This window comes from Leptinotarsa decemlineata, unplaced genomic scaffold (genome assembly GCF_025532065.1).
Source record: "Leptinotarsa decemlineata unplaced genomic scaffold, Ldec_3_MD MMD2_P_RNA_scaffold_2, whole genome shotgun sequence".
Taxonomy (NCBI): Eukaryota; Metazoa; Arthropoda; class Insecta; order Coleoptera; family Chrysomelidae; genus Leptinotarsa; species Leptinotarsa decemlineata.
Genome location: NW_027412529.1, coordinates 1,952,555 through 3,049,445, shown reverse-complemented (window position 1 = coordinate 3,049,445; position 1,096,891 = coordinate 1,952,555). Strand labels below are relative to the sequence as shown.

At 36.4% G+C, this 1,096,891-nt stretch overlaps 16 protein-coding genes and 3 long non-coding RNA genes across 40 annotated transcripts; 11 read left to right on the top strand and 8 right to left on the bottom strand.

Annotated features, from left to right (window-relative positions):
* The first annotated feature begins 19,887 nt into the window (after positions 1 to 19,887).
* LOC111503310 (uncharacterized) lies at positions 19,888 to 95,797 on the top strand. The gene is made up of 11 exons (XM_074186564.1): positions 19,888 to 19,942; positions 22,458 to 22,519; positions 27,983 to 28,141; positions 40,335 to 41,108; positions 66,702 to 66,786; positions 75,357 to 75,539; positions 84,258 to 84,461; positions 85,911 to 86,125; positions 86,944 to 87,283; positions 87,751 to 90,063; positions 95,101 to 95,797. The coding sequence occupies exons 1-11, from the start codon at positions 19,888 to 19,890 to the stop codon at positions 95,415 to 95,417; spliced, it is 4,707 nt and encodes a 1,568-aa protein (XP_074042665.1). The 3' UTR covers positions 95,418 to 95,797.
* Positions 56,994 to 63,786, top strand: LOC141485214 (uncharacterized). The gene is made up of 2 exons (XR_012467099.1): positions 56,994 to 57,324; positions 63,411 to 63,786. It is a non-coding gene; the product is annotated as an uncharacterized lncRNA (long non-coding RNA).
* A 5,222-nt stretch (positions 95,798 to 101,019) lies between the features above and the next one.
* LOC111503308 (VAMP-associated protein 33kDa) lies at positions 101,020 to 118,361 on the bottom strand. The gene is given in 5 exon segments (XM_023157587.2): positions 101,020 to 103,473; positions 109,870 to 110,153; positions 110,715 to 110,793; positions 110,795 to 110,868; positions 118,165 to 118,361. Coding segments are annotated over 5 exon segments (714 nt in total). The 5' UTR covers positions 118,223 to 118,361; the 3' UTR covers positions 101,020 to 103,254.
* Positions 118,362 to 136,229: 17,868 nt separating this feature from the next.
* LOC111503307 (potassium voltage-gated channel protein Shaker) lies at positions 136,230 to 380,498 on the top strand. The gene is given in 8 exon segments (XM_074181543.1): positions 136,230 to 136,378; positions 332,738 to 332,780; positions 332,782 to 332,862; positions 338,560 to 339,469; positions 348,930 to 349,059; positions 368,704 to 368,830; positions 374,377 to 374,608; positions 380,154 to 380,498. Coding segments are annotated over 7 exon segments (1,650 nt in total). The 5' UTR covers positions 136,230 to 136,244; the 3' UTR covers positions 374,602 to 374,608; positions 380,154 to 380,498.
* Positions 380,499 to 392,295: 11,797 nt separating this feature from the next.
* LOC141485209 (uncharacterized) lies at positions 392,296 to 392,545 on the bottom strand. Its single transcript, XR_012467095.1, has 2 exons — positions 392,441 to 392,545; positions 392,296 to 392,393 (listed from the first exon to the last, which is right to left on the bottom strand). It is a non-coding gene; the product is annotated as an uncharacterized lncRNA (long non-coding RNA).
* A 12,307-nt stretch (positions 392,546 to 404,852) lies between these two features.
* Obsc (Obscurin) lies at positions 404,853 to 572,665 on the top strand. Of its 11 annotated transcripts, XM_023161611.2 has the most exons (55): positions 404,890 to 404,992; positions 416,438 to 416,482; positions 417,570 to 417,673; positions 420,956 to 421,077; positions 424,467 to 424,610; positions 429,684 to 429,809; positions 434,345 to 434,515; positions 437,103 to 437,268; positions 467,800 to 467,892; positions 472,993 to 473,292; positions 474,857 to 475,007; positions 475,383 to 476,231; positions 477,249 to 478,301; positions 481,440 to 481,955; positions 485,816 to 486,067; positions 490,927 to 491,068; positions 491,235 to 491,419; positions 494,258 to 494,687; positions 506,574 to 506,707; positions 506,768 to 506,830; positions 509,081 to 509,290; positions 510,563 to 511,022; positions 511,492 to 511,667; positions 513,893 to 514,180; positions 518,254 to 518,439; positions 520,276 to 521,001; positions 523,236 to 523,523; positions 526,050 to 526,170; positions 526,226 to 526,350; positions 528,570 to 528,938; positions 532,631 to 532,648; positions 532,812 to 533,038; positions 534,115 to 534,282; positions 534,337 to 534,520; positions 534,602 to 535,007; positions 540,329 to 540,707; positions 540,760 to 540,918; positions 544,013 to 544,257; positions 544,341 to 544,645; positions 544,794 to 545,148; positions 545,962 to 546,288; positions 548,149 to 548,386; positions 549,210 to 549,492; positions 549,826 to 550,124; positions 553,287 to 553,759; positions 559,856 to 560,083; positions 562,935 to 563,079; positions 563,368 to 563,500; positions 563,709 to 563,880; positions 566,112 to 566,578; positions 566,646 to 566,823; positions 566,986 to 567,268; positions 569,131 to 569,311; positions 569,380 to 569,605; positions 571,476 to 572,665. In XM_023161611.2, exons 3-55 carry the CDS (start codon positions 417,650 to 417,652, stop codon positions 571,699 to 571,701), a joined length of 14,175 nt encoding a protein of 4,724 aa, XP_023017379.2. In that variant the 5' UTR covers positions 404,890 to 404,992; positions 416,438 to 416,482; positions 417,570 to 417,649; the 3' UTR covers positions 571,702 to 572,665. The 11 variants fall into 11 exon arrangements, with proteins under 11 accessions (XP_023017384.2, XP_023017378.2, XP_023017383.2 ...); XM_023161610.2 differs by lacking the exon at positions 417,570 to 417,673 and having other exon boundaries at positions 404,854 to 404,992; XM_023161616.2 differs by lacking the exons at positions 417,570 to 417,673; positions 545,962 to 546,288 and having other exon boundaries at positions 404,853 to 404,992.
* A 628-nt stretch (positions 572,666 to 573,293) lies between these two features.
* Positions 573,294 to 575,077, bottom strand: LOC111506514 (uncharacterized). 2 transcript variants are annotated; one of them, XM_023161607.2, is made up of 3 exons: positions 574,929 to 575,077; positions 574,463 to 574,867; positions 573,294 to 574,033 (listed from the first exon to the last, which is right to left on the bottom strand). In XM_023161607.2, exons 2-3 carry the CDS (start codon positions 574,851 to 574,853, stop codon positions 573,891 to 573,893), a joined length of 534 nt encoding a protein of 177 aa, XP_023017375.2. In that variant the 5' UTR covers positions 574,854 to 574,867; positions 574,929 to 575,077; the 3' UTR covers positions 573,294 to 573,890. The 2 variants fall into 2 exon arrangements, with proteins under 2 accessions (XP_023017375.2, XP_023017377.2); XM_023161609.2 differs by having other exon boundaries at positions 574,937 to 575,035.
* A 1,509-nt stretch (positions 575,078 to 576,586) lies between these two features.
* Positions 576,587 to 580,941, bottom strand: LOC111506513 (enoyl-CoA hydratase domain-containing protein 3, mitochondrial). The gene is made up of 5 exons (XM_023161605.2): positions 580,782 to 580,941; positions 580,625 to 580,731; positions 580,301 to 580,436; positions 578,362 to 578,552; positions 576,587 to 577,026 (listed from the first exon to the last, which is right to left on the bottom strand). The coding sequence occupies exons 1-5, from the start codon at positions 580,815 to 580,817 to the stop codon at positions 576,651 to 576,653; spliced, it is 846 nt and encodes a 281-aa protein (XP_023017373.1). The 5' UTR covers positions 580,818 to 580,941; the 3' UTR covers positions 576,587 to 576,650.
* Positions 580,942 to 582,079: 1,138 nt separating this feature from the next.
* On the top strand, positions 582,080 to 582,969 carry Prosbeta6 (Proteasome beta6 subunit). Its single transcript, XM_023161604.2, has 2 exons — positions 582,080 to 582,243; positions 582,299 to 582,969. The coding sequence occupies exons 1-2, from the start codon at positions 582,158 to 582,160 to the stop codon at positions 582,909 to 582,911; spliced, it is 699 nt and encodes a 232-aa protein (XP_023017372.1). The 5' UTR covers positions 582,080 to 582,157; the 3' UTR covers positions 582,912 to 582,969.
* Positions 582,970 to 585,507: 2,538 nt separating this feature from the next.
* Positions 585,508 to 587,755, bottom strand: mbf1 (multiprotein bridging factor 1). The gene is made up of 2 exons (XM_023161603.2): positions 587,524 to 587,755; positions 585,508 to 586,153 (listed from the first exon to the last, which is right to left on the bottom strand). The coding sequence occupies exons 1-2, from the start codon at positions 587,651 to 587,653 to the stop codon at positions 585,837 to 585,839; spliced, it is 447 nt and encodes a 148-aa protein (XP_023017371.1). The 5' UTR covers positions 587,654 to 587,755; the 3' UTR covers positions 585,508 to 585,836.
* Positions 587,756 to 589,300: 1,545 nt separating this feature from the next.
* On the top strand, positions 589,301 to 607,046 carry Pep (Protein on ecdysone puffs). 2 transcript variants are annotated; one of them, XM_023161600.2, is made up of 9 exons: positions 589,301 to 589,462; positions 589,595 to 589,932; positions 595,613 to 595,934; positions 599,746 to 599,959; positions 600,046 to 600,445; positions 603,413 to 603,560; positions 603,800 to 604,005; positions 604,873 to 605,055; positions 606,802 to 607,046. In XM_023161600.2, exons 2-9 carry the CDS (start codon positions 589,606 to 589,608, stop codon positions 606,901 to 606,903), a joined length of 1,902 nt encoding a protein of 633 aa, XP_023017368.2. In that variant the 5' UTR covers positions 589,301 to 589,462; positions 589,595 to 589,605; the 3' UTR covers positions 606,904 to 607,046. The 2 variants fall into 2 exon arrangements, with proteins under 2 accessions (XP_023017368.2, XP_023017370.2); XM_023161602.2 differs by lacking the exon at positions 589,595 to 589,932.
* A 2,935-nt stretch (positions 607,047 to 609,981) lies between these two features.
* Positions 609,982 to 916,237, bottom strand: LOC111506509 (serine/threonine-protein phosphatase 2B catalytic subunit 2). 7 transcript variants are annotated; one of them, XM_023161595.2, is made up of 14 exons: positions 916,072 to 916,237; positions 846,546 to 846,749; positions 725,767 to 725,891; positions 718,944 to 719,055; positions 706,695 to 706,840; positions 677,413 to 677,552; positions 670,302 to 670,379; positions 667,487 to 667,580; positions 657,044 to 657,251; positions 640,241 to 640,273; positions 624,369 to 624,447; positions 624,158 to 624,255; positions 620,731 to 620,935; positions 609,982 to 613,709 (listed from the first exon to the last, which is right to left on the bottom strand). In XM_023161595.2, the coding sequence occupies exons 1-13, from the start codon at positions 916,118 to 916,120 to the stop codon at positions 620,769 to 620,771; spliced, it is 1,533 nt and encodes a 510-aa protein (XP_023017363.1). In that variant the 5' UTR covers positions 916,121 to 916,237; the 3' UTR covers positions 609,982 to 613,709; positions 620,731 to 620,768. The 7 variants fall into 7 exon arrangements, with proteins under 7 accessions (XP_023017363.1, XP_023017362.1, XP_023017361.1 ...); XM_023161594.2 differs by lacking the exon at positions 609,982 to 613,709 and adding an exon at positions 616,942 to 617,414; XM_023161593.2 differs by lacking the exon at positions 609,982 to 613,709 and adding an exon at positions 618,401 to 620,620 and having other exon boundaries at positions 916,072 to 916,236.
* A 1,005-nt stretch (positions 916,238 to 917,242) lies between these two features.
* On the top strand, positions 917,243 to 932,155 carry LOC141487477 (uncharacterized). The gene is made up of 3 exons (XM_074186563.1): positions 917,243 to 917,352; positions 931,224 to 931,676; positions 931,740 to 932,155. Exons 1-3 carry the CDS (start codon positions 917,243 to 917,245, stop codon positions 931,996 to 931,998), a joined length of 822 nt encoding a protein of 273 aa, XP_074042664.1. The 3' UTR covers positions 931,999 to 932,155.
* A 19,106-nt stretch (positions 932,156 to 951,261) lies between these two features.
* On the top strand, positions 951,262 to 1,012,986 carry LOC111506508 (platelet-derived growth factor receptor alpha). 2 transcript variants are annotated; one of them, XM_023161589.2, is made up of 17 exons: positions 951,262 to 951,552; positions 979,278 to 979,401; positions 979,723 to 979,759; positions 980,514 to 980,600; positions 982,335 to 982,420; positions 985,177 to 985,312; positions 986,778 to 986,922; positions 987,281 to 987,456; positions 988,802 to 988,985; positions 992,389 to 992,440; positions 995,258 to 995,414; positions 998,483 to 998,705; positions 1,001,192 to 1,001,230; positions 1,001,297 to 1,001,481; positions 1,006,882 to 1,007,035; positions 1,007,721 to 1,007,932; positions 1,012,629 to 1,012,986. In XM_023161589.2, the coding sequence occupies exons 2-17, from the start codon at positions 979,360 to 979,362 to the stop codon at positions 1,012,910 to 1,012,912; spliced, it is 2,199 nt and encodes a 732-aa protein (XP_023017357.2). In that variant the 5' UTR covers positions 951,262 to 951,552; positions 979,278 to 979,359; the 3' UTR covers positions 1,012,913 to 1,012,986. The 2 variants fall into 2 exon arrangements, with proteins under 2 accessions (XP_023017357.2, XP_023017358.2); XM_023161590.2 differs by lacking the exon at positions 951,262 to 951,552 and adding an exon at positions 976,451 to 976,609.
* Positions 1,012,987 to 1,013,965: 979 nt separating this feature from the next.
* Positions 1,013,966 to 1,018,205, bottom strand: LOC111506524 (regulator of microtubule dynamics protein 1). Of its 2 annotated transcripts, XM_023161631.2 has the most exons (4): positions 1,017,761 to 1,018,205; positions 1,016,632 to 1,016,902; positions 1,014,320 to 1,014,391; positions 1,013,966 to 1,014,266 (listed from the first exon to the last, which is right to left on the bottom strand). In XM_023161631.2, exons 1-4 carry the CDS (start codon positions 1,018,167 to 1,018,169, stop codon positions 1,014,014 to 1,014,016), a joined length of 1,005 nt encoding a protein of 334 aa, XP_023017399.2. In that variant the 5' UTR covers positions 1,018,170 to 1,018,205; the 3' UTR covers positions 1,013,966 to 1,014,013. The 2 variants fall into 2 exon arrangements, with proteins under 2 accessions (XP_023017399.2, XP_023017400.2); XM_023161632.2 differs by lacking the exon at positions 1,014,320 to 1,014,391 and having other exon boundaries at positions 1,017,761 to 1,018,203.
* A 1,355-nt stretch (positions 1,018,206 to 1,019,560) lies between these two features.
* Positions 1,019,561 to 1,020,447, top strand: LOC111506523 (uncharacterized). Its single transcript, XR_012467063.1, has 3 exons — positions 1,019,561 to 1,019,880; positions 1,019,947 to 1,020,157; positions 1,020,212 to 1,020,447. It is a non-coding gene; the product is annotated as an uncharacterized lncRNA (long non-coding RNA).
* A 2,040-nt stretch (positions 1,020,448 to 1,022,487) lies between these two features.
* Pino (protein pinocchio) lies at positions 1,022,488 to 1,055,357 on the bottom strand. The gene is made up of 4 exons (XM_023161588.2): positions 1,055,333 to 1,055,357; positions 1,051,577 to 1,051,634; positions 1,027,546 to 1,027,786; positions 1,022,488 to 1,022,952 (listed from the first exon to the last, which is right to left on the bottom strand). The coding sequence occupies exons 2-4, from the start codon at positions 1,051,621 to 1,051,623 to the stop codon at positions 1,022,806 to 1,022,808; spliced, it is 435 nt and encodes a 144-aa protein (XP_023017356.1). The 5' UTR covers positions 1,051,624 to 1,051,634; positions 1,055,333 to 1,055,357; the 3' UTR covers positions 1,022,488 to 1,022,805.
* A 22,172-nt stretch (positions 1,055,358 to 1,077,529) lies between these two features.
* Positions 1,077,530 to 1,081,168, top strand: LOC111506505 (vesicle transport protein GOT1B). 2 transcript variants are annotated; one of them, XM_023161587.2, is made up of 5 exons: positions 1,077,530 to 1,077,828; positions 1,077,886 to 1,077,977; positions 1,078,161 to 1,078,339; positions 1,079,155 to 1,079,236; positions 1,081,024 to 1,081,168. In XM_023161587.2, exons 1-5 carry the CDS (start codon positions 1,077,804 to 1,077,806, stop codon positions 1,081,066 to 1,081,068), a joined length of 423 nt encoding a protein of 140 aa, XP_023017355.1. In that variant the 5' UTR covers positions 1,077,530 to 1,077,803; the 3' UTR covers positions 1,081,069 to 1,081,168. The 2 variants fall into 2 exon arrangements, with proteins under 2 accessions (XP_023017355.1, XP_023017354.1); XM_023161586.2 differs by having other exon boundaries at positions 1,077,531 to 1,077,828; positions 1,081,020 to 1,081,168.
* Positions 1,081,169 to 1,081,480: 312 nt separating this feature from the next.
* Positions 1,081,481 to 1,092,656, top strand: LOC111506522 (uncharacterized). Its single transcript, XM_023161628.2, has 9 exons — positions 1,081,481 to 1,081,939; positions 1,084,940 to 1,085,191; positions 1,085,244 to 1,085,463; positions 1,085,532 to 1,085,671; positions 1,087,622 to 1,087,694; positions 1,087,992 to 1,088,069; positions 1,090,156 to 1,090,441; positions 1,091,483 to 1,091,611; positions 1,092,349 to 1,092,656. Exons 1-9 carry the CDS (start codon positions 1,081,907 to 1,081,909, stop codon positions 1,092,416 to 1,092,418), a joined length of 1,281 nt encoding a protein of 426 aa, XP_023017396.2. The 5' UTR covers positions 1,081,481 to 1,081,906; the 3' UTR covers positions 1,092,419 to 1,092,656.
* Positions 1,092,657 to 1,096,891: the final 4,235 nt, after the last annotated feature.

The following is a 1,096,891-nucleotide window of genomic DNA, read 5'->3' as shown; positions in this document are numbered from 1 at the left end:
ATTCAATTCATTCGTGCAATTGGCAATGTGCACAAGTCTATATACAGTCCATCTAGCGTCCCTCTCCAGAAAAATGTCGAGAGAGGGTAGATCTAGAAGGATCTCCATGGCCGTTGACGGTGTGATAACGATGGCACCACTGATGGCCAGACAAGTCTGTCTCTGTAAGCCAGACAGCTTCGCCTGGGTCGTTTTCTGTAAAGCCTTCGACCACCAGGCAATTACTCCATAAGGGATCCATGGTCTGACAATCATAACATATATCCAATCGATTTTTTTGGGACCTAAACCCCGAGTTTTACCACAAATCCGTCGACATGTCCATAGGGACAGTCTGTGTATAACTTCTTCCAAGTGAGCGTCTTAAGTGAGTTTTTTTCAAGGACAATGCCAAGATATTTCACCTCCGTTCCAAATGGAATGACCTCACCATTGGGAAAAGTAGCGTCAAATCTTTCAATTTTCTCGTCCTGGTGAAGGGGATTATCACAGTTTTGCTGGGATTTACAGATATCTGCTCCCTCAGGCACCAACTGTGAACAACGTCTAACGTGCTTTAGAAGATATTACAAGCTACTCTTTCCTACGTGGACCTTGCCAAAATGACAAGGTCATCTGCATAAGCTTGCAGATCTACTTCTCTTCTGTCTAGGGCATCAAGCGCAGACTATCCATCAGCAGTAACCATAGAAGAGGAGATCTTTGAGTTATGACATGACTGACGTTGAAAAGTTTTTTTTGTCCGTGAAAACATATCAATGGAAAAGCTACAACAACGTCATTGAAATTTGTATTGCGAAATATAGCATACGCTAGATTTGGACAAGTGATACCATCAAAATCTTCACAGGACTTTTAGGACTCTTCAAGTAGTAGATGTTTCAATAAATATATTGTCCTTCGATAACACTTCATCAAAATTACGTATTGTCAGACCAACTAACAATCTTTAAGTCAGGGTTCCAGTTCAACCTGTTAAAGAGAGATATTTTTGGAACGCCCCGTACAAGATCCAGAGATGCGCACATTGACGTCGGCGACGCCTGTCTCAGCGCCGGTCAACGTCGACGCTGAGACAAAATTAGTCATCCGCCAGCCGTCTGTATGGAAATACCGACATTTTGACCAAGTTTTCTTCATCGGCCCGATTGAATGTGAGTCGAAATTTTTGTAATATTTGCTGTACCAATTCATTACATTGAAATTATTCTAACGAGATTAACACCTTTGGCGAAAAACAAAAGATTACTCGCGGAAAATTCCTTTTTTTTGCGAAAACATGTTTGTGTTTTGATTGACATGTGGATGTGACTGAATCTGTTGGTGATGATGAGTTGTTCAAAGAAATTAATAGAATTCGAGAGGTGCGACTAAAAATACTTCGCGAATACGAGGTCTTACACAAAGACAGTGTTGAATTTCGTATGGCTATTTATATCGGGAGCACATTTGAAATATTTATTTGAAACGACCAGCGTATTCGATACTCTTTCTCGCCTGCATAAATACCAGCGTGTATTTTTGGCAAAAGAGTTTATTTAATTATAGTAATCATGATAATAATAAGTGTCATCGAAGTAATGCCTAAAGATATAACGAACTCAACTTATTCAATTCAATTCAGATCATTTGTTACCATTTTTTTGCCATAAAAAATATGTAAGGTTCGTCAATACACAAATACACACATCGGAAAAGTCTAGGGATATTTTTATAACATACTAAATATCATAAAATTAAATGCATGAGGTCGTTTAATTTCGATTAAATTGGTACACTCGACCACCCTGTAGATTTCTATGGGTTGAACAAAGCCTGCAAAAACGGTAACTAATCTTTCATCAAGTTTTTCACAAACTGTAGGTTTTCGGCTAAAATGAATAATCTGAAAGTGTCGAGTTTGTACATTCTATGCAGTTCTTGCTCAGCAATTAAACTGGAAATATTGTGCTTTAACATGGAACGCCATCACTTACCATTGGCTGAGATGAATAGAGCTGTAGGGCTTCTTCAAGGTGGCATGCGACAAAATGCGGTAGCTCTTCGTTTGGGGGTCTCCCAAAGTGTTATCAGTCGATTGTGGCGGCGTTTCCGTGAAACTGGAAGTCCAGCCGAACACATCCACAGCACCTGAGTTGGTTAACGTGTTGCAACAGACGCACCAGGTAACCATTGGTCGTGATACTGTCAGAAATCGACTGCATGAAGCAGATCTCCACAACAGAAGGCCACTTAGATGTCCACCTTTGTCGAGAGGCAATCGCGGTAGAAGATTAGAGTGGTGTCAAGAAAATCAAAACTGGGATGCAAATGATTGGGCCACAGTTTTGCTTACAGACGAATCCAGATTTGGATTTCATCCAGATTCTCGTCGAGTAAGACTGTGGAGACGACCTGGAAATGATGAACGTTTGAGACACGTCCAGGAAGTCCACACATACAGAGGTGGTACAGTAATGCTATGGGGCGGAATCATGATCGGCGGCAGAACCGATCTCGTTTTTCCAAATCGCTCCCTCACAGCTCGACAGTACCTCGACACCATTCTTCTACCTATCGTCCATTCGTTTTCTGGTGCTGTTGGTGAAAACTTCCACCTAATGCACGATAATGCTCGTCCACATGTCGCGCGTCAAGTGACTGACTGGCTCACCAACGAAGGAGTTGATGTATTGCCATGGCCAGCACAATCACCGGACCTGAATCCCATCGAGCATGTGTGGGACATGCTTCAACGAAGAATTACTCCGCATATGGGGAACATTCACACAACGTTTCAATTCAGAGAGCTTTTAATCGCTGAATGGGCAAATGTACCTCAACAAGACATTGACAATCTCATTTTGTCGATGCACGATAGATGTAGGGCAGTAATAAACCAGCGTGGAGGCCATACTTTGTACTGATTCCAATTTTTTTTGTATTATGATTTTTTTTCGGGGTGCCAAAGAAGAGCCATATTTTTTTTAGTTTTGCTTATATGCGCATTCAGTATTTTTGACCATTTAATAAATTTTGTTGTAAGTTACATTCGTTTAATAATCACCCGTCAACTTGTTTTTCCCTAAAGCGATCTAAAAAAAAATTATTGCCATTTTTAAAAATATCCCTAGACTTTTCCGATGTGTGTAGATAGAAATAGTTCATCCATACTAATAACGCAATGAAGACAATACTTCACAATATACACACTATATACATTTTCACGCATATGTACAGAGTGGCCCAAATTGGACACTTTCAAAGAGAAACTCCTGTTTTTAAACTAGATAAATCAAAACTGATGGCTGTGTCTAAGAGTCATATTTTATGACAAACTCAATGGTGAAAACCGCATATCGTCAACAATTTTTTGTTTCAATGAAATCATTTCCAAAGCACTTTTTTACATAGAATAAAATGGTGTCAAAAACTTATTTTTCAAATGAGATATCAATAGTTATTGATGGAGAACTATTTTTTAATGAGACACCCTGTATACTTTTGCATATTTCAGTAGAGCTTGTAGCACACTTTAATGTTTTGTTAGAGTCAACTTTGAAATACAGAGCTTTCAGGTTTTTTCATGTAGACTTTGAAACGCGTACTTTGATCAAGCATGCTTTGGATGACGCGGCAGTAATACAGAAAAAATTGTTTAGTAGTAGCTATCAAATGTTGAGAAAGCTTTTCACAGCAGTAATTATAACGCATACTTTCAATATTACAACTGTTAACAATATATACTATATTACTACTAATAAATGAAATTTCAACAATAATAATAATGATAATGAAGAACCGTGTTAGGAATCACACGTGAAAAGGTAAGACATCGTTAGTCCTCAGCTCGCACAAGTTTCTCCACTTCTGAGAGTTGTTGTTCGTATGGGGGCGACAGCTGATTAACGGAAAAACAGATTTTAAATAGATTTTAAACAAACAATAAAGTATATTCTTTAAAGAAGGTGTTCGAAATTTCTACCAGCTTCTTCTACATACGGGCGACATCTCTTCTGAACGTTTTTTGCCGAATTAATTAGTTCAATGGGAGAGGTAGAAGCTAAACTTTGCATCACTGCCGCTTCCAATTCGTATTTAGAATTGGTCGGCCATTTGAAAATGAGATCTTTGAACCTTGACTAGAAATGAAAGTCCATAGGCGTTAGGTCCGGTGACCTGGCCGGCCAACGGTAGGTTCCTTGGTTGGCTACTCAATTATTATCAAAATTTGCAGCCCAAAAATTGGTGACAACTGCAGTAATTTGAGGCGAAGCCCGGTCTTGTTGAAAATATATTTTTCTGAGCTCTATTAGTGGCAATTTATCAACAAGGGGTTCAATATTTTGCCTTAAAATTTCTGAATACCTCTGAGATATGAGAGTGCCATTATAAATGAACGGGCTGATTATTTTACCCTGACCTGCTGACACACCTAATCCAAATCTTCCTTGACTGCTCTGCTCCACAGTGGAATGAGGATTTTGTTGTGCCCAAGTATAAGAATTGTGGCGGTTGAAAATGTTGGCATTGCTCACATAAGCCTCGTTTTACCTAATACAATTCAACGAAAAATCACGCAATCGGTTAGAACTTTCCACACCACAAAGCCAGACTGTCTCTATTGATATGTCGAAGGATTTGTGGTAAAACTTGGGGTTTAGGTCCCAAACAAATCCACTGGATTTATGTGACGATTGTTAGACCAATGATCACTTATGGTGCAATTGCTTGGTGGCCAAAAGCTTTACAGAGAACTGCTCAAGCGAGCTCTCTAGCTTACAGAGACAGGCTTGTCTGGCTATCAGTGGTGCCATCAGTACCACAACGTCAGCGGCCATAGAGATCCTTCTAGATCTACCTCCTCTCCACATTTTTCTGGAGAGAGAGGCTAGATGGACTGCATACAGACTTGTGCACATTGCCAATTGCACAAATGAATTAACAGACTGTTGGTTGACACTGGAAGTCACAGCATTTTGGAAATGACCTCTGACTTTATGCCTCCAACTGTCAACTACGAATTGCCGTATGAAGTACTATTCCCGAATAGAGAGGACTGGATCCTACGGGAGAAGAAAATAGTAAGAGCAGATCAGAAACACCTTCCGGTTCTGGCGCAGGTGTTTTTAGTCGCAGACCCAGGACTGAGATATCTACCTTCCTAGGAACTTATGCGACTGTATTTCAAACGGAAATTTACTCCATTCAATTGTGTGCGGAGAGATTGGATAAATCCAACCTCACACACAAGTCAATAAAAATATTCTCGGACAGTCAAGCGGCGTAGGTAGCTCTTGGCTCCTTGACTCTCCTCGATAGAAAGACTCAACAGATTGTCTCTGGTCTGGATTCACGGCCATACTGGCCTAGTAGGCAACGAAGCTGCTGACTCCCTTGCAAAGGAGGGTGCTGCAAGCAGCTTCATCGAACCAGAACCTGTCATTGGCATCGCTTTAGGCTTTGCCAAACAAACTTTGAACACCTGGATGGCAAGAAGATTTATGGACTTCAGGCAGAATCTTCCAGAATTGGTTCACTCCAAGGCGTTTATTCACCCTTCGAAGCTTGATATCAAACAGATGTTGGACTACAGTAGGGATGAACTACGACGTCTAACGTACCTTTTTACAGGTCACTGTCATTTGACTCATCATATACAGAGACTTGGACTGTCGGAAGACAGTGTATGTCGCCTCTGTTTGGAAAATGATGAAACAGCAGAGCATATACTTTGCGCCTGCCCCGCTGGGGACCGAATAGATTCTTAGAATTCGGCAGAGCCGTACTCTTACCAACTGACCTGAAAGACCACCCACCATACACCTAATCGGCTTCGTTGAGAAGCTGGGTTTATTTGGCCGAGTGTGAATAAAGTGAGCCACAATAAACCCTTGTGGGTTGCGCTGGAGGGTGGAATAGACTCACTCACATTAGACCTAATCTAACCTAACCTAGAATTTTCCAGGAACTACTGGCAAGCCATGCGGCTTTCAAAATCCCCTGATCTGAATTCTTCTAGTCCTGTATGGCTTGAATTTGTGCTTTTTCTAAATCCTCCTAACATTAGTTCCTTGTAGGCCTGTTGATATTTTCAAATTTCGCGTTGACAATAGCTCCTGAAACGACTATTTCTTCCAACTCCTTATCCCTATTTGATTCATATAATGTTGGCCTTTCCTTCTCAAATTGACCACCTTGAATTAGGTTGTGTCGCAATCTTGCGAAAATGTCTCTAAAAGGTTGTCGTCTCTCTGGATACTTCTTGTGATACGAATTGCTTGCTTCTTCAGCATTTTCCATGGTTTGTATGAAACAGACTATCATATTCCATTTTTAATACAGCCACCAGTAAAGATTTGCATTCTGTTTCATCGCCTCATCGTCCAAAGCCAACTTGATCCAAGTGTGCATTTCAAAGTCTACATCAATGACTATTGACATCTCATTTGGAAAAATACGTTTCTCACATCATTGAATTATGCATAAAAAAATGTTTCGGAAACGTTTTCATAGAAACAAGAAATTGTTGACAGTGAAAAAGGTACAGCAACTTTTCCAAAATGCTCGGAACTTGCTTGAGAACAAAGTTGCTACAACGAATATGTTTGCCGTTCCTTTCTTGGTATTTCATAGTACAGTTCAACGTCAATATACTTGGGATAGTTTTTATACTGTTTATACTTATTTTCATCTCTAGTGTTGTGAGTGTGATTGAAATGCTGGTAATTTATGGTATCTACTCGTGAACTTATATATTTCAGAACATCAACTACATACAAGCTTTGCAAAACTTTTGTTCTGATAGATCTTTTCTGTAAGTTGACAACCCAATTGGCTTCTCGAGAGCATTCCTATACAATTATTTTATAATTTATCAATGACAGATAGTGTTCGTGATAATAATTCAGGACATCTGTCTTGCTTAACACATGACGAAGTTGGTCAATGCAATAACAGGTCAAAGCTGCTTTTCTACAAATATTATCGATGTATACCAAGAACACTCTTCAAATGCAAACCTAAGAATTTCATTCAAAGCGATCTGTTCAATGGCATTATCACCCACTAGTGGTGTCTCAAGTTATAAAATTTGATAAAATCAATTTTTTTCTACGTTTAGAACTAATTTGTTCACTGTGAGCCATCAGGAGCTGTCATTCAATTTTTTATCAGCTTCAATGAACACACTTTCTATATTTTCATCAGAAATGAGGAGGGTTTTATAATCGGCAAATAGAATTGCCTCTTGGCACGAAAAATCATTAACATAAATCAAATATAATAAGGGCCCTAGGATAGACCCTTGAGGTACTCCAAATGAGCTGTCTAAAATATTTGATTTAGAATTATTCACATAAACATACAGATATGTGATACTCAAGTAACTAATGAACCTCGGGAAAGGTGTTTCGCTTATGCCATGCCTTTCTAATTCCTCCAAAACTATAGAATGATCCACCAAGTTGAAGGCTTTGCTCAAGTTCAGGAATGTTCCAAAACACGTTTTCCTTTTGATCAAGGTTTTCGTAAAAAGTGTTGGATCATAAGGCATATCATTAATAGTCTGTTACATTTTGACTTTCTCCAATAGGCTTGACTGATTTGTCAACAAGGTTCAGATATAATTTTGGAGGTTATTCACAGAATGTATAGTTTTACGGCTGTGGTCAAAGCTATTTTACGGTTACCTGCTATCTGCAGGTTTTTATGCAGGCCTCAAAACCTACAGACCATGGCCAAAAAACACGAAAAAATGTTTTGACATTGGAAGACATTGAGAAGAAAATACTCTGTGATGTCAACATCATTATTAGCCTCAATCAACACGGTGTTTCGACAGGAGTTCAACCATCACCAATTACTCAATGTAGTGCGCAAGGTATTGATTGTCAGTCTTAGACTGATGCCATCTACACTGATTTTTCTAAAGCGTTCGACAGACTTGACCATAGTATCCTGCTTAACAAACTTTCGACTTTTGGGTTATCCAATGACTGAAATACTCTCTTTAAATCGTATATGTAGCCACATTTGGTGTACCACAAGGGTCAAACCTGGGACCTCCACTGTTCAATATGCTCATCAATGATATCGGAGTTGAGATTGTTGTCAATGATGATGTCACTGAAAACTACGTCAAAAACAATCAAGTTCTGGAGCCTCCTGACACACTCCCTAATCTAGGTGTTACTTTTGATTCATCCCTCTCGTTCAATAAACATATTGGCACTACTACCTACAGCTGCTTATCGCATGTATGGATTCTTATAAATACAAAAGACAACATTGAAATTACTTTATTTAACTTATGTTCGATCTAGGCTGAAATATGCATATGTTGTGTGGAGTCCCTACTACCAGGTTTATATAAATCAACTAGAAGCTATACAGAGGCGCTTCCTAAAATATATGTCTTGTAAACTTCAAGCCACGTATCCTATTATTCATTTCTTTTTTTATTCAAGGTTATAAACAATATCATTACCTGCTGTCGATTGTTACATATGTTGAATTTTTGGGTTCCTAGCTGGTCATCTAGGAGTAGTGTTACCTTTTATCTCAACACTCCGCGAACAGATATAATGAAAAAATCCCCAATTAATACAATGTGCCATACCTCTAATTCTGTTGATCGTGTCATAGATATATTCAACTGCCAGATTAAACAAGTCAATAAGGCTGTATAATATTCACTGTTGATGGTTTTTCCCTTTTCAAATTAGTCGATGAATATTGCACATCCCATCAAGAAGCAGTGTAAAATTAAAACAGGAAATTGTTTTTAAAGCATTGTTTTGAAAATACATTTCAAGTTTTGTATTTTTATAACGTAAGATTGTAACGTAAGATTTTTTGAGTTGGGTATGAAAAGGATATCCCTATATTACTCCACTATAAATACTTTCAACCTATATGATATAGCTACAACAGGAATTTATCATTGAAAGTGGACAGTGCGATATGTATTTGACGATTGTTCTGGGTATTTTGATTCTGACCCATTTTATGAGGAACTGAGGAAATTTTCAGCGTGGGCTTTCTGGCAATTTACAGGCGTTGAGTGATTCGCTGTCGAAAATGTGGGCCCACCACAATAGCAAATGAGTCAGGTTATAATAAAACTACGTTCAACAGACTAATTTCCTGAATATTCGGTATCTGTAGGTTGAGAAAATAAAACAAGGTTGTTGCTTATTCACTCTCCTCTAAGTCTAAGGCTCCCACTCGTTAAGAGTGATTTCATAAAGTTCAAAATAATGTATTATTTTCCAAAAATTGAAGGTTTCCGAAAAACAAAACTTATCTCACAGCAACTTTCTGTTATATTTATGAATTTTCGATTGAATTTTCTTCCGTTATCGATAAGGAATGCCGAATGTTTAGAAATAAACCGAAACTACGATTTTGTGCAGTTTTCTAGGAATAAACCCCTCAGTTAGCTCCGAAAACGCCAAAATAGCCTTACAGTCAACTGACAAATTGTCTCCCCGATCTGTTACATAAAAAAATCTTTTTTTTTATAGTATACACTTCATTTCCTGTCATACTTGCTGCGAAACTCATTATTTCGCCAGAGGTTTCTGAAGTCAGAAAGTTATTGATGTCAATAATGAATTGAATCGGTCGCAAAACCGCCCCTTGAGGTACTCCACACTGTACTACCCATTCCTTGAGCACATAACACTCTATTTTCACGCATTGCCGGCGGTCTTTCAAGCATGATTCCCACGATCTCTCACATCTTGCAATGCCTCCAACAGCTGAGTAGGTACTTGTGAGGCACTGTTTGACACTTTTGGTGTAGTAATGAATATCAATGGGTTTTTTTCAACACCAGATCGTTATGATTAGTCGCGATCCTTTAGTTGCAGGCATGTTGGGCGTACATATTTTCGAACCATCAGTCCATCATTTCGAATCTGTGTCGTGAGTGTCACACCAAGTTTCGTCCAAATAGAAAATTGGCCGTTGTTCTTGTCTATATTTAGTTATTTGTTCTAAGTGTTTGCTACGCAATTCCACTACTCTTCTGCTTTTCATAACTGCTTGACGTTTGTTTGGTATTTTGAATCTGAATCCTAGTTTCTTTATCCAATTCTGAAGAGTTTTATCACAGCAGGTCACGTTACGGCCGGCCGTATTCAATTTCTTCCTTATGACACCGTACATAACTGAACAGAAGTAAATTCACTCTCGTCGGTCTCTTTGATGTTTCGGGTCGAGATTTTATTTTTTGCTGGCATGTGGCGGGGCAGGAGGGTGTCGGCTAAGAGCTGTTGTGCACCTCTGCACGAGGTTCGATCAAAAAATATGTGACCATGATCTGACTTTATAATTGCTACGAGGAGCTCCCAATAAATGTCTCTTATGATTGTGAACTGTTTAGGAATTGATAAAAATAAGACAAGGTGGTGAAATAAACGTATATTCTATATAGTAAGATTATACAATTTAGGGAAAAAACTTATGCTGATATATTTTGAAGGTTTTTTAGAATGATGAGTTTTTGATTTTTTTTGTTTTCAAATTTCTTTTGGCAAATTTCAAAGTATAATAAATTCTTACCCTTGTGAAAAGAGAAAATAAATAATTTAAAGGAAAATTATCACAATCAGTGGCACATAAATTGTTGAAATGATTAAGAAATTCTGTCATTGTAAAAATGAATCTGGAGGCATATATAAACTTCCAAACTGTTGGCTACTGTATTACTATATGCCTTGAAATGACTATACCTACCTAAATTTGTTTCATTCAGTATCGTACTAGCCGCCTTGGCAAAATTTGTACATACTTTTCATGCATGTTTTCTTAAACATTTTCTCAAAAGATATCCATAAACATAGCCCTAGCTGTTCTTCTGGAGTGGCTAGAGTTCTATAATCATTTATCTCTACTCTCAAAGGTTTATAGGGATTTTTCCGAACTTCCACAAGAATCTTCATTCTATTTATGTCTGCATCTGTAATACTAGATAGAATCTCAGTAGTATCTTCTTGACAGTTAGTTCCTTCTGCCTGTGTGAAAAACTGAAGGGTAAATGTGTTTTTGAAAGCTCTGGTAATTTGAATAGGAGTTGGGTTTCTGATTGGTACCTCAGAAAATCAATTTGTTTTGATTCTCTAAAAAAGATTTATTGAAATCTTTCACACCGTCAATTATATTTTAATTCAAAATATCAAACACTTTATCCATTTTTTCAATGAATGTAGCCGTTCCTATTGCTGCTGATGATATCTGATTGACTCTGACATAGGTAGGTATTCATCGCTGTAGCTACCGAATGACTGAAAACTTGACTGGGTAATTTAACCTTCATCCTTTGAAATTTCGTTGAAAATAAATGAGAATCAGTAAGTTTGTGTGCTAGTCTATATTGCTTTTCCTTATACAAGTTGTAAAGTTGATCAAGATGACTTTTGTTCATTGTATATTCATCAAATTCTGAAAAGTCATGGAAGAAATGGTTTCTGTTACAATTTAGCAGATGAAAAATATTTTTTTCTCATCAACAAAGAAATATGGCTTCTCTACAGTCACTTCGAGATCTTTTCTGGCAAATTTATAAAAATTTGAACCCAAATCTGAAATGATACCCCTAACTCTCAATCCGATTTTTGATAATCGCCTAACAGCTTCAATCACAATACTTTTCATATCCAGTATTGATGTGGATGAATTGGTGAAAAAGTATGCAATAGGCTGTTTCCAGTTTGAATGTATACCCTTTGCCATGACTACTAAGGCATTTGCAGAATTTCATTTTGTTTTGAATCGTTTTTCTGAAATATTTTTTTTATATTATTGGTTTGGTTGTTGTAAATCAAAACTTCAATATAAAATACAGATTTCTCAGTTTTGGGTTACCTAGTTTGCTAATTATGAAGTGTGTCAATCGAATGAAATTCTAATGTTTTTTGTTATTGATGACAGAATCTAAGAAAATACATATTTGCTATTTATAGTAGATTATCTGGAACATATAAATGTAAAGTAAGCTCTATATAAGGTTATTTGAATATACATTTGATAGGTACTTTGTTTTTGCAAAGATTTCAGTGGAAGTAATTGTTTTTCTACAAATATAAATCAAAACTTGATGTGGTTCAATAATTATTTTCCTTTATGGATTTCCAGTGGAACTGGAGGCATATACTATTCGTAAAGTTTAATTTCATCAAATCAAATTCATAAAAAAAGTCTGCATGTTCATTACTTCAATCTTACGTAATAAATAATAGAAAAACATACCTTTTCTCGTCAATTGGAAATCGAAAAAAACGAATGCCGTCATCACACTGCAAATTACAGCGACCCACAGCTCGACACTTGCTCATTTTGAAACAAGACACAAATTTTTCACAAATACAAAACCACCACTTACAACGACTCACTCTGTAATAATATTCCATGCCTCAATTTGGCTCGCTTGGTAAACGCCTCAGATTCAGTGGGTTGCGCTGTAGTTCGGCCGCGCATAAAATTCGAGGTGGGGAATTTCGACCCAAATATGGCGGAGAGTGAATTTACTGGTGTTTACTTCTATACTGTGCTTATGATTTCAATTGTAGGAATCCCATTGCTTTCGTAACAGTCGTAGGTATATTGTTTTTTTTAATGATTTTGTTAGATAAAAAATGAAATGTTTTGATTATCCTGAATCACATCGTGTCTTGCGTTCATGAGGTTTGTTTTTGACTATTTTACGTACAGTTGAGAAAGGAATTTCGGTCAAATCTGATGTTGCTTGTAACAGTTTCCCTTGAAACCATACTTGAGATGTAGATTCTTATATTCATTGAAGCACATTCTCTGTGCTTCAATATTTGAATGCAACCCAATCTTATTCACTGGTATCTCTGTTTTGCATTTTTCACCATCGCTATTGGAATCACTACATTGGAAAAAGTCTGCGTTATTATCATACTCATTATTACTACTAGTACTTGTCCAAGGATGTCACATTTTGAACAAATAACAAAAATGTTAAGTAATTATAACTGCAACAATATTGAATTTCAACACTCAAATCAGTTCCTGACCTGAAAATTGATGATACAACGGCGACAACCATCCCTGCGTTCCCCGATTTTCATTCGTCACCATAATATGACTTCAAATTTAAATTTATGACTCTTCAGCCAATCATAAAACTCGGTTAGTAAAAATTATCCAGTACGAACCGTCCACATGGAATAGTTCGCAGCCGGTTTATGTCTATTTATTGGTTTTTGGGCCTTTGAGAGTGCCGCCAATTTCAAGTGTGCATAATATCGTTTACTTCGAATATATGTGATTCCATAGAATACTACAAAATTGGGATTTCAACACAAAATTGATTACATATCGAGTTCTCACTGTAACTTCCTGTGTATGTGAATTAACATAGAAACGATATAAAATCATTATATAAACTATATTGTGTTAAATACAATTCTGTTCAACATCATTCCTTTCAATCTATTTTGTTTATTTACTAAAATCCCAATTACAGTTTCTCTTAACATGTTTAATCCCGACATCAAAACATCTGGAGCAATAGACTTCTGGAAAACTCTAACCCGTTTCAAAAAACAAATCCGTGATTTACGACCACCAACTGAAATAAATGAGGTGACTTTAGAATATCCATTTTGCTGGTCCGTTTTATTATATTCCCAGGAAGCATCCGTGGTGATAATTTAAGTCTGAACATATTCTTGGCATCCGTTCTTGAAAAGTGCGTTAAATGCAATTTATAAGCATCATGATTCGAATTCGTTTTCATTTTTGAAACGACTATTGTTTTATGTGTTTTTGCAAGAGATGCCAAGTTTCAAAAGATGGTTTATATGTTTTTGATCTACTCGTATCTAGTCGGTATGATCTATCATTTTAGCCGAGTAATATGATAAGTTATAACAGTTAGTAGTACTACGGACAATTTTTCAATTGGGAACGGAAATGTCCACTATCAAAAAAAACCTAAAGTAGTGTTAGCTGCTTGAACTTTTTGAACAATGAAATGAAAAACTCCGCACTTTCCAGACCTCATCCCGCAGAAGTTTTCAAGGAGATATCTGAAACGAAACGGGAACAAAAATCAATTTTTCACTAGTATTTTAGTAGTACTGTATTCTTTCTCCAGAAATTATCATATATGATTGAGATGCAATTTTTTTATTTTTTAACAACTACCTCTATATGGGTATCAAATGACAGTGCTTGACTAGTACTGTAGTGTAGTGAAAAAGATGCAAATCCAATATAATCTTTACAAATAACTTTGTCGACTCAGAATCGGGATACAAGTTTGTTTGTTTGAAGAACTAAAAAAGAAGAATTAAAAATAAACAGCAATTATATTAAGCAAAAAAACCTGAAATGAAATAATAATGAAATGAAATACAAGTAAAAATAAAACAATTGAACAAAAATTAAAAATAAAAAAATACAAAATGAAAATAAAGATGGAAATAAAAAATTTAAGAGATTTCAAGCCAAGTTAGTTCACGACGTTTCGATTGTTAGTATCCACAATCGTCTTCGGTGACTGGACTGATTCCTCCGAGAGATGACTTTTTATAGGTCGTTCGAGTACTTTCACTTATCCCCGCTTTCCATTTTCCGCTTCACTGGTTCCGTGGGAGATGAACGTTTTGGCGGGAGTTGGCCATTTTTCGCTTGATGATGGGTTTCCATATGTTGCGTATTTCTACGCTGGCTTGGCTGAATACATTGTTGGACAACATGTATGCGACTTCCTTGAATTTTCTCCTAAACCAATGTTCCTCTCTGTGTAATATCTCAGCTTGGGACCACTTGATGTTATGTTGATGAGTCCAAACATGCTCTGCTATTCCTGATTTGTTGGTTTCTCCTCGCTGTGTGTGTTTTTTGTGCTCGGCAATGCGAACATTCAATGGCCTCTTAGTGTCACCAATATAGAATTTTCCGCAATCATTTGCAGTGAATTTTCAATTGTTTTATTTTAACTTGTATTTTATTTAACTATTATTTCATTTCAGGTTTTTTTGCTTAACATAATTGTTATTTACAGCTATTTATCTTTAATTCTTCTTTTTTAATTTTTTTTTAGTTGTTTCAGGGATTTCAAATCATTTTATATATCAGACAATGGAAGTCCGAACCAGTGAAATTCAAATTAAAAAAAAAATATGTTGCACGATTTTATTGGAAAAAAGGTAATGATGATGTAAATAATGTACTAAAAGCTTAAAAATAATTCGGAATTTCTGAGAAGAGCGGTGTGATGATTGCTACCTACAACCTTTCGAATTAATTTTCAGCTTTTAGTACATTATCTACATCATAATTTTTTTTTAATAAAACCATTTAACATGAGGAAAATCCCTTATTTCATTATATTACGAGTACATCGTGTGTAATAGGTGAAATTTCAACTAACTGCTTCAGCTAACACAACAGATTATTAAAAGAAATACGTTTCTATTTGATACAGTAGACTTTTGGAAACTTTTCGTACATCATTCAAGGTGTCTGGAGTCATTTACTGGCATTTTAGAACAATTTTCTAATGCTGCTCTTCTAGATTTGTAGATCCAATAGTATGAATTTTCGATTCGGCATGACCCCATTAAAAAACCCAAAGGTTTGGAATCAGGTGATCTAGCTGACTGCTTCACGGGTCCTCGTCTGATAATCCAAAATTATGAAACAAATAATCATATCTACATAGGTCCAAAAATGTATTTTTCCAAAATGCACAAAATGCAGGGTGTTGAGTTTTTCAAAAAAAGTCTTATTTTGTGAATATCCCTCATCTGAATATGACGATAATTTTCAGTGCCATCTTCAGTTATAAGAAGTTCATTTAGTGTGAATTCGATAAAAATTATTGAGTCTAGTGGTGGTTTGGGAGCAATGGCGGTTTGTCGAAAGGACATTACTGACGTGTGTGAGACTGAGACGAACGGCAATGATAATTTTTTTCTTGTTAATACATTTAATATCCCTGCCTCTTTCATTTGATGTGCTGCACGTGACGATGCGACTATTACTAGCGAAGATACGGTTTAGTGTCCGTTTGTTATGCCGCCAAGTTTGTTTTTCTCCACTTAATACTGACGTCATCATCTTCTCCCTCATATACACACATATTGCAGTTCGTCTCACTCTTACAGACCTCATACCTGCCTCGAGTTGGTTGTTCCACAAGGTTCCGCTAGGAGGTCCGAAAATGACCAGAATGAACCTCCATAGAAGAAAGCTTGGGATTTTGAGTCCCTTTACTTTCAAAAAATAAATGAGTCAAAGTAAAGATAGAAGAGTGAGCATTTCACAAAGTTTGTCTCTTTAGAAATATTACTCCCACATATCTACAGTTCTGAACACGGGATAGTTTGTGATGTTGCTTTGTCTTGGCAAGAAAAAAGATTTCGTAAAGTTATGTCTAAGCAGGATATGAATTAATTAAACGGGTTTTTTGTTTGCCACTATGAAGACTGGCCATAAAATGGATGAAAACTGTCTGAATTTGTTGAGATCGGTATATGATACTAGACTTTTGGATGCTTTCTTGAGCCTGGAAATAGCAAAGTGTGGCATGAGAACTACGAACACTGACAAGAGCTTCATCCTAACAACCCTCTTCATGGATTATTCTGTTAAAATTAGCTGGAACTTCCATGAGAATATTTTCGATAATTTCCACCAAAAATCAATGATGACAAATGAATGTGAAAGTAGAATTGAAAATTTCTTTCTTTTTAACCACTTTTAATTGTGACTAACGTTACTGCAGTTTCGTCCTATACGGACATTTTCAAACTTATACAATAAACTAACAATGATTCATTACATTCGCCATTATATACCACCCCTGTAAGTACTAGAGGTACTTGACTTGATTGAGTACTTGAATTTACAGTACAGGTTGCACCTGCAATGTTTATGCTTGTGAATTTCCAAGGATTCTAAATAATTGAGTTTGCAACCCTTTCTTGCACAGTGCAGAGTTTCCGTATCGTTTAGATTCGGAAACTTATGGTTCATGCCAAGGAATGGTTTGAAAATGTCGAATCATTTTTTTCTAGTCTGAAGGATATCAGTTTTTTAGAGTTAGGAAATAGTGTACTTCATCTGCTGAAGACGACAATTTGATTGGTAGAACGCTCGTTGAGAAGAGTATTGCAGTTCTGGTGTTTGAGAAAAGTGCTCGTTTTGGATTTGACAAATACAGGGTGTCAATTTGAGACCTTTCCACCTTTAATATCTTCCTTTTAGTAAACAATATGATTAATCGTAAAAATAGTTCAATTTTTTTGTCAAGAAGGACACTTTCGAAGAATATTTGTAGCCCTAGTGGTTCAACCCCCAGGAGGGGTAGATGTTACCCTTAGAATTTGAAAAGGAAAGGGGGGCCAAGTGGCACATCATTTTGATTGGCGTTCAATTTTGCTTCCAAAGGTACCTCGACTTATTATTTTTTTATGAGCATTTTTCGAAAAATAGCATTCTAAACTAACAGCCATAATTATTAGTAGGCCTATACTGGATGATCAGAAATAGTAAGAATATTAGGTGGTACCGTTTCAACCCTTTATTAGGGGTTGGAACGGGGTTGGAACATCAAAAAGTTGTCTAACAGTAAAACGTAGATTGTAGTAAAGTTGTGTTAAGTGAATGCTGAATACAGTTATACCTGTTGAGCTGCTTAGTGGTTACTAAAAGTATAGAAGTGTAAAAATGTTTCACATTCTTCAAGACAGAATTGAAATGATTATAATTTATGGAGAAATTAGAAAGTGCGCACGAAGGGGGACATGTCTCTCTAACGAAAGTCACCTGTATGTGCTTGATTAGGTGAATAAGTTTTACGAAACTGATTTAGTGACAAATAAAAAAAGAAATAACCCCAAAGTACTGAATGAAGAAGCTCAAGTTGAAGTTTTGGGAACATTTGCTGTAGAGTCCACGAGCTCTTCACTATCAGTATCAGAACAGACGGGAACGTAGGAAAATCATTAAAAATGCATACATTTCATCCTTATGAAATGCAGATTCTGCAAGAGCTTCACGAGGATGAATCTGATAGAAGAATAAAGTTTTGTGAAATCATGTCTCATCGAGTCAATACCATCCCTATTTACATTAATATGTTTAATTCTTGTTTATTTTGTGGTAATTCATGATCACTTTAATGAAATAGATAAAAACACTTCTGTCTAATTATTTACCAGTCTACCACATACCACACACTTTTGTGGGTATTCAAAATAGAACTAGTATTGACAAAGCACACCAAAACTTGGGCTGATAAGCATAAAAACAAAAGGCAAGATGAACCCGTTGAACATTTTTCTATGAAAAGGAAATACGCAATTATTCCAAAGGATTTTTTTTCATTTCTCTGGTGCTTGTTTGAGATGGAAGCCAACATATTATTGATCTTTCAAATACTGTCTCAACGATCTGGCTTGATCCAGTGAATGCTTTACAGATATTTGAAATAGTTACTTCTCAAACAAGACGTAACTTGATCCTACTTACATTTTGTAGATTTCGATGTATTAGATTAACTTCACCATAGCTAAAAAAATTAGCGAAACTTGATAATTTGCCAAAAATATAGCGGTAGTAGGAAAACAATTCTAACAAAAAATGGACAAATAAATGAAATATGTTTATGAAATGTTGAAATACACATGTAGTAATTAAAAATGGTTCATGAATGAAACAATAGTCACAGAAAAAATTTTACTGATTTTTTTCAATTCCTAAATAACTGATTTTTGCCTTGACGTTTCTACCTACAGCTGGCAAATATGCCACTCATGATGTTTTGGTAACTAAAGTTGAACTAGATCATTAAAAAGTCATTTTCCACGTCGTTGACTTCGACTGAACTTTGTATATAACTAGATTCCAATATATGATAATTAGTTCTAAAAATAAAATAGGATACTGCCGCATTCTTAGACTTTCGTTTATTGAAATGAATATTTCGAGTGCTTCCGTGTTGTAAACATTATTTTCAGAAACCAGTCATCATGAACAGTGCTTTTAACAAAATACGCGGACTATTCAAAGAATAAGTCATTTCAGATACTGAATGTTAGTTGAGCCTATCACAACACGTTTTTTCACCCATAATTCACCGATGTAATCGGAATTTACTCCGGCTGTTTAAAATTACACAGGTCATTGTATTCGTCGTCCTTCAGTGACTATTAAACATTTTTTTCTATAAGAAAAATGGGCTCTTACTGTCACTGATGTATAAATAGATATTCCTTTGAATTATATACCATCAACAGACAGACAATAGGACCGAAACAGACAGATAATAGGACCGACTTGGCTTTTTTCATAGGAATAAAATATTACATTATTTCATGTTGGGAGTTTAAAGGTAGAGGGGTTAGTCTTAGTCTTAGTCTCAGTCTTAGTGATATTCTTCAGTTTACTTCGAGAGAGCGTTGAATAAAGAGCTATAAAACATGGAAGCTAGTTGTTCAGGAACCGTGAAGCGCCCGAAACTGTAAATATGGATGAAAAAACTGTTGTTATGAATGTTTATTATTCTTCAAGAATACAATATCTGCCCGAAGTAAAAAGTAAGGAAGAAGTAGGGCAATAATGCGCGATTATGACCGTTGTCAATAGATAGACAATTTTTAGAATTCTTAAGAAACTCAAGAAAAACAATAGCTTTTTGAGCTGAAAGTATCCACTGACGGAAGGTGTTTGGTTATAGACGAAGAAGTCGATAATTTTTACATAAAAAACGAAATACCTACATTAAATGAAGTTTTATCAGATATTCGTGAAGATAGTTCATTTCCTGATATAAGCAGGACTAGATTATGAAAGATATCACAAGAGCTGAACTCCACTTTAGGAAAACAAAATAGAAAGATCATGTCAATAAAAAAATCAGAGATGGTAGAATGGAGAAGAAACTATTCAAGAGAAATAAACAAAGCCAGAACACCAGGTAAAATAATTTTTTATTTGGATGAAACATGGCTCAATGAGGGTCATACCGTCTCGAAGATTTGGCAAGACTGTCTTTCAGTACAGCCACACTTTTCTACTTCCTGAAAATGGCTTCAAAGTCGAAGCCGAAACAACGAACAATGTAAAACTGAGCTCGGTTCAACCCGAAATTCAAATTTCTAACCGCGGAAAATTATTCTATTTGTATACTTATCTGGTGATGTTTTGAAGACTTTATCCATCTTCATCATCAAACCTACGATCAATTTGATATTAACAATGTCATCAATAATAATACCAAGTTGATTCACATCAAAAGACGAATTATAACTACAAATTATAGTGTTTTGATTCAAATAGGTTGGATAAAGAAAATGGATAGTCTTTAAAAACCTCACCAGATGATACATATTTGTTTTTATATGCGAAATTTCATAAATTCAAGTTACTGACAAATTGTATTTCTTCTTCAAAAAGATTCAAATGCTGTAATTTTTTGCCTTTTCCATATTTGCATTCATTTTTGATTTTAATACTCCGATTATTTTATAGATCTATTTCCATTCATGATCTATTTCCAAATTCATGAACGAATGACAAAGACTCCGCGCCATAAACACCAAAAGTTTCACCCGCTACTGGATGAAACAGATAGTTGTTTCCAAGATTTTTTTTTTTCAATTTCTCGCCAGACAATGCTACAGTTTCAGCAGACTTGGAACTATCGGCTAGATGGGAAGCCGCGACCGTGTCAACGCAAGGAAAGTCCCATACCACAGGTTTACCGTATTTCCATGGTATGAGATACATACCATCTGGTCGTTTACCATCATCTCGACTGGTACCTAAGGGTTCCAGAATTGCAGGAACATCCGCTGACAACATAGCTCGTTTCAGTATGTCGTTCACTTGGTGATGTCGAGATGTACGCCCTGCACTTCTCCTGCAACTCAAACCATGTGTACCTTTCTCATCAACTATACTACCGCAAACACAAGCATGAGAAACACAAATAGATGAACCCATCCTAAGTCCTACTGCTATTCTGAAAGATTCATCGTCTAATAGTGTTCCAAGAGATGCAACAGGTAAAGCATTCAGCCAAGCACCCGATTTCTTGATCATTGCTGCTTTCAGACGAGCCTCATCGTATACACTTGTAGATTTCAGAAGTTTATCAGTTATAATGTTCAGAAGAGGTCGGTCCCATACACTTTGTATTTTCCTGTTATCTGTAGGAGGAGCAATATTAGTTGCGGCATGCCAAAGTGATTCACCTTCAGGAAGGAAGGATGGAATCGATAAGATCGGAAACACTATTGACTGATGACAGAAAAGCTGGTAAAGCTAAGGAAGAAGCCGAACGTAGCCCTAAACCGCCAAGGTTTACAGGAAGAGTTGGTTGGAGACATGAATCATTATTGAAATGATTGTTTGTAACATATTCCGTCGTGTGGCGGAGTAAATTATCAAATTCGTCAAGCTCTAACTGACTCGACCAAGTGGGAGAACATCTGAGGGCGTACATGAGTTTTGGAATCGCCAAACAATTTTTCGAAAGGAAAAATGCAACGTGTTTTGGAAGTTCATTCAATCTGGTGGTCAGCAATTTGAGTGATTCCCGTTTTTCTCGAAGATGTTCTGAAAGTGAATCTTTAGAGAGAGGAGCACCCAGAAGACTCCATTTAGACTTTTCCAAAATTCTTAGGCCAGGAGCCAATTTCAAAATGGATTCGGAAATATTACTCGGAGTTGAAAGAGTAATCAACTCGCACATAAATTGTCCTTCTCAAAATAAAATATTTAAATGAATTTACGATATTTCAAGTATCTTCGCATCATACAGAATATATCATTGGATAATGTATATTACTCCCCGTCGAACGCCTATTTAACACAATATGATAAACACCGTCGGCCGCCTCTTTTGAAGTTCTTTGTCTCAAGTCACTATTTTAATAGTTCCGTAGCGGCGTCCTCAAGGAGCATAGCGGGTAGAAATATCTCAATGACTTTGTAGATGAATTGCAGTGCCGAATGAACTATAGTACCTATCTCAAGTTCGAATTTCTGTAAGAATCAAAATGTTTTGTTCTAGAATGTAATATAATGAAGAACTGTGTTTCATTGATTTGTAATTCTACACGGTTGCCGAAAAAACAGTTTATGCAACACATCTGAAAATAGGTTTTTGGACTCGCAGACTTCAGGACTCGCTCACGGCTCGTCCTAGAACTTTGTCTATTCGTCAAAACAGTATTTTCCGGAAATGGAATAACCTTTCCCTCATGAAACAAACACTCCATGAAAAAAAAAGTAAAATTCGTGACTATTATTACGTTTTGTGATTTTATATTCGAAATAAAGCTCTATTTCTGAAATGAATTCTGATGTTTACAATTTTTCAGATATCCTGGAGTAGAAACGGTTCACAAAATTCGTTCTTCATCTGATCTGCCCTACTGAAGATACTGAAAATGTCGAATTCCCAAGTAGCTGTGACTGAAAATAAGGAGTATGTGTGCCGAATAGGGAAGTGGAGTCCGAAGAAGTTGAAGAAACGACGTTATCAGAGGTGGGTAATAATTTCCTAACTGTCATCTTGATAGCTTATATCAGATTGTGCAGTGAATGTGTATTCAAAGAATCAATTTCACCGTTTTGACTATATGGGTCCAGAAACAAAGGAATCAATTGAATAAGCGTCTATTTGAAAGAAAATGCGGTTCAAAAGACTATGACTATGAAACTCTGGCCACCACATGAGGTTTCTTCTATTTGTATGGAAAGAATAGGGGGAGGGTTTTCTTGTAGAACCTCTTTGGGTAGTAAACGTATCTCAGCATCTTATCATTCAGAACATCGTGGTTTATTAAATAAGCCACTAAAACTCCCTACAGAACTAGAGTTCATATCACTTTAGATCAACCTTATAAGATGTGGGATAAAATTGTAATGTTCAAATAACTACATTATGGACCCACAAACTCATTAATAATAATATGATTAATGAAATGTATATTTTCATTTGATCCATACAGGTTTCGAAATGAAGTTACAAAACACCAAAAACACCCAGCAGATTGGAAATTCATTTACCTATATTAGTCTAGTTCACATGTACTTTTTTTTGTAACATTTTTCAGCCCTGTTCAAAAATTACGACCAAGGTGTCATTCGATTCGTATTTTTGCCTAGAAAGTTTAGGGCAAGGTCCGAAAACGCGCCGATAAAAATTACAAAAGTTATAAACAATTAAGTGAAAAAAAAAAATGTGGCTTTAGTTTTTTCTTAATATCTAGGAAAATTTTCAAAATTTTGGAAATTTGAAAAAAATATTTGAAAAGATCAATGAATTTGCGTAAAAAAAGTCACGACTCCCGAAACTGTATCTCGATTATTTATAATTTTTACAGAGCCCTGAAAATAGAGCCAAAAGCGGGTAGTCTGGCTTCCGCGCGCCTTTCGTCACATAAAAACAAAAAAAATTATTTAAACATATCAAATGTAAATATTAAGGAATGAAAAAATTCATGTGATGTTGGGATAAGTACATCAATGAACAATAATCCGCAGTCAAAAAATTTGTATCCCAATTTTAACGTTAATTATAAATTTGTTAATTAATAACTTTTTGTGAATTGAAAGTTAATATAAAAATCCCTATAATTATTAAACTAAAACCCTGGCATTTTTTTCTTTTGGTGAAGTTATCCTTAATATGCAAAAAAATTTATTACCGTTACCAAAATAAAAAATTGTTATTTTCTATTTTTTTATTGACAATTGAAAATTATAATTTTTTAAAAAATACATTACAAATTTTTTTTTCTAATTTTTTATTGTTTCAATGTTTCATGGCTTAAAACTGATTAATAATATTTTTTTTAAATTTTTACAGCTATTGTTAATAAATTTATTATAAACAAATACATTGTTTATAAGCAATTCGAAAAATTTTTTTTGCATTATGTTAATTGAAAAAAAATGTTTTTTTAAAAAAATTTCTTTGTTGCTAAAAAATGCATTTGTTAATTAGCAATCGTTTTTTGCAACTATATATTAAAATTAAGGAACCGTTTTTTTTAAATCATAAATTCTATTGTTCTTTAATGTTTTGAAAAAACTTTTTTGTATTCTTTTTTTAATTGTTTATTTAAAAAAATTGTTATGAACAATTTTTTTTCAATACTTTGTTTTATAATAAAAGTAACTATGTGTTTTTTTTAAATTTATTCTATTTTTTATAAAACTTTCAATATTGTCATACCTTGATACTTGTCTTTTTCATTCGCAGCGAATTATGCTGGCCTTGTACGGTCAATTCGATACTAATTCAACATCAGGCCAGTGTCGTGTTTCTCGATTTTTAAGTATGATTGCGAAATCAAAGACTGCGATCAACTTAGCAACTTTACCTCCAACAATAGCAACACATTTACACTCATTTAGGATGTATTACCAAGTTCAGTTTTGGATTGGTAATTATAATTTGAATCCGGAAGATTGGGGTTGGATCAAATCTGAAACAATGTTCCTGCCGATAAAAACAACGGAAAAACTGGCGCCTGACGACTTACTTAAGCTGGTTAATTGTGCCTGCATAAAAGAGTGTAATAATCGATGTGATCTTTATGCAAAAATTGTAAAGGTTCTAACAGTACAAGGCCATCACTTGATGATGACAATGATGATACCGATATCATGATCGGTCGATTAAATGCTATCGATAGTAATCCCGATGGAAATGAAGACGACCTTTTTGATTATCAAGATTTTCCAGTAGGAGTTCAAGAATACTGTGAACCGATACTTGAAGAAGTCGAAGAGGAGGAGGTTCAAGGAACATCACGACAAGAAAATACAGAGGAAACCACAGATGATGAGCCACCGCCACTAAAACGATCTAAAAGATTGCAAAAAAAAAAATAATAAAAATTATAAAAAAACTCTCAACTGTACTAAACATGATTTAATAAATTTTAAAAATAACTTTCAGTTTGTTTTTGGTTTAGTAAATTCCCTGAAAACTTGAAATTTTTCTTTTTTTAATGGATAACGATCAATAATTAAATGAATAATAGGACTACAACTTTAGTAAAAGGGCTAAATTGTTATTAAATTCGTAATGAACAAAAAAGACTTGAAGCATATTTGTCATAACTGCAATAGTTTAAAAGTTATTATAATTATAAAAGCGAAGGAGCGAATGAAAAAGACAAGTATCAAGGTATCACAATATTAAAAGTTTTATGAAAAATAGAATAAATTTAAAAAAAAACACATAGTAACTTTTATTATAGAATAAAGTATTGAAAAAAAATTTATAACAATTTTTTTTAAAATAAACAATTGAAAAAAGAATAAGAAAAAAGTTTTTTCAAAACCTTAAAGAACAATAGAATTTATGATTGAAAAAAAAACGTTTCCTTAATTTTAATATTTAGTTACAAAAAACGATTGTTAATCAACAAACGCATTTTTCAGCAACAAAGAAGTTTTTTTAAGAAACCATTTTTTTTCTAAAAATCATGATTTTTTTCAATTAATATAATGCAAAAAAAATTTTCGAATTGCTTACAAACAATGTATTTGTTTATAATAAATTTATTAACAATAGCTGTGAAAAATTAAAAAAAAAATTATTAATTAGTTTTTAGCCATGAGACATCGAAACAATAAAAAAAAAAAAAAATTGTCATGTATTTTTTATAAAATTATAATTTTCAATTGTTAATAAAAAAATAGAATATACAATTTTTTTTATTTTGACAATGGTAATCTATTTTTTTGCCTATTAAGGATAACTTCACCGAAGGAAAAAAATGCCAGGGTATTATTTTAATCATTATAGGGATTTTTATATTAACTTTCAATTCAGAAAAAGTTATTAATTAACAAATTTATAATTAACGTTAAGATTGGGATAAACGTTTTTTGACTGCGGATTATTGTTTATTGATGACTCCCAACATTACATGAATTTTTTCATTCCTTAATTTTTACATTTAATATGTTTAAATGATTTTTTTTGTTTTTATGTGACGAAAGGCGCGCGGAAGCCAGACTACCCGCTTTTGGCTCTATTTTCAGGGCTCTTTAAAAATTATAAATAATCGAGATACAGTTTCGGGAGTCGAGACTTTTTTTACGCAAATTCATTGATCTTTTCAAATCTTTTTTCAAAATTCCAAAATATTAAAAATTTTCCGAGATATTAAGAAAAAATTAAAGCCCCATTTTTTTCACTTAATTGTTTATAACTTTTGTAATTTTTATCGGCGCGTTTTCAGACCTTACCCTGAACTTTCTAGGCAAAATTACGAATCGAATGACACCTTGGTCGTAATATTTGAACAGGGCTGAAAAATGTCACCAAAAAGAGCTAAATCGAGTACATATGAACCAGACTAATTATACCTTTTTTGACACTCGCATGATAATTTGATGTGTACTGATTTTCCTCCAAAAAAATTACTTGCGTTCGATAAATTGAAGTAATTCTTGATAAAAAAGATAACGTTAAAAATTATGAAATCTAAATCAAAGAAAGGATACAAAAAATTGGTATTATATACGAAGAAGACAACCTCGGGGCCAGTTATTTCAATTTAGTACTACTTCAAATGAAATCAAGTCTGATCAATTGTTATTAATCAAAGCCAATTTTAAGCCTCACACTCTTTTTACGTTTCCCTACTTGTGTTCAACGATTTTTATTTTTATATTACAAGATCATATTCACAAAGTACCATTGTAGTACCTCAGGTTTGAGTATCGTTTTTGAATATTGTGAGAAATCATTATATGTCTCTCCATAATCTAAAAACAATACTGTTACAGAGCAAAAGTTCAATCTAGGTTAGGTTAGGGTAAGGTCCAAAGTGAGTGGGTCTATTCGACCCTCCACCGCAACCCACAAGGGTATTGTGGCTCACACCTATTCACACTCGACCAAATAAACTCACCTTCTTAACGAAGCCGATTAGTTTATATGGTGAGTGGTTTTTCAGGTTAGATGGTAAGAGTATGGCTCTGCCAAACTCTAAAAACCTGCTTCGGTCGCAAGCGGGGCAGACACGAAGTATATGCTCTGCTGTTCCATCGTTAATGAGGTAGTCGGATAGTGAAGGTGCAAGATTCCCACCTTGATACCCGCGACACCCTCCCATATGAGGGTTTTTGCATGACAGCTACACCTGACGATGTCTGAAACTCAACCGTGCAAGGCTTTTTCGTCTCTGGTTTTGGTGAATCATCACTTGAGCGCAAATGTTTGCCAACCTGCTCATGATGGGTTTGTTCCTCCACCTGTAACAGAATCTGTGTACGCCGCTCAAGAATTTGGTGCAAGGCGGTTTCATACGGTACCCCGCTCTTGAGGAGACGACTCAGTCGTTTTCTGGCTGCACCACCAAACCTTTTTTTTTAGTTTCAGTTATTGTATCAGAAGTTGAAGAGTTGAGAAACTCTCGCTCTTGATCTAAATTCACAGGGAGGTCAGTTGGAGTCATAAGCTCGACATCCATCTCCTCTGTAGACTAAGCGCCAGAAAGAATTTTTAAGTTTACTCTGTTCATAAAAGTCTCACAAGTAGCTGGGGAAAGAAGGTCAATCACGGCAGTGTCCCGCATTACCGTGACAAGGCGATGCTACGACGAGAGGGCGCCCGGTATCTCGAAGGTTCCGTAGAGACAGCCGATAGGCTCAGTGTCATTCATCCTCTCGGCACGGATACACACACCTTAGGATTAAGCAATCGTTGGGATGCCATTCAGTTAGGGAATAACAGAACCACAAGTGATTCTGTCATTTCCGTATCCGTGAAAGATGAACAAGGACAGCTAACCCGCCTAAATTCAACCTAACTTTGTGAACATAATATTCTTTTTTTTCAGACAATTTTCAAATATTTTACTGTGAGATATTTTGTTTCCGTTTTCCACAATTTTCATTGTAAAATTGAATGCTGCCATTCTCATTTGATTTTCAATAGCCTACTACTGTCACTATATTTACAAATATTTGGCATTTCCAGAGCCACAGAGACCTTGGCCACACGCAGATATCGGAGAAAGGAGCCACGTTCGACAGCAGCATAAAGAAGTCTATAGTCGAAGACCATAGAACGCAACAAATCGAATCCACCAAGTCTGTCAAACAATCGGAGAACGTCGAGGTGTCGGCCAATAGAAAGGTAATGACATCTAGTTTCGAATCTTCCCAAACCTACGAATCTGAAGAAACGGAGGAGTACGAAATAGAGGGATAGTCACATATTTTTTAATTAGGAAATCATATGGAGTTTTCGTTCCAGTGGTAACTAAAGTCTTTGGGTGGCCGTGAAATAACACAGTTATGGGATAATTTTGAATGATTAATGATAATGAAAAAACTACATAAAACTTTCTAGATTTTATTAGACACAGAACACAAAATAGGGTCGTTACGTCAAAAAGCTTTGATAGCAAATAGGCATGTTTTTTTTCATCATAAAACTCTGAAATGTACTTTCTTTCTGAACAATCGTCATTTCAAGAATCACAAGAGATATCTTTAATAGCATTACAGTAATATACATAAAATATAAATTTTCACATGTTGCTGTTTCTTCATCGCACCATTTTTTGTTTACATCAGATGGTTCCTTCTCTAATCTTTCTATCTCATCTTACCGAAGTTTTGAAATATAAAGACGAATACATTGAGCTGATTAGTCCAAAATCTGGATTTTCTTTTTGGATGAAAAGATTTTTCTGTACTTTTCATATCAGATCCTTCCATGTCATTGTTCCTGTATAAAAATGTTGAATTCGTCCCAGTGTATGATTGCAAATTTATCCTAAATTATGGAACTATCTCAATATCAACTTGATTTAGTTTCGATGAAAACTGTACGATCTGAATTCATTAATTCATTAAGTAGCTTAATAATCATCTTACACTGTCGTATCACTGTGTTTCATTGATAATTTGAGATTTTTTACATTTCTCTGCCTGTTTATTAGGCAGTTTACTGCCTAATAAGAAAGTTTCTCTTCCTTATTCTGAGGAATCGGGCAAATTTCGGATATGCATTTGGTTAGTACCTCGGTTAGTGGAGTACCATTTGGTTAGTGGAGTGACATTTTTGTTGTTCGCTCCGACTTAGAAAGAGGAATGAAATACTCTGAAAGAATTTCGATTTTCAATTATGGAATATCATTGTCTTTAGGTCAATGATGGCCACTATCTTGCACTGACGAGCGACTAAGGAGCCCGAAACCGGTCTGCAAGTGTGCCCGTTCCAAAATTGAAGGTCGACTCTTTCAGTTGTATTGCCAATTGCATATGCAGGAAATTTTCTGTTGAGATTCCTGCACTGACGCCTATCGGATATAATTCAACGCCTTTCGTGGTATTAGCCAGTGGAGTAGTTGTTTTCTGATAGGCGTTAGTCCATTCAACCTACTGTATAGGTATATTCGAGACGGGCTGGAACATTTAAAGTTCAAGTCAAGCGGAAACCCGATTTATCTTTCAAACACATTGTCAAAATGAAAATCTGAACTTCATCACACCAGCATGTGTTATCTATTTTTTGATCGACGTGTATGATAATGTACTCGTGATGCACTGTTTGGGACTGTTGTAATGAATACTAATGGAGTTTTTTCCCCAACCCCAAACCGTTATTTTCAACACCTCGACACGCGTTTCAATCAACAAGTGATCATCTTCAAGAGGATCATTAAGTTTAGTATAATCACATGTCGAGGTGTTGAAGATAAACGGTTTGGTGTATGGTTAAACCTTCAGTAATATTCATATATGATAATAATGACGATGTCGACGATGATGATAATGATGACACTTATAATGAAACTCTGGAAAGCAGTTCGATGTAATAGCCACCCATCGAACTCACTTATTATTCCAGTTGAATTTTGTCTTAGTTACCACTGCGAACGATTTACTTCCCCTTCTTTCATTGCTTCACACCCAAATTAGGACAATTGAATAACGATGTGATAGAACCGGGAAAAGACAAGTGAAACTCAATTTTTCGCATAGTAACCTGGAGTTATATAGAACTGAAGCTCTCCCGACTAATACCCATGGATTGTTTCTGTGTAACATGTCTCTACTTTTCATTTGTGATCACTTTCTTCAATAAATGTACTAAAATCTGTAAATCTTCTTGCTTTATTTCAGAACTGTGCTTCAAAATGTTAATAGGCAGCGCCCAGTTCTATATAGCTTTCTGGACATGCACTTACACTGTTCTCTTAACGTTTTGAAGCTTCAGTTACATCCTGTACCTTACACAACCTTTACTTCCTCACCTTACTTGATATAAAACCTTGGTGGATCAGTTGAAACCGCTATCACGGTTTGGACAGATAACTTGAAGTGGAGTCCAAATTTTTAGATATCACCAACTAGTTAGTTTTTCAGCAACTACATTTTTGATATTTGTGTCACGATCATACCAATTGAATGAGGAAATAACAGAAAATGTACTTTAAATATTTTTGGCAAAGCTCATCAATATCAGCAACTACTTTTTTCGAGTTTTTGGTCTTTGCCTTCGAATCGTAATAGAGCAGATGAAGTCAGTGTCCAAAACAGAGCAATCTTGGTCCAGTTCCCACCATAGGTTTGTTTCCACCCGCCTAGCACCACGGCAGATCGAAACAGCAATGGCTGGTGTTGAATCAGAATGTTTTGTTTTTTGACTAGTTTCATGTAGTTTCAGGAAAGCTGCAGAGAAGGACGAAATCATATTTCTAGTTCGGCGGACAATGTCGAAGGTTAGCTTTACAAAAGACTGTCATAATAGTCCTTACTCACCTTGAATAAATGATTTTTTTGTATTTTCTATCGTCCAATACATGGGGTACCCGTAAGAAGAGATACCTATGTTTTTATTTACTCAAGTTAATTTTCGAAGGCCATTAGAGTCCAACAATGCATTGAGAGTTCAGCCACTGCAATGGGGACCGCCGTTATATTATTTGTTTAAGATAAACTCGACTTTTGTTTTCACATAAATAATTTATTTTTTATTTTGTTGTCAGGAAAGTTATTCCTTCTCAATAAGAGAAAATGGTAATTTTGAAAGAGGAACGGAAACATGTAATCAGTGAGGTTTAAGGATGGTTATTGTTAGTTTATATTCTCCTTTTCCCATTATTAAAAAAAACACAAGGATATTTTGTGGCGAAAAATGTTATGTAGTTCAAAATTCTTTCGAAGTACTACTTTCAAAATCACATTTTCAATTAAAAACAAAACAATCAATTTCAAATGATTTAACTGTTGACAATTTTATATTTTCGTGCCTTCTATGAAATTTCCCTCCAATCGAACACATTTTTCTATGCGCCTTCTATTATTTCCTCAAACTCTTTTCAGTTCTCTAGGTGTGATTTCTCTACACGCTTGTATAATTCTTGCACGGAGATCTTCCTTATTTGTTGGCCTATCCTTATAAACTTTATTTTTCAAGTTTCCCCATAAATAAAAATCCAGTGGAGTTAAATCTGGGGATCGTGGTGGCCATACTACGAGAGGGCTATTGGATCCCATCCATTTCATAGGTAGATTCCTACTCAACCAAACCCTTGTTATGCCACTATTGTGAACTGGTGAACCATCTAACTGAAAAATCATGCTGTGTCTCACATCCAAAGGTAGTTCTTCCAACACATCGAAAAATGCATTTTCGAGAAAGTCAACGAATAGTCATCCGTTTAAATTTTGATCGAAAAAAATGGCCAGATAATATTATCGCTCAGGATACCACACCACACATTAACTTTCTGAGATATTTGGTCTCTACAATTCACCACCCAATTTGGATTTTGTTCAGCCCAAAACCTCATGTTCTGGGAAGATACAACACCATTCGTGGTTAAGGTAGCCTCATCACTGTATAAGATATACTTTAAAAAATTCCTGTTATTGAGATAATTTCCCTGCATCCATAAACAATACTCCATACGGCGGATTTCATCTCCTTCGTGCAAAGTATGTAAAAATTTTGGTTTGAACGCAGGTTTGAACGCAGAACACCTCCATATTTTACTGCTGATCATATTGAGTTGAAGCGATAAGTTTCTCAAACTAATTCTAGGATCAGATTGATGAGCCGCCAATATAGTATCATCAATATGATGTTTCACAATTTTTCTGTCCTTTGTACAGCTACCTCTAGCGGGTGTCTTCTATTAAATTCAGCGGCCGCTTCACGATAAGACCTCACCCCTTCACCAACAATTGAAACAATTTCAATTTTTGCTTGAAGTGACAGACGTGCCATGTTGAACTTTGTCCATCAAAATGAGCTGATATCAGTTAAAATGGGAACTTCAGAAATATTAAAATATGAACAGGAACTCACGAACAGAAAACAACTGGAACACAGGAACAATATCCAACACAAATACAGGAACAATAAACACAATGGGAACAAGAACACGGCAGGAACAACAGGAGCAACGGTGATTCAAAGAAAACAATACTAGAAACAACAAATGTAATGAAAACTGGTCTGGGGGTTAATCTTTCAATAATATTGTCAGGTTGACAGTAAATATCAATGAGCAACTGTTTTCCATGGTGATTTCAGGGCACCGAATGATTCAATGAAACTGATGTAATTCAATCCCTTCAAATGATTTCAGACAACAATTCAGCAAGTAGGTAAAATAATCTAACTTCTACCTGTTTACCGATTGCGTTGTTTTCTTTAAAAATTAACAGTTGCTTCGGTGTTGCAATGAGTATGAAGATTAATTTTGTTTCGGATGGTAAAATATTTCCCCAATATTTTGATAAAGGACCCCGCACATTTCTTATGAGAAATGGCTTGCCTTGAATTTTGCCGAAATTTTGATATGTTGTAGTTCTTGATGTGCTGATTGAAAGTGTCCACAGCCAAAGCTCAGAATTGTACAGTTTTCGAGATGTGAATCTTTGAATGTAGATTTTTTTCCATTTTTTGCAGTTTTTGCTCATCAATCGAGAGCTCTCACTTTTGGTTGGGATAGAATTTGGATGTTCAACAACCAGAGTTAGTTTTACGAATAATCTTCTTCAGTTATAATAGATGCCGCCGTCGATAATTTTTCATACACTGCTTCACACTATTTCGATAATCTGAGAATGTGGTGCTGTGACATTTTCCTCAGATAGGCTCAAAATGGATGATAGCATCTCACAGTATCTGTATCTTTCATACCTGAGAGTACTCTCCAGATAGAATGAAGGGGTTCAGGTATTAGAAGCGAACTATTTTGCGCCGTAATATGTTTTACCGTAAAAATGGGGTGTTCCATTGCGAGTGGCGGACAGTGTATATCACTTTGGCCAAGTCCTGAGAGTTTCGTCGTTCCGCCTCGAATATTACGGAAGATACGGGGGTGTTTCCATAACAAGTGAGACAAATCGGATTTTTCAGGACTGAATTTTTTTCAGGAAAAAAGTGTATTCGTAGAAAGTTGGTAGTCCTGATCACGAATCTGAAGGAATTTTGAGCCTATTTTGCCCCCTAATATGTTTTACCGTAAAAATGGGATGTTCCATCGCGAGTGGCGGGCAGTGTATATCACTTTGGCCAACTCCATTCAGGTGGTAGGTGCATTTTGAGCATTTTCATCAGTCCTGAGAGTTTCATCGTTCCACCTCGAATATTACGGAAGATACGGGGGTGTTTCCAAGAGAAGTGAGACACACTGTAGTATTTGACATTTTTTCTGTTTCTGTTGAAATTTGAAAAAATCTACTTTCTATTGAAATTTTTAGGAGAAATGAGGTGAAATATTACATTAAAAAATCAATAAAGAGTACCAGAATTGGTTGAAAATTTCAATTCTTGAATTTTCATTCAAGAACTGAGAACTTCATGAGTTCTACGCCATCATTTTGAAAATAATTTTGTTGAATGTTTGAAGAGATTTTTTTTCAATTCCATAAAATGGACTGAAAATATACAGGGTACTATTTGAAATTCATGACATGGGTGCCTTTCCAGTTGAATCAAAATAGGTTATCAATTGGTTTTTTATTAGAGATATACCTTGGTCACGAATTTTAAATTAATTACCTCAGAAACAACTGGATAATGTGATTGACGTTCTGAAAAGGTGGGTAATCAATTATCAATTGAAATATCATAGGAGGAATTTATAATTGAATTGTAGCAAAATATGACAGTAGTGGAGAGTTAACATGTATTTGATGATAATACCTCAAACTAGTTTAAAAGAATAGAATATTCAGTACTGTCTATAAGACGAATGGATAAGAATTTCAAGTATGTTTTTGTTCAGCTACAGAATAATTTTTCTTCATTCATTCACTTCATTCATTACACTTATATTTATAAATGACATAGCTCAATCTGTATAGGTATGAGGAAAAAGTTAATTTCTAATCAAAATTGTTGCCAAAGTCTTCCATTTTATTACTAGTCTAATCGCATTGAAATTAATTTCGTAAAAAATTTTTTTGATACTGTCCTTTGCAGAGAAAAACAGGACATCTTCTCAATCAATAATAAAAATTCTATCAATTCAATGGGAACATCACTCAAATGAATAAGTTTATTTTCTGAGTTCAAGCAGTTGGAATAATGTTTTATCATTTTTCTAGCAATCTTGAACCATGTTAGTTAGAAGTAACAGCAAAAAAAATTCTAATTTGAATCCTGCGACACCCCGGAGCTTTGGATATCTGTTTAAAATCTGTTTTTCCGTTAATCAGCTATATAAGGAAGATTTGAAGATTTCACATCCAGTATGTTATTTGCTATCGAAACATTAATTTGTTGAGTTAAAAAAAAACAAAGTCTGTTGATCCTAAGAAGAATAAAAAACAAACCATTCAGTAAATTTTTTTCCATATCTGTATAAAGAGCATCAACCTACAACTTTCCATCCAAAGCTTCGAAGATACACTGAGAAAGACACAAAATTAGTAACACATAGCAAATGTATCCCATACCTTTAAGATCTTCAGTTGAGTCAGTTGCTATGCTACCTTAGAAAAGGTTGATCAAGGAAAAATTCACTGACTGATTGGAAAATAGTGAAATTGGGTCAAAATCAGAGTTTCAAAATAGTCAAGCAAGATGATTTATTTCGACTTGAAAAGAAAAACGTTCGGTAATATTCGTTCGGTATATTTCTTGCTTACATGCATTGACATTGCTATGGAAAAACAAGTGAAGAATCCAGTATCAATTATTTGATACACTAGTTGAAGGTTAGTAATTTATTTTGGAAGTATATATTTACGCTAAAGCTAAAGAGTCGATAGACATCTGAGTAAATTCAAACTTTATATTTTATTAATGATGCATATGGAATTTTCCAATTTCTATATTGGAGGTTAGGTTTTGTTAGGTAGATGACAATAATATAATTATATCCCGAAAGACATTTTAAATCATGGGAAACCCAAAACTGCATGAAAAATATATGAAATAGATAATTGTGTTTGATTAATTCATATCAATAAATTTGGTTCCAATCAAGAGACTAGGTATAATCTTTTCACACACCGATTGATGAGCAGAATCAATGATTTCAACATCGTTGGTGTGGACAATATTAAATGAGGTATCTCCCAGCTCACGTGCTTCTCCAAAAAAACAATTATCGCTGACTGAATGTCGAACAATTCGTAGAGCAAATAACTGTAGACCAGTCACTTCACTATCAGCGATATCAAAAATCGTGGAGAAAGCCGTGAACCACCATATCCTTAAATATTTAAAAGGCTTCAATATCTTGATCGGTCATCGATATAGCTTTCAGAAGCGAAGATCAACAGGCGACCTTCTATCGTATGTCACCCATATTTGGAATAACGCAATATAGAGCCATGAAGAATCAGGAGCTGTTGCCATTAATATTTCTTAGGCCTTCGACCATGTGTGGCAAGAGGGTTTGCTGGCCGAACTTCGATGCTATGGCTTGTGAATGGCTGTCTAGCCTCCTGAAGGAACGTTCCTTGCAAGTGGCTGTCGATGGTACCTCTCGAATAGAAAGAAAGAAAGACATTTATTCATTCATGGACCAACTACATGGTATCGAACATGTCAACTTATACTTATAAATATGTAAACAAACAAACATGTAAATATACATTCAATATATATAAACATAGGACCGTAAAATTCAGATATATACAGGCTGATTCACGGTGGATGGCACATTAGACGTTTCTGGTGAACCAGACAACGGATTACTTTGAAAATTTAATAGAGGGCATATTCGGACATTCTCTAGCCAACTAAAATATTTTCGACAATGCGGTGTTGCCGCTACTATTAGAAAGCAGTAGCAACTTTGATTTTTCAAATGGAACACTCTGTATATAATATTATTTTTGGAATCTCCAACAATTGCCCGACAACTTTTATTGATATTTCTCTATACCTATCTGTTACCGTTTTCGAAATAAAAATTAATTTCAATTTTTTTCTTCGAAAATCATGACTTCTAAAAATGCCGATATCTTTTAGTTAAGAAGTACTATGATATCGAAATTTGGTTTGGAGTTAGGTGATACTTGGACACTTCCCACACGTCAGCCTAATCTCCGTTACTTCAATACAGGGTGGTAAAAAAATACAGTTTTTTCGTTTGCTTGAAAAAGTTGCTGAAATTTGATTATTTTAGATGGAACACCCTGTATATTATTGAAAATTCGGAAAGCTGCTGAAATTTGCTTTTTTTCTATGTATATCATACCTATACTTAACTAGTCAAGTTTCGGACTTATGAACATTTATTTGTGAAAATGTCCCTTCAGAATGGTATTTGGTAAGCAGGCCATGATTACTATTTGACAGTAGCGTTGTGACATTCTGCTAATAATATCGACATTTTCGTCACTTCAGAAGTTGCAAATACCTTCAAAACGATGGAACAAAACTATTCAAACGAAGTTCTTATGAATTTGTTTATTATTTTTGGACAGTGTGACAAAATTATCAGCAGAACATGTAGAAAGTTCAATGAAATGTATCCGAATCTACCGCCAATGAACCTCAAGAAATTTATACGAATTCAGAACAATTTCAATATGTTTGGATAAACTTTAAAAAAGCACCAAGAAACTTGAAATTGGAAATATTGATATGAATAATTATAAAAAAGTAAAACAGTCATGTGGAATATTTTAAAATATGTTCGAATCGCTGGCCGTTCACTTCCAAGCACTTTAAAATGCGGGTGTTGACTGCTTTCGTGGTGGCAGATCTGATTTCATTGGGATCCAAATCTTCAAATGTTTGGGCAATCCTTTCTAACAATTCATCTCTCGAACGCACGGGTATTTTGTAAACTTTTTCTTTAAACATTCCCTACAAATAAAAATTTAATGGATTAAGATCGGGTGATTTCGCTGGCCAATTCCATGGTCCCAAGCGCCTCATCCACCGATCGTCAAATAGTCTATCCAGTTCTGCGCTCACTTCTCTTGTGCAATGTGCAGGAGCTCCGTCTAATTGGTACCAACAGTTTCGATAATCTTCGAGTGGCAGATTATCCACGAAACTGTCTACAGTATTCTCCAAAATATTCAGGTAGCTTCTGGATGTTAATGACTCCTCGTATATCACGTACCTCAATTTGTTGTCCATCAACATGCAGAAGACATTGAAACTAAATTTTTCTTGAAATCCGGCTTCTTTTGTGACGTGAGGATTTTCACTGGACCAATAATGACGATTTTTTCTATTGAAAATCCCTTCTCTCGAAAATTTCGATTCATCAGTCCAAATAATTTTATTTAAAAAAAGTGGATCTTCTTGAATGCGTGTCAACAACATTTCACAAAATTCTACTCTCTGTTGAGGATCTTGAGGCTTCATTGCTTGAATTTTGGTGAATTTATAATCATGCATTTTATGTCTTCGCAAGATTCTTTGAACCGATGAATATTTTATACCCAAATCTTCTTCAACACTTCTTATCGATGACTCAGGAAATGCGTGAAAATATGCTAAGACATTAATCTGGTTGTCTTCGAAAGTTACGGGTCGAGGCAAGTTTCTTGGTGCTTTTAAAGTTGATCCAAATGCATTGAAATTGTTCTGAATTCGTATAAATTTCTTGAGGTTCATTGGCGGTAGATTCGGATACATTTCATTGAACTTTCTACATGTTCTGCTGATAATTTTGTCACACTGTCCAAAAATAATAAACAAATTCATAAGAACTTCGTTTGAATAGTTTTGTTCCATCGTTTTGAAGGTATTTGCAACTTCTGAAGTGACGAAAATGTCGATATTATTAGGAGAATGTCACAACGCTACTGTCAAATAGTAATCATGGCCTGCTTACCAAATACCGAATGGAAATACCATTCTGAAGGGACATTTTCACAAATAAATGTTCATAAGTCCGAAACTTGACTAGTTAGGTATAGGTATGATATACATAGAAAGGAAGCAAATTTCAGCAGCTTTTCGAATTTTCAATAATATACAGGGTGTTCCATTTAAGATAATCAAATTTCAGCAACTTTTTCAAGCAAACGAAAAAACTGTATTTTTTTACCACCCTGTATTGAAGTAACGGAGATTAGGCTGACGTGTGGGAAGTGTCCAAGTATCACCTAACTCCAAACCAAATTTCGATATCATAGTACTTCTTAACTAAAAGATATCGGCATTTTTAGAAGTCATGATTTTCGAAGAAAAAAATTGAAATTAATTTTTATTTCGAAAACGGTAACAGATAGGTATAGGAAAATATCAAGAAATGTTGTCGAGCAATTGTTGGAGATTCCAAAAATAATATTATATACAGAGTGTTCCATTTGAAAAATCAAAGTTGCTACTGCTTTCTAATAGAAGCGGCAACACCGCATTGTCGAAAATATTTTAGTTGGCTAGAGAATGTCCGAATATGCCCTCCATTGAATTTTCAAAGTGATCCGTTGTCTGGTTCACCAGAAACGTCTAATGTGCCATCCACCGTGAATCAGCCTGTATACATATATGTATAAATAAAAATGTAAAAACGTATAGATGTTCAAATGTAAAAATGTAAAATTAAAATATAAAAAAATAAGATTATTTACACACAGATATCCACAAAAACTCAATCAGCGAAATACTCTTGTATATCAACGACTTATTGGAAAAAAAAACAAGAATCCTATATATCGCTTTGCTAACGACAGCACACTTATCTCGTCATTTCATTTGGATTCCAGGACATCGGCTGCATTTCTTCACAGGCAGCAGGAGGTTGCATATATTATTAAGAATCTGGAGGTGATTTCGAATTGGAGTAAAAGTAACCAGGACAATTCAATGCCACAAAAAGCCAGGCATTGGTTTTTTCCAAAAAGATAAATGTCTCCGAACCGGATATAATAATAGGACAGACAATTTCGCTGTCTGCTTTGATAAGTTTGTTGGGAGTCAAAATGGATACCAGTATGTCTTGGCACAATCACGTCGCTGGAATTGCAGAGGCTGCTTCTCAAAAGCTTAAAACACTGTTCCGAACCAGACAACTGTACACACCTCAGCAACTTTTGATGCTTTATAAAGCTCAGATCAGACTTTTTGGGGTATTGGTCACGTGTAAAGAGCTCCGTTCCTAAGCACATCCTGAAGTTGCTTGATTCCAGGGAAGAACCATTTGTCTGTTTGCAGACACGAATATCGCTTGCAACCTTGATAGTCTGGCACATCCAAGAAAGGTTGGAGATTTATCTCCCTTCTATAGATACTTTGACGGGAGATGTTCAAGTAACTTGGCATATTTGATTCCACCAAGAGCGCCGTACAGAAATACGCAGTGGACTGTGACTGCTCATCGTTTTGAAGTTCAACCCAGACATCTTGAACTCCACTGTTTGAAAACTCTTCCATTTGGAGAACTGCGTTTATGTGGAATAAACTATCTGGGAAAGTTTTTCCAAATGAATTTAATATCCAACGATTCGAATCCAACTTGAATTACTACTTTCGCACAGGCACCACTCGTAGAGCATTCTGAGGTTTTTTCTGTAGTGCTTTTGTTGTGTCCTTGAAAAAAATTGAGCAGATTTCAATGTACTGTTTTTGATGTACTGTATTGTCTTTTTTATCCCTTCGATGTTTCATATTAGATCCTCAATTTATCTCATTTCAATGAGGAATTATTCTGATTGAAATAACATCATGGTGAAACGCGTTTTGGTGCCCTTCTTCATCATCAAATTAAAAATGTGGGAAATTCCTTTTTGATCTCTCCCAAAATATTCCCATTTCAATTCCCTGTTCCTAAACTCGAATATTCGTCTCAATCGCACCTATAACATATCCCAGGTGTGTAACTGAAGCTCAGAATACTTTAAACAACTTTTTCTAAACTCCTTCAATTCCTCTGTTCCAACAGGAATCTTCAGACCATACAGAAACGAGCCAAGATTCAAAAGACACATCGACCCTTTCTAATTTAGGATACACTCGCTTGGGACCAGTAAAATTATTTGAACCCATCCAGCCATTCGCTCCATCACTACCATTCGAGTTTCCCGAGTCGGTTGGATTGGTCAAGCAGGCTCAAAATACCCTCAAGGAGCAGAACGACTCCCAAGAGGTGAACAGCAAAACCATTGAGGAGAGATCAGATTTTGATCCGATGAAAAGTGTACCTGTTCTTAAGATCCAACCTCCACCACCTCCTCCAGAAGAAGAACCAGTACCTGCTCCAGAAAGTTCTTTCCGGGCTGTTCAAGAGTTTTCAGTTCGTTCGGAACCGCCTTGTGAGAAGAAGTTCGTGGCCCCTGTTCATCAGAAAATGGTTGAACCTCGCATTCTTCCCTTGGAAGACCGCATTACCAAACCATTTCCTACCGCTGTCACAGAGCCACCTCCTACCAGCTCCGTATGCAAGTCAGCGTCCCAAACCTTTTTTGCAAATTTAGGTTACGAACCAGTTCAAGCTTTGGCTCCATTGGATATGAATTCTCTGTACTCCTCGTTTCAAAATCAGCAAAATGGCGTGTCAGAAATCAAGGAAGAGAATATCAAGAACTCCCTCAAAGAAATTATTTCGGATTTGGACAGTTTTGCTGAAAGAAATGAGGAGCTGAAGAGTTCTCTGGAGGGAAATAAGGAGAATGTTTCTCATATGAGTCGAAATGGGATGTATCTAGGAAAGGAGCAGGTGAGTTGATTTGTTTCAGTTAGATTTATGTGTTTTTGTTTGAAAATAACAGTTTGGTGTTGGGATAGAACTCCAGTATTATTCATTACTACACCGAAGGTTCCAAACAGTGCATCGCAAGTCCGACAATCATCTTGACAGAGTGGTATGGATGGATTCTGTGGAATTCGAAGAGAAAATCTCGATGTTTTTGCTGTTTTTCCTTCTCTGTTTTGGAAGATATTCATGTCACCAGGAGCTGGAAACTCCACGACGAATATCTTACTCTGATGGTCGGAAAAAACTGGCTCATTAGCCAGGGTGAGGAACAGATGGTTCCAATAAATTCGTCACTGCTCGTTCCACACAACGGATTCAATATCCCCCGGAGCGTAGGGCAGCACCGGTGTCCCTACGGCACTGAAGTGCCGTAGGTGGTACACTTAGGCCCGCGTTATGTCGATCGATATAGGCTGACAGGGCATCTGTATCTGTAGAGTAGGGAGGGTGAGCGTAGGCCCACAGCACTTAGGCTACATGTGACCCATTGTACATCCTCCCAAGGAGTTGTCCTCCAAGGTTATCGTCCAACCTGTCTCTTCCAGGAAGGTGGACATGTCACTAGGAGACATCTCCTTTATATCGGCAGGTGAAGGCCAAGACTCGCCCAACACACACTCTCTTTGGCAACCTTGAAGTGTCTCACGGCGGCCTTCGTGAAGGTTTTGGAAGGTGCAGCGACATTACTGTCGTTGCGCGACTTCTTGGGGTTCCCTCCGTGGAGGTGTTCAAGTAAGGGCGCTTTCCTGCAAGGGCAGCCGGTTTTTTGCATTTATTCAAGACGTAGCTCTTAGTGACCACCGCAAAAAGTGCCCTTGCTCTTGGAGGTGGAGTGGGGCAGTAGGAGGGTACACTTATAGTTGCAGCCACTCCTGTCTCTATTGCTTTCTTTCTCCTTTTCGCCTCGGCGCCGCAAATGCGCTTACGCCTTGGCCTTTGTAATATATCACGGGGTGATCTGCCATGTCCAGCCTCATTCCGAGCGGTAGATTGGGGTGGCCATTTCTGTTCATCCCAAGCCATCGCCATAGATTGAGGTGGGCATTTCTGTCTAACCTTGGGATTGGTTTTTGTTGTTTCTGTGTCTGTTTTTGTGTTTGTTTCATTCATGTGTGTTTCCACCAATAGCAGGGGAAGAGTTGGTCACTCTGGCAGAACCCCGCATTACCAGAGGAAGACTGGTTACAAAGAGGTTTCGCCTGGTTCCCCAAGGGGATTCTTCGTAACCGCATATCACCCTGCAGCCATTCAGATGTCGGCACGATTCCTTAAACATTAGCTTGGGTAGGCTGGGCCACGATGGCATGTTTCACAAAGGCTTTTGGGTGAAGACGCACCCGATAGGTAGCCCAACCCACATGCTGGACATGCTGACGCCAAGTGCATTAGAATTGGAATGGCCGAACTACAATCCACCTCTACCTCTGTGGTGTGTTAAAGTGAGAGAACGATTTGACGTATGAGTGTGAGAGATGGAGACGGTATCGAGCTGATCCGTTGCAAAGATGAGGTGTGGACGGCCAGCACAAGCATTACAGGTACGGTGTCGGTTGTAAAATGGAGCAATGCGACGTATGAAGCGTTGCCGGGTTTTTGAAATTGAGCATGAAAAGTTAGGAATATGACGACAGGACAAAAAATGACGATACGACAAAAAATGACGACGACGACGATGACTAGGAGGGTCTAACGTTTTAACGCGCGATCCAACATATCATAAGGGCACTAAGCCGTATCTTCGTTAACTAAGGTAGCATCATCAGGAAGAGGAGGAGACGGCAACAAAAAGATCAGATGTGTATGAGTATAAACAGAAAAATGTATAAAGGGTGTCGTTTGGGAAAGAAAAAATATGCGGTAACAAGGATTCATCGTTTCAATATGCCATCCCTTCCTCTAATGGGTAACGTATACCAGAATACCATTAAAGTGCCGTAGGTGGTAATAAAGCACAATTAGGGCCGCGTTATGTCGATGGATATAGACCGAGACCGCATATACTGGACATGCTGATAGCAAGTGTATTAGGGTCTCGAGCGCCTCGCGAGAGGCCCTGCATCTCGTGTCAGAAACCGCTACATCCATCATGCTACTAAGACAAAGGTCTTGAAGACATAACCTAGCAGGCCATGACAAACCCATCAGTTTCCGACTTCAGCATACTCGAGGCGCTTGGATATGCCTGAATCTTCAATGTTATTGAAGAATACCTCATGCATTCGTTTATCCTTGTATTGCCGCAGAAGTGACCTCTGCGGCATTCATATGGGCCTTTTACTGGACGGGTTTCAACTCGATGACAGAGTTGTGATCCCCTCGTTCAGTATCGAAAACTAAACTGTGTTCACCAGCTGCTCGAGCAGCTGACTTGCAGAGAAATGCTTCATGATCGCGGTCCATACAGAGAAGAGGGAACAGACTCCTGAAGACTTTACAGGCTCCATCCAGTCCATTGCCTTCCTGTTGTCGGGGGAAGTAAAACCATGGAACGGACGGTTTGGTATGCAAACTTTACTTTACAGGCTCCATCCAGTCCATGGCCTCCCTCTTGTTGGGGGGAGTAAAACCGTGGAACGAATGATTTGGGATGCAAACTCTATGAAGGTGCATCATTTTTCGGGCCTCCACGTCGAGTTAATATAGCTCCTCTAGGATCAATTCCACTACTCCAAACGAGAAGAGTAACTCTGGAATGGCAAGCATATACATAGCAGCGACATTGTTCATCCCCGACAGTTGCTATGACCAGATGTGTCTGAGATCTACCTTCATCTCTCACATGTTATATATCTCTGTATCTCCGCTCAATATTACTAACAATAGATTGAAAAATAATTTCACGACCTAGGTTCCATCAAAATCTCAATCTATCCCTTTCAGATGAAGATATTTAAAAATATATTTTCAATGTAATAGATTTCACGTAAAAGTACTTACGTTGAAGAGTTATGAATACATGTTTTTGACAGTTTTCAGCTGCAAATGAAAATATTCTCGAAAAATTATTCCATACTTTAGTAATCATAATAATATCGTCTTGATGACAAGTCATCATTCAATAGCTCTTCCACTTAACCTATAGATAATAAGATAATATAACCTATAACCTATATATAATATAATATAATATAATATAATATAATATAATATAATATAATATAATATAATATAATATAATATAATATAATATAATATAATATAATATAATATAATATAATATAATATAATATAATATAATATAATATAATATAATATAATATAATATAATATAATATAATATAATATAATATAATATAATATAATATAACCTATAGATAATAAGAATCGTTTGAAATTGGTATTGAAATGATTGAAGTAAGTCATCTCGTTTCATGGGCTCGGGAATGTCATTATAAATTGCACAGATTTGGTAGCTGAAACTCCTTCTGAAGAACTCTGTGCGAAAGAATGGCGGAGTTAGTCGGCCTTTATACCTCACATTAATATTATGCACATCAGTTCTAAAAATAATTTTCTGGTGTAAGTAAGACGAAACTTTATTATTAATTATTTTGTGAAACAAAGTTGCAGCATGTAACATTCTCCTATCGTTCTTATTTAATCAGCCAGCATCCTTCGGTTTAAGTGATATTCTTTCTCTGCTTCTAATACCAAAAATCAACCGTAAGCAGGAATTCTGAACTTTTTGTATCTTTTTCTTGAATTGGTTAGTTAAACATGGACCGTACAAAACATCAGCATAATTGAATATAGATATAACTAACGATTTCGGTGTCCATATATAATTTTAAGCGAATAATATGCTCGCCTAATAAACTGATTAACCTGACTTTTGAATTTCAAGTCCTTATCCAAAATGATGCCCAGGCTTTTGGCTTCTGGGACAACCCTACTAGTACTTTCACAGATTTGCAAATATCATTTCTAGGGCTTTTTGGTCCGAAAACAATAACATTGGGTTCACTACAATTTATATTTAAGCAGTGATCAGAAGCATTTTTCACAAATAATTTTAAGTCACTATTGATTTGAGTACACGCATTATCTATCATTTCAGGTGAGAAGCTATAATAAAACTGGGTATCGTCTGCATACAAATGTATATTACAAAATTTTGAACATTTTGCGAGTTGAGATGTGTAGATAGCAAACAAAAGGGGTCCCAAAATAGAGCCCTGTGGCACTCCACATGTCAGCTTTAAATATTGTAAGCTGTTTTCTTCTATGGTAACGATTCGATTACTGATATATCATTTTTAGAGAGAGTTGAGGTGAAATTACTATTGAAAGGATTCATTTTGGATTATCTTGTAAATAAATAGTAACTGTGATATTGTTCTCTCCCCTGTATTTATTTAAAGCAATTTATGATTTTATGAAACGTCATTACTGGAAAGCTGGTCATCCTGCCTAGAAAATTGTTATTGAAAATATTGTAATATTTTTTTACAGTATGCAGCACCACATCATCTGAAGATCTTGATCTAACAATGTCCTCTCTCTTATAAAACAAAATGTAGGGTGTCTCCAGAGGCTCCAATAAATTCAATGCATCGCCAGAACACTTCGTGACGCGATTATCGTCAAATTTAAACCAGTCCGTTTCGTCTTTGACCAAGGCGTAATAATAATAATTGAAAATATTAAATTTGTTGAATAAAATATCAACATTTTTTGAGAATTCAAAACAGTATTTTTTGCTCAGTTCAAAGTGATTTTTCACGTTATTTTATGCACGTACTATATGAAGGAAATTTGGTGGTTGTTTCCATTCACAAACTGTTTCCTTCAGAATATAGATCATTTGTTTCACCAACAGATTTCATAATGAGGAACAATCATCTATTCCGTCTAGTAGCGAAAAAATAACTAAAAATAGGCAGATAAATTTAAAAAATATACGGAAATGGAGGTCTACCGTTACTAACTTGACATCACATGTTTTTCATGAGGCGTCAATTCAGTGCTACGTTAATTTAAATTCCAATTTTATTTTTAATGAATTTTCATGGCGATATATCACACATATCAGCCTTTTTTTGTGGGCTATTTTTACAAACAATGTGAACGTGGCAGCTAGTCGTCCAGTTTTATCAAATCAATTGGAATTTGGCACAAACAAAGTATGTGGGAGGGGAGATTTGCTTCGATGTAGAGCTTGTCGGATCATTTGTTGAAGTCGTGGTGATCAGAAAAACTGACAGGTACAACTCTTCGAGTTTAGTTGGAGTTGAAAATATATTTTGAAACCTATTTAGTTGGATAAGTTGGTGGTAGCAGGTACCAACGGTTTGTGTCATATTTCACAAAGATTACCAAGACATTTGTTGATACAATGTTTGTGGACAATTTTGGAAATATCAATATTTCGAATGAATGATACACAAACATTATTTTTTATTTCACCTCACCGACAAAACATTTGCCCCCCATACGTGTTATAAAGGAATATCTGACATACAGTTTGCAATCCTTATCGAAATAAAATACGTCTTAGATACGAAACTTTACAACTTTCATTTCTCTCGGAATTTCCCTCCATGAACATTTCTTCAAGAAAACGCGTTCTAGAAATAATACCTACCAATATGTGCAGTATTAACAAAAGCGGATGGTTCAATTGCAACACCACCTACTATTCCCTAACTAGAATCCACAGTGCCGGAAATTACTCTTCGACAACGTCTAGTCACGTGTCTAGTCATAGGAATAGAGCAAATGAACCACCAGTATTTTACAAATTTTCAACCTGTCTTACAAGAAAGGGGATTCTCCTTCACTTTGGAAGATTGCTCGCGGCAATCTTCTAAATAACTATAGACCAGTCGATTTGCTATCAGGCTATCAGTGAAATCAAAAACCATAGAGAAAGCTGTAAACCACCGTATCCTTGAATATTTGGAAGGCTCAAAGACGATCATCAATATAGCTTTCGGAAGCAAATATCAACAGGCGACCTCCTATCGTATGTCACCCATATTTGGAATAACGCAATCGAGATACATGGAGAGTCGAAGATCTATTGCGTTTGATATTCTTAAACCATTTGACCGTGTGTGGCATGACCGTCGATGGATATTTCTGGAATACTTTCACATATATAGCATACTATTGGGTATTGGTCCACCATCGCTATTCATAATTTTATTATGTTTATTTAATTCTATACTCCTATAGGCATCTAGATGCCTGTTGTTGTTAATTTGTCTAATTAATCTTAATGAAGTAATGTCTATTGAATGGTTTTGTTGCAAAATATGATGGTCGACTGCTGATTTTTCTGGTCTTCCATATTTTAGGTGTGCTAAGTGTTCCTTATATTTTATTTTAATATATCTTTTAGTCTGTCCATAATATTTTGCATCGCAGACCCTTACATTTAATTTTGTAAATTCCAGACTTTTCCAAATTCTCGACTTTGTCTTTTGGACTTCCTAAAAGACTCTGTAGCCTTTTAGGAACTAGGTATAAAGGTGGTTTTCAAAACAAGATGATTGACATAACTGGAATCTTGTTTATTTAGTATGTAACTTCTCAAATGCTCCTTGAGTCTCTGGTTAAAACTGCGGCCAGTCTGGCCAATATATATATATATATAAGGTATTGCAGTCGTCGCACTTTAGCTTGTAGACCCCAGATTTTCTGAATTTGACGCGTGATGACTTAGAATCATTTATATATGAATGCAAATTGTTATTTGTCTTGAATGATAAATTTATGTGTTTTTTCTGAAGAAAATTATATATTTTCTTTGTAGAATAACTGAAATATGTCAGACACACAAAACGATGGTCATTATTTCCTTTGATTCGAGGGTAGAATAAATTCGAATTCTTGCGGTATTGAACTTTGTATTCAATCTACAAATCTACAAATTGAATCCCTTCAAAATTAGCGATCGCTCGAAATTCTATGTGAGTAAGAATTAGAATATTTCTGTTAGTACCTATCTTCTGTTCGAGTTCCAAAATTTAATACAAATGAGAATTGAAATGTTCGAAAGTTCGTTCTACAAAAAAATGTAATGGAGTAATGTGTCGCACTGATTTCTTATTCTACACCGTTGCCGAAAAAATAGTGTACGCAACACGTCCGAAAACAGTTTTATTGGATCCGCAGAATTTTGTTCACTCTTGCAATAGTCTAATCAACAAGTTCAAGAACATGAAAAATAGAGATAAAGGTCCTAAAAATATGAGCGATGGCTCATTCGATTCGGAATCACCTCTAGAAAAATGTTTTTGAAGGATTTTGGTGCAAGTAAAAAATTGTAATTGTTATTAACAAAATAAGATTAAAAACGAGTTATTGACGAAAAACTAAATACCATTTTTTTGAATTTTATTTTGTTAATAACAATTGCAATTTCTCACCTGCACCAAAATCCTTCAAAAACATTTTTCTAGAGGTGATTCCAAATCGAATGAGCTATCGCTCATATTTTTAGGACCTTTACTTCTATTTTTCATGTTTTTGAACTTGTTGATTAGACTACAAAAACAGTCTGTTAAGACTTGTTACGTAAATTTCTGTTACAGCAGGCTTGGTGCTCTAAGAGCTGTGCCTGTGTGAAAAAGCGATCCACATTGGAATTGATTTGCTGGAGATTGAATCAATTCGGAAAAGCGTTCTCATGAAGTTTATTCCACATAAACATAGTTTTCCAAATGATGAAGTTATTCAACAGTGAAGTTCAAGATGTACGGAGCTGAACCTCAAAACGATGAGCAGCCATAGTCCATTGCGTATTTCTGATATGTACCGCTCTTGGAGGAATCAAATGCACCAAATCACTTGAACATTTCCCGTGAAAGTATCTATAGAAGATATACAAATCCCGAACCTTTCTTCGATATTCAAGACTATCAATTCACGTCTCCAATCAGGCGGATGGCGCTTTTTTCTGGAAGGAATCCAGCAGCTTACGGTCTGATCTGAGCTTTATAAAACATCAAAGTTGCTGAGGTATGTACAGTTTTCTGGTTCAGAACACTGTCCCAAGCTTTTGAGAAGCAGCCTTTGCCATTCCAGCGACATGATTGTGCCAAGACATATTGATGTCGGAATTGTCCGTGCTGTATTATTGTAACCAGTTTGGAGACATTTATCTTTTTGGAGAAAACACTTCTAGCAAAAAAAGTAAGGTTTTGATGTCTACAATTACCCTGATGGTTACTTTTGAAGCTCTCATGTTTAATTATTGGGTGTATAATTTTCTCTGTTATTGGAGTCGACATAAAACCTGTCATTTTTCCCAAGTTGGGAAACAAAGCGATAGATAAAGATCTTGATCATACTATTTTTGCAGCAGTTTGATTCTTAGCTAGTGGCGTGTGGGAAGTTGCAGGTTTCATTGTGCTTGTTGGATATCTACTTTTGACAAAGTTTTCAATACCAGTTCAGGTTTTGATTCAAAACCCAACCCTGCATTTATCGCAAATGATTTATCAGGTGTTGTTTTACCTTTGCTTATTTGTTATTCACGTTGAAACAAACTGACCTTTGTAGGAATTGATGAGCTCATTCATTTCATTTTTGTTATTAATACTGTTAATTACTTTCTGATCTTGAAAATGACATGTTGTACACATGAGGGTGTTGCTTCATTAGATGAATCTCCCAGTGATTTCAATCACCTTATAAAATATTGCCAATTATTTTGGCAATTCTTTCAATGAAAGTTAACTTCTGAAAAAAAAATACATTATCAAAATTTCATTACATCAAAATGTATTTTTTAATGATGAGTTTATGTATTTCTGTGTCAAACTACCGCATCAAATTGTTATTCGTCACTTCCACACTGAAGTCCACTAAAAGTTATATGGAGAAGATATTTTCTGTAAATTTTCACGGCTGGCCAGATCCTTCATTGAATTTGTTTTTCTTCTCGAGCCGCATAAACAGACGATTATTTTTAACGTATGAAACGTAAATAACTCGTTTCGCGAATACAATGTATGTACGAGCATAAATTCAATGTCTGTTTTATTTCTCTATGAACATTGGGTAATCTTGGAAGGTGGCCTGCAAATTGACTCCAACACAAACACTGATGCTCTCACAAATCAGAATTGCAACACTTTTCTCGATGCTAGTTTCAATAACCACGGAACAGTTCCTGTCATCAGAAAATTAATATACCAATTTCTAATCTCTATGGTGAATTCATTCATGCTTTTTCGAATGCAAAATAGCGGGAACATTTTTGCTAATTTTGGCAGAGGAATTCATAGAACAGAGAATAGTAGGCTCTCTAGAATGGGGATTTTGTCACGATTCACAGTTTTCACGGATTGGTGTAACTAGGATGAAAATCTGGAGGGCTACAACTGCCAGTAGTCTAGAAAGAATAGATTATCTCCCCATCCCCATTTTCAGCAAAAGTAAGCAAAGCTTTTACCCACCCTCCCATGCTTACGTAAATATTGTTATATGCATTTTTTTAATGTATTCTCTTTTTAATCGATTCATGGGCAGCAGTTAAAATTCTAGAAATGAGAAAACATATTTAGGATAGACGAATTTAATGCACATAATATTCAATTAAACAAACCTTATTAGCACGGTATTCAACAAAGAGTAAGGTACAATATCTTAAGTAATATTACGAACAAAACAAACGTCCTTAAATTTTTCGATATATACAATATTACTTCCAATTAACAGTCTTCAGTCCATGAATCCGAATCCATGATTCTGAGCTTTCAATGACATTGAATGTTTGCTTGTTTGTGTGTCTGCTCACTTTCTTCATCCGGCTTTGGAATGTCTATGTCGTTATCATCAAACCATTCAACATCGCGGTGCTCCAAGTTTTGAATAATGTACATCAGTTTCTTATAGCAGGGAAGCCCACGATGCAAAATGGGGATTTACTCGAGTGTCATTGAGGCATATTAGGTTGCAAAGCTTAAATGATAAGAAGAAAAATAATATATACCTTTTCATCGGTGGGGGAAGCGGCTATAGATTTCAAAATATGTTAAAAATACTAATGCATGGACATACTCGAGTACGTCATATATTGATAGCATCAATGTCCTACGTATCTTTAATAATGTTGGTATGTTAATGTGATCGTTTGCATGATGTGGGTGGTTGTACGTAAGGGTTAAATGTGAAAAGAAAAAAAAAATTAACCGAGCGCGTCAGATTTTCTAAGGGAGTGTGAAGTGTAACAAAAAAAACTCTTATTCAATAATCTGACGATTTCGATCTGATGCAAAGTCGCGGCAATTATTATAATGTGCAAAAAAAATTCGCCATTTTGGAAAACTCAAGCGCGTGTTATTGAGATATATATGATTTATCTTTAGACGTGCTGTCTCATAATCTGACGATTATCTGGAGGGATTCGCTTAATCTGACAAAAACAATTTTTTAATTTTTTTTTTAATTCATTGAACTTAATTAATGGAAAAGCTCAGGAAATAACATGCAAATCAATAAGTGTGAGTTTTTTAAGTAGAATACTTGTATTTATAAGGAAATAATAATTGCAGTTTCGTCCTATAAGGACATTTTCAAACTTATACAAGATATATGTTTGAAAATGTCCTCATAGGATGAAACTGCAGTAACGTTAGTTACAAATAAAAGTGGTAAAAACATAGAAAGTTTAATTTCTCTTTTCTTCATTATGATTTCCTACCACGTAGTAACGGCTACATGAATCAATTAATTGATCAATCAATCATCATCTTCATCACGAAGGAGTCTCTGTGATCAGCTGTGATGGCGTCATGGCACCAGAATTCAGAGTGGGGACGGAGTGAGAGAGTAAAAGATAGAGAAAAAGTGAATAGAGAATAGAGGAATAGAAACTCAGAGAGGGAAGTATAGGTATCACACAGCTGCACGCATTAAACTTTATCGACGAATTTTTGTTATTTCGGCTTGCGGAAATCGTCAGATTATATATTTTTCGTTATTTTTGAATTATTTTCTTCAAAATGAATAAAAAATTAGCTACGCTCGAAAATGTCGAAATGACGCTATTTTTTTACAACTTTGCTGCCCTCCCCTTTCTTTACGTCACTCTCAAATTGTCAGATTACTGAAATATACACTTTTGAGCAGGTAATTAACTCACCCTACCTTAATCTGACGCGCTAGAGAATTTTTTTTACTAATCTGATCCTTCATCCCTCACAGGCGGCCTTATATATGGAGCTCATATTTGATGGAGGTACTTAACCGGGTACAAGGTATCCCCCTGTATATCAATCTGCCACGCTTTAGTAAATCCCGAAACCCCCGCTTGGGCTCCCTTATTATTAGCACGACGAGCAGCGAAAATTTACCCAAAACAATTGGAAGTTGTACAAAAAGCAATACTCAAAATAATGTTATCTAAAAAAAACCTTTCCAACTGATCAATTATATAAGGATTTAGTAATCATGGATATTCGACAATTATATGTGAAATATATTTTGAATTTTGCATTAAATAACCAGAAATATTTTGAAAAAGTACATCATACTCACCAAACAAGGGCATTGATTTCAGATTATTTCAAAATTCCAAGAACACAGAAAGCTGTGCTCAGAAAGCTGAACTTTTACCTATCTAGTACCTAAAATATACAACACATTGCCAGAAAGTATAAGAATTATTTATAGCAAACATATATTCAAGAAGAACATTAAAGACTGGATTCTCAAAACGGATAGAACCTTTTTTCATGTGATAATTGATCCTTAGTGAAGAAAACAAATTTAGTTGACGCAATTAACACATATCTCAGATAGAACAGTGTTTCGAACTGATTATTAAAAATTCCATTTCTATTTATTTTATTTTATTTATACTTATACTTTCTTTTTCTGTTGTATCTCTTTTCAAAATTTGATTTGCTAGCAGTATTCATTAATTAAATTATCTCTGATCACAGAGACTTGTTCGTGATGAAAATGAAGATGATGATAAATTAATCAACTAATTGATGGATGTAGCCGTTAGTGGTAGGAAATCAATGAAGAAAAGAGAAATTAAACTTTCTATGTTTTTCACCACTTTTATTTGTAACTAACGTTACTGCAGTTTCGTTCTATAGGGAAATTTTCAAACTTATACAATATATAAGTTTGACAATGTCCTTATAGGACGAAACTGCAGTAACGTTTGTTACAATATAAGGACATTTTCAAACTTATATATTGTATAAGTATATATTGTATATATTATACAGGCTGATTCACGGTGGATGGCACATTAGACGTTTCTGGTGAACCAGACAACGGATCACTTTGAAAATTTAATGGAGGGCATATTCAGACATTCTCTAGCCAACTAAAATATTTTCGACAATGCGGTGTTGCCGCTTCTATTAGAAAGCAGTAGCAACTTTGATTTTTCAAATGGAACACTCTGTATATAATATTATTTTTGGAATCTCCAACAATTGCCCGACAACTTTTCTTGATATTTCCCTATACCTATCTGTTACCGTTTTCGAAATAAAAATTAATTTCAATTTTTTCTTCGAAAATCATGACTTCTAAAAATGCCGATATCTTTTAGTTAAGAAGTACTATGATATCAAAATTTGGTTTGGAGTTAGGTGATACTTGAACACTTCCCACACGTCAGCCTAATCTCCGTTACTTCAATACAGGGTGGTAAAAAAATACAGTTTTTTCGTTTGCTTGAAAAAGTTGCTGAAATTTGATTATTTTAAATGGAACACCCTGTATATTATTGAAAATTCGGAAAGCTGCTGAAATTTGCTTTCTTTCTATGTATATCATACCTATACCTAACTAGTCAAGTTTCGGACTTATGAACATTTATTTGTGAAAATGTCCCTTCAGAATGGTATTTCCATTCGGTATTTGGTAAGCAGGCTATGATTACTATTTGACAGTAGCGTTGTGACATTCTCCTAATAATATCGACATTTTCGTCACTTCAGAAGTTGCAAATACCTTCAAAACGATGGAACAAAACTATTCAAACGAAGTTCTTATGAATTTGTTTATTATTTTTGGACAGTGTGACAAAATTATCAGCAGAACATGTAGAAAGTTCAATGAAATGTATCCGAATCTACCGCCAATGAACCTCAAGAAATTTATATGAATTCAGAACAATTTCAATATGTTTGGATAAACTTTAAAAAAGCACCAAGAAACTTGAAATTGGAAATATTGATATGAATAATTATAAAAAAGTAAAACAATCATGTGGAATATTTCAAAATATGTTCGAATCGCTGGCCGTTCACTTCCAAGCACTTTAAAATGCGGGTGTTGACTGCTTTCGTGGTGGCAGATCTGATTTCATTGGGATCCAAATCTTCAAATGTTTGGGCAATCCTTTCTAACAATTCATCTCTCGAACGCACGGGTATTTTGTAAACTTTTTCTTTAAACATTTCCCACAAATAAAAATCTAATGGATTAAGATCGGGTGATCTCGCTGGCCAATTCCATGGCCAATTCCATGGCCAATTCCATGGCCAATTCCATCCACCGATCGTCAAATAGTCTATCCAGTTCTGCGCTCACTTCTCTTGTGCAATGTGCAGGAGCTCCGTCTAGTTGGTTCCAACAGTTTCGATAATCTTCGAGTGGCAGATTATCCACGAAACTGTCTACAGTATTCTCCAAAATATTCAGGTAGCTTCTGGATGTTAATGACTTCTCGTATATCACGTACCTCAATTTGTTGTCCATCAACATGCAGAAGACATTAAAACTAAATTTTTCTTGAAATCCGGCTTCTTTTGTGACGTGAGGATTTTCACTGGACCAATAATGACGATTTTTTCTATTGAAAATCCCTTCTCTCGAAAATTTTGATTCATCATTCCAAATAATTTTATTTAAAAAAAGTGGATCTTCTTGAATGCGTGTCAACAACATTTCACAAAATTCTACTCTCTGTTGAGGATCTTGAGGCTTCATTGCTTGAATTTTGGTGAATTTATAATCATGCATTTTATGTCTTCGCAAGATTCTTTGAACCGATGAATATTTTATACCCAAATCTTCTTCAGCACTTCTTATCGATGACTCGGGAAATGCGTGAAAATATGCTAAGACATTAATCTGGTTGTCTTCGAAAGTTACGGGTCGAGGCAAGTTTCTTGGTGATTTTAAAGTTGATCCAAATGCATTGAAATTGTTCTGAATTCGTATAAATTTCTTGAGGTTCGTTGGCGGTAGATTCGGATACATTTCATTGAACTTTCTACATGTTCTGCTGATAATTTTGTCACACTGTCCAAAAATAATAAACAAATTCATAAGAACTTCGTTTGAATAGTTTTGTTCCATCGTTTTGAAGGTATTTGCAACTTCTGAAGTGACGAAAATGTCGATATTATTAGGAGAATGTCACAACGCTACTGTCAAATAGTAATCATGGCCTGCTTTCCAAATACCGAATGGAAATACCATTCTGAAGGGACATTTTCACAAAGAAATGTTCATAAGTCCGAAACTTGACTAGTTAGGTATAGGTATGATTACATAGAAAGAAAGCAAATTTCAGCAGCTTTCCGAATTTTCAATAATATACAGGGTGTTCCATTTAAAATAATCAAATTTCAGCAACTTTTTCAAGTAAACGAAAAAACTGTATTTTTTTACCACCCTGTATTGAAGTAACGGAGATTAGGCTGACGTGTGGGAAGTGTCCAAGTATCACCTAACCCCAAACCAAATTTCGATATCATAGTACTTCTTAACTAAAAGATATCGGCATTTTTAGAAGTCATGATTTTCGAAGAAAAAAATTGAAATTAATTTTTATTTCGAAAACGGTAACAGATAGGTATAGGGAAATATCAAGAAAAGTTGTCGGGCAATTGTTGGAGATTCCAAAAATAATATTATATACAGAGTATTCCATTTGAAAAATCAAAGTTGCTACTGCTTTCTAATAGAAGCGGCAACACCGCATTGTCGAAAATATTTTAGTTGGCTAGAGAATGTCCGAATATGCCCTCCATTAAATTTTCAAAGTGATCCGTTGTCTGGTTCACCAGAAACGTCTAATGTGCCATCCACCGTGAATCAGCCTGTATATATTGTATGTATGTATATATTGTATATATTATATATTGCATAAGTTTATATATTGTATAAGTTTGAAAATGTCCCTATAGGACGAAACTGCAGTAACGTTAGTTACAAATAAAAGTGGTAAAAAACATAGACAGTTTAATTTCTCTTTTCTTCATTAATTAATCAATTGATTTAAAAAAAATAATTTTTTTAGCATTCATTTAAAATTTTTTTCTTATAAATACAAGTATTCTAGAAATAGCTTCTCCACTTCCTGCTTGGAAAAATTTGATGACTTCCTATTAGTGTGGCTCCCGCAGTCCCTTTTATTACAGAGTCAGATTATGAACTTATTAACAAATTGCATATGGCATTCACGATATCTACGTCAATGTTCGACGGCAGGTCAATTTCAATTCACTTATCAATGTTGTCGTGTCTACGAGTCTTCAACTGGAAGATATACAAAAGATATTTTAGCATTTCATCGCTTTAAACCTAAGTTCAAATATAAGTTCAATCCTAAATTTAAACTAAACTATAAACGAGACCTATACAACTGGCCCTAAGAACTCATCCATTTGGAGAACTGCGTTTATATGGAACAAACTTCCTGAGAACTTTTCTCCAAATCGATTTATTTTCCAGCTATTCAAATCTGAATCGCTACTTTCGCACAGGCACCGCTCTTAGAGCGCCTCGAAGATTTTCCTGTAGTGCTTGTATTTCGTTTTTGAAAAATATACTAAATTTGCGACTATAGAGGTATTTCAGTCCAACTAGAATTTTTTGACGTGCGATTTTAATCGAACCCAACACCACCAACCGACATCCCACAAAAAGATTCCAGTAACGTCAATCTCTGATAGATTCGAACAAAGTATTTGGACGAAGTCCAGATGCAAACCGAATCCCTGCCCGTAACCGATTTATTTTCGGATTGTGTTTTGTTAAACATATATTTCTTACAAAACGTTTTTGCCTCATTAAAATTAGTAGTATAATCGGACTTTGTGGAAAAACCTACCTTTTGAGGGGCGCGTCCGTGCGTTTTGGTGATTTTCAGTGTTTTTCGGAGACAAAATGTGCTGACAGGAAGACGAGAAAATGTACAGGGCGTTAAATTCGATACAAGCAAATTGAGTGATTCAAATACACACTGGTAGTATTCAAAATCCGGTAGTGGCTGAAAGTTCAATTCGATAGTCACCACAGCTTTTTGGTGAATCAAAAAGTTTTGTTTTTTCACCGAAAACTTCAATAAACAACATACCTACTCTGTCAAAAACTGTTGCTTGTCAGGTCACAGGTGTCTGCCAAAATAATTCATGCCATAATGCTATTTTTATCACTACCTTCATAACTTTTGCTATCAAGGTGAGCAAAAGGATTTCAAAGTTCAGATTCCTGGCTAGGATATATCTTTCTCAATTATATACTATCTACAACATTCTAAAATTCTGTTGGATTTGATTTGCTCAACTTCTTCATCTATGGCGTGTTGAGAAGATTTTTGATTTAATAATATTCAGACATTAAACGAAATTTTTTTGATGCCACGGCTTGGATTTCTTTTCTGAAAATTGTTCAAAAACATTGTCTACGGGCTTTGTTCAAAAATAAGGTGAATGTCGAAATTTCGTGTGATATGTAGATACATTCGATTAGCGATTTTTTTTCATGTTTCTCAAACATATGTACATAATATCAGCTGTTTAGCATGTTGACTTTGTTGGTGTTACGTGTTACGTTTATCGAAGAATCAGCATCAAATTTTGTGTGAAAAATGGAAATGAGTTATCAGAAACACTCAAAATGTTGACAGTGGCATATGGTGATTGTACTCTGAGTCAGAAACATGATAGATTATTTACTTTTCTGCAATAGAAATATTGTTGTTGACAATTTCGACACCTATTTTACAACAATAGCTAATAAACCATACATACAATTTTGGGCCAACGTCTTTCAGTAGCAGTACACTCATGTGATATTAGTGAAATCAATTTATCTTTGAAGAATACTAACTCAGTAGGAGTTGATTGTATCTCCACGAGAGTCTTGAAAAGTATCCATCGAACTCGGCGAATTCCCTGATGAACTGAAAATTGGTCTTCTTTCACCAATTTTGAGAAATGAGACCCCAACATAATGGAAAACTAAAGACCCATAGCAGTACCCACGGTATTATGTAATGTTTTTGAGAAGATGACTAATTTTTTGGAGAAGTTGAACATAATGAAGAAAGTTTTTGGATTTCTACTACTCCATCTTGATACAAAAAAAGGATGAGGGAATCTTCCAAAGAAAGGAAGGAAGTAATCAATAGTAGAAAGCCAAAAGCTTTCTTTCCCAAAAATTAATTACTCCTAAAAATATAACCCCTTCAATTCAAATAAGATTGCTCTTGGCTGGGATTAAATCAAATAGGTGAATGAATTTCATTACGATGTCATCGATGACATAAGCAGATCAAGCTTATTCCGAGACATTAAAAATCGTAATTCATGAATGAATTGAGTGTATTTTCTATAATGTTATCCATTTTGGAACTGAAGAGCCTTGGGGCAAGTGTCTTAAGGCGAAACATCGATGTATACCAGTGAGGATGACAGTGTTCCATGTAAGTGCAATTTGTTACCATTCATTTAAAGTAGAACTCATGTGTATGATATCTGATTTTTATTCCACAGCGAATGTTTGAAATACAAACTGAGTAGAGAAAAGTATCTTCTGTATAATTCAGTGTTCATATAGAAGTATTTGTTTCGAAAGAATTTTTTTTTTCGTATAATTCAATGCTTATATGAAAGTAGCTGTTTCAGGAGAACTTTCTTTCAGTTTGTGTCTTTGCATGATCTACACATCCATGTATAGAGTTACTTATTTTCAAATTGATTACTTCCTTCCTTTCTTTGGAAGATTCCCTCATCCTTTTTTGTATCAAGATGGAGTAGTAGAAAGCCAAAAACTTTCTATCCCAAAAATTAATTACTCCTAAAAATATAACCCCTTCAATTCAAATAATAAAGAAGTTGGGTAAGTCGACTGAAAGTGCTTTAAACGAGTTTTTTTGATGTGTTTATGATGCCCTTGAGAAGAAGTATGTGGGTGCTCTTTTTTTCGACGTATCCAAGGCATTCGATATTATCAATCATGAAATAATCCTGAGTAAGTTATACTCGCAAGGATTTAAAGGAAATGTACCTTACATGGCTGGAGTCATACTTGAATCTCAAAAAGATGTGCGTGAAATATGATAACTGTCAATCACAACCATACAGTTACGACTATGGAGTCCCTCAGGGATCCATCTTGGGACCTCTAATGTTTCTGCTTTTCATCAATGATATGCCAGAACATGTCAAAACAAACCGAATAATTCTATATGCAAACGACACAACACTTGCTACGGATGAAGATAGCCCGGAGGAGCTCCAAGTTAAACTCAATTTCATCAGACAGTACTAAATTCCTTGGTACCTATGTTGATAGCAACATGATTTGGAAGTCGGGTGTGAGTCAGGTCATAAAGAAAGTGAAATGTGTTATTATGTTTAAAAAATCTATTTTAAAATCTGTTTTTTTCGTTAACCAGCTAACCAAAGCTAACCAAAGAAATACCAACAACGACAGTATCAATAATTTCGACAATCATTTTAAGTTCTACACTACTACAGAATGAATAAAAATAATTAAAAGAGAAATCAAAAAGCATGAGTTTTGATTATATAACAGTTGACATGATAATAAAGTCAATTTAACTAATAAAATAACTTTCTACATAGAATAAGGGTTACAGCTCAATGAACTACTAGTATCTAGGTATGTCAAAAGACTAGTTTTCTGAAACTGACATATAAAATAGCGTTATAAAAAGTAAGTTTCTCCAAGTACAAATATATTCTCTTTCAATATTTCATCATTAGTCGCAGTGTAATTTCGTGAATTCCAGACTTTTTCGTATTCTCGACATTGTCTTTTGGATTTCCTAAGAGGCTCTGTAGTGTATGACTTGTTTGAAAAACCACCTTCATACCTAGTTCCTTGAAAATCTGCGAGTATTGGTGTTATGGAACTGAGGTATATTTATTTTGGTTTTCATCGTTTTTAAAAGTCGAGATTTCGTTCATTTGGTGTTGGGAAAACACTCCAGTAACAATTTTGAATTAATTAAATTCTCAAGGTTCACTTTGCGAATGAAAATAATCAACAATAATAATAATGTAAGGTTTATTCACAGTAAACAACATATAATTACATGAAAAAGTTCATTTAAAAAATACAGTAACTCTTTAAATTGGGGAAAGTGGTGAATAAACACGGAAAAAACACAGAAGTAGCTGCAAAAGCTACTTGTATATGTGTATATGAAGGCAGTAACAAAATAAGTTTATCTTTCTATCAAAACAACTACGATACTATTAATCACATTCAAATTCTAAGGTTTTTTTCTCAAATCAGTTATATTCAAGTTACAATCCGGTTAATTTTACATTTTCGGGGTAACGTCGTTTAATACTGAATAACACGATATATAGACACAGATACTTGTAATCAATTGTAATAGGTGTAATTCAGTTTTTTTTCTTTTTCTTTCTCTCAATAGTTTTTGCTTGAAAATTATATTGATTATGGGTCTATTACTGACAATCCACTTTTTTTATTTTGCATCAGTTCTTCTGGTATCGTAAGAATGTTCATGAGGGGTCAGTTGTATTTCATTAGCTTTGAGATAAAGAAAAATTTTATTAACAAATATTTGTCTCACATCTCTACATTGAGATTCATTATAGAGTGCGTCAGAAGAAAATGTCAGCTTTTTGCCATACATAATTTTCAGAACCCATCTCTGCAATTTCTGTACTTGGTTCAAGAAGCAATCATTGACCCCGCCCCAGCCCCAAATCCCATAGGATAGTAAGGACTCTATCAAGGAAGAATAAACAGTTTTCAACTAGTTAATGTTCAAGAAATCCTTCAAATATTTTAATTTAGACAAAAAACCTCTTATTTTTCCTGATATTTGTTTTGTTTGCATATTCCACTTCACATGTCGATCGACAATGATTCCTAAATACTTTATTTTGTCACCTTTATTTGAGATTCTAGTCCTACATTCAAAGGCCCAAGATCTGGTAAACCACAAGCATACGACGTGAAAGGTAGATAAGTTGTCTTCTCATAGTTGTACACCACAGCAGTATCACCAGCAAAGCTAATGATTTCACCACTAGTGTTTAGAAATAACATACTGTTTATGTAGATACTGAACAGAAGAGGTCCGAGTACAGTTCCCCGGGGGACTCCATATGATACTGTTTGTGTTTCACTGAGAATTCCATCAACTCCAACTTTTTGTTCTATACCCAATAAATAGTTTTCAAGAAGGTTATAAATATTTCCTCTTATTCCATATCGTTTAATTTTATTAAGGAGTATTTTGTGAGAGACAGTGTCAAATGCTTTAGACAGGTCTAGAAAAATACTGACGGTAGGAATTTTTTATCTAACAATTCATAAATCATCTTCGTCATTCTTAGAATAGCGTCCTCTGTAGATCTGCCCTCTCTAAAGCCATATTGACGATCTGATAAAATATTGAATTGTTTTAAGTAAGAGTATAATCTTTTCTTGATGATTTTTTCGATTATTTTCGATAAGTTAGAGATTAGTGTAATGGACCTGTAATTTGCGACAGATGATTTATTTCCACCTTTATGTAGGGGTTTTATTATTCCGCTCTTAAGAATTCTAGGAAAACGCCCCATATCAAAACATTTATTCACTAAGAATACTAGGGGCTTTGCGATTTCTGATGCTGTCTCTTTTAAGGTGTCTGCTCTTAGTTTATACGGTCCAGGAGTTTTTTTTTGTTTCAAAGTTTTCATTATTGAACCGATTTCTTTCTCATTTGTTGGATGTAAATACAGGGTTTGATCAAAAAACTCGATTCCGTCGGTATCATTGCTGGGAACATCTGAGATTTTTTCAGCAAGTTTTTGTCCTATTTTACTATAATAGTCATTGAATCTGTCCGCAATATCTTTTTTATTCGTTATTTCAGTGCCATCTGCATTTTCAATAGCCTCTATGTTTGTTTTAGTTTTATCTTTTTCACATAGATAATTTACAGTTTTCCATAAAGCTTTAGATGAGTTTTGATTTTTTTCAATTTGTTCGAAAAAAAACAGATTTTAAATATTCAAATCAGTAAAACAATGATAAAAATAAAATAAATACAACAATAAAAATTAATTGGCGCTCCGGGGCGACTACATTGATTCCAGTGGCGCATTTGCTTTTTCAGCTGCAGGAAAACCCGGAAAAACCTGCAGCACCACATCATCTGAAGATCTTGATATAACAATGTCCTCTCTCTCATAAAACAAAATGTAGGGTGTCTCCAGAGGCTCCCATAAATTCAATGCATCGCCAGAACACTTCGTGACACGACTATCGTCAAACTTAAACCAGTCCGTTTCTTCTTTGACCAAGGCGTAATAATGACCAAATTCAACGCCAGAACCACAGTGAACAATGACTGCATGAATATTATAACAGTGGTCTGCTAGGTTGAAATGTTCATCTATTTCGAACCTTCCAAAGAGTTTCTTGCTTCCGTTAGAGGTTGAGTCTTGTTTGAAGATCATCAGTGTTATTATTAGATTGACTGGTGCTTCAGCTATACTTGTTTCCTTATAACAGTCAGTTAGTTTGGCGCATGTTTGACATACAGTCGATCATCACCTGTTAAAAAATTCCATTTTCAGATGGAATAATAATCTTTTTTTGCTTGTTTAGTTAATTTTTCGATCTTGGTTTTGTAATTTTCATACCTTTCTTTCAATTCTTCATTTTGCGGATATTTTAGAGATAATTTGTAAAGTTTATTTTTTTCGTTCACAACATAGACACAACAAACTGTAAATTTATGAACTTGCTCATATATGTGCTTAGCCCCAAGGTAGTGAGTTTTGAATCCGATCAACTATGATTGGTTCAAAAGTGTGGGTTATGGGTCATTTTGGAAAAGGTCACATATTTGATGTTTTTTTCTCTTAGTTGAAGAAAAAGTATTTTGTTCAAACACACTCTCATCCCCAGAATGGAGAAAACTGTAACTTGAAGGCTTAAGCAAACCAAAATCAGTGCTTTCTGTATCTGATGAACCTACCTAATAATTTCATAAAACTTGAATGAAATATTCTGAGCTATGCATTTATATTGCTCCTTTCACATATTTAGGATGAAAACCTGGTATTATTGAAATAGAAATAAATGCATGTTTAGACTCTAATCAGACAAACCAAAAGCTAACAAAACTCTCAAGATGAGAATCATCAACAAAATCGTTGATTCTAAATCGGAAAAATCATCTTCCTATTCCGTCAGCAAGCAAACCTACTCCCTCAATAAAAGCGTCAGTTCAAAATTTCTTCCGACGTCCGTCCCCTCTACCCCTCAACTTACTGGCCCACCGAGGAGTTCGGTCTTAGAAAAACACGGAGTATCACCGACGTGGTAGAGTGTTCGAGGGGTTTCAAGCCCTCAGACAGGAAAGATCCGCAGAAGAGGGAGTTTTTGGATTCTTTGACGCAGCGTGTTTTCAAAGTTGGACTAGTAAGTACTCTTGTTGACATGTCATAATGATAATCTTATTCTCCGATTGGATTTTTTTCAAATCTTGCTTTGTATAAGCACCCGCCAAAAAAATATATTTTTGTGGAAGGTAAAACTGAACGACATTCATGTTTAGACAAGAACGACAGGTGTCGTATACAAAAAATTCGAAACTCTGGCGTTAATATTTGGTATCAGAAGAAGGTCCATAATTTCACACAAATTAGCAGATTTGAAGTGGTTGAATATGTTCAATCGTAGACGTTTAAGCCCGCCGCAAGTTGAGACGCAGGTCGTGAGGTGACGCGTGGTGAGTCACGGTGAGAAAAAATGCGGGTGGGTGGACCCCCGCAAGTTGAAACGCAGTTTGAGCCTACAGTTCTTAGGTGACGTGTCTCTTGCCTTTCGATTTTCAAATGGATTTGGTTTATGAACTTTCAATTGATGTCAGCTCCGAATCTGAGTCAGAAAATGATGAGGTTGAATCGATTATTTTTGCTAGCTTCATATCGCTTTCCTTTGCCACTTCCTCCCATATTGAACTTTTTTAATTTTGTTCGCAAATAGTCCTCATGACTAGTGTCGTACAAAACGCGACGATTTCTAACTGCCTCTATTAATTTTTCCTCCATTTCACTTGACACGCCGTGACTCACTGAAGAAATCTGCGGAAGGAGGACTGCGTAACGCAGGGTCACGGACCATGAAAACTGCGTCACGTCACCCTGCGTCGGAACTTGCGGGGTCCATCATTTGTATGGTTCGCAGAAATTTAACGTGACTCACCCTACGTCACCTCACGGACCTGCGTCTCAACTTGCGGCCGGCCTTAAGTTTTAAACTATTCATATATTTCTATATCTATATATTACCTTCTCTTCTTTTTATTTTTCTTTCTTTTTTTTTTCTTCTCTTCAAGCGCTAATAAAATATTTTATTTTTATACATTTTCGGCATTGGTGGAAAAGATACAAATTCGCGATCTGAACCAAAAGCTATCTGCACATCAAATACAACGTGTTTTTTCTCTCTCTTGTATTTTTTGTTGTTGTTATCTTGTTATTTTGATGGTCAATTAATTTATTATTATTATCAATTTCAACTCTAACATTTGTAAATCAATCAAAACGCAGAACATATCGAATGTAACACAGAATGTAAAACAAATATGATGAAATTCTATAGTATCACTGATCATTATGGATATTCATAGTAATGTACGAACAGATTTCCAATAGTACTTTAGTGGTTCGATAACCCATTTTGCCTTTCGTAATCGTATCATAATTATTTTCAATTGTTTGTGAAGAACTGTGAAGAACCTTCAGCTATTGTTGATGATTTCCAACCCCCTAGGCTTTTCAACTTGGTTATATGTTAACTTTGACAGGCTTGTATCTGAATGAAATGTGTATATATGTAAATAAATATAAAGATAATTTCTTCAATCAACAGAACATCAATATGACACTAGATCCAGAACTCTTCTTATGCCTGCTGTGCATAGAACTAACCTATACCAAAAAAGTCACTTATATTTGGGATGCAAAGTTTTTAATCACCTCGATGTCTCTATCGAAACATCTCCAAATATCAATATTTTTAAATCCAGACTTAAAACATTTGTTATTGAGAAGAAATGTTACAGTATTAGTGAATTTATGACATAATACTATATTTTATGAAGATGTTTTCTTGTTGACAATTCAAATGTTATATTCGTGCTGTTGTTTTTCAACTGACAGTTGTCATTCATACTATGACACTTTTAACCTTTTTCTAATTATGTTCTTGCTGTGTCTTTTTCAACTAAGTCGATGGGTTCTATGAATTTTTTATATTTCTATATAATTATATATTTTACTCATTTTATATTAATAACTTATGACTGTGTTCATATCTTTTAAATTCATTTCTATATTAATTATGAAGTTTCTGTCAGTTACTGCTGAAATGTATTCATACGTTTATGCTTTTTAACTGAAAAATAAAGATTTATTATTATTATTATTATCTGCTCGAGAGTCCACTAACACTATAGCAGAACTTCTGGGAAAACAATACCCACCTAATTCGTGTGGGTTTGGTAATTTTAAAAATGTCGTGATTTTTTCTGGCCTTTTCCAAGTTTATGGATACCAAGACGTTGTTTGTATGCCTTACCATTAGTGTATTAAAAAAAAATTGATAACCAGTCTGATGGTTATGATTAACGATTTGAAATGAAGAATTATAACATACGATTTTTTGAACACACTGTACAAACAATAGGAGAACAAAATGATATGTTTCGGACAGCAGAGAAACGAATTCACTGCCTTGGTTAGTTTCATAAACTGTTAGAGTAACTCTCCTAGTTGAAAGCATGACTATTATCCTAGTTTCTGTTTAATAATTTCGAAATTCCTACTTTCATTGGTTGAAAGTACTTGCAATTTTGAAACCTGATGACGAAGAATTTGCAGTGAAAAATTATGCGCAAGAGTACAGATATCAGGTGAAATTAATATCAGCATATGCTTTTAAAAATGATACATGATTGACAATCTACATAAAAATATATTGAAGTACTACATATTTCTCTCATGTGTCAACACATTTCTTTCATATTCTGCTTTCTCTTTCATCAGCTTTCTTATTCTTTTTTGGACTGTTCCTTTTCTCTTTTCTATCAACTCCCCTCTGTTCTCCTTCGTTTTCTCATTTGTGATTTTCCTAATGTTTTACTATATTACTATAATTAGTTTGGTATATAGAATGCTAGCGACCCGACTCGGCTCCGTACGGGTGCAATGCTGATACTAAATATGAATTCACTCACCGGAAATAATTTGAGGTCATGGAGAAACAATGATCATGGATTTTCATCAAGTTTTGGCGAATTCTTTCTTATATAGATCTATTATTTTCTTACAGGATGAAAATGCACCTCCAAAACCGATCAATTTGGAAAAAATATTCACACCAGCAGATGGAGATCAGATCAAACCGAATAAAGGCAGTAAGTTTTTATATTGAATCACCACTGAATAGTTTCGTCCTATTTTTTGTAGTTACTTGAGTGTATTCGGATAAATTACTTGCTCTTGGGGCATTCTGCACAAGTCCAACCGAAAGTCCATCTTTAACAACCCGAAGGCAGTTTTTAACCCTTACTTATGCTGCTTCCATTACAGCAAACCCTAAAAACCCAGTATACCATAATGTGATTGCCCATAGATTTTCGTCAACATATGCTAAGAAGAAAAGAGCTGACCTTCCTTTTTACTAGGGACAAAATAAGTATCTACATAATTTTAACCTCCATCAAACATAAACCTTTTCCGACCCGAATATCCTTAAACCCACTCCATGGACTACCCCAAAAATTCTCATTGATACAAACCTTAACCAGTTTAAAAAGAGAGACATTAACTACGAAGTCATCAAATGTAATTTATATGAAATGATTCATACGAAATACAAGAAGTTTGACACAATCTACACGGACGGCGTAAGAGCCGCTTTTACCAGTCTCCAAAATCAAGTTCATCATTCAAACTCCCGCTAGCAAAGCTGTGTTCACTGGGGAACTTTACACCATATGGAAAGCACTGCAGAACATAGAGAAGAACAACTCGATGAAATTTTTGATTATGTCAGCCTCTTCAAGTGCCCTGGAAGCAATCAACCAATTACACTCCAACCATACCATAATTCGTTATATAAAAGAACTTATCAATATACCCTATGGAAAAGGGCAGTCATGGAATTTATATGGGTCCCTTCTCACGTAGGTGTAAAAGGAAACGAAACAGCTGACAGATTAGCTAAAAAAGCCACTATCAGAAAACTATGTTGTCCATACAGATATGAAATCGTACTATAAGAAAATCCTCACTAAATTATGGCAAGATCAGTGAAATGGGTCTTGCAGTGAAGTTTTCAAAGTAAAAAGAAGGGTACTTCCATGGATACATCTCCCGAAAAGTAGGAAAACCCAGGTCATGATATCTCGCCTTTGAATAGACCACACATGCCTCACCAATGGGATACCTCATGGCCGGCGACACCAGCCCTATGTGTGAAGCATGCGACTCTCCCGTAACTGTAGACCATATCTTAACAAAGTGTGTGCTATATTCCAATGAAAGACTAACTCATGGCATCCCGCCTTCAATTAACAACGCATTAGGACCTAAGGGTAATATTGAAAATATTGTAAAGTTTTCAGAAAATGCCAACTTGTTCAACTTTAGAATACCACTGCAACTGATCCATTGTTAGTCGCTAATAACCCTGGAGGTTGATGCGACTTTAATTAAAGTAAATTAGATAAATTACTTCCAACTTCAACCCGTTTTTCAACATTGACTTTCCATGACTAAGTTGGCAACGTATTTGGGCAATTTTTCGTAGTTGAACGGAATATTCCAAAAAAAATTCAGAGAGCACCAAGTTTCATCAAACAATTTGCTTCCAACAACGGTTACAACGTGAATATTATCGAAATTCTACCAAAAACCTACCACCAGTTTACTCCAATTTCAAGAAATGATAATAAGCGTAACAGGACATAGGACATACTTTTGTACAAAGTACCAATATCATTGCTCGTTAAAACAAAGAATGACTTCGTCGTAGCTTAGAAAATAAATAATAATTCAAGCAAATTCATCAAAAGCAATAGAGATAAAATTTTAAACATTCATTTGATGATCGATACATAATTGTATAGTAATATAGAACATAGCATGTAATGAAATTGAAAAAAAAAGCTTGCTTCATTGAATGTAGACTCTGATATGGAAATTGGTTATTAATAGATGAAATTATTAGTTATTGAGTAGGTAGAAAAAACCATAATTTGAATATATCGATGTATAGAGATGTCCAAATTGAACACTTTTAAAAGAAAACTCCTGTTTTCAAACTGGATATAGATGAAAACTGATGACTGTGTCTGAGGGTCAAGTTTTATGACAAACTTTATGGTGGAAACCTCATATCGATATCTATCATCGTTTCTGATTAACAGTATGTTTTTCGAAAATGTGCATTTTCGAAAAGTTGCTGTAACTTTTTTCCTGTCAATATTTCTTTCTATGAAAACATTTCCGAACCACTTTTTTACGTAGAATTTAATGTTGTGAAAAACCTATTCTTCAAATGAGATATCAATAGTTATTGATGGAAACTAGGTTTTTAATGAAACACCCTGTATATTCCTGCATATTCCAGTAGAGCTCTAAATTACTTTTCCAGAAATGTAACACACTTGATATTTTGCTAGAGTTATCTTTAAAATACAGAGCTTTTAGGTTTTTTCATGTAGGATTTGAAATGTATACTTTGATATAGTAGGCTTTGGACGACGCGGCGATAAAGCAGAAAAAAATTGTTCAGTAGTAGCTACCAAATGTTGAGAACGCTTGTCACAGCATTAATTAAAACGCATAGTGTCAATAAAATTGACAAAAATTTGTACTATATTCACTACTGATAAATGAAACTTCAACAATAATAATAATATATTTAATATATTTTTTCAGAGAAGATGTTCGAAATTTCCACCAGTTTCTCCTACCTACAGGCGACATCTTTTCGGAACGTGTTTTACCTAACTAATTAGTTCAATAGGAGTGAGAGAAGCAAAACTTTGTATTACTGCCGCTACCAATTCGTATCTAGAAACGGTCGGCAATTTAAAAATAAGATCTTTCGAACTTCCTCAGAGGTACAAGTCCATAGGTGTTAGGACCGTTGACCTGGCCGGCCAACGGTTGGGTCCTTGATTGGTTATCCAATTATTACCAAAATTTGCATCCAAAAAGTTGGTGACAATTGCACTGCTGTGAGACAAAAAGATGTGAGAGTGCCATTATAAATGAACGGGATGATAATTGTACCCCTGAAAACACCTGCCCACACACTTAATCCAAATCTTCCTTGACTTCTCTGCTCCACAGTGAAATGAGGATTTTGTTGTGCCGAAGTATAAGAATTGTAGCGGTTGAAAATCCCGGTACTGCTCACATAATACAATTTAATGAAAAATTACGCAAAGGTCAGAACTTTCCAGGAACCACTGGCAAGCCATGCATCTTTCAAAATCTCCTGATCTGAGTTGATGAATTCTTCTGGTCCTGCATGGCTTGAATTTGTATTTTTTCAAAATCCGCTTAACGTTACTTCTTGGTAGGCCTGTTAATACTTTCAAATTACGCGTTAACGTTTTCGAATTATTTTACCAACTGAAAAGACTATTTTTTCCAACTCCTTATCACTACTTGATTCATATATTTTTGGCCTTTTCTTTTAAAATTGACCACCATGAATTAGATTTTCACTAATTCGGACTTCCATTGTCTACTATATAAAATGATTTGAAATCCCTGAAACAAGTAAAAAAGAATAATTAAAAAAGAATAGTTGAAAATAACAATTATATTAAGCAACAATAAACCTGAAATGAAATGATAGTGAAATAACCTACAAGTAAAAATATAATAATTGAATAAATAAAAATTAAAGGAATGAAAAAAGAAAATAATAAAAAAATAAAAAAGTGTAGAGATTCCAAGTCACGTTAGTTCACGACGTTTCGATTGTTGGTATCTACAATCGTCTTCGGGTGATGACTGGACTGATTCCTCCGAGAGATGACTATTTTATAGGTCGTTGAAATACTTTCACTTTCTCTACTTTCCATTTTCCGCTTCACTGATTCCGTGAGAGATGACCGTTTTGGCGGGAGTTAGACATTTTTCGTTTGATGATGGGTTTCCATATGTTTCGTATATCTACGCTGGCCTGGCTGAATACGTTGTTGGACAACATGTATGCGGCTTCCTTAAATTTTCTCTTGAACCAATGTTCCTCTCTGTGCAAGATCTCAGCTTGGGACCACTCGATGTTGTGTTGATGGGTCCAAACATGGTCTGCTATTCCTGATTTGCTGGTTTCTCCTCGCTGTGTGTGCTTCTTGTGCTCGACAATGCGAACATTCAATGGCCTCTTAGTTTCACCAATATAGGATTTTCCGCACTCACAGGGTATCCGGTAAATGCAATTCTTGGAATCGCAGTCCGCGTTTGGGGGCCTGGTTTTCGTGAGGCTGCTACGGATAGTGTTACCGGATCTGAAACAGGTTCTAATGTTGTACTTGGAACCAATTCTTCTTATCCTCTCCGATAATCCTCTGATGTAGGGAAGTGCAAGTACTGGTTGTGACGGCTTCTTTTCCTTGCGAGGCTCTTGCTGTCTTTTCAGCCAAAGTATTTTCTACCATCTAGTTCCTTCTCGAGACCTTCCTTTGTATTACAGAGCCCAAAAGCACGGTCTAATAGAGTCTTGATGATTCCTCTTTTTGTCGATTGATGGTGGTTGGATTCGTGGTTCAGATACTGTCCCGTATGAGTGGGTTTTCGTTATACAGATGTTTCCCACTCAGTGTCGGTCCTCTTCACCAAAACGTCTAAGAATGGCAATTCATTGTGGATTTCCTTCTCCATTGTGAAAGTGATGGAAGGTCTCACGCTGTTGATGTGTTTCAGAAAGGCGTCTAGTTCAGTATTCCCATGGTTCCATATTATGAAGGTGTCGTCAACATATCTCAACCAGACTCGAGGTTTCTTGTGGGCTTCTTCAATGTGAAACAGATTATCATATCTCATTTTTCATAATTCTCGTACTTCATTGCGAATGTGTTTGAAAATTGAACAAAAATTACTAGTTGAAGAACGTCTTTACTGCTTGACTCAAAATTTGACAGCTGCCATTAAAGATTTGGATTCTATTTTATCGCCACATCGTCCAAAGCCTAATTGATCAAAGTGTACGTGTCAAAGTCTACATGAAAAAACCTTAAAGCTCTGTATTTCAAAGATGACTCTAGCAAAACATCAAGTGTGCTACATTTTTGGAAAGGTAATATTGAGCTATATGGGATTATGCAGGAATATACAAAGTGTCTCATTAAAAACAATAGTTTTCCATCAATAACTAATGATATCTTATTTGAAAAAATAAATTTTTAAACCACTGGAAATGCACGATAGAGCGCAGGATGGGCTCAAATTAACAGAAACATGGTGTAAGGAACACTCACTGTCAATCAATCCCAAGAAGACTGACATGGTTCTTCTCACCAAGAAAAGACGTTTATCGGGCTTAAAATCTCCCGAAATCTTCAAAAGTGAACTGAACTTCTCTGAAGAGGTCAAATACCTTGGTACTATCCACGACAGGAAGCTAACATGGAACTCTCATCTATAGAGTAGAGCAAAAAGAGCATACGTGGCCATACGTGGTGACCGTGTTGCCACCTGGATCTACACTGCAATAATAAGACCTTTGTTAAAGTATGGAGCCATTGCATGGGGACCGAAAGTTCTACAAGCAACGGCCATCCAAAAATTATATCAAATACAGCAATTGTCTTGTTTTAACATCACAGGAGCCATGAGAACAACACCAACCGCGGCAACGGAATTAATCACTGATATGACCCCTCTGGATCTGTACGTTAAGGAGGTTGAGTTAATGGCCATGGTACGATTGCGAACGGCTGGGGAAAACCTCGAAGTAGGAATGGGTCGATTGAGGCTGAGCCTATAGCGTGAAGCGGTTACTGCGCAACCTCTGCTGCAGGCAGTCAGTGATGCAATCGAACCCAGGTTTGTGTTCAATAAATCCTACAAAATACAAATGAAACAGAACACAGAGTCGAATGCTACAAATGCAATACGGATTTATACAGACGGCTCAAAAACCAAAGAAGGCTCAGATGTGTAGTTTACCCCAGAAAATAGGGGAGCCCAAGCGGGGATTTCGGTATTTACTGAAGCGCGGCAGATTAATATACTTAACCTTGTACCCGGTTAAGTACCTCCACCAAATATGAGCCACATATATAAGGCCGCCTGTGAGGGATAAGGGATCAGATTAGTAAAAAAATTGATCATCAGAAATTCTCTAGTGCGTCAGATTAAGGTAGGGTGAGTTATGTACCTGCTAAAAAGTGTATATTCCAGTAATCTGACAATTTAAGGGTGACGTAAAGAAAAAGGAGGTCAGCAAAGTTGTAAAAAAATAACGTCATTTCGACATTCTCGAACGTAGCTATTTTTTTTATTTTGAAGGAAATAATTCAAGGATAACGAAAAATATATAATCTGGCGGTTTCCGCAAGCCGAAATAACAAAAATTCGTCGATAAAGTTTAATGCGTGCAGCTGTGAGATACCTATATTTCCCTTTCCGAGTTTCTATTACTCTATTCTCTATTCACTTTTTCTCTATCTATTACTCTCTCACTCCGTCCCCACTCTGAATTCTGTTGCAATGACGCCATCAGAGCTGATCACAGAGACTCGTTCGTGATGAGGATGATGATTAATTAATGAATTAATTGATGGAGGTAGCCGTTACTACGTGGTAGGAAATCATAATGAAGAAAAGAGAAATTAAACTTTCTATATTTTCTACCACTTTTATTTTTAACTAACGTGACTGCAGTTTCGTCCTATAAGGACATTTTCAACTTATACAATATATAATATCAAATATTATATAATATTTGAAAATGTCCTCATAGGATGAAACTGCAGTAATGTTAGTTACAAATAAAAGTCGTAAAAACCATAGAAAGTTTCATTTCTCTTTTCTTCAATATTTTTTTTTTATTTATTTCAAAGGACAAGCCAATTTTTACAAATATCTTTTTATAAATTGTACATGTGCTTACAAACTAAAGATACATCAGATGTTTTTAATCGATTTTTTGAAGGATAATAATGATGATTTAAACAATTCCAGGTTAAGATGGTAATGATTTGCTGATTTCAATATCCTACATATTGTTTCATTCTGACCATAATTGATTCTACAAAAAGGAATTTTAAAAATATCACTATTTCTGGTTCTTCTATCATTCACAGAGAGAGTAGTACAAAGCTCAACTATTTCTGGAGAATCAATATAGCCGTTTAATACTTTGTGGACAAACACAAGATCTGTTATAATCGATTGATTATAAAAAATTGAATATTTTTGAGCATTTTTTACAAATTATTTTCTAATAAATACAAGTATTCTTCTTAAAAAACATACACTGATTTATTTGCATGCGTTTTCCTGAGCTTTTCGATTAATTAAGTTCAATGAATTAAAAAAAATTTAAAAAATATTGTTTTTGTCAGATTAAGTGAATCCCTCTAGATAATCGTCAGATTATGAGACAGCACGTCTAAAACATAAAGATGAACCATATATATCTCAATCTGACGCACTTGAGTATTTCAAAATGGCGAATTTTTTTGCACATTATAATAATGGCCGCGAGTTTGCGTCAGATCGAAATCGTCATGCGAACGATCAGATTAACATACCAACATTATTGAAAATACGTAGGACATTGATGCTCTCAATATCTGACGCGCTCGAGTATGTCCATGCAACAGTATTTTTTTACATATTTAAAAATCTATAGCCGTTTCCGCCACCGATGAAAAGGTATATATTATATAACATTTTTTTCTTCTTATCATCTAAGCTTTGCAACCTACTATGTCTCAATGACGCTCGAGTAAATCCCCATTTTGCATCGTGGGCTCCCATGCTAAGATCACTAAGCCTAAGGACTAAATGGGAAATGGGAAAGAATACCAGCATGGTTCGAACAGAACTGGCTGGTATCTCAATTGCCACAAAAAATACGTAGGAAAGGAACTTCCTGTAAAAAAGTAACAATCTGCACAGATGGTAGACAAGCCCTATTAGCCTTGAACAAACAATGTGTTACCTCAAGGCTAGTACTAGCCACCAAGATTTAGCCAAAGCCCCCTTTAGATGGGTTAAAAAGCACGACAGACGTAAAGGTAATCGCATTGCCGACTTTTCAGCCAAGGAAGCGGCTGGACCATGAATTTAGTACCTGTGTAGTAGTACCTACGGCCTGATGACTTCGACAATTGCGAAACTAGTCACACCCATGCTCAATTCTTAAAGAGATGGGATGAAATCGAAGGATGCAGTTTGCCAGGATCACCCTGGGCGACCCTGAGAAGATGGCGCCGAAGAAATATCTGGCGATGACCAGGAAAACCTACGCTTAACAGTAGGATTTCTGACTGGCCACTTTCAACTGAGGAAACACCTCCATAATATGGGATTAGTGGACATACCTTTATGAAGGATGTGTGAACAGGAAGATGAGTCTGTTAGGCATGTCCTATGCGAGTGTCCGGAATAATCGTCAATAAGAGAGTGTGTGTTCGGCGAGTCTTGGCCTACACCTGCCTATATAGAGAAAATGTCTCCTAGTGATCTGTCCACCTTCCTGGAAAGGACAGGATGGACAATGATCTAGGAGGGGACTCCTTGGGAGGATGTTCAATGGATCACATGTGACCTAACTGCTGTGGGCCTACACTCACCCTCCCTACTCTACAGATAATGTCTATTGTCGCTTGTAGTTAAGCATCTTCACTTTTTATGAGTTACCCCAATTTATTTGCAACACATCACTTTTAATAACATTGTTGCAAAACTTGTGTGAATAAATCACTATACTTTGTAATAATTATTTCAGGAAAGATGTTCGCATCTTCTGCATTTTATGACAAAGGCTTCCACCCGACTGTCGAGGACCAAGTAGAGCTGGCTCACAGAATTTCTAGTTCTCTGAGTGACATCAGCAATAAGAGCAGTAAAGGACAGTCTATGTACGTGAAGAGGAAGAAGAGGTCTGTCAAATGGGTGCATGAAGGCGAAGGTTAGTCAGTACTTTTTTGCTAAAATCATCAAAAAGTTGTTATTTCTGTACGAGAATTTTATCAGAAGTTGGTTGCAAAAGTAACAAACAAATCTTATAGAAACCACAGTATCATCACGAAAATAAAAACGGACAAAATCTTAATGATAATAATAAAAGGTTGATGATAATATTTATTTTCCTATTGACATGAAATGTATAAGAATAATTAATCAGAAATAAAATAAAGCACATACAAAACAAAACAAAAATACCACAAAAACAAGTCGTGACAATAGAAGTACATGAAAATACATTTATTAAGAACAAATTAAGTTTTTTTAAAGTAGAATAATGCCTTTCTTGCTCCAACACTTTCGAGAAGTTGGTTATATATCCTTGATCCAATACAATTATCATAATTTAATGTAATATTTAGTTTCGCATCCTATATAACATGAAGGCCATTTTTTTGCCTTGTATTCAATGTATGATTATTGGAATATTCTTGCCACAGGTACAATTTTATAAGATGGTAAAATAGTTCTACATGAATTATCGTAAGTAATTCTTTGCAATAACTCCTTGAAAAACAATTTTCCAAAGCCAGGAAGGAAAAAGCTATCCTTAAAACTCAACACGTACTCAATAAATACTCAGAAGTTTCATGATAACTAAAATTTTTGAATAGAACCAGGATGTGTCACTCCAAGTTGATTTTCTGGAAAAGGCATCACCCACTATTACCACAGTAGAATCAACAATGCCGGAAATTACTAATGAAGAAGAGAGAAATGAGACTTTCTATGTTTTTTACCACTTTTATTTGTAACTAACGCTACTGCAGTTTCATCCTATACGGACATTTTCAAACTTATACAATAAACTAGCAATGATTCATTACATTCGCCACTATACAGGGTGTAACTGAATGAGTGTAAAACATTTAAGGAGGTGATTCCTCATCGAAAAAAAGATATGATCTTTCATATAAAGAAATTTCATTGGAGCATCCCTTGTTAAGATACAGCCCCTTAAAGGGGGTACATAAAATTTGTACAACAATTTTTTTCACAAGCACTGAAAAAGTTACAATATTGAAATTAACGTGATGTTTTGTACTACTAAAAAGACAGCCAGTAATTTATTTGGTTTACCCCATGGTTGTAAGGGGTGGAAAACGCAACCCATAAAATTTATTTCCAGTGTAACTTTTTGTTTTATTATTTGTTTACCATTTAAAAATTTATTTCCGATAGTCTTTTTCATTCTAAAAATGTCTCTTGGGTTTTTTGCCCAAAATAAACCAGTTCGCAGCAAAACATTATTTTACGAATAACTACAGAGATACATCGTCATAAATGCGAAAATAAGAAACTAATCTATCTAGTAGGTCGCTATTAGCGATAGTGACAATTGAACTGGTATGACGCTGTCAGTTTGTGAATTTTCGAAATTGAATTAATACTAATTGTGTGTTGTTGTTCTGTTCTCAATTCGTTACTTTAATAATTCACTTGTTATTAAAATTGCATACACAAATGAGGAAATGGCTGATATGCATTACGTTTACGGTCTGTCGCAGGGGAATGGGTTAGAAGCTTCTAGAAGATATGCTGTATCCTCAACGGCAGCATCCTTCACATAGAATATTTGCTCGACTTCATCAACGATTACGAGAATATGGTTCATTCGACAAAAGAACGCAGGATTGTGGTCGCCATCGAGAAGTACGAACACCACAACTTGAGGAAGCAGTACTTAATTTGGTTGAAGAACAACCTACTACCAGTAATAAAAAGATTGCTTTCCAGCTAACAACAACTCTTATACCCTTACCATCTGCAACGAGTACAGGACCTGTTAACGCGAGACTTTCCAAACAGTCTTGAATTTTGCAATTGGATGCTGGAAATGATTAGAAGGAATTGTGACTTTCTGAAGACGATAGAATTCACAGACGAATGTAGTTTTTCTCCGGACAAGATTATTCATTTTCATAATTACCACATATGGGCTGCTGAAAACCCTCACGCTATTGTCGAAACTAACCATCAAGAACAGTTTTCTTTTAACGTGTGGCTCGGAGTTATTGGGAATGATTTAATTGGGCCTCATTTTCTACCTCCTCGATTAAATGGTGAGGCATACGTTCAATTTTTAAGAGAAGTGCATCCAGTACTGCTAGAGGAAGTTCCTTTGGGCGTCAGAGGGGATATGTTTTTTATGCATGATGGAGCTCCCGCCCATTTTAGTCAAGTAGCACTTTAGCATTTAACTGAAACATATGCAAATCAGTAGATAGGTCGAGGAGGACCACAGAACTGGCCCGTTTGATCTCCCGATCTCAATCCTATCGATTTCTCTATTTGGGGCCATTTACAGCATTTGGTTTATCCAGGAATATTTGAGCGCATACGTGGCTCAATGCGCCGACGTCTAGACGCATGCGTAATGTCTGAAGGTGGACATATTGAACATTTACTATGATTTCTACATGTTGTGCGTTTTGTTATTAATAATTCAGTTTTGTTCATTACCCTTTAATCGTTTAATGCAGGTACTAACTACAAAATAACAATAAATCCAGTTCGCATTTATGACGATGTATCTCTGTAGTTGTTCCTAAAATAATTTTTTGCTGCCGAACTGGTTCATTTTGGGCAAAAAATCCAAGAGACATTTTTTGTTTAGATTGAAACAGGCTATCGGAAATACATGTTTAAATGGTAAACAAACAATAAGACAAAAAGTTACATTGGAAATAAATTTTAGGGGTTGCGTTTTCCACCCCTTACAACCATGGGGTAAACCAAATAAATTAATGGCTAAGTGTCTTTTTGGTAGTACAAAACGTCAGGTCAATTTCAATATTGTAACTTTTTTAGTGCTTGTAAAAAAATTGTTATACAAATTTCATGTACCCCCTTTAAGGGGCTGTATCTTAACAAGGAATGCTCCAATGAAGTTTCTTTATATGAAAGATCCTATTTTTTTTCGATAAGGAATCACCTCCTTGAATGTTTTACACTTATTCAGTTACTTATTTAGTTACCCTGTATACCACCCCTGTAGGTACTAATAGACATGGGAAAGGACCTTTCAGCTAGGTTTTCTGAAAACATTGAACTCAAATATATTCTGATTGTGTGTAATGGCCAGGTCTACAAAATTTATCTGTTCCTCAATCTCTGTTTCGAGTGTGAACTGAATGTTGCTATTGAGATTGTTCATGAATGTTATAAGTTGGTTCAGCTCGAGGATGAATCAGTTTGGACTATCAATTAGCTCATGGAAAAATCTGTCTATTTTTTTGAAAGTAGCAATGCATTCATGGTTCAGCCTGACATCACTGATAAGACCTTAGCGAGTCGAAGCAGCAATATTGGATCACGAATGCTTCATTCTTGATCTACGTTGCGTAAAGAGAGTATGATAATTCCATCAACTTTTTATGATTCATCTCAACACTTTCAGCACCACCTTGTATAAATATATACAAAATGGAGTCCAATGCCTTTTCCTAATCAAAGCCAACTCACGCAAGTGTGCATTTCAAGTGCAGTCCCAATAATTCAGGCAGGCGGAAGTAAAAAAAGAAATGGATTCTGGCTTCACGCCCATCCATTTGAGATTGTGCAACATAGAATTAATAGCACTATAATTATCTTCAGATAATGTCTAGGTGTTGTACTGACAGCTGTACGTTTCAAATTCAATTATAAAACCTCTTAAATTACCCAGGCTCTTTTTCTTGGTCCTGCTTGACAATCTTTAAAGGTTAGTTAGACTGTGTGTTTTGTTTATTGTTGTCAGTCCTTGTCTTTCAGATGTGACATTGAGATGGGATTATTTTTTGCGGCAGAAACATAAAAATAATTTAAATCACTTATTGATGGGATAATCTACGGAAAAATTGTGTTTGGTTCACTGAAAACAGGAAAAAGTAATGACAAAGGTCATCGACAATTGACCTTTTCGTATTGTAGGCTGCTGCGTCAGAAGTGTTCTATTTTCGATTGGTATCAAGTTCTCACTGTTAAAAATCTTGGTCAGCAACTCTGTTTTAGAATAAGATGTAGCTACAATTGAGAAAAATCATCAAGCACAGATCTTGTAGAAAACCCAGCGATTAACAAAGACAGCGAATTAATAGTTAGTCTTGTGATTAACGATTTGTTGGATATTTATCAGTCTGTTGGGAAATTGTTACGGAATTTCATATTACATTTTGCCTTTTAGATAGTTGCATTTTATTCACAAGCTATCATTCAGCTTGCAGTCTTTGTATGTACGAGGACTGTTGAAAAAATAATAACAATTTTCATTTTTCTCAGAAACTATTCATTCATCCATCAATTTATATTTTGTGCCCTTCAAGGTAGTCCCTCTCAGATATAATGAATAACTTGTTCCAGCGATTTTTGCAAACCTCGAAACAGTGCTATATGCACTTTTTGGTATATTCTTGAGCTCTCTCAGTGATTCAATTTTCATCTCCTCAATTGTCGCAAAACGTCATCCTTTCATGGTCTGTTCGATCTTGGCAACAAAAAAAAGTCGCAGGGGGGCAAATCTGATGAATACAGTGGTTAAGGCATGATCACGCGGTGGTAATCGAAGGAAATAGTGAGCAAAACCTTGAAATTTGATCCAAAATGGCGTGCTTTTTTGGTCTTGGCTCTCCTGGGCTCTTCCATTGGGACGATTGGACATTGGGTTCGATGTCATAACCATATACAGTGTGACCCATTTTTAATGGAAACACCCCCCTAAAATTTAAAGTTGTAAACTGATTTTAATAATTTTTTTTTGAAATGTCAAGTACTAAAAGGCTTACCTTGGAACAAAATTTGAAATGTTTATTAAAGTTTCAGGGCATACTACGATATTTTTTCTTAGTCGAAAATCGGGATTTTTCATTAGCGATTTTTTTATTGAAAAATTCACTACGCCACTGGATTCAGAGTGCCTCTAAACAGGTGTGACCAAAATTTCATGAAAAAATATTCATTATTAACAAAGTTATGACAACTCAAAAATTCGAAAACTCACACAGCTAACAGTCACAAAAAACACCCTATATCAACAGATATAGCCATGAGAATATTTTTTATGATTTCAACAAATAAGGTGCCGCTAGATGAAAAAAAAACAAATAGCGTAAATATTTTTAATGAAAATAACGGAATTACATTCAAGTTTTCACGCAAATTAACTAAAACTAAGACCTAACTAAGACCTAATATTCCAATTTAAATTTTAGTTGCCATGGAAATGATATTAGAAGAATATTAAACCTTTCAAGCCAAAATTTTTACAAACACTTCAAGAAGGCGACGAAGCCAGACGCCTGGAATATTGTTTATGGGCCCAAGGGGAATATTTAAACAATAGAAATTTCCTAAAAAATATTTTATATATCGACGAAGCCACTTTCACTACAAATGGAGTAGTGTCATCACAGAATTGTCGCTATTGGGCAGCGGATAATCCTAACTGGGTAATAAACTGTAAAAGCCAGTATTCCCAAAAAATCAACGTCTGGTGTGGGATATTGAAAGAACGAATTATTGGTCCTTTCTTTTTTGAGGAAAACATGAATGCGCAGAGGTTTCTAGAATTTTTAAACACAGAGTTTTGAGATGCTTTTCACGAGCTGCCAATCAATGAACGATCAAATTTAATTGTCCAGTTAGATGGGTGTTCAGTTCATTATGCCAGAGCTGTGAGGCAATGGCTTAACGAACATTTTCCAAACCGATGGATAGGCCGTGATAGTCCGTTTCTAGAGTGGCCACCCAGATCTCCAGACCTCACAGTTTTGGACTTTTGTCTCTGGGGACTTCTCACACAAAAGGTTTACAAAAACCGCTCAAGAGATAGAAATGAATTTTGTGCAAGACTTCGACAGGTATGTGCAGATATTAGCCCTCAAGAACTAAGGAACGTAATCAGAAACATTCGTAAGCGCTACGACACATGTATCGAAAGACGTGGTGGGTTAGTAGAGGCTACTAGAATATGAGTTGAAATTAATTGTTGCACTGAATCGAAACATTTCAATAATCAGTTATTAGTTACGTTTATTAAAATTTTTGCTTCATTGTAAGTTGAATTGTGTGAATGTAATTCCGTTATTTTCATTAAAAATATTTACGCTATTTGTTTTTTTATCCGGCGGCACTTTATTGTTGAAATCATAAAAAAAATGATATATTGTGACTGTTAGCTGTGTGAGTTTTCGAATTTTTGAGTTGTTATAACTTTGTTAATAATGAATATTTTTCATGAAATTTTGGTCACACCTATTTAGAGGCACTCTGAATCCAGTGGCGTAGTGATTTTTTCAATTAAAAAATCGCTAATAAAAAATCCCAATTTTCGACTAAGAAAAAATATCGTAGTATGCCCTGAAACTTTAATAAACATTTCAAATTTTGTCCCAAGGTAGACCTTTTAGTCCTTGACATTTTAAAAAAAATTATTAAAATCGATTTACAACTTCAAATTTCAGGGGAGTGTTTACATTAAAAGTGGGTCACACTGTATATAGTGCTTTCCTTTAATGTTTCCCCCTCTTTAATTTTTTGAACGGGTCAACTCAAAAAATCTAAATTTGGGATAATGAAATTATTGCATGAATACTTTATTTTGAAGTGAAATTGACAAATGAAACTTTCAAGATGGCGACTGGGAATAAGTAAACTGTTCAGGATTTACTAACATCTCACCAATTATTTGCACTTGCTGTTCTTTCGGAATGAACGGATGATCTGGGGGGCTTTTTGTTATATACACTACCGGTAGTTGTGAATCTGAATACAAGTTCCCTCAAATATTTTCTACAGATAGAACGATTCGGAAAACGATCATTGAAAACCTTTCGGTCTCGTGAAAGTTACGCGTCGCACCGTAAATAAAAATCGCTTCAATTTTTCCTTTCAATGGACGAGAATTGACCATTTCAGAGATTGTTGCCGTGGTACTTTTCTACTAGTTAAACCGAAAACTGAATGAGAATATTCTAACTGAACAATGATGTTCATTGTCATACTGACATTTTTTGTCGTTTTTATAAACAAAAAATAACTTAACAAACCCAATCCAGTTGTTGGAATTGCCATAAAGGAATATTTCTAGAAATATCGATGTTAATGTGTTTGTCTTCAGGGAATTTTTAAGTGTTCCACCATTTTGTAGTAGGTGAAGATATTGACTTCATATTCTAGGGTTGTGAAGTATTCGTCAGGAGCTTCAAAATGATATGTCACAAGACCCTCCTTTCCATTTCATTTTTTTCCCAGTTGCCATTTTGAAAGTTTCATCTGTCAATTTTACTTCAAAATAAAGTATTCATGCATTAATTCCATTATCCTTAATTTCAATTTTTTGAGTTGACCTGTTCAAAAAGTAAAAGAGGGGGACATTAAAGAAATGAACTGTAGGGGAGTTTTTCAATTCTAATTGAGCATTCATTAAATTACCCGAATTCCTGAATTTATTGATTTCTGAACATTCTAGAAGATTGACTTTCAAACTTTTCTCTGAAAGCACAATCATGAATATGATGTAATACATCATATTCATTATTGTGCTCATATTCTACGTCTATGTTCTTTAATCCTTTGGGAAAATGTTCTTTCTGTTTGGCCTATATACAGCTTTGGGCAAGAGCCACAAGTCACCTTATATACTCCTGATCTGTAAACTCGTTTAGTGAAAATCTCACAATGAAGTGTTTTTGAATACGTTAGTTATGGATTTTCATCAAGTATCGGCCAATTCCATCATATACTTCTAACTTTTATGCCTCTCACCAACAAACTATACATGATAAACAGCTGAAACTGTGAACATATGTTCGAGACGAGTATACCAACATAAAAAATGGAAAAACCGCTCATGAAATGTATGTAGCCTGCGAAATTTGAACATTCACATTATTTTTTGAAGTGACCTCGTATGTTAGCAGGTATTTTAGTTCAGATCAAATCTTCCAATTGAATTTTGAAGCACTTACCCTCAACCGATTGAGCTGAAATGTTGCATAAACGTTTAATTCGGATGATAATATATGATTAGCCATTCTATAAGCGACATAGTGGACCGGCCAAAATGGCCAACTAATTTTTTGAGCGCCTCTTCGACATGAGTATCAAATGGAACCGTTTTCTGGACAGAATACGTGAAATGACGTGGCGTGACCATATAGCGGACTGGTTTTTGTATGCACCACAATGATACGGGTATTAAATGAAAGGGTTCATTGGAAAGTAAAATGACGTTACACTGATAAGTTTGTTGGGGGTTAAAATGGACACCAATATGACGCTGGAATTGCAAAGGCTGCTTCTCAAAAGCTTGGAACACTGTTCCGAACCAGAAAACTGTACACACCTCAGCAACTTTTAATACTTTACAAAGCTCAGGTCAGCCCTTCTTTGGAGTATTGTTCTCATGTATGGAGCTCTGCCCCCAAACATATCCAGAAGTTGCTGGATTCCATTTAGAAAAGAGCCATCCGCCTGATTGGAGACGCGAACATCACGGGCAACCTTGATAGCCTGGAACATCGAAGAAAGGTTGGAGATTTGTCTTGCTTCTATAGATACTTTCACGCAAGGTGTCCAAGTGACTTGGCATATTTGATTCCACTAAGAGCGGTACATATCAGAAATACGCGACGGACTGTATTATGAGGGTTGCATTATGAGATAATCTGGAACTTTTTTTCAGGTAAAGGTGGAGTGAACGGAACTGAATTGGTTTCAAATGGCGGCGATAGGCCGAAAGACCCTCTCAAACTTGTTATGAACCCTCATGGACAAGTCCAGGACTTATACTCATTGAAGAAACAAGGATACAACGTTGAACCAGCACTTCTATCGCCGGACGTGTGTCTTGAAATTGTGAAGGGACTCAATTCGCCCAAAGGAAAAGGTAAACATGAAAAACTATTCTATTTTCTTGATTTCAATGAATTTCTTGGCAAGTGGAGACGCCTCGGAGTACCCCAAGGCTCGCTACTTGGTCCATTCCTCTTTTCAATGTACCTATCTGGTTTTGGGAATTCTGTTGATAACTTTTGCATACATCAATATGCAGATGATACCCAGTTGCATGTAAGTTCTATATCTGAATTCATATTGCAGAAAATTGATGATTTATTGATGATCTAATGATGATTTAAAAAAGTTGTTTGAAATCTCTTCCTCACAAAATCTTAAGTTGAACGCTTCCTAATATAATGTAATTTTTTTCGGTTCAAAAACGGGAACTTGCATTAAGAGGACCCGATAATAATCTAGGGGGTGGACTACTGCCCTATTGTCAGGGAATGCAAAAACTGAGATTCACAAATCAACAAGACTCTTATGCAAAAATATTTGAAATTGACAATTTACGATTCCTTGATATTTTCAAAAGTATCGTACTTGCTATCTTGTTCCACATTTCACAGACCTCTCGCCAACCGACTATCATCTTTTCAAGCACTCCGATAACTTTCTCACTGGTAGAATCTTCAAGAATCAGTAACAGACGAAAACGGCCTTCGTCGACTTCGTCGAATCCCGAGCACACGATTTTTATGCTGACGGAATTAATTGACTTGCGTTACGTTGGCTAAATTGCACTGTTGAGATACTGCTTATATCGATTGAATTGAATAAAATAAAAACAGACAAAACTTTTGGATTAACCTAATACTCATAATCTCCTGCTAGGAGCTTTTTATAGTTTTGTTCTAAGTGAATTTTAAGAATAACTTTGGCATGTCTATCAATATTGTGTTTTTTTGTGAATAATTGAAAATATCACATTTTACAAGAGGTTAAAAGTGAGGTGTACCAATTCGACTAAAGATTGAGGAAACGCATTCCTAGTGAAGTTATTAGTGTGAAAGTATGACAATCTCTCCTCAGCATAGACTGATTTGATTTCCAATCCTTGCACGATACTCTCAAAAATTGACCTTATTAAATGATGCGACCCCATGGTTGCCAACTGCGGTAAAATAATGACATTTGACAATTCGACATTTGCTAATGAATAAATAACATATCTTTCTAATTTTCAGTCGTCCTATATGAAGTTGAGGCTCCAGAATGAAGAATAAGCTATGAAGGAATAAAAGATGGTCTGTCCCAATTATGTCCCTAAAATGAAAATGCAGAAGGAACTCTGCATTTTCATTTTTAAAAGGTTACTTATTCATTAACAAATGTCAAATTGTCAAATGTCATTATTTTACCGCAGTTGCCAACCATGAGGTCGCATCACTTAATAAGGTCAATTATATCAATATGTAATTACTCCAGTAGTGTTCTGTGTTTAACAAAGGAATCTCCTTCTTCTTTTTCTTGTCACGAACTTTTGTTTCATTTACAGGAGCCGAATTATTCGCGAAAAGACGCAAACGTTCGGAGAAGTGGGTCGTTGGTGAAACCAACGGAACAAGAGAAACTCCAGCTGTCGCTGAGATACTCCCGACTCCCGTTCCGTTACTGTCGCCACTCCCGCCACTGAGTAACTTCCCGCCGCCAAGCTACTTACCAGAAACCGCAGAGCGGCTGCAGCATAAACAGAAGTTAGACGGAATCCAGGTTGGTGAAAAAATTTTCCTATCAGTGGCATGAAAAGTGAAATTTTCTGACAACTCATTCACACACCATTGCTAATCTATTCTGTATCGAATCCAATCAAGTACTTTGTACCTATGACACCCACATGAATATCTCAAATTTCCCCACTCAGTTCACTTACTTCGGTAATACAACCACTCAATTCGTTGTGCTGACCTTGAATAGATGGCAGCAGATTCAGTTTTGAAGTTTGATCTATTTCAACATTCTAGTTTTCACTATGTAGCAATCAACATACCTGTGTTTTGTCAATAGTTTTTTTCAATCGGAGCAGTGACCATAAAATGAATTACCGTAGCAATACTATTCTCTGAAAAACATATTTATGGAGGAGCTGATGTTCCTTGATGTTTTCGGGGCTGTAACCTTCCACACTCTTTAAAATGAATGAATATAAATCAATAGAGAATCAATCTGCTTGAGTGTACAAGTGGAAAAAATAAAAAGTTCACCCCAAAAAGTAACTGCGTAATATAACCTTCGAGGAGTCCAATTAGTCAATAACTTGTCATATTTAAAAATTATGACTATTCTGTGTATTTTATTCAATAAATCTCGAACGGAAAAGTACTTTTTTTTTAAAACGTCAACTGTCGACAACGTCAACACTCGAACGGATTCTCTGTTGATTTATTTCTCAGAATGTGAAAGATTAGAGACTCGAAAAGCACCAAGAAACGAGCTATTAACTTTTGGAGTAACTTAATGGCCTTGTTCTTCAAAAGTAAGCGGACCTCGGTGAAAATATGGCCCAACTTCGACCTTCTTTCATTTTCCAGGAAAAATTCAACCGTCCCCGGGTAAAGCTTGTAAAATCCCCCTGGGACGCTGCTTTGGAAACCGGTTCCGTCGACACTGCTTTCGTAGAAGAACCAGTGTGGCCCACCAAGGGAAACTACGTCGCCCCAGTCGTCGACTCTTACGAAGCAGCCCTAAAAAGCGATTCTCTTGATAAGTGGACCCTCCCACAGGGTAAGAGCGACAAGATGTTCGCTCATAACCCAGCTTACAACAGTAGCAGCATCAATAAAATCGTAGACAACTTGCAGAAAGGAGTGAGCAATGTTGACGTCTACAAGCCGAATATGCCCCAAGCCTGGGCTTCGGGAAAACCGTTCGGTAAGTATTTGTTACTGGGAAAGATTGGAACAACATGAAATCTAATACTTTCCTAGTTATTTTTCTGTAAGTTTTTGATGATATTTCATTTCTGCTAATATTTACTCTCAGTATCAATGATTTGCTGACTTATCAGTTCCAAACATACCTTCTGCCCTTAAGAACATTTTTAAATTACTTCCACGTTGACTTTTGCAAATATTCGGTCAGAATTACATGAATTTATTGAAAAAAATCAGGTCCATTCTGTGCATATTTACCAATTGTATATGAAACATTACAGTAACTCCACATATTTCTTGTTCTTTTTCGACCCCACTCCTGACACCAATTAGATGTATACGCACCCACACTGCAGGACTTCTCACTTTATTTCCGATAGTACAATTTCAACTTGCAAAACGCCACATCAATGCTAATTTCCGTTATTGCTGGATTCTATGTAACTAATATTTTGTCCACTGCAGGAAGCTACGCCCATGTCACGCTTAACATGCCGCAACCTTCGTCCGAGGATGATCGCAGGTCACCTTCCCCCTTTCCTCATATTCCAGACGTATCAGCCAACCCCGAACTCATTGAACCAAAAAATCCGCGAGAAATCAGATCCCCCTCTCCTTTTCCAACTATCCCAGACATCTCTGCCAATCCTGAACTACTGACAGAAGAGATTCCGAAAAAAACTGAGAGATCTCCATCCCCTTTCCCGCAAATACCAGATATTTCCATCGACTCAGTATTGTTAGACATGCAATCGGAAATACAACCCATGTCAGAAGACAGTTTGGATGAAACATCAGATTATATAGAGAACCACAAAGAATCAGCCGAAGATATCGACACAGAGACTTTAGGGCAAAATGCAAGTGACCCAACAAAAGATTTACCGTTTCACCGCATACCTGATATATTCAAGTATTTGGATAAACCCAATTCGGAGCCTTCAAGGTTATCTCCGATCGTATCTATCAAACAACGTGAACCAATTGTCAAACCAGAATTTAGGCTGGCTCTACAAGATCCCCACACTAAAGTGGTAGAAAACGTATTTTCACCAACTTCTTCATCTGGAATCAGGTCCTTGCAATCAGAAATATTCGAGAGCCAGGGCCATTTTAATGCCAGTAGGTCCTGTTCCCCTGCACCAGTATATATTCCAAGATATGAACCGGAGCTTCCGAAACCAAAAGAGCAGATAAGCCCGAGGGTAGAAAAACCCACAACTATTATAGTCGAAACTACAAGGCCAAGGAACCCTGAATACGAGGAACACATTAAAAAAATTGCCCTGTCCACAGAAAGAGATAAAGGAGAAACAATTATGCTTCAGAAGGGTTGCTTCAATGAATTCCACGAGAAGAAAGTATCCAGGAATGAGGAAAAGCTCATAAGATACCCAGGGGCAGTGGTGATTCAAAATCGGGATGAATCAAATATGCAAGAAGAGTTGAAAGAAGCTGAAACACAAACCCAAGATGAGGGACAGGAAGAATTGCATAGCTTGGAGGCAGAAACCTTAGCAATTACCCCTCCTCCTAATTTCAGGGAGGATGAAGGTGCAACTGTGGATGAAAACCAAAGTTCAATCAGTGTGAAGGAGACAGTTGCTGAAGAAGGAAATTCAATAGCATCCAGCTTTGAAATGTCGGGTGGAGTTGAAGCCAACAATATTTCAGAGGAACTCGGTCCTTCAAAGGATTCTGAGACCGAAAATAAAACGAGGGTAATGTCACCTTCAGAAACTAACTTCGGACCTGCCAAGGAGGAAGATAAAACTTCACCTGCTAAACCCACAGCAGATTATGAGACGGAGCAGAAGAGAAGATCACCACAGAAAACAACTATTGTCAATGAACGCAAGAAACCTTCGACTAGCGAATTTGATCCAGTAATCGAACCAAGATACTCCAAAAAAGCCCCTGAGACCATTATAGGTGCTCGTCCCCTCTTTGGTCAACTGGACATCAACTCCGAGTTCAAAAAAGCCATTACAGACAGGCAGAACTCTATCAGAGCGAAACGGTCCAGAGATGTCAGCCAAAACGTCAGTAAGACCAACGGAACTGAGCCCAGAGTGAAAGTGGAGAAAATGGAATCCGAAACAATGGAAGACATCAAGGAAAACTCCAAATTAGCTACTCAGTTCCTGAAAACAGAGGTCGCGGAAGTTCAAATGCTTCACCCGAGCGAAAACGAGGAGATTCACAAAATTAACTACCAGCAGGAAAGGGAATACCACGTCGACTACCAAAAAGTAGGGGATGAAATCATTATTTCGGAACCAAACTCGACAAACACGTACCAGGAGTTTCTCCTGGGTCAGGAGAGAAATCAGCAAGTCCAGGAAATGATGATGCAAGAATACACTGACACATTTTCGGAACAGGAGGAGTATCAAAAAATACCAGTTAAGTCCTTGATACAAACCTTCGAGCAGTCTGCGATGCCTTGCTTGAAGTACAAGCAGATAAGGGACCCTTTGCCAGATGTGGTAGAAAAGCTTAGCCCTTCGACAAAGTTTTCCCGAGTAACAAAACCGGTCGAAGAGCAGGTTGTGAACGAGACCAAAGAAATGTCCGCCAGTACGTATAGAGTGTCGAACATTGAAGTCAAGTCTCAGTACTTCCCCCTGGATCAGAGTCGAGTTGAATTTCAGCAATCGGAGAATAGCTCGTTTTGTAAATACGTTTCCCCAACTCCTGGACAATCCCCTTCTGATCCACCTCCTCAGTCTTTTCAGGAAGTAGAAAGTTGCAGCTTCAATAACCAACAAGTAGAAGGCAAGCTTTACTAGTGTTTCGGCTTTTGCTTGACTTGTTTTGTAGTGTATAGCATGCATGAGGTATGAGTTAACATATGCAGAAAATCTGAAATGAATACTTTTGAAAATAAAAAGTTTCTGACTGCAAAAACCCATTAAAAATTTGTTTTCGTGAATTTGTGAAAAGCTTGCGTAACTATGAAACGAGAGGTAGGTATAGTTCAAGTAAACGATATAGTGCAACCTACCTTCCAACAGTTCCCCTTTAATAATATAGTTAGGGAGATAACTAATTTTGTTATTCAATAATAAATCTCCATATAGTCTTTTTCAACAAAAATATTAGCTTCCATGTTCTTATGCAGTCCTCAAGTTTTTTTGCACATAATTTCAAAGAACCAAACTTGAGATGTAGATTCTTATATACATTGAAACATACTCTCTGTGTTTCCATATTCAAATACATCGAAATCTTATTCAATGGTATCTCTTCTTGCATTATTCACCATCGCTATTGGAATCACTACACTGGAAAAACTCTGCGTTGTTATCATACTTGTTTATTAGTACTTGTCCAACGAAGCCACATTTTAAACAGATAACAAAAATTTAAGAAATTATAACTACCAATATCGAATTTCAACACTCAAATTGCGATCAGTTCCTGAACTGAATATTATACGACGGCTCTCATTCTTTTGTTTGAAGGTGATCGACAATGTTTCATGATGAATTTCACTAGTTCGGACTTCCATTGTCTATTATATAAAATGATTTGAAATCCCTGAAACAAATAAAAAGAAGAATTGAAAATGAATGGCTGAAAATAACAATTATATTAACCAAAATAAACCTGAAATTAAATAATAGTGAAATAAAATACAAGTAAAAATAGAACAATTGAATAAATTAAAATAAAGAAGTGAAAAAAGAAAATAAAAATAAAAAGTGGAGCGATTCCAAGTCACGTTAGTTCACGACGTTTTGATTGTTAGTATCTACAATCGTCTTCGGGTGATGACTGGACTGATTCCTCCGAGAGATGACTATTTATAGGTCGTTCGAGTACTTTCACTTATCCCCGCTTTCCATTTTCCGCTTCACTGGTTCCGTGGGAGATGACCGTTTTGGCGGGAGTTGGCTATTTTTCGCTTGATGATGGGTTTCCATATGTTGCGTATTTCTACGCTGGCTTGGCTGAATACGTTGTTGGACAACACGTATGCGGCTTCCTTGAATTTTCTCCTAAACCAATGTTCCTCTCTGTGCAAGATCTCAGCTTGGGACCACTCGATGTTGTGTTGATGGGTCCAAACATGGTCTGCTATTCCTGATTTGCTGGTTTCCCCTCGCTGTGTGTGTTTCTTGTGCTCGGCAATGCGAACATTCAATGGCCTTTTAGTTTCACCAATATAGGATTCTCCACACTCACAGGGTATCCGGTAAATGCAATTCTTGGAATCGCAGTCCGCGTTTGGTGGCCTGGTTTTCGTGAGGCTGCTACGGATAGTGTTACCGGATCTGAAGCGGGTTCTGATGTTGTACTTGGAACCAATTCTTCTTATCCTCTCCGATAATCCTCTGATGTAGGGAAGTGCAAGCACTGGTTGTGACGGTTTCTCTTCCTTGCGAGGCTCCTGCTGTCTTCTAGCCAAAGTCTACCATCGCTTTGGAGTAGCCATTCCGTTGAAGATCATTTTTGATGATGTCTAGTTCCTTCTCGAGACCTTCCTTCGTATTACAGAGCCCAAAAGCACGGTCTAATAGAGTCTTGATGATTCCTCTTTTAGTCGATTGATGGTGGTTGGATTCGTGGTTCAGATACTGTCCCGTATGAGTGGGTTTTCGGTATATAGATGTTTCCCACTTAGTGTCGGTCCTCTACACCAGAACGTCTAAGAATGGCAATTCGTTGTGGATTTCCTTCTCCATTGTGAAATTGATGGAAGGTCTCACGCTGTTGATGTGTTTCAGGAAGGCGTCTAGTTCAGTATTCCCATGGTTCCATATTATGAAGGTGTCGTCAAACATATCTCAACCAGACTCGAGGTTTCTTGTGGGCTTCTTCAATGGCCAGAGTTTCAAACCACTCCATATATATGTTGGCTATGACTGGTGAAAGTGGCGATCCCATTGGCAGTCCCTCATCTTGTGTAAAGAATTCGTCCTTCAGTTGGAAATAACAGTTTCGTACACAGCATCCTAGTAATTCCATGATTACTTCTATAGGAAGATTCGTTCTCTCTTTCAGGTTCCCGTCTTCGGATAGCTTTCTCTGTATGATTTGGAGTGCTTCTTCGACCGGAACGTTGGTGTAAAGGCTTTCCACGTCGAAACTAATTAGTTGATCTTCCTGTGTGACCTCAATTGACCCTAGTAGTTCGACAAAATGCCTTGAATTCTTCACACTCCCGCCAAAACGGTCATCTCCCACGGAACCAGTGAAGCGGAAAATGGAAAGCGGGGATAAGTGAAAGTACTAAGTACTCGAACGACCTATAAATAGTCATCTCTCGGAGGAATCAGTCCAGTCATCACCCGAAGACGATTGTAGATACTAACAATCGAAACGTCGTGAACTAACGTGACTTGGAATCGCTCCACTTTTTTTTATTTTCTTTTTTCATTTCTTCATTTTAATTTATTCAATTGTTCTAGTTTTACTTGTATTTTATTTCACTATTATTTCATTTCAGGTTTATTTTGGTTAATATAATTGTTTTTTTCAGCCATTCATTTTCAATTCTTCTTTTTATTTCTTTCAGGGATTTCAAATCATTTTATATAATAGACAATGGAAGTCCGAACTAGTGAAATTCGGCTCTCATTCTATTCGTCACCGTAACATGACTTCAAAATTTAATTGTATGACTCTCCAGCCAATTATAAAACTCGATTAGTAAAACTCATCCAATACAAACCGCCAATACTTCAGTCCACGTGGACCAGCCGGCAGCGACTTTATCTCTTTGTACTGGTTTTTTTGGCCTTTGAGGGCGCCGATAGCTTTAAGTGTTCACAATAAAGATTACTTCGACTATACCTAATACTAAGGAAGTTCTATCACATGAACAGATTTCATCTGTCTTCTGCGAATTATCAAAATTGATTCCAAATCCAGTTTTTCTATTCCTATTCCTAGGAATGAAAAATAATGATAAAAAAACGTTCATATGCCTCAGAAATCCCAGTCATTTCTTTCAATTTTATTACTTTTCTTTATCCTCATCAACTATGCTTGATTTCATTTCTTCACATTTCACAAGTTTTTTATACCAACATTTTCTTCATTTTACAAAAATTTTTGCGTTTTTATATTTAATGGAAATTCACATTATCATATTCTACTACCCCACAATTTGACATAATGGGGAGGACCTGGAGCATGACCCCTCACAATGTATCCTACAGTGTTGATTAAATCATTACTCCTCGTGTTCTTAAATCCACTTTTTTGGGCATTAGGATTATTTTTATGTCGATGTTGTGTAAGTTCATTAACTTTATTATATATTTTGAATTCGATTCTTACGAAAAAGTGAGTTTGGGTCTTCCTCATGTCCAGCGTTTTAGAAACTAGGATTTACTTCAATCAAGCACTCATGTAGAGAACTTTCAGCTTGGGATATTGTTGCGTTTATGTGGAATGAACTACCTGAGAACCGCAGACACCGCTCTTGCAACGCCTTAAGGATTATTCTGTAGTGCTTGTCTTTTGTCCTCAAAAAAATTTGACCCGATAATCCTGAGGCATACATAATCACTGGTTTGAACATTGTTCTATAAAGTAAAACTCAAGACTAAGCTTGCTTTTGCGGTTAATGAGAGGATATAGCTGCGACATCCACGCATTCACTTTAGTCTTCACGGTTTGTATGTGTTGGGCCCAGGTGAGTCTGTGGTCTATAGTAAGACCCAGATACACTACCTGGGAGCTCTAGGCAATGTATTTTCCTACCATATCAACTCTTAATTACGGAGCAATTGCTTGAGTTTTTCCAGGGTTCACCTGGATTTTCTGGTCCAGGAACCAAGTTTTCAGATCTGCTATTGCAGTCTTCAGGTATGCCACGCCGGATTCTCTAGCCATAGACGAAGACATTAGGGGGTTGTCATTTGCATAGAGAAAGTCCATAACGTGGTCAGGTCTCGAAGATCGTTGACGTAAAAGTTACCTAGAGTGGGGAAGTGCTCCCTGCGGCACTCCAGCCTCAATCTATCTTACCGAAGGGTGGATACTGTCTGTGAACGTTCTGTTCTTCACGTAGGACCCAATCCATTTGAATAGGCACAGTGCGAGGTTGAATCGTATCATTTTGTAGAGAAGGCCTTCGTTCCATATCCGATCGAAGGCCTTCGAGATGTCTAACAAAAGGATTTGTACTTGTCTCTTTTGATTCATCTCTTGGATTGCGTTTTCACCCAATTTTAGGGCTTGCAGTTTAGTAGAATGTGCCATCTTGAAACCGAACTGTTCGTCCGGTAGCAGTTGTCTGTCTTTCATCTCATCGTCCAATCATTGCATGATTACTCTCTCCGTTGCCTTGGCAATGGAGCGTAGCAGACTTATTGGTCTGTAATGACGTATTGCGGGAGTCAACTGTCTTTAACGGACAAGCCTAAGTAGAGGTGATGACATCTCGCTTAATGAACACGCCATCTATGGGATCGATAGAGAACTCAGTCTTGAATATCAAAGATAAACGAGGTCCAAACACAACGCATTTATGATCCAATAACAGTCAGAGTTGTTTCGACTCGCCATAGGTCTCATCAGTGTTGCTAGATCATCCTAAAGTATCTATAGGAGGAAACTGTGCTTTACGTCAGGTTTATTTGTATATTCCAATGAACAGACAACACTTTTACGTTTAATGTTTTGTGAATACATTATAATGTAATGAAGCAAATCCACAATCCAAAACACTGGATATCTCTTAGTTCTTTACAGAGATAAATTAATTTATCACATAGCATAGCCTATCACTTCCACTCCTTTGAAGCTGCTATTGGGATAGAAAATCATTGGTAATAAAAAACTATCCACCTTCTACAGGTTCCAATACCCTACCGAGATGCAAACCCAAGGCCCCACTGAGTCCAAATTTCAAATCCAACGTGAACCCACCAGTTTTCGTCCCCAAGGAGAGCAACATCCCGCTGAGAAGCAGCTACCCACCAGCAAATATCCAACAGAGCTACGAGTATGAGCCTACGCTACAGATATCAGTCCAGCAGCCAGCACCAACTAGGAAACTGGATCTCAACGCCCTCCAAAACTACAACACAGCTCCCAGAGGGTGGGGGGAAACAAAAAAGTTCTACAAACCGATCACTTTCAACCAACCTAGAGGAGCTTACTCAGATTTTTAAGGGGTTTCATGGTGTTTTTCTACTTGGGTTATTGTTATTGTTGTTTGAATTTGTTTTTTGCTATCAGGCACAGATATGATATGTATTTGCACCGTTATCTAATTATTGAGTGTTATTGTATATTTAATCGTGGATCGAGTAAAACTTGGCAGTCCCATGGATATTGAGATGAAGTTGGGAAACTGTTGTGATAAAATTTATTGGAAATATTGAAGTTGTTTTAACAGGTTTATGAATTCGTGAACAGTTGCACATTCTCATGTTTTACGTTGCTTCAAACAGAATTGGAGCTTCTAATTATATGTATACTCAAGTGTTGTTATTCAATTGTTATGATGAAAAGACTTTGTGAAATTCAAAAAATAAACGTTGAGGAAGCACTTGGTTTTTTTGTTTCCAGTACAAATTTCTCAAGAATCCTACCAATAATTTGACAAAAGGTCTTGTACAGGCTTCATTATTTTGTTTACTTATTGACTGGGATCAAGCCCGGATGTTTTTTCAGATTCGCTTATGTTTTATTAAAAATATAGTTTTAAACAACTAAAAAAAAACGCTTCTAAAAAACATTGAACTGAAAAGTTAAAAATATTTTTTTAAATAAGCTTAAAACAATAACGAACGAAAAATACTAGTATTATTGTGAAAAAAGCGTGGGGGCTAGATATACAAAAAATATGGCATAAAGCGCTTTTTTCACAATAATAGGTACTAGTATTTCTCAATCGTTATTGTTTTAAGCTTATTTAAAAAAATATATTTTCAACTTTTTAGTTTGATGTTCTTTAACAGCGTGTTTTTTAGGTTTTCTACACTATATTTATTTTCAAATTTTCAGTTCGATGTTCTTCAAAAGCGTACTTATGATGCACTGTTTGGAACCTTTGGTGTAGTAATGAATATTACTGGAGTTTTTTCCCAACACCAAATCGTTATTTTCAACACCTCGACACGTGTTTCGATCACCAAGTGATCATCTTTAAAGAGGAATATTAAAACAAGAACTACTGCGAGCTAATCCTATTTATGCTATAAAGCAGTGGTCGCCAACCTCTTCAATATGTTGAGCTACTTCGTTAATTTTGGAATAAACAGCGAGTTACCCACACGGAAGCCACGTAACGCAACGTAAATGAAATAATCCACAGTTAATTTATCATTATATATATTTATTTTACTATTTAACTGGTAATACATAATACATAGGTACTAATAATAAACTAATAAAAAAATAACTAATATTACTATTACGTACTTGTTCATAGCTACATTCCTACCTATCAAACGAAGGTGTTTGAAAAATAAACACAAACTTTTATCCAGCCACAACGACATGTCACGTATGATTTAAAAATAGTTAATAATAACAACAAAAAAGTAACGCACTATCATGAACATCAACATTGAAAAATAAAAAAGCATGTTCAATGAGAAGGCTGACACTCAGACTCATCGATATTTTTTTTAATGTTTGCAGTATAATTTGATGCAGCCATTCGAATACAATTATCCAAATGTTCATCTGCAAGTCGATTGCGATATTTGTTCTTAATAAACTTCATATTGGAAAAAGAAGATTCACACAAATAGGTTGAAGTGAATAATGCTTTCACTTTCAAGGCAACACGGCATAGAACTGAATACTTGTCTTTACTTACAATAGGCCACATACATTCAGTACTTGAGGCTAACGATTTTAAGGCTAAATCATTTTGAAACTCAATGACTTCCATTTCTGTTGCAGCGATGTCTTCGCCAAAGTTCTGCATAACACAAGTTGCAAACTGTTGGATATCAATTTCCATAAAGAGTGAAACAACAAACTGCGCTACTAAAGCCATTTCATTGAAATCCTTAAAACGATTTTTGAAGTTATTCTTCAGGGTAGAAATTATTTCTACATGATATTTGTTGTCATGGGGTTCTAATGGATTTTGAGATATTTTTTCTGAAAGAATAGGAAAATGCTTGGCATCGCTGTTAATTAGGTTTTGTTCCCAAACTCCAGCTTTTTCATAAATAAATGCTTTTATATCAGAAATCATTTCCGCTAGTTCTTTGTCTCTCCCCTGAAGCTACAAATTAAGTTCGTTTAATTTCTCTGTAATGTCCACGAGAAAACCAAAATCTCTAAACCAGATTGAATTTTCTAGTTCCGGAGTCGGTTCATCGCGTTGTTTGAAAAATTGAACTATGCCAGATAGGACATCATTAAAACGTTTCAGCACCCGTCCTCTACTTAACCATCGTACTTCAGAGTGAAGGAGTAGGTCCCCGTATTGACAGTCAACTTCATCGGCCAAGGTTCTGAATAATCTTCTTTGTAACGCTTGAACGCTAATCTTGTTCACAATTTTTACCACCAGTTTCATAACGTTGTTTAGTTTCAGGAAATTTCCACATAGTGCTTGCTGATGGATAATGCAGTGGTAACAGAGAAATTGCGGAAAAGTTTCATCTTTACGACATAACGCCACCAGACCCTTATCACAACCCACCATAGCTGGAACGCCATCGGTTGTCAAGCCTACCATTTTCGATATTGGAATTTTCTCGGAAGAAATAATATTTTTTAAATGAGAAAACAACTCATGTCCAGTAGTGTGTCCTTTCAGTGGAATGAACTTCAAAAAATCTTCTTTAATCGTAAAAATTAAAAACCATCCTGACGAACACGGCCATCTGGGCAGTGTCAACGACATCTGTTGATTCATCCAGTTGAAGTGAAAACTAAACACAGTTATCTAAGTCACTTCTTAACTGTAAAAAAATATCATTGCTCATTACTTCTACACGTCTCTTCACTGTATTAGCAGAAAGTTGCATAGATTTTATAGCTGAAACTATCTCGTCTTTATTTCTAAAGTTGGCAAATAACGAATCAGCAGCTTCTAAAAACACCTGTTTCATCATTTCCCCGTCTTCATAAGGTTTCTTTTTTTGTGCAATTATCTGGGACACACAGTACGATGCTTCAGTTGCAGCCTTATTTTTGTCGACTGTTCTTAAAAATATTGATTGTTGTCCAATTAACTGCTTTTTTAACTGTTTCAGTTTCTTCTTTCTGGCGACAGAATGTAGTGGGAATGATTTTTCAAAATTAGAATGTACAGTTTTATGATGTCTCTCAATATTTCCTTTTTTAGCAACGGAGACCGAAGTATTACATAACAAACACACATTTTTATCTTTAACTTCTGTAAAAAAGTATTGTTCTTCCCATTCCGAATGAAAGTGGTATGTCTTCACCTTCTTACAACTGCTTGCCATAATATTATTTTTGTTGTTCTCTACTAACCCAACCGCTGGACGTTATTTACGCGTTCAGTTTTAAACTAAGCGCAATGTCGCCGCGCCGTGCGTATTTATCCCGTTCAAAGCAATCCAGTTCGTTCTCGAACACTAACGCGCTGGTCCGGCTGGTCGGTTCTAGCCGATTCTAGCTTGATGGCGTCAGCGGCAGATGGCTCACCGCAACGTTGCCGCTGTTTATGTTTAATATTATATGACAATTAGATTTTTTTGTGGAATTTTCGGAAGCTTCTCTGATATTTGCAGTTTATATTTTCTAAATTAAAATCGTTGTGAGAGCTACCAGAATTGCCTCCGCGAGCTACCGGTAGCTCGCTATCGATAGGTTGGCGACCACTGTTATAAAGGTATCCCATAAAGGTAAACCATCCAGGCGTACCACCCATACAGATGTATTATTGTAGATGACATAATAAGGAAGAAGAAGTTTAGGTTAAGAATGAACGAAATCTCGACTTTCAGAAAGGACAAAAACCAAGATAAATACATCTCAGTTCCATACCACCAACATACGAGGAACTTTGGAAAGATTTTCAAGGAACTAGGTATGAAGGTGGTTTTTAAAACAAGTTATACACTACAGAGCCTTTTGGGAAGTCCAAAAGACAAAGTCGAGAATTCGGAAAAGTCTGGAATTTACGAAATTGAATGTGAGGACTGCGATGCAAAATATTATGGACAGACAAAAAGATCTATTAGAGTAAGATATAAGGAACACATAGCACACTTTAAATATGGAAAACCTGAAAATTCAGCAGTCGCCCATCATATTTTGCAACAAAACCATTCCATAGACTTCAGTTCATTAAGATTAGTTAGACAAGTTAACAACAACAGGCAACTAGATGCCTGAGTGTAGAAATAAGTAAACAATAATATTATGAATAACGATGACGGACCTATACCAAGGAGCATGCTATATAGCTTGTTAAAATAAAATAATATTGTTGGGTTTACTGATAACTACATAAGGACACATTGCAAAAATAAATTTGGATAGGCAATTTTGTGAAATTAATTTTTATATAGCTGAAAATTGTTTTATATAAACATATATTGTGAAATAATAGATAAGGCAAAATTGTAAAATTAATTTAGGTTGGTATACCTGTTTGGGTGGTACGCCTGGATGGTTTACCTCTATGGGATACCTATATAGCATAAATAGGGTTAGCTTCGCATTAGTTTCTAGTTTTATTCTTCCTCTTTGAAGATGATAACTTGGTGATCGAAACACGTGTCAAGGTTAGAAATAACGATTTGGTGTTGGGAAAAAACTCCAATAATATTCTTTAAAAGCGTGTTTTTTAGTTTTTTTTAAACTATATTTAATTATTTTGATTTTCTTTTGAGCAACCTATCAAGGAGGTTTGGTACAGCGCCATCTGCCCGTGAATAGATCAAGTAATAATATCGAGAGTTGCGTACAGCACCATCTGCCCGCGAATAGATCAAGAAATATCAAGGATGTTACGTACAACGCCATCTGCCCGCGAATAGATCAAGCAATAATGCCGATAATTCTGTTAATACAGATCCCGACCTTGAATTTGTAAACAAACATACATACAAACAGGTGAAATTAATATAAAGCGTGTGTAATCTACATGATCAAACAGATTAAGCACCTAACTTTGTACACTTGGTGCAAGAATCGAAATCTGTCGCTCATATTTGTTTGAATCTTTAATTTACCGAAGAAAAAAAGCACGCCAGGTTTTGCTCACTGTTTTCTTTTATTTCTGTGGCGTAGTGCATCAGGAGTTCTTGCCACATGGTCGTACGGTCAATAAGGAATTTTATCTTGAAGTTATTCACCGCATGCGAGAATCAATACGAAGAAAACATCCGGCATTGAGGAAAACCAATTTCTGGCTTTTGTATCACAATAATGCACCTGCTCATTCGTAATTTTTTGGCTAGAAACAACACCGTGATCATACCTCAGCCACCGTATTCACCCGATTTGGCCCCCTGCGACTTTTCCTGTTCCCAAGATTGAAAAGACCCAGAAATGACGGCGCTTTGCGACGAAAGACGGCGTTTAGAGACGACTGAGGAGATAAAAAGTGCATAACACAAGTGCATTATATCTCAGTGAGACTACTTTGAAGGGGACAAAACAAAATATTTTTGGAAAATAATGAAAATTCATCTTATTTATTGAACAGATCTTGTATATTGCACGTGTGAAATCCTCAGTAATGAATAAATCTACTCACTTTTATTATACCTGTTCTCAATTGAAACAGATGTCATTATTCTTATTACATGACATAAAACAGCTGTGTTGTAGTATATTACTTTATTCAGAGATATTACACTCACCAGGCTAACAGCGTCAACAAATTACAAAGTGTTAAAAGTATCGTACATATAAACAATTTGCATCAAGCCAAATTCTCTCTTCTACACTCTAAAACACCTCAAAAAATGGATGATCAGATGAACTGTAAGTGATGAAGAAAAACACACAGACGATTCTGGAACGATCCAAGTTGGTTTAACAAAAATCAACAGAACATATGAACTGCAATCAAGCAACGTTATCCAGACCGAAGAACAAGTTCTGAGTAGATGTCTCGGTAAAACAATTGAGAGTTTATTGCTACGTGTTTTTCCTGATGCACTTTAAACCCAAAATGACTCGTTATGATTCCGAAACAACAATACCTAACCTAAAAGTGAATATCTAAATAACGGATAAGCCTTGGCAAGTGATTTTACCCTTACAAACGAAATTGATGATTAAAATAACGTTCCTTACCACATTTAATAAATTAAAATCAGCCGCCAGAAAACTTTCCGACGAACATTCAGTGTCCTTTTTTCATTACATAAAAACAAAAGAATTGCAAATAGATCAGACCTACAAAAAATGTGGGTTTTGCTTTGAAGAAACACATAAATGCACTACAAAATTCCCTCGGGACCACAGACCAAACATAGTCAACGTTGCAGAAGCAATCTACGACTAGAATGGATCTCGTAGTAAAATTAACACGTTAAAAAGTATGAAGAAAATGTCTGAAATGATTTGCTGAGACTTCTAGACCTGTTCTACATACGAGCGATCGTTTCCATAAAATGAGAAACATGTAGAAGTGGATTTTTAAATGAAAACCCTACTGATTCAGTTCAAAACAAAACTGATTCAGTTCAAAACAGAAGTATATAGGGCTGAGTGAAATTTAATTTACCGGGCTTTAGAAATAGCCAGTAGTAGGAGTCCGAGACAAAACTGCAAGTATGAATTTCAAGGAAAACAGGAACATTTAGGGCATGTTTCAGTTGAGTCACACACTATTAGAACTAGCAAATTCTCCAACAACTTAATATAGACTACAGAAACGAAAAAGGGATAATTTCAAGCTAAAAGTCAAAATTTAGAAGGTAAAAATTAAAATTTCAATATTGACATTTCAATAGCAAAATTCACTTATTTAACGACATCGAACTCAAAATTTCAACGTTTTAATTGCAGAATTTTGACTTACAAAGCTGATCTTTCAGGATTTGTGTCCTAAATATTGAGGCATAAAAATGAAAATGTGATCCTTCTGCGGTTTCGTTGAAGACTGTTCAAGTTCGTAGATTTCTGCTTCAAATGTCGTTCTAGTGTGTTTAGAGCCTAATATTGATCAAGTGTGATTACACATCCATTTACGATCATAAAAAAAGAAGAAATTGATATCAACCGCATACCGTTCGGACTGTCAAATGTCCCAGCTACTTGGCAAAGGGTGATGCATTTTGGAGGTTAGAAATCCACTTGCGATTATCAATTCGGCTCACTCTATGCTTTTCGACATCGAGTTTGAGCCGACAACTCAATAGTTATATTTATTAGTAGGCATCAAGTGGGATAGAGTCGGTTGAAGAAAAACTCGAAAGAGCGGTAACACCATCAGAGGGACAGGCAACCGGAAATTCTTCAGAAAAACGAAGTCACAGCACTCTCAAAGGAAAGTATATACAGGGTGTTTCGAATAACAATATTTCTAGACATGCATCGAGATTTTTATTTACAAACAACGAAAAAGAATACTTCCGTCACAGGACCACTACAAACATTAGATATATAAAGAAAATAGGAATATAGAAAGCGAAATAGTATTATGTGAAACACACTGTAGAAAAAGTCAACCTAACACATAGTGACGTTACACATATTCTATCGACTATGAGAATAAAAAAAGGAAATAAAATGCCGAGTTCGTGCTTCTCAATCAAGAAAAAAGCCACCTGGTAGGCTGCATTACACAAATGGACACCTGGGAAGTTTCGATTCGTGCGCTGCGAAAAATCCCAGTTTTTCCGCTCCCCCAGTTTTCTACCAGCAACCAGGCCTATCGTTTGCACAACAATCCACCCCAACCCCTTCCCCGGAAAGAAAAAAGTGTAAACAGTTTCAATATACAGTAGACAATGGATAACTTTATAATAAATATACATTATAATGGTGTTCAGGGCACGCTATTGCTGAAGCTCCGCGTACCGAGTCTTTTCTATGAAGACCATTGTTTCAGAGTGCAAACTTGCCCAATATTATTCCTATCAAGCCCAAGATGACCGCCATGGCTAAGTACACCATCGGAACGTTCTGATCCTGAACAGGGGGGGCGTATCTGTTGGTCGGGGCCGCCCGAGCTACGCCCACTTGCTGTTTCAGCTGGAGGATCTCTTCTTTGAGCAGCAGGTTCTCTTGCCTTAGCTGGCTCTCTTCTTCCCTCAGTTGTTGAACCTGAATAGAAAAATTGGTGATAGGTCACAAGATATTCATGATTCTATTGGAAACACTTTCCTAACACCAGAACAAAAATTACGGTCTCTCGACGCGCATTTCACTAACAAAGCGTCCTCAGGAGATGACTAGTCATTTAATTTGTTAGCGAAACGCGCGTCGAGACAGCAATTTTTATTCTGGTGTTGAGAAAGTGTTTTCAATAGATTTATTTCAAGCCAAAGGTTCCAGTTCCATATTACTTATTGTTAAAATCCAGAAAAATTATTGAAAATTGGGTAAACTTTTTGGTAGATAGCTTCCTCCGATTTTGAAAAAAAAAATTGTGTACTCATGTATTTTAACATGTAATTCTGAAAATTGCAAACTTATCAGCCTTCTTTTTGCACAATAAAAACTATACAATCAGAAATATTCATTCACAGTCTAAAGCTAAATAATCAACTTTTTTCCCATAAAAAGCTTCAGCAATTGACAGAGCTGCTTTTTTCCGAAATGTCACTATAGTATAACAATTTTCAATTGAAGGTAACTCATATACAAATTGAACTGAGAGCTAACGGCAACAATGTTAAATGTTAGAACTAAATTCTTACCGGGGTCATTTTTATTTTCTATGTATTGCCATTATTATTATTATTATTATTATTATTATTATTATTGTAAATAATTGAAAAGTAAGATGATTCCATAAAATTTGCCCCCCATAACAAGATAGCTTCTGCATATCGATAGGATGTACGAGCGAATAGGTGAACCAGTTTGTTATATACTTTGAAACATCGGTAAACTGATCAACACTTTGCAGGTCTATTATATTTGCGTCCTTAAAATGTCATAACTAGTCATTCGGTTTCTTTATTATTAAGCGTCCTTATCTGCATAGGCGTAGTGTGTTCTGTTTCTTGTGAAGGTGACTTTGTTTTGTATTTATTAAATATATTTTATTATATTTATTAAATAGACAGTTATATTTATTAACTTTAAAATATGAGACAGAGTTGGTCGATACTTGTTTTTCAAAATACATTATCACAGATTTTCATCACATTCGCACTTTATTGTGAGTATGGAAAATTGCGAGTTTCTAAAAGTATCTAGATCTGACTTTCCATTGATTGAAGAGGATACAAACCACCCTGCATTATTAATTGATATTGAACTAGAAAATAGTAAGAGTAATAGGGAGAATACCTTCTTTGGAACAGAAACTGTATATAATTTTCAAAGGTGTGATTTCTTACAGCTTTCGTATAAAATCAGAGATATTGACTGGACCGCATTGTTTGAAATAGAAAATGTTAATGACGCGGTAAATTTTTTCTATAGTAAAATATATGACGTTCTCAATGAATTAGTACCTCGAGTAAAAAATAAAAAAAGAAAGTTTCCTGTTTGGTTTACCTATGAAGTAAAAAAATGTTTGAAACGGAAAAATGAACTAAGAAAGTTGAAAAATCTATCGAACTATTATATGCAGCTATATGTTGAGGAGAGACGAACATTGAAAAAACTAATTGATACGTGCTATAAAGAATACATGAAAAATATAGAAAATGCCATTAATAACGATTCAAAACACTTCTGGTCATATACGAAAAGCAACAAAAAAACTAATAATTCTTCCCTCATACTCAAGCTACAGGGCTCCCGAGTGAAAGAAAGTGACTCTGCAGATTCTTTTGGCAAATATTTTCAATCTGTCTACAGTAATGACCAGGCGACTTACAGCATCAACTTTGCAGGTGATGTTGAAACCCGTCTCACAATCGATGAAGTAACCGACAGCGATTACTTTGAAGCTTTAAAGAAACTTAAGCCAAAAAAATCTGCAGGAAGTGATAAAATACCACCATATATTATTAAAGGATGTGGAGTATGGCTAAAGCAACCTCTTCTTTATATCTATAATTCATCAATAAAATCGAATACGTTTCCAGACTTATGGAAGGAAGCATTAGTGACACCTATCCACATCAAAAAATCTACTAACATTTACTCATCATGTCCTCAACCATCTAGATAACAATAAACAGGTTGATGTTATTTATACAGATTTTCAAAAAGCATTCGATAAAGTTAATCATGATGTGATACTGGAAAAGTTACATAAAAATGGCGCTGATACCCAAGTACTCAAATTGCTGGCATCGTATTTGAATAATCGACACTTCAGAGTCAAATATGAAGGTAATTGTACAGGGAAATTTCGCGCAAACTCTGGAGTTCCTCAAGGATCAAACTTGGGTCCATTACTTTTTCTTGTATTCATTAATGATCTAACTCAAAATATAAAGTACTCTGAGTGTCTCTTATTCGCAGATGATCTTAAATTTTATAGACAGATCGAAAACTTACAAGATTGTGTCAAACTACAAGAGGACATCAATAGTGTTTATCGATGGAGTGTGAAAAATGATCTTCCGTTCAATATATCCAAATGTTCTGTCCTGTCTTGTACCCGAAAACTGAATAAAACACTATACAATTACTTAATGAATGGTATTGAATTATCCAGGGTAGAGACTGTCAAAGATTTAGGTATATACTATAACTCCACACTCTCGTTCAAACCTCATTTGGATTACATAGCATCTCAGGCTCTAAGAATTATGGGATTTGTAATGAGACAAAGTGCACATTTCAATGATATTAAAGTGATTACTACACTTTATAATAGTTTGGTCAGACCTAAACTTGAATATGGGGCTGTAGTATGGCATCCTTCCTATATTGTTCATAAAAATAGATTGGAAAAAATTCAAAACAGATTTCTGAGATTTTTATATTACAAGAAATATAAAGTATACCCGGATTATAATACAATTAGAACAGTAGCACTACGAAATGAATTTAAAATACCCAGTCTAGAAAATAGAAGACAGGAAACTATAGTGTTAATGTGTTATAAAATATATAAAAAAATTATAACTGTCCCAATCTCAAATCTTTACTGAAAGAGAGAATTCCCAAAGAACAACAAGACTCATTCAATTCTTTGATGTACCATATGTATCAACAAATAACTGTTCACCTATCATTACAATGATCAAAATAACAAACAACTTCCTGTTAATGTCAGATATCAACTTTGTTCTCCCTCCCAAACAAGTTTATAGTGGTGTAAAAAAATACTTTTCAAGTTTAGAATAACTATGTTTCTTCCTTCCATTCGGCTTTATGTAGTAACTACTCGTAGATACAATGTAACTGTATTCACGTATAAATATTAGAAATATTAGATGATTTAGACTGTATTGACATTTTTATAAGAATAATTATTTTCATGTAATGAGGTTTTACCTGTTTGAAAATAAATAAATAAATAAATAAATAAATAAATAAATAAATAAATAATTAGTTGACCTAGTCATTAGGTAGATAGATAGTAATATTTCAAAAAGTATATATAAATCACAATGTATGTAGAATTCTGTTTGTTAGTGAACACACTTGAAAAAGCTACTGTGCAGCGAAACACGTGTTGCGGATTTGTTAATCTGTTCTAGTGATAATCTCACAATGAAGTGTTTTTCAAAATTCATCAACTTTAAAATAGTTTTTGAGGTAAGTAAACAACTGACAAATAGCTGAATAATGTGATTGAATTTTATTATTTTTATAGTATTAAGATGGATGCCGTAGCAGATCCAAGTAATGTACAAAGAAAGCGGAAGTTTATGTCGTTAGAAGAAAAACAGATTGTCTGTAGAGTGTACGAAAATTTAAAAAATACACTCCGTACAGTGGAAGCTGTATCCCAGTGTTCATTTTTAACGGGAATACCTGTGTCGACAATTGAACGCATTGTACGTGAAAAAAAGGTGACTGGGATTGTGCAAGTTCTAAAAGTACATTGTCGTGGTAGAAAAAAAATTGAATTGGACGAGTAGCAGAAAACTTTTGTACGCTATACCATTCATTCTTTCATTTTTGAGAATAAAACGCCAACCCTCGAATCCATTAGGACGAAGATAATGGATAATGATCTCATTCCAAAAATGAGCAAAGAGAAGTTAAGGAAAATAAAAAAGAAGATTTAAAATTTATATATGCCAAACGATCCCGTAAATCTGTCTTAATAGAAAGAGAATATATAGTCTCATGGCGACGGAGATGTCTTCGCTCTATTAGAGAAATGCGTTCTGCTCACGAAAAGATTTATTATCTGAACGGAACGTGGGTGAATGCTGGTCATACAGTATCTAAGATCTGGCAAGATACTACTGTAACTAGTTATCGTCAAGCATTTGTGGACGGTTTATCAACAGGGTTACGCCGACCAACAGGCAACGACTAATTGTCGCCCATATAGGTAACGAGAGTGGCTTTTTAGACGATAGTGCACTAATTTTTTCATAAAAAAAACGGGGAATTATCACGAAGACATGGACGCCCAACGCTTTGAAGGATGGTTTGAATCCCTTCTTTCACGAGTCGAGCCAAATTCGGTAATAGTAATGGATAACACTTCTTATTACAGCCGATTAGTAGAACAGCTGTCAACTATGACCACCAGAAAAGCAGACATGCAGAGTTGGTTAGGACAAAAAGGAATTCTATTTTCCGAGGACATGGTTAAGGCCGAGCTTATGAGTGTCATTAAACAGCATCGTGACAGATATAGCCAGCATGTGGTGGATACAATAGCTCGTGCTGAAGGCATCACCATTTTGAGACTTCCTCCTTACCATTGCGAGTTGAACCCTATAGAATTAATGTGGGATCAAATTAAGGGTTATGTAGCTCGTGAAAACGTGACATATAAAATTTCTGATGTCCAATGTTCATTAGAACTCGCAATGGAACGGATACGGAAAGAAGATTGGGCTAATGTTGTAGCCCATGTTATCAAGGAAGAAGAGAAAATGTGGAGATTGGACGGGATGGTAGACACTGTTTTCGACCAAATAATAATAGATTTAAGTGTGAGTGGAGATTCCTCTTCGTACGAGTCAATGGATTCTGAATCTTCATAAACATAACATTGGTAATTATTTCTTTGCTTTGTAGTTATCTTTCTATATAAAAGGAACATAATGATTATTTTGTAAACATTTTTCTGTTTCTGTGAAGTACTGTATTAGGCATAATAAGAAAATGTAATCAGTTTTACCATTGCCACCAAGTAGCGCCACCTACTACATTATTCTGAATAACTAGTTTCAAGGATATGTATACTTGAATTTAAATGGATTGAATATAGGTTCTCCGATTTATAAATCTAGAGCTAGAGATCTGTTCATACTTGCAGTATGAACAGATCCCTAGCAAAGCAATGAAAATGTTAGGCTTTGTATGCAGGACTACAAAAGACTTCACAACATTAATTCTATCAAGTTATTGTATTTTGCTTTGGTTAGATCGATTACAGAATATTGCAGCTGTGTTTGGTCACCAACTTATGAAATGCATAAGTACACTATAGAAAAAGTACAAAACAAATTTATAAAATATATTGCCTTTAAGTTGTCTTTACCTCTCAGTGATCACTCTTTTTCAGAAATTTGGTCTGTAACTGATTTACCGAAACTTAGTTTACGCAGAGATCATATAGATATTATATTCCTTCATAAATTGCTTAATTTTAGAATTAATTGCTCAACTCTTCTTGCCCAAGTAAATCTTCATGTTTCCTCTAGAAAAACACGAAATAATCTAATCTTTGCAATAGATTACCATAGGTGTAACTATGGAATGCATTCTCCTTTATCAAGAATAGTCACAAACGCGAATAATACAAAATTCGAGAATTAATGTGGGATCAAATTAAGGGTTATGTAGCTCGTGAAAACGTGACATATAAAATTTCTGATGTCCAATGTTCATTAGAACTCGCAATGGAACGGATACGGAAATCGGAAATAATCTAATCTTTGCAATAGATTACCATAGGTGTAACTATGGAATGCATTCTCCTTTATCAAGAATAGTCACAAACGCGAATAATACAAAATTCGATCTCTTTCATATTTCCGAGGATATTCTTAGAAATAAGTTAAGATATACTTATTCTTAAATTGCTAGTATCTGTCATTTACTTTTATTCTCGCTTTATTTCAATTCTCTACTATAACTGTTTAAATTGTTATTATTTATAATTAAATTAGAAAAGATTTGTGCTAACAATCTGATATTTGTATAACTTATATTAAATAGGAGTTACCCGTGAATAAATTAATAAATAAATAAATAAAACTGTTACGCCTATCGCTTCAGAAATGTGGTCAGACTTACTATGGAATTCAAGTATCTTTCATTTATGTTGTTGAAGTAATATACGTAACAGAGTTTTTATAACCCTGAGGATGATTAAATAAAATTCAATGAGAGTAGTAAATCCGGAAAATAAACCAAATGGTTAAACAAAACTGAAATGTAATATCATCATCTCACCTCTTGGGCAGCCTTCTGTAATTCCGAGTCTGCAGAGTTAGTCGGTAAGACTGGGGCTGCCGTTTTGGGGCTGAATTTTGCAGTGTCATCGGAACCAGAAATTTCAGTATGCTCCGGAGGCATCTCAAACACGCACTTCAGCTTCGAGTCCATCAGCTGCTCCGGCGTTATCTCCTTCCACAGCTGTTCAAGGTTGATTTCGCCTTCGGGTGCAAACACCGTCTGCACCATGAATTTGTGTTTGTTCTTCTCGGCCGGGTCGAACAGGAATGGTTGAAGACATACTGGAAGAAACACATCATGAAATATCTGAAGTGATCAGATGAACTCAACTGGCCGGATAGTTCTAGTTGCTGAGGCCATCAAAAAAAAGAAAGAGAAGAAGAGCCAATGAAGTGTCACCTTTACTTTCAGGCACTTCAACCAGTGTTGTTCCTGGTGTAACTTTCCATCAAGAACAACACAGAACTCAACTAAACCTTCAAAAAGGATTCTTTCCTCATCATTCGAGCTCAGCACAGATCTCAAAATTGCATTGTTATCAGTGATATGAAAAATCATAAAGCTTCAAGACAATATATTGTTGATATAAAGATGTGAGAATTAAAATAAATCATAAGATGAAAATTCGTTATTATAGACTATAGAGAATTTCATTTGAATAATCATGAATCAGTAGAAGATACTAACAATTCAGCATGAGAGGTGAATATTTATTTTACAGACTGAAATGAATACGTTTTATTTTACTTGTCATTAATTATTTTTACAGCAAAGTATTTTACAAACCCGGATATCATTCTACAAGTTTACATCAAAAAATAAATTTGTAGGTCAATACTCACTTGCTATCTCAGTATTACTATTGGCGTCTAGAACTCCCGAGTTGGGACGAACGCAATACTTTTTCGGAGCTGTAGTTTTTTATCTTGAACAATACCTTCTTATCGGAGGGGTTGGTCAGTTTCATGTAGGAAGTGACAGGAACGTTGAAAGGACCTGAGAACAAAAAAGGGAGTGTATAATAATTATACACATTTAAAAAAAAGGAATTTCCAAGAAACAAAGTATTCAGGGTCCCAAAATTTTCATGATACAGAGATAGATTATCTGGCATAAAATGAATCTGACAAAAATTCTTTTTTTACACACTAAAACTGTGAAAACATTTTTTTCATAGTTCAATATTGTCACATTTCAACCAAATTCTTGTTTCATGAAATCGTGACATTAAATGAAATTGAAAAATATTTCAAATAATATTTCAAAGCTACGAAATGGAATTTGAAATTGAACCAAATCAACTTTATTTTCCACCGAAGTCATTACAAATGTATAGAAGACACGCATCATATAAACTTACTGAACTAGTAACAACAGAACCTACAAGCTACAGCATTACAAATGAAATAAATATATGTATATTAAAAAAACTATCATCAGGTCATAAATGGAATAATTGTATATCAAAGTTTATTAAAAGCTACGAAAATACAAACAGAAAATCTCGTCGACAGGACAACGATCTCGTTCAATAAATAAACATCAATAATGAAATAGTAAGAAGTAGGCAATCAGTAAAATACTTGAGAGTTTATGTATCTATGAACAACTACTTCCTTTCTTAACGAAACAATGTAATTAACAAATGTGAAAATGGATTTTGTCCCAGTAGATCAACGGAAAGTGCGACTACAGCTTTCTTGGAAAATATCTATAGAGGAATTGACAAAGGAAAGTTTATGGCCGCACTCTTCTTCGATTTATCAAAGGCTTTTGATTCTATAAACTTCAATATACTGGCCAAAAAACTTAGTGCAATTGGAATTCGAGGTAAATTTCTATCTTGGATTATGTCTTACACGAAATTTCGAAGGATGTACGTAGAATGGGATAATGTAAACTCGAATACTTATGACTTGGAAGTTGGAGTTCCACAAGGCTCAGTCTTGGGACCATTAGTGTTATTACTATACATAAATGATTTACGACAACATATCGGAACTACTTCGATAGTTCTTTTTGCCGATGATACTTCAATTTCCGCAGAAGCTGACAGTCCTTTGGAACTTCAAGAAAAACTGAATGTAATAAGTCACAATTTCTCAAAGTGGTGTCAAAGAAATAGACTTATGGTCAATGCAGAAAAAACAGTACTGTTACAGTTTTCTCCAAGAAAATCTGAGGAACATCCCAAACACGTTTATTATTATAAATAACACAAATATATACCCTTCAGAATTCACAAAGTTTTCAGGAGTTCACATCGACCACTCATTGAATTGGCAATTTCAAGTCGACTACGTGAGTAAAAAGACTTAATAGCAGTTCCTATGCCTTAATGTAACTTAAAAAAAATACTGAGTGAAGAACAACCGTTAGATGTTTACTATGCTCTTGTGAATTCTGTTCTATCTTATAATGTTATCTTATAGGGAGACGCAACAAATATCAACAGGGTCTTTGTTGCTCAGAAACGAATAATTCGTATGCTTCACCATCTACGGCATACTGATTCATGTAGACATTTTTTCAAGCAAAGGAAGATATTAACAGTACCTTCTCTCTATATTTATAACTGTCTGCTCTTTGTGAAAAAACGCGAACTCGAATTAGAAACTAACACCCAAAGTCATAATTACGCAACAAGGAACGGGAATTCAATCAAACTACAACATCGTACAAAATTATTCGAAAAGACACCATCTCTGGCAGGTTCCAAATTTTTCAATTGTCTACCTTCCAACCTAAAAAGTGTAGCATCAATTTTAGTATTCGAACGGAGAATCGGAGAATATCTCGTAGATGGTTGTTTTCACAAAATTAATTAATATTTTGAATAACCACATTTTGAACAAGAACTTTCGTGTGTTAAATTTATGAATTTTGTAATACTGTTGTACTAATGTTTATATAAACTTCATGTTTTTTACCACTGACGACTCCTATATCATTGTGAAGTGATCATTTTAAGGAAGGGGATGAGAGAATCATCCCTTTTTTTTGTATCAGATGGAGTAGTAGAAAGCCAAAAACTTTCTTTCCCAAAAAAATTAATCACTCCTAAAAATATAACCCCTTCAATATTGTATTGTATTGTTAACATTGACCACAAAATCAACTTGAACAGCCATACAAAAATTTGTTGCATGCATTACTAGAGGAAAACACTTTTGGAGTCTGACATTTAAAAAAAGAGAAATCAAAACTAAAACTGCAACTAAAATATTTAAAATGATCTGTCGTCCACTTCTCTAATATACACATGTAATTTATTCAAGTTGTCGTAATTCTGTATTAAATAATCTCCAAACAGCTGAAACATCTACACTAAGGAGTATTACCAAAAAGGCGTGACCCTCAGAACATACTACACAATCCCTCAAACACACTGCTTTATAGAACTACAAAAGTGAAACCTATAAAGGAGAGACTGCCAGACCTATGAAACCGCTTTGCCAAAAATGAAAGCAACTTGGAGACCCTACAGGCATTATGTGTTATAAATTATAATTTATAATACCTTTTTTTCAGAAATATAATGCACCTCAAGTCTATTATATAAGCACTTGTAAAAATGACTGCTAATGATTAAAAACTGTACACTGACTGAAGGACTTTGGTCGATGGCCCTTCAGTATTCACCAATGAATATTATTATTATTTACAAACAGGAAATAAGTATGTATCGGAAAGAACTATCCATCTGTTTGTAAATAAAAAAAAAACAATCAAAAATAACAAAGCAGTATATTAATGATGATATAATGATGAATGTATATTTAGATAAAAAATCATCTGAAGAGTAAAATACATTTTCTTCCAAGTATTTATGAAGGGCATTTCTGAAGTAATTTGTGAGTTGTCCCTTAAAACAATAGAACACCTCATACTTTGACACAATCAATCAATTGATCAAATATGCTTTAATATCAGAGGAAACAGTTCTAATCGACAAAGTCATTGTATAGGTGAAACAAGTTGAAATGTTGAAAACAATAAAAATACAGACAAAATAATAATAAAATGTGTATAAGTAAAATGTACAAGTCAAGTGCTAGCTAGTAAAATATGTAAGTAGATACAGCCACACAAACATATTAAAATCAATCATAATAAGGAGACATGCTTATTTAAATGGCAACAAAAAGGATCACTAATAAAAAATTCCTCCATATTGTAGAATGGATGAGTGAATATCAGTTCTTTAACATGTTTTTTAAACAACCCTAATGATTCAATTTCCCTTTAGCTTAGTGGTAAGCAATTATAAATGGGAAATTCCATAACAAGATTGTTTTTTCGTAGAGGTAGAGGTAATCTGACTTTTTGTGATGATCACGTATTATGGAATGAGGAGACTGTAATATATTAGTTACGATTCTTGTGTATTAAGCAAGTGGTTTCTAAAATAAACATTGAAGTAACTGTGGGAATTATATTATTTTTGAAAAGGTCCCTGCAAGAATCACGCATTTTTACTTTACAGAGAGCCCTCATAGCTCTTTTTTTGTACAACTTGCACCATATGTTACACAGTAAGTTTTATTGCATTGTATTTTCCCTAAACAAGAGTGAAAATCACTTATCAAGTACTCATTTATTCACCTTTATCTTCTCATTACATTTTTCTGTATTCTTCTTTCCTATGTGAATAAACATCATTATTATTATTATGTAAGAGTTGTTTGTTGCACACCCCCCAGAAGGTTATGCCATAGACTAGGTGGGCTTCAATGAGAGCAAAATAAACTGTTTTAGCAGCTGTAAAACCCAATTCATGTGAATGACGTGGCATTCAGATGACAATTTTTTACAGTTTCGTGACATTATCGTTAAATTTTAATTTATCATCAATGTGAAATCCAAGAAATCTGGTGGAGGAAACATCTTCAATGTTTTTTGTGCCTAAGTTCAGGGCAAAAAGCTCACAGCGGCATGTTGATAGATTAGACTTAGTAGCATTAGTAAGCAAGTTATCGTCACACCAGGTTTTAACTTTTTCAAAGTCTTCTTATATCTTGTGACGTTATAAATGCTCATCATTATCATGCCAAAATATGGTGGTATCTTCGGCAAACAACATATACTTCCCAGATATATTAAGTTTTGTGAGAACATTTATATACACTAGGAACAGTGTGGGACCAAGCACTGAACCCTGTGGCACACCGCATTGAGTTGCCTCCGTTCAAGAGAGATGATTAGTTTTCACCATTTGTAAGCGATTTTCTAGGTATGATTGGAACCACTGCTGGCTGATTCCTCTAAAACCATAGTATTCGAGTTTGCACAGCAGAATTTCGTGACTTACACAGTCAAATCCCTTGGATAAGTCACAGAACACTGTTGCGGCAGTGATCTGTTCAACGCCGAAATTTTGTATCAGCATGGTTGTGTACAGACTTGTTTAAAAATATTATCAACACTTATATAATAAACATATACACTTATATAATAAACATATACACTTATATAATAAACATATACACTTATATATAATATTACACAAATAAACACACCCATTGCACCAGACAATCAAACATTTATATCCAAACAAGAATTTTATATAACCTAAATTCAAATATGCACATTTTGTCACGTAAACTTATCATTATACGAGTAGAACTCTTGCAAATTATAATAGGGTCTATCAGCCAAAAGTGTTTTTACTCTTATTCTGAATATTTTGTTGGTCAAATTTACCTGTCTTATATCTGAGGGCAAGTGATTAAATAACTTGACCCATTGTAATAAATAGAATTCTTAACCAAATTTGTTAAAGGAATTGGCAATTTTAACGCGGAGGAACGGGTGCTATAAGAATGGTACGAAGCCTCAAATAGGAAGATATTTTTGTAAATGAGGAAAAGGTCTAAGAGAACAGAATCCGATTCCATTAAATAAACAGAATCTCCCAAGAAACAACTACTAAATAAAATGAGACAGAGCGGAAAACAATATTTTTAGTTTTGATATGAATGTTCATCAATTATCCTCAGTTCATTCAAAAATTATCCAAAGTAACTCATCTAGAACACCAAATTTATGTAGTGTAGATTTTTATTCGGTATGATTGGGAAAACCCTAAATTACAATGTTCTAAAAATATACATGTATAAAAAATTGGTATGAATATTGAAATATATAAACTGAAAAACAACTTGAAAACTGAATGGTGAATAAAACAATCAAAACCAATACCAGCACTGAAAACTAACAAATATACAAGGCATAAATCTATAGACTAAATACATAATTGACTGGAGACTTCCTACGAGTATGTAAAAAAATCAAGTTCTGATACATTAGTTTCCCTTAACATTCTAAACATTGGACTATTAAATCCATAATTGGAATCAATTGGAATGCTCTATCATCCCTTGTTACTCTTTGCTTGACTCTCAGGCCAACCAAAGAAAGAAGTTCTCGGCAATTAATTTGGCCTGACAATAATTTGAATAGAAATATTAGGTCAGCTCGAATCCGCCTGTTTTTCAATGTGGTTAGATGTAGTGTAGCACTATGCAAAAATTAATTTTGAATCTTTTCCGGTGACGTTTTGTACACTAAATGAGAGGAACACCAAGCAATAAATGTGATCTAATTAATGAACAATACAGAATATTCATTGTGCTTGCCGATTAGTGTTTAGCGGTCCTACCTACATATCTAAGAAGTTCAAGTAATTTCAAGGTTATTTTATTAATATGGGATGAGAATGACAACCATTTATCAAATTTTACACCATGGAAATGGTGTTTCGATGGAAATCAAATGGAAAGTGGAATCAAATAGCGAAATTTGTTTTGTGGTGCTTTAATGGCAATGCTTTCAGTTTTTAAGTGGACTTGATTCATTGGAAAATGTTCACTAGCATTATCAATTCCATTTAACAATAAAAGCAAAAAAATATGATTGAGTTTGTTGACATGCAGTTTGCAATTGACTTGGTCGAATGTTTTTAAAAAAGATGTGCAGTGTAAATAATGAATGTTAGATAAAACGACTGATCCCTGATGAAAATACATATTAACAATAAATGATACAATTTGCTGTGAGACTTTCAAAAAATGGGTTTTACGAAAACTGCAACAACTGTTTTGCTATACAATAGCTTCAAGTTAAAACGATGACTCTTTTGGGAACCATTATTGTGAAAATCTTACAGTAAATGGTATCATTTAGCGTAAGTATCAAGTGCCATGATAGTCAGTAGTAAAGAAATTGAATAATTGAAGGACGCAACATATATAATTGGAATTCTCTACAAAGTTTATCAAATGAAAGATTGTTGTATTAGAAAATGAATATATTGAAATAGAATTTCGAAACATTTGTCTCCCCAAATGTACCAACAATGCAGGTTCTGGTAAGTCTGCCGGAAAACAACTACTTCCCCAGCTAATACCACACTGGACATTGAATTATATCCAACAGACATTTCAAAATGATTTTCTTTTATGTATGTACAGTCTCCAGATTGTTTTGCTTTCTGAAAGAGTATTGGTATAAAATTGCATCTATATGAATTGTTCTCTAGAACTCCACAATCCTTTAATAGGGGAAGAAATGATTGTGAAATTAATTCCCAGTGCTATTTGTGAAACTTGGAATAATAAAATTTCTGTTAATTTTCTTCATGTTAATCAATTAACAATGAATACCAGTAGATTCAATATTACCAATGAGACTGGTACAAAAATTGTTCCTCAAGCCCAGTGAAGCATGAGACCCTACCAGGTGGTATCAGCATGAAATTCTATTAATTTCTATGTTCAAACAGTCCTTCCAGAGATCACTGGAAAAGAAAATAACAGTATCCTGAAACTTGGAAAACCAAAGAGTAAGCTAATATCTCACTGATAATTACACCATCCAATCAACTCTACCAGCAATCAAAACAAGGAAAACTTGTTAACCTGTACCCAGTGGAATTTGATCTTTGACAGGTAGGAAGGTAAAATATATTCAAGGTAGTTCAACAAAGCTATACATTTTATTACTTGCAAAATTGCTAATATTATCACTATTCATTGGCTCTGTTACATACAAGCAGCATGAGTCATGAAATAAAATTTATTAGTTTTTGTGACCTACCATTTCATGGAGGTAAATCGCCTTGGACATGAGAGTAAAGAAAAATTAACATACCCTTCGTACCCTCGAAAAAATATTTCAATAAAAATACCCATTAGCCCGATTACTCTTCTAACACTCTTCTGCTTGAAATTGAAGATGTTCTATTTATTATTGGTAAGTACAAATACGTCGATACTACTAACTGACCCTCACCTTTGAATCTGAGTTCATTTTGGGGCTCTATTTGCAGTATTTGCTCCTGTTTGGACATTGTTCAACTTAACACTGGAAAACTAACTAAAACACGAATCGGTATAAATTTTTTATATGATTTTGTACTTGCAATCTAGTGACAAATCCCACTTATAGTGCACTTTTCTTTTCATAGGACAACCATAGCGCATGTGTCGTGTCAAAAGTCAAAATGATGGCGTCGACGTTGACAGACAGTGCGTTCGGTATTTACAAATCGGCACTAGCATCTGTAGACAGCAAGCGAATCGTATGTATACAGTATCAATTATTATTTTTGACATATATATATATATATATATATATATATATATATATATATATATATATATTACCTTTATTATACTACCATATTATCATAATTATATTACGCTACTGTTGATAATTTTCTTAAACATGAAAAGAATGCCTGATCACTTCAGTGTAAGTGAAACCAAGTTTGATTTACACCAAAAATGTGAAACTTTAACATCTGGCGTAAAATAGTCCTTGCTTTGAGTTGATCTACACGTCATGAAACTGTTTGTAAATGGTGCAACGACCTTCATTCATTAAAAGTGGCGTGACTTGTGAAAAAAAAAACGGTAAAACTGAAATCTCTGGCGTGGAATACGAGTCAATCCAAAACAGTTACAGAACTGTGCGACTCTTCTCGACGCGTGTTTCACCAACCAAGTTGGCGTCTTCTTACTGAATGGTGCTTGAAGCATGATTTTATTTTTGTCTCTTTAGCTCGACTAAATAATTTGAATACAGAATACAACTCAGGAATTTTCGGGGCTTGTTTCAATTTATCCATTTGGAAATTCTCACAGTCACAGAAATTGCATTAATATTTGTTATTGAAATTTAATCAATTTCGCTTTAGGTTTAACCTCTGCCATTTATCTGTGATCATCCAATCTTATACATAGTTTCATATCCTGATGGTTACGTAGTGTTCCAACTACCGAAAGAGAAACGGCAAAAAAAGTTTTAACACAGTTAACCAATACAACATTAAAAAAAACTCTTTCAATAAAGGCCTATTTTTTATTGAATCATGTTCGTGGGCGATTGAATCATTTTCACTCTCATGAATTGAATAATTTGGAAGTTTCCGTGTATCAATTTTTTGTCTTATCATCATTGAATTTTTGACTGTCACCAGTCGTTATTGTGTGTTTTTCTTCAGTCACTTGATATTTTAGAGTTAGAAATAGTAGGTATTCCATTTATTGAAAAATTGCCAAAAAATTCCTTCGATTTTTCGTTTAAAATGTGATTTTGCATTCAATGTTTGAACTGTCCCATCATTGTTGAAGTCTTCGGAACTGACACACACATTTGATTAATGATTTATTGATTTTAAGTAAGTACACCTACTTTTTCATTACTGGTGCTTTAGGATCTTATGAAGAGCTGAGCATGAACAAATTTTATGATAACATAGTTATGACAGTGGATCACTGAACAATATTATTAACATTATGAAGAGCTACACATTACAATAGATAAAAGTAATAAGGGAAATTTGAATATAAGTAGTGTTCCATATAACATTAGTTACACTTTTCACGACTCATGCAGCTCGTTTCGTGGTATTTCTGAATAGGAATTTGAAAAATGTATAGGCTATTTTAGCTACTGACCGAGAGATGGCTGTAAAATTTAATAAACAGATTATTTTCGTACATGACATTCATTTAAATTTCTGTATTCCAAAAAAATGTGTTTTAAATAATTCGTGAATTACAGATTTACGTTTTTAGTTGTTTCCGCAGATTCATAACTTTTCATTCAAAGAATAAATTGTGATGGGTATTTGTGTGGGACATTTGAAAAATCTGTTTTTCGTTAACCAGCTGACGCCTCTTCACGGACGACAACCCGCATAAGTCGGAATCTTGCGGCTGATCTATCTCATCTTCAGAAGAAAAATTTTCGGATTTATTTTTTTCAACTGGACGATTCATGTCACGTGCCGTTATACCTTTGTCTGATGCAACATCAATACTGTATTTCATTATTTGTAGCATTAACTCCAGCCTCATCAAGAAGTCACTTCAGCAACTTTGGAAACTCTGATTTGGGCAGCACCCCTTTATTTTTTGTTTCCACTCCGTCAAAATTTTTTGAACGGAGCTAAAAAGACAACATCTAAAGGTTGGAGTAAATGTGTTGCATTGGGTGGTAAAAAGATGAACTCAATATTATTCTGCTCGCCAAATCCATTCATCTAGTTTTATATCTCCAACAAATTCTGAGGGTACTTCATCTATATTGAACGCGTTCAAAGTAACCCCGAACACATATTGTTCTGATAAAAAATTAATGAAAAAATGTGTGTTGAAATACCTCAAATTTCTTCAATATAGCTTTGTTATGATAATGTATTGTCGTAGCAAATATATTTAGTGAACATGTAGTGTAAATACTTAAGACTGCAGCAACAAAAGTTTGCAGATCTCATCGTACGTCAGTTTTATAGGCAAGAAATGACATGACAGGATTGCCAACTTCACAAGAAGTATTTAAATACCAGGGTTGCTATACCATTCCTAAATGTGTGACGAATTGAGTGGTGAAAACTAGATTCCGCTAAACCTAATGGTTATTTCACTATGAATCAATAGAAAAAAAATATATTATATTTTGTTCAAAGTAGCCACGTGCTTCAAAGTAGATAACCCCGTTTTACGGTACTTGATTTACTTGAGTTCCTTTCTTACAAACCACTTTTGCTCTACATGGATCGTCACTAAGATTGATCTCATAATTCACAATGTTTGATGGAGGGACATTTTCGATGCTTCGTGATAGGTTGTCAAAATAGTCATTGATGAGGACTGCGCTCAGTTCGGCCCGGCAACGCTTTATATTTTGACAGACGTTCAGTCAAATAACGATGTCTCTTAAAAAAATTGTAAAACCAATCGAGACCAGGCACATTATCCTTGAAAGTTTTCAGTCTTCTCTCCTTACTTTCCAGGAATTGTTCGACTAAAACTTGGATATCTGCTCTGGTGAGAGGAAACCCCCTTTCTGCCGCCTTCTGTATTCCCCGTAACAGGCTCAGTTCTTCCTCAGTCAGAGCTGATTGTCTTCCGGGAGCTGCTGGGTGGATTCCCTTGATTTTATTGCACAGTATAGGTATATTATACACTTCTGCAGCCATTCTATATGTCATTGTTTCGTCTTTTACGGCAGACGTTGCCCTTTCCAAAGAAACCGAAGAATAGTTTCCATACTGCACGCTGCCAAAGCGTTTTTTGTATTTTCGTACCATGTTCGAATGTACCCCACTGTAAGAGAAACATTATGTTTAATAATTTCTGAAAAATTCACTTTCGAGATATGATCATTCATATGTTCTCGACAACATATGAATGATCAAATATATAAATTTTGAAGTTGGTACAAGATCACAAATCAAAATTACAACAGTTTATTTGCGGCGTATCAAGAAATGTATAAATGAGGCGTCGGAATTCACATATCAACCATTAAATAAACATTTGAACTTCACGAAAGTATCCATTCGACTGTTTCCTCTTGGTTTACAAAAAACTGGTGGGTAATACTTGAATATTTCACTCCAGAGGGGGAAAATTGTTCGAATTCACTGGACACGTTCGAACTCATCCGAAACTAAAGTACCATAAAAAAATCAAATTGAACAAATTTAAATAATTGTTGCTAGGTCACTTCTTTATATTGAAGTTTCCAACAACTCATTCGTCGCTGAAAATGGAGAAGCATCTCAATTATCTTGCAGTGCCTCTCTGTGGCCAAGATAAAAGTTCTAATTTGGCAACTTTCATGAAGTAAATCGATATCAACGTGCGCTAAGGAAGGAAAGTGTAGCGTTCAAGCTGGGTTGTCAGATTGTTCTCAAAAATTTACATCACGCTAGTCCAAAATGTAAAAAAACTTGAGAAAAATCAAATCATAGAATTTTGTCAAAGAGTTCAGATAGCGTGAGAACCAAGACTAAGGATTTTTTTAACAGAACTGACTTTTTCGCGCCACTCCTTAGCAAAGGATAGATATTTTTGGAACAAACTCAAGTGAATTTGAAGATTGAATCTGTCTTGCTGGTATGATGTTAGTAAATGGAGAAGTAGAAAGCCAAAATCTTTCTTTACCAAAAAAGGATTTCTGCTAAAAATAGTCCCTTTTCGATTTATCATTTTTTTTTTCATGATTATCTGAAGTATGCAGACTTCTGGTGTCACATAAAGGTTCTAAACACAATGATTCAATATCCTTTTAACGTTTCTTAGGTAATGTTGAACAGAAAAAGACTACAGATTTGAATGTGTTTCATGTCGTCTTTGAAACGAGTTTGAATTGCCTTTTGAATTTGAACAACATACTTTTGTGGCAGCTTTCGCCACTTTATTTCATAAATCCTGTGCCTACTTTATGTTTGCAGCATATCTGTACTTCAATGTCCATTTGTCGCGAAAGATCTAACTTAGAGTCGTCGTCTTTTTTTGAAACAACCGCAATTATCCCCAACATATCTATAATTAACAAAATTGTTAAGACTTTCGCGGCCAAAGTTTTCACTAACACAAGTTTTCGGGTTTGGAGGCTGTCGAACTTTGGAATTTCTTCCTGACTTTTCGCTGGTGCGAGTAGCAGCTTCTTCAGAGGTTTATACATCCTGAGTTATCTCTAGATCTACCTCCTCTCCACAATATTTTTCTGGAGAGAGAGAGGCTAAATGGACTGCATATAGACTTGTGCACATTGGCAATTGCACAAATCAATCTGCTGCCGATTACACTAGACTGCTGGTAGACACTGGAAGTCGCAGCATCCTGGGAATTACCTCTGACATTATGCCTCCAACTGTTAACTACGAACTTCTTTTTAAAGTACTGTTCCCAAGTAGAGAGAACTGGATCCTCTGGGAGAAGGAATTATTAAGAGCAGATAGTTGTTGGTCCACAGATGAATCGGAAACACCTTCAGGCTCTGGTGCAGGTGTTTTCAATTCCAGACCCAGAACAAAAATATCAACCTGCCTAGATTCCTATGCGACTGTATTTCAAGAGGAAATCTGTGCTATTGAATTGTGTGCGGAGAGATTGATAGAATTCAACCTCACACACAAGTCAACAAAAATTTTCTCGGACAGTCAAGCGGACAGTCTCTGGTTTGGATTCCTGGCCACACTGATATGGAAGGCAATGAGGTTGTTTCAAAATTCGACTGAGTAGAATTTGTCGAAAAGTAATTTTCGGCATTGTGTGAGAATAGTGGGTGGTGCTTTTCCCTTTAGGTTCTGTTACCGCAAGTAATGCTGGCCTATTGACTTCTGAATGAGCAACAGGCCACCCACGTATACGTAACAAACATTTCAACCACACAGGTCTAGGTAAGTGGCCAACGGCTTCAGAAGCTTATGCCATATTTATTGCCTGTGACAGGACAGGTGTGACAGTATGACAAGTGCTGCCGTTAAGGTACTATTGTACCGTATTCTATACTATTCCATGATTTTGATACGAAGGTTCTACCCGGATCAATATGTAGACTATTTGATACTATACAAAATAACAACAATATGTGTGGCAACAATGCAATTCCGTGTTTCAAGTTCCAGTTCACCAAATACCGTACTTGTGTCAAAATTGCGTGCTGTCATCACAACTCTGCATTGTCTAATCTTGTGTTCTATGTCGTGTCTGTGGTTCTGTCATCTGTCAGTCAGTCAGCAGTACAGTAGAGCAGCAGTTTTAACTTTGAACCTCACCTTTGAGAAATTGGTTTTGTTGTTTTGTCAAAATAAATAGGATTATGGTCAGGTAAAAATGAAATTTACTAAAAATGAACTTGAAATGTGTATTCCTTTGTTTATTCTTAGCATTGGGTCGTAACACTCCAAACTCAAAGGAAGAAAATGGAAATATTCCAATTCTAGAGTTTGAAAATCAAAGTTCAGACCCAGATCTGGAAAATAATTCTGGGGATTGAGGTGATGACGCATTCCATAAAATGAAGTATAAAAGAACTTATAAGTATAATTTTAAATGGGATGATGTGCGTTAAAATAAAAAATGTGTATTTTGTTGATTAATATATTACTACTTTTAAGGAGTTCTCAGAGTGGTTGACAAATAGGGAAAGTGAATTCTTATGTTTTGTAAAGGTTTGCTAAGAAATGAACATTGTTTCACATGGATACCTAACCACGAATTATTCAATAAAACGTTAGATATTATTCATGCAAAAACGTTTGCTATTGTTCATTTGAAAGATTTTATGATTGTTTTTTATTTGTATTTGTGATGTAGGTACAAATAAAATATTTTCAGTTCCAGAATATTTTTTTGCCTTTCGTATTCAATATCACACAGAACTTTGTAGAACCGTGTCAGAAATTTCAAATATTCAGAAGAGGAAAATTATCGAATATACTTGTTACGATTTAAAATCATAATATTTATAGGAATTCTCGAATCTAGCTACTTGAATACGTTTCTATATTTGTTCATTCTATTGTGACAGACATCTAATTAAAACAAAACACACTTGCAATCGTGAAAGAGCCACTTAAAGAAGAAAAAAGAAACATTTTCATCAAATGTTCTGATTGTGATATTTCTCTTGAAACACATTTCCTAGTTTCCAGCAAATTTTTTACTCCATATATTTTCCGAATTCAAAGGGATAACATTATATTACACGTTTGGCAATACTGGCATTTGGTCTGAAATGACTTATGCGCATGTGCCATGCCTAGGCTTGCACAGTACATTTTGGGTACTATTTTCTTGTAAATTTCGATACTTTTTGAATTGACGTTGCGGCAGCACTGAGTGTGACGCAGTTCTGTTCGAAACAACGGGTGGATAAGAAGAATACTGTCCTCTTTCAAACCCTCCATTCTCAATATACCCTTTCAAAACCATTTTGTTACAATTACAGTATTCAACTAAAGTTGGTCAGTTCAGTGACGATCCACAAATCTTCACAGGTTCATCCCGTGCAATTATTTAAGATCATCATCGATTGGCAGTTTTCCTCCTTACGTTTCTATTCCTCCCATAAACCTAATTTCTCTGGAGTATTCCTCAAACCGTACAACTCACCATGATACACATTAGCACATCCAGGCTTTCTTTGGAATCCCTTCGTCAACTGACAGTTGTGCGTAGATCTCTCGGCTTGGTTTCTTTGTTTTTCATTTATAAGGGATAACATTTCGTACTCGGCTAAGTCTGTGAAATCCCTAACGCTTATTAAGACAGAGCTTCAATCTGTTCTCTATAGTCTCAGCATGAGCGTGCTTGGGAAGTATTTTGATTAGTGATACGTACAGCGAGCGGATGGTCAGATTTTCGAAATGTAATCAATGAAAACCTATTAGGAAATCCTTGGCACGTGTTAATAGATACCGTGCTTCTTCTGGACAAAACAAAAACATTCGATAGATGACAACCATCTGGCAAAAATGAACAAACTCAAAGTGAAATTTACAGAAACAGATAAAATATGTCCTATTTCGAGTGCAATTGACAAAATGGACATAAATATGTTTTGTCCCAATCATGTCGCTGGATTTGCAAAAGCTGCTCCTCAAAAGATTGGAACTCTGTTCCGAACCAGAAAACTGTACACACCTCAGCAACTGTTGATGCTTTATAAAGCTCAGATTAGACCTTCTCTGGGGTATTGTTCTCATGTATGAAGCTCCGCCCCTAAGCATACCCTGAAGTTGCTGGATTCCATCCAGAAAAGAGCCATCCGCCTGATTGGAGACGCGAACATCACATTCAACCTTGATAGCCTGGAAAATCGAAGAAAGGTTGGGGATTTGTCTCTCTTCTAGAGGTACTTTCACGGGACTTGGCATATTTGATTCCACCAAATGCCGTACATATCAGAAATACTCGACGGACTGTGGCTGCTCATCGTTTTGAGGTTCAACTCATTACACCTTGAACTTCACTGTTTGAGAACTCTTTCGTTTGGAGAACTACATTGATGTGGAATAAACTTCCTGAGAACGTTTTTCTAAATGAATTTAATTTCCAGCGATTCAAATCCAAAGTGAATCTTCACTTTCGCACAGGCACCGCTCTCAGATCGCCTTCAGGATTTTTCAGTACCGCTTGTATTTTGTCCTTGAAAAAAAAACAGTGTCCTCCCCAGTAAAAGCTAGCGGTATTTATAAATTAAATTAATTGCTTAATTATTTGAAAAATTTGGTTCCTAGCAATCGAGGAAGGGGCCCCCACAATCGGCCCGCTCGGAGGGGTCAGAGGCAAGGTGGTGGGGCCCGTAACGAAGATTTGTCAACCCTGGCAATGATAACGGACGCTTTGAGTGGACGCATCAGCTAAGAGATAGCCTTATGCATTGCCACGAGATTAGTGAGAACGCACGAAAAGAGTACATGGCGAGATTGCATGCTCTGTGGTGTGAAACACATCCGGAGCATGCCGCCTTTTCCATCGAAAATCTTAGGGATTACGTATCCTATCTTCGGCGGCAGGACTATATAGCTCCTCCCCAGCCTGCTAAAGAAATGATAGAAGTGACAGTTCTACCACCCGTTGGCACGGCTGGGGAGGAGACTCGCATCATGCTACCAATGGAGTCAATCAGAACACGCAGGGCGCTCCACAGAATTAGGCCCCTGAAGCCACAAGAACTGGTTTGTTTGCATGCGGAGGCTCATAGTGTTCCAACAGAAGAGACTGACACCTGGCGAATCAACACCGCCGTGTATGGCGTCATCCAATCGCTTTCCGAAACGGAAGGACGACATCCCAGCCTTGCGGTTCGGAAGATTGAACGGCGTGTACACAAGATGGGGGCTAAGATCACGTCTGCAAGACAACACGCGTCTCGTATCCTATGTGTGATGGATTACAGGGCGGCCAATAGGCCTTTGACGCCCGCAGTGCGGCGAATATTCGCCAATCTACGACGTATCCATCACACTTTAAGTCAAGGCGTGCTGCTGACCACCAAACAGCACTGCCTTGATACGAATGCTAGTGGCTGCTAAGAAGTCACTAGTGAGGCAAGCGAGAAGTATCGCAGAAAGCCTCAGGATCCGCGAGAAACCTTCTCGCTTATTCTAAGAGCCTCCACCTGTTGTGGATAATCCACCGACCGCTGATCAGGTGGAATCCTTCTGGAAGGATATCTATGAACACCCGCAGCCACTCAACTTAGACACTCCAGCCCTAGCGCAGTTCTAAGCTTTCAAGAGAGAGCTTCGACAACCTGAGCTCAATGACCTGCGCAACCCGGTAACCCCGGATGACGTTCGAAGAGCTCTTGTAGATTCCAAGAACTTTCCTGCTTCAGGCTCAGATGGGCTGAACACTTATTGGTAGAAAAAACTACCAATTACCCATCGCCATCTGGCCAGAGTTTTCAACTCATTGCTGTACGGAGAGCAGCTGATTCCGGATTGGTTTGCCGAGGAGGGGACCGTTCTTATCCCTAAAAGCGGAGATTTGTCGATTCCTAAAAATTACAGATCGATAACATGCTTGAATTCGTGTTATAAGTTGTTTACAAGAATCTTATACACACGAATACTCACCGCAGTTGACCGAGTGTTCGAACGGATATATGAGCAGAGAGGGTCGAAGAGAGGAGTAGCTGGATGTAAAGAGAACCTGCTCATCGATAGATGTGTAACGCAGGACTCGATGCAATATAAGCGTAACCTCTCTATGGACTGGATCGATTACCGTAAGGCATTTGATACAATTTCGCATGAGCTCATCTTGCATTTGCTCAGATGCCTTGCGGTAACCGACAAAATAGTGAGATGCATTGAACAACTGATACCACTTTGGCGAACTCGCTTCAACATAACATCAGGTCAAGCAAGAGTTCGAACAGAGTGGGTCACTTTCAGAAGGGATATATTTTAGGGTAATTCCCTCAGTCCCCTTATGTTCTGCATCTCACTATTGCCATTATCCGTTGCGCTCAGGAATACTCGAGGGTATAACTGTGGCACCCTCGGAAACCGGAGGCACAAGGTCACCCATTTGTTTTATATGGATGATCTTAAACTTTATGCCTCTGGAGAGAAGGATCTCCATCAGTCCTTGAGAGTGGTGGAAGAGTACACGCATGCTATCGGTATGAAATTCGGGATAGACAAATGTGCAATGATCCATCTCGAAAGAGGACGATGCGGAGACTACGGAGAGGATGTGCAGCTCGTAGATAGAAGCATCCTACACCATCTGGATGCCGGAGAGACGTATACTTATCTCAGGGTGGAACAACGCCACTCACAAGAGGTAACAGCAGTGAAAAACTCTCTCCGCGGCAAGTATCAGCACAAACTTCGACAGAACTGGTCATCGGAACTGTCGGAAAAGAACAAAGTTGCGGCAACAAATATGCTTGCCGTTCCAATCTTACTCTACTCGTTTGGAGTAGTGAAGTGGAGCTCGGGAGGAGCTGTATCAACTCGACGTGAAGACCCGAAAAATGATGCATCTCTATAGGAGTTTGCATCCCAAATTGTCCGTAGCACGGTTGTACTTCCCCCGACAACAGGGAGGCCGTGGACTTTTGAGTTTCGACTGTCTGCATGACATAATGGTGTTGGATACAGCCTGTAAAGTCGTCAGGAGTTCGGATCCCCTTCTCTGCATGGTCCGTGACCATGAGAGAGCAGGAATTGGAGCATTTCTCTTCAAGGCAGCTGCCCGAGCAGCTGATGAACTTGGTATAGTTTTCGACACTGAACAAGGTGACCACAACTCTGTCACCGAGTTGAAACCTGTTCAGCAAAAAGCTCAGATAAAAGCCGCAGAGATCACCTTACTTCTGCGGAAACACAAGGATAAGCCAATGCATGGGGTCTTCTTCAAGAACATTGCAGACCTTGGCTTATCAAAGTGCTTGAATTTCGCTTTCCTCAGGTCGAGTGGGCGGAAGTCGGAAACTGAGGGGTTCATCATGACTTGCCAGGATGGTGTCTTCAACACCTTAGTTTACCGCAGTCGCGTGATGGGTATAGAGGTTCCTGACACAAGGTGCAGGGCCGGTTGCGAGGTGCCCGAGACCCTAATGCACTTACTATCAGCATGTCCAGCATATGAGGTCTCGACCTATATCCATCGACATAACGCGGCCCTAAGAGTGCTATATTACCATCTACGGCACTTTTACGGTATTGACGAGACACCGATCTGGCTCACATAAGTTAATAAGCCTGATGTAGTCCTTTTCGACCATCACAGCAAAACGATATTTGTCGTGGAGTTTTCAGCTCCTGGCGAGAAGTTTCACGGGATATAACTTTTGGAGCATCTGTGTTGTTGATTTCAAGAAATGAGTGGAAAGAATACCGACCCATCCCCTTCTTCCCGGAGAACACTTTTAGGTATTAGAAAGTACAGTGCCTGAAGAATAATTCACGATTTCTGAAATATTCATCCTGAATAGGATATGAGAAGTGGCTTTATAGCTACGGGAGACCCCGAATATCTGAAACTTCAGTTGCCGATTCGTGGGGTGGAACTGAAAAAGGGGTTGAATATGTATTGTTATCGATAGCCGTAATGGAAAAAGTCTTTGATGGTTGGTCTTTGATGGATTGATGACATATCTACAGTGTCACCATTAAAGTGCGCACCATATGGGAAACTTTTTTTTCGAAAAGTTTCAATGAAGTTTAACTTCGGCACTTGTTTGTGCTTTAAATTTTACTCAAAATGATGCAGCCAACTGCGACCCACTGACGTTCAGTTTTTGTCAAATTCAACTTTTTTTTGAAAAAAATTGAAAATGTGCATTTCTAGATCGAATTTAACAAAAAGTTACTTGAAAAAGTTGTGTCTACGGAAATTTTATGTCCATATGCCGAATTTTATGCAACTAGGATAAAGTTAACGTTTTGCTTATTTTTGACAGATATCCCCTTTATTTAAAAAAACAAGTTCGGTTAATTGTCATCAATTCATGTATACATAATAATCTCATCATGGAGTTTAACTTTTCTGATAAATTTTTACTTATACGGATATTTTTAGAGACAAATTAAAAATTTGCTATAAAAATTTTAAAATGACTGGTGCAAAGTTTCATTCAAACTTGTATTTGCTGTAATAACCCAAATTGAGGAACATTCTCCATTTTCATCTCGTGTCAATAGTTTTTTTTGATTTTTGTGGTTGTTGCTTGAATTTTATTCCATTGTGATTTTACTTTCTATTCTATTCTATTCTATTCTATTCTATCCTATCCTATCCTATTCTATCCTATCCCATCCCATCCCATCCCATCCCATCCCATCCCATCCCATCCCATCCCATCCCATCCCATCCCATCCCATCCCATCCCATCCCATCCCATCCCATCCCATCCCATCCCATCCCATCCCATCCCATCCCATCCCATCCCATCCCATCCCATCCCATCCCATCCCATCCCATCCCATCCCATCCCATCCCATCCCATCCCATCCCATCCCATCCCATCCCATCCCATCCTATCCCATCCCATCCCATCCCATCCCATCCCATCCCATCCCATCCCATCCCATCCCATCCCATCCCATCCCATCCCATCCCATCCCATCCCATCCCATCCCATCCCATCCCATCCCATCCCATCCCATCCCATCCCATCCCATCCCATCCCATCCCATCCCATCCCATCCCATCCCATCCCATCCCATCCCATCCCATCCCATCCCATCCCATCCCATCCCATCCCATCCCATCCCATCCCATCCCATCCCATCCCATCCCATCCCATCCCATCCCATCCCATCCCATCCCATCCCATCCCATCCCATCCCATCCCATCCCATCCCATCCCATCCCATCCCATCCCATCCCATCCCATCCCATCCCATCCCATCCTATCCTATCCTATACTATTCTATTCTATTCTATTCTACTCTATTCTATTCTATGATATTTTAGAAGACTGCCCAAAGATTATAAAATGATTTTCCGCCTACTGTTGATACATGGTTTTCGCCAGGAAGTGTTTCCGATTCCCGATAGATGACCATTTTTTACGAAATTGAAATTTTTCATACATACCTTCACAAAGTAAAGTCATTAAACACTTGGCCTATTTTTACCAGATCAAAGTTTCCTGCGTTTGTAATCATTATAAAATTTCTATTAATTTCCCAGTCGATTTAATGATTTTCGATAAGCAATAACTTCATTGATTGATAGTTAAAGCTTATATTAATGGCTCTATGAATTAACATGGCTATTTTATAGTCGTAAAGACTTAATGGGATGAAGTACATATATTTCTAGCTTACAGTAGTTCTAGTGTGTATATTTTTAAATTTTATATTCTTCTAGTTTCGAAATGTAGTGCTGATACGTTAATAGTATGTTAATAGCTACTAGATTATTCGTTTAAACATTTTTGGTCACGACTGGTTTCTGTTGGGGAAGCTTAAATAATCTGAGCAATGTCAACCATCACAAACTATCTTATATGGATATTGTAGTCCACATAAGATAGTTGCTCTACAGAGAAGTGCAAAATGAGGATATGTGGCTTATGAGCAATTTCGAAGGACAGTGAGACGCACATGGGGTCTCTCACCCCACTGTGATAATAGGACCTATGTTAACGTTGGGAGCCATTGCCTGGGGACCGAAAGTTCTATAAGCAACAACCATTGAAAAATTATATCAAATTCAGTAATTGGCTTGTTCGAATATCACAGGAGCCATGAGAGCAACACCAACCGCGGCAATGGAATTAATACTGGTCTGGACCTGTACGTTAAGGAGGTAATTTAATGGCCATGTTACGATTGCGCCCGGCTGGTGTAAACCTCGAAGTAGGAATGGATCAATCGAGGCTAAGTCTATAACGAGAAGGGCTTACTGCGCAACCTCTGCTGCAAGCAGCCAGTGATGCAATTGAACCCAGGTTTGTGTTTAACAAACCCTACAAAATACAAATGAAGCAGAATACAGAGTCAGATGCTACAAATGCAGTACGTCTATACACAGACGGCTCAAAAACCAAAAAAGGCTTAGAACAGTGGTCGCCAGCCTCTTCAATGTGTTGAGCTACTTTGTTAATTTTGGAATAAACAGCGAGCTACCCACACGGATGCCACGTAACGCAACGTAAATGAAATAATCCACAGTTAATTTATCATTATATGTATTTATTTTACTATTTAACTGGTAATACATAATACATAGGTACTAATAATAAACTAATAACAAAATAACTAATATTACTAGTACGTACTTGTTCATAGCTACATTCTTACCTATCAAACGAAGGTGTTTGAAAAATAAACACAAACTTTTATCCAGCCACAACAGCATGTCACGTATGATTTAAAAATAGTTAATATTAACAACAAAAAAGTAACGCACTATCATGAAAAAGAAGATTCACACAAATAGGTTGAACTGAATAATGCTTTCACTTTCAAGGCAACACGGCATAGAACTGAATACTTGTCTTTACTTACAATAGGCCAGATACATTCAGTACTTGAGACTAACGATTCAAAGGCTAAATCATTTTGAAACTCAATGACTTCCATTTCTGTTGCAGCGATGTATTCGCCAAAGTTCTGCATAACACAAGCTGCAAACTGTTGGATATCAATTTCCATAAAGGGTGAAACAACAAACTGCGCTACTAAAGCCATTTCATTGAAATCCTTAAAACGATTTTTGAAGTTATTCTTCAGGGTAGAACTTATTTCTACATGATATTTGTTGTCATAGGGTTCTAATGGATTTTGAGATATTTTTTCTGAAAGAATAGGAAAATGCTTGGCATCGCTGTTAATTAGGTTTTGTTCCCAAAACTTCAACTTTTTGATAAATGCTTTTATATCAGAAATCATTTCCGCTAGTTCTTTGTCTCTCCCCTGAAGCTGCAAATTAAGTTCTTTAATTTCTCTGTAATGTCCACGAGAAAACCAAAATCTCTAAGCCAGATTGAATTTTCTAGTTCCGGAGTCGGTTCATCGCGTTGTTTGAAAAATTGAATTATGCCAGATAGGACATCATTAAAACGTTTCAGCACCCGTCCTCTACTTAACCATCGGACTTCAGAGTGAAGGAGTAGGTCCCCGTATTGACAGTCAACTTCATCGGCCAAGGTTCTGAATAATCTTCTTTGTAACGCTTGAGCTCTAATCTTGTTCACAATTTTTACCACCAGTTTCATAACGTTGTTCAGTTTCAGGAAATTTCCACATAATGCTTGCTGATGGATAATGCAGTGGTAACAGAGAAATTGCGGAAAAGTTTCATCTTTACGACATAACGCCACCAGACCCGTATCACAACCCACCATAGCTGGAGCGCCATCGGTTATCAAGCCTACCATTTTCGATATTGGAATTTTCTCGGAAGAAATAATATTTTTTAAATGAGAAAACAACTCATGTCCAGTAGTGTGTCCTTTCAGTGGAATGAACTTCAAAAGATCTTCTTTAATCATAAAATCACTAAAAACCATTCTGACGAACACGGCCATCTGGGCAGTGTCAACGATATCTGTTGATTCATCCAGTTGAAGTGGAAAATAAACACAGTTATCTAAGTCAGTTCTTAACAGTAAAAAAATATCATTGCTCATTACTTCTACACGTCTCATCACTGTATTAGCAGAAAGTTGCATAGATTTTATAGCTGAAACTATTTCGTCTTCATTTCTGAAGTTGGCAAATAACGAATCAGCAGCTTCTAAAAACGCCTGTTTTATCATTTCCCTGTCTTCATAAGGTTTCTTTTTTTGTGCAATTATCTGGGGCACACGGTACGATGCTTCAGTTGCAGCCTTATTTTTGTCGACTGTTCTTAAAAATATTGATTGTTGTCCAATTAACTGTTTTTTTAACTGTTTCAGTTTCTCCTTTCTGGTGGCAGAATGTAGTGGGAATGATTTTTCAAAATTGGAATGTACAGTTTTATGATGTCTCTCAATATTTCCTTTTTTAGCAACGGAAACCGAAGTATTACATAACAAACACACATTTTTATCTTTAACTTCTGTGAAAAAGTATTGTTGTTCCCATTCTGAATGAAAGTGGTATGTCTTTACCTTCTTACAACTGCTTGCCATAATATTATTTTTGTTGTTCTCTACTAACCCAACCGCTGGACGTTGGTTAAGCATTCAGTTTAAAACTAAGCGCAATGTCGCCGCGCCATGCGTATTTATCCCGTTCAAAGCAATCCAGATCGTTCTCGAACACTAACGCGCTGGTCCGGCTGGTCGGTTCTAGCCGATTCTAGCTTGATGGCGTCAGCGGCAGATCGCTCACCGCAACGTTGCCGCTGTTTATGTTCAATATTATGACAATTATATTTTTTGTGGAATTTTCGGAAGCCTCTCTGATTTTTGCAGTTTGTATTTTTTAAATTAAAATCGTTGTGAGAACTACCAGAATTGCCTCCGCGAGCTATCGGTAGCTCGCGATCGACAGGTTGGCGACCACTGGCTTAGAATGTGAAGTTTACTCCAGATCATTGAGTCTAAGGTTTAAGTGGGAAATGGGAAAAATACCAGCGTGGTTTAAATAGAACTGGCTGGTATCTCAATACCCAGAAAAGAAATAACCAGAAAAGGCATTTCTGACAAAAACATAACAATGTGCACTGATAGTAGAAAAGCCCTATTAGCCTTGAAAAGACAACGTGTTACCTCAGGGCTAGTACTAGAGTGCCACCAAGATTTAGCCAAAGCCTCGGCAGATAATAACATTATCTAAGGAAACGGCTGAACTAAAAATTTTATTTAGGACCCAGTGATACCTACAGCCTGATGACTTCTACAATTGCGAAACTAGTCAAACGTCACACGCAGGCTCAATCTCTAAAGAAATGGAAATAATCAAAGGATGAAGTCTCGCTAGGATCACCCTGGGCGACTCTGGGAAGCTGGAGGCGAAGAAATATCTGGCGGTGACCAGGAAAAACCTACGCCTGACTGGCTACTGTCAACTAAGAAGACACCATGAAACTAGTGGACACACCTCTATGCAGGATGTGTGATCAGGAAGATGAAACTGTCAGGTGATTCCTAACACGGTTGCAGAATCATTCCAGATAAATTCTCTTGAGAAAAATATCTGGTTGAGGCGAGATATCTGCAAAAAACCAAACTCCCCTTTTTGATAAATTGTTTATAAATTTCGCAATTTTTTCGAGCCCCTCTTGAAATTTTTCAACATTAACGGCCTTTTCCACAGCAGGGCATGTTAAATCAGTCCAATATGTTAAAATATTCAAGAATACAATTAGAGTTTTCATAAACTGAACTGAGGTTCTCACTTTCTAGGCAAGTTCACATGTATGAATATAACTGAAAATAATAAAAGACCTTTATAATTATTCTTATTATTCCAAGCCCTCAAAAGTCACTCCGACCGTCAGCAGGATAACCCGCCACCCGCTCATCGTCTTCAGTCTCCTGCAATGCCATATAATCAAACGGATTCCCGCCTAAAAATAGACAGTCTGATTCGCAAATGAGCAGCCAAACAGGCTAGTGCAGATGTTGAGGGCACCGAGGGAGTCCTGCGATTTCCGCAGGATGAATGAACACCGCCGTCGAGAAAGATGCGTTGCTGCTGCAGTACAATATAACATCGGAGTCAGTAGCCCAGGTGGTCCGCATTGGCACGCGCACGCGCTCCATCTTGCGTACACCGTGTCTTTCTCCCGGACTTCAGTGCAGTGCACTGATCGCGTCGCGACGTGACTAGTCGGCGTCGCCACACCACCACATCCCGATTGCACCTGTTGGAACATCGCGAAGATTTTTGGAAAAATGACGCTCGGTCAATCGACGGCCAGAAAAAAATCCAGACTCGCGCTCAGTAGATCCGTGACCCCGACGCGTTCATGAGAGCGATTCCCACCAAAAACTCCTCACTCTTTGCTCAACGTGGTTTTCGCGCTTCAGATTCTTCCTTTTAACCGGTAGCCGGCCTGAAGATGGGCGACGTTTCGAGTTTTTTGCAGTCGATGGTTCGCCTGTGCTCTCTTGGTGCGGATCGGTTTTTTTTCGAGGGGGGTCGTTGGTGATGAGCTGCAGACATGACGATGTGGCAAAGTGGGATGGGGGGGCATGGGGGGAAGAACAATGCGTGGATGAAGCTCATGGGCATCGTCCACAAGGAACGGCGCCACCATGACTCAGGACCCGGGTCCGCTGACAGGACCCTCAGCCAGTAAGTCACAGTTTTTGTTTCAAGAATATTTAGCAAAAATTGTTGCTTATATTTTCAAAAACCAATTTTTCTGTGAATAGTAATAACGTTCCTCAAATGCAGGAGTAACCTTCAAATATAGAAGTGTGGTGTTCCTCAGGGCACGGTTAAAGGACCTATCCTTTTTTTGATTCATATCAATGATTTACTAAATACAAATCTTGATGGTAATCTTTATTGATATGCAGATCACACTGTATATGTAGTGGACTGGGATGAGACCATATCCGAGGCTGAAGTTGGCATGTCAATTTTGAAACATAACTTGAGTTATGATTTGATATCACAAAAACGAAATTGATGACATTTTCATAAAATGAGAAATATCAGCCAAAATTTGATGAAAATGAAAATTCATAATTCGACATGATTACAGAAATATTTTCAAAAATGCAATTGCTTCCTTAAATTGAATAGAACCAAGATTGTTGCTTGAAGTGGAAAAACATTCATTTGAATTAACAAAAAAAGTAAGAAAACGTCTTTATATGTTCAGACTTCTGAGAAATACCTCTCGAGTGAAAACTTCATTTGTGTTTTTTCATGCATTATATTCTAACATTATGAACTATGTAATCATAGCTTGGGATGGTGCATATGAAAATTCATTAAAATTTGTGAAGTCTGTTCATAAGTATGCAATAAAAATAATTTTCAAAAACCTTTCAGATTTTCATCAAAAGTTGTATTCAGGAAAATATTTTATTTCAACTCTCAAACGAAAATTCTACTAAATCAGTAACATTTATACAGTGTGTAACAATGAAAACTTAACAGAGCCGTTTTTGAATATAAAAAGTAATATTTAAAAAAAGCTCGGACACGTCGATTTTTAATTAAAGGGGGACACCTTTCAGACTAATCAGATTTTTTGTAGTACGCACCTCCTCGGAGGTGTGCGATCCTTATTTAGATAGGGAAAGTAGGTCGAGAGGCACCTTGTTCTAAAGGTCTTTCGAATACCTTTACCTCTCTGTTAAAAGAAAATTTTTGTAACGATTAGTTTTCGAGATAATTTGAAGATTTAAAAGTATTTTTATTGAGTTCAACTCTTTAAAAAATAAATCAAATTGTTTTTGAGGTACAATTTACGTTCAGAACTTTCATAAAAAAAATGTTTGCTTTTTATGACAACCTGCTGATACGTGCCCATTTGATTTCGTAAAAAAGTAAGAATTAATTTGTTTATTACGAGGAGATTTTTTCGGGAAATGGGGTTGGTTACCACCCTTACATTTTAGGTAAACTGAGTGGCACCTCCTTATGAAGGTTGCCTTTTGACGTGGATATTTTATGCTTCTGATATAAAAGTGAATCATACTAAAAACTTACCTACACAACGAATACAACCTGCTGATTTCCTTGAATGCTGATGACAGAAAAGTTCAAAAAACTGTTTTACGGTTAATCAATCCCAATAACAAAAAAAGTTACACCTAATAAGGGTAACTCACATGGGAAATTTAGAGTAAATGTTCAAAATGTGCGCCATTTTGCTCCATGCAACAATAAAGATTTTGTTCGAATTTTGCTCTTACATTATTCAACATCTCAGGAGGTATAGCTCGCCATTCATCGATGATTCTACGACCTAATTCATCCAAATTGGCTGGCTGTGTAGCATAAATTTTAGACTTCAAATATCCCCACAAAAAGTAGTCCAGTTGTGTTAAATCTGGTGATCGTGCTGGCCATTCAATTGGACCTCTTCTGCCAATCCATTGTCCTTCAAAATGAATATTCAAAAAATTTCGAACCTGCTGGGCATAATGGGGTGTTGCAACGTTTTGTTGGAAATGGATAAATTCATCTTGACATCTTGGATCCTGTTCGATTATTTCAACTATACGAGGATTGCCTCTTCAAGAAGTTGTAAATAAGAATAACCAGTTAAATTTTCATCAATGAAAAATGGACCTATAATATGATTGCCTAATATTCCGGCCCAGTTATTCAACTTTTGGGGATGCTTGGTATGTATTTCTGCGTATTGTCTTGGGTTTTCATCCGACCAATAACGGCAATTGTGACGGTTCACGCAACCATTTGAATAAAATGAGCTTTCGTCCGAAAAACAGATGTTATAAAGCAGCTCGGGATTTTGCATTAATCTCTCACTTATGCCCCCACAAAACTCCTGTCTTCGGTCAAAATCATCCTCATTGAGTTCATGAACAAGTTTAATTTTGTAAGGATGGAATTTGTGGTTTTTAAGGATTCTCCATGCGCTCATATGGCTTATTCCGGTCATTGCTGATAAACCTCTGGTACTTAACCTAGGATTGACTATGACTTGACCAATCACTTCAATCGCATTATCGTCATTCACTACCCTTCTCTGAACATTTCTTTCCTTATTAAAAACCGAACCTGTCTCCCTGAATTTTGTGACCAAATCCAGAACGTGATTTCTGTTTAGGTGTTTACTAGGGTTTTGCTCGTTAAATAAAATTAATGTTCTATCAGCATTTTGGTCGTTGCCAAAAAATAAAGCAATAACTGAAACCCTCTCAGCAGTAGTGTAAGGCATTTTTAAACAAATAACAATACACGACTCGTTTAAACAAAACAATCGAACGATGTAGTAATGAAAACTGGAAGGAGAAGAGTGGGTGTTGATTTTAAAAAAGGGATTTAATTTAACAAAAAACTGATAAAAAGAACTGCTCGAAAATTTTTTTATTTAGGCATACAAGTTACCGAGTGGTCTGTCTAATGTATTATCAACATGACAATTTTAACTTCAAGTTATCTTGAAAACTAATCGTTTACAAAAATTTTCTTTTAACCCAGTTGTAAAGACCTTCGAAACAAGGTGCCACTCGACCTACTTTCCCTATCTAAATAAGTCTCGTCGGAGACGCACCCCTCCGAGGGGGTGCGTACTACAAAAAATCTGATTAGTCTGAAAGGTGTCCCCCTTTAATTAGAAATCGACGTGTTCGAGCTTTTTTAAAAATCCCACTTTTTATATTCTAAAACGGCTCTGTTAAGTTTTCGTTGTTACACACTGTATAAAAACTATTCTGCAAGTTCTGACATAAATGAACATCAGTATCTCACAAGATCGAAGACCAATGAATGCTTTCAAATTGCTAAGTGTACTCCACATTCAATGCAACAATACTCAATATGTATTGCTTGTAAAATTTATGATATAATTCCACAAGAAATTAAAAAGTTGAGATCAACAACATTTAAACATTACACAATTGGCTGATAGAAATCGCTGGAAAAAACTGAAAATGTGCTCATATTAAAATATTCAGTTTGAGACATAATTCATTTCACTTTTATTTATAATAAAATACTATTGTTGATACATTTCTTTATTTCCATTTATGTTTTTATGAACAATATTCTATCAACAGTTGACTTATTCTAACCCAGTCTGATGGAACTTAATCTAATCCATTCTTAATCAAATCCAGTCGAACACACTTGACAGACTATGTTAATATATTATGCATGTACTAACAATTTGTTTAATATTTATAGACATTCATTTGATATTGTACATTTGTTAATAAATTTGAATTAGAATTTGAATTTTTCCTCAAAGGGAATTGTTCATCCTGTACCTTAGTATTCCAATTCGCTATCAAATGTAAATCAGAAAATGAAAGCTATGATTTGAAAAAATATAATGTGGGCCAAACAAGCAGCTATCTTCAAGGCTAGACTGTAGGAACATGAATGGGCAATTGAAAGCTATTGCTGCGAATTCCACGACTTCATCATCTGGATGTTCAATCTCATGTTTCTGAAGTATACAAGGTGTTTCTCAATGATATGCGAATACTGAAATGTGTGTATGTACATTAAAAAAATGAAAGATTGCTATGGTTCAAAAATGTTCTGTAACGAAAATACGAAGTGTTGAAGTTTCAAAAGAAAAATGAAAATTATTCAATATTCCCGAAACCATTCCGGATATTTCAATGATGTTTGGTGAAAATTTATATTCTTCAACAGTGGCGTACGGAAATTGACTTCGATATTTTTGAGAAAAAAATGATACGCCTATGGATTTTTTCAAACAAAGTTCATTTTTGCCCTTTTTGTTCAATTCGGGATAAAGAAAGCCTTCTTAAAATTTTTCCTGCAATACGTTCCTGAATAGAAAATAAAAACCCTGGTATTGCTCGGGAAATTATTGAAATATATTGTTTTAATAAATTCGATCATACTTCCTTCGTTTTTTGATACAAAAAGAACTCTCCAATTCCACAGTGACATGCCTTCGCTATCAACTTTGATATTTTCTATCGTTACGTTAATAACTTGTACTTGTTCTCGAACTTATTTTTTTGTGACATGCCGTTTCTTAGTAACATTTTTGAAACCTTGCAAAAAATCAGGCGTTACTTTCCAGAGACTTCCAAAGGTAACACACCTTTTTCAACTTACTTCAACTGTTTACTCGAATCGTTTGATTGGCCGGAGGGGCTAAAGAATAGCCACCAAGGTCTCCAGACCTCAATATCTTAGATTTATATTTGTGGTGACATCTCAAGACGCTAGTGTACATAAGTTCCATTGATTCTGAAGATTAATTGAGAGAAAGACTATTTGTAGGATCTGATAGAATGAAAAATAGGCCTGGGATTTGTATGATTTTAACTATAGAGGGATTCAAATAACCGCGACTGTATTAATTAATACAGTTGATTGTATGATTTCAACTATAAAGGGTTTTACAAAAACCTTGACACAATAGCTTCATCAAGCGTAGACTGTTTACGCTCGAGGAAGCTATCGTATACCGAAGCACATATCACGGTTAAAAAATCATACAATAAACTGTATGTATTGTGTGTACAATAAATTGTATTAATTACTACAATTCATTGTATGAGTTTAACTATAGGGGGATTTACAAAACTGCGACTGTATTAATTAATACAGATAATTGTATAATTTTAACTATGAAGGATTTTACAAAAACCGCAACACAATAGCTTCCTCAAGCGTAGACTGTTTACGCTCGACAAAGCAATCGTATACCGAAGCACGTATTGCGGTTAGAAAATAATACATACAATAAACTGTAATAATCAATACAATTTATTGTACACACAATACATACAATAAGCTGTATTAATTAATACAATTTATTGTATGAGTTTAACTTCAGGGGGATTAACAAAACCACGACTGTATTAATTAATATAGTTAATTGTATGATTTTAACTATAAGGGGTTTTACAAAACTACGACTGTATTAATTAATACAGTTGAATATATGATTTTAACTATAAAGGGTTTTACAAAAACCGCGACACAATAGCTTTCTCAAGCGTAGACTGTGTACGGTCAAGGAAGCTATTGTATAGCGAATCACGTGTCGCGGGTAAAAAATCATATCTGTAAAAATTAATACAATTTATTGTATGATTTTAACTATGGAGGGTTTTACAAAATCACGACTGTATCAATTGATACAATTGAATATATGATTTTAACTATAAAAGGTTTTAAAAAAACCGCGACACAATAGCTTTCTCATGCGTAGACTGTTTACGCTTAAGGAAGCTATTGTATAGCTAATCACGTGTCGCGGGTAAAGAATCATATAATAGTCTGTAAGAATTAATACAATTCATTGTATGATTTTAACTATAAAGGGTTTCACAAAACCACGACTGTATTGAATAATACAGTTAAATATATGATTTTAACTATGAAGGGTTTTACAAAAACCGCGACACAATAGCTTTCTCAAGCGTAGACTGTTTACGCTTAAGGAAGATATTGTATAGCAAAGCACCTGTTGCGGGTGAAAAATCATGCAATAATCTGTAATAATTATAACAATTCATTTTATGATTTTAACTAGAAAGGGTTTTACAAAACCGCGACTGTATTAATTGATACAGTTTATTGTATGATTTAAACTATAAGGGGTTTCACATAAACCGCGACACAATAGCTTCCTCAAGCGAAGACTTTTTACGCTCGAGGAAGCTACTGTATAGCGAAGCACGTGTCGCGGTTTTTGTAAAACTTCTTATAGTGAAAATCATACAATACACTGTATTAATTATTGCAGTTTATTGTATGATTTTAACTATAAAGGGTTTTACAAAACCACGACTGTATTAATTAATCAAAATAAAAATGGATGTTTGTTGGTTGGTTGGTTGGTAAGTGATAAACTTCTACATCGCTCAGCCGATCGTGATGAAACTTGACACGTATAAGTAATTTTTTCATAGAGAAGGTTCTTAGGCTATCAATTTTTCTGTAACTCGCCACTAGATGGCGCTGTAGAACAATTTTTTGAAAGCACTGTTCTATAACGCTGCGCACGCCTGAGTTCGTTGATTCTGATTCTGTCAAAATATTGGAACAGCAGCGATATAGAAACATAGTACTAGTACAGTATATAGTATGATTTGGTAAATTTTCGTTTTGAAGGCACCCGGTGATTTTGAAAAAATTTTTGAGTGTACTTACGTATTTTGATGCGTAGATTAGGAATTCGAAAGGAAAAAGCGGCGCTCTACCTTATTTACAAAGTTACGGCCCTTCAAAGTTCAGAAAAGGGCAACTTTTCAGCCTTCTTTTTCACAAAATAAACTATTTAAAAACACAAGCATTTATTCACAAGGTCACCTTATTCCTCTTTCTTTGATACTTTTCACTTCAATAATCAACATTTTTCCAATAAAAATGTTAAAAAATGTACGGAGCTGCTTTTTGGTTACATATCTCTGTATTTTACTTTTTTAAGGTTAATGGCATGGTTGGTACAACTGATGCAGTCCATATTGCTGAAGTAATTCAAATGTTTTTCTCCTTCATTCTTCAGATCGTAAATTGGTTTTTGGTAGTGTATTACGAATTTGAAATAGTAGGCGGCGGCAAATACCAATCGCTTTTTTCCGAGATGTCACTAGTAACTTCAGTTTTTACTAGTTACCAACTAGTAACTAGTAAAAATAGAAGAATGTCACCAGGAGAAGCATTTGTTTTTAAATTAGGTATAATTAGTTATAGCGAAGCACGTGTCGCAGTTTTTGTAAAACCCCTTATAGTGAAAATCATACCATGAACTGTATTGATTAGTTTTTGATTCTGATTGAGTTAATGAAGAATATGATAAAAAAATCATCTTCATGATGTTTCCATATGGTGAGAGATAATCTCACGCAAAAAGCCAGTCAAATTCCTTCAATCGCCGTCATCGAGGAACGTGCAGACGTCTTTCAACAACCTTCTTTGTCTTGTAAACATTCATCTGGTGAGTGACACCTACGAATGCAAATACCTTCGGTTCAAAAGTGACGTTTGAGAATTCCAATCTTTCTCGTTTCAGACAACGAACGATGCGGACTAACAGAAATCGAATTTATTTCCGAACATTGAATTTCAAATCGTTCTATTCAGTAGAACAGGTGGAAATACGATTTGAATTTGTCCTATTCAGTGAAACGCATGCATTTTCTTTCAATTTCCACTTTGCGATGAACTGAGACTCTGCGGTGATTATAGCGAAGTTGTTGTATACCTCTGCGGTACGTTCATAGTCAGGATTTCGTTAATGCATTTGGAAATTACTCCAGCGATGTATCTTTGCCATGACACATTCATATGCCGTATTCATTGAATTCAACCATTTTTATTTCAATTCGCACCAAGCAGTTTTTATCAGCAGATGAAAAACTTTTTTTCTGAATGATTCGATCGTAACTTGAAGACAGAGAGACAGAAAAAGAGAGAGAGAGAAAACAGAGAGAGAGAGAGTATGTGTTTATTATCCAAGATCCACGACCTCATTGACGAACCCTGGTAAAAGGGAAACATGTAAATAACTACATTCAGATAAATATAAAATTACATAAGTACATGAAAACAATGCATATATAAACTAGAAACTTTACTATAAACACATTTTTCCAATAGCTAACTTCTGTATTATATTGGTACAACAATTCACTATCAATTCGTCCAGTAGTTTTCATTCTTGTAACATAATTCATCATAGATTGCCTGTGTAGCGAAAAGAAAAACCAGGGGAGGAGGGAATCCAAATTTTCCCAACTCCACCAGCAAAATTTTCCAACTTTCGAAGAAATGAAAGCCGAGGGATTAGTTACTACTATAATATATCAATTTTCTTACTTAGCTATCCAAATATTGGCTGAATGCTTATGCCTGTTAGGGTTTGCACAAACAAAAATAAATTTTGGTGATTATAAAAATAATAATGGGAATTATTCTACTTTGGACCAAGGTCCTTGGTCTTACACCTCATCCACCATGTATAGGAATATTCAATACAAATGAAAGGAAACAACACTTGAATAATATTAACGAAAAGTTGTGAATTTTGTAAAATTGTCACTTCAAAATCTGTGGAGTATTCAGGACTGTTTCCTTACTTGGGAGAAATTAAACTTTTTTGAAGATTTCAAACAACTTTTCTTATTACTTCTCCTTTTATTTTCTCCCATTTTTATTTTTAAAATGAATTCTTATTCATTTTTTTACTATTATTTTTTTCTATCTTCATGGTCCAAAATTTCTCAACTTTTTCCAAAGTCAAAAAAGCAGGGGGGGAGGCTCCCCCCATCCCCCTCATCACCCCTCATGGCGACGGCCCTGGTGGTATCAAATAGACGGCAACAGTAACAGTACACAGATACAAGTACAGCTAGACAAGCCACATACTTTTCTAAACTATATAAGTTTGAGAATGTCCATATAGGACGAAACTTCAGTAACGTTAGTTACAAATAAAAGTGGTAAAAAACATTGAAATTTTCATTTCTCTTTTCATTATGATCTCCTACCACGTAGTAACGGCTACATCCATCAATTCATTGTACACAGATTTCTTTGCCGTGGAATAAAGGAGCCATTTTCTGTCTCACCATTAATAATAATAATAATACCGTCTTTATTATCTTCTAATACATTCAAATCAAATAATCATGTACAGTTCATTTATTATAAGAAGACAAAATGCGAAGTTCAATTTACATGATGACAAGTCATCATTCAATTGCTCTTCCACTTAACCTCAAAAATGTCGCCTAGTACGCAAAGGAATAAACAAAAAGAATTTTTAAATATCTTAAAATATTATGACTATTCATAGATTTGTAATAGGTAGGTAGCTATTGGGTCATTAATAGTTTGAAGATAATAAGAATCGTTTGAAATTGATAATGAAATGATTGAAGTCATCTCGTTTCATGGGCTCGGGAATGTCATTATAAATTGCACAGATCTAGTAGCTGAAACTCCTTCTGAAGAACTCTGTTCGGAAGGTTGGCGGAGTTAGTCGGACTTTATACCTTACATTAATATTATGCACATCAGTTCTAAAAGTGATTTTCTGGTGTAAGTAAGACGGCACTTTAGTATTAATTATTTTGTGAAACAAAGTTGCAGCATGTAACACTCTCCTGTCGTTCATATTTAACCAGCCGGTATCCTTCAGTTTATGTGATATTCTTTCTCTTCTTCTTATACCAAACACACAACACAACAAAAAAATATTTTTTGAATGTTTCCTACACTAAATAAGTCAATTTCTACTAATTTTGGGGTGATAAAAACGAAAATAACAATGAAAAATTTTTATTAGCTCTGGTTTTTGAGATACACAGTACTTAATCTTAAAGAGTAGTTATACTATACGTGAAATGTGAAAGTACATAAAACAATATTGTTATGTTTCTTTTAGAATATTTTAAGTACAAAATTAATGAAAAAAACATTATTCTTAGTGTTTTGACAAATAAAAGAAGTTTGTACCACCAAATTTCAATTAAGTCCATCCGATTCATTGTAAGATCGCTGTCGTATAGCTTGTCTTTTATAAAACACTTCTGGAGCATCCCTACACACAGACCAGCAGTAGTCTGCAAGCATTGCTTCATTCCAACGGCCCTGATATCTCTGTTCATTAAGGCAATGTCTTGATGGAATCTTTCTCCATGTTCGTCACTCACAGCTCCACAGTTTTGTGGGAAGAAATTGAGATGAGAGTGAAGAAAATGAATTTTTAAGGACATGTTGCATCCAAGTTGGTGGTAAGCTTGAAGAAGCTCTTTAACCAATGCTGTGAAGTTATCATCTCTTTTGTTACCTAAAAACCCATGTACAACCCCCTTAAAGGCTTCCCAGGCTCTTTTTTCATTTCCTGTTAAAATCATGTCAAAAGCAGGATCATTTACGATTTCACGGATTTGAGGCCCAATAAAGATGCCTTCCTTGACTTCAGCATCACTCAACCTGGGAAACTTTGCTCTCAAGTACTTAAAAGCTTGTCCTTCCTGGTCCATGGCCTTCACAAAGTTTTTCATTAGTCCCAACTTAATATGTAATGGGGGAAGGAGAACATCCTTAGGATCTACAAGAGGCTCGTAAACTACATTTTTCTCATTAGGGTTTAGGTCTCGTGTAGGCCAGTTCATTTTTTTATAGTGAGATTTTCTATCCCGACTGTCCCACAGACACAAAAAACAACAGTACTTGGTGAACCCTAATTGCATTCCTAGGAGTATAGCAATGACTTTCAGATCACCACAGATGTGCCACTTGTGTTGTTCATATTTGATTGATTGGAGAAGTGTTTTCATATTTATATACGTTTCCTTCATGTGAACTACATGACCTATAGGAATAGAGGGTAGCTGAATTTCACTAGTTCGGACTTCCATTGTCTATTATATAAAATGATTTGAAATCCCTGAAACAAGTAAAAAAGAATAATTAAAAGAGAATAGTTGAAAATAACAATTATATTAAGCAACAATAAACCTGAAATGAAATGATAGTAAAATAACCTACAAGTAAAAATATAATAATTGAATAAATAAAAATTAAAGGAATGCAAAAAGAAAATAATAAAAATAAAAAGTGTAGAGATTCCAAGTCACGTTAGTTCACGACGTTTCGATTGTTGGTATCTACAATCGTCTTCGGGTGATGACTGGACTGATTCCTCCGAGAGATGACTATTTTATAGGTCGTTGAAATACTTTCACTTTCTCTACTTTCCATTTTCCGCTTCACTGATTCCGTGAGAGATGACCGATTTGGCGGGAGTTGGTCATTTCTCGTTTGATGATGGGTTTCCATATGTTTCGTATATCTACGCTGGCCTGGCTGAATACGTTGTTGGACAACATGTATGCGGCTTCCTTAAATTTTCTCCTGAACCAATGTTCCTCTCTGTGCAAGATCTCAGCTTGGGACCACTCGATGTTGTGTTGATGGGTCCAAACATGGTCTGCTATTCCTGATTTGCTGGTTTCTCCTCGCTGTGTGTGTTTCTTGTGCTCGGCAATGCGAATATTCAATGGCCTCTCCTGTCGTTCATATTTAACCAGCCGGTATCCTCAGTTTATGTGATATTCTTTCTCTTCTTCTTGTACCAAAAATTAACCGTAGGCAGGAATTCTGAACTTCTTGTATATTTTTCTTGAATTGGTTGGTTAAACATGGACCATACAAAACATCAGCATAATTGAATATAGATAAAACTAATGATTCGCACAAATTCGCCTTCACCTTCATGGGTAGGAAATTTCGGTGTCCATATATAATTTTGAGCGAATAATTCGTTAATTTACGGGTAAAACTATTTTTTGTCAATAGAGCCGTCACCATGAGGGGGATGAGGGGGGCTGCTTTTTCGACTTGGAAGAAAGTTGGGAAATTTTGGGCCGTGAAGAAAATGGAAAAATAATATTAAAAAATTAATAAAAATATAAAACTAAAAATGAGAGAAAAGGAAGGGAGAGGTAATAATATTAAAAAATTAATAAAAATATAAAACTAAAAATGAGAGAAAAGGAAGGGAGAGGTAATAAAAAAAAGGAAATAACCAGGAGAAGGTTGGGATTTCCCGACATGCATAACATGCATAATTTCTCTCAAGTAAGAAGACAGTCCTGAACAGTCCACAAATTATGAAGTGACAATTTTACAAAATTCCCAACTTTTCGTTGTTTTTTCGACTTGGAAAAGTTGGGAAATTTCGGGCCGTGAAGATAGAAAAAATAACAGTAGAAAACAATAACCTCAATAATTTTTAAGTGTTATTTCCTTTCATTTGTATTGAATATTCCTATACATGGTGGAAGACCAAGGACCTTGGTCCAAAGTAAAATAATTCCCATTATTGCTTTTATTATAACCAAAATTTATTTTTGTTTGTGCATACCCTAACGGGCATAAGCAAGTAATAACATTGATGTATTATAGTAATCCATCGGCTTTCATTTCTTCGAAAGTTGGGAAATTTTGTCAGTGGAGTTGGGAAAATTTGGATTCCCTTTCCACCTGTTTTTTTTTTCGCTACGGCCCTGTTTGTCAAGTATCTAGTTTTTGTTTTACCACATGAATTTGGAAAACTTGTAGCAGTTTCGGAGAAGTCGCAATGTTTATTTTGGAAAAACTCTGGCCCTTTTCGTATCCAAATATTACGGACTTCTCCCGTTAAAATATCTAGAGATGGGCTTATCGATATTAGAGGTTATCGATATGATATCTTATCGATACCTATATTTTGAATTCGTATCGATATTCCTTATCGATATATCGATATTTTTTATCGATATATAATAGATAAAAAAACATACATTATGTAAAATATATTACTGAATAAATTAAATTCACACAACTCGAAAACAAAAAGTAACCTAAATGAATTAAATAAATTCTAACAATAGGGAAACGAAAAGTAACAACATAACCTAAATAAATTAAATTTGTGAAATAAAAATATTTACATAAAACAAAACAATTATTCTGGATAAACTAAATATATACCTAGAAACTTAATCCAAATTTGAAGCTAAAAATATAATTTTTTCAACTCTCTTGGGACTGAGGCGAGTTCTACGCGGTCTCGTAGGAGTTGTCCACTTTTAGAAAAAACTCTTTCCGATGGAACAGACGTATATAACAATCAGTCCCATTTGGTATTTAGTTATAAAAGATTGAATTACTGTACACCTGGCTTGTCTCCATGAATCATTTTCATCAATATTTTCAAAATATATCCAGCATGCACTGCGTTTTTGTCTGGGTTTCTTAAACTTTTCCTTTTTTACTTTTTCTAGGGATGTCATATTCCTTGGTATATTAAGATGATGAAAGATTGTTATTGTTAGGAAATAGAAACAAACCAACAAAGTCAAAACAAAAAGTAGATAGGATGAAGTGACAAAACTATTTTTTAATTTACGTTGACCTAACAGTAATGTCATATGACAAATGACAAATTGCAAATTGCAAGTCTCGAAGACAGACACTCTTCTTTCCTACCTTCACTTCTTCTTCTGAGCTGTACAATGAAACTATGTTGCCAACTAGCCAATCGTCTTACTTAATAGTTACGTGGACGAAGTAACGTTTTATAAGAACAAAAATGTTTCATTCTTTTCATTAAGTAGATCATGAATTTCCACAAAATAAACAAGTCATCAATTACACAAATTATTTCAATATTCTTATGGATATTATTGTTTGTATCGATATTCTTATCGATATTACTTTTTGTATCGATATTCGATGTTCAAAATGTTTATCGATACCTTATCGATATATCGTATCGATAAGCCCATCTCTAAAAATATCCTCACAGTAAGTACTAGGGTCATGAGATACAGATACACTATCCAAGTTTGCTTTTATTAACTCACAGTTGCTCAAAGTCGAGGGTTCAGCATTTGATGTGCGTTTGTCATTTTCGTCACACGTAATAACTTCCTTTTTCTAGTGATATTCAGAAGTATTATCTTGAGGTGATGATGATGAAGAATTCCCCAACGTATTTGTTTCTTCCACCGTAAAAAACGAAGTAAGCTTAGGAAGTTTTTCCGTGATTCCTTTTTGAGCTATAACTTTTTCTTTCTTTTGTGATACACTTAAATATGTTCGTTTCGACACTATGAAATAATATTTGAAAGTACAAATCAAAACATCTATTAATCTTACCCAAATTATATTAAATGAAATCAAATCACGTTACTTCTCCCCAACTGAAAGTACATCATTCGGTGATTCCCCCAACCATAGACAAAGTCAACATTTAATTATGGCGGCATGACTTTGGCATCGGAATGGTTTGCATGGATGATCGCTAGATGGTGTGCTTAGTAAATTAGAAAGGATGCGTTCAGAAATATTAGTTATTATATTTTGTAAACTTTCAAATTATCGAATAAAAAATCAAAAAAGTAAATTGAAAATAGACGTTAAGATTATAAACTCAAATGATGAGTTATAATGGTGATTGAATCACTCAAATTATTCATATAAATGCAAAAATCTGAAAATGATCGACGTTCGTGCAACGAGAAAAGTGTAACGGTCCTTAATATTTTGATATTAAGTGTGAGAGAAATTGTCGGTCCTTCGTAGCCCTCTGAGGATGGGGGCCCCGAGCACGGGCCCCGAAAACCCTTATGGTGAAGACGGTATTGTGTCCACCATCGTGGAAAGGACAGGATGGACAATGACCTAGAAGGACAACTCCTCGGGAGGATGTACAATGGGTCAGATGTGGCCTAAGTGGTGTGAATCTACACTCACCCTCCCTACTCTACAGATGCATATATTACTTTGGTATTTCGCGTTATATTCAGAGTTATTGGAGCGTTTGAAGGCCGAAATTGCAAAGAAACGACCGCACATGGTGAAGAAAAAATGTATTTCCATCGAGACAACGCACCATGTCACAAATCAATTAAAACAATGGCAAATTGCATGACTTGGATTTCGAATTGTTTCCACATCCACTGTATTCTCTAGGTCTGGCCTCCAACGACTTTTTTGCTGGATATATTGAATAAATAAATAAATATTATAGGTTTGTAAGATCCTAAGGTCCTATTTGCCCATTCTTTCAAATGATACTGTTCCAATGCTCACCAAAAAGTGAAATTTCGGTATAAAAATTCAAGTTAATCTCAGTGGATCCCCCTCTAGAAATCATGTCACCGCTCAAGATAACAATCATATTCCCGAGAACATTCTGATTGAATTTTTAATTCGCATCAAAGTCAAGCTCCTCCACTCTTTAGCCGCTTCATTGAAATGATCATTTCTGCGAGTTTCTCCGTGGAAATGTGAACGGAGGCTATCAAGAAATCCGACGTTTCTTTCGGAAATTACGGTAATGCGAGCTACTTTCCCGCTTTATTCGGCAAACGTTCATATCTCTTTTGTTATTTGGCGATATTTCTTCACGTTCCCGAGAAATTATTTTCTTTCGGTTATGAAAGGCAGCGGCGGCGACTGTGTAATCGAAAATGTTGATGTTCGGGGTTGGTTCTGGTGAATTCCGGAACTTATCATAATACTATTTCAACCGAAATAACAAGTTGAATAAACAGTTCCACAAAGAAAATTATTATTCGAAGTCCACTAGCATAGACTTTTGGTTTATTTGCCAGATCTTCAGCTCGTTCGAAAAACACTTTATTGTGATATTTTCACGTGTTTCGTTATACAATAGCTTTTTCAGGCGTGTTTATACACGTGTTTTTGCCTGCTCCTGATTGGCGAAGGTTCTACCGGCGAGAAAGTTATCGTTGTACTTGAAAAGAAGATAGTCGGTTAGCTAGAGGTCTGGGGAGTATGTTAGGTAGGGCAGTTCGAGGTTAGGTTAGGTTAGGTTAAGTCGAATTTACATTAGTTTAGTAAATGGGTTAGTTGCTTGTACCAGTTGATTGTAAGGTGACAATTATCCCAATGTCAACCTACCAGGCAAGTAGTTGTACCAATAGCGAAGACAGGCAAGTGCCCCTTCATGCCCCCGCCCGGTTTGAGTGCCCTGAAGTAGAAGCTTCCCCCCACAGTTAGTTTGCAAGGAGAACCTAATACTCCAATATATCCACCCCCGCTCTCCAAGCGGTCCTCAACTTACTGATGGGCACTTCAGCAAGATTGACATCTGACCTCTTTTGGTCGAAAGTCAGCCTTTAGGTGTTATTCTTTCGCGATCGGTTAAATGTTTTGTCGTGAATATTCCTAACTGAATTGTTGCATGGGGGCCCCCAAAAAATAACCGGCAGCTATTGTTATTAGCGTCGAGCATTCCTCAGTGATTCTGAGGAGAAGTGAATCGCGGTCGAGTTGTTCTGCGTTGAACCTACCTGAAAGAGAGTTTGCCTGGTTAGTGCTATGCTAACTGAGTCGCCTGACGGCGACTGATTTTATCGAACACGCTTTCTGCGTGTTCTCTCATATACATGTCCACATATTGCGAGCCCAGGTCTAGGTCTCTGTATATAAATCTGTTGGAAATATAGTACGGTGCATTTACGGCGGCCCTTACGCTCGCATTCATAAACGATTGTATTCTCTTTCTGCATGTCTGTGCGCACTGGCCCCAGGCAGTGCAGGCATACAGTATTATGGGCATGATTACGGTTTTGATCATCAGCAACTTTACTTTCAACCCCATGTTGCTTTTGTGTCCTATGATAGGTGTCAGGCGTTGTCTGGCGTGTCTAGCCATTCAGATTATCTGCCGTGCGTGGGACTGACATGTTAATTTTCTGTCTAAGATGACCCCCAGGTATGTCGCTTTGTTGGTCCACGAAATCTCTTGTCCGTTGAAGGTGACGTTGCCTTCCGGTTGTACAAACCTGCGAGTGAACAGTATCGCCTGACTCTTGTCAGGGTTTATACTGATCTTCCACAGGTTGGCCCACTCCTCTAATATGTCTGACTGTTGCTGTAAGTACCTCGTGACATGCGCTTGGCTCGTGTATCTCGCCAGCAGGGCCGTGTCGTCCGCGTAGAGCACCAACTTGTTAAAGTTGTTCTCTCGCTTAGGCTCCTTGCGGGACTCCTGCTTCCAGTAGTCGAATTGTCTCTTACTCTGCAACGGAATCGCCTATCAGCTAGAAAAGACTGAATTAATCTTACCATTGGTTTTGAATATCCAAAATCGCTCATCTTGGCCAGTAGTCCGTCAAGCCAAACTCTGTCGAACGCCTTGGAGACGTCTAAGAATATAGCTCCGGTGTTGTATCCTTTGCCGAGGTTGAAGCCTTCGGTCGCGAAGTCTACTACCCTCAGGACTTCTAGCTCTGTTGAGTGCTCTGATCTAAAACCGAGTTGCTCGTCAGGGAGGATTCCTAACTCTCTGGTTTGATCTTCTGTCTCTTAAAGATAACACGCTCCGCCACTTTGCTTATGGAAGGCAGTAAGCTTATTGGCCTATGAATATCTGGGAACAGGTGCTTCTTCTTGGGCTTCGGGATGTGGATAACTGTTGCCTCTTTGAACGGGTACGGAAAGTGCTGCAATCTGAATATAGCATTTATGATGTCAGTTATGGCTGCTATACCCTTGCGCGGTAGTACTTTCAGTGCCCGGTTTGTTATGTGGTCCAGGCCTGGTGATTTCCGAGTGGATAGTCGTCTTAGGATGTCTTTCACTTCCTTGGGAGATGTCGGGGTTAGGGCTGGCGCGTTGTCCGTTCGTTGTCTTAGCCTTCGTACCGTTCTTTCCACCTGTCTCTGTATTTCGTCTACCTCGTCCGTGAACGGGACGTCGTTCTCTCTACTTTCTGCATTCTCCATGCAGACTGGTCTTTAGTGTTTAGTTCTTCTAGACGTAGTCCATTGTCTGTCTCGGATAGTTTTCAGTTCTTCTTCCAGTATCCTGTTGGCTCTTTACATACACCTTTGGTCCGACGCGTGAGTCCTTTGGTATCGTCTTTTCAGGCGTCTTCTTATCCTGATCAGTTCCATCGTTCCTGGGGGGCTGGGACTTCCCGTGCGCTTCTTTCCATCGTTTGGATAATCGCCTGCTGCAAACGTGTGGCGTGTGGCGTTTTCCAGATCCGTTATTGTTTCGATGCGTGGTGTCTCACCCATCACATCGTGTATGGCGCGCTGAAATCTCATCCAGTTGATGACTCGCTTCGTTGGGTTGTCTGTTTCTTCACCTCTTCCTATTGTAAATAGAATGGGATTGTGGTCTGACGAACCTTCGTCTAGTACTTCCATCTCCGTAGTATCGATGTTTTGCACTAGTGCAATGTCAAGAATGTCAGGGGCTTGATCTTCTTGTGAGTAGTATGTTGGGGTGTTCGGTGCTACTACCACGATGTCCTCAAATTCTTCTAGAATTCTGCCTATTTCTCTGCCTCGCCTATTTCCATACCTATAGTTCCAGTCTCGCGACTGCGTTGAAGTCGCCGATGGCAACTGTTGGGTGGTGGTCTGGGAACATTTCTGCCATGTCGGTTCTTTCTAGTTTTATACCTTGCGGAGGCAGGTATAACGACGATATTCTTAGCTGCTTGTAGCGTCTCAGTTTGACTCTGACCGTTACTGCTTTTCCGAGTTGAACTTCTGGTTTTCTATCTTCGTTAGGTCTGTTTTTACTAGTAGCATCACCCCTCCCGCGGCGCCCCCAGGGATGTTTTTTATTTGATCCTTGTCGCTTTTCTTCTGCTTTTCCTTTTTGTCTTCGTTTACCTTTACTTCCTTTCCTTTTTTCTCGTCCTTATTTTTATTTTCCAAGGCTGATATCTTAGCTGTTAATTCCGCTATTTGGATAACCTTGGCCTTGCTGTCATTTTCGGCTTTATCAAGCCTAGCTCTTAGTCTTTTAACTACTTTCCTACATCTGTTGAATTCCGTGATGTATTTGTCGCTTAGGAGAGCGCAGTCCTTCTTCATGTCCTCGTTTTCTTCTTTTAGTTTTTTATTCTCCTCCTCTATCTTTTCAAGCATTCCCTCCATTTTTCAATGTGGTTGGTACCTAAAAATATAAGATCTGGAGAATAAAATTTATCGAACTCTCTTCAACATGTGCTTTGGCACATTTAGTTCTAGAAAGAACTATTGTCTCAGTGTTGTGTAGAACACTCCACTAGTCACTTTCGTTAAATTGCTCTGAATATTATTCTATCACTGCACTTCAAGGTACACTTCGAGCTTTTATACGTCGATGTTCACTGTACGGCGTCTCGACAGGCAAGTGAGTAGCCAGCCCATCTATTTATTTGCTCACTAGCCTCACTGCCGCTGACGCCATCAATTTAGAATCGGCTAGAACCGACCAGCCGGACCAGCGCGTTAGTGTTCGAGAACGATCTGGATTTCTTTGAACGGGATAAATACGCACGGCGCAGCGACATTGCGCTCAGTTTAAAACTGAACGCGTAACCAACGTCCAGCGGTTGGGTTAGTAGAGAACAACAAAATAAGGCTGAAGCATCGTACCGTGTGTCCCAGATAATTGCACAAAAAAAAACCTTATGAAGACGGGGAAATGATAAAACAGGCATTTTTAGAAGCTGCTGATTCGTTGTTTGCCAACTTTAGAAATGAAGATGAGATAGTTTCAGCTATAAAATCTATGCAACTTTCTGCTAATACAGTGATGAGACGTGTAGAAGTAATGAGCAATGATATTTTTTCACAGTTAAGAACTGACTTAGATAACTGTGTTTATTTTTCACTTCAACTGGATGAATCAGCAGATGTCGTTGACACTGCCCAGATGGCCGTGCTCGTCAGGATGGTTTTTAGTGATTTTACGATTAAAGAAGATCTTTTGAAGTTCATTCCACTGAAAGGACACACTACTGGACATTAGTTGTTTTCTCATTTAAAAAATATTATTTCTTCCGAGAAAATTCCAATATCGAAAATGGTAGGCTTGACAACCGATGGCGCTCCAGCTATGGTGGGTTGTGATAAGGGTCTGGTGGCGTTATGTCGTAAAGATGAAACTTTTCCGCAATTCCTCTGTTACCACTGCATTATCCATCAGCAAGCATTATGTGGAAATTTCCTGAAACTAAACAATGTTATGAAACTGGTGGTGAAAATTGTGAACAAGATTAGACCTCAAGCGTTACAAAGAAGATTATTCAGAACCTTGGCCGATGAAGTTGACTGTCAATACGGGGACCTACTCCTTCACTCTGAAGTCCGATGGTTAAGTAGAGGACGGGTGCTGAAACGTTTTAATGATGTCCTATCTGGCATAGTTCAATTTTTCAAACAACGCGATGAACCGACTCCGGAACTAGAAAATTCAATCTGGCTTAGAGCTTTTGGTTTTCTCGTGGACATTACAGAGAAATTAAACGAACTTAATTTGCAGCTTCAGGGGAGAGACAAAGAACTAGCGGAAATGATTTCTGATATAAAAGCATTCATCAAAAAGCTGGAGTTTTGGGAATAAAACCTAATTAACAGCGATGCGAAGCATTTTCCTATTCGTCAGAAAAAATATCTCAAAATCCATTAGAACCCTATGACAACAAATATCATGTAGAAATAATTTCTACCCTGAAGAATAACTTCAAAAATCGTTTTAAGGATTTCAATGAAATGGCTTTAGTAGCGCAGTATGTTGTTTCACCCTTTATGGAAATTGATATTCAACAGTTTGCAACTTGTGTTATGCAGAACTTTGGCGAAGACATCGCTGCAACAGAAATGGAAGTCATTGCGTTTCAAAATGATTTAGCCTTAAAATCGTTAGTCTCAAGTACTGAATGTATCTGGCCTATTGTAAGTAAAGACAAATATTCAGTTCTATGCCGTGTTGCCTTAAAAGTGAAAGCATTATTCAGTTCAACCTATTTGTGTGAATCTTCTTTTTCCAATATGAAGTTTATTAAGAACAAATATCGCAATCGACTTACAGATGAGCATTTGGATAATTGTATTCGAATGGCTGCATCAAATTATACTGCAAACATTAAAAAAATTATCGATGAATCTGAGTGTCAGCCTTCTCATTGAACGTGCTTTTTTTTTCAATGTTTATGTTCATGATAGTGCGTTACTTTTTTGTTGTTATTATCAACTATTTTTAAATCATACGTGACATGCCGTTGTGGCTGAATAAAAGTTTGTGTTTATTTTTCAAACACCTTCGTTTGATAGGTAGGAATGTAGCTATGAACAAGTACGTACTAGTAATATTAGTTATTTTGTTTTTAGTTTATTACTTGTACCTATGTATTATGTATTACCAGTTAAATAGTAAAATAAATACATATAATGATAAATCAACTGTGGATTATTTAATTTACGTTGCGTTACGTGGCTTCCGCTGTTTATTCCAAAATTAACAAAGTAGCTCAACACATTAAAGAGTTTGGCGACCACTGATCTAACGCAACTTATCTTCAATGGTGAGGTCATTCCATTTGGAATGGAGGTGAAATATCTTGGCATTGTCCTTGATAAGAAACTCACCTGGAACGCTCACTTGGAAAAAGTTTTACACAAAGCCAAACTGTCCTATGGACATGTCGAAGGATTTGTAGTAAAACCTGGGGTGTAGGTCCCAAACAAATCCTTTAGATTTATCTGATGATTGTCAGACCAATGATCACTTATGGGAGTTGAAAACAGAATCACTGAGGGGGACTACTTTGAAGAGGACAAAATGGAAATTGATGAATAAATTATTATTCTTTGAAAACATTGAAAATTCACCCCATTTCTCTGAACAGAGGGTGTACTTTCCTCCAGAAAGGAAAGTAGTTTCCACGGAAAAATAGCAGGAACGTTTCTTATAAAAAAGTGTGTTTAATAGTCCTATTAGTAAGTACTCTCGCTCTGATGAAGAATATATGAATAAACTGGTATGCATTATGCGAAGAATTGGCTTCAAAACTAAACCCTGTGGAATCTCCAAAAAATTTTCCCCAGAACTACTACTGGGTGAGGTGTCGAATGTCAGCAAGCCAACTGAGATAAATAACGGACATAGAGTTCAGATCCTCTGGAAAACCCACGATTAGGAAAGTTCTACGTGACATCCAGCAGAGTTTAAATAATGGTGGTGTCGCCAGATGCCACATGGCGTCGTTATATAAAGTGGCTTTTCGACAAGTTTCTCGTTTCTCGAGTGGGCGGAGCACCAGCGAATATAACATTCACAAAGCTATCTCTAAAGCTCTATTGTGTCCCATTTTCCATTTTAGTTCGCCATCTCGCTGGGGAGATGCACAATTAGGTGGGAATGTGCAGGTAACGACTTCAATGCGGATCACATACGTGGCGAGATATACATTTGTAGAAGGGTTGGGCAGAAGCGCCGCGAGCTGAAGTCTTTCAGGACATAATTTCTCCATTCGAGAAATTCTGAAAGTGAAGTCCTTCTGAATGAAACTGGGCGATATTGGATGAAAATCTAGTAGTACTTGTAATGCACTTTTTGGAACCTTTGGTGTAGTAATGAATATTACTGGAGTGTTTTTTCCCAACAGCAAACAGTTATTTTAACACCTCGACACGTGTTTCGATCACCAAGTGATCATCTTCAAGTGGAAGATCAAACTAATAATACTTACAAAGTTTTCCTTATTTATACCATAGATACATCTTCCAGGTACCTTCGTTTTAATTTTAGAATATTGCCTTATCTACTAGTCTCAGATTAATTTCACAATGTGCTCTTAATAGTCAGGTAAATCTAATAATTAAAATATTATTTTGATAAGCCATATGGTATACCATTAGGTAGGTACCTATTGGTCCACCGTCATAATATTATTATGTTTACTTATTTCTACACTCTCATAGGCATCTAGATGCCTGCTGTTGTTGAATTGTCTAACTGCTGCTGACTGCTGACTTTTTAGGTCTTCCGTATTTTAAGTATGCTAAGTGTTTCTTATATCTTATTTTATTAAATTTTTTTGTCTGTCCCTTACATTTAATTTCGTAAATTCCAGACTTTCCCGAATTCTTACTTTGTCTATTGGACTTCCTAAAAGGTTTTGTAGTGCATGAGATTTCCATCAATATTTTCCACGTATGACTTGGAAAATAAGGGACAACTTCCATTTCTTGACGTTTTGGTAATGAGGAGCCAATATAGAGGGCTAGAATACGATGTATTTGGAAAATAAACAAGCCCGTACAGGTATATTTCTGAGAGTTCACATCACTGTGGACAGCACAAACGTGCTGGGCAGAATTTTCTGCTAGGAATGATCTGCTATTGTGTCCTAGATCGGAACCATTCTGTACAAAGGGATCACGTTGAAGTTCACTAATATGTCTCCAGGACCTAACTTCTCATTTCTACTCTTTTTGGTGAAGTGTCCCAAGTCTTCAATGAATGGCTGTATTTCCTATAAACGACTGCAGTAGGGTTGTCAAGTATTTGACCAGCTTATAAGTTGGTGAACCTATCGCATTTACGATAGGTCTAAGTGCCACAATCTCTCTATGGATTCTTGGTAACAGGCGCGTATACAGCGAGGGGTAAAGGGGGTAATTACGCCCCCCATGATCAGTCATATCATATATATTCATTCATATATATATATATATATATATATATATATATATATATATATATATATATATATATACAAAGATATAAATATTAACGAGTGTGTATGATATAAATCAAAAGGAGGAAATTCGTGGACAGAACACTCAAAAAATAGGGGCAAACCGCGGACACGTGTTTCTGGCTATTGGCCTCATCAGCGCGGTGCATATATATATATATATATATATATATATATATGAATAAAATATCTGTAGATATCAAAAAATAGTATAAATTAGTGAGAAATCAATTACAATTTTATTTTACTGTTAGTCCCTGAAACCCTGTAATATCTAAGAATCCAGTAATTAGAGGGAAGTACCGACTCTTTTTGATATGCCGCTCTAGATCCCCTTAAGAATCAAAATACAGATCAGAGGTTTTTGGAAGCAATTTCGTCTACAACGGGTACATCAAGTCTGGCCACTCTAGGATCGGAGCTTGATTTGGGACTCTTTTTAGCACAGGGAAAAACTTATCAGATAGAGATAAGTACCAACTTTTGAAAAATGCCTTCAGACCCACCACCGAATTTTTATACCCTCATAGTATATTCACAAAATCTAACAAAATTGTTAATTGTTATTTATCTCATAAACATTTGGAGAAATTCAATTGGCTCACGTATTCTAAAAGTAAAAGTGGTATTTTTTGTATATATTTGTGATTTGGCGGTAAAGATAATGCAACAGTTTTAAGAAAACTTGTGACAGTTCCGATTCAGAAGTATTCAAAACTTTTAGGTAAAGATGGAGATTTAACTACTCATAACGAACATGTATATCATAAAACCGCAACAATATTTGCCAAAAATTCCATAGAGACCTACTGTGATCCTAGAAAAGATATTAGAAATATCTTAGATTCAAAAAGAAATATCCAAGTTTTAGAAAATCGTGCTCGTTTGCTACCAATAGTGAAATCAATAATTTTTTTAGGAAAACAAAATATTTCTTTAAGGGGACATAGTGACAGCGGACCATTATCACCAAGTGGATCTATAGTTAATGAGGGAAATTTCAGAGAACTGTTACGTTTCAGAATTAAATGTGGTGACACTCTTTTGAAACATCATTTAGAAAATGCTTCCTCAAAAGCCACGTATATCAGTAGCGTAACCCAAAATGAAATATTTGAATGTTGCGGGGAAGAAATTATTAGTAAACTATTGAATCAGATGGCAACTAATAAATATTACAGTATTATTTTTGATGAGACCACAGATTGTAGTCATACCTCACAAATGTCTTTAGTACTTCGATATGTAGACAGTAATGAAGATCCACAGGAATCTTTTGTAGGCTTCATCAATTGCCATTCAAATAACTACGGTAATGCGACTCATGAGCCCTGTTTAACTGGCAAAGTACTAGCTAAGACTGTTATGAATTTCCTGAAAAAGCTCAACTTGAATTTAGATAATTGTGTTGGTATTGGCACGGATACTTGTAATTTAATGTTAGGAGAGCACAAAGGAGCTGTTAAAGAACTTCAGAAATATTTGGTGAATGCAATCAGATGCCCATGCAAAAATCATTCTTTGAACTTATCAATTTCGAAATGTTCATCCGTTCAATTGATTAGGAATTCTGTTGGAATAATTTCTGAAATCATTGCGTTTTTTAATGCTTCCTCTAAGCGGTCTTTTGTATTGAAGCAAATAAATCAAGGGAAATTAAAATCTCTGTGTGATACTCGATGGATAGATAGGCATGATGCAGTAATACTTTTCAAAAGTTCCTTTAAAAACATTATAGAATGTTTGGAACATATAGCGGAATGGCGTGAATCTGAATCTTCTTCAAGAGCTGAATGTTTCTATATTGACCACAAATTTTCTAGTTTATTGCTTGAGCGAAGTTTTGAGCATTACTGTGAATGCAAGCAAAATTTTACAAACCAAGGCCATTTCTCGACAATATGCAGCTAATTTAATAAAATCCATTATTGAAACATTAAGAGATCGTCAAAATGCAACAAGACATTTCCACGTTATTTTTGAACGGGTGAGGAATATAGCTTCTGAATTAGGTGTATCAATAATACTGCCCAGAATAACAAAATCACAGGTTCATCGGTCCAATCCAGAGTGCAATGACCCAGAAGATTATTATCGAATATCAGTATTCATTCCACTCTTGGACAATATAATCGATGATCTTTGTACAAGATTCAATGATAATAAAATGTTTATTTTCGATTTTAATATTTTGGTACCAGGAGTGGGAAATTCAAAAAGTATTTGAAGAAATTCAATCAGCAATTGGCAATATCTCCAAATATTTATCAAAATTATAGAGTATATCAGAAGACTATATAGTTTCAGGTATTTCTGGGGAAATTGATCTATACAGACAGTTCTGGCAGAACGTTAGTGACGTTCCCACTTCCATAGATGACGCTTTTAAAAAGTGCGATTCTGACATTTTTCATTTAAGTTTTTCAGCCTTAAGACCCCTCAAAACTTGGCTCAGATCCACAATCAGTCAGGATCGTTCAACTGGTCTAGCACTATTAGGTACATGTACATGCCTGGGACTTACCCATAGAAGCTAATGCAGTAATAGATTGATATGTCAATAAGAAAAACCGAAAACTAGAATTTATTATTTAATTTATCTGCTGCATTATCTTCCGTACAATTAGTGAGATGTACTTTTCAATGAACCTACCTATATTGGTATCTAGTATGATAAGTACAACGAATATCATTGTTTATTTTTACTCACCTTGCCAAAGACAAAAAATGTCGTTTTTCTCTGAAATCTAAAGTTTATTTTTATTGAAATTTTCAGTTATTTATACTTTCTTATTTTATTTATGTTAAAATTGAAGATTTAACAAATCTGACGTTTTTATTTCACAGTTTCCTAATAATTCAAATCATTGTGAAAGGTGAGTTGGTGAAAAGGCCAGTATGCATTTTTTTCTTGTTGAAATGGTGGTATGGTGAAAATGTTTTTCTCCGCAATTACCCCCCCTGTAAACGAAAGCTGTATACGCGCCTGCTTGGTAAGCCATATAGACGAGGCGGAAAGGCTTTGGATTTTTGTATAACCTCCTTAGTGTTCTCTCCAAAACTTGAACGGATGTTGGGGCCCGACCTCAGGGGTTCTGAGAAAAAACTTTCTCAGTCGGGTCCCGATTGGAACCCTTCCAGTTACTATCCAAGTAACTAATATTTTTACTATCCAAGTAACTAATATTGTAGGAGGAAATAGATAGACCGAGTTCAAAAATAGTGAAACTTTGGAGTAACTAACTGTAGGTGAGAAAACTACTTGAAAGAAAGGATGATCTACTTATTGGGTCATCGTGAAAACAGGTATATGAACCTCAATTCATTGAGTCCTCGTGGAAGCAGGTCTGTAAGTTGATGATTCTACTAGAAGAGTACTACATATGATTCCCTACTGAGAACAAATTCTGCGAAATAGAGTTATTCATATCAATTCGAATATTCGTAAGATGCTGAGAACTTTTTCAAAGATTTATTTCCATGCTTCTCGGAGGGTTTAGTTTCAAACCTTTCCTCTCGAAATGGGAGATTCTGAATTCATGTATCTCTCTGACGAAACGAGTAGAACTCTGAACGTTTGTACAGTTTTATCTATATGAGATGCTGTGACAATCTGACACCAGACTCCTCCGTTTTTCAATATGCATGCTTAATTATTGTTGGTTCTATAAGCCATGTGTATACGTTTATTTTGTGAGAAATTCGAAATTTCCATACTGGGTTGACCCAAACGAGTTAACAAGACAGCGCTGTTTCAGATGATTTAACAGCAAGCTTTGCACGGACTAGTCATCAGTCATATTAGGAAACGCTAGTTGAAGTTTCAGATAATCACATACGTTTTTGCTATTTCTTGAACATTTACTACAAAATAAACAAGTGAGGATTTTTCCAGCAGATAGACTGTATGGAATCATTCAATTCAGAGCGGTCAGGAGTATTGATTCTGCTATTTTTTTTGCTCACCAAGAGTATTCAACAAGGACCCCAAGGATTCGGAGCAATCCTCTTGTTGTCCTAACGAATATCTACTGGACTTCAAAGACTCCAGGAAATCGGTTGGTGTGAAAGATAAAACATTCTTACGAAACTGCAACTGCATGAACAATTGTTTGAGTTTGGTGAATGAGTAGGAAACTTCATCGTTATGCTATTTATGTAACAAGTGTTTCCTAAATTATCCAATCCCATTTTCTTCCCAAAATTTTCAGAACAACTGTCCACTGATTCGTAAGGAAGAACATGTTTCACAGAATCTCCATAAGAACCCTTTCTCAAGCTGCGATCGATCCTTCCAAGTGATGAAGCGTTTCGTAGAGGGATCGATTCGGCTCTTACTTCATGGAGCTCTTCCACTGAAAGGTAACCAGAACCAAATTGACGTATTCCAAAAACACTTTATTGTGAGATTTTCACTAAATTGTTTTACAAAAACGCAACACGTGTTTCGCCATACAATGCAAGACCAGACCAGACCAGACCAGATATGGGTAGACCAGATCCATGGCAAGCCATGGATCTGGTCTACCCATATTCAAGATGCGATAACGTTAGTTATAAGACATTGACATATGTGGGGGAACCAAACAGGAATATTGCCCGTTTCTTGAAGAAAGAAGGCGTAAACGTAGCTTATAGAACGAATAATAACTTAAGTAAATTTATTAAAAACAATAAGGACAAAACTTTGGTGTCGGATAGATCAGGAGTATATAAGCTGACTTGTGGCTCTTGTCCAAAACTGTATATTGGCCAAACAGGAAGAACATTTTTCCAACGAATTAAAGAACATAGGAGTAGTTTTGTAAATAGAAAGACCAATTCCACATTTGCAAACCATCTTTTAGCAGAAGGACATGAGTTCAATCATGAGTACGAGGTGTTACATTTAGAAGAGAAGAGTTTGAAACTTAATCTTCTAGAATGTTTAGAAATCAATAGATTCAGGAATTCGGGTAATTTACTGAATGATCAATTAGAACTCAATAACTCTCCGTTACTGAATATATTTTTTCAAATGTGAAAATGGAACATAAGTGTAGGTAATTTAATTCGTTAGAAACTCAGGTAAAATATCAGCTACTCAAAATTCAGGTACTTCGTTTACAGGTACTTTGATTTCAGGTACTCCATAAACTATATATATATTTAGTATTGAATGTGTAGAATTAGTTGAAAGACACGCCAGATGAAGCCATTGTATGGCGATACACGTGTTGCGTTTTTGTAAAACAATTTAGTGAAAATCTCACAATAAAGTGTTTTTGGAATACGTTAGTTATGGATTTTCATCAAGTATCGGCCGATTCCATCATATTTTAGAACCAAATTGAATTATTATAATCATATGAATTGTATATGAATGTATCAACACAGTAAATATTAACGAGTATTTCCGATCAAGTACCCAAAATACCAATTCCCAAACTGCACGTGATAAAACGATCTGGACGCTCATGAAATTTTTCGTTTACGACCTATTTGCCGTACAAAAATAAGGTGGGTCTGGTAAAGTATTATAAACCGGCCTATACCAGCAGTAGCAAATCACAACAAAATCACAAACTTTTTGTTTTGCCTTTATATAGGCATTATAATGAGTATTCATTACTCTCTAATTACAAAACAGCGTCGAGAACAGCTTTCCAGAAGAGTTTGCACACATTTCTATAAAGATTTGCCTTTCCAGTAATTCTTGAGTTTCATTCAGTTACGTTGAGAGCGATTTTTCAAAGCCTCAGATACTCTTGTTCCCAACATCCATCCCCACATGCGACCCTGGAGAAAACGTGAACCCCATTCTGGTTTCGCTTAGATTAGCATATCTGCTCGATATAAAATTCGAGTGGTTTGCTGCGATCTTTTGCTTACGTTTGACAAACTACGTCAAGCAATATTTCCAGCACGAATGAAAATATTATTTCGCGACAGATATTCGCTAATATCATGCTTCTCGATACGAAGGTATGGCTTCTAGCCAAAATAAGATTTTCGTAAATAAAAAGGCCCTGACTGATGAAATATTTACCAGATTCTTCATAATCTATGAGTCAAAGGTGCATACATTATCTGTTTGTTTAATCTAAATTGTCGGTGGAAATAGAAGAGGAAGCTTTTTGAAATATTTCGTTTAGCGAACATAAAAACTTTTATGTTTGAATTTTTCATATATATATATATATATATATATATATATATATATATATATATATATATATATATATATATATATATATATATATATATATATACAGTGTGACCCATTTTTATTGGAAACACCTCCCTGAAATTTTGAAGTTGTTAATCGATTTAAATAATTTTTTTTTGAAATGTCAAGTACTAAAAGGTCTACCTTGGGACAAAATTTGAAATGTTTATTGAAGTTTCAGGGCATACTACGATATTTTTTCTTAGTCGAAAATCGGGATATTTTATTAGCGATTTTTCATTATTAACAAAGTTATGACAACTCAAATATTCGAAAAATCACACAGCTAACAGTTACAATATACAATTTTGTTTAATGATTTCAACAATTGAGTGCTGCCAGATGAAAAAAAAAATAAATAAATAGCGTAAATATTTTTAATGAAAATAACGGAATGACATTCACACAATTCAACTAACAATAAAGCAAAAATTTTTAATAAACGTAACTAATAACTAACTCATATTCTAGTAGCCTCTACTAGTCTACCACGTATTTCGATACTTGTGTCGTAGCGCTTACGAATGTTTCTGATTACGTTCCTTAGTTCTTGAGGGCTAATATCTGCACATAGCTGTCGAAGACTTGCACAAATTTCGTTTATATCTCTTGAGCGGTTTTTGTAAACCTTTTGTTTGAGAAGTTCCCAGAGAAAAAAGTCCAAAACTGTGAGGTCTGGACATCTGGGTGGCCACTCTATAAACGGACTACCACGGCCTATCCATCGGTTTGGAAAATGTTCGTTAAGCCATTGCCTCGCAGCTCTGGCATAATCAACTGAACACCCATCTAACTGGACAATTAAATTTGATCGTTCATTGATTGGCAGCTCGTGAATAGCACCCCAAAACTCTGTGTTTAAAAAATCTAGAAACCTCTGCGTATTAATGTTTTCCTCAAAAAAGAAAGGACCAATAATTCGTTCGTTCAATATCCCACACCAGACGTTGATTTTTTTTTTCAGACGTGAAAGTGGCTTCTTCGATATAGAAAATATTTTTTAGGAAATTTCTATTGTTTAAATATTTCCATTGGGCCCATAAACAATATTCCAGGCGTCTTGCTTCGTCGCCTTCTTGAAATGTGTGTAAAAATTTTGGCTTGAGAGGTTTAATATTCTTCGCCTTGAGACATCTCTATCATATACAGTGTCACCGATAAAGTCCGCATCAAATGGGAAACTTTTTTATTTATCGTTTTATGTGAGATTTGATTTTGGCAGTAGATTTTGCTTAAGAAATGATGTCAAATGGCGTCTACAAAATAGGTCACGTGATTTCCTTAACCTGTCAAAATTGACATTTAAAAAAAGAAACATCGAAAAATGACATTATTCTTTAAAATATCCAAAAATATCAAAGGATAAAAACATTTTCTTTTGTAATTTTATACCCACACACCAAGTTTCAAACCCATAATAAGTATTTTATATTTTCACTATTTTTCCGCATTCCTGCTTTTTCTACTTATCAAAATTTAAGCACACCTGTACTAAATCATTTGTTTTAACTAAACTCGTCACCGAATTTTTTTTGTAATATAATAATATTTTAAGAGCCTCTTTGATGTTAAAAACAAATTTTGAAAAATAAAAGTTGTCAAACTTGATGCAAAGTTCATCTAGTTTCAACGGGGCTTTCCAAACTATACAGTACTTGAGTTTTTTAATGAGCAAATGGCCTCATAATAATTTTCATTATTACCACATATGGCTGATGAAAACCCTCACGCTATCGTCGAAACTAACCATCAAGAACAGTTTTTTCTTAACGTGTGGCTCGGAGTTATTGGGTATGATTTAATTGAGCCTCATTTTCTACCTCCTCGAAACATTCAATTTCTAAGAGAAGTGCATCCAGTACTGCTGGAGGAAGTTCCTTTGGGCGTCAGAAGGGATATGTTTTTTATGCATGATGGGGCTCCCGCCCATTTTAGTCAAGTAGCACGTCAGCATTTAACTGAAACATATGCAAATCAGTGGATAGGTCGAGGAGGACCACGGAAATGGCCCGCTCGATCCCCGGATCTCAATCCTCTCGATTCCTCTATTTGGGGCCATTTACAGCATTTGATTTATCGTACTCCTGTTTGCGATGTAGAGGACTCAAGAAACCGCATCATCGATGCGTGCAGGGTAATCAGAGAGACTCCAGGAATATTTGAGGGAATACGTGGCTCAATGCTCCGATGTCTAGACGCATGCGTAATGTCTGAAGGTAGACATATTGTACATTCATTATGATTTCTACATGTTATGTGTTTTGTTATTGATAAATTAGTTTTGTTTATTACCCTTTAATCGTTTAATGCAGGTACTAATTACAAAATAACAATAACAATAAATCCAGTTCGCATTGATGACGATGTATCTCTGTAGTTGTTCGTAAAATAATTTTTTGCTGCGAACTGGTTTATTTCGGGCAAAAAACCCAGGAGACATTTTTTGTTCAGAATGAAACAGGCTATCGGAAATAAATTTTCAAATGGTAAACAAATAATAAGACAAAAAGTTACATTGGAAATCAATTTTAGGGTTTGCGTTTTCCTCCTCTTACAACCATCGGGCAAACCAAATAAATTACTAGCTAAGTGTCTTTTTGGTAGTACAAAATGTCAGGTTAATTTCAATATTGTAACTTTTTCAGTGCTTGTGTACCCCTTTTAAGGGGTTGTAACTTAACAAGGGATGCTCCAATGAAGTTTCTTCATATGAAAGATCCTATCTTTTTTTCGATGAGTAATCACCTCCCTGAATGTCTCACACTCATTCAGTTACACCCTGTATTATAGAATTTTTCATTCTCGCAAAGGTCATGGAGAAAATTGCCGACTACTTTTGAGGAAAGATGTTAATCAGGCGATCCTGATCCAGTATCTAAAATAATTACTACGCGAGCAATCCCCTCCACACGGCTGCCCATGACTAGAACTGGATTCAGATAACTTTTCAATACTCGATCCTGGACGAAACCTGCCGCGGACACTGCTAAAACTCGCGCCAGAATCGAGTGACCCGTAAATTTCTACTGGCCTGCAGATTGGCCACTTCCTGTATGTATCGATCAACACCAAGTCCATTTTTAAATGGTAAGCGTCTGGTTCTGTATTGTGGGGGTGGAAGGGGGGGGGGTGCGAACATCAATCTAAACAAGTGCTCGCGGTATTCAGATTTCCAGATTGTTTTTCTTCTTCCTGCTGTCTATTCACACCGCAGCAGGGTGATGATATTATCTTTAGTCTCTGGGGTGCGGTGGAGGAAACAATTATCGCAGGAAAATTCGTCTGTCGCCTGCTTTGATAATGCGGGTTATTCGCGTTGTTTAGTTTTGTTCTGGAGTCTGCTGTTTCATTCCGAATTTTCGTGGTAAATATTATTTCTATTGCAATCTTACTTTTGAGTTTCAACGTGAATGAGAAAGACAAATGAAACTTCTTCGCTTGTATGCCAATTCAGACTCAATTTATCAAATGAGAAATAATATAGATGGAAAAACTTCTACACTCAATTCGAATATCCTAAAAACTTCCCAACCCATGCTCCTCTCATAACTGTTCGAATGTCGAAAGAAAGGCCACCATGATGGTTGACAGCAAACTTGAAATTTATGATGAAACTGCGTGATAGAGCTTTTACCAGATTCAAAAGAAGCAAGACCTTCTCTCACTGGGAGAAATCTCACAAACCGGACGATTAGGTTGGAAAAGAAGGCCTACTTGGAGTACCATCTCAAAGGTAATAGAAATGAATTTTGGAAGGATTTAGCTTCCTTGGGCATACATGGAAAATCCAATAGAACCATCCCTGAAGAGCTTACTGATGCCAATGATCTCAATACTTCCTTTTGTAATAGCTGTTCACTCATCTCGAATCCAGGAAATGATATCATATCATTTCTTTCCAACAACTATTCGTTTGATGATCACAGTTTTGCTTTCCATGACATAACGGATAATGAGGTGTATAAAACACTTCTCTCAATAAAATCCAATGCGGTTGGTGCCAATAATATGAGCATCAAAATGTTATACAGGCTGATTCACGGTGGATGGCACATTAGACGTTTCTGGTGAACCAGACAACGGATCACTTTGAAAATTCAATGGAAGGCATATTCGGACATTCTCTAGCCAACTAAAATATTTTCGACAATGCGGTGTTGCCGCTTCTATTAGAAAGCAGTAGCAACTTTGATTTTTCAAATGGAACACTCTGTATGTAATATTATTTTTGGAATCTCCAACAATTGCCCGACAACTTTTCTTGATATTTCCCTATACCTATCTGTTACCGTTTTCGAAATAAAAATTAATTTCAATTTTTTTCTTCGAAAATCATGACTTCTAAAAATGCCGATATCTTTTAGTTAAGAAGTACTATGATATCGAAATTTGGTTTGAAGTTAGGTGATACTTGGACACTTCCCACACGTCAGCCTAATCTCCGTTACTTCAATACAGGGTGGTAAAAAAATACAGTTTTTTCGTTTGCTTGAAAAAGTTGCTGAAATTTGATTATTTTAAATGGAACACCCTGTATATTATTGGAAATTCGGAAAGCTGCTGAAATTTGCTTTCTTTCTATGTATATCATACCTATACCTAACTAGTCAAGTTTCGGACTTATGAACATTTATTTGTGAAAATGTCCCTTCAGAATGGTATTTCCATTCGGTATTTGGTAAGCAGGCCATGATTACTATTTGACAGTAGCATTGTGACATTCTCCTAATAATATCGACATTTTCGTCACTTCAGAAGTTGCAAATACCTTCAAAACGATGGAACAAAACTATTCAAACGAAGTTCTTATGAATTTGTTTATTATTTTTGGACAGTGTGACAAAATTATCAGCAGAACATGTAGAAAGTTCAATGAAATGTATCCGAATCTACCGCCAATGAACCTCAAGAAATTTATACGAATTCAGAACAATTTCAATGCATTTGGATCAACTTTAAAAGCACCAAGAAACTTGCCTCGACCCGTAACTTTCGAAGACAACCAGATTAATGTCTTAGCATATTTTCACGCATTTTCCGAGTCATCGATATAAGAAGTGCTGAAGAAGATTTGGGTATAAAATATTCATCGGTTCAAAGAATCTTGCGAAGACATAAAATGCATGATTATAAATTCACCAAAATTCAAGCAATGAAGCCTCAAGATCCTCAACAGAGAGTAGAATTTTGTGAAATGTTGTTGACACGCATTCAAGAAGATCCACTTTTTTTAAATAAAATTATTTGGACTGATGAATCGAAATTTTCGAGAGAAGGGATTTTCAATAGAGAAAATCGTCATTATTGGTCCAGTGAAAATCCTCACTTCACAAAAGAAGCCGGATTTCAAGAAAAATTTAGTTTTAATGTCTTCTGCATGTTGATGGACAACAAATTGAGGTACGTGATATACGAGGAGTCATTAACATCCAGAAGCTACCTGAATATTTTGGAGAATACTGTAGACAGTTTCGTGGATAATCTGCCACTCGAAGATTATCGAAACTGTTGGTACCAACTAGACGGAGCTCCTGCACATTGCACAAGAGAAGTGAGCGCAGAACTGGATAGACTATTTGACGATCGGTGGATGAGGCGCTTGGGACCATGGAATTGGCCAGCGAGATCACCCGATCTCAATCCATTAGATTTTTATTTGTGGGGAATGTTTAAAGAAAAAGTTTACAAAATACCATTTGAAGATTTGGATCCCAATGAAATCAGATCTGCCACCACGAAAGCAGTCAACACCCGCATTTTAAAGTGCTTGGAAGTGAACGGCCAGCGATTCGAACATATTTTGAAATATTCCACATGATTGTTTTACTTTTTTATAATTATTCATATCAATATTTCCAATTTCAAGTTTCTTGGTGCTTTTTTAAAGTTTATCCAAACATATTGAAATTGTTCTGAATTCGTATAAATTTCTTGAGGTTCATTGGCGGTAGATTCGGATACATTTCATTGAACTTTCTACATGTTCTGCTGATAATTTTGTCACACTGTCCAAAAATAATAAACAAATTCATAAGAACTTCGTTTGAATAGTTTTGTTCCATCGTTTTGAAGGTATTTGCAACTTCTGAAGTGACGAAAATGTCGATATTATTAGGAGAATGTCACAACGCTACTGTCAAATAGTAATCATGGCCTGCTTACCAAATACCGAATGGAAATACCATTCTGAAGGGACATTTTCACAAATAAATGTTCATGAGTCCGAAACTTGACTAGTTAGGTATAGGTATGATATACATAGAAAGAAAGCAAATTTCAGCAGCTTTCCGAATTTTCAATAATATACAGGGTGTTTGCTTTTTCAAGCAAACGAAAAAACTGTATTTTTTTACCACCCTGTATTGAAGTAACGGGGATTAGGCTGACGTGTGGGAAGTGTCCAAGTATCACCTAACTCCAAACCAAATTTCGATATCATAGTACTTCTTAACTAAAAGATATCGGCATTTTTAGAAGTCATGATTTTCGAAGAAAAAAATTGAAATTAATTTTTATTTCGAAAACGGTAACAGATAGGTATAGGGAAATATCAAGAAAAGTTGTCGGGCAATTGTTGGAGATTCCAAAAATAATATTATATACAGAGTGTTCTATTTGAAAAATCAAAGTTGCTACTGCTTTCTAATAGAAGCGGCAACACCGCATTGTCGAAAATATTTTAGTTGGCTAGAGAATGTCCGAATATGCCCTCCATTAAATTTTCAAAGTGATCCGTTGTCTGGTTCACCAGAAACGTCTAATGTGCCATCCACCGTGAATCAGCCTGTATATTCAATATATGCATCCAACAATCAGTATATCCCTCATTATGGAAACAATCTCAAATCATCCCGTTACCAAAAACCGCAAATCTTCAGAGTATCAATGACCTTCGCCCAATTAGCATCCTGTGTGCAATCTCAAAAACGCTGGAAAAAATCATGAACTTTCAAATGCGCGATTATCTTGATACATTTAATATACTGCCTCCTACTCAGTCAGGTTTTCGAGCTGAACATAGCTGTACAACTGCACTTTTGAAAGTTATGGACATGCTTCGATTAATAGTAATAATTTGTGTTTACTTGTATTGTTAGATTATTCGAAAGCTTTCGACACGATTAGCCATCAGCTTTTATTGGTTTTGTTAAAATATCTCAGATTTTCACCCCACTCAGTTGAACTCATGAAAAACTATCTTAGTGATCGCTCTCTGTGTGTTACATTGAACAAAATCAAATCAGATTTTCTTGCTACTCGGAATGGTGTCTCGCAGGAGTCCATCTTAGGGCCACTTTTGTTTGTAATTTATACCTCCCAATTCCCTCATTGCCTTCGTTACACAAACATACATAGTTACGCTGATGTTGCCGAAAAATTAATATAGATTCGAAAAGTCTGACTGAACTTTCGAAAAAATATTGTCTTTCTGTGAATGTCAACCAATCGTTTGTCATGCTTTTTGGGAAGTCAGCAACTAGGAAAATATAAGCATCACTATCGATAACGTGTCGTTACCAATAAAAGGCGACCTTGGTTTGCCGATAAATCCGTCGCTAAGACTCTCATCGCATGTCTCACTGATTTTGAAAAGAGGGTATTGTAACCTCAAAACAATCTACCGTAACTGTGAACTACTGAATCGCCAATCTATACAAATTCTTTGCGATGCACTTGTTGTATCCCATGCGAACTATGCTGATGAGATGTACGGTCCTTATCTGTTACAAACCGATAAGAGAAGACTGTGAGTATTACAGAACTCATGCGTCAGATTGATCACTGGTTCGCGAAGACGGGATCATGTGACACATCACTTACCAAAACTGGGTTGGTTGAATATGGAAAATCGTCGTATCTTACATACATGTACTTTATTTCACTAAATGATAAATCACATGAATACTGCTTATCTCTATAACAAACTCAGGTTTCGGATCGACGTTCATAATCTTAATTTGAGATTCAAGAGAAAAAGAACACAAAACTTCCCATTATCGTGAATCGTTTTCTTATTACATAACCTAGCTCTTCAATAAATTACATAACGAACTAAAGAATTCAAATTGGATTACATTCAAGAAGAAAATTAAACATTTTGCTCATGAATGAAATTTCTAGCATGCTGAATTTCAAGTGCTAGTATCTATTTTCGTTTTTTTTTCTTTTTCTTGCGTTGACTTCTTTTCTTTTTTTTCTTTTCAAGTGGATATTTTTAATCGTGTTTGTTTGGTGAAATGTTTGCTTGTGTGAACTTGTGTTTATGTTTACATAAGTTCACACGTTTTTTGGTTGGATGGAAGAGCAAAGTCTGCTCATGTTGCGATTTCTTCGTAGCATGGTCACAAATTGAATCCTGCTATTTCCTAAGAGGTTATATTTTTGTTTATATATATATTTTTTCTTTGTTTTTTGTTTCCTATCAATAAAAGCAATTATTTTTATTATTTTTTTCACCGTAGTGTTCGCTGGTCAGGCCCTATCCCCCGAAGCACCCATACATTCGGGAGGGCGCGCCAGTATTATCAACCAATCACCACTCCCCACCCCGTGGGGCAAGTGATCATTGGGTCCGAGACTCATGTGCCCTTAGCAAGCGCAGTGAGCCAAGAATGGCAGCCTTCTGCATCTGTGCGGCTAAGGTTTCTACCTTGGTGCGGTAAGCCGGTATGATTTCAAGATTCGAGAGTAGAGAGGACATCATTCCACCAAGGACTCCAATAATCAGAACAACCATCTTGACAGAGTGATCTGGATAGAGTCTGCGGAGTTCGAAGAGAAAATCTAGATATTTTATCCGTTTTTCCTCCTCTTTTCTGACGATATCCGTCTCGCCAGGAGCTGAAAACTCCACGACAAATATCGTTTTGCTCTGGTGGTCGGGAAGGACCACATCAGGCTTATTAGCTTGCATGAGCCTGAGGGTGGGGAACGAATAGTTCCAATGAATTCGGCACTTCTCGTTCCCCACAACAGATTCAATATCCTCGGAAGCGTAGGGCAACACTGGTGTCCCGTCAATACCGTAAGAGTGTCTTAAATGGTAATATAGCACTCTTAGGGCCGCGTTATGTCGATGGATATAGGCCGAGACCACATATGCTGGACATGCTGATAGCAAGTGCATTATGGTCTCGGGCGCCTCGCGGCAGGCCCTGCACCTTGTGTCAGGAACCTCTATACCCATCACGCGACTGCGATAGACTAAGGTGTTGAAGACACCATCCTGGCAAGCCATGATGAACTATGAGAAAAGCGAAGGTCAGGCGCTTTGATAAGCCAAGGTCTCCAATGTCATTGAAGAAAACCCCATGCATTGGCTTATCCTTGTGTTTCCGCAGAAGTAAGGTGATCTCTGCGGCTTTTATCTGAGCTTTTTGCTGAACAGATTCCAACTCGGTGACAGAGTTGTGGTCACCTCGTTCAGTGTCGAAAACTATACCGAGTTCATCAGCTGCTCGGGCAGCTGCCCTAAAAAGAAATGCTCCAATTCCTGCTCTCTCATGATCACGGACCATGCAGAGAAGGGGATCCGAACTCCTGACTACTTTACAGACTGTATCCAGCAACCGTGGAACGGTCGATTTGGGATGCAAACTTCTATAGAAATGCATCATTTTTCGGGTCTTTACGTCGAGTTGATACAGCTTCTCCCGAGTGCACTTCACTACTCCAAACGAGTAGAGTAAGATTGAAACGGCAAGCATATTTGTTGCAGCAACTTTGTTGGTCCCCGACAGTTCCGATGGCCAGATCTGTCGAAGTTTGTGTTGATACTTGCCGCAGAGAGAGTTTTTCACTGCTGTTACCTCTTGTGAGTGGCGTTGTTCCACCCCGAGCTTAGTATACGTCTCTCCGGCATCCAGATGGTGTAAGATGCTTCCATCTACGAGCTGCACATCCTCTCCGTAGTCCCCGCATCGTCCTCTTTTGAGATGGACCATTGCACATTTGTCTATTCCGAATTTCATACCGATAGCATGCGTGTACTCTTCCACCACCCTCAAGGATTGATGGAGATCCTTCTCTCCAGAGGCATAAAGTTTAAGATCATCCATATAAAACAAATGGGTGACCTTGTGCCTTCGGTTTCCTGGGGTGCCACAGTTATACCATCGAGTGTTTCTGAGCGCAACGGATAATGGCAATAGTGAGATGCAGAAGAGAAGGGGACTGAGGGAATCACCCTGAAATACACCCCTTCTGAAAGTGACCCACCCTGTTTGGACTCTTGCTTGACCAGATGTTATGGTAAAGCGAGTTCTCCAAAGTGGTATCAGTTGTTCAATGCATCTCACTATTTTGTTGGTTACCGCAAGGCATCTGAGCAAATGCAAGATGAGCTCATGCGAAATTGTATCAAATGCCTTACAGTAATCGATCCAGGCCATAGAGAGGTTACGCTTATATTGTATCGAGTCCTGCGTTACACATCTCTCGATGAGCAGGTTCTCTTTACATCCAGCGACTCCTCTCCTCGACCCTCTCTGCTCATATATCCGCTCGAACACTCGGTCAACTGCGGTGAGTATTCGTGTGAATAAGATGCTTGTAAACAACTTATAACACGAATTCAAGCATGTTATCGGTTTGTAATTCTTGGGAATCGACAAATCTCCGCTTTTGGGGATGAGAACGGTCTGCCCCTCGACAAACCAATGTCGAATCGGCTGCTCTCCGTCCAGCCAGATGGCCAGATGGCGGTGGGTACTTGGTAGTTTTTTCCACCAATAAGTGTTCAGCCCATCTGGGCCTGGAGCAGCAAAGTTCTTGAAATCAACAAGGGCCATTTGAATGTTAACCGGGGTTATCGGGTTGCGCAGTTCATTGAGCTCAGGCTGTCGAAGCTCTCTGTTGAAAGTTTCGAACTGCGCTAGGGCTGGAGTGTCTAAGTTGAGTGGCTGCGGGTGTTCATAGATATCCTTCCTATTTATTATTATTATAATTAGAGGTATCCCTAACGGTATGAGTTGTTGAAACTATTTTGATATACAGTGCTAATTTTTGCTTTAATCAATCGCCAACTCTTTATTAAACTTATAAAGGTTGATGAATTTCATTCTAAAACTGTCATTAAGGGAGTTATGCGATTTTCTCACTTTTTTCCGCGATTTAGATTGATTTCAGAAAAATTTTGGCATGAGTCGTGTGGCAACGAAGTTCGTTTTCAAATTGCTGAATTTTGACAAAAAACCCGTAATATGAGCATTGCTCAGGAACTATTGAATTACAATAAGTAATAAGATAAAAACAATACATATAGACTCAGCTGAAGTAAAAAGCCCCAATCTCAGAGATGGAACAGTAAAATATGTCCAGCTGACAACTTGCAGAATTGCATTTGACACACATGTTATGCAAATGTGAACGTTTCAGAATATTTGTACGTTGTGTTGACAGATATAAAGGATTAACCACTCTAGAGGTTGCTCTAGGTACATTGAAGTTCAGTTTTTCCAGAATATATGGGTCAATAATTAAATTGTTAATCAGTTCAAAAAGAAAACTTGTGGAGTGACAATCACGACGGCAACTCAAGCTATTCATAGCATGTTTAGCCACTTTGATAGTCTTTGACGCCTGCTCATCGGAGTAATATCGAGCAGAAGTTCAACACATTCGAGCTGAAATAAAGTTGCATACTTCGCAAGACTGAATTACTCCTGACATTCGGTATAATCAGTTCAAGTGCAAAATGATGCTCAAGAATATTCCTCATTTTCCTTGAGTTTCGAAGCGCCATCTTGTGGTGAACTCCACTGGAGCTTTAACAGGCTATTGATGGCTGTTTACCAAGATCACATTCAGCAAAAATTCGACATGTTCGAGCTAAAACATAGCTGCACGCTTGACATTCGGTTCAATCACTTCTAGGACACTTGGGAAAACAAAGAACATGCCGACCCTTGCTAATTGTTATCTAAACACCCGTATTATATACAGAGAAAACTCGAGAAGGAAACGAACCCCAATTTCGAGTTCTATTGTTCCAGTACAATAAATCTCGGCTTGTAAAATTCATAAAGTTCCTGCAGAGAGCCGTGCTCAGAATAAAATCGACCTTATTTGCGGAATCCGCAAGATGCATATTTGAGGCGGTAGTCGCGGCAATTGTAAATAAGGGTGATTAATATGGGGGTCGTTTTCATCGGAACGCTATTATGGATATCGGAGCTGCAGCGTCTAGACGGAAAGGTGAAGATCTCGTTTTTGTGATGATGCAGAATTATTGATTTTCTGTTGAATATTTGTTGAAAGAGTAGTTGTTGGCGATAAACGCTTCCTTTCAATCTATATTTGGAAGGCATATCTCCGATGATTTCCGAAGCTTTATAGAGGGTCATTCGACAGAGATTTCCGAATTTTGACAATTCATAACAGCCATCTTGTTAAAGCTACATCTGTCAAATTAGTTGTCATTCATTCGTTCGTTCGAGTATCCCACATAGCAATAGATATTCCAGGTATATTTCATGAATATTCGTTTAAGGATATTGTATTATGCTATGAATATGCCATGGATATATATATATCTTCTGGAGAATATTCCCTGGAAGTGCTCCTGGCGAACCTTTGATATATTTTAAGAATATTCCAGGAATAGAACCCGAGGAATATTCATAAAATATTCAGGATATTCTTAGTTTATTGTAGGAATATACAATAGAGAAACACCATAGAATATTCTTTAAATATATTTTATGAATATTCTAGGAATATTTGGAATATTCCAAGAATGTGACGAGTAACCGCTATTAGGCATGTATATATTGCATTTTGATACAAGATTCACACAAGTAATAGAACACATAATATTCATAAACAAATATATTTTAAAAACAATATACACTGAAATATTTGACGTTTCAACCAATATTAAGAATAAAAAATCTAATTCAAAATATTTATTCACTGAATAAAATATTCCTGAATACTGTCATATTACAAATATTAGAAATGTATTCAAATTAGGATGTTCCTACTCTCAAACAAATGTATACTAAAAAATATGCTAAAATAATAACTGTGTCAATTCATCAGCACTAATTAAAAAATAATAAATATATCATTTCATTGAAAAAGAAAAAGTGTATTACATCAAGAAATAGGTTAGGTTAGGTTTCTCACTTAGAAAAATAAACCCACAAATGAAGTATTTAAAATGAGTGGTATGATGGGTTCTTCAATGAATTTCACTTACTTAAAGTTTATTCAAATTTTGCTCACCAGAATAGTTTTTCTTATATTTGTCCAACAATGCATCAGCCAGTGTTTCAATAGTAATACCTGGAACATAATGTACATTAACGTGCATTATCACTATTTGAAAGTCGCACAATAAAACTGAAATAAAAATCAAATAGATATTTTTCGCATAGGTTACTCATGAACATTTACAACATTTTATGACTTGGAGAACAACATGCATTGTATTGTAAAAAAGTAATCATAACGTTTTCAGTTCCTTGGCGCACCTGCCTGTACCAGGTACCACTCTGTTTCCTTTTGGGCAAATTGATACTATCTTGAAAACGAGTGATAAAAATTATGAAAACAAATGATTCAAAAGAGTGTGTCATTCACTTACTTTTCTCTATGGAAGATACACAACTGAAATCACTCTAGTTCAAACATGTACTTAGTCAAACCAACAAATCCCACACCAACTCTCCTCGAACCTAAAATGAGGTATAGTAGGTTAATCACCATGACTTTACTATCGATACTATTGCATTTTACTTACTTTTCTTGAAGACTGAATAGATGCAACTCTCCTGTTTGAAGATCCAAAATCAAACTATTCGCTGTACTGCAAATTGGACAACCCCAAATTATAAATGGTACACTGAACGTGACAGAATTATACTTTGATAATAACACCAACACACCATGCACTACACACGCGAACCTGCCACGTCAACCGCCATGTTGAATCAAATGTCGAATTTAACGCAAACGCAAATGTACCATGCATTAAGGGACAGCCGCTTTCACAGAGCTTATTCGACTGTCGCGCGCTACACTTCAATTGACCAATGAGAAACGTTTACTCCAATTATTCACTTCCCCATTTCTCTGTTTCCAGGATTTTTCACTTTGTAATTAAATAATTTCAAATACAAAAAGACAAATAGGATGAGAATTAACCAATTTATTGATGCAATTGGTTCAGTTATTGGTCCATTCAAATTTTTTTGTCGTTTCCAACAGTTGCTGTTGGAGCAATTCATCCAGAATCTTTGCGTTGAGTTCAAAAACTGGTTAACACTATCAGGGTTATATACATTAGGTTATGCATTCGATTAAGATCTTCAAATATTTTTGTTTTTGATAATATTGAATTATTTGAATACGTTATTATAAGATAATTCAAAATTCCATTGTATAGAATATTCCAAAATATACCGTGGGGATATATTCTAAGAATATACCATATGGTATATTCGATCGACAATATTCTTAGAATATTCAAGGGAGAATAATCTATTTATAGACATTCTATGCACATTCTTTCGGGAATAATCCTGCCATATTCATTCAAGCATATTCTATGAATATTCTAAAGGCATGTATATATTCCAAGAATATTCTATGAATATTTGGAATATATACGTTCGTTTTATGATATACAGGGAATATTCCATGAATATCTAGTGCTGTGTGGGATTCGACTAAGAAAAAAGCTAGTCTTACAGGCAAATTTCTGGGCAATAAAGCTTGCACACGTTGCATGAGATAGGGATATAGCTGCTGGGCTCTTAAAATCTGCCATACTGTGACATGGGTAATATTCAGTTCTTCAGCTATTTTCCGAGTAGGGGAGACCGGGGCAAGATGAAGTTCGGGGCAGCACGGGAAGTAAGTTTGTGTGCGTGAATAGTAATCGTGTTCGGAGCGGCGACAGCGCTATTTGCACGAAATTCACTCTCCGCTACTGTGTCCAAGCAGAGCGAACAGGTTAGAACTCGTTTTTGCGTTGCAGAGAGAAAAAAGTGATATTGCAAGTGTTTTTACGCGTCAAACCAAAAGGTGCAAAAAAGAAACTGAATCGGAAGATATTTCATCTCAAGAAGATGATGACGACTGTGCTTGCATCTATTGTGGGTACTTATACTCAGATTCAACCGAAGGTTGGGTCATCTGCGGCGTGTGCCACGGTTGGGCGCATAATTCATGTGCCGGAGCAGATGAGGAAGATGAAGAGGCACACATTTATGAACGCTGTCTACCCGATTAAAAAGCGTACTCTTTTGCCCCACAGCGTTTCCCATCCAACCCCAGATATGGGGAAAAACGGAAAATTTGCCGAGTTTACTTTTTCATTATTTGCCAAAAAAAGTTCTGTGATTTTGCATGCTACAACGTTCAATTATAAGAGAGAAATGTATAATGGTTACCTATTTTGTTAAAGAATGTTATTAAAGAGTTTAATTTTCCTTGTATAACGAGTTTTGTCTTAGCTATCTCATCTTGCCCCAGTCTCCCCTACTGGTATGAGGATTTACTTCAATCTCATTTAAAACAGCTTCTTCAATTTGATCTGTTCATACCGTTGCAGGCCTCCCAATGACAACCGTCGATCTTTTAAAGCTGCCTGTTTCAGAAAGTCGTACATGGAGACGTACAAAAGTTCTTCTATTGGGCACTACACGCTGAGGAAATCTTTCATGGTAAATGCGTTTTGCAGCATTCGAGTTTCCGTGAGCCATTTCATAAAATAAATGCATATCTGCCATTTCACTGTTAGTAAATTGAACCATGTTTTACAAAAATGGTTTGAAAAATAACCACTTAACACGTTTTTTATAACAATTATAAATTGAAAGCTTATAAAGTTGACAACAACTGTCAAATTGTTTATTGAATGCTGCAATAGTTTTCCAAGGCAACCGTTGATTATTGTTTATGGTATTTTCAGAAGAGTGCGATATTCAATGATGCAGCGGCTAGACGGTTGTATTGAAGCTGAAGGAGGCCATTTCCAACACTTAATTTAGTGCAATTCGTTAGTCTAGATGTTAATGTCATTTAATATTTGTTGTTATTGTTACATAATTAGTGATGAAGAATTGTAAAAATAATAGTTTCCCCATATTTATCCTTGTGAGGTTCAGGGATATGCAATTAGGTCGACTGTTTTTTCTTTAAAACTAAGCAAGATACGAAAAAAAATCAAGAGACAAAAAAGTTGTATTTCTGATTGCTCAATCCAAAGAGATGATAAAAATTGCACAAAAGTCAGTGGCGTACATTCTTAAGTCAAAAATATTCGTTCAAATCCCGCTCGAGACGCCACTGGACTTAATAAATTGAATCACGTTCGGGCTAAATCAGCTACTCAATGTTATAAATACCATTGCCAAATTACAACAAAATTAAGTGAAGGATATTTGAGATATTTACGAATATTTTTATTAATTTTTATTTTAACACCCTGTATCTTGAGAACGAAGGATTTGCGGACCCATGTTTATATGAACATTTCGTCTTGAAATTACCCAAAGAATCGTCTGTTGAATTTATGGTACATACATAATAATTACCCTGTATTACTTCCCAACATATCGTATTAACGATAGTAGGATCACTGCCTGTGTTTGAGATATCAAAGTTGTTTGCCCCAATCAACTGTAGCAAATGCTACCGCTCCCATTGATGTTAGTGCTTACCCAAAGTCAGTTGGTGTGTGCACTGACATCACAGCAAATAATGAGCTTTGATGTGTTTGCTTGCCAATGCCTCTCTAGCTTTTCTTCATTCCGGATTGGTGGCGGTTCTGAACCATCATTGATTTAATGATACCTTCCGATCATCCCTTACGTCGACAATCTTTGATTCGACCTCCCTCAAGTCCCAAGAATATTTTCCATCATCATGATCTTTCCTCTGTAGACCTTCAATGACAGCAATAATGAACTTTTCCATAACCTTTGTGTGGACCCCTGTTGTGTTGCAGGTTTGTTTGTACTGTTATCTGGTAGTCAGAAAAGATGTTTGAAGACTTGTCTTTGAAGCTGAGCACTCCCATTTCTCAAGAATCTTTCCTCTGTAGATCAAGGGCTCTTGTATGACAACAATAATAAACTTCGTAAGGTACGTTGCAAAAGCTTCCATACTTTGCTGGAGATTTGTTTGTACCAATATCTGCGGATCAAAAAAGATGCTTCAAGAGTTCTTTCCCTTCCCTTCATTCAGTTGTTGTGAGTCTGGGACGGAAGATTTATCCACGTCTTTTGAACGTCGGCCTGGCTTAAAGATTGATGTTTCTAAGAGGTTACCTTGTGCGAAAGCTTCGTTGACGATATCTGATAAGCCCCAGATGACATTTATTCTTCAGCACGGGTGGACAAGGTCTTATTTCAGCTGCCTCTCTGGACAGGTAATAGATACTGCAAAGTTATTTGAAGGTTAGAAGATTTCTTCTTCTTTCTCCGCGCGTGGAACCGCTTCGCGAACAACGCATCCATTCAAAACCATTCCGTATACTGGATATAATTCCTCAGAGGATTTCTGCACATATCTTTATGAAACTTAACAACGTTGACTTGCTTCCAAAACTCAATTTTTCAGTCGTCGATCTTTCCACGCTTCCGTACAATGAATCTGAAAATAATAAGCCTAGCGAAATTGATATGTTGAAGGAACGAGTGATCGGAGATGGAATTTCTTGGCTATATTTTCCAGATGTGCCCAGTTGAGTGCTGCTCGAGCGTTGAATTAATGCATCATCAATCAAGTAATTTGATGCGAGTGTTCATCTTATCTTCACTTTGTTATTCCGCATTACGATTTGCTAGTCAAGAGATGACGTGATGGTTGCATATACAGAATTGTTTGAAGGTGATTGACAATGTTTCATGATGAATTTCACTAGTTCGGACTTCCATTGTCAACTATATAAAATTATTTGGAATCCCTGAAACAACTGAAAAAGAAGAATTAAAAATGAATAGCTGAAAATAACAATTATATTAAGCAAAATAAACCTGAAATGAAATAATACTGAAATAAAATACAAATAAAATTAGAACAATTGAATAAATTAAAATAAAGAAATGAAAAAAGAAAATATATGATGGAATCGGCCGATACTTGATGAAAATCCATAACTAACGTATTCCAAAAACACTTTATTGTGAGATTTTCACTAAATTGTTTTACAAAAACGCAACACGTGTTTCGCCATACAATGGCTTCATCTGGCGTGTCTTTTCAACGTGTCTTGAAAAAAGAAAATGAAAATAAAAAGTGGAGAGATTCCAAGTCACGTTAGTTCACGACGTTTCGATTGTTAGTATCTACAATCGTCTTCGGGTGATGACTGGACTGATTCCTTTCACTTTTCCCCGCTTTCCATTTTCCGCTTCACTGGTTCCGTGGGAGATGACCGTTTGGCGGGAGTTGGCCATTTTTCTCTTGATGATGGGTTTCCATATGCTGCGTATTTCTACGCTGGCTTGGCTGAATAAGTTGTTGGACAACATGTATGCGGCTTCCTTGAATTTTCTCTTAAACCAATGTTCCTCTCTGTGCACTCGATGTTGTGTTGATGGGTCCAAAGATAGTCTACTATTCCTGTTTTGTTGGTTTTCTTTCGCTGTGTGTGTTTCTTGTGCTCGGCAATGCTAACATTCAATGGCCTTTTAGTTTCACCAATATACTACATGGATCAATAAGTCCCGAGACTAACCCAGAGATGGCGCTCTTAGTAAACCAGTAACCACGTCTTTCTAGAGTACTAACCTTTGCTTGAAACGTGTCGAAATTTTAAGTCGATCGGACCAGAAACAGCTGAGTTATCGAGGTTAGAGTAAAGTCGTTTTGTAGTTTGTTTAAAAAATGGAAAAAACCGAGTTTCGTGTTCTGATAAAACATTGTTTTTTAATGGGTAAAAACACCGTGCAAGCGAAAGAATGGATTGAAAAATGTTACCCTGACTCTTGTCCATCAAAAGCAACGATTTGTCGGTGGTTTGCCGAGTTTAAACGTGGTCGTACCGACACAAATGACGCAGAACGCTCGGGTAGACCTGTGGAAGCTGTTACACCGGAAAATGTGAGTGAAGTGACAAAAATTGTAATGAAAGATCGTAAAGTGAAGCTCCCTGAGATTGCTGAGATGACACAGATATCATATGGAAGTGTATTTACTATCCTTCATGAAAAATTGAGCATGAAAAAGGTTTTTTCTAAGTGGGTGCCGCGATTGCTTTCGATGGAACAAAAACAGCAACGAGTCGATGATTCAGAAAGCTGTTTATCGCTATTTACTCGCAACAAAAAAGATTTCTTGCGTCGTTACGTGACCATGGACGAAACATGGATACATCACTACACTCCAGAGTCAAAGCGGCAGTCATCTGAGTGGCGCACAGCTGGCGAAAGCCGTCCGAAACGTCCGAAAACGCAGCAGTCAGCTGGCAAAGTGATGGCGTCAGTTTTTTGGGATGCGCATGGCGTGATTTTCATTGACTACCTCGAAAAAGGTAAATCGATCAACAGTGATTATTATATTGACTTACTGGTACGTTTGAAGGAGGAAATCGCATAAAAACGACCGCACATGCAGAGAAAAAAAATCCTTTTTCACCAAGACAATGCACCTTGCCACAGGTCGATGAAAACAATGGCAAAATTAAACGAATTGGGCTTTGATCTGCTTCCCCACCCCCCATACTCACCAGATTTAGCCCCCAGTGACTACTGGCTCTTTGCTGGCCAATGTTGGTTTGGCTTTGTCAACATATTTGGATATTCTGGAAGTGACGTGTACTATGGCGTCTTGCGTAGACCTAATAGTTTGTTAGACGCGTTTTCAGTAACAGTAATTCATCGATATAGGATTTTCCGCACTCACAGGGTATCCGGTTAATGCAATTCTTGGAATCGCAGTCCGCGTTTGGTGGCCTGGTTGTCGTGAGGCTGCTACGGATAGTGTTCCCAGATCTGAAGCAGGTTATGATGTTGTACTTGGAACCAATTTTTCTTATCCTCTCCGATAGTCCTCTGATGTAGGGAAGTGCAAGCACTGGTTGTGACGGCTTCTCTTCCTTGCGAGGCTCCTGCTGTCTTTTGGCCAAAGTTTTTTCTACCATCGCTTTGGAGTAGCCATTCCGTTGAAGACCATTTTTGATAATGTCTAGTTCCTTCTCGGGACATTCCTTCGTATTAAAGAGCCCGAAAGCACGGTCTAATAGAGTTTTGATGATTCCTCTTTTAGTCGATTGATGGTGGTTGAATTCATGGTTCAGATACCGTCCCGTGTGAGTGGGTTTTCGGTATACAGATGTTTCCCACTCAGTGTTGGTCTTCTTCACCAAAACGTCTAAAAATGGCAATTCGTTGTGGATTTCCTTCTCCATTGTGGAAGTGATGGAAGGTCTCATGATGTTAACTATTGCTATTAACCAGAGCACTTAGTGCCTTATCAAGTAGCTTCAGTATTGATTTTACTGATTATTTCTATCAAACCTATAAAAACGATGAAATAATTGAAAGCAGGGCGATCAAAAACTGAAATTACCAGCGATTATTTTTTTCAAACTCATAAAATGATCAGCATCAATGTTTAGAGTACACAATTCTCTATCGATACAGGGTGTTTTCTAACTAGGGTACAAAACTTCAGAGGCTGATTTGGTTGAAATTTGTTAGTTATTCGAAGTAATAAGGTGCTCATTTAGTCCTAACTATATTGAAATTATCAGGTCCTATGGCGTCTCAGTGGGCTCTACAGTCAACAATATTGGCTTGTTGTTATAGGTTTTAATTTTTTTTAGAATAATCAACTGAAAATACAAATTTTTCCTCGCTTATGTTTTGTTGATATCTAGCTTCGTTTCAGAAAAAAAATTGAAGCCACTTTGCATATCATAAACACCTGCTTTGGAGACCAGCTGACAGTGATAGTGTTGTCATATCAGTGAAAGTAAGAGATGTCAATTAGCAGTGATTCCATCATGAATAATTTTACTGAAGAATTTACCAGGATAGATGTCTTAACAGAGTAATTCCATGTACTATAACATTCAAAACGCTATATGCAAGATTATGTGGAGCTAGGAGTTTAAATAAAAATGCAGGTGGTGGAAGACCAGAAACTGTAACAAAGCTTGACCTAAAAGAAGCTATACTTGATGCGATAGAAGATCCTTCAAATAGTACCAAGAAGATTGCACTGCAGCTGGAAGTCAACCCAAAAACCGTACGGGCAGTTCTAAAAAGGAACCTCCTATACCAATATCACATACAGCGGGTCCAAGCTTTACTGCCTCAGGATTTTCACCCATGATTATTGTTTTGCAGGTGGCTGATTCATACGATGGCATACAATAAATATTTTTCACCAAATATTTCATTTACGGACGAAGCAAATTCTTCACGTGATGCTCTTATGAACTTTCACAATGGCAATTTTTGAGCCGACGAAAATCCCCAGGTTGTTAAAAAAATGTCATTTTCAGCAACAATTTTTGCTGAACGTTTGTTACCATTCAATTTCTTACCATTCATTTAAAGTAGAACTCATGTGAATGATATCTGATTTTTATTCCACAACGAATGTTTGAAATACAAACTGAGTAGGGAAAAGTATCTTCTGTATTATTCAGTGTTCATATAGAAGTATTTGTTTCGAAAGAATTATTTTCTTTCGTGTAATTCAATGTTTATATGAAAGTAGCTGTTTCAGGATCCATACATCCATGTATAGAGTTACTTCCTTCCTTTCTTTGGAAGACTCCCTAATCCTTTTTTTTCGTATTAAGATGGAGTAGTAGTAAGCCAAAAACTTTCTTTCCCAAAAATTAATCACTCCTAAAAAATATAACCCCTTCAATTCAAGATTTTAAGGTACTCTGAATTATAAACTGGGACATCATATTAGTGAATTCGACTATAAAATTATATTGGACATTCTCAACTTGAATACTCATGGCCCATAGATTAGAATCAGATCTTACTTGTCGGACTTATTAGTATTTGAACTTACTTTATATGTGAATCCAAAGAGAACAAGAAATTCGGAAATCTTCAAAGTACCCTTTTTTCGCACCAACTATGGCCGGAATGAATCTGTAGGTAGAATTTTGAGACTTGCAAATTAATACAATGTAGACTTAGAATTTTTTAATTCTTCTTTGGAAACATTTAAAAAACTATGGAAAGATTGTAATTCATTAACTTATTTTTACGATTTATTTTATTTTACATATTTTTTCCTTAAACCTAGCTTGGATTACTGTTGAATACATATGTGTGAATTTGTTAATTATTTTGTATAAAATAGGCATTGCCGTAAATAAATGAATAAAATGTTATAACTTTTTTTTTTATGTCAACCTACGAACCTTTGTGATGGTATGAATCAACGTTTGTCAAAGTTAATACTCGTTTTTTAGAGCTGAATTTTTTTTCTGTTCCTTTCGGTCACCCTCATGAACGGCTGCTAAAGCCCCTGTCACGTATTTGGACGGATTTTCCATTCCCCTTGTGGAACATGTTCGTTTCCTTAACTAGAATATCAATTTATTTCAAACTTTCAGCCCTGAAAAAGTGAACAAACCGTATTTGTCACGCTACAGTTCCGTGCGTGACTTGACTTATTTTCTCTTTTGCATCAACAAGTTAATGATTATCGGTGAGTCGAAGAAAGGAAAGAGTGACAACCGGAAAACTGTCTTTTTGACTGAGATTTCACTAGCAGATTGTGCGTGAGTTTCAATTGAATCAGTAGTGATTCCATATACATTTAACCACATTTGTCTTCGATGAGGAAGATCCAAGTGTATGTTACAGATATTTTTTCAAATACCTACATTCTTCCGTGAAGATGTTGATTTTTCTCACTGTTTTTCGGTGTAAAACCTTTCACGATCTGAAAAATGAACAATGTTTAATGTTTATCTGCTAAAAAAATCTGACAAAATCTGTTTTTCCATAAAATACATGTTGCCCCCTAGGAACGACAACCCTCAAAAGTCGGGTCTGACCCCTCTGGACCTGTACTTTAAGGAGGTTGAGTTAATGGCCATGTTACGATTGCGTACGGCTGGTGTAAACCTCGAAGTAGGAATAGGTCAATGGGCTAGTTTCATGCTATGGAAAATGATACTGGTTTGCTTATAGACTGATCGAGTTAGAAGTATATTATATTTATCAAGCCTAATCGGTCCCATAATTTTATATATTTGCAGAAAAAAGAATGATTCGAAAAGCAAGAATTTAAATTGGCCGCGTGTCTGTTGACCAATAAAATTGATCGTGTCTAGAGCGGAGTTGCCAAGTGTATTGGTTTTTAATATCCAATCACAGATCTGATGATCCAATTTGACAGACGCCACTTTTGTTGTTATTGTTGGCATTAGCTTACATTCCGAAAAATATTTTTTCCGGTTATTTTTGGATTGATATGTTCTGGAGTGATTCTACATTCCACTGTACATATTTTTGCTTCTCTTTTCAGTCACCATACTGCTCCTTCGATAAAAGACAAAGTCTGAAATGAATGTCATATAAATAAAAGGGACCTACTAAATATATCACCTACCGTTTCATTTTTCATTCTTCATTTCGGTACTAAAGTATTGCAAATTTTTCAAGTGAAATTCATCGATAATTTCAAAATCGACTCTTGTCGGAAGTCGGCTTTAACAAAACTAGGCTCAACATTCATTTTGAAATTATTTTAACAAAAATACGAAGTTTGTGGAAATCATTGACATTAGAAAGAGCACATTGTCGCATACACTACAGAGGATGCTGGCTGACTGGATGACAATATGGCTAATATACCAGTAACGTTGAATTTCTAATTTTTTGGTAAGTGGCATGAATGCATAATTGATTTATTTTATTAGAGATCTGACGAGAAACGTGAATTTCTAGACATGATCAACTTCATGAATCTCCTTTGTAATACCTCTAACGGATTGAGGTGTACACGCAGAGCTGATCCCCATGCTGTTATACCATATCTCAAATGGCTCTCTACTAGGGAACTATATAATTGATTAAGTTCTTTGTGAGGCAAGTAATTTTTCAAGGAACGGAAGTTGTGAAGCATTGTTTGCAGTTTTTTTATTGTATATTTTATATGAGACCTTGAGTTTCTATCTATGTAGACGACCAAGTATTATATTTCTCTCAGAGAATCTATTTTTATTGTCTTTCCTTGTTGGATAGATTGCAGCTAAAAGGAAGAAAATTAGTTTTTTCCAGATTCACTGTCAGGAGCCTTTGGTCAAACCATTTTTTGAGCAAGTGGAAGTCTGTTTCTACGTTCTTTTTCAAATCAAGCCAAGTGTCTGCCTCAAAGAATATCGCAGTATCGTCTGCGTATCCAATTATATTCCCAACGCTGTCCAAATTGAATAATTCATTAAGATATAAATTGAAAAGCAGAGGACCCAGTACCGTACCTTGTGGAACTCCACATTCTATTTGTTTTTGATTGCTAATTGTATCTGCAATTCGCACAACTTGCATTCTATTTCGAAGATAGCTTTCAAAAAGCGTTTGGCAGTTCCCTCTGATACCATTATTTTCTAAAGTTTGTAGGAGTAGTTGATGAAGGTTTTTCTTTCTCCAAGGATTTATGTATCAATTCTGTCAGTTCAAAAATCGCGTCTTCGGTTGAGGTTTTTTCTTTGAAGCCAAATTGTCTATCTGAAAAAAATTCGTATTTGATTATAAATGAGTTTATTCTTTTCTTTAGCAATTTTTCGAAAATTTTTGACAGATGGGTGATAAGCGAGATTGGTCTATAATTTGTGATTTCAGTTGTATCTCTTTTTTCATACATTTATTAATAATAAAAACTGAAGGATCTAGTATATAATGTGATATTGATTTTAGCAATTCTGCTTCAATTTCGTCTTTTCCTACCGCCTTTTTGTTTTTAAGGTCGCAGATTAAAGCGTTTACTTCATTTTTATCAGTTAGGCTTAAGACAAAAGAGTTTGGTAAAATGTTTGGATGAAAAACGAGGTTATTATTTTTGACTATTTTATTTGCCAATTTCTTTCCAATATCTACGAAATTATCGTTGAATTCATAGGCTATGTCCCTGTTTTTTGTTAGGAGTACTCCCTGATCATTTTTGATTGGTCCAATTGTGGTTGATTCAGGTTTAGTGCTGGTGATTTCTTTCACAATATTCCATAGTTGTTTGGTATCTTGTTTTTTGTATTCTATTTTGTTCTTATAATAATTTTGCTTGGTGGTTTTTATCAAATTGGTGACTTTGTTTCTCAAACTTTTGTAACGGTTTTTTAATAGAATGCTGTCAGGGTATTTGAGACTAGTTTTGAATAAACAATTTTTTTCGTTAATCATTTTCAGTAAAGAGTTTGTTAGCCATGGTGCAACTTTGCTAATTTTTTCTAAATCTCTTTTTCAGATTGGTACAACTATTTAAAATGCTCAAAATTGTAGTGCATAAGGATGAGTGAAAAGTTGCAATTTTTGAAACTTTGGAGGGCTTTAACTCTGGAATTAATGAAGAGATATGAGTTTTTTGTATTTTCAATCTGCAAGCATGTCAAAAAGCTTAAACAGACACAATTTTTTTTGAAAGTAGGAGGATGCCGCCTATCCTCGGTTTGCAAAACACGCGTCGAGAGAAAAATAATGTTCTGCTGTAGAGATGTGTTTTTGATAGATCCAACCACCAGAAACGATATCGGTATCTTTTGAATTCTACACACACTATCATAAAAGAGTCGTTGCAATCGAACTTTTGCCAAAACCCAACTCGTTTAGTCATGCAAACATAACAAAGCTTAATGAATGCCGGCTGGTGGTTATTAAACGAAAATTCATTACTCAAAAACTTCCAACTACCAGCAGCACATCCGCTTTCACATACGCAAACTTTTAACTACAATGGAGCCGAAGGATAACAACATTTTCCGGAGAGAAAATAAATACAGAATATATATCATGCCGAGAGCCGAAATATCACTCCGACAAAGAATCACTGCATTGAGCCTTCTTGAGAATGAAAGGACCTCAAGAGGAATTAGGGGAGAGAGTGGCGAATGGATGGCAGTAAATCTTTTGAGCTGGCCCTACAAAAATTGAAGAGGCACGAAATGTGCTTCTGATGGGAAGACTTGAGGGTGTTGTTTTACTTGTTGTGGGGGCGGTGTTTTTATTGCATGACGGAGTCAATTGTGTCTGATTTAACTTTCGTCTTTGAATCTATCAACATTCATTTATCCAGTTTCTAGACATCAGTCCCGGCTTAGCACGGGTAGCACTGTCGCCTCCTGAATTTTCTTCTTGAACCACTCTGTCTATTTATATTATATGCTGATAATATATCATTGATTATTTCTAACAAATCTAACAACAAAATGAATGCGAATCTATATTAGAGTCTTCGATGAAGTGGTTTTGGTAAAATAAATTATTCAATCCAGACAAAACAACCATTATTAAATTTCAGACAGCCCAACAACACAGTGAGGACAAAATTAAACTATCTAGTAAAATATCCTAGTAAATATCTAGTAAAATATCCATAAATATATTGAAAAACAAGATTGCAAGAATCGCCAATAATTTATCAACATGTGGAACGCCGTTTTACTTTTTATTGCCACAAATATTCATTCCTCAATTTATTCAACTATTTATTTGTTTGAATTTAATTGATTCATGCATTTGCTCGACACATAAAAACGATTGTTCGCAAAATTTGTTCTATTTTAAATGACACTTCATTTTGAATGTTGCATGAATTAATTTTTTGATGAAGTTGCGAACAGTTATAATATAGATTCATTGTTTGAAATTTTTGGAAGTAAATGTTTGTCATATATACTTTTTTGTTTAATTGTGATCAAATAAATACAACAATAAAAATTAATTGGCGCTCCGGGGCGACTTCATTGATTCCAGTGGCGCATTTGCTTTTTCAGCTGCAGGAATACCCGGAAAAACCTGCAGCACCACATCATCTGAAGATCTTGATCTAACAATGTCCTCTCTCTCATGAAACAAAATGTAGGGTGTCTCCAGAGGCTCCAATAAATTCATTGCATCGCCAGAACACTTCGTGACACGACTATCGTCAAACTTAAACCAGTCCGTTTCTTCTTTGACCAAGGCGTAATAATGACCACATTCAACGCCAGAACCACAGTGAACAATGACTGCATGAATATTATAACAGTGGTCTGCTAAGTTGAAATGTTCATCTATTTCGAACCTTCCAAAGAGTTTCTTGCTTCCGTTAGAGGTTGAGTCTTGTTTGAATATCATCAGTGTTATTATTATATTGACTGGTGCCTCAGCTATACTTGTTTCCTTATAACAGTCAGTTAGTTTGGCGCATGTTTGACAATACAGTTGATCATCACCTGTTAAAAATTCCATTTTCAGATGATTTAACAATAAGCTTTGCACGGACTGGTAATTAGTCGTATTAGGAAAAGCTAGATGAAGTTCCAGAAATTCACATAAGTTTTCAGTACTTCTTGAACATTTACCACAAAGTAAACAAGTGAGGATTTTTCCAGCAAAAGATTTACAAATACAAGACGAGATGGGTTGTACGGAATCATTCAGTCCAGAGCGGCTGGGAGTATTGAGTTTGGTATTGTTTTGCTCACGAAGAGTATTCAACAAGAACCCCAAGAATTCGGAACAATCCTCTTGTTGTCTTAACGAGTATCTAGTGGACTTCAAAGACTCCAGGAAATCGGTTGGAGGGAAAGATGATACCTTCTTACGAAACTGCAGCTGAATGAACAGTTGTTTGAGTAACTATCGAATAATTTACTACAATTTCTGTGAAACATGAATAACATTGTTTGTTTATAATTATAGTTACATGAATTAAAACGATTGTTGATAATTTTAATTCTGCGCTAGCGTCGAGCGGATTCTTCCAGAATCTGAATTTATAAATCTGGCAACATGATTGTAACACAATATTAATTAATGTATCACCTAAAAGCAACAATCAAAACAATTCATTTCCACAAAATACTAATAGAAAGTAAAACGGCGTGCCACGCCGTTTTACTTTCTATTAATATTCTTTGAAAAGAATTGAATTATTTTATTTGTTGAATTTCAGTGATACATGAATCAAATTGTTTGTTGATAATTTTTATTCGGCGCCACGGTTGAACGGCGTTTTGTCGTACTATAAATGAACTAGCATGTTGCCATATGTAAAACTTGGAGTTCTTAATAAATCCACTCGATACCAGCGCCGAATTAAAATTATCAACAATCGTTTTAAATGTATCTTTCAAACGCAACAAAATTTTAAAATCATCAAAAAATTCAATTCTTTGTCAGAAATTAGCGTCTGAAAAAGATTGATGAAATAAAATGATACTTGCTTGATACTGTTTTGCACAAACGTAAATTTTGAATTGAATGCATTAATCTAAAGCAACTGAACTTCAAACGTTCAAGCCAGTCTCTATATACCTACACAGTAGGTTTAATAGACTGACGCCTATCAGAAAACAACTACTCCCCTGGCTTATACCACGAAGGGCATTGGATTATATCCGACAGGCGTCAGTGCAGGAATCTTCACAGAAAATTTCCTGCATATGCAATTGGCAATACAACTGAAAGAGTCGACCTTCAATTATGGAACGGGCACACCTGCAGACCGGTTTCGGGCTTATTAGCCACTCATCAGTGCAAGATAGTGACCATCATCGACCTAAAGTCAATGATATTCCACAATTGAAAATCGGAATTCTTTCAGAGTATTTCATTCCTCTTCCGAAGTTGGAGCGAACATCACAAAATGTCACTCCATCTAGTGGACGAGGTACTAACCAACTGCATATCCGTAATTTGCCCGATTCCTCTGGATAAGGAAGAAAGTTTTTCTTCCTTGGAAGTGTACACTTCTTCCTGCGAAGTGTACACTTTGTCGAAATTAGGCTCAGACCATAATCCAGTCATCCTGATGCTGGGTGATGATCCCCCTCCCCAGGACTATCGCATGAGATCATCCATGGATTGGGAAACCATCAAGGCTCATCTAGTGGAGACACCTACAGACCGCGAGGCACTTCAAACTCGCAACGGTCTCGACGCGGCAGTGGCAGATTTCGAATAGTCTGTGAACAACGCTTTCCGCGCAGCCACAACCAGGACAGAGTGTCCTCTGCGAAGCTATAATGAGTTTCCTCTCAGGATAACGAATCTTATCCGGGAGAGGAATCGACTCAGACGAGTTCATCAGCGGACTCTCTACCCTGGGGACAAGGCTGCTGCTTGCAGGATGGCCAACCAAGTTAAACAGGCCATTATTGACTATAGAAACGAGAGGTGGAGTGAGTGTTTGAAATCTCTCGAACCTGGGGATGATGAGCTATGGCGAGTCACCCGCAGGCTTGAGAAGAGGAAAACCGCTCCCTCTCCTCTTCATGGACAGCGCGGCATCTGCTACTCCCCCGCCGAGAAGGCGTTGGCCTCTTTGCAGATACAATGGAGAATCAGTTCCAACTTAACGTTGATCCGGATGATGATATTGACCGTGATATCCGGCTGGAACAACGAGTTCAACGTATCCTCAGGGAGAATGATGACGATGTGATCCGTCCAGCTTCGGAGGAAGAACTGAGGGGGTACATTAGAGCCTCCAAACCCAAGAAGGCTCCGGGAATTGATTCAGTCAACAATAGGTTGCTGAAACAGCTCCCGGAGAACTTTATCAGATATCTATTGGACATTATAAATAGCTCAATCGCCCTCAGATACTTCCCCGAAGATGGAAGCATGCCGTAGTTGTCATGATTCCGAAACAGGGCCAGAACCCGCTGTTTCCCCAGAATCATCGTCCAATTAGTCTGCTTTGCTCAACGGCTAAGCTGGCTGAACGTGTTGTGCTACAAAGGCTAACTGCAGAAGTTGAAGACCGAAATGTTCTGCCTGATGAACAATTCGGTTTCAGGAGGGCACACTCCACCGAGCTGCAGACCTTGAGACTGGTCGAAAACTCCATCTCAGAGCTAAATAATAGGAAGACAGTCCATCTTGTCCTCTTGGACATTTCAAAAGTCTTCGGCCGAGTATGGCACGAAGGCTTATCACACAAAATGCTCGATTTCGACCTGCCTCGGGGCCTGATCCGGTGGATTCGGTCCTTTCTGAAGGGCAGATCATTTTAGGTCCAAGTTGGAGGAACCCTGTCTCCCGTCAAGAAAATCCAAGCTGGAGTGCCTCAAGGAGCTGTGCTGTCTCGTCCGCTACTGTACAGCCTTTACGTGAGCGACCTTCCGAGGTTCGATCACGTGAAGGTTTCCCTATACGCCGGTGACACGGCTCTCCTCGCTTCTTCCATGGGACGGGGGTTAGCGGTCGTCTACATGAACACGCATTGGACGCCCTCGAACGCTGGTACCTGGAATGGAACATTCGGGTGAACCCAGGAAAAACTCAGGCGATAGATTTGGGGGGCGCAACTTTTCTCCAGATACAAGAGTCACGATTTCAGGCAGGGAGATCGAATGGCAAACGCGAGTCAAATACCTAGGTCTTTGGGTAGACCGCCGACTCACCTGGGTAAATCACATTGACTACATCAAGAACAGAGTACAAATGAGGATAGCCAAACTCTATCCTCTGATCAACCGAAAGTCCAAGCTCAGTCTTAGGAATAAGATTTTACTATATAACACGATGTTCAAGCCTGTCATTATGTATGCTTCAGGCGCTTGGGGACAAACCGCTCCGACAAACCTCTCCATTCTGGAGATATTGCAAAACAAACTTCTCAAGATGCTGGTGAATGCTTCATGGTTCGTGAGGAATGAAGCCAGCCGCAGAGATTTGAAGCTGTTAACTATACAGCAGTCCATTTAGTCGAGGAATCAGAGAGTTTTCGAGTCAGCGGAAACTCACGATAACCCATTAGTTAGGGAAGTTGTAGAATATACTATAGACGACCCCACTCGATTCAGAAGGCCCCGTCGCTCGGTTGAGTGAAGGCCCCACGACGTCTGTTAAAATGAATAGTTTGTTCATCAAATACCCCAGTCAGGAAGGGGTACACAAGGCCAGAACGGCATAGATGTCATTGACCTCTATGCCGTCACCAAAACACTCTACGTCATGAACCACTCGTCCTCCTGATGACAGACGGTTGAAAGGGTAAGGGAAAAGTTTCCAACCTGATGAAGATGACTATCGGCAGCAGCGAGAGTCTGGCTCTGACCGTAGTAGAGCGCGCTTCGAGAAAACGTTATTGACAAAGTAAATGACAGTAGAAAAATTGCCAGTTGATTTCATAAAAATCTTTGAAATTGTAAAAGGAGTCTACGGCTGCGAGATTCTTTATACTAAGACTAGGGAAGTAAAAACAAATACCCCAAATTGCTTCCCTAAGTGGATTCGTTATAAACAACTACTGGATTTGCCTTTAACAGTATTAATAGAAATTCCGAAGCAGAACATTTCAGGGAGACTGGACACATATATTCCATTTCGACGAGGAGATTGCTACGACATAAAAACCGAACTTTATAGTTCTACGAGGAACCTGCAGTTATAACAAAAACTGAACTTATCAGTTCAAAACTGCCCTTTTCAGGACTTCACTAAAACGAATTCGATATCAACACACGTATTCATCGAGGGAACAACTAGCCGGCCTCCTTCGACGTATTCGACCTACCCAGGCCCGAATACATCTGGAGGTACGCCGACCCAGTACTACTACGGAGCAATTCACGTGAATTACTCCATTGCACTGTCGTCTGGGGGTTTTAAACCGTCCGTGTGCCTCCGGAGGCTGTTCTCGTCTTCAGGGAGAGGAACGATAGGTAGGTCGAGTCGCGAGGAGTGCGAATTAGGGATAGGGATCGTAGGGAACCCTCTGGTCCGGCCTAGCGCCATCGTGGTGGCCTTTTGGAAGGAAATTCGATGGACAGATCACCTGGTGGTCTAGCACCCGCCAGCTCTGGCCTTGGTGCGGCAGGCGACCTGGGATTCGATGGTGTCTCGAGACTCCACGCCCAGCCGGGTGTCATCTTTAACCGACATCCCCAGGTACCGTCCTGGCGACAATATCATGTATAGAATGAAACGAATCGTTACACTAGCTCAAGTACGAACCAATCAGGAGTGAGTATTCTCATGGACACCTCACCCCCACCACACTTACTAGTATAAATACGAGTGAATATAGAACTCCTCAGTCAGTAACACCACCGAAGATATCTGCCGCAACAATAAACGAAAGGTTCTGTAGTACAAGTTGGTTTCGACTGGGGATTGATAGCTTGAATTTAGTTCTTCAACATATAATAATTTGTCGACTAACAGCTTTTCACGTGGTCTTCTTATCACTGATAGCCAAGCAACTAGTCTCTACCCATTTCAAAAACTTTCCGTATCGTTTTTGAGAATAGATTGAACTTGGTCACCTTTCCAACAACCAATTGCTCTGTAGATGATTTGCATTTTCGAATTTTTCGTTTCCCAATTCCAAACACCATTCCTTATTGACTTCGGTGACAAATCCGTCGGCAACCAAAAAAAAATACGCCACCTAAAATAAAATCCCTAATCACCCCGACGTAACATTTCCGCCAAAAAACCTTTCAACCCGTTAGTTTCCGTATCGATCGTATTGTTTGCCTTTTATAATTTCTGGCGGGCCGATATTATGTGACACAATGGAGCACGTATACCGAGTAGAGACCTATAAAGCCGACTGTAAAATGTCACCGCATCCCGAGAATAGAAAAGAAGAGCCATAAATTATTTTTGGACAACGTTTTTTCTGCGACGTCATGGCTGTCACTATTTTGAATGGACGATAAAGAGTTTCGAGAGGGAGTTTCTTTAGGGGGTTCCGGATGATTCACGGAGATTCACTGTAACATTCATTTGTTTCTTCTCATCTATTGTGACAGAACTGAGTTGGTATATATGTAGACCAGGTAGATATTGAGTTGATGATGAAACATAGTGTTCCTCATGGTACTGTTCTGAGCCCGCCGTTATTTCCAATGTATGGATTTTCTAACAGGGACTTTTTAACTTTAACAGTTGATAACGACCATCTCGTTGAAGCTATATCTATCGAATAAGTTGTCATTCAATCAGTCTGTTTTGTCAAGTAACCACTGACGGATCAAAATGTGTGTTCTGTTCAAGCAACGTATCCCGCGCTTCCCCCATTTTATGGTCGCCATGATCGTCCTACTGGGAGACATTGTCGCTGTGTGTGAGAGTGTCCAAGAAAATCCAAGGCAGTCGATTTTGCGTCGTTCACAAGAACCCGACCTTTCGTAGGCCACAACTTGTCGGATTTTGCGTCGTTACTTGGACCTGCACCCGATAAAATTAAACTGACCCAGGAACTGGAGGCATTGGACGCTAGCTGATGGCTAATTAATTAACCTCAGGAGTCTGGCTGAGGGGAACAGTAACTTTTTCCGTGGTATCCTTTTGGCGCCTCCGCGGGGCCTCTATGGGGTGGTAGGGTGTTGATTGCCGCGGTGTTTTGGCTTCTCATAATTCTCTGCCTTGGAGTTCCTGAAATCTCAAACTGATCGGGGTGATATCTATTAGGTTGTATAAATTGTTTGAGGGATATCTGAAGGGGAAGTTATGTATGTTTCTTAGGATTCTTACTCTCGGTTCTTACAATTCGGTGGACTTGTCTTTGGGAGAGGGTGCTGTAGATCGTGGCTTTGTGATCCACGACCGGTCTTATGAAGGATTTGTATGTGTGTAAGAGAGTCTTACTGCTGCATCTACCGAGCTTGCCTCTCAGAGCTTTTAGGACGTCTGCTCTTTTCCGGACTTTGTCCAGACTTTCTCTGAGGTTGGTCTCCCAGTTGAGGGTACTTGTGAAGGTAACCCCCAAGTAGGACACCGAGTTTTGGAGGTGGAGGTTCTCTCCTAACAGTCTGAGGTTCAAGTCGTTAGTATCAAGTTTAGGAAGGGTAGTGGTGTTTGGGTGTCTAAATAGGATTGTTTGGGTTTTGACGGGATTTATTTCGATTCGCCACTTGTTGCACCATTGCTCGAAGGGCCAATCATTGTCTGGGTTTTTGTTTGTAGGGAGAGATACTTCTAAATTACACTATCTTATACTATAACCTTGTACTTATTCGTCTACCTGAATGATAAATCTACGTGAAAAGGTCAGGTATGAACAAATACATTTTTCGAAAGTATACCTGGAAATATACCTAACTATTTTTACCTGCTAATGAACAGATTCAATAATGGCGAATTATTCAATTAAGTTTGATCGTTCAACAGGTTAAGTTTCAAACCTTTCTTCTGGAAATGGAGGGGTTTGTATTCATGGTTGAACTCATGTCCCTCTGAGATTGAATGACTGGCATATGTGGAATTCATTTTTCCATTCTGAAAACTATAATTGTGTTCCTTCATTCGGGCTTTGAACGTTATTCCAGTTTGACCTATATAAAACATCGGACATGACCCACACGATAATTTATACACTCCTGATTTTTCTGAAACTGAACTTTAATCTTTGTTATTTTTAATGTGCATGCCTAAGTTGTTGTTGGTTTTGAAAGCAGTATTTACACCTTTGATGTGCAGAAAATCTGAAATATTTGTAGTGGGTTGGCCTAAGTAGGTTGAGGTTCTATAACTTTTATCCTCTTCTTTTCGAATTCGGTAAACTTCTTTCAAAGCTCGACTGTATAACTTTTTTGATAATAAAGAATGTATCAGACCGCTATCATAATCATTGTTGACGGCTATTTGCTTTATTATATTCAGTTCTTTATTGAAATTCGCTTCTGGCAAGGGTACCTTTGTCAGTCTGTGGATCATACTGCTGAAAGCTGCTACCTTATGCTGATATGGGTGAATGGACGAATTATGAATGATAATATCTTTATGTGCCGGTTTACGATGAATTGAAAAATCGTGTTTGTTGTTAACTTTTGTTATTGTCAAGTCCTGTCAAGTAATCGTTTCATTCGGAGAAATACTGGGAAACAGATTCTTCACATCGAATGAAATAAATTTGGCATTATCCGGGAGTGTGATATCTTGAATTTCATTGATCAAATGGTATGAATTCGTCAAACTGAATTTTGAATTGAAATTTGTGTGGTTTTGAATAATTGCAATGAGTTTTTCGGATATTTTAACTGAAGGAGGTGTGAAAAAAGAAACTACCGGTCTTATCGGGTAGTTATCTTTGTGTAATTTAATCAACTAATACAATTTAGGTAGTTGTGGGTTCATGTCTAACGATCGGAATTTTTTCATTTCATCCATGACACAATGAATATTTTTCAAAGTTTCCTTGACTTCTTTCTGATATGAACGGGTGGGGTCGTTTCTGAGACTATCGTACATGCCAGCATTTAGAATGTCTAAAGTATTCTCCACGTATTCTTCTTTGTTCATAGCTATGACCGTTTTGCCTTTATCAGCTCGCGTAAAAACAATGTTATCTTCTGCCGATTTCTCTTTTATAGATTTTACTAGTTTCAATTCCGGATTGAACCTACCTTTATGCATCTTTTGAGATTTAAAAATTTCTGCAGCAATATGTTTATTGGCGTAGCATGTCCCCATCAACGCGATATCTGTATCAATTCCCAAATCTTCTAAATTTGTAGAATTTATGTTGGGTTTGATATTGTAATTGAAACCTTTTTCTAATTTGTCAAAGAACTTATGTTCACTGTCTTTGGACTTTTTCTTTCTCTTCGGTGGCTTGCTCCGAATTAAAACATCTAATTTCTTTCTCTGTGTTGAAAACTTCTTATGTATAATACCATCAACTTTATCACGAATATCCGAGTCTAGGATTCGAAATTCAATGTAGTAGAGTTTACACAACAGTTGTGTATGTATGGCAACTTCTCTTTTGCTGTACTGTATCTTTATTTCCATTTTTATCCATTTGATTTTTTCATGTTTACTTCCTTCACATGCAGCGTAGCTTATGTTATTGGTGTTCAATCGGACGAATCTCGGGAACACTTCTTCTTTCAAACATTGGTTGAAAAACCAATGGAACACTTTAGAAGTAACTCAAAATACCACAAGGCCAAAAAGCCGATACTGGCTTTCTTCAATAATTGAATACAAATTGTTATCCATTAAAAAACTTTGTATTTCATCTTTCCTCGAATTTTTATTCGAGCTGTCAAACTATTCGCATCCAAATTTGGGATCAATATGTTCTCAAACCATTCCTCAAAAATATTAGCTTCCATGTTCTTATGATAAGTGTACATATTCTTGAGCCATCAGTCCACTCTTTCGTAACTGTGTTGTGAGTGTCATATCAAGTTTCGTCCAAATAGAAAATTTGCCGTTGTTCTTGTCTATATTTAGTTATTTGGTCTAAATATTTGTTACGTAATTCCATTATTCTTCTGCTTTCCATAACTGCTTGACGTTTATTCATTATTTTGAATCTAAATCCTAGTTTTTTTATCCAATTTTGAAGAGTTTTGTCACAGCAGCTCACGTTATGGCCGAAAGTATTCAATTTCTTCCTTATGATTTCAATTGTAGAAATCTCATTGCTTTTGTAACAGTCGTATATTGTTTTGTTAATGATTTCATTAGATAAATCTCTAAAGGTTTTAGTAATCCCGCATCAAATCGCGTCTTCCGTTGATAAGGTTTGTTTTTGACTATTTTACGTACAGTTGAGAAAAAAGTTTCGGTCAAATCTGATGTTGCTTGTAATAGTTTTTTTCCCTCGAAACCAAACTTGAGATGTAGATTCTTATATACATTGAGACACCAGCGCTATTGGAATCACTACACAGGAAAAACTCTGCGTTGTTATCACACTCGCTATTACTATTCGTACTTGTCCAAGGACGCCACATTTTAAACAAATAACAAAAATTTCAAGTAATTATAACTTCACCAATATCAAATTTCAACACTCAAATCGCGATCAGTTCCTGAACTGAACATTGACAACACGACTCTTCTACCATCCTCACATTCTATTGGTCACCGTGATATGAATTCAAATTTAATTTTATGACTCTTGAGCCAATCATAAAACTCAGTTAGTAAACATTATCCAATACGAACCGCCAATTATTCAGTACACGTGGACTAATTAGTAGCGGCATTATTTCTTTGTATTGGTTTTTTGGCCTTTGAGTTCGCTGATAGCTTTAAGATTACTATATCGGTTACTTCGACTATACCAGTACGGAGCTGGAAACGGGTCGCTAGTTGCCATATAACTGAGGACGGATGAAGATCGACGAAACCAATAATAACTGTGCTATAATGTTCACCGTATTCTCTGTACACTTGCCCAAAACCACCAATAAACTACATCTATCAAACTGACACATAATTCAGCTAAAACTTCTCTCGCCCCCCGACATACATCAGGACCGTCCCACACCGTCGCCAAAAATAAAAGTAAACGCCGTCAAGTTGTGTAACGAAACTAAGAAAATCAATTAAAGGAACAAAACAAGTTCACTTGAAAGCAACGCGCTTTGCCGAAACATCTAGGTCAGAAGTCGCACAGCGGGAAACTCTTCTTCGTTTTCTCTTGGAAGCGTATCAGAAACATTCGCACGGTTTTCATTAAATTTATATGATGCGGACAGGGAAGCAAATGGGGCGGATCTGCGAGACCGGTAATTTTGTTTCGGGGGCCAAGGTCGCGTCCTTGTTGCAATGTTTCGATCCTCCTTTTCTGCGGTTCTTTGTCAACCTTGAGAATTTTGCGGGCACTGCTTCATTGCTGATTCATTCTTTGGTTATAAGCTTTGGGCAGCTGGAAACATCATTTGTTATTGCGTTCAAAAGGACCTGTTGTTGCCCTTGAACGAGCGATCTCTGATTGAGTCAAATCAGTTCAAGTAACACTTTATGTGAGATTTCCACTGGACGGTTCAAGTCCAAGTATTGGTATAGATCAGGGGTCTCCAAACTACGGCCCACGGGCCAAATCCGGTTCGCCAGTGTTATCAATCCGGCCCGCGAGAGCCAATGATTTACTGTCATCAATCTGGCCCGCGACAGCCAATGATTACCTAATTGTTGTTACTATTGCTGTGATAAGTTGAAGAAGAAAACACAGAATGATAATTACTCGGTTTCATTTACTTGCAAAGTAAAACTTAACGACAGAAATGATGACAAAGAAAACTTAACTTAAGTATCTGAGTTTAAGCATATTATTAACTAACAAATAATTGAAATGAATCACAGTAAAACAAAAACACTAATGAGATTTATGTAATAGTGATTTTCCACGGACAATACTTTGTAGTTGTGGATCAATTTTACTTGTACCAATTATCAAAAGAGATTTAAGATGCTTATCGGTTAATTGAGATCTGTAAACATTCTTTGTGTACTTCATCTTGAAAAACGTTCTCTCACACAAGTAAGTAGTATCAAAAACAGAAAACAACCCACGAGCAAATTTATGCAAATTATCAAATTGTTCTAGTGAAAGACTCTTATAAAATTCCAACAAAGATGAATTTTGATATTTGTTCTTAAGCATATCACTGCACCGTAAATCAATATTTTCCATTTGGACTTCCGGAGCCAGGGTTTCAATGTCGGAATCAAAAGGATTTTGAAAAAGCTTAATTTCATTCGCAATGACATCAAAATCTGAAAAACGAGTATCAAAATTTATCTTCAAAGCACTCAAAGTTTCGATTGCAAAATAGACGGGAAATTCAGTCTCTGTAGTGTGGCTTAATATTTCACATGTTTCAAAATGTGTGAAATTTTTTTCACGTAATTTCAATTGATATAGTATTATTTTCTGCCTGAAAGATTTGATATTGATGTATAAATCAGGGAGAAGCTGATTTTCTCCTTGCAATCTCAAATTCAGTTATCTACTTTTAGAACAAAATTGCACACAAAATTGCACAAAATTGCAGACAGTGGTCAGATGTCAACCCAAATTTTATTATTGGCAACAAAAATCAATACTATCAGAAAACAAACGTTTGGTGTGGTATATTAAATGATAAATTACTAGGTCCGTTTTTTTTCGCGAGAATTTGAATGGTGACAGGTACTTGAACTTTTTGGAAACTGAAAATGGAGAGTTTTTGGATGATATGGTATCAGAAGGACGGTAAAAGTTATGGTTCCAATATGACGGATGTCCTGCCAATCCTACTAGAAATGTTTCTCAGTGGCTGAATAGAACATTTCGTGAAAAATGTTTAGGACAAAAACCCGATCCTCGATGGCCTCCTCGTTCTCCAGACCTTACACCTTTAGATTATTTCTTATGGGGATACTTAAAACAAAAAGTCTACAGAGATCGCCCCTTCAATAATGTTGATGAGCTTGAAACTTCAATACGAGTTCATTGCAGAAATATTCCCGCTAATGTGTTGCGATCTACATCAAACGAATTTTATGAGCGAACAATTAGATGCATCGAAAGAGGAGGTGGACATACAGAGACGCTTCGATAATTTTTACTGTTAGCACCTGTTGACTTGTTAAGTTACCTACTGTATTTTTCTGTACTATCGCTTATTGGTTCTTTTTTGTTCATGGCTATCCGCGATAAAATTTGACAGTTTATTCATATGAACATTATACTTAGTGAAGTATTTGCCTCGTTAAAAAAGGTATTTGTTTTATTCTAGAGTTCTGTTAAATATCGTTGCAACAAACACGAAGTTGACGGTTACCTAAAAAAATACAAATCCAAGTCAATTTTACAAATATACTTTGATTTGATAAAAGAATACTCCAAAGACCCCCTAAAATTTGAAGTTGTAAATCGATTTTAATAATTTTTTTTTAAATGTCAAGTACTAAAAGGTCTACCTTGGGACAAAATTCGAAATGTTTATTAAAATTTCAGGGCATACTACGATATTTTTTCTTAATCGAAAATCTGGATTTTTTATTAGCGATTTTTTTATTGAAAAAATCACTACGCCAATGGATTCAGAGTGCCTCTAAATAGGTGTGACCAAAAATTCATGAAAAAAATTCATTATTAACAAAGTTATGACAACTCAAAAATTCGAAGACTCACACAGCTAACAGTCACAATATATCATTTTTTTAATGATTTCAACAATAAAGTGCCGCCAGATGAGAAAAAAAAAACAAATAGCGTAAATATTTTTAATGAAAATAACGGAATTACATTCACACAATTCAACTAACAATGAAGCAAAAAATTTTAATGAACGTAACTAATAACTAATTATTGAAATGTTTCGATTCAGTGCAACAATTAATTCTAACCCATATTCTAGTAGCCTCTACTAATCCACCACGTATTTCGATACATATGTCGTAGCGCTTACGAATGTTTCTGATTACGTTCCTTAGTTCTTGAGGGCAAATATCTGCACATACCTGTCGAATTCTTGCACAAAGTTCATTTCTATCTCTTGAGCGGTTTTTGTAAACCTTTTGTGTGAGAAGTCCCCAGAGAAAAAAGTCCAAAACTGTGAGGTCTGGAGATCTGGGTGGCCATTCTATAAACGGACTACCACGGCCTATCCATCGGTTTGGAAAATGTTTGTTAAGCCATTGCCTCACAGCTCTGGCATAATGAACTGAACACCCATCTAATTGGACAATTAAATTTGATCGTTTATTGATTGGCAGCTCGTGAATAGCATCCTAAAACTCTGTGTTTAAAAATTCTAGAAAACTCTGCGCATTAATGTTTTCCTCAAAAAAGAAAGGATCAAGAATTCGTTCGTTAAATATCCCACACCAGACGTTGATTTTTTGGGAATACTGGCTTTTACAGTTTATTACCCAGTTAGGATTATCCGCTGCCTAATAGCGACAATTCTGTGATGACACTACTCCATTTGTAGTGAAAGTGGCTTCGTCGGTATAAAAAATATTTTTTAGGAAATTTCTATTGTTCAAATATTCCTCTTGGGCCCATAAACAATATTCCAGGCGTCTTGCTTCGTCGCCTTCTTGAAGTGTGTGTGAAAATTTTGGCTTGAAAGGTTTAATATTCTTCGCCTTGAGACATCTCCGAATAGTTTCTCGTGGAATATTCAAATCTTAAGTGGCATTCCTTATACTGGCATTAGGATTATTTCCGAAATAATCTAAAATGATTTGATCATTCCTGTCATTCCTGTTTCGTCTCTGTACAGGATTACTTTTCCACATCATTTTTGATACTCCACCAGTTTCATTGAATATTTTATTTATTTTATTTACCGTACCGCAGCTAATACGAGGACGATCTGGATGTCTCTCATTAAATACTCCACAAACCTCTCTAGCACTTCTAACGTCATCTCCCGAAAGGCGTACAATTTAATTTTCTCTCTTAACGCTCAATCTTGCAGCCATGACACAAAATAATTCGAAGAACTGTAAGGTGAATATTGTTGACAATAGTACACTTAAATCTTCCACAAGTGTCAAACTGTAATATCATTTCCATGGCAACTAAGATTTAAATTGAAATATTAGCTCTTAAAGTTAATTTGCGTGAAAACTTGAATGTAATTCCGTTATTTTCATTAAAAATATTTACGCTATTTGTTTTTTTTTTTTCATCTGGTGGCACTTTATTGTTGAAATCATAAAAAAAATATTCTCATGGCTATATCTGTTGAAATAGGTTGTTTTTTGTGACTGTTAGCTGTGTGAGTTTTCGAATTTTTGAGTTGTCATAACTTTGTTAATAATGAATATTTTTTCACGAAATTTAGGTCACACCTGTTTAGAGGCACTCTGGATTCAGTGGCGTAGTGATTTTTTCAATAAAAAAATCGCTAATAAAAATCCCGATTTTCGACTAAGAAAAAATATCGTAGTATGCCTCGAAACTTCAATAAACATTTCAAATTTTGTCCCAAGTAGACCTTTTAGTACTTGACATTTCAAAAAAAAAAATTGAAATCGGTTTACAACTTCAAATTTTAGGGGGGTGTTTCCATTAAAAATGGGTCACACTGTAGTAAATGAATTCATACCATAGAGTATGAAATAGTTGGAATTCAGAAGAAACTTTTAGTTTATGCTTGAGAAAGCTATTGTATAGCGAAACACGTGTGGTGGTTTTTGTAAAACTGTTTATAGTGAAAATCACACAATAAACTCTGTTAATTAGTTTTAATATGGATTTTCATCAAGTATCGGCCACTTGAATTCAAACCATTTTTTACTCTTAAAAACTCACCCTCTCCCTCTCCCAGAACTCAGATCGCCCGTAATTTATTTTTCCTTCCATTTTTTTCATATTCCCCTCCTTTTCTAATGGATTTTATCCTACTGTTAAATTTTTTTTTGTTTCAAAAATTATCGACTCTGGTCTACTTGACCAGAACAAATGAAAGTCACCCGGTACTCATTTTCTGAAGTTCTGAAAATCAATTCACATGCATTTTCCCAGCCATCTCGTGACCAGGAAGTTTCCCATTCTTTCCACTGAAATATATGATACGTTCCACGTAAGCAGCAGTTGACAAATGCTCCTTCCTAACTGTTTCCCAGACTAGATTCTTATGATGTTTGTAAGATAAACCTCACATCCATTCGTCAAGCCTTAAAAATCTACACGCGTCTACATGGGACCGTAATATTTCAGTCCTCTTTTACTTCAGTTGATTTATCGAGAGTGGAGAGGTTAGGATCGATGAGTGAAGAGGTAGTTAGGTTTGGGATTACGCGAGACATGGTGAGACTGCGAAGTTCACCCCTTTCAGTGATCAGGGCAGTCTCGGCCTTAAAATGAGTTCCACCGGTGTTTCAACATTTCACAAATTTTTTATCAGAGGAATACTATACGAAAAAATGATATTTTACAAATTATACCAAGTTTTAGTAATTGTTGTAACCACACGTTCAGAGGTACTACACGACAGCTGAACCAATTCATGACATTCATGAATAATCTCAATAGCAACATTCAGTTCACACTCGAAACAGAAATAGAAAAACAGATAAATCTCTTAGACCTGGCCATTACACACAATCAGAATAAATTTGAGTTCAATGTTTTCAGAAAACCTAGCTAAACAGACATCACCATTCCAAGCGATTCTTTCCATCCAGACAGTCATAAATTAGCAGCCTACAATTCAATGTTACACAGAGCATTCTCACTGCCTCTGTCTGCTAACAATCTATCTAGGGAAATTGATATAAAGGGGAATGTTCCTCCTGACGAAAATCAAGTAGTTTTCATAAAAGGGCTCTAAAACAACGCATTTTGAACGTATCATTTCAACCTTTTTCTTTAAAAAATCATTTGAATACTTAAAAAAGAAGGATGAAATAATGCATTCAACATTTGAAGGGATGATTCGTTTCTATTTCACCATTTGGCAACATCGGTTCAAGAATTGCATTCACCGGATACCCTGTGAGTGCGGAAAATCCTATATTGGTGAAACTAAGAGGTCATTGAAGGTTCGCATTGCCGAGCACAAGAAACACACACAGTGAGGGCAAACCAGCAAATCAGGAATAGCAGACCATGTTTGGACCCATCAACACAACATCGAGTGGTCCTAAGCTGAGATCTTGCACAGAGAGGAACATTGGTTTAGGAGAAAATTCGAAGAAGCGGCATACATGTTGTCCAACAACGTATTCAGCCAAGCCAGCGTAGAAATACGCAACATATATGGAAACCCATCATCAAGCGAAAAATGGCCAACTCCCGCCAAACGGTCATCTCCCATTGAACCAGTGAAGCGGAAAAAATGGAAAGCGGGGATAAGTGAAAGTACTCGAACGACCCATAAATAGTCATCTCTCGGAGGAATCAGTTCAGTCATCACCCGAAGACGATTGTAGATACTAACTATCGAAACTACGAGAACTAACTTGGCTCGGAATCTCTTATCTTTTCATTTTCAGTTGTATTTCTTCATTTTTATTTTTTGTTCAATTGTTCTATTTTACCTGTATTGTATTTCACTATTACTTCATTTCAGGTTTTTTTTGTTTAATATAATTGTTATTTTCAGCTTTTCATTTTTAATACTTCTTTTTCAGTTGTTTCAGGTATTTCAAATCATTTTATATATTAGATAATGGAAGTCCGAACTAGTGAAATTCACCATGAAACATTGTCAATTACTTTCAAACAAAAGGCACTGTGAGGTGGTTATCTCCTTTCCGAGTATTATATATGTGCACATAGTAATTTTTAGATCTTTCTTTTTTCTGATTCACTATCAAGAAGTTCAAATATAATTGTTTAGTATTTAAAACTTTTGCTAGTTGATAAATGCCATCACTGGAATATAATCGATATTTCGAGTATATTATCTTTAGTATCCACGAAACATGACCGGTTTTACCGAGCACCTTATAAATCGTTTCCAAAAGCTGAGATTCCCGAAATGATCATAGTGATGTTGACTAACTATTCCTAAAAAAAAAACACTTGATTCCTGTAGACATGCGGGTGATAAATTAAAATAATATTGTCTGCAAAATAGGTTTTTCTGGAATAACTTGGCAATGCCGCAATGAAAATTCGATGACAAGAATTCCTCAGAGAGCCAAAAAAATATGGAACAGAATGACTTATTCATATACTGGGTGTTTCAACTAAAGTTGGTGTGCCAAAAAAAATGAGCAATTCGAAAATTTGTTTTCCCTGATAGCAATGAACCGAGGGAATCTTGTTGACTCACTTTTTATATTCTCTGACCTTGATTTCATTGCAGAAATTAACTGAAATAACCGAATGATCCGTTATTTTTGGACAGTCATGTACTTCAGCTACTATATTATTTTCATTGATATTGGATATCACATAATCAATTAATGACTCACTAATATACACATTGAACAACGCGATGGTTGGGGCATTATTCTTCACTTTGTCTTCGTTATTATTTTTTTATTCCAATTCCAAGCTCTTCTAGACAAATATCTTCGTCTTATTATTATTTTGTTTTTCAATTCCAAGCTCTTCTAGACAAATATCTCACAACAATTTTTATGTTCTCTAATCACTTGTAAATAATCTCTTGCTAAGAAAAATAAAAAAAAGACATGTTCAATAATTAAATCAACAAGTATAATTTCATTCACATCATATTGTATTTTATCCATTCAATTATCTATTTCATTGAATATAGCTTATGTCATTTTGCAATTCATCCCCACTCCTCCCCCACTCCCTTTCAAAAGTATAAAAGTAGGAATTATCTGATGGAATATTCAGTTGATCACCCACCTTCAACATGGAACCTGATTCAACTACCGAGCCATACAGACTCCCGGAGCCTCAGGTAGCTTACTACATGTCTCTCCAAGAAGGTTTTGTTCACTCCACCACAGAACCTCACAGTCTTGGGTATGGATATGAGATTCCTGACTATAGAATGCAGGTGCAGCATGTAACCGGCAGCGACGAAGCGGACCTTTCTGATGGGGACTATCCGGATCCTAACGGTTGGTGGGATCCCGATTATGATGACCTACTGCCCTATGGAGACGATGACGATGAGTCCGAGGAAGTCGAGGATAGTCCTCCACCATCCCCAATTCTCATCGAGGATAGTCCTCCACCATCCTCAATTCTCATCGAGGATAGTCCTCCACCATCCCCTATCCTATTTGATGGGGTCCTTAATTCGGATGACGATATGTGATCCTTTATTCCACCCTTAATCATTCATTCATTCCTGACCTTTTTAAACCAAAAACACCTCTACATTCAAAAGTATTCTCGTTTGAGACCTTGTATCCGATCAATTCTTTATTATAACTGACACAATTCGAACCTCAATACGGACCTGGACGGGCCGCTTGACAAGTATAATTATTATTTTCACCTCTACCCGTCGATTGCACGCTGAATGAAGGGGTTACTATGCCAACACTGATAAGCTCGTCTTGATGCACTCTAAATGTTTGGCTCTGCATTGCAGCAATAGATTCGGCATTCAATTACGTTCGCCCTGATGGATCCTAATACACCCTTCCAATCACACCATCAGATCGGCGGCATATCTTTGTTTGTGGGGTGCTCCCCTCCGAAACTCGGTTGATCCGGTAATCGGTCTTTGTTCGGGGCGATGGCACAAGCAAAGGATTGTTGGGATACATTAGTCATCCTCAAGGATAACAAGTATCTACTTGTTGAGGGGAAGAAATTTCCACTTCATTATATTTCTTTCAGTAACGAAATCCCAGGCACGTATAATGGATCTATTGAAAACGCTTTTCCAACACCAAAACAAAAATCATGTTTCAGTCATCTCCTCATGATGCTAACTTGGTTAGCAGAACGCGCGTTTAGAGGTGGCGTGGAAAAGGTGTTTTTTGTACAACTGTCATTAAAAGTGACATTTTTAATGGTTGTCAAGAGTATTAAAAGATGATGTTTACAAAGTACCGTTTTAAAAACATTTTTAACACTGATGTCAAAAGTATTTTTAACACGTTTTTTTTCGACAAAATAGCAATAAACAAAACATAATTATTCAATTTTCAAGAAAGTTTAACTATGAACAATAGATAAAGATACAATTAAATACTGTTACAAATGTATTATGTCTCACTTCTCATGGAAACACCCCCGTATCTTCCGTAATATTCAAGGTAGAACGGTGAAACTTTCTGGACTGATGGAAATGCTCAAAATGCACCTACCACCTGAATGGGGTTGACCAAAGTGATATACACTGTCCGCCACTCACGATGGAACACCCAATTTTTACGCTAAAACATATTAGGGGGCAAAATAGGCTCAAAATTCTTTCAGATTCGTGATCAAGACTACAAACTTACTACGATTACACTTTTTTCCTGAAAAAATTTCTGTCCTGAAAAATCCGAATTTGTCTCACTTCTTATGGAAACACCCCGGTATCTTCCGTAATATTCGAGGTAGAACGATGAAACTCGCAGGACTGATGGGAATGCTCAAAATGCACCCAGCACCTGAATGGGGTTGGCCAAAGTGATATACACTGTCCGCCACTCGCGATGGAACACCCTATTTTCACGGTAAAACATATTAGGCGACAAAATAGGCTCAAAATTTCTTCAGATTCGTGATCAGGACTACCAACTTACTACGATTACGTTTTTTTCCTGAAAAAATTTCAGTCCTGAAAAATCCGAATTTGTTTCACTTCTCATGGAAACACCCCCGTATCTTCCGTAATATTCGAGGTAGAACGATGAAACTCTCTGTTTTCCATGGTGATTTCAGGGCACCGCATGATTCAATGAAACTGATGTAATTCAATCCCTTCAAATGATTTCAGACAAGAATTCAGCAAGTAGGTAAAATATTCTAAATTCTACCTGTTCACCAATTGCGATTTTTTCTTTGAAAATTAACAGTTGTTTCAGTTTTGCAATGAGTATGAAGATTAATTTTGTTTCGGATGGTAAAATGTTTCCTCAATATTTTGATAAAGGACCCCGCACATTTCTTATGAGAAATGGCTTGCCTTGAATTTAGCCGAAATTTTGATATGTTGTAGTTCTTGATGTGTTGATTGAAAGTGTCCACAGCCAAAGCTCAGAATTGTACAGTTTTCGAGATGTGAACCTTTGAATTTAGATTTTTTCCATTTTTTGCAGTTTTTGCTCATCAATCGAGAGCTCTCACATCTGGTTGGGATAAAATTTGGATGTTCAGCAATCAGAATTAGTTTTACGAATAATCTTTTTTAGTTATAATAGATGCCGACATCGACAATTTTTCATACACTGCTTCACACTATCTCGATAATCTGAGAATGTGGTGCTGTGACATTTTCCTCAGATAGGCTCAAATTGGATGATAGCATCTCACAGCTTCTCTATCTTTCATACCTAAGAGTACTCTCCAGATAGAATGAAGGGATACAGGTATTGGAAGCGAACTATTTTGCGCCGTAATATGTTTTACCTAAAAATAGGGTGTTCCATCGCGAGTGGCGGACAGTGTATATCACTTTGGCCGACTTCATTCAGGTTGTAGATGCATTTTGAGCATTTCCATCAGTCCTAAGAGTTTCATCGTTCCACCTCGAATATTAGGGAAGATACGGGGGTGTTTCCATAAGAAGTGAAACAAATTCGGATTTTTCAGTACTAAAATTTTTTCAGGAAAAAAGTGTAATCGTAGTAAGTTGGTAGTCCTGATCACAAATCTGAAGGACTTTTCAGCCTATTTTGCCCCCTAATATGTTTTACCGTAAAAATGTGGTGTTCCATCGCGAGTGGCGGACAGTGTATATCACTTTGGCCAACCCCATTTAGATGGTAGGTGCATTTTGAGCATTTCCATCAGTCCTGAGAGTTTTATCGTTCTATCTCGAATATTACGGAAGATACGGGGGTGTTTCCATAAGAAGTGAAACAAATTCGGATTTTTCAGTACTGAAATTTTTCCAGGAAAAAAGTGTAATCGTAGTAAGTTGGTAGTCCTGATCACAAATCTGAAGGACTTTTCAGCCTATTTTGCCCCCTAATATGTTTTACCGTAAAAATGTGGTGTTCCATCGCGAGTGGCGGACAGTGTATATCACTTTGGCCAACCCCATTTAGATGGTAGGTGCATTTTGAGCATTTCCATCAGTCCTGAGAGTTTTATCGTTCTATCTCGAATATTACGGAAGATACGGGGGTGTTTCCATTAGAAGTGAAACACACTGTATACATTAATAACATTATTATCATTATTTTATGAACATTGATGTGAAAAGTACAACTAGAACAACTGCTGATACTGAAACCTTGCGATGTTAGTTATGATACCATGACTGATGTTAGTTTCATCGCTGTAAACCTCTTGTTTTTTTTGATCTAGCGTTCAGTTTTTTCATCATTATATTGGTTTGAAAAGAGTTATCAATGCAATTATCCCTGACAAATGAAATAGTTCTTTTTCATTATTAATTAACACGCTTTCATTAGCTTCACCTGTATGTTTGCATGTATGTATGTTTGTTTGAAGGTGATTGACAATGTTTCATGATGAACTTCATTAGTTCGGACTTCTATTGTCTGATATTATATAAAATGATTTGAAATCCCTCAAATAACTAAAATAGAAGAACAAAAAAATTAAAGAAGAAGAACAAAAATGAATAGCTGAAAAAACAGTTTTATTAGGCAAAAAACCTGAAATGAAACAATAGTGAAATAAAATACAAGTGAAAATGGAACAAATTGAACAAAAAATAAATGAAATGAAACTAAAGAGTTAAGAGATTCCAAGCCAAGTTGATTAACGACGTTTCGATTGTTAGTATCCACAATCGTCTTCGGGTGATAACTGGACTGATTCCTCCGTGAGCTGACTATTTATAGGTCATTTGAGAACTTTCACTTACCTCTGCTTTCCTTTTTTCGCTTCACTGGTTCCGTATGAGATGACCGTTTGGCGGGAGTTGGCCATTTTTCGCTTGATGATGAGTTTCCATATGTTGCGTATTTCTACGCTGGCTTGGCTGAATACGTTGTTGTGCAACATGTACGAGGCTTCCTTGAATTTTCTCCTAAACCAATGTTCCTCTCTGTGCAAGATCTCAGCTTGGGACCACTTAATGTTGTGTTGATGGGTCCAAACATGGTCTGCTATTCCTGATCTGCTGGTTTCCCTTCGCTGTGTGTGTTTCTTCTGCTCGGCAATGGGAACATTTAATGTCCTCTTAGTTTCACCAATATAGGATTTTCCGCAGTCACAGCGTATCCGGTAAATGCAATTCTTGGAATCGCAGTCCGCGTTTGGTGGCCTGGTTATCGTGAGGCTGCTACGGATAGTGTTACCGAATCTGAAGCAGGTTCTGATATTGTACTTGAAACCAATTCTTCTTATCCTCTCCGATAATCCTCTGATGTAGGGAAGTGCAAGCACTGGTTGTGACGGCTTCTCTTCCTTGCGAGGCTCCTGCTGTCTTCTAGCCAAAGTCTTTTCTACCATCGCTTTGGAGTAGCCATTCCGTTGAAGATCATTTTTGATGATGTCTAGTTTCTTCTCGAGACCTTCCTTCGTATTACAAAGCCCAAAAGCACGGTCTAATAGAGTCTTGATGATTCCTCTTTCAGTCGATTGATGGTGGTTGGATTCGTGGTTCAGATACTGTCCTGTGCGGGTGGGTTTTCGGTAAACAGATGTTCGCCACTTAGTGTCGGTCCCCTTCACCAATATGTTTAAGAATGGCAATTCGTTGTGGGCTTCCTTCTCCATTGTAAAAGTGGTGGAAAGTCTTGCGCTGTTGATGTGTTTCAGGAAGGCGTCTAGTTCAGTATTCCCATTGTTCCATATTATGAAGGTGTCATCAACGTATCTCAACCAGACACGAGGTTTCTTGTGGGCTTCTTCAATGGCCCGAGTTTCAAACCACTCCGTATATATGTTGGCTATGACTGGTGAAAGTTTCGATCCCATTGGCAGTCCCTCATCTTGTTTGTTTGTTTGTTTGTAATTCTCAAGCTCGGGATCTGTATTTGACAGAATTATCGATATTATTGCTTGATCTATTCGCGGGCAGATGGCGCTATACGTAATCTCATTGATTCGAACTCATTTTACATGCATTTCTCCATTTGAAAGAAAGTTTTTTTTATTAATACGCGCGCATGGCACGCCCTTTTTGTAACCCTTCTTTGCGCGCCTGCTGCCTCGGGCTTGGTAGCTGATTTTCAGGCTTCCTCTCCGGAATCGGAAACTATCAGTGGTCATTTTCCTAAACAATATACGGCTGATTGATCCCGAAGTTTAGATAAAATAAATATAGTTTAAAAAGATTAAAAACACGCTTTTAAAGAACATCGAACTAAAAAGTTAAATATATTTTTTAAACAAGCTTAAAACAATTACGAACGAAGAATACTAATATTATTGTAAAAAAGCGTGCTTGCTTTGTGCCATATTTTTTGTATATCAAGCGTCTGTCGCTTTTTTCACAATAATACTAGTATTTTTCGTTCGTTATTGTTTTGAGCTTATTTAAAAAAAATGTTCTTAACTTTCCAGTTCGATGTTCTTCAAAAGCGTGTTTTTCAGTTTTTCAAACTATATTTAGTTAGAGTTTACTGATCCCTGGTATAATTTTCCAAAACTCAATTGACTTGAAAAATCCCAAGCGAAAAATCATGTATATTTTCCTTTAACCACTGAAATAATAATGAAAAGAAAACAGTGCGAAATCAGCTCTTCAACCCCGCCGAGTGATTAAATCATGTCCCTCCAGCCAACTGTAGCTGTCCCACCATCCCTTCACCCTTTACTCACAAAAGAATCGACTGGCCGTTCTATTTAAAAAGCGCCGCGGTTATTTTAATAACGACACGGAATTCATTTCAGGTCTGGTACGCATGATACAACACAATGACACTAAATAAATGAATAACAACAATCGATATTATTCCAGAAAACGTATGTGATGCGTTTTGGATGTAGCACATCACGTTTGGGCCCGATACTTCTTCACTACAAACTATAAAACAAAGTCGCTTCACGCTGTCTGTCCGTATGTATGCTCAGATCTTTAAAACTACGCAACGGATTTTGATGCGGGTTTTTTCCATAGATAGAGCGATTCAATAAGAAAGTTTATATGCACATAACATGCACAATATAGTAGATGAAGAATACGAGAAAAGAATCATGGGCTTAATACGTATCACCTATAAACAGTTCAACACCTCTGGGCATAAAAAATACCCATTATAAACTTTACCTCTGAATTCGTACTAACAAAATATGAGGAAGAGACCGAGAAAATCATCATTGCTGGAAATGGAATGAAACCAATCAATGTACCGATCTCCTATTGGGAATTGCAGGAAGCCCTGACATCCAACAACTCTAGTCCGGGACCAGACGATATTCCATTCATCTTCCTTTCAACGAACAACTCCTTAATCCTAATATTTCCAACAAAATCTGGACAGAGGAAGCGTGAGAAGTGGACAAAAGCAATTATAGTACCACTAATTAAACATGGTAAGCGGAGAACGGATCCACAATCATACAGACCCGTGTTTTAACGTGTTCTATGTGTAAATGGTTGGGAAAAGTTATAAATACTCGCCTCAATCGGTTTCTTGAGAAGAATAAGCTGTTTTCGCCAAAACAAAGTGGATTTACAAAGATTGGGTCAACGCTGGACAGCCTAGTCGAATTGGAATCGTCTATCAATGAAGAATTTGCCAACAAACAAACTACTGTAGCAGTTTTTTCGATATGAACAAAGCTTTTGACGGGAATTGGAGATATTATATACTGAAAAAGCTTAAAATCTGAGGCATCAGTGGCAGCTTCCTTGGAGACCTCCAAAACTTCTTACAGAAGCGGTACATCAAAGTTAGGGTCAATGGAATATTACCGCAAGAGAAACTCCAAGAAACTGGAACTCCCTAGGGTTCAGTTATGAGCACCACATTGTTTCTTATTGCAAAAATTGAACATCAATCATCCCGTGGAAGCTTGCCTTCATGCAGATGATCTGGTGGTGTACTCAAGAGGAGAAACCTGAATTCAATAAAGTCAATGAAATTTGGGGTTCCAATGTCCAAACCCTTACTCCTGTATCGAGCTTTGCTGAGGACCAACATCGACCACGGATCCATAGTATATGCGTCAGCAAGCAAAGCAGTCCTGAAATAATAGATTCTGTTCACAACACCCCAATAAGACTAGCTCTTGGAGCATACAGAACTAGACCTAGTGACAGCTTATACTGTGGATCGGGTGAACCATCATTGCACATGAGAAGAAAATATCTGAGTCTTCAGTTTCATCCAACAATTGTCACTCAAGGTACAATTATACGTTTTTCAACCGTTTTAGCAGGCTTTTTGATAAGGGAAAAAGTAAAGCATTGCCTTTTTATCGAGGAACCAATCAATACATTCCGGAATTGAATGTAGCCTCCCATGAAACTTTTCCCATCAATTACTTCGACCCTCCACGGTGGCTCCTGATTTCACCCCGTTGCAATACATATCTCTTCAAGTTCAACAAAGCCGAAACGATTCCCAGTTTGCTGCTGAGTTACTTTTACTCATTTTCAAGTGAATATGATGGCTTCACTCACATCTACACGGACGCTTCAAAGTCAAAGCAAGGAACTACGGCAGCCTTTCCAACTACAAACACATCCAAGGCATTCAAATTATCTCCGATAAGCACTGTTGACAGTGACGACCTCTTCGCAATGAATCAAGCGATAAAATTTGCTGAAGAGGAAGGGATCAGCAAAACACTCATCTCAACTGATTCACTGAGGTCACTGCAGGTTATCCAACGAATATACTCAAACACTTTGTTAATAAAGACCATCAGAAGCAATGTATTTTCAATACATGAGGCCTTCAATGTATTCTAATTCATGTGGGTTCCCCCGCACATTGGCATCATCGGCAATGAGAGGGTTGACAGAATCGCCTATGGGGCCATGTATGATGAAACACTGCAAGAGCAAGTTTGTTCCACACTGATCTCAAATGAAACTCACCATTATCAACTCTTGGTCTTTCAAATGGAAGAGCTCAAGAATGAAGTCAAGGGAAATCAAAGCCTTTACTACAACATGCAAGGGGACCTCTGAACAAAAGAGACACTATATAGTTATATAACACGTTTACGTAAAGGAAATACTTGATATACACATGTACATTTGCTGAAGGGGAAAGAAGACAAGATATGCCCTATGTGTTTGATACCAATGTCAGTCAAACACAACATAGTGGAGTGTCCCAGTTATGCGATACAATGACAAAAGTTCAGCATCAGTTTAGAATTGAAGACAGTTCCTAGAGAGCAATTCAACTGTGAAAATGTCATAGGATTCTTACTGGTCTGACATATCTGGACCTGTATGTTAAGAAGGTTGCGTTAATGGTTGCACGCCTGGTGTAAACGTCGAAGTAGTGTAGTAGCCAATAGTGGCTGAGCCTATGGAGAGAAACACTGCGCAATCTCTGCAGGCAGCCAGTGATGCAATTGAACCCAGTTTCGTGTTTAATAAACCCTACAAAATATAAATAAAACAGAACACAGAGTCAGATGGTACAAATGCAATACGCATATATACAGACGACTCAAAAATCAAAGAAGGCTCAAGATGTGGAGTGTACTTCAGATCACTAAGCCTAAGGATTGAGTGGGGGACAACGTTTTACCTGAGGGCTAGTACTAGAGTGCCACCAAGATTCAGCCAAAGCATCCTTAGATAATAACATTATCCTGAGGTGTGTTGAAGGGTTCGACAGGAGTGAAGGTAATCGCATTACCAGCTCCTTAGCCAGGAAAGCGGCTGGACTAAGAATTTTAGAACCCAGTGATACCTACGGCCTGATGACTTCGACAATTGCGGAACCAGTCAAACGTCACACCCATGCTCAATCCCTACAGAGATGGGATGGAATCAAAGGATGCAGTCTTGCTAGGATCACCCTGGGCGACCCTAAGAAGTTGGCGCCGAAGAAATATCTGGCGATGACCTGGAAAACCTACGCTTAACAAGTAGGATTTCTGACTGGCCGCTGTCAACTAAGGAAACACCTCCGTATTAAGTGGCTAGTGGACACACCTCTATGCAGGACGTTGGAACAGGAAGATGAAACTGTTAGGCATGTCCTATGCGAGTGCCCGGAGTTATTGTCAACAAGAGAGTGTCTGTTCGGCGAGTCTTGGCCTACACCTGCCGATATAAAGAAGATGTCTCCTAGTGACCTGTCCACCTTCCCGGAAAGGTCAGGATGGACGATGACCTAGGAGGACAACTCCTGTGCTGTGAGCCTACACTCACCCTCCCCACTCTACAGATACACATGGACATTTGCTGAAGGGGGAGGAAGAAAAGATATGCCCCACGTGTTTGGTACCAATGTCAGTCAAACACATCATAGTGGAATATCCCAGTTTTGTGACACAACGACAAAAGTTCAGCATCAGTTCAGAATTGAAGGCAGTTCTTGGAGAGCAATTCAACTTTGAAAATGTCATCGGATTATTAGCGGAAATAGACATTCTACATAGGATATGATATTTTTTAATGTCACACAGTTTCTAGCCTTAATGTTGTAAATAGTATTAACTTAATGAAATGTGAATGTTTGAGCTCTGTTACGCCAGCAACGCAAAGTACGGAAATAGCATTTTGAAAATGCCAAAATTTGGTACTTTTTAGGTGCTTTTTAAGTAACGAAGTCAAAAATTAGGTGCTCTGTAATTTACCTCGCAATTCAATACTCAAAGTTGCGTTGCTAGCAGTATGTGACTGCTACGGTGAGGATCGTAAAATTTTCTAATTAATAAACAAAAGCTTCCAATTTCGCTAAACAACAGATCTAAGAATCAGGTCTCTCGAAAACGAGGACGAATGCTCTATCAGGTATAAACTAAGCGTGGTAATGAAGTGCTAATTAGGTGCTTGCAAGCAATTAAGATGAAAATGACCGCGAATAAGTGAAAAAAAAAGTCGAGATACCTGATTTGAGAAAAAAAATTAACAATATGCAATAAAGTCTTGAGAAACCCGTAAACTGATACACAGACAATCAAAATAAAGTGGTAATCAAATACTCACTAGATAAAATCACAATGACTGATGGACTGAGTTATTACAGTACGTTCCTCGATAAGTAGGGGTATGAGAATAAAGTGCTAATTAGGTGCTCATTAGATACTTATAGTAAATCTAGATTCCATAATTCATATGGAGCTTATGGACCCGATAACCACCAAGGACCCGATAACCCCCATTGAAGAACTAACGAAGTCTCACCTTTTAACGTGTGATTCCTAGCACGGGTTGGACGATAGCAAGTGAAAATTGAGCATTCAACCTGGGGCTTGAACCATCGACTCACACATCGGCCGATTGACTGAGTGAACAAAGCATCCACGTCGAACCGCCCGGCTACCAACCGACCGGTTGGTCGGTTTACTATTATTTATCTTGTGAGCACTTAATTAGCACTCTATTTTGATTGTCTATGTATAAGTTCACGAGTATCTCAAGACTTTATTGCATATTGTTAATTTTTTTTCTCAAATCAGGTATCTCGAATTTTTTTCACTTATTCGCGGTCGTATTCATCTTCATTTCTTGCAAGCACCTAATTAGCACTTTATTACCACGCTTAGTTTATACCTGATAGAGCATTCGTCCTCGTTTTCGAGAGACCTGATTCTTAGATCTGTTGTTTAACGAAATTGGAAGCTTTTGTTTATTAATTAGAAAATTTTACGATCCTCACCTTTTATCACTTAATTAGCACCTAATAGTGTTCCCATTATTTTATTATTATTTTCATTGGGTTGCTAGCGTCACATACTGATAGCAACGCAACTTTGAGTATTGAATTGCGGTGTAAGTTACAAAGCACCTAATTTTTGACTTCGGTACATAAAAAGCACCTGAAAAGTACCTAATTTTGGCATTTTCTAAATGCGATTTCCGTACTTTGCGTTGCTGGCGCAACAGAGCTGAATGTTTGTTGCTAATAACCCACGGGGTTGATGCAACTTTTTTAATTGAATAGAATTGGCCGATACATGATGAAAATCCATATTGAAACTGCGGTTCGACGACATTTATATTTTTGGAGAAAACCGATGAGGGAGGGTTGGAGACAACATGGATCCCTGGGGAACACCAGCGTTGACCCACACAGCACTAGATATTCATGGAATATTCCCTGTATATCATAAAACGAACGTATGTATTCCAAATATTCATAGAATATTCTTGGAATATATACATGCCTTTAGAGTATTCATAGAATATGCTTGAATGAATATGGCAGGATTATTCCCGAAAGAATGTGCATAGAATGTCAATAAATGGATTATTCTCCCTTGAATATTCTAAGAATATTGTCGATCGAATATACCATATGGTATAATTCTTAGAATATATCCCCACGGTATATTTTGGAATATTCTATACAATGGAATTTTGAATTATCTTATAATAACGTATTCAAATAATTCAATATTATTAAAAACAAAAATATTTGAAGATCTTAATCGAATGCATAACCTAATGTATATAACCCTGATAGTGTTAACCAGTTTTTGAACTCAACGCGAAGATTCTGGATGAATTGCTCCAACAGCAACTGTTGGAAACGACAAAAAAATTTGAATGGGCCAATAAATGAACCAATTGCATCAATAAATTGGTTAATTCTCATCCTATTTGTCTTTTTGTATTTGAAATTATTTAATTACAAAGCGAAAAATCCTGGAAACAGAGAAATGGGGAAGTGAAGAATTGGAGTAAACGTTTCTCATTGGTCAATTGAAGTGTAGCGAGCGACAGTCGAATAAGCTCTGTGAAAGCGGCTGTCCCTTAATGCATGGTACATTTGCGTTAAATTCGACATTTGATTCAACATGGCGGTTGACGTGGCAGGTTCGCGTGTGTAATGCATGGTGTGTTGGTGTTATTATCAAAGTATAATTCTGTCACGTTCAGTGTACCATTTATAATTTGGGGTTGTCCAATTTGCAGTACAGCGAATAGTTCGATTTTGGATCTTCAAACAGGAGAGTTGCATATATTCAGTCTTCAAGAAAAGTAAGTAAAATGCAATAGTATCGATAGTAAAGTCATGGTGATTAAACTACTATACCTCATTTTAGGTTCGAGGAGAGTTGGTGTGTGGGATTTGTTGGTTTGACTAAGTACATGTTTGAACTAGAGTGATTTCAGTTGTGTATCTTCAATAGAGAAAAGTAAGTGAATGACACATTCTTTTGTATCATTTGTTTTCATAATTTTTACCACTCGTTTTCAAGATAGTATCAATTTGCCCAAAAGGAAACAGAGTGGTACCTGGTACATGCAGGTGCGCCAAGGAACTGAAAACGTAATGAGTACTTTTCAACAAAACAATGCAAGTTGCTCTCCAAGTCATAAAATGTTGTAAATGTTCATGAGTAACCTATGCGAAAAATATCTATTTGATTTTTATTCCAGTTTTATTGTGCCACTTTCAAATAGTGATAATGAACGTTAATGTAAATTTTGTTCCAGGTATTACTATTGAAACACTGGCTGATGCATTGTTGGACAAATATAAGGAAAACTATTCTGGTGAGCAAAGTTTGGATAACTTCAAGTAAGTGAAATTCATTGAAGAATCCATCATACCACTCATTTTAAATACTTCTATTGTGGGTTTATTTTTAAGTGAGAAACCTAACCTAACCTATTTCTTGATGTAATTCACTTTTTCTTTTTCAATGAAATGATATATTTATTATTTTTTAATTAGTGCTGATGAATTCACAGAGTTGTTATTTTAGTATATTTTTTAGTATACATTTGTTTGAGAGTAGGAACATCCTAATTTGAATACATTTCTAATATTTGTAATATGACGGTATTCAGGAATATTTTATTCAGTGAATAAATATTTTGAATTAGATTTTTTATTTTTAATATTGGTTGAAACGTCAAATATTTCAGTGTATATTGTTTTTAAAATATATTTGTTTATGAATATTATGTGTTTTATTACTTGTGTGAATCTTGCCTCAAAATGCAATATATACATGCCTAATAGCGGTTACTCGTCACATTCTTGGAATATTCCAAATATTCCTAGAATATTCATAAAATATATTTAAAGAATATTCTATGGTATTTCTCTATTGTATATTCCTACAATAAACTAAGAATATCCTGAATATTTTATAAATATTCCTCGGGTTCTATTCCTGGAATATTCTTAATAGAATATACCTTAGATATTCTAAGAATATTATAAGATATTCCAAGAATATTCCCAAGGAATATTCTTAAAATATATCAAAGGTTCGCCAGGAGCACTTCCAGGGAATATTCTCCAGAAGATATATATATCCATGGCATATTCATAGCATAATACAATATCCTTAAATGTATATTCATGAAATATACCTGGAATATCTATTGCTATGTGGGGATGGTGTTCCCCAGAGATACCCATCGACGGCCACTTGTAGGAAAAGTTCTTTTAGAAAGCTGGGAAGCCATAAATAAAAATGATCTGACGAGACATAGCATCAAAGTTTGGGCAGCAAACCCTCATGTCACAAACGGTCAAAGGCATTTTGAATATCAAGCGCAACAGCTCTTGACTCTCTAGGTTTATAACTTGCGTTATTCCAAATATGGGTGATATAGGATAAACGGTATTTGACATTCAACAAAGTACTACATTCTTTGTTGAAATAATTGTATTTGCCTAAAAAAAAATATTTGAAAGACCACCAGTCCTTCGTTGTCCCAGGGCTTCCACTCCAGTCCGGCTCTGTTGTCCTTAAAAAAGCTACTCTTGTGGATCGATTGAAACAACCCAAACCGAAACCTTAGATAAATCTCAATTCTCCAAAACAATTTACTAATGAGATTTTCCATACGAAGCGTATGCAACTCCCGAGAAGGAAAATGACGTGCTACAAGCACCGAACCTCCTCTTCTGAACACCTCCAAAGACAAAGCCGATTGTGCGGCATCCCAAAATGCGCCAAAGTATTACCGGGGCAGCTTGGCATCGGTCCAGAAACGGGCTAAATGAAGTATTTTTGTTGAAATTTACAATTCAGGAATCGGGTAGATTTAAAACGAGTGTGGCCATGTGGAGTTGGAAAGTCGGATACAGTCGATAAGTCTCGCAACCCCCGAGAGCCGCATTTCGTCATGATGGCTCAGTGTCATCGTTAGTATTGTCAGTTTAGAAAGTTCGGTGATAACTTTTTTTTGCGTGAGGTGTTCGCGATGAGCGTGTGTCAGTGTCCTTTTGGTTGCCTTTCGCGATGTTCCTCCCAGGTTATTGATTCTTGGCGTAATTTAAACATATTTAATGCGAGGAATTGATCGCAATGGGTTCACCGGAATTCGATTTTCATTTAGTTGTGAGCATTTAGATTCATTGTTGGATAGTATTCTCCGTATCGACGTATTTGTTCCGGGTCGAGGTAGCTGTGTGTATATTTCTGGGTATTTTTTAAGCTATGAAAAGCGGCGGCAATTGCCTTTTGTTTAAAAAAAACGGTCCTGAAATCTAGAATGATCCATTTGGCTTCTTACTCATCCATTGTTACACAAAAATAGGGAACTTCATTTATTATTCATCAAAAGTGTAGATCTTGCATACTCCGCATATAATTTTATTTCAGATAGAAGAATTATTCCACCCAAAACAATACTTTCATACTAACAATGATGAAGAATGGGAATCAGAACTTTCTATGTTTTTACCACTTTTATTTGTAACTAACTGAAATTACTGCAGTTTCATCCTATAAGTACATTTTCAAACGAATTAATGAACTGAAATACTCAACAATTCACACACTCATATACCTTCACAACCACAGCAGTCCTTAATGACTTTATTAATGAATTTCCAAGGATTTCAAATAATTGTTTTCAACCCATGCCTGCGAAGTGCAAAATTTCTGTTTTTATAGATTCGGGAACTTGTGGTTCCCGTGGCATATCATTTTGAGAAATTTTGGCCACATTGTCCAAAATAAACACTATTAAACTCCGAACATTCAAGCTTATGAACTTCAAATTTCTTCATCTTGTCACTTCCACATTGTTTTCTTTTGGAAAATCCCGCAATTGTCTATATTTCTCACCAAAATATGTTAACGTTATAAATTTCTTGATTTCTGATTGTTTGATCTGAAGGTATATTGATCTGTACGTAAATTTGAGGCTTTGTTTTCTGACCAACTTCTGGATTGTGTCTGCGTTGAAACTATTTTAATTTTCCTATCCAGATTGTTAGCAGCAATTTTCTTTTTAATGCCGAAGGTAGGTGGATAAGATGGAGAAATCTGTTATTTAAAAACTTAAGTGTTCGGAGTGTAATAGTGTTTATGTGGGATGATGTGGTCGAAATTTCTCGAAACGGTATACTGAACATGAAATAATAGGGGAGCCCAAGCGGGGATTTGGGGATTTACTGAAGCGCGGCAGATTAATATACAGGGGGATACCTTGTACCCGGTTAAGTACCTCCACCAAATATAAGCCCCATATATAAGGCCGCCTGTGAGGGATAAAGGATCAGATTAGTAAAGAAAAGTTGATCATCAGAAATTCTCGAGCGCGTCAGATTAAGGTAGGATGAGTTAATTACCTGCTAAAAAGTGTATATTCCAGTAATCTGACAATTTGAGAGTGACGTAAAGAAAGGGGAGGGCAGCAAAGTTGTAAGACACTTGACCCAAGGCTCTTCAGTACCAAATTGGATAAAATTATAGAAAATACACACACTTCTTTCATGAATTACGATTTTTAATGTGACGGAATAAGCTTGATCTGTTTATGTCATCGATGACATCGTAATGACATTCATTCATCTATTTGATTTAGGCCCAGCCAAGAGTAATCTTATTTGAATTGAAGGGTTTATATTTTTAGGAGTCATTAATCTTTGGGACAGAAAGTTTTTGGCTTTCTACTACTCCATCTTGATATAATAAAAAGGATGAAGGAATCTTCCAAAGAAAGGAAAAAAGTAATCAATTTGAAAATAAGTAACTCTATACATGGATGTGTAGATCATGCAAACATCGGTGTATACCAGTGAGGATGACAGTGTTCTATGTAAGTGCAATTTGTTACCATTCGTTTAAAGTAGAACTCATGTGAATGATAACCGATTTTTATTCCACAACGAATGTTTGAAATACAAACTGAGTAGAGAAAAGTATCTTCTGTATAATTCAGTGTTCATATAGAAGTATTTGTTTCGAAAGAATTTTTTTCTTTCGCATAATTCAATGTTTCTATGGAAGTAGCTGTTTCAGAAGGACTTTCTTTCAGTTTGTGTCTGGAAGGTACGTCTTTGGATGATCTACATGTTACTTTTTTTCAAATTGATTACTTCCTTCCTTTCTTTGGAAGATTCCTACATCCTTTTTTTATGTATCAAGATTTAGTAATAGAAAGCCAAAAACTTCCTTTCCCAAAAATGAATCTCTCCTAAAAATATAAACCCTTCAATTCATATATTTTTTCAAATTGTGAAAGGTAAAAGTACTTAAAAAGGTCGTTGAAAAACCCTCAAAAAAATGACTCACGTTCAATATGTTCCAGTTGTTTTGAAAGTTTTCAATTCTCTTTCGATTACCAAATGATTGGGTTCTAATGTAATCACCTAGAAGGAAATAGTTTTTTTTCCTCACCTCGTATCCATGAATACTCATTTAGAACCAACCGCATCCATTGCTCCTTCGTTTTTGGAAAGGTCAACTCCGTCTACTCGGTAAAAATGTGAAAAAATAGTAGAAGGTGCCAAATCAAATGAAAACATTCTCGAAGTCAACGATTTATTGGTGCTTCTTACAAGCTTAATTTGATTTTATATTTTTGATCAGACACACTAGTGACGTCTTAAAGTCGCGATTTCACATAATTCGCAACTTTGGGTTCATAAAATGACTGGACGGAGATTCTATAATTTGTTATAACATCCAGATACTGAGAGTGTCTTGTGTGTCTATTTATGTCTTACAAATTGTTATTTTTACTTTCATTTTTCATATAATATACGATCTCTGGATTCAAGTACTAAAATCATATACGTTTGTTTATATAAATCCAGTGTCGGAGTAGTTCTCGATTTTTTTCGATACATACCGGGTGGGCCACATTTTAATGTCACGATTGTTATTTGTGAAGATGTAGATTAATAAATTGATGAATGTAGCCGCTACTACGTGGTAGGATATCATCATAAAAAATGAAAATTGAAACTTTCTTCACAAAATAAGTGGGCATGGCTGTAAATCAAATTATCTAATAGAACAATTCGTTCAGGTTAGTTGGTTACATCGTTCACGGGCAGATGGGGCGATGTCAAACATGTTGTTTGTTGTCCGCTTCAGCCTAGTTCGAGAAATGATACTCTGAAAGGAATTTGGTTTTCAATTATCGAAAATCATCGACTTCATGTTGATGATAGACACTACAATACACTGACGAGTGGCCAAACAGCCCGAAACAGGTTTGCGAGTGTGTTCCAATAATTTAAAATCGATTCCCGCTGTTGTATTGCCAACAGCATATGTAGAAATAACTTCAGTGAAGAATCCTGCATTGACACCTGCCGGATATACTCCAACGCCCTTCGTGGTATTAGCCAGGGTAATATGTATAAAATTATATATAATTCACTGAAATGTTGTAACATAATAAAAAATAGTAAATAAAATTAGGCTAATGAGCCTCACATACAATTATTGAAACATAAATATCATAACATAGGTAACGAACACAAATAATCAACAAGAATAAAATATATTGAATATTTTAATATTCAAACAATGAATGGACAGCCTTACGTTCTAAAGAAAGAATATAAGGTTTTTGTTGAAGGAATATATGTTTGAGACTTCTTTGTTTTCCGTTGGCAAAAAGTTATAAAATTTACTAGATAAAAAAGTATGATTTCTCACTCTGGCTCTTCCATTGGGACGATTGGACTTTGGTTTCGATGTCACAACCATATACCCATGATTCATCACCAGTTATAACCCTTTCAAGCAAATCTGGATCTTTGTTGACTGACGTCATTCATCAATTTCTGAGCGATGCTCATGAGACGGTTTTTTGGCCAAAATTCAGCAATTTTATGAGTACTACCGAATGTCCATTGAAAGACCTTCCAAATGAGGTATCATTCGACTCAACTTTCAATTTCAGGTCAAGAGATTTATCTCCTCGTGAAAGGGGTGATACAGTTGAATTGAAAACATATCTCTTGATAATAAAAGTTTCTGCATTGAAAAATGTATCTGCTGTAAGTACAACTACAGCACTTTACCCTTTTTAAAGATAAAACACAAGCACAACAGAAAAATGCTGTTGTCTTATCGCCACTGATAATTCATACCTCAGTTGTTGGCGAAACCGTATGAATAAAACCTGTAGACCACGGCCAACAAACCTGGAAAACATGTTTGCATTATTATCGTTTTATAAAAGCGATACAGTACTTGAATATTCCGTCAATTCTCCGTAGAAAGTGAAAATGCTTTTCCTTCACTCTTTTTAAGGCAACTGTTTTTGAATAATTTATTTTCTTGAGTATTTCACATGAATCCTGACTTCACTGTAAACGCCACCACTGTTCGTGATTATAAATAGTATGACCCGTGTTTATAATTGGTCTTCCTATTTCAAAGACTTCATTAAGGTCCTCCGTTCTGCTGAGACTCTTGTTTCCTTTTTGTTTCGGTCAGACAACCACTTTATGGACCATTAGTAACTATCACTTCAATCCAAACATTTCGTGGGATAATTATGAATTCTAAGATTCATAAGTGGTTTGCAGTTCCTCGGTGTGATGAACCATTCAAAAAAACCCAAACAAGTTATTTGTTTGACTTCCACATAACAATAGGAAATGAGTGGTTGTATTTTCCGTTACGATATAAAATGTTACTGTGTTTGAATTCTTCTTCAATTCATGAAAAGACCGACCCGTTAGGTACTTGATGAAAATTAATTACATTATTCTAATAATAACTAAACAATTTTTTTTATTTTAGACGCCTCTCGCTAACACCGTAACTTCATCAGTAGCAATAGTCTAAAGTTTAGTTATGGTATTTATAGTGTAGTAGTGACAGAAAGTTGAGTTCATTTATACTGTGCGGTCATTTATTGTTGAACCTACGGCTGAAACGTTACAATATTCACCAGACATACATGTTTTCCAGCTGCAAGAAGTAACTCTTAATCAATATCCCCGTTATCATTCATCCCTTCTGGTGCAGGTGTATACTGTCGAAGAGGTGTATACTGTCGAAGATATCAACCTGCCTAGAGATCTATGCGAGATTGGTTGAAACCAACCTCACACACAAATCGATAAAATGTCATTTGATATCCAAATAGCTTCTGGAACCACTCAGCTCTTACCAAGCATGGTCCACATTGGTGATAAAATAGCAAACAAGACTCTTATCGATAGAACAATCAAACAGATTGTCTCTGATCTGAATTCCTGACCACATTGGCCTGAAAGGTATTGAGTAACGTCTAGGCTGGTGGTATAGAATGCCCCAGTTAGTGTGAACAACGTCCAAATTGGTGGCGAACTTGTGAAGAACGCTTTTTCCAATATAACGATTCAACATATTGTTTCTGGTGTGGATTTTTGGCCACACCGGCGTGAAACGCAACGAGCAACCTCCAAATTGGTAGTGAACAAAGTAAATATTAGTGAGGAACGTCGAAGTTGATGATGAACTGGTAAAACAGACTCTCCCCAATAGGAAAATTTAACAATTTGTATCGGATCTGCATTCCTAATCAAACTGGCCTGGAAGCTAATGAGCAACGTCTATATTGGCAGTGAGCAAGGCCTAAGTTGGTATTAACAATGTATATGCTGGTGAACAAAGTCGAAGTTGGTGGTGAACGGCAAAAAAGACCCTTCCCAAAAGACATATTAAACATACTGTTTCTGTGATGCACTGTTCGAAACCTTTGGTGTAGTAATGAAAATTTCTGGAGTTTTTTTCCCAACACCAAACCGATCATTTGGTGATCAAAACACGTGTCGGGGTGTTAAAAAACTCCAGTAATATTCATATTGTCTCTGATCTGGATTCTTGCCAGTCTGGCCTGGAAGGTTATAAGCAACCTCAAAATTAGTGGTGAACAACGTAAATGTTAGTAAGGAATATAGAAGTTGGTGGTGAACTGGCAATACAGACTATCCTCAATAGGAAAATTCAACAAATTGTCCTTGACCTGTATTCTCGACCATACTGACCTGTAAGGTGATGAGCAACGTCTAGGTTGATGGTGAGCAATGCCTAAGTTGGTGTCAATAACGTACACGCTGGTGAGCATCGTCAACAACACATTGTCTCTTTTGGATTCCTGACCACCCTTGCCTAGGAGGTAACGAGCAAACTCTAAATTGGTATTGAACAACGTAAATGTTAGTAAAAAACGTCAGAATTGGTTGTGAACTGGTAAAGTAGACTCTCCCCAGTGAGAAATTTCAACGGAGTGTATGTGATCTGCATTCCTGATCACACTGTCCTGGAAGATAATGAGTAACATCTATATTGGTAGTAAGCAAATCTCAAGTTGGTGTAAACAACGTACACGCTGGTGAGCAACGTCAAAGTTGGTGGTGAACTGACAAACAAGACCCTTCCCAAAAGAAATATTCAACATATTGTTTCTGGTTTGGATTCTTGGCCACACTGGCCTGGAACGCAACGAGCAACCTACAAATTGGTAGGGAACAACGTAAATGTTTAGTGAGGAACGTTGAATTTGGTTGTGAACTGGTAAAACAGACTCTCTCCAGTAAGAAAATTCAGCAAAGTGCATCTGATCTGCATTCCTGATCACAGTAACGTCTATATTGGTAGTAAGCAAAGCCCAAGTTGTTGTAAACAATGTTCACGTTGGTGAGCAACGTCGAAGTTGGTGGTGAACTGACAAACAAGACTCTTCCCAAAAGATATATCCAACATATTGTTTCTGGTTTGGATTATTGGCCACACTGGCCTGGAAGGCAACGAGCAACCTCGAAATTGGTAGTGAACAACGTGAATGTTAACAGATTGTTTCTTTTGGATTTCTGACCACCCTTGCCTAGAAGGTAACGGGCAACCTCCGAATTGCTATGGAACAACGTAAATGTTAGTAAAAAACGTCAGAATTGGTTGTGAACTGGTAAAGTAGACTCTCCCCAGTAAGAAATTTCAACGAAGTGTATCTATTCTGCATTCCTGATCACACTGGCCTGGAAGATAATGAGTAACATCTATATTGGTCTGAGGCAAATTCCAAGTTGGTGTAAACAACGTACACGCTGGTGAGCAACGTCAAAGTTGGTGGTGAACTGACAAACAAGACTCTTTCCAAAAGAAATATTCAACATATTGTTTCTGGTTTGAATTCTTGGCCACACTGGCCTGAAACGCAACGAGCAACCTCCAAATTGGTAGTGAACAACGTAAATGTTTAGTGAGGAACGTTGAAGTTGGTTGTGAACTGGTAAAACAGACTCTCTCCAGTAAAAAAATTCAGCAAAGGGCATCTGATCTGCATTCCTGATCACAGTAACGTCTATATTGGTAGTACGCAAAGCCCAAGTTGGTGTAAACAATGTTCATGTTGGTGAGCAACGTCCAAATTGGTGGCAAACTAGCAAAGGAAACTCTTCCCAACAGAAATTTTCAACATATCGTTTCTGGTTTGGATTCTTGGCCACACTGGCCTGGAAGGCAACAAGCAACCTCCAAATTGGTGGTGAACAAAGTAAATATTAATGAGGAACGTCGAAGTTGGTGATGAACTGGTAAAACAGACTCTCCCCAATAGGAAAATTTAACAATTTGTATCGGATCTGCATTCCTAATCAAACTGTCCTGGAAGCTAATAAGCAACGTCTATATTGGCAGTGAGCAAGACCCAAGTTGGTATTAACAATGTACATGCTGGTGAACAAAGTCGAAGTTGGTGGTGAACCGGCGAAGAAGACTCTTCCCAAAAGACATATCCAACTTATTGTTTCTGTGATGCACTGTTTGGAACCTTTGGTGTAGTAATAACAATTTCTGGAGTTTTTTTCCCAACACCAAACCGATCACTTGGTGATCAAAACACGTGTCGTGGTGTTGAAAAACTCCAGTAATATTCATATTGTCTCTGATCTGGATTATTGCCAGTCTGGCCTGGAAGGTTATGAGCAACCTCAAAATTAGTGGTGAACAACGTAAATGTTAGTAAGGAATATAGAAGTTGGTGGTGAACTGGCAATACAGACTATCCTCAATAGGAAAATTCAACAAATTGTCCTTGACCTGTATTCTCGACCATACTGACCTGTAAGGTGATGAGCAACGTCTAGGTTGATGGTGAGCAATGCCTAAGTTGGTGTTAATAACGTACACGCTGGTGAGCATCGTCATCAACACATTGTCTCTTTTGGATTCCTGACCACCCTTGCCTAGAAGGTAACGAGCAACCTCTTAATTGGTATTGAACAACGTAAATGTTAGTAAAAAACGTCAGAATTGGTTGTGAACTGGTAAAGTAGACTCTCCCCAGTAAGAAATTTCAACAGAGTGTATGTGATCTGCATTCCTGATCACACTGGCCTGGAAGATAATGAGTAACATCTATATTGGTAGTGAGCAAATCCCAAGTTGCTGTAAACAACGTACAAGCTGGTGAGCAACGTCAAAGTTGGTGGTGAACTGACAAACAAGACTCTTCCCAAAAGAAATATTCAACATATTGTTTCTGGTTTGGATTCTTGGCCACACTGGCCTGGAAGGCAACGAGCAACCTCCAAATTGGTAGTTAACAACGTAAATGTTTAGTGAGGAACGTTAAAGTTGGTTGTGAACTGGTAAAACAGCCCCTCTCCAGTAAGAAAATTCAGCAAAGTACATCTGATCTGCATTCCTGATCACAGTAACGTCTATATTGGTAGTAAGCAAATCCCAAGTTGGTGTAAACAACGTACACGCTGGTGAGCAACGTCAAAGTTGGTGGTGAACTGACAAACAAGACTCTTCTCGAAAGAAATATTCAACATATTGTTTCTGGTTTGGATTCTTGGCCACACTGGCCTGGAACGCAACGAGCAACCTCCAAATTGGTAGGGAATAACGTAAATGTTTAGTGAGGAACGTTGAAGTTGGTTGTGAACTGGTAAAACAGACTCTCCCCAGTAAGAAAATTCAGCAAAGTGCATCTGATCTGCATTCCTGATCACACTGGCCTGGATCACATCTATATTGGTAGTAAGCAAAGCCCAAGTTGGTATAAACAATATTCACGTTGGTGAGCAACGTCCAAATTGGTGGCGAACTGGCAAAGGAAACTCTCCCCAATAGAAATATTCAACATATTGTTTTTGGTTTGGATTCTTGGCCACATTGGTCTGGAAGGAAACGAGCAACCTGTGAATTGGTAGTGAACAACGTATGTCAGTGAGGAACATCAACGTTGGTGATAAACTGGCAAACAGACTCTACCCAGTATCTGGATTCCTGACCATACTGGCCTGGAAGATGATGGAGTTGTCGACCCCCTTGCAAGCTGGAGTCTTCAAGCGGTTTCATCGGACAAGATCCTGTCATTGATATCGGTTCAGCCTTCGCCAAACACTGAATATCTTTACTGCAAAAAAGACTTCTGGCAGATTTTGCCAGGCTTCATAAGGATGATACCAAACGATTGTTGATTTACAGCAAAGATGAGCTACGTTGTCCAACAGACCTACTCACAGCTTACTGAATCACGTAGAGAGAGATTTGTACTATGAATGACAATGAGTGTTGTCTCTGTTTGGGAGATGACACAGCTAGACCTTTTTGGTAAAACTTAAAGAAGTGTGAGTCACAATGCGTGGAGAATCTAATAAACTCACCAACTTTGCACCTGGCTAGCTACTCACCCCTTTACTTCCATTTCACTCTACCCTCCAATAATTACCGAGTTATTCACTTTGTTGTCTCAGCCTCGCTTGAAACGTATCAGATTTGTTATTAGCATCCGGTTATTTGTAAACAATCAACGCAGCCACGGTATGCGAACAAAGACCATACGAGGTGAACGTATCGATCACTGTTGACGGGGTGAAAGTTGAATTACGTTGTATTGAAAAGAGGTGTCGCTGGAATAATATCCGCCAGACATACATGCTTTCGAGTTGCAAGGAATAACCCCTTATCAATACCCAATGGGTCAATTACAAGAAAATCGCGTGACGCATCTCGCTCGTACTGGAAAAACGTTGAACGTGAGTCCATTATGGCACATATTTAAATATTTTGTTCGAGTCACAATGAAGGGTGGTTTTCCGAAAAGACTTGCACTAGGATTTCCGTAACAAAACAGTTTTGACTGTACAGGGTGAGTTTGAGCATCCCCTGTGGCACCGTTGAAAACATTTACCTTTCGTGAGTAGTTTGTGAGCAGAAAAATCAGAAGCACTTGAGAGGCTCTGATTCATCTAATGTTCAATATTATGGAAAGGGTTTGAAAATAGAGAATCAACTATTACCATATTTCTAAACCTTAGCAAAGGTTCTGATGGTATCTCTAAGGATATTCTGCTAAGTAAAGCCGGTTCTATAGAACTGAACGTGAAACTTTTAAACTCCTTTCATCCCACCTACTGTACGGTCTTCCACAAGAAATTATTCTTGGGCCGCTATTGTTTCTAACATATATTTACTACTTCCCTCAAACTACCCTTTTTTGAACGTTTCTTCACAGATTCACAGATGATAATTATGATCAGACCAACAATAATACGCTGAACGTCAAAAATGAAAGGATTTTCCATTATTCTCAGAAAGTTATTATTTAGTCATCAATTTCAATTTTATCTTTTCAAAAGAACTTCCCCAAACTTATGATGTACTGTTTGGAACCTTTGGTGTAGTAATGAATATTACTGGAGTTTTTTCCAACACCAAATCGTTATTTTTACACCTCGACACGTGTTTCGATCACCAAGTGATCATCTTCAAGAGGAAGACAAAACTAGAAACGTCTCAAAACTAAAGCTATTTGAGCTATTCAGGTACATCATACAGGTAGGTGATCAATAATACCACCCATACAAGTGTACCACCCTAAATTAAATTAAATAAAATTAAAAAATTAAATGCTTTCGTTTATTTGTTATCATAAAAAACTAACATACAGACTAGACGAAAATGATTACGTACAATGGAATGACTTTCAGAGAGCAATGTTTCGGATGATTGAATCAAAATATATCAAAAAAATGTGTTCAGTGAATAATAAACTCAAAACCCTCATATCTAAGAGTAAACCAAAAGAAACCACTCCGAAAGTCATAAATATTGTTGAAAATCATTCATCACAATCGTTTGATAAGGAAGAGATCAACCTTTTGAACAACGGTTTGAAATTTGGCATCCCGCCTTCCGAGAAAGTTCTTGAGGATATCGCTGCTAGTGCATTCAATAAAAAACGAGAAAAACCAAAAGAAACTTATGAAACGATTGAAAGACAAGAACGTTTTTTACTTGAAAGCCGACAAAGATAACAAATTAGTAATACTGGATAAATCGGACTACTACGAAAGGGTCAATACTCTCATTACCAACGGACCGTATGTCCAGGAACCCGTTACCAAAGATGATTGCAGAAGTGAAAGACGTCCTAAAGAAATGCGACAACATACTTACCCCTCAACTAAACGGAAGTTACAAGTTTCCAATCCAACGGTGTCGAAACTATATTGCCTCCCAAAAATCCATAAACCGGGAAAATCAATGCGCCCCATCGTGTCAGCTATTGGAGCTCCTACCTACCAAATAGCGAAGTAGCTCACTAGGGAATTTGAAACCCTGTCTATTGCGGAACCAAGTTTTAGTATAAAAAACTCTTTAGAGTTCATACAACATACAGAAAACATGGTTCTGCAAGAAGGTGAGATTTTGGTTTCTTTTGATGTTAGTTCCTTATTTCCTAGCGTCCCAATTCCACAGACCTTGCAATACCTCAGGAAATTGCTAACAATAACAACGAAATCGATGAATTCGTTTCTCTTACCAATTTGTGTATGAAACAAAATCGTTTCCATGTAGAAGGTTGCTTTTATGAACAACAGGAAGGAACGGCCATGGGAAATCCCTTGTCCCCCTACCTGGCAGACCTGTTCATGAGCAGATTCGAAATGGAAACTAAAGAAAAGTCAAAGTACTTTCTTAGGATTTGGCTAAGGTATGTGGATGATATTTTCACGGTATTTGATACCAAAAAATCGAATATCGAGGACTTTGTTTCCTTTTTAAATAATAGATGTCCATCAATAAAATTCACGTATGAATTAGAAAATAAGGGACAACTACCATTTCTTGACGTTTTGGTAATAAGGAGCAAAGATGGAGGGTTAGAATACGATATATTTAGAAAAGAAACAAGCACGTACAGGTATATTCCTGACAGTTCACATCACTGTGGACAGCACAAACGTGCTGGGTTGAATTTTTTGGTGCATCGTCTTTTGACTTTCCCTCTAACACATGATAGGTTCACGAAAGAAAAACGCACAATACAGTAAAAAGCAGCCACTAACGGTTTCCCGAGGGGTATTGTAGATGACATAATTAGGAAAAAGAAGTTTAGGTTACGAATGAATGAAATCTCAACTTTCAGAAAGGACAAAAACAAAGATAAATACATCTTAGTTCCATACCACCAATATACGAAGAACTTTCGAAAGATTTTCAAGGAACTAGGTATGGAGGTGGTTTTTAAAACAAGTCATACACTGCAGAGCCTTTTGGGAAGTCCAAAAGACAAAGTTGAGAATTCGGAAAAGTCTGGAATTTACGAACTGTAAGGACTGCGATGCAAAATATTATGGACAGACAAAAAGATCTATTGAAGTGAGATAAAAGGAACACATAGCACACTTGAAATATGGAAGACCTGAAAAATCAGCAGTCGCCTATCATATTTTGCAACAAAACCATTCCATACACTTCAGTTCTTTAAGATTAGTTAGACAAGTTAACAACAACAGGCAACTAGATGCCTATTACAGTGTAGAGATAAGTAAACAAGTGTTTTTGAACACTTGAATCTGTTTTGACCCACGATTTTTTTATCGTGAGTATGAATGCTCAATGCACACAAGAATTACAATAACTCTTGTGATAATATAGGATGAGAAAAGTAACTAGCTAGATGTACTGTAAACAAGACAAGATTCAATTCCAACTGTACTGTTACAAGGTTTGAAATGTAATGAAATAAATTTTACACAAAATGCAATGTTTCACATCGGTAGGTATTTTAGAGAAGGGGTTTCAGATTGGTCTTTGAAGGGATAAACGAAGGTTTGGGATACAAGGAATAATTAAGTAATTCAAAATGTACGGGTTGCTTGAGAAAAGATATTTGAGAATATTGAATTTTATGAGCATAAGTGGATTAGAAAGATCCGTAAATTTGAGACCAACTGGAAAACCCCGATTATGAATAATGAAAAATCAAATAACTTGACCAAGATAAGTTAACGATACATAAAATAAAAATAATGCCATGCCAAATTTTAGAACTGGAAAATCTAGGCTAATTACTGAAAAAATAAGATTCACTTGGAAAACATAATAATTTCGCAAGTGAGATTTTGAAACCGAACAGAATCCATTATTCAAAAAAATTTATGCAAATTCCTTGATCCTTTTTCATCCATAGCAAAACATCGCCTAAAACGCAAAATACTTGTCCCTCACCAATAAACCAAACATGCTAAACAGATGAAATTGTGAACATATCTTCAAGACGAGTTTACCAACCAAAAAAAAATTATATGGTTCGTTATTCGAATGTACGTATCCCAAGAAACTTGAAGATTCACCTTATTTTTTGATTATATTAATAAGTATAATTTTGTCAATTTCTATATATTCATTCATACATATCATTCATTCATATTAATCATTTATATAATTTTGACTCGATGACTCGTGTTGATCTTTTTATTTATCAAAACTTTTATTTCTTTGTAGTATGACAGTAAAACAGTGTTTGACTCTGAAAAACATATGTCACTAGCAGGGCCTTCTCACCTTAGCGACATCATTTTTATATTATTCAAATCCAGTTCAGTCAACGGATGTGTCATCTATTGATCATCATTTTTTCAACAATCTGGGGAGATGAGCTGAACGCGCCATGTTTCGACAGAAAAGGAAATCTGTGAACAAATAAATACATGTTAGACAATTTTCGGGAGTCAATTCCATGTCCTCAGTTGAAAAAATTTAAAAACACAATTCGCTTTTCTGATCATTACCACCACCTAGGTTCCATTTTCTAAAATATCATTTCGAGTGTTAGAGAGATTCCTGTTCATCTTTGAATGTTTTTTCTATTCTCTCACAGATGGACGCACCCACAGCAACACCTAATACGTTTCAAAATAAATGTACCAAAACTGAACTCTACTTTATTCTAACACAGATTGGTTTCTCCGTATGAGGTCTATTTCGAATATATTCAAATGATCCACGAAGAGTTTTGTTTGGTTTTGAATAAATCTGCGTTTATTCTTGGTATTTGGGAAACTGAACTTCGTCTGCATTCCTCTGAAAAAATGTATCTATAGTAAAACCAATAATGATTGAGAGTAAAGCGCGTTGTCATATCTAAATTTTACGTTACCAGTTTATAGCAGAATCAAAATATAGTAAGCAATAGAGTTGTAGGTTGTGGCAAATTATAGATAATACACAATACTAGTACGATTAAAAGGTATTATTTATGACAAAAATCAGTAATGAGATTGTAATGAGTAATACTTATACATTTCCTGATTACTGATCAGTTAAAATTCATTATTTTCTGTATAGTGTTAGATATTTATTACAACTAGTGGCAACGCTGTACGCAACGATATTTCTGTCTTTGTCACTTTACCGTAACTTCCATCTCATTGTTGCAGTCCTCACTAATGTACTTGCAGCCATGAGCGTATCATTGGTTTGTGAATTATATAGCGTGAATTGTACGTTTTACAGTAAAGTTAGTCAGCAATCGACGTGTTGTGATAACAATTGGTGAAAATAATAGTGCTGATAAGTGTTTAAGCGTTACATAATTATATTTCTACACCGTTCTTAAACTACTCAAAAAATGGGAGACATGGTCGGGCTTTCCACGTCGAAAAAGGTAAAACGGTCGGAGTCTCGGTCAGTAAGAGAAAAACTAATTGTACTGCGAGTATTTCACTGTCTTGAAAGAGATCATCAGCCACCAAAAGATGACTTTGTGCATATGTGCTGTAATTCTACATGTGTACCTCCGAATAACCAACCGGGCATTTCTACATTATTAAGTTCCACAATTACAAAAGATAAATTAGTTGATATGTGCTCTGATTATACCGGTGTACCAAAATCATCGATTTACAAAATACTAAGAGAAGCAGAAATTCATGGGGACGTACAAACGCCAAAAACTAGTAGCGGACGAAAAAAAATCACAGTTGATGAAGAAGCCAAAACCAGTATACGCAGAACTATTCACAGTTTCTTTTTCAGAAATGAGCTGCCCACACTAAGAACAGTTCTGGAGGCACTTAGCGATCATGAATTGGTCCCAAAAATGGGTAAAGAAACTTTTAGGAAACTTGTACACGAAATGAATTTACGTACGGAAAAGTTGACAGGAAAAGCATTCCCATTGAACGTCAAGAAATAATAGCATGGAGAAGAAACTATCTAAGAAAAAATGACGAATTTCGGAAGCTCAAAAAAAATTGTACTTCATGGACGATACATGGGTTAACCAAGGACATACGGTCAAAAAAGTATGGCAGGATGGTAATATAACAAGTGCACAACAAGCCTTTATTTAAGGTTTGTCAGTTGGGTTAAAACAGCCATCTGGAAAAGGTAGTCGTCGTATAGTTACGCATATAGGAAGCGACAGTGGATTTTTACCAAATGGTGAATTAATATTTGAATCTAAGAAAACAGGCGACTATCATGAAGAGATGAATGCGGAGGTGTTTGAAAAATTATTTGAAGGCACCATTCAACTTGTGGATCCTGGGTCTGTCATCGTCATGGACAATGCCCCATACCATAGTCGACATTTAGAACCATTACCGAAACAATCATGGAAAAAAGCAGCAATTCAAGAATGGTTAATTAATAAGAACATCCAATATAACAAAGAAAGTTTAAAGGCAGAACTACTTTAGCTAACAAAATTACACACAGACAAATATAAAAAATTCGCAGTGGATGAAATGGCGTTAAGTCGTAGAATTACTGTTTTAAGGTTTCCACCATACCACTGCGAATTAAACCCAATAGAATTAATCTGGGCGCAAGTAAAAGGAAATGTGGCACGAGAAAACAGAACATTTAAATTAGTGGACGTGCAACATCACCAACAAGAAGCTATTCGAACTATTTCTGCAGAAGACTGGAAGAAATGCATGCAGCATGTTTTAAAAGGGGAGCAAAAAATGTGGGACGTAGACAACCGTATTGAACACAATATTGAACCAATCATAATTCACTTTGATGATAGCGGTAGCAACAGAATATATATATTATATTCTATTATCAAAAATTTGTAATTTGTATTTTCTAGTACCCCTGATGAAAGCTTGAGAATAGTTATAAAGAGTTCACCTATCAATTGCTGCAACCCAATAGTGAAAAAAAGTTATATATATATATATATATATATATATATATATATATATATATATATATATATATATATATATAACAATATATATATTGTGTTTTTTATTAATATTGTTAATTTATTTGGTACCTACTATAATTACCACGATTATTACTCTGTTTTCATAAGGCCCACCTAATGACCACAACAATTAGGTAAATTACGATATTGCAAAGTTTTAATGAAATAAATAAAAAATGTGTATGAATATTTTAACTAATTGTACTAAGAATTTTTCTTTCATTCTCAACCCTCTCAAAAATTAATAAGCACGCCCCCGATTTGCTGTCAACTGGGCTTACTTCTACTCTCAATCATCATTGGTTTCAGTATAGTCACATTTTGCTCTAAAAATGCAACATTTCAAAATGAACTCGAGTTCTTGGTTATCATTCTTCATTTCTTTGATTTGTTGATACCCATGAATTCAAAATTTGAATTTATTCAGAAGTGTTCGTCATATAGTCAAGTTATTTGTGTTGCATTTTCATCTGTTTAAAAATATTCCCTTCATCATGCATTTCGAAGAGTTCCGGATACTTTAATGTTGCTTTCAGCGATGATGTATCCACCGAAACACAGTATATCTGATCAGAAATCGGTCCTTCATTGGGTCTAAAATGCTCATCGTGTCATCTGGGTATTAATTCAATGAATTTTCTCAACATGGCCCAGAATTGCCACTTGTGGCGCCTCATTTGTTACTGGTGGTTCGATTTGCCGATTTTTTATTTGTTACCGATCCAGTTGCGCGAAATTTTGCAAGTAAATCGAAAACATACTGTCGCGACACATTCTTCCCATGTTGTTGATTGAACAGTTCACTGGCTCTCGCAACACAACGTCTATTTCCATAGTACAGTTCAACCCTTTCTGCCGTTGTGTTTCTTCAGCAACACTTTACGGCACTCACTACTAGTAATAATGTCGTAGATATCGCTTTTAACTATAAAGTAAGAAATAGAAACAGCATTTTTAACCATTTCTCAATTGTAATAGTCCTCTCATCAGAGATGTACAAAATAAATGGAACAGTTTAAAATTGTATAGAAATTTCCAAAACGGTAGCCGACTATTGAATAACATCAATATCACGGACCTACAATAAAATCAAGCAGACGACCACATTTCTCAAATCATGAGTCAAATATGTTTTGAGAAATTCAAGGGATCGGCATTTGAACATGAGTAATATCTGTTCTCGGCCATAGCGGAGGTTTTTTCCAAAAAATGAGCCAGCTGAACATGAGTAACATCTGTCAGTGGCAATAAAATGGAAAAATTATTGAGCTGAGCATGAGTCACATCTGATCAGCGTCATTAAAATGAAAACAAAAAGTGAAAACTAACGACACCCAGTCTTACAATAACATTTTAGTTCTAACAGGTGAGTCAGACTCTTCTGAAAGCACACAGAATACATCAGATTCACAAGAATCAGTTCTATCTGCACAAAGTCAGAGTGTTCAGCAAGTTTGCCAGCCGTCAGATCATCCCAACCAGCAAGAACATCCGGAATTCTCCATTGAAGCCCTCCTTGGGTCAAGGCCACAAAACGAAACAGAGGAAGGGGCAGAAATAGCTCCTGAGTTGGCCGTACGGTGAGAATCGTTCCTTTTATGTGGTTTAGACAAAAAGGTTCGAAAAAAGTTACTAGAACAGTGGATTGTGCCCCGAAACTGTGAAGGTTTACGGGCTCCAAGTCTAAACCCAGAGGTCCAGGCGCTATTAGCTCCAATAGACCTGAAAAAAGACAAGTTCATAGAGAACCTTCAAGAAATAATAGGGAAAGGTATCACAGCCGAAGGAAAAGCTCTCACAAAAATCCTAGAACATAGCAATACTGAGCCTTCGATCACCCAAGCCTTAGTGGACTCCGGAAAATTACTGACAGACATGTTTCATAATATTTCACTACACAGAAAGTATCAACTCTACAAATATTTTAATGATGCTGTTGAAAAAATTGCATGTCAACAAAAAATTGACACCTATTTGTTGGGTTCCGACTTTACTGAAAAATGCAAATTAGCAAAAACAGATCTAAACGTATAGTGTACACAGCACACTTTTATAAATATATCTGCACTTTTATAATATTTATTATTATTATTTTTATTTTATTGATACATTCTATAGATCAGACTAATGTTTTAATAGCATATCCATGCACAAGGTTTCACCTTTTATGGGTTTTCTATTTTATTTGCTATAATTGTTACTCACTCTGTTGTACCTCTGAATATTATGAGCAAATAAATAATTAGTATTATTTGTATATTATTACATAAAGATGATCATTTTTTTCCATCTTCATTAATTCACCGTGAACGTTGCCTGTTAATGGCTACAGCGTCTTCAAACTCGAAACATATCCTTTGTAGATTGTATACTTTCTGAGACAGTGATATGATTCAAACCAGGGCCGTAGCGAAAAGAAATACCAGGGGAAGGAGGAAATCCAAATTTTTCCAACCCCACCAGCAAAATTTCCCAACTTTCGAAAAAATGAAAGCCAAGGGATTAGTTACTACTATAATATATTAATTTTCTTACTTATCTATCCAAAGATTGGCTAAATGCGTTAGGGTATGCACAAACAAAAATAAATTTTGGTAATTATAAAAATAATAATAGGAATTATTCTACTTTGGACCAAGGTCCTTGTTCTTCCACCATGTATAGGAATATTCAATACAAATGAAAGGAAACAACACTTAAATAATATTGTGCTTACTGTTTTCGAAAAAACAGCGAAAAGTTGGGAATTTTGTAAAATTATCACTTCAAAATTTGTGGACTGTTCAGGACTGGGAGAAATTGAACTTTTTTGAAGTTTTCAAAAAACTCAGAATTTCAAAGTATGACATCTCCAAGTTATGCATGTTGGGAAATCCCAACCTTCTCCTGGTTCTTTCCTTTTTTTATCACCTCTCCCTTTCTTTTCTCTCATTTTTTAAATTTTTTTTATTATTATCATTTTTTCTATCTTCACGGCCCAAAATTTCCCAACTTTTTCCCAAGTCGAAAAAGAAGGGGGGGAGGCTCCTCCCGCCCCTCTATCATGGCGACGGCCCTGATTCAAACAACTAACTCCATCTCTAGGTCAGGCCGGGTACTTATGGGACCACCCTGGTATTATTGACATCATTACCGATGCTACAAATAATGTCGGTAGCACTGAATCTCTCAAAACCGCGTTATACAAAATGAAAATCGAATACCATGAAACCCTTTCGTGTTTTCTAGCAACCCATCAATCTTAAACATTCCTGAAGCATTAAACCGGGAGAAGTGAATACCAAAAAAAGTGTGGTGGTGTGACTATCCGCATTCGTGAATATTTGGCCAAGGCTGCATGCTACTATGCACCAATAACGTCATCGTAAATCAGCCGAATGCCGCTGCTGATATACGGGGTGTCACATTTCCCCGGAGACTCCCTGAGGGTCCAACGATCAACATGAAGGGGTTGCACTGCCGTAAATCTAGGGTAATAGACCAGTCGATGGGGAATTCGTAACGGATGGACACTTTTCCTTGGAGCTTTTCTTGAATAATTTGTTTCAGGAATATTTACAATTCATATTTTGGGTAATAGCAACTTCGCCATCTTTCCACTATCCCTTTTTCAATCAATTTTGATGTACTCTGTCTTATTGGTAACATTCCAGTGGAACTGATTGAAAAAAGTATAATTTATTGTCATAAATATTCATTCCTCAATTTATTAACCTAACAATTTATTTGTTTGAATTTAATTGATTCATGCATTTGTTCGACACATTAAAAACGATTGTTTGCAAAATTTGTTCTATTTTAAATGACACTTGATTTAAAATGAATTACTTTGTTTGATGAAAAATTGCCAACAGTTATAATATAGATTCATTGTTTGAAATTTTTGGAAGTAAATGTCTGTCATATATACTTTTTTTAACTATCGAATAATTTACTACAATTTCTGTGAAACATGAATAAAATTGTTTGTTGATAATTATAGTTACATGAATTAAAACGATTGTTGATGATTTTAATTCTGCGCTAGCGTCGGGCGGATTCTTGCAGAAGCTGAATTTTTAAATCTGGCAACATGATAATCTAATGATAGTAACACCACAGAACACCCTAGTGTTCTGTGGTAACACAATATTCCGTCCGACTGTAGTGCCGAATAAAAGTTATCAACAATCAATTTAATTCATGTATCACTTAAAAGCAACAATCAAAACAATTCATTTTTACAAAATACCAGTAGAAAGTAAAACGGCGTGCCACGCCGTTTTACTTTTTATTAATATTCCTTTGATTACATATTTTGTATTACATATTTTGTTTGATGAATTTCAGTGATAAATGAATTAAATTGATAGTTGATAATTTTTATTAGGCGCTGACGTCGGGCGTATTTTTGTGGAACTACATAACTGCATATACAGTGTCACCACTAAAGTGCGCACCTTATGTGAAACTTTTCTTTCGAAAAGTTTCAATGAAGTTAAACTTAGGCACTTGTTTGTTTTTGATCTATCGTTTTAAAAATAACAAAAGAAGGGCCAACAGATTTCTTTTGAAGGTTAGTACTAACTGAAAAAGAGGTGAATGTGTTAGGCCCTAGAATTTTCAGCCCAGGTAGCATAGCACGTACATTGTTCTCTCACCTCTTCTTCAAAGGAAATACATGAATCTTCAAGAATTTAATTATAAAATAAACTATAACCTTTTCAACTTAACTCAATTTTGAAATGCCTCTAATCAATATCAATTGAAATTGCCGGATTTAGTGAAAAAATAACTCCCTACTACTGTCGGGTTTCTACGGCGAATTTCTCATCGACTGGTCTATAAATGATGTCACCTTTGAGGAAGTGGAGGAGGCCCATTCTGCAGATGTGTTTTATTCGAATTATTAATGGAGGGACGGGAGAACGTTGCTCGTCTTAGCATCAATGGCTGCCGCTGTTGCTGGTCTTTATGGCTTAGGAGATGAAGGCCGATTTGTCAGGTATGGCTGTTTAATCGATTTTTGTGTGATCGTTTGTCGTCAATCACGATTTCATTGTTGTGCCCAAAAATGTATTTCACAAGCGTCAAATAAGTGATAACCGATTTTATATACAGTGTGTAACATCGAAAACTTAACAGAGCCGTTTTTTAATATAAAAAAAAAGATTTTTAACAAAAGCTCGGACACGTCGATTTTTAATTGAAGGGGGACACCTTTCAGACTAATCAGATTTTTTGTAGTACGCACCCCCTCGGAGGGGTGCGTCCGACGACCCTTATTTAGATAGGGAAAGTCGAGGGTCGAGTGGCACCTTGTTTTAAAGGTCTTTCGAATAGGTACCTTCACATCTCTGTTAGAAGAAAAATTTTGTAACGATTAGTTTTCGAGATAATTTGAAGATTTAAAGGTATTTTTATTGAGTTCAAATCTTTTTAAAATAAATCAAATTGTTTTCAAGGTACAATTTACGTTCAGAACTTTCATAAAAAAATAAATTTTTGCTTTTTATGACAACCTGCTAATACGTGTCCATTTGATTTCGTAAAAAAGTAAGAATTATTTGTTTATTACGAGATTTTTTCGGGGGATGGGGTTGATTACCACCCTTACATTTTAGGTAAATTGAGTGGCACCTCCTTATGAAGGTTGCCTTTTGAGGTGGATATTTTATGCTTCTGATGAAAGCATCAGAAGCATAAAAGAAGGTAAGTTTTTAGTATGATTCACATACTAAAAACTTACCTACACAACGAATACAACCTGCTGATTTCCTTGAATGCTGATGACACAGAAAAGTTTAAAAAACTGTTTTAGCGTTAATGAATCCCAATAATTGTTTTTAAAGCACACACAAAAAAAGTAACACCAAATAAGGGTAACTTACATAGGAAATTTAGAGTAAATGTTCAAAATGTGTGCCTTTTTGTTCCATGAAACAATAAAGATTCTGTTCGAATTTTGCTCTTACATTATTCAACATCTCAGGAGTTATAGCTCGGTATTCATCAATAATTCTACCACGTAATTCATCCAAATTGGCTGGCTGTGTAACATAAACTTTATACTTTAAATATTCCCACAAAAAGTAGTCCAGTGGTGTTAAATCTGGTGATCGTGCTGGCCATTCAATTGGACCTCTTCTGCCAATCCATTGTCCTTCAAAATGATTATTCACAAAATGTCGAACCTGCTGGGCATAATGGGGTGGTGCACCGTCTTGTTGAAAATGGATAAATTCATCTTGACATCTTGGATGCTGTTCAATTATTTCAACTATACGAGGTTGTATTGCCTCTTCAAGAAGTTGTAAATAAGAATCACCGGTTAAATTTCCATCAATGAAAAATAGACCTATAATATGATTGCCTAATATTCCGGCCCAGACATTCAACTTTTGGGGATGTTGGGTATGTATTTCCGCATATTGTCTTGGGTTTTCATCCGACCAATAACGGCAATTGTGACGGTTCACGCAACCATTTAAATAAAATGAGCTTTCGTGCGAAAAACAGATGTTATAAAGCAGCTCGGGATTTTGCATTAATCTCTCACTCATGCCCTCATAAAACTCCTGTCTTCGGTCAAAATCATCCTCATTGAGTTCATGAACAAGTTTAATTTTGTAAGGATGGAATTGGTTTTCAAGGATTCTCCATGCGCTCATATGGCTTATTCCGGCCATTGCTGATTAACCTCTGGTACTTAACCTGGGATTGGCGATGACTTGACCAATCACTCCAATCTCATTATCGTCATTCACTACCCTTCTCTGAACATTTCTTTTCTTATTTAAAACCGAACCTGTCTCCCTGAATTTTGTGACCAAATCCAGACCAAATAAGCAATAACTGAAACCCTTTCAGCAGTAGTGTAAGGCATTTTTAAACAAATAACAATACACGACCCGTTTAAACAAAACAATCGAAATTTTTTTTATTTAGGCATACAAGTTACCTCAGATCAGAAAGTTATACAAGTACACTATGATAATTTTTCCTCTAATTTTACAATAACTATCAATGGCAATTCATAGTCATAGATATACATGTTATTTTACATTATACATGTTACTGTATACATGTTTACTATGGTAATTAGATTTCAGATACTTTCGCAGTTATGTGAATTAACATAACTGATTATGTTATATTGAATTTAATAAGAAAGTTTTGTGATTCGAAAAATAATTCATAGTTTTCATATGATTTTTCATCAGACAGAATATAATAAAACAAGTCAATACAATGGAAACATAACCTCTTATCCCTTGAATCATAAAATTAAGCTAATACAAGTACATTATGGGATTTTTCCTGTAAATTTACACTAAATATCAATGGCTATCCATAGTCATGGATATACATGTAATTTTACATTATAAATATTACTGAAATTTATTTACATGCTGAGCGGATCGAAAATCTGTGGTAAATAGATTTCAGATATTTTCGTAGTCATGTGAATTTACATAACCCATTATTTTATATAAAATTCAATAACAAAGTTTTGTCCTTCGGAAAATGATTTATAGTTTCCATATGATTTGTCATCAGACAGAATATAATAAACCAAGTAAATACAGTGGGAACATAACCTCTTATCCCTCGTATCCTAAAGTCATCCCTATTTAAGTACATTATGGGATTTTTTCCTGTAAATTCACACAACATATCAATGGCAATTCATAGTCATGGATATACATGTATTTTTACAGTATACATGTTACTGAAATTTATTTACATGCAGAGCAGATGAAAAGTCCGTTGTAAATGGATTGCAGATACTTTCGCAGTCATGTGAATGTACATAACTCATTATGTTATATTGAATTTAATAAGAAAGTGTTGTGCTTTGAATAATAATGTATAGTTTTCATGTGATTTTTCTTCAGACAGAACATAACCTCAGTGAGAACATAACCTCTCATCCCTCAGATCATGAAATTATCCTTATACAAGTACATCATGGGATTTTACTGTAAATTTACACAAAATATCAAGGGCAATTCATAGTCAATTCATAGTATTTATATGTAGAATGGATGAAAAAATAGATTGCAAATACTTTCGCAGTTATTTGAATTTACATAAATAATTATGTTATATATTATTCAATGAGAAATATTTGTGATTCAACATATAATTCAAAGTTTTGACATAATTTGCCATCAAACAGAATGTAATAAACCAAGTACATAAACTAGGTACATAACCTCATATCCCTCAGATTAGAAAGTTATTTCAATACAAAGAAATCACGGGAATTTTTTCTGTAAATTTGCACAAACTATCAATGGCAATTCGTAGTCATGGATTCATATGTAATTCAACCTTATAAATGTTACTGACATGTATTTACGTGTAGAGTTCATGATGAATAGATTTCAAATACTTTCGCAGATATGTGAATTTACATAACCCTTCATGTTATATTGAATTTATTAAGGAAGTATTGTGCTTCGAAAGATGATTTATTGAAAAAAATCTTGTATCTTTGTTAGGCCGGAAACTTCTCATATCACCCTCGTATATCAGTTTGGTATTTCAATGATGAGAGTCATCAGAAATGTGTCACATTGAATTTATTATTAATATTTTTCAGCAGCTTTCTCAACTTTCCTCGTATACATTAAACACGCATAACTCCAGAGAAATGTGTCGTTATTTTCCTGTAACGACTACATTCTAGTTTTATTCGTTTTTAAAATTATCTTGCATTACCTTGTGAAACACTGTCAGTCCGCCAAAATCGGCTCAGACAATTCGAAAATAAAAAAATTCGCTCATTGTTCGACCTTATTCCATTGCTAATGGCGCACGTCAAAAATAATTTATTACAATGTCTCGGCAATGGCTAGTCGCATCTAAATAGAGGAAATCAGATTTGGTGCTTTGCCATGAAAAATGAACTGTTGAGAAGTGCATGAAAAAATCTAGAGTGTTTGGACAGGTGCTAACAAAAGTGTCCTATGAATTTTCGTTTCTGAGTCAGAGTCAGGCTGAGAAACAAGTTGAAAAGCATGGAAGATAGATATAGAGCTCCTGAAAAATGTGAGCAAGGGCTCATCCGATCCGGAATAAGCACCAAAAAAATGTATTCGAGGTATTTCATAGTGGGTGAAAAATTACGATTGTTTTAAACAATCACTTACATCAAAACTATGAATATTGGAGAAATGGAACTAAAAGATTCTCAAAGAGGAAGAAACTTCCCATAAAAAAGTCTTGACTGTCGGAAAAGTATTTTTAATTTTAATTCAACGCTGAAAATCGTTGCCGCTGAAAATGGCGTTTTACCGAAAAGAATTATTATTTTACAACATTGAACGTTCATTCAAATATTTTTTTTGAGTCAATACTCGTATTTATTATTAAAATAGATAATACATAATATTAAAATGAATAGTTCAAAAATAACTTTACGCTCAACGGTGCGAACTCGTTTCCTCCTTTTCATAAAAGAGTATGTATGCATCTCCACTCACAAGCGATTTTGGTTGAAATTAGTGACACTTGTGAATCATTGTATTCGTGTCACGTGCCATTATAAAGATGCCTGCAAAATGATGTATAATGTCCGCTGTAGGTAGACCCACTCTGATTCGAAAGTGCATATAGATTATAGCGACAAGGAGTCACATTATCTGCTGCATAATTGTTCATATCTAATCTATCTAGTAGAAATTCGATGGCAACATTTAACTTGCCTCTAGATTTCCTCCTATTGGAGGAAATCTTTTGAAATGAATAACTGAAATATGGGAAAACTTATGGATCGATAGAGACTTTGTGCATTTTCTTTTTTCTATGCAACTTGAACACGTCGGTTTTTCATGTCCTTCCAAAGTTTCCTCTCTTGTGAAGAAATCCAAACACTGTGATAAATTCAATTAGTTAGTTTTTTCTGGTATGGGGACTGACAAATCCCAGAAAGGGATTGTGCACTTCATCGTGGATTTTAATTGACCAACGAAATTATCTACAATCTTATGTAGTCAAATAAATCAGCCATGACTTTTGTGCTTTTTCGCTGTCGCTCAATTTTTCGTTAATCTCCGTTAAGGTCGTTTAGGTTTCTCAATAACTCTATTAACGTCATCATGTAAACCTTCTAAAAGATAACAAAGGAACTCCTGGGCGTCTTGATGCGCATGACCCATGAATCGAGGGGCAAAACTCTGAATCTGACTTTTAAAGGAGACTGTGTTCACTGCTCTATCAGATGAATTTTCTGACCACAATTCCTTAATAACTTCTGCAAAAGCTTTGATTAAAGCACCCTCCGAACTGGAAATATTAATATTGATATCTTTCATGTACACATCTTTTTTCAAATATTCCAGTAGCCATCTCGTATTGGATAAACATTGGATTACACTGTTCGTGAAACAGGGAGAGAAAGATAATTCCAGAACTTGTTTATTTTCCTCTGTATCTTCTGAGACAATTGGAAAGTGATCAATCTGCTTACTCCATTTTGCGATGTTCATAGGAAATTTTCATTTGATATGTGGGTTCAGGAATAGTTCATCTAATTTCATTTATTACGAAGTTGTGCTTTTGTTAATAAATGAATTATCATTGGATCTCTGCTAATTTCTGATTAATAGTTGACTAACGGTTCAAATATGAACCTGAAGAAATTTCGCTTCGTTGATTTTTTTTATATACATACTCGAACATAAATGTTTTTAATTATGTTTGATATTACTTTTTTGAGTGAAAATTTTTATGAACATCAAGAAAAAGTATGAATTTTTTATGAACGAGTGCATATTTTGAATGATCAATTATAATTAAGAATAGTCACAAAGCAAATTTGAAAGATCATCGTATCCCGTACAAAAAGACCTGGATGTCCATCATGTATTTATGATTGTTCAAAAATTACACCCTTTCGTTACATAACGAATCACATAGCTGCTGTCGTGTTATATTACAAATTATTGAAAACAATGTTTTTTTTCTATTAATTCTATTAATAGAAATATTCTATTAATAAAAAAAATCAAAATCATAACATTAAAAAACAATTCCTCACCTCCACGAGGCGACATTTTATTAAATCCATTATTTGAACTATTATGCAACTATTCATTAGAGCAGATATTCAATAATAATTCATTAATTAACAGCATAACTTTGTGAAAAATGAGAATAATCATTGTCTTTCAACGGGAGATTATTCTTTGAAATGTTTTGAATAAACCATAAATTTTTGAAATGTTTAAATAAACATTTCAAGATGTGGAAAATTAGAAGTAGGAATACTCCCAATTCAGGCAGACAGTGACACCCCCAATTCAGGCAGACAGTGACGTCATCACACCAGTCAAGTTGTGTTTCAGTTCGCCAGACAAGATAGACAGACCAGTCAGTCAACCAGAGTACACCAAAATGTTACGTGGTGTCCTCAAACTGTCACCCAACTAGCTAGGCGGTGAGACACCCAATCAGAATGTACCAAATTGTCATCTAGTATCCTCAAACTGTTATCCAGCTCGCCAGCCAACCGAAGCGGGAGGTTCGAATTTTCTGTGGACATAAATAATTCAGGCAGACAGACCAACCAGACAACCAGGATCAGACATATCCCTCAACGGGACAGATCACCCAGTCACGTCGTGGCGCGTTGACGTCAGCCCATCTTCTTGCTAAAAACATTTTTGTTTCGCCACAGCTATGACGTCATAAAATATGTTGCATTTTTCTTGTTCCATAACCATGAATATCCGAATTGCGAATAAAAATGTTTCATTTTCAAAAACATGGACACGCGTTTCGAAAATGAAGAGACATGTGAGTGCCATGCTTTTCAGCAAACCAAATTCAATTAAAATCAATTTTTTTACAGCTTACTACAAGAATTGCGAACAAACAATGTTTTGGGCGAATAAAACGCGAATATCACATACAATTTCATGTTTTAGAACCAAACCCGGGCAATAATCTTGATCCCTCGTCTGCGAACGAATCTATTTTAAATTCCACCGTTAAGTCTCTCACGATACTGTTCCACTTAGTCTACTTCGAGCGGTTGAAATTTTTTAAGAGCTCATTTGAATTTCATATCTCATGCAAATCCGCCACGCCCTCTCCTTCTGTGTTGTCGCAACTCAAATTGGGTAACTTTCACCCGAAACCACATCAGTGTGTTTGTTTACCTCATTTCGAGCAACAGAATATGAGGAAAGCAACCCCAGGATTCTTACTACAGAGGGTTTGTGAAATGTCAACATTTTAGGATGACGTATAAAGACGAATGGTGGTATCAAACATCACTGTTAGTACCTTCGATCAAATTCAAATTTTTATTTGGTTCATAACAAAGCTACAGCTTCAGAACATGTCACAAAATGCCATAAAATTAATATATGCTCAAAAAGTAAAATGTAAAATCTTCAGAAGATACTGTGCAATAAAAATAATAATACAGTACATACATACAATCGTGCAGAGCATTTTTGCTCTATGGTCCAGGGAATGAATGGAAAAAGTCATTGATACCATATAGGGGATTTTCCGTAAGTAATGTCTTCAAATGTTTTGTTTGGCATATAGTAACTTTACAAAAATTATCAGATAGGAGGTTACGAAGTTGGAGTTTTGAAAGAAAACTCGACTTTGTGAATAAACTATATTGAATAATAAAAAAATAAAAACTGAGGAACAACAAAACAACAGAAAAATGTAATAATAAGAATCGGTGGATGATAAACAAACCGAAGGAAAACAAACTAAATTTCTGGTATGCAAGACATTAAAAAAAAGTAAACCGTGTACTGAAGGTACTACTAGTTTTTACGCCCTAACGTCCACATCTATTTTTGCGTGCCTTCGCCGACTATGCTATCGTATACGGAGAGTGATTGTAATACTCAGCTCGACCAGCCTATGACATTTTAATACTGGCTTGAAACTTTAAAAGAATCAAAACACACCAAAAACATTTGCGCCACTCTGTATACTACTTTTTGGCTAACTCCTTCCCAAAATTCATGCAAACGTTATTCAGACAAGTACATAAATCTCACCAACGACTATTTTCCAAATTTTTCCTCGGCTAATCCAAAAGTTTCGATCTCGTCGCGGCATCGCGACTTCTTTTTTTTCCAAAATCTTTTAACTCGCTCCCCTATGCTTAAAGACCTCCGTCCACGACTTTTCTTTTCCCACTGCGTCTCTCGCCGGCCACTTTTCCAAGATCCGTTTCCCTGTTCCAAAATCTTCGTCACCTCCCTCGACCAATTCCGGGAGGCTCTCTTTCTCTCGGGGTCAACTTCAATTAGTCGAGATCATGATTAATTAACCCATAACCCCGCCTTTTTTTTAATGGACGCTAAGCTCGGTTTCAAGTCTCAGAATTCCGACTTCCCACGAAATTTTTTACTCAGCAAAACTTCGAAAGCCTTTTGTTCAGATTACTGTCGCCACTCTGAAAGTCTTTATGACCTAGGCTAGTCTTTATGACCTAGACCTAGTTTGTCTTCCGTCCAGCGGTCCCGTATTTGAAATGATAATATATGACCCACAAGTGTTCTTACATAAACATTTTCTCCTTCTCGCTAGTTAGGCGATAAATTTTAAACTGTTATTTCCTTCATGACTGAAATCGTTTTTTTTTGTTTTTTTTTTCTTAAAGCGATAATTTTTTTTTCGAACGTCGCCGGTGAAATTTGTGGATTTCATGTAAATGATTCTATGTTTTAAAATACTGACATTACTAGGTATCACAACCTGTCGTATTTAATACAACGCACTTCGTGGTGTTAGCCAGGAAAGTAGTTGTTTTCTGATGAGTGTCAGTCCATTAACAAACAGTGTAGGGAGTTGAGACTACCCTAAACGAAACGTTCCTTCAGATTATTTGATTTATAGTCAGTCTTCAAGTGTGCCCACTGACTATATGTGAAAAATGGCTGAGATCACTTACATTGGGAACTGTCAGCAATGGTAATACAGATGTCCCTTTCCAGGCGATAGGAATATAACTTTTTTTTCATACAGGCATTGAAAATATCAGTCGAGAAAGTTATAACGAATGGACAACAAAAAATAATGATTTGACTGTTGATATTGTCATAAACAAAAGCTTTTGCTTCACGCCTATGTCACAGTTATCTGAAAATGATTCATTACGAAAACATTGGTCGATAACTTATGAAAACTTGCAATGTTTATAAAATACTACGCACACTCATATGCCTTAATAATATGAATATCATAATCAATTATATGTGTAAGTCTAGTTGACATCTTTCACTATCAATTTTACAACTTTCCAAGAACATATGTCTTCGTCAGGGATACCAATCTTGTTTGTCAACTCCTTTCTCTTTGTATCAGATACTCCTTTGTTTAAAATCGGTCTTATTCCAAACCCCCCTAGCGTAACAACCCTGAACCACCCTATACCGAACGTGGATCGATAATGCAAATGAGATCGTTGAAGTTAACGCGATTTGCATTGTGAACATTATAGAAAAATATTAAATGTTCCCAACCTTCACGGTTCAACAATCTTAATTTCCAGTTAATTGCGAGTCAGTTGTTTACAGCCGACGTTGACTTTAAAGCGGTAGCATGAAGGAAACCACTGAAATCAATTACTATTCCAGAGGGTGCAGAACTCCCGTTCTCTGGCTTATCGTGTACAGATTCCTAACTTTCCAGACCAGAATCCATGTTTTTCGGCAGCGTTCTGTACACACTTATCCGCAGAGCAGGAGGATCACTGCGGCGATGCCGGATCGTCGTAAATTTATCAAGTTCGCAGATAATATCTTTTTCAAAGTTGAAGTAGTTTTTTTTCAGCAATAACCCTGAGTTACGCTGGTAAATATAATTGCTGAATTGCATGAGAAGACTGTAAGATCATACATAATGACACAAAACAATCAGGTTAATGAAATAAATCTGAATTTCTGATTGGAGGACTAATAATTTTACATCAAAGCTGGACCAATTTTATAGTGTAGCAGTAGACTTAATCAAATGAAATTTTTCAGATGCCTCCTAGATCCATTATTCGGTATTTTTTTTAATAATCGACAAATGTTTATGCACTGAAGTCGAAAATGTCAAATAATGGTAACTTGGCATCAGTAGCCTGGTTTTGCGACCTGAAGGGTTCCGATACAACAACAGAATACGATACTACAGAATTAAGTTATCTGTCGAGCCGATAGCTGGCGCTATCGGAAGTCTAGCACTAGTGCTAAGAGTCTTGAATTCACATTTCCTCTATAAGACTTCAAAAGAACTTAAACACTTTTTGTTTTTTGTTCAATTTGTTTTGTTCGGTCATATACGTTTTCATTATGAAAATAAAATATATAGAAAAATAGTAGAAACTAAGATTTGCCATTTTCACTAACCATTTCATTGATATTAAAGTAACTAGAAGTTACACAGAGAAAATGTAGGAAAACAAAATCAAACATATTCATAAGTCACGTGACACCGAAGTACACTTTTGAAATACGTCTAGTACGGACAGAATACGCACGGGTTAAAATCGAACGTGGTTTGAAAGCTGGAATAAAGTGTGTGAGAAGAAATCTATCACAGCTATTTGGTCAGAACACATCTGGCTTTCAGGTGGAACAAAGAACTAGATAAGCATAAAAGCCTTCGTTTCCACTTATGGTCTTTGAACTTGCTGAAGGAATATCTAACCAAACCTAACCTATATTTGAAGGTGGTTGACAATGTTTCATAGTGAATTACCCTAGTTCAGACTTTCATTATCTGATATGATATAATATGGTTTGAAAACCCAGAAAGAACAAATAAAATAGGAAACAGTGTTTCGTTTCCAATCAATATAACAGTCCTTTCAGCTACACTCAATGGAAAAATATACAACATAATTCTAACATTCATAATTAAATATAAAATGTCAATATAAAACATAGAAACTCGATTTATTTCGAAATTTCTGTGGCAAAATAAACTCTAGTTTGATACCAGGGAGGGGGTTATTGAAAAAAATTGAAAATTAAAAAGAATAGCTGATAAAGACAATTATATTACGCAAAGAACCCTGAAATGGAATGAAATGAAGATTGAGAAAACATTGGACAATTAAAACTGAAATCGTCTTGGGGTGATGACTGGACTACTCCTCCAAGAGATTACTTTTAAAAGGTCATTCGAGTGCTTCCACCTATCCCCTCTTTCCTGTCTCCGCTTCACCGGTTTAGCGGGAGATGACCGTATGGCAGGAGTTGACCGTTTTTGGCTTGATTATAGATTTTCATATGTTACATATATCGACGCTAGCTTGGCTGAATGCGTCGTTGGACAACATACATGCAGCTTCTTTGAACTTCCTCCTAAATCAGTGTTCCTCCCTGTGGATGATGTCAGCTTCGGACTGAGTTTATCCTCGCTGTGTGCTTCTTTCGTGATCGACAATCCAGACTTTCAATGGCCTCTTAGTTTCACCAATATAGGATTATCCGCACTCACAGGGTATCCAGTAAATGCAATTCTTGGAATCGCAGTCCGCGTTTGGTGGCCTAGTTTTTGTGAGGCTGCTAAGGATGGTGTATCCGGATCTGAAGCAGGTTCTGATATTGTAATCTTCTCCTCCTTTCTTCTTATCCTTCTGGCAATCCTCTGATGTAGAGAAGTACAAATACTGGTTGTAACGATTTCTCTTCCTTGCGGGGCTGTTTCACCATCACTTTGTATCAATCATTCCGTTGAAGATCCATTTTGATGGTGCCTAGTTACTTTTAGAGACCTTCCTTCGTATTACAGAGCCTGAAAGCATTGTCTACTAGAGTCTTGATGATTTTCCTTCTGGTAGATTGACGGTGGTTGGATTCCTACTTCAGATACTGTTCCGTGTGAGTGGGATTTTGGTATATACATCTTTTCCACTTAGTGTCGATCCTTTTCACCAATACGTCCAAGAATGGGAACTAATTGAACTTCCTTCCTCATTGTTAAGTTGGTTGTCACGCTGGTGATGTGCTTCAGAAAGGTGTCCAGTTCTGTATTCCCATGGTTCCATATTATGAAGGTGTTGCCAATGTATCCCACTAAGAGTAACGTTGAGAAAAATACGTTGTGAAGAAATATTATGGTTTCATGACTATTGTCAAGCCGACAATCTCAATTTATTCTTCAAACATACTGGTTGAAGGTCAACTTCCGACTTTCGATCACGTGAAGGTTTCGCTTTACGCCGATGATACGGCTCTCCTCGCTTCTTCCATCGGTCGGGCGTTGGCGGTCGTCTACATGCAACGCGCATTGGACGACCGCGAACGCTGGTACCTTGACTGGAAGATTCGATTGAATCCAGAAAAAACTCAGACGATAGACTTGGGGAGACGTAAAATTTCTCCAGACATAAGGGTCACGATTTCAGACAGGGAGATCGAATGGCAAACGCGAGTTAAGTACCTAGGTCTTTGGGTAGACCGCCGACTCACCTGGGCAAATCACATTGATTATATTAAGAGCAAAGTGCAGATGAGGATAGCTAAACTCTATCCTCTGGTCAATAGAAATTCAAAACTTATTCTTAAAAATAAGATTTTACTATACAACACGATGTTCAAGCCTGTCATCATGTATGCTTCAGGTGTTTGGGGACAAACCGCCCCGTCAAACCTCTCCATTTTGGAAAGGTTGCAAAACAAACTTCTCAGGATGCTGGTGAATGCTCCATGGTTCGTGCGGAATGAGGCCATCCGCAGAGATTTGAAGCTGGTAACTATACGGCAGTCCATTCAGTCGAGGAATCAGAGAGTTTTCGAGTCAGCGGAACCTCATGATAACCCATTAGTTAGGGAAGCTGTAGATTACACTATAGACGACCCCACTCGATTCAGAAGGCCCCGTCGCTCGGTTGAATGGAGGCCCACGACGTCTGTTGAACTGAACAGTTTGTTCTTCAAATACCCCAGTCAGGAAGGGGTACAAAAGGCCAGATCGGCATTGAACCTTTATGTCGCCACCAAAACACCTTACGTTATGAACCATTCATCCTCCTGACGAATCTCAGTTGAGAGGGTAAAGGAAAAAAATTTCCAACCTGATGAAAATGAAGATGACTATGGGAGGTTGAAGGTCAAAGTAACCTAATTCTTACTGAAAACGTCAGCTGTGAAAGAAATATGGTATCCCATTGATTTTATTTCATATGAACTTGATTCTTTCATTAGTCCTCAAGGGTGATGGAAGAGTACACTCAGGCTCTCTGTACAGAGTTCAGAAAAGACAAACGAGCAACGGTTTGTAGTTTTCAAACTTCTTATAAAAACGTTTTTGATTGAAGTTTTTCATCAATTCTTTCCTATATTTTCTGAACGAAATCATCCAAACAAAAGCATCTCCTAGCAACAAGTAGCACACGTAGGGCCCTACTTTACACCCCCCCTCCTTTGAAAAAAAAATTAAACACGAAAATGAACTCTTCTTTCAAAGCGTGTTACATAATTTGATTTTTCCGGATTTTCATTTTGTATTAGGATTTCTGTTGTGTTTAAGATTTTGCATTTTCAGGTAAATTTTCATTTGATGATTCTATAAAAGCTGGCTTCAACTTATAAATCGAAATATTCTTTCTTTTTCTATTCACTGAAAGTGTAAAATGTATTTCAGTTCTTTCTAAAACCTTGTAGGGACCAGAATAAGGAGTTTGCAATGGTTTTTTAACACAATCTGCTCTTAGAAAAACATTAGAGCAATTCTGTACAAATGTACAAACATTTTTTTCTTTCCATGATGACTGGACTGCTCGTTGATTTTTATACTTCTCATGGTTTCTTCTCTAACGATGAACTATGTTTGAATTTTAGAATTTTGATTTAGTCCTGGATTTTGATCTAAATCTGGATCTTGACCTAGACCATTCTCCTTCAAAAACTGGGCTGCCTCTTCTGCTAACAGATTCATGAAGTTTTTGAATAAGCTGCTCGATTTTATTTTCTAAGCGATTATCTTTTTGACCAGTTTGAATACAAAAAACATCCGTATTTGCAATTCCTTTCATTTGGAGTCATTTGTCCTGAAGTAAGATCCTTCATTTGCCGATAGAGCTGACTAGGTTTTCTGTCCCCAAGTTGACACTCACTAAATAACTTTCTCATTTTTTCTTCGTCTGATATCTGATACATTCTGATGAGTTGACTTTTTAGTAGTTCATATGAATCTGAAGAATTTCTGTGTTGTTTTGAAAAAAGATTCGAATTTTCTTATACATTACTGCAATCTGAAACTGTCAGTATCTTTCCACATTTGATTTTATTGGAATGTATGCTATTTAGGTTGAAATTGTTTCTACGGTATTGAACCACAGTTCGGGTTCAGTCTTCCAGAAGGATGGTGAAGTGACAGATTTTGCACGATTGAATTCAGTTTTTGGCTCCATGGTGTAGTCTGGACTAGTTTGACTGATAGAACAACGATCTTTTTCTGTGGAAGTTGAAGGTGTAGTAACTGATGGATTAGGTTAATCTCAAAAAAAGATTTCGTTTGAGATGCAAACAGTAAAGTATGAATATACAATATATGTCTAATTTTTTGTAGGTCATTCTGTACAACCAACTCAAATTCGAAGTGCATTGATTAAAAACACGCACTCTCGTTTTGCTATCGTCGTATAAGAGAGAAAGTGGATATTGACACACTTCTGAACCGCTCTGTATGTTCAGTGCAATCCCCTCCACGCTACTCCGCAATACTTGGATTGTTGAACCGTTCAGAGCGGTCCAGAAAGTTACATTTAACAACTCCAGTCGGAAAGTCCGACTTCCCAATGCAAACCAGTCGATAAGCTACGAATTTGTCGGCCGCGAGCCGGCAACGTCGCTTTTTGTGAGCAGGAGGCATCCCGAGATGCCAAAACGCAGTGACAGTTCTTACGTAAAAAGCAATAATGTCGCTGTTTGTTCGGGACAAATCACATATTCGTCGGTTTTTCGCCTCGAGATGAACGGACCAGTGAGTGAAGTGAAGAAAATCGACACGATTTGCCAAATAACAAGTAAAATAAGCGATTGTGAACGCGGCGTTGCCAGATGACGAGTAGAAAATGCCCTTGATACAGTGTGTTCGAGGATTAATCTGCCAAATTTCCTTGGTGATCTAGTGAGGAAAAACGTGAATATTTCCGTAGAACACACTATTCATTAAAAAATCAAATTTGAAAAAGCGAGAAAGTTAGTATAGAACCGAAGAGTGTTTGTTTTCGGAACTTTCTTGTCTCAGTCACAGTTGATCCATTCATAGCATATGAATAGTAATAATCATGATATATTTCCCGTGAGAAACTTTTTTGGTGGCTCTCAGCGAAAATATGATAGAAAACAAGTTATCGAGATTGAATGTTTGGTGTATTACAAGGCTCTATGACGGACCCTTTTTATTCATTTTGACTGAGAGGCTGAAGAGTGAAAGGCTGAAGGCGTCCCATATTTTGTAAAAACAAAAACGCAACAAAGAATGAAAATCAACTCACGCAGTTGTTTTTTCTTCCTTTTCGAAGAAATGAAAGTAAATTGTTCACTTACCAAAAAATTACATGGTTACATAATGGCTCAATGATTATTGCCTATTTGTCTATTGTTCCTTATATATTTGTGAAGTACAATAGTAGATTTCAGTACTCAACTCTGTAGGTCTTTGTATTTCCATGTTTGTTGGCATCTCCAAATTAGGTGCGTGGTCCCAGAGATACTCGACCCAACGGAAAAAAACACGAAAACTTTGGAAAAAAAATATATCCATTCTTCAACTCAATCTCCTTCCAGCTCTATACACATCTCCCAGCGACGTTCAATATGTTGGATACCGTATTTTATGATAGGAAGTGTCTTACTCCTCGAAATAGCCATCAACTGCTGACATCACTTCTGCATCGTTGGAAAATCTTCGACAACTGAGCAATTTTTTCAATTTGGGAATAAAAAATAAACCGAGGGGCTTAAGCTGGCGAATAGGGTGCATGAGGTAGCAATTCAAACTTCAATTCGGTAATTTTGGTTTTGATGAAACAACACTTTTTTCTTAGCCAAATGCGCCCGTTTTTGCTTGATTTCTTCACTCAAACTTTGCAACAGGTTCGCACAATACTCGCCGTTGATAGTTTTGTCTTTGTTAAGATAGTTAATTAAAATTATCCTCCGTGCCTCCCAAAAACCCGATACAATGACCTTGCCTCGACTTCTTTGGAGCCGGTTCTCCCTTTTTGAGTCTACTGTTTTGATTGTTCTTTTGTTTCATGTGTAAATTGATGGTTAGGTCAGGTCCAAACTGAGAGAGCACAAAGTATAAGCTCTGCTGTTTCATCATTTTCCAAACAAAGGCGACACACACTGTCTTCCGATAGTCCGAGTATCTGCATATGATGATTCAAATGACAGTGACCTGTGAGGAGGCCTGTTGAACATCGTAGTTCATCCCTACTGTTGTCCAACAAGCTTCGAAGGGTGAATAAACACTTCGGAGTGAGCAAATCGTGAAAGATTTGGCCAAAAGCCCAGTGCGATGCCAATAACAGGTTCTGGTCCGATGAAGCTGCTTGCAAGACCCTCTTTTGCAAGGAAGTCAGCAGCCTCATCGCCTTCCAGGCCAGTATGGCCAAGAACCATGGCCACATGTTTCATCCATGATTTTGAAACACTCAATTGAAACATCTTCACGACACTGTTTCAGCTCGAATGTGAGCGGCCCCTATCTTGCACACAGCGTACTCATGTCCAAATTTTCAGATGATTTACGATATACCGTACTTTTTAAAATGCCTACTGAGTCTGCTAGCTTGCGCACTTCCAGTCGACGGTCATTCAGTACCCTTTTGTGGATTTTCTCCACCGTTGCTGGCGTCGTCACCATATTTGGTCGACCATCTTGGCAGCTTCTCTTAACAGCTTGTACGGCTTCGTTCAAACTCTGCTACCCATATTTTACTCTTGTAAACGAAGGAGCAGACTCACTCAGAGTAGAATCCAGTTCAGCTTTTATATTTGGTTGAGCTGAGACCTTCCAAATAAAAGTATTGTACCACATTACGATGACCAATCTTCTCTATTTTCACAAATTCACCGAAAACGTTCACCATTGATGGCTGCCAAACAAATACTGAACAACGCAGCGTCTTCAAACTTGAAACATATGCTTTATAGATTGTACACTTCACAATAGTTTACATATACTCATATGAGCTTAGGCACAAAACTCAGTCTATAGCATGCTAATGAATATAAGCTAGAATGATATATTGTCACAGAAAATGTCTATTGATCACAAGCATCCCTCAACTTGCCCTCATTCTATCCCTGTGGATTCTACTGAATGGATTTGAAATACCATCTAATCCCAACCTTCCCATAGTCCTGATTTTGAACATTCAATTACTCCACAGGTTAAATAATATGTTGTGTAGACATTCAAAACTCAAGAGACCTTGGGCTTTTTCTCTAAGACTAACCTTTGAACAACAACCTCTTTATTCTTCGCTGACATTGTCTATTGTTCTCCATCTCAATGGAGGTCTTGTTTCCCTCATGGTTCCTCTTATTGATTGCCACCATGGGGTAGGCACACATCTATCCGTTACCTAAATGCAGGACGCATATTTTGCTTCATGACATGCGTGTTTCTGATATCTCAGCCAGAGAATGTTCTTCTCTATTCTTGAGGATGACATTTGAGATCAATTCCTTGAAATGTATATGTAAAAAAAAGTTGACTTGGGAAACCGTATGTTGAAAAGTCTAGACAGGTGGTGGTAGTTCTCTGTAGTATCTTCATTCAATAACTGTTCAGAGCAGCGGTCTACTAGGAACTTATTGCAAGTAGCAAGCTTCAAACTCTCTTAGAGTTGGGATGTTCAGAGTGGGTAGTTGCTTGCAGTTTTTCTCATGATCACCTACAACTAGATTATCTTCCGACACCACGAAGACATAGAATGTTGTCGTTATATTCGTTGCTCACTTTACCAGGGACCGTTTTGACGAAACTAACATTTGTATCTCATCAAAACAGTGCTGCTTGGTGCTCAGCAATTTTCTTTTCCTCAAAGTATTTTAAACGCAACCTAGTAGCACTGAAGAATCTATGTTTCTTTTTGAAAGTGGTTTAGCCTTGAGAATGAGAGCCTGAATTTGTAACATTCATCATGAAAAACTTTCAAACACCATCTTCTTGGTTTGGAAAAGCAATGTTCACTACAGTGATAGTTTGTCAGATGTCCTTGATCTTCAATATTCACTCAACCCAACTGTTGAAGTGAACTGTAAATGGAACTGATATTCAATGTAGTATAGATTCGTTCATTTCAAGACAGCCTGAAGTGGAAAATTGTTATGAACGAAGGAGAAATCAACAAAAAATGTTCCTTCATGCAGGAACGCAATGAGGCTGCTGAGTCCCTTTCAAAGAAGGGTGCTGCAAGCAGCTTCATCTAACCAAAACCTGTCATTGACATTGCTTAAGGTTTTACCAAACAAACACTGAACACCTAAATGGTAAGAAAATTTAAAGGCTTTTGGCAAAATCTTCCTTCACCCCAAGGCATTCATTCACCCTTCGAAGCTTTGAATCAAACAGTTATTGTACTATAGTAGGGATGAGCTACGATGTCTAACAGGCCTCCTCACAGGTCACTGTCCTCTGAATTATCATATGCAGAGACTCGGACTGTCGGAAGACAGTGTGTGTCACTTTTGGAAAATTGTGAAACAGCAGAGCATATACTAACCTAACCTAACCTTCATGCAACACCCATCTTTGAAATGGTGCAATAGATAAACACGTCAGCATCTTTCTCCACTCTTCATTCAGATGCTTGATTATCAGTTGCCAATGTAAATTTCTGTCGGCAACATAAAGTTTTATTTTCCAATAATTTGAGCTAGAGTTGGCAGTGTCCAAGTTGAATTCAAAGCTAAGGAAATCCTGATATTTTTTCCAGGACTCAAATGAGAGGAACCTAATCATAATGGTTGCAGGTCACACATATCCACGAGTTGTATCTATAAATGTGTTGAGTGTTGAACTGAATACCAATATATCTTGGCCTAATCACTTTACGAAGGTGCAAAGGCAGCTTTTTGAAAATTCGAAACACTCAGTTACATTTGAATCTTCATAAATTTTTTTTGAACAGCCGAACTTTGAAATATACCGTGAACAACACCGTAGGCTGCTAGATTTCATTCTGAAAAGGAAATTGTTGTCTGAATGGATTTTTGAATAGCACAAGCAACTTTTGAAGTCTGGAATATCGAAAAAAGTTTGGGGATTACACCTCGAAATATAGTTTTTGAAATCTCTTCCATTTGAATACGAACGACTTTGCCGAATATAATAATAATAATATTTTATTGATTCATTGGAATGAGCTTGAAAGAAGCAATTGGGCAAGTCCGTAATATCAGATACATGTATAAAATGCAACTATAAGACAGACACATTCACAAAACGAGAATTATTGAACAAAGCAGCAAATATGAAGAATAATACAAAACATTTTTTACTAATGTGAATAAGAAAAAAACTCATCGATTGTATAGGAGCTAATTTCAAAAAGTAGTTGTTTTATAATGAAGGTAAGAGAAATGAATTTTTCACATTTCTCTTTTCTTCATTATGATTTCCTACCACGTAGTAACGGCTACATCCATCAATTTATTAGTTGTTTTATTTTATATTCAAATACTTGTTCCTTGGTTGTAATATTGAAAATCTCCGGAAATGCATTCTATAATCTGTTCAAATCTGTTTGAAATCTATTTTTTCGTTATTCAGCTATCGCCCCCATACAAACGACAACTCTCAGAAGTTGAGAAATATGTGCGAGCTAAGGAATAACGAGGTCTTACCTTTTAACGTGTGATTCCTAACACGTTAGGTTAGGTTAGCTCAGCCCGAAAATCTCAAACGCATTCAGAAGTAGGGATAAACGTGTTTTGTAGAATATAGAGAGCAGGTAGAGGCAAAATTTCCAATTTTTTATATAATATTTCACACGATAATGTTCGTGATGTGTTCGCAATGGTTCTAATAATTCTCTTTTGCGTTACAAAAACATTGTGTGCAGGTGGAGAATTTCCCCAAACAATAATCCCATAGTTAATTCTTGATTGTATCTGTCCGTGGTAATACAAAAGTAGACCAGAGTAGTCTAGAATTCTTTTCAGGTTTCTCAACACATAACACTGTTTATTGAGTATTTTTGTTAGATTATCGCAGTGCTGACGAAAGCCTTCTGAAAAAAAGCCCTAAAAATGTTATACTGTCAACCCTTCCTATTTCCAATAATAATGTCTACCGTGTTAATATTTCAGGCAGTATAAAAAGCTACTGCTTCCGTTTTGGAGGCATTCAAAAATAATGAATTTTCACTGAACCAATTTTGCAAGTCATCAAGATCAGAATTTATATTTTGTTGTAATTCAGGCAAATCTTTTGCTTCAGATAGGAGGGCATACAAACAAGTGAGTGACTTTTGAAAAACAGATGGCAACTATCTATGATATAGAGAATTAAAAGGATTGACCCCAAAACTGATCCTTGGGGGATACCTATGTCATTATTCAACTGATTGGAAAAGGAAGTTTCGTTATAATTCTCATTCGAATATTGTATCTTGATAGCCTAGGTGTGATTTGGAAGATATGATACGAACCATTCATGCTGACTATCTCTGATACCCAGTCAAAAGCAAAGCTGAGATCACAAAAAATCCCACTTGGGATTTTCGCCTGCCTCAAAGACTGTAGAAGATTCGAATTCCGTTACAATTTCAATTACATGTCCATAAAAAATTAGATATGCCATAACCATTTTAATATTTCTAGTTTTACCCAAAAAGTATACAAAGAGGAATAGAATAGTTTGCATCTACAATCGTCCATAAATCCAGTATTCAGCAATTCAGACCTCGTATACCAATTCAGCTCACAATAATTTGGTGAAATGACTATTGAAGTGTTGTTAAACATTCTAACATTGTTAACAATCCAATGTTCTCTGATAATTGATTAATATCAATTCATATCCATCGTCTTTTATCTCAACATCCAGTTATTTGATACTGTCTGGCAACTTTTTATTGTATCACAATAAAGCTAGACCAAAAGGTGTACGCCTACTATTATTTGGAACACGAGTTTCACGAATATTATTGCATGACAAATTCCACGAGGAGTTTGTCCTGAATATTTTCGTCAGATCAACAAAATACATTTATTATTAATTGTGGAATTGATGATGAGTGAAGGTGATATGGAGAATGTTCTTGAATGACGTATTTGTAATTTTATATACCGAGTGACCACAAAATCATTGTACACGGCGACATTCAATTGTTCATGAGCTCGAAAACGTGAATTGGTATTGTACAGGGTCAACTAAAAATGCACCAAATTTCAAGTCGAATTCTGTATGTTTTCTTAACCTTTCCATGGTATATAAAATTATCTTGTCAACGAGCACATGTGGCCATTTTCATTCAAATGGCGGCGTAGGAGCCATTTTATCCAAATTCAATATGGCGGCACTATGACGTCATCTATAGAAATATTGTCAAACAACTAGATTCGTGGAGGAACAAACGACAAAATTTGACCGGTTTTTTAATAGAAATTCAAAAATCACTTTTTTGCTAATCTAGGTGTTTTTTTTCTTGATTTTTTTAATGACATATTTTCCTTCATTTATGTCGAAAATCTTCATAGGAAGTGATATTTTTGGAAAGTTGACATCGAAGTGTACATCTTTTACTGGTGTGAAATGTCGTATAGACTATACTGCTCTATACCGTCCCAGTGGAAAGTTAGTAGAGTTACTAGAGTCTTCAAATCTGGAATTAAAATGACATATGCAATTACCGAATAATTTCTATCACCAATAATTTTGCTAAACTAATTGAACAATCTGTCAAAAATCGAATGATAGATTTCTTCAGTATCTGTCTGTAGAGTAGGGAGGATGAGTGTAGGCCCACAGCACTCAGGCCACATGTGACCCATTGTACATCCTCCCGAGGAGTTGTCCTCCTAGGTCATCGTCGATCCTGTCCTTTCCAGGATGGTGGACAGGTCACTGTCGACAAGTGTAGGCCAAGACTTGCCAAACACACACTCTCTTATTGATGGTAACCCCGGACACTCGCATAGGACATGCCTGACAGTTTCATCTTCCTGTTCCACACATCCTGCATAGAGGTGTGTCCACTAGCCCCATATTATTGAGGTGGCAGTGGCTAGTCAGAAATCCTACTGTTGAGCATAGATTTTTCCAGGTAATCGCCAGATATTTCTTCGGTGCCAGCTTCCCAAGGTCGCCCAAGGTGACCCTGACAAGATTGCATCTTTCGATTTCATCCCATCTCTTTAGGGATTGGGTGTGACGTTTTGCTTGCTCCGCAATTGTCGAAATCATCAGGCCGTAGGTGTCACTGGGTCCTAAAATTCTTAGTCCAGCCGCTTCCTTGGCTGAAGAGTCGGCAATGCGATTACCTTTACTCCTGTCGTGCCCTTTAACCCACCTCAGGATAATGTTATTATCTGCCGATGCTGTGGCTAAATCTTGGTGGCACTCTAGGACTAGCCCTGAGGAAGCCAGCCACCCGTGCTGACGAAACGTTAGTTTATTGTCTTGGGATTGTCATATTGTTTCCACGAAATATACCTATAGAACTCTTCCCTCAATGGGTATTTTAACACATTACAGGCATTCCAATGCTCAGGTGAAAATTACTCAAGTCAAGATAATTAAAATATAATGACTATGTTATGCAACAAATATTATATTATATGGAAAATAAATTGGATTCGATTTGAGTATGGGTGATTTAACAACTAATTACTCACTGTTTTACTGGAACAGAAAAATACACAGCATTATTTTGTAGTTAAAGTGTTCACTTCAATAGCAAAGTTTTGAAAATATCACTATACCATTTGAAAATAAATAGAAAAAAGTACGTAGATCAGTAAAAACGTTCAATTTTTCAATTTCCATTCAAAAATTTGTCAAATTTCGTCGTTTGTTTCTTCCTACATGGAATTGTTGGACAATATTCTTATTATGACGTCAAAGCGCCGTCATATTGAATTTGTAGTAAATGGTTCCTACGCCGCCATTTTGAATGGGAATGGCGACATATGTTACATCGTTGTAAAAAAATTATATTCGATAAAATGGCCGAAAAAAAAATTTACTGGATTACATTCAAAATTTTTGACCTGGATTCACTTCCGGGCAACCCTGTATATATTCTCAAATGTTTCATCATCAAAAATATCGGCTTCAATGAATAATATTTTTATTCCGAATTTTGAATGTTCAACCCATGAACAGCTGAATGACGCCGAGTAAAGTGATTTCGTTGTTACTCTGTATACACGATAGATGTTTCTTATATAAAATAAAACTAGACAGCCAACGTCAAGATTTGAAAAACTATTTTCTAAACATTCGGCGAAACAACTTGGCACAGTACTTCGATCAAAGTTCGTATCTCTCAATAGTCCGAAACGAATCAAAACATCAGAGACTTTCATACGAGGGAGCTACGGAAAGTTAACATCCTCAGTATTATTGACTGTGTGAAAACAACGAGTTTTAGTCATCTCCTGATGATACTGACTTGGTTAGCGAAACGCGCGTAGTGTTCAGTACTTGTGTTCTCGTGTGGAAAATGTCTCCTAAGTAAAAAATTAGTCAATAATTTGAGTGAAGACAATGACATCTCCCTATGAGATTAACAGAAGACACAATCCAATCCAACAATGAATTGTTTTTTACTCATTTTTACTGCCCTGAAAAAGCTTTCTACTAGAAGCGAAAGCTTGACAAAGCAGAGCAGAGTTTTGATTTTGTGACTGAGAGACCCCGTTATATAGGGGAGTGGAAAAGTAGGGATTCAAATAACAGGGTGATAATTGAAAATTCTTCTATTTACTACCTACTCTCATATATATGTACAATAAATCGCTTCGAAAACAATTCACGACTTTTCTTCTTCTTTCTTTTGTAAATTCCTTCTCCATATTGTCTGTTTCACTATTACTGTCGTCATTTGAATCGATAATGAATTTATTTCCACCGTTAATATGGAAATGTCCAATCTCCATATAGTCTTTTTCAACAAATTTTTTTCTGCCAGTTTTTTCAGTAATATTTGATACTTCTTCTTTAATTAGCTCTATTACCTTTTTATCAAATTTAAAAAAATTATTTTTTTGCCTGATGCTTTGTTTCAATTTTCTCTAAATCAACTCGATGGAATTGAAAATACAAAAATAGAGTGGAAGTCTCATTATGGTGTGTCCTAACTTTTCAGCTATACACTTTTTCAAATGTTTTTGTCTGCAAAACTTCAAGTAGTTGGTTTTTGATATAGTAATTTCCAAAATACAAATTGTTATCCACTACACTGGAAAAAGTCTGCGTTGGTATCACACTCGTTATTACTATTAGTACTTGTCCAAGGACGCCACATTTTGAACAGATAACAAAAATTTCAAGAATTTATAACTTCACCGATATCGTATTTCAACATTGAAATCGCGATCAGTTCCTGAACTGAACACGACGGCGATAACCATCTCCGCATTCCCCGATTTCTATTCGTCACCGTAACATGACTTCAAATTTAAAATTTTATGACTCTTCAGCCAATCATAAAACTATGTTAGTAAAAATCATCCAATACGAACCGCCAAGTCTATAGTTCACGTGGACTGTAGACTTGGCGGTTCGTCTTGAATAATAACCCTTTCTACTCAAGACCTATATCTTTTTTTCATCGAAGTTATTGGTCAGTTTTTATTTCAAATACATTTTCGGGCCCACCTATTCAGATATGGCGGAACTTCCTGTCCACGAAGCTGAAATGTAAACTCGTAGCTTGCATTTTTGCGTTCCCAGTATTATAATCTATCAACAGGATGTGTTTGTTTAGTCTACCCTGAACGAAACATAACCATTCATGATGCTGCCAAAGATTACCAATCATAAATTTAATTCAGCGCTTACTCTGTTGGAAAAATATCGATATAGAAAAACCGGGTAACCGACCCCGATCTTTATGAATAAAATGATATTTTTCATTAACTATCACAATGGCAGTTTTAACATAGCGAAAGTTGAACATTCACCTTATTTTTTGAGCAGTCCACGTGCTCCTGAAAAAAGTGTTAGTTGAAATTAAAAAGCCCCGATCTCATACTCGATAGTCTTAATATACAGGATGGTCACAAAATTATTATCAATTCCAAAATGCTGAAGAAGTGATAATGTCAAGTTGAAGATGATCACTTGGTGATCGAAACACGTGTCGAGGTATTGAAATAACGGTTTGGTGTTGGGATGGAACTTCAGTAATATGGATAATGTCAAACCGATCAACTGGTGATAGAGATACAGAGTTTCCTAAAAATCCAGAAGTGTTGTGAATACTCGTTATTATTCCACGCAAAAATAATAATCAATTCGCAAAAGAATAATATATTGCTTATTTTCATAAGTACTGCTCTACACAGTTTTTCCAAGGAAATTTGGCAGAAACATTCCCCATTCACCCACCTATTGATTTCCTTACCTATTAAACAGTGATTTCAACTGAACAGTCTTCAAGGTGACTTGACGACAATGAAAATATTCAAACTGACCTCGATTTTTTTGAATCGAGTGGAAAACTATTTCTTACACGTTCTGATTCTGTTGAGGATTTCCAGAAAACGTTACAAGGCCCCAAAACCTTTGTTCGGTGTTTTCCGAGGAAAATTCCTAGTACCTGATAAATGTATTCGACAATAAAGTTACTGAAACCTAATTTTAGGTACGTGGGTTTATGGGTTGGTTTTGATTTTCAAGCTTTCCTTTGACTTCGCGGTGTGTTTTCTTTGATTTAAGTGGTTTGTGTTTTGTTTGGAGTTGTTTTTCTTTGCTTTTCAGATTCATTGCCAACTAACATTTTGATAATGTTTTTCACAACTTTAAACGCTGTACAACTTTGTACAGCTGCATACTGTAAGACTTTTCTGGAATTAATGAATACTCAGTGTTACTATCTTCATTGCTTGACATGTAAAATAAATACACACGAGATCGATGAAAAAAATATGGAATGTTATTGCAAGGAATATTTCAAACGGATACCAAGTAGCTGTTGCTGAAAATAAATGTGTAAATAGATTCTAAGTATCGGAATGGAGCTTGCCAATTAACAAACATGATTTTTCGAAAGCTACTGCATCATTTATTTGAAAAAGGATATCTACCAGTGAAGACAGAGTTTGATATTTGTTGAGAGGGAATATGAAAAACAGCCAGCAAGTTTAGCATTTTGAAGGATCATTAACTTTGGAGTATATACAGGACTCATAACGCGGGTCATTAGCTTTTGATGCTTGTAAATCTGAAGCTAATAATTTGGTTCGTTTATTCGAATAAACCGTTAGACTTTGTCGTATACAATTTTCTGGAATTTAATAATTAAGTTCCAACTACCATTAAGAGAGTCATAGTTACGGTTAGGCCCCCCAGACGCACCCTGGCGTTGGATGCGATCGGGTGTGGAGGGGTGGATTTTCGGGAAATCCTCGCGGGTACCGCCCCTCACCCTACACCAACAGGATTTCGCAGGGCTTCCTCCCGCTCACCGAACCCGGAGTTGCCTCCTTACATCTACTTAGCCCAGATACTCCCGAAATTATTTTTTCGAAAATTTTCCATAATGGTTTTTTTTTCTGCTCAATTAAATTACAAAAAACATACTTTTTAATATTTTCCTTATCTATCTACTGAAAGAACTGATATATATATATATATATATATATATATATATATATATATATATATATATATATATATATACCGTTCTTTTAAAAGGACGGTGGCATAATAAACATCTACATGAATATTCATATCGTTTTATTCATATCTCTATTCTATAAAAGTTAACCTGAGAAACATTTCATAATAACTCTATTTTGTATGATATTCAAGAAAACAACTTTCAGGGTGTAGTGCTATATCACATTTATCGCATCTGAATTTTACCTTTTTATGACACTGTCCACATCTTGTCTGATTTTCTTGATAAACTATCAGATGATCTAAATGATCGTATCGAGAATGTTCATGTAAGTAGGCACTTGGTCTAATAGGACCTCGTTTGCTAGTTTTCTTATGAGTCTCTAAAATACCCTGAGCAAGAGATCGACGAAATGCCAGTTGATCCATCTTACCGCCTTGTAATTTATGCAGCTGCCAAGAATTTTGCACGGCCATATCCAAACATTGACTAATCAAAGGGAAATACCACTTTTTGCCTCTGATAGAGACACGATAGAGACTCACATTTTGGTCGGCTCTATCTACGCCTCCCATATTTTTATTGTACTTTTTGATGATATTTGGTTGTTTAACAACGATTTTTTTCTTTTCTTTCTGTGAATATCGTGAAACACTGGCTAGGGGAAAAACAGATTCAGAGTTGGATGCCATTGTCACTATACTGTTATCGTGCCATTTACAAACTAGAATATTTTCTTTTTCTTCCAGTACGTAATCAAATATACCCCGGACTTCTTTCTTCATTATAGTAGAACTCTTTATGGAACAATTTGGAATTCTATTTTCTCGAGCAGTGCCCGTTGCTCTTATTCTTCGATCTCTCAATACCATTAGAAGATCGAAAGATGTGAAAAAATTATCAAAAAAAAAGTGGAATGTTAAACATCCTTTCTCAGATACGAGAGCATCAGCAAAACTCAATATAACGCTGGCACCTAGACCTAGATTTTTATATCTTTCTGACAAGTTTGTTGTAGAACCTTGGTAAGGCTCAAACCACTTGATGTAACCTTTTGAAGTAGTTCCTGTCCATAACTTGTAGCCCCATCTTATGGGCTTACCTTTTATGAATTGTTTCGAACCAGGGCGTCCAAAATATGGCACCATTGTCTCGTCGATACTATGACATTCCTGAACGGGTGCAAAAGTGATGAATCTTTTATTAAGTGCTTCCACAAGAGGTCGTATTTTTGAAAATTTGTCGCTTACATTCAGGATTGTATTATCGTTACAATAAATATTTTGCATAATGAAATTGAATCTGTTTCTCGATATTGTAGAAGTCACTAGTTTGCTACCAGCATCATCATTACTTTCCCAATACAAGGATCTTCTGGAAGAGTAGTGATAGCCACTTAGTAATAGTACTCCAAAAAAACATTCTATTTCATTGAGACTTATGTCACCAGGTCTATTTTTTTGGATTGAATACAAATTGGTATAGTCAGTTATCATTTGCCATACTTCATCATCAAAAAATAAGCTGAAGAGTTCTACTGACGATAACTGATTACTTGGTCCTTGTATATTTTTCCAGGAAGTCATGTTATCTTTAATATCTCTCTCAACCCAGTTACATGATTTTGCTTTCTTTTTTTTGTACCTTATAAAATATGACAAGGGACAATTTTCTTCAAATTCGTCATTTCTCTTATAAGAGTTATCTTGACTTATGACGTTATTTTCCATGCCATTATTTTCGTCAGGAAAATCTAATTCATCCTTATTTCCTACATTTTCTTCCTCGCCTGAGTTCAGCCTTATTTCTACTTCTGCGTTGAGCTGCCCTGCAGGAAGATTATCGATACCGACATTTTCTTCGTCTCCTGAATCCTCGTCTGTATCTCCTTCATTAGCATTAATAGGTGGAAAAAGCACTATAGCATCTGGTAACTTTGTATCATCATCAATATTTTCTATCTCTTCCATGAGTTCAAGAGCCGTAAGAGGTCTCTTGAAATAACTGTAACGATAAAAAAAGTTTGTAGTACCTGTTCATGCCACTGGCCTTTATAAAGGACAGCACATATTTTCAACAAAATGTACGAAAAAAAATAAAAAATTTGTTTATTTTAGTTATCAAATATGAAGAACAATATTTTTACGTTTCGATAAACATAACTTTGTCAAAATAAATAAATTTCAATAAATTCTACCTTACCTCCAATTGTCCATATCTGTTACGCACAAATACAAGCAAACTCAATTATAAACTGAAGCTTACAGAAGTGAAATTTTTGTTATCTATTCACTGCAATAACTGACACATAGGTTAACTGTACATATAAGTAGGCGCCATCTATGAAAGAATGAATAAAATTCTTGAAATATAGGAATCTAGAAGCTGACCTATTAAAAGGACAGTGGCATTATCTGGGTTAGTGTGGCTAACCAAGAGACAGGACCATCGGCAGCGTTCGACCGAACGTTCGTACAAGTTAACTTAGCTCTTCTTTCGCCAGAGAGTGCTCGCGTCGCACACCTGCCCCCGCCAACCATGCCAAATCAGTTGGGAATATGGTCCCGGAAGTGGCCGGTCGGGGTCCTAAGCTCGGATACTAGTAACTCCGTCCATCCGGGGTCCGACACTTCAAACGTCTGCCTTGGTGCCCTCCAAGGCTAGACTCGGATACTAGAGCCCGGAAGGCCGCGAGCCCCGACACCTCGAACGCTTGGATCCGTACAGAAGCAGGCGAGGATCACGGAACAGCATAAGCCGTCCAGTGCCTCAGTATGGGGCTGCAATGCACGCATGAATGGATTATCGCAACCCTGTATCCCTTTACCCGCTAGTAGAGCTGCTGCCCCTAAGAGGCCAACGCCAGTTGGAGATGAGGCTCGCTAGCCTCCAGCCGCGAGCGGGCACTCACGTCCCCCTAGAACTCATGTTAGGAAAGTTCCCTTTTCAACGTTTGATGAGTAACCGTCGAGGAATCTTTCGAGCATCCTCTACCACACATCATATGTCGAAGATGTCGCGCCCATTACCCGTATAGGTGCGGGATAGGGGGGTTCATCAACAACTTTTGGGTGTACGCCGTGTGGTCTGCACCGCATACCCTTACGTTACCCCAAGGGGCACTCATGTTAGGAAAGCTACCTTTCCAGAGTTGGATGAGTAACCGCCGAGGGCTTTTGCGAGACACCTCTCCCACACATCTAGCTTGAAATCGGCCAACGCCTGTTACCCGCAGACGCTGGATTGGGTGGTTGACCGATAACTTTATTGGGTGAGTGCCATGTGGTCTGCACCGGGGGACTGTCAAACACCCATAAGAGAGAGACAGTGACCCCCGCCACTCACCCCGAAATGCCCCAAAATGTTGCTGCCTACCAAAATTCAAACGTGATGTCTCAAAAGTTATAGAATCAATTCTTTGACAAATATAATTTCCAAAAGAGGTTCGGAAAAACTTCCACTTTATTTTGTAGAAGTCTTCGATTGGTACCTTGATAACCATCGATCATTGCCAACATCATAAAGTAAGCGATCATGAGAATGTCTTTCCATGTCTTTGGAAGACCTTTCTTGAAGCAAGGCTTTCTATGCTCTCGAAAAAACCCGCTTGCATTGGTGTAGCAGCAAGAATAAAGTCATCTCTGTGACTTTGATGCGACTAAAAGCGGTGCCTGTGCGAGAGAAGCGTTTTCTCCACGTCACTGACTTTTAAAAAGCAAATAAAAAAGTTCTTGTTGCTAGATGTTTTTATTCAAGAGATGAACTATTTTCAAAAGATATCTCATAAGAACATTGTTTATCAATATTTCTAATATGTTTAGAATTATCAACGGTGAGTCTTTGTATCCCAAAGCTTTGCATGTGATTTTAGTTGATCTATATTGTCAATTGTTTCTTGACTATTCCTATGGGAATAGTCGAAAAACTATTCCCTCTAGGACACTGTTATTGTAGATACAGAATATTGTCTTCATGTAATTGTATGTGATTGCATATTTGAACATAGTTTCACTTCTGATCAACTTTTTCTCAAACAATTTTCGATATTGTCAAAAGTAAAGATATTTTACTCGTATATGATTGAAAAAAATAACACCTGATGGTTGCATTTCAGGTTTAAGATTATTTAGGACTTTTCATAAAGGATAACTGTTTTTGTGAAGTTCATAATAGAAAACTTTTCCATATAGTGCGAACTTAACCAAATACACTGTCTATGAACAAATATCAACATAGAGGGCTTGCCCCGCTGTGAGTCAGAAACAGGGGTCGAGTGATACATCATTTGGAAGGTATTTTGTCCCGCTAATACTTCTGTAATTTTTTTTCGGTATTGGTTAACCCTTTCACTGACACTTGTCTAAAAAAATGCCGTAAAATTATTTTAATAGATTCACCCATTTAATAAAGGATCAACAATCATATTTCAGTTGAAAAAAAAACATCCCATCAGTTCTTAGGGCATGTACCTCCAGAACGACAAATCCAGTTTACGCATTTAAACTAAAATACTGTTTTATTGTAAAGAAAGATTTTATTGTTCAGAACAGTTTGGAAATTGAGCAACTATCGACTATGAAATTTTTTGAAACAGTTTCTGTCTTTCAGCAAACATATATGCACTTGGCACTTATTACAGTAAACATGTGTTCTTTCCTTGCACCCTTCCAATTTACATTTTGAGTTATATTTGTTTTTATCATATTCCGCAATATGTTGATATCCATCATATCTAGAATCCTTCAGAGGTCTAGACTCATATCTGTTTCTTTGAGATCTATTTTCAAGGTCATCATCGGGAAGTTCCGTTGAAGGCCTGCCCCTTTTGGGGGTGTTTTAGTAAGTATGAGATGTTCAGCCACAGACTGACGGAAGGCTAGTAAATCTTTTGTTGTGGAAGACCCAAATTTGAAGCTTCATTTTTATATTCCAACCATGAGTTTGCTAATGCCAGATCTATGGCGTGGAAAATGAGCCTTATTTTCCATTTTCTTGATCGAACGTAAGAGCGGTAGATACTCAACAAAAAATCATGTTTATTCACACCTCCCATATTGCTGTTGTACCTCCTTACTGCTTCTGGCCTAGGCACTCCAACATGTTCCTTTTTCGTTTTATCCCATCTCCTACAGAGGTCTTGCTTTCCAATACCAACAAAATTTGAGGCCAGGATAACCGATTCATTGTCGTGCCACTTCATAATTACTATGCCATCCTTACTGATGCATTCAACAGAAGTTCCTCTTCCTTTCATTTTCATATCCCTATCATTTGGCAAATTTTGTGTACGAAAACGTTTCCATCTTATTGTTTCCACTGCAAATATTGACTTTGACCAAAGGTACTGAAACAAGTTATAAGAGCTGAAGAAGTTGTCAAAAAATAAGGCGTGATTAGGTTCGATAATTCGATCAGAAAGCTGCATAACTGTAGCAGCTGATGCGTCAAAGTGCATATAGAGTGGGTTAATTTCTGTGGCTGATCCTTGGTAAATGAAGAAATCATAAATCATATCACTCTCTCCAGCCAACACGTAAAGTTTCACTCCCCACTTCCTAGGTTTGTTTTTGATATATTGATTGATATTCAACCGGCCTTTGAAAGGGATAATTTGTTCATCGACGCAAACATTGCGCTCTAATGGCAGTTCCTGATATCTTTTTCGTAGGGCATTGTATATATATTGCACTTTCCACAGCCTATCTATATAAGTTGCTTCTGTACTAGTTACATCAACCAAATGCAGAGTACGTCTAAGTTTATAAAACCGTTTCAAAACCATATTATCTTTTATGATTGAAATTCCATATGCATTGCTCTAATACATTTCAACTCTGGGAAACTGCATATTTTCCATAATTATATGCATCCCAATAAATTTTCTCACCTCTTCAATATTTGTTGGAAGAAATCTTGCTATATTTTGCCGATTAGCATACAGATTCGTCATATCCACCATTTTCTCATTTACACTATTCGGGATGTACCGTATGAAAAAATCTACTGAGCTAGGCAAGTCAATTACAAGTTCAGTTGAGTTATTTCCATTATGCTATTTGACAAATCTGGTTTGATATTGTTCATGAGCCACCCACACAATATCTCCTTTTTTGGTGAGATTGTGCTGGTTATAAAAATGTTCAACATAATCAACTTCATTTACATTGGGTTCCGCCGTGACCGGCACAGATTCTGCCGTTGAGGGCACTGGTCCTGGTCTTGCCGTTGACAGGCTTTGCTCCACTGTAGACGGTGCTGGTCCCACCATTGATGGCCATCCAAGCCACCATCACTTGGTCCATCGGCTTCACTCCCACTCTCCGGATCATCAACAGGTCCTCCTTCATCCATAAAGTCAGCATGCTGACTTTCCGACCCATCCCATCCCAAATCATCGTCAGATAAAACGGCGATATCTGATAAATCGTCATTTTCCAAAAAGAGCAGTAATTCCTCTTCTGTGAGAGTCTTTTGGTTTCGAAATGACATTTTCTGAAACAAAGAAAGTCTTCTGAATATCATCTAGACGAATTTCTACCAAAAACTATTTTTGTCCAAAGTGCATTTGTCGTTGTGCAGGTACATGGTTTTTGCAATATATTTTCTAGGGCGTATAAGAAACTTTCAGTTACTAACAAAATTCTATTACAAAATGTAGTATTTATACTTATCGAGAAAAACAGAGTAGAGCAGATAATCACAATTCCACTAAATGAGAATAAATAATCACGTGATACTAGTTACACACACTCGCTACATCGCCATGACATGACAACACATGATTGAATTCATAACTTCTAACAACGATCCTAGAGCGCGCTACTTGTATAAGTTGAACGTTGTGGGTGAACCCTACACGGTACAAAAGCAGCAAAGTCGTTCTCTCTCTATATGATAATGGCTTTTGCTACCATTGAGGTGCATTAAGCCATAAAGCAACGTCGTTCGTCTTTAATATTTTGTGATTTGATGCTGTAGAAACTGATGTACCTGGGTAGGTACAATTCCAGTGAGAGGGTTAATTCGTTAATGAGAAATTAAATGTTGATTGTTTAAAAAAAAAAAAAACAGAAAATTCGCTGTCTCTCATTTCATTGAGGAAATCAACAAAATTATTATCAATGGCAACACAATCAATGGATAAAGTGTTCAAAATATTCCATACGATAATACAGTCCACTTTTGAAACCGTTCCTTACATTATTGAAGATGTCCGGAGTCAGAAATCGGCATTCCACAACAATTCTCTGTCGCAGATCTTCTAGATTTGTAGAATAATTTCAATTAGTAGTGAACATTTTGAAATGGAAGACACTGTTAGGTTTTTCTGCACTGGTAGTTTTTGTTGTTGCAGTTGTCGCAGAACAAAAAGCAGGTAGTTGGCCACTGTCACTTCTTCACGAATTATTATTCAGTCATTCTTGTTCACTGTGTTCCAACATGGTTTATTCTACTGAAGAAAGAATAGATATTGTTGCAACCTATTATCGAAATAATGAATGTGCTAAAGCTTCTGCAAGAATTTATAATACGAATCATCCAGACCACAACGTGGTAGAACATACACCCCAAAATCAAATACCATAACGAAGATGGGATTCAAAAATGGAATGATAATCCATTCTAGCTTCTGCAGATCCGAGCTCAAATGCAGTTACTCGTATGGCATAACATCCAGAGGAGAGCTTCGATTTCAAAGTATCTACATGAATGTTGAATTTTAAACTATTGTCAATGAACAAGCCAAGGAATTTAGAAGCTGGTACGTTATCTATTTGAATATTATTTAGATGTACGGCTGGAATTTGGCAACGATAGGACACTACTTTTGTTTTTGATAAATTCAAGCTCAAGAGATTTGAGTCAAACCAGTCCTTCACTATCGTGATGTCATTCTCAATAACTTCATACAACGTATGGTTGTTAGGAGCATGCCATAAAATTGTAGTATCATCAGCAAATAAAGTGAATTTTCCTTGGATGTTTATAGACGATAGGTCATTAATGTAAATTAAAAATAAAAGTGGGCCCAGTACCGAACCTTGTGGGACGCCGCTAGTAATTTTACCTTCATTTGAGTATGAAGTGGTTTTGACCATCTGGGTGCGATCTGCTAAGTATGACTCAAACCATTTAAGACTTATTCCAGTTATACCATATCTACTGAGTTTCCATAAAATAATTTTATGATTCACACAATCAAATGCTTTGGCTTTGGCAGAAGACCGCAGCCACTGTTTCTTTGTCAGCTAGAGCGTCTGGTGTATCAGTTACTAGTGTTTTTCGGATTTTGAAAGCCTACAAATTTCATCCTTTCAAATTGAGGCTAGTTCAGGAATTGAACGAAGATCGTCGACTTCAGTTTTGTGAGGTGTTTAGCGAGAAATTGACCAATAACCCAAACATATTTATTATACGATACATGTTTTTCAGACGAAAGTGCTTTCATGTTGAATGGTGGAGTGAATGGACATAATTGTCGTTACTGGAGCGATGCGAATCCTTATTTGTGAATCCTCCACAAAAATTGAATGTCTGGAGCGGCATTCTTGGTAATCATATTGCTGGACCATTCTTCATTGGAGGTCTTGGGTCTACACAGTCTTGTAAAAGACTGTGATTACACAAATTTCAGAAAATGATGAGAAGTTAGTAGAGAATCAAATAACATTCCAGCAGGATGGTGGACCCGCACATTTTGATGTTCGTGTGGGACAGTTTTTGGACGAATGTTTTCAAATACGTTGGATCGGTAGAAGGTGTCCAGTTCAGTAGTTTCCTTGGTTTGGCCAACCTATTTTTTGTACAGCAAAGTCTGACATGGTTGCAATGCTGCAATGAACAGTGACATGAGTTCCATCCCAAACAACCCATTGTTTACCTCTTATAGGAATCGCTTTGTTGAAATTAGCAACTTTCACGAGATAAATTCCCACGAATTTGTACCTTCATTGATGTGTCTGAAAGTGAAAGTACACCCTGTTAGTGTTAGAGTTAGGAATTAGACGCCTGAGAAGCCAACTTGGTTGTTGAGAAGCGTTGAGAAAAGTGTGTCAGTTCTGGTGTTTGAAATAAGTGCTTGTTTTGGTTCCATTCTACGCCAGACGAGCCTATGAGACACCATGTATTTGAAATTATAAACGTTTATTTTCCACTTCTATTTTCATTCAAAATTTCTTTTATTATAAACAAGCAAGGAACAAACACAAACTTCCACAAGGTGTTTGCACTGACGCAAAGTCTCTTCAGGCTATTTTCAAGCTATTGCATCCACGTTTTCTTTAAAATTAAACCGTGGAGTTTGTTAATACGTGGGACAGAGCCAAAAATAATGTCAAGGCCTACAAATCATCGAAAAAAGGTTAATGGAGAATATTATTTTTGATTTTACTGCTTGTTCGATCGTGTTGAGGGTATGATCAGGTGTTCAAGCAAAATTTTCAACGATTGAGTACCTGTAAGTTATTCTGAATATACAGAGAAAGTGAACTTTCAGATTCTCAATTATTTTGAGTAAATATCCCGACCTCATTATCCAGAAGATATATATAAAAGCATAATTTTCTGATTTTTGAACTTGCAAGAAAATTATTTCACTATGTTATTTTGCTGCGTCCTCTGTTGGAGATAACGATGTGTTGTCGGAGATAAATGATTTACTCCTGAAGATAAAAACAAGTGAATATAATGCAAATTTGCTTGCAAATAGTTAATCTTGTCCTAGCTTCTGAATCAGGATCAATGTTCAAATCCATCATATTTTTGTGATAACTTTCGATATTTGAAGTAATTGCTATGAATTTTTTGAATCGCTTATAATTAATATTCTCATCAAAAGTAGATACTTCTTCACTCAGTTCTTCTACTATGAAAATACTTTTTTCTGTGACATTCAGTGAAAGCATGAATGAAGATGGGATATTTTGTTGTGCTATCAGGATGCTTCATTAATTTGTTTTCTGTCGAAAGAACTTGTAGATCATATTTTTCTGAGTGGTTTGAAAATCATTATTCAACATCGAGTACTGAAGGCAATAATACTGATAAAGTAACAATATGCTTTGATACATCATTCAGACTTGACTACAGTTATTCTTGATCAGTGTTTCTGTGGAGAAAACTGTCAAATCTGTCTTCACCTCAGCTGTCTTTTGAAGATCTGTTTGTTTGGTTTGTTTTTAGAGATATGTTTCCTTCATCTATTTATATATCTACTGGCAACTGATTTCTCGAATTTGGATGTTTTGTCTTTTTTATTCATGACTATTTTTTCAACACCTGTTTTATAGTGTGTAAAAGCCAAATGGAATAAATTCATTATTTCGGTTACGGTACATATTTCAACAAAATCCCGAAACACGTCAAATTCAAATTATAATTTGACATACTTCAACGGAAAAATGCTACCCCTACCTTCAATCTCCGTCGAATGCCAGGTACAACCCCCAATTTTTTAGATGGGAAATAAAGGCTTGTGATATATCTGATATATCGTTTGAAAGGTATCTTCATTCTAATTCAAACTGTTATCGCTTTTAAGTTTATTGCAACAATCAGAATAAAATAAATTAAAATCATGTTGTTATCGAAATTCGATAAAATACACTCCAAAGCTATTGCAATATACTCAAAACTTATTCGATGTTGAGGTATTGATAATAAAAAAGTATGCAAAAACCATAGCAATGTTCTTTTTAGATGGTATCCTTTGAAAAACTGTAAATAATTTCCGTTACTTTAAAACATCTTGTCAAATTGTTTTGTGAGTTACAACATTAGTTTTCAGTATTTGAATTCAAGTTTGAAGTTCGTTAACATCAAGTCTGAAAATGGTAAGGTTAGGGGAAATGCATAAAATAATAGTTTTACAAATGATTGGTTACGGATATAAAACCCAAACACAACAGGAGGTAGCTCGCCTATTTCATGAGAAATTTCCTAATTCACCACCCATATCTCAAGAAACAATAAGCAAAATAAAGAAGAAGGTTCGCGAGCTTGGTCGTATGAGGCAGATGAAAAAAGCAGCTGCCAATGCAGTGAGTGATGAACTCAAATTAGATGTGAATCTTGAGTTTGAGGAAAACCCATATACATCGAGTAGACAGGCATCCACTACATTCAATGTTAGCCATACATCGATAGTAAACATACTAAATGAAAATAAAATGCATCCCTATAAAATGACACCTACTTAGGAGCTCATGGAAGACGATTTTGATTGAAGAACTTATTTTTGTGAGCAAATGATGAACATGTTGGATAACAATATCATCCAATTAGGAGACGTTATGTTTCCTGAGTGTACTTTGTTTCTCAACTGTCATGATAATCGGTAAAATTGCCGCTATTGGTCAACGGAAAATCCTCACTGGATGAGAGAAGAACACACGAAATACCCTCAAAAGGACAGGAATTGTAGGGAACCATATTATTGGTCCTATTTTCATTGAGGGCAACTTCAATGGCGATAAATATTTGGCACTACTTCAAAATGATGTCGTTCCAAGTTTAGCAAATTTATATCCTGATCCAGGAAACCCTCAAGTTCCAGTGAATACGATATGGTTTTAGCAGGATGTAGCACCACCACATTACCAAGTTAATGTCCGGCAATACCTCGATACAACATTTCCCAATCGGTGGATAGGGAGACGAGAATCGACTGAATGGCCAGCTCGATCACCTGATCTTTTATCATTAGATTTATTTTTAAGGGGATATGTAAAGAGCAATGGGTACAAAACTGAACCGTCAGATTTGAATGACTTACAAAAACGAATAACGCTTGCGATTAGGTCGGTCACGCCTGATATGTTGAATAATGTTGAAAGACAGTTTTATTTGAGATTAGGATGTTGCCAAGATGTTAACGGTGAACATTTTGAACATCTACTTCGTCAACATCCAAAGTTCTTTTTCGTAGTTTATATTTCATTTCGTTTTGCATTACGTTTTAGACTTTTAGTGTATTTTATCGCATTTCGGTAACCACATGATTTAAATTCATTTTGTCTCAATTGATGCCGTAAACTTGAAGGCAATAATATTTTTGAATAGAGAATAAAGAGACCTTTCAGACGATATATCACAAACCTATACTTCCCATTAAAACATTTTTACCTGTCATTCGAATGGGGTTGAAGGTAGGGGTGGGATTTCTATGTTGAAGAATGTCAAATCATAATTTACATTTGATGTGTTTCGTTTTTTTTTGTACAGTAACTGGAATAATAAATTTGCTCCATTTGGCTTTTACATACTGTATATGCGAAATAAACAAGATATTGATATTGCATACAGAACAGATCAAACGGCGTTGGGGAATTGAGTCAAAAAATAATAAAGACAAAACATTCAAATTCGGGATATCAGGAGTATATAAATTAAATTGTGTAACTTGTCCTAAGGTATAACAATATAGAGAATTTTCTCGAAAACGCACGTATTGATTACCAAAATTTTGTATGAAAAACATAGTTATTAACTCAAATTTGCCATTCCAACACCTGCAAAAAATTGCAATTGGGTTTTTCAACATGTTTGTATCTGCAGAAAGTGAAATCACCCAGAAAGGCGTACTTATTGACGAAAATATAAACGACCAAAATAATCTAACTCAACTCAGTATCAACACCAACAACAATCCCCAGCCTCCCGAAATCCGCCTCGATCTGGCAACGCCGCGTAACCGAGCTCGTGATCCGTAGTCTTTAAAGTTGGTAGCAGTGCGACGGCGATCCCTACCGAGGCGTCGCGACGCAATCCGAAACAGCCGGCTGGGCGCAGTCTGTGTGTGAACGCCGCCGAGTGAGAGTGCAGCCCCTAAAGTCCGGCATGGGGCTTGAGGGGGGGGAAGCGGCTCCCCTCTCGTGATCCGCCAACATTTCCCGCTTCGAACTGGTGGAGAAATGGGGGCTGACCCCTGTCCTCAAACCGAGGCAGGACCCAAAGCCCCCTGAAGGTGCCAGGTAGGACAACCACTCCCGTTTTTGATCCTCGCGGATGCTGTGTCCCTGCTCTCGGGCACGATCCCCGTCTCCCCCAAATCCCCACACGTAGAGTAGCCCGAAGAACTGGTCCGCATGACAGCACAGATGAAGATGCCGACAATCTTGTATTTCGCGTCGGTTGAGGGAAAATCCGCGATTATGTACGCTGGAAATAAGCCAAAGTTCATCTGCAATACAGTTTGATTCATGCAATGCAGCGCTATCAAGCTAGCGGCGATATGTCTCCCTTGAAACAGTTGAAACATAACCTAGCCACCTGCGATCCTTCCACTCTTCCATTCTGAGCGTTTCATGAATGACATCAGGCCCTTTTTTGCCTTTTTGTAGTATAGTTTATCTCAGAATCGGCTCTTTGCTGATCACAGGGCGTGGTGTTTGTGCCGGGATGATACACGAATTTCATGTGAGTACTAGATGCAGGATGAGTGTTTTGAATGTGTCAAATGTCAACTGGCAGAGAGGAGGTGCTCCTGCCGTAGTATTGTCGATATTGACGACGGGATGGGGCCTTTGTGAAGGTAAGAGTAATGCCGTTTTGATAATTGGTGCCGGAAGATCGATGATATCTCTGTGTCGGGATTCTACAGCATCTCTGAGCGAAACCGACATGAGTTTGCTTCAGTTGAACGTGAAATATCACAAAATTATCCAGGAATTCAGTGTCAGATTTTTGTTGGAGATATTCAGTGTTCTATCAATGAAATATTACATGAAACTCCATTAAATTTTCGAATATACATTACATATTTGTTCCGAACAATAGCACATACTTTCATTCGAAAAATTCAAGGAAGTTTCTATTATAACAACTCATGTCAAATAGAAAATGAACAAACTATTTGAAACTATTTAATTGAGAATGTTCAGAATAATTTCTTAAGGAATTGTGCTTTTCACTTTGTTATTCAACGAAACAAATATGAGTGCAGTCAACTCTCAACCAAGTTGAATATAAAATCATTACAAGGTAGGAGAATTTCCATGAACTTGAGTTTTCTCTTCAAATTAATAAATAGTGAGAAAAACTGATCAGAACTACTTCCACTAATAACTTTTCATATCAAACAAAAAGATACGAGAAATCCTTCATATAATTTTTTTCCATACCAATTATGCTTTGAACAGTCCGATTCCTCGTATTCTGAAGCTGGGAAATCAATAACATAATAACTTGGATCTGTTTAATGTGTCAGGACTTTAAAAATTCAAAAGGCTATTGCGTTTCCAAAGCTTTTCTGTACCTCAACATTTTCTTTGTTACATCAGATCTGTTACATCTTTTTCTTTGTAACTTCCAGAATTGTTTCATTTTTTAGTAATTTAGTCACTAGACGAAGGATTCATTTATATTTTGTATTTCTCACTTCGCTAAATATTTTGTAGAATTGCAAATTGTAATGTAGACATCAGACATGAGCATTTAAAAATACTTTGTAGCTCCTCACACTTTGTTAAATATGTTTTTGTAAATTGACTTTGCCGTTGAATAAATGAATAAATAAATATAAACAATACGCAATTACACTGTTGTACCAGTGCTAAACCAATAACACATTACTTTGATAGTGGTTTTTCTGTCAAAAATAAATCGATCACAAAACAATTTTTTTATTACTGTTGGAAACATTAAAAGTATGAAAAGGCATTTTTGATAAACAAATAGACGAAGCATAAATAAACATAATGTCAAAACAATACGCAGTTTACATTCAAAGAGGTATATTTTTAGAAGAAAATAATTTTTGGGAAAGACATTTTTTGGCTTTCTACTTCATCCTCATACAGGAAAATGTGGGGGTATTTCAAAGAAAGGAAGGAATCAAATGATTTAAAAATAAACTCTTTACAAAAATGTGTAGATCATGCAATGAAGTAACTACCAGTCACAAAATGGAAAAAAAAGCCCTATCGAAACAATAACTTTCATATAAACATTGAGTTATACAAGAAAACTCTTCTTTCTATTCACCTTCTAGTCCAAACATTCGTTGAGGACTGCTACACAATGTAGTAAATGAAAGAGATGAAATTTCACTTATATTGTAGTCCTTAATGGTTGACATCTGACGTTTCGAAACACGATAATTCCTTTATTCCCTCTTCAGCACTTCAAGATGAGGCACTCAATTCATTCATTGAATCACGACTTCATGTCACGAATGAGTTGAATCTACTCGTGTCATCGGTTCGATGTCAGTGCGTAATGACATTCATTCGCTTATTTGATTCAATCCCAGGCATAGGAATTTTGTTTGATTTGAAAGGAGTATATTTGAAGGAGGGATTAATTTTTGGGGAAAAAAGATTTCGGCTTTCAACTTCTTCATTTTCATGCAAAAAATGTGGGAATCTGAAGAAAGGAGTAGCAATCAATTTAGAAATAAACTCTTAACAAAGATCTGTAGATCGTGCAAAGAAGTAACTTTCAGACACAAACTGTGAGAAAAAACCCTCTCGAAACAACTACTTGCACATGGACATTGAAACAATACTTTCAAAACAACTACTTCTCAATGATCATTGAATTATAAATTTATATAAGGATAGAGTAGTAGAAGGTTAGAACTTTTGTCTCCAAAGATATGCAGTTACACTGTAGTTATCAGTATTGAATCTGTAAAAAGTATATCGATCACATAATAACATGATTATTCCATTGTGAATATTTTTTATGATAAACATATCAAGCAAAACATATTAACATACTGACAAAGCAAAGATCGATAATACTGTTCTACTAGTGTTGAAATTTCATTTTGATATTTACTCACTGAAACAGTCTCAGTTTTCATCTTATTCCAATTTCAACCTTGAACTGATCTTTTCAATAGATTTTCCCCGTTTGATCCATATCAAATATTGTTTCAACAAATTTTAAAAGACTGTATTCAGTGGTGAGCACAAAAACATTTCAAAATTCTTTCATATGAATGATGATTGAATATAAACATACTATTTCAAACAGCAATTATACTAATTGATACAGTTTATTGTATGATTTTCATTATAAAAGGTTTTACAAAAACCGCGACATGAGTTTCGCTATAAAATAACTTTCTCAAGCGTAAACTTTACGCTTTTGGGTATTTATATCTTCCACAATCTGACAAATATGAAAATTAAAATAGAGAACTTCATACAAGTGACATACGTCTAAAAGGTTGAGAAATAAATAATAGGCAAAGGAGTAGCAGCATATATCTTTGAATTTTTGGTCCATTTCTGAAGACGGTGGCAGATTTTTGGCCTCCGAAACGTTAATATAAGTACTGTATTATATCCTAGCAATTTTTTTGTTAAATACGACAAGATTCTAATAAATAAGTGCCGTTGTAAAACTATACTATTTTCGAAATCCAAATTGCGTTATAGGTAGGTAATAAATGAATACTGATTAATATGTTTCGTTAATAATTGTACTTCTATAGCCCTTTCGAGTACCTTCGATAAAGTTGGCAGGTACTTATTGGACGTACATCTTTGAATTTAAGTGGATTTGACTTTTTAGGCAATATTTTTACAACGGCTTTTCCAAAGTTCAGATAAAATATTATGAGTAATACACAGTGTAATTGAATGAGTGTAAAACATTCAAGGAGGTGATTCCTCATCGAAAAAAAGATAGGATCTTTCATATAAAGAAACTTCATTGGATCATCCCTTGTTAAGATATAGCCCCTTAAAGGGGTACATAAAATTTGTATAACAATTTTTTTCACAAGCACTAAAAAAGTTACAGTATTGAAAATAACCTGACGTTCTGTACTACCAAAAAGACACTTACACAGTAAATTATTTGGTTCACTCCATTGTTGTAAGGGTTGGTAAACGCAACCCCTAAAATTTATTTCCAATGTAACTTTTTGTCTTATTATTTGTTTACCATTTAAAAATTCATTTCCGATAGCCTGTTTCATCCTAAACAAAAAATATCCCTTGGGTTTTTCGCCTAAAATGAACCAGTTCGCAGCAAAAAATTATTTTACGAACAACTACAGAGATACATCGTCATAAATGCAAACTGGATTTATTGTTATTTTGTAGTTAGTACCCGCATTGAACGAATAATGGGTAATAAACAAAACGAATTTATTAATAACAAAACACACAACATGTAGAAATCATAGTAAATGTTCAATATGTCTACCTTCAGACATTACGCATGCGTCTAGACGTCGGCGCATTGAGCCACGTATTCGCTCAAATATTCATGGAGTCCCTCTGATCTTTGATCTGCACGCATCGATGATGCGGTTTCTTGAGTCCTCTAAATCGCGAACAAGAGTACGATAAACCAAATGCTGTAAATGGCCCCAAATAGAGAAATCGAGAGGATTGAGATCCGGGGATCGAGCGGGCCAGTTCTGTGGTTCTCCTCGACCTATCCACTGATTTGCATATGTTTCAGTTGAATGCTGACGTGCTACTTGACTAAAATGGGCGGGAGCCCCATCATGCATAAAAAGCATCCCTTCTGACGCCCAAAGGGACTTCCTCCAGTAGTACTGGATGCACCATTTAATCGAGGAGGTAGAAAATGAGGCCCAATTAAATCATCCCCAATAACTCCGAGCCACACGTTAAGAGAAAACTGTTCTTGATGGTTAGTTTCGACTATAGCGTGAGGGTTTTCATCAGCCCATATGTGGTAATTATGAAACTTATTATTCTTGTCCTGAGAAAAACTACGTCTGTGAATTCTATCGTCTTCAGAAAGTCACAATTTCTTCTAATCATTTCCAGCATCCAATGGCAAAATTTAAGACGGTTCGGAAAGTCTCGCGGTAACAGTGCCTGTACTCGTTTCAGATGGTGAGGGTATAAGAGTTGTTCTTTTAAAATTGGAAATACCGTCATATGATCAACATTTAGCTGGAAAGAAATCTTTCTAGTACTGGTAGTAGGTTGTTCTTCAATCAAATTAGTTACTGCTTCCTCAAGCTGCGGTGTTCACACTTTTCGATGGCGACCACAATCCTGCGTTCTTTTGTCGAATGAAACATTTTCTTGTAATCGTTGATGAAGTCGAGCAAATATTCTATGTGAAGGATGCTGCCATTGAGGATACATTTCAGCATATCTTCTAGAAGCTTCTAACCCATTCCTCTGCGACAGACCGTAAACGTAATGCATATCAGCCATTTCTTCATTTGTGTATGCCATTTTAATAACAAGTGAATTATCAAAGTAACAAATTAAGAACAGAACAACAACACACAATTAGTATTAATTCAACTTCGAAAATTCACAAACTGACAGCGTCATACCAATTTAATTGTCACTATCGCTAATAGCGACCTACTAGATAGATTAGTTTCGTATTTTCGCATTTATGACGATGTATCTCTGTAGTTGTTCGTAAAATAAGTTTTTGCTGCGAACTGGTTTATTTTGGGCGAAAAACCTAAGAGACATTTTTTGTTAAGAATGAAACAGGCTATCGGAAATTAACTTTTAAATGGTAAACAAATAATAAGACAGAAAGTCACATTGGAAATAAATGTTAGGGGTTGCGTTTTCCATCTCTTACAACCATGGGGTAAACCAAATAAATTTCTGGCTAAGTGTCTTTTTGGTAGTACAAAACGTCAGGTCAATTTCAATATTGTAACTTTTTTAGTGCTTCTGAGAAAAATTGCTATACAAATTTTATGTACCCCCTTTGAGGGGTTGTATCTTAACAAGGGATGCTCCAATGAAATTTCTTTATATGAAAGATCCTATCTTTTTTTCGATGAGGAATCACCTCCTTAAATGTTTTACACTTATTCAGTTACTCCCTGTATAGCTGTGTATCTCAAATTTCGAGATGGACTCACTGAAATGACTCCACTAAAGCTCCTGTTGTGATGAAATGTGTTTCACAAATCAGTTATTCATGATTATCTCGATTGTTCAGTTCGCGGGAATTCGTTCGAAATTTTGAAGAAAGCCAATTGCTAAATTGTTGACGTTTCGAAACTATTGCTTCATCTTCAGGATTCTGAAGTATAAGAATAAGGCATATATATTGAAATGGGGTTCTAGAATGTAGTTTTGTGAGTCATGTACTTAGCAATTGGATTTCTCCAACATTTTAACTAAATTTCCGTCAACTTGGTAATCGAAATCATATTCAACGGTCGCCATCCTTTTCAATTATTCATAATTATCATCATGAATAGTGATACATCATCATTCATTTTCATAACAAAAAAAATTTTTGTGTTTAAAAATTCTGTAAACAATTTCAAGTCTGGGACGATTGAATATATATATTTGTAGAACGAAACACTCCACAATTCAATTTGTTCGGCAAAATGTTTCAATTTAATTTCTCAGATCGTTCAATCCTTCGACCGATGGTAAAATCATCACTGAAACACTCATTCATCACTCTCTGTGAGTAATGACGATTATTATGAATAATCCTCGATCGATTTCCGAGAAAAGATGAAATATATCATGCAATGAAAATATACAGTCACTAAAGAAAACTGAAACGTATCATTGCTATTTTCGAAGCACTTATCGCCGTCAGCATATTTGTTCAACGAACGATCTGGCTGAATCAAAATATTTCATTAATGAAAAACAAAACATGAAGGAAACGCGTGGTTACTTATAAAAACTGACAATCACGAGAAAAATCACATCCTCATTCTATTTTTCATTATCGGTTATACGAAATTGAAGAAAAGTGTTTCAAATTTCTGGAATGTTTTGTGTGGAATGGAGAAATTCTGCCGGAAAATTCTTGCAAGAATGAGACGGGGACTTGTGATGAGAAAGTGAGTTTTTCTTCAATTATGTCTTCTAAAATGGTGTCTTATTTTCAATTGAAAGGCATATAGTTTCTGGAATAAAAAAATGGTTTTGGCTTTCTATTTCCTTCTTCTAAAGAAAGAAAGAAAGCAATTAAATTCAAAATGAACTCAACAGGATGTGTAGATCATGCAAAGAAGTGATTCCAGAAAAAAACCATCTAGAAACATATAAACACTGAATTATACGAGTGAAAGAATTACTTTCGAAACAACTGCTATTATAGGAAACACTTTTTTCTTTCCAGTTTGTATTCCAAACATTTGTTGTGGAATTGAATCAGATATCATTCACAGCATTGCTTCACAATATATTACACAATGCAGTTCTTCAATGTCCCCCCCTTTTTTCGAGATCAATTGCCATAACACTAAACTGATATTTTTGCTCTCGACGCGCGTTTCGCCAACAAAGTTAGCATCCTCAGGAGAAGAAAATTGATACCTAGTCTGGTTAATTCTTATTTATTAAAATTTGTTACCTGAGGTTGTATACCTGAAGACCAATATGCAATTTCTCGGTAATTAACTACCTGCAAGTTCTTAGTAATTATTCTCTTCCTAACAGAAGATTAAAAAGCGGACTAAACGGGATGAGTCTCTTATTACCATTCATGCCGTTCTTACATTCTTCTATTTCTAGACTCTCAGATGCATCGAGTAGCCTGGTGTCATGCACATGCTTAATCAGTATTTCATGTGTGCACAATGCTCCTTGAAGTGGGTTTTAATCGCTCGTCGGCTCTGGCCGATGTATTTGCTGTTGCCATCTTGACAACTGATTTCGTAAATCCCCGACCTTTCTGTGTTTTCTAGTCTATCTTTTAGATTACCAAGAAGCTATTGCAATTTTTAAGAAGTTTTATATGCAACTTTCATATTTACTTTATCGAAAATCTGTTGAAGCCCTCTCGTGTATTAGGGTTCATATGGGATTACTATAAACTTGTTATTACTCTCCTCTTTTTGAAAAGTCGAAGATTTACGAAGTGCTTCCCTAAACTTGCATTTTCTAATTATCTTGTCAACTATATCTGGGCTAAAACCGTTTGCTTCAGATACATACCGAATCACTCTCTTTTCATTGTCGTACTTATCTTCCTTCAAAGAAAAAGTTATTAACCTGTGTACCAGAAATTGCAGTGCCGCCATTTTGTGTTGTGAACAATGATTCGAGTCATTGGGAATGTATCTGAAAGTGCCCGTGTCTTTCCGGTAAATGTCAGATTCTATTTCGTTCTGTTCGTTCCTTATGACCAATACATCTAAAACCGACAACTTTCGTTCTTTTTCTACTTCATATGTGAATTTTATTCTCTTACACCTGTTGTTTAGTGCTGAAAGGGTATTCTCAATTCTGGTTATCCTTGTATCCACTACAGCAAATATGTCATCTACATACCTGATACAAATCCTAGGGAAGTAACTGAGTTCTTTCCCAGCTTCCGTCTCAAACCTACCCATGAATAGGTTCGCTATAAATGTAGACAATGGGTTACTCATAGCCGTTCTTTCACGATGTTCATAACATGAGCCATGATGTTGAAAACAATTTTGAACCATGGAAAGCTTGGTGAGTTAAATGTATTCTTCAACAGCTTCATTTGCTGAGTTGTTCGATTTCAGAAGATCCCTCAAACACTCTAGAGCTTGTGATATTGGGACGCTTGGAAATAAGGAACTAACATCGAACGATACCAATAATTCGCCTTCTCCTAATTTAATATCGTTTATTTTCTCTATGAATTCTTGTGAGTTTTTAACACTCGTATCGGTTGGGCCGATCGGGAGATTTTCCAATTCTTTTGTCAACCATTTAGCGATATTATACGAAGGCGAATTAATTGCTGAGACTATTGGTCGCATCGATTTTCCAGGTTTGTATATTTTTGGTAAACACTATATCTTTGGTACTGTGGGATTTGAAAGTTGTAGCCTCCTTTTTAAAATCGGTGTGATCAGTGTCTTGCATTTTTTCAATGTGGCTTTTACGTTAGCGTTCATCTTGGATAATGGATTTCGTGGTTATTTCTGATATGGACCATTATCAATTAGGCTGTCGATTCTCTCTAAATAATCTTCTTTATCCAGAATCACCACTTTGTTACCTTTGTCCGCTTTTGAATAAAAACAGCCAATTTTAACAGAAAAGAAGAAGCGGTGAACTTCAATCAAATATGGAACCCCATTTTGAAGAATTCGAGAATAACGAATAGGACAACAGGCAGCAAGATTGTTAATGTTCCAGGTTCAAGTGCAGGTACGAATACAGGTACAAATACAGGTACAAATACAACTAATTACCTGACAAGGCATAAATACGCTTTACGAAGCCTAAAAGTTAGTCATCGGACAGCAAGCCATGATGGTTAAACCTCTGAAGAAGCTAGCCATTCGCGCCAGCGAAACGTCAGGAAGAAATTTAAAAAATCCACGGCTTTCAAGCTCGAAAGCAGTGACACTGAAATACAAGGTGTCTTGCCAGTTTGTCACCCCTGTTAAGCTAGCAGAACCACTTTGGAATTCTACATTCATTTCCAGGCCATAATTTAAGGCTAATTTCAGGCTAATTTTGTATTATATTGCCAAATTGTTTGCTTTTTGTTTAACGTAGATATCATGAGTCCTTCTAGCTTAACGTTAAGCTAGCAAAACCCACCCTTATAAAAACATTTTGTCAAATCGGATTCCATCATAATTTCAGGCTCATTTTGGGCACATCTTTCTTTTATCGCCGATTATCCAGGTGTTCAATTTTTTTTAAATGTTGGGATTTGCTGGCTTAACCGTTAAACCATTAAGCGAGACTATGTATGTTTTCAAAACAAAAGGTAAATCAGATATTTTCCTCCGCAAGTAATTAGCGAATAAATATATCAAACAAATGATATAGTCAAAGTTCTGGAAAACTTAATAATAAAAAGTGGTATCGCTAACTTGATATCAAGTTAGCGACACAACATGTATTTAAAAAAAAAGGAGCGAAAAAATATTTTTCTCCGCAACTAATTACCGACTAAATATACTAAACCAATGGTCTAGTCAAAGTTCTGGAAAACTTGATAATAAGAAAGTTGTATCGCTAACTGACAACATGTATTTTTTTTTAAAAAGGGGCGAAAAAATATTTATCTCCGCAACTAATTAGCGAATAAATATACTGAACCAATTGTCTAGTCAAAGTTTTGGGAAACTTTATAATAAAAGGTGGTATCGTTTACTTGATATCAAGTTAGCGAGACAACATGTATTTTAAAATAAAAAGGGGCGAAAAAATATTTTTTTCCGCAACTAATTAGCGAACAAATATGCTAAACCAATGGTCTAGTCAAAGTTCTGGAAAACTTTATAATAAAAAAGTTGTATCGCTAAATGACAACATGTATTTTTTTAAAGAAAGGGGCGGAAAAATATTTATCTCCGCAACTAATTAGCGAATAGATATACTGAACCAATTGTCTAGTCAAAGTTCTGGAAAACTTTATAATAAAAGGTGATATCACTTACTTGATATAAAGTTAGCGAGACAACATGTATTTAAAAAAAAAGGGGCGAAAAAATATTTTTCTCCGCAACTAATTAGCGAATAAATATGCTAAACCAATGGTCTAGTCAAAGTTCTGGAAAACTTTATAATAAAAAAGTTGTATCGCTAACTTGATATCAAGTTAGCGAGACAACATGTATTTTTAAAAACAAAGGAGCGAAAAAATATTTTTCTCCGCAACTAATTAGCGAATAAATATACTAAACCGATGGTCAAGTCAAAGTTCTGGAAAACTTTATAATAAAAAGTGGTATCGCTTACTTGATATCAAGTTAACGAGAAAACATGTATTTTTTTAAAATAAGGGGCGAAAAAGTAATCAGCGAATAAATATCGGAAAATTGTTTTGCAAATTTTGAAAAGTGTCTCGTCAACTTGATATACATATAATTCTTAGCTTCCAAACTATGAGCTTCAGACCATAACGTATTTTTTGTTGAAATCTGTTCATCATGGAACATCTGATAAGGCAAATAAATTGTGACATGCTCTAGGGGTGCGATAGGGAAAGTTAGATCAAATTTGAATACAAATTTGAATGTGTCCCCCTGTATACTACTGTTGACATGTTTTTTTATTTTTTCTGAAAATCATTTTATTATTAGTTATTCAGCTTGACTCGTTTAAAAAAAACGCACTGTATAAGAAACACCACAGGGACTTCAAAGTCTGCAGAAGGCTTTAATGATGATGGTGAAACATCAGATCACGAGAGGCAAACAATTCATGGGAAACCCAAATTATTTCCAGAAAAATATGACAGACATTCAATAAATTATTTTCACCAGCCAGTACAGGAAACAAAATTGTAGAAAAAGACGTTGAAAGGATGCCATGTAAAGAAGGGGAGAAAACAGAATGATTCCATGGGTTGAGACTGGATTTTGGAGCCTTGGAAGAACTGGATAATCCAGAATGATCCAAGAATTCAAAAATAGAGTCCACAGAAACATCATCCCAGAAGGTCTGTAGAGGTGTGACCTTTTTCCGAATCGAATGATAACCCCATCACCTCATGATAGGTATTCGACAACAGTCCACGCTTTCATTATTGTCATTACTGAAATATTCATCTTCGAATTCCCGAGCCACTTGAAGAGTAACTAGCAGTTGAAATCGTGTCTTTCGCGTTTCTTCCGACAGCACAATCTCTTTCCTCTACCTAAAACTACCTCCATAAATAACCCCATTCGATAAAATTTCAACTCCAACAGTTATCGAGTTATAAACAAACAAGAGAACGTAAAACAATCGATAAAACATCTTCCTTTGATCGCTACAAACTAACATTTTTACAGAAACGGTTCTTTAAAAGCCTCGTCAGAATCCTTTTCTAGGGCGTTTGACAAACTGCCAAGCAATAAAGAAAAATGTCTGCCGACTATCGTTTATTTGTGGTAGGCCGGGCTATTAGGCAATTATTTTGATGTAGATGCGAGAACGAAATCATGGAATCGGACGGAAAGCTTGAAGAAATGATCACTGAACGACAGCATCTTTTATGGATTTTCTAGGTCGAATGCAAATGAAATATTGTTGATGTTTAACACTCTCACATTCGATTCAGATTTACTGGATATGCTGCTTCTAGGCTAGGAAGCATACACCATACAGTGCTTTTCTGCAATGCTCCACCTTTTATTTTTTGAACGGTTCAACTCAAAAATTGAAACTTGGGATGATGAAATTAATGCATGAATACTTTATTTCGAAGTGAAGTCAGTCAAGATGGCGACTGGGCGACATCTGGGAAAAAAATTAAATGGAAAGGGGGGTCTTGTGACACACTTTTTTGAATCTCCTGACAAATGCTTCACAACCATAAAATATAATGTCAATATCTTCAACTACTACAAAATGGTGAAACTTTTAATAATTGCCTGAATACATTGACATTCAACTACATAATATGAGGCAATAAGCTCGAGGTCAGTTCAGAAGATGCTCGGAATGTTTGCTTTGAACTTCTTGATATGAATAGCCTATCCGATATTTGACGCCGAACATTTATGAACACAGTAACGTCAATATCTCTACAAATAGTCATTATTCTCTGCCGTATATCCAATATTGAAGCAGGTTCAGTTTCGTACACCTTTAGCTTCAAATAGCCCAATAAAAAACTCCAAAGGTGTCAAATCTAGCGAGCGGGCTGGCCATTCTGTAGGTAGGTAGGTAGGTCTAAAGTGAGTGGGTCAATTCGACCCTCCACCGCAACCCATAAGGGTTTATTGTGGCTCACACCTATTCACACTCGGCCAAATAAACCCAGCTTCTTAACGAAGCCGATTAGTTTGTATGGTGAGTGGTCTTTCAGGTCAGATGGTGAGCGTACGGATCTGTCGAACTCTAAGAACCTGATTCAGTCCCCAGCGGGGCAGGCACAAAGTATATGCTCTGCAGTTTTATCATTTTCCAGACAGAGGCGACACACACTGTCTTCCGACAGTCCAAGTCTCTTCATGTGATGATTCAAATGACAGTGACCTTAACAAGGCCTGTTAGACATCGTAGTTCATCTCTACTGTAGTCCAACAAATGTTTGGAATCAAGCTTCGAAGGGTAAATGAACACCTTGGAGTGAGCCAATCCTGGAAGATCCAGCCAGAAGTCCATAACTCTTCTTGCCATCCAGGTGTTAAGTGTTTGTTTGGCGAAGCCCGAAGCGATGCCAATGACAGATTCTGGTCCAGTGAAGCCTTTGCAAGAAAGTCAGCAGCTTCATTGCCTTCCAGGCCAGTATGGCCAGGAATCCAGACCAGAGACAGAGTCTTTTTTGGCAGTTTGCTACCAATTTAGGCGTTGCTCTGTGGGAGCCAAGAGCTTCCAACGCCGCTTGACTGTCCGAGAATATTTTATTGACTTGTGAGTGAGGTTGGATTTATCCAATCTCTCCGCACACAATTCAATAGCGTAAATTTCCGCTTGAAATACAGACGCATAAGTTCCTAGGCAAGTAGATAACTCTGTCCTGGGTCTGCGACTGAAAACTCCTGCACCAGAACTGGAAGGTGTTTTTGATCCATCTGTCAACCAACAACTATCTGCTTTTAATATTTCCTTCTCCCGCAGGATCCAGTTCTCTCTACTCGGGAATAGTAGTATGAGGCAGTTCGTAGTTGACAGTTGGAGGCATGAAGTCAGAGGTCTCTGCATTGAATCAATTTGTGCAATAGGCAATGTGCACAAGTCTGTATGCAGTCCATCTAGCCTCTCTTTCCAGAAAAATGTGGAGAGGAGGTAGATCTAGAAGGATATCCATGGCCGCTGACGGTGTGGTACTGATGGCACCACTGATAACCAGACAAGCATGTCTCTGCTTGGGCCTTTTTCTGTAAAGCCTTCGGCCACCAAGCAATTGCACAATACGTGATCATTGGTCTGACAATCATCACATAAATCCAATGGATTTGTTTGGGACCCAAACCTTTCACCACAAATCCTTCGACATATCCATAGAGACAGTCTGGCTTTGTGTAAAACTTTTTCCAAGTGAGCGTTCCAGGTGAGTCTTTTATCAAGGACAATGCTAAGATATTTCACCTCCGTTCCAAATGGAATGACCACACCATTGAGGAAAAGTGGCGTTAGATCGACCAATTTCCTTATCTTGGTGAAGGGGATTAATACAGTCTTGCTGGGGTTGACAGAAATCTGCTCCCTCAGGCACCAACTGTGAACAACGTCCAACGCGCTTTGGAGGATATTACAAGCTACCCTTCCCGACGAGGTCATCTGCATAAGCTTGCAGATCAACTTTCCTTCTGTCGATGGCATCAAGCAGACTATCCATCAGGAGCGACCACAGAAAATAAGATAGTACCCGACCTTGGGGGCAGCCCCTGGTGACCCTGAAACTGATAGCCTCGCCTTGAAGAGTCGTAGTTGCAGTTCAGTTTACAAGCTTGGCATAGATCCAGTCAGTTATGGATTATTCTATACCCTTTCTAGCCAGAGATAATCCTATAGATTTTGGTAGTGCATTGTCAAATGCTACTTCAATATCAAGAAATACAGTAACCGCAATCTCCTTGTTGGCAAGGGTTTGATAAGCTTACTGGTGGTTATTCAGTGGGGATGCATATAATGCTACCCTCCTGATATCCTCTCAAGTCCTTTCAGCAGGAAAGATGTAAGGTTGATTGGTCGTATCGATTTGGGGTGTGGGTCTCTCCGGCCCACTTTAGGTATATATATACCACCCTTGCTGTCAAGCAACTGGGTGGTACATAGTTCCACGCCAGACTATACAATTTTGTGAGAATAGGTGAAATCATTTCCAGTCCGTTTCGAAGAAGAGCTGGAAATGTACCATCCTCTTCGGGAGATTTGAAGGGCTGAAAAGACTTGATAGCCCATTCAACTGCCGGTGCTGTGATAACCTTTTTTGCAACGTCCCAGATTTCCAGGAAAGTGGTTTTCTATCAAAAGCTCTAACGTTTCTTTACTAGAGGTCGTAAATGTTCCATCGGATCGTTTAAGCGACCCAATTTCAGCAGTCGGCTCTCTAGAGAGAATCTTGTGAATTCTTGCGCTGCGAGGTAAATCAGAGATACTCTCACAGCACTCCAAGACTCACGTTTTGCCTTTCTAATATCCTTGTTGTATGACATTAGAGTGGTTTTATAAAGCTCCCAGTTATCTGACTCTTTAGCTCGATTGAATAGTCTTTTCTTTTGTTTTCAAGGCTTTTGTTCCACCAAGAAGAGTTGCGTTATCTCTTTTGACCCTCAATGGACAGTTATCATGACAGGATGAGATCACTGCTTCGCGAAATTGCGTCGCTACTGTATCCATATCATCACAACTGTGAATAGTACTGAATCCGTCCTCAAAGTACGATTGGAGGGAGTTTTTATACCCCCTCCAGTCAGTAGATTTTGAGTCATGATATTTCACTACTGGTCTTAGATCTGTTTCAATATTGAAGAGAATATATCTATGGTCTGAACAAGAAGGTTCAGTAGATACAGACCAATGGTGTATCTTGTTGCTCAGTGAATGTGAGCTGATGGTTGAATCTAATACCTCTTGCCTATTACTAGTGACAAAAGTTGGATCCGAGCCCTCAATAATTACAGACAGCCCCTCCCCTAGTATATAATCAAAGAGTAACTCACCCCTACGGTTTATATTCGTGCTGGTCCACGCTGTATGATGTGAATTGGCGTCACATCCCATTACTATTTGTAGTTTGTTCCTTTTACTATAGTTGATAAGTCGTCTAACAGCAAGAGGAGGTACAATATCCGAATTTCCCGGAAAGTAGGTGGAGCAGGCGATGAAATTCGTCATACCTTTCTTGCCCGATAGGGTAGGACCTCGATGGCCAATCCAACGACCGGGAAAAGTAGTATCCAAATAGTTCCTTAGTTATCTGTAGTGATGTGGTGGTGCTTCATCTTGTTGGAATACAATATCCATATCGAATTCATTAGGATTCGCTTTGACGATTTCAGTGATGAGAGGGTCAACAGTAGTTTCCAGCGTATTTAAATCCAGTTCCCCTGTTAAATTTTGATCAATAAATAGAGGTCCTACAATAGGTTCCAATATTTCTTTTGGATATTGGGTATGTCTTTCTCAGAAAACGTGAGGGCTGGTGTCACTTCAATAACGTCAATTTTGTCTGTGAACATTGCCTTGAAAAAAGTCACATTTCTCACGAAAACAAATATTGTAGAGATAGGTAAGATGCCTTGCAATGGTTTCCGTTATGATTTCACAGAATTCTGTTCGATAAGGGTCATCTTTATTTAATTGGTGTACCATTTTAGTTTTGTATGGGTGATACCTATTCCTTTTCAAAAGTATCCCCACAGTAGAAAAAGACATCTCACAAACATTCGCGATGAAATAAGTAGACTGTTCAGGATTTACTACCACATCACCAATTATTTTCTAGAGATAGGGCCACAGTTTTGTTTACAGACGAATCCAGATTTGGATTTCATTCAGATTCTCGTCGAGTAAGACTGTGGAGACGACCTGGAAATAATGAACGTTTGAGACACGTCCAGGAAGTCCACACATACAGAGGTGGTACAGTAATGCTATGGGGCGGAATCATGATTAGCGGCAGAACCGATCTCGTTTTTCCAAATCGCTCCCTCACAGCTCGACAATACCTCGACACCATTCTTCTACCTATCGTCCGTCCGTTTGCTGGTGCTGTTGGTGAAAACTTCCACCTAATGCACGATAATGCTCGTCCACATGTCGCGCGTCTAGTGACTGACTGGCTCACCAACGAAGGAGTTGATGTATTGCCATGGCCAGCACAATCACCGGACCAGAATCCCATCGAGCATGTGTGGGACATTTCAACGAAGAATTACTCCGCATATGGGGAACATTCACACAACGTTTCAACTGAGAGAGCTTTTAATCGCTGAATGGGCAAATGTACCTCAACAAGACATTGACAATCTCATTTTGTCGATGCACGATAGATATAGGGCCGTAATAAACCAGCGTGGAGGCCATACTCTGTACTGATTCCAATTTTTTTTGTATTATGATTTTTTTTCGGGGTGCCAAAGAAGAGCCATATTTTTTTTTTTTAGTTTTGCTTATATGCGCACTCAGTATTTTTGACCATTTAATAAATTTTGTTGTAAGTTACATTCGTTTAATAATCACCCGTCAACTTCTTTTCCCTAAAAGCGATCTAAAAAAAAATTATTGCCATTTTCAAAAATATCCCTAGACTTTTCCGATGTGTATATATTGAGATATGGAGCTACAAAAACACATGATATTGTAACGGGCAAAACTTTTGAAACAACCTAATAACACGAACATGTTCTCAAGCTTCAACTTCAACACGAAATTGAATCATCAGAATATCATTGTTAGTGTTTCAATATTTGAATTCGTGAGTGCATAAAATATTTATGAACTTAAATCATTCACTAGGCAGTAATGAAAATATTTATAGAATGATCGGAGAAGCATTCAAAACTGAATGATACCATGTTGATATGCAAAGTATTCCGCATTTTAAACAACTCCCACTATTGATATAAACAAGTGGACAGAGAAAAAGTAAATATTTCCGCCCGTCCATCGCGATGGAATATAGGTTCAAAATAAAAAAGTATAAAAATAAAATGGCAGCGTGAAAAATTTACTATTATGACAAAAATCTTTTTCGAATTATTCATCTCATTTTTGAATTTCACATTAGTTTTAAATATTGTTCAATATGCAAATAAAGTTGTGATGCAAATATAGTTGTGGTGTAGTAATTAATATTACTGGGGTTTTTTCTCAACACCAAACCATTATTTCAACACCTCGACACGTGTTTCGATCACCCAGTGATCATCTTCAAGAGGAAGATCAACCAGTTTGATCCTTGGAGATGATCACTTGGTGATCGAAACACGCGTCAAGGTGTTAAAATAATAGTTTGGTGTTGGGAAAAAAACTTCAGTAATAGGGAAATATAGGATGAAGAGAATCATTAATTTCTTGAGTATAGATTATAGTGAAAATGAATATAGTTTAAAAAACTAAAAAAAAACACGATTTTAAAGAACATCGAACTGAAAAGTTGAATTTTTTTTATAAGTTTAAAACAATAACGAACGAAAAATACTAGTTTTATTGTAAAAAAAGCGACGGGCGCTTGATATACAAAAATATGGCATAAAGCGTCAATAATAATAGTATTTTTCGTTCGTTATTGTTTAGGGCTCATTTAAAAAAATATATTTATCTTTTCAGTTCGATGTTCTTTAAAAGCGTGTTTTTCAGTTTATCAAACTATATTTATTTTTCATTTTTTTGTTTCTTATGCTATAAAAGCTCGTTTTTCAGTCTTTTTGAACTATATTTATTTCATCTAAACTTTGGGATCAATCAGCCCTATATTGTTTATAAAAATGACCATTGATATTTTCCGATTCCGGAGAGGGAGCCTGAAAATCAGCTAACAAGCCCAACGCAGCAGGCGCGCAAAGGAGGGTTACAAATAAGGAAGCAGGCGCGCATGTTAATAAAAAAATACTACTTTTTTCAAATGAAGAAATACATGTAAAATGAGTTCGAATTATATCAAGGAGGTTACGTACAGCGCCATCTACCAGCGAATAGATCAAGCAATAAAGTCGATATATCAAAGAGATTACGTACAGCGCCATCTGCCCGCAAATAAGTAGATCATCGAAGCCGGTTTCATGGCACAGCCAATGAGAGCGTAGCAATTTGTCACATGACCGGTATTTGTTCATGTACGACAGAGAATCGAGCAGAGTTATCGCGGTTTGAAAGATAACAATACGATGAAACGAATAAAAGTACGCAAAACGATCGAAAACGCACAAAAAACGGTCGAAAACGCAAGGAAAACGGTTGAAACTGTTGCATTTACGACCGTTTTGCGTGCGTTTATTCGTTATCGTTTCATCTTATCATTATCTTTCAAACCGCGATAACGCTGCTCAATTCTCTATCGTACATAAACAAACACTGGGTATGTGATGAATTGTTTCACTCTCATTGGCTGTGCCATGAAACCGGCTACTCAAATAGATCAAGCAATAATGTCGGTGTATCAAGGAGGTTACGTACAGCGCCATCTGCCTGCGAATAGATCAGGCAATAATGTCAATAGTTCTGTCAAATACAGATCCCAAGCTTGAGAGTTACAGACAAACAAACAAACAAACATACATACATACATACAGGTGAAGCTAATAAAAGCCTGTTAAAAAATCCTTTTTTCAAATTTAGAAATACATGTAAAGTGAGTTCAAATTATATAAAGGAGGTTACATACAGCGTCATCTGCCCGTGAATAGATCAAGCAATAATACATACATGATAATAATCAAATACAGATCCCAATGTGAAATGAAAAGCAGAGTTACAAACAAACAAACATACATTCATACAGGTGAAGCTAATATGAAACGTGTAAAATATACGGACCATTCAATGGTTTTTACATCACTATTTATTACTTGTGATGCACCAAAAGACAAAGTCGAGACTTCGGAAGAGTCTGGAATTTACGAAATTCAATGTAAGGACTGCGTTGCAAAATATTATGGACAGCCAAAAAAATCTATCAAAATAAGATATAAGGAACACTAAGCACACTTGAAATATGGAAGACCTTAAAAATCAGCGGTCACCCATCATATTTGGCCCAATACCATTCCATAGACCTCAGTTCATTAAGATCAGTTAGATGAGTTAACAACAACAGGCATCTAGATGCCTATGAGAGTGTAGAAATAAGTAAACATAATAATATTATGAATAACGATGGTGGACTAATACCTAATAGTGTACTATATAGTTTGTTAAAATATTATTTTAATTATTTTGACTATTACATAAGGACACATTGTAAAATTAATTCAAGAATAGTAGATGAGGCAATATTGTGAAATTAATTTAAGACACTTAAGATTCAGGTACCTAGAAAAGGTATCTGTGGTATACATTAGGATAACATTGTAAGTATGTTTACTTTGATTTTCCTCTTGATCATTTGATCATTTGGTGATCAAAACACGTGTCTAGGTGTTAAAATAACGATTTAATGTTAAAAAAAATCTGGTAATATTCATTTACCTATTTGTTCATTCGATATCTACCCATTTTACCAGATTTCATCATTTATCTAAGTTTTTTCATTACCCACTGTTACATAAAAATATTGTAGAATGGTTTGATGTTTCAGTAACTGATAAAGCTACTGTGTATCGAAACGCGTTTTAAATGAAATTTATTGTGGGAATTCCATAATTATTATCATGGATGTATCAATCAGTCATCGGAATTCAAAATATACATTTATCAGTTGGGAAAAAAATTAGAAAACCAAAAATCTTTTTTCCCAGAAAACCAACAAAAACTCCTTTAAAATTTAGATCCTTGATAATAATTCGTTTTTGAATCACACTGTATATGTGAATGCACATAATTTGTTGACCTCTAAAGCAATCCACTTCTATGTTCGTCTCGTTTATATTTTCCTCCGGAATTTTATAACCACGTAGTAACCACGAGTATTCCTGGCAAAAATACTTATCTGACACATCCTCTGTATAAAAATACAACGATAAAGCGTCCTGCTGATTGAGTAACTCCAAAACATTAGCGAAAAACCACATAGCAATGTCCGTTTTCGATAAAGAGAATCTGAATGGAATCGTATTGAAATAAACATTTGGTTTTAATTTTAATTTAGAATTCGTTTATATGTACAGTGTGTAAAAGCCAAATGAAATTAATTCATTATTTCGGATACCGTACATATGTAAAAAAACCCGAAACACGTCAAATGTAAATTATAATTTGACCTTCTTCAACGTAAAAATGCCATCCCTATCTTCAACCCCCTTCGAATGACAGGTACAACCCCCAATTTTTTAAATGGGAAGTATAGGCTTGTGATATTTCGTTTGAAAGGTCTCTTCATTCTCTATTCGAAAATGTTATCGCTTTCAAGTTGATTGCAACAATTAAGGTAAAATAAATTAAAATCATGAGGTTACCGAAATTTGATAAAATACACTCGAATACTAAAATGAAATGCAAAACGTAATGAAATGTAGAAAACGAAAAAGAACTATGGATGTTAACGATGTAGATGACATTTGTCAAACCAAAATACTCCATTAATGTTTAACTTTTTTCGTCGATTCATATATATATATATATATATATATATATATATATATATATATATATATATATATATATATATGAACTCTGTTTTTCACGGATAGGAATATGCTGAACTGGTTTTTCCGGGTATTTGATCCGTGTATGTGATATTATCTCTAATTTCACCGACGTTTCGACAAAATCTCATTTGTCATTATCAAGGTGTGCTGTTACGTGTTCAGAAATTTGTTGACCTTGCTCAACTCACTTCTTACTATAATGGTAAAATGGTATTCGTTATGTGTTCAGAAATAGATTGGTCCATAAACCCTCTACTACCTACTATTTAAACGTTGTTGAGTTTTACCTGCGTTCTTCTTCTTCTTAGTTGACCTCATCTCCCCGTTAAGGTATTGAATATGAATTCTGAAGTTTTCACGGATAGGAATATGCTGAACTGGTTTTTCCGGGTATTTGATCCGTGTATGTGATATTATCTCTAATTTCACCGACGTTTCGACAAAATCTCATTTGTCATTATCAAGGTGTGCTGTTACGTGTTCAGAAATTTGTTGACCTTGCTCAACTCACTTCTTACTATAATGGTAAAATGGTATTCGTTATGTGTTCAGAAATAGATTGGTCCATAAACCCTCTACTACCTACTATTTAAACGTTGTTGAGTTTTACCTGCGTAGAGGGTTTATGGACCAATCTATTTCTGAACACATAACGAATACCATTTTACCATTATAGTAAGAAGTGAGTTGAGCAAGGTCAACAAATTTCTGAACACGTAACAGCACACCTTGATAATGACAAATGAGATTTTGTCGAAACGTCGGTGAAATTAGAGATAATATCACATACACGGATCAAATACCCGGAAAAACCAGTTCAGCATATTCCTATCCGTGAAAACTTCAGAATTCATATTCAATACCTTAACGGGGAGATGAGGTCAACTAAGAAGAAGAAGAACGCAGGTAAAACTCAACAACGTTTAAATAGTAGGTAGTAGAGGGTTTATGGACCAATCTATTTCTGAACACATAACGAATACCATTTTACCATTATAGTAAGAAGTGAGTTGAGCAAGGTCAACAAATTTCTGAACACGTAACAGCACACCTTGATAATGACAAATGAGATTTTGTCGAAACGTCGGTGAAATTAGAGATAATATCACATACACATATAGCTATCCTAAGCATGGGAATCTCAGTACCTGTTGGAGATACAGCTTAGGTTGAATTAGGAAAAAGTTGTGTTCTTCAAAGCTTATTTACATGCCATTTAGAAACTTGAAGAATTTTCATGGCCTGCTGAGATATTTGGGAAAAACGAGAATTTGACAATATCAATTTTATTTTTTTCTGACTTTATTTGAAAAGATATCAAAAACGAATAACACTTTTTCATTGGCACTTTCAAGGTACTACACGATGGTATTTTTAGTTTTTATATCCGACGTTTCGTTTTCAAAAAACCATCATCAACTTTATTTTTTTAAATAGCCCGAAAAAAAGTACTCCCTGTATCTGATTCCATTTTCTACTACGAATTCAACGATGTAACACATGCCATTGTTTTCTTTTCAGTTTGAGGGAAAATTGCATTTTGTCTATTTTTAAAATGCATTTTTAAGTAGGTGAATAATGATTTTTTTAAAGTAATGAAAACAACAAAGAAATTAACGCATTTTTTATTCAATTCAAAGGAGGTGTTCAAACAGGTTTCCGTTATTTTCTAAACATAAGTATGATCTTCTAATTGTAGAACTTAAAACATCACGTAACATCTCTGGTGTAATACTGTTAAATGCGACAGTTACACATTATCGTAACTGCTGTTCAGTTTCAAAAGAATGTTGGTGAACCCGGTTTTTAACAAAACCCCATATGAAGAAGTCCAGTTATAACTGTTAAAAACTTGACAAGTAAATCAACAACTTGACACTACCATAGCATGCATTTTGTTTGTCAAGACCTACTTAAAAATTGTATTCAACGTGATTAAGCATCCTTACCGCCCTAGTTAGTGTTTATAAATAATCTGTAAATACTGAATATTGAAATTTTAATGTAATTTCAACTCCAGTAATTTAATCAATACTTATTGCAGTTTTTGAGTTGTGTCTGCTTTTTCAAAACTGAAGGTACTGACGTTTGTTTGAGAAAATAGCCAAGTGATTGAAACTTTGCACCAGTCATGTTAAAATTTGTATAGCAAATTTTTAATTTCTCTCTGAAAATGTCCGTTTAAGTAAAAATTTATCAGAAATGTATACATGATGAGTTTGTTATGTATACATGAATTGATGACAATTAACCGAACTTGTTTTTTAAAATAAAGAGGAAATCTGTCAAAAATGAGTAAAACGTTAACTTTATCTTAGTTGCATATGGATATGAAATTGCCGTAGACACAACTTTTTCAAGTAACTTTTTGTTAAATTCGATCCAGAAATGCACTTTTTCAATTTTTTTCAAAAAAAAAGTTGAATTTGACAAACACTCAACGTCAGTGGGTCGCAGTTGGCCACATCATTTTAAGTTTAATTTAGAGCACAAACAAGTGCCGAAGTTAAACTTCATTGAAACTTTTCGAAAAAAAAAGGTTCCCATATGGTGCGCACTTTAATGGTGACACTGTATAATGGAAGGACAACGGATTTTTTCAGAAAATCAGGAAAAATTCCATTGTGAAAAAAGGCGTTGATTAGGCTTTTGATATTCATTTTGAAGTCTTCTGTTGATTCCATAGATGTTGTTTCGTGACTTCTTCTCTACTTGAAATTTTTCTCAAACTTTCGAGTTACATACAAACAAATTCTTCCCTCTGAGGCCACACGCCACTCTCAGTGAGATGCTTATTGCCATGGAACGTGCTGGAGTACGAAAAACTGTTTCCTGCAAATAATCAGTCTCGCATTTTTTATTCGAAACACATATCCGGGACTTTCTTGCATCACAACCAAAAACCAATACTTCGAAACGAAATTCCGCCCGTTTTTCGTGCCAAAATGCGAGACACCCCTCTCTTGGCCACCCCGTAAGGGAGACCGCGGCACCGGCATAGCCGCATGAACTTTGTTACCCAGCATTCGTAATGAGGTCAAGCATGACGTCACGGGTTGGCCTGTTTCAAATTCCAATCCGAGAAATGATAGTGGATTTCCCGGAGAATAACTGGCCCTATTTCGCCCCGAGTTTTCCGACGGAACGGTTTGTTTTATTCGGGGTAATCTTCGAAGTAATCTCGCGAATTAATATACGGGGTGGCAGGATGCAGAAGATGAATGGAAATGGATTCAATTCTGGAAAACGTCAGCTACGGGGTTGAGAAATATTGTGAGGGGTTGGTATGAGTGATGGAGGAGATGCTTCTCACCTGACTTGGAAGTTTTGAACTAAATGAAACATGAAACACTAGTTACAATTTTCTATACTCTGTTTCCTTACAGAAAAGAGTAATAAATATAATAATGAAAATAAGGCAGAAATCTTAGCCGCACAGATGCAGAAGGCTGTCATTCTTGGCTCCCTGCGCTTGCTCGGGGCACATTATTCTCGGACCCAATGATCACTTACCCCACGGTGTGTGGTGTAATTACCGGCAATTAATACAATATCGCATGAGCTCATCTTGCATTTGCTCAGATGCCTTGCGGTACCCCACAAAATAGTGGGGTACCGATTCCCACAGTCCCCTTCTCTTCTGCGTCTCACTCTTGCCATTATCCGTTGCGCCCAGAAATACTCGAGTGTATAAATGTGGCACCCCCGGAAACCGGAGGCACAAGGTCACCCATTTGTTTCAAATGGATGATCTTAAACTTCATGCCTTTGGAGAGAAGGATCTCCATTAGTCCTTCAGGGTAGTGGAAGAGTACACGCATGCTATCGGTATGAAATTCGGTATAGACAAATGTGCAATGGTTCATCATAAAAGAGGACGATGCGGGGACTACGGAGAGGATGTGTAGCTCGTAGATGGAAGCATCCTACACCATCTGTTTGCCGGAGAGACGTATACTTACCTCGGGGTGGAACAACGCCACTCACAAGAGGTAACAGCAGTGAAAAACCCTCTCCGCGGCAAGTATCAGTACAAACTTCGACAGATCTGGTCATCGGAACTGTCGGGGAAGAACAAAGTTGCTGCAACAAATAGGGGAGACTGGGGCAAGATGAGATAGCATTTCTCTCTTATAATTAAACGTTGTAGCATGCAAAATCACAGAATTTTTTTTGCCAAATAATGATAAAATAAACTCGGCAAATTTCCCGTTTTGTCTCATAACTGGGGTAAGATGGGAAACGCTGTGGGGCAAAACGAGTACGCTTTTTAATCGGGTAGACAGCGTTCACAAATGTGTGCCTCTTCTTCTTCCTCATCTACTCCGGCACATGAATTATGCGCCCAACCGTGGCACACGCCGCAGGTGACCCAACCTTCGGTTGAATCTGAGTGTAAATACCCACAATAGATGCAAGCACAGTCATCATCCTCTTCTTGGGATGAACTATCTTCCGATTCAGTTTCTTTTTTGCAACTTTTGGTTTGACGCTTTTTCTGCAGGTTTTCCTTGTCAGTTGTCTTTTGAATCTTCTTCGCAGTCTTTTTCCCAGGTTTCTTTATTTGTTTTTTACCTTTTTCAGTCACTTAATTATCAGTCTTGATTATAGTATCCCATTATGCCCCGATCATCTTGCCCTGATCCACACGTAGCTAAAAAAGATGACGCAGTTTTAACCTCAAACTTTACCGGCGAAAAAATCTGGTTTGAATTTAATGTTTTGGACTACTATAATAAGCTCGAGATTGAAATAATACATCAACACAGGTACTTACATGTCTGTACATCAGTTTTCGAATCAAATATCGCGTAAAAATAGTTGCAATATCACTTTTTTTCTCTCTGCAACGCAAAAACGAGTTCTAACCTGTTCGCTCTACTTGGACACACTAGTGAAGTTCGTGGAAATGGCGCTGTCGCCGCTTCGAACACGATTACTATTCACGCACACAAGCTTACTTCCCGTGCTGCCCCGAACTTTATCTTGCCCCGGTCTCCCCTATGCTTGCCGTTTCAATCTTACTCAACTCTTTTGGAGTAGTGAAGTGGGCTCAGGAGGAGCTGTATCACCTCGACGTAAAGACTCTATAGGAATTTGCGTTCCAAATCGTCCGTCCCACGGTTGTACTTCCCCCGACAATAGGGAGGCCGTGGACTTTTGAGTTTGGAGTGTCTATATGACAGAATGGTACTGGATATAGCATGTAAAGTCGTCAGGAGTTCGGATCCCCTTTTTTGCATGGTCCGTTCCCCACCCTCAGGCTCATACAACTAATGAGCCTGATGTAGTCCTTCTCGACTAGCAGAGCAAGACGATATTTGTCATGGAGTTTTCAGCTCCTGGCGAGACGAATATCGTCCGAAAAGAGGAGACTCTATCCAGATCACTCTATCAAGATGGTTGTTCTGATTATTGGAGTCCTTGGTGAAATGATGCCCTCTCTACTCTCGAATCTTAAAATCATACTGGCTTGCCGCACTAAGGCAGAAATCTTAGCCACACAGATGCAGAAAGAAAACTGTCATTCTTGGCTCACTGCACTTGCTCAGGGCACATGATTCTCGGACCAAATAATCACTTACCCTACGGTGTGGGGAGTGATCATTGGTTGATAATACTGGCGCGCCTTCCCGAAGGTATCGGGGCTTCGGGGGATAGGGCCTGACCAGCGCACACTACGGTGACAAAAAAATAATAATAATAATCAATCCACTTTTGAATTGTATCAAGATTCACCAAATAACAATATTCAACTTCTCCCCATCCAATTATTCCGTACGACAATTGAGACTGAACAAGTGCAGAATCTAGGGTTTTCAAGATATCCGAATTTAGAAAGTGAACCTCTCATCTTTCTTACTGTTTCTTTCAACGAAGGGAATAGTAAGTAATTCGTTTTATCGAAGTTAATTGTGAGATTGTTCTGTCGAAACCAACTTTTGATTGCTAGAAAATCTTCTTCTACACATAACTTTAGTTGTTCCCATGTAGATCCTGTGTATAGGATGGCAGTGTTGTCCGCCTCTTGTATCAAGAAGGAGCACTTCGTTCAAGTGAATTGTGAACAGAACGGGGCCTGGCACAGTTCCTTGAGGTATTCCAAAGCCCACACTTTTCGAATTACTCATTGTATCACCTATCCTGATCCTCTGTTCACGATCATTCATATAACTTTTCATACGCCTTTCCGCGAATACCATTGTTTTCCAGGTCATTATAAATGCAAAACAGCTTGTATAGGCTGGTTTAATATACTTTCCTATCTTTGTATGGCCAACGAGCTACAAACAAAAGATTTTTGGATTGTTCAGGTCGTTCCATCACCTGCAGTGTGTGCTTTTGAATCTTCAATCAAAAATATTTACTGAAACTAATAACTGTGTTTATTCATCTATTGACAAATGATATCATTGAAATATAATGATTTAATATATGGAGCAGAATGGTTTCGGTTTCCCACTTTTCCATTTTTATACAGAAAATATGGAAAACTTCCATTGAAAGTCGTAACCTTCCTTCCTCAAAAATTGATCCCTTCAAAAATTATATCTACCCTTCTCAACTTATTTTAATTTATTATTCACATTCATACCTTTTTTTCTCAAACTCAATCCAAACTGTTCATATCCTTCATTACTACAACACGATATGTTACATGATTTCTTCATACAAATCTGATAGGAAGGAACTACCCCAAAATGTACTCTTGATGCACTGTTTGGAACCTTTGGTGTAGTAATGAATATTACTGAAGTTTCATCGGAAAACCAAAGCATTATTTTCAACACTTCGACCCGTGTTTCGATCACCACGTGATCATCTTCAAGAAAAATACTGGACAGTTCAATCCTTCTCTTGAAGATGATCACTTGGTAATCGAAACACGTGTCGAGGTGGTGAAAATAACGGTTTGATGTTGGAATAAAACTCCAGTAATATTTCATACATCCCATTAACACAGTTTATTGTATTATTTTCACTATGAAGGGTTTTCCAAAAACCGCGACACGTGTTTCGCTACACAATAGCTTTCTCAAGCGTATAATAATAAGTTGCTTCCAACTTACAACTATGTCATAGTCTAACATAATGAATGATTTTTTGCTGGTATCTTCTTGGTAACACTGTTTTTGACAGATGACGCGTGAATCGTGTATTTGTCATTGTCAAACTTGTTCAGTTTGATCTATAATTTAATCATGAATCGACTTACGAATGAACAACGCTTGCAAATTATTGAAATTTATTTTGAAAATTCATTGTCGATGAAGAAAGTGCATCGTGCACTCCTTCCAATTTATGGGCAGTTTCGTCGGCCTACTGAGGGAACTATTCGGAAGCTTGTGACTAAATTTCGAACCCAGTTTACATTATTGGACATTAAACCACCAACACCCATACGTAAGGTGAGGACCGAAAGAAATATTGCGGCTGTATCCGCCAGTGTTCGTGATGACCGTGAAATGTCGATTCGCCACCGTTCGCAGCAATTGGTCCTCTGTGGAAAATTTTGCGAAAGGATTTGGGTGTAAAACCTTACAAGATACAGCTGGTGCAAGAACTGAAGCCACACGACCTCCTACAACGTCTAACATTTGGTGAATGGGCGCTGGCAAAGTTGAAAGATGATCCACATTTTTATCGAAAAATTGTGTTCAGTGACGAGGCTCATTTCTGGTTGAAAGGATACGTTAACAAGCAGAATTGCGGCATCTGGAGTGGAAACCAACCACAAGCATTGCAAGAGCTACCGATGCATCACGAAAAAGTTACTGTTTGGTGTGGACTATGGGTCGGTTGCATCATCGGGCCGTACTTCTTCAAAGACGACAATGGCCGGAACGGTACTGTGAATGGCGAACGTTACCGAGTGATGATTGACGACTTTTTGTTGCCCAAAATGGAAGAATTGGACATGCCTGACATGTGGTTTCAACAAGACGGTGCCACATGCCACACGGTATGCGAAACAATGGCCCAATTAAGAGCCGCTTTCGGTGAACAATTTATCTCACGTTTGGGGCCCGTCAATTGGAGCCTAGATCGTGTGATCATTTTTTGTGGGGTCATGTTGAAGCTCATATCTACAGGGAAAAACCAGCAACAACTGACGCTCTGGAAGTCAATATTCAGGAATTCATACATGAAACATCGGTCGATATGTTAGATAGAGTGTGCCGAAAGTGGACCTTGCGCATGGGTCATCTAAAGCGGAGCCGCGGATTTGCATGAAATCACCTTTAAAATTAAATTATATTGATCGTTCTGTCGATTCCAATAAAGATTTCATCAATTTTTTCAAATTATTTGTGTTGTTTTGAAAATCAAATCCTATACCTCTTAAAATATCACCCATTATTACCCACTCGTATGCCTACTTTCTAATCAATGAATCTACCTGAAGAGGTCAGGTATGAATTCATCAACTATATGAATGAATTAAATTTTCGCAAGTACCTTAATTATACTTAACTTCTCTTACCTGGAAATAAACAGATTCAATAATGGCGAATTACTCAGTTCAGTTTGATTGTTCATGAGATATTGAGAGTTTTTAAATCTGTTTATTTCCATACTGTTCAACAGGTTGAGTTTTAAACCTTTCTTCTGGAGATGTAGAGGTTTGAATTCATGAATAAACTCATGTCCCTCAGTGATTGAATAAGTGACATATGTGGAGTTAATTTTTTCATTCTGAAAACCATTTCTGTGTTCCTTTATGCGGGCTTTGAACGTTCTTCCAGTTTGACCTATATAAAACATCGGACGGACGTTCTGAAATAATTTTGTATAGCGAAATACGTGTCGCGGTTTTTGTAAAAACCTCTTTAGTGATAATCGTACAATAAACAGTATTAATGAGAGTTAATATGGATGTTTTCCAAAAACCGCGACACGTGTTTCGCTATACAATAGCTCTCTCAACTATAAAATAAGTAAATCAAGTGTAAATAAAGTGTAAATCAAGTATCGGCTAGTTCTATTCAAATATTTCTTTCCCTGGGATCACAGACCAATTTCAAAGCTATCCATTACACCCAAGTTGTTTAAATAAGATCGTATTTAATTACTCAGACTATGGTGTCACCAACACGTGACGGGCTGTGACTGGTCATGGTTTTGAGGTTCAACTCAGTACACCTCGAACTTTACTGTTTGAGAACTTCTCCACATGGAGAACTGCGTTTATGTTGAATGAACTTCCTAAGAATGTTTTTCTAAATGGCTTCAATCTCCAACGATTCAAATTCAATGTGAATCTTTACTTTCCCACAGGCACAGCACTGAAAGCGCCTTGAGGATTTTCCTGTAGTGCTTGTGTTTTGTCCTTAGAAAAACGTATTTATGTTTCGTCGATACAGTTTTCATGATTACTTTTATCGCTTCTTCAGCAAACATCCAACACCTCCTTTTATTTTCGTCCTCTCATCAACGTTCTGTAATCATAATTACTTTCTAATTCCTGAAAATCTCGTTTTCTTGCGGCACATCCAATCAACGAAACGAATTTGCCTGTATGTATTTAATTAGAGCAGGTTGATTGCCGAGCGGTTTGTCTAATGTGATTTACCACCTGATATCAAAGAACGCATCGGGTATAATTAGTCATTTTCAGATCCTCCGGGCGATTTTGAAAAGAAACGCCGTCAACTTCAAGGCTGCATTATTCACGCAATATCAGATCTAGAAGTGAGGTTAAATATTACTCAAGTCCTCTTCGATACGTGTCTGGAAAAGTCGTGGGTTCGTTGATTAATGTTGGTTGATTTAGAAAGTGTTTCAAGCAGAAACAAGTATCAGAATGATCTTATTGAAAATCGAACAACTACCAATTCAGCAAGAAGTTCAGTTGAAAGCAAGTCCTTATACATGGTGTTTCCTAACTACGGTACGAAACTTCAGAGGGTGGGAAAGAAGGTTTTTGGCTTTCTACTACTCCATCTTGACACAAAAAAAAGATGTGGGAATCTTCCAAAGAGAGGAAGGAAGTAATCAATTTGAAAATAAGTAACTCTAGACATGGATGTGTAGATCATGCAAAGAAGTAACTTTCAGACACAAACTGGAAGAATGTCCTCCTGAAACAGTTACTTTCATATGAACACGAAAGAAAAAATTCTTTCGAAACAAATACTTTTATATGAGCACTGAATTATACAGAAGATACTTTTCCCTACTCAGTTTGTATTCCAATCATTCGTTATGTAATAAAATCAGATTCCACTGAAAAAGCCATATTTGAAGTAGTTAATATAGTTAACAATTCTCTTCAAAATCAAGACAAAACTATCACTGTTTCTTTAGATTCAGCTAAGGCCTTTGACACGGTGGATCACAATATACTTCTTCAGCGTTTATATGATTCGGGTATAAGAGGAGTAGCATTAAACATCTTTGAGGATTATTTGTCTAATAGGATTCAGAGAGTTAAAATAAATGATTCAATTAGTGAACCTCTATTAATAACCAGGGGCGTACCTCAAGGAACGGTGCTTGGCCCTATCTCATTTCTAATATACATAAATGATATTTCTTCAGTGAGGGACTTCGAAGGTAATATAACTTCTTTTGCGGATGATACAGCATTAACTTTTGTCGGGACCACATGGAAAGAAGCTCATAGAAAGGCGGAGGTAGGCATAAATATAATTTTCCACTGGCTAAGTAATAATTTATTGAGTGTTAACGTCAAAAAAACTTAATTTATTACATTCTCCTCCACAAAGAAGGATCAGCCCACTATTACAGAGATTAAAATCCATAAACTTACTTGCCAAAATGATAGACTCTCTTGCACTTAACCCTTCAAAGAAAAAACTGATACAATAAAATCTTAGGGGTCCTAGTGGATCAGTGCCTTCGTTGGAATGATCATATTGGCTCTACGGTAAAAAGATTACGTAAGCTCACTTATAAATTTTATCAACTCAGAAATATAGTCAGTAGAAAAATGTTGCTTACTGTATATGATGCCCTGGCCGAGTCCATTTTACGGTATTGTCTAATAATATGGGGCGGAATATTCAAATCTTCCTTACGTAATTTAGAAATGATCCAAAACTCACTCATAAAAATTATGTTCAAAAAGAATAAATTCTATAATACTCAAGCATTATATGAAGAGAGTGGAATATATAGTGTAAGAAAACTGTATACTTTCCGTTGTATATTGGATCATGAAATGATCAAAATATTTATCTTATATGCTTAAGGGTACATTAAAAACATTTGAGAAACATACGAGGCCTGTTAAAAAAATCAAGTGAAAGTTCAAATTTCGCGGGCTAAGTATATTCGATTAGCAATTTTTTTATGTTGGTACTCGAACTTTTGTTCTCAGATTCAGCATGTTTAGTTCGTTGCTGAGAGGCAGGAAAGTTAGAAGTGTTTTGCGTTTTTGGCGATTTTCTGCTATCCAAAAAAATTTATCAAAAAAACTTGCATCAAATTTTGTGTAAAAATTTCATCAAGTGCTCAAAAACACTTGAAATGCTGCTCACTCATTATTACTTGTTCGAAATTTTTTTAGCAAAAACAACACCGTTATCATGCCTCAGCCACCGTATTCACCAGATTCGGTCCTAGGCGACTTTTTGCTGTTTCCAAAATTCAAGAGACCCATGAAAGGATGTCGTTTTGCGACGATTGAGTCGCAAAACGACATACAAAATTCATACAAAAAAGAGTATATCAGAACTGTTTGTTGGATTGAAACCCCGCTGAAACAATTGTATCATATCTGAGGGGGCCTAATTCGAAAGATTCAAAATTGAAATTGATAAGTAAATGAATATTTTTCCGGAAAAATGAAAATTCACTATATTTTTTTAATAGACCTCGTATATGCAAATTTTTGGTCCGTGTACAACTATCTAGGAAAATTCTAAGACACCGTTCCATCAAGCGGTCATCGCCCTGTACATTACAAATATTTATTCCTCACACGTTGGTATATTAAAAAGGTTAATCATTTTTTGTTTCCCAGTCATACGTATATATCGATAGACATGACAAGGTGTTGTGATTTTGCTTTGCATACTGTGTTTATACCTGAAGGAGTCGAAAGGTACGCATTTTACTTTTGCCCAGTATTTCAACTTGAATCGTGAAATGAAAAATGATGATTTTTGAGTTATTGTTGAGGGTAATGATGAACATTCCAAAGAATTCATAGGCCATTCATCATTTTTCAATCATGAGAATTTCGCAGGATTTTCATTGGAAAATCCAATTTTATTTTTCATAAAACTCCCAAACTATGCACATGAATAAATAAATTCATTCACACAACACTGTTTCTCTACACAATAGCTACCGTTCTATGTGGAGGAATAGAAAAAAATTCAATTGATTTATCAATAATAATGATAAATGTTTCAGTAGAAAAGTAATGAGAAAATACATCTAGACATACTTTGAAAGCTTAATAGAACAAACACAATCCCTTAAATCAAAGTCCAGATAGATGTTCATCATGCCACATTCAACCTTTATAAAAAAATTCAACTCTTCACATATAACCATTGCTATAAATCAATAACGATGAGATTGGAACCTTTGGTGTGGAAGTTGAATAACTTTTTTCGAGATCAATTGCCCTAACACCAAACTGATATTTTTGAACTCGACGCGCGTTTCGCCAACAAAGTTAGCATCCTCAGGAGAAGAAAATTTGTTACCTGAGGTTGTATACCTGAAGTCCAATATGGAATTTCTCGGTAATTAACTACCTGCATGTTCTTGGTAATTATTCTCTTCCTAAAAGAAGATTAAAAATCGGGCTAAACAGGATTGGTCTCTTATCGCCATTCATGCTGTTTTTACATTTTGCTATTTCTAGACTCTCACATGCATCGAGTAGCCTGGTGTCATGCACATGATTAATCAGTTTCAGATTGTTTTCACCAATTATGTGGTCCTTGTCTAGATCATGTTGGGCGACACTGGATTTTTCTATCCTTCCGTATTTCATGTGTGCACAATGCTCCTTGAAGCGGGTTTTAATCGCTCGTCGGCTCTGGCCGATGTATGTGCTGTTGCAATCTTGACAACTGATTTCGTAAATCCCCGACCTTTCTGTGTTTTCTAGTCTATCTTTTGGATTACTAAGAAGCTGTTGCAATTTATGAGAAGTTTTATATGCAACTTTCATATTTACTTTGTCGAATATCTGTTGAAGCCCTCTCGTGTATTGGGGTTCACATGGGATTACTATAAACTTGTTATTACTCTCCCCTTTTTGAAAAGTCGAAGATTTACGAAGTTCTTCCCTAAACTTGCATTTTCTAATTATCTTGTCAACTATATCTGTGTTAAAACCGTTTGCTTCGGCTACATACCGAATCACTCTCTTTTCATTGTCATACTTATCTTTCTTTAAAGGAAAAGTTATTAACCTGTGTACCAAAAATTGCAGTGCTGTCATTTTGTGTTGTGGACAATGATCCGAGTCATTGGGAATGTATCTGAAAGTGGCCGTGTCTTTCCTGTAAATGTCAAATTCTATTTCGTTCTGTTCGTTCCTTGTGACCAATACATCTTAAAACGGCAACTTTCGTTCTTTTTCTACTTCGTATGTGAATTTTATACTCTTACACATGTTGTTTAGTGCTGAAATGACATGTTGTCCAACAACGTATTCAGCCAAGCCAGCGTAGAAATACGCAACATATGGAAACCCATCAAGCGGAAAATGGCCAACTCCCGCCAAAACGGTCATCTCCCACGGAACCAGTGAAGCGGAAAATGGAAAGCGGAAATAAGTGAAAGTACTCGAACGACCTATAAATAGTCATCTCTCGGAGGAATCAGTCCAGTCATCACCCGAAGACGATTGTAGATACTAACAATCGAAACGTCGTGAACTAACGTGACTTGGAATCTCTCCACTTTTTAATTTTTATTTTCTTTTTCCATTTCTTCATTTTTATTCATTCAATTGTTCTATTTTTACTTGTATTTTATTTCACTATTATTAAATTTCACGTTTATTCTAGTTAATATAATTGTTATTTTCAGCTATTCATTTTCAATTCTTCTTTTTTAGTTATTTTAGGGATTTCAAATCATTTTATATAGTAGACAATGGAAGTCCGAACTAGTGAAATTCATCATAAAACATTGTCAATCACCTTCAAACAAACGCAGATATCATCAAATTTATCATTATGTTTGTGACATGGTTTTTTCACATATAAAAGATCAAATTTTCATTTATTCGTGTTTTGGCTCTCTATTCTGCTTTTCTTTGTTTTTCTTTTGCTTCTCTCCTTTTTTTCATTTTTTTTTCATTAGGTTCGATTGCAAATAATATGTATCAATATAAGTAATCTTTTACTGGTTGGATGGAAGAGAAATTTCTGCCTTGATTTATCATGTGCAGACGTTGAATTCTGCCATTTGTTTCGTTAGATTAGTATCTTTTTTTTAGCTGACGTTTTCCTTGTTATTGAATATTGGAAGATATGTTTTTTCATCTTTTTTTCCATTGTACCTTTCAACAAGTGAAATATTTGATAATGAATAAATAAATCTCCTGTACTGAGTAACCTTTCAATGAAAGCATTTATTATTATTATTATTATTAATGGAGAATTCAAAAATGACTTTCAGTTTGAAATATCTCAGTGGCATACCATTTTTTTAAACATTGAGATCATGACTCGTATGCGCGCCAATGATGAACATTAAATTCTCAATTGCATGTTAACAAATTAGCAATAACTACCTCTCAACACCCACCAAACTTCATTTGCAGACTTTGACCGGTTACAGAGTAATACATAGTCAGTTTTTAAGACAAACTTCAACAACCTGTATCTAGGAAAACGAAGCCTTTGCGGATAAAATCCATTATTTTCTCATACTTATTCACTAACAACCTGTATATTTAAACGTATATTCAGCCGCTGTCGACAAAATTCAGTTATTCAATCAATAATTCATAATTTCTCACTGAAAATATACTGTCAACCAATTCCAATTGTCACTGCTGAGCTTATTGAAATATGAATTATCATAGTTTGGTCTAAAATTAGAACACTGTTTTGTTTTGAGTTTATGTTATGGTTTAATACAATAATGTATTTCTTTCGTAAATATATTTCAAACTGGTATTTTTATCGCTTGAAACTACACTTCAGTCAACGAGCTTAATTTAACTTTGTTCATTTTCACTTATCGAGTATTGAATATACAAATTGGCTTTTTTATTGTTTGTTTGAAGGTGATTGACAATGTTTCATGATGAATTTCACTAGTTCGGACTTCCATACAAGTAAAAGTAAAAATACAAGTAAAAATATAACATTTGAATAAATAAAAATAAAGAAAAGAAAATAAAAATAAAAAGTGGAGAGATTCCAAGTCACGTCAGTTCACGACGTTTCGATTGTTAGTATCTACAATCGTCTTCGGATGATGACTGGACTGATTCCTCCGAGAGATGACTATTTATAGGTCGTTCCGCTTCACTGGTTCCGTGGAAGATGACCGTTTTGGCGGGAGTTGGCCATTTTTCGCTTGATGATGGGTTTCCATATGTTGCGTATTTCTACGCTGGCTTGAATTTTCTCCTAAACCAATGTTCCTCTCTGTGCAAGATCTCAGTTTGGGACCACTCGATGTTGTGTTGATGGGTCCAAACATGGTCTGCTATTCCTGATTTGCTGGTTTTCCCTCGCTGTGTGTGTTTCTTGTGCTCGGCAATGCGAACATTCAATGGCCTCTTAGTTTCACCAATATAGGATTTTCCGCACTCACAGGGTATCCGGTAAATGCAATTCTTGGAATTGCAGTCCGCGTTTGGTGGCCTGCTACGGATAGTGTTACCGGATCTGAAGCAGGTTCTGATGTTGTACTTGGAACCAATTCTTCTTATCCTCTCCGATAATCCTCTGATGTAGGGAAGTGCAAGCACTGGTTGTGACGGCTTCTCTTCTTTGCGAGGCTCCTGCTGTCTTCTAGCCAAAGTCTTTTCTACCATCGCTTTGGAGTAGCCATTCCGTTGAAGATCATTTTTGATGATGTCTAGTTCCTTCTCGAGACCGTCCTTCGTATTACAAAGCCCAAAAGCACGGTCTAATAGAGTTTTGATGATTCCTCTTTTAGTCGATTGATGGTGATTGGATTCGTGGTTCAGATACTGTCCCGTATGAGTGGGTTTTCAGTATACAGCAATTCGTTGTGGATTTCCTTCTCCATTGTGAAATTGATGGAAGGTCTCACGCTGTTGATGGCTTTTTTATGTCTATAGAATTGGCCGATACTTTATGAAAATCTGTTACGTACTGAAGAAACACTTTGTTGTGAAATTAACACTAAAACCTACAAAAACGCAACACGAGTTTCACTATACAATATCTTTTTCAGGTATTTCTATAGACACACCTGAAGAAGCTATCGTATAGCGAAACACTGTTTAGTGACAATATTACATTGAAGTGTTTTTTGAATACAAAGAGATATCTTTTGTATTCTAAATTGAATCTTGTACAGTGTAACAGTTTTAATGGAAACACCCCCCTAAAATTTGAAGTCGTAAACCGATTTTAAAAATTTTTTTTGAAATGTCAGGTACTAAAAGGTCTACCTTTGGACACAATTTGAAATGTTCATTAAAGTTTCAGGGCATACTACGATATTTTTTCTTAGTCGCAAATCGGGATTTTTTATTAGCGATTTTTTTATTGACGAAATCACTACGCCACTGGATTCAGAGTGACTCTGAACAGGTGTGACCAAAATTTCATGAAAAAATATTCATTATTAACAAAGTTATGACAACTCAAAAATTCGAAAGCTCACACAGCTAACAGTCACAAAAAACACCCTATATCAACAGATATAGCCATGAGAATTTTTTTTTATTTCAACAATAAAGTGCCGCCAGATGAAAAAAAACAAATAGCGTAAATATTTTTGAAGAAAATAACGGAATTACATTCAAGTTTTCAGTTACAGTTTACAGTTCTTCGAATTATTTTGTGTCATGGCTGCAAGATTGAGCGTGAGAGAGAAAATTGAAATTGTACGCCTTTCGGGAGATGACGTTAGAAGTGTTATTAGAGGTTTGTAGAGTATTTAATGAGAGACATCCAGATCGTCCTCGTATTCGCTGCGGTACGGTAAATAAAATAAATAAAATATTCAATGAAACTGGTGTAGTATCAAAAATGATGTTAAAAATGTAATTATGTACAAAGACGAAACAGGAATGATCAAATCATTTTAGATTATTTCGGAAAAAATCCTAATGCCAGTATAAGGAATACCACTTTAGATTTGAATATTCCACGTGAAACTATTCGGAGATGTCTCAAGGCGAAGAATATTAAACCTTTCAAGCCAAAATTTTTACACAAACTTCAAGAAGGCGACGAAGCATGACGCCTGGAATATTGTTTATGGGCCCAAGGGAAATATTTAAACAATGGAAATTTCCTAAAAAATATTTTATATACCGACGAAGCCACTTTCACTACAAATGGAGTAGTGTCATCACAGAATTGTCGCTATTGGACAGCGGATAATACTAACTGGGTTATAAACTGTAAAAGCCAGTATTCCCAAAAAATCAACGTCTGGTGTGGGATTTTGAACGAATGAATTATTGGTCCTTATTTTTGAGGAAAACATTAATGCGCAGAGGTTTCTAGAATGTTTAAACACAGAGTTTTGGGATGCTATTCACGAGCTGCCAATCAATGAACGATCAAATTTAATTGTCCAGTTAGATGGGTGTTCAGTTCATTATGCCAGAGCTGTGGGGCAATGGCTTGACGAACATTTTCCAAACCGATGGATAGGCCGTGGTAGTCCGTTTATAGAGTGGCCACCCAGATCTCCAGACCTCACAGTTTTGGCCTTTTTTCTCTGGGGACTTCTCACACCAAAGGTTTACAAAAACCGCTCAAGGGATAGAAATGAACTTTGTGCAAGAATTCGACAGGTATGTGCAGATATTAGCCCTCAAGAACTAAGGAACGTAATCAGAAACATTCCTAAGCGCTACGACACATGTATCGAAATACGTGGTGGATTAGTAGAGGCTACTAGAATATGAGTTAGAATTAATTGTTGCACTGAATCGAAACATTTCAATAATTAGTTATTAGTTACGTTTATTAAAATTTTTAGCTTCATTGTTAGTTGAATTGTGTGAATGTAATTCCGTTATTTTCATTAAAAATATTCACGCTATTTGTTTTTTTTTCATCTTGCGGCACTGCATTGCTGAAATCATAAAAAAAATATTCTCATGACTATATCTGTTGATATAGTCATGAGTCATACAAAGAGTATGTTTCAATGTATATAACAATCTACATCTCGAATTTGCTTTCGAGGAAAACAAACTATTACAAGCAACATCAGATTTGACCGAAATTATTTTTTCAACTGTACGTAAAATAGTCAAAAACAAACCTTTTGAACGCAAGACGCGATGTGATACAGGATTACCAAAATCTTTAGATGTTCATCTTATAAAATCACGACATGATTAGGCACGCTTCCACGTACCTAATCATGTCGTGTCTATTGTGATATTAGGTATTAACTCAAATAAGTAATTTTATGTTTAATATTTTTGAAAACCCATCAATAATATTCAAAAGAAGAATCTACACCTACTCAAATGAACACCTCACCTATTTTAACTATTTTTAAGGTGCAATTAATATTTTTTCTTTGGATAAGGGTTTTTATGTTGATTATCAGTAAGTAAAAACGTCGAAGAGTGCATAACGTTGTGATTTAAAGATACAAAAATAAAGACTGACTGATTATAATAACGTTTTCTTTATTTTTCCATCAAAACATAATCCTTGTAAGGAAGTTTCGGTTTCGGCCGAAACTGAGACCGTTGCAGGAATTCGTTTTCGGTTTCGGTCGCAAAAACCAGTTTCGGTCGGTAACTACAGTCCACTTCTAATAAGTTAATTATACTCAAGGAAAGAAGCAAGTACCGACAAATGTTATCTTAATTTTTTTACAGGTTGAGGATTTGATATTGGTGCATTCTTCATAATAACTTAACAGATAAAGGGAGAAAATGAGAGTCTGGTCCGGCTAAAAAAAAATTTTCATTTCTTCAATTGATAATACCATACAGCCAGGTTGCTTTTCTTATTTTTCATTTTGTTGTTCAATGTTTCAAAAAGTACATAAGTATTAATTCTGATAAGTGTTTGTTAAAGAATGAAACATTTTTTAAAAACATGTTTCTTTTTTATTCCATGAACCCTTCTTCTTGTACCATCAGAGGGCCTCGCGAAATGTACCTTGCTCACATTAAATTAAGGTCTTGCGCCGCCACTGATTGAATATATCGAATGAAATTTAAAGTAAAATCACGTCTTCTTCGTTGTCGTGCTATCAAAAAATTATTATCAATTATCGAATCCACTTTTTTTTTTAAGTTTAGTTCCTGAATTGCAGTGTGAGACGATGTCGTAGACAATCAATCAAAACTAACAGCCAGTCCCCTCGGCTAGATAGACACTTCCGAAAACGCGAATGATCGGCAACAAAAAATAATCCATCTTCAGATAGATGACGTGCCTAAATACTAACTTACGTTAACTTCAACAAACAAGGTTGAAACCGAAATAAACTGTAACGTTGCGTTCGAGAAGTTTAAGTGCTTCAAGTGATTGTTTTTATAGGCAAGTTTGCTATTATTGGTTTCATCGGATACGAGAGCACGGTTGAAATAGATATCACGACAGCACGGAGGTGGTTTATTTGCATTTGAAGGGAGATATTGCTTGTTGGTGAATTGTTGTCACCTGTGGAGATTTCTGTCTGCATCAGGTTTTTAGAGAGATGTAAAGGTCCTACAGAATTATAGAAAAACAAAGCCATTTTTTTCCAACAGAAGTGCCCAGTTACGGGAAATGCTATATTACAGAGCATATATGAATTAAATATATAATATAATAAAAAAATGCTAAGACAGAGTATACAGAGTGTAACTAAATAAGTGTAAAACATTCAAGGAGGTGATTCCTCATCGAAAAAAAGATAGGATCTTTCATATAAAAAAACTTCATTGGAGGATGCCTTGTTAAGATACAGTTCCTTAAAGGGTGTACATAAAATTTGTATAACAATTTTTTTCACAAGCACTGAAAAAGTTACAATATTGAAATTAACCTGACGTTTTGTTCTACCAATAAGACACTTAACCAGTAATTCATTTGGTTCAACCAATGGTTGTGAGGGGTGGAAAACGCAACCCCTAAAATTTATTTCCAATGTAACTTTTTGTCTCATTATTTGTTTACCATTTAAAAATTTATATCCGATAGCCTATTTCATTCTAAACATACAATGTCTCTTGGTTTTTTGTCCAAAATGAACCAGAACTACAGAGATACATCGTCATAAATGCGAAAATACGAAACTAATCTATCTAGTATTAGGTCGCTATTACAAATAGTAACAATTAAATTGGTATGAAGCTGTCAGTTTGTGAATTTTCGAAATTGAAATAATACTAATTGTGTGTTGTTGTTCTGTTCTTAATTTGTTACTTTAATAATTCATTTGTTATTAATATGGCATACAAATGTGAAGAAATGGCTGATATGCATTACGTTCACGGTCTGTCGCAGGGGAATGGGTCAGAAGCTTCTGGAAGATATGCTGAAATGTATCCTCAACGGCAGCATCCTTCACATATAATATTTGCTCGACTTCATCAACGATTACGACAACATGGTTCATTCGACAAAAGAACGCAGGAATGTGGTCGCCATCGAGAAGTACGAACACCACAGCTTGAGGAAGCAATACTTAATTTGATTGAAGAACAACCTACTACCGGTACTAGAAACATTGCTTTCCAGCTGAATGTTGATCATATGACGGTATTTCGAATTTTAAAGGAACAACTCTTATACCCTTACCATCTGCAACGAGTACAGGCACTGTTACCACCGAACCGACTTGAATTTTGTAATTGGATGCTGGAAATGATTCGAAGAAATTGTGACTTTCTGAAGACGATAAAATTCACAGACGAATGTAGTTTTTCTCGGGACAAGATTATTAATTTTCATAATTACGACATATGGGCTGATGAAAACCCTCACGCTATTGTCGAAACTAACCATCAAGAACAGTTTTCTCTTAACGTGTGGCTCGGAGTTATTGGGGATGATTTAATTGGGCCTCATTTTCTACCTCCTCGATTAAATGTTGAGGTATATGTTCAATTTTTGAGAGAAGTGCATCCAGTACTGCTGGAGGAAGTTCCTTTGAGCGTCAGAAGGGATATGTTTTCCATGCATGATGGGACTCCCGCCCATTTTAGTCAAGTAGCACGTCAGCATTTAACTGAAACATATGCAAAGCAGAGGAGGACCACAGAACTGGCCCGCTCGATCTCCGAATCTCAATCCTCTCGATTCCTCCATTTGGGGCCATTTACAGCATCTCTCGCTCTCCATTCACAGTAACGTTCATGCCATTGTCGGTTTTGAAAAAGTACGGCCCGATGATGTCACCGACCCATAATCCACACCAAACAGTGACTTTTTCGACACGCATTGGTTGCTTTTGCAATACTTGTGGTTGGTCTTCACTGCAGATGCGGCAATTTTGCTTTTTAATGTATCCTCTCAACCAGAAATGAGCCTTGTCGCTAAACACAATTTTTCGATGGAAATATGGATCTTCCTCCAACTTTGCCAGTGCCCATTCACCAAATGTTAGACGTTGTGGGAGGTCGTGGGGCTTCAATTTTTGCACCAGCTGTATCTTATAAGGTTTTACACCCAAATCCTTTCGCAAAATTTTCCACCTAGAGAAGTAAGGCCCAATTGCTGCGAACGGCGGCGAATCGACATTTCACGGTTATGACGAACACTGGCGGATACATCCGCGAAATTTTTTTCGGTCCTCACTCTACCTATGCGTGTTGGTGGTTTAATGTCCAAAAATGTAAACTGAGTTCGAAATTCAGTCACAAGCTTCCGAATAGCTCCCTCAGTAGGGCGACGAAACTTCCCATAAATTGGAAGAAGTGCACGATGCATTTTCTTCACCGAGCATGAATTTTGATAATAAACTTCAATAATTTGCAAGCGTTGTTCATTCGTAAGTCGATTCATGGTTAAATTATAGACTAAACTGAACAAGTTTGACAATGACACAAGACAAGATTCACGCGTGATCTGTCAAAACAGTGTTGCCAAAAAGATACCAGCAGAAAAATCAATCATTACAACCCGCTGAATTTTTTGCACCACGCAGTTTTTTCATATTTCGAAGCTCGTCAAAGTACCTAATAAATATTCACACTCCAGAACAAGCCAATACAGCCGAATTATAAAGCCTATTGACGTAATAACTACTTTTAAAGCGTCTCAATGGATGCTTATCGTTTCTATCATTCTCTTAAATTGTCATACATGGGAAATATTTTGCGTATACGTCTACAATAAGCAAGCATAAGGACCTTTGAGAAAAAGTTTGCTAAGTTTTCGCATTGGTTATGTTCCCGACTCACTATCGAAAGGTTGGGACTTCAAAAAGACGTGATTCTCTGTAGGTGGCTAGAAAAGCGAAGCTGATCATATTAGTAGAAAAGTGTGTGCTGATGGTCTATAAATAACAAATTTTTGTGAAAATACGTCTGAATCTTCTGCTACTCTACTTGGACCCTTTCTCCCTAATTTCCTTCTGATCAAAATGCTATAAAACCTCCGACTCTCTGAATCTATCACAAATTGAAAACATGCATTGTGGATGAACAAATTTTATGTCACTACAAATAGATGTCTCACCAAAAATACCTTGGGAAAATAATACCTGATGTTCACTTTTACCTCCACGACCGATTTCAGACTGAAAAAGTTACAAAAAAATTCCAGTGCAAGGTATATGGAAAAATTTTCTCGTCTAAATGAAGTTGTGAGGACGAAAAACTGAGAAAAAAACCTAACCTAACCTTAGTTGAATTCAAACTAACCCAACTCAACGTTGCTCTTACACTGCTTGAAAGCTGTCGCTAAGATGAACCAAACTCAAACCTAACGTAACCTAACCTAACTTAACCTAATCTACAGTAACTTAACCCAAACTCTCATCCATTTAATTTCACAGTTGACATTTTCTGCATGTAACCTTGAAACTCGCCAATGTTCATAATCCGCGATTGTCCTATTTCTGTTTGGGAAACTCAAAAATATAAATTTCATCAAAAGAGTCCGTGGGAAAAGTTGTGGGAACGAAACATGTTCTGAAAAGTACACCTAATTCAACCTGAGATGAATTCTACTCAAACCTAAACTTGTCTCACGTACATCTCAAATATCCTCACAACAGTTGCTCAGAGTGGGGTCCCAAACTGAATCTAACTTGAATTCCAACTGAACCTAACCTAATTTGAGCTAAACCTTAACATCCACCTCATTTTCTTCCACACACAACATGTATTCTCAAAATCCCTATGACTCCATTAATGCTTGTTAGCAGGGATTGTCATGAGAGACTTTTTGTCTCATTTTTGTGTGATTGAATCAAAAATATAAACATCAATGAAATCGGTCATATAGGGCCAAAGTGAATGATAACCCGAAAATATAGAAAAATTCTACCAAAAAGTAAATTAGAACATAGGCTTCCACGGCCAGAGTCATGATCGAAGATAATTGAATCCTGACTGGTAAGCCGAGGTCGAATGGGCCCAAACTACCCAACGTTTCGTATACTTCTGTGGCAGACATCATCGGTGGTATGTGCGTTCACTGCGAGGAGGAAGGTTCTGTATCTGTAAAGTAGGGAGAGTGAGTGTAGGCCCACAGCACTTAGGACACATGTGACCCATTGTACATCCTCCCGAGGAGTTGTCCTCCTAGGTCATTGTCCATCGTGTCTTCTCCAGGAAGGTGGGCAGGTCTCGAGGAGACATCTCTTTTATATCGGCAGGTGTAGGCCAAAACTCGCCGAACACACACTCTCTTATTAACGATAACTCCGGACACTCGCAAAGGACATGCCTGACAGTTTTATCTTTCTGTTCACACATCCTGCATAGAGGTGTGTCCACTAGCCCATATTATGGAGGTGTTTCCTTAGTTGACAGTGGCCAGTCAGAAATCCTACTACTAAGCGTATATTTTTCCTGGTCATCGCCAGATATTTCTTCAGCGCCAGCTTCCCAGGGTCGCCCAAGGTGATCCTGGTGATCCTTGCAAGATTGCATCCTTTAATCTCATCCCATCTCTTTAGGGATTGAGCATGGGTGTGACGTTTGGATAGTTCCGCAATTGTCGAAGTCATCAGTCCGAAGGTGCCACTGGGTCCTAAAGTTCTCAGTCCAGCCGCTTCTTTGGCTAAAGAGTCGGCAATGCGATTACCTTTACTCCTGTCGTGCCCTTTAACCCACCTCAAAGTAATGTTATTATCTACCGAGGCTTTGGCTAAATCTTGGTAGCACTAGCACGTTGGTAGCACGTTGAGGATAATGTTGTTATCTACCGAGGCTTTGAGGAGGAAGGTTATATATACATCGATGTCTCGGTCAGTCGTTGTTGACACTTTGAAAAATAACCTCCGCCCTCTTACACCCCAGTGATGATGTTTGCCGCAGTAGCAGATGAAACAAACGTTCGGTACTTCATATGATCACGGCCTATCAGTCCGTATTTTGGTCTCTTCAATCAAAAGATTGATAATTGATTTGTATTTCGAGGGGTGGAAAATTTGTACTTTGGGTCATAAGGATTACTATTTTTGTTGATTTCAAAAACTATAGGGATATACTTCTTATTCGCAGGTCGCTGCCCAAACTCAGCAGCCAAGACGAGGACGGGCACACCCCCCCACACCCAATTTACTGGGGTAGCCCACTTCGAGCCCATCCCGCATGACCACGATTTTTGTGAGAGGGTTGTGATAAATGTGAGTAACAATTTTCATTATTATTATAATTATAATCCTTTGGTATAAGTATATCTATTGATCAAAAAATGTAAACTTTCACAGCCGGATATAACTGTGTGGAAGCTATTTTCCGGTTTTTCTGGCCGTAGTTTTCAGGTTTTTATACCTGACCTTTCCTCTACTACTGCGGTAGACATTATAAAAGGCGATGTGGCGGCGTTCAAGTTATTACTCCCGATTTGTTGCACTGCGACAGTTACCGCCTTTGATAATATCTACCGTAGTAGTAGAAGAAACGTCAGACATAAAAACATGCAAACCACGGCCAAAAACCCGGATATTAGGTTTCAAATAGTGATAGATTCCTCCGAAAAAAAATACCAAATAACTAGGACCAGGGTTGTCTGGCTTGGTCAGAAAGCCAAGCTTGAAGAACGATATTGGATTTGTCAAGCGAAGATGAAAATTGAGAAACACAGTAAAATGGTGGCCGTGAAGCTGTGCTCAAAAACCAATTGTTTACTTACTTTAGTAAAAAAAGGGTGAATATAGATGAAAATCATCTTAAATGGTGGAAAAAAATTCAGTTCATTCACCGAACAGCTTGTAGATTTTTATCGGCACCACCAGCTAGTAGTCCTGGCACCACCACCACCACCACCACCAGCGAACAATTATAGCAGGGGTTCAATTTACGGATTTCAATAAAATGTATTGTCAACTTTTAGAATATTAACGGAAGCAATCAATATGTTTACTATCATGTTTTTTTTTCAAACATGTACTTAGCCACTAGCGGTGTCCCGCAAGGATCTAGTCTTAGCCCGTCATTGTTCTTATTATTCATGAATGATTTGTGCAACTCGTTAACCTGCACTATATTGATGTTTGCTGATTTTGATTATCATATGACTTTCAATTACCTCATTAATCCTTGAACAGACAACGTGTTACCTCCGGGCTAGTACTAGAGTGCCACCAAGATTTAGCCGAAGCCGGTAGATAAAAACATTATCCTGAGGTGGGTTAAAGGGCACGACTGGAGTGACGATAATCGCATTGCCGACTCTTCATCCAAGAAAGCGGCTGGGGAACTTAAGGATCCACCTATGGCCTGATGACTTCGACAATTGCATAACTAGCCAAACATCACACCCATGCTCAATCCCTAAAGAGATGGAAGGGAATGAAAAAGCTACTAACAGTAGGATTTCTGACTAGCTACTGTCAACTAAGGAAATACCTCCATATTATGGGGCTAATGGACACACCTTTATGCAGGATGTGTGAACCGGAAGATGCTGTCACACTTTTGCATGATACCGGAACATCGTCGCGTCGCCTAACTCCACACACGAACAATAAGAGTCTTTATATTCGAAGAAAACAGAATTCAGGCTAGTAGGCCGTGACAATTCGTGAGACAATTTTAAGGAAAAAAGTCTATATGAACTTGTGTCCAAAAATGCTTCGTTTCAGAGATACGTGGTGTTGAAATTAATTTTTTTATTCGCTTTTTGAAAATAAATTTTTGCGGAAAATAAGTAATTTGCACGAAATTCGGTACCCGGGGATTTTTTGACGTGGGAAATCATAATTTCATATTAATTTTCATGTAAGAGGGCGCTGTGTACGCTGTCATTATTCATTTCAAATTGCCCTAACTTTTTTTCACAGTGAACTTTTGGTACTTTTCATGAAAAAACACAATTCACACACCTATTCCCAGTAAAAAAAGGTACACCTCCTCAACAACGCTGGAGATGATCGTTTTCGAGATATTTACAATTTTCTATATCGATGCATATTACTTAATTTTATTTCAATAATTTTTGTCACTCTCCGCTTGCAAAGTAAGTTATTTGAATCGAGTAAGCTATGAAAGTTTATTTATAAAAATAGAAGTTCGCTGTCACATTTTCAAATATTATTTAACAAATTCACAGTTCAGAGTTCATAAAGTAATTTTTTGGTACCATACCCGACTTTACGAATGCTGAAATGGCTGATATGGTTTTTGCATACGGCTTAGCTAACGGAAATTCAAGCGAGGCCAAACGCATCTATTAGGAAAGGTATCTCCAACGCGTGACTTCTTGTGCAGCGACATTTGCGAATCTTTTCGGCGACTTTCTGAATCTGGAAGCTTTGAAACAAATTCTGCAGTAGGACGGCCACGGACTACCAGAACTGTAGAAATGGAGGAGGCGGTTCTCGAAGAAATTAGTGAACATCCAGAGACAAGTACAAGAAAAATTAGTCAATCTTTAAATGTGAGTCACATGACAGTTTACAGAACTTTAAAGGAACAGCAATTATATCCTTATCATATTCAGCGTATCCAAGCACTTATGCTACGTGATTTCCAACCACGTATCGAATTTGCTCAATGGCTTCAAAGAAAAGTCGAACAACATCCGCAAATTTTATCAAAAATCCTCTTCACAGATGAGGCTAATTTTTCAAGAAATAGTATCATGAACTTCCATAACAACCACATCTGGGCGGAAGATAAACCACATGCGATAACGCAAACTCATTTCCAAAACAGATTCTCTTTTAATGTAGGGGTAGGCATAATTGAGGATTTTTCAATTGGGCCTTATTTTCTCCCCTTACATTTGAATGGAGATGCTTACCAACATTTTTTGGAACACAAGCTTCTCCAACTCATGGAGGATATTCCCATTGGCTTCCGAAATCACTCTTGGCTTATGCACAATGGAGCTCCTGCTCATTTTAGTGTGATAGCAAGAAATTTTTTAGACGTAGCTCATCCCCAACGATGGATAGGAAGAGGAGGCGCTGAGCACTTGGCCCCGAGGTCACCGGACCTCAATCGCGTCGATTTTTACTTTTGGGGACACCTAAAATCACTAGTTTATGTTAGCTCCATTGAAAACGAGAAAATGTTGAGGGATCGCATCATAGCTTGCTGCGAAACGATAAGAAACACTCCGGGCATTTTTCAACGGGTGTGGAATTCTTTGACGAGGAGAGCAGAAGCTTGTATTACTGTTGCGGTCCGTCACTTTGAACAGTTGTTGTAATAGTTGTTTCGTTCAATTTTTATATATTCATTTTCGTAATAAATAATATGGTACTTCTACGAATTGTTTTATTTTACAAACTGCGAAATGTAGCACTTTCTATTTGAGGAGGTGTACCTTTTTTACTAGGAAAAGTTGTGGAAATTAGGTTTTTTCATGAAAAGTACCAAAAGTTTACTGATAAAGAAGTTAGGGCGATTTGAAATAAATAATGACAGTACGCTGCGCCCTCTAGATGTTACATGAAAATTATTAGGAAATCATGATTTCCCATGTCAAAAAAACCCTGGGTACAAAATTTCGTGCAAATAACTCATTTTTTGCAAGAGCTATTTTCAAAAAGCGAGCAAAAAAATTCAATTTCAACACCCCGTATCTCCGAAACGAACCATTTTCGGACACAAGTTCATATAGACTTTTTTTCAAATTGTCTGAGGAATACGTCACTTACGTCAGATTTTATCGTACTTATGTTACACCCTGTATTTCGTTGGTTATTAGGCTAATTAGTTTTATACAAATCACATCTTACAATTGTACTATGCCTCTCGTTTTTCGATACTTCCTGTTGCCTGACGAGTAAGTAAACATCAACAATTTTCCTGAATTCACAACCTCAAAATTGAAAAAACTTAATTTTCACAAAAAACTTTCTTTTCAATTAAATTACTTACTTTCAGGTGAGCACTGATGATGACGAAAGTCGAAAGCGCTTTGCAATTAGAATTTATAAGTATACACTTTTATATGAAATTCTTCGATTGATTCATTCTAATAAGTATATTCATTATATATTATATGAATGGCATTACGATGTCATCGATGACATAAGCAGATCAAGCTTATTCCGTGACATTAAAAATCGTAATTCATGAATGAAGTGTGTGTATTTTCTATAATGTTATCCAATTTGGTACTGAAAAGTCTTAGGGCAAGTGTCTTACGGCAAAACATCGATGTATACCAGTGAAGATGACAGTGTTCCATGTAAGTCGTACACAGGTTATTGAAGTTTGGCTTCAGACTGGGTCATTTTTCTCTGAATCTCGAAACGTTGTTACAGGTGTGCCCCAAGGTAGTGTTTTGGGGCCTACACTATTCATTTTATTCGTTAATGACCTTTCAAAAATTAATCATCCACAGTGCTCTATACAATTTGCTGATGACACATCTTTTACTGTCAGTGGTTCAGAATGTGAAACATTGTCAGTAAGAGCAAATGATGCTGTATCCAACATGCAAAATTATTGTTCTAAGAATGGCTTGATTCTAAATAATCTTAAAACCAACACCATTCTCTTTACAATTCAGGAAACTAATTGTAGTGTAGGTTAGGTCTGAGATTAAAAGTATTGAACAGGTAAACTATAAAAAATTTTTAGGAGTTTTTATTGATTCCCAACTCAATTGGAATCATCATGTTGATTTCATACTGAAGAAATTAGCGACACATTGTTTCGTTATAAGGAATCTGCGTAATTTTGTGTCTATTGAAATTCTTAAAAGTTACTATTATGCATATGTTTACTCTGCCCTCAATTACTGTATTATTTTTTTTGGCAACTGCAATAGAATCAGTGACTTATTAATTTTCCAGAAAAAGATTATTAGAACAATTTGTTTTGAAAAGCCACTCGATTCCTGTAAACCACTATTTGCAAAGTTGAATATATTAACTGTTACTTGCATGTATATTTTTAATTGCGTAATCTACGTTAAATCAAATTGCTCCAAGTTTCAGAACAGAGATGATACATGTCTTCTTTCGGGCTTCACCTTGAGAAAAAACTATAACATTTTAATTCCTAGTCATAAGTTAGCCAAGGTGACTAATGGACCTCATATCATGTCAATAAAACTGTTCAACAAGCTCCCAATATCCATTAAAAAAATAACTAGTGTAAAGCTCTTCAAACAGAAAGTTAGGAAACTATTATGTGAAAAGGTATTTTATTCGCTTGATGAATTTTTTCAGTCTGATTTGGAATTTTAAATTTTAATTTTTGAATCCCTTTTATGGTTTAATGTTATATAATATGTCATATAATTATGTTGTTTCATGATTGTGACCTCATTGTAAATGTACTGAGTTATGTGAATTTTTCCATGCCTTCCCTAGGTCTACGGAAATAAAGATTTTTTGATTTTGATTTTGATACCATTCACTTAAAGTAGAACTCATATGAATAATATCTGATATTTATTCCACAACGAATGTTTGAAATACAAACTGAGTAGAGAAAAGTATCTTCTGTATAATTCAGTGTTCATATAGAAGTATTTGTTTCGAAAGAATTTTTTCTTTCGTGTAATTCAATGTTTATATGAAAGTAGCTGTTTCAGGAGGGGGTTTCTCCAGTTTGTGTCTGGAAGTTGCTTCCTTGCATGATCTACACATCCATGTATAGAGATACTTATTTTCAAATTGATTACTTCCTTCCTTTCTTTGGGAGATTCCCTCATCCTTTTTTTGTATCAAGATGGAGTACTAGAAAGCCAAAAACTGGAAAGATGCTTACTGATAACGTAAAAAAGTCTCAGTCCGAAAAAATTGCTGACCTAATCTAAGGTCAAATTGAAGTAACTCCGAATCAAAACATCATTTGGGTTGATTCCTCTACCATTAATGTTTTTATTGTATGACTATAAATATATATCTTTCCAGGTCAGTGGTCTCCGGTTCGAAACCCAGCTGCGGACGCTCAACCAATTCCCCGACACCTTGCTGGGCGACCCGGCGCGCCGCATCCGCTACTTCGACCCTCTGCGCAATGAGTACTTCTTCGACAGAAACCGCCCCTCCTTCGACGCCATCCTGTACTACTACCAGAGCGGGGGGCGGCTGCGCAGGCCCGTCAACGTGCCGCTCGACGTCTTCTCCGAAGAGATCAAGTTCTACGAGCTGGGCGAGCTGGCCATCAACAAGTTCCGCGAGGACGAGGGCTTCATCAAGGAGGAGGAGAAGCCGCTTCCATCGCACGAGTTCCAGCGCAACGTCTGGCTGCTCTTTGAGTACCCGGAGTCATCTCAAGCTGCGCGCGTGGTCGCCATCATCTCGGTCTTCGTCATCCTCCTGTCCATCGTCATCTTCTGCTTGGAGACGCTGCCCGAGTTCAAGCACTACAAAGTGTTCAACACCACCACCAACGGCACCAAGATAGAAGAGGACGAGGTGCCCGACATCACGGACCCCTTCTTCCTCATCGAGACCATCTGCATCATCTGGTTTTCGTTCGAGTTATCCGTGCGCTTCCTGGCATGCCCCAACAAGTTACATTTTTTTCGTGACGTCATGAACTTTATCGATATCATCGCAATCATTCCGTATTTTATAACCCTGGCCACGGTTGTGGCCGAGGAAGAAGATACTCTAAATCTGCCGCGAGCTCCCGTCAGTCCGCAAGACAAGAGCACCAACCAGGCCATGTCGCTGGCCATTCTTCGCGTTATCCGGCTTGTGCGAGTCTTCCGAATCTTCAAACTGAGTCGGCACAGCAAAGGACTACAAATCCTCGGGCGTACTCTGAAAGCCAGTATGCGCGAGTTGGGCTTGCTCATTTTCTTTTTGTTCATAGGTTAGTATATTTCCCTTACATACATACATTCAAGTATAATACTCATACAGTGTGCTTCGCTTCGTGTAATACGTTGAAACTTCGCGATGGTCAGTATGAAAGATCTCTTTGATTCATCAAACTATTTTTGGAGACATCCTAAATGTTTCGTAGAAACAATAACAATTTCCCCTAAGGAATATTTTTTATCTAGTCGATGATGAACCTTATACATCAGAAATATTAGGGTTTCACCTCGGAATGAGAGATAATGAAGATAATAATGATAATCGTCTTTATTGAAGAAAAATCAGGTATATAAATCATATCATGATGATTCAACCCTCTTATTTGATCAATAGAAGGCGAGATTTAACCAATGGCTACTCTTTCATCTGACCCTCTAATGACCAGCCATTAATGAAAGCACAATAGAAACGAACAGTAGTGAAAAGAAACTAGAAAACGCTTCAACACATATAGAATGAAAAGAAAAGGAAATGTCCAAAATTGAAATGTCACTGACCACAAGAGCATGACCATAGGTGCAAAGTAATGACAAATATCTTCCCTCATATATTTCTTGAATGCCTCAATGCCTTGAGCTCATTTTCTTGACATGAGCTGGGTTAGAAATGAATAGACTTTCTAAACCACACCTCACGATTTGATATCCACAAACTGTATTTGTAAAATATATATCACAACATGTTTCGCTAACATAATAACTTTATCAAGTAATTTGAACACTTCAAGTTGTCTCTTACACTGATATTTATGAACTTCAGGTAACCATAACTGAGACTAACTCCAAAAAAATACCTAAACCTCTACCTAAAGGACAACTTCAATTATAATCACCTGAAGCATATTATCTCACATCTTTATCAATGATAATTTTTCTCATTTTTTTAAAAAACACGTTCAATTATAGTGATCTATTCAAATCCAGTTTCAAACCTTTATTTTCTATGTGCAAAATTTGGAACTCTTCGTTAAATATGATTCAATTCCAGAAGATGATTTGAAAATGTGGAACTTACATAACTCATATGATGGTCCTGGATTCGATTCCTAAATGTTCTGCCAGTTTGACCAATATTTATCTATGGACACGTTCCACACTTCAATTAATATACACCTGATTACTCTAATGTGGATGTTTTGTCTTTATTATTTTTAACTAACTTCCTTAACGTATTACTTGGTCAAAGAAGACACGGACTGGTTTAAGTTTGACGATAGTCGTGTCACGAAGTGTTCTGGCGATGCATTGAATTTATTGGAGCCTCTGGAGACACCCTACATTTTGTTTTATGAGAGAGAGGATATTGTTGAATCAAGATCTTCAGATGATGTGGTGCTGCAGGTTTTTCCGGGTTTTCCTGCAGCTGAAAAAGCAAATGCGCCACTGGAATCAATGAACTCGCCCCGGAGCGCCAATTAATTTTTATTGTTGTTTTTATTTTATTTTTATCGTTGTTTCAATATTACTTGTTCTATATTCAATTTCAATATCTCGTTTTCTCAAAAATGAAGCCACTTTTTCCGTTGTTAATCCAAAATACGTTGAAGCTCTATAATTTTGATTATCTACGTTATCAATAGGGAAAACGTCTCCAATCGCTTTTTCGTAGACTTTCTTAAAGTATTTTGTTCATTAATTCGGCTTTATACCCATTGTCAACCGCAATTTGCTTGATGATATTAAGTTCTTTATTGAAATTATCTATTGAAAGAAGAACATTGACTAATCTGCGAATTGTGCTATTATAAGCTGCTTCTTTATGTTGATAAGGATGGTTACAATCGTAATGTATTGTAATCTCCGTATAGGATGGTTTGTGATAAACTGGCAGAGCTTTCAGGAATCGAATCCAGGAACATCATTCGAGCTATGTAAATAAGAAAACAAATTCAACATATTCAGTTCATCTTCTAGAAGAAAATAATAGCTTGTGAAGATTATATCGTGAGGTGTAGTTAAGAAATTACTATGGATCTTCATCAAGTAACGGCCAAATCAATCAGAAAAAAAAGAATTGAATAGTTTAACAGCGTTATAAGTGAAACCCCTTCGAAACAAAGCTGTCCTGTGGGACACTGTGGTGAAATTATCTTTGTACCTGGTATGAACACGATGCGTTTCAGATCTTGAAAGCAACTTATTTTCATTTCCAACAAAGTTATAATACGTTTAGTTACGAATTGTAAATAAACATACACATTAAGTTTTCTAGTGTCTTCCATAGTGAGCCAATTCAGCTCAGAACGATTCTCAGAAACATTCTCAAAGCGTCGAAGACTGTATATAAAACGAAAACAAAAATTTCGTACCTTTTGAAGAAAAAAATTTAGGCATTATCAAGGCAAGACCCATATATAAAGTCAGAATACGTGAATTGCGAAAGAACGAAAAAATCACAAAGAGTTTTTCATGGAATTGTGTTCAATATTTTTTTGAAAATAAAACACAAGCACTCTTAAAGCGGTGCCTGTGCAAACGTAGTGACTTACATTGGATTTTAATCGCTGGGGATGAAATCCATTTAGAAAAACGTTCCTAGAAAGTTTATTTCACATAAAAGGAGTTCTCCAAATGGAAGAGTTCTTGAACAGTGAATTTGGGGTATACTGAAGTGAATTCCAAAACGATGAGCAGCCACAGTACGTCGCGTATTTCTGATATTTACCGTTCCTGGTGGAATCAAATGTGCCAAGTCACCTGAACACTTCCTGTGGAAGTATCTAAAAGAGAGACAAATCTCCAACCGTTCTTCGACGTTCCAGACTATCAAGATTGCAAGTGATGCTCGTGTTTTCAATCAGGCGGATGGCTCTTTTCTGTATGCAATCCAGTAGTTTCAGAGTATGTTTTGGGCAGAGCTCCATACATGAGACATGATTGTAGCAAGACATATTGGTGTCCACTTTAACCCCCAACAAACTTATCGAAGCAGAAAGCGGAATTGTCTGACCTGACATTATTAGATCTGGTTCGGAAACATTTATCTTTTTGACGAGAACCGATTCCTGTGTTTTTGTGGCAATTAACTGAACCTGGATCCTTCTAGATCCTCATTAACATATGTAACCTTCTGTTGCTGGTGACGATGTGCATCCGCGGCTGATGTCCTAGAAGTGACAAATGCGACAAGCGAGACAAGTGCGCTGTCGTCAGCAAAGCAATTTATTGGATTCTTGTTTTTTTTCCAATAAGTCATTGATATACAATAAAAATAGGGTTGGAGACAATATGGATCCCTGGGGATCCAAGATATTTCTGTCGACGGCCACTTCTAAGAAACGTGCATTCAGAGAGCTGAAGAGGAATACATAAAAATGATCCGACAAACCATAGCATCGAAATTTGGCCAGCAAACCCTCAAGCCACACACGGTCAAAGACCTTAGAAATATCAAGTGCAACAGTTCTTGATTCTCTAAGTGTCTCGATTGCGTTATTTCAAATATGGGTGACATACGATAGAAGGTTGCCTGTTGATATTTGTTTCCGAAAGCCATATCGATGATCGCTCAAGATGTTGAAGCCTTCCAAATCTGTCTGTAAGGACTAACGAGGTCTTACCTTTTGGGGACTGGTCAATAGTTATTTGGAAGAGTTTTCTATCCCTTTTCGGGAATAGGCTGAACGCGAGCAATCTTCCAACAAGAAGAAAAAACCTCTTTCTCGTAAGACAGGTTGAAAAGTCTGCAAAATACTTAATCTGTTACTATCTAATGTTATTAGATAATTGTTAACATGTTATTAGACAATATTGTTAACATGACTTCTGAAGCTGAGATCATTATCGAATGTTGAACCTCAATTTTCCGTAGTTTTAACTACTGTCAGCGAGGTACTATTCATGGCATTGCTCGTCGTGGCAGCTGGTATGGCCTCGTTTAAACTCTGCTACCCACTTTTTTACTTGAGCAGACTCGCCCATAGTAGAATGTAGCCCAGCTTTTATATTGGTTGGGCTGAGGCCTTCCAAATGAAAGTATTGTACCGTATAACAATGACCAATTTTCTCCATTTCCACAAATCTACCGAAAAAGGTCGCTATTGATGACTGCCAAACGAATACTCAACAACGCAGCTTCTTCAAACTTGAAAAGTATCCTTTATAGATTGTCTACTTTCTAATAGAGTTATGTTTTCCAAAGAACTACCGCCATCTCTAGGTCAGGCCGGGTACTTCTGGTATTACCCTCGTATATTTACCGGTTCATTGAAATATAAGTGTGTCTTAGGCTTCGGCATTGATTTTAACGTGAATCAAAAAAGAAAAAAACAGTTACTCAATTACTTTTATGTGATTTTCTTAACTTTTCAGCATCTGGAATTGATTATTTACTAGGATTCATGAAGATTCATCAAGTTATGAATTCTTTTATTGTTGAAGTATATTTTTTGGACGAAGATCTGAACCACTGATTGCTCATAGGTTCTTGAACTATGAAGATCCATTCTTTAGCATTCTGAAGTACTCTGAATGAAATTTGAATTTTAATAATAAGAATTCGCTTACATCTTCATCTGAGAAATCCATTATTTTCATAAAATTTTCGGATAAGAGACTTTTGGAAACATGAAATTCATAAAAGTCACAATATGAAATGCAATTTCATCTGTTCTTTGAAAGTGGATGATTTTATCAAAATCAATTCGGTAGTATTACACAATCTCATTACTAGATCTCGAAATGATCCGTCAAAGACTTCCATTTTCAGTCGACGATATTATAAATTTCACATCGTTATCTTTTCACATGAATATTTCAAAGTAGAAAATCAAAAACCAGCTTCTAAAAGTGACACTGATCACATGTGCTTTGCACGCAATAAGATTAGTGTTCGCCGACTTTTTTCCAGATTTGGTGTCGAACGTAAGTACCGTAATTGTGGCGCTATGAGTATAGAATTACTCGACATATTCAACAGTTGCTTGGTTCACAAATTACTTACATTACGCTTGGAATTCGATTATACGAGTATCTTATTGAGGGACATTTTATGGCGACAACATACGCTGCCACTGTCTTAAAAAATGAGGTGAATTTTCTAAAAAAAAATGTACATATTCATTAATTTCTATTTTGTTCTCTTCAAGGTAGTCTCCCTCAGATACGATACATTTTATACACAAAGTTTGATGCCTCTCACCAACAAGTTTAACATGCTGAACAGCTAAAACTGTGATCATATTGAATAGAACTGGTCGATACTTGATGAAAATCTATATAATAATACTAATAATAATAATAATATAAGGCTGTTGTTGGTTCCAAGAACTTTGCTGCTCCAGGCCCAGATGGGCTGAACACTTATTGGTGGAAAAAACTACCAAGTACCCACCGCCATCCGGCCAGAGTTTTCAACTCATGGTTGGACGGAGAGCAGCCGATTCCGGATTGGTTTGTCGAGGGGCGGACCGTTCTCATCCCCAAAAGTGGAGATTTGTCGATTCCTAAGAATTACAGACCGATAACATGCTTGAATTCGTGTTATAAGTTGTTTACAAGCATCTTATACACACGAATACTCACCGCAGTTGACCGAGTGTTCGAACGGATATATGAGCAGAGAGGGTCGAAGAGAGGAGTCGCTGGATGTAAAGAGAACCTGCTCATCGATTGATGTGTAACGCAGGACTCGATACAATATAAGCGTAACCTCTCTATGGCCTGGATCGATTACCGTAAGGCATTTGATACAATTTCGCATGAGCTCATCTTGCATTTGCTCAAATGCCTTGCGGTACCCGATAATATAGTGAGATGCATTGAACAACTGATACCACATTGGCGAACTTGCTTCACCATAACATCTGGTCAAGCAAGAGTCCAAACAGGGTGGGTCACTTTTAGAAGGGATGTATTACAGGGTGATTCCCTCAGTCCCCTTCTTTTCTGCATCTCACTATTGCCATTATCCATTGCGCTCAGAAACACTCGAGGGTATAACTGTGGCACCCCCGAAAACCGGAGGCACAAGGTCACCCATTTGTTTTATATCGATGATCTTAAACTTCATGCCTCTGGAGAGAAGAATCTCCATCAGTCCTTGAGGGTGGTGGAAGAGTACACGCATGCTATCGGGATGAAATTCGGGATAGACAAATGTGCAATGGTCCATCTCAAAAGAGGACGATGCGGGGACTACGGAGAGGATGTGCAGCTCGTAGATGGAAGCATCTTACACCATATGGATGCCGGAGAGACGTATACTTACCTCGGGGTGGAACAACGCCACTCACAAGAGGTAACTGCAGTGAAAAACTCTCTCCGCGGCAAGTATCAGCACAAATTTCGACAGATCTGGTCATCGGAACTGTCGGGAAAGAACAAAGTTGCTGCAACAAATATGCTTGCCGTTCCAATCTTACTCTACTTGTTTGGAATAGTGAAGTGGACTCGAGAGGAGCTGTATCAACTCGACGTGAAACCCCGAAAAATGATGCATCTCTATAGGAGTTTGCATTCCAAATCGTCCGTTCCACGGTTGTACTTCCCCCGACAACAGGGAGGCCGTGGACTTTTGAGTTTGGAGTGTCTACATGATAGAATGGTACTGGATACAGCCTGTAAAGTCGTTAGGAGTTCGGATCCCCTTCTCTGCATGGTCTGTGACCATGAGAGAGCAGGACTTGGGGCATATCTCCTTAGGGCAGCTGCCCGAGCAGCTGATGAACTCGGTATAGTTTTCGACTCTGAACGAGGTGACCACAACTCTGTCACCGAGTTGGAACCCGTTCAGCAAAAACCGCAGAGATCACCTTACTTCTGCAGAGACACAAGGATAAGCCACTGCATGGGATCTTCTTCAATAACATTGGAGACCTTGGCTTATCAAAGCGCCTGACGTTTGCTTTTCTCAGGTCGAGTGGACTGAAGTCGGAAACTGAGGGGTTCATCATGGCTTGCCAGCATGGTGTCTTCAACACCTTAGTCTACCGTAGTCGCGTGATGGGTATAGAGGTTCCTGACACAAGATGCAGGGCCTGCCGCGAGACGCCCGAGACTCTAATGCACTTGCTATCAGCATATCCATCGACATAACGCGGCCTTAAGAGTGCTAGATTACCATCTACGGCACTCTAACGGTATTGACGAGACACCGGTGTTGCCCTACGCTCCGGGGGATATTGAATCCGTTGTGGGAAACGAGAAGTGCCGAATTTATTGGAACTATTCGTTTCCCACCCTCAGGCTCATGCAAGCTAATAAGCTTGATGTAGTCCCTCTCGATCACCAGAGCAAAACGATATTTGTCGTGGAGTTTTCAGCTCCTGGCGAGACGAATATCGTCAGAAAAGAGGGGGGAAAATGGATAAATTATCGAGATTTTCTCTTCGAATTCCGCAGACTCTATCCAGATCACTCTGTCAAGATGGTTGTTCTGATCATTGGAGTCCTTGGTGGAATGATGTCTTCTCTACTCTCGAATCATAAAATCATACCGGCTTGCCGCACTAAGGCAGAAATCTTAGCCGCACAGATGCAGAAGGCTGTCATTCTTGGCTCACTACTCTTGCTCGGGGCATATGATTCTCGGACCAAATGATCACTTACCTCACGGTGTGGGAAGTGGTCATTGGTTGATAATGCTGGTGCGCCCCTCCTCGCTTCGGGGATAGGACCTGGCCAGCGCACACTACAGTGAAAAAAAACAATTAATACAGTTCATTGTATGATTTCCACTATAAATTATTCAAAATGGAACACTTTAGAAGTAACTTGAATACCATAACTGGTCGATATTTGTTGAAAATCCATATTAAAAAACTAATTAATACCTTTCATTGCATGATTTCCATTATGAAGTGGATTTTCACTATAAAATGGAAATCATACAATCAACTGTATTTATCCTTTTTTTTCTGAGATCATATGTTCAACACGAGTGAACCAACATAAAAAAAAAATTGAAAAATCGCTCATCGATTGTATTTAGCTTGCGAAATTTTATATTCACTTTATTTTTCGAACATTACATGCATAGCAAATAATTGCCAATTAAAACATGGTTCAGTTGAATCATGATTTGTTAAATATGTTATTCTATTCCATTTTATGAATTAATATGATTTTGGATTACCATTCCTTACCTATACCTTTGAAATTACTCATTGAGTGAGATTTGGATATTAGTATTAAGCATCATCATATTCATCTTTCAATTTCCAATAATATATCCAGCAGCTCTATAATTTACTCCAATTAGATAATGATTTCACAAGCTGACATTTTTGATAACTTAGCCAAGTATATATATATTCATCGTATGAATGATGAAACACCTGCAAAACAATAATCTTGGGTGAAATCCCGAGTCAGTAGAGCTTGAACCCGCTGTATGTTATATAGGTATAGAAGGTTTTTTAAACGGTCCGCACGGTTTTTGGGCTGACTTTGAGCTGCAGTGTAATCTTCCTTGTACTATTTGCAAAATCTTTTATCGCATCAAGCATAGGCTTCTTCTACTTCAAGCGTTGTACAGTTTCTGGTCTTCCACCACCAGCATTTTCATTAAAACTTCCAGTTTCACATAATCTTGTATTTAGCGTTTTAAATGTTTTAGCACATGGAATTACTCTGTTGAGTTATCTGTCCTGGTAAATTCTCCGTGCTTCTTTCAAATTTCCATTGCTAATCCATAAATGAAGGGCATGTCAGCCTTCAATTTGGCTTCAATTTTTTCTGTCGAACACCAAGTTACATATGAAGAAAACACAAACGAAGAAAAAGTTGTATTTCCAGTTGATTAACCTAAAAAATGAAAAAACTACAACGACAAGTCATTAGTGTACTTTTTTTCCTATATTGTTGGCTGTTGTGCCCACTGAGAGTCCACTGGACCTAATAATTTCAATCTAGTTTGGGCTAAATCAGCGCCTTATTACTTCAAACAAGTGGAACATGGCGATGTTGGCATAAAGTAATAGTTTTTCCAAGGGAGATAAAAATTTCAAAGCAACCTATGATCTTCTTCTAAAGAAATATTTTTTACTGTGATAGGCTTCTCCAAAATAACAATGTCAACGTGTCAAAATTGTGAGATTCTCAAAAATATAATGACTGTTATGGCATTAACAGCTGAAATGAAACTCATTTATCAAAAGTGTCATTTTAGGAAATCGATTGTATCAAACTAACAATTGTCCAAAAGCGAAGCACACTGTACAAACTAACGCATGCATGTTTTATCTTTCTCCACCACGTCGCCAAAGCCCAAAAGAGATCGTTACTGACCTCCACTCTCCGGCCCGCTTGGCCCTGTGCCCTCTCTCTGTTCCAGGTGTGGTGCTCTTCTCCAGCATAGTGTACTTCGCGGAGGCCGGCGCCGAGCAGTCCTTCTTCAAGTCCATCCCGGACGCGTTTTGGTGGGCCGTGGTGACGATGACAACCGTCGGCTACGGCGATATGAGGTACAGTGTCACTTTGAGTCGCTCTACTCACCCGTCCTCCTCCTTGCAGGTGTCGTGCTCTTCTCTAGTGCCGTCTACTTCGCCGAGGCGGGGTCCGAGAACTCCTTCTTCAAGTCTATCCCAGACGCGTTCTGGTGGGCAGTGGTCACCATGACGACTGTGGGCTACGGCGACATGACGTATGATGTACAAACCTAACTCAAATTTAGTTGCCTCCACCGTAGCTATACATCGCGACACTATGACCACCGGGTCAGGCCGGGAAGCACGTGGCAAACGGGTTTGGGAGCTGGAGTCTTGGGACCGCGACTGTCTCTCATGAAGAATTTGGCCTAGATCACGTGATTACAGCATCGGAGGATCGCGAGATTATTTACTGAAAATAACCATCGGAGGAATTATTAACTGTGAAATTTTCAGTTGAATAGACCAAATTTTCAATCAGAAAAAGCAGTGAATACAAAGCAGCAGGGCCACATATTTTTATTATTTGTTTCTTGGAAATTACGACTTCAAAACTCTACATTTCGGCTCTGAGCTCAAAATTACGACGTTTCGAAATTAAATTCCTGAAATTTCGGGTTCAAAGTCAGAATTTCGACTTCAGAATCGAAATTTTCAGTTTTTTGATAAAAATTTCGAGATTATATTCGAAATTTTGGGTTCAATGTCAAAATTTTTTGATTTTTTGAGTAGGAATTGCGAAATTGAAGTCAAAATTTTGAATTCGAAGTGGAAATTTTGAGTTTTTTACCGAAATTTCGATAGTGAAGTTGAAATTTTGAGTTGAAAGTCGAAATTTTGAATTTTTGAGTAGAAATTCCGAGATTATAGTAAAAATTTCGAGTTCAAAGTCAAAATTTCAAGTTTTTAAGTGAAAATTTCGAGACTTTAGTCAAAATTTTGAGTTTTTGAGTAAAAATTTTGAAATTAAAGTCAAAATTTTGGGTCAAAGTTGGAATTTTGAGTTTTTAAGTACAAATTTTGAGATTATAGTGAAAATTTTGAGGCTATAGTCAAAATTTCGAGTTTTTGAGTAGAAATTTTGAAATTAAAGTAAAAATTTTTGGTCAAAGTTGGAATTTTGACTTTTTGAGTAGAAATTTTGATATTATAGTGAAAATTTTGAGGCCGAAATTTTGAGTTTCTATGCCAAAATATCCATATTGAAGTCGAAATTTTTGAGTACAATGTTGAAATTTTCAGTTTCATGTCGAAATTTTGAGATTGACGTCGAAAGTTTCAGTTCAAAATCGAAATTTTGAGTTTTTAAGTCAACATTTCCAAATAGGCGTCAAAATTTCAAGTTCAAAATCGATATTTTGAGTTTTTAAGTCGAAATTCCAAAATTGAAATCGATATTTTGTCGATAAAGTCGAAATCTTTGAGTTCAAAGTAGAAAATTTCAGTTTCCTGCCGAAATTTCGAGATTGATGCTGAAATTTTGAGTTCAAAGTCGAAATTTTCAGTTTCATGCCTATATTTCGAGATTGATGTCGAAAATTTTAGGTCAAAGTCGAAATTTTGAGTTTTTGAGTCAAAAATTCAGAATTGAAGTCTAAATTTTCAGTTCAAAATCGATATTTTGAGTTTTTAAGTCGAAATTTCAAGATTGAAATCGAAATTTCGAGTTCAAAGTCGAAATTTTGAGTTTTTTAGTCGAAATTTCTTGATTGAAGTAGACATTTTGAGTACGAAGTCGAAATTCTGATTTTTTATATAGAAATTTCAAGACTAAAGTCGGAAATTTTGGGTTCAAAGTCGAAATTTTGGGTACAAAGTAGAAATTTTTAAGTTTTTATGTCGAAATTTCGAGTCCAAACTCATAATTTCCACATTGAAGTCTAAATTTTCAGTTTCAAAGTCCAAGTTTCCTAGAAACAAATGATATGTTGTGTGACCCTTGTGAGGGCTTAGTCTTGTATTGTCATCTGAATCATTGTTGATGAGGTTATGAGACACTTGTTTTGTCCCAAAACGTCAAAGCACACCATTGAGGATGATGATGTTTCATATACGTGACATTTTATATCGATTTACTTCCATATATCACATTGTGAAGTATCTGAAAGAAATTTTTGTGTTTGACCTACATATCTTCATTGTATTTGTAGTTATTGCCTCTCTTCCTTTCTTCACAAGTTGCATACATTTTTTAGTATCCAGTCCCATCTCAAAATATTTCCTTTTCAATGTATTCATAACATTATATATAAAACACATTTGACTTCCATTCTCTGTTACAAAAGGTCTACTAGAAATTTCAGCCCATTTCATTGATAGCAGATTATTTACCATCTTATATGGTAACATAATCTAATCTAACTTAACCTCATTCTTTCCACTGTGAAATCATCAATGATATTATTTGTTCTGTTGTCAACTTTTTCAGAAAAGTCATGTTATCATTATTGTTATTATCATCCGACTGAGAAACGCAAAACATGATTACTAATCGTTACTACGTTACTAATCGCTAAATATGATTCTTCGATGCTGTGATTCCGTGATCCTAAATGTATTCATGCGAAACAGATGTGATCCCTAGACACTTCTGTTTTGAGAAGGTTGCTTGATTGAATCGAAAGTCTGCTGGTTTTGGCACTGAAAGAAATAGATATCCTGTTCAATATTTCCCAAAGCACTTCCATGAAGTACGCGTAACTTTCAACACAGTATTTTTTATTCATATCATGACTTCAAAACAGAATATCATCAATTAGGTATTGTCTGAATATCATTTGGAAAAGCAGACAAGTTATTTTTGTGTTTTCACTCCCCTGAAATTAAAATATCGATATTATTCAAACGAAAAAGCATATTACAAAAACCTAACCTCACTTTTGGATTTTTTTCGATTTAAATTTGACATGACTACTATTTTCTGTGTTATACTTCTATAATGTGGTGTTATCTTCCATATTGATCCAAGCTAACATTGATACCAGGTTGTATAGAAAGAATAAAGATTCGTGAAGATATTTATCATTAATGTCACTATGTTTGTGAATCGGTTGTAATTGATTCATTTATCTTTAGTAAAAAGTGAAGTAAGGACGAGATTGAACAGAATAAGTGTCAAGTTTTTATTTTTTAGAGATCTTGCTTTTCAGCTCCAGACAAAGAAAATAAACCAAACAGAGTTTCGAAATAATCAAGTGACCAACTCAACCCAAGTCCTCTCAAATCAGCGGAAAAGTCGGTTGTGATGCATTTTGGTCTGATTGTTGAAACCGAACGGTATTTGGAAAAATTAGTACATGAAAAATATCACTAAGATACTAAGATAAGATCAAGAACTAATAAATAATCCAACAAGCATATTGCTTACGAATTCCTATCAGAGTATTCGTAACATAGGTTGATTCTTGTGTCGTTTTTTTACTCAGTCGTTTTCTGAAATTGTGTAATACCTAAAAAGTTGGCTATTGTGGCTGAAAACTTGAAAACTAATATCACAAAACAGCAAACAAAAATTTTGTCAAACTTAAATAGTTTACAGAAAAGCACTTTTGTCCTTTGATTTCACCAATTGCGATGATTGTTTGGAAAATTAATTGCATGAGTTGGACAAGCATGTATTGTCATAACTGTTTTGGATAAATCAAAGTGACAATGCCGACAGTATGTTGAGAATTTTTTTTTAACATGTTCGTGATGGAAATCAAAATAAAAGAACTCATATGACGTTTGGATATGATATCCAAAAAATAATGTAGTGAAGTACAATTTTTATTCAAATCTTGTTTTGATACATGATCATATTCAATGCAAGAAATCATTTGACGTTATTGATGAAATATTATGAATTATTTATTTTAGAATTGAATGCAATAAAGTGAATACGAACTTGCTATTCAAAGTTTCCTCTTTTTTATTAATGATTATAATTTTGATTCAAATCGTTCATAATTTTATCTTCTAGCAACAATTTTTAACTTGCTTACCAAGCCACAAACATCTATACTTACTATCTTTCTCAATATAAACATATTTTTCAACTCATTTGATCATTCCCCACTGATATACAGAAAAATGAAAAATTTCCAACTTTTTCTTCTAAAGAACTTCTTAAGAAAATGTTTCAATCACCCACAGGAGCTTCTCACAAATACAAATATTAGAAAAAACGTTCAACTGAAACATGTACAATCCTATATTTTTTCTCATCAACAAGTCCTGACTCAATCTGTCATATACATACAGAACGTACCGAAGAGCAAAACTGATGGCAAAAAAACTGTTCGCTAGAATCCAAAAACACGTGAAGTTTGTTATATGCGGGACAAGTTCTGACTTGAAAACCATAACAATATTTCGATTATCTCACAGCTTTTTTTTCTGTTGAAACTACCCATGTGCTTGTGGAACTCTATTGACCCCCGCACCAGTCGGCTGTGGTATCCCCAATGAGTTCCGAGTTGTCGAACAGAATCATGTGGTCTTTTTTAGTGAGTGCGTATTCTGCCACAGCTGACTCGTCTGTTTGGCCTAGTCTGCAGCTTTCTTTATGCTCTTTCAGCCTTGTTTCTATGGCTCTTTTGGTGGGGACGATGTATACCTTTCCACAAGTGAACGGTAAGCGATAAACTCCTACTGCTGATAGTGGGTGTCCTTTGTCTTTAGCCGACCTGAGACTTTGTTGTATCTTCTTGGTGGGTTTGAAAACGGTTCTGTTGTTGTGTTTCCTAGAGTTTTCCAATTCTGTCTGGGACTCAAGGGATATATGGTAGATTCGCGCGTGCAACCATCTGAGCCTTCTCCCCATTTTGAACCATAGAACTCTGCAGTTTCATGAATTTGTTGACACTGAATCCATTCGATTTCGAGTTTACTTGAAGATCTTTCAGTGCTTTCTCTGGTTCACATATTCTTCGAGTTTTTGGTACACTTTGTGGGTTAGTCTAGCCCCACATCGTTCGACTAGCACATCTGCGAATACTATTCGCAGGTCCTGTTCAGTCTCCATGGTGAACTTGGTGCTGGGGTGTTGAGAGTTCAAGTAGTCTAGGAAAAGGTTCAGAGCGTCCCTTCCATGTTTCCAAATGACGAAGATGTCATCCACGTAACGTAGCCACATGGTCGGTTTCAATTCAAAGGTATCGATTGCCATACAACTCTTCTGTCTCATGGATTTGTTGATCTGGGGTACACTGTATCCATTCGATCTCGAGTTCACTGGTAGCTGTTCCAGTGCTTTCTCTAGATGCACTGGTTCACATATTCTTCGAGCCCGTTCCGTTAGAGTGAAGATGACTCGTCTCTTTTGACTAAAATGGTGGTTCGATAGTGCGTGCAGGTACCTATCGTGTCCGTGGGTTTTTGGTACACTTTGTGGGTTAGTCTAGCACCACATCGTTCGACTAGTACATCTGGGAATACCATCCGCAGGTCCTGTTCAGTCTCCATGGTGAACTTGGTGCTGGGGTGTTGAGCGTTCAAGCGGTTTAGGAAAAGGTTCGGAGCGTCCCTTCCATGTTTCCAAATGACGAAGATATCATCCACGTAACGTAGCCACATGGTCGGTTCCAATTCAAAGGTATCGATTGCCATACAACTCTTCAGTTTCATGGATTTGTTGATCTGGGGTACACTGTATTCATTCGATCTCGAGTTTACTTGAAGATGTTCCAGTTCTTTCTCTAGATGCTCCGATCCACATAGTCTTTGAGCCCGTTCCTTTAGAGTAGAGATGACTCCTCTCTTTTATCTAGGATGGTGGTTCGATAGTGCGTGCAGGTACCTATCCCTGTGCGTGAGTTTTTGGTACACTTTGTAGGTTAGTCTTGCGCCACATCGTTCGATTAGTACATCTGGGAATACTATCAGCAGGTCCTGTTTAGTCTCCATTGTGAACTTGATGCTAGGGTGTTGAGCGTTCAAATGGTCTAGGAGAAGATTCAGAACGTCCCTTCCATATTTCCAGATGACGGAGATGTTATCCACGTAACGTATCTACAAGATCAGTTTTAATTCAAAGGTGTCGATTGCTTTCTCTTCAAAACGTTCCATGAAGTAATTGGCAATAACTGGGCTAAGTGGATTTTTCATCGCCATGCCATCTAGTTGCTCATAGAAGTTTTCCCTCCATTGAAAGTAACTCCCCGTGAGACATGCTCTGAAGAGTCCGACGATATCAGTCGGAAACAAGTAGGCTAGCCCCCTCAGAGAGTCTTTCAGTGGGACATTGGTAAACAAGGACCCAACATCGAAGCTGACCAGAATATCCGTCGTCCAGAGTTGAGTCCTCAATTTCACCTACGAGTCTGTCGAATTCTTGACGTAGGAGATTGTTTTTCCCACAGATGCTTTGCCACTGCCCTGGCGAAGCATCTGGCCTCGTTTCTCCAGCCTAATGTGAGCCAGATGCTTTGCCAGGGCAGGGCACGCCAGGGCCAGGTCACTGGCGAAGCATCTGGCTCAGTGGCATGTTGGTTTTTTGTGTACTTTTGGAAGACCGTAGAGCCTGCGTAGAACGGCTTCAGTTCTAAGAATGTTTCTCTGTACGGTTTTCGACAGCAAGGAAGATCTGATGATTTTGTTAACGTTCCTCAACTTTGATTGTGTTGAGTTCAGTTCGAGTTTGTGGTAGTTTTCATGCCTTTCGTGTATTATTTTTCATTTCAAGACACAATAAATACTTTTTAGCATTATCAAGATTTTAAAAAAATTAAGTTTTGAAACATTTTTTTTTTCAGCAAAAACTATCTCCAGTAAAATATTTCAACTTTTTCAATAGTAAGTGCACTACAACAATAAAATCATAAACTCCAAACGACCATTCCGAAATGTCATCCACCGAAATTTCGCTGAACCGTCTTCGACGCCTGACCTATCCAGAAAATTCTTTGCTCCGAGGACGCGTCAGGAGGTGTTTTTAGACGACACATGATCCATCAACCCCCAAAGACCTCTTTTGATGTCGTAACGCTAGATGTGTGATCGATGTTGCTTGTATGATTCGACATCAGGACCAAAGAATTTTCTAAAATGCAAATTGATATGTTTGATATGATTGTTTGCCGACACACACTAACAATGAAGACTGGATCGCTCTGGTGGTTTTCATCTCGAAAACAAGGCAGGATGATTGCTTTGATAGTACTGGATGATTATCTCGATAGGTCTAGTAGTTTACCTCGCTAGGTATAAATAACTATTTCAACAAGTTTGGTTTGGTTTACATAAGTGTCCAGGTAGATCTAGATATGTAATTGCAATGATCAGTGTAAATAATTATCCCAATGGATCTAAATAATCATCTTGATAGAACTAAACAACTATCTCGTTGGATCCGCATGACTATCGTAAGCAAGTATGGGTCTATATTAGTTTTTTGCTTCAATTGAATCAATATCTTGATGAATCTAATTCAGTGTAGATGATCATCTCGTTGTAACTGAATATTTATCCTAAGCAATAATGAGTCTGTAAAAGTATTTTGATTCGATTGGATAAATATCTGATAGGTCTAAATCGGTATAGATGATTATCTCGATCGGTCTCGATAATTATCTCGAGAGATCTAGGTGTCTGAATATTTATCCTAGGCAATGATGAGTATGTAAGAGCATATTGATTCGGTTGGATAAATATCTGATAGGTCTAAATCGGTCTAGATGATTATCTCGATCGGTCTCGATGATTATCTCGAGAGATATAGGTGTCTGAATATTTATCCGAAACAATGATGAGTGTGTAAGAGTATATTGATTCGATTAGATAAACATGTGATAGGTCTGAATCGGTCTAGATGATTATCTCGATCGGTTTCGATAATTATCTCGAGAGATCTAGGTGTCTGAATATTTATCCTAAGCAATGATGAGTGTAAGAGTATTTTGATTCGATTGGATAAATATCTGATAGGTCTAAATCGGTATAGATGATTATCTCGATCGGTCTCGATAATTATCTCGAGAGATCTAGGAGTCTGAATATTTATCTTAAGTAATGATGTGTGTGTAAGAGTATATTGATTCGGTTGGATAAATATCTGATAGGTCTAAATCGGTCTAGATGATTATCTCGATCGGTCTCGATAATTATCTCGAGAGATCTAGGTGTCTGAATATTTATCCTAAGCAATGATGAGTGTGTAAGAGTATATTGATTCGATTGGATAAATATCTGATAGGTCTAAATCGGTATAGATGATTATCTCGATCGGTCTCGATAATTAATTCGATAATTATTTCGAGAGATCTGGGTGTCTGAATATTTATTCTAAGCAATGATGAGTGTGTAAGAGTATATTGATTCGATTGAATAAATATCTGATAGGTCTAAATCGCTCTAGATGATTATCTCGATGGGTCTCGATGATTATCTCGAGAGATATAGGTGTCTGAATATTTATCCGAAACAATGATGAGTGTGTAAGAGTATATTGATTCGATTAGATAAACATCTGATAGGTCTGAATCGGTCTAGATGATTATCTCGATCGGTTTCGATAATTATCTCGAGAGATCTAGGTGTCTGAATATTTATCCTGAGTAAGATGAGTGTGTAAGAGTATATTGTTTCGGTTGGATAAATATCCGATAGGTCTAAATCGGTCCAGATGATTATCTCGATCGGTCTCGATAATTATCTCGAGAGATCTAGGTGTCTGAATATTTATCCTAAGCAATGATGAGTGTGTAAGAGTATATTGATTCGGTTGGATAAATATCTGATAGGTCTAAATCGGTCTAGATGATTATCTCGATTGGTCTCGATAATTATCTCGAGAGATATAGGTGTCTGAATATTCATCCTAAGCAATAATGAGACTATAGAAGTATTTTGATTTTATCGGATAAGTCAAAATCGGTATAGCTGATCAGCTCAATGGGTCTTGATAATTATCTCGATAAGTCTAAAGAATTATCCTAACCATTAATGAGTTTATGAGTATCGTGCATGGATTAGGTGAATGTCTTGATGAATCTGATTTGGTATAGATGATTATCTCAATAGATCTTGATGATTATCTTGATAGACAATTATTTCATTGGTCTTAATGATTATCCTGAGCGATTATGGGTCTATACAAGTATTTTTATTCAATTGGGTGGAAATCTTGATGGGTCTGAATTGGTATAGATATTTTTCTAAATGTGTCTTGATAATTATCTCGTCAGGTCTAGAGGATCATCTACTTGGGTTTGAATGATTATCCTGAGCAATCATGGGTCTAAATGAGTATGTTGATTCAATTAGGTGGAAATTGGTGTGAATAGCTATCTCAACAGATTATTCTAACCAATAATGAGCCTGTATGAGTATTTTGATTCGATGGGATAAATATTAGATGGGTCTAGATGGGTTCAAATTATTTGAATAATGACCCTAGATAAGTATCTTGAGAGGCATGAATAATTTCTTGGGGGTTGTGAATTATTATAATAATAATTCCAGAAGAGTATCTTGATGCGTTTGGGAAATTATCTTCATAGTTCCAGAACATTATCTCTCCACACTGTCCAAACTGAACGAGATGCTGCTCAGACCTGTGAATGTAATCACCATGGGAAAAGATGAAAATCATCAGAGGGGATCCATAATTCAACCCACCTAAAAAACACATAGTTCCTAATATTAGTTTACACTAAACCTAGTTCTGAATTTCTTGCAAAAACTCTCTCGTATTTCAGGCGTTATGGAATATTTTTATCAAGATCGCATTTATCCTAAGAAATTGGTCAATTTGTATCGAATGTTTCTTAATAAAAGGAAATAGCTGAAATTTTACGTCAGATAACATAATTCACACGCGGAAATGTATGTTCATGTTCGTAGGTTTGTCTAACGATTAGATGAAATTTCTAATTTTTGTTGACATTATATTGGCAAAAAAGAATAGGTATATAACACATTTGAAAAAAATAATAACTTATTTCTTTGGTTTACCTTCTTCTATTTCTGTTCAAAAAAGTGTTTTGTTTCTACTATTACTTCAATTCGTGACAAAATTGAAATAATGACATATATTTTCAATATATGTCGAACATGAGTTATCATTAATAAAAGCCGTTTTTATATTATGTGGCAACTTTGCTATATTCTAAACCGTAAAACACGATGGAGACGATTAGATAGGAAAAACAACTATCGTGTGAAACACGTGTGAAATTTACACAGACTTTCGCTCTTCTCGAGTTATTCAGGAAAAACTAAAAATGCTGTTTTTGTTTTTTATGAATAGAATTGTTTTCTCAGAAAACCAAATTTCATTGTATTCAAATTGTATTATAATAATGTTACAATGAATCTTTGAGCAAACGTTTCGTGTCAGCACGTCCAACTTCAACTTTTTTTTTCAAATACGGATCCGTCTCTCATTACAAATATTAATGGAGCGATAAATCCATAATTCAGTGAAAACATTAAACATTATAGCGTTTCATCAGTAATAACAAGTTTCAATTACGGTTCCAACGTTAGTTCTTTCGTGAATTAAATCATCTAAAGGAACAATTCGTTCGGGCCAGTCTCAACTCCCTACACTGTAGAATAATGGACTGACACCTATCAGAAAACAACTACTTGCCTGGCTAATACCACGAAGGGCATTGGATTATATCTGACAGGTGCAGGATTCTTCTCTGAAGGTATTCCTGCATATGCTGTTGCCGATACAACTGCCGCAATATATTTTCAATTATTGGAACACACTGTGTGTGTACCAGTGTATGTATCAATATTTGAAAACGAAAGTTGATGGTGGCCGTGTTGACACGTAACGTTCAATCAAATATTCATTGTTATATCACTATAGTACATTTCAAATACAATAAAACTCTCTGTAAATTTTCTCTGACATATGTACAGTTCTCCATGATTTTTACCTTTTTCTTATTTAATATTCTGAATAAATGTTGCGATTTAGACTATAGCAAAGTTACCACGTGATAAAAAACGGCCTGTATATGTTTTTAATCAATTCCTTCCACACACTCAAGACAATACACTTCTGTCAGTAGGAGTAGTTTCTGTGATTCTTTTATTTTCGCTACTGTTCAGAATTCGTGAAAGATGTCGTACAACTCTGTCAATGTTTTCTTTTGGTTTTGCACGATTCTAACTTCCTGCTCCTATGCCAACCCTCAATACCTGTCCAGGTATTTTATGCTTGTATTCCTGCATGAATACTTTTTACTGACTTTTATATACTGGGTGTGTTCACACAAACTGAGGTGTATACTTCATAAAAACTAATTAGATTCTTAGTATTGATGAGATTGGGACTATCAGAATCTTCAGGTCTCAAAACATTAAATTTTGAAGTACTTTCTCTGTATCGATTTGATTTTGTTAGAGAAATATGAAGGAGAGAAGAATTTTCACAATTTTGTTTTGTGGAAAAATCCAGGCACAAAATATTATTATTGTTTGATCATTCGTAAGTATCGTATTCTCTAGTATCACGCACAAAATGACAATTACCAATAATATCATCCATAAACACCTCAGTTTGTGCACATCCTGTATCTACTTACTGTTCAAACTCTCTCTCATCTGAAAATAATCTATAATGTCTCTGCAGATGTTTCATGTTGCTTTATCGCAAATGACTAAGTCTCTTGAATAAGAGTGTATTCAGAATTGTATGGTTTGCTATCAAATTTGCCAAAGACTTCTTATACAATTGAAAATAATTTTCTCTTCCTCTCCTGATTGAGATGAAGATTGACATTGAACATGGCTACTTTACACTGTCTATAACAGTGTTAAGCTCTTTCTACTCTAGCTTATAGCTTTTTGTTTCTGTCGTACTTGATTATGATAGCAGTTTCTCACCTCTGGTTTTATGAAAGAAAATGTTTCTGCAGCTAAGTCACTATGCTTTGTGGAGGAGCCTGTACATAAGAGGTAGCTCATCAAAAAACTGTGATAACGTTTTCGATATGATTCTTAAGTTACCACTTTTTGTTTTTTCCAACAGTCTCGAATTCGAATAATTACAATATAGTACGAGGTTGTTTCGAAAGTTTAAAACCGTTTCAATGTCATGTGTTTTTGAAGCTCCATATCTCAATGAATATTAATTCTACTCTGTAGTTATGTATACTGATCGATAGAGAATTTCGTACTCTATACAACTTAATGCCTCCAACGGTCAACTACGGAATGACTTATAAAGTATTGTTCCCGAGTAGAGAGGACTGGATCCTCCGGGAGAAGGAAATATCAAGAGCAGATAGTTGTTGGTTCAAAGATGGATCAAAAACACCTTCCGATTCTGGTGCAGGTGTTTTCAGTCGCAGACCCAGGACAGAGATGTCAACCTGTCTAGGAACCTATGCGAATGTATTTCAAGCGGAAATTTACGGTATTGAATTGTGAGCGGAGAGATTGAAAGAATCCAACCTCATACACAAGTAAAGCTCTTGGCTACTGCCGAACAACGTCTAAATTGGTAGCAAATTGCCAAAAACAGTTACCAAACAGTTGTTGGACTACAGTAGGGATGAACTACGATGTCTAACAGGCCTTCCTACAGGACACTGAATCATCATATGCAGAAACTCGAACTGTCGAAAGGCAGTGTGTGTCGCCTCTGTTTAGAAAATGATGAAGCGGCAGAGCACACACTTTGTGCCTGCCCCACTGGGGACCGAATCAGGTTTTTAGAGTCCGGCAGAGCCGTACTTACCATCTGACTTGAAATACCACTCACCATACAAACTAATCGGCTCCTTTAAAAACCTGGGTTTATTTGGTCGAGTGTGAATAGGTGTGAGCCACAATAAACCCTTATGGGTTGCGGTGGAGGGTCGAATAGACCCACTCACTTTGGACCTAACCCAACCTAACTCTATACAATGATGCTATTCATTTTTTCCCAAATTTTAATTTTTTGCCCCCCTTGAGCTTATTCTATATGATGTCGTTGAGCGAGTTTTGGCCAATTTTCCTGTAGGAATTTAAATTGAAGCAGAGCACTGCCGAAACAACCCGAAAAATCAATCAGGCATTTGGCAATGATAGTGTTAATGAACGAATTGTTCGAAATTCCGTTCCGAAGAGTTTAGTTTTGAAGATGAGCCCCGAAGTGGTCGACCTACAGTAATCCAATTACAAATGGTGCATGGGATGCCGGAAGAACAAGGCGTCAGCTCCCATGTGATTTTTGATGGTATTGGAAAGGCAGAAAAGCTCGAAATCTGGGTGCCCCACGATTTGAACGATCGACAAAAATGGAAACGTTCGGAGTTTTATTTTTCTTTGCTGCTGAACAACCGAAACGAACCTTTTACGAATCGGAGCGTCAAATGTGAAGGAAAGTGGATCCTCCACGACAACAGGAAACGTTCAAGACTGTGGACCGATGAGCCCCAAAGGCGAAAACCCACCAACAAAACAGACCATGTTACTGTATGGTGGTCAGCGGCTGGTATGATTCACTTCAACTTCCTGCAGAGCCAAACAGGCCAAACCATCAAAGCATAATCTTATTATGAGGAAATCGACGAAATGTACCAAAAATTGGCTCAGCAGCAAGCGGCACTGGTCAGCAGGGGAGGTCTAATCTTGCTCCACGACAACTTCCGTCCGCACGTTCCTCAAATCACTGTCCGAAAATCAAACGAAGGCATCGTCGAAGTTCTGCCTCACCTTTCATACTCTCCAGACCTACGTCAACCAACTAGGTACCATATTTTCGAGTACTTCTATAACTTTCTCACGGGTAGAACCTTCGCCAATCAGGATCAGGAAAAAACGGCCTTTGTCAACTTCATCGAATCCAGAGCACTCAATTTATATGCTGACAAAATCAAGTGACTGATTCAATTCATGCTCTTTCGATTACATAAAATCAGTATTCACTGAAATATTACAGTTCAAATTATGCTCACAAAAACGGAGAAAACTTTTGATACAACCTGATATTTAATATAAATTTATTTACATGGATTCGAATATATTTCTTTAGATTCTATTGAACCGTGTAATCTTGATGTTCCACTGATAATCCATTTTATTTTCTAGTGGATCTTCTGCTTCATTTCATAGGTAGTAACATCAATAAAGAGCTTTATGTATTTATTGCATAATGTTTCAACTGTTGAAGGTATATTCAAACTGAATGTGACATTGTCAAAGCTATTATCAGGTTATGTTGGCCGTGGTCTGCAGGTTTCAATGGCTGAAGTTTCGCCTACAATTGCGGTAGACATTATCATAAGCAATTAGGTAACGGTGTAGTATACAACTTGATTCAAGGGGCTACTCCTCTCTACTTCTTTATTTTCGCAGATACAAGTTTGACTGAATCAGAGAAATAGTAGTGTTTTTTTCCTCAAAAACATGGTGCAAACAGAAAAGTAATTTAACATCGCGTTTTCGAAGTATTTCTAAACATGTATTTTCTTGAACGAGTCACCCTGTATATTTCTACGTTAATTGATTACCAACGCTTTTCTGAGCTCGAAAAGTTATCTTGAATTTCATCCAGAAACCTCTTTTAAGTTTTTGTCAAGTTTGCCATGGGAATCAAAATTGAAACAAAATTATAAACACTTTAGTGATCAGCTAATATTATCACAAAAATATTTTATTATGAATCTTGTAGACTCCAGATAACGCTTACCTTCCGAAAGCTTAAGTTTTGAACATTTTTTGTTCAAATGTAAAACGTCATAATTGTGATTGAACTCGTACCGCTCTGTCAAAAGATGACTCGCAAATGTTGAATTGGTTCTTATATGAATAGAGATAAGGGGTTGGAAGAAATAGTCGTTTTAGCAGTTGTTGAAAATAATTCCAAAACGTCAACGCGAAATTTGAAATTATCAACAGGCTTATTAAGAAGTAACGTTGAGAGAATTTTGGAAAAACTCGAATTCAAGCTATAGAGGAACAGAAGAGTTCATCAACTTAGACCAAGAGATTTTGAACGCCACATGGCTTTTTGCCAGTAGTTCCTGGAAAGTTGTAACCATTTTTCAGAAGTATTTAGAAAGTGCAAGGAAAAATATGGAACCCCTTATTGATGAATTGACACTCATGAAGCTCAGAAAAATATATTCTCAACAAGACGGGGCTTCGTTTCACAACACTGCAATTAATCCAGTCATTTAAGCTTAAATTAGGTAAGAATCTCGGAATTCGAGATACCCAGCTGTAAGTCTGTAAATACTTGTATATTGACACTCTAAAAGCTGTCTCAAAACCTACATATAGTAGGGTGTAAGCAACTATTAAATTTCAAGGTCGAAGGTCACAAAAATCGGTTTTTTGCGCTTTTTTGGAAATATCTCATTTCCTATGGGTTTTTTGCTATTTAAATTTATTATCAATATTGTAGAATACAAAATTCTCTACAAATTTTGTTTGAAAAAATTTTTTATACGGTGAACCGTTTTCGAGATAGAGGGCGGAGAGCGCGCGGTCACAGCATCACTTCAGGTCAACCGGAGCTTACGAAATTGGATTAATATGATGAAATAAAGTTTAAACGCTCCGAAAAAGTAATGCCGCTTTCCAGTGTTGACAAATCTGTAAAAATAAATGATTGTAAAGTTGCAGTGGATCCATTATTACTCTTCCAAAGAATTACTGTCAACAAACAATTTGAAAGTAATCTTGGAGAATATCTTCAATATGAATTGAGTCCGTATCCAATAGCTCTATTTGATAATGATGGCATGAGAAAAACAACGAAATCGTCATTGTATGACAACATGAGCCCAATTGATTTTGTTCTCAATGAAAATAATGTGACGTTCATTATTGATGGCGGCTTTCTTCTTCATCATGTTGTATGGAGCAGAGAAGATACTTTTTCTATTATTTTTGATAAATACATGAATTATTTACAAAGGCATTACAGTTCCAAAATAATTGTTGTATTTGACGGATATTCAGACTACAGTAAGAACGTAAAAGCTATGGAGCAGCAGAGAAGACCTGCTGCACTTTCAAAAACGTATGAAGTTTGTTTCGATGAAACAATGGTTGTACCAGTTACTCAAGAAAAATTCTTATCAAATCGAAATGACAAAGATGAGTTCATTAATATGTTAATTGAAAAATTACAAGCTGCAAATATTACTACTAAACAAGCCAGAGATGATGCGGATGTTCTTATTGTTGAAACTGCAATTGAAGAATCAAAATCTAAAAAAACTGCAGTTATAATAGGACAGGATATTGATTTACTTGTCATTTTAATTGGGCGTACACTGTCTTACGAACAATAAATTTTCTTTAAAAAAGTTGGGAAAGGTAATGTAAAAACGGAGATATACTCGACTGAAAGTTTTGATAATTATCCTTATTCTAAAAAACACATTTTATTTCTGCACGCATTAAGTGGCTATGACACAACTTCTGCGCTTTTTAAAAAGGGAAAAAAATCATTTTTAAAAGTTTTTGAGAAACTGACAAATTTGGATGAACTAGCTGCAGAATTTGAGGAAGAAAATTGTGCGGTCCAGAGATTATTAGAGAGTGGAACTCAAACCTTATTGGCAGTCTATAATGCTCCAAAATCTGTGAAAAGTCTCGATCATCTTCGTTATATGCATTACGTCAAGTCTACAAAACTTAATTAACCTGTGCAGCTTTCAAATATTCTACCAACAAGTGCAGCTGCTCATCAACATTTCAACCGTGTATATTATCAAGTTCAAACTTGGTTAGTACATGATTTGGAACCCCAGGTATGGGGTTGGGCAATGCGAAACGATTTTCTGGAGCCTATCATGACAATTTTACCACCTGCTCCAGAAGATTTGCTAAATACAGCAGCCAGAAGACGACGATGAAGAGGAAGAAGATGATTAATATTATAAATTGTACCCTTTATTCCATTTCTTTACTTTCAATAATTATAAATATAAATATAATTCCTATATTTTCATTAACAATTCTGCAATTACATGGGCAGGTAAGTGTTGTTAAATGAATTAATACAGAATAAAAAGTGGATAAGTTAGGAAAAAAATGATAAAATATAATATAATAGTTGATCAAAATTGACAAATATTTATAATCATTGATTTATGAATAGTTCATCATCTATATATGGCGCGTTTTCGACTGGAGGCACTGGTTGACCTGAAGTGATGCTGTGACCGCGTGCTCTCCGCCCTCTATCTCGAAAACGGTTCACCGTATAAAAAATGTTTTTAAACAAAATTTGTAGAGAATTTTGTATTCTACAATATTGATAATAAAATTCAAATAGCAAAAAACCCATAGGAAATGAGATATTTTCAAAAAAAGCGCAAAAAACCGATTTTTGTGACCTTTGACCTTGAAATTTAATAGTTGCTCACACCCTACCATATGTAGGTTTCGAGAAAACTTTTAGGGTGTCAACATACAAGTATTTACATACTTACAGCTGGGTGTCTCGAATCCCGAGGTGAACTTACTATAATGACTGTACTAAATTGTCATCAATTTTTCGCCTGTAAATTTTGGTAATAATTGGATAGCCAACGAAGGACCCTACCTTCGGCCGGCCAGGTCACCAGACCTAACGTCTATGGACTTGTATCTCTGAAAAAGGTTGGAACATCTCATTATCTCACCAAATTGGAAGCGGCACTGATGCAGAGGTTTGCTGCACTCCAATTGAAGGAGAAGCTGCCAGACATTTCGAATATCTTTTCTGAAGGAATGTATTTCATTGTTTGTTATTTATCATTATTATCACTATTGTTGAAGTTTCATTGATTGGTAGTGAATATAGTATAAATTGTTATCAGTTTTATAGAAACTATGCGTTTCAATTACTGTGAAAAGCTTTCTCAACATTTGAACAATTTCTTTCTGTTTCATCGCCGCGTCGTCTAAAGCCTACTTGATCAAAGTAAGCGTTTCAAAGTCTATACATGAAGAAACCTAAAAGCTTTGTATTTCAAAGATGACTCTAGCTAAACATCAAGTGTGCTACATTTTTGGAAATATGCAGGAATATACAGGGTGTCTCATCAAAAAAATTGTTTTTCATCAATAACTATTGATGAAAATGAGTGTTTTGGAAATGTTTTCATAGAAACGAGGATTTTTCGACAGGAAAACAAACACCTGCCGCGGTTTTGTTAACTTATTAATGACCATTGCATTGCAGTGCTACCAATAAGATCTCACAGAACTATAAAATGATATCTAACAGAGAGTGAAGGTGAAAAGGTTCCTTTATGGTATTATTAATTGTTATCAAATTCATTACTTTCATTTAAACAAAGGAGATAAATATAAATCACGCTGAAACTTCCAATGTCTGTCCTGGAATTAATAGTATTTGACTTTTTAAATATATGACACATTTCTAAGAAAGTTTTATTTTGACTATTATTTTCTGAATCTAAAATTTTAACATTATCAAAAGAAGAGCTATTATCTGAGTTAATGGTGTGATTAGAAAGGGTTCATGATGGTTTATTGCATTTTATTCCACTCTTGTGTGAAGTGATTCTGTCTTTTAATTGTCTACTCGTTTGTCCAATGTAAATCTTCTCACAACTGGAACAAGAAACGGAATAAACCACATTAGATGAGTTAATGATATCTTCTTTGTCTTTTAAGTTGGAAAAAGTTTCTTCAATTTCAAATTTCATGACAAACTTGACGAAAAGTTTGAGGCGCCTAACTCCGTTTGATTTGATTTGATTTGATTTCAGGATAAAATTCATAATCACTATCTCAAGTTCACAAAAAATTTGGCAATCGATCAAGGTAGAAATATACAGGGTATCTTATTGAAAAAATGTGTTTTTTGAAGTAAATTGAAAACGCTGTTCTCAATTGTTGGATGAGTGAAAAAACTCTACTAACTCTCCCATCCAACCGAATTTGTATCTTCAGTAACGAAGTTAGCAATGGTACTGACAATACGGCGAACATAACCTGTAAATATTTTGATAAAGTGCTTTTCAGCTGCGAAAACTCGCATTCTTCGACTCTTTGGCTCGATTTCATATTTTGTGCGTTTCTGCTTGAGGAATAGGTAAACTCTCCAGGGATCTGATTGTGAGGGTTGACAAAAACAGCTCAGCTTGCTCATTGTACAATTTCCTTACAATTGCTTCCCATTGCAAGTTTTATGCCTATACGAACAAAAATGTACTCTTCTTATCATTATTTACTCTCCCAAAAGAATGCAGTTTGTTTCAAGAAAACCTCGTTCATCATTGGAATTGGTGGATTGGGTCTTCTATGGAACCCATGGGTAGATGTCTTGTGAAGAATGATGTAATCACTATGTCCCACTCAGGCTTGTTATCCAAGGACAGTTGAGTCAAATGATGCATTCGTGGTTGAGCTTAGTACCACTGATGGCAGACGGAAACGGCGCTGTTTGGTTTTGGTTGACGAATGCTTTGTTTTTGGGCAAGGGTTTCAGCTGAGACTCCTATATCGTCAGGTGTAGCCGACTTGCAAAAACCCCCATATGGGAAGGTTGTCGCGGATATCAAGGTGGGAATCTTGCACCTTGACTATACGACTGCTTCATTAACGATGAAACAGCAGAGCATATACTTTGTGCCTGCCCCGCTGGGAACCGAATCAGAATCAGGAGTTCGGCAGAGCCAAACTCTAAAAACCTGATCCAAAAGACCACTCACCATACAAACTAATCGGCTTCGTTAAGAAGCTGGGCTTATTTAGTCGAGTGTGAATAGGTGTAAGCCACAATAAACCCTTATGGGTTGGGCTGGAGGGTCGAATAGACCCACCCACTTTGGACCTAACCATCAGTATATTTACCCAGTTTTTGCAGAATTGATACCGAACCATTCAATTTTGACGAATAATTTTTCATTCTATCGAAGCGATCTTCTTCATCAAGAAAGCTAACAAGTATTTTCTGTTCACAGACCCGTTGGAGTCTGGGGGAAAATCGTGGGGTCGCTCTGTGCGATCGCTGGTGTGCTGACCATCGCCCTACCAGTACCTGTCATAGTGTCAAATTTCAATTATTTCTACCATCGTGAGACAGATCAGGTAAGAGTTTTGAATAATAGCATCAAACCCAGTTTGAAAAAATATATATACAGGGTGTGAATTGAGTATGTACGATTCTTTAGGTAATTTTAAGACGAAATGTTTATATAAACATGGGTCCGCAAATCCTTCGTTCTCAAGATACAGGGTGTTAAAATAAAAATAAAAAAAAGTTATACGTAGGTAAATATCTAAAATATCCTTTACCTAATTTTGTTGTGATTTGACAGTGGTATTTATAACATTGAGGAGCTAATTTAGCCCGAACGTGATTCAATTTATCAAGTCCAGTGGCGTCTCGAGCGGGATTTGAACGAATATTTTTGACTTAAAAATGTACGCCACTGACTTTCGTGCAGTTTTTATCATTTCTTTGGATTAAGCAATCAGAAATACAATTTTTTTGTCTGGCGATTTTTTTTCTTTAACTGTAACATGGAATTTTTAATGCAATATTATTCCGAGTGGTGAAGAAAATTGCCTCAAAATTTGGACACACATTCAATTAAATAACTTCTTAAAGTTGAATGGAACACCCTGTATTTAGTAGCATAATTTGATGCAGGAGTAGATTCCCTTTAAAACTATATTAGGGTTCCCTATACCTGTCTCTTCTGCTTTTTAAACAGAAGGCATTTATAATATTTTACTTATGAGTAATTTTTTTATCTTTAAAATGAAACCCCGCGTATTGTAATGAAAAGCCTGAAAAGCGTTTTTAAACACCTTTTTGTAAAAAAATACGTAGATTCGCTAGAAGCACAAGTTTAAATTTTTCAAAATAAGGTGTATCTAAAGTAAAATGCAGGCAAATGTAAAAATTAAAATTTATTGCCATTTCTGAAATATAAAAAACATTCTTCAAAATAAAAAAATGCATGTGTCTTAATTATTGAGGCAAAATATATTAAACTCGCTTGTTTCTCAGCAAATATATTAGACTTCATAGTGAAATAAATACCCATTCTGAACCTATTCTAGTATTTTTTCAATAATAGTAGGCTCTGGCCTAGATCAACGATTATGGACATACAGGATTGCTTACTTTTGCGATTTTGTTAGACGCGTCGCGTGGTCTCGTGACGTAACAGAGGTGACTCTGGATTGCTTCAGTACTGCACTTTTAAATTTCAGGTAGATCCCTTATTAAAATATTATTTTTATGTAGAATCACCCTGTATAATTTAAAATGATTTGGTAATATACTCCTCATGGACCCACATATAGCTGTGCTGAAAGTGTTTCCCTAACTCTCCTCATTTCTCGTAGAAATACCGAGGCGAATGTGCTGGGCCACCCTGTATAATTCAAAAACAAGGGTTTACTATCCATGATTATTGGAAGGTATCAGACCCAACTTCAGATGCCTTGTAGTGTCATAAATTAAACCAAAATACAGAACCAGAAGAAACACTTCGGCATCATGATCTGGTCGCATCTTTTCTGCAACTCACTATTGTCAATATCTGTTTAACTTGAAGGTACTCCCAGATCAAGCTACATCACTTCAAAGACCTCAATGAATGACCTCGAAGTTTACTCAGAGTTTCTGCATGGTATTGGTGAGGAATTTGAGGTAGACAAGTGATCGACGTCGGGGTGCTGAAGAGACTTACATTCAACTTGTAGAACAACGCTTCTGCACTCACTGAGTTATACAGGGTCCTGCAACAGTGGCGCGGTGTTCCATATCTCTATATAGGAAGCAGATAGGAATCTAATTTTCTATAATATTACCTTATTGCTCGAGCTCGACAAAATAAAATATTGGCGGTCACACAGGGTGTTCGATTTTTTCTGGGCGGATCCCAACTGTGTCTTTTCAAATGGCAACCTATATTTTTTATCGCTTTTTCGGTTTCTTCATAGAAAATAAAATAAACTTTATGTATATCTGCACTTCGAAAATATTGATGGTTTTCGAGATATCTAGCATGACAGGTTTTTTTTTTCCAATATTCGTCACTCAGAATATTTGAAATTATAAAGTGGTGCCAAGTCCAGTTGAAATTTTTTTTTGGTCGAATATTCTACATTGGTAACTCTCTCAAACGATATATCTGAAATCGACCTGTGATATACAGGGTATGAAAAACCGCTTGCCAATATTGTAAATGAAAATTTGCAAAATCTTCCTTATATTAAATGGAACACCCTGTATATTATTGATCCATAAGAAGCGCCAACGAAACCTCTACAAATTTCATTAAGTATTCCCTATGGCTAAGTTCAATAGTTTTTCTTAAATGAACATTTCTTTCGAAAAATGGTCATTTTTTCAAAGCGAAATCCATTTGACGACTGATAAGAATATACAAAAAATACCCTTTCCTTAAAATATCGCCCATTCCTAAAATTACCTGTTGCTAGATAAACAAGTTGCGAATTACACCATAAAATGGACGTTCTTGAATAGTTACAATAATTTCAAAAATCTCGGAATTTGTGCCATATTCTTTCGGTCTAAAACAACCTTTCAGCGAATGAAATATTTATTGGAAATCAAGTAGTCTGGCAAATGACAGAACAAAATATTTGGCTGCAAATGAATATTGAAATTTTTAGTCAATCGTGAAGTTGAACTGTCGGTATAATTTCATCAGAATGTTGTTATCAAAAAGTGATTTGATTGATATGATTTTCATATTAGGTGAATCAGACAGGAATTGTTTATTGGCAAGTAGAATTTATTTTCAAAGGTATCCAGATAGAAGGCATCCAGATGAAAGATCTTTCCGAAAGGTCTTGGGACGATTCGTTGAAACTGGATCTATTAATTATTCCAAACATGAGCGCATCAAGCCAGCTACTAATGAAGATAATGAATTGCAAGTTCTTCTTGCTGTTGAAGAAGATCCTAGTAGGAGTCAACGACAAATTGGGGAAATAGTGGATATAAATGAGAGATCAGTGCAACGAGTATTGAAGAAACATCGCTTGCATCCATACCACGTTCAGTTACATCAAGAACTACTGTATGCTGATTTCGAGAAAAGAGTGAGATTTTGCAATTGGGCCATGAACAAAATTCGTCGGAACGAATATTTTTTCAATAATATTGTATGGTCGGATGAATCGACATTCCATAAAAATGGATTTGTAAATCGACATAATTACCATTATTATGCGACAGAAAATCCTCACTTATTGAGACAGGTGGATTATCAACATAGGTGGTCGATAAATGTCTGGGGAGGTATCATTGGAGAATATGTAATTGGTCCATACTTTTTTGAGGGACATATGAATGGTGCAATGTATCTCAATTTCTTACGAAATGATTCACCAGGTTTGTTAGATGATATTCCTCTTGACCTCCGCAATAGAATGTGGTTACAACATGATGGTGCACCTGCTCACTATTCGGCAGAAGTGAGAGATCATCTAAATGAAGTATTTCCCAATAAATGGATAGGACGGAATGGGCCTGTACGGTGGCCCGCTAGATCACCAGATTTGACGAAACTAGATTTTTTCTTATGGGGATACATAAAAAATATGGTTTACGTTGAGCCACCAACTTCTCCCGAAAATATGCGACTTAGAATAACGAATGCTTTTCGCAGCATTACACCAGCTGTCTTGCGCAGGGTAGAACAGTCTTTCAAACATAGACTTCAGCTCTGCATTCAAGAAAATGGAAGACATGTTGAACATATTTTATAAAAGTTTCATTATCAACCTTAATTAAACTCTCCCTTTTGTAGTTTTGTAATTTGCCAGTTGACAAATTTGAATATCTAGAACTCAAGCTCTGAATGAATATAATAACATGAAAAAAATAGTTATTTATAATGTTTCTTTCTTTTAACTTGTTTGGTTTGATATTGCACGATTTATGAGTGAAATTCTGCATCCAATGAAAAAATAATTTTCCATTTAGCAAAAAGTGATAGGTACATACATTTATTTCGTTAAAAAAATATTTGTTTGGACACCTTCTAATGTACAAAATTGAAACAAGATATCTTTCGTATATTTTTATCAGTCGTCAAATGGATTTCGCTTTGAAAAAATGACCATTTTTCGAAAGAAATGCTCATTTAAGAAAAACTATTGAACTTAGCCATAGGGAATACTTAATGAAATTTTTAGAGGTTTCGTTGGCGCTTCTTATGGATCAATAATATACAGGGTGTTCCATTTAATATAAGGAAGATTTTGCAAATTTTCATTTACAATATTTGGCAAGCGGTTTTTCATACCCTGTATATCACAGGTCGATTTCAGATATATCGTTTGAGAGAGTTACCAATGTAGAATATTCGACCAAAAAAAAATTTCAACTGGACTTGGCACCACTTTATAATTTCAAATATTCTGAGTGACGAATATTGGAAAAAAAAACCTGTCATGCTAGATATCTCGAAAACCGTCAATATTTTCGAAGTGCAGATATACATAAAGTTTATTTTATTTTCTATGAAGAAACCGAAAAAGCGATAAAAAATATAGGTTGCCATTTAAAAAGACACAGTTGGGATCCGCCCAGAAAAAATCGAACACCCTGTGTGACCGCCAATATTTTTATTTTGTCGAGCTCGAGCAATAAGGTAATATTATAGAAAATTAGATTCCTATCTGCTTCCTATATAGAGATATGGAACACCGCGCCACTGTTGCAGGACCCTGTATACAAAACATATCTCCAAAGTTTAAAAGAGGCATCCGTAGTGGAAGAGCAGCTTCATAGTGGAACTCTTTCAATATTGAAGTTGAACCTCGCCGTTTGTTTCCATGTCACTTTTTCCTTTCTAAAATTCTGCTCTTTTGTAGACTATTATTCTTAGAAACAATTTTCGATAGTGGAAGGAAAAAACAAAACTTTTCGCATGCTTGTCGTTTCGAATCCATTCTGTCTTTTGGAGTGGACTCTGGGGCTCGTTTCACTACTATACTTTTGTGAACAACAAGACAGTAGAGTAAATACAAACATCAACATCTAGAAGATCAGATCCTACTCTGAACAGTAAATGATCATATTTTCCATAATCCCTGCATTCTTGACATAGAATGGTCAATGAACTCTTGGTTCTCTGTATTCGACCCTGAAAGAAGTTCCTAAAATGTTTTGAACGACTTGGATTATGATATTGATGTTAAGACCAGAGATTATGGTACTCCTGCCGCTACTTATGAGTGAGCCAATGCTCCTGGAATACCTGACCTTTGTTTCATGGGATCAATTCATCCACAGTTGTAGATCAAAATATCAATCATGACCAACTAGGATCGTACATTCAACTTGCTGGTCTAGCAGAATCATGTTAAAGTTTGTGGAACAAGATGCAGGCTATTATACACTTGCTGTCAGGTGTGATTTGTGCGTAATATTTATTCAACTGTTCATAATAGTGAGCAACTACAATGGAAATAAAAATTGAGCATTTCTTGCTTCCAGAATAAGGAAGAGCTGGCCAAGATGTGAATCGGTTGTCTATCTCTTCGCGAAAACCTCGATTTTGAGTGAATGATTTGGGTGTAAACTCCACTATCAAAACCCAAGATATAGGTTACTACTGCTAACTATAAAAATAACTTTCTAGGAGGAGATGCAGTCGCAGAACTTCAACCATGTGACCAGCTGCCCGTACCTGCCAGGCACTCTGGGCCAGCATATGAAGAAGAGCTCGCTGAGCGAATCCTCCAGCGATCTGGTCGAGTTGGAGGAAGGACTGATGGTGACCCGCGACCAGCTGGCCCAAAAGCAGAACTGCAACCCACGCCACAACAACAACATCAACGCCATGAGCATCGAGACTGATGTTTGACTACGAGGTGAGTATTCATAATGACATGTACTGGGGAAGGAATCATGGAAAGTTCATTTCTCACAGTATTCTCAACCAATAGAAATATTTCACTGGAAGAAAAAATATTATTAGTTAGTGTGAGTTTGGCTTGTGGGACCAAATCACGAAGACGTCAAGGTGTTTGAAGATGTGAAACAGTATGAGGAAAGTTTTTTGTTGAAGGTAGAGTTCGGAAATTTCTAGCGGGAGGGAGAAAAACAAACAGAAAATCAGATCAAACACTCTGTTATCCATTGGTGAATATTCAGAGAGTCAGGGAATATAATGTTCATTACTAAAGGTCAACTAGAATAACAGAATATTCCCGACTATGACTTGGAAGCCTGCAATGGTTTTTTTGCCATTCCTGAAAGACTTCTGACTTTTCCTTTCAAGTCTCTGTACCTTGCCGAATGTTTGTAATATTCTCCTGGATACTATGTGGGTTGTCCAAAGATTTATTGCCTTCTGTGATTCAGTGCCTCACATTCGAATCTTATAAGACGAGCTGTTTCAATCCCTTTATTTCATTATCCGCAGTTCAGGTGTCCTCGCAATTAACAGTGTCCAGTTAGTACACTGTAATTGTTCCTAGTCGATTCCTGCTTTGTTGAAACAGTTATTTCGTTCTCTCCTCTGAACAGAGGATCCTTCCATGAAAGTTTTTCGGTATGTGTTACCGGATACTCCTTCAGTTCATTATACACCCACAGGGTTTCATACCAGAGACTTTAGTACCTCCACAGCTGGTTCGTGACGTAGAAATAGACTTGCTGATGCGTGTCTAGCACACTCATCAGCTTCTTTTCGTTGCTATTAATACCTGAGTGTCCCGGTACCAGTATCAATATATTTCTTTTCGGCAATTTTCTCGATTCTTCATAACATTTACGGATCAGTATTGATGTCACTTTTGGGTCAACTCAAATGCAAATTTTCTTCCGCACAGTTAATTCTAGTCACCGTTCCTTGGTGATATTCCGACTATTTTGTGGACCAGATATTTTTGCCGAGCATGATCTCAAGATCTACATATTCAAAAATGTTTGTTTTGCCAGAACCCTTGTATTTGGGCGAACTTTCTAGTCCAAATGGATCCGCCCTTGCCTCTCCCATTACTACAGGATATAAGGAATATTCAAGATCATCGTCAAGACAGCCATGCTAGGTAATTCATTTAACGTATCGAGATATGTGATTTCTTCAACGATATCCAGCCCCACGATATAATATTAGGTTGATGTTCAAGGGCTAGCTAGTGCTCATAATAGACTGCAGTTGGATAAGGATGCTGGGTCAAATAACCTTCAGTTATTGTCACTTCAGTCTCCAGGAGCTATTAGATTGACAATTTAAGAGGGTACCCAAAGTACACTCAAGGTTTACATTCAGTAAATCTAGATTACGTACGTCCCTATATTGAATGAGTTGGAGGGGGTTCATACAAATTGGGGAAGCTCAAAGAAAGCAGACAGATTCACTAGGTGGGGCGTTGATGGAATAGGGTGATAATGAAACAGAAACAAGAAGGCCTCAGGTGGTTGGCCTTAGAAGGCCTTGGCGTTGGATGGACAAGCGATATCTGTCTTGATTTATAAGTGCAGATGTTGAAATCCGTCATTTGTTAGGTTAGGTTAGTATATATTGTACTGAGTAACCTTTCAATTTTCAATGAAAGTTTTTATTAATATTATTATACGTTATGAGGAGGGTCCAGATAACTTAATATCAAGAATTATTTGACGTTCAGAGGAATCTACTACTCATAATCATACAGGGTCTGGCATATTTTACAATTATTTTTGATGAATTGAGAAAATAATGAAGCCTTTTTCTAATTTTTGAATTGAATAGATATACATTTGTTAACCATTTCGATTATTTAGTACCTCTTTGATGATCACCAAATTGAAGTGCACTGTAACAGCTATTTGTGTGGTGTTTCCGTAACTAGCGTTAATCTGTGCACCCTACTCAGCATGCTATGAAGGGTTATTTGCTTCATCTTCGGCCACCAGACCATAGATGTATATGCTATTATGGTGTTGATCACCAGCTCTAGTACCACTTTCACATACTTGACCTTCCCCAAAGAATGGAAGATAGCAAAACTGAATCGTACAGGCCCATGTGCATTTGATCAAGACGAGACTGTCAAGAGATTTCGAGAATGTAGATCAACAACAGATGCACTGGCAAAGGTACAAAACATCGCAGACGAAGCAAACGAAAGGATTGGTAGGAAAAGAGGCGCCATGATAACTGTGGACGTACAGAACAATTTTAAATCTGCATCATGGGAAGGGAATCAAAACAAGAGATGTATAGGATACAAATGAGATATTAACATCGCCTGTGAGGTTCCACAAGGCTTCGTAAAGGGTCCCACGCTGTGAAACATGAACTTTGATGGGGTACTGAATCTGACGGCCCCTAGGAAAGGAAACCGGATGACTACGCAGATAACCTAGCAGTAGTGGTAGAAAAAATGAGGAAAGTCTGGTAAGAACCGCTGTGAAGGATATCGCCCAGTGAATGAGAGCGAAGCAACTCAAGCTTGCCTCTCAGAAGTCACAGATAGTACTTCTGGTCCACATAGACCGAAATATGAAAATGTCTCATTTTTTCATTTTTCATTTTCATTTTTGAAAAATAGAAAAGGTTGGAAAAGCCATAAGCAACATAAGCAGGATAATGACCAACGTTGGGGCCCCCGAGAAGATAACAGAAGAACACTCTGGTCTGTCTCACAGTCGATCATGTTTTATGACACAACAATCCGGAAGACAGCCATGGAAAAATATATATAGAAATATATTACTTAGTTTCCAAAAAAAAACAGCCATAAAAATAGCATTTGCATATGGAACAGCATCAGCCAAAGCTCTGCTGGTGATTGCAAGATCTGTTTAAATCTGTTTAAAATCTGTTTTTTCCGTTAACCAGCTGTCGCACCCCTACGAAAGACAACCCTCAGAAGTAGAAACTTGTGCGAGCTAAGGATTAACGAGGTCTTACCTTTTAACGTGTGATTCCTAACACCTAACATTCCTAACACCTAACTCCACCCCATTAGATCTCCTGGTGGAAGAGACAACAATGGTACTAAACAACATACCAAAAGGGTTGGCAAGGTCACAAATCATTGAAAAATGGTAACAATTTTGGGAAAGGCCGAATGGTCAGAAAGACGGAAAAGAGACATAGAAACATGGATTGAAAGAGGTGAATTACTTCCTCACACAAGTTCTAACGAGGAATGGATGTGTTCATGTATATTTATTCGGATTCAAATTGAATGACATCGATGAGTGCAAGTACTGCGGAATGATAGACATGGTAGAACACACAATATTTGAATCATACTTTGGGAAGAACAGAGACGAAACGCAGAAATGACGACAGGAAAATTATCACCAAAAAACATGATAGGGAAGATGCTAAAAAATAAAGAAAACTGGGAAGCCGTTAACAAACTCTCCAAGACCATCCTAACAAAAAAAGAAAAGAATTTAAACAATAATGATGAAATACTGAAGGAAAAGGAAGAGCCCTGAACTATCTCTATAGTCTGCTTCTCCAAAGTAATGCCCAAGGGCGGTTCCAGAGTAGCCGGTCGTCTCATCAGTGGTTTTTCAATCGGTAAGAATTCGACACTACCTGGTCACGGGGCGACCAGGTGTCTTCCAAAGATTTCTCCACTCGCCGAAAAAAAAAAGATATTTTTCCTTCCTCAACATATGTATCTCCTCACCTTTGTCTGCGCACCCTTGGGTAATGCAATTACACTTTGATCTCAGCCAAGAGCCGAGAAGCGATGCTTCTTGGTCCTTGGCTACTATGGCCAATTTTGCCATTGTTCCTCGATCCATCTTGTTATAATATGCAGGGCTTGCCGCATGCGTCCCCTCACTATATTACTGTATTTGTTCAGGACTAGGATGATTAACTCGTATGCATAGCTCAGTACTTTATATCCATTATGATCTAGAAAGTATTGTAGTTCGTCGATTACAAAATGTCTCAACAGTGGAAACAAGAAACCCTCTCCTAGAGGACAATCCTTTTCACCCGCGCCACAACTGTTCCTCCCATGCTGGTTGTGTATACCAAGTTTTCTACAAACATACAGTTTATTCACCTGCAGTTTGTGTATGATTTCTGCTTGACTCGACATAGAGCCGTTTCTGTTGACATACCTGAAGACGGAGACAGATTTTAGTAACTCATCGGGGTGAACAAGGGCGTCGCCAGCTTATGACTGAGAGGGGGGGCAATATTATCGAGGATAAAAATATGAACGCCTGGTACAGTCGAAAACATGAAGCGTTACATTTTGGAAGTCTTTGCCTCGATGACGATTGTAATAAGAACGGTTCTGATATCAATGTATGAAATTTCATAAACCCTTGACAGCACAATAACTAAATCAAACTTTCAAACACAGCAATAATTATTTATTTCAACAAAATAATAATTAATTAAAACATAACCTACGGTGATTTTTTGCAAAACTTTCAACCACTTTATCATTAAAATTTTTCAAGTTCTGGCTCATCATGGCCAGACCATCAAGGCGATCTTCTGCCATTGTGCTTCTCAGCCATGTTTTCAGTCTTCTGAGGCTGCTGAAGGATCGCTCTACTGTGCAGGTCGTGCATGGTAAAGCGATCAAAATTTTCAATGCTTTTTTCGTTTCGGAAAATAAGGAATTTGTTTCTCTTAGGACCATCAACAACTGTAAGATTTGTTACATTGAGGCTATCGTGCCACAATTACTGCCAAAGTTCGATTTCATTCTTCATGTAACATTCTAGAAACTGCTACCAAATTCCAGAGAGTTCATTGAACAAGTGCCATCTAGCGTCGAGTAGCAATACTAGGTTTCGCAAGGATTGTAGTCGATTCATTCAACTGTAGGCTGTAGGTGTTTCGTATGAATACTTACACTTACAGATGGCATTGTCCACAAAACCAATTAAAATTGTATGTTTATAACAATAACTTGTACTTTAGGTATGCCGCTTACAAATTATACAAAATTAACGTGAATGCTGTTGAACGGCTGTCGTAGAAAGAAATGCAATGTACACAACACACACACACACACACCATACCTACCTCTTACCTACATATTTTTACACTGTTCAATGGCACATATGATATAGTCGTGATGATAATGGCGACGATTTCAAAAGCGGATGTCAAAATGTGAATTTGTGAATTTATCTACGTTTTGTCAACGATGCGGAATTTATCAATAGGTAAGGAAGTCAATTGCTCGCACTATGGTCGCTTTGCGGCTAGCTACATTTGATCTCTAGGGGGGCAACTGCCCCCGTTGGCGACGCCATTGGGGATAAACTGAAATATTCGTCCTTTCTACACTTGCACAAAGCTCTATTGTACTATACTTGTGGCAGGTGAAAAAACCCCAAATATTTCTTTCACAAAATTAACTTTCGTTTAATATTTTCGGTATATTCCATATGTAAGTGAATGTTATGATTATTATTATTACTTTTTTTCAGTGACGGATGCGCTGCGCAAGCAGCCACCAAGCACCCCCGGCCGCTGCGTAAGCAGCGCCCAGCGCTCCAGCGATTCCAGGCCTTGCTTGCTGTCGTTTTCTTCTGCATCAGAAGCATCGGCAGCAACAACCGTCGATCCACAACCGCCAACGACATCGACAACAACAACAACAACAAATCGCGAGTGCGTCCGCGCAGTGCTCCGTACATTTTTCGAACTGTTACATCAAATTCCTAGGACCTTTATTCGGTACTTTTGTACAACTATAACGATTGTTTTTGGGTGAGATATCCTGCCAAAAATATTACATAATTACATAATAAATACCTATAGATAATAAATAATTTTTAATGATAACGATTGAATAAAACAACACCATCGGCCGTTTTTCTACTGGACGGCAAAAACGCCTCTCATTCTGCGCATTCTGTAGACTGTTAGCGCAGGTGGCTACTGCCAAAGCAGTTTCCGAACGGAACTCATGAAAATATGCTGGGTGTACCCCAAGATGATGAATGTTTCAGTAAAACCAACTCGATGGAAATGGCGCATGAAGGGCAAGGATTTTTCCTCACAATGAATTGAGAAATGAGTTGTATTCTTTGAAACGATAGAGATCTGACGTCACAAGTACTAGACTAACCTCAAAAGTAGTCGGTTTGATTCAGTTATCAGGGGACATACAGTTAATATGATGGTAATATACGGTCAAGGTTTTCAAAGTCACTAATTTCATTCGACTCGATTTTTGGAATTTCTTCCTGACGTTTCGCTGGAGCAAGTAACTAGCTTCTTGAGAGATGTATACATCTTGAGTTCATATCCGATGACAAGGTATTACAACTGCGTTAAGCGTATTTATGTTATTTCAGGTAGTTTGGTGTACTAATACATGTACCTGGATTTTCAGGTTAAAGCAGAGAGCTCCCTGTCTGACAACAGAGATCTTCGCTGTAGTGCCACAGGTAGCTGTGCTCTCTCCCACGTTATACTCGCTCTACAACAGCGACCTCCCGAAGTCCGAGCGTGTGAAGGTGTCTCCCTACGCCGATGATAAGGCTCTGCTCTTATCTTCCATGGGCCGGAGCTCGGAATCGTCTACCGAGTGAACCCGAAAAATACTCAGGCGATAACCATCAGAAGAACGATATCTTCTCCGGCTGGGAAAGTGGGGGTCTTTGGAAGGGAGATCAACTGGCAAGCGGAGGTAAAGTACCTCGGCCTTCTAATAGACCGTAGGGTCACCTGGAACCCGCACATTGAATCAGTCAAAACAAGGGTCGAAGGTAGGAACAGAACTCTGAACCCTCTGAACAATAGAAGACCCAAAATGAGTTTGAAGAACATAATTACCATCTATAATATTATGTTCAAGCCTGTCATCATGTATGCTTCAGGCGTCTGGGGACAAGCGGATCCAAGCAATACTCCATCCTGGAGAAACTACAGAGATTTGCAGCTGCTATCCATTCAGCAGTTCATTCAGTCTAGGAATCGGCGAGTTTTCGATTGAGCGGAAACTCACGATAATCCGTTAGTTGGGGAAGCTATAGATTATGCTGTAGACGACCCCTCCCGATATAGAAGGCCCCGACACTCTGTCGAATGAGGCTCTCATGTCCCCCGTTAACGGACGAATAGCTTTTTCATCCATCCCACCCCAGCCAGGTAGGGGTACACCTTGAAGGGCCGTACAGAATTCTGAGGACTTTCATGTTGTCACCAGCATTCAGTCATGACCCATTTGTACTTACGACAGGGAAGCAGGCTCCAATCTGTTCGAAATCAAGATGGCTGTCGGTAAATGTACCTGAATTAGGTGAATGTCAATAACATTCGTTGACCCTTTTCTATCAGGCATCATAATGTTTGTTATCCTTGAACTTCTTAGAATGGATCTTTATTTTGGTTGAGGTTCACAGCTTTTTCTTTTCGGTTGAAATTATCCGTGTGGTTGTGGATCTCTATTGCCTCCCATACCAGTTTGCTATAGAAGCCCTGGTTGGTGTTTTCAAACGGAATCATGTAGTTTCCTTCACTGAGTTCGTGTTTCGCCACAGCCGACTGGTCCGTTTGGCCTGGTCTGCCGTTTCTTTCGTGCTCTTTCAGCCTTATTCCCATAGATCTTCTGGTGGTTCAGATTTATACCTTCCCACAAGAGCATTGTATGCGATATACCACTGCTGCTGATAGTGGGTATCCTTTGTCTCCAGCCGACCTGAGGCTTTATTGTCTGTGACCCTAGAGATATAAGGTAGATAAGCTCGTGCAACCATCCGAGCCTCCTACCAGTTTTGAACCGTGGAACTCTTCAGTTTCATGGCCTTGTTGATCGTGGGTGCACCATATCTATTCGGTCGCAATGTCACTCGAGATGTTCCAGTTCTTCCTCTAGATATTAGAGCCCGTTCAGTTAGAGTAGGGATGACTTCTTCCTTTTGACAATTCACCTGATCTAGGTACAGGTATTAGCACGCCAAACTTCCTGAATCAACATGAATATGCTTGACGCAGTTGTAATACCGAGTCGTTAAAGATTAACTCAAGATGTATGAACTTCTGAAGTAGCTAGCCACTCGTGCCAGTGAAACGTCAGGAAGAATACCGACGGTCTTCAACCCCCAATAAAAATAGTGACACTTTTAGTATACAGCCTGACAGTTTCAGTATCATCACTCAATGAGTAAAAATCATAGAAAACAATCCTTTCTATTCACGTCATTATCTATAAAGTATAACATTCCCAAGCTTATCAAAACATTTCCATCACCTTCATTATCCTACCTAGCAACGTCGCTCAGCAATGGCCAACTTTTTTTACTTCAATGGAATCGATTGTGTTTTCTCCACAAATTTTCTTTCAGCTCTGTCAATTGGAAAAAGTTCACTCACTCACTTAGAAACTTTGACGTTTTTTAATTTCGGAAGATCCAGTATCGCTGAATTACATCAAATAGTACAGTGTCATCCCCAAAGTACGCGTCATATGGGAAACTCATTCATTAAGAGTTTTTCGACAAGAAGTCATTCCTGATGGAAGTTTCTTCATCTCCTGAAACTAAACATGCACCAACAGAATACAGTTCAACACACTTAATATACGAGGAGCCTTCAGATATTTGATTTTGTGACAAAAGTAAAGTACTCTTACTTGTAAATGTTACTCAAAAAAGTTGTTCAGCTTTAAAAAATACATCTAGATTTGAAGTTATGGCCATCTATGTGAGTTTTATTTTTTTACCAATATTTTAAATGGGGACTACGAAAAAAATATTGCTAAGACGATAAATAGACAGTATCCCTTATACGACTATTCATTTCATAACCCGGTAATATTACAAATTACACAACTATGGTGATAACCATAGTTGAAAAGTAAATTAATTTTCAAAGTTTTTGGTGCAAAGTTATTTTTACTTTTTGTTAGTACCGAAAATTACTCAAAATTATACAGTATTGTAACAAGAACTCCATATTCAATAATATCAAATCACAAAACATCAAAATGAAATAGGCATTTCGGAACAAACTCATTGATTTTCTGGAGATTTAACACTTATTTTGGACAAGAAAATTTCCAGAAAATCAATGAGGTTGTTCAGAAATACCTATTTCATTTTGATGTTTTGTGATTTGATAATATTGAGTGTCAATTTCTTGTTTCTTGTTACAATACTGTAAAATTTTGAGTAATTTTCGGTGATAACAAAAAATAAAAATAACTTTCCACCACAAACTTTGAAAATTCATTTACTTTTCAAAAAAACAAACGGAACAAACTCATTGATTTTCTGGAGATTTAACCTAAAACACTTATTTTGGACAAGAAAATTTCCAGAAAATCAATGAGGTTGTTCAGAAATACCTATTTAATTTTGATGTTTTGTGATTTGATAATATTGAGTATCAATTTCTTGTTTCTTGTTACAATACTGTATAATTTTGAGTAATTTTCGGTAACTAACGGAAAAATTAATTTACTTTTAAAAAAAATTGACCGTGCTCAACACGACAGTTGTGTAATTTGTAATATGACAGTCTTTTAAAATGAACCGTTGTATACAGGATTTTGTCAATCTATCGTTTTAGCAAAAATGGGTTTTTTGTAGTCCCCATTTAAAAAAAAATGGGTAAAACTCCACTTAGATGGCCATGACTTCGCATTTAAATGTATTTTTCAATGCCTAACAACTTTTCTGAATAACATTTCCCGAGATTTTTCAAAATAAGAGTACTTTACTCTTGTCGCAAAATAAAATATTTGAAGGCTCCTCGTATATTACGTGTGTTTTACTGTATTTTGTTGATGCATTTTCAGTCTAAGGGGATGTACAAACTTTTATCAAGAATAATTTTTTGTCAAAAAACCCTTAAAAAATGAGATTCCCATATGGTACATTCTTTGGGGATGACACTGTGTAGGCTTCAAATCAATACTTGTCGCATGTCACAAATATTTTTGAAAATAAAACCATCAAAAATATCTGAATACTACGATCATAGTACTTATTACGTCATTGATTTTTTGATGTCTCAACGAGTAATACGATGTTCGTTGTATACTGATTAATAACTGTCTAATATTATCAAAAGCATTAAATTAAAATGTATCAATCATAATTTAGATCCTGAACCTTAGTTGAATTCACTTTTATCGAAATTAATCTGAATAGGTGGATGATTTCCACACAGAATATAGTAGTTTCAGCAATGGATGTACTCAAAAAGACTCTGATAGTCCAAAAACCGACTTTAAACATAAATTTTCCACTGTTCATTATCATAATTGTTATGAATATCACTGACGGTTTTTCCATCACCAAACCGTTATTTCAACACCATGACACGTGTTTCGATCACTAAGTGATCATCTTCAAGAGGAAATTCAATCCTCCCCTTGAAGATGATCACTTGGTGATCGAAACACGTGTCGAGGTGTTAAAAATAACGGTTTATAATGAAATCAATAATGGTAACTGTTTATAAAATACATCCATCGTATGTACACATGTAGGTAGTAGAAGTATACTACGAGCTGAATAATTATTTCGCAAAAGTGGGAGCCAAAATATTATCAAAATGATCTGTGTTTTAGAAAAGTCAGTGAAACAGGGTCGTATCAGATACAACATTTTCATTGGGAACCATTATCACTGGAACGAAAGCTTTTGATAATATCGATTATATAATATAATTATGTATATACATGTATGCCATAAAATGAAGTAATAGCTTAATTATGCTTAAAAGCAGACAGATCAGTCAAAACCGGTCTTCTTCGAGCAGCTGCAAATTAGGTTCATTGAAGAATGTTGTATATTTTGTTCCACAACGTGTTCTATTTTCATCAATCCAAAGGAGTGGTGAAATGAAACCATTTGCAGTTCTGCAAACTTCAGCTTCCCAAGGTCGCCCAAGGTGATCCTGGCAATATTGCATCCTTTGATTCCATCTCATCTCTCTAAGGATTGAGCATGGGTCTAACAATTGGCTAGTTCCGCGATTGTCGAAGTCATCAGGCCGTAGGTGCCACTGGGTCTTAAAATTCTTAGTCCAGCCGCTTCCTTGGCTGAAGAGTCGGCAATGCGATTACCTTTACTCCTGTCGTGCCCTTTAACCCACCTTAGGATAATGCTATCAACCGAGGCTTTAGCTAAATCTTGGTGATACTCTAGTACTAGCCCTGAGGTTATACGTTGTTTGTTCAAGGCTAATAGGGCTTGTCTGCTGTCAGTGCAGATTGTTATGTTTTTACCAAAAATTCCTTTCCTTGTTATATCTTTTTGATTGAGATACCAGCCAGTTCTGTTTGGACCACGCTGGTATTTCTACCATTTGCAGTTAAATCAACCCTAGTTTCATCTGAAAAAGCGATAGGGAAAGTTATCATAGATAAACTGTCAATGACGATGATTATCCCATAGTTATTCAGTTTCTAGTTAACTTTTAGATGAACGCGATTTTGTTTGTATTCCATGAGAAAAGGTTTCAATAGCTTAGTTGTTTATTGAGTTTTCTTCTATATAATATAACTTTACAAAAATCCTTAATTTTCATTCAAGAACAAACATTTTCAAGTCACAAAGATCCTCACTAAACTCAAGAACAATGACGATGCTTCTTGATTTTTTTTCAATTCAAAATTTTCATAGCTGACATTAGCTGAAAGAAGTTGACGAAAAAATGTTACGGTTTGTTTTTTAGATTTGACATATTTTTCATAATGAATTCTATCAGTATTCGAGATTTCTAAAGCAACGTATGATCATTGAAAATGATGTTAGATAAAGTCATCAAAATCTTTCATATATATGGTAATAGTGTATAGTTCAATAGTGAAATTACCTTAACTGCTGCTTGATATTCTGAACATCCCTATTAAGTCAAAATGATCTTCATGGCCTAACAATTCATTATTTTGGAAATGTTACAAGGCCCGAAATTTTCAGTTCATTACTATATTTCTTAAAATATTTACCATTAAAAAGTTTTTACCGCTTCATTGTAGAAAACTATCGTTATCGAGTTGTTATCCTACCGACTGCGCCATTCCACAATAATCAAATACTAGCTTCAAAAAATCCATATCACTTCGAGGAATACAACACTCAGTATCTTTGATGAGTTCTGGCGCCAAATTCAGCTTAGCAGCAGCAACCCCACCCTTGAATCGTAGAATGATTGGCTTGCGATCCGAGAATGCTGTGTAGTGCTCACACCGAACTTTTCCTTAGTCCGGCACTGTTTTAAGTGCTTGTATTTTTGGGCTGTGTGAAGCTTAATACCTAGGGTTGGATTAGCTTTAGCCCTTGTTACATATCCACCCGCGTAGACGATACGACCAAGCGAGTGGGAACGGGGGGCGGCTTGCGAGGGGTGGCGATATGGCAGCCATGATTGGGGGTGTGGCATTGGGGAAAATTTTGCGGTAGATTTCGGTGCGAATCGGCATGTGGAGGGAATCTCCAGTTTGGGTCATCGGAGACTGTGGCCTATTTTATTTCTCAATCAGGGTTGATTACGAATTGGGCGAAATTCATAACATGAAAAAATTTAAAAAAAAAACACCTGATATTTCTGAAAAGTGATAGCAACTGCTGATGTGAATTTTGTGAGGTTATTTCTGCCTATTGGAAGTGTAACAAGGACCATCTCTGGGCCCCTTATTAATATCCCTCTTCTATTTGCCATTAAATTTTAATAATGAAAGTAGTGATTATTTCTTTCTGACAACTTTTCAAACGGTTATATGTTAACTCAGCCTACTACTGTCATCAAAATTGAATACCGTTTTTGTCATTAATTATAAACAAACTTCCAAGTCAGTGTATAGATGATATTGATAATATTTCGAATATCCACCCTAGATGAAGTTCAAATATATATGTCATACATTCAAAATATGTAAAACCATAATTCACAGAACTAATTTAATTGAAAGCTAGGTAGAAATAGCAAAATGATCCACATTTTCCTGTGAGAAGCACACTGAATCAACTGGTTTTTCAAGTTGATGAAATATTCATCCATGTGAATGAGTTATATTTTCTAGAAACAGTATTGGAAGTTTTTCTGTAGCTACGAGTAAGAGTATTGTCCGAGATAATAATTAGAAATAGTGGTAAACCTTTGAAAAACTTCTATCTGAATTTCTGTTCATTTACAACAATCAGGTATAACATTGCCTTGCTGGAGTTTCTGAAAAAGTGTTTTTCGTAATATTCTTTCTGTTGAAGTTTTCTAAATGATTATCAGCTTCCATTCATGATTTTCAATCCCTGTAATGTCTAAACTTGTTCTGTAAGAAACTTTCTTGATTCAGAAAGACTTCTATATACATTTCTGTTCATTTACAAAAATCAGGTATAACATTGCTTTTCTGAAGTTTCTGAAAAATTGCTTTTGCTAATATTCTTTCTGTTCAAGTTTTCTGAATGATTATTAGCTTCCATTCATGATTTTCAATCCCTGTAATCTCTAAACTTGTTCTGTAAGAAACTTTCTTGATTCAGAAAGATTTCTATATACATTTCTGTTCATTTACAAAAATCAGGTATAACATTGCTTTGCTGAAGTTTCTGAAAAATTGCTTTTGCTAATATTCTTTCTGTTCAAGTTTTCTGAATGATTCTTAGCTTCCATTCATGATTTTCAATCCCTGTAATGTCTAAACTTGTTCTGTAAGATGTTCTGTAAGAAACTTTCTTGATTCAGAAAGACTTCTATATAAATTTCTGTTTATTTACAAAAATCAGGTATAACATTGCTTTGCTGAAGTTTCTGAAAAATTGTTTTTGCTGATATTCTTTCTGTTGAAGTTTTCTGAATGATTCTCAGCTTCCATTCATGATTTTCAATCCCTGTAATGTCTAAACTTGTTCTGTGAGATGTTCTGTAAGAAACTTTCTTGATTCAGAAAGACTTCTATATAAATTTCTCTTCATTCACAAAAATCAGGTATAACATTGCTTTGCTGAAGTTTCTGAAAAATTGTTTCTGCTTTCTGTTGAAGTTCTCAGCTTCCATTAATGATTTTCAAACCCCGTAGTGTCTAGTCTTATTCTGTAAAAAACTTTCTCGATTCAACGTTTAATACATTTCATTGTTTTCCAATCAAATGTAACAACCCTTGCAAATAAAAGGTACGGTTTTATACTACCTACCTGTATTTTTAAATTTGTTAAGCTCCGTCCAGTTCCATTAGTTTTTGTGAAAAAAAATTGAATCACATAATTCTAAAGCACAAATCTTACTCGTGATCAGGTTAGGCATTCTGAAAATGGTAAAATTTGTGAATTTTTTTATGCCTTAAGAGAATGGAGATTTTTGTAATTTTCAATAAAACTGATGACCTACAAAATTCAATCCAAGACTTTCCATAAAAATTATATTGTTGAAAAAAAATCAAATTTTAATGAAGACGTTACATCATGTGTAAAGTACTCAAATGAAAATTAATTTGATGTTAGGATGACATTATAATATAAAACACAGTTGCATTGGCAATTTTAAATTATCTAAGACCATTATTTTCAAGATTCTACTGACTCTGGCTATTTAGCATTTTCCAATTGTTTCCAAATTCTGCCTACTCAGTGAAAAGATATTGAAAATATACGTCAATTCTATAACTTCCTTATAATCTAAGAAAGCATCGTTTGTATCATCATGAAGATAATCTATAATTGCACTCATGCTCATTTGTTTTCCTGTACCTTTTGCGCTACTCTAATAGAGGACGCTGACATTCTCAAAGATATCACCACTTAAATTTGTCAACGTTGGCAGTTCAATAACTGCAACGGTACTGCGGAGTTGCCGAACTTATCCGAAAGTCTAAAAATGATCGTTTTTTATAAATTCGAAGGTTCGTATTCAAGTCCCAAGTGTTTTTGTTATATCGGAAAGTATTTTTTTCAGTTTTGCGTTGGGTAAAGTCTTAAGCTTGGTTGAAATTCGAGAAAATTACCTTTTAACTTTCTAGTACGTCTATTGTAAATAAGTATGTTGTAAATATAAAATACTCGAATCACTTGATTTAATGAATTTCAATTATGACTTATTACTTCAATATTTATCATACCGTGGACAATTTTTTTTTTCTGCCAAACTGAAACCAATCCTGTCTGTCATATATTCGCCATCATGTGTGTTTACTAAGTAGCCCCAATTTGTGAAGACGGATTCTGTGAGAAATTTCTGAAACAATTTTTCAATTTAAGTTTGGAAGCAAAAATACATAAATGAACTCTGTTACTTTTTTTCAGGGAAAATTTCCAATGAACATATTGCAGTTGTTATAAGTTTATATGATTTTTTATGGCCTTAGTTTCACTTTTTCAATCTATTTACCAATATTGAATTCATATTTGGTATGACCATACAGAGGAAATATACTGTATTATTTCAATAATTGTCATTTATAAATTTTTGTTGAATTATTTTTGTGAATTATTATTACTTTTTTAATTTCAATAAGTTTTTGTTTACTATGGTTTCATATATTATCATATGTTAATTTATATTGATACATACATTTATAAATATATTTGTTCTATATCTTCATTTGGTATTAGTATTATTAATCAAGAAGTATCAGATCTGGTAATCTTGGGGGTCGATTCAAAATCCTTTCTATTGTAAAATCATCAAAAAGTCTATAATTGGAATAACTTCTACACTATCATTAGTTATGAGCATCTGAAGGAAATTAAGATAGCCAACCTCATTTAGATGTATTTCAGGAAGACTGGATTGTGACAGGAACTCCTGTTACACCTAGTCATAAAATCATGTTCAATATCATTTTGAGAGCCTCTTTTTCAGCTTGCAACGTGCAAAAAATGCCAGATTGATTTGAAAAACTCTTCAATGTCTCATGGTTCAATGTCTCATAAGGCCAGAAACTATCGTTGTGATTTGGGTTCAAAAACTAATTCGTACGGTTTTTTTATTGATATTTTCTAACCTGCCTAATAATTATAGATGATAAGTTGCTCAAAATTACCATAGAGAATAAGTGAAAAACTTACCCCAGATGTTTCAAAAAGTTGCCACTTAGTGTGATCTGAAAATAATTCTACTGCTCCATGGTTTCACATTTATTGATTCTATTGGAATGTTTCTTGATTAGATCACTTCATTATCTGCTGACATGTTTTGGTTTCCTGTCACTCATTGATATTGAACCTCTTCAACTATTGGGACTATTATTCGCACACCCCTCGTAGATACCGCTCCGGACGACCGGTCGGGCCTGGTAACATCAACGCTCGCTTGGCCATCGCAATATATCACTATTTAAATCGAATTCGAATGCTAATAATCAGTACTGTGTAGATAATCAATAATCAAAATCACGAACAATGATTTTTTGTAATACAAGCAATGAAGCCGAGGCGGTGATGGAATTGAATTCGACGGTCTTCTATCAGGGTGTGTACTGTGGCATAGTCAAGTAATGTTACATAATATTGAGGTCAATTTTACATATCGTGAATTTTGTTTTCATGTCATGCTATCGACGTTTTTTTATCATAACGCACATTTTGTTTTCATATCGTAATATCGATGTCTTTTTTACATAACGTACATTCTGTTTTCGTCATGATATCGACGTTTTGTTACATAACGCACATTTTGTGTTCATGTCATAATGTCGACGTCTTTGTTACATAACTAACATTTCATTTTTATGTCATATATATATTGTACATTTTGTTTTCGTGTCATAATATCGACGTCTTCTTTACATAACGTACATTTTATTTTCATGTCATAATATAGATGTCTTTTTTACATAACGTACATTTTGTTTTCATGTCATGATATCGACGGTTTTTTTTACATAACGCACATTTTGTGTTCATGTTATAATATCGACGTCTTTTTTACATAACTAACTGTGTTCATGTCATAATATCGACGTCTTTTTTACATAACTTACATTTTATTTTCATGTCATAATATTAACATATTTTTTACATAACTCACATTTCATTTTTATGTCATAGTATCGACTTCTTTCTTACATAACGTACATTTTGTTTTTATGTCATAATATCGACGCACATTTTGTGTTCATGTCAGAATATCGACGTATTTTTTACGTAACTTACGTTTCATTTCCATGTCATAGTACCGACTTCTTTTTCACATAACGTACATTTTGTTTTTATGTCATGATATCGATGTTTTTTTTTACATAACATACGTTTTGTTTCCATGTCATGATATCGACGTGTTTTAACATAACGCAAATTTTGTTTTCATGTCTTAATATCGATGTCTTTTTTAAATGACTAACATTTTATTTTTATGGCATAGTATCGACTTCTTTCTTACATAACGTACATTTTGTTTTTATGTCATAATATCGACGCACATGTTGTGTTCATGTCAGAATATCGACGTATTTTTCACGTAACTTACGTTTCATTTTCATGTCATAGTACCGACTTCTTTTTCACATAACGTACATTTTGTTTTTATGTCATGATATCGACGTTTTTTTTACATAACATACGTTTTGTTTTCATGTCATGATATCGACGTGTTTTTACATAACGTACATTTTTGTTTTTATGTCATGATATCGACGTTATTTTTACATAACATACGTTTTGTTTTCATGTCATGATATCGACGTGTTTTTACATAACGCACATTTTGTTTTCATGTCATAATATCGACGTCTTTTTAGCATGACTAACATTTTATTTTTATGGCATAGTAACGACCTCCTTTTTACATAACTTGCATTTTATTTGTATGTCATAGTGTCGACTTCTTTTTCACATAACGTACATTTTGTTTTTATGTCATGATATCGACGCACATTTTGTGTTCATGTCATAATATCGACGTCTTTTTCACGTAACTTACATTTTGTTTTCGTGTCCTAATATGGATGTCTTTTTTTACATAACTGACATCAACTAACAAGTTGAATCTTTAGAATTGGAAATTCAATAATTCAATTAGAGTTATAGTAAAAAATTTAATAATATTGATGCCAGCAAAATCAACATGTCACTGAGAAACAAGAATATTCATAGCAAATAAAAAAAAACTATCAAACTTTGGGTATAGATTTCAACAAACCTAATGTATGTATACCTCAAAAAAATTATAACTGTATTATTATAAAATAATGAATTCATTTTTCAGTTGATTTTTTAAATTTCGAAATTCTTCTGACAATTTCTACAGATAATCAAATGTACATTTTCATGTCATTGGGTGCTATTAACGATTAAAATTGTTTTCAGAAAAGGGAACCATCTCAGTACCAATATCCAAGTGTTGAGATTTCTATGAAATTTTGAATTATTTTCGAAAATATTGATGTTAACTGATCTAATCATTAGCTTTGATTTCTGTTCATTTCAATAGGTAAATTGAGCGTTTGAAGATCGCTTGTGACTTTCAGAAGTGGGACACATTTCTCATGCTACTTATCCCACTTCTGAAGAGTTGGTACCACCTCCAGAATTCAGTCGGTTTCTCATCATCGGCCGCCTCTTGTTAGTACCCGCCAACAATACTTTCATTGCTTGTATCACTCTTTGTATCAGACAGTATACTTGTGTAAGTTAATGTTAATATGGCTGTTTCGTTTGTTTGCGTGAGCTACAAGAGAGAGAGAGAAAGAGAGAAAGAGAGAATAGAGGGAGAGAGACGGATGCCCGGCCGTTCTCGCTTCTTGCAGCTAACTTACCAACTGTGAGCGTCCGATAAGACGCCACTCATTGTCATTTATTTGTGAGTCAGTATGAATCTAGTCATGTTTGTTACAATTTAAAATATTTTATAAATGTTGATTAATATACGACATTCCTATTTCAGTCTATGGTGTTTTTATTTTTATTTCCCAATCTTACCCTTATGAAAGGGGCTGTTCAAGTATCACGTAAACACTATAGTGGGGGTTGGGGGGTCTTTGCTTTGCTTATTTTTGGTGACATGGGGGCGGGGGAGGGTCTAGATGGTGATTACGTCAGCAGTAGTTACTTCCTTTTTTGCAAATATGGCAACATTGTTTGTTTGAAAACATTTTTGGGGATTCCCACAAATAATGTTTAGGTGCTCGCTTAGAACCGAGTACGGGAAGGCAATTTCCCAATCTCACAATATTTGCTTTGCTTATTTTCAATGACATAGGGGCGGGGGGTCTAGATGGTGATTACGTCAGCAGTAGTTACCTCCTTTTTTGCAAATATGGCAACGTTGTTTGTTTTAAAACAAAACGCATTTTTGGGGATTCTCACAAATAATATTTAGGTACTTAGAATCGAGTAGTGGAAGGCAATTTCCCAATCGCCCAATTTTAGCTTTGCTTATTTTCAGATGGTCTAGATGTCTAGATAGTGATTACGTCAGCAGTAGTTCTTTTCTTTTTTGCACATATGTTTGAAATCAAAACATATTTTTGGGTATTCTCACAAATAATGCTCAGGTACTCGCCTAAAATCGGTAGTTAAAGGCAATTTCCCAATCTCTCAATCTTTGCTTTGCCTATTTTTGATGACATGGGGTGGAGGGGGTCTAGATGGCGATTACGTCAGCAATAGTTATTTCCAAATATGGCAACCCACGCATTGTTTGTTTGAGAACACTTTTGGGGATTCCCACAAATAATGTTGAGGTACTCGCTTAGATCCGAGTAGGGAAGGGGCTTTGGGGGATAGGGCCTGACCAGCGCACACTACGGTGAAAAAATAATAATAATAATAATTCGTCTTTATTATTTCCAATATTAGGTAGTTAACAGTTTTTATACAATGAAATTTTTTATCACAGGAAAATAAAAGGCGAAGTTCAGTTTATTTTCATCGCAGTAAAAATAACCTGTTCTTCCACTTAACCTCAAAATACCTCTTCGAATATCTCTTTTTAGAGTAAAAGTTTAAACGAAAAAAAATAAATATTTGTATATACGTAAAGTTAAAGTTAATTAAAAAATCACAACACAACAAAAAAATATTTTTTGAATATTTCCTACACTAAATTAGTCAATTTCTACTAATTTTGGGGTGATAAAAACGAAAATAACAATGAAAAATTCTTATTAGCTCTGGTTTTTGAGATACACAGTACTTAATCTTAAAGAGTAGTTATACTATACGTGAAAAGTGAAAGTACATAAAACAATATTGTTATGTTTCTTTTAGAATATTTTAAGTACAAAATTAATAAAAAAAAACATTATTCTTAGTGTTTTGACAAATAAAAGAAGTTTGTACCACCAAATTTCAATTAAGTCCATCCGATTCATTGTAAGATCGCTGTCGTTTAGCTTGTCTTTTATAAAACACTTCTGGAGCATCCCTACACACAGACCAGCGGTAGTCTGCAAGCATTGCTTCATTCCAACGGCCCTGATATCTCTGTTCCATTAAGGCAATGTCTTGATGGAATCTTTCTCCATGTTCGTCACTCACAGCTCCACAATTTTGTGGGAAGAAATTAAGATGAGAGTGAAGAAAATGAATTTTTAAGGACATGTTGCATCCAAGTTGGTAGTGAGCTTGAAGAAGCTCTTTAACCAATGCTGTGAAGTTATCATCTCTTTTGTTACCTAAAAACCCATGTACAACCCCCTTAAAGGCTTCCCAGGCTCTTTTTTCATTTCCTGTTAAAATCATGTCAAAAGCAGGATCATTTACGATTTCACGGATTTGAGGCCCAATAAAGATGCCTTCCTTGACTTTAGCATCACTCAACCTGGGAAACTTTGCTCTCAAGTACTTAAAAGCTTGTCCTTCCTGGTCCATGGCCTTCACAAAGTTTTTCATTAGTCCCAACTTAACATGTAATGGGGAAAGGAGAACATCCTTAGGATCTACAAGAGGCTCGTAAACTACATTTTTCTCATTAGGGTTTAGGTCTCGTGTAGGCCAGTTCATTTTTTTATAGTGAGATTTTCTATCCCGACTGTCCCACAGACACAAAAAACAACAGTACTTGGTGAACCCTAATTGCATTCCTAGGAGTATAGCAATGACTTTCAGATCACCTCAGATGTGCCACTTGTGTTGTTCATATTTGATTGATTGGAGAAGTGTTTTCATATTTATATACGTTTCCTTCGTGTGAACTGCATGACCTATAGGAATAGAGGGTAGCTGATTTCCATTATGCAGAAGTACAGCTTTAAAGCTTAGTTTTGAAGAGTCTATAAACAGTCTCCATTCAGATGGAGTGTGATCCAAATTCAAGCAGTCCATCAAACCATTAACATCAGAACAAACTACGAGGTTTCCTTTCTTCTCAAAAAAAGGAAGCAAATCTTTTTGACGCTGTCTGTACTGAGATATTTTCACATCATGTTTTAGAAGATTCCACTGTTGTAGTCTTGACCCTAACAGCTCAGCCTTTTCCTTAGACAAGCGAAGATCTCTTATAAGGTCACTCAACTCTGCTTGACTAATTCTGTGCGGATCACTAGACCTATCGCTTACCTCAAAATCAGGGTCATAGGATGTAGAAGGATGGGTTGCTCCTTCTAAACAGTCTTCATCACCTTCCTCTAAAATTTCATAGTTTTGGGGTGGAGAAGGGACTGGCAAATTGTCTGAGTGTGGTACAGGCCGAAGAGCAGATGGGAGATTAGGGTATTTAACCGTTCCTCTTTTCTTCATAGATAAACCTTGCTTAATGGGAGGAGTTAAGCAGAAATAACAGTCGTCTGTATGACTGGTAGGCTCACGCCAAACCATAGGTACTGCAAAAGCCATTGCCCGGTTTTTATTTTTCAGCCTCTCTCGCAATATGACGGAACAAGAATTACAACATATATGAGGAGCCCATGATTTATCTTGGTCCCCAACTTTCACACCAAAATAATGTTCATAGGCTTTCTTAACGATAGGTGTCATTTTACGTTTCTGAGCCTTAAATGTTATTTCACCACATATATAGTAAAAGCTATCGACAGAATTCACACACTTTCGAGGCATTTCAGATCAGCACTTAAATTAATTTAAAAATCAACTTCACACGATAATTTCAATAGCAACCACTTGCGTACAATTGACAAACTCACATAGGTTATGTTTACTACTTAAGAACAGCTGATGAGAGGGGTGTTATGTAAACAAACATGTGTACCAACTGTTGGTGATGAAATATTTCATTTGTTGAAAACTCAATATACATATATATATAATATAATGATACTATATCTTGAAAACAAGAGCTAATATATAATTTTTATGGTCACTTTCGGTTTTAACACGTGGAAATACATTAAAATCATCTAATTTCAACCCCGAAACAAAAACTTTGTTGTGTTGTGAAATAAGGGCAACTACTGATTAAACTTGGGTGATCTATACTACCATCCTAATCATAAAATCTGTTGCAGGAGAAGATGATTTTTTATGCTGTGTTCGATGTTTGAAATTATATTGAATTTAATTTGATACGGTAAAGCATTATATAATTTGCAAATTTGATATGTGAACGATCAATTGAAAAACTCAGTTCTAAACTGAGGAGGGGTTAAGGCATGCTTATGCCTACTATTTACGTTGTGTACATCAGTTCTGTATGTTATTTTATTATATAAATAAGGTGGTTTTTTCGTTGTTATTATTTTATGAAACAAAACAGCATGCAGTAACCTTCTACTCTCCATGTTTAGCCACCCGGCTGGTTTTAAGGTGTATGAATTCGTTTGCCTTCTTCTCACTCCAAAGATCAGACGTAAACATGAATTCTGAAAAGTCTGAATTTTACGTTTACATAAGTTTGTCAGCCAAATTTGGACCATATAGAACATCTGCATAATTGAAGTGAGAGAGTACAAAAGTCTCGCAGACAGTTATTTTTACCTTCCTAGTGAGATAATGTCTCCTCCCATATACAGTGTGACCCATTTAAAATGGAACCACCCCTGTAGAATGTGCATTTTTCAATCAATCTCAATTTTTTTTTTATTGAAATATTAAGCATGAAAAACTGTATCTTGACACTAACTTTCACAATTTTAGTTTCATTTCCAAGGCACTCTATGGTTTTTTTTTGTTCGTCAAAAACGGCAAAAGTTTATTAGGCAATTTTTCTTTTCAAATTTGACTACACCACTGGATTCGTAGTCGTTATAAATCAAAACTGTCAAATTTTCATTAAAAAATATTTGTTAACAACGAAGTTACAACAACTTCAATTTTGGAAACAAAGTATTTGTTTGTAATTTTTATTCAGATTATAGACATATTTGAGATCTGACAACACTGTCATCACCAAGTAGAACACCAGTGAATTTGTACAGTGAAAATCCGAAGTCAACAGCTCAATGCGTTCTACAGTTATAACTCCTGAAAAAATGGTAATGTGAGAGATTTGTGGTGCAAGCGTTTTGTAATAAAAATCTGACTACGCCACTGGATTTGTGGATAATATTCCCTTAAAATCATTCATTTGAGTGTAGGTTACGAGAAGTGAAAATTAAAATAAAAATTGAATAATTTAATAACAGAAAATTAAAAGTTCATTTTCAAGTTACGCAGTAGTAGACCAAGTTCAGAATCTCATGTCATGGGATCTCCCAATTGCGCTTTTACCAAATCTTGATAGAATCTTGAAGTATTAATGGTCATACTTGTAAGCTTTTTGGAAGTTTCCCAATAATAAATAATAGTACTTTTGTAACAGCGCACCTGGAAAATCACATTTTATGAGATTCTGAACTTACTCTACCTTCTTCTATAGCTGATGAAAACAAAATGTATACAAACAAGTTTCAAAGTATTTATTCAACAATTAATTGCCATTAAGAAAAAACTGATACTAAAATAAACATTGATTTAAAACTAAACATTCAAATTTTTGTGGCTTCTACCAAACCTCCATTAAGTTCAATACATTTATCGTATCTCTTCCGAATATTGTTTACACTATTTCTTATTTGTTGAACTGTAATTTCGGCACAAGCTTGTCGTATCCTTTGCATGAGTTCAGCTCGATTCGTTGGTCTTGTTCTGTATACTTTTTGTGTCAGAATACCCCACAGAAAAAAGTCTAATATTGTTAGATCAGGCGATCTAGGTGGCCATTCAATTAAGTCACTACCTCGTCCTATCCAATGATTTGAAAACTGGTTATTTAGCCACTCTTTAACAATCCTCGAATTGTGCACGGAACAGCCGTCGAGCTGAAAATATAAATTTACTTGTTCCGCAAGAGGCATTTCATCTATTTCGTCCGATAATTGGTTATTTAGAAATTCCAAAAAATTTTGCCCGTTTATGTTTCCATCAAAAAAATATGGACCTATTATTCTATTTTGTACTATACCACACCAAACGTTAACTTTTTCGGAATATTGACTTTTACAATTTATGATCCAGTGCGGATTTTCCGTAGCCCAATACCGAGCATTTTGCGATGAAACTACCCCATTGGTGCTGAAAGAAGCTTCATCACTAAACATTATGCAGTTTAAAAAATTTCTTGTATTCAGGTACTCGCCTTATGCCCACAAACAAAATTCCATACGTTTCACTTCATCACCTGCCTTTAAAGAGTGAAGAAATTTAGGTTTAAATGCTCTCATTTTGTTTTGTTTGAGACATCGTCGAATAGTCTCTCTCGGTAAGTTTAAATCCAAACTGGCGACTCGTAAACTTCTGTTTGGGTGGTTTCTAAAATAATCTAAAACAGCACCTTCGTTTAAATTTCTTCTTCGGTGATTATTTTTTAAAATATGTTTGCTGACTGCACCGGTTCCTTTAAATGTTTTGTTAATTTTACTGACGGTGCTTCTGTCAATGGGAAGTCGATTTGGATGTCTGTGATTAAATATCCTAGCTGCTTCTCTTTCACTATGATAATTGTCCCCAGAAATTCTCACAATTTCAATTCTTTCTTCTAATGATAATTGCAAAGCCATTATTAAATGCACGTAACAAACAACTATTATTTTATTTATGATTAACTGTCAAAATCACAGCCTACTGTTGATTTATTATAAAACCTTTGCATAATGAGTTCAGCTTCCTCAAATTATTGATATCTCCTCTAAAAGATTGTTTTAGCTGAGTTATGAAGAATTTACAGGGAACAATTTTTGTCCTGCTCTCTGTTTTATTATTGAATAAATGATTTCCATGCTTTAAATCAATTTGATTTTAGCGGCTATGCGGAAGAATGTACTAAGTACTGCATAACTTGAAAATGAATTTTTAATTTTCTGTTATTCTAGAATACACTTCTCGTAACCTACACTCAAATGAATGATTTTAAGGGAATATTATCCACAAATCCAGTGGCGTAGTCAGATTTTTATTACAAAACGCTTGCACCACAAATCTCTCACATTACCATATTTTCAGGAGTTATAACTGTAGAACGCATTGAGCTGTTGACTTCGGATTTTCACTGTACAAATTCACTGGTGTTCTACTTGGTGATGACAGTGTTGTCAGATCTCAAATATGTCTATAATCTGAATAAAAATTACAAACAAATACTTTGTTTCCAAAATTGAAGTTGTTGTAACTTCGTTGTTAACAAATATTTTTTAATGAAAATTTGACAGTTTTGATTTATAACGACTACGAATCCAGTGGTGTAGTCAAATTTGAAAACAAAAATTGCCTAATAAACTTTTGCCGTTTTTGACAAACAAAAAAAACCATAGAGTGCCTTGGAAATGAAACTAAAATTGTGAAAGTTAGTGTCGAAATACAGTTTTTCATGCTTAATATTTCAATAAAAAAAAATTGAGATTGATTGAAAAATGCACATTCTACAGGGGTGGTTCCATTTTAAATGGGTCACACTGTATCAGTTTAATAGAGGCGTATGCTCGTTGAACAAGCTTCATAACGTGATTTTCTAATCTTAGGATGTTGTCCATAGGAACCCCCAAGTTTTTCACCATTCGAACGTTATGAAGTGGAGAACCCATAACGTTTATTCTAACTATTTCCTAGATTATTTTTCTCTTTTCTTGCGGGCCAAACGTTAAAATATTCGACTTATTCGGGTTAATAAGAAGACAATGGTCAGTAGCGGATTTGATAAAAGGGGAAAGTTCATTGTTCATCAGTTGCATAGCATCATCGAACATTTGCGGTGGAAAACTGTAATATATTTGTGTGTGATCAGCGTACAGATGAACGTTACAATGATTCAAGCTTCTGATGAAGATGAGAAGTGTAGATATTGAAAAGCAGTGGTCCTAGAATGGAACCTTGTGGCACACCCCATTTAATATGAAGGTATTCCGAGCAATTTCCATCAATACGCACCATTTGTTTTCTTCCAGTCAAGTAATTCCGCAGTAATGTAATTAGATTGCTCTGAGAATCATATGTAATAGAGTATGGACATCCAGAGTTCATGATTGATGATATCAAAAGCTCTAGTGAAATCCAGCAGAATCAAAACTGTTATATCTCCTCTATCAGTGGCTCTAATGATATCATCCACAACGAAGGAAGGTTGGAAATTTGTCTCTCTACTATAGATACTTTCACGGGAAATGTTCAAGTGTCAACCTGTCTTACAAAGAAGGGGTTTTTTTCCTGTTGGGAGATGGCTCGCGTTCAGCCCATTTCCCAAAAGGGCAAGGAAAATCTTCCAAATAACTACATGCCAGTCGCTTTGCTATCAGTAATATCAATATTTGGAAGGCTTTACCATCTTGAGCGATCATCAATACGTCTTTTGGAAACAAAGATCAACAGACAACTTTCTATTATATTTCACACATATCACCAATCGAAAAACATGGAGGGCCAAGAGCCGTTGCGCTTGATATTTCCAAGGCTTCTAAACGTGTGTGGCATGGAGGTTTGTTGGTCAAACTTCGATGCTATATGGCTTGTCGGATCATTGTTAGTGTGACTCTCCAGCTTCCTGAAAGAGCGTTCCCTGCAAGTGGCTGTCGATGGATATCTTTCGAATACTTTCACCATAAAGGCTGTTGTTCCTCAGGGATCCACATTGTTTTCAACCCTGTTTTTATTGTATAGCAACGACTTATAGTATTTTACTAGATAAACTTCAGAGGTATATAATAAAGGGTATTCCCCAACATTTTCTGCACAGTTTCCTCGATTCAAGAAGCTAGTACGTTTCTACTGACAATGCTGTGTCTATAAAACGAGCAGTCACAATTGATGTCCCTCAAGGCTCGGTTTTGGGTTCTATTCTTTTCATATTACACCTGAATGATTTGGATGACCTATCAGTTCCGACATCTTCCACTATGTAAGCAGATGATACGTCACTGATCATTTCAGATAAATCAGACGAACTGCTGTCAGATGCAATGAGACTTTCTCGTATGTGAAGGATTGGTTCAGTGCAAACCTTCTTCAGCTGAATAAAAAAAAAAAAGAAATCCATCAGATTCCATAATCGTCAGAAAAACTTCCCATGTGATAATATTAACAAAAAGTTGCATTAATGTAGAAATTGTTCAACAAGTCTGGATTTTAGGCCTTGAAGTGGATGAGTCTCCCCCACAAGACCATTTTTATATTCCTTTCAGTTGTACAAAAATTCATTATAATTCTACTAGAGCAATAGCTCCCCCGATTTCACTTCACTTCACTCAAAGTTCTTGGCCTTTGCTTCCAGATAGGTGCATTTGGCCAGCTCGATTCGGATGGTTACAGCTTGGTCTGATTGTGAATCATGCTGTAATCCTAGACTTCTGTCCACCATTAATCGACTAAAAGAGGAATCATCAAGACTCTGTTAGACCGTGCTTTCGGGCTCTTTAATACGAAGGAATGTCTCGAGAAGGAACTAGACATCATCAAAAATGATCTTCAACGGAATGGATACTCCAAAGCAATGGTAGAAAAAACTTTGGCTAAAAGACAGCAGGAGCTTTGCAAGAAAGAGAAGCCGTCACAAACAGTGCTTGCACTTCCCTACATCAGAGGAATGATTATCGGAGAGTATAAGTAGAATTGGTTCCAAGTACAACATCAGAACCTGCTTCAGATCCGGTAACACTATCCGCAGCAGCCTCACATAACTCAGGCCACCAAACGCGGACTGCGATTCCAAGAATTGCATTTACTGAATACCCTGTGAGTGCGGAAAATCCTATATTGGTGAAACTGAGAGGCTATTGAATGTTTGCATTGCCGAGCACAAGAAATACACACAGCGAGAGGAAACCAGCAAATCAGGAATAGCAGACCATGTGGATCAGACGATGTGGATCAGACGATGTGGATCAACACAACATCGAGTGGTCCCAAGCTGAGATCATACACAGAGAGGAACATTGGTTTAGGAGAAAATCCAAGGAAGCCGCATACACGTTGTCCAACAACGTATTTAGCCAAGCTAGCGTAGAGATACGCAACGTATGGAAACCCATCATCAAGCGAAAAATGGCCAACTCCCGCCAAACGGTCATCTCCCACTGAACCAGTGAAGCAGAAAAATGGAAAGCGGGGATAAGTGAAAGTACTCGAACGATCCATAAATAGTTATCTTTCGGAGGAATCAGTCCAGTTATCACCCGAAGACGATTGTAGATACTAAAAATCGAAACGTCGTGAACTAACGTGGCTTGGAATCTCTTAATTTTTCAATTTTTATTCATTTTTATTTCTTCAATTTTAATTTTTGTTCAATCGTTCTATTTTTACTTTTCATTTATTTCACTATTATTTCATTTCTGGTTATTTTTGCCTAGTATATTTGTTATTTTCAGCTTTTCATTTTTAATTTTTTTTTTAGTTCTTTCAGGGTTTTCAAATCATTTATATATATATATATATATATATATATATATATATATATATATATATATATATATATTATATAGATTTCATATCATTTCTAGAATCATGTGGATTAGTTTTCCGATGGCATTTCAGGTTGGCTTCCCAAATTTCTGCTACCGCAGTTGTCGGTTGATTATTCAAACCACCAACACTGACATAAAAACTTGGCAAGTTGACTTGGGTGTCACACCAATAGGTGGTTCCACTTATGTTTCGCTTGCGTTTACGCAGCAGCTATTTTCATCAAGTACTTTATTGGTTTTTTCTCATTTTGTCTTCAATCGAGGACCGCCTGCCCGGTACTGACGATGCCCAATAGGCTGAAACAGCTGTCTACCTGTGGCTCTTAAATTGAAATCAATATGGGAATGATCAAAAAGTACTTATCCATTAATTTTTTGATTTTCATGGAATTATTTTCCAGCAGCTTGACTGCATTAACCTTTCTAGATTTCATATCATTTCTAGAAACATGTGTTGAAACATTAGTTTTCCGATGGCATTCTTCGGGTTTATATATATATATATATATATATATATATATATATATATATATATATATATATATATATATAAATAAATAAAATCTAAAAATAAATAAAAATAAAATATATATCTAAAAAAAATAACAACATAAATTCATCGAAACATTAAATTGTAAATCACATCACAGGTTTTGTTCAGGTCCCGAGCCAGGAATCGCACGGTAAAGGTGAGTTTGAACTGATGATGAAAAATATATTGTAACAGACAGATATTGTAAAAGTAGTTCTAAATACAAGAGGGTTCAATTACTGTAAAATCATTGTCCCTAAAAGTTCCATGAGAGGCTTCGAAAAGTCAAATATGTTCCTGAAAAAAGTTTGGTTTGGTAAGAGGATCAAGTTTTTCTAAAAAAAAAACCATTATTTTCTTGCCGACGTCTCAAATGTGTTTAAAGTCTTTTTCAGGGCTCGAAAGGTAGTTTTTTCGTGTTAATAATACCTAATAGTGTTTTAGAAACCATGAGATATATTAGATATATGATTTAAAAAAATTGAAAACTTTGCAAAAACCAAACGTTTGTTTCGTGTCGTTTTATGTTGTTGTTGTCTCGGAAATTTGGTGGTTGCAATGTTTTTTATTATTTTTTAAATATATATTCAATATGTCTTATGGTTTCTAAAATAGTAATAGGTATTATCAACACGAAAAAACTACTTTTCGAGCCCTGAAGAAGAATTTAATTAAATTCGAAACGTCGGTAAGAAAATAGTTGTTTTTTTTAAATTGATCCTGTTACCCAACCAACCATTTTTCAGAAAAGTTATTGGATCACTAAACTAGTTAACTAAATATGTTCCTCCCAACATATCTGCTCGTGCGTCCGCCTTGTGAAAAGTGCATTTCCAATCAGTCCCAATATCGGCGATCTCCTCTGACTCGCAACATCCGAGAATAGCTCCTCATACATCAGGATCCGTACGAAATAACAACTGGCCAGTAAGCAACGAACGATTCGCTAGTGTTTATTGTAAGTTCCCTCGGCTTTATTTATAGCTGTCAAGATGGAATGCTGAAAAAATCAACCTCAGGTGCGTAATTTTCGAAACAAAGTTATGAATGAACAGTGAGAGTTGCATGTGCGAGCCGTTTTTGAAGAAGTTGTTGAATGGTCGTTATAAGTGTTGGATTTTTCAATATGGCATCCCATGGTGACATATCTCGTTGTGGAGTTAATTTTGTCTCGTACGATTACAATGTCGATTGATAGTCAGTTTATTTGCGGGGACTTCAAAATTGACAGTCTAACAAGAAATATGGATACAATAGTTCTGTATGATATAATTGAGTCATACGGTTTTATATCTCTTCACAACGAACCAACTAGAATTGGACATTGGGGTGATCGTGAAACAATCAGTAGCATAGATTATGTACTAACTAACATTAACAGAGACAGCTCAACCCTAAGTAACATTGATCTTGCCTTATCGGATCATCATTCTCAAATTATTTATTTATCGGTCAAGTACACTACAGAATTATTATAGAATCCCAAATGGTACATCAAGAAAGTTTCATTTGTTGAAACCAGTCAAGCATTAGAGTTCAGTTATGAACCCAACAAGTAAAATCCTCAATATAAACTATTGTAATTGCTTAAAAATAAATAAACCTATTTATTTTTTATTAGTCCTATAAACTATCAATGAGATACCAAATGGAACATAAAAAAAGAAAAAATATTAAAAAGAGAAAAATAAGCTTAAAGATATTCAACACTAATGAATAATTAAATTATAAAACAAAAACGTAACTATGTCAAGTACATTACAGAATTGTAACAAAGTCCCAAATGTTACATCAATGTGCAAACAAACCCTAGAGTCAAGTTATTACTTCATATTAAATGAAGGTATGCATTTTCATTTGTCAAATAGTGTTCAAATTGAGTTCAAATTAAAAAAAAGACATGTACGAATACTAGAATAAGTTATGATTATTAAAAGAAATACTAAACGACTATTCGGAAGTTTAATGAACAATCTCTTGATGAAGTCGTCTAATTGCCATTTTCTTGAATTTTAAATATGACAAATGAACAAGATCAAGTTCTGAAAAGTATGTATTGAAATTTTTTTGAAGCCTACAACTTATTGCCATCGAGCCATAGTTAGTCTTGTGGAATCGCAACCCAAATGAAAAAATTCGCTTGCTTCTCAAGGATCTTGAGTTAACAGAAAGGCAAAGGTCATCTAAAATAGCTGAACAATTGTAGTGGAAGTTTATTATTTTATGAAGGAATAGAACCATTGCAAGTTTACGTCTGTCCTCAAGTGTTAATAAATCTAATACAGTGTTACGGTTTTATTTTCCCTTTCTAGATATTGAGAATTTTAGACTAAAAAGGAAGGGAAGAAGGTGAAAATAAATAGAGGAATCGGATTGTCAACAAATCTATATTATATGTGGTCATGCCCTTACAGATAATCATTATTATTAAATATTATTTTTTTTATTTCAATTCTTCTCAAATTTTCCTACTCCCACTATCTCTGGCAGTAAACTTGGTCTCTTCAGTCACTTAGATCATTAGAAGTATAGCAGTTATTACAAAATAAATAAAATTTCAAAACATAACCTATACTTGTCATCATCATCCATTCAGATTGATTTATGTCTGTATTGAAATTCTTCTCTATGATTGAAATCTCGTCCACATTTGGTACTATTGATTTGGGAAAAAGGTAACTAGAACTGGCACAGATGTGAAGGAAAAAAAAAACTGGAAAAAAAATTGAAGTCCTCCATTTTGATGGTGATATTCAATTTACGCATTTTGCGGATTTATTCTGGAAATCTCGTTCAAAAGCACCAGATTATTAATAAGTTGGATAATCTTAACCACCTTCACTCATTTGTGGATATATTTTCTGGAGTACTGAACATTCCAACCTTCTTCGACGTAAGTTCTACGTAATCACTTTCGAGGCCACACAACATCTAGGGTATGTTACCTTTTTCATTTGAACATTCACTACAATAGAATGTCATTAATACTGAATGTATTCATTGTTTTCAGGCCTGTTTCCTTCTTTTAATATACTTGATTTGTTCTGCTTTATATATCAAGAAGTAGAGTAGTGGAGTATAGTGCTAAACCTGGCTTCTCATTCCTTCCTGCTTAATAATAGGGATTTGGAATCTGTCATGACAGACAGCCTCATTTGCGAGGTAAATCCAAAGTAGGGTAGGCCAAGTTTTCAAATTATACATTTAGAAAAGCGATTTCGCACTTTTTCAAGCCTCTCTTTATGACAAGAATAAAGAGGACACCAAATTACACTATTGTATTCCAAAATACTCCAAACCAGTGTAAAGTATAATGAATTTATAGCATCATATTCTGTAATATGCGGGTATTCCTTTTGATGAATCCGATCATTCTGAATGCTTTATTACAGATATTATTGATATGATCAATAAAGCTTAGATCTTTATCGAAAGTAATTCCCAAATCGCATAAGCTTTTGACAGTTTGAAGAGTTACATCATTAATGGAGTAGTTTCAATGACAGGCTGTCTCATTCTATAAAATCTCAACACATTACATTTCTTAATTTTAAGTTTTAGACAATTAGTATCACAGTAGGTACAAAAGCTATCTAGGTCATTCTGAATACATTCAAAATATCATTGATAGATTGCACTGTTTTGAAAAATTTAAGGTCGTCCGCATACAGACAGATATTACAGTGTTTAAACACTGATTCAACATCATTAATAAAGAGTAGTAATAATATAGGATCAATGTGCTAACCTTGTGGAACTCCTGAAGTTACATGAATTGTTTCTGACACACTGTCAGCTATCCTCACATTCTGCGATTTACCGGAAAGGTAGGATTCAATAAATTTCAAGTATCTGCCCGTTATTCCAAGATTATTAAGTTTTAAAATTAATAGTTCATGGCAAACTGAATCGAAGGCTTTAGCAAGGTCCGTGTAGATAACATCAACTTGGAACCCTTGCTCAAGCTTATTTGTAATGAAGTTTTGATAGACAGCCAAATTGGTGGCAGTAGACCTTCCCTTGTAGAATACATGTTGTTCATCTATTATGACGTGTTTGAAATTATTGAATATTTCATCCGTAATTAAAGATTCAAATACTTTAGGAATATAAGAAATTTTCGAGATACCCCTGTAATTCTGAATATCATTTCTGTTTCCACTTTTGAATACTGGAGAAAGGAAAGATTTTTTCCAAACACCTGGAAAAATTCCTGTATCAAATAATCTTTGAAAAAGTAATTTATTTTCAATTACCACTTCACTGAAGGTGTGGAAAGATAACGTGTTAATATCATAATTGGTAAAGACTGGTATATAATTTTGAATAGGTGAATGAATCGAAAAGCAAGATTTGAAATGTACCGCAAAAGCATCGGCAATAGTTTTAGGGGTGTCAAAGTTCAACCCATTATATGTCATAATAGTAGGTAACCCTATATTTCTCCTCAATGAATTGAAAAATGACCAAAAATATTTGATGTTAGTAGGGATCATATTTTCTATATTAGATTTGTAATCACAATCCAATTTAGTTTTTTTGAATTTCTTGAGTAAGGAGTTCTTTTTTTTTTATAAGTTGAATCAGAAAGGAACTGTACCATTTAGGATACTTTGAACTAGTTATATATCGCTGTGGTACAAATAAAATTTCATAAAAGGATAAAACTGCTAAAAATAAGATGAAAAATACTCCTACACACGAAGAATCCGAAAGAAACTCGTAAATTTAGGAAAATTAAGGAACTCTCTATAGCTGAATTTAGAAAACTTCTAGCTGGCGACATTGAATTACTGAAAAACTTCACTACCACCACCTCTGCTAATTCCAATGAAGCTTTTAATGTTTTTTGGGAACATTTTCATTCATGTTTTGAGGCAGCATTTCCTAAATCCTCTAGAAATAAAAAATACCCAGAGGAAAATAACAGAATCACCCTTTCCACTTCACTGAAAAGAAAAATTGATGATCTCAAGCACTTGAATCACCTGAGAAAACAGGAAAACTCTGAAAATAGTAGCACCGCTTATAGAATAGCCAAGAAGAGTGTTGAAAATGAAATACGTCAGGAAAAAATGAATCATTTCATGAAAAAAGTTCAGGATTCTACAAATATAACCAAAACTCTCTGGAATATTATAAAACAACCACATAAAAATAATGAAAAGAACTGTATAGTACTTTGAAGCCAACCCTGTATGTGCCATCTATTTCATGGTGGTCCTACCAACTGCCTATCATAAACGAATGCGTATACAAAATTTCGTATCCCTGCTATTTATCGCTGAGGATACTCTCTTTCACGGAGCCGATCCTGGCAGCAGCATCAGGTCACGTTTATGATTAACATGCATTGTCATCGGTTCTGGACCAGCATGCAAAATTTCAGGTCAACCGGATACCGGGAAGTGAGTAAAATTAAACTTACAAGATTTGTTAACATACATACAAGTCAAGTTAAATGAAAGCTTTTAAAAACCAAATCATGTGTTTATGAACACTATCATTGGCAAATATCTGGTCAATTTTTTCGAAAAAACCCATGCTTGAGTTTTTATGGCATTGAATTGAACCTGATTATTTTACTGAAGATATGAAGCTTGTAAATTCATAGAAACATACAAGGGCGTCGCCAACGGAGGGCAGGGGAGGCGGCAGTTGCATATTCTAGAAAGTATTATTGAAATATTAAAAATAACATTAAGATTTTGACATCCGTTTTTAAAATCGCCGCCATCATCATCACTACTATACCAGATTTGCCAATAAATAGTCTAAAAATATGTAGGTAGGAGGTAGTAGGTATGATATGTGTGTGTTGTGTGCATTACATTTCTTTCTACGACAGCCATTTACTGGCGTTCACGTTAGTTCTTACTACAATCGTCATCGAGGCAAAGACTTCCAAAGTGTAAAGCTCCATGCTTTCGACTCTACCAGGCGTTCATATTTTTTATCCTCCATAATATTGCCACATTGCCCCCCCTCCTTAGTCATAAGCTGGCAACGCCCTTGGAAACATACTTTTTTGGGTAATTAAATGGTTTCAAACAAGAGTTTATATCCACGATTCTCACCAAAATCACACTTTATATCACCAAAAGCATATCAATCAATAAATTTTCTTCACGAAGTTGCTTCACAAACGACACCGAGTATATATTTTTTTCAGAGATGCGGTGACAGATTAAAAATAGACTAGCATGATGTTTTCGATGTTTTTTGTATCATGTTTTGTCATGTAGACTTTGGATGACTCACGCGGCGTTATATCAACCATTTTCAATGAATAAACGTTATTTTTCACGGTTTCATCTCTAAATGGTAATATCGTTAGAGAATTGAAATTGAAAATTTCGAAACCCTCAGAGAAATTTATTGATCATGCATAAACGTTACAGAAAACTAGATAAAACATTATATTCGAGACAAATATTTTCTATTAGGGAAATCACTGATTTCCGATTGATTTGTAACTGAACATTCGTGATCGCAATCGCTACACAACATAATATGTGAAAGAATGTTGAAACAAGCTGGTCTTTAATTTTCAAATCAGTCAAATCTTAGCGAAAATTTTACTGCAATCCATCTTGGGAAATTTAATTTCGTTTTTCCTTCATATACAAAGTGGACCTTCGAAGAAGTATCGCAAATTATATAGGGTGTAAATAAATAAGTTTGAAACATTTAAGGAGGTAATTCCTCATCGGAAAAAGATAGGATCTTCCATATAAAGAAATTTCATTGGGTCATTCCTTGTTAAGATACACCCCCTTGAAGGAGGTACATAAAATTTGTATAACAATGTTTTTCACAAGCCCAAAACAAACTAGTTCGCAGCAAAAATTATTTACCGAACAACTACAGAGATACATCGTCATAAATGCAAAAATACGAAACTAATCTATCTAGTAGGTCGCTATTAGCGATAATGACAATTAAATTGGTATGACGCTGTCAGTTTGTGAATTTTCGAAATTGAATTAATACTAATTGTGTGTTGTTGTTCTGTTCTTAATTTGTTACTTTAATAACTCACTTGTTATTAAAATGGCATACACAAATGAGGAAATGGCTGATATGCATTACGTTCACGGTCTGTCGCAGGGGAATGGGTTAGAAGCTTCTAGAAGATATGCTGAAATGTATCCTCAACGGCAGCATCCTTCACATTGAATATTTGCTCGACTTGATCAACGATTACGAGAACATGGTTCATTCGACAAAAGAATGTGGCAGGATTTTGGTCACCATCGAGAAGTACGAACACCACAGCTTGAGGAAGCAGTACTTAATTTGATTGAAGAACAACCTACTACGAGTACTAGAAAGATTGCTTTCCAGCTAAATGTTGATCATATGACGGTATTTCGAATTTTAAAGGGACAACTCTTATACCCTAATCATCTGCAACGAGTACAGGCACTGTTATCGCGAGACTTTCCGAATCGTCTTGAATTTTACAATTGGATGCTGGAAATGATTAGAAGAAATTGTAACTTTTTGAAGACGATAGAATTCACAGACGAATGTAGTTTTTCTCGAGACAAGATTACTAATTTTCCTAATTACCACATATGGGCTGATGAAAACCCTCACGCTATTGTCGAAACTAACCATGAAGAACAGTTTTCTCTTAACGTGTGGCTCGGAGTTATTGGAGATGATTTAATTGGGCCTCATTTTCTACCTCCTCGATTAAACGGTGAGGCATACGTTCAATTTTTAAGAGAAGTGCATCCAGTACTGCTGGAGGAAGTTCCTTTGGGCGTCAGAAGCGATATGTTTTCTATGCATGATGGGGCTCCCGTCCATTTTAGTCAAGTAGCACGTCAGCATTTAACTGAAACATACTGGCCCGCTTGATCCCCGGATCTCAATCTTCTCGATTTCTCAATTTGAGGCCATTTACAGCATTCGGTTTATCATACTCCTGTTCGCGATGTAGAGGACTTAAGAAACCGCATCATCGATGCGTGCAGGGTAATCACAGAGACTCCAGGAATATTTGAGCGAATACGTGGCTCAATGTGCCGACGTCTAAACGCATGCGTAATGTCTGAAGATCGACATATTGAACATTTACTATGATTTCTACATGTTTTTTTTCATTATTAATAAATTAGTTTTGTTTCTTACCCTTTAATCGTTTAATGCAGGTACTAACTACAAAATAACAATAAATCCAGTTCGCATTTATGACGATGTATCTCTGTAGTTGTTCGTAAAATAATTTTTTGCTGCAAACTGGTTTATTTTGGGCGAAAAACCCAAGATACATTTTTTGTTAAGAATGAAACAGGCTATCGGAAATAAATTTTCAAATAGTAAACAAATAATAAGACAAAAAGTTACATTGGAAATGAATTTTAGGTGTTACGTTTTCCACCCCTTACAACCATGGGGTAAACCAAATAAATTACTGGCTAAGTAGTAGTACAAAACGTCACGATAATTTCAATATTGTAACTTTTTCAGTGCTTGTGAAAAAAATTGTTATACAAATTATATGTACCCCCTTTAAGGCGCTGTATCTTAACAAGTGATGCTCCAATGAAGTTTCTTTATATGAAACATCCTATCTTTTATTCGATGAGGAATCACCTCCTTGAATGTTTTACACTTATTCAGTTACACCCTCTATAGAAGATCATTTCAGTTCAGTTTCTGAACATTCAGAAAGTGGACTGATCTCCGCCCTTTCTTTCAAAATCAATCTAAAAATAATTACTTTCTTAAATATTTCTTCAATCCTTCGTTTTCTTCTGAAAATAATAAAGACGTTTATTATCAAAATATACAGTGTGTTAAAGCCAAATGGAATAAATTCGGTTACTGTACATATTAAAAAAAAATCCCGAAACACCTCAAATGTAAATTATAATTTGACATTTTTCAAAGTAAAAATTCCACCCCTACTTTCAACTCCGTTCGAATGACAGGTACAAACCTAAATGTTTTGAATGGGAAATATAGCTTTGTGATATATCGTTGAAAAGGTCTCTTCATTCTCTATTCAAAAATGTTATCGCTTTCAAGTTTATTGCAACAATCAAGGAAATAAATTAAAATCATGTGGTTGCCGAAATTCGAAAAAATAAACTCTAAAACTAAAATGTAATGCAAAACGTAATGAAATGTAGAATACGAAACAGCTGAAACCTTCATGATTGCATCAACTTGATTAACTGGTTAACGAAAAAACAGATTTTGCTTGTGATGCAGATTTTAACAATGCATAATATTAGTAGGTGGCAAAATGAAACACAATTGGCGCCCCTGATCAGAAAGTATAGTTCTTGTTGGCAACCGCTCAACAAGATGATATTTAAATCAAATTGACCCACTATTTATATAGATCAATTCTGTGACTGGTGACCAAGATTTCGAAGATATGTGAAGAATTTCCTTTTTGTTGATTCCCAGAAGTGGTGATAGCTCAGTTGTGATATTTTCTAAGAAAAAAATTTCAACGTCAAATTTCAAAATTCCCAAATTGGCAAGTCAAAATCCCCAAATTCGATGACTAATTTTAATCCACTCGTGTAATCGGTCATGAGGTATATTTTGAATGATGATCATTTCTTGATGTTTGTTTCCTACTGACAGATTGATTCAAGTGCAAATTTCCAGGCCTCGATTTGTGTGTTCAATTTCTTTCATTTTATTGGTCTCAAGTTTTTAATTTTCGTGAATCTGCGTGTATAGTCTGTACGAAGTCAATTCAAACAGCTAACGGAAAGACTAATGTCCGGGTCTGATAAATTTACTAGTTAATACTATATGAAACCTCCCACATAAAAATAATGATTTAACAAAAAAATTATACCACCCTGCCATGCCATACGAAGAAACTACTGACGTTCGGTAACTATTTAGTTTTTATGCTACTCTGATTGCCTTGATATATACTATAATTTTGATATATACTATGATTAATGCAGCTGTCTTGAGTCCTAATAAGTCCCAAATGATTTGATGATGAATACTCAGTGACATCTATCTATGCACGAGCATAGATGTATCAGTTTCTTCAAAAAATAAGGTGAATTTTTATTTTTTCCAAAAAAAAAATTATTCATTCATCAATGTTTATTTCGTCCTCTCCAAAGTAGTCCTCCTCAGATATGATATACTTGTGCTAGCATTTTCTCCAATTCTTCACCTTCCTTTCATGGGTCTCTTGAACTTCGGGAACTGGAAAAAGTCACAGAGGGCCAAATCTGGTGAATACGGTGGCTGAGGCATGATTACGGTGTTGTTTTTGGCAAAAATTACAAACAAGCAATGACGAATGAGCAGATACATACATTATCGTGATACAAAAGCTATGAATTGTTGTTCTACAATACAAATGAATTTTCGAAAGATCAGCTGTCTATGGTTTGCCCTTTTTTGAGTGCTTCGTCCGCTGAAATTATCTCTTATCTCTATATCGAGTGGGTTGATATGACTCCCAAAGATCAATTCATCTGACATGGTACTCAAAACCATAGACACGTGTTTGGGTTTTTAGCCCATCATCAGTATGGTGCAGCCAAGTGCAAGGATGAGCAACACTTGGTTGCCAAAATGAGAAACGGAGTCGTTAGCAGAAGCCATCCGTGCTTTTGTGGTTTCGGATAATACATCTTGTAGCAATTTTAGTAGTACTTTTGTAGACACAGTATCTATTACATTAAATCACAAATGTGTTGTGACGGGTTGAATTTCTTAATTCAGAAGAATCAGTCGAGCCGCCCTGTAAGTTCATTATTTTATCGAAATATTGCTGGATAGCGGGCTGTCTATTGAGCAGGAGTATATAAAACCGAGGAGATGTTCACGGTCAGGAATAAGAAACTATTCAGAGGAGTATCTATCGTTATTACTCACCAGTTGGTATGGTATTGTGAATATTCCCTTCTATATATCAATTCAATATAAATTTCAAGCTCGTAGCTTCGTTGTTGACTTTTTTGCTATTTCTCCACCCCTTCTCTGTTGAATCCGTTCAACTGAAGCCCCAGGGCTTATTTTTTCCATCTATTCAGACTGTAAAAAAACACATTTTCCTTACTCCTGCCCAGCCCCACAATAATCGACTAGCCTGGGTCGAGCTACTTTTTGGTAATTACATAAATACCAAGGTAGGTTAGAGTGTGTCTGGATTCTGCTAAAGGCTTCGTGCATTTGCGTTTTATGACAACTAAGTGCTGAAAATCCTTGCATTTTGCTGCACCATACTGATGATGGGCCAAATGCTCGTAGCACGTGTCTATGGTTTGCCTTTTTCGAGTGCTTTGTCTGATGAATCCCAGTCTGTCTACCCAGTCGACGCTTGAGTTTGAATCACTTGCAAAGGTCAGCGACAAGACCTGAGGAATAGGCAGATTGATACATCAGTGCAGTACTTTCTTGAAGGTACCACAACTCTCATGTTTTATATCTATAGCTACTATTTTCAACTATTTGTATATATTGATATATTTGCAGTAACTCTCTTACTTACAAGCAAGCAGTTCAACTGTTTCTTAAATTCCTGAATCTATTTATATTGTAATTTTATTATTGCGAATAGTACTGGTACAGGAAGTGATTATAAATAAATCATCATTATCATTAATATTGAACTTGCGACTTACGACTTAGACTAGTGCATGTACTCTCACTCCTTTCAATTTGGCCTGGAAGGCAATGAGACTGATGACTTCTTTGCAGAAGAGTCTGCTGCAAGCAGCTTCATCGGACCAGAACCTGTCATTGGCATCGTTTTAGGCTTTGCCAAACAAAGATTGAACACCTGGATGGCAAGAAGATTTATGGACTTCTGGCAGAATCTTCCAGGATTGGCTCACTGCAAGGCGTTTATTCACCCTTCGAAGCTTGATAACAAACAGTTGTTGGACCACAGTATGAACTACGATGTCTAACGGGCCTTCTTACAGGTCACTGTCATTTGAATCATAATATGCAGACACTCGGACTGTCGGAAGACAGTGTTTGTCGCTTCTGTTTGGAGAATGATGGAACAGCAGAGCACATACTTTATGCCTGCACCGCTGGGGACTGAATCAGGTTTTCAGAGTTCAGCAGAGCCGTAATCTTATCATCTGGCCTGAAAGATCATTCACAATACAAACTAATCGGCTTCGTTAAAAAGCTGAGTTCATTTGGTCGAGTGTGAATAGGTGTGAGCCACAATAAACCCTTGCGGGTTGTGGTGAAGACTCGAATAGACCCACTCACTTTGGACCTAACCTAACCCAACCTAACGTCTCAATTTGAATGAAGAAATTCAGATTTAATTTTTTTATTACAACCCATAAGAATGATATTTTTCTCCTAGATTGATATTTCTGTTATTGCTATCCATTCATACCTTCAAATAAACGTATCCTGATGTTATACCAAAGGAATTGGCATATATTATTATAGTATCTCATGTATAGAAAAAGTAATCAATTATATTTTTTTTTCAGATTTTGTAATGAGTGATGGCATCCTCAGATAAAACCAAACCTTACGTAAGTTACTTCGAAATGATGCCCAGATGAAGAAAGGCATTGTGTAAATATACCAAAATGAAACAATATATGAACAACACCGGTTCTGGTCCAAAATTCCATGTATTTCCTTATGGAGCTAAACTTTTTGCAATTTTCATGACATACAATCGGAACCTTATGGAACATCCAACTCGGGGTACATGTGTTTCAGAGAATGGGAGAAAGAAACGTGTGACGTAATCGATGCAGAGAAGGATGGATTGAATCTCTCCGATACTCATTCCCTCCTTCTCTGCATTCATTACGTCACATGTTTCTTTATCCCACTCTCCGAAACACACCTACCTTGAGTTGGATGTGCCACAAGGTTCCGATCGGATGTCATAAAAATTAAAAGGTTTAGCTATATGAGAAAATACGTGGGATTTTGGGCTAGAACCGGTGTAGTTCATCTACTGATTTGAATTTCCCGCTGTGTGCGCGGTAACTGCTGATTCGTCGACTCTATGGCGACAAAAGTGAAGTCTAAGGCCCAATTCACTCAGAATGGACGTCTGGCAGAGACGAGGCGCGGACCTTTGTTCCTTCCAATCTCTGTGAACTGGGCTTGTGGTCCAAAAATCGACAGAATAAACCTGCTCAAATTTCAACGTGTTTTTCCATAAGGAATGTCATAGAACTCACTTCAATGTTAATCATGTCACATTGAAAAAATATATAAGAAAAATAATATGATTTCCAAGAATAAAAAATTAAAATAGAAATGAAAATTTCTATGTGTTTTACCACTTCTCCACTGAATTTATTGTATACAATAAACTGAGTTTATTGTTTTAGTTTGAGAATGTCCAAATAGGACGAAACTGCAGTAACGTTAGTTACGAATAAAAGTGGTAAAAAGCATAGAAATTTTCATTTCTATGCTTTCTATGTAAGGTGGTAGAAGATCATAATGTGACCGAAAATGAACCTTCTAGAAATCTTTGGGATTTCAATCATGACAACTAGTAATATTCACACCTCCTGTATATTTACTGATGCCATTCTGTCTGATGTTATGGAAACTTCGGTCAAACTGTTTCAAACGAAATATTTTGTTTCTTAGATATTTAGTACTTTGACACGATCACACAAACCGCAGAAAGAGAAGATCAACGAAAAACATCAAGGAAACACAAATTGGCGATGATGTTTTCTTTGAGACAACCTGTATGTTGAAAGCTTCCTTTATAATTGAGAAAGCTGCTTGCCTATATATGTGTATGAATCAAGCTTGGCTATATGTATCACTTATTTTTGGCTTGAAGCAAAAATTCCGTGAAATAAATTCCATACATTTGAAAAGTTCCTATGAACATCCAAGAAATTCTTGTGAAAAGTCACCCTCATTTTCTAATTAAATTTTTCAAGAATAAACGATATACGAATTTTATTAGTTCGGACTTCTTTTAGCTACTATGAAATAATATGATTTGAAATCTCTTTAGTAATATTTTTGATATTCACATTGTTCAGCGATGTAAAAAAACTATTCTTCACTCATACTGACTCATATATTGAAGAATTTTTCAGAAAAATATTCAATTCTGGATGATTTTTGCAACAAAATCAGCAATTATGACCCAATCTGCAGCATAACTATCTCAATAACATCTAACAAACACAAAAATAATTGTGAATTCGAGGGTAATTTTTATTTTTCGATATGTGATCGCAAGCTTTCATTTCAAAAGCGGCCACGATCTTTACAAATCATTCCAAATAATACTGCAATAACTCAACTCTAGTATCTTCTCATTAAAAACTCTGTTAATATTACTTTCACAAACGCTTGAACATCCTACTTATAAAAACTCACATATCACACTAGTTAGTTTCCCTCACTTGTCAATACCACTCACACCACTAACACTATTGAAAACGAAGTCCAATCAAAATTATGGCGTGTTCAAGAAACACACTTCAATGTTAGATTTTCACGTGTTTCGCTATACGTGAAATTACTCATATATGGTTCTAGAATTATCCCACAGGAAGAAGTCAGATAGTAAAAACCTCATCATCCTCATCAGAAAGCGAAATGAAAAATGGGGTACCACAAGGTTCAATACTGGGGCCGATACTCTTCGTGTTATACATTAACGATTCAACATCTATCGATATAGAAGGATGATACAATAATATTATGGCGTAATAAAAAATTATGTAGTCTCCACGAGATTATAAGCCCAGGCATTACAAAAAAAAAATAAAAAACTGGCGCGACTTCAATCTGCTGGCATTTAATGTTTCCAAAACAAACTCATTTCACTGCTTTATTGACAGCATACCATTTACAACAAAGGACGCAGGCAAGATGATTGGAAACAGATCTAGCTCTGAATTTTTGGGGATAATCATAGATAATAGACCTAAATTTGCCGATCACATTATAACCCTCAATGAAAAGCTATCTTCAGGGTATTTTGCAGTGAGAAAAACTTATGAGGAACTTAGTTTGTCCGCCGCTAAGTCAGCTTATTTCATTATACAGAAAAGGGCTGAAAGATTCAATAATTATGCCATTTGTCAAGCTGATGACCAAAGTTTACCCATACCATTCTCTACTCTAGTCAAAGATTTTTCATATTATAATGGCCTTAACATGTTTAATCATTCATCTGGCCATTTTGATATTTTAAAGAATAACTATAAATTTCGAAAATCAGTAAAATACACACATCGGAAAAGTCTAGGGATATTTTCATAACATACTAAATATCATAAAAATAAATGCATGAGGTCGTTTAATTTCGATTAAATTGGTACACTCGACCACCCTGTAGATTTCTATGGGTTGAACAAAGCCTGCAAAAACGGTAACTAATCTTTTATCAAGTTTTTCACAAAGTGTAGGTTTTCGGATAAAATGAATAATCTGAAAGTGTCGAGTTTGTACATTCTATGCAGTTCTTGCTCAGCAATTAAACTGAAAATATTGTGCTTTAACATGGAACGCCATCACTTACCAATGGCTGAGATGAATAGAGCTGTAGGGCTTCTTCAAGGTGGCATGCGACAAAATGATGTAGCTCTTCGTTTGGGGGTCTCCCAAAGTGTTATCAGTCGATTGTGGCGGCGTATCCGTGAAACTGGCAGTCCAGCCGAACAACATCCAGGGCGAGGACGCGCTACACTGCAGTTCAAGACCGATTTTTGGTCTTAACCGCAAGAAGACAACCGACAATCACAGCACCTGAGTTGGTTAACGTGTTGCAGCAGACGCACCAGGTAACCATTGGTCGTGATACTGTCAGAAATCGACTGCATGAAGCAGATCTCCACAACAGAAGGCCACTTAGATGTCCACCTTTGTCGAAAGGCAATCGCGGTAGAAGATAAGAGTGGTGTCAAGAACATCAAAACTGGGATGCAAATGATTGGGCCACAGTTTTGTTTACAGACGAATCCAGATTTGGATTTCATCCAGACTCTCGTCGAGTAAGACTGTGGAAATGACCTGGAAATAATGAACCTTTGAGACAAGTCCAGGAAGTCCACACATACAGAGGTGGTACAGTAATGCTATGGGACGGAATCGGTTCGGCGGCAGAACCGACCTCGTTTTCCAAATCGCTCCCTCACAGCTCGACAGTACCTCGACACTATTCTTCTACCTATCGTCCGTCCGTTTGCTGGTGCTGTTGGTGAAAACTTCCACCTAATGCACGATAATGCTCGTCCACATGTCGCGCGTATGTGGACCGTATGTATTGCCATGGCCAGCACAATCACCGGACCTGAATCCCATCGAGCATGTGTGGGACATGCTTCAACGAAGAATTACTCCGCATATGGGAAACATTCACACAACGTTTCAATTGAGAGAGCTTTTAATCGCTGAATGGGAAAATGTACCTCAACAAGACATTGACAATCTCATTTTGTCGATGTACGATAGATGTAGGGCCAATACAATTGAAAATGAACATGAATAGCTGAAAATAGAAATTATATTAAGCAAGCAACACCCCTAAAAAGAAATCACAATGAAATGGACACTGGAAGTCCAAACTGATGAAACTTTGTATTTTAATATTAGCCGTACTCTATATATATGTAGATATAGTTGTATGGTGACTGAAGAAAATTTGCAGCTTTGTCAATGGGACCTGGTGTTCCTAGGACAATAAAGCCTATTAGTTTTATTATTGATACCATCTTCAGGCGTCATTCCCGAAAATAAAATTGTATAGCTACACACGTGTCGCGGCTTTCTCAACTTCCATGTGGAAATATCACGATGAAGTCTGTTTTCTGAATATGTTATAATGGATTTCTATCAAATATCGATCAGTTCTATCATATTTTCAAAATCATATCTGAATCGAACGCCTACACATCACTTTCAGAAGTGGTAATGAAAACATGTAACTAACAGAACTGCTTTTTGGTATTACTGACAATCCAGTATTTTTCAAATACATCCAATAATATTTCTATGCAATACAGGTGGCTGGAGAAATTCTTATAGCATGGCAAAAGTATGCAGCCAGTTCTTCCGATGAACTCAGTTTGGACGTGGGAGCCGCAGTAGAACTTCTAGAAACAGATGAACACAGCTCCCCAACAAAGTAAGATATATCAGTCCAATCAAAGGTCATTAAAAGTAGTTTATAGTAATGACAACCACTTTAGGGTGGAGAATACATGGAGGGAAATTCATTCAAAAATCTTAAGTTGACTGTTTCCAACATCATCCAACTCGTTCTAAAGATGAACTAATGGGTCAGTGTTCATAGGAAAATATTTCAGAGAAAGATCTCTTTATCGTTCTCAAATGTTTAATGAGCTTGATGATATAATTTAACAATCATCGAATTTGAACACTTTCAAATGAAGATTGAAAAAAATTGTCATTGGGAAAAATCGCTACACACTTAATAAACAAATACTTTTCCAAAAATAATCTTCTTTATGACAATTATCACAACTACGTGAAATAATTCACTTTTTATGTATATTTGTTTTCTTACATAACACAATCTAAATCTGCATTCAATGTTGTCCTTATTTATACCATAGATACCTGTGCAAGCTACCTGCTTCTTGATTGTCTTAAAATTTATTTCACAATATTGTCTTATCTTCTAGTCTGGTAAATCGGATAACTAGCTTTGACAAAAATAGTTTTAACACTTCATTTATAGTCTATCCATTCCCAATTGGAACGGCAATAAAAATAAGAGTACAGTCATAAACATTTCTTGCATGTGGCCCCTAGTCGCCCAGATAGTTAGTAAACGTACTATCAAATGTAGTTGAGGAATAAAGGCTCGGCTAGCTGGACTGACTGAATACTAATTTTTTGTCCGTTTCACAATATTTCTTTATCAGTGCCGTGTGTTCGTGGGGTTAGGTGAGGTAGTGAGTGGTTTTTCAAACCGATTTTTGAAAACTGTTTCTAGAGATCAATTACCCTAACACCGAACTGATATTATTGCACTCGACGCGCGTTTCGCTAACAAGGTTAGCATCTTCAGGAGAAGTAAATTGATACTGAATCTAAAGACAACGGTTAGCTGTTTATATACCTGAAGTTTTTTGGTCTGATGTGGACTTGTTTTGTTAAATGATGATTATCCTAATTGATTTTTCGGTAATTAACTAGTGGAACCACTACCTGCAAATTAATTTGTCAACAATAGATTAAAAAGCGGACAAATTAATTTTCAGGTAGTGGTTCCATTGGTTAATTACCGAAATTACTGATGTGGACTTTGTTTGTTAAATGAGGATTATCCTAATTGGTTTTTTGGTAATTAACTAGTGGAACCACTACCTGCAAATTAATTTGTCAACAAAAGATTAAAAAGCGGACAAATTAATTTGCAGGTAGTGGTTCAGCGAGTAATTTTAAATATTCATGAATGCTTGAAGAAGGAAAACTGTCACACTTCACAGAATGCTATTGTGAATAGAATATGCGAGTTAACGAAACTCTCGTTCGACAGTTCTTCGAGTCATTAAAATAGGGGATGTCATTGACCATGCAATGAAACGAAAACAAAGGAATAAAAAATTCGCAAACGTTGATGGTGCTACAAAAGATGTGATTAGGCGAAAAAATTATGGTATGTACAAAAAAAATGAAGTACCAACCTTGGAAATGATTTGATATAAATTACTCGACTATCCCGATTACAATTACAAAACTTTGGAAACTCTACGAGGTGTCTCATTGTCTTGTGGTTTCAAATATAAAAAATTGAACAATCGGATGGTCATAATGGAATCGACACGCATTGTTCAACTCCGACAAGAATATTTGAGACGAATGAAAAGCTACCGAGAATCCAGCAGAAATATAATCTACCTCGACAAAACTTGGTTTGACACCCATGATGTTGTCAAATATGGCTGAGTAGACGAAACCATGTATTGTGCTTTGAACACACCTTCTTCAAGGGGAAAACGTTTTATAATTTTGCATGCCGGGAATGAAAGTGGTTTCCTACCTATCACTTTGCTTCTGTCGGCCAAAAAATATAAAAGATTCGTCTGCTGATTACCACGAAGATATGACTGCGGCTTCATTCGAAACCTGGTTCAGTGAACAGCTTATCCCAAATATTCCTTCAAACTCGGTTATTGTTATGGATAACGCTTCGTATCATTCTCGGTTATTGACTACAATACCAAACAATAACACAAAAAAAGCAGATATTGTTGACTTCATCTGAAATCATGACATGGAAATACCCGAAAACATTTCAACGAAAAAGGTATTACTGGCGACTATAAAACAACGTAATTTCAAAAAAGAGTATATTATTGATTCGATGTGTGAAACACGTGGTCATATTCTCTTACGTTTGCCTCCATACTATTGTGTGTTCAATCCAATTGAAATGGTTTGGGCCATAATGAAAGAAAGCTTGCGGAAATGTAATCAGTCACCGACTTTGAATACTGTAGTGCTTGACAATATAAGGCGAGTGGTGAATGAACTAGGTAATAGTGATGTGTGGAAGAACTGTGTGGCCCACGTTTTAAAGGAAGAGAACAAATATTATGTGCAAAGTTCCATAAATCCGATCGTTATTCAACCCGATGATGATTCCACCTCATCCGAATATAGCGAAGAACAATTTTGATTTTTACAGCAATTTTGTTGTCTTCTATCATTTTGTAAATATATGTTTGACGAGAATTCGGTGTGATTATTCGTGTTTTCATTGTATTTTAGAATTTTCGACTCTGAAATCAACTACCTTGAATTTCGAAGTTTTTCATAATTACCCATGGTGGAAAAATTCAGTTGAGATCACTTTTTCATGGGGTGATCAATTGCTACGATTGCGAGAAAAACTGAAAAACTACCACTGAAAAATAATATGCCGACGCCTATGTCGAGGCGGGAATTTCTTCTCTGTGCTGTTCCAATTGGTATTGGAAATACTATACCATATGTTTACATAAATTCATGAGGGATAATAATTTTTTGATGTGGCAAAAAGGTTACATATATAAATAGTATGATACTCGTTTAATTAGACTCTTTGTTCGTCAACAGAGAATGAAAATTATTATCATCGTTAAGGAAATACACATGTAGAAACCTACGACATTTGGTAGATATGTATTTTATATCACCCGTGTAACCGCGTATTCTGTCCGCTATCAGTCATAAAAGTCTGAACAGTAATTATGTTTTCCATAATAAGTTCTTTCCATATTTCCATTTGATATGGTTTAAGTCACACAAAAAATGTAGAACTGAGTATCTTCCAAATCATTACTCACCAACCGTATTTCAATTGACAGAAAAAGGAAACAGACGAAAAAAATTGAGTGACAATTTGTGAAAATGAGAAATGCATAGTAAACAGGTGACAAATGACAAACTAGAGGTTACAAAAGTGAAAGAAAAAAAGAATTTTTACTTTCAACACGTGATATCAAGCACATATTTCATTTTCACAGGAAAGAATTAGGTATTATTGACCTCTTGTATTTTCAGACGACAAAAACTTGATCATGATTTGGATACCGTGTCTGGAGAACTCCTGGATAATTCTGCTGCACGTCACAAACTGTCAGTGAAACCTAGAAGAACCCACGCCAGTTCAAGACATTCCCCAACTAGGTTGAATATCAACCAGAGGTAAATAATTTGGAATAATTTTCATGAAGAGAAGAATTGTTTTCTTGTTATTAGACAGAAATTAGTATTATCATCATAAAATAAGTACCATAGGAAAGATCTTGAAAATGGCCTGAAAATTTCCTGAAATCCTCTGGAAATTCCATCATACTTCATTTGACTAATCAGTCATCTATGTTTTGGCATTTATAGAAATTATGCAAAACCACGTCGAAGGTTTCTTCAAAGAGGAACATTTTGTAGGTGAGTTCTCAACTGAGTAACCCTCTAGCAGAGACAGGTTACAATCCCTGAAATCTAAAATGAAAAGGGAGGTTGAGTGATACCTCATTTGAAGGTCGTTCAGCTAGCTTTTCCAAAATACAAACACACTTAACCTTTCAACAAGCAGCTGTTATTTCTTCTTCAGTTTCCTCGAATCTCAAGACTTTGTTTAATCAACAATCGATTTTAGATGCTCCATAGGAAGAAATCTAGAGACTATATGTCTGGTTATCCTAGTGGCCATTCTATTGCTCCCCTTCGACTGATAGATTTGCCAGGAAATACATTATTCAGTCATTGTCTAGTCTGAAGGAAGTGATGTGGCGGAGCTCCATCTTGGTGAAAGAATAAGATCGTCTTACTGAATAATATTACGAGCCTATTTGTTTTTCTGAACTTGTTATTGAGGGGTTTATTGTTTCTTTTCTTTCTAGCATATTCAAATATAGCTCACCATTTAGATGTTCTTCAGTGAATGAAGGTCCAATGATAGTTTCAATGAATTGATGACTACATGGTAGAAAATCATAATGAGGAAAAGAGAAATGAAACTTTCTATGTTTTTACTACTTTTATTTATAGCGTTACTACAGTTTCGTCCTATACAGACATTTTCAAACTCATACAGGGTGATTCAAAAGAACTTTGACAAACTTTAGGAGGTGATTCCTCACAATATTCTAATATGAATTGTCCAAATAGATTAATGTCCGGAAACGCTTCGTTTCCAAGATACAGGATGTTGAAGTTTTATTTTTATTTTGGTTTTCTTCAAATAACTTTTGAAATACTGAACTTGATTAAACGAAACTTGGTATTAGGAGGTTTTTGAGGTGTCGAATTTGAACCTGATGTTGTTATTGCTCTTACTCGTAGGGGGCGCCACCTACACGTCTTTTTCTTTTTTTACAGATTCATAACTTTTTTGGGCGTACTTCTAGCACATTTTTCAGTAAAAAAATCGATTCCTCTATCATATCTACGTAAATAAGCTACCCTTATTACTAGTCGCTGTAAGTAACCGTTTTGGTAATTACATATTTTGTGACAGTTAGACGTTTTGTTGAAGTTTCCGTAAGTAGAAGTAGAAAACACTTGATTTGAAAGGGTTATATTTTTAGGAGTGATTAATTTTTTGGTACTGAAGAGCCTTAGGGCAAGTGTCTTAAGGCGAAACACGTGTATACCAGTTAGGGTTACAGTGTTCCATGTGAGTACAATTTATTACCATTCATTCAAAGTAGAACTCATGTGAATGATATCTGATTCTTATTCCTCCACGAATGTTCGATATACAAACTGAATAGAGAAAAGTATCTTCTGTATAATTCAGTGTTCATATAGAAGTATTTGTTTCGAAAGAATTTTTTCTTTCCTGTAAATCAATGTTTATATGAAAGTAGCTGTTTTAGGAGGACTTTCTTTCAGTTTGTGTCTGAAAGTTACTTCTTTGCATGATCTACACATCCATGTATAGAGTTACTTATTTTCAAATTGATTAATCCTTCCTTTCTTTGGAAGATTCTCTCATCCATTTTTTTTGTATCAGATGGAGTAGTAGAAAGCCAAAAACTTTCTTTCCTAGAAAACACTTATTTTGAAAAAATGGATTATTTAAACAATAATGCTCAATTATCCGATATGCATTTCATGTATGGCCTTGCAAATGGCAATGCGCGCGAAGCAAGACGTATTTACCAGGAGCGATTTCCTAATCGAGTACTGCCTTCAGCTCCAACATTTGCTAGTCTTCACCGTCGTTTTGCAAAAACAGGTAGCTTTAAGAGGGCAGCTGATATTATTGGAAGACCACGAGCAGTCCGAACCCCAGATTTGGAAGAAGCTGTTTTGAACGCTCTCGAGGAGAATCCAGAAACAAGCACAAGAGTAATTGCTGAAGCTGTCAATTCTACTCAGTCCACAGTTTGGAGAATTATCCACGATCAACAGTTTCATCCATACTATATTCAAAGGGTACAAGCTCTTTTGCCACGAGACTTCCCCCAACGCATTACTATGTGTCAATGGTTTTTAAGAAAATTGGCTGGAAATCCTCAATATTTAAGATATGTACTCTTCACGGACGAGGCAAACTTCTCCCGAAATGCTATCACAAACTTTCATAACAACCATGTTTGGGCTCTCGAAAATCCGCACGCAGTTAGTGAAAGGTATTATCAGTAGCAATTTTCTGTGAATGTATGGGCGGCAATAATTGATAATTACTTGATAGGTTCTTTCTTTCTTCCGCTCCGACTGAATGGCGCAACTTACAGACACTTTTTAGAAAATGAATTGCCGGGACTACTTCAGAATATACCATTAGAAATTCGTATCCGCATGTGGTTTATGCATGATGGGGCTCCGGCCCATTTTAGCGTTGTAGCCAGGGAATTCCTTAACACAGTATATCCAAATCGATGGATCGGTAGGGGTGTAGAAGAACCTAACCAGGCGTGGGCATCAAGGTCCCCAGATCTAAACCCGATAGATTTTTATTTTTGGGGACATTTGAAGTCACTAGTTTATACGACTCCAGTATTGAACGAGGAAGATCTAAGAAACCGAATAGTAGACGCCTGTGAAACAATAAGAAACACACCAATAATTTTTGAGCGGGTACGAGATTCAATGACTAGACGACTGACTGCCTGTATCTTCGCTGAAGGTGGACATTTCCAACAATTTATTTGAATACAATTTAGTTTCGTTTATTTTAGTTTATTCTACATATTCAAAATTTCCTGAAATAAAATGTTGACATTTCTTGCAAATTTTATTAAAACAAATACTGATTATGCACCCTTGATTCAAAAATAACTATTTCGCTTAAGGATGTCATAAAGGAACAGTAATGACCTCTTCAAACTAGTAAAACGTCAAATTTATTTCCAAAGCATTTTTATGAAAAAAGCAAAATATTCATAATAACTTCAACATGCATCGATTTTCAAATAATCGACTTGAAGTTTTCAAGTCCAAATATTTAGAAAACGGTTGCTTACAGCGACTAGTAACAAGGGTACCTTATTTACGTAGATATGATAGAGGAATCGATTTTTTTACTGAAAAATGTGCTAGAAGTACGCCCAAAAAAGTTATGAATCTTTAAAAAAGAAAAAGACGTGTAGGTGGCGCCCCCTACGAGTAAGAGCAATAAGAACATCAGGTTCGAATTCGACACCTCAAAAACCTCCTATTACCAAGTTTCGTTTAATTAAGTTCAGTATTTCAAAAGTTATTTGAAAAAAACCAAAATAAAAATAAAACTTCAACAACCTGTATCTTGGAAACGAAGCGTTTCCGGACATTTATCTATTCAGACAATTCATATTAGAATATTGTGAGGAATCACCTCCTGAAGTTTGACCAAGTACTTTTGAATCACCCTGTATAATGAATTTTGTTTATTGTATTATCAAACTTATACAATAAACTTTGTTTATTGTATAACTTTGAAAATGTCCTTATAGGACGAAACTGCAGTAACGTTGATTACAAATAAAAGTGGTAAAAAAACATAAAAAGTTCAATTTCTCTTTTCTCCAATAACTTTCTGATTAGTCAGTGGGCTATGCTTGAAGACTGGCAGTAAACAAATCTAAAGAAATGAACTTTAAACGTTCCCACTGACTAATGTGAAAGGTTTTCTTCCTTATTCAGAGAAATTGGGCAAATTTCGGATATGCAGTTTGTTAGTACCCCGTCCACTAGATGGAGTGACATTTTGTTGTTCGCTCCAACTTAGGAAAAGGAATGAAATACTCTGAAAAAATTCCGATTTTCAATTATGAAATATCATTGACTTTAGGTTGATGACGGTCACTATCTTGCACTAATGAGTGGTTAATGAGCCCGAAACCGGTTTGCAAATGTGCCCGTTCCAAAATTTAAGATCGACTCTTTCAGTAGTATTGCCAATTGCATATGCAGGAAATTTTCTGTGAAGATTCCTGCGCTGATGCCTGTCGGATATAATCCAATACCCTTCGTGGTATTAGCCAGGGGAGTAGTTGTTTTCTGATAGGCGTCAGTCCATTCAACCTACTGTGTAGGTATATTCGAGACTGGCTTGAACGTTTTGAATTCATTTCTTTAGAGTTCTCCAATAAAATCAGTCCAAACGGTCAATTTCATGGGGTTGCATCTGCCCCCGCTAAAGGGTTGATATAACTCAATCGAAAACTGAGTTTGATGTGTTTCTCCATGTTTTTGAATTCTCTAAAAGGGCCAAGATATAGAGAGCATCACCTTTTCAAAATGGCAGACAGTATGTACGGCGTATTTTGGACTGTTGTATGCGACGTTATTTCGTACCTTGTTCGGTTATGTTACCAAATGATTGATAGGGTCGAAAGTCCGGAACGGAATCGTGTTATCTCGCAACGAGCCGAACATGTACGTTGTTACGTAACGGGCGCCTATATACCTATCGAGCAATCATTACCGTGCGTCGTTACTTCGTACATTGTACAGTTAGGTTACGAAATGGTTGATATGGAAACGAATCGTGTCATATTGCAAGACGGTGTATGGTTACGTAACAGGATATTTACTCATATGAATGGACGCCTATATGCTGAACCACCTTTACATGCGCCTTCATTTCCTATCTTGTTCTGTTACGTTACGAAATATTGTTACGTTACAGGCCATAGGCTGAAATGAAGGCACTTAAGGCAGTTAAGGGTTATTTCTCCTTAACTGAAGTGAAATGATGGTTCAATGTCATTGAACGTTATGAAATGTTGTTCTGTATTCATGTTAGCTCTGTTCTAATGACATAAGTTAACGTTGATTTTCTTTCAGATGGCTCGTGAAAGAAGTTACTGGTAGTGAGAAGCAAGGATGGGTACCTTGTAGGATTCTACAAACGGCCGATGATCCTACTTTGAGCACGACAGGCCTTCCTGGAGATGCAGAATACAGAAGGCTGTAGGTTTCTTCTTTGAAAATTTTCTCACCCAATCAATTCTATAATTTTTGGTTAAGAATGAATCTAGTGCGGACGTAAATAGTCTCCGCCCTTTCTCAACTCTCGAAGCGGGCAAGATATCAGTGGACATGCTTTTTTCAAAAAAACGGTGGCATTTTTACTACTTTTTGATACGAAAACCAATAGTGTGATTTATCGCCGAAAGGGCGCTGTCAACTTTTTTCAAATAAAAAGGGGGGTCTTGTGATATCTACTATATAAAAATGGATGTTTGTTGGTTGGTTGGTTGGTAAGTGATAAACTTCTACATCGCTCAACCAATCGTGATGAAACTTGACATGTGTAAGTAATTTTTCATAGAGAAGGTTTTCAGGCTATCAATTTTCCTGTGACTCGCCACTATATGGCGCTGTAGATCGATTTTTTGAAAGTACTGTTGTATAACGCTGCGCACGCCCAAGTTCGTTGATTCTTATTCTGTCAAAACATTGGAACAGCAGCGATACAGCAACTTAGTACTAGCTTCTTATAAGAGGTGTTTCAATTTTTATACAATGACCCCAACTTTTTGAAATTTCGATAACCGGTTGCGAAGATATGTATGTTCGACTATGTATGACTATGACAATTTTTTTTAAATGAATGTTCATTCAAAATGTTCACCAAATTGAAATCTTCAGTAGGTGAAGTAGACTGTCAATTCGTCAACTGAGCTGATGAAACACGCATCGAGAAGTTATAAAATGAGCATGATCTGCTTTCTTCATTATTTACTCTGTTCATTCCGACTACTATAATTTAAGGAAATGAGAAGAAATATTCAAATTGACTTTATCCAAAATGCATGTCTTTTCAAAAAAAAACTCTGGTTATTTTTGAAAAATTATAAATAGTGACACTTGTGGTCAAACTTTGGTATTGTGGGTACCAAAACTAACATCATGTAAATGAAATAAATAATCCTAATACTTACAATGAAAAAGGTAAAGAGAACTGAGAGCAATAAAAATGAAGGAAGTAACGAGAACCATATTTTTGGCGAAAGTAATATGGCTATAGGAGTTCTAAGCCAAAATCCCATGTATTTTCTTATGGAGCTAAATTCTGGACCTTTTTGGAGACTACGGGAAAAAAATTGCTAAAACGATAAAACGTCACTTAGATGGCCAAAACTCAAAATCTAGATGTTAAATTTCCCGCTGTATGCGCGGTAGTTTCAGATTGGTCGACTGCATGACGGTAAAAGTGGAGAAGTGTAGGTGGTCTGAAAGTGGAGGTGGTCTGTAGTGCGCTTTGATGGCTAAGGCTCAGTCTACACATAAGGTTCGTTCCAACCTTGAGTCACCAACAGATTTCCAACAGTTTGTAAATCGTTGTCAACGCGCATGTCTGGTAGATATTGGTTTCTGATTAATTTGAAATTTCTGATTGGAACAGCTGATAGTTCAACTGAAGTTTGGCATGGAATTTCAACATAACCTTTAAAAATAAATATAATCAAGTGTATTTCTGGAGAGTAGTAGTACACTTTATTTTAGGAATCTTAATATACAATATATAGTCATGCATATATGAATAATTTATATACGTATATAATTTTACAGTGCGTCATGTATCACAATTTGATATATTCTAATAATAATAACTTTTTGAGTACTTTTAAGGAATTTACATGTTTTATTTCATCAGGTAACTTATTGAAACTATCTAGACCTTTGAAGAACAAAGAATTCATTCCACTCTTATAGTCTGTTCGGGATCTATAAAATGTATTACATGTTCCTGTGTTATATGAATGAATGTCACTATTTCGAACTAAATATCTGCTAAGATAGGCTGGTTGTATCCCACTCAAAATTTTGAAAATAAAAATCATGCTCAAATAATACAGTCTTTTATGTACCGGCTGCCACTGTAGAGTATTCAACATAGATTCAATAGGGGTATACTGGTTGCATCTCAAAATGACTCATACCTCGATTTTGTAGTTTCTGCAACTGTCCCATTTGATTTTGGTTAAATAGATACATCAGTATGGCACAGTAGGCCAAGTGTGGCCTCATTATGCAGTTGTAACATGTTAGTCTAGTAAAGGTTGATAAAGATTTTGAAATTCTAGAGAAAAAATACATTTTCTCACATATCTTTCTAATGATATATGGGGCATGCTTATTCAAATTTAATTGATGGTTTAATTGATGAATCCTAGGTACTTAATTTCATTTACAATTGTGAGTTGATTATTGAATATGCTGATATTAACGTCGTTAGTATCAATCTTTCTTTGATTTGAATTTGTTGTAACCATCATTGCCTTAGATTTATTGATATTCAATTTGAGTTTATTCACTTGTAGATATAATTCAATGTTCTTTGAAGATATATTGATATTTTGTACAGCTTCTTTCAAATCACAGTTTTCCGTATATACAAGGGTATATTACTAATCAACATGGAACTGGGAGATAAAAGTAGGTCACCGCAATAATTAATTTGTGTAATTAAAGATGTTCATATTTCACGTTCACTTAGAGAATTTCTAATTTTTCCTGCGCCAGCAAATACATAATTTATTTTATAACAATTTTTGCAGGTTATGTTGTTTGCAAGTTACATGAACATAAAACAGAAACAGTAATACGAAATACACATGCGTCAGACTAATGGTTAGAAGATAATCCGCAAACCATTCTGATAGATTTCGAACAGGCTTGAATCTTGGATGGAACAGAAAACTGATAGTTTACTAATGGTTGGAAACTCACGTTGGAACGCAATCACATTACTGCGCAGAATTCTGACTGTTAGAAACTGTTTCTGACGCTGATTGGAACGAACCTATAATGAACGCCTGGCAGAAACAAGACGTTCACCAATGCCCCTTCCGTGTGAAGTGGCTGAGGTCCAAAAAGGTCCAGAATTTAGCTCCATAAGAAAATACATGGGATTTTGGCTTAGAACTCCTATAGCTATATTACTGGCAAAATCATTATTTTAGAAAATGTTTTCACTTTCTCCTTGAAATTTCAAAGATACATACAATATAATGCACTTCATTATCATGTTCAGAATGTGATCAGGCTAAAACTGAATTAGGTTTCTTTTCTTGCCGTGCTAGTAATCGCACGTTAATCCTCAGCTTGACTTCTTGACTTCTGAGGATTGTTTGTTGGTGGTATGGGGGCAACAACTTGCTAAGGGAAAACAGATTAAAATTGACTGAACAGATTTCTCTTGACTAGTTATACGTTCATTTGGAAACAGTTCAATTTTACTTCATCAGCATGTTATTGTTCATTATTTGTAAACACAATTTGAAATACGATCGAGAAGCTTGAGTTTTTGAAAAATACATATAACAAAACCTTCATTTCTCATTCAATAAATGAACATTCTAAATAATGAATCGAATTGAAATTGTTATTGATTTCAAGTAACTATAACACTAAAAAATAATACCTAAATAAAAATCGTAAAAAATGATATGTATCCTTCAGTGCTTCATAACAATCAAGTATCAATTTCTTCGCAAATTCCTTCAGAAGTTCCCCAGGGATCTATAATCGGGCCTTCCTTCAACACTGTTTAGTCCACTCCTATGCTGATCATACTCGAATATATCTTTTTTTATTAAAACAATTCAAATCATGCTACCAGCTTACTTAACAATGATCCCAACTCTCTAACGCAGCAATCTGATCAATTTTGTTTGAAGATGAATCCATCCAAGTCGAAGTTTTATTATGTGGAAGATCGGCAGCTATAAAGAGATACCTACCTGAATTGAAAATTATGATTGCCAATGAGTACGTAGCTCTAGAGAATAGAACGAAAAATCTGGGACTCATTATGAACAACACCCTTAGATGTTTCTCCAACGTATCATTGATTCTAAAAAGCGACTATAATGGCCTAGTATTTATATACTCGAATGAAAATATTTTGAATAAGCGTTCAAATATAACTGTATGTCAGTCTCTCATATTATCTCATGCAAACTATGCCGATGTGATTTTTGGTTCTTCCCTTCTGAAATGTGATATAACTAGATTGCAAAGATTTCACATGCGGCTTGCTCGTACGTAGGAGAGATCATGCTTCGAAAGCTCTGGGTTGGATGAACGTGACTGAATGTAGAGCATTTCACGCCTGCTGCTTATTCGAAAAAATCGCAACCAACAAAATTCCATCGTATTCATACCACAAAATAAGATTCAGAACGAACGTACATAATCTAAATATCCGATAGAAATCACTTGACCAAGCCACAGAACAACTCTCTTCAAAGGTTCTTATTAAGTAAATTAGCTAATGAAGACTCACATTTGATTTTATTGAAGAAACGCGTTGAGAACCTACTTGAGATGCACGTTTGGTGGTTGAAAAAGAACAAGTCTATTGACTGACATTCTTTTCTATAATATATTTTCTGTTGTCATATTATTATACATTTGTATAATTTGTGTTTCAGTCAATAAAAACGATAATTATTATTACTATTTTCCTTTTAAACTTCTTTTTTTTATTGTTACAGGGCTGTGGTGAGAGAATTAGTGGAGACGGAACAAGAATTCGTGAAAGACCTAGACCAAGTTGTCCAACGATACCTAATTCCTTCCGAATCTGGAAAGGTACCGAAAGTCATAAAAGATAATTTCGATATCATCTTTGGAAACTTCAAAGAGATCGCAGAATTTCACAGAACGTAAGTAACTGTATTAACGAAGATAAGACTTTCTACATCTCTATCTTGTAGAAAGATAATTAATCTCACTCAAAAACATAACTCTTTCAATTTGAAGAAAATATGCCGTTTCAATGGTAGTCGATAATTGAAAAGTATTCAAATTGATGTTTCAAATGTTGGGTTTTAATTTTCAAAGGGATTTGGTTCTAATTCACATATTAGCAACAGCGCCTATATTAAGTTGAAATGATTTATACGTACCTAGATATTCTACTAGGAAAATTATCGTTATAAATCAATAATTAGGGAAAAATATAAATTATAGTTCAATACCATCTCCACAAGCCACATAAACAACAGTTGTTTTGTTATTTATTTATATAGAGGAAGTTAGGTTATGTGCACAAAATTTCATGTCACAGAATGTCTCGGAACTCGGAACATAAGTCAACAGAACGACACGCCTCTGAAATATGTCATCTTTGTTTGTCTCATACAGGTAACAGATTCATTGTCCTTTATTAGCTGTAACCGATGTTGCCAAATGGTGAAATAGAAACGAAACCCTTCAAATGTTGAATGCATTATTTTATTCCTCTTTTTTAAGTATTTAAATAATTTTTTAAAGAAAAAGTTTGAAATGATAAGTTTAAAATGCTTTGTTTTAGAGCTCTTTTATGAAAACTACTCGATATTCGTCAGGAGGAACATTCCCCATTCTATCTTGTTGAGCGTTGTCCTTCTTGTTCTCCAGTAGGATAGAAAAACAGATCGAAAAGTTCAAGCATTGTATTTTGAAATGAAGGTGCTGCTTATGTGAAAAGAAATGAAGTTATATCCTCATGGTTCCCATATTCCTATGATATCACCAGAAGATCGTTGTTCTCAGATTGCCTCAATTCATAACCATTATTTCGTGCCACAAAAAGTGCTGTGTTACTTTCTCGTTGGTATAGCAGAGTCCTTCCTGTCTCTTACTATGGAGTTTCTCAAATGCAACATGCTGATTATTGACTAGTATTTACCAGTAGTGGAGTAATAGGTGAGAAGTAATAGGGAAGAAGGAAATATTAAGAGCAGATAGTTGTTGGTTCACAGATGGATCAAAAACACCTTTCGGTTCTGGTGCAGGTGTTTTCAGAAGCAGACCCAGGACAGAGATCCTGCCTAGTAACCTATGCGACTGCCTTTCAAGCGGGATTTCACATTATGGAATTGTGAGCGGAGAGATTGTCTCTGGTCATACTGGCTTTGGAGGCAATGAGGCTGCTGACTCCCTTGCGAAGGAGGGTGCTGCAAGCAGCTTCACCGGACCAGAACCTGTCATTGGCATCGCTTTAGGCTTTGCCAAACAAAGATTGAACACCTGGATGGCAAAAAGATTCATGGACTTCTGGCAGAATTTTCCAGGATTGGCTCACTCCAAGGCGTTTATTCACCCTTCGAAGCTTGATATCAAACAGTTGTTGGACTACAGTAGGGTTGAACTACGATGTCTAACAGGCCTTCTTACAGATCACTGTCATTTGGATCATCATATGCAGAAACTCGGACTGTCGGAGGACAGTGAGTGTCGCCTCTGGAAAATGATAAAACTGTAGAGCACATATTATGTGTCTGGGGACCAAATTAGTTTTTTAGAGTTCGGCAGAGCCGTACTTTTACCATCTGGTCTGAAAAACCACTCACCATACAAACTAATCGGCTTCGTTAGGAAGTTGGGTTGATTTTGTCGAATGTGAATAGGTTTGAGCCACAGTAAACCCTTGCGGGTTGCGGTGGAGGGTCGACTAGACCCACTGGGACCTAACTCAACCTAACCTAATGGGTAGTTACTGAGGTGAGTGAATAATTACTTCTTCTAGTAATTCAACGTTATTTTTTACAACGGCGGTATCTGCAGCAAACAAAATTATTCACTGTGAGCATAATTCGATAATAACAATGATAAAAAAGAAACATGCAATGTTCATACTAGGGAAAAAACAACAGTACAGAAAATAACAAAAAGAAATTGAACGAATTTGCTCAATTGAATATGTATGCAATGTATAAGGTGTATCTTTGATGACGTTCATATGAAATATTGACATCAGTGTGATAGATTTTAACTGAAAAATGCTTACTTATTATATTTTTTGAAGGATGATGAATAGTTGATAGAAAAAATCATGGCAATGGTTGAAAGTAAATGTATATCAAGTAGTCAAGTAAAATGTAAACCAAGTTTGAGCACGGAGTTCAATATCACCACATAATATTTTCGTTGATTTGGGATGACGTGGATGATACGATATGATATAATTTTCCTACAAACACTGAGAAAATGTTAGTGACAGTTATCCTCAAAAAAAATTCTCCCAAACTGTTACATAGTCCTTCAGAGAGTAGACCTTCAATAGCTTTTATGAAGTCTGTAGAGTCTGCTACAGATTTTACGTGATTTGGCAGATAATTATATCAGACTATATTCGGTTAGATTATATCAGGTAAGATTAGGTTGAAATGGAAATCCATAACGTATTATATTTGAATAGGTTATGTTAGGTTAGGTTAGGTTGAGTTGAGACAGGTTAGTATTATTATAATATAATTTTTGTTTCAGAGTTCTGGTAGAAGGAGTTAAATATTATGCCAAGCAGCCCATAATGATTGGAAAAACATTCCTTAGACTCGAAAGGGATTTTGATAAGCACGTCAGTTATTGCAGAGATGAACCCATGGCACAGGAGTTCTTGGATGCTTGTGATGAAGCTTTCGATTATTTTGCAGTGAGTACTCATAACTAATATATGTGTATAATAACACTCAATACTTACACGATATTTTGAGAGGAAAAATAGCGACTTGAAGATGAATTTCCATTGATATTATGAATAAAAACTCAACTAAAATAATTTGTACAATAAATGACAAAAATGGTTTTGGATCTATGAAACATGGAAAACTAAATGATTTTTGACAGCTTGAATAAAGTATACAGTGTTGTCAGATCTAACCGACATATTTCACAACTTTGATCATCCTGACCTGTTCAATGACAGCAAAATAATAATTTTCATGAAAGTTTTGACTATGCTCCTATAAATCAAACTAGTAGATTGCAATTTTATGCCATACTGTATAACTATAAATATTCCACACTAAATTTATGGTGGGGAAGAAATGTTTTGGCTTTCTGATTCCCCGCCTTTATACATTATTAACTTTTTTGTGTAATGATGAAGAACTAGAAATCCAAATCCTGCCCTTCCCAGAAAATAAATTCCTTTCAATTCAAAATTATGGTTTTTAATGAAACCATCTCACTATCACTTCAGTTTTTTTCCAATTGATCACATTCTTTGATAGGTATGTGAATTCTAAGAGAATTTTACATTGTATTTTTATAGTTCGTCAATATAATTTCTGAAATAATTTTCACTTAAGAAATTGCATACCATTCCTTGATATCGACCTCAGTGATATCATATCTATTAAAAACGAGCATGAAATAAACAAATAGTATAGACTTATCTAGTAGAAATATGAACTAATTGGTACGTCACCTTAGTATAGACTTATCTAGTAGAAACATGAATTGATTGACGTATTCTAAAAACACTTCATTGTGTGATTTTTACTAGATAGTTTTACAAAAACGCAACATGTGTTTCGCCATACAATGGCTTCCTCGGGCGTGTCTTAATAACTAATTCTACACATTGAATGCTATATATACCTTATTCTACAATTTGAAGTACCTGAATTTCAATTACCTGATTTTTTACCTGAGTTTGAAATGAATTTAAACCTGAGCTTATGTTCCATTTTCCACATTTGCAAAAATATTCAGTAACGGAGAGTTATTTAATTCTAATTGATCATTCAGTAAATTACACGAAATCCTGGATCTATTGATTTCTAAACATTCTAGAAGATTGAGTTTCAAACTCTTCTCTTCTAAATGTAACACATCGTATTCATGATTGAACTCATGTCCTTCTGCTGAAAGGTGATTTTCAAATGTTCTTCCAGTTTGGCCAATATACAGTTTTGGACAACAGCCACAAGTCAGCTTATTTAATCCTGATCTATCCAACAACGAAGTTTTGTCTTTATTGTTTTTAATAAATTTACTCAGATTATTATTTGTTCTGTAAGTTACGTTTACGCCTTCTTTCTCCAAAAAACGGGCGATATTCCTGGTTGGTTCACCCAAATATGCCAATGTCCTATAACTGACGTTATCGCATCTTGAATATGGGTAGACCAAGTCCATGGCTTGCTTTTGAAGTTTTTTGGTAAGAATGGCGTTTATTATATCTACTTTATAACCGTTATTAACCGCGATTTGTTTGATCAAATTCAGCTCTTTCTGGAACTCCCTATCAGACAGTGGAATATTCAATATTCTGTGAAGCATACTATTGAATGCAGCAACTTTATGCCCTTACCAGCACAAAGTTGCTTCATTCAACAGTATGGTCTTCTAGCTTTTCCATGGTATAGTAGTATCATCTGCAATGAGAGTGAATTTGGCATATATCTTAACTTCAGTCGGGTCGTTGACATTTAATAGGAAAAGAATGGGGCTGAGCCCAGATCCTTGGGGAACTCCTGACGAGATTTCCCCTTTTATGCGAAATTTGGTTGAGAAACTCTGTTAGTCGAATACAAACATACTTTTTCACTTTCGGTGTCAGGGAATTTTAAACAGATACTCACAATTAACAGTCAATAACTTTTAAAAAACTCCCATGAATTTATCAGAGTGTCTACCAACGCACGATGATCCAATTATTCGAAAAAGAATCGGCGATATAGTCTTCTACATCCGAGATTCTAAAATAGAAGGTTCGGTAAGTCGTTTTATATTTAAAGAACTATTTTTGGAAGAGTGATGCGAAAATCATTGCGTAAATACCTCCCACGATTCTCAAATCTTTCTCAGTTCAGTGAAAATTCAATTTTTCATTTACGAAATGATATAGTTCCAGCCGTGGTTGATATCTACTTCTTTATTTTTCTGTACCGGGAGACACAGACTCATGGTACACCCCCCTTTTTTCCTTTATTTCTTGAGCTATTTTTACGAAATTTCGAATGTTGAATATATTCACAAAGAGGCACTTTTTGACGTGACGGAAGTTTTTTCCTTGCGGTTTTTCCGAAAATGGCCTCGAAGTTTGGTTTTTGAAGCAAAATACACTCTATACAGGGCTTTTCATGATGAGTGTTAATTAGCCCTTTCTGACGGCTAATTAACGCTCACCGGATCAACCTGAAAATTCCACAGTATGCATAAATCAATATGACCTACACGTCTAAAATATTTCAGACGAAGCGGCGTTGTCGCTTCCACTATATAGTAGCGGCTTCTTTGACTTTTCAAATGGAACACCCCGTATATAATATCATATTATGGTCAACAAATTCATATACTATTTCCCTGTACCTAACTATTACCGTTTAAAAGATATAAATTAATTTCGATATTTTTTTACTAAACATGAACTTTTATAAATGCTGATAATCTTGAACTCTCTTGCACTAAAACGATCAAATTTGAAATGGAGTGGAGTGATACTATGAGGATCTTCACTCCGAGTCATATTTTCATTTGCCTCATACAGGGTCTTCAAAAAATGCAGATACTTTGATCTCATGAAAAAATGAGTGGAACTCAATTTTGTCAAATGAAACACCCTGTATATTTCAACATTTTTGAGCTCTACATCCAATTTTAGATTAACTTTGTTCAGATAATACTATTTCTATTCTGAACCGTTTTCGAGATGAACTGTTTCAAACGGAAACTGACGTGGTATATGGATTTGTTGACAAAGTGATAATGAATCATAATATGATATTATATACGGGGTGTTTCATTTGAAAAATCAAAGAAGCCGCTACTTTATAGTAGAAGCGATAATGCCGCTTCGTCTAAAATATTTTAGGAGTGTAGGTCATATTGACTTATGCATACTGTGGAATTTTCAGCTTGATCCGTTGAATAGTTTGCCAGAAACGGCTAATTAACGCTCATCATGAAAAGCCCTGTATATACTATTACATTTTTCAAATAAATATAATTTAATGAATCCGATGATATTCTATTTTTGATATTTGAAATATGGATTGGTTCTGTCAGGTGGCCTGCAAGATAACCAGACACAACCCCTCAAGATCTCTTTTAACCGAAAAATTGCTATGAAGCTATAAAACAACTTTTGTAGTTTCGATGAACTGTATTGTTAGATAGTTGAAGGGGTTAGTCGGGTGATTTTGCAGGACACCTGACAGAACCATATGTTTCAATTAATTATCCAAATATCGTATAAATTTCTTGAGGTTCATTGGCGGTAGATTCGGATACATTTCATTGAACTTTCTACATGTTCTGCTGATAATTTTGTCACACTGTCCAAAAATAATAAACAAATTCATAAGAACTTCGTTTGAATAGTTTTGTTCCATCGTTTTGAAGGTATTTGCAACTTCTGAAGTGACGAAAATGTCGATACTATTAGGAGAATGTCACAACGCTACTGTCAAATAGTAATCATGGCCTGCTTACCAAATACCGAATGGAAATACCATTCTGAAGGGACATTTTCACAAATAAATGTTCATAAGTCCGAAACTTGACTAGTTAGGTATAGGTATGATATACATAGAAAGAAAGCAAATTTCAGCAGCTTTCCGAATTTTCAATAATATACAGGGTGTTCCATTTAAAATAATCAAATTTCAGCAACTTTTTCAAGCAAACGAAAAAACTGTATTTTTTTACCACCCTGTATTGAAGTAACAGAGATTAGGCTGACGTGTGGGAAGTGTCCAAGTATCACCTAACTCCAAACCAAATTTCGATATCATAGTACTTCTTAACTAAAAGATATCGGCATTTTTAGAAGTCATGATTTTCGAAGAAAAAAATTGAAATTAATTTTTATTTCGAAAACGGTAACAGATAGGTATAGAGAAATATCAAGAAAAGTTGTCGGGCAATTGTTGGAGATTCCAAAAATAATATTATATACAGAGTGTTCCATTTGAAAAATCAAAGTTGCTACTGCTTTCTAATAGAAGCGGCAACACCGCATTGTCGAAAATATTTCAGTTGGCTAGAGAATGTCCGAATATGTCCTCCATTAAATTTTCAAAGTGATCCGTTGTCTGGTTCACCAGAAACGTCTAATGTGCCATCCACCGTGAATCAGCCTGTATACGTCCTTAATAGATATTTCTTCATTATCCATATCAATTTTCAATTGTACGCCACTGGTAACTTTTTATTTTATTATTTAGAGTATTCCCAATTAAAAACGTTAACCATCATTCAGTTTTCGAGGAAGCGATTTTTTGGTGTATCGAATGTGTGAATTTATAATGAATTACCTTTTTATTTTCAAAGCAAGTTTTGCATATTACATGAGTATTTTCATAATTTCCACCAATTCCTGTAAGTTTGTTTAAAACCTTTCAAAAAAACATTCTTGGATTCCTTCAATAGTTTTCCATAAATTCCCGAATATATGTACCATAACAAAACTAAGCAACCCCAGTTTATTTTTCTTGGCGCACTCCCGATCAACACCTTGATGGCGAGAAAATCCAACAATTTTCGCGGCGCTCGCCAGTTTTATACGATCGCATCGCAAATGTTCCTCGTCTGATATCTGAGCAGTCTTGGATCGCTTCTAAGTATAGATTCGACGGAGCCGGAGCCAGACCAGTCAGTCGAACCGCGTCTTTGAACCCCGTCGAGTGCTTCTCCCTCAGCACCCTCGAAGTGCACGTGGATTCACCCCCGATCCACAGGTAGGAATTATTACGACGTCATCAATTGATTGGTGTGATTCTGATTGATTTGTCGGTGGCGGACTATTTTTGGCAGTTTTTCGGTGGAGGTGGTGTTATATCAGAAGTTTCTGGAACGAGTTCAAAATATTTCGTTCGGATATTCGATGAGTTATTTTTCCGTTGGCGGCGGTTACAGGGTGTGCCAGAAAGTAAACGTTGTCGTGCTCGAATTATTCAACTATGCTAGCTAGATCGTCAATGTTGTGTGGCATTTCAAGGGATTGAAATCTGTCAGCACTTAAAAAACTTCGAAACTTTCTATTAGTTGAATGCTCAGTGATTTCCTCAAGCTCACTGAAATATTATATTGTTTAATGAATGATAAGACTTTGAGTTTGATTGATGTTCTTGTTAGTTGTTTTCAAAAGTACTCGTTCTGAAAAAAACTTTGAGGGTTTTAATAAGACCAATTTACCGTTTTCAGTTTAGATTTTATAGCATACATAACATTTTTGGTCGATTGACAACCAAACTTTACAGTTTAATGGCACTTGATACTTTTGACATAATAACAGCATCCTCGATCTAGTCGCCTATGAAAATTAATGCAGCACTTACATATTTAAATACCCCTGATATATAATAACCCCTCTCAATCATTTTCATTGATAACATTGCCTCAGAAATTCAACACTGCTTATGTTGTATTGGAGTATATTTAAAATACTCAATAAAATATTAGTAAAAATACAAAATGGGTAATATTCTGAATTTTGAAATATTAGAGAAATTTAAGTTACACTTAAATTGATGGATGTGGCCGTTACTACGTGGTAGGAAATCATAATGAAGAAAAGAGAATTGAAACTTGTTTTTTACCACTTATATTTGTAACTAACGTTACTGCAGTTTCGTTGTAGAAGGATATTTTCAAACCTTTTACATGCATACCTTATATACCTTATGCATACATATACCTTAAACATTAAGACATAGAAAGTTTCAATTCTCTTTTCTTTATTAAAGTCATACTTTTGAAGTATTGATATGAATGTCTCAATAAAATACTCTGCGTATTTTCAATTCCTGTGAGAGTTACATAATCTTTATATAAAGATATTTGATTATTCGATATTCTGTACCGACAGTTCATACAGCATTAACTTCTAAAAAAAAATATACAGAAGGAAGATCTGAGGTCCTCTTATTAGGTTGTTTCAAAACTACTGTGCATTTCAATGTCATGTGTTTTTGTAGCAATGATTTCGCATAATACGAAGGAGCAGAATAAATCATAGTAGAATCCAGTTCAGCTTTTATATTGATTGGGGCCTTCACAAATTCGCCGGAAACGATCGCTTTTGATGGCTGACAAACATATACTAAGCAACGCAGCGTCTTCAAACTTGAAACATATGCTTTGTAGATTGTATACTTTCCAATACATTGATAATTTTCAAAAAATCATCGCCATTTCATTAGTTGCGACTTTCCTTGTCTGATATTATATAAAATGATTTGAAATCCTTGAAAGAATTAATAAATAAAGGAGAATTGAGAATGAATAGCTGAAAAGAACAATTACATTGAGCGGAACAAATGTGAAATGAAATAATAGTGAAATAAAATACAAGTAAAAATAGAACAATTTAACAAAAAAAAAGCAGATATTGTTGATTTCATGCGAAATCATGACACGGAAATACCCGAAAAGATTCCAACGACAATGGTATTACTGGCGACCATAAAACAATGTAATTTCAAAAGAGAGTATATTATTGATTCGATGTGTGAAACACGTGGTCATATTCTCTTACGCTTGCCTCCATACTATTGTGTATCCAATTCAATTGAAATGGTTTGGACCACAATGAAAGAAAGCTTGCAGAAATGTAATCAGTCACCGACTTTGAATACTGTAGTGCTTAACAATATAGTGATGTGTGGAAGAACTGTGTGGCCTACATTATAAAAGAAGAGAATAAATTTTATGTGCAATGTTCCATAAATCCGATCGTTATTCAACCCGATGATGATTCCACCTCATCCGAATATAGCAAAGAAATATTTTGATTTCTCTAGCAATTTTCTTGGCCTCTATTATTTTGTAAATATATGTTTGACGAGAATTCGGTGTGATTATTTGTGTTTTCATTGTATTTTAGAATTTTAGATTCGGAAATCAACTACCTTGAATTTCGAAGTTTTTCATAATTACCCACGGTGGAAAAATTCAGTTGAGATAACTTTTTCATGGGGTGATCAATTGCTATGATTGTAAGAATAAGTAGCTGAAAAACTACCAGTGAAAAATAATATGCCGACGCCTATGTTGAGTCGGGAATTCCTTCTCTGTGCTGTTCCAATTGGTATTGGAAATACTATATCATTAGCACTACTTTTTCTAAAACTTTACATTCATCTTATGACCAGGTACGTTGTACGTTTGATAGAATAATTTCTCAATTCTGTTATTAGCAATTTTGGAATTGATTCAGTAGAAATTTCTCAGAAATTGTGAATATACCACAGTGCAATGTCTTATGTATATTTTATGCCCATTCCTGCTTGTTTACGATATTCGTCATGTATTTCGAATGAACCACTTGGAAATATCCGTTTGAGTTTAAGAAAGCTGAATAAATCCCTGGTAACCGGTAAAGAGTGCCGTTAAATGAATTGAAATTTCCGTTTAATTTCGAAATCTTATTAAATTTTTGATCTGGGTCATAAATTTGTTTGATAGAAACAAATTCAGAACGTACACATCGTAGGCGCTGTTTACATGTACTTCAAAATAGAACTTGGCAATTTGTACTGAAATTATTTGACTTGAATCAGTGTGAAATATTCTTTGACGCTAATTTTTCAATACTTTTTTGAATATTAATTGCTCAAAATCTGTACTAATCTAGAAATAATTCATTTGCAAATAATTAAGGTCGTCAATGATTATTGTTACACGAAACTATCGTGAATCTGATCGATTTTGATTGTTTTCTCGAACAATCTACAAATACTCATAAATCTCATCAAAATGTTGTCTAAAAATACACTTTCCCATGCCAAGAAATTTTTGAGGTAACAAAACCATCCAATTTGAAACAAACATCTTTTTCGGAGGTTTTTGGCCGTAATATGCAGGTTTTTATGTGTGACGTTTCGTCTACTGAAGCGATACACATTATCAAAGACGACTTTGTGAATGAAAATATGGGAAAACTATAGACTAGTCTCCTGATCATATTTTTTCATATGTTTCAACTGACTGAAATTTATAATATTATTTTGTGATTTCATTTATTCATAAAATATCATACGACATATACGACAAATGTCTGTATCATTACAGTACTCGATCATAAGCAACTCGTACTGTAATAAGTCACCAACTGGACTCATAACGTAAAATATTTTTTGTAAAACTGTTGTTTACGAATCGTCTTTATTGGTTTCGAACCAGAAATTAGGTTGCAACAATTTCATTAAATTGTGGAATTGAACTTTTATATATTTTCTGACTATCCGTCATGGCTTTGAAGTAGGTTTTCAGACAAAGAACGAGAATTTTTCAATAAACGTTATAGGATAGACGAAAATAGACTCACAGATCATTCGTGATTCAGAAGATGTGCCTGAGTATATAAACCACTGAATCATATACCGAAATATTTCAGAATGAGACATTGTCTCAAAACACGTGTATGCGGATAATAATTTTCACATGTGGAAATGTTTCAAATACTTTAGAATACTTTTGAAATGTGAATTCTTTTCTTCAAAATAGAAATCTACGAAAACTAACAACGAATTCTAGCTACTGATATATGCAATTCACATGTACTCTATCAACCAGTTTTCTTCGAAAGTGGCTGGTTCTTAATTCATCAAAATTGATATTATAACATTCAAATTATGTCACAAACTACAATGAGGGTAGCGAAATAACCAACAACAAAAACAAAACGAATGTTTCAAACTACAGCTCTAACAAAACGCATTCATGATTCAACACCAGACAGCGCTATCATCAGTGATGCTAGGCTGAACCACAAATGCATGAGGTCAGTTCCAAAAATAAAGTGAATGTTGCAATTTTGCGGGCCACGTACATTTTTTCGCGATTTTTCTGCTATCGAAAAAATTAACAAAATAAATTTTGTTTGTAAAATGGAACTGAGTGCTAAAAACAACCTGAAATGTTAACAGTGGCATACGATGTACTCTGAGTGAGGAAAAGTGTACAAGTGATCGCCCTGGACGCCCCAGCACATCAACAATCAATGAAAATGTTAATAAAGTGATGGGAATTGTTATGGAGAATTGTCGACTCACTATTAGAGAAGGTGCTGAGGGTGTCAGCATATCGATTGGTGATGAGTGATTTTTTGCTGGTATATTTTTGGCAACACTGTTTTTGACAGATCACGCGTGAATCGTGTCTTTGTCACTGTCAAACTTGTTCACTTTGGTCTATAATTTAACCATGAATCGACTTACGAATGAACAACGCTTGCAAATTAATGAATTTTATTATCAAAATTGATGCTCAGTGAAGAAAGTGCATTGTGCACTTTTTCCAATTTATGGGCAGTTTCGTCGGCCTACTGAGCTATTCGGAAGCTTGTGACTAAGTTTCGAACCCATTTTACATTATTGGACATTAAACCACCAACATGCATACGCAGAGTAAGGACCGAAGAAATTATTGCGGCTGTATCCGCCAGTGTTCGTGATGACCGTGAAATGTCGATTCGCCGCCGTTCGCAGCAATTGGGTCTCTGTTACTCCACTACGTGGAACATTTTGCGGAAGGATTTGGGTGTAAACCCTTATAAGATACAGCTGGTGCAAGAATTGAAGCCACACGACCTCCCACAACGTCTAACATTTGGTGAATGGGCGCTGGCAAAGTTGGAGGAAGATCCACATTTTCATCGAAAAATTGTGTTCAGCGACGAGGCTCACTTCTAGTTGAATGGATACGTTAACAAGCAAAATTGCCGCATCTTGAGTGAATACCAGCCACAAGCATTGCAAGAGCTACCGATGCATCCCGAAAAAGTCACTGTTTGGTGTGGATTATGGAAGAAAATGGAAGAATTGGACATGCTTGACATGTGGTTCCAACAAGACGGTGCCACATGTCACACAGCATGCGAAACAATGGCCCAATTAAAAGCCGCCTTCGGTGAACAGTTTATCTCACGATTGGGGCGCGTCAATTGGCCGCTTAGATCGTGTGATTCAACGCCTTTGGATTATTTCTTTGGGGTCATGTTGAGGCTTATATCTACAGAGTTGAAACAAGCAACGACTGATGCTATGGAAGCCAATATTGAAGCATTTATACGTGAAATACCGGTCGATATGTTAGAGAGAGTGTGTCAAAATTGGACCTTGCGCATGTGCCATCCGAAGCGGAGCCGTGGACAACATTTGCATGAAATAATCTTCAAACATTAAATTATATTGATCGTTGATTTCATCAATTTTTCAAATTATTTGTGTGGTTTTGAAAATCAAATCCTATTAAAAAATAACCCGTTATTTAAAAAGTGCGCAAATGAACTCGCACCAGTATTTTGAAGACTTTTCAAGCTGTCTTACAAGAAAGGAGTTTTTCCTTCTTGTTGGAAAATTGCTCGCGTTCAGCCTATTCCACAAAAGGGCAAGAAAAATCTTACAAATAACCATAAACCAGTCTCTTCGCTATTAGTGATATCAAAAATTATGAAGAACGCCGCAAACCACCATATCCTCAAATATTTGAAAGGCTTCAACATCTTGAGCGATCATCAATATGGCTTTCGGAAACAGTAGTTATACTAACGTGATTCTAGATACAGTCCATCGTCAGTCCACCCTTAGCAGTAGGGGTGACGTAGGTACGTGAAGAGTTGCCAAAAAGGCTCAAATGTACCCCCGAGAACAATGGAATGACGTAAGTTCTTGTGCACCCCTGTTAGGTCTTGTAGATCGTCAATGACCAGAAGAGAAGTGCCAAAAGGGCCTTAATAAAGGATCCTGGGGGTGTGAGAGAGAAGACAATGGAATGACGTAACTTCCTAAGAACGTTTTTCCAGATGGATTCGATATCCAGCGATCAAAATCCAATGTGAATCACTACTTTCACACAGGCATCGCTCTTAAAGCACCTCGAGGATTTTCCTGTAGTGCTTGTGTTTTGTCTTTTGAAGTAATGAAGCGTGTGGCGATGCTGTTCGTTTGAAAATTGCTAAATTTTACCGTTGCATGAGAATCGCTCAGTTATTGAATGAAGTTAACGATGATCGAGATTTGCTTAACAGGATCATAACAGGGTCATATGGTTATGACCAGAGTCCAATTGTCCCAATGGAAGAGCCCAGGAGCGCCAAGACAAAAAATGCACACCAAGTTCGATCAAATGGCAAGGTTTTGCTCCCTGGTTTCTTCGATTACCGTAGCGTAGTGCTTCAGGAGTTCTTGCAACAAGGTCATACGATCGAAAACGAGTATCATCTTGAAGTTATGCGCCGCTAGCGAAAAGCGATACAAAGAAAACGTCCGGTATTGTGGAATAACAATTCATGGCTTTTGCATCACGATCATGCACGTGCTCACTTGTCATTGCTTGTTCATAATTTTTTGGCCAAAAACAACACCGCAATCATGCCTCAGCACGAGATATGCCTCCCTGCGACTTTTCGCTGTTCCCAAGATTGAAGAGACCCATGACAGGAGGCCGTTTTGCGACGATTGAGGAGATGAGAATTTGATCGCTGAGAGAGTTCAAGGACATACCAAAAACCCCAAATCATAACTACATCGAGAATTGTATTATATCTGAGGAGGACTACTTCGAAGGGGACAAAATAAATCAATATTTTTTGGGAAAAATTTAAATTCTTTTTAACTAGCCTTGAAGGACAAGACCAAGTGAGTAATTTCCCATTACGAGTACGTCATGTATGGAATCGACAGATAACTTGATCTCGGATATCAAATACAAACGAGGCTCCTCAAGGCGGTCATTTGAAAAGTCAGGCTGCTACATCAACCGTCGAAGAGAATCGTCCTCTGTTTTTACTCCAGGTCCCACTGCAAGGCAACTAGTTGTAAACCAGAGCCCAAACACAATCGTTAATCATCCCAAACTTCAAATCTGATAAACAGAACTCACTATTTATAGGACTTTACCACTTATAAATAATTTTTGATACGCACCTAAAACTCGAGTGACTCGTTTTCTTATCAACTGGAAAGAAGGAAGTTTGATATTGTAAAAATCTCGAACATACAAAAGGCAAATCAAAACTTTTTAGAGAATACTGTTGAAGTAATGGATGAGTCGAGGAAATGCCTGGCAACGTTTCTCGTGAATTAGAACTGAGTTATTATTTCTCCACACTAAATGTGATTGTAATTGTAATCTTTATTATTATAGGATACATCCTAATCTTACAAGACATAATAACTAATTAATAATTTAAATTTTCACAGTGCCAGAAATATTAATAAAATTCAAATATGTATATAGATAATAACAATAATGAAGATAAACTAAATAAAAAGTTAATAATAAAAAATATACAATTTATAATACCCAATGTTGAAAACCAATATTGATATAGTAACTATATATAATATACATATTTTCCAACTAACTAACGCTCTAGGTATTCCAATAATTTACTTTTAAACCCTCTTACAGTATTTTCCTCTTTAATGGCATTTGGTAAATTGTTAAATTCCCGTAGTCCCTTGTAGAATAAGTTTTTAGTTCCGCCACCATTGTGAGTTCTATATATATGAAAATTATTGTAAGATCTTGTCTCATGTTCATGTATTTGATTATTAAAAACCAAACATTCATTAAAATATGTTGGTTGGAGACTTTTGGTTATTTTAAATATAAAAACCATTGTTAAAAAGAATAATCGATTTGAAATCGACAGCCATTGTAGTATATTTAACATGTGATCAATGGAAGTATAACGACTGCATCTTAATATAATTCTCATGCTCCTATTTTGGAGTTTTTGAAATTGGGAAAGCCTATTTTGGTTTATTAAATGCATTGAAGTTGGACAGTACTCAAAATGAGGTTCAATTATACAATTATATGTTAATATTCTGGAGTTAATAGTCAAATTATTTGCTATCCTAGAAAAAAAATATAATTTTTTTGAAATTTTTTTATAACGTATTCAGCATGACTGTTCAAACTCAAAGTGTTATCTACAATAACTCCCAGATACTTTATTTCAGACACATATTCCAAGGTAGTGTTACCAATTTCATGTGTGAAGAAAACTTAGTAAGTATGTAACCTTCTCTTCCTCAAAAATCGACCAGCCTGTCAATTTCTCAGTGAAATAAGACTCCTTCCTCAACCTTCCTGAGATACCCTGCATAAGACAATATCTTTAGAAGACGTGGTGATTTTATCGCAACGCAATAGGAGATGAAAATTGCTAGCATGAAAGAGTGATAATAAATAATGCACTGTATGATATGGTACATACGAGTAAAAATTCTTTCGATAGCGGAATAATTATGATGAAAAGTTTTTTCGTCCCTTGGAATGTACAAACAATTCTTTGTAAACTTGAAGGAGAAATTGAATGTTACGAATAAGCTCGAAAACTAAGTGATTTTCACATTCAATTAGATTTTCCACGCAGTTGAATAACACAGACAATTTACTGAAATTCTTGGCGGCTCCTGCTTGTTTTGGAGTATTTATTGTGAAATGTATTATCATTTCACAATAACTATTTGTTATGATTTTGGTCTGAGGCCAAATACCATCGAGAAAAACATTGTATACGAAAGATGTTTGTTTGGAAGTCTGACTCATTTTCGATATCAACAGTTTCTTAAGAATAATTCCTTCAGGCCTCATTTTGTGTCGTAGATGTTGGTACAAATTCATAACAAAAATACAGTGCGGGCATAAATAGCCCCCCACCCCTCTTAACTTTCAAACAGAACAAAATATCTCGATCGGGCAAAATTCACGTAGAAAGGTATCATTTTCAATACTTTTTGATGACAAAGACAATAATGTTACATTACTTATCGTCAAAACGGTGCCACCACCTTTTTTTTTTTCAAAAAGTGAGGTAATTCTTGTGATAACTCGTTTGATACTTCAATTCTCTATCCCAGGGATCTCCAAACTTTGAAGCTTTCGGGCCATAATGATTTTTTCAGTTTGTTCCAAGGGCCAATTTCTGCCCTTAACTACAGGCTGATTCACGGTGGATGGCACATTAGACGTTTCTGGTGAACCAGACAACGGATCACTTTGAAAATTTAATGGAGGACATATTCGGACATTCTCTAGCCAACTAAAATATTTTCGACAATGCGAAAATATTTTTCGCATTGTCGACCCGTAACTTTCGAAGACAACCAGATTAATGTCTTAGTATATTTTCACGCATTTCCCGAGTCATCGATAAGAAGTGCTGAAGAACATTTGGGTATAAAATATTCATCGGTTCAAAGAATCTTGCGAAGACATAAAATGCATGATTATAAATTCACCAAAATTCAAGCAATGAAGCCTCAAGATCCTCAACAGAGAGTAGAATTTTGTGAAATGTTGTTGACACGCATTCAAGAAGATCCACTTTTTTTAAATAAAATTATTTGGACTGATGAATCGAAATTTTTGAGAGAAGGGATTTTCAATAGAAAAAATCGTCATTATTGGTCCAGTGAAAGTCCTCACGTCACAAAAGAAGCCGGATTTCAAAAAAAATTTAGTTTCAATGTCTTCTGCATGTTGATGGACAACAAATTGAGGTACGTGATATACGAGGAGTCATTAACATCCAGAAGCTACCTGAATATTTTGGAGAATACTGTAGACAGTTTCGTGGATAATCTGCTACTCGAAGATTATCGAAACTGTTGGTACCAACTAGACGGAGCTCCTGCACATTGCACAAGAGAAGTGAGCGCAGGACTGGATAGACTATTTGACGATCGGTGGATGAGGCGCTTGGGACCATGGAATTGGCCAGCGAGATCACCCGATCTTAATCCATTAGATTTTTATTTGTGGGGAATGTTTAAAGAAAAAGTTTACAAAATACCCGTGCGTTCGAGAGATGAATTGTTAGAAAGGATTGCCCAAACATTTGAAGATTTGGATCCCAATGAAATCAGATCTGCCACCACGAAAGCAGTCAACACCCGCATTTTAAAGTGCTTGGAAGTGAACGACCAGCGATTCAAACATATTTTGAAATATTCCACATGATTGTTTTACTTTTTTATAATTATTCATATCAATATTTCCAATTTCAAGTTTCTTGGTGCTTTTTTAAAGTTTATCCAAACATATTGAAATTATTCTGAATTCGTATAAATTTCTTGAGGTTCATTGGCGGTAGATTCGGATACATTTCATTGAACTTTCTACATGTTCTGCTGATAATTTTGTCACACTGTCCAAAAATAATAAACAAATTCATAAGAACTTCGTTTGAATAGTTTTGTTCCATCGTTTTGAAGGTATTTGCAACTTCTGAAGTGACGAAAATGTCGATATTATTAGGAGAATGTCACAACGCTACTGTCAAATAGTAATCATGGTCTGCTTACCAAATACCGAATGGAAATATCATTCTGAAGGGACATTTTCACAAATAAATGTTCATAAGTCCGAAACTTGACTAGTTAGGTATAGGTATGATATACATAGAAAGAAAGCAAATTTCAGCAGCTTTCCGAATTTTCAATAATATACAGGGTGTTCCATTTAAAATAATCAAATTTCAGCAACTTTTTCAAGCAAACGAAAAAACTGTATTTTTTTACCACCCTGTATTGAAGTAACGGAGATTAGGCTGACGTGTGGGAAGTATCCAAGTATCACCCAACTCCAAACCAAATTTCGATATCATAGTACTTCTTAACTGAAAGATATCGGCATTTTTAGAAGTCATGATTTTCGAATAAAAAAATTGAAATTAATTTTTATTTCGAAAACGGTAACAGATAGGTATAGGGAAATATCAAGAAAAGTTGTCGAGCAATTGTTGGAGATTCCAAAAATAATATTATATACAGAGTGTTCCATTTGAAAAATCAAAGTTGCTACTGCTTTCTTATAGAAGCGGCAACACCGCATTGTCGAAAATATTGTAGTTGGTTAGAGAATGTCCGAATATGCCCTCCATTAAATTTTCAAAGTGATCCGTTGTCTGGTTCACCAGAAACGTCTAATGTGCCATCCACCGTGAATCAGCCTGTATATTTCTAGACTAGGATAGTAGCAAAATGCCTGACCTAAGCAAAGTAACGCTTTTTTTGCATTTAAATTATTATTGTGTATTGTGACACTTTACGACATCTAGTGGCGAGTAGTGGTACTATGTACTATCTTTTTCAGCTACCCGCTAGGTGGCATTAGGCATAATTAAATATTTGGAATTACCGCGTTGGTTCGAGAAAGTTCTAGTTCTAGCTAGTTTATTCCGATTACCTCGAGATGGCATATAAAAAGGCTAGCGGCGCAATTGCGAGTTAGTCTGCGTAGGAAAGGCGAAGGAAGCGAAATTGTCTATTGTAAAATAAAGTAACACCCGTCAATAAAATTATTTTGATTTGACTTATTGTTTTTATGTGTGATTTGTTAGTATGAAAAAGAAGCGAAAAATCGATAGTGAATGCAGAAGGTTCCAAGAAAAATGGAACTTTCAGTATTTTGTAATTGAGTCCAGTAATAAGGCGCTATGTTCAATTTGTAATGAAACCATAGATGTTCTCAAAGACTATAACATTTAACGACACTATGAATCGAAACATCTTCGAAGTTACTCCAAGTATACAGGAAGTTTGCGGAAGGAAAAATTTGAAGCTTTGAAACGCGGACTCAAATCGCAGCAATCTTTGTTTTCCAAAGCGAATACTGAACAAGAGTCTGCACCTCGCGCCAGCTGTCGTGTGGTTCTTGAAATCGGAAAACGTGGCAAACAATTCACCGATGGAGAAATGGTAAAAAAATGCTTGATTGCAGTAGCCGAAGAAATATGCCCCGAAAAGGTAAATTTATTTAAAAGTGTCAGTTTGTCAGCAAACACCGTGGCTCGGAGAGTGCAGACATCTCAACTGTCTGACAAAAATTGACATCATGAGTGGTTTTCTCTAGCATTGGATGAGTCAACGGATGTGTCAGGTTTTTATTCGCGGAGTAAATGAAAGCTATGAAGTGTATGACGAACTGCTTGATATTGATAGTATTCACGACACGACAACTGGGGCAGATATTTTTAAGGGAGTTGAAAATTCCATTAATAAAAAGAACCTTCGATGGAGAAATTTGAAATCTATAACGACTGATGGAGGCGAAAATATGTATGATAAAAATAAAGGAGTGGTTGCACTTGTGTCAAAGGCTGTAGAAAATAATGGTGGTTCAAAACCATTAGTCTCACATTATATATATGGATATGTCTGAAGTTCTAGAACCAGTCATATCAGTTGTTAACTTCATCAGATTCACTGGGCTGAATCACCGACAATTCCGCTAGTTTATTCAACAGATTGGAGAAAATGATTTACCATATCATACTGCCGTACGCTGGCTTAGTTGCGGAAAAGTCCTTAAGCGCTTTTTTGAACTTCGAGCAGAGATCGAAAATTTTTTAAATGAGAAGCAGCGCCTTTTTGCCGATTTAGAAAATAGTGAATGGATGTGGAAGTTAGCCTTCTATGTCGATTTGACAAATCATATGAACGAACTGTATTTGATTTTGCAAGGAGAAAATCAGCTTCTCCCTGATTCATACACCAATATCAAATCCTTCAGGCAGAAAATAATACTATTTCAATCGCAATTACCTAAAAAATGTTTCACACATTTTGAAACATGTGAAATATTCAGCCACACTACAGAGACTGAATTTTCCGTCAATTTTGCAATCGAAACTTTGAGTGCTTTGAAGATAGATTTTGATACTCGTTTTTCAGATTATGATGTCATTACGAATGAAATTAAGCTCCTTTTGATTCTGACATTGAAACCCTGGCTCCGAAAGTCCAAGGAAATTATTGATTTACGGTGCAGTGATATGCTTAAGAACAAATATCAAAATTCATCTTTGTTGGAATTTTATAAGTCTTCCACTGGAACAATTTGATCATTTGCATAAATTCGCTCGTGGGTTGTTTTCGGTTTTGGTACTACTTTCTTGTGTGAGAAAATGTTTTCCAAGATGAAGTACACAAATAATGTTTACAGATTTCAATTAACCGATGAGCATCTTAAATTTTTTTTGATAATTGGTACAAGTAAAATTGATTCACAACTATAAAGTATTGTCGGTGGAAAATCACAATTATATAAATCTCATTGGTGTTTTTGTTTTACTGTGATTCATTTCAATTATTTGTTAGTTATTAATATGCTTAAACTCAGATACTTGAGTTAAGTTTTCTTTGTCATCATTTCTGTCGTTGAGTTTTACCTTGCAAGTAATTAAAACCGAGTAATTATCATTCTGTGTTTTCTTCTTCAACTTATCACAGCAATAGTAACAACAATTAGGTAATCATTGGCTATCGCGGGCCAGATTGATGACAGTAAATCATTAGCTGCCGCGGGTCGGATTGATGACACTGGCGGGCCGGATTTGGCCCGAAGGCCGTAGTTTGGAGACCCCTGCTCTATCCGATACTTTTTCATTATTGGAAATCGAGTTTATAGTTTTCGAGTTATTAGCCGTTTTTGTATTCATTTCAAATATCATCATTTCAAGACAAAGATTATTCAAAACTCTCCCCGGTTTACAAACTGTTCACATTTTTTCTCTTTATAATGAAATGTTCCTGGGATAATATCGTTGCAAGCACCTCTTTTTCTGTTCATGAGCTCTGGAATGAATAACGGTTTGTATCGTGCATTTCAGATATTACGTATTTCCTCAAAACATATCTGGAGGCGACATATCAGGTAATCTTGTGGGCTCTAATACGGAATCACGTTTGTCTGTCTACCAGTTTCGAAAATTGACAAACTCAAATGAGTTTTTACCTGATATTGACGTTCAGCAAGGTGAGGTACCTCTTCATCACGAAGAGATGCTTTGAAAATAACTAGATGACAATTATTCAAACCAGTTGTCAGGTAAACGCGGCCTTTTAGAATGACCCGCTGCATTACTTGATATGACTGCCTCAGATGTTTGTGAGTATTGGGGGAATATGAAGTTTATGTTACACAATCGCAAAAACCATGGTTAGAATTGAAGTCTCCTAACGAAATTGCCCCAGAAACATTCCATAATGAATTTGTAAGCAAATTTCATTATTCTCAGGAAATGGATGGTGGCCAATTTCAATTAATGTATTTATTCATTTATGTATCATCCAAACAAGCTATTATAGCTTAATTACATAGATAAAAACATAAATGTTTGTGCATGAACATCATTGCTGATGATTGGCGTCGCTATTTTAAAGATAATATTTTAAATTCATGTCGTAGGTAGATACAAACACCTTGTTCGAGGAATTTCTGATGATTTGTGTTGTTTATGTGTTGTTATTATGTTGCGTCGTCTTGAATTTCTTTCCATTCCATCTGTGACTCCTCTGACGTAGGGCAGGATGGCTTTAGTTTCCTTTGTGTTTGTTCCCTTCTTACTTTGCTTCATTCTTCGATGCATGGCTTTGTGAATTATATGTTTTCCATATCCATGTTGTTCAAGACCTTTTTGTATGTCTTTCATTTCTTGATATTTTGGGTCAGATCTTGATATAAGGGTGTTGGTATTCTAGTAACCAAAAAGTTCCCCCTCTCTACTCGGGTATAAAGTTCAATATTACAATTTCCATTTTTTCATCGTCATTTTTTGGGTATTTGTTACCTTTCACAGTCTGAAAAATATAAAAATTATAATGGAGAACTTTATACAAGTGTAGAAAGTGCAAACTTTTTAGTTTACCCCGATAATTTACTGCGTAAAATCAAAGAATGTTTCACAAAGAAAAATGTTCTATTTATCAGTAACTTGTCGTATTCAACAATTTTGCCTACCAAAAAAAATTGCTAAGAAATAATACAATACTCATCTTCACGTTTCGGGGGCCTAAGTCTGCCTCCGTCTTCAGAAATGAACAAAAAAATTCCGAGATATTTGCAGTTATTCCTTTTTGATTATTTATTTCTACACTTGTATGAAGTTCTCCATTATGAAACTGGTTTTCACCCCACATAAAATGACTTTCGTTGAAAACAATTTCCATATTTTCGCGCACTCATACAATTCCATGTGATACCAATCTTTGTGGTTCTCAAGAAGAATCACTGTGTCATCGACCTTAAAACATTTTCATTTCACCTGATCCGGGGAATTTGATAGTGTCAGTCTATCGTGATGTCACAGCTGTAATGTATTTTGGCAAATCGTTGGAAAGCTCCAGAAAGTATAAACATATGAATGTGTTTGTCAGTCAAAAATAGAACATCAAAAATAACATTGTGAAGCTACCACACTTTCCAACTATTTTGAAATGTCTAACTGGAACTTTCGATCATTATTCAGTGAGCCGGCAGATAATTCATTCTATAAGAAAATTTATAGATATGTATATACCGAAAGTCTCAATTCCATTATTTGAAGATAGGGAATAACAGCAAAAAATATTTCAAATAACGAAAAGTAAAGACGACAGCTTTTCATATCCAACACTTATAATATGAGATATATTTGGGGGCTCCGCCCCCAAACATATCCTGAAGCTGGTGGATTCCATCCAGAAAAGAGTCGTCTTCCTGATTGGAGACGCGAACATTACTTGCAATCTTGATAAAAAGGTTGGAGATTTGTCTTTCTTCTATAGATACTTTCACGGGAAGTGTTCAAGAGACTCAACACATTTGGTTCCACTAAGAGCGGGACAGAAATAAGCGACGAACTGTGACTCCTTCCTCATCGTTCAGAGGTTCAACTCAGTAGACCTCGAACTTCACTGTTTAAGAACTATTTCATTTCGAGAATGGCGTTCATGTGGAATAAACTTACAGACCCAAAAGAGCAGAATCGATTAGCACGTATGCGGAAACGGAAACAAGCAATCCTAGTAGTGCATCAGAATAGAGCACCTGATCATTCGTCATTGCTTGTTCGTAATTTTTGGCCAGAAACAACACCGTAATCATGCATCAGCCACCGTATTCACCAGATTTGACTCCGTACAAATTTTTCCTGTTCCCAAAATTGGAGAGACCCATGAATAGACGACGTTCTGTGATGATTGAGGAGATAAAAACCAAATCGTTGAGCGAGCTCGAACATATCAAAAAGTACATATCAGAACTGCTTCGTGGATTGTAAAAAACGCTGACATAAGTGTACTATATCTGAGGGGGCTGACTTCGGTGGAAACAAGTTAGAAATTGATCAATAAATGAATATTTTTTTGAGATAAATGAAAGTTCGCCTTATTTTTTGAACTCACCTCGTATATTCATTAAGTTTATGCTAAATTTATTCGGCCTACCGACAAAACGAAAGAAACTTTTTAGTAAATTGAGTTGACGGTCCTAGAAACCACTGGTCGAAGTTTTTGATGGAAATAATGACAAAAACTTGATTTCCTCCGCTGTAGCTATTGAATCATCTACTCGTGTTTGAACTGTGGACTTGGTGATATCTGACGACTTTGGCCATTGAAGGGAAAGATCTTAAACCATTGGAACTGGTAGCAGATTTTTAGGTTTCTTCCGTTGAACCGCGTTCACTTCCGTTTATAAGTCATATGATTTGATCTTCTACTGCTTGTGCTAAGGCACACCTCTTCAAAGGCAAAAAGATATAGAAATTTTCGCTAGACTGAAACGATATCGTTGAATTTCATGTCGCCACTTGTTACATTAACTGGCCATGGCGGAATCTGACCTTGTTTATGCTCTAGATATTCAACTTTGCAATCGGGTACCCTAAAAATAGATCACACGGTATTAATGGCGAAGCAGATACTATTGCTCAATGGAATCCGGGTCAATATCATAATTCTTGGAAACGATGAAAGCATTTCTGATGATGAAAGTGAAAATTCTTGCAGTTTCTGTCACTGCGAACATTACGAATGGGTTCATTAAATAGAATCAACTGGTGTTGATTTCCAGGAAGATATATTATTATTGCTCATTGATGCAGTTCCAATCACTCATATCATTTTGTAACATTATATTGTTTCAGGCACTCGTGTTTATATCTTGGAATTATCGTCCTATCTCAATCCTATCGGACTTTGCTAAACTTCTCGATATTGTCATCTATAATCGCATACATTCCTCAGTTCGTAATATGATATCTCCACTACAACATGGATTTATGTCAAACAGATCCACCATAACAAATTCAATTGCATTGACCCAAAATGTTAGTGATGTCTTAGATAATCGTGGTCAAGTTGATGTAATATATATTTATTTTGCTAAAGCATTTGATCGACTTGATCACATGATCCTTCTACAAAAACTCCACCAATTTGGTTTCAACAATTCAGCAGTACTTTTCATTAAATCCTACTCACTTCAACGCGAACAGTTTGTATTTTATAACGGCTATGATTCTTTTCATTACAATCCTTCATCTGGAGCACCTCAGGGGTCGAATCTCGGACCACTTCTGTACTTATTATTTATTAATGACCTCAGTAATTATGTTGATTGTAATAAGTTATTTTATATTATAGTAGGAAAATATCAATCATTGAGTACAATTATCGAGTAGATACCATTTCTCTATCACGAAGTAACTCAATTGAAGATCTTGGTGTATATTTTGATCAACATTTGTCTTTTTCCAACCACATTAGATCGAAAGTAAGTGAAGCATTGAGAGTTTTTGGCTTTATAGTTCGCAATTGTAGATCTTTTTCAAGCATATCTGCTCTATTTACCCTTTATGTAGCCTAGGTAAGGTTAAGATTAGAATGTGGCTCTGTTCTACGGTCTCCATTCTACAATTGCTATAATAGATTATTCGAAAAAGTTCAACGTCATTTCCTAAAGTTTATTTACTTCAAATCTTATGGTATCTATCCTAATAGAGGTATTCCATATGAATCTCTTACCATAACATTCGATATTGAAAGTCTTGAATTATGCAGAAAACTTGCTGGAATAATTTTTTCTATATAAATTACTGCACAACAATGTGGATGCTATGAAGGTGTTATTTTTTATAAATTTATGTGTGCCTCATTTTAGGACTAGAAGTACAAAAACTTTTTATAGCCGACTGACCAGAACCAATTTGTTCCTCAAGTCATCTATCTTTAACATTTGCAATGATTTCAATTCAATTTCAAATATGTGTGATATCAAATTTGAATACCTAGAATATATTGATGACACTGCATCTCAGTATTTCATGGAGAATTTGTAATTTTCCGGTATAGTTTTTTTAATATTATTATATTATAATTTTGTTATTCATTTCCTTTGTAATTATAAGGATCTATATTACTTTCTTTAACATACTCAGTTAACGCTGTAAATGGTTTTTAACTGTTGGGTAATTAAGGCTATTATTATTATTATTATTAGCGTAAACTTATTTCAATGAGTCTCCTGTGATTTATCAATTCACCAGTGTAGCATATGTTGCACTGGTAAACATCATATAATTGCAGAAGCGATAAGGGGGTTCCAAAGAGGAAGAAAAACACGAGAAAGGGACTGAGAGGGAGAAATTGACTTCAAATCGTAATATCTCGGTGAATACTTATTCAATTCAAATTGAAATTGGGTGCTCAAGATTTGATGAAGTCTTTGACGCAGAACTTTGACGCAGAACTTTGACGCTTAGTCCGTTTAATTTTTGGATGGTGATTTGTAAAACGTATGCCGGTAGTTGCTAATACAATTTCTGGTACATTTCATCGATTTACTCAAAACAGGACTCTACTGTCATAATTTAGCGCAGTTGCAGAGAGTAACATTGGATCACACCATACAGTAACCATACAGTAACCATGGTCTCTTCTTGGTGAGCTTTCGTCTTGAGAAAGTGTCTGGATGGCTCATCGGCATCCAGCCACTGTCCTGAACGTCTTCTATTGTTGTAGTGGATCTGCTTTTCGTCACACGTAACGATCCGATCCAAAAAAGGATCGTTTTGGTTGCGCAAAAAGCAAACTGGAAGGGAAGCCCTCCTGAAACAGCTACTTTCATATAAACATGGAATTACACAAAAGAAAGATTTTTTCGCATCAAATATTTTTGTACGAACACTGAATTATACAGAAGACACTATTCTCTACTCAGTTAGTATTCCAAACATTCGTTATGGAACTGAATCACATGTTCAAAGGATTTCTACACAGTATACTAAATACTAAACATCAAGGCTTGATGATGACAGCACAACCAGCTGTGGAATGCGCTCGCATATAATTAAATAGGAGTTATAAATTTTCAAATCCTTTTTGTAACTTATATCAATATTAAAATACTGAAAATAAAGGAGAATTAGTTGCATCATTCAAAATTTAAAATCTGTACGGTATATGGTAAAATTAATGGAACAACATGTTAAATCACTATCATGGTTTTTATTCATAGTAGGTTACTTGAAATAATGAAAAAAATCGTTTAATGTCTAAACAGGAATAAATTCCAATAACAAGACTTATCAATATTATTAACAAGCATGTTACAGTTTATATCTGCCTATATACACACAATACACATACATATACAGTGCTTTTCAGATAAAAGTATCCACCTTTAATAACTTTTGTAATACTGGTATTTAGGAAAAATCCAAAAACACGTCAATTTATGTTGGAAGGGGCAAGCATTATGACTTATTTAAACTTACTGGAAAAGCCACCCCCTCACCCCTAGCATAATCCCTTTTTTTTAAATTACTTCTCATATTTTTGATGTAAAATTTGGATACTCCTCTTTGAGCTGATTTCAGAAATGTATAATACTTGTAGGTTAAAGTGGTTAATTTATGAGATAAACAATTTTTCTTTTAATAGCACAAATTTTACTTATTTTTTACTTTCACCTTATTTGAAAGGTGGGTTGTACAACAGTTCAAACTCTTTAATCTTTTTAACTGTGCTATTTATTATGAAGTTACAATAAGTGAGTACCATTCACTTCCATACAATGGTATAATCTATTTTGAAATGCCTCTCTGACATTGCTTAATACGGCTGGATTTAATTGTCGACATTCATTTTCTATCCTCTCTCGTAAATCATCCAGAGATTCTGGTTGGGTAGCATAAACTTTTGTTTTCAAATACCCCCATAAAAAGAAGTCTAGGGGTGTTAAATCCGGTGACCTAGGTGGCCACTCCATCATCTGCCCTCTTCTACCTATCCAACGAGCGGGGAATATTTCGTTTAAAAATTGTCGGACAGGCATAGCATAGTGTGAGGAGCTCCGTCTTGTTGAAATACCAGTAAATCATCGGAAAGGTTATCATCATTTTCTATCATTGTTGTAATACGTGGGTCAACCCCTTCCCTGAGTAACTCAAGATATGATTCACCATTTAAATTTCCGTTGATGAAGAAAGGTCCGACAATGTGGTCACCTAGGATACCACACCAAACGTTTAACTTTTGGGGATGTTGTGTATGGAATTCACACATAATATGTGGATCACTTTCAGCCCAATATCTACAATTATGCCTATTTACTAAGCCATTTAATGAAAATGAGCATTCATCAGAAAAGCAAATATTGTTTAACAATTGTGGATTGTTATTGATAAATTGCGTCATTGATTCGCAAAACTCTAGACGACGATCAAAATCATCTTCATTCAACTCGTGCACCAACTTAACTTCGTATGGGTGGTACTTGAATTTATGTAGAACTCGGAAAACTGTAAAAGATGAAACACCGATCGCTCTACTTATTGTTGACAACGATTGGGGTTGTTGAGCCTCTAAGCTGACTTGCCCTAAAATTGCCACTTGGATTGCTTCGTTATTTACGAGTCCCTCTCGCTTATGCACTTTATTGCAAACAGACCCTGTTGTGGTAAATTTCTCCATCAGTTGAATTACATACTTATGAGTTGCATGTCTTCCGTCATGTAATTCGTTGAATATTCTAGCAGCAGCTCTTGCACAATTATTATTTTGGTAGTATAAACCTACAATTTCAATTCTTTCTTGCAAAGAGTAAACCATTTCAGCGAAACAAAATAAATAATGTATCAAAGTACACTATCAATAGTGACTACAAATTCTAGTTGACAATGTCAAACTTTAATAAAAAGTAGAGTTTTTTGTTGTTTGGATTTTTGAAGTAGAATAAATAGCACAGTTAAACAGATTAAAGAGTTTGAACTGTTGTACAACCCATTTTAGTACAGGCAAATAAGGTGAAAGTAAAAAATAAGTAAAATTTGTGCTATTAAAAGAAAAATTGTTTATCTCATAAACTAACCACTTCAACCTACAAGTATTATACATTTTTGAAATCAGCTCAAAGAGGAGTATGCAAATTTTACATAAAAAATATGAGAAGTAATTTTAAAAAAAGGGATGATGGTAGGGGTGAGGGGGTGGCTTTTCCAGTAAGTTTAAATAAGCCATAATGCTTGCCCCTTCCAACATAAATTGACGTGTTTTTGAATTTTTCCTAAATAACAGTATTACAAAAGTTATTAAAGGTGGATACTTTTATCTGAAAAGCACTGTATACATACATACATACACATATACATGAATACAATACTAATTTATCAACTAGAAACACCTGAAGCAAGTAAACAAAAAATAAAATAAAGTAAACATTTAGAAGAGTTAAGCAAAAATTAGGTAGAAAACTTGTGTGCAGCAAGCTAGGAGAGTAATTGAAGAAAAACCATAAGTCAGATATAGAGCTAACAAGTGAAAACATAGTTCAGGTGTATTACAAAACAAAACATAATTCAGCAGTAATACAGTAGAAGTAATAAGCTCACATGGTAGAATAACTTTCAATTTGGGCTCATGTATTTTGACTAGAGTGTAAAAGTTCTTAACGTGGTTCTTAACTTGACCAATAGGTTCATAATAAATGTTGAGATTTTCGCAGAGTTGATTGTAAAGTTTGCTCATTGCAACAAATGGTGACCTGAGTGATATGTTTGTTCTAGAATTTGGTAGATAAAAAGTCAGTTCATTTCTAGAATTGATTCGTGGAACATGAAAGTTGAAGTGGAAGAGTAGTTCGGGACAGTCAATCAGATTATTCACTAGTTTATGAATGAAAATTATAGAGTAGTAGGTTCTTCGATTTTGAAGGGATAATAGATTGAATTTATTCAGTAATATTCTGTTGTCGATGCCTTGTTCATGGTAAACTCCTTCTAGCTTGTAAGTAATATATTTCATGAAGCCTCTTTGTATAGACTCGATTTTGTTTATGTGGACATTGTATATGGGTGACCATATAAGGGAGGCATATTCCAGTCGAGATTTGACGTATGCATTGAAAAGAGTTGAAAAACCCTAGCATCCGTTTGGCTCGGCATGTTATTGTGTCATAGTGGATGGAGAAGCTCAGTTTAGAGTCAAATGTGACACCAAGATCCCTTTTATGAGTGCTTATTTGCAGAGGTGTGTTATTTATGCAGTAATCATGAGAACTAACATTATGTTTGAGGGTGTATTTTGAGTATTTACATTTGTTTGTATTGAGGGGAAGATTATTTTCGGTACACCAATTGTACAAAAAGTCAAGGTCTTTTTGTGAGAATAAGCAGTCCTCCTGTGATGTAATGGGTCGGAATATTTTCAAATCATCTGCAAAGAGTAAGAAATTGCTAGAGAGATTATTTGAGTGAGAAGAGTGAGAATAGAAGAGGTGCTAAATTGCTTCCTTAAGGGGCACCACTGTTCGCAATAAATTGGGACGACTTGTGACCCCTATAATCTACGAATAGGATACGTTCAGTTGAGTATGAGCAGAAGAGGTTTGAGAGTTGGGAGTCGAATCCATATTGGTGAAGTTTATTGATAAGAATGTTTTGATCCAACTTGTCAAACGCCTTCGAGAAATCTGTGTAGACAGTATCTACTTGTAGGTTATTATTAAGTGCATTACTTACTGATTGTGTGAAGCACATTAAGTTAGTTACTGTCGATCTTTTGCTAAAGAAACCGTGTTGATTGTTTGAAATTAAATTCTTAACATCAGGAAAGATTCTGTTGAACAAGCACATCTCAAAAGCTTTCGCAAAGTTTGATAACAAGGTTATAGGTCGGTAGTTTTGGATATTGTTCATTGCACCAGTTTTGAAAATTGGGCAAATTTTTGATATTTTCCATTTCTTAGGAAAGCATCTTGTACTCAGTGCTAGATTGAAGATTGACTGTGATGGTATAGCTAGGAGGTGTGCACAATCTTAAACAAAAAAGCTAGGTATGTTAAGCTGTATCAATAATGATACAGTGTTATAATGTAGGTTCCACTAGTCGCTTGTTGAGCTTCACGGTGAAGTGAACATAAGTAGTCTCCCATCATGTTGATGTTTCAGCGGCCCTGGTTACGTTTTTCCTTCAATTCAATATCTTGGTAAAAACGCTCACCCTGCTCGTCACTGACTATTCAAGAAGTGGACTTTCAGGCTCATCAAACATCCTAGTTTCTTAAAATTCTTCAACATATTAGCTACAATGGTACCATATTCTGGGTCTTTTGCATTTCCTAAGAATTTTGTAATAACTTGCTTGAATGATATCCATGCTTCTTCCTCATGTATGGTCATTGTGGTTTCAAAGTTTTCGTCGAACATCATTTTTTGAATGTCGGGTCCTACAAAGACGCCTTCTTTAAGTTTAGCTCCTGAAAGGTTTCGAATTTTCTGACAGAGATACTTGAAACAAGGTCCATCTTTAGGTAATGCCTTTACAAACTGGTTCGTGAGGCCTAACTTTATATGTAGACGTGGTAAGAGAATGTTCCTAGGATCTACAAGATTTTTGCGAAGAAGGTTCTTCTCCCCGGGTTTTAAAGACTCCCTTACAGGCCAGTTCTACCTGCATCAATGTTGATCCCTTGCTCTACTGCCCCATTCACACAAAAAACATGGAAATTTGATAAAACCGCCTTGCTGACCAAAAAGCATGCATGTTACTTTGAAGTAACAACCACATATCATCCAACCATGACCCGAATAGCCAATTTTATTCAACACTATTTCTAGGTTTTCATAGGTCTCTTCCATTTGTACAGAATGGCCAACAGATATAGATGTATAAGTGTTACTATTGTGTAATAAACCAGCTTTCAAACTAGTTTTGGAAGAATCAATAAATAGCCTCCAGTCTTCTTTTTTGTATTGAACACCAAAGTCTTTGATCAGACCTGGAATGTCTGAATAGTACACTAAATCACCTTCTTGTTCAAAAAATCCAAGATCCCCAACTAAGTCATTAAACTTAATCTGAGTAAAAAGTTTAGGCTCTATATTTGCTGTAGCACATTGAAACTCTTCATCATCTTGTTCATCTATATCTGACAGTACATCAGAAAACATTTCGGTTTGAACAGAATTCAAATCATCTGGGGTTTCTGGGACCGGCAAATCTACATCGTGCCCTACTGGTCGGATGGCGGAAATTAGGTTAGGGTAGCTTATTACCTTCTTGTTTTTCGAGGTACGGCCAGTAATATCAATACTACAAAAGTAGCAATCATCAGTGTGGTTTCTAGGTTCCCTCCATATCATAGAAACAGCTTACTTGAAGGCTTTTTTCTCCTTCTTTGACCATTTTCTAAGATCTTCAACACAAACATAACATACCTAACGCGGGGCCCAAGATTTATCCAATCACCAAGTTTAATTCCAAAATATGAGAAATATACCTTTTTCACAAAGTATGTAATGTTTCTTTCATGTTTTTTAATAACAAACTCACCACAAATATAACAAAAACTGTAAGCAGAGTTCTTACAACCGCGATTAGAAATTTCAATGAGCACTGTAAACCAGTAAGTAAGGTTAGGCAGCACTGCTGCCAACTATTCTACATCCAGCACAAATTATTTTGCAATTTTATTTGTATTATATAAAAGCTGTTAAAATCTGTAATAAATCAAAAAAATTATTGTATTGATGTGCAAATGTGAAAAAATGGTAGGCTTAATAAGTGTCATATTTGGATTTAGCACCCTAAAAAAACAGAATAATAAGGTGTTTTAAGTAAAAAAGTTTTTTCATCGGTGGCCTGTGTAATTCAATATAATGGCGAATGTGCTGGGACTTAACGGATTTAAATTCAACGTATTCAGAAAATTGTGAAATTTTCACAATATTGTGGGATTTTACTAATAATAAAAACACACTCTAAAAAGCCATTGTATGGTTTTGTGAAAATCTCACAATATGTGTTTTTGAATACGTTAGTTATGGATTTTCATCAAATATCAGCCAATTCCATCAAATAAGTTTCAATTCATTTTTGGTACTGAAAAAGTATTTATATAATGTGTTATTATGGTTTTTTGTTTCAATTCATGAATTCATTTATTGTTACAGGAACTTTCACAACGTTTCGGTGACGACAAGACTATATCTGAACATTTAAAACTTCCGATACAACGTATCAACGACTATCAGCTTCTATTGAAGGTAAGTTCAAAATCGAACCATAGTCTGAAAACATTCTAAAAATGTTCACTATAGCGATTATATTCACCTAATCTTTGTATTGAAGTTCAAAGTACTGAAGACGGAACTCTAAGAAGAATTTCGCACAGAAATTATTTGAATCTACAGTCGCTTTCCTGGTGAAGGCACTATTTTCAGACTAGAATCCACAATGCCAAAAATTACTCTTCGACAACGTCTACTCAGGAGAATTTTGAAACAGTTTGATACCAACAAGGCGTCTGGTCCTGATGAAGTGCCCGTCATCGAACTCAAAAAGTGCACCAATGAACACGCACCAGTACAGGCACCGCTCTCAGAGCACCCTTCACTGCGGAATCGAATTTTGAATGAATATATCAATAAAAAAGGACTGCCGTATGTTGTGGACTTCATGTCTGACACTGTATAAAAATGACAACCTCCATTGAAAGTTTCATTTCTCATTTTTCATTAACATATTTCAGTTTCTCATCATTTTCTGTCAATTGTATGATGACATTTTCGTCTTCAGTAACCTCAACGTTGACTTCTGTCATAACTAACCTATCAGTCAAAATTCGCAGTCAGAAGCAAAGCCGTCAAATGGATTAACGCAATCAATTCATGAATTCAGTTTGATATTTCCTGAAAATGTGCGGGTGTATAATCGAAAAAATGATAAACTACATCGTCACTGAAGCTGGCTTGAAGATATTGGCCAGCGCAACTTTTGCGATCGTAACCTACAAAATCCTTGAGAAATTCCAGATAATAGAGAACTAATTTTGGTATGTAGATAAACTCTAGTGACTATAACTTTTGTTATGTTTCTTGTAACATAATTTTTTTTGCCAATGCTATCACTGGTGAAGAATTGGAGAAGAACAATAGGGTTCATTTAGTCCTCTTAACCTAAAAAAGGCATAAATCTTCTCTTTAACTATATACAGGGTGGACCATTGAAAACTTGACATGGAGGTTTAAGGTACTAATCTTGCGAATCCTAAAAAACGCTCAGACAGGTCGATTTTTATTGGGAGGTGGGATAGTTTTTTCCCCCATTTACAGCGTCCACTTCAACCCCGGAGCAGAGGGGTGACAACCCTTGGAAATTTAATAGGCAAGTGGGGGCGAGAGAGACACATTGTTTGAAAGTTTTTGTGATTCTCTAAACAACGATGTATATTTTTTTAATTTGGACCTTATGAAAACGGAGCAATAATCGTGGTAATTATAGTAGGTACCAAATAAATTAACAATATTAATAAAAAACACTATATATATATATATATATATATATATATATATATATATATATATATATATATATATATAGAAACAGAAGTTAATATCGGACATAGCACTCATGAAAGTGGCAAACCATAGACACGTGTTTCGGGCTTTTGGCCCATCATCAGTATGGTGCAGCCAAGTGTAAGGATGGGCAACACTTGGTTACCAAAAGATAGAAATACAAATGCACGGAGCCACCAACAGGAGCCAACCGCACATTTGTGGTTTCAGATGATAGATCTCGTGTTCACAAAAAAACTATCAAAATCACCACGGAGGCAGTTACAGCTACCTGCGTGACATCCGGGTCCAGGAAATTATACAAATATGAAAGTTATTGAGTGTCTTGATATAGAAACAGAAGTTAATATCGGACATAGCACTCATGAAAGTGGCAAACCATAGACACGTGTTTCGGGCTTTTGGCCCATCATCAGTATGGTGCAGCCAAGTGTAAGGATGGGCAACACTTGGTTACCAAAAGATAGAAATACAAATGTACGGAGCCACGAGATCTATCATCTGAAACCACAAATGTGCGGTTGGCTCCTGTTGGTGGCTCCGTGCATTTGTATACAGTGTATACACCTCAAAAATCCATGCTTGGTCTTGTTTTTTTTATTATGTATATCAATTTTCTAGCCAATATGGATTTCCACTGAACAGTTTTACAGAACCCTGTTTCGCTATATAATAGCTTCCTTAGGCCTGTCTATATACGTGCGTCTGGGGGGCCGGTTAGGCCCCCCAGACGCACCCTGGCGTTGGATGCGATCGGGTGTGGAGGGGTGGATTTTCGGGAAATCCTTGCGGGTACCGCCCCTCACCTCACACCAACAGGATTTCGCAGGGCTTCCCCCCGCACGCCGAACCCGGAGTTGTCTCCTTACATCTACTTAGTGTGGCTAACCAAGAGACAGGACCATCGGCAGCGTTAGACCGAACGTTCGTACAAGTTAACTAAGCTCTTCTTTCGCCAGAGAGTGCTCGCGTCGCACACCTGCCCCCGCCAACCATGCCAAATCAGTTGGGAATATGGTCCCGGAAGTGGCCGGTCGGGGTCCTAAGCTCGGATACTAGTAGCTCCGTCCAACCGGAGTCCGACACCTCAAGCATCTGCCTTGGTGCCCTCCAAGACTAGACTCGGATACTAGAGCCCGGAAGGACCGCGAGCCCCGACACCTCGAACGCTCGGATCCGTACAGAAGCAGGCGAGGATCACGGAACAGCATAAGCCGTCCAGTGCCTCTGTATGGGGCTGCTATGCACCCATGAATGGATTACCGCATCCCCGTATTCCTTTACCCGCTAGTGGAGCCGCTGCCCCTAAGAGGCCAACGCCAGTTGGGGATGAGGCTCGCTAGCCTCCAGCCGCGAGCGGGCACTCACCTCCCCCTAGAACTTATGTTAGGAAAGTTCCCTTTCCAACGTTTGATGAGTAACCGTCGAGGACTCTTTCGAGCATCCTCTACCACACATCATATGTCGAAGATGTCGCGCCCATTACCCGTGTAGGTGCGGGATAGGGCGGTTCATCAACAACTTTTGGGTGTACGCCGTGTGGTCTACACCGCATACCCTTACGTTACCCCGAGGGGCACTCATGTTAGGAAAGTTACCTTTCCAGCGTTGGATGAGTAACCGCCGAGGGCTCTTGCGAGACACCTCTCCCACACATCTAGCTCGAAACCGGCCAACGCCTGTTACCCGCAGATGCGGGATTGGGTGGTTGACCGATAATTTTACTGGGTGAGTGCCGTGTGGTCTGCACCGGGGGACTGTCAAACACCCATAAGAAAGAGATAGTGATCCCCCGCCACTCACCCCGTCTATATACGCCCGTAGTTAGGAATATAGAAAAATAGCTAACCTGAGCCCGGAATATTGGGAATAAAGCCAGTCGATGATGTTGAAAATTATTGTTTCGTATGAGTCTCAATAAATTCCATTATATTTTTGTGTTCAATAACAGTTTTCACGTTATCAAGATGGAGTCTCATAAACCAACCGTCATCACAATAATTTCTTTCCGTAAAGGTAGATCATATGAAGATCTATCAATACATCTACAATTTATTTCACTATATATTTGCGTTTGCGTTTCCGAAGGTTTTGCTGATGAAGTTGGTAATAATATATTTATCTCCACCTCATCTTTTTTAAAAGGTATTCAGGAAGGTATTCATGCCCACTACAGTATTTGGTCCATGTATAGATAGAATATCAATTATTATTCAATTCGTGGAGGAACTATGTTTTTAAAATATATTCATAACGGAAGAATACTTTCCAAATTAGATTTGATCAAATATGGAAATCATTAAATAGATAATATTTTTGACATAACTCGTGAATCGCTTGGTATATACCCCAACCCTCCTAACGTAATCAGAATATGAAAAGAATTTCATTTGACAAAAATTTTGTTACGGCAAGCTTCTGCTGGGCACCCAGTATATTGTAGAATATATCAAAAAGTCCTATGTATTGTTATCTAGAACTTCCGTCAAGACAATTTTTAGTAACTCTGTTTACTTTATAATACATACATAATACATACTTTATAATAACCTAAATGTAACACACTGTAACTTCGCATACTGTATGATACTGTAACTTACTTCAACTTAACACACTGTTGCATAACCTACTGTAACATAACAAAACTACGTACTTACTATTACATTGGTTACTGTTACATGACAACTACTTACATACTTACTGTAACATAACATTACATAACATAACATAACTTACTGTATCATACTGTAACTTCGCATACTGTGTAATTCAACAATGAAAGGCTCAGGATGTAGAATGTACTGTAGATCACTAAGCCTAAGGATTGAGGGGAATAGAAAAAAGTACCAGCGTGGTCCAAACAGAAGTGGCTGGTATCTCAATCGCCACAAAATAAATAACCAGGAAAGGAATTTCTGGCAAAAAGATAATCTGCACTGACAGCAGACAAGCCCTATCAGCCTTGAACAGACAAATACAATACAACGTGTAACCTCAGGGCTAGTACTAGAGTATCATTAAGATTTTGCCAAAGCATCAGTAGATAATAACATTATCCTAAGATGGATTAAAGGACACGACAGGAGTAAAGGTAATCGCACTGCCGACTCTTTAGCCAAGGAAGCGGCTGGACTAAGAATTTTAGGACCCAGTGGCACCTACGGCCTAATGACTTCGACAATTGCGGAACTAGCCAAAAATACTCAATTCTTGAAGAGATGGGATGAAATCAAAGGATGCAATTTTGCCAGGATCACCGAAGAAATATCTGGCGATGACCAGAAAAAATCTACACTCAACAGTAGAATTTCTGACTGGCCACTGTCAACTAAGGAAGCACCTCCATAATATGGAGCTAGTGGACACACCCCTATGCAGGATGTGTGAACAGAAAGATGAGACTGTCAGGCATGTGTTATGCGAATGTCCGGAGTTATCGTCAATAAGAGAGTGTGTGTTCGGCGAGTCTTGACCTACACATGCCGATATAAAGGAGATGTTTCCTAGTAACCTGTCCACCTTCCTCGAAAGGACAGAATGGACGATGATCTATGAGGACAACTCCTTGAGAGGATGTACAATGGGTCACATGTGGCCTAAGTGCTGTGAGCCTACACTCACCCTCCCTACTCTATAGTTACAGAATTCAACATTGAAAATATTCTAAACAAACCTTGGAGATCCTGTTATTTCCCCATCATTGCTGCAGCTTCCTGCAGAATGCTATTCATCCATCTTTTTTTTCATTTGGTTGCGAGTTTCAATATCAATTCCGTCTTCTTTCAGGAGTTGGTAAGGTACAGCGCTTGTCTCGGCGAAAACTACGTCGATCTCCAGAAGGCCCTAGATTTGATGCTGAGCGTCCCCCATCGAGCCCAAGACGATAAATTCATCTCGAGCATCGAAGGATACAAAGGCAACATCCACAAATTGGGACGTCTTTTGGCCCACGACAGATTCACAGTTACATTCGGAAGTATCAGCAAAGAGCGGTACCTCTTTTTATTCAAAGCACGTATACTCATTTGCAAAGTTAGAAGGATATCAGAAGATAGGTCCATCTTTCAACTGAAGGATAGCGTTCGGGTGAGTAGGGCGTCATTATTATCGTTAGTCATTACTTTTCAGTAAACTCGTGGTTAAACCCTTATTTTTGCCAATGTTTTGGATCACTTTCCAAAAGTATGTAGAGAGTCAATATAAATTCAAAAACACAGGGATAATTTCAATAGAAAAGGAGAGATAATGAACAATAAACCTCAGCTACCTGTCTTTGAAGGTACACAAACATACAACTCAAGATTAAGCCATCGTTGGGATGCATTCGATTAGGGAATAACAGAACCACAAGTGATTCTGTCATTCCCGTATCCAGCGGGGCTATGTGGAAGCAGGCATCCGATGGCCGGTTTGCTTAACCCCCATATCCCAAGCCAATGCACTCGCCAAAAACGGCATGCACAGTAGTTCAGGCAGTGAAAGATGAACAAGGACACCCAACACGCCTCCAGAAGTGTATCAGCATACTCTAGTAGAGTAGTTGAAATATGCTTTTTCACACGCCAACAAACTGAAACGTTTCTCAATACGATTTCAGATGTATTTCAATTAATAGAAAGCAGAAGCTTTCAAAGAGCTATATGGGACAAATAAGACATCTATTCCAAACAAAGCTATCGGAACATGAAAGACCTTTGAGAACCATGCCACCTCTAATGTACAGTCTCATATTTCAAGAAGATTTTTGCGTTTGATGACATTCATTTACAAAAAATATTGCATATATACAAGAAGAGGTCTAGAGAGCTTGAATACTCCTTTTTCAAATATGTGGCATTGGATGCCGAAGTAACTGCTTTTTGATTTTTATACGATATTTTCAATCTGATATAACGAATAATTGAATGGAAAATAAAACCAAAAATCTCAAGCATATTTTAATGAGTATTGTCCTTTGTATTTGATGCGTCTGTCACCTGTTGAGTATTTGCTTGCTTTTTGTTGGTAAATTGGTGGGTAATTGCTATTTTTTCACAAATTTAATATCCGTTATCATTATTGAATGTAAACATTCAGTGACAGGCACATATTCAATAAAAAATAGTAATCGAGTATGTAGCTCTTTCAGATTGGCCGGATAATGAATTCAAAATAATTCAAAACACCGAGAAAAAATAACGTGCTTCCCAAAAATATATCTTTTCTTTGCCAACAAAATTTCTAAATGGAAAATTATCAATTGAATCACGTTGTGTAACATCATTGCGAATAAAATGATGTTGAAGCCTCAATCAAAAACTTTTCAGTACCAATGTTGAAGCCTCAATCAAAAACTTTTCAGTACCAATAATGAATATCCGTCGAATATTTTTGTTCCAGTATCATTTCATCCATTTGAGTTTTCAAGAACAAATATTTCAGTGACAATACCGACTGATGGAAAAATAAAAATTATTGTTTTCTATGGTTTTACCAAACACGTCATTAACCATTTCATATGTATATGTTAGCGTCAGCTTAAACAACAACAATTCAATTGGTTCTGGTACATGAATGTAACCTGCAGGAAAATATTGAATATATATTTCAACAAAAATCGATGAGAGCAGATATTAAGTAACATCATTTATATCATTGTTTTGTTTTTCAGCTTACCCAAATCGAACTCAAAGATCATCCAGAGGACGAACTCACATTTGAATTAGTCGATAAAGTCGGAAAACAAACGCTCACTCTAAAACTCCATAGGAGCGTGAAAGACTTCTGGTTGAAAGAAATCAGAGAGTTTGCGAAAGATCATAGTAAGTATCTTCAATAATTATTTGTTCTCCTTCATTAATATTTTTTTCTGACACAGATTTTCCAAGATATTTGATGGAATTAGCCAATACTTGAGAAAACTTCATTGTGAGACTTCAAGTGACCAACTCAAGTTTATCTAAAATAAAAGATTAAACTAGAACCTCTGGCAGAGAGTCAATTCAAAAACAAGCACTGTTATTAATCACAAGAAAGGCACTGCTTTTTTAGGTTGGCGTCTTTAGTTTTTTCATCTCTCAAACAGACCAACTTGATTGGTGTATTTCTTGTCCAATATTTTCCAATCTTATCTTCTGAATCCGATTTTATCAAAAAATATTTATGACATATTTTATAAGCATTATTATCCATTCTAGGTGAAGGTGAAGAAACCGGAAGCGACGAATTTCCACCTGATTCACCCCCTGAGAAAACAGTTGATTCTGGAAAATCAAAAGATCTCCAAAAGAACTCCGAACAAAAGCAGAAAGTTGAAGAAGAACCGAAACAAGGACCGAAGGAGTTGAGCAAACCACTCATCAAAGTATCAGAAGACGAAAAATCCAAAGATAAAGAAAATATCAAAGATATCAATGAAAAGAAACCAAAAGTAGACAAACCCGAAGAACAATCAAAGACAGATAAGCCAAAAACAGAGACACCAAAGTTCGCGACAAAACGACGAGAATCTGTGAAAAATAAAGAAGGAGAAGGTAAATCAAAGGAGGCTGTACCAAAGCCAATAGAAAAACCCAAATTCAAAGCACCCGGCCAATCCAAGCAACAAGATAACCTCATAAAAGAGTTAAAATTACTCCAAACAAAGACCGAACAATCATCTAGTTCCTCAGAAACCCTTGTCGCTGAACCACCCTCCTCCCTTCCCCTCACCACCACCACAACAACCGACGTTCCCCCGTCAGAAAGTGAAACCCTTCAGCAAATTGAAACACCAGAGTCGGAAGCAGTCGAAGAACACCACTTGAAGAAAATCCAAGCTGTTGAACCGTTGATTCAGATCAACAAACCCAGGGTTCTAGAGGAAGTCATACCCTATATCATCAAACCACCCCCGGAACTGGTGCCTGGTAGCGCAATAGACAAATTGCTCAGCGTAGAGAAGTCCGGAGTCAGCGATATTGTGTTAACGGATTTTAAAGTTGGTGTTGAAGTAAATGTTGGAGTAGGCGACGACATGAGTCGAAAGTATACTTCTGCGCGGTCAGGTTAGTTGGTTACATTGGAGTCTGATCTATAAATAAATTTGGCTAACTGAATGTTTGTTTTTTTTACTAATACTATCAAAAGCATGAATATTCCCTGATAATGAAGTTGATGTGAAAGTCGATGAAGATTGATTTTTTTACTTGAGACCGAAACTGCTTAAAAGCTACTCCTATTGTCGATGAACGATTCGCCAAACAAGTAATTCAGTTACATTCACCTCCCGATGTTGACGTTTGTGACAGTTATTAAATTATATGTTAGATTCTGATATATCTGACAATGAATAATCATGTCAATAAAAATAACGCCATCCGGTGGTGCTGTGAACCTGGATGTGATTTCACCAAACGATTGTGGTCTATAGAAGCCCAATTAGCCTATTTTAACTTCTAGTGACTAATTCATCAGAATTCCAATAGTTCATATCAGAGTGAATATTGTTTGTTGTTTTGACAACACTTCATTGATCCAGAGCAATTCTGATATGACCTTACCATGTACGTCCACTCTTAAGTAATCATTGTGAAGAAACCTCTTTATCAGGCAGTCCTGAAAAACAAGAGCTTCTCCGGTTTTCCCTGCTCAAATCTGAAGAGCATTTTGATTACTGCAACGTAATTTTCCAATCTTCTGCCAATTTTGAATGGTTATTAAAAAGTAGTGCTAGATTTCCACCCGAGACTAGGATAAGAATTCAAATGAGAACTGAATTACAATTCATTAAGAATAACTAGATTCATTCTACATCGGAAGTGTCAAACCCAGATGTTTACCCAATGCTTTCAAACTGATATATATTTTTGAGATACACTTACAAGACCCTATGCTTGAAAATCATTCGTGATTCAACATTCATTCATTATCACACATATCCCAAAAACACAAATAAACCCAATCTCAGCTGAAGATCGGCCACAGGGTATTTCTAACGCTTGGCACCATATAATAAAGCTTTCGCGGGCTTCAAAGTTGTGAGAAAAATAAATCCACACCAAGAGTGTTCTCTTCGTTCACAGAAGGCGGGTACGAATCTTCATATACAAGAAGGTCTGGCCAATCTTCTCTCACCTCCGATGGTTTAACTTCCTCTCGTTACACCACAGAAACTTCTTCTAGTAAATTCGGTAGCGACTCTCTCACAGGAGGATCGAAGTACGAAAGCATATCTTCGAAGTACGGGAAAAAATCATACAGCGCAGATTTGGGTGATTCGTCGGCAGTAACTTCTAGCTACAGTTCCAGGAAAGCAGCATCTGGTGATGATGACGACTACAGCTACAGTAGGAAGAGTAGGATCTCAGAAGACAATGGCGACACTTACAGCTACTCCCGGAAATTTTCAAAGAAAGGGGATGATGGAGACTCCTACAGCAAGTACACCAAAAAAACTTCCAGAGCCTTAGCTGGGGACGGTCTAGGTGACGATGACAGTTACACCTACTCCAGACGTAGCGTCAAGTCTAGAATAGAAGGGGTTAGTGATGGGGATAACTATTCAGTCAGAAAATCCCTGAGGACTTCTGTAGAAGGCACTGGTATCGAACCAAGCGAGACCAACGACACCTACAGCTACAGCTCTAAACGTGGGGTTAGTGCTGAACTAGGCTCTAAATACTCCCTGAGGTCGATGTCCATTGAGGAAGGCAAAGAAAACACAGAAGATTTATTGAACAAATACAGCAAGAAGTATTCGAGACAAGACTCCAGTGACCAAAAAGCTTCCATCGATGAAGAAGAGGACAAGTACGCAAAGTATACAAGAAAATACTCTAGAACTGACTCGCTCACCGACAAGAAGCTGTACCTAGAAGAAGACGAAGGTAAGTATAGCAAGAGGTACTCCAGGTCGCACAAAGACGAGGAAGAGGCTGGGTACACTAGAAGATTTTCGAGAACGGACTCTCGTGAGAAGAAGAAGGAAGATGAGGAGGATGCTTATGAGAAGTATGCCAGGAAGTATTTGAGGAAGGATTCTGAGACCAATTCAAAGGATACGGATGGGGTCAAGTACTCCAGAACTGATTCTACTGAGAAGCAATCCAGGTCCAGGTTGTCTGGAGTTGATGATGGTAAGTTTATACCAAAAATGGTCATTTTGAAATCGTGAATTCTTTGTTGAAAATCAAGAGATATTAATCTGAATCTGAATCTACAAGATGATGAAATAGATCATCACTGTGCCACAGCAGAAATCTTCAAAAAACCAAACCTGATCAATTCATATGCGACTTGAATTCATCGTTTTTGCCTTTCTGTTTTTTGACTGTGTTTTTGTATCTAACACGTTTTTAATAGTGTATTCTAGTAGAGTGGTTGGTTTAGGTTAGGTTAGGTCACGAAAACAGTTAATGACTTTATTCGATATTTTGAAACCACAATGTATACTTGATTCTAACATACCGAATCAAATACCTCAAATTTTGACTAATAAACTATATATTCTATACCCTGTACTCCAATCCAAAGTTCATCGAATGTACACAAAAGCACGCTAATGTATTTTTTTACCAGGACCGCATTGAGGACAAAATATTTTTGCAATGTAGTTTCAATATACTTATAATGATATAATAATAATGATTATCGGACATAATGATCACTTTCTGTCTGTTTAAAATCTGTTTTTCCGTTAACCAGCTGTCGCACCCCTACGAACGACAACCCTCAGAAGTCGAAACTTGTGCGAGCTAAGGATTAACGAGGTCTTACCTTTTAACGTGTGATTCCTAACACGGGTTGGACGGTAGCAAGTGAAGATCGATCGTTCAGACTAGGGCTTGAACCACCGACCAACACGGCAGTCAATTCGAGTGAGTGAACAAAGCACCCACGCCGAACCGCTTGGCTACCGACTGCCCACGGTGAGGGGAGTGGTCATTGGTTGATAATGCTGGCGCACCCTCCCGAATGTATCGGGGCTTCGGGGGATAGGGCCTGACCAGCGCACACTACGGTGAAAAAAAATAATAATATTTATTCACGTGGGAAAGAAGAATACAGAACAATGTAGTAAGAATATAGCAGGAATGCTCTTTCTAACCTCAATGTTCATTCAAAAAAACAGTATTCATATCCCAATCACCTCTCGAATCACGATGCAATAAAAAAACTATTTTTCCCAATTCGTACAAAATATTTGTAATAATTGTGATGAGAATATTGAATTGTATAGCAATAATTATTCAATCAGGCAAGATAACTTCTCATTTCGATTCGCTACTGAAGAAGCTATTCATGAAATCCTCAATGATATTAAAAGTCAAGCTTCAGGGGTTGATAATATTTCAATCAGAATGTTGACATTTTTTAGCCTCTTTATAGATAAATATATTACACATATCATCAATTGTTGTTTTGAACGTTTATGGAAAATTGCCGTTGGGAAACCCATTCCCAAGAATAATGATCCAGCTAGTTATTCTGATATCAGAATTATCAGTACACTCCCAACCATGAGTGACATTTTTGAAAGAGTTATTTATTTACAAATTGATGAATATTTCAATCACAATAATCTGTTATCACCATCGCAATGTGGTTTTAGGCAGGGTTTTAGTACGGCTACAGCTCTTGCTACTGTTACACAAGACATTGTTGAGGGATTTGATAAGGGGATGATTAGCACTGGTACTACAAGATTTTTCGAAGGCATTCGATACCACCAATCATGAGCTGATTTGTATGAAACTCCAATATTATGGTTTTGATAGTGCTGCTTTATTTCTCATCTGGTCTTATTTACTTGGTCTATCTCAAAAAGTTGTTGTTGATGGTCATCACTCCCTACCTCTCGTTATTCTATCAGGAGTACCACAGGGATCCATTTTGTGACCTTTATTGTCCATAATTTATACTACTGACATTATCTCGTCCATCGAGAAATGTAAAATAGAGTACCACAGGGTTCCATTTTGTGACCTTTATTGTCCATCATTTATACTACTGACATTATCTCGTCCATCGAGTAATGTAAAATAGAGGTGTATGCTGATGACATACAATTATACATGTACTTTAAAATCGATTAGTATGCTGAGGCTCAAAATCTCTCCAACACTGATCTTGATTTGATCAATGGGCTATCAAGTGAACATGATTTGGAAGTTAATTCTAATAAAACAATGATGATGCATTTTGGATCGCAGAAGAATCGTAAATTTGCAGGAAACAATTTCCATTTAGAACTAGGTCATACTATCTTGACTCCTGTCAATACAGCTAAAAACTTAGGGCTGATGCTTGACACTGATCTTAGATTTACTAGTTATGTTGAAAATTCAATGAAAAATGCTTATATGTCATTGAAACTGTTATACTGTAATCGTTTTATTTTGAGTACGATGACGGGCACTTCATCAGGCCCAGACTCCTTGTTGATATTGAGTTGATATTGATGCACTATCATTCTGATTGCATTTCTATTGAATCTGTACAATTTTTACGATTTTGGTTGGCTTTTTGCATTAAAAATGTATGGCTATTGGTATATTCTCCGATAATTTCGTAGACGCTGCCACCACACACTCCTGTTTTATTTGCCACTTTGTTCACAATTTCATCTTTCAGTACCACGGTATTTTCTTGAGTCTTATGGCTATACACTTTCAAAATAATTTTCTTGGATTTTATGCAAAAATGAGACATTTGCCAGGCAGGAGACAAACAAATTTTTGTTGTCTCATCAGCTGTATGTGTTGAAGCGTCCTGGATATATTATTTAATTGACCAAACAATTATTTGAACAATTCACTGAAAATTCACACAACTAAACTCAATAAAATGGATGCAACGATGATGCACTTGGCACTGAATCTGTGTACGCATCTGCATCAGTAAAGAGCATTTGTAGCAGTTTATGGTCATTCAACCAATGCCATTGCAGATTCCAACAAGACACGAGCCGATTACGAGCTAATCATTGGTCATTTGCCCTGAATTTCGGATTGGAATATATTTTTTAGAGTGGGTTTATATTACGGATCTCAAGTGTAAACTGACATTCAGATTCTCATTTGTCCATAACTCATTTGGTTTTACTAAAAAGTTAAGCTTTCAATTGAATCCATAGTCAAATAAATCCACTGCTCTCACAAACAGAAAAGTACATGTTTATATATTTTCAGAAGATTTTTAATAACCTTGTAGATTCACTACAAAATCCATCCATTATACTTTTACGAAACATTCTCAACTATTTTTTTCCACAGAATCCGTGAAAATATCTGAAACTGTAATCCAGCAATCCGGAATTAAATCAGAATCTTCCGCTTCAAAGTCAATCGTATCGGAATCCTACGCTGCAGAATCCTCACATAGTTACAAAAAAGAAGTGAAATCCGAAGCTTATGCAGAGGCTGCAACTTCAATTTCAGTTGAAGAAAAAGTCACTAAAGAAGTAGTGGAACCTGCCGAAGAGGTTGAGCTGTCATTCTCCAAGGCTACAAAGGAGGAAACAGAAGTAAAACAAAAAGAAGAACATGAAGAAACACGAAAGGAAGTCACTTCTCATGAAGAGGTAGCTTCTCGTGGAGAAAAGCAGAAGGAGGTTGAGTCCAAAGAGGAGGTAAGAAGGGAGATCAATTCTCACGGGGAAGAATCGCATGATACTCTCTCCGCAACCTTACGAAGTGTAAGGGAAAAATCAGCAGAACAAAAACTGGAGGAATTAGAAATTGATAACAAGCCTAGGTTCATCAAAACCATTCGTGGAACCAGTATAGAACGTGAGTATAGATTTCTGTGGTTGTATTTCTGTGATTTTATAGAAGTACTGTTATTCTCCACGCATCAAGAGAAAAAATCTTGTTTACCCAAAGACAAAACATTCGTCAAAATTAGGATTCCTCAAAAACTGAAATCTCTCATTTTTTCTATCAAATGATTACATATTCAAAATTGTAATGAAGAATCTAATGCAAATGTAGGAAGGGTAAATCTTCAGTTCACCCTGATAAGTTTCTACGTTAATCCAAATTATTTTTCACAGAGAAAAGTTCACTTACTATTTCAATATTTAATAACCGTATTCAACGATGTTGAATATCAAGAAAAAGAATAATAAATTGTACAGATTCTATCTTCGGAGGCCAAAATCTGCCAACGTCTTCATAACAATAATTATACACATAATGTTTACATAAAAAATCAGAAGAAAGCTAGAAAATCAAATATCAAAAATAAATACCACATATACTGTTACAGCAGAATAAAGAAACATACTCTCATGTTTCTCGAAGGTGCAACTCTGTTTCCTTCTGTTCATGAAAGAGGTCGCTTCCGTGACAGGTGCTTCTGGTGAAATTGGTGACACGTATGAATTGTTGGTAATACTGTTCATGAAACAGGTATCGCCAATATTTTCAACCCATTAAATCCAAGGTTTAAACTGAAGAATGTGTCACTGATCTAATTTTGTTGTAACTGAGGATGCTACGTTTACCATTGCTGTTTGATTCTTATTAATCACGGAGGCAATGATTCTCCCCATCATTGGATGAGCGGGATAAGGAACTTCAAGTTGAACTGCTTGAAACTGAATTGAATAGATATATGGCAGACCTTTTGAGTTTGGTAGAAGATGATAATTCCAGAAATTGTTCATATCTCTCTGCATTTTCTGAGAAAATCAGGAAATGGTGAATTTTTTCACATTATTTTGAATAAAATAAAAAAATGTTGTTCAATTTGTGTGTTCAGGAATATTTCATCTGATTTTTGAGTAGCCGGAAGTGTAGCCAATACTAATGTGGCATCACCTCTTTGAATGGCGATACTAATTCTTCAAATTGAAAGTAACTAGGTTCTGTTATCATTAATAGAGTTTTTTTACCGATTCCTTTCAACAATTCAGAAGCTTGAGATCCACAAACACCAAGGTTTCAACTGCAACAGGGAAGAAACAGAAGTAACTCAGCAATGCTGGGTATTATGATTTTTCTGCAATCATAGCAGCTGTACCACTGGAATAATAAGCTCAGCAAAATGTAAAGTTGCAACTATGTCTACGCAGTAGATAAATTTCCTTTGACATATGTCAATAAAGTTTGAAAATAGAACGAATCGAAGGAAAAACTGCAAGTGGAATTTTATTTCATTCAATTCTGAAGGCGTAGGCAGATTTTGGTATGAAAATGTATTGAGTTATGTTGTAACTTTGTAAAACAATTTTTACATTCCTCTTCGGTATATGTAGGTATATTTTTCCAAATCAATTGAAAATACACTAAATTTTTCCATAATTATTATACTGTTTTCTTCATCGCGTGTATCATCAGATTTTCTAACATTTTTTCCCAGTGAATTCTCGGAAACGAAACATAACACACATATGCTAACTCTCTCTTCTTTGTAGATAGTTGAGTAGTTAGACACCACACTATATCACCAACCATTTTTTTAAGCACGCCACTTTTTTGGTGCACAACTTTTTGCTGCACTGTTGGCCTATTCCTCACTTTTTCTCCACCTTGTGCGTTCTGATCATCGTAGCATATGCAGTTGACTACGTTTAGGAACATCAAATTCTAGAATGAAAGATACTGGGAGAAACGTCTCAAATTCCAGGCTTGATCTCAATGAAGTGGAGGAAACCAGCTCAACGTTTTACTTTGTAGAACTTTGGTATGCACTGAATGCTATATAAATTTTTGGAAAAGTTTGCCTAGTTTTCTTCAAATTACCTGGAGAAAACCTACATGGAGAATGGAAACAATTTGTTTGTTATATACGATGACATCTTTACCAATTCGATACTATCCATGAGAAACCTTCTAGATATACTTCTTCTCCACATCTTTGTGGAAACAGATACTAGATGAAAAACATACAAATCACAGAAACAGTCTTAATGCCTCCATCAGCAACTACGATCTGCCACATTCAACCTTAATCCAGAATGGACATGACTGGTCATTGGTTCAAGTGGAAACCGAAACCATACATGGAAAACAATGAAAATAGTTTTGCTAAATGAACATTGGATACCTGGGCGCAAAAAAAGAGTTTCAGACTCCTATCCTATCAGAAATGGTTTATTCCATGGCTTGAAAAATGTCACTTAACATTCCTTAGTCTACATCAGGAAGGAAGAAGGAAATATTAAGAGCAGATAGTTGTTGGTTCACAGATGGATCAAAAAAATCTTCCGGTTCTGGTGCAGGTGTTTTCAGTCGCAGACCCACGACAGAGTTATCTACCTGCCTAGGAACTTATGCGACTGTATTTCAAGCGGAAATTTACGCTATTGAATTGTGTGCGGAGAGATTGGATAAATCCAACCTCACTCACAAGTCAATAAAAATATTCTCGGATAGTCAAGCGGCGTTGGAAGCTCTTGGCTCCTACCAAGCAACGTCTACATTGGTAGCAAACTGCCAAAAAAGACTCTCCTCGATAGGAAGACCAAACAGATTGTCTCTGTCTGGATTCCTGGCCATACTGGCCTGGAAGGCAATGAAGCTGCTGACTCTCTTGCAAAGGAGGGTGCTACAAGCGGTTTCATTGGACCAGAACTTGTCATTGACATCGCTTTGGGCTTTGCCAAACAAACACTGAACACCTGGATGGCAAGAAGAGTTATGGACTTCTGGCAGAATCTTCCAGGATTGGCCCACTCCAAGGCGTTTATCACCCTTCGAAGCTTGATTCCAAACAGTTGGTAGAGATGAACTACGATGTCTAACAGGCCTTCTTACAGGTCACCGTCACTGGAATCATCACATGCAGAGACATGGACTGTCGGAAGACAGTGTGTGTCACTTTTGGAAAATTGTGAAACAACAGAGCATATACTAACCTAACCTAACCTTTATGCAACACCCATCTTTGAAATGGTGCAATAGATAAACACGTCAGCACCTTTCTCTACTCTTTATTCAGATGCTTGATTTATCAGTTGCCAATGTAAATTTCTGACGGCAACATAAAGTCTGGAAAATGAGGAAACTGCAGAGCATATACTTTGTGCCTGCCCCGCTGGGGAGCGAATCAGGTTCTTTGACTTCGGCAGATTAGTACTCTCACCATCTGACAAAGACCATTCACCATACAAACTAATCGGTTTCGAGTGTGAGTAGGTGTGAGCCACAATAAACCCTTATGGGTTGCGGTGGAGGGTTGAATAGACCCACTTACTCTAGACCTACCTACATCAGGAATGACCTACGTTATCTTGTAGGCCTACTACTGTCATCGGCAGCAATTAAATAAACTTGGAATGTTGGAAGACAGGGCGTTCCATCTCTGTCGAGAAGATGAAGAAAGTGAATCAAAAACAGTATCACTGAGGAACATAAATAATACAGTTTTTTGACTTCCTAGGACTTCCCCAAGATATCCTACAAATGTCACTAGGGCGAAACTGGCACTATTGGTGTTATATAGGGCCTTGCAGCCATCTCGTTGAAGCCACATCTGTCAAATTAGTTGTCATTTATTCAGTCTGTTATTTGCCAAATTACCATGCACGTATATAGCACTCAACAATACTTGCCATTCCATAATAATGACCCAAACGTAGTCAACACTTTTGTTGTACCTCGATGATCAGAACCACGTAGTCAAATTATTACTTTTCTAACACTAGCTGGAGAAACCGCTCACTTCGAAATATCTTTGAGCGCCCAGCCGGACTCCTTCATCTGGCTGAAGGACAACAAAACTCTCAACGAAGACGATAATCTCTCTGGGAGGATTCAGGCCACGGCTTGCGATAAGGGTCACGAGTTCAAGCTGGTCATCAAGCAGGTGAAGGAAGAAGACGCGGGGATTTATACGGCAGTGGCGCAGAACAAGAACGGGAAGACCACGTGCTCAGCACAGCTTGTTGTGCATGAACGTTAGTAGCATTTGCGCTTGTTCAGAGTTCTTTTCTACCTCTCATGTAACCTAATCATCGGAGTGTTTACTAACAACTACCTACTTGTGGAGTACCCCTCGTATATATTATATATAGTCTAGTTGGTTAATTATTGTACCACCCCCGTAAAACTGGGATTGATAAGTTATTGTACAGCCCTCATAAAGTCGAAACTGTTGATGACGAAGATGAGCGATATAGTAAATTTTGAAACAGGATTTTTCTAGTTGAATGAATATTTTCCTTAATAAACATACGTACTTTTTATGAATTCTTGACTGAATAAAATAATGCAAATTTCAACTGTCACAGAAATATTCATCGAATAGTGTCAGACATTTCTATGATACAGGAGGTTATAAAAAAATAGGACTCCCGGCTAAAATTTTTGAGAAAAATGAAGTAAAAATTTTAAAAGGTCAAATACAATATTCGTGATTTGATTAATTCTTCAATTTCCATTCTCAAATGAGCCTCTGCTTCTCAACTACATCAAATTGTTTTCCATATTTCCATAGATTACTTCATAATAATGACCACCATAATGAATGAGCAGAAAATGACACATATACCATTTAAAAAAAAATTGGTCACTTGTGTAATATCTTCGGAAAGAGGTTTTCATATTTTATTGAATGACCTGAAAAAATATACAGGGTTATACTCAAAATTCTTGTCTTGGGTTCATTTCCGGTCGAACCGAAATAGGTTTTCAATTGTTTCTGAATATCACATTTCTCACCCTAGAAACAACTGAATAGCGCCATGTACAACGATTTTTTTGTGCAGAGAATATCGATTTTTGTCTTCTGAAAAAATGTAATCTCTTTTGTTTTTCCGGGATATAAATAATGATTTTCAATATAGTTGCGTTCGTACTAATGCTTCAAACAATATACGGTGTTACAAATCAAATGCGATTAGGAAATAATGTTACGGATGAAATTTTTAGATATTACTGCATTGGTCATTTTAAAATTATTCACCTGTATATATGGAGTATCAAAGTTTTATTCAATGAAATTCCATATAATGCTTGTATCTTGATAATTTTAACACCATTATTGAAAAAAAAATCTGCATATGAAATATTGAACATCCTCATAGAAAAATAATGTATATGGGAGGTAATATTATCAATTGGGTTCATTTAGCATTGATATTTGTGAAAAATGTATCGCTCGAGTTGCCAATTTTCCATATAGGTACAATGAGGATTTTATGAAATATGAAACGTTTTCGTTGCGAAACAAGGAAAACAAAATGGTTTCCAAATCCAAAAACAGTATTTTTTCTCACCAAAAACACGTGTCTTTTGAAGGTTAGGGTTAACTGAAAATCATATAGATTCAATACCAGAAGTGCCAACTGTGTCAACGAACTTTTCAGACCTTCTGGTATATATATATAATATATATATATAATATATATATTATATATATATATATATATTTATATATATATATATATATATATATATATATGAACTGGTTTTTTCCGGGTATTTGATCCGTGTATATGATATTATCTCTAATTTTACCGACGTTTCGACAAAATCTCATTTGTCATTATCAAGGTGTGCTGTTACGTGTTCAGAAGTTTGTTGACCTTGCTCAACTCACTTCTTACTATAATGTAAAATGGTATTCGTTACGTGTTCAGAGATAGAGTAGTCCATAAACCCTCTACTACCTACTATTTAAATGTTGTTGAGTTTAACCTGCGTTCTTCTTCTTCTTAGTTGACCTCATCTCCCCGTTAAGGTATTGAATATGAAATCCGTGAAAACTTCAGAGGGTTTATGGACTACTCTATCTCTGAACACGTAACGAATACCATTTTACCATTATAGTAAGAAGTGAGTTGAGCAAGGTCAACAAACTTCTGAACACGTAACAGCACACCTTGATAATGACAAATGAGATTTTGTCGAAACGTCGGTGAAATTAGAGATAATATCACATACACGGATCAAATACCCGGAAAAACCAGTTCAGCATATTCCTATCCGTGAAAACTTCAGATTTCATATATATATATATATATATATATATATATATATATATATATATATATATATATATATATATATATATATATATATATATATATATATATATATTTGTATATCAAAAGATATACAAATGAGTACTATTTTGATCATTTCCATATTGATTTCAATTCAAAAGCTACCGGTAGACAGCTCTTTCAGCCCCGGTACTGACGATGCCCAACAGGCCAACTCTCTGACGTTAAGAGACTAATTTTTGTCAGGTATTAAGTGACCAGGTATTAAGTCGCCAAAAGTATATATTTCATATCTAAACCATTTTGGCGTTAGGGGATTCCCCCCTATACTCTACAAACAATATCTAAGTTCATCAAACATTGGGACTGATAATATGAAATGTTCCTACTTTTTCAGTTAGAATAAACCACATCGTATTTTATACAGGGTGTAACATAAGTACGTTGAAATATTCAAGTGACGTATTCCTGAGACAATTTTTAAAAAAAAGTCTATATGAACTTGTGTCCGAAAATGCTCCGTTTAGGAGATGCGGGGTATTGAAATTGAATTTTTTTGTTCGCTTTTTGAAAATAACTCTTGCAAAAAGTAAGTTATATGCACGACATTCAGTACCCAGAGTTTTTTTGACGTGGGAAATCATAATTTCGTATTAATTTTCATGTAACATCTAGAGGGCGCTGCGGGCGCTGTCATTATTTATTTCAAATTGCCTAACTTTTTTGACAGTGAACTTTTGGTACTTTTCATGAAAACACCTAATTCCCACACCTTTTCCAAGTAAAAAAAAGTACACCTCCTCAACAACGCTGGAGGTGATCGTTTACGAGATATTTACAATTTTCTATATCGATGCATATTACTTAGCTCCTAGGGCGCTAAGTGAAGTTATTTTCATCAAACTTTATACGCAGAATACCCGTACAGACTTCTTCTAAACTGAGCATTATCGAACTGCTTATTCAATCCAAATTAAAAACAATTCGAAGAAGTACTATGTTATTTATTGGGAAAATAAACATATAAAAATTGAACGAAACAACTTTAACAACATCTCTTCAGAGTGACGACCCCCAACAGTAATACAAGCTTCTGCTCTCCTCATCAAAGAATTCCGCACCCGTTGAAAAATGCCCGGAGTGTTTCTTATCGTTTTGCAGCAAGCTATAATGCGATCCCTCAACATTTCCTCGTTTTCAATGGGGCTAGCATAAACTAGTGATTTTAGATGTACTCAAAAGAAAAACGACGGCATTGAGGTCTGGTGACCTCGGGGGCCAATGCTCAGTGTCTCTTCTTCCTATCCATCGTTGGGGATATGCTACGTCTGAAAAATTTCTTGCTATCACATAAGTTGGGGAAGCTCGTGTTCAAAAAAATCTAGGTAAGCATCACCATTCAAACGTAAGGGGAGAAAATAGGGCCCAATTAAATGATCCCCAATTATGCCTACCCATACATTAAAAGAGAATCTGTCTTGGAAATGAGTTTGCGTTATCGCATGTGGATTATGTTCCGCCAGATGTGGTTGTTATGAGAGTTCATGATACCATTTTTTGAAAAATTAGCCTCATCTGTGAAGAGGATTTCCGATAAAATTTGCGGATGTTGTTTTTCTTTAAAGCCATTGAGCAAATTCGATACGTGGTTGGAAATCACGTAGCGTAAGTGCCTGGGCACGCTAAATATGATAAGGATATAATGGCTGTTCCTTTAAAATTCTGTAAACTGTCATGTGAGTCACATTTAAAGTTTGACTAATTTTTCTTGTACTTGTCTCTGGATGTTCACTAATTACTTCGAGAACCGCCTCCTCCAAATCTACAGTTCGTGTAGTCCGTGGCCGTCCTACTGCAGAATTTGTTTCAAAGCTTCCAGATTCAGAAAGTCGCCGGAAAAGATTCGCAAATGTCGCTGCACAAGGAGTCACGCGTTGGGGATACCTTTCCTGATAGATGCGTCTGACCTCGCTTGAATTTCCGTCAGCCAAGCCGTATGCAAAAACCATATCAGCCATTTCAGCATCCGTAAAGTCGGTCATGGTACCAAAAAAACCCTTTATAAACTCCGAACTGTGAATTTGTCAATTAATAGTTGAAAATGTGACAGCGAACTTCTATTTTTATAAACAAACTTTCATAGCCTACTCGATTTAATTACCTTAATTTGCAAGCGGAGAGTGACAAAAATTATTGAAATCAAATTTGGCTATAAAGTAATATGCATCGATATAGAAAATTTTAAATATTTCTAAAACGATCACCACCAGCGTTGTTGAGGAAGTGTACCTTTTTTACCTGGAAAAGGTGTGGGAATTAGGTTTTTTCATGAAAAGTACCAAAAGTTTACTGTCAAAAAAGTTAGGGCAATTTGAAATAGCGCCGTCTAGATGTTACATGAAAATGAATACGAAATTATGATTTCCCACGTCAAAAAAAAACCGGGTATCGAATTTCGTGCAAATAACTTATTTTTTGCGATAGTTATCTTAAAAAAGCGAACAAAAAAATTCAATTTCAACACCCCGTATCTCAGAAACGTAGCATTTTCGGACAGAAGTTCGTATAGACTTTTAGACTTTTTTTTCTCAAAATTGTCTCAGAAATACATCACTTGAACATTTTAACGTACTTATGTTACACCCTGTATATGAAGTCACATAAAAGTTCAACAAAAATGGAATTTTACCTGCCGTAAACTTTTGTTAGAAGACCCTGGCCATATTAAATTTTTTTCGAGGTAACCATCTCGGAGTTTGTGTCGTTTTAGAGTAATGTAGTACTTCCACAACTAAAAGACCTCATTACAGTTACAACAGAAGAACGGACAACACGGGCAAGCACAGATAAACCTGAATTTTTGGTCTCGATGAAAAACGCGGAGTTACTGGAAGACACATATCTTCGTTTTATGGTAAAAATTGCAGGAGAACCTAATCCAGAAGTATCATTGTAAGTAAATTACCAACCTCTGAAAATACAAGTTTCATCAGCATGATTATTTACTAACCGATCAGTTAGACTCTTCAAAATTGTTTCCGAACTTTGATGTAGTTATTCCTGGAATACTGGCATAATTTTCCTGGATACAATACTGAACAAATACTCGATTTTACAGCTTCAAAGAGGGAAAGAAAATACAAGAGAATGATGAACGTTATCAAATCATCAGAGAACACTCCGATAGAGGTTTCTATGAACTGGTCATCCCTGTGGTGAAAAAATCTGACGCAGGTCTTTTCAAATGTGTAGCCACGAACAAATTTGGAGAAGCCTCATCTGAAGCCACCGTTACGGTCTCAGGTACGTTCAAAATAATTGAAATGAAAGTTATATTCATGGGGTCCTTGATGCAATGAAACTGAAAAACTGAAACTGACTGCTTGAGACAGGAGAGACTTGAACAAATCGAATATTCGGGCAACCGATTATCTAAAAAATGACCGTAACTTCCGAACTTACTTTTTTCCTCTTCTATTACGTCGAGTGAAGTTTCATATGTATTCAAGAACTGTTTTGATATTTAGAAATCAAAAGTGAAAACTATCAAGGAGAGATACATACGTATAAGAAAATAAATATTTCAAAATAATGATCTCTCCTAACTACCTATACAGTAGGGTGTGGTAATTTAATATCCAGCGTGGTATTAGCCGGGGAAGTAGTTGTTTCGCGACAGACTTTTACCACAACCTACCGTGTAGGTAATTAGGAGAGGTTATTATTTTGAAATATATATTTCCTTCTATGCATTCTGAATAAGATATCAGTGATTTTTTTCTCATTCGGTACCCTCAATTCTGTATGTGACTCAGAGCAACCATCTGAGCCTCCTCCCCGTTTTGAACCGTGGAAATTTTCAGTTTCAATCTCAAGGTCTCTTGACGATGTTCCAGTTCTTCCTCAAGATAAGAGTTCCACGGTTCAAAACAGGGAGAATGCTCAAGTGGTTGCACGTGTGTGTATCTACCATATATCCTAGAATCACATACAGAATTGGAAAACTATTAGGGAAACACAACATTAAACCGGTTTTCAAACCTACCAAGGAGATGCAACAAAGCCTCACCAGCAAGGGAACATCGCACTTGTGGGAAGGTATACATCGGAACGACCAAATGATTCGTGGAAACAAGGCTGAAGGAGCATGGAAGAAACTGTAAACTAGGCCAGTGGACAAGTCGGTTGTGTGGTAACACACACACATAGGATTTTATGCACTAGGTGCAGTGTCTAAGCCTATGGCTTGTATTACAACTCCCTCTGTCCTAGAGAGTCATTTTACAAAGAAAAAAATCTTAAATTGAATTTAAATAAATACCTACCTTAAAAATAATATTGTTTGGTAGACACAATCAAAATGGAAGAAAAAAAACTGCAATAGTAGAGCGAGAGAGAAAGAGAGAGAGAAGATTATTAGTTTCAATACTATGTATGTATGGTGATATTGACATGTTTTACACAGTATATATATATATATATATATATATATATATATATATATATATATATATATATATATATATATAACTATAAATTATTTTTGATTTGGGTATTTCAGTCAATATCTGCGGGCTATGGAAATACTACTTTTTGTTATTCAAGCTTTCGGAAAGTGTATTTTTCTCCTTTATCAAGAATATCTACAAAATAAAGATCATGTGAACATTATACAGCAATAGATATGTTACAAAAATTCACCAAAGTTAGTATAAAATATAAAAAAGGTATATAAATCCAAACATAAAACGAAAAGTCAAATGCAAAATTTGACGTTGAAAATTTTGTTACAGCACCAGAGAAAATGTGATTATTATAATATTAACACATATAGTGAGTAAAAAATTATTCGTAATATGATATTGAAATTATTTGTTAAATTTTATTTATCAAAAGTTAAAATATAATTGTAAATTTGACTTAAATTTTGTATTTCTGATTTTTTGTTTAAATTATTTTAACTTTTGATAAATCATATTACGAATAATTTTTCACTCACTATATGTGTTAATATTATAATAATCACATTTTCTCTGGTGCTGTAACAAAATTTTCAACGTCAAATTTTGCATTTGACTTTTCGTTTTATGTTTGGATTTGTATACCTTTTTTATATTTTATACTAACTTTGGTGAGTTTTTGTAACATATCTATTGCTGTATAATGTTCACATGATCTTCATTTTGTAGATATTCTTGATAAAGGAGAAAAATATACTTTTCGAAAGCTTGAATAACAAAAAATAGTATTTCCATAGCCCGCAGATATTGACTGAAATACCCAAATCAAAAATAAGTATAATTTTTGATTTTCATGGAATTATTTTCCAGCAGCTTTTCTGCATTAACCTTTCTAGATTTCATATCATTTCTAGGAACATGTGGATTCGTTTTCCGATGGCATTTCAGGTTAGCTTCCCAAATTTCTGCTACCGCAGTTGTCGGTTGATTGGTCAAACCACCAACACTGACATAAAACTTGGCACGTTGACTTGGGTGTCACACCAATAGGTGGTTCCACTTATGTTTCGCTTGCGTTTACGCAGCTATTTTTATCAAGTACTTTCTTGGTTTTTCCTCACTTTGTCTTCAATCGAGGACCGCCTGCCTGGTACTGACGATGCCCAATAGGCTGAAACAGCTGTATACCGGTGGCTCTTAAATTGAAATCAATATGGGAATGATCAAAGAGTACTTATCTATTTATATATATATATATATATATATATATATATATATATATATATATATATATATATATAGTTATGAATCGTTGTGGTAAAGACTTTTTGTAAAATGGAACAGACACTAGATTATTAGAAATAGACCTCGTGTTGTAGGAATGACTAGTATATGTGTAGGTTTTGGTTTTCATCATCCATTGAATACAGTGGTATATATAAATTTGTTTAGTATTCATTACGTTAGCTTTACGATATAATTCATTTGTGGAAAATAATTTTCCTTTTTTAAGTATAATTTCTAGCGTGGGCGCTTTGGCATTTTTGGTTCGTTATTGTTTTAAGCTTAATTATTTTTTTTTTTTACTTTTCAGTTCGATGTTCTTCAAAAGCGTGTTTTTTAGTTTTTCTAACTATATTCATTCTATCTGAATTAATGACACAACTGATGTTCCTTCCAGAAAACAAGCACGTATTCGATGATATGCCGGAAGGAGAAACCCTCCCACCCGGAGAAAAACCCGTTTTCCACTGGAAGAAAGACGGAGTGCCCTTCGAGCCAGAGGAACGATTCAAAGTCCTCATGGGCGATGACGAAGACTCTCTCGCTTTGGTCTTCCAGAAGGTTCGGCCCGATGACGTGGGTCTCTACACTTGCGTGGCTCAAACCTCCAGAGGCCACATCAGCTGCAGCGCAGAGCTGACTGTCCACGGAACCGTTAACCAGCTGTTCAGAGAACCAGAGAAGCCTACGCTTATCGTTATCAAGAAGGACCCCATCGTCAACGTGGGAGGATCCGCCATGTTGGAGCTGCAGGTGAAGGGCTACCCCAAACCGAATATTACATTCAAGCATGAGGGGAAGACGATTGAGTCAACTAAAAAACACAAGTGAGTGAAACTGATATTTCATTACCTCATTTTACAAATTGTTGTTGCTCTGTTTTAAGCAGAAGTTCTCTAAAATCAGTCAGAACTGCATGTGAAAGTGCCGGAGATTTAAAAAATTACAGTCCGATTTCCTTATTGAGTAAATTTTCAAAATTTTCTGAAAACATTTGAAACTTATTCACATGTAGAAAGGTCAAACTTTTTAGTTCAACGCAATAAGTTACTTCATGAAATTAAAGTATTTTTCACAAAAAAAAGTTATATTCATCAGTAACTTGTATTTAATAATTTTGCCTAACATAAATAAAATCAATCTCAACGTTTTGACCGCTGAAATCTGCCTCCGTCCTCAGAATTGGAAAAATCTGAGCATATTAATTGATTCCCCACAAGAAATGACTTCTGTTCAATACATGTTTTAATGTTGTGTAATGTCCATAGGGTACTATTTATATTTCAGGAATAGCAAATTATAACAAGCATTTCTTGATGAAAATGTCGTTATTGTTTTTCGAAATATTCCTTGAATGATCGCTAAACTTTTGCATTCGTTCGAACCATTTGTCAAAGAAGTTTTTCCATGTTGGTCCATATTGTACCAACATCTGAGATGGGATGAACATTTGCAATATATAGTAAAAAGACTCAGACATCTTAGCTATAAAATGTATGACCTCAGGGATATACTCACAAAAAAAAGCTTAATTATTGTTTACAAATCTCTTGTTGAGTCAGTTATACGATATTGTATCACAGTGTTTGGTGGAATGTTTGAAAATGTGCTAAATTTCACTAGTTCGGACTTCCATTGTCTACTATATAAAATGATTTGAAATCCCTGAAACAAGTAAAGAAGAATAATTAAAAATGAATAGCTGAAAATAACAATTATATTAAGCAACAATGAACCTGAAATGAAATGATAGTGAAATAATCTACAAGTAAAAATATAATAATTGAATAAATAAAAATAAAGGAATGAAAGAAAGAAATAATAAAAAGTGTAGAAATTCCAAGTCACGTTAGTTCACGACGTTTCGATTGTTGGTATCTACAATCGTCTTCGGGTGATGACTGGACTGATTCCTCCGAGAGATGACTATTTATAGGTCGTTGAAATACTTTCACTCATCCCTGCTTTCCATTTTCCGCTTCACTGATTCCGTGAGAGATGACCGTTTTGGCGGGAGTTGGCCATTTTTCGTTTGATGATGGGTTTCCATATGTTTCGTATTTTTACGCTTGCCTGGCTGAATACGTTGTTGGACAACATGTATGCGGCTTCCTTGAATTTTCTCCTAAACCAATGTTCCTCTCTGTGCAAGATCTCAGTTTGAGACCACTCAATGTTGTGTTGATGTGTCCAAACATGGTCTGCTATTCCTGGTTTCCCCTCGCTGTGTGTGCTTCTTGTGCTCGGCAATACGAACATTCAATGGCGTCTTAGTTTCACCAATATAGGATTTTCCGCACTCACAGGGTATCCGGTAAATGCAATTCTTGGAATCGCAGTCCGCGTTTGGGGGCCTGGTTTTCGTGAGGCTGCTACGGATAGTGTTACCGGATCTGAAGCAGGTTCTGATGTTGTACTTGGAACCAATTCTTCTTATCCTCTCCGATAATCCTCTGATGTAGGGAAGTGCAAGCACTGGTTGTGACAACTTCTCTTCCTTGCGAGGCTCCTGCTGTCTCTGTAATACAAAGGAAGGTCTCGAGAAGAAACTACACATCATCAAAAATGATCTTCAGCGGAATGGATACTCCAAAGCGATGGTAGAAAAGACTTCGTCTAAAAGACAGCAGGAGCCTCGCAAGGAAGAGAAGCCGTTACAACCATTGCTTGCACTTCCCTACTTCAGAGGATTGTCGGAGAGGATAAGAAGAATTGGTTCCAAGTACAACATCAGAACCTGTTTCAGATCCGGTAACACTATCCGTAGCAGCCTCACGAAAACCAGGCCCCCAAACGCGGACTGCGATTTCAAGAATTGCATTTACCGGATACCCTGTGAGTGCGAAAAATCCTATATTGGTGAAACTAAGAGGCCATTGAATGTTCGCATTGCCGAGCACAAGAAGCACACACAGCGAAGGGAAACCAGCAAATCAGGAATAGCAGACCATGTTTGGACCTATCAACACAACATCGAGTGGTCCCAAGCTAAGATCTTGCACAGAGAGGAACATTGGTTTAGGAGAAAATTCAAGGAAGCCGCATACATGTTGTCCAACAACGTATTCAGCCAGGCCAGCGTAGAAATACGAAACATATGGAAACCCATCATCAAACGAAAAATGGCCAACTCTCGCCAAAACGGTCATCTCTCACGGAATCAGTGAAGCGGAAAATGGAAAGCAGAGATAAGTGAAAGTATTTCAACAACCTATGAATAGTCATCTCTCGGAGGAATCAGTCCAGTCATCACCCGAAGACGATTGTAGATACCAACAATCGAAACGTCGTGAACTAACGTGACTTGGAATCTCTACACTTTTTATTATTTTCTTTTTTCATTCCTTTATTTTTATTCATTCAATTATTATATTTTTACTTGTAGGTTATTTCACTATCATTTCATTTCAGGTTTATTGTTGCTCAATATAATTGTTATTTTCAGCTGTCCATTTTCATTTCACTGTTTCGGACTTCCATTGTCTACTATATAAAATGATTTGAAATCCCTGAAACAAGTAAAAAAGAATAATTAAAGAGAATAGCTGAAAATAACAATTATATTAAGCAACAATAAACCTGAAATGAAATGATAGTGAAATAACCTATAAGTAAAAATATTATAATTGCATAAATAAAAATTAAAGGAATGAAGAAAGAAAATAATAAAAAAGTGTAGAGATTCCAAGTCACGTTAGTTCACGACGTTTCGATTGTTGGTATCTACATTCGTCTTCGGGTGATGACTGGACTGATTCCTCCGAGAGATGATATCCATTTTAAATTATCCTTTTTTACTTGTTTCAGGGATTTCAAATCATTTTATATAGTAGATAATGGAAGTCCGAACTAGTGAAATTCATCATGAAACATTGTCAATCACCTTCAAACAAATGTGCTAAATATTGTACAGGTGCTCCAGCATACAGTTTTAAAAATAATGTTAAAAAAAAACAGACAATTTGATACAAAAAAACTCTATTCTGAAACTAATCTGCTTGATATAAGAAGTTTGTATGCACACCAGTTCTTATATGGATATACTCAAACAATATCAATTACTCTAAGGCAAATACAAAGTACAGCAGAAATGTACATAATTTATCCATTGATATACCCCTTTACAAAAAAATCATACCCAACGTTCAGTCTACTATTTCGCTCCAAAACTGTATAACATGCTTCCCTTGAAATAAAGATAAATACCACATTTTTAAAGTATAAAAAAATACAAAAGAATTCATAATTGTAAATAATACCCGTATAAACAGTTTATTCAAACATACCCAATAACAGAAATATCACTCAGTACATTTCCTAATCTTCCAATGTGTCTTTCAGTATATGTGTACCTATTTCCAATATTATATAAACCTAGATGTATAGATAATTATAGGTACTTATTCTCATAAAATATACCAGCTTCCTCTGTCTATTCACTAATACAACTGCAACATTTATTTAATCTTCTATTACTTTTGTGCCTGATATATTTTTAAAGTACTTCCACGGGGAGACAGACGGAAGCACATTACAAGCCACCTGCGCTTAGGCTGCTTTCCTCAAACTCCAAGTGGTCCCAACCATAATATTAATAAATTGTATATTAACATATTCCAAATAAAATTGAATTTAATTGAATTGAATTCCTCCAAACCATGGTTTATGAACGCTTCAACCGCTTTTTCGGCAACCGTAAATTGTTTACCACGCAGTTTACCTTTGATATTCAGTAACTAGAAGAATTCATTGGGTGTCAAATCAGGACTGTACGTTGGATAAGTCATCAATTCAGTTCACCTGATTGACGAGATGAGAGCTCACATTGTCATGATGGAGAAATATTCGTCTTCGGCGGTTAGTTTTACGAATTTCTCCGAAGAAATAGGTGACCATTTGCTTCCACGCATATATCCATGATTCGTCACCTGTCGCGATTTCATACACGTCTTCTGAAGTACCACGGTCGAACTGTTCAATAATTTCCGTATCACTTGACGCGAGTCTTTCTTTCAACGATTGATACATTTTGGGGTATTGAAAAAATCTGTTTGTCCGTTAATCAGCTGTCGTCCCCATACGAACGACAACTCTCAGAAGTTGAGAAACTTGTGCGAGCTGAGGACTAACGAGGCCTTACCTTTTAACGTGTGATTCAACGGTACCATTTTTTTACGTAGTGTTTTTTTCGGTCCCCTGCGGGGCAGGCACAAAGTATGTGCTCTGCTGTTTCATCGTTTTCCAATAAGAGGCGACACACACTGTCTTTCGACAGTCCAAGTTTCTGCAAATGATATTCAAATGACAATGACCTGTAAGAAGGCCTGTAAGATATTTTTAATGAATTCTTCATTAATATAGCAGAAAATGTTATTTCAGAACTACCCGAAGTCCAATTCACTTCGAATGATTCACTCAATGGTGCTAAATCATCATGTTCTTCATTCTTTCTTGAACCTGTAACCCCATCAGAAATAATTGATATCCTTGAAAAATTCTTCTTGCTTAGATATTTACGGTATGAACAGTGCAATGATCAAGGGTATAATTGAAGCAATTATAGATCCTCTGATATTTTTATTCAACTCGTGTATACAAAAAGGGTGTTTTCCAGACATGTTTAAATGTACAAAGGTGTTGCCTCTTTTTAAAACAGGAGACAGGTCTCTGGTTGATAACTATAGACCAATATCAATCATTCCCGTTTTAAGAAAAGTCTTTAAAAGTATTTTGAAGAACAGGCTCGTGAACTTTTTTATCAATAACAAATTATTTAGTGAAGATCAATACGGATTCAGAGCGGGTAGATCAACAACAGATGCAATTTGAAAAACTGTGAGTCTGGTTATCGAGGGTCTTGAGAGAGGTGAACACGTTATATTAACCATGTGTGATATCTCTAAAGCATTCGACTGTGTTTCGCAAGATGTTCTGTTCAAAAAGTTGGAGTTTTATGGAGTGAGGGGGCTACCACTCAGTTTATTTCAGTCAAACTTATGTAACAGAACCCAATCTGTGTGTGTGAATGGAAACATGTCTGACAATAAAACTATTAAGAATGGTGCACCGCAGGGATCCGTTCTGGGACCATTGCTATTCTTGATATATTTCAAAGACTCTGGTCATTTTATGTCACCAGATGAATGTGTTGTTTTCGCAGATGACACAACTCTAATAACGTCTCAGAAAAACATAATCGAATTACCATCAATCACTGATGATACTCTGAGACAGGCGTCTCTGTGGTTCACAACAAATCAGTTGAAATTAAATGAAAGCAAGACCCAGAAGGTCTTGTTTATGGCCTCAAATACTGAAACCACTGAAACTGGCGATGATACTGCGAAACTACTAGGACTCACTCTTGACCGGAATTTATAATGGTATGCACACATTGATGAACTGAGTAAGAAGCTGTGTAAGAGTATATTTGCTTTTCGACAGCTCAATAGTGTATTGTCTCTTGATGCCCTTAGAAGTTCATATTTTGCTTTGTTCCACTCGCATATGAATTATGGCATAGTTTCGTGGGTTAATTCCTCTCACTCCATTAAAATCTTCAGACTTCAGAAAAAAGCAGTCGGAATATTGATAAATGCCAATTATAGAGATCACTGTAGGCTGCTTTTCAAAAAATGGGTATAGTACCACTACCATCGCTATTCATATATAGTCAATTACTTGGAATCCATAAAAATAAATCAATCTATTTGCAGCATCAGGATATTCATCATCATGCTACAAGAAATCCAGATCTGTTCATACAGCCTTGATACAAACTCACAAGGTCTATTAAAAATTCATTAAATATCAATCTCTACAATCATCTTCCTAATTCGTTCAAAGTGCTCAAACAAAGTTCCTTCAAAAACAGAGTCAGAACAATTCTCCTGGAAAACTATTTTTATAGTACTCAAGATTATTTAAGTACCTCAATTATGCCGATCTAGATTTGATTTTATTTCATCTGATATGTGAAGCTCATGTTTATACATAATATTTGTTTTTTGACACTTTTAAAAATTTTAGACTGATTTTTGTAATGTTCAAAATTATCTTTCATTTTATTCACAATTTATTATCCAATATTTTTAACTTGTGACTAGTTTTTTTCTTTATCTATGTACATTTTAACTGACTTGCAACAAACATTCAAGTGTGAAGTTGTCAAATAAATATATCTATCTATCTATCTATCTATCTATCTATCTATCTCTCTATCTATCTATCTATCTATCTATCTATCGTAGTTCATTCCTACTGTAGTCCAACAACTGTTTGGTGTCAAGCTTCGAAGGGTAAATAAACGCTTTGGAGTGAGCCAATCCTAGAAGATTCTGCCAGAAGTCCATGAATCTTCTTGCCATCCAGGTGTTCAATGTTTGTTTGGCAAAGCCTAAGGCGACGCCGATGACAGATTCTGGTCCGATGAAGCTGCTTGCATCACTCTCCTTCGCAAGGGAGTCAACAACTTCATTGCCTTACAAGCAAGTATGGCCAGGAATCCAGACCAGAAACAATCTGTTAAGTGTTCCTATTGGGGAGAGTCGTTTTTGACAATTTGCTACCAATTTAGACGTTGCTCGGTAGAAGCCAAGAGCTTCCAACGCCGCTTGGCTGTCCTAGAATATCTTCATTGACTTGTGTATGAGGTTGGATTCCTCCTATCTCTCCGTTGAATTTCCGCTTGAAATACAGTCACATAGGTTCCTAGGTACCTTGATATCTCTGTCCTGGGTGTGCGACGGAAAACACCTGCACCCGAACCAGAGGGTCTTTCTAATCCATCTGTGAACCAACAACTATCTGCTCTTAATATTTCCTTCTCCCGGAGGATCCAGTCCTCTCTAATCGGGAACAGTACTTTATAAGGCAGTTCGTAGTTGACAGTTAGATGCATAAAGTCAGAGGTCATTTCTAGAATGCTGTGACTTCCAATGTCAACCAACAGTCTGTTGCACTCTGCATTGAATTGATTTGTGCAATTGGCAATGTGCACAAGTCTATATGCAATCCAGGTAGATCTAGAAGGATCTCCGTGGCCGCTGACGGTGTGTACTGATGGCACCACTGATGGCCAGACAAGCCTATCTCTGTGAGCCAGAGATCTTTGCCTGGGCCGTTTTCTGTGAAGTCTACGGCCACCAGGCAATTGTATCATAAGTAGTCATTGGGAGTTCCGTGGTGGCCGTGCTAGTGAACGGACGTGCTGATAACGTCCGTCCACAAAGAAGGTACGCGGATGCCATGTGCTATCGTGGGACTCCGTTTTGTGTTATGTTGTATTAAAATTGAAATGTGGAGTGTCTGAAAAAGGGATGAATAAGTGGCCCCCTTTATTCACGCCGGTATCCAGGCCGGAGTGGTTCGGATAACCACGTAAATGGGGCTATATATGTGAAAAATTACCAAAAGGTCTCACAAGTAGGAGGCGACTTCAAAAAATGAAATTGTTTTTATGTTAAAAAAAAACTAGTGTTGTATATATATAAAGTTAGAAAAAAATGGGTGGCAGCATTGCTTTGTGCAAGACCGCTGCGTCCCCCGACGAAGCTCCTGTTAACCAACAGGAGGAGCATTGGTCACATGCGCCTGAAGATAAGAAGCAACGACCATCTAAAATAGAGAGAGAGAGAGAGAGAGAAGTAGTCATTGGTCTGACAATCATCACATAAATACAATGGATACCAGCAATATACTGTGGTTTTTTATGGTGCTATATAGCCATACAAAAAACAGAGTTCATCGACACATTCTTGTTGAGATAATCCACGTCGAAAGTTGTGAAAAAGAATCTAACGAAAGCTTTCTGTTGAAATTTCAATTTTGTAATCAAATTGATTTTCCCAAGTCCGGCCGTACACGGACCAAATATTTGCAGTTGAGGCAACCACAACATTGTGGCCACGTTGACTGCACTTCGTGGTTGACCCAACCATATTTTTGTGGTCGATTTGCGGTCATATAAACCGCACTTGCAGTTGAGCCAACTGACATATATATTTTGTGGTATCAGAGTTTAGTGCCAGTTTCAATATGGATTCCGAAGAAGAAGCACTACTACTTCTTATTTTGAGGAGAAGGAGAAGACGTAGGAACGTACGATCGTTTTGGATACATCCACTTATGGTTGCGCGACAACAGGAAGGAAATTTTTATATTTTGTTTGAAGGTGGTTGACAATGTTTCGTGGTGCGTTTCATCAGTACGGACTTCCATTGTCTAATATGATATCATGTTAGTGTTAGGAATCACACGTTAAAAGGTAAGACCTCGTTAATCCTTAGCTCGCACAAGTTTCTACTTCTGAGGGTTGTCGTTCGTAAGGGTGCGACAGCTGGTTAACGGAAAAAACAGATTTTAAACAGATTTTTTTAAACAGATTTGAAATCCATGAAAGAAGCTGTATAGAAATTAAAAAGATTAGCTGAAGAAACCAATTTTATCAAGCAAAAAACTGAAATTACAATGAAATAAAATACAAGCAACAACCGGACAACTCCGGCAAGACGAAAAACATTTTTTTAATTACTTCAGAATGTCCATTAGTTTTTTTGATGAATTAATTAGAATTTCTAAATTAAAAATTGAACGCTGGGAGACCAATAGGAGAAAAAGTGCACGACGGTGTACGCGGTTGTGAACGACTGCAAGTTTGTGGTTAGTGTACGGCGGATGCCGCGATGACATCTTGGCGGAGATCAGCAGCAAGTTGACTGCAGAAGCCCGTTTTGACTTTTGTGAACTCCCGTATACGTGTAGTACAGTATTTCTTATGGTCGGCTTGAATTTGCTGGAATGCGACTGCAATTGTGTGGTCGATCCGACCGCTAAATGTGGCTCGTGTGCGGGCTCTCTAACTCACTGTAAACAAAACAAATAGCACTTGTACCTACCTCAAAACTTTTTGTAAGTACGTTTATGCTAAAAAATGTATGTATATACAATGTCATCCCCAAAGTCTGCAACATATGGAAAACTTATTTATTAAGGATTTTTCAACAAAAAGTTATTCCTGATAAAAGTTTGTGCATTCCCTGGAACTAAACATAGTCCAGTCATTATAGTAAGTTCACCTCGGAATTCGGGATACCCAGCTGTAAGTCTGTAAATACTTGTATATTGACACCCTGAAAGTTGTCTCAAAACCTACATATGGTAGGGTGTACGCAACTATTAAATTTCAAGGCCAAAGGTCACAAAAATCGGTATTTTGCGCTTTTTTTGTAAATATCTCATTTCCTATGGGTTTTTTGCTATTTGTATTCATTATCAATATTGTGTAATATAAAATTCTCTACAAATTTTGTTCAAAAACTTTTTTTATACGATGAACCGTTTTCGAGATTGAGGGCGGAGAGCACGCGGTCACAGGATCACTTCAGGTCAACGGTGCCTCCGGTCGAAAACGCGCCATATATAGTTGATGAACTATCAATAAATCAATGATTATAAATATTTATTAATTTTTATAAACTATAATATTATATTTTATAATTTTTTTCCTAACCTATCCACTTTTTATTCAGTATTAATTTATTTAACAACACTTACCTACTCATGTAATTACAGAATTGTTAATGAAAATATAGCAATTATATTTGAATTTCAAACTAATTAATAACTTCTTACATGATGAAAAAAACAAATAAATTATGAATTATTCTTTTTATTGAAAAATATCATTCAATACATTTATTTTCATTAAAAGTAAAAAATGGACTAAAGTTTTGTAGACTTGACGTAATGCATATAACGGAGATGATCGAGATTTTTCACAGATTTCGGAGCATTATAGACTGCCAATAAGGTTTGAGTTCCACTCTCTAATAATCTCTGGGCCAAACAATTTTCTTCCTCAAATGCTGCAGCTAGTTCATCCAAATTTGTCAGTTTCTCAAAAACTTTTAAAAATTATTTTTTTCCCTTTTTAAAAAGCGCAGAAATTGTGTCACATCCACTTAATGCGTGCAGAAATAAAATATGTGTTTTGGGATGAGGATAATTATCAAAACTTTTAGTCGAGTATATCTCCGTTTTTACATTTCCTTTCCCAACTTTTTTTAAGAAAATTTCTTGTTCATTTGACAGTGTACGCCCAATTAAAATGACAAGTAAATCAATATCTTGTCCTATTATAACTGCAGTTTTTTCAGACTTTGATTCTTCAATTGCAGTTTCAACAATAAGAACATCCGCATCATCTCTGGCTTGTTTAGTAGTAATATTTGCAGCTTGTAATTTTTCAATTCACATATTAATTATTATTATTACTACAAACATTATACTCTGTAACGTGTCCTACCCTCAAACGTTTTCCTTGTCACTGTACGTATAACAATGTACTTTTTAACAAGGAAATAATAAAAAATTATTATTTTAATGAGCATATCTTTGTTATTTCGATTTGATAAGAATTTTTCTTGAGTAACTGGTACAACCATTGTTTCATCGAAACAGACTTCATACGTTTTTGAAAGTGCAGCAGTTCTTCTCTGCTGCTCCATAGCTTTTACGTTCTTACTGTAGTCTGAATATCCGTCAAATACAACAATTATTTTGGAACTGTAATGCCTTTGTAAATAATTCATGTAGGTATTTATCAAAAATAATAGAAAAAGTATCTTCTATGCTCCTTACAACATGATGAAGAAGAAATCCGCCATCAATAATGAACGTCACATTATTTTCATTGGGAACAAAATCAACTGGGCTCATGTTGTCATACAAAGACGATTTTGTTGTTTTTCTCATGCCATCATTATCAAATAGAGCTGTTGGATACGGACTCAATTCATATTGAAGATATTCTTCAAAATTACTTTCAAATTGTTTGCTGACAGTAATTCTTTGCAAGAGTAACAATGGATCCACGCGTTTTCGACCGAAGGCACCGGTTAACCTAAAGTGATCCTGTGACCACGCGCTCTCCGTCCTCTATCTCGAAAACGGTTCACCGTATGAAAATTTTTTTTTAAACAGAATTTGTAGAAAATTTTGTATTCTACAATATTGATAATGAAAACAAATAGCAAAAACCCATAGGAAATGAGATATTTACAAAAAAAGCGCAAAAAACCGATTTTTGTTTTGAGACAACTTTTAGGGTGTCAATATACAAGTATTTAAAGACTCACAGCTGGGTATCTCCAATTCCAAGATTCTTACCTAATTTAAGCTTAAATGACTGGTGTAATATGCCTCAACAAAATACAGTAAAACACACGTAAAGTAAAGAGTAAAGTACTCTTATTTTGAAAAATCTCGGGAAATGTTATCTAGAATAGTTGTTCAGCATTAAAAAATACATCTAGAATTGAAGTCATGGCCATCTAAGTAGAGTTTCATTTTTTTACCCATTTTTTAAATGCGACTACAAAGAAAAAATTTGCTAAAACGATAAAAAGACAGCATTCTGTATACGTCAGTTCATTTTGAAATACTGCAAAATTACAAATTACACAACTATGGTGTTAACCACGGTCAATTTTTTTGAAGAGTAAAATAATTTTCAAAGTTTTTGGTGCAAAGTTATTTTTATTTTTTGTTAACACCGAAACTTACTCAAAATTATACAGTATCGTAACAAGCACTTAATATTCAATAATATCAAATCACAAAACATTAATTTGAAATAGGTATTTTGGAACAAAGTCATTGATTTTCTGGAGATTATTTTAGAGAATTAGTCAAAAATGCTATTGTTTTTCCAGAATCCTGTATGAAGATGAAGAAAGTGTCTCTCTTGTTATCAAAGACGTGGAATCTTCGGATGCTGGAAAATACACCTTCACAGCAGAGAACGAGCTAGGATCCGACACAGCCGAAATGAATCTGACAGTCAAAGGTACATCATATCGTCCCAAAAACGATTCAACTCATATAAACCTATTTTGACTTTCCACAGTTAAAACACGAATCGATGCAAAAACACAAGACTCGCAAGAGTGTTCCCACACTATCATCCTAGGTATAAAAATAGATTTAATTGATGTCGGTCCATGAAGTGTCTATCAGCTTTTCATGTTTTCTTTGCCATAATGACTTACTTTTCTCGAGGTAACAAATTATCGACGTCCAGCAAAAAATCGGCAGCGAACACTTATACGCATGAACCTTCTGGTCAACTATTTCAAAATAACTTTACGACCATAACACATAAAATCTGAACGGAAAACATTTATCGAAGAGTGATCAATGAAAGAACTGTGGTATTCTCAATTAAGGTATGTTGTGTGGTTAATATTGCTAATTTTTTCTCGATGTAATAAAAAATTATGACGATTCATTTTTTCAAGAACTATTCCAAAATTTTTGTTTGATAAAATTTGGTCGCCTCTTTGCCAAACTTGAAACTTTTATAATAAATCGTATTTTGCCCAATATCCATTTAAATTTCTGTTACTTTCAGATTGCCAGATTATCTAATCGTATGAATTTGTTGGTCACTATTAATTTTGAGTCAGATGAAGGTATAGACGAAGTAAACGATATTGTGAATATTTAAAGTTGGCGGCACGCTCAAAGGCTAAAAAAACCAATACATAGAAATGAACCGACCGCGAAATAGTCTACGTGTACTGTAGAACTGGCGGTTCATATTGGATAATTTTTACTAACCGAGTTTTATGATCGGCTATAAAATTAAATTTGAAGTCATGTTACGATGACGAATAGAAATCGGGGAATGCGGGGATGGTTATCGCCGTCGTGTTCAGTTCAGAAACTGATTTGAGTGTTGAAATTAGATATTGCTGCAGTTATAATTACTTAAAATTTTTGTTATATGTTTAAAATGTGGCGTCCTTAGACAAGTACTAATAATAACAACGAGTGTGATAACAACGCAGACTTTTTCCAGTGTAGTGATTCCAATAGCGATGGTGAACAATGCGAAAAAGAGATACCATTGAATGAGATTTGGATGCAGTTCAATACTGAAACACAGAGAGTATGTTTCAATGTATATAAGAATCTATATCTCAAGTTTGGTTTCGAAGGAAACAAACTATCACAAGTAACATCAGATTTGACCGAAATTCCTTTCTCAACTGTACGTAAAACAGTCAAAAACAAACCTTATGAACGCAAGACGCGATGTGACTAGGTAATTAGGTGATTACCAAAACCTTTAGCCTTTCATCTGATAAAATCATTCAAAAACAATATACTACTGTTACAAAAGCAATGAGATTCCTACAACTGAAATCATAAGGAAAAAGTTGAATACTTCCGGCCATAACGTGAGTTCCTGTGACAAAACTCTTCAGAATTGAATAAAAGAATCAGGATTTAAATTTAAAATAATAAACAAACGTCAAGCAGTTATGGAAAGCAGAAGAATAGTGGAGTTGCCTAACAAATACTTAGAACAAATAACTGAATATAGACAGGAACAACGGCAAATTTTCTATTTCTGTGAAACTTGGTATGACACTCACGACACAGTTACGAAAGGGTGGACTGATGGTTCAAGAATGTATACGCCTAACATGCCTACAAACAAAAGATCACGGCTAATCATTGTGCATTGTGGAGGAAGTAAAGGATGAGTTCCGAATTCTTTTAAATTATGTGGAAAAAAACTTCAGCACAAATCGATTTCCGATTTCCGAACGAAAATTCCTGAGAATCTATCGACTTTTTATTACATTGAAATCATAATATATTTGATCAACGTCTTTCAAATCAATAATATTCATTTCTTGTACATTTCCATTGCAAATTGAAGTGCTGTCATCAACAAGCATTTGTAATACACACAATGAATTCCCTGTAGCAAACGATTTGAAGTATATAAGGAACAAAACAGGCCTGAAGATTGAACGTTGCGATGCCACACTTTCTTTTTGAATAATCATGATGTTCATAGAGACATATTGTTTTCTATTCAATAAATAAAATTTTAAAACCAATGATAAACTTAATCTCGGATACCCAATTATGTATTCAATGCGAGTCAAACGAATACATTTCCTTTCATTTTTCGAAAGAATTATCAAAATCAGGCTAGAAATAAAAAAAAATTTATGATGAAAATTTGTTAATTTGAGATGGCCGGTTTTTATGCACCCGAATACAATTTTTCAGGTAATGCATGATTCTATTCAATTCATTATCAGCTTTTATTGGTTACTCTTCGACTGCTTAATATTATATGTCGCATCGATGTATCGGATGAAATTCTATAGACATCTTGATAAAATACGATATTTTGCAGCACCACCGAAAATAACTACAAAAATGGAGGATATTTCGGTACACGCCGATATACTCCTGAAGATGGATGTCGAAGTAGAAGGTATTCCGAAGCCCACCATCCAATTCTACAAGAACGGCAAAGTTATCAAGCAGAGCCAGCACATTAAAGTAGTCGAGTCAGGGGAAAAACACAGTCTCGTTATCGAGAAAACTAACCTCAAAGACTCAGGTGAGATTGATTGAAATATTGATTTTTCTTCTGTTTATCTAGTTTTAGATTCATCTATCAAACACTTTTATACGGTTGATATCTCTGTCCTGGTTCTGCGACTGAAAACATCTGCACCAGAACCGGAAGTTGTTTTTGATCCATCTGTAAACCAACCACTATCTACTCTTAATATTTCCTTCTCCCGGAGGATCCAGTCCTCTCTACTCGGTACTTTATAAGTCAGTTCGTAGTTGACAGTTGAAGGCATAAAGTCAGAGGTAATTTCTAGAATGCTGCGACTTCCAGTGTCAACCAACAGTCTGTTGCATTCTGCATTAAATTAATTTGTGCAATTGGCAATGTGGACAAGTCTAAATGCAGTCCATCTAGCCTCTCTCTGCAGAAAAATGTGAAGTCTAGAAGGATCTCCATTGCCGCTGACGGTGTGGTACTGATGGCGCCACTGATAGCCAGAGAAGCCTGTCTCTGTAAGCCAGATAACTTCGCCTGTGCCGTTTTCTGTAAAGCCTTTGGCCACCAGGTAATTGCACCATAAGTGATCATTGGTCTAACAATCATCTCATAAATCCAATGGATTTGTTTGGGACCTAAGCTCCAAGTTCCACCACAAATCCTTTGACATGTCTATAGGGACAGTCTGGCTTTATGTGAAACTTTTTCCAAATAAGCGTTCCAGATGAGTTTTTCATCAAGGACAATGCCAAGATATTTCACCTCCGTTCCAAATGGAATGACCTCACCACTGAGGGAAAGTGGCGTTAGATCATCCAATTTTCTCCTTCTGGTGAAGGGGATTATCACATTTTTGCTGGGGTTGACAGACATCTGCTCCCTCAGACACCAACTGTGAATGGAGATACATATCAGAAATTAGCTAGTCCCCTGGGTGATACCAAAAAGGGTGTTGGATCATATTCTTCACAGAAGCAACTCCTGCATATGCTGTTGACGATTCAACAGTCGAAATCGATTTTCATTTATTAGAACGAGCACACTTGCAAACCAGTTTAGGTTTATTAGCTTCTCGTCAGTGCAAAGCAGTGTCCATCATCAACATGAAGTCGATGAATCACCCAATTCCTCGTATTCAAATATAAGAGAAATTGGGTGATTCGAATAAGCGGTTGGTTAGTACCTCGTTCACGAGCAGATGGGCCGATGGCAAATATGTGGTTTGTCGTTCGCTCCAGCCTTGTTCGAGGAACGATACTCTGAAAGGAATCCGATTTTTACTTTTGAGGAATCATACAAGAGCTTCTTACTTTGCAGGTTCCTATTCTGTGGTCGCTACCAACGAACTGGCACAAGTCTCGCAGTTCTGGAACCTAGACGTATTCACGAAACCAAAAGTTGTCCAGAAACTAGGAGCGGACAGACAAGTTTCCCAGGGCGAAAATGTGGAGCTGAAAGTCAAACTGGAATCCGAACCGAAAGCGGAAGTCAAGTGGTTCAAAGATGAAGAAGAGATCAAATCCAGCGAACACTTCGTCATAAAAGAGGACAAGGACACGTATATACTGAAAATCACAGGTGCCGTGACTACCGATGCAGCACGATATAAGTTCAAGGCTCTAAATATCCACGGCAGCGTTGATGATGAAGTCAAAATCGACGTGAAGAAAGGGCCAAAAATTATAACGGGACTGCACGACATGACCGTCACAGAGCGTGATAAGAATGTCACTCTGGATGTGAAACTTGAGGCTTTCCCCAAGCCAACTGTTAAGTGGTATGTATGAATATGTTCACCTGTGATTGATATTGAATGCTAATTTCAGTTACATTTATCGATCATATCATGCCTAGGCATTAAAATTATTTGGTCGGTTGGTAGCCGGTCGGTTTGACGTGGGTGCTTTGTTCACTCACTCAATCGACCGCTGTGTTGGTCGGTAGATCAAGCCACAGGCTGAATGATGAATTTTCACTTGCTATCATCCAACCCGTGTTAGGAATCACACCTTGAAAGGTAAGACCTCGTTAGTCCTCAGCTCGCACAAGTTTAGACTTCTGAGGGTTGTCATTTGTAGGGGTGTAACAGCTGGTTAACGGAAAACATATTTCAAACATACTTTTAATGCCTAGGCGTTGGAAAATAACTTTTTTTGGGAAATCTTGTTCTGCATGAGCCCCCGAAAAAAACTCTAATAAATTAATTGCAAAACAAAGTTACTCATTCGATCGATTTTGTTTCGTAGGTATCTGGATGAAGTGGAAATCAAAGAAACAAGAACTGAATTCACCAGGTTGGAATCGGATGATGGGGTCAGTCTGATCATCAAAGAAGTGTCCAGCGAACTGTCAGGCCAGTACACCTGCAAACTCAGCAATGAATGCGGAACTGCAGAAACAAGCGCCAAGCTAACAGTCAATTGTAAGTCACCTGCAAGAGAAAATCTGTTTGCTACTATCATTGTAAGAACAATACTTCTTCTCCAGAACCAACCAGAAGTACGAACGAACTGGTCGTTCCTTTATTTTACCGTTTCCAGCTAATTTTTTTTTTAATTCTTGAATGATCATTTCGAGACATTGATATGAATCGAATTTTATTATCTGTTCAGTTGATTTCGATCCAAATATAGAGTTCTTGATCTGGTTTCATCAAAAACCGCTCAAAGTACAAAGAATCGAACAGGTTTTTGTACAAACATCATTTTTTGTATTTTTCTAAGGTACCTGTTTCAATTCTCTGTATAATGACGTCCACTATTTTGAATTTCGATAACCAGTTGCAGAATTATTAATGTTTGTGGCTCGGAATTTCGCAACTCCGCTTACCAACGTTAGATTTTCTGGAATAAATGTTCATTGAAACGAGAAGTCAATTATTAATACATAAATGTATGATGGAATCGGCCGATACTTGCTGTTTACGAGATCCCCATGTACAGAAGCGAATTTGAATAGCCCTGTATTTATCTAAATGAAATTGGGCGTATCTGGAACATCGAAGGAAGGTTTGAGATGTGTTCCTCTTTTATAGATACTTTCATAGATACTTTTCAAGAGACTTAGCACAATAGATACCACCAAGAGCGGTACATATCAGAAATAAGCGACGGACTGTGGCTGCTCATCGTTTTGAGGTTCAACTCAGTACTCCTGGAACTCGCACATGCACCGCTCTTGGATTTTCTTTTTATCCATTCTCTTCAAATTAACAAAAGTTGTCTCACTTAATGTTCTATCCCAGAAACTAATAATCCGACAGCTGTAAAATTTGAACAAGTGTTTTTTGAAGGTTTTGGTTAATACAAGTAGCACCATCTGCGTGTTGTCCTACGAACTTTTCAGCTAATCTAATAGAAATATGTGATTTTTTGATATTCGAAAAAACTGTTTTCTGTAAGATGTTGAAATGGAATAAAACAAGCTGTGTGTGAGGTATTATCAAAATTATTTTTTATAAGGGCGCATGTATGCGCCTGTAAGTGTGGAATATGACATCATTCAAATGCCCGCCTCGGCTTCTTACAGTGGCACGGATCCGAGTGGTTCAATTTTCCATGACTCTTCCGCATAGATCCGGCTGAATTTGAGCGATGGACTGTGTTATGTTCACCTTTAGGGCATCGGTCGATTGTGGTTTATTTGCATAGACCTGCGACTTCAAGAAACCCCACAGGAAAAAGTCTAGCGGGGTCAAATCGCATGACCTTGGTAGCCAATTCACATCACCCCTGCGAGAGATAACCTTACCCTCGAATCGTTCATGCAAAATGTCAATCGTGGCGTTTGCTGTGAGACACGTAGCGCCGTACTGCTGGAACCACATGTCGTCTAGGTCCATATGGTTCAATTTGGGCCATAAAAAATTAGTTATCATCGTTCTGTAGCGCTCGCTGTTGACGGTGACCGCCTCACTAACGTCGTTTTCAAAAAAGTACGGACCAATTACGCCGCCGGCTCAAAATCCACACCAAACAGTAACTTCTTGAGGATGCATTATCACCTGGTGAACCTCGCGCACTAAAGATGATTTTTCGGTCAAAATTGGGGTACTCTTCCAAACGATTCGAAGCCCAGTCAGCGAACAAACGGCGTTATCTATGGTCTATGGTCAGTTGGATCTTGTACGGGTGTAGGCCCAAGTCCCGACGCAAAATTCGCCAAGTTGAAGTCTGCGAAAGGACGAGTTCTTGTGCACGGCGAGGAATAGACTGCCTCGGGTTCTGCTGTACACTTTCACGGACCGCAGCGATGTTCTCGGCCGATCTTGCGTTCCTTGAACGGGTATTGGCTGATTGTTTATTGAACCAGTAGTATCAAATTTGGCCACCAAACGTTGAAGAGTCGACTGTGAAGGGCCACCACGTCTACCGTAAAATGGGGCAATGCGCGCAACGTTTGCGTTAACGAACACTCATTTTGATAATAAAGTTTTATCATTTGAACGTGCTGTTCAATCGTGTAACTTGCCATGATGATTTAGCATAAAAAACTGAATAACAAACAAAAGATTTGACAGATGTCACAAAAACAAAATGGCCGTTACGGGGCGCCAAAATCTACCCACGTCAATTGAAAAACCCTTTATATACCTTTTTAAAAAGTTCCAAGAAAAATACAAGAGCAAATTTTTTCACCGTATTGCAGGTGCTCCCCGCATTATCAAGCAGTTGAAAGACACCACAGTCGAGGAAGGAGCAACCTTACACTTGGAAGTGGAAGTCGAAGGCTGTCCAACACCCACTGTGAAGTGGCTGAGGAACGGACGAGAAGTTTCGGCAGACGCCAGGATCAAAATAAGCAGAGACACGCAGAGACACGAAACATACAACTTGGACGTGAATCTAATCAAGTACGAAGAACAAGGAGAGTACGAAGTTATCGTGACGAACACGCTTGGAACTGTCAGCAGCAAGAGTTTCGTCACAGTTCACAGTAAGTACCGTTTGGAACTTCTTTGAATTTTTGAGAAATGTGAGACAGAACTACTCGAAAGTTCTGCGTCAGGTCGAATTATTGGGAAACATAACAGTTGATGAAGGAAGTTTCTATTGAAAACGATATTTTTCTGATATTGGCCTTGGTTTTGGATATAATGATTTTTCATGGTGTTGTATACTTGCGAACAATTCGCAGCTTTTGGAGTCGTTGTTATGACATGTATTCAGGTGGTGTAAGTATATGGCTGTGACCGTTTGTTTGTTGTGAAGTGTGAGTTTGGTTTCTTCTGATCTAACTGATATTCACCTATTTGTTTGGCTGTCGTTATCCCCGCTGCAATCTCCTGAATGCCTTGATTTTCTAGGTTCACCTTGTCTTTCTGGTTGTTCTAGAAATTTTTTATGCTTCTCATTGATGTACATCTGTATGTATGTATTATCTGTAATCCCTCTGACGTAGGATGAAATGACTTCAATTTCTTTTGTGTTTGTTTCTTCCTTGTTTTCCTTTATTCGGTGTGTTGCTTTGTGAATTGTATAACTTCAATATCCATAACTACGTTTCAAGTTCAGCTACCAATCAGGACACATGAATATGGTTTTGCCCAACCTTGTTTATGGTTTCTGTCAGATTACCTCGGGTTGAAGGGATCACTAAAGTCACCACAAAGACAGCTTCAGTACCTGCGTGACATCCGAATCCTGAATGATACAGGTGATAGTTTAGTGAGTGGATCAGAATCAGGGAAAGCTCGTGGACCAAGCACTTCAAAAATATGCAAGCCACAACCATGTATTGTCACATATTTCTGATTCATTGACTGTCATCAGTACAGTATAGCCAAGTGCAAGACTGGACAAGACTGGACAAGACTGGACACTGAAAATGGTTTTTATTTTTTTCTTGCTTTATTTTTCGAAGGATTCAAGAATACATTGCCCTTCCACATTGCCACTTTTTCCCTGCTACATAACGGTGTTTTCAGATTTGCTATCCGACGTTTTGTCTTCCGACCATCATCAACTTTATTTTTTCTTATGGGCGCTACATTGGATTCTTTCTGTTTTGAATAGAACCATATTTTACCTTTTCAATGATGTATCAAAAATTATCATTCTTTTTCGAAAAATTGGAGACATACAAAAAAATTTATTCTTATCATAATAGGCTTTGACTTTGATGTTTTCAAATTTGACTTTCAATTTGTTATACCCAATGACATTTTGTTATTGTACAAGTCATTGAATATTTGGCGAAAAATGGCTTTGACGAATGAAGAAAAAAGAGATATGATACAAATTTATTACAAATACGATAGAAACAGTGTTAGGACATCGGAAATGTATTTAAACTTGTATCCCGAAAGACGACAACCACATCGAACTATGTTCAAGCTATTGGATCAAAATCTCACCGAGTTTGGTTCATTTGTAAAGCCGAGGGGAAAATACAGAGACAGAAACAAAAGAAAATTTGATCAATGAGGTATGTATGAGGTAAGTTAGACATTGTGTTCTTTTCCATAAAAATCATTAATTTGCAGATAAACATGAACTCGGGGAAATCTACAAGTCAAATTTCCTTCGAAATGAATATTTGTCATAGAAGTGCTTGGAGACATCTCAAAAAAGCGGTTTAAAATATTACAAAACACACATATCTCAAAAATTGCATCCAGGTGATCCCTTTGGCTAACTATAACAACATCTGGTTTCAACATGATGGTGCTCCACCGTACACTACCAGACAAGTATCCAATTACGTGACTGGAAGATAGGGAATAATGTGCCGGTGATGTGGCCAGCAAAGTCTCCAGACTTGAGTGTTATGGATACATTCTTATGGGGTACACTGAAAAATAGAGTTTATGGTCAGAGAAAATATCAAAATATTGAGGACTTTCAACACAGCATTGTTAGGGAGTTCGGAAGATTGAGGACGAGGGAAATTAATCGTGCAGTGAATAATATTTGAAGAAGGCCAGCATTTTGAGCATTTGCTGTGATTTACTTTTGTCTCTACATTTTAGTTGATTATTGTTATTTGTTCAAAGTTCTATTTTCATTGAAAAGAACACAATGTCTAATTTACCTCATACACGCCTCATTTATGAAATTGTCATTGTTGATATTCTGTCTCCGTATTTTTCCATTGGCTTTTCAAACGAACCAAACTCGGTGAGATTTCGATCGAATAACTTGAACACAGTTCAATGTGGTTGTCGTCTTTCGAGTTACAAGTTTAAATGCATTTCCGATGTCCTAACACTGTTTCCGTCGTATTTGTAATAAATTTGTATCATATCTCTTTTTTCTTCATTCGTTAAAGTCATTTTTCTACACCCGTACTCTAACAATACACTTATATGAACATAATCCGTTTCATAATGATATCCATTATGATACAGATTTTTCATAACGATACAGTTCATCAATCAATAGAAACCCATAATTTTTCAATCAAGAATCCTGTTCCTTTGTTTGTTCTAGATTCTAACCTAAGTAACTAATTGCTTTATTTGTCAAAACCAGTTTTCATATTACCTACCTATATTATCAAAATGTCTGAAAACAGCGATATAGAAGGAATACCATCGACTCCAATATTTTTCAAAGATCAGATTAATTACACTAACCAATATAAATATAATTAGAATCTTTATAGTTTTCATATATCCATGATAATACCATTAAGTTTGTGTTTTTTTTCTAAATATGAGTTAATTACTGTGAATGTGTTCAATACAAATATAATATTTATAGTTTTTCATTATTTATCGGGTTTAGAAAAAACAGCGTATGCAACTCTCATGTAATGGTTATTAATACACTCGCATATACCATACAAAACTCGCCTTCGGCTCGTTTCGTATCCCGGTTAATGCTCGTGTCTTAATAAACATCATTACATGATCGTTGCATAATATACTATTTTTGCCAGAAATTCAATGACTTTAACGATGACAATGACAATAACGAAATGTCATTGAATGTAACAATTCGAAAGTCAAATTTAGAAACATCAAAGTCAACTACTATTATGATAAGATTTTTTTAAATATCTCTATTTTTTTAAAAAAGAATGATAACATTATCATTGAAAAAAGTTAATCTGGTTCTATTCAAAACAGAAAGAATACAATAAGAAAAAATAAAGTTGATGTTTGTTTGAAGGTGGTTGATGTTGGTGGCCGGAAGACAAAACGTCGGATAGCAAATTTGAAAACACCATTAGGTAGCAGGGAAAAAGTGGCAATGTGGAAGTGCAGTTTATTTTCGAATCCTTCGAAAAATAATGCCAGAAAAAAATTAAAACCATTTTTCGAAATTTCAGTTTTTTTCGGATATCTCCGGATATACTCGGAATTTCAGAACTTTCTCAACTGCATATTGTTAGTCAGGTAAATGCGCAACTTTACCCCAATTTAACCATCTTCGTATCTCTCATAGCTTCCGAGTTCAAAATGGTAAGGATCGAATTTGAAACACCCTGTATATTGGTTGAGAAGACCATTTTGCATATCCGACAATTATTCAACTTTACTAACATTGATTCGATTGGTGATTTTTTCATTATGGTTATAATTTTCGTTTTCACTCCTTCGTACCTCTCTTTTTTATCAGACTATTGAGTAACTCAGATAGAAAGGAAAATGTGGAAGGAACGTTATTTGGGTAGAGCAACTATGTTTTCACATTTTGAAATGTTGCATTAACCATGATGTTCATACAGCTGAGAAATCGTGAAAAAATATTCTTGAAATCTAGAAAATATAGATGTCTACTTCTCTATAATTTTTAATACATATGCAGGTATTTTGTATTACCCGTTATCGTTATAAAAAGATCCAAGCAGATGTAATGGTTTTCCAAATTTATGGAAACTCATGTAAGTACCTTGTTTTGGGTGTTTGCATCAACCTCTGAAACATTGTATCGTTCCTGTTTTATTTCCTTGTATGTCTACAGAGTCCTGTTACGTTTTCAATTGTTTATGTTCATTCCTCGTGATCCTAGAAAGGATTTATGACAAAATCCTCTTGTATGTTACCCGCTAACAAATTCCAGAAGTTACTCACACTGACGCTATCGAGGAAACCGAGGAAGCGCCGAAACAAGTGAAATTCAAAGTCGTCGAGGACGAGCCAGAAAACGCCATATCAGCAGAGAGAGAAGAAAAAATTGAAGTTGAGCCTGAAGAACCGAAACATGCTGAAGTGGAGGAAAAAATCGAGGAACCAAAACAATCGGGAGGTAGGATGAAAGAGATACATTTGATTGAGAATATGTGTTGTACTCTACTGAGGAAGTATTTCGTGAATAATAATGATTATAAAAATATTGTTTTCGTTTTTCCCTTCATTATTGGAAGAAATGGCGGAATTTTTGTTGGATGGTAGCTGACTCATTGGAAAGGTTAATGAAACATTTACGTGGAAAAAATCTGTAATTCATGGAATATATTTTTTTTAATAAGGGGAAATGTTCCTCAATTTGTGTTATTACAGCAAATGCAAGTTTGAACAAAATAAAGTTGAGTTTAATTGATGAGTTTTTCAAATTCTCTTCGAAAAGTATTAAAATTGATGTTTCAAATGTTAGGTTTTAATTTTTAAAGAGATTTGTTTCTAATTCACATATTGGCAACAGCGCCTATATCAAGTTGAAATAATTTATACTTACCTAGATATTCTACTTTAAAAAAAGAAAATCATCTTCAGAAATCAACAATTAAGGCAAAATATAAATTATAGTTCAATACCACCTCCACAAGCCACATAAACAACAGTTGTTTTGTTATTTATTTATATAGAGGAAGATAGGTTAGGTCATATGTCACATAATTTCTCAGAACTCGGAACATAACAGAACAGCAGAACAGCACGCCTCTGAGATATGTCATCTTTGTTTGTCTCATACAGGTAACAGATTCATTGTCCTTTATTAGCTATAACCGATGTTGCCAAATGGTGAAATAGAAACGAATCCCTTTAAATGTTGTCATTTCATTCCTTTTTTTAGGTATTTAAATAATTTTTTAAGAAAAAGGTTGAAATGATAGTTTAAAATGCGTTGTTTTAGAGCTCTTTTATGAAAACTACTTGATTTTCGTCAGGAGGAACATTCGTCATTCAATTTCAAACTCTATCAACAATAGTTGATAGTTGCAAATCTAGAGCTCACATGTTCCACAGAAAGGAAAGAAATAAACCAGCAATTAATCAATTCCAATAAATTGTTTTTTTAATGCATCAATCTTTAGCGTTTTTTTGAAAATCTTTTATAAATTAGGTTTGTTATTTCAATTTATGTTTTCAGTAAAGCAATTCAGTAGAAAGTTGAGGTCAATTTCATAGTAGTTTGGGGTTTGAATCTAATAGCAACATTCATTGGAAAATATATTCAATGTTATTTGAAGGTCAACATCTTTTCAAAAAAAATTAAGAGCTAGATTTGGATTGTTCCTCTAGGCATTCTCCAAGAAGTTATAGTCATTTTACAGTCACTTTCAATATGAATTTGAAGAAGACATCCATCGCAGATGACTTTTAGTTTCTTTGAAGGTCAACATCTTATTTCAAACAAGTGTTTCATATCAAGAAGTGCTCGTTTTGTATAAAGATAGTATCTCTAGTAAAACATTTCCTAAGGAATATTACTGAAGTTTTTTCCCAACACCAAATCGTTATTTTAACACCTCGACACGTGTTTAGATCACCAAGTGCTCATCTTCAAGGGGAAGATAATTTTAATCTTACGAGACATGTATCGTTAGATAACGCGTTGAAAATTCTGAATTCAGTTGTAGATGCAACACATTTTTCTCAGTCGAATCTATAGTTGAAAAAACATTCCAAGGAATCCTTCTTTTCCATATGGTATATTATTGCGAATGTTTTTTCCCTGATGGTGTTGAATAAAAGTGCCAATACATGTTGCTAGTATTGCTTTAAATGTGCTTTTGTGTCTGTTCAGTTTATCCATATACGGCATTTATGAGAAATCTGCTGCTCATGTCACAATTATTCATTCACAACATATCCTGTATTATTGTTAACATCACAATAAACCAACATTTCACACAAATAGGTTTACTATATGAAAAAAGCCACGCGGAACCAAAAGAGTCGTCTTTGAAGTCTCCTGAACCAATAATCGAAGAGCCTGAGTCACCTGGTGAATATCAAAGGACAAATTCTTCTATAATTGAAGAAACCGACCACGTTGAAGACGTCCCGGAAGAAAAGCCCAAAGAAAAATCGAAGAGAGGATTATCGGTACAGATCGAAGAGATTGAAGTTGACCGAAATGCAACTCAACCTACTCCAATAGAGGAGAAGCAAATAGAGAAAAGTAGACCAGACTCAGCTGTGTCAGCAATAAAAGAAGTTGCTGTCATTGAAGAAGGCGTGAAGGAATCAACTCCTCAACCTGTTGAAGAGACTGAAACCGATTTCAATAAAAAGCTACAGAGAGGTATATCAGCCACAAAAGAAAAAATAGATATAGTTGAGGATGATTCAGTTCACAAAGAACCTCAAACACCTGTTGAAACAGAACTGGATTCTGAGAAACCTTTCCCCAAAAAAGCAACTAAAGCAACTGTAGAAAAAGCCGATACAGTGGAGGTTAACGAATCTGATAGCTCTCCGAAAAAATCGAAAGAAGAAGTTCTTCAGAGGCAAGAGAGCCAAAAGGGACAGAAAGTTTTTGAGGAAGAAGCTGATGCCAAAACTGAAGAACTCCTGAGACGAGCTCAGAAACAGAGAAGCTTGGTCGAAGACATTTCTGAAAAATCAAGTGATGCAAAAGAAGGTAGAAACTATGTGTACATGCCTACTATAATAACATGAATAACACAATACCTTCTAACACACAATCATTCAGAATGATAGTCATATGTTCAGTTTCATTGAAATATACTCAGAATGAACCAATTTGTTTTGGCAGTGGAGTCTTTCAATGAAACTGAATGAACAGTCACTCGAAACTTTATGTTGTTATTAACAATTTCAGTCCATTGTTGAATGCAGCACTTTGGAATCGCTTTTTTAACTTGCACTTACGACAAGGTAAGCAGTAGTTATAATAAAATCCATGCTGGCTAACCACAAAACGCTTACGGTAAGTTGTATGGTAGCGATATTATCAATAGCAATAGTGTGACAGTTTTAGATAATTTGGAAGCTGAGTTGATCACAAGTCTGAGAAGAAATTATGATCTTATTGAATTTTCTAAGATATCTGTTTCACAAGTCTGGAGCAAGCTCTCTAGAAATGTATCAAAAATTTTCAAATGATTTCGCTCTATCGTAAATAGCACTCGATCTCAAGTAGATTTCAAGAAAATAACCTTTCTTTAACCAAGTTTAAGGACCAAAATAATATAGCTTAGCACCTCATCAAGGAAAGCAATCTTAATTCTTTCAGAATATATGAACTTGAACTACTGATATAATTTTATGGAGCGCTTCGCTAGTTTTATGATATGCAACAAAAAAATCTCAAATGGCTAACTTTATCCTGAGGCTTGAGTACCTACTTCCAATCTGGAGTAGATTGGTGAATATGTAAAGGAGATATATATGTTTGCTTCAGAATACCATTGACTCATAAGAGTATGAGTAGGTATTTCAAAATTTCAGTTTTCACTAGAGAATTCTCTAACCGCTTATACACAATTGGCTAATTTAACTTCGATTAAAAAATTATTGTTGCCTGTTTGAGATATGAAACACGTGTATACATCATTGGGTCTGCCATATGCTCAATATTCCATCTGGTTACATTCCACACTCGAATTACTTTTCCAATGCCCCATCATAGAATATTTACACAAAAAATTCTTTAGATATTTAGTCACTTATGTTATCAGAAACCGTTTTTGCTTCTTGGAACCTATTCGATCCATCCATTTCCTACAAATCAATGGAAAATTCATTTTCATCTACTTCGTCTTCCAATTAAATTCATTCTTAATCATTTTATTCACTGTATCAGTTCGTATCATTTCATTCTTTACATAATTTTGACTGTACATGCAAAACCTATGTCCATCTGTTGCATTACCTGCAACGCAGTTCTTCTTTTTTTTTAGTCCCTTGGGAGCTGTCTGACTTGTCCATTTAGTCCAAGTCTCCAGAATATTCCAGCTCTCGTTCCATGTTTGATCTTCGATCCATCTGTATAGCAAGTGTTTTTTCCAAACATGTTTTTGGGATGACTAATGGTCGTCCACTCTTCACGGCTTATGGTTTTGACCGTGAAGTTTGTGTTGAAGGTGTACTTCGGTGTCATGTGGTCCGTGCACATATTCAATATGTGCTCCTCCACGTGTTCCGGAATTTCTGTTCGGTCCGATCTTCTGTAGTTCGCTGAGTTTTCCAGTCTAAACCCTGGCCTCCCCCTAAGTGTAAAGGATGTAGATTCAGGGGTGTCTAAAATGCAGCTGTTGGGGTAGTTCTCATTGCTCCCGTCATTCCCAAACATGCAAGTCTTTGCACCTTGTCTAGTTTGCTGATAGCAGTCGCCTGCTTCATCTTTAGCCACCAGACCAGAGATGCGTATGTTATCATGGGTTTAACCACCATCATTTATAGCCAATATACCATGTCTGGTTTTAGCCCCAATGTTTTTCCATAGGTGCGTCTGGCGAGCATCAGTGCTACCTCCGCTTTCCTTTTTATCCTGTCCAGGTATTGGTTCCAGGTCAATTTGGAATATGGAGTTACTCCCTTATTTGTTCAGGTGTTTTCTAATTTCTGATCCGATCCGTCTTTGTTTCTTATTCACTCATTCCTCCTGCCAAATATTTCGATATACCTACAACTGGTTCCAACCACACATATAGTGTTGTTGATCAACCAATTCAATCAATTCTTGTTTGCAAGTTCCTTCGGATATTCGCAGTCTCACCAAACCAGTATCGACATCACATCTTATTTATAGTCCCTTGTTTACTTTCAACCTACAAGCGTCAAAAATTAGAAACTCCAGTATACCTAAAGTCATCCGCTATCGAAAACTAATACTTTCTTCCATCCATTCAGCCATACCAATAATCCTGGATACGAACATGAAAGATGGATCCAGGCCTGAATCCTTAGATATTACATACATCGTTAGAGGATTCGCGAATCCTCCTCCAGTAGGAACTTGGACACTGGACGGTAAGGAGATCAAGCCTGATAGCAACCTCAGAATGACCACCAGTCACAATGGTGAAGAATTCAAACTGGAAATAAAAAAATTGGAAATGAAGGACGCAGGCGTTTATCAATGCATCTTGAGCAATCCTCTTGGAGATGTCAAACATCAGGCGGTTTTGGAAGTTACACGTGAGTAGCATCATTGTTATAACATATAATCGGTGAAATATAATATAAAGATGACGGTAAGCAACATGTTCAATATCTCTAACAGAATTTCAATCATTTTGGAAGAGGACCTTATGGAACTCATAACTTTACATTCAGTGAAATGATCCATATATCAGTTCGTTATTTATTCTACGTTATTTCAAAGTCATTCAAGCCTGTGTAACTTGTTATGCAACCTAGTAACGAAAATTTAAAAAGAGTATAGCCCAATTTCACTAGTTCGGACTTCCATTGTCTACTATATAAAATGATTTGAAATTCCTGAAACAAGTAAAAAAGAATAATTAAAAAAAGAATAGCTGAAGAAAACAATTATATTAAGCAAACAATAAACCTGAAATGAAATGATAGTGAAATTACCTACGAGTGAAAATATAATAATTGAATGAATAAAATAAAAATTAAAGGAATGAAAAAAGAAAATAATAAAAAAGTGTAGAGATTCCAAGTCACGTTAGTTCACGACGTTTCGATTGTTGGTATCTACAATCGTCTTCGGGTATTGACTGGACTGATTCCTCCGAGAGATGACTATTTATAGGTCGTTGAAATACTTTCACTTTTTCTGCTTTCCATTTTCCGCTTCACTGATTCCGTGAGAGATGACCGTTTTGGCAGGAGTTGGCCATTTTTCGTTTGATGATATGTTTCCATATGTTTCGTATTTCTACGCTGGCCTGGCTGAATACGTTATTGGACAACATGTATGCAGCTTCCTTAAATTTTCTCCTAAACCAATGTTCCTCTCTGTGCAAGATCTCAGCTTGGGACCACTCGATGTTGTGTTGATGGGTCCAAACATGGTCTGCTATTCCTGATTTGCTGGTTTCTCCTCGCTGTGTGTGCTTCTTGTGTTCGGCGATGCGAACATTCAATGGCCTCTTAGTTTCACCAATATAGGATTTTCCGCACTCACAGGGTATCCGGTAAATGCAATTTTTGGAATCGCAGTCCGCGTTTGGGGGCCTGGTTTTCGTGAGGCTGCTACGGATAGTGTTACCGGATCTGAACCACGAATCCAACCACCATCAATCGACAAAAAGAGGAATCATCAAGACTCTATTAGACCGTGCTTTTGGGCTCTGTAATACAAAGGAAGGTCTCGAGAAGGAACTAGACATCATCAAAAATGATCTTCAGCGGAATGGATACTCCAAAGCTATGGTAGAGAAGACTTTGGCTAAAAGACAGCAGGAGCCTCGCAAGGAAGAGAAGCCGTCACAACCAGTGCTTGCACTTCCCTACATCAGAGGATTATCGGAGAGGATAAGAAGAATTGGTTCCAAGTACAACATAAGAACCTGTTTCAGATCCGGTAACACTATCCGTAGCAGCCTCACGGAAACCAGGCCCCCAAACGCGGACTGCGATTCCAAGAATTGCATTTACCGGATACCCTGTGAGTGCGGAAAATCCTATATTGGTGAAACTAAGAGGCCATTGAATGTTCGCATCGCCGAGCACAAGAAGCACACACAGCGAGGAGAAACCAGCAAATCAGGAATAGCAGACCATGTTTGGACCCATCAACACAACATCGAGTGGTCCCAAGCTGAGATCTTGCACAGAGAGGAACATTGGCTTAGGAGAAAATTTAAGGAAGCCGCATACATGTTGTCCAATAACGTATTCAGCCAGGTCAGCGTAGAAATACGAAACATATGGAAACCTATCATCAAACGAAAAATGGCCAACTCCTGCCAAAACGGTCATCTCTCACGGAATCAGTGAAGCGGAAAATGGAAAGCAGAGAAAGTGAAAGTATTTCAACTACCTATAAATAGTCATCTCTCGGAGGAATCAGTCCAGTCATCACCCGAAGACGATTGTAGATACCAACAATCGAAACGTCGTGAACTAACGTGACATGGAATCTCTACACTTTTTTATTATTTTCTTTTTTCATTCCTTTAATTTTTATTTTATTTATTCAATTATTATATTTTTACTCGTAGGTTATTTCACTATCATTTCATTTCAGGTTTATTGTTTGCTTAATATAATTGTTATCTTCAGCTATTCTTTTTTTAATTATTCTTCTTTACTTGTTTCAGGGATTTCAAATCATTTTATATAGTAGACAATGGAAGTCCGAACTAGTGAAATTCATCACGAAACATTGTCAATCACCTTCAAACAAACGTAGTATAGCCCAAGTTGGGCTATCGAGTACTCTACACTCTGACAAAAACATTTGAGATGCCTCTGTTCTGTAAAATGAAGGTTGTGCTTCTTCGTTTTCGGAAAGGCACATTGAACTGTTTTGAGTCCTCAACGCTTTAACTTTGCCATAAGAAATCATAGTCGACATCAACAGTTTTATTCACAGTATCATTGAATACACTGTCCACTTGTGTTTTTTGTCATCATTAGAAAATTATATGGATTTTCATATTCACTATTTGGTCTCATCTGGTAAGTTGATAATCCAAACTCCTTCAACTTTGTTAACCTTTATGTATGACTTTCTTCCATTGATTACAGCTGAAAAAGACTTGAGGAGACCAAAACTGAAAGAAGGACTGAAGGATCAAACCATCGTGAAGAAAAATTCCGTCACATTCAAAGCTGTTGTGGTTGGAGATCCAGTTCCCGAAGTCACCTGGTAATGATTTCAAATCATTGACGACCAACTTTTTCATTTATTGTTATCGTTCCAGGTGTAGAGATGGTAACGAAATATCGAACGATGAATTCGAGCAGAGTAAAATGATACTGGAAACTGAGGACCATGAAATAGAAGACGGACTCAATGAGTGTTCCTATTCTTTGACGATTCCAAGATGTGAGTTGAAAGTTTTTCGAAAGTGTAGCATTATTTTATCATATATTTCTGAGGGGAATTTCACAATCAATCAATTACACTTTTTTTCCATTCAACATTTGATTATGATAAAAAAATTATACATAAAAAACATTTTTCCCCAAGTCAGTTTCAAAAATATTATTTTTGAGAAAAAAAGTTTTTGGCTTTCTACTACTCCATCTTGATACAAAAAAAACGAGGGAGTCTTTCAAAGAAAGGAGGGATGTGTAGATCATGCAAAGAAGTAAATTTCAGACACAAACTGAAAGAATGTGCTCCTGAAACAGCTACTTTCATATAAACATTGAATTACACGAAAGAAAAAAAATTCTTTCAAAACAAATACTTCTATATGAACACTGAAATATACAGAAGATACTTTTCTCCCAATTTTAATTTCAAACATTCATTGTGGAATAAAATCAGATATCATTCACATGAGTTCAACTTTAAATAAATGGTAACAAATTGCACTTACATGGAACACTGTCATCCTCACTGATTTTATTCCACATTCATTGTGGAATAAAATCAGATATCATTCACATGAGTTCAACTTTAAATAAATGGTAACAAATTGCACTTACATGGAACACTGTCATCCTCACTGGTATACATCGATGTTTCGCCTTAAGACACTTGCCCCAAGGCTCTTCAGTACCAAATTGGATAACATTAAAGAAAATACACAGAATTCATTCATGAATTACGATTTCCAACCTATTTGATTTAATCCCAGCCAAGAGGAATCTTACTTGAATTGAAGGGGTTATATTTTTAGGATTGATTAATTTTTGGGAAAGAACGTTTTTTGGATTTCTACTACTTCATCTTTTTTTTTGTATCAAGATGGAGTAGTAGAAAGCCAAAAACTTTCTTTCCCAAAAATTAATCACTCTCAAAAATATAACCCCTTCAATTCAAACTATTCTCGACTATGTTATGTTAGGTTAGGTCCAAAGTGAATGGGTCTATTCGACCCTCCACCGCAAACCGCAAAGGTTTATTGTGGCTAACAACTATTCACACTCGAGCAAATAAACCCAGCTTCTTAACTAAGCCGATCAGTTTGTATTGTGAGTGGTCTTTTAGGCGGGGCAACACAAAGTATATGCTCTGCTGTTTCATCATCAATGAGGTAGTCGGAGAGTCAAAATGCAAGATTCCCACCTTGATACCTGCGAAAACCTTCCCATATGAGGGTTGTAGCACGCTAACTACACCTGAAGATGCCTTAGATTCAACCGTGCAGGGCTTTTTCGCCTCTGGTTTTGATGGATCATCACTTGAGCGCAAAAGTTTGCTAACCTGCCCATGAGGGGGGTTTGTTCCTCCACTTGGGACAGATTCTGCGTAAGACGCTCAAGAATTTGGTGCAAGACGGTTTCATAAGGTACCCCGCTCTTGAGGAGACGACTCAGTCGTTTCCTGGCTACACCACCAAACCATTTTTTTAGGTACAGTTACAGTTTACAGGGAGGTCAGTTGGAGTCGTAAGCTCAACATTCATCTCCTCTGTAGACTCGCTCTTGATCTGAATTTACAGAGAGGTCAGTTGGAGTCGTAAACTCGACATCCATCTCCTCTTTACACTCAGCGTCAGAAAGAAGTTTTAGTTTACTCTTTCCATAAAAGTCCCACGAGTAGATAAGGAAAGAAGGTCAATCACGGCAGAGCTCCGCATTACCGTGGCAGGGCGATGCTACGACGAGAGGGCGTCCGGTATCTATCTCAATGTCATTCATTAGCTCGGCAGGGAAACACACAACTCAGGATCAAGCCATCGTTGGAATGCTCTTCTGTTAGGGAATAACAGAACTACAAGTGATTCTGTCATTCCCGTATCCAGCGGGGCTACGTGGAAGCAAACAAAGATGACCGGTTTGCTCAACCCCCACAGCCCAAGCCAATGCACTCGCCAAAAACAGCATGCATAGTAGCTCAGGCGCAGTGGAAGATGAACAAAGACAGCTAACCCGCCGATTCTTGACTATAATCTCTGTAATAGTTTCTATGGTAATTCCTATAGTGATTTCAATAGGAATTTCCACAGAAATGGCTACAAGATTTTGTAATTTCACTAGAAACATACCAATTCAGTTCTTCAGATATACTTGTATTTATGATGATTTTTTTTTCAATACTCAACCACGATATTTTCCCATATCGACTAAAATAATTTATTATTTTACTTGAAGGTGACCCCTCTAATAGTGGCAAATACACGATAAAGGCCAAGAACAAATGGGGCCAATGCGACAGCAGCGCCAAACTCACCATAGTAATGCGCCCTGAGATAGAAGGTCCGGAAGACTCCAGAGTAGTACCCGGAGAAGCCACCGAATTCACTGTTATCGTCCACGCCAATCCGGAACCACAAGTTTTCTGGAGTAAAGACGGAGAGTTCGTGGAAACTAACGACCTCATCAAGATAGTAGAAGATAAGGCCAACAAGACGTACAAGCTGATCTTCCATAAGGTCATGTTGGCAGATGAAGGTTACTACAAGGTCACGGCGAAGAACGAGCTGGGGGAGAACAGTTCGGAGGCACGACTGAAGACGATCAGTAAGTATCCGAAACGGGGTTCTTCCAATTTGTACATGACGTTGTATTCTGTTGACAATGTAACACATTTTTTTACAAACTGGAAAATTATTGAATCAAAGACAAGTCAACATTTATAGAAAACTTTGGGGAGAAACCTTTGCCAGTGAACTAAATGAAAAATCGATTACAAAAAAAAAATATAGCATAAAGAATTTGGTGGAAAATCAATAGCCATCAACAAAAGAATTGTAAATCAATTAATATTAATCCTACCCCATATTATGGGGTAAAAGAGCCACTGAAGGACATCGGAAGTCAACATTCCAATTCATCATATGCTTTATCATTTTGAGGCTAATGAAATTGAGCTTTCATTCAAAGTGGTGAATGAAAAAAATCAACAACAAAATAGTTTTAACTGCCTCCAATAGTACTGAACAAATTAGTTTACTTGGATTAGGATTGGATTCAGTAGATGAGCAAGGCGGATTCTGTGACACCGGAAATTCAACTAACAGAAGCAAGGTATAACGGTCGAAAACACACGCAAAACGATCGAAAACACAAGAAAACCGATCGAAGACGCACTCAAAACGATCGAAGACGTACGCAAAACGATCGTAGACGCACGCAAAACGATCGAAGATGCACGCAAAACGATCAAAAACGCACGAAAAAGGGTCGAAAAAGAAGCGAACGCGTGCGTCTTTCTTCTTATGATGAATATAATGCATTTGCATCAATGTAGGATGAAAAAATAGTAAATCGCGTAATAAGGCCGAAAAATACTGTTTTTCGAAAGAAAAGACAAAATTCTAAGTCTGTGATCCCAAAAATATGTTTTCGGGTGAGTTACGTACACTTGCATTAGAGAAACGTGTAGACTAACGAATCAATGAAACACTTATTATATTTTTTCGTAGAAAAAATGTCGAAAGTTTTAATTCTCATTTGTATTAAATATTGAAATCCGAACAGAAGATAGGTACTAACAAAAATATTCCAATTCTTATTCTTGGTATATTTAAATGCATTTTGTTGAAGTCAGAACAAGGTGAGATTTCATTCCACATTGATTTTTGTCAAGTTCGAATGGTCTTGGCAATTTCAATTTTGATTGTAAGTGAATACTCTGTATATCCTTCAGCGACATTGGTAGACTTCCAGCCACCGTGTCTCTGTCATTATCAACAAATAACGTGCCTAAAGTTCGCCAATGCTATGGCCTGTGTAATTTTTAGGATTGGGTTCATTTAAAAATTCTGCGATTCTCAATCCAAGATTCCCAAAACTGTGGATGCCAACAGGCTGAATCGAATATGTAGAGTATGTTATCACTGTGAAGATAAATTTTGTCTATAAAACAACAGGTTTTCTTTTCCAATTTCAACAAAAGTTCTCTCAATATGTGTTCTAGAGTCTAGTATTTTTACAAGCAACGTGTCTTCCTTGTCGTTTGTTTATAAGATACATTGACATTTTTGTTGGTTTTTTCCACACTGGCTAACCCAATAATGGTTGCTACCTGAAAGTAAAGCAAATTGAGCTGATACTTTCATATCCTACAATTGTAAAATTTGGTAATGTAACCTTCAACATTACATATGTAATGAATTTGGTGTCGCTGTTGGAGACTCCTGATTTCTTTACTCTACAACCAACATTCTTCCTTTCGAGAAATACAATAACCTTTGGGATAGTGGTGTGTTCACATTTTTTTTCACTAAAATGGAAAGTACTATTCAACATAGAGTACAGTCTCCATAATATGGAGGATTTGACTATTCCAGATTTTTGCACAAAATAACCAAACTTACATTGTCTGTAATAGTTTGGCATTTCTTCTAGAGCAATATCTGCTGCATCAGAAATTTCGTGTGGCATATTTTCAAACTCATTATCGCTGGAACTTTCCATAGTTCATTGCGATAATTGCCAATATGAAATATTTAATGAATGCGTATCGAAGTCGTCCAATACAAGGCCAAATAAAAAACACTATCCAAACTGGTTTACAAGTGACATAAAAATTATGTTGAAAGAAAAAGAAAAACATAGAAGTTTAAGAAAAATATCTGAAAATTATACAAAATGTAATTAGAAATAAGAAAAAAAGTTAAAACTAGTATAAGGGAGAGTTATAAGAAATATTTAACTGAAACCGAAATTAATATTACGTCAGATGTAAATGCATTTTGGACTTTTGTCGACAAAAAGAGATCTAATAATAGTACAAAAAGAGATCACTTTTATTTAAATGGTGTTTACATAAGACAAGTCAAGTTGCTCATGATTTTGCACAAAATTTTTCATCCATCTATACAGCACCAAAATCAGATTATAATATGAAATTCACGGAAAGTCATATCACAAACGATATATTTCCGTTGAACTAAATTGACGAACCGGATTTTCGATTAGCTGTAAAAAATTTAAACCAAAGAAATCTGATGGAGTTGACCATATACCACCATATGTACTGAAAGCATGTTCTGAATGGTTGAAATCTCTACTTCTATTCATCTAGCGATTAAAAATAAAGAGTTTCCATTGATTTGGAAGTCAGCCATATGTGTACCCATTTCCAAAATCGGGTACAAAAACGATATCACTAATTATAAGGGAATTTCCATAATATGCGCACCGGCAACATAAAATTTATTTTCATGCTCAAAATACTATTGACGAGTGGCAACATGGTTTTGTTAATAAAAAATCTATAAATACAAATTTATTTCTATTCACCAATGATGTTTACAAAACTTTTGAGAATGAACAGCAACTTGATACGTTTTTTACAGATTTTTCGAAAGCTTTCGATAAAGTTTAGTCAATAATCACCTCCAGAATCGTAATTTTGTAGTCAGATATAATGGTATTTACTCTGATCCCTATGAAATCAACTCGAGTGTTCCACAGGGATCAAACTTAGGGCCTTTGCTGTTTTTTTATTTATCAATGATCTAACATCATGTTTACATTTTTCTAAAGGGCTTCTTTCTGCAGATATTTCAAATGCTTTAAAGAAATTCAAACCATCAGAGATTGTGTTGCACTAATATTGATAAATGTAATATCGTTACCTTTTTTTGAATTTAATGACAAAATTGGAGATACTTTCCTTAACAGAAAAATGAAGTGAAAGATTTTGGGATTATTTGTAATCACATTTTGTCATTTTCGAAACACTTTGAAGAAATTTGTAAAAGGGCTAACAAAATGTTGGGATTTGTTATAGGATAAAATAAAAATAAAAAAATAACTGCTCTCAACCATGCTTCGTAAAGCAAATGAAATTAATGTTTTAGAAAATTTTGATTTCAGTAATTCCTTCTCAGGTTTCAGATATGATGTTATTAATTATTTATTAAAAATATAACTGTGATCATAGAGAATGAGTTTGAAAATAAATATTTCAGTGTATATGTATAGAAGCTCACACAATTAATTTGTAATTAGGATTCCCATGTAATTAGGCTGTTAAGTCTGTATGGAGAATAAAATAGAATAAAGTAAAATAAAATAAAAATAAAATTCAAATTTTCAAAAATGTTTTTCACAATAATCTTCAAAAAATATGCTCACTGTATTCTTTCCCAACTCTTATTATATATTTTCAAATTATTATTCAAAAAGTAATAAAGATGACCTCTTTATCATCTCTATCAAATTTACCACAAATAATCAGATGAACAATTTTGTTTTTCCAGAGGAAGCGGAACCCACGAGTAAGTCTTAAATAAATATCTCGCTTCTTATAACGCTCTGTATATAGTAAATCCTTACGGTATTTAACATTACTCGCAAAAGCCCTGGCACAGTCACTCACACTTAACACAAACTTACAATCTGAATATTGTCAACCTACTCAACTTCATTTTCAATCTACAGCTGAACGTCCGAAGTTTATCACTGGACTCAGTGACGATCAAGTTGAGCACAAACAGGAAGTGGCTCTGATGGTGCGAGCAGACGGTCTACCGAAACCGGAAATACGTTGGTCTCTCAACGGTAAACCTATAACTGAAGATGCAAATCACAAGATCGAAACTGTGACGGAGACTCAAGTGACCAGCAAATTGACAGTCATTGGTTTCGATGAAGGTTTTGCAGGCTTCGTAAGTATTTTTTCGCTCTGTTCATTGAGTGTTTGATTGGTGTTTATATTTCAATGTGAAAAATTCAATGTTACCCCTTCTACCTAGTGTTTTTCCTATCTCGGTTTTTATATGGCTTCTACAGTAAAAGTGCACTATAATCCAAATTGTGTCTGCCATACCAAATGATAATTTCAATTTGACTCGAGTTAGACTCGTCTAACTTCATATAGTACTGAATAACATTTTTGAAAACTTTTCTGTCCCATCTACTGATCCAGGTAGCCTGCCCAATCTATCTAGTTTTCCTAGTCCTTCTGGTCTGTCTGGTCTATCTAATCTGTCCATTTTATTTGATCTATCTGGTCTGTCTGATCTGATGGTCTCTCGAGTTTGTCATGGATGTGTGATCTGTACGGTCTATCTCATCTTCTTGGTATTCTTCATCCTTCCTTCCCTCCTAATCTGCCTGATGATCTACTTGATATGGCTTATCTGACTTTCTTTTTCTGTTTATCAGATCTGACGGGCCTATCTGGTTCATTTGATCTGATTTGGTTCATTTGGTCTGTCCGACTGGTGTGTCTATTCTGTGGAACCTATCTGGTATGACCGGCTTATTGCCGGTCTTATCTGATATGCCTATCCTAACTGTCCTTATTGTCCAATCTTTATGGTCTATATAATGTTTCTAGTCTTCCCAATCCCTCAGGTCTAACTCATATATCGGATGTGTTCGATTAATCTGTTTGGTCTTTTCGTCTGATACATCTGACAAGTTGAACTTATCCGGTCTGTCTGGTTTACTCTGGCCATTTTGTCTGATCTCATTAATCTCGTCTTGTAAGAGTAAGTAAGTATTCGATTCGAATAGTCTAGTGAGTCATATCTGCCGGGTCTGACAATTAGTCCATCAAGTTTGTCCATAACCTGGCTACCGGCCAGGTTATTCTGATCATTTATAAGCCGTTATCTATACCTAACCGATATTGATAACTAACCGATATCCAAAAATCTATTTGATGTGGGCTATTTCTGATCTCAGTTGAGTTTCATTAAAATTATGAATGCTTTCTGTATTTATTCCTCATTCCCAGTATAAAGCTGTCGCTGTGAATATTGTGGGCGAAGCTGAAACTTCATCAAAAGTCTCAATGTTGCAAACTCCGCCATCTTTCGGTAAGAAGTTGGACAGAAATGTTGACGTTAATGAAGGAGAACCCTTGGAGCTGAAAGCCAAAATCAACGGAAGTCCAAAACCAATCGTAAGAACAATATAATCTTGCGGATCAAAGTGCTTATAAGTTTACAACTTTCAGGTTTCTTGGTTCAAGAATGGAGAACCGCTTCTGGAAGATGACAACATCAAGACGACAGTCTTACCGGATGGAACAGTCAAACTCAACATCGATAAGTGTAAGCCCTCTGACAGCGGCGCGTATAAATTAGTCGTCATGAATTCCAATGGAGAAACTGCGTACCTTTGTGCTGTCGCAGTTACCCGTAAGTAACCGTATCATAACCTCAAAAAACTATCAACGTTGCAAAAAAAGAACGATTCAAAATATATCTTCACTGTTACAGAAAAACCTCAGAGGCCCAAATTCGTCAAATGCTTCAAGGATGTCAAGGTACCATTGGGCGAGTCTCTGCGTCTCGACGCCAAAGTGGAGGCTTACCCGCCTCCGGAAATCAAATGGTTCAAAGATGGCGTCCCAGTACGTGCTTCCTCCAACGTCCACTTTGAAAATCATCCGGACGGCAGGGTGGCTCTGGTGGTGGACATGATGAAGCCGGAGTCTGCTGGTAACTACCAAGTGCAAGTGACGAACAAACTTGGAGAAGCAACAGGCGATGCTAAAGTGGGGGTAGAGAAGAGGCCGACGAAGCCGGAGTTTATCCAGAGACTGCAGCCACAGACCGTCGTGGAAGGCTTCCCGGTTAAGTTTGAGGTCAAGGCCGAAGGTTTTCCTGCTCCTAAGATCACTTGGTGAGTTTATTGTGGACTGTCTGCTGTCCAATGTAAACTTTCACATGCGTTTGAGAGGCTATATTTCGTATTTTTTAGCCTCAGTCTAAAGATTTTTTCGGCTTTGGTGACACTGTAATCTAATGTTTCTTCCACTTTTCTATGAATTTGAGTGTGAGTTTGTTTTTGAATCGCAATCTTTAATTGTCAGGTTGATGACTAATTGGTAAACTGATGATTTCTCAGAATACGTATTATTCATTTATTCATTCTGTACTCTGCAAAACTGAATATGTGTAACATATTCTTGAATCTAGTTGGTAACTAGTTTCCTTTCCTCTCTTCACTTCATCGATTTAGCGCGAGTTGACCTTTTACAGGGAGCTGACCGTTTTTAATAATAATAATAGGCAGAAATCTTAGCCGCACAGATGCAGAAGGCTGTCATTTTTGGCTCACTACGCTTGCTCAGGGCACATGATTCTTGGACCCAATAATCACTTACCCCACGATGTGGGGAGTGGTCATTGGTTGATAATGCTGGCGCGCCCTCCAGAATGTATCGGGGCTTCGGGGGATAGGGCCTGACCAGCGCACACTATGGTTGAAAAAGAATCTTTATTAATCTCAAGAAACAAGAATGTTTATAACAGCGATAAAATTAAAAATAATTATTAAATGAAAAATTTCAATATCAAATATCAGTTGAATATACAGCACATAAATACAAACATATTTACATATACACAGACATACATATATAAATACATAAATTTTTAAATTATAATGGTAATTAAAAACAAAAAAATGTAATATGAAGATCAGAATTGTAATTAAAGGAAGAAAGCAGAAACTTTTTCAATTCCGATCGGAATTTTGTTTTTTGATTCATTTTTAGTTTCTCTGGAAGATTAATATATATTTTAACTCCTAAATGAAATATTGATTTCTCCCCAAATTTTGAGTGATATGTTAACTAGTAGTTTTTTTGCTTGTCTTGTATTATAGTTATGGATGGTATATATTTGATTGAATTCCAAATTCGAATGTTTGTGATTTTTTTCAATAGAATGGAAATTAGACTGGAAAATAGACTGAATATCTAAAAGATCACATGGTATATATAAATTTGACGTATGTTCAAGATATGGTAATTTAAATATACATTTTATTATTTTATTTTGCAGTCTCTTGAGAGGATTTATTATTCATGAATTAGCTGTTCCCCAAATTGAAATCAAATATTGTAGATTTGAATATACCAAACAATAATATATACATTTGAGATATTTTAATCAAAAAAAATGTCTAATCCTAAATAATATTTCTGAAATTGGTCCGATTTTCATTTTTAACATCTCAATATGAGTATTCCAACAAAGAATTTTATCAATGTATAGTCCTAAAAATTTTGTGTTTTTACAATATTCAATCGTATTGTTGTTAACAGCCAAATTCTCTTTGTTCGTGATTTTGTTCTTAGTTATCAACATTAAAGAAAACTTTTCATAATTCAAACTCAATTTATGATAATTTAACCAAGAGGTTAGCAATATAATGTCATTTTTCATGTTATTGTAAACTTCTTTAGTATCACTATAAAAATAAAGCAATGTTGTGTCATCCGCGTATAACTTGATATTTCCTTCCAAAAATGATTTTGAAACAGAATTTATGTAAATCAAAAATAAAACTGAGCCCAAAATAGACCCTTGTGGAACACCACATGTGATAGTTTTCAATGAACTGGTATTTTTCCTTAGACACACATGCACTGCCTCTTTGGAGGTGGTCAAGGAAATGTACGTATAAATACTCCATCAGTTTTTTCAACAAGATCAATAGCTTTCAAAAATATTTTTGATATCACCATTGGATATCCTTGGCTAAAAAACAACTTCTAATCAACAGAAAAGCCCCCAAAAAGATGGAACCTCCAGGTTTCCATATGTTTGCGTATCTCCATGATAGCTTAGCTGAATGCGTCGTTGGAAAACATATATGAAGCTTCTTTAAACTTCCTCTTGAATCAGTGTTCCACCCTGTGGATGATCTCAGCTTGGGACCACTTAATGTTACGTTAATGAATCGAAATATGCTCTGATATTTCCGATTTGCTGGTTTCTCCTCGCTGTATATGTTTCTCTTGTGCCCGGAAATGCCGACTTTCAATAGCCTCTCAGTTTCACCGATATAGGATTTGCCGCATTCACAGGGTATCCGATAAATGAAATTATTGGAAACGCAGTCCGTGTTTGGTAGCCTGCAACGGATGGTGTTCTGATGTTGTACTTGGACCCAGTTCTTCTTATTTTTTTCGACAATCCTCTGATGTAGAAAAAGGCAAGCGCTAGTTGTGACAGCTTCTCTTCCTTGTGAGGCTCTTGGATTGATGGTGAATGGATTCGTGATTCAGATACTGTCCTCCTCCATTGTGAAGATGATGATAGGTTTTACGTTGTTGATGTGATGTGATATGATAATATTGAAATTTTATTAGGGCAGCATTTTTGGGATTAGGTGGAAGAACAGTTCATTGAAGATCTTATCTGCCAATGAATTCATATGAATGAGTATGATTGTCAAAAACAAAAATATGAGAATCTGTAATTTGGGAAATGAAGTCGATTACTATTATTATTATATCTGTCGTAGTAATAACCAGAAAAGTAGTTGCTCTCTACCAGACATTCGCCAAATCCTATTATGTAAGAATGTCGAATATACGTTACTTCAGCGAGACAGACGTCCTAACACACCAGCCAGGTTGCCTGCCAGCTCGCAAGGCAGACAGACCACCCAGTCACAGTATATAGCTATATTAGAACCAGTAGGATCACTTCGATGTCGGCACTTTGATGTTGATGGTATGAAGTTTTTACTGCGCTGGATCCCCCGCGCAACTGGCGGAGTCGTGTTCAGTGTATATACATTGCTCGACACATGAATCTTTTATATACTGCTCCACATAAACTCGGATACGATTTTTATTAAGTCAATTCCAAAAAAAGGTGATAGAATAGAAGTGACATTTGAAGACAAAATGGGAAAAACGATGAATGTCTAACAACCTTAAATCTTATTCAATAAAGCATTTTTTATTTTAAATTCGGGTTTTTATCAAATCAGTTACATATGTATTTTTAGCAAGTATGAAATATCCACATATCATAATAAATAAAATAAATTAATATTTGTTACCGCTCTCACTTACTGTCACTGCTTCTACGTAAGTAAAAAATTTGTGTGGCAGGTTTGAATTTGAACTGTGAGAGTCTCCCCCACTATAAAAGGTGTCGAGTCAGTGAAGTCATTCAAACAACGGCCAAACCTACGGTAGTAAATTAGAATAAGTATGACGATGATGAAAATATTATTTCATTGTTATTACAGGAACATTTAGATAATAATAATTTGGGAATACTTTATAGCATCTACCAGTGATTGACAATCAGTAGCTCACTACGAGGTTTTCTTGTTTTGGTGCTTCTCAAATCTCTATTTATGAATTTCAGGCTATAAAATATTCTCACTCTTACGAATAATGATATGAGATAGTCTAACGGAAAATGCTCACATGGTTTGTGAAATGTAATTTCAGAAAGCAACGCTCTAATAGAATTTCCAACATTTTTATCTGTGGCTTTTTCAGTGAACTGATTACAAAAAATGTTTTCCAGTGCATTCAGAAACACAACAAAACTATATTCAGGCATTTGTAAATTACCGAATGTATCATTTTGTGCATTCTGATATGCTCTAAAATGGGCATATATTGTAACGTCTGTCAATTCTTTCTGCCCCTGTGCATATTCTGTACATACATGGCAAGAATGCTTTTCGAAACACTTTTTAAGAAGTAGCCACCAATATACATAATATCATTCTTTTCTATAATATTCAACTGTTTATAATCAGTGGTATAGACTTTTAGAGGCATAAACTTTTCTGGTTTTGGTAACAATAAAGAGCTGTCCTGAACAAGTTCTGGAGTAATTGTTCCTAGAATACCATCAAATTCTTCCAAACAATTAGAACCTTCGGAACTATCAAAGTAATTCAATAAAAACATTTTTCCAAATGTTCTTTGAAACTGAATGGGTGTGGGATTCCTACAATTTCCATTTTGTTGACGTACCTTTCCAAAGAAGTTTTCCAAACAGTCTTGATTCAGGCGTGAAATTGAAACTTGAGACTCTAAATGGCATGTGGCACACTGTTGCCAAGTGCCAAATTGAACAATCCTGTGATATATCAATACACCGAAAATTTTTGTTAAAATACCTATTTGGATGATTATACATGATATATCTGAAGTATCAATTGATGTTATGAGAGTTATCGTTAGTCAGATATTATGGATGCGTGAAATTATCCACTGAAAATTTTGTAAAAGAAAGTAAATTGTAGAAATCACATATTTGGCGATGCGCCGGCAACTCTGCATAATATCTGTCAATTCACTGTCGATCTACTGCACCGCTTGAAATGTTGATCCCAAGAGCAGGTCACGCCCCAAAATGCAAAAAATGAAATCTTGACCAACATTTTCATGGAAGTGATCCTACTGGTTCTTATAGCAATTATACTGTGACCCAGTCAACCAAATTGTCACGTGGTGTCCTGTCGCCTAGCAGTGAACCAATCAGAGTGTACCAAATTGTCACACGCTTTCGCATTTCAGAACATCGTGGCGGGAGATTTGAATTTTTGCGGACATAAATAATTCAAACAGACGGCCAAGCGTATTCCTCAACGAGACAGACTGCCCAGTCACGTGGCGCGTATCTCAAATATTGTTAATATTTCAGTTTTGCAGAAAAGTGGCCTACACGAGTCACGCATATTCAATTTGTATATTATTCTCAAAACTCTTTTCTGGATAACGAATATACTCTGCATCAAAATCTGGCTGCCTGCGCCCCAGAAAGGAGTTCCATACTGGAGATGACTCTCCATAAGTGAACAGTATGCATTTATTGCTGCTGAAAATCCGAGTTCACGAGATATGACATTTATGGCAAAGCAACCGAAAGATAATTTCTTTTTTAAAAGAAGGAGTAAATACTTTATAATGAAAATAATAATTTTCTCAGCACTATACTTTAATCATACTCCACAATTAGTGCACTTACTACCATTACTTACTGATGGTCTATCACTTTTACTGGTAGCTCTCGAAATCTGTCAATCTACGTTATCAGCGACTGCTAGCATTTGAATATAACAATGGAACTCTCACGATCATTCTTCGAACTGTTCTTTCCAACAATGTTAGTGAAGGTCTTGTCAATTCATGAGGACTTGCTGCAGCTTTCCCATCGTTACCGTTCAAATTACAGGTGCAGAAACGGCGCCGAAGTAATCTCGGACAACAAACACATCAAAGTGTCCGAACAACCAGACGGCACCAGCGCCCTTCTTCTCGACGCCGCCGACGCCGTACGAGACGCATTGACATACAAGGCCATCGCAAGCAACGAAGCAGGGGAGGTCGACACATCCGCGCTCCTGACGGTGAAATCCGCTTCCAAATCGGGCGAGCCCGAAGAACGGCCGATGTTCCTGCATTCCATCAGAGATACTATAACCGACGAGGGTCAACCTCTCATACTGGAAGCTCCTTTCACAGGGAATCCCATACCGACGGCAGAATGGACCAAGGATGGACAGCCAATCGCTCCGTCTGATAGGATTTTGATGACGTGCGACGGAAGAAGGGTATAAGAAGTTCAAGTTCCATTATTTTCTAATAAGAATCTGCTCGTTTCAGATTGGTTTGAAAATCGACAAATCCATCCCATCCGATGCTGGAGTTTACGGAGTCAAAATTATCAACCCTCTCGGAGAGGAGTCCACTCAAGGCAAAGCTACTGTTCGAAAAGTTTTTATGGCGCCATCCTTCACACAGAGGTTCACCGATCTACAGCAGGTGAGTGTTGTCCTTTGCCTTTTTACGAAACAGTTGAAGTACAGCTCAAACTGTTCTGGTTTTCATTATAAAGAGCATTCTATGCTCAGCTCTTTTATATTATGTGATGTCGTTTTTTCATAACCTTGGTCTAGTCGTATCCCAGTAAATTGATGTATTGGTGTCATTATATCAGGTAACTTGAGAGGCTCTCCATAGTAATCAATTTTGGCGGCACAGCAGCAATAGAGACAACCTTCACTATCTGATCTGTTATTTTCAGGTCAAGAAAAGAAATGCATTTTTCCTTGCTTTGAATTCTCTTTGGATCTGACACATGAATGAATCAAACAATGAATCTCTTTTGACTTTCATCCAACATAACTGTCATGCATCAGATGTTGGTACTTACTAATAACCAACTCTTCCTTCCTCCCTTCCTTCCTTCTGCTAGGAGCTAACTGAGAAAAATATATTTTATTAGAAACTGTCTCCCAGATCAGCGAGACTTTGCAATCTCTCTTCAATCCACATTCTTTCAAATACTCAATGGCATATTCAGTTCGCCGTTATAATGTTACTGATACTGATCACCCATTCAAATTCAGGGATTCAATTTCTCACTTTCGATTCTCAAATTGAAACAAAAGTTATTGGAAGGTCTTATATTGAGTTTGTACTTTATACTACAGGCTTGGATTCTGCTTTATGCTTGAATCTACGACATAACCTCAAACCTCGAAACTATCTCGCACAGCTCTGTTATCAAGTTTTGCTAAGAGTTACCGATGAGAGCAGAAAGGAAATAGTCCTCCTCAGAAATAACCTTCAACCACAGTTACTTGACATGTCCCTTTCCAAAAGCAGCCAGTGCAGGTTTCATATTCAATTATGGGTAAGCCTGAGCTGTTGCCACTTTTTTTTTGGTACCTTGGGAGATGTCTGACTTGTCCATTTAGTTCAAGTCTTCAGAAAACACTGCAGCCTCTTGGGCTCTTTGCGTTTATCCTCCCATCTTCTCATGACACCCATTCCATCAGTCTTGTTCCCTGTACTAGTTTGTACAGGTTCCGTGTTGGATGTTCGTCATATTCTTCTGGACGTAATTTCGTACGTCCATATATTGCCTGCCTCCTGTGATTCAGTGCCTCAAATTCGCATAAAATGTGTAGAGCTATTTCTATCCCTTCATTGCATAATCTGCAGCTGAGATCTCCGTTGTACAGCTCCATTTTATTCAGGTGTCCTCTTAGCGGACAATGACCGGTTAGTAACCCTGTAATTATTCTGAGCCGATCCCTACTATATTGAAGTAGTTCTTCGGTTCTTTTCTCGGTTCTTTTCTCGGACGGTTCCCTAATGAAGGTTCTAATGTGTTTGTTGCCAGGTACTTTTGTCCAGTACTCTGTGTGCTTCTTACTGGTCCATGTCCTAAACTAGTTTTGTACCAATAATTTTGGTACCCCAAGAGCTGGTTCAGGACCTATATATGAAGTTGATGATCCGCGTCATTCATGAGCTTTATCATTACCTGTGATTCCTGAATGCCCTGGCACCCAGTACAAAGTTAATTTGTTCCTGTTTGCAGGTCTCAATTTAATAAGCCTTGCACACTGAAAGATAGCATACACTTCCGCCTGAAAGACGGATGCAGATATCTGTAGTTTGAATTTCTATCCGCTCGGTATATTCCAGCTCCCGTTCCATGTTTGGTCTTCGATCCATCTGTATACCAGGTGTTTTTTCCAAACATGTTTTCGGGATGACTAATGGTATTCCACTCTTTACGGCTTATGATTTTGGTCGTGAAGTTTGTGTTAAAGATGTACTTCGGTGTCATGTAGTCCGTGCACAAATCAATATTTTCTCCTCCACATGTTCCGAAATGTCTGTTCGGTCCGATCTTTTGTAGTTCGGTGAGTTTTCTAGTCTGAATTGACCCATCCTGGCCTCGCCCATTATCAGAAAGTGTAAAGGAGGTAGATTCAGGAGTGTCTCCAATGCAGCTGTTGGGGTAGTTCTCATTGCTCCCTTCATTCCTAAACATGCAAGTCTTTGCACCTTGCCTAGTTTGTTGATAGCGGTCGCCCGCTTCATCTTTGGCCACCAGACCAGATATGCGAATGTTATCATGGGTTTAACCACCATCATGTACAGCCAATATACCATGTCTGGTTTCAGCCCCAATGTTTTTCATAGATGCGTCTGGCGAGCATCAGTGCTACCTCCGCTTTCCTCTTTGTCCTGTCAAAGTGTTGGTTCCAGGTCAGTTTAGAATCTAGAATTACTCCCAGATATTTAACCTCTCCCGACACTTGTATTTTTTCACCTCGAAGGTCCGAGACTCTCCTTTTTAGTCCTCTTGGTGAATGCTACTATGGTCGATTTGGATGTTAAGCCCTTCTTCTTCGGTCCATCTTGTTGTAATATTCAGGGCCTGCTGCATGCATCCCTTCACTACATTATTGTATTTACCCTAGACTAAGATGACTAAGTCATCTGCATAGCCCAGTGGCTGCATCAGTGAAGGCACAAAAGGCCCACCCATGGAATTAACTTGTCACTGTGAGGCATTGATTGCTGATTTATATATTTAATTCGCTTTTTTCTACTAGAATCTATTTTTTTCAGTCATCAGAAGAAACACATAAATCCTATGGTAAGAATTCTGCTTCGTCAATTGAACCTCTTCAACTTCATCAGCCACAATGAACCCTCACGGTTACAGTGAAGGTTCGAATAGACCTAGCAATATCCTAATCTTCGATATAATCAACACATTCGCTCTCTTTCATACCTTCAGAAATATATCACAGGTTTGAGATGGCTTTCAATAATTTTTTCAAATAACATTCTATAATATACTCCCACATATTTTTATTACAAACAAGTGCCGTTCCATTCTTTCCGAGTGATTTGAAACTGCCCATTTGTGTCCATTGTCCATTTGTGTATGTCTATTGTGAGTGTTTCTTGACTACTTTTTACTGAATCTGTTGAGTCCCTTTCACCATTATCTCAGAATCTGAAAAATGTGTGCCTTTCTGTGAACTGATAAAATCAATAGGTACCTCAATTTTTCAATTTCAATAGTATCGATCATTATATATTCCAGCTTCCAGACAGAGATGCCAAATTCCCCTGTCGAGTCACAGGTGTACCACAACCAGAAGTCACGTGGACCAAAGATGGTGAACCGCTACGAGAGACCGATAAATATCACATCAAAAGAGATGGAGATCTCTGCTGTCTATACGTATTGAACTGTGGACCGGATGACGCTGGCGTTTACAGAGCCACAGCTGTCAATCAGGAAGGGGAGGACGCATGCACTGCCTCTTTGGAGGTGGTCAAGGAAATGTACGTAAGATCAATAACTTTCAAAAATATTTTGGGTATCACTATTGGATATTCTTGACTAAAAGACTACTTCTGATCAACAGAAAAGCCCCCAAGAAGATGGAACCTCCAGTCTTCCTCAAGCGCATCGGAGATACCGAGCTCTTCAAGGCCATGACAGCGAAATTCACAGCTTGCGCTTCAGGAATTCCAGAGCCTGATGTGGAGTGGTTCCACAATGACAAGAAGTTGTTTCCGTCTACCAGGATCAAGATGGACAAGGATACTGCTGGACTACTAAGACTTACAATCTCGGGAGTAGATGAAGATGATCTTGGGAAATATTCTTGCAAAATTTCTAATGAGCATGGAAGTGATATTTGCCACGCTACCTTGAAATTCGATGAAGGTATGTGGTTCAAGATCGTATGGTATAATTTCACAAAGCATAGGAAGTTGAATGATTACTTCCTCTATAAAATTCAATTGTTCGTTAAAAAATACCCTCTCAAACTATAGTTGTCGGGTTGTTTCATACCAGCGTTTTTCTTCGGCAGGAATTGAACATAAACCCAAACGTCCCATCACAGATCAGTACACCGACTTCGATAAATATAAAAGAAGCGGAGCTCCAATGCCTATTTCAGATCCTCCTATCATATCCCAGATGACAGACAGACACTGCACCCTATCTTGGAACCCCTCCATACCCACTGGACCTAGAGCACCAGTCACTTACCAACTGGAGATGTGCGAATTGCCCAACGGAGACTGGTTCACTGTTAGATCTGGCATCAGAAGCTGTACCTGTGGAGTGAGGAATCTGGAACCGTTTAGGGATTATAAGTTCAGGGTGAGGGTTGAGAATAAGTACGGCATCAGCGATCCATCTCCCTATGCTCTGACGCACAGGTAAGTGAAATGTAGTTTAAGATCAGAAAAAAGATATAGGTTGCTGAGACTCCAATTCGATAGATCCTTTATTACATTCTCTTTCTCAATATGGAGAGAAATATGCTAGTTGTGTATTTCTTCTGTTTCAGTGTAGGGTGGTGGATATCGTGCTCAAACACAGTACAATAGATGTTGTTTCTTTGGGTTCAGTGTTCAATGGCGTTTTGACAATCGAATCATTTCAAATCGAAATCATTTATTTTTGTAACTGTAGAAATAATGATGAATGCAGTCCTTTCAAGGGTTTTCTCTTGTTATCCTCCTGGATCTTTCTGTCCTTTCATTTTTTCAATTCAACTATCTTCAATGATTTTTTCATGAATTCATGGGTTTTCTCTGTGTGTTTATGTATCTGTGTCAGTTCATTTTTTCTTGTCCATAACAAGTAATTGTTTTCCTCCTCTCTGTTTCATTCTTCATTGGTGATCATAATTATTATCCAGATAAAACTCATTATATATTTCTTTATATCAATTTCTCATATCTCCACTGTGATTTTGTATTTCATCACTTCATCAATTCGTTCTTCTGTTCATGAATTCATCTGTTACTGTACAATTATATACAGTTCATATATTTTCTAAAAAAATCGAAGATTTGTTTTGTTCGATAATGATCATCGAATCTTCATTATCTATCTGTATCTGTAATGACTTCCAACTTATATGATGGCACTGAGGAAAGTAGTTATCATTAAAACCATCAGACAATGAAAGTCTCAGACCAATCTCCGTAGTAACTTTCGGTTTTTCATGTGATCAATTATTTTAGGCAAAAATTAGAACCAGAGCTGCCGAAATTCCGGCCATATCTCCCACCCGAGATCGATTTCCGTCCGGATACATCTCCCTACTTCCCCAAAGACTTCGATATCGAAAGACCTCCACACGACGGCATGGCACAAGCTCCGAGATTCTTGCGTCAAGAACATCCCATCCAGTATGGCGTCAAAGATCAGAACACCAACCTCTTCTGGTTCGTCTACGGATACCCGAAACCAAAAATGACGTTTTACTTTAACGATGAGCTGATCGAATCGGGTGGAAGATTCGATATGAGCTATACCAGAAATGGACAAGCGACGTTGTTCATAAATAAGTATGTCACATTTTGCTCATGTGCTGATATTTGCCAATTGAATTTTATTTGCTTTTGCTCTGCTTAGTTTTTGCATAAAATAAACTTTCACCTCTAAGTAACGTTTACACGAGCTTCAATCAGTTGCAGTAACTATGACTTCTCAGCCTTTGCTTTTAGAAATAGTTCATGTCATAACTATTATTATTTACTTCTACACTCCTACATTTCAACTAACCAGCAACAACTACAAATGATAAATATGAGAAATTTTGTCTTTCTCTTTCTCTCTCTCTAGGGAAATAATCTCTGATGCATCAAAGAAAGTCAGGATCTCTTATAGACTAAAATGATTCCCTAGAAAGATCTGTCTGGAAGAATTCAACAACATTTCTAGATAAGAAAGACAGAAAAGTCTGCTATTGCTATAACTTTCTAATACATGTGTGATTGTGTGCTGAAGTATATGATTTCTCGACACATCCCTATCCGCATAAAGTAGAAGTAATTAATAGTTTTTGGCAAAGAAAGTTTTTGGCTTTCTACTACTCCATCTTGATAGTAGAAAGCCAAAAACTTTCTTTTGCAAAAATTAATCACTCCTAAAAAATATAACCCCTTCAATTCTAATCAATAGTATACTTCACAGACTATTGAATATTCTACTGTCAGAAAGTAACCTTCTGGGAATAGAATTCCATCAAACAAATTGCTGTCAATCATGATTAGATATTATAGACTCCATTCTTTGCAAAAAACTGCGAAAACAAGTCATTTACAGGTCTATCCCACTTCAAGAAATGATAATAAGCGTCATAGGACATTGATACATTCTAGTAAACCCACCAAGAGCATTGGTAGCTTCAAAACTAATAATTATTTGGAAGAACTTATTAAAAACAATAAAAGTGTCGGTTAGATCAGGAGTATATAAGTTGACTTGTGGTAATTGCCTGAAACGTCATAGTGGCCAAACGGGGTGGACATTTTTCCAAAGAATGAAAGAACATAGTAAGAGTTTCTTGAATGTAAAGAGCGATGCCATATTTGTAAACCATCTTTTGGAAGTTCAACAACGACTATGACGAATTACATTTGAAAGAAAAAGGTTCGAAACTCAATCTTTAGGAGTGCTTGAAAATCAATAGATTTGGGAATTCTGAAAATTCACTGAATGAAAAAGTAGAACTGAAAACTTCCCTTCATTAAATATTTCTCCGTTGTGACAATTGGTAAGAAGATGATACGTAAACTCAGGTAATTTTTTCATTCATTACGTGTCAATTCAAATGAGTTTGTGATTTTTTTTTCCATTTATACAATTGTTCGAACTTGAAATCAAGTAAAATTATTAGTCATTATGTAAGATGAGGGTCATATGATGTAAATTGGTAAATCATGTGGAGTACTAATTAGGTAAAATATAGTAAAACACATATTGTGGTTTCGTAAAATGTTGTGAGAATCTCTAAATGAAATGTTACCCAAATATATCAAACATATCAACTCTGTTTTCGTGTAATTTGGAATTTTTCTTGGAGATATTCAGATAATATTGTACAGTATCCCTATGGAAGCCAATTGTTTTTCCATGAAAAAATATGGATCATATTCAGAGCAAATCAAATATCTCATCGAAAGTGAACACTTGTCATAGGGTCTCAATAAAATTCCTTTTCTCAACATCCGGTCTCTTAAGGGCTTTTGTAAACGTTTTCTCGGTATTATCTTGGTTTCTCCCACTAATTGCTCAGATCAGTAACTACAATGAAAAAATTCACTGAAGTGGAATGGTGGGGGTAACCGGTAGTGATCACCTACTCTCGGGATCAAACATACAACTCGAACTAGTTCTGAAGTATAATTTCAGTTCTTTTACAGAATGTTGGAGAGAGATGTCGGATGGTATGAAGCAGTGGCTAAAAACGAACATGGAGAGGCACGCCAGAGGGTTCGTTTGGAAATAGCTGAGTTGCCGTACTTCATCAGGAGACCTGAAATCGAATACGTGATGTTGAGGGGTAAAGCTAAATTCGAGGCCAGGATAATTGGGGTTCCTTATCCTGAGATCAAATGGTACAAGGACTGGAAGCCGTTGGCAGCATCTACCAGAATTAAGGTGGGTTCCACAGACAGTAGCACACATCTATAAAACAAATTCGATTTCATTTGAATATCAGTAACAAAATCCATAATTCCACACTGAGTATCACTGGACGTATGAAACCCATAATTATTCATCATAAAAGGAGAGTATTTCCGTTAGGTAATTCATTAATCTTCAATGCATAACTTTTTCAATGATTTTAGATAAGAATGAAAATAGTGCAAAAGTACTTTTTTCACTTTCACAGATCGGTATTACTTTCGCAATTTTGTACTTTTTTGAAATACTCCAGTTTTAGTTGACAAACAGCCCAGGAGAGCCAAGTTGAAACACGCCAAATTCTATCAAATGTCAAGGTGTTGCCTAATGTTTTCTTCGATTACCGTGACGTAGTGCATCAGAAGTTCTTGCCACAAGATCGTACGGTCAATAATGAGTCAATAATCTTGAAGTTATGCGACGTTTGCGAGAAGCAATCCGAAGAAAGCGTCCCTTATTGTGGAAAACCAATTCATGGATTTCGCATCACAATAATGCACCTGATCACTCGTCATTGCTTGTTAATGAATTTTTGCTAAAAATAACACCGTAATCATACTTCAGCCACTGTATTCCCTAGATTTGGCCCACCGTGACATTTTTCTGTTCTCAAGATTGAGAAGACCAATGAAAGGACGGCGTTTCACGTTCGGCCTTTAAAATCATGGGTTTCATACCATAAAATAACATCATCATTCATAAGATTTCAAACAGGATGTATATAACTATTTATTTCAATTGTGAATGGTTTTTGAAACTAATACTGGTGTAAACTTTCATCGTTGTACTATTTCAGATTGCATTCATCGAACCTGACACAGCAGTATTAACCATCCACGACGTGATCCTGAAAGACGAAGGACTTTACTCGGTCAGCGCGAGAAACGTCGCGGGATCAGCATCGAGCAGCGCCATGTTGCACGTTGAGGAGAACGAGCACGAGTACAAACTCAGAAACTACTCGAATTTGTCGCCGCTGAAGCCTAAGAAGCGCCTCCATACCGATTTCTACGACATCGGGGATGAGCTAGGACGCGGAACGCAAGGAGTCACCTATCATGCAGTCGAAAGGCTCAACGGTAAGTATAACTCAACAACCAACCTAAAAAATTTATGAACCACCTTCTGAGAGACCACCCTGTATATATGTATATAATAAAAATCAAATTCATTCGAAAGGTTTCACACAACATAATAATAATAATAATGGGTGAATAAAGAAAAATGGCGGTAAGTGCAAAAGAACTTGTAATTCGAAATGTTAGAAAAAACCTGTTGAAACATGTTCTTCCGTTAACCAGCTGACACCCCTCCACGAACAACAACCTTTAGAAATCAAAACTTGTGCTGAGTATTAATGAGGTCTTACCTATCAACGTGCGTGAAAATTATCAAATATCATCTGCTTTCAGGTCGCAATTACGCTGCCAAAATTATGCACGGTCGCGGGGAGCTCCGCCCGTTCATGTACAACGAACTGGACATGCTGAACGAACTGCGCCACAAGAAACTGATCTCTCTCCACGATGCATACGAGACGGACGACTCTTTGGCGCTCATCCTCGAGCTCGCATCTGGCGGAGAGCTTGTTCGGGATCACCTCCTGAAGACGGACTACTACACCGAGAGCGACATAGCCGGCTACATGAGACAGCTGCTTCAGGGCCTGGACTATATGCACGATCGGGGTTACGGGCATATGGGCCTCAATGTAAGTGTGTGAAGTATGATGTTCCTTCCTTGAACTCACATTATATGCCTTTCGTAACAAATTTTCTTCAATCCCTCTCTTCTTCTTCCCCAACTAGCCGGATGATACATAGTTCATGCTCCATAACAGGAATACTTTTTATCGAATCGTATTCCTAACCCTTCATGTACAATTTTAAAACTGGCAACGCTTCATCGCCCCATAAACAACAATTTAATTTACAACCGACAACATCGAACCTGTAATGCTTGCGCTGGCCACGGGTCACCTCGATACCATCTCCATCTCCTTCTGCATCGATTACGTCACACGTGTCTCTCTCTGAAACACTTATAGGCTGTTCACGTTAAGAAAAGAATGACGTCATTTTTGGTTATTTTGTATATCCAACATTACAACGTTAAAATTCCCACTGAAATGCGTTTAACAGCAACTAGTAACAATTCATTTTGTAAGTTGCTCAACTGATAGTAAAATTTCAGACGTTGCCGTATTGAATATACGCAGGTCTTACCAAAAGAAATGATTAGTTCTGAAAAGAAAAGAAAGACGGACAGTTTTCGAGTTTTTTTCGATTCGGCAACGTCTGAAATTTGAGCAACATACAAAATTGATTGATTGATTGATTGATAGCACTTTATTTCCAACAGGAAATGTACAAAGGTGTTGATGAAAATATATGCAAAACAATATAATTAGTTTAAAAAAAAAGATTGCTACCACTAAAAGAAAAATAAGTAGAAATAGAAATATATCACAAGAAGAGAAAAGAAAAAGTGATCACAGTTAAAAGGTTCTAGTGAGAATACATTTCAAAATAAAACTTTGAGAACTGTGATTAATATCGCACATATCACATACTGAATTATAGTTGTTACAAAGTATTGACACTTGTGCTTTCAAACTGTTATTTGTTCTGACAAGAAAGAAGACAGTAAAATGTCGTTTGGTATCTGGAATTAAGACGTGGTGTGCGGAAGTTGATCATTTGTAAAAGTTCTGACAAGAAAGATGACAGTAAAATGTCGTTTGGTATCTGGAATTGAGACGTGGTGTGCGGAAGTTGATCATTTGTAAAAGTTCTGACAAGAAAGATGACAGTAAAATGTCGTTTGGTATCTGGAATTGAGACGTGGTGTGCGGAAGTTGATCATTTGTAAAAGAGGGGCACACGAGATCTTATTGTTTAGCAGTTTGTGAAGAAAGGAGATTGTGACAAAAAGTTGTCGTGTATTCAGAGATATTACATTAAATTGATTCAGAAGGATATAATAGTCGGTTCTCCTCTGAGGATATATTCCTGTGACCTTGACAGACAGATATTTGAAAAAAAAATTTTGAACAGCATCAATATGATGTATGTGGCAATTGTAAATTGGATACCATATTAACACGCCATATTAACAGACCTCACATAGGCATTAAACAGTGTTATAATCGTATTAATATTCTTGAATTATCTGGTTCTCCTTATAATAAAGCCCAACATTCGATTCGCTGATGAAATAGCCTGGTCTATGTGGGAAGTGAAAGTGAATTTATAATCAAAAGTGATTCCAAGATCTGTCATTTCATTTACTCGACTTACTGGAATGCTGTAAATAACATAAGACAATTCTATTATATTCTTTTTTCTAGAAAATGGTTCTTGGAACACCAGTGGAATACTAAATCGGATAATTGTCAATTACTTTGTATAGCTTTAGATCATCAGCGTAAAGAAGTTTTGGGCAGTTCATAATTTTCTCCAGGTCATCAATTAAAAGCAGAAATAAAAGAGGCCCCAAGTTCGAGCCTTGTGGTACCTTCATGTTCTACGTATTGCTTTCTGTCAAAGAGATAGCTTGTGAAAAGATCAATTAAACTTCCAGAAAAGCTAAACGATGAGAGTCGCTGAATGAGGATGTAAAAATCAATTTTGTCAAACGCCTTTTGCATGTCCGTATAAACTACGTCAACTTGTTGCTTTTGGACTAAAGCATCTGAAACATGTTGTGAAAGACATGCAAGATTGGTCACACATGACTTTTGTTCCACGAACCCATGTTGATCGTCCGATATTATATTTCTGATCGAGTTATAGATAAAACCGTATAGAATTATTTCGAAAAGTTTCGAAATTGCTTAATATAGAAGTAGACCTGGTAATTTTTTATAACAGTTGCGTCCCCTTTCATCAAGATAGGACATACTCGTGCTGTTTTCCAAATCTCCGGACACGTAGATGTTTTCAGTGAAAGGTTGAAGATGTGAAGCAAAGGGCTTAATAAAGGGTGGATACAATCTTTCACTAGAAAACTCGGTATATGGTCCGGTCCAACAACTAGTTTGTTTTTCAATTTCTTAGTGGCCTTAATAATATCTATCTCATTAATATGTTCGATATGTATACCCGGAAAATTGTTTGGAAAGTTATCTAGCATACCACACCAGGAGATATCCGATATGATGAATACACTTTTAAAATAATTCGCAAAAGCGTCGACGATTTTCTGAGGTTTGGAATAAGAGGTATTGTCATCCTTCATAATGTCGGGAATTCTAGAATTGCATTGAAATGAAATGCTACTAGTTTCATTGCTGTTGAACGCATTTCAGTGGCAATTTTAACGTTGGTATGTTGGATATACAAAATTACCAAAAATGACATTCTCTTCTTAACGTGAACAGCCTTTACATTGAAGTGAGCTCATAAAGACATTGTTCATCTACTAGTGTCGTCAATTTTTTGAAAGCAGCACAAGTAACTTCATTGTCAATGATATTATTCGATAGTCTGAAACTATATTAAATTGTTGGCAGAACAGAATGCATATCGATAGAATTTTAGTCAGCAGTAACATTAATCACCTTGTTCACGGGAGCGCATACTAAGGCAGGCAATGGAATGGGAGCGACACTGCAACAAAAACATGAGACTGCAGTTTTTTGACTTGGGATAGATGGGCAAGTTGGATGGGTTTCAACCAGCAGAAATAAATTATGAATATATTCAATAATCATTCATAAAACTCTCCTTTAAATTGCATTATAGTACGATTCAGTTAATCAGAGGTTTTTCCTTGCTTTTCTTCCTCTTCTGATTTTTTTCCTTTCCTTCTGTCCTCTTCACACTCTGAAGTTTTGTAATTATAAAAATTCCTATCGTTACTATCATTCCAGCTTGGCGACTTACTGATCTCTCACCCCGGAGGGGATGATTTAAAAATAACAGACTTCGGTCTGACGAGACGCATCCAACACGGCAGCTTCTACCCCCTGAAGTACGGAGTTCCCGAATACGTGAGCCCGGAGGCTGTGAATGGAGACGGAGTCGGGTTCGGGCACGATATGTGGAGCGTGGGAATCATCACCTACATCCTCCTGTCGGGAAGATCTCCATTCCGGGGTGAAAACGACAGGGAAACCCTCACCAACATCCGGTCCGGTAAATGGATGTTCGAAGAGTCTTGGTGGTCGAAGATCAGCGTGGAAGCGAGAGACTTCATCAGCAAGCTGTTGGTGTACGAGACGGAAGGCAGGATGGACGTCAGAGCGGCTCTGAGACATCCTTGGTTGGAGAGGGCAGATAAAAGATATTCTGAAGAATTCCGGATCAGCAGCAGGTATCTCAGCGACTATTGGAGACTTTACAGGTCAGTTCGAATAACCAGTTCGGGCATATAAATAAGTGTTGATAATTTATGTACAAGAAAAAAGCAGGCGTAGCTCTAATTACATGTTTGTTTATAATACACTACAATACACTAATTTGACTACTGGTGGGGGAGTTTTTATTGCGCTCAAAAAATCATATAAAGTTCTGCATGTTAACAGATATCGGAGAGATTTTGAGGCAATATCAATCACTTTCAAAGTAAGTAATCAGAAATATACCTTATGTGTAATTTATTTATCTCCCAGTAGTACAGTTCAAATAGTTGAAACGGCATTTAATTTTTTACAGGACCAAATTTATGATAACGAAAAAGTTTATGTTATTGGTGATTTCAATATACATGATAGTAATTTACAAAAATACAATATGTTACAAGATTTCTTAGAATTTAATAACTTTTCACAGTTGAATAACATTCAGAATACACAAGGGAAAATATTAGACTTGGTACTAGGTCCGGAAAGTTCTATAGGTAAATGTTCAGTTGAAAGAGATTCATTACCGTTTGTAAAAGAGGATAACTATCACCCTTCCTTGAATATAAATATCAATGTTTCAAAAAGTTTTAATATTAAGCAATCTACACAAAAGTGTAACGAGGTGAAATATAATTACAAAAATGCAGATTTCTTTGCTTTAAGTACGAATGTCAGAAATACAGATTGGTACGAGGTTTTGAATGATAATAATGTAGAAACAGCTTTACACAAATTTTACAGTACATGGGGGGCAATTGTTGCGAAATGTGTTCCAACGTACTGTACTAATACTAGTAAAATGAGCAAATACCCTGCCTGGTTTTCAAAAGAAATCAAATTATTACTAAAGGAAAAAAATCGATGTTTCAAATTGAGATTTTTGTCCCATCAATTCAATGAAAAGTATAAAAATATTAGGAAAGAGTTGAAAAATTCAATAAAAAAAGAGGAACAAAAGTACTTCAAAAGATTGGAGGATAATATAGATACTGATATTAATTCCTTCTGGAAGTATGTTAATAATAAACAAAATAATTCTCCGAATTTAAATTCTTTCTACTACCAGGGAAATGAAGTATTAGCTAATGAAACTACAGAATACTTTGCAACATTTTTCTCTTCCACGTTTTGCCAACAACAAGCCTCATATACTGTAAACTCTGAAGATTCTGATGTTTATTGTAATGATACATTTGTAATAAATCGTTTAGATGAATCTGATTTCGATAATGCGGCAAAAAAAATTAAACCAAAAAAGTCAGCTGGAGTGGATGGTATACCGCCATATATACTTAAAGGCTGTCATGAATGGCTCAGAACACCATTGCTTCATATTTTCAACCTAATAATAACTAGCAAAACTTTTCCATCTATTTGGAAAACATCTATAGTTACTCCCATACATAAATCGAACGATAAAAAAGATATAGAGAACTACAGGCCTATTTCAATACTATGTTCCCCAGCAAAATTATTTGAACAAATTATTCATACAAAGTTAAATCAATATGCCAATAAATATATTGTTTCAGAGCAGCATGGTTTTATGGCTAATAAATCAATTAGATCTAATCTATTTCTGTTCAGTAATGTTGTCTCTGAATGTTTTGGAAACAAGTCTCAATTGGATATAGTGTATACTGATTTCAGGAAAGCATTTGATCAGGTGAATCACGATGTATTACTATATAAATTGGGAAAGTATGGAGTAATAGGAGGGACATTGCAGTTATTATCAAATTACCTACAAAATAGATTCTTCATGGTTAAGCACAATCAAAATATATCGTCAAAGTTTCCTATAACTTCCAGAGTCCCACAAGGCTCTAATTTGGGGCCTCTATTGTTTTCATTGTTTATTAATGATCTACCTTCAGTGTTGAATTATTCATCCGGTTTGCTTTTCGCAGACGATTTTAGAGTTTTTAAAAATGTAAAAACGGTGAGGGACTGTATACTCCTACAGAAAGATGTAAACAATATAGTGAAATGGAGTAACGACAACAAACTTTCATTCAACATAAATAAATGCCATGTCTTAACTATACATAGGATCAAGCACCCAGTTATTTTTGATTACACAATGGACAATGAAGCATTGGAGCGTGTAGAGGAAGTTAAAGATTTGGGGGTAACCTATAATAACACATTTTCCTTTGCCAACCATATCTACAATGTCATCAAATCTGCTAATCGAATGTTAGGATATATAATTAGAGAAAGTAGACATTTCAACAGTATTTAAACTATTAAATTACTTTATTATACCTTAGTTCGGCCCAAACTTGAGTATGCATCCGAAGTTTGGTCAAACGAGAATTCAACGCTATTAGGTGATATAGAAAATGTGCAAAATAAATTGCTGAGATATCTGTATTTCAAAAAATATCATAAATGGCCGGATTATAGAACGGTACGAACATCAACACTTAGAGCAGAATTTAAAATATTATCTCTACAGCAAAGACGTTGTTTGAATATTATGATATTTTTGTATAAAATCTTAAACAATAGAATAAATTGTCCGGAAATTCTATCGTTAATACCTTTTAATGTACCGCTGCGACGCACACGTTCATCATTTGAATTTAACTATCCTGTAAATTTATATGGATCTAGATCTTCTCTTGTATACATGCTCCGATTGGCTAATCAAACAGGTGTTTTAATATCATTGGACTGGACTTTATCGCAAAACAGTTTTCGCCAGTTGATATTGAATTATTTGGTTAGTATTTCTGAATAACGTTTCCCTGTCTTTCTGGTATATTGTCAGTTAAGGTTGTGTAAACATTATGCTGCTATTTTTAGTATTAATTTTATTGTATATGTATCAGTATTGAACTAAAATTTTTGTTTTTTTTTTTTTGTTATATCCATGTAATTAGGCTAATCAGCCTGTTTGGATGAATAAATAAATAAATAAATAATAAGTTGGCAATTGTAGTACATAATATTTGCAAGGTCTGATTCACTTGAACTACACTTGGATTGTATTTGCCTTCTCATAGTTTGAACGCATTCGGCGTGCCAAATTCTTTCGATCAAAAATAGCCGATAGCAAGTATGTTGATCAGTATCAGATTCAATTTCGTTTCGGTTGATCATGGACCAGTTAGATAAATATATAGTGGAAAGTACCAAAGCTGCTGAAGAACTAGAAGAGTCCTTCAAGTATAGCCTGAAATTGTACGATGGGGTCGATAGATTGTTTCCTCTCAAGAAGATCTGTTATATTTCCGAGCATAGTCTCAACAGGCTGGAACTTTTGCTAGCGTAAGAAATGTTGTTTCGTGAACAATTCATCAATGTTTACTAGTACCATAAGAAATGAATAACAAAAATTGACGAAACGATAACGAACATAATTTTCTGTTATTACTACAGGTCTTAATTAACATTATGTTTTTTTTCCGGTTTGTCTAACAGATTGGCACGGTTGACTAATAATATTGTATTGATCATTTGCAGTTCAAACACATTTGATTGACTTTTAGTTCAGTTCCGTAATGATTTTTCTTTATTTCATTTCCTCACAGCTGCAAACCAGTAATGTTTTTTGAAAATTTTCCGATGAAATTTCAGTCTTTTCGGAAACAGACTTATTTTGTTTCGAATAAATACGCAGAAAGCTCCACCTCCATTTTTATCAACCGCGCCCAAAACACATTTTATATATTTCTATCTGATTATTTCAAATCACAACACAACAAAAAAAATTTTTTGAATGTTTCCTACACTAAATTAGTCAATTTCTACTAATTTTGGGGTGATAAAAACGAAAATAACAATGAAAAATTTTTATTAGCTCTGGTTTTTGAGATACACAGTACTTAATCTTAAAGAGTAGTTATACTATACGTGAAAAGTGAAAGTACATAAAACAATATTGTTATGTTTCTTTTAGAATATTTTAAGTACAAAATTAATAAAAAAAAACATTATTCTTAGTGTTTTGACAAATAAAAGAAGTTTGTACCACCAAATTTCAATTAAGTCCATCCGATTCATTGTAAGATCGCTGTCGTTTAGCTTGTCTTTTATAAAACACTTCTGGAGCATCCCTACACACAGACCAGCAGTAGTCTGCAAGCATTGCTTCATTCCAACGGCCCTGATATCTCTGCTCCATTAAGGCAATGTCTTGATGAAATCTTTCTCCATGTTCGTCACTCACAGCTCCACAGTTTTGTGGGAAGAAATTAAGATGAGAGTGAAGAAAATGAATTTTTAAGGACATGTTGCATCCAAGTTGGTGGTAAGCTTGAAGAAGCTCTTTAACCAATGCTGTGAAGTTATCATCTCTTTTGTTACCTAAAAACCCATGTACAACCCCCTTAAAGGCTTCCCAGGCTCTTTTTTCATTTCCTGTTAAAATCATGTCAAAAGCAGGATCATTTACGATTTCACGGATTTGAGGCCCAATAAAGATGCCTTCCTTGACTTTAGCATCACTCAACCTGGGAAACTTTGCTCTCAAGTACTTAAAAGCTTGTCCTTCCTGGTCCATGGCCTTCACAAAGTTTTTCATTAGTCCCAACTTAATATGTAATGGGGGAAGGAGAACATCCTTAGGATCTACAAGAGGCTCGTAAACTACATTTTTCTCATTAGGGTTTAGGTCTCGTGTAGGCCAGTTCATTTTTTTATAGTGAGATTTTCTATCCCGACTGTCCCACAGACACAAAAAACAACAGTACTTGGTGAACCCTAATTACATTCCTAGGAGTATAGCAATGACTTTCAGATCACCACAGATGTGCCACTTGTGTTGTTCATATTTGATTGATTGGAGAAGTGTTTTCATATTTATATACGTTTCCTTCATGTGAACTGCATGACCTATAGGAATAGAGGGTAGCTGATTTCCATTATGCAGAAGTACAGCTTTTAAGCTTAGTTTTGAAGAGTCTATAAACAGTCTCCATTCAGATGGAGTGTGATCCAAGTTCAAGCAGTCCATCAAACCATTAACATCAGAACAAACTACGAGGTTTTCTTTTTTCTCAAAAAAAGGAAGCAAATCTTTTTGACGCTGTCTGTACTGAGATATTTTCACATCATGTTTTAGAAGATTCCACTGTTGTAGTCTTGACCCTAACAGCTCAGCCTTTTCCTTAGACAAGCGAAGATCTCTTATAAAGTCACTCAACTCTGCTTGACTAATTCTGTGCGGATCACTAGACCTATCGCTTACCTCAAAATCAGGGTCATAGGATGTAGAAGGATGGGTTGCTCCTTCTTAACAGTCTTCATCACCTTCCTCTAAAATTTCATAGTTTTGGGGTGGAGAAGGGACTGGCAAATTGTCTGAGTGTGGTACAGGCCGAAGAGCAGATGGGAGATTAGGGTATTTAACCGTTCCTCTTTTCTTCATAGATAAACCTTGCTTAATGGGAGGAGTTAAGCAGAAATAACAGTCGTCTGTATGATTGGTAGGCTCACGCCAAACCATAGGTACTGCAAAAGCCATTGCCCGGTTTTTATTTTTCAGCCACTCTCGCAATATGACGGAACAAGAATTACAACATATATGAGGAGCCCATGATTTATCTTGGTCCCCAACTTTCACACCAAAATAATGTTCATAGGCTGTCTTAACGATAGGTGTCATTTTACGTTTCTGAGCCTTAAATGTTATTTCACCACATATATAGCAAAAGCTATCGACAGAATTCACACACTTTCGAGGCATTTCAGATCCGCACTTAAATTAATTTAAAAATCAACTTCCCACGATAATTTTAATAGCAACCACGTGCGTACAATTGACAAACTCACATAGGTTATGTTTACTACTTAAGAACAGCTGATGAGAGGGGTGTTATGTAAACAAACATGTGTACCAATTGTTGGTGATGAAATATTTCATTTGCTGAAAAATCAATATACATATATATAATATAATGATACTATATCTTGAAAACAGGAGCTAATATATAATTTTTATGGTCACTTTCGGTTTTAACACGTGGAAATACATTAAAATCATCTAATTTCAACCCCGAAACAAAAACTTTGTTGTGTTGTGATATTTTCAATTCGAAATAACAATGTTTGTCCAGGTCACCTCATTTAATCATTATTCTTCACAGAGAATGGTACGACAACGCTTCTTGCAGAAGGTGGCTGAGACGCAGGCCGCTAGAAGGAGCATTCACACATCCCTCCAAGATGGTTTATCCTCCTGGTGAATACGACTCTCCAAGAGCAACGCCCGTTCCATTGGATAAGATTCCAAGGACAAGAACTACTTGGGAAGATCAGTTACCCACCAGATCGCCTCTCAACTACGAAATCGGCGCGTTCAGATCAGAAAGCCAGTAAGTGCGATTCCTCCTCATAAATTAAACTGCTAGTTTGTTAGGGGTGCTAGTTGTGGTTGGCTTTATTGCAATCTTTGCAAATCTATTGTGATGCTCCTTGATTTTATCAAAGCTCTTCATCTAGCTTGATCTAATTGATGAGGCTCCATAGCATGGATATTTACTCCTTCATATAGTTTGTAGCTTCTGGTTCCTCATTCCCTGATCTCCCATATCTTCGCATTCTCAGAGACATGTAGTGCAATTTCTTCATTCTCCTGACGGAATATGCGTTCAGTTTGTTCTTTCACGCCCATAAAGCTCATATATTTATTGAGTTGACAATGTCCCATTAGTGTATCTACCACTACCCTCACATTTCAGCAGTTATGGTTCAGCAGATCTTCCATAAATCGTGGGAGTTCATTTTTATAAACTTTTACGCCTGCCTCACTTCTGGGAGCTTGTGCTACCAGTTCCGCGCTTGGCTGGCATCCACGAATTGATAAATGTCTTTATACCAGTCTTTGTCGTCCCGCAAAAGGGCCGGGCCCATTATGGTCTTGGATGCTTCCTCCTGGGCTAAAGCATCGCCCTTCTCATTGCCTTTGTGACCCCTTGGGTATTCAGGCTAAGATAACCCTACCATGCTAACCAAGCTCATTGAGTGTGCTGAGTCAGCTCCCTACAAGTCGCAAAAAAAATTGATAGAAGTTGAGATCCTCAAATTCCGCTTGGCAGTTGAAGAAAGTGGCAAGGGTTTCACAAATTGTCCGATCTTTCCGGGTTTATTAGCCGTGGTCAGGAAGTTTTTATACCTAACTTTTATGTACCGCTGTGGTAGACATTGTCAAAGGTTGAAGTGATCTACCTCTCTCCGGTACGCATACTGAAAATGGTCGTGATGCGTTTGTATTTATATATAATAGGACTACGTGTCGGACGACCAGCTGCTTATGTATCTGATTGGTCCGAATCTTCTTCAACTATTGGGATAATCTTTGTGTTAAGTGTCGGTATGTAAGTTTTACTGTTCAAGCTCTCTTCCTTATGGTAGAAATAATTCTCATGTGTGTGTATTTCTGTGGGCTCTCTAGATAGTACCCCCCGGATAGTACTCCCCGGATAGTACCCCCGGATAGTACCCCCCGGATAGTACCCCTGGTTTTATCAAGAACTTGCGTGCGATTGAAGGCAATGTCATTGCTGCCCTCTGAGAGAGCGTGTTCTTGCAATATATCTCTTTTGCCATAGCGAAAACTTATTTTATGCTCAGTCAAGCCAAGCGAATTTTAACGCTTTGTTTCGTGGTTCTGATGTAGAACAAACCACAACTACTCGGTATTCGGTATACTCCTGGTGTACTCAATGGATTCTCCTGGGGTCTTTTGCTTATCCGATACTATTCTCTATCGTTCTTGTGGGCCTGACTTCACTTATATAGGGCAGAAAAGCTCTCCCATTGGCCGTTCGCTCGTGTCGCCGTGAAGTGTTTCTGTGTGGGTCATAAGGCTCCGTTGATTTCGACCTCGTTATATTCATTACCTAGAAACACACTCTCCAGATGACACGTTTTTTCTTAGAGCCCTTCCGGTTCGCAGATACGTCTTGCCCTCTCTTTTGGAGTCGCGGATAATGATTGGAGTGCTTGTTAAATCAGGTCTGCCACAGTAGCAGAAGAAACGTCCGGTATAAAAACCTGCAGAACACGACCAATAAACCCGGAAATAACGTCACTGCTTGAAGTATTTACTATTACATTTAAATCTCCCGCCTGTTTGTGGCAGCGTGATGTTCTAAGATGCAAAAACATACACTCTGATTGATGGTCTGGCACGCAGGAAGGCGCTATGACTGGCGCTATTTACTGTTCTGTCTCTGGCTCGCGGGAAGGTGATGTGCCCGATATGCTGACGTCGCTGCCCACAAACAAGTCTAAGATGCAAAAGCATGCACTCTGTCCCGCAAACCTGTCTGTCCAATTCAAATCTCCCGCATGGGTAGTCACAGAAGCGCTGGTTACCTGGACACTACGTCGGATTGGCGCCCCACCTAGCTGACACCACGTGACGGTATACTCTGGCTGGATGTTGATCTGAGAGGCAACCTGGCTGGTGTGAGTTTACCTCTACTACGGCAATGGTTTCATTTTCCACATTCTGTCTGTGCAATTCTACATGGTAACACTGTTGCCTTCTGCAGAAAACTAAATGATATTATCGTTGTCTCCGGTTTTTCAGAGTTGGCCCCTACATTAGCCTATATGAGTCTGTGTGTCACCATTCAGGCTTCATATAGATATGTAGTAGTGAAAGGCCAAGAAGGGCCCGACGAGCTGCAGTTGGGGTCGTTTTCATGACTTCTGTGGCACTAGCATAGCTCTCATTCACTACAGAATAGTATGAGCGAATTTGTTCTACTCCCCCACGAGGCACTGAAGTACGGGGTCCCCTCATATTTGTGGATGCACAATAGCATATCAAAAATTTGCTAAGATGTCAACCGTGTGTGGTGTCGGATCCCACAATTTTGACAAATTTTCAATAACGTATCAGAAAAAATGGGCTGGGATGTTCACCGTGATGTGTGACGGGTCCCCAATTTCGACACATTCATAATAGCGTATCAAAAATTTGCTGGGATGTTCACTGTGATGTTTTAAATCCAAATCACAGGATATATTTATGATTATACAGATTTACAGAAGATTTACAGTGCTTGACCTTGAATCACTTCGCGTGCCCCGTGTTACACTACTTAACCCAACACATTTATTCATTCAACTCTGAATATTTTTGGCAATAGTTATGAGTATTTATATATAGTTCAATTCATCAACGTCAAAACATTCAGAACTCATATATTTCAGTTATCAAAATGGGCCGGACACATATTTACTACAGCTGAGAGATGTTGATTTTCCTGTACGCTTGCGTGAATATATGAAAGTTGCAGCCAATAGAGGACCAGGATCTGGCTACATAGTGTCGGATGAAAATGGTTATGACTGGAGGGTAAGATATTATCAAAGTATTGACTATTCTGATTCAACCACTAGAAATATTAACAATTATTTATTACTTCAAGATTTTTCATTTAGTTTTCAAAAGATATAATTAAAAAAATATGAAAACCGTAGGACAGATTTTTCTGAATTATTTCTTCATTCAATCCTTCATCATTTGTATCACATAAATTATAGTGTGGGACGTCACTAACTTCACATCGATGCCTGCAAGTCAATATATAGCGCGTATCAAGTACTCGTTTTCGAATTCCAAATGATTTCTAAAATATTCCAGACACCTATAATTCGTGAGAGAAGACGATTCACAGACATCATGGATGAGGAAATCGATGATGAAAGGAAAGCTCGCATCAATAGATATGGCGCTGACAGAGATCCAGCAATCAGAAGGATCAGGCACGAAATAGGTAACTATCAACCTTTTGAACAGTACAAATGATTTCAACTGAGGTATTCGAAGGGGTTCAAATCGATGTCTCCGTTTCCCTTACTTGTTTCTAAATTTTCCTTTGGTTTCACTTGGTTCTGAAGACACTTGAATTCGTACGAAACCACCCATGTATGATTTGTCGACCAAACTATGAAAACGAACATCATTGTAGATTTTCCTTTCAGGGTCACGATTGGATACTTACGTAGAAGCTGAAGCGTTCTTGGAAGCCAAACAAGATGGACGGCTTCCATTTTTCAGAGAGAAACCCCAGTTCACTGCTATGACAGAAGGAAAGGATTTGGAACTCACTTGTCTAGCTGTAGGTGAACCCCAACCGATTGTTCAGTGGTTCAAGTAAGTTGTACCTTGACATACATAGGGATATTGAAAAGGTTAAGTATTGAGCCTTGGAAGATACCATGATTTCTATAACTTGCCATTTGATATAATCAATATGTACTATTTGATTTCCGAAATGTGATTGCAGTGAGAATATTTGGTAGTTAGTAGTTGGTAGTTGATAGCAGAGAGGATATTTAGTAGTTGGTATGACTGGTTCAGAGACGTCATGATCCTCTTGATATATTTCTGTTTCTTCCATATTGAGAAAACTTTTCTTTTTTGAAATCGGTATTCATATGACTCCTTTGGACATATGAATAAGACAGTCCCTTAGGCAGTGAGTTCAACAAATTTTTCACATCAAGGGCGTGACCACTTTGACATGGAGGCAAAATACAACTTCTACCCATCACAAAATGACTATAAATATGTTGAATTGTCTTACCAACCTTACACTTGTGTGTGATAGAGAAGACCGCAATTCGTCTTCATGAATAACTTCGAAATATGAATTAGGTAACCAACGTAAAATATTGAAAAGTAACTTGAAGGGGTTATGAATCGTTTGTCTGAACCGAATTTGTGTCCGAATGATTATTGATCCAGAAAAGACAAATTATCCCTCAACCACAGAAACAGTCTCTATTACAATCAATTTTGCCAACTTTCGGAAGAAATTGCCATAGAAACTTTCTTTCTGGTAAAAGAGCAAGAAGTTTCTGATTCAATTAGACAGTCAAGCAGTACTGACAGCTCTGAAGTTTCTTTATTTATAAAGACGTGTTTGACGTGTGTTACTACAAAGGCCTCGAAACCACAGCCGCCTGCAGAACAGAGGCCGCTTGAGCCAGACATTCCCTGGCAGGTGGTTTCTGTGGATGTCTTGGGGCCATATCCTGCAGCAGAAAACAGCAACAACTATTTAATAGTCGCGGTCGATCGTTTCTCAAAGTGGGTCGAGGCTAAAGCCTATAAAAGCGTAGGGGCGAACATCATGACTAAGTTTTTGCTGGAAGAAGTATTCTTTAGGTGGGGATTCCCACAAATAATAGTATCTGGGCGCGACCTGGGAGCGATTCTGCGAGACGCACAATCTCGAGTCGCGAATGAGTCCGTCGCACCACGTCGAACACGTCGAGAGGCGTGTTCAAGAGATCAAGAAGATGCAGCCCTCATTGATAGAAAGGAAAGTGAATGGAAGCGACACACTCCCGAAATTGTGTTCAATTTGAGAACCAGAGTTAACGCGTTGACGGAAATGACCCCAAGCGACTTACTGTTTGGATACGAACTCCCCAAACCCGGTGAATGGGCTACCCCTTCACAAAGATCTAGGAAAATACATAATAATACAAATCAAATGGCAGAACGTTACAGAGTAGTAGTAGTAGTATTGATAGTAATAGTAGTACTTCTGAACAGATGTATTTAAGAAAATGAAATAATAGACGATATAAGTGAATTCAGTAGATGAACTATGCCGATTCTGTGACACCGGGAATTCAACTAACAGAAGCAATGAAGTACATCGTTTTCAGTGCGTTTCCGGCCGTTCTTCGTGCGTTTTCGACAGTTTTTCATGCGTTTTCGTGCGTAACCGTCACTTACGCGCCACGAAAGCGCTACACGAAAAGCTTTACGCGAAAACACATTACGCGAAAGCGTTATACGAAAAAACGTTACACGAAAAAAAAATTTCGTTTTTTTTCGTGATGCTTTTCGTGTAGCGCTTTCATGGCGCAGTTTGTCGAATATGTAACGATTACGCATGAAAACGCCCGAAAAACGTTCGAAAACGCATGAAAAACGGTCGAAAACGCACGAAAAACGATCGAAAACGCACGGAAAACGATGTACTTCATTGCTTCTGTTAGTTGAATTTCCGGTGTCACAGAATCGGCATAGTACATCTACTAAATTCACGCTGATTTTGGCTGATCACCTTCACAAGAGCAGGAACTCTTAAAAATCTACTTTGCACCAAGAGTGGCAGTATCCTACTCTCTCTAACTGACCTGAAAGAACACTCACCCAATCAACTAATCGACTTTGTTGAGAAGCTTTAATCATTGGGTCGAATTTGAATGGGTACGAGCCCCATTGAACGCTTGTGGGTTGCAACGAAGGTTGTCTAGGATCTACCCCTTTCTACCCCTTTGGATCTACCCCTTTCCACCCTAAACCTCTCCATTCTAGAGATGTCAATAGTGTCGAGTTTTAGAAAAAAACAATTCCTTTTCCAGGAATGACGCCATAGTCGCAGAGTCTCATCGCATCAAAATCACCACAGACGAAGAAGGCCGTTCTCACTTCAAGCTGTGCCCAGCCTTAGGCTTCGACCAAGGCATGTACAAAGTTGTGGCGCGCAACAAGATAGGCCAAACCATCGCCAGGACGAGGATCGTCCTTGGACTCGTTCCTGATGAGCCTGACAGCCCGGAATCTACTCAGATTTCGGACTCTGAGATTTTGCTGACCTGGAAGCAACCCAAATTCGACGGCAACGCGCCTGTCATCTGCTACAGTCTAGAGTACAAGTTGTCCGATGAAATGGAATGGCAGAAGAAGGCTGATAACATCGACCACGAGTTTTATTTGATAACAGGACTGGAGTCGAATAGGAGCTACATATTCAGGTTGGCGGCAAAGAATTCCATCGGGTGGAGTGATCCTGGAGTGCCATCTGCGCCTGTTACGACGAAACCCTCAGGTTGGTATCGTTCAAGGTTGGAATTTCAGAAACGCTTATCGTTAGTCAAGACATATATTTTCTTTAGGTTCGCCCAAGGTTCAATTGAGCAAGGCCATGCTTCATCTTCAACAAATTACTGACAGCGGCAAACCCGCAGAAGAAGAGTCTCAAATCCGTCACGATTACAAAACAGAGTCATCTCCTGTAGAATGGGAAGAAGCGAATGTCCAGGAACAATTCAATTTCATCTCGGAAATATCAAGGTTGGTGTAGTTTTCGATTGAACAAATTGACGTAGGTTCAAACTGATAAATCTCTAAATATTTTATTGTTTCAACCACTTCTTCCCTCTTTTGTTCTCAAAATATTGTTTCGTGTTCTTAGATGAAGACATTTTCGGAATCAAATGTATTCTTTCATTGCAGAGGTCAATTCTCAGTGGTACTCAAGGCAGTTGATAAAAGAAACGACTCTGTGGTAGTTGCAAAAATATTGGAATACACCGAGAATAGAAAAGAAGACGTCGATGGGGAATTCGCAGCTCTAAGGTCTCTGAGGCACGAAAGAGTCGCAGGACTTATCTCTGCCTACCAAGTCAACGAAACTGCGGTATTCATTTTGGAAAAGCTTCAGGGTGCTGACATATTGACCTACCTGGCCAGTAGGCATGAATATACCGAACAAACTGTGGCTACAATTGTTTCACAAGTGAGTTAACTTCTCTTTTTGACAACTGAAATACCTAAATCTACGAAGGAACTAAAGGCCTACATACCATTTTAATCTTATAATCGACAGTTCGAACTGTCGATTAGCCGTAAACAACAATTCAATCTGTCGATTATCTATAATCTATTAACTAATAACCCTACTCTTTTCTTGAGATTCCTTTTTCTTGGATTTTACCAACTTGACCAATCATCTTTGCCAAAGGAAAGATTACAAAGAGGGGCCAGTGAAAGCACGGGAAAATAAAATCGCCAGTTACCTGGAATATTCAAATTTCACTATCACTTGGAATGAATCAGCAGACTACTAAAGAGTAGATTCCATTATCTTTGTCTCTCATTTGACATAATTTTCTTCTTCTTTTTTTTATTATGCCTAGTGGGCATGATTTACTTGAATAATTTCACCATTCCTCAGCTATGGAACGAAATAATTATGAAGCCTCACAACAATATTTGAGCTCAGTTTTAATTTAAAGCCGAGCTCAGGGGTGCAGAATATACGGAGAATACGGAGTACTTTTTCTCCGAGCAGTCCTAGCGACTAAATGTTAAAAAGTACCAATAAATTCGTTCGTCACTCTACTACTTCACCGTTTTTTCTCTCCCATACTCATTTCCCCTGGCTCAGTAAACTCAGCTCCACTCTCTCGTAGTGATAGATTTTTTCGTAATTTTTGAGTTGAGATGCTCCCCATAACCTTATTATGTCCGATTTACTTCTTAACTCTACTTTCAAGACTGGTAAAATAGAGAGGTTATGTCTGCTTCGTTTTTTAATTCAATTCATCATGGCTGCAAACGGGATTATACCCAAATCGTAATTTCCATAAGATTTTTATTCAGTCGGTAATTTTCCGTGTCATTGAAAGAATCTAATTGAAATTAGCATAACTTGGCTGAAGTCAATATTTCATCCAACTACGAATGAGACGAAGTTTTATGTTTGTTTGAAGGTGGTTGACAATGTTTCGTGGTGTATTTCATCAATTCGGACTTCCATTGTCTTATATAATATAAATTGATTTGAAAACCCTGAAAAAAACAATTAAATAATTAATAAGATTAACGGAAAATAACAATTTTATTAAACAAAAACTGAAATTACAAAGAAATAACATACAAGCAACAACCAAACAAATAAAAAATTTAAATATAAAAGCTGAAAAATATAAATTTAAAAAATTATTATTAACAAGAAATGAAAAATAAAAATTAAAAGATTTCAAACCAACTTATGTCACGACGTTTCGATTGTTAGTATCCGCAATCGTCTTCGGGTGATAACTGGACTTATTCCTCCAAGATCTGACTATTTATAGGTCGCTCGAGTGCTTTCACCTATCCCCTCTTCACTTTTTCCGCTTCATTGGTTTTTAGATGGAGATGATCGTTTGGCGGGTATTGGTCGTTTCTCCCTTGATTAGAGGTTTCCATATGTTACGTATCTCTACGGTAGCTTGACTAAATACGTTGTTGGACAAAATACACGCGGCTTCTTTGAATTTTCTCCTAAACCAGTGTTCCTCTTTGTGGATGATTTCAGCTTGAGCCCACAACATAACATCAAGTGGTCATATATATTGAACTACAAAAAAAATAATAAAATAAAAAAATTGTTTTCTATTCCTAATCAAGAGACACGTCCCTCCCATATTTAAGATATGTGCAACCTGCTGTATAAAGTTTAATTTTTGTTGAACTTATAAACCATACATACATCGGGATGGTCACACATCCCTGGCGAAGATTTCAATTTCTAGGTTTCCTATGCGGACAAATATTTTCAAATACGAGTACGCATGTGAATAAAATCCATTCATTTATCATTTTTTTGATCAGATTCTGGATGGACTGCAATACCTCCATTGGAGAGGACTATGTCATTTAGATCTTCAGCCCGATAATGTAGTCATGTGCGGAGTCAGATCGGTACAAGTCAAATTGATAGATCTGGGATCGGCTCACAGAGTCACCAAACTAGGAACCAAAGTGCCCATCGTCGGTCATCCCGATTACATATGTAAGTCACTCTGGGTATACACCTATCAAGTATTTCCCATCTTACGTAATATTGTTTGAAATTTTCAGCGCCTGAGGTCCTGGCTGAAGAACCAGCATTCCCACAATCCGACATATGGGCAGTGGGCGTTTTGGCGTACGTAATGCTTTCCGGAGTAGTGCCTTTCCGAGGACAAGATGAAAACGAGAGCAGGCAAAACATTCTCTTTGTTCGTTATAGGTTCGAACACTTGTTCCAAGAAGTATCACAAGAAGCGACGAGGTTCCTCATGCTTCTGTTCAAACGACATCCTAAGTAAGTAATAAGTATTATAATAACGATTGCGTTCCTTTAGTAAATGATTTTATCTAATCTCAGATATCCTTCGAATATTCAACATAACCAAAACTATTTATCTCCCCTAAAATTCACTATATTCCAGATCCCCTATTCCACTCCATGTTTTATCATCATGGGCACAACATTTTCTATCTTTTCTAATTATTTCAAGCTGTTTTTCCACTGTTCTCTTTCTTGCCTCTCTAACAGGCATCTCCACTGGTCTATATAGTTTTCTACGTTGATCAGATTCCTAATGATAGAACTAATATACTAGAAATCAAATATGAAAAACAAGACTGTTTTCAACGTATATCTCTCCGGTATATCACAGAACACTCAACATTTTTCAAGTGTTATACTTTCTGCAATGTAAAAAAAAGTCCCAGAAATGTATGATTGAAAACATTTAAAATTTAAACTGATTCTAAAGGTGGATTGCCACTGTTAAATTCGTTAAAAAAATTGTTAAAATCTGTTTTTCCGTTAACCAGCTGTTGCTCCCCTACAGACGTCAACTCTCAAGTCTAAACTTGTGCGAGCTAAGGACTAACGAGGTCTTACCTTTCAACGTATGATTTCTAGCACAGGTTGGACGATAAGAAGTGAAAATCGATCGTCTGGCCTCGCGGCTTGAACCTCTGTGATTTTTTTGCAGTTTATATAATAAACTTTCGCTCTGATTTTGGAATAACCGCATATGTAAAAACTTCATGTACAATAGTAGGTCCCTTGTCTTATATTTTCACAATTTTTTCGTAAGTAGTTTATTCAAAATCGTGTAAAAATGATGGTCGTGATGTCACTTACAGTTGATATGAACTTAGCAACACTGTAATACTTATTCATATTGCATAATGGGGAATGTTCCTCAATTTGGGTTATTACAGCAAATGCAAGTTTGAACAAAATAAAGTTGAGTTTAATTCATGAGTTTTTCAAATTCACTTCGAAAAGTATTCAAATTGATGTTTCAAATGTTGGGTTTTGAATTTTAAAGGACTTTGTTTCTAATTCATATACTGGCAACAGCGCCTATATCAAGTTGAAATAATTTATACGTACCTAGATATTCTACTTTAAAAAAGGAAAATCATCTTTATAAATCAACAATTAAAACAAAATATAAATTATAGTTCAATACCACCTCCACAAGTTGAACAACAGTTGTTTTGTTATTTATTTATATAGAGGAAGATAGGTTAGGTGCACAAAATTTCATATGTCACAGAATGTCTCGGAATTCGGAACATAAGTGAATAGCAGCACGCCTCTGAAATATGTCATCTTTGTTTGTCTCATACAGGTAACGGATTCATTGTCCTTTATTAGCTATAACCGATGTTGCCAAATGGTGAAATAGAAACGAATCCTTTTAAATGTTGAATGCATCATTTCATTCCTCTTTTTCAAGTATTTAAATACTTTTTTTAAAGAAAACGTTTGAAATGATAAGTTTAAAATGCGTTGTTTTAGAGCTCTTTTATGAAAACTACTTTAATTTTCGCCAGGAGGAACATTCCCCATTGTCTTCTTCTTAATGTATTCTTGTTTTTATTACTGTGCTTGCGACCACGGATAATAATCTCTCCTCTGTGGAGCGACACTGTTCTTGTTCTTGAAGTCGATTCGATGGTTAATTTCAAATTCGAGAAGCATTTCTCACTACTAAGAATTTTATATTCGGAATTTTGTAAGAGATATTTGAATATTGATTTTCCTATTTTTTTTCCGAAAAGTGTGAATTAACCAATTCACCCATTCTTTGAACACCTCAAATGTCTCTCAGTTGATCCAAATATGAATATTTCAGTTGACACACACTCATATATTCATTTCATTTCAGCAAAAGGCCATCACCCGAAGAATGCCACGAAAACCGGTGGTTACTACCGACTGACTACATGATCAAGAAAAGAGAACGGGCAGTTTTTCTGGGCCACAGACTTAAAGATTACTCAGAAGAATATCACAGCGAGAGGGATCAACTTTCGCAGAAATCGAAGAGCTTACTTGGTGTCAAATTAATTAGGTCTCACAGCATTCAAGAGGAATTATTAACGACGTCGTAGATTTGTAGGAAGTTTATGATCTGATTGTAAATATTGTTTATACAGATGTATTTTGGTTTTATTCATTCGTTTTTCGTTGTTTTTTGATCTACCATGATGGTGAAGTGAAGTTTGGGTTTGGTGTAATTATTTATTTTTCAAACAACTTTAGAACTATAGGAAGCAGCTTTCAGAAACCTCCCAAACAACTCTTCAAAAATGAGAATAGTATGAATGTGAGCTTTTTCAAAAATATAGGTGGATTTATGCAGCTTCAACTTCCATCTTCACTTTAACTTCAATTGTGAAATTTTCATCAAGAAATCCAAATATTTTATGGAGCACTATCATTTCCTAAACTACACATGCGCAGTCAGCATATTCTATCATAAACAACAAAGTCAACCCAACCTTGTTCAGTGATATTATTACTTCTGATAGAATTTTCCGGTGCATCAACATATCATATATAACACATAATTAATTTTCAAAATTTGGATAGAATTAACAGCGTGTGTATGTGCTAAAGCAATTTACACTTTCACCGCTGTAGAAGAACTAGTCATTACACTTTGTTCGCCACTTCCTATGTTGGTGTTCCACAGTTCCGTTTTTTTTTTGACGAGTTCCCACCCTAAATTCTACACCCTCAAATATTTCAAAGAGAGTACTACACGCTAACACAGAACACATATATGTTCTATGGTTTCGGTGCATTCATTTTTGACTGAAAACCGATAGTTCAGTTTTTATAGAAAAAAGAAATATGGAAGTTGATGCCACATAAATCCATCTTAATGGTCGTGGATGTCACCTTTCCAGAGTTGCCTTTAGAACAATTTATTCTTGAAATTAATGTCATTATCAGTCTGAATGTATTTTTGGTTCCTGTATACAAATACTCAATATTTTCGGTTGATATTATTCTGTTACTTCGTTTGAAATGTTATTAGAATTTTATTTCAATAAAGAAACTTATAATTTATTCATTCTTATCCACAACCTTTCTCACGTGTTATCAGTTATTCTAAATGAATGCCTTTGCGAGGTTCGGCCATAGACATATAACAATGGGTTTTTTCTGAATGTTTATGGTAGATAATTGAGATTCAAGGTCAAATCGAGTTCAATAGACCTTTATGCTTTCTGAATAAGAACGATAAAATCGGTGTCATTAGTTAGTTCTATAAACAAAAAGTTTCATTGGTCAGGAAGTAACATCCATTTTAAAAATGACGAAGACGTCACTGCTATTGACATTTACCCCCTTTCAACATGTTCAACAACATGTACATGATTTTTGAATATCATAAAAGAGTACATGAATGAATATACGACATACCTATTCAATCACGACTACCCAATCGAATATACTACCCAAAATTCCAAATATAAAGTATTTGTTTCCTGGCAAATGTCGAACGAACAACAAAAATATAGGAAGAAGAAAAGGTAAATTATAAATAAGTTTCACGGTGTTGTCCACAGAATTCTGTGGTGTCAAGTTCACATCAAATGTTAGTGATGTTTATTTCACATGATTTGTTATTGTATTTCAAATACTTTATTTTTGATGGAGCTGAACGGAATTGATGTTAACAAATCTATTAGGATGATTTTTCAAATAGTTCTTTTATTAAAAGAGAAATGAAGAATTGAACAATATAACAAATCCAAATTGTAATTACAATACAGACAATTCTTTATTTTTAACAAACTCAAAGAACAAAAATGTTCCTGTCAATATATAAATAACATTTCATATCATAGCATAACTAGTCAAACGTACATTGGTACTATTCATATATGTTCCTAGAGTAAATTATATACATGAATTTACAAAACTCATCAAAAACACTAGAAGAATGAACAGAAAAACAATACATCAACTATCAAATATAGTTATTAGAATTTTCCTAATATCTATATTAGATTTCTCTATTTTATTTTCAGTTCATCTGGATTGTTCAATGCTTTGTCAATAAGGAAAAAGTCTTACGACTAAAAAGTGTTTTTTGACTGATAGATAATATAAATCTGGAGTTACCCATTTTTCCCGATACTCAAAATAAATGTTCAAACCAAAAGTCACTTCTGTAGTGTCTGTCTTTCCATTTCCACAACGGCTTTGATGTGGTTTGATATTGTATTGAAGGGATCACTTTTGAATGTCTTATCTCTCAACGCCCTCTTGAAAAAGTTGATGTCCTCTAAAATTTTCTTTTTCTGTCCTTTGCTTTTTCAGTTGATTTGGCTTTTTTCGTTTTTGCTGCAGGGGTGTTTTTGATGTTTGGCCTGGTCTTGAGCAAAGACTCGAGGGAAGGAAGTGCATCACGCAAGGGGTTTGTGTCTCCTGAATTCAAGAATATGTAATAATGATAGTAATACTTTACTGTGTTGAGATAAATAAAAGAAGAAACAAGAAAGTCAAAATCACGTGTCAGTATATACAAAAAATGTTGGAAACCCACAAAGACAGGAAGAAAGCAATTAGGTTCAAAAAAAAACTACAATGTTGTGTAGATCATACCTAAAAGAACGTTTCAGATACAAAGCTTTTTTTCATGAATTAATCACTCCTGAAAATATTCCTCTACATACCAGTAATAGAAGGCATATAATCAAATTTAAGAAAATATTGAAGGTTCAATGCCCCGTTACATCACAAACGAAAACTTTTAGTATATATATATATATTCAAGTCAATTTTCAGTTTGGAACACCCTATATATTTGTACTTATATTTAATAATTTCTGCAAAGAAGCAATTTATATTTCATACCCATGATTGCAGTCTGTTTCCTTTTATTTCTAACTTTCAGTTCTTTCTTCATTTGCTCTATCACATCGATCTTTTTCATCAACAGTTTACGTTTCAAATTAAGCTTCTCCTTTCTCTTCATCACTCTATTGCCCGATATTTTTGATTTGAGTGATTTAAAGGTCATGGTACCTTTTGTATCTTCTGATTGAGATTTTTCATCTGTTTGGATGAGATCATCCAAATTCAGTTTCAAAGCTAAAAATGGATCTTCTTCGGGGTCTGCTATATGGGTTTTGTTGGATAATTTCGATTCTATTGGAATTTTGTTAGGTTTGGATTCTGTTGAGGTTGCTGATGGTGTCGCATAATTTTTTGATAGGTTCAGCTTCAACTTTCTAACCTTTCCCATTTTAAATCAGTATGCTACAAGAAAATCACCTTTCTGAACTTTAATACTGAACGTAAATGTGGAAGACTAATATACCTAGTCACCTTTGACTCCTGCGTTTTCTTAATCTGGAATTTGGAAATTAATTACTTTTTTCAAGAACATATAAAAACTAACCCTGATTTTCTTCTTATTTTCTCACACTTTGGCCTTAGTCCCTGAAGAGATGAAACCACAGATTACTTTAAAAAAAGGGACACTCATGTTTGAAAAAGGGTTGTTTCTGTGACATATAATCTTTATTAAACAAGTTTATGTGATTTTTTAACGGTAAGTTCGAATCAAAAACTTCTTTGCAATTGAGAAAGGATCACGATCTCAACTCTGCAGGTTGTTTACCCACAGCTTTATTTTATCATATTCAAATTCACTAAAAACAATTTCTACCGGAGGCTATTTCCTGGGTTTGTTCACTGCGGTCTGCAGCTCTTCATAACCGAAGTTTCACCTACGTATGCGGTAGACATTGCCCTTGTTGAGGTCTACTACAGACATTGACAACGCATCAGGTTCCGAAACATGAAATCAGAGCTTACACAACTTTCAACAACTATCACCTATAAGATTGTCATCTGTCAAAATACTCCATGGTTTCTGTTTCACTTTGAGCGTGTCTTCTGTTCTGTATTCTGTAATGAAGCTACAACTCTAGCTTCAACTTTCTAACTACTGTTCAAAATCTGTCACAGATTATAAATAAATACAATTCGTCGTTTGAGCTAAAGTTGCTAAAGACATGTTAGAAAGACTTAATTCCGACCCCACATTCATCAAACGCTAAATTTGCAAACCAGTCAACATTGCTTCTAGGACTGAATTTAAAAAAAAGCTTTAAAAAATGGTATTTGAATATGCAGATAACTGTTTAGAAAGTAGGCTGATTGAAAATAATTTCACCATGTTGAAGTTATCGAACAATAGTTACACCAACATGTTTCGTGGAACTTTTTTATTTTTTTTACCTTCAAAGTCCATTTTTATATTTTAAAAATTTTTTATATACATACTTTTTGTTTTTATTATTATTTTGTTATTGTTATGAATAACTATAAAATTATATTAATCAAAGAATATTTTATAGACCATAACACCAGATCTATTCAGATTACTGGCCAATTATATGTTTATAAATAAATAAATAAACTAGAAGATAAGAGGACTGGCTGCCCCCTACGCCAATACTCGAGCTGGACGGATTGCGTTAGTTTTTTTCAAATGCCTCCCGAGAAGGGGGCTACCAGTAAAAATTAAGTGTTTTTGTTAAAATAAAAAGCGAATGAAAAAATCAAGGTGGCAGCATTGCCTCGGCAAGACCGTTGCGTTACGGTCGGATGAAGCTTCTGTTCTGTTCACAATGGACAAGTGGAGCCTGGCCAAATGCTCACGAATGACAAGTTAGAGAGAGAAAAATGAAAAAGTTCAATTTTTTCTTCTTGCTATTTTTCCAGAGTTTATTTTTAAGACTTACGGCCTCTAACTTTTTTATTTTCACTTCCATTTTATCAAAAACCATCAAAATAGCTGCTTTCAAAATACAATTTAATCATTAAACAAATCGCCTTTTAACAATGTATATAACGTTCATCATTATTTTTTTGTTTTAATACATTCATGTATGCGCTAGGAATGTTTGGATAATTTAAAACTGTAATATTGAATGAGGTATTTCAATATTTTCCAAATGAAATATCAAGTTTTCTAATGAAACAATGTAATCAAAAATATGAAACAATAACAAATCATATCATTAACATTCAATCAATGAGACCATCTCGGTTTCCTCTTCTCGACAAAACTTCTGACGCCCTCTTTTCCATCTGCGATGCTCAAATTCTCAACCATCTGACCACCTCCCAACTCATAGGCCTTCTTGATATCCATATCCACTTGCCTATAATAGAATTTCTTTCCCAACTCTACCACAGAACGACTCTTCAACTTGATCGCCTCACAGGTCCTTTTGACTTCCTTCTCGAGGTCCTCAGAGGGGCAGACTGTTGTAACCAAACCGCTAGATTTGGCTTCAGCAGCTGATATGGCTTCACCTGTCAGTAGCATTTTTAAGGCGGTTGTCCGATGTGCTTTTCTAGCTAGCGGAATTCCTGGAGTTGAGCAGAATAGACCAAAATTGACTCTAAAATCGTACCGAAATATATATTTTCGTACTCACTCATGACAGTAACACGAAAAATTGCTTCGATAAGCATACAGTACTATCGATTTATGTGAAAAATTAAACAACTTCCAGCTCATAGAAAACCCTATGAAAATCCTACAGAATCAAATTGGCGATGATTCAAAATGACCAAAAATCATTCTAAATAAAATCGTAATTTCGGGATTGAAGTCGAAATTTCGAATTTTGAGTCGTAATTTCAAAATCACGAAATTGAAATCAAAATTTCGAATTTCAAATCGTAATTTAGAGTTTCAAGGTCGTAATTTAGAATTTCAAGGTCGTAATTTGGAGTTTCAAGGTCGTCATTTCGAGATTCTTTTTAAAAAATCTGTTTTTCCGTTAACCAGCTGTCGCACCCCTACGAACGACAACCCTCAGAAGTTGAAAGTTGTGCGAGATAAGGATTAACGACGTCTTACCTTTTAACTTGTGATTCTTAACACATGATTAAAGTCGAAATTTCGAAATTGAAGTCAGAATTTTGAGTTGAAAGTCGTAGTTTCGAAATTATTGAATTGAAGTCAAAATTTCGAATTCAAAGGCGTAATATCGAGTTTAAAGTCAAATTTTCGAAACCGAAGTCAAAATTACGAGTTTTTAGTAGTAATTTCGAGTTTAAAGGTGTAGTTTCGAGTTTAAAGCCGTAATTTCGAGTTTAAAGGCGTAATTTCGACTTCAAGGGCATAATTTCGAGTTTAGGGGCGTAATTTCGAGTTTAAGGGCATAATTTCAAGTTTAAAGGCGTAATTTCGAGTTTAAAGGCGTAATTTCGAGTTTAAAGACGTAATTTCGAGTTTAAAGGCGTAATTTCGAGTTTAAAGGCGTAATTTCGAGTTTAAAGGCGTAATTTCGAGTTTAAAGGCGTAATTTCGAGTTTGAACGCGTAATTTCGAGTTTAAAGGCGTAATTTCGAGTTTAAAGGCGTAATTTCGAGTTTAAAGGCGTAATTTCGAGTTTAAAGGCGTAATTTCGAGTTTAAAGGCGTAATTTAGAGTTTATCGGCGTAATTTCGAGTTTATAGGCGTAATTTCGAGTTTATAGGCGTAATTTCGAGTTTATAGGCGTAATTTCGAGTTTAAAGGCGTAATTTCGAGTTTATAGGCGTAATTTCGAGTTTAAAGGCGTAATTTCGAGTTTGAAGGTGTAATTTCGAGTTAACGGCGTAATTTCGAGTTTAACGGCGTAATTTCGAGTTTAAAGGCGTAATTTCGAGTTACGTTAAGGTTTTTCTTCAAGCATTGGCCAATTCCATTACATAACGTACTGAATATTTCAAAAATAATAACCTACCCAGGTGTAGAAAATTTACTAATATTGCTGCAAATGGCAATATCGCATTGAGCAACGAGTTGACATCCTGCTGCAGCTGCTAATCCATCAACTTGAGCTATAACTGGAACAGGGCTATCAATGATGCTGTACATTAGCTGTGATGCTAGTTTGAACACTTCCTCATGCTGAGATCGTCCAACTTCCGGAGTCTGAAAACAGGGAAATAGATGATGCTCTCTAGGAGCAGATTTTTTTCGGGGAAGAAAGGTTTTTGGCTCCCTACTTTTCTATTTTCATACAAAAAATGTGGGGAAATTGTGAAGGAAACAAGAAAGCAATTAGGAAGTTACTCTTAGGTACAAACTCAAAAAAAAAGCCCACCCGAAACAACTACTTTCACGTGAATATTGAATCACAGGAAAGAAAAGATATTTTCAAAAAGACTACTTTCATATGAACATTGAACTATACGAAAATCACTTAATTGCTTCCTTCTTTACTTCCGAAGTTTTCCACATTTATTATATGAAGATGGAGACGTAGAAAGGCAAAAAAATTTCTTTCCCGAAAACTAAACTCTCCTAAAAATATACCTTTTTCAATTTTTTCCATTTTTGTATATGATTTGATAATCTATTATCGTTGGTTTATGTGCTGCAATATACAGATAACATACATTTTTTCATCACGTCTCTCCTCACTCGAAAGGTACGCCATAGAATTACAACAAGGTGAATAAAAATTACCCAACACTAAATATAAGTATAACTAAATCAATAATTATCTGAGGAAAAGGTATCAGAAGAGCCAATCAGTAGGATTTTCTTGAATTGAAGTCAGGAGTGCCACAAGGTTCAATCCTAGGTCCACTACTTTTTTCTATATATACCAGCCAGCTCGTTATCTTCCTTACACATTGTTCTTCTCATCTACAAGCAGATGACACTCAGATCCATATCTCTTTCAAACCTGAAGACGCTGATAAGGCTTGTGTACAAAATGATAAAGACATCAATAACAATATGGCAATGGGTAGGCAGCTGCATACAGCGTGCTTATTTCAATGAATAATGTGATTAGTTTTAAGTACTACTATAGGATTTTTTGTGGAAACAATAAACCAAATAATATATTTGAGATCCTTGAGTTGTTAAGATTCTGTTATTGTTTTTTTTTTCTACGCTGGTGAGCAATAAATGATATTATAATCTATAATGTTAAGCTTCTGTGAGGTTAAGTAGTAGAACAAATCAGTAATTTTGAATTATTGACTTGAACTTCGCCTTTGATGTCAACCCTAGGATCAGAATTAATTTTTTGAATATAAAAAACCATATGTATCCTATGTTGACCAGAATAAAGACACATTATTATTATTAATATTATCATTATATGCGAGGAAGATGTTTTTATGTAGATTCCTGCAACTGAATTATTAGGCATCAGAGCTCATAACAAACTCTCATGCACACAACATATCAAGGCATTTTGTTGGCATATTATTGGCATTTCCGATATGCGATTCTGAACTGGAGTTCAGGACCTTCTGTAGTTTGTATACTTGGTAAAATTGGAGCAGGGTTTTCAAAAAAGGACACTTCTCACTATTGCTGTAATATCAATTGTGTAACTGGCTCTAATATTTTGTAGCATCTAGATCCCATTAAACGGTCCTATACTAGAAGAGCTAGATACACCTAGGAACATTGTAATCTTCGTAAATTGAATAGTCAAGATTGAGAAACCTTCCGACTGATAAAAATTGCTATTCTCTTGATGAATTCTAAACGTTCGCCTGATCTTTCTTCATCTCTTCTTTTTTCGATAACTCATATACCTATATGATTCTACTATGACTTTTTTTTTGTTATTGTGTATAGAGAAACATGTTTCCTAACTGAACTTGTAGTGAAATATGTGAATGAATGGTTCTGAAAAATTAGGCATAGTTACCTACGAGTTCTTTAAGATTATGTCCAGCAGAAAATATTGACCCTTCGGCAGCAAGAACTATAACCCTCAGTTCTTGATTATTTTCATCCTGAGTTATATGCTCGACAAGGTTTTGCATCATGGCTATGGATAATGAGTTTCTGAAAGAGAATGAAATGCAATATTCACCTTTTTTTCTATATTCGTGTTCCAATAGTGTGACAGGATTGTACAATTTGTTGGGCAATGAATGTAATGTACCTAATGAATGCTATAATCGATAAAATAGTCCTTGTCTCATTTATACAGAAAACAAAATATATGCAGTTGAAATACATTATTAACCTACCTGGTTTTGAAATCATTCAATGTGATTTTTTTTATTCCTTCCTCAAAGTGGACACTAGTGATATTTGATGCACTAGAATACATTTTACTTAAAGGCTGTCTGAAGATCTGAAAACGCAATTATCAATTCATCTGAACTTTTCTTGAATGTAAATTACCTTCTGAATTAAAAAGTTACAATTCATGAATATCATTTTGTTTGGAATAATGTGAAAGACCACCTGTATTGTATAGATTTCAAGAGGTTATCTTTTGTTTTGAACATTTTTGAAATCACAGATTATGACGAAAAAAATAAAATTTGACAGAAAATTGCAACTTTTCAAAAGTCATACACAAAGCGGAGCATTTCACGCTGAGAGATTGGCAACACTCGCTAATTTATTTTGTTGACTAATGTTACTGTATAAGGATTTCGATTGACATATATGGCTGCATATGGCGGTCACTGTCATGTGATTGGTCGAATTCATTGTCCAGTGAAGAAGGTAAATGTGTCAGAATCATACATATCATCGCCAGGAGAAACGACACTGCCCACAACATCAAATGATAATGTCGAATAGGATAGTAATATGCCTTGGCACAATTATATTACAGAAACATCAAAAGCAGCCTCTCAGAAACAAACGAGATTTAAACTGTATAGTCGAACAGAGTCTTACAAATTTCAATACTTTGTGAAGTTATCTTCATTTTCAGAAGATGTCAACTTGGTTGGTGAAACGTGCGTCCAAAATAGTACTGCATTTCTGGTGATTGGAAAAATGTATGAGTCAAGGATCATTTTCTCAAAACAAAAGAAATGTATACTTCTGTTCGGACAAAAACTATCGTTTTTCATTATGCACAAGTTACAAAGTTTTGTTGAAACAACAAACTTTCCATTCAAAGTTGTCTCAAGCAATCAACGTAAGCAAACACTTATTTCTTATAAATCATCATCATCATTATGTTGAGTTTTGTACATCAACCTGTTGATTTGAAAGTTATTTTGTAGAAAACCATTAGATTTCTCAGACACTTTTTTCAATTAATTGTAAATAACTGTTTGGGATTGAAATAAATATGGTGAGTATTGAGGAAAAAGCCGTTTTCGGATTTCTACCTCGCCATCTTTGAAAAATAAATTTGAAAAATTACAAAATGAACGAAGAATCAACTATAATAAAACTTCTTCATAAAGATATGTAGATCATTTAATTATCCGAATGAAAAGTCTTTTCAAAACAACTATTTCCATTGAATAAATAAGAGACTTTGAACCTTTTAACAATTATGTTTATACGTAATGGAAATTTTCATCATTTTTCAAATAGATACTGCATAATATGTAGCATCGAGCGTGTTCACAGGAAAATACTTTATAAAAACGCCACCAGTACGTCATACATGTATATGAACGCCACTTCATCACTCACCATGAAGTGAGTTAATCTCAGGAAAAAGAAGAAGATTTTTTTTATATTTTCGGCTTGTCATTCTAGTTGACTTGTTTAAAAGTAGAAAGTAATTGTATTTCCTCCACTACAAAATGCAAACAGCAATGAACGCGTATTATCCTGATTATTCAACGGTACCGGTTCAGCAGTCATTCAGCCCCTATGCTGATAATGGAGGGTAAGCATTCATTCAATGCCTGACTTCAACAATCCCCAATTTTATAACTTTCCAGGAGCGTAGTGGCCATAGCTGGAGATGATTTCGTGGTAGTGGGAGCAGATACACGTCTAAGCGCCGGCTTCTCCATCTACACCAGAGACCAAAATAAGTTGTTCCCCCTTTCAAAAACAACGGTTCTCGGATGCTCAGGTTGCTGGTGTGACACACTAACGTTAACTCGTATTTTGAAGTCTCGCATGCAGATGTACGAGCAAGAGCATAATAAAGTGATGTCGACCACTGCTTGCGCGCAGATGCTCTCCACCATGCTCTACTACAAACGCTTTTTTCCTTATTACATCTCTAACGTTCTCGTGGGTCTCGACAACGAAGGAAAAGGTTGTGTTTACAGCTACGACCCTATTGGACATTGTGAAAAGACTACGTACAGAGCTGGAGGATCTGCTGGGGCTCTGCTCCAGCCTCTGTTGGATAATCAAATTGGACAGAAGAATATGGAGATAGTATCTACCGAGCCCTTGTCGAAAGAGAGAGCTCTGGCTATATTGAAGGATGTCTTCATCTCTGCAGCCGAGAGAGACATATACACCGGAGATAGTGTTTCTATCAATATCATAACTAAGGATGGTGTGAAAGAGGAATCATTTGAATTGAGGAAAGATTAGAGGAATTTTATATTGAATTTTCCTTCATGAATTTTTGATTATATAATTTAAGTAAGAATGACTTTTACTTTTTGAAATCCTTTGTTTAGAAGAATTTTTTTAAATTTCATGAAGAAGGATTTTTTTTAAATTGAAGATTGGTAGGTTCAATTTGATCAGATAGCCTAATGTGAACCGCATTAGACTAGCAAAACTAGAAATACTTCTTGAATATACTCATCAATTGAATTATAAAACAATTAGTGTTTTCTTCAACTAATTAAATTACCCATTATTGGTAATATTATAAATTCAAAAAAAGATGCATAATCGATATCTGGATATTCAGAAAACGGGAAAATTTAATTCTTTTGGTCATTCGCTAATTTTTGGGAATTTTTTAATCCATTCATTTCTCAGCATTCCAAAAGATTGATATCCAAACCTTTCTCTTCGAAATGTAATACTTCATAGTCGTTGAATTAATGCTCTTCCCTCAAAAGATAGTTTGCAAATATGGAATTAAGTCTTCACGTTGAAGAAACTAGTTCTATGTTCTTTTATACTTCGGGAAAAAGCTCTCCCCGTTTGGCCAACATAATATTTCAGGCAAGAACCACAAATCAACTTATATATTCCTTATCTATCCGACACTAAAGTGTTTTTTCAGTAAGTTATGGATTTTATTAAAGTATTCCGTGTTAGGAATCACACGTTAAAAGGTAAGACCTCGTTAGTCCTTAGCTCGCACAAGTTTCTCAACTTCTGAGAGTTGTCGTTCGTATGGGGCGACAGCTGATTAATGGAAAAACAAATTGAGCAGATCAGTTATTTCCACCAGGTGTCTACTGGTGTCACTTATCACTCAGTAAACAGCACGGATTAGGGATGAGAACGAAGCCAGTCTCTCTCACACAATAAGCCTCCTCTAACTCCCTACACCATCGAGCGTAGATAGTTTGTGATGCCACCGAAATTGTAAATTATCCAACAGTTTTTGAACTCATTGGATTTGAAGGCATACCACCACATAAATAACAACTGAAGGTAGGATCGCTCCGTGATTTGAATCCACCACGGCTGTGCGACGGTACGCGATTAGTCAGAAAATTAATGAAAAACGTCGAAACCAGCATTTTAAACGGCAAGTTCTGAGCTGGAAATACGTTAATATCACGAATGCCTGTTATACCTACAGATGTGCCAATTAATTTTGAACGTGTGGAATTTCCAATTAGATTGGCATTTGCACCATGTTGCACCAGTGAGCAAACCATTAAGCATTGAGGTCACCTAGTAGATTTGTTATTATAGCAATAATGTATCAAGTTGCAGTTAAAATATAATCAACTTTGAAGAGAGGTTCAATATCTCCCATAAAGACTTCTCGTTTATGAAACTTTCAACATAACATCAGAAAAAATGCTGGCAAAGAATATTTTGAAACTTTCCTGGAACTGTAAGTCTTTACTCAATCCCCAACAACACGGTTTCTCAGAATGTAAATCTACTTGTACACCAACCTTGCTCTTTACACAAACTACTTATCTGAAAATCTTGAGAGGAGGCTACAGGTTGTTTCTGTCTATACTGACTTTTCCAAAGCCTTTGACAGAGTCAACCACGGTCTACTTATATCTAAAATTCAAGCGCTTGGTATAGGCGGGAGTATTTTGCATTAACTGGTAGAACTCTGTCTATAAAATACGGAGATACAACATCTACACCCATTCAGGTTCCATCAGGGGTACCGCAGGGATCCCATATGGACCCACTGCTGTTCAACTTGAGTTTGTTTTCACATATTCAGAATTTCTTATGTTTGCGGATAATCTCAAACTTTATCGAGCAATTACTTGCCGGGAAGATGCTGAATTAGTTCAAGATCTCGAAGCTTTTTCCATGTGGTGTAGAAATAATTTGTTAGAGGTAAACATCGATAAGTGTCAAATCATTAAGTTCGCTAAAATTAGAAGTCAAATATTCTTTAAATATAAATTGAATTGAATATAGCTCTTGAAAGAAAAACATTTATTCGCGATCTGGGAGTTAAATTTGATAACGAAATTAATTTTAATCTTCAAGTATCAGAAATTGTGGCAAAAGTTTCAAAATGCTAGGTTATGTGTTGAGAATTTCTACTGATTTTTCAATTAAAATATAAAAAAAATTATATTGTGCTTTTGTAAGATCCATTCTTGAATATTGTTCAGTTATATAGGACCCATACTATAATGTAAATATCGATTTGATTGGGAATGTTCAAAAGATATTTTTAAGGAATTGTGCTTTTCACTTTGGTATTCAACGAAATGACCAACTAATGACTAATAAATACTAAGATAACTTTTCATATCAAACAAAAAGATACGAAAAATCCTGACATTTTTCATATAAATTCTGTCCATACCAATTATGCTTTGAACAGTCCGATTCCTCTTATTCTGAAGCTGGGAAGTCAATATGATAATAACAGATCTGTTTAATGTTTTGTAAAATTATAAATTGTAATGTAGATATTAGACATGAGCATTCAAAAATACTTTGTAGTTCTTCACACTTTGTTAAATATGTTTTTGTAAATTGGCTTCGCCTTGAATAAATAAATAAAAAACAATTTCCTCATAGTTTTTCTATTTAAACAACTAACCCTAATATCCAGAAGTTAGATTGTAGTACACAAAAATGTTATACCAAACAAAATTATTCAACATTCAACGGTTTATAATAAAATGAATGAACTCAAGTTTTGACGAAAATGCAGGAGTCCTACAAAGTTGCAGCCAACTATAAATTCATACAACCTGAGCCCGTATCACCAGATCAAACAATTTCGTCAAACTATTCTGCATAGATCGCTAATGAATTTGAATAAATCGTTCGTCCTGGGACACAGCCGAAACAATTTTGCGATCCGATGCTTTCTTCCTCCCCCAGGACGTGACTTTACTTCTTGGCTCCTGGGGGAAGGAGTGGGCAGCCGCGGTCCTTTCCCCGCAATTTTATTCCAATTGCCTTCTCGATCTTTCCGATGATTACGTTGTTGGGGATACCTCGTCCTGCTTCGTAGTCGGTGATGATCTGAGGTTTCTCGTTTATCTTCGTGGCGAGATCTTTCTGGCTGAGGCCTTTAGCCTGACGTCCCTGCTGGATTAGTTTTCCCATGTCCAATGGAACAGTGTCGTGTTTCAATTCTTCCGTTTCGCGGTCCAGTTTTGCAGTATTTTTAGTAATGACATGCTGTTTGTTGCTGCCTGCTCCCCCTGTATGAACAAAATATTCATCCTTTTAGATCAAATACATGGTATAAGACAAGTCTAAGAATGCCAATAGTACCATTATGCCAATGAAAACATAAAATAACATAAGATACAGGATGATATCAACTCTCTATATTTTTGGTCTGAAAACAATGGGATGTCGTTATATCAAGGGTAATGCTTCTGTATAACGTTTGCTAGAATTAATAACAAAATCCCCTTCAACTATGTTCTTGACAATGTCAATCTGAAACAGCTCAATGAGATAAGAGATTTGGGTGTATTCTTAGAAGTGAACCTTTCATTCACCGCCCACATCAACATCACCATCGATGAAGCTCTCAAACTTCTTGATTTTGTCCTTCGAAATTGTAAAAATCTAACAGTGGATGCCACCAGAATTGTTTACCTAGCCTATATAACATATATTTTGGAGTATGCGTCACCTCATTATAAAGTACATACAAATATTATTGAAGGAGTGCAAAATATATTCCTCAGACTTACTGCCTTCAAAACTGGCCTCACAGTTGGTGAATATGATTATTCCGATATACTTGATATTGAAAATCTTCACACCCTGTCTTTTCTTAGAACAAATAACGATACCATTGCCTTATTCAAAATTATATCAGGTGACATTGATTGTAATGATCTATTTCGTGAAGTCTTATTCCGAGTACCTGTTCATTCAACTAGGAACAATGATCTTTCCACTGTCCCGTATCAACATACTAACTATGGATACCTCTCACCCACGTCAAGGTTTTGCGAGAAGCTAACTGTCCTTATTGTGACATTACAGAAAATTTCACTGAATAATTTTTAAAAAAACCTGTAGCAAACGAATTCAGTAGATAACCAGCTAGGATGTTGTAGGTAATTTTAAGTTTATATGATTTAAATTTCATGTTTATATTAGGTTAAGTTAGTTTTGAGGTAATACTGTATTTCTATATTTCGTTTTCCTCACGGGAACTACCCATATACATAAATAAATAAATAAAAATAAATTAATGCCTAGAGTAAACCTTCATTGCTGTTCCTGTACCTAAATCATACCTACACAGTACTGTGTAGGTAGGTAGGTAATTTAAGACTTGAAGTATGCCCACTTACTATAAGAATATGTTAAATGATAAGACCTCAGCTCGCACTAGTTTCGGCTTCTGAGGGTTGTCGTTCTTGGGGATGCGACAACTGGTTAACAAAAAAACGTCATTAACAGATAAACAAAGGATTAGGGGGGTCGCAAAACCGAACCCCGTGGGACTCCTGTATCAATGTCGTACAAATCCGAGCTAGTATCTCTGGCATATGTATAAAAATAATGAATTTGCGTTCAATAGAATGATCTAGAACAATGATCTTACATTTCAACTGCGTGTCCACAGCAACTCCTTGTCTACGAGCTGCATTGACCGCCTGCTCGCTTTTCATGGTGGATGCCTTTGGGGCTCTCTTTTTCAAGACGGTCACGGTATCCCAGTCTGACATAGACATTGTTGAATTTTGTGTATCACTGTTTGTGAATTGTGAAAGACAAGATCAAAAAACTACCAAAATACAAAATGTCCACATATATTTTTTCTTTCTTCTTCTTCTTCTATTTTAGCTCAAGGAGTTCAAGGACGGGAGCTTTTTTTACGCATACCATCAGTTTCTTGACTACTAGAGAAAAACATCTTTTTGTAGATGGTTGAGTCATCAGAGAATGAGATGATCATGATTTAAATAGAAAATTGATAGCCAAATCACCTGATTAGAAAAATTCACAACTATTCTTCGTGAAACCAATATATTACTTCTTTTTTTTACGCATACCATCAGTTTCTTGACTACTAGAGAAAAACATCTCTTTTGTGTAGATGGTTGAGTCATCAGAGAATGAGATGATCATGATTTGAGTAGAAAATGATAGCCAAATCACCTAATTAGAAAAATTCACAACTATTCTTCGTGAAACCAATATATTACTTCTGTTATTGTGAAAATTTTTAAAAACTTTGTTGTTTTAACGATTCCCTTTCGTTTGGTCAAAAACTCCCGATGTATGCACTGAGATTGACTTAACTTTGTATAGATGTTGATAGATGATAAAAAATTGGTATTTATTTCGGGTATTTTGTTCAAATCTTCCCTGTGAACGAAATGCTTAAATTCATTATTTCTTCAGGTCGAGAGTTTTCGATAGAATATTCCACATGGAGAAAGGGTCCAAGTGATTACATCGAAGATATTCTTTTCATTTTGGTTATTTTATTTGTATTATTCATGAGTAGTGAAAATTTACCCTAACTTAACCCAAATTCTGTATATTTCTTTCGTTGATTGATTTTAATCTAGAAATATATATTCTGAAAAAAATCAATATTCACTACTGATCATTCAAGGAAGTGTAAAACTAAAAGTTTCAGAAACATTATTTAAAAATTTTCTCCTATATATATATTTTTCAGTTTTTGATTTTTTATCCAAAACGTTGATTCCAAATGTATCAGAATGTAACAATATTGCAGTATGGATCAGATTTTTAGTCGATTTAGTTTTTTATATTTTCTACTGAGATTTCGGATAATACGTATTATTCAATAATTGATAACCCATATTTTCTCTTTTTCAAGTTTGGGTTAATTCGTAATTAGAAATCGGTTATTACATCTTTAACTTCTTGCATTATAAACAAGGGGTTGAAGTCAGAATTCTATCATTGAGTGCAATAATGTCGTTTAGAATATGACTACACTCTTCAATGTTGAAGCAGGGATGGATTTAGATCTGAATTTCGGAGGGGTAATTTTTAGGGGGTAATTAATACATGGAAGTATATGCATGTATATATTATAATACTCATTTGGAATCCATTGAATTTTTGAAACACTAGAACTGCAACACCCTACTCGATGCGCGTTTCACCAAAGTGGTTTTTATTTCGTGTAGTTCAATGTTTATATGAAAGTAATTGTTTTGAAAGGGATATTTCTTACGGTTTGTGTCTGAAAATTACTTCTTTGCATGAACTACACATCATTGTAAAGAGTTTATTCTGAAATTAATTGTTTTTTTCTACCTCTCTCAATTTGAATCTTTGTTGTTCTATGCATAATTTTGGGGATGGGAACACTGATCTTTGGCAGTTTCCGGTAACGCGATTAGCCGGTAGAGGAAAAAACGCCTCCTCCATCTTTAAAGTCGACGCTCGAATTCTAAGTTTTGTGGGTGTTTGCTCTAATTATTATTGAAAGTTTGATATCGTATTTCATTGAAAACTTCATAAGAAGTTTAAGTTTTTACGTTTTCGTGAAAGTCCAGGTAAGGAACATTTTCACAGCTATAAAATATTGATTATACGCAATTGAATTTCTGTCGGCGTCAGCTTCTTAGCTAGAGCCTCCATTTTGTATTACCGATCACCAAATTAATTGATTTTCTTGCTGTATCTAGTTGAAAAAATCATGGCAAATAGAAGAATGGGCGGTATGGGCGGAGGCCCGCGAGGCAATCGCTCTTTTTCTCAGCAACAGTTTCAAGGAGGCAGCCTTAACCCCTGGCAGGGGGCTATGCCCCAAAATTCTATGAATCAGGGATTGCTTTCCCAAATATCTTCCAATCCTCAACAACTCGCTCTCGCTCTTTCGAGCTTGCTACAAAATCAGCAACAGAATCCACCATCGTTACTTTCTTTGCCTACGCCTCCTGCTTTTTCTAATCAGGGAGGAGATTTCAATCGGTTTGGCAACCGAGGCAACCGTGATTTCAGGCGACACGAGCCTTACAACAAGGTATGATTTTATTACTATATTTTTTTCTCATAATGAATAATGTACCCTTTGGCTCTCGCCTGTTTATTTCTGTTAGGCGTAGAGTCATCAAAACCACCTCTTTTATATACTTTCCGCATCTGGGCTACGCCCAAGTACTTTTCGAACATATTCTACCTGTTGGTTGCCCCCACGGGGGTAAATATTCGTTTTATCGGTTCACACTAGTTTTTGGTATATTTTTTGTTGGACTATGTATTTTCACTGCTGATCTCGAATCTGAATTGCAAACTTATAAAATTTTGAATAGAACTTCACCATTTAAATCAATGATATAGAACTTGGTGCTAAATCCCAGGTTATAATGTCGAATACAAATGAATGATTTATCACAAATAACTTCAAGATAGTTTTAGTTCTTACTAGGCAAAGGTTCTGATGCTAATTTTCTTGGTATACAGTGTGTGTCGTAACATAACGAACTCAATTTACAAAAACACAGACAAAACACCGAAATCTATTGATCTTTCCTCCTGCTTACACAGTTGACATAAACAGTTGCCTGAAACATAAAAAGCTTCAAAATGTTTCTTATTTTGACAACTCAGGTTTTTGTTTTGTGGAAATCAACACAGTTACTGTTTTGTCGAAATCAACACAGTTATTGTTTTATTGCTTTTTTATCTGTTAGCTAGAAATCCATCATAACTTGTTTGGTCCTGTTTTTGCAAACAGCATCTTTGTGGTTGTTTTATGAGAGTTCCAGACTTAGGTGCTGATTGTGACATTTATTTCTATCCCACTGATATTCACTGAAAGGCTGAGTGTTTGCCTGTAGACACTCTTGACTTCATATTCTTAATAGGCGGACAAAAATACTGGAGTCTAATCAATTTTTCTTTCAAAACTAGTGCAAACCTTCAAAATGAGTATTTACCCTCAAGTATAGTGGAACATTGAGGCAACTCCATAGCTTCATCTGTTCTGTTCTGTGATAATTATCTCAAGAGCATAATCCTACAAAGATGTCTATGTATTGTAAAATGTGTTATTTTTCTGTGATATATTTTAGGATTATTGTTTTTGTACTTGTTCTCCTTTGAATTATGTAGGTAGTATGTTTATCTGATTAAAATCATTGGTTTATAGTCCACATAACTTTATCAGTTCCCATATTTCTTACAGGTTGCTGCTGAAAAAATATAGTACGTTATTTTCCAAGACTTTAGTTTCTAATCTGTCGGCTACAAAAATGTTCACTTGCCTAGTAAAAGCAGAAAACTTTATGTAAAGTCTAGTAAACACCTCAAGGAAATTACTTACTTCCATCTCGCAAACTATTTCTGAGAGAGGGGTTCTGACATTAGAAATTTTCCAATTAATTCGCAATCTATCTTTCAATAAAATATTCTGTGAAAATGTCTTTATTCGATGATGGGCTGATTCCATGTTACACATTAATTAATGCTTGGTCTAAGTCAATTCATTAGTTGATTGTTGAATACGTTTACAAAAATAGTCCCGATTATATTGACAAACTACACCTTTTTTTTCAATTTTACTGTTTCACGAATCTACTTGATAAGAAGATATTTCCAACCTAATTGTTATTTGAATTTTCCTCCGATGATTTGCCTGAACATTTAAATCTATTCAGCCCTGTGATGTTGTTATCTATGTGATTTTGTCACCGCTACTGAAATGAATGATTTTACTCAGATTAACAACTACCATTATTTTCCCAGAATTGTTTTTAGTAGATATCTATAATTGTATCTGTAACGTTTTATCTGGTTCAATTACAGCAAATCCCACTTCAAAAATGTGTTCAAAGTGTGCCAGGTCCTGATTCCTAGCCTAATTCCTTGTATTTTTTAATCAATCAGTTTTTCCAGTGATTTTTGCAGGCAACAAAATTCGAAGTTCAATGTTATTTTTAGAACTACTAAGTAGATTTAAACTGCGTATATGTATTTCTCTACAGGTTTCTCCGGTTTATCTTGTACTTCATACCCTTTTGCTTGATGATCTAAAATTCTTTTTAAAAAAAGTATTTCTTGTTTCTTCAGATCAAAATTTTACTGCATGTGTTATTTTCAATTGTATTACATCCTAGTATTGCGTATTCTTTTGTACTGTCTAGATAAATTATTGATTATCGTAAATTTAAATGTTGTCTAGGATAATTCTGCCACGATGGATATGTTGGTTTGAAAAACGCTTTTCTGTTTTCACTTTCCCATTAAAATGTAAAGAAGGAAACTTCTAGAGAGGGAACGATATCTTTGTCATCTGTACATCTTGTTGACGTTTCAGAACCAGCAGTTTTTCAAAATGCCATGCATGGATGAATAAAAGTTTTATGAATAGACTGGGATTTGAACCGTTTCAAATAGTTTTCAACAATTCTTTGTTTTCTAATCGAGCTCTACAGATTTTGTAGTAGACTCATTGTCAATTTTTAATGGTATGACAAAAATTTTTATTTTTTTTTCTTAAAAGCTATACCTTGAAAAATCCCAAAAGTATTTTACCATATTGACAACAAAAATAATTTCTAAATAATCCATTGATCTTAGAAAGTACGTTTGTCACAAAGCCACAATCTCTATGTAAAATTATTCCATGAAACTCAATTTATTACATTGGTTGATTAAACGTTTCTATTTCTTTTATTTATATCAAATTTTTTAACAAACTACCATCAAACCACATTTCTGATATTTCAGGCATTTACAGCTTATTTATATTTGTAAGCTATCCAGGATATATTTTTACCTATGATACCAGGTTTTTTCGTATATCAACAAATAGTTGATACTCATTAGTTTTATGCATTAATCCCAAACTAATTATTATGGTTTCTGGCGGTTTTGGGATACTACTATATTCAGATCGATGTTGCATTTTGTAGCAAATCCACTTGATTCTATTTATACTGTTTCGTAATAGTAAAAATCGATGAAGCTCGACAAAAATTTTGGGATTTTGTTATGATTTGTCGCAGCTTTTATAGGCGATTTTATAATACTTCACCAGGTCCACCTTACTTTTGTATAACTTACAAAAGGTTTTATGAGAGCTCCAGTACTTTTCTACCTACAGTGGCGAGAGTTTGGGCATTAAATCTACTTGTCCAAACTAATGACTGTTTCTGAAGAGTGTATGAGTAAAGATAACTAATAGAAAGTAAATATTTCGAAATGAAATCTTTAAATATTCATCTTTCCTAATTATCTATAGCCTAGGTTCTGGTAAATGTCTGCCGAATAACAACTTCGCTGGCTAATACCACGCTAGATATTGAATAATAACTTTATTCTTCTTTTCCATCATTTATATGATATAAGACATGTCATAAATAAAAATATGAAAATTATATAAAACAATAATAACGGTCCACAGTATAACATAGATCGGACACTTGAAACAGGTACTCAACTATATACACATATAAAAAATAACACATACACACATATATGTATACACATACATAAATATTCATAAAGTAAATTTATCTTTAACTAGGATGAAAGAAATGCAGTGAAAGCAATAATCATGATAACAGTGTCTCCCGTTCTAAGAATTCTTCTACGCTATAATATCCCTTATTAGTTAATAGCTCCTTTGTTTTTTAAAAGGTATAATATGCAATTCTATAATATCTTGAGGCAACGTATTAAATAATATGCCATTATATGCAAGTGATTCCTTGAATGTCGAAGTTTTATGTTTTGGGATAGTTAATAAATGTCTATTTCGTGTTGCATAGTTATGAACTATTGATTCATCTCTCAGATTGGGTACATTATTTTTCACATGGAGCAGAGCTTTATATATATAGATACAAGGTAATGTTAGCATCTTGTTCTTGTAGAAAGCAGATCTACAGCTATCCCTGGGTGTAATAATTAAAGATAGTTCTAATTATTTTTTTTTTAACAATAAAAACACGTTTTGCCCCCATAGAAGATCCCCACATTAATACATTTTGAATTAACCCATGTACAAATACTCCCTAACAGAGATCAAACAGAGTCTAGAGACTGTAGAGAAGAGAGATACTAGAAAATAAATATTTCGAAGTGGTCTTACTGCTGGATGAACGACAAAGAAGAAAGAAGCCGGTGAAGTAGTTGTTTTCCCGGTAGACATCTATCAACAACATGTATGTTGGGAAAGATGCATGTATTCAAAAAACACTTGCTTGTGAGATTTTCACTAAACAGTGTTACAAAAACGCAACACCTGTTTTGCCATACAATGGCTTCTTCGGCCGTGTCTAGAGATGAATGTTTTGAGATTTCCTTTCAAAATATTTATTTTTTGGTAATGACTATTTATCTATTTATGATGAATACTGTTATAACAATTTATTTCAAAATATTTACATGATAATAAGAAGATATCAGGTATATGCAAAAATTATGGTGTTTTCAGATGATGATCTCTTTGTTGAATGTTGTGATTGCATGTTCTACAACTTCCCCACCTGAATAATGGTCTATATCCGCATGTTGTCATTTTCTTTTACATGTTCAATACATTTTTGCCATTTTTCGGAATCAACATTTTTTAAGAACCCCTTAAAGATTATTTGCCATCTATTTTAAATGTCGCTTTTCTTCTTGCAACAAAACCTGTTACGTGAGCTCAGTGGGATTGAGTTCGTAATGATAAAGGGGCAGACGTAGAATAATAATAGTGTCTCATTATGGAGTTTATGGATTCATAAGTTAATTTTTTAGGTGATCTGAAATAGTAAAAAATCTCAAAGCCGCCAGATCTTACTTCATTGAAGTTCCTTTTTAATATACGTCAGGGTATATTGAGCTTTTCTGATGCTCTGAATCTGTTTTACTCATGACCAAATTGAAATATTTAGTAATTCTAAGGATGATGGTATTCCTTTCCCATTGTGTTTCGCAGACCATCTTGATATTGAATTTTTGTCCATATTTTTTTTTACAAATGTATCTAGAGTGTCTACAATTTAAATAAACTAATTTTTTCCTATGATTTTATTTAAATTTTATTTCAGTCTGTTATTATATCTCCCTTTGTACATTTTTATCCATTTTTTCCATATGTAAAATATGAAAACTTGTGAAATTGTTTCATATTGGAAGTTGATATTCTTAAACTTTTACTATGTCCTTAGTAGTTATATCTTAGAATATTTACATTCATTGTTTATTTTCAGCTATCACGAGGGCCAATCTTTTCTAACAAACTGCGTTAAATCTTTTTTTCTTATCAAATTTCATACTGATATGAAGACAAATTTAGGTTGAAGAAGTACTTTTAACTCAGGACAGTCACATCTAAAGAGAACATCTTGAAGAACTTTTAGCAAATGAATATTTTATTGTATTTTCACTTGTATTATCGTTTTGCCAACTGAGATGATCGACATCTGCACAAAGAGTGCTTCAGTCTTTGTGCAAATATTCTACCGTCAACAATCCTGACAAATGCAGTCGTAGCCATCAATAAAACCCCCACTCAATTTAACAACTTTTTTACTTACCCTTCAGGGCCCAAGTTTCCCGAGGGATTGTCTTTCGATGGGCTTTTCTTCCAGTTCATTCATATATCTATCCTCCACACTGTTTTTATGAACCTCCTCTCTCAAATTTTAAATCCTCATCAAACTAAATATTTATTCACCAATGATTGCTTATTTTGCTTTTATAATTAGAATCGAAATTTTGGCGGTCGCAACAATGACAACCGGAGGCGTGGTAATCAGAACCAACAGAAACAGGACGATCAGAAAAAGACCCCCAGTAAGAAAGAGGACAAAGTCCTAGAAGTATCCACTGATGACGGTGGTGAAGAGAAGACCCCCAAGAGGGATTGGAAGGACGAGAAGAATGCCAGCGAGGAGAAGAAGAATGAAAGCAGCGAAGAAGAAAGAAACAAGGATGGAGTGTACGCTGGCATCCCCAAGGAGTATTTGAACTGCTTTGTCTGTAACAAGCAGATGTGGGATGGCGAATCCATGTACAAGCACGTTAAGGGTGAGTGTTTTCCTCTGTTCTGGTATCCCCTCAATAGGCTAGGGTACTTTTTTTTGACCATTTACACACATCGGAAAAGTCTAGGGATTTTTTTTAAATGGCAATAATTTTTTTTTAGATCCCTTTAGGGAAAAAAAGTTGATTGGTGATTATCAAACGAATGTAACTTACAACAAAATTTATTAAATGGTCAAAAATACTGAGTGCGCATATAAGCAAAACTAAAAAAAAAATATGGCTCTTCTTTGGCACCCCGAAAAAAAATCATAATAGAAAAAAAATTGGAATCAATACAAAGTATGGCCTCCACGCTGGTTTATTACGGCCCTACATCTATCGTGCATCGACAAAATGAGATTGTCAATGTCTTGTTGAGGTACATTTGCCCATTCAGCAATTAAAAGCTCTCTCAATTGAAACGTTGTGTGAATGTTCCCCATATGCGGAGTAATTCTTCGTTGAAGCATGTCCCACACATGCTCGATGGGATTCAGGTCCGGTGATTGTGCTGGCCATGGCAATACGTCAACTCCTTCGTTGGTGAACCAGTCAGTCACTAGACGCGCGACATGTGGACGAGCATTATCATGCATTAGGTGGAAGTTTTCACCAACAGCACCAGCAAACGGACGGACGATAGGTAGAAGAATGGTGTCGAGGTACTGTCGAGCTGTGAGGGAGCGATTTGGAAAAACGAGATCGGTTCTGCCGCCGATCATGATTCCGCCCCATAGCATTACTGTACCACCTCTGTATGTGTGGACTTCCTGGACGTGTCTCAAACGTTCATTATTTTCAGGTCGTCTCCACAGTCTTACTCGACGAGAATCTGGATGAAATCCAAATCTGGATTCGTCTGTAAACAAAACTGTGGCGCAATCATTTGAATCCCAGTTTTGATGTTCTTGACACCACTCTAATCTTCTACCGCGATTGCCTCTCGACAAAGGTGGACATCTAAGTGGCCTTCTGTTGTGGAGATCTGCTTCATGCAGTCGGTTTCTGACAGTATCACGACCAATGGTTACCTGGTGCGTCTGCTGCAACACGTTAACCAACTCAGGTGCTGTGATTGTCAGTTGTCTTCTTGCGGTTAAGACCAAAAATCGGTCTTGAACTGCAGTTGTAGCGCGTCCTCGCCCTGGATGTTGTTCGGCTGGACTGCCAGTTTCACGGAAACGCCGCCACAATCGACTGATAACACTTTGGGAGACCCCCAAACGAAGAGCTACATCATTTTGTTGCATGCCACCTTGAAGAAGCCCTACAGCTCTATTCATCTCAGCCAATGGTAAGTGATGGCGTTCCATGTTAAAGCACAATATTTCCAGTTTAATTGCTGAGCAAGAACTGCATAGAATGTACAAACTCGACACTTTCAGATTATTCATTTTAGCCGAAAACCTACAGTTTGTAAAAAACTTGATAAAAGATTAGTTACCGTTTTTGCAGGCTTTGTTCAACCCATAGAAATCTACAGGGTGGTCGAGTGTACCAATTTAATCGAAATTAAACGACCTCATGCATTTATATTTATGATATTTAGTATGTTATAAAAATATCCCTAGACTTTTCCGATGTGTGTAACATGGTATAGCATTTTTATGGTAAGTCCCGAATACTGAAATCCTTTTTCGTAGTTACAAAGATAAAATCATCTACAAAAAATCATGAAATGAAAATAGAGAGTGGGTTAGTTGAAAGCATAAATATAAAATCAGTAAACTGAGAATTTATTAAGGTTTTTCACAAGTAAGGCCCTGCCATGTCAATATATTCCTAAATGTGACAAAAATAGTGTTGGAGACGAAACCTATCAATAGTAGATTTGAATTTTGCAAGGCTTCAGAGACAAGTGAAGATTATACAAATGAAAGTTTAGTGAATTTCTCTTATAGTCTGGGTCACAAGATCCTTTTTTGGAACTTCTGTCCAAGGGCACCGAAAATTATGATTTGATTTGACCCTAGCAACTTTTTGAAAAATTTCAAGAGGAGCTCGAATAAATTGCAAAAGGTATAAAAAATTTAGTAAAAAAGGGGGGTTTGTTTTTTTGCAAATATCTCTGAAAATAGTAAAGATATCCGAAATTTGAGAAGAGATCCTTAAAGAGAAGGAAATTTCCTTCAAGTCCTACCTCCCGGAACTTTATCACCAATATTTATAATTTTAATTTAGAGGCAAAAATAGTGCTAAAAGCGGGTGATGCATGTTTTTTTAATATTCAAATTTATTTGTATTCTTATTATTTAAAGTTACATGAAAATTATTTTTCATAATTTTTAGCTCTATTTGTTTAAAAATTTGTTATAAACAAATATATTGTTTATAAGATATTTGAAATTTTTTTGGGGGTGTTTTTATCAGTGATGAATATCATGAGGTTCAAAAACAAATTCGTTTTGTAAAAAAAAATTTTGATTGCTTAAAAACGCATTTGTTGAATATCTTTTTTTCTTCTACTTAACATGAATTTTAAAGAACGATTCTCATTATTAATAATTTTTATTTCTTTTTTATTCTGAAAAAAAAAACTTTTTTAATTTTAATTTTCTTTATTTGATTAACAATTTGTTTTAAACAAATCAATTTTTACCATTTTTTTTAAATACTACAAAAAAAACAAAACAACCACGTGTCACTTTTTGTGTAAAAATAGAAAAATATTGAAAAATTGAAAATTTTTGTTTTCACTATCACAGTCATAAATCTTAGCTATTGATTCTGTTGAGTTGGTATTTAAGTTCTTTAATAAAACCAGAAGTTGCAAGTTGCATTTTTTTTATCAGAATCATAACTAATTTTGTTCGAGAAAAATATTTTTGGCTCTCTTTTCATTCATTATACAAAAAAAAGGAAAAAACTTCAGAAGAATTGAAGAAATCAACCTTACGGTTGATTTCTTCATACACTTGAAGTTTCGGGTTGAAAACATTTTTCTTCAACTCAGCAGCGCATTCTTGAACTTGAAGGACAAGAAAACTCATTTCTCACATGATATTATGACTTGTTACTGAAAAAGACGATTGGGAATGTTCCTCAATTTGGGTTATTACAGCAAATGCAAGTTTGAACAAAATACAGTTGACTTTAGTTCATGAGTTTTTCAAATTCTCTTCGAAAAGAATTCAAATTGATGTTTCAAATGTTGGGTTTTAATTTTTAAAGGGATTTGTTTCTAATTCACATATTGGCAACAGCGCCTATATCAAGTTGAAATAATTTCTACGTACCTAGATATTCTACTTTAAAAAAAGGAAAATTATCTTTATAAATCAACAATTAAGGCAAAGTATAAATTATAGTTCAATACCACCTCCACAAGCCACATAAACAACAGTTGTTTTGTTATTTATTTATATAGAGGAAGATAGGTTAGGTGCACAAAATGTCATATGTCACAGAATGTCTCGGAACTTGGAACATGAGTAAACAGAACAAAGGTTGAAATGATAAGTTTAAAATACGTTGTTTTAGAGCTCTTTTATGAAAACCACTTGATTTTCGTCAGGAGGAACATTCCCCATTCTAGTCTTTTCTTGATGATAGTACGTAAAAACTAGTTTCTCTTGAAAACATTCCATTTTCAATTTGAACAAAATTCCTAAGGCCGAGATTAATGTATGTTGTTTCATGAACTACCTGGGCTATTATCTGGTTGTGTATTTTGGAGCCATGTGTTTCTGAAGATGAATAAAAATTATTTATTCATATTTAGATTAAGGTTTGAAATCTCCTGTATATATTGAAAAGATTGTTTTTGTTGTACTCTTTGTAGAATGTTGTTTTCTAAGCTGTCTTTTTTTGTCAGGACGTGCCCATAGACAAACTTTGGAAACTTTGGAGGAAAGCATCCATATCACTGTCAATATCCTTAGAGAGAATATGCGCCTCCTCGAGGAGAAGAAAGTTATCGAATTGGAAAGAATGCAACGCCTCTCCAAGAAGTTCAAGTACCAGGAACAGGAAAGCCACTGCAACATGTGCGATTTGAAATTCTTAGGAAAAATCATAAGCCATCGCAAGTAAGTTTCGCCAAGATTGAATTTTATTTTGAAATAGCTCGTTCTTTTGAAATTGTTCAACAGAAATGCTGACTTTTTAATTTCAGATCCGAAGGTCATCAACGTCTGAAGCGCTACCTGCACCCTGTTTGCAACCTCTGCGCCAAGGAGTTCCCGTCGAGAGTCGAATGGATTGAACATCGTTTGACTCCTGAACATTTGAAGAACTTGTTCGAGAAGATGAAGGACAGGTGCGGCGGTGCTGACGGTGATATAATCGTTAAAGAAGACGAACAAGAACTGGCTTTGGAACCTCTTCTGGATGAACCTCTGCAAATGGAAGATGAATATGTTATTTTGGAATTGACTAATGACTTGTCAAGTTATCAGAATCTCTTGCCGGCCTACAAACCTGACCGTGCTGTTTCCACTAAGAGCTTGGTAGAGTTTAGCGGCTTCAGGTGCGAGTTGTGCAACAGGAGTTTTGAAAATGAAGAGTTGGCGCAAGTAAGTTGAACGTATCTGCTACCGATTTCATTATTGTCTCATATAAAACAATAAAACAAACGCTAAGTTGATGTTGAAGAGTTTGGAAATCATGAAACAGACGATAATATTTATTTATTTATGGACTTGCCAGTTTACAATAAACAGAGACAGTGCAACAGGAAAAGAAGGACAATTGAATAATAATGAACACCAAAAAATAGCAAATATCGATTCTTTCATGATGAAATAATATTCAATCGTTTTTTCATAGTAGGCCAATAAGTTTAACCAGATTTTTGAAAGAATATGTGGATGAAACAAATCAGTAACGCTATTCTTATTTGCTGGTCTTTGCTTTCTAGTAATGAATTCATTTGAGCCATAACTAGTATGTATCAGCACTCATTCTTTCTAACACCAATAACACCCTATGAAGTGGAATCAATTATCATAAAAACTACATCGAAACCGTCAGCTGGTATCGACGAAATAGATGGCAAAGTAATTCGATTTGTGAAAGAGCAAATAAGCAAACCATTAGCACATATAATTAATAAATCGTTCACCTCTGGAAAGTACATTGATTCCTTGAAAATCTCTAAATCAATACCTATCTATAAAAATTAAGGGTCGAGAGATGACATGAATAATTATAGAAATATCTGCTTACAGAGTCAGATTGCAAAGATCATAGACATGGTCTTCAACACGAGATTAACAAGTTTCCTTGAATCTCGAAATCTCTTAGTCTCATCTCAACACGGTTTTCGACAAAACAAGTCTACCAGTTCTGGTATGGCAGAATTATGTTTGCAACTATATGATGCTTTGAACTCAAAAAACAGCTCTATTGTACTCTTCTTTGATCTGAGTAAAGCGTTTGATACGGTCGATCACAATCTCCTAGGTGAGAAACTCTATCATATTGGTGTTAGAGCCACTAAATTGGCTCACATCGTATCTCGGAAATCGAAAACAAGTATTGATACTGGGTAGTGCAAAATCAGAAGAGAAAACTGTTAATGTAGGGGTACCGCAAGGATCGCTACTGGGTCCAGTACTGTTCACTATTTTTGTCAATGATATCACCTCAACATGCAAACAAGCGCACAAAATAATGTATGCAGACGACACAACTATGATAGTGAGAGAAAACAACTTAGCAAAAACAGTAGAAACTGCCAACCCCGTTGCAAACCAATTTCACACATGTGTACCAGTACGGGCTTGTGTGAGAACAGAGAAAAATCAAATTTTATCTTATTCATTCCAAAAAACATCAATAATACGTTCTGTTTCCTGATTAGAATTGATGGCAAAAGTATTGAACAGGTCACATCAACGAAGTTTCTAGGTATTACCTTGGACCATAAACTAAGCTGGGAAAACCATATTAACAGCTTATGTAATAAACTGAGTAAAAACTGCTTTGTACTAAGGCAATTGAAGAATACAGAGTCAATGGACGTGCTGTTATTGGTTTACTACGGTTTGAAACAAACAAATATATCCTATAGGTTGATATTTTGGGGAGGCTCAACTCAAATAGAAAAAGTATTTCTACAGCAAAAGAAAATTATTAGATGCATAAAAGGGGTACATCAAAGAATATCATGCAAAGAAATATTTACTGAATTATCTATTCTAACTGTGCCATCATTGTACATATTTCAAACTATTTTAAACGTAAAAAAACAATTGGAAGTACTACCTACAAATAGTGCTCACCATAACTATAATACACGGAAGTGCAGGGAATTTGCAGCAGACGTTTTCGAGACTTGCCATTGGTCTATGCTCTCACATATACAAAGGCATTGTATTTTATAATTATTTCAAGAACAAATATGACAGTGAAAAAAATTTCAATGATTTTAAAACTTTTAAATCTCTTTTAAGCAAGTTCTTGCTGAGAAAAGCATTCTATTTTGTGAAGGAATTTTTAAATGACTGAATATGACCTTTTTTAACAAATTTTAGCGTTGAAAGTAGGTTGTGTATGTAGAATAGTCTTATAAATAGGTATATATTCTGATTTTAGTTGACTAGTCTAATGAAGTAGTAGCATTTGTGTACCGAATTATTTTGTAACATATTATGTTCTGCTTTTACAGATGATTAAATTCTATTCTATTCTATTCTATAATCGCAAGAAACTTGGACCAACTCTAACACTCTGGTTTATTTTGAATTTATAATGAGATCAATCACCAATTGCGTTACAAATGAACGGTTCATATCACCATTTTTGACTTTATGAAAAAGTCTTGAGTCAATTTCAGCGTGGCGGTGTGCTCCAAAGTAGATGAAAGCAAAAGTATTGGAGTAATCATAGTCTGTCCTCTAATATGGATGCATACAATATTAGTTTTTGGAGTGTTAAGAAGCAAAACTAATTATTTCCAGTCATTCCATATTTTTCTATTTTTTCTTTATTCCTTCTGTCATATCATATTTTTGTCAGGTTTTCCTTGTTTCTGCATGTCTCTTATGTTTTTTTTGTTCCTCACTCAATTCTCATATCCTATTTTTTCTCTTTCCTTTTTGTTGATTTTTTTTCTCTAAGTATCTTGTCTCGCATAATCGTGTCCGATTTCTGCTTTTCCCTTTTCCTCATTTATGATTTCTACCTCTTCACCCTTTTCATCTTATTACTTAATATCTCATCTCTGTTTTCTATAGACTCTTTTTTATTTACTGTTGAATGTGTTTTTTTGAAAATTGTACTGGTTTTTCAACTTCTAGTTTGTCAAGTACTCATCTCTTTCAAGCAATCTTTTTAATTCCATTGCTGTGTCTCTTCCTTCATACTGCCTTCATTCAGTATTTTAATTTCCCACTAAATCACCTTCATTTTGCAAAATTTTCTTTCCCCCTATTCCATTTGTATTTTATTTTAAACTTTACCGTTTCGTCGATATTTCCCCATTTCTTCGATGTTTCCCCCTTTTGCTTTTTTGGAGTACATGTTATGTTTTTTTGCAGAAACATCTGAAGACTAGAGGTCATTACCATGCATTCATTGAAGCAATCAAACGGAAGTACAAGGAGCAACAAAAAGCCAAAGAATCCAAGAAAGTTGAAGATGATGGTGATAAACCGAAGGAAGAAAATGATGAATCCCAAGCTGATGGTGAGTAAAAACACCCTTTATTTGTTATAAGCCTCGTATTTTGGGCAAGGAGATTTGTGAACCCTTCCAAAAGCTTCGAATCATACGAGGCCATATCGAAATCCTCGTATAGTCTCCAGACTGCAGTTTATTGTTGATCTGATTTATGGCGAGGTAACAATTTTATTATTTAAAGTACAGTGAGTAACCTTTGAAAAAATGTATCACTTGCACATGTGAAATATTTTTTTTTTTACTAGGCGACCAAGAAATGTATGATCCTGAAGAGGCTACCAATGAAGACGAATCTGCCGTAGATGCAGAAACTACCCAAGAAGAAGGCGAAGGTGATCCTTCGGTAATCAACAATTCTGTTGATATGATTGAGATGGTCGAGGAAGAAGAGGCAGAGCCGGAGGAGGAAGAGGAGATGCCAGAGCCACCACCGCCACCAAAGAAACAAGAGGTAAGGTTTGATTTTACATTGAAGTTTGATATTTGATATCATCCTTTTGTGGATCTCTGTGGTAGATTCTTATGAAACATTTGTTTTTATCTATGAAATCGGTCTCTGTAATTTTGAAGAAAAACTTGAGACACAATGGGGAATGTTCCTCCTGAAGAAAATCAAGTAGTTTTCATAAAAGAGCTCTAAAACAACGCATTTTAAACTTATCATTTCAACTTTTTTCTTAAAAAAATGATTTAAATACTTAAAAAAGAGGAATGAAATAATGCCTTCATTATTTGAAGGGATTCTTTTCTATTTCACCATTTGGCAACATCGGTTATAGCTAATAAAGGACAATGAATCTGTTACCTGTATGAGACAAACAAAGATGACATATTTCAGAGGCGTGCTGTTCTGTTCACTTTTGTTCCGAGATATTCTGTGACATGACATTTTGTGCACCTAACCTGTCTTCCTCTATATAAATAAATAACAAAACAACTGTTGTTTATGTGGCTTGTGGAGGTGGTATTGAACTCTAATTTATATTTTGCCTCAATTGTTGATTCATAAAGATAATTTTCCTTTTTTAAAGTAGAATATCTAGGTGGGTATAAATTATTTCAACTTGATATAGGCGCTGTTGCCAATATGTGAATTAGAAACAAATCCCTTTAAAAATTAATACCCAACATTTGAAACATCAATTTGAATACTTTTCGAAGTGAATTTGAAAAACTCATGAATTAAACTCAACTTGATTTTGTTCAGACTTGCATTTGCTGTAATAACCCAAATTGAGGAACATTCCCCTTTGTGAATACTAATGGTTGGAGCGTGAAGCAGTTTGGTTTGAGATATTTTTTTCTTATTTTCTTTCAGGTCAAAAAGGAACCTCCAAAGCCAGTGACTTCTACTCCGAAACAGGCCGCCGCACCTGCAAAAGCAGCTCCTGCTGCGGCACCTGCGAAAGCAGCTCCTGCTGCGGCACCTGCTAAAGCAGCTGCTGCTGCAACGCCGGCTGCAGGGGGCGTCAAAAACGGCGCCGGGCCTAAAAGCAAGAAGGCACGTAAGCAATAGAGCTTTCCACATATTTAACTCTTCGATTTGAAATTAGTGTAATGTGTCTGAGACGTATCTATATATACGTCCAATGTGTATTTTTTTAATAGGTAAACATGATTTGGTAGATGTGACCTCAGTGAATTTGAATTTTTTTTTATATTGACGTGGATTAATAAAGTGGATGGATTTTAAATGGCGACCTATTGGTAATTTTTTTTTCTTGGACCTCTGTATTTTCCCGCAAATTTCTTTGGTGGTTGGCATCTTTTGATCGTTTTTGAAGTATGATTGAATCAGAATATACAGGGTGAATGTCTGGTTAGGCTATTAATAGATACTGTGTGAAAATAAGATATGGAAGTTTGGCAGCATTTTATTGCAATTGGTGACGATTGAGCTGAAATAATTGTTAATACGGAGCATTTCCAGTTGAACAAGAAGATTTTAACTTACTCATTTTGAATGTAATGGCTTATGTTTCATTACAAATTTTTAATCTTCATCAAACTCTTGATCTGCTTCATGTAATCTTTGGTCACATGTAAATTACATATTCACTAAATCAGTCGGTAGAATCCTATCAATAGCGGTGTTTAGGGAACAGTTGTCCCCCTCCTTTATTGGAGCAGCCTGACATTATAGGCATACTACTTCTATTCATGTTTATGCCATATTTTTGAAAGGGGGGGATTAGCATAGCATAGAATAATCAGGATTGGATATTCCAAAACACGCCAAGAATAACATTGAATCGTTAATAATTTCGAAGGGCATTTTCCCCATCAAAAAACATAGGTAAAAGGAATGGTCATTCCGATACTGGAATTTGTAGCAAAGGAAAACTTGCCTGTATCTTTCTAAATATAGGTAGCAGTATGCCAAAAAAAAACAACGGTCCACAATCCTTGTCAAATTCCTGTATTTCAGATTTTCAGTAACTACCAACAAAAATCTTTACTTGAATATAGTTTTTACAAGTTCATTCTGTAGACACAACTATTTGAAGTGAAATTTTATGTGGTTTGTATTTAGAATCTCAAATGGTGAGAAAAATTTTGAAAATAGTTAGCTGGTTATTTTTAGAATCCATTCATTTGAATTCTTCTTTGTAAATCTTTCCTGTTTATTCTTTTCTTTTGAATTTTTTAGTCCGATCCCAGTATTTTCGTTTCCATAAATGAGGAATATGTAAATATCGAGTTATTTTTCAGTTTCGTTATCTGGAAGATTATTTTTAATGTTACAATTGGTAACTTTGAGGTTTTTAATCATTGTAGTTTTCATTTTTTGGTATATGGTTATCCTTCATACATTTTGAGCAAGTTTTTAACATTTCTCCGACAGTTTTTAAAAACATTCTATGGATGATGGTCAATTCTCAATAAGTTTTGCTTGATTTTTTGTAATCATCCATTGAATATTTTCAATTTGGAAATTTTTGAGACAAGGGTAAAAAATTATGTTATATATTCGATTCCCACTGTTGATTGGGAAGTTTCAGAATTTCTGGTTCAGTAGATTAGTCTATACTGAGTGACAACGTTGAATGGTGTCTGTAAAATGATTTTGACGTCACCTGGTCTGGTTTCTAAAAACTCGAAAATATACCATAAGGTTTAAATGAATTTTCCTTTGATATTTTACTGATATTTTGATTATTTTATCACACAACTATTTCCTAGATTTGAGCACAGCCTTGGAAAATTTTATTCTAAAACCGAAATCTCATTTAATTATAATTATTAGCTGGCGGCTGTTTCGACCAAGACAACGCAGCAGAATGCGAAACCTGCAGTACCCTATACATACAAAATACCAAAGCTGAGTCAAGCCAACAAAAACAAGTAGAAATTGTATGCTTCCTTATTATTCATTTCTGTAGTTTCTAGTTGATTTTAATACTTGTGAGATGATACCTGTATTTTTGGTCTTGATAGAATGCTAGATGAAAGTTAATGTATTATCTCGCCCAATAAACTTATGAAACTTAAGTCTTGTATTATTTTTCCTTTCTATTATTTTCATTTATGACGTGATTCAATCAAATTTATAACCGATATCCTACTAGTCAATACATGAGTGTTCTAACTTTCTGAAACGGAATTCCTTCGTGTTTTCAACCCTGTAAATACACTAGCTTCACAGTTTTTGTTTAAAAACCAACAAGTCCTTCATAAACGAGATTCAATGATATATTATGGAAGTTTACCGCAGATTGACTTAACTGAATATTTTTTTCACTGTGTGCAAGTGTCATCAAGCATTTTTTTTGAAAACTGTATTGCCATCACTAAACTGGCAATTTTCAAAACGAATTAAATGTTTGAATAACGGAATTTTTGTATTGAATACAATTACTGAACATAGCAGGGATTGTAAAAATATACACAACCTACTAAAAACAATGAAGAATCCTACTAGCCTTGCAGAACATTGCAAATCGTCCCTTCATACTTTTGATTTTGAGAACGAAATGATTGAAATAACAAAACATGAAACAAAATGTGTTAACAAAAGGATATTGAAAACTTACACACCTCATATTTCAATCTAATAAAAAAAATCAAACAATAACTAACTTTGGAATCATTAACCGACTGCTTTTTTCAAGTACAATTCTCTTTTTTTGAATTATAAAGAACGATTTACAGACAGTTCGGATTATTAATCTCTTCGTATTTTTAACGATTGTTATATTACAAAATATATTTTGTTTCTAACAGAACTGCTTTGTGAATTTCCATTTTAATATGTATGTCTTGTTGTTAGATTTCAGAGTCCTGCAGATGAAACAATAATGTTTCGAAACGTCGACAATTTAGAAATTGGTTAACAGATGGCGCTACATCTATAATATTCTGAAATTATCTACTAGAACATTTCTTTCAGGCCAGTTTCAACATACCTACACTGTAGGTTGAGGGCCTGACACCTATCAGAAAACAACTACTCCCCTAGCTAATACAACAAAGTACGTTGGATTATATCTGATTGGTGTGTCAGTGCAGGATTCTTCACTGAAGTTATTCCTGCATATGCCGTTGGCGATACAACTGCCATAATTGATTTTCAATGATTAGAACTCACTTGTGTGTTCCTATAATTGGAAGTAGTTGTTTTCTGATAGGTGTCAATCCATCAACCTACAGTGTAGGTAAGTTGAGACTGGCCTAAACGAATTGTTGTTTACAATTGTATCTTTACAACCTTTTTTTTTAATATCGCATATTTCGCTATCACAGTAGTTTTTTCGTAGCGAATAACATACTATAAAATCAAGTTTGTGAAGATCAAATCATTAGTTGTAGTTTGTGAAACGTCTATAATAATTTCATAAAACTTTGTATTGCAATACTGAATAGATAGCGAGAACAAAATAGTTTATTGAATAAAGGAGATACTTATTCATTTGGAAATTGGTATCTATGATGTGAAAAAATGAGGAATGTTGAATATTTCTGAACATTTTCATTCATTTGGTTGCTCTACCTATAAGTTGGCACGGTAAGTTGTAATTTTACAATATTGAGATAATTTTTCAATTAATTTGCCATAGTATTTGAACTATCCTAATTAAAATTGTATAAAAATTCTAATAGATGGCGCCACATTCATACAACAATTTCGTGTTTTATTATAGAATATAAAATAAGCTCACTTTTCATGTAGAAAGACCTTCACGAGAACCTTCAATTGGGAAACCGACATCAGGGAAACCCATGTAGAAAGCATCTCCACAAAGTATCTTTTGAGATTTTTTAATTTTGTCAAGGAAGACACTTGAACTGAGCGCCATCTGTTTTTTGCAGTCTCTGTAAATTAAAGTAATTCCATTGTTGAAACTTAAATTTTGTCAACTGAAAATTTATTGAAATTCTAATAGATGGCGTCACATTCATACCGCGATTTTGTGTTTTATTCTAGAATATAAAATGAGCACGCTTTCCACGCTCGACATATAAGAAAAGAGAAGTGAATAGATTACAATAGTAAAAGGTTATATTCAATTTCTAACTTTTATCAGTTCAGACTTCTGTTGTGAAGGTGTCTGCCCAGTATCCCATCTAAATTCAATTCATTTTCAACTGAGTGTAAGTGGCGCCATCTGTTTTATTTTTGAATTATCGAAATTAAATTCATTAAAATGTTGAGAAATTTCAATAGGTGGCGCCACTTTCATACCACCACGTTGTGTTTGTACTAAAACATGAAATATAAGTTTCACATGGTAAACGTTGCCTTTGAAAGAAAGTAGGAGAGTATAAAATAATATAATAAAAGTTGTCTTTAATGATGAAATATTACTATTTCTGATTTGTCATCGATCAAAAACGTCAAATGAGATCGTTGGGATATACCCTCCCACCTTCCCATCTTAATTAACTGAATATATTTTCTCCACCTAAGTATTCAACTGCTAACAGTAAGTGGCGCCATCTGTTTTCTGTGTTAAATTTTACAATCAAGTTGGTTGAAATCAACCAATTCTGTCAATGTATTCAAAAATAAAACTAAAAGCCATTTGTTTCATTATTTGACTAACTATTTGTACATGTTGTAAACGAAATGAAATTAAATTTATACCATTTGTTAAGGAGTTGAAACTCTCAAATATCAATAAAGATGGCACCACTTACATATCATAACTTTTTATTTTGAACTAAGGTATAAAAGAATCTCGCGTATTCCAAGGATGGGAAATATGTTCATTTTTGCTTTTTTTAAATTGCATTCAGTGACTCTGAACAAATTTTCATCATAGCTTTGAAAACATGAAAACACAAAAATTTAATTGAGTGGCTACGAATCCAAAAGTTTAAGGGAATCGAAATCTTTTGTATTTTTGCACAAAATTGCTCTTGGTAAATAAAATTGAGTTGAATTATTTAAATGTAGATTTTAGGGGTAGGTAAATAATACTCCGACTTAAACAAGACTTACCTTTATTAAATAATCAAATAAATAATGTGACACATTGGGAAGAGATTTTTTCAATTGTGTATATTTGATAAAGAACAGAAGAATGAAAATATTCAGTACAATTGAAATGTAGAATTATTGTAAAATCCTAATTAAAAAACCTATATGGTTGTTGACAGAAGAGATAAATACAAATTCAGTAACGCAAGGCGATCACAGATAAACAACTGTCAAATGTAACATGCATAACTTTAGAAATTTCCATCTTAAATTGCACATTTCGATTGATATGAATTATATCAACGCATTTTATAATATGTATATAATGTATATTCAAAAACATTCAGCTAACTCTAAATGTACTGGAAATACACTAAACCAAAGGCATCCCTTCCTCTATCTGCTTTCTAGTGATAAGTTCAGCGAAAATGATACGTTCCTCAATTTTTTAAATGGGAAGAAAAATAAAACTTCCAGCCTTGACAGATTATTTTTCACTACAAAGTTATGTAGGTTTATCAAACCTCAAATAGAGTTTGAGGATCATATAAATGCTCAGGTAATATTCCTTTGATTTCTCACTTTCATGAGTCTTTTTGATAATTCACAATCATGATTTACAGTCTCGACGTCACAGAAGAAAAATAATCAGGTTATTAAAGAATTCCAGACTTTTATCTTCCTCAATAAACTTTTTCCTGCTGATATGCATTTAGCTAATGTCAATATCAAGACTGAACAGTCATAAAAGCTTCATCAAAGTACTTGCTTAATGCTAAAAAATACAAGAATAATAACTGCCATGAATAAAATGAATCAAGAAAACTAAAGCGGATAAAAAAGATTTCTGATCTCATATATAATGCCATTTGGATTTTCCTTCATACACAAACATAACTAGTATTTTAAGTAGATGTTGTCTTTCATAATCTATGTCGACAGATATGGCACATCCAATATGAGATTTTGACTCCCGATGACATTGTTTGATCTGACGTTTATTTTCCAAGACTCAAATAGTTTTTGAAGACACTGAAAAATACCGAAGATTCAAAATCTAGAACAACCCCTGTAACTGGTTTTTGGTCAAGTATATATTCTGAAAAATTCCAGGTTCATATTATCAGTTTAATAATAAAAATATCGTCCATAACTATTTATAAAATTGAAAATAATTTTCAATTCATTTTGGCCCCTCTGTGAATTGCCATAAAAGTTTAATTTAAATATATTTCATTGTAGTTGTAGAGTCGAAATCTAACAGTAGTGCATGAAAATCTATATGGCATTTTTGAATAATCAACGTTTGAGGGATGGATATCAACGAAAATACACTGAACCAAAGGCATCCCTCCTCTATCTGCTTTCTAGTGATAAGTTCATCAAAGATGATATGTTACGGAACAAAAAAAATCACTTACGTGTCTCAACGTTAAGATTTTCCATTTCAAAGAATTAATTTCAGAGATTAGGCAGATTTCTGTTTGTGGAGTTCCAGTACCAATATTAATATTAAAAAAGCCACTCGAAGTGGCTCAGTGATAGTACTAAAGTAAAAAGTCTAACATCCCAATACTTCAGTGCATTATCATATATATATAATTATAATAATAATCATAATAAGTTAGGAAGTATGAAGGCATATAGATAGTTTTATATTTATACAATTTCAAAAGTTTATTTTCAAAAAGTGTATCGCCACTTGATATTATGACATGGCTGTTCTCTTCAATTATATCAACGTCATTTTATATAATAATATCAAGTTCAATACAAAAAGCTATTCAAAATTAAGGATAGCTATCACAAATAATCGCTTATTATTGCTTGGAGAGCCCAAGCTTGGAGAATGATCAACATTTACAATTGGTATTTCAGCAACAAATAATAGAAAAGTTTCAATTTCGACATGGAGAATATCGAAATCTCAACCGAATCGGTAAACAATGATTTCAGTCGGAACACAACTAGACGCCGTGTCGATACATATCCAAAATTAAAAGTATATTTAGAATATGTCATCTAACCACTCGTTTTTCCCATACAATGTGTCTGAGGATGAACAATTCCTTCAAAATGCTGCTAACCACTTTTATTACTCCAGGGCCACTCGAAGCTTCAAGATTTTCAAAATTCTTGTAATGGAAAAATTTCGATGCCCATATGTAATTTTGAAGCACAGTTTTTTTTCAAGTATGGTAGTTCTGATGTGTTTTATGTTATGTGTATTTGAGGTTGAATTACATCAATTCTGTTTTCAAAACTTTAGGTGAAGTGTACCTAACTAGGAACACTCTTCATTCATCTGTATGATCTAAACACAGATTCTGTAAAGTTTGCAGATTTTTTACTTTTATGAAGTTGTCACAATGTGAATTAATGATAGCATTCATACACCATACCTTTTTGAAACACTACCCAAAGAAAGCCTCTAACGAATTTTTACAAAATAGACCTTTTCACATCGGGAAGTTATACCCAAATTTTTCCATTTTGAAGAAAAATTACTGTGACGTCGCTACTATTGAGACTTACTTTCCCTTTTGAACCACGTTCCAAAGTGTTATGATTTTTGTAAACTAGGGAAGTGCATGAATTTGTACTACTCAATCAAATATCTCTTCAACAAAATTTGAAATATAAAGTTATTGTTTCGTAATATGAAATGCTTTTTAATTTCGGAACTAACCATGAAATCGATCTCAGAAACAAGTTGGCAATGTCGCAGAACAACAGTAATAAAAAAGAAGAAGAAGAAAATCAAACTATAAAAATCAAATGAATAATTTTTATGGTGTTGCCAAGTTGATATGAAATGTAGATGATGTCACGATCACCGTCAGGATTAACGAGGTACTATTTATTATACATGTAGCTTTCACCCATGAGTTTATCCTAAATATCTGTATGAAGGTATTAAAAGCGAAAGAACTAAAAACCAAATAGAATATGGTAGTCAGAATATCATCACAGAGCAGTGCATTACTGTTGATTGGTTGATGAATAGACATTACAGAAAATATCAGTTTTCTTGCTCATTATCTATGACTCGCCAATGAGTTTAACTTCATATCATAACAGTAATTCAAAATATTTCTCTAAAATTGATGAAATAAAATAGATAATTAACATAGATAAGTAACTCTCTCAAAACAACTACGAATAGATGTTTCGGAAATATTCGTTGAGTAAGTTTTAATAAAAAATAGTTGATCATCATATTTTCATCGTCTTTCAGAGCTCCTCTGTTCCGAATCAGCTTTTTAATGATTGTGTTTTTTTCAAAGACTTCATCCTGAGACACATCGTACGAATTGATAGTCCCTAGTTTTAGAAGAAAGTGTCATTTATTGCTTAGTCACACCACAATCTGGTCTCACCGTCAGAAGAGCTATAGATATGCTACAACATTAAACAAATAATAAGACAAAATGTGTAATAGACACAAATAATATAAAGCTACAACTGCGCACATTATATACAAGAGGTAGTGAATCAAATATGAGAACAAGTCCATGATGATGATGATAGATGTAGTAGTTAGCCTAACACATCTAAATATAGTTTTAAAACAAGATAAAAATATGCCCCAAACTTTAATACATTCTTTACACGTCTCGTATAGTGTTGGCAACCGAGCATGATCTTGGTTCTTGCCTTGTCGCTTCCAGTGGCTTGATTTTCATTACTTTGGAAGATCGAGAGTGTTGGTTTTTGTATAGAAAATTGCAGAACTGAAAAAAAATACTAAAAACTAACCTGAAAACATTGATTACTTTCTGATGATTTCTTTACTTAATTCGGAAGTCTATCAGATAGTACCATGGAGTTATTTAACGAGTGAGTGGTGAATTTTTTGCCAGTTTACATAGATGGTGCGGGTTCCAAGTTCTGACGTACACACAAACATTCCTCTATTATTCTTATTAAGAAGACAGAGAGATCATCATTTGGAAGGGTGATAAAATAGAACCATTATGGATTTGACCCCCTGAGACAAACTGTTGATACCTGGACCACTTATCTGTCCACAGCAATGAAATAATAATCGACTTTCGAATTTGGGGTGAAAAATTTATGGTATTTTCGATAAACTATGTTCATTTTATATGTGTGATTGATGACTTGTTTACTTTATGGTAATTCATGATCACTTAAATGAAATGAATGAAAATACTTTTGTCTAAATACCACTGGTAGATTTTATTTATATGACTGGTTTCGGGTTTGACCCCATTTTCAAGTATAAAACTGCCTATACTTGATAATGTGGTCAAACCCGAAACTGGTCATATAAATAAAATCTACCAGTGGTATTTAGACTAAAGTATTTTTATTCATTTCATTTAAGTAACTATGTTAATTTTATTTACTAGGAAATATCATAGGCTTCCTTACCATGATCATTATGATGTCATTTAATGTATTTAATTATAGATTAGTTTAGATTAGGTAAGGGTAAGTAGGGCTGGTTGGTAAGGCGAGGTTAATTATCAATAATATGTTGATTTCAACTTGATTGTAAGATTAATCAGATATGTAACCGTCGAAAGACAAATAAATCAATAAAGTTGTAGCCTTTGAGAAGACAAAAAGACACACTAATTGAGTATTGAAGGAAAATTGACCCAAGGCAGCACTCCAAAACTAAGTGGTAATGAAAAAAACTCTATTTATTGACAGATGTATCAAATACTCATTTTTTCATTCAAAAATTTCTTTCTTGGTAAATTTTCAAAGATTTCTTTAGTTGTCTCAACTTCCTAAACTTCTCTCAACAGTTTAGAGAGTTGCTAGTAATTCCACGTGAATATTTCATCAACTCAGATTGAAAGCTGATTTACCAAGGAAACAAGTCCGAATATACATATGGAAATGTGAAAACAAAATTATTTTAGGCTAATTAATCAGAAAAGCATAGACCTTTCGAAAAATTATCCCAATTGATTGATGTCATCTTCAACTGACGCATACGTAGGTATATTAAAGACGAATTTCACAAAATCATTTTACAAATAGTTATTTGAAATAATGAGAACTCTGTCACTCAAAATGAAATGGGCCTCAAAATTCTCTAATCCCTTTTTTTTCAGTTTATCATATTCGAAAATTCAAAAGTAGATTTGTCCTTGAAATCGAAATAATTCTCCATTATATACATTCAGTCAAGCCAGACTTTAGTAATAATGAATTATCAATGAAATTACTAGCGACTTAAGTTTTTATGAATTATTAATAAAAATATCAAAAAACCAACGTGAATTTTGACACTCAACATTTAAGGTTATGGAGATGTTCCATACTCTAGTTTCTAGTTGAAGAAAATTTGGACTATGTAGTAATGATTAATTCAACTACTGGATGACAGGAACAAAAATTCGGCTTTTCCGATTTTGTAATATGAAGAAAGTAAGGAATTGCATATTTATAATTCAAAGTAATTCTCATAACTTTTCATGGATAATGTAGGTACAAGTGGAAATCAAAATATTTCAAAAGAGCATGTTTCATGAACATTTTTGCAAATTCCATATTTGAATTTTTAAAGAATAGTCCTTGGCTCGTACAAGTTTCGACTTTTGAGAGTTGTCGTTCATAGGGCGAGCGACAGCTGGTAAAGGGAAAAACAGATTTTAATAGTGAGTTTGAAATATTTTAAGAAGATAATTATTTTATGAGCTATAACTTAGCAAAAAGAATGAAGAAAGTAAAAATTTCTTTCAGTTTTCGTAAATTTGAGCCAAATTTTTCACACCAAATTCGGCCTATGATGACTTTGCCGCTATGGACAAAAATATAGCCATGATGGTAGTCGTTAGCCTCAAATTCAAAACCATTTTCCTTCATTCCCTAAATAAAATGAAAGAATAATATATTTGTGAGTATCTGATAACCTTCTGTTGAAAACTTGTATATTTCAATCGATATGTCATGAACTAGCCCTGTTGCTAGTTTTAAAATCTGGTGCACCTTTAGGGCAAATTTTCCTAGACAAATAAAACGAAAAGTTGTATATCCCATGGACATCCAGTGCATGTCCAAATCGGATATTGAATAGTTGTCCATAATATATCCCTCAGCGGACTTGGAATTTGTATGTTCTATGGACATCCATAAAATATAAAAAAGTAAGTTTGAAAAATTTCAGTTGTATGTGTGAAGATTTGCTTCAAACTCCATGTGTATCTCATCTGAGTTTGACATTATTTCAGATTTTGAAATAGTCAGGGACAATGCTATTTTGTTTTTTTTTTCGTTGACTGAATATCCCCAAATAGCCAAAACCATTTATATTGAACCATCATCAAAATTTTCTTCTTCTTTACAAGATATTGTCCAGTCTAAAATTTTGTTACTTTATATCTTGCTAAGATCTACGTGCAACATTTTTTTGTTTTTGGTTTTCTGCTTCTTAAATACAGAACAAGACAAAAACGTTTTTCAACAATGTCTCTGCAGGATATTTCATAGAGGTCCTCGATGTCCTTTATGGACATACAGATTGACATATTGCAGACGTCCATTGGACTTCTATAAGATATCAATCGAATATAAATTGGACGTCCATCATACCTACCACTGAATATCTATTGGATTTCTGTGTTGCCTGGGAGGCTGGCATGTCCCAGACATTTTTTACAGTACAGGACCCAACAACATTTATTTCTATTATCCAATATTGTATTGTACTGGAAACTCAGCTATTGGGTTTCCTTCAATAACGTTTTGCCAACACTATTTTCGATATATTTATTTTGAAGTTCGAAAGACTTAAGCGTAAATATCAGTCATGTAAAGTAACAAATGAAAAAATGATTGCACATTCAAATCGTTTACTATAAAGTTATTGGAGAAATTCAAGCGAGATTGTTATAGCTTTGTATAAAAGTTGTGGGACGCCATATGAAATTTCTTTTTGATATTCCGATAGGTGGTTGAGATATTACCTAATAATTAACTATACCATAGTATGTATATAATATATTATAGAGTAAATTTACAGAATTTAAAAAGATTAGATATATATATACTCCGGCATACAGCAGAATCATCATTCACGCAATCTCCAAGTAGGCGCAAAAGGCCCTCCTCTCGAATGTTGTTAAAATATTTCTATAATGGCTTACAGATGTGCTGGAGATTCATAGTTTCTGATGAAATTCAAGGGTGGCTTCAACACTGAACTGGTTAACATATATTTGTACATTTTATATACACACCATTTCCAAGGGGGCGTCTCTCGCCTACGGGGAGCTCAGTTAATATTAACCATTTAATATTATAACACAATTTGTACAATGAAAAAAATAAAAAATAAGTACAACTCGTAGCAAGATGTGTTTTTGTCTTAATATTGAATTGAAGGATCTTTTCCAGATTTGCGCCCCACTGAATTTTCGAATTGTACCAGATTTGTTGTTTTCATCAAGAACATGAACCTGAAATTGAAATTAGAGTCATTTTCGAAATACACTCTCAGATATTAGGGATTTTGGCCTTTCGAGATGTTCTTCAAAAGATCTCATGAGCGAAAACGATAAAGATCATTTTTAATTCCACATCATTTTTAAAGTATTTAATAAATTGTTCTTTTGCCAATAATGTTCATCGATACTAGTGAATAAAAAATCAAAATCAGTAGTACAATAAATTTTTGTTGAATTTTCAATCCCTTTCTCTATTTCATAATTTTAGTGCATGGAAAAATATATAGTGGCTTGAGATAATAATGAACTTGATTCAAAATTTAACTTGCATTTGCTGCAATTATTATTAACACTGATTATTCAATTTACCAATTCACTTTCATGTTACTCTGACGAGTTATATTTGAATAGATATACATCTTCTGCTGTTCAAATTTGAAAACATCCACAGATTTTCGAAAAATCATCTTTGGTCAATTTTTATGCTGCCAAGTATCTCTTTGGTTGCACATTCCACCAACAGAATAGACGAGAATAAAATATGATATGATATATATGAGTTTTTCTAGGAACTCGTTTGATAAATCGCCCTTCAAAATCCTTGAAATTTCGCGAGACTTTCAAACAACACCGTTTTGCCGCCAATTTATGACGTAATAAGTACTATGTCCGTAATATTCCTGAATTGCCAGTTTAACGATTTCACGGAACTTTGAAGGAAATGACAATCACTGATTTGAAATTTGACCCATTTATTGAAATTGCAAGTTATTATATGCATAATGGACAATCATATTTGAATTTGTTCTTCTTGAACAATGATCATCAAACATCAAGACAGCTTATTTGAATTTTTTATTGAAGTATTGAAATGACTAACTTTCATTTCTACTTTATCTTTTGATTTAAAAAAGCTGTCACAATGTAAATCATTGAAAACATTCTAACAAAAGAATGTACATACATTAACTAATATTTGTAACATGATTTTGTGGATATGTGGATATTGGCGTTCTGCTGATCTAGCTCGTTGTTACATTATTGCCTGATGTGAATTATAATTTCAGAGACAATTTGATAAATCAAAACACCATAAATTTACATCTAGCTCACACGCCACACTTTTTCTTCAATAACGGTGTACCAACAAGCCAATTTCATTTTTCTCTTTCACTTCTTCTCTTTTTTTTTAGGTTTTCTTGGCCTTTGCTTCCATACGGCTCATTTAGCCACAATTTTATTTTTATTGAACCAGCAATCATCAGGATGCTCGGTATAAACAACAGTGACTGTGATTGTTATATTATCGAATTAGTATTTTTGAATAGAAGAGTTTATCTCAGAGATTCAACTTTTCATGTAGCAATTTTAATATGCAGAAAAACAAATCAAGAACAAATCGTGTTTAATCTAAAAAACTGATTACACTAGTGAACTACACCTGTATTTCGAAAATGAAAAGACCAAGTCAACTTCAATTTCATAACTTCATAACAAACATTTCTCATCCCTCCCCCCATTTGAAGGAAGGTCGACGAAATCTAGAAAATCCCCCCCAATAGAATAATTCGTTTAATATTAATAGAGAGAAAAATGTACTTATCCCGCACAATTACAATCGGCAATTAAATAGGTATAGCAATATCTTTTGTTTATCTTTATAACTTTTTTATTTAAAACACACATAGTGATGGCGATGACGGTGATGGGAACAACGTATATGAAGATGAAGATGACAAAACAGTGGCGACTGGTGTGTATGGCACGCTCATTATCACTCCACACGTGCAAATTGCCCATGCCCTGCACGCTGTTTCACACTGCTGGCTTCAGTGGTTTGTTCAAGGTCGTTTCGCTATGAGGTTGGAGGTTCGAGATTTGAAGGGGAGGAGAGAACGATATTATTTTCATAAAATTGGCTTCTGACTCTTGAAATAAAAGAGGAACTTTAAAAATGGAATTCAACGTTAGAGTTTGCAATGACAGCATAAAGAAATCCTGTTATCTCAAAAATACATATAAAAAATCTGAAAATGGTTCATTAATCAAAACAGCGATAGCATTGATTTTTATGTGTTTTGAATCAACTTTCATCCTGCCAACTATTTTTGGTAGCATTCTCCACCAACAGATTAGCCGAGAAATCAATCGCTGTAATTTGCTTGAGATGCGCTTGTATTCGAAGTATAATAAAGGTATATTTATATAAGTTTTCCTACAAGGTAATCAGATAAATCGCTGTTCAAAAACCCTAAAAATTCATGAGACATTAAAAAAAACAGAGTTTGCCGCCATTTATGACGTAACAAGTACTCTAATCGTAATATTCCTGAGTTGCCAGTTCTACGATTTCACAGAACTCAAAAATAAAGAAAATGTCACTTTTTCACTTTCCTTCTGTCAAATGAAACAGAAATTGTGTTGATCTATTCATTAACTAACCGTTATTTCATGCCTATGTGAACTATGTACTTGAATGAAGTTTTTCAAATGTTATTTTATCCGTTTGTAGTGGAATATAAACCCCAAGTGTTAATTTGGTTGATGACAATGAAAAATGGCGAATCCAGTTAGTAAGTTCAGTCATTTTATGAGTCAACTTTTTAAACTGACAGAGCTTTTTAACTGCGATATATTTTCACAATATAAAAGTTATTTAGGTCGCATAGTGGTAAAATATTATTATTCAGCTTAAATCACGAAGACAGAGTAGAAAAGAGACACATATCAGAAGAATATTTGATGTGCCGATTTTATAAAAACATCACATTCATTCTTCTCATCTCGAACATCCCACCTGATCGCGTTCCGAGCTATGCAACAGTATTATTCACACTACCTACTCTACTGGTTACAACCGATAAATACAATGACAGAAACACGTAATCAATGATTTGGTCCGAGCGACCAGCAATAACCATCGATCCAGTAGATATGGAATGTAGTCGGACGCTTTTTCCGGCATCCCGAAGCGATACAAGAATAATAATGATAATCAATAACAGTAATATAGCAGTCAGTGTGCAAGAGCGAGGCACGAACACAGCGTAAAGGACAGAGAGAAGGGAAGCAGACCAGCTACTTGTTCCAGCGGTTCCGAAGAACGAGCCCGTCGTCCCAATGATAGGATGTAATTATAACCTAATAAAGATGTAAAATGTTGTCGTCGAGGTGGTGGACGCCACTGCATACGAATCGCTGATCCATCACAGGTAATTCTAAAAAGGAATCCACGTTCAGCAACGTCGCGATCGGCGCGACAAAAGATCATCAGAATATGTATCAATTACATTCAGACTCTCAAAGAGGGTCTCAAGAGAACTCCCACCTGCAGATGGCTGATGTGATGTCCTAGTTGAGTTTAGCTCACGAATGTGCATTGGACTGAGTGTGATTGTGGTCCTGCGCCTTCTCGTCGGTTGACGGTGATGGAGGGGCGTCCTTCCTGGGAGGCATACGTTCGTTTATTGCGTCCAGACCCTTAGCTTCTGCGAAACTGGTGATTTTGTGGTTAGGAGAGAAACCCTGCAATGCTGCAAGAGAAAAAATGAGATTCATATCCAAGGAATTTCCATATCGGAAAAATTGGGAGTACCTTCTGGATTGTGCATGGTTTCAACGCAGACACAATCCAGAAGTTAGTCAGAAAACAAAGCCGTAAATTCACTCACAGATTAATATACCTCCAGATCAAACAATAAGAAATCAAAAAATGGGTAATTCTCACATATTTTGGTTTCTTCAGAAAAAACAATGTGGAAGTAGACCACATTCCAGGGTATCTGATTTCCTTTTCAATGTCAAAGGTAAAGTTGACAAGTTGGAGAAATCTGGAGTTCATAAGCCTAAGTGCTCGGAGTGTAATAGTGTTTCTGTGGGACAATATGGCTGAAATTTCTCCAAAGGGTATGCTGAACATAAAAGGTTCTTCAGACTAGGTAAAAATGATTGGACGTTTTCAAACCATTCCTTGGGATTCAACCACACAAGTTTCCGAATCTAAACGATACGGAAATTTTGCACTATGCAAGGAAGGGTTGCAAACTCAGTTATTTGGAATCCTTGGAAATTCATGAGTGTAATCATTGCGGGTGCAACCTGTTAAAATGATCAAATCGATCTAGTTTACTTACCGGTTTTCGAATTAGTGAATACACATTATCACAGGTAGAGAAAATTCAGGTACTCAATTAAGTTGAGTACCTCTGTTATTACCTACAGTAATAGACAATGCAATGATAGGGCAAATGCCTATAAGCATGCTGCACGGTAAGAGGTACAACGAGCTAAACAAAGAGTTGGAAAACGACCCCATAATGGGAATGCCATCGGATGAGATGCTTCCCCAGTATAGCTTCGGAAAAAACTTCAAAACAATTATAACAGGCAGAGAGGCATGGAAGGGAGGACCTCCAATTAATGCAGAGGTTGCCTGTTACACAGACGGCTCAAAAACTGAAGAAGGTGTAGGAGCAGGAATGTATATAACTAAACCAAAGACAAAAGTCTCACTAAGCTTAGGTAAAAAAGTGACGATATTCCAGGCAGAAACGGCAGCAATACGTCACTGCGCAGAAGAGTTACTAAGGCAAAAATTTAAGGGAAAGACTATTGCAATATACTCTGATAGCCAAGCAGCTATAAAAGCAATTAGCTCCATGCAGGTCAATTACAAACTGGTCTGGAACTGCCTAGAAAAGCTACAAGAACTAGGTAGTCAAAACAGACTGTCATTAGCCTGGGTACCAGGCCACACAGGATACAAGGGCAATGAAGAGGCTGATTCACTAGCACGAAAACGAGCACGATGCTCCCCCATTGGTCCAGAAGCCTTTTGTGGTACAGCAAAAGCGCTGCGAAAAACTTGTAACAGCAACTGGAAGGAAAAACAATCTCAAAAATGTTGGAATAAGGCGCCGGGTATGAGACAGGCCAAAGAGTTCATTAAAGAGCCATCGCCAAAACTCACGGAGTACCTACCGAGTCTGAATAAGCGATCAACTAGAGTTCTAGTCGGGCTATTGACGGGACAGTGTAGACTCAACAAACACATGAACAACATCGGACTGGCAGACACAGCCCTATGCAGGCTTTGCCAAGAGGATGAGGAAACCTCCGTACACATACTATGCTATTGCAAAGGTCTGTCAAGGATAAGGTTTGCAACATTAGGAGAGGAAAAACCACAACCCTCTCAATATATGGAGTCTAGTTACAAGGACGGTCCTAGACAAGGAATTCTAGCATACATGAGGGCACACACAATAGACCTGCAAAGATCGCAGTGTAGTGACTGTTTAGCACAGAAGCCTCATATTAATCTAATCTATCACCTACAGTGGTGTTATATAAGGGCTAATGTAATCAATAATTTTTAGTTCAATGTATACCTTTGAAAATGTTCTTATGGGACGAAACTGCCGTAACTTTAGTTACAAATGAAAGTAGTAAAAAACATAGAAAGTTTCAATTCTCATTTTTTATGTAGAAAGTCTATTTCTTCTGGGAATCCAATAAAACATCCAAAGTTGCATTGATTTTCCAGACCCAAATTCGAAACCAGGGCATTACACTATAAAATCTTTGACTGAAATTGGTACCAAAGACCTGAACATATCTTTTTCTCGTCCTCACAACAAAAATTTTTGGGTACACCGAGTATGTCCCATGTGTAAAAGAGCTATAATTATCTGGTGCCTTCTTCGTAAAACGATTCTGTTCTGTGGTAATATAGACTTTTATCTCAACTCTATTCTGTAGCTCTTTCAATGGGATGGCCAAGAATAGAGAATGTCGGTTTTCACTTGAGACTTGAGAGATTACTTGTAGACATAAGAATTGCATTGGAGTAAAACAATGATATGGGTGGTGGGTTGTGAAGGCTATTTTTAATTCGGATGTATATTGATCGATCATCTCACCAAAAACAATATTGCAATGTTATTCTTTTTCTGTTAAAACTGTGGAATCTGTTGCAGGATACACTTTTTTGTGATCAGTGATATTCAGGATTAGAGAGTAATGATACATTTGTTCAATCTCTATATCCTTACCGGAGTCGATATTATTCATCATGATACAATGCTAAAATTTATGTCACCAAAATATTTTTGTAACGAAAAAAACTCTTCTAACAAATTTTTGGACGATAATGTTTGATCCATGGTTTTTCAAATATTGCATTATTGCTGAGTTATAGACATTCCAATATCCTGAATGCTTGGCTATATTTTTGCAAAATCCAGTAATATTCATCACGATGAAATTTTGAGAATAAGTCATTATCTATCAAATTAAGACTTATTTCAGTCATTTTGCAGTTCAAAATTTTTGGTGAATACTGCCTGATCGATGGTTTTTCCAAATACCGCATTATCTATCCGTCGATACTGAGATATTGAAAATATATTTCTTATGATGAATAATACACGTCCCAAGTTTCCGAATGGGCAACGAATTGGAAATTCTTCATACTGCAAAAAAAAATCGAAATTTGCCAAAAATTGGATAAACATCTTCTGGCAAATTTTAAACATGAATTTGACTGTGGTATAGCAGTTATTTATGAAGAAATTATATATCAACGGGTCCTCGAAAATATTTGTTAAAATAGAAAAAAAATCAACCCAACATCAAACCAACCATCTTGTTGTTCAAAAATTGTGCGGGTTGATATTATTTTCGATGGTTTTTCCAAACATTGAATTATTAATAATGAACTGAAATATTGGGAAAAAATTCATTATCAAACTTACCATTTTTGAGACTCGTTTTTCCTCCAGATAACGCTCCCAAAGGTAGAGCACCAGTCGGCGTGAGACCTTTGAGTTGCAGAACAGATTCGCTTTCCTCCCTGAAACACATGGTAGAATTCATTTCAACATGTTGTTCAATGAAGAAACTCATTCATCAAAATTAACGTGCAGAAGCAAGGGCAATTTAAATGACTTGAAAATAATCAATTACCTCAATACGGAGAATACTCTAGCCATTTTCCCGATGGCTCTGATCTTATTTCGTATTACTTCCTTCCGAAGATTTGCTGCTGTACCTAGAACCAAAAAGAAAAATCGATAATGAATAGGTCCAAACAATTTACCGAGAGACATCTAAAGTCTAGTTGAGAAACGTGTTTGCGGTTGATTTATTTTGCCTAATTACTTTGACAAAGTTCATTTGAAGACTACATAGTTATCATTTCATTGCTAGCTACTCCACTTTGAATGTTACAATACAAACCTCATCTTCAGGATGATTTGTTAGGATCAAGATGCAATGAAATATTTTGTAGTCACTCTGTGATAATATTCTTGATTGCAAATTTACAAAACGTATCAACCATTGAAATAGAATCTCTGTAATTCTTGTGAGACTTGTTCCTAGTGAAGTCGTGTTTTGATAGTTGGTATGAAGATAATGTTACATGCGGAAATAGTTGAGTACATCAAATATAGATACATCTAGCTGCAGTATGAGTACTGTTGAAATTATTATATTATAGAAGAATTTTTAGATTAATACGAAATTATCAACTTTCTGAAAAATTGAAAGAACAAAATATATAGTTGATACAGATTATTATTGCTGAATAATTGAGGCGTTGATAATTACTAATTAATTTATTCAGTAACATCAACGAATGGTGGATCGGTAGCCTGGTGGGTTGACGTGGGTGAACCGCTGTGTGAATCGGTGGTTCGAACCGCAAGGCCGGACGATCGATTTTCACTTTCTATCGTCCAACCCGTGTTAGGAATCACACGTTAAAAGGTAAGACCTCGTTAGCTCGCACAAGTTTCGATCAGCTGGTTAACGAAAAAACAGATTTCAACAGATAACGTTACAAGCTTCACACCTTATTTTGCTTGTAGCGTTCATCAATCTTATTAATCGCTTGCAAGTAATACATCTCTGTCTCTGTGTATATTGAAAAGACATTATTTTAGATATTTTGGGTGAAATCAATAGAAATGTAGATGAATGCAAACACTGTTCGAAAACGTTCATAAACCGAGATAACTGAAACAAATAATTATATCAGTATCACTATTTTCTACATCACGAGGAAGAAATTCCAAAAAGCGATGACCTTCAAACCCGAAAAATAGTGATACTGACAACCTCGGCCGCGAAAATCTTAACCATTTTGTCATACCTCCATGACTTGACTTAATTTTTTGAGAAAAAATGAAAATTCACCCCATTTTTTAAACAGAGGAGTACTTAAGAACGTCAATAACGGGATCTTATTTATCGGTTTGATATTTTTCAAAATTTTTTTCAAATTTGGTGATAATAATAATAATATGTCCACTCAAAGCGTCCGTTGTCATTGCCAGGGTTGTCATCGGTAGGCAAATCATCGTAATGGGCCCCAACACCTTGCCTCTGACCCCTCCGAGCGGGTCGATTGCTCGGTTGACAGGAATTAAGTGTTGGGTCCACCGGGTGGACCCACGGCCGGCACCGGAAAGAGAATAGTGTTCTCCTTCCCGAGTGCGCCTGGGCTGCCGGTCCGGTTTTGCACCAGTTGCTGGGGTACGTGGTGGCGCAACTGACCAAAGGCCAAGGGTGTTAGCGGCCATCCCTGCTTCGACACTGAACGAGGTGACCACAACTTTGTCACCGAGTTGGAACCCGTTCAGCAAAAAGCTCAGATGAAAGCCGCAGAGATCACCTTACTTCTGCGGAAACACAATGCATGGGGTCTTCTTCAATAACATTGGAGACCTTGGCTTATCAAAGCGCCCTAAGTTCGCTTTTCTCAGGTCTAGTGGGCTGAAGTTGGAAACTGAGGGGTTCATTATGGCTTGCCAAAATGGTGTCTTCAACACCTTAGTCTACAGCAGTCGCGTAATGGGTATATAGATTCTTGATACACGGTGCAGGGCCTGCAGCGAGGCGCCCGATACCCTAATGTTGTTGCTATCAGCATGTCCAGCATATGTCGTCTCGGCCTATATCAATCGACATAACGCGGCCTATATTACCATCTTACGCGGCCCTAAGAGTGCTATATTACCATCTTCGGCACTCTTACGGTATTGACGATACACCGGTGTTGCCCTACGCTCCGGGGGATATTGAATCTGTTGTGGGGAACGAGAAGTGTCGAATTTATTGGAACTATTCGTTCCCCACCCTCAGGCTCATACAAGCTAATAAGCCTGATGTGATCCTTCTCGACCACCAGAGCAAAACGATATTTGTCGTGGAGTTTTCAGCTCCTGGCGAGACGAATATCGTCAGGAAAGAGGAGGAAAAACTGATAAAATATCGAGATTTTCTCTTTGAACTGCGCAGACTATATCCAGATCACTCTGTCAAGATGGTTGTTCTGATTATTGGAGTCCTTGGTGGAATGATGTCCACTCTACTTTCGAATCTTAAAATCATACCGGCTTGTCGCACTAAGGCAGACATCTTAGCCAAACGTATGCAGAAAGCCGTCATTCTTGGCTCACTGCGCTTGCTGAGGGCACATGATTCTCGGACCCAATGATCACTTACCCCACGGTGTGGGGAGTGGTCGTTGGTTGATAATGCTGGCGCGCCCTCCCGAATGTATCGGGGCTTCGGGGGATAGGGACTGACCAGCGCATACTTCGGTATAAAAAAAATAATACGTCCTAATTCACCATAACAGAAAACAAGAACTACTTTTTTTTAATGGAGCAGTATTAGAATCTTAAAAACCTTCAAAGTTAAAAGGTTGGTAAAATTACAAAAAAGTTGCGTGTTTCAAATATGTCCTAAAATCGAAAAAGTCATCAGGCTTTCGACCTTTCTCCTAACTTCTCTTTGGTTTTGAAACGCATGATTCATCAACATAGAGGATGAAGTTTACCAGGAAGTCAAAAATTCTTTTCAATCATGACCCATATGGTCTTACCAATAATGATAGCCAAGAGAAGTTCCTAGAAATATTTCAAAACGCAAGACATATGCAGTGTTAAACAGGATGTTTCAAAAACAATGGGTACACCTATTTCAAACTAGTCAAATACGTAGAAATAAATCTTTACATCATAACATTGAATAATCGTCGCAGTATTATACCAAAAAGTAGTTGTGTTAAGCAGATATACAACTTTTTATTCTGAAACGGCAAAATTTCAACAAAAATATGTTATTGCCTGAGGGACAATTATTATATGCCTTGAAGGAAATTATGTTTATGCCTTGAAGGCAACTATTATGCCTTGAAAGTAATCATTGTTTCTTGAGGAAAATCATTGTGCCTTGAGAAAAAGTATTGTTATGCCTTGAGGAAAATTGTTATACCATGACGTCAGTTATTTTTATTCCTTTAGGAAAATTATCATTTTCATGCCTCGAGGGCAACTATTGCTATGACTTGGGGGCAATTTTTATGCATTGATAGAAATTAATATGTACTGAGTAAAGTCATTATTATATGCCTGGAAGGAAATCATTTTTATGCCATGAGGGCAATCATTTTATGCCTCGAGAGGAATGATTATACCTAGACGACAATTATTTTCATGCCTTGAAAGAAAGTAGGTAATTTCATGCCATGAGGGAAATTATTCTTATGCCTTGAGGAAAAGTATTTGTATGCCTCAAGGGTAAGTATTTTTATACCTAGAGGGCGATTATTATGCCTCAAGAGAAATTATTATGCATTGAGGAAAATCATCATAAATATACCATCCGTTTTCGAAACATCCCGTAAAATTCCAACAGTACCCATAATAAAGAGAGAAAAAGGAAGCGATAAAATTCACAGCTAAGGCAACTTACCGAAATATTAGGTTGTCAGCGACGCCATTCGTGGAGAGATCGACAGCAAATGGGCAGTGGCACAAAGTGTAGCGAGCGCAGAAGTATAGAAAAAATAAAACAAACGGTGCATATAGGAATTAGCTCATACAAAAACATCGAAAAAAAATTTCGACAGAGAGGAATACCCCTCCGTATTTTTTCTTCGTATAAATATGCGGTTTTATCAGTGCAAAAACAATTATATTTTTTTGTCACGTAGAAAAATCCTACCATTTTTTTGATGACCTTGTGTAGCCAATTGAAATTGATATACACTCAGAAATATTTGCTTGCTGAATGTAAACACAATAAATCATGATGCAATACAAAACTGATCATATTTCAAATTGGTGGATCAACAATTCATCTTTTCATCAGATATGTCTTTGCACCGAAAAAACAAAGTAGATGTGATAACTGTACGTTGTAATGACTTTTTTCCAATAATTCATTTTCACCATCTACTTTCCGAAATAAATTTTTCGAGACAACATTGAAATTACTTTCAATAACATCACTCTAAAAGATTTACTTTCACTTCTCTCGAAAAATTCAATTCAAGCATAAAAACGTGATAAATTTATAATTAATTTATATATGCAGTGAATTGGAACTGAACAGGCAAATCAATTATTAAACTTGTGAAAAACAATACCATCATCAACCGATTGATTCGACTGTGAAGTTCCAAGACTTTCGCTGAAAATTATAACATACAAAATATAGAAATACAAAAATCACATTGAAATATTCAGCCAAAAACAACAATTTTATTTCATAAGCTTGAAACACTTGCAAAAATCGCTGAATGTTAAATGTATTGCACTAAGCCGAAAAAAAAATATCGTAAACATATTTTCAAAACTGAATCTCAATTACGCTGTCAAACTCCTTTCGTAGATTGCCGCGATTCTATACGATATCGTTGACTACCCTGTATGGAGTACGAATTATTTTAAAATTCATGCAAAACTATGCTAAAATATGCACTACGTAATATAGAAATAGTTGGTGAAATGGAAACGAGAAAATGATTTGCTGGCGAGGATTTTTTAGCCTAAGATGATTCGCTGATGATTGAGAAGTGCCATTTTGGGAACAATGCCTATTCACGGAAAATAAACTTGTGGACTCCATCGATATTTTTTTCAAATCAATTTAGAATAATCGGGCAAGTATGTAGTTCGAGTCAGCTCACTAGATAAATGTACCTACATAACAAAAATTCGTTTTTACTACACCAGATATTTGGTGAAAGCACGTTAAACATTATCACATGAATTTTTTGAAAGATAAGAAAAGCGCAAAATGTTAAAAAGTGGTTATTTCCAGAACATGTTTATATCAACAACAAATCGTGAAATGCCATCTTTCTATTGAACATATGTTTTTGTAGCTTCATATCTCAATAAATATTTATTCTATTCTCCGAAAATTAAACGAACTGAGCGACGAAGTTCTACCTCACCCACTATACTTCCCAGATCTCTCGTCAACCGAAGCTACAAGCAGCTTCATCAGACCAGAACCTGTCATTAGCCTCGCTTTAGGCTTTGCCAAACAAAAATTGAATATCTGTATGGCAAGAAGATTTATGAACTTCGGAAGAGAGTGTGTGTCGCATCTGTTTGGAAAATAATGAAACAGCAGAGCACATACTTTGTGCCTGCCCGAATCAGTGCCTGACCGAATCACATTTTTAGAGTTCGGCAGAGCCGTACTTTTACATCTGGCCTGGAAGACCATTCACCATACAAACTAACCGGCTTTGTTGAGAAGCTGGGTTTATTTAGTCGAATGTGAATAGGTGTGAGCCACAATAAACCCTTGCGGGTTGCGGTGGAGGATCGAATAGACCCACCTACTTTAGACTTGACCTAGAACCTGCGCTAATCAGCCCAGGCTGGCAGTAACACCAGAAAATCTACAAAAAAATCACAAAATCATTTTTCATGGTCGAATAGTGAAGTTGTGTGAGTTAGCCGACACAAAGTCAGTGCTGCAAATGCAATACGCATATATACAGACGACTCAAAAACCAAAGAAGGTTCAGGATGTGGAGTGTACTCCAGATCACTGAGCCTAAGAATTAAGTGGGGAATGAGAAAAAATACCAGGTGGTCCAAACAGAACTGGCTGGTATCTCAATCGTCACAAACCAGGAAAGGAATTTCTGGCAAAAACATAAGAATCTGCACTGACAAGCCCTATTAGCCTTGAACAGACAGACCCACCTACTTTAGACTTGACCTAGAACCTGCGCTAATCAGCCCAGGCTGGCAGTAACACCAGAAAATCTACAAAAAAATCACAAAATCGTTTTTCATGGTCGAATAGTGAAGTTGTGTGAGTTAGCCGACACAAAGTCAGTGCTACAAATGCAATACGCATATATACAGACGACTCAAAAACCAAAGAAGGTTCAGGATGTGGAGTGTACTCCAGATCACTAAGCCTAAGAATTAAGTGGGGAATGGGAAAAATACCAGGTGGTCCAAACAGAACTGGCTGGTATCTCAATCGTCACAAACCAGGAAAGGAATTTCTGGCAAAAACATAACAATCTGCACTGACAAGCCCTATTAGCCTTGAACAGACAGACCCACCTACTTTAGACTTGACCTAGAACCTGCGCTAATCAGCCCAGGCTGGCAGTAACACCAGAAAATCTACAAAAAAATCACAAAATCGTTTTTCATGGTCGAATAGTGAAGTTGCGTGAGTTAGCTGACACAAAGTCAGATGCTACAAATGCAATACGAATATATACAGACGACTCAAAAACCAAAGAAGGTTCAGGATGTGGAGTGTACTCCAGATCACTAAGCCTAAGAATTAAGTGGGGAATGGGAAAAAATACCAGGTGGTCCAAACAGAACTGGCTGGTATCTCAATCGTCACAAACCAGGAAAGGAATTTCTGGCAAAAACATAACAATCTGCACTGACAAGCCCTATTAGCCTTGAACAGGCAGACCCACCTACTTTAGACTTGACCTAGAACCTGCGCTAATCAGCCCAGGCTGGCAGTAACACCAGAAAATCTACAAAAAAATCACAAAATCGTTTTTCATGGTCGAATAGTGAAGTTGTGTGAGTTAGCCGACACAAAGTCAGTGCTACAAATGCAATACGCATATATACAGACGACTCAAAAACCAAAGAAGGTTCAGGATGTGGAGTGTACTCCGGATCACTAAGCCTAAGAATTAAGTGGGGAATGGGAAAAATACCAGGTGGTCCAAACAGAACTGGCTGGTATCTCAATCGTCACAAACCAGGAAAGGAATTTCTGGCAAAAACATAACAATCTGCACTGACAAGCCCTATTAGCCTTGAACAGATAGACCCACCTACTTTGGACTTGACCTAGAACCTGCGCTAATCAGCCCAGGCTGGCAGTAACACCAGAAAATCTACAAAAAAATCACAAAATCGTTTTTCATGGTCGAATAGTGAAGTTGCGCAAGTTAGCTGACACAAAGTCAGATGCTACAAATGCAATACGCATATATACAGACGACTCAAAAACCAAAGAAGGTTCAGGATGTGGAGTGTACTCCAGATCACTAAGCCTAAGAATTATGTGGGGAATGGGAAAAAATACCAGGTGATCCAAACAGAACTGGCTGGTATCTCAATCGTCACAAATCAGGAAAGGAATTTCTGGCAAATATAACAATCTGCACTGACAAGCCCTATTAGCCTTGAACAGACAACGTGTTACCTCAGGGCTGGTACTAGAGTGCCACCAAGTTTTAGCCAAAGCCTCGGTAGATAATAACATTATCCTGAGGTGGGTTAAAGGGCACGACAGGAGTAAAGGTAATCGCATTGCCGACTCTTCAGCTAAGGAAGCAGCTGGTCTAAGGATTTTAGGACCCAGTAGCACCCAGCCAAATGTTACACCCATGTTCAATCCTTGAATATGGGGCTAGTGGACACACCTCTATGCAGGATGTGTGAAGCGGCTGAACTAAGAATTTTAGGACCCAGTGGCACCTACGGGCTGATGACTCCGACAATTGCGGAACTAGCCAAATGTTACACTCATGCTCAATCCTTGAAGAGATGGGATGGAATCAAAGGATGCAATCTTGCCAGGATCACCTTGGGCGACCATGGGAGGCTGGCGCCAAAGAAATATCTGGCGCTGACCAGGAAAAATCTTCGCTTAACAGTAGGATTTCTGACTGGCCACTGTCAACTAAGGAAACATCTCCATAATATGGGGCTAGTGGACACACCTCTATACAGGATGTGTAAACAGGAAGATGAGACTGTCAGGCATGTCCTATGCGAGTGCCTGGAGTTATCGTTAATAAGAGAGTGTGTGTTCGGCGAGGTGGACAGGTCTCCCAGAGACCTCCCAGAGACCTGTCCACCTTCCGGGAAAGGACAGAATAGACGATGACCTAGGAGGACAACTCCTCGGGAGGATGTACAATGGATCACATGTGGCCTAAGTGCGGTGGGCTTATACTCACCCTCCCTAGTCTACAGATACAGATAGCTGACATTGTGAAGATATCAAAAGAACGTGTTGGCTTCATATTGCAGGAGCATTTGACTATTAGAAAGCCCTGTTCGAGGTGGGTGCCGCGTGAGCTCATTGTGGACCAAAAACAAGAACGTCTTGATGATTCTAAGCAGTGTTTGGCTATGTTGAAACATAGCAAACTGGAATTTTTGCATAGATATGTGACAATAGATGAAACATGGATCCATCACTTCACTCCGGAATTAAAACGACCGTCATCTGAGTAGAGAGCAACTGTTGAACCTCGTCCAAAGCGCCCGAAAGCACAACTAACGGCTGGAAAGGTTATGGCCTCGGTATTTTGGGATGTGCGTGGTGTAATATTTATCGACTATTTTAAGAAGATAAATACCATCAACAGTGGCCGAAATTGCAAAGAAACGACCACATATGGCAAAGAAAAAAAAGTTTCATCAAGAAAACGCACCGTGTCACAAGTCAATCATGAATTGATTGTAGAATTGCTCCCACATCCACCGTATTCGCCAGATTTGGCTCCCAGCGACTACTGGCTGTTCTCAGACCTCAAAAAATTGCTCACCGGTGTGAAATTTTGCTCGAATAAAGAGGTTATTGCTGAAACTGACGCCTATTTTGGGACAAATGATAAATCGTTCTACATTGTGGTAGTGAAATGTCAGAGCGTCGCTTGAATGATTGTGTGGCTCTTGAAGGAGATTACATGGAAGAATAAGGCCAATTTTGAACAAAAATAAAGCGTTTTCTTTCTTAGGCCCAGGACTTTTCATGCCATGTCTTATCTAGTGTTCTAACTCAAACCTCAACAGTTTATAGACAATTATTATTATTTCGTCTTATAAATATACCAAGTGTTATGGAGCTGAGGAAATTCGCATTTATAAATTACAAACATGTCATTGTTGATATTGTTAGATATCAGATATGAACAGTTACATTATGAAAGTAACAAATATTGCATTGAATACACCTGACACAAACATAGTTCATGATTAAATACATAACATTTTGGGTAATCGATGTTACCAAATTTGATTGTATATATCATGCATGAAAACCAACTGAAACAAATCTTTGCAGCACAAAGGGAAAATTGATATTCTGAAATTTAGATACACCATATTGCTATGTTATCAAGTTTCTTGATGCTGATTGAATTAGATATAGTTACTTTCTTAAAGAAAAGTCTGACTTTTCATTTATTATTTCGAATATTTTCAATAAATAAGACTATACCATGAACATAAAAGTATTGTTCTTAAAATTACTTCACTTCTGATATACAGACATATTATTACGGAAAAACCATTTGAAAACGTATGTTTATTGGTTGAAAAATAGAAACGTTCACTCACAAAAGTTTTAGAATTAGTCAATCAATTTATTCTGATTTCATGGACCATTCTTCACCCCCAAGAAGGTGTGGTATCCGCACCCAGGGTGAAAGCAACCCCCAGTATAGGGTGAATTCAATTTTTTCTGAACATCGGTGGAGTTCAGAAAATTTGAATTAAAATTTGAATGAGGTCAAAACTTAATTTTTGTGAATCTCTAGCATTTCTACCCGCGGTAAGTTTTTCTCGGGCCACTTTATATATAGCATGAAATGCATAAAAATTATTTGACAATATTCAGACAATCTAAGCTAGGAATTCAGTCTTTCGGCGATATTAATACCTTACGGGTTATTTTTGTTGTTACCCACAAGAGAAATGGTTCACTTGTGATTTGACATCATATAAGATGAGGTCAACGATATATGGAAGATAGCGCTTCTATTAGAGTGACAATGCAGAATTTAAAAGTTATGAATCCTTTCTCTAATCATACCCAAAGTGACATGGATAAACAAGATCAATATCAATGCGGACTTATGCTGACTCGACATCCAGTAATACGCAGTTTCCAAACGATGACACAAAGGACGTTCATTTTCTTTTGTTTATTTTTTAGAACATGTTAACACTTGTTTTACTATATATATATAACGTCCTACGTGGCGAAATGAGTTAGTTATAGTTATAATCAGTTACATTCAGACTCTGTTACTTTCAAGTTATAATTTAGTAAATGTATAAGGGGAATTCCAGTACTGTTACCCATTTTCAAAATATTTTTTTTGTAAAACTTTTATTTCAAAAGTGATATATAACATTTATAATCTCAAAACGTTTACAAAGTCAAGAATATAACTTGCTGCTTTCTATTTGCCTACCTGTAGAAGGTTCAAATGCAGTAGAAATGGACTTTGATATCTATGTTAACTTAGTTCGACTAGATAGTATCCATTTTTTTAAAATGTACATTGAGTAGAATACAATAAATACATGAATATTACTGAAGTTTTTTCCCAACACCAAACCGTTATTTTAACACCTCGACACGTGTTTGGATCACCAAGTGATCATCTTCAAGAGGAAGATCAGTTTGATCTTCACACATTTTTTGTATCTAGATGGAGATGTAGAAAGCCGAAAACTTTCTTTCCTAAAAATAAATACGTAATTTGAATTTGTTTGGTTAAGAATAAATTTTACAAAATATTAAAAAGATCATTTAACATTTTTCTTTAAAAACATATACCTACTAGGTACGTTTTTCAAAGTTTCCAGAAGATTGTTCTTTCTTTCAAAAGGTTTGATTCGCAATGGTAAGGGTCCTTTTTTACTATATCATATACAAGTTTCTGTTACTCTGGATGCCAAAGAACTTTTGTGCTTTTTCTCGTTAGAATTAGACCTATCATTTGCCCAAAGTATTATTCAAAATCACCATTAATACATCTTAATGAGAGTCATATGCGTGGAATGTATAAAGCACGTTTCAAAACGCCAATATCAGTAAGAATTTTTTTCCAGAAGCCGTTTTTATTTGATGTCTATCTAACTACTCGATTTCAAGTATGACATGATATAACAATATTTGAAATAGCGTATTTGGTGAGAAAAGAAAATTTTGTATGATGAATAGAACATTTTTTCTACTGATTTCATTATTTTATTTAATCATTGAATTCTCCTGTCCACGGAACCTTGAGTTAACGAAAAAAACAGTGAGACTTTAATCTTACATCAATTTGAAAATGCAACTGAAGCTCTAGTAAAATGAAAGGCATTCCTCCAGCTTTTTTTACTATACCTTCATAATTATCAACTTCCCCAACAACATGCACCTTCGGTCTAATTCAATCAGCATATATTTCTTACTATCATCTACAAAGCAACATTTCTTGAAAGATAATTTACCACTGAAATATCAACATTAACAATTGTTTTCGAATTTCACACATCCCCATAAACCCCCGAGGGGGTCATTTGAAGGCTGATTTTGAAAGGTCCAAACAAGTTCCTAAGACATTCATAAGGCCACATCGAACAGAAAACAAAAAAACATTTTACACATATTCTAGTCAGGCATTTCCTTTGATAAAAGGCTAGAAAATAAGACAGCTAAACGAAAGACAGAACATAACAAAACTAAGTCTTACCATCTGTTTTTCCATGGAGCATAGGGAAAATAAAGAAAACAGAATATAACACTTTGAAAGAAACCAAGTTTTAATCTAGTTTTCTAGCTAAATACTAGTTTCGGAATTTGATTTCCGTGGGAGACAATCATGCCGTTTTTATATACATCATGACAAAACAAATCAGAATGAATTTCCATGGAATTCTAGAATATATCACCAGAAAATTGAACTATTAAATGCAATTAAATCATCACTCCGGTTCCTAATAGTTTATTTTTTGACACTTCTTCTCAATTCATCAAAACATATAACTGTCTTTTGGCCTTGTACGTGTCAAAACATTTTTGTTGCCTGTCGCTACGTTCAAAATTTGAAAATTGTTCACTCCCACAGGCACTGTTTCCAGAAAGAAAACGTTGATGGTATATAATTTAACTTTAGTAATGAAAAAACTAGTATTCTTCAAAACCTGGCAGATATAAGTTCATCACTGTTCAAAATGAATAATTTGGTTCAGTCTCTAATTTTTTCAAAGATTGATTTAGATTGATTTGGAGTTAGCTCCAAACATGGACATTGTTGCTAGTGAATCTTGGTACGGTCCTGTCTAGATGACTGACGACGTGAATCTGACAGCTATCGACTGTTAAATATATTGATTTAAAAACAATCGACAGGATGAAAAATGAGACGTTGAATTGAAGAACTATATTAAACAACGCGACTTTCATAGGAGGAAGTTTGGGCCGATTCCAAAAAAAACTGCACAATTCATGAAAGAAATATTTGATGTAGACGTCATATTGAACTGGATTCTTAAAAAATTAATTTACTGTAAACTAAAATACGACACTTCAAAAAAAAATTATAAAGATTCATCCTGTAGTTGAACCATATCAACAAACAATAAAGAAAATGTGAAAATTTCAGAAAAATTGCCTTGAAATCAAAATATTTAACGGCCTTCTTCCCAGTTAAGAACGTTTCAGAAAAGTGAGAGAGATTGAGAAAATAAACAAACAATACCATAACCCAAAATTAGTGTTATGTTCGTAAATGCATTTAAAAACCTATCACCAAAATTTAAGAAATGTCAGTTTGACGTCAGGCATGCCATTTAGATTTAATCAAATTTAGTCAGTCTAAGTGACAGACATGTGATATTTTTATACTACATTGTCCATGATGTAGTTTTTCAACTATATTTATTTGTTTACCAAATTACAACCTGAACAAACACAAGTGCTTTTTTATGTGACGGTATTGAAACTTTCTATACTTATACGTTAATTTCAAGAAATTGACATGAAATGTTCAAAAATTATTCGTATGATTTACCACTTGTTTTAGGAGGATTCTCATAATACTTTCCTAGTGTACTATTGTAATCGATAAAATGCTAACAATTACTGATTATCCTTCAAAAACAGATAGCAAATGAGACAAATTTTCTTGAAACCTACTATAGAAGGATAATCAAATACAACCTAACTTCATAGCAAGGAAAGAGCGACTTTGTAACTCTTTTTCTACGAGACTGTTTCGGAGTTCAAGAAGTTCAATATTTCCTACCCCTCTTCAGTGAACAATATTTTTTTCGTAATTACGATAATAGAAGCATTTTGTAGATGTCTCAGAATAGTGTCGCCATAATACGCGATACATTTCAGTTATGGCAAGAGCAAATATTTAATCAAGGTCAATGTTCAATTTGGCGAGTTTACGAATACAAGGATTTCATGGCTTCCGGGAAAAACAAATGTAAGAATTTCCATATATAGGTCAAATGTGTCCCAAAAAAAATTAGAACAAAGGAACACAATATTGAAAAGTTTCGGTCAAATTTCCGTAACCGATTTTTTATATATCAGAATGATAATTTCAAATTGCATAGCCCAATATCCAAAGCTGACGTAGGGTTTCTCATTATTTATTTCAATTTTCGAGATTTCCAAGTAAGCGGTGGTCACAAAACAAACTCAGTTGGGACTGTTTTGGTTAGTTTCCCAATTTTGCCGTGGTCTTATTTGGTTACAATCTCCAAACGTTTCAACTGCTGCAGCCATCTTCAGTGGCGTTGTCCAAGTACTCTTTTGAGGTATCAACTGACACCAGTTAATAAGAAGAGTACTTCGACCACGTTACTGAAGATGATTGCCGCAGTTGCAGTTGAAACGTTTGGAGATTGTAACCAATGCCACGGCAGAACCGGAAACTAAGTAAAATATTGACGCCAGCCGTGAAAGCATATAGGTGTTGACGATTAACTTTATTTTCATCATTTTATCGAGTTGATAGTTATTTCTCAGTTATAACCAACACATATTATTTTTACTGGAATCCTCTACAACTAATGTTTTTTCAAATAGAGTACATTTTTTTCCACAGAAAAATATTTAGACATATTCATTGAACATCTAAGAAACCTTTGAAAATTTACTAGCAACATGCTTCAATATTATGTGATACCATTCCATTAGTAATGATTCTACCTAATTTTCAATATTCTTCAAATATTGAAAAACAGTCAAATTTTCGTGTGAAAGTGGTGTCCCGAAAACCATGAAGTAGCGTTATTAGTCAATAAGTATTGTTCCACAAATAAAACTGGCACAACACGCGGATTAATTTTCGAACAAAAGAAAAACAATTAAAAATGATATTAAGGCGGGTGTGTTATTAAAACGAGTTTGAAAGCGGCAACAATTTTTCCTTCAATCGATCATTTCATTCCATTCGATAGCCAGTAACTTTCATTGGAGAATATTTTCCATTATATCCCAAATCGATCCGACATATTCTGGATATAGATGGTGCATCCAGAGAACTGCCATTATTTTCAAAATTTCTCTAAGGATTCTCATATCTAATACACTCCTTAGTGGTCTACCAAAATCATTCGACAATAATCGACTTCGTTTGAGTTTCAAGTCATTCATATTCATTTCCTTTCATAAGAAACAATCAGCTTCTTCTACCACGTCTAGCTTTTGGAACTGTCTGGCACAAAACTGTGGCCAGCTTGCTCTGAACTTTTCTAAACGTCACGAAAAGCATGGAGGCCTAATAAAGTTCCTATTCTAAACGTTGTCATTCATGCCATTCATTTTGGGTACAGATAACTTGACTAGACGGTTCACCAATCTTTGAAACTACAGTTGTACCTCTATCATGGTTTCCTTAAAATTTCCCATTTCTATTGAAAAGAAAAATAATGGAAAGTTACTACTTCAGAATACCTACAGGATTGAGGATGATTCATTTTAAAGAATCACTAAGATACTTTTCTGCTACTATGTGTCAATATACATCTTGAAGACTTTTCAAGTTCTAGTTTGACACCACAATTTATATTGTGACTCCATAGAAGGGAGTAGGTGGCATCTATCTTGGTCTCTTGCTACATGAGTGAAATACTTTTCTTTCCGAGTAGGGATAAAATCAGTTAGCTTTCTGTATCAAAGTTACAGTATCAATACACATGAAAGACATTGGTCATTGTATGCCACAACGGTTTAGGTTTGTGCAGAATTCGGTGTTGCAGTTTTTGCCATCTCTAGATCTGGCAACTATGTCAAGCAAAATCAAGTTGAACTTTCGAGGTTGGTATCTTTCCTTTCTAGCGGTTCAGAATAACAATCTAGATAGTGTAACTTAGGGACAAAACCATTCGGTGCCACTAGTTTAGAACTGGTTATGGAAATGGGAATTTTCTTGCCCATCAAAAGATTATGTTTCTCGTTGTTTGTTAATTGAAACAAAATCACGTCGTAGATTCTATATGCTCTCTTCGAAGCTCTTGCCAATGACGATTCATGACTATATTGGCAAGAAACGGACAAACATTATTAATTCAAAGGTGTGCCTTTCGGCCTCAACAATGCCCCAACTAATTTTCAAAGTTTCATTCACTTCTTTGATAAAACGTTTCGTACAGTCACAAATCAATGTTTTTTGGCTATTGAAAGGCAATGAAAGAACGTTCTGGAAAAACAGTTGCAGCTTTCACACCCGTGTTATTAATTGAAACTCCTCTGTCCAAGCTGCATGTTCTGTGATAACTTACCAGGTTTTTTTATAACAATTTTAGCCTGTTTCGCTGTGTAGGGCGCGATCCAAGGCGAGTTTATAGACAAAGTAGTGAAAAATAGAAGTGTCAGAATAGGAGAAAAAACATAAGCAATACGAGTGCATTAAATCACTGTGTTTCGAATAGAGAAAAATTTCAAACAAATGTGCCGAAGAGTTATGCAGTGCTCTTTTAGAGAGAAAAATACTTTTGTATGTGGATATTTGTCGTTAACTACAACCTCATATCGTACAATAAAAATATGGACAAGATGCTACTTGGGTCTTGGAAAAAAATAAGAGTAAACACATCGAGGGGGTTGGGAGTCGTTTCAAGCGTAACCGGCGGGATTTTGGGATTCGTCAGGCTCTAGGGGCTCAAACTCTGTCACACAAATTCACCGTCGGTTCACGCTATCAAGAGGTCTTTATTGGGTATTTTTTATCATTCAAAGGAAAATTCCATGCAAAACACAAATGGCGGTTAGTAACATTTTCAGACAGGACTATTACTGGGTCGCATTCCAACTAAACTTTACTCGAATTAGTACAAATTTCAGTGACAAAATGAAAAGAACATGGTTTTGGATTTCTCTAATGATAACAACATAGGTTTTTAACGTTTTCAAGACGTTAGTATTTCTTAAAACCTGTGAATAAAATGAGTTAATTGAGAAATTACTTTTTTACTTAGCTCTATATTTAAGAGAGCTAACGTTATGTAAGTCTATTGTAAAACATGGTGATAAGCAAACAACTGTCACCAAAGAACCGAAGCAATTTCAAGGAGGACTTGTAAACGAAAAGGAACAGACTTTGGCAACGTAATTTTTTTTCAGATTACGATTTGAGCTTCCTGAATTTTCTTTCTTAGTGATGAAATCCTATTACAATGACCTTTTCACTCACAGTATATGTATATGGATTTCATTTTTATATTCGATTCGTTGAATGAAGCCGGCTATTTATAAGACTTGACATGATTACAGTTATAATAATGAATATTGAATGTAATATAATGACAAAAATAGTTTCAATACATATGGTTGACACATTCTTTTTCAATGAATCTGAATTATGTACAATATCATGTACGAGGTTCCGAATTCACCTAACATTTGTTTAATCTTACAAGAGGATTTGTTCTCGAGACACTATCGATAAAAGAGAATTGACTTTCTTGACTATTGTGGTAAATGTGTTGATAAACCCTAGAACTTATCTTCTACGACACCGAATATGTTTAATATGCCCTCTGAGGGAGGTCTTTATAGTTCATTTAGTTTGCCTAACATACATTTTATCATTAACTTAATGATTCTCAGAGCTTAAAAGTTTGCACCATCTTGGCTTTCAGGCTGTCTAGAATTTGTAGTGCATAAGAAAATTTATGAGCTACTTTAATGCTGGTTTTTTATATTAGTCCATAGAGAATATAAACAAACTTTGAATTACTTTTCTGGAAAGTAAGTTGAATGAATAAAGCTATAACGCTGTAACTTCTTTCGGAGTGTTTATTAAGACTCTAAGGGTGTTATTTTATTATTGAATATAATTCTGTAGCATTGCAAATATATTTTGAAAAGCCTCATCCTGTAAGAAGTCGCGTCTAACATAAAAGTAGAGATAAGCAATTTTTCAAAATGTCTTGTGGATTTCACCAGTACTCAACTAACAGTAACTTTATCAGTACGTTACTATCTGATAGAGAAATTGAGCTGATAGAAAAAATAGAAATACAAATGTTATGGAGGCAGATCTTCTGATATTTAATTGAAAACAATAATTTTTAGGACATATTAGCTTTTGGGAAAAATTAACTACCCATATGAATGTTTTTACGACTTCTCATAGTGAGAAGAGGAGAATTCTCTCTCAATTGATTGTTTCGTCCTCATCCCATCCTTTGGCGCCCAACGTGGGGCAAATCGAATACCTTCAATTAGTAATCTAGCAAAACGATGAGCATTCATCACTCGTACAAAATCATAGTTACAATCTACAAAAAAAAGCTCATATCAATGAACGATTTGTTGTTGGTTTTCCAGGAACAACTGGGAAACGAACCATGCAGTGATATACTAAACGAGGCTTGGCCTTACTAATGCCCCGCTATAAACCCGAATCAAGTCTTCAATAAAAACAACGGTGAAAGATGTTTTATTCTATGTATAAGATAATATTTTTGCCGTTACTATAACACTGCATATTTTCAAGACGATTTTAACATTTGACTCATTTCAACTCTACAGAATGTCCTATATAAAACTCAGCGGGCAAATACCTGGAAAATTAAAGAGAATATCAATATTTCGTGAAAGCAGATGATTTCGATGTCATTGTTATTTACGTATAGATCTAGCACTAGGCGTCGTTCGTTAGGGCGTCGTGACACCGACGCCAATTTTGTTGAATGGTAACCCAGATTTAGATTTTTTGTTTTTGGATTCTGCATCAAATTCTGAATTCAGCTATATAGCACACTTGCAGTTTCCCTTGAATACTGATGAAAAAAGGCAATTTTCAAATGCAGAAAAGTTTGATATTATATGTATTTATGGCGAAGCAAAAAGTAATTCAAAAGAAGCAGTGAGAATATACGCTTATCGGTATCCTGACAGAAGATTACCGTCAGACAAAACATTCGTTAGCTTAGCCAAATTTTTGGCACAAAATGGATGTTTTAATGAACGAAAGAGAAAAAAACGGCTACATATGAGAATCACACTATTGCAGTGTTATATCAAATGGTATTGGAACCACATAGCTCTACCAGACACGTAGCAGTGATATTTCGAAATCGTCGATACAACGTCTTTGCCAAAAAACAAATTCCACCCATGCAAAATACTTCTGGTTCAAGGACTTAATCCAGGTGATAATTTATGTTTTATTTTTAATAACTTTAATCTATTCCCATATTCAGGAGATGCTGATAAAAGATTCATGGTTGTCTAGCCGTATTCACGATGATGATCAGTTTCTGAACAAAATATTATGGAGTGATGAAAGCCATAACAACAGTCTAATAAACAAACATAATTGTCACTATTGGTGAACCCTCGTTGGATGCAAAAAAACGAGATTTCAGTCTGTGTGAGGAACTGATATTTGGTGCGGAATCATTGATGGTTATTTATTTGATAGGACCTCATTTTTTTGAAGAAATTCTCAATGGGGAGAGGTACTTGGTTTCCCTCCAACATGTGTTGCCGAACCATTTGGAGAATTTACCAATACAAACTCGACTGAATATGTTGTTTCAACAAGATAGGGCACCTCCGCATAATGATATAATAGTTACCCAATATTTGGATCACAGTTTTAATGAGAAATGGATTGCAAATAAGGGTCCATTACCATGGCCAGCTCGACGTCCAGATATTACTCCACTAGATTTCTTTTTGTGAGAATATTTCAATTCAATTTATATGCGCGTCCACAAAATGCAGATGATTTGAAAAATAGTATCACGCTCGCCCGAAATGAATCCCTTAGATTATTTTCTCTGGGGACACCTTAAAGCGTTGGTATACAAAACTGCTATTCAAAGTGAAGAGCATTTACGGAATAAAATCATTAAAATCATGTGACATAATAAAAAATATGCCAGGTATTTTCAGAAGAGTGCGAAATTCAATGATGCGGCGGCTAGACGGTTGTATTGAAGCCGAAGAAGGCCATTTCCAACACTTAATTTAGTGCAATACGTTAGTCTATATGTTAATGTTATTAAATATTTGTTGTTATTGTTACATAATGAGTAATGAAAAATTGTAAAAATAATAATTTCCAAAAGAAACATTTAATTCCCCATATTATTCCTTGTGAAGTCCAGGGATATGCAATTAGGTCGACTTTTTTTCTTAAAAACTAAGATATGAAAAAAATTTAGGAGACAAAAAAGTTGTATTTCTAATTGCTTAATCCAAAAAAATAATAAAAATTACACAAAAGTCAGTGGCGTACATTTTCAAGTCAAAAATAATCGTTCAAATCCCGCTCGAGACGCCACTGGACTTGAATCACGCTCGGGCCAAATTAGCTCCTTAATTTTATAGATACCATTGCCAAATTACGACGAAATTAGGTAAAGGATATTTAAGATATTTACAAATAACTTTTTTTTTTCAACACCCTGCATCTTAAGAACGAAGGATTTGCGGACCCATGTTTATATGAACATTTCGTCTTAAAATTACCTAAAGAATCGTCTGTTAAATTTATGGTATATAATTAATTAATACCCTGTATAATACATTTGTAACAGAATTCAATTGTATTTGTATTTATTGTTCATAATAAAACTTCCTTGAAAATTTAATATTTGTTTTGTTTATTGCTATTTGGTTGAAAAAAATCGTGTTGAAAATACAACACGTTACTTTGCAAACATCATCTTTTAATACTTTTAATATAAAAAAGTCACTTTTAATGACAGTTGTACAAAAAAATATTTTTTGGTCATTTGAAACATTTAATTCAGTTTATATTGTCTACGATTTTACAGAGAGACACAACTAGATGGTACCGAATAGGCAATACAATTATAACTGATGGATTAATTTTATTAAACTCGTATTAATGCATATATTTTGTCTTATCAATGGCCATTTTTATAATATGCAACAACATTGACATTTGACATTTTCATCAGTATTCAAAGGAAACTACAAGTGTGTCATATGGCTGAATTCAGAATTTGATACAGAATCTAAAAATAAAGTGAAAAATCTGGGTTACCACTGAAAAAAAAATGGCGTCGTGACGCCCTAACGGATGACACCTAGTGCTGCATCTCTACGTAAATAAAAGTACCGTTAGACATCAAAATCATCTGCTTTCACGAAATATGAATATTCTCTTTCATTTTCCAGATATTTGCCCCAGGAGTTTTACATGGGACACTCTGTATTTTTCTTCCACAGATTTCAAATCTGGTAATGCCTTTTTAGCAATGGAATTCTAAACTTGTAACATTCACCAAAAAACATCGTCAACAGTCGAACAAAAGTTCAAGGTGTTTGTAGTAATGTCATAGAATTGAACCACTACGAACATTTTGGGTTTTATCAAAATTTTAGGCTTGCCAGTGCTTTTTTCAAAAATATTTTCAAGGAACACAAAACCAAATATTCTACTTCGTTGAGTGTCTACGATTTGTGGGTGTTTCATCTAATCATCAGAATTTAAATTAAATCCAACCGAAAAATCCAAAACCATTTTTGTATGGATAACAAGTATTTTTAAAGTGGGACCCAAAATTCAAACACGAATTAATATCATTCGAATTATTCGAGTGGAAAATGAATTTCGCAAATGCAATTAGCATCATAATTACCCTGAAAACAGAAACGCAATTACGAATTCGTTTACCGCATTCATAAATTGAAGTGTAGCCACTTTTAATAGGATAATAATAATCATGGTTCGGGATAATTAGATTTGTGGTTTGCAGTAGTGCGATACTTTGATAATTCGCTAGAGCATAATTAAGAGTTTTCGAAAAATTTTGCATGGAAACGCGACGCGAATAGAAAAAAATACCAAACAAAAACCATTTACAGATACTTCACTAGACAGGCAATCTATTTAAATTTACTATAATTTGAAAAGCAAGTAAAATTCGAAAATATAAAACTGAACCTTACCATCTGATTTTCCAAGTAGCATTGAAAAAATGTAACAGAGACATATTTTTTGAATTCTTTGTTTTAATCAAAAAATAACAAGCGTGTTTTTGTAACAATCCGTTAAGTGTTTAGTTTATCTATTTGATTTTAATATATTTACACTGTTTTTCGTGTGTACGTTATTGGTGTTTTTAAACCAAAAGAATATCTGAATAAATTTGCAATTAAAATATGACGATATTGATCGTCCACTCCATTATTAACCGCGCGTTATGTTTTGTTCTACAAATTTGAATAGTTGAATTATTGTTTCCAGAAGCGAAACACGCTATAAAATTCACTATGGTGATTAAAAGATTTTTATTCAACGGCAAAAAATTCTACGGGATTTATCGAGTAACAGATTGACATGCTGAGTCAGATATTCTTTGGCAGATCATATTAAACCCAGTTTGGTGAATTTTAAATTTATGTACAGAAAAAACCTTTCGAATGGACTGCATACATTTATAAATTATCTTCAAGTTCGTAGAAAACTTTTGAAAGCTAGAAAAGAACCATAACAGACAGATTTACTTCGAAGGTAGTACAAAACTAATAAAAAGTTTATATGTAAATGACAACAATGATAATGCTTTAGCTTTAACGAAAAAAAAAAATACATTTGCTCAACTGAATCAAACGAAAGGAAAAATATTCCAAAAATATACGTGGACCGTTGAAAAATGAGGTGAATGTTCAAATTTCGCAATCGATTAGCGATTTTTTATATTGATACACCCGTTTTGAACATGGCTTTCGCTTGTTCGTAATTATTTGGCCAGAAATAACACCGTAATCATGCCTCAGCCACCATATTAACCAGATTTGTTCTCCTGTGACTTTCTCCTGTTTTCAAAGTACAAGAGACATATGAAAGGACGGCTAGCACAACGCTGGCACAAGTGTATTATATCTGAGGTGGAATCCTTTAAAGGAAACATAATGTTAATAAATAATAATTTTTGGAGAAAAACAGACAGCGTATCTATATCATAAACAATTAGTACGAGACAGTTATAGGAGGGGAGACAACGATGCAAAATGGGGATTTACCCGAGCGTCATAGAGACATATTAGGTTGCAAGGCTTAGATGATAAGAAGAAAAAAATGTTATATAATATATACTTTTTCATCGGTGGGGGAAGCTGCTATAGATTTTTAAATATGTAAAAAATACTGTTGCATGGACATACTCGAGCGCGTCAGATATTGATAGCATCAATGTCCTACGTATTTTTAATAATGTTCGTATGTTAATCTGATCGTTTGCATGATGCGGGTGGTTGTACATAAGGGTTTAAAGTGAAAAGAAAAAAATTTAATCGAGCGCGTCAGATTTTCTAAGGGAGTATTAAGTGCACCCAAAAAAAGCTTTCATTCAATATTCTGACGATTTCGATCTGACGCAAACTCGCGGCCATCATTATAATGTGCAACAAAAATTCGCCATTTTGAAATACTCAAGTGCGTCAGATTAAGATATAAATAGTTCATGTTCTAGACGTGCTGTCTCATAATCTGACGATTATCTACAGGGATTCGCCTATTCTGACAAAAAAAAAAAATCACATTGAACTTAATCAATTGAAAAGCTCAGAAAATATCATGCAAATAAATAAGTATATGTTTTTTAAATAGAATACTTACATTTATAATAAAATAATTAAAAAATAAGCTCAAACAAATTTAATTTTTTGTAATCAATTTATTAATTATTCATCATATTAATCTTCATCAGGAACGAGTCTCTATGATCAGCTGTGATGGCGTCATGGCAACAGAATTCAGAGTGGGGACCGAGTGAGAGAGTAATAGATAGAGAAAAGGTGGAAGAGTAACGAACTAAATTTTATCGACGAATTTTTGTCATTTTGGGTTGCGGAAATCGTCAGATTATATATTTTTCGTTACACTTGAATTAGTTCCTTCAAAATAAAAAAAATGCTACGCTCGAGTAGGTCGAAATGACGTTATTTTTTTACAACTTTGCTGCCCTCCCCTTTCTTTACGTCACTCTCAAATTGTCAGATTACTGGAATGTACACTTTTTAGCAGGTAATTAACTCGCCCTACCTTAATCTGACGCGCTCGAGAATTTCTGATAATCATTTTTTTTTTACTAATCTGAACCTTTATCCTTCACGGGCGGCCTTACACAAGAGGCTAATATCTGGTGGAGGTACTCAACCGAGTACAAGGTATCCCCCTGTATATTTTTCTGCCGCGCTTTAGTAAATCCTGAAATCCCTTTATTAAATCCTGAAATGTCATCTAGAGATTGTTGATAGGATCTATTCAAAATTTATTATTTTGCCATTCAGGAAATGAACAAACGCACAAAATAAGTGAAAAATTATGTAACAGGGGATATTTTTTACTGAAAATAGTTAGACTTTTCATTCATTCACCTAGTGGAGTGGCACCTTTTCATTATTCTTAAAAAAATTTATGTACTACATATTTGGCAATAGATTTTTAATACTTTTTTGTGTGTTTTTTTAATAACTTGATAAATTATTTTTATTATATCAATATCAACAATCTACCATCCACATTAGTTGAAATGTATTATGTTGTTTCAAAAGTTATCTCTGTTTTGATATCACGTGTTTCTGTAGCTCCATATCTCAATAAATATTTATTCTACTGCTCATTACTGTATGATGTTCTTGAACGATTTTTGGCCATTTTTTTTCTACGGATTCAAATTGACTCAAAGCTCTGCCGAAACATCCAGAAAAATTAACCAGGCATTTGGCAATGATATTTTTTATGAAAGTACTGTTCGACCTTGGTTTGCGAAATTTCGTTCAGAAAATTTTAGCCTCAAGATGAATAGCCCATCACAAACGGTGAGTCTCCATCAGGGTCCTGAAATCCTCATCTCTTACTGTAGGTCCACCATTATCTTGAAGCAACCCATTGTCGAACAGTGTGTTTATTAACAATATCATTGCCAAATGCCAGGCATTTGGCAATGATATTGTTAATAAACGCACCTACCTAACCCACCATAAACGATGAGTGGGAGTAGGAGAATGGATACTCAAAATACCAAATTCCTGGCATTTCGCAATGATACCTAACCCATCATAAACGGTGAGTGGGGGGAGTAGAAGAATGGATAGTCAAGATGCCAAATGCCTGGCATTTGGCATCATAAACGGTGAGTGGGAGTAGGAGAATGGATACTCAAGATTCTCTCTAGTAGAGCAATAAGTATCAATGTAGAAGACATCATAGTGAGAGGACTGGTCATGAGAGGATGTCCACAGGGAGAGGTCTTATCACCCCTTCTCTGGAACATCTGGATACCCTGATTAATCACCTCAACAATAATGGATTCTACACAATTGCATACGCAGATGACATTGATATTGCTGACCGGCAAATTTGTGAACACACTGTGCGATAGAGCGCAGGATGGTCTCAAATTGATAGAAACATGGTGTGAGGAACACTCACTGTCGATCAATCCCAAGAAGACTGAGATGGTCCTTTTCACCAGGAAAAGAAGTTCAACGGGCTTGAAACGTCCCGAAATCTTCAAAAGCAAACTGAACCTTTCTCTGAAGAGGTGAAATACCTTGGTACTATCCTCGACAGGAAGCTAACATGGAACTCTCACCTGCAGAGTAGAGCAAAAAAAGCATATGTGGCTTATTAGCAATGTCGGAGGACAGTGGGACGCGCATGGGGTCTTTCACCCCGTGTGGTCACCTGGATCTACACTGCCATAATAAGACCTATGTTAACGTACGGAGCCATCACATGAGGACCGACAGTTCTACAAGCAACGGTCATTAAAAAATTATATCAAATACAACGACTGGCTTGTTTGAACATCACAGGAGCCATGAGAACAACACCGACTGAGGCAATGGAATTAATTACTGGTCCGACCCCTCTGGACCTGTACGTTAAGGAGGTTGCGTTAATGGCCATGGTACGATTGCGCACGGCTGGTGTAAACCTCGAAGTAGGAATGGATCAATTGATCCGTGTTAGGAATCACAAGTTAAAAAGTAAGATCTCGTTAGTCCTTAGTTCGCACAGTTTTCCCAACTTCTGAGAGTTGTCGTTTGTATGGGGGCGACAGCTGATTAACGGAAAAACAGATTTCAAACAAATTTAAACAGACAGAATGAGCCAATGGCGAGAAGCGCTTACTGCGCAACCTCTGCTGCAGGCAATCAGTGATGCAATTGTAACCAGGTTTGTGTTGAATAAACCCTACGAAATACAAATAAAACAGAACACAGAGTCAGATGCTACAAATACAATACGCTTATATACAGATGGCTCAAAAACCAAAGAAGGCTCAGGATGTGGAATGGAAAGAAATACCAGCGAGGTCCAAACAGAACTGGCTGGTATCTCAATCACCACAAAAGAAATAACCAGAAAAGGCATTTCTGGCAAAAACATAACAATCTGCACTGATAGCAGACAAGCACTATTAGCCTTGAACAGACAACGTGTTTCCTCAGGGCTAGTACTAGAGTGCCACCAATATTTAGCCATTATCCTGAGGTGGGTTAGATGGCACGACAGGAGTAAAGGTAATCGCATTGCCGACTCTTCAGCTGAGGAAGCAGCTGGTCTAAGGATTTTAGGACCCAGTAGCACCTAGCCAATTGTTACACCCATGTTCAATCCTCAAATATGGGGATAGTGGACACACCTCTATGCAGAATGTGTGAACAGGAAGATGAGACTGTCAGAAATGTCCTATGCGAGTGCCTGGAGTTATCGTTAATAAGAGAGTGTGTGTTCGGCTAGTCTTGGCCTACACCTGCCGATATAACGGAGATTTCTTCCAGTGACCTGTCTGCCTTCCTGGAAAAGACAGAATGGACGATGACCTCAGGAGGATGTACAATGGGTCACATGTGGCCAAGTACTGTGAGCATACACTCACCCACCCTACTCTACATATACAGATACAGTATTCACTAAGATATTACAGTACGAAGTAGACTCTTGAAAACGGACAAAACTTTTGAAACAATCTGATATTAAGATATCATTTAGAACAAAAAAACAATTTTAAATTGAAAATCACACAGAGTCAATTTCTACAAACTCAATTAACAAGTAATAATTACCAATTAGCAAGCACAGGTAAACAACATCGATGACATTTCTGACTAAAATTTACAAGCGATAGTAAAGTATCACGCGATTTCATTCACTAGAAAATTGAGCTAATGGACTTGATGAGGAATCATAGTGTCATCCTGAATCAGGTACTACTGGAAAATTTGGTATGGATGGAATCACAAAGTGAAAAGTTGACAAACTTCTTGTTTCTTATGAATAAGTATTTATGTAATTATCCATTTGACATGTGTGTCCAATTATGTATTCACAAACCATGAGAATTATAATAATTCTAAGTGTAATTGTACAGCTTTCTCTGTAGCAACTACTTTTCCAGAATATCCCATAGTGTTATTATAATTGGAATCATACGTTAAACGGTGAGACCTCGTTAGTCCTTAGCTCGCACAAGTTTGGACTTTTTGATAGTTGTCGTTCGTCGGGAGCGACAGCTGGTTAACGGAAAAACATTTCAACCTTCTGGTTTTCAATATTTAGTTGGTAATTTGTCACTTCACTATTACTTGTTAAATCAGGGAATAGATTCGTTCGATAAATGTACTGAAATCTCATATGACCTTGTGTTTGGAAACACTCATTGGAAGAATCGTCTAGAGACCACACCTGCTTCGCATGAACTCAGCACGAAGTTATATTATAACACGCCCCTGTTAGAACTGTTCTACTTACACGTCACTGGAGCTCTCGAATCATTCGAATAACAATAACATAATGTTCAATGTTGTAGAAAATACTGCATTATTATATTCTCAATGAATGTAGAGTACATGTAATATGGTAGTTCTTCATCAATTGCGTCTAGTATTGGTAATTTTAGGTTATGGTTTGTATATCACTCGTTTCTTTGAAAATTTTATCGCTAGTGACATCACGATGTTATACAAATATTGAAATATAGGATATTTCAACATTTGCCCTGTTGGGATTTTTTGTGATATCAGCAGGGCATTTGACTGTATGAATCACAGAATTCTTTTGGATAAACTCGTATCACTATGGTGTGGGGGTACACCTCTGTATTGGATACGGTCATATCTTTGTGACAGATGGAATTATGTCTCAATTAAAACGGAGTCATCTGGGTACTTGAAAAACGACTTGGGTGTCCCACAAGGGTCAGTACTTGGCCCTTTTCTATTCATAATTTACATCAAGACATTGATAATCTCCCTGTGCCAGCATCCTTCACTATGAACGCAGATGACACCTCACTTATAATTTTCAATACCCGAGAAAGTTCTATAACGGAAAACTGTGAGGAAACTTCATCCGCAGTTTATAATTGGTTCTCGGCAAATCGTCTTTTTCTGAATATTGATAAAACAAAATGCCTTAGATTTTGTATCCCGCAAAATACCTCATATATCTCATTTGGATTTCCTATGATCTCCACTAATGTCACAAGAACGAAATTTCTGGAATTAAATGTTGATAACTATCTCAATTGGAAATCTCACTGTGAGGATCTTGTTTCCAAACTCCACACAGTTGCCTTTCAATTTGGGAATATAAAAGAAATTCTGAATCCTGATCAGTTGTTGCAGCTCTATTATGCACAGGTAGAAAGTAGACTACGATATGGCTTGACTTTCTGGGCAACATCAACTTCATCGTCTTGTGTTTTTAAAGTACAAAAACGTATTATACGTTCAATGTTGGGTTTGAGCTCTCGAACCTCCTGCAGAAAATTTGCCTTTAGAGGAATATAGGAATTCGTGGTTTCAATTGGACGGAGCGCCAGCTCATTCCACCCAGGAAGTTTCCAGGAAACTTGACGAACTCTTCGACGATCGTTGGTTTAGGCGTTTAGGGCCGTGGGATTGGCCACCGAGATCACCCGATCTCACGCCACTTGACTTTTTTATAAGGTGTTTTAAAAGAAAGGGTATACAGTACTCCAGTGCCTACCAAAGAAGAATTGCGACTGCGAATAGTGCAGAGTATTGAAGATCTGGATCCCCAGGAAATTGAAAAAGCAACCACAAGTCGCGTACAAAAAAACATTTTGAAGTGTTTAGAATGTAATGGACAACATTTTCAGCATTTATTTTGAAAATGTGATATTTTGTTTACAATTTTGTTATTTTGAATCATCCTATTCTGTTATTGTCTGTACTTTCACATGTTTTAGCCCACCAAATCTTACTTTTTACCCAGAAATGACTGATTTTTGGTACAGTTGTTCCCTGGAAACTTTGAGCCATAGTTAAGGAAATTATTTTGTAACCTTACAAACTTCCTCTAGTTCATTGGTGTTAATTCAGGATACATTTGGTTGAATTTTTTACACGTTCTGACAATGAATTGATCACTTTGTTCATGTGTAGAATAAATAATTTCATAAGAACTTCGTTTGAATAATCGATATTTGCATTCATTTTGGAAGATGATTCGAAACACCGTCGATAACTCTTTGTAAATTACTTATAAAAGTAACCGAACTGCTATAAGCTTGATAATTCCACTGCTACCTAAATCCAAATTCTAAAAAAAATAATATTTCTAGAAGAAGCGACTTTATTGAGAAAACTTGACGATTTAGGTATAGGGACATGATATATCATCTTGAAGCATTTTTCACCATATTTCAATTTACCGAGGGGTTTCATTTGAAAAAATGAACTTTTGACTACTGTTATGCACAATGAAAATAATAGTAATTTTAGCACGCCCTGTATGATATGGAGTCGATTTCTTGGTGTTATTTGAATATTTCGAGTTTGTCCAAACTATCATCAAACTATCAACTTTTCATGAATTGAGAGTACTGATGTACTTAATTTCAATTAAGGCTATGTTTTGGACCATATTTAGCACAATTTATTTTTTATCTCGAAAACAAATAGGGATAAATATAGGACATTAATAACAAAAAAGTATTAAAATACCAGCGCGATTCCAAAAATGTATTAATATATCAAAAAAATAAAGTTGCTAGGACTTTTTGATGGAAGTGGCAACGCCGCAATGCTGAAAATATTTTAGATCGATAGAACAGGTAAGGAAATGTGAGAGGTGGAATTTTCAGAAAAATCATGCGTTTTCCAGAAACGTCTAACCTACCATCGACCGTGAGTCACACTGTATATGTATAAGAAAAAATATACATTTCCCCAGATTGATTCTAAGCATGGGTATAATACCAAAATAACTTTATAGTGCCTTTAACAAAACTTAGAATAACTCAAAATGCCCCAAACTTCAGGGCTCCAGAAATATTTAATTCGATCCCGGAAAACATGAAAAATAGTAGCTCAATTTTCATTTTCAATCGAAATCTGAAAGATTTTCTAGTGCAAAATTGCTTTTACTCCATAGAACAGTTTTTAGAACATCACTTCTGAGGGAATTTTTTTTCTCATCTATTCATGTACTTATTTGCCGATTTCTCAAATTTAGCCAAACCTCAACAAAGTTAGTGCTTTATGCCTAACTTATCTTTCCAACGCATTTTTAATACCAATTGCAATTCTAAATACAACTTATTTCGCAAAAATTTAAAACACCAGAAAAAATTATACCAAAAATGATGCAAACTTGATACAGTTTTTAAAAACAGATAAATATTTCACTTTATTTCTACTTTTTGCGAAATAGCTTTATACATAAGCATAATTAAAAAACAATATCAATGAAAAGTCAATAATTTATTCTTCACTGCTCTTTTCAAACAGTTAAACTATGATTTACTAATTACGAAAAATTACAACGAAATTAAACTAAGGGTAGGTACTGTGGAAACAATTGAACTGAACTGAATAAGCAAAATATTTTATTGTCATATGACATTTCTTGAATAACTCAAAAAAGTGTTTATCAGTTTTAGATTTAAAATAGTGTATTCGTTGTCTAGTGTGTTGTTAAAAATACTGAATCTTCAAGAGAAAATTGAAATCGTTTTAATATGCGGCGAGAATACCGGTCACCGACAAGTAGCTGATATTTTCAATGCCAGACATCCTGCAAGAAATATTCATCAGTCAACAGTTAGTAGGATAATAGCTAAGTTTAAACCTACTGGCTCGGTTGAGAGTAATTTTAGAAAAGCACATCAGCCGTCTAGACATACTGAAGAAGTGTAATTTGAAATATGTTTGGATGTCGTAGAACATAAAAAAACAAGTATTCAAGATATTGCAGATAGAACAGATGTTAACCGAGAGAGTGTACGACGTATTTTACACAAAAATAAATTTACGTCTTTTAAACCGAAATTTATCAATACATTAAAAGAAAGGGACTTCGATATGCGCTTGTATTTTTCTTTTTGGTTTCAAGGGGAAAAAGAAGAAAATTATCATTTTCCTTATCAAATTTTATGGACAGATGAAGCGACCTTCTCTTCAAATGGTGTTGTGAGCTCGCAAAACTGCAGATGGTGGGCAAAAGAAAACCCACATTTCGTAATCGAATGTCGAGATCAATATTCGTTTAAGACGAATGTATGGTGTGGCATATTAAACGATCAAATTATAGGACCATACTTTTTTAAACATAATTTAAATTCTGCGGACTACCTACACTTTGTGAATACCGAACTATCTGAAGTTTTGGATAATATACCCCTTCAAGTAAGAAATGTTGTGTGGTATCAGTGTGATGATGCACCTATTCATACTACAAGGGTGGTTAAAGAGCGTCTTTTAGAAATATTTAGGGGCAAAGTAATCAGTCGCAATATGGAACACTTTAGGCCGCCTAGATCTCCTGATATAACCCTACTAGATTTCTTCTTGTGGGGTTACTTAAAACAGAAGGTGTATAAGCAAAGACCTTTTCGAGATATAAACCATTTAGTGGCAGTTATTCGAGAATGTGTTGTAAGCACGAAACCCCGTAGTATAAAGAATGCAGTTAAAGATATTTTAAAAAGGACAATTGATTGCATTGAACGTGGTGGAAGGCACACCGAAATGTGACTTTTTATTTTGTATTTCTATTGGTATTTAAATGGTTTAGGCATATGTTTCGATTTGATTTAGTGTTCTTAATTTAAATTATAACTTTATTTTAACAAATGTTTGTTAGAATTTTTAACGGTTCAGTTTTCTAGGCAACAAAATCTAAATTGATTTCTGAAGTAATTTTGTTCATTCATACCTCATAAAAGATATTTAGTAAATGTGAAATTACTTTCGTACATTTCCCTCCCTTAGTTTAATTGCGTTGTAATTTTTCGTAATTAGTAAATTAAAGTTTAACTTTTTGAAAAGTGCAGTACAGAATAAATTATTGACTTTTAATTGATATTGTTTTTCAATTATGCTTATGTATCAAGCTATTTCGCAAAAAGTAGAAATAAAGTGAAATATTTATCTGTTTTTAAAAACTGTATCAACTTTGCATCATTTTTGGCATAATTTTTTCTGGTGTTTTAAATTTTTGCGAAATGAGTTGTATTTAGTAAAATTTGGTAATAAAAATGCGTTGGAAAGATACGTTAGGCATAAAGCACTAACTTTGTTGAGATTTGGCTAAATTTGAGAAATCGGCAAATGTCAAATTCACGAAAAACTGTAAAAAAACTACATTTGTACTAGAGAGCTAAAAATTGGTATATGGGTAAAAAATGTCAAATTTGACAGGGAAGAAAAATCACTTCATCGGTCATATGCATGTCATTTGGCATCATTTTTAAAGCACAACCTAATGGAGATATCAAAAGTTGCTTGAAGAGATGAACAAAAAAAAATCCCATTTGATGCGGACTTTATGTGTGACACTGTATAACCATTTGTATGTTTTTTATGTGGTGTTTGCTATTCGTTTGTTGATGGTATATGTACTTTGTATGAAACCCTTCCTTTGACTTTTTCCATACAGCCTGTACCGTCTCAAGGAAATAAAATCATATTATTATTATTATTATATGTGGTCCCTAGACGCTAGTCTCTCATTTCGAAATACGTATGCAGTTCATTCGACGGTTTCAACATAAGAAATCATAGCAAGAGCATGAAATAATGTCGAAACAGATAATAAACCAACTTGGAGGACGTACCTTCTTCCAGAGCGTCGTCACCGTCGGAGACGAGCTCGTCGTCGGAGCAGATGTTGAGCACGTTGACGAGCATCTCCGTTACCTTCTCACCGACGAAGGGCAACGACCACGTGAACACGTCCATGAAGTTGGGCAGCCAGTAAGGGTGGGGAGAGAAGTTGAACTGGCGGATGTTCATGACGTTGTTCTCGTATTTCAGTACTGCTGCCTGAAAATTTGAAACGACTTTTGTTAGTGATCTGACAATGGTACTTCGTCTATGAGCATTTTTAGAAGATTCAATGCTCGGACAAAAATAAAAAGCTAGCGAAACTCATCTGATGGTGATTGAAGCTGGAAAATTCGACCAAATCCGATTCAAGCATTTTGTTCAACCGGAGTCAAGGCTGCAGTGAAAATAAAATCGTCACATTTTCTATACAGAGTGTTCGGCCTCCCCTGTCTAATTTTCATTTGCATATCTCGACCGGTTTCAGAGCAATACATAAATAGTCGATTTTTAAGACGAACTTCAATTACCTGTATCTCAAAAATCGGATCATTTGCGGACAAAAGCATTATTTTTTCGAATCAATCAAATCAAAGTGTACTTTATTACCTCTGATCTGAATTGGTAAGTGGTAAAACATTTTATTCCATTATACAGGGTGTAACTAAATGAGTGTAAAACATCTGAGGAGGTGATTCCTCATCGAAAAAAAGATGGGATCTTTCATATAAAGAAACTTCATTGGAGCATCCATTATTAAGATACAGCCTCTTAAAGGGAGTACATAAAATTTGTATAACAATTTTTTTCACAAGCACTGAAAAAGTTACAATATTGAAATTAACCTGACGTTTGGTACTACCAAAAAGACACTCAGCCAGAAGTTTACCCCATGGTTGTGAGGGGTGGAAAACGCAACCCCTAAAATTTATTTCCAATGTAACTTTTTGTCTTATTAATTGTTTACCATTTAAAAATTCATTTCCGATAACCTGTTTCATTCTAAACAAAAAATGTCTCTTGGGTTTTATGCCCAAAATAAACCAGTTCGCAGCAAAAAATTATTTTACGAACAACTACAGAGATACATAATAAATGCGAAAATACGAAACTAATCTATCTAGTAGGTCGCTATTAGCGATAGTGACAATTAAATTGGCATGACGCTGTCAGTTTGTGAATTTTCGAAATTGAATTAATAATAATTGTGTGTTTTGGGAAAGAAAGTTTTTGGCTTTCTACTACTCCATCTGATACAAAAAAATGGATGAGAGAATCTTTCAAAGAAAGGAAGGATTAATCAATTTGAAAATAAGTAACTCTATACATGGATGTGTAGATCATGCAAAGAAGTAACTTTCAGACACAAACTGAAAGAAAGTCCTCCTGAAACAGCTACTTTCATATAAACATTGAATTACACGAAAGAAAAAATTTTTTCGAAACAAATACTTCTATATGAACACTGAATTATACAGAAGATACTTTTCTCTACTCAGTTTGTATTTCAAACATTTGTTGTGGAATAAGAATCAGATATCATTCACATGAGTTCTACTTTGGATGAATGGTAATAAATTGTACTCACATGGAACACTGTCACCCTAACTGGTATACACGTGTTTCGCCTTAAGACACTTGCCCTAAGGCTCTTCAGTACCAAATTGGATAACATTATAGAAAATACACACACTTCATTCATGAATTACGATTTTGAATGTCACGGAATAAGCTTGATCTGCTTATGTCATCGATGACATCTTTCCCAAAAAATTAATCACTCCTAAAAATATAACCCTTTCAAATCAAATTGTGTGTTGTTGTTCTGTTCTTAATTTGTTACTTTAATAATTCACTTGTTATTAAAATGGCATATACAAATGAGGAAATGGCTGATATGCATTACGTTTACGGTCTGTCGCAGGGGAATGGGTTAGAAGCTTCTAGAAGATATGCTGAAATGTATCCTCAACGGCAGCATCCTTCACACAGAATATTTGCTCGCCTTCATCAACGATTACGAGAATATGGTTCATTCGACAAAAGAACGCAGGATTGTGGTCGCCATCGAGAAGTACGAACACCAGAGGTTGAGGAAGCAGTACTCATTTTGATTGAAGAACAACCTACTACCAGTACTGGAAAGATTGCTTAGCAGCTAAATTTTGATCATATGACGGTATTTCGAATTTCAAAGGAGCAACTTTTATACCCTTACCAGCTGCAAGGAGTGCAGGCACTCTTACCGCGAGACTTTCTGAACCGTCTTGAATTTTGCAATTGGATGCTGGAAATGATTAGAAGAAATTGTGACTTTCTGAAGACGATAGAATTCACAGACGAATGTAGTTTTTCTCGGGACAAGATTATTAATTTTCATAATTACCACATATGGGCTGATGAAAACCCTCACGCTATTGTCGAAACTAACCATCAAGAACAGTTATCTCTTAACGTGTGGCTCGGAGTTATTGGGGATGATTTGATTGGGCCTCATTTTCTACCTCCTCGATTAAATGGTGAGGCATACGTTCACTTTTTAAGAGAAGTGTATCCAGTACTGCTGGAGGAAGTTCCTTTGGGCGTCAGAACGGATATGTTTTTTATGCATGATGGAGCTCCCGCCCATTTTAGTCAAGTAACACGTCAGAATTTAACTGAAACATATGCAAATCAGTGGATAGGTCGAGGAGGACCACAGAACTGGCCCGCTCGATCCCCGGATCTCAATCCTCTCGATTTCTCTATTTGGGGCCATTTACAGCATTTGGTTTATCGTACTCCTGTTCGAGATATAGAGGACTTGAGAAACCGCATCATCGATGCGTGCAGGTTAATCAGAGAGACTCCAGGAATATTTGAGCGAATACGTGGTTCAATGCGCCGACGTCTAGACGCATGCGTAATGTCTGAAGGTAGACATATTGAACATTTACTATGATTTCTACATGTTGTGTGTTTTGTTATTAATAAATTAGTTTTGTTTATTACCTTTTAATCGTTCAATGCAGGTACTAACTACAAAATAACAATAAATCCAGTTCGCATTTATGACGATGTATCTCTGTAGTTGTTCGTTGAATAATTTTTTGCTCCGAACTGGTTTATTCTGGGCAAAAAACCCAAGAGATATTTTTTGTTTAGAATGAAACAGGCTATCGGAAATACATTTTTGAATAGTAAACAAATAATCAGACAAAAAGTTACATTGGAAATGAATTTTAGGGGTTGCGTTTTCCACCCCTTACAACCATGGGGAAAACCAAATAAATTTCTGGCTAAGTGTCTTTTTGGTAGTACAAAACGTCAGGTTAATTTCAATATTGTAACTTATTCAGTGCTTGTGAAAAAAATTGTTATACAAATTTTATGTACCCCCTTTAAGAGGCTGTATCTTAACAATGGATGCTCCAATGAAGTTTCTTTGTATGAAAGATCCTATCTTTTACACTGATTCAGTTACACCCTGTATATTAAAGACGTCTCAATTTTTGATGATATTGGAATCGGTAAACCTATATTGAGCTCATTTCTGGTATTTCGTCGTAAAATATATGGAAGGCAAGGTCAAGATTTCATGCCTTCTGAACAAAGGTCGACAGGAATCCCTGAATCCAACTCTACACATATTTCTAACTCTCTTTTTTGTAGTGCCCAATTATTTGCTGATACTCTGAGTGCAAAGTATCCCGATGAAATTTTTTCACATAGGATATTTATGTGACCTTCAAAATCCAATTTCTTTTCAATTTGTAATCCCAGAAATTTTGCTGACATTGTGTTGTCTATTAATTGACTACCCAGGTAAATATCCAGTCTAGAACGCTTGAGGGTGATGATGCTAGTTTTTGAGATATTAAATGACAAGAGATCAGCATCACACCACTCTTTTATTTTTATAATATCCATGATGATCAAATCGTGCATTTCCCTTTCATTCTTGCAATGTTAAAATAATATAGTGTCATCAGCGAATTGGGTTATTTCTGCAGTTATATTAATGCGGGCTACGTCGTTAATATATAACAAGCAGAGAATTGGGCCTACAGCCGATCCTTGTGGAACTCCCTGTGAAGTTTGTCGCACTCATTCCCTAACATCCTGTATACAAAGTTGCTATTGAAAAACTCACATCGGCCGTTTCTACTCGGCAATCAATTTGCTTTTTCCGCATTCGTTTACATTACACCCCGACCGAAACCTAATTGCAAAATTGCATAGGTATTGCGCCTCGAGGGTCCAAACTCCATATTTTCATTGCCGACGGCTTGAATTTTAATCAACACCAAATGCACTCAAACGGCCGTCATGAGCGCGACTCTTTTTTTCGGGACGAAATGCTACTTTTTATTGGCCCGCCGCCACCTGCCGGAGTGAAGTTTTTAATAGCGACCAGTTGAATGGGTCTAGATAAGAATTATTTAATTTGTATATACTCATTAACTTTGTGTAGTAATGCGGCAGCACCACATAAGAATCATCTGGCAACAGGACTGTTGCCAGATGACGTAATGTGCACTTGAGAAGGTTTTACAGATTCTCTTCTGAGTCACTTTCACTGGTCCTAGCCAGCGTATATACGAACACTGTTCTGAACCAGAAAACTGTCAGCACCTCAGCAACTTTTGATGCTTTAGAAAGCTCAGGTCAGACCTTCTTTAGAGTATTGTTCTCATCTATGAAGCTCCGCCCCTAGGCATACCTTGAAGCGGCTGGATTCCATCCAGAAAAGAGCCATTCACCTGATTGGAGACGCGAACATAACTCGCAACCTTGGAACATCGAAGAAAGGTTGGGGATTTGTCTACTACTTTCGCACAGACACCGATCTCAGAGCGCCTTGGGGATTTTCCTGTAGAGCTTGTGTTTTGTCCTTGAAAAAAGTGGCTACTAAAGAAACATGAAACTGGACGCCTGTTTGCAGCATCCCGATAGTGTGAGACCTTCCATAACATTGAAAATTGCGATGCGATGCGAACACACACTCTCTTTGGCATTCTTGAGGTTGCGGCCTCCGCGAAGGTTTTGGAACGTGCAGTGACATTACTGTCGTTGCGCGGCTTCTTCAACCTTCCTGGGGTTCCCCTACTGAAGGTGTTCAAGTGAGGGCGATTTTCTGCAGGGGCAGCAGGTTCTTTGCCTTTATTAAAGGTGGAGATCTTGGCGCCCGCCGTAGGAAGTGTCCTTGCTGTTGGAGGTGGAGTGGGGGAGGAGAGGTTGCACTTGTAGTTGCTGCCACTCCTGCCTCTTTTGTTCTCTGTTCTCTGCCTCTTTTGTTCTCTGTCTCCGCGCCGCAAATGCGCCGCCTTTGTATTACATCACGAGGTGATCTGCTATGTCCAGCCTCATACCGAGTGGTATATTGGGGTTAACATTTCTGTTCATCCTCAGCCACCGCCATAGATTGAGGTGAGCACTTCTGTCCAGCCTCGGGATTGATTTTTGTTGTGTCCGTTTTATTTGTTCCATATATGTATGTTTCCACGAGTAGCAAGGGAAGAGTTGGTCACCTCTGGCAGAGCCCCGCATTAGCAGGGGTAGGCTGATTACAATGAGGTTTCGCCCGGTTCCCCAATTGGATCGTTCGTGACCGCATGTCACCCTGCGGCCATTCAGCTGTAGGCACGATTCCTTAAACCTTAGCTTGAGCAGGCTGATCCACGGTGGCATGTTTTGCAAAGGCTTTTGGGGGGTTTCAGTTCCCCTCACCCTACTTATTTCTGCCACTGACCAGGAGTCCGTCGACCCTTTCCGTAATGCCACATTGGCTTCCCAGACGAGGCCTCCATTCCCCTGGCCGTTCCCCTATCCGCCACCTGAAGACGCGCCCCTAGGTAGCCCAACCTACGGGGGAGAGGTATCAGAATACCCCCGACGGGTTAAGTATCTCCGATGGAGGATAGAGTCCTCCTAAATGATTCCTCATTCGAAGGTTTGTGTATCCGCGCCGAAATGATGTATGCCTCTGAGAAAACTCAGAGTTTTACTTAAACTTCCTGATTTCGTCGTAGAAAGCCGTGTCACGATGGTGCGGGGCTCTGCCATGATGGACTTCTTATCCATAGCTACTAGTGAGACCCTTCATTGACCATGAAGTAATCAAAGATCCTGTGTCTAAAGATGAGATGGACGTCGATTAAACGACTTCAACTATCCTCCCTGCTACATAGGATCAACAGCAAGGACTTTTCAGTTCTTCAATTCTCAATCCTGTTAATGACCTCAGGAAGCTAGGCGGTGCATCAAGGAAGCTGCTTATCGCCCCCAGGTGAGAGAAACAACTCTCCCTAAGTAGTTCATCAAACACGCTCAGAAGATCACTCATACATACTATATCGTTAGATATAGCTGCAGTTATTGAAGTGGAAATCTTGACATCCGCATCCGCAATACCGATTATTCAACTGAAATATCTTCGCCATGACATGATAGCTACCGTAAAAGAGATTTCAGAGAGAGGACCTTCCTCTTAAGAATCACATTTGTGTTGCTTGCTTCATGAAGGTAGTCGCACTCTGACTTCCGATCAGATCATCACCCAATTGAGGAAAATGACCAGGTCTCTCAACCTTGGAGTGGAATATTTGACATAAAGTAGAGTACCTGTGCTTGTCTTGCTGCGGGTCGGATTCGCTTGCAAGATTCTAACTAGGTTTGTTGGGAAGCTGAATTTATTTGGTCGAGTTTAAATATGTGTGGGTCATAATGAACCCTTCCTGGCTGAAGTGGGGAGCCATATAGACCCACTCACTTCAGACTTTCCTACCCAACTGTCCGAATTGCAAATGTATCACCAGCCTACGGAGAGGAGAATCGTTGACCCTAATTTGTAGTACATTCAGTATCTCTATCACGAATGGAAGTATCCACGAATAAGTGTGCCACATCAGGAAAGATCATTAGTGGAATGGCTATTCCAAAAAGCTGGTAGTACAGCAAAAAAAGTCCGCAAGGAAGAGAAGCCACCACAATCAGTTCTATCCCTGCTTCACGGTGAAAAATAATCGTAGAGCTGGATCTAAGTAAGAACCTCATATTATTCAAGCCACTGAACGCAGACAATGACGATCATCGGTTAGCTTGTTGATGCGACAAAATTTACATCGGTAGAACCAAGAAGCTGTTGAAAGTTCGTATTGGCGTATTGCCCAGCGAGGAGACGCCAGCGAATCGTGAATAACGGAGTAGTACCTCAAAAAATCTGAATTTGAAATCATCCACAGCAGGTAAGAAGACTGGTTCAAAATAACATTTGAAGAAGCTGTGTAAACACTGGAATTGCACCTGAAATATTCAGCCAGGCTACTGACGAGTTCTGAAACGCATGAAAAACTCTAAAGGAAGCGTGAAAACACCTGTGAGTCACTGATAGAGTTCAGTATTATTGTTGAATCTACGATAAGAAAATTTGTAGATATCTACCAAAGATCTCGCACACAGCATTGAAAAGCGCCAAAAGGAAGCCAATTCAATCAAATCGCGCGGGAAGTACGCGCGAACCCGCCATTGCGAAACATTAGCTCTATAAATGACACGGCTGAAATGAGAGCTTCAGTTTTAGTTGACACGTCAAGAAGAGTGCTTTGATCATGCCACTGAATATGACTGCCGCAGATGCAGTCGAAACGTTTGGATATAACTGAAGAGATAACCAAAAAAACCACGGCAATACCTGGAAACCAACCAAAACAGTGTTCTTATTGTTTAGTTACCAACTCCATGAAGTGATGTGAGTATTTACTATTTGATGTCAAATTGATGGTATTTGGTTATGTCGTCGATTCATGTTTCATTGTCTGGTAATTAGATTTCTATGAGATAATGTCAGATCCAGAAGGTATGGCTACTAGCATCGTTGAAATCTTATTTTTGAAGATATACGGCCCTTCAAACATTTTTCAGAAACCCACGAATTTTTCCATCCACCACGCTGTTTCAACATGGCGCAGACAGTAATTTATATTCTTCTATAGATCGCTACAATGATGTAACGTGAACATACATGGAATAATGTTATGAACAGATAATAACTGACCGCAGCTTGAGGCGATCAAGTTGAAAACGATGATAAACTACAGATTCGGACTACAAATCGAGCTACAAGCGTTTGGTTATGTTGGAACCGAATATCCGAATAAACGGACAGGGGAACGGACAGGGGACTGGGGGCGCTGTCTGGTAAGCCAATATGCGGCCTTATGGACGGGATCGCCGGTCTCCTGGTCTGTGGCAGAAATAAGTAGGGTGAGGGGAACTAAAACTCCCCAAAAGCCGTTGCGAAACATGCCACCGTGGACCAGCCTACCCAAGCTAAGGTGTAAGGAATCGTGCAGACAACTGAATGGCCGCAGGGTGACATGCGGTCATGAACGATCCAATTGGGGAACCGGGCGAAATCTCATTGTAATCAGCCTTCCTCTTGTAATGCGGGGCTCTGCCAGAAGTGACCAACTCTTCCTTTGCTACTCGTGGGAACACACATATGAAACAAATCCCGAGGCTGGTCAGAAGTGCACCTCAATCTATGGCGGTGGCTGGGGATGAACAGAAATGTCCACTCTCTACCGCTCGGAATGAGGCTGGACATAGCAGATCACCTCGTGATGTAATACAAAGGCGGCGCATTTGCGGCGCCGAGGCCAAAAGGAGACAGAGAACAAAAGAGGCAGGAGTGGCAGCAACTACAAGTGCACCCTCCTCCTCCCCCACTCCACCTCCAACATCAAGGGCACTTCCTACGGCGGACGCCAAGATCTCCACCTTTAATAAAGGCAAGGAACCGGCTGCCCCTGCAGGAAATCGCCCTCTCTTGAACACCTCCAGTAGGGGAACCCCAGGAAGGTTGAATAAGCCGCGCAACGACAGTAATGTCGCTGCACGTTCCAAAACCTTCGCGGAGGCCGCAACCTCAAGAATGCCAAAGAGAGTGTGTGTTCGGCGAGCCTTGGCCTACACCTGCCGATGTGAAGGAAATGTTTCCTAGTGACCTGTCTACCTTCCTGGAAACGGCAGGATGGACGATGACCTAGGAGGACAACTCCTCGGGAGGCCATACAATGGGTCACATGTGGTCTAAGTGCTAAGTATGTACTATATACATACATACATACAAACAAACAAACTTAGTCCGTGGTTACCTCGAAGAACCACATAGAAATCGTTAAACACTCGAGGAGTTAACAAGAAACACAACAATAGGGGAGGCAAGATGCCGAGTCGTATCCGTGTTTGAAATGACCCTTCAAAGTTCTCAACTTTCGGCGCCATTCGAATGGAGCACAATGCGAATTCTTGTCTGGCGTACGAAGCGAATCGACTAATGAGCGAAAGTCAGCATTGCGACCATTGTGCCGGCTTAATTGCTGCAGAACAATTGAAAGTAATTAGCATCTTAAAAGGATTCGAAACGCTGCTGATAATGAATATTTATATGACAACGCTATAATACATATGAACTGCATTAACGGCAGATCAGCTCTTATACGGAATATCGTCTCGGATAAAGTTTCGTGTTTACTGTAGACAAATAGACCGACAATCAGTGTCCCCCGTGATGCGAGCTGTCCTGTGAATGCAAGTCATGCAACTGAATTTGTCGCATATTTTAGTCGACATCATGATTTTCATTGCTTTGATATGTCCAAAAGATTATTCACCATCTCAAAGTACTACATAATTTTTGAACCAATTGATCCGGCTCGAAGGACCATTTAATCGGAGTACCTCCAGACAATGGAAGTCCAAACTAATGAAATTCACCATGGAACATTGTCAACCACTTCGAAACAAACCAGACAGCACTGTTTCAACACGTAATCTATAAGATCGACTGAAAACTCAAAACTTGCTCATTCAAATTGACAAGGGTTTCTCCAAAGTTCAACATCAACGGCGAATAAAAAATCGCTTTCTACATGTCTCTTCGGCTTCTTCTGTAAGGCAACCAGAAGAAAGCAGGTTCCAAAATCAAAACCAAAGTGATCCGTTGTTGGATTAGAAATTCTATAGTTTTGTGTTCGTAATATTATATTTACATGAATAAATCTGTTTGACTGGACTAAGTATTAGTCATTAAGTTAACAGACCCTCTTTGTTGTAGTTAATATGTGTGTCATCTTAGACACATGAAGATTTATCACCAGCAGAGGCATTATTTCGTGAACATGTTAATCAGTCGCAATTGTGGCCCACGAATTGAACAGTTAGTGCTTTCAGTTACCAGTTACTGAGTCGTATGAAACAAAAATTTCACTACAGTTTTATGAAAAGCTATGAAACGTGGTTAGAAACAGATGAGATATTTTAATTTTAGATTTCATTAACCAGATAATTATATACTAGGATTTGATATTCAACAGAGGCGTAAATTATTCAATGAAAATGTATAGCCTTACATTACAGATTTAACTAAACACACAACGAGAGCTTTCAAGAAAATAATGTTCAAAACTCACCTTATTATTATAAACGTCCAGATAATTTGGTGCTGAGAATATTGTTATTAGTGATGGGAAGCCTGTCGTTTGACTTTTTCTATACATCCTATATCTGAAACAAACATAAAATCGTGAATTTTCAAAGAGCCTTCAACTGAAACATAAATATCTTGAAAGACTTTTGGTACCAAAATTTGTTCACAAATTCTCTGTCAGATCATACGATCAGGTTATCTTAGAGAACCAAGAGAGCTTCTCCTAGCTCCCTGAAAAGCATCCATCACATGTTCACTTGATTTGGGAGAATGTACCATGGTCTATCAACCTTGAAGGTAGCAGAATCACTATCTGAATCAGGTTTTTCGCGTTTCACAGATTCTAACTCTTGCCAGTTGACCTGAAAGATCACTTATCAAATACAGCAATCGGTTTCGTTATCAGACTGGATTCTTCTGGTCGAGTTTGAATACGAAGTTTGGCTAGAAAATAAGGGGACGGGTTTTCTTCGAGACAAACGGTACGGGCCTCAAAGTCAAATACCATAATGCTAAGTCGCCTGATACCCCCCCATCCAGATTTCAGCCGATTGGACGAAACTAGTTTGCTCAGCTGCACCAGTGCCTTTGTTTCATTTTAATTTTTTTCTTCTTATAGACTTCAAATAAGTCAGTAATCGCTGAGACTTTCGAATATTGATGATGTCTGCCGCACTAGCAGAAAAAACGTTTGGTACTTAACTTCCATTTTAGAGCGGCCTACCAACCCGAATTTTGGTCTCTTCAATTGTGACTCCAGCCGTGGAAGCCTATGATCTCAGAGACTTCAAATCTGTTGAGATATTTTGTACAATTGGAGTCTGAACCTTCAACATACATTTCCTCAACTATATATGTCAATAATTTGAATTAAGTTAATCTTTATGTTATTCAAAAGTTTGTATAAGAAAATATTATTTGATATATTCATAGAGATAATTGTTGTTTAGTGCTGCAAGCAGCTTCATCGGACCACAATCTGTCACCTGTCATTGGCATCGGTTTAGGCTTTGCCAAACAAAGATTGAACACCTGGATGAGAAGAAGATTTATGGACTTCTGGAAGAATATTCCAATATTGGTTTACTCCAAGCCGTTTATTCACCCTTTGAAACTTGATACCAAACAGTTGTTGGACTAAAGTAGGGATGAACTACGACGTCTAACATGTCTTCTTACTGTCATTTGAATCATCATATGCAGAGACAGTGTGTGTCGCCTCTGTTTGGAAAATGATGAAACAGCAGAGCATATACTTTGCGCCTGCCCCGCTGGGGACCGAATCAGGTTCTTAGAGTTCGGCAGACCCGCACTTTTACTATCTGACCTGAAAGACCACTCACCATACAAACTAATCGGCTTCGTTGAGAAGCTGGGTTTATTTGGTCGAGTATGAATAAGTGTGAGCCACAATAAACCCTTGCGGGTTGCGGTTTAGGGTCGAATAGACCCACTCACTTAGGACCCAACCTAATTGTTGTTCAATGATATCAGTTCATGAACCATTTTAGTATCCCACTCTCGGAAAAGCATGTAACGGGTGATTTTTTATGAGGTATATGATTTGACTTTCAAAACAACACAAAAAATTTGGAAAAATTGATGAAATATTCATTGGAATCGATAGAACGATCAATATAATTCAATGTTTGAAGATGATTTCATGCAAATGTTGTCGGCGGCTCCGCTTTACATGGCCCATGCGCAAGGTCCAATTTTGGCTCACTCTCTCTAACATATTGACCGGTATTTCACGTATAAATGCTTCAATATTGGCTTTCAGAGCATCAGTCGTTGATTGTTTCAACCCGGTAGACATGAGCCTTAACATGACCCCAAAGAAATAATCCAAAGGCGTTAAATCACATGATCTAGGCGGCCAATTGAAGGGCCCCAAACGTAAGATAAACTGTTCACCGAAGGCGGCTCTTAATTGGGCCATTGTTTAGCGTGTCGTGTGGCATGTGGCACCGTCTTGTTGAAACCACACGTCAGGCATGTCCAATTCTTCCACTTTGGCCAAGAAAAAATCGTCAATCATCATACAGTAGCGCTTGCCATTCACAGTAAGAAGTGCGGCCCGATGATGCCACCGACCCATAATCCACACCAAACAGTGACTTTTTCGGGATGCATCGGTAGCTCCTGCAATGCTTGTGGCTGGTCCCCACTCCAGATGCGGCAGTTTTGCTTGTTAACGTATCCATTCAACCAGATATGAGCCTCGTCGCTGAACACAATTTTTCTATTAAAATGAGAATCTTCCTCCAACTTTGCCAGCGCCTATTCACCAAATGTTAAACGTTGTGGGAGGTCGTGTGGCTTGAATTCTTGCACCAGCTGTATCTTATAAGGTTTTACACCCAAATCCTTTCGCAAAATTTTCCACGTAGTGGAGTAACAGAGGCCCAATTGCTGCGAACGGCGGCGAATCAACATTTCACGGTCATCTAGAACACTGGCGGATACAGCCGCAATATTTTCTTCGGTCCTCACTCTACGTATGCGTGTTGGTGGTTTAATGTCCAATAATTTAGTCACAAGCTTCCGAATAGCTCCCTCAGTAGGCCGACGAAACTGCCCATAAATTGGAAGAAGTGCATGATGCACTTTCTTTACCGAGCATGAATTTTGATAATGAGATTAAATAATTTGCAAGCGTTGTTCATTCGTAAGTCGATTCATGGTTAAATTATAAACCAAACTGAACAAGTTTGACAAGATTCACGCGTGATGTGTCAAAAACAGTGTTGCCAAAAAGATACCAGCAAAAAAATCACTCATTGTAATAAACTTACCCTGCATCTTGTGCCTCATGTGCTCTAATTATCGATAGGAGATTATTATTTTGTAGAAAATCACAACACGCAGCGTAGCTGAAACAAAAAAAAACATTATTAGTAAAAATAATTCATTTCCTTCGAAGTAAATAATATTTTCCTCCAAAGACCGATGGAATCAAATGAATAAATACGAAACCACCCTTCATTGAGATTTTTATTCTTCTAAAATGTTCAGAGTCTCACTAGTTTGCTCCATGTCGTTCATGTAGCACATTTATCAATTCGGCTCTGCCGAACTCTAAAGACCTGATTCGGTCCACAGCGGGGCAGGCACAAAGTATATGCTCTGTTAATGAGATAGTCGGATAATCAAGTTGCAAGATTCCCACCTTGATACACACGGCAACCTTCCCATATGAGGGTTTTTACATGTCAGCTACACCTGACGATGCCTTAGATTCAGCCGCGCAGGTCTTTTTCGCCTCTGGTTTTGGTGAATCATCACTTGATCGCAAACGTTTGATAACCTGCTCATGGGAGGTTTGTTTCCCCCCCTGCGACAGATTCTGCGTACGCCGCAGCTCTCGCACCTGAACTAAATTTACAGGGACGTCAGTTGGAGTCGTAAACTGGACATCCATCTCCTCTGTAGACTCACTCCTGAACTGATTTCCTTAGGGAGGGTTTCGTCCCTACTATTATGGAGCCTTGTGATGAACGCAAAGCACTGGGCTATGCAAATAACTTAGTTATTCTAGTCCGGGTCAAATAAAATAATATTGTGAAGGCACTCATGCAGTGAGCCCTGAATATTACAAAAAGAACGAACGAGAAAAAAGGACTGAACATAAGCCCATCGAAAAGGACAATAGTAGCATTCACCAAGAGGACTAACACAGAGGGCTTAGGACCTTTGAAACTTCTAGGTGAAGGGGAAGGTCATACATCTGAAAGTGATACTAGAGACCTGGCTGAGGTAGCACTGATGCTGGCCGGATGGACTCATGGAAAGACATGTGGCTGAAACAAGACCTGATGTATTGACTCTACATCACGGTGGTTGAACCAATGAACATATGCATCTATGGTCTGGTGGCCAAAGATGAAACACACAACTGATTTTAAAAAACTATGCAGTGCATTAAACGTTTCTATTCTTCAGGTAATAAAGTACTAATTGATTTGAAATTAATTTTTTCAATTGAAAAGAGCGAGTACTTCATATTTTTGTTATTCGCCGTATACAAGAAGAGAAGTCTTTCGAGAATTGTTATCACATCATACAACAATATTAAATGTTCAAAATGAATACCACATTTGACACTTTTCAACCGACTCAATTATGATTCATGATTCAGCTGCAGATGAGGGAATATACAATAAGAGTCTACTAAACTTCATTTCTAGTTTGAATTTGTTGAGTAAATGGTTGTTACCGTGGGAAAATTATTGCTTCATTATCATTATTATCTGTGTTACATCGATGATATATAAAAATAACATCTACCCCTCGGAAATCCGAGTAACGGCCTCCCACATACATTCCCATCACGCACTCTTTTCACTCGGCTAAACCGCTCTTCGCGTCGTCTCCTCTGCCAACTTCTTGAATCATTCATAAACTTCCCCCGACATAAGCAAGTCGCTAATGTGGTCTAATGCGGCGTGTTAAAACTTTCCTGAACCCAATAAAACACTTGTTCCACACATTATCATTCCGAATTAGACCGTTTAAAAAACGCGACCCATTAACAAGTTCGAACAGAAAGCTCGACATGTTGGGTTCGAAAGTTGCGTGGGAAACATTCGAACTGGATAATCAGGTGATGAACGAAATTTTGAAAAATCCCCAAAAAATGGAAAAGCGACTATTTTCAGAAATGTATTCGGAATATGTCCAGGGTTTATAAGGAAGAAAATCATCTATGACTATTTAACAAATGAAAATATGGATCAGTCCACACAAGTGAGGGATATGTTTTTTTTTGCTGACTGGGTTCTATATCTGACCAATTCCGCGGAAAACAATGCAGAATCTAATGATTTCCCATGACCCGGAGCCTAAATTTGGATGAAACATCTCAAAATGTTTCGCAGCATTGTATTTGAGAGTATTATTCATTCACGATTCTTACATTTCAACAAGTGAAATAAATATTAATATTATTTTTATCAACGGGTAAGTGTGTCACGCCCTGTCCCTAAGGCTCCGACACAGTCGTAAGGGCGCGCCAGCATCCTCAACCAATGACCTCTCCCCTCACCATTCACCACATCATGGGGTAAGTGATCCGTGAATCATGTGGGAACGCACGAAGGAAGAAATGGGACCGTGAATCATGTGCGAACGCAATGAGTCAAGAATGACAACCTTCTGCATTTGTCTGGCCAAGATTTCTGTCTTCGTGCGTATCATTGTTATCCATAAGATTGCGCTGGTCTGGCCCCATCCCCAAAGCCCCGATACAGTCGGGAGGGCGCGCCAACATCCTCAATCAATGACCACTTTCCACATCATTGGGGTAAGTGGTCAGTGGGCCCGTGAATCATGTGCGATCGCAATGAGCCGAGAATGACAACCTACTGCTTTTGTCTGGATATATTTCTGCTTTCGTGCATATCATTATTATTCATAAGATTGCGCTGGTCTGGCCCTATCTCCAAAGCCCCGATACAGTCGGGTGGACGCGCCAGCATCCTCAACCAATGACCACTCCTTACACCGTTGGGATAAGTGGTCATTAGGTTCGTGAAACATGTGCGAACGCAATTAGCCAGGAATGACAACCTTCTGTATTTATCTGGCCAAAATTTCTGCTTTTGTGCGAATCATTATTATCCATAAAGATTATGCTAGTCAGGCCCCATCCCCAAATCCCCGATAGAGTCGGGAGGGAGCGCCGGCATCCTCAATCAATGAACACTTCCCACATCATTGGGGTAAGTGGTCAGTGGGCCCGTGAATCATGTGCGATCGCAATGAGCCGAGAATGACAATCTACTGCTTTTGTCTGGATATATTTCTGCTTTCGTGGATATCATTATTATTCATAAGATTGCGCTGGTCTGGCCCTATCTCCAAAGCCCCGATACAGTCGGGTGGATGCGCCAGCATCCACAACCAATGACCACTCCTTACACCGTTGGGATAAGCGGTCATTAGGTCCGTGAATCATGTGCGTACGCAATTAGCCAGAAATGACAACCTTCTGTATTTGTCAGGCCAAAATTTCTGCTTTCGTGCGTATCATTATTATTCATAAGATTATGCTCGTCAGGCCCCATCCCCAAATCCCCGATAGAGTCGGGAGGGAGCGCCGGCATCCTCAATCAATGACCGACCACTCTCCACACCGCGAGGGTGAGTGACCACTCCTCTCATCCAAAGACTACTTCCCCCACAGTGGGGTAAGTGGTCATAGGGACCGTGAATCATGTGCGAACGCAATGAGTCAAAAATGACAACCTTCTGCATTTGTCTGACCAAGATTTCTGCCTTCGTGCGTATCATTGTTATCCATAAGATTGTGCTGGTCAGGCCCCATCCCCAAAGCCCCGATACAGTCGGGAGGGCGCGCCAACATCCTCAATCAATGACCACTTCCCACATCATTGGGGTAAGTGGTCATTGGGTCCGTGAATCATGTGCGATCGCAATGAGCCAAGAATGACAACCTACTGCTCTTGTCTGGATATATTTCTGCTTTCGTGCATATCATTATTATTCATAAGATTGCGCTGGTCTGGCCCTATCTCCAAAGCCCCGATACAGTCGGGTGGACGCGCCAGCATCCTCAACCAATGACCACTCCTTACACCGTTGGGATAAGTGGTCATTAGGTTCGTGAAACATGTGCGAACGCAATTAGCCAGGAATGACAACCTTCTGTATTTATCTGGCCAAAATTTCTGCTTTTGTGCGAATCATTATTATCCATAAAGATTATGCTAGTCAGGCCTCATCCCCAAATCCCCGATAGAGTCGGGAGGGAGCGCCGGCATCCTCAATCAATGACCGACCACTCTCCACACCGTGAGGGTGAGTGACCACTCCTCTCACCCAAAGACTACTTCCCCCACAGTGGGGTAAGTGGTCATAGGGACCGTGAATCATGTGCGAACGCAATGAGTCAAAAATGACAACCTTCTGCATTTGTCTGACCAAGATTTCTGCCTTCGTGCGTATCATTGTTATCCATAAGATTGTGCTGGTCAGGCCCCATCCCCAAAGCCCCGATACAGTCGGGAGGGCGCGCCAACATCCTCAATCAATGACCACTTCCCACATCATTGGGGTAAGTGGTCATTGGGTCCGTGAATCATGTGCGATCGCAATGAGCCAAGAATGACAACCTACTGCTCTTGTCTGGATATATTTCTGCTTTCGTGCATATCATTATTATTCATAAGATTGCGCTGGTCTGGCCCTATCTCCAAAGCCCCGATACAGTCGGGTGGACGCGCCAGCATCCTCAACCAATGACCACTCCTTACACCGTTGGGATAAGTGGTCATTAGGTTCGTGAAACATGTGCGAACGCAATTAGCCAGGAATGACAACCTTCTGTATTTATCTGGCCAAAATTTCTGCTTTTGTGCGAATCATTATTATCCATAAAGATTATGCTAGTCAGGCCTCATCCCCAAATCCCCGATAGAGTCGGGAGGGAGCGCCGGCATCCTCAATCAATGACCGACCACTCTCCACACCGTGAGGGTGAGTGACCACTCCTCTCACCCAAAGACTACTTCCCCCACAGTGGGGTAAGTGGTCATAGGGACCGTGAATCATGTGCGAACGCAATGAGTCAAGAATGACAACCTTCTGCATTTGTCTGGCCAAGATTTCTGCCTTCGTGCGTATCATTGTAATCCATAAGATTGTGCTGGTCAGGCCCCATCCCCAAAGCCCCCATACAATCGGGAGGGCGCGCCAACATCCTCAATCAATGACCACTTCCCACATCATTGGGGTAAGTGGTCATTGGGTCCGTGAATCATGTGCGATCGCAATGAGCCAAGAATGACAACCTACTGCTCTTGTCTGGATATATTTCTGCTTTCGTGCATATCATTATTATTCATAAGATTGCGCTGGTCTGGCCCTACCTCCAAAGCCCTGATACAGTCGGGTGGACGCGCCAGCATTCTCAACCAATAACAACTCCTTACACCGTTGGGATAAGTGGTCATTACGTTCGTGAATCATGTGCGAACGCAATTAGCCAGGAATGACAACCTTCTGTATTTGTCTGGCCAAAATTTCTGCTTTCGTGCGTATCATTATTACCCATAAGATTATGCTGGTCAGGCCCCATCCTCAAATCCCCGATAGAGTCGGGAGGGAGCGCCGGCATCCTCAATCAATGACCGAGCACTCTCCACACCGTGAGGGTGAGTGACCACACCTCCCACCCAAGGACTACTTCCCACACAGTGGGAAAGTGGTCATTGGGTCCCCAAATCCTCGATACATTCGAGAGAGCGCGCCGCATTATCATGTGCCCTGAGCAGGCAAAATGAGCCGAGAATGTCATTATTTTGCATTTGATCGGCAAGAGAGTAGCGAGGATATACGTTAGTCGTTTTTCCTCTTCTTTTCGGATGATATTCGTCCCACCAGGAGCATAAAACTCCACGACAAATATTCTTTTGCTCTGGTGGTCGAGGAGGACTCCATCAGGCTTATAAGTGTGTATGAGCCTGGGGTGGGGAACGAATAGTTTCAATAAATTCGGCACTTCTCCCACAACGGATTTAATATCCCCCGAAGCGTAGGGCAACACCGGTGTCTCGTCAATACAGTAAGAATGCCGTAGGTGATAATAAAGCACTCTCAGGGCCACGTTATATCTATGGATATAGGCCGAGACCGCATATTCTGGCGGTATGCCCTGCATCTTGTGCCAGGTATCTCTATACCTCTATTATTTTTTTAAATAAAGGGTGAATAGAACCAGAACCCACATTTTTTGCAAATCGGTGATGCATGACAAAATTATGCAATATGCTGTATCGCTACTATTCATCTCCGATGGTACTACGTGTGGGTTCCAATCCCATTCGAAATTGGTGATCTATGATTGATACACTAATATTTTTCCACTCCCTATGATTTCTAATTGTTGTAGCACCGAGTATTGCCCACCATTTTCTCAGACCATTCTCGACGCGATTTTTGAGTGCTTCCTGCCCCAAACGCAGTTTGATCGTTTGTAACTTGTTATACCTTGTAAGATTGAATACATTTCTACCTGGACGACGATGTGTATTGACTGGAAGGGTGACTATAACGTAATTTAGGCTCATACAATATATTCCAGTTCGGTTTTTGACCCTCTGTACTGTATACCAATTTCGTTGTTGATGACTGTCTATCATTCATTCTTCACGGTTTGTGACTATAACTGTGAGATTTGTGGTGAAAGTGTACTTCGATGTCGTGCTGTCCAAGAACCTGTCCCTCCTATAACGGTCGTGTACACCAATCGTTCTCTAATCATGCAATCTAAGCTTTTATCAATCATTTTTCACTTTCTCTACATCTGGATACATGATTAAGAGGATGTCCTGTCTGTCCTAGCAGCTAAGTCCACTTGTTGCGATATATAACCATATCTGATGACCGCACTGCATTTGCCACCTAATTAAACCGTCGACGGCCTGTAGGAAATTACTTGGTAATAAGATTATTACGAATCGCTTTTGTTTAACTCCACTTTTTATGAACTGGTCGAGTTCTCAATATCCCTATCAAACGAGCAAATACCCAATTCTATTACTTGGAAGGGTTTAATGAAGAACGTTCTCAAGCCCACGTTGCTCGTAACGCTTGAACCAGATTGTAACCGTTGAATGTCATCGGTTTACGTACTTACTTGTCCTAGGATTTCGAAGCTATCTGAACTTACAGGTCGTAACTTATAAAGGCATAGAAACTGAGCTGTGGATCAAAATTATTTTCAACAGGTTTCTCATTAACTTTCACACAAAAACGCTGGAGGTAAAAATCTGGCGTGGTCAATAAGTCATAGAGCTAAAAATTTTACGTATTATAATAAACCATCTTCATTTAACAAAATCTTATCTGTGAGAGGAAATATCCAATATCAAAGAATCTACTCACCTATAGAAATATGAGCAGCCTCTTACAGAGTTGTGTGAGAAGTGTTCTGCGTTATTTTCATTTCCGAAATCTTCCAAGGGATCCGACCACAATAAATCGCACATGGGCCCAAACGCTGGAGGTTCTTTGAATCTGTCTAACTGCAACAAAAATCAACGTCAAACTTGCATTAACAAGGATCAATTTTCAAATCTAGCAATTGATTTGACAATCTGACAAAAAAGTACGAGTACTACGCTAAATACACACATCGGAAAAGTCTAGGGATAGTTTTAAAAATGGCAATAATTTTTTTTTAGATCGCTTAAGGAAAAAAAAAGTTGACGGGTGATTATTAAACGAATGTAACTTACAACAAAATTTATTTAATGGTCAAAAATACTGAGTGCGCATATAAGCAAAACTAAAAAAATATGGCTCTTCTTTGGCACCCAGAAAAAAAATCATAATACAAAAAAAATTGGAATCAGTACAAAGTATGGCCTCCACGCTGGTTTATTACGGCCCTACATCTATCGTGCATCGACAAAATGAGATTGTCAATGTCTTGTTGAGGTACATTTGCCCATTCAGCGATTAAAAGCTCTCTCAATTGAAACGTTTTGTGAATGTTCCCCACATACGGAGTAATTCTTCGTTGAAGCATGTCCCACACATGCTAGATGTGATTCAGGTCCGGTGATTGTGCTGGCCATGGCAATACATCAACTTCTTCGTTGGTGAGCCAGTCAGTCACTAGACGCGCGACATGTGGACGAGCATTATCGTGCATTAGGTGGAAGTTTTCACCAACAGCACCAGCAAACGGACGGACGATAGGTAGAAGAATGGTGTCGAGGTAATGTCGAGCTGTGAGGGAGCGATTTGGAAAAACGAGATCGGTTCTGCCGCCGATCATGATTCCGCCCCATAGCATTACTGTACCACCTCTGTATGTGTGGACCTCCTGGACGGGTCTCAAACGTTCATTATTTCCAGGTCGTCTCCACAGTCTTACTCGACGAGAATCTGGATGAAATCCAAATCTGGATTCGTCTGTAAACAAAACTGTGGCCCAATCATTTGCATCCCAGTTTTGATGTTCTTGACACCACTCTAATCTTCTACCGCGATTGCCTCCCGACAAAGGTGGACATCTAAGTGGCCTTCTGTAGTGGAGATCTGCTTCATGCAGTCGATTTCTGACAGTATCACGACCAACGGTTACCTGGTGCGTCTGCTGCAACACGTTAACCAACTCAGGTGCTGTGACTGTCGGTTGTCTTCTTGCGGTTAAGACCAAAAATCGGTCTTGAACTGCAGTTGTAGCGCGTCCTCGCCCTGGATGTTGTTCGGCTGGACTGCCAGTTTCAGGGAAACGCCGCCACAATCGACTGATAACACTTTGGTAGACCCCCAAACGAAGAGCAACATCATTTTGTCGCATGCCACCTTGAAATAGCCCTACAGCTTTATTCATCTCAGCCAATGGTAAGAGATGGCGTTCCATGTTAAAGCACAATATTTCCAGTTTAATTGCTGAGCAAGAACTGCATAGAATGTACAAACTCGACACTTTCAGATTATTCATTTCAGCCGAAAACCTACAGTTTGTAAAAAACTTGATAAAAGATTAGTTACCATTTTTGCAGGCTTTGTTCAACCCATAGAAATCTACAGGGTGGTCGAGTGTACCAATTTAATCGAAATTAAACGACCTCATGCATTTATTTTTATGATATTTAGTATGTTATAAAAATATCCCTAGACTTTTCCGATGTGTGTACATTGTCCATTGACACACAAATTATATGCCTCAACTAGTTTGAAAGATACATCTGCACTGCGGAAACCAGTAACTAGACCAGGGGAGTATGCCTCAATATGTCACACGGAAAGAATCAAAGTTATATGTTCCATGGACACTTCATTACATTTCATATTTTATAGTGACATGACAATTGACTTGGACAAGTCCTTCAAGACAGTTATCAAAATGTTTTATTGAATTCTCATTTTGTTTATCTCCTACGGCAATATCGGATCCAACCTAATTGTTGTAGCCAGCCATGCTAACCTTTTTTTATATATACATGAATGATTCTGAAGGCTGGGTTGACTCGCATTTGAAGCATCCAAAATTTCTATGTTATTAGAATCTATACAATGGTCATGCTGGTCAACATGTTCTTATAAGGCACATGAATTTATATTAGATTTAAAATCGCTTTTATGGTACGATTATTGAGTTTCCTAGACGTCTGACCAATATACTTTTTATGGTAGCCTGATCAAGGTATTTTATGAACAACATTCGATTTTTCTTTTAGAAATGGGTGTTTGGGATATAATTCGAAAATAGTGGTCATATTTTTGTTTGCGTTTTCGATTTTGAAGGTGTTAATCAACTGTGGAGTCACATATGAATGGTAACAATCTGAGAACAGGAGTAACTCACTTTTGTATTGCAAAATAGCAATTCGCTAGATAGGTGTTTCGAGTGAAAATTTCAAATAAGTATCTATATTTCTTATATTCTTTTAAATTTATTTATTTATTTGAAAATAGGAAATCTTAATATAAATACAAGTCCAAAAAGGCAAAAATGGTATATAAAAAATATAAAAAATGTTATAAAATTCTTCTAACAATAAAATAAGTTCGAATAATATATAAATAAAAGAAGCTGAAAAGCTAGAAATTGAAATGTGTTCCTGAGAATACTGTCCCATAACACAGAACAAATCAGGAGTATTCAGAATAGTTAGTTCCATATTACAATCATACTAGGGCATAAAAACAATTATTCGAGTGGGTATGAATTATTTAACATATCAATGTGGCAACGACGTAACATAATGTATACAGGACACATAAAAGCTCGAACCAATAAAACAATTAAACTATTTTGTCTCAGAGAGATAGTTCAACTACTCTGTTTCTTAGAGATGTTACCATATTGATTTTCATTTTTTGAGAACGATATTAGCGCTAGTTAAGAAATCTGTTACTACTCATCTTTTATATACCATCTAGTTGATATCTTTTTTTTTTCAAAAACTACACCTCACGATTTGATATCCACAAACATCATTTGGGAAATATCACAACATGTTTCGCTAGCAGTAGCTACTGTTACATCCATTGTCACATATCGACGCAAAAATTCCGGTTTGTTTTGTTTAAACTTGGCCAAACACTGCTCAGAACCATCAAGACGTTCTTGTTTTTGGCCAGCAGTGAGCTCGCGCGGCACCCTTTTTGAATAAAGCTTTCTCATAGTCAAATGCTCATGCTTTTCGATTATTCAAAACGATTTTGTGGATTATTTTATGTTTACTGGTGTTACTGCCACATTTGGACATCCACTGCGTTCTGCATCATCGGTATCTCTACGACCACATTTGGAGTCAGCAAAGCAACGTTCAATTGTCGTTTTAGTCTAATCAACAAGTTCAAAAACATGAAAAATGGAAATAAAGATCCTAAAAATATGAGCGATAGCTCATTCGATTCGGAATCACCTCTAGAAAAATGTTTTTGAAGGATTTTGGTGCCGGTAAAAAATTGCAACTGTTATTAACAAAATAAATAAAAAATGGTATTTAGTTTTTCGTTAATAAATCGAAAAATATGAATATTTAAGCAATTTTGAAAAAACCTAATTGAAGAGAAGGAAATTTCCAATGAAAAAGTTTCGCCTCCCGAAACTCTATCTACATTATTTATAATTTTAATTTGACGTTGAAAATAGGGTTCCGCGCGGCTGTTACGGCATAAGCGTGCTGCCGCTAAAGAGAGTTTATCAAAAGAAATAATTTTTTTATAACATAAAATGTAATTTTAAAAATTTGAAAAAGATCTAGTATCTTCACAACACTTGAATGAATCGAGTTTCGTAAAAAAAAAGTTTCATTACCATTTTTCAAAAAGTTATTCAATTGCTAACTAACACATTTTTTCACAATCTCCGTTGGCATAAATAATGGAATAAAAGGTTTGAATAACTGGCCCATCAATTTTAAACTTCGTGGAGACCTTTTGATATATATACTTCATACGATCCTGCGATAAAAGTTCATAAAAATTTATTAATTTGTTAATTATGATTTTTTATAACTATTGCAAAATGAAATTTCTAAAAATTTTTGATAAATTTTTTTTTTCAATTGATATTTAGCTATATCTGTTTTCACATTAAACAATGGCAAATATTAACATAGGATATGAATTTTTAAGTGATTTGTTTATTAAATTGTTTCAAACAAATAGAGAAATTCAATATTTTCGAAATTTTTTTTTTTGGTATTCTAGAGATAATTATGATTTCTTTAAAAAATATTTTTCTCAATTTTGATTTTTAACTGTTTAAAATCGAATTTTTCATATTTCGATTGTTTAAATAATTAGTTGAGAAATAATTTTGCTTTTAAAAATCACAATTTACACTTTTAAATAGTTTGGCAAAAAAATATTTATTACTTAATTGTTCATTATTTTAACAGTTTGTTATAAACAAATATTGACCAACGTTATATTTTTTCTGAAGTAGAAAAAAATTATAAAAACAGCTATATATATATATTATATATATATATATATATATATATATATATATATATATATATATATAATATATATTGCAAGTATTATAATAAATGAAAAAAAATATGGCACTTTTATATATATATATATATATATATTATAAGTATTATAATAAATAAAAAGAATTTATGGCACTTTTTTATATATAGCTGTTTTTATAATTTTTTTCTGCTTCAGAAAAAAAAATACCATTGGTCAATATTTGTTTATAACAAACTGTTAAACAATTAAATAATAAATGAATTCTTTTTTTGCCAAACTATTTAAAAGTGTAAATTATGATTTTCAAAAGCAAAATTATTCGTTAACCAAATTTGAACAATCGAAATAGCAAAAAATCATTTTAAACAATTAAAAATATAATTAAGAAAACATTTTTTTTAATCATAATTATCTCTAGACAACAAAATACCAAAAAAAAATTTCTAAAATATTGGATATCTCTATTTGTTCAAAACAATTTAATAAACAAATTACGTAAAAAATTCATATCCTATGTTCATAACTGCCATTGTTTAATGTAAAAACAGACATAGCTTAATATCAATTGAAAAAAAAATTATTAACAATTTCATTTTGCAATAGTTATAAAAAATCATAATTAACAAATTAATAAATTTTTATGAACTTTTACCGCAGGATCGTATGAAGTATATATCAAAAGGGCTCCACGAAGTTTAAAATTTATAGGCCAATTATTTATACCTTTTATCCCATTATTTATGCCAACGGAGATTGGGAAAAAATTTGTTAGTCAACAATTGAATAACTTTTTGAAAAACGGTGATAAAACTTTTTTTTCGATGGGACTCGATTCATTCAAGTGTTAAGAAGATACTAGAATTTTTTCAAATTTTTAAAATGATATCTTATGTAATAAAAAAAATAATTTCTTTTGATAAACTCTCTTTAGCGGCAGCGCGTGCATGCCGTAACAGCCGCGCGGAACCCTATTTTCAAAGTCAAATTAAAATTATAAATAATGGAGATAGAGTTTCGGAAGTCGTGACTTTTTGTTCGGAAATTTCCTCCTCTCTAACGAGATTTTTTCAAAATTGCTTAAATATTAATATTTTTTGAGTTATTAACGAAAAACTAAATACCATTTTTTATATCTTATTTTGTTAATAACAATTGCAATTTTTTATCTGCTCCAAAATCCTCCAAAAACATTTTTCTAGAGGTGATTCAGAATCGAATGAGCTACCGCTGATATTTTTAGGACCTTTATCTCTATTTTTCATGTTTTTGAACTTGTTGATTAGACTAGTTTATAATGTAGTGGACTCTTTATAACACTTTTCAAGTCATTGCTTCACTTTAACGGTATTTTTTTCCATCAAGAAGCATTGTAAAGTAAAACATGAAATCGTGTGTGATCCATTGTTTTGAAAATAACAAAAGTAGAGTCATTTTTAGCACACTAACTTACAAACTTATGAGTAGAGTATCATGAAATTTCAACAGCTTTCCTTTGAAGGTTAGTACTGACTGAAAAAGCAGTGAATGCAATACGATTAGCGCCCATCTATGTGTTAGGCCCGATACTTTTCAGTCCATGTAGCAGATACTTTTCTGTTAGAAGCATCGACATAAGATATTATTGGTTTCTTGGTTGCAATTCACAAGTTGAATTTTTCAGCTTTTCCCTGAACAAATTCATACGAACTTCTTCATGAACGTTAAATAGACAATATGTGCGGATTCCAGATGGAACCGATCTTTCATACTTCTTCCTAGTCGAGTTGAGCCTTTCTCAAAATTGTGAAAAACCATTCAAAGGAAATCTTCACAAGTGATATCCTATGCTGTCACTGATAATGGTTGCCGAATAATAACCAATCAAGTAACTCCAGGAACTCCAACGAAACCGATCTCAAGAAGAACAACTTCGTATTTAGTGAACGAGAACGTCCATCAAGAGCACGTACTCCAGATGAAATTTTTATCGGAATATAAACAGAAAGCACCTCTATTTTCGACGGCAAACAACATTACGTGCACCAGCCGCTCTAGTCCTCTAGATAAACCGCATATACTGAAAGTTCACCGCTGAGTTTACTCAGGAAACTTCCGCTTCGAAGAAGAAATTGTCTGTGTGTGTGTTTAACTTTTAGAGGGATTTTCGTAACACCGACGAAGCTCAAGCGTTTCTTTGACACAGTGTAACTGGGTCACCATTAAATTTACTATTTTGTAGCATGCACGTGGAGTCGGTATTTACTGAATTGATTCATCACCATGAAAATAGAATGGTGAAGTTGAATCACTTGTTGAATCACACATCAAATAATTTTTATGAATTGCGTAATCTAACCTTACAAGAACTCAATTCACCCTAAACCTAACCAAACCTCACCTCAATTTTGATTATCAGCTGAACTCAACCTGAACCCAATATTGACCAATCTGAACCCTGATTATGCCTACATAGGTTGCTCAAAATTGATTACTGAGCTGATATTCCACCTTACCTAAACCCTAATCATCCATTTTCCCCTCCCAAGGCCATAGCCAGAAAACAATTTCGGAGGGGTTTGATTTGGTGGAACAGTAGAAAAACATGAAATATAAAAATGACGAAAGAAAGAAAATTGTGTTACATGATCATATACAGGGTCCTGCAACAGTGGCGCGGTGTTCCCTATCTCTATTTAGGAAACAGATAGAAATCAAAATTTCTATAATATCACCTTATTACTCGAGCTCGACAAAATAAAAATATTGGCGGTCACACAGGGTATTCAATTTTTTCTGGGCGGATCCCAACTGTGTTTTTTCAAATGGCAACCTATATTTTTTATCGTTTTTTCGATTTCTACATAGAAAATAAAAGACACTTTATGTATATCTTCACTTCGAATATATTAACGGTTTTCGAGATATCTAGCATGACAGGTTTTTTTTCCAATATTCGTCACTCAGAATATTTGAAATTATAAAGATGTACCAAGTCCAATTGATTTTTTTTTGTCAAATATTCTACATTAGTAACTCTCTCAAACAATATATCTGAAATCTACCTGTGATATACAGGGTATGAAAAACCGCTTGCCACATATTGTAAATCAAAATTTGCAGAAACTTCCTTATTTTAAATGGAAATTCCTATATATTATTGATGCATAACGAGCGCCAACGAAACCTCTACAAATTTCATTAAGTATTCCCTATGGCTAGGTTCAATAGTTTTTTTTTAAAAAGCATTTTATTCGAAAAATGGTCGTTCTTCCTATTTCTACGCCATAAACTCGATGAAAGACTTTTTTCAAAGCAAAATCCATTTGACGACTGATAAAAATGTACGAAAGATAACTTGTTTCAATTTTGTACATTATAGCGTGTCCTATAGTTTTTCTTATTTTTTTTTCTAAAAATGACAACTCTCTATTGTATCGCCATAATTTCAATGATTTTTTTACTGTGAAATCCATATATGACGGCTGTGATCGAGATATATGTTATGTTTATAACACATTTATTCTCTAAATAGAACACCGTGCAATTTCTTCATTTGATGCATAGTTTTTGTCCAAGCCTTTTTTTAAAATATCGCCCCATGCCTAAAATTACCTGCTGCTAAATAAACAAGTTTTGAATTACACCGCAAAATGTACGTTCTTGAATAATTACAATAACACTAAAACAACCTTCAGCGAATAAAATAAAATTAAACGATTTGTTGAAACTGGATGTATCAATTATTCTAAACATGAGCGCATTAAGCCAGCTACTAATGCTACATAATGAATTGCAAGTTCTTCTTGCTGTTGAAGAAGATCCTATTAGGAGTCAACGACAAATTGGTGAAATAGTGGATATAAGTGAGAGATCAGTGCAACGAGTTTTGAAGAAACATCGCTTTCATCCATCTCATACGACTGTATGCCGATTTTGAGAAAAGAGTGCCATGGGAAAAATTCGTCGAAACGAATATTTTTTAAATAACATTTTATGGTTGGATGAATCGACATTCCATAAAAATGGATTTGTGAATCGACATAATTACCATTATTATTCAACAGAAAATCCCCACTTATTGAGACAGGTGGACTATCAACATAGGTGGTCAATAAATGTCTGGGGAGGCATCATTGGAGAATATATAATTGGTCCATACTTTTTTCAGGAACATATGAATGGAAACAATGTATGTGCACCTACTCACTATTCGACAGAAGTTAGAGATCATCTAAATGAAGTATTTCCCAATAAATGTATAGGACGGAATTGGCCTGTACGGTGGCCCGCTACATCACCAGATTTAACAACACTGGATTTTTTCTTATGGGGATACATAAAAAATATGGTTTACGTCGAGCCACCGAGCCACCAGCTTCTTCCGAAAATATGCGACTTAGAATAACTAATGCTTTTGGCAGCATTACACCAACTGTCTTGCGCAGGATAGAACAGTCCTTCAAACATAGACTTCAGTTCTGCATTCAAGAAAATGGAAGACATGTCGAACATATTTTATAAAAGTTTCATTATCAACCTTCAATAAACTCTTCCTTTTTTAGGGTTGTAGTTTGTCAGTTGACAAATTTAAATATCTAGAATTTAAGCCCTGAATTCATGAATATACACCATAACATGAAAAAAAAAATAGTTATATTCATAATGTTTTTTCATTTGATCTTGCTTGGTTTGATATTGCACGATTTATGGGAAAAATTCTGCATCCAATGAAAAAAATAATTTTCCATTTAGAAAAATGCGTTAGGTACATACATTTATTTCCTAAAAAAATATTTGTTTGGACACGCTATAATGTACAAAATTGAAACAAGATATCTTTTGTATATTCTTATCAGTGGTCAAATGGACATCGAGTTTATGGCGTAGAAATAGGAAGAACGACCATTTTTCGAAAAAAATGCTTATTTAAGAAAAACCTAGCCATAGGAAATACTTAATGAAATTTTTAGAGGTTTCGTTGGCGCTCCTTATGGATCAATAATATACAGGGTGCTCCATTTAAAATAAGGAAGATTCTGCAAATTTTTATTTACAATATGTGGCAAGCGATTTTTCATACTCTGTATATCACAGGTAGATTTCAGATATATCGTTTGAGAGAGTTACCAATGTAGAATATTTGACCAAAATAAATATCTAATTGGACTTGGCACAACTTTATAATTTCAAATATTCTGAGCGACGAATATTGGAAAAAAAACCTGTCATGCTAGATATCTCGGAAACCGTCAATATTTTCGGAGTGAAGATATTCATAAAGTGTCTTTTATTTTCTATGTAGAAACCGCTATTCAAAAAAACACAGTTGGGATCCGCCCTGAAAAAATTGAACACCCTGTGTGACCGCCAATATTTTTATTTTGTCGAGCTAGTGCAATGAGGTAATATTGTAAAAATTTAGATCCTTATCTGTTTCCTAAATTAAGATATGGAACACCGCGCCAATGTTGCAGAGAAAGTCCTTTCAGGGGTACATGCGGAAACAGGTAGTGCCGCCAAGAACTTTGAAAGTTTGTACGCACATTGCCGTAAGGTTTTTCCATTGTATTTCGGGGAAGTTTTTTTCAATATTCTATTTCAAGCACTTGGTTCGTTTTGCCAAGGACTTGATAAAATTTCTAACGGATTTCATAATTCCAATAGTATCTGTATCTGTAGAGTAGGAAGGGTGAGTGTAGGCCCACAGCACTAAGGCCACATCTGACCCATTGTACAACCTCCCAAGGAGGATGTACAATAGGTCACATGTCCTTTTCAGGAAGATGGACAGGTCACTAGGAGACATCTCCTTTATATCAGAAGGTGTAGGCCAAGACTCGCCGAACACACACTCTCTTATTGACAATAACTCCTGACACTCGCATAGGACATGCCTGACAGTCTCATCTTTCTGTTCACACATCCTGCATAGAGGTGTGTCCACTAGCTCCATATTATGGAGGTGTTTTCTCAGTTGTCAGAAATTCTGCTGTTAAGCGTAGATTTTTCCTGGTCATCGCTAGATAATTCTTCGGCGCCAGCTTTCCAGGGACGCCCAGGGTGATCCTGGCAAGAGTGCATCCTTTGATTTCATCCTATCTCTTTAGGGATTGAGCATGGGTGTGACGTTTGGCTAGTTCCGCAATTGTCGAAATCATCAGGCCGTACGTGCCATTGGGTGCTAAAATGTTTAGTCCAGCCGCTTCCTTGGCTGAAGAGTCGGCAATGCGATTACATTTACTCCTGTCGTGCCCCTTAATCTACCTCAGGATAATGTTATTATCTACTGAGGCTTCTGCTAAATCTTGGTAGCACTAGCCCTGAGGTAACACGTTGTCTGTCCTAGGCTAATAGGGCTTGTCTGCTATCAGTGCAGATTGTTATTTTTTTGCCAGAAATTCCTTTCCTGGTTATTTCTTTTGTGGTGATTGAGATACCAGCCAGTTCTGTTTGTACCACGCTGGTATTTTTTCCTATTCTCCACTCAATCCTTAGGCTTAGTGATCTGAAGTACACTCCATATCCTGAGCGTCCTTTGGTTTTTGAGCCGTCTGTATATATGCCGATTGCATTTGTAGCATCTGACTCTGTGTTCTATTTTACTTGTATTTTGTAGGGTTTATTAAACACGAACCTGGGTACAATTGCATCACTGGTTGCCTGCAGCAGAGGTTGCGCAGTAACCGCTTCTCGCCAAAGGCCCAGCCTCAATTGACCCATTCCTACTTTGAAGTTTACACCAGCCTTGTACAATCGTAACATAGCCATTAACACAACTTTCTTAAAGTACATGTCCAGAGGGGACATACCAGTAATTAATTCCATTGCCGCGGTTGGTGTTATTCTCATGACTTCTGTGATGTTCAAACAAGCCAATCGTTGTATTTGATATGATTTTTGGATGACCGTTGCTTGTAGAACTTTCGGGGGGGCTCAATCCCCTTTGATCCCCTCTGGCTACGGCCTTGCCCCCTCCCTCTAATTTTTATAGCCTCAATTTGGCCAGTGCATTGGCCAGACTCCTCCTGTCCATAGTGAACAGAAGCTTCATCTGGAGGCGCAGCTGTCTCGAGGTAATGCTGCCACCCTGAGATTTTTCATTCAATCATCATATAATAATAATAATATTTATTTGACTACGTTACATAATACAATATGTTTGTAGCAAGTCATGTTTGGCTTTACATTTGAAATTACAAGTTAAAATTCACACAACATTCACAAATTAAAATTTACACAACAATCACATATTATGTAAAAACTTTGAAAATCAAAAAGAAGTAGTGACTTGTATGTTACCACAAAAATGTGTTCTGAAGTCATCGACAGAATAGAAGCAATGCCTCAACAAATAATTTTTCAGTTTTCTCTTGTATGTGTTCAGACTGAGTTCTTTGAAATCTTGGGGCAAAATATTGTACAGAGAGTAATCTATGGAATTTTTTTGCGAAAAGTGAAGACGAAATCGATTTAATCTAATGTGGTGAGCGTTTCGTGTGTTATGTTCGTGGATGTGACATTGTTTCGTCAAGGACGGTTTCCTCTTATGGATTTCAATCAAGACGTAATATAGAAATAAAGTTGGCAATGGCATAATTCTGAGTTTTTTGAAATATTCTTGACAGTGATCCCTGTATCCAATATTAGCCAGCACTCTCAATGCCTTCTTTTGCATCCTAAATATTTGAATGGAATGACATGAATTTTCCCAAAGTTGTACCCCATAACTGATATGTGAGTGAAACAGTGAAAAGTATGAGGTTTTTAATATATTCGCACTAGTGATGTACTTCAATTGGTGAAGAACAAATAGAGAACCCGAGAGTTTTCTCTTCAGTTGAGAAATATGTGCAGACCAGTTAAGTCTATTATCTAATGTAATGCCCAGTAATTTAACTTTATTAGTTTCACAATTAGAGATAGTTTGATTATTAGCAGAAATCTGGATGTATTGTGTTTTCTGACAATTTAGTTTCAGCTTATTAGATAGAAACCACTGATTAGCACTATTAGATATCTCGTCGAGATGAGACTGTAACACATCATTATTTTTATCCGACAGAATGAAAGTGGTGTCGTCCGCAAAAAGAACCGATTTGAACGGCAACATATTTTTGCACAAGTCATTCACATAAATGACAAATAAGAGCGGGCCCAAAACAGACCCTTGCGGAACGCCATGCTTAATAATTTGAAAGTTTGATAAGGTACCGTTGAGCATCACTGCTTGTTGACGATTAGTGAGATATGTTCTTATTAAATGAAGCGGAATACCTCTAACTCCGTAATAGTTTAATTTTTCCAATAGAATTTCATGTGAGACGCAGTCGAACGCTTTCGACAGGTCACAAAGCATCAACGCAGTGTGATTGCCATGCTCAAGTTCCTCAATCACACCAGACACGACGTCGTACACTGCATCTATTGTTGAGTGCGACTTTCTGAAACCGTACTGTGAGTTGCTGAAAAATTCATTATATTCGAATCTCTCATTGTTTCCAAATTCACATCATAGATATCTTCATTCTGAACACACTGTGTGCATTTAGAAAAGAGATATAACGTTCATCTTACAAACGAAAACTATGTTCCATACCGTCTTCGGCTCATATCAACCTGTCATTTGCATGGACCGTGTCTCGTCATTTGCAGTAAATTCAGATCCTTTTCTCGAGAAAGCTGTTGCCAGTCTCTTCCAGGTAACTGAACAATTTGTCTTAATTGAATGCATTTGAGCGAAATAACTGGTATGTGGTGGGTGCGGGCAATGAAGGAAGATCTGTTTGCGGTGCGGCAGTTGCAAACGCCTTTCTATTTCACCTTTTGTGGCGAAGTTGGACTATTTCAGCAAGTGCGAGTTGAATTCTCCATCTCGGAGGTTCATTTGTGGGTTATTTTCGTAACTGATGATTCTGGAACTGACTCATTAAGCAGTGCTTCCATCACATAAATTTTACCAAATCAATAATTATTTCGTAATTGTCATATCAACATGAAGTAGCAGCATTCAATAGTATGCTTTACAAACTATTGGTCATTTCACTCACAACATTCATTCAACAAATTACTGTTATTGTCTGTTCAGAAATGAGAGAGACTACAGCAGTGTATATACAGCGTGACTCACGGTCGATGGTAGGTTAGACGTTTCTGGAAAACGCAAAGCATGATTTTTCTGAAAATATCACCTCCCAAACTTCCTCACCTGTTCTATCGATCTAAAATATTTTCAGCATTGCGGCGTTGCCACTTCTATCAAAAAGTCCTAGCAATTATATTTTTTAAAATTATTATATAATACGTATATTAATACTTTTTTGGAATCGCTTTAGTATTTTAATACTTTTTTGTTGATAATGTCCTATACCTATCTCTATCTGTTTTCGAGATAAAAAATAAATTGTGCTAAATATGGTCCAAAACATAGCCTTAATTGAAATTAAGTACATCCGTACTCTCAATTCATGAAAAGTTGATATTTTGATGATAGTTTGGACAAACTCGAAATATTCAAATAACACCAAGAAATCGACTCCATATCATACAGGGCGTGCTAAAATTACTATTATTTCCATTGTGCATAAAAGTAGTCCAAAGTTCATTTTTTCAAATGAAACCCCCTGTATATTACTCGATAAATTGAAAGATGGTGAAAAATGCTTCAAGATGATATACATGTCCCTATACCTAAATCGTCGAGTTTTCTTAATAAAGCCGTTTTTGTGGAAAAATAGTTATTCGCGTTTTACCTACAAGTGTTGAAAGTGGCATTTTTCCATGGGATTTGAACACAAGATATTTGGATTACAAGCCATATGTTACAACTACATACGCCAACTCACGTTATTTTAAGGAGGATTATTGGTTAGTCATGAAGGACTTTCTACAGTTGGACTGAATACTACTTCATCATCTAACTTCACAGGGATTTAATATTACCAATAGCACGAACTGCATGTGTGAACTTTTCTAAATGATTTTTTGGTAGATGTTCTGATTGAAGTGTTTCTATCAAAGAGATTTTCAATAACAGTTGTACACTGTTATTGTATAATAAATAATTTCATAAGAACTTCGTTTGAATAATCAATATTTGCTTTCATTTTTGGCGATTTTTTGAAACACCGTCAATAACCATTTATCAATCACTTATAAAAGTCACCAAACTGTCATAAGCTTGATATTTCCACGGCTACCTAGAAATCAAATTCTTTAAAAAGTATTTTTGCATTAGCTTTGATGAAAGATTGTATCTTGTAATTTTCATACATATGATTTAGTTTCGTGGGTATGTTTCTCCCATGATCGTTTGATATCAATAGTAATTTTTTAACATTCTCAATATTGTCGAATTCTGATATTTTATGTTCAATTTGTTTACTAATTGTTCGTGTTCCTTTATCAGAAGTTATTTTTGTGTGTTTTAGATTTTTCACATTGTCTCCATCTACGCTACTGCTAGGTGAATCAGTTGAGTTATATTGATTTTTCATTTGCTTATTGGTTTGGGTACTAGAATCTGTTAATGAAACCTTTCTATTTATTTGTTTTTGCAATTCTTGGATTTTATTTTCCATTTCTTTGATAGTAATTTTTTGTTTTTCTTGCAAGTTATTCATTTCTGTTTCTATATCCTCTGCTTGTTGGAGACGATGTTTTTTTTCTTTTATCAACTTTTCAATGTATTTGTTTTTTATCTCACCATCATCCACTAGTTCTGTTATGGTTTTTTCGAGAAGGCTGGTCTCCTGATCACTTACATCTTCATGTTTGCAGCATACTATTTTATTGTCTTTCAAAAATACCACTTTTTTCTTGTGATGCACTTGTAAACAATTCTTATGGAAGATGCCTGAACAGTTGGTGCAAACGTAATGCGAAGTAGGTTTAGTTTTACAACATTTATAATTCATTGTTTACTCTGCTACTGTTTACAATAAAACTCATTGGTCTAGTATGAATAATAAGTTAATTGCCACAGTTTTTGAGCATGGAACAATTATTTTTGCTGGATATTTTCTTCGTCAGATAAGCACCAGAATTTCTCTGTATCGAAGACGAATTCATAAAATAACTTGTCCGCGATTCTAGCGTGTAACATCGCTCAATATTCATAAGGTAGCTCCAGCCCTCTATCTAACGCGTACTCTTTTAATAATTCATACCAGTCAGTATGTCGGAAGACGAAAAGCATTTCCGGGCACTCGCACACACAAACTCGCCTTCCTGCGGGAATCGAATTAAATATTTATGCGGAAGTTTAAGGGAACGTGTCTCGATAGCCACTCGAGTGAAACTTTTAATTGAGAATAAATAACGAAACCGTCCGGAATATGTGAGCGATTCCCTCGCGTCGCTTAAATATCCCGAAGACTTTCGAGACGGGTTCAGGGTTGACTCGTAAGCTTGAAAGCGACTAGAGTCAGCAGCCGCGTTGAATAGATGCATTACAGCTGCCGGACTGACTCATGGCCGGTGAGAAGCCTCTCCCTCAAGATAATAATAATAATAATAGCGTTCATTGCCCAACAGTTTCCCATTTACAGAGCAAAACTAACATTCTAGAAGGATTAATACTATTTGATATAAGATAAATACTATTTGATATAAAAAACATAAATGACATAGGTACGCACGAGACTTATTTTTAATTTCACAAATACTGCAACAAAAAATATCGATGTTAGTAGAGTTAAGTTAGTTTGTGCCCTTTTGCATAAAAAAGTATTGATGTGCCTAGAAGATATTCCTGGAACAAAGATATCAATTTCTGATAATAGTACAGGACAATTCAATTTGACATTCAATAGCTTATGGTGATAAACTTCTACATCGCTCATCCGATCGTCATGAAACTTGACATGTATAAGTGATTTTTCATAGGGAAGGTTTTTAGGCTATACATTTTTTTGTAACTCATCACTAGATGGCGTTGTAGAAGAATTTTTTGAAATCACTGTTTGTTGATTATGATTCAGTCAAAACACTGGAACAGCAGCGATACAGCACCTTAGTACTAAAGCAAATTCAAATCCAAGATAGAGTGGATGTAAACATTGACATGCCCTACGCACGTGATATTGAAAATCCCAAGAATTGGTCAGGATCGTATTCAGAACCAACATTTTGTTAATCGCAAATGCTATATCATACTTAGGAAAACTTTTTCATAATATCGAGTGAAATGCAAAAGTTTTGCAGTTTAACGGGAAAAATACAGATAATATGTGTAATATAAAAAGATTTTCATTGGATCTTTCACAACGCACTCAAGCATTATACGAAAAGAGACGTAATTATTTCTTCATTGATAATTTTTATTTTATGTAAAATCAAAAGGAATATTAATCAAAATTATTCAACTGGATGAATTTGTCTCTTCATCAGTAGTGTCATCCTCACCAATCTGAATCATCAGTGGCTCGATTTGTGCCTCTATTATGTTATCAAGCTTTCACATCTTTGTTTCGACTTCCGATATCACATGCCGAACACACTTCTCCCATTCCTCCGCTGTGACTCTTTTCAAAGCCTCATCAAAAAGTACTTTGAGATATGCAAATTTGAACGTGGTGTTATGCTGAGCTACAAAATTCTTCACATCCGCCCATATTAACTCGATGGGATTGAGCTCGCAGTGGTATGGAGGCAGGCGAAGGACAATTTTGTTTTGGCCTGCTGCCATCTCATCGACTATATATTTTTGGTATTCAAGCTTGCGCTCCTTGACAATTTTTAGTAGCTGTACTCTCAGCATTGAGTCTTCAAAGCTAATATTCTTTGATCGCAGCCAATTTTGGATTTCAACCTTCTTTGAAGACGTTGTCGGAATCTTCTCGAACCGTCGCGAATGATAAGGTGCATTGTCCATTACAATCACAGCATTATCCTCCAGATGGGGTAGAACTTTGGAAAACCACTGTTCGAAAGATTCACCGTGGATTTGTTAATCCGGTGGATAGTCCATCTAGAAAAGCCCTCCTAGCTGAGGTCACAGTTTCATCGACCCATACTTTAGGGGTAGTATGACCAGCATTAACCCAGGTTTCATCCATATAATAAATCGTTCTCTGTTGTTCCCTATAATATTTAATTTTAGTCAAATAATCTCTCCTCCATAACCCAATTTCCTCTCTATCCAATAATAAACTATTGCGCCCTCGTTTTTTCCATACCAAATTCTTCAATACTTTATGGAATGTTGACCGCTTAAAACTTGACAATAAAACATCTTCATTTATTTCTGTGAGTACTTTGTCTATCGTGGGTATTTCATTTCTGAAAAAGTACTCATGCACTTTCCTCCTGATTGCATGTTTATCAGCATCATCTATTGACTTTATAATGGTTTGACGATTCTGCTTGTATTCGGTTTGGAAAATGTATGATTTTGTTTATATTCCCGTAAAACATTGTAAATCGAAGCGCAACACACTCTAATTTTATCGGAAACTTTCGATACGACTTCGTCGACAGTCGATGTCTCAATGTCTTCCATCTCTTTTTTGAACACATTTAATCTTCTTTCTTCTCAACACTCAAATGTCTTTTTTTGGATCGTTTCCTGGCTGGACTCAGAGGATAGCTCACAGTATCATCAGCAGTGTCTGTACTGGACATCTTGGAGAACAATTTTAAACAATATACTATAACGCATGCCACACAAACACGCAAACGACTGATTACAACCCTGTGCTGGTACCGAACTCGTACCAAGAAGGCGAATTCACCAATGAACGCTGCCCTTTCCATCTGACACTGGGCGATCACGTGAACATCACGCTTCGGTTTTGTTTTACTCTATCTTGGATTTGGATAGACTTTAGTATAGAAATGAAACAGATGCCTGATTTCTTCTTTTTTCTAAGGCTACAAAGTCAAATCTGGATAGCAGATCAGGGTAATCACAGTTTCTTGGAGGATAAGTTCCGGTCATTCTAAAAGTAAGAAATTTTAAAAACTTCTTTTGGACTCTATCAATTGCTGATGTGTATTGATGGTATATGGGATTCCATATGATGGACCTATATTCTAGTTTTGGCCTCACCAGACTGAAATACAGAGAGGTCAAGGTAAGCATATTATGAAAATTTTTGCAGTTCCTTATTATAAAACCATATGCGCGGTGAGCTGAATTTATAATATAATTAATATGGTAGTTGAAAGTTAGTTGATGATCATAACAGATTCCTAGATCCCTAATATTCTCAGCTCTTTCCAATATAATGCTGTCGATGTGATAAGGAAATTCCAGTGTATTAAATTTTCTACTAAATGTAACAATTTTACATTTAGATATATTCAAATGGATGCGATTCTTGAGACACCAATTTTGTAAAAGATCAATCTCCTTTTGCATACTGTTACAATCATCTAAACTGTTTATAGATGTATACAGTTTCAAATCATCAGCAAACATTAATTTATTGCAAGTTATTGAGTTGCACAGATCATTAATAAATATTAAAAACAATAAGGGACAAATATTGGATCCTAGCGGAATTCCGCTGGTTGCTAAATACACATCTGAAGAAAAGTAGCGATAATATACGTATTGATTATGTCCGCTAAGGTATGATTCTAAAAGTTGCCAATGAATTTCATTGAAACCCATGCAAGAAAGTTTACAAATTAGTAACTTATGGCTGACCCTATCGAATGCTTTAGAGAAGTCCGTGTATACCACATTACTTGCCCTCTACGGTCTAACGATTCACATAAATATTGATAAAAAACAGCTAAATTACTGATGGTGGATCTAGTGTTCACAAAACCATGTTGGTGATCAGATATTATATGTCGAGAGGATTGATGGATACGACTATACAGAATTGCTTTTAGAAGCTTGGCAAAGTTGTTTAGGATTGAAATAGGTCTATAATTATTGATTTCATTCCGATCTTGAGCTTTATGTATTGGACAAACCTTGGCAGTTTTCCAAAGTTCAGGAAAAACTGACGTTCTCAAGATAAGATTGAAAAGAATTTGTAGGGGATAAACTAGTACTCTCAGACAGTCTTTCAATAGAAATGATGGAATTTTGTCTGGACCTGAGGTCATCTTATTTTTTAATTTTCTTTCAGCTTCTAATATTTCTAACTCTGTTATTGGTTCCATACTAACATCTATTGAGCTATTAGGTTCGAAGTTGAAAACAACGTTTTCTTCATCAGCCTCAGGTGTTACATAGGCATTGAAATCTACTAAAAGCATTAACAATTAATTGTGGGTTGTTATAGGATTCACCCTCATAAACCATTTGGCCTAGAATTCGTGCACTACTATTTTTATTATGAACAAATGTCCAGAAGTTTTTGGATTAACTATCAATTCGTTTTCAATACTGTTTATATACGATGTATATACATACTTCTTTGACTTTCTGTTTAATCATTTTTCTAGTTCTACAGAATTCTTGGTAATAACACATTTTTTTTGTTGCTTTGTACTTTCTATGTAATTTAGCTTTTTCTTTAATAAGTTTTATTATGTCACACGTATACCAAACTGAGTAAACATATTTAAATTTTTTTGTGGGTGGAACATAAGCATTTAAAATTTCATAGAACTTATTGTAGAAACTTCTAAAAAGTTCCAATCCGTGTTCAAAAATTCATTATATAGTGACACGTAATCAGCTTTTCTGAAGTTGAATGATCTGTTATTCATATTTGTACCTCTTCTGCCAATCCAGCGACCAGGAAAATTATACTCCAATAATTGTCGCACTGGAGCTGTATAATGAGGAGGTGCACCATCCTGCTGAAAAACTATTTCGTTTTCGAATAAATTTATAGTCTCCTCAATTGTCCTATTGAAGCACGGTATTATTCGATTCTCCAACATATCCAAATATTTATCACAAGTCAAATTATCATCGATAAAAAAAGGTCCGAAATGTGGTCACCTGAAATTCCTGCCCCAACATTCAGTGTTTGAGGTCGTTGGGTATGAACTTGACGGGATATATGAGGATTCGTGTCACTCCAACATCGACAATTTTTCAAACTAAACGTACATTCATCTGAAAAACAAATTTTATACAAGAAATTCTGATGCAAGTTGATCCGTTCAGTGAGAGTTTCACAAAATTCGATATGTCTATCGAAATCATCTTCGTTGAATTCTGCAACCCGCAAGGCTTTTTTGTGACTCACATACAGGGCTTTTCATGATGAGCGTTAATTAGCCGTTTCTGGCAAACTATTCAATGGATCAACCTGAAAATTCCACAGTATGCATAAGTCAATATGACCTACACGCCTAAAATATTTTAGATGAAGCGGCGCTGTCGCTTCTACTAAAAGTATCGGCTTTTTTGATTTTTCAAATGGAACACCCCGTATATAATATCATATTATGATTCATTATCACTTTGTCAACAAATTCATATACTATTTCCCTATACCTATCTATTACCGTTTAGAAGATATAAATTAATTTCGATATTTTTTTTACCAAACATGAACTTTTATAAATACTGATAATCTTGAACTCTCTTGCACTAAAACGATCAAATTTTAAATGGAGTGGAGTGATACTATGAGGATCTTCACTCCGAGTCATATTTTCATTTGCCTCATACAGGGTCTTCAAAAAATGCAGATACTTTGATCTCATGAAAAAATGAGAGGAACTCAATTATTTCAAATGGAACACCCTGTATATTTCAACATTTTTGAGTTGTACATCCAATTTTAGATTAACTTTGTTCAGATAATACTATTTCTATTTTGAAATAGTATTGTTTTCGAGATAAACTGTTTCAAACGGAAACTAACGTGGTTTTCTTGCTCGTTTTTTTGAATTCATCACTTATTTTGGATATTCAACATTTTTTTTTCTATGAGCATTAATCTCATCATGAAAAGCCCTGTATATGAAATTCATGTCACTCCAACATCGACAATTTTTCAAACTAAACGTACATTCATCCGAAAAACAAATTTTATACAAGAAATTCTGATGCAAGTTGATCCATTCAGTGAGAGTTTCACAAAACTCGATACGTCTATCGAAATCATCTTCGTTGAATTCTGCAACCCGCAAGGGTTTTTTGTGACTCACATATATACAAATTTCGAGAAATCTAACTTGATTATTGTGTAATGTAAGACGACTTGACTTGTGTTATTCTTTGTCAACGTCAGATAATCCAATGTTGCCAGTTCTTTCTGGAAGTAAATGCTGTCAAGAGGGTAAGGACGTATTGGATGAAAAGCATGAACATATCGACCGCAGCAACGCGTTTATTCGACTGTTTTTATCCCGTCGTAAATTCCTTATAGCTTTCTTCGTCGAAGATGATCGAATAATGGCCAGTAAATATCTCTCCATAACACTTTATTACCTGAAGGATACGTGGCAGTAAACAAGAATTGAGATACATTTTTCACATTTTCATAAAAGTTTCGTTTCGGCGAAAGCACCAATCAGTCTTTTAGTACGTGATGAAAAAGTTGTGCGTGAGAAGTTGCAATATTCCCAACAAATGAAAGTTGATATGGATTTACTTTGTAAAAGTGCCATTGCGTTAAAAAGCTGACGAATAGATATGTTTTTATTGAAATTCTGGCAAAAACGGATATTCCATATCTTATACACCAATCTCATTTAATGTAAATCTAAACCAGTGGTCGCCAACCTCTTCAATGTGTTGAGCTACTTTGTTAATTTTGGAATAAACAGCGAGCTACCCACACGGAAGTCACGTAACGCAACGTAAATGGAATAATCCACCAGTTAATTTATCATTATATGTATTTATTTTACTATTTAACTGGAAATACATAATACATAAGTACTAATAATAAACTAATAACAAAATAACTAATATTACTAGTACGTACTTGTTCATAGCTACATTCCTACCAAGCAAACGAAGGTGTTTGAAAAATAAACACAAACTTTTATCCAGCCACAACGGCATGTCACGTATGATTTAAAAATAGTTAATAATAACAACAAAAAAATAACGCACTATCATGAACATAAACATTGAAAAATAAAAAAGCACGTTCAATGACAAGGCTGACACTCAGACTCATCGATAATTTTTTTAATGTTTGCAGTATAATTTGATGCAGCCATTCGAAAACAATTATCCAAATGTTCATCTATAAGTCGATTGCGATATTTGTTCTTAATAAACTTCATATTGGAAAAAGAAGATTCACACAAATAGGTTGAACTGAATAATGCTTTCACTTTCAAGGCAACACGGCATAGAACTGAATATTTGTCTTTACTTACAATAGGCCAGATACATTCAGTACTTGAGACTAACGATTTTAAAGCTAAATCATTTTGAAACTCAATGACTTCCATTTCTGTTGCAGCGATGCCTTCGCCAAAGTTCTGCATAACACAAGTTGCAAACTGTTGGATATCAATTTCCATAAAGGGTGAAACAACAAACTGTGCTACTAAAGCAATTTCATTGATGATCATAAATCGATTTTTGAAGTTATTCTTCAGGGTAGAAATTGTTTCTACATGATATTTGTTGTCATAGGGTTCTAATGGATTTTGAGAAATTTTTTCTGAAAGAATAGGAGAATGCTTGGCATTGCTGTTAATTAGGTTTTGTTCCCAAAACTCCAGGTTTTTGATAAATGCTTTTATATCAGAAATCATTTCCGCTAGTTCTAAGCTGCAAATTAAGTTCGTTTAATTTATCTGTAATGTCTACGAGAAAACCAAAATCTCTAAGCCAGATTGAATTTTCTAGTTCCGGAGTCGGTTCAGCGCGTTGTTTGAAAAATTGAACTATGCCAGATAGGAAATCATTAAAACGTTTCAGCACTCGTCCTCTACCTTACCATCGGACTTCAGAGTGAAGGAGTAGGTTTCCGTATTGACAGTCAACTTCATCGGCCAAGGTTCTGAATAATCTTCTTTGTAACGCTTGAGCTCTAATCTTGTTCACAATTTTTACCACCAGTTTCATAACGTTGTTTAGTTTCAGGAAATTTCCACATAATGCTTGCTGATGGATAATGCAGTGGTAACAGAGAAATTGCGGAAAAGTTTCATCTTTACGACATAACGCCACCAGACCCTTATCACAACCCACCATAGCTGGAGCGCCATCGGTTGTCAAGCCTACCATTTTCGATATTGGAATTTTCTCGGAAGAAATAATATTTTTTAAATGAGACAACAACTCATGTCCAGTAGTGTGTCCTTTCAGTGGAATGAACTTCAAAAGATCTTCTTTAATCATAAAATCACTAAAAACCATCCTGACGAACACGGCCATCTGGGCAGTGTCAACGACATCTGTTGATTCATCCAGTTGAAGTGAAAAATAAACACAGTTATCTAAGTCAGTTCTTAACTGTAAAAAACTATCATTGCTCATTACTTCTACACGTCTCATCACTGTATTAGCAGAAAGTTGCATAGATTTTATAGCTGAAACTATCTCGTCTTTATTTCTAAAGTTGGCAAATAACGAATCAGCAGCTTCTAAAAACGCCTGTTTTATCATTTCTCCGTCTTCATAAGGTTTATTTTTTTGTGCAATTATCTGGGACACACGGTACACTGCTTCAGTTGCAGCCTTATTTTTGTCGACTGTTCTTAAAAATATTGATTGTTGTCCAATTAACTGTTTTTTTTAACTGTTTCAGTTTCTCCTTTCTGGCGGCAGAATGTAGTGGGAATGATTTTTCAAAATTAGAATCTACAGTTTAATGATGTCTCTCAATATTTCCTTTTTTAGCAACGGAGACCGAAGTATTACATAACAAACACACATTTTTATCTTTAACTTCTGTAAAAAAGTATTGTTCTTCCCATTCCGAATGAAATTGGTATGTCTTTACCTTCTTACAACTGCTTGCCATAATATTATTTTTGTTGTTCTCTACTAACCCAACCGCTGGACGTTGGTTACGCGTTCAGTTTTAAACTAAGCGCAATGTCGCCGCGCGACATTTATATCATAACAAAGAATCCTGTAAATACGAACGACGTGCAAAGAAAGGAGAATGAAGAAAAGAGAAATGAAACTTTCTATGTTTTTTGAAAGCTTTTATTTAACTTTACTTGTATGTATGTTAACAAATCTTGCAAGTTAAATTTTTGACTCAATTCCCGGCTGAAATTTTGCATGCTGGTCCAGAACCGAAGACAATGCATGTTAATCATGAACGTGACCTCATGCTGCTGCCAGGATCGGCTCCGTACGAAAGATCTCCACAGCGAGCGGTAAATAGCAGGGACACGAAATTTTGTATACGCATTCGTTTATGATAGGGAGTTGGTAGGCTCACCATGAAATAGATGCCACATCCAAGGTTGGCTTCAATAAAAAAAAAATATTTCTATATAGCTTTTACCTTTAAATACCTACTTCCCGACTCTAAAAATGAGACAATAAATGGTGTAGTAGTTTGTGAGAAACCATATTTATTCGAATTGTAATAAAATAATCGCACAAGATAGTCTTATAGATTGATATAAACAAGACTGAGGGGTTGCCTAAACAGTTGGAAATATTTGTGGGGGCCAAAGTGATGTTGCGATACAATATTGATGTGTCTAAGGGTCTAGTGAATGGTGTCATCGGTCATATAATAGAAATTATATGGCCCTGTTTCCGGAGAGCACAAATGTATGACACGGACATTCCATCAGTCCGTATCGATGTGTGCACTCGTCAGTCTATTAACCTACAGTGTAGGTAAGCCGAGAGTGGTTTTACTTGATTTGGTTTGTATTTGTACTATTGATGTAAAGAACATCTCAAAGCAGTTAGCATCATACATGGACCGGTGTTCAACAGACAATAGAGTGCATATCCGGCTATCCCATAACCGGACGACCTCTCATCCACTAACCATCTCCACAGGAACTAATGCCCTCTCCGCCGCGTCATTGAAATCGCCGCCTCCCACTTGCACTGCCATGAATTCGCGGCGTCAGCGGTCAGTTTAGGAACGCTGCACTTGACAGATACGAAGTGGCGGTCCGTAAACCGACCGACGCGACGGTCAGTCATGCACGGGGGCCAAGAGGTGGCAACTAGCCTCCCGCCGCCTCCCTGTTGCCACCCCCGTGCGTGTCTTATGAATAGTTACCGCCGCCGTATTCTTATCGACGACAGGCGACGGCCCCACGTTATACGTGCCGACATGCTGTTGCTTGTTCTTACCTGCTGCTCGATAAGGTTTTCGTTTTCTAAATCGGGACTTTGCGAAACGCACGCCAATACAGGGCGAATTCGAAAACGTAAGTCGAACCGGAACACAAGATGAAATTTTATTATTGTGAAAAGGCCTAAATCATAACATCAAACCGGATATTAATTCTGCAAAAATAGAATGATGATAGCACGATCAGCTGTCGAAAGCGCTCGCATATAATTAAATAGAAGTTATAAAGCTTCAAATCCTTTGTGTGGTTTACTTTAATATTAAAATTAGTAATAATAATAATAATAGCGTTTATTACCCAACAGTTAAAAACCATTCACGGGGTTAACCGAGTATGTTGAAGAAAGTAATATAGATCCATATAATTACAAACTTACAATTTGAGAAAATGGATAACAAAATTATAATATAATGAAATAAAAAAAACTATACCAGAAAATTAAATATTCTTCATGAAATACTGAGATGCAGTGTCAACAATATATTCTAGAATCAAAATTGATATCACACAAATTTGGAATTGAATTGAAATTATTGCAAATGCTATAGTGTACTTGCTATATGTACTTCTAGTTCCTACTATAAGACACTACTTTACATTTGGATGCATTGAGATATAGTCTATTTACTTCACACCAAGTCTGTATATTTTCTAACTGTCGTTGCAATGTATTACAGTCTTCGATAGTTTCGACAGGTAAATATATTTTCAAATCATCTGCAAAAAATAACTAATTACAACCGACATAATTACTGAGGGCATTAATAAATAATAAGTACAGAAGTGGTCCGAGATTCGACCCTTGAGGTACTCCAGATGAAGGATTGTAATGAAAAGAATCATAGCCGTTATAAGATAAAAACTGTTCACGTCGAAGTAAGTGGGATTTAATGAAAAGTACTGCTGAATTAGGGAAACCAAATTGGTGGATTTTTTGTAGAAGGATCATGTAATCAAGTCGATCAAATGCTTTAGCAAAATCAGTATATATCACATCAACTAGACCACGATTATCTAAGACATTATTACAGTTCGTTGGCCCTCAGACACTTCCCTAGAAGGTGGAAGCATGCGATCGTCGTCATGCTCTCAAAACAGGGTCAGAACCAGCTGTTCCCGCAGAACTATCGCCCGATCAGTCTACTCTCGTCGGCGGCTAAGCTGGCTGAAAGAGTTGTACTGCAAAAACTCAACGAAGAAGTTGAGGACCGAAATGTTCTGCCTAACGAACAATTCGGCTTCAGGAGAGATCACTCCACTGAGTTACAGGCTCAAGTTTGGTCGAAAACACCATCAGCGAGCTAAACACTAACACAAAAGTGCATATTGTGCTGTTAGACATTTCGAAGGCCTTCGACCGAGTATGGCACGAAGGTCTTCTGCACAAGCTAAACGCGTTCGACCTACCTCGGGGCCTGATCTGGTGGATCGGGTCTTTCCTGAAAGACAGAACTTTTCAGGTCAGAGTAGAGGGCTCTCTGTCGCTGGAGTGCCACAGGGGGCCGTGCTCTCTCCGACGCTCTATACCAGCGACCTGCCTAGGTCCGAACGAGTGAAGATATCCCTGTACGCCGATGACACGGCTCTTCTCTCATCTTCCATGGGTCGAGAGCTCGGCGTCGTCTACATGCAACGTGCATTGGACGACCTCGAGCGCTGGTACCTCGATTGGAAGATTCGGGAAACCAGGAAAAGTCTCAGGCGATAACCATGGGAAGATTACTATCTTCTCCGGCCAGAAAAGTGAGAATCTCTGGAAGGTTGATTGACTGGCAAGCGCGGGTAAAGTACCTCGACCTTTTGATAGACCGTAGGCTCACTTGGAACCCACACATTACGTACGTCAAATCTAAGATCGAGGGTCGGATAGCCAGTCTGTACTCTCTGATCAATAGAAAATCAAAGATTAGTTTGAAAAACAAAATCACGATCTATAACACGATGTTCAAGCCTGTCATCATGTACGCTTCAGGCGTCTGGGGACAAGCGGCTCCGTCCAACATTTCCATTTTGGAAAGGTTGCAAAATAAGATAATTAGGATGATTGTGAATGCTCCTTGGTTCGTGCGGAATGAAGCCATCCGTAGAGATTTGCAGCTGCCGTCCATTCGGCAGTCCATTCAGTCGAAGAATGAGAGAGTTTTCGAAAAAACGGAAACTCATGAAAACCCGTTAGTTAGGGAAGCCACAGATTATGCTGTAGACGACCCCTCCCGATATAGAAGGCCCGTCACTCTGTCGAATGAGGCCCTCATGTCCCCCGTTAACGGATGAATAACTTTTTCATCCATTCCACCCCAGCCAGGTAGGGATATCCCGTGAAGGGCGGCACTGATGTCTAAGGACTTCATGCCGTCACCAATTCAGTCATGAACCCATTGGTCCCTCTCAAGACCAACAATCAGCCAAAAGGGTAGGGGAGCTGGTCTCCAAACCTGGATGAAATGACGATGACATTCTGGTCTAAGACATTATTAAAATTTTGGGTCAATACTAATTAAATTTGTTATGGTGGATCTGTTTGACATAAATCCATGTTGTTGCGGAGATATAATATTACGAACTGAGGAATGTACGCGATTGCAGATGACAATTTCGAGAAGTTTTGCAATAGGATTAAGACAAACTGAATTATGGACCTGATGGCTTTCCCGAGTTATTCTTCAAAAAATGTATCTGTACCTTAGCATATACCATATTTCTTATTTTCAAGTGCTCATTAGATTCTAGTTAATTTCCTGACCTGTGGAAACATAGCTTTATCTGGCCTATTTTGAAATCTGGTGATAAACAAATTGTGGAAAATTATCGAAGTATCTGTAGTCCGTCTTCACTTGAAAACATTTTTGATGCATTAGTTAGTGATCAGTTAAAATTTTATTGCAAGGAACGTTTAATAAATAATCAACACAGACTCTCACAATATAAATCTACTAATACCAACTTGATGATTTTTGAACAAAAAATATTGGATGTTTTGGAAAGTAAAGGGCAAACGCTTTTTATCGAGTAGACCACAATATCTTATTGAAAAAATTAACTGGTTTATTTCGGGCAAAAACCCAAGAGACATTTTTTGTTCAGAATAAAACAGGCTATCGGAAATATATTTTCAAATGGTAAACAAATAATAAGACAAAAAGTTACATTGGAAATGAATTTTAGGGGTTACGTTTTCCACCTCTTTCAACCATGGGGTAAACCAAATAAATTTCTGGCCAAATGTTTTTTTGGTAGTACAAAACGTCAGGTTAATTTCAATATTGTAACTTATTTAGTGCTTGTGAAAAAAATTGTTATACAAATTTTATGTACCTCCTTTAAGGGCCTGTATCTTAACAAGGGATGCTCCAATGAAATTTCTTTATATGAAAGATCCTTTTTTTTTTCGATAAGGAATCACCTCCTTAAATGTTTTACACTTATTTAGTTACACCCTATATATTTGGCGCCCAACGTGGGGCTGTGAGCAATAGTATTGATCCAATAATGTTCAACCTAAGCTGACATAAAAGAGGACGAGTAAGTTATATCATTTCGAATATTCAGATAAACAGATCACTTGAAAGACTTACCTTCCGTATATCATCTAAATTGTGTATCTCAGGGGAAAGTCCGCCGTGGACGCAAAGGAACTGCTGGTTCATCAGCGCCGCTAGTGGCAGACAGTCGAACGCATCCATGCACGCGTCATACACACGTTCTGAATATTTTATTTTACCTGAAAATATAAAAAAAAACTACCTCAATGGTTGAAAATCAAAACAACACTGTGGGAAACAATTTCAGATAGTATCCAAGGAAGTGCTCTGTTCTGTATCGGACTCGTCATCTTCATGGACCAAGCATACAGTTCTGATATTTATTATTAATAATAATAAATGAATTTATTGACAGCTGAAATAACATGATACAATATGGAGAAAAACAAAATACAAATTTGTCAATAGGATACAAGATTGAACAGAGTTCATTCTTCTGTACACCTTACAAAAAAAAGAAGAAAATGATGAAAAACAAAAAAAAATAACAAAAGACCTAAAATAAAATTGGAATTGTGATAGCGGGTACAACATTCAATTCATGAGGCGGATATTGATACAAACATAAGGATACTACAAATATTTTAGCTATGGCCTACAAGAGCCAATGTGTCATAGAATATATTCGGGTATTATTGATTTTTCAGAAGGTGTTTTTTCAGGCAGTACCTTAAACTGGAAACAGATTTCGACCGAAAGGAAGGTGGTGGGTTGTTATAGAATTCAGCTATCGTATATGTAAATGACCTTTTGAATAGTTCTATGGAGTGTCTTAGAACATGGATCATTTTGTGCCTGATGTTCACATTAAGAACATCAGTTCGATAAGTTATTTTGTTATAGAGGTAGGGAGGTGTTCTATTGACAATAACTTTATGAAATAATGTCGAAAAATGAAGAGTCCGCCTATCGTACATTTTCAGCCACCTAGCTTTTTTGAGTGTATGAGAAATCGGTTCTCTTTTCTTGATACCGTATGAAAATCTCAAACGAGAGTTTTGAACTCTTTGAATTCGTTCTTGCTCATTTTTATTCAGAAAATAATGATACACTACGTCACAATGATTGAAAATAGATAATTTCAACGAATCACAAATGAGTAATTTGGTTTTTAGGCTCAAGACATGCCTATGAGGGTATAATACTTTCATTTTTCCAAATGCTCTTTGAATCAATGTTGAAGTATGTTTTTTGAATTTGAGTTCATCATCGATACAAACTCCTAGATTTTTAACCTGATTTACAACCGGTAAAACAGTGTCATCAATTTTTATGATTAGATCTCTAAGTTTTGACCTTGCGACTTTCCTTCCAAATACAATCATAGAGAATTTGGAATTATTAACTTCCAGGGCATGTTTCCTCGATACATTAACGAATTGATTCAAATCGTCATTAATGATATTTTCGCTTTGCTGTACAGAGTCAGGAGTAAAAGAATAATACAACTGTGTATCATCGGCATACATATGATATTTGAGTTTTTTCAAACAGGTTGTCAAATTGGAGGTGTAAATTATGTAGAGGATAGGTCCAAGGATTGAACCCTGTGGGACACCTGAAGAAGTATTTTTGAAATCTGACATGTGGTTCTCCACTCTAACAATTTGTTGTCTATGTGAAAGATATGAATCGAAAAATTTCAAAGTGCTTTGACAAAGTCCATTATAATGTAATATAGATCGAAGTAGTTGATGATTCAATGTATCAAAAGCTATGCTAAAGTCGATCAATAGTAGGACAGTGATTTCGTCTCTATCCGATGCTGCGATGATATCATCTAATATACTCAATAAAGCTGTAGCACAGCTATAGTTTGGTCTGAAACCAGATTGCATAATTGGAAGTACGTTGTTGTTGTGAAGGTGGTTTCTCAGCTGTTGAGCAATAGCCTTTTCCAAAATTTTGGAACGAAATGGTGGAAGACTTATAGGACGCAAGTCTTTGAATTCCTTAGGTTCTTCAATTTGGGTATTGATACCATGATAGACTGCTTCCACATACTTGGGAAAACTTTCTTCGCCAAGCAAAAGTTATAATATGTAAAATAACGGGCACTATAGGTGGACAACAGAGATTTAAGAGAGAATTATCGAGATCATCTATTCCTTTGGATCAACTTTTTATTTGTGACATGAAGGTTAACAGTTCATTTTCGGTAATCAATGTCAATTCAAGAAATGATGTGATAGAATCATTCACATTATTACTGTAAAATTGTTCTAGATTTGGGTCAACCTTATTACACCGTTGTTGCGAAGCAATAAAAAAATCATTCATGTTGTTAGGATCACATAAATGGGAGGGAAGAGTCAATATAGGTTTTTTATTATGAATATCGAGTTTTTTTAGCTTCAACCATAGATCTCTAGAGTTATTATGGTTATTATTAGAGGCAATGTATTCTAGATAAGCCTTCTTTCCTCGCTCAATAGAAGATTTAGTGAATTTTCTAAGAGTTTCCAATCTTCAGCTTTACCGGTTTTTTTGAATTTGTTTCTGGCTTTATCTCTTATTTTCATCATAAACTTCACATTGTCTGTAATCCATGGTGTATAAAGTTTGGTAAAAATTCTTGTGACATATGGTGCATGATTATTGAACAACGTGTGGATTTGAAAACAAAAAAAACTGATTTTTTCATCAATGTTTTCTGAAATATACAAGGGATTCCAGCAGATTGATTCTAACTCATTTGTAAAATGAACATAGTTGAAATTTTTAAAATTTCGGAAAGCTCGCGTAACGTATTATTCAACAAATCTAAGGCGGCATAGACGTTCGAACATGCTCACGTAGGTCGTTCCAGTGGAAGAAAACATGATCGCACAGAAAATATCGGCGACACAGTTTTAAGAATTTTTCTCGTCCTATGGATGTCCTCTCAGTCTTTCATTATTACATTTTAGGTAAGATTAATAATTACCCATCATTACTCCGCAAAAAGGCAAAATTCACTGAGTAGTATCCGTGGAGGATTTTGAATGTTTCAATAAGATCGGATAGAGAAGTAATATATAGTAGGTCACGGATTTATGTGGATAACTTGGTGATACGCCTTTAGGTTTTCTCAAGCGCATGTTGTAAAAGTGAGGATTCCAAACTGACACACTATACTCGAGGATTGATCTGAGGTATATTAGTAGATGAACAAAGAGACTTCTGGCGCAAACGGGAGTGAGGGAAACGTCATCGAAATCGACGCAGGATGGAACGAGTATAGTAGCGATTTAAGCGTGGAACTCCGCCCCTCGGCCCCTTGGTACTCCACCTAACCTATCGGCCCCCTTGGTACTCCACCTAACCTATCAGCTCCCTTAGTACTCCGCCCTCGGCCCCCTTAGTACTCCACATCACCGCTCAGGCCCCCACTTGTGACTCTTCCTCACCCCTCAGCCCCCTTGTTACGTTCCAGTCACGTGATTTTAATTAAAAAAAGTTTATAGTTATGAGATTCGAACCTGGATCGTCCGCGCCGTAGACATTGTCCTTAGCCTCTACACCATCGTAAGATATTGAAGTTAACTGCGAATGTTGGGTATTTATAGCGTTAGTTTTGTCGAGACCTGACATGCTGGCATGTATTGACATTTGACAGATGCAGTCTTACGAGTCTAGTATTTACAGTGTCCTTCTTCAACCAATAGATAGTTCAGCTAGTGACTCATAGATGACTCTGTGTGTTCTATAACTTTTGTTGTTTCCATATACTTTTGTATCGATGAATCGAGCGCCTATTTTTGTGCGGTTACTGATAACAGGACATGAAACAATTCTGTACGATAAATTATTATAATGAATCTGTCAATATACGCAAAGCCACGTAAATTTGTGCATCGATTACGTCACACGCGCCTCTCGCTCTTACACACACACACATGCACATCTTCACATGAATTATTAATTATTTCCCAAATCTAAGTATATTTTCCTATCTTCAATATGATAATGACGATTACAATCTACGGAAATTAAAAAAAATGCTGTCAAGTATAATGAGTGAGTCAATTTCGGTCCCGACAAAACTAACGCTATAAATACCCAACATTCGCAGTTACATTCAATATCTTACGTTGGTGTAGAGGCTAAGGACAACGTCGTGGGTTCGAATCCCATAACTATAAACTTTTTTTAATTAAAATCACGTGACTGGAACGTGACAAGGGGGCCGAAGGGTTAGGTGGGGTACCAAGAAGGCCTGAGCGGTGATGTGGAGTACTAAGGGGGGCCGAGGGCAAGGGGGTCCACGCTTAAATCGCTACGATACTCGTTTCATCCTGCGTCGATTTAGATGACGTTTCTCCCCACTCCCAAGTGGTCCAGAATCCGCCTTGTTCATCTACTTATATTTCCTTAATTTTGGCTCAGGAGACATATTTTCAAAAGAAAAGGTTGTCTTTTGATTAGTAGTTTTTCCAATGTGTTTCCCACTTGTGAACTAGCATTACTGTAGACGGCGTCGATGGAGGCAAATGAGGCTGTGCAAAGAATTTCGATGACACATTGTTTCTTTTGATAGATTGAGTATTCACCAGTTATGTAAGGTTTTCGTGATAGCGGTAGGAATTATTATTCATTTATTAATCTGCATTCCTAGATAGAGTACAATTAGTTAAATGTAGTGCATTAGTCGTTGCTGTTTGGAATATTATTGAAATATTAGGGTGCTACAGTGGAAGTTCAGCGTATTATCTATAATGGAGTTCATACATTTTAGACCATGGCTAATTATAACACCAAATTCTATTTGGTGCCTTACGAGTTTCAGTGGAACATCCTTAATAAAATACTGCTATTCAGGTTTATTTGAATCAAGAAGGAGAACACTTCAGTTTTGCTCATTTAGATCCAGGAGCCACTTTTCTACTCGCTGAAGATCATCGGCCATAGCATTTCTATTCAGGTTTGTGTTTGCATACAAATTTGTAGAGAAGTTGGTTTGAAATTTACTTACGAGATCGTTAACAACTACGTAGACTGTTCAAAAAATAAACTGAATGTTCAAATTTCGCGGGTTACGTACATCTCTCTCTATACAGGGTGGGCACCGAAAACGAAACAGATCGAATATCTTCAAAACACATGTGTTCTGAAAAAAAATGCAAAAACACGTCGATTTGTGATCCAAGGGAGACATCTTCCAATCATAACCTCAACTGTCATACCTCTTCCCCCACCCCTCGGTGGCTATCAACCAAACAATTTGATTAGGGGAGAAAGGTAATTTCATAAGGAATTCAGCCATATCAATTTTAGCTACCTAACTTTCGATTTTGGCGCCCTCTTGCAGGGAAAAAACTGTTCCGTATTCCAAATTATGATACTTGATTCACAAGCTAATTGGACATAAATTCGGTGACAATGCATTATGGACTTTTTCAAGGGGAAAAAAAAAGATGGCGCTTTCACAATGGCGGACAAGATTTGCAATTGTAGCCCGAATTGATTCAAAATTGATAAGTAGTGGTTTTCAGGGTCGGAAATTATGAATTGTTTTTCAATGCAAAAAATCAAGATGGTGGCTCCGAAATGGCGCACGAAATTTGTGCTTAAGGCTCGATTTAACCCAACATCGAAAACGAATTCTTCAAAACACATATGTTGTGAACCTAATGCAAAAACACGTCAATTTTAAATCCCAGGGGGCAAATCCTATCGTTACCTCAACTGTCATATTTCTCTCCCCACCCTTGGTCACACATACAATTTGATTAGGGAAAGTACTACGTGTGACACATCACTGAAAATGTAATTCCATGAGGAATTCAGACATGTGAGTATTCGCTACTTAACTTTTCATTTTGGCGCTCTATTGCAGAAAAAACAACTGTTTCGTTTTTCAATTCACATTTTATTTGAAAGGTAATGTGAACAATTCACGAAAAAAGAACAATTCATAATTTCCGACTCTGAAAACCACCACTTATCAATTTTGAATCTATTCGGACCATTATTGCAAATCTTGTCCACCATTGTGAAGCCGCCATCTTGTTTTTCCCCTTGAAAAACTCCATAATGCATTGTCACCGAATTTATGCCAAATTAGCTTGCGAATGAGGTATCATAATTTGGAATACAGAACAGTTTTTTCCCGCAAGAGGGCGCCAAAATAGAAAGTTAGGTAGCTAAAATTGACATGGCTGAATTCCTCATGAAATTACCTTTTTAACGATTTGTCACACTTACTACTTTCCCTGTTCAAATTGTTTGGGTGATAGTCACCGAGGGATGGGGGAAGATGTATGACAGTTGAGGTTATGATGGGAAGATGTCCCTCTTGGATTAAAAATCGACGTGTTTTTGCATTTTTTCAGAACACATGTGTTTTGAAGATATTCGATCTGTTTCGTTTTCGGTGCCCCACCCTGTATATTTTGGATGGCGTTGCTTCCTACTCGGGCGTATTTGGCCAGGCTCCTCTCATCAAGGTTGACAGGAGCTTCGTCGGGGGACGCAGCGGTCTTGCACGAAGCAACGCTGCCACCCATTTTTTGTCGAACTTTTTTTCATAAGAACAATTTGATTTTTTATTACGTCGCCTCCTGCTCGGGAGACTTTTTGGTTTTGTTTTCACATATACAGCCTCCTTTACGTGGTTATCCGAACCACCCCGGCCTGGTTACCGGCGTGGATAAAGGGGCCCCCTATATTCTTCATATTCTTCACTTTTGAAAATACTCTCACCCATTTCAATTGTTAACACAATGGACTAACACACAACACAAAACGGAGCCGGATGGCGATTTTTTGCTATAAAAAAATTAATAATTTGTAACACTTGAAACGTTGACAGTGGCCTACGGTGGTTGTACTCTGAGTCAGAAAAATGGTAAAAGTGGTACAGGATTTTTAAAAAAGGTCGGGAAAATGTGACGACGCTCGCCCTAGACACCACAGCACATCAACATCGATGGAAATGGAGAATTCGAATCCCTATCAGAGAGGTTACCCAGCAAATAATCATGAACGCCATGTCTCACGATGCTTTTTATTCAAAAAATTGTCACAGCTTCACCGTGATGATACAGTTAGTCACCACCCCGTTTCCAGCCTCTCCTCTAGTTTCGCAAGCCTTTTGACGGATGAATTTCCCAGCTATATCATCCATAACCACCACAAAACATTACCCTGCCGTACGATAACGGCTGTTTTACGCAGTCCGAACCGAAAACTCGGCGAAAATCATAAAAAACCGCCGCGCTGGTCATAAATCAACGTTGACGAGCAAAAGGATACGCGTACATCAATCCAAATAAACCGACCGACGAAGGCGACAATAAAAGCGACAGGAAAAGGGTGATCTACATCCGGGAAGGATGGGACGAATAAAGTAATTTCTATGGGGGTGTCGAATACAAATACCCCATATTGAAAGGGTTGCTTTTGACGTGCTACATATCGTCACCTGAGTATGTGATGGAAAAAACCCGAAGATGTGAAGTAGCTGCCATAAAAACTTCCCGGTTTGAATGACACCACTCTCAAAGGAAATGGAAGACACTTGGAAAGAGGTGAAAGAGATTACATTAAAAATGATATGTTCGCTGTCTTGGGGTATAGTTATGAGATTGTTAAACATGGTTGCCTTTTTTTCAAACACTTTCCACGGAGCAGAACAAAAATAATCTCTCGAATCGCGCGTTTTGCTAACCAATTCAGCATCTACAGGAGTTCACTAGAACTGAATCCTACGACTTATCTATATATACCGGGTGTCCCACATTTTATGTGACAGGCAATATCTGGTTTGTTGAAGGAGATACACAAAAATGTTTCATACAAAAGTTTTAGGAGTTCATGAGAGCTATATTTTGATATAATTTTTAAATATACAGGGTGTTTGGTGTAGGTGCTACAGACCAAAATTCCATTTTTTAAAATAGAACGCCCTGAATATCATTACATATTCAGATGCTACGTTAAATTCTGATATCATTTGATGTTTGGTTTTTGAAATTCGGTTACGGCGTTGTTGAGTTATTGCTTAAAATGTAAAGTCTTGAGAACGACTATTATTTTTAAAAATATCTCATACAATTATTCTCTCTGCATCAGATCACATGAAAATTAGTCAAAATTTTGGGTGTTCGAAGTAATGGTTTCAATTTTGAGTTGTGGAATTCAGTCAGGAATCATTTTGAATATGAAACAATTGCGAAATTGAAAGAGGTGTATTCGAAAACAAATCTTTAATTAATAACAATGTAAATAATATAACTTGATAAATCATTTCATAAGAATGGTAGGTACCTAGAAATAAGTCATAAAAATTGTTCAAAGTGATGCCCATTAGATATTATACAGGCTTCGAAACGTCGAATCACTCTTATATCAGTCGCTCTTATATCAGGCGTAATATCACTGCATGCTAGTCGAATTTTGATTTTCATATCATCCACATTCAGAGGGGGAGTAGTGAAAACAATATCTTTTAAATAACCTCATAGGAAAAAAATCAAGCGGTGATAAATCTGGGGAACGAGCCGGCCACCGAATTGGACCCTTATTACCAATCCATCTATTTGGGTACGTTCTATCCAGATATTCAGTAACAACCTGTGAATTGTGAGGAGGAGCACCATCTTGTTGCCACCAAATTCCTTGTCGTTCTGCTATGGGAATATCCTCCATCAACTGGATCAAATCATTTTCTAGAAAATGTAAATATCGTAATCCATTGAGATTTTCATTGAAAAAGTAAGGTCCTATAATGCGGCCATTGAACAATCCACACCATACATTAATACCCCAAGTAGTTTGAAAATTACTTTCGCGGACCCAGTGGGGATTTTCTTGAGACCAATAGTGACTGTTATGTCGATTCACAACTCCATTATTGTGTAATCGCGATTCATCGCTCCAGAAAGTTTGACTGAATATGTTAGGACTTTCATGTAATATTACCTGAATACAAGCAATGAATTCAAGTCGTCGTTCAAAGTCCGTGGGTTTCAAACCTTGTACCAACTGAATTTTGAATGGGTGGTATTTATTTTCTTTCAGAATTCTCTGTACATTAGATTTACTCACACCGACTTCTTCTGCAAGAGTACGGATAGAAACATGTGGATGAATAATAATATAAGCCAACACATTGATCTCTAAATCTTCAGTTCTAACAGATCTCGTATGATGACGATGCTTTATAGTAGAAGGAAATGACCCAGTTCGCAATTTTTCTACAACTCTCGAAAAAGTCATTCGTGACGGAATGGGTCTGTCTGGAAACCGTTCTTGGTATAGACGTTGTGCTTGACGGCAGTTTTTCTGACATTCCCCAAAATTAATAACATATCAATGCAATCACTTGGACTAAACGCGAAAGGCATGCTGGAGTTTTCGCACAAAGAACACAGTTACTGTTTTGCAAAGAATCACTGAATCGAACTGACAAGTAGATACAATTCAACAACATTTGTTACTATGGCATCAACAAGCATAAGCTACTTGATAAAATTGTGCAATATAAAGCAATTCACCCTCAAGTTAGTCACATTCTCAAGAATTTCAATATTATATTCAACTGATATCGATATCGTATCGTAGAGGTGAGAAAAATGGTTTGTATTCAGTAGTAGTCTAGTTCAATTTAATAAAAGATATAGACTGGATTCGTGTACGAGTAAATAAGTTTTTTTGAAACTTTATATTTAAGGAAAAGTGCAATAACTCAACAACGCCGTAATCGAATTTCAAAAACCAAACATGAAATGATATCAGAATTTAACGTAGCATCTGAATATGTAATGATATACAGGGCGTTCTATTTCAAAAAATGGAATTTTGGTCTGTAGCACCTACACCAAACACCCTGTATATTTAAAAATTATATCAAAATATAGCTCTCATGAACTCCTAAAACTTTTGTATGAAACATTTTTGTGTATCTCCTTCAACAAACCAGATATTGCCTGTCACATAAAATGTGGGACACCCGGTATATATATATATATATATATATATATATATATATAATATATATATATATATATATATATATATATATATATAAATATATATAATATAAAATTCTCGTGTCACAGTAAGTTAGGTCTAAGAATTTGTTGTAATGTATTTTTCATGATGTGGCATTAAAAAAATACATATACGTATATTACATATAGATATTGAGGATACACTACAAAAACACACTTTTGTCTATTTTCCACTATATTTCTTTATTGTTGACCGGTTTCGGCTATTACACCATTTTCAAAACTAACTGATTACATTTAACCGGTCAACAATAAAGAAATATAGTGGAAAATAGACAAAAGTGTGTTTTTGTAGTGTATCCTCAGTGAACATGAATTTCCACAAAATAAACAAGTCGTCAATCGAAGAAGTGAAAACATAGATATATTATAGAATACATATAACCCTCAAATTCTACCCTTCCATACCTAATCCCTATTTTATGCCATTTAAGTAATGTTATCATTTTAACCCTGATCATAGATCAGTTATTTCCGCCAGACGTTTGCCGGTGTCACTTCTCACACTCAGTAAATAGCGAGACTCCTGTCTCTCTCACACAATGAGCCTTCTCTCACTTCCTATACAGTTCACGGCCACTATTATTGTTTATCCATCGAGCGTAGATACAGTTTGCGATGCCACCGAAGCAGAGTTTTTGAACTCATTGGATTTGCCAAGCATACTACCCCATAATTTGTTGGATCGCTCCATGATTTGAATCTACCACGGCTGTGCAACTGCACGCGATTAGTCATTGAAAAAGTGATGAAAAACGTTGACGAAGCCAGCATTTTGAATGGCAAGTTCCGAGGTAAAAATATATCAATACCACAAAGCGACATTTGATTAAGTGCAATGTAGCCAACGTAACACAAGTCGACTCAGCATAAACATTTCGACGTTGGTTTGCGACATTTCACTCCGAAGATTGTAGCCTCGAAGTTCAGCCCAGAAGTGGTCGAACTACAGTAATCCAAGACGAGGATTTGAGGACTTGGTAGTAACTGACCCATCACAAACGGTGCGTTCGATGGCGGAAGTCAGCCCCCATGCGTTAATATTAGAAAAGTCAGAAAGCTTGATAAGTGGGTCGGTGATAAGTGGGATCGGATCATCACGTATGATGAAAAGTGGATCGTCTGCGACAACTGGAAACGTTTAGAACAGTGAATGCGGACACCAATGAGCCACACAAAAACAAACACACAAAGGCGAAAACACAAACAAAAAAAATGTCACGGTATGGCGGTCTTCGGCTGGTGTGACTCGCTATAACTTCCTGGAACCGTGCTAAACCCTCACAGCAGAACCCTATTGTGAAGAAATCGACGAAATGTACAGGAAACGGCATCAGCAGTTGCGCTTCACCCCCCATACTTCCCAGACCTCTCTCCAACCGACTACCATCATTTCAAGCTCTTGAATAAATTTCTCACCGGTAGAACCTTCGTCAATCAGCACCAGGCATAAACGGCCATTCGTCGAATTCATCGAATCCCAAGCACAAAATTCCATGTTGGCAGAATTGTGATACGTTCACTGATTCAAATGGCGCTTATTTCGATTGAATTGAATACCTGTTCATTGAGATATTACAGTTTAATTTCAAATTCTTATTTGTACATATGTATAGTCTATCCATTCCCAATCGGCAATAAAAATAGGAGTACAGTCATAAAATATTTTTGCCTGTGGCCCCTAGTCGCCCAGATAGTTAGTAAACGTGCTATCAAATGTAGTTGAGGAGTGAAGGCTCGGCTAGCTGACTGGCTGAATACAAATTTTTTGTCCGTTTCACAATATTTCTTTATCAGTGCCGTGTGTTCGTGGGGTTAGGTGAGGTAGTGAGTGGCTTTGCAAACCGATTTTTGAAAACTTTTCCTAGAGATAAATTACCCTAACACCAAACTGATATTTTTGCACTCGACGCGCGTTTCGTTAGCAAAGTTAGCATCTTCAGGAGAAGCAAATTGATACTGAATCTGAAGACAAGGGTTAACTGTTTATATACCTAAAGTTTTTTGGTCCGATGTGGACTTTGTTTATTAAACGATGATGATCCTAATTGATTTTTCGGTAATTAACTATTGGAACCACTACCTGCAAATCAATTTGTCAACAATATATTAAAAAGCGGACAAATCCATCCCATTTACAACATCGTATTGGGTTGCCATAACCACATAAAAATGTTAGAGTGAAAAACACCTTACAACATAATCAGCTGAGAGAAAACAAACCTAAAAATGTATACTTACACTCTTGTTTTCTTGAGAGAAAACAAACCTAAAAATGTATACTTACACTCTTGTTTAAACGTGAAGTACTCTGTTAAATGTCGACACTCGTGGTTGCCACGCAGTAGAAAAAGGGTAGTAGGGTAACAAAGCTTCAGTGCCCACAGGTACAACACGCACTGCCAACAAAAGAAAAACAAAAAAGTTTCAATCACACTTAATGAACAGGTAAAGCAGCACGAACATAAAAAAGTGCATGTCTGATTTTTTTAGATAAAACGATATACTGTGAAACGACGAAGTGGCTACCTTCTTGCCTTGTTACATTTTTTGCAATACATAATGTATTTCCTTAAGCCATACATTGATGTTAGAGATAATATGTGCTTAATATTAGATTATCTTTGAGACAAAGTAGTGAGTCCCCGTTCCCCAGCAGGGCAGGCATGCTGTTTCATCATTTTCCAAACACAAAGCAACACACACACTGTCTTCTGACAGTCCAAGTCTCTGCATATGATGAGTTAAATGACAGTGACCTGTAAGAAGGCCTGTTGGACATCGTAGTTCATCCCTACTGTAGTCCAACAACTGTATCAAGCTTCGAAGGATAAATAAACGCCTTGGAGTGAGCTTATTCTGGAAGATTCTGCCAGAAGTCCATAAATCTTCTTGCAGTTCAGGTGTTCAATCTTTGTTTGGCAAAGCCTAAAGCAATGTCAACGACAGGTTCTGGTCCGATGAAGCTGCGTGCAGCACCCTCCTTTGCAAAGGAGTCAGCAGCCTCATTGCCTTCCAGATCAGTTTGGCCAGGAATCCAGACCAAAGACAATATTCCAAGTCTTCCTATCAAGGCGAGTCGTTTTTGGCAATTAGCTACCAATTTAGACTTTGCTCGATAGGAGTCAAGAGCTTCCAATGCCGCTTGACTGTCCGAGAATATTTTTATTGACTTGTGTATGAGGTTGGATCCTTCCAATCTTTCAACACACAATCCAATAGCATAAATTTCTGCTTTAAATACATTCGCATAGGTTCCTAAATAGATTGATATTTCTGTCCTGGGTCTGCGACTGAAAACACCTGAACCAGAACCGGAAAATATTTTTGATCCATTTGTAACCCAACAACTATCTGCTCTTAATATTTCCTTCTCCCAGAGGATCCAGTCCTCTACTCGGGAACAGTACTTTATAAGGCAGTTCGTAGTTGACAGTTGAAGGCATGAAGTCAGACGTCATTTGCAGAATGCTGTGACTTCCAGTGTTAACCAACAGTCTGTTGCACTCTGCATTTAATTGATTTGTGCAATTGGCAATGTGCACTAGTATACAGGCTGATTCACGGTGGATGGCACATTAGACGTTTCTGGTGAATCAGACAACGGATCACTTTGAAAATTTAATGGAGGGCATATTCGGACATTCTCTAGCCAACTAAAATATTTTCGACAATGCGGTGTTGCCGCTTCTATTAGAAAGCAGTAGCAACTTTGATTTTTCAAATGGAACACTCTGTATATAATATTATTTTTGGAATCTCCAACAATTGCCCGACAACTTTTCTTGATATTTCCCTATACCTATCTGTTACCGTTTTCGAAATAAAAATTAATTTCAATTTTTTTCTTCGAAAATCATGACTTCTAAAAATGCCGATATCTTTTAGTTAAAAAGTACTATGATATCGAAATTTGGTTTGGAGTTAGGTGATACTTGGACACTTCCCACACGTCAGCCTAATCTCCGTTACTTCAATACAGGGTGGTAAAAAAATACAGTTTTTTCGTTTGCTTGAAAAAGTTGCTAAAATTTGATTATTTTAAATGGAACACCCTGTATATTATTGAAAATTCGGAAAGCTGCTGAAATTTGCTTTCTTTCTATGTATATCATACCTATACCTAACTAGTCAAGTTTCGGACTTATGAACATTTATTTGTGAAAATGTCCCTTCAGAATGGTATTTCCATTCGGTATTTGGTAAGCAGGCCATGATTACTATTTGACAGTAGCGTTGTGACATTCTGCTAATAATATCGACATTTTCGTCACTTCAGAAGTTGCAAATACCTTCAAAACGATGGAACAAAACTATTCAAACGAAGTTCTTATGAATTTGTTTATTATTTTTGGACAGTGTGACAAAATTATCAGCAGAACATGTAGAAAGTTCAATGAAATGTATCCGAATCTACCGCCAATGAACCTCAAGAAATTTATACGAATTCAGAACAAATTCAATGCATTTGGATCAACTTTAAAAGCACCAAGAAACTTGCCTCGACCCGTAACTTTCGAAGACAACCAGATTAATGTCTTAGCATATTTTCACCCATTTCCCGAGTCATCGATAAGAAGTGCTGAAGAAGATTTGGGTATGAAATATTCATCGGTTCAAAGAATCTTGCGAAGACATAAAATGCATGATTATAAATTCACCAAAATTCAAGCAATGAAGCCTCAAGATCCTCAACAGAGAGTAGAATTTTGTGAAATGTTGTTGACACGCATTCAAGAAGATCCACTTTTTTTAAATAAAATTATTTGGACTGATGAATCGAAATTTTCGAGAGAAGGATTTTCAATAGAAAAAATCGTCATTATTGGTCCAGTGAAAATCCTCACGTCACAAAAGAAGCCGGATTTCAAGAAAATTTAGTTTTAATGTCTTCTGCATGTTGATGGACAACAAATTGAGGTACGTGATATACGAGGAGTCATTAACATCCAGAAGCTACCTGAATATTTTGGAGAATACTGTAGACAGTTTCGTGGATAATCTGCCACTCGAAGATTATCGAAACTGTTGGTACCAACTAGACGGAGCTACTGCACATTGCACAAGAGAAGTGAGCGCAGAACTGGATAGACTATTTGACGATCGGTGGATGAGGCGCTTGGGACCATGGAATTGGCCAGCGAGATCACCCGATCTTAATCCATTAGATTTTTATTTGTGGGGAATGTTTAAAGAAAAAGTTTACAAAATACCCGTGCGTTCGAGAGATGAATTGTTAGAAAGGATTGCCCAAACATTTGAAGATTTGGATCCCAATGAAATCAGATCTGCCACCACGAAAGCAGTCAACACCCGCATTTTAAAGTGCTTGGAAGTGAACGGCCAGCGATTCGAACATATTTTGAAATATTCCACATGATTGTTTTACTTTTATTATTATTCATATCAATATTTCCAATTTCAAGTTTCTTGGTGCTTTTTTAAAGTTTATCCAAACATATTGAAATTGTTCTGAATTCGTATAAATTTCTTGAGGTTCATTGGCGGTAGATTCGGATACATTTCATTGAACTTTCTACATGTTCTGCTGATAATTTTGTCACACTGTCCAAAAATAATAAACAAATTCATAAGAACTTCGTTTAAATAGTTTTGTTCCATCGTTTTAAAGGTATTTGCAACTTCTGAAGTGACGAAAATGTCGATAATATTAGGAGAATGTCACAACGCTACTGTCAAATAGTAATCATGACCTGCTTACCAAATACCGAATGGAAATACCATTCTGAAGGGACATTTTCACAAATAAATGTTCATAAGTCCGAAACTTGACTAGTTAGGTATAGTGTATGATATACATAGAAAGAAAGCAAATTTCAGCAGCTTTCTGAATTTTCAATAATATATAGGGTGTTCCATTTAAAATAATCAAATTTCAGCAACTTTTTCAAGCAAACGAAAAAACTGTATTTTTTTACCACCCTGTATTGAAGTAACGGAAATTAGGCTGACGTGTGGGAAGTGTCCAAGTATCACCTAACTCCAAACCAAATTTCGATATCATAGTACTTCTTAACTAAAAGATATCGGCCTTTTTAGAAGTCATGATTTTCGAAGAAAAAAATTGAAATTAATTTTTTATTTCGAAAACGGTAACAGATAGGTATAGGGAAATATCAAGAAAAGTTGTCGGGCAATTGTTGGAGATTCCAAAAATAATATTATATACAGAGTGTTCCATTTGAAAAATCAAAGTTGCTACTGCTTTCTAATAGAAGCGGCAACACCGCATTGTCGAAAATATTTTAGTTGGCTAGAGAATGTCTGAATATGCCCTCCATTAAATTTTCAAAGTGATCCGTTGTCTGGTTCACCAGAAACGTCTAATGTGCCATCCACCGTGAATCAGCCTGTATATACAGTCCATCTAGCCTCTCTCTCCAGAAAAATGTGAAAAGGAGATAGATCTAGAAGGATCTCGAAGGCCGCTGACGGTGTGGTACTAATGGCACCACTGATGACCAGACAAGCCTGTCTCTTTAGCCAAGGAGCTTCTCCTGGGCCGTTTTCTGTAAAGCCTTCGCCCACCAGGCAAGTGCACCATAAGTGATCATTGGTCTGACAATCAATACATAAATCCAATGGATTCACCAGAATTAAGAATCAGTGAATTTTGAGACTCATTAATGTTTTTTTTTGGGGTTCTACCAGAATTGTGAATTGATTATCTTCGTAGGTTCTTCTAGAATTAGGAATTGATCATCTATGAGACTCATTAATGAGTATTTCTTGGTAGGTTCTATCAGAATTAAGAGTCAGTCATTTTCTAGACCCATTAGTGAGTCTTTCTTTTCAGATTATACCAGAATTGAAAAATGATTATCTTCAAGACTCATTCATGATTTTTTTTGGAGGTCCTACCAGAATTTGGAATTGATCATCTTTGATACTCATTAAAGTCTTTCTTTTCAGTTTCTACCAGAATTAACCACCTTTGAGACTCATTCATGAGGATTTCTTTGTAGGTTCTACCAAAATTCAGAGTAAAACATCTATTCGACTCATTATTGAGTAATAAAAAAATCTGTTTTTCCGTTAACCAGCTGTCGCACCCCTACGAACGACAACCCTCAGAAGTCGAAACTTGTGGCGAGCTTAGGACTAACGAGGTCATACCTTCTAACGTGTGATTAGTAACACTGGTTGGACGATAGCAAATGAAAATCGATCGTTCAGCCTGCAGCTTGAACCACCGACTGACACGGCGGTCGTTTGAGTAACAAAGAACCCACGTCGAACCGAATGTTCTACCAGAATCAATAATCAATCATCTTTGAGACTCATTGACGAGTCGGAAAAATATTTGCGTTATTTATCATGCTAGAAGTAAAGAAATATCGAAAAATGTCAAAAATGCCTGTTATTTTTTTCAACAAATGCAAATTGATATCGACTGATTATAGTTACAAATTTGTTGAAAAACTCATTTGAGGGGAATGGGGAATGTTTCTCCTGACGAAAATCAAGTAGTTTTCATAAAAGAGCTCTAAAACAACGCATTTTAAACTTATGACTTCAACCTTTTTCTGTTAAAAATTATTTGAATACTTAAAAGAGAGGAATGAAATAATGCATTCAATATTTAAAGGGATTCGTTTCTATTTCACCATTTGGCAACATCGGTTATAGCTAATAAAGGACAATGAATCTGTTGCCTGTATGAGACAAACAAAGATGATATATTTCAGAGGCGTGCTGTTCTGTTTACTTATGTTTCTAGACATTATGTGGCACATAAACATTTTGTGCACCTAACCTATCTTCCTCTATATAAATAAATAAGAAAACGACTGTTGTTTATGTGGCTTGTGGAGGTGGAATTGAACTATAATTTATATTTTGCCTTAATTGTTGATTTATAAAAATAATTTTCCTTTTTTAAAGTAGAATATATAGGTACGTATAAATCATTTCAAACTAAATATAGGCGCTGTTGCCAATATGTGAATTAGAAACAAATCCCTTTAAAAATTAAAACACAACATTTGAAACATCAATTTGAATAATTTTCGAAGTGTTTTTGAAAAACTCATGAATTAAACTCAACTAGCATTTGCTGTAATAACCCAAATTGAGGAACATTCCCCATTCTTTATAAAAATGCATTCAATATTCATTTTCATATCTTTAATCGTTTCAAAATTATATTGATTCCTTAGTTTACGAATCGAGTGGTTCATGCAACTTTTGTAGCACATAATTTTGAAAAATACAATTGAAAATTCTTAGAAAATTCAAAATGTACGATTGTTTTCGTGATTTTTAGCGCGTTTAATGATGAGTTTATAACAAATTGTTCGAATAATAAACAATAAAATTATTAAAAAAATATTTTTTTGATACTTTGTAGAGGAATGTCAATTATGATTTTTGAAATAAAAAACATTTGAAATATATAAAAAACTATTTAAAATTATAAAAAATTGATAGGAATTTTTTTTGTAAATCAATATGAAGGCAACAAAATTACTTTTTGATTCACGTAGTTTATTTTTTTAAACAATTTATAGACAAATGAAATTTTTGTTCCACTTACCGAATGTCTTTATTTAATACATAAACGGTAATATGATGATAAATGTTAAAAAAATTATGGCAATACGTCGTTTATTCAATTTTTTACTGAAAAAAAAATATAAAAAATAACATATAAAATTTTTCAAACCCTTTATGAAACTCAAGTACACTGATATTTCGTAAGGTGGAACTTTTTTTGTAAATTTCCTCCTCTTCAAGTGTTTTTTTTTTAATTTCTCAATTCTCTATAATTTTTGAAACATCTACGAAAACATAAATACCTTTTTTTACATCTTTATTTGTTCAAACTTTTGCAATTTTTATTTTCTGAAAAACGGTTTCAGCATATTTTGCTAGAGATCATTTCGGATTGAGGAGCTATCGACGTATTTTTCCGACCATTTTTCACCATTTCCAATGTGTAAACTATATTATTAGAAAGTAATGATTTTCCTGAATTTTCAGATGGTATCTCGCTTGAAAAGCATTGTACGTAATATTGTCGTTCGTTCGAATTTTCGACTAGAATTTTTAAATATGGCAAAAAAAGCAAAAAGTTCATTAAACCTTACCTCTATACTAAAATATCCTCTATCAACATAGTCACCAAGAAAAAGGTACTTTGTACTCGCAGGTGGTCCTCCCACTTCGAATAGTTTCATGAGGTCATAAAATTGACCGTGAATATCTCCACATACTGAAACAAAAGAAACCAATCATTAGAAATGACGATATTTTTACATCCTGTAATGATTCTCAATGTTCTATAATAGCGATTTATTTCAATTGGCACGCACGAAGCGTGGGAAGAATCCACATATTAATCGAGAATTCTGCTTGAGTTATGAATCAAACAAATTTCCAGAATCGTCTACAAATACCCCGAGGTTTACAGAAAGTCGATATTATCCAAAAATATTGCTGTTTGTTAGTCTTGATTCTAATAAATAATGCCCCATTTATTTATCTGCAAAACTTTTGGCACGCTGCCCGTAACGACAAATCTATTGTCTACGCACGGATAGATTTCGCAAACATATCGTGTGGACGATACAAAAACCTTCGTGATGCAATGGAAAAATGTTAGAAACTGTCGTAGTTACGGGGGACGTTCAAGGATTTGTCTCGAACTATTACATTTTTTACACGCTTTATATTAGCTTCACCTGTATATATGTATGTTTGTTTGTATGTAAAATTGTTTGCTTGTAACTCTCAAGCTCAGGATCTGTATTAGACAAAATAATCAACATTATTGTTTAATCTATTCGCGGGCAGATGACTCTGTACGTAACCGGCTTGATATTACTTGATCTATTTGCGGGCAGATGGCGCAAATCTGCCCGCAAATAGTTCTTTAAAAATAAGCTTAAAACAATATCGAACGAAAAATATCAGTATTATTTTGAAAAAAGCCCCGGGCGCTTGAAATACAAAAAATATGGAACAAAGCGCCCAGGCATTTTTCACAATAATACAAGTATTTTTCGTTCGTTATTGTTTCAAACTTATTTTAAATTTTTTTTTTTAACTTTTTAGTTCGATGTTCTTCAAAAGCGTGTTTTTTAAACTTAATTCATTTGTCATTTTTTCCAGTTTCGTATGCTATAAAAGCGTGTTTTTTATTCTTCTTAAACTATATTTATTTTATCTAAACTTTGGAATCAACCAGCCGTATACAGGGCTTTTCATGATGAACGTTAATTAGGCGTTTCTGACAAACTATTTAACGAATCAACCTGAAAATTTCACAGTATGCATAAATCAATATGACCTACACGCATAAAATATTTCAGACGAAGCGGCGTTGTCGCTTCTACTATAAAATAGCGGCTTCTTTGATTTTTCAAATGGAACACCCCGTATATAATATCATATTATGATTCATTATCACTTTGTCGACAAATTCATATATATTTCCCTATACCTATCTATTACCGTTTAGAAGATATAAATTAATTTCGATATTTTTTTTACCAAACATGAACTTTTATTAATGCTGATAATCTTGAACTCTCTTGCACTAAAACGATCAAATTTGAAATGGAGTTGGGTGTTACTATGAGGATCTTCACTCCGAGAAATACTATTTCTATTTTGAACCGTTTTCGAGATAAACTGTTTCAAACGGAAACTGACGTGGTTTTCTTGCTCGTTTTTTTGAATTCATCACTTATGTTGGATATTCAACATTTTTTGTTATACTTAGTAATATTTCTTTTTGATCCAGTTTTTTAACTGTCTCAGATCAGTCAATTCGAAATTGGTATGTACCTACCTTAGAAAAAGTTACAATTTGTATACATTGAGGTATTGGTCTCTAACGTACAACAGTACACATTAATATTTTTCAATAGTGTACTTTGGAAAAATAAAAAACCAATTATTTAACGTCAGACTTTCGTTGGTGGTTTTGACTGATTGTGATAGCTACCAACTATAATAGAATAATGTCAAGATTAGGTTACAGTAATGAAGATTTCTTGAATTTATTAATAATTTATGGTGAGTGCAATAGAATTGCAAGTAGAACATGCCGAGTATTTCATAAAAGATATCCACAACTTCCGAAGCCGAATAATAATGTGATAAATCGACTACTAAAAAACTGTAGGTTGAATGGAACCTTCCGTCCAAAAATCATTCGTAAGAAGACTAAAGTGGATGATGATGACAATGGTATAACAGTTTTGGGATACTTTCATGCATTTCCAAATGCTTCTCTGCACGAGGTTGAAATGGAGATAGGTATACCCTATGTGACAATTTGTCGAATTCTTAATAAGCATAAATGGCATCCCTATAAGTTCTACTATGTCCAACATTTGAAAGAGACTGATTTACTTCGTAGAGTGGAATTCTTTGAATGGTTACTTGTCAAGACTCAAGAGGATGAACATTTCCTTGACAATATCATATGGACAGATGAGGCCAAGTTCACAAAAAATGTAGTTTTCAATAGACACAACAGTCATTATTGGGCGCCAGAAAATCCCCATGTTGTCCGCCAAAGGGGTTTTCAAGAAAGATGGCAATTCAATGTATGTTGTGCCATAAAGAATGCGTCAATATTTTATATCGAGTTTTATGATGATAATTTGAATGCATCAAAATATGAAGATTAACTGAGGAATGGAATTCAAATGATTCTAATTAATAGACCAGGAAGAGAACGTGTATGGTACCAAATGAATGGTGCCCCACCCCATAATTCTCATTCAGTCAGCGAAGCTTTAACCGAAATCTTCGAAGACAGATGGATTGGTAATAATGGACCTTCTCGTTGGCCTCCTAGAACACCAGATGGCAATCCATTAGATTATTTCGTGTGAAGTTTCATTAAAAATATGGTTCACTCTACTCCAATAACAACAATGGAAGATATAAAATCGAGAGTTACAACTGCTTTCAATAGTTTGACTCCAGACTTGATCAGAAGCGCTACACATGACAATCTTCTGAAGAGATTACATGTTTGTTTAAGTAGAGGTGGAGATGTGTTTGAACATATTCTGAAATACACTGACGATTAAATTAACTCATTAATTTATGGGTTTATTATTTTCAGTTCGTATTTCAGCGTTAATGAAACTATTGTTTGAAGAGAAGTTTCATTCGATGGTTGAGGAGTATTTTAATAATTATCTTTTCATTGTATTATCTGTGACTAATTGAGAAACATCAAACGAAATCTGTTTTACAAAAATGAGTGATGAACAAGGAAACCATGTCAATTTCCGTTTGAAACAGTTTATCTCGAAAACGGTTCAAAATAGAAATAGTATTATCTGAACAAAGTTAATCTAAAATTGGATGTAGAGCTCAAAAATGTTGAAATATACAGGGTGTTCCATTTGAAAAAATTGAGTTCCACTTATTTTTTCATGAGTATCTGCATTTTTTGAAGACCCTGTATGAGGCAAATGAAAATATGACTCGGAGTGAAGATCCTCATAGTATCACTCCACTCCATTTCAAATTTGATCGTTTTAGTGCAAGAGAGTTCAAGATTATCAGCATTTATAAAAGTTCATGTTTGGTAAAAAAAGTATCGAAATTAATTTATATATTCTAAACGGTAATAGATAGGTATAGGGAAATAGTATATGAATTTGTTGAGAAAGTGATAATGAATCATAATATGATATTATATACGGGGTGTTCCATTTGAAAAATCAAAGAAGCCGCTACTTTATAGTAGAAGCGACAACGCCGCTTCGTGTGTAGGTCATATTGACTTATGCATACTGTGGAATTTTCAGGTTGATCCGTTGAATAGTTTGCCAGAAACGGCTAATTAACGTTCATCATGAAAAGCCCTGTATTGTTTAGAAACATGACCATTGATATTTTCACATTCCGGAGAGGGATCCTGAAAAATCAGCTACCAAGCCCAGGGCAGTAGGCGCGCAAAGGAGGGTTACAAATTAGGCAGCAGGTTAATGAAAAAAATACTTTTTCAAATAAAAAAACACATGTAAAGTGAGTTCGAATTATATCAAGGAGGTTACGTAGAGCGCCATCTGCCCGCGAATAGATCAAGCCATAATGTCGATAATTCTGTCAAATACAGATCCCGAGCATTCAAAACGGGAATAAATATGAAATGGAAAGGAAAGTTACAAACAAACAAACAGGTGAAACTGATGAAAGCGTGAGTATTACTGGAGTTTTTTCCCAACAGCAAATCGTTATTTTTACACCTCGACACGTGTTTCGATCACCAAGTGATCATCTTCAAGAGGAAGATTACTCCAGTAACAGTCATTACTACACCAAAGGTTCCAAACAGTACATCACAAGTGATAAAAGCGTGTTGAATGACGATCCTCTTTGAGGATATTCATTCAAATTTCGAAATACTGGAATAGTTTCAAAGATATTCGCAAAAAACAAACCTCTCTTTTTTTGCTCAACAAAATCGTTTACAATTTTCAAACTATTCTTTTGCTCAACATGAATTAGTGGGTGAAATTACGATACGACTGACACCTTAGTCATTATTCTCTGTGAAGACGAATCCAAATTTTGTGAAATGACACATGTCATCAATCTCTTCGGAATGAACAATATGAACATCTTTCCCACCGTTCCGAAGGACATTTTGTAGGCGCATAAGTGTTTCATCCTATAACTAATTAATGTTTATTTAGTCTACAAAGCGGATGAATCAGAATGACAACAAATTAAAATAATCCCTGCACATTAATTAATTTTACGTTTCGAAATTTGGATGCCTGCCAATTCAAACTAATTCATAATTGAAAATAAACAACGCGCAATCTAGTTCGAATGGATTTTGTTTCTATTACTTCATGATAAACGTTTTCTGGAACTGAAAAAAAAATTAATAATTCATACTGTAAATCATACCATTAAAGATGGACCTTGAAAATGACTTGTCCACAAGAATATTTCATGGAAGGAATTTTCAATTAGATATAACTACAATTTTTTTTTTGTACAATGAGTGAGACATTGGGATTACCAATTAATTTTTTCCCTAGTGGAAGTATTTCTACAATTATAATTGAAATCAGTTAAAAATAGTGATTACCGTTGCCAAAATAAAAAAAAATTGTTATTTTCTATTTTTTTATTGTTTATAAGCAATTCGAAAATTTTTTTTTGCCTTATGATAATGGAAAAAAATCATGTTTTTCAGAAAAACAATGGTTTCTTAAAAACCTTTCTTTGTTGCTAAAAAATGCGTTTGTTAATTAACAATCGTTTTTTGCAACTAAATATTAAAATTAAGACAGGTCGAAAAGTCTTGCCAAAATTCCGGTGCGAGTTCATTTGCGCACTATTTAAGTACGATGACGGCACTTTATCAGTTTTCAAGTCGAATAAATTCGTGCATAGAGATCCTGTTTCTCTTTCCACCATCGTTAAACTGCAATTTCTTGACGTACCTCATCTTCAAATCGAATCTCGTTCAATTTCAAGCAAAGGAAATGACAAATTTGATGGCGCAGCAATAAAAATTAATATCATCTATAAATAAACGATTGGAACTTGGTGAAAAACAGTTCGTGTCGAAACCGAAAACAAATGAAAATAGAAGTCCGTTTTGACATCTGAAACAGATTTTTGAAACAGTTTCCTTCTCCTATGATTGATATAATCGCCACCGTAATTATGCCGGGTTGTTGTGTACATTATTTAGGAAATTTTCCCATCACGCGACGATGGGAAAATTTCCTGGAACCGATGCCAATGATGAGTGTGTTTTCGAAAGAGACTAGTTAACACAACGCTAACAGTTTGTGTCATCTGCGGAATGTGATAGATGAATAGGACTCATGAAGATCAACGTTTCTGTTTAATTACCTGGTTTAGTGAACCAATTATTTTTTCAAGACGGGTTCGTTGGATAACAGGATCAATTTTTTATAAAGAAACAATAGGTTTCTTGCCAACGTTTCGATTTTATTCAAATTCTTCTTCAGGGCTCCGTAACAATGCATTTTCATAAACATACCCACCACAAAACTTATGACTGTTATCATTTCAATGTCACGAGGAATCATGAATAAACAATAACTTGGAAGGTCCTAGGTAGCAGATACTGATGATCTATTCGATAGAATAGATCATCAGGAATAACATATCTCAATATTGTAGATGTACAAAGTCGATTTTTCATGTTATGAATTTTTTTAATATTTCCATCCAATTTTCATCCCTTCAGACGGTCTGGAAAACTATGACAAATTTTCATCTGTCGAATAGATTATCAGGAATAACATCTCTCAATTTTATAGATAACAAAGTCGATTTTCCATGTTACGATATTTTTTAATATTTTCACCCCTTCAGAGGGCCTGTAAAACTGTGACGTGAAGTTTTTTCTGTCAAATAGATCATCAGGAGTAAGATCTCTCAATTTTGTAGGTGTACAAAGTCGACTATTAATGTTACGAAATTTTAAAATATTTTCATCCCATTTTCATCCCCCCAGGCGGCCTGGAAAACTATGACGTGAAGTTTTTTCTGCCAAATACAGGGTGTTCCTTAAACACATGCTAATATTTAAGGAGGTAATTTTAAGACCTATTTTAAGGAAAAAACGTCCTATGGACGTATGTCCTAAACGCCTTAACTTTTGAGATATAGGGTGGCAAAGTTTTCAAAAATAATCACTTTTTTAATAATAACTGAGATAATTTTGTAGACATCTTTGGCATATTTGGTACATATGTTCCATGCCTCAAGGTGCATTTTCTGATGTACAATTTTCTTAATTTTCTCTGCCAGTGGCGTACGTACGAGTTTTGAAATACAGTTTTGGCGAAAAAATACTACGCCACTGCTTTATCTTGAATTAAAAATTATTTTTAAAATCTCCATACATTTTTGAGCACATTTGATTTGCTGGGTTTTCTTTGTCCGACGCATGGTTTTCGCTCAAAAAATTAAAAATCGCTTTACTTAAGGATAAATTCCTTAAAAATCTGATGCGGTATCGTACATCGACCGAAAGCAAACTAAGAGATCAGATTTGTTGCAAATAATTGAGGATTTAAAAGGTATTTGTTTGTTGTCAGATGCACTGTTCTCAATTAAAATTACGTCATGACGCAGCACCGCTTAATAATTTTTGAAAACATAAATTTAGTTATCCTGGAATAAATGACGTGTAGCAGAATGTATTTACTGCACCTCTTGGAAACATGGAGTTTGTCGATATGTGATTTCTTTTAAAGATTAAAAGCAGAAAAAACAGCATACCCACCATAGCAATAAAAAACGAATTCTCTGTGTGTACAAACGTCAGTAGCTAATATTGATGTTGGTTTAAAGTAAGGTGTTGGTGTTAAAAGCTGTCACGGCGCGTTTTGATTGATTTTGAAGTGTTATTGAAGTTATTTTGGTAGTCCGCTGTTTTTCTGAATATCAGTAAATATGGTAAATTATACGAATGCGGAAATGGCACAAATGCATTACGTATATGGCCTTGCCGATGGATATGCAACAGAAGCCAGGCGCAGGAAAGATATCCTAATCGTGCCTTACCAGATAGCCGAACCTTTTCAAATATTCATCGTCGACTTGGGGAAACTGGTAGTTTCAAGAAAGGGACTCCGGAAGGTAGACCTCGTGTAGTAAGAACTTCTGAAATTGAGGAAGCGGTGCTGCAAGAAATTGAGGAACATCCCGAGACGAGTACGAGGAAGATCGCTAGAACTCTGGATATTTGTCATCAAATTGTTTGGCGTATTTTGGTTGATTTTTTGTTATACCCATACGATATTTCAAGAGTGCAGGCATAATCCCCAGATATTTTCCACAGCGTGTGAACTCCAGTCAGTGGTATCTACAAAGTATTGCACTATATCCGCAGTTTGAGGCACAAATTTTGTTCACAGATGAAGCAAATTTTTCTCGGAATGCCATTCAAAATTTCCATAACAATCATGTGTGGGCTGAAGAAAATCCCCATGCAATAACCGAAACCCATTTACAACACCAATTTTTGGTTAATGTATGGGCAGGAATTTTATTGCATATAAAAAGGCTAGCGGCGCAACTGCGAGTTAGTCTGCGTAGGAAACGCGAAGGAAGCGAAACTGTCTATTGTGAAATGAAGTAACACCCGTCAATAAAAGTATTTTGATTTGACATTGTTTTTATGTGTGATTTGTTAGTATGGAAAAGAAGCGAAAAATCGACAGTGAATGCAGAACGTTCCAAGAAAAATGGAACTTTCGGTATTTTGTGATAGAGTCCAGTAATAAGGCGCTATGTTTGATTTGTAATGAAACCATAGCTGTTCTCAAAGACTATAACATTAAACGACACTATAAATCGAAACATCTTCAAAGTTACTCCAAGTATACAGGAAGTTTGCGGAAGGAAAAATTTGAAGCTTTGAAAACGGACTCAAATCGCAGCAATCTTTGTTTACCAAAGCAAATACTTAACAAGAGTCTGCAACTCGCGCCAGCTTTCGTGTGGCTCTTGAAATCAAAAAACGTGGCAAACTATTCACCGATGGAGAAATGATAAAAGAATGCTTGATTGCAGTAGCTGAAGAAATATGCCTCGAAAAGATAAATTTATTCAGAAGTGTCAGTTTGTCAGCAAACACCGTGGCTCGGAGGGTGCAAGACATCGCAGAAAATATATCATCTCAACTGTCTGACAAAAATGGACATCATGAGTGGTTTTCTCTAGCATTGGACGAGTCAACGGATGTGTCGGATACTGCTCAGGTGTTGATTTTTATTCGCGGAGTAGATAAAAGCTATGAAGTGTATGAAGAATTTCTTGATATTAATAGTATTCACGGCACGACAACTGGGGCAGATATTTTTAAGGGAGTTGAAAATGCCATTGATAAAAAAAAAAAAAAATCGATGCAGAAATTTGAAATCTATAACAAGTGATGGAGGCAAAAATATGTATGGTAAAAATAATGGAGTGGTTGCACTTGTGTCAAAGGCTGTAGAAAATGATGGTTGTTCAAAACCATTAGTCTTACATTGTATCATTCATCAACAATCTTTGTTCGGAAAATGTTTGGATATGTCTGAAGTTCTAAAACCAGTCATATCAGTTGTTAACTTCATCAGATCCACTGGGCTGAATCATCGACAATTCCGCGAGTTTATTCAACAGATTGGAGAAAATGATTTACCATATCATACTGCCGTACGCTGGCTTAGTTGCGGAAAAGTCCTCAAGCGCTTTTTTGAACTTCGAGCAGAGATCGATTTTTTTTTAAATCAGAAGCAGCGCCCTTTTGCCGATTTAGAAAATAGTGAATGGATGTGGAAGTTAGCCTTCTATGTCGATTTGACAAATCATTTGAACGAACTGAATTTGAGATTGCAAGGAGAAAATCAGGTTCTCCCTGATTTATACACCAATATCAAATCCTTCAGGCAGAAAATAATACTATTTCAATCGCAATTACGTAAAAAATGTTTCACACATTTTGAAACATGTGAAATATTCAGCCACACTACAGAGACTGAATTTCCCGTGAATTTTGCAATCGAAACTTTGAGTGCTTCGAAGATAAATTTTGATACTAGTTCTTCAGATTTTGATGTCATTGCGAAAGAAATTAAGCTTTTTCAAAATCCTTTTGATTCTGACATTGAAACCCTGCTTCCGGAAGTCCAAATGGAAATTATTGATTTACGGTGCAGTGACATGCTTAAGAACAAATGTCAAAATTCATCTTAGTTGGAATTTTATAAGAGTGTTCCACTGGAACAATTTGATAATTTTCATAAATTTGCTCGTGGGTTGTTTTCTGTTTTTGGCACTACTTACTTGTGTGAGAAAACGTTTTCTAAGATGAAGTACACAAATAATGTTTACAGATCTCAATTAACCGATGAGCATCTTAAATCTCTTTTGATAATTGGTACAAGTAAAATTGATCCACAACTACAAAGTATTGTCGGTGGAAAATCACAATTACATAAATCTCATTAGTGTTTTTGTTTTACTGTGATTCATTTCAATTATTTGTTAGTTATTAATATGCTTAAACTTAGATACTTATGCTTAAACTCAGATACTTTCTTTGTCATCATTTCTGTCGTTAAGTTTTACCTTGCAAGTAAATAAAACCGAGTAATTATCATTAATTGTTTTCTTCTTCAATTTCTCACAGCAATAGTAACAACAATTAGGTAATCATTGGCTGTCGCGGGCCGGATTGATGACACTGGCCCGCGGGCCGTAGTTTGGAGACCCCTGCTCTAGATTAGAATTGAAACCCCCATTAAAAACAATTTTTTCACACCAAAACAAAAGCAGTACATGGAAGAAACTGATTCATTTTGCCAAAAATGTCCTACATTTTCTATGAAATGAAAATATTTCTGGTATTCATGCTTTCCTATAGTATCATCGGCAACACTGTGAACCATCAGTGTCATTGATATTGATGTAACAATCAATTAAGAGTTAAATATTATTCACTTGTAAATGTTTATCGGTGCATTCATCAATGAAAGTATTTGTTGTCGTGACGAGACAATAAATAACAAATAACTACTTTGGCGCGGTCTAAAAATGGAAATGCTACAACTGAATGTTGTATGTTGACGTACAGAATATTATGTCGAATCGTTAGACTTTACATAATGCATAATGCAGAAGCAAGCAACTTTTTTTACTTTCAATCTATCTTTTAGGCAAAATGGAGAGGATTCCATTATTTTATAGTCTAGCACCGTTACCGATGTTCCGTAAGCGTAATTTAAATCATGTGTGAGTTGACAATAATCACTTCATTTGATAATCCAAAATTACAGCTAAACATTGTGCTTCAATTATCGCGCTTATTCACTGTCGCTATGATATACCATTTCGGTTTTCAATATTCCTCGAAGTAAATACATTTGGAAGAAACCTTCTAAACAACTAATTGTCTGAATAGATTAAATTACGTCCATGAGTGAAACCCTAAAAATAACGTCTCTATACGCGCTAAGACTGCTTGTCAAATCAAAGAAGCACAACTGAATATGAATAACGTCAACAGTCACATAAAAAAAAATAATTACGAATGTAAGTCAAGTCAGTGTCTCGAGAAACCTTTCAGATTTTATAGTCTGGGTCAATAGACCCTTTTTTTGGATCTTCTGTCTAAGGGCACCGGAAATTATGATCCAGGGCTCATTCAATTCGGAATGACCTCTAGCAATGAAAATTATCCAAAAAAACCGATGTCATGACCTTCACTGGTAAACATTTTTCCACCGGTACCGGTGGCAATTTAATTACCGCCCATATTAGCGACAAATTACTTTCGTGTGTGATCTCACATTCCATGCGGAATATTATTTTGTAATTCTACCCCGAAGACAAGTGTGGAATTTTTCATTTTGAGTGTACTTTTGTGTTGAAATAAAACTTTATAGGGTAAATTTGCGATATAAATTTATATCGAGATATTACACTCTTGACAGAATTTTACAGTAGAATTTTACACTCTTATATAATTTCACAGTGGAATTCTATACTCTGATAAAATTTTACGGTGTAATTTTTCATTTACGGGTTATATTACCTCGGGATATTCCGTTGTAAGAAGGTCCGTATTCAGAGTAGTTTTGAAGACAATGATACCTCAATCGGATGTCGACTCTTGACCCTTAAGTGGCCATTTTTCCTCATAATTTAGATAATTGAATGCACAAGACATTATACACATTGATATATTAAAAAAAATGTATATACAAAATAAGTTCATATACATTCTTGAAATGAAATTCTACAAAACATTTTTTTCATTCTCAAAAAAGTCAAATAACAGTACAAAATAAAAAAACCATTCTTCAAATTAACAAATTTTCTTTCTTGCGCATGGTGGTATTATTCGGAAAGAGAAATGAAAGTAATATTTCTTTTTCTTTTTTCCTCAATTGAATATGAATAGGTTTAGAAATCTAAAAACACAGTAAGTTGACGAACACACATTCCTAGAGAAAACTACTACTAGTTTGACTTCAATATTAATATTTCTCAAAAATTTTTGATACATATTCAACCGTTTAAATAAAAAATTTGATTTTTCCAAATGTTTTCCAACATTTTCTGAAATATAGCAAATATAATGATATGGTATGAAGTGGTGATGAAGTGTTTTGTTCACCTCTTCAACAGAAACAAAAAGGCCCTAAAGTGTTTCTCGATTCCTTCAATTTTGAGTTCCAACTTGACTCCCATCGCAAAAATGTTTTCAAGTTCAATAATAAGAATCACAAATCCACAAATTTATCCAAAATTATGAGAGATACGAATAAAACGTTCAGATATTTTTTAGGTGAATGAAATTACGATTTAACATTGTCCGATATTTGAAACCACCAATACAAAACTTTATTCCTCATCGAAATTCATTTTTAAAATGGATCGTGCATATGGCGTCACTGATGAGTCACGCCACTGCCATCGAGTATATCTATTTTTCTCTTTTTCTCATTCAGTAATTATCACAAACATTTTCAGCTATAATATCCCAAGGACATTGATAACTAACGAAATAATTTTATCAGTTTTCGAAAGCACGTTATTTGGTAACATCCCGACGCCGAAGGCGGAGGGATGTTACCTAAAATAACGTGCTTGAGGAAGTTGTGATAAAATTATGAGTTATTTATCAATGTTCGAAGGATATTCGGTGAGAAAATTTTTTGCAATTCGAACAAAATTATTTATTGAACACACAGTTATTAAAAGAATAATTCGTATAATGATATTCCGTTGATCTTGCTGTATTTGCCTCGGTTATTGCATAGGTGTTTCCACGCATACTATTGATTATTTGGTTATGATGTTCCTGATCAATATTCAAATAAGGTTTTATGGAATTTCCATTATTGTGCCCAGTAATTTTCAACAATTGCTGTTCTTGAACTCCACTCTTAGCTAGTTGACTGACTGCAGTTGCTCTATTAGAGTGGTTATTTTCCTCTGTTTCGTATCCAAGCCAATTGCTTCAGCAGAAGATTTCGTCCATCCGTTGATTATATTTCTACCCAGAGGCATATTGTCATACCAGTTATCGCTTCCTATTTGTCTTGATTTTTTCTCATATTAATCGCCCAATCCTTGAGTATTAATGCAAGCTCTTCGAGAGTACGATTTCCATCCAATTCATATTTTCTGGCGTCACAAAACTCCATAAATATTTTCCAAGTGTATTTTTTACTATTGACAGTATTTTTTGGTGTATTTTCTTCAATGATTTTGTCAATTGCCGCATCATTTTGAACACCAAAGCGAGGAAGTGACATTTTCGAAATAAATTGAATTACTGAAATGTCAAACAACTTTATTGTTTTGGTTGCTTAGCAATGTCATGACATAAGTGATAACTACCCGTGAAAACTATCCATGGGTAGTTATCAGTGTAATGATAGTTTCATTGGTTATTTCGACACACATGACTAGAAATAGACAAATTTGATAGGATAATTTTTTTGGCAAAAAATTTTCAAATATATGTTCTGTAATTATTTAAAAATCAGTTAAAATATGTTGTATTATTCCATACAGTATTAAATAATTCGCGATGTGAGGTTAGGATATACTTGTAATAAAAAAACACTTTATAATGCATAACGAGAAAACTCAATGAATTCATCTGTTTATTGGATTAATTATTGAAATTATACAAGAAATGTACCCACCTTCTTTACTTATTTTCACCAACAACAAAAATATTCTAATGCACACGTTAGACAAACCGATGCGCTTCTGTAGACAAGAATGAAAAATACAATAATCACTCACAAATACAAGCGTAATTTTACATTCACTAAGGGGGAATACCCATCGTCCAGTTAGTAATTCTCTTCACATGAAATAATACGTTATGATTTCACACATATATTAGATGAATATTTAATTCTCAATGAAAAGTACATTGCCTACTGAAATTACGCTCGGGGATGTGAATTATTCAATAGAGAGAATATATTTTCAATAAAACTGAAGTAATTTTCTTCGTTCGAAATGAAAATTCCGAGGTAAATTTCAATCATTTTTCCCGGTGTTGCCTGCAGACTGTCTACTGTTTTGACTCTCTCTCTCTCTCTCTCTCTCTATTATGGATGGTCGTTGCTTCCTATCTTCAGGCGCATATGACCAATGCTCCTCCTGTTACGTAACTGGCTGTTACATAACAAAAGCTTCGTCGGAGGACAAAGACTGTCTTGCAGCTTGCAAGCCTGTGTCCGGAATGGTGCGCTACTTCGTGTTTTTGACTAACTCGGATGGACTGCTTTGGAATGTCTGGATAAAGCGGTACACGTAGCGTCTACTGGAGTGTCGAACGTTGTCTTGTGTGGTGGGAACTGGGGGATAAAAAGACAGATAGTACGTACATTGGGGTGGAGGGATGGGAAGAAGGAGAGAAACAAAAAGGAGGTGAAAGAAAGGGAACCATCCCTCCCCCCTGTTGATATGATTATATGTCATAAAATAGACGAGAGTTTTGATAATACCGAAGTGTAAAGAGCCAAGTACAGTTGACATATTCAAGGGAGCCGGAATGCCTTTTTTGACATACTGTTTTGATTGTTCATTTGTCTCGGGTGTAAAGTAATGGACCCATGTTTCATCCATGATTAGGAAACGACGCAAGAATTCTGCTTTGTTGGTGTGAAGCAAAACACTCAATTGAGACAATTGACATGACACTGTTTTTAATAATAATAATAGTCTTTATTATCCAACAGTTAAAAACCATTCACAGGGTTAACTAAGTACGTTGAAAAAAAGTAAATATCCTTAAAATTTGAGAAAATGAATGAATATTATAATATAACAAAATAAAATAGAAAAAAAAAACTATACCAGGAAATTAAAAATCCTCCATGAAGTACTAAGATGCAGTGCCAACAATATATTCTAGAGTAGGGAATCAAAGTTGATATCACACAAATTTGAAATTGAATTGAAATTATTGCAAATGCTAAAGATAGGTGACTTGAGATACAAATTGGTTCTGGCCAGTCGGCTGTAAAAAGTTTTTGTACTTCTAGTTCTAAAATGAGGCACACAGAAATTTATAAAAGATAACACCTCCATAGCCTCCACATTGTTGTGTAGTAATTTATACAGGAAAATTATTCCAGCAAGTTTTCTGCGTAATTAAAGACTTTCAATATTGAATGTTATGGTAAGAGATTCATATGGAATACCTCTATCAGGATAGATACCACAAGATTTGAAGTAAATAAACTTCAGGAAACTACGTTGAACTTTTTCAATTGATGTATTATAGCAATTGTAGAATGGAGAACATAGAACAGAGCCATATTCTAATTTTGACCTTACGTAAGCTACATAAAGAGTAAATAGAGCAGATATGTTTGAAAAAGATCTACAATTGCGAACTATGAAGCCATAAACTCTCAATGCTTCACTTACTTTCGATCTAATGTGGTGTGGCTGACTATTCTACATGTTTCAAAATGTGTGAAACATTTTTTACGTAATTGCGATTGAAATAGTATTATTTTCTGCCTGAAAGATTTGATATTGGTGTATAAATCAATCAGGGAGAAGCTGATTTTCTCCTTGCATTCTCAAATTGAGTTCGTTCATATGATTTGTCAAATCGACATAGAAGGCCAACTTCCACATCCATTCACTATTTTCTAAATCTGCAATAGGGCGCTGCTTCTCATTTAAAAAAATTCGATCTCTGCTCGAAGTTCAAAAAAGCGCTTAAGGACTCTTCCGCAACTAAGCCAGCGTACGGCAGTATGATATGGTAAATCATTTTCTCCAATCTGTTGAATAAATTCGCAAAATTGTCGGTGATTCAGTCCAGTGGATCTGATAAAGTTAATAACTGATATGACTAGTTTTAGAACTTCAGACATATCCGAACATTTTCCGCACAAGGACTGTTGATAGATATATTTCAAATTTCTCCATCGAAGGTTCTTTTTATTAATGGCATTTTCAACTTCCTTAAAAATATCTGCCCCAGTTGTCGTGCCGTGAATACTATCAATATCAAGAAGTTCATCATACACTTCATAGCTTTTATTTACTCCGCGAATAAAAATCAACACCTGAGCAGTATCTGACACATCCGTTGACTCATCCAATGCTAGAGAAAACCACTCATGATGTCCATTTTTGTCAGACAGTTGAGATGATATATTTTCTGCCATGTCTTGCACCCTCCGAGCCACGGTGTTTGCTGACAAACTGACACTTTTAAATAAAGTTACCTTTTCGGGGTATATTTCTTCGGCTACTGCAATCATGCATTTTTTTATCATTTCTCCATCGATGAATGGCTTGCCACGTTTTCCGATTTCAAGAGCCACACGAAAGCTGGCGCGAGTTGCAGACTCTTGTTCAGTATTCCCTTTGGTAAACAAAGATTGCTGCGATTTGAGTCCACGTTTCAAAGCTTCAAATTTTTCCTTCCGCAAACTTCCTGTATACTTGGAGTAACTTTGAAGATGTTTCGATTTATAGTGTCGTTTAATGTTATAGTCTTTGAGAATAGCTATAGTTTCATTACAAATTAAACATAGCGCCTTATTACTGGACTCTATCACAAAATACTGAAAGTTCCATTTTTCTTGGAACGTTCTGCATTCACTGTCGATTTTTCGCTTCTTTTCCAGACTAACAAATCACACATAAAAACAATGAGTCAAATCAAAATACTTTTATTAACGGGTGTTACTTCATTTCACGCAGACTAACTCGCAGTTGCGTCGCTAGCCTTTTTATATGCCATCTCGAGGTGATCGGAATACACTAGCTAGAACCAGAACTTTCTCGAACCACCGCGGTAATTCCAAATATTTAATTACGCCTAATGACACCTAGCGGTTAGCTGAAAAAGATTATACATAGTACCACTACTCGCCACTAGATGTCGTTAAGTGTCACAATACACAATAATAATTGAAATGCAAAAAAAGCGTAAGTTTGCGTAGGTCACGCACTTTGCGACTACCCTAGTCTAGAAATATAGTTAAGGGCAGAAATTGGCCCTTGGAACAAACTGAAAAAATCATTATGGCCCGAAGGCTTCAAAGTTTGGAGACCCCTGATCTAAAGGAACAATGTGTTCAAGCCAGTCTCAACTCCTTACACTGTAGGTTAATGGACTGACACCTATCAGAAAACAACTACTCCTCTGGCTAATACCATGAAGGGCGTTGGATTATATCCGACAGGTGTCAGTGCAGGAATCTTCACTGAAGTTATTCCGGCATATGCTGTTGGCGATACAACTGCCGCAAAAGATTTTCAATTACTGGAACACACTAACAGACCGGTTTCGAGCTGTTTGGCCACGTGTTAGTGCAAGGTAGTGTCTACCATCAACATAAAGTCGGTGATTTCCGATAATTGAAAATCGAATTTCTTCAGAGTATCATTTCTCGAACTAGGCTGAAGCGGACAACAAACAACATGTTTGTCATCGCCCCATCTGCCTGTGAACGAGGAGACCAACCGCATATCCGAAATTTGCCCAATTCCTCCTATAAGAAAAAAAAACTTTACATATAGTCAGTGGGCATACTTGCCACCAAAGGCTTCAAACAGTGCATCACGAATTGAAAAAACATTTCGTGTACTGATAAAGCATTGATTTTTGGCAAAAAAACCAAGGCAAGAATAAACATTGTTCGGACTTTGCACCAGAAAAATCAATAATTGATAATTTAAACTAGGTGATATGAGGACGAGGACGATGCATCTAGTGCAGAGAGGGTGTTACCGACGAAAACATAAAAAAAAGACCACTAAACTTCTATTACCGCAAAGTGAAGATAATCGAGATAGCTGGGGCTCTGGAGATATTAACGAAACGTGTTGGATATATCTTGCATGAATATTTGGGTATGCGAAGGATCTGTTCAAAGTGGATGCTGCGCATGCTTACAGTCGATCAAAAACAACAACGAATTGATGATTGTGAGCAGAATTTGAAGCTTATTGGAATTGAAGGGGTTTTATTTTTAGGAGTGATTAATTTTTGGGGAAGAAAGTTTTTGGCTTTCTTACTACTCCATCTTGATACAAAAAAAGGACGAGGGATGTGTAGATCATGCAAAGAAGTAACTTTCAGACACAAACTGAAAGAAAGTCCTGAAACAGCTACTTTCATATAAACATTGAATTACACGAAAGAAACAAATTCTTTCGGAACAAATACTTTTATATGAACACTGAATTATACAGAAGATACTTTTCTCTACTCAGTTTGTATTTCAAACATTCGTTGTGAAATAAAAATCAGATATCATTCACATGAGTTCTACTTTAAATGAATGGTAACAAATTGCACTTTCATGGAACACTGTCATCCTCACTGGTTGGTATACATCGATGTTTCGCCTTGAGACACTTGCCCCAAGGCTCTTCAGTACCAAATTGGATAACATTATAGAAAATACACACAATTCATTCATGAATTACGATTTTTCAATGTCACGGAATGAGCTTGACTAGGTGAATGAATGTCATTACGATGTCATCGATGACATAAGCAGATCAAGCTTATTCCATGACATTAAAAAATCGTAATTTATGAATGAATTGTGTGTATTTTCTATAATGTTATCCAATTTGGTACTGAAGAAACATCGAAACATCGATGTATACCAACCAGTGAGGATGACAGTGTTCCATGTAAGTGCAATTTGTTACCATTCATTTAAAGTAGAACTTTATATGAATGTTATCTGATTGTTATTCCACAACGAATGTTTGAAATACAAACTGAGTAGAGAAAAGTATCATCTGTATAATTCAGTGTTTATATAGAAGTATTTGTTTCGAAAGAATTTTTTTTTCTTTCGTGTAATTCAATGATTATATGAAAGTAGCTGTTTCAGGAGGACTTTCTTTCAGTTTGTGTCTGAAAGTTACTTCTTTGCATGATCTACACATCCATGTATAGAGTTAGTTATTTTCAAATTGATTACTTCCTTCCTTTCTTTGGAAGATTCCCTCATCCTTTTTTGTATCAAGATGGAGTAGTAGAAAGCCAAAAACTTTCATTCCCAAAAATTTGAAGCTATTCCACCATGAAACATGGCTCCATCATTCCACACCGTTTCAAATTTTATAAAAAAAATATTTTCAGTGCAGCTGTTTAAAACACCAAAAAAACAAACAAAAACAAGAGAAAAGTTCTTGGAGTTGTATAATCAAATTTGACTTGGATAGAAAGACAGTTGTTCTTTGCATTCAACAGAAGAGGAGTCAAAGAGAATCGGACAGAAATATAAAACGCCTTTCAGTTTTCCATCTGAAAAATCATAAATTATTAATATTTCTAGGAGCTCAGGCGGAGTGAAAAGCTCACCTACGGTTCCGTTAATAATCTGACATGGAAACAAGATAAAGCTACTGAACTACGGCAGCGAGACGGTTTCCAACAAAGAAAAGTTCCTTTCACCTACTTACAGCTGCACATTCATCAAAGATGCATAGCAACTCCCGAATATAATGAACTATATGACATCCTCGGAGAGAAAAATCTCATCGTGTGTCTGGAAATTGTGGAAAGTGTGATGGAGGGTAACAACATGTTTGTTAATTTGAAAAGAGTTCCTCAACAAACTATATTACTCCACATATGCCTACAAGTTTTAATCGGTGAAGTAAAAGAAAACAGAGGTCTTATATTTTGATATGCGATCTCCGGCATGAGATTATGCTGATATCAGGTAAGTAACCTTCAGACATGTGAGACATTTGTGGTTATATTCATACGACAGATGATTGAGAAGGGCTATTTTTTAGGATGAATTGATTTTTGGAAATGAACGTTTTGATTTTCTACTTCATCATTATATAGAAAGTGGAACACTTTAGAAAGAGGGGAAAAAATTGAATACATCAATGAACAGTTTCGGTTTTCCACTTTTCCATCTTTATACAAAAAAATGTGAAAGGTTACTTCGTTGCATGATCTACAAGTATTTTTCAAGTGATAACTTCTTATGGGAGGGTAAACTGCTTGGTAACGTAACGCATAACGGCGACAGTATGCCTGGCTTCCCTTTCTCACTCAAACACACAGCGCGAACCGTACCTCGGACATGACTCAGTGTTCAGTGTGCGGTCGACATATACTGTTTACACTGAGCATATAACGTAAAACTCATCGCTTTCGAAAGTAATTATGAAGAATTTGATGAAACAAGCAGAAGATCATGTTCAGAATATTGAAGAATCTCCTAACGAATATTCGTTGAAGACGAAGGGAAGCAGATTGAAGTAGCGCAGGGCCATAAATGCTATCGTAATGTAAAACCTTCGAAATGATCAGGGCCTCACATAATTTTAGTCTGAGTTGTTTGGTAAGTCCCGATTTGGAAATAGTTGCCTTGAGATGTTAAAAGACGTTGGGATCAATTGGGTAGCGTGTTTTGTAAAGCGCAGTTCAGAATCAAACCAGAGGCCTAAGTTCTTTGCTTCAGTTAACAAAGACAGAACGTCACCATTTATATGAATATAAAGACTATTTTTAGCAATATCTCGCAATCTTTTTGGTCCAAAGATCATTACTGCCTTCTTTTTGGAGTTCAATTTCAATTCATGAGCTGATGAATTATCAAAGATGGTCTGTAGATCACAAATTATGGAATTTTAGGCAGAATCAATGTCAGGGAACTGAAAAGAGAGGAACAGTTGAGTATCATCTGCGTAATGATGAATGTTGCATTTTTCTACCGACTGATGGAAGTCACGAATATATAAGCTGAATAGTAAAGGACCAAGGATGGATCCTTGAGGAACACTTTTAGTTACGGGCAGAGTCTCTGAGCTGATACTGTCCATCATAACTCTTACGAGTTCGGTTCGATAAGTAATTTCTAATCAGAGACAGCTCATTCACAGAAAAACCGAAGATGCTGAGTTTATCGCGCAGGATGTCAAAGTCAAGAGTGTCGAAGGCTTTACTGTAGTCCCGAAGAACTAAACAAGTTCATTTACTTTCATCGACAGCTTTGAAGAGGTCATCGGTGATTGAAAGTAAAGTTGTGTTGAGGTCTGAATCCGGACTGCACGAATGTAATTATTTGGTGATCATTCATGTAGCTGCAAATTTGGTCCTTCATGATCACCTCAACAACTTTTGGAGATAGGCCTCAGGTCAGATAAATCCGTAGAAGAGTTGCACTTAGCTAAAGTTATCATCACATCATTCTTTCAAAATTTTGGGGAAACACTCTTAGTTAAAATGGCATTAGCGAGAAACGTTAACGAATCCAATAGATGACTATTTAATGATGATCATTAGGAATGAGATACTATCTTAGTCGACTGCGTAATCGGGGGGGGGGGGGCGGTCAAGTTTTCGTTGGAGCGCCCTGTATATTGTAGGGAGAATCTTCGATTTTTCAAAAAGACAGATTCATATTGTATTGCGCTTCGGTATGAACCAAGGTGCACTTCAACAAATGCTAGGTAATCTTTAAGAAAAGATGTTGGAAAATGAAAAGTCCGGGGTATATCCATAAAAAATATATCGGTCAGACTGAGCGAGACATTAAAACCCGTTTCAAAGAACACGCATCATATATCCGATTCCGAAAACCAGAAAATTGTTGAAATCGATATATCACACTAGACTTTCGGATGCTTTCAAAAGTCGGGAAATAGCAAAGTGTGGCGGAGGAACTATGTGTGAAGAGAAAAGTGCTGTATTTATGTGAATTGAGAAACACTTTTGTTTTGAAATTATTCTACACCACATGTTTCACTTTCACCTTTGATTAGTGGAAGAATTAACAAAGATATCCGACCACCCCGTATTTAACTCCTATTACGCGATAAATGTTTGAGCAAGGGCACATTCGTGCTAGAAATTGTGTTACGAGTCGGTAATTTCGTGATTGGGTGCAATTTCATTTTAAAATTTTCAGGAAATAATCAGCATAGATTTTAATCGGCCTCGAAAAAAAGCGAGTACACCCCTCGAGTTAACCTCTCGAAAAGAAAACAATAATTTACCTCGTTATGCCGAGATTGTGGTCTATTATTGTTCATAACTGTGATCGGGGGTAAGTGATTCGAGAAAATTGATTGGGCGGTTATAATTGGAAAAACAAGTCAATGGCGTGCGAAAACAATGAAGAGTTTTGCCAACTGAAATGCTATTTTTCTGATTTAGTCTGGTACTCGATTTAGCTCTTTTTGTGACATTTTTCAGCCCTGTCCAAAAATTACGACCAAGCTGTCATTCGATTTGTACTTTTGCCTAGAAAGTTTAAGGAAAGGTCCGAAAACGCGCCGATAAAAATTACAAAAGTTATAAACAATTAAGTGAAAAAAATAAGGCTTTAGTTTTTTCTTAATATCTCGGAAAATTTTCAAAATTTTGAAAATTTGAAATAAGATTTGAAAAGATCAATGAATTTGCGTAAAAAAAGTCCCGACTCCCGAAACTGTATCTCGATTATTTATAATTTTTACAGAGCCCTGAAAATAGAGCCAAAAGCGGGTAGTCTGGCTTCCGCGCGCCTTTCGTCACTCTGACATAAAAACAAAAAAAAATATTTAAACACAATAAATGTAAATATTAAGGAATGAAAAATTCATGTAATGTTGGGATACATCAATGAACAATAATCCGCAGTCAAAAAAATTTTATCCCAATTTTGACGTTAATTATAAATTTGTTAATTAATAACTTTTTCTGAATTGAAAGTTAATATGAAAATCCCTATAATTATTAAACTAAAACCCCCAGGAAGTAACCCCAGCTAGACTGGTCGAGGAAAAAGCTTTCTTTCCCTATGTTAAAAATGTTACCGACTAGTATGGAAGAATCTTCAAAAAAAATGACGTGAAACCAATATTTAGGCCAACAAAAACTATCACAGAAAATCTAATGTCTATCTAAGAAACTTCAGCAACACCCTGGGTGTATCAGATTCATTGTAGCTGCGGGTCAGTCTACATTGGAACAACAAAAAGAAGTGTGGGTACCCGTCTCTATGAACACATGAGAAATTGTCGATTCGGGTAAACCGACAAATCATCTGTAGCCGAACGTGTTCTCAATAAAGAAGGCACTAACATTAGCTCCATTCGAAGATACAATAATTACTATCCAAGAGTATACAGGGCTTTTCATGATGAGCGTTACTTAGCCGTTTCTGGCAAACTATTCAACGGATCAACCTGAAAATTCCACAGAAAATTCCACAGTTCCACTCATTTTTTCATGAGATCCAAGTATCTGCTTTTTTTGAAGACCCTGTATGAGGCAAATGAAAATATGACTCGGAGTGAAGATCCTCATTGTATCACTCCACTCCATTTCAAATTTGATCGTTTTAGTGCAAGAGAGTTCAAGATTATCAGCATTTATAAAAGTTCATGTTTGGTAAAAAAAATATCGAAATTAATTTATATCTTCTAAACGGTAATAGATAGGTATAGGGAAATAGTATATGAATTTGTTGACAAAGTGATAATGAATCATAATATGATATTATATACGGGGTGTTCCATTTGAAAAATCAAAGAAGCTGCTACTTTATAGTAGAAGCGACAACGCCGCTTCGTCTGAAATATTTTAGGCGTGTAGGTCATATTGATTCATGCATACTGTGAAATTTTCAGGTTGATCCGTTAAATAGTTTATCAGAAACGGCTAATTAACGCTCATCATGAAAAGCCCTGTATAGAGAGTTATATAGTGGGTCTGAAAGACCCACACCCCAAATCGGTATGACCAATCAGCCTCACCTCCTTCCTGTTGGAAGGACTTGAGAAGATACTGGACTGACACCTCAGGAGGGTGGCATTATATGCATCCCAATCACCAGTATGCTTCTCAAACAGGCAAATCGACAGATTTAGCATTAGAAAACCCTGTAGAGAGAATCTCCCAATCCCTTGACAACAAGGAGATTGCGGTTGCTGTATTTGTCGATATTGAAGGATCATTTGACAATGCACTACCTAAATCTATAGGATCGTCTCTGGCTAGGAAAGGTATAGAATCGACCATAACTGGCTGGATCTATGCTATGCTGGTATAGAAAACTGCAACTAGGATTCTACAAGGCGAGGCCATTAGGTTCAGGGTCACCAGGGGCTGCCCTCAAGGTGGGGTACTATATCCCCTTCTGTGGTCGCTCCTGATTGATAGTCTGCTTGATGCCCTCGATAAAAAAAAGCGTATCTGCAAGCTTATGCAGATGACTTTGTTATCTTGGCAAGGTCCACGTCATGAAGGGTGGCTTGTAGTATCCTCCAAAGCACGATGGACGTTGTTCACAGTTGGTGCCTGAGGGAGCAGATGTCTGTCGACCCCAGCAAAACTGTGATAATCCCCTTCACCAGGAGGAGAACATTGGACGATCTAACGCCACTTTCCCTCAGTGTTGAGGTCATTCCATTTGGAACGGAGGTGAAATATCTTGGCATTTTCCTTGATAAAAAACTCACCTGGAACGGAAAAAGATCTACACAAACTTGGAGAGTAGGTTCCAAACAAATCCACTGGATTTATGTGACGATTGTCAGACCAATGATCACTTATGGTGCAATTGCCTGGTGGCCGAAGGATTTACAAAAAATGGCCCAGGCCAAGCTCTCTGACTTACAGAGACAGGCTTGTCTGGCCATCAGTACCACACCACCAGCGAGCATGGAGCAGTCCATCTAGCCTCGCTCTCCACATTTTTCTGGAGAGCGAGGCTAGATGGACTGCATGTAGACTTGTCCATATTGCCAATTGCACAAATAATTTAATGCAGAATGCAACAGACACCGGAAGTCACAGCAATCTGGAAATGATCTCCGACTTTATTCCTCCAACTGTCAACTACGAACTGCCTTATGAAGTACTGTTCCTGAGTAGAGAGGACTGGATCCTCCAGGAGAAGGAAATATTGAGAGCAGATATTTCTGTTTCACAAATGGATCAAAAACACCTTCAGGTTCTGGTGCAGGTGTTTTCATTCGGAGACCCAGGACAGAGATATCAACCTGCCTAGGAACCTATTCAAGCAGAATTTTACGCTATTGAATTGTGTGCTGAAAGATTGGAAGAAATCACAGATTGTCTCTGGTCTGGATTCCTGGCCATACTGGCTTGGAAGGCAATGAGGCTGCTGACTCCCTTACAAAGGAGGATACTGCAAGCAGCTTCATCGGATCAGAACCTATCATTGGCATCGCTTTAGGCTTTACCAAACAAACATTGAACACCTGGATGGAAAGAAGATTTATGAAATTCGGTAGAATCTTCCTGAATTGGCTCACTCCAAGGCATTTATTCACCCTTAGAAGTTTGATACCAAACAGTTGTTGGACTTCAGTAGGGATGAGCTACGATATCTAACAGGCCTTCTTACAGGTCACTGTCATTCGAATCATAATATTCAGAGACTCGAACTGTCGGAAGACAGTGTGTATCGTTTCTGTTTGGAAAATGATGAAACAGCAGAGAACATACTTTGTGCCTGCCCCGATGGGGACCGAATCAGGACACCAACTCGAACACTGCGGCCGTTACCACATCGCCTTCGATAATGTCTACCGCAGTAGTAGACGAAACGTCAGACATAAAACCTGCAGACCCCGGTCAAAAACCTGCAGCTATCTCCGGCCGTGAAGGTTTAGATCTTTTTGTGTGAAATGTAATAGGAATTTTCTCTGCATCAAAAAGCATTTTGTACTGTCCAAAGAAATTTTTTATACGTTCCAGTGTCGTCCGTGCAGGAAATTGCACCGAATAATTTCAAAGAGAAACGTGATACGCCACTGTTATTTCTTGAAGTAAAATTTATTACTAAGCCTCATTCTTTTCTGAGCAAACCTAATCTCTTATGAATGACAATCCAGATTCAATACTGAAATAATCAATTTTGGGCTACAGAAAACCTACATACAATCTTGGAATTTTCTCGCTAGCCTTTTTCTGAACCGTATTTTTCAGACGAGTATATCAACTTTCAAGTAGAAAAACTATTACGGAAACTGGATCAAATGCATCTAAATGTATATCAATGTTAAACGCGTATATACTGTAAATCAGTAGATATCTGTTTGTTCCAAAATTAGTTTTTCCTTACTTGTAAAAATTCAAGTGACTCTCGTAAAAAGCAGGGAATAAATGAAAAATGAAACTACAGAAGTTAATGGAAGAAGCAAAATGAAAACCATACGGCCAATTTAGATAATTAACTTATAGTTTCCAAACAACAAAAAACTTGCTTCGCATCTCTTTGAACCGTACATTTTTCCATCTTCTTTCGAGATCCTCTTTCACCAGAGTTATTTTTCAAAAGGAACGAATTACAATACCTAATTCAAATCCTGGCTCCTCATTAGGATCCCTTTGTAACATCGTCTTTTCCATTCACCCGAATCAAACGAATCGAAAAACAAAGACGTTACTCGAGACTCCGCATCAAAGCTCGCTAAAGTATAATAGCTTTTATCCGATTCCATTATCCCATCTGGCCCGAAGGACCAATTACTCTCCCGAGTTGTATGCAATCACGGTGGCGATTATTTCATCAGGAACATGTTATCGCGACGAAACAATTCACGCTGGACGCACAATTGGATTTAGATGTGTCCTCGTACCATCAACACAAATTTAATCGGCGATGAACCATTATCACTATTCGCAAACAAGGTAAAACTCCTGAAACGATGAAAGAGCTATAGGGTCAGTCAGTGACGAAACAACACACCTATTGAACCTTACTTTAACATCTAAGATTTTTGTTTGGAAGTGATTGACAATGTTTCGTGGTAAATTTTACCAGTTAGGACTTCCATTCTATAAATCTATGGAAGAAAAAATAAAATTAGAATGAATAGCTGAAATATTAATTATGAAAGCAATAAAACGTGAAATGAAAATACAAATAAGATAGCATAACTACGATGAAAAGGACCACAGTTCCAGAGATTCAGCTTGTCCAGATTTTTACTCCCAATTATACAACCACTACAAAAAAAACTTTATTTTTTGTGAAGAATTCAAGGCTTTTTGTCGAGTTACTAGAGGCAATCGCAGTCACAGAGCAAGATCAATTGATCAGTTTTGACGTGGAAAGCCTTTATACCAACGTTCCTGTCGAAGAAGCACCTCAAATTTCAAAGAGGAAGCTATCCGAACAGGAGGACTTGAAAGAACGATTTTACTTTTCGAAGTAACCATTGAATTACTAGGATGATGTGTACGTTCCAAATGAAGGTCGAATTCTTTACGCAAGATGAGAAACTGCCAATGTATCGCCACTTTTACCGGTTATAACCAACATGTATATGGAGTAGTTAGAAATTTTGGCCAATGAAGAAGCCTCGAGTGTGGTTGGGATACGTTGAAGACACATCCATAGTATGGAACCATGGAAATACAGAACTAGATACCTTTCTGAAACACATCAACAGCGTAAAACCTATCATCACCTTCACAATTGAGGATAGATGTATTGGTGAAGAGGACTGACACTAAGTGGGAAACATCTGTATACCGAAAACCCACTCACGCGGGATAGTATCTGAATCACGAATCCAACCACCATCAATCTACCAAAGAGGAATCATTAAAAGTCTAGAATCATGCTTTCGGGCTCTGTAATACGAAGGAAGGTATTGAGAAGGAACTAGGCATCATCAAAAATGTTCTTCAACCGAATGGTTTCCCCAAGTGATGGTGGAACAGACTTTGGCTTCTCCACAAGGAAGAGAAGCCTCCACAACCAGTACTTATACTTACCTATATCAGAGAATTGTCGGAAAGAAGAATTGGATCCAAGTACAACATCAGAACCTGCTTCAGCACCATCGGTAGCAGCCTCACGAAAACCAGGCCAACAAACGAACTGCGATTCCAAGAATTGTATTTACCGGATACCCTGTGAGTGCGGCAAATCCTATATCGGTTAAACTGAGAGTACAGTGAAAGACCGTATTGCCACAAGAGAAACACACAGAGTATGTTGCGACTCATCAACATAACATCAAGTGGTCCCAATCTGAGATCCTCCACAGGAAACAACACTGGTTTAAGATGAAGTTTAAAGAAGCTGCATATATGTTGGCCAACGACGCATTCAGCCAAGCAAGAGTGAAGATACGCAGTATATAAAAACCTGAAATCAAGCGGAAATCAGTCAACTTCTGCTTAACCAGTTAAGCGGAGAGAGGAGATAGGTGAAAGCGCTCGAATGACATATAAATAGTCGTCTCTCGGAGGAATAGACCAGTCATCACTCGAAGACAATAGTGGATAGTGAAATCTGAAATATTTTTAATGCTATATTTGTTTCTTTATTTTTCTATTTTTTGCTGTTTTTTCATAATCTTTATTACTTTTTATTCTGTGGTCTTTTTTATTTTTTATATTGATTATTTTATTTTATTCACTTGATTGTATTTTCATTTCACGTTTTATTGCTTATATATATTTGATATTTCAGCTATTCATTCCAATTTTAGTTGTTTTTTCATAGATTTCGAATCATATTAGAATTATATTAGAATCATATAAGACAATAGAAGTCCGAACTCGTAAAAATCTAAGATTTTGATGAAACTTGGCACATATTACGAATAACATACCCCCTTAAAAGGGGTACATAAAATTTCTATAACAATTTTTTTACAAGCACTAAAAAAGTTACAATATTGAAATTAACCTGACGTTTTGTACTACCAAAAAGACACTTAGCCAGAAATTTATTTGGTTTACCCCATGGTTGTGAGGGGTGGAAAACGCAACCCCTAAAATGTATTTCCAATGTAACTTTTTGTCTTATTATTTGTTTACCATTTAAAAATTTATTTCCTATAGCCTGTTTCATTCTAAACAATAAATGTCTCTTGGGTTTTTTGCCCAAAATAAACCAGTTCGCAGCAAAAAATTATTTTACGAACAACTACAGAGATACATCGTCATAAATACGAAAATATGAAACTATTCTATCTAGTAGGTCGCTATTAGCGATAGTGACAATTAAATTGGTATGACGCTGTCAGTTTGTGAATTTTCGAAATTGAATTAATACTAATTGTGTCTTGTTGTTCTGCTCTTAATTTGTTACTTCATTAATTTACTTGTTATTAAAATGGCATACACAAATGAGGAAATGGCTGATATGCATTACGTTTACGGTCTGTCGCAGGGGAATGGGTTAGAAGCTTCTAGAAGATATGCTGAAATGTATCCTCAACGGCAGCATCCTTCACGTAGAATATTTGCTCGACTTCATCAACGATTACGAGAATATGGTTCATTCGACAAAAGAACGCAGGATTGTGGTTGCCATCGAGAAGTACGAACACCACAGCTTGAGGAAGCAGTACTTAATTTGATTGAATTACAACCTACCTACTACCAGTACTAGAAAGATTGCTTTCCAGCTAAATGTTGATCATATGACGGTATTTCGAATTTCAAAGGAACAACTCTTATACCCTTATCATCTGCAACGAGTACAGGCACTGTTACCGCGAGACTTTCCGAACGGTCTTGAATTTTGCAATTGGATGCTGGAAATGATTAGAAGAAATTGTGACTCTCTGAAGACGATATAATTCACAGACGAATGTAGTTTTTTCGGGACAAGATTATTAATTTTTATAATGACCACATATAGGCTGATGAAAACCCTGACGCTATTGTCGAAACTAATCATCAAAACAGTTTTCTATATATTACATTTATTTCAAAAATAAAATAAAAACAACAATAAAAATTAATTGGCGCTCCGGGGCGACTTCATTGATTCCAGTGGCGCATTTGCTTTTTCAGCTGCAGGAAAACCCGGAAAAACCTGCAGCACCACATCATCTGAAGATCTTGATCTAACAATGTCCTCTCTCTTATAAAACAAAATGTAGGGTGTCTCCAGAGGCTCCAATAAATTCAATGCATAGCCAGAACACTTCGAGACACAACTATCGTCGAACTTAAACCAGTCCGTTTCGTCTTTGACCAAGGCAAAATAATGACCAAATTCAACGCCAGAACCACAGTGAACAATGACTGCATGAATATTATAATAGTGGTCTGCTAGGTTGAAATGTTCATCTATTTCGAACCTTCCAAAGAGTTTCTTGCTTCCGTTAGAGGTTGAGTCTGTAACGTTTACAATTGTGTAATCGTTACTTTCTTCATCAAAGAAGAATAAAGTGTACCTTTTTCCATTCAATTATTACTTGTAAACCATATAAATTTGTGTTATTGAAGACATACATAAATTGTGATTTTTCGATGTATAATACTTTTATTTTCACAGCTCACCGAGATCTTTGATGCGGCGTTCAACCGAAAAGTATCTTTTATTATTGATTTAATTTGTAAATAAATCCAGTCCTGTTTTGGTTATGTGAAAAGAACGATGACAGTGACACTGCTTTGTTCTCTTCTTCTTTATTTTTAGTAAATCAGGCGGTAGAATTGAGAGACACTTGTCTAGTTTGTGTTTTATTAACATGGATTCTCAGATGGTCATTTAGTGGAAAATATGGGTCATAGCGCAAGCGCGAATTTTCGTTTGGGATTTATGTTCCAAATTGTTGGTAACCTTTAGAAAATAGGAAATGTTTTTTATTGAAATTAGAATTTTGCAATTGGAGAGGACGGAAGTGCTTGGCCATTTTCTGTCCTGGCGCCGCTGAGAACTCATGTGAGGTTAACAATTAAAAGATTCTGAAAACCTTATAAGAAAGTGAATTCCATATTAATAAGTCAAGAGGTAAATATCTAATATCATTATTTTCATTTAAGTAATAATCTCAACTAGCTTCAAGAGAAATATAAAAATATATATTTTTTTTTAGACACATTTAAGAGGTAATTTCATTTCTCTTTCTGTCTCTTTTAGTTCTGCCAGAAAAAATAGTATAATTAGAAAAAATAGTATAATTAGAAAAAATAGTATAATTAGAAAAATTAGTATACATAGAAAAATTGGTATACAGGTTTGGTATACAGGAAGATTAGTATGCATAAAAAAAGTGGAAGACAAAGCAAGAAAGTTTTTTTTGAGGAGTTTTGTGTTTTTTTTTTTAATCATATGACAATGGAAGGAAACCTATAAGTTTCATCGGACCTGAATTCCACGTTAGAGATCTCTGGGAGCTACCACCACATTTTTATCACTGGGCAGATAAAAGGAGTTAAACTAGTCTTTATGGAAATTATTCTTAAAACAAAAAAGGTTTGAATGCATTCATCCTTAGGTAAGAAACTATACGGTAATTTTTATTCAAGTATTGAAATGTAAAAAGGGACAGTGTTCCCATCTGTGTTCAATTTTGGTATTTCATAATAAATTGTAGCAAACTTTATTTCATATGAAGTGATCCCAACAAACAAATTAAACTAATAAAACAAATTGATTTGTATCATTTGCATTTTGGGGATTTCAGACACCCAAGAAAGTCTTTCTACAGAGACGGGTCTGAGAATGAGTTTGAAACCACTTTAAAAACTGTAGATGGCGTCCAAAGTAACATCAAGGTAAATCAAGCTTATTCTCAGTCAAAAATTGGATTTCTGAGAACCTTCACCTTGTAACGACCTACGCCCTTGCCGCCCTGAAAAAGCTAGCCGAAAGCAATTATCGCCTTATTTCTATATCTTGATAGAAAGAAGGTGACATTAAAATGGAGCCCAACTTATGGGGCCTAGATTACTTTTGGTTTGAAGGTTCACAGAAATTTGATTAGGGTGTGAGATTGTCAATTGCAAATAAAATATATTATATTGGTGGTACGTCTTCACGAACCTTTTAGAGTTAATTTCATATTAGTTCATATCCTTGAAAAAGTTCTTTTTATTACCTTTGTAGTTGTGAAATTTTTGTGGTTAAAATGGATGGAAAAATGGAACCTTTATATCTCAGTGAGGAAGAAATAGATTACGAACTACGTATTCGTAACGTAGTAGCTAGTAGAAAAACTTTAACATCTAAAAGAATAATTTTGGGGAGATTGTTGTCAACAGAAACGGTGTCAACAATACTGCAGGATAATAATTTTGTAGCAGAAGATGAAAAAACTTTCATTGATAAAACTCTGTCCGATTTGGAATCTTTAATAGTTAATTTCAAAGCTTCAAAAAATGATCCCATGTATAAAATAATAGAATCAAGATTAACTTCTTTAACCGGTAGAGTAAATCGCTTTAAAATTCCAGAGCGTCCTGAAGAAAGCAAAATTCTTTATTCAGATTATAAAAATCATGCAAATGCTAGTTGCATTGAGTTAGATGCAAAGCTTGCAATGAATGTTGTTTCAGACCCTGCACAATTGTTTTCCGCAATTTCTCCTGGTTTAGGAAAACAAGTTCCTGTTTACAAATGGGGAATTCAATTCGACGGTTCAACTAGTTTAAAGTCTTTTCTTGAAAGAGTGAATGAACTTTCGCAATCCCGTAATGTTTCGGAACTAGAACTTTTCAATTCCTGTATAGATTTATTCACAGGAAGAGCTTTAATATGGTATAGGTCAATTAAACATGAAGTGTTTAACTGGCAACAATTAGTAACTCGTATGGAAAGTGCCTTTTTGCCTACATGTTATGATGAGAAACTTCTAGAAGAAATTAAAAATCGTACTCAAGGTCGAGATGAGCCTATTGATATTTATGTTGCAACAATGCAAGGTCTTTTTAGTAGATTGAATCAACCGGTAAATCACCTAGAATGTTTAAAAATAATAAGAAGGAATATTTTACCAAAATATATAGATCATTTAGTCTTACAAGACATCAATAGCCCTTCAGAACTGATAGGTTTTTGTAAAAGAATTGATGAAGCTTCTAGAATTAAACAAAAATACACTCATCCAAAATCTTTGAGTTGCTTGGAAACAGATCTTGCTTATGTAGAATCATTTCCTGAAAATAAAAGAGATAGTTTTGGATCAAGAGGTTGGAGAAATGAGAAGAAATCATTCAGTTCATCAAATGCTCATGCAAGTGTAGTGAATAATAAGTCAAATAATCCTTCTTCTTCTCAAAAGTATACAAACATTAAACCTTCTTCTAGTAAGTGTTTTGGTTGTGGAAAAATTGGTCATATTAAAAGAGATTGTAGAGAGCCACCTAAAAAGTATTGTTATAATTGTGGTAAACCAGACTTTACCAAATTGAATTGCCCTTCTTGTAATCCAAAAAACGTATGAGGATGACGACTTTGTCAAGTCGTCAAAGTTTAGTGAGAAGTGATGGTTATGAATGTGGAAGTTCTAAAAAATATAGATTTAGAAAAAGGACCCCTTTCTCTCATTTTCAAAATTCTCACAGAATATCGGTACCAAGTTTAATTAAACCTAATGTTTTGAATAATGAGAATAAAGAAATTTTGTCACCTCTTTGCATTTCCAAACCTTTTGACAATAGACCATACATATCGGTTGATATTTACAATGATCAAATTATATCTTTGCTTGACAGTGGAGCCAATATAAGTTGCTTAGGTAAACATTCCTTAGATTTGTTGAAAAAGCATAAAATTAAATTAGATAAAACTAAACATGGAATTGTTACTACTGCTGATGGTAAACAACAAAATGTAATAGGTATTTGTGAGCTACCCCTATGTCTAAAAGATGTTTGTAAAATAGTTAAAGTGTCTGTAATACCGTCTCTTCAATGTGGACTTATATTAGGGAGTGATTTTTTAAAACAATTTGAGTTAACAATTGATTTTAAAAATAGTACATGGAATATTCATAGCAATCTAGGAATGGAAATTAGTATTTTGTCAGAAGTTCCTGAAGAAAATAATTTGAATGTAGGAATTTGTAAAAATCTTAGTAAAGAACAGGTGTTGGAAATGAAAAAGGTTATTAATTTATTCAAATCTATTTCTTATGAAGATCGTTTAGGTTTTACGGATAAAATAACAGCTCATATTGAAACAGGAGATCATCCTTCGTTTAAAAAGAGACAATACCGTATGTCTCCATATATGTTAGAAAATCTTAACAAGGAGTTGGATAGAATGCTTGCTTTGGATATAGTAGAACCTTCATTTAGCCCCTGGAGTTCTCCAGTATTATTAGTAAAGAAAGCTAATGGTGATTTTAGATTTTGTTTTGACGGAAGGGCTCTAAATGAAATAACAAAAAAAGATTCATATCCACTTCCTTTAGTTGATGATATTCTAAATATGCTAAATAATGCAAAATTTATCTCTACGATAGATCTTCGGGCTGGTTTTTGGCAAATTCCATTGGATAATGAGAGTAAAGAAAAAACAGCTTTCTCTATACCAGGGCGAGGATTGTTTCACCACAAACGCCTCCCATTCGGTCTATCTAATTCAGCTGCTATTATGCAAAGATTAATGGATAGGATACTAGGTCCAGAACTACAACCAAAAGTTTTTGTTTACTTAGATGACATTGTGATGTGTACTTCAACTTTTTCTGAACACATAGCTCTATTGAAAGAAGTCCATAGACGCTTATTAGATGCAAATTTAACGGTTAATCTTACGAAGTGCAAATTTTTTAGAGAATCTTTGGAATGTTTAGGTTTCGTGGTAGATCACAGAGGATTAAGAACGTCCCCTGAGAAAATTAAAGCAATGGTTGAATATCCTAGACCTCAAACTACAACTGAGATTAAACGTTTTGTAGGAATGTGTTCCTGGTACAGGCGTTTTATTCCCCACTTTAGTACTTTGATAAGTCCACTGAATGAATTATTGAAAGGCAAACATAAAAAACAGGCAATTACTTGGAATGAATCATCAGAAAAAGCTTTTATCGAAATTAAACAGAAATTAGTTTCATCACCAATTCTAACAGCTCCTAACTTTTCTTTAGAGTTTACTGTTCAAGCAGATGCTAGTGATACAGGATTAGGTGGAGTACTCACCCAAATTCAAAATGGTGAGGAAAAGGTAATTGCATACGCAAGCCGGAGTTTGAATCGGGTAGAGCGAAACTACTCAACCACAGAGCGTGAGTGTTTAGCTCTAATATTTTCGTTGGAGAAATTCCGACCCTATATTGAAGGAGTTCATTTCAAGGTTATAACAGACCATGCCAGTTTAAAATATCTTTCAAAAATGTCTAGTAGTTCAGGTAGACTCAGTCGATGGGCAATGAGACTATCTGTATTTGATTTTGAAGTAATCCATAGAAAAGGTAAACTCCATGTCACTCCAGACGCTCTATCTCGAGCTCCTCTTCCTATAGAAATAAATATTTTGGGGGTTTCATTAGATAAACTTGAACCGTGGTACCTAAAACTAAAAGATAGTATAAATAAATATCCTGAAAAGTACAGTAATTGGATGATAAAAGATGGATATGTTTTCAAGCATACAGCCAGAAAAATAGCGTTAAAATCTAATATTTCAGAATGGAAATTATTAGTCCCATTTTCTGAAAGGCAGAAAATTATTTCTGATTGCCATGATTTGCCAACTGCAAGTCATCTAGGATTTTTTAAAACTTTAAAGAGAATTACTGAAAATTTTTATTGGCCACAAATGAGAAAAGATGTTCTCAAATATGTCCGTCAATGTCAAGTATGTAGTAGTCAAAAGACTTTAAATTCAAGTCGTTTTGGTTTAATGGGAGCAGAAAAGAGAGTAAGCTTTCCATTTCAATTAGTTAGTACCGATGTAATGGGTCCATTCCCTAGGAGTAATAAAGGAAATAAATTTCTAATCGTGGCTTCAGACTATTTTTCAAAATATGTAGTAATGAAACCTGTCAGAAATGCAACTGCGCAGGCGATTACGAATTTCTTAGAAGAAGTGTTCTTAACTTTTGGCTTTCCTCAAATATTATTATTAGATAATGCTTCAGCCCATAAAGGCAAAGTGTTCAAGGATTTTATTGAAAAACATAAAATCTCGAAAGTTTGGTACAATTGTAGGTATTTTCCACAAAACAATCCAACAGAAAGAAACAATCGTACCATTGGAACTGCAATACGATGTTTCATAAAAGAATCTCATAAAGACTGGGACAAAGAGACATTAAGAATTCAGCATGCTATGAATTCTGCCGTTCATGAAGTGACTGGTTTTAGTCCGAATTTCTTAAATTTTGGAAGAATAACCCCTGTCTCAGGAGACTATTATGGAGATGACTTGGATTTTGAATTAAATAATAATGAAGAAGCCAGAAAAGTTTATTCTGAGGAACTGGAAAAACTCCCTCCAATTTATAAGAAAGTTCAGGAGAAGCTTTCTGAATCTTATAAGAAAAATGCAAAATACTACAATCTAAGAAAGCGTGAACATATTTTTAGTGTTGGTGAAAAGGTCTGGAAGCAAAATTTCACTTTATCAGATGCTGCTAATCAATTTTCTAGTAAACTAGCTCCTAAGTTTGTATTGTGCAAAATCAAAAGGGTTTTATCGAAAGTGGCTTACGAGTTGAGTAATCTTGATAATACACCGGCTGGGACGTGGCATGTTTCTAATCTCAAGCCATATTTTGGGTCAGATTGTGATTTGGCCAATTGAGGTGTAATAATGCTGACTTCAATTCTTTCTTGATTGAAAATTTAATTTTCATTTTCCTTGTTCAAAAATAAATTGGTTTTTATTTTTTGAAACTAGTTGCCCACTCAATGACTTTGTACAACCTTGATTTGTAAATTATTTTTGTCTGAATCATTTCTGGAGAAATATTATAATTTATGAATTCATTTAAGTAATGAAAATATTCCTAGATTATTTCGGACAGAATAACTTAATTTTATGAGATTTAAAATAAATTATAGTAGGTTTGATTAAAAAGTCTATGCGAGTATCCCCGGAAGAAAGATTGATAGTTATTGATGAATAAAAATGGTAATATTCATGTTAATTGGTAAGGTCACTTAGCCTAACCTTGGGTAGGTAACCTTGAGTAGGTAACCTTAGGTAAGTGTAAATAATATTTGGAAAATCTTGTACAAGTATGCAATGAAATAGTAACTACACGTAGATGTGTAGGACTTGTCGTAATCTACACGACATATTTGCTTTGAAGTCTGATCAACTTCACTGATTAAATGCAAGTATACCTATACTTAACTGTAAATAATTGTATATAATTTTAGATTAGGAATGTGAATAAAATTGCTTGCTGGATATGCAGATTTTTTTTGCATCATAAGTTACATGGTGGTGAATAATTTCAGGGAGATTTGGCCAATCTTTTTCTGAAATGACATTATGCATGTTTATGTCTGGAACATACTCCAGTGAAAACATTTGTGAGGTAGAGGCTAGCTATCTCTGACATTGGGTCTAAAGCAACTTGGACTTGGCATGTCCCTAGCTAGTGGAGGATTTCGTAACCTACGTTTGGTTAGTTATATGGAAGAATCCATGACAGTAAGACCACTGTTTCTGCTAGTAGAGATAAAGTTATACTTACTTTAATGACTAGCGCCACCATTCATTCATGTTGGGATTATTTGATATGGAACTTTCAGTACTGGTTTCTCAACATATGGATGACCTGTCACCATGTTGGGAAGATCATCATATTGGTTTGCTTCAAAATGGAATTTTCTTAGCTAATTTTATTTGACGACTGCCTTCTGAAGCTGTTATAAGTGTTGATGTTATTTATTTTTAACTTTGTGATATGGAGCTTTCTATCTTGAGTTATAAGTATGCGTCTGGCCTATCGATTGGCGAAGTATTAGTGTGATTTATAGAAAAATTTGTGTTACACAAATTTTTCTTTCCAAGAAAGGGGGTAATGTAACGTTTACAATTGTGTAATCGTTACTTTCTTCATCAAAGAAGAATAAAGTGTACCTTTTTCCATTCAATTATTACTTGTAAACCATATAAATTTGTGTTATTGAAGACATACATAAATTGTGATTTTTCGATGTATAATACTTTTATTTTCACAGCTCACCGAGATCTTTGATGCGGCGTTCAACCGAAAAGTATCTTTTATTATTGATTTAATTTGTAAATAAATCCAGTCCTGTTTTGGTTATGTGAAAAGAACGATGACAGTGACACTGCTTTGTTCTCTTCTTCTTTATTTTTAGTAAATCAGGCGGTAGAATTGAGAGACACTTGTCTAGTTTGTGTTTTATTAACATGGATTCTCAGATGGTCATTTAGTGGAAAATATGGGTCATAGCGCAAGCGCGAATTTTCGTTTGGGATTTATGTTCCAAATTGTTGGTAACCTTTAGAAAATAGGAAATGTTTTTTATTGAAATTAGAATTTTGCAATTGGAGAGGACGGAAGTGCTTGGCCATTTTCTGTCCTGGCGCCGCTGAGAACTCATGTGAGGTTAACAATTAAAAGATTCTGAAAACCTTATAAGAAAGTGAATTCCATATTAATAAGTCAAGAGGTAAATATCTAATATCATTATTTTCATTTAAGTAATAATCTCAACTAGCTTCAAGAGAAATATAAAAATATATATTTTTTTTTAGACACATTTAAGAGGTAATTTCATTTCTCTTTCTGTCTCTTTTAGTTCTGCCAGAAAAAATAGTATAATTAGAAAAAATAGTATAATTAGAAAAAATAGTATAATTAGAAAAATTAGTATACATAGAAAAATTGGTATACAGGTTTGGTATACAGGAAGATTAGTATGCATAAAAAAAGTGGAAGACAAAGCAAGAAAGTTTTTTTTGAGGAGTTTTGTGTTTTTTTTTTAATCATATGACAATGGAAGGAAACCTATAAGTTTCATCGGACCTGAATTCCACGTTAGAGATCTCTGGGAGCTACCACCACATTTTTATCACTGGGCAGATAAAAGGAGTTAAACTAGTCTTTATGGAAATTATTCTTAAAACAAAAAAGGTTTGAATGCATTCATCCTTAGGTAAGAAACTATACGGTAATTTTTATTCAAGTATTGAAATGTAAAAAGGGACAGTGTTCCCATCTGTGTTCAATTTTGGTATTTCATAATAAATTGTAGCAAACTTTATTTCATATGAAGTGATCCCAACAAACAAATTAAACTAATAAAACAAATTGATTTGTATCATTTGCATTTTGGGGATTTCAGACACCCAAGAAAGTCTTTCTACAGAGACGGGTCTGAGAATGAGTTTGAAACCACTTTAAAAACTGTAGATGGCGTCCAAAGTAACATCAAGGTAAATCAAGCTTATTCTCAGTCAAAAATTGGATTTCTGAGAACCTTCACCTTGTAACGACCTACGCCCTTGCCGCCCTGAAAAAGCTAGCCGAAAGCAATTATCGCCTTATTTCTATATCTTGATAGAAAGAAGGTGACAAGTCTTGTTTGAAAATCATCAGTGTTATTATTAGATTGACTGGTGCCTCAGAAATACTTGTTTCTCTTAACGTGTGGCTCGGAGTCATTGGGGATGATTTAATTGGGCCTCATTTTCTACCTCCTCGATTAAATGGTGAGGCAAACGTTCAATTTTTAAGAGAAGTGCATCCAGTACTGCTGGAGGAAGTTCGTTTGGGCGTCAGAAAAAATATGTTTTTATGCATGATGTAGCTACCGCCCATTTTAGTCAAGTAGCACGTCAGCATTTAACTGAAACATATGCATATCAGTGGATAGGTCGAGGAGGACCACAGAACTGGCCCGCTCGATCTCCTGATCTCAATCCTCTCGATTCCTCTGTTTGGGGCTATTTACAGCATTTGGTTTATCGTACTCCTGTTCGCGATGTAGAGGACTTGAGAAACCGCATCATCGATGCGTGCAGGGTAATCAGAGAGACTCCAGGAATATTTGAGCGAATACAATGCGCCGACGTCTAGACGCCTGCGTAATGTCCGTAGGTAGACATATTTACTATGATTTCTACATGTTGTGTGTTTTGTTATTAATAAATTAGTTTTGTTTATTACCCTTTAATCGTTTAATGCAGGTACTAACTACAAAATAACAATAACAATAAATCCAGTTCGCATTTATGACGATGTATCTCTGTAGTTGTTCGTAAAATAATTTTTTGCTGCGAACTGATTTATTTTGGGCAAAAAACCCAAGAGACATTTTTTGTTTAGAATGAAACAGGCTATCGGAAATAAATAAACAAATAATAAGACAAAAAGTTACATTGGCAATAAATTTTAGGGGTTACGTTTTCCACCCCTCACAACCATGGGGTAAACCAAATAAATTACTGGCTTTTTGGTAGAAAAAAAGGTCAGGTCAATTTCAATATTGTAACTTATTCAGTGCTTGTGAAAAAATTTGTTATACAAATTTTATGTACCCCCTTTAAGGGGCTGTATCTTAACAAGGGATGCTCCAATGAAGTTTCTTTATATGAAACATCCTATCTTTTTTCGATGAGAAATCACCTCCTTAAATGTTTTACACTTATTCAGTTACACTCTGTATATTGAATAATAAAGCAAAAACTTATGAAATTATTTATCTTATGTCGGCTCACGATTTTTTCAGTCCAACTGTCACGCAAATAATAAACCACCCCTCTTAAATATTATTCTCTCCGACAATTTTAAGAAAAATAGATATCAGTGATTGTTTCTCTTTCTATTTCATTGCCATAAACTAAAGTGCCGCCTCTAATATCTTCCACCGCTTCGCCTCAAAGCAACGAACAACGATCGAAAGCAACGCCTCAAATTAATAAATTAACCTTTCCCCTTCGTCTTGAATACCGACCCGACCATAGATGTATCGCGAAAAGATTCCAGTCGGACGCCGCGATAAATCCTCAGACATTTCACTCGTTATTGGCTGGATTCGAATCAAGAAATAACCGTATAGTAGTCGCCGAACAAACTACGCCATCGGATACTTCCGCAAGACTTTCAGCTGTTCGTTGCAAAGGAATCCGGAAGATCGAACCCGGATAACAAACTAAACGAATGGGAGCATTCTGGAAAGTTGGGACGAAACTTTCACATTTATTAAAAAGAGGTATGAGGCAAATAATCACTCAACATCTGGGCTGAAAAGTACCCGATCTAAGAAAGGAAACGCGTTTTTTTGATCATTAACACGCTTTTATTAGCTTCGCCTGTATCTATGTATGTTTGTATGTATGTTTGTTTGTCAGTTTGATAATTTGTGACTCCCCTTTTCATTTCAAGTCGGGATATGTATTTGACAGAATTATCGACATTATTGCTTGATCTATTCGTGGGCAGATGGCGCTGTACGTAACCTCTATGATATAATTCGAACTCACGTAACATGTATTTCTTCATTTGAAAAAAGTTTTTTTTTTATTAACACGCGCGCCTGCTGCTTTATTTGTAACCTTCCTTTGCGCTCCTGCTGCCTTGGGCTTGGTAGCTGATTTTCAGGCCCCCTCTCCGGAATCGGAAAATATCAATGGTCATTTTTCTAAACAATAAACGGCTGATTGATCCCAAAGTTTAAATGAAATAAATATAGTTTAAAAAAGTCTAAAAAACACGTTTTTATAGCTTACGAAACTAAAAAACGAAAAATAAATATAGTTTCAGCCTAGATGAAAATTTTCCTTCTGCAAATGACGAGTTTAATATATGAGCCAATGCTGGAGTCTGAGTGAAAACCATAAAATAGTGTTTCTAATACATTCATCTGAGCTTCCTAATCTCGAATTAACAGATAGGAATCTCATAATCTCGAGCGAACCAAACGATAAAACCGCTATGTATTTATACGATTACCCGTATAAGGCTTTCCGGCAACAAGCAAATACCACAGAAATTGTGGGAATGTTCTATTCAGAGACCCATTCCTGTCCTTTTTACATGTTATCTACGTTCGCAATTTCGAGCACGCACACACAGAACGTAACATGATTGATACATCGGAAGAATGTTCGCCAAACCGGCAACTTTCTCATCCTGAAAAACTGTAAAGGAATGACGGACGTTTCTATTGGAATTCTGTTCGATCGCTTCCCAAATACGAAGGGCGCGACAATCATGTGTCAAAGGAAAGGACCACGAGAACGTCGAAATTGAGAGGAAAACAATTCTGGAATGAAAATTCAATCCAGATGTAGGTACCCAATCACAATGCGATCCTATTCTTGTGTTTCAATCACCAAGTGATCATCTTCTAGAGGAATATTAAAATCTGGACACGTGTTTCAATCAACAAGTGATCATCTTTTAGAGGAAGATTAAAATCTTCTAGAGAAAGATTAAAATCTTCTAGAGGAAGATTTAAATCTCGACACGTGTTTCAATCACCAAATGATAATCTTCTAGAGGAAGATTAAAATTTCGACACGTGTTTCAATCACCACGTGATTATCTTCTAGAGGAAGAATTAAATCTGGACACGTGTTTCAATCACAAAGTCGTCATCTTCTAGAGGAAGATTAAAATCTCGACACGTGTCTCAATCACCAAGTGATCATCTTCTAGAGGAAGATTAAAATCTTCTTTAGAAAGATTATCATCTACTAGAGAAAAATTGAAATCTAGAGGAATATTGAAATCTGGACACGTGTTTCAATCACAAAGTGATCATTTTCTAGTGGAAGATTGAAATCTCAACACGTGTTTCAATCACCAAGTGATCATCTTCTAGAGGAAAATTAAAATCTAGAGGAAGATTAAAATCTGGACTAGTGTTTCAATCACGAAGTGATCATCTTCTAGAGGAAGATTAAAATCTCGACACGTGTTTCAATCACCACGTGATTATCTTCTGGAGAAAGATTGAAATCTTGACACGTGTTTCAATCACCAAGTGATCATCTTCTAGAGGAAGATTAACATCTTTTAGAGAAAGACTAAAATCTTTTAGAGAAAGATTAAAATCTTCTGGAGGAAGATTAAAATCTTTTAGAGGTCGATAAAATCTTCTAAAAGAAGATTAAACGCTCGATACGTGTTTCAATCACCAAGTGATCATCTTCTATAGGAAGATTAAAATCTCGACATTGTTTCAATCACAAGTGATCATCTTCCAGCGGAAGATTAAAATCTTGACATGTGTTTCAATCACCAAGTAATCATCTTCTAAAGGAAGAGTAAAATCTGGACACGTGTTTCAGTCAGCAAGTTATCATCTACTAGAGAAACATTGAAATCTAGAGGAATATTGAAATCTGAACACGTGTTTCAATCACAAAGTGATCATTTTCTAGTGGAAAATTGAAATCTCAACACGTGTTTCAATCACCAAGTGATCATCTTCTAGAGGAAAATTAAAATCTAGATTAAGATTGAAATCTGGAATAGTGTTTCAATCACAAAGTGATCATCTTCTAGAGAAAGATTAAAATCTTGACACGTGTTTCAATCACCAAGTGATCATCTTCTAGTGGAAAATTAAAATCTTCCACTTGAAAAATTAAAATCTTTCTCTAGTAGAGGAACACTTGGTGATCCTCTACTAGATTAAAATCTTCTAGAGAAAGATTAAAATCTTCTAGAAGATTAAAATCTCGAAACGTGTTTCAATCATCGAGTGATCATCTTCTATAGGAAGATTAAAATATCGACACGTGTTTCAATTACAAAGTGGTCATCTTCTAGTGAAAGATTGAAATCTCGACACGTGTTTCAATCACCAAGTGATCATCTTCTGGAGGAAGATTAAAATCTGTACACGCGTTTCAGTCACCAAGTGATCATCTTCTAGAGAAAAATTAAAATCTAGAGGAAGATTGAAATCTGGACTAGTGTTCCAATCACAAAGTGATCATCTTCTAGAGAAAGATTAAAATCTTCTAGTGGAAAATTAAAATCTTCCACTTGAAAAATTAAAATCTTTCTCTAGTAGAGGAACACTTGGTGATCCTCTACTAGATTAAAATCTTCTAGAGAAAGATTAAAATCTTCTAGAAGATTAAAATCTCGAAACGTGTTTCAATCACCGAGTGATCATCTTCTAGAGGAAGATTAAAATATCGACACGTGTTTCAATCACCAAGTGATCATATTTTAGGGGAAGATTAAAATCTTCTAGAGAAAGATTAAACTCTTCTAGAGGAAGATTGAAATCTCGATACGTGTTTCAATCACCAAGTGCTCATCTTCTAGAGGAAAATTAAAATTTCGGCACGTATTTCAATCACCACGTGATATTTTCTAGATGAAGATTAAATTCTGGACACGTGTTTCAATTACAAAGTGGTCATCTTCTAGAGGAAGATTAAAATCCCGACACATGTCTCAATCACCAAGTGATCATCTTTTAGAGGAAGATTAAAATCTTCTAGAGAAAGAATAAAATCTTCTAGAGAAAGATTGAAATCTCGATACGTGTTTCAATCACCAAGTGCTCAATCACCACGTGATTTTCTTCTACAGAAAGATTGAAATCTCGACACATGTTTCAATCACCAAGTGATCATCTTCTAGAGATTAAAAACATTAAAATCTTTTAGAGAAAGATTGAACTTTTTTAGAGACAAATTAAACTCTTTTAGAAACATTAAAATCTTGTGGAGGAAGATTAAAATCTCCTTGAGGAAGATTAAAATATCGGCACGTGTTTCAATCACCAAGTGAGCCTCTTCTAGATGAAGATTAAAATCTTTTAGAGGTCGATAAAATCTTCTAAAAGAAGATTAAACGCTCGACACGTGTTTCAATCACCAAGTGATCATCTTATATAGGAAGATTAAAATCTTGACATTGTTTCAATCACCAAGTGATCATCTTCCAGAGGAAGATTAAAATCTCGACACGTGTTTCAATCACCAAGTGATCATCTTCTAAAGGAAGAGTAAAATGCGGACACGTGTTTCGGTCACCAAGTTATCATCTACAAGAGAAAAATTGAAATCTAGAGGAATATTGAACCTTGACACCTTCGATGTGTTAAAAATAACGGTTTGGTGTTTGGGTTAAACCCCAGTAATATTCATAAAATATCCCAATTCATTACAGCAATTGAAATAATTCATTTTTCAGTCGCCCAATCTATTTACGGCTGCGATACATGAACATCGTTTAGATTTTCAACACATCTGTCAGTATGAGACTGGATACTTTCTCTTACATTTTCTGTAATTGAAACACTTTTTTCCGCACCGTGAGCCAACTGAGAAACTGATCGCGCAAGTGTATCCAGAAGTTCCGTGCCAACCTTTTCGGATTATGAAATTTTGTAGGTGGACGCTTCAGATGCTACAAGGATAAATTTATTAATCGAAATTGCCAAAGAGATGCCACATATTTATACTTGAAATGACATCATTGAACACTTCATTCGTGACAATCATGCAGAATGTTTTCATTCGAACTATGTATGGTATGCTGCAGTTTTCGTGGTAGTACCTAAAAAAAATGTAGTAAGCAGAAGACGTGGATGAAAGCAAGCACAAAAATCCATCACATAGGGGGTAAAAAACTTGTTTTGAAAAATATCACATTCTATACGGAACGAACGTCATTTTATTGTGGATAACATCAGACTTTTGGAGAACTTTTTACAGATGTAGAATAGGCTGAAACAACTGTCTATAGATGGTTCTCAAATTGAAATTAATATGGGAATCGATCTTCGTTCGGGTTTGAAGGTCATCGTGGTTTGGTACTATATCTTAACGTTTCGCCAGCACGACTCGCCAGCTTCTTCAGAGGTGTATTCATCCTGATGGCTCACCGATATGTCGGGTGATTACCATCACCGAAAGCCTTGGTGGGTGGCGATCATCGGGAAATTAGGGGTTTCCAGGCAGTTGGAAGTTTTCGACCGTCATCGCGTTTGTTCAGACAGGAAGGTCGCTTTTTTATTTCGATGGCCTCGCGAATTATCCGAGCTTGTAGTGTTTTCGCTGTGGCGATGGTCTTAGTTTTCGCAAGTCTATGTTGTGTCCTGTCTCTAGATGATGTTTTGATAGGGCTGAGAATGGATCTGACTTACAGAAAGCAAGTTGATGTTCGTATACTCTACTTGTCACACGTCTGTTGGTCTGGCCTACATAAGTTCTATCGTAATCGGCACATGGAATTTCATATATACCCCGGGATTCATTGACAGTTTTGTGCTTGGGGGAACGGAGAAATGTTTATATTTGATTGTTAGCGGTGAATATGGTGTTCATGCCCTGTGTTTTTGAGAATTCGGCCAATTTTGTCAGTTACACCTTAAATGTAGGGTAGTAAAGCTTTGTAGGGAACGTCATTGTTGTTTGGATCTTGGGTACTGGACGAAGAAGTTTGTTGACGACGGATGGATCTGTCAACTTGATGGTCTGTGAATCCATTTTGAAGGAGAGCTGATTTGAGTTGGGCTAGCTCCTGTGGTTTGTTGTGGTGGTCTGGGAGGTTGATAGATTTATGGATGAGAAAATTCAAGCCGGAGATGATGGTGGGAGTTTGCGTTGAGGTATCTGTTTGTGTGTGTTGGTTTTCTGTAGACCGTGTGGGTGAAGGAGTTATTGGATTTTGTGATGAGGACATCTAGGAATGGAAGCTAGTTATTGGTTTCAATTTCCATTGTGAATTATACAGTGCTAGTCAAAAGTCCCCTCCCCCCTCGTATCTTTTGAACGGGTATACTTCTAATAATGAAATTTGGAGGGTGGAAATAAAAGGATGTAGGCTTCTTAACTGGTCATAACAGGTGACGCAATAGTCATAAATGACGTCACAAGGCCACTGTGACCAAAAATTTTAAATGGGACCCTATGGCAAGTGACAGCTCGTTTGAAAGGTATTGAAAATACCTATTCAGTCATACCAATTTTGTTTGGGTTTCGGCTGATTTTGATTGATAAACTGAAGAAATACGAAAATTATAGTTTCGCATTTAATTAATAAAGATTTAAGAACCAGTTCTTATAATAAGTGTTCAAAATGTGCTCCATCTACTTCCTGGCAGTAATGCATCCTATTGCTAAACTCTTGTCGTACTCGTCCCAGTGTGTCAGCGGAAATTGCCCTACATTCTTCAACAATTCGTTGTTTCAGAATGGCAATACTGTCAGGTGCTGTAGCGTAAACCTTAGATTTCAAGTACCCCCATAGAAAAAAATCTAATGGTGTAAGGTCCGGTGACCGAGCTGGCCATTCGATCGAACCTCGTCGTCCAATCCATCTACCACGATATTCTTCATCTAGGTAACGTCTTACTGCACCGTAATAGTGTGCAGGAGCACCATCTTGTTGAAACGTTATTTCCAAGTTGTCGAATTCATCTGGATTATCTTCTAGAATTTCAAGAATTAACGCCTCAATATCAGTTTGTAACATCTCCAGATACAATTCACCGGTTAAGTTAGCATTGAGAAAAAGAGGCCCAACTATGTGGTTTCCCAAAATACCTGCCCAAACATTTACTTTTTCTGGAAATTGAGTATGTTTTTCACGAAAGATGTGAGGATTTGTGTCACTCCAATACCTCACATTTTGAGTGTTAACATTTCCATTGAGAAAGAAAGTACTTTCGTCACTAAAACAAATTGTCTGTATGTAGCCTGGTTGTTGGTTCATTTTATCGGACATAGTTTCACAGAATTCTAGTCTTCGGTCGGGGTCATCATCTGAAAGTTGGTGCACCATTTTTAATTTGTATGGATGAAATTTGTTTTTAGCCAACACCCTATGTACTGTCCTTTGACTGACTTCACAGATAGACGCAACTTGGGCTGTGGAAGAAGTAGGGTTCACTACCATTTCTCCAAGTATGTCAATTTTTTTGTCATCACTAATTGTTGGTCGACCAGATCGTTTGGCATCTTGAACCTTACCTGATGCTTCAAACTTCCGAAGAAGCTCCCTCAAATAAACCCTCGATATAGGGCGATCGGGGTACCTCTCATTAAACAGTCGTTCCGCTGCATGGAAATTGTTTCTACATTCACCAATTATTAAGATAGCTGCTACTTTGTCGGCTACAGTACGTACCATTTTGCCTATGTAAACACTTAAACGTCTCGTTAAACAATAGCTTAGGTAAATTTTCAAGGTATAAACACTTTTAACAAGTAGATAATTCAAACACGTCAACCTTTTTGACAATGAACCAGAGGCGTACTTTAAAATCTTTATTAATTAAATGCGAAACAATAATTTTCGTATTTCTTCAATTTATCAATCAAAATCAGCCGAAACCCAAACAAAATTGGTATGACTGAATAGGTATTTTCAATACCTTTCAAACGAGCTGTCACTTGCCATAGGGTCCCATTTAAAATTTTTGGTCACAGTGGCCTTGTGACGTCATTTATGACTATTGCGTCACCTGTTATGACCAGTTAAGAAGCCTACATCCGTTTATTTCCACCCTCCAAATTTCATTATTATAATTATACCCGTTCCAAAGATACGAGGGGGGGAGGGGACTTTTGACTAGCACTGTATATTTGGGTGGATGTCGTTGAGGCAATAAAGGAAATTATGGAGAGTTTCGGAGCCGCGGGGCCATATATGACAAAAACGTAGATGATGAGCGATTTGAGGGCATGGTCATCTTACGAGGAGGTGATGTGAATTGACCACCGAGATCGGGGTGCCACGATCTGGCATTTCTGAAACAGGGGCCTATTCTGGGGCAAAAGATAAATCGTTCCACAAAAGTGGCATTGAAATGTTAGAGCGGTGCTAGAATGATTGTATGGCACCCGACGTAGATTACGTTGATGAATAAAGCCAATTTTGTACAAAAAAACGCGTTTTCAGCCCAGGTGTTACAGTCTAATATTTTCGAGTTTCTATCGTTCAAAAAATATGTAACGACTGCAACAAGCCTACGAAGAATTTATACAAACACTCAAGAAAACTCCAAACGGTATTTTCGTTCTGCTTCTCTCACACGACACCCCAGCAGAGCCCTAGCGTGTGTAGGGCGGCCACGCACGCAGGGTGCGCGCCCCGAAAAGAACAACGGGGCACGCGACCTTCCGAATGAGTCGATACGAGGTGATAAATGTCGGTACGTACTTGTGTCGTGCGTTCGTACGTATATGTTCGATGCAGCAGAGGGCAGGAAATGGTCCGCAAAACATTCGATTAATGCCGCTTTTCCAGCTGCAACACCTACTCGCACCGTTAATTGTTTTGATTGGCCGGATTTATTAGTCGCTCGCACAGCGAACGCGATGACCACTTTATGAAAACAGACGTCGTTCGCCGAAAGCCAGATCCATTCATTATGGATTGCATTTCCACCGATTCCAGACCGGAAGTCGACAGGTTTTCGAACGAAAATGATAAGTATGAGGCGGAAGAGGAGGCATGATACTGGTAGCCAATACATCATTTTCTTCACCGCAGTAGCGAAAACGTAGAGGAAAATATACTTCCAAACACAAGCATTATAAATGATATGGAGAGACTAGCTTCATGAACCTAACTTGGGTCCGTGAGACAAATAAAATGACCGTCACGATATTAAAAAATAAAAACTTTCACAGCGACTAAAAAATTGTTGGTACCCAATATCAAATTAGTTTTGTATGGAGGTGCACAGCATTATTGAAAAATCCTTATGCTTCGAGAGCGTTTCTTGGAAAAATCTTTACGAGGAGTTGTCCAAATGAGAGCTGTGGGAAGGTGCAGTTGAAGGTGTATCGACAGCCGCCTGTACTTATACTGTTCAAACGGTTTATTTCCAAGAGGAAGTCCATGTGCATAATCCACCTTAGATGCTTATCTATTATAATACCAATATATTTTATGTGCGAGACGGATGATGAAAAACTTGGCAATGTATATTTGTAAGTTGAAAATAGTAAGAGTGCGCGGCCAGAATACTGGCACCCTCTCTTTGACGGTCAATTTGGAGAAAAACGTACTTGAGAAATGAATTTTCCTAAACGATATTTCCAAACGAATATAACCTACAGCGATTAAGATCTAATTTTAACAGCGTCATTCGCAATCGTCGCTTTCAGATAACTTTTCTTGGAATGCTTGTGCATCTCCATAAAAAAAATTGTTGGTGGTTGGTTGGGAGTTGATATTACCACAAGGAAATATTCCCATGGAGTCGACTGAAGCCTATGGAAATCTACGGCATTGGGGCGATAACTATCGTTATCAATCACCAACGACGGCGTTTCTGCTTAGCAGAAACAAGCTATTTATTTTCACAAAATCACGAAATACTCTAAATCCACCAATTGATTGCTAACTTTGATGCAACTGTCTTGTCACTTCAAATTATGATTGTCCTCCGATAACTGAAAGGATATGGTCAGTAACTAGAAAAGCCATACTTTGGATGAACGAGTTCAAAAATAAGTACCTATTTATTTGTAGGTTAGTTTTGAAATGTCTACACTGTTCAATGCTAAGATGCGCTTTTGTTTCAGACATTGTCGTAGACCAAGTGGGGTAGTTCTGACGCTGCCGCCAGATGAGGCCAATAGTCAATATTTCTATTAATTTTATTCGCCAATTGATCCTTGATGAATAACGTTGCCAACAATAATTTTTTGAACGAATAAATGAAGTTGTTGAAAATAAACCGCGGAAGTTAAATAAAAAAGCTTAACTGCTGTTGTTCGCTTTTTGGAGTACTGGATGGAATGAGCCGATATTGCTTTTCATGTGGGTGTTCCGACAGTATGAAAATGCTTGAGGAAGCTATTGTACAGCAAAACACGTTTTACGATTTTGTATCATATTTCACGTATCATATATCATTTGCAGTGCAATGAAATAGTTAGAGGAGATTCTTAACTTTTTGACACTCGTCCCAATTTTCTAGAAGTATTTTATTGATGATAGATTGATGGTATGGCAGATTGATAAAATCAAATTTTTGAATATTATTATATTCATACACCAGCATCAAGCTAGATATCTTCTGGAAACGTTTAGAAACGATAGTCGCTACCGAACGATGTTTCACCCATTTCTAGTCCCCATGTAGGCTGTTATGGCAAACACCTGTCAAATCAAATACTCCCCTCTCTAATGTCATGGCGGATATTGAATTATATCAGAAAAATTCCCACGAAATTTGTTTTACTGTCGAGCAGTTTATATCTATCATTTACTGATTGAGCACTGTATGAAATGTCAAACGCTAACAAATCCACTCGTGACAGGAACTTTATGGACGCGTAGTAGTCCTGAAAAAATAAAACTGTATAACAGAAAAATTAAAGGTTCCGACAAAAGTGAAAATACTAGTTAGCATTATACTGTGGCTATAGATTCGTAAAAGTAATTCAAAGAAAGCGGTGAACTTCATGCATTAGCATACATAACCTAAAATTAATATCTATCTTATGTCAGTGTTATCACATTTCATATCTACCTCTCAATTTTCATAATCACTTTGTAATATACGAAAAACTGTACCGACACACGAATAGCGATATTAACGGTATCTAACGTTCTTTTAGAAAAGCGGCCATATTGGTCAACGAATTCGCACAAAAATTCTACAATAATGAGTCGCTACACCAGTGTATATGTATTGTAGTTGGGTTGTGAGTTTTTATACTGTCAATTTGTTATTGAGCGGGGACGTTGTAAACTGTTTTTTGAGAAGTACTTCGATGAAAGTTCGGATTCATAAAATGATGTTTCATACTGAATGTCTCAGGATGTATGATTTTCAAGTTCATATTTGATTATTTTCTATTTTTGGGTAATTTATTCGTCATGACACATGGCAGTTGGCGACCGTTGACTTGGTTAACGTTCCATTTTCGTTTTTCAAGAAACCATGTTCTAAATTCAAACACATTTTTCGTGAATCTGACCGAATCGGACAGTTTTCGAACGTTTGAAGTATAATCTATTCCAGATTTTTTCATTTTCGTCATAAGTTATTCATTATCTCTGCTCAACATATTTTGATCGAGTATAGAGGAAGTGAATAACTTCTGACATTAAATATGAAGGGTAGTAAGTACCGCCCCCTAATTGCGCTCATAATTCGTGCAGTTTGGAACCCTTATTGTATTTTATTACTTGTTTGTTCTTTCCTAATAGTTTATTTCTCTAACACAGACCCTTATTTATGCAGCGATCATGGTTCATTATTTGTCCTGTATTTGTTCAACGAATACACGTCGGCATCATACAAAAAACACGGAAGGTAAAGTGGCAATTTCTAGCATCGATTTGTGACAACTCATTTTTTGAGGTCCTGGCAACCCTGCTGCTCGACATTATAAACAAAGACTTATCGCGAAAACTCAACTACTCGACCGCAGATTATATCTCAAATCCGAGTAGTAGCGAGCATATATTCGAATCAATGTCGAACGCAGCACGAAACGACAAAAACATTCAAGGCGTCCCATGAAAAGCTGCGTTCCGAAAAAAAACTTCGTCACAGAATGCGATATCCGACACGAATGCCGTGCGAAGCGATCGATATGTTGTCGGCACACTCAGCAGCCGTAATGGTGAGTTTGTAACAGGTGATTGCAGTGGCGCACGCAAGCGGAACTGGATTCCGATGAAGTTTCGGTGTGAACGAAGTCGATAATTTTTTGCTCTCGTCGAAATAAATAGAGAGTTTCCCGAACGATTGTGGGACGACCCGCCAAGTGATGGGAAACAAATATACATTTAGGTACATCTGTACCAGAATTTCACTGAAGGTTTATCGGATTATATAGAAGACTGCGTAAAAATGACAGTCGATACTTACATACTCGTATTAACATTCTAGCACACGGATTTGCCTAGAAAATAACAGGATTTTGGTGTAACTCTTTTTTATCACGCTTTTATTAGCTTTACCTGTATTTACCTGTTTTATTTGTTTGTAACGCCAGAATTATCGACATTATTGCTTGATCTATTCGCGGGCAGATGGCGCTGTACGTAACCTCCTTGATATATCACGTCCCCAGGTGGCGGATAGGGGAACGGCCAGGGGACTGGAGGCCCTGTCCGGGAAGCCAATGTGGTCTTACGGACGGGGTCGCCGGACTCCTGGTCAGTGGCAGAAATAAGTGGGGTGGGGGGAACTAAAACCCTTCAAAAGCCTTTGCAAAACATGCCACCGTGGACCAGCCTACCCAAGCTAAGGTGTAAGGAATCGTGCCGACAGCTGAATGGCCGCAGAGTGATATGCGGTCACGAACGATCCCCTTGGGGAACTGGGCGAAACCTCATTGTAATCAGGCTACTTCTGGTAATGCGGGGCTCTGCCAGAGGTGACCAACTCTTCCCTTGCTACTTGTGGGAACACATATGAATGAAACAACACAAAAACAAGAACAACAAAAACCAATCCTGTGGCTGGACAGAAGTGCTCACCCCAATCGGTGGCGGTGGCTGGGGATGAATCTACCGCTTGGAATGAGGCTGGACATAGCAGATCACCTTCAACAGCAAGGGCACTTCCTGCAGCGGGCGCCAAGATAACCGCCTTGAAAAAAGGCAACGAACCGGCTGTCCCAGCAGGAAAGCTCCCTCATTTGTGAACCTCCACGGAGGGAACCCCAAGAAGGTTGAAGGAGCCGCACAACGACAGTAATATCGCTGCATCTTCCAAAACCTTCGCGGAGGCCACCGTGAGACACCTCAAGGTTGCCAAAGAGAGTGTGTATTCGGCGAGTCCTGGCCTACACCTGCCAATATAAAGGATATGTCTCCTAGTGACCTGGTCACCTTCCTGGGAAGAACAGGATGGATGATGACCTAGGAGGACTACTCCTCGGGAGGATGTACAATGGGTCACATGTGGGCCTAAGTGCTGTGAGTCCACACTCACCCTCCCTACTCTACAGATACCAGATACAGATATATCGAGATTATTACTTGATCTATTCGAGGGCAGATGGCGCTGTAAGTAGCCTCCTTGATATATTGACATCATTGCTTGATCTATTCGCGGCCAGATGGCGCAACCCCCTTGATATAATTCAAAAGCATGGGCGCTTCGTGCATAATTTTTGTATAACAAGCGGCCGTCGCCTTTTTCACAATAATACTAGTATATTTCGTTCGTTATGGTCCATTGAAAAGTTACATTTACGGTTGCGTTTTTCAGAGAAGGCAGTAACGAAACTGCAGTAACATCAGTTACAAATAAAAGTGTAAAAAAACATAGAAAGTTTAGTTTTTCTCATTTTTCATCAATAGACTTTCCCAAAACTGCTCTATCAGAGCTGGGTTTCAGTGTCAACCAGGCTGAATCAGATGCAGATACAATCATCTTCCATTCTGCACTTGCTGCATCCTAATCCTATGATCCTGTGACTATCGTAGCAGAGGACACTGACATTCTTGTCTTGGTCATGGTATTAGGACGGAAGCAGTTCAATGTATTTGTTTAAAACCTTAGAACGAGCGTATTTCTGAACAATTATATTGTCCTTCAGGTTTTATATATGGCAACGTCATTGCAGAGAATTTGCTTTTCCACGATGAGACACATCAGCAGCTTAAAAGCTTTCACAGAAACATCCTCAGTTAGCTAGTGGAACAGCATTATTTCTCAGTGAGAAAGTAGAGTCATCTTTGCTCTCTGTCGGTGGCGTCGGCGCCGTTTTTTTATATGGTGCAAATGAAGATGATTCTCAGAACAGCATGAGCTACAAACGATTCCCAAGACAATGACCAAAAATACATTTAACTAACCATCACTTCCTTCAACACAAGATGCAGCCTGTTTCCACAGTCTCCGAGTTTATCACAAGGTTCAGTCATGGCTCGACAAACACTGTGATCCGGGAAATTGGTGCTGGAAAAAGCATGCAAAAATGTTGATACAAATTCAAACTTCCAGGCCTCCAGCACCCCCTGAACTTCTGAAATTGATTTTCTGCAGATGCAAGGGAAACTGTCGAATAAGTGTGGTTGCCGAAAAGCAGGCATCAAATCCACTGCAGTGTGCCTCCATTGTTCTGGTAAAACCTGCAGTAATATCATGGAAATATCAAAATTAGTCGAAGAAAATGAATTCCAAGATGAACCACTCACAATTGCCTTATAAAGTACTATTCCCGAGAAAAGAGGAGTGGATCCTCCGGGAGAAGAGAATATTGAGACCAGATTGTCTCTGGTCTGGATTCCTGGCCATACTGGCCAGGAATGCTGAAGCTGCTGACTCCTTTGCGAAGGAGGGTGCTGCAAGCAGATTCATCGGACCAGAACCTGTCATTGGCATCGCTTTAGGCTTTGCCAAACAAACATTGAACACCTGGATGGCAAGAAGATTTATGGACTTCTGGCAGAATCTTCCAAGATTGGCTCACTCTAAGGCGTTTATTCACCCTTCGGAGCTTGATACCAAACAGTTGTTGAACTACATTGGGGATGAACTACGATGTCTAACAAGCCTTCTCACAGGTCACTGTCATTTAAATCATCATATGCAGAGACTCGGACTGTCGGAAGACAGTGTGTGTCGCCTCTGTATGGAAAATGATGAAACAGCAGAGCACATACGTTGTGCCTGTTTCGCTGGAGACCGAGTCAGGTTGTTAGACTTCGACAGAGCCGTACTCTTACCAACTGACCTGAAAGACCACTCACCATACAAACTATTCTGCTTCGTTAAGAAGCTGGGTTTATTTGGCCGAGTGTGAATAGGTGTGAGCCACAATAAACCCTTGCGGGTTGCGGTAGAGGGTCGAATAGACCCACTCACTTTGGACCTAACCTAACCCAACCACAATGACACCAACCTAATTCCCGTTCTTCCGTAAACATTCATCTCCGATACTGAACTAGATTCTGAACCGCTGCCTGCACCATCGAAGAAAATGAAAAAGTAATAGCTGGGAAACAACTTTTCAAATATATAATCATGCTCAATATTACTTCGCCTGGAAATTGTCCGTGGATTAGGCCTACTGGGGATACCACGTAAAAAAACGCGCTTCCAGACTCTACCTCATAGGTGGTGGGATGATAAATTAATAATAATATAGAAGTGTTAGGAAAATGATGAACTGAACGGATGAAAAATATATACATGAGAAAACTAAGCGTAATGATTCGTTTTTCACACCGTTGCTGTTTAGTTACACCAACTACGCTGTCGATTTCTAATCTGCCACTGATTCTACGATAACGAAAGACGAATTTTAGGAATGATGTGATATCACATTTCAGTAGCGCTATCTCATGATTGTTTGTGAAAATATAGACGGCAACCCTTATACATAGTTGTAATTGTGAGGAGGAATTCGAAACAGCACAAAAACTTTTCAGACAACCGGTGCAAAGTCACGTAGTATCACTACCTAAAGTTTTCAGATACCAAAATAAAAAAAACGAAGGATGACAGGGACGACCGAGAAAGCAGAAGCTCCAAGCACCGGGAAGAAATATCATCATCGAAACGATCGGCGCTTTAGGGTGCGCGGGGAAAGCAAGGCCGGTGTTGCCATCTATACGCTAACAAGGGTAGTAGCAGTACTACCAAAAAGTCGTGATATAGGTAGAAGCAACATCTTCTTTGTGCATTGTGTTTCCTATTTTTTGTCGATTTTTTTGCATTTTACATCAGCTCTCCGACTGGATCGGGCCTGAAAGATCTCTCATGTTTCACATGTTTCACATGAGAGAGCTTTCAGGCCCGATCCAGTCTGTGTTGGATTTTCGGTGAAACAAACAGTCAACAGACTGACCAAACCACCCTTTCTGCATAATTTGATTACACGAAAACTCTTTGGGCAGGCCAAAAATTATAAATCGATCGACACCGTAACTAATATCCATTCACATAGATTCCTCGGACTGGCACCACAAGAATAAACATTGAAAATAGAAACCTCGATCATTCTCACAATTTGATTGTTGTGACCATTGTCACCGGACTTGCAGCCTGTCAGTTCATCAAATATTGTTTACACGGAAGCTAAACTTTAGCGGCTTTTTATTTATGAATAAAATATTCTTTTGTTGAACTAATCTCATATTGCCTTGCCAGCTGCAGAACAACCGGTGAAAATAGACGTTACAGAAGAAAATTTAGTGCAAGAAAGTGTTTAAGGAAAGTACTATAATTTATCTTCGTGTCCACCCGGGGCAGTCAGCTATAATCGATGAACTGAACTGAATAATTCTGTCACATTCGCTACATTATTCAGAAGTAACAAACTACATTTAATCTCGATATTCCCAAGGATTCGGTATCTATGCAGATGAATTAGTTATACTCTGTGTAATCCATACAGAGGGAGTCCTGGATAAAATCTATTGTATATGATAAAATTATATGATAACTGCATCAATGATAGAACTAAAACTATCGAGAGAAATACCTAAATATATTGGATATATCTAAGTGGACTAAGTTTTACAAAAAAATTGCAACTCTGAATTACAATGTCGTATATATTTTATTCGAACAAATGACATGTCCACGCCCTACACAAACAGAAGGGAGAATAAAACTGCAAAACAAATTGATTATTTGTAGTTTTGGGTTTCATTGTCAAGTCTTCAATAAAACAAAATAAAACAGACCAAGCAGATCACCGCTAGTAAACCCGAAAAATGCTAATGATCTGTAACCTATTTTTTTTTTTTTCAGAACAACTTTAAGATATAGGGTGTCAATTTGAAAACTTCCCACCCTTAATATCTTCCTACCAGTTAACAATATGAGGAATCGAAAAAACAGGTCAATTTTATTGTCAAGGGGGAGACTTTCATGGATTATTTGTAGCCCAGAAGTAATAATCAGTACGCCTTTACTGAGATGCGTGGTTTGACCAGAGATGATAAGAATATTAGGTGGTACCGTTCCAACCCTTTATTAGGGGTAACATAAGCCACTAGCTCCACTATCAAAAAGTAGTTTGATAGTAAAACATAGATGGTAGTAAAGTTGTGTTTAGTCAATGCAGAAATTTTAATTTTCACCGCAGAAATTGTACAGATAGCCGTCCTTTGTTCGCAAACTTGAACGATGAGGTAGTATGTGCATACAGCTGTACCTGTTGGGCTCTTTAGTGATTACTTTAATAAGTGTATAAAAGTGTGAAAATGGTTTACATCCTTCAAGAAAGACCTGAAATGATTGAAATTTATGGAGAAGTTGGAAAGTGCGCACGAAGGGCGGCATGTTTTTTTAACGAAAGACATCTAACTTATAATGTAAGTCACCGGTATGTGCTTGATTTAGTGGATAAGTTTTACGAAACTGGTTCAGTGACTAATAAAAAAGAAATAACCCCAGAGTACTAAATGAAGCAGCTCAAATCGACAGCTCAAATCGACATTTGCTGCAGAGTCCACGAGCTCTTCACGATCAGAATAGACGGGAACGTAGGAAAAGCATTGAAAATGCATAAATTTCATCCTTATGAAATGCAGATTCTTCGAAAGCTCCACGAGAATGATTATGATAGAAGAATAGAGTTTTGTGAAATAATGTCTCATCAAGTCAATACCATATCTAATGGTATTGTTAAACATATGTTTCAACGATGGCAATGTTTTTTCAAACATAACACCTATAAAAAGTTAACGTTTGGACTGATATTCTTGAAAATGCCATTATTGATCCATTATTTCTGGAAGAAAACTTGACTGGCAATATGTACCAAGAAATGCTTGAAGAGACTATCGATCCTCTTATAACTCACGAGCTAGAAACTCGAATGGATGCAGAAGATAACAAACTTTTGCAGGAGGATATGTTACATTTTCAGCAGGACGGTGCTCCACGTCATTATTTTCTTTCTGTCTGACAGTGGTTAAACAAGAGATTTTCGGACAGATGGATTGGCAGAAGGGGAGCAGTTGAATGGCTCCGAGATCATCGGATTTAACACCCTTAGATTTCTTCCTTGGGGGGCATCTCAAATCCGTTGTTTGTAAAACACAACCTTCTGATATGGAACTTTTCCGTAATGTTAGAGGGGAGTTCGTCTGCTGATGTGCCAAACATTATCAGTGATATGTGCGTTTACTGCGAGGACGAAGGTTATAAGTCTAAGCAACGACTGACTTTGAGGTAGGTTTTCATTTTTCCATCAACCCAGCGAAAAACAATTTATTGGTTTGGCAACACTGGGTAGTAAGTTATTCTGGCACCGAACAGCTGGATATCCCGCTCAAACAGACCGGAACAAAGAGGAGGAGGGAGAATTCGACGAATCCACCGGAGCGGATGGGATAGAACGAGATTTGAAATCCTAAATCGACTTTGAAATAGTATTAAGTGGGCTGAAGGAATTCATTCAGCTTTCATAAGTTGTAGTGCCCGAAAATAACAGATAAAGTAGAATGAGTTCATTTTGCGAGTATGCGTTACTAGCCTATTTTTTATAAATCTTCAGAACATTATAACAATTTTGTTTCATGTAATAGTGTTTACTGTTTCTCTTCCTTTGTTGCATTGGCTGTAACCGAGATCTCCGTTACACAGACCTATTTTGTTCAGGTATCCTCTCAATGGAAATTGTCCAGTGAGTGCTCTGATCTGAATATTCAGATACTGCCACAACTGGTTCAGGCTCATACATGAGAATGATGTTGCCTGTAATTCCTCAGTGACTTGGCACCCAGTATTAGCCTATTCCTGCACGCCAATTTCTCCAGTTCCTCATGGCATTCCTTCCTCAATGAATCAATATAACATAAACCGAACATGGTACCATTGAGAACAGTGAATACATTATAATTTTTGTTGCCAAGGGTGTGGCAAACTGAATTCTAAATACGTTTATTCAATATTATATTTGTTAATAAAGTGGTTCAATAGACATTGATGAAACATGTATTTGACAGAGGCATTATTATTATTGTTATTACTTCTGCAGGTCTTGAAAACAATTTTCATTCTTCAGTGGTGTCCTCGCTACATGAAATAATCACAGAATCACTCAGCAGTAATTTTACCCAATAATAATTTTAATATATTATATTATTATTTTTCTTATAATGTTATCCGTATTTGCTACTGAAGAGCCGATAAGGCAAATGTCTAGCAGTGAGGATGACAGTGTTCCATGTAAGTGAAATTTCACTTCTTTCATTAATTACATTGTGTAGGAATCCCGTGAATAATATCTAATTTAACCAAGCTCCATCTTTGTAGGCACCTGATACCAAACCTTCTGACATTAATCATGCCTACCAATACCAAAAAAGTTAATGTTTTCATCCACACAATACACACATTTATTTCAACAGACGATTTGGACTATTACAAAAAAATTGGTCGAATGAAAAGCTTCGAAAATTTGTTCCTCTTGATTTCATTCGAAACTTCAGAAAGTTTGATTTGAAAGGGTTATATTTTTTTTCAGAAAGTTCAATTTCGAACATACTTTCTGAAGTATAAAATAGAAGAATAGGATTGCTCTTTCCAAAAATAAAAACGAAATTTGGTTGATTATGAAGATTTCAGAGAAAACAAGATTTCTTCACTGACATTCCAATCAGGTCCACAAAAACTCTTGGTAAATTAGAACCAACTATTTTTCTTTCAGAATATGATTAAACAAAAGAAATATTAATGCAAATGTAGCAACACAATACCATTAGAGTGTAAGAAACGATACTTGTGGAAGGAAACAAGGAAATACCCAGCACGAGCGTGTTAGGAATCAAACGTTAAAAGGTAAGACCTCGTTAGTTCGAAGTTTCGACTTTTGAGGGTTGTCGTCCGTACGAGCGAGTATGAATTGTTGAATCATATAGAAAGGATTCACTTCAGAAGCTCATAAGGATCCCTACTTTAAAAAGTGTAGGAAAAATAATATTGAGAGGCTGAAATATAAAAACAAAAATAGTATTTTATGAAGAACATAAAATACAAACAATTGACAGTTATTCAAAGAGGAAGTAACACTGTGAAAAGAAGGTAACGGAAAGGAACACTTGAAAGAAAGTTGGAAAAACCAGTGAAGAATGTTAGCAAGATTGGAAAGCTCTAAGATAACTTGAACCTTAGAGCTAAGTAAGGGTATTAAGGAAAGCTGAAACAGAGTACTTGGAAAGATATAAACAAAAAATTCCACAATCAATTTTAGAGGCGTTGGTACAAAAATGTAACAAATAAGACATGAAAAACAAAATATGAGAAGCGTTATAAACTCAAAACGTAGAAAAGAAGTGAAAGAATGTTAATATTATTGTACCAACAAAAAAGACCGTCAAGGAAAGATCTCTTCACAAAAATACAAAACCAGGTTACCCCACGTTGGGCGCCAAGTGTCTAACAGCCACCCATCATAAGACAATGATTATTGTATTCCACCAAGAGAACGTTTTTTACCTAACCCACAAATTATTCATCAACCTGTCCTTTTAGCCTTACACATTCGATTCTTCATCAAACTCTGTTGAGATAATATACTCCAATATCTCATCCAGTAGACAGAGAAACATCTCGAGAGAAACCGACGTCGACGCCATCCAAGGATGCCTTAAAGTACTCCCAATCCCGCTGACAATCTCGTCATCTTTCTTGGTTTCATGCAGATAAGATAATAGGATTTGGTAATACGGCAAATTTGGAACGTCCCCCAGTCAGCCTGCAGCGGAGCGAAACGAGTGCTTTCGGTAAAGTCCCGCATTAGGTCGATCGATGGTTAAATTGCTCGACTTTAATATGGAATCGACCGGCAACGGTTTGCGATGCGAAGGTAGATCGACTCGGAAGATTTATTAGAGCGATAGTCGTCCATTAATCTTTGAAAGGTTGCCGTACCGTCGGTTAGACCGAATGGCATTATTATACAATGACACGAGCTAGTTACCAACCACTTGTTAATTGTTTTTTACAGTGAGCTCTTCGGGGATAAACTAGATTTCAATTCTTGTCACGAAATGCTGCACAATGTAACAGAAGCGAAGTCTTGGTGTTCATCTTTAGTGTCACATCGAATAAATTATTTTGAAAACAAGGTATTTTTTTATGGAGATGCACAATTACTGCAAAAAATATTTTGTTTCGGGAGCTGTGCCTATGCCTAGGTCTCAATGAATCATATCCAATTGAAAAAGTTGTCTAGATAAAGACACCATTCGAAAAATGAAACAGTTCCTGGAAAACTCAACTCAAAGCGATGTACGATGTCGTGTACTTCTGATACAAGGGTAATCCCACAAGTCCCCGGACTGACCTAGACATGGCGGTAGTTGTTTGAAAAATATCACTGTCTCTCTCAAAAAGTCTATAAAGCATATGTTTCAAGCTTGAAGACGCTGCATTGTTCAGTATTTGTTTGACAACCATCAATAGCGAAAGTTTTCCGTGAATTTGTGAAAATGAAGAAAATTGGTCATCGTTATGTGGTACAATACTTTCATTTGAAAGGCCTCAGCCAAAGACGAGAATCGCAGTGGTCGACCAAATGAAGTGACGACTCCAAAAACGGTGAAGAATAGCGGTACAAAAAGTGCGCAGGTTAGCAGACTTAGTACGCATTTCCAAAAGTACGGTTCATCTAATACTACTGAAAATTTAGACATGAGAAAGCTGTGTGCGAGATGGGTGCCGCGTTTGCTCACACTCGAACAAAAACAGTGTTGCGAAGATGTTTCAACTGAGTGATTAGCAAAGTTTCACAGCAAAGTAGAATTCTGGCATCGTTTCAGAACCATGAGTGAAACAAAAGAATAATCAAATCAGTGGACTCATGAGCGAGAACCGGTTCCCAAAGAAGCCGTTTCATCTGCAGGCAAGGTTATGGCAACGGTTTTTGGGATGTACGTGGGATAATTTTCATTCATCCCAACGACGGCTTAATCCTACGGTGTGTGGATCCGTGTCGAGAGGATGAATGATACTGAGCCTATCAGCTGTCTCTACGGAACCTTCCAGATACCGGGCGCCCTCTCGTCGTAGCATCGCCTTGTCACAGTAATGCGGGGCTCTGCCGTGATTGATCAGGAGCGAGAGCTTCTCAACTCTCCAACTCCTGATTTAATAACTGAACCTAAAAAAAAGGTTCCGTGGTGCAGCCACGAAACGACTGAGTCGTCTCCTCGAGAGCGGTGCATCTTATGTAACCGCCTTTCACAAAATCCTTGAGCGGCGCACGCAGAATCTGTCCCAGGTGAAGGAACAAACCCACATGAGCAGGTTAGCAAACGTTTGCACTCAAGGAATCATTCACCAAAACCAGAGGCGAAAAAACCCTGCACGGTTGAATCTAAGGCATCGTCAGGTGTAGCTGACGTGCAAAAACCCTCATATGGGAAGGTTGTCGCGGGTATCAAGGCGGGAATCTTGCACCTTGACTACCCGACTACATCATTAACAATGAAACAGCAGAGCAGATACTTCGTGCCTGCCCCGCTGTGGACCGAATCAGGTTTTTAGAGTTCGGCAGAGCCGTACTCTTACCATCTGAGCTGAAAGACGACTCACCATACAAACTAATCGGCTTCGTTAAGAAGCTGGGTTTATTTGGTGAAATGTGAATATGTGTGAGCGACAATAAAACCTTGCGAGTTGCGGTGGAAGGTCGAATAGACCCACTCATTTTGGACCTAACCTAATGAAGGTGAAACTATCAACGACGAGTATTATGCGAACTTATTGCAAAGTTTGAATGAAGAAATCAAGCATAGAATGAATGAATGAATGAAGCGATTTTAGGATAAGTGCGAAGCACTTGTTTCCATAATCTCCGTCGCCTGTGATTTTCTTTCAATTTCATGACTCTACGTTGTTCAAAAACAACTTGTCACCATCACATGCAGAGTAATTTTCAATACACTTCCTGAGGTCATATATTTGTTGCCGTTGGAGAGTTAGTTTATCACCTTTTTCCAGTTTAATTGAAATGGTCACGAAGTATTCATATCGTATTGAAATTTTTCATGCAAGAGATATCTCCCCAGAAGTTGAAATGACTATATATTTCACGGAAGATTCTCTTTGGGAAATGTTCCTTATTGCGCTAGTAGCTCCCCGAAAGAAAATCTGGAGTATTCCCTGAGGTTTTTATGTTTATATTTCAGATTCCACAGAGGCCAACAAAACCTTTGACTTTTGTGTGTACCAAACTCATCCTCCGGGAGTTCTACTACATTTTCTTTTTATAGTCTCTATTCCCCAGGTCTGTTTCAACAACCTCGAACTTGTACTACTCTTGGTTCAATGCTCTTGTGAATTGATTATTCAATTTAATCTATCCGCTTTCTTAGCTCTTATGAGATTTCCATCCGACGTCTTTTGGGTAAAAACTTGAACACTGTGGGGTTTTGAGCTTCGAATTTGGCTTGTATATTGAGAAAAATTGTTTTCTCTCAGATAGCAGAATACAGTTGTCTCATAAGTTTTTTCCTTTTCTATGATTCTGATTCAAACTATTAAATATATACAGGGGTGCGCAAAGGTCCGGAATAAAATTAATATCTTTTTAACCAGTACTTTAGGAAAAAAAAACGCTGAAACACGCTGATTTCACGTTGTACGCATTTTTTGTCAATAAAATGAAATATTTTTTTTCAACCCCTTAGCTGCAACCCTCCCCAACTTTTTTTTTTCAAATACAAACCTATGTCGTGTATGGGCTCATTGAAAAGCTCGTAAAAAATGGAATCTGGCCATACCCTTTATTTTTTTTCTAATCATGCGGTTACCACGAAATGAGAAAAAACTCTTTTAAAACCAAAAAAGTTAGAAATACCTACTTAGTGCTATCTACGGGTGAATTAACGTTGCAAAAAACAAATAAGTGGTGATGATGTACATTGTTCAACAATTGTTAAGCATCACCAGTACCTACTTTCTAAAAGTTTACAAATTTTAAGAACAGACCAACCGAGCCAGATACCACAACAAATGTTATTGATTTATGTGTAAAACTGATAACGTAATGTAGCAACATTTTGTGGATTTTATTTTTTCACCAAAAACTTACACATAAAATTAGTTCCATCCCAAGCAATTGTTGACAAGTGTACCTCAAGAAGAGAAAAAGGTTGTTGCATTTTTTGTACCAAAATGAATACCCTGATAAGAATTATGGTCTTGACTCAGTTTTCAAAATGTGGCATTTCTGGGTGAAATTGAAATAATGTATGTTTAGTTTATCAATTGGGTACCTTCAAAGTGGTCTTTTTTAATTTGCTAAGCAAAAATGGTATTGTCAGAGAGGCAGCGTATCGAAGTCTTGATATTGTTGGGATGTGGGGATAGAATGCGGAGTCAAAGTGAGGTGTGTATCTATTTAATGAAAAAAATCCGGAAAATCACATTTCCAAGCTATTGTGAGTAAGATCTTACACTAATTTGAAGAACATGGTACAGTGAAGGACTTGCCCAGAAGTGGCCGGCCACATGTTGTAGACGAAGATCAAAAATTGGACATTGCCGTATCTCTGCAAGAAGATCGTTTCCGTTGCGCAAAAAAAACCATTTGAAAAACAGTTCATATGAAATTTGGGTTATACGCTGTTCAAACGACTGAGATTTCTGAAGTGACTATGGTGATGATGCGTCTTTGAGGTGCACATGAGAGCAATGTATCGCGCGTTTCTACGCGCGTTGATTAAGTACTACAGAACAAATATCTGTGTACATCGGGGGCCAAATTGGAGACTTACTAGATAGATGAAAACTAGATACCGGTCAATTGGGGGTGACATTTCCCAATTTTAAAGTTTAAGCTGATAATTTTCTCCTCCGGATACTCTTAACTTCTACAAAACAACGCAATTTCAAAAAAATTGAATAGACCCACTCATTTTGGACCTAACCTAACCCAACCATAATCAGCATTATCCATTCAAAATAAAGGGTGATTCTGCTTCAATTGATAGGAAAGTTCGTTGACCCGTAACATCACATTAAAAAAAGGTGGTGGTTTTTCTGGCGGATTACTTAGCCACACTCGACTAGACGACAATCTTCAGCAATCTTTTATTCACGTTTCCGATTTTCTTCTTCTCTATTTACGTGCGAATCTTGCAAATTTGGTTAGATGTATATCGAACGTGAAGCTATTACTTTTCAAGGACTTCTTTCACATGAGAGCTGTATTCAAGATCCATTTATATTCTCGGCTCGTCTCGGGTCAACCCCCTGGGAATATTCATTCCATCGTTCCTCTCCCCCACTCTTCACGATACTAATATAGTTCATGAGTGCCCCTTTACAAATTATGAGTTTGTCGTCATTCAAATTAAAAAACAAAAAAAAATAGAAAAGCTACTAGAGAGAAGTCCTGGTATTTGATATCAGTTTGGGAAGCATCATAAAATGCTCTACCCCAACCACTGAATATACAGAACAATAGAATTATAAAATGTATTTTCAACTGAGATTAAACGAACTATCAATTTATACAAACAAAAAAATATATTAGTGATATCAATGTTATACAAACTCAGACCTTGCACCTTCACTCATCTGACAAAAAACAAATTGAAACCATCAAATTGTATTTTAGAAATAAATAGTGATCAACAAAACTATTAAAGGCATTCATAAAATCTAATTGCTTCAAATAATAGGTGAAACATTGATTAACAATGGATTTATTGGACGTTTTGAATTATACAGGGTGGGCCATCGAAAACTTGACAAAGAGGTTTTGGGTAGTAATCTTGCAAATTCGAAAAAACTCAGACATACTTTGGAAATAGACTATACTTTGGAAATAGACGTTGTGCTGCGAGATCCGCTGAACCGTTCAATCAACAACATGGGAAGAACGTGTCGCGACAGTATGTTTTCGATTTAATTGCAAAATTGCGCGCAACCGGATCTGTAGCAAATAAAAAACGGTAAATCGAATCACCAGTAACAAATGCGGCGACACAAGTGGCAATTCTAGGCCAAGTTGAGCTTGACTATAGTTTGAGCACAAGAAAGTTAGCATTTGTTTCCTGGGTGTCACGAACTAGCATTCGGCGTATTTTAAAAACCCACAAAATGAATCCTTATAAGATTAAATTAACGCAAGAACTGAATGAAGATGACTTCGATCGACGTTTGCTATTTTGCGAGTTGGTTAGTGAACGAGCGGTGGAAATTCCACATTTTGTTTTCAACATTTGCTTCAGTGATGAATGTTCTTTTTTTCTAAATGCTACAGTTAATCGCCATAATTATTGCTATTGGGCTGATTCAAATCCTCACATTTTTCATGAATGTGCATAATCAACGTCCACAAAAATTAAATGTATGGGCTGGAATTTTTAGTGACCGTATTGCTGGTCCATTGTTTTCAGAAGGCAATTTAACCGGACAAACGTATTTGGAGCTTCTGGAAGATACTATACATCCCCTTCTCACTGATATTATTGAAAATGAGCACAATTATCGAGAGGATCTGTCAATATTTCAGCAATATGTGGCTCCTCCGTACTAAGTTCTGCCTGTTCGACAGTATTTAGATCAGACTTTTCCGGATCACTGGATTGGGAGGCGGGGCACTATCGAATGGCCACCACGATCACCAGATCTTTCACCGTTAGATTTCATTCTGTGGGGTCAATTGAAAAGCAGAATTTACTGTACTCCTCCTCCATCACTCGAAGATTTACGGCAACGAATCACAAATGAATGTCGCTAAATCACTCCACAAATGCTCCACAATGTTCGAGAACGTTTCCAGTAGAATCTCTATTATTGCATGGAAGCTGAAGGTGCCCATTTTGAGCATATGCCAACATGAGAATGAAGTAAGTAACTTCGACTCGAAATTTGATGTGGTTCGTCCAAATTTAAAACAATATACACCTTTGTTTAGAGAATTCCAAGATCTTTCAAACGATGTGCGACTCGCCCCAGTTCCTTATCAAAATTCCAAGGGTTGTTCACCCCTCTGCTCCGGGTTGAAGTGACGACGCTGTAAATGGGGAAATAACTGTCTCCCTCCTAATAAAAATCGACCTGTCTGAGCGTTTTTTAGGATTTGCAAGAATAATACCTAAAACCTCCATGTCAAGTTTTCGATGGCCCACCCTGTATAATAATTTACCAAATTATTTGAAAAATGCCAGCAAAATAAAACTATTGTATTATTATCAATATTTCATACATTTCATTGAAGCGAATTACATAAACTTTCTTCTGTTCTTTTCCACGTTGTTTTTATCAACATTGTATATTTCTTTGAAAATAAATTGTTAACCTAAGTTTCCGCAGATCAGGCCCGATCCCCCGAAGCCCCACAGCGTGGGGTAAGTGATCATTGGGTCCGAGAATCATGTGCCCCGAGCAAGCGCAGTGAGCTGAGAATGAAAGCTTTCTACATTTGTCCGGATGAGATTTCTGTCATGCTATCGTGGGGATTCTTTTTGTGATGCGATTGTTCATTGTGTAGTCATCAATATGTGAAAGTTTCATCAAAAATATGATGTGAGGGCCCCCTTTATTTACGCCGGTATCCAGGCCAGGTGGTTCTGATAACCACATAAAGGGAACCTGTATGTGAATTCAAAAACCCGCAGGTATCCCGGGGAGGAGTTGACTAGTAGAAAAATGAAATGTTTTTTAAAAAACAGAAAATGAATGAAAAAACTCAGGGTGGCAGCGTTGCTTCGTGCAAGACAACTGCGCCCCCTGACGAAGCTCATGTCAATTATTGATAGGAGGAGCTTGGCCAAATGCGAACGAGTGGCAAGCAACCGGCTATGAACGAGAGAGAGAGAGAAAGAACTTGAATGACATGAGATAGCACTTTTGAACTGGACTAACATTTTGCTTCGAACAGACAATTTGTTTTTCATAGGGCTTTCGTAGTGTCCCACACAACACCCACTCTCGGTATATTTTCATGGAGATGCGGACGCCACGTTAACGATCTAGCATATTCGCTGGTCATGCGTTAAGAGATAAAAGGTTTTTTCTCTGCAGTTGTGTTGTGTATCTAATGAATGATGCATAGCTTGTTGTCGTAGAATCCATCACGTTCAACCACTCCAAAAAAAGGGGCTTGCTCGAAGGAAAACAGTTGCTACTTCTAGATAGATAAACTGAGGCTGGAATAATTGATGATACATGGTAAAGTATTAGGTTTCTTATGCAGACCTCGCCTTACCTCATATATCAATCATTTCAAAAGGACCGGATCCAATTCTATTAAAATTGTAGCAGATACGATAACTGTACATACAGAACAAAGGATCAAAAACGTGATAAATAATAATGCAATATCTGTTTTCAAAATCAGGTATTTCAAGTTTTAGGCACAAGTAATTTTCAAACATTCTACAGCAACACATGAACTACAGTATACTCACTAAGGATACGTCTTTAGTGGCGCGTATCCATCTAAGACAATGGTACGTACCATAACATTGTACGTAACGTAATCGAAAGAGGTTCTGCATAACGCCACATACAATGGTGGTTCAGCTTGTAGGCGCTAATCCATATGAGCCGTAACGTAACAACGTATATATTGGGCTCGTTACTGGATGACACGTCTCGCTTCCGAATCAATTTGTCTTATACCGTATCAACCTTTTTTTAACATAACAGAACGAAGTACTGATCAACGCCACATATATTGGTGATTCATGCGTGTTCATGAGACGTAACGAAACAACTTATATGTTGGGCTAGTAGCCAGATGACACGGTTCGCTTTCGCGAGCATTTTTGAGTTCCGATTGTTTCAACCATTTCATAACGTAACAGAACCAGGTTCGAAATAACGCCACATACAATGGTGGTTCAGCTTGTAGGCGCGTATCCATGTGAGCCGTAACGTATATGTTCGGCTCGTTACTAAATGACAAAGTTAGCCTCCGGAAGCTTTTGACTCATACCGTATCAACCATCTCGTAACGTAACCGGGGTACTGGATACCGCCACATATAATGGTGGCGTAACGTAAAACGTAACGATCCTAGACGACCCGGTTCGCTTCAAAAAGCATATCGACTCATACCGTGTCGATTATTTCGTAACGTAACCGTACAAGATACGAAATAACGCCACATACAATGGTGGCTCCTAGGCGTGTATCCATAAGAGCATTTTGACTTATACCATAATAACCATTTCGTAACGTAACCAAACTTGGTTCTTAATAACGTCACATACAATGTTGGTTCATGCGTATCCATGAGCCGTTACGTAACGACGGATATGTTGGGCTTATAGGCGCGTATCCATATAAGCTGTAAGTAACAACGTGAATGTTCGACTCGTTGCTAGATAACACGGTTCGCTTCCGTAACTATTGACTCATACCGTATCAACCATTTCATAACGTAACCGAATGGGGTACTAGATACCGCCACATATAATGGTGATTCAATGCGTATCCATGAGCCGTAACGTAAAAAAGCATTTGATAGACTCGATCCCAGATGCAACGTATATGTTCGGTTTACTGTTGGATGGCCCGGCTTGATGTTTCAATGTTTCATGCGTATCCATGAGCCGTAACGTAAAAAAGCATTTGTTAGGCTCGATCCCAGAAGCATATCGACTTATACCGTTTAAATTATTTCGTAACGTAACCGAACAAGCTACGAAATAATCACATACAATGCTGATTTAGCTCCTAGGCGCGTATCCATAAGAGTCGTAACATAACAACGTATATGTTCGTCTCGTTGCTATATGACACGGTTCGCTTCCTGAAGCTATAACCATTTCGTAACGTAACCGAACGAGGTACTGGATAACGCCAAATATAATTGTGGGTCATGCGTACCTATGAGCCGTAACGTAACAACGTATATTTTAGGCTCAGAAAGTATATAGACTTATACCGTATCAACCATTCCGTAACGTAACCGAACAAGATACGAAATAACGCTACATACAATGGTGGATCAGCTCGTAGACGCGTGTCCATATGAGCCGTAATATAACAACGTATATGTCCGGCTTATTGCCACGGTTCGCTGACTTGTACCGTATCCATTCCGTAACGTAACCGATCGAGGTACTAAATAACGCCACATACGTATCTATGAGCCGTAACGTAACATATATGTTACGTTACAGATGATGCTTCCGGGAGCATTTTTTATTTCCGATGGTATCAGCCATCGTCACTGTCACTGACTGCATCTTCAGACTCATTTTGAATATGAATATTTCAGGTGATTACTTGTTGTTAATACTCGAGAGTCTCTACACCTTACTGTGTTCACAATCATGACCCAAAATGTCAACTCGGAATATCTATGAAAATACTTCATTTCACCTTCAATAATATTTTTCCTTGATCAATATCCTGCATGAATAAATAGTTCCTGGACACACACAACACATATAAAATCATCGACGAAAACTATACTTTAAAAGTTATCAACTTCGATAATCTTAACTCGGTTTTAACAAGTCGAAATTAGGTCAAACTTTCCATTAATCTTCAGTTATCGTTTTCCTTTATTTTCGTCAGAAATCGGATACAAAACCCATTGGAAGCGAACGTATCATTATGAATAGCGTTTTCTATTGACTTTTTTTCATTGACTTCGCAATTATTGTATTTGAAAAATATTTCCGATCGTTTGGAAGGGGTTTTAAACATTCCACCTCCTTTGCCCCACCCCGTGGGGTCATGAACGTGCCAACGACGCTGGTCGTTATAGGATGGAGGGTAGTTTGTGAATGGAATATTAAATGGAAATGTGGCTAGGATTCAGGTGGAGGGTATTTGCGTTTGTTATTGTCTATGAAAATTTGAAGGGGAGTACGTTTGGGAGTGGAGGGTCCTTTGGGGGAAGAGTTCACATCATATGGCGAGGATTTTTATGAATTAATTATAGTTTGTTGGCATTTCTCACGAGCAAGTTTACAATATAGCAGTATACCGACACTACCATACGCAGATGCAAATAGTAAATACACATAAATCGGTCTAGAAGCTATAAATTGTTTCCCAAACAATTTATAGCTTCTAAAAATTTACCTCCTTTAATTCAAACAAGATTCCTATGGCTGGGATTGAATGTGAAAAATGCTGATCACTGCTTATATATAAATTGTAGTAAATCCAATGGTGTTTTCGGACTGAAAAGTTCTAGAAATGATATTTGCAAATCTGTGAAAGTAGTAGTAAATGATCATGCACTCGAAATTGTCTAGGAGCCAAAAGCCTTGGCGTCATTTTAGATAATACAGAAGTCACGTTAATCACTACATTAGGAGTGTATATTACTCGCTCAAAATGATATATGGACACCGAAATTTCCTACCCATTAATGTTTGTTTTGAGGACAGGAAAATCCCTAATGCGATCTAAGAGCGGTGCCTGTGCAAATTGGATTTGAATCGCTACTTTCGAATAAATTTCTTTCTTTCTTTCTTTCTATATTGTGTAGCCATCCTAGTATGATATCTGATTCAAATCTATAACGATTGTATAGAATAGGGAGAAGTGTTTTATTTTGTATAATTCAATTTTCATATAAAAGTAGATGTTCCGAAAATTTTTTTTTTCACTATGTTCCAAGAAAAATTTTTGGAATAATCTCATTAAAAACGCATTTGTTCATAACAATTTTTTAAACAGAAGCAGAACAAAATTTAAAAAAATTATTTTCACACAGCTTTCGATCATAAAAAACGGATCGATAGCGATATCAAAAAAAATGACTATCAATGATTAATGAAATTTTATAATTTCCAACCTGAGTAATATATTGATAACAAATGGAAAATGTTTTTTTTCTCTGACGCGAAAAAAAATCTCAGATGTTATTCAATAATTATCGCAATTAAAAAAAATTAAAAAACCGATGCGTAATCAACTGTAGAATCACGATAAAAATTATAAATATCAGTCCTACAGTTCCTCTTTTTAAAAGATTTCATTTAACTTGACTTGTATGTATGTTAACAAATCTTGCAAGTTTGATTTGACCCACTTCCCGGTATTCGATTGACCTGAAATTTTGCGTGCTGGTCCAGAACTGATGACAATGCATGTTAATCATAAACGTGACCTGATGCTGCTGCCAGGATCGGCTCCGTACGAGAGATCTCCTCAGCGGTAAATAGCAGGGACACGAAATTTTGTATACGCATTTGTTTATGATAGGCAGTTGGTAGACCGACCATGAAATAGATGCCACATCAAGGGTAGGATTCAATGAAAAAATATATTTCTAGAAAAAAATGTAAATCTGATATAAACGAGACTGGGGGGTTGCCTAAAGAGTTGGAAATATTTGTTGGGGCCAAGGTGATGTTGCGATACAATGTTGATGTGTCTAAGGGTCTAGTGAATGGTGTCATCGGTCATATAATAGAAATTATATGGCCCTGTTTTCGGAGAGCACGAATGTATGACACGGACATTCCATCAGTCCGTATCGACTTCAGCAAAGATGGGATCCACGTTATTCAACCGAATTCTGTGCAATTTCCAGCTAAATTCAGCCATGGTACAGCTGAACGTAAAATGTTGCCAATTGTTTTATGCTGGGCTTGTACAGTTCACAAAATGCAGGGTAGTACGGTTGACCACGCTGTTGTATACTTGGGTTCAAAGTTGTCCGATGCCGGCCAAGCGTACGTGGCTTTAAGTAGGGTCACATCAATAGAAGGCCTCCTGATAAAAGAATTAGACTGTTCGAAATTAACTGGGACTCGGCCATGTAATAATGAAGCCATCAATGAAATGAATACACTAAGAAATATAACAAGCTAATTCTTCTATAAGGTATGCCGGAGGAGTAGGTACCTACCTAGTTCTATAGAATGGAGTTTATCCTAATAATAGTTTTCCTCGTTCCTTAACTTTTTCTGTTGAAGGACTATCAGTTAAATAGATGGACTTTCTTATTGATCGATAACTATGAATTGAAACTAAAAAATATAAAATAAAATAATGATAAAAAAACTTTTGAAACAAGCTTTTATTTGAGTACCCTAAAAAGATTATAATAAAATTTTAAATCACATTAACCACATTCATTTATGACTTGAAATTATAATTAAAGCTTGTCGCGATGCCTAGAAGAAATCTCTACATATTCAGTCAGATGAAATTTAAATAAAATTTTCAATTTCGAACCCGATAAATCCTATGTGTGCAAAAAAGTTATTCAAGGTTAAAGTTCCACATTTTGAGCATTCACGGCACTTTTATTTAATTACAAACATTATGAATTGCCTACAAGTTTAGTAGGTGCCTACCTTATTACAAAATTTCAATTACAAATTGAAATTATCGCGACAAGCTTTTATTATAATTTCAATTCTGTAAAGTCATAAATGAATGTGTTAATGTGATTTTTTTAGAGCACTCAAATAAAAGCTTGTTTTAAAAGTTTTTTTATCATTATTTTATTTAATCTATTATCAAATTTGAAAAATGTCAAATAGTTTTCGAGATGTTTGCAAAAAACCAAACCTAATTTTTTCAATTAATTGTTTGTAACTTTTGCAATTTCTACAAGCGGCACTTGTGTTTTTTTCAAAAATTATCTACACGCCAATCCCAAACGAATGACTTCATATTTTTCATTTATTTTGGGGGCGAAAAATAGTTTGGCCTGAAAGACATTTGTGAACCAGACGATTCAGTCATTCATTGTTTAGTTTCACGAGTTCGGACAATTCTCGAAACACTTTTTCCGCACCCCTCGTATGTACAAAACCGCCATTCGTTATTTTTCCGGTAGTTTAAACCGTCCCACCGCCACGGCACGCTATGCCATGGAAATCGTTATGAGATTTTCAATTACGCCTGTCACAACGAATTACTGCTCAAAAAAGCCATTAGACTAACTAGTTTGCCATATATATTTAATTTCCATTTTACCTGCATTCTGTGCTTTTTTTTCGATAACGACGAAGCATAAGCCTTCTCATACCAAACAATGTCATACCTGAAACCAAAGAAAAACAAGGTTAGAGTTTATGCGTGATGTTTTTACGGAGAATACATTTCATGTAAAATTAAGTGTGTTGTATTTTCCTAGAAAGATTTAACATTTCACCTTGTTTCAAAGACACAAAATGGGATTTTCGAACTGATCAACCGGTTGTCAGAACATTAAAAAAAATAGTATTTACAGTTTTATTCTTATTAATAATGTCAATTTATTTGATTTAATTGAAAATATATTTCAGTTGACAGGAGTATCACTTATGGAACTAATAAATAAATCAAGCCATTAATATTTTGAGGCTGTACATATGACATTATTAATTATACAAATATGTAAATACTGGATTGAATATGTTTAGTAATTTTCATTAGAGAAAAATATTTAATCTAATATACAGAGTGTTCCAACAAAAAGTATGCAGCTTGATTTTCTCCTTTTTTTGTAACTTAACGCAAAAACGCTCGGACATAACAATTTTGCTTTTGAGGGGGACTCATTTTAGATGTGTCTTCAACCCCCTAGCGATGGTGAGTAACAACCCTAAAATTTTAAATGGAAAGTGGGGTCAAGTGATATATCATTTGAAAGGGCACAAAATTATCTTTCCAATGATACCTAATTTGTTGTATTTCACTCAAACATGTAGGTATTATGAAGAAAAACAACTACAACCCAGTACTTTGAAATGTGTAATTGACTTAGTAGAATCCTACTTCAGCAAGTGCTGAAAATGTGACCCATTTGCTTCCACACAATAATACAGATTTTGTTCAAATCTATTCCTAACATTCTGTAGCATATCAGGTGTTATACTTCTGCACTCTGCTGTAATTCGTTGGCGAAGATCTTCTATGGACTCGGGCTGCGTAGCAAAACATTTATTTTTCAAGTGTCCCCAAAGGAAACAGTCTAAAGGCGATAAATCAGGTGACCTGGCAGGCCATTCAATGGGGCCTCTCCTTCCAATCCACCGTCCAGGAAACCGGTCATCTAAAAACTCTCTTAGCGGAGCAACATAGTGAGGAGGTGCTCCATCTTGCTGGAAATGAAGCCGATCATCATTATGATTTTGGTCATTTTCAATTATTTCTGTTATGAGAGGATCAATTATATCTTCGAGCATGTTCAGGTAGACCTCACCAGGAATAAAAAGTGGCCCTACGATATGACTACCTAATATGCCACACCAGGCATTGATTTTTTGAAGGTACTGGGTATGGACCTCTCGGAATAAGTGTGGGTTACTGTCATCCCAGTAACGGCGATTATGCCTATTCACAGCTCCATTCAAAAAAATGTACTCTCATCGGAAAAGCACGTGTTGAATGATAGGTGCGGATCATCAATTAGTAGCTGGCTCAGTTGTTCACAAAATTGCAGCCTTCTATCAGGATCATCTTCATTGAGTTCCTGTTCTGATTCAATTTTGTACGGATGAAATTTATAGGCTTTTAATATCCGTATTATGGACGAACGGGAGACACCTGAGGCTGCAGCAAGCTGATGGGTACTTTGAGTATGATCCAATTCAACATGTCCCAAAACTGCGACTTCCACTGCTTCATTTCTGATCGGTTTCCGTGGCTGGTGTTTCACATTGACAGATCCGGTATCGACAAACTTTTGGACTAACTTGGCAACGTACGAATCATTCACATTTTTCCCAGGATGACTGTTATTAAAGAGGCGAGCAGTAAGTCTAGCACAACTATTATGTTGATAATAAAGTTTAACAATTTCAACTCGTTCAAGAATGAAATAAACCATTTTTACAGTAAAGTTGAAATAATTTCAAAAGCAACCGAACTGAATCAATGAACGTTTGCCTAAATTTTTTTTGTACACTTATCTGCTGTTGTTATTTGAACCAAAAAACGCACGAGATGTATTAGGTATCATTGGAAAGAGAATTTTGTGCCCTTTCAAATGATATATCACTCGACCCCCCTTTCCATTTAAAATTTTAGGGTTGTTACTCACCCTCGCTAGGGGGTTGAAGGCACAGGTAAAAAAATACATCTAAAATGTGTCCTCCTCAAAAGCAAAATTGACCTGTCCGAACATTTTTGCGTTATATTACAAAAAAAGGAGAAAAGTAAGGTGCATACTTTTCGTTGGACCACTCGATATACAAATAGATGTTTGATGGTTGGTTGGTTGGTTGGTTGGTTGATTGGTAAGTGATAAACTTCTACATCGCTCAACCGATCGTTATGAACCTCAACATGGATTTTTTCATAGAGAAGGTTTTTAGGCTATCAATTTTTTTGTAACTCGCCACGAGATGGCGCTGTTGAAAAATTTTTGAAAGCACCGTTCTATAACTCTGCGCACGCCTAAGTTCGTTGATTCTGATTCTTTCAAAACATTAGAACAGCAGCGACACAGCAACATGTACTAGTACAACATAATATATATTATATGAAATTTACAGTCAAAAATGCAGTAGGGAATAATGTACTTATGTTGAAATTCCTGATAGTTTGAAGGATCAGGGTTTTGTTCAGTTGGACCACTTTCTCCAATGAAATCTAGTAAGTAAATATAAGTATCCTTGGTAACATCATCAATAGATTTAAAGCATCGGTCACTCCTGCCACATTTTTTCATCCATAATTCACATTTCGCCTGCACGTCATCTTGGATTTATACAGGTTGAAGCCTGGCTTCCTTACCCTTTGGACTGATTCTCATTTCGCACATTTTGCACATGCTTTAATATGTAATTTGCTTGATGATTTGATTATTATTTTTGCGATATTCAAGACAAGGCTTTGGAAAATTTATAAAATAGTGTGTGTTGGTTTTGAATGATTTGTATCGTGTATCACTTTTACATACTACTCCATAACAACACCGTTCTGTTGTTCTTTTTCTTACAGATAACATAATTATAACGGAGTATAAACATTTTTTTCTGATTATTTTGACTTACTACTTTTTTTTTACTTTTTTACAATTAATAAACTTCATTTTATATTATAATTTTTAAAACATGAGTTGCGGGCTCTTTAACATGGTTGTTTACAAGAAACACTACGAAAAAGATGGCAGATACTGACGCATGCGCACAAAACAATGTGATGTAAAGGCATATGAGGCAGAAACGCTAGAAAACCTTAAAAAAATCCGCTCGTGGTGAAATCAAATGTACCAAGTGATTTGAACACCTTCCGTGTTGTTTGCGTCTCCGATCAGGCGGATGGTTCGGAACAGTGTTCCAAGCTTTCGAGAAGCAGCCTTTGCAATTCAAGCGACATGATTATGCTAATATATATTGGTGTCCATTTTAACCCTCAACAAACTCATCGAAGCAGTGTGCTGTCGTCAGCAAAGCAATATATTGGAGTTTTAGTTTTCTTCCAATAAGTCGTTGATATACAATAAAAATAGGATTGGAGACAATATGGATCCCTGGGGAACACCAGCGTTGATACACAGAAATAATCCGACAAGCTATAGCAGCAAAGTTTGGAGAGGCAAACCATCATGCCACACACACTCAAAGGCCTTAGAAATATCAAGCGCAACAGCTCTTGAATTTCCATGTTTCTCGATTGCTTCATTCCAAATATGGGTGACATGGGTGCCATATGCCTATTGATCTGTTTTCGAAAGCCATATTGTGATCGCAATATCTTCTTCATTAATTATTAACACGAATTTTTACATCTATTTTAAAAATGACATTTATGAAATCACTTTTATTACTTTTCTTATTAAGAACTTTTGTTCTCTACTTTTTCAACTGTATTTTGCGAATTTTATTTATGAATTACATCCTTAATGTTATACTAATCAAGCGTTAAGAAATAACAGGCAAACAATTGATTATAATACTTCAGTTTTCATATTATTTTTATTTTGAAATGTGCGCCATAACGACACGAAAGTTCTATCGTCCTTTTTATTTCTCTATTCTATTCCAATAACTTTCAGCGTATTTTTTTTAATTTACCCTGATGCTACTATAGCGCCACCCTTATTTAGCACATTTTGCCGACACTTTTTCAGACACTGAGACGGTTCTCCTTACCGCTACCTCCAATACCGTTTGCTTGCTAGAAGTAGACACTCCAATCGGGAATAAGCAAACATTCAGGTATTCAAAACAAAACCACGAAACACCGACAAGACCCACCTGGGGCTACCTATCGCCCCAGGTAGCGAATAGGGTAACGGCCGGGGACGGGGTCGCCGAACTCCTGGTCAGTGGCAGAAATAAGTAGGGTGAGGGGAACTAAAACCACTCAGAAGCCTTCGCGAAACATGCCACCGTGGACCAGCCTACCCAAGCTAAGGTGTAAGGAATCGTGCCGACAGCTGAATAGCCGCAGGGTGATATGCAGTCAGGAACGATGCCCTTGGGGAACTGGGCGAAACCTCTTGTAATCAGCCTACCTCTAGTAATGCGAGGCTCTGCCAGAGGTGACAAACTGTCCCCTTGCTACTCGTGGGAACACACATGAATGAAACAACAAAAACTAATCCCTAGGCTAGACAGAAGTGCTCACCTCAATCTAAGGCGGTAGCTGGGGATGAACAGAAATGTCCACCCCAATCTACCGTTTGGAATGAAGCTGGACGTAGCAGATCACCTCCAACAGCAAGGGCACTTCCTGCGGCGGGCGCCAAGAGCTCCGCCTTGAATAAAGGCAAAGAATCGGCTGCCCCTGCAGGAAAGCTCCCTCACTTGTGCACCTGCACGGAAGGAACCCCAAAAAGGTTGAAGAAGCCGCGCAACGACGGTAATATCGCTGCACCTTCCAAAACCTTCGCGGACGCCACCATGAGACATCTCAAGGTTGCCAATGAGACCATGTGTTCGGCGAGTCTTGGCCTACACCTGCCGATATAAAGGAAATGTCTCACCTGTCCACCTTCCTGGAAAAGACAGGATGGATGATGACCTAGGGGGACAACTCCTCGGGAGGATATACAATGGGTCACATGTGGCCTTAGTCTTATAGTAGGGAGGGTGAGTCTACACTCACCCTCCCTACTATATACATCCAACACACACCGTCTAACACACACACAGCACACAAAGTACAAACTCTTAACCCCTATTATTGTACTCACTTTCTGCGGGAATCCCATACGCGACATCATTAAAAACCATCCAAGCTCTCATTTAGACTTTGCACTGTCGTAGAAAGACTTAGATTCACCACAAATACCTAAGCCTTTAGGAAGAGGTATGTGGCTGACCACCAGATATACTGATGAACCTGGGGTTGGAAATGGTCTACCGTTAACACCGATGAGAGGGCTCTCCGCTGGGGCATCTTCGGCAAGGCGAGGAAACACTTGGGCCCATTACAATTGGCCGCTCCGTTTGAATATATTCATACCAGATATCAGAGAACACCGACAAGAAATCCTCGAAGGACACATTCCCTAGATCAGAGAAACTATCGAATCAATACGTTTCCAATTTCCTCTTCCAGTGCAAACAGCGACGTTGGCTAAAATTAATAACGCATCTGACGCGGTTTGGACAAACACGAATTCCGTATATCAATTTCCGTTCGTATTTAGCGATCGTGATCGAATCATCGCCTGCACAAACGGCAGTTGGTCAAACTAATTCCCCTCAGCAAATAATCTGCGGTTTCTGCAGAGACCTCCCGTGTGCGGATTCAATTCCAGGATGGCATTCGGTGTATCACGGTAGATTGTTTTTATTTGAAAACAAAGTAGAAAGGATCGATATAGTCCAAGTAAACGATATTGTGTACTCTACAAAAAAAAAAACAAAACATAGAAATGAACCGGCCGCGACTAGTCCACGTTGACTGTAGACTTGGCGGTTCGTATTGGATAATTTTTACTGACGGAGTTTTATGATTGGCTGAAGAGTCATAAAATTAAATTTGAAGTCATGTTACGGTGACGAATAGAAATCGGGAATGCGGGGATGGTTATCGCCATCTTGTTCAGTTCAGGAACTGATCGCGATTTGAGTGTTGAAATTCGATATTGGTGCAGTTATAATTACTCAAAATTTTTATCATATGTTTAAAACGTGCCGTCCTTGAACAAGTACCAATAGTAATAACGAGTGTGATAACAACGCAGACTTTTTCCTGTGTAGTGATTCCAATAGCGATAGTGAACAATGCTAAAAAGAGATACCAGTGAATAAGATTCGCATGCATTTGAATATTGAAACACAGAGAATATGTTTCAGTGTATACAGGTAACTAAATAAGTGTAAAACATTTAAGGAGGTGATTCCTCATCGAAAAAAAAGGATCTTTCATATAAAGAAATTTCATTGGAGCATCCCTTGTTAAGATACAGCCCCTTAAAGGGGGTACATAAAATTTGTATAACAATTTTTTCACAATCACTAAAAAAGTTACAATATTGAAATTAACCTGACGTTTTATACTACCAAAAAGACACTTAGCCAGAAATTTATTTGGTTTACCCCATGGTTGTAAGGGTTGGAAAACGCAACCCTTAAAATGTATTACCAATGTAACTTTTTGTCTTATTATTTGTTTACAACTGGTTTATTTTGGGCAAAAAACCCAAGAGACATTTTTTGTTGAGAATGAAACAGGCTATAGGAAATAAATTTTTAAATGGTAAACAAATAATAAGACAAAAAGTTACATTGGAAATAAATTTTAGGGGTTGCGTTTTCCACCCCTTACAACCGTGGGGTAAACAAAATAAATTTCTGGCTAAGTGTCTTTTTGGTAGTACAAAACGTCAGGTTAATTTCAATATTGTAACTTTTTTAGTGCTTGTAGAAAAATTGTTATAGAAATTTTATGTACCCCTATTAAGGGGGTATGTTATTCGTAATATGTGCTGAGTATCATCAAAATCTTAGATTTTTACGAGTTCAGACTTCTATTCTTTTATATGATTCTAATATAATTCTAATATGATTCGCAATCTATGAAAAAACAACTAAAATTGGAATGAATAGCTAAAATATCAAATATATATAAGCGATAAAACGTGAAATGAAAATACAATTAGGTGGATAAAATAAAATAATCAATATAAAAAATAAAAAAGACCACAGAATAAAATAAATACATTTTTGAATGGTAAACAAATAATAAGACAAAAAGTTCATTTCAAATAAATTTTAGGGGTTGCATTTTCCACCCCTTACAACCATTGGGTGAACCAAATAAATTACTGGCTAAGTGTCTTTTTGGTAGTGCAAAACGTCAGGTTATTTTCGATATTGTAACTTTTTCAGTTCTTGTGAAGTTTCTTGATATGAAAGGTCCTATCTTTTTTCGATGAGGAATCAACTCCTTAAATGTTTTACACTTATTCAGTTACACCCTGTGTAGGAATCTACATGTCAAGTTTGGTTTCGAGGAGAACAAACTATTACAAGCAACAGTAGATTTGAACGAAATTCTGTCAATTGTACTTAAAATTAAAATATTAAAAAAAAAACCATATGAACGCAAGACGCGATGTGATACAGGATTACCAAAACCTTTAGATGTTCATCTAATAAAATCATTGAAAAAAACAATATACTACTGTTATAAAAGCAATAAGATTCCTACAACTGAAATCATAAAGAAGAATTTGAATACTTTCGGCCATAACGTCAGCTGCTGTGACAAAACTCTTCAGAATTGGATAAAGAAACTAGGATTCAGATTGAAAATAATAAACAAACGTCAAGCAGTTACCGAAAGCAGAAGAATAATGGAATTGCGTAACAAATACTCAGAACAAATAACTAAATATACACAAGAACAACGGCCAAATCTCTATTTGGACGAAGCTTGGTAACACACTCACGACACAGTTACTAAAGGGTGGACTGATGGTTCGAAAATGTGTACGCTCAAAATGCCTGCAAACAAAGGATCGCGACAAATTAGTGTGCTTTGCGAAGGAAGTAAAGTAATGACGAGTTTTTTTATCGGTTTATATATTACACATCTCTCTATGACTTTTTTCTATGTATGATACTTCCGTTAACTTATTGTAAAACAGTCAAATGAATCAATCTATCTATCTACCTATATTTATCGTATTTACATAAAATTGAATTCCGAAATTTAACCCCTTTGGCTCATCTTCAGAAAAGTTCTGACCATTGCCATTGTACCGGCAATAAGATTATTCAATTTTTCTGTGCCACTTTTTTTGGTGAGCTCAAAAAAAGACCTGGGACACTCAGTATGTGTGATAAACAAGCACAATGCAAGAAAACAATGGAAATATCGCGCGACCGAAGAAATTAAAAACGCTTTCGCAGTGTGCGCTGAAAAAATGCAAAAGAGTGTTCTCCATTATTCGTGAACCACTTCGCTACCAACTGAACCGATTCTAACCTGAACACGACAACTCCGGCAAAAGAAACTCCAATTACGATCCCTGGCAAGATTATTCATCGCCTCGTCGACGATTCGATTTTGTTTTGAAAACAAGTGATGCGGCGATCGATGATTGACTTGCCGATAGCACGGCCAACTCCGAGGAGTACGCTTTTCGAATTTGGCTCGAAAATCCCTTTAAAAATAACTTGACATTGGAATTCGCGCGTTTATTTTCAGAATGGGACAGAAATTGAGACATTTCCACTCTCAATATTTACATAATTTTCTTGTGTTACGTTTCGAATGATCAGTAATTCAGTCGCGTCAATGTGTAACAACGTATTCGTTTGGGTATTTATTTTATGTTTACTGACCGTATCGCCTTATTGTAGTATGTTTCTGTTGTTGTTCGATAATAAATTATATCTCCTTTGGATTATTATTGATTTACCCAAATAGACCCACTCAGTATGGATATACCTATCTTATACTTGTTAGAAAAATATTGAATTTGTAGATATTTGAGTAGGGCTTTTGAAAAGTGGAAGGAATAAGTTTAGAAATGTATTTTACCAATTTTGATTAGCATTTTCCTGAAATTTCATTGTAGTAAATGCAGAAAGTCTCTATAATTCAATTCATTTTACATGTTTCTCAAGTCCACTTAGGCATCGTTATCAAAAATGCATATTTTTGCAGCTTTTTTTATACAGATGTGGAAAATAAGTATCGGAACATACCGCCGGTTCATTTCTTTGTATTGGCTTTTCTTGGCCTTGAAGGCCGCCAACTTCAAGAGTGCACAATATCGTTTACTTCGACTATACATCAACCGATTCATCATTATGAAAATGTTAGATAGAATATGTGTGTGGGGCTGTTCAAAAATAAAGATAAATGTTCAAATTTCATACTTAATTAGTTGTTTCGGGAGGGATTTTTCTTCCAGTTTGTATCTGAAAGTTACTTATTTGCATGATCTACACATCTCTGCAAATTGTTTATTCTCAAATCAATTGCTTAATTTTTTCCTTCGGAGGAATCCCACATTTTTTTGTATAAAGATAGATAAATGAAAAGCTGAAACCTTTGTTTCCAAAAGAGTAATGACTTTTAAAAATATATCCCTTCCAATTCAGACATACGTTAGTTGTATGGAGCTAAATTAGCAATTCTTTATCAATAATGGATAATTTATTAATTCAAAATAGACATTGAGACAACTGAGATATAATCAAATTTGATGAATTTCAATCACAAATTATTCACCGGCACTTTTATGGAATAACACATCAAACTATTATGTATATCAAAATTTCAATTGGAGAAGACACATATAAAACAAATGAATTTCAAAAAAAACATTGAAAAGGACTTTCAAAAAAAATCTACTTAATTTTCCTGTAGTACATTATGAATTATCAGCAGTTAACTTTCGCTGGAAACTGGGTGTGGCGTTGGCAATTTTCAAGTATACAAAAGTTGATACAGAAGATTGTTGGGAGTCGAGCTTGAAAAATCCTCGTAATTTATGATTTGACAATTTGTGAATGAAAATAGAACGGAATTTCATTCTTGGCACACCTCTTCAAAAATTGTAAACTAACATGTCAGATGAAAGAATATCAATTTGATTTAGGTTTTGAGTCGCTGTCAACTGATCAGAACTATTCATGAGAAAGCCGTGATGATATGTGCCTGGAGAAGATATATTTTTCGTCAATGAAGTCAAATCAGTTGTTTTATGTATTCAGTGAGGATAAAATGAGCGATTGCCAATGAAACAGATGCTGAGAGGTGATAGACTAATGTCGAGAACCTTTCATAGTCGAAGTAAACGATATTGTGTATGTTTAAATTTGGCGGCGCTCTAAGGCCAAAAAAACCAATACATAGAAAGCAGAACTAGTCCACGTGGATTATAGACTTCGTTGTTCGTATTGGATAATTTTTACTAACCGAGTTTAATGATTGGCTGAAGAGTCATAAAATTAAATTTTAGGTCATGTTACGGTGACGAATAGAAATAGGGGAATGCGGAGATGGTTATCACCGTCGTGAACAGTTCAGGAACTGATCGCCATTTGAGTGTTGAAATTCGATATTGGTGCAGTTATAATAACTCGAAATTTTTGTTATCTTTTTAAAATGTGGAGTCCTTGGACAAGTACTAATAGTAATAAAGAGTGTGATAACAACTCAGAGTTTTTCCAGTGGCGATGGTGAACAATGTGAAAAAGAGATATCAGTGAATAAGATTTGTATGCATTTGAATATTGAAACAAAGAGAGTATGTTTCAATGTATATAAGAATCTACATCTCAAGTTTGCTTTCGAGGAAACAAACTATTATAAGAAACATCAGATTTGACCATAATTACTTTCTCATCTGTACCTAAAATAGTCAAAAACAAATCTTATGAACACAAGACGCGATGTGATGAAGGGTTACCAAAATCTTAAGATGTTCATCTAATAAAATCATTGAAAAAAACAATATGCGACTTTTACAAAAGTAATGAGATTCCTACAACTGAAATCAGAAGAAAAAAATTGAATACTTCCGGCCATAACGTGAGCTGCTGTGACAAAACTCTTCATAATTGGATAAAGAAACTAGGATTTAGATTTAAAATAATAAACAAACGTCAAGCACTTATGGAAAGTAGAAGAATAGTGGAATTGCATAACAAGTAACTAAATATAGACAAGAACGACGGTAAATTTTCTATTTGGACGAATTTTGGTATGACACTCACAACACAGTTACGAAACGGTGGACTGATGATTTGAGATGTGTACGCCCAACATGCCTGCAAACAAAGGATCGCGTCTAATCTTTGTGCATTGCGAAGGAAGTAAAAGATGAATTCCGAATTCTTTGAAATTATGTGAAGGGAAGCTGTTGGAACGTAGATTGTACTATATCGTTCACTTGAACTACACTACATCAAATATTTCAAAAGACAATCAACAACATCGACATATTAGACATTTCAAAACTAATTTGATATCTGTCGACACATTCTGACACTGAGTCACATGTCCTCAAATAAATAATAAATTAACGCTAACGTGTTAGGAATCACACGTTAAAAGGTAAGGCCTCGTAAGTCCTTAGCTCGCACAAGTTTCTCAACTTCTGAGAGTTGTCGTTCGTATGGGGGCGACAGCTGATTAACGGAAAAACATATTTTAAACAGAACAAAACAGACAGAAGCACAGATTAACGTATTTCCTGTAAAAATACCCACATTCTGTAATATTACACGTGAGATTATGGAAGGGAGTCGAACCACCAAGGGGAAAGGAGACATCATAAACTCACCAAAATCTCCTCACTTGATAATACGAAGTACCATCATTTTCCCAAACTACTATCACTCCTTTTTGAATTTATTCTCATTCCCCCGTACAAGACGGACATCACGATCATAAAATCGTCTCGTCAAATGCATCCGTTCTAATAATAGGGACTGCTGATTGACATTAAAACACGAGATGGGATCATTAACTAAATACGAAAAAGAAACCATTCGCCGTTTTATTAGAGCCATCAAAATGTTATAACGGAGCCAAAATAAATAACGGCGGCATTTCGTACGGTGATGATGGCCCATTGTTTCGAAGAATCCATCACTAATCGCCATTTTCACGAACAATAACAAGGGATGATGGCAAGGGTGGGTGGCGTTAGCCCACCCCACGCCGAAGGTGGAAGAAAACTCGGACAAGAACGGATTATTGTCAACACCACTTTTATCATCGTACCTCTGAGGCCGAGAAGAACAAAGATGAGGGAGAAGTTGGACAAACTTTCACGCCTGTACTTTTCCATTTTACTCTGACTTTCATTGTGGTGCTGGGAGAATCAATACTTTTTGGAGAACATACAGAGGCGGATCAGTTTGGAGCTTCTTGAAAACTTTCAACAGCACCTCCAACAGGAAAGTGAGAGATAAATTCACTTTATTGTCCAAGAATAAATTCTCATTGACAAAGTGCGATGAAAAATATAAATATATGTTAATATATATACAGGGCTATTCAAATTCGTTTCTGTACATGGGGATCTCGTATACGATAAGAGATAGAGTGTCGGTTAAAGTATGGAAAAGATGCGTATTTTAGAGACCTATTCAATGATGTAGAGAAATCGAATATAGCTCTTTTGGTTCTGGAGATATACAGGAAAAACAAAAAAATCCTAAATTATTTTTTTGCCTATATCTTCTTTATTAGCAGACAAATTGAGAATCTGTCCACATTTTGCTATTGGTACTTGATGTGGGCTCTCAGAATATATCCATGAATCTTTTATACAGGGTGTCATCTGACTTGGGTCACCTCCATCTTTGAATTTTTAAATACGGACCTGTATTTTTTGTTGTAGTTTTTGGATCGTAGACGTTCACTTCATACTGAGAAATTAAATTTTATATTTCGGGATGTTTCGGTAATATTCGATTATAATTGGGTGAATTATTCCCTTTTAAATTATGGCCCTGGAAATTGGTTACTGAGTTGAATAAAAACACAAAAGCAACATTCACGTCTCCCTAAGTACCGTAGAGTTTTTCGAGAGTTTTTTTTTTCATTTTTGGGTACCTATTCATATTTTTTCCATTGCTCTGAGCGTTTTCTACAATGAACTTCGAATAAGAAAACCTTTTATGATTATCTAAAACAACAAAATTTACAACAAAAATATATTATATGTGTTTTGATGAGCAGAAAAAAAAATGGTAGCAATAATAACATCCGAAACGAACACTATACTTATAATGAAAATTGAAATGAAGTAAGTAATTTATATACACAAAAAAATTGATTGTGCAATAAATGTTCGAATTGGAGTCCTTTCATTTCGAGACAAATAATGGGACAATAAGAAGGTCTGCAAGATCACCAGATCTTACTATTTTGGATTTTTTTTATGGGGGACATTGAAAAATAGGATTTACGCTGGCAGAGAGACAGAAAACGTGGAAGACTCGAGTTTGAGAATTTTGAATGATTTCACAACAATGCAGCAAATAAGTGTATTAAGGGCGATAAATAATATGAAAAACTGAGTTTTTGCTTATTAAAACACATATAATATATTTTTTATGTAGATATGCTTCATAAAAGCATATCTACATAAAAGGTTTTCTCATTCGATATTCATTGTAGAAAACGCTACGTTACATAGGGAGACGTGAAAGTTGCTATTATGTTTTTATTCAACTCAAACGACCAATTTCCAGGGCCGTAATTTAAAAAAGAATAATTCACACAATTATAATCGAATATTACCAAAAAATCCCGAAATATAAAATTTAATTTCTCAGTATGGAGTGAACGTCTACGATCCAGAAACTACAACAAAAAATACACGTCCGTATTTAAAAATTCAAAGATGGGGCTGGCCCAAGTCAGATGACACCCTGTATAAAAGATTCATGGATATATTCTGAGAGCCCACATCAAGTGCCAATAGCAAAATGTGGACAGATTTTCAATATGTCTGCGAATAAAGAAGATATAGGCAAAAAATAATTTGGGATTTTTTGGTTTTTCCTGTATATCTCCAGAACCAAAAGAGCTATATTCGATTTCTTTACATCATTGAATAAGTCTCTAAAATACGAAACTTTGTCATGATTTAACCGACACTCTATCTCTTATCGTTTACGAGATCCCCATGTACAGAAACGAATTTGAATGACCCTGTATATATATATATACAAAATTATTCTGAATTTTAGAAAACATTTACACAATCATCTCCGCAATTCAGATTTTCATACATATCCAACAAGAAATGGTAACTTCATTAGGTTGGAAAAACATTCAACTAATTTATATGAGAACAGTCAATCCTACGTAGGAGCAAAACTTTTTAATAATCTTCCCGATTACATAAAAACGGAAAGTAAAGAAATGAATTTCAAACAAACCCTGAAAAAATTCCTAATCAACGGTTCTTTTTACAATGTCGCTGAATATCTAAGTCGATGCGAGTGTATTGCATAAAAATTTAATATACTTTATTCTGTCTTCTTTTTTTCCTTGTATTTGTGTGACACTTTCATGTACTTATTTGTTGTATCTCAGTTTTGTAAAAATTTTTATGTATGTATAATGTCGACGTATCCTTGTAATCATGAAGGATTTAATAAATTCTTATTATTATTATTATTATTATTATTATTATTATTATTATTATATATAAGAATCTGCAATTGACTGCATACACGAAAATTATAAAAGATTCTTCTTTAATTTGAAAGGGTTATATTTTTAGGAGTGATTAATTTTTTGGGAAAGAAAGTTTTTGGCTTTCTACTACTCCATCTGATACAAAAAAAAATAGATGAGAGAATCTTCCAGTTTGTGTCTGAAAGTTACTTCTTTGCATGATCTACACATCCATGTATAGAGTTACTTATTTTCAAATTGATTATCCTTCCTTTCTTTGGAAGATTCTCTCATCTATTTTTTTGTATCAGATGGAGTAGTAGAAAGCCAAAAACTTTCTTTCCCAAAAAATTCTTCTTTAACTTAGACCAGTGTTTCTCAAAGTGTGCCCGTTCGTTGGATTGGCCGTCCTGGTCCTACAAGATGGCCAGCCCGCTCGCCAGATTTGACACCTTTCGACTTTTTTATGGGGCTATTTGAAGCAGAAAGTGTACGAAATTGAACCTGCTTCAATATTGGATATATGACAGAGAATAATAAATATTTGTAGAGATAGGCTGTTCATATGCCAAGAAGTTCAAGGCAACCATTTCGAGCATCTTCTGAACTGACCTCAAGCTTATCATCTCATATTATGTAGTTGAATGTTATGTTTTCAGGCAATTATTAAAAGTTCCGCCATTTTGTAGTAGTTGAAAATACTGACATTATATTCTAGGGTTGTGAAGCATTTGTCAGGAGCTTCAAAATGATGTGTCACGATACCCCCTTTCCATTTCTGTTTTATTAGAGTAAATCTGGGTATTGGCAGATGAATATTATTACTACTGTTCTGTCTTGTGTTGTGAATTTTATCACAGCAACTGATCCTGAAGCCAATATTGTACATAAAGATGTGATATGTTCTTCAAAATTCAACTTACTGTCAATATGCAGACCAAGAAATCTAGTGCAAAGCGTTCCTCTTATCTTCCTACCATCTAATAGCAAGTTGCCATAGCTAAATGCAAAGTTTACAATTTTGGTCTTGTCCTCCATAGCAGAGTCTACAGATCTGTTTCAAGTAATATTAATGATAAATTCATCGGGACCAGAAGATATGTGGTGCTGTTCGGTATGTCGGGAATGGATACTTCAAGCTGAAAGAACCCAGTACTTTCCTCAGAAAACCCAAACGAACAAGGGCATATTGAAAAAAAAAACTTCGTTAGTGCGAAACACTGCAAGGGCTGGTGTAAACCTCGAAGTAGGAATGGGTCAATTGAGGCTGAGCCTATGGCGAGAAGCTTACTGCGCAACCTCTACTGCAGGCAACCAGTGATGCAATTGAACCAGGTTTGTGTTTAATAAACCCTACAAAATACAAATAAAACAACAGAGTCAGATGCTACAAATGCATTACGCATATATACAGACGACTCAAAAACCAAAGAAGGTTCAGGATGTGGAGTGTACTCCAGATCACTAAGCCTAAGGATTGAGTGGGGAATGGGAAAAATACCAGCGTGGTCCAAACAGAAATAGCTGGTATCTCATTCGCCACAAAAGAAATATCCAGGCAAGGAATTTCTTAGAGAAACATAACAATCTGCACGGACAGCAGACAAACCGTATTAGCCTTGAACAGACAACGTGTTACCTCAGGGCTAGTTATAGAGTGCCTCCAAGATTAAGCCAAAGCCTTGGTAGATAATAACATTACCCTGAGGTGGGTTAAAGGTCACGACAGGAGTAAAGGTAAGCCCATTTATTTTTATTTTATTTTTATTTATTTATTTGACACTTTGGTGCATTGAGTACATGTGCTAAGTCATAATTAAAAAACAAAATAAAACTACAGAAGTTGAACAATACAAAAACAATAAATATGGTTCACGTCCACAAAAGTTCACAACATAGAAGTATTATATAAAAAATCGGAGAAGCTCTAGCAGATATTCTCAAAATGTCATGAAAAAGTGTCGTGCAAGAATTCCTCAAGACTGTAGTAACACTTCTGTAAGAGAAGTTTCTTCACCTCAATTTTAAAAAGTTTATCTGACTCGATTTTCCTAATAGATGCCGGCAAGTTATTATAACAGTTTGTTGTATTAAATAGTGGGGAGTATCTAAAGTGAGCCGTTTTGTTTCCCATGACGGGTGTCTCTACCATGTATATCCGCGTTTGTGACAAATTCAGTTATATTGTTACGGGCAAAAGTGACACACTTCAAGATAAATAAAGAAGGTGCCGTCAATAGGCCCTCTCTTAAGAAAATTAGTCTACAACTATCTTGAAAATCTATATTAAAAATTAGTCTCAGTAATCTTTTCTGAGCAACAAAAACTCGTGGAAATTCCCTTGCACATCCCCAAGAAATGATATTAAAGCTGATGTGAGAATAAGCCATAGAAAAGTAGATATTCATCAATCCAAAATTATCTAGAGTGTTTTTCAATTGTTTGATTGAATAATATGCGGAATTGAGTTTGTTGCAGACCTTCTGAATATGACCGCTCCAGGTCAAATTTTCGTCTAAAGACGTTCCTAAAAACAAGACTTCGCTGGAAGATCGAATGCCATTTATTGTGGAAGAGTCACCGCTGAAATTTTTCCTAATAAATAATTTCATTGAAACAGATTTAGATTTATTCAGAATAAGTTTGTTGCGTTGACACCAAGCACTGAATTTATTAATTATTTCATTTATTTTGTCTGACAACTCAACTTCGTTTTTGTCAGCCACAGTAATTGCAGTGTCATCCGCAAACATGGTTATGTGACACTCAGAAAAGAATTCAGACAGGTCATTTATGAAATTGAGGAACAACAATGGTCCCAGGACAGAACCTTGAGGCACTCCTAGTTTTACATCTTTGGGACTTGATACAATTCCATTGCAGCTAACTATTAGACTACGGTTTTCCATATATGATTTCACCCAGTTCAATAGATTATTTGGGAAACCTAGGCCTGTAAGTTTAATTATAAGAAATTCGGAAGAAATGGTATCAAATGCTTTTGACAAATCGAAAAAAGTGTTACAACTAGTTTATTCGAGTCAACCTGTGTATAAATGAAATTTAATAAATGGTATGAAGCTGATTCAATTGATTTGTTCTTCCTGAAGCCATATTGGTTATTACTAAAAAGATTATTTTGATCCATGTAATTCAGAATTCTGTTACTAACAACTTTCTCAAACAGTTTAGAGAGGAAACAAAGTTTGTCTGTCTGTAGTTGTCTACCTCAGTTTTGTCGCCTTTTTTATACAGGGTGTCCCTGGACTTCCTCTTTTCCTCTCGGGAATGTATAGATGGGGTCAAAATATCACCAGTACTTCATATAACTTTTTTTCCTAAAAGTCTTCGTAACCAAGTTACGGGCCCTCGAAGTTACAAAATGAAAAATGTTTTTCTTTGATAACTTTTCAAGTGAATATTCAAAATTATCCAAATTTTGGTAATTGACTAAACAAATGAATTCCGTCGATGAGCTTTCATGCAGGAGTCAGTTGTTTTGCTACAAAGTCAGGAACGGACTACCCCCGATAGTCCACACCCCAAAACTTTGAAATGACAGATATTTTTCAATATTTTTCAACAAAATAAGGTTACTTGGACAATTTTATGAATAAAAGTACTCGTGTGGAAAGTCGATCGGAGCAACGAGTCTTGATAAAAATGTAGTTCTACTCGACGACATCAAACCCGCTCGTCCACCATTATTTGAAATGAATAATTATCAAAGCAGAAATAATAATGATAACGTTAATTCAACAACATTTATAACAGAAATAATACAAAGTATGCTAAAATGAAGTCGTAAACAAAAAGTACAGTACCTATATGGAAGTTTAAGTCACAATTGTGATAGCAGATATTTTTTCAAAAGAAATATCAAGTTCTGTAGATTCGTGGTATTTTTAAACTAACAAGCTACTCTACTATGAAATATCGAATTCATTCCATATTTTGTATGTACATAATACGTGTGGAATAATCACGTTTCGTGTTGATCAGTTATCTGAATCTCATGAAACTCAACATTCGAATGTTTCAAATTCTTCTTCACAGCTATACTGTTGAGGAGTTTCACTGATAATTATAATTTTATGGGAGACCCTGGAATGCTATTTCAAGTACAGAGAGGTGGTCATATCGAGCAGTTTCTGTAGCGGATTTTTCATTTCTGTTTGCTCTTGAGGCTCTTGAGTTTCGTTAGTTAAACGTGTTTGCATTATAAAAATTACCTATCATTTCCATTTTCCTTAAAAACTAATATTTTCGAATAATGGTAGACATCTCAGGATAAATGTTGTTGAATTAACGTTATCATTATTATTTCTGCTTTGATAATTATTCATTTCAAATAATGGTGGACGAGCGGGTTTGATGTCGTCGAGTGAAACTACATTTTTATCAAGACTCGTTGCTCCGATCGACTTTCCACACGAGTACTTTTATTCATAAAATTGTCCAAGTAACCTTAATTTGTTGAAAAATATTGAAAAATATCTGTCATTTCAAAGTTTTGGGGTGTGGACCATCGGGGGTAGTCCGTTCCTGACTTTGTAGCAAAACAACTGACTCCTGCATGAAAGCTCATCAAAGGAATTCATTTGTTTAGTCAATTACCAAAATTTGGATGATTTTGAATATTCACTTGAAAAGTTATCAAAGAAAAACATTTTTCATTTTGTAACTTCAAGGGCCCGTAACTTGGTTACGAAGACTTTTAGGAAAAAAAGTTATATGAAGTACTGGTGATATTTTGACCCCATCTATACATTCCCGAGAGGAAAAGAGGAAGTCCAGGGACACTCTGTATAGAGGAAATTGCCGACTCTTTAGCCAAGGAAGCGGCTGGACTAAGAATTTTAGGACCCAGTGGCACCTACGGCCTGATGACTTCGACAATTGAGGAACTAGCCAAATTTTACACCCATGCTCAATGCTTGAAGAGATGGGATGGAATGAAGGATGCCAGGATCACCCTGGGCGACCCTGGGAAGCTAGCGCCAAAGAAATATCTGGCGATGACCAGGAAAAATCTACGCTTTACAGTAGGATATTTTACTGGCCACTGTCAGCTCAGGAAACACCTCCATAATCTGGGGCTAGTGGATACACCACTATGCAGGATGTGTGAACAGGAAGATGAGACTGTCAGGCATGTCCTGTGCGAGTGTCCGGAGTTATCGTCAATAAGAGAGTGGGTGCTCGGCGAGTCTCCGCCTACACCTGCCGATATAAAGGAGATGTCTCCAGAACCTGCAACTTAATGTCTGCAACATTCAATAACTCAAATCATTGATTACAAATCAATCCCCGTGCCACTTACTTTCAACGTCGCTATTCATCAATCCGCGACTATTTCCGGCAGAATCAAAACTCATTCGCTCAGATATCGATCAATTTTCTCCGATCTTTCGCGCCTACTACGATAAGCCCGTAATAATTTCTCGGGCGCTCAACAATCTGCCTTCGATGTGTGTGCAATCGAGTTGACTAGACAGCCCAGCCCAGAGGTAACGCGACGTTCATTCTGACGAATAACTTGTTGACTGCCGATATGTACGTTCTACCCACGCTTGCTGCGATAAGGGGTAGCGACACGCGAGCCGGCTCGAAGGACCAATATGTTTGTTTTAGTAAATTAGGATAATAAAGCGCGTGGTGGAGAGCGGTGCGATGAAAGAGTTGACGGGACCATGATGACTGGTGATATAAAAGTAGGTATACGTTTTGAGTGGTGATTAAATAAGCATTTTGTTGTACTGGAAATTATCATTTTATGGAGTAAATCCTACAAAAAGGGTGTGAATATATCAATGAACTCGGTAATTTCGGTAAATGTTAACACTTTAGACTTCCACGATCTACAATCATATGAGCCAAAATTTTGAAATTCCTCTCGTTAATACAGGGTGGGCCATCGAAAACTTGACATGGAGGTTTTGGGTACTGATCTTGCAAATCCGAAAAAACGCTCAGACAGGTCGATTTTTATTGGGAGGGGGACAGTCTTTTTCCCCATTTACAGCGTCGTCACTTCAACACCGGAGCAGAGGGGTGAACAACCCTTGGAATTTTATTAGGGAATAGGGGGCGAGTCGCACATCGTTTGAAAGATCTTGGACTTCTCTAAACGATGGTGTACATTTTTTTTTTTAATTTGGACGTATTTAAAAGAGTTCTTTCCGATAATTAACTTTTTCAATATTGTTAATAGCAACACAGTTGAATGTATTTGTAACTCTTTCATTTGTTTCTTACGCTACTTTTTCGTTAATTTTTCAGTTATTCTCTGATAAGAGGACTATTACAATTGAGAAATGGTTAAAAATGCTGTTTCTATTTCTCATTTTTATGTTAAGTGATATCTACATTATTACTAGTAGTGAGTGACGTGAAGTGTTGCTGAAGAAACAATGGTTTACACAACTGCAGAGAACTTTGAGTTGATTGGTCTATGGAAATAGACGTTGTGCTGCGAGAGCCGCTGAACTGTTCAATCAACAACATGGGAAGAATATGTCGCGACAGTATGTTTTCGATTCAATTGCAAAATTTCGCGCAACTGGATCTGTAGGAATTAAAAAACGGCAAATCGAACCAATAGTAACAAATAAGGCGACACAAGTGGCAATTCCGGGCTATGCTGAGCTTTACCATACTTTGAACACAAGATAGTTAGCATTTGTTTCCGGGATGTCACGAACTAGAATTCGGCGTATTTTAAAACCCACGAAATGCATCCTTATAAGAATAAATTAACGCAAGAAATGAATGAAGATGATTTCGATCGACGCTTGCAATTTTGCGAGTTGGTTAGTAAACGAGCGGAAACCAAAGAAGGCTCAGGATGTGGAGTGTACTCCAGATCACTAAGCCTAAGGATTAAGTGGGGAATGGGAAGAAATACCAGCGTGTTCCAAACAGAACTGGCTGGTATCTCAATCGCCACGAAAGAAATAACCAAGAAAAGAATTTCTGGCAAAAACATAACAATCTGCACTGATAGCAGACAAGCACTATTAGCCTTGAACAGACACCGTGTTACTTCAGGGCTAGCACTAGAGTGCCACCAAGATTTAGCCAAAGCCTCGGTAGATAATAACATTATCCTGAGGAGGGTTAAAGGGCACGACAGGAGTAAGGGTAATCGCATTGCCGACTCTTTGGCCAAAGAAGCGGCTGGACTAAGAATTTTAGAACCCAGTGGCACCCACGGCCTGATGACTTCGACAATTGCGGAACTAGTCAAATGTTACACCAATGCTCAATCCTTAAAGAGATGGGATGGAATCAAAGGATGTAATCTTGCCAGGATCACCTTGGGCGACCCTGGGAAGCTGGCGCCGAAGAAATATCTGGCGATGACCAGGAAAAATCTACGCCTTACAGTAGGATTTCTGACTGGCCACTGTCAGCTAAGGAAACACCTACATAATAGGGGGGCTAGTGGACACACCTCTATGCAGGATGTGTGAACAGAAAGATGAGACTGTCAGGCATGTCCTGTGCGAGTTCCCGGAGTTATCGTCAATAAGAGAGTGTGTGTTCGGCGAGTCTTGGCCTACACCTGCCGATATAAAGGAGATGTCTCCCAGCGACCTGTCCACCTTCCTGGAAAGGACAGGATGGACGACGACCTAGGAGGACAAATCCTTGGGAGGATGTACAATGGATCACATGTGGCCTAAGTGCGTGGGCTTACACTCACCCTCCCTACTCTACAGATACAGTAAACGAGCGGTGGAAAATCCACATTTTGTTTTCAACATTTGCTTTTTAGGATTTGCCAGATTAGTACCCAAAACCTGCATGTCAAGTTTTCGATGGCTCACCCTGTATAAATAGATTTATAGCATTTCCTTAAAGAATATCAGAAAATTTGAAAACTTTTTCCTGTGAATGTCACGAAATCAATTCTTGGAACATAGTGATAATATACTGTCCATCTTTGAAGGGTTTTTTATAACGTTATTAAAGGGATTGGGGGGTAGATTCGAAGAAATTGCACGGACATCACTAAAAATACTGTTAACGATGTTGTTCAGGAGCAAGTGACGTCATTTTCACTATAAAGGATTTTACAAACACCGCGGCACGTGTTACTTCGAAAATACAACTATTTTATACTCTAACATATTCAATAATGGCGAATTATTCAGTTCGTTCATAAGATATTGAAAGTTTTTGATTTTATTCATTTTCATACTCTCCAAAACGTTTCGAACCTTTCGACAATGATTACGATAGCAATCTAATACATTCTCTATTATTAAAAAAGTTATACAGCCAAGCTTTAAACGAATTTTTACCCATTTCGAAGAGAAGAGGATAAAAGTTACAGAACCTTAACCTACTCAGGCTAACCCACTACAAATATTTCTGATTTCCTGCACAACAAAGGTGTAAATATTGCTTTCAAAACCAACAACTTGAGAATAACAAAGATAAAAGTTCAGTTTCAGAAAAATCAGAAGTGTATAAATTATCTTGTGGGTCATGTCCGATGTTTTATATAGGTCAAACTGGAAGAACGTTTTCAAAGCCCGTATGAAGGAACACAGAAATATTTTCCCAGAATGGAAAAATAAATTCCACATACGCCACTCATTTAATCACAGAGGGACTTGAGTTCAACCATGAACTCAAGCCCCTCCTTTCCAGTAAAACGGTTTGAAACTCAACCTGTCGGAGAGTATGGAAATAAACAAATTCAAAAACTCTCAATTTTTTATGAATGATCAAATTGAACTGAGTAATTCGTCATTATTGAATATGTTTATATACAAGTAAATAAAAGTTAAGTATATTCAATAAAAGTTAACTATATTCAATTTATTCATATAGTAAATGAAAACATACCTGACATTTTGTTACGGTTCCCAAAATGCAAGAGCGGATTTATAAGATAACAGAAAAGTAATGTATTGAAATCATAAATTTATGCACAACATCCACCCTGTATAACATTCAAAACAATTCAGTTCAGTTTTTTTGTGCCTAAAGACAATCAGAATAACTCGACCTTGAATAACGTTGATAGGGAAAAAAAAGAAAGGAAAAAGAAAAAGTTTTTTTTCTCTGGTAATGAGAGTTGAGTTTGGTTATCTTCTCTGGAGCAAAAATTTTGAGCTCATCACTTTGTGGATTTGAAGAAACCAAAATATTCAATACGGGAATAACTATATTTGGGTTATCTAAAGGAATAACTCGCCCACAGTATTGGGGATTTTTATTAAGTACCCGTTCTCTTGTCAAATTCCAATCTTCAGGCCAGGGTATATCCTTCTAAACCTTAATCTCATTTTAGGCCTTCTTATTACCACCTCAAGTCGATATTTTGAACTATATCCTGGTATATCTCTCGCAAGGCTAGACCACTACACCCCTTATATCTCTGATTACGGTCTTCCGAGGAGCAAGTATTCTGCATGGAAAAGATCATTGCCTGAGTGGACTGCGTACAGGGGTAGGATCGTGCTGCTGGAGACTATTCTCCCATATCCCATGCATGTAAGGTCTTTCCCGCACGACCTCGAATCAACATTGCGGCACAAATTGCGAATTCTAGAAGGAACCAAGTATTTACCACACCTTGAGTTTAATCATAAGTTGCTTACATTTATATCTGTGAACCCAAAAGTATACTTCTGGGCCATAAGCCTGTAATCACCACAAGCTTGGCGTGTTTGAAGAAACAATACACTTATCTTCCAAGTGGACTTATATTTACCCACCATCCCTCTCCGCTGAGTTCCGGCAGCCCATAATTTAGTTCCTAAGTAACAAAGTAACCCGTTTCAATCAACGACAACGAAGGTTACAATTTTCAGGTAGATTCATTCATTGAGAAGTAGGCATAAAGCCTCGGTAATTAATAACAGTTTCCTGAGGTGGGTTAAAGGGCACGACAGTAGTAAAGGTAATACCATTGCCGACTTTTTAGCCAAGGAAGCGGCTGGACTAAGAATTTCGGGACCCAGTGGCACCCACGGCCTGATTACTTCGACAATTGCGGAACTAGCCAAACGTTACACCCATGCTCAATCCCTAAAGAGATGGTATGGGATCAAAGGATGCAATCTTGCCAGGATCACCTTTGGGCGACCCTGTCAACAAAGGAAATACCTCCATAATGTGGGTCTAGTGGACAGACCTCTATGCAGGATGTGTGAACAGGAAGATGAGACTGTCAGGCATGTCCTATGCGAGTGCCCGGATTTATCGTCAATAAGAGAGTGTGTGTTCGACGAGTATTGGCCTACACCTGCCGATATAAAGGAGATGTCTCCTAGTGAGCTGTCCACCTTCCTGGAAAGGACAGAATGGACGATGCCCTAGGAGGACAACTCCTTGGGAGGATGTACAATGGGTCACATGTGGCCTAAGTGCTGTGGACCTACACTGATCTTCCCTTGTCTACAGATACAGATAGAAAGTAGACATACAACTAGGTACTATGATAGAGTTTGAAATTGCTGCAATTCAAAAATAACTTTTAGTTTACGCCTGATAAAGCTATAGCATAGCGAAACACGTATCGCGGTTTTTGTGAAACCCTTTATAAGGAAAATCATACAATAAACTGTATTAATTAGTTTCGACAATTTTGTTTGTTCGCGTTACCATTCTTCAGAAATGGGTCGCATCGCTGAAGATGAATTTTTGATGAAAATTAGGGTCAGTTGCCAACTGCTCCAGAATCCATTTAGTGAGCACATGTCGTTGTCTACGGCCATTCTGATAAAACAATTTTATTATATGTACGTGTTGTAGTATGCTATATTCATCAATGTTAATTTGGCAAAACACTAATTTGACAGATGTAGCTTCATCAAGATGTCCGTTATTAATTGTCACAGTTTGGAACTGTATAATAATAATAAAAACAAAGCTGCTGCAACAAATATGCTTGCCGTTCCAATCTTACTCTACTCGTTTTTGGAGTAGTGAAGTGGATTCGGAAGGAACTGTATCAAATCGACGTAAAGACCCAAAAAACTATTCATCTCTATAGGAGTTTGCATCCCAAATCGTCCGTTCCACGGTTGTACTTCCCCCGACAATAGGGAGACCGTGGACTTTTGAGTTTGGATTATCTACATGACAAAATGGTACTGGATATGGCCTGTAAAGTCGTCAGGAGTTCGGATTCCCTTCTCTGCATGGTCCGTGACCATGATAGAGCAGGAATTAGAGCATTTCTCTTTAGGCCAGCTGCCCGAGCAGCTGATGAACTCGGTTTAGTTTTCGACACTGAACGAGGTGACCACAACTCTGTCACCGAGTTGGAACCCGTTCAGCAAAAAGCTCATATAAAAGCCGCAGAGATAACCTCACTTCTGCGGAAACAAAAATAAGCCAATGCATGGGGTCTTCTTCAATACAAGTGGAGGCCTTGGCTTATCAAAGCGCCTGACGTTCGCTTTTCTCAGGTCGAGTGGGCTAAAGTTGGAAACTGAGGGGTTCATCATGGCTTGCCTGGATGGTGTCTTCAACACCTTAGTCTACCGCAGTCACGTGATGGGTATAGAGGTTCCTGACACAAGGTGAAGGTCTGCCGCGAGGCGCCCGAGACCCTAATGCACTTGCTATCAGCATGTCCAGCATATGCGGTCTCGGCCTATATCAATCGACAAAACCCGGCCCTAAGAGTGTTATATTACCATCTACGGCACTCTAACGGTATTGACGAGACACTGGTGTTGCCCTAAGCTGTGGGGGATATTGAATTCGTTGTGGGGAACGAGAAGTGCCGAATTTGTTGGAACTAGTCGTTCCACACCCTCAGGCTCATACAAATTAATAAGCCTGGTGTAATCTTTCTCGACCACCAGAGCAAAACGATATTTGTCGTGCAGTTTTCAGCTCCTGGCGAGACGAATATCGTTAAAAAAGCGAAGGAAAAATGGATAAAATATCGAGATTTCCTCTTCGAACTCCGCAGACTCTATCCAGACCACTCTATCAAGATGATCGTTCTGATTATTGGAGTCCTTGGTGGAATGGTGTCCTCTCTACTCTCGAATCTCAAAATCATACCGGCTTGCCGCACTAATGCAGAAATCTTAGCCGCACAGATGCAGAAGGCTGTCATTCTTGGCTCACTGCGCTTGCTCAGGGCACATGATTATCGGGCCCAATGATCTCTTCCCACACAGTGAGGAGTGGTTGATAATGTCGGCGCGCCCTCCCGAATGAATCGGGGCTTCGGGGGATAGGGCCTGACCAGCGCACAATACGGTGAAAAAAAACAATGATTTTAATAATTTGTTCTCCTCTTGTTTTGTACATGTACATTATTGTACATACATATGGCACAGTGCAGAAGAAAAGCGGAGAAGGGGAATAAATAGGCAAGCCTACAGAAGATCAAGTCTGTGCGTAGAGACTAAGACGGGGAGGTACAATTGAATCTAAAGTTAATAACGATAACTTTGAAAATGAGAAAAAATTGTGTTTTTTTTGAAATCTCTATTTCTGAATACAGTCAGTCACCATTTCTATTCCATTTTTACGTTGGATGGGTAATATTGAAAAAGTATCCCTGCAAACTCAGATGTTTCTATTACGAATCTTGCAATCCATTACGCGCATAATGCACACTGCACAATGCATTATCTTCCAACTAATTTACTAAAGCAAACAGCGGTCCGAACAAATATTAGTCGTCAACAAAAATTACTAAGTCGCATTATGAAACAATCTAATTGACTAAGTTTAACGAACCTCGTTGTCATCTAATTAATTTCCACCAGAAATAACTGTGTTAACTTCGGTCTTTCGAGCCGGATAGGAAATTATCAATTTTCCCAAATTCGAAGGAATGTCTCAATCGACGAAATCGAAGTTGAAACGAGTTGTGTCGAACAATTCATCTTCTGACTTTCATTTCAATGTTTGTTTGAAGGTTATTGACAATGTTTCATGATGAATTTCACTAGTTCGGACTTCCATTGTCTACTATATAAAATGATTTGTAATCCAACAATTAAAAATGAGATAGCTGAAAATAATAATTATATTAACCAACATACACCAGAAATGAAATAATAGTGAAATAAAATACTAGTAAAAATAGAACAATTGAATAAATAAAAATAAAGAAATGAAAAAAGGAAGAAAATAAAAAGTGAAGAGATTCCAAATCACGTTAGTTCACGACGTTTCGATTGTTAGTATCTACAATCGTCTTCGGGTGATGACTGGACCGATTCCTCCGAGAGATGACTATTTATAGGTCGTTCGAGTACTTTCACTTATCCCCGCTTTCCATTTTCCGCTTCACTGGTTCCGTGGGAGATGATCCTTTTGCGGGAGTTGGCCATTTTTCGCTTGATGATGGGTTTCCATATGTTGCGTATTTCTACGCTGGCTTAGCTGAATACGTTGTTGGACAACATGTATGCTGCTTCCTTGAATTTTCTCCTAAACCAATGTTCTTCTCTGTGCAAGATCTCAGCTTGGGACCACTCGATGTTGTGTTGATGGGTCCAAACATGGTCTGCTATTTCTGATTTGCTGGTTTCCCCTCGCTGTGTGTGTTTCTTGTGCTCGGCAATGCGAACATTCAATGGCCTTCTTCTTATCCTCTCCGATAATCCTCTGATGTAGGGAAGTGCAAGCACTGGTTGTGACGGCTTCTCTTCCTTGCGAGGCTCCTGCTGTCTTCTAGCCAAAGTCTTTTCTACCATCGCTTTGGAGTAGCCATTCCGTTGAAGATCTTTTTGATGATGTCTAGTTCAAATCATCTAAAAGAACAATTCGTTCAGGCCAGCCTCAACACCCTACACAGTAGGTTAATGGACTGACACCTATCAGAAAACAACTACTCCCCTGGCTAATACCACGAAGGGCGTTGGATTATATCCGACAGGTGTCAGTGCAGGATTCTTCACTGAAGTTATTCCTGCATATGCTGTTGGCGATACAACTGCCGCAATAGATTTTCAATTATTGGAACACACTTGCAGACCGGTTTCGGGCTGTTTGGCCACTCGTCAGTGCAAGGTAGTGTATATCATCAACATAAAGTCGATGATTTCCGATAATTGAAAATCGAATTCCGTCAGAGTATCATTCCTCGAACTAAGCTGAAGACTACAACAAACAACAGGTTTGTCGTCGCTCCATCTGCCTGTGAACGAGGTAACCAACTGCATATCCAAATTTGCCCAATTCCTCGTAAAAGGAAAGAAATCTTTCACGTATAGTCAGTGGGCATACTTGAAGACTGGCTATAAATCAAATCATCTAAAAGAACAATTCGTTCAGGCCAGCCTCAACACCCTACACAGTAGGTTAATGGACTGACACCTATCAGAAAACAACTACTCCCCTGGCTAATACCACGAAGGGCGTTGGATTATATCCGACAGGTGTCAGTGCAGGATTCTTCACTGAAGTTATTCCTGCATATGCTGTTGGCGATACAACTGCCGCAATAGATTTTCAATTATTGGAACACACTTGCAGACCGGTTTCGGGCTGTTTGGCCACTCGTCAGTGCAAGGTAGTGTATATCATCAACATAAAGTCGATGATTTCCGATAATTGAAAATCGAATTCCGTCAGAGTATCATTCCTCGAACTAAGCTGAAGACTACAACAAACAACAGGTTTGTCGTCGCTCCATCTGCCTGTGAACGAGGTAACCAACTGCATATCCAAATTTGCCCAATTCCTCGTAAAAGGAAAGAAATCTTTCACGTATAGTCAGTGGGCATACTTGAAGACTGGCTATAAATCAAATCATCTAAAAGAACAATTCGTTCAGGCCAGCCTCAACACCCTACACAGTAGGTTAATGGACTGACACCTGAACGAATTGTTCTTTTAGATGATTTGATTTATAGCCAGTCTTCAAGTATGCCCACTGACTATACGTGAAAGATTTCTTTCCTTTTACGAGGAATTGGGCAAATTTGGATATGCAGTTGGTTACCTCGTTCACAGGCAGATGGAGCGACGACAAACCTGTTGTTTGTTGTAGTCTTCAGCTTAGTTCGAGGAATGATACTCTGACGGAATTCGATTTTCAATTATCGGAAATCATCGACTTTATGTTGATGATATACACTACCTTGCACTGACGAGTGGCCAAACAGCCCGAAACCGGTCTGCAAGTGTGTTCCAATAATTGAAAATCTATTGCGGCAGTTGTATCGCCAACAGCATATGCAGGAATAACTTCAGTGAAGAATCCTGCACTGACACCTGTCGGATATAATCCAACGCCCTTCGTGGTATTAGCCAGGGGAGTAGTTGTTTTCTGATAGGTGTCAGTCCATTAACCTACTGTGTAGGGTGTTGAGGCTGGCCTGAACGAATTGTTCTTTTAGATGATTTGATTTATAGCCAGTCTTCAAGTATGCCCACTGACTATACGTGAAAGATTTCTTTCCTTTTACGAGGAATTGGGCAAATTTGGATATGCAGTTGGTTACCTCGTTCACAGGCAGATGGAGCGACGACAAACCTGTTGTTTGTTGTAGTCTTCAGCTTAGTTCGAGGAATGATACTCTGACGGAATTCGATTTTCAATTATCGGAAATCATCGACTTTATGTTGATGATATACACTACCTTGCACTGACGAGTGGCCAAACAGCCCGAAACCGGTCTGCAAGTGTGTTCCAATAATTGAAAATCTATTGCGGCAGTTGTATCGCCAACAGCATATGCAGGAATAACTTCAGTGAAGAATCCTGCACTGACACCTGTCGGATATAATCCAACGCCCTTCGTGGTATTAGCCAGGGGAGTAGTTGTTTTCTGATAGGTGTCAGTCCATTAACCTACTGTGTAGGGTGTTGAGGCTGGCCTGAACGAATTGTTCTTTTAGATGATTTGATTTATAGCCAGTCTTCAAGTATGCCCACTGACTATACGTGAAAGATTTCTTTCCTTTTACGAGGAATTGGGCAAATTTGGATATGCAGTTGGTTACCTCGTTCACAGGCAGATGGAGCGACGACAAACCTGTTGTTTGTTGTAGTCTTCAGCTTAGTTCGAGGAATGATACTCTGACGGAATTCGATTTTCAATTATCGGAAATCATCGACTTTATGTTGATGATATACACTACCTTGCACTGACGAGTGGCCAAACAGCCCGAAACCGGTCTGCAAGTGTGTTCCAATAATTGAAAATCTATTGCGGCAGTTGTATCGCCAACAGCATATGCAGGAATAACTTCAGTGAAGAATCCTGCACTGACACCTGTCGGATATAATCCAACGCCCTTCGTGGTATTAGCCAGGGGAGTAGTTGTTTTCTGATAGGTGTCAGTCCATTAACCTACTGTGTAGGGTGTTGAGGCTGGCCTGAACGAATTGTTCTTTTAGATGATTTGATTTATAGCCAGTCTTCAAGTATGCCCACTGACTATACGTGAAAGATTTCTTTCCTTTTACGAGGAATTGGGCAAATTTGGATATGCAGTTGGTTACCTCGTTCACAGGCAGATGGAGCGACGACAAACCTGTTGTTTGTTGTAGTCTTCAGCTTAGTTCGAGGAATGATACTCTGACGGAATTCGATTTTCAATTATCGGAAATCATCGACTTTATGTTGATGATATACACTACCTTGCACTGACGAGTGGCCAAACAGCCCGAAACCGGTCTGCAAGTGTGTTCCAATAATTGAAAATCTATTGCGGCAGTTGTATCGCCAACAGCATATGCAGGAATAACTTCAGTGAAGAATCCTGCACTGACACCTGTCGGATATAATCCAACGCCCTTCGTGGTATTAGCCAGGGGAGTAGTTGTTTTCTGATAGGTGTCAGTCCATTAACCTACTGTGTAGGGTGTTGAGGCTGGCCTGAACGAATTGTTCTTTTAGATGATTTGATTTATAGCCAGTCTTCAAGTATGCCCACTGACTATACGTGAAAGATGTCTAGTTCCTTCTCGAGACCTTCCTTCGTATTACAGAGCCCAAAAGCACGGTCTAATATAGTTTCGACTTGAGTCTTGACTTGATCGATCAAAAGAGGAATCATCAAGACAAATTAGAACCATGTTTATCTTAATTATAAATGTGCGAAATAAAAGATTGTCCATAATTTTATACAATTTTGGTAGTAACCCAGAATCAAATTTTGATGTACGAGTCATATTCCCCAGTTTTTTTAACAAAAGCCACCAAGTATCAGATTTTTCGCATTAGAAGTTGCACTAATAATTGCTTGGAAGCAAGTGAGTTCTAAATGCTATTCGTTGTCAAGTGAACATTAACCTTATCTTTTGATCAAACTTCGTATATCTTAACTCCTTTGAAATCAGCAGTCAGATCTGTATGGCGACACGATTTGCAGCCTGATCTCTCGTTCCGCAAGCGACAAGTTAATTCACTCGGAGTTGATCATCAAAGACACCCCCAATCGCTCCCCAGAAACCTCCACGAAAATAAAATACGACCGCATCGAAACCCCATAATTTTCATCAAGTCGCCGACCCCCTCAACCCCGTCCGATATAAATGTTGCTCGAATTTCATTATTCGCATCGCTCAATAAGGACGTCGGGTTAAACTGGATTACGCGGTTCGAAACTCACTGTTGGATGAATATTAATTTTGTCGGTTGCGCTGTGTGCACAAACAACCGAACCAGCCAAGGAAGAATTTTCGATAGATTCCTATTTTTGGGGTCGAGAACATACGCGGCAGAACTGAAAAAAATCAGGTGTGGGATATTTCATGATTCAGAGGTGGGATATTTCACAATTGGCAGGAATAGTAATTCCACCTCCTGCAGAGCAGTGAGAAGAAAGGTAGGACGTATTTTTTCCAAAATAAAGTCACAAGTACTAGACTATCCTCGAGAGCGCTGGAAATTCGATCAATTGATCAGAACACCCGAGATAGAAAAATAAACAGCACAGTCGAGGTACACTCTGACAGTGTCAATAGCAAATATCCGCTAAGTAAACAACATGAAGAATCAATGTTCTTTTTCATATCACGGGTTATAAAGATAATGAGAAATTTCCAGGGCTTGCTGATGAACACCCATCGCATAATTCATCTTTCCCATCGGCCTTCTGAAGATGAATTCAAGGAAGAGTTGAATGGAACTGAATGTTATTTTTTTGGAATATACAGGGTGTCCCTGGACTTCCTCTTTTCCTCTCGGGAATGTATAGACGGGGTCAAAATATCACCAGTACTTCATATAACTTTTTTTCCTAAAATCCTTCGTTACCAAGTAACGGGCCCTCGAAGTTACAAAATGAAAAATGTTTTTCTTTGATAACTTTTCAAGTGAATATTCAAAATCATCCAAATTTTGGTAATTGACTAAACAAATGAATTCCTTCGATGAGCTTTCATGCAGGAGTCAGTTGTTTTGCTACAAAGTCAGGAACGGACTACCCCCGATGGTCCACACCCCAAAACTTTGAAATGACAGATATTTTTCAATATTTTTCAACAAATTAAGGTTACTTGGACAATTTTATGAATAAAAGTACTCGTGTGGGAAGTCGATCGGAGCAACGAGTCTTGATAAAAATGTAGTTTCACTCGACGACATCAAACCCGCTCGTCCACCATTACTTGAAATGAATAATTATCAAAGCAGAAATAATAATGATAACGTTAATTCAACAACATTTATCCTGAGATGTCTACCATTATTCAAAAATATTAGTTTTTAAGGAAAATGGAAATGATAGGTAAAATGTTCATAACGAATTTTTATAATGCAAACACGTTTAACTAACGAAACTCAAGAGCCTCAAGAGCAAACAGAAATGAAAAATCCGCTACAGAAACTGCTCGATATGACCACCTTCTCTCTCTATACATTTTCTTAGTCTGCGAAGACACCCTCTCTGTACTTGAAATAGCATTCCAGGGTCGTTTCGTATGGCTTCACAATGTAATGTTATTCTATTCAACAATGCATCTCTTGTGTGAATAGGTGTAGCGTAAACAAGGCTTTTTAGATGCCCCCACAGAAAGAAATCCAATGGATTTAAATCCGGAGACCGCGATGGCCATGAATATGGCCCACCTCTACCAATCCATCTATTGTGGAAAATATGGTTCAGATGGTCACGCACAATCAAACTAAAATGAGGAGGAGCGCCATCATGCATAAACCACATATCTCTTCGGGTTTGCAATGGAACATGTTCCAAAAGTCCATTCAAATCGTTCTGAATGAACTCCAAATAACGTTCTCCATTCAATCGGTCCTGCAGAACGAATGGTCCTATAAGATGGTTTCCTATGATACCAGCCCAAACATTCACGTTGAATTTCCGTTGGTGTTTGGTTTGCAATATCCCATGGGGATTTTCTTCGGCCCATATATGGAGATTATGAGAGTTGATAACTCCATCTCTACTGAAACCTGCATCATCAGTGAATAAAACTCGATTAATAAAAGTCATATCCTCTCTTTGCCTATCCATGAACCAATTGGCATATTCCAATCGTGCTGGAAAATCTTGAGGTGTCATGGCATGTACCTTCTGGATGTGAAATGGGTGGAGCAGTTGTTCCCTAATTATTCTATGAATAGTGGACTTGGATGTATGGAACTGTTCTGATAGATTTCTGATGCTCATTGAAGGATCATAAGCGACGGCTTCCAAAATATTTTCCTCCAATACAACGGTACGTACAGTCCTAGGAGCGCCCTCACCACCTCGTTTTGGCAAAACTGTACCTACAATAATATCGAAATAAAACAACGTGCTCAAATTAATTATCAATTATTACATACCTGTCTCCCTCAAGCTGCGATCGACACGCTCGAATGTTTCTCTTGACGGTACCGTTCGATTGGGAAAATGCTCGGAATACAGAAGACGAGCTTCTGCAGCATTACAAAATGCTCGTTCATAAAATACATGCATATCTGCATATTCATTGAATGTAAACTGTTCGGCCATATCAAAAAAATTCAAAATATCCTATAGAATATTGACAATACAATGATAGTCATATGACAACGCACCACTCAACAAAACAAAATCGCATTCCAGTTTCTCATTTTTTATCAAAACTTTCTAAAAGGTTTTTTTGTCAACATCTGTGAAAGAAATGAAACATAATTATTCCCTGGATATTTTTCACCTGATCATGTGCAGCCGTTTTTGTAGTTCATTCGTTTGCTTTTTATTAGTATAGTAAATATTTTTTCCGATGTGCGTTTTTTTCAGCTAAATTTAGATTCGTGTTAAAGAATGTCTCCCATAAAATTATAATTATCAGTGAAACTCCTCAACAGTTTAGCTGTGAAGAAGAATTTGAAACATTCGAATGTTGAGTTTCATGAGATTCAGATAACTGATCAACACGAAACGTGATTATTCCACACGTATTATGTACATACAAACTATGGAATGAATTCGATATTTCATAGTAGAGTAGCTTGTTAGTTTAAAAACACCACGAATCTACAGAACTTGATATTTCTTTTGAAAAAATATCTGCTATCACAATTGTGACTTAAACTTCCATATAGGTACTGTACTTTTTGTTTACGACTTCATTTTAGCATACTTTGTATTATTCCTGTTATAAATGTTGTTGAATTAACGTTATCATTATTATTTCTGCTTTGATAATTATTCATTTCAAATAATGGTGGACGAGCGGGTTTGATGTCGTCGAGTAGAACTACATTTTTATCAAGACTCGTTGCTCCGATCGACTTTCCACACGAGTACTTTTATTCATAAAATTGTCCAAGTAACCTTATTTTGTTGAAAAATATTGAAAAATATCTGTCATTTCAAAGTTTTGGGGTGTGGACCATCGGGGGTAGTCCGTTCCTGACTTTGTAGCAAAACAACTGACTCCTGCATGAAAGCTCATCGACGGAATTCATTTGTTTAGTCAATTACCAAAATTTGGATGATTTTGAATATTCACTTGAAAAGTTATCAAAGAAAAACATTTTTCATTTTGTAACTTCGAGGGCCCGTAACTTGGTTACGAAGACTTTTAGGAAAAAAAGTTATATGAAGTACTGGTGATATTTTGACCCCATCTATACATTCCCGAGAGGAAAAGAGGAAGTCCAGGGACACCCTGTATAGTTTCCAATGCACTTATATAATAAATGAGAATACTTTGAAATAGTTTCAGGTCACATTAAATTCTTGGAGTAGTGGTTAAAACTTTGATCTAGTGTGCTTCACAACATGCAACTCACACACACAAATAACACACACCGTCCCCGTGGGTTGGGCTACCTATCGGGCGCGTCTCCAGGTGGCGGATAGGGGAACGGCCAGGGGACTGGAAGCCCTGTCCGGGAAGCCAATGTAGCCTACCGACATGGTCGCCGGACTCCTGGTCACTGGCAGAAATAAGTAAGGTGAGGGGAACTCAAACTCCCCAAAAGCCTTTACGAAACATGCCACCGTGGACAAGCCTACCCAAGCTAAGGTGTAAGGAATCATGCCGACAGCTGAATGGCCGCAGGGTGATAAGCGGTTACGAACGGTCGCCTTGGGGAACCGAGCGAAACCTCATTGTAATCAGCATTCCTCTGGTAATGCGGGACTCTGCCAGAGGTAAACAACTCTTCCCTTGCTACTCGTGGGAACACACATATATGAAACAAACAGACACAACAAAAACCAATCCCGAGGCTGGAAAGAAGTGCCCACCTCAATCTATAGCGGTGGCTGGACACGAACAGAAATGACAACCCCAATCTACCGCTCGAAATGAGGCTGGACATAGTAGATCACCTCGTGATGTAATACAAAGGTGGCGCATTTGCGGCGCCGAGGCTAAAAGGAGAAAGAGAGCGAAAGGCGCAGGAGTGGCAACAACTATAAGTGCAACCTCCTCCTCCACCACTCCACCTCCAACAGCAAAGGTACTTCCTGTGGCGGGCGCCAAGATCTCCGCCTTGAATAAAGGCAAGGAACCGGCTGCCTTTGCAGGAAAGCGCCCTCACTTGAACACCTCCAGTAGGGGAACCCCAGGAAGGTTGAAGAAGCCGCGCAACGACAGTAATGTCGCTGCACGTTCCAAAACCTTCGCGGAGGCCGCAACCTCAAGAATGCCAAAGAGAGTGTGTGTTCGGCGAGCCTTGGCCTACACCTGCCGATGTGAAGGAGATGTTTCCTAGTAACCTGTCCACCTTCCTGGAAAGGACAGGATGGACGATGACCTAGGAGGACAACTCCTCGGGAGCATGTACAATGGGTCACATGTGGCCTGAGTGCTGTGGGTATACACTCACCCTCCCTACCATATACATACAACACACACCGTCTAACACACACAGCACACAAAGCACAAACTACCAATCCCTATTATTGTACTCACTTTCCCCGGGAATCCCATACGCGACATCATCAAAAACCATCCAAGCTCTGAATTAGACTTTGCCGTAGACTTTGTCGTAGAAAGACTTAGATTCACCACACATACCTAAGCCTTTGGGAAGGAGGTATGTGGCTGACCACCAGATATACCTGGGGTTGGAAATGGGCTACTGTTAACACCGGTGAGAGGGTTCTCCGCTGGGCCATCTCCGGCAAGGCGAGGAAACACTTGGGCCCATTACAATTGGCCGCTCCGTTTGAATATATTCAAATGTATTTTTGTATATATGTTAATGAAATGAAATGTGATACTAGAGTTGAGCTTCCAAATCCCCAGATTCAAATTAGAATGTTGACCACCCAATAGGTAATATAAACATTTTTGAATCTGAATCTTAATCTGGTCTGGTGTGCCAGAAGTCCTCTGTCCAATCCAGGGTCAAGTCATACCTTTGAATTTGTATGTCTATGTCTCTAGAAATGAAATGATTATTACCACTCTCAGTAGACCGGGTAACGTCGCTCAGGCGTCTCCCAAGGTAGCATCCTTGCTCTAACTCTCTTCCTTCTCTTCAAAAATGACATTTTCGAATTCAGACCTAACTTTTTCAAAACTATGTCTGCTATGTATCCTTTTCTCCACAACGGATATGAAAACCAGTGACCTAGTCGAGCTGGACGGACAGTTCATCAATCAATGTGATGTGACCAAATGCTTGGGAATTCATCTTTAGCAACAAGTAATTTGGAGCCCTCGAATTGACTTCCATCTGCAACAGAATTGCCTAGCACTGTTTGGAACTGTGGAAACTTAGAGAGTTTGCTTCATCAGCATTCTGAAAATGTATAAGTAGCTCCGTATCTCAATAAATATTTATTCTACTGTTTACTGATAAAAAAATTTGTACTCCAGGTGGAGACCGACCCATCAGAAACGGTGTGTGGGATGGAGGAAGAACTGGGCGTCAGCTCCCATGCGGTTTATGATGGTTCAAAACGTATTGGAAAGGTAAAAAATCTCGCTTGTTTTTCCGCAACCAAAACGATTTTCTTTTGAAACGGATCGTCACTTGTGATGAAAAGTGACTCCTCTACGACAACAGAAAACGTTCGGGACTGTGGTTGGGCACCGATGAGCGACCCAGGCACTTCCCATAGGCGAAAACCAACCAAAAAATACCATGGTTAATATATGATAGCCACGGGCTAGTGTGATTCACTGTAACGTTTTGAACTAGGCCAAACCACCACAGCAGAGTGCTATTGTGAGGAAATCGATGAAGTGTACTGAAAATGGCAATAACAACGTCTGTCACTGGTTAGCGGGGGAGGTTAGAATCTGCTTCACGACAACGGACGTCCGCACGAAGTTCTGCCTCGCCCACCATGCTCCCCAGACAGGAGCACACAATTTTTATTCTGAGTGAGTTAATTATCTTGTGTTACGTTGGCGAAAGTATACCGATTCGAACGGCGCTTATTTCGATTACATTGAATGAGTATTCACTGAGATTATCACACTTTGAAGTAGACTCTTTGAAAGGGAGGAAACTTCTGAAACAACGGACAAATTTTTTTTCAGAATAAACGATGTTCTTGGATTGCAGAAGAGATCTCTGGAAACTATGTTCTTCAATAATGCCAGATATTCGTGCAGAGATTTATTCTCACACCTTGGAAACCTTACGGTTATTTCTTTAAATATTCTAAATTGCGTCTCTCACGTCAAATCCGAGAGTAGAAAATATATTTTTTCGCGTTAGAGTTTTTGCGATCACCTTAACCTCACAATTCTTTCCATAAAATTGGGACCTTTAATGAGTTTTGGTAAACTTTATAATAAACTTTCTCTATCGTTAAAAGGAATATTCAGTCCTTCAGTTCAGTTTAGACCAAGTCAGAAGTGAAAAGTTTCCTACTAAAATTCAGCTACTACTCTCTGGTCAAGTCCTTGGCAGGTGATTTCTCTGACTTTATATAGAGATTTTATTACTTATTACACTTCGAAATGAGATGTATTATGAAGAAATGAAACCTTCTATGTTTTTTACCACTTTTTTGGTAAAAAACATACAAAGTTCCATTTCTATTTTCTCCATTATGATTTCCTACCACGTAGTAACAGCTACATCCATCGAGATGTATTATCATTATAATGTATCTACTTAAACTCTCATGTCTTGTCTATAATTATTATAACGTAAGAGCTCCGCTGAACCGTCATATTTCTTTTCTCAAATGATGTATTTTGCCATGGCATCATGTTTTTCTATTGAATGATATTTTGGAGCACGCTGTATAACTCCACTAAATGCCCGCTACAGTGCCGCCATGTTTTTTCTTCACTCTGATTTTTCATTCATCACTATCATCAGTCTACTTTCGCGCTTCTAATATTTTCACCTACATTTAGTATTTATATAATTCAACCACGCTCTTATCTTTGAATACATCCGATACTCATTCCATCCTTCTTTGCATCGATTACGTCACACATGTCTCTTTCCCACTCACTAACGTCTCTCTTGAATCACTTACCAATGACGCGCGACCTTGAAATGCTCCAGAAAGTATCTTGTTTCCCTACTTACAATCATTGTTATTTTTTTTATTTCACCATACTTTCCGTTGGAGTATGAGCAACATCAGACCTTAAAGACAAAAGAATATATATTTCTTGAAGAATCCAAATAACATGGCCTCAAGGAGAAATCCCCTGAAGAACACAAAAAGAAAACTGCGACTCCAACCAAATGGATGACAGACACGGATAAAGAGTCAATCGCAAATAACAATAGTGAAAATCCAATCTCTGACCCACAAATGGATGAAAAATCTGAAACGCCTGTAAATTCAGAAGCGTTCATCATAGAATATGCAATCGTACATTAAGAGGGCGAGTATACCCCCTCAGAACAGAATCAAGAGCGACAACTATCCCCTCAGACCCTACTAAAGAAGGAGACAATCAACCCCTTCACCCCAAAATAAGGAGGATGAAACCACCCCTGTATTGGACAGACATCAGATTTCGATTTTGAGTTGCTATTGAACGAAATATTTCGAAACACCATCCAGAAGTGGGATATTTCACAATTCAGAAGTGGAATATTTACAATTCAGAAGTGGAAGATTTACAATTCAGAAGTGGGATATTCACAATTCAGAAGCGGGATATTCCCCCAATCCAGGTGAGTGGCCCCTGCAAAAGGTTATTAACAGCTAGGTACACAATGAAACCTTGCGTTTTGCATGGAACTGCCGCGTATTCGCTCCATTATAATGAAAAAATCATTTTTCTTTGTGGTCGCGAGCCGCTACGGCGAAAATAAATTTCATCTGCTAGATGCATCTACACAAAGGCTTGGGGATGCGCATCACGTTCGCTCCAGTTATAACCGGAATAATTACGTGCCACCCCGTCCTATGAATAATTCACCTTTGAATGGATCGCCGGAAAATTATACGGATCCCAGCCATCCACTCAGGTTCGTGAAATGTAAGCAGAGTTACATTGAAGCTGTCCGATTTATCTATTATTGGATACGTACACTTTTGAGTGATGGGGGTTTCACAATTTGTGTCGACGGAATTCTTAATGTCTTCAATGGAATTGGAGCAATTTGAGTTTGAGCGGATATTTTTCATCCTACTTTCTCAAAATGTAAATAATTAAAGATGATACAGAAGACTGACTTGAATTTTAACTTACTTTCAGTCCAGTCATCTCAGTAAGTTAACCTCGAAATTTGAGATACTCAGCAATAAACTCGGTCGACGCGACGGTCGGAAACAGGCGGACTTCGGACCGTCAAATATTGCAATGTGTTATATACCAAGTAGAAAAATTAATACGTAAATAAGGTATACCATACCTTTATTGAAAAATGGAACTGAATATAAACTGTACAGAAATTACTTAACTAATCTCCTACGCGTATCAAAAAAAAAATGAGTATTACTCAAATAAAATTGTGGAAGCAAAATATGACATGAAAAAAATCTGGAGCAATATAAACGAAATAACTAACACCAAACCATGAATAAAATTTAAACATTTTGATATTGTAACTGTCAATGAACTTGAAATTCCATCAGACACAGAGAAATCCAACTATTTTAATAAGTTTTTTGTTGAAATTGGGGACGATATGGCGTGAAAAATCGAGAAACCCAAAACGACTATTGTTGAAAACCATGTAAACATGCAACTCATTATTTCTTCAACCGATAACTAAAGAACTGATCACTGTTATAGCTGGACTCAAAAATAGCACATCTCCTGGACCTGATGGAATTTCTGTTCATATTATTGAAAAGTATCACACTTACTTTGCTATACCCCTTTGTCATATATTAAATTCAATCTTCGTAGCAGGAGAAATACAAGCCTCCTTCAAAGAATCAATTACAGTACTAATTTTTAAGTCTGGGGATAAAAAACTTGTAACTAATCATAGACCTATAACACTCGTAAACAATTATCGGAGACTCTGCCACTTTCATATTTTGATTTCACCTCTGACATATTTCTTCATTAACATTTTTTAACACTATACCAAAATATGAAGGTGGCAGAGTATCTAATAAAAATATTGCTGGATCTGTACCGCCCCCGACGACCGTTTTTTTATTTCACCTCTGACGGATTTATCTGTTTCTATTTCTTAACAATATACTAAAATATGAAGGTGGCAGAGTCTCTAATAAAAATATGACTTGATCTGTACCGCTCCCGACGGCCGGTTTTTTGATTTCACCTCTGTCATATTTCTTTATTTCCAGTTGTGACCACTATAACAAAATATGAAGGTGGCAGAGTCTCTAATGAAAATATTGCTTGATCTGTACTGCCCCCTACGGCCGGTTTTTTAATTTCACCTCTGACATATTTCTTTATTTTCATTTCTTAACACTATACCAAAATATGAAGATGGCAGAGTCTCTAATAAAAATAATGTCATATTTCTTTATTTCCATTTCTTAACACCATACCAAAATATGAAGATGGCAGAGTCTCTAATAAAAATAATGCTGGATCTGTACCGCCCCCTACGGCCGGTTTTTTTATTTCACCTCTGTCATATTTCTTTATTTCCATTTCTTAACACCTCTGTCATATTTCTTTATTTCCATTTCTTAACACTAAGTCAAAATTGACTTTTTGTTTAGATTTTCTCGCAAACAGTGGAAATGAAATGTAACAGACGATTACTGAAACAGACCATCATCAAGAAATGTTGATGAAACAAAGGGGGGTTCAGCAGGGCTCCATTCTTGGTCCTAGTTATATCTCATTTACATCAACTAAGTTTAGACGTCATATTTATATGTGAAAAATCACCTGTTTGAGAACTTTCAAATCTTCAATTCTACGATAATGTAATGTATATCAACAAGAGAGTTCTTCTGTGCATAACAATCAAATCATCCGAAAATATCTGGATATTTTTCCTAATCAGTAGATTGCAGCATATGGACCACTAAAGTGTCCAGCAAAATCACCTGAAATAACCCCACTGAACTTTTTTCCGAAACCACTCGGAAAATATATCAAATACCACACAAAGAGTTTGCTACCCTCAGTCGAAAACATTTCTTTGAAATAAAACTGAAGTTACGACTTCATCAAAGATGAATCACGGAAATTATATTATCGCGCCGGTAAATTTCAATTAACTTATCACATACGATTCATAATTAATATTAGTTAATAACTAGTCGAGAAACGAAACTCTGGTTAATCTTTGTATAATCAGTGATTATAAATAGCTGAGTGTCGAACTTCCTGTGGAATTCACTCGTTTAAATACCTCAAGCTACGCGAAGAGTTTAAATTCAAGTCTGAGTCGAATGGAATATGGATATTTCCCGTTTGAAACTTGTTGCGGAAGTTTGGCTCGAATACGATGTTGCCAGATTAATTTCAGTTCATTTGATGTCAAAGAGGCTGAAAAACTCAATGAATTTTGGAGGAATTCATAATAGTAATATAATAATGATATTTATTCCCAGAGGAAAGAAGAATACAGAACAATGTATTAAGAAGAGTAAGGTGAATAATTGAGTACTACTTGATTAGTATTTTTCACACTTGTTTCGAGAAAACACAATGCATTAAAACTTAGAAATAATAAACATTCTGACCGACAATTGCGGAAATATGAGTATCAAACTTGTCTAAATCTAAAAATGCAAATCATTCGCACACACTCATATACATGTGTAACCATGGGCGTCCCCCAGGGAACAGTTCTAGGCCCAGTTTTGTTCTTAATATACAACAATGACATTCACAAACTTGAAAACATCCAAGGCAGCATTAGTCATTTCTAAGCGATGAGTGAGAGGAAGTCTTTGAAAGAGCTGAAAGGGACTCACATCTGTTTTTCTTGGTCAAACACAAGTCTTTTGAGCCTAAACATCGCTAAAACTAAATACGTAACATTTACCCTCACAAATAAAGATCAACCTTCCAAAAATAAGCTCACTATACACAAACCTATTTAAAATAATCTAAAAGAACAATTCGTTCAGGCCAGTCTAAACACCCTACACAGTAGGTGACACCTGACAAACCTATTTGCCAAAGCCCAATGATATGCACATGTCCTACAGTTGATAAGGTAAACAACATGAAATATCTTGGTGTATATGTAGAACCAACATTTACGATGGGACGAACATGTAGAGCAGACTGTTAAAAGACTTAGTGAATTATCTCATAAATTCTACCAACTCAGAAATCTCAGTAATAAAAAGCTACTAACAATGATATATAACTCACTCGTAGAATCAGTTCTGAGATATTGCATATAATATGGGGTGGCGTCAGCAAAAGCCTGTTACATAATCTAGAGGTAATGCAGAATACTATCCTGAAAATCATTTTCAATCGTAAAAAAAGATACTCCACTGTAGTACTATACAAAGAATCAGACTTATTTGAGGTGAGAAAATTATACACTTATCACTGCATATTATGGATGCATGATAACCCCATCCCCAAAATAAATCATAAATATGAAACCTGAGCCAAATTTCATCAAAAAACGAATGTTCCTCGCTGTAGATTAATTTGCACTCAGAGATTTACATCATACTCTGGCCCAAAACTAATAAATCTAGTTCCTTCAGACATTAGAGCAATCTCCAATAAATACAAATTCAAGTCAAAACTGAAAGAATATGTGAATCAAAAGTATGACATATTGAAATCTGTCTATGATCCGGGTTCATAATCAAAGTTCTCTCTAGGCTATGGATATAAACTACATCCTATTGTAAGTAATATCATGAATTAGTAGAACAATCCAACGTCACCTTCTCTCTTACTCTCTCTTTCCACCAGTTTTCCTTCCTTCCAACCATCTGTATCAGTTATATTTACATTGTCGGTATGAGTGTTTGCTTCATTATGCAACAATGATATCTCATTTATGTGTATATGCATGTATATGTGTATATATATATATATAATCAACGTTTAAGTTGTTTATAGGTTGATACTACAACTCAAGCTCTGCTTAGGTAGATCAGGCTTCAAAATTGTTCATTTTTCATTCATTGTTATACCATTATCAAAATATGTAATTTCCTGAACAAATTTATCTATCTATCTATTAGATTCAGTCGTGCAGTGCTTTTTTCCGTCTGGTTTGTACTGACCTGTTCAGGGAAAGTTCCATTTCATGTCTTGTGGTAATCTCCCACCATAAAGTGGGAGACTACCACCTTCATGACCTCAGCAACCTTCAGATATGCCTGACGGTACATTACATTCAGTCGTGCAGCGTTTTCTGCCTCTGGTTTGGATTGTCCTGGTCAGGGATTTTATATCCCCTCTTTTGGACCGTCTTCCTCTCCTGTGAGTCATCATTTGGGTAATCCACTACGGTAGCCTTTACGACATACTGCAGAGATTCTAGTTGATTGTTCGGAATTTTTCAAATTGAAAGAACGCCACCCTAATCATCGAACCAACCTACTCATCTGAGGGAATATATGTGAGTCAGTTATGCCCGGCAATAGATCAGATTTAGTCGTGCATTTTCTCTCCTATGGAACATTTTCCTCTCCTATAGATCATCTGTTGGAAAATTGTTTACGGCAGCTAAAATGGAATATTGAAGAGATTCTAGTTGATTGGTCTATATTGTTGAAGATTATGCCCTTCTGAGGATATCTATTAGTCAAATATGCCTGATGAATCATATTTAGTCGTGGAGGGCTTTGAACCTCTGGTGAGTAACCTGTTCAGGAGGGTTTCATTTCCTCTTCTGTTGACCATCTCTGGTGGACCATCTAAAGAATCGTCTGTACCCATAATGATATACTGAAGAGATTCTAGTTGATTGGTCAATATTGTCAAGTTGAAATATTACCATACCAATGACTCCAGTCCCCAGGCCAGGGGACTGGAGGCCCTGTCCAGGAAGCTAATGTGGCGTTGAGAACGGGATCGCCGGACTCCTGATCGGTGGCAGAAATAAGTAGGGTGAAGGGAACTAAAACCCCCCAAAAGCCTTTGCAAAACCACGCCTACCAAGCTAAGGCTTAAGGAATCGTGCCGACAGCTGAATGGCCGCAGGGTGATATGCGGTTACGAACAATCCCCTTGGGGAACTGGGCGAAACCTCATTGTAATCAGCCTACATCTGGTAATGAGGGGCTCTGCCAGAGGTGACCAACTCTTCCCTTCCTACACGTGGGAACACACATGAATGAAACAAACATAAAAACAGAAACAACAAAAACAAAATCCCGAGGCTGGACAGAAGTGCTCACGTCAATCTATGGCGGTGGCTGGAAATGAACAGAAATGTCCACCTCAATCTACCGCTTGGAATGAGGCTGGACATAGCAGATCACCTCGTGATGTAATACAAAGGCCAATGGGTTAGCGCATTTGCGACGCCAAGGCCAAAAGGAGGAAGAGAGCGAAGGAGGCAGGGGTGGCAGCAACTGTAAGTGCACCCTCCTCCTCTTCTACCCCACCTCCAACAGCAAGGGCACTTCCTGCGGCGGGCATCAAGAGCTCCGCCTTGAATAAAGGCAAGGAACCGGCTGCCCCTGCAGGAAAGCTCCCCCACTTGGGCACCTCTACGAAGCGAACCCCAAGAAAGTTGAAGAAGCCGCGCAACGACAGTAATGTCGCTGCACCTTCCAAAACCTTCACGGAGGCCATCGTGAGACATCTCAAGGTTGCCAAAGAGGGTGTGTGTTCGGCGAATCTTGGCCTTCACTTGCCAATATAAAGGAGATGTTTCCTAGTGACCTGTCCAACTTCCTGGAAAGGACAGGATGGTTCATGACCTAGAAGGACAACTCCTCGGGAGGATGTACAATGGGTCACATGTGGCCTAAGCGCTGTGGTAAGTTTCATTACCTCTCCTGGTGCGAATCCTGCTTCTGCTGCTTGAGAATTTGGCGCAAGGTAGATTCAAATGATGTAAACTTGAGGAGGCGCCGGTCTATCAGGACTAAGGTAACCTTTGAAATTTCCGCAAACTCATGGACTCCAGTCAAATCTCAGGGAATGTAAGGAAGAAAAGCAAACTTTGGCCTTACCTGTGACGGGAGCTTCAATGTCGATCATCGTCTTTTCGGCGCGGAGCAGCTGCGCGCCCTCGTTGATGATTCGAAGGGCGGCGGTCTCATCGATGCGCCCTTCCAATATGAAATGCTGCTTCAACACGTCCGGCCGCGGTTTCGCCGTTCTCGGGTCGAACACTTCGGCGACTGTCAGTTTGTGACTCGGTGGGAACGGTACGGCTGGAACCAAAACAGAATAATAATAATAATAATAAATCTCTATTTTTCAGTTAAAAAGCATGAATGTATGAATACAGTCCAGCAGTAACTGACAAAAACGTCATAATTAATATGAATTCAAATGATATGAACACAGTCATAAGTTATTAATATAAAAGGAGTAAAATACACACATCGGAAAAGTCTAGGGATATTTTCATAACATACTAAATATCATAAAAATAAAAGCATGAGGTCGTTTAATTTCGATTAAATTGGTACACTCGACCACCCTGTAGATTTCTATGGGTTGAACAAAGCCTGCAAAAACGGTAACTAATCTTTTATCAAGTTTTTTATAAACTGTAGGTTTTCGGCTAAAATGAATAATCTGAAAGTGTCGAGTTTGTTCTTGCTCAGCAATTAAACTGGAAATATTGTGCTTTAACATGGAACGCCATCACTTACCATTGGCTGAGATGAATAGAGCTATAGGGCTTCTTCAAGGTGGCATGCGACAAAATGATGTAGCTCTTCGTTTGGGGGTCTCCCAAAGTGTTATCAGTCGATTGTGGCGGCGTTTCCGTGAAACTGGCAGTCTAGCCGAACAACATCCAGGGCGAAGACGCGCTACAACTGCAGTTCAAGACCGATTTTTGGTCTTAACCGCAAGAAGACAACCGACAATCACAGCACCTGAGTTGGTTAACGTGTTGCAGCAGACGCACCAGATAACCATTGGTCGTGATACTGTCAGAAATCGACTGCATGAAGCAGATCTCCACAAGGCTACTTAGATGTCCACCTTTGTCGAGAGGCAATCGCGGTAGAAGATTAGAGTGGTGTCAAGAACATCAAAACTGGGATGCAAATGATTGGGCCACAGTTTTGTTTACAGACGAATCCAGATTTGGATTTCATCCAGATTCTCGTCGAGTAAGACTGTGGAGACGACCTGGAAATAATGAACGTTTGAGACACGTCCAGGAAGTCCACACATACAGAGGTGGTACAGTAATGCTATGGGGCGGAATCATGATCGGCGGCAGAACCGATCTCGTTTTTCCAAATCGCTCCCTCACAGCTCGACAGTATCTCGACACCATTCTTCTACCTATCGTCCGTCCGTTTGCTGGTGCTTTGGTGAAAACTTTCACCTAATGCACGATAATGCTCGTCTACTTGTCGCGCGTCTAGTGACTGACTGGCTCACCAACGAAGGAGTTGATGTATTGCCATGGTCAGCACAATCACCGGACCTGAATCCCATCGAGCATGTGTGGGACATGCTTCAACGAATCGCTGAATGGGCAAATGTACTTCAACAAGACATTGACAATCTCATTTTGTCGATGCACGATAGATGTAGGGCCGTAATAAACCAGGGTGGGGGCCATACTTTGTACTGATTCCAATTTTTTTTGTATTATAATTTTTTTTTGGGGTGCCAAAGAAGAGCCATATTTTTTTTATTTTTGCTTATATGCGCACTCAGTATTTTTGACCATTTAATAAATTTTGTTGTAAGTTACATTCGTTTAATAATCACCCGTCAACTTTGTTTTCCCAAGAGCGATCTAAAAAAAAATATTGCCATTTTTGAAAATATCCCTAGACTTTTCCGATGTGTGTATATAATTATATAGAAATATAAAAAAATCATAGAACCTCTCGACTTAATTAAAAAAGACATAACAAGAACAGATTAGCAAAAGGTGAAAAGTGTCATAGTACAAATGACAACTGTCAGTTGGAAAACAACAGCACAAATATAATATTCGAATTGTCAACAAGTAATAGTATATTATGCCGGGATACGAAACGAGCCGAAGGCGAGTTTTGTATGGTATATGCGAGTGTATTAATAACCATTACATGAGAGTTGCATACGCTATTTTTTCTAAACCCGATAAATAATGAAAAACTATAAAAATTATATTTATATTGAACACATTTACAGTAATTAACTCATATTTAAAAAAAAACACACAAACTTAATGGTATTATCATGGATATATGAAAACTATAAAGATTCTAATTATATTTATATTGAATATAACAACTGTAATTAATCTGATCTTTTAAAAATATTGGAGTTGATGGTATTCCTTCTATATCGCTGTTTTCAGACATTTTGATAATATAGGTAGGTAATATGAAAACTGATTTTGACAAATAAAGCAATTAGTTACTTAGGTTAGAATATAGAACAAACAAAGGAACAGGATTCTTGATTGAAAAATTATGGGTTTCTATTGGTTGATAATCTGTATCGTTATGAAAAATCTGTATCATAATGGATATCATTATGAAACGGATTATGGTCACATAAGTGTATTGTTAGAGTACGGGTGTAGAAAAACATCTTTATAAAATACCAGTACCATGTTGCTGTATCGCTGCAGAATCAGAATATACGAACTTAGGCATGCGCAGCATGCATTTACCATTAGATGATTTATTTCGGACCACTCCATTACTTTATTGTATATCATTTCTGATGTTATCACAAGTTCAGTAGCATCTTCGCCAGTTATGATTAGATTTGTGTCAACAGCATATATTACTTGGACTTCAGAGATGTCAAGAAGGAAATTAATAAGATCATTAGCATAGATTAAAAATAACAGAGGTCCAAGAATTGAGCCTTGGGGAACTCCTTGTTTAACAATGAGAGATTGGCTCTGAGTTGTGTTGATGATTACACTCTGGGATCGATCAGTTAAGTATGATTTCATTAAATTCAATGCTATACCCCTTATACCATATCGCTCGAGCTTAATTAATAAGAAGTCTTGATTAACACAATCAAAGGCCCGAGAAAAGTTAATAAATAGCCCACAAATCTGGACTTTTCCATCCAAGGCTGTTATTACATTTTCTTGAAAATTATATAAAGCAGTTCCAGTACTTCTGCCATTTGTGAAACCATGCTGAATTGAAGATAGCAACTTACTCATAGTTAAGAATGAAAGCAGTTGATTTTTTATATTCAGTTCATATAGCTTGCTAAAACTTGATAGAAGACTCATTCCTCTGTAGTTTTCAGTGAAGTGGGGGTCACCTTTTTTATAAACTGGGTTTATGAGCCCAGACTTGAGTTTGTCTGGGAAAATCCCTTTTTCCACTGACAAATTTGTTAGAAAAGCCAGGGGAAAACACAGTCACAAGATTACAACAAGAAAACACCGAGATAAGATATTGAACAAAAGTTTTTTTGTGGTGGAAATCAAAGTTTTTCACCAATTTTTTAGTGGATTTTCACCATTCAGTACCAGAAAAAATTCAAATTTGTAATGTAGGAAATTATACAGGTATAGGAAGGGCCACTTTAGTTAACACCAATTTTTTTTCTTCAATTCAAGGAAATTTTGGAGAAATTGAAGAACTGAAAACTGACATCCATGGAATTAACATCTAGCTATCATTATTCTTGAATGATATTTATCTTTCAGGGACTGTTCATGCGTCATTCTCACAATTTCAATCACTGTTTGAAAATATGTTTTTTCCGTTAAACAGTCGTCGCACACCTACGAACGATAACCCTCAGAAGTCGAAACTTGGGCGAGCTAAGAACTAACGATGTCTTACCTTTTAACATGTGATTCCTAACACGAGTTGGACGATATCAAGTGAAAATCGAGCGTTCAGCCTGGAGCTTGAACTATCGACTCACACATCGGCCGATTGACTGAATGAACAAAGCATTTCATAGGTAATATATGAAAAATTTCAGCTAGCAAAGGCCTTAAAAGGCTACATCCAACATTAATCATAATTTTTGCAAAGGCACCATACTTGGAGCATTTTCCTGTGATATTGAATCATTCCTGATGACGCAAGCATAGCTCTAATGAATGATTTGTGTACCGTTGCAGAGCCAATTGGACGACGCCTACTCTATACATCCGTAAATTGTAATTCGGATTGAGGTAATTATTACACAGCTGTAATTCAACGTTGATAATTAACCGAAACCGCATAGGATTCAAAGTAAGCGGATTGGCAGGAGTGCATATTACGAAAAGCAGTTTTCTCATCCGGCTCGAAGGACCAAATGAGTGGTAGATGACCGTTCTTCAAATTAAAACACTGCGCGCCACTGATAATCTCCTACTTTTTTACATTTTCATTTACATTTTCATTTTCAGTAACAACACCAAACAAATAATTTGTTTGGTGTTGAATAAGCACAGGCGAATATGAAAAACTTTTACACCGCTTGCCCAGAAACGTCTGAAATTAGTGGCGATTCCTAACCAGCTTCGTATTCCGTATATCTAATGACTTCGGAACGTAGAGAAAACCTTAAAGTTGCCTCCCAAATATCATTAGGAAATGCATTTCTCCCAGACGAGAGCTTGCGGGTGTTCTGATAAAGGCTCTTTTGTCGAGCCAGCTGATGAAACAGGGCACTTTGAAGAAATAATTGATTTATCTAGGTACTTTGCATGATGGCTATTTGTTATTTGGTTAGAGTGACCGGATAATCAATTTAAAATCAGTTTTAAATGATCCCTCTACCGACACAAAAGCGTAGGAAAATTCGGGACATTATTTTGAAATGTATTCAGATTTGTTTGAAAGTGATTGACAATGTTTCGTGATGAATTTCACTAGTTCGGACTTCCATTGTCTACTATATAAAATGATTTGAAATCCCTGAAACAAGTAAAAAAGAATAATTAAAAAGAATAGTTGAAAATAACAATTATATTAAGCAACAATAAACCTGAAATGAAATGATAGTGAAATAACCTACAAGTAAAAATATAATAATTGAATAAATAGAAATTAAAGGAATGAAAAAAGAAAATAATAAAAAAATTAAAAAGTGTAGAGATTCCAAATCACGTTAGTTCACAACGTTTCGATTGTTGGTATCTACAATCGTCTTCGGGTGATGACTGGACTGATTCCTCCGAGAGATGACTATTTTATAGGTCGTTGAAATACTTTCACTTTCTCTACTTTCCATTTTCCGCTTCACTGATTCCGTGAGAGATGACCGTTTTGACGGGAGTTGGTCATTTTTCGTTTGATGATGGGTTTCCATATGTTTCGTATATCTACGCTGGCCTGGCTGAATACGTTGTTGGATAACATGTATGCGGCTTCCTTAAATTTTCTCCTGAACCAATGTTCCTCTCTGTGCAAGATCTCAGCTTGGGACCACTCGATGTTGTGTTGATGGGTCCAAACATGGTCTGCTATTCCTGATTTGCTGGTTTCTCCTCGCTGTGTGTGCTTCTTGTGCTCGGCAATGCGAACATTCAATGGCCTCTTAGTTTCACCAATATAGGATTTTCCGCACTCACAGGGTATCCGGTAAATGCAATTCTTGGAATCGCAGTCCGCGTTTGGGGGCCTGGTTTTCGTGAGGCTGCTACGGATAGTGTTACCGGATCTGAAACAGGTTCTAATGTTGTACTTGGAACCAATTCTTCTTATCCTCTCCGATAATCCTCTGATGTAGGGAAGTGCAAGCACTGGTTGTGACGGCTTCTCTTCCTTGCGAGGCTCCTGCTGTCTTTTAGCCAAAGTCTTTTCTACCATCGCTTTGGAGTATCCATTCCGCTGAAGATCATTTTTGATGATGTCTAGTTCCTTCTCGAGACCTTCCTTTATATTACAGAGCCCAAAAGCACGGTCTAATAGAGTCTTGACGATTCCTCTTTTAGTCGATTGATGGTGGTTGGATTCGTGGTTCAGATACTGTCCCGTATGAGTGGGTTTTCGGTATACAGATGTTTCCCACTTAGTGTCGGTCCTCTTCACCAAAACGTCTAAGAATGGCAATTCATTGTGGATTTCCTTTTCCATTGTGAAAGTCATGGAAGGTCTCACGCTGTTGATGTGTTTCAGAAAGGCGTCTAGTTCAGTATTCCCATGGTTCCATATTATGAAGGTGTCGTCAACATATCTCAACTCAAAGTATTTCAACGACCTATAAAATAGTCATCTCTCGGAGGAATCAGTCCAGTCATCACCCGAAGACGATTGTAGATACCAACAATCGAAACGTCGTGAACTAACGTGACTTGGAATCTCTACACTTTTTTATTTTTCTATTATTTTCTTTTTCATTCCTTCAATTTTCATTTATTCAATTATTATATTTTTACTTGTAGGTTATTTCACTATCATTTCATTTCAGGTTTATTGTTGCTTAATATAATTGTTATTTTCAACTATTCTTTTTTAATTATTCTTTTTTACTTGTTTCAGGGATTTCAAATCATTTTATATAGTAGACAATGGAAGTCCGAACTAGTGGTATTCAGATTATTACACAAAAATTTCCATTTTTGTTAATTCCATTCAAACCGTTTCATTATTCCTTTGAGAGATGATAATTGTCGGTTGGCTTAAGCAGACAAAGAGTGGTTCTCTCTTTCTTATATTGGGTAAATGTCATCAATGTCTTAGGAGTTTCTTCTTCCAAGATTCCAAAATTGTTTCTGGTATTGATCTGTGACCAGTAACCTCACTATCTCATGTATTTATTAGAATTGCCGTGTTTTAAAAAGTCAAGTTTTTCAACCATTTTAATGATATCATAGTTTCAAATCAAACAGCCTTGGTTGTGACATGTTGTTGAGAGAATTTTCTTTGAAAATAAAATTCATATTTTTCACTCCATGTTTGAATCTTTTCATAAATATCAATCAATCAATCAATCAATCATGCTTTATTGTCCAAGAAATCCTTATTGACAAAACTAGTGAAACTTCATGATGTCAACAATGTTAAAGTTTTTAAAGAAAATCAAAATGCACATCATCAATCAATCATGCTTTATTGTCCAAGAAATCCTTATTGACAAAGCTAGTGAAACTTCATGAAGTCAACAATGTTAAAGTTTTTAAAAAATATACATAATACATATGCATAACTAAAGCACCGTTTATTGAAAAAACTTAACATTTTTAACATTTCATAATTTTTTTCAGTTTCTTGTATGGAATTATTGAATATAATAATATTCAAAAGTTGAGTTGAAAATCAGTTCTCCTCTCCTTCCGAAAGCAGGTTCAGCAGGTTGTTTTTCCTGAATTATCTGAGTCTCTTCCTTTCTTGTTATTTCCTCTTGGGTAGCATTTTCCGCTGGAAACTAACAATGAAGCAAAAAAATTTTAATGAACGTAACTAATAACTAATTATTGAAATGTTTCGATTCAGTGCAACAATTAATTCTAACTCATATTCTAGTAGCCTCTACTCCACCACGTATTTCGATACATGTGTCGTAGCGCTTACGTTTCTGATTACGTTCCTCAGTTCTTGAGGACTAATATCTGCACATACCTGTCGAATTCTTGCACAAAGTTTATTTCTATCTTTTGAGCGGTTTTTGTAAACCTTTTGTGTAAGAAGTCCCCAGAGAAAAAAGTCCAAAACTGGGAGGTCTGGAGATCTGGGTGGCCACTCTATAAACGGACTACCACGGCCTATTCATCGGTTTGGAAAATGTTCGTTAAGCCATTGCCTCACAGCTCTGGCATATTGAACTGAACACCCATCTAAATGGACAATTAAATTTGATGGTTCATTGACTGGCAGCTCGTGAATAGCATCCCAAAACTCTGTGTTTAAAAATTCTAGAAACCTCTGCGCATTAATGTTTTCCTCAAAAAAGAAAGCACCAATAATTCGTTCGTTCAATAATTCACACCAGACGTTGTTTTTTGGGAATACTGGCTTTCACAGTTTATTACCCAGTTAGGATTATCCGCTGCCCAATAGCGTCAATTCTGTGATGACACAACTCCATTTGCAGTGAAAGTGGCTTCGTCGGTATAAAAAATATTTTTTAGGAAATTTCTATTGTTTAAATATTCCCCTTGGGCCCATAAACAATATTCCAGGCGTCCTGCTTCGTCGCCTTCTTGAAGTGTGTGTAAAAATTTTGGCTTGAAAGGTTTAATATTCTTCGCCTTGAGACATCTCCGAATAGTTTCTCGTGGAATATTCAAATCTAAAGTGGCATTCCTTATACTGGCATTAGGATTATTTCCGAAATAATCTAAAATGATTTGATCATTCCTGTCATTCCTGTTTCGTCTTTGTACATGATTACTTTTTAACATCAATTTTGATACTGCACCAGTTTCATTGAACATTTTATTTATTTTATTTACCGTACCACAGTTAATACGAGGACGATCTGGATGTCTCTCATTAAATACTCTACAAACCTCTCTAGCACTTCTATCGTCATCTCCCGAAAGGCGTACAATTTCAATTTTCTCTCTTACGCTCAATCTTGCAGCCATGACACAAAATAATTCGAAGAACTGTAAGGTGAATATTGTTGACAATAGTACACTTAAATCGTTCACAAGTGTCAAACTGTAATATCATTTCCATGGCAACTAAGATTTAAATTGAAATATTAGGTCTTAGTTTTAGTTAATTAGCGTGAAAACTTGAATGTAATTCCGTTATTTTCATTAAAAATATTTACGCTATTTGTTTTTTTTTTTCATCTGGCGGCACTTTATTGTTGAAATCATTTAAAAAAAATTCTCATGGCTATATTTGTTGATATAGGGTGTTTTCGTCTGTTAGCTGTGTGAGTTTTCGAATTTTTGAGCTGTCATAACTTTGTTAAAAATGAATATTTTTTCATGAAATTTTGGTCACACCTATTTAGAGGCACTCTGAGTCCAGTGGCGTAGTGATTTTTTTCAATAAAAAATCGCTAATAAAAAATCCCGATTTTCGACTAAGAAAAAATATCGTAGTATGCCCTGAAACTTTAATAAACATTTCAAATTTTTTCCCAAGGTAGACCTTTTAGTACTTGACATTTCAAAAAAAAAATAATAAAATCGGTTTACAACTTCAAATTTTAGGGGGCGTTTCTATTAAAAATGGGTCACACTGTACATATTTTTGATTGATGCAACTAATTTTCGTATATTTTCAGTATTTCAATATCAACATATGTTTACATATGTCAACGTTTCATTTTGCTTTTTCCAGAACAAGTTCTCGCGGATTTTCTAGAACGTTGACGAAACCGACACTGACATTGATATCGAGCACGAAGAGGCGGGTTCGAATTTCAAAACGAACCTCAAGAGAGGCGGTGAATGTTATTCAAACGGTTCGAGCTAAAGTGGTCTCGAAGTACAAGAACGGGAAAACGTGAAACATCGATACCAGCGAGGCGGCATACGCATGGGCGGTGCATAATATATGAAGTGAAAAAAATTTATTACACGTTTCAAATCGATATAATCAAGTAGGCGTAGTTTCGTTGAATACCATAGAAGGCTAATAGCTTTTTATACTGGAACTGCCTCTGTTATTCGGGTATGATTTGTGGAGTTGAAAAAAGCGGCTGGCGTCTAGAGTCAATAGTCGCTTTGGACAGATTATAACCTGCAAACGCCTCTAAATGATAGGAGCAACGTTTTTACTAATTGAAATAATGTGGTTAGCTACTTTCGGAGAGTGGGTCGTGGAAGAAATACTCACTCTCATGTGATAGGAAGTGGATTTATTCGTTGTTCAAGTTGCAAGTAGACTTAACTATATATAGACTTAACATTGAATCATTCAATCAGCATGGGGAGAAGGATATGATCATTTGATACCTCTATGTATACAGTGTCACACATAAAGTCCGCATCAAATGGGATTTTTTTTTGTTCATCTCTTCAAGCAACTTTTGATATCTCCATTAGGTTGTGCTTTAGAAATGATGCCAAATGACATGCATATGACCGATCAAGTGATTCTTCTTCCCTGTCCAATTTGACATTTTTTCCAAAAAATGTTCAGAAAAGCAGTTATTGCTCGAAATTTCGAAAATCGGTAGAGGGAAAAGATGATTGTTTTTTCATTTTTTACCCATATACCAATTTTTAGCTCTCTAGTACAAATTTAGTTTTTTTACAGTTTTTCATTTTTATTACCAATTGCAATTCTAAATACAACTTATTTCGCAAAAATTTAAAACACCAGAAAAAATTATGCCAAAAATTATGCAAAGTTGATACAGTTTTTAAAAACAGATAAATATTTCACTTTATTTCTACTTTTTGCGAAATAGACAGCCTTCTGCATTTGTGTGGCTAAGAGTTCTGCCTTAGTGCGGCAAGCCGGTATGATTTCAAGATTCGAGAGTAGAAAGGGCATCATTCCACCAAGGACTCCAAAAATCAGAACAACCATCTTGACAGAGTGATCTGGATAGAGTCTGCGGAGTTCGAAGAGAAAATCTCGATATTTTATCCGTTTTTCCTCCTCTTTTCTGACGATATTCGTCTCGCCAGGAGCTGAAAACTCCAACGACAAATATCGTCTTCTCGTTCCACACAACGGATTCAATATCCCCGGAGCGTAGGGCAACACCAGTGTTTCGTCAATACCGTAAGAGTGCCTTAGATGGTAATATAGCACTCTTAGGGCCGCCTTATGTCGATGGATATAGGCCGAGATCGCATATGCTGGACATTCTGATATCAAGTGCATTAGGGACTCGCGGCAGGCCCTGCCCCTTGTGTCAGGAACCTCTATACCCATCACGCGACTGCGGTAGACTAAGGTGTTGAAGAGACCATCCTGGCAAGCCATAATGAACCTCTCAATTTCCGACTTCAGCCCACTCGACCTGAGGCAAGCGAAAGTCAGGCGCTTTGATAAGCCAAGGTCTCCAATGTTATTGAAGAAGACCCCATGCATTAGCTTATCCTTGTGTTTCCGCAGAAGTGAGGTGACCTCTGCTGAACGGGTTTCAACTTGGTGACAGAGTTGTGGTCACCTCGTTCAGTGTCGAAAACTAAACACTCCAAACTCGAAAATCCACGGCCTCCCTGTTGTCGGGGGACGTACAATCGTGGAACGGACGATTTGGAATGCAAACTCCTATAGAGATACATCATTTTTCGGGTCTTTACGTCGAGTTGATACAGCTCCTCCCGAGTCCACTTCACTACTCCAAACGAGTAGAGTAAGATTGGAACGGCAAGCATATTTGTTGCAGCAACTTTGTTCTTATCCGACAGTTCCAATGACCAGATCTGTCGAAGTTTGTGCTGATACTTGCCGCGGAGAAACTTCTACACTGCTGTTATCTCTTGTGAGTGGTGTTGTTCCACCCCTCGGTAAGTATACGTCTCTCCGGCATCCAAATGGTGTAGGATGCTTCCATCTACGAGCTGCACATCATCTCCGTAGTCCCCGCATCGTCCTCTTTTGAGATGGACCATTGCACATTTGTCTATCCCAAATTTCATACCGATAGCATGCGTGTACTCTTCCACTACCCTCAAGGACTGATGGAGATCCTTCTCTCCAGAGGCATAAAGTTCAAGATCATTTATATAAAACAAATGGACGACCTTGTTCCTCCGGTTTCCGGGGGTGCCACAGTTATACCCTCGAATATTTCTGAGCGCAACGGATAATGGCAATAGTGAGATGCAAAGAGAAATACATCCCTTCTGAAAGTGACCCACCCTGTTTGGACTCTTTATTATTTTCATTATCATCTGTGAATTTCTTTTTATTATTTCTAGACGTGCAATGAATGTCAGCCAGGAATCTAGATATATGACTCAGATATACGAGTATGACCTTCTCCGACAAAAAATGTACCTCTTCAACTTGGAGTTCCAGAGCTTTCAAACCCCACTGCTCAAAAAAATTACATGGAACCATCCAGAATATCGAAACAAATTTTGTATCTATAAGTAAAAATGGCGCCTCCTTTACCTCATTCCACATTCAACTCAAAACAATGCGCAGAAGAATTTTGGCGGTATACTTTTAGGTTGTTTCAAATGTACTCTTTAGGCTGTTATTTTTTTTTCAAATTCCAATTTCCTGTTTGTTTGAAGGTGATTGTTAACGATTGGCAACGAATTGAGCGTCGAAGTTCTGCTTCATCCACAGTACTCCCCAGACCTCTCGGCAATTGACTAACATCTTTTCGAGCACTTCGATAACTTTCTCGCCGGTGGAACCTTCACCAATCAGGACCAGGCAATAACGGTCTTCGTCGATTTCATCGGATGCCGAGCAATTACTTTTTAGGCTGACGGAATCAATCGAGGTTACGTTGGCAAAATTGCACTGATTCAAATGTCGCTTATTTCGATTGAATTGAATGAATATTCTCTGACATATCATTTACTGACCTATACATAATATGTTTTTACCATAAATAGGTAGAAATCATCAAATTTATCATTATGTTTGTGACATGATTTTCACATAGAGAACATCAAATTCTCATTTATTCGTTTTTTGCCTCTCTTTTCTGCTTTTCTTTCTTTTTCTTCTGCTACTCTCCCATCTCCTCTTTTTTTTCTCGATTACAAATAATGTGTATTATCTATTACTGGTTGGATGGAAGAGCAATTTGTGTCTTGATTTATCATGCGCAGACGTTGAATTCTGCGATTTATTAGGTTATCTTGTTATCTTCATTGACTACCTTACATTACATAATGTGTGTAGTAAGTCGAAATAATATCTAAAAAGAGTACAACACATAGAGAAACAAAATAAGAATAAAAATAAAATTTTAAAATATAGTAACACTGCTACTAGCTATTGTAAAATGTCGCAGTAGCGAGTGTACTCCATAGAAATACACTAGCGATGTCGAAAATGCTCCATGAAATCACTGGCAGAATGAAAACAATTAGTTATTAAAAATTCTTTTAAGCGCTTCTTGAATTTATTGTCTGATAGGATTTTGTATTCCTGCGGTAACAGGTTGTAAAGATTATAATTTAGAGAGTTTTTCTGTGATTTGTTTGGTTAAGCGAAAACGATCAGTACGAATATTGCCTGCAGCTCTGGTATAATGATTATGAATATCGGGTTGTTTGCGCAGACACATTCGATTTTTGTGGATCTCGAGCAGAACCGAGAAAATGAATAATGAAGGCAAAGGCAATATGCGTAATTGTGCAAAAAGGGGCTGGCAGTGATCACGAAAACTCACATTGGCAAGTATCCTGATTGCTTTTTTTTGAAGTCGGAAAATATCTACAGCACTAGTGGCGTTCCGCCAGAGTACAATCCCATAAGTAATGACAGAGTGAAATAACGAAAAATATACATTTTTGAGTGTTGGAAAACTTGTAATTGGCTTCAGTTGACGGAGCAAAAAAATTGAGCTGGCCAATTTACCTCGTAGGTCATCCGTATGATTTTGCCAAGATAATTTACTATCTATGTTTATGCCTAGCAATTTCACACTGTTGTCACTCGGCATAGTGCTAGACAAACAAAAGGTGAGATTCTTTGTTTTTTCATTATTCAGTTTTAGTTTATTTAATGAAAACCACGTTTCAGCACTTGAGAGTGAAATTTTTACAGACTGTTGCAAATCCGGCAAGGTGTCACTTGAAAAGATGGGCGTTGTATCGTCAGCAAATAAAACTGACTTATAGGGATGTGAAAAATTAGGTAGATCATTGATGTAAATGATGAACAATAGAGGACCGAGGACTGAGCCCTGGGGCACTCCATGTTTGATAGGTTTATAATTAGATGTGCAGCTGTTATATGTGACAGCTTGTAAACGATTTGTTAAATATTAGACAATGAGCGATAAAGCTACACCTCTTATTCCATAGAACTGCAGCTTATCCAGAAGAATAGAGTGAGAGATGCAATCAAACGCCTTAGATAGGTCGCAGAGTGTGATGGCGGTTATCTTGCCCTCCTCAAGGCCCTCGATCACATCACTCACCACCTTAAGAACAGCTTGCGACGCGACGTTGATCTCTCTCTTCTAAATCCGAATTGTGAGTGGGTAAATAACCTGTTTTGTTCAAAATAGTTATATAAACGCTGTTTCAGGAGAGTCTCGATTATTTTACTGAAGATAGAGATGATAGTTATTGGTCGATAATTATTCGTATCCGAAAGGTTCCCTTTTTTATGAAGAGGTAAGACTTTTGATATTTTGAAAGCATCCGGGTAGATACCGGACAAGAAAATCAGATTTATGAGGGAAGTGATATGCTTTACAATTATATCAGCTACTTCCTTGATGACGAAGCTATTTAGTTCGTAAGAATCCAAGCAACCTGAGTTGTTTAGACTATTTATGGTGGTTAGGACTTCATGTTCTGTGACCGGAGATAGAAAGAATGAACTGTTTGTGGTAGGAAAGTTACGATAATTTAAGAGTTCCGTATCCGACGTTGCAGGAATTGACTTTTGACCAAGCATTTATTATTATTATCATTATTATTTTGAAGTAGACTCATAAAAACCGGCGAACCTTTTGAAATAACCTAATATTCCAGTGACATACCCCACACACAAATTCCGACTGTACATTCCGTGTTTGCGAGTCCGAATATCCCTAGAAAACGGCATCGCCGTCCTTCTCACTGAACCTCGTTGCGGCTATTTGCGGCAACGCTCAGTCTGTACACGCGATAAATCTATCAGTGCCAATGATAGATGTCGCTAGCGCACTCCCAGGTGTGTATTCTGCCAACCGAAGGGTGATTGCTGTCGAATAAATCAAGCCGGTTCGTATCCCAAAGCTTTCGAATCTTTTCCGAATCCTAGTCACCCTAATTACGAGATACGGTAAGTATTGGTTGAATTATTAATGTTCTGCTCAATCTAGACCAGGGGTCTCCCAACTACGGCCCGCGGGCCAAATCCAGCCCGACAGTGTCATCAATCCGGCCCGCGACAGCCAATGATTACCTAATTGTTGTTACTATTGCTGTGATAAGTTGAAGAAGAAAACACAGAATGATAATTACTCGGTTTTATTTACTTGTGAGGTAAAACTTAACGACAGAAATGATGACAAAGAAAACTTAATTAAGTATCTAAGTTTAAGCATATTAATAACTAACAAATAATTGAAATGAATCACAGTAAAACAAAAACACTAATGAGATTTATGTAAATGTGATTTTTCAGCGACAATACTTTGTAGTTGTGGATCAATTTTACTTGTAGCAATTATCAAAAGGGATTTAAGATGCTCATCGGTTAATTGAGATCTGTAAACATTCTTTGTGTACTTCATCTTGGAAAACGTTTTCTCACACAAGTAAGTAGTACCAAAAACAGCAAACAACCCACGAGCAAATTTATGCAGATCATCAAATTGTTCCAGTGGAACACTCTTATAAAATTCCAACAAAGATGAATTTTGATATTTGTTCTTAAGCATATCACTGCACCGTAAATCAATAATTTCCATTTGGACTTCCGGAGCCCGGGTTTCAATGTCAGAATCAAAAGGATTTTGAAAAAGCTTAATTTCATTCGCAATGACATCAAAATCTGAAAAACGAGTATCAAAATTTATTTTCAAAGCACTCAAAGTTTCGATTGCAAAATTGACGGGAAATTCAGTCTCTGTAGTGTGGCTGAATATTTCACATGTTTCAAAATGTGTGAAACATTTTTTACGTAATTGCGATTGAAATAGTATTATTTTCTGCCTGAAGGATTTGATATTGGTGTATAAATCAGGGAGAAGCTGATTTTCTCCTTGCAATCTCAAATTCAGTTCATTCATATGATTTGTCAAATCAACATAGAAGGCTAAGTTCCACATCCATTCACTATTTTCTAAATCGGCAAAAGGACGCTGCTTCTCATTTAAAAAAAATTTAGATCTCTGCTCGAAGTTCAAAAAAGCGCTTAAGGACTTTTCCGCAACTAAGCCAGCGTACGGCAGTATGATATGGTAAATCATTTTCTCCAATCTGTTGAATAAACTCACGGAATTGTCGGTGATTCAGCCCAGTGGATCTAATGAAGTCAACAACTGATATGATTGGTTTTAGAACTTCAGACATATCCAAACACTTTCCGCACAAGGACTGTTGATGAATGATAGATACAATGTAAGACTAATAGTTTTGAACCACCATCATTTTCTACAGCCTTTGACACAAGTGCAACCACTCCTTTATTTTTACCATACATATTTTTGCCTCCATCAGTTGTTGTAGATTTCAAATTTCTCCATCGAAGGTTCTTTTTATTAATGGCATTTTTAACTCCCTTGAAAATATCTGCCCCAGTTGTCGTGCCGTGAATACTATCAATATCAAGAAGTTTTTCATACACTTCATAGCTTGTATCTACTCTGCGAATAAAAATCACTACCTGAGCAGTATCTGACACATCCGTTGACTCATCCAATGCTAGAGAAAACCACTCATGATGTCCATTTTTGTCAGACAGTTGGGATGATATATTTTCTGCGATGTCTTGCACCCTCCGAGCCACGGTGTTTGTTGACAAACTGATACTTTTAAATAAATTTACCTTTTCGGGGCATATTTCATCGGCTACTGCAATCAAGCATTCTTTCATCATTTCTCCATCGGTGAATGGTTTTCCGATTTCAAGAGCCACACGAAAGCTGGCGTGAGTTGCAGACTCTTGTTCAGTATTCGCTTTGGTAAACAAAGATTGCTGCGATTTGAGTCCGCGTTCCAAAGCTTCAAATTTTTCCTTCCGCAAACTTCCTGTATACTTGGAGTAACTTTGAAGATGTTTCGATTCATAGTGTCGTTTAATGTTATAGTCTTTGAGAACAGCTATGGATTCATTACAAATTAAACATAGCGCCTTATTACTGGACTCAATCACAAAACACTGAAAGTTCCATTTTTCTTGGAACGTTCTGCATTCACTGTCGATTTTTCTCTTCTTTTCCATAGTAACAAATCACACATAAAAACAATAAATCAAATCAAAATACTTTTATCGACGGGTGTTACTTTTTTCACAATAGACAGTTTCGCTTCCTTCGCCTTTCCTACGCAGACTAACTCGCAGTTGCGCCGCTAGCCTTTTTATATGCAATTATTACTGCCATCTCGAGGTGATCGAAATACACTAGCTAGAACCAGAACTTTCTCGAACCAACGCGGTAATTCCAAATATTTGATTACGCCTAATGCCACCTAGCGGGTAGCTGAAAAAGATAGTACCACTACTCGTCACAATACACAATAATAATTGAAATGTAAAAAAAGCGTAAGTTTGCTTTGGAGACCCCCGATCTAAACGCTGGTGTGGTTTTAGGGGACGTTCACACTGGATGCGAATTCCGGCGATATCACAGTAGCCCGAATACGTAAGAACTGTTCTTCTTCTTCTAACGCTAACACAAGCGCATGGTTCAATTGCAACAGCAGCTATAGAAAAAGCAGACCTAATAGCTAAACAATTTGCGTTCCACTCCACAGTTGATTTTCTGGGAAAGACACCACCCACTATTCCCCCACTAGAATCTACAATGCCAAAAATTACTTCTAGTGATGTGAATTCTGAAACAGCTGAATATCAACAAGACCTCTGGTCCTGATGAAATGCCCGTCATCGTACTTAATAAGTGCGCCAATGAGCTCGCACCAGTATTTTGCAGACAGTTTTGTAAACGGTTTCACGTGATTTGTGCATTAATCAAATTGCCACGAGTATTGCCATTAACATTTTCACCGATGTACAGCTGCCGATTTGTTTTGCAATGCAAGTTCCTGAGTTATTTCTTTTACCATTAACGATTTTTTTAGACAATAAAAGATTTGCGATGTATTTGTTTTTTATTTCACTAAGAATTTAAGATCTGCAAACTTCCACCTGTCCTTACATGTTTTGTATTTCAACCGCTAATTGAATTAAACTGACTGCAACGCCATCTCTTTGCTAGACGGTGAACCTCATCTCAACCTTATAGGAAGTAAGATATTCGAACTTAACAAGAAGCCTGATATCTTCCTGCCTGTATTATTGAGTTGTTCCCACAGGAATACCTAGATCCCGGGTTTTAATCAACACGGAGACCGCTTCAGCCACTTTTTGCTCCTTTTCGTCCTCACACGAAAACCAACAAATCCCACTTTCCCAAGATTCCATTATGGCTCAAGGCGTCGTATTTCCTCGAGAAGCTTGCAGAATGCATTGATCGTCATTTGAACGGAACGAAGTTAAGAAAAAAAAACGAGCGAACCAAATCGGAAAGAGGTAGAAACAAGTTTGATACAGTGTGGTCGACTCGAATTTCGAAAAATGAAGCGAAAAAAAGGATTCAACCTTGTTTTCGGTTAAGTTTTGTTTTTTCCTTGGATATACACTCTTCATCTTTAGTTTTATGCAATCCACTTCATTAGGAGATAATAATAATAATATTTATTGCCATTCAATTTGAAATATACAATAATCTCAGTTAACGACAACTAAATATAGTTCCCAAAGAAGGATGAACCTGTGCGTAGGTTATATCACATATATGAATATACAATAGATTGTAACGAATGAAATATAAAAATTTTGTATTAGTAATGGATTCCAAATCCGGTTATTCGGTTTTTGTTATCTGCGTTCAAAATGTGGCGTTCTTAGACAAGTACTAATAGTACTGCTGTTACAAAACTTTTCAGAATTGGATAAAGAAACTAGGATTTTGATTTAAAATGATAAACAAACGTCAAGCAGTTATGGAAAGCAGAAGAAAAGTGGAATTGCGTAACAAATACTTAGAACAATTAACTGAATATATACAAAAATAACGGCAGATTTTCTATTTGGAAAAAACTCGGTGTGACACTCACGACACAGTTACGAAAGGGAGGACTGATGGTTCGTGAATGTGTATGCCTAACATGCCTTCAAACAAAGGATCATATAATAATAATATTTATTAACCATTTTTGATACATTTGGGTATATATGGTAAGTCAGTTGTACTAAAAGCTAGTAAAGATAAAAAGAGAAGGAGATTGAACACAGATTCACCGCTATATACAATGTCACACATAAAATCCGCATCAAATGGGATTTTTTTTGTTCATCTCTTCAAGCAACTTTTGATATTTTCATTAGGTTGTGCTTTAAAAATGATGCCAACTGACATGCATATGACCGATCAAGTGATTTTTCTTCCCTGTCCAATTTGACATTTTTTCCAAAAAATGTTCAGAAAAGCAGTTATTGGTCGAATTTCGAAAATCGGTAAAGAGAAAAGATGATTGTTTTTTCATTTTTTACCCATATGCCAATTTTTAGCTCTCTAGTACAAATTTGGTTTTTTTCACAGTTTTTCGAAAATTTGACATTTGTCGATTTCTCAAATTTAGCCAAACCTCAACAAAGTTAGTGCTTTATGCCTAACTTATCTTTCCAAGGCATTTTTATTACCAATTGCAATTCTAAATGCAACTTATTTCGCAAAAATTCAAAACACCAGAAAAAATTATGCCAAAAATTATGCAAAGTTGATACAGATTTTAAAAACAGATAAATAGTTCACTTCATTTCTACTTTTTGCGAAATAGCTTGATACATAAGCATAATTGAAAAACTATCAATGAAAATTCAATAATTTATTCTTTACTGCACTTTTCAAACAGTCAAACTATGATTTACTAATTACGAAAAATTACAACGAAATTAAACTAAGGGTAGATACTGTGGAAACAATCGAACTGAACTGAATTCATATGACATTTCTAGAATAAATCAAAATAGTGTTTATCTGTTTTAGATTTAAAATAGTGTATTCGTTGTCTAGTGTGTTGTTAAAAATGCTGAAGAGAAAATTGAAATCGTTTTAATATGCGGCGAGAATACTGGTCACCGACAAGTAGCTGATATTTTCAATGCCAGACATCCTGCAAGAAATATTCATTAGTCAACAGTTAGTAGGATAATAGCTAAGTTTAAATCTACTGGCTCGGTTGAGAGTAATTTTAGAAAAGCACATCAGCCTTCTAGACATACTGAAGAAGTGGAATTTGAAATATGTTTGGATGTCGTAGAACATAAGAACAGATGCCAATAGTGTAATAGTTCTTGACAACGCTTCCTATCATTCGCGACAATAAGACAATAAGTCGTTGATATACAATAAAAAGAGGGATGGAGACAATATGGATCCCTGGGGAACACCAGCGTTGATGGTGAAAGTATTCGACAGATATTTTCCACGCCCTCCACGCCCTCAACCCTTTGCCATTCAATGACTCTTGCTCTCGAACTTCGAACTAGTTTTCATTTTTACTGACAAAAAATATGATTTTTATTTTATGGAAACATAATATATTCAATTCCTATTTTGAGATTATAAAGTAGCAAGTAATCTAGCTTCATTACTAAATCATTTTGAGGCATACGTGATGCATATTTCGGTAGCTCAAACCTTTGCTGAAATCGAAACGATATCGCAAAAAAGAAAGCCTAGAAAGCCCTTATCCAAACATTTCATTCGATACGAATTCGATAGCTGCCTGCCCGTTATTCAAACATCCCGCTCCCTTCAATGAATACCTATAATATTCAAATCGAAAAGCTTTTCATACTACCACCGAAGCAGCGTTTCATTTTTATGTCACGAAGAAGGCAAGAGATATACGTGCGGATACAATTTTCTACATCATTTATCATCGAGGCGGAGCATGTTTTTTTTTCTTTTTATTTTTTTTCGTTTCGACGTACGTGAAGGTATGCCGGATGATCGATCTGATCCTAACGACGATTAGGAAATAATTGCGTTAATTTGGGACATGTTGGCACGAATAGATCGTTTCTGGATTTGATAAAAGTTACAAACAGTGGTGCTTGAACGTTTGTTTTTTGGAATGTAAAGCAAAGTTGAAATTCTTTTTGATAATCAACAACTCATAAGTTTTTTGCGTGAAAGTTGAATAGTTCCATAGCAGAAAGACATTTTAGAGTCTCACATGGAATTGCTCTTGGTCCTCTTCTTTTTATGATTGTATGATTTGAATGTGTAGTGAGCAAACGTGTTCAAACTCGCTCCGAGTTTAACTGTTAATATGCCTCAGGAAGACAGCGAGAACGACCTTTAACAAGGCAAAACGTACAAGACTGGAAGAGGACTGCAGAGTAAAGCAAAGAGAGGCCCGGAGAACCTATTGTGAGGCAGTCGAAGACTTCCCACTAGCTTCTAGACTACGGAAGGCACTCTCAAATGACCACCATAAGTGTATCGGCATCCAGACGAGAGAAAATGGCGACGAAGCCACCAACCTTCAAGAGAGCGCTAATATTCTTATGGAAACTCACTTCCCAGGTTCTATCTTTCCTAGAAAGACGAACTGGACGGAAGTACCAACAACACCCTCACAATACAATTGGCAATCTGCTAATGCAGTAATTGATGACGACAAGATAAGATGGGCCATATCGGGATTTTCCCCCTTCAAGTCACCAGGACCTGACGGAATAAGACCAGCCCTACTTCAATGGGGATTGGATATTCTTTTGCCGCACCTGGTTCTAATATTGAGAGCCTCTCTAGCTCTGATATATATTCCCAGTAAGTGGAGAGAAGTACAAGTGGTATAAATACCCAAATCAGGTAGAATGGACTACACCTTATCAAACGCATTCCGATCAATTAGTCTCACATCGTTCTTTTTAAAAACTATGGAGATGCTATGTGAGCGGTACATACGAGATGAAGTACTAGTTCACAACCCACTTTATCCAAATCAGCATAAATATACCCTGGGAAGATCTACTGATTCGATCCTTCACTATTTGGTAGGCGGAATCGAAAGATCATTGGACAACAAAGAATCCACCTTGGGTATATTGATAGATATCGAGGAAGCGTTCGGTAAAACAACCTTTCCAATAATTACCCAGCAACTAAACTCCAGGGATGTACCTCTAGTAGTAGGAGAATGGATACTCAAGATGCTTTCCAGTAGAACAATAAGTATCAATGTAGAAGGGAGGGGTCTAATCACCCCTTCTTTGGAACATAGTTCTGGACACCCTGATTATCTGTTTCGGTAGAGTAGGGAGGGTGAGTGTAAGCTCACAGCACTTAGGCCACATGTGTCCCATTGTACATCCTCCCGAGGAGTTGACCTAGGTCAGTGGTCGTCAACCTCTTCAATGTGTTGAGCTACTTTGTTAATTTTGGAATAAACAGCGAGCTACCCACACGGAAGCCTCGTAATGCAACGTAAATGAAATAATCCACAGTTATCATTATATGTATTTATTTTACTATTTAACTGGTAATACATAATACATAGGTACTAATAATAAACTAATAACAAAATAACTAATATTACTAATACGTACTTGTTCATAGCTACATTCCTACCTATCAAACGAAGGTGTTTGAAAAATAAACACAAACTTTTATCCAGCCACAACGGCATGTCACGTATGATTTAAAAATAGTTAATGATAACAACAAAAAAGTAACGCACTATCATGAACATTAACATTGAAAAATAAAAAAGCATGTTCAATGAGAAGGCTGGCACTCAGACTCATCGATAATTTTTTTAATGTTTGCAGTATAATTTGATGCAGCCATTCGAATACAATTATCCAAATATTCATCTGTAAGTCGATTGCGATATTTGTTCTTAATAAACTTCATATTGGAAAAAGAAGATTCACACAAATAGGTTGAACTGAATAATGCTTTCACTTTCAAGGCAACATGGCATAGAACTGAATATTTGTCTTTACTTACAATAGGCCAGATACATTCAATACTTGAGACTAACGATTTTAAGGCTAAATCATTTTGAAACTCAATGACTTCCATTTCTGTTGCAGCGATGTCTTCGCCAAAGTTCTGCATATAACAAGTTGCAAACTGTTGGATATCAATTTCCATAAATTGTGAAACAACAAACTGCGCTACTAAAGCCATTTCATTGAAATCCTTAAAATGATTTTTGAAGTTATTCTTCAGGGTAGAAATGATTTCTACATGATATTTGTTGTCATAGGGTTCTAATGGATTTTGAGATATTTTTTCTGAAAGAATAGGAAAATGCTTGGCATCGCTGTTAATTAGGTTTTGTTCCCAAAACTCCAGCTTTTTGATAAATGCTTTTATATCAGAAACCATTTCCGCTACTTCTTTGTCTCTCCCCTGAAGCTGCAAATTAAGTTCGTTTAATTTCTCTGTAATGTCCACGAGAAAACAAAAATCTCTAAGCCAGATTGAATTTTCTAGTTCCGGAGTCGGTTCATCGCGTTGTTTGAAAAATTGAACTATGCCAGATAGGACATCATTAAAACGTTTCAGCACCCGTCCTCTACTTAACCATCGGACTTCAGAGTGAAGGAGTAGGTCCCCGTATTGACAGTCAATTGTTCTTTCCATTCCGAATAACATTGTTATGTCTTTACCTTCTTACAACTGGTTGCCATAATATTATTTTTGTTGTTCTCTACTAACCCAATCGCTGGACATTGGTTACGCGTTCAGTTTTAAACTAAGCGCAATGTCGCCGCGCCGTGCGTATTTATCCCGTTCAAAGCAATCCAGATCGTTCTCGAACACTAACGCGCTGGTCCGGCTGGTCGGTTCTAGCCGATTCTAGCTTAATGGCGTCAGCGGCAGATCGCTCACCGCAACGTTGCCGCTGTTTATGTTTAATATTATGACAATTAGATTTTTTTTGTGGAATTTTCGAAAGCTTCTCTGATTTTTGCAGTTTGTATTTTTCAAATTAAAATCGTTGTGAGAGCTACCAGAATTGCCTCCGCGAGCTACCGGTAGCTCGCGATCGACAGGTTGGCGACCACTGACCTAGGTCATCATCCATCCTGTCCTATCCAGGAAGGTGGACAGGTCACTAGGAGACTCGCCGAATACACACTCTCTTATTGACGATAACTCCGGGCACTCGCACAGGACATGCCTGACAGTCTCATCTTCCTGTTCACACATCCTGCATAGAGGTTTTTCCACTAGCCCCATATTATGGAAGTGTTTTCTTAGTTGACAGTGACCAGTCAGAAATCCTACTGTTAGGCGAAAATTTTTCCTGGTCATCGCTAGATATTTCTTCAGCGCCAGCTTCCCACGGTCGTCCAAGGTGATTCTGGCAAGATTACATCCTTTGATTCCATCCCATCTCTTTAAGGATGGAGCATGGGTGTAACATTAGACTAGTTCTGCAATTGATTGAAGTCATCAGGCCGACTCTTTAGCCAAGGAAGCGGCTGGACTAAGAATTTCAGGACCCAGTGGCACCTACGGCCTGATGACTTCAACAATTGGAACTAGCCAAACGTCACATCCATGCTGAAGCCACAAAGAGATGGGATGGAATCAAAGGATAAAATAATTGCATCTAAAAATAATTCCATCTGAATGATTTCACATTTTGCCCATATTCATTATTTCACTTGTGTTTTCTTGTTCAGTATTTGATTAATTTGTTGAATTTATGATTTTAGTTCTCAACTCCATTCCTGAACCTCAATGTTCATGATGAAATGCTCCAAATGAACGAGTGCACTTGAAACTACAAATATTCACTAAACCACAGTCAATATGTACAGTATTCCCAAGTAATGGCTACAAATAAAACACAGATTTCGTGTTTTGCTAAATATTTTTTGTAATTAACAGTTTTATTGGGTATATGATGTAAAGTAAGTTTTCATGACGATTTTTTTCATCTAGTTAATCAGGTTGAGATAAAATCCAGGGTCGGAAATAAGATAGATACAAGAGATGTGTGTAAACGATATGATAATGATTATAATAATAACGCGCAACCTTCGAGACAAAATGATAAGAAAGTAGCTTTCGCCACTTTCTGATAGGCAATAAATAAAGCTTCAAAATGCTTCTCAATTTAACATACTGACATTTGAGGTGAAGCCCCATGCAAAAATTCAGTGAGGAATAGTCAGACAAAACACTTTTTACCGATCGCGAAAGAATAGCACCTAAAGGCTGACTTTCGACCAAAAGAGGTCACATGTCAATCTTGCTGAAGTGCCCATCAGTGAGTTGAGGACCGCTTGGAGAGGGGGGTGGATGGACTGGGGTAGTAGGTTCCCCTCGCTAACTGGCTGGGGGGGGAAGCTTTTGGCATTTGAGGTGATTATTTGTGGGTTTATTCACTGAGAAACATCTTCTATTGTTAAATTGTGATCTTACAAAATGATTAACAAATGGTCGCAAACAAACGGACAAAATCAGAACTACTATTAATCCTGTATCAATTATAAAAACTCGAAGTTCAAACCAGACCCTCTCAAACGTGGCTAAATATCAACCCCAACTTAAACAACGGTCATTACCTAACCCCCACTACGCCACTGCCCTCTCCATATGAATGATTTATCGACGTATCCATTAGCTAAAGTGAACAAGCACCCTCACATTACTCCTTGCAGTTCCACGGCCCATAAAGTCTCCGAGTCTTTGAATAATATTATCCTCGCAAAAATGAGCAGAGCTCCGGTTTTACGAGTGAACTCATTTAAAAACAAAAAAAGCGAACAATAAAACCTTGAAACATTCCGTATACTCGCCTACGCCGGGAAAATGCTGTCGTTTCAACTCTGCACGAGGAAAAGGAGAAAATGTCGGCGAGCGTCTTTGGAACGGGGACATGCGTCGCAGAGGCGTCTTGGAAAATTGTAGGTTTCAAAGGTGGATTTGTTTATCAGTGATAATGGTCATCCTCCTCAATTTGATATCTGAATACGAATAAAACGAACCCGGAATGCTCGGTAACCGAATTATGAATCCATCTCCATCAATTCACCAAAACGTAAGCCTTCAGTGAACTACATTTTGCCCTTCTTGGGGACTCGTAGTTTTCAAAAGTGAATGTGTCGATCAGTGATAATGATCATCTTTCTAAGTTTTGTATGTGAATACCAGTCAAAGAAACCGGGAAGGTTCAGTAGCCGAATTATGAGTCCACCGGCATCAATTTATCAAAACATAAACCTTCAGTGAACTGCATTTTGCCTCTTGGGAAATTGTAGTTTTCAAAAAAGAAATCGTCGATCAGTAATAATGATAATCCTTCTCAATATAGTGTTTGAATGCCAAAGGAACTTGGAAGGTTCAGTAGCCGAATTATGAATCCACCGCCATCAATTTATCAAAACATAAACCTTCAGTGTACTTGCCTCTTGGGAAATTGTAGTTTTCAAAAATGAGTTTGTCGATCAGTAATAATGATAATCCTTCTCAATTTGGTGTCTGAATGGCAAAGGACCTTGGAAGGTTCAGTAGCCGAATTATGAGTCCACCGGCATCAATTTATCAAAACATAAACCTTCAGTGAACTGCATTTTGCCTCTTGGGAAATTGTAGTTTTCAAAAAAGAAATCGTCGATCAGTAATAATGATAATCCTTCTCAATATGGTGTCTGAATGCCAAAGGAACTTGGAAGGTTCAGTAGCCGAATTATGAATCCACCGCCATCAATTTATCAAAACATAAACCTTCAGTGTACTTGCCTCTTGAGAAATTGTAGTTTTCAAAAATGAATTTGTCGATCAGTAATAATGATAATCCTTCTCAATTTGGTGTCTGAATGCCAAAGGACCTTGGAAGGTTCAGTAGCCGAATTATGAATCCACCGCCATCATTTTATCAAAACATAAACCTTCAGTGAACTGCATTTTGCCTCTTGGGAAATTGTAGTTTTCAAAAAAGAAATCGTCGATCAGTAATAATGATAATCCTTCTCAATATGGTGTCTGAATGCCAAAGGAACTTGGAAGGTTCAGTAGCCGAATTATGAATCCACCGCCATCAATTTATCAAAACATAAACCTTCAGTGTACTTGCCTCTTGGGAAATTGTAGTTTTCAAAAATGAGTTTGTCGATCAGTAATAATGATAATCCTTCTCAATTTGGTGTCTGAATGCCAAAGGATCTTGGAAGATTCAGTAGCCGAATTATGAGTCCACCGGCATCAATTTATCAAAACATAAACCTTCAGTGAACTGCATTTTGCCTCTTGGGAAATTGTAGTTTTCAAAAAAGAAATCGTCGATCAGTAATAATGATAATCCTTCTCAATATGGTGTCTGAATGCCAAAGGAACTTGGAAGGTTCAGTAGCCGAATTATGAATCCACCGCCATCAATTTATCAAAACATAAACCTTCAGTGTACTTGCCTCTTGGGAAATTGTAGTTTTCAAAAATGAGTTTGTCGATCAGTAATAATGATAATCCTTCTCAATTTGGTGTCTGAATGCCAAAGGATCTTGGAAGATTCAGTAGCCGAATTATGAGTCCACCGGCATCAATTTATCAAAACATAAACCTTCAGTGAACTGCATTTTGCCTCTTGGGAAATTGTAGTTTTCAAAAAAGAAATCGTCGATCAGTAATAATGATAATCCTTCTCAATATGGTGTCTGAATGCCAAAGGAACTTGGAAGGTTCAGTAGCCGAATTATGAATCCACCGCCATCAATTTATCAAAACATAAACCTTCAGTGTACTTGCCTCTTGGGAAATTGTAGTTTTCAAAAATGAGTTTGTCGATCAGTAATAATGATAATCCTTCTCAATTTGGTGTCTGAATGCCAAAGGATCTTGGAAGATTCAGTAGCCGAATTATGAGTCCACCGGCATCAATTTATCAAAACATAAACCTTCAGTGAACTGCATTTTGCCTCTTGGGAAATTGTAGTTTTCAAAAAAGAAATCGTCGATCAGTAATAATGATAATCCTTCTCAATATGGTGTCTGAATGCCAAAGGAACTTGGAAGGTTCAGTAGCCGAATTATGAATCCACCGCCATCAATTTATCAAAACATAAACCTTCAGTGTACTTGCCTCTTGGGAAATTGTAGTTTTCAAAAATGAGTTTGTCGATCAGTAATAATGATAATCCTTCTCAATTTGGTGTCTGAATGCCAAAGGATCTTGGAAGATTCAGTAGCCGAATTATGAGTCCACCGGCATCAATTTATCAAAACATAAACCTTCAGTGAACTGCATTTTGCCTCTTGGGAAATTGTAGTTTTCAAAAAAGAAATCGTCGATCAGTAATAATGATAATCCTTCTCAATATGGTGTCTGAATGCCAAAGGAACTTGGAAGGTTCAGTAGCCGAATTATGAATCCACCGCCATCAATTTATCAAAACATAAACCTTCAGTGTACTTGCCTCTTGGGAAATTGTAGTTTTCAAAAATGAGTTTGTCGATCAGTAATAATGATAATCCTTCTCAATTTGGTGTCTGAATGGCAAAGGACCTTGGAAGGTTCAGTAGCCGAATTATGAGTCCACCGGCATCAATTTATCAAAACATAAACCTTCAGTGAACTGCATTTTGCCTCTTGGGAAATTGTAGTTTTCAAAAAAGAAATCGTCGATCAGTAATAATGATAATCCTTCTCAATATGGTGTCTGAATGCCAAAGGAACTTGGAAGGTTCAGTAGCCGAATTATGAATCCACCGCCATCAATTTATCAAAACATAAACCTTCAGTGTACTTGCCTCTTGGGAAATTGTAGTTTTCAAAAATGAGTTTGTCGATCAGTAATAATGATAATCCTTCTCAATTTGGTGTCTGAATGCCAAAGAATCTTGGAAGATTCAGTAGCCGAATTATGAGTCCACCGGCATCAATTTATCAAAACATAAACCTTCAGTGAACTGCATTTTGCCTCTTGGGAAATTGTAGTTTTCAAAAAAGAAATCGTCGATCAGTAATAATGATAATCCTTCTCAATATGGTGTCTGAATGCCAAAGGAACTTGGAAGGTTCAGTAGCCGAATTATGAATCCACCGCCATCAATTTATCAAAACATAAACCTTCAGTGTACTTGCCTCTTGGGAAATTGTAGTTTTCAAAAAAGAAATTGTCGATCAGTAATAATGATAATCCTTCTCAATATGGTGTCTGAATGCCAAAGGAACTTGGAAGGTTCAGTAGCCGAATTATGAATCAACCGCCATCAATTTATCAAAACATAAACCTTCAGTGTACTTGCCTCTTGGGAAATTGTAGTTTTCAAAAATGAATTTGTCGATCAGTAATAATGATAATCCTTCTCAATATGGTGTCTGAATGCCAAAGGACCTTGGATGGTTCAGTAGCCGAATTATGAGTCCACCGCCATCAATTTATCAAAACATAAACCTTCAGTGAACTGCATTTTGCCTCTTGGGAAATTGTAGTTTTCAAAAATGAATTAGTCGATCAGTGATAATGATAATACTTTTCAATTTGGTGTCTGAATGCCAAAGGAACTCGGAGGGTTTGGTAGCCGAATTATGAATCCACCTCCATCAATTCACCAAAACGTAAGCCTTCAGTGTAGTACATTTTGTCCTTCTTGGGGACTCGTAGTTTTCAAAAGTGAATGTGTCTATCAGTGATAATGATTATCCTTTCAAGTTTTTTGTGTAAATACCAATCAAAGAAACCGGGAAGGTTCAGTAGCCGTTATATGAATCCACCTCCATCTATTCATCTAAACATAAACATTCAGTAAACTGCATTTTGCCTCTTGAGAAATTGTAGTTTTCAAAAATGAATTTGTCGATCAGTGATAATGAAAATCCTTCTCAATTGAGTGTCTGAATGCCAAAGGAACTCGGAAGTTTCAGTATCTCAATTATGAATCAACTCGGAAGGTTCAGTAGCTGAATTATGAATCCACTTCCATTAATTCACCAAAACGTAAACCTTCACTGAACCGAATTTTGCCTGTTTTGAGAAATTTAGTGGCTGCAAGTCAAAGAACTTCACAAGCGGGGAATTAGGGATAAACTGCTTGCCAATCCCAATGGGTCCAGATCCTTCTGGTTGGTGGCTAAAGCTGTTAATCAAAACTTCACAAAATCCACAATTCCACCAGTAACACAAGCGGATGGTTCCATTGCAACAACAGTCATAGAAAAAGCAAATCTATTAGATGAACAATTTGGGTTCCACTCCATAGTCGATTTTCTGAGAAAAGCACTACCCGCTAATCCAACACTAGAAACCACAATTAGTCTATTCATCAAGTTCAAAAACATGAAAAATAGAGATAAATGTCCTAAAAATATGAGCGATAGCTCATTCGATTCGGAATCACATCTAAAAAAATGTTTTTGGAGGATTCTGGTGCAGATAAAAAATTGCAATTGTTATTTAAAAAATTAGATTGAAAAAAATGGTATTTAGTTTTTCATTAATAACTTGAAAAATATTAATATTTAAGCAATTTTGAAAAAAGCTCGTTGAAGAGGAGGAAATTTCCAATAAAAAAAAAGGAAACTGTATCTCCATTATTTATAATTTTAATTTGACGTTGAAAATAGGGTTCCGCGCGGCTGTTACGGCATGCGCGCGCTGCTGCTAAAGAGAGTTTATCAAAAGAAATAATTTTTTTATAACATAAAATGTAATTTTAAAAATTTGAAAAAATACAGTATCTTCATAACACTTGAATAAATCGAGTCCCGTAGAAAAAAAAGTGTTATCACCATTTTTCAAAAAGTTATTCAATTGTTAACCAACAAATTTTTTCCCAATTTCCGTTGGCATAAATCATGGGATAGAAGGTATAAATAATTGGCCTATAAATTTAAAAATTCGTGGAGTCCTTTTGATATATATACTCCATACGATCCTGCGATAAAAGTTCATAAAAATTCATTAATTGGTAATTAAAATTTTTTATAAAAATTGCAAAATGAAATATCTAAAAATTGTTGATGAATTTTTTTTTCAATTGATATTTAGTGTCTGTTTTCACATTAAACAATGGCAGTTATTAACATAAGATATGAATTTTTTACGTAATTTGTTTATTAAATTGTTTTAAACAAATAGAGAAATTCAAAAATTTGTTTCTTGATTTTAATTTTTAATTGTTCAAAATCGATTATTTTATATTTCGATTGTATAAATAAATAAATAATAAAATGAATATAAATAAAATAATAATAAAAATAATTTTGCTTTCAAAAGTCATAATTTACACTCTTAAATAGTTTGGCAAAAAAAAATTGTATTTATTATGTAATTGTTTATTATTTTAACAATTTCTTGTGAACAAATATTGACCAACGTTATATTTTTTTCCGAAGCAGAGGAAAAAATTATAAAAACAGCTATATATAAAAAAGTGCCATAAATTTTTTTTATTTATTATATGTAATATAATTTTTTATGGCACTTTTTTATATATAACAGTTTTTATATTTGTTTTCTGCTTCAAAAAAAATAACGTTGGTCAATATTTGTGTATAACAAATTGTTAAACTAATAAACAATTAAATGATAAATGAAATAAAATTTTTTTTGCCAAAGTATTTGAAAGTGAAAATTATGATTTTCAAAAGCAAAATAATTTTTATTATTATTTTATTTATATTTATTTTATTATGTATTAATTTGAACAATCGAAATATAAAAAAAAACGATTTTAAACAATTAAAAATTGGAATTCAGGAAAAAAAATTTAAATCATAATTATCTCTAGACAACAGAATAGCAAAAAAAAATTTCAAAAATATTGAATTTCTCTACATTTAATAAACAAATTACGTGAAAAATTCATATCCTATGTTGAAAACTGCCATTGTTCAATGTGAAAACAGACATAGCTAAATATCAATTGAAAAAAAAAATGTATCAACAATTTTTAGATATTTCATTTTGTAAAAGTTATAAAAAATCATAATTAACAAATTAATAAATTTTTATGAACTTTTATCGCAGGATCGTATGGAGTATATATATATCAAAAGGGCTCCACGAAGTTTAAAATTTATAGGCCAATTATTTATACCTTTTATCCCATTATTTATGCCAACGAAGATTGGGAAAAAATTTGTTAGTTAACAATTGAATAACTTTTTGAAAAATGGTGATAAAACTTTTTTCTACGGGACTCGATTCATTCAAGTATTGAGAAGATACTGGATTTTTTCAAATTTTTAAAATGACATTTTATGTTATAAAAAAAATATATTTCTTTTGATAAACTCTCTTTAGCGGCAGCGCGCGCATGCCGTTACAGCCGCGCTTAACCCTATTTTCAACGTCAAACTAAATTATAAATAACGGAGATGAAGTTTCGGGAGTCGGGACTTTTTTGTAGGAAATTTCCTCCTCTTTAACGAGCTTTTTTCAAAATTGCTTATACAATAATATTTTTTTAGTTATTAACGAAAAACTAAATACCATTTTTTATCTTAGTTTTTTAATGACAATTGCAATTTTTTACCTGAACCAAAATCCTTCAAAAACATTTTTCTAGAGCTGATTCCGAATCGAATGAGCTATCGCTCATATTTTTAGGACCTTTTTCTCTATTTTTCATGTTTTTGAACTTTTTGATTATAGTATGAGGTCAATAAAGAGTTATGCGCCGCTTGTACTGTGGTTTTGTGGAAAAACAATTCATGGCTTTTGCGTGACGATAATGCACCTGCTCTTTGTGCAGTGCTTGTTTTTGGAAATTGGTAATTGGTTAGATTCTGAGTAACTTTAGTATAGGAACCTAGATAGCATCAGTTACATCTGTTTGAACAATGAAAATTTCCCGGTGAAGTGCTGTTGAGAAACTTCAGAAAATAACTTTAATTCTTATAGGATAGACACATCAGATCTACTCCCAAGCACAAAAAAAAACGCCAGTTCAAACAGAAACCTAATATTATTAAAGTATCGCATTGTTCGCGTTTTTCGAACAAAAAAATATAACCAATAACCGACTCCGATTCAACCCTCCGAAATACACTTGATTGATTCAATTTGGGTTCATCACGTTTAACCGACATCGGACATAAATAAATTTCGATGTGAAAAAGTTGACGATCGTTCTCGAGCGAAAGCTCCGAAACTTTTCCTAAGAAGTAGTATAAAAAGTTGGATGGAGAAGTTAGCCGAAGTTCAAAGTTTGTTAGCGCACTTATTTGGAAATGGTTTCGGGTCTACTGATGACGAAGTCACGAAGTAACTGAATGATTTGCCTGTTACTTTCGATTTGTGTCGGAGAGAGCAGTGTTTAATTGCCCCAAGAAAATCATCTAACTAAATCCCAAAGTCAAGATGAAAGTTATGAATGTATGAAATACTCAGTTTCCTTAAGGCATACAAATTCAAACATACAGTGCATTTCTTTAATGACCCCCCCACTTTTATTTTTTGAACGGGTCAACTTAACCATACACGAAAAATAAAATGAACAAAAATGAAAAACTAATTCTAATTACCTACTTCAAGTACATGTTAGCAAATCTAATAATGTTATAAAGGTTAGTGAAGAATAAATCACCATGGGCACAAATGCACATAACATATTCTGGGGAACTGAGTATAGTGTTAGTTTTTGCTCTGAGAGTTGTTAAAATGTATTGAAATCGTGAAGCTGGCCGTGGTACATTATAGTTACTTCGTTCAAGAATTTTAGGACAGTCAACTCTCTCATTCACTAACTTGAACAAAAATATGAGCGACGCACATTTTCTGCGATGCTCTAAACTAAAAAGTTCCAAACGTTCATATATGACATCATTACTGATACCTCTCTCAGGGTGAGAACCATGTATTCGGAAAATTAAAAATTTAAAAAACTTTCTTTGAACTCTTTCAATGGCTATGTTATGAATCTCATAAAATGGACTCCAGAGGATACTTGCATATTCTATCTTCGAACGTACGTAGGTGAAATACAACAGCTTCATGGCTTTAATATTATGAAAGTTTCTGCAATTTCTAACAATGAAACCATAAGCTCTGAGAGATTCTGAATTTTTTTGTGAAATATGTCTACCAAATGTTAATTTATGATCGAATATTACCCCTAGGTCTTTGATCTCATTACATCTCAGCAGATTTGAATCCTGTATCACATACGGGAATGTATAAACCTCTTTTTTTCGACTATAACTCACTACTTTACATTTCTCCACATTGAGTTTCAATTTATTATTGCCACACCAAGCAACAAGAAATTCTAATTGAGATTGAAGATTTACACAATCACCTACTTCCTTAATTATAGAAAATAATTTCAAGTCATCCGCAAAGCATAACCGCTCACAAGCTAAACTTTTACATAAGTCATTAATAAACAATAAAAACAAAAGAGGACCTAGGTTGGAGCCCTGTGGCACACCAGAAGATGCTATATATGTTCTAGATTTATAACCGTGATAGGAGACGAGTTATTTTCTACATATCAAATGTTTTTTGAATACTGCCTGTCAGCATCAGCATCAAGTACAGTATTCAAAAAACCGAAACTCATCAGTTTATTGAGCAAGATAATGTGATAAATCGACTACTAAAAAACTGTAGGTTGAATGGAACCTTCCGTCCAAAAATCATTCGTAAGAAGACTAAAGTGGATGATGATGACAATGGTATAACAGTTTTGGGATACTTTCATGCATTTGCAAATGCTTCTCTGCACGAGGCTGAAAGGGAGATAGGTATACCCTACGTGACAATTTGTCGAATTCTTAATAAGCATAAATGGCATCCCTATAAGTTCTACTGTGTCCAACATTTGAAAGAGACTGATTTACCTCGTAGAGTGGAATTCTTTGAATGGTTACTTGTCAAGACTCAAGAGGACAAACATTTCCTTAACAATATCATATGGACAGATGAGGCCAAGTTCACAAAAAATGGAGTTTTCAATAGACACAATAGTCATTATTGGGCGCCAGAAAATCCCCATGTTGTCCGCCAAAGGGGTTTTCAAGAAAGATGCCATAAAGAATGAGTCAATTTTTTTATCGAGTTTTATGATGATAATTTGAATGCATCAAAATATGAAGATTTACTGAGGAATGGAATTCAAATGATTTTAAATAATAGACCAGGAAGAGAACGTGTATGGTACCAAATGGATGGTGCTCCACCCCATAATTCTCATTCAGACAGCGAAGCTTTAAACGAAATCTTCGAAGACAGATGGATTGGTAATAATGGACCTTTTCGTTGGCCTCCTAGTACACCAGATATCAATACATTAGATTATTTCGTGTGGGGTTTCAATAAAAAATATGGTTTACTCCACTCCAATAACAACTATGGAAGATATGAAATCGAGAGTTACAACTGCTTTCAATAGTTTGACTCCAGACTTGATCAGAAGCGCTACACATGACAATCTTTTGAAGAGATTACATGTTTGTTTAAGTAGAGGTGGAGATGTGTTTGAACATATTCTGAAATACACTGACGATTAAATTAACTCATTAATTTATGGGTTTATTATTTTCAGTTCGTGTTTCAGCGTTAATAAAACTATTGTTTGAAGAGAAGTTTCATTCGATGGTTGAGGAGTATTTTAATAATTATCTTTTCATTGTATTATCTGTGACTAATTAAGAAACATCAAACGAAATCTGAGTTACAAAAATGAGTGATGAACAAGGAAACCATGTCAATTTCCGTTTGAAACAGTTTATCTCGAAAACGGTTCAAAATAGAAATAGTATTATCTGAACAAAGTTAATCTAAAATTGGATGTAGAGCTCAAAAATGTTGAAATATACAGGGTGTTCCATTTGAAAAAATTGAGTTCCACTCATTTTTTCATGAGATCAAAGTATCTGCATTTTTTGAATTTTCAGGTTGATTCGTTAAATAGTTTGCCAGAAACGGCTAAATAATCAATAAAAGATTCCAATATTAAATAGTTCAACATAGATCAGTTTGAGTTATCACTTCTGTCGGGCGTCCCGAGACGCACACGTTTTTTATTTCAACACGTTTTTATTAGCTCCACCTTTATGTAGGTATGTATGTATGTTTGTTTGTTTGTAACTCTCAATCTCGAGATCTGTATTTGACAGAATTATAGACATTATTGCTTGATCTATTCGCGGGCAGATGGCGCTATACGTAACCTCCTTGATATATCGACATTAATGCTTGATCCATTCGCGGCCAGATAGTACGTAACCTCCTTGATATGATTCGAACTCACTTTACATGTATTTCCTCATTTAAAAAAAGTATTTTTTTTATTAACACGCGCGCCTGCTGCCTCATTTGTAACCCTGCCTTGGGCTTTAGATAAAATAAATATAGTTTAAAAACCTAAAAAACACGCTTTTAAAGAACATCGAACTAAAAAGTTGAAATTTTTTTTAATAAGCTTATATCAATGAGCTTATTTAAAAAACATATTTTTAACTTTGTGGTTTGATGTTCTTTAAAAGCGTGTTTTTTAGTTTTTCAAACTATATTTATTTCATAGGCACGATTTATCAACACAAGTTACTCGATTCTTTATATTCGATGTCTTCAACAGTGAGTCACTTCAAAAATACCGATAAAAAAACGAGAACAAATGTTCACGACCATACTGTACAATAAATTAGAACCTGAATCCAGCATACAGAATCCTCCAGAACAAGAAACAAGAAATCCCTTGTCAAATCAAATCACGTTTACAAAGCCACACGGAGCAAACAAACTGAAGCAGAAGATAACTAGAGACGATGATATTTCAAAGGGAGTTGGCGTAAACGTTTCAATATATCTACGCACGAGACGAAACAAATCTAGAAGCTAACGCTCGGTGGGGCTGAAGCAAATGTACAGGATAACAAGGCCCATTTGCATCTACAGAGCGTATGGAATCTAAGAACGTTTTCCCTTGTTTAGGTGAGATGATCACATTTTGATAATAATAGTAAAATATATATTGTGTTATCGTGTAACATATCATTTTACCACCTTCGATATTAAATGGTTCACAAGATGATCTAAATAGGAAGTATCACTGCGTTATTGGAATACATAACATATATCTTCAACTTTGCCATTGAGACTAGTAAATTTCTCTCTCAATGGAAACATGCTAGAGTTACGCCTTTGGCAAAATGTAACGATCCCTCAGTGTTCTCTGATAAGTATTCTTCCTGCAATCTCGAAAGCCTTTGAAATGATCATTAAAGAGCAGATCACAGATTACGTTGAACAAAAAAAACTAATTACCCCCCTTCAGTCTGGATTTCACCCTTTAATATTATTCCTGGAGTCTCTTTGATTACCCTGCACGCATCGATGATGCGGTTTCTTAAGTCCTCTACATCGCGAACAGGAGTACGATAAACCAAATGCTGTAAATGGTCCCAAATGGAGAAATCGAGAGGATTGAGGTCCGGGGATCGTGCGAGCCAGTTCTGTGGTCCTCCTCGACCTATCCACTGATTTGCATATGTTTCAGTTGAATGCTGACGTGCTACTTGACTAAAATGGGCGGGAGCATAAACAACATATCCCTTCTGACGCCCAAAGGAACTTACTCCAGCAGTACTGGATGCACTTCTCTTAAAAATTGAACGTATGCCTCACCATTTAATCTAGGAGGTAGAAAATGAGGTCCAATTGAATCATCCCCAATAACTCCGAGCCACACGTTAAGAGAAAACTGTTCTTGATGGTTAGTTTCGACAATAACGTGAGGGTTTTCATCAGCCCATATGTGGTAATTATAAAAATCAATAATCTTGTCCCGAAAAAACTACATTCGTCTGTGAATTCTATCGTCTTCAGAGAGTCACAATTTCTTCTAATAATTTCCAGCATCCAATTGCAAAATTCAAGACGGTTCGGAAAGTCTTGTGGTTACAGTGCCTGTAATCGTTGCAGGTGGTAAGGGTATAATAGTTGTCCCTTTAAAATTCGTATACCGTCATATGATCAACATTTAGCTGGAAAGCAATCATTCTACCACTGGTAGTGGGTTGTTCTTCAATCAAATAAGTACTGCTTCCTCAAGCTGTGGTGTTAGTACTTCTCGTTCGTACTTCTTTTGTCGAATGAACCATATTCTCGTAATCGTTGATGAAGTCGAGCAAGTATTCTATGTGAAGGATGCTGCCGTTGAGGATACATTTCAGTATATCATCTAGAAGCGTCTAACCCATTGCCCTGCGACAGACCGTAAACGTAATGCATATCAGCCATTTCCTCATTTGTGTATGCCATTTTAATAACAAGTGAATTATTAAAGTAACAAATTGAAAACAGAACAACAACACACAATTAGTATTAATTATATTTCGAAAATTCACAAACTGACAGCGTCATACAAATTCAATTGTCATCGCTAATAGCGACCTACTAGATAGATTAGTTTTGTATTTTTGCATTTATGACGATGTATCTCTGTAGTTGTTCCTAAAATACTTTTTTGCTGCGAACTGGTTTATTTTGGCCAAAAAACCCAAGAAACATTTTTTGTTTAGAATGAAAGAGCTATCGGAAATGAATTTTTAAATGGTAAACAAATAATAAGACAAAAACTTACATTAGAAATAAATTTTAGGGGTTGCGTTTTCCACCCCTTACAACCATGGAGTAAACCAAATAAATTGCTGACTAAGTGTCTTTTTGGTAGTACAAAATGTCAGGTTAATTTCAATATTGTAACTTTTTTAGTGCTTGCGAAAAAAATTGTTATACAAATTTTATGTGCCCCCTTCAAGGGGATGTATCTTAACAAGGGATGCTCCAATGAAATTTCTTTATATAAAAGATCCTATCTTTTTTTCGATGAGGAATCACCTCCTTAAACATTTTACACTTATTTAGTCACACCCTGTATAGCACTACTATGGCTCTGAGTCTCGTCACTGACGACATATTCAAATCACTTGATGAAGGAAACTTCACTTGTTTCTTAATGCTTGATTACAAAAAAACATTCGATATCTTGGATCCTTCTTTATTGTGCATAAAACTTAACTACCTTGGTTTCACCCATAATGCAGTGTCACTTATGAATAGCTATCTCTCCGAAAGGACCCAATCCACTCATCTTGATGGTAAACAGTCAACAATAATATCAAAAAAAATGTGGTGCACCGCAAGGTTCAGTCCTGGGACCGCTACTTTTTGAAATTTATATCAGTGACTTTCATGAATTTGTTAGTTTTGGTAAAATACATCACTACGCCGATGATACTCAATTGTATAGTTCATTCAGCTTTAAAGATATTACACTCGCTAATGAAAATATTAACAGAAACCTTAAAACTCTACATGATGTATCCTGTGTACATAATCTTACTATCAATCCAAAGTAATCCCACTTCATGTTATTTTGTCCCAAAAGTAAAAGAAATATTGTGTGTGAGTCAATGTCGATCAGTGTCAACAATAATGAAGTTAAAAATCTGGGCTTGTAGTAAGATATAGACTTGAGATTCACGAAGCATGTGAGATTTTGGCAATTTTTCGCATATCCGAATATCATGAAAAAATAATAAAGATACATACCAATCGAGGTTGGGTTTCAAAGCAGCCCTCATAGCTGAACTCCGTCTATTCTTAATTTCTTTGAATTATATTCAATTTTTCCATTGATGGTAACATACTAAATAATTTAATTTTAATTTTCACATCTGGTGCTAGTCAGATGTTAATGAAGATAAAAATAGAAGTGTATACCGAAACTTGAGGTACGCCATTATTGAGGATTTAGAGTACTGTTAGATGATCATTTACGGTGGCAGATGGTGCTTTCGCCATCAGCTAGAGATAGATAGATAGCCAGTATAGATAGCCAGTACTGGACTCATTTTCTATCAAGGATAGGATATTTTACTTTCACATTTTTCCAACACGATAATCCCAATTATCCCACAAGAAAAAATTACAAATAATATGTTTCTCGTACTGATTACTCCCGAACAATGAATTCCTTATTCCATAGAGGTATTTTGGAATGCAATAATCTTCCAGCAAGAGTCAATAATCTTCCAGCAAGAGTCAATAATCTTCCAGCAAGAGTCAATAATCTTCCAGCAAGGGTCAATAATCTTCCAGCAAGAGTCAATAATCTCCAGCAATAGTCGATAATCTTCCAGCAAGAGTTAATATTCTTCCAGCAAGAGTCAATAATCTTCCAGCAAGAGTCAATAATCTCCAGCAATAGTCGATAATCTTCCAGCAAGAGTTAATATTCTTCCAGCAAGAGTCAATAATCTTCCAGCAAGAGTCAATAATCACCAGCAATAGTCGATAATCTTCCAGCAAGAGTTAATAATCTCCAACAAGAGTCAATAATCTTCCAGCAAGAGTCAATAATCTCCAGCAATAGTCGATAATCTTCCAGCAAGAGTTAATAATCTTCCAGCAAGAGTCAATAATCTTCCAGCAAGAGTCAATAATCTTCCAGCAAGAGTCAATAATCTCCAGCAATAGTCGATAATTTTGCAGCAAGAGTTAATAATCTTCCAGCAAGAGTCAATAATCTTCCAGCAAGAGTCAATAATCTCCAGCAATAGTCGATAATCTTCCAGCAAGAGTTAATAATCTTCCAGCAAGAGTCAATAATCTTCCAGCAAGAGTCAATAATCTTCCAGCAAGAGTCAATAACCTTCCAGCAAGAGTCAATAATCTTCCAGCAACAGTCAGTCAATGTACCTCTTCAGGAACTTAAAAACATGCATTGATAGATACCTCAAAGGCATAATTATCATGGGATATATTTTCATGATCAGCTATTTATTGTCTTTCCAAATTCTTTTAAATTGACAAATTTACTAATGTCACGATGACAGATCGTAAAGACATTCCTTATCTGATTTGATTGTTGGAGATTGCAGCTAGTTGGAGATGAACACGATTTTGTAACGATATTCTGGTGTTTCTACTTATGTTTATGCTCGGTTATGCTCGAATGTGTTTCACAATCATCAGCTATATGTAAATTGGTACAGACGCGTTGACAAATATTTATCAACAATTTCACGCGTTGGTACTAATCACTTGTGACTGGTTTTAGAAAATATTTTCATCGGTTATCAACTACACATTTTGCTGACAAATAAATCACGTAGCAATAATTTTTTGTGGTACCTAACAAATAAAAAAAACGCACCAAATCTCACGTTTTTTGTTTATTCGACCTAAAAATCATGAAAATTCAATATATGTAGAAAACTAGTTCCATAAACTGGAAAATCGAATGACTATAACACTGATGCAGGTTTCGACAGTTGATGACATTGACACAGTCAATGTCATCAACCACTTTCAAGTTGTTGAAATAAAGATAGCCCAAACACAACGCATTTGTGATCCAACACCAAATAGCATTGTTTAGACCCGATGTAGGGCTAGTGGTGCTAGGCTAAACCACAAATGTATGCTGGACACAACTGTCCTTGCTATTTTTCAACGAGCCTGAGTAAACAAGGACAGTTTACCCAAGATCATTCTTGTATGACCGCTATATTCGTTGTATCGCCCTCGAATCAACTAAATTGAATAATAAAATCAAATTTCATCAAAAAATTTTTTTCTTATGACCCTCGAAATTTTCACCCCAACTGTCACCTTGTAAGCATTGCTGACAGCAATGTTTTGAGACAAATTCATACGCAAATTCTCGACATATCCCTTTCGGTATAAAGTAGTAGAATTCAATGATATACCTAACGGATTATTGAAAACCCCACTGTCGAAAAGTAATTTTCAAAGAGAAACGAGTTTTATCAAACAAATTGCTGTCGACAGAGATTACAAAATAAATATTATAGCATGATTTGTCTTTAGCCTTAAAAGAGGCCCCAGTTTCGACGATTAGTTCTTCATCGGCGCTAAATTGCTGTCAAGCATTATTGAAATACTCCTCAACCATCGAATGAAACTTCTCTTCATACAATATTTTATTAACGCTGAAACACGAACTGAAAATAATAAACTCATAAATTAATGAGTTAATTTAATCGTCAGTGTATTTCAGAATATGTTCAAACACATCTCCACCTCTACTTAAACAAACATGCAATCTCTTCAAAAGATTGTCATGTGTAGCGCTTCTGATCAAGTCTGGAGTCAAACTATTGAAAGCAGTTGTAACTCTCGATTTCATATCTTCCATTGTTGTTATTGGAGTAGAGTAAACCATATTTTTAATGAAACCCCACACGAAATAATCTAATGGATTGCCATCTGGTGTTCTAGGAGGCCAACGAAAAGGTCCATTATTACCAATCCATCTGTCTTCGAAGATTTCGGTTAAAGCTTCGCTGACTGAATGAGAATTATGGGGTGGAGCACCATCCATTTGGTCTTTCTGGTCTATTATTTAAAATAATTTGAATTCCATTCCTCAGTAAATCTTCATATTTTGATGCATTCAAATTATCATCATAAAACTCGATATAAAAATTGACTCATTCTTTATGGCACAAAATAAATTGAATTTCCATCTTTCTTGAAAACCCCTTTGGCGGACAACATGGGGATTTTCTGGCGCCCAATAATGACTGTTGTGTCTATTGAAAACTCCATTTTTTGTGAACTTGGCCTCATCTGTCCATATGATATTGTCAAGGAAATGTTCATCCTCTTGAGTCTTGACAAGTAATCATTCAAAGAATTCCACTCTACGAGGTAAATCAGTCTCTTTCAAATGTTGGACACAGTAGAACTTATAGAGATACCATTTATGCTCATTAAGAATTCGACAAATTGTCACGTAGGGTATACCTATCTCCCTTTCAGCCTCGCAGAGGCAGAGAAGCATTTGGAAATGCATGAAAGTATCCCAAAACTGTTATACCATTGTCATCATCATCCACTTTAGTCTTCTTACGAATGATTTATGGACGGAAGGTTCCATTCAACCTACAGTTTTTTAGTAGTCGATTTATCACATTATTATTCGGCTTCGGAAGTTGTGGATCTTTCATGAAATACTCGGCATGTTCTACTTGCAATTCTATTGCACTCACCATAAATTATTAATAAATTCAAGAAATCTTCATTACTGTAACCTAATCTTGACATTATTCTATTATAATTGGTAGCTATCACAATCAGTCAAAACCACCAACGAAAGTCTGACGTTAAATAATTGGTTTTTTATTTTTCCAAAGCACACTATTAAAAAATATTAATGTGTACTGTTGTACGTTAGAGACCAATACCTCAATGTATACAAATTGTAACTTTTTCTAAGGTAGGTACATACCAATTTCGAATTGACTGATCTGAGATAGTTAAAAAACTGGATCAAAAAGAAATATTACTAAGTATAAAAAAAAAAGTTGAGTATCCAAAATAAATAATGAATTCAAAAAAACGAGCAAGAAAACCACGTCAGTTTATCTCGAAAATAGAAATAGCATTATCTGAACAAAGTTAATCTAAAATTGGATGTAGAGCTCAAAAATGTTGAAATATACAGGGTGTTCCATTTGAAAAAATTGAGTTCCACTCATTTTTTCATGAGATCAAAGTATCTGCATTTTTTGAAGACCCTGTATGAGGCAAATGAAAATATGACTCGGAGTGAAGATCCTCATAGTATCACTCCACTCCATTTCAAATTTGATCGTTTTAGTGCAAGAGAGTTCAAGATTATCAGCATTTATAAAAGTTCATGTTTGGTAAAAAAAATATCGAAATTAATTTATATCTTCTAAACGTTAATAGATAGGTATAGGGAAATAGTATATGAATTTGTTGACAAAGTGATGATGAATCATAATATGATGTTATATACGGGGTGTTCCATTTGAAAAATCAAAGAAGCCGCTACTTTATAGTAGAAGCTTCAACGCCGCTTCGTCTGAAATATTTTAGGCGTGTAGGTCATATTGATGTATGCATACTGTGAAATTTTCAGGTTGATCCGTTAAATAGTTTGTCAGAAACGGCTAATTAACGCTCATCATGAAAAGCCCTGTATGCTTTAGCGGACTTTTATTCAGAACAATTCAAGATAAACAATCTTACAGTATATTATTGTATGTAACTTCAACGGTATAGGCAGGCCACGCCAAGATAGGTCTCTCAGGGACCAGAATTACTTAAAATCTTTGTAAATTGTAGCCTCAATGTTATTCTGATGCAAAAGCTGTATTTTATGTAAAGTTTCATCTAATTTCGTTCAGTCGTTTAGGCCTGAAACAGCCAGAAACCTACATACAAACATATATGCATCCATCCTCACAAACATTAACATTTTTATTGGTATAGATAGATTAGAAAGTGGAAATCCGAACTAGTAAAATTCGCATTGCAACAGCATCACCGAAATAGACACTTCCGCCAGCAAAACGGTCGTTAGCGACGAAGGCTCGTCCTTGTACGGCCCAGTTTCGCGAAGAGTGCGAAACATTAAAACAACCGAACGGGTCTCCATTTGTCAAAAACGAAGTGTGGCGGCAGAAGGCAGGAGAGCGCATTGATCCGCCGCCGCCGCCATCTAGATGAGAGCCACAATGCGAAAAGCGCAGATTAGAGGAGCCGCCCAACCGCCGCCAGCAATGCAGACGCGGTCTACTTGCTTGTTATGTCTTCTGGACCGTATGCGTACAGTGCGGACCTAAAAAAATCTTCCCTCTTGAATTTTGAACGGAACAAGATACCAAGGTAGGACAAAATTCAGGAAAAATAGCGGCATTTTCGCTACATTTTGATAAAAAAATACGAAGCAGTTGAAAACTAACATAAAATGTGTGCATCATAATCAAATTCAATTCCTGAAGAGTAAAAATGATAATAACAAACTTAAATAATCCAATCAATGTGAGTAACATACGGCGAACACGCGGCAAAGTAATCAATTCAGGTGGACAAAAGTCAAGTCAAAAGTTTGGAATTTCTGAATGCTTGACTTTTCTATTATTAGTCGGTAAGTTGCTCAATACTAATATTTCCCGCCATACCGTGTTTTTTTGCTGTCACACAAGTTCCTTTTTGCTTTTATTTAACAATGGACATTGCTGAGACAGTTGAGACATTATATTTCCACAGTTGTTATTGAATATACAGTGCTAGTCAAAAGTCCCCTCCCCCCCTCGTATCTTTGGAACGGGTATACTTATAATAATGAAATTTGGAGGGTGGAAATAAACGGATGTGGGCTTCTTAACTGGTCATAACAGGTGACGCAATAGTCATAAATGACGTCACAAGGCCACTGTGACCAAAAATTTTAAATGGGACTTTATGGCAAGTGACAGCTCGTTTGAAAGGTATTGAAAATACCTATTCAGTCATACCAATTTTGTTTGGGTTTCGGCTGATTTTGATTGATAAATTGAAGAAATACGAAAATTATTGTTTCGCATTTAATTAATAAAGATTTTAAAGTACGCCTCTGGTTCATTGTCAAAAAGGTTGACATGTTTGAATTATCTACTTGTCAAAAGTGTTTATACCTTGAAAATTTACCTAAGCTATTGTTTAACGAGACGTTTAAGTGTTTACATAGGCAAAATGGTACGTACTGTAGCCGACAAAGTAGCAGCTATCTTAATAATTGGTGAATGTAGAAACAATTTCCATGCAGCGGAACGACTGTTTAATGAGAGGTACCCCGATCGCCCTATATCGAGGGTTTATTTGAGGGAGCTTCTTCGGAAGTTTGAAGCATCAGGTAGTGTTCAAGATGCCAAACGATCTGGTCGACCAACAATTAGTGATGACAAAAAAATTGACATACTTGGAGAAATGGTAGTGAACACAGCCCAAGTTGCGTCTATCTGTGAAGTCAGTCAAAGGACAGTACATAGGGTGTTGGCTAAAAACAAATTTCATCCATACAAATTAAAAATGGTGCACCAACTTTCAGATGATGACCCCGACCGAAGACTAGAATTCTGTGAAACTATGTCCGATAAAATGAACCAACAACCAGGCTACATACAGACAATTTGTTTTAGTGACGAAAGTACTTTCTTTCTCAATGGAAATGTTAACACTCAAAATGTGAGGTATTGGAGTGACACAAATCCTCACATCTTTCGTGAAAAACATACTCAATTTCCAGAAAAAGTAAATGTTTGGGCAGGTATTTTGGGAAACCACATAGTTGGGCCTCTTTTTCTCAATGCTAACTTAACCGGTGAATTGTATCTGGAGATGTTACAAACTGATTGAGGCGTTAATTCTTGAAATTCTAGAAGATAATCCAGATGAATTCGACAACTTGGAAATAACGTTTCAACAAGATGGTGCTCCTGCACACTATTACGGTGCAGTAAGACGTTACCTAGATGAAGAATATCGTGGTAGATGGATTGGACGACGAGGTTCGATCGAATGGCCAGCTCGGTCACCGGACCTTACACCATTAAATTTTTTTCTATGGGGGTACTTGAAATCTAAGGTTTACGCTACAGCACCTGACAGTATTGCCATTCTGAAACAACGAATTGTTGAAGAATGTAGGGCAATTTCCGCTGACACACTGGGACGAGTACGACAAGAGTTTAGCAATAGGATGCATTACATCCAGGAAGTAGATGGAGCACATTTTGAACACTTATTATAAGAACGGGTTCTTAAATCTTTATTAATTAAATGCGAAACTATAATTTTCGTATTTCTTCAATTTATCAATCAAAATCAGCCGAAACCCAAACAAAATTGGTATGACTGAATAGGTATTTCCAATACCTCTCAAACGAGCTGTCACTTGCCATAGGGTCCCATTTAAAATTTTTGGTCACAGTGGCCTTGTGACGTCATTTATGACTATTGCGTCACCTGTTATGACCAGTTAAGAAGCCTACATCCGTTTATTTCCACCCTCCAAATTTTATTATTAGAAGTATACCCGTTCAAAAGATACGAGGGGGGGAGGGGACTTTTGACTAGCACTGTATATCGCAATCTACCTGTACACAAAGCCAGACTGTTTCTATGGACATGTCGAAGGATTTGTGGTAAAACTTGGGGTTTAGGTCCCAAACAAATCCATTGGATATATGTGATGATTGCCAGAGAAACCTGAACCGATCTTAAATGAGATTGACGAAAAATTGAGCGAAAGCACAAGAGTCCTGGCAGAGATATTTGAATATGAACAACTCCAAGATTGTAAACTATTTCGTTGGTCAATTAAAATCCACTATGAAGTGCACACACTGTGGACACTCATCAGTATTTTAATAATTCATTTGAAAAGATTCTCTCCGACAGAAAGGTTCAGAGGTTAATTGAATGTTTCCATTGACTTTTCTTCAGATGGATTAGATATGAGCAGTTATACAGCAGACAATGTGGCTCCTTGTCGTTATAATCTATATGCACTTTCAAATCACAGTGGGACTACTTACAACGGACATTACACAACATAGTGCAGACACCCATATAGTGGCACGTGGCACAAATACAACGATTCACACGTGTTCCCAATTTCGCCAAAATCACTTGTGAGCAATGAGGCATATGTCCTCTTTTATGAACAGGAGGGAACGAAGCAGCACCTTTGATGTGATTTTTTTTCTTTCCTTTTTTTATAATCTTAGTTCTTTGAATTGATTTGTATTTCATGATCGTTCCAAATTTCATTATTTATTGTTCATTAATTGATTTCTGTGGAAATTTACCTATTTGTAAATGTATGTAACCAGTAACCAGTAACCAAAACCCATATAACCCAAGTTACTCCATGGATTTGTTTCGTCAATTCTTCTGTTGCGAAGAATTTTTGCGATTTTTGCGATTTATTTATTTATTTGTAATACAATACTCCACAGGTCATAGCCCAATTACAGAGCAGGAAATAACAGAGTATAATAAATACATAACAAACAGGTGACTTTAAAGACTACACATTTTATATTCATCACAACACAACAAAGTTTTTGTTTCGGGGTTGAAATTAGATGATTTTAATGTATTTCCACGTGTTAAAACCGAAAGTGACCATAAAAATTATATATTAGCTCTTGTTTTCAAGATATAGTATCATTATATTATATATATGTGTATTGATTTTTCAACAAATGAAATATTTCATCACCAACAGTTGGTAAACATGTTTGTTTACATAACACCCCTCTCATCAGCTGTTCTTAAGTAGTAAACATAACCTATGTGAGTTTGTCAATTGTACGCACGTGGTTGCTATTGAAATTATCGTGTGAAGTTGATTTTTAAATTAATTTAAGTGCTGATCTGAAATGCCTCGAAAGTGTGTGAATTCTGTCGATAGCTTTTGCTATATATGTGGTGAAATAACATTTAAGGCTCAGAAACGTAAAATGATACCTATCGTTAAGACAGCCTATAAACATTATTTTGGTGTGAAAGTTGGGGACCAAGATAAATCATGGGCTCCTCATATATGTTGTAATTCTTGTTCCGTCATATTGCGAAAGTGGCTGAAAAATAAAAACCGGGCAATGGCTTTTGCAGTACCTATGGTTTGGCGTGAGCCTACCAATCATACAGACGACTGTTATTTCTGCTTAACTCCTCCCATTAAGCAAGTTTTATCTATGAAGAAAAGAGGAACGGTTGAATACCCTAATCTCCCATCTGCTCTTCGGCCTGTACCACACTCAGACAATTTGCCAGTCCCTTCTCCACCTCAAAACTATGAAATTTTAGAGGAAGGTGATGAAGACTGTTTAGAAGGAGCAACCCATCCTTCTACATCCTATGACCCTGATTTTGAGGTAAGCGATAGGTCTAGTGATCCGCACAGAATTAGTCAAGCAGAGTTGAGTGACCTTATAAGAGATCTTCGCTTGTCTAAGGAAAAGGCTGAGCTGTTAGGGTCAAGACTACAACAGTGGAATCTTCTAAAACATGATGTGAAAATATCTCAGTACAGACAGCGTCAAAAAGATTTGCTTCCTTTTTTTGAGAAAAAAGAAAACCTCGTAGTTTGTTCTGATGTTAATGGTTTGATGGACTGCTTGAATTTGGATCACACTCCATCTGAATGGAGACTGTTTATAGACTCTTCAAAACTAAGCTTAAAAGCTGTACTTCTGCATGGAAATCAGCTACCCTCTATTCCTATAGGTCATGCAGTTCACATGAAGGAAACGTATATAAACACTTCTCCAATCAATCAAATATGAACAACACAAGTGGCACATCTGTGGTGATCTGAAAGTCATTGCTATACTCCTAGGAATGCAATTAGGGTTCACCAAGTACTGTTGTTTTTTGTGTCTGTGGGACAGTCGGGATAGAAAATCTCACTATAAAAAAATGAACTGGCCTACACGAGACCAAAACCCTAATGAGAAAAATGTAGTTTACGAGCCTCTTGTAGATCCTAAGGATGTTCTCCTTCCCCCATTACATATTAAGTTGGGACTAATGAAAAACTTTGTGAAGGCCATGGACCAGGAAGGACAAGCTTTTAAGTACTTGAGAGCAAAGTTTCCCAGGTTGAGTGATGCTAACGTTAAGGAAGGCATCTTTATTGGGCCTCAAATCCGTGCAATCGTAAATGATCCTGCTTTTGACATGATTTTAACAGGAAATGAAAAAAGAGCCTGGGAAGCCTTTAAGGGGTTGTACATGTGTTTTTAGGTAACAAAAGAGATGATAACTTCACAGCATTGGTTAAAGAGCTTCTTCAAGCTTACCACCAACTTGGATGCAACATGTCCTTAAAAATTCATTTTCTTCACTCTCATCTTAATTTCTTCCCACAAAACTGTGGAGCTGTGAGTGACGAACATGGAGAAAGATTCCATCAAGACATTGCCTTAATGGAACAGAGATATCAGGGCCGTTGGAATGAAGCTATGCTTGCAGACTACTGCTGGTCTGTGTGTAGGGATGCTCCAGAAGTGTTTTATAAAAGACAAGCTAAACGACAGCGATCTTACAATGAATCGGATGGACTTAATTGAAATTTGGTGGTACAAACTTCTTTTATTTGTCAAAACACTAAGAATAATGTTTTTTTTTATTAATTTTGTACTTGAAATATTCTAAAAGAAACATAACAATATTGTTTTATGTACTTTCACTTTTCACGTATAGTATAACTACTCTTTAAGATTAAGTACTGTGTATCTCAAAAACCAGAGCTAATAAAAATTTTTCATTGTTATTTTCGTTTTTATCACCCCAAAATTAGTAGAAATTGACTAATTTAGTGTAGGAAACATTCAAAAAATATTTTTTTGTTGTGTTGTGATGAACAAACAATTATTTTAGGAAGTGGGATTTTAATGTCCGACAGTTTGCAACTAAATATATCTAAATTATCGCTCACAGAGTTTGTCACTTTACACATGGTATGGATCGAAGAATTCTCCAGAACATTTGTGCGAGATGTTTTATATAGAAAGTACTCGGGTGTCTGGAACAGATTCTAGGAATCTGACGAGCGCTAGGAATATGACGAGCGCTACCATGTGATGATTGATGACTTTTTGTTGCCCAAAATGGACATCCCTGACATGTGGTTTCAACAAGACGGTGCCACATGCCACACGGCACGCGAAACAATGGCCCAATTAAGAGCCATCTTCGGTGAACAGTTTATCTCACGTTTGGGGCCCGTCAATTGGCCGCCTAGATCGTGTGATTTAACGCCTTTGGATTATTTCTTGTGGGGTCATGTTAAGACTCATGTCTACAGGGATAAACCAGCAACGACTGACGCTCTGGAAGCCAAAATTGAAGCATTCATACGTGAAATACCGGTGGAAATGTTAGAGAGAGTGTGCCAAAAGTGGACCTTGCGCATGGGCCATCTAAAGCGGAGCCGCGGACATTTGCATGAAATCATCTTCAAATAGTAAATTATATTGAACGTGCTATCGAGTCCAATAAAGATTTCATCAATTTTTTCAAATGTTTTGTGTTGTTTTGAAAACCAAATCCTATACCTTTTAAAAAATCACCCGTTACCTCTATTAGGCACCCGCTTGTATGAAACCAGCTTGAATAACTTCAATTCTGCACGACTATTCGGTTGTATACACCACTCAACACAGTTAACTCAAAGTGGAGCAATACGCTCGAAATCAAATACTCCTTAGTCCCGGTAGCAAACGCTAATATTGACTTTTTTCAGTAAACATCGAACTGAAAGGCTTCATGAACCGCAAACCGGTATTTCGTTCGACAAATAAATTCTGCCTCACCTTAATGAAAGCAATATAACTTTATTGTAAAGTAAATATTTGATAAAGCCCGTACCAAACGATGACGTGGTTCTTCGTTAATGAATCGATAACTCCAACAGGTTTTCTCTAGCTAATGCTCAATGCTTAATTATTCGTGTAACATTTTTTGCAAGAGGAATAAGTCTCGAAACGAATCTCAACCATATTTCTATAATAATAATGATACTAATAATAATAATAAAACTCCGACAGATCTGGTTATCCGACAGAGCAAAGTTGCTGCAACAAATATGCTTGCCGTTCCAATCTTACTCTACTCGGTTGGAGTAAGGAAGTGGACTGTATAAACTAGACATAAAGAACCCGAAAAATGATGCATATCCATATAGTCTAAGAACCGATTCGAGATCGACCTTCACCCATTAATCCAGTCATTTAAGCTTAAATTAGGTAAGAATCTCGGAATTCGAGATACCCAGCTGTAAGCCTGTAAATAGTTGTATATTGAGACCCTAAAAGTTGTCTCAAAACCTACATATGGTAGGGTGTAAGCAACTATTAAATTTCAAGGTCAAAGGTCACAAAAATCGGTTTTTTGCGCTTTTTTTGGAAATATCTCATTTCCTATGGGTTTCTTGCTATTTATATTTATTATCAATATTGTAGAATACAAAATTCTCTACAAATTTTGTTTAAAAAATGTTTTTATACGGTGAACCGTTTTCGAGATAGAGGGCGGAGAGCACGCGGTCACAGCATCACTTCAGGTCAACCGGTGCCTCCGGTCGAAAAAGCGCCATATATAGTTGATGAACTATCGATAAATCAACTATTATAAATATTTGTCAATTTTTATTAACTATTATATTATATTTTATCATTTTCTTCATGCATTAAATCTATATCTATTCAATAATACTGATAACCGTTTACTAAAACGTTCATTATTGATGGCGGATTTCTTCTTCATCATGTTGTATGGAGCAGAGAAGATACTTTTTCTATTATTTTTGATAAATACATGAATTATTTACAAAGGCATTACAGTTCCAAAATAATTGTTGTATTTGACGGATATTCAGACTACAGTAAGAACGTAAAAGCTGTGGAGCAGCAGAGAAGACCTGCTGCACTTTCAAAAACGTATGAAGTTTGTTTCGATGAAACAATGGTTGTACCAGTTACTCAAGAAAAATTCTTATCAAATCGAAATTACAAAGATAAGTTCATTAATAAACAAGACAGAGATGATGCGAATGTTCTTATTGTTGAAACTGCAATTGAAGAATCAAAGTCTAAAAAAAAATGCAGTTATAATAGGACAAGATATTGATTTACTTGTCATTTTAATTGGCGTACACTGTCTCACGAACAAGAAATTTTCTTTAAAAAAGTTGGGAAAGGTAATGTAAAAACGGAGATATACTCGACTAAAAGTTTTGATAATTATCCTCATTCTAAAAAACATATTTTATTTCTGCACGCATTAAGTGGCTGTGACACAACTTCTGCGCTTTTTAAAAAGGGAAAAAATCATTTTTAAAAGTTTTTGAGAAACTGACAAATTTGGATGAACTAGCTGCAGCATTTGAGGAAGAAAATTGTTCGGCCCAGAGATTATTAGAGAGTGGAACTCAAACCTTATTGGCAGTCTATAATGCTCCGAAATCTGTGAAAAGTCCCGATCATAACTTCGTTATATGCATTACGTCAAGTCTACAAAACTTAATAAACCTGTGCAGCTTTCAAATATTCCACCAACAAGTGCAGCTGCTCATCAACATTTCAACCGTGTATATTATCAAGTTCAAACTTGGTTAGGACATGATTTGGAACCCCAGGTATGGGGTTGGGCAATGCGAAACGATTTTCTGGAGCCTATCATGACAATTTTACCACCTGCTCCAGAAGATTTGCTAAATACAATTTTCTGCAACTGCAAAAGTGGTTGTGGTTCGCGATGCGGATGCAGGAAAGCGGGCTTGCAATGCTCTTTAGCTTGTGGCCAATGTAATGGCCAAGCTTGTCTCAATGCTCTACCATATCAGAGCAACATTAACGAAGATGGAACCTTTGACCCCGAAATCATGGAAGAACTTGAGACAAATGTCGTTGAAGACGATAATGAAGACCAGTTTGAAATTTACCAGCAGCCAGAAGACGACGATGAAGAGGAAGAAGATAATTAAAATTATAAATTGTAGTTTCAATAAAAATAAATGTATTCAATGATATTTTTTAATAAAAAGATTAATTCATAATTTATTTGTTTTTTTTTTCATCATGGAAGAAGTTATAAATATTAATTAGGTTAAAATTTAAATATAATTCCTATGTTTTCATTAACAATTCTGCAATTACATGGGCAGGTAAGTGTTGTTAAATAAATTAATACTGAATAAAAAGTGGATAACTTAGGAAAAAAATGATAAAATATAATATAATAGTTAATAAAAATTGACAAATATTTATAATCATTGATTTATCGATAGTTCATCAACTATATATGGCTCGTTTTCGACCGGAGGCACCGGTTGACCTGAAGTGATGCTGTGACCGCGCGCTCTCCGCTCTCTATCTCGAAAACGGTTCACCGTATAAAAATTTTTTTTAAACAAAATTTGTAGAGAATTTTGTATTCTACAATATTGATAATAAATACAAATAGCAAAAAACGCATAGGAAATGAGATATTTCCAAAAAAAGCGCAAAAAACCGATTTATGTGACCTTTGACCTTGAAATTTAATAGTTGCTTACACCCTTCCAAAACGGGATATACAGTATACAATGCTCGGACTGCAACAGATTCTATATCGGCCAAACCAAGAAAAAACTGATCCAAAGGTACAATGAGCACAAAAAGGCATACATAAATCCAACAGTATTTAAATCAAACCTTGTAACACACGCCATACAAAACGAACATAATTTCCCCCCACCAGAGAACATAAAACTCATAAAACAAATCAACAAGGGAAACCGCATGGACATTTGGGAAAACTTGAACATCCATAAATTTGACAGTCATAAATCATTTATCGAGGAACAAGTACAAATCAAAACACAACAAGACCTCACATTCAATATATTAAACAAAACCATACACATTCCTAGAGAAGATCTAACACAAAACAGAGTACCTGATGCAGAACAAATACAGGTAAATTTACCTAAAGTACCTGAAATACCTGAGTTAAGACGCTCTGACCGTATAAAGAGGCAGACAACAGGATGGCCAGTTCAGTTTGAGGGTACCTAGAAGATGACAGTACCTTGTTACCTGTTTTTCCACCTGAGGGTTGTTGATGGCTTTTGGCGGTTCTCCTACTTGTTTTTCTACCTGAGGGTTGTTAATGGCTTCTGGCGATTCTCCTACCTGCGATGGTTCATTATCAATTTGTGGTTGTCTTTGGTGATTGTTTTTAATTATTGTTTTCCAAATCCTTGGGATGTTTAGTGAGTCATCCCTTTTGTTGATGAGGCCTTGCTTTTCGATTTCGATAACTTCCCTGATTTGTCGAATTCTTGGGTTTTGCACCTGTGCTATCTGTTTTGTGGACTCAAAATTAATCTTGTGACCTGTTTGTAGATGGTGTGTGAAAGAGGGCAGAGGAGGTTTGTTTTGTTCTTATCGAGTTTTTGTGCTCCTGGGTTCTGGCAGATATACGTCTGTTGGTCTGACCGATATATTGTTGACCACAGTCCTCGCATGTGATGCTATATACTCCTTGGTTTTCTAGGGAAATTCTCTCTTTCGGTCTGGGCAGCCAACTGGATATCGTTTTGTGCGGTTTGTAGGTTGTCCGGATGTTTTTACGTCATAGTATTCTCCCGATTTTGTCGGTCACACCTTTGACATAAGGTAGTGTCACAGAAACCATATAAAAACACCACAAGAAGAACCTAACATCAGTTACACCTCTCGAAGCGAAGCAGTAACCCGTCTTGATAATGCCATCTGAGATGATGGCGAAACGTCGACTACCGAATAGTACACAACGGATGAACACCCGGAAAAACAACACATCATATATATATATATATATAATATATATATATTATATATTATATATATATATATATATATATATATATATATATATATATATATATCAGAATATGCTTTTTTAACTTCTTATCGCACTACATTTAAAATGTCTGGACATTTAGCGACATCAGAGAGAGAAATCGATTGATACCAAGAGTCTGGAAAGAATATTGTGAATTCATATGCTGCAAAGTGTGTCAGAAATACTATCACAAATTCGCGACGGCCAAGCGATGGCGACTGGGGGCGGTGAGGAGAAGTGTCTCGCATGGGCACGAAACGTCACCGCTCGTTTCGTGCGCGTCACCTCTACTGTCGATGTTGTTGCATGCATCGCCACCGTTCCGCCGTCAGGTCGCCTCGCCATCGCTCGACCGTCGCCATTTTCGTGCCCGCAGCCTTAAGCTCTCGACGAATTTACTTTCCTTATCATTCTTGTTGATCTACCCTGTACCGATGAGGGCACATACATTCCCAATCCATCAGACGCATTCTCAAGAAATCTAACGTCGAATCTAATTACACGGAATCGAGATACGAATTCAAAGGAAACGTTTCGCCGTACAAATAAGTTTCTCCTTCGAAGGGGACATGTGTTTACTCCCCTTGACGAGGATGCAGCGGTAAATATTTAATGGGGAAGAAGTAGATGGAGAACAAGAGAAGAGCCGTTTGCAAATATGGCTCCCAACAAAGTGTACTCTGTAGAATAACCCAATTTCGAAGGGTTATAGTATAACCATATTCCGCGGGTACGTTGTGATTGTTCGAAAGGTATAGTCGCTTAGATGTGAAGAGTAAATTTCGGGAGCTCCGTAAACGGATTATAGGCCGTTAGATGGGGTCTGAATATACGGATTCGGAGTTGTGCAAACTGGCTCCGGATTCTGGCGGGCTGGAACGCCATGTCGGGTACCTGCACAAAATGCCGCTGGTTTGGTGGAATATCGATAAGAATACAAGATAAAAAGACATGTCATAAACTTCACAGCAGGGGAAGAATTTGATCTATTTGATCATTCAGTGAATTTTTCGAATTTCAAAATCTAATAGTTGATTTCCAAGCTATCCAAAATGTGATACGTCATAGTCGTGATTGAACTCATGTCCGTCTGCCAAAAGATTATTTGCAAATGTAGAACTCTCTTCACATTCAACAAACTACTCCTGTGGTCTTTTATTCTCTGTTGAAAGGTCCTCCCCGCTTGGCCAATATGTAGTTTCGGACAAGAACCATAAATTAACTTATATACTCTTAATCTACTCGGCATTGATGATTTGTCTGTATTGTTTTGATTGAACTCGGTTCCCTCTGAAAATTATTTTCTGACAGTGGAATTTTCTAATCTACTAAGCATACTATTGAACGTCAATCATGTTTAAGTTGTATTTGAATGATATGTTATCCACTGATATTTCTGCAAAAGTGGTCTCATATGCTGATGATAGTTTACTGAAAATAAATATTGATAAAACATCTTACATTTCATTTTGTAGTAAAGTCATGATTTTCCCGTACACAAAACATCAATATTCATTTAACTAGCAGAAATAAGCACATTACTTTGAAAAAAAACAGTTCAGTAAAATATCTCGGAATACACATTGAGCATAATCTTAATTGGAAAATACAAATAGACTATGAAGAAAATATCATTGAAACTTTCTATGTTTTTACTACTTTCATTTGTAACTAACATTACTGCAGTTTCGTTCTATAAGGTCATTTTCAAACTTATACAGTAAACTAACAATGGTTCATTACATTATCCTTTATATAGCACCCCTGTAGGTATTAATAGAGGTACTTGGCTTGATTGAGTACCTGAATTTACAATTTACAATGCGGATGTGTTAATCTGAAAACCGGTGAGTAAGCTAAATCGATGTGATAATTTAACAGGTTGTACCCGCAATGTTTATGTTTGTGAATTTCCAAGGATTTTAACCCATTTATGCCCAACGGGTCGAAAACGACCCACTGGCTTTTATATATGCACCTGTTCATATCGCTATGTTGAGAGTGATGCCTATAGTGACATTCGAATGTTAAAACTGCATATTTTTGTTTGAAGGTGATTGACAATGTTTCGTGATGAATTTCACTAGTTCAGACTTCCATTGTCTATAATATAAAATGATTTGAAATCCCTGAAACAACTAAAAAAGAATAATTAAAAATGAATAGCTGAAAGTAAGAATTATATTAACCAAAATAAACCTGAAATGAAATAATAGTGAAATAGATACAAGTAAAAATAGAAAGAAAATAAAAATAAAAAGTGGAGCGATTCCAAGTCACGTTAGTTCACGACGTTTCGATTGTTAGTATCTACAATCGTCTTCGGGTGATAACTGGACTGATTCCTTCGAGAGATGACTATTTATAGGTCGTTCGAGTACTTTCACTCATCCCCGCTTTCCATTTTCCGCTTCACTGGTTCCGTGGGAGATGACCGTTTTGGCGGAAGTTGCCCATTTTTCGCTTGATGATGGGTTTCCATATGTTGCGTATTTCTACGCTGGCTTGGCTGAATACGTTGTTGGACAACATGTATGCGGCTTTCGTGAATTTTCTCCTGAACCAATGTTCCTCTCTGTGTATGATCTCAGCTTGGGACCACTCGATGTTGTGTTGATGGGTTCAAACATGGTCTGCTATTCCTGATTTACTGGTTTCCCATTGCTGTGTGTGTTTCTTGTGCTCGGCAACGCGAACATTCAATGGCCTCTTAGTTTCACCAATATAGGATTTTCCGCACTCACAGGGTATCCGATAAATGTAATTCTTGGAATCGCAGTCCGCGTTTGGTGGCCTGATTTTCGTGAGGCTGCTATGGATAGTGTTACCGGATCTGAAGCAGGTTCTGATGTTGTACTTGGAACCAATTCTTCTTATCCTCTCCGATAATCCTCTGATGTAGGGAAGTGCAAGCACTGGTTGTGACGGCTTCTTTTCCTTGCCAGGCTCCTGCTCTCTTCCAGCCAAAGTCTTTTCTACCATCGCTTTGGAGTAGCCATTCCGTTGAAGATTATTTTTAATGATGTCTAGTTCCTTCTCAAGACCTTCCTTCGTATTACAGAGCCTGATTTGCTGGTTTCCCCTCGCTGTGTGTGTTTCTTGTGCTCGGCAATGCGAACATTCAATGGCCTCTTAATTTCACCAATATAGGATTTTCCGCACTCACAGGATATCCGGTAAATGCAATTCTTGGAATCGCAGTCCGCGTTTGGTGGCCTGGTTTTCGCGAGGCTGCTACGGACAGTGTTACCGGATCTGAAGCAGGGTCTGATGTTGTACTTGGAACCAATTCTTCTTATCCTCTCCGATAATCCTCTGATGTAGGGAAGTGCAAGCACTGGTTGTGACGGCTTCTCTTCCTTGCGAGACTCCTGCTGTCTTCTAGCCAAAGTCTTTTCTACCATCGCTTTGGAGTAGCCATTCCGTTGAAGATCATTTTTGATGATGTCTAGTTCCTTCTCGGGACCTTCCTTCGTATTACAGAGCCCAAAAGCACGGTCTAATAGAGTCTTGACGATTCCTCTTTTAGTCGATTGATGGTGGTTGGATTCGTGGTTCAGATACTGTCCCGTATGAGTGGGTTTTCGGTATACAGATGTTTCCCACTTAGTGTCGGTCCTCTTCACCAAAACGTCTAAAAATGGCAATTCGTTGTGGATTTTCTTCTCCATTGTGAAATTGATGGAAGGTCTCACGCTGTTGATGTGTTTCAGGAAGGCGTCTAGTTCAGTATTCCCATGGTTCCATATTATGAAGGTGTCGTCAACATATCTCAACCATACTCGAGGTTTCTTGCCTCTTTCTTGCCTGACTGCCTCTTCCCTCTCTCCGCCTCATTGGTTTTTAGCGGGAGCTGACCGTTTGGTCGTGTTCCGCTTGATTAGATGTTTCCATATGTTACGTATCTCTACGCTAGCTATTTTGAAGATGAAGTGAAAAATTAGAAATACTCCAGAAACCCAAACATATCCCAATTTACGTGGAATAATATCCAACAGCTATTTCAAACATAATCCTTTCCCGAATTGATCCTTGGCAAGTAATTAGATATGCACAAAGTGCTAACGATGCTTGTTGTGAGCTATTTATTAATATTATTACCGCGATCCGTTTCATGCAGCTCGTAAAATTTCAAGTTTATCGCCTTCTCTCACAACTTTATTAATCTAGCTGAAATAGAATAAGTCAGGACTACATTTCTAGGAAACCATTGTTAGTACACAGCTGTATGTAATTAGACAAAGTTCTGCTTCGATCAATTTTCAAACTGGTTTCAATCTTCATGATGGAGGTCACCAATAATCTATATCGTCAGATATATTGAAATTACTGAAATAAAACTGGAAAGGGGGCTTCCAGTATACTGTTCCGGACAATTTGACCTCCAACAAACTTATCAAAGCAGAAAGCGGAATTGTCTGTCCTGACATTAATATATCCGTTTCGAAGACACACAGGGTGATTCAAAAGTACTTTGACAAACTTCAGGAGGTGATTCCTCACAATATTCTAATATGAATTGTCCAAATAAATAAATGTTTGGAAACGCTTCCAAGATATAGGATGTTGAAGTTTTATTTTTATTTTCGTTTTTTTCAAATAACTTTTGAAATACTAAACTTAATTAAACGAAATTTGGTAATAGGAGGTTTTTGAGGTGTCGAATTACCTGATGTTCTTATTACTCTTACTCGTAGGGGGCGCCACCTACACGTCTTTTTTAAAGATTCATAACTTTTTTGGGCGTAATTCTAGCACATTTTTCAGTAAAAAAATCGATTCCTCTATCATATCTACGTAAATGAGCTACCCTTGTTACTAGTCGCTGTAAGCAACCGTTTTCTAAATATTTGGACTTGAAAACTTCAAGTCGATTATTTGAAAATCGATGCATGTTGAAGTTATTATGAATATTTTGCTTTTTTCATAAGAATGCTTTGGAAATGAATTTGACGTTTTACTCGTTTGAAGAGGTCATTACTGTTGGGTACGTTCTTTTATGACATCCTTAAGCGAAATAGTTATTTTTGTATCAAGGGTGCATAATCAGTATTTGTTTTAATAAATTTGCAAGAAATGTCAACATTTTATTTCAGGAAATTTTGAATATGTAGAATAAACTGAAATAAACGAAACTAAATTGTATTCAAATAAATTGTTGGAAGTGTCCACCTTCAGCGAAGATACAGGCAGTCAGTCGTCTAGTCATTGAATCTCGTACCCGCTCAAAAATTATTGGTATGTTTCTTTTTGTTTCACAGGCGTCTACTATTCGGTTTCTTAGATCTTCCTCGTTCACTACTGGAGTCTTATAAACTAGTGACTTCAAATGTCCCCAAAAATGAAAATCTATCGGGTTTAGATCTGGGGACCTTGGTGCCCACGCCTGGTTATGTTCTTCGACACCCCTGCCGATCCATCGATTTGGATAGACTGTGTTGAGGAAATCCCTGGCTACAACGCTAAAATGGGCCGGAGCCCCATCATGCATAAACCACATGCGGATACGAATTTCTAATGGTACATTCTGAAGTAGTCCCGGCAATTCATTTTCTAAGAAGTGTCTGTAAGTTGCGCCATTCAGTCGGATCAGAAGAAAGAAAGGACCTATCAAATAATTATCAATTATTGCCGCCCATACATTTACACAAAATTGATACTGATAATGCCTTCCACTAACTGCGTGCGGATTTTCGAGAGCCCAGACATGGTTGTTATGAAAGTTTGTGATAGCATTTCGGGAGAAGTTTGCCTCGTCAGTGAAGAGTACATATTTTAAATATTGAGGATTTCCAGCCAATTTTCTCAAAAACCATTGACACATAGTAATGCGTTGGGGAAAGTCTCGTGGCAAAAGAACTTGTACCCTTTGAATATGGTATGGATAAAACTGTTGATCGTGGATAATTCTCCAAACTGTGGACTGAGTAGAATTGACAGCTTCAGCCATTACTCTTGGGCTTGTTTCTGGATTCTCCTCGAGAGCGTTCAAAACAGCTTCTTCCAAATCTGGGGTTCGGACTGTTCGTGGTCTTCCAATAATATCAGCTGTCCTCTTGAAGCTACCTGTTTCTGCCAAACGACGGTGGAGACTAGCAAATATTGGAGCTGAAGGCAGTACTCGATTAGGAAATCGCTCCTGGTAAATACGTCTTGCTTCGCGCGCATTGCCATCCGCAAGGCCATAAACGAAATGCATATCGGCTAAATGAGCATTATTGTTAAAATAATCATTTTTTCAAACGGAAACTTCAACAAAACGTGTAACTGTCACAAAATATGTAATTACCAAAAATACTCACAAACGTCAAATTTATTTCCAAAGCATTCTTCTGAAAAATGCAAAATTTTCGTAATAACTTTAACATGCATCGATTATCAAATAAATCGACTTGAAGATAGAGGATGATAGAGGAATCGATTTTTTCACTGAAAAATGTGCTAGAAGTACGCCCAAAAAAGTTATGAATCTTTAAAAAAGAAAAAGACGTGTACTGGAATATACCTGGAATATACCGAGCGGATAGAAATCTAAACTACAGTTATCCGCTAGGACTATACACATCCGTCTTTCAGACGGAAGTGTATAGGAGCATATGATGCTGTATCCAACAAGAATGGCTTGATTCTAAATAATCTCAAAACCAACACCATTCTCTTTACAATTCAGGAAACTGATTGTAGTGTATTGGTTAAATCTGAGATTAAAAGTATTGAACAGGTAAACTATAAAAAATTTTTAGGAGTTTTTATTGATTCCCAACTCAATTGGAATCATCATGTTGATTTCATACTGAAGAAATTAGCGACACACTGTTTCGTTATATGGAATCTGCGTAATTTTGTGTCTATTGAAATTCTTAAAAGTTACTATTATGCATATGTTTACTCTGCCCTCAATTACTGTATTATTTGTTTTGGCAACTGCAATAGAATCAGTGACTTATTAATTTTCCAGAAAAAGATTATTAGAACAATTTGTTTTAAAAAAACCACTCGATTCCTGTGAACCACTTTTTGCAAAGTTGAATATATTAACTGTTACTTGCATGTATATTCTTAATTGCGTAATCTACGTTAAATCAAATTGCTCCAAGTTTCAGAACAGAGATGATACATGTCTTCTTTCGGGCTTCACCCTGAGAAAAAACTATAACATTTTAATTCCTAGTCATAAGTTAGCCAAGGTCACTAATGGACCTCATATCATGTCAATAAAACTGTACAAGCTCCCAATATCCATTAAAAAATAACTAGTGTGAAGCTCTTTAAACAAAAAATTCGGAAACTATTATGTGAAAAGGTATTTTATTCGCTTGATGAATTTTTTCAGTCTGATTTGGAATTTTAAATTTTCATTTTTGTATCCCTTTTATGGTCTAAATGTTATATAGTATGTCTAATAATTATGTTGTTTTATGATTGTGACCTCATTGTAATTGTACTGAGTAATGTGACTTTTTCCACGCCTTCCCTAGGTCTACGGAAATAAAGATTTTTTGATTTTGATTTGATTTTGAATGTAAAGCAGCGGTAACATCAAGTTTCACTTAATTTATAGATAAGTACAGCTGGGTATCGTCCGCGTAGTGGTGTATGCGGCAGTATTTGACGAATGAATGAAAATCTGCGATGTACAAAGATAAAAACAGTGGGCCCAAAATTGATCTTTGCGGAACACCATGACTCAAAGCAAGGGTCTCTGAGTATTCAAGGTCATGAACCACTCTCTGCGTTCTTCCCTTCAATGCTGTTCGACAAAATTAAACAGTATTCTACCTTCAAAGGATGGATTAAAAGCTTTGGATGAGTAAACTGAAAATACGTGACGAGATTTGTCGAAATAATCTGTGCTAAACAAAAAAACTCGATAAAACTGGTTTACTTTTTTACAATCGGAAACAAAGGTTGACGTCGCTAGGTGTTGGTCGTCAGCTCATCAATTATGCATGGCTCATAGTGTAAATGTTGACCCAAAAAAATCATATCTAATTAATGAACTGTTTTATTTCCCTCATTATATTATTATCTTGATTACGCATTTGTGTAAACGCTGGTTTATCACGAAATAAAATTTGGTGTAACCTCGTGCATTGAAAAATCGTTGTGGGAAGAAAAAAATTAAGGTAATTACAAAACGAAAGGAGGCACCAGCTGAACTCCTAGATCTTTAGTCCTGCTATGGAAGTGGTGCAGAGGAATTTCAAAAAGGATCTGTCATTCTGACAGATTGAATCCAGGTATAACAAGGATGCAGATGCACTAAGTTTCCTTCTTTACAATTTGTAACTGGAGGTAGCTCTAGATAGAGGCTGCGATATTCGGCAAGTAACTATATCTACGAAGCTAATTATTTGTTGCCTTCCTTAATAATAATTTGTGAAACAGGTACAAAAATGTTGTTGATAGATAGATAGATATATTTATTTGACTTTACACTTGAATGTTTGTTGCAAGTCAGTTAAAAACATACACATAGGATAAAAACTATACACAAGTTAAATATATTGAATTATAAATTGTGAATAAAATGAAAGATAATTGTGAACATTACAGTCTAAAATTCTTGAAAGTGTCAAAAAACAAATATGTATAAACATGAGCTTCACATATCAGATGAAATAAAATCAAATCTAAATCGGCATAATTGAAATACTTCAATAATCCTGAGTACTATAAAAACAGTTTTCCAGGAGAATAGTTTCTGACTTTGTTTTTGAAGGAGCTTTGTTTGAGCACTTTGAACAAATCAGGAAGATGATTGTAGAGATTGATATTCAATGAATTTTTAATAGACTTTGTGAGTTTGTATCGAGGCTGCATTTCTGCATTTCTTGTAGCATGATGATGAATATCCTGATGCTGATGGATTTCAAGTAATTGACTATATCGAGTGGTCCAACGAAAAGTATGCACCTTGTTTTTTCTCTTTTTTTTGTAACTTAACGCAAAAATGCTCGGACAGGTCAATTTTGTTTTGAGGGGGACACATTTTAGATATATTTTTCTACCTGTGCCTTCAACCCCCTAGCGAGGGTGAGTAACAACCCTAAAATTTTAAATAGAAAGTGGGGTCGAGTGATATATCATTTGAAAGGGCACAAAATTCTCTTTCCAATGATACCTAATTTGTCGAATTTACTTGAATAGTTATAAAAAAAGCAAGAACATTTACTCGATATTTTTGGTGTTAATGAAAATGCGGAAAAAACGGCATTTTTATCACTACTACATTCCTCAATTTCTCTCGTGCGTTTTTTGATTCAAATACCAACAGCAGATAAGTGTACAAAAAGAATTTAGGCAAACATTCATTGATTCAGTTCGGTTGCTTTTGAAATTATTTCAACTTTACTGTAAAAATGGTTTATTCCATTCCTGAACGAGTTGAAATTGTTAAACTTTATTATCAACATAATAGTTGTGCTAGACTTACTGCTCGCCTCTTTAATAACAGTCATCCCGGGAAAAATGTGAATGATTCGTACGTTACCAAGTTAGTCCAAAAGTTTGTCGATACCGGATCTGTCTGTAATGTGAAACACCAGCCACGGAAACCGATCAGAAATGAAGCAGTGGAAGTCGCTGTTTTGGGACATGTTGAATTGGATCATACTCAAAGTACCCGTCAGCTTGCTGCAGCCTCAGGTGTCTCCCGTTCGTCCATAATACGGATATTAAAAGCCTATAAATTTCATCCGTACAAAATTAAATTAGTACAGGAACTCAATGAAGATGATCCTGATAGAAGGCTGCAATTTTGTGAACTGAGCCAGCTACTAATTGATAATCCGCACCTATCATTCAACACGTGCTTTTCCGATGAGAGTACATTTTTTTGAATGGAGCTGTGAATAGGCATAATTGTCGTTACTGGGATGACAGTAACCCATACTCATTCCGAGAGGTCCATACCCAGTACCCTCAAAAAATCAATGTCTGGTGTGGCATATTAGGTAGTCATATCGTAGGGCCACTATTTATTCCTGGGAATTTAACTGGCAAGGTCTACCTGAACATGCTTGAAAATACAATTGATCCTCTCATAACAGAAATAATTGAAAATGACCAAAATCATAATGATGATCGGCTTCATTTCCAGCAAGATGGAGCACCTCCTCACTATGTTGCTCCGGTGAGAGAGTTTTTGGACGACCGGTTTCCTGGACGGTGGATTGGAAGGAGACGCCCCATCGAATGGCCTGCCAGGTCACCTGATTTATCGCCTTCAGACTTTTTCCTTTGGGGACACTTGAAAAATAAATGTTTTGCTACGCAGAAGATCTTTGCCAACGAATTACAGCAGAGTGCAGAAGTATAACACCTGATATGCTACAGAATGTTAGGAATAGATTTGAACAAAATCTGTATTATTGTATGGAAGCAAATGGGTCACATTTTTAGCACTTGCTGAAGTTGGATTCTACTAAGTCAATAACACATTTCAAAGTACTGGGTTGTAGTTGTTTTTCTTCATAATACCTACATGTTTGAGTGAAATACAACAAATTAGGTATCATTGGAAAGATAATTTTGTGACCTTTCAAATTTCTTCCATTTTCCATTTAAAATTTTAGGGTTGTTACTCACCCTCGCTAGGGGGTTGAAGGCACAGGTAGAAAAATACATCTAAAATGTGTCCCCCTCAAAAGCAAAATTGACCTGTCCGAGCATTTTTGCGTTAAGTTACAAAAAAAGGAGAAAAGCAAGGTGCATACTTTTCGTTGGACCACTCTGTATATGAATACCGATGGTAGTGGTAGTATACCCATTTTTTTTAAAGCGGCTTACAGTGATCTCTATAACTGGCAGTCATCAATATTCCGACTGTTTTTTTCTGAAGTCTGAAGATTTTAATGGAGTGAGAGGAATTACCCCACAAAACTATGCCATAATACATATGTGAGTCGAACAAAGCAAAATATGAACTTCTCAGGGCGTCAAGAGACAATACTCTATTTTGCTGTCGAAAAGCAAATATACTCGTACACAGCTTCTTACTCAGTTCATCAATGTGTGCATACCACATACATGATAAACTTCGGTCAAGTCTTAGTAGTTTGGCAGTATCATCGCCATTTTCGGTGGTTTCAGTATTTAAGGTCGTAAAGAAGACGTTCTGGGTCTTGCTTTCGTTTAATTTCAACTGATTTGTTGTGAACCATAGAGACGCCTGTCTCAGAGTATCATCAGTAATTGATGGATTATTCGATTGTTTTTCTGATACGTTATTAGAGTTGTGTCATATGCGAAAAGAACACATTTACCTGGTGATATGAAATGACTGAATTCGTTGAAATATATCAAGAATAGCAATGGTCCCAGAACGGATCCCTGCGGTACACCATTCTTGATAGTTTTATTGTCAGACATATTTCCATTCACACACACACACACACAGATTGGGTTCTGTTACATAAGTACGACTGAAATAAACTGAGTGGTAGCCCCCTCACTCCATAAAACTCCAACTTTTTGAGCAGAACATCGTGCGAAACGCAGTCGAATGCTTTAGAGAGATCACACATGGTCAATATCACGTGTTCACCTCTCTCAAGACCCTCGATAACCAAACTCACAGTTTTTCGAATTGCATCTGTTGTTAATCTATTGATCTCCACAAATTTGTTATTGATGAAAAAGTTCATGAGCCCGTTCTTCAAAATAATTTCAAAGATTTTTCCCAAAACAGGAATGATTGATATTGGTCTATAGTTACCAACCAGAGACCTGTCTCCTTTTTTAAAAGAGGCAATACCTTTGTATATTTAAACATGTCTGGAAAACACCCTTTTTGTATACACGAGTTGAATAAAAATGTCATAGGACATGTACTTATTTTATTTCAAGTTGCCTAGTCAACCTGTTTTACAAGTACCTACAACTCTGCTTGTCTCTGTTTAAAATATGTTTAACCTTTTAACGTGTGATTCCTAACACGGTTGCAGAATCATCCCAGATGGTTTTATTAGTTTCGTATCTACCCTGGGAGATGGCATATCTACAGAATTCAATTTATTGATTAAGATTTCACAGTGTTCTCCCCAGGAAATATGTTCGTCTAGATATAATCCAAGAAATCGGACGGTCTTACCAACTGACTGTAAGTCTCCGAAATCAACTACACTAGCTTCTTTTTGTCTATTGTGAAAGCGTATACATTGTGTTTTATTTGTATTTAGATGAAGTGAGTTGGCTCAAAACCACTGAGCCATATCATTTCTGACCTTGCTACGCCATAGCACTTGATAAATCATGTGACATTGTTGATGATCAACAAATGTCTATTTTTCGTAAGATTTCTTGATACTGAATGTCAGATTTTTAGGGAAGAATTGCTAGCGATATTGCCGTTGAAAGGTTACACTCGAGGAGAAGATTTATTCAAGGTCATTGATGAATTTAGTACTAAATCTAACATTACTTAAGATAAAATGGTGTCGCTTTCAATTGACTGGGCCCAGTAATCACTGGCAAAGAAAAACGTGTAGTAAAGAGAATCAGGTATAAAAACTCAGGTCTAATATCGTATCAGTGCATAATTCACCAGGAAGCCCTTTGTGAAAAACTTAGTGCTACACTGAAAGAAGTAATGGAGAGCTTGGTCGAGTTGATTAATTTTATGAGATATCATTCTGCTCTTCAGCGCCGACATTTCAAGGAGTTTCTTTCTGAAAGCGTATCCTGACTTAACTGCAAAACGACAAAATGTTCGTTGGCTAAGTGAAGGTCAAGTATTTGAATGTTTCTGGATGATAAAAGAAGAAGTAACCTCCTTCTTGCAAAACTCAGATACGGAGGGAGCCAAATAGTGGCTTTTTCAAAAGATATTTTGAAATATTCAAACGCTCTCAACACGGAATAACAAGGAACTGGAAAATTAATATGTGATCTGATACAAAACCTGTCTGCTTTTCGTTGCAAGCTGGATATCTTTGAAAAAGATATTACAAGACAAGAATTTATTCACATTCCGACAATTCTTCAATATAAAAAGAACTCTGAAGAAGGCATTGCTGTGTTTGTAAAATTTCTGGCCGATGTTAGGAACGAATTTGCTACAAGATTCCAAGACTTTGCAGAGATGAGCCTATCTCTGTTTCTTGAATCGTCATTTGACGTTGATGTAGCAGAAGAATGGACAGTTGTAGCTGCCAAAGGCATTACTTCAAATAGAGATAATTGATTTGCAAGATGTGTCTTTGCAAATATGTAAAACGGTATTCGCTGAAGAATTTTGGACCAAACATGTTACAGAAGAATATGAAAATTGCAAGAAACTAGCTATAAATTTGGCCACTATGTTTGGCTCGACATATTTATGTGAAACATCTTTCCCAAAGATTAATTTTTTGAAAAACATATATCGTTCGAGATTAACGGACGCCCACCTAGAAGACACACTTCGAATTTGTTGTAACTCTCAAGAACTATAAAAACCTGGCTCAAGACCGTTGGTGTAATTTCTCACATTAATTTTAGGTCTTGTGTTTTATATTTCAGATTGATTTGAAACCAAAATAAAACCTACATAGTTAGCACTCAATTTTTATCCGTTGTTTTTTTCTGGATCTCGTAAACATTTTCCCACAGTTACCGGACCCCACCTAAAACTACTTGAAACTACTTGCCGACATGCCTCATCCACCCTCAGTCACCAGACTTGGTCCACCCACGACTATTTCCTGTTCCCAAGATTGAAGGACCGCGTTTGGAGACGATTGAGGAGTTGAAAACCTAATCGCTGAGAGATCTCAAAGACATAACAAAAATTGCATATCAGAACTGCTTCGGGACTACTTCAAAGGCGACAAAATAGAAATTAAATAAATAAATATTTTTTGAGAAAAATTAAAATTGATATAATTTTTTCAACAGACCTCGTACATTATTTTGTTTGTGAAAAGTGTGGCGTTTTGACATCTTCCAGCACTTCACTCGCATGTCAAAATTAGAAAGATTCGAAGCGTTTTGACATCTGCAGCATTTTTCAAAGGTCGCTTAATGAAATTGAAAAGATTCCTGTAGTTTTTCTTTTCTGATATGCGCTGTATAAACATTCAAGTAGAACAATTCTAAATTCGTAGAGAACGGTGCAAAATTTCTGTCGCATCTCCTGTGCTACCACAGCATAAACGAACGAAGGAAATAAACAATCCTAGAATGTTTGCTCGCCTAACCTAAAAAACAAATAAGAAAAAAACTATTTCCAACGATCGGGCAACCTGTTTGCTGCACCAGAATATTAAATGTTTTGTTTTCGTCGAGCTAAAATTAAACAGGTGAATAATTCACTAATAATTTTATTTTTAGTCCGGCCTAGGAGGCTCGGGCCAGATAACACACCGAGACGTAGAAGATAAATCGAAGAAGGCTGGGAGAAGAAGTTATCTGTCAACGTATGGATAATGCCTCGCAAAACCGTGAAAAAGTATCCGGCAGCGGCCTTTTGAACAGCCGCAGCAGAACAGAGGCCCGGAGGCCATGGCCGCCGTGGAGGCCCCTCGTGAGAAGGGGACACACGGACTTACCCCCCGTCTCACACCACAACGTAAACACACACTTCCCAAACGCAAAACTGTCACAATATCATCCTCGAATCGATAGTCATGGCGCCTAGAAAATCAATGCATCGATGCGCGAAACAGAAAACGGAGCACACTAGTTGAAAAATAGCGAACACCTCACTGACCTTGTATCATCCGCTGAGTGGTCGATTGCTTCTGGTTGTTCGAAGACATTGCTTTACTTAATTTTACGCACTTCAAATTAGAAACATCGGATTTCGGTGGCACAATTTAACACACTCGCCGTTCTTCGCAAGCTATATTCTACTCTCGAGAGGGAGCGACGAGCGCTCTACTCAACCCAGCCAGAGCTGTCGGCGGCGTTGCCGGTTCTACGCGGGCAGGGAAGTCGACAGGGCTGGCTTGATGCAAGTCACAGACGCGGACATGGATGAGTTCGTTGATTTTTTGTGGAGATGAGCGAATGTTAGTTTCGTTTAATTCAATGTCCATATGACACTAGTTGTTCGGAAAAGGTTATTTCTCACTTGTATCCGAATGTAACTTTACGCATAGATAAATCACAAATTTCACCTGAAATTTTCTTATTAAATGGGTTTTAAGGTTCGGTATGGGTTCGATTTTTCTGTATTATATAGCCAATATAAGCGGTAAATTGAGTCTGAATTATGGAGCTGGCATGATGAACAAGTTACTACACAATGTGAGTGTATATCTAAGATAGAATACGGTTTTAATCTATTTAGTTCAATAACAAAACGAATCTAAACTGGGAAAATCCAATTCCTACTGGAACAAGGAATGTATGTATTCCATTTTCATGGTACCGATTGAGAGAAAGGGAATTTGTCCCCTTTTTTACACAAGAAGGTGACCTAGTTTTCTACAATAATGTACCCGGCGTCATGGAAATGTTCATCAGAACGTATGAACCTGAGAAATGGAGACTTTTCATCGATTCATCTAAAAAAAGTTTAAAATTGTACTTCACAATGGGAACCAATTTGCTTCTGTGCCTGTTAGACACTCAGTTCATTTGAAAGAATGCTACGAAAATCTTGAATTTGCTCTTGATATACTCAGCTACTCTGATCATAAGTGGACCATTTGTGAAGATTTGATAGTTATTTCAATGTTAATAGGTCAACAAAGTGGCTACACTAAGTTTCCATGTTCCTATGTGAATGGGATAGCCGTGACAGGAAACAACACTATGTCAAGCAGGTGTGGCCAATAAGAAAGGGTCTTATTCCTGGAGTTAGAAATGTTGAAAAACAAAGTTTAATGGATCCTAAAAAAATCTTACTTCCACCACTCCATATCCAATTGGGTATAATGAAACAGTTTGTGGAAGCATTAGGCAAAGAAGGAGATTGTTTCAAGTATCTTTCTGAGAAGTTTCCTGGTCTATCCGATGCTAAACCAAAAGAAGGAGTCTTCGTTTGGCCTGACATAAGAAAACTCTTAAAAGATGAATGCTTTGCTACTAAAATGGAACTGAAAGAAAAAAATGCCTGGAATTGATTTAAACTTGTTATAACAGGCTTTCTTGGAAACAAAAAAAAAACCAAACTACAAAACTTTGGTTGCTGAATTGATGCAAAACTACAAAATGTTGGGCTGCAACATGAGTGTCAAAGTCTATTTCCTTCACTCACATCTGGACTACTTTCCCGAAAATTTGAGGGCTGTAAGTGAGGAACAAGGAGAACGGTTCCATCAAAATATAAAAGAAATGGAACGCAGTTACCAAGGTCCGTGGAATGTTAACATGATGGCAGACTACTGTTGGATGTTAAAAAGGGAAAATTCACAAGAACACAGCCGAAAAAGTACCAAAAGAAGCTTATTTTGTAGGCAAACCTTGCGTGATAGATAAAATCAAATGTATCAAATGTTATTTTTGAAATCAGCGCAAAAAACTACATAAAGATCAGCTAACGAAATCAAAACAATTCTTTTTTTGCAGACCTGTGGATCGGCATATCTTTAAAAAGAATTTTTGAAGTATAAATTGTATTTTTTGAATACTTGACAGGTACATAAGAGTTCGAAATTATTTACTTTTAATTATTTTAAAAATAAAATAAATACAACAATAAAAATCAATTGGCGCTCCGGGGCGACTTCATTGATTCCAGTGGCGCATTTGCTTTTTCGCGCTGCAGGAAAACCCGGAAAAACCTGCAGTTGTTTTTTTTTTGTTGAAATCTCCCATATTTTTGTTCAACGATGGAGAAGTATTTATTTAAGCGCTTCTTAATTTGAATTTGAATGAAACAAAGTATTTGTGAGATAACATCGAAATTTTTTATTCGTTTGAAAGACCTATTTTTTTCCAATATTTATATTTTATTCATAATTATCATTTGATATTTTTTTAGCAATTAGAACTATAATGAAACAATAAAAATTCAACTCATCAGGTACACAAATACATATTTGAATATAAATATCAAATATATTGGTACAGGAGCATGAAGAAACTTTCCTGCAGTTATCTCAACGGTGTGATTTCGTTCCATTTTTTTCTATAAAAGAGGACATATGCTTCTCCACTCACAACTGATTTTGGTGAAATTGGTGACACGTGTGAATAGTTGTATTTGTGCCACGTGCCAGTTTACGGGTGTCATGTCCGCTGTAAGTAGTCCCACTGTGATTTAAAAGTACATAATATAGATTATAACGATAAGAAGTAACATTTTCAGCTGCAAAATTATTCATATCCAATCCATCTAGAGGAAATTCGATCACAACATTGTCGTTGGTGTCACATGTCGTTGGTATCCAGGTCATTCAATTCGGACCATGACTGATCTTCATCTTCAGAGGTTTATTCATCTGAAGAAGCCGGCCATTTTGGCGAAAGGTTAGGTTACAGTTCCAAACCACGTCGGCCTTCAAACCCGAATGAAGATCGTAACACTGAAAATCTCAGCCGCGAAAGTCTTAACCAATTTACTCAAAGCTTTGTTACTAGTAAATAGGTGGGGTGAGTTAGTAATACAAAGTTCGACATTTGTTCTTTTGTTATCAATCAGTTATTGTGTTTTTTTTCTGTTTCAATTCAATTTGTTATGAAACTCAAATGAATGATTTCCTTCTGTATGAATTCATTTATGTTTTGCTTGCTGCTGGTTGGTCACATAGCAGAACAATGTCATCTTAATGGTACATACTATTTGATCTTATCGATGTGAAAAATCTATAACCGCACGTAAAACCGATTGCTGGCCGCCATACGCAAGCGACTGTGCGATTCTTTTCCCACCGGTTCGTTGTTATGATTTCTCGCCACACTGAGCTCGAATACCTATACTGTATACAGTTGTATTTACTACAGTGTGCATAACCTGTGTTTTACTAAATAAATAAGTTAAGGATGTAGAAAAGGATGTAAAAGTGAGAAGCATCCTGCAAAGAAAGCAAAATCACACTACACACACTATCGAGTTATCACTAAGCTAATTATATTATTTCATTATCAAAGTGTGTATTCATCTGTGCATTAAGTCCGCGTATATTTGGTCTGTCTCATGGGTCAGTGTTTCCTGAATTATCTTATCCAATTTTCTCCGCAATATCCTCAGGTTAACTATCTACTGATTCGTGAAGAAGAACATGTTTCACAGACTCTGTATCAGAACCATTTCTCAAGCTGCAATCGATCCCTCCAAGTGATGAAGGGTTTCGTAGAGGTATCGATTCGGCTCTTGCTTCATGCAGCTCTTCCACTGAAAGCTAACCAGAACCACGAGGACTGCAGCTCATATTTGGAGGGGCAAGAATGACCTGAGTCCATTGACCGCACTGAAAAAAATGGTGGATCAATCACTGGCGAATTAACCATGATAGGAGACTGATGAATATAGTGAAATTGGGGCAATTCATAATCTCATCAAACTTATGTGGAGGGGGAATAGTTCCAAGTACCGGAACAGCAATACCACGTTGAATAGCATTACTGATTATTTCTATGAAATGAGGTAGAACGGTAATCTTTCGTTGCTTGGCCTATTCTCCGTCCGAGTTAATGAGCGAATAACTCAGATATCTGCCAGGAGTCTCGTGACGGCTCACATTTTTTCTTAATTATACTCTATACCTTAAATCGAAATAAAGACCTTTCATTATTATTATCATTATTAATAATAATAGTATACTTAATCGTCATTTAGGATGAATCTTGTGGACAAAGCTTGTGAAAACTAAATATAAATGTAGGTATAGAAATTTAAAATGTGAATATAAAAACACCTTCAAAAACTCCAGTAATATTCTTTATAGAACTCTCGCAAATTATAATAGGGTCTATCAACCATGAATGGTTTTACTCTTAAGCTAAACATTTTGTTGGTCAAAAATGCCTGCCTTATATCTGAGGGCAAATGATTACTATTATAGAGAATATTTTTCCATCATTTTACACTTAACTCCACTTCATTAGCGTTTGCAGAACATTTGCTTTTAAAAATTGAAAGAATGCTATGTATAAATAATGCTTCCATGAAAATAAAACAAAATGTGAAGGGACTACGCTTCTCAAATTCTTTAACGATTCTGTTGTCAAATTTTTACCAGAGCATTCTGTGGTAAATGCCAAACCCTCATTTACGGAATCCATTTGAGAAGCAGTTTTTGACCCACAAGAAGTTATTACGTAAATCCCATCCCTAACAATTTCACACGGATTAACACAACATCAAATTTTGAACGCACCCCCTCATTCTAATATTGATCCTCCCTCTTTCCGCAATCTCATTAAGACTCAGATAAGCTCTTCACGATTCCTTTTGAAACGGCAACAGGTTATTATGGCATGTCGATAGTTGAAATATGTCACAGAGTGAATTTAGGATTCGTCCCAATCTCGCGGAAAAATCGAAGCAGCGGCAACCCTGGCCATCAGCTGAGCGCGCATATTCATCGCGTCGGATCATTGCTGCAAGCGCTTCACAGCAGGAAAATGAAAGCAGAGACTGCAGGACGTATCGCCATCTCGTGTACGGAGTTGTAGATGGAAAAGGTTAGCAGGCAAGAAAACTATTTGTCGGCGAACCTGGATTTTTGTATTTAGTTGTTCGCTAGCAGGTGGCAGAGAGTGTTGATTGTTTTTTTGAAATTGAAGGGATAATTTTTTGAAGAAATTTGATTTTTGGGGTATAAACAGCATTATGGCTTTCTATTTCTCAGTCATTGAACAACAATTGTGGGACACTTTCATAGAAAGGAGGAAAGGAAATGAAAACAACAACAGGTCTGCATTTTGAAACGTTTCAAAATTTGTTTCAACCGTTTTAGGTGATCCTAAAGTATTTTGGTGCGAAAAAAAGCGAATATAGCCTCTTTTTACCTCCACCACGTGAGGATTTTTTAACAAAATATAATGAAAGTCTTGGAAACTCAAAATATCATGAAAATTCATCAACTTAGGTTGTTTCGAAAGTTTCAATGTTACGTTTTTTATAGCTTCATATCTCAATAAATATTTATTCTATGATATAAAGTGAATTTCTTTAATGTTCCCCCCTTTTATTTTTTGAACGGGTCAACTCAAACGATTGAAAATTGGGATAATGAAATTAATGCATGAATACTTCATTTTGAAGTGGAATTGACAGATGAAACATTCAAGATGGCGACTGAGCGCCATCTGAGAAAAAAGATTAAAAGGAAAGGGGGGTCTTGTGATACATTTTTTTGAAGCTCCTGAAAAAAGCTTCACAACCTAGAATGTAATGTCAATATCTTGAACTACTACAAAATGGCGCAACTTTTAATAATTACCTGAATACATTGACATTTAACTACATAATATGAGGAAATAAGCTTGAGATCAGTTCAGAAAATGATGAAAATGTTTGTTTCGAACTTCTTGACATATGAACAGCCTATCCGATATTTCACGCTGAACATTTTCGAACATAGTAACATCAATATCTCTACAAATATTTATTATTCTCTGCCGTATATCCAATATTGAAACAGGTTTAGTTTCGTACCTTTTGCTTCAAATAGCCCCATAAAAACATCCAAAGGTGTCAAATCTGGCGAGCGGGCTGGCCATTCTGTAGGACCTCGACGGCCAATCCAACGACTGAGAAAATTAGTATCCAAATAGTTTCTTACTTGTCTGGAGTGATGCGGTGGTGCTCCATCTAGTTGGAATACAATATCCATATCGAATTCATTGGGATTCGCTTCGACGATTTCAGTGATGAAAGGGTCAACAGTAGTTTCCAGCATATTCAAATACAGTTCTCCTGTTAAATTTTGATCGATAAATAGAGGTCCTACGATATGGTTTCCAAAATTCCTGCCCAAACGTTAATTTTTTGTGGATATTGGGCATATGTTTCCCAGAAAACGTGAGGGTTGGTGTTACTCCAATAACGGCAATTTTGACTGTGAAAACTGCCGTTAAAAAATGTACAATTGTCACTAAAACAAATATTGTAGAGATAGGTAGGATGCCTTGCAATGGTTTCCGTTATGATTTCGCAGAATTCTGTTCTTCGATCAGGGTCATCTTCAGTTAATTGGTGTACCATTTTAATTTTGTATGAATGATACCTATTCCGCTTCAAAAGTCTCCACACAATAGAAGGAGACACCTCACAAACATTCGCGACGGAATAAGTAGACTGTTCAGGATTTACTACCATCTCACAAATTATTTGTACTTGCTGTTCTTCCGGAATGGACGGATGACCTGGGGGCTTTCTATTATGGATACAAGTTTCCCCAAATATTTTCTACAGATAGGACGATTCGAAAACGTTCATTGAAAATTCTTTAGATCGCACCGTAAATAAAAATCGCTTCCATTTTTTCTTCCATCGACATTCATCTTTTTGGAGAAAACCGATGCCTGGGTTTTTGTGGCATTGAATTGAACCCGGCTACTTTCACTCCACTTCGAAATAACTTCCAGGTCCTCATTAAGCTATGCAACCTCCTGCTGCAGGTGAAGATGTGCATTCGCAGCCGATGTCCTGGAATTCAAATGGAATGACGAGACAAGTGTGCTGTTGTAAGCAAAGCAAAGGATCCCAAAATGTTTTAATTTACTATTAGGAAACACTCGTCACCTATTGTCCCACACATGTCGACCAAAATCAATTATAACAATATAAAATATACACGTCCATGAAGGATATCTTATGAATGTCCACGGAGAGCATCTCATGGACGTCCGTAATGGATATCTTATGGACTTACCTCACGAATACCCTATGGATGTCCATGGCAGATATCTTAAAGACGTCATTTGCGGATATATTATGGACGTCTTTCACGGATATCTTATGGACGTCCAAGTTGGTGGCCTGAGGATATCTTATGGATGTCCATGAGATATCCTTTGGATATAAATTGGATATATAATGGATATTCATCGTACATCCATAAGATATCCGTTGTTGTATGGGTACTATATTGAAGTAGTTCATCGGTTTTTTTCTCGGACAGTTTCCTAATGAAGGTTCTACTGTGTTTGTTGCCAGGTACTTTTGTCCAGCACTCTGTGTGCTTCTTATTGGTCCGCTCATTTCCTTGAGGTCTCAATTTAATAAGCCTTACACACTGCAAGATAGCATACACTTCCGCCTGAAAGACGGATATGTATAGTCCTAGCGGATAACTGTAATTTAAATTTCTATCCGCCCGGTATATTCCAGCTCCCGTTCCATGTTTGGTCTCCGATTCATCTGTATACCAGGTGTTTTTTCCAAACATGTTTTCGGGATGACTAATGGTCGTCCACTCTTCACGACTCATGATTTTAGCCGTGAAGTTTGTGTTAGGCGTGTACTTCGGTGTCATGTGGTCCGTGCACATATTAAATATGTGCTCCTCCACTTGTTCCAAAATTTCTGTTTGGTCCGATCTTTTATAGTTCGGTGGGGTTTCCAGTCTGAATTGGCTCATCCTGGCCTTCCCCATTATCACAAGGTGTAAAGGAGATAGATTCAGGAGTGTCTCCAATGCCGCTGTTGGGGTAGTTCTCATTGCTCCCGTCATTCCCAAACATGCAAGTCTTTGCACCTTGCCTAGTTTGTTGATAGCGGTCGCTTGCTTCATTTTTGACCACCAGACCGGAGATGCGTATGTTATCATGGGTTTAACCACCATCATGTATAACCAATGTACCATGTCTGGTTTTAGCCCCCATGTTTTTCAATAGGTGCGTCTGGCGAGCATCAGTGCTCCTTTTTATCCTGTCCAAGTGTTGGTTCCAGGTCAGTTTGGAATCTAGCATTACTCCCAGATATTCAACCTCCCCCGACACTTGTATTTCTTCACCTCGAAGTTTTAGAGGTTCGAGACCTTCCGTTTTAGTCCTCTTGGTGAATGCTACTATGGTCGATTTGGATGGTCTTATGTTAAGCCCTTCTTCTTCGGTCCATCTTGTTAGCCCAGTGCTTTATACTCAGTGTGGTCTAGGAGAAATAATAGCTTGTCCATTACAAGGTTCCATAACAGAGGGGATATGTTTTTCTGTTAATACCACGTTGATCAGCAAAAAAAGTACATCTGATTCGAATTCGTATCTGCAATAATAAAATAGTTAGCAACAGTGTCGACTTGACTTTGATTACACTCTGTATATCTACAGCCCCGTGCGTTCAGAAAATGTAGATAAAATTCACCAGCAGAAACGATAACTACCTAAACAGTACCCACTCAACATGTTATCAGATATCATCCATCCATGAGAATTATAAATTCTCCCTAATCCAATGTAACTCCTGAAGATTAATGATGTTATATCTACGTTTACAGAGATTCTGTTAACTTGACAATGTTTGATAAAGTCGTATTAAATGGGAAATTAAATTATTTGGGAAACAAATGATCTCAAATCCGGCGAAATTCAAAAGTTCGATACACACAAAAATTTCAAAGGGTCTGTGAGAGAGGAGTAAGACTGAAAATGGAAGAAGCATTACAAATTCGACAAGAAGGAGGTGACACTTGAATGTTAAAAATCAATGGGAAAAATATAAAGTTTCTTCGGAAAATGGAGTCAACTGGTCTGCAACGAAATCCTCCTCCTACGGAAAATTACATTGTAAATATGAAGATTTAAATGCTTTGAATTTGTTCCCGTTGGTCGACTGTTTTTATCACGTCTAGATTTTGTGATATGATTATTTTCGACATATCATGAATTTTAGTTTTTTGAATTAGTTGTAAATGTAAATATTATGAAAAGCTTGAATTGAAAGTTGCATATTTTTAGGAGAGATTAATTTTTGTGAAAGAGAGGTTTCGGCTTTCTAGTTCTCCACCTTTTCATACGAATAAAATGGGAATCTCCCACTTTTTTTTAATTAAGATGATAGAGTGTCCCCAATTCCTCCGTAACGAATATAACTCTGTACATATCAGAAATACGGACGGACTGTGGCTGTTCATCGTTTCGAGGTTCAACTCAGTACACCTCGAACTTCACTGTTCAAAAACTCTTTCATTTTGAGAGCTGCGTTCATGTGGGAAAACTTCCTGAGAACGCTATAAATTATATTTTTATTATGGCTCCGATCTGGCAAACAGCTACCAACCAAATATTTATAACGATGGATATTTAGCACCTATTTTGTTAATAGATTTATTCTGATTTCAGACTTATTGAAAGTCATTAGTAGGAGATTTGAGCCGGTTCTAAGCCTCCCCCCACCACTATGACGTATTAATTGCTTTTTTATTGGTTGTTGTTTGGTGAAGTCAAGGTGATGTGACCTTGAAGGGTGTGGTGTATGGATCGTTCAGAAATTTTTTCCCGGTTCTAATCCTCCCCCCACCAATATGACGTGTTATTTGCTTTTTTTTGTTGTGCAGTGAAGTCAAGGCGTTGTGACCTTGAAGTGTCTGGTGCATGGATCGTTCAGATTTTTTTTTTTCATATGAGATTTTGTGTGTGTATGTGTGTGTGTGTGTTAGAGAATGCACGGTACAGGGTTTCATCATGTGCTTGTTTGTCTATGTACAAACATACGTCTGCATACTTCGAAGATCCTCCAAGTAATGAATGCTCCATCGGTGTGAGGGCACCAAGTTAGTAGTGGAGTGACGTCACAGCAATAACCGTTCAACGGCTAGAGAGCGACATGTTCACTCCACGACGTGTGGCAGAGTAATGCGTATTCATCGGTCTGCTCTCACCTCCCTCGATGTAGTGAAGGATGTGACGTAACGCCCCAGACTCGCCATCAATGGTGACACGCAGGCGGGCGAGGACTGTGCAAACGTCTGCCCTCTCCGAGAGCGCAACGATCACTGCTTGCTCGTGCCGGCAACTCGCATCAAATTGGGAGATGGGCTTGGCTGTGACGTCAGGCATCTCTAGCGGATGCATCGAAGTGTCCTTACCTACCCTCACTCTCTACGGTGATGCGCAGGCGACGTGGATTATGGTATTTAAGAAGCGGGCGAGTGTTGGTTATGTCAGTTTCCATCGAGTGAGTTAGTGAGAACATATCATAGAAAATGTATTCTTGTGAATGTGGTAAATCTTTTACCCGTAGTGACAACCTTCGTCGTCATCAGCTCCAGAGTTGCCAAGGAGGGCCATCAGTGAAACGAGTGAGATTAGATGACGCTGCAGCACCTATGTACACATGTAATTGTTGTAATGTGATGATTCCATTGACTCAAGTGAATTCTCACAATAGAACTCTACAACATAAGAATAATACATGTGTTCAATTCAGTGATGGTGTTCAAATTATAAAGAGCGCCTTCAAACGTCGGATTGCGACATACAGGGTGCAGAGTTCCATTGTTTCCACCGATTACATGTTATTCTTTAATGAAATCAGGCAGAAAGTTATAGAATTATTGGAATCGGCCATCAGGGTTCACAAAATCATCAAAGTGAATATGGAAGTATTTGGGAGTTATATTCTACAAACACAAGACCTGAAGGAAACCAAATCATTTAATTCACAGAATAGAACAGTTGATCAATCTACTGATTTGAATTCCTTATTTGATGGATTTCGAAATGGGATTATCGCTCAAACTACAGAATTCCAGGAACGTGATTCAGGTAAACATTTCTACCAAGTTTTAATTGGATGGATTAGTAATATTGTTATGTATTTAAGGTTGGACTTGTGAAAAAATCATGTTTCTGGAGTTGAACATTAATAAATACAGCCCGCTCAGTGGATGTTCATATGTGAAGCTGCCTGAATGTATTGAGCGTAGGAAGGCCGTGGTTAATGTCCGTAATGAAGATCAGCATTGTTTTGCATGGGCTATCACTTCAGCACTACATCCTGCAATCGATAGAACATCAGAAGTTTCATCGTATCCACATTTCAGTACAGTCATAGATGTAACAGGTATGAATTTTCCGGTAAAGTTGAAAGATATTGTGAAATTTGAAGACAAGAATGATATTTCAGTTAATGTGTACGGTTTAGAAAGTAAATTCGAGAAGGGTAAAATAATGTATGAAATAATTGGACCATTACGTTACTCTCAGAGAAGACTTAGAAGACATGTCAATTTGTTACTTATCACAGATGATTTCGGTAATAATCATTATTGTTGGATCAAAGATCTTTCAAGATTAGTTTCAAGCCAATTATCGGCTCATGAACATAAGAAATATTTTTGTGATGGCTGTTTATTATATTTTTCTAATGAACAATTACTATTACGTCATAAGATAAATGATTGTAATCACTTGAGTACTACAACACCATCAACCAATTTCAAAGTCAATAAATATGGGAAAACGGTACCTGAAAATATACTAACTTTTGAAAACTTTGAGAAACAAATGAAGGTACCATTTGTAGTGTATGCAGATTTTGAATCAGTACTGAAGCCGATTCAAACCACTAAACCAAATCCTGAATACTCGTATTCGATCAAGACATTCAAACATGAGCCTTATTCATTTGCTTATTTGATTAAATGTTCATACAATGATGATTTATCAAAATTTGTTTCGTATAGGGGTGTGGATGCAGCCCAAAAATTCGTTAGCAAAATCGAAGATGATTTGAAAAATATTTATGAAAATCATCTCAGGTTTCCTATTCCTATGGATGTACAAACTCCTGAGGAAGAGGAACAGTTTGCTTCTGCCACAAATTGTGGCATTTGTTCCAAACAATTTAATGATGGCGAAGTCAAAGTGAGGGATCATTGTCACCTCACAGGAAAAAAAAGGTCCCCTGCTGCTCATTCATCTTGTAATTTGAATTTTAAATTGCCAAATTTCATTCCTATAATTTTTCACAATCTCAGTGGATATGATTGTCATTTATTCATAAAGGAATTGTATAAAAACAAAGATAAAGTGGATGTCATCCCACAAACTAATGAAAAATATATATCTTTCACAAAACATCTCTTTACACACTCCTATACGGATAAAGATGGTAGGGTGAAGAAGAATTATTTGAAAATGAGATTCATTGATAGTTTCAGATTCATGCCTAGTTCTTTGGAGAATTTAGGTGCAAATTTAACATCTGATCAGTGTATCGAGATGCGCAAACATTTCCCACAAATTGAAAATTTCAATTTGATGAGAAAGAAAGGTGTATTTCCCTATAGTTTTGTTGATGACATCGAAAAACTGAATCATCCAAGACTTCCAACCAAAAATCAATTTTATGATAAACTCAATTGTGAACATATATCAGATAATGATTATGGGAGAGCTCAACTTGTTTGGAATTTATTCGAATGTCAGGATTTGGGTGAATACTCTGATTTATATTTAAAGTCAGATGTGTTACTATTATGTGACATTTTTGAAAACTTTAGAAATATATCTGTTGATAAATATAAATTGGATCCGGCACAATACTTCACTGCACCCGGATTATCGTGGGATGCCATGTTGAAATATACTAATATTGAATTGGAATTACTAACTGATATTGATATGGTTCACTTCTTTCAAAAAGGTATTCGTGGTGGAATAAGTCAATGTAGTGAAAGGAAACATAAAGCAAACAATACATTTTTACCGGATTATAATCCAAATGAACCATCTTCATTCATTTCATATTTGGATGCAACAAATCTATATGGTCACAGCATGTCGCAACCATTACCAACAGGTGAATTTTCATGGTTAGCACCTCATGAAATTCTCAATCTTGATATAATGAATGTGGATATCGATAGTCCTTATGGATATGTATTGGAAGTGGATATACATTATCCCCAAGAACTTCATGATAAACATTCCGATTTACCATTCTTAGTTGAACGTTTGATACCTCCATATGCAAAATCGAAAGTTCCCAAATTAATTCCAAATTTAAACGACAAAAGAAAATATATTGTTCACTATAGAAACTTACAGCAAGCTGTCAATCATGGTTTGATAGTGATGAACACACATAGAGTATTGAGGTTTAAGCAATCATGTTGGATGAAGCCTTATATAGATTTGAATACTGAAATGCGTAATAGGTCTAATAACAAATCTGAAAAAGATTTCTACAAACTAATGAATAATGCAGTCTATGGAAAAACAATGGAAAACGTAGACAATAGAATTGATGTTAGACTCATTACACATTGGGAAAATATAAAAAGAACTATAGGTGCTAGTTGTCTCATATCTCGACCAAATTTTAAAAAATGCTCTATTTTTACAGAAAATTTTGTTGCCATTCAATTGGCTAGAGTAAAAGTTCATTATGATAAACCACTATATTTAGGATTTTCCATTCTAGAATTATCTAAAACAGTTATGTATGATTTTTTCTATGGATGTATCAAACAAGAGTTTGGAGAAGATGCGTCCTTACTCTACACTGATACCGACTCCCTTATTCTCAAAGTAAATACAGACAATTTCTATGAATTTATCAAAAATAATATAAATAAGTTCGATACATCTAATTATAAAATAGGAAACCAATTCAATATTCCAGTGACAAAGTCAGTTCTGGGTAATTTCAAAGATGAATTCCCAAATGATCCAATAATCAGCTTTTACGGTACAGGTGCTAAAGCGTATTACGTGAAATCTGTTGATGGTGAACTGAAGAAGGCCAAAGGTGTGAAACGATCTGTTATAAAGAATGAATTGACATGTGAAGACTATGAAAAAATCATTGAAGAGGGAGGTATGATATTCAGGAAGATCAACTCGTTCAGAAGCGTATTGCATGATATTTACACTGAATTGAAAAATAAAGTCGCTTTATCGTATCATGACGACAAGAGATTCATCATTCCGAATACCACTCGAACTCTTCCATGGGGTCATAGCGATATAGAATTTTATCGAAATGATCCTAATGATAACATTCGTTGGGTGTCTGAAATCGTTCATTCTTTTTCTCAAGAGAGCGCCTTAGACCAACTAATCAATTTGTTGACTGTAGAGATGAATAATTGAATTATAATTCGAAGTATTATTGCTCATTCCTTCAAACCGGAACATTCTTATTTGTGATTATTTGTGATTATTGTATTATGTATTGTATATGTATCACTTTTACCAAGTTACTTAGATGAATAAAAAATGATAAAAATATTATTTGTTTCATTTCTATTTTCCTAACCAATTACTGTAAAGTATATAGCATAATGTAAATGAAAGAAATACCAGTTTGAAAAGAATCATCGTAGAGTGCACAATGTCTAAAACAATCGATAAGTTTGGTAGAAAAAGAAAATTGGGTGGTAATGTCATTCGAGGTCCTCCCGGGATTGGTTTTAAATTAACAAAAGATGGTCATTATGACATGCAAAGAAAAATATTGAAAAATATAAGCGAACCAATTGACAAGAGTGATTGTGTAACTGTATCATATCTTGAGGGGGAAATTAACGGAACAAAGGAGGTTATACTTCTAGCCCTACAAGCTGCAATACAATCCACAATAGGTAATATTGCTCGCGATGCCCGTCAAGCATTTGACGATAAAATTGCAGAGGCTCGGATAACTTTCACTCGTAAATTTGACAAACTTACAAATGATGTGGACATAAAAATGTCTGACATAACAGCGTCTACAAATAAAAAATTTGATGCTATGTCAAACATAACAGGGACTACAATGAAAAAGTATGATGTACTAGAAGAGAGAGTTGAAGTTTTGGAGAAAAGCCATAAAGTCAGGCCATCAGGTGGACTGGGATATCCAGGACTGGACATTGATCCAAATGTTAGAATAATAGAACCAAAACCAAAACCAACAGATGACGTATTAATTGAACCAACATGGTGAATTTACTCCCGCGTTAGGTTAGATTAGATTAATACATACAGTAGGTTAGGGTCATAGGTGTTAGGTTAGGTTAGGTTTCACGGCGCGCGAAGCGCGCGGGTGGGGGTGGGGGGCGGCGGGGCGCGCGTAGCGCGGCCCCCCCGCCCCCCACCCCCCACCCCCACCCCCCCCTCCTCCCCCCGGGGTGGTGGGTGGGGGGCCACCGCGCCGGCGCGCGAAGCGCGCCGGCGCGGTGGCCCCATTACGCTCGCGCCGGCGCGCGAAGCGCGCCGGCGCGAGCGTATCGAATTGGGGCGTAAGCCGCGCGGAGCGCGGCCCGCTTTCTTCCCACCATTGCTCACCCCGCCCACTTCCTACCATTTCTCGCCCCACCATATTCCAACCATTGCGCATGCACGCCCCCACCTCATTCCCTCCACTCCCAATGATGTTGATACCCGAGGAGCACGTTCTTCTACATTCAGTACGACAACTCCAGTCATCCAGAGCAGTCCAGCCATACTCAACCAGAAGCAGTGTACTATACGACGAGGAGCTAAGTTTGAGTAAGTTAACAATGTACTTTAATTTTTTACATCTACTAACTTTGTATTATTTTACATTTTTAGAATGGCATCCAACACTCAGGAATTAAATAACGCTGTGGCATCTATCATGCCTATGACAGAGCAGGAGAAGGCATCCACTTCGCGAGTTAGGTGCAGATCCACCAGCCCTGACTTATTCGAGGAGGAGGAGGAAGTCAGGCCTGTAAAGAAGGTTTGCCAACGACCTGCAGCGAAGGTTGGTCCTATTTCTAAGTACCGAGCTACTTGCAATAGGACTAATCCTTATGCAGGTAGTTGTCGACCGCTCCAAACAGCTTAAGGCCCTCCACACCACCCGCAGCAGTAGTGGAACAACCTAGGGCGCCTTCTCCGGAGGAGCCACCAGTTGTATTGTCCCCATCGGAGGAGGCTCCCATCGTATTCACTCCGTCGGTGGTGCCGCTTTCGCCGATGCTGGCAACACCGGTGACGAATCCTGAAGTGTTAGTGCCACAAGTGCGACAGCCTATCGGAGAGGTTAGTGAAATGTTGGACAGTTTTCTACAGAGATGTAAGGAAGCAGAACATGCTTCTCGAGCTAGTGAGGCCGCGTTGGTTAAAAGGAAGCGCGAAATGGCTGAAATTGTTAACCGACGGAGGGAAGCAGAAAAAGTAATAGCCGAACTAGATCGGAAGTATGCATCTCTGGAGAAAAAGTGTGAAGCAGATACCTCTTCGATAGAGACTTATAAAAAGTTAGTGACTTTCATAAAAACTTTCCCATAGATTAAGTGTAAGTGTAGTAAGATTAGTTTTAGGTTAGTTAGGAATATTTAATTAAGATAGTTTTAAGTTTATGTTTGTAATTTTAGGAAATAAAAATAAAATAAAAAAAAAAGAAGTGAAATTAAGGGTGTACATTGTTTTGGTTTGGTACACATTGAACAATGCGATGGTTGGAGCATTTTTCTTCACTTCGTCTCATTATTATTTCCTTTTTTTTATTTCAATTACAAGTTCTTCTATGCAAATACCTCACATCAATTTTTGTGTTCTCTAATCTATTGTAAATAATCTCTTGGGAAGAAAATATGTTTCATAATGAAATCAATAAGTATATTTCATATAATTCATATAGTATTTTCAATTTTCTCTTTCATGGAATATAGCTCATGTCATTTTTGAAATTCATTCCCACTTAATCCCCTCTCCTCCCCACTCCTCCCCCACTCCCTTTCAAAAGTATAAACGTAGGAATTATCTGTTGGAATATTCAGTTGATCAGCCACCTTCAACATGGAACCTGATTCAACTACTGAGCCGTACAGTGACCCAGCGCATCAACATCCTTACTGGGCTTCTATCCATGAAGGTTTCGTTACCTCCACGACGGCACCTCACTCGATGGATTATGATGACATAATTTATGATGATCGGATACAAGTGCTTCACGTTACTGGAACCGATCAAGCGGACCTGTCTGATGGGGATTATCCAGATCCCTATGATTGGCGGAATGATTACGAATGGGATACACAGTCCGGAAACACAGACGACGACGACAGCGATGACGATGATGACGGTGACGCTGACAATGAGTCCGATGATAGTCCTCCACCATCCCCTATCCTGATTGATGAAGTCCTGAATTCAGACGATGATATGTAATCGTTTCCTCATTTCTCCCATCCTTTCTATTCCTTTCCTTTCCTTCCACGGAGTACACACTTTTTGGTTGGTGTACACGAGGCACTGCGAGGTTGGGGCAGTGTCTTTTTCCCTCTCCCTTATTAGTTTTTTTTATAATAATCACTCAGAGTTTCTCATAATAATAATCACTTAGAATTTCAAAAAAATTGTCATTCTTATTGCTTTCGAATTTCAAACACTGAATTGTTCTACATTTACACTTCACCCCTCCTTTTTTTTCCAATATAAATAAAGCATCAATCCCAGTTCTATATCATTCTTCCACAATGTCGAGTGCTGATTCCACCACCGAACCGATGAGTGTACCAGAGTGTTCTATGACGAGTACAGGCCCCATCCAGGTACATGGAATAGATTCAACGTTCAATCATTTCAGTACAAATTTTGCACAAATGCTGCAACGTATCTATGATCTACCTGATGATTTCCCGGCACGTATGGAAGAAGGTATGCAAGAGGAAGTAGAGGCTGAGTTAGAGATGGATGTCAATGAGTTAGACGATCTAGAGGATAACGAGCTAGATAATTATGCTAATGATGATTCCATTAGTATATCGTCTGATTCAGATGATTATGAGGATGACATCATCAGTATATCATCAGATACAGATGATGATACAATCATCATTGTTTCTGATGATGATGAGGAGCGTTAGTCCATACCATTGCATGGATTAATAAAAAAAACAGCCCTTTTCAGGGCTACAATTGAAGACTGAAACAATAAAAAAATATAGCTCTTTTCAGAGCTATCATTATACTTTCAAACAGAAACAGGTTCATACCATTGTTAACATTATAGTCTCAAACAAAATGTATGTATGTAAAAGTATTCATCATTATATGCATACAATGATTGACAAAATGCCAACTTCAACTTTCATTTAAAGTAGTACTCATCATATGCATAGATATTCAATGACTATCAAATTCCAAATATCGACTTTTCAGTCAAAGTAGTAATTTATTTGTCATATAATGTATAGATATTCAAAGACTAACAAATTGCTTAGACTTTTATTAGTCAAAGTATTCATTTGTCATATAATCTATGAATACTAATACAACTAACTACTGTTTGTGTGAATAATGTAGCCCTGAAAAGGGCTGTTGTTTTTTTTTTGACCAGTAGGTCCACGGTTATTGTGCCACAGGTTGGACATTATTACATATAATACATGTAGATACTCGGGTGAAGTTTGTTAGTGGCCTCTCGCAAGCTTCACACCAATTCTGTCCCATTTCCATAATTGAGACAGTGTTGTGGGTGTTGACATGGGCATACCACCCTCCATTATTGTTTCTATGCGAATAAAACCGAAAGCAGCACCAACATAGTTTTTTGTTCTCTCCATCTATTGTGCTGATCAATACGTATGCATCCATTGCACAATACAAATCCAAGGGATCTTCCAGTGTCTCACTGACATTGAGCGTTCGCATACCGATCCTCAAAGCACCATCGCCTTCAGTTGTGTCAGCTTCTATCCCTTCATCATCTCCTTCTTCATCCATGACCCTCTCAAACTCCATCACGTCATCATCTTCGTCGCTTTGGTTGGCCTCGTTTTCAACTTCGTCTATCTCATCTTCATCGACTCCAACATCTTCTGCTTCAACTATCACTTCCTCTAGCGGAACATTGACATCCTCATCATCTGATTCGTCTATCCAATTGTTTTCATCAACAGCAGATATTCTATTTAATGCAGCATTTATTTTTGCAGAATTCATCTTGTTGTTGTTTGCTCACAGTTGTAGAGAGTGAATGAATGAACTCTAGGTTTGCAAGTCGACTTATATAGGAGGTGATGCGACTCCCACTTGACTCGTTTAGAGTGGAATAGTAGGAGAAGTTATCCCACTATACTTTCACATGACGTTGATTTGTATAAATAGAGATCGTAGGTGTAGGAGAGAGCATTCAGAGTTTCTGTAAGTCATCTCTTAATATTTCTAATCGAATTAGTAAAATGCCGTTTCCAAAAGAGTGGAATGAAAAACCAAAAGTGTGTGTCTACCCAATGATGATTGCAGGGGCTATTGTGTGCTACTTTTGTCAAATAAGTAGACCTAAGGATTCAATCAATCCATGTACTGGTATGTGTAGTGATTGCGTGTTGCGGATTCAACTATCGCCTCCTTCTCATCCACCGAAGCGAACAAAATCGGATTATCGTCAACAACAGTTACAGTGTCTGAAGTGTTCCGAACCTATAATATTTAACAATATAGGTATCTGTAGAAATATTTGCGGTACCTGTGCTGCCGTTCCAACTCCACTGCAACGTTGTTTGCGTTGTGATACATATTCCATGAATTGTTGGAATCATGTATGCAATGCATGTAGAAGTACTTGGGATCTGTGTGAGAAGGTTGGTCAACTCTACCCCAATAGGAGAATCCATTTTTTTCAATGTTGGTGTTTGACGCACGAGCAACAACTATTGAGGAATAGAGTCAAAGAACGTTCCACATCCACAGAGACATATTAACATTTTTCATTTTATATTTTTTATTATCGTTATTGTCCTCTATTATTAATAAATATATATATATATTTTGAATTTATTTGTATTATTTTCTAACATTTAAAAATACATGCATGCAACACAAAGTTTTCCTCTTGAATGACAAAGATTGTTACATGCGTGAATAGTTTAGTGAGAGAGCGCATGTGCCAGTTGATGAAAGAGCGCATGCGCTAGTTTATTTTCTTCTATAAATGGTGAGGTCTCAGTAACATCATCACCTTTCCTATCCACATTCTATTGCTATCACATATCATTCCTCAGACCTTAATAATCATGAGCTCTATGCCGCTATTGATTGCTGAAGATGGTTCACCACTTATTGATATCGATCAGACTGATTTTGAAAATATTCCAGTATTACATTTATCCAGTCAAGATTCGATAAATGATTTTGATATTAACGACTTCGTTAACTTTGCAGATGTGCCAGAACCAAATGAGCAAATTATTATTGAAAATCCGATCGTTTCGCAATTATCATCACTCAAACACTCTTCATCTACCCTTCCTCTTGGTGTTGATAAGAAATCTAGAACAATCAAGAGGAAGGTTACTAAGGCATCTTCATCGATTGTCACTGACTTTAAAGAAAAGAAAGAATCCAAAAGTGTTGTGCGACAGAAAAAACCCGCAACGAAAAGTGACAGATCGAAGAGGAAGCCAAAAGGTACTCCTAAAGAAATGAAGAGTGATTTGAAAGCTGAACCGCTATCTTCTTTCAGTCCCCTCCATCGGTTTGGGGAAATGAAAAGGAAAGCAAAATACCGTCTTGTAAAGGCACAGATGACTATTGCTGAACTTGAAAAGAGTGAGCGAGCTATTAATGCTAATAATGAAACTCTTGAAGCATTAGATGCCAAGATTGCATTAGCGAAGGTTGAATTGGCTAGAATGTCTAAAGATGCTGATGAACTCCGTTCAAAAATAGGTAAAGATAAGCAATTCCATCAACGTTCGAGAATGCAAGCTCAGGCTGAGCTTGAGCAGTCGACTAAGCTTTATGAGACGGCATTATCAGTGAGAGATAATTGGCAAAAGGAGTTGGATACTGCATTTCAAAGTGACGGCGATTAGTTTTGGGAATGATAATGTGTTTTCAATATCGTGAGTTGAAAAATATAAGCGGGAATGGAGTATACAATTAATTTGGTTTGGTATACACAGAACATTGCGAATGGCTGGGGCAATGTTTACCGCTGCAATATTTTTCAATTCACATACTTATAATTGAAATGAAAACAATAATGAACTTTAATATTACTTTATTCATAAAAGTCACTATTAGATACATTTAAACCATATTTGATTCATCAATCCAAGAATTTTGTTCGCTAGGAAGACCTAACCACTTTACATATACTTTATTTTTTCTTCTCTTCAACACCTTCTCAATCAGATATACGTCAGGATTCTCGGTTCGTAATAACTCTTCTTCGTAAAAACATCCTCTAATCGGCTGTTCATTCATATCTTCAAGATTATAAGTCGTTGGGATGGTTTTATTAATTTTAACAATCTTGAATAGCTCCGTGGTAAAATTCGCAGTGTAAGACTTTTCAAAAATATTTTTGTATTTACTTATACGTACAATATCATTCAATTGGAATTTGGGTTTACTTTGTCTTCCTCCAATTCCATTGATACCCTTGAATTTCAATTTTGTTGTTGAATCAACATTGATGGGTGCCATACCTATTGTACGATGAACTTTATTATTATATCTACTAGTTATAATTGGAAGAATATCAAGCCATTTGTGGTGACCTCTCATCGAAAATTCCTTGTAGAGCCATGCCTTTATTGTACGAATCACTCTTTCTGCTATAGCTGCCTTCTTTGTGCTGAATGTTGAATAATGATTGATATTATATTCTCGCATGAGAGATGAGAAGCTTCTATTAAAAAATTCTTTCCCTTGATCGCTTTGTATATGTTTAGGGGAAAATTTGGCTTTCTTCAGTACATATTTCATTGCATTAGTTATTGTACTACCTGTTTTATCTTTAACTGGCACAGTCCATAGATATTTTGAGTAACAATCAATTACTACAAGTATATATCGGTATCCTTCATTACTTTTTGCATAAGGTTGTAGTTCAGCTAGATCTATTTGCCATAGATCTGCAAAACCTTTGATGGTAGTTATTCTTCTACGAAAATTACGTCTTGCAGGTCTATGTAATTCATTAACAACTTGTCGTTTGATATCACTTACTTCATTAGTCATTCTATTTCAATATGATTAAAGAGAAAAAAAGTGATAATGTTACTGCATTGAATGATGATGTGACAGTGATCATTACTTGTGGATATATATTAATATATTATACCTTCTTCACGTAATTCTTCAATTATTGAAATTATTTCATTATCATGTCCGGTATGTCCAGCTGACTTTGATGCTACCAATAGTCGTAGGCGAGCAACTAACTCTTTCGGTGAATTCCAGTACACATAATTCGCAGGTTTAGAATTATATGTTTTCTCCATTTTCACTCGTTTGAGTGCTCCACCAATTTTACTTCTACTCCTAATTGGATATTGTCGTGAGTCTAATAGTGGTTTGATGACTTCACGAAATTTTTTAGAATTTGTATTTTTAAAACCATTCTTCAGATGATATTGTTTATATGGAGCATTCGTTATTTTCAATATTTTGGAATATACTTGACGAGTTTCTTCATTATCAACATCTTGTGGATTCTTCAAAAAGATCATATCATATAATTCTGGACTACCTGCGCATTCATATTTTTTCACTTTATTAGCATCCCAAAATGAAATGTTTCCATCTTTGAAATGTACCACTAGACTTCCCATTTTCAGCTTTTGTGTAATTGGATCCATACGTACGCCAAATGTTCCATCATATGCTGGATTTCTAGATTTTACATTATTCAAATGTTTCATCAAAACATCTTCACCACTTTCATTCATAACAGGTGAGATGTCAGGATCCGAGGAATCGATGTGGGACGATGATGGTGTTTCGAATAGAGTTGTTCTCATATCGTCTTGAAGTGTGCTCGTGTCACTATTCACAGATGATACACCATCAAAAGATTGTTTTCTTCCTATTGGAGTACTCATGGGATAATTTGAAGTAGATTGAACAGATCCACGATTTGGTGAAAACACTGCTGATTTAGAAGTAGCGTTTGATGATAAAACATTCAATGGTTTCATTATGGGCTCATACAATCTTTCAAGTGTCGAACGATTTTCAATATTATCATTCTTGATAGAGTTGAATTTCTGTCTGACAGCTTCTGTTGTCTCTACTAGTTGACGTTTCAAATTCATTTCATTGTTTTTATGTTCAGAATCGTTTTTTGTATTCATAATGCCCTTTTTAAATTATAGCTCAATTCGTTGATGAAGTGACCTCTACAATATTCAGTGATCGAATAAGTTTCAAAAACAAGATCATGGGTATATAAAACTATCGAATCCTTTGCGATATCTACCTTCATCTATTTTTCTATCCTTATCAATTACTAGAAATCCATATTGATCCTCCCAGCATTTAACACACATCAATTGGAATTGTTTGAATGTTACATCGGGTGAAACATGATCTGAATAAATGTGATGTAAATTCGTCTCATCTTGTTTGAACATTATAATGAAATTGGTATTGTCACGCACTAACTGTTTGGGTACCCGTGAATATGTCTGTGCTAGATAAAAACAATCAACATCCTTATGACGTCCCATACAGAAATATGATCTAATAATATCTTGCTTTTCACATATCACATCATCGAAAATGAAAACAGAATTAGGCTTAGCGTCGGAGGGTTCCACTATTTCTGCATTATTGCTGAATGTATAAAAACCTAATCCTTTTATAGGTTCCAAAACACTTCGCAAGTACTGATATTTAGGTTGATTGAGTGACTTCGAATAGAGATACACATTTCTAAATCTCAATCCTTGTGGATGTGTTAATAGTGATATCATTGCATTCGTCTTTCCACAATTTGAAGGTCCTATAATGAGTCCTCGAACTGATGATGGAAGTAGTGGACCATGTCTGAATACTCTTTGTCCATTCAATCCACACCCAAATTTCTCATCTAGATTATCTACAGCAAACTTTTCTTTCTGTTTTACAATGCGCATCGTGCCGTGGTTGGAGACTATATAAATGTTATTAGCTTATTCATTTCAATGTGTACCATCAAACGATACGGACGTATTGAAAGTGATCGTAAAATTAAAAGAGGTTGTGGTTTTGTTAATGATTTAATAAACAAACTTCCTTTCGAATTACATCTACCTGGAGGATATCAATACTGTGGACCGGGTACAAAATTGAAACAACGTTTAGCTCGTAACGATCCTGGAATCAATAAATTAGATATTGAATGCAAAAAACACGATATTCAATATTCTAAGCATCCATCTGATCTTGCAGCAAGACATTTAGCCGACAAAGAACTTGAATACAGCGCTTGGGATAGGGTTAAATCAAAGGACGCGAGTATTGGGGAAAGAGCAGCTGCATTACTTGTCACCAACATTATGAAAGCGAAAAGACATATGGGCATGGGTTGTAGTACCAATAAGAAAAAATGTAAGAGGAAACAATCGAAGAAAAATAATATTAAAAAGTTGCATTTGGTGCTGGGATAGTCCATAAAGTGCGAAATGTATTGAAGAAAGCTGGTGGGAATCAATTTGTGACGAATAATAGCAAAAAAGCTATCACTGTAGCATTGCAGGCGGCACGTAAATACCTTAAAGCTGCCGGTGGAAAGAAGAAAATCCGCACACCACGCATAATTCCTGTTCCCAAGATCGGTGGACTTTTACCATTGATACCAATTTTTGCTGGACTATCCGCACTAGGAAGTTTGGCGGGAGCCGCTGCTGGTATTACCAAGGCCGTGAATTCGGCAAAAGCCAGCAGAGCGGCTTTAATGGAAGCCAATCGTCACAATAAAACCATGGAGGCTGTAGCATTAGGCAAACGCGGAAGTGGAATATATCTCAAACCATACCGTAAAGGTTTAGGACTATATTTAAAACCATACAAAGCCACAAACAAAACAAAAAACTGATTGAACCCCTACCTCAGAGGCCTCTTACTGATCTCGATCTCAGTTATTATGCACAAAAAATGAAAATTCCACATTTTCGTGGTGTTTTTATGCGTGATAGATTACCATCTTCAGGTCCAAAACAAAACGAGACAGCTATTGTTAATTTAGATGGAATAAGTGGACCAGGAACACATTGGGTGGCATATAAAAAATGTGGGAAAGAAGTCACATATTTCGATAGTTTTGGAGATCTACCCCCACCATTGGAATTGACTCGATTCTTTCGAAAATGTTCGAATGTAAAAATCAAATATAACTATGATCGACAACAGAAATTTAATACAGTTCTCTGTGGTCACTTGTGCTTGCAGTTTCTCTCTAAATAATTTTCCAAATAAAAATGGATTCAACACCAAAACTGGATCGGAACGCTATCAAGGGAATGGGGTTTTCACTTAGAATGTTTTCAAAATATGGTACCTTGAAAAAAATGGATAAAGTGATGCTTGCAAATATGCCTAAGGAAGTGATACTTGCATGTGTTGCACATGAGATTGCATATGTTTGGGAAAAGTTGCCTAAGCATCTGCAAGATGACATCGATATAATGAAACATAGATATTGTTATGAGCACCACCACGATCAAAATTCAGATTCGGATGTTAATGATGGTCCTATACCTCGAAAATCTATGTGTTGTATTTGTAATATAGAGGATGTGAATATTGGTATCAATAAAAATGATACTTATTACAATACAACACCTTCCAAAAAGTGTAAATTGTCTCAAATGTGCTGTTGCTGTGTACAATAATAAATTGAAATGTGTTTCAAAATATTCATCAGTCATGTCACGAAAGTTCGAGCTACAAGCTGTCGGGACAAGTGTCTTGAGTGCGGATTTTTTTCCACCAATTGAATTGGATAGGAACAGTCGTTATGGATTAGGACTTTTGGGATTCTATGGATGCAATACAATCAATAATATAACTGAAGCTAATAACTTAGTTAGTTTTAGAATCATTAATGACAACTCATCGATACCCCAAAAGTTGACAATTGAAATTCCATGTGGTGCTTACGAAATAGAAGAGATCAATGCCGTCATACAGAAACATATCATGTTCAGATTGTTTCATGATAAAAAACCAAATGATGTCGTTGCAGATGATATTTTCTATCTACACGCCAATAATAATACATTCAAATGTGAAATGCGATCCAAATATGAAATTGATCTGACACATCCAAATTCTATAGCAGAAATGATGGGGTTCGCTCATGGAATATTTCCACCAAATCAGATACATGAATCATCATTACCAATAAACATTACAACTGTGAGACTTATCCGCTTAGATTGCAATATAATATCAGGTTCATATATAAATGGTGAAGAATCTCACATTCTTTTCTCATTCGATATTGATGTTGAACCTGGCTACAATCTTACTAAAGAACCACACAGTATTATATATATGCCTGTCAGTCCAGAAGGTCGTCAATTGATTCACAACATTACAGTGCGTATTTTGGATGAAAAAAATAACCTTATCGATTTTGGAAGTGAAGAAGAGATTTTCATTATTTTGGAATTGAAGAAAATCGAATAACTGTTGTTATGGGTTTCATTTACAATAGACAAAATCGCATTGAACAATCCCAAACGAGTTGCACTATCAAAAAGAAAGGTGTGCATAAAAAGAAAAGTGTGCATAAAAAGAAGCTCATTCCACAAGTGTATGCTAAACAGTTAGCACATAACGCTCTGTCTGTGAGTGATCTTAAATTTTTGAAATCAATTGGATTGAAAGTGAGAAAATAACAATGGTGCTCGAAACAAACAGTGAAAAGTTGAATATATTCAATGAACCAGTGCTCGATCATTCTCTCATAAGTTTACATGAGCACACATATAAGCCCTATGGATCACCGCTATTCAGAAATTCGGATGAAATCAGAATTGCAATCAATAATCAAGATGTTATACTAGATATTGCCGACAGCTTCATTTACATAGAAGGTAAATTCACCCCCAAAGATGTAGCGAAAACATGCTATCTCTCGAATAATGCAATTGCATTTCTCTTTGACGAAATTCGTTATGAAATGGGTGGTGAACAAGTGGCTGTTGTTAGAAAACCTGGGATAACATCTACAATGAAAACCATGATATCATTTGGACAATCTCATGCTAACACATTATTGACATCTGGTTGGGGACTTTCACAATTGAAGCAAGATATCTTGGATACAAACAGTCATGTTTTTAGTGGAAAACTACCACTGAAATATTTGATGGGTTTTGCTGAAGATTACAACAAAAGTATCTTGAATGCCAAACAGGAATTGATTTTGATTATCGCTCGATCATTCAAAAACTCGTATATAGGTGAGGTTGATGCTGATTTGGAAATAAATAAAATCGAATGGAAAATAAGACATATTGTACCAGATGATAAACACAAGCTAAAACTTTTGAGTAGAATAAACAAAAGCGGTCTGAATGCCAAAATCAAGTTGGCGTATCGTATGTGGGACCTCTATGAACTACCATCATTACGTGGGACTTCTTCAGACATATGGGCCATCAAAACAACTAATGCATTGGAAACTCCTCGTTTTGTCATCATCGCATTCCAAAGTACTACCACATCTGAAGATAGAACACAGGATATTACAAAATTCACAACTGCTGATATCAATAGTATTCGAGTATACTTGAATTCTGAAGTTTATCCATATGAGCGTTGGAATTTGAATTTCGATAAAAAACTTGATGCTCCTGCTTATTATGCTTTTGAGAGTTTCCAGCGAAGTTATTATGATAAAGATATGAGTGAACCTCTGATGGACATTGGGCAATTTAGAGAGAATCCACTATTCGTCATCGATTGTTCCCATCAACCGAATGCAACAAAATCATCAACTATTGATATAAAGATTGAGTTTGAGACGAGGAAGACCAAGTTTCCAGACAACACTAAAGTATATGCATTAATTTTGCATGATACAGTTTTAACATACAATGCATTGGATGGTTCAGTTCATAGCAGATATTGACACTTTTTTTCACTCTATCATATACTGTTTTATGATCTTTTTTTTATTTGTAACTGACTTATATCATGTATTGTATTTTATATCATATTTATTGTTTTGTAATCATTTTCTATTGTATTTCATGAGATTTAAATAAATAAAACATGAAAATAATTCAAAGTTTTTTATTTGACATTATTTATGATTTACAGGAACATACAGACTATCTAAAATAACTTCTTCCTCATAATCATCATTTTCGCGACCATCTTCAATTTCCTCTCGATTTTCATCATTCAATTCAAAGTGATGAATAATCCATTCTGGCAAGTATGGTTGGAGGCTATACAGGAATCTTCTTAGGTTCAGTTCAATCATAACCTCACAAAGTTGCCACAATTCCAATTCATTATCCAAAAATTTGTTACAAACTTCTGCACCACTCCAATACTTCTCAGCATCACGAAGGCATAATTCGATTTGTTTTTCATCATAGCATACACTCATATCATAATTGCTTGCATGTTCGGCTCCATCACCCAACACCTTCAATTTAGACGACAAATGTTGAACCGATGATTTGAGATCTACAACATCGACCCAATCTTGACTTGCGTACTGCATCCACATCTTTAAATGGTGGAACTGAAATCGAATAAAAAAAACAATAAGCAACCTCCAATTTTTCAGTGATATAATACTCACATTCCCATTTTAATTGTAGTTACAAAGTGGGTGTATTCAACTAAGTTAGTAATGTTTATATTTCCATATAATTATCATCTAATATATGAATATTAATAAAACAATAAGAAATTCATTATAATTACTATTATTATTCAATCATATTGAATTTGACTAGAGTTAGCGTTTTCACACCAAAAAACTTTGTAAGCTATGACCTAAAGAAATTCGCTATAAATTATTACAATTATTATTCAATCATATTGAATTTAACTAGAGATCGCGTTTTCATGCCAGCAAAACTTTGTTGGCTCTGTCCTAAATACACCATCGTATATTTACCACCTGATGAGTTGATACAAGATATATCGTCATCACTGAATTGCAACGAAATACGTTTTGGTAGCCATGTTTTAAATAATTTATCATTGCTCACATCTTGCAAAGTTAATAAAATTGATTTACCAAATCGTGTAGAATAAGTTGACATATTTTTAATTATGTACACTTCATCAATTGGCAATGATGATAAGGCCTTTTGCTCTAGTATTTCAACCTCCTGTACAATCAAATTATTAATTTTATTCAAGTCTACTTTTGAAACGGACATGATGATAATATATATGAAAATATAAACAATTTCCAACAGACAAATACACTCACCGTCTTCCTTCTATTACGAACTGAATAACACTCTACCAATTGCTAACTGCTGCAGATATATTCGTCTACTGATTTCATAGTGTGCCAGGCATTTCTTTTATATTAAACAGTGCGAGTCACCCCCACCATGAAACCGTGAAAGGTTCACATTGCTAGTTGCTATCCACTAGACATGCCTGACGTCACAGCCAAGCCCATCTCCCAATTTGATGCGATAACAGTTGCCGGCACGAGCAAGCAGTGATCGTTGCGCTCTCGGAGAGGGCAGACGTTTGCACAGTCCTCGCCCGCCTGCGTGTCACCATCAATAGCGAGGGTAGGGTGATGCGTTACGTCACATCATTCACTGCTTCGAGAGCGATAGCCGAACAAGCAATTGTCGTTGCGCTCTCGGAGAAGACAGACGTTAGCGCAGTCCTCGCCCGCCTGCGTGTCACCATTGATGGCGAGTCTGGGGCGTTACGTCACATCCTTCACTACATCGAGGGAGGTGAGAGCAGACCGATGAATACGCATTACTCTGCCACACGTCGTGGAGTGAACATGTCGCTCTCTAGCCGTTGAACGGTTATTGCTGTGACGTCACTCCACTACTAACTTGGTGCCCTCACACCGATGGAGCATTCATTACTTGGAGGATCTTCGAAGTATGCAGACGTATGTTTGTACATAGACAAACAAGCACATGATGAAACCCTGTACCGTGCATTCTCTAACACACACACACACATACACACACAAAATCTCATATGAAAAAAAAAAATCTGAACGATCCATGCACCAGACACTTCAAGGTCACAACGCCTTGACTTCACTGCACAACAAAAAAAAGCAAATAACACGTCATATTGGTGGGGGGAGGATTAGAACCGGGAAAAAAATTTCTGAACGATCCATACACCACACCCTTCAAGGTCACATCACCTTGACTTCACCAAACAACAACCAATAAAAAAGCAATTAATACGTCATAGTGGTGGGGGGAGGCTTAGAACCGGCTCAAATCTCCTACTGTCATTAGTTACATCAAGTCATGGTACTTATTATTATAATTGAGAATTACCTAGTAAAACATAACTTTCCTATAGCCCTTATTAAAAAATAATTAAAGAAAGAAGTTTTTTCTTCTCCCAAACTACAGGAATGAAACCCAAATAGTAACAAATTCCATTTGTAAAGAATGTATCTGATAAACTACTGAGTACCGAACAAATTGAGGTGGCCTTTTCAAATGAAAATACAGTTGGAAAGCATTTTTTCTCGAAACAAAAAACAAAAACACCACAAGAAATACAATCCAATGTTGTGTACGAATCGAACTGTACAAGCTGTCACAAATGCTATGTTGGTCAAACCGGACGGTATCTTAGAACACGAGTTTCAGAACACATGAGAGACTCTAAGAAACTGAATATAAAATCCCCACAACTCTCGTTAAACATACTGCATATGTATCCTTTTTTCATTCTTTTTCATTCTGCCATTGATTAAAAAACAGACACCACCTTATCAGAATCACAGATAGAGCCAATCGTTTGTTTCATGTCGTTTTGTGTTGGTGTTGTCTCGGAAATTTTGGTTGCTTTGCAATGTTTTTTATTTTTATTTTTTTATGTGTCTAATATGTCTGATGGTTTTTAAAATAGTAATATTATCAACAAGAAAAAGCTACTTTCCGGTGAGTAATTTAATTAGGAACTCATTATTTCTTGTGGAATTGAAACGATAATGATCGTACAAGTTTTGTGGAAGGTATGTTTATGAAAATTCATTGTTACAGATCCCTGAAGAAGAATTTAATCAAATTCGAAACGTCGGCAAGAAAACAATTGTTTTTTGAAGAAAAAAATATGATTTTTACCCAACCAACCTTTTTAAAAAAAAATTGGATCACTAAACTATCAACGTATTAGTTTTGAATGATTTTTTATTTTCTAGTTCTCGTTGCTATTGAAGTTTTTTGAACTATTATTTATTTTCCACTTAAGTTTGTCCTGCTATTTCAAGCCCATTTGTTTCAATATAGAATATATACGCATGCGCAGACAGTGTGGTTGTCTCACTTGCCCTCACACAGAGACTGTGTGAGGAGCCAAAAAAAGCGTGTTAATTAAAAAATCCAACATTCATATATTGAATACCAGGCAAAAAAATTATATTTACATTCCATATGCGACACTCCATATTACATCAAATTCTCCTGTATTGGTCCTGGAATATATAACCAACTTCCGGAAATTATTAAAGCAACGAAGGCATTATTTTGTTTCAAAAAAATCTTTAAATGACTTTGTATTAGAAAAATGTTTTTGAAGGGGGGTTTTGATATTGAATTGTGTTTACCTATTGAATGTATTTTCATGTACATACTTTTTTTGTGACAACTTGTTTTTGTAGTATTTTTGTTTTGTTTTGTATGTATTTCATTTATTTTATTTTTATACATTCTATATTTCAAATGAAAAATAAAATATAGCATAAATAGGGTTAGCTTCCCATTAGTTTCTAGTTTTAATCTTCCTCTTTGAAGATGATCACTTGGTGATCGAAACACGTGTCGAGGTGTTAAAAATAACGATTTGGTGTTGGAAAAAACTCCAGTAATATTCATTACTACACCAAAGGTTTCAAACAGTGCATCATAAGTAATTATTACGTACCTTTTATGAAGAAAGAGGATAAGGAGAAGAGGAATCCCCAGTCACACTTAAATCTATTATTATTTGGTCGAAAACAGTGTCTACCATCCCGTCCAATCTCCACATTTTCTCTTCTTCCTTGATCACATGGGCTACAGCATTAGCCCAATCTTCTTTCTGTTCCATTGCGAGTTCTAATAAACGTTGGACATCAGAAATTTCATATGTCACGTTTTCACGAGCTGCGTAACCCTCAATTTGAGCCCAGATTAATTCTATCGGGTTTAACTCGGCCTTAACCATGTCCGCGGAAAATGGAATTCCTTTTTGTCCTAACCAACTCTGCATGTCTGCTTTTCTGGTGGTCATAGTTGGCAGCTGTTCTACTAATCGACTGTGATAAGAAGCGTTATCCATTACTATTACCTACCGAATTTGGCTCCACTTGTAAAAGAAGGGATTCAAACCATCCTTCTAAGCGTTGGGCGTCCATGTCTTCCTGATAATCCCCCGTTATTTTGGATAAAAAAGTGCACTATCGTCTAAAAAGCCACTCTCGCTACCTATATGGGCGACAATTAGTCGTTGCCCTTTACCCGTTGGTCCGCATAACCCTGTTGATAAACCGTCCACAAGTGCTTGACGATAACTAATATCTCGCCAGATCTTAAATACTGTGTGACCAGCATTCACCCACGTTTCGTCCAGATAATAAATCTTTTTGTGAGCAGAACACATTTCTTCAATAGAGCGAAGATATCTCCGTCGCCATGAGACTATATCTTCTCTTTCTATTAAGACAGATTTAATATAATAAAATATATTTAATAAATACAAAACAAAGTCACCTTCACAAGAAACAACACACGCCTATCAGATAAGGACGCTTGATAATGAAGGAACCGAATGACTAGTTATGGTATTTTAAGGACGCAAATATAATAGACCCGCGAAGTGTTGACCAGTGTACCGATGTTTCAAAGTATTTAACGAACTGGTTCACCTATTCGCTCGTACATCCTATCGATATGCAGAAGCTATCTTGTTACGGGGGGCAAATTTTATGAAATTATTCACAATGGCGATGCATAGACAATAAAAGTGACCCCGCTAAGAATTTAACTCTAACATTTAACATTGTTGCCGTTAGCTCTCAGTTCAATTTGTATATGAGTTACCTTCAATTGAAAATTGTTATACTATAGTACTAGCCCTGAAATAACACGTTGTCTGTTCAAGGCTAATAGGGCTTTCTGCTGTCAGTGCAGATTGTTTTGTTTTTTCCAGAAATTCATTTCCTTTATTATTTTTTTTTTTTTCACCGTAGTGTGTGCTGGTCAGGCCCTATCCCCCGAAGCCCCGATACATTCGGGAGGGCGCGCCAGCATAATCAACCAATGACCACTCCCCACACCGTGGGGTAAGTGATCATTGGGTCCGAGAATCATGTGCCCTGAGCAAACGCAGTGAGCCAAGAATGACAGCCTTCTGCATCTGTGCGGCTAAGATTTCTGCCTTAGTGCGGCAAGCCGGTATGATTTTGAGATTCGAGAGTAGAGAAGACATCATTCCACCAAGGACTCCAATAATCAGAACGACCATCTTGACAGAGTGATCTGGATAGAGTCTGCGGAGTTCGAAGAGAAAATCTCGATATTTTATCCGTTTTTCCTCCTCTTTTCTGACGATATTCGTCTCGCCAGGAGCTGAAAACTCCACGACAAATATCGTTTTGGTCTGGTGGTCGAGAAGGACTACATCAGGCTTATTAGCTTGTATGAGCCTGAGGGTGGGGAACGAATAGTTCCAATAAATTCGGCACTTCTCGTTCCCCACAACGGATTCAATATCCCCCGGAGCGTAGGGCAACACCGGTGTCTCGTCAATACCGTAAGAGTGCCGTAGATGGTAATATAGCACTCTCAGGGCCGCGTTATGTCGATGGATATAGGCCGAGACCGCATATGCTGGACATGCTGATAGCAAGTGCATTAGGGTCTCGGGCGCCTCGCGGCAGGCCCTGCATCTTGTGTCAGGAACCTCTATACCCATCACGCGACTGCGGTAGACTTAGTTGTTGAAGACACCATCCTGGCAAGCCATGATGAACCCCTCAGTTTCCGACTTCAGCCCACTCGACCTGAGAAAAGCGAACGTCAGGCGCTTTGATAAGCCAAGGTCTTCAATGTTATTGAAGAAGACCCCATGCATCGGCTTATCCCTGTGTCTCCGCAGAAGTAAGGTGATCTCTGCGGCTTTTATCTGAGCTTTTTGCTGAACGGGTTCCAACTCGGTGACAGAGTTGTAGTCACCTCGTTCAGAGTCGAAAACTATACCGAGTTCATCAGCTGCTCGAGCAGCTGCCCTAAGGAGAAATGCTCCAATTCCTGCTCTCTCATGGTCACGGACCATGCAGAGAAGGGGATCCGAACTCCTGACGACTTTACAGGCTGTATCCAGTACCATTCTGTCATGTAGACACTCCAAACTCAAAAGTCCACGACCTGCCTGTTGTCGGGGGAAGTACAACCGTGGAACGGACGATTTGGGATGCAAACTCCTATAGAGATGCATCATTTTTCGGGTCCTTACGTCGAGTTGATACAGCTCCTCCCGAGTCCACTTCACTACTCCAAAGGAGTAGAGTAAGATTGGAACGGCAAGCATATTTGTTGCAGCTACTTTGTTCTTCCCCGACAGTTCCGATGACCAGATCTGTCGAAGTTTGTGCTGATACTTGCCGCGGAGAGAGTTTTTCACTGCAGTTACCTCTTGTGAGTGGCGTTGTTCCACCCCGAGGTAAGTATACGTCTCTCCGGCATCCAGATGGTGTAGGATGCTTCCATCTACGAGCTGCACATCCTCTCCGTAGTCCCCGCATCGTCCTCTTTTGAGATGAACCATTGCACATTTGTCTATCCCGAATTTCATACCGATAGCATGCGTGTACTCTTCCACCACCTTTATTATTATTATTATAAATTTTATTATTATTATTTTTATTATTATGTCAGATCGCTGTGCCATTCCAAAATAGGTCAAGAATCACCCTACAGGCTACTTCCTCTGAAGGAAATCAATTTCCCAGACAGTCAAGGACTCCGGTATAAAAAAACCACCAAGCGAAAAAACAAATAATTTCGCCCCCGGATGGGAGCTTCACAAGGCTAATTACTCAAACGAGAAAATCATTATTGTACACCTTGATTAGCCAAGAAGGTGTCAGGCTATCTCGTTTATCTGACGCGCCTTCGTTATCTCAATTGAAAGATTAAAGGAGAATAGAGATCGGCGATCAATTTGAAAATAAAACGCGTAGCAGGCTAGTTACGCGAACCGTTCGTGTTTTGTTTTTGCGGAGGCAATTTCGATTTGTATACAGGCTTGTCTAAACATTGTAAATAATAATTTTTCAGCGTATTTCGAAACGGGGTCTAAACATTTCTGGCGGATTCTCTCGTCGAAATCTAATATCCCGGAGTGCAGGTGTATCATCGGTACGGGAGTTCGATCTATCCGTAAACGGAGTGATTTTGATGGGAGTGTTTGTTGTAAGACGCCGGAAAAACAAGAGGTAAGTTCCTGGAAGGGATATTTTTCGAAATCTATAACAGTTTTTGAACTCTACAGTATTTATAAAAGCATTATTACTATTACTAGTTAACTCCAAATGGCAGTGTGAATCATTCTGAAGTATTACGCAATTTTTGGAGCATAATGAAAGGTTTTTTCCATTCTAATAACACTTTACTGTGTTTACGATTTACGTGTTTTGCAATACTACTCTGTTCTAAAAAATAAGCTAATTGTTCATTGCTTTTTTTTAAAAAATATTCATTTATTCATCAATTTCTGTTTTGTTCTCTTCAAAGTAGTCCCCCTCAGATATTATACACTTGTGTCGGTGTTTTCCCAATCCTAGAACAAGTTTTGATAAGCACTTTTTGGTATGTGTTCGAGCCCTATCAGCAATTCGGATTTTATCTTCCCAATCGTCGCAAAACGCCGCCCTTTCACGAGTTTCTTCAATCTTGGGAACAGGAAAAAGTCCCAGGAGGTCAATTCTGGTGAATACGTTGGCTGAATCATGATTACGGTGTTTTGTTTGAAGGTGATTGACAATTCAAGGCTTTTTGTTGAACTACTAGAGACAATTGAAGTCACACAGGAAGATCAACTAATCAGTTTCGACGTGAAAAGCCTTTACACCAACGTTCCGGTCGAGGAAGCACTCCAAATCATACAGAGGAAGCTATTCGGATACGGGGATCTGGAAGACAGAAGTAATTATGGAATTACTAGGATGATGTGTACGAAATTGTTATTTCCAACTGAAGGGCGAGTTCTTTACACAGGATGAGGGGACTGCCAATGGGATCGCCACTTTCACCACTCATAGCCAACATATATATGAAGTGATTTGAAACTCTGGCCATTGAAGAAGCCCACCAGAAACCTCGTATCTGGTTGAGATACGTTGACGACACTTTCATAATATGGAACCATGAGAATACAGAACTAGACGCCTTCCTGAAACACATCAATAGGGTAAGACCTTCCATCACTTTCACAATGGAGAAGGAAGTCTACAACGAATTGCCATTCATAGACGTATTGGTGAAGAGGTTCGACACTGAGTGGGAAATATCTGTATACCGAAAACCCACTCATAAGGGACAGTATCTGAACCACGAATCCAACCATCATCAATCGACTAAAAGAGGAATCATCAAGACTCTATTGAACCTTGCGTTCGGGCTCTGTAATACAAAGGAAGGTCTTGAGAAGGAACTAGATTCCTTTGGCTACTCCAAAAGAATGGTGAAACAGTCTTTGGCTAAAAGACAGCAGGAGCCTCGCAAGGAAAAAAAGTTGTCATAACCAGTGCTTGCACTTCCTTACATCAAAGGACTCTCAGAAAAGATACGAAGAATTGGATCCAAGTACAACATCAAAACCTGCTTCAGATCCGGAAACACAGCCTCACGAAAACCAGGCTACCAAACGCCTACTGCGAAACCAAGAATTGCATTAAAACGTCGTGAAGTAACTCGGCTTGGAATCTCTTGACTTTTCATTTTTTTTTCAATTGTTCTATTTTTTCTGATATTTTATTTCACTATTATTTAATAATAATAATAATAATAATAATAACAATAATATTGTGTTGTGGATAATCCGCAGACCGCTGATCAGGTGGAATCCTTCTGGAAGGATATCTGTGAACACCCGCAGCCACTCAACTTAGATACTCCAGCCCTAGCGCAGTTCAAAGCTTTCAACAGAGAGCTTCGACAGCATGAGCTCAATGAACTGCGCAACACGATAACCCCGGATAACGTTCGAAGGGCCCTTGTTGGTTCCAAGAACTTTGCTGATCCAGGCCCATATGGGATGAACACTTATTGGTGGAAAAAAACTACCAAGTACCCACCGCCATCTGGCCAGAGTTTTCAACTCATGGCTAGATGGAGAGCAGCCGATTCCGGATTGGTTTGTCGAGGGGCGGACCGTTCTTATGCCCAAAAGCGGAGATTTGTCGATTCCTAAGAATTACAGACCGATAACATGCTTGAATTCGTGTTATAAGTTGTTCACAAGCATCTTATATACACGAACACTCACCGCAGTTGACCGAGTGTTCGAACGGATATATAAGCAGAGAGGGTCGAAGAGAGGAGTCGCTGGATGTAAAGAGAACCTGCTCATCGATAGATGTGTAACGCAGGACTCGATACAATATAAGCGTAACCTCTCTATGGCCTGGATCGATTACCGTAAGGTATTTGCGGTACCCGACAACATAGTGAGATGCATTGAACAACTGATACCACTTTGGCGAACTCGCTTCACCATAACATCTGGTCAAGCAAGAGTCCAAACAGGGTGGGTCACTTTCAGAAGGGCTGTATTTCAGGGTGATTCCCTCAGTCCTCTTCTATTCTGCATCTCACTATTTTATCATCATCTGTTTTATATGGATGATCTTAAACTTTATGCCTCTGGAGAGAAGGATCTCCATCAGTCCTTGAGGGTGGTGGAAGAGTACACGCATGCTATCGGTATGAAATTCGGGATATACAAATGTGCAATGGTTCATCTCAAAAGAGACGATGCGGAGACTACGGAGAGGATGTGCAGCTCGTAGATGGAAGCATCCTACAGCATCTGGATGCCGGAGAGACGTATACTTACCTCGGGGTGAAACAACGCCACTCACAAGAGGTAACTGCAGTGAAAAACTCTCTCCGCGGTAAGTATCAGCACAAACTTCGACAAATCTGGTCATCGGAACTGTCGGGGAAGAACAAAGTTGCTGCAACAAATATGCTTGCCGTTCCAATCTTACTCTACTCGTTTAGAGTAGTGAAGTGGACTCGGAAGGGGCTGTATCAACTCGACGTAAAGACCCGAAAAATGATGCATCTCTATAGGAGTTTGCATCCCAAATCGTCCGTTCCACTGTTGTACTTCCCCCGACAACAGGGAGGCCGTGGACTTTTGAGTTTGGAGTGTCTACATGACAGAATGGTACTGGATACAGCCTGTAAAGTCGTCAGGAGTTCGGATCCCCTTCTCTGCATGGTCCATGACCATGAGAGAGCAGGAATTGGAGCATTTCTCCTTAGGGCAGCTGCCCGAGCAGCTGATGAACTCGGTATAGTTTTCGACTCTGAACGAGGTGATTCATTGGTGGAATGATGTCTTCTCTACTCTCGAATCTTAAAATCATACCGGCTTGCCGCACTAAGGCAGAAATCTTAGCCGCACAGATGCAGAAGGCTGTCATTCTTGGCTCACTGCGGTTGCTCAGGGCACATGATTATCGGTCCCAATGATCACTCACCCCACGGTGTGGGGAGTGGTCATTGGTTGATAATGCTGGCGCGCTCTCCCGAATGTATCGGGGCTTCGGGGGATAGGGCCTAACCAGCCCCCACTACGGTGAAAAAAAAGAAAAAAATGATAATAATAATAGGTTTTGATTCTCAGAATGATACAATAAATAACTGTGAACATTTACTGAAACGGGAAAGGTTGAAGATCAGTTGGTTGCATCAAAAGATGCAACCTCTGTTTTTCAGATTAGGCCAATATCTGAACCACGAATCCAACCACCATTAATCGACTATAAGAGGAATCATCAAGACTCTATTCAGGTTTTTTCGCTCAATATAATTGTTATTTTCAGCAATTCATTTTTAAATCTTCTTTTTCAGTTCTTTCAAACAATGGAAGTCGGAACTAATGAAATTCACCACGATATTTGTTTTCAGTCTTTATCGTGATTTGAAAGCCATTGTTATCCACAATACCGGACATTTCCTTTGTATTGCTTCGCGGAAGCAGCGCATAACTTCAAGTTAATAATACTTATTCCCGTACGACCATGTGACAAGAACTCCTGAGGCACTACGCTATGGTAATAGAAAACAGCGAACAAAACCTCGATATATGAGCGATTTTGGACTGCTTTTTATGGTTTTGGCTCTACTGGGCTCTTCCATTGGAACGACTGGACTTTGGATTCGATGTCATAACCATGTACCCATGATTCGTCTCCAGTTATGACCTTTTGGGCATATCTGGATCGTCGTTAAGGTCATTTTACAATTTCAGACAGTTTATTTCCGAAAAAATTGCATGACATGGGCCAACCATAATGCCGACATTCTCGGCAAATTCTCTAATAGTGATTCGACGATTCTCCATAACAATTTTCATCACTTTCTCAACATTTCCATTGATTGTTGATGTGCTGGGGCCGGGGCGTCCAGGGCGAGCATCATTATTCACACCTTCTGTGAAGATCGATACCCAGATTACAATCACCGTACGCCCCTGTCAACATTTTCAAGTGTTTTTGAGCACTCAATTCCATTTTCAATACAAAATTTGACAGAAATTCTGCTGAAACTGTAAACATTTGTTCGAGACGAGTACCCCAATATAAAAAAATCACTAACGGAACTAAACTCTTGAGCACTGGATACCGGGTTCCGTGAACCTTCTCCTTTTCTGTTGAAACAGAAAATATCATTATGGATTTTCTACTTCTGTGAGTACTGAGTATAAAATAATACTCCTCATTTTAACCTCTTAATGATACGTTTGAAATAACGTACATTCACCCATTATTCTAGCCCGACCGAAAAACATGATGTACCTATTGATGGGGAAGACACTGGAATTTGGAAAATAGTCTGAAAATAGCTGATGAGGTAAACATGAAATTAAAGCATTGATATCCATAAACACCTAATGGATATAGTGGCCGATATCCAAATAATGAGAGCTCTGTACAAATGCATACTTACGCGGATACAGAGTTATTCCTGTATCTATGAGTGTCATTTTTATTTGTGTACCAGAATTATACACTGAACTTCTTTGTTTTTTGTAAAATACCTAGTTAATAATAATAATTATATGTATTTATTCACTTTCTTGAGATTGTTTACAGAAATATATATGTACATATAGAAATGAACAGTGAACAAATAAAATACATAGTACGATGCAAAATGATCTGCCTGTGTGTAAGATTTATGCACTAAATTAAATTAAGTACTAAGATATAAATTTAAAATACATTTGAACAGAATATAAATTAATATTTTTTTTGCTACTAGATGTTTCCAAGTTATGTTAATTTTTTATGCATTTTTAAATAAATTTGTTTATCAAAAAAAAAAAAAAAAAACTAATCAATCTCTTGGAATAAGTACTAGATATCGATAATATAACTGGACATATTTGAACAGAATATGGATAATTAAACAATCAATGGATATAGAGATTTTAATCATGAGGATTCCAGACTACAATCAAATTAATACACAATAAACCAGTATATCTACAATCGTGGAAGAGAGTATTTATTTTTAAATTTGTCTATGTATCTGCTCGTGGTATATTCTTGACAAATAATTTAATCTTTGTCATAATTCTTTTGAGGTTTGTTTCGCATCTTGAATTATCAGGAAGAAAACTGTTGAGTTTTGGTCTTGAATACCAACTGCCCAACTGATTTGAACATTAATGGTATGACGATACTATGATTCCGACGTGTAGCATATTTATGGTAATAAGTAGTTAAGTAATTCTTTTTTGTTTTTATGCTGTTCAGCAGTAATATTTATAAAAAACAGCTGATCAGGGATCAAATATTCCAGATTTTGAATAAAGTAGATCGCTAGGGTAGTCATAACCTTTCAAGAGATTTTAGATGAGTTTTCGACACTCCACCCCATCCAATTATACCATATTTCAGATGAGTTTTGATTGTTCCGTGAATGTATTCAAAAAATTCATAGACATTTTATTGTTACATTTTATGAATGCTGGAACGAACCTCTGACAAGCAATTCTCCCAAACACCAGAACTGTAATACTCTCCTCGATGTCGATTTCGCCAACCAAGTCTTCAGGAGATGAAGAAAACTAATTTCCAACTATGAAAATGACACTTTTCCTTTCCGGGAAACATCAACATCAGCATGTTTGTTTGGTGTTTTGCATGTTCGACGATTTTCTGCTACCGAAGAAAATGGATCAGTTAATTTGCATTAAATTTCGTGGAAAAATGGAATTAAGTTCTCAAATACACTTGAATTGTTGACAGTGGTATACGGTGATTGTACTCTCAGTCAGAAAAATGTTTACAAGTGGTACAAGCTTCTCATAGAAGGTCAAGAAAATGTTAATGACGACACTCGGCCTGGACGCCTCAACAAACGATGAAAATGTTGAGATATAGTGAAGAAAATTGTTGTGGAGAATCGTCGAACCATTATTAGAGAAGTAGATGAGGATGTCAAAATATTGGTTGGCTTATTTCATGCAATTTTTCCGTGAATTTTGGGCATGAAGCGTTTGGCAGCGAAGTTTGTTCCAAAATTGTTGAACTGTGACCAATAAAACCGTTGCATGAGCATCGCTCAGGAAATTTTGATTGACAAAATGATTGAGACTTTCACAGCCGAGGTTTTCAGCTTCACTATTTTCCGGGTATGAAGGCCGTGGATTTTTCGAATTTCTTCCTGACATTTCGCTGACGCGAGTGACCAGCTTCCTCAGAAGTTTATACATCCTGAGTTAATGCCTCAAACCCGAAAAAAAGTGATACCGATTGTTGACTGACGTCATTGGCGATTCAAATTTGAATCTAAAGCAAATGGAACTTCAAACGTTCAAGCCAGTCTCTATATACCTACACAGTAAGTTTAATGGACTGACGCCTATCAGAAAACAACTACTCCCTGGCTAATACCACGAAGGGCGTTGGATTATATCCGACAGGCGTCAGTGCAGGAATCTTCACAGAAAATGTCCTGCATATGCAATTGGTAATACAACTGAAAGAGTCGACCTTCAATTATGGAACGGGCACACTTGCAGACCGGTTTCGGGCTTATTAGCCACTCATCAGTGCAAGATAGTGACCATCATCGACCTAAAGTCAATGATATTCCACAATTGAAAATCGGAATTCTTTCAGAGTATTTCATTCCTTTTCCGAAGTTGGAGCGAACATCATAAAATGGCACTCCATCTCGTGGACGAGATTGCATAGCTCACTGACTAATAAGAAAGATTCAAATTTGCTTCAAAGGGTCATAACTGGTCACTAATCATGAGTATGTGGTTATAACATCGAACTCAAAGTACAATAACTCCAGACTGAAGAAAAATTCTGTAAGGCAGATGAGTGGTTCAGGAGAAACAAACTTATATTGAATGACAATAAGACCAAAACTGTAATGTTCAAAACAAACCATGCAGGATTTGACTCACCTCAAGAAATTCGGCTGAGGAATATTTCACTCAAAATAGAAAAGGAATGCAAATTCTTAGGACTTCAACAGTCATATCTAAAATGTTTGTCAAAAGTTGAACTCAGTGTTGCATTCAATGAGAGTTATTGGTCAGTATATTGACACAGATGTAATCCGAATGGTCTATCATTCAAATTTTGAATCTGTTTGTAGGTATGGGATTATTTTTTATGGAGGTAGTAGAAATGCAGAGCAAATTTTTATTGTACAAAAAAGAGCCTAAAGAACTATGCTGAAACTAAACTCAAAAGAATCATGTATAGGCAAATTCAGTATCTAGTCTCAAAATACTTATAGGAAGTCTATACAAGGTGTAACTGAATAAGTGTAAGACATTCAAAGTGGTGATTCCTCATCGAAAAAAAAAATAGGATCTTTCATATAAAGAAACTTCATTGGAGCATCCCTTATTGAGATTCAGTCCTTTAAAGGGAGTACATGAAATTTGTATAACAATTTTTTCACAAGCACTGAAAAAATTAAAATATTAAAATTAACCTGACGTTTTGTACTACCAAAAAGACACTTAGCCAGCAATTTATTTGGTTTACCCATGGTTGTAAGGGGTGGAAAACGCAACCCCTAAAATTTATTTCCAATGTAACTTTTTGTCTCATTATTTGTTTACCATTTAAAAAGTTATTTCCGATAGCCTGTTTCATTGTAAACAAAAAATGTCTCTTGGGTTTTTTGCGCAAAATAAACCAGTTAGCAAAAAATTATTTTACGAACAACTACAGAGATACATCGTCATGAATGCGAACTGGATTTATTGTTATTTTGTAGTTAGCATCTGCATTAAACGATCAAAACAAAACTAATTTATTAATAACAAAAACACACAGCATGTAGGAAGCATGCTGTATGTTTTGTTCATGTAAATGTTCAATATCTCTACCTTCAGACATTACGCATGCGTCTAGATGTAGGCGTATTGAGCCACGTATTCGCTCAAATATTCCTGGAGTCTCTCTGATTACCCTGCACGCATCGATGATGCGGTTTCTTAAGTCCTCTACATCGCGAACAGGAGTACGATAAACCAAATGCTGTCAATGGCCCCAAATAGAGAAATCGAGAGGATGGGGATCCAGGGATCGAGTGGGCCAGTTCTGTGGTCCTCCTTGACCTACCCACTGATTTGCATATGTTTCAGTTAAATGCTGACGTGCTACTTGACTGAAATGGGCGGGAGCCCCATCATGCATAAAATATATATTCCTTCTGACGCCCAAAGGAACTTCCTCCAGCAGTACTGGATGCACTTCTCTTAAAAATTGAACGTATGCCTCACCATTTAATCGAGGAGGTAGAACATGAGGTAGAACTGTTCTTGATGGTTAGTTTCGATAATAGCGTGAGGGTTTTCATCAGCCCATATGTGGTAATTATGAAAATTAATAATCTTGTCCCGAGAAAAACTACATTCGTCTGTGAATTCTATCGTCTTCAGAAAGTCACAATTTCTTCTAATCATTTCCAGCATCCAATTGCAAAATTCAAGACGGTTCGGAAAGTCTCGCGGTAACAGTGCCTGTACTCGTTGCAGATGGTAAGGGTAAAAGAGGTGTTCCTTTGAAATTGGAAATGTCTATGATCGACATTTAGCTGGAAATCAATCTTTCTAGTACTGATGGTAGGTTGTTCTTCAATAAAATTAAGTACTGCTTCCTCAAGCTGTGGTGTTCGTACTTCTCGATGGCGACCACAATCCTGCGTTCTTTTGTCGAATGAACCATATTCTCGTAATCGTTGATGAAGGCGAGCAAATATTCTGTGTGAAGGATGCTGCCGTTGAGGATACATTTCAGCATATCTTCTAGAAGCTTCTAACCCATTCCCCTGCGACAGACCGTAAATGTAATGCATATCAGTCATTTCCTCATTTGTGTATGCCATTTTAATAACAAGTGAATCATTAAAGTAACAAATTAAGAATAGAAGAACAACACACAATTAGTATTAATTCAATTTCTAAAATTCACAAACTGACAGCGTCATACCAATTCAATTGTCACTATCGGTATAATAGCGAACTCCTAGATAGATTAGTTTCGTATTTTCGCATTTATGACGATGTATCTCTGTGATTTTTTGCTGCGAACTGGTTTATTTTGGGCAAAAAACCCAAGAGACATTTTTTGTTTAGAATGAAACAGGCTATCGTCAGGTCAACGTCAGGTCAATTTCAATTTCATTTTTTAGTGCTTGTGAAAAAAAATTGTTATACAAATTTTATGTACCCCCTTTTAGGGGCTGTATCTTAACAAGGGATGTTCCAATGAAATTTCTTTATATGAAGGATCCTTTTTTTTTTCGATGAGGAATCACCTCCTTAAATGTTTTACACTTGTTACACCCTGTATACAGGAACTCTCTGTTTTTCCTTTCAAGAAACAAACATCTCTTTGAAAATAGTCTACCACAAAATGTATATAACCCTAGAAATTTTGACTGTGTAAACCCAAAACATAGACTAACTGGTACAGAAAGGAGCCCGTTGTATCAAAGCATGAAAATGTTCAACAAACTCCCCACCAGCATCAAACAAATGAATAAACTTGGTGAATTCAAAGAGGGAATTCATAAGATTCTACTGAATATAGAACCCTATACTATTTCTGAATACCTCAGCCATACTATCTGACATAACATATCATGCTGCTGACGTTATTTCTCTTTTTGTATCTTTTTGTGATTATTCTTTAGAAATAAAAATATTTATTATTATTATTATTAATCATCCCAATGGAAGAGCCCAAGAAAGCCAAGACCAAAAAAGTACGTCAAGTTCGATCAACTGTCAAGGTTTTGCTCACTGTTTTCTTCGAATACCATGACGCAGTGCGTAGGAGTTCTTACCACATGGTCTAACGGTATTGTAGAAAAACAATTCACGGCCTTCACATTACCTGCTCACTCGTCATTGAATGTTAGTAATTTTTGGCCAAAAACACACCGTAATCATTCCTCAGCCACCGTATTCACCAGATTTGCCTCCCTGCGACTTTTTTCTGTTTCCAAGATTGAAGAGACCCATGAAAGGACTGCATTTTGCGACGATTGAGGAGATTAAAACTGAATCGCTAAGAGAGCTCAAGGACGTACCAAAAAGTGCACATCAGAACTACTTCGAGAATTGGAAATAACCCTGGCACAAGTGTATTATATCTGGGAGGACTACTTTTTTTATAATAATAAAATTTATTTACCATTCAATGAAGTTTACAGTGTTTAAAAATATATGAGGGGTTATAATACAATTATCAGTGGATTTATCGGATAGGCAAATAAATAAATAAAGAAAACCCACAAAGGCTCAGCCTGTGCGTGGGGACTACTCTGAAGGGGACAAAATTTAAATTGATTAATAAATAAATACTTATCGAGGAAAATGAAAATTCGTCTCATCTTTAAAACAGTCATTTCCCGCAGTCAAAAAACAATTTTATCAATTATTTAGTATCGCAACTAAATATTATCTGAAAATGTACATGGTGCACTTCGATTTGATGAAGTGTACAGAGCTCTGTAAAAATAAAAATGTAAACAAAAAATTCAACAAGAGTGTTACTATCTTCATTCGGGTTTGAAGGCCTAACATTTAGCCAATACGAGTGGCTGGCTTCTTCAGCGGTTTATTCATCTTGATGATTCACCGATGACTGATAATTTCTAGTTTGTAGGTTATATTTAGGTTGACTCAGGTTAGGTTAGGTTAGGTCCAAAGTGAGTGGGTCTATTCGACCCTCCACCGCAACCCGCAAGGGTTTTTGTGGCTCACACATATGCACAAATAAACCCAGCTTCTGAACGAAGCCGATTAGTTCAGATGGTGAGAGTATGGATCTGCTGAACTCTGAAAACCTGATTCGGTCCCCAGCGGGGCAGTCACAAAGTATATGCTCTGCTGTTTCATTATTTTCCAAACAGAGGCGACACACACTGTCCTTCGACAGTCCGAGTCTCTGTATAGGATGATTCAAATGACAGTGACCTGTAAGAAGGCCTCTTAGTCATCAACGTATAAGAGTAAATAAATGAGGGATTGAAGAGACGAAAAGAAGAAAGAAAAGAAAAAAAAAGAAAGAAAAGAGAAGGTAATATAAAGATATAATATATATATATATATATATATATATATATATATATATATATAATGGAGGTTATGGATATCTGTTCTATAAGACAAATGTTCATATAAGTAGGGAGGTTTCCTATATTTGAATATTTTAAAGAATATGCATGCTGCATGAAGACGTCTACGATTGAACATATTCAACCACTTCAAATCTGCTAATTTGTGTGAAATTCTGGACCTTCTTTTGATACCAAATATCAACTGATACAAAAGTTTTGAACCTTTTGTATGCGACACTTGTCGTTTTTGTCTAAACATGAATGGTAAACAGCGTCACAGTGGTTGAAATGAGATGAAACTAATGAATCACATAGTATTTTCTTGACATCTACATCCAAATATTGTCTATGGGGATATATGAGTTTCAATAATGAATAAGCAATTGTGAGTTTGTAGGTTATACATTGTGACCCATTTTCAGTGGAAACACCCCCTAAAATTTGAAGTTGTAAATCGATTTCAATAATTCTTTTTTTAAATGTCAAGTACTAAAAGGTCTACCTTGGGACAAAATTTGAAATGTTTATTAAAGTTTCAGGGCATACTACGATTTTTTTTTTGTCGAAAATCGGGATTTTTTATTAGCGATTTTTTTATTGAAAAAATTACTAGGCCCTGGATTCAGAGTGCCTCTAAATAAGTGTGACAAAATTTCATGAAAAAATATTCATTATTAATAAAGTTATGACAACTCAAAAATTCGGTATACAAAATGTAGGTACCAAATTCACATCGGAAAAGTCTAGGGATATTTTTAAAAATGGCAATAATTTTTTTTAGATCGCTTTAGGAAAAAAAAAGTTGACGGGTGATTATTAAACGAATGTAACTTACAACAAAATTTATTAAATGGTCAAAAATACTGAGTGCGCATATACATTTGCCCATTCAGCGATTAAAAGCTCTCTCAATTGAAACGTTGTGTGAATGTTCCCCATATGCGGAGTAATTCTTCGTTGACGCATGTCCCATACATGCTCGATGGGATTCAGGTCCGGTGATTGTGCTGGCCATGGCAATACATCAACTCCTTCGTTGGTGAGCCAGTCAGTCACTAGACGCGCGACATGTGGACGAGCATTATCGTGCATTAGGTGGAAGTTTTCACCAACAGCACCAGCAAACGGACGGACGATAGGTAGAAGAATGTGTGTCGAGGTACTGTCGAGCTGTGAGGGAGCGATTTGGAAAAACGAGATCGGTTCTGCCGCCGATCATGATTCCGCCCCATAGCATTACTGTACCACCTCTGTATGTGTGGACTTCCTGGACGTGTCTCAAACGTTCATTATTTCCAGGTCGTCTCCACAGTCTTACTCGACGAGAATCTGGATGAAATCCAAATCTGGATTCGTCTGTAAACAAAACTGTGGCCCAATCATTTGCATCCCAGTTTTGATGTTCTTGACACCACTCTAATCTTCTACCGCGATTGCCTCTCGACAAAGGTGGACATCTAAGAGGCCTTCTGTTGTGGAGATCTGTTTCATGCAGTCGATTTCTGACAGTATCACGACCAATGGTTACCTGGTGCGTCTGCTGCAACACGTTAACCAACTCAGGTGCTGTGATTGTCGGTTGCCTTCTTGCGGTTAAGACCAAAAATCGGTCTTGAACTGCAGTTGTAGCGCGTCCTCGCCCTGGATTTTGTTCGGTTGGACTGCCAATTTCACGGAAACGCCGCCAATCGACTGATAACACTTTGGGAGACCCCCAAACGAAGAGCTACATCATTTTGTCGCATGCCACCTTGAAGAAGCCCTACAGCTCTATTCATTCAGCCAATGGTAAGTGATGGCGTTCCATGTTAAAGCACAATATTTCCAGTTTAATTGCTGAGCAAGAACTGCATAGAATGTACAAACTCGACACTTTCAGATTATTCATTTTAGCCGAAAACCTACAGTTCGTAAAAAATTTGATAAAAGATTAGTTACCGTTTTTGCAGGCTTTGTTCAACCCATAGAAATCTACAGGGTGGTCGAGTGTACCAATTTAATCGAAATTAAACGACCTCATGCATTTATTTTTATGATATTCAGTATGTTATAAAAATATCCCTAGACTTTTCCGATGCGATTTATGATAGGATAGGCAACTTAGGTATAAATTACTTAGATTTAAATGTAATCAGTTAGTTTTGAAAATGTTGTAATAGCCGAAACTAGTCAACAATGAAGAAATATAGTGAAAAATAGACAAAAGTGTGTGTTTTTGTAGTGTATCCTATAGATCATGACACATGACAACTGAAACGGTTTATGCCGGGTTACGGAAGAAGCAGAATATGCTTACAACAATAAGGAAGTGTTTTCAGCTGCTTTCTTGGACACGGAAGGCGCATTTGGTAATATGCCCCTAGAATCAATCATCCAGGCTTCGAGAAGAAAACAGATGGAGGACACAAGCTGCAGGTGGATGGATTGTATGATTGGAGGAAGATTGACATACACAACCATCATGGAAGAGTTACAGGTAGAAACAAGTTGTTTTCGGAGGGGTCCTCATAGTGGCATTTATCAAGAAGGCCGAGACAGAGGGTGTTGGACCTCTATAACTTCGAGGTGGAAGATAAATCTGTCGGGGAAGGTCAAATATGGTTGACCTGGAACCAACATCTAGAAAGAGTTCAAAGAAAGGCAGAGGTAGCACTCATGCAGGCCAGAGGCTCCTACGGAAAAATATGGGGTCGTGAACCAGACATGGACCTTCACATCATGGTGATCAGAACCATGACAACATATGCATCTACAGTCTGGTGGCCAAATATGATGCAGATGATAACTGTTAACAAACTGGGCAGGGTGTTAAGAATTCCTGCACTCCTACATCAGCATTGGATATACTCTTGAATCTTACTCCTTTGCATTTGGTAATAAGGAAAGAGGCAAGAGTGGGCTAATTCAGACTGTAAAAAATCGCCAAGTTACATGGAATCGGGCAAAACAGAAATTTCGGAATATGTGGAGGAACGAACATCAATGAGGAGCAATCCTTAGAACATGCTCGGCAGAAACACCTGGTATACAGACAGGTCGATAACTGAACATGTAACGGGAGCTGAAATTCACTGTGCAGGGAGAAATCTTCATTTCAGTTACCCATCGGACAGTCAACCAGGCTGGAAAAAACATCAATTTGGGGCCTCAACGAAATGAGAGGATCAATATTTTAACATGCAGCCAAGCTGCACTTGAGACACAAACTTACCCAAAAGTGATATTGAGACTTGTTTGGGAATGTCGTGAAGAACTGAGGAAGCTGTCGGCCGAATCGAATACGTTTATTTATCTATTATTGTTTGTTCGTTAGCTTTACTTTACATGTTTTATTTTATGCTGCCCTGCTTCAGGCTAGTGCATCTTAAGGGGCTGTGTTAGTTTATGAATTTACTTTTATATAAAGAATAACAATATTGGGTTAGTGTTGTCTCAATCTAAGTTATTGGTTGTTGTTCTGTCGCTGGGTGTTTGTCCTATGTTGTTTGGAGCAATTGGTCTTCTTTCTTTCCTTGTGTTGGTCTTCTTTGTGGGTTGTTGTGTGTTGTCTATGTTTCTGATGTTCTTGGAAGGTGGGTAGGGTTGTTTGTTTAAGGTCTTCCTTGTCTGTGGTCTGTCCTTAACCTGATTGCTAGCGGAAACTTGTCCAGGATGTCTTGGAATCCTCGGGATATCCTCCAGGGCTCCTAGTAGCCTGTTTGGGAAAATAGGAGTTTTCTCAGCTGTCGGACAAAAATGGATCAATTATATACTGGATGCTAGGACACTCAGGTATCACAGGCAATGGAAGAGCTGATGACAATGTCAGTCACGGATCAAAAACTTCATATGGAGGCCTGGAATCTGCTGCGGGGTAGCAAAGTCATTGATACCTAATAAGATCGGAAAGTGGGTCTGAGAACATACGGTTCCTTCATAAAGGCCGAGAATAGAACAGAAGGACTGCCTCAACAAAGATGAGATCAGCTCAGGACAATTACAAGGCTACACATTGAAAGGACACCTGAAGAAAATCATTAATGAAAATTATCTTTCGCTTTAGCAATGTGTTGACGAGCTTATCTGCATTATCTCATGTATTAATCGACATCGTTATTTTCATCCTCCTATAATGACTGGAACGAAAATAAATATAACGAATATTGAATAATGTTGTCGATTAGATTATTTTTCGTTATGATAAATAACAGGGAAAATTCATTTGTTTCTACCGTTCCGACAAATAAACACAGATGTGCCATAAATTTTATATCGCTCTTTTATTTGTGGATATTTAAACGAGGTCAGCAGTATTGTATTACTATCTTTCCGGGTTTGACACTTAATTTATCAGTTAACTCTCTAAATTTCGATCACACGAATGATTGGTATATTCAGAGGAACTGGCACCTACTCGTATAAGTCATTTAAAAAGTCCGCGTGTATAGTAAAACCAATAATGATTGAGAGTAAAGCGCGTTGTCATATCTAAATTTTACGTTACCAGTTTATAGTAGAATCAAAATATAGTAAGCAGTAGAGTTGTAGGTTGTGGCAAATTATAGATAATACACAATACTAGTACGATTAAAAGGTATTATTTATGACAAAAATCAGTAATGAGCTTGTAATGAGTAATACTTATACATTTCCTGATTACTGATCAGTTAAAATTCATTATTTTCTGTATAGTGTTAGATATTTATTACAACTAGTGGCAACGCTGTACGCAACGATATTTCTGTCTTTGTCACTTTACCGTAACTTCGATCTCATCGTTGCAGTCTTCACTAATGTACTTGCAGCCATGAGCGTATCATTGGTTTGTGAATTATACAGCGTGAATTGTACGTTTTACAGTTAAGTTAGTCAGCAATCGACGTGTTGTGATAACAATTGGTGAAAATAATGGTGCTAATAAGTGTTTAAGCGTTACATAATTATATTTCTACACCGTTCTCAAACTACTCAAAAAATGGGAGACATGGTCGGGCCTTCCACGTCGAAAAAGGTAAAACGGTCGGAGTCTCGGTCAGTAAGAGAAAAACAAATTGTACTGCGAGTATTTCACTGTCTTGAAAGAGATCATCAGCCACCAAAAGATGACTTTGTGCATATGTGCTGTAATTCTACGTGTGTACCTCCGAATAACCAACCGGGCATTTCTACATCATTAAGATCCACAATTACAAAAGACAAATTAGTTGATATGTGCTCTGATTATACCGGTGTACCAAAATCATCGATTTACAAAATACTAAGAGAAGCAGAAATTCATGGGGACGTACAAACGCCAAAAACTAGTAGCGGACGAAAAAAATCACAGTTGATGAAGAAGCCAAAACCAGTATACGCAGAACTATTCACAGTTTCTTTTTCAGAAATGAGCTGCCCACACTACAAACAGTTCTGGAGGCACTTAGCGATCATGAATTGGTCCCAAAAATGGGTAAATAAACTTTTAGGAAACTTGTACACGAAATGAAATTTACGTACGGAAAAGTTGACAGGAAAAGCATTCTCATTGAACGTCAAGAAATTATAGCATGGAGAAGAAACTATCTAAGAAAAATTGACGAATTTCGGAAGCTCAAAAGAAATTGTACTTCATGGACGAGACATGGGTTAACCAAGGACATACGGTCAAAAAAGTATGGCAGGATGGTAATATAACAAGTGCACGACAAGCCTTTATTGAAGGTTTGTCAGTTGGATTAAAACAGCCATCTGGAAAAGGTAGTCGTCTGATAGTTACGCATATAGGAAGCGACAATGGATTTTTACCAAATGGTGAATTAATATTTAAATCTAAGAAAACAGGCGACTATCATGAAGAGATGAATGAGGAGGTGTTTGAAAAATGGTTTGAAGACATCATTCAACTTGTGGAACCTGGGTCTGTCATCGTCATGGACAATGTCCCATACCATAGTCGACATTTAGAACCATTACCGAAACAATCATGGAAAAAAGCAGCAATTCAAGAATGGTTAATCAATAAGAACATCCAATATAACAAAGATAGTTTAAAGGCAGAACTACTTCAGCTAACAAAATTACACACAGACAAATATAAAAAATTCGCAGTGGATGAAATGGCGTTAAGTCGTGGAATTACAATTTTAAGGTTACCACCATACCGCTGAGAATTAAACCCAATATAATTAATCTGGGCGCAAGTAAAAGGATATGTGGCACGAGAAAACAGAACATTTAAATTAGTGGACGTGCAACATCACCTACAGGAAGCTATTCGAACTGTTTCTGCAGAAGACTGGAAGAAATGCATGCAGCATGTATTAAAAGAAGAGCAAAAAATGTGGACGTAGGCAACCGTATTGAACACAATATTGAACCAATCATAATTCACTTTGATGATAGCGGTAGCAACAGTGACGAATCTGAGGCTGAAGATTAGACGAAAATTTGTACATTCACATTCATATTATATTCTATTATCAAAAATTTGTAATTTGTATTTTCTAGTACCCCTGACGATGAGTTTAAGTTACTCGAAAGCTTGAGAATAGTTATAAAGAGTTCACTTATCAATTGCTGCAACCCAATAGTGAAAAAAGTTATATATATTATATTATATATATATATATATATAATATATATATATATATATATATATACATATATATATATATATATATATATATATGTATATATATATATATATTATATATATATATATATATATATATATATATATATATATATATATATAATTATTGTGTTTTTTATTAATATTGTTATTTATTTGGTACCTACTATAATTACCACGATTATGACTCCGTTTTCATAAGGCCCACCTAATGACTACAACGATTAGGTAAATTACGATATTGCAAAGTTTTAATGAAATAAAAAAAAAATGTGTATGAATATTTTAACTAATTATTGTACTAAGAATTTTTCTTTCATTCTTAACCCTCTCAAAAATTAATAAGCGCGCCCCCGATTTGCTGTCAACTGGGCTTACTTCTACTCTCAATCATTATTGGTTTTAGTATAGGGAATGTCAACATTATTTCTGTAGCTAGGTTGGCACATCTGTCCTCTATACTCACGCGGAGTTGGAGCGCCATCTGTCTTTTAGTTTGTTTACAGTACCTACTCAATTGGTCAATTAACCTCAATCGTGTATTGCGATTTTTACAATAGGTAAAAATATACACCAAAAAATTTGCCTTAAATTTTGCATTGCAAATGGATTATTACGCCTTCCCCCTACAAACAGGAATTAGAGGTCGCTGCCCAGAAAAAAAATGATGAATAGACAAAATTTGAGAAAATGGAAACGAAAAATAGAAGGGATGAATTGAAAAAGCAGAAGAAACCTGGTGAAAAATCTCAATTGAAAAATCACGTAATAGAGGCATCTTGTTCAAGATCTATTCAAAAATTAAGGTGAATGCACAGTTCATCCATTAGAATGTTTGAATAATGAATGACCAACTAGATTTGAATAGATCATCATTATTGAACTTGTTTTTCCGAGAAAGAATTATTATTGATGTAGATATGAGGTGATATGCTTTAGGTGACCTTAATTCAACAGGTACCTTAGGTAGAGGTTTATGTAATTTTTTGGAAGTAGTCTCAATACAGAGTGTCTATTGAGTATGCACCATAAATTCAACAAACGATTCTTTAGGTAATTTCAAGACGGAATATTCATATAAACAAGTGTCCGCAAATCCTCCGTTCTCAAGATACAGAGTGTTAAAATAAAAATGAAAAAAAGTTACTCGTAAATATCTTAAATATCCTTTACCTAATTTTGTTGTGATTTGGCAATGGTATTCATAACATTAAGGAGCTGATTTAGACCGAACGTGATTCAATTTATTAAGTCCAGTGGCGTCTCGAGCGGGATTTGAACGAATATTTTTGACTTAAAAATGTACGCCACTGACTTTTGTGTAATTGTTATTTCTTTGGATCAATCAATTAGAAATACAACTTTTTTGTCTCTTGAATTTTTTTCGTATCTTGCTTAGTTTTTAAGGAAAAAAAGTCGACCTAATTGCATATCCCTGGACCTCACAAGGAATAATATGGGGAATTGAATGTTTCTTTTGGAAATTATTATTATTACAATTTTTCATTACTAATTATGTAACAATAACAACAAATATTAAATAAAATCAACATCTAGACTAACGAATTGCACTAAATTAAGTGTTGGAAATTGCCTCCTTCGGCTTCAATATAACTACGGATCTTCATCAAGTAACGGCCGAATCAATCAGAAAAAAGAGTTTCTAAATGCGCATACATTGGTAATGGTAGATTTATTACGAATAAAGCCATCCGTTACTTTCGGACCTCACTGTATAAGTAAACATTTACATTAAGGTATCTTATCTCAATGATTGGTCATTGGTATCAGTTTATTTCAAGAGTTTTCTCCGTTTTCTCCGTGTGTGAATCTACTTGAAAGTGTAATATCTCAATGGATACTTATTCAATTCAATCGAGATAACCGCCATTTGCAGGACCGGATTTGAAAGTTTAGAGGCCCTAGGGCAACGAAAGAGTGGAGACCCCTAGTTATTAATCATTTTCCAAAAAAACAATATTTTTTTTTCAAATGTTTCAAAAATGCCTAGTCAGTACATGAAATTATTTCAACAAAGAATGTAGTAATTTATTAAAGTCCAATACATTTTATTGAAAAGTAAATTAGCGCATTAATGCGCTAGCTCCCGGAGCTGCAGAGTCAACCGTTTCTCAGATTTTTTTTGACTTTTTTATTTCTCTTCAATTCATGGATACAAATTACATATAAAAAAAAGTATTGCCACTGAAATGCTCCATCAAATCAATAATTAATAATGGATGGAAACTTGCAATCTGATATATCGATAACCATAGTCTTAGTACATCAGTACATCATAGTCTTAGTAAAAATGCAAAAAAAAAATGTTCGGAAGGAAAAACGTAAATACAGGGTGTAACTGAATAAGTGTAAGGCATTTAAGGAGGTGATTCCTCATCGAAAAAAAAGGATCTTTCATATGAAGAAACTTCATTGGAGCATCCCTTGTTAAGATACAGCCCCTTGAAGGGGGTACATAAAATTTGTATAACAATTTTTTTTCACAAGCACTGAAAAAGTTACAATTTAGAAAGTGACCTGACGTTTTGTACTACCAAAAAGACACTTAGCCAGTGATTTATTTGGTTTGCCTCATGGTTGTAAGGGGTGGAAAACGCAACCCCTAAAATGTATTTCCAATGTAACTTTTTGTGTTATTATTTGTTTACCAATAAAAATTTTTTTCCAATAGCCTGTTCCATTCTAAACAAAAAATGTCTATTGGTTTTTTTGCCCAAAATAAATCAGTTCGCAGCAAAAAATTATTTTACGAACAACTACAGAAATACATCGTCTTAAAAAAAGCGAACTGGATTTATTGTTATTTTGTAGTTAGTACCTGCATTGAACGATTAAAGGGTAATAAACAAAACTAATTTATTAATAACAAAACACACAGCATGAAGAAATCATAGTTAATGTTCAATATGTCTACCTTCAGACATTACGCATGCGTCTAGACGTCGGTGCATTGAGCCACGTATTCGCTCAAATATTCCTGGAGTCTCTCTGATTACCCTGCACGCATCGATGATGCGGTTTCTTAAGTCCTCTACATCGCGAACAGGAGTACGATAAACCAAATAATGTAAATGACCCCAAATAGAGAAATCGAGAGGATTGAGATCCGGGGATCGAGCGGGCCAGTTCTGTGGTCCTCCTCGACCTATTCACTGATTTGCATATCTTTCAGTTAAATGCTGACGTGCTACTTGAATAAAATGGGCGGGAACCCCATCATGCATAAAAAAGATCTCTTCTGACGCCCGAAGGAACTTTCTCCAGCAGTACTGGATGCACTTCTCTTAAAAATTGAACGTATGCCTCACCATTCAATCGAGGATGTAGAAAATGAGGCCCAATTAAATCATCCCTAATAACTCCGAGCCACACGTTAAGAGAAAAGTGTTCTTGATGGTTAGTTTCGACAATAACGTGAGGGTTTTCATCAGCTCATATGTGGTAACTATGAAAATTAATAATCATGTCGAGAAAAAACTACATTCGTCTGTGAATTCTATCGTCTTCAGAAAGTCACAATTTCTTCTAATCATTTCCAGCATCCAATTGCAAAATTCAAGACGGTTCGGAAAGTCTCGCGGTAACAGTGCCTGTAATTTAAATATTGTAACTTTTTTAGTGCTTGTGAAAAAAATTGTTATACTAATTTTATATACCCCTTTTTAACAAGGGATGCTCCAATGAAATTCCTTTATATGAAAGATCCTATCTTTTTTTATGAGGAATCATCTCCTTGAATGTTTTACACTTATTTAGTTACACCCTGTATATGATGGAATTGGCCGATACTCGATGAAAATCCATAACTAACGTATTCAAAAAACACTTCATTGTGAGGTTTTCACTAAACAGTTTTACAAAAACGGCAACACGTGTTTCGCCACATAATGACTTCTTCGGGCGTATCTTCGGGAGAGTAAAGACACATTTGTTTGATAGTACAATAATTATTGAAGACACAATGTTTGAATTTATGAACAGAGTACGTGAATGACTAAACTCGTATTTTCAACAGTAGAATTTCATTGTTAAATTATGTACGCGGATAGAACTATCAACTGTACGTCGCGTATTCTTTTCGATTTCATTGGAATCGCTTCTATATATTATGTTTCGATTCAAATTAAAAAATTTTTATTATACCGAATGAATTTCTGAATATCGTAGGTATATGAATTGTTGGCATTCAAACTGGAGTTTGGGTTGAAGAATTGTTGTCTTATTTTTGTGAGGTTATGTGAATCTTTCTAGTGTTTCATTTCGGTCTCTAGTATCTGGTGACGGTATTGAATGAAATCATACGAAATTGAACCTGCGAGTTTCTTTGGAAGCATTTATGCAGAGTTTTAATATTCAGTCACAATCAATTTAATCAAAATGAGCGCCATTTGAATTAGGGCACTTTTGCCGTAAAATCTCCGAAAATCGCCTAACAACATCGTATAATAATAAGCTGGAAAGAGGTAAAAAATTAAAATCTGCCAAAGGTTCCAGTTTTACTTTTCGATAAGGAAGAAATTTCAAATGAACATGTAATGAATGAAAATCAACTCAGTTTGAAGGTTGACAATGTTCCATGGGAAATTTCATCAGTTCAGACTTCCATTGTCTAATATGTTATAAAATGGTATGAAATCTCTGAAAGAATCAATAAAATTAAAATGAATAGCTGGGAATTACAATTATATTAATCCAAGAAAAACCTCAAATGAAATCACAATAAAATAAATTACAAGCAACACGACGTTTCGATTGTTAGTAGCCACAATCGTCTTCAGGTGATGACTGGATTCACTCCTCCAAGAGGTCATTCGAATGGTTTCACCTATCTCGTTTTCCCTCTCCCTGCTTCACCGGTTCGGCGAAACCTAACCGTTTAGCAAAGTTGGCCGTTTTCCACTTGATTATGAGTTACTATATGTTGCGTATCTCTACGCTAGCTTGGCTGAATGCGTTGTTGGACAACATATATGCTGCTTCTTCGAATTTCGTCCTAAACCAGTGTTCCACCCTGTGGATGATCTCAGCCACCACATGACCAATTCCTTTTATCTTTTCCGACAATCCTGCTGCTAATTATGAAACAAAACCTGGTCAAAACTTAGGCGACTATTGTTTTCAAAAGTTATCAAAATTAAAAGCACTCAATTTGACAATTCCTGATGAATATTTAGTCGATGCTGTGATAGGTGGTATAACAGATGAAAATTTAGCTCGTACTATTAGATCAGCCCAGTATACTGATGCTAATTTGTTATATGCTTATTTGAATACCATGGGAGATATGCCATCTCAAATCACAGTCCCTAGTGCTAGTTACCGAACTCCTCCATTTATTAGTCGTCCTGTTCATCAAGATAAAAATGGGAAAAATTCCAAAGGAGGTTTAACTTGTTTCAATTGTGGTATTTCGGTACATATAGCTAAAAATTGTAGGAAACCTCGTATTGTGTGTTCTAATTGTCAACGTTCAGGACATGTAGCTCACAATTGTCACGAAGCGGAAGATCTCAGAGAAGGTTATAGATGCTCAAGAACAGTTATGTCTCCAGATCATTTTTAGTAATGGATAAGTATACAAGACGACCAAAAGTAAGTTGAGCAAACGTTGCTCTATAAATAGAAAAGGTAAACGTTAGCTTTGGTGAACGTCACCATTGAGCAAACGTTGCTCTGTAAGTAGAAAAGGTAAACGTTACCTTTGGTGAACGTCACCATTGAGCAAACGTTGCTCTGTAAGTAGAAAAGGTAAACGTTAGCTTTGGTGAACGTCACCATTGAGCAAACGTTGCTCTGTAAGTAGAAAAGGTAAACGTTACCTTTGGTGAACGTCACCATTGAGCAAACGTTGCTCTGTAAGTAGAAAAGGTAAACGTTACCTTTGGTGAACGTCACCTTTGAGCAAACGTTGCTCTGTAAGTAGAAAAGGTAAACGTTAGCTTTGGTGAACGTCACCATTGAGCAAACGTTGCTCTGTAAGTACAAAAGGTAAACGTTACCTTTGGTGAACGTCACCATTGAGCAAACGTTGCTCTGTAAGTAGAAAAGGTAAACGTTACCTTTGGTGAACGTCACCATTGAGCAAACGTTGCTCTGTAAGTAGAAAAGGTAAACGTTACCTTTGGTGAACGTCACCATTGAGTTGCTCTGTAAGTAGAAAAGGTAAACGTTACCTTTTGATAACGTCACCACTGAATAAACGTTGCTCTGTTGAATTTTTCTAATCTTTTTTCTGTTCTCAGGTCAGAATGAGGTCTGAGGACAGACCTTCTGCAGGATGGCCGAATGTAGGAGAGGACGAATAACCCTGCATGGGTTGAATGAGAACAGTCACAGCTAAGCATTCTTGAAGTCCACACGTGTTGTTTATCTATGTTCGTTATGGGATTAGAATAAATATTGTATTCTTTGTAGGGTGTTTTTTTCTGGTCTTGGTATAACAGAAGAATTGATTCTGTGACGTGTACTGTAGTTATGATTTATGGCTATCAGTGTATTTCTGTGGATATGCTGTCGCATTACTGCTGATAGAAAATATAGTTGTCGAAGATCAAATAACTTTGTTTTGCTTAATATAATTGTTACTCTCAGCTATTCATTTTGATTTTATTGATTATTTCAGAGATTTCAAATCATTTTATATCATATTGGATAATGGAAGTCTGAACTAACGAAAACAACTAACTTTACACATCAACTATCACCAACAAAAACAATTCAGCAAGAGGGAAGTATTCAATTCAATTTGGTCATTCAGTCTTCTGTTAGCGATTCGATTGTTTTCAATAATATCTCTTTTCACTTTTTACGATCCTGGACTGTGAAGGCCAGATGCGAGATGTTTTGTTTGCACATGGAATGTAAACGCCAAATATGACGGCATAGTTACTGAAAATTCATGTACAACACCAACTCCAGCAACAGTTGTACGAATGTTTCTTGAGTGAAATGGGTGAACAAATTTTCGCGGAAAATTCGCTTGGTTCTTTTTAAGTGGCGACATGACCAATATCAGTTTCTTGATCACCAACATTCAGAAGCAGGTAAATTTTTTTGTAGGCGATATTTTCCACGTTTTGACTTTTCAGGTGAATAATATGATGAATATTTGAGGAAATATGAAATTTTGTTTATTAAAAACACGTGTTTGCAGCTCTTCTCATTCATTGTTCATTTTTCTCATAAAAATTCGGACCACAAGTGTTATAAAAAGAAATCTGAAGAAATTTACGTAACAAGTCCGAAAAAATTCACGTTTTTTGGAGAGTAGACAAAATTCTGGAAGGCTGCGAGTCTAAAAAACTATTTTCGGGCGAATTGCGTAGGGGAGAGTGGGGTAATTGCGAACACCTAAAGAAGAACTGAAATTGAACGAAACCAGTAAAGGTTATGAATGCTATTTATTACTAAAAGTGAACTAAAACTAATCAATCTTATGTTCGCATAATCAACGTAGATGAATGTTCCATATAAAATAAAATATTAATACAAAAACAAAACATTGGAGTCCGGGATTACCCCACAACACCTGGGGTAATTGCGGATGGTGTATGGGGTGATTACGAACATAGTCTAATAAGATGAGAGATCACAAACAAAGCCTCGTGATGTACTTTCACGACTCGTACAGTTTTTGTGGGCTTATAAATTACATTTGTAGCATTTTATCCAGTCTTCATTAGGGGGATCTTCATACTTTTCATCACAAATCAGGCAATAATACTCGTTTTTCTTCATTTACAACTGTTGGTTTAGTAAAAAGATATGAAGTGGTGTAACGAATCTACAAATAAGTTCTCGTTCATCCAACCTGAATCACTTACAGCTGCTATCATATCAGGATTGCCCCCAAGTAACAACTGAGCATTCATACGCTTCCTCTCAAAAATAAAAAATTGAGGAATATACTTTCCTAAAGCACTTCAAGCGCAGACAATTGTCGTTGTAGTACCTTTTTCACCACTTGTTGCCATACCGACTTGTTTCTGGCCTTTTGGTGCTAAAATCGAATTTATTTGAACATTGGATATACCTGTCTCGTTCGCATTGTATATTCGATTGGCATCAAAGTGGTGTTTGGTTTGTAAAATTCCCAAATTATTGAAGAACATTATCACTTCTGTTTCATTGAAAGCTGTAATTCCACTGATAGAAGTGGTTCACGTAGTTAAATTTTAGGGCGCCTTTTCTTAAATCCATAGAACCAGTATTTTCCTGTCATTTGAGATGGTTTGTCAAAATTATGCTTTAAATTATTCTCTTGGGCAAATTTGAATGCTATTTTTCGTACCATTTCTATAGTTAAACCATAAAATAATTTACTGCATTTCATGATGAAGTCCTCTAAGTCTCTTTCTTGTTCTTCCAAAAATATAACCTTTCTGCCAGTTTTTGGCTACTTTATAACTTCTTTCTTGAGATAGTAGTGTATACTACTTTTCGGAATAAATTATATAGCTGCTGCTTTTCCAAATGAAAGTGTTTTACTTTTAACATCCTGAATAGCATTTTCTTTCTTCTAATTTGTATTTGGTCTCAGTCTTTCTTTGGTAATTTCGTGGCATCTGAAATATAGTCAGTTAAACATAGGTATATTTTAAAATACATCATTTACAATTTCATATAGATGCAGGGCAGAAAACAAGGATATATAATAAAAAAAGGATATAAAATAAGCTATATGAACTATACGGTGTATAGGGGTAATTGCGGATAGCTGGGATTACCCCCTAAAATCACCATTAATCGCCATTAGCCGACACACACAATACCACAAACCAATATTTTTATTTGAGGTTAGAATAGCGTGGTTCACGTGGTTATTCCCTAAAAACATTGTTGAATGATACATTAATAAGAAAAAATAATGTGATATTTCTATGTAATGCCTGAAATATTAAACACCTATTCAATTTAGTAAAAAATATATATGAAATTGTTGATAAATCTTTAAAAAAACATACCTTGTAAAACGAGCGCGTCGTCACTTCACCACTTATTGTGCGGCACTACGTGTGGGATGGACTCACGATTGCACCACTCGCAATCTCATTTTTTTTCTAATATAGTTCATACACGTCCGCGATCACCCCGCGTCTGTGATTCCCCCACCTTTCCCTACACAATTTTTTTGGCAACCGTGTATTTTTTTATAGAATAACAAATGATTGAGAAACCTCCCTGAAATTTGTACCTTCTCTACGACTTCGAAGAACTTCATTTTGAATGGTAGATTTAAAAAAACTGTACTTTGGGACCAAACATCATTTTCTTTTCACAAAAGCAAGGCCCGCTGCCAATATTTTTATAGGTTAAAATACAAGAAATCGTATTAGCGATTTTTTTAGGAAAAGTTAAAGTCCATTGGACTGAGCACCCTCTCAAATGATAGTGTACCAAATTTCATAAAAAATAATTCAATAATAATTCTGTGATCGAATCGACATACACATTGTATCACGATAGAATGTTCTGTATCTGTTACTGTAGAGTAGGGAGGGTGGGTGTATCCATTCAGGTACTTAATTGAGTACCTGAATTAACAGTTCAAAATGCGGATGTGCCAATTTAAAAACCGGAAAGTCATGGAGAAAGCTAATACTTGAAGCTTTTAACTTCAAATTTCGAGCTTAAAATAGGAATATCCAAAAAACAATAGTAACTGTACTACTCCTGTCGAATGCTCTTTGATTCATTTTCAATTTTTTTCAGGCTCTCCAGTGGAAGTGAAAATGACGATAACCGCCAGAACGAGGATTAAACACTTCAAAAACGACTTACTCTGATCCGAAAAATGTTCGTCTTTCGCTATTTTCTTGTCATACTTCTATACAGGGTAAGATAATTTTCATGGTAAAGAAATGTACTGTTCTATAATTCCGAAAAAGTAGGCACTAAATTCTCAGAAATGACTCACGTTTTCGCCCTAATCTATTTCTTGCAGTGGCGTACGGAAGTCATACCAAACAGATGATGAAAAATGATGATAAAATATATAGAAACCACAATGTTTCCGTTTTAATTGAATAGAATTGATGAGAATTCAGTGCCTACTATTATGGAAATGTACTTTAGTTGGATTTTCAACGAAATCCCAGTCTGCTTCATATCAGAGGTTTGATTTGGATTCGGAATGTAATATGTAACTTTTTTGCAGGTTTTTGCTGATGAATCATCATCTACAGTTTTACCAGGTGAATACAAAATTTATGAAGTTATTGGGGGACATCAAGTGTTGGTGTACCATCTACTGTATAGCCGTGGATGGGCCACACTTGTGTCTTGAGTTTTTTCTTGAGAAATCTAACACATCCTAAATCTGTAGACAACAACTGGGTATTTTGAGAATGTACGATATGTAATTGGGAAATTATAAATATGTAGAAGTTGTTTTTGATGATCAAATGAGTCACAGTTCAATTTCAATAGAAAGCATTCAGTTTATTTGATCTCAATACATAAACGAGACTTTTGTACATTGCCGTGGAGATGACGACTACTCTTTTCTATATTACATAGTTGCCAAATTTGATATAACTACTATATCAGTGGCGCTAAAAGAAATTCAAATTTATATTTCAACAATAACAAAAGATAGAATCAGACCCTTCTATGCCTCATTTCCTTGATATTTTCTTCAGGAACTCACTGTAATTTCAACAATATTGTCAAAAACATGCTTTGACAATATTGAAAGATTATTTATAGTTTAATACTATGAATATACGAAATAAGATAATCTATAGCTTATCAAAACTAGAAAGAGACTTGAGAATTCTGTTTCCCTCTCTCTCTCACACACAGTCTCCTAACGAACGCGTATCTTAGGGGACGTCTTAAGCCGAGACTTTGAAGACGCTTCCTAGATTTGGCAAGCTGTAGTTATTCGAATGAATTAACACATTTTGTTGATTAACAAATAACTCGAAACATTTTTGACGTTTTCAGGTATGACATTCGTAAACGTATCTATAAAACCGTATCTTGATCCTTTGGACTACATTCGTCTCAACATGTCATGGAACGAAATTCAAGGTAACTTTTTCTGGAATTATTTTCTCTGCCAGTATTGAAGGGAGTGCCACAAGGATCTATCCTTGGGCCCTTGCTTTTTAGCTTGTATATTTGTGACTTTTATCTGTCCGTGAAAAAATGCAATATACATCACTATGCAGACGACACGCAGTTATATTTCTCTTTTTCGCCAGGCGAGTCTACATCTGCTCTGTCGCATATTAATAACGATCTCCAAGCCATCTTTGACATTTCTACTGCCCATAAGCTCAAGCTCAATTCAGACAAATCCGCAATAATGATGTTCGGAGCTAAGAAGAACAGAGAGCTTACCAACTCTACCTTTCAAGTTCGCATCGAAAACGATATACTTCCCTCCGTGGACGAGATAAAAAATTTAGGATTGTGGTTTGATCTGGATCTCCGCTTTACTAAACATGTCAGCTATCTGAACCAATCTTCTTATAACGTTCTCAGACAGCTTTTTCCTAATCGTGATTTGCTCAACACAAACTTAAAACTCAGACTATGCGAGTCTCTGAGTATGTCAAAAATTTCCTATTGCGATAGTATTTATGGACCTGCTTTGAAACAATCGGATACTCTCCGACTACAGCGTATTCAGAATAGCTGTCTACGTTTCTCGTTTGGTATTCGGAAATATGACCATATATCCCCAGCAATGCAAGAATCAGGATGGTTAAATGTTGGGAAACTTAGAACTCTACACCTTCTTACCAACACACATAAAGTTTTGATAACTCGACAACCTGATTACTTACTGAAGAAGCTTAAAACATTCTCTACGATTAACAGCTTTACTACAAGGAACAGTTCAGTTCTAGTCATCCCCAAACACAAATCTTCCATCTTCACCCGCTGCTTCTCGTATAATGCACCCAAATATTACAATCAACTACCCTGCGAATTTCGATCATACACCATCGTAAACTTTAAAAAAAGACTGAAGACTTATTTATCTCATTAGCCTCTTGCCCGTTCCCGACCTTGGCATTTCTAAAATGAATTTTCTAAAGTAAAGCAATAACTAAAATTTTTTGATATTGTTAACTCGACTTGTGTTCATATTATTTATCTATAGTTTCTCCCAGGTTGAGTTGAAAAACAGCCTTGGCTGATACTCCGCCTATTCACCATATACTGGAAGTATTTTTACATTGTTTTTGTTATTGTTCCTGTATTCTGTTCTATTTTATTTTTGTCTATTCCATTTGTATTTTTATGGTGAATAAAGACGTATTATTATTATTATTATTATTATATCTTCTGAAAAGTCTTCTGGATATTTCAATGCAATAAACCAGGTGTAACAAGAAATAAATGAAATAACTGTATGAATGACTTTACGTTTTGCCATTGTAGCGTGATGAGGAGATTATACCATCTAGTAAATAGATGTAATTTTTTGCCAAATGTATTACTTATATTCGGATTATAGAGAAACAAAAAATTATAAAACAAGGTAGCCGTATAGGGTTCATTATCCTTACCTGATAGATACATTTCATGACGCATTACATACGCATCTGAAAAAGTAACTTCTGAAAAAATGTGACAACCAACTCTCTACAACAAATAAACCAAACGATACAAAACGTTGATGGGTCGAATAAAAAATTAAAATTGCGTTATTAGAATACGTCAAATTCAGCAGCTTACGCCACTATGTACGAATGTGCGAACTATATATTACCTACTATCAGAATCACGCTCAGACGTCTTGTTTATTTTCAGGAGATGTCGACATCGTTTCCATACGGTTTATGAACACCGAAAATTGTAATCCCATCAACGATATTGAGGAATATTCTTTAAGATCGGTGAGTATCTAAAAGTCGATGAAACTGTGGATATACTGGGTGCGCCAAAGTTTTGAAAAGAACAACTACTGAAGCTTTACATAATTTGTAGTTACTTGAACATGGTATCTTGGCAGATGTACGTCGTCTGTTGAAAAAATTACGTGAATTTTCACTTATCTCAAAAAATATTCATTTATTCGTCGATTTTATCCACTCAGAGTAGTCCCTGTGGACCATGAAATTCCTCTGAAAATAATGCATAAAATAGGTATCAGGGATTCAGTTTATAATTGGTTTCAAAATTATTTAATGAACAGAAAGCAATATGTCTATATTGGCGACATAATTAGTTTTAAAAATATATATATGTGGGGTACCGCAAGGATCAATACTTGGACCTGTTTTGTTTATTATATATTTCAATTCTTTGGCTACGATAAATTTATTTAGTGAGCTACAAATGTTTGCTGAAGATACCACTTTAATTTACAATGGAGATAGTTTACAAGTAAACAAAGTTTTTGGCTTTCTACTGCTGCATCTTGATGTATCAAGATGGAGTAGTAGAAAGCCAAAAACTGTCTTTCCCAAAAATTAGTCACTCTAAAAAATATAGCCCTTTCTATTTAATAGAAATTAATACTTCAAACGACCTTGATCAAATATCTTTATGGCTTCAATACCATAAAATGACACTGAATTTTCAGAAATGTTCATGTATCTTCATATCAAAAACGTCTATATCAATTGATTCAAAAGATCAAACGCTTTGATCTTCCTCTTGAAGATGATCACTTGGTGATCGAAACACGTGTCGAGGTGTTGAAATAACGATTTGGTGTTGGGAAAAAACTTCAGTAATATTCATTACTACACCAAAGGTTCCAAACAGTGCATCATAAGGAACAAAAGTTGCTCAGAATTAGTAACTATATTCATTTTCTGTTTCAACGAAACATTTTTTACCTTTGAGATGGGGGGGGGGAAGGAATAACTGACGTTCTTGAAAAAAATTGATGTTGTTCACATTATGCTTGAACATTATAGACATGTCAACGATACGACAGTTGACATCTTGACATCTCCAAACCCAAACAAACATCTCAACGTGTTAGCACCTCCAGCTATAATTCAAATCCAGCTGATGCAGTTCCAGGTTCTGATTTCACGGTGGTCAGGCACAGAAGAAGTAAGAGAAGGCATCCAAGAAAATTAAGCACAGACGGTTTTTTCAGAATATAAAAGAGAAATAGAAATTATGATTTTTTTTTTAAATTGTTCCTCAATATTCATATTTAGTAGCAAACAAATGCGTTTTCAAGCAATAAAAAAAATGTTTCAAGAAACGATTTTGTTTTTAAAAATCAATATATTCATCACTGATTCGAGAACTGGAAAAACTCTGGAACAAGTGTATTATATCTGAAGGTCTTTTGATGGGAACAAATTAGAAATAAATGAATGAATCAATATTTTTTTACAGAAATTAAAATCCACCTTTTTTCAAAGAGACCTCGTATACAGGGTGTTCCAAATTAAGTCTGCACCATTCCCAACTCTGTTATTATAAATGTTACGATTTAGGTTGAATGGGCAAACTAGCAGCATTTTTGATGTCCTTCTCGTTGCCGAAAACAAAACAAAAATTGACAGTCGCGTTTTCAAAATATTTCATATAATGATATTTTTTTAAATAGAACACCCCATATTCTGTCACGCATTGCGATTCGTAATAACATTCTCAACAACAAAGATCATATCACCTTTCACTAGTACTAAAAGTTTCTTTGTTTTGACGAATAAAGAGCTATAAAATATCGAGTGTATATTCAAAAACACCGCCCTCTTGTTGAAGACATATTTGGGCCCTTCTCTTGACACTACGTGTTGCTTTCAACAAAATTTGGCGATCAATTGTATTATAGTTTCAATATAATTTTCCAATTTATCTACATTATTATGTTTCATTTTGTACACCTCATTTTTCAGAATTCCACAAAAATAAAAATCTAGAGGTCTGGTAAACGAGGAGGCCACTTAACAAGACCTTTTGTAGCAACAGTCTCGCAACATTCTTTTTAGATCATCTGGCGAGCCTCCAGATCAAGATTCGAAAAGGGAAGAAAACATGACAATGTTCATAGTAAAAAATGTTGTTTTGAATAGTTTTTTTTTGTTCAATTTGTATCTGAAAAAACACATTATTTATTTACAGAACGAATTTTTCCCGATATTTTTATTTCTTTTTGTTTTTGTTGTTGTTTTTATATATCAATGAAAAACCAGAACGTCACAAATGAAAAGCTATTTGCTCACAAATGAACTTGACATCTCTAGATCTTTTCTGGTTTTTTATATAGTGCAAATTCTACCATGCTCCCCTGCCAAAAAATATTTTGCAAATGTGGAATCGCTCATCACATTCAATAAACTACTCCTGTGTTCTTTCATTCCTTGGAAAAAGAGTATCCCCGTTTGACCAATATAAAGTTTTGGGTAAAAGCCACAAGTCAACTCATATACGCCTAATCTATCCGACCTGAAGTTTTATCTTCATTGTAAACGTCTTTCTTTAAAAAAAACATGCGTGTCAATTTTCTATTATTTCTGGAAGTGGGATAAACCTAATTCGTGACTTGTTTTCGTAGTTTTTGGAAAGCATAGAGTCGATAATGTCAACCTTCGAACTGTTAACAATTTTTTTGATAAAATCCAATGCTAAAACCTTCGATAGTTTTATACCAAACCACACACTGTTTTTCTGTCTGTTTCAGAACAATTTCGTAATAGTACCAAGCTTGGATTTCGAAAGACCTGCAGACTATTTGATCAATGGTTGCAAGTATACCATAGCCTTAGAAGATGGAAACTATCCCACCGAAATTCAAAGACTGGAATACGAAGTACCTGGTAAGTTATGCTATCAGGTTGTTAGGATTTATTTCTCCTATTTCCATCTCTAGATTATTTCTCTCCCTTTCTCATCCAGGGCATACAAATAGAGTGTGCTGGGGCGTATCATTACTCTCGAAACAGTAAGTGCATTTGCTGTCTGTTGTCTTTCCTATCTTCCATGTATATGCTCTAAAAGACACATGTCCGCTAAGGGCTTGAGTTATGAAGTAATTTGTCTTTTTGAACTTACACCTTCACCATCTGCCTATATCCGGGATATAATGTTGCGTTGCCATCTTTCCTGCCACTCTGCTATAGTTGTCTGCCTCTCCTCCCTCTTTGCGCTTTCATCTACGAAGGGTCTAGCATCCAGCCTGATACGCTCCCTTACCAATAGGTCAATGGGTGGAGTCGCCGCTAATACGTTTATTGCCTCTGCAGAGACCGTTCTGTAAGCCATTGCCACTCTCAGTAAAATTCTTCTCTGCGTCGAGGTTATCATCATCCTGTACCTCTGCACACGCATTACCCCACCCCATATCGGGGCTGCGCACAGAAGCACGGACTGAACTACCCCATACATCGCCCTTCTCGTTTGTACCCCTGGTCCCCTTATATTTGGAAGGAGTTTGGTTAGAGCCGCAGTCTGCCTATCCGCTTTCTCGCATAGTTTCCTAACCTGCTCATTCCATATACCTTTGTCATCCAAATACGCGCCTAAATATTTAACATATTTTTTACACTCGACTTGCGTTCCTTGCAGCCTGAAGAATACATCGTCTCTCTTTCTAGGACCTTTCAATATGATTGCCTCAGTTTTGTGAGTTCCATCGCACCGTTTCCTGTCCGCATTAGATCCTGTTTATTTCTGGCTCTAATGACTACTGCAAGGTCATCTGCGTAAGGTACTGTGTCACACCTGTCCGGCATATTCAGCCTCAGCACTCCGTCGTACAGGACATTCCACAGAGTAAGTCCGAGAACCGAGCCTTGCCGAACCCCCTGCGACATGTCTCGTATATATTTTCCCTTCTGGAGGGTTCTGTTGCTTAGATATGAGCTCATTACTGCCAGTAAATAGTTACTCACCCCCAGATCTAGCAATCTGTTCATTATCAAATGCCATTTTGCAGTATTAAATGCATTCTTGACGTCCAGCAATATGACAACCCCCCACGTAGTGTTACCTTGCGTCGCTCTTGATATAACTTGGTTCATCGCTGTCACAACCGACCTGTTGGCTCTAAAACCGTACTGCGCCTCTGATATGCCTCCTTTACTTTTCAGCTCTATTTCCAGTCTGTTCTTGATAGTCATTTCGATAGTTTCTTAACTCGCATAAGTGAGATCGATGTCCTAAATGCTCCTTTGATTCGTTGGTAACCTTAATGTACATACAAGTGAAATTCTTCCATCCTACTTGTGGAAGTTCAGCCTGAATATCAACTTCACCTTCCTTGTAATCAAATTTATTTTTCAGAATGTGTGGAAAGCAAATGTAGATGCAGAGATGCCAGAAATTCTCCGTATAAACTGGATCAAATTAATCCTACGCGAGATGGTATTTTTCGCATCAAATGGAAGAGGCTCACTGCAGAAAATATGACAATCGATGAAGTGTATTAGTAAGTTATATATTGTTCATCGTTCAACGGATTTGTGGGGTATCTCTTAATCCACATTCCAAGAAAATAATACTGTAGATGTAGAGTAACTCAAGATTTTCTTTTTTTAAAAACAATTTTTAGTAAATAACTCACTAACTGTTAGTGAGTTAACAAAAATATAATGATCAATCAATATTGGGATTATACAATTTCGAAATATGTGAACCTTCATTCGAATTTTCAAATGCATCACTTCTATGATGTCCAGACCCTCTGGGAACCCTCTTATATATGCGCCACTGGAAATGTACTGAAATTTTGACTCGAATCCTCCATCGCCTCCTCTTTTCTTTTACACTTAACTCGTTTGTTTCAGTGAGAGAGTGAACAGTACACAAAGAACCTTCATACCAGCCGTGACCTCCTCCCCTGAAAATGACACGGTGGACGTTCACTTACCCGATTTGAGAGAAGAGATATCTTACAGGATAACCATCAAATTCATAGACAAATACAACGAATGTATATACTTTTCTTCAATGAATATTACAGGTGAGAAAGAATCGTCCATTCGTTTCACTATACATTTTTTGGGTTCCTCATCAGCAAATCTACAGTGGCGTGCATATTAATTTCATTTCGGGTATTCTCAATATTCCAAACAAGTTTTTAGAATAGTAACAATTAGTAATGTAAAATTGGTTTACAGTTCGAGATCAATTGAAACTGTAAACATAATATTTTTTTGATGATACAATCACGTATAAACATTGCGAGAGCTGAAAATCAAAATTAATGTTTTTTTGAAACTTTGAAAGTTGAGCAAGTGGCGATACATAAAAAATTGTGGATTGAACTCTCTGGGATATCAAAAACACTGAAAAACTTTAATTCGACAGTATATAAACATCATACACCGAAAATTTCTACTAAAAATGCAGCCCCCTTTCAAAATTTCTATATTGAGGATGCCTCACATCAAGATACATCCTGTATGAAAATTGTATCATTGAATTCTGATTGTATACTGAAGGATGCTATAAAAAATATAAACAAATTTTCAATATTCCTGCAAATGAAGAAGGTACAGCAAAAATTAAATTTCGAAATTTCCGGTTTTTCCCATATACCTTCAAAACCAAAAAACTTGCGCTCTATACCGGCCGACAATGAAGTCATTGCACACGGTATCATTCAGTACTTTCTGTAAGAAATTCGAAATTCAAAGAGAATCTATAGTTCAGTGAAGCCAATATGTTTAATGGAAAAACCCAATTCAAGAACTTTGAATAATACCCTGTACATTGTTAGACCATTCGATTAGCACGAATGACTATTTCTTTCAAAATGGCGGCATCTGTCAATTGTCTGTGTGTCCAAATGGTTTATTGGATTAATACAAGTTGAAAATGTCACATTGAAAGGTCTATCTACCGAACTTTAGCAAACTCTTTATTCATCTTGAATCATAATGAAACGGTAAAGTGTCCCAACAAAAAGTAGTCCCACAAAAATGGAATAATGAGCTGCTTTTATGAATTATTAGTTTGAAATCAAAACATTTTTACTTGCAAAGATATCTATTTTGAGGTTACAAAGTCACAGATCATAAACATCTTGTTCGGCTGTGTAAAGGATTATTTCAAGAGATTGTGTAATATGCTTAATAAATCACAAAAGAACTTGATTCGAAATTATTAGTTTTTGAAAAGGAAAAAGTGTAATAGATACATCCCATGCAATATTCCCGAATACCCAAAGAAATATAGGGAAAACTGAATTAAGCTGCTTGGATATCCATTGCTTTATTTTAATTCAATCTCAAATTGACTAGAGTCAAGATTATTGACATATTTCCTTTAAGCACAATGGAACATGTGATGTCTTTTTGTTTCAGTTCCAGGCAAAGGAATAGCAATATATCTCACGACAGGATTAGTTCTCTTCATCATACTAACCCTTTTGTCCTTGATCTTTGTCGTCAGATACTCTCCCAAATTGCGAACAAAGTTGAGGATGTACCTGAGTTGTTTCGCATTCCAAGGAAATCCACTGACGATGGTTAAAACGGTGTCATTCGCGTGAGTTACATTTTTCTTACCAACCATTTATTGGGTTGTTTGAAAAGTTTTGTCCGTTCTTATGAATCTACTTTGAACTGTAATATCTCAATAAATATCCATTCAATGGGGAATGTTCCTCCTGACGAAAATCAAGTTTTCATAAAAGACCTCTAAAACAAGGCATTTTAAACTTATCATTTCAACCTTTTTCTTTAAAAAATTATTTAAATACTTGAAAAAAAAAAGAATGAAATGATGCATTCAACATTTAAAGGGATTCGTTTCTATTTCACCATTTGGCAACATCGGTTACAGCTAATAAAGGACAATGAATCTGTTACCTGTATGAGACAAACAAAGATGACATATTTCAGAGGCGTGCTATTCTGTTTACTTATTTACCGAGTTCCAAGACATTCTGTGACATATTATGACATTTTGTGCACCTAGCCTATCTTCTTCTATATAAATAAATAACAAAACAACTGTTGTTTATGTGGCTTGTGGAGGTGGTATTGAACTATAATTTATATTTTGCCTTATTTGTTGATTTATGAAGATAATTTTTCTTTTTTAAAGCAGAATACTTGGGTACGTACAAATTATTTCAACTTGATATAGACGATGTTGTCAATATGTGAATTAGAAACAAATCCATTTTAAAATTAAAACCCAACATTCGAAACATCAATTTGAATACTTTTCGAAGTGAATCAGTGCATTGTTGCCAACGTAACACAGCTCGATTGATTCCATCAGCATGAAAATCGTGGGCTCAGACGGTGATTTGTGGATCGTGCGGACGGGTGTTGTCGTGGTGCAAGATCGGACCTCTTCTGTTGACCAGTGGCGGCTGCTGCTGACGCAATTTCCGGTACATTTCGTCGACTTCCCCTGATGTGATCCTCGTATGGAAAAAATTAACAGCATCAATGTACACAGTAGAATAATCATTTAAGGAGATATGGAGCTACAAAAATAGATGACATTAAAACGGTCAAAACTTTCGAAACAACGTATTTAATATCTGGCTCGCCTTTTTTTCTTATTAACTTTTCTAACTTTTGATATCCGAGTATTTCAATTTATCCAAGAATTTTCTGGTTGAATGTTTCAATCAACACTTCACTGTGAGATTTTCATTGAACAGTGTACACGTCTTTCACTATAGCTTCATCAGGCGTGCCCATAGTGAGTGAATTCTACCTTATTATTGTATACAGGGTGTTTCAAATTCGATCCTCACCATTGGGATTTCGGAAACTGTGAGAGATACGAAGATGGTTAAATTGGGACAAAGTTGCGCATTTACCTGACTAAAAATATGCCGTTGAGAAAGTTCTCAAATTCAGAGTATATCCGGAGATATCCGGAAAAAACAGAAATTTCGGAAAATGGTTTTTATTTTTTTCTCGCTTTATTTTTCGAAGGATTCAAAAATAAATTGCACTTCCACGTTGCCATTTTTTCGCTGCTACATAATGGTGTTCTCAGATTTACTATCCGACGTTTCGTTTTCCGGCCACCATCCTCAACTTTATTTTTTCTTATGGGCGTTATATTGGATTCTTTCTGTTTTGTATGAACCAGATTTTACCTTTTCAATGATGTATCAGAAGTTATTATTCTTTTTCGAAAAATCGGAGGTATTGAAAAAAAATAATTTTTATCATAAGAGGCTTAGACTTTGATATTTCTAAATATATCTTTCAATTTGTTATTTAACAAGTATTTAGATTCTTGGCGAAAAATGGCTTTCACGAATGAAGAAAAAAGAGATATGATACAAATTTATTACAAATACGATAGAAACAGTGTTAGGACATCGGAAATGTAGTTAAACTTGAATCACGAAAGACAACATCCACATCGAACTATGTTCAAGTTATTGAATCTAAATCTCACCAAGCTTGGTTCATTTGGCAACAATATGTTACAATTAGTAACACAGTACGAGTACTTATGATAAATGTAATTCAAGTTTGTTAAATATTTCAATGGGTGTTCCGCAAGGATCGGTATTAGGGCCTATATTGTTCCTTTTATATACAAACGATTTGAAATCACATTAGGAATATTTCTTTAACAATGTATGCCGACGATACGTCTTTAATAATTTCTGACATGGATGAAAACTCACTTTTAGACAAATGTTAATATACTTTGCAATCTGTTATGAACTGGTGTGGAGCTAATTATCTCTATCTCAAAGCTAACAAAACACATTTGGTTAGATTTCACAATCGACAAAAACATTGGGTGCCTATTCAATTTCAAATTAAGAACATGTCAATTCTGAGAAAAGAAGAGACAAATTTTTTGGGAACTACCATTGATGCATGTTTGACATGGAAACAACACTGTTCGAATTTAACGAGTAAAATTAACTCATTAGGTTATCTCTTTAGAAACCTAACAGATATCTTGACACATCAGCAACTTTTGGCACTATACCGTGCTCAAGTAGCTTCCAGACTGAGACATGGTATATGTATGTAAGGTAGCTCGACTTCGATATCAAATGTATTCGTTGCGCAGAAGTATATTTTGAGAATAATGGCCAAAGCCTCAAAAAGGGCCTCTTGCAGAAGTTTATTTAGACAATTTAACATTTCAACTCTTGTCAGCATGTATATATTCGAATTGTCAATTTTTGTCTTTAAAAACAAACATAAATTTATCACCAATGAAATCACACATAGTAGCAATACTCGTCAAAACTTCCACATACAGTATTGTAAATATAAGGTTACTTCCAATTCACCTATTGTGATGGGGCCAAATATCTGTAATAAGTTACCAAAAGATATTAAGGAGCTCAATGAAATTAATGAATTTACCCGAAATCTGAAAAAGTATTCAATTGATAGTTGTTTTTAAAACCTAGATGAATTTTTTATATTATAAAATGGTTTTCTTTTGTATTGTATTTTATATTATGTGTTAATGTGTTCTTCATCGCTGGACAAATCCTATACATACTTATATGTCAAACGGATAATCAATAAATAAATTAATTGAAAAGCCGAGAAAAAAAATAAGTTTTTTTTCTTAGCACTGGGATTTTTCAGCCCGTGTGTTACAGCTGTGATAATTTATAACGATTCCACAACATTTTGTTTGAGCTCTGTGTTAGTGTTTTGCATTCATAATAATCATTTATTACTTCGACAGAATAAAAAAGGTCATACGATTCAAATTGTTATATTACATAAAGCACTGATTAGGTAGAATTTAGTCAGTATGCGCCCGTCTGATGAAGTAATTGTATATATAGTGAAACACTCGTTGCGGTTTTGTAAACTGTTCAGTGAAAACCTCAAAATTAAGTGTCCCTTGAATACTCATGAATTCTCACCAAATATCGGCTAATTCTATCATATCATTTCAATATAGGTGATTAAAATGCTATTTTTTACAGAAATTTGAGAGAGGAGATCAACCCACTCTACGGTCGTTATGATTTTATTAAGGTATGTATTCAATAACAGAAAATACTAATACTGATATCAATTGATATCCCAGAATTTGAGGAAAACGTAAAATATAATTTTTTTATAGAATATAGGTCCAAAGTGAGTGGGTCTATTCGACCCCCCACCGGAACCCGCAAGGGTTTATTGTGGCTCACACATATTTACACTCGACCAAATAGGCTATGTCGAACTCTAAAAACCTGATTCGGTCCCCAGCGAGGCAAGCACAAAGTATATGAATTACACCAGTTCGGACTTCCATTGTCTACTATATAAAATGATTTGAAATCCCTGAAACAACTAGAAAAGAAGAATTGAAAATGAATAGCTGAAAATAACAATTATATTAACCAAAATAAACCTGAAATGAAATAATAGTGAAATAAAATACAAGTAAAAATAGAACAATTGAATAAATAAAAATAAAGAAATGAAAAAAAAAATAAAAATAAAAAGTGGAGAGATTCCAAGTCACGTTAGTTCACGACGTTTCGATTGTTAGTATCTACAATCGTCTTCGGGTGATGACTGGACTGATTCCTCCGAGAGATGACTATTTATAGGTCGTTCGAGTACTTTCACTTATCCCCGCTTTCCATTTTCCGCTTCACTGGTTCCGTGGGAGATGACCGTTTTGGCGGGAGTTGGCCATTTTTTTTTGCTTGATGATGGGTTTCCATATGTTGCGTATTTCTACGCTGGCTTGGCTGAATACGTTGTTGGACAACATGTATGCGACTTCCTTGAATTTTCTCCTATTCCCACTCATATACGGAACAGTATCTGAACCACGAATCCAACCACCATCAATCAACTAAAAGAGGAATCATCAAGACTCTATTAGACCGTGCTTTTGGCTCTGTAATACGAAGGAAGGTCTCGAGAAGGAACTAGACATCATCAAAAATGATCTTCAACGGAATGGCTACTCCAAAGCGATGTAGAAACGACTTTGGCCGGAAGACAGCAGGAGCCTCGTAAGGGAGAGACAACACATGAGTGACATGAGTCACATGACCATCTTTTATATTATATTATGCACACGTTCTTCTTCTTATTTTTGACATACATCACAAACCACAAGAATATATGTGGGTCCGTGACATAAAACCAAAGAACAAATTTACAGTGCCATCTTAAGATTTGTATCGGTACTAAAAAAAGGATTCAAGGTGAAGTAACCTACGTGAACCGTCTAGGGTATATGGTCTGTGGTCATTCATCCTCTCGGCACGGATACACACACCTTAGGATGCCTTGGGATGCCATTCAGTTACAGAATAACAGAATCACAAGTGATTCTGTCATTCCCGTATCCAGCGAGACTACGTGGAAGCATGCATCCGATGGTCGGTTTGCTCAACCCTCACATCCCAAGCTAATGCACTCGCCAAAAACAGCATGCATAATGGTTTAGGCAGTGAAAGATGACATAAACCTATTCGAGTCAAACAATTATGATGCTTACAAGACCGAAACTTTATTGAACACGTTTACTTCAATAGAACGCTACAAATTCAAGCATATGACAGTATTGGGATTTGTGATTTCACATTCCACACATTAGAGATCCTTTTTTATGACTCTTAAAACTGTAATATGTATGTGATTACTTCAACGCAATCGAAATGAGCGCCTTTCGAATCAGTGCAGTTTTGCCAACGTAACAAGACTCAATCAATTCCGTCAGCATCAAAATTGTGTGCTCAGGATTCGATATAGTCGACGAAGGGCGTTTTTGCCTGAATCTGATTGGCGGAGGTTCTACCGGTTCTTTTTCTATCAATATACACACAGTAAACATGACATTAAAACGGAAAAAACTCTTGAAACAACGTAATTTCTTATTTTACCTGGATTTGCCAGAATTTCAAACAAATCTTTAATCATGTAGTGGAAATATCGTTCAAAGTTACTGAATTATTTCACAAGGCGATTTTAACATTTTGTTTTTTTCGAATCTCAACGAAATTCATAAAATACCTTCGATTTCGAATCGATTTTCAAGAAAGTTCATCATGTATCAGCAAGATTTTTCCAATTAGAAAAAAAGTCTTGACAAAAAAATTCCGGAATTTTTCATCAAATTTCAAAAAAAAAATTCGACATTTATTGAAAGAAGATCAAAAATATCTGAAAGTTTGCGAAAAATAAAACTATTAAAAATTCTTCAATTTCCTTTGAATATCTCTATACATTTTTCAGGATTTTTTCGAATTTTTTTCGAAATTATTTGAAATCATTTCGAAAATTCATTTAGTATTTCATTTTTCATTCCAAAATTTGAGTAATCTTGAACATGAATATTACAGGAGTTTTTTCCAAACCGTTAATTTAACACCTCGACCCGTATTTTGATCACCAAGTGATCATCTTCAAAAGAAAGATTAAACTGAATATGTTGAAAAAAATTAAAATTTATCGCAGTGAAAAAGAGAAATTTTGTGGAACAGTCGGTCTTTTGCAGAAAGACGAAGATTATGTTGGGAGGAAATTTGGGAAATCGTCAAAAAAACTTTGTGGAAAGTACGTTCAAAAATAAAATCGGTATTTGATTGATTTATTTCCGAAAAAACGTGCAATTTGATATTAATTCATGTCATTGGTACAAAAATACCTCACTCATCATATTGAGGTGAAATTATTTTTAAAAAAGACCAAAATAGATCCCCGTTACATAAATGTAAACTCACTCACAAGAAAAAAATCGCTATTTTACATTTGATGTATCCATCATCAAACATTCCGTGTTTACTATATTTTCCGCGAAAAATGTATGTATGAACGTTTTCATAATGAATATTTATTTTCCAGAAATCTCACAATTTTGACGACTTCGAGTTTCCTAGAAACCAAATCCTACTCAAAAGAGAAATCGACGGGGGTGCGTTTGGAAAGGTTTATTTCGGAGTCGCTTTCGAAATAGGGATGAAGCCAGGATATACCCAAGTTGCTGTGAAACAATTGCGAGGTAAACGGTGTTTTAGTGTCGAAAGAATCGACAATTAGAGAACTTCTCGTTGAGGAAAATAACTAGTCGTAAGAGTAGTTGGAGGATTTTACTTGGGGCACAATGTTTTTTCTAAGTTGGCTACTCTGTCTACTTGTCATTAGTGTCAATTGTCATATTAACTGTTCACGTCGTTACTGAATATTGGAAATAATAAATGGAAGGTTAATACAATGAAAACAGTAAATGAGATTGAAAAATGGACAACATAACAACAACAACATTTTTCCCAGCGGCATTCAACAAGTTTGATACCGTTTCTATAATGAGAACTGTCTTGCTCCTCGAAATAGTTATTAACTTTTCCAATTACAGTGTATGTACCACCGAAGCGAGTTCTATTTCTCGAACTCCATTCTTGTCACTTTGTAAAAGAAGACAACACTTAACTGAAGAATTAGATCAATAGTTATTACCTGATGATCTGACACACAACCAATCCAACATATTTGAAAAAAGGTTTCACTAATAATTCAATAAACAGAAATATCTCTCTTATGCTGTCGAGTATTATACAGGGTGTTCCTTAAACACATGCTAATATTTAAGGAGGTAATTCTTAGACCCATTTTAAGGAAAAAACGTCCTATGGACGTATGTCCTAAACGCCTTAACTTTTGAGATACAGGGTGGCAAAGTTTTCAAAAATAATCAGTTTTTTATTAATAACTGAGATAATTTTGTAGACATCTTTGGCATATTTGGTACATATGTTCCATGCCTCAAGGCGCATTTTCTGATGTACAATTTTCTTAATTTTCTCTGCCAGTGGCGTACGTACGAGTTTTGAAATGTATATTTTTGGCGAAAAAAATACTACGCCACTGCTTTATCTTGAATTAAAAATTATTTTTAAAATCTCCATACATTTTTGAGCACATTTGATTTGCTGGGTTTTCTTTGTCCGACGCATGGTTTTCGCTCAAAAAATTAAAAATCGCTTTACTTAAGGATAAATTCCTTAAAAATCTGATGCGGTATAGTGCATCGACTGAAAGCAAACTAAGAGATCAGTTTTTTTGCAAAACAATTGAGGATCTAAAAGGTATTTGTTTGTTGTCAGATGCACTGTTCTCAATTAAAATTACGTCATAACGCAGCACCGCTTAATAATTTTTGAAAACATAAATTTAGTTATCCTGGAATAAATGACGTGTAGCAGAATTTATTTACTACTCTTGGAAATATGGAGTTTGTCGATATGTGATTTCTTTTAAAGATTAAAAGCAGAAAAAACAGCATACCCACCATAGCAATAAAAAACGAATTCTCTGTATGTACAAACGTCAGTAGCTAATATTGATGTTGGTTTAAAGTAAGGTGTTGGTGTTAAAAACTGTCACAGCGCGTTTTGATTGATTTTGAAGTGTATTTGAAGTTATTTTGGTAGTCCGCTGTTTCTCTGAAATATGGTAAATTATACGAATGCGGAAATGGCGCAAATGCATTACGTATATGGCCTTGCCGATGGTAATGCAACAGAAGCCAGGCGCATTTATCAGGAAAGATATCCTAATCGTGCCTTACCAGATAGCCAAACCTTTTCAAATATTCATCGTCGACTTGGGGAAACTGGTAGTTTCAAGAAAGGGACTCCGGAAGGTAGACCTCGTGTAGTAAGAACTCCTGAAATTGAGGAAGGGGTGCTGCAAGAAATTGGGGAACATCCTAAGACGAGTACGAGGAAGATTGCTAGAACTCTGGATATTTGTCATCAAATTGTTTGGCGTATTTTGGTTGATTTTTTGTTATACCCATACCATATTTCAAGAGTGCAGGCATTACTCCCCAGAGATTTTCCACAGCGTGTGAACTCCAGTCAGTGGTATCTACAAAGTATTGCACTAAATCCGCAGCTTGAGACACAAATTTTGTTCACAGATGAAGCAAATTTTTCTCGGAATGCCATTCAAAATTTCCATAACAATCATGTGTGGGCTGAAGAAAATTCCCATGCAATAACCGAAACCCATTTACAACACCAATTTTCGGTTAATGTATGGGCAGGAATTATAGGCGATCATCTAATAGGCCTATTTTTTCTACCAGGACGCCTTGATGGTCGTTCTTATTTACACTTTCTCGAAGAAGACTTACCTGGGTTATTGGAAGATGTGCCACTTGCGTTAAGGAATCGAATATGGTACATGCACGATGGCGCCCCTGCTCATTTCAGTGGAATTGTCCGAAACCATTTAAATACAGTTTATCCTAATCGTTGGATAGGTCGCGGAGGATCTCAGCAATGGCCAGCAAGATCCCCCGATCTCAACAGTTTAGATTTTTTTTTATGGGGTTACCTTAAAACTCTTGTGTATAAAACTCCCGTTAATACTTTGGAAGATTCAAGAGAGCGAATAGTTGCCTCGTGTGAAACTATACGAAATACGCCGGGAATATTCGAATTGGTAATGCGTTATGAAGCAATTTTCAGATTCTCATTCATTTTAGAATTGATCTAATTTCTTAATTTGCTTTCTGTCGATTTTTATTTTTTTGAGTGAAAATCATGCGTCGGACAAAGAAATACCAGGAAATCAAATTTTCTCAAAAATAAATGAGGATTTTAAAAATGATTTTATTTTGAAAAGAAAGCATTGGCGTAGTACTTTTCCCCCAAAAATATTCAATGCGAAGCCCGTAGGGATGCCACTGTTTGAAAAAATACAAATTTGTGTACATCAGAAAATGCGCCTTGAGGCATGGAACATATGTACCAAATATGCCAAAGATGTCTACAAAATTATCTCAGTTATTATTAAAAACTGATTATTTTTGAAAACTTTGCCACCCTGTATCTCAAAAGTTAAGGCGTTTAGGACATACGTCCATAGGAAGTTTTTTTCTTAAAATGGGTCTAAGAATTACCTCCTTAAATATTAGCATGTGTTTAAGGAACACCCTGTATATTAGTATTCATTAACACAAAATTCATAACCTCAATTCAGAAAAATGTGCTCCTTATGAACGATTGATACCCTCAGTAGCTCTGTCTCACTTTCACTTATCTTGTCAACTTGTTCCTTCAGAGGGAGCCTCCAAAGAAGACATTGAGGATTTCCAAAACGAGATAAACACATTGAAAAAAATCGAGCCTCACACAAACATCGTCGAATTGCTTGGTTGCGTGACCAAAGACCAACCCAACATGATGATAATGGAACTGGTTCCATGCGGCTCCCTGAAGAAGTACCTCCTGAGTCTGAGATCCAAGTGGATGACGATGAGGAACTCGAGATTCTTCTTTCCTGAGTAAGTGCGATGTCCAGTCTCTAGGAGAAAAATGAAAAGCTGAATATGCAGTTTTGATTCTTCATAATACATTTTGGGTTATTCATAAATTGCTTATTTCCTGTAACATGCCGAACTATGTCTTTTCCTGCTTTGTTGAACTCTTTGTAGCTGAAGTTTCCGTTATACAATCGTACTTTTCTCAGGTCCAGTTAGTAGTTCTTTGAATATTTTGAGCCCATCCTTGATCTGCTAAAACAATTTCACTGCTACACTGTCAATACAACACAAAAAATTTAACTAAACTTCAGAAGGTCACTCTATAACCCTATTAGCTCAATTCATCTGCGTTTTCCGAACTAGAGTTGCCTCTTCTGCCTATTGGTAGTGCTTATATACCTCGATGGAAATATTTTCGAAGCGGCACCACACCTAGAAATGTTGAGAAAAGTCACAGTCGATCGCTAAAGACCACAGCCATTGTTCTTTTACCATCAATTTCATCGTTCAGTCTTCACGATTTTTTACTTCTACCATGGAGCTAGTATCGAAAGTGTACTTTGATGTCATTCAGTTTGAGTTGGGCCCACATAAGATGTAAAACGGAAAGATTCAAGAATGTTTCCCATGATCTTGAAGTCAATAACAAACAAGTATTCGCAGCTTGCTCTGTTTGGAAATAGCAGTCACTCATTTAATATTTGGTTACCAAACCTAAGGAGCATAATATTAATATTGGTTCAACCACCATTCAGTTGAGCTGGTTTCGGTCCTACATTACTTTCCATCAGCATCAGGTCAATATCTATAGTTCCTTTTATCATGACTAAGTGTTGGTTCACTCCCAGATATTCAACCTCCCACGATAGTTATATCTTTTCAACTCTGAGTTTTATCAGAATGTCTGGTCCCTTTCTTGGTTAGTCCTGTTGCGGAAAGCGTTTGAATACTTTTGCCTAGTGAGGTGTCACCTGTAGAGGAGTCCACCTGAATTGCGGTCTCATTCCAATGTGGTGTAACTATTTATAGAGAATGGATTTATGACTCTGAGCCCACTTGATGTGACCACGGATCCTTCGAAATAACAAGCTCCCTCCAGTTGTAGAAAACCTGGTCATGGTAATGCAGAGCTCTGTTGTGATGAATCTCTCCTCCCTAGCTACACGTAGAAGACTATGTACCATGAAGTAGCCAAAGAATCCGACTTTGAGTCTACAGAGAAGATGAACCTCCAACTATTGATCCTGATAACAAACCTAGGAGGCTGTGTAGTACAACCAAGAAATAATTTATCGCTTCCCCAATGAGAGCTTTGCCGTGAGGAACCTCTTCTTCTTAGCTACTCGTGGAAGACTTTATGTACCATGAAGTAACCGACTCCTATTCTTGATCCTGTTAACAAACCTGGCAGGTTATGTGGTGCAACCAGGAAACGACTTATCGACTCCCCAAGAGCGGGCTGACTCATGAATCTTCCTGGCGCCAACTTTTTGACCAACAGAAGCAGAATCTGCATCAGGAGAAGAAACATACTTTTCTTGAGCAAGTCAGTAAATGCTCGTGATTCACCTGAATCAGTGGCGAAAGTGTCTTGCATGGCTGAATCTAATGTATCGTCAGTGCTAGCTGACTTACAGATGCCTTCTTTTGAAAACGTTGCTAAGATGGAAATCTGGCACCTTGGATATACGACAACCTTTATATCAACCATTCATCCGGGACAAATAGATAGAGTTAATACCCTGTAGCCATGGGAGAGTGGACCTGAAATGTTTCACTACAGACTCACTTACCAAGCCACACATTTGTATTGCTTGAATACCGGCAATCAGGTCCTCTTGAAGAGGAAAATGTATCATAGTATGTAAAACCTATCATTGAATTATTAAACTCATCTTTCTCCAAGCATACAATTTTTCCACATGCATCGTCGATCTCTTCACTCTTCGACGCCTGGAAGATCAGTTCTAAGTAAAAGTCTACCATGTTTTTGAAACCATATTCTGCTTTTTTCCGTGACCTGAAATAAAATCGCCTCACATACCAGGTCTGGTTTCCATGAACTGGTCTTTTAGCCAATAATATGCTGTCCACCAAGTAGTTTTTCTCAGGTTTTCAATGCAAATGACAAAATTGGCACAAAGCCTTATGCAAATTTTGCCTGATAATCAGATATACATAGCCATGGTAATGCTTTCAACTATGCTTTCAAAATCACACACAGTTTTTGAAGTAGAAGTTCCGCTCATTTCTATTACGTTTCTGGGTGAATGTCATCGAGTCTAGGTTACTTATATGACTGCACTAATATCTCGTCTTCTTCAAATCTGCCACTTCCTTTGCCAGCACCCAATACCATCTCCAGCAGCCTAAGAAGTTCACTTATAGCCCCTGCTCCTGTGTGTGCATTCTTCCCCGTATCTCTTTTTAGATTATTTCTCAGAATCTACGATTCATTCGGAGGTAACCTATCATTATTCATCTACTGATACTCGTTTCATTTTCAGCGACAATACAACCGACAAGGGAAACCAGAGTATCTCGAGGTAAGGATATGCAGAACAAAGCTGCAACCTGTGCGAGCGTCTTATTTCATTAATTTCATCTTTCAGCAAGTCGGAAAGCTCGTACATCCAACCTGACGAGCTGGACACATTCTTGAAGAGAAACTGCGATATGAAATTCTCAAAGCAGGCTAACGGCTTCAATCAAAGGAAGAGACACAGCTCGGAGTGTACACAGCTTCCCCAAACACCGTCCTCTTTGAATTCGGCTAAGTTGGCTTCATGCGCGGATAGTAAGTTTTATTAATTTATTCACAATCACTAAATATTCGGCTTTCTTGAATCATGAGTTCTTGCCACATGGTCATACGGTCAATTAGGAGTATTATCTTGAAGTTATACGCCGCTTGTGAGAAGTATTTGCATCACCATAATGCACCTGCTCACTCGTTATTGCTTGTTCGTAATTTGTGGGCCAAAAACAACACTCAGCCACTGTATTAACCAGATTTGGTCATCTGAGACTTTTTCCTGTTCCCAAGATTGAAGAAACTCATGAACTCATTACCCATCGCAGTGCGAGCAAGAAACTCTAATCGTTCACAACGAAACCATAATGCAATTAGATTGCGAAATATTGCGAATCAATCCACTGCAGAAGAAGATAAATCGCACGAGAGAAGCGCCACGTTCAACATTGAAAGATCTATTGTTTTTTCAGTAGAAAGAAAGAACTCACCTGAAATACTACCACACTTATTTTCGTCATATATGATTCAATTTAATTAGATTATAGCATAAGTGAAAAAATTAACCTTATTTGAATACAATTTTGGAATGAAACACACAAAAAATCACAAAGCGTCACATGTCCTCGATTTCAACCAGTTAAACAAAGATGTTGATTTATCATCGTCATAATGATAATAATAATAATAATGCACTTGCTATTAGCATGTCCATCATATGCTGTCTCGGCCTATATCCATCGACATAACGAGGCCCTAAGAGTGCTATATTACCATCTACGGCACTCTTACGGTATTGACGAGACACCAGTGTTGCCCTACGCTCCGGGGGATATTGAATCCGTTGTGGGGAACGAGAAGTGCCGAATTTATTGGAACTATTCGTTTCCCACCCTCAGGCTCATACATGCTAATAAGCCTGATGTAGTCCTTCTCGACCACCAGAGCAAGACGATATTTGTCATGGAGTTTTCATCTCCTGGCGAGACGAATATCGTCCTTAAAGAGGAGGAAAAGCGGATAAAATATCGAGATTTTCTCTTTTAACTCCGCAGACTGTAAAACAAAAAATTGAATAAAAATGAACTATAATCATTAATAATTATCCATAATTCATAAGTGTGCACGAGATTTATTTTTCAATCGCATACACTACAACAAAAATATGACATGAGGTCGACTAATGGTTTGAAGGGTATTATTTCTAGATGTTGATCTTGATACAAGAAAATGTATATTAGGGATTCTTACAATTTCTGGCAGTAAAGCCGTAAGAGCAATAGACAGAGTTAACAATAATTAAACTAATGTAGGTATTTAAAGTAAGTTGGTAATCAAAATGGACACCTAGATCCCTGATACTGTTAGTTCTAACTAAAATAGTTTAATCGATCCCGTATGCAAATTGTATGGTTTTGAATTTTCTGGTAAATGGTACAGTTCTCCATTTGAAAATACAGGGTGTAACTAAATAAGTGTAAAACATTTGAGGAGGTGATTCCTCATCGTTTATTTTGGGCAAAAAACCCAAGAGACATTTTTTGTTCAGAATGAAACAGGCTATCGGAAATGAATTTTTAAATGGTAAACAAATAATAAGACAAAAAGTTACATTGGAAATAAATTTTAGGGGTTGCGTTTTCCACCCCTTACAACCATGGGGTGCCAAATAAAATACTGGCTAAGTGCCTTTTTGGTAGTACAAAACGTCAGGTTCATTTCAATATTGTAACTTTTTCAGTGCTTGTGGAAAAATTGTTATACAAATTTTATATACCCCCTTTAAGGGGCTGTATCTTAACAGGGGATGCTCCAATGAAGTTTCTTTATATGAAAGATCTTTTTTTCGATGAGGAATCACCTCCTTAAATGTTTTACACTTATTCAGTTACACCCAGTATTTAAATTGAGACGGTTTTTCTGGCACCAGTCACTTAAAGTGTTCAACTGCTTTTGCAATCGAGTACAGTCATCTATGAATAGTACTGGAACTTTATCCCAACACCAAACCGTTATTTCAACATCTCGATACGTGTTTCGATCACCAAGTGAACATCTTCAAGAATAAGATTAAACTGTCTTCATCAAAGTGCATCACAAGTACAGTCATCTATATCGATTACAGAGATACATAACTGCAAACATCAATATATTGCAGTATAATGTGTTGCATAAATAATTTTTTAAGAAAAGTAATGGTCCAAGATTAGATTCTTGAGAGACTCCACTAGTGGCAGTATAAATATTTGAAGAGAAACCATTATAATGAACATAATACTTCCTTTGATCAATATAGGATTTCAAAAGATGAATACAGGCTGATTCACGGTGGATGGCACATTAGACGTTTCTGGTGAACCAGACAACGGATCACTTTGAAAATTTAATGGAGGGCATATTCGGACATTCTCTAGCCAACTAAAATATTTTCGACAATGCGGTGTTGCCGCTTCTATTAGAAAGCAGTAGCAACTTTGATTTTTCAAATGGAACACTCTGTATATAATATTATTTTTGGAATCTCCAACAATTGCCCGACAACTTTTCTTGATATTTTCCTATACCTATCTATTACCGTTTTCGAAATAAAAATTAATTTCAATTTTTTTCTTCGAAAATCATGACTTCTAAAAATGCCGATATCTTTTAGTTAAGAAGTACTATGATATCGAAATTTGGTTTAGAGTTAGGTGATACTTGGATACTTCCCACACGTCAGCATAATCTCCGTTACTTCAATACAGGGTGGTAAAAAAATACAGTTTTTTCGTTTGCTTGAAAAAGTTGCTGAAATTTGATTATTTTAAATGGAACACCCTGTATATTATTGAAAATTCGGAAAGCTGCTGAAATTTGCTTTCTTTCTATGTATATCATACCTATACCTAACTAGTCAAGTTTCGGACTTATGAACATTTATTTGTGAAAATGTCCCTTCAGAATAGTATTTCCATTCGGTATTTGGTAAGCAGGCCATGATTACTATTTGACAGTAGCGTTGTGACATTCTCCTAATAATATCGACATTTTCGTCACTTCAGAAGTTGCAAATACTTTCAAAACGATGGAACAAAACTATTCAAACGAAGTTCTTATGAATTTGTTTATTATTTTTGGACAGTGTGACAAAATTATCAGCAGAACATGTAGAAAGTTCAATGAAATGTATCCGAATCTACCGCCAATGAACCTCAAGAAATTTATACGAATTCAGAATAATTTCAATGCATTTGGATCAACTTTAAAAGCACCAAGAAACTTGCCTCGACCCGTAACTTTCGAAGACAACCAGATTAATGTCTTAGCATATTTTCACGCATTTCCCGAGTCATCGATAAGAAGTGCTGAAGAAGATTTGGGTATAAAATATTCATCGGTTCAAAGAATCTTGCGAAGACATAAAATGCATGATTATAAATTCACCAAAATTCAAGCAATGAAGCCTCAAGATCCTCAACAGAGAGTAGAATTTTGTGAAATGTTGTTGACACGCATTCAAGAAGATCCACTTTTTTTAAATAAAATTATTTGGACTGATGAATCGAAATTTTCGAGAGAAGGGATTTTCAATAGAAAAAATCGACATTATTGGTCCAGTGAAAATCCTCACGTCACAAAAGAAGCCGGATTTCAAGAAAAATTTAGTTTTAATGTCTTCTGCATGTTGATGGACAACAAATTGAGGTACGTGATATACGAGGAGTCATTAACATCCAGAAGCTACCTGAATATTTTGGAGAATACTGTAGACAGTTTCGTGGATAATCTGCCACTCGAAGATTATCGAAACTGTTGGTACCAACTACACGGAGCTCCTGCACATTGCACAAGAGAAGTGAGCGCAGAACTGGATAGACTATTTGACGATCGGTGGATGAGGCGCTTGGGACCATGGAATTGGTCAGCGAGATCACCCGATCTCAATCCATTAGATTTTTATTTGTGGGGAATGTTTAAAGAAAAATTTCACAAAATACCCGTGCGTTCGAGAGATGAATTGTTAGAAAGGATTGCCCAAACATTTGAAGATTTGGATCCCAATGAAATCAGATCTGCCACCACGAAAGCAGTCAACACCCGCATTTTAAAGTGCTTGGAAGTGAACGGCCAGCGATTCGAACATATTTTGAAATATTCCACATGATTGTTTTACTTTTTTATAATTATTCATATCAATATTTCCAATTTCAAGTTTCTTGGTGCTTTTTTAAAGTTTATCCAAAAATATTGAAATTGTTCTGAATTCGTATAAATTTCTTGAGGTTCATTGGCGGTAGATTCGGATACATTTCATTGAACTTTCTACATGTTCTGCTGATAATTTTGTCACACTGTCCAAAAATAATAAACAAATTCATAAGAACTTCGTTTGAATAGTTTTGTTCCATCGTTTTGAAGGTATTTGCAACTTCTGAAGTGACGAAAATGTCGATATTATTAGGAGAATGTCACAACGCTACCGTCAAATAGTAATCATAGCCTGCTTACCAAATACCGAATGGAAATACCATTCTGAAGGGACATTTTCACAAATAAATGTTCATAAGTCCGAAACTTGACTAGTTAAGTATAGGTATGATATACATAGAAAGAAAGCAAATTTCAGCAGCTTTCCGAATTTTCAATAATATATAGGGTGTTCTATTTAAAATAATCAAGTTTCAGCAACTTTTTCAAGCAAACGAAAAAACTGTATTTTTTTACCACCCTGTATTGAAGTAACGGAGATTAGGCTGACGTGTGGGAAGTGTCCAAGTATCACCTAACTCCAAACCAAATTTCGATATCATAGTACTTCTTAACTGAAAGATATCGGCATTTTTAGAAGTCATGATTTTCGAAGAAAAAAATTGAAATTAATTTTTATTTCGAAAACGGTAACAGATAGGTTTATAGGGAAATATCAAGAAAAGTTGTCGGGCAATTGTTGGAGATTCCAAAAATAATATTATATACAGAGTGTTCCATTTGAAAAATCAAAGTTGCTACTGCTTTCTAATAGAAGCGGCAACACCGCATTGTCGAAAATATTTTAGTTGGCTAGAGAATGTCCGAATATGCCCTCCATTAAATTTTCAAAGTGATCCGTTGTCTGGTTCACCAGAATCGTCTAATGTGCCATCCACCGTGAATCAGCCCGTATAGTTATCGAAAGTATGGGTACACCACATCATCCTGCTCCCTACGGTCCAGTGTTTCACATGAAAACTGATCGTGGATTTATAATTCATGAAAACATGTCATAGCATCTCAATGACTTTCTACTACTCCATCTGATACAAAAAAATGGATGAGAGAATCTTCCAAGAAGATTCTCTCATCCATTTTTTTGTATCAGATGGAGTAGTAGAAAGCCAAAAACTTTTTTTACCAAAAATTAATCACTCCTAAAAATATAACCCTTTCAAATCATCTCAATGAGTTTTTCACCTGTTTTCTTTTCAGCTGAAACTACCTCTTTGGGAAGCGAACCCATTACGCCCACTACCGAATTCAATCGACTGGTTGAACCTGTGTTGGATCATACGGAACTACAACAGTTTGCCTTCCAAATCGCCAGTGGTATGAAACATTTGGAGAAATTGAATGTCGTTCACAGGTGAGTTGATTAGTTAGTCCTGGCCGAAAATATCTTATGCAGTTGAGTTTGGTTTATCTATTGCTACCAAAAACACGAAAATTTTTAACCGTCACGATTTATTCCTAGAAATATTAGTAATTAACAATTATTAGGTAATTAGTGATACAATTTTGTGAATTTACTTCACATGATACTGCTACCCAGCAGGATCCAAGAAGAGGAGATGTACTGCATTCTACAAATGCTCTGCAACCGTTTCCCAAGAGTGATCAATAACATGTTCGTCATTTTGATTTCATTCATGCTGGAGCCTAGCTCCCTTACCCTTCAGACTGGCTTTTGCCAGAGAGACATGAATACTGAATACTCAATAATTTTTCTTTGTGATCCTGACTTGCCTCAGTATTTACAAAAATTCATATGCCGAGGTTGCAACTTTGATCAGGTCTCCGTACAAGGTAAAATGATTATTACACATCCGTGCAACGTAGCTTATTTGGAGATTGTTTTATATTTCTATATCCTGTAATCGTATAAATTTTGATGTCTATGAACTTGGAATATTAGAAGATGGAATTGTAGATACTGAGTGTTTTTGTTTTAGAATATTGCAGTTGAGGTTGAAACATCTTTCAATTCATGTATTTGCTTGGATGAACTTGAATTATTTCATGACTATTTTCCATATTTGACAATATTCCAGAGACTTAGCAGCAAGAAACGTATTGATAACCAACAACAAGATCTTGAAAATATCCGACTTCGGAATGTCTAGGTTAGGTTCTTACGTTAGCGTCAAATCCAAAAAATGCCCTCTACGATGGATGGCCATAGAAGCGATTGAAGAAAGGAAGTGCGATAGTAAGAGCGATGTCTGGTCTTTTGGCGTCGTATTGTGGGAGATTGGAACTCTAGGTAAGTATTCATGGAAAGGTAAACGAGAACTTGGAAACTTGAATTACGGAATATACTACCCAGATTTGATTTCGTATCTCCAGAAAAGCACAGAAATCAAGCATCCATGATATTTTTACATAAGCTATTGAATGGTGAAGTTGACTCCCCTGTACTATTATAACAAATAGATTTGTATGTGCCGAGATTGGAGTCTAGATCATATATCACTTTTCAAGTGCGAAAGAGCTCAAACAAATATTATTTCTAAAGCTCCGATTAATATGATGTGTTCAAATGCTAACAAATCATCAAATATGTGTGATATTTTTAACTGCAGTAGGAGTGAATTAAGAAATATATCTCGAGCACATCTATATACAATTTGATGTAATATTTTTTTTTTCTTTTTATTTTTATGTTGTATCCATGTCATCTTTCTTTTGTTGTAAACACTTTTACTATACTTCTAGCAAGCCAGCAATGTGTTTTCATGTCTTTCCTTTCTAAGGCTCGTTGTTCGAAATTTATCATGAAAAAGTTTGCCATCATGATATTTCTCTGCGGTTCATCAGGAAGGAATTCACGCTAACAACCGTTTGAATAAAACTGTAGACTCAAAACACCCAACGTTGAAAATTACATCTTCAGATATGTTCCCTTACACATCCAAGAAGCTGGTGGTTAGAATTTTTGTTTAGATATATATTTGCATGTGCATTGGTTTTCTGTACAATTTGTGTTCATATATCCCATCTTCCCAATCGAAATCGCAATTGTTCCTTGGGTTTTCCGTTCTATTGTGAAGTGGATATTTGCGTTGAGGGACTGCAGATATGTGAGGAATACTAAGGATCTAAGGTTCATTGTTTGAATTTTTTTATGAAAAAGTTTGTCTAGAGAAGACTTTCCCATAGCGATGGAATAGGCCTTTTCATCACAATTTTTTTATGCGCATGCGTCAGTATCAGCCATCATTCTCGTACTGTTTTATGTAAACAACCATGTTGAAGAGCCCGCAACTCATGTTTTAAAAATTATAATATAAATTGAAGTTTATTAATTGTATAAAAAAGTGAAAAAAAAAATAAAGTAGTAAGTCAAAATAATCAGAAAAAAATTTTTATGCTCCATTATAATCATGTTATCTGTACGAAAAGGAACAACAAAACGGTGTTGTTATGGAGTATGTAAAAGTTAATACACGATACAAATCATTCAAAACCAACACATACTATTTTATAAATTTTCCAAAGCCGTCTTAAATATCGCAAAAAAAATCAAATCATCAAGCAAATTACATATTAAATAAAGCATGTGCGAAGTGTGCGACATGTGAATTATGGATGAAAAAATGTGGCAGGAGTGACCGAGGCTTTGAATCTATTGATGATGTTACCAAGGATACTTATATTTGCTCACTAGATTTCATTGGAGAAAGTGGTCCAACTGAGCAAAACCCTGATCCTTTGAGCCAGGGGTCTCCAAACTTTGAAGCCTTCGGGCCATAATGATTTTTTCAGTTTGTTCCAAGAGCCAATTTCTGCCCTTAACTATATTTTTAGACTAGGATAGTCGCAAAGTGCGTGACCTAAGCAAACTTACCCTTTTTTGCATTTCAATTATTATTGTGTATTGTGACACTTACCGACATCTAGTGGCGAGTAGTGGTACTATGTACTATCTTTTTCAGCTACCCGCTAGGTGGCATTAGGCGTAATTAAATATTTGGAATTACCGCATGTTTCGAGAAAGTTCTGGTTTTAGCTAGTGTATTCCGATCACCTCGAGATAGCAGTAATAATTGCATATAAAAAGGCTAGCGGCGCCACTGCGAATTAGTCTGCGTAGGAAAGGCGAAGGAAGCGAAACTCTCTATTGTGAAATAAATAAAGTAACACCCGTCAATAAAAGTATTTTGATTTGACTTATTGTTTTTATGTATGATTTGTTAGTATGGAAAAGAAGCGAAAAATCGACAGTGAATTCAGAACATTCCAAGAAAAATGGAACTTTCAGTATTTTGTGATTGAGTCCAGTAATAAGGCGCTATGTTTATTTGGTAATGAAACCATAGCTGTTCTCAAAGACTATAACATTAAACGACACTATGAATCGAAACATCTTCAAAGTTACTCCAAGTATACAGGAAGTTTGCGGAAGGAAAAATTTGGAGCTTTGAAACGCGGACTCAAATCGCAGCAATATTTGTTTACCAAAGCGAATATTGAACAAGAGTCTGCAACTCGCGCCAGCTTTTGTGTGGCTCTTGAAATCGGAAAACGTGGCAAACCATTCACCGATGGAGAAATGATAAAAGAATGCTTGATTGCAGTAGCCGAAGAAATATGCCCCGAAAAGGTAAATTTATTTAAAAGTGTCAGTTTGTCAGCAAACACCGTGGCTCGGAGGGTGCAAGACATCGCAGAAAAATATATCATCTCAACTGTCTGACAAAAATGGACATCATGTGTGGTTTTCTCTAGCATTGGATGAGTCAACGGATGTGTCAGATACTGCTCAGGTGTTGATTATTATTCGCGGAGTAGATAAAAGCTATGAAGTGTATGAAGAACTTCTTGATATTGATAGTATTCACGGCACGACAACTGGGGCAGATATTTTTAAGGGAGTTGAAAATGCCATTAATAAAAAGAACCTTCGATGGAGAAATTTGAAATCTATAACAACTGATGAAGGCAAAAATATGTATGGTAAAAATGAAGGAGTGGTTGCACTTGTGTCAAAGGCTGTAGGAAATGATGGTGGTTCAAAACCATTAGTCTTACATTGTATCATTCATCAACAGTCCTTGTGCGGAAAATGTTTGGATATGTCTGAAGTTGTAAAACCTGGCATATCAGTTGTTTACTTCATCAGATCCACTGGGCTGAATAACCGACAATTCCGCGAGTTTATTCAACAGATTGGAGAAAATGATTTAGCATATCATACTGCCGTACGCTGGCTTAATTGCGGAAAAGTCCTTAAGCGTTTTTTTGAACTTCTAGCAGAGATTGAAATTTTTTTAAATGAGAAGCAGCGCCCTTTTGCCGATTTAGAAAATAGTGAATGGATGTGGAAGTTAGCCTTCTATGTCGATTTGACAAATCATATGAACGAACTGAATACACCAATATCAAATCCTTCAGGCAGAAAATAATGCTATTTCAATTGCAATTACGTAAAAAATGTTTCACACATTTTGAAACATGTGAAATATTCAGCCACTCTATAGAGACTGAATTTCCCGTCAATTTTGCAATCGAAACTTTGCAATCGAGTGCTTTGAAGATAAATTTTGATACTCGTTTTTCAGATTTTGATGTCATTGCGAATGAAATTGAGCTTTTTCAAAATCCTTTTGATTCTGACATTGAAACCCGGGCTCCGGAAGTCCAAATGGAAATTATTGATTTACGGTGCAGTGATATGCTTAAGAACAAATATCAAAAGTCATCTTTGTTGGAATTTTATAAGTCTTCCACTGGAACAATTTGATAGTTTGCATAAATTTGCTCGTGGGTTATTTTCTGTTTTTGGTACAACTTACTTGTGTGAGAAAACGTTTTCCAAGATGAAGTACACAAAGAATGTTTACAGATCTCAATTAACCGATGAGCATCTTAAATCTCTTTTGATAATTGGTACAAGTAAAATTGATCCACAACTACAAAGTATTGTCGGTGAAAAATCACAATTACATAAATCTCATTAGTGTTTTTGTTTTACTGTGATTCATTTCAATTATTTGTTAGTTATTAATATGCTTAAACTTAAATACTTAAGTTAAGTTTCCTTTGTCATCATTTTTGTCGTTAAGTTTTACCTTGCAAGTAAATAAAACCCAGTAATTGGCTATCGCGGACCAGATTGATGACAGTAAATCATTGGCTGTCGCGGGCCGGATTGATGACACTGGCGGGCCGGATTTGGCCGGCGGGCCTTAGTTTGGAGACGCCTGCTTTAAGCTATCAGGAATTTCAACATACGTACATTATTTCTTGCATTTTTGACTGTAAATTTCATATATATTATGTTGTATTAAATATTTCCCTCTAATAAAAATTACTAAACATATTCAATCCAGTATTTACATATTTGTCTAATTAATAATGTCATATGTACAGCCTCAAAATATTAATGGCTTGATTCATTTATTAGTTTCATAAGTATTATATTTTAAATTAGTTCAAATAAATTGACATTATTAATAAGAATAAAACTGTAAATACAATTTTTTATATGTTTTTAGATAGTAAACAAATGCTGATACCTAACCTCTCAATCAACTCATTTTTTTCCTTTTTGCGGACGCCCATGACGTTTTAACCACCTTTTAAATTGTTCACAAGTATGAGCCTCAACTGAATTATAAACAAGTGAAGCACCATCAATGGTTTTTTCCAATAATTTATTTGTTTGTAGAGATAATATTCCTTGCCCAGCCATTGTTGATTAAAACAGTACGAATGTTTTGAATAACCGCCATTTCAATATGACACCTACGCTTGCGCTCATCTTATAATGAAAAGGTCTATGGGAGGAAGGCAAATACTGCGTCCCTGACGTCATCGCATTCAATGTCTACCTCAGGTGTAGACGAAACGGGCATCAAACTTACAGACCATGACCACCAAATCTTAACAACAGCTTTGTACACTTTCCACCTGCCGTGAGATAAATATTCTGCAATTTATTCCTTTAATCGTTTCAGGGGCTTTTCCATACGAAAACACAGTCGACGGCATGGTACTGCCCTCGCTGAAAATGGGAAATCGACTGGAAAGGCCCGGCATCTGTACGGACGAACTCTACTCGTTGATGTTGAGGTGTTGGTGCGAATGGCCGAACGAGAGGCCATCTTTCGAAGAACTAGTAGAACTGTTGGACGTGAAAAAGCGAAAGGTGTACGTGGACTTTTCCGAGATCAGTCCGAGATACGATTTTCCGCCGATCAACGAGGTTTGCGAGTCAGTCGAAGAGTTGTCGGACGGGTGAAACGGATCGCGTGTTATTGTGTAAGATGTATGGAGAGATATTGTTATTTTTTATTAAAAAGTTTAAAAAAGATACTGTTTATGTTTTATTTTGTACTTTTTTAATTGATTTCACGTTGAGTAAAACTACTTTTCCTTCTCACAATAAAAATAATCTCAAGTAAAGAATGTGTTCAAGTTAATAGTCACTAAAAGTAAAAAAAATATTTGAAGTCCGTTGAAATTTCAAAAATTATTCATATGCTGTATTTTGGTAAAAAGGATAGAGGGGAAGGTCCAAATTTGGGCTAGGGTCTAAATTCTGGCTAGCGTGATATTCAGTACACGGAGGTGCTGGAACCTAACGGAGAGAATGTAAAACAATGTTCAAGGTTGTTCCCATTGCTCGGTTAGAGGGATAATTCTGTTCCGTGACACGTATATGCGTAGTGAAATATTCTTTGAATTTGACCATCTGAAAACTTTTGCAGATACATTTCCTTCATTTTATTACATAATCTAGGTATATGACAAGATAATTCTTACTAATGAGATTGATTATATATATATATATATATATATATATATATATATATATATATATATATATATATATATATATATATATATATATATATATATATATATATATATATATATATATATATATATATATATATATATATATTACGGTTTTAATATATTTAATCCATGAATTTGAAGCGATTTCAATTTTTCTTTACAATTTCCCTATCTATCACTCCAGAAAGTAGGTAATAGTAGCAACACTAATACTTATTCTTGAAAAATAATTATAGTAGTAGCCCGAGCTACTCTTTGATCTCAAAATCATGCTGGTTTGCCTCAAGATGGCAGACATCGTAGCCGAAGGAATGCGTAAGGCTGGCATTCTTGGTTCGCTACATCTTCTTGGGCCACACGATTCTTGTACCCAAAGATCACCCATCTCACGATTGTGAGAAGTGGTCATTAATGAATGAAACTGGCACGCCCTTCAAATTGGTCGAAACTCAGCGTACAGCAACCGATTTTAGGTGAATGATAATAATAATAATACGGCAGCAAATATATTTTTATTCAGATACACTTCTTATCTGTAACTTCAATCGTTGAAACCTAGCGGGTCGTAAAATAACACGCTTTTGCCCATATCAAATCTCTCGAGTTTTCTGAGGAGATATCTAGCTTTGGAGACGCAACATCTTTCACAGTCGTCTCTTGGTGGCAAGCTGATGGCCAGATTCAAGTAATACTTCGCTTTATAGAACTGTCCTGTTTCTACGCACGTTTCGCCCAACAAGTACATGTTCGGTAAAAATGTTCTTGGTTGCAGTTCTTCTGCCTTCAGTAGATACCTGAAAAACAAGAACGGTAATAGAACACTTGGTCTCGCTGTTGCAGGTGTAACCTGTCGCAACCGTAGCGGCATTTACTCGGCGGTAGCGGCGTAGCGGATTTGAACGTAAAGTAGTGGAATTTTCTACAAATAATCAATATTCAAAAATATGGAAGAATAAGAGGCCGTGGACAGTACTCTTCTTCTCTTCTTCTTTTCGATTCAATGGCCTCAGCAACTAAGGCTATCCGGCCAGTTGGTAACGAAGGACAGTACTCGAAACTGACAGTTGACAATTGAGTAATTGAATGCACAGTCAATACGTTATAGTCTTAGTAGCTGAGGCCATTACATGATGAAAGAGAAGAAGAATATGCTTGGATATTTTCATTACTATCATCCAATATCTTGGAACTGATAGTCTCGACTGTCTCGAGTATTATGAATTATATGGAACAAATTACAGTGGAAATGGAAGATAGTTCATCTGATTGTAGCTCGATCGAAAGAACTACCGCAGTTGAAAGTCTCGAAAATAAACTTTTTGTCAACATTGGTTGTCTGATTCCAACTTGAAAGGATGGATTAGATCTGTCGCAAATGATCATTCAAGAGCTCAGGGTGACTATGCGTACGTGAACAAATTGATATTTATTTTTACTTTTCAAAATCATTATTTCAAGCTAAAAAATATTTGGTCGAAACGACAGCTTTCAAAAATTAACTACTGTAAATTAAAAAAATTAGGTACCATCTACTGAGTTGCACTGTTGATAATTAGCATGATCCTGGTTCCTGACAATTAGTAGCAATTCAGTTTTGTGGTATCTAAACGGTACAAAAACTACAAACTGAAAGTTCTTTAGTATTTAAATTTGGATAGGGCGCACGCGCAAACTGATGGCTGCGTCAGATATACAAGCACAGCGGAATATGAAGCAGTGTCAAGGCTGCTCCTGCTATACAATTCAATATTTTTTCGAACATGCATACCACATTGACTAAGAGCATACATTTTGATTTCATTTGGTTTTGCATTACGTCATTGATTCAAACGAGGCCACGGTTATATATTCACAAATTTCAATCACTTCGTCCTCCGCTATTCGAGTAATCTGTATATCACTGTATTCCGTCTCATTATGATAGGCGTGTCCCGCGTGTCCGTCTGTCATAGAACTCATAAATCACGATCACGTCGATGACAGAGCACAAAGCACTTAATTTTCAGATCGGTCAAATGTCAAATAAGTCGAAAACCACTGACGCTAAAAGAAAAATAAATCCACAGTGAGAAAAGAGAAAAGATGAATTTCAAATAAATAATAATGAATGGTAGTTGGTAGTTCACCTCACTCCACTTGATTTTTGTTTTAGGAGACTTTGTGTTGTCATTTGATTTGATACATAATATAAGCTATAGCTAGATCAATGAATGCAGAATTTTCAATTAATATTGATGCAAATAGTAATCAAATCAATATATTTGTAATGACCACTTCAAAATTTTCACATACGATGGAGTGTCTGCATATGCGATAATCGCTTTATTCCATCTTTGCATCGTGCGGGAAGTTGTCACTTGTCAATTATTCTGATGCCAGTGTTGGCGACTATTATTTCTATACGATTATAGCGAAAAGTATATATTTTCATTTGTCATTTTCGTACAATTTTTTTGCCTTTGAGCAGCACTGAGTAGTGTACCGGAATTTTTGTTCATGTGTAGTTTTGCAACGATTGAGGAGATAAAAACCTGGGAGACCTCACGAACAAATCAAAAAGAGCATATCAGAACTGCTTTGAGGATTGAAAAAACCGCTGGCATAAGTGAGTATATTATATCTGAGGAGGACTACTTTAAAGGGGAAAAACTAGATATTGATGAATAAATAAATATTTTTCGAGAAAAATTAAAATTCACTTTATTTTTTGAACAGAGAGCGTATAATCAACACATTATTTCTTGTGGATTATGAGGAATTTTTATAAAAATTGGTAAAACATTGGTAACAAAAACAAAGGCTTTCTTCTACTAGAAATTAGCTAATCTCAAAAATATCTAAAACTTCAGTGTTTCAAAGGGCTTAATAAGATGGAGTATGCTCAACACTGAAGACTAAATAGAGAATAATAATGAACTCATAACAAAGTTTTAACATTTTCAAATTCAGATGAGCAAAAAAATTTTGTTTGAAAAATATAGGCCCCAGTAATTTGTCAACTTTTAATACCGTGGGGCATTTATATATCGGATTTATAAATTATGGTGTGAACCATAATAAACCCATGTGGATTGCAGTGTGGCGTCTAATAGACCCACATAATAGAAACCCAACGTTGCTCCGGTTGTATCACGAAAATAACTTACTGTTCATACTCACTTATAAGCTTGATCATAACTCGATTTTGGTGGTTCCGTCGCTATGAAGTATTTAGCAATCATCCTCTGAAACCAGTTCAACTGGCACATCTGAAAAAACCATTTTCCGAGCATATAATGAGCCGTGAAGTCGCGTGGGTCCAACTCACATGCTCTTTTCAAATGATCCCTTACCGAAGTGAAACTCTTCACTCGGTTTTCCAAATTTATCAAGCCGTTATAAGTGTCTAAGATTATGGCCGACCATTTATGTACCTCTGCTGACTCAATACCTGAAATTCAATCAGTGATAGATATTGCCACAGGCAATTTAACAAAGAAGCCATGATGAGCCGGAAGTGGCAACACCGTCCAACACTGTTGTTTCACACCCTTATTAAGGATATTGGTATTAATTTTCATTTTTGGTACCAAAGTTTATTGGAAAATTGTTCCGCGATTGCCTTAAGCCAACAATTTATTGAAAACACGCTCCCGCTGCTGGGCGAATTCAGACTACAAGAAGTGGCATTTAATCGTATTCGAATTGACGTCATTAATAATAAGATTCGTCAGCATAGAATGTTTCAATTCGTGTCAGATGTCAAATTCAATAATAAAAACAAACTCTTCAATTTTCTCTAACCTCAAAATCGGATTTTGTTTTATATTGTACATCCTCACAACGTATTTGATAAAACGTTTCCAAGCACTTTATAAACTATAACGATCAAAATAAAGCACAAACTGACAACTGACGTAACCTAACGTCAAATTCCGTGTCAAAAAGCGATGCTACGACGAGAGGGCGCCCCGTATCTCGAAGGCTCCGTAGAGAGAGAGCTGATAGACTCAGTGTCATTCATCCTCTTGGCACAGATACACACACTTTAGGATTAAGCCATCGTTGGGATGCCATTCAGTTAGGGAATAACAGAACAACCCGTATCCAACGGGGCTACGTAAAAGCAGGAATCCAATGGCTGGTTTGCTCGACCCCCACATCCCAAGCCAATGCACTCGCTAAAAACAGCATGCACAGTGGTTCAGACGATGAAAGAAAAACAAGGACAGCCACCCCGCCTATATAGGACTAACGAATAACATTGATCTTATCATGAATATTGAATAAAGTGATAACACTTACTTACCCAAAGAAAGCGCAATATCTAAAACGTCTTGGGCCTCTTCAAGCATCTCCCATCTGACATCACTGGTAACTTCATGTTCGAAGCTCAAGTTGTAAAGTACTCTTGCAATCCTCCAAAGCACCTCCGGTTCCTTGACCAATCGTATTCTGTCCAGCAGTTCGTACGCGTCCATATATCGTTCTTCTTCGTGAAGGCGATCGGCTAAAGAAAGAATTTCAGGAACGGTGTGATGACACCAAAGTTTTGAAATTTTCTCTTCGTCATGTTTATCGGCGAAAGGCGTATAGTAACGTAGCGTCTTAACGAAAGACAGAAGGTACAAACTAGATAATAGATTGGCCTTTTTGAGTTTGTGACGGGCAAACAGAGGCCTTACTAAATGACTTAATGAGACTTTTAATTTTGACATCTTCTGACATATACTTCTGAAGACATCGATATTAGTATTTGTGGCCTACCGCGACTGAATACGCTGAGAGTCGTTCAGAGTTCTGAAAAATATTTCAATTTTTCATCTTTAATTTGGCAATATTCTACATGTATGCTGTCTACTAATTATCACCCTAATTTTTCAGAAATGTATAAAGTAACACAAAATCTGAAAAACATCCTAAAATTTGGAGAAAACAGTGTTTGTGATAGATTTTTCTGTGATTGTTTCACAACATATTGTCAGACCGTGATTATGATAAGCACATATTATGTTTCAAGTGTTCATAAAACTATGAGTTCTGTTCACAAAGTACACATGTACTCTGTGGTTCTGTTTTTTATGTAGAGACGTAATAGAATGGACTGGTACCTAGTGAAGAGTGGTGAAGAGAGAAGAAAAATGTAAACTCCAGCAAATTATATCATCGGAACAGCTATCTGCAGGCAACCAAGAAGTTTGAAAGTGTTTAAGAATACGTTAACGTTTAGATAATCGAGGAAATTTTAGACATGATCATGTAATTTCAAATCCAATTTGAATTAATTTTTCTGCCCAAATTTATAATAAATACATAATAAAAATGTGTAACACATCTGATATGTATTACAAAACAATCACTTTTGGCCCGATATTCCAAAACTGTGAGACCAAATAAATAAAAATTATCACAGGATCTGTTCCAAAATGCATTCTAATTCAGAACAAAGGTATAGTTTATTGAAGCCGGTATTTTAATGTGAAAACAATCAAAAACCTACTTGGTCTAAGTTGAGAATTTCAAGTAGACGCTGATTATTTCCTTAGTCCATAAAACAGAAAATTAAATTATATTTTCAACGATTCAACCCGAATGTTTTTTTTAATATGGCGGCGTAGGAGTCATGTTGCCAAATTCGATATAACGAAACAATGATGACATCTATTGGAATATTGTCAAATAACTTGCTGTACTCGGAACAAAATACAAAGTTTGCTCAGATGTCGAACGAAATTTCAAGAATTTCAAGAAGTACAAGGTTCTATTTGAAATCATTGAACTGGTTTCATTTATGACTCAATTGAAATAGGTTTTCAATAGTTTTTCAATTAGAAATGTTGGCTCTAATGAAGTATACCTTCCATTCGAGTTTCAAGTTTTTTACACCAGAAACAAGCTGAATGGTGCAGTGTACAATCATTTAGATGTCACCTGGTTTATTGTCATATGTGGGATAACATTACACACATTTTCGTTTTAAGAAACTAAATCTTCTTTGACTTTGCGTTCATACCATTCAACAGAAACGTTGCCGGCAATTAGCCACATTGCCATCCACCGCATCTATTTCTTTTCAATCTTTAGGTCATGGTCCTTTTCTCATGATCGGTCCATCCTGTCAAGTCTATGGTTCATAACCTCACCTTTTTAAAAAATGAAAATAGGAAAACAGTTTCATTTAGATTTTGATAGGCAATTCTGGTGCAATCAAAACAGTTTCCACCGATAATTCTTTCTCATGGATCTGTTGAAAACTATTTTGAGTTCCTGCGAATGTGAAGAATTGTATGACAACTTCAAAAACAACAATATAGATACGGAAACATTAAAAATCTTAAGTGATGAAGACCTGCAGATTGTTGGCATTCAAGATGAAAAAAAACGAGAGAAAATTTTAATAAAATTGAACAACCTGCGCATTCCTGCTGAGTAAGAATGATATTTGATGATCTCTTTCGAAGACTTGAAACACGACTACGTTTACTTGTATTTCAGAAAGAAGATAGACCTTCTGGTCGACAAAGAGTATATAAATAGGGCGCTAAGGGACATGTCTGAACATCTCAATAGTCACCTAGCCCTCTTGATTTGTGCAGACTATAGAAAAGATATTGATCTTTGTGATATAAGGTTAACCCCGGCTGTGAACTGTTTGGAAAATGTTTTATGTTCACTGGAAAAAGAAATAGATTCGTTCAAATCCAAGGTGTAACAGTTGAGTTAATGTTTGGTAATAAGAGGTTCAATACGTTTTTTTTAGATTTCCAGACAAAACGAGGCGAAAAGAAAAAAATTGGGCAAACTATATATTATTCTTCCGACAGTCTCAGCTATGACTGTAGTAATATATTTTTGCAAAAAATATGTTTGCACTTGAAGCGATACAACATGTTGATCGTTTCCTGAATCCAGGGATCATTGAAAAAGCTCTAATTCTACAATTCTGTAAAAAAGCACTGCTTAGATAATTATATGAATAAACTTTTTTTACTTTTGTTTTACTGTTATTTTATTGGGTCTCAGAAGAAATTAAATGTTACTTGTCTACAACATATGAATTATACAAATTGTAGGAAAAAAATTCATATGATCATGATTAACTTGGTAGAATATCCGCAATGTTTTATGATGTAATTTAAATAATCCTCATTGGATGTCTTGCAAAAGTTTTGTTTTTTTAGTTTTTCTACCCTTATCTTGACTGGCTTTCTACTAAACTATGACAACAAATTTGTGCTTGGAATGTTTCACAGTGAATTTGAATGGAAGGCATCTCAGTTTTTTTGATAGAAAACATAGGGAAGGAAAACTTTCCTTAGCTGGCCTAGCTGGAGTTTCTGATAATATACCACCCCTCGCCGAAAATACAATAACCAATGATTCATGCAGCCATTAACAATGTCAAGAAGCGTGTAGTTGAATTTATACAAGATAATTCAAGAACCTCCACTGGAGTAGTATAAACTAATGACTTGTTAGATTTTTTATTACATGGTAGGTCCAGTGTAGTAGGTACACTATACTTTTATTTCTGCTACATTAATAATTTTAAAATTATCAAAATTGTTACTGTCAACATTCTTTTTCGCCCTGTATTTCCGAAACGAAGCGCCTTATCAAAGGACAAAATTTCCTTAGAACAGCCCAAGGAATAGTCGCATGTTTAATAAACACCCTGTATATTCACTTTATTCCTACTGATATTCCTACTAATTTAATTTCAGTAATATTAGTTTTATTTATCAACTCATCTGTAATAACACATTTTCATTTCGTTTGTCCGTCAATAAACATTGCACTTTCGTCACTCTCAAATTACTTTTCCAGTTTACTTGTTTACACATTTCTATTTATCAATTGTCAATGCATTTCTTTTTATATTTCGACAATCAACATGTAAATATATCTTCGGCACTAAAATGAAGAATGTCGTCATTGGAAAAGTATTGTTTTTGTAGATTCAAATCATCTAGTACCTAATAATGCTATCAAAACAAATATATCCCAATTCAATTCTGTGAGCAGGTAAATATTTCATTTAACCAGTGATTCAGTTGAATTGTTTATTTGATTACAAAACTCTACATTTAGAGAAATTTGTTATTGAAGCTAGAAATATCTGTTTCTGAATCTAGTTGTTTTACTGTGAGGAGATAAGAGGCCTAATCGTGATGTTCAGTTCAGTGCACTGTAAACTTCTCTCTCTTGATTATAATTTTCCATGCATTTCAGAGAATATGTGTTGCAGCCAGGAAAAGTATCCAAGTCATCTCCTCAAGAGCAGAATACCTTATGAATCCTCCATGCAATAAACTCTTGAGCAGCAAAAGAATCAAGAGAGAAAACAACTCTACCTAAGCAGGTGAGATGCTCAAATGCTAATTCAACCAAATCAGAAGTGAAAAAGCTCTGCTGCGCTAAATCTAATGTATCTCCAGGTATAGGTGGCTTCATATGGTAAGGTTACTGTGATCATTGAGGTGATAATCTTGAACCTTGAATATTAGACAACCTTTATATCCACCAATCAACGGGAATCTATTCAGTATGCCATTATGGCTTCCCTAGACGATATTTCAGAAAATAATCCTCAGTTATGATTCCAGAGCTGCACATTCCAGCCTGGATGTCTACCTGTTAGGATCAGGACAGCGTCTCCTAGCTGATAGGCGCAGTTAGTATCCTTCAACCCTGAGAAGGAGCCTTCCTTAAATATTTTATAGAATACCTGTTTCTCAAGCCACACATCGGTGCTGCTTATACCTACCTGACAAAGGTAGTTGCAGGCTAACTGTTGGTCCTCACTATATTGGGAAAAATGAACCGTTAACTGGACTGTATTATTTTTCACAAATAAATGTCAGACCCTGATATGAGAGCTCAAACTCTGTGCTTGTCTCGCTGCTGACCGAATAAGGAGAAAGATCACTCATCAAAAAATCAACTGCGTTCATAATCTAGCTTAATTTGGTTGAATTTAAATATATCCAAATATTTGAAACCTCTTCAAAGTTTCCTACTCAAAAAAAGCATATATACATTGTATTGAAAATTTATTAGGTGTATACATACGGTTCAGTCAAGAAAAATACAAAAAGTTTCCTTAAATTACTATAAAAAGTGAAAACACCTTAGCTGAAGAGATATTGTCGGTTTGGCCACAGTTCACAAACGACAGTTCAAAAAATATAACAACATCTAATTTCGTAATTGTTTGCCGGTTTTAATATAAAACATCTATTGCAACTCCAATCGAACCCTGTGATGTAGAAGAGAGTGAAAAATCCTCAAGAATTGTGGTCTGGCCGAATACATATTGGTGAACTCTGACATAATTTAGAAGGCAAAAAAGCGTCAAGAGTTCTTCACAGAGAGCTTATCCATACTCATACTCAGTCCTTCCGAGGCGTCGGTGTTTTTCTGTTCAGCCTCCGTTGGATTCTTCTTGGGACTGCGATTTCGGCATTTTCCTATCCAGTAGGATCTTTGGTAAGCGTGAGACTGAAAAAAAAGAATGGATCAAGTCAGATAATAACACTGGGGCTAACGTAGAGTTATTTATTTTTATAAAATTTGATTTTATTATTCGATATAGTTGCTTTCGAGGGCGATGAACACTGCATTAAGTATGTCTCATCACAATATCATAAATCCGCAGTCAACAACGCAAAAAAAATCGGAGCAAATGTCTGTGGATGTGATGATGAATACGGCTCATCAGCAGGAAACTGAGAAAAATAAAAACATAGTGTCCTCTATAATTTCTGCAGTTATTTTTTCCGGCACTCATGACTTGCCTTTGAGGGGTAAAAAGAATCACGAAGGCATTGTTGAAGGCCTTTTAAATTTGAGAATTGAATCTGCCAAACAAAATTTGAAATAACATTTAGCAAATGGGAAAAAATGTCATGTATACATCCCCACAGATTCAAAACGAAACTAATTGTTTATGCAGCTTGGACGTGAAGAATGAAATCATGCAGGTTGCAAAGGAAGCTTATATAGTGTCATGGCAGATCAGTCATGTGACATGGCTGGAAAAGAGCAGCTTTCCATTGGAATCCATTTTTACGAAGAAAGTAAATATATGATACGTTGAGAATTTCTAGAATTCGCAGAAATGGATACTATATCGTCAGAAATTGATGAGTTTTCAGAAAATGCAGGACTTGAACCTGATAGGTGCATCGGCCAAGGTTTACGATGTCCCAAAGTGGGCGATAACGCCCCCTTGTGGGCACTGGAGGCCTATAGGAGGGCAGTAAAGGGCACAGAGAAGATTGGGGGGAGTTGAAACGGTTTGGAGGGGCGATGGCTAGTTTAAAAATGTTTCTTTGCTTTTAACACAAACTTTACCGCTCCTGTACGCTTAACGCGCATTTCCTCGTGTAACGCCATCTAGGGGACTAGATAGTAACTATTCCCTGTCCGATAGTTGTCAAACTGTACAACAGATGGCGGTAAGCTTCAGTGCGAAGCGAGAAGTTTCTAGTCTCCATTCTCGAAAGTACTAGGCCCGCCCGGGCCTCATATAAAAGCGCACGCACAATCCAGCCAGTAATGTCATTCGACGATATTACGAAAACAGGTGAATTTAGTTAGCGACTAGCTAGGTAAAGTGCTGTACGTGCGGTGGTGAATACTGTAAGTGGTGTCATTTGCAAGTTGTTAATACTCGTTTCTTTACTTCGGCATTTTTTAAGACAAAATTATGTCGGAAGAAAAAAAGAAGAAACGGCAGTATAGCGCGAAATATATAAAATATGGATTTATTGAAAACCCCACAAATCCATCTTCGCCTAGGTGCCTTTTTTGTCAAAAAACATATTCGAATGAAGCGATGAAATCCTCAAGGCGACAAGATCATTTGAATAAAATGAATTCAGATAAAAAGGACAAAAGTGTGACTTATTTTCAAGAACTGGAAAAGAAACACTTAGCTCAGCCAACTGTGCCAAAACTTTTTTCAGCGGTTTCTAAGCAAGACGACGACGGACTCCGAGCTTCCTACAATATCTCCTTGCTAATCAAACATGTAAACCTCACACTATTGGAAAGGATTTAATTTTACCGGCAATAAAAGAAGTAATAGATCCTATGCTCCATAAACCAGCGGCAGATATTATCCGAAAAATTCCTTTGAGCAATAGTTCCGTGCAAAGACGAATTGATGAGATGGCTGAAAACATTGAAGAGTCATTGTGCAATCATCTGAAGACTTCTAAATTCTCAATTCAGTTAGATGACGACGACGTAATCCATCTTGAGTTTATTCAGGTTGAAGCCTGGCTCCCTTCCCCTTTTAAATGGTGTTTGCCAGAAAGACAAACGGGTCATGACTGGTGTTTGATGGTGGCATGAAAGTCCTCAGACATCCATACCGCCCTTCGCGTTATACCCCTACTTGGCTGGGGTGAGATGGATGAAGATATTATTCATCTGTTAACGGAGGACATAGGGGCCTCATTCGACAGAGTGTCGGGGCCTTCTATATCGGGAGGGGTCGTCTACAGCGTAATCTATAGCTTCCCTGACTAAAGGATTTTCGTGAGTTTCAGCGTAATCTAAAACTCGCCGGTTCCTCGACTGGATGGATTGCTGAATGGAAGGCAGCTTCAAATCTCTGCGGATGGCTTCATTCCGCACGAACCACGGAGCATTCACAATCATCCGTAGAATTTTATTTTGTAGAGTCTCCAAGATGGAGATGTTAGTCGGAGCCGCTTGTCCCCAAACGCCTAAAGCATACATGATGACAGACTTGAACATCATGTTATAGATCGTGATTTTATTTTTTAGGCTCAACTTAGATTTTCTATTTATCAAAGGGTACAGGCTTGCCACCCGACCCTGGATCTTTGCCTTCACGCTTAACAGGTGCAGGTTCCAGGTGAGCCTACGGTCTATAAGAAGACCTAGGTACTTGACCCGCGCTTGCCAATCAATCTCCCTTCCAGAGATTCTTACTTTCATGGCCGGAGAAGCTATCGTTCTTCCCATGGTTATTGCCTGAGTTTTTTCCGGGTTCACTCAGATCTTCCACTCGAGGTACCAGCGTTCGAGGTCGCCCAATGCACGTTGCATATAGACGATCCCGAGATCCCGACCCATGGAAGATGAGAGGAGAGCCGTGTCATCGGCGCGGCGTAGAGAGATACCTTCACATGCTCGGACCTCGGAAGGTCGCTGGTGTAAAGGGAATAGAGCGTGGGAGAGAGCACGGCCCCCTGTGGCACTCCAGCGAGGATCTCTCTGTTGTCAGACAGAGAGCCCTCTACTCTAACCTGAAATGTTATGTCTTTCAGGAAAGACCCAATCCACCGGATCAGGCCCGAGGCAGGTCGAACGCGATTAATTTGTGAAGAAGGCCTTCATGCCAAACGCGGTAGAAGGCCTTCGAAATGTCTAGTAGGACTAGATGAACTTTTATGTTCCTATTTAGCTCCGCGATGGTATTTTCGACCAGTCTCAGAGCCTGCAACTCAGTGGAATGTTCTCTCCTGAAGCCGAATTGCTCATCAGGCAGAACATTTCGGTCCTCAACTTCTTCGTTGAGCCTTTGAAGTACGAGTCTTTCAGCCAGCTTAGCCGCCGACGAGAGCAGACTAATCGGTCAGTTAGGTGAGTCCACTTTACCAACCAATGAAGCATTGTTGTTGTCATACGCGAGGTTTATTAAAAATGAGAAAATATATCAAAAACTACTATTTGCCAGAAATTTAGAGACGGATACAAAAAGCTGAATAAATAATCTGTCATTAAAAGAGCTGTATTATATATGGTTTCTCTTTTTGTCCTCAAAGCTGTCTCCCAAAGCTGAATAAATAATCTGTCATTTAAAGAGCTGTATTATATACGGTTTCTCCTTGTGTTGCTAATGATGAAGATTTCAACCGATTGCTATTCCACACAGAAGTGCTTTGGTTATCAAGAGGTAACTGTCTGACTCGATTTTACAATCTATTTGACTCTGTAATAGAGTTCTTGAAAAACAAAGACAAAGAATTGCACGACAACCTCATCACTTCAAAGAATGATATTGCGTATTTGACAGACCTGTATAAATTATTTAATGATGTCAATCTCCAACCTCAAGGTGACGACTTGAATTTGATTAAAACAAAAAATGTCATTGCAGCTTTTGTAGCCAAATTGCTCTTATACAAGAATAATATCGGCAGACGCGAGTTTCGCAATTTTCCTAATTTGTCAGCAGTATCCTTCAACAACGACGACTTGCTTGTTCACTGCCAACATTTGGACAGTGATTTCGCAGAAGGATTCCAGGACATTTTAAAATTGGAAATACCGGACTGGGTGTTGGATCCTTTTGCAAATGTTAACACAGCAGGATCACCCCAGCTGGAAGAGAAACTCATAGAACTGATAATGAACGAGAAAATAAAAATAAACTACAAAAATGGATACCAAGAATTTTGGCTACAAAAGCCAATCCCGCAATTGTACCCCGATGGATTTTTGTCCATCGTTCAAAGATTTTTGATAGCATTTCCATCATCGTATTTGTGTCAACGTGGATTTAGTGCTGTGGCAACAACTAAAAAGAGAAATCGGTTGCAGATTACCAAACGCGGTGACTTACGGCTGTTTTTGAGTGAATGGAGTAAATAATGACTGCCATTGTGATTCTTAAGATGTAGTAAAGTAAAAAAAATTGGTGGCGCTAGAAAATAATTAATTTTTGGAGTGGGCGGTAGACAAAAAAAGTTTGAGAACCTCTGCGTTAAAATATATAATTATTTATTCCCAAGAATCTTATTTTAAAAAAAATGTTCCTAGCATTCCGGCCTTATGCGAGACACGCTGGTCGCAAAAATATAATAGTGTTGCCATTTTTAACAAACATTTTGAGGAAATTATTAATAAACTTGCAAAGATATCTACAGAATGGAATACTGCTACAAGAAAAAGTGCTTTTCAGTTACATTGTGCTGCTCCTAAATAAATATTCATTATATGCGTTGCATTAACAGCCAAATACTCAGGAATATTGGAACCTGTTGCCATTGGCATTACAATCGTTAAGTCGTTAAGTCAGAAGTGTGCCTTTTTATTTCCGAATGTTGTCCTCACCTTGTGGAGATCTCTTTCCCACATCGCGCCGCAATTTCCATCGCATTCTGGGCAAGGGCGCTCCAAAGCATAGCCACCGCATTCAGAGCAGTCCAGCGACACGTGGTCGTCGTACCACGTGACTCCGCAGCTGAAGCAGCTCTTGAATTCGTTCGGGATTTCTTCTGAGGGGGCAAGATCCACTTTATGATCCAAGTACCTTGGAGGGATCAGCTCGTCGAGAAGATTCAGCGCGCTGGTGCTGAAAAAAAGGGAAAGGTTAGCATATTTTTATAGTTTCAAGCGACATAGTGAATTTTCTTAGGTATTGAAAGTTGCTGAGAAAGGAAGTTTTCAAAAAGCTGCCGTCACTATACAGGCTGATTCACGGTGGATGGCACATTAGACGTTTCTGGTGAACCAAACAACGGATCACTTTGAAAATTTAATGGAGGGCATATTCGGACATTCTCTAGCCAACTAAAATATTTTCGGCAATGCGGTGTTGCCGCTTCTATTAGAAAGCAGTAGCAACTTTGATTTTTCAAATGGAACACTCTGTATATAATATTATTTTTGGAATCTCCAACAATTGCCCGACAACTTTTCTTGATATTTCCCTATACCTATCTGTTACCGTTTTCGAAATAAAAATTAATTTCAATTTTTTTCTTCGAAAATCATGACTTCTAAAAATGCCGATATCTTTTAGTTAAGAAGTACTATGATATCGAAATTTGGTTTGGAGTTAGGTGATACTTGGACACTTCCCACACGTCAGCCTAATCTTCGTTACTTCAATACAGGGTGGTAAAAAAATACAGTTTTTTCGTTTGCTTGAAAAAGTTGCTGAAATTTGATTATTTTAAATGGAACACCCTGTATATTATTGAAAATTCGGAAAGCTGCTGAAATTTGCTTCCTTTCTATGTATATCATACCTATACCTAACTAGTCAAGTTTCGGACTTATGAACATTTATTTGTGAAAATGTCCCTTCAGTATGGTATTTCCATTCGGTATTTGGTAAGCAGGCCATGATTACTATTTGACAGTAGCGTTGTGACATTCTCCTAATAATATCGACATTTTCGTCACTTCAGAAGTTTCAAATACCTTCAAAACGATGGAACAAAACTATTCAGACGAAGTTCTTATGAATTTGTTTATTATTTTTGGACAGTGTGACAAAATTATCAGCAGAACATGTAGAAAGTTCGATGAAATGTATCCGAATCTACCGCCAATGAACCTCAAGAAATTTATACGAATTCAGAACAATTTCAATGCATTTGGATCAACTTTAAAAGCACCAAGAAACTTGCCTCGACCCGTAACTTTCGAAGACAACCAGATTAATGTCTTAGCATCTTAGCATGTCTTAGTGTCCAAGTATTACCTAACTCCAAACCAAATTTCGATATCATAGTACTTCTTAACTAAAGATATCGGCATTTTTAGAAGTCATGATTTTCGAAGAAAAAAATTGAAATTAATTTTTATTTCGAAAACGGTAACAGATAGGTATAGGGAAATATCAAGAAAAGTTGTCGGGCAATTGTCGGAGATTCCAAAAATAATATTATATTTAGAGTGTTCCATTTGAAAAATCAAAGTTGCTACTGCTTTCTAATAGAAGCGGCAACACCGCATTGTCGAAAATATTTTAGTTGGCTAGAGAATGTCCGAATATGCCCTCCATTAAATTTTCAAAGTGATCCGTTGTCTGGTTCACCAGAAACGTCTAATGTGCCATCCAGCGTGAATCAGCCTGTATTATACCGCTTTGTGTTTTCCTTTATTGGTCATAAATTCAACGTTTGAACTCCCCTTTTTCTAAGAATAACTAATTATAGATAATACCACAAAAGAGTGGGTATGGTCCTAGAGCCGTACCTTGTGGGACTCCACATTGATTTGTATGTGGTCATCCGTTCTGGTACCTTGTTTCGAGTTCACTTATGAATTGATATAATTGAATTCTAATCCCAAACGCAGACGACATCTAATGGACGGACCGAAAACTAAACATCAATATCAAAGATAAGTTTTCTATCATTCCAATAGATGGCGTATTCGTAAGGAGAGTCATCATCACCACTACCGGCATCCCACCGGTTTGTAGGAACTTGAAACTATTTTTTTACTTTCCGTAGTTCCTCGAACGAATAAACATTTTACTTCAGAATATTTGCTTGTATCTCGTTTCAAGAATTAGTCAAGCATACCACAAAAATAACTAACGTTTACACAACAGATATTTGCTCATATATGAAACAATAGATTCTACGTACACCTTTATTTTTAATTTTTAATGGGCTGACGACGAATTCACATAAAATTTTCACGATGTGCGTCAAACCTAACAGACGTCACAATTTACAGTGAAAACGTTATTGACGACATTCCATGTAGGTGGGAATGCGTTTTCAGGCGAAGAAAATCAACGGTATAAGCAGTGTTACCAAAGAAGTGCAAGCTACGCAAAATCTGCACATTTTTACTGTCGCACCGCGTTCGTTGAGCTTTTTAGTTTTTACGGATATTCTTCTTATGCCCTGCCACTCTGACACGACCTAAATTTCATCTCAGAGTGCCGCAGGTCCACTACCGTTCAATATAGAATATAGAACGGTGCAAGTAGATTAACCGAACCACCTCTTTTGCTCTTTTACGTTCTGTGTACCAGGCTACATATTTTTTCGAAAAAATTGCCCTTCTATGGCTTCGTAGTGGAGTGACGAAAGACGAGAAAGAATAAACGAATGATTTGGTGTTTTCGGGTTCATTAGCTGTAGCCTGCAGAGCTTATGTTTCATCTGCAACTGCGGAACATAGGTGCAGAATTTTTTTAAAGTTATGGTGGTGGTTTATTTGGGATTTGTTTTCGCATTTACTAGTAGAAAGGAGTAGGCATAATCTCACTCTTTGCCACCGTACCTCTCTGTATATTTTGCTTGCCTTTGAAATATGCGAGACTCCGTCCACAATCCGGCCTTTAACCGCCGTAAACACCCTTCAGCCACTGACCTCAAGTGTGAATAATAAACAAATAATTCACTAAGACACTTTACAACAAATTTGAAACGCTTTCCGGAAAATTGCACGGGCATTCAAGGCTTCCAACAATAAGTTTCCGCAAACCTTGGCAACGACACACTAGTCAGCCGCCTTTTTACCGGAAATTCTCATTTGATTTCAATTGAGGTTATGATTATGATTCAGGTCACAGGACTATAACTTCGAGTTATACTTCTGAATCTGGGCATACATCTGACTCATAGAACTAAAACTCTAAGTTATAGTTCTGTGATTCATTACGCCCATTCTTCTTCTTTGTTTTGGTTCTGCTCTATGAGCAATCTGCCAGTATTCGCCTTGCGGCGTAAACATCGATGTGTGATTGTAAACCTATTTTTTATACTCCCAGCAAAAATATTCATTACTGATTAGTTTGAAATAGATGAGTATAAAAAATTGTGTGGATGTTCAAAGGGTAGGTTAAAAAACAGATAGCACAACGGAACAACGGCGGAGCATTGCAAACACCCGAAATGTTGTCTCAGATTAGTTGCACCCAGCTGTAGGAAAGTAGGAATCGGAAAAGTAGATTTGATACAACAGATCAAGTTTGTTATGGATTGTGAATTTCATTGGAAGTATTATTATTTTGGTTTCGAATAATTCATGTTTCGCCCAAAACAACTTTACTGGGTTGGCAACACTGCGTATTAGTCATATCAGTTTCCGGAATGGCTGTTCCACTATTTATAAATCCAAATACTGCTGAATAGTTGGAGAGAACGGATAAAACGGATAACGGTGCTGTTTGTTTCGTCTAGAAACTTTGATGGATGGCAGCGAAGACAAACGTGTTCTAGAAAGAGAAAACAGTAAAATCGATATTCCTCTTGCTGAATGAACCTACCAAATACAGGGACGAATCGATGAAAATGAAACGAAACTCATTTCTCGGATCCGTTATTTTTCATTTCAAGAGGAACACATTTCAAGAATATTCATTTTTTCCCAAAAGTTCATAATTATTTAGCAGTTCGAGAAAAAACGTCATCAGATTTTTTAAATACAATTTTTGTGGGAAGAGGGATTCTTCCTAAACATATTAACAAAGGTTCCCTTCTCAAGGAAAAAGTGATTTTGAATTATCAAATATATTGATTTGAGTACAAGTTGTCGTGTGATTCTGATCTCATTATGTATATTGGCCAAACGGGGAGAATGTTCTCCACAAGAATAAAAGAACATATAAGTAGTTTCTTGAATGAGACGACCAATTCAACATTTGCAAACCCTTCAATAGAGAAAAAAATTGAATAATCCCTCTTCTTTAAATTCGTTTCGTAAAGATGAAATTGGTAATAAAGGAAGATGAAGTCGTTCTCAGAAATCTTAAAAGTATATTAGTTAGGTAGTAAAAATCATTATGATTCAAATTACTATAACATGAGAAGCATGATGTATAATATCCCTCCATTGCACAATATTGTAGAGTTGTTGGAATAATCTGTCATTAAAAAAAATATAAAATTTTTCCAAAAGTTAACCAGCTATGATTTGTGAAAGAAAATAGTGGTAAGGTAAGTGAGATGATAATTCGAGAATCTAAAACAGAGTATGTATTCATTGGTGACGATTTTTATTAGCTTTTCTAGATGAACAAATTGTTTTTGATAGAATAATTGAAGTGTCCTTATTTTTCAAAGAACTCGTTGAGCAAACTCTGAAGAGCGTTTATTACATATAGACCAATTCAATTTAAATGAACCAAGTAACGAAACAGAATGTATGAAAATATTGGCGTGTTTAGCGTTACTTTGAAACTCCATAAATGGTTTGTTAAAACGAACAGCATCAATATATGTATAGAGTAGAAAATTTTCTATCGATCAGTATAAAACACGACATAGTAGAATATTTATTGAGATATGGAACCACAAAAAACCATGACATTGAAACGGACAAATCTTTTGAAACAGCCAAACAAATAAACTAACATAAAAACTTAATTAGATCTATGAATTCATAAAAAAATCCTTTATATTTTCCGAAAATGTCGTTTACTGTTCTTAGGTAAATATCTTTTTGATTTGAAATAAACTCGAAATTGATTATCAACAAAGTAAATCCCCCCATTACAAACCTTCCAAAGTTCCTTTATTTATATTTCTCGTTAAACAACAACAGAGATAAACAAATTTAACACCGGTTTTTCCACGATTCTATTTTAATGGCCCAAACTGCGAAGTAGTGCTTGAATCGTTGAATTTTTCTAACACAATAGCACAATAATTACAGGTTTTTATCTATTGTTTAATGAATATCAACATGAAAATTTGGGACGTAGGTAAGGTACTTACCTACGTCCCAAATTTAGCAGAAAATGTGTGTGGAAATTTCAAAATAAACTATTTTTTTTGTTTTTTTGATTATTCACATAGATTTTATTAATTTTTAAGCGTAACCACCTTACTTGTAAGGTTGTTACGCCCAGAATGGTTGAAACTATTTATCACTAAGTAGATAATGGAAGTCTTTATAATTCTAATTATTAACATGAATGACAATATTCTCAACCCAAAGCAACTCCACGCTCAGGCTTTCACATATTCCTCATCTCTTGATCTATGGTAGAGTTTTTATTTTGAATAGAATCATTTTCCTGTATCAATAATCGTTAGAAGTACAATAATACTAGATATTATTTTTCGATCGTTATTGTTTAAGCTTATTTTAGAAAAAATATTTTTAACTTTTTAGTTCGATCTTCTTTAAAATCGTGTTTTTCAGTTTTTTTCAAACTATTTACTTTTAAATTATCAAACAATAGATTTGCATCGGACCTTTTTTTTATTTCGGTAAGATTCCGAAAAATGTTCATCTCTGTCTCTTTTTCTTTTGCTACAATAACGTAGTATCATCATCTGAAATAAGACATACTGGCCCCACGACAGAGTCTTGGGGTACTTCTGTATTCGCATCCAATTCTAATGTATAACTAATACATTTCGAAATTTTCATCTGAGTTTGCCTGTGCTGTAATAATAGGGATTTTCTGAAGCGCGGCAGAGTAATATACAGAGGGATACCTTGTACCCGGTTAAGTACATCCACCAAATATGAGCCACATATATAAGGCCGCCAGTGAAGGATAAAGGACTAGATTAGTAAAAAAAAAATTGATCATCAGAAATTCTCGAGCGCGTCAGATTAAGGTAGGGTGAGTTAATTACATGCTAAAAAGTGTATATTCCAGTAATCTGACAATTTGAGAGTGACGTAAAGAAAGGGGAGGGGCAGCAAAGTTGTAAAAAAACGTCATTTCGACATTCTCGAGCGTAGCTAATTTTTTTTTATTTTGAAGAAAATATTCAAGGATATCGAAAAATATATAATCTGACGATTTCCGCAAGCCGAAATAGAAAAAATTCGTCGAGAAAGTTTAATGCGTGCAGCTGCGTGATGCCTATATTTCCCTCTCCGCGTTTCTATTCCTTTTTCACTTTTTCTCTATCTATTACTCTCTCACTCCGTCCCCACTCTGAATTCTGTTGCCATGACGCCATCACAGCTGATCACAGAAGAAAAATGAAACTTTCTATGTTTTTTACCACTTTCATTTGTAACTAACACTTTCCATATTTTTTACCACTTTTATTTGTAACTAACGTTACTGCAGTTTCGTCCTATAAGGACATTTTCAAACTTATATATTGTATAAGTAACTGCAGTAACGTTAGTTACAAATAAAAGTGGTAAAAAACATAGAAAGTTTCATTTCTCTTTTCATTATTAATTAATCAATTCATTATAAAAAATTAAATTTTTTTGAGCATTTTTTTAAATTATTTTTTTATAAATACAAGTTATCTACTTAAAAAACATTCACTTATTTATTTGCATGCTATTTCCTGAGCTTTTCAATTATTTAAGTTTAATGATTTAAAAAAAATGTTTTAAAATATTTTTTTGTCAGATTAGGCGAATCCCTCTAGATAATCGTCAGATTATGAGACAGCACGCATAAAACATAAAGATGAACCATATATATCTTAATCTGACGCGTTTGAGTACTTCAAAGTGACGTTTTTTTTTGCACATAATAATAATGGCCGCGAGTTTGCGTCAGATCGAAATCGACAGATTATTGAATGAGAGCTTTTTTTGGTGCAATTAACACCCCCTTAGAAAATCTGATGCGCTCGATTAAGTTTTTTTTTTCATTTTTAACCCTTACGTACAACCACTAACATCATGCAAACGATCAGATTAACATACCAACATTATTAAAAATACGTAGGACATTGATGCTATCAATATCTGACGCGCTCGAGTATGTCCATGCAACAGTATTTTTTGACATATTCAAAAATATATAGCCGCTTCCCCCACCGATAAAAAGGTATATATAATATAATATTTTTTTTCTTCTCATCATCTAAGTTTTGCAACCTGATATGTCTCAATGACGTTCGAGTAAATCCCCATTTTGCATCGTGGGCTCCCCTGCTATAATAAATGTAATACTAATGGAACCCGTGTCGACATGTTCATGAAAACAGTGACCCGAAATAACAACGAAAAACTAAACAAACACGTCATCAGAGTAGTTTTTGTCGATCTCACAAATTCACGATGTTTGTTCGCCTAATTTTTTTGGAATTACCTTTGGGAAGTAGTAGGTGCCAAGACTCTTTCAACCGATAATAAAAACATTTATGAAAACTTCATTGAATCACGACTTGTTTTATTACACGGATCGTAATAGCCTTGACACTTGTCTGCGATATGCGGGATCAAGAATCAATGAACTTGAGTAGTAAATAGGGTGACAGCTACAACAATGTACTCCTCCAAGGAAGCGTTGAAAGAAGTTTTTTGCTCGAAATGCAACTGGTTTACAGATAACTTGAAGCTTGTGGAAAAAAATAATAATAATGATAATCTTCATTTCAAAGAGTGTTTTACACAAATCGGCGAAAAACAAAATATGAAACAGTGTCAATTTTCATAATTCTTAAATCTAATATCTTATAAGAATAATTTAGAAAGTCTTCTACATTATATGGTTCTACTTCAATGAGAAAGGATTCAACATTTGTTTTGAATTTGTTGATGTTGTTCAAGGTTTTAATGTTCTCTGGTAGTCTATTAAAAAGTCGTATAGAGGCATAAGAGGGATGTTTTTCAGTTGCTACTAATCTATGTATTGGATAAGATATGTTACTACAATTACGTGTTTGATAATTATGAAGGTCCACACACTTTGTAAAATTATTTTTATGTTTATACAGATATAGTACACATTCATATATATAAATTGCATACACAGTATGTGATTTTTTTTTAAATTCCTCTACAGGTTTCTTGATATTTCATTTCAAATAAACATCTTATTGTTCTTTTCTGAATGGTAAATAAATTAGTCATCTGACTGTTCGATCCCCAAAACATAATCCCAAATCTTAGTGATGCTTCAAAATTTGCAATATAGATAATTTTTAATGTTAGATATTTACTTACTACTCTTAAACTGTAAGATACGTTATTTAATTTTTTTGCTAAGTTTTCTATATGGATATTCCACTGCAAATGCTCATCTAAAAATACTCCCAAAAATTTTGAATTCTTTTCTAATTTCATTTTGCTACCAGACAATTGTACACTACTTGGTGTATCTATTATTTGTTGTTGAGTTCGAAACAAAATAATGTTAGTTTTCTGGAAATTCAATATAAGTTTATTTTTTGCGAACCAATTACTTACTTCACTTAAGAAACAATTTGCCTGTTGAGTTAAATCAAATAAGTTATAACTAGTAACTAATGAGTTTGTGTCATCCGCATATTTAGTACTTACACATTTAACTACATAATATTTATTTATTTATTTACTTGTAATACAATACTCTACAGGACATAGATATTCTGCGAAATTCTTGAATTAGTAAAAAGATAAACAAAAAATTATGAAAAATCTAAACATAACTAAAATTTAATTAAGGCAATGTGAAACTCCGACTTTGAAGTCAGAATTCAACAAAATTCCGAGTCCATTGGAGATAAATCGCTGTGTTCCACAAGGCTCAATTTTAGGTCCTCTTCTATTTCTATTTATTTATTTGTAATACAATACTCTACAGGACATAGCCCAATTACAGAGCAGGAAATCACAGAGTATAATAAATACATCACAAACAAGTGACTATAAAGACTACACATTTTATATTTATTATAGGTGACAAAACAATTATTTTAGGAAGTGGGATTTTATATTTGACAATTTGCAACTAAATATATCTAAATTATCGCTAACAGAATTTGTCACTTTACACATGGTATGAATCGGAGAATTCTCCAGAACATTTGTGCGAGATGTTTTTATATAGAAAGTACTCGGGTGTCCGAGTATTAAACTTTTCCAGTAATGTTGGGCAGTCAACTATGCTTTTGATAATTTCATAGGTTAGTGCAACACTACAGGCTGATTCACGGTGGATGGCACATTAGACGTTTCTGGTGAACCAGACAACGGATCACTTTGAAAATTTAATGGAGGGCATATTCGGACATTCTCTAGCCGACTAAAATATTTTCGACAATGCGGTGTTGCCGCTTCTATTAGAAAGCAGTAGCAACTTTAATTTTTCAAATGGAACACTCTGTATATAATATTATTTTTGGAATCTCCAACAATTGCCCGACAACTTTTCTTGATATTTCCCTATACCAATCTGTTACCGTTTTCGAAATAAAAATTAATTTCAATTTTTTTCTTCGAAAATCATGACTTCTAAAAATGCCGATATCTTTTAGTTAAGAAGTACTATGATATCGAAATTTGGTTTGGAGTTAGGTGATACTTGGACACTTCCCACACGTCAGCCTAATCTCCGTTACTTCAATACAGGGTGGTAAAAAAATACAGTTTTTTCGTTTGCTTGAAAAAGTTGCTGAAATTTGATTATTTTAAATGGAACACCCTATATATTATTGAAAATTCGGAAAGCTGCTGAAATTTGCTTTCTTTCTATGTATATCATACCTATACCTAACTAGTCAAGTTTCGGACTTATGAACATTTATTTGTGAAAATGTCCCTTCAGAATGGTATTTCCATTCGGTATTTGGTAAGCAGGCCATGATTACTATTTGACAGTAGCGTTGTGACATTCTCCTAATAATATCGACATTTTCGTCACTTCAGAAGTTGCAAATACCTTCAAAACGATGGAACAAAACTATTCAAACGAAGTTCTTATGAATTTGTTTATTATTTTTGGACAGTGTGCAAAATTATCAGCAGAACATGTAGAAAGTTCAATGAAATGTATCCGAATCTACCGCCAATGAACCTCAAGAAATTTATACGAATTCAGAACAATTTCAATGCATTTGGATCAACTTTAAAAGCACCAAGAAACTTGCCTCGACCCGTAACTTTCGAAGACAACCAGATTAATGTCTTAGCATATTTTCACGCATTTCCCGAGTCATCAATAAGAAGTGCTGAAGAAGATTTGGGTATAAAATATTCATCGGTTCAAAGAATCTTGCGAAGACATAAAATGCATGATTATAAATTCGCCAAAATTCAAGCAATGAAGCCTCAAGATCCTCAACAGAGAGTAGTATTTTGTGAAATGTTGTTGACACGCATTCAAGAAGATCCACTTTTTTTAAATAAAATTATTTGGACTGATGAATCGAAATTTTCGAGAGAAGGGATTTTCAATAGAAAAAATCGTCATTATTGGTCCAGTGAAAATCCTCACGTCACAAAAGAAGCCGGATTTCAAGAAAAATTTAGTTTTAATGTCTTCTGCATGTTGATGGACAACAAATTGAGGTACGTGATATACGAGGAGTCATTAACATCCAGAAGCTACCTGAATATTTTGGAGAATACTGTAGACAGTTTCGTGGATAATCTGCCACTCGAAGATTATCGAAACTGTTGGTACCAACTAGACGGAACTCCTGCACATTGCACAAGAGAAGTGAGCGCAGAACTGGATAGACTATTTGACGATCGGTGAATGAGGCGCTTGGGACCATGGAATTGGACAGCGAGATCACCCGATCTTAATCCATTAGATTTTTATTTGTGGGGAATGTTTAAAGAAAAAGTTTACAAAATACCCGTGCGTTCGAGAGATGAATTGTTAGAAAGGATTGCCCAAACATTTGAAGATTTGGATCCCAATGAAATCAGATCTGCCACCACGAAAGCAGTCAACACCCGCATTTCAAAGTACTTGGAAGTGAACGGCCAGCGATTCGAACATATTTTGAAATATTCCACATGATTGTTTTACTTTTTTATAATTATTCATATCAATATTTCCAATTTCAAGTTTCTTGGTGCTTTTTTAAAGTTTATCCAAACATATTGAAATTGTTCTGAATTCGTATAAATTTCTTGAGGTTCATTGGCGGTAGATTCGGATACATTTCATTGAACTTTCTACATGTTCTGCTGATAATTTTGTCACACTGTCCAAAAATAATAAACAAATTCATAAGAACTTCGTTTGAATAGTTTTGTTCCATCGTTTTGAAGGTATTTGCAACTTCTGAAGTGACGAAAATGTCGATATTATTAGGAGAATGTCACAACGCTACTGTCAAATAGTAATCATGGCCTGCTTACCAAATACCGAATGGAAATGCCATTCTGAAGGGACATTTTCACAAATAAATGTTCATAAGTCCGAAACTTGACTAGTTAGGTATAGGTATGATATACATAGAAAGAAAGCAAATTTCAGCAGCTTTCCGAATTTTCAATAATATATAGGGTGTTCCATTTAAAATAATCAAATTTCAGCAACTTTTTCAAGCAAACGAAAAAACTGTATTTTTTTACCACCCTGTATTGAAGTAACGGAGATTAGGCTGACGTGTGGGAAGTGTCCTAGTATCACCTAATTCCAAACCAAATTTCGATATCATAGTACTTCTTAACTAAAAGATATCGGCATTTTTAGAAGTCATGATTTTCGAAGAAAAAAATTGAAATTAATTTTTATTTCGAAAACGGTAACAGATAGGTTTATAGGGAAATATCAAGAAAAGTTGTCGGGCAATTGTTGGAGATTCCAAAAATAATATTATATACAGAGTGTTCCATTTGAAAAATCAAAGTTGCTACTGCTTTCTAATAGAAGCGGCAACACCGCAATGTCGAAAATATTTTAGTTGGCTAGAGAATGTCCGAATATGCCCTCCATTAAATTTTCAAAGTGATCCGTTGTCTGGTTCACCAGAAACGTCTAATGTGCCATCCACCGTGAATCAGCCTGTATAAAATACACGCCTTTTTTCGAGACTGCAAAAGTTATGCTTTTGTAGCAATTCAGAGTGGGTTGTTCCCATTGGGGGATAAATGCCATCGGTTTTTAGGCTTGGCAGGGGGCAGAAATGCACTGTAATTTATCAAATTTGTCGAAAAATGACTTTACTGGTCATACTAGAACTAAAGGTAGTTTGAATTGCAAGATCTACACATTTTTTATGAATAATTTATTCAAGTTAATTTCCCTTCTACGCAAGAACATTGTTTGTTTGAAGATGGAGTAGTAGAAAGCCAAAACGCCTATTTCCGAATGTTTGTAGCTACTAGTTTTCAATGGGAAATTGTGAACACGTTCAGGATAATTGGAAGAATTCGAGAGGAATTAAAAACTCAAAACTGGGTTCATAACCGAATCAACATAATTTACAAAAAATGAACAAAAAAAATTATTCAACTGGTCGCAGTGTAGAATTACGAGTACCAATTATTTATTATACAAGAGAAATTGAAAAAATAACGTACTGAAAACTGGGTTTTCAACTAGTCTAGAGACTTATTATGAATGTTATGACCAGCGGGATTTCACGTTATGTTAATAGTAGGAATTCACACCGACTTATAAATAGATGAACCTATATTTTATTATAATTCATTGAAATTGTTTCTTAGAAACATTACTGTTACTATTAATAGAACGCAACTGACATTTCAAAGATCTCAACAAAAGTTTCCAATAGCAGATTAGATAAATGACGCCCGCAAGTGATTTATGTAAATAACCGAAGATTACGATTGTCAAATCAATCCCAAAAACAAATATTGGAAAGATTCTTATTTACTTTCTTGATGAAGATAAACGAAGGGAACACTTCGTTTGTTCGACAGGATGTATCCCGGCCTCAGAATCAAAGATAACTTTTATCGGAATGATCCTGAGAAAAGTTTAGTTATAGTTTGAAATGGTTCGTAAGGATCAAACAGGTGTGAAGTTATCCACATCCGCAAAGTACACTGAGAAAAAAATATCGCATTATTATTTTTTCATTTATCGACTCTGCACACCTACCATTCTTCAATATGATACGCTTATTGACTGGATTAGTAAAAAACAGAGCCGTCCTAGTTTATTAAACTGTCTGAAGGGGTGAAAATAGGGTGGAAATATTAAAAAAAATCGTAACATGAAATATCGACTTTGTACACCTACAAAATTGAGATATGTTATTCCTGATGATCTATTCGACTGAAAAAAGTTCACGTTATAGTTTTCCAGGCTGTCTGAGGGGGTGAAAATAGGGTGGAAAGTTGAAAAAATCGTATCTTCGAAAATTGAATGTGTACACCAAGAAGTTTGAGATATGTTATCCATGTCGATCTATTCGACAGAAAAAAACATCACTTCATAGTTTTCCAGGCCGTTTGAGGGGTGAACATGGGGTGAAAATATCAAAAAATGTCTCAACATGAAAAATCGACTTTGTACACCAACAAAATTGAGATATGTTATTCCTGATGATCTATTTGACTGAAAAAACTTCACGTTATAGTTTTCCAGGCCGTCTGAGGAGGTGAAAATGGGGTGGAAACTTGAAAAAATCATATATTCAAAAATTGAGTTTGTACACCTACAAGGTTAAGAGATGTTATTACTGACACCCGATTTGACGATAAAAACTTCACGTTATATTTTTCCAGGCAGTCTGAGGGGGTGAAAATGGGGTGGAAACTTGAAAAAATCAAATATTTAAAAATTGAGTTTGTACACCTACAAAATTGAGATATGTTATTCCTGATGATCTATTCGAATAAAAAAACTTCACGTTATAGTTTTCCAGGTCGTCTGAGGGGGTGAAAATGGGGTGGAAATTTGAAAAAATCATATATTCAAAAATTGAGTTTGTACACCTATAAGATTACGAGATGTTATTACTGACACCCGATTTGACGAGAAAAAGCTTTACCTTATAGTTTTTCAGGCCGTCTGAGGGGGTGAAAATGGGGTGGAAACTTGAAAAAATCATATATTTGAAAATTGAGCTTGTACACCTACAAGGTTAAGAGATGTTATTACTGACACCCGATTTGACGATAAAAACTTCACGTTATATTTTTCCAGGCAGTCTGAGGGGGTGAAAATGGGGTGGAAACTTGAAAAAATCATATATTTAAAAATTGAGTTTGTACACCTACAAAATTGAGATATGTTATTCCTGATGATCTATTCGACTGAAAAAACTTCACGTTATAGTTTTCCAGGTTGTCTGAGGGGGTGAAAATGGGGTGGAAATTTGAAAAAATCATATATTCAAAATTTGAGTTTGTACACCTATAAGATTAAGAGATGTTATTACTGACACCCGATTTGACGAGAAAAAGCTTTACCTTATAGTTTTTCAGGCCGTCTGAGGGGGTGAAAATGGGGTGGAAACTTGAAGAAATCATATATTTGAAAATTGAGTTTGTATACCTACAAAATTGAGATATGTTATTCCTGATGATCTATTCGACTGAAAAAACTTCACGTTATAGTTTTCCAGGTTGTCTGAGGGGGTGAAAATGGGGTGTAAATTTGAAAAAAATCATATATTCAAAATTTGAGTTTGTACACCTATAAGATTAAGAGATGTTATTACTGACACCCGATTTGACGAGAAAAAGCTTTACCTTATAGTTTTTCAGGCCGTCTGAGGGGGTGAAAATGGGGTGGAAACTTGAAGAAATCATATATTTGAAAATTGAGTTTGTATACCTACAAAATTGAGATATGTTATTCCTGATGATCTATTCGACTGAAAAAACTTCACGTTATAGTTTTCCAGGTTGTCTGAGGGGGTGAAAATGGGGTGGAAATTTGAAAAAATCAAATATTCAAAAATTGAGTTTGTACACCTATAAAATTAGTAGATGTTATTTCTGATACCCGATTTGATGGGAAAAACTTCACGTTATAGTTTTCCAAGCCGTCTGAAGGGGTGAAAATGGGGTGGGAATTTGAAAAAAATCATATATTCAGAAATTGAGTTTGTACACCTACAAAATTGAAATATGTTATTCCTGGGTGGAAACTTGAAAAAATCAAATATTTAAAAATTGAGTTTGTACACCTACAAAATTGAAATATGTTATTCCTGATGATCTATTCGAATGAAAAAACTTCACGTTATAGTTTTCCAGGCAGTCTGAGGGGGTGAAAATGGGGTGGAAACTTGAAAAAATCATATATTTAAAAATTGAGTTTGTACACCTACAAAATTGAAATATGTTAATCCTGATGATCTATTCGAATAAAAAAACTTCACGTTATAGTTTTCCAGGTCGTCTGAGGGGGTGAAAATGGGGTGGAAATTTGAAAAAATCATATATTCAGAAATTGAGTTTGTACACCTATAAGATTGAGAGATGTTATTACTGACACCCGATTTGACGAGAAAAACTTCACGTTATATTTTTCCAGGCAGTCTGAGGGGGTGAAAATGGGGTGGAAATTTGAAAAAAATCATATATTCAGAAATTGAGTTTGTACACCTATAAAATTGAGAGATGTTATTACTGACAGCCGATTTGACGAGAAAAATTTCACGTTATATTTTTCCAGGCAGTCTGAGGGGGTGAAAATGGGGTGGAAACTTGAAAAAATCAAATATTTAAAAATTGAGTTTGTACACCTACAAAATTGAAATATGTTATTCCTGATGATCTATTCTAATGAAAAAACTTCACGTTATAGTTTTCCAGGTCGTCTGAGGGGGTGAAAATGGGGTGGAAATTTAAAAAAAATCATATATTTGAAAATTAAATTTGTACACCTACAAGATTAAGATATGTTATTCCTGACACCCGATTTGACGATAAAAACGTTATAGTTTTCCAGGCCGTCTGACGGGGTTAAAATGGGTGGAAGTTGAAAAAATCTTATCTTCGAAAATTGAATGTGTGCATCTACAAGTTTCAGATATGTTATCTATCATGATCTATTCGGCTGAAAAAACTTCCTGTTTTCCAGGCCGTCTGAGGGGGTGAAGTTGTTTCAGCCGAATAGATCATCAGAAATAACATATCTCAATTTTGTAGGTGTACAAAGTCGATTTTTCATGTTACGATTTTTTTAAATATTTCCACCTTATTTTCACCCCTTCAGACAGTTTAATAAACTAGGACGGCTCTGTTTTTTTACTAATTCAGTCAATAAGCGTATCATATTGAAGAATGGTAGGTGTGCAAAGTCGATAAATGAAAACATAATAATGCGATTTTTTCTCAGTGTACTTTGTGTGTGTGTACACCAGTAAGGATCAATAGTTACTTTCTCAGGGAATACAAAATGATACATTTTTCATTGATCATGAATTTGGCAGGAAACTGTCTACGAAGTGTTGTATATCATGAATATCATTTATCATGAATTTGGCAGGGAACTGTCTACGAAGTGTTGTATATCATGAATATCTTATAGTTTCAACAAAGCACACACGAGTATAGAAGACAAAAATTGGCACAGATTATTTAATTTGCTAGCTGAAATTTCATGGAAATCTTTGAAAATGAAATCCATGATAATATCTGGTACAGATTTTTCATCTTCACACAGTAATATTGATAAATTCAAGAAAGAACTTGAGAATATTCTGCAAGTTACCACAATTTGATGCTTTTTTTGTATATTCCTCTTTTTATGGACGCCCCGGACTATTCAACAATAAAAATAGCTGTTCAAGTTCATGATATCGTCATGAAATTCGACTAGACCAATTACCACCAAGGTCGAATACGGTCCATTAGAATTTCCTTTTCGAGACACGTTGAACAACTCGAACATTAGTTACAGATAAACATTCGGAGCGTAGCGAAAAAATGACATTTTTTTAATAATAATTATTATCATACAATAAGCTTTTGTTTCGTATGGAAATCGAGTGCGATATTTTTGTTGGTTGTTTTTGCAAAGATTGATAGGCGGCAGGTCTTGATCCCGAGTTTCCTGTTGTGCCAAAAATAACTTGTTGTGTATGAATAAAAATTAAAAAAAAAGATAATATTTATGTTTCTGTAGACATAAATTATAAAAATATTCATTTATTTAATAATCAGAATTGAACATTGAGGCAACAACAATAATTTAAATTTTCGTATCTTATCGTTTCGTTCTCGAACCTTCAACATCACCTGGTCTACTGTTCAGTCATCAGATAGTCTCATACAAAAATGATCTTGAAGAGTCAGCTACGTTCTGTTGATAACAGACATATGACTCAATTTTATCAGTATTGTCTTTATCTGAAATAGTTGATTCAGCGTTTGAATTGGAAAAATTCCTGATAATTTCAAATCGAGTCAATGATGACTCCAATATCGACAAATATGTATGTTGGCCGCTCTTTCCAAACACACAGGCCAACGATGAAAAAACTTTTTACTCAAAACACCTTATTATTCTGTTTTTTAGGGTGCTAAATCCAAATACGACACTTATTAAGCCTACCATTTTTTCACATTTGCACATCAATTTATTACATTTTTCGATTTATTACAGAATTCAACAGCTATTATATACTACAAATAAAATTGTAAACTAATTTGTGCTGGATGTAGAAGAGTTGGCAGCACTGCTTAAACACACTTACTGTCCAGAAAAAAAGAAATTATATTGTTCTGTTCACAGCTGATGTTTTGTTTACTGTCAACAGTGTCAACCTAACCTCACTTTCTGGTTTCCAGTACATGTGCTCATCAAAATGTCTAATAGCGGTTTCAAGAACTCTGCTGACAGTTTTTGTTATATTTGTGGTGAGTTTGTTATTAAAAAACATCAAAGAAACATTACAGACTTTGTAAAAAAGGTTTATTTCTCATATTTTGGAATTAAACTTGTTGATCAGGATAAATCTTGGGACCCCCATAAGGTATGTTATGTTTGTGTTGAAATCTTAGAAAATGGTCAAAAAAAGAGAACAAAGCCGCTGTTTCTATGATATGAAGGGAACCTAGAAACCACACTGATGATTGCTACTTTTGTAGTGTTGATATTACTGACCATAACTCGAAAAACAAGAAGGTAATAAGCTACCTATGATGCACTGTTTGGAACCTTTGGTGTAGTAATGAATATTACTGGAGTTTTTCCCAACACCAAATCGTTATTTTTAACACCTCGACACGTGTTTCGATCATCAAGTGATCATCTTCAAAGAGGAAGGTTAAAACTGGAAACTAACACGAAGCTGACGCTATTTATGCTATTAAGGTAACCCATAGAGGTAAACCATCCAGGCGTACCATTATTTCACAATATAAGTTTATATTAAACAATTTTCAGCTATATAAAAATTAATTTCACAATATTGCCTATCCAAATTTATTTTTGCAATATGTCCTTATGTAGTAATCAGCAAATCCAACAATATTATTTTATTTTATTTTACTTTATATAGCTAAAAATTGTTTTATACAGGGTGTTTCTTAAACACATGCTAATATTTAAGGAGGTAATTTTTAGACCCATTTTAAGGAAAAAACGTACTATGGACGTATGTCCTAAACGCCTTAACTTTTGAGATACAGGGTGGCAAAGTTTTCAAAAATAATCAGTTTTTTAATAATAACTGAGATAATTTTGGAGACATCTTTGGCATATTTGGTACATATGTTCCATGCCTCAAGGCGCATTTTCTGATGTACAATTTTCTTAATTTTCTCTGCCAGTGGCGTACGTACGAGTTTTGAAATATATATTTTTGGCGAAAAAATACTACGCCACTGCTTTATCTTGAATTAAAAATTATTTTTAAAATCTCCATACATTTTTGAGCACATTTGATTTGCTGGGTTTTCTTTGTCCGACGCATGGTAAATTTATTTTTTTGCAGATTGTTTTCAAATATTATTAGGGAATTGGTAATGCGTTATGAAGCAATTTTCAGATTCTCATTCATTTTGGAATCGATCTAATTTCTTAATTTGCTTTCTGTCGATTTTTATTTTTTTGAGTGAAAATCATGCGTCGGACAAAGAAATACCAAGAGATCAAATGTTCTCCAAAATAAATGAGGATTTTAAAAATGATTTTATTTTGAAAAGAAAGCATTGGCGTAGTACTTTTTCCCCAAAAATATTCAATGCGGAACCCGTAGGGATGCCACTGTTTGAAAAAACACAAATTTGTGTACATCAGAAAATGCGCCTTGAGGCATGGAACATATGTACCAAATATGCCAAAGATGTCTACAAAATTATCTCAGTTATTATTAAAAAACTGCTTACACAACACAACAAAAAAATATTTTTTGAATGTTTCCTACACTAAATTAGTCAATTTCTACTAATTTTGGGGTGATAAAAACGAAAATAACAATGAAAAATTTTTATTAGCTCTGGTTTTTGAGATACACAGTACTTAATCTTAAAGAGTAGTTATACTATACGTGAAAAGTGAAAGTACATAAAACAATATTGTTATGTTTCTTTTAGAATATTTTAAGTACAAAATTAATAGAAAAAAACATTATTCTTGGTGTTTTGACAAATAAAAGAAGTTTGTACCACCAAATTTCAATTAGGTCCATCCGATTCATTGTAAGATCGCTGTCGTTTAGCATGTCTTTTATAAAACACTTCTGGAGCATCCCTATACACAGACCAGCAGTAGTCTGCAAGCATTGCTTCATTCCAACGGCCCTGATATCTCTGTTCCATTAAGGCAATGTCTTGATGGAATCTTTCTCCATGTTCGTCACTCACAGCTCCACAGTTTTGTGGGAAGAAATTAAGATGAGAGTGAAGAAAATGAATTTTTAAGGACATGTTGCATCCAAGTTGGTGGTAAGCTTGAAGAAGCTCTTTAACCAATGCTGTGAAGTTATCATCTCTTTTGTTACCTAAAAACCCATGTACAACCCCCTTAAAAGCTTCCCAGGCTCTTTTTTCATTTCTTGTTAAAATCATGTCAAAAGCAGGATCATTTACGACTTCACGGATTTGAGGCCCAATAAAGATGCCTTCCTTGATTTTAGCATCACTCAACCTGGGAAACTTTGCTCTCAAGTACTTAAAAGCTTGTCCTTCCTGGTCCATGGCCTTCACAAAGTTTTTCATTAGTCCCAACTTAATATGTAATGAGGGAAGGAGAACATCCTTAGGATCTACAAGAGGCTCGTAAACTACATTTTTCTCATTAGGGTTTAGGTCTCGTGTAGGCCAGTTCATTTTTTTATAGTGAGATTTTCTATCCCGACTGTCCCACAGACACAAAAAACAACAGTACTTGGTGAACCCTAATTGCATTCCTAGGAGTATAGCAATGACTTTCAGATCACCACAGATGTGCCACTTGTGTTGTTCATATTTGATTGATTGGAGAAGTGTTTTCATATTTATATACGTTTCCTTCATATGAACTGCATGACCTATAGGAATAGAGGGTAGCTGATTTCCATTATGCAGAAGTACAGCTTTTAAGCTTAGTTTTGAAGAGTCTATAAACAGTCTCCATTCAGATGGAGTGTGATCCAAATTCAAGCAGTCCGTCAAACCATTAACATCAGAACAAACTACGAGGTTTTCTTTTTTCTCAAAAAAAGGAAGCAAATCTTTTTGACGCTGTCTGTACTGAGATATTTTCACATCATGTTTTAGAAGATTCCACTGTTGTAGTCTTGGCCCTAACAGCTCAGCCTTTTCCTTAGACAAACGAAGATCTCTTATAAGGTCACTCAACTCTGCTTGACTAATTCTGTGCGGATCACTAGACCTATCGCTTACCTCAAAATCAGGGTCATAGGATGTAGAAGGATGGGTTGCTCCTTCTAAACAGTCTTCATCACCTTCCTCTAAAATTTCATAGTTTTGGGGTGGAGAAGGGACTGGCAAATTGTCTGAGTGTGGTACAGGCCGAAGAGCAGATGGGAGATTAGGGTATTTAACCGTTCTTCTTTTCTTCATAGATAAACCTTGCTTAATGGGAGGAGTTAAGCAGAAATAACAGTCGTCTGTATGATTGGTAGGCTCACGCCAAACCATAGGTACTGCAAAAGCCATTGCTCGGTTTTTATTTTTCAGCCACTCTCGCAATATGATGGAACAAGAATTACAACATTGTTGTGTTGTGTTATTTTTGAAAACTTTGCCACCCTGTATCTCAAAAGTTAAGGCGTTTAGGACATACGTCCATAGGAAGTATGTCCTAAAATATATATCAGCAAGATGAAGAGTTCCAATGTACTACAGCAAATATAGAGCCTAAACTGTCTACTCAGATTGATCTTAACGACTTAGGGATCTAGGGTTAACAAAAGAAAAAGCTGAAATATTTGGTTCTAGACTAAAAGAAAAGAACTTTTTAACAGTTGGAACTAGCATATACGTGTATAGGAAGAGAAATTTTTTGAACAAGAAGGTGATTTATTGTACTGCTTGGACATTCCAGGTCTGATCAAAAAGTTTGATGTTGAATACAAAAAAGAAGACTGGAGGCTGTTTATCGACTCTTCCAAACCTAGTTTAAAAACTGTTTTATTACACAATAGTAACACTGTTGGCCATTCTGTACAAACGAAAGAGGCCTATAAAATCCTAGAAATAGTGTTGATAAAATTGGCTATTTTAGTCATGATTGGATGATATGTGGTGACTTGAAAGTAACATTCATGCTACTTGGTCAGCAAGGCGGTTTAACCAAATTTTCATGTTTTTTGTGTGAATAGGACAGTAGAGAAAGAGATCAACATTGGTGCAGAAAGAACTGGCCTGTGAGGTGAGATGAACTCTGAATTATACAGAAGATAATTTTCTCTACTCAGTTTGTATTTCAAACATACGTTGTGTAATAAAAATCAGATATCATCCACTTTAAATGAATGGTAACAAATTGCACTTACATGGAGCACTGTCACCCTCACTGGTATACACCGATGTTTTGCCTTAAGACACTTGCACCAAGGCTCTTCAGTACCAAATTGGATAACATTATAGTAAATAATTAATAACTCCTAAAAATATAACCCCTCAATTCAAATAAGATTCCTCTTGGCTGGGATTAAATCAAATAGGTGAATGAATGTCATTACGATGTCATCGATGACATAAGCAGATCAAGCTTATTCCATGACATTAAAAATCGTAATTCATGAATTAATTGTGTGTATTTTCTATAATGTTATCCAATTTGGTACTGAAAAGCCTTAGGGCAAGTGTCTTACGGCGAAACATCGATGTATACCAGTGAGGATGACAGTGTTCCATGTGAGTGCAATTTGTTACCATTCATTTAAAGTAGAAATCATGTGAATGATATCTGATTTTATTTCACAACGAATATTTGAAATACAAACTGAGTAGAGAAACGTATCTTCTGTATAATTCAGTGTTCATATAGAAGTATTTGTTTCGAAAGAATTTTTTTTTTGTTAATTCAACCTCGTATATTTGAAATAATTGAACAGGATCCAACATGTCAAGATGAATTTATCCATTTTCAACAAGACGGTGCACCACCCCATTATGCCAGCAGGTTTGAAATATTTTGAATAATCATTTTGAAGGACAATGGATCGGCAGAAGAGGTTCAATTGAATGGCCAGCACGATCACCAGATTTAACACCACTGGACTACTTTTTGTGGGGATATTTAAAGTCTAAAGTTTATGCTACACCGCCAGCCAATTTGGATGAATTACGTTGTAGAATTATTGATGAATGCCGAGCTATAACTCCTGAGATGTTGAATAATGTAAGAGCAAAATTCGAACAAAATCTTTATTGTTGCATGGAGCAAAATGGCGCACATTTTGAACATTTACTCTAAATTTCCTATATGAGTGAGTTACCCTTATTAGGTGTTACTTTTTTTGTGTGCTTTAAAAACAATTATTGGGATTTATTAACCCTAAAACAGTTTTTTAAACTTTTCTGTGTCATCAGCATTCAAGGAAATCAGCAGGTTGTATTCGTTGTGTAGGTAATTTTTTAGTATGATTCACTTTTTTATCAGAAGCATAAAATATCCACGTCAAAAGGCAACCTTCATAAGGAGGTGCCACTCAATTTACCTAAAATGTAAGGGTGGTAACCAACCCCATCCCCCGAAAAAATCTCCTCGTAATAAACAAATAATTTTTACTTTTTTACGAAATCAAATGGACACGTATTAGCAGGTTGTCATAAAAAGCAAAATTTATATTTTTTTATAAAAGTTCTGAACGTAAAATGTACCTTAAAAACAATTTGATTTATTTTAAAAAGAGTTGAACTCAATAAAAATACCTTTAAATCTTCAAATTATCTCGAAAACTAATCGTTACAAAATTTTTATTTTAACCTAACCTAACCTAACGTGTGTTAGGAATCACACGTTAAAAGGTAAGACCTCGTTAATCCTTAGCTCGCACAAGTTTCGACTTCTGAGGGTTGTCGTTCGTAGGGGTGCGACAGCTGGTTAACGGAAAAACAGATTTTAAACAGATTTTTTAAACAGAGTTGTAAAGGTATTCGAAAGACCTTTAAAACAAGGTGCCACTCGACCTACTTTCCCTATCTAAATAAGGGTCGTCGGATGCACCCCTCCGAGGGGGTGCGTACTACAAAAAATCTGATTAGTCTGAAAGGTGTCCCCCTTTAATTAGAAATCGACGTGTCCGAGCTTTTTTTTAAAATCTTACTTTTTATATTCAAAAAACGGCTCTGTTCAGCTTTCGTTGTTACATACTGTATATTGTTGATTGATTCATATATTATCATTATCACTCACCTCAAACTGACAACCAGTTTTGGACGTTGTACGCTGGCAAGAGACATTGTTGAAGAATCTGGAAAGAATAAGACCCAATTAGAAACGATACATGAAAAACTAATTATTGTTTTCTAGTATACCACACACAAATTAAAACAACATGAGGTTCGAAACAGTTCTAGGAAAGCTAATTTTTTCACATAAAACCACTAATTGGAATTGATACGCGCAAAAAATTCGTGATCTGATACGATCTCCTTCATTTCAGTAACACAATCGATCATAAATATTTGATATCGCATTGACGTCACGTTGAATTTTGATATCATCGACAAGAAGGCGTTTGTTAAATATTTCTAAGGTTTCATCTTATTTCCTCTGTATATAACCTTGAATTCGATAGTAGCTATGAACTACAAAACAGTAGTAAAATTAATATCAGACAATCGAATATACAGGGTGTTTCAAATTTGATCCTCACCATTGGGATCTCGAAAACTATGAGAGATACGAAGATGGTAAAATGAATAATCTGAAAGTGTCGACTTTGTACATTCTATGCAGTTCTTGCTCAGCAATTAAACTGGAAATATTGTGCTTTAACATGGAACGCCATCACTTACCATTGGCTGATATGAATAGAGCTGTAGGGCTTCTTCAAGGTGGCATGCGACAAAATGATGTAGCTCTTCGTTTGGGGGTCTCCCAAAGTGTTATCAGTCGATTGTGGCGGCGTTTCCGTGAAACTAGCAGTCCAGCCGAACAACATCCAGGGCGAGGACGCGCTACAACTGCAGTTCAAGACCGATTTTTGGTCTTAACCGCAAGAAGACAACCGACAATCACAGCACCTGAGTTGGTTAACGTGTTGCAGCAGACGCACCAGGTAACCATTGGTCGTGATACTGTCAGAAATCGACTGCATGAAGCAGATCTCCACAACAGAAGGCCACTTAGATGTCCACCTTTGTCGAGAGGCAATCGCGGTAGAAGATTAGAGTGGTGTCAAGAACATCAAAACTGGGATGCAAATGATTGGGCCACAGTTTTGTTTACAGACGAATCCAGATTTGGATTTCATCCAGATTCTCGTCGAGTAAGACTGTGGAGACGACCTGAAAATAATGAACGTTTGAGACACGTCCAGGAAGTCCACACATAAAGCGGTGGTACAATAATGCTATGGGGCGGAATCATGATCGGCGGCAGAACCGATCTCGTTTTTCCAAATCGCTCCCTCACAGCTCGACAATACCTCGACACCGTTCTTCTACCTATCGTCCGTCCGTTTGCTGGTGCTGTTGGTGAAAACTTCCACCTAATGCACGACAATGCTCGTCCACATGTCGCGCGTCTAGTGACTGACTGGCTCACCAACGAAGGAGTTGATGTATTGCCATGGCCAGCACAATCACCGGACCTGAATCCCATCGAGCATGTGTGGGACATGCTTCAACGAAGAATTACTCCGCATATGGGGAACATTCACACAACGTTTCAATTGAGAGAGCTTTTAATCACTGAATAGGCAAATGTACCTCAACAAGACATTGACAATCTCATGTTGTCGATGCACAATAGATGTAGGGCCGTAATAAACCAGCGTGGAGGCCATACTTTGTACTGATTCCAATGTTTTTTTGTATTATGATTTTTTTTCGGGGTGCCAAAGAAGAGCCATATTTTTTTTAGTTTTGCTTATATGCGCACTCAGTATTTTTGACCATTCAATGAATTTTGTTGTAGGTTACATTCGTTTAATAAATCACCCGTCAACTTTTTTTTCCCTAAAGCGATCTAAAAAAAAATTTGCCATTTTTAAAAATATCCCTAGACTTTTCCGATGTGTGTATTTGCAATTAGCGTTTTATTGGTACCGATTTCATTGTTTGTGGGATGTTTTATTTCATCTATAACAATTTTGTTTTTGTCTTAGATATTTGTTGAGTGACGTCCCATAACAATTTTGAATTATTATGATATTTGTCGATTTGTTTTTTATAATAGTTGAATTTAGCTTTTATGATCAAAGATGTTATTAGCTTATTTCTGTAGTTGTTGTATTCTTTCTTCAGAATGTCAAAAATGTATCCGAACCGGATATAATAATGTCAGAACAGATAAGTTTGTTGGTGGAATTGCAAAGGCTGCTTCTAAAAACTTGGATCACTGTTCCGAACCAGAAAACTGTACACACCTCAGCAACTTTTAATGCTTTATGAAACTCAGGTCAGACCTTCTTTAAAGTATGGTTCTCATGTATGGAGCTCCGCCCCTAAGCATACACTGACGCTACTGAATTCCATCTAGAAAAGAGCTATACTTGCAACCTTGATATTCTGGAACATCAAAATTGGGAATTGTCTCTCTTCTATAGATATTGTTTGTTTGCTCATTATATTACGTGACATAAAGAAATCAGTCAAACTATACTACTATAGTTCCTTAATGCAGTTTTCATTACACAACTTCCAAAACAGTAAAAAATAAAACGTGTAAAAATGTCTTTCCCACCTTGCAGCCTTTCCAACCAGCTACCAACGTCTATGCTGCAACTCCAAATGTATCTCTTTGCTCCCAACAACTCAAAATATTCTCTTGGAGGCTCTCATTCACTTCTCTCTTTTTTTACACTCCCATTCCACTTTGTTTCACCGTTACCCGCTAATATTGTATAAATGTCAATTTTGAACGGAGGTCGTGGACCGTGTTGCCACGTTGAAAAAACGACCCCTACTTGACCCAGAAAATACAGGGGCCGATCGAAAAGTAGTGACAGAAATGCTCTACGATAAAAATATTTACTTTCAAAACTATTACTTTGCCACAGCTCTGATGACGTCGTGATTGGTCTTGAATTTCCGCTTCCTAGGCGGAAACTTGCCTTTCGGAAATATAGTCTAGTTGGCAAGTGGAAAATGGTGAAAAATAGAGATAAAGGTCGGAACAATACGTGCGATGGCTAAAACCGTTTTTCAGCACATAAAAACTGCAAAAGTTATAAACAAATTAAAATGTTGAAAGATGTATTTAGAATTTTGCAAATATTTCAAAAACTATGAAGAATTGAGAAATTTCAAAAAACGATCCCTTAAAGAGAAGGAAATTTACAAATAAAGTAGCACCTTCCGAAACTCTGTCTCTATTATTTATAATTTTGATTCAACGTCAAAAAAAATGTTCATTATTAAATCTTAATTCCCTCATCTCAACATAATAAGAGCAAATCAATTCAAAACAGAATATAATCTTGCTTACAGGTAGTCAATAACTTTTTTTTTCTTTTGAGCACAGTTTTGATAAATATGAATAGTTAAAATGTGTAAACGCTTTCTTGGAATTCGTGAAGACGGTTTATAAGTTGAAGAACAAGTCAATCAAAGATTCATCTCTGAGGAAATTGCCATTTATTTTCAATCGAGTCGAGTAACCTTTTTTTAATGTTGTTAATTGTTGAAAATTAAATTAAAATTATTATTATTTATTCTCAATAAATGTTAATACCCTTTGGATGCTCTGCATTGTTCATGGTTTTCAACCACCACGATACATTTTCAGGTATTTGTACCTGTTTCGGCCAAAGTTAAGTCTTCAAAAGAGGTCACACCATAACCTAAATTCATGCAAAGAAAATAAACAACAATGTGGAGGTTATGTGTGGTAAGTTTAATTACATTAACAAATCAGTTAATAAAAACAACCCATTGGACTTTCCAAGTCCCGTGTCTGCGAAAGTAAACGAGTCAGTCGTGCAGTGTAAAAATATATAATTACCTCCATCTAAGAACCTGCTCAAGTCACTTGTCAAGGTTTTGGAAACCTCTTCTAAGGCCCTAGAAAGTCTAAAAAATAAGCAGTGCAAGCCTTTGTGTTGTGGTTCGTTTCCATTCAAATTCAGCAGATATAATAAAAAACGGAGATGTGTTTATCTCGAGCAATATATCACGATGGGGTTATAATGTTACTTCATTTCATCATCAAAGCAATCATGAGAAATATCAGTTGATGTTTTCATCACATTTCTGACGTTTGTTTTGCTAACAGAACCATCGGTTTTATATACAGACTGATGGATTATTCGGATTCAACAACGTCCAAATTCAAACAAAACAATCAATTTCTGCCTGCAAACGACCTAATTCCCTGCAAAGCGAGCTCATTCAACTCTTTCACCTGCTCAACAGCAGTCGTTTCATTGATAACATATGATTTTTGTTTACTTTGCACAGAGAAAGAGAAAACGTCAATAAACCGTCGATATCTAAACTCAACATAGCAACCTACATATTGCATATAAAAATGATCAAAGAATGTGACAAGTACTTGGCATCACCGCAAACAGACTTACCGAGTTTTTTTTGTATTCTCACAAATCTTCAATGACAGAAGCCACTAATTCAACAGAAACAGCACGTTAATTGATATTGGATAAATGGGAAACTCTTTCCTCAGCACACTGGCAACCTTTGAGTGAATTGTGTTATTAGCTACGCTTGCAACTGTTCGATGTCAGTCGGACTGATATGTTGGAAAACGAGCGATTGCACTGACGAAAAAGTGCGATCACGAATCTGTAGAAACGCTTTAGCGCCTCCCACTGCAGGGCGACGTTGCCACGTTGAGAATAAAATTAAAAGATATCAGAAAAATCTAATGAATAATTTATTGACGTCTATTTACTGTACATAAAATAATGATATAATTATGATTGATACAGTTCATTTTGACATTTCCGCTGAACAGTGAAAACCGCAACACGTGTTTCATTCATTTCTACACTCTCTAGATGCCTGTTGTTAAGTTATCTAACTAATCTTAATGAACTTAAGTCTATGAAATGGTTTTGTTGCAAAATATGATGGGCGACTGTTGATTTTTCAAGTCTTCCATATTTCAAGTGTACTAAGTGGAAGCACACTCAAAGACCTGAAAAGTCAGCAGTCGCCCATTGTATTTTGCAACAAAACCATTCCATAGATTTTAGTTCATTAAGATTAGTTTAAAAAGTTAACAAAAACAGTGTATGAGAGTGTAGAAATATGTAAACATAATAATATTATTAATAAAGATGGCGCCCGTAGGTTGAGCTACCTATCGGGGGCATCCCCAGGTGGCGGAATGGGGAACGGCCAGGGGACTGGAGGCCCTGTCCGGGAAGCCAATTAGGTCCTACGGACGGGATCGCCGGACTCCTGGTCAGTGGCAGAAATAAGTAGGGTGAGGGGAACTAAAACCTCCCAAAAGCCTTTGCAAAACATGCCTGTCGTGCCGACAGCTGAATGGCCGCAGGGTGATATGCGGTCACGAACGATCCCCTTGGGGAACTGGGCGGAACCTCATTGTAATCAGCTTACCTCTGGTAATGCCTGGCTCTGCCAGAGGAGACCAACTCTTTCCTTACTACTCGTAGCAACACACATGAATGAAACAACACAAAAACAGAAACAGCAAAAACAAAAACCAATACCGAGGCTTGACAGAAGTGCTCACCTCAATCTAAGGCGGTGGCTGGAGATGAACAGAAATGTCCACCCCAATCTACCGCTTGGAATGAGGCTGTACATAGCAGATCACCTCCAACAGCAAGGGCACTCCCTGCGGGGGCGCCAAGAGCTCCACCTTGAATAATGGCAAGGAACCGGCTGCCCCTGCAGGAAAGCTCCCTCACTTGTGCACCACCACGGAGGGAACTCCAAGAAGGTTGAAGAAGCCGAGCAACGACAGTAATATCGCTGCACCTTCCAAAACCTTTGCGGAGGCCATCGTAAAACACCTCAAGGTTGCCAAAGAGAGTGTGTGTTCGGCGAGTCTTGGCCTACACCTGCCAATATAAAGGAGATGGAAGTCACGTCACCTTTCTGGAAAGGACAGGATGGATGATGACCTAGGAGGGCAATTCCTCGGGAGGATGAACAATGGGTGCTATGAGTCTAAAGTCACCCTCCCTAATCTACAGATACCAGACACCAGAATAACGATGGTGGGCCCAATATCTAATAGTATACTATATAACTTGTTAAAATAATATTTGAATTATTAGATTTACCTGACTATTACATAAGGACACATTGTTACATCAATTTAAGACTATTAGATGAGGCAATATTGTGAAATTAATTTGAGACCCTCAAGACTCAAGTATCTAGAAAAAATATCTATGGTATAAATGAGGATAACATTGTAAGTATGTTTAGTTTGATCTTCCCTCGAAGATGATCACTTGGTGATCGAGGTGTTGAAATAACGGTTCGGTGTTAAGAAAAAACTCCAGTAATATTCATTACTACACCGAAGGTTCCAATCAGTGCATAAAAAAAAATATTGAATTCATATTTTTTTGAGAAAATTAAAATTCCAGCGGCGGCTCGTCAGAGGAGGCAAGGGGGGCTTAGCCTCCCCATAAAATTTGAGGCTATTCATCGCAATGAATTAAAAGATATTGACAAATAACTATGTATACTGCATCAACAAAACTCAAACGCACGCCCATGAACGAATAAACTATCAACCCGAAATAATAAATGCCATACGTTGCAAGGGAGCCAAGCCTCCGACCGCTTTAAAGAACACAGGCTCCACGAGACCGATCCAACCAGCGACTACGTCCCGATTTGTAATTTCAGTTGCAGAAATTATAGCGTCAGAGGAGGCTAGCCTCCAGTTGACCTCCGTTAGTGTACGAATGTGTTTGTTTTTTATTTAATTATTTGGACGGGATACCGTGACGAAACGGGATTAAAAAATATTCCGGTAAATCGTTTTAGTGTTTCTTGATAATATTTGTTATTTGTGTATAAAACAGGCAGTATTATATTATAGCAGTGATTTTTGGTAATATTTTTAATGTGTTTTTAAAGTGTTCTCTTTCAATTCCAAGGTGTTTTCAGGTTTTCACTTTGTTGGACGAAATTAAAAAATCTGGCGATATAGTCAATTGGTTGCTGACAAATAATTTCAAGTCTTTATCTCATGATAATACATTCTACATTATCAAAACTCTGGGAAGGCCTCAACCAAATTTGATTTCAATTAAATCGTCAGATAATCGACAAAATCGTGTATTTAATATTAGTTGGTACGATAAATGCGATTGGTTAACCGGCTCCATTAAACGAGAAAAACTTTTTTGTTGGCCCTGTGTTTTATTTTCCGTACAAACCGAATACCAAACGTGGTCTAAAATAGGATACTCCGATTTAAACAATTTACCTCGTGTTATGGGGCAAATATGATTCACAATTTGGCACTTTTTTAAACGGTAGCGTTTTTTCGGGCACCTCAAAAACCATCCAAAATGAGCTTATTATAGACAGTGTGGCATACATTATTAAGGAAAATATAAGCAAGGAGATTGAAAGTGTTTCTTTTTTTGCATGTGAAATTGATGAATCTACCGATATTACCTGTACATCACAACGTTCAATCGTTTTTAGATATGTCAAAGATAGTAATGTGGTAGAACGTTTTATGGGTTTTCATGATGTTTCATCTGGACGCACAGCTGACGATTTGTTTAATTTTTTAATTCGTACGTGTGACACCTATAATTTTAGGCAAAAGTTAATTGCGCAAACCTATGATGGGGCTGCGGTCATGGCCGGCCATTTTAATTGTTTACAAACTAAAATAAAGTCCATAGCTTCTCATGCACTTTTTACGCATTGTCATGCCCATGCCCTAACTTTAGTATTAAGCAAAGCGTGCAACAACATAAAAATTTTCGCGCCTCCGGCGGGCTTTTCTTTGTGTATATAGTATATATGACTTGAGCCTCCCATGTTCTCCAATACACGAGCCGTCACTGGAAAATTCACCTTAATTTTTGACCAGAGTAGCATGTGTAAATGTTTGTTTTTCATATGTTATTAGCACATAGTGAATATTTCAGTTTTGTTGATCGGCTAGACTTTTCTTTAGGTTGGAAAGAAAAAGAGTATATTATCTTCTGGAAATCACCGGTAAAATATTGCATTATACCCAAAGTGAACTCATCAATCAATTTATCTTATCAAGTAATACATTCAAAATTGATATTTTAAATACTTGAACGATGAGGTGAATTTAATAACCTGGAAAGTTCTGTGAAACTTGTGACGTCTGGAAAGTACAGAAATTTCAGAAACATTCGTAAAATTATCCTCATACTTATCGCTCATACTGAGTTAGGTAACCTGGAAAGTACAAGAATGGTGAGGTTTGAGCCATGTCGTTCCTATATGGGCAAAACAATATAAAAATGAAGGAGGAGAGCTACAGTTCATCGAGAGCACCTCCCATGACTTTTTGCTGAGAATTTGAAGATTTCTAAGCTATGAATGAACGAAGACAATTTTCCTAATTATTTCAGGATGTCAAGTGAATAATCAGATCCACTCGCTATCGGGTTGAGACAGCATCTGAATAAGTCAGCAATGACTGGCACTGGTCAACAAAAGAGTTCCGATTCTGCTGTAAGAGAACGCCAATCAGCAGGTTTCACAAATGAGCGTCCGAAAATTAAACGAATTGAGCGTTGAAGTTCAGACCTCTCGCCAACCGACTTCCATCTTTTTAAGCACTTCCATAACTTTTTCACTAGTAGAACTTTCGCCAATGAGGATCAGGCATAAACGGTTTGTCACGACTTCATCGAAACCCCAGCACGAATTTTTTATGTTGACGAAATTAATCGATTTGTGTTACGTTGGCAAAAGTACTCTGATTCAAGTGGCACTTCTTACGACTAAATTGAATAAGTATTTATGAGTTTGAAGAAGACTCGTAAAAACTGAAAAAGCTTTTGAAACACCATCATATTATACAAAGCGACACTCCATCCTTAGACTTGGCAACACCGCCAGTGTTGCTATGAGCACGCTTCAGAGCCGTGACTGGTCGTGTTCGAAAAGTGGTGGGAACAAAATTCAGTACGGATAACTTACAACAAGGTTAGCTTGTTGGCGAATTATGTGACGTCAAATACTGCCTTACCGGCTGCGATTTCGAAAGATAAAAAGAGTGTAGTTTACAGTTTGTTGAATGATATATATGTTGAATCGCTGTGACAATCGAGCTGAGGTGTGAGTCACCAAATGGTACTAGTCCAATGCGTTTTTTATTAGTCCATCATGTGATTTGAATTCTCGCGCCCATTAACAACAGGCCCAGTTGATGAGATGATGAAATAAATGCGGGTACATAAGTAAATTAGTATTATTGACATGGGAATTGAAAGTGCAGAGTTCACTCGACCTTTCAGCAATCAATTCGCGATTTTGAGAACATCAATGATTTTTTCACGAGAAATGAAAGCTATTCGTCATTTTTTGCATGACTAATCGGTTGCATAAGCGCTGACGCCAAGGTAATACCTATGTAGGCACAACAATAGTGGTAATATGATATCGATATTTAATTATTGGCAGAGTTTCATTAGGTGAATAAGCAAACTTAATTCTCTGGGTTTGACGAACTCTCATCTTTTGAGTGTTTCAATATTTTTTAACTGATTGATAAGTATAATTAAATAGTCACCTCATACGAGATACGAACATGAACTGAAAAATGTTTCTCAATACTTAGGTAGGTTCTATATTTTCATGAATAATAACACAACACAACAAAAAAATATTTTTTGAATGTTTCCTACACTAAATTAGTCAATTTCTACTAATTTTGGGGTGATAAAAACGAAAATAACAATGAAAAATTTTTATTAGCTCTGGTTTTTGAGATACACAGTACTTAATCTTAAAGAGTAGTTATACTATACGTGAAAAGTGAAAGTACATAAAACAGTATTGTTATGTTTCTTTTAGAATATTTTAAGTACAAAATTAATAAAAAAAACATTATTCTTAGTGTTTTGACAAATAAAAGAAGTTTGTACCACCAAATTTCAATTAAGTCCATCCGATTCATTGTAAGATCGCTGTCGTTTAGCTTGTCTTTTATAAAACACTTCTGGAGCATCCCTACACACAGACCAGCAGTAGTCTGCAAGCATTGCTTCATTCCAACGGCCCTGATATCTCTGTTCCATTAAGGCAATGTCTTGATGGAATCTTTCTCCATGTTCGTCACTCACAGCTCCACAGTTTTGTGGGAAGAAATTAAGATGAGAGTGAAGAAAATGAATTTTTAAGGACATGTTGCATCCAAGTTGGTGGTAAGCTTGAAGAAGCTCTTTAACCAATGCTGTGAAGTTATCATCTCTTTTGTTACCTAAAAACCCATGTACAATCCCCTTAAAGGCTTCCCAGGCTCTTTTTTCATTTCCTGTTAAAATCATGTCAAAAGCAGGATCATTTACGATTTCACGGATTTGAGGCCCAATAAAGATGCCTTCCTTGACTTTAGCATCACTCAACCTGGGAAACTTTGCTCTCAAGTACTTAAAAGCTTGTCCTTCCTGGTCCATGGCCTTCACAAAGTTTTTCATTAGTCCCAACTTAATATGTAATGGGGGAAGGAGAACATCCTTAGGATCTACAAGAGGCTCGTAAACAATATTTTTCTCATTAGGGTTTAGGTCTCGTGTAGGCCAGTTCATTTTTTTATAGTGAGATTTTCTATCCCGACTGTCCCACAGACACAAAAAACAACAGTACTTGGTGAACCCTAATTGCATTCCTAGGAGTATAGCAATGACTTTCAGATCACCACAGATGTGCCACTTGTGTTGTTCATATTTGATTGATTGGAGAAGTGTTTTCATATTTATATACGTTTCCTTCATGTGAACTGCATGACCTATAGGAATAGAGGGTAGCTGATTTCTATTATGCAGAAGTACAGCTTTTGAGCTTAGTTTTGAAGAGTCTATAAACAGTCTCCATTCAGATGGAGGGTGATCCAAATTCAAGCAGTCCATCAAACCATTAACATCAGAACAAACTACGAGGTTTTCTTTTTTCTCAAAAAAAGGAAGCAAATCTTTTTGACGCTGTCTGTACTGAGATATTTTCACATCATGTTTTAGAAGATTCCACTGTTGTAGTCTTGACCCTAACAGCTCAGCCTTTTCCTTAGACAAGCGAAGATCTCTTATAAGGTCACTCAACTCTGCTTGACTAATTCTGTGCGGATCACTAGACCTATCGCTTACCTCAAAATCAGGGTCATAGGATGTAGAAGGATGGGTTGCTCCTTCTAAACAGTCTTCATCACCTTCCTCTAAAATTTCATAGTTTTGGGGTGGAGAAGGGACTGGCAAATTGTCAGAGTGTGGTACAGGCCGAAGAGCAGATGGGAGATTAGGGTATTTAACCGTTCCTCTTTTCTTCATAGATAAACCTTGCTTAATGGGAGGAGTTAAGCAGAAATAACAGTCGTCTGTATGATTGGTAGGCTCACGCCAAACCATAGGTACTGCAAAAGCCATTGCCCGGTTTTTATTTTTCAGCCACTCTCGCAATATGACGGAACAAGAATTACAACATATATGAGGAGCCCATGATTTATCTTGGTCCCCAACTTTCACACCAAAATAATGTTCATAGGCTGTCTTAATGATAGGTGTCATTTTACGTTTCTGAGCCTTAAATGTTATTTCACCACATATATAGCAAAAGCTATCGACAGAATTCACACACTTTCGAGGCATTTCAGATCAGCACTTAAATTAATATAAAAATCAACTTCACACGATAATTTCAATAGCAACCACGTACGTACAATTGACAAACTCACATAGGTTATGTTTACTACTTAAGAACAGCTGATGAGAGAGGTGTTATGTAAACAAACATGTGTACCAACTGTTGGTGATGAAATATTTCATTTGTTGAAAACTCAATATACATATATATATATATATATATATATATATATATATATATATATATATATATATATAATATAATGATACTATATCTTGAAAACGAGAGCTAATATATAATTTTCATGGTCACTTTTGGTTTTAACACGTGGAAATACCTTAAAATCATCTAATTTCAACCCCGAAACAAAAACTTTGTTGTGTTGTGATAATCGATAATATATCGATTTACTTATTGAAACAAAGTTTACTCATAGATTGCTATTTTTACCACTAGAAATAAACTATTATCATATACAAAAAAAAATCAATACAGTTTATTGTATGATTTTCACCATAAGTGAAAATCTTACTTATAGTGGAAATCATACAATAAACTGTATTGATTAGTTTTTTAATATGGATTTTCATCAAGTATCGGCCAGTTTTATTCAATATTTAAATACTTCACTCAGGCAACATTCCTTCCGCACTCAAGCGGGCAGAGATCATTGTAATTCCGAAGTCAAGCAAACCAAACCATATGCCAGAGCGTCCCATAGACCTACTTAGAATGGTATACTCATATAAACAATTGGAAAAGCTTCTCCTCAATAGGATTAGTTACAGGATACTTGAAAATGTCCCAACTGACCAGCAGGCTTTTGCCCTCATGAAAGCTGTACGGACCAAGAATTGTCTCTAAAAACTTTTATAACAACTAGTTTTCGAATGAAACAAAAACCGCCGCAGTATTCATAGATCTATCAGCGGCATATGATACTTTCATTAAAGCCAGTTTCAAAAAGAAACAGCTGCAGTATTCGTAGATCTAAAAGCAGCATATGATACTTTTATAAAAGCTAGTTTTCAAAAGAAACAAAACAGCGGCATTATTCATAGATCCAAAAGCAGCATATGAAACTTTTATGAAAACTCTTCCCAAAAGAAACAAAAAACCTCTGCAGTATTCAAAGATCTGAAAAGAACATAGTACACGTTTATAAAAGCTAGTTTTCAAAAATAGTCAGTTGCACTATTCATAAATCTAAAAATCAGCGTATGATACTTTCATAAAAGCTAGTTTTCAAAACGAATCAAAAACAGTGGCAGTATTCATAAATCTAAAAGCAGCACATGCTACTTTTATAAAAGCTAGTTTTCAAAAGGAACCGAAACCAGCCGCAGTAATAATTGATCTGAAAGCAGCATATGATACTTTCATAAAAGCTAGTTTTCAAAAGAAACAAAAAACTGTCATAGTAATATAATTGATCTAAAAGCAGCATTTGATAGTTTTATAAAAGCTACTTCTCAAAAGAAACAAAGAACATCCGGAGTATTCATAAATCTCAAAGCAGCACATGGTACTTTCATAAAAGGCTATTTTATAAAATAAACAAAAAACAGCCGCAGTATTCACGCATCTAAAAGCAGTACATGACACTTTTATGAAAGCTAATTTTCAAAAGAAACAAAAAGCAGCCGTAGTAATAATTTATCTAAAAGCAGCGAATGACAGTTTTATAAAAGCTAGTTTTCAATAGAAACAAAAATAGCCGCATCAATAATTGATCTAAAAGCAGCATTTTGATATTTTTATAAAAGTTACTTCTCAAAAACAAAAACCAGCCGCATTATTCACAGATCTAAAAGCATCACATGACACTTTTATGAAAGCTAGTTTTCAAAAGGAACAGAAACCAGCCGCAGTAATAATTGATCTTAAAGCAGCATTTGATACATTTATAAAAGCTACTTCTCAAAAACAAAAGCCAGCCGCAGTGTTCACAGATCTAAAAGGAGCAAATAACACTTTTATTAAAGCTAGTTTTCAAAAGAAACAAAAACAGCCGCATTATTCATAGATCCAAAAGCAGCATATGACACTTTTATGAAAACTCGTCTCAAAAGAAACAAAAAACAGCCGCAGTATTCATATGTCTAAAAGCAGCACATGGTACTTTCATAAAAGCTAGTTTTCAAAAGAAACAAAAAAACAGCCGCAAACCCCGTATCTGAATACACTGAAAATATCTATGGAATAAGAGAATACCTCAAGTTTTTTTGGGTTTAAATGATTCATTCATGAGTAAGGTATGCCTTTGAAATCAACACTTTTCTATCAAAAACTTGTTTCTAATTCATTTCTTTTTCCAACAAACGTTTATTTCAAAAGATCTGACATAGGGTTGTGGAATTACGAAATTCCCAGTCCCAAAGTTACATCAGTAACTCCGAAACCGATTATCGAAATTCAACAAAATGACGGTCATTGAAATACCTTTCTCATTACAAAAAAAGTTGATTGCTACCTTTTGTTGGCAAGTGATGTCACACTGACTTTTGCGTCAACAGTACTCAAAATTATTCTTAAAAAAATTGTTCGAGTCTGATATTTCGCTTCGTTTGAAAGGTGTGGGAGGGGGGGCTACTTACGTCCGCACTGTATATGTTGACACAAAACTCATTTGTGAAGTTCGACTCGTGATCGAGAATGAATTAAGTCAACACATAAAAAAGGTGACAATTACTGCAAATTGATAATATAAATACATGTAGATACGTTAATTAAATTCAAATAAATGAAATACTTTAGCTGACATGACAATTGAAATTGTCAGGACATGCAATGTGTTTTTTCTCACATTAGCTGATTGTAAAAGTAATAATTTTCATTTAATATAATTGGAATAGTTTAATTCTCTAAACAAGCATACATATTCATGGAGAACTAGCCGAGAAATTCGTTGTTAATACTGATTGAAAATTTTTATTTCTACGTTGAAAAACTCATTAACATTCAGTTTGTACTATCGTTCCAGAGCTTCTTTTGTAATTGAGATATCATCAGCGGTCTCAAGTCCGCATCCTGTGGTTGAATGGCGAGCACAAGAAAAATTCAATCTGCCCCACTCCATAGTCAATTTTGGATAATTTTTGTTAACTACACGCCTAGCATGTCTTTCAAATCAGTTGAATCAACTTTCAACCCGCACTATATAAGGTGACGTATGGTTCTTGGCAAGAATCTTACATTAGCCAAACAGAAACAGCATTTTCCCAAAAAGAATAAAAGAACATAGGATTGTGAAGACCAATTCCACATTTGCAAATCATATTTTGTCAGATGGGCATGAATTCAACTACGACTATGTAGTTTTATAGTTGCAACAGACAGTTTTTAAACTCAATATTTTGGAATGCCTGGAAATTAATAGATTTGAGAATTCTGAAAATTTAATGAATAACCATATGGAATTGAATTCTTCCCCTCTTTGAAATCTGATTTCTAATGTAGGAATTGGTAATTCGTTTATTACATGCCCATTCAATGAGTTGCTGAAATTCCAAATGTTTGAATTTTTAATCAGGTTATACCTAAAGTAAGCTAAAACTATTAGTCATTAAGTATGTACGAGGTCTGTTATCAATCAAATCAATCAAACATTTATTGAATCAGTTCTCCTTCACAGTCACATTAGACAATAACAAAAACATAACATCATCATAAAATATTGGCTGATTCAACAGGTCAAACAAACATAAAAAAGATAAAAAAGTCCATATAAAACATACATAAAAAATTTATAAGCTACAATCCAAATCAAGAATCAAGGAGAAACTCATCCACAGAGTAGTATGCTTTTTGCAATAAAAAAATCTTGAGTCGCCTTTTAAGGATATTAATATTTGAGGATTCAATGTCATCACTGAGCTTATTATATAGCTTAACCCCAATTCACATGGGGTGATTCTTTGATACTGTCAATCTACTATTAGGTTGATGTAGTTGAGAATTATTTCTGGTGAAATGTTCACGGATTTCAGATAGCTAGAGCTGCCTACGTTGTCATGTTAGATGTAGCCTGGGAATTCGAGATCTTCTAACTGGAACCACAAATGTGCGGTTGGCTCCTGTTGTTGACTCCGTGCGTTTGTGTTGTTTCTTGATTTCGGCAAACGAGTGTTGCCCATCTTTACACTTGGCTGCACCGCGCTGATGAGGCCAATAGCCAGAAACACGTGTCCGCGGTTTGCCCCCCTTTTTTTTGAGTGTTGTATCCACGAATTGTTTCATTTTTGATTTGTATCATGCACACTCGATAAAATCTCTATTTGTGTATATATATATATATATATATATATATATATATATATATATATATATATATATGTGTATATATATATATATATATATATACACAACTAAATATATATATATATATATATATATATATATATATATATATATATATATATATATATATATATATATATATATATATATATATATATATATGTTAACTCGAAGATTCTCACGGATAAAGTATGATGAGCTGTTTTCTCGGGTTTCGCTCCGTGTTCTGTGTATTTTCTCCCCATAAGGATTATTTTCACAACGTTTCGGCAAAGTCTCATTTGCCATCTTCTGGTGATGTCTGGTTTTTTCAACTAGTCTAGTTGAAAAAACCAGACATCACCAGAAGATGGCAAATGAGACTTTGCCGAAACGTTGTGAAAATAATCCTTATGGGGAGAAAATACACAGAACACGGAGCGAAACCCGAGAAAACAGCTCATCATATATATATATATATATATATATATATATATATATATATATATATATATATATATATATATATATATATATATATATATATATATATATATATATATTTCAATATCAAATTCTACAAAAAGGATTTGAAGCTTTATATCTTCTATTAATTATCTGCGAGCGCTTTCGAGCTTTCGACAGCATTGGTAGTACTGTCATCTTCTGGCACTTCTGGCACAGGAGTGCCAGTTGTTGTATTTTTAGTAACAAAGTTGGGCATTTGAGATTCAGCAACATTTAGCACCAGGCCATTTATAGAACACCACTCAGGAATTTGATCAGTTACTTCATTAGCTTTGATATAGTTCCCGCAGATACTAAGATGTTAGTATCGTCCGCAAAAATAACAGTAATGGAAGCTTTCCAACAAAATTTCGGAAGTTCATTTATAAAAACCAAAAATAGAAGGGGTCCCAAAACAGAGCCTTGAGGTATCCCTCTTGATATACATTTTCTTTCAGAATTCATTCCATTTACACTGACTACGATCAGTCAGGTAAGATCCAACCCAATTCAATGCAGAGCCACGTATACTATAAAACTGCAATTTGTGTAACATTACGTCATGGTCAACGAGGTCAAACGCTTTGCTCAAATCAAAAAATAATCCTAAAGTCTGCTGTTTGTTTTCCAAGATTTCCAGCGCATGTTTAATGAGTTGATCAATTGCACCAACTGTAGATTTATTTGTTCTATAAGCATTCAGACGAGAAGAAAATAATCTGAATGATTCAAAGTAGTCATATAATCTTTGATAGAAATAGTACTCAATTATCTTAGAAAACTGACTAAGTAGCGATATAGGCCTATTAGATGCACAGTCAGATCGAGAGCCCTAATTTTTGTATATTGGCAAAACCTTTGACATTTTCAGTATATCACGAAACCTCCCCTCAATGAAGGTGGAGTTAACTATATGAGTCAAAGGCTCAGAAATCTCTCATAAATATATAATCCAACCAGAGTTAAAATTTCGTGTGCAATGAAAATGTTTCTGTGTGAATACTGTCGAGGAACGTTGAACAAACAGCGTAGGATAGATAGCTTTTGTTGGATAAATACATTTTTGCTCTTTGAAGAGTTGTCCTACAGACATAGATACACCATAGCGAAACTTGGATTCGACCTGGGCATGATAAACAGCCATAAGTTGGTTTATGTTGAGAACATTTCTCAAGTTAATGAGAAGATATGTTCTTGAACTCAATTTTGAAACTATATAGTTGATCACAGTGTTCAGTGTTCATTCCAAGAAAGATTCTCATCCATTTGAATGCCTGGGAATTTAACAGCATCATGGGTGTTTCTCAAAATAGAGTCATTAGCAATCACCTGAATGTCATCCGTTTTCATTCTGGTAGTTGTGAAAGCGAATTAACAGAGTTTTTTCCACATCGAAAAACAGGCCGTTTACTTTTTCAACTACCTCTTATATGTACTACCTCAAATACAAAGAAATCGCACAATAAACAACGATGAGGAATGAGAAGCTAATACCTAATTAATGCAAACAATAAGCTCGTGACAAAAAATATATTTGTTGACGAGAATCAAGCCAACTCTCGTGACAAACCGAAATACCGAAATGTACGTATTAATAACATAGCAAGTAATTCAGAAACAAAGCTTCTCGGTTCTTGAACCCACTGTCGTTATATTTTTCCCAAATGAAACTGCGAGTCCGCACCCCAGTGATTTCGCTTGCCGACATCGATTGCTGTTGTTAGACCTATCAAAATAGCATCCTAGGAAATGCATTTGGGTCATTTACCCTTCCAAAACGCATTTTCGTCGAGAATGCGTCGACCCGACGGCGCCAATTACGTCACGACGCTCTCTAACTACGCGTCTTTCGCGTGGAACAGTCAGACAAACTTTGAGAGAATATTCTATAGCCTAGGCGACTTATCCAAATAGAGCCAATTTCTACCTTAATGAAGTGGGAATGAAAAACAAAGGTTTCGACTGTCTAGTTCTCCATCTTTAAAAAAAAATGTGGGAAACGGCTACTTTCACATCAACATTGAATTACACGAAAGAAAAATACTTTCGAGACAAATACTTCTATACCTATATAACGGGTGATTTTTAAAGAGGTACAGGATTTGATTTTCAAAACAACACAAAAATTTTAAAAAAATTATGAAATCTTTATTGAAATCGATAGAACGATCAATATAATTTAATGTTTGAAGATGATTCATGCAAATGTTTTCCGCGGCTCCGCTTTAGATGGCCCATGCGCAAGGTCCAATTTTGGCACACTCTCTCTAACATATCGACCGGTATTTCACGTATAAATGCTTCAATATTGGGTTCCAGAGCGTCAGTCGTTGCTGCTTTATCCCTGTAGACATGAGCCTTAACATGACCCCACAAAAAATAATCCAAAGGCGTTAAATCACACGATCTAGGCAGCCAATTGACGGGCCCTAAACGTGAGATAAACTGTTTACCAATGGCGGCTCTCAATTGGGCCATTGTTTCGCGTTCCGTGTGACATGTGGCACCGTCTTGTTAAAACAATATGTCAGGCATGTCCAGTTCTTCCATATTGTGCAACAAAAAGTCGTCAATCATCACACAGTAGCGCTCGCCATTCAAAATAACGTTCCGGCCATTGTTTTCGTCATTTTCGATAAAACTGTGGATCTTCCTCCAACTTTTCCAGCGTCCATTCACCAAATGTTAGACGTTGTGGGAGGTCATGTGGCTTCAATTCTTGCACCAGCACTGTCTTATAAGGTTTTACACTCAAATCATTTCGCAAAGTTTTCCATGTATAGGAAGTAACAGAGGCCCAATTGCTGCGAACGGCGGCGAATCGACATTTCACGGTCATCACGAACACTGGCGAATACAGCCGCAATATTTTATTTGGTCCTCACTCTACGTATGCGTGTTGGTAGTTTAATGTCCAATAATGTAAACTGGTTTCGAAATTTAGTCACAAGCTCCCGAATAGCTCCCTCAGTAGGCCGACGAAACTGCCCATAAATTGGAAGAAGTGCACGATGCATTTTCTTCACTGAGCATGAATTTTGATAATAAAATTCAATAATTTGCAAGCGTTGTTCATTCGTAAGTCGATCGATGGTCAAATTATAGACCAAACTGAACAAGTTTGACAATGACACAAGACATGATTCACTCGTGATCTGTCAAAAACAGTGTTGCCAAAAAGATAGCAAAAAAATCACTCATTATGTTCTTAAAGGACAAAACACAAGCACTACAGGAAAATTCTTGAGGCGCTCTATGAACGCTCTATGTTCGCGTCTCTAATCAGGGGGATGGCTCTTTTCTGGATGAATCCAGCAGTTTCAGGGTATGCTTAAGGGCGGAGCTCCATACATGAGGTTCAATTCAATGTCACAAAAACTCAGGCATCGGTTTTCTCCAAGAAGATAAATGTCTCCGAACCGGGTATATTAATGTCGGGTCAGACAATTCCGCTTTCTGCTTCTATAAGTTTGTTGGAGGTTGAAATGGAAACCAATATGTCATGGCGCTAAAGTCTCAGGATGTGGAGTGTACTCTAGATCACTAAGCCTAAGAATTAAGTGGGGAATGGGAAAAAATACCCGCGTGGTCCAAACAGAACTGGCTAGTATCTCAATCGCCACAAAAAAAAATAACCAGGAAAGAAATTTCTGGCAAAAACATAACAATCTGCACTGACAGCAGACAAGCCTTATTAGCCTTGAACAGACAACGTGTTACCTCAGGACTAGTACTAAAGTGCCACCAAAATTTAGCCAAAGACTTAGTATGGTCCGGGGATGATCAACCACGTCTCAGAAAGTTTCCATTGCACAAAAAAAATCATCAGGTGCATCATGAATGTGCTTAGTACCGAGAGCTGTAAAAGTTTTTTCAGCAAATATGAAATCTTAACACTCCCATCGTTATATATTGTTGAATTATGTCCCTATATTTTCAAGAATAGGGATAGTTTTGTGAAGAATTCTAATATACTTGTTCACAAAATCACTTCTACTTGTAAAAGTAGAGTACATTTCTGCTCTCCTGCTAATAATGGCTTACGTGCATTTAATAAATCACCAAATGAATTGAAAAACTGTTCTCCGTTATTGACTTTCAAAAAGCAACTCAAAAAATTACTTGCTACAAGATGTTTTTATTCAACATATGAATTATTTTCAGAAGATATTGAAAATTTTATTTTTTTTTTATTTTTTCATTTTAATTATTTTAAAAATAAAATAGATACAACAATAAAAATTAATTGGCGCTCCGGCGACTTCATTGATTCCAGTGGCGCATTTGCTTTTTCAGCTGCAGGAAAACCCGGAAAAACCTGCAGCACCACATCATCTTAAGATCTTGATCTGCCAATGTCCTCTCTCTCATAAAACAAAATGTAGGGTGTCTCCAGAGGCTCCAATAAATTCAATGCATCGCCGGAACACTTCGTGACGCGACTATCGTCAAACTTAAACCAGTCCGTTTCTTCTTTGACCAAGGCGTATTAATGACCAAATTCAACGCCAGAACCACAGTGAACAATGACTGCATGAATATTATAACAGTGGTCTGCTAGGTTGAAATGTTCATCTATTTCGAACCTTCCAAAGAGTTTCTTGCTTCCGTTAGAGGTTGAGTCTTGTTTGAAAATCATCAGTGTTATTATTAGATTGGCTGGTGCCTCAGCAATACTTGTTTCCTTCTAACAGAAGATATCTCATAAGAATATTGTCATTAATGTTTCTGTTATATTTTACATTTTTGTATGTTTTTATATATTTTTAACGGCGAGTCTTTGTATTTCAAAGCTCCGAATGTGATATTGGTAAATCTACCTTGTATGTTTCTTTTTTACTAGACTTGACTATTCCAATTCAATATTTTGTCTCTTGGGAAATAAACTATTATTATTTTTATTATTATTATTATAATAACAGTATCCTGAGTTGGGTTATACAGGAGTAAAGGTAATCGCATTGCCGACTCTTTAGCCAAGGAAGCGGCTGGACTAAGAATTTTAGGTCCCAGTCCTTCGACAATTGCGGAACTAGCCAAATGTTACATCCATGCTCAACCCCTAAAGAGATGGGATGCAATCTTGCCAGGATCACCAGTGGCGGCTCGTGGTATTTGAAAATGGTGAGGCACAGTTAAATTTTTTTTTAGCAAAGTTAGAATTTAAAGTTAGTCTAGTGGTCACTCTATTTCGTCAGTTGTGTAATACCATTTGTAAAAAAATTATAACAATAAATTTAAAAAAATTAAATTAAATATAATTTGCTCATTCTGCTCATTTACTAAAGTATTAACAAGATCACAAGTATTGCGAATGTTTACATTTACCTGGGGAAGTTGTGACGCTGTGCTAGGTCCCGCTAAATCCATTTTTCGGTAATAAGTAATGTTGTAATGTAATATTTTAGAAAAACCACCGAGATTCACTGCTCACCGAACCGAAAACTATCTATTATAATAAAAAAGTGTGCACTGTCACTGTGCACTTTTAACCCTCAACTCAAACTCAACCTGTTAATCTAAAAATAGCATTACTAGCATTAGACGCCCCCTCCCCGAAAGACAATCGGTCATTTTTCGTTAATTTTCGTGTCGCTTACGAGGCTTGCCTCTGAAAACGAAGTTTTTACGCACATTTTAAAGCTATTTATAGATTCGGCTGTGTCACACAGAACAATTGTAATACGCTAGACAAAGAAACGCAGAGGCAAGCCTCAATCCATATACCACTTAAAGCAGAAATGAGATGGATGATATTTGTAGTGAAACGCGGTAATTGACGGCGGACGGCGGCAGGACCGTATTTTACTAATTTAATAATAATTCTAATTGATATAATAATGAATGCAAATAGTAAAATAATATAAATTTGTGATTTATTTAATTTGCAAATTATTGGTGAGGCACTGCCTCATCTGCCTCACACACCTCCATAATATGAGGTTAGTGGACACACCTCTATGCAGGATGTGTGAACAGGAAAATGAGACTGTCAGGCATGTCGTATGCGAGTGCCCGCAGTTATCGTCAATAAGAGAGTGTGTGTTCGGCGAGTCTTGGCCTACACCTGCTGATATAAAGGAGATATCTCCAAGTGACCTGTCCACCTTCCTAGAAAGGACAGGATGGACGATGACCTAGGAAGACAACTCCTCGGGAGGATGTACAATGGGTCACATGTGTCCTAAGTGCTGTGGGCTTACACTCACCATCCCTAACCTACAGAGAGAGATGTCTTGGCACAATCATGTCTTTGGAATTGCAAAGGCTGCTTCTTTCTCAAAAGTTTAGAACACTGTTCTGAAACTTCAGCAACTTTTGATGCTTTATAAATCTCAGATCAGACCTAGACAGATCAGACATAGAGATCCAAAACCTTCCCCAGCTAAAAATCGTACATCTAAGAAATAAACCCAGAGTTGAGTTTTTTTTCAAAAACTAACGTTGAAATGACATTCATGTTTTACTTTTACCAGGATACAGGATATAAATAAAAGAAAACAATTTGAATTTAATACACACATCGGAAAAGTCTAGGGATATTTTTAAAAATGGCAATAATTTTTTTTTAGATCGCTTTAGTGAAAAAAAAGTTGACGGGTGATTATTAAACGAATGTAACTTACAACAAAACTTATTAAATGGTCAAAAATACTGAGTGCGCATATAAGCAAAACTAAAAAAAATATGGCTCTTCTTTGGCACCCCGAAAAAAAATCATAATACAAAAAAAATTGGAATCAGTACAAAGTATGGCCTCCACGCTGGTTTATTACGGCCCTACATCTATCGTGCATCGACAAAATGAGATTGTCAATGTCTTGTTGAGGTTCATTTGCCCATTCAGCGATTAAAAGCTCTCTCAATTGGAACGTTGTGTGAATGTTCCCCATATGCGGAGTAATTCTTCGTTGAAGCATGTCCCACACATGCTCGATGGGATTCAAGTCCGGTGATTGTGCTGGCCATGGCAATACATCAACTCCTTCGTTGGTGAGCCAGTCAGTCACTTGACGCACGACATGTGGACGAGCATTATCGTGCATTAGGTGGAAGTTTTCACCAACAGCACCAGCAAACGGACGGACGATAGGTAGAAGAATGGTGTCGAGGTACTGTCGAGCTGTGAGGGAGCGATTTGGAAAAACGAGATCGGTTCTGCCGCCGATCATGATTCCGCCCCATAGCATTACTGTACCACCTCTGTATGTGCGGACTTCCTGGACGTGTCTCAAACGTTCATTATTTCCAGGTCGTCTCCACAGTCTTACTCGACGAGAATCTGGATGAAATCCAAATCTGGATTCGTCTGTGAACAAAACTGTGGCCCAATCATTTGCATCCCAGTTTTGATGTTCTTGACACCACTCTAATCTTCTACGGCGACTGCCTCTCGACAAAGGTGGACATCTAAGTGGCCTTCTGTTGTGGAGATCTGCTTCATGCAGTCGATTTCTGACAGTATCACGACCAATGGTTACCTGGTGCGTCTGCTGCAACACGTTAACCAACTCAGGTGCTGTGATTGTCGGTTGTCTTCTTGCGGTTAAGACCAAAAATCGGTCTTGAACTGCAGTTGTAGCGCGTCCTCGCCCTGGATGTTGTTCGGCTGGACTGCCAGTTTCACGGAAACGCCGCCACAATCGACTGATAACACTTTGGGAGACCCCCAAACGAAGAGCTACATCATTTTGTCGCATGCCACCTTGAAGAAGCCCTACAGCTCTATTCATCTCAGCCAATGGTAAGTGATGGCGTTCCATGTTAAAGCACAATATTTCCAGTTTAATTGCTGAGCAAGAACTGCATAGAATGTACAAACTCGACACTTTCAGATTATTCATTTTAGCCGAAAACCTACACTTTGTAAAAAACTTGATAAAAGATTAGTTACCGTTTTTGCAGGCTTTGTTCAACCCATAGAAATCTACAGGGTGGTCGAGTGTACCAATTTAATCGAAATTAAACGACCTCATGCATTTATTTTTATGATATTTAGTATGTTATAAAAATATCCCTAGACTTTTCCGATGTGTGTAGATTCAATAGACGTTCTCCTATCTTAGTTTTATTAGCAAACGTCCAGAAAAAAGAACTTTCTCAAACAAACGTCCCATTAAAAGCCCCAGTAGAAAAAAAAAATTACTTTGTATTAACTGGAAAATCACGCTGTTTTGGAATGACACCGCCAGCGACGTTTGAGGATGTAGGTACACTTTAATTATCTACATTTTAATGAAATGTTCATAGCCGTCCACTGTGGGTCATTGCGCATTACTTTGACCCACTTACTGGAAGAAAGTTTTAGATTGACGTACACCAATTAATTCAATACCATTTTCTTCTATATTTGTAATATGTTGACGGAATACATGGCAATGTGATAGTTTCCTAATAATTTCATCAGAACTCTGGACAGTTTTTTAAGTGATCATAATTCTTGCTTTTGTGACTAAGATTGTTTTTAAATTCAAGAATTATTGTAAAACCTAGGTTATAAAATTTCTCTTTGTCATTATGTCTACATCCACCATTAAATTCATCTTCATTTCCAATGGGAAACAGGAATGAATAAAGATATATTTGAAATTTAAGAATGAGTTAAAAAGGTATAAGGGATTCATCTACCGGCTTACAAAAAAACCTTAAAAATTCTGTTTCATTCAAACCAAAACACCTGCATTAACATTGATTTTCGTAATCTAGTTTAGCTATTGCCTCATAGAGGCCGCACTGAGGGACAGTTAACAAGAAACGAACATGTTCCAGTTTTGAAATATTTTAATTTCAACAAATTTTACACGAATGAATCTGTTGAAACTGCAAATAGAACTTCCATATCTCCATAAAATGTTAAAACATCAATTACCGTATCCCTGGAGCTATCTGGTGAAGAAATTAATTGTTACTTCAATTCGTTCTAATTGCTTTTGAAATTGTAATTGATCAAGAGGTAGGAATTTGCAGAAATGTTTTTATTATTTTTGATATTCTATAATTACTAAAGTTGAGAGTATTATTATTGATGATTAATTATCGTTGCAGACGGGTTTTTATGAATGTTTGTGTGGCACTAGAGTTTGAATAAAAGTTTTTCGAATTCAACATCATATCATGTCACGTCAAATATTGAAAAAAATTATTTCAAAAAAATTCCTCTCACTCTCTTAGATATTTGAGAACCACATTAGTTCAGTTAGCTCTGCTAACCGCCAAAATATAGTTTGAGTTAATTGACCCAGACGAAACTTCTTACTAAACCACAGAAAACCAGGGTTTTCACTTTCATTACTTTCGTTATAAATCTACGAAGAACGTTATTATTGTGAACACTTTGCTGGTGTTTATCGTTTTCAAGTACATTTTGACGGCTTATGTCAAACTTTCAACGACCTGTTTATCAAGTCTAGGCCAAAATTTAAGGTTTTCTATGAAATTTTTTTCGGTCTCACCTTTCTTTTGGTCAGTTGCAGTAGACCAATCTTGATTTTTACTTTAGCAAACAACAAACTTTTAAAAATATGACCTTGAAATATGGATCATAGGCACATATAAAAGTTAGGAAACCGCCGATTTTATTACTAAATTGTCTAAATTTTAGTACGAAAATAAAATATCGAGTGGCAACCCTGGCCCACGATGATGTGAAGCCGTCAATGTTAGTTTTTGATTATTTAAATTTTTGGTATAATAATGCTAATGAAACAATGAATTAGCGATTAGTCCTCCTTGAAAGAGCTTTTTTCGCCAGTTAAAAATCCATCCAATAAGAAAATCCCGGAAAAAATACAGACATTCCATTACAACTCATTTGTTGTGACGTGTAAGAGGTTATGTTGTACAGTTGATCACAAGAACACTGAAATTGGATTAGTTTAAGAATGTTTGAAATAACAGACTCACAAAGTTAGTTAGTCAGAAAAAAAAAGATGTTTTATGTTCTTACTTTTATATTCATTTCAGAAATCGGAGTTGGACTCTCTGCATTTGGAATATTCTTCATTTTCCTGGGAGTACTATTACTGTTTGATAGAAGCTTACTAGCATTAGGAAATGCAAGTATTTCATTTATTCTATTTAAGCGTTATTGTATTCCATAATAATGATGTATTTATACACCAGACATTCACCTTATCACTACCATTAATTTACATTCTGATAACTTTAAGTGAAAGCTTGTTGTGTGAATCAATCATAAGTGTAATTCGTCCATCAATAATGTTTTCTTTCTATTTCAGATATTATTTATAGCAGGCCTAGCGGCTGTTATAGGAAGGGAACGAACATTCCGATTTTTCTTTCAGCGACACAAAGTAAAAGGGTCACTCGCCTTCTTTGGTGGGATAGCCTTAGTTCTTTTTAGATGGCCCCTAGTGGGAATGATAGTCGAAACATATGGATTTATATTGCTATTTAGGTAATTTTAAACCAATACACATTGGGAGTTTCTATTTTTGCTCACTTCATTTTTGTATTGAAATGTACATTATTCATTTAGGAACTATATGGGGATAACATCCGCAAAAATTCATAGAGAAATCTATTGTTTATTACCGACGTTTCGAACTTGAGGGTGCCATCCTCAGAGCTCTACAATGAGAAAAATATTCCTCAATATAGGTTATACCTGCCCCTATGTTTGAGCATGAAGCGTGTTCCAGCAAAATTCGTTTCAAAATTGCTGAATGACGTCAACGGCGATCCAGATTTGCTTAAAAATATAACTGGTGACAAATCACAGGTATATGGTTATAACATCGAAACCAAAATCCAATAGTCCCAATAGGAGAGCCAAACCTTGAAAAAGCACCCAAAGTTTGTTAATTTTTTGGACTGTTCAATTTGAATTCGTAGAGCAAAATTGTCCGAAACTGACTCAAACAAAACTTCTGAAACAACTCAATAAGTGTTTGCTTTCTGTAAATTCTTTTTTAGTATGTTTTGGTAAGTTATTGACATTCTAGACATCAACATACTTTATATATTCGAAATGAAGTCACGCAATATAAAGTGGAAGAGATGTAGTCTATATTCAAACCCATTTTTTCTCATTGTCCAGACCTGATGATGGACTTGTTAGAATTTGAAACGTTGGCATTGAACAAGTTTATGTCTCTACGAATTTTTACTTATCCTTTTCTAAACTAGTTCTTGAATGAATAAACAAATTTGTGGATTATGAAAGCCGGTCATAAATAGTGCCTATGTTTTAAACGAATATATTTGTTTCAGTGGATTTTTCCCAGTTGCCATAAATTTTTTAAGGAGGGTGCCAGTTTTGGGTACAATTTTAAATTTACCATTAATTAGTAGCGTAAGTATGATCAACATCTGAGGTTGGGGTCATTTATCTTGGAAAGAATATATTATCCTTCTGGTAGTCATGCCGAAACTCAAGTTCGCTGATCTGTCAGAACAGGATACAATAATGCTTTTATTAATTTTTTTAACCAATAGTCTTTTTGATTTGGTAACAAAATATGAGTGCTAACGCAACATGAGTTGGAAATACTCATTTTTAATAAAATTAAATGGGCTACACCTCTATTTGAAAAATGATATTTTGGGCAATATTGTCTCAGCCAAAAACATCAATAAAAAACTTCTTAGGACAAAAGATATCTCAAAACGAGCTTAGTATGAAGAAGGAGCAGGAGTATGTTTGACGATCAACGAGGGAAATACATGAAACGCCGAAAATAGAAATGTTTTTGTATGAAATTTCATTTGGCGAGATGTTTTTGTCCTGAGGCTTTTTTACTGAGACTTTACTGATGAGATATCCGCTGAGATGTTTGTAGCTAAGAAATTATGAGGTGATACCAATTTAATGCACAAAAACAAAATTAGTATCATTTCACATTTCGAAATAATTTTTTTCAGTTATCCAAAAATTACATAATTCAAAATACCCACAACAACTAATTTTCTGTGGAACTACTTTCAGAAAAACACCATCAAGACCAATTCTACATTTTAATTACATTTGATGATTATTCCGTGTGGAATCACACGTTAAAATATAAGACCTCGTTAGTCCTTAGGTCGCACAAGTTTCTCAACTTCTGAAAGTTGTTGTTCGTTTGGGGACGACAGCTGATTAACGGAAAAACAGATTTTTTTAAACAGATTTTCGGAGCAGAACTGTAAATCGTAAATACTTTTTTCTAATTCACTAGGCTCATGGATAATTTCTTTATAATCAGGTTCCTCAATAGTATGATTCATTGTACACCATTTCTTATGCTTCATCATTATCAGACACAGGTATTTCTGTGGTATATTTCAGTATATATTTCAGTATATTTAGGTATATTTCAGACAATCGGAACCTAAAACTTATATATACATCTTTAATTGAACCATTATTTAGATACTGTACGGAGAGGATCATTTAATAATGCATTACAAAATTTGAAAAGTCCTCAAATCTGTATACTAAAAGTAGGTTTCAAAAAAAAAACAAACCCTTCTTCACTGATAGGCTTTACGAAGACCAAGACATCTTTAACATTGACAAACTACATATGCATAAAAAAACAAAACCAACTGTAATTCCCAACAAAATTAATCCACCACGAATGATCACGAACCAATCGAAGTCACTCCTAAAACAGCATTTTTCATATAGGTCCGAAACTATTATATAACAAACTACCACTTCAAATGAAAAGTTATATAAACTCAGTTCCTTCAAACACCAAAAAAAAAGATCAATAAAAATAGAATGAACCTATAAATAAAAATAAAATGAACAAATAAAAAATTAATCAGTAAATAAAATAAACAAAAATGGACGAATTAATGAAAATAAATAATAAAATTAAAAAGCACTCCTCAATTTTACTCATTTCTACTCAATTTTACTCAAAATGCCTTTTATTTATCCATCAATGTTTTTATACATACCTTGTAACATACTTTTGTAACAACATACCTTGAATAAAAAGGCACAAAACCAGGTCTGGCAGGCTATGTCTAGTTTCAACTTGACCATGCATGGCTACTGGAAACTAATTTCGTGGAGAAATTAGACATATTCTTTTGATTCCAATACCGTTTCTTATTATTTTTTGTATTACTTACATATTTTTTAGGTAGTTGACAGATTGGCTGGAAATGCGAACAGAACCTCAGTGTAAATAGTTTTAAGTTATATTCATCTACATATCCGGTGTTGTACTAATTTATTCATTGTAAATTTTTCATTTACAAAATATATTCCATTATTGTACCATACTGTGAAGGTTTGTTTATATGATTTGAAGGGTTTTATTAAAAAAAGTGTTGAATAAAATGTATTTCGAATTATGTATCATTCATCTCTTTGTTTTTTATTTTAAGTAATGTGCAAAGTAGATTTATCTAAATAATGAAAATAGACATTTGTAGAATAGAAATTTGATAATTTTTTCAATTTATAGATTTTTAAATAGAGGTTGCGTCCTCAAAAATCCATTACCAATTTCAGTTTAGTCCTTTTGACGACAACTGATGTATTACATAATCGGAAGTATCCAAATTTTAAAATACGAAACATTTTTCTTAATTCAACCGACTTTCTATGCCTTAGACACGGATAAACATACCCAAGGTAATATACCTATCACAGAACACCTACTGTGTTCTGAGGTCAGTTTTATATAGGGAGGATAAATAATTTTATTTCCTTTTTATATGCAGGAAAATTAATCCGTGTATCTTCTACAAAACTTCAAATGCAACTCATTCAATTCAAGAGCACCGTTAGTGATGTCAGGAACTTTCTGTCGCATCGAACATAGCATAAAATTTGAAGAACTTGGCCATCCTTTCAACGTGTACAATCGTTACGTTTCGAGGAGGATTTCATCTGTTTATAACATTGTGCGCAACGCGGCGCGTTTCTCAAATGTTGACGCTGGGTAAGTTTTAGTGTTGGATAGCATAGCGTTTTCAATTTATTATTTATCAGTGGAGTTCAACTCTTAATTTTTGTGAAATAATGGCTACTAAACAGCAAACGCAACTAGATTTGGTAAGTTTCTATATTGAACTGCACTTGCAATAAAAACTCGATTAGTTGTTGTTTATATTCATCGGTCCTGGGCTCCTCTCAGGAAACTTGAACAATCAGCAAGGCCCACTATAATAACTGACGACATACAAATAGAATATCCAAAATTTTCAAATATATTGAACTGATTGTGATATGTTTAAAACTATTCTGGAATGTTTAGAAATAAAAATAATCTTGTTACTTTGTTTTAGGAAAGAAATTAAACGTCAAATTGCCACATCATAAGTTATTCAATTTTCATGTTGAGCAAATTTGGGCTTCACTTCAATGTAATCTGATTTAATTCAGTTATTGAGGAGTTGTGAAAAAATAAACTAATAGTATTCAGTATTTTAGCATTTTTAATAGTTTTCTGAATATTTACATTGACTCATTGAAAAATAAACAGGTTTTGATACGTTAGGTACAGATAGATATAGGATGGGGAAAAAAATGTTTGTCTAATTTCTACTGAGATTTTTATTTGTTACCACCAGTTTCGGTTTATTAAACCGTTCCCAAGTCAAACATACAGACAAACAAACCTACACATAGATATTTTATTTTCACATGTCACAATACCTTTATTTGAAACAGCAAAATGATGAAAATTCTGTTATCTCATATGTTTGATACTTTGAATTTTTCATTCAGACTCTCTTGTATTGGTTAGTAGAGATTTTTTTATTTGAATTCTTTCCAAATTTTGACTATATTGGGAAAGGTTGATTGATTTTTTGACTTTATACCGAGTGTTAAGATAGTGGATATAATTAATTCCTTGCTGCGTCAAATTTCGATTTAATGACATGTTAGAAATGTCACTTTACCTAGATTGGCAAAAGGATTCCTAAAAGATTCTGTTTTTGATACACAGCCATGCAAAGATCATCTAGAGATGATACAACAGCAGAATACAGCAGCACAATACAACAGCATACGAGGTATGTTCAAAAAATAAGGTGACTTTTGATTTTTCTTCAAAAATATTCATTTATTCGTCAATTTTTATTATGTCCCATCCAGAATAGTCCTTCTTTAGAAATAATACACTTGTGCCAGCGTTTTTTCCAATCCTCGATACAGTTCTGGTATGCACGTTTTGGTATGTCCTTGAGCTCCCTCAGAGATTCGGCTTTTACCTTCTCAACCGTCGCAAAACGCCGTCTTTTCATTGGTCTCTTCTGTCTTGGGAACAACAAAAAGTCACAGAGGGCCAAATCTGGTGAATACAGTGGCTGAGGCGTTGTTTTCGACCAAAAAATTACGAACAAGTAATGACGCTAATTGTATTTACGTAGCTTGCGAAATTTGAACATTCGCCTTATTTTTTGAACCCACGTCTGTGATATTTGATGGTACCAGTCGAAAATATACAAAATATGATTTTATAACGTCTTCATAATGTCTTCTGATAAAGTTTCAAAGGATTCACTTAACGAAGCAACATCAAAGATTGTTTCTATTTTGATCACGCCATTGGAACACACTTCTTAAGGACTGAATAGATTTTTTTGTTCAATTTCGTTCATCTAGAACAATTATGTATATACCTATTGTGGAATACCGGAGGGGTCTATTTTGGGGCCATTGTTCTATCTGGTTTATGTAAATGGTATATTATATTTATTTGATAACACACTTGTGGGTGAATGTGATTCAAATCTGGACATCGTTGTTGAGAGAATGAAAGCATCTCTTATAAAAGGTGAAACTGGAACCTCTGGCGAAGAATAAATCCAAAACAATTACCAGAACTGCAATACTGTTCTCGAAGCGCGTTTTTCCAACCACGGTATCCTCTGGAGTTTCTCAAGGCAGCCATTTGGGTCCTTTATTTTTCATTATATACATCAACGAAATCTCTAGGTGCTTTAATAAGGGTAAATTTTTACTGTATGCCGATGACTTGAAAATCTATCATACAGTAAAGAATTCATATGACAGCGGATAATTTCAGGAGGCTGGCAGCGGCTCAAAAAAGTTTGTGATGATAATGATGTGTTTCTCAATCCACAAAAATGCGTGTCAATCTCATTCTCCAGGAACAAAAATATAATCAGAAATAATTATTACTTTGAAAATCACGAACTGAAATCAGTTTCAGAAGTTAAAGACTTGGGAATAATTATGGACTCGAAGTTGTCATTTAATTCACATATAGAAAAGACCGTCAATAAATGTAATAGTATTATTGGATTTCTCAAAAGGAACTGTCAAAATTTCAGAACGGCAAAACCTCTCCTCAGTTTATATTATGCATATGTACATAGTAGGCTCTGCTTTGAATCGGTTGTTTGGAATCATCAGTATCACATAAACATAGATAGCATTGAGAAAGTCCAAAACAAACTTCTTCGCTTCATTAGTCATAAATTGAATTTTCCAATTACGAATAGCGATTACAGTCCCATTATGCGCCAATACAATTTTATGTCTATGAAGGATAGAAGAACTGTTACGGATCTTATCATGATTTTCAAGTTGATGAAAGGATTAGTCCACTGCCCAGAGATTTATTCTAAAATCGAGTTCAATGTTCAGGTAGAACGTTGAGGCGTACAGAATTCTTTAAGTTAACTTGCACAAGGACAAATGCTGCTCAAAATACACCACTTTATAGAATGCTTGAAACCTTTAACGAAATTTGCAATGATATTCAATATTTTGAAATCTCTTTAGACTGTCACTCTTATAAGAATTATGTTATTCTTTGATTGTCCAATGCAATTTACAAAAAATTAAAATTAACATTCTTTTTTCTCGAAGCCCACTTGAACTAAAATTATAAAGTGGATTCTCTATTGGATTTGTTAATCTGTTTGTAACCCCTATATTGGTAAATAAATAAATAAATGTTAACGTCGTCTCACCCTTTATATGTATCAATAAATGTATTAGTTTTCATTTTTGGATTTTCAAAATTATACTTGTGAAATTGTTCTACATACCTGATAATACACAGAAAATATGTTTCAGACCGGTAGCCTCATCGCAAAGAGTGTTACTTCAGTCACTCTTTCGAAGCGATACACCCAAAAAATGGTAAGATGCTGCATTTTGAACATAATCTACCAAAGATTGGAGCTGGAAGAATCCGAATTGAAGACCAGGAACTTCAAGGGAGTTCCCTTCATTGTTCTAAAAAACCCAAAAAAACCAAAACATCATTTGATAAATTTGTACATTTCGTGGTTAAATGGTATTGAACATGCTATAGAAAACAACTACGTAAGATTGTTTCACGTTTGGTGATCTGTAACTGGATTTTGCTATTTTTCAGCTGAAAGAGATATTCTTATTCATGAGAAACTCCGCAGGTGACGTGTCTGAAACTTACAATTTCAAGTTAAAATACAACAGAGACCCGAATACCGAAAACAAAAGAACTTTGGTGCATGTTCAAAAAGAAACCACAGACTTATTGCAGGCTATTCGCGATTTGGGGAAAAACGAGAAACTGGAGAACACACGACTTACAATAGAATTCACATATCACCCTGGTAAGTATTAGTGACTAGTAACTTTCTAGAGTTAGCATTTCTTCCTTCTTGAACATTTTTGTTTTCAGTTACTCCTCGTGAATACCAACCACCAGGGTTCTCAGCAGCGGTCCAACCAGAATGTTTAAAAGTTCCTGTCGGCAAAAGACAGCTCGGATCGGTGAATACGGGATTCCATAAGATTACTTGTAGAATGCATGGTGCGCTGGTAAGTAATCTTCAGTTGTTTATTAGTTGTCTGTTCTCATTTCATGCAGCCATTTCCTTTTTGATCTTCCAGTACTGTAGGCCTATGAGGCTCATGCCTTCGATATGCCTTTCAATGTCCTTTCTACTGAATAACTTTTTTCGAGATAAATTACCGAGAAATTCCATATTGGACTTCAGGTATACAACCTCAGGTAACAAATTTTAGTATATAAGGACCAACCAGACTAGACTAGTTATCAATTTTCTTCTCCTGAGGATGCTAACTTTGTTGGCGAAACGCGCGTCGAGTGCAAAAATATCAGTTTGGTGTTAGGGCAATTGATCTCGAAAAAAGTTATTCAACTTTCACACCAAAGATTCCAATCTCATCGTTGTCCTCTCTACTGTTTGCAAGTCTTTTGTCTTTTCTTATTATTTTGCAAGTTTCCAATTTGGCCAGTACCATACCATGACTTGGATATGCCTAACAATGATATCACTTTTTTCATGTCTTTCGTTCTATTCTTTCTACTTCTGAATCTTCTTTGTTTCAAATATGTTCTGATTTCAGCGGCCATATCCTTTTTGGTCTTTCTTTTCTTTCTTTCTCCTCCTAAAACGCCTTTTTTGTCTGACTCATTTTCATGTTTTTTGTTTTTTCTTCTAGTTCCAAATCTTCAGTTACCTCAGGTTTGTTCTGATTTCAGCTAATTACCTCTTTATTGGTCTTTCTTTGCTTTTTTCACCTTCCAGAAGCCCTTTTTAGGTGACATTTTGCAAGAACCCGTTGACATGTTACAACAAGTATATATTCTTCATGCTTAGACTAGTTGTGTAATGTGAGAGTACAGACAACAGTCTGCTTATGTCAGATTTGTTTGTCCTTCCTCATTGTCTGTCAGTCTCTTGCGCTCCTACTAGTACCTTTCTAAATATCCCCCCTATCAGTTTTTTCATGGAGAACAGCTGTTGCGATGATTTTCCTGTGTTCTCTGGTTTTCGTTTCATCATTTTATTCAATGTTCCAATGGCTGTGCTTCTTTGTTTCTCTTCTATAAGGTAACTCTCAAATATTCAAAATGATTCACTTTTCATCAAACATATATATTGTTTGCCAATTCCATATCTATTAGATGTTCTGGAAAGTTGGTAGGCTAACACACAGATGGCGTTACTAATATTGAATCCATATGATTTATCTCCACGGAAAATTCAAATCTCCCGCCACGATGTTCTGAAATGCAGAAGCGTGCGCTCTGATTAGCTGGCGAGTTGCGTGACAGTTTGAGGACGCTACGTGACAATTTGGTACACTCTGATTGGTTCACCGCCTAGCTAGCTGGGTGACAGACACCACGTGACAATTTGGTACAGTCTGGTTGACTGGGTGGTCTGTCTGCCTTGTATGGTGAGCTGAGAGGCAGCCTGACTGGTGTGATGACGTCACTGTGTGCCTAAACCGACGAAAAAACCATCAACAGCGACTATTACATAGCGTTATTGGAGCGTTCGAATGACGAAATTGCGGAAAAACGGCCCCATCTGAAGAAAAAGATTGTACCTACTGCCATCGCTTTCATTGCTCGTCACAAAGCAATGAAAGCGATGGCAAAATTGCATGAATTGGGCTCAAAATCGCTTTCACATCCATCGGATTTTATATTTTTTTGAAACGACTCCAGTTCCTTTCCTTATTCTATTCATTAGGGCTGTATCGTCTGTGTAGGCTATGACCTTCAGCTTTTATACCACTATCCAATGTTGAAGGTAATTAATATTCTTGGCGTAGTCCTATTTTCATTGTGAATGTATCCCCAGTGTTAATTATCTTGTTTATTGTCCTTATATTTGTGTAGTTTCAACAAGCTTTAATTAAAAAAAAATTAAAAAGAGTGTAGTCTAATTTAACATCAGCCAGTAAAAGATTAGGTTATATGTATTCTGAAATTATACTTTTGGCTCGTTTCAGATCAGCGATGAATCTTCAACCCATCAGCCAACTGATTTGTCTGCATCTCGCAGAAGTTCCAAAGACAAATTGGGTGAGTTCACGAATTTTGACATGAGCTACATAAATTATTTCTTACTGTATATCATCAAGGTTTCTCAATGTGGAAAAATTATCTGCTTGACTTTTTACAGTTAATTTTCAATCAAATCTCGTATTGTTTCCAGATATGAAAAACAAAATTTATTGATAATGTCTGGAAAATTATGTAATTTTGTCAAAAACACAATGTGTCACAGTTTGTTTTGTTGTTGTTTCCAAAGACAGTAACTCTTCCAACTCAACAAACTATACTCAGGATATACACACTCTGTTGTTTTATATCTTTCAGATGAAAATGAAGAAAACGTGGAGAAAACAGTGAAAACTCCTGCATCTAAGATCAATATCAGCGAAATTACATTATCGGGTGAGTGAATATAGAGCTACTACCGAATTCATTCCTTACCCTCAGGCTGATGCAAGCTAATAAGACTCCTCAAAGTAATAGGACGACATTCGTCATGGATTTGTCAACTCCGTGTGCAGGCCCGCCCAAACGAATTCTGACCCCTAGCCAAATATCTTGTGAGGGCCCCTTTCGGTCTCAACAATGCCCCCTTACCTCCTCTACAATGCAATTAGCATTCACAAAACAAAACTACAATTAAACTAGGCTAATGAAGGTCAAGGCTCTATGACAGTGACAGGACGGTTGCTACGACAGCCGACCCGTGGTGGCTAAGATTTTTTACCTGAGCCGGTCCCTGGGCATTTGCCCCTTCCTTTGGGCGAAAAGAAAAAAAACCGATAGAACATCAAGATTTTTTCTTCCATTCCTGCAGGCCTCACTCATATCATTCTATTTGAATTGTTGTTCAAATTGTTAGAGTCCTTGGTGAAATGATATGCGCTCTACTCTCGAATCTCGAAGATCATACCGGTTTGCCGCTCTGAAGCAGAAATCTTACCCGTACAGATGCAGAAGGCTGTCATTTTGACTCAGAGCACATGATTCTCGGACATTCACCTTACAGCGTGGGGGAGTCATCATTGGGTAATTTTGCCAGCGTGTCCTCCGTAGTACCGGCGCTCCCATTACGAAAAAAATAACAGTAATGGATTTACCTCCAACAAAAATTCTGTAACTTCGTCTCCCTTTATAATTATCTTTTCGTTCGTTTTAAACATATACAGGGTATCTGTATCTCTGTAGAGTAAGGAGGGTGAGTGTAAGTCCACAGCACTTAGGCCAACTCCTCCCGAGGAGTTGTCCTCCTAGGTCATCGTCCATCCTGTCATTTTCAGGACGGTGGACAGGTCACTAGAACCTTTATATCGGCAGGTGTAGGCCAAGACTCGCCGAACACACACATTATTATTGACGATAACTCCGGGCACTCGCTAGGTCATGCCTTAAGTCTCATCTTCCTGTTCACACATCCTGCATAGAGGTGTGTCCACTAGTCCCATAATATGGAGGTGTTTCCTTAGTTGACAGTGGCCAGTCAGAACTCCTATTGTTAAGCGTAGATTTTTCCTGGTCATCGCCAGATATTTCTTCGGCGCCAGGGTCGCCCAGGGTGATCCTGGCAAAATTGCATCCTTTGATTCTATCCCATCTCTTTAGGGATTGAGCATGGGTGCCACTGGGTCCTAAAATTCTTATTCCAGCCGCTTACTTGGCTAAAGAGTTGGCAATGCGATCACCTTTACTCCTGTCGTGCCCTTTAACCCACCTCAGGATAATGTTATTATCTATCGAGGCTTTGGCTAAATCTCGGTGGCACTCTAGTACTAGCCCTGAGGTAACACGTTGTCTGTTCAAGGCTGATAGGGCTTGTCTGCTGTCAGAGCAGATTGTTATGTTTTTGCTAGAAAGTCCTTTCCTGGTTATTTCTTTTGTGGCTATTGAGATACCAGCCAGTTCTGTTTGGAACACGCTGGTATTTTTTCCCCACATACTCCTTAGGCTTAGTAATCTGGAGTACACTCCACATCCTGAGCCTTCTTTGACTTTTGAGCCGTCTCTATATATGCGTATTGCATTTGTAGCATCTGACTGTGCTCTGTTGCATCACTGGTTGCCTGCAGCAAAGGTTGCGCATTAAGCGCTTCTCACCATAGGCTCATCCTTAATTGACCCATTCCTACTTAGAGGTTTACACCAGCCATGCGCTATCGTAACATCGCCATTATATACAGGGTATTCGCTATAACAATTCACTTTCCTCACTTCGGTCGCTTCTCCTTTTAAAAATCCCAATTTTCATGAACTGTTTTAATGAGAGTGAATCTTACAAACATTATTTTGAGAAAACTCAAAATATCTGAAACAAAATCACATGTGCAAGTGGCCGAGGGAAGTCTGTAATTTTCCAACATGCAGACATGTGAAGAAATGAAGGGATGATAGAGTTGTGCGCTAACGAAGGCTAGAAACAAGAATGCAAAAGTTGTTATACCTTCTTTAACAAAAATAAAATGTCACTAAATATTCTGAATATTTTTTCCAGTACATGTCGAACAGGACTCTTCGATGATGAGCAACGATGACTCGGAAGCTGGCGCATTGAATAACGACATCAACTGCCTCTGTGAGCTCACCATTACTTTCGCTAAAGTAGACATCATCCGGTGCATCAAATGCGCCAAAAAGTACCACGCCCCCTGCCACGGCTACAAAAACAAGAGAATGGCAGACGTAAACTTTTCCTGCATTCGATGCGGCATCGCCACGACCACCGACAGATTGCTGCCCAAGTTTGACATGAAAGAAAGGCCGATTATCATCAAAATGAGGTTAGTTAGTGAGAGATGTAACTTATGATACAATTGTTACAGTGGCAAAGGGCGGACTCAGCAGCAAAATGTTTTTAAAATGAAGTTAGGTTATAGGTTAGGTCCAAAGTGATTGTCCAAATAAGTCCTGCTTCTTAACAAAGCCGAACACTGAGAATCTGATTCGGTTTGCGGCGGGGCAGACACCATGTTTGTACTCTACTCTTTCATCCAGTCAGAAGCGACACGCTTCATCTTCTTAGAGCGGACGTCTCTTCGTATGATGAATCGGACGACGGTGACCTATGAGTAGATCTGTTGAGGCGCGTATCAATTTGTAACAAGACTCGTAATGCAACCGCGAATATATGGCGTTACGGCTGTTGAATTTCATACGCACCACTTTACGCACCATTTGTTTTTCATTGCATTAGAAAGTGTTACGTTAAGCACGGCGATAACTTGGAACGATTCGGCGTTGAGTAACGTAACGTCGTTCGGTTACGTTACGGAATAATAGTGTTGTAAATTATCCCCTAAAAGAAATGACGCCGACTGACGCTGGTCTTCTCCGATCGACTGCGACTTTTACCTTCACAACAGGTTGAGACACCCCATACATATTATACTTGCCCCATCTTGTCGACGTGCAAAACTAACAATCTTTGATGCGACGACCAAAAACCGACAAATGGTGGTTCGGTCGGTACGGTTACGCATGTCAAAGTGATACAGATAAAATGCAACAGTACTCCATTACCACTAGCCGTAACGTTTCATTTTCGCAGTTACGTTACGGGTCACTTGTTACAAATGAATACGTGCCTTCACGGGTACACGTTTCAACATGTACGGATAAAATGCAACAGATACTCTGTCTCCGCTAGCCGTAACGGAACGTGCTCGCGATGACGTTATGGGTAATTTTTACGAATGGATATAGGCCTAAGGATATACGTGTCGATGTGGTACGGATGAAATGCAACAGTACTCCATTTCCACTAGTCTTAACGTTTCATGTTCGCGATTACGTTGCGGGATTTTATCTACTATTTTTTTCAGATTAATCGTGTATTTTCTTGAAAACGACAGTGAACTACCAGAAGAACTCATGAATTCAATCGACCAATCGGACAAGAAAATAATTTTGGATAAACTAAAGTTCTTTGATATATATGACGCGGAGACAAAGTGAGTAATAGGCATTTTTTGTTTGTTTGCTTTTTATTGGTTATGTATTCAATATAATCCCTCCACTTTTCATCGAATGTAACAAATGGATAATCCCATTTTATGTCATCGGCACTGTGTCACTTGGTGTAATGTCATACTTGTCTGCAGTTAAAATTCCAACGTTGCCAATTCCGCCTGGTACCAACTGTACAAATACGAGAGTCACCGTTGGAGAGAAACAAATCTGGACTGGTGTAGGCCGTGGTCAAAGGAAACGTAGTACCAAATATTTCTTCTGATACTGCGACAGACATCATCAGCAATAACCGACGTCAGCAACTCAGGCATTGTTGAAAGGTAACCTCCGTCCTAGCATCTGAAACGTTTGGTACTTCAGCCGTGAGGGCCGAAGAATTTTTCGATGTGTTTCTTAAGATGTCCACTTTCAAGGCAGATACATTGCATGCGTTGTTGATATCTATAAAACATGATTTTGGAATAGGGCTTTATCACCTTCTTGAATTGATGAAAACTGCTGTCCACTGGTGCTGTGTACTGTACCAATACGACAGAGGAGATCTACGGCAGATCGAAAGAGCGCTATAGTTGGATTATGAATATAACGGTTTGGGTCACTAAAATCATCCAACTGGCATCGAGCAATTTATTGACGCCAGCCGTAAAAGCCTACACACCAAAATAAGGATTGTTTTAATTGGATAGAAAATGATCTGACAGTTTTATTTTTTTTTCAGGAGTTTCAACAAGGTCAATTCAGGTCCATTGATTTCCATGCTTTTCAACAATTCGCAGTACCTTGTTTAAAAAAGTAGGGTTTACTTCACTAGTACTTTTTGTTTTTCCTTGTTCATTAGCTGATGTTTGCTTATAAGGTAATGTGTTAATGACTATTCAATTTATTTCAATTTATAGTGCGTTTTGAGTTTCAATATTTAAGGGATATAAGTTGATGTAACTGTCATTTTCGATTGTTTCTCAATTGTTCATAGTTGAATAGTGTATTGTGCAAGTAGTCTTATAAAATAAATGTTATTGTAATAAGTATAGTGGGTTTCTTTTAAAATATTCTATGGGTTTGTCGAGAGTTTGTGAGAAAACTAACCTGGCTAATAAAACAAGGGATTGACAAAAATATAACAGAGGATTGATTGAAATGTAACGGGGGATTGACAAAAATATAACAGGGGAATGACAGAAATTGAACAGGGGATTGGCAGAATTTAACAGGATATTGACAGAAATATAAAGGAGGATTGACAAGAATATAACTGGGGTTGATATAAATTTGACAAGGGGTTAGCAGGAATATAACAGGGGGCTGACAGAAATATAACGGGGGATCGACGAGAATACAACAAGGAATTGATTGAAACTCAACGGGGGATTGGCAGGAATTTCACAGGGGATTGACAGGAATGTAATGGGGGATTGACAAAAATATAAAAGGGGATTGAAATAAATTCAACGGGGTACTGAGAGGAATTTAACAGAGGATTGACAGGAATTGACCGGGAGATTGGCAGGAATATAACGTGGGATTGACAAGAATTGACAAGGGATTGACAGAAATTTAACGGGGGCCTGGTACCAATATTACAGGATATTAAGAGGAATGTAATTGAAGATTAACAAAAATATAACAGGGGATTGAGAGAAATTTAACGGAGGATTGGTAGGAATTTCACGGGAGATTGACAGGAATGTAATGGGGGATTGACAAGAATATAAAAGGGGATTGAAATAAATTCAACGGGGTACTGAGAGGAATTTAACAGAGGATTGACAGGAATTGACCGGGAGATTGGCAGGAATATAACGGAGGATTGACTAGAATATAATAGGGGATTGACAGGAATTTCACGAGAAATTAGCAGGAATATAACGTGGGATTGACAAGAATTGACAAGGGATTGACAGAAATTTAACAGGGGCTTGGTACCAATATTACAGGATATTAAGAGGAATTGGAGATTGACAAGAATATAACAGGGGATTGAGAGAAATTTAACGGAGGATTGGCAGGTATTTCACGGGGGAGTGGAAGGAATATAACAGAAGATAGACAGAAATATAACAGGGGATTGACAGAATTATAACAGGGGATTAACAGAATTATAAAAGGGGATTGACTAGAATATAACAGGGGATTGACATAAATTTAACAGGGGATTGACTAGAATATAATAGGGAATTGACAGAAATTCAACGGGGATTTGGCAGGAATATTACAGGATATTAAAAGGAATGTAATTGAAGATTGACAAGAATATAACAGGGGATTGAGATAAATTTAACGGAGGATTGGCAGGAATTTCACCGGGGATTGGTGGGGATATAACAGAAGATAGACAGAAATATAACAGGGGGTTGACAGAATTATAACAGGGGATTGACTAGAATATAACAGGGGATTGACAGAAATTGTACAGGGGATTGGCAGAAATATAACAGGATATTGACAGAAATATAAAGGAGGATTGACAAGAATATAACTGGGGTTGATATAAATTTGACAAGGGGTTAGCAGGAATATAACAGGGGGCTGACAGAAATATAACGGGGATTGACGAGAATACAACAAGGGATTAATTGAAACTCAACGCGGGATTGGCAGGAATTTCACAGGGGATTGACAGGAATGTAATGTGGGATTGACAAGAATATAAACGGGGATTGACAGGAATTTAACAGGGAATTGACAGGAATTGACCGGGGGATTGGCAGGAATATAACGGAGGATTGACTAGAATATAATAGGGGATTGACAGGAATTTTACGAGAGATTAGCAGGAATATAACGTGGGATTGACAAGAATTGACAAGGGATTGACAGAAATTTAACGGGGGCTTGGCACCAATATTACAGGATATTAAGAGGAATGTAATTGAAGATTGACAAGAATATAACAGGGGATTGAGAGAAATTTAACGGAGGATTGGCAGGTATTTCACGGGGGAGTGGAAGGAATATAACAGGAGATAGACAGAAATATAACAGGGGGTTGACAGAATTATAACAGGGGATTGACTAGAATATAACAGGGGATTGACAGAAATTTAACGGGGATTGGCAAGAATGTAACAGGGGATTGAATAGGATATAATAAGGAATTAACGGGAATTTTACGGGAGATTGGCCGATTGGAGATAAACAGAAATATAACGGGGGATCGACAAACATCACTGATTGAAAAAATCAGTGATATATGGAAAAATATTCACTTACAGTCATAATTTTTAACGCAAAATGAAAAGAATAAAGTAGGGGTTTGAAAGGAAGAATTTTTTTATGTTGAGAGTTATTAGTTTTTGATATTCTATTAAAAATATATAATATAGATCAGTATACATGCAGAAATTATTCCTGGTATAATTTCATCCTCAATTTAAGGCAAAGTAAAGAACAAGTAAACAGCCTTACTCTATGAACGCTTGAGAAAGCTATTGTATAGCGAAACACGTGTTTGCGGTTTTGTAAACAGTTCATTAAAAATCTCACATAGTGTTACTTGAATAGGTTACGAATTTTTATCAAGTAAAGGTCAATTCCATAAAGCAGCTACGTTATCTTCTAGGGCAGTGTGGCTAGGCTAACTAACATACCAACTGATCGAGTTAAATGAAAACTTGTAACTTATATTAGGGAACGCAATTCAAAAAGTCTCGCTTATGTTAGAATTTAGAATGTTACAATTTTCGAATAACTGAATGAGATATATAATATTTACTGCAGTTTGCAACTCTTTCGGCACTCCCTGTACACAAATTCTTCTCGCGACCGTTTCCCGCCAGACGTCTGCGATGCCGAAAGGGCGTTGCTCTTCATCCACCAGCGACTTCGTGCGAATCTTCTACCTCGACGGTTGTGCAATACACCACCAATTTTTGGTGTATTTTTATCATTACGAGTAGAGAATGCAATTCCGGAAGAAGTGTTCAATACCGGTATTCGCGAGATTGGACTGCAAGACCCAGGAATTCGCAAGAACCTGCGTAGTTAGTGAGACTTCGCAAATGATTTATGAACGTTCGAAGGGACTCAAATGAACTAATCAAAAAACACCATTATTATTATTCAAAACAGGATTGGAAGACTGAAAGTAGAAAATTAAACATTGTTATAACAAAAATGTAAAATTTCACTAGTTCGGATTTCCATTGTCTGATATATAAAATGATTAGAAATCTTTGAGACACCTAAAAGAGAAGGATTAAAAAATGAATAGCTGAAAATAAAAATTATACCAAGCAAAAACCTGAAATGGAATAACAGTGAAATAAAATACAAGTAAAAATAGACCAATTGAACAAAACTTAAATAAAAATAAAGAAATGAAAAAAGAAAATAAAAATACAAAATTAAGAGATTTCAAGCCACGTTAGTTCACGACGTTTCGATTGTTGGTATCTACAATCGTCTTCGGGTGATGACTGGACTGATTCCTGCGAGAGGAGTACTTCCACTTATCCCCGCTTTCCATTTTCCGCTTCACTGGTTTAGTGGGAGATGACCGTTTGGCGGGAGTTAGCCAATTTTTGCTTGATGATGCGTATCTCTACGCTAGCTTGGCTGAATACGTTGTTGGACAACATGTATGCGGCTTCCTTGAATTTTCTCCTAAACCAATGTTCCTCCCTGTGCAAGATCTCAGCTTGGGACCACTCGATGTTGTGTTGGTGGGTCCAAACATGGTCTACTATTCCTGATTTGCTGGTTGCCCCTCGCTGTGTGTGTTTCTTGTGCTCGGCAATGCGAACATTTAATGGCCTCTTAGTTTCATTAATATAGGATTTTCCGCACTCACAGGGTATCCGGTAAATGCAATTCTTGGAATCGCAGTCCGTGTTTGATGGCCTGGTTTTCATGAGGCTGCTACGGATAGTGTTACCGGATCTGAAGCAGGTTCTAATGTTGTACTTGGAACCAATTCTTCTTATCCTCTCCGATAGTCCTATGACGTAGGGAAGTGCAAGCACTGGTTGTGACGGGTTCTCTTCCTTGCGAGGCTCCTGCTGTCTTTTAGCCAAAGTCTTTTCTACCATCGCTTTGGAGTAGTCATTCCGTTGAGGATCATTTTTGATGAAGTCTAGTTCCTTCTCGAGACCTTCCTTCGTATTACAGAGCCCGAAAGCACGGTCTAATAGAGTCTTGATGATTCTTCTTTTAGTTGATTGATGGTGGATCTTTCTCTTGAAGATGATCACTTGGTGATCGAAACACGTGTCGAGGTGTAAAAATAACGATTTGGTGTTGGGAAAAAACTCCAGTAATATTCA

What these genes read in the sequence shown, in the direction of transcription:
- LOC111506509 (XM_023161595.2), bottom strand. Translation starts at nt 916,120, where the DNA reads ATGTCTTCGAACAACCAGAAGCAATCGACCACTCAGCGGATGATACAA. An exon ending in CATTGAAGCTCCCGTCACAG is followed by an intron (nt 725,892 to 846,545) that starts GTAAGGCCAAAG and finishes CTTTTGTTTCAG; the next exon opens with TATGTGGAGATATTCACGGT. An exon ending in AATTGTTATAAAAAAACCTG is followed by an intron (nt 624,448 to 640,240) that starts GTAAGTTATCAC and finishes TTCTAGGTACAG; the next exon opens with CAGCAAATCTTCGGAAGGAA.
- LOC111506524 (XM_023161631.2), bottom strand. Translation starts at nt 1,018,169, where the DNA reads ATGTCAAAATTAAAAGTCTCATTAAGTCATTTAGTAAGGCCTCTGTTT. An exon ending in AGTTATGATCAAGCTTATAA is followed by an intron (nt 1,014,392 to 1,016,631) that starts GTGAGTATGAAC and finishes GATTATTTGTAG; the next exon opens with AAAATTCCACTACTTTACGT. An exon ending in TGCCGCTACGGTTGCGACAG is followed by an intron (nt 1,014,267 to 1,014,319) that starts GTTACACCTGCA and finishes CTTGTTTTTCAG; the next exon opens with GTATCTACTGAAGGCAGAAG.
- LOC141487477 (XM_074186563.1), top strand. Translation starts at nt 917,243, where the DNA reads ATGAAACAGTTTGTGGAAGCATTAGGCAAAGAAGGAGATTGTTTCAAG. An exon ending in AAAGAAGGAGTCTTCGTTTG is followed by an intron (nt 917,353 to 931,223) that starts GCCTGACATAAG and finishes CGGCGCGCGAAG; the next exon opens with CGCGCGGGTGGGGGTGGGGG. An exon ending in CGACGAGGAGCTAAGTTTGA is followed by an intron (nt 931,677 to 931,739) that starts GTAAGTTAACAA and finishes TTACATTTTTAG; the next exon opens with AATGGCATCCAACACTCAGG.
- Pep (XM_023161600.2), top strand. Translation starts at nt 589,606, where the DNA reads ATGGCAAATAGAAGAATGGGCGGTATGGGCGGAGGCCCGCGAGGCAAT. An exon ending in GACACGAGCCTTACAACAAG is followed by an intron (nt 589,933 to 595,612) that starts GTATGATTTTAT and finishes TTTTATAATTAG; the next exon opens with AATCGAAATTTTGGCGGTCG. An exon ending in TGATGAATCCCAAGCTGATG is followed by an intron (nt 603,561 to 603,799) that starts GTGAGTAAAAAC and finishes TTTTTTTACTAG; the next exon opens with GCGACCAAGAAATGTATGAT.
- mbf1 (XM_023161603.2), bottom strand. Translation starts at nt 587,653, where the DNA reads ATGTCTATGTCAGACTGGGATACCGTGACCGTCTTGAAAAAGAGAGCC. An exon ending in TGTGGACACGCAGTTGAAAT is followed by an intron (nt 586,154 to 587,523) that starts GTAAGATCATTG and finishes TTGTTCATACAG; the next exon opens with GGGGAGCAGGCAGCAACAAA.
- Prosbeta6 (XM_023161604.2), top strand. Translation starts at nt 582,158, where the DNA reads ATGCAAACAGCAATGAACGCGTATTATCCTGATTATTCAACGGTACCG. An exon ending in CCCTATGCTGATAATGGAGG is followed by an intron (nt 582,244 to 582,298) that starts GTAAGCATTCAT and finishes ATAACTTTCCAG; the next exon opens with GAGCGTAGTGGCCATAGCTG.
- LOC111503310 (XM_074186564.1), top strand. Translation starts at nt 19,888, where the DNA reads ATGGTAGAATGGAGAAGAAACTATTCAAGAGAAATAAACAAAGCCAGA. An exon ending in AAGAAACGACGTTATCAGAG is followed by an intron (nt 22,520 to 27,982) that starts GTGGGTAATAAT and finishes TGGCATTTCCAG; the next exon opens with AGCCACAGAGACCTTGGCCA. An exon ending in TGTATCTAGGAAAGGAGCAG is followed by an intron (nt 41,109 to 66,701) that starts GTGAGTTGATTT and finishes ATTTTCTTACAG; the next exon opens with GATGAAAATGCACCTCCAAA.
- LOC111506508 (XM_023161589.2), top strand. Translation starts at nt 979,360, where the DNA reads ATGTTCGTCTTTCGCTATTTTCTTGTCATACTTCTATACAGG. An exon ending in GTCATGGAACGAAATTCAAG is followed by an intron (nt 980,601 to 982,334) that starts GTAACTTTTTCT and finishes GTTTATTTTCAG; the next exon opens with GAGATGTCGACATCGTTTCC. An exon ending in GTGGGAGATTGGAACTCTAG is followed by an intron (nt 1,007,933 to 1,012,628) that starts GTAAGTATTCAT and finishes TAATCGTTTCAG; the next exon opens with GGGCTTTTCCATACGAAAAC.
- LOC111506522 (XM_023161628.2), top strand. Translation starts at nt 1,081,907, where the DNA reads ATGGCTACTAAACAGCAAACGCAACTAGATTTG. An exon ending in AGAATTCACATATCACCCTG is followed by an intron (nt 1,085,464 to 1,085,531) that starts GTAAGTATTAGT and finishes TTTTGTTTTCAG; the next exon opens with TTACTCCTCGTGAATACCAA. An exon ending in CAGCGAAATTACATTATCGG is followed by an intron (nt 1,088,070 to 1,090,155) that starts GTGAGTGAATAT and finishes TATTTTTTCCAG; the next exon opens with TACATGTCGAACAGGACTCT.
- LOC111506505 (XM_023161587.2), top strand. Translation starts at nt 1,077,804, where the DNA reads ATGTTTGAAATAACAGACTCACAAA. An exon ending in TGAAATAACAGACTCACAAA is followed by an intron (nt 1,077,829 to 1,077,885) that starts GTTAGTTAGTCA and finishes TATTCATTTCAG; the next exon opens with AAATCGGAGTTGGACTCTCT. An exon ending in ATTTACCATTAATTAGTAGC is followed by an intron (nt 1,079,237 to 1,081,023) that starts GTAAGTATGATC and finishes TTTTTTAGGTAG; the next exon opens with TTGACAGATTGGCTGGAAAT.
- Pino (XM_023161588.2), bottom strand. Translation starts at nt 1,051,623, where the DNA reads ATGTCTCTTGCCAGCGTACAACGTCCAAAACTGGTTGTCAGTTTGAG. An exon ending in AAACTGGTTGTCAGTTTGAG is followed by an intron (nt 1,027,787 to 1,051,576) that starts GTGAGTGATAAT and finishes CCTTTTTTTCAG; the next exon opens with CACCAGCGCGCTGAATCTTC. An exon ending in GGGAAAGAGATCTCCACAAG is followed by an intron (nt 1,022,953 to 1,027,545) that starts GTGAGGACAACA and finishes CTTTTTTTTCAG; the next exon opens with TCTCACGCTTACCAAAGATC.
- LOC111506513 (XM_023161605.2), bottom strand. Translation starts at nt 580,817, where the DNA reads ATGATATTCATGAATTGTAACTTTTTAATTCAGAAG. An exon ending in GTAACTTTTTAATTCAGAAG is followed by an intron (nt 580,732 to 580,781) that starts GTAATTTACATT and finishes TTGCGTTTTCAG; the next exon opens with ATCTTCAGACAGCCTTTAAG. An exon ending in AGTAAATTTTCTACACCTGG is followed by an intron (nt 577,027 to 578,361) that starts GTAGGTTATTAT and finishes GTACGATTTTAG; the next exon opens with AGTCAATTTTGGTCTATTCT.
- LOC111506514 (XM_023161607.2), bottom strand. Translation starts at nt 574,853, where the DNA reads ATGGGAAAGGTTAGAAAGTTGAAGCTGAACCTATCAAAAAATTATGCG. An exon ending in GAAACAGACTGCAATCATGG is followed by an intron (nt 574,034 to 574,462) that starts GTATGAAATATA and finishes TCTTGAATTCAG; the next exon opens with GAGACACAAACCCCTTGCGT.
- Obsc (XM_023161610.2), top strand. Translation starts at nt 416,453, where the DNA reads ATGGCATCCTCAGATAAAACCAAACCTTAC. An exon ending in CCCAAGCCAACTGTTAAGTG is followed by an intron (nt 511,023 to 511,491) that starts GTATGTATGAAT and finishes TTTGTTTCGTAG; the next exon opens with GTATCTGGATGAAGTGGAAA. An exon ending in GGAACCAAAACAATCGGGAG is followed by an intron (nt 518,440 to 520,275) that starts GTAGGATGAAAG and finishes TCACACAAATAG; the next exon opens with GTTTACTATATGAAAAAAGC.